The 873217-nt window shown below is 35.4% G+C and overlaps 13 protein-coding genes and 1 non-coding gene across 33 annotated transcripts; 6 read left to right on the top strand and 8 right to left on the bottom strand.

Annotated features, from left to right (window-relative positions):
- Positions 1-92338: 92338 nt before the first annotated feature.
- On the bottom strand, positions 92339-96814 carry LOC123673546 (zinc finger Y-chromosomal protein 2-like). The gene is made up of 2 exons (XM_045608103.1): positions 96698-96814; positions 92339-93659 (listed from the first exon to the last, which is right to left on the bottom strand). Exons 1-2 carry the CDS (start codon positions 96736-96738, stop codon positions 92447-92449), a joined length of 1254 nt encoding a protein of 417 aa, XP_045464059.1. The 5' UTR covers positions 96739-96814; the 3' UTR covers positions 92339-92446.
- A 51472-nt stretch (positions 96815-148286) lies between these two features.
- Positions 148287-428462, top strand: LOC123673545 (protein Shroom). 5 transcript variants are annotated; one of them, XM_045608098.1, is made up of 12 exons: positions 148287-148638; positions 271623-271708; positions 299064-299115; positions 351736-352072; positions 355149-355283; positions 360585-361483; positions 362707-363948; positions 423631-424742; positions 424825-424996; positions 425979-426141; positions 426231-426497; positions 427308-428462. In XM_045608098.1, exons 4-12 carry the CDS (start codon positions 351815-351817, stop codon positions 427560-427562), a joined length of 4503 nt encoding a protein of 1500 aa, XP_045464054.1. In that variant the 5' UTR covers positions 148287-148638; positions 271623-271708; positions 299064-299115; positions 351736-351814; the 3' UTR covers positions 427563-428462. The 5 variants fall into 5 exon arrangements, with proteins under 5 accessions (XP_045464054.1, XP_045464053.1, XP_045464056.1 ...); XM_045608100.1 differs by lacking the exon at positions 148287-148638 and adding an exon at positions 268391-268667; XM_045608097.1 differs by lacking the exon at positions 271623-271708.
- A 2243-nt stretch (positions 428463-430705) lies between these two features.
- On the top strand, positions 430706-435328 carry LOC123673445 (arginine and glutamate-rich protein 1-like). The gene is made up of 2 exons (XM_045607926.1): positions 430706-430901; positions 434059-435328. Exons 1-2 carry the CDS (start codon positions 430775-430777, stop codon positions 435150-435152), a joined length of 1221 nt encoding a protein of 406 aa, XP_045463882.1. The 5' UTR covers positions 430706-430774; the 3' UTR covers positions 435153-435328.
- Positions 435329-439115: 3787 nt separating this feature from the next.
- Positions 439116-657773, top strand: LOC123673941 (otoferlin-like). 6 transcript variants are annotated; one of them, XM_045608715.1, is made up of 32 exons: positions 439116-439250; positions 473285-473343; positions 488955-489143; positions 505123-505289; positions 508311-508649; positions 515828-515848; positions 530009-530198; positions 532832-532894; positions 541176-541260; positions 553000-553156; positions 554809-554995; positions 557674-557860; positions 557924-558028; positions 575821-576117; positions 581662-581852; positions 582697-582894; positions 595754-595870; positions 597607-597759; positions 602300-602500; positions 608151-608267; positions 609997-610229; positions 615794-616393; positions 617671-617905; positions 620466-620693; positions 620752-620886; positions 639794-640053; positions 642403-642573; positions 646537-646759; positions 650053-650315; positions 654452-654690; positions 654945-655227; positions 657466-657773. In XM_045608715.1, the coding sequence occupies exons 1-32, from the start codon at positions 439172-439174 to the stop codon at positions 657647-657649; spliced, it is 6156 nt and encodes a 2051-aa protein (XP_045464671.1). In that variant the 5' UTR covers positions 439116-439171; the 3' UTR covers positions 657650-657773. The 6 variants fall into 6 exon arrangements, with proteins under 6 accessions (XP_045464671.1, XP_045464672.1, XP_045464673.1 ...); XM_045608716.1 differs by lacking the exon at positions 541176-541260 and adding an exon at positions 533022-533106 and having other exon boundaries at positions 657466-657722; XM_045608717.1 differs by lacking the exon at positions 657466-657773 and adding an exon at positions 656739-657001.
- On the bottom strand, positions 444952-448025 carry LOC123673945. Its single transcript, XM_045608725.1, has 3 exons — positions 447865-448025; positions 446811-446937; positions 444952-445297 (listed from the first exon to the last, which is right to left on the bottom strand). The coding sequence occupies exons 1-3, from the start codon at positions 447981-447983 to the stop codon at positions 445100-445102; spliced, it is 444 nt and encodes a 147-aa protein (XP_045464681.1). The 5' UTR covers positions 447984-448025; the 3' UTR covers positions 444952-445099.
- LOC123673943 lies at positions 451463-453997 on the bottom strand. The gene is made up of 3 exons (XM_045608723.1): positions 453780-453997; positions 451923-452055; positions 451463-451786 (listed from the first exon to the last, which is right to left on the bottom strand). The coding sequence occupies exons 1-3, from the start codon at positions 453896-453898 to the stop codon at positions 451589-451591; spliced, it is 450 nt and encodes a 149-aa protein (XP_045464679.1). The 5' UTR covers positions 453899-453997; the 3' UTR covers positions 451463-451588.
- On the bottom strand, positions 458800-460009 carry LOC123673944. Its single transcript, XM_045608724.1, has 3 exons — positions 459796-460009; positions 459137-459263; positions 458800-459006 (listed from the first exon to the last, which is right to left on the bottom strand). Exons 1-3 carry the CDS (start codon positions 459912-459914, stop codon positions 458809-458811), a joined length of 444 nt encoding a protein of 147 aa, XP_045464680.1. The 5' UTR covers positions 459915-460009; the 3' UTR covers positions 458800-458808.
- LOC123673942 (beta-1,3-galactosyltransferase 5-like) lies at positions 547666-548782 on the top strand. 2 transcript variants are annotated; one of them, XM_045608722.1, is made up of 2 exons: positions 547666-548580; positions 548642-548782. In XM_045608722.1, exons 1-2 carry the CDS (start codon positions 547782-547784, stop codon positions 548650-548652), a joined length of 810 nt encoding a protein of 269 aa, XP_045464678.1. In that variant the 5' UTR covers positions 547666-547781; the 3' UTR covers positions 548653-548782. The 2 variants fall into 2 exon arrangements, with proteins under 2 accessions (XP_045464678.1, XP_045464677.1); XM_045608721.1 differs by having other exon boundaries at positions 547668-548580; positions 548636-548782.
- Trnat-agu lies at positions 559831-559904 on the bottom strand. The gene has a single exon. It is a non-coding gene; the product is annotated as a tRNA-Thr (tRNA).
- Positions 657774-659640: 1867 nt separating the features above from the next.
- On the bottom strand, positions 659641-662389 carry LOC123673483 (probable DNA primase large subunit). The gene is made up of 4 exons (XM_045607984.1): positions 661758-662389; positions 661218-661580; positions 660860-661076; positions 659641-660040 (listed from the first exon to the last, which is right to left on the bottom strand). Exons 1-4 carry the CDS (start codon positions 662240-662242, stop codon positions 659762-659764), a joined length of 1344 nt encoding a protein of 447 aa, XP_045463940.1. The 5' UTR covers positions 662243-662389; the 3' UTR covers positions 659641-659761.
- A 303-nt stretch (positions 662390-662692) lies between these two features.
- Positions 662693-664464, top strand: LOC123673484 (transcription factor Adf-1-like). Its single transcript, XM_045607985.1, has 2 exons — positions 662693-663472; positions 663686-664464. Exons 1-2 carry the CDS (start codon positions 663337-663339, stop codon positions 664264-664266), a joined length of 717 nt encoding a protein of 238 aa, XP_045463941.1. The 5' UTR covers positions 662693-663336; the 3' UTR covers positions 664267-664464.
- A 14133-nt stretch (positions 664465-678597) lies between these two features.
- LOC123673764 (basic proline-rich protein-like) lies at positions 678598-689581 on the top strand. Its single transcript, XM_045608436.1, has 4 exons — positions 678598-678787; positions 679090-679155; positions 679212-679976; positions 689077-689581. The coding sequence occupies exons 1-4, from the start codon at positions 678779-678781 to the stop codon at positions 689542-689544; spliced, it is 1308 nt and encodes a 435-aa protein (XP_045464392.1). The 5' UTR covers positions 678598-678778; the 3' UTR covers positions 689545-689581.
- Positions 689582-689700: 119 nt separating this feature from the next.
- Positions 689701-777690, bottom strand: LOC123673763 (tyrosine-protein kinase Abl). 8 transcript variants are annotated; one of them, XR_006746542.1, is made up of 14 exons: positions 777456-777676; positions 776327-777273; positions 749903-750163; positions 740670-740916; positions 726046-726509; positions 708386-708937; positions 705259-705390; positions 702680-702803; positions 701023-701144; positions 699445-699683; positions 697700-698102; positions 695259-695684; positions 691510-693060; positions 689701-690958 (listed from the first exon to the last, which is right to left on the bottom strand). XR_006746542.1 is itself a non-coding variant. In XM_045608432.1 (13 exons), exons 2-13 carry the CDS (start codon positions 776457-776459, stop codon positions 691742-691744), a joined length of 4380 nt encoding a protein of 1459 aa, XP_045464388.1. In that variant the 5' UTR covers positions 776460-777273; positions 777456-777679; the 3' UTR covers positions 689701-691741. The 8 variants fall into 8 exon arrangements, 7 of the variants coding, with proteins under 7 accessions (XP_045464388.1, XP_045464386.1, XP_045464387.1 ...); XM_045608432.1 differs by having other exon boundaries at positions 689701-693060; positions 701047-701126; positions 777456-777679; XM_045608430.1 differs by having other exon boundaries at positions 689701-693060; positions 701023-701126; positions 777456-777678.
- A 10409-nt stretch (positions 777691-788099) lies between these two features.
- LOC123672782 (ecdysone-induced protein 78C) lies at positions 788100-869771 on the bottom strand. Of its 3 annotated transcripts, none has more exons than XM_045607069.1 (9): positions 869695-869771; positions 866889-866962; positions 811444-811565; positions 804253-804394; positions 800130-800331; positions 797310-797622; positions 794528-794707; positions 793640-793847; positions 788100-789246 (listed from the first exon to the last, which is right to left on the bottom strand). In XM_045607069.1, exons 1-8 carry the CDS (start codon positions 869754-869756, stop codon positions 793662-793664), a joined length of 1281 nt encoding a protein of 426 aa, XP_045463025.1. In that variant the 5' UTR covers positions 869757-869771; the 3' UTR covers positions 788100-789246; positions 793640-793661. The 3 variants fall into 3 exon arrangements, with proteins under 3 accessions (XP_045463025.1, XP_045463023.1, XP_045463024.1); XM_045607067.1 differs by lacking the exons at positions 866889-866962; positions 869695-869771 and adding exons at positions 843202-843548; positions 847222-847578; XM_045607068.1 differs by lacking the exons at positions 866889-866962; positions 869695-869771 and adding exons at positions 843202-843548; positions 847341-847578.
- Positions 869772-873217: the final 3446 nt, after the last annotated feature.

The following is an 873217-nucleotide window of genomic DNA, read 5'->3' as shown; positions in this document are numbered from 1 at the left end:
TCTTCTTTCACATAAGATTCGGTGAAATCCTGAATTTTTCTTCCATTTAATGTGTCTTGTTTCGTTCAAAACCTTACCGAGAGAACATAAAAATAAGTTATAAAGTCAATGTAGAGTTAACTTTCATTAAAATTGAGATTTTCAGAATGTGCGTTAATTTCTTTGCGCAGTGTAATTACAAAATTCTGTACTGATTAGGATGAAAGAAAAGTGAAAACATATGTGACCTGGTAAATGTAAGTAAAGTTGTCCTAATGCCATATAGACACTCATGGACGCCGATAGAGTGTAAATAATGAGGAACTTCCAAAGACCATTCATGGAACATATTTCTCCATTTTTGGTATGTAAACCTAGGAAAATTGCTGACGTTCGGATAACATAAAAAAATGGAGTTTCTTCGCTTTGACTCATAATAAATTTCGGCAAAGAACACTGCAACAATGCACCGATGAATAGAAATAACTCGATATATCGAATAATTAAAAACTCATCAATTAAAGTAGCCGAAAATTTAATATTGGTGGTGAACTTTATGAATCATTCATTAGTCAAGGAAGTCAATAATAATTGGGTATACGAAGTAATCTCCTCTCCATAATTATTTTTTCATTTCCATCATTTCATGATGTTTTTTGGGTTGACTCAGTGTAATAGGGTGATGAATGCCAATTCGATACCTTCCGAGGTAGGATCCTACTAATTTATTATGAATTGATACGTTAATAATCGGTATTCGTTTTTTTTTGTACAATCTCTAGCTCTTGGTCAAACAGCGCTTACATAACGGCCGGACTCGATAATGTCTATGACTTTATCGACAATGGACTAGTTTTCACTTTTTTGTTAAGGATTAATTCTAAAAATTTGAGTAAAATGAAACAAAAATGTGGAAGAATCATTGAAATATCTCTAGCAATGAAAAAGTTATAGGACTTTGAAGTTGCGCTTGGAAGAATAATTTCATAGTACGTGTAAGTGATGTGACGTCACACACTAGACGACTGGTATTCGCAGAGTGCTTACGAATTCATTGGTGTACAATCACTTGTGCCGTTCGTGTCGTGTTTTGTTCGTTACACGATGGCTGAAATAACTTACTATATACATACATATAAATTACTTTTTTCTCTTTTCAGTTTTTACTCCTCACATAAATATGTTTTGCCATTGATAGACTTCAACAACCAGTACTCAACTACAAACTGTTTATGAATCGTTTATTAAATAAATCATCGTTATAAGTTGAACCATGATGAAGCAACCTCAAAAGTGGATACTTACTTGAAAAGTTTAACTCCTTTTATTTCAGCACTGACATAAGATGGATTTGAAGAAAAAAAACTCCATCACTGCGAATATATCTATTTTAAGCAAATTGTCACTTTGTCCTTTCACGAAGCCTTCTTCCGTTATGGTGACATAAAAACAAAACTTGAGTTAAAACTACACTGTACAACTACAAACGGCGCGAGAGCCTTGGCGCGGCTAAGTATTTAAACGTAATTTATGGTGTAGCGATCACAGGCAAGTGCCGTGACGTCACAGACCAAAGACGTTCCGCGCTAAAATACGTAAATTTAAATAATCTATTTCTCAGTCATTTATTGATGGATTTTCAAATTTTTTTCACTGATTTATCAGTTTTGCTCTATATTTTAATTCTATCGTGTCAAATATAGTATTATCAACATCACTAAACTAGTCCATTGGCCTTCCATTGCATCTTTGTCATAAAAATTACCGGAACATAATCGGCGAAATCAATATCACCCGTGATTGGCTATCAACAGTAGAACATAAACACTATTTACATTTTCAGGCACCTGGCTTGCATTTTCGCCTTCATCGAAGAAAAACTGTAAAATATAGCATATTTTCGCTTTGCTATTGTCCAGGTTTGACGCGTGCTCATACTAAAAAATTCATGTAAACTTTTTCTAACAGTTATTCTCAGAAAATTGAGTTCATTTTTCAATAAACCTCGAAGCATTTTAAGGTTTCAATTGTGACAAATTCAAAATAAATTTTGACGTTTCAATGTTAACAAGGTATTATCGATGAGGAAGCAGTATTATCAAAGGTAATACCAGGAGTGCTTCAAATATTATTGATATTTTTTTCCTTTCCACGAAAACTTGTTTATTTGCCAAAAACATGAAAACAAACCGATTGATAAAATCACGAGTCCGTTAGGACGAATGATTTAATCTATATTCGGTATGTTTGAATATACTTTCCCCAAATAAATAAGTTTGAGTGATGAAAATGAAAAATTATCTCATAAAATTTGAAGAACTAGTTGTATTTGAGAATTTTATTTTTTTCAGCAACTTAAATGCTCAATATTCTCTTGGCTGATGGCACTGAATCGGTTTGTGTTAATTTTTCAATAATTTAACCTGCCAATAGTGACGAATTCAAAGTAAAATTTTGACGTTTCAATGTGAACAAGGTATTATCGATGAGGAAGTAACTACTTGACGCTGTGGTATAATCGTTTTGGTGATTAATCTCCTGCCATATTGTGATCATTTCCATAGTTACATTCTAGGACGTTCGCCAAAAAATGAAATTCAAGCTCAGTGAAATGAATTTGAATTGTCAAAATGCAATGCTTTGGTTATATAGTTATTGAAATTATTCGTTATATAATCGTAACGAATACCAATCTAGCATAAACAATATATCTTGATTATACGAATCTCTTCACTCGACGTAGTTCGCGAAACATCACGAGAGCGCAGCTTCTTGAATCGATATTGTGATCTATCTTCTCTCACCTCGTCTGGATTTATGATATTCCAGCTATGCAAATTGTGGAGATTCATGTACCCATCCATGTACAGGAAGACTCGTCGCTCCAAATGATCTTATTAAAAAAATCTGGATCTGCATGATGTTTTCGCGAAATTTGCCGGCAAAATTGAATTTCGTTGAGGTGAATAATTATGCGAGAAATATTTCCGCACGTGAATAATTGCCATTGTTCACTAAGTAATGCAACATCGAAGATTTCTTAACAGAATTGACAAACTTGATTTTGTCAGAAACGTACCCATTTGGATAAAAACAGCCATATCTTTTTTCTTTGAATAACAAATGACTTGTGTGATACCTTTTTGAAATCACTATGAAACTGACAATTCATTGGTGTAATGTGCAGCAGTAGTTCGGTACATTTTGGTTCCACTACGATGGGCTAAACTTCATGAACAAAATAATCCACTACCAAAATTTCCAATAAAAATATTTTTCATAGCCCTCCTTCAAAATGTTCGGAGGATGTTTTTGATGTAAACGTTAAAATCATGCTTCAATCATATTTTACTGAAAAAATTAACCAAAAAGGTGTAAAATTGTACTAACCGTAAGGACAAAACTATTGAAAGGGGCAAAAATTCATTATTTTCCAAAAAAAAAAAAAATATCTCCAAAACGGTAAGACTTTTATAATGGGAATTTTGTCATAGCAAGTGGGTTATCCTTTGATCTACATTCTCCCATGGTTTGACGTGGTCTTTGCGAGACACCCTGTATGTAAAACTACTTTTTTTTTGTATCAACTTTTGTGGAATTAGTTGAAATTTAAATTGAAATTGAATTGAATCCATATTCCAATTACTTACTTATGAGTTTCGTTGTAGAATTCTATGCTTTGTGTAAGTCTATGTCTGGTTAGCCGTATATCCTTTGCAACGAAATCAATATCTCCTAAAATTCTTATTAGTCGTTGAATTCTAGCTACTGCAATGTAGGTGCATCCTATGTGAACGCAGGAAACAGTGACCACGTGAGCCATATAGTAGTAAGAGTATATAGAGAATGCCAATATGCACCCATCAATCACTGGAGAATCCATTTGTTTTGGCAACCAGGCGCAAAGGATGTTGGCGCAAACAATTGTAGAATTTCCTTCTTCGGCCTTCCGGGAGAGACACCGGCCAGTCCAAACTACCCTATCTGTGAACCATACCAGGATGGAGCATTGAATTGAGTAGAGGTAGAACTTGCTCAAGTTCTCGATGTAGATTTTCACAGGTTTATATTCTTCATTATTATGATACTCTTCATTGTCCATTTGGGTTATCAATTTCAAAATTGTTCCTCTTTCTAACACTATTATGTAGGTGTAGATCGTGCATGCGGCAAATGTTGCAGCATTATTTAATTCTTTCATGACAGCAGCGGAGTTTCCTTCTGAAAAAATTATCACTACATGCGTTAACGTTATATGCTGCAAATCAGAGCACACACTGACAGGGTGCTATCTACTTCTATTTATTTTATAAATATATTCTATCCTTATATCTAATTCGAACTTATAGAGACGTCCACATGAAAGATATGCTCAGTGCAATTTCCTGAATACTGGTTTCGGGGGAGGATCGATTATGGTATGTGGTGGAATATCTTTGACTGCTCGCACAGACCTAGTGGTCGTTGATAATGGAGCTATGAATACTGATGGGTATATAAGGAACATTCTTGAAGAGCATGTATTGCTATTTGCCCCATACATTGGTGAAAATTTCATTTTTATGGACGATAATGCCAGACCCCATCGTGCGCGCATCGTTCAGGAGTACCTTGAAGAGGTTGGAGTCTCTCGAATGGAATGGCCAGCAAGGAGTCCAGATCTCAATCCGATTGAGCAGGTTTGGGACAACCTCAACAGAAGGCTGAGAAGTTCAGAAAATCATCCAGCTACTCTTACTGACTTAGAAATCCAACTCAGAGAAATCAGAGATTAGATCAGCACATTTTAAGATCACTCATTTTGAGTATGAACCTTCGTTGCCGAGCTGTAATTAACGCAAGGGGTGGAAATACCAAGTATTAAATAACTTATCAGCATTCCAGTATTTTGAAAATTGTTTATTTCTCTTCTTTCACATAAGATTCGGTGAAATCCTGAATTTTTCTTCCATTTAATGTGTCTTGTTTCGTTCAAAACCTTACCGAGAGAACATAAAAATAAGTTATAAAGTCAATGTAGAGTTAACTTTCATTAAAATTGAGATTTTCAGAATGTGCGTTAATTTCTTTGCGCAGTGTAATTACAAAATTCTGTACTGATTAGGATGAAAGAAAAGTGAAAACATATGTGACCTGGTAAATGTAAGTAAAGTTGTCCTAATGCCATATAGACACTCATGGACGCCGATAGAGTGTAAATAATGAGGAACTTCCAAAGACCATTCATGGAACATATTTCTCCATTTTTGGTATGTAAACCTAGGAAAATTGCTGACGTTCGGATAACATAAAAAAATGGAGTTTCTTCGCTTTGACTCATAATAAATTTCGGCAAAGAACACTGCAACAATGCACCGATGAATAGAAATAACTCGATATATCGAATAATTAAAAACTCATCAATTAAAGTAGCCGAAAATTTAATATTGGTGGTGAACTTTATGAATCATTCATTAGTCAAGGAAGTCAATAATAATTGGGTATACGAAGTAATCTCCTCTCCATAATTATTTTTTCATTTCCATCATTTCATGATGTTTTTTGGGTTGACTCAGTGTAATAGGGTGATGAATGCCAATTCGATACCTTCCGAGGTAGGATCCTACTAATTTATTATGAATTGATACGTTAATAATCGGTATTCGTTTTTTTTTGTACAATCTCTAGCTCTTGGTCAAACAGCGCTTACATAACGGCCGGACTCGATAATGTCTATGACTTTATCGACAATGGACTAGTTTTCACTTTTTTGTTAAGGATTAATTCTAAAAATTTGAGTAAAATGAAACAAAAATGTGGAAGAATCATTGAAATATCTCTAGCAATGAAAAAGTTATAGGACTTTGAAGTTGCGCTTGGAAGAATAATTTCATAGTACGTGTAAGTGATGTGACGTCACACACTAGACGACTGGTATTCGCAGAGTGCTTACGAATTCATTGGTGTACAATCACTTGTGCCGTTCGTGTCGTGTTTTGTTCGTTACACGATGGCTGAAATAACTTACTATATACATACATATAAATTACTTTTTTCTCTTTTCAGTTTTTACTCCTCACATAAATATGTTTTGCCATTGATAGACTTCAACAACCAGTACTCAACTACAAACTGTTTATGAATCGTTTATTAAATAAATCATCGTTATAAGTTGAACCATGATGAAGCAACCTCAAAAGTGGATACTTACTTGAAAAGTTTAACTCCTTTTATTTCAGCACTGACATAAGATGGATTTGAAGAAAAAAAACTCCATCACTGCGAATATATCTATTTTAAGCAAATTGTCACTTTGTCCTTTCACGAAGCCTTCTTCCGTTATGGTGACATAAAAACAAAACTTGAGTTAAAACTACACTGTACAACTACAAACGGCGCGAGAGCCTTGGCGCGGCTAAGTATTTAAACGTAATTTATGGTGTAGCGATCACAGGCAAGTGCCGTGACGTCACAGACCAAAGACGTTCCGCGCTAAAATACGTAAATTTAAATAATCTATTTCTCAGTCATTTATTGATGGATTTTCAAATTTTTTTCACTGATTTATCAGTTTTGCTCTATATTTTAATTCTATCGTGTCAAATATAGTATTATCAACATCACTAAACTAGTCCATTGGCCTTCCATTGCATCTTTGTCATAAAAATTACCGGAACATAATCGGCGAAATCAATATCACCCGTGATTGGCTATCAACAGTAGAACATAAACACTATTTACATTTTCAGGCACCTGGCTTGCATTTTCGCCTTCATCGAAGAAAAACTGTAAAATATAGCATATTTTCGCTTTGCTATTGTCCAGGTTTGACGCGTGCTCATACTAAAAAATTCATGTAAACTTTTTCTAACAGTTATTCTCAGAAAATTGAGTTCATTTTTCAATAAACCTCGAAGCATTTTAAGGTTTCAATTGTGACAAATTCAAAATAAATTTTGACGTTTCAATGTTAACAAGGTATTATCGATGAGGAAGCAGTATTATCAAAGGTAATACCAGGAGTGCTTCAAATATTATTGATATTTTTTTCCTTTCCACGAAAACTTGTTTATTTGCCAAAAACATGAAAACAAACCGATTGATAAAATCACGAGTCCGTTAGGACGAATGATTTAATCTATATTCGGTATGTTTGAATATACTTTCCCCAAATAAATAAGTTTGAGTGATGAAAATGAAAAATTATCTCATAAAATTTGAAGAACTAGTTGTATTTGAGAATTTTATTTTTTTCATCAACTTAAATGCTCAATATTCTCTTGGCTGATGGCACTGAATCGGTTTGTGTTAATTTTTCAATAATTTAACCTGCCAATAGTGACGAATTCAAAGTAAAATTTTGACGTTTCAATGTGAACAAGGTATTATCGATGAGGAAGTAACTACTTGACGCTGTGGTATAATCGTTTTGGTGATTAATCTCCTGCCATATTGTGATCATTTCCATAGTTACATTCTAGGACGTTCGCCAAAAAATGAAATTCAAGCTCAGTGAAATGAATTTGAATTGTCAAAATGCAATGCTTTGGTTATATAGTTATTGAAATTATTCGTTATATAATCGTAACGAATACCAATCTAGCATAAACAATATATCTTGATTATACGAATCTCTTCACTCGACGTAGTTCGCGAAACATCACGAGAGCGCAGCTTCTTGAATCGATATTGTGATCTATCTTCTCTCACCTCGTCTGGATTTATGATATTCCAGCTATGCAAATTGTGGAGATTCATGTACCCATCCATGTACAGGAAGACTCGTCGCTCCAAATGATCTTATTAAAAAAATCTGGATCTGCATGATGTTTTCGCGAAATTTGCCGGCAAAATTGAATTTCGTTGAGGTGAATAATTATGCGAGAAATATTTCCGCACGTGAATAATTGCCATTGTTCACTAAGTAATGCAACATCGAAGATTTCTTAACAGAATTGACAAACTTGATTTTGTCAGAAACGTACCCATTTGGATAAAAACAGCCATATCTTTTTTCTTTGAATAACAAATGACTTGTGTGATACCTTTTTGAAATCACTATGAAACTGACAATTCATTGGTGTAATGTGCAGCAGTAGTTCGGTACATTTTGGTTCCACTACGATGGGCTAAACTTCATGAACAAAATAATCCACTACCAAAATAGGTGCTTCCTATGTGAATGCAGGAAACAGTGACCACGTGAGCCATATAGTATAAACAGTATGTAGAGAAAGCCACTATGCACCAATCGATCACTGGAGAATCCATTTGCTTTGGCAACCAGGCGCAAAGGATGTTGGCGCAAACAATTGTAGAATTTCCTTCTTCGGCCTTCCGAGAGAGACAACGGCCAGTCCAAGCTACCCTATCTATGAACCATATCAGGAGGGAGCATTGAATTGAGTAGAGGTAGAACTTGCTCAACATCTCGATGTAGATTTTTACAGGTTTATATTCCTCATTAGTATGGTACTCTTCATTGTCCATTTGTGTTATCAATTTCAAAATTGTTCCTCTTTTTATCACTATTATGTAGGTGTAGATCGTGCATGCAATATATGTTGCAACATTATTCACTTCTTTCATGACAGCAGCGGAGCTTCCTTCTGAAAAAAATTATCACTACTTGCGTTAACTCTATATGCTGCAAATCAGAACATACTCTTGAACTACTTCTGCATGGAAATTATACAGGGTGTCCGGAAAAATGTGGGAAATCTCTCGGATTCAAATAAAACATAAAAAATAAGATGACAAGTTCTCATCATTTTTTTACCTAGCGGTCCTTCCCAAGGAGATACGGCCTCCTAAATCACGTCAGTGGAAATCCATTTTAGTGAAATAAATTTCAAACCACTTTTTTGTTCTTTGAATAACTTCCGTATCCCACTTTGTTGACCACAAAAAAAAAAAGAATTTATGTTTTTTTTTGATAAAATTAATTGAAAATTAATTCCTTTATTATTTTTTTTTAAAACGGTTCATTGTATCGACGATAAACAAGAGTACCTTTTTTTTAGCTTAATGTTCAAGCTATCCAAATTTGTTTTTTTTCTCCTTATCATACAGGATGTTGAAAATGTTAGCATTAAAATGTACAACCTAGTGCACCCCTGGTAAACTAAAAGAGCTAATTTGAATTTAAGGGCAATATTTTCAAAGATCCTTTCTACTGTTCTTCACATCAAATATACTTCAAATTATATTAAGTAGTTTGAAATTTATTCCACTAAATGGGAATGGATTTCCAGTGACGTCATTTAGGAGGACGTATCTCCGTAGGGAAAGCCGCTAGAAAAAAAAAATGATGGGAACTTGTCATCTTATTTTTATATGTTTTAACTGAATCCGAGAGACTTCCCACATTTTTCCGGATACCCTGTATATTATAGTTTTTCGAAAATTACTTTTTTTCATGAGGTGGAACTCATCAAAATTACCCATTTCACCAAAAATACACTCATATAAGGTATTCGAAAGTTAAAATTTTATCGATGGAATATAGAACCAAAAACGATCCTTGAATAGATTAGATTATAGATTCTATGTTGTCACGTCCTTGAATAAATATGTTGAAATTCAATTTTTTTTTTTTTTTTTTTTTTTTTTTATTTTTTTTTTTTTTTTTTTATTGCCGATATACGGCCACAAATGTTTATTTATTTATTTATTTATTAGAAAGAAGAACACAAACAGGTATTCCAACCCAATACAGCATTCACAATTCAAAAAAACAAAAAACTTTATCATCATACAATCTCAGCATTATATAAACCTAACCCATTGTACATATACTTATTTTAATACTTAACCTAGAAACGCGAAAAGAAAACAAAACAGAACAGTTCCCCTGCACTCCAGAGAGAAAAAAAAATGCAGAGAAACACAATATAATAATAAACTAATAGGTACACATCATGAACTTATTCTTCAAACAATTTTTCAGTTGAACAAGAGAAATATTGAAAATATCGACATCAAGAGACAATGAATTGAAAGTTGACATAAATCTACATAGTGGCGAATTCTGTGTAACATTTAATCTACGAAAAGGTATAGCAAACAATTCTTTAGATCTTAACTTCTTCTCAGGAACCCGAAATGTTACCTGCTGAAGGAGGCTCGGGACAGAGAGGACACCATTCGATATTTTGTACAACAAACATAAATCATTTAATTTCCTACGATCTTCCAAGCTGATCAAATTAAACCTCTGTTGAGCTTCTGCATAATCATGGTTATCAATTTGAAAGTAATTACGGAAAGCAAGGTGTTTCAAAAATTTATGCTGCACGCTTTCTAATCTCTTTATATAATATTTGTAATGAGGGTTCCAGATTGGAGATGCGAAATTGAGCTTACTCACCACAAAGGCATGATATAAGGTTAAAACTGATCTATTTCTCCTAAATGATCTACCGTGTCGAAGGACAAATCCCAGCATTCTATTCGATGACGAGATGATGTTTTCTATGTGCTCAATAAAATTTAATTTGCTATCCAGCGTTACCCCCAAATCTCGGATACTACTAACTTGCTGCAGCTGATTTTGATCGATAGAATAAAAGAAATTTATGATGTTTCTATTCCGTGTGAAAGTTATTTTGAAACATTTATCTAAATTTAAAAAGAGAAAATTTTTCTTACAAAATTCACACAGTCTATCCAGATCCTCCTGAAACCGAATACAGTCCTCAACACTATTAATTCTCAGAAATATTTTCAAATCATCTGCATATACTAAAAATTGAGTGTAACGAAAACAGGATGACATATTGTTTAGATATATAATGAAAAAGAGGGGCCCAAGGTGAGAACCTTGGGGCACACCAGATGTACTAAAAAATTGTCTAGATTTTTGACCATTTATGCACACAAATTGGGATCTTTTTAATATGTAGGATTTCGCCCATCTGAACAAGCTACCGCATACACCTACCTCAGCCAGGCGACGCAACAATACTGAATGATTCACCTTGTCAAACGCCTTTTTGAAATCAGTATATACTACGTCGATTTGACTTCGGCATTCAATCCCCTCATAGAGGTCATCAAGAAAGCTTATAAGATTGGTCTCCAGACTACGACCTTTAATAAAGCCATGTTGATTCTCTATTATCAAGTTTTTAACATGATAAGCGATGAATTTATAAACTAAAGACTCAAACATTTTAGGAATTGTCGATAAAATAGTTATGGGTCGGTAATTCTGAACAAAATCCTTTTGGCCACCTTTGTGTATCGGAATAGTCTTTGAGAGTTTCCAACGAGTAGGAAAAACACCACTTCTGAGCGAATTATTGAAAACAAGAGTCAACGGCAACGAAATAGACTCACGGCACCGATTCAGAAACACAGGCGGAATACCATCAGGGCCCGGACCTTTACTACAATTTAAAGACTTCAGGGCTTCTTCTATATTCGCTTTAGAGAGTGAAACACTCGACAAATAATTATTAGTGCAGACGCCCCCCTCAACATCCAGGTTTCCATCACTGTCTGAAAATGGTTCAAAAACGGAACTAAAAAAATCCGCAAATAGATCTGAAATATCCTGTGATGATGAGGCTTCAACGTCACCATATTTCATAACTGAGGGAAGATTACTATGACGTTTTTTATGCGAAATAAATTTGAAAAATTCTTTTGAGTTATTTGAAAGTTCTTGTTCAACAGTGTCTAAATACCGATAAAAATCCCTTGAAATAAGTTTTTTTGAAAGAGTTCTAAAATGCTTGAAACGGTCGTAATCATATTTATCATTATAAATTTTGTATTTTTTATGAACTTTATTTTTTCGATTAATAACTTTTATTGTCTCTTTCGAATAAAATGAAGGAAATTTTTTATTTATTTTTGTTTTGGGTACATACTCAACAATTAATCTATCCAGGATATCGTAAAGAACATGTACACTGGTATCAACATCAGAACCCCCCAAAACCACTTCCCAATTTATTCTTGACAGCTCTAAGTTTATGGCATCATAATTGCCCATTCTAAAATTAAAATGATACCTTGGATGATCCTTTAAATACTCATAATTATTAACATCAAATAAAAACTCAACAGCTGGATGGTGGTCATCCTCATTCACTAGTGGAGTATCACAACGACTTATGTTATTCACTCTATTTTTACTACATAAAATTAAGTCCAATATTCTGTTGTTTTTATTCAAAATATTATTAAACTGCTTAAACTCTAGAAAATTGAAGGTATCGACAATACTTGCAAATTTATTTTCCACTTCAGTAGGATTAAGCACGATTGAAAATGATTGATTTACCCATTTTACAGATGGGCAGTTGAAATCACCACAGATCAGAATTAAATCCTGTACTCCCATTTTGTTCCTATTTGATTCCAGTTTCCTCGCAAACGACAAATAAGCCATATCGTTACCAGGTGCAATATATACACAACAAATATATATTCTACGTTTGTTAACTTTAATCACTATCCAAATATCCTCTGCCTCACTATTGAAATCCGGAACTATACTTGCATTTAGTTCATTGCGCACAATCACAAGCACTCCACCACCGTCTTTTTTTGAAGAATTAGTCAGATCTCTATCTCTCCTAAAAACGTTGTAATTATTGTCCACCAATTCACGATCACATATATCCTTGTTCAGCCACGATTCTGTTACCATAATCAAATCAAAAGCACCACATAAAAAATTGATTTTAAAATTTGACAGTTTGGTGCGCAGTCCACGCACATTCTGATATAGAACGTGTAAAGCCATTTTTGAGATATAAACCATTTATGCTCATTATGTTGTGATAAAGGGATACGGTGACTAGGACAATTTTGCCAAATCAGCCTCGCTCTGAATATGTAGGATTCTAGATGTATCATTCTTCCTCAATAAAACATTACCGTTCTGAGTCCAAACGAATTTGAATCCTTTCTCTCTAGCCATTACCCGAGCTGCCCTGAAAACAATTTTGCTCCTGATAGTGAGGTGTTCATTAACATAAAACTTATTCGATAGTCCATCTAATCTGAAACCATCTTTTCTTTCCAATTGATTGCGCTTTACTTTAACTGCTGACAACATTTCATCGCGTTTTGCTTTAGAAATGAACGTCGCCACAATATTTTTAGGCTTGTTTACAAGTTTTGTCGGAACTCGTGAAACAGATGATATAGCAGAGGGTTCAACCACTACTCCCACAAATTCGCCAACCTTCCTAATAATTTCAATTAAATTTTCATTTTTCTTTTCTGGTATATCTGTGATCTCAACATTATTCAACCTCAGATTCTGCTCAACGTTATCCAATCTATACTGCAAGCTGTTCACTTCCTTCTTTAAAATGTCATTTTCCATTTTAACTTGATTTGCGAGTTTAACGACCTCATGTAGCTTACTTATCCTCTGTTCAAAATCAGTGATTTTACCAGAACAGAATGTTACCGAATTTCGCAATTCTTTGATGTCATTTCTCATAGCTGCAACCTCATTTTTCACAGAAAATAGGAGTCGCGAAGCGCTAAGATCCTCCGGGGCGACGATAACACCGTCATCAGTGTCGTCCCCCACTGATAATCGGGGGTCAGGCGGGGGAGATGCACGAATCGCTGACGAGGAGGCGGTACCATCCTGAGGACGACAATTAACGCACTCCCATCGACCTCCTGGCATATTTGTTATTGTTGATGCAAGGGTTTTTGTCAGGTCCGAACATCTGCCATTCGCATGAAGAAATATGCGACATTTATTACACTGTAAACCCGGAGACTTCTTGTTTAAGGAATTCGTACAAATTACGCAATTGGGCATTTTGAACACTCAAAACACAAGCGACACTAGTAAGTACAGAGTTAGAGCTTCGGAATGATACAAATTTGTGAATAAACACTTATGATTGTATGATAAATTCAACGAAACAACGAGAGCAACAAAAACACGTCTAGCTACCAACGATGTTTCACATGAGTAATTTACAGCGTTAGGACCATTGAACCAATTTGGACTTAACCAACGTTTCTTCTATATATATATATATAGACTTTATCACGGCTACAGAGAAAAACAAGTGGCAAATATATATGAACAAAAGGCAACAGAGTCGAAGTTTGAAATATTAGTTTACCAATTTCATTTAGTCGGACAAGTGATAACTTGAGTACAGAAAATATCGGAAATTGATAGTAACACTTTTTTATATTAATAACAAACTAGGATAGAATTATGTAAACAAAAAAAATTGGACTTTGTGTTTGAAGAATACGGCCTACCTCACTAAACCTAACTTGCTGTTTCCAAGGTATTGGGAATCCATTTGCCTATTTTATGATTGTAACTCCTTCACGATTCAGCGTTGTAGACAAAATAAAGCATAAACGTCGAGAGATGAAGGTGATGACTAGAACGCCTCGTTAAAACCCCAACAAAGGCCGAAGTGTGACCCTCCATTTCCACTCTCAAGCTGAACTTTTCGGCATAGAACGCCGATGCAATGGTATAGAAACGATGAGATAGACGTAGTCTAATCACCTGCTGCCCTACTAGCACCACCCAAGAAGGATGGCCAAAAGGTTTCTAGTACCAACGAATCCAAAGCAGTCAAGAAACAAAAAATTTCTTCGAGAGGATTTTAAACCTTGGACCATGGTTTCAAGTTTTTTCCCAACGAAGATAATACAGAGCCAGATAAAAAACTATGGGGAGTCAAAGAATTCAAATCCAGGTGAAATATGCGGACCAATACAGAAAAGGAACCAGAGAGGTTTGTCATGTTTATCTTGAAAAAGAGAGCCCACTAAGTGTAGTCATCAGAGGTATACCAACAATCTTTGCCAGAAAAGTAACACTAGAGCTGACTTTGTCAAGTCCATCTTGAAGAAGAGAGATCACTAAGTGTAGTCATCAGAGGTATACCAATAATTCTTAAGGAATATCTGATATTTGAGGTCAACCAAGTGTTCCGAAGGGGACAAGAAGAAATGAAAACAGCAAGCTCCTCATGATGGTCGTGCTTCTAACTACATGGTGGAGAAAATCTACAAGCCGACGCGTTTGTCTTGACAAGTTGTGAAGGTTGAAAAACTACACAAATCAGTCGAAACGCAGCAATGCCACAGATGCCACGTAGACGGCATCCTGATGTGTCATCCAACGGCACCCAGCAAACTACAGGGGATGCCCCTGGAACAAGGCCTCGAAACCAAGAAGTCCAATGACAATAGCTCGGAAGGCCTCATCTGATAATGCCCCCAAGGCAAAAAAGACTGTCAGTGACAATAAGAAGAAACCCAACTAATCCAAAAAAAGATCCAAGAACAGAAGCAGTTTGACGGCATAATAACAAAATGCCTGCTCATTGTCCTAACTGGCAACAGATCCATAAACATAGGTGAAAAATCTTCACAAACTGATTTTAAACAGCGAGAGATTAACTAGAAGAATTTGCGTCTCAGAAACACCTCGATGTCATCATACAAATCACGAAACTGAAGCCCACAAGAACTTCACGATCCAAGGATACAACCTGCGTCGTTCAGGCTATCCAACCGGAAAAGAGGGGAGAAGTAGTGATGAAGCAAACTAAACGGTGTCAACTAATCACAAAACTGACAGAAAAGTTTTTGCAGAACAAAATATCATCTTTCGAAAGCCATCTATAAGAAAAATAATAGATTTCTTTTTACTACACCTAATAACCTCATTGAAAAATTCTGCAGTGATTATTTAATTATCAAATTCTGTATTGATTAGGATGAAAAAAAAAGTGGAAACATATGTGACCTGGTAAATGTAAGTAAAGTTGTCCTATTGCCATATAAGCGCCAATGATCGACGATAAAGTGTACAAAATGAGGAACTTCCAAAGACGATTCATGGAACTTATTTCTCCATTCTTGGTATGTAAACCTAGAAAAATTGCTGTTGTTCGAATAACATAAAAAAATGGAGTTTCTTCGCTCCGACTCATATTATATTTCGGCAAGGAACACTGCAACAATGCACAGAATAGAAATAACTCGAGATATCGAGTAATTAAAAACTCATCAATTAAAGTATAAGTATCCGAAAATATTGGTGGTGAAATTTATGAATCATTTATAAGTCAACAAAGTCAATAATATCCACAAAAATTCTAACGTGACATTGCATATTCAAGTTGTTCAATATCAATATACATGCTGAGTAACTCAAAATGATAACTACGACTAATAATTAATTTATTTTAACGATGTTTTGATACTTGCCACTTGGGTTTGAGTTAGTAACTGATGAAAATTTCAGGAAAATCCAAAGGTTGGAGTGTGTGGAAAATTGATAGCGTGTTGGTCCTCCATGAGGTCTCAGAAAGACGTCTGGGCATACTACAGATGAGATTATCGATTTCTTCAGACTACTTGAACCTAGTACCTCCAAAGTCTTTGAAAGATTGGGTATATAATATACAGGGGGTTCCGTAAATACCACGTCAAACCGAGGGAGAATGTAGATCAAAGGATAACCCAGGTGTTATGACAAAATTTATATTATATAAGTCTTACCGTTTTCGAGTAATTTTTTTTTTTTGAAAATTTTTTTTTGGTTAATTTTTTCAGTGAAATATTGCTGAAGCATGATTTCAACGTTTATATTAAAAACATCCTCCGAACATTTTTTGGTAGTGGATTATTTTGTTCATGGAGTTAAGCCCATCGTAGTGGAACCAAAATGTACCGAGCTACTGCTGCACATTACACCAATAAATTGTCTATCTTATAATGATTTCAGAAACGTATCACACAAGTCATTTGTCATTCAAAGAAAAAAGATATGGCTGTTTTTATCCAAATTGGTACGTGTCTGACAAAATCAAGTTTGTCAATTCAGTTAAGAAATCTTCGATGTTGCATTACTTAGTGAACAATGGCAATTGTTTATGTGCGAAAATATTACTCGCATAATTATTCACCTCAACGAAATTCAATTTTGCCAGCAAATTTTGCGAAAACATCATGCAGATCCAGATTTTTTCAATAAGATCTTTTGGAGCGACGAGTCTTTCTGTACCAAGGATGAGTACAATAATCTCCACAATTTGCATAGCTGGAATATCATAAATCCACACGAGGTGGGAGAAGATAGATCACAATATCGATTCAAGATCAATTTATGGACTGGAATATTTATTGGTGCAATTTTGGGCCCGATCGAACTGCCGCCATCACTGAACGCAAACAATTATTTGGAATTTTTAACCAACCAGCTGCCCATTTTATTGGAAGATGTGCCACTGGCGCTGTGACGTAGTCTGGGTTTTCAACATGATGGATGCCCAGCTCATTACGGACTTACCGCACATAGAATAGAACTTATCCCCACCGGTGGAAGAGGCACTCATAAATGAAAAGTGAAGGAAATGTCAGAATCCTCAAACTCCTAAAGGCTGCCTCACAATCATCCCTGTATCCGAGATTCGCCATCAGCCTCACAGCTTTTCTTTGTAGCCTGAAAATGCGTTCCCTACCTGAACTGTGTCCCCATAATATTACACAGTACCTCATGTGGGATTCACACAGGGCACTGTATGCACCTCTGAGCACAGGCAATGATACACTTCCCACTAGTCTCCTCAGCACGAATATATTTTTACTAATCTTCGTGCTTATATTCTCAATATGCACGTTCCACGTCAGTTTAGAATCCATATGAACTCCCAGGGACCTCGATGATCCCATCAGCGACTCATCAGCGATCCTTCTCAAAGTAAAAAGCAGGTACTCTGTCTTGTCATCATTACAACATGAACCATTGGTGTTAAACCATTTCTTGGCTCTCAGTTCAGCAATCTGAACGTCCTCACAGACAGCAGACATATCACGTCCTCCCACCATAATACTCGAATCATCCGCCCATAGAAGATGATCAAAATCAGACATATAGTCAGAAAAATCGTTGACAAATATAAGAAACATCAATGGTCCCAAAATGGAGCCCTGAGGAACTCCCACATTCACCGACTCCCACTGTGACCACATACCTTGACTGAACACCCGCTGACGTCTGTTGGCGAAGTATGACCTCATAAGGTCCAAGCTTTCTAATTCAAAACCATACCGTTTCATTTTCTCCAATAGTACTGACTGTCCAACACAATCAAAGGCCTTACTCAGGTCTAAGAATAGGGACAGTGAGTGATAACCTTTCTCGAAACATTCCAGTGTAAAAGTGTAAAAGACAAAGTATACGCAACACATATAAGTGATGAAGCCGAATTGAGAGAACGCATCCGCAATTCGGCTTCATCCCGTATGGGTGTTGCGTATACTTTGTTTTTTAGGCAGCCCCAATATTAAAAATCCAGAGGATTTAGGTCTTCATGTACCCATCCTTGGTACAGGAAGACTCGTCGCTACAAATGATCTTATTGAAAAAATCTGGATCTGCATGATGTTTTCGCAAAATTTGCCGGCAAAATAGAATTTCGTTGAGGTGAATAATTAATAGTAGTAATATTTTCGCACATAAACAATTGCCATTGTTCACTTAGTAATGCAACATCCAAGATGGCTTAACATCGCCTCGTGCACACGGTCAAGTGGGTTCGAGAGTCGGTTTGGTTATATCATCGAACGTTCTAAACCATAGATAAACTAGTTCTAGATAACATTAGTTTGTCTATGTTCTAAACGTTTCAGTGCTATGACGTCAAATTGCCCTGATTGGCGTTCGAGAAATAAGATAAGAATGAAAATGCTAATTTAGTATTTTAAAAAGGGCCTTTAATGTGGAAAACCTAAATTCATTTGATTTTATTATATGACGCAACATCCCTATTGTTAACATGATAAGGTGAACTTATTTCATATGACACAAAATGACAAACCTTGATTGGTTGATTGGTTGTTAGAACTGTCAAAAAATGTTCATAATGAGCCCCACCAACCTTTCGTTGGTACCCACTGCAGGCATATTGCCTCCAAAGTTTGTCTTATTTGGAAATGGTGTATTACCAGCCATTCCATATGGATGCATCGAAAGATTCTCGAGAACGACCAGCACGGAATTGTTAAGTAAAGAAAGTTGCTCGAGATTATTTCTGAGAAAATGATACCATTTCCTAGAGCAGATATTCATGATAGAAATAGGAAGGCATATTTATCATAGTGCCATGGACCGAAGCCACGAAGCTATCTATCAAAATTCCCGATTTGGCGTTTGGAGCGTGCTCTCGAAACGTCCATCTATCTGAAGTGTGATTTGAAATTGGAATGAGAAAAGGCTTACGATCAGAATCGAGGATATTTACTCGAAGAAATAGAAAATATCTCGGCCTTGTGTCTGAGATTTAAGCGTCATATGAATTTCATAGAATGAACTATCAGTGTTTCGATGTCACTCATCGTCAAAAATTTTGGCTCCACTAGGTTTCTCGAGAAATAAACAATATAAAGGGTGATTCACCACGATGGCCATTAGACGTTTATGGAAAACTAATCATAATGTTGTTGAAAATTTGCATTTTCAGGTTTGAAATACTGATCTTTCTCCCTGAAATATTTTTAAATCTCTACAACTTCCGGTTATATCGGAAACAGACGGCTAATTCCTCATTTCAAATGGTACACCCAGTATATTATTGAATCATTATAGATAGATTTGATGATTACAATGCAGCAATATTCCCTACCTTGGTTATAAACTCAACTGTTCATGAGTTAATGGGAATGAAATATATAGGTTCTAATTTGAAAATATTGAGTTTTGATGAATTTGAGTTGTCCAAATTCATGATCTTTTGATCAACACCCTGTACATTTTTTGTCCAAACCGCTAACAGTCTCATATTACTACGTATTTGCAGAATCGAAAATCAGAAAGGTTTTCTCCAAAAAAACTTTTTCTGCAGAAATATCAACAAAAAAATGCTAGTCCTCGTCGCCCCCATTTTCTCCATGAGAATCCCATTAACTCATGAACCGTTGAGTTTATACCCAAGGTAGGAAATATTGCTGAAATTGTAATCATCAAATATATCTGATGGTTCAATAATCTATCCTCTATCTATCTAGGAATGAGGAATATTGTGGTAAACACAGGACTTTGTCCTAACTTTTCAAAAAGAAGAAGAAATCTATCCTCGTTATTCACTGATTACTGATTAATTTCAAATACACCTGTAATCCCCGAGCAAGAAACATTTTTTGCTGGTTTATTGTTTCCATTTAACTGATAAGATACCACACACAAAAAATTGTCATATACATCAAAGGAATGATGTATTAGGTATAAAGTCACTCAAAGATCTTATTAAGCTCTTAATTTAATTTGGCCTAGCTTTCGGTCATTTACATGGCCATCTTCAAGGCACTGGAAACATTTTTTTTTGCATTACGAAAGACTATTAAAAACCAAAAAAAACTCATTAGTTATCTAAATCTGAACTTACAATTAATCTGAACCTAACAATGAAAAGTTAGGCAGAACCATAACAATGAGAGTCACCTTTTAATAAAACTCTCAGGTCATACAATTGAAATTAAAAAAATAGGTATAATCCACAATTCAATTATCATAAAAGTACAATAGATATCTGTAAAAACACATGGCAACAAGAACGGAAACACTCAGAAACTATGGAAATTGACACCGACAACAAATTTAAACTACTAAAACTTCAGTCGACCACAATAGCGTTGATCTTGTTACAAAATCGATAATTCTTTTCTTGCAATTGTCATATACATTCTACAAGTTGTGAGTTGAAAGGGGTGGCCAAGACTTTTGACGATGGGTATATATCTATTGAATAAACATTCTTTTTCTTCATTCTTGTGTAAAAATTAAAGAAAAAAAAGTATCTGTTCCTCTTCAAGTGTCATCCCCGCGACGAAGATCGGCACTCATCACAAGGAAATAAAAATTTAAATATCAAATTCCAAAGATGAAAGAAAACGAAAAATCCCAAAGAACGTTAATCATTTCAAGCTCCTTGCACAATTAAATGTGGATAGCTTTATAAAACCTGATATTTCAGTGACCGAGTTGAAATTTTTTATGTATAGATAGAAGAGTAATTACAAACTTCACGAAAAATGTTGAGCTTATCATACCTATAATAAAAACCATAAAAAATTAACGAATAATATTGAAAAAAAAAAAAACCAAATATTCCCGGAATTACAAGATTTGATTGAGTTAAGCTTCTGCATGTATTCATAAGGGGTGCCTCAGGAGTATCTGTACATACTCTCTATTCTGCTCGAGATTCTACCTCTGGGTAGAGTAGGACTAGTAGAACTCAAGAATACAATTGATTGAACTCAACTGACACACGTCAAAATCAAAATTTATCCCTTTGATTATAAGCAGAACAAATTTATTCGACTGAAAAATACTACATCGACATTCGTTCTTCGCATTTCATTTTCAGCTGAATTTAGTTCTTGTGTCAACTGAACCATGTAAAGATGCTAATGCAAATTCAGATGCAGAATACGCCATAGCGTGTCGTAAGGGAGGCCCAAAGGTTGTGCGCACCGAGGAATTAATAAATTTGGATGAAGATCCAAAATAATTTCTGCCGTTAGTGAGAGTTAAATAAGTTCAACACAAACACTTACGGCAGAAATTATTGATGTTCTTAGATCTTACTCTAAATGTGTTTTGCGCAGGTGAGACATTATCCTGGTTCCCCCCTCCCATATTTGATCAAATTTTGACGTGACTCACAACAATAAAAACAAATCCAACGTTTCCTATTTACACACCACATAAAATCCTTGCTAATACGCCATTACCAAATAAGATCCATCGTAAATCAAGCCATTCGCGACCTATAAATTTTATCTCGTTAGACTGAAGTGCATCTCTGGGATACGGAACCCCGTTAGAAGGCGTATTTGCGAAGACAATATATTATTATCATCTGATAAATACCAACCACTGAACTATATTAATATCAATTATTCCTATTCACGTCACGCACTATATCAAGTTCTATGTCACATGTAACCTATAAGAGTCTATCGTTGCATCAGTGCTCTCTCTGTACGCAATAGGACTTGCATTGTCCTAACAGGCTCCGTTACGAAATCAGGAAGATTATGGATGTAGAAAAGTGGGAATTCGATTCCAGTTCATGAGAATGAAATTATGGAGATCGGAAAATAAAACTGTACTTCCTCGACTATTTGCATCGATCTCGTGAGCGCCCAGCAAATGCAGCGAGGGCAAGAGAAATCATGCTAGAATGGGTCTTATTGGCGATCATAGTTAACGTTTGTATATTTCAGTCGGTTACCTATGTACCGGGTGGTTTTTTCGAGGTATATAACTTTAATTTGGCATTACTGTACAAGATGGTGACCGATTTTACAGCTGTCCAGTGATTTATTCTCAGTTTGGTTTGGCAATTCATCGTTAATAGACTCACGCCTGAACAACGCTTGCAAAAAGTGCAATTTTATTTCGAAAATAATGGTTCTGTGCGGAATACTAAGTGCCGCATTTGGAGTGAAGCTAATCCTCAAGTGTATGTCGAAACAACGTTACATCCAGAAAAACTGACTGTTTGGTGCGCTTTATGGGCTGGTGGAATCATTGGTCCGTACTGCTTCAAAAACGATGATGGCCAGAACGTTACAGTCAATGGTGATCGGTATAGAGCCATGATTACTAACTTTTTCATTCCTGAATTGAACAACCATGATGTTCAGGAGCTGTGATTCCAACAAGACGGCGCAACATGTCACACAGCTCGTGCCACAATCGATTTATTGAAAGACACGTTTGGTGACCGCCTAATTTCACGTTTTGGACCTGTGAATTGGCCTCCAAGATCTTGTGATTTAACACCGCTAGACTACTTTCTGTGGGGCTATGTAAAGTCATTGGTCTATGCGGATAAGCCACAAACCCTTGACCATTTGGAAGACAACATTCGCTGTGTTATTGCCGATATACGGCCACAAATGTTGAAAAAGTCATCGAAAATTGGACGTCCAGGTTGGACTACATCCCAGCCAGCCGTGGCGGTCATATGCCAGAAATTATATTTAAAATGTAATGCCACAAGATTATCTTGGTGATAAATAAAATTCATGTCAATCGAATAATCCATCGTAGTTTTATTGCAATTTAAAGTTCTATAGTTCTAAAAAAACACCCTTTACATGCAAACGTTGAAATATAAAGTTCTACCCCACCCGCTGTATTCTCCAGACTATGCTACCTCGTACAATCACTTGTTTCGATCAATGGCACACGGCCTGGCTGACCAGCAATTCCAGTCATATGAAGAAGTAAAAAATTGGATCAATGTGTGGATCGCTTCAAAAGATGACCGGTTTTTTCAATGCGGGATTCGTACGCTGCCCGAAAGATGGGAGGAGATAGTGGCCAGTGATAGACAATACTTCGAATCATAAATATATAACCATTTTTTACATTAGAGCATCGAATTTGGGAAAAAAACGGCGGAAGCAAAGTTGTACACCTATGTAGTTTGGACATCGTTTAACAATATTTAAAAAATATTAAAATGTTTTAAATAATTTGAAAGTGATGAAAATTCTTGTCTGGAATATTGATATCAGGGAAGGACATAAATGAATACAGGGATTAATTGAAGAATAAGAAAATTGTTTAATCACAGGACTCCGTCAAGTACTATTGGTATTCACTTACATCCCGATGTGAGATTTTATATCATGGACGTCAGTAGTTCTCCCCTGCCATGTATTAGTTTCGAATAAACATCAGGAAAGGGTATGACGGGTTCCCCCTTTTATGATTATATCTGTCGGTTGATTGATACGACAAAAAAAATGAAAACTCCCAAATCCCGAGACCATGATGTTAAACCGAGATTACTTAAGGGGTTGTCCATTAATCACGTGGGGCTTGAAAGGGGGGGGAGGGGTTTGATAAAAATCACGCAAATAACACAAGGGGGAGGGGGGTGTAGTAAGATATCATATCTCGTGTATTTATGTTTTCGTCAAACGCGCGATTTTTAAACAAATATTAAGGACAATTAATATACATTAAATATATTCATGTACTAGTACAATGTTTTTCCTATGATTACACTCTTCGTTTATTATTATTGTTATGGCAATCAAGAAAAACTTGCAATCTGGTGTAGACATTTTTATTATGGTCCTTAATTTCAGAATAAAATAAGATTATAGTTTATACCTGTATTTAAATTAAGATAATATTCAGAAAATTTTAAGATTCGTTGTAGGTACTAAAAATACACGTGATGTTGAGAAGGGGGAGGGGGGGTGGTCTTAAACCTCACTACGTATCACCAATGGGGGAGGGGGGGTTAAAAAATGCTAAACAAAGATCCCGTGATTAATGGACAACCCCTAAGCTAAGCGTTCATTAGGCGGTTTGGGCCGGGGAGGAAAAATCCGCCTTCCTACATGTGTATACAAGTGGTTCAAGTTTGCTCGGCCGATGTCAGATTTGGTGTAAGTATAGGGTTAGACCTTGCTCACATATTCAATAACACATTATTTCCTGGTGAGAGTGGAAAATTCGATAATCCTGGGAACTCTTAACATTCATTGCAATACTTGCAGTTATTTTCTTTCAATTCAGCAATGGAATCATTTTTGGATATACCGATTTTCAATTTTTGAAATTGTAAAGACTCTCAACATACCAACAAAAATCCTCCTGAATCTAGATTATTCCCTACATCATTTTTTGTTTTGTTTCAGATCGTAAGTATACCTACCTCTGCGTTAAATTCAATAATTTAAATTGCATTTGATATGAAGTCTGATAGGTCTACTTCAGTTTATCTCCAGACGTTTGGAAAAAGTCCCGAGAAAATCAATTGAGGTAAGAGTTAATGAATTGAAACGGTACAGATTGTCATGCTTCAACAAGTAACAATTCGTTATATGCGGGTGGTTCAATAAGACATAAATAGTGCAGTAACCGGGCGATTTTCCTTTCTGATTCAATGTACTACGGGGTCAGTCAGTTGCTACCAGCAAATTGTTTCGATAAATCGATTATGAACTTTCGATTTTGTTCCATTCGTGGAAACAGAAGCAATTGCCATGAAATGCTATCGAGATCAGGGAACACCCATAGGTAGATTTCAGGCGGTTCAGTAGGTAAGGACAGGTTCCGAATTAACCTTTCATTATACTTTGTTTCTTCATCGAGACTACCTGTAAATAAATTTGCGCTGGATCATTGGCGTAGACAAAGCTTTTTTTCAGGAGGAAAAACTTGTTAACCGACCAATTTGACAGATGGCTGTAGGTATTATTTAGAATTTAGATTATTTATTCTACATCTCTATTTGAATATTCATTCGTGAATTGAATCATCTAACAGTAAAATTCCGGAATGACCTGAATATCTCAACTATGCATGAATATTTGAACTATTCATGAAGATCCGAACTATTCATGAATATTCTAACTATTCATGAATATTCGAACTATTCATGAATATTCGAGGTATTCATGAATATTTGAACTATTTATGAGTATTTAACTGTTTATGAATAATAAAACTATTAATGAATACTAAAAAGTTGTGAATCTTTTATCCACACTTTGAGAAATTCACATGGAAATGAAGTGCCTTCACGGCAATTTGTGGATGAATTTGTGGAGCAAATTCGTGAAACTATATTGTTATTGGATAAAACAATCAGCTCAGGTTCTCGTCCAGTACGTACATCCTCAGAGTTATAAACATAGACAGAAGGAGCATATCTGTCATTTTCAGTAAGCGAATTTTGTCCCCAACATGAACTTTCAAATTTGACATGAAGCGCGCGAAATGAAAACATATCTGTGGAACGATATTTGACTTAAGTCGCGAGTTTATCCACAAAGAACGCACTTCTTATGTCCCATAGTGAATCAAATTTTCATATCAACTCAAAATATATTGAAATAAATACCTAAATATATCAGAAATTCAGACCCCAAACTTCAAGCGCGCCAAACGACGTGAAACAATCGATGACACTAGGAGAGCAAAAGTTGCCAAACCTTGGATTTCAGCAGGTAGATACAGGAAATACTAAATATTCTGCTTATTATAAATTCCACAATTAGGAAAAATATCGGATTCCAAATGATCAAATTTGCATATTTAATCAGGAATGACTGAAATAAAAATATTTCATTCAATATAATATACATAAATGATGATATAGTAAAATTGTGGATTTGAAAATATATCACAATTCGGCAACGTAATCTAACCATGTTGTGGATATTTCAAAATTGCGTATACTCCCTCTAAATATGTTTATTTCTCTACACCTGAAAACATTGCTGGTGTAGCACAGAATGGGACTGAGCATCTATAAAAATCAACTAATCATCGTGCACAAGAACTGAAATTCTCTGAAAAATATCTTCATGTATGCATGCTCACAAAGTACAATTAATATAAGAACTGATGCCTCGTGATCATTCGATGCGTTAACCATCCAAAAACGATTGAAACACATTCATTTATGTCCTTCCATGATATCAACATTCAAGACAAGAATTCCAATTTTCATCGCCTTCAAATTATTTTTTCTACATTCATGCAAAAAGCAAAACTTTATTGAACTATATTTAGTGGAAAGAGAAGTTCTTTATTGCACTAGTGCAATAAAGTTATTATTGCACTCATCTGTCATTCTACTTCAACGTGCTGTCATCATGACAAACAAATATTTCAGCCTGAAGAAAATAACGTTGTACAGTTACCAAGTACTAGTACGTTCACAGCAGTAACAAATCAAGAAGTGAATTTAAAAAGTACTCCACTACGAAATATTCATATTGAAAATTGCACCAATTGTTTATTCACTATCCACATTGAGGGTAAAAATAAAGTTTGAGTTAAATTGTTCGTAACGTATTAGTTCCTGTTTCAATGCAAATCGATATTAATGTTGAAGTATTCAAGTTGGTCTTTTCATTTTCCTACACCTAGTGCCGCACCTCAATAAATCATTTTTTGCTTTTTGCATGAACGTAGAAAAAACGTTGTATGCAACTCGTGCAAAAATTGTTTATTGCACTCGACGTGAAATTGTCCGACGAGGCCGTTAGGCCGAGTTGGACAATTCACGTTTTGCACTTGTTGCATAAATAACTATGAAATAATAATAAATGTATTTGTGGCCATCGACCTGAGTCCTTCAGCCATCTATGAAATATGTTAATAGCTTTTTCATGTTGAACGATGTCCAAACTACATAGGCATACAACTTCGCTTCCGCCATTTTTTTTCCCAAATAATAATAATAATACTTCGGTGACAGAGTGCTAAGGCGTCTGTCGAACAAAATGCTACGCCTCCAAAGTCTCAACATTCTAAGAGAAGAATAACACGAGTTTTTCCGACTGCTGAAGGTGCTGTGCAGGATCCCCAAGCAGGTCTACCAAGAAGACGCATGAAATGGACAAGTTCGATAAATGAAACGATCATGCGCATATACTATGAAGTAACTAATATGGAAGAGAATAAAATAGGCTACCGGCATAAACTGTTTGCAGAATTCCACAGAAACTATCCTGAACTTCAAGTTTCTGACCAAAGAGTAGCCGACCAATACCGGGTCATATTGAGAAATAAACTTGTATCCGATAAGAGACTTAACAACATAAAAAATGAAGTCGAACTGAGGCTACAGAATAGGAATCTCACTAACAATGAAGCTATAATTGAAGAAAACTACGATTGTGCTGAAAACAAACACAACAGCAGAGATTTGACACCAATAAGAGATGAGCAACGGCAGAATATACAAACTACAACTATGGAAAACTGAGAAGAGCAATGATATGTTACAATGAATAGATATTTCATAGAATTCGAGGGTACTGATCCTCTTAAACGATGAAATCAAAGATGCCATCCATGAGATTGAACTCCAAACAATCGATGAGATAGAAAAATTAGGTTGATTGGATGGAGTACTCTAAGGCCATTCGTGGGAGTTATTTGAATTATATTGTTTTCCATTCGTAAATGTTAAGATTCACTCTTTTTAATACACTCATAACTAAATAAAAAATATTCTTCATTATTAAATCTGATTGAAACTTCAATTTTTAAATGATCCAGCCTATATATCTAATTGAAAATATTGAAGTTAAATTATGAAAACCCATATGTCCAATCTGAATCATCTTTTAAGGCTCAAATTGGTCCGGTGTTAAGGGGAATATAACTTACGTACAATATTTGCGAGAGAGGTAATAGATTCTGAAACTTATTCGCCATATAATTTCCCGGTGCTGAGGTCAAATGTGAGATCCAACTGGGCAGGAATCTAAAACCTATTCGAATTAATCCCATCCTAACTGCCTACCATACTGTAGTCTAATAATATCAATTTAATTTATAGACAATTTATCGATCGTTGAAAAACTGAAAATGGTTATGCGGTATTCCATGCGATCTACACTGATTGGAGGTATATTTATATCTTTGAACAAACGTATTCATGACTCAACATTCGTTATGGCTTATTAATTGCTACTATATGGAGGCAAGAGTTATGATAAAGTCTGTACGGCAGGCTTCAACGAAGGCATCGTTTGCCCTCCATGAGAGAAAACGCACAGTGGCACGTGGATAAACAAGCTTGAGAATGTGGTTCGTGCTAACAGACCAGCAGATCGCAAAGAACACCGATTATCATTGATCTCGAAAAATGCTGATCTTCTGCGGAGATTTATAATTGCGAGTACAACGTCAATAAGATATTCCTTTCTTCTTTTTTCCTATTTCGGTCTATTAAAAAGTGATTTGATTTGTGTATGAGTTTTCTGAAGAGGAACTTCGATTGGAAGAATATACATGATAACATTTATATTTAGAAACAAGAATTAACAACTTAAACTGAGGCCGTAGAAAAAAATGTGGGGAGGTAGGTAATTGCGAGGGTAATTGTACTATAATATATATTATATATTTATACAGGGTGTTCCTAAATTGGATATACAAAGGAAATTGAGAGATTCTTTGGATAATTTTAAGAAAAAAAAAGTCATTTGAAAAGTTACTTCCATTCTAGATAAACTTAATAATAAAAATGCATCTTATGTCATTACAGGTGATTTCAAAATAAATTTGTTGAACACAGAATCGAAGATAGCACATAGGTACTCTGTTTCTCTCTACGAGAAGTTGATGTGAAGATCACCGTGAAGGAGCCGACGAGGATGGTGACTGAAAGTAATAGCTGTTTGAACAATATTTTCACAAATATTGCACACATATCTGAAATTTCTGTGCAGCTTTTTAAGAGCGGTATATATAAATGATCAAAAAACATAAGATAGTGACTAAAGCTATAGAGACTATAATGCAGAAGATATAAAGGCCATTCTAGAATCTTTGAAAAGCAAGTTCTACAACCCTTCGGTGAGGGTTGCATCGCGGGATGTAAATGAGACATGGAATGAGTTTTCAAATAATTCAGATCTATTTTCAAAAACCATTCTCAGCAAAAAAGGTTGCGATTATCCAAAAATGATACATAAAAACCCCAGAGTTACAGATGCTGAAATAACATCTTGACATTTTTTTTGTGAAAAATTTACTTTCTTTCAGAACAGGGAATGTGAGTGAGTACATCAACCTACAGCATGATAATGCTGTTTCTCCAATTAAGAGATTTGAAAAATTCTTTTTATGTATTTCCTATGAATGAAAAAGAAGTGCTTTCATGCTTAAGGAGCCTGAAAAATAAAAATTCAACGATGAAAACGATGGGGGGCCTATGAGAATCATACTGTGCTCACATAAAAGCCAAACCTCTTAGTCAAAGGGGGACACTGAGTAGCTGGGTAGCTACAGTCATATAAGGTCTTCTAAACTCTTTCTGCAAGATCTTTGGGAAACTATTGCCTACACATTTTATCAAGTTTTTAGATAGTTCCATACGTTTACTATCCGGTAGAAGCAATGAAACTGCAATCTTCCAATTTATTACCTCCATCATAGAATCAATGGAGGCAGGTGAAGTACCTCTCTGCTTGTTTCTAGACTTATCTAAAGTCTTTGACTATGTTGATTACTTGCAAAATCGAACGCAACAAGTTGCTATAAATATGGATTGCAAGGAAGAAGTTTGGGAAAGGTGTACCTCAGGGAATGATTCTGGGACTGCTACTCTTTGTCCTATATATTGATGATTTACCAGAGGACCTCAGAGTTCACTCGTGAGAATCAGTTTTTTATGCTGATGACTCCAACATAATGGTAAGATCAGTCATGTCAGTTATGGAGCATAGAATACTTCAACTCAGGCGGAGATGTGGTGTAAACAGAATGTTTCACAGCTGAACATGACTAAGACGGAGCATCATAAATTATTGCCACTTCATGAATTGAAGTGAATAGGTTTGAATTTTCTCAAGAAATTGTGGCTGTAAAGTACATACCTCACAGTTTCCATTTTCCGAGACGTTTTGGTTTTAATTTTCAATCCTAGTTTCAAAAGAATTCACAATTTGATCATGCATAGGATCAATAGTAGTAACTTATTGTCTCTGAACAAATGGCCATCGACCTAGGGTCCTTTAGGCTTCTGATCAATAATTAACGAAGCGTGTTACAACACTCAGTAGGTGCTGAGAGTTTTAGAATGAAGTTAAGTTAGCCAGAAAACTATAAATTTATAATATCATCTCATAACATCAGATTATCACGAAATAAATTAAAACAAAACCATATTTTAAAAGAGTCACATAAAACATATGATGTTTGCTAGTCTTCTGAAAAAAGTGTGCAATCCTAGGATTTAATGTTCAACTTTTGGACTTCCCTCAAATATAACATACCCATTTGAAGCTTTATGCGAATTTTCATGCTGATTGTGTCTCAAGAATAAAAAAAAATTCAAGCAGAATAACGAAAAAAAATTGCATTGGTTTGAATTTAGTTCAATGCAAATGCCGAATTTTAAGAGATTTTCTTACCATCTGGAGCATATTTCATATAAAGCATAGAACAATTTGGTGATCTTCAATAGGCCTAAATAAATTTTATAATTATTATTATAAAAGAACGAGCGATTCTATCAATATGACATCAATAAGAAATGTTTACTTCGAGATATTCACGACATTATCTAGCTCGTTTGAATGCTTATTTTTTTGGATATAATGAACATCAGTTATTTGTTCTCTCATCAGGTGACGAACCAATTTTTTTACATAAAATATATCTTTATTTTGCCCAACATTCCTAACATAAAAAAAATACTGATAAAGGTACCTTCGTACAATTCTACTTCGCAGAAATTGAATATCGCAGAGATAATTGAACTATTTTGCGCCATTATCGTCAGAGATTAATCGGGAGCCATCCAATGGATGCTTCTTCGAAAGAATTGTCTCTCGTCGATTTCTTCAAGTCATACATTGCAACCAGTTTCATTTAGTGCCGATAAATACCTGAATCAATTATTCTCGGAAGCATCGATCACGACGCTACATAACCCGAGGTTTTTTTTTTGTTTTCGAGCGCACAGCGCCGCTCTTGGCGCCGTACGTGAATAATGATACGATAAAAGTCATAATGTTGGTGAGATTCTACACGAAGAGGTGGAAGGAAGGGTCAGCATACTTTCACTACGTCCGTTTCCACATGGGGAAATGTTTGTTTGGCTTACTGCTCACAATACTACATCGTAGATTTTGGAGTTCACTCTTTGAATAGTCTAAAATCTTAACTAACTTAATCAAAACTAGGCAGTCGCTATATCAAATATCAAATGTTCACTGCTGACTACTCATAAATACGAATTGACAAAGAACCTGCAACACCCAGAAAGAGCTGTTTAAATTTTAATTTTTTTTGGTAAAACATAGATGTTATAGCAAGGGTAAATGATTGAATTTGGAGAAAAAATATTGAAGGTTTTTCATGTAAACAATTTTTGTCACTTAAAGATTGTAGTAGTTTTCTGCAAGTTTTTAAATTTTACAACAAACCAGATGTTCGAGAAGATCTAAAGTCGATTTTTAGTTGTTGATGAAATGCCTAGAGCACTTTTACGTGGAATTTATAGCCAGCTAAGTGAATTTGAACAGGTGGTTGGATGAGTGGTTAGGAGAACCTAGGCCATCCTGTAACTGTCCGAACGGTTTACCGCCGGATAAGGTCTTTTGGACTGCAGCATTATCGACCCCATCTTATGTTATACCTCTGACGGTTGAGCATCACCGGCAACGATTACAGTGATGCAGAGGACGTCAACATTGGAATGTGGAATGGCATCAGATCGTCTTTTCTGCTGAATCTCGATTAACTTTGGGTGCACATGATGGCCGAAGAAGGGTTAGACGACATTGGGGAGGGTGAACCTCAGTTTGATGTTGAGCGTCATGTACACCGGACAGTAGGCGTTATGGTATAGGGTGCTATAGCACATGCACGTAGGTCACCTTTAGTCTTTATTTGAGATAACATGACAGCGCTGCATTACCTTCAAGGAAAAGTGGAGCCATATGTTCTCCCTTACCTTAAGCGGCTCGAGAATTCAATATTTCAAGATAATGCCCGACCTCATGTTGCCAAAGTTAGTCTAAACTTTTTCGAAGCGACCCATGTAAATTTATTGCCATGGCCGCAGAAATCCCCCGATCTTTCGCCTATAGAGCATGTTTGGGATGTCATGGGTAGAAAGCTTGAAAATTTACCCCAGCCTTCACGAACTTTGGCGGCTCTGAGACATTAAGTAGGGGTAGCTTGGGATAATATCCCTCAAGAAGGAATAGACCATCTTATTGTATCAATGCCGAGACTTGTTGGGGAGTGTATAGATAATCGCGGTGGACAGCAACATTATTAACAAATTTATCAAAAAAAATTGTAAACTTTTCGTTTTTTTCTCCAAATTTTTCAATAAGATGTTTTATTTTGGTATTGAAAAAAAAGGATATTTTAAGAGGAAGGTATGATATTAACGATGGAAAACGAAACTATATCACCAAAATGTTCACCACGGCTACGGTTGCAACCTCGGTTGCAACAATCGACTGAAATAATAAAAAATATAGGTTCTAATTTGACAATCTTGAGTTTTGATGGATTTGAGTTGTCCAAGTTCATGATCCTCTTTTAAACACCCTGTACATTTTTGGTCCAAGCCGAAAACAGTCTTATAATACTACGTATTTGCGAAATCGAAAAAGAAAAAAAATTTTTTGGAAAAAGCTCTTTCTAAGGTAATATTGAAAAAAATGTGAGTCCTCATCGCCACCATTTTTTTCATAAGAATCCCAATAACTCATGAACCTTTGAGTTTTTCCCAAGGTATGGCATATTGCCGAAATTGCCATCAAAAAAGCTATCTAATGATGCAATAATATACTGGGTGTGCCATCTGAAATATGAAGTAGAAGTCTGTTTCCGGTATAACCGAAAGTTGTAGAGATCTGAAAATATTTTAGGGAGAAAGATCACTGTCTCAAACCCTGATGTGCAAATTTTCAGCTCAAAATTATGATTGGTTTTCCATAAACGTCTAATAGGCCATACCGGTGAATCACCCTGTATAGATAACTAAAAATTACATTTTTATGGATTTTCAACAGGCTCTACCTCTTCAACCGAGCCGAATCGGAAAAAATGGCAAAGGAAATAAGTGTTTTCTTTGACCTCAGTCAGGAATCTTCAGTTGAAATATATGAACAAGTCCAAGACTCACCCTGTATAGGTATATGTTGGCTGGAAATTGGCGCAACAATGGACGACCACTTGAAAGTTTTCTGACTTTTCTGTTTTCCTAATATTAATCAACATTGTGCTTGAATTATAGGTGTCTAGTTAAGATCGCGTATAAAATTCAATTCAGAAAAGTTTTATGCAACTCGAAAATTATAACTGATTTTCCTGAAACGATTCCAATAGACTATTTACGAAAAAACTAAAACCATGATCTGATCCAATCATCGGAATTTCATACGATTTCAACGATAGAAGAATCAGGAAGTTATTTCTATCAGATCGATATATGTTAGACACTTGCCGATATAATGGGATACAGTTGAAATTCTCCATCGTATAGAAATAACCGTAAATGAAGATAACAAGCTATTACAGCCGCCAAACGATTCGAGATATGATCATTGTCATTTTTGGAAGGGGTCATAGTTCGCGTATAGAAATTTTATGGTACACACCGTCTCTGATCCGTAATTTCCCGGTTAAATAGGTGTAGAATGTTTTTTATGCGTATATTAACACAGATTCTGGCGTGTGTAAAAATGGGCACGTCCGCGGGATGAACAGAGTCAAGCGTTAAATTGATCGAAGCGTCATTATACAGATGAAATTGAAGTGATGCCGTGACTTGGTTGAGTTATGGGGAGAGAATGGCTTCGAGTTTTCACATATCGAAAATTAATAATGTATGTTGCGACGGAACCCGACAATGTGCTTGGCATTTTAACCTTTCAGGCTCGTGCATATGGATTTGGCCGGGGGCATTGAAAACTGTTTGGCCGAATTTCTACCGAAAAAAATTGAATTTCGACGTTTTAGTCAGTTCCGTTCGTTCAGGATAGAGGAAGCTTTTAGTTCGAGTGAGCTTGCATTTATGAAATCTGCAAATTGTAGTCGAGAAATAATATTCTTCAAAAATCACCTGGTTCATCATGGGGTACTGATTCCATCACTTTTCTTACAGCATCCTTGGCCTTGGTTTTTTCTGCTGCAGATTTCTGATGTTCTGTTTGGTTCAATAGTGCTCATGTTCATTAAATTGATGCACAGCTCAACGTTTCTATGAGAATTATTAGTGAAGATAACGGGTGTTCTTTTTCGAGGTATATAACTTTAAGTTGACATTACTGTTCGAGATGGCGACCGATTCAACAGCTGTTAAGTGATTTATTCTCAGTTTGGTTTGGCAATTCATCATGAATAGACTCACGCCTGAACAACGCTTGCAAATAGTGCAATTTCATTTCGAAAATAATGATTCTGTGCGGAATACGTATCGCGCACTGCGTCCATTTTATTTTGTTTAGTGATGAAGTGCACTTCTGGTTGAATGGCTACGTCAACAAACAAAACTGCCGCATTTGAAGTGGAGCTAATCCTCAAGTGTAGGTCGAAACACCGTTACATCCAGAAAAACTGACTGTTTGGTGCGCTTTATGGGCTGGTGGAATCATTGGTCCATACTTCTTCAAGAACGATGATGGCCAGAACGTTACAGTCAATGGTGATCGGCATAGAGCCATGCTTACTAACTTTTTCACACACATGATGTCCAGGAGCTGTGTTTCCAACAGGACGGCACAACATGCCACACAGCTCGTGCCACAATCGATTTATTGAAAGACACGTTTGGTGACCGCCTAATTTCACGTTTTGGTCTGGCGGTGTTAAATCACAAGATCTTGGAGGCCAATTCACAGGGCCTCCAAGATCTTGTGATTTAACACCGCCAGACCACTTTCTGTGGGGCTATGTAAAGTCATTGGTCTATGCGGATAAGCCACAAACCCTTGACCATTCGGAATACAACAAATATTGGAAAAAGTCATCGAAAATTGGACGTCCAGATTGTACTACATCTTAGCCAGCCGTGGCGGTCATATGCCAGAAATCATATTTAAAATGTAATACCACAAGATTATCTTGCGGATAAATAAAATTCATGTCAATCGAATAATCCGTTGTTTTATTGCAATTTAAAGTTCTATAGCTCTTAAAAAAACACCCTTTATTAGATCTACACCTTCACATTGGTTATCAGTGCTATCACATACACTTCCACCTCATATTCGTAAACAGGTCGCAGTCTAGAAATCTTGACATGAATCTCATTTTTATCCCAACTTATTTCAAATTGTATCTTACTTCTCAGATACTAGAACTGCTTGATTGAAGTCACGCAAACCTTTGACGATTAATACTTTCCTTCTATCTAATGAATGTGACAAGGTAATTTGGCGTTCGGAATGGAGTTCTGATAATGTTTTCAACAAAAGTCTAATCGTTGATCTTTCTGGGGAAGTTCCAGGTTTCCATCTCCCTTGGAAAGTTTGGTGTTTATTAAATTGACATAGGACAGGTCATGGTCGTTGCAATAGTATGCTTTTGAAATAACATTCTATTGAAAGCCCATTATGTGAGTGTGGCCTAGAAGAAACCATTGACCACTTGGTGATTACTTTCCCAATTTATAAATAACATGCTAGTTTTTAAGCTATCTATTCAGTTTCAGATTCAATTTCAGAAGGGGTCGCTAACTTTAAATCGATATAATGGAAACTATTACATCTCGTATTACATTTATCACTTCTTTCTGGGTCTTTTCTTCTTTTGTTTCAGATTTAATTATAATATATATATGTCGTCAAGGTGGAGAGGATGGAGGGATTTTGTTTAGATGAAGAGGAGGCCCTTAAATATAAATATGTCAGCTCATTCTGTGCACTAATACACAAACCGATCTCATTTGCTCAAAGTAAATGTTTTTCAAGATATGATCTCTAGTTAAAACCATTATATCCATGAAAATTTTCGATAATAGTAGCCTACGTCAAAAAGTACTATGGATAAATTATGACAAATGTGGTATTTCGAAATACAATTTCATGGAGGTTATGAGTATGATATAAAAATGGCACTCTCATTTAGAAAACAGCATGGTATCGTGTTTCGCCACTTCCGGACCAGCCTCCAGAGTCAGAAATAATTTGAGCTTATGCGCTGAGTTCTGTCGATTCTGTCGAAATTTAAATCATTCTCCAAGCCCAAAGTTTCCAAGTTTCATCGACCTATCGAGCACTTTTGACTCACCCTGTATAGCAATTTGTAACAACATTGGAATATGATACGTTATGACTACATATTCTTCATGTTCTCTAAATAAATTGTGCGAATGAAATAAAAGCTTAATTTCTTGTAAAAGGATAGGTATGTGCCCTGTATACTGTGTTAATGTTTGTTTCCTTTTTTCTTCTTCTTCTTCTTCTTATTAACCCGGCAGCTTGGTCATGTGGTCCTTTGTTTCCTTTCAGACCTCTCAGAAGCATAAAGCTTGGACGAGTTAGTAGACCAGTTATGATTTTTACCGAACAGCCAGGACCGGCGTTAGGGGTGAAACAGAAAATCGACCGTTTCAGGCGCCTCTATTTGAGAGGCGTCAATTCAGCGCAATTTGCTGGTCGCCTTTCCATATTTCATCCTTGATTTATAAAAACGACATAAAGTTGTTTACAGTCCCTGTAATAAAAACCTCCAAACCGCCCATGGCCGCCTAACCAGTATAAACAGAATTCCCTATTATCCTCCTTGAAAGAGGGATTCATATTTCACAAAGACGAAAGCCGATGATTTTATATTCAACATATGGAAAATTCTTTTGATTTTGCATTCCAAACTAGTTACTGTTAAATGCCAAATGTTTTCAGCGGAACAATGTTTCCCTAGAATTTAATCATTTGGCAGGTACTGTTTTTTGGGGGAGATCATGTTGTTATTGATGCTTTTTTAGTAGGGGCGCCGAAATAGTTATTTTCCTAACAAGTGTGGAAAGTAATACTTTTCCGCAAGAGACTGTCGAGTACGGAAAAGGCACCTTCCACCTGAGTTAGGAACATTATTTTTGCAACTAGCGTGAATGAAACACTCTCAAGCCGATTTTCCGTCTTGACACCGACTGACATGAGAAATTATATTTTTGTGCGCTCAGCCGCATAGAGAAACGTTTGAATTTTATTTTTGGCGCATAGAGACATGTCAAAATTTTAGGATTGATGCGACTCTTTAATATTTGCGTGCGGAAAAAACCCTTGATATTTACTTTCCGCGTGCGGAAAGTGAATAGCAGGGCTTTTTTCCGCACGAATTTGGAAAGCTCTTCTTTCCAAATATAAATACGTGTGGAAAGTAATACCTTCGAAACGCTAGTAGAGAGAAATATTTTTTATAAGCGTCCGCTTTTAACTATTTTTCCACACGCATTTTATACCAGAAACAGACACTTTCCCACACAGTGCGGGAAAAACCCCTGCTATTTCTTTTTCGCAAGCAAGTAAGTATTAAAGAATAAAGTATTACTTAATTGAATTTTGTCATGTGTTTTTGCACCGAACACCCAATTAACTTCAAGGATGACATAACTATGGCAACGACATGCAAAATTACGTATCTCATTCCTGTGTATAGAAATAATAACTTGAATATTTTTATTTTCAATTTATTTCAAGCGATTGTAGAAAAAATATTGTTCCTTCTCTGGCGGAAAATATCTTTTCCCGTCTCATAGGCAGTTTCGTGCGGAAAGTACCACTTTCTGCACTTGGTAGGAAAATAACTATTGCCTCAAAGCCCCAAAATTACCCGCACCGGCCCTGCCAACAGCGAATGGTTGATAGAAAACCAAAATGAGTTTATTTCTGCAATTCGCTTTCTTTCAACCAAAAAACAACGGTACTTCACGGCTTAAATCAATAGACATCGATTGAAAAGGGTTAAAAAGGTAAGTCGTGATGAGATTTGAATGAAGTCCATTAATGGAAATAATTATTTTGCGTTACGCAGTTGATTAGGAAAGCAGCCACTGTTAATGTTTTCACGACCCATCAACACCAACAATGCAACGTGGCATGTGATAAGATACCGATTGAATATTGATTGGCACGGAATAATTAATTTCCGAACATTTTTGCTAGATGCGATCCACTACCTCTCTTCAAAAACAAATAGCAGAATGAACTGTTAGCGGCCGTTTGCCGTTATGAAATTTTTCAGCATCGTTACTTGAAGTCTCATATCATTAGATTTCCGTTATTTCTTTTATCTGGCCGTTTATATTGGTATCAGATCAAAGTAGTCAGATGTGAAGATGTGAAATATTCAATATCTAAATTCCGATCTTGATGCTCGAACTGAATGATAGAACGATACACAATAGTTTAATTGTTTTCTAGGGCGATAACCTGTAGATCCGAGAAAATCGGTTCATGATTGATTGCGATATAACTAAGCTACTTTCAGTTCTTTCAGCTCATGGGAATTATTTTTACTATTCACCATACTTCACGACTATTTTGAGATATTTCAATTCACTTAAAATTAAGTTTCATGGGATTTGAACGAAAATGGATATTATTTTATCTACAGGTCCATATTCCGGCATTGTATCCGCTCTTGTTCGATAGAAAAAATAAATAATCAGTTTTAGCAAATGTCTGTAATTTTCGAATTTTGAGCCCAGTACAAGATCAACATTGACGTATGGCCAGAACCTCTCATCTACATAAACTAATCGACAACAATATCTTCATAGTACTCATAGTAAACCATATATCTTACACTAAAACAAAAGTATACATGAATTATATAAAAAAGTTCAACGTATCAATGAAAGCAGTGATCATTTCTCAACGGATGAACAGAAAAATCAATACAATGAAGAGTAGTTTTTTTTCTTTAATCAAGGAAGTGTATCACTGTTCGTTGAAATTTTCCAAAGTAGTTAATGTACGACATTACACTTCTAACTAAAAAATCTTTTCTATCACATCTACTGGCAATGTCTGTAGAAATTGTTCTACATAATTTAAAAAATCGAGTGACAACTGTCAACAAGTTATTTGACAATTCTGGCTCCAGCCTACTACTTACATTCTACAAAAATTTCGAGTACAGCTACGCAGATTTGAACCTTTTTATTTTAGTAGTAGGCTGGAGCCAGAATTGTCAAATTACTTTTTTGAAAGTTGTTAGGTAAAACCACCACGTTTTTCGAATTATGTAAAACAATTTACAAGATATTGCCAGTTGTACGCTATGTACAGTGTTGGTATCAGCATGATTATGTAATTAATAGGACTTTACTCATCAAACAGGAATCAGGTTTTCACAAAACTCAATTGATGATTTCCTATAACAACTGAACAAAGTAACAAGTTATATAAAAATTCTGGCATCATCCTACTATTTAAAATTTAAACGAAAAAATGAAAATAAAGTTCAAATTTGCGTAGGTAGAGATATTTTTGTAGAGTGTGATACAGTACATTATTGAATTTGTAATTTTTTTCTTCATCACTCCCTAAGGAGAACCAATATGGCATTCATAAGGAAATAAAATTGACTATCGAGACTCTGGAACGATAGAAATAATGGAAAAGTAAAAATCTGAAGACAACATTAGAATCTCTATATTGGATAATGGCTATAAAACGAATTTCGTGAAGTTATCTCGAGAAACAAATGAATCATACAGAAAAAAAAATCTCGATTTTAAGTTTTTCGAGATATCTCGGAACCATTGGATACATTTCGGATCTGTTCACACCAACACACTCATCCCTAAATAACGCAATTTTTTTAAAATTTAAGCCACCCTGTATTTCTAACGGTTTTTGATATCCCTATAGTGCCGCTCTAAAAAGCGGTCTTATATTAACCTTAACCCTATATATGGTCTCCTTTTTGATATCTAATTATTTCGAAAAAAAAGATTGTCATCAGTTCTTCTCTACTAATAGAAATTCAATAACAATAATTGTTACGTCGTCAATGTACCCTGTAGTTCCTGGAGAAAATTTGTTGTTTGTTGGCGCCACCTGCGGTAAACAAACATCGCCATTAATTAATAATTTTCTCAAGTGTCGAACTGTGCTTATCTATTCGAAAATTCATCAAACTTAGGTTCATTGCTTACTTAAAATTAATCTTTCATCTGTATATATTTCAATTCCTGTTAAAAACTGATTAAGCAATTTCGAGTGAACTGTGTGATACTCTAATTAAGTGATAACCACGAAGCCGGTGCAGAAGAGGTTAATCATCCCTTTCACCTATCCACCTAACCACCTTCTGCCACCAGATTAGGGGGTGAATTCACAGTCACCATCTATTTTAACTCAAGAGGTAAGTGCACACAAAATTCATTCAACAAATTGCTTAATCTCGTAATAATTATTGTCGTCTGAAATTGGTTGTAATCATTTGCAATCATTTAATAATAATAATAATATTCATTTGCTCCATCAAATATGTTACATGGAAAGTCAGAATATATAGATACTGATATACACTGTGTCTGTAAAGTATGGAACAAATTCATTTTTAGCTAAACAGCCCATTTTAAGGAATAATCCTGAAACACATCGATTTCTTATTGTAATTTACCGTATTTTAAAATAATAATCTAATATACAGGGTGAATTACTTTCGAGTAATGACGTCACCTCAATTTTTTTTTAAATGGAACACCCCCATTTTGTCTCAATTTTCGGATTACTCTAGCTGAGCTGATTCCAAAAATGTATCACATGTTGATTCCAATTGGTACAGTCTGGACAAAAATACAATAGTTTTGTGTGTGCTCATAAAGTAATGCGTAACATTCTTTAGTAGTTAAATTAACAATTTTATCAAAACTACCAGCTGAAAATGTAACAAACTAGAGGGTGTTACATTCAAACCAATTGCCGCTAGACAATAAGTATTTTTGATAATATTGTTAATTTAACTAATAAAGAATGTTACGCGTTACTTCATGAGCACACACAAAACTATTGTATTTTTGTCCACCCTGTACCAATTGGAATCAACATGTGATACATTTTTGGAATCGGCTCAGCTAGAGTAATACGAAAATTGAGACAAAATGGGGTGACGTCATTACTCGAAAGTAATTCACCCTGTATATTAGATTATTATTTTGAAATACAGTAAATTGAAATCAAAAACCGAGGTGTTTCAGGATTATCTCTTAAAATGGTCTGTTTAGCTAAAAATGAATTTGTTCCATACTTTATGGACACAGTGTATAATGAGTTGAATGTACCGGGTTTTTCACCATAATTTGACCCCCCCTTTAACTTTGTTGCTAAAAGAGGTACAAAAAAATTTTTTTTACAAAAGTTTCACGAAATCGACTATTGTTTTTTAAAATGATTTCACGAAACGAAATACATACAGAGTGCGCAATATATTGATTGCAACTTCATTTTTTCAAATGGAACACATTGTATATTTTTCTATATTTGACTAGCTCTTTTTCCCCTGATTTCGAATATATAACATATGTTGGGCCTATCTCTCTTAATCTGAGTACTACAGAGTTTCAAATTTTAAGAACCACCTGGCAAGCTAAGTAGTCAGTTTTCAAGTGGAAGGCTGCGATAACTCAAAATGCCCTTTTTTGAGTTATCTCGTTGACAACGATATGACATACCTACAAATATAATAATAATAATAATATAATAATATATAGTTTATTGAAAAAGTACAATTTGTATAAAAAATCAATAACATTTAAAATATTGTTTCAATAAACCGCAAAAAACTCACTAAGGCAGATTGCCTGTGCGTGAGTTGTCAGGATTTAAGATATTGGCTGCTATACTAATACTAATTCTATTTTAAAAAATGTGTATAAACAAAATGTAGACAAGGAACAGATACAATGTAGATAAAAATGTATAATACTTATATAAATAAAATGTACAAACAAAACATTGCACACCTACAAAGCGTGCACAGATTATTATTATTATTATTATTATTTGAACTGGGGTCGTTTTGCTTCGGTGAGCCTTCCGGGAACTGCGACCATGCAGATCTTTTGTTCACTACCCTACTCATTCATAGAAACCCAGGGAGGTCATCAACGACGTTAATAAAATTGACAACCTCCCTAGGGGCCTTGGCCATTACCTCTCTGGTATCCAGGACCGGCTTGCCCATGTGAATGGTTCTTAGGCCAGCCAGCTCTGGACACTTGCATATCAAGTGTTCAGAAGTTTCTACTTCCGATCCACAGAGCCTGCAAATCTCGTCTGCTGACTTACCCATACGGTACAAATGATGTTTGTACCGACAGTGCCCCGTCAGCAGTCCCACCATCACCCGGAGCTCCGCTCGTGACAGCTTCAGGAGTTTTCTGGTGTAAGTAGGTGAAATCTTCACGAATTTCTTTGCCTGAGCAAGTCTAGGAGTGTTAGTCCAGTGGATTGTCCTACTGTTCAACTCCCATAGCTGGACCGCAGCTTTGTATTGGTCTTTTCCTATCCCACAGAAAGGCTCAGGTCCAGCAGGTCTTAGCCTAGATGCACTTTTTGCAAGCTCGTCCGCTCTCTCATTTCCTTCAACACCACAGTGCCCTGGTACCCATAGTAGAGTCACCTTGTTTCCTCTGGCCAGTTGCTTTATGGTGTTACGGCACTCCCAAGTCAGCAGAGACCCCTGACAACACGATTCCAGAGATCTCAGCGTGGCTTGGCTGTCCGTGGTGATGTAGATATGCGCCCCTTTGAGGTTCATTTTGAGACACTCCTGGGCGCATACATAAACAGCCATTATCTCGGCTTGTGGAATCGAGGGCTCACTTCCCAGGGCTTTAGAGATCCTCAGTCTAGGTCCATATATCCCAATGCCGGTGCCCTTCTCTGTTTTTGATCCATCTGTAAACCATATGGATGACTTTTTGTCTAGACGATTTATGAAACTTATTGCACTATGACGGTCATTTATAACCGTTTCAAAGGGCGTTTCAAAATCGTAGGTGGTTGGCATAATATCTGATGGTTTTGCGAGGAGGTTTGAATCTAGTTGATTCAGTATCCTCATATGTCCAACCCAGTTCCCAGGAAGGAGCTTTCCATTATGGGAAATCCTTATTGCTTCGAGCAGGCTACATTTCCTTACATGTAGGTGTAAGGGAGGCAAGTCTAGTATGACCTCCAGCGCTGCCGTAGGAGCTGTGCGCATAGCTCCTGTGACACCAATGCACGCCAGCCTTTGCATTTTCTGCAACCTGATGCACAGCGTGCACAGATAAAATGGTATAGATCAAATGTGCACTAATGAAGGCATATATATATACAATATAAAACGCAAGATATAAGAAGGTACCAACATAATACAGTGTCACAAATGTTTATTTTCTCATGTCTATTATTTTGACGAGTTCATTTCTCGGGTACTTTGCAATAAATTCATTCAATTTTTTCCTGAAACTATTCATTCAATATGCACTACACTGAAGCGGAAAAATATTTTCACTTTATGTGAAGAAGAATGAAAATAAGAAAACTACATGGAGAGAATATATGGAGTTGCATCCAAATCATCCAATTCCAATTTATAGTGCAAAACGTATGTCATATCGTTGCCAACGAGATAACTCAAAAAAGTGCATTTTGAGTTATCCCAGCCTACCACTTGAAAACTGATTACTGAGCATGCCAGTTGGTCCTTAAAATTTGAAACTCTGTGGTACTCAGAATAAGAGAGATAGACCAAACATATGTTATATAGTCGAAGTCAGGGGAAAAAGAGCTAGTCAAATATAGAAAAATATACAGAGTGTTCCATTTGAAAAAATGAAGTTGCAATCAATATGTTGCCCACTATGTATATATTTTGTTTTGTGAAATCATTTTAAAAAACACTATTCGATTTCGTGAAACTTTTGTGGATAACATTTTTTTGTACCTCTTTTAATAACAAAGTTGAAGGGGGGGTCAAATTATGGTGAAAAACCCGGTACACAACAAATATTGTTACAAGTTCAACAAACAATGTAAATAAATATTTAAAAATTACGATCAAGGAATTCCCGCAAAAATTAAAAAACAATTATCTTTCAAAAAAAAAAAAAAAATTCGAGTGAACCGATCGTTTGACCATCCTCCTGGAGGACGAGCAGTGCCAGCGAGTCGAATTCACGCAAAGTCGTGGCCTCGGCTTTGCGTAAAAATCACTCAGGTTCAACATCCAAATCGAGATTAAAGATAGAGAAGTGCTTCAGTTGCTTTTAACGACTCCAAAGCCGCCATTGTTATATTTACGGCCGTTCGAATTAGAAAATGCCCATCTTGCTAATCATTACTTTTACTTTCGCACGTTTCGCTATATTCTTGTTTTAAGGCTCGCTGTTAAGTTAAGCTATAAAGAAAATTTATACTCGGCGTGAACAAGCGGGATAATTTCAGCTGGTTCTTGTTTAAAAATCTACAGAGGGCGCCAGTGAAATTATTTGCGGTATAAGTAGAGTGTTTATGGCTTGGGTGAAATGCTTCGCGAAAATATTTCCAGGTAATTGGTTGCCAACAAGTGCTTATTGTGGAAAAAGGTTAACGAAACGATTCGCTTGCATGGTGAAAAATTCATTGGTTTTGAATATACAGGTGTACTTGGAGCCAAACATGCATAATTCACTTCATACTATACATAAAATTATTTTTTGTTTCTTATTTTCACTTATAAATATTAACGTCTATATGAAAAATTTTAACTACATTGGTTTGACGACCACGTCAATAATATATACAGGGTGTTTCACTATTAACGCGACGCTCTATCACATTTTAGCGATGAAATTTTTGTTTTTTTTTTGACTGAATATCATTAGGCTGCATTAGAGCAAAATTCGCTAATTGTTTGGAAATAGATTATACCAAAACAATGAATATGACCGAATAGTTCTTCTTAACGAACACACTATTCTCATTGAATTTACAGATTACAAGGCTTATTAGGCTTGATCTAAATGGCATACCTTTTCCATTAAAAATCAAATCTCATTATCGTCGGAAAATTCATCAATGAATACAGCGATATCAAGATATCTTTGATCTGCTTTTTTTTTATTTCATTATGAACAGTTCTTTATTGGAACAATCCAAAAGGCCATCGACCGAAGTCATTCAGCCAGTTTTGAAAACAAAATATGGTCTGTTAACAAATATTGAAAAAAATTAATTGCATACAAATGTAAAAAAAAAAATAAGTTTTTTATAAACAGTGAACTATGGTGTTGCGGACAACTTTTGGAGTTCTTCCCATATGGTGTTCGGCGATGTCTTTCTGTTGGGTCTTCTGTTTGGATCTCTTTCAATGCTGTAGGTTTTCAATATATCTGTATTACTCTGCTTCACCGCGAATTTTTTCCAGAGATTTTTTTTTCGTTCTTCAATTGGTATTATCTTAGTCACCTGGTATAACAGGCTGTTGGGAGGGTTATACAAGGAGTTCCTGGGGTGTCTCATTTTACTGATTCCCCTGAGCGATGTGGTCTCTGCGGTACTAGGGATCTTCCTGACAGTTTTATTACTGGTGATGTAGATTGGATGACAGTATTCCAACAGAGGGCGGCATATTGTTTTATAAATATGAGCCGCTGTTTTGGTGCTTATTCCTTTGTTCTTGTAGGTTGAGGATCTAAAATGCTTACTCCTGTTGATACATTTCTTCTTGTTGTGTATTGTGTGACTCATCAGAGACATTTTGTGGTCCAGCTCAACACCTAGGTATTTGGCACTATTTTTGCAAGCGATGTTGGAGTTTGCCAGAACCAGTTCAGGCGAGTTCGGAGTAATGTTGTGATGAAATATGACAAACTGAGATTTTTCTGGGTTTATACGTAGCCTCCATGTGTTGAACCATGTTAATATCGAATCTAGTAGAAGCTGCAGATTGTCTATTGTTTTTCTAAGAGTTTTGTTGTGACTAATGAGTGTGTGGTCGTCAGCGAATTGCAGCACATACAGGTTTTTGTCAAAGTGCTTGGGGTTATGGTTATAGATGTCAAACAAATAAACCTTACTAAGCAGTGTTGCAAGTGGAGAGCCTTGTGAAACACCCTGTTCACTGTGAAATATTGTAGATAAGCAGCCATTCACTCTCACCTGAAAGGTGCGATTCATCAGGTAGGCCCTTATGAGCCAGATTAAGTGCGCTGATCATTTCAACAATTTAAGCTTGTATAGAAGACCCCTATGCCAAATGCTATCAAAAGCTTTTGTAATATCCAGGAATAAAGCAGCACTGTGATTTCCCATTAAACGGTTCACCTGTTTTTATATTATTTAATTTTTTTTTTTATTTAAATTAACGTGTCTCAGCAGCTAGGCCATTGACACAAGGTACAATGTACTTATCCTCTAGGCATAACAAATAATACAGTTCATAAATAATCACGAAAAAATGGAAACATTGAACTAAAATTATATCAATCAAATTTGATTTTACAGTTAACAATCTTTTAGAAATTGAATTGATGCTTCTGTTATCTCATAGTTCCGAAAAAGAAAAGGTTCTTAAAGATTTTTTCTTTACGTCTTATTATTCCAAAGATGCTTTCAATGATTATAGAATTTGGAACACCCTATACTGGTTGGGATAGACGAAACGAAAAAAATGATAGCGGAAATCAAATTATATGATTAAGATTACTGAAACATATTATTTTAAGTATGATTTGTATTCGCAGTTTTGAATGATAACGTACAATCTATTGAATAATTATTTAAATGATGGCCGATAAAACTTTTTACTTTGGAATTCGCAATGAATCTTATTTCCATTCAACCATTAAAAAATCGTAATTTTCTTTGGTTCAATAAGGAAATATCATACGACTTCGAAATAAGTTGAAAAGAAATTGTAGTGTTGAAATGATAGTATTCTTCAGGTAGAAATTACTTCCTCCAATCAGATCGTCATTTTATCATTGCACTCCTAGAAGATCGTAAACTTCTAACGACTTCGCAGTTGTAGATTTCATAAGACTTGCCTGCTATTTTAATAGGAATATTGTAATTAAGGGAATATATACGACTGGAAATGGATATCGGTTAAGCATAACAACCCGAGTCATATACCCATAGTGGGTAGTAAAATTTCTGAGCTATTTCATTTCTTCGAATATAATTCTTCCTTTTTGACACGAACGCAAACAATTGGCGTTTATGTACATTCCTCTCGTTTATAATGTATTGCTTTTTTTTTTCATTGCACTGATTTAATTTTCTTATTCTGTAATTTCAAATTTTTATATGAATTTTTCAATCAAGTAATATTTTTTCAGAAAGTACACAAAGAAAATATGAACAATTCGAGCTTGAATTCAATCATACGCAGTATTATTTCAAGTTCATCAGGAAAAAAAAATCTTAGTTTAATTGATATAAATTATTCATTAATATTAAATTAATAATAGTGGTGATTCCCCACAGTATTATATAAATGCTCGAAATAAATATATGTACGGAAAGGCTTCGCTTCTAAGATACATATACTAACGGGTGTTTTTTTTCGAGGTATATAACTTTATGTTGGTATTACTGTTCAAGATGGCGACCGATTTAACAGCTGTCAAGTGATTTATTCTCAGTTTGGTTTGGCAATTCATCGTGAATAGACTCACGCCTGAACAACGCTTGCAAATAGTGCAATTTTATTTCGAAAATAATGGTTCTGTGCGGAATACGTATCGCGCACTACGTCCATTTTATTTTGTTTAGCAATGAAGCGCAATTCTGGTTGAATGGCTACGTCAACAAGCAAAACTGCCGCATTTGGAGTGAAGCTAATCCTCAAGTGTATGTCGAAACACCGTTACATCCAGAAAAACTGACTGTTTGGTGCGCTTTATGGGATGGTGGAATCATTGGTCCGTACTTCTTAAAAAACGATGATGGCCAGAACGTTACAGTCAATGGTGATCGGTATAGAGCCATGATTACTAACTTTTTCATTCCTGAATTGAACAACCATGATGTCCAGGAGCTGTGATTCCAACAAGACGGCGCAGCATGTCACACAGCTCGTGCCACAATCGATTTATTGAAAGACACGTTTGGTGATCGCCTAATTTCATGTTTGGACCTGTGAATTGGCCTCCAAGATCTTGTGATTTAACACCGCTAGACTACTTTCTGTGAGGCTATGTAAAGTCATTGGTCTATGCGGATAAGCCACAAACCCTTGACCATTCGGAAGACAACATTCGCCGTGTTATTGCCGATATACGGCCACAAATGTTGGAAAAAGTCATTGAAAATTGATGTAGTCCAGATTGGACTACATCCGAGCCAGCCGTGGCGGTCATATGCCAGAAATCATATTTAGAATGTAATGCCACAAGATTATCTTGCGGATAAATAAAATTCATGTCAATCGAATAATCCATCGTTGTTTAATTGCAATTTGAAGTTCTATAGCTCTAAAAAAACAACGTTTATAAGGTGTTGAAGTTTTACCCAAAAGTAATATAACTCCAAATGAGGAAACACTAATAGAATAGGTGGCGCCCCCTAAAAAAACCAAAATAACTCACTGAAACGTCAAATTCTTCTTCTTCTTCTTCTTCCTTCTTCATTATAGGCATTTTTGCCTGTTCCTTCTTCGTAACTTGTCCGGTGTTCAGTTGGTAGTCAGGTTATCGCTCCACCTTTTTCGCGGTCTTCCTATACTTCTCCTTCCCGTTGGTGATTTATCACGTGCGATTCTGACCATTCTCTCATGATCCATTCGGTCTATGTGTGCATTCCACTCGTGCTTTCTCCTCAGGATCCACTCATTCACCTCTTCCACCCCGCACATTTTTCTTATGTTGTCACTGCGCTCTCTGTCCAATAGCGTTTTTCCAGCTATTTTCCTCAGGACTTTCATCTCGCATGTTTCCAACAACCTCTTAGTTTTCGTTGTGTCTGGTCGGGTTTCTGCTGTGTACGTCATTATTGGTCTTATGGCAGCTTTGTAGATTCTTGCCTTTGTCTCGGTTCGCAAGTGTTTGTTATTCCATATGGTGTCGTTCAAGCATCCAGCTGTTCTCAGTGCCTTATTTACCTGTTGTCTCACCTCAGACTCCACATCCCCGAAACCACAAAGCTCTATTCCCAAGTATTTGAACGTCATCTGTTGCTGTATAATTTGGTCATCGACGACGAGTTTACATCTGAGAGGATATTTAGATGTAGTCAAACATTTTGTTTTTGTGACAGATATAACCATATTCAGGGATTTTGCTATGGAATTGAAGAGATATAGAAGCCTCTGCAGGTCGTCCTCGTTTTCTGCAATCAGCACAGCATCATCAGCGTAGCAAAGAATTGAAATATTTTCATTGCCCATTTTATACCCCTTGAGACGACGAACTTTTTTTATTATTTCATCCATGACCAGGTTGAAAAGTAATGGGCTCAAAGAATCACCCTGTCGAATTCCCTTCTCCACCGATATAGGTCTAGTGAGTTCTCCATCGATTTTAGCCTGTATTTTGTTGGAGCTATATATATCTTCAATTACTTTAATTAAGTTGTGCGGTATTCGGCTTTTGTAGAGTAGGTGTACGACATCTTGTATCTGAACTCGATCGAATGCTTTCTGAAGATCTACGAAACACATATATGCTGGCCTGTTATATTCAATGGATTTCTCAACGATTTGTCTCATAACAAATACTGCATCATTGCATGATCTTCCTGATCTGAAGCCTTGTTGCTCATCGGATAGGGAAATAATATTGTTGATCTTATTGGTGATTATTTTAGTTATTAATTTTAAGGTTGTACTGAGTAGATTTATACCTCTGTAATTCTCTGGTTTTTTCTTGTCTCCCTTTTTAAACATGAGGATGGCGATACTTGTTCGCCATTGTTCCGGTATTCTGTGGTGGTAGAAGATGGCCTTAGTCAGCAAGGTCAACTGTTCAACCAGATGCTGCCCCCCACACTTAAGCAATTCATTTGGGATGCCATCTAATCCGGGGCTTTTTCTATTCCTCAGTTGTCGAAGTGCCAATTCTACGTCTGTGTTCCCCACACTGACACTGTCACTGGTAACTATTGCTGGTGTGTTGTTGCGTTCGATGTTATCTTCTTCTTTTTTATAGAGTGTTTCCAGATATTTAGTCCAGGTTTCCTTTGATATGTGCTTAGGCTCAGTTAACTCATTTATTTCCTTTCTCTGGGTTCTTATCAATCGCCACATCTGTTTTTGCAGTCCATAAAAGTCACTCTCCATTCTTTTGGAGAACTTTTCCCAGTGGCTGTTTTTAACTGATCTTATGAGCGAGTTTGTTTCGTTACGGATTGTTTTGTACTGTTCATATGATTCTGGAGTTCTCTGTGCTCGATATTTCAGGTACACTTGCTTCTTTTCACTGCACTTCTTTTTTATTTCATCGGTAAACCAGGGGGTTCTATTAATTCCCTTGTCCATATTTATCATGCGTTTGCCAAGTACCTCATTCGCAGCTTCTTCAATGTTGGTCTTCAACTTTTGCCAACAAACATCGACATCGTGTCTCGAATCTATTGGGTTTGTTTCTATTTTTTCCTGTAGTCTTCGTTGGTATAAAACTCTTGTGGAGTCGTGCCACAGGGATTCTACGTTCAGTTTTTGTTCTTTTCTGTTCGTTTTGTTGTTTCTTTTTAGGGGTAACTTTAGTTTAACTTTTCCCATCAGTAGCATGTGATCACTATTGACATTAGCTGAATTCAAAGTTCTGACGTCTCTTACCTGAGCAGGATGTATGTGCCTGTTGCTCAATATATAATCAATGGTCGATCTCTGCCCTCTTGAATTTTCGAACGTATACTTGTGCTGGGCTTTATGATGAAAGAAGGTGTTATTTATTCTTAACTCGCTCAATGCGCACAAATTTATCAGGAGTTCTCCATTGCTATTAATCACCTCCTCATTAAATCGCTGTTTTATTCCTGGTATGATTTCACTTCCGATGCGTGCATTGAAGTCCCCTAGAACGATCATTGCTTCATTTGCAGGTTGACGCTCCACAGTTTCCTGCAGTTGATCGTAAAAAAGTTCTCTCTCCTTTTTGGGTTTATTGTCCTCTGGTGCATACACTGATATTATATTCATTCTCTTCTGGTTTTCTATGTGTATCGTGACAACAATTATACGGGATGATATGTACTGACATCGGTCTATATTCAGCTTGTGCTTATTATGTACTAACAAAGCTACGCCCTCCTTAGCTCGCTCATGTCTATCGACACCGCTGTACACCAATATGTAGTCTTGATATTGTATCTGTCCTTTCCCTTTCTTTTTTGTTTCCTGCAAGGCGCAAATGTCGATGTTGTGATCTTTCAGTTCCTGAAGTGTTTCCTGCTCCCTTCCGTTTAGTGATTTGATATTCCAAGTGGCAAACCGCATAACATCTCGATTTTTCCATCTCTTCGTCCTTTTTCGCGCATGTGTCGTTACCATTATATCAGTCCTTTTCCGAGGCAAGTTTCCGGTTCTGTGAGCATTACAATTTTTTTTACCTCCGGTAGGGTGCTAACCTTGCCTTCGAACCCTCCTCCTTTACCCGGGCTTGGGACCGGCAACACAGCTACTGAACTACTCAATCCATCCAGCAACTATGCAGGCGGAGTTAAAAACGTCAAATTAATTGCCTAAAAATTGTCGTGAAAAATGTAAAATGATGGTTATATTAGGCCAATTGAAAAGTCCCCGGTCTGATGCACATGATGATGGTGCAAGTATTAAATCTATATGACTTTTAGTTAGTACCAACCTTCAAACGATACGTGTCAAAATTTGACAGCAGGTCGACCATTAGTTTGGTAGATATTGCGTTGTGAGTTATGAAAAAAAAAAATAATTCCGTTTTCTGATAAAATATTGCTTTTCGAAGAAATGTTCTCAATTTTATCAACTTTGGAAGGATATATCTCTTGTAGTATTTTGGACCATAATTTTAATCAACAAACTATACTTATTTTCCAATGAACTATTACCCCCAGAAAGCTCGGTACACATTTTTGATTCACCATGTATATCTCCCTCAAAACTTCAACATTATTGATTATAATAGACGTTTGAATTCATTAAAAATGATTTCAAATCACGAAATGATGATCTCGATAATTTGTCACATTACTGTCGCACAGCAGAAAAAACTCTGAAAACAAGTTCAGATGTAATGAATACGTCTAAATTCTCGCTAATTCATGATTTAATATCATTCCGAGTAGCAAGTCGACAGTTCTCAATACAAACAAAAAATTTGTTCGGTTTGAAAGCTACTTGATTCCGAATTCATCTCGAGTACGTCCTTTAAGAGGTTGGAAGTTCCAAATTAAGGAATGTGGTCCTCGAGTTTTTTACCATTCGAAACGTCTCACACTCGAAAAGAACCAGCCTTTCGCATATAACAGGCTTAGCGTTTTCGACAGCATAATATACAGGGTGATTCAAAATTCGGTATCATGATTTCAGGAGAGTATTTTCCAGGTGAAAATAAGATTTTTTTTCATGAACATGTGTTCGCAAACACTTCGTTACCGAACTACAGAGCGTTGAATTTTCAGAATTTTTTTAGCTTTTTCCTCCAGTTTTCGAGATATTAAGATCAAATTTGGAATATAGGTTATTTTTGCATGCGTTCGTAACTATTTGTAAAACAAAATTTTTGTTTGTACCTCAAGGATGCTGAAGAATATCGCATTCAACTTTATGCTATTTTTCTATTTTTCTCGAAAAAAAAAATTTGTTTGAAAGTCATTAGTAACACAAAAATGTTTGTTTATAACTAACCTATAATAAAAAAATATCACTCCTTAAATGCGAAGTTAGCACCCACTGTTTCGAAAATGAAGAATTTTTTTTGCATTCGTTAGCAACTCGTTAGTAACTATTTCTTCTTCTTCTTCAGCCTTCCCTTATCCACTCCTGGATGTAGGCTTCTTTCATGTTCCTCCAAGCTGTTCTGTCCTGAGCTATCTGAAACCATCTATTACCTTCATATTGTTTTATATCATCAAGCCATCTTCTCTGTACCTATTTGTAATAACTATTTGTAACACAAAAATTTTTGTTCGTGCCTCAAGGATACTGATAGAAAAATATCGCATTCCGCTGGGGTGCCAACTTCACGCTTTCTTTCGATTTCTCTCGAAAAAAAAAATCAGTTTGAAATTTCATTGTTAGTAACTGTTTGTAACACAAACATTTTTGTGTGTAACTTCAACTATAATAGAAAAATACCACCCCTAAACTGCGAAGTTAGCACTTACTTTTTCGAAAATGAAGAATTTTTTTTTACATTCGTTAGTTACTATTTGTAACCCCAAAATCTTCGTTTGTACCTCAAGGATACTGGTAGAAAAATATCGCATTTCTCTGTGGTGCCAACTTCTCGATTTTTTCACGAGTTGGTGAATGAAATGTGTTCCTGTATTTGTTTTGAAATTGTTGCTGATCTAAAAATAAAGAGTTGAAAGCCTCTTAATTATGGATAAATTACTCCAAGCTGAAATCTGCACTCAATCAAAAGAAGATATTCCAGAACATTCTGACATATAATTTTTTTTTGAAAAGCTAGAATGATAAATCTAAACAGAAAAAATCAAAAATTTAGCTCATGAACAGATCAAGAATCAATAATTACGCAAGCAACCGATAACATGAAATTAATGAATAATGTTCGTTTCGAATTAATGGATATTAAATTTACCATTAAATATTCAAAGGGGAGAGGTTGTAGGCAAATAGTGGGAATACATTAGTTCTTGAAAATTCCTAAAATTCATGTAAATTTTCCAAATTTGTCAACTTCGCAGGACATTCTTTCAATTGGTCATCTGCAATAAATGCGGTCAATGCTAGGGCTGCTGACTATTCAGGTATTCACTCAGCCACTCAATAAATCCCAGGACTGGCGTACAGATGACACTCGTTAGTACCAAGCTCCAAAAGATACATGTCCAAACCTATTTGAATATTTGGATCACATTGTTGATCTATATAAATTTCTTCTTTGGTTTACTGATTCACAAACGTAAGCATTTTTTCAATAACTTGACGTTCACAAAAATCGCGGTAAGTATATCAAAAATATCATAAACAAACATAATTTATAGCTGGCGTTGCAAATTGGCGAATGCGCCGATATTCCCAAATGGATATTTTTTGATAATTTCGTTTATACTGGATTTCATTAACGTTAAACTTGAGTTTCAATTCTTTCGAATGATTTATTTGATCACAATAAGAGTATTCGAATCATTGATATTTCTCCTCCTTGAAAAATTTTCTGGCTTGACCGTGTTATTTGACAACCTTCATATTTCTTATATTTCTTTTTCTTATTATTTGCTATTATCGAAATCTATGAAATATTGATGTGCAAAAATTTTTGGAATATAATGTATCTTCAGATAGGTACTCAGCCTTATTTCCGGATAGAAAAAAATCACATTGATATTTATAATATAATATAAAAAATGATTTATTCCCAGTAAAATTGATACAACTCAAAAGTAATTCAGTTTTCTCTCATGTAATAGGAATAAATAAATATATAAATAAAATGAAAATAATAAATATAACTTATTAATTTCAAAGTTTTAGCTTTCGATATATTCAGTGATGAATATTTCGGCACCAAATCATGGAAGAAAAACGTTAAATTTAGTTTCTTTCGAATAAAAACAATCTCTTTATCGGAATGCACAAATATTTTATATATAACCTCTGAGTCGTATTGTTATGAACTCGATACTCTACGAAAATTCCTATTTTTGTGTATATTTTTTTATATCTAGACATTTTTTCACCCCTCGTTATTATTCGAAACAAACAAGTCTGTTCTCAAAAAAGATATTCCTTGGTTTGGAGAGTTCTTGGACCCGTGTAGAACTCTAAAGCTGGATAAGGAATTTTATGGAAGAGCTCTACTCAGGATGTACCTAAATTGGAGACTGGAGGTACAAATGAAAATAAAACATTCTTCAGATAATAAAAGAAAAGTTTGAAATAGTTATACATTTTTTTTTCGAAATATAAGTATTATTATGGATCTGGAAAATAAGAACTAATAATAATGTAATAATAATAAGGAACTAGTAATTGATTCCCGTGTGGGGTTGCTAGTCCTCAATCGGGCGCCTCCCCAGGTGGCGGATAGGGGAACGCCTCCTAGATATAGGTGGTACCGGTGAAATGAAATAACCGGGGTGGACCAAAACTAGCACGTAGCGTTTGATCCAGAATGGGCGGCTGCAAACGGCGTTTGATCCAGAATGGGCAGCCGATATTCAAGCCAAGATTTGGCATAAAGGAAGGCAACGGGGGACCACCTTTATTATTATTCCCAAGACAATAACATGAGTACATTTGATTCAAAATATTCCGGAGGTATAAATAGTTCTCCAATCGGATCTCCGGGGAGAACGGTTTTGAATGTATCATATAGGAAGGCTAATCTAAGAAAACCATTGAGGATTGGAACATGGAATGTGAGAAGCCTTTTTGACGCTGGAAAACTAGCGAATCTCACACAAGAAATGAACAGACTTAAGCTGGACATCCTAGGCGTTGCTGAAACATGGTGGCCCGACGCGGGAGAATGCGAGGTACAAAATGGGGTGTTCTTCTACTCAGGCAATAGCGACCCAAAACACAGGAAAGGCGTAGGAATTGTTATAACAAAGGAACTACTAAAATCAGTTATAACCTTTGTTCCATACTCAGACCGCACAGCTTTATTGAAACTAAAAGCCAGACCAAACGACCTCAACATTATACAGGTATACGCGCCAACCGCGGATTCGCCTGAACATGAGGTGGAAAAATTTTATGATGAAGTCCAAGAACTGCTTAGGTTGACTAAAAAACAAGACGTCAACATAATCGTGGGCGACTTTAATGCCAAAATAGGCAATGGTCAATTTGAGGAAATAGTTGGACCTTATGGTCTCGGAGAAAGGAATGAGAGAGGTGATCGTCTGTTGCAATTCTGCCAGGAAGAAAGTATGAGGATTACGAATACATTTTTTCAGCTTCATCCTCGCCGCCTTTACACTTGGAAATCACCGGCAGACCGACCGCACAATGTAATACGAAATCAAATAGACTTCATACTCATCAACCGGAGATTCAGCTCAACCATCAAAAGAGCCAGCACGTATCCTGGAGCGGATGTACCTTCTGACCATGTACTACTGATGGCCGTCATAAATTTTTCTCTATCAAGTCAAAAAAAAACGACAACACAGCGACGAGTGGCGTTGGAAGGATTGAAAGATCCCGTCATAAAAGCAGAAATATCTGATGAGATAAACAGACAAATTCAAACGACAACACCGAATATTGGAGAAGAACTAACAAAATCTTGGCAGAGAATAATGAACAGTGTAACGAGCACGATGCAAAATAGATTAGGTTATAAAACAAAGAACAAAAAACAGAAATGGATGACAGATGAGATCTTGCTTTTGATGGACGAACGCCGAAAGTATAAGAACAAACCGGATGACAACACATATAAAGATATTCAAAGACTTATAAGATCAAAGATTAGAGTAGCAAAAAATGACTGGCTTAAACATGAATGCTCGGTAATGGAACAACTGCAAAGTCAACATGACGATTTCAATCTGCATAAAAAGCTGAAGGAGACTGCTGGTATATACAGGAGAATGAGGCCAACTATAACAACGAATGAGAACTATCAGATAGTCATCGACAGCAAAGAGAGGATCAATGTCTGGGAAAAGTACATAGAAAAACTTTTTGAAGACGATAGACCCGCAGCTGACACCACTTACTCTCCAACTGGTCCATCTATCACTAAAGAGGAGATAGAAAAAGCTATACGTAATTCAAAAGATAACAAAGCGGCTGGCCCAGATGAAATTCCTTCGGAAGTACTCAAACTCCTCGATGAGAGAGGTATTACAGCACTGCATAGAATATTTAACATTATATATGAGACGGGTCACTATCCCAGGCAGTGGTTGAGCTCTACATTCATTCACTTGCCTAAGAAGACAAATGCAAAAAGATGCGAAGATCATAGACTTATTAGCCTGATGAGCCACACCCTAAAAATATTTCTTAAAATCATACACCAAAGAATATTCCGAAAGTGTGAGAGAGATATAAGCGACTCACAATTCGGGTTTAGACAGGGGTTAGGCACAAGAGAAGCAATAGTCGCAACACAGGTGCTTGTCCAGAACTGTTATGACCAGAGGAAGGACGTTTACCTCTGTTTCATAGATTATGAAAAGGCATTCGATCGAGTACAGCACCACAAATTAATGCAGCTCCTCAAAAGACTCGACCTGGATCAGAAGGATATCCGATGCATTGAAAACCTTTACTGGAGCCAAACAGCGCAAATAAAACTAGGCGGCAATATGTCCAACAACATACGAATCAGGAGAGGGGTGCGACAGGGGTGCGTGTTGTCTCCACTCCTGTTCAACTTGTACTCCGAGGCAATTTTCCGAGTGGCACTTGAAGATGTGGAAATGGGAATCAGAGTAAATGGGACATGGATTAACAATATCCGTTATGCGGACGATACCGTCCTAATAGCTGAAAACATGCACGACCTACAACAACTGGTTGATAAGATAGGAGAACAGAGCAAATCAATGGGTCTAAACATTAACACCAAGAAGATGAAATTTATGATTATTTCAAATATAAAAACCCAAATATGCATAGAAACGCCATCATAACATTCAATGCAACGCCGTCAGAGAGGGTAGATAAATTCAAATATCTGGGTGTCTGGCTCTCTGAAGACTGGACATCAGACAGAGAAATAAAATGTCGCATTGAACAAGCCCGACAAGCATTTCTGAAGTTTCGAAGTTCTTACTTGTCCTGATTTTGATCTCAACCTGCGACTGAGATTCGTGAAGTGCTACATCTGGTCGGTGCTTCTTTACGGCAAGGAAGGCTGGACATTGAGGAAGACTGCGATTAACAGGCTAGAGGCCTTCGAGATGTGGCTGTACCGCAGGGTCCTCAAGGTGCCTTGGACGGCTAGATTGACAAACGAGGAAATTCTGAGACGCGTCGACAGACAACGTGAATTGTTTGAAACTATCAAGAAGAGAAAAACGGCGTACCTAGGACACATTATGCGGAACAACAAATATCAATTTTTACACTTACTGGTCGAAGGTAAAATTGAGGGAAGAAGAGGGATCGGAAGGAAGAAAATGTCCTGGCTGCGGAACATCAGGCAGTGGACAGGGCTGCACGATATACAGTCCTTGATACATACCGCAAGAAATAGAGAAGCGATGGAAAATGTTATCGCAAACATCCACTAGTGGATATGCATTGGAAGAAGAAGAATAATTGATTCATTTATCACTGCTTGCTAACTGTATTTTTATGAAGTTTTGGATTTTCCTGAGTATTTCAATAGAATTATTCGAAATTGATTTTTCGAAATTTTTAGCAAATACGATAAAACTACAATGAACCAAAGTTCTCAATCAAAGTTTTTTTTCACATTTTTTCATACTACCAGTCGTCAACCAAAAAAAGTTCTGGAGGAAAAAGGGGGAACAGTTCCAGAGAAAATATCACCTTGTAGGTTTGCAATGAAAATTTGCATATCATCTGGTATAATCTGTAAATTGGAATATATGTGCTTAATTTTAGTTGGATATCTCGTGAAGATCAGGTACTATGTGAAAAAATCTTGAAAATACTTTCATTACGGAAAAAAAAATTAATTTAATTTTATTGTCGCAAAATATAACTTCAGACAGAATATTTACATCTGAATAAATCAACCTCTACTGAATTTGCCCCTTTTATCGTTCGTTCAATAGGATGTTCTTCATGTCGTAGTTTTTAGTGACAAAAAGTGCACTAAACAAATCTCTACGTCTCAGAGTTATATAATTTACATTTAATTTTATTTCATATGCTAAATATTCACAAGCAATAAAGTCATTGAGAGAATTATAAATGAACTGTCATTGATTTATCGTACTTATAGCTCATATAAGGTTCATGGGAAGCGCTGAAGGGCAGAAGGAATATTTTCTCAGGTTATTGGAAATGATAAGTTAATAAAAAGGAGAATATTTTCCTTTGTTCATTCCCATTTTACACTTCAATGGTGAGGAAACGCGTTCTGCCACTGATGTTCCCTTAAATTTATGCGCATATGAAATGATCCTAGCCAGCAAAGCCGTGTACTCATGAGACATATATCACGTGATCATGGTAGGTACTCGAGTGTCGATTTTTTGATGTGATTGAATACACGAGAATAGGATGGAATGTTGGATCTTGCCAAGCCGCGGGTGGTCGACTTACCATTTTCTCTCTTTCTTTTTATTTCGGTTGGAGTTGTTACCATCATTATTTACTTTTCCTTTATCGAGGTGCAGTGTCAAAGGTTTAGAGGGGAGGAAATTATTTGTGAAACGCTGCTCTCGGGTTATCATTAGTCTCAAAAATACGTTCAAATTTGTAATTTATCTGAGATTTTTTCCACTATTAAAGAATGAACCAATCAGAGACCATTTTCGAAGAATTTTGTTCAGATATACACTGCGCAAAAAAATTAACGCACATTCTGAAAATCTCAATTTTAATTTTTAATTGACTTTATAACTTATTTTTTATGTTCTCTCGGGAAGGTTTTGAACGAAACAAGACACATTAAATGGAAGAAAAATTCAGGATTTCACCGAATATTATGTGAAAGAAGAGAAATAAACAATTTTCAAAATACTGGAATGCTGATAAGTGATTTAATACTTGGTATCTCCACCCCTTGCGTTAATTACAGCTCGGCAACGACGACTGAGTTGGATTCCTAAGTCATTAGGAGTAGCTGGATAATTTTCTGAACTTCTCAACCTTCTATTGAGGTTGTCCCAAACCTGTTCAATCGGATTGAGATCTAGATTTCTTGCTGGCCATTCCATTCGAGAGACTTCAACCTCTTCAAGGTACTCCTGAACGATGCGCGCACGATGGGGTCTGGCATTATCGTCCATAAAAATGAAATTTTCACCAATGTATCAGGCAAATGGCACTACATGCTCTTCAAGAATGTTCCTTATATACCTATCAGCATTCATAGCTCCATTATCAATGACCACTAGGTCTGTGCGAGCAGTCAAAGATATTCCACCCCATACCATAATCGATCCTCCCCCGAAACCTGAGCATATCTTTCATGTGGACGTCTGTATACAAGGGAACGTCGATCACAATGGTAGAGGCAGAATCTAGACCCATCTGTGAAGAGAACTCTTTCCCAATCAGCCTCTTCCCAATGGATATGCTCTCTCGCAAAATTCAAACGCGCCCTTCGATGGGCTGGGGTAAGAGCTGGGCCTCTTGCCACGACACGAGGCCTTAAATCATATTCTCTGAGGCGATTTCTTATTGTCTGAGTGCTAATCTGCACCCCATGATTTTGAAGGAGGCGAGCGGTTGCAAACCTTTGTCCCAACGAAGAAACTCTCAAGTAACGTTCTTGAATGGCAGTTGTTACCCGTGGTTTACCCTGTCCTGGTCTTCGGACATTCGTACCTGTCTCCCTGAATCGCTGCAACATTCTGGACACACTTGTATGGGAATCTCCAAACCTTTCTGCAATTCTTGTGTATGTCCACCCTTCTTCTCGCGAAACTACCGCTTGGGCACGTTCCTCTTGGGTCAAATCGCGTGTTTCGCGTTGCATAGCGATCGAGTGTAGAAAATCAAACGAAAGAAAAACTATTGATCACTAGAATTGATCGAGAACAACTGATTCCAGAATGGAGCCAATTCATTCAAAATCTGATGATCTCATTTTTTTTTATTCCTGCTGGGAAAGAACATCTGTATTGAAGAAAAACGTTGAAAGTGGATAACATATGCATGCATAATTCTGATAAAAATAATTATCATTGAGAACACCTTCAGTTATAGAATAAATTTGAGATTTCGATAATGTGCGTTAATTTTTTTGCGCAGTGTATTTTTTGAACATGATCAAATATTTGTCCCGTATATTGCTTTTCGCTTCATTTACACACATCATCAAAAGTTAATCACTCGACTATGATGATGATTCATGAATAGAAAAGTAGTCATTAAATATTTAACTATTCAGTGAATACTCGAATATTCTCTGAATATTCGACTATCAGCGAATATTCATGAATATTCGAAAGATGCAAAACGCAATTATTCGAATAAATATTCAATGGATGTTCGAATATTCAAATCATTCATTCATGAGTCCGAGCCCTACTTCAAGTAGAATAGGACTGATGAAATGAATTCTTTCAGAATATGAGATTATTTCCAAATCTACATTGGTGATCTGCCGAGAAATCTTGGTTTCAGAATGCTTCCAATTTTTAGGAACAAGAGAACTGAAAATTTCTGATATTCATAAAAATCAGATTAACGTTCGAACTCACGATTTTGTCCCAACATTCCGTTTTTTTCTTTCGTTCATCATTGTCTCATAACGAAGCAACAGAAATGGTCGGAATTAGTGAACGTGATCGATAAATCTGCACCGAATAAGAAACCGTTTCGTTGTTCTATGGAGACTTGTCGGCTTCATTAAAGGCCATTATTAAAAAGCATGTAATTGTCTTCTCACGCATCTCATCTATAAATAATAAAACTGATACCAGTCCTAATTTTTACAACATTTATTTTACCTATCTACCATTAATTGTACCGTTAATTCATCCTCAAAGTTATCTATTACATTTTTTTAATCTTGGCGTTTTTGTTTTGTTCGTGAGCACTTTAAATACGGCAATTTTTAGACGAAGATAATTTTCAAGAAGTCCAATTGATTTGATTCATAAACTGGTCTAGATCCTTTTTTCATGACATTGAAAGAAAATGAAAATTTCAATAAAAGATCTTTGATAAAGATTCTCAATTTCCTTTCACTTTTATCAAGTGTAATTGATGATAATCTCGAAATATAACCCAGAGAATTTGATTTTTTATTTATTCATCATCAAAAAAATTGAAAGGCAATAAAGTTGGGAATTTCTACTCATAACAATTTTTATACAGATGACTTTTTCACGAAATTTTTCTTCCAGACTTTTATTCAATACTCATATATTTTGTCTCTATTTTATTTTATTTATAAATAAATATCATTCATTACTCTTCACGCACAATTTTCTTGAGGAAATGGAAGAGCAAACAGGTTTAAACATTCGGATTCATCTTTTTCGAATGAAATAACTTTTATTGAAATCAACTAATTCTGTATTTCTTCTTGTCATGAACTCGATACCATCCTTTATTGCATTTCTTAAACCCTCACCACGTTACTATTTTGTAAGGTACAGGTAGTCTTCAAGAGCGCAATTGGTAAATAAAAAAAATAAAAACTATCGATTACACGTCAATGCTTTTTGATATTCTGCTTGAAATTAGTGTGGTGCTGAAGAGGATCTTCAGCACCACACTAATCAATATAAAATTTTGCACAAAACTAGAAATTGCTAAAAATTCCTAAAAGAAACCTAATTTTTTACGTTCCCATGTAGAGAAATGCATACATGCAAAATTAGGTTTTTATTAGGAAATAGTATACGTATTTCTACATTATATAAGGAGACTTTAAAATATATCATCTAGCTTATTCCTACAAATTGCTTTCCTTCCTTCTACGTACGAAGCTTCTTTCTTTTCACAGGGCAGCACTGTACGACGAACGATTATTTCTTTCACATAATGGTAGTTTTACCTCTATTGTAATGATGGTTTGTAGGGTTTTTCACGAATATTTCAAAAATAAATCAGTGCTTTGTATATGAACATATCAATTTTTTTGTGGAAAACAGAAATTTACGAAATTCTTTTTTCATTCACGAATTGATAATATTGTCATTCTACAATGCAGATTATTGTTTAAGGAGATAATGTGAGAACCTCATTAAAATCGGTGGTTGTAAGAGGAAATATCTCAAATTTAGTTTTGAACTGAGCAGTCACGTGGTGGTATTCCCTCTTAACACCAATGATTGTAAGAGTTTAGAGTGAACATTCTGTTTTCTGCATTGAACCCTCATTTTTTAGGTTTCAAGAAAGCACCAATTTATTTTTCACTGTCAAATAGTTTTATACGATTGATTATTTTCCGTATACACTCAGAGATTTTCTGAAAACTCAAAAAACCGCCAGAGTTCAGCAACCATCCACTTTTGACACCATGTTGCAAATGAACTCTAGTATGACTCATACAAATGATCACGTCGAATTTACAAACGTCCTGTATAAATATGGTGGTATACACATTGAAAAGTCCCCGGTCTGATGCACAGATGGCGGTGCTAGTATTGAATCCATATGATTTTTAGTTAGTGCCAACCTTCAAACGATACGTGTCAAAATTTGACATCAGTCCGACCATTAGTTTGTGAGATATTGCGTTGTGAAATGTGAGTGTAGCTTTTATTTGAAAAAAAAAGAATTTCGTGTGCTGATAATATATTTCTTTTTGAAGGGAAAAAATACAGTTGAAGCAAAATCTTGGCTTGATGAAGAGTTTCCGGGGTCTGCACCATAAAAATCAACCATCATTGATTCTGATTGGTATGCTAAGTTTAAACGTGGTGAAATGATCACCGAAGACGGCGAACACATTGGACGCCCAAAAGAGGCTGTCACCGAGGAAAAATTCAAAAAAGTTCACAAAATAATTTTGAATAACCGTAAAATGGAGTTGATCGAGATAGCGGACATTGTGAAGATATCATCTGAACGTGTCCATCATGTCATTCACGAATATTTGTACATGAGAAAGCTGTGTGCAAAATGGGTGCCACACGAGCTCACAATCGATCAAAAGCAACAACGTGTTGATGACTCTGAACAGTGTTTGAAGCTGCTCAAGTGCAATAAACCTGAATTTTTGCGTCGATATGTGACAATGGATGAAACACGGCTGCATATTTCGCTCCGGAGTTCAATGGACAGTCAGCTGAGTGAACTGCACACGATGGACCGAATCCAAAGCGAGGAAAAATATAACAGTCAGCTGGCAAGGTTATGGCATCAGTATTCTGGGATGCGCAATGTATTTTATTCATTGATCACCTTCAAAAGGGCCAGATCATCAACAGCGATTATTATATAGCGTTATTGTATCGTTAACAATATGGAATCATTTAAAAACGGCCCCATTTGTAGAAAAAAAGGTGCTATTTCATCAAGACAATGCACCGTGTCACAAATCAATGAAAACAATCACAAAATTGCATGAATTCGGCTTCGAATTGCTTCTGCATCCACCGTATTTACTTTTTCCTCTTCTCAGACCTCGAAAGAATTCTCGCTGGAATAAAATTTTGCGCCAATGAAGAAGTAATCGCCGAAACTGAGTCCTATTTTGAAGCGAAAGACAAATCGTACTAGATAAACGGTATCGAGAAGTTGGAAACTCACTATAATCGCTGTATAGCCCTCGAAGTCAACTATGTTGAATATTAAAATCGAATTTTGCCAAACAAATGTGTTTTATTATGGTAGACCGAGGACTTTTCAATTGGCCTGTTATATTGTCATGTCCACGGTAAAAATTCATCTCGAACATAATTTGCAGTGAAAGATTAATCTGAATTGCATCATTGCTATTAAGCCAAAAACATTCGTTGATAGTTTCCAACCAACACTCCTGAAGTAATTCTCTTCTATTCCGATCTTTTTGACATCAAATTAATCACTTGAAAAATTCAATGTATGTTAATATGCCTTTTTTCAACAGTGATCCATTTCAGCATTTCGGACTCGAATTGACAGGCTAAACAGGCTTTGTTTGCTAAACTGGCGCGGCTGTTCCATTTTCACAGCCATATAAGTCATATGCAAATTGGCATTGACCACCGCAAGAATTCTCCTCCTTACCCGAGAGTCAATAAAGCGTGGGCGAGCGAGGACCAGCTGTCCGATGAGATGTTGCATTCCGGCACGGCCTCCTAAGGCCTGGAGGCCGAAATTCTGTCCCCTCACATGCAACTATTCATTACGCAACTCTATTACCAACATAATGATGCCAATCATGAGAGTGGTTATGGCGTAGGGATATTCTGCGCGGAGTGGACAAAAGAGATGAAAATAAATGATTTGATGCGATGGTTTCAACCATATTCGTAAATGTGTTGTTTTACGAGCGTATTTCAGGAGAACATCTGACAGAACTTCGTCCGAAATGTCACGAATTTTTTTGGAAAATCTCGATATCTCAGAATCGGTCAGTCCAATTTGTTTGAAGTTTTGTATTGATATAAAGTACATCCATAAAAAGAGATATTTGAAAACTCAGGTATGTAGTTTTCGTACTAAAAGAAATGAAGTTCTCCTGATCTGATAACCCTCTGCAATACAGAGTATCTTCCAGACATTGATTTTATTATGTTATTAGCAGAGAAATAAGAAGGTCATCATAGGTAAGAGTGTAGAAGAATCACAGACGAATAATAATATGGAATGCAGTAACACGCAAATTCTCAGAAAGGAAATGAATAAGAATAAATATATTGAGTTTATAGGTTTATACCTCTACTCATACCTTTATATAATAATAATAAAGTGTGGTGGTAAAGATGCAGTCCTATAAAGATTGAAGTGTGAATTTAGAGCAGTTGACAGTGAAGATAGAGGAAAATAAAAGTTCAAAGATTTCATCTAAACTATCATATATTATTTCTTCTAGATCTTATCTTTCATTTTCCTCTATCTTCTCTGCCAATTGAAAAATTCATTACTTTTGAATAAAAGATAAAGGCTTTAACTACCATAGTTAGAATGATCCTAGTTGGCTCAAATATTCGCCGTTTCGTTCAATAACTTGTGGCCATTTTGAAGTCAATATCATAATGCCTCTCTCATAGAAGCCTTTGTTCCTATCGGCAAAAATTTGAGACAGTCGATTTTCACAAGCGAATTTTTCACCATCAAAATTGTTCGCCATGGACAAAAACAGATGGTTATCACTTGGTACCAGGTCCTGACTATAATGTGTAAAGGTAAAAAGAAATACATTATTTTAGGGTGAAAATATGGTTTTTCCATAGAGTGATCCGATTTAGGTGATATGTAAGCGTCCTTTGAACGCCTGGATACACCAATCTTTTCCGAGGAGTCACTCAGCGGAATCAAAGAGGTGGGGGTTTAGTAGGTGCAAGTCCCACACAACTCTAGGCAGCCTTGAACCGCCCAGCTGTCTGGAAAGGTAATTAGCTTTCCCCTTCCTCTTGGGCAAAAAAAAAGGTCATATGTACGCCGTTTTTTTGATAACTTGTTGCCATTTTAAAGATAATATCATTGTGACTCTTCATAAAAGCCCTCTTCCTTATTGCCAAAAATTGAGACAGTCGATTTCCACAATCCACTGTTGAAACGAATTTTACTCCAGTTTTGTTTGCCATGGACAGGAAAAGATGCTAATCAATTGGTGCCAGTTCCGGACTCTAAGGTGGATACATGTAAGAACCTACCAAGTCAGGTCAGTCACTATCGAAGTGTGTGACCTGGTGTTGTCCTGATGGAACACAGATCCTCTTCTATAGGCAAAAGCCGGCCGCTTCTGGACGATTGCTTCCTTCAGACGGTCCAATTGTTGACAGTACAGTTCCGAGTTAGCAGTTGTGCTGTAAGGAAGCAGCTCATAGTAGATAATTCCCTGCCAATCTCATCAAACACACAGCAAAACCTTCTTGGTCGTCAATCCTAGCTTGGCCACCGTTTCCGCCGGCACACTGCGTTTTGACCACGACCTTTTCCGTTTGACGTTGCCTTGAGTGATCTTCTTCTCATCACCAGTCACCAACCGCATCAATAATGAATCGATTTTATTGCTATTCAGTAACGTTTCGCAGATGGAAATTCGGTCCATGAGGTTTTTTGCGTTAGCTCGTGTGGTACCCATACATCGAGCTTCTTTATGAGACCAGTTATATGCAAATAGTTTTAAACGGTTTTTTGTGCAATCTTGCTCAATTGAAAGATTGCTCACATGACGGTCGGACTCAAAAATGTTTATGGTTTTATCGACTTTTTTGACAATTATCCTTCCAGTGCATCTTTGACAATGAAATTACCGGAACGCAATTGACGAGACCAAAATTGCGCTTGACAGTATCAGGACCACAAGCACTATTTATATTTTCAGCCGACTGGCTTGCATTTTCAGCTTTATCGGAGAGAAACTGTAAAATATAACATATATTCTCTTTGCTAGTGTCCATCTTTGACGCGCGCTCAATCTAAACTGAGTCAACTAATCACAAAACTGTCAAAAAAGTTTTTGTAGTACGAAATCTCTTCTTCATCACGCCCGATCGGACGTAGACAACGCGCGAGATACAGATAACAAAAGTCTTTTGGAAAAATAATAGACTTTTTCACTACACCTAATAATCCCCTCCTAATTACTGAAATAATAAAAGAGACGATTTTATAAATGTATTCTCTGCTGTATTACTTTAAGTTAATATCACTCTCACTAATACATGAAGTATTACCGTCAACAATTGTAATAACTATGTTTTCATTTAATGTCTAAGTTTAAGTCAGTGGTTATTTTGTCTATGGATATATTCAATTTTTCTTCTGAAATTGAATATATTATTATGCACAAGTCGGTAGATAATTAGGAGACTGGTAAAAAAAGATGGATAGATAAATTCTTTATATCAGATTTTAAGTTTCACTGTAACAATAAACTTCTAAAAATTACAAAATGAAATAGTGTCAAGATTGATAACAATTATATATGAATGAAATAATCTCCTAAACCATATATTTTCATATTGATTAAAAACTTGGTGCTCTCGACTGTTTTTATGCATTGGTTGCTAAGAAATTTTCCTCTGAATTACTTGCTCTAATCCTTTTGTTTTGATTTGTCAGTGTTTACAGCGAAATTATTTTATCAAACCAATCCTCACCGCTGCTATTGTTCATAGCAAGGTAGGGGATTGGTTTCATAAAAATAGAATAATTGTTGAAAGAAAAATTTAACACACTATAGTGTGTTACAATTTACTATCAAAACATTAGAATCAAAAATGCAAAATTAGTACGCTCTGAGTCTTCCAATTCATTTGTTACATCATCCAGATCATTAATGATTATCAAAAAGAGGAGAACCTCCAAAATACTGCCCTGTGGGACCAAAGTCATCCAGTAAAAAACAGAAGTATATTGGATAAACAAATCTTCATGCGAAATAAAATGGAAAAGAAGCTGATTTTGATTTCTCAATTCCATTAGTTTGTAGTCTTAACGTAGATGATCCTCATTCGCATCCTCTCCTGGATGAAGAGATGATTTCAGATTCTGCACAGCCTGTGAATTTCCAGGAATACATCGAATGACCCCTTCTCGTAACGAAGGTGTACCCATATATCCGAAGAGGACGGCAACATGTCAAAATTTCTTATAGATAACATTGAGGAGAGCGAGGTATTCCAGCCTCAGCTACATCTAACTCTCAAGATTGGAATGATTCGGCTTTTTTCGCTGTCAACAATCACAATACGAGGGATAGTATAAGTTGTTTCGAACAAGTGTACGATTATTCTTGAGGATGGCTTGACCCCAGGAAGTATTCATTTGTCAACCGTGAATTTATCGAACATAAATTCATATACAGTTTGTTCGTTTCAGCTTCATTGAAAGAATATTGTAATCAGTCAATCTTTTTTCATTTATGTTGCTCAATTCACAATACGAAAACCATGAACGGAAAATGAATAAATAAAAATTCTGATCTATTCTTATATTTTTATTTTACGATGCTACCAGTCCAATGATGATACAGCGATACACTCTTTCGATCTTCAAAAATTCATTTGATATGGTCATTCTTCAGAAATTATCTGGTTTTTCATGGGGTTCTAATGCCAGTCAGCAATATTAGTACGGCAGCTTTTGCCTTGGTTCATCTTCTGATGAATACTGTTTTTCTGTTTGGTTCAAACGTTTCTATAAGAATTATCAGTGGAACTATTAGATCTACACCTTTACATTGGTTACCAGTTGTTGGATTTATAGGTTTAGCAGAGGATTCACTAATACACAGTTAAAGTTTTAATATTTTAATATATTCTCTAGAATGTCTCTCTCCGATCAAGCTCGATGTCGAATAGACTCATCTCTTAGGTTAGACCTCTGTCATTCGCTCTAGATCATTGAAGATCTATTCTTGTTCTTTCTCTCGATAGCCTCGTCACTCGCTTAACGCTCGCAGCGCCACGGTGACGAGATGAAGTAATACTACGAGTAGGTAGGATATAATGTTGGTTGTCTCTCTCGTAATTTGTTCGGATGAAGTAATATTCTAACACCAGTGCTATCACATAGTTTCCGCCTCATTTCGCAGACAGGTTACAGTCAAGAAATCTGAGGATAAATTTCATTTCTACCCGAACATATTCCCAATTGTATCTCACTTCCCAGATACTAGAACTGCCAGATTAAAGTCACGCAAATCTTTATGCATTAATACTTTCCTTCAATCTAATAAAAAGTGACTACGAAATTTGGCGGAATTCAACAAAAGTCTAATCGTTGATCTTTCAGAGAAATTTCCAGGTTTCAATCTTGGTGTTTTTTAAATCGACAAATCGACTGACAACTGGGCATGGTCCTTGCAATAGTATGCTCTTCAAATGGAATTCTATCATAAGCCCACTATGTGAGTGTGGTGTAGAAGGAACCATTGACCACTTGGATGATACTTGTCCAATTTATAAATTTCAATTATGGTTTCCAAGCTATCCATTCAGTTTCAGATTTGTTTTTAGATTGGGTTGCTCATTTTAAATCAATAAAATAGAAACTATTATGTTTATTACTTCTTTCTGGTTCTCTTCCTTTTTGATTTCAGATTTAATTATAAAGTCGTCAACAGTTGGTGAAGAGAAAGGATGGAGAAGATTTTGTTTGGATGAAGAGGAAGACTTTCAATATAAATATGTCAGCTTATTCTGTAAACAAATACACAAACCAATCACTAAACTTATACAGGGAGACAGAGTTTTTGCTATGGTTTTTATCTGTACTCTTGTATTATACGTTTGTCGCTTCAATTTGAAGAAATACCCACGATGAGGTATCTATTAGTGAAAGAACATTCTCAGTGTGGTTTCAACACTTCAAGAACGGTGATTTCGACGTCGAAGACTAGCCTGGCGGTGAAAGAGGGAAGGTTTTCCAATGCAGAATGCAAAATTGGAGGCATTACTTGATAAAGACTCCTATCAAACACAACATAAATTGGCAGAATCAATGGAAGAGACGCAACAAGTCATTTCAAAATGCCTGAACGTGATGGGAATGATTCAGAAACAAGGAAATTGAGTGCGTACGAGTTGAAGTTGAGAGCGTTTGTTTGCTTGTGAGCAGCAGCTTGCAAAGCAAAGACGAAAGGGATTTCTGCATCGCATTGTGACTGGAGACCAGAAATGGGTTTACCAAGCGCAGAAAATTATTGGGATATCCCGGCCAAGCTTCCAGGTCGACGGCAAACCGAATATTCACTGTTCGAAGATCATGCTCAGTATTTGGTGAGACCAGCTTGGCGAAGTGTATTATGAATTGTTAAAAACAATCACAGGCGATCGTTATCGAATGCAGTCGAGTATTGAAAGACAAATATTTCGAAAGTGGTCAAGGAAACGTTGGAATGAAAAAGTCCTAAATCATCTGCCTTATTCTCCAGACGTTTCTCCCTAGGAATATCACTTGTTGCGATCAATGGCACACGGCCTGGCTGATCAGCACTTCCGGTTTTATGAAGAAGTAAAAAATTGATCGATTCGTGAATCGCTTCGAAAGGTGACCAGTTTTTTCAACGCGAGATTCTTACGCTGCCCGAAAGATGGGAGAAATCATAAATGTTAACCAGTTTTTTATTATAAATCCTCGGATTTCGAGAAAAAACGGCGGAAGCAAAGTTGTACGCCTATGTATATCATTATTGGACTGAGATTTTACCTGAAGTTTTTCATAAAAATGTCAAATTTTGCCATAACAATCCCAAAGTTTACATATTATTAAAACTGGGTGGTATTATCCTAAGACCTACATAAAAAACAATCTTATTTTGTTGAGAATTCAAAAAATCACTTCAAAGGTTAAAGAGCTGTTTCTCACAGATACACAATAGTATATTGTGCAAGTGGGGAAAGTCCAACTTTTTTCACGAGTGTAGTTTGTGGCACAAACCTGAAAGTGTTAGTTATGTATTAAAAATGTTATATTTGCTAACTCCATTTAGTTGTCACACTAAGATATGTTTCTATGAACATAGACACAGGATAAATACTCTGTGGTCGTTCTGTGATTTGTTAAGTTAATAAAATGGCGGTTTGAGCGTCAGCAGACTTGAAAGTTCATGTTGTTTTATTCCCAATCCTAAACTAAAATATTCGATATCCACCGTTTTCCTACAGAAAGGCGAGTACACACAAGTGAGAAGTGAGAAAAGAACATTCTTCACATATTGCACACTATACTTTTCCTACAACTGCACAAATTCGAAGAATTCAGGAAATGATCCTAATTCAATTGAAAATGACCTTCGTTGACAGTACCTGTCGTTTCCATAGAAACGACTTCTCAAAAACCTAATTTCATTGCTACCAAGCGAGATGTGGGAAATTGCCGTGTGGAATAATATTTCTCACAGTCTGAGCAATACAACGTTTTAAAATTGAGTAAGCTATGATGAATACGCTACTTTCCATAGCAGTTGTAGGAAAATGTCATATATTTTATCTGAGCAGTATCCGTAGCCATGCCCATAGTTGAAAACTCCCATACTAACTCAAATATAGTTCCAGAAGTATCAATCATCTCTTTTCGTCATTCGGAAAATTGATTTCATATGATTTTTACCATTATTTCCCATTCATAAATCGGCCTATTCAAATTTACAGATGCAGCTTAGCAATATATTCAATTATCGAACTTGAGCAGTGTGGGTGTAAGCGTTCAGCTTCAAGCCATAAATAAAGCGACAAAAGAAACGCAAAATACAATAAAAATTCCTTGAGTTACGACTGCTTTCTTCGCAGCCAGTATACAGATGTCATTGCTCGGGTATGTAAATGAAATGACAGAATCATTTTTATAAACCGAGCACAGAAGCTACCTGAACTAGTTATTTATAGAGTGGATAATTAAATACAATACCTATTGGTCTGACACAGGCAGATGCAATTATAAAAACTTCCCTTTCTTTGACCTCCTAGTACTCGTATTTACTACAATGATTCACAATTGCGCCCTTGGATACCACATCAATGTATATGTTCCGTTTGATGATATGCTTATAAAGACATTTAACAATCATTTCATTTTGTGACAAGTTTTGAAGAGGTGAGAAATTCCCAAAAGCCAATTGTTTTTTCGATGAAAAAATTAAAATTATAATTGAAAAATCACGTCACTGTAGAAGAGCTAGCAGACAGCGGTTCTTTAACCCATTTCCCACAAAACTAGACAGTTTTTGAATAATGCTTCATTATCGTTCGATTTTGGAGTAAAACGTTCAAACTAGATAATAAAAGATGGATTGTAGATCACACAACTAATAACAAATAGTATTTACTGCCATATTTAAGGTAATTTGTATCAGAAGGAAACTTCAAGGTATGGACGAATTTCAATTTCAATTTATTCATCCATATGATTATATGATTCATGATATGTATCTTGGCATTGTATTCTCGGATTGAGCGAATAAACGAATATTATTATTATTATTATATGAGCAAAAAATTCTTATAAATTCAATTTCTTATTATTACAAAAAAAAATATAGAAATTCAAGAGTTCTTCCCGGAAAAATGGGAAGAGATAGGCAACTGAATGCCTGTTTTACTCCTCCCATTTCCCCAAAGAAGACAATAAAATATAAACGAAACATTTCTCCTTTAACAAACAATGACATGTACGAGGTGCAGAGATAGAGCAGAAGGAGAGAAAGCAGGGTGGAATCTCTTGATCAAGGATTAGAATTGATCAAAAAATTGAATTTTATTATCTGCAATAAAATTTCTCAACTTCATCTTGAATTGTTTATCATTCTTCATGTCTTTTAGGAATCGAATTATATAATAAAGGTCCGAGATATATTATTGAACTTTGGGTTAATCTTTTGGGGAATAATGGCAGAAAAATGAGTGAGTTTGTGGCTCCCCTTGTAGCTTTAAAATTTCTACGGTTCATTCCTGAGAACGGGTCCACATTAAACATTTCTATATGAACAAAGATCGCACACACATAACTCCTACCTCTTCGTGCAACCCACTACTAAAATCATATATTTTTTTTCAGTAGGTATAATCTTCAAAATTGTGTTTTGGGTGACTTGTAGGATTTTGCGGGTATGATACGGTTATGGTCTCAGGTGGAGAATTGGAAGAAGTCATTTATTTAAAATGCATGTTATTCTTGAAAGTTTTTGGTCATTATATCAGTTCAGAGTTATATACCTACCAAGTGTAAACTGGGGTGAATTAATTGTCGATACAATTGTTTTATGAGAGAGCAAGAGATATGCTGAATATCCAATCTTCATCAAATGAAGATGGCACCTTGAGAAGAAGAAATAGAAGTCTTCTTTGTCTTCTTTCTGAATTTTTGGCAAACTAAACATTCGGTGATATAATCCTTCACATGATTTATCTCGTCAATTAGGACACTTGTTGTCTGGTAATTGATTTAAGGTCGAAAGAAGTATCTAATTTTTCTTATATGGTGCTTCTTATATGAACTGTAAATTCCCTTTAGAACTGAGATATCATAAGCAGCTTCTGGTGTTCTTTTATGAATCTATTCATTCTGTAGAAAATATCTGATTCATAGGAGTTTGAAAAAGGAGAATAAACAGTAGATACCAGTATTCACGTAAGAATACTTACCCTTGTCGTACACCTCTGTTGGCACCCAGAAACATTTATTTAGCAAAATAGAGTAGAGTTTATGCTACCTACACTCACACTTCCTGTCAATTATAAAAATGATGCGTGAAATACTTTTAGTGTACGGAGCAAATTCGTGATTGTAAAAACTGGTTATACATTTATGATTCAAATTAATGTCTATCACTAGCCACTACTTCTGTAGGGCTGTGTATGAATCCCGCGTTGAAAACACTCTTTTGAAGCGATCCACGAATAGATCCAATTTTTTACTTCTTCATGAGACCGGAAGTGCTGGTCAGCCAGGCCGTGTACAATTGATCGAAACAAGTGATAGTCCGAGGAAGCAACGTCTGGAGAATACGGCAGATGGGGTAGTATCTGGTCCGACTGAATACTGATAATTACCTTGGAACCGTGATTGTTCGGTTTGGCTGTCGACGTGGAAGCATGGCCGGGATATCCCCATCATTTTCTGCGCTTGGGATTATCGTAATGAACCCATTTTTCTTCTCCAGTCACAATTCGATGCGGAAATCCTTTTTGTCTTTGCTTTGCAAACAGCTGTTCGCAAGCAAACAAACGCCGTTCAACATCTCCCGGCTTCAACTCGTACGGCACCAAATTTCCTTGTTTCTGGATCATTCCCATGACTTCAATGAATTTTGAAATGGATTGTTGCGTCACTCTCAATGACCCTGCCAATTCTTGTTGTGTTCGACACAAATCTTTATCAAGTTATGCATCTTCGAAACCCTTCTTTCTTCCACCGCCATGCTAGTCTTCGACATCAAAATCACCATTCTTGAAGCCTCACCATATGTATCTGAGATCATTCGATTAGCCTCAGCCGCAGATTTCTTCATATCAAATCAGAAAATTTAAAACCTCCCGCAAATAACGAGAATTTGGCTCGTAAGCATGTTCAGTCGAGATTAACTTTATCATGCAGACACAAATCGACTAATATTTCGATAACGTTATGTTATTAGTTTTTTGTATGACATCTGCGATCTATTTATTTCGACTACCAATTACCGCTACAGCCATCTATTGCAAAACTGCGGAAGCAATGTTGTGTACCTAAAAGATTGTCCGATAATTCAGGCGGGGGACACATTTCAAGTAGGTGAACACTCCTTAGGAATCTCTTTTTGTTCATTTTTTGTTACATAAGCGAAATATTGTTGAATTATAAATTAATTATTTGTTTCAAATTATTTGTTATGTACAACGATTTTGTACATTACAAAAATTTTTGAATTATGGCTTGGATGTTAGATGAAAGACGAACAAAATTTTTCAACAACTGAAGAATGTGTGTAAAATTGAGGATGGTTGTATCAAAATTATTGAGAACAGGAAGGACATAAATGAATTTCACTAATGATCTTTCTGCACAAATGAATTCCTTGCAATACGTTATTCTCTGGACAAACGGTTAAGAAGGTAATAGTTGGTGTGGGAGTCGCCTGAAATATTGCCTTAAGATCAGATAAAACATTTGCATAATACTTTATTATAGACAACTGACAAAAAAATTTCTGTTTATATTAACTGTCACCTTATAACGATACGGTTAAAATCAATTTCGTAAATGACAATACAATAAATAAGTACTCGAGTATTGCTGTAAGAGCAGGTTTAATGTTATACGATCAGAATATTATTAATCAAGAGGCTGTTTCATAATCATACTTGTGAGTCCATCTATAGGAATTTCGGATTTCATTATGTTTAATATCAATTTACTCACATACAGGGTGTTTCAAAAATGGTAACGCCGTCTCTAAGATACGTAGAAAATGGAAAAATAATAATAAATGGGGTTGGCTTAATGAAAAATTTTCGGCATTCAGAGAAAAAATGTACACATTTCTAATGATTTTTTCCGAAACTGAAGGGTGTTTTTTTTAGAGCTATAGAACTTTGAATTGCAATAAAACAACGATGGATTATTCGATTGACATGAATTTTATTTATCCTCAAGATAATCTTGTGGCATTACATTTTAAATATGATTTCTGGCATATGACCGCCACGGCTGGCTCGGATGTAGTCCAATCTGGACGTCCAATTTTCGATGACTTTTTCCAACATTTGTGGCCGTATATCGGCAATAATACGGCGAATGTTGTCTTCCAAATGGTCAAGGGTTTGTGGCTTATCCGCATAGACCAATGATTTTACATAGCCCCCCAGAAAGTACTCTAGCGGTGTTAAATCACAAGATCTTGTAGGCCAATTCACAGGTCCAAAACGTGAAATTAAGCGGTCACCAAACGTGTCTTTCAATAAATCGATTGTGACACGAGCTGTGTGGCATGTTACGCCGTCTTGTTGGAACCACAGCTCCTGGACATCATAGTTGTTCAATTCAGGAATGAAAAAGTTAGTAATCATGGCTGTATATGGTTCACCATTGACTGTAACGTTCTGGCCAATTCAGGAATGGAAAAGTTTCAACTTGAACATCAACATTCAATTTTACACTTTTACATTTTCTTGGTAGAACTCAATACAATGTACCTTTTTAGGAATATTTGGATTTGAAAATTATGAAGTAATAATAATATAATAATATGGTATGATGATAAAGTTAACAATTAAAGATTAATTAATTCTTTAATTAATAATTTAATGTTGAAACTTCGGATGCAAAATATTCAAGGAATTGATGATTTTGTAGGTAGGTAAATAATTTTCAATTTGTCGTTTCAGGAGATAACAATGATGAATAAATTTGTGAAGTTTGCAGTGTTTTCATTATGATTATTTTGTTGGAAAAAATAAGTGCCTACTTAAAATTCTCACTCATATCGCAGTTTTCACGTCGTTCGGATATAAATATTCGAAATTGTGTAAGTGAGATTCACGAGAGCTTTGTTAGCAAACAATACCATATTAGTTCATCTCAGTTTTCGTTTTTTGCCATGTTGAACTTTCGATGAACAATATCTCCGGGGAGTTGCTCAAAAATTATATAAACTCTCTTTACCACCCACAAAATGATGCAACGAACGATTATTTACATTATTATCATTACATTGTGTTCTGTACCTACATGACCATAACCAAAGACCAACTATATCAAAAGAAGTGAGGTTTATGATAATTTTTCGGACGTGTATCTCCTTTTAGAGGAGACAACTTTAATTTGTTCATAATATATGGTGTAGAGTTCGATATGAAGGTCGAATACCAACTGTCTTGTCGTATTTTGGCAAGAATATATTATAAGGTTTGTGACATGACAATTCAATGTTTCATTTATAAATACACTACAGCTTTCAACTTCCTTTTAAGTCGGCACTTAATATTTGCATGCGTGAATCACACTTTAAATCTTTTAATCCTCCTTCTTCAACAACATTAAGTACCAATATAGGTGCTATTAAGATTCAGTTCTTCATGATGCGAAAATACTATTGGTCGAGTACGAAAATCATTTCAATGTAGGTATTGAGTGAAGACATTGTACAGGGTGGGCAAATAAGCGAGGTAAGCGGCTATCTCTCAGGATCCACTCATCGTAGAGACTTGCGGTAAAAATTTTTAGCACTAAAGTGTACAAGGAAACACACTGGAAATTGTTTTGAAGTTCATACCTCTACCGCTAGAGGGCGTAATAGTTATCGTCGAGTAGAAAAATGAATTTTACTCGAAAATGTTTCATATGGAGTTGAAGAAAAAATATCATCACTGTAATCCTTGGAAAGTTCTCTATCTTTTTGAATTGTCACTTTCGATTTTACGACTTCAAATAAGGGTAGGGGAAAGGAAGAAATCTGACTGATGAAATGTTTGGCTGAACATTTTTGAGCAAATTAGATCTCGTCTAAGACATAATATCTTGTTGATTGGGGACAAAATATACTCATGATAAATTTGTTTCCGCTGCTTTCGATAGGGGGCGCTTATTCAGAAGTTCATTGTTTTGTTCATTTTACTACGAAATTTCAAATGTAATGATAGGATTTTCTAAACACAAACAGAAGTTCCATCGAATTTGCACGAAAAAACCTGCAGGTCGCAAAGCGATAGTTTCAGGCGTTCTGAAGTTTTGGCCGAAAGAAGATATTCTTCAACTGATGCACAGCGAAAAACCAAATTTTGTCTTTAAGTTCTGACAGAAACTGAAATCCCATCAAATTTGTATGAAAAACCCGAAAGGTCGCAAGGCGATAGCTTCAGGCGTTCTAGAGTTATGACCGAAAAAAGATATTCTTCAACTGATGCACTGAAAAACTAAATTGTGTGTTCTTTCGGCCATAACTCCAGAACGCCTGGAGCTATCACCTTGCGACCTTTTGGGTTTTTCATACAAATTTGATGGGATTTCTGTTTCTGTCAGAACTTAAAGACAAAATTTGGTTTTTGTTGGTAATTGAGTTAATTTGATAAAGTATTTTTTATTCATAAGAGTCTACCAAAAATTAAACTTTAATCTCTAATATAGTAATTTCAATTATAAATGATGATTTGTATATCAACTTCACAGAATAGTAATAGAGAAGAGGTATGACTGCATGTTGAGATTGCTATCTTCGTAATTCCGTACAAGACTAGCAGTTTCATTTAGGTAGCTTATGGTCTCCCCAAATGCAAGTTAGTCTATTCACTACCAGCTTTCCCTATCTCGCGGTTTTTTTATCGCGTTAAGTGATTTTAACAGCGTTTTGGATGTGAAAAATCTACACTTTTTTTATTTTTTTTTTAATAATATGATGCAGTAATTTGTGTCCTTTTATCTTTCTTATGATAACGAAAGATTCAATACTTACACTGCCCCCCCCCCCCCATAATTTTCTGAGCTTGGGATTATCGTATGGACCCATTTCTGGTCTTCAGTCAGAACGGAAATCCCTTCGGTCTTTGCCTTGCAAGCAGCTGTTCAAAAGCAAACAAACGCCGTTCAGCATATCTCGACTTCAAATCTTACTTCCGCCAATTTCCTTGTCTCGAAATCATTCCCATGAATTTCAGGCGTTTTGAAATGATTTGTTGCGTCACTCCTAATGATCCTGCCAATTATTCCTGTTGCATTTGACACAAGTCTTATTCAAGTAATGCCTCCAATTCTGGATCTTCGAAAACCTTCTCTTTTTCACCGCCATGCTGGTCTTCGACGACAAAATCACCGTTCTTGAAGCGTTTGAACCACTCTCGGCAAGTTCTTTCACTAATAGCGGCATCACCATAGGTAGGTATTTGAGAGCAGTCGATAAGCCTCAGTCGCAGATTCCCTCATATTAAAGCAGAAAATTAAAACCTCCCGCAAATGACTCGAAAGCTGGCATGTTCAATCGGAAATAACTTTATGATGCAGACACAAATCGACTAATATTTCGATGGCGTTATGTTAACAAATACCTTAGCTTATTGCATGACATCTACGATCTATTCATTTCGACTACCACCTACCGCTACAGCTATCTATTGCAAAACAGCGTATCTTTGGCTAGCCGCAACCCTGCGAATATATCACCCCATAAAGAATATTATTAATGTTATTATATTCGACTTAAATTCTAAAATTTGAGGCATTTTGGCAAAATAATAGCCTGCTGTTCCCCTGCACGAAGCAAACATGTAGCTCAATATTTCAACTGAAACTTTCACATTATCATGGATGAAAGCAGCCTTAAACATGATTCAACGTATACCATAATTCAAAAAGTGGAGGAGAAATTGGAGTAAATAACAAGAAATGATTGCACATGCTGGCTGGATTCCAATCGCAAATTCAGGAGCGAAGACAATAAAATAATAAAACATTGTCATAGTTCAGAGTTCAATACAAAATTTTCAGGTGAAATTATTCCACGAGCTGGCCCGATACCGGCCATATGTTTGCGAGAATGTCTACATTACAGTCAGGCAGTTATGAAGTTATGGAACTCTCTCTGTTTTATTCAAATCTCCCAGTTTAACTTATGTTTTTAAGGACTGTAATGTATTCTCATTTTTCTTTATTTTGCAATGTTTTCATGGTGACGTCGTAATCCTAATTCGGCTATGTTGATAATGGTTGTTTTTAGATTAGGTTAGGTTCGTTAGCTTGAGTTCGTTAGTGGCCGAAATTTGACCAGGGTTCCATAAAAATGCTCAAATTGTGTGTTTCTATTATTTAATCATGTTGAAACTGCAGGTTCGATCGAGATGAAGATTTGTACATATTTTAATGACAATAAGGAAGAATGAAAATTACGATATCAAAATTCTGAATGTTTGAAGAAACACCACCACGTGAAAAAACAAATTTTGTTAACTTTTCGTTTTTCCGAAAAAATTTTGATATGTACTTTCTACAAAGCAATGATAAAAAAATTTACTCAAATGGAAACGACAATCCCCTCAAGAATATTATAATGAAAATATCAAAACCTTATAACAGGCCAATTGAGAAGTTCCCGGTCTTCCATAGTAAATAGTAATTTACGTAACAAGTCCGGAAAATATGGTTTTTTTGGACGAATAGACAAAATTCCAGGACGAGCGTAAGCGAGTCCTGGAAGTCTGTGAGTCCAAAAAAACCATTTTCGGACGTGTTGCGTACAATATTTTTTCGGCAACCATGTTTTTTGATCGCAATCGCAATAAAATATGGAAAGCAGCAGCGATAGTGTTATTTTACATGGTTGCCGAAAAAATATTGTGCGCCACACGTCCGAAAATGGTTTTTTTGGACGAATAGACAAAACCTTATAACAGGCCAATTGAGAAGTTCCCGGTCTTCCATAGTAAATAGTAATTTACGTAACAAGTCCGGAAAATATGGTTTTTTTGGACGAATAGACAAAATTCCAGGACGAGCGTAAGCGAGTCCTGGAAGTCTGTGAGTCCAAAAAAACCATTTTCGGACGTGTGGCGCACAATATTTTTTCGGCAACCATGTAAAATAACACTATCGCTGCTGCTTTCCATATTTTATTGCGATTGCGATCAAAAAACATGCAAATTTTTGACAACTAATTTCATATGAACTGTCAGCCGTTATCTCGGTTGCTATGGATTCTATGATTCTTTTCCGACCTAGTCCGGGAAGTACGTACTTTCCGGACTAGGCCGGGAAATGCTACTTTCTCAGAGAAGAAGCGTCCGGGAAGTGAGCACTTCCCGGACGGTTGCCGAAAAACACATTTATTTGGCAAAATTCTAATTTATTATTCAACAAAGTTGCCTTGGAGGGTGATACAGCAATTATACAAAGAGGGCCATTGAAAACGAAACAGCGGCTCTGTAAGTCGGCAGAACCGAGTTATATAAAAACGCTCGGACACGTCAACAACATTTTCGAGGGGGACATCGTTCGCGATGACATTCACCCGAAATACATTCCATCCCTCGGAGCTGTGACCGCCACCCCTAAATTTTTAAATGGCACCATATGGCAAGTGATACCTCATTTGAAAGGTAGTTTTCTTCTCAATATCAAACAACAGAAATAAATTAATTCTATCGATTCGTTTTCGAGATATAGAAACTTGAAGTTGGGAAATAACTTTTTATTCACTCAATCAATAAAAATAAGATCTAACATTGCAACTGTTTAAAGATAATTATCATTGTCAAGGAATTAAATGATCTAACTGTTTACCACCCATTTCCATACAATAGTACAAGTTCTGTTCAAAATGAGACCTCACATTTCGTAGCATTTCCGGCGTTATTCGACGGCATTCTTCAATAATTCTACGTCGTAAATCTTCCAGAGATTCTGGTTCGGTTGCATAGATTTTGTTTTTCAAGTGACCCCACAGGAAATAGTCGAGTGGGGTTAAATCTGGAGATCTGGCTGGCCACCCTATAGCGCCTCTTCTTCCAATCCAATTTCCAGGAAACATTCTATCTAAAAACTTGTTGTAATTTCAAGTGCTCTTCATGGTAACGATTGAGTGATTAAAAAGTTATTTCCCAACTTCAAGTTCCTATATCTCGAAAACGAATCGATAGAATTAATTTATTTTTGTTGTTTGATATTAAGAAGGAAACTACCTTTCAAATGAGGTATCACTTGCCATATGGTGCCATTTAAAAATTTAGGGGTGGCGGTCACAGCTCCGAGGGATGGAATGTATTTCGGGTGAATTTCATCGCGAACGATGTCCCCCTCGAAAATGTTGTTGACGTGTCCGAGCGTTTTTTATATAACTCGGTTCTGCCGACTTACAGAGCCGCTGTTTCGTTTTCAATGGCCCTCTCTGTATAGCGATCTTTCAACTTTTTGATCCTATTTTTGTAGTACGATTTGTCTTTCGCTTCAAAATAGGCCTCAGTTTTGGCGATTACTTCTTCATTGTCACTAACTTTCTTTTCAGCGAGGATTCTTTTGAGGTCTGAGAACAGGAAACAGTCGCTGGGGGCCAGATCTGGCGAATATGGTGGATGAAGAAGCAATTCGAAGCTCAATTGATGGAATTTTGCTATTGTTTCAATTTATTTGTGATTGAGTTGTCTTGATCAAACAGCACCATTTTTTTCTTCAGATGGGACCGTTTTTTAAAGATTTCGTTATTTAAACGATCCAATAACACTATATAATAATCGCTGATGATGGTCTGGCCCTTTTGGAGGTAATCAATGAATAGTATACCTTGTGCAGAATACTGATGTTATAACCTTGCCAGCTGACTGTTGTGTTTTTACTCGCTTTTGAGTGAAATGATGGACCCATGTTTCATTCATTGTTACATATCGACGCAAATATTCAGATTTGTTGCACTTAAACAGCTGCAAACATTGCTCTGAATCATCTTGTTGATTTCTATCGATTGTGAGCTCGCGCGGCACCCATTTTGCACACAGCTTTCTCATGTACGAATATTCGTGAATTATATGATGGACACGTTCAGATGTCACAATGTCTGCTATCTCGATCATTCAAAATTATTTTGTGAACTTTTTTGATTTTTTCGTCGATTTTTTTCACCACGTTTAAACATACCAATCAATGATGGTTGACTTTCCTGGTGTAGACCCCGGAAACCCTTCATCAAGCCAAGATTCTGCTTCAACTATATTTTTCCCTTCAAAAAGCAATATTTTATCAGCACAAGGAATTTTTTTTCTTGTTTTTCCAAATGACAAAAGTAGCTACACTCACAACGCAATATCTCATAAACTAATGGTCGGACTGCTGTCAAATGTTGACACCTATAGTTTGAAGGTTGGTACTAACTGAAAATTATATGGATTTTATTCTATCACCGCCATCTGTGCCTCAGATCGGGGACTTTCCAATTGGCCTGATATATAAATATGTTTCATTTATTTCTTGATATAATTCATTTTGTGTCTGTTATAATCAAGTCATATATAGGATGTCCCTTTATCTCTAAAACGATAAAATTAATTTCCATGATCTGCTATGAGTATCAAATAAACTATAATTATACCAAAAAAAAAAGTTTAAGAATTTTTTTGATATTTCGAACAGAAACTATGGTATAGAGAAATTTTTGAAACAGTCATTTTTCAGAAACGTCCTGTAACTCAAGAAAGAATCAAGATATCTATGATCTGGGTTCTTGAAAATTTTTCTCTTATAGTTCTCTAGATGTTTTCAGCGAGCATCGAATTAGGTACAATCTGTAAATAAGTATGACGCCGAATATCATATATGGTGATTGAGATTCAATGAAATGAAGAAATTAATAGCTCTGGTAAATTCGACTTATTCTTTCATTGATATACTTCCTTCAACTTGAAAATCCAATATATTGCTTTCTAAGAAAATGCAGAGAAACAAGATCAATGAAAACATCGAGGATCATTGGTTGCACTTGTTTTGTATATAAAATAGTAGTTATCGTTGGTTCATTTATCTCTCAAGATAGGCACCCATCAACACATCCCATTGAAATGTCGAGCGTAACAGAAAAAACATAGAACGCCATCCATTCCTTTCGATGATATCGATGAAGAACAGTTAATTGAGAAGCCTGTTTTTTTTGCTGAAATGAAAGTGTGTACGATTGTTTGCGCATGTAGAAGGAACGTTGTAACGGCATCGCTGTAAAAAAACGTCTGATTAAAGTATCTTACAGTTATTTTAGGAGTTTCAGCTACTAATCGCGAAATCCTGCCGTTTCACCCACAACAAATCACTCATGCTGCTCGCAAAAATAACACCCTTGAAAAATTCACCCACGAGCTTACATGATGTTCGTTCAGCTGAACAATCTGCTCGGAGATCGATTCGAGTAAGATCCGTTGCTAGCCACGACCGATGATTAGATGAATAGAAAGCTCTTATTTTTGCTTGTTTAGGAGGAACACATCAAATTGGACTACATTGCTGCTTATTTCAGAGGCGTACATAGGAAAAGCAACATATGGATTAATTTAAAACAAAGAAAAACAAGTTAAGAGGGAACACCCCCACATGGCATTCTCTTGATCTGTCAGTATCTGCCCAGAGAAGGAGAGACAAAAATAATGTTGCCAGAACGATTGAATGTCAGTAGAAGTTAGGAATATCACAATAATTCCAACTTTCGTCAAAAGGTTCTTTAGGTCTTTGGTTTTCTACAAGTCTTTTTGTAAATGTCCACAAAATAAGAGTTTCGTCTCTTTTGTAATGATTTTTTCTACGTTTTTCCACAAATATCTTCAAAATACATCTTTGTGTATCAAGTGTGTAGAAATGGAGGGCGGGGGGTACTGGAAGTAATTACCCCGCAAGATTTTCGAGATATATGATTTCAGAAATCTCGCAAAAACGAAGAACGAAAATTTCTCTATAAAATGAACCACTAATAATCACTTTACTTTTTTCCTCTGAAATCGAAACTTCAGTAAAAAATCGGACACCTTTACGGTTCATAAGTTTATTATAGCTTTCAAGATGAGTACTTATTTGATTGCACTACGAGCTCGTCTTTGTACGAGGTTTTTTTTTTTTTTCATCTATCCGCCTGCTCAGCATCACCCATTATTTGTCATCTGTGATTTTTGTATTCGTCATCTGTATATAAAGGGTGTTTTTTTAGAGCTATAGTACTTTAAATTGCAATAAAACAACGATGGATTATTCGATTGACATGAATTTTATTTGTTCGCAAGATAATCTTGTGGCATTACATTTTAAATATGATTTCTGGCATATGACCGCCACGGCTGACTCGGATGTAGTCCAATCTGGACGTCCAATTTTCCATGACTTTTTCCAACATTTGTGGCCGTATATCGGCAATAACACGGCGAATGTTGTCTTCCAAATGGTCAAGGCTTATCCGCATAAACCAATGACTTTGCAAAGCACCACAGAAAGTAGTCTAGCGGTGTTGAATCACAAGATCTTGGAGGCCAATTCACAGGTCCAAAACGTGAAGTTAGGTGGTCACCAAACGTGTCATTCAATAAATCGATTGTGTCACGAGCTGTGTGACATGTTGCGCCGTCTTGTTGGAACCACAGCTCCTGGACATCATGGTTGTTCAATTCAGGAATAAAAAATTTAGTAATTATGGCTCTACACCGATCACCATTGACTGTAACGTTCTGGCCATCATCGTTTTTGAAGAAGTACGGACCAATGATTCCACCAGTCCATAAAGCGCACCAAACAGTCAGTTTTTCTGGATGTAACGGTGTTTCGACATACACTTGAGGATCAGCTTCACTCCAAATGCGGCAGTTTTATTTGTTGACGTAGCCATTCAACCTGAAGTGCGCTTCATTGCTAAACAAAATAAAATGGACGTAGTGCGCGATACGTATTCCGCACAGAACCATTATTTTCCAAATGAACTTGCACTATTTGCAAGCTTTACTCAGGATGAATTGCCAAACCAAACTGAGTATAAATCACTCGACAGCTGTTAAATCGGTCGCCATCTTGAACAGTAATGCTAACTTAAAGTTATATACCTCGAAAAAAACACCCGTTACTTTGGCTTTTCGGTTTTTTGTGTCATTCTCGTTACAATATTTCAGTATGTTTTTATCAAAGAACTGAACTGAGTAATTGTCTAGGCTGTGTTGTACAATTTATTGTGTTTCATTCAAATTGCAATTCATTTATGAAGACATCAGTTTTGAATTGACTAAAAAAAATGTTCTTGAATTGGAGGTACAAATGAAAATGACAGATTTCTCGCATCATTTTAAGGAAAAAAGGCATATAACATGAGTCCACAAACGCTTTATTTTTGAAATACAGGTGTTAAAGTTCAAGTTGTTCTATCATAGCAGCTTCACTTTACATGATATTTAACTTGAATTGGCATATGGATATTCCAATTTAAAGTTTTCATCATGTGATATCCTAAGTTTTTACATGGTTTGCTTCAAGAATCTTGTTAAAATGAATTTCGATATACTTTCAAAGCAGCTTTTCGAATGATTGGCACTTTCTGACAGAAACCATAGACATCACTTCATCTTTATTGTTGAATGGACCTGTATTAGAATAAATACTAACTGACAAAGAAACTGCAACAGAAGCAGCTGTATAGCAAAGAGCTCGGCCAGGAGTGTAAATGAGTGAATTTGAAGAAAAAATCCTAAAGGTTTTTTCATGTGATAAAAACGTTTTTTGCAAGTTTTTCAAATTTTACAACAAACCAGCTATTCGAGGACCTCCAAAGTCGATGTTCAATTGTTCTTGAAATGCCTAGAGCCCCATAGCGTCGAGTCCAAGACGCTGCGAGACAAGACAAGACAAATGCCTAGAGCACGTGTACGCGGAATTTATCGCCAGCTAAGTGAATTTGAAGGAGGTCGAATTTTTGGTTCACGAGAGGCGGGGTTGTCATTTCGAGAAATCGCTAATCGTAAGATCAAAAATCTTACTACTGTTATGAGATGTTTCAGGCGTGGTTTGGTAATGCCCAAAATCGAAGAAAAGTAGGCACCGGAAGTCAAAGGGGCACAAATGAAGTTCAAGATCGACCTCTAAGACTTATCATTAGAGACCGATTTGCGACAACTCGATATTTGGCTGATGAGTGGTTAGGAGAATAAGGCCATCCTGTAACTCAGCTCAGCAGTGCAAAATGTAGTTCATGAGCAGTGCTCGTCACTACGCTTAGGCACATTCACATCATTGCTGTCCGGGTAAGAATGTCAGATTAGGCCGAATGCCAGGAGTTGAGGCGACATATAGCGTCAGCTGCGAATGCTGATAAAGGGCCAAAATTTTTTCGAGATGAACAGAAATCGGCTATTCTGAGATCCGGCGACTCGAGAATAGATAGACCCTAAATGACCCTGAGGTCACTAAACAAGGGACAGTTTCTGAGGATGTGGTCGCTGAACTGTGGGCGACCATATGGACAATGTTCCTCTTCGACCAGACCCAGCCTGAACAGATTACCTTTGAAGGGACCATGGCCTGAAATAAAACAGGCCAGAGGGAAACTTGGGCGGAACCAAGGGTCGTTGGAAATAAAATGAACAGAGGGGATCCAGTCGAAGGTACAATGACCCGAGTCAGACGTCTCCCAGTCCGACTGCCAACAAGAGAAGAAATGGCGCAGTGACACATCCATGGACCGACGGATCGCAGAGGCCCCACCAGGATCGTCCAAGGACACGGATGGAATGTAGAGCTCTCCGAAACGAAATTCAAATCCTCTCCTCAGAAAATAAGCTGCAGCCCGATGAACGAATGGTTTACCATCAGATAAGGTTTTTTGGACTGTATCATTATCGACCCCATCTTGTGTTACCTCTGACGGTTGAGCATCGCCGGCAACAATTACAGTGGTGCAGAGAACGTCAACATTGGAATGTGAAATGGCTTCAGGTCGTCTTTTCTGATGAATCTCGATTCTCCTTGGGTGCACATGATGATCAAAGAACGGTTAGACGAACCCCAGTTTGATGTTGAGCATCATGTACACCGGACAGTAGGCGTTATGATATGGGGTGCTATTGCACATGCCAGTAGATCACCTTTAGCCTTTATGCGAGGTAACATGACAGCGCTGCGTCACCTTCAAGAAATAGTGGAGCCATATTGTCTTCCTTTCGTTAACTGGCTCGAGAATCCAATATTTCGGTAAGATAATGCCCGACATCATGTTGCCAGAGTTAGTTTTAACTTCTTCGAAGCAATCCATGTTAATCTTTTGCCATGGCTGCCCAGATCCCCCGATCTTTTGTCCATAGAACATGTTTGGGACATCATAGGTAGAAGGCTTGGAAATTTACGCCAGACCCCACGGACTTTGGCGGCTCTCAGATATAAAGTTCAGGTAGCTTGGGAAAGTATCCCTCAAGAAGAAATAGGCCATCTTATTGCATCAATGCCGAGACGTGTTGGAGAGTGTATGGATAATCGCAGTGGATAAACAAATTATTAACAAATTTATTAAAATAAATTGCAAACCCTTGGTTTTTTTCTCTAAATTTCAATCATTTACTCCTTGCTATACTATCTATGTTCAACAAAAAAAATTAAAATTTAAACAGCTCCTTCTGGATGTTGCAGTTTCTTCGTCAGTTAGTATATATGCTCCTTTTAAGTATAAATCCGGTAAAAAAGCACTAGTTAGATTCATTCTAGAGATTGAATAAGTATTCCTTCTTCATTGGGTTACAAGTTCAAATTCATACCTATGCACGTTCGAGCATAGTGCCTGAGGCAAGGTCTTGTCGACGTAACTGATACTTATGTTATGATAAACCATGAATTGATGAATACATCTCCGACCATGTAATTATTGAAGTTCGTCATCACACTTGAAGAAGTCATACTCGGCCGGAACCATAATAGATTCATCACATACCTTCAAGTTCATTCTAGTTGTATATTATTCTTTAGATGAAGTGAACCTACCTGAAAAAGCACTAGCTTGAAGTCCGAAACCTTAGCATTATTTTTCAGATTCCTATTCAGCAAATTTCTCATGACCATTTGAAGCGTTATGATATAATATATAGTAATGCAATAACCTCCAAATTAATATGCTAGAAAGTGGAGAATACCAACACCAAGTCATTCATATACTTTTTTCTCCAAATAAGTTTTCAAAAGAAACGAAAATGCATATGAAGCAAGTGAAACCCCGACTTGGCGTCAGTAGCTTTTGAAAGTTTGTTTATTCATGTGGAGAACTGTTTATTTGAGATATGATGTCTTTGTTGTCGGTTATTTGATCTTGATGAGGGGTTCAAATGATAGGATCATCTTTTCATGAACATTAAAATGGGATTTTTCATGAACAAACTATATTTTTACCAAATAGGATAAATTTTTATGGAAATATTCGGAATTTCCTACTTCAATTTTGTCTGGTTCTGGTGAGGCAATGAACATGAAATTGTACATTATGTTTGAAATTGTTACTTTTGTTCCACTCGCAGAATCTCGGATATATTGTCACAGACATCCTGGATATTGAAGTCATTTTTCGTGGAGATATACGCTTGGATTATGTGAAAGGTTTTTATTTTATATCATAATATCAATGTCATCATTATTGTCATCATGGACATTTGCAATTTTTTTTTCGATTTTTGTGGTTCTGGTTCGTGTGAGGTCAATTACTGGCGAAATCTCATAAAGATTTAGAGTTATAACCAATTAAATCCAAGCATCCCATTTGCCTTAGATGATTCAATACAAGAAACGTTGATTATATCATCGGGTACTCAGAGGAAAGAAAAGATAGAGGTGCCTTATAGCATTTGTTGACATCGCTATAACATTTTTGTTTACAAACACTTATAATATACTGCGTTGCCATTCTGAGGAAGAAGTAATCTTTCCTCCGTTCTGTGGCATAGATGTTTTGCGAATATTCTGAGGATTTGGCAACACGGTTCTGTTGTTATTATTGCACGTGTCAACTAGAGGTGCGTTAAGGGTTAACTGTTCATTTTAATTTCACGTTTGTAATCGGCGTTATTTCATACAAGTTTGTGAATTTTAAGTTACATATTGTTAATTTTAATCATGGTCAATACTCGAAAAACATGTATAGTGTGTAAAACATCGGAAATGAAAACCTAACCTATCATAGGTAAGTTCACATTTTGAGTCCATAGGCGTAGAATATATCTCGTCTATGGCGTAGTATTTGTGAGATATCGAAAACTTCAAAAAAATTCAATGCTAACATTTGTAGGTTTCCTTCAAATAGAGAATTTAGCAAAATATGGTGCCACGTATTAATATTGTAAATGAACAATTTGCCGAAATATGCATATGTTTGTTCCAAACATTTCAGCACCGAAAATTTAATAAGAGGCAGTAAGAGAACCATTGACTACGCCACTGAAATGTTTACCGCTTACTAGTTGTCAATTTTGCAGGTTTGTTGTTGTCCTATCTAACTTTATCATCATACTGTTGCAATTGATTACAATACAACGCTATTTACTTCTAAGGGCACCTCTATCTTTTCTTTCCTCTGAGATTGGGTACTAACGGGTGTTTTTTTTCGAGGTATATAACTTTAAGTTGGCATTACTGTTCAAGACGGCGACTGATTCAACAGCTGTCAAGTGATTTATTCTCAGTTTGGTTTGGCAATTCATCATGAGTAGACTCACGTCTGAACAACGCTTGCAAATAGTGCAATTTTATTTCGAGAATAATGGTTCTGTGCGGAATACGTATCGCGCACTTAAGTCCATTTTATTTTGTTTAGCGATGAACCGCACTTCTGGTTGAATGGTTACGTCAACAAACAAAACCGCCGCATTTGGAGTGAAGCTAATCCTCAAGTGTATGTCGAAACACCGTTAAATCCAGAAAAACTGATTGTTTGGTGCGCTTTAAGGGCTGGTGGAATCATTGGTTCAAAAACGATTATGGCCAGAACGTTACAGTCAATGGTGAACCGTATACAGCCATGATTATTAACTTTTTCATTCCTGAATTGAACAACTATGATGTCCAGGAGCTGTGGTTCCAACAAGACGGCGCAACATGTCACACAGCTCGTGCCACAATCGATTTATTGAAAGACACGTTTGGGGACCGCCTAATTTCACGTTTTGGACCTGTGAATTGGCCTCCAAGATCTTGTGATTTAACACCGCTAGACTACTTTCTGTGGGGCTATGTAAAGTCATTGGTCTATGCGGATAAGCCACAAACCCTTGACCATTTGGAAGACAACATTCGCCTTATTATTGCCGATATACGGCCACAAATGTTGGAAAAAGTCATCGAAAATTGGACGTCCAGATTGAACTACATCCGAGTCAGCCGTGGCGGTCATTTGCCAGAAATCATATTTAAAATGTAATGCCACAAGATTATCTTGCGGTTCAATAAAATTCATATCAATCGAATAATCCATCGTTGTTTTATTGCAATTTAAAGTTCAATAGCTCTAAAAAAAACACGCTTTATATTCCTCACTTTAGAATTCTCTGTACCTTAGCACCAATAGCTCTGTATCTCATACAAGTTTGAGTATGAGGTGCCAAACTGAATCGGCTTATTGTATGTATATACTATTAGATGTTGAAAAAGCTTTCGGCCCAATTTAGCATAATGGACTAACCTATACAGGGTGGGCAACGGTCGATGGTACTCTACACTTTAACCATAATATAAAGAAATTTTTACTATGTTCAAAGTGATCCTTTCAATGTCAAGGAAGAAATAATTTTTTGCTAATAATTGGATAATGGCCATAAGGCAATTTTATATCTTCAATGTTTCTGAGTTCATATTTAAATAAGATGACTGAGAACAAAAATTGTCACAAACATGAAAAAGAGGAAAAGCAGAACTTATAGGTACCTCAAACAGACTACAATGTTCCAAAGGTTTATTTCCACCACTGGACCGAAAATTTTCAATTGAATTCCACATGGGGTCGAATATTCGAAAAACTTCAAACTTCGAAAAGAATTGAACATTTTATAATAGAGAAAAAGAGATAAGAGAATATTGAATTATTAGATATGAATTTTGTTACTTTCTGTGGATGTCAGAGTTTATCAATAAAACTTATTATATTATATTATTATTATATTATAGTTACTATTACAAATGTTTTCTATTCAAATTGACAAAGTATATATTTTGCTTGAGATTACTTCCTTGAGCTGAAACATAGTCACATAAGTCACATTTATGCTACTTTTCACCCAAATGAATGGACTCTATATGGCATTTGAGACGGCCTTTATAAGCTGAAGCAAAGTCACATAAGGGACATACATGCTCTCTCTTATTCAGATGGACGGAATCTATGTGGCATTTAAGGTTGTACTTTGAATTTGTATCATATTTACAAAAGTGACATTTATGCTCCTTTAAATTCAAATGTATGGACTCTATATGGTTTTTGAGACCATACTTATAAGCTGAGGCAAAGTCACATAAGGGACATACATGCTCTCTCTTTTTCAGATGGACGGAATCTATGTGACATTTGAGGGCGTACTTTGAATTTGAATCATAGTTACAGAAGTGACATTTATGCTCCTTTTTATTCAAATGGATGGTCTCTATATGGGTTTTGAGACAGCTTTTATAAGCTGTAGCAAAGTCACATAAGGGACATATATGCTTTCTCTTATTCAGATGGACGGAATCTATGTGACATTTGAGTTGGTACCTTGAATTTGAATCAAACTTACAAAAGTGACATTTATGACGTTTTTTATTCAAATGGATGGAATCTATATGGACTTTGAGGTCGCGTTTATGAGCTGAAGCAAAGTCACATAAGGTACATATATTCTTTCTCTTATTCAGATGGACGGAATCTATGTGACATTTGAGTTGGTGCCTTGAATTTGAATCAAAGTTGCAAAAGTGACATTTATGCTCCTTTTTATTCAAATGGATGGAATCTATATGGACTTTGAGGTCACGTTCATGAGTTGAAGCATAGTTACAAAAGTGACATTTATGCTTCTTTTCATTCGCATGGCTGGAATCTAGATGGACTTTGAGGTTGTGCTTATAAGCTGAAGCAAAGTCACATAAGTGACATTTATGCTCCTTTTTATTCAAATGGATGGAATCTATATGCACTTTAAGGACATGCTCATAAACTGAAGCAAAGTCACATAAGTGACATTTATGAATATTTTTCTTCAAATGCATGGACTCTATGAGATTTTTGACATATGCTTCGTCAGTTGAAGTTTCAACGTTTTCCATATGATGATTTTTAGATGATTTTTCGGGCATGTTTCCGTCTGAACATGGATGTTTTTCCTTGTAATTCAGGCCTTCTTCCATATATATTTCATAGTCACCGATGAACTGTTTAACGATGTCCACATCTTCAATTTTTAATTCACATTCAGAACTTTCATCGAAAAGTCTATTTTTGACCCTGAAAAAAATCGATATAGTTTATTCAAAATGATTTCCGATCAAAATAAATTTTTTTTGGGACCGTTATACAGCTATAAGAAGGAAAATCAATGTAAAAATGAATTACAAAGTATTGCTGAAATAATTATGGATTCAATATTTTTGATAATTCATAATTAAAAGTCACTTCGAACCACTTTCAGGTAGGTATCCAAGTTCTCAAAAACTCCACTTTTACGTTGAAAATTCTTGCGAAAATTTGAAGTACATGTCTCAGTTTACTTTTTAGTGGTGTTTCCTAATATTAAAAGAGATTTTCAAAATTCCGATGTACATGGTGTTGTTTCGAGGATTCAAACGAGTCATAATTTTTCGTTAACCCGGACCTGGATTTTCAAGGCGATTATTGCATGATATATTTGGGCTCCCAATTAAGAACATATTTGCCAAATATAAAGAAAATATACCAGGTGGTTCGTTTGATATGGCCTCAGAAAGAAACGGGCAAAATTCATAAAACATTCTTCTCGGATACGAAGACAGTAAGACCTAATAAATGGGATATCTCCAGACATGGGCGCTCGCAGGGTGGGGGCCAGGGGGGGGCCATGGCCCCCCCTGAGATTTTGAATACCTCATTTTTCAGCACAACACCCTCAATATTACTTTCTCAATCCAAAGGGCAAGGAAAAAAGGAAAGTAATGGATTCATAACAATTTTCCAGTTTTCAATGGAATTAGATACTATAAATACATCCATAATACACTTTACACATATCCATAATAGGCAGAGGTATTTTTTTAAATGAAAACTAGTTTAGACGCGTTGAGAACTTCTTGGGTGGAGAAAAATCGTGGAACCGAACGCAATCCATGCATGTCAATTTAAAAAAAAATCCATCTTATATATACTCTCCTATTGTCTTTAATAGATAAAGGTAATAAAAAAAGTATTGGAGAAAATAGAAAAAAAAATTACAGATTATAAAAACAATAGTTTTTTGCGGAACTCAAGATATGCCTATACGAGAGAGCAACAACAACTCTGGAAATTTTAGTGATCTTTTGAAATTCAGAGTAGACGTTGGAGATAAAGATTTAGAGATCCATTCATTCAACGCAGCTGGTTTGAATTTGGACAAACTTGTAGCACAAGGTTATGATGGAGGCTCAACAATGGCTGGTGAAATTCTCAGGGTTCAAAATATCATAAGAGACAAGTACAAGAAAGCAATTTATTTCCGTTGTGCCTCCACTAGGTTGAATTCAGTAATAAATGACATCAGTAAAATAACTGAGATTCGTAATAGCATTGGCACCGTTAATGACATTATAGTCTTTTTTCGAGAGAGTACCTTAAGAAGAAATCTGATTCCAAATATTCCTTTGTTTTGTGAAACTCGTTGATCAGCCAAATATAAATCTTAGCCGGTTATCGCTGAAAACTTCAATACTATTTTCAAAACTCTTTTTGCTATAAAATCTGGAGAACACTACACTACACATTTTTATTAATTTTGTAGATTTTCACCGTCATATAAATTTAATTATAGAAATATGTGGAAAACATCGCTCAGATGATGCATGCTTCACAGAATTTTTTTCCAAAGCATCAACTATTGCTCAGAGTCTCAATATAGAGATTGGAAAACCACGAATTTGCGGAAGACAAATATACAGATCTAATTATGAAGCAGATTCAGCTGAAGATTACTTCGAAAAATCTATATTAATTCCATATTTAGATCATTTGATTTCAGCCCTTGAAACGAGATTCTTGAAAGAACATATAATGCTTTTTTCTTTCTTCAATTTTTTGCCAAAGAATTCAAAATTACTAGATATTGAAAATTTCGCATCTAAGGTCGGCAATATGTATAACATTGGAAATTTAGAAAGTGAATTGAACATTTGGAATGAGTATTTATCTAAATCACAAATGGATGAAAGCATAAAAATTGAAGATCTTATCGGACAATGTAAATTTTCTCCTGCTGTCAAGGAATGCCTTATTCTTCTCCTTACATTTCCATGTACTACTCGTGCTATAGAGCGTAGTTTCAGCGCAGAATTAAATTTTAGATCAGAATAAAATATGCCTACTCTGTTGTATAGCGATTAAGTATTTTGTCTTCAGAATTAATATTGTTTTTATGTGTTGTTTTTTGCAATTTATGATTTGTTAATTTTGATAATATACTTGTTTGTTGTTTTTACATTTTGGAGCAATTATGTGCTATTTTGAATCATATTTTAGTATCATGTTTTAAACCCCATTGTTTGCGTCATTCACTGTATATTTCAAGATTTATTATTATTCTTTTATTATTTTTATGAACATAGTTTTATCGAGCATATATGTATATATTTTTATTTCGTTATTACTCGTTTTTTGTTTATTTATCAGCAATTATAATAATTATTTCATGTCGTTCCCATATTGTTATATTTATTTTTTTGTAAATTGTTCCATTCAATGTGACTCTTTTTGAAAAGAGTTACCGTATTATTTTACATCACCCTATGTTGTTGATGTTAAAAAAAATGTTGAAGTGGAAAACATCATAATTTTTATTTTGCACTGTCCTCCCCCCACTCATGAATATAAATACAGAAATAGAAAGAAACGGAATACTAATATCGCTTACGATAATCATGAACGCCTTATCAATTTTCAATAATTTTCATTTTTTGCCCCCCCTGAGAAAAATTTCTGCGGGCGCCCATGTCTCCAGAACCGCCTTGGTGCCACCTATGCACCTGTGAAGTAGTTCCATTTCCCAATGAAACACCCTGTATATTATAGTATATAACAATTTTTTTCTTAATTCTACTGTTCTACTAGGCTGTTGATAGTATCGTAGGGAAGTTCATTTGTTAGGTATAGATTTGGGTATTATTCAGGTTGGTCATCAATAAACTCAATGCTTCAACCAAATTTTTAATTGAATACCAAAATGAAATGGTCCAGATATCAAGACAAGTTTCTAAGTAAGAAAATGGAATGAAATTTCCAATCATCTTTCACAATTATTTACTCGATAGAGAATTACTCACCCATAATCAGAATTCAATTGTTCAGTTTCAGAATCACTCATTATTATATAAATTAATTCAATTTTACGTGACAATTGTGTTTGACAGCAGATAGGTAAATATTGCCGTTCCAACCTGACGTTGTCAAGGAAATGGCAAAGCATAGCTCACTAACCTACTAATATTTGAAACTACACATAAACTTACTCCTTTGAAAATAGTTGTCATTGTGACATGTCAAAAATGCAGTTTTTAAATTTTCGAAAATGTTTTGATAAATACCATCAGATAAAATTTCATTCACGACTTGTACCATAATGATCGTCTTTATGATCTTTATTACATAAATAACTATTATGAAACATCCTTCATACAGAATAGAATAATAATTAGAAGTTTTATGCAAAATTTCATTTCCACCAGAATCATAGAAAATTCAAGTGGAATAACGAAATAATTATGACCAGTATTTGTTGTTGTTTTTAAGATATTTTCTGTTGTTTATGTACGTTTTATGAGTAATTATTTTGAGAAAATAATTGATGTATACCTGACGAATTTTTTTTTTTCGATTATGTGTTACCGTTTATTGCCAAGGATGGTGTTGAAATAAGTTTCATATTCTTGTTGCATTGAGAATTGCTATGATGCAAATGTAAAATTTTGCCTATCCCTCATAGATAATAGATATGACTATTTTGTCGCGACTCATTTTTATATTAACCTTATTATATGTTATTTGAATGAATAAGGAAGACTTATTTAATATTTAATCAACCGGTACTCCATATCTTTCGAATGCATCTAGATGATTATTTCACTTCGATATTGAACACCAATCTTTGTCCTCATAACTGTCTTTATTCGAATTTTTTCTCCAATACAATCCAGTCTATGATTTTGAAATGAAAGCTAAAGCAACAATGAAACCAAACAGTAGGGCTCATGACGTCGAGTTACTCAATCAAAGGTATAATAAAAGAGCATCACTAAGAATCTATTAAGTACGAGAAAACGATTGTCATTTTCAAGGTCAATATCCGTAAAAATAGTTTTGCTTCAATCCGATAATTAAAAACTTGATTTTGAATTGAAAGGCATGGATCCAAGCACAAGCGTCTAGATTGGTTATAGATGTCCAGATCAAATAATGAGATACCTGTCTGAAATTCGTGGTTTCAACTTTCAGTTCAATTGGATTATTCAAATAATAATCTTCAGATTTTATCTGTGGGTTAACATTATGTATTTCGAATGTTATCTGAAAATTTCAGGGGTATATTTCCAGTATGTCCATCAAGTTGGCGAATTAACTGAAATCAAACCAAACCTACTATTTCGCGAGTGACAGACTGCTATTTTCGAATTGTCAGTTCTTCTCCTTTCTGAACGTATCTGTGAATCGAGCTGTTCCTGATTGACAATGATTGAGAACAGTTCGCAAAAATTGAACTTTTCTCGCTAATAATTTTTCTATGGCACCCGAGTTTTGTCGTTTATATTCCGCAAGAATCAATCAGTCAAACTTTCATTTAGTTTCTACATAATTTTAATTTATTGGGTAACTTATTTTTATATTCTTCTTGAATTTTCAACGATTATAATGACGCGATCAGCATGAAGGCATGAAGGTTGAAATGCTGTTTTACATCTAAATGCAACATTCCATTTCGAATATGTAGTTTTGATATTATCAAAGGTAATACCACGAGTGCTTCAAATATTATCGATAATTTTTTCTTTTCCACGAAAACTTGCTTATTTGGCAAAAACATGAAAACAAACCGATTGATAAAATCCAACCTTTAGGACTTTTTAGGAATTTTTTTACAAAAAAATTCATAATTTTAATTAAACTAAGCATTAGATTCATTGTCATGGGCTGATTTAAATACTATATTGTTAAACGGGACAATCATAAAGTTATAGTCATTATTATAGTTCTTTTTTGCAAGAGTTTGCACATATTGCCAAAACGTGACTGTTTGAAATTTATTCGGAATGAAGTTTTCAAACTCAATCGTGTTGTCATAGTGATTGATAATTGCACTGAATTCAATTAATTGTGTAATGAAGACATGATTGGGTGACATTTAAATGACAAAATTTGATTGTTTGCTAGAACTGTCCAAAAATTTTCAAGAAAAGAAACTTTCTAACAGACATATCGCAGATTGAGCCTTATCATTTGAAACTATTCTTGGATAAAATTGAAAAAATTGAAGACTTTGTGTCGAAATGATACAGCGATCTGTTCGGACAATGAACGCTCAACCCTAGTCAAGGGCGTAGATCCTTTTTTTCTTGGGGGTAATCGAAACACTTTTTTTTAAGACAACGTTTACTCATATCTGCCATATGAGAAAGAAAATTATGATAACGAAAAATTACTCTAAGTAATAGCATTTTATTGATTCGATTGTTAATACCATTCGATTGTTCCTTAATTGGAGGTACGAAAAAAAATGAAAAATTCCTTGAATATTTTAAGAATTAATATCCTATACATGGGCCCGCATATGCTTCGTTTTCGAGATACAAGTTGATTTTTCTTCCTTTTTTGTGATGCATTTAACATTTCAACCAATCTCTATGGATCTTCTCTACGGATTGTGTAAATTAGTACCAAATCTTATAATTAATTATTTATTTATTACAGTTCACTGGATCTCAAAATAATTAGAATTTTCCTTAGGATTACAGAAGAATTGTTTGACAAGAACCTACAAGTAACCATAAGATGTAGTTAGTACTGAACCACAGTTTTTTTTACATTTTTCTAAAGTACCAGTGGTTCACCAAAAAAAAAGTTTGTTTGGCCACTCTTCCAGAAAAAATATCAACCTTTAGATTTGCTTGCAAAATTAGCATATCACATGATGAAAACTTCAAATTGGAATATATATATATGCCAAATTTAAGTTGAATATCTTTCGAAGGGAAGGTGCTTTGAGAAAAAAAACTTTGAACTTTAATATTAATATCTCCAAAACAAATCGTTTCCGGACCAATGTTATAGGACTTCATTCCTTGAAATGAGGAGTCTGTCATTTTCGTTTGTACCTCCAATTTGAGATTTCTCTGTATAGTCAATTCAAAACTGAAGTCTTTACAAATGAATTGCAATTTGAATGAAACACATTACATTGTAAAACAGCACAGTTATTTTTTTTGATCAGTTCAAGTCTTTGATAACTGCAGTTAAAATTTTGTGAGGAAAATAATGTTTATCGATGACGAATGAAAAACAGATGGCAAAACAAAGGGGAAGCCAACAAAACGGGAAGATAAAGGAAAATAATAAACCTCGGACATAGACGTGCTCGTAGTGCAATAAAAGTAGGTAATCATCTTGAAAGAGTAATAAACTCATAAACAGTAAAAGGGTCCGATTTTTTGCTGCTGTGTCGATTTAAAAGAAAAGTGAAAAGAGTATTGGTTCATTTTATGGAACAATTTTCGTTTTTCGTCTTTGAGAGAATTCTTAACATTTATATTCTGGAAATCTTGGAGGGGGTAATTACCCCTAGTACCCCCCCATTTCTACACCCCCTACCCTAGTATAAAATGTTTTCCTCCTAGAACGATTCCAATGGTTCATAAATGGACTTAATAAGGAACAAACAATGTTCCATGTGTCATGAAAAGCAATAACCCTTCCAACTGGCCATGCAGCCTACAAAGAATACTATTTTGGCCTTCTTCATCGTTTGCGTGGATAATTTCATAAGGATTCCGCATCGTAAGTATTTTTCAAGCGATTCTTCTCTTCAGATGGTATCAGTCGACCATCGACCATGATCGGGCAGGGCTATTATTATTGAAGTAACTTTGACCTAGATGGTGACCTTGATACTGATCACTAAAAGTACTCAACTTTGTGAACTGGGTCGACATCTTAGAAGTACACTTAGGTTAACTTGTGAGGTGCTATAATTCAGAACTATCAAGTTTAAATTACGAGCAGCATTCATGACTATGGGATTTGCAAATGGCTATTACAGACAACAGTTAGACTCTGGATTTTAATCTACGCCTTCCCATAATTCACTGTGGGGAATCGTACGAATAATCTCTTCAAAAAAAACCTCTCAAGAACAAGAAATAGGAATTGAAATGAAACTATATAAAATACGCATAAATTCTTATAATTCATTACTTATTGATAAGTTATTGGTCAACAAACATAGAAAAACATTAAAATCCTATTATATGCTTTATTATTTACTAACTGACAAAGAAACTGCAACACCCAGAAGGAGCTGTTTAAATTTTTAATTTTTTTTGGTAGAACATAGATAGTATAGCAAGGAGTAAATGATTGAATTTGGACACGAAGTGTTCCTTTCAAAAGAGAGAAAAAAGTTATATTCGAAATGTTTCCTACTGAAAAATATTTCGAATATAACTTTCGATTTCTTTTAAGAGGATCATTCCATATATTTTCTCAAATGTGATGTAGAGTAAGGTGTATAATAGAATTCATAAACATGTTTTGATAATATAGGGTGTTTTTTTTTTTCGAGGTATATAACTTTAAGTTGGCATTACTGTTCAAGATGGCGACCGATTTGAAAGCTGTTAAGTGATTTATTCTCAGTTTGGTTTGGCAATTCATCACGAATAGACTCACGCCTGAACAACGCTTGCAAATAGTGCAATTTTATTTCGAAAGTAATGGTTCTGTGCGGAATATGTATCGCGCACTACGTCCGTCAGCGATGAAGCGCACTTCTGGTTGAATGGCTACGTCAACAAACAAAACTGCCACATTTGGAGTGAAGATAATCCTCAAGTGTATGTCGAAAAACGGTTACATCCAGAAAAACTGACTGTTTGGTGCGCTTTATGGGCTGGTGGAATCATTGGTCCGTAGTTCTTCAAAAACGATGATGGCCAGAACGTTACAGTCAATGGTGATCGGTATAGAGCCATGATTACTAACTTTTTCATTCCTGAATTGAACAACCATAAAGTCCAGGAGCTGTGGTTCCAACAAGACGGCGCAACATGTCACACGTCTCGTGCCACAATCGATTTATTGAAAGACACGTTTGGTGACCGCCTAAATTCACGTTTTGGACCTGTGAATTGGCTCTTGTGATTTAACACCGCTAGACTACTTTCTGTGGGGCTATGTAAAGTCATTGGTCTATGCGGATAAGTCACAAACCCTTGACCATTTGGAAGACAACATTCGCCGTGTTATTGCCGATATACGGCCACAAAAGTTGGAAAAAGTCATCGAAAATTGGACGTCCAGATTGGACTACATCCGAGCCAGCCGTGGCGGTCATATGGCAGAAATCATATTTAAAATGTAATGCCACAAGATCATCTTGCGGATAAATAAAATTCATGTTAATCGAATAATCCACCTTTGTTTTATTGCAATTTAAAGTTTTATAGCCCTAAAAAAACACCCTTTAGGTCGTTAAGGCGATTTTCGAATAAATGATTTAAAAAAATTGTGGTGTATAATTGACTAAATGTAACAAATCCAAAGAACAATTCTTTAACAGTATGCTACTTTCCCTAATAAAAATGTGTTCGGTATCCTTTGATTTTTTTTGAAATCTAGTTTGCGATTTTAGTTTCCACGTATTCGTTTCAAAAAAAATTTGTTCAATAAATAAAATATGTTATTTTCCTCATGAATAAGTACGTTTCGGCGTTAATTGTTAGTCAAGATTCAAGATATTTAAAGATTTCTTGATTTTTCTTGAGTAGAAATCTTGGTATCGACATGATACTTCTTATCTGTCTTGAAATCTAAAATTACTTCTTTTGCCTTGATATTCTCTCGAAATCAAGACAAGATCGAAATTTTCAAAAAGTTGGCGACACATAAGTTTCACCTCAAATTTGAGTGTCGAACCCGATCTTTTGAGAACACTCTTGGCACAAAATTAAAGAGACGTTTGAGAAAAATAACATCCCGTAGTTCATCTGGAACCAAAGGTTCTGAAAAATTCTAATTGAATTGACCTTCTCACTCACTCTCACTGAAGGCATAAATATGAATATTTCATTTTCCCGATAACTATTTGAGCTCACCGTATGAAATGTAGCGATGGTAGATATTTATTCGAGATTATTACGAAAGATAGTTGCATCATGTACTAACATGAGGTATTTATAACTTCAATCAATTTATCGCAGAGGATAGCAAGAATAATGAATCAAATATCTCCGCCACTGCAAACCAATTATGATCGTTTATTTACCCAAGAATCCCTGCAAGCAGCTATTAAGCATGGCATAGCTCGGACTCATAGAGATATGGAACTGGAGTTCTCGTGAGCCATCAAAATGTTTGTCGCGTTCTGCAGTCCGACAAAGAACATTAAGATAAACTGACCAACAATTCTGGATATTCATTCCGAACTGAAGAGTTCACATAATGACTTTGCGAATTCTCTTGAACCAATCAGCAGGAGACCTGGAGATCTTTGTGTGTGATTGTACAAACTTAGCAGTTGTGTTGATAGAATGTTTTTTTTCATTATCGTTTCGATCGTGGAGTTTTTGAAGGAAAAATAAGAACCATAAGTTTGAATGAAGCGAATCCAGAATTCTCGTCGCAATGGAACAAAATCTCGAGGCCCTCAAAATGTATCCCTACTAAGGAAGTTTCCAAATTAGAACAGAACCTTGAAGGTGTTAATATCACTCATTTGATAATTGATAACCGAAACTCTACAATTGTGTTTTTTTTTTGAAAATTCTCATCTTACTTAATTTTTTTCAATTTTTTCCACGTTGACCAAGTTGGATTTTAATTTTGAATTATTTTCATCAGAAAAGGATATGATATGTATGAAAAAACAAAACTATGCTGTATTAGATATCGAATAAGAATAGGTATGATTGGTACTTATATAAAGAGAAGAATAGTCAATTTCTAATATAAATTTGACTCCAACTTTCGAATTCCACAATTTATGTTTGACAAAATTATTTTGAAAACTTTCCAAATAATTTCTTTATTTCCTAAGAAAATTTCCGTTAGAATGCAGCCACTAGTTTTGTTTCAGCAGATTTTGCTTTGAAAGAAAAAAGAACTGAAAGAAGCAAAGAAAGGACAGAAATAAATCAGATATTTTTTCATTGAAATTGAAAAATATATCCATAAATTATGTTTGAAATGACCTCCACCATTCCTTTTTTCTTCAATTAGTAGTTTTCACCTGTAATTTATTCTCAATCCTCTTTCTGCCTCGTCTATTCTTACGGTGTTAGATCTGGACTTTTTGCTGGCCACAAAAATACATAATCGAAAATTATAATCGAATTTCGTCAACTTAGAAAAAATTGGCGTAAAATGAAGTAGGGTGAGAAATCTTTTTAAAAGCACAAGTAATATCTCGTAAACTCTTTCATTCTGTAATTTTCCTTTGGAATATTTTACTAGTTCCCCATAGTCTTTATTTTTGATATTCCTGTTTGCGTATGCTGAACTTTTCATTTTCCATCGACAGGTTTTCTGCCTATATTTTTCGATGAAACCTATCAAAAATTCTTTCATTTTGAACAAGAAATTGGTATGCTACGAAGTTCCGACGGTAGGTACCTGATAAATGGACCAGTTTTCATTTTTTTGTTAAGGATCAATTCTAAAAATTTAAGTAAAATGAAACAAAAATGTGGAAGAATCATTGGAATATCTCTAGAAATGAAAAAGTTATGGGACTTTGAAGTTGCGCCTGGAAGAATAATTTCATAGTACGTGTAAGTGTCGTGACGTCACACACTACACGACTGGTATTCGCAGAGTGCTTACGAATTCATTGGTGTACAATCACTTGTGCCGTTCGTGTCGTGTTTTGTTCGTTATACGATGGCTGAAATAACTTACTATATACATACATATAAATTACTTTTTTCTCTTTTTACTTTTTACTCCTCACATAAATATGTTTTGCCATTGATAAACTTCAACAACCAGTACTCAACTACAAACTGTTTATGAAACGTTTTTTAAATAAATCATCGTTATAAGTTGAACCATGATGTAGCAAACTCAAAAGTAGATACTTACTTGAAAAGTTTAACTCCTTTTATTTCTGCACTGACATAAGATGGATTTGAAGAAAAAACTCCATCACTGCGAATATATCTATTTTAGGCAAATTGTCTCTTTGTCCTTTGACGAAGCCTTCTTCCATTATGGTGACATAAAAACAAAACTCGAGTTAAAACTACACTGTACAACTACAAACGGCGCGAGAGCCTTGGCGCGGCTAAGTTTTTAAACGTAATTTATGGTGTAGCGATCACTGGCAAGAGCCGTGACGTCACAGACCAAAGACGTTCCGCGCTAAAATACGTAAATTTAAATAATCTATTTCTCAGTCATTTATTGATGGATTTTCAAAAATTTTTCACTGATTTATCAGTTTTGCTCTATATTTTGATTCTATCGTGTCAAATATAGTATTATCAACATCACTTTACTAGTCCAATGACAGCTGTCTGTGATCATCAGAAATCCGACCCGGGTACTCAATAAAACAACCTCTTGAGTGGCAGGTTTCGATGGACGCATGGGATGGTAGAGTAGACTAGCTTCCATTTGGACGCAAGCCATTTGAACGCCTGCTTCCAAACGCTCGAAAAAACGCCTCGTGAGTGGCGGGCATAAGGGTTATCGAATCGAGTTATTTTGTTCGTGTAGTGTATAAGGATGGCGACGCATTTTTATGAGCGGATTCCCGCCGGAAACGAGCAGCATCACACAGAAATCAGAGTCGAAGATAAGTTATGACGTTAATTTGTGTCCGTCTGATTTCCCGCATGTTACATACGTGTAATTAGAACACTGGCATCCGACGCTGAAAGTGAGATTACGCCTTCGATCGTTAGCTTATTCTCGGTGGACTTTTCAGACTGTGATATGTGATATGACGGAGAGGACAATAAGATAACATTCTTGTTTTTTTTTCGGAGAAATTATTTCAAATATTTCATTGGGATTGTTATTCAGGCTAAATGAAAGTGAGTCGTTTCGCCGATTTCACGTGAAAATAATAACATACACAACTTTTTTTTCAATGTTGTTTTTCGTTGAATCGAGCAACTATAATTCTATTAAATTGGAATAATGAAACACCAGATTTCTTAATATATATATATTGAATTTGGCTGTACAAGTTATGTGTTTACAAGGTAACAGCTACGAGCGTACTGAATATGGTACCCAAAATGTGTCGCAATATGTCGACGAGTGAGGTTGATATAAATTTACGCTCCGAGAGAGAAAAGAAAATTGTGGATCAAAAATGCGCTTATTGTGCCAAGAAAGTCGTTGATTTCGTTCTTTGTACAAAATGCAATGAAAGTTTTCATCCGTCGTGTATAACAACGGCAGCTAACAATAAAAATGCCCAATGTAAACATATTCCATGTGAGAAGAAGTGTGATGAAACAACAGCGTATGAGAAAGTTTTAACGCAAAATAAATTATTGGATATGGAAAATGATTTTCTGAAGAAATTATTGCAAGAAAGTCAGGAAGCATATCGAGTACTGAAGGAATACAACAAATTATTGACTGAAAAGGTTGGTTTCCTTGAAAATAAATACGTAAACAAAAATAATCATAGTCAAGATGTTCCACGTAAAAAAAATCGCAATATAAAGATAAACACAACATCGAGTGAAATGGTAAATACCAATGCTGTCAAAGAAAACGATAACCTTGAAACAGACAAACAAACACAGAATACTAATAATTCCATATTAACCACCACGGTAGAAAAATCGGACACTACGACGTCTTGCGCATCTGTCACGATCCTTGACAAACACATTGCCAATAATGTAAATATAAACAAGGAAAGGAAAGGTAAACAAGATCTAAATGAACAGGACGGCTTTCAAGAAGTCATAAGGAAAAATCGTAAACGGCAAAAGAAAGTGAATGTTGGTTCCAGAATAGAAGTAGATGAGTCAACATTTAAATCATTCAAGCCCAACAAGGGATCAAAGAAGATATGGTTATTTATCTCAAGAGTTAATGAATCTGTCCAAGAACAAGAAATAAAAAATTATATATCAGCTAAAAGCGATTCAGAAATTGATCAAATATCAGTGATGTTATTGAAAACGAGGTCAAATCAAGCAGGTTTCAAGAGCTTTATGGTAGGAGTTCCTTTAACACTTAAAGAGGAAGTATACAAAAATGAATTCTGGCCTGTTGGTATTTCCTTTGCTAGATTCAATTTCATGAGAGGACAACATTTTTTAGAACCTCAACCGAATTCAAAATCGTCAACTCAAACAATGATGATCAAAAACTAAAAAATGTAGCTTTAGGGTGCAATACTCAGTGTTTATCAAGAAAATCTAAATCTTCTAAAGGTACTAAGATAACAATTATTCACCAAAATATTCAGTCAATTGGCAATTGTGTTAATAGATTAGAAAAATTTGTTCAAGATTTTCCTGATTGCTTATTCTTGTGTATATCAGAGCACTGGAAAACAGGCACCCAACTGAGTAACTTCGGCATCAACAATTTTTACTTTTTACATGGTGGAAGTGCGATTTTTGCAAGACAGGGTACACAATTCAAGTCACTCAAAACGATTACAGCTCTTTCAGAACAGGGAATCTGCGAATGCAGCGTATGCCAGTTCATAATTCAAGGAGAAAAAATTGCTATTATGTGTCTGTACACACCTGGTGGAGTGGTAGCGGATTTTTTGAGATGCCTGGAGGACATACTGAATAAGTTCGTTTCGTTTCCAGGGCGAATATTCTTAGTGGGTGATTTCAACATCCCAATGCATGAAAAAGATAAAAGTAGTGAAAAAGAACTGTTATTCTCTCTATTAAATTCATACAACATGTTTCCCATGGTTAAAGAATACACTCGGGTTACAAATGTCAGTAGGTCTTTGATAGACAATATTTTTACCAACTATCCTGAAAATTGTGAGGTTAAGGTGCATTTTAATTTGATTTCTGACCATGCAGCACAAAGTATGAGTTTCTTCATCCAAAAACACAATGAATTTGTTTCCAGGAGAATTTTTAATGACTTTAACAAGTTGGATTTCAAAACTAGACTCAAGGAAGAAGAATGGACTAGGGTATACAATGCAAATAATGCAGATGAAATATGGGATAATTTTCACAATATTTTCCTCTATCATTTCAATGTCAGTTTTCCCATTAGAAGATTTAAACAAAGAAATAATCCACAAAAGCAAATAAGGAACGACCCAGAGATAGAACGATGTAAGAGACACTTGGATGTTTTATATGTGATGAGCTCGGTAGATACAACTTTCAAACCACAGTATAAACAAGCAAAAAAAATATATGAAGATACACTTGCAAAACGAAAGGCAGAACGTTTTCAAAAAGAAATAGAAAACTCAGACAATAGAACAAAAACTGTATGGTCCATAATAAATAACATAAAGAGTGGTTCAGGTATACCCAGAGATATCCAGATGGATGGAGGTGGTGAGATGATTGCAAATCATTTTAAAAGCTATTTTCTGAACTGTACAGCAGACTTGTTGTCTGCTTCACCTGTAGGAGACCACCAAACTTATTTCGAGCAAGCAGATAGATCAATGTTTCTCAAACCAATAACAGAAACTGAGATAATAAAAGTAGTGAATAGCTTGAGTAATAAACACAGTAGTGTAGGGCTGCCATAAATGTTGGAACATCGACCGGGACAAAAACCAAAACCTCATCTGAGAGGTATTCATTAATTTTTTCCAGGGTTTCTAGGATTATTGACTTTTTTGCACGTTAAAATAAGATTTATTCGGACATATCCACTGATATAATTTATAAAGAACAAAAATAATATCAACTCGCAATAAAAACAACATAAAGTCGCAACGATAAACAAGTAGGTATGGTATCCTTTTTTTTTGGCTTGATCCTCGGTGCCATTTTTTTAGCCCATTTATATATTCAAAAAGTTTTGGCCTTTTCAAGTAATTTTTTTCTGACATGATAATAAAATTCCACGTATCTCATTTTATAATTATAAATAACTTGAATTATTGTCTCCGCTGTGCTTACTGTGCTTGATGCATTTCGTTCTCAAACCACTGTGAAGATCTCATAGAAAAAAACACCCGTTCCACATGAACATTGTGTTCCACAATTGCGAGAATATATTGGCACATTTCGATGAGATTTGTCTTTATTTCATGTTCTCTTGTTTTATTGGGAAATTACAACTATTTATCGTGTATGTTTTTAGCTTTCCATTCATCTGTAATTTCTGCGAAAATGAAAGAATTCAAATAGGTACTTAAATTTTTCATAAACGGAATCTTCAAGCGTGAAAGCTTTCCCATTCAATATGCAACAGTTTCTTCTACTAGATTTCATTAAGGAACAGCATTCAAAAACAGTCATACAAATTTATCGAATTTTGTCATTGGCCGAGTCCATTATATTCGAGATATCGGGTGTTGTGAAAAAACTCTGACTTCATTGTCAAATTTAACTCATTACATTGTGTTATCGAGCTTTAGTTTGTTATAGACTTGTTTTGTTTGGTTTCCAAAATATTTATTTAGTAATCTTCCATTCAACTCTTTCTTAGTATCTATCCTCTCAATTAATTTTAACTTTAATAACAGTAATTTATGATTTTTCAATACTTTCAATCGGTTTGTCAATCAGAAATGCTTGACTGTGTAGAAATAAAGTCTAAAGTTCTAATAAAGAGTAAAAAAAAAATCGGTTACAGCTTTTAAGGCCCTTTTTTCAGCTGAGAAATTTTTTTTCAATGACACACAGTAAGCGTTCAATAGCTAGAACTAGTGAAAGCCATCGAAAACATTTCATCGTTCGACCCTTACAGAAAATATCCAAAAATATTTGAAAATTTGAAGACCAATAGACTGCACAGAAATTGACATCATATCAGCGGAAGTGGAAGCAGCATTGTGGAGTCTATGTACTGGACAACCGATAGTTTTGTTGAAAAAATCTCTTCTAATTAAAAAAAAATCGCCTTTATTTTACTTCGAAGTAATTTTATTTGTGTTATCCGCACTGACAGCGAAAATATTTTATATGGAAATATTAAGGTCCTCTAAAGATTCCATAAATAATAAAGTGATTGTATAAGACGATTTATTTGGCCATGTGTCCAATTTTAATAATTTTATTTTCAATTCTTCGGTTTCTGAAAAATAATGTTTGAGCAACGAAAACAGCATTTCAGATTTATGATTACTGGAATCCGTTGAGATTCCATGAAAACAAATTTTGTATCACCTACTCTATATAAGGAAATATGAATCTCATAACGGTCAAATTACTAACCGGGACAAGTGAATAACTAACCGGGACACGGGGACTCAATGGTCCAAACCGGGACATGTCCCGGCGTACCGGGACGTATGGCAGCCCTACAGTAGTGGTTATGATGAAATACCAACTTCTTTGATGAAATTTTGTATTCATGAGGTCATTTCACCCCTAACTTTTGCCATCACCACATCTTTCAGAACAGGGGTTTTTCCAGACAAATTAAAACTGGCAACTGTAAGGCCTTTACATAAAAAAGGAGATGGGTCAGGTGTGGAGCATTATCGACCGATAAGTTTGCTGCCGTGTTTTTCCAAAGTGTTTGAGAAATGCATGAGTATCAGATTGATGGAGTACTTTTTGGATAATGATATGTTCTATAGGGGCCAACATGCCTACATGAAGGGAAGGGGAACTCAGACTGCTCTGTATGAATTTACTGAGTCAATCTTACAAGCACTGGAGAATAAAAGCTACGTGATGGGTTTATTTTTGGATCTGACAAAGGCTTATGACTGTGTAAATCATCAGCTTTTGTTGAAGAAACTGAAGCTGTATGGGATAACTGGGGTTGTTGTGTCCTGGTTGAGGTCGTATCTGTCGGGAAGGTTGCAGCAGACTGTTGTTACTGAAAAAGGAGTATCTGTGAAATCAAGGATAGGGATGGTTGAGATGGGCATTCCACAGGGAAGTATAATCGGTCCAATTTTGTTCAATATATATATTAATGACGCTTGGGAGTGTATTGTTGGACAGAATTGCTTGTTAACTAACTATGCAGATGATAAGAACATATTAATAACTGCTCAAGAAATGCAATCATTACTCAATGATTCGGATAGGATTTTTAAATTATTTTCTGAATGGACTTCAAACGAAAGACTGATTTTAAATGAAAATAAAACGAATTGTGTCATATTCAAAACCAACAGATCTAACCTTGAGTGTCCAAATACAATAAAACTAAATGAATCTGAAATTAATATAAGTACTGAAACTAAGCTCTTAGGATTAACGATAGACTCAGTTCTATCATGGGAAGCTCATATAGAAAACCTCAATAAGAGATTGAACTCGGTTTGTTATACTTTGAGAGTTATGTCACAATATCTCGGCAAAGATGGCCTGAAGATGATTTATTATTCAAATTTTGAATCCCTCGTTAGATATGGTTTAATTTTTTATGGTAGTGTCAGAGCAGTGGACAATATATTTAAGACACAGAAAAGAGCAGTCAGGACAATAAATAAACTTGATTTTAGAGCTTCATGCAGAGGTTATTTCAAGAGTAGCAATTTTCTAACAGTAATAGCGCTACACATTGAAGAGTGTATAATGTTTCTTTTCAAGAATAGAGATTACTTCAGTTCAAATTTGCCATCACATTCTCATAATAATAGAAATTGTTTATATGTATATCCAGTTCATAGATTGACTGTAACGGAGAGAGGAGCAAAGTATTCTTGCATGAAGTACTATAACAAATTGCCACCAAGAATAAGGCAAATTGATCAACAAAATAGATTCAAAAAAGAATTACACAAGTTTTTACTAGATCTTGAACCATATACAATCCTTGAGTATCTCAATTCTCCAACATAGAATTTATATTTGTTTTTTTCTTTGACATATATTTCGTTCTGATTGAATATATATTGTAAAAGTGTATGTGTAAGATTTTCGAAATAAATATTATTATTATTATTATTATTTCCTGGGGATGTTAAGCGTCGCTTTGGATTTTGCATACCAAAGCGCAATCCAGGTCCCTGATTGGTCCACGTCTTCGTTCCTTGCCCTTAGATGTGACTTCAGGATGACCATATGTAGCGCCAATGTGGTGCCAAGGATGTTCCTGTTCTGTGTTCTGTGTCGCTGTACCTGCAGGGGTTGGTTTTCCGACCTAAATGCATATCTCTGAATATTCAACTGCTCGTAAAGTTTGCGTGAAATTCACTTGACGCAACAAATGTGGTTATCTCATATCAAGAATATTAGGCCAATTAAAAAGTCCCCGGTCTGATGCACAGATGGCGGTGCTAGTATTAAATCCAAATGGTTTTTAGTTAGTACCAACCTTCAAACGATACGTGTCAACATTTGACAGCAGTCCGATCATTAGTTTGTGAGATATTGCGTATTAAGTATAGCTACTTTTGTTATTTGAAAAAAGATGGAAAAACAAGAATTTCGTGTACTGATAAACTATTGCTTTTTGAAGGAAAAAAATAGAGTTGAAGCAAAATTTTGGCTTGATGAAGAGTTCCCGGGGTATGACCAGGAAAATCAACCATCATTGATTGGTGTGTTAAGTTTAAACGTGGTGAAATGTGAACCCAAGAAGGCGAACGCAGTGGACGCCCAAAAAAGGCTGTCACCGACTAGAAAATCAAAAAACTTCACAAAATAATTTTGAATGACCGTAAAGTGAAGTTGATCGAGATGAAGATATCATCTGAACATGTACATCATATAATTCACGAATATTTTTACATGAGAAAGCTGTGTGCAAAATGGGTGAGCGCGAGCTCACCATCGATCAAAAGCAACAACGTGTTAATGATTATGAGCAGTGTTTGAAGTTGTTTAAGTGCAATAAACCTGAATTTTTGCGTCAATATGTGACAATGGATGAAACATGGCTCCATCATTTCATTCCGCAGTCCAATCGACAGTCAGATGAGTGAACTGCACACGATGAACCGATTCTAAAGCAAGGAAAAACAGAGCAGTCAGCTTGCAAGGATAAGGCATCAGTATTCTATGATGCGCAAGGTATATTATTCATTAATTGATTCATTGGGCTAGACCATCAACAGCGATTATTATTCATATAGCGTTATTGGATCTTTTAAAGGATGAAATCGTTAAAAAAAACGGCCCCGTTTGAAGAAAAAATAGATGCTGTTTCATCAGGACAATACGCCGTGTCACAAATCAGTGAAAACAATGGTAAAACTGCATGAATTGCGCTTGGAATTGCTTCTGCATCCACCGTATTCGCCAGATCTGGCCGCCAGCGACTTTTTCCTGTTGTCAGACCTCAAAAGAATGATCGCTGGAAATAAATTTAGCGCCAATGAAGTAAGTAATCGGCGAAACTGAGGCCTATTTTGAAGCGAAAGACAAATCGTACAACAAAAATGTTATCGAAAAGTTGGAAGATCGCTGTAATCGCTGTATCGCCCTCGAAGGCAACTATGTTGAATAATAATAAATCGAATTTTGCCAAAAAAATTTGTTTTACTATGGTAGACTTGGTATTTTTCTATTGGCCTGTTATAAGAAAGTGAGTCGTTTCGCCGATTTCACGTGAAAATAATGCCAAACACAAATTTTTTTTTCAATGTGGTTGTCTCATATCAAGAATAAAAGGTTATCCGTTTTGTGGCTCAGAAAGTAAATGTAAACACTTTTGTTTAGAATATCAATCAAGTTTTTATTCCAACATAAATGCTTGGACCTTATAGTCATCCATACAATTTTTGTGATTGCGTATTTTTCTGAATAAAGATTTATTATTATTATGTCTGCAATACATCATTAAAATGTAAAACACTACCCAACTTGCCGTGCCGATAGCCCAACTTGGTCAGGTTGGATGTAAAGGGTGTTTTTTTTAGAGCCATAGAACTTCAAATTGCCATAAAGCAACGATGGATTATTCGATTGACATGAATTTTATTTATCCGCAAGATAATCTTGTGGCATTACATTTTAAATATAATTTCTGGCATATGATCGCCACGGCTGGCTCGGATGTAGTCCAATCTGGACGTCCAAATTTCGATGACTTTTTCCAACATTTGTGGCCGTATATCGGCAATAACACGGCGAATGTTGTCTTCCAAATGGTCAAGGGTTTGTGGCTTATCCGCATAGACCAATGACTTTACATAGCCCCACAGAAAGTAGTCTAGCGGTGTTAGATCACAAGATCTTGGAGGCCAATTCACAGGTCCAAAACGTGGAATTAGGCGGTCACCAATCGATTGTGGCACGAGCTGTGTGACATGTTGCGCCGTCTTGTTGAAACCACAGCTCCTGGGCATCATGTTTGTTCAATTCAGGAATGAAAAAGTTAGTAATCATGGCTCTATACCGATTACCATTAACTGTAACGTTCTGGCCATCATCGTTTTTGAAGAAGTACGGACCAATGATTCCACCAGCCCATAAAGCGCAACAAACAGTCAGTTTTTCTGGATGTAACGGTGTTTCGACATACACTTGAGGATCAGCTTCACTCCAAATGCGGCAGTTTTGTTTGTTGACGTAGCCATTCAACCAGGAGTGCGCTTCATCGCTAATGGACGTAGTGCGCGATACGTATTCCGCACAGAACCATTATTTTCGAAATGAAATTGCACTATTTGCAAGCGTTGTTCAGGCGTGAGTCTATTCATGATGAATTGCCAAACCAAACATCTTGAACAGTAATGCCAACTTAAAGTTATATACCTCGAAAAAAAACACCCGTTAGATGTGGTCTTTCAAAATGCCAACTGAAGAGCATACTATTGCAACGGCCATGACCAGTTCTGAATCGAACACCAAATTTTCCTAGGGAGATTGGAACCTGGATCTTTCTCTGAAGAATCAACGATTTGAATTTTGTTGAGAACATTACAAGAACTCCAAACTCCACATTTCCTTGTCACTTTCATTAGATTGAAGGTAAATAAAGATAAAGGTTTGCGTGACTTTAATTTGGCAGTTCTAGTATGTTGGAGGTAAGATACAATTGTAAACAACTTTGGGTAGAAATGAAATTTATCCCAAGATTTCTTGATTGCAACCTGTCTACGAATATAAGTGGAACTATATGTGATAATTTATCCAAGATAAAAAGATAAAAACTTAGAAAGAAGTCATTGGTGAAAAGTATCGACTTTGAATCAACGTTAATTACATGATCTCATTATATAAATAATTTATTGCCAGGGGAATCAAGAGAGTACACGTCAAATTATGATGAGTATCTTCTTATTGAATTCGCGGAATGCTGCAACTGCTTTTTATTCGACTGGTGCGAAGATATTAATGTGTTTGAGAATATACACATTAGTATATAGACAGTAGTAATGACATGATTCTAGTTCTAAAACTCGAAAAGAAATATGAGGCAATAAATAACGTCTTGCTATGTAATATGTTGACTTACTATGTATCCGGTTTTGCCCCATGTCGAGACCCAGGCAATCAACTTCAGCATTGGCACTAGTCAATTTATCAGGGAAATGGCTTTTTTCGTCGTGATTTATTTAATTTCATATTGATTCTTATCACGTTTTGCTCTCAATATTGCATAAATTACCAATAATTGAAAAGATGATATATACGGTCACGAAAAATTCCTCCTTAAGTATTATCCAGATTAGAAATCAGGAACGGAATTTTATCCATCCTATGCTTGAAAAACTTCACTCAAATGAATTGTAAAAATTTCAGACTCAGCTTTGTAGTTTTATTTACATCTTTGGACTTATTTAAAATTTTTGGTTTTAGTGACAGTTCATAATATTGAAATTGCACCTCATTTATTTAATTTCAAGTAGATTAAATAATAACACTAAAAATATACTTTTCTCTAATTCTGTGGTTATTCCGTTCATTCTTCCACATCTTGTAGAACAAAATCGTGCGAGAATATATCAGAAACGCACAGTTTTTATGGTAATATTTTATTATTCTATGTTGGTACTTCGAACTTTCCGCCACGGCTTTATCTGTCAATTCATCAATTTGCCTTAAAGAAATCAGTTCTGCCAACCAACATTTTTCAATGCAAAAATCACTAAAATATATTTATGGAAATATTTCATTAATTTCAATGAAAATGCAATGAATTAGAGAAAATAATGTATAATACTCGTACCGAAGGCTCATTCTACCACTCGTTCATTCCAAAACTCGCCACTCCGTGGCTCGTTTTTGAATTTTGAACTCGTGGAAGAATTTCAATGCCTTCTGCACTTGTATTATAAATAACTATTCCTACAACTGCTATGAAAAGTAGCGTATTCTGCATAGTTTACTCAATTTCAAAATTATGTATTGCGCATACTGTGGGAAATATTATTCCCCACGGCACTTTCCCCACACCTCCCTTGGTAGACCAATGAAATTGGGTTTTTGAGTCGTTTCTATGGAAACGCAATAAATTAGCACATACTGTCAACGAAGGTCATTTTGATTTGAATCAAGTCCATTACTTGAATTATTGAAATTTGTGCAGTTGTAGGAAAAGTATAGTGTGCAACATGTGGAGAAAGTCCTTTTCTCGCTCGTGTGTTTGCGGCACTCGCCTTTCAGGCTCGTGCCACAAACTTCCACACTCGCGAGAAAAGTTGGACTTTCCCCACTTGTTGCACAATATACTATTATTACCTGAGCGTAGCCCTTCTACTGATCATGTTTCATGGTCAAAATTGAACCAGGTGTTTACGAATGAAATACAAAAAATATTAGATGTAGTAAAAAAAAACTATTATTTTTCCAATAGATGGCTTTAGTTAAATGTAACTCGCGTTATAAAGGGTGTTTTTTTAGAGCTATAGAACTTCAAATTGCAATAAAACAACGATGGATTATTCGATTGACATGAATTTGATTTATCCGCAAGGAAATTTTGTGGCACTACATTTTAAATTTGATTTCTGGCATATGACCGCCACGGCTGGCTCGGATGTAGTCCAATCTGGACGTCCAATTTTCGATGACTTTTTCCAACATTTGTGGCCGTATATCGGCAATAACACGGCGAATGTTGTCTTCCAAATGGTCAAGGGTTGTTTGTGGCTTATCCGCATAGGTCCAAAACGTGAAATTAGGCAGTCAACAAACGTGTCTTTCAATAAATCGATTGTGGCACGAGCTGTGTGACATGTTGTGCCGTCTTGTTGGAACCACAGCTCCTGGACATCATGGTTGTTCAATTCAGGAATGAACAAGTTAGTAATCATGGCTTTATACCGATCATCATTGACTGTAACGTTCTGGCCATCATCGTTTTCTAAGAAGTACGGACCAATGATTCCACAAACCCATGAAGCGCACCAAACAGTCAGTCTTTCTAGATGTAACGGTGTTTCGACATACACTTGAGGATTAGCTTCACTCCAAATGCGGCGGTTTTGTTTGTTGACGTAACCATTCAACCAGAAGTGCGCTTCATCGCTAAACAAAATAAAAGTGCGCGATACGTATTCCGCACAGAACCATTATTTTCGAAATAAAATTGCACTATTTGCAAGCGTTGTTCAGGCGTGAGTCAATTCATGATGAATTGTCAAACCAAACTGAGAATAAATCATTTGACAGCTGTTAAATCGGTCGCCATCTTGAATAGTAATGCCAACTTAAAGTTATAATATACCTCGAAAAAAAACACCCGTTATAAGTCTGATCGGTTTTCACTAGATGGCGTTAGAAATATGAGATTTCGTACAATTTTGTGATTAGTTGACTCAGTTTCATTCAAGCGCGCGTCAAAGATGGGCAGAAGAAAAGAGAAAATTGATGATCCTGATACTTTAATAGCCAATCACGAACAATTTTGGTTTTGTCGTTTCCGGTTCTTTGATTTTGATGTCAAAGATGCATCATGCACTGGGAGTCCAATTGTCGAAAATGTCGATAAACTTTTTAGGTTATATCTTCGAGTCGACACGTGACATATGCGTGGAGGTTGTCTAACTGTCTTCACGTTACTTCTATTTGGATAATATCACTCGTCATTTCCGTTTATTACCCATCTTTTTCATTTTGGCATTTGTTTAATAGAATAAAATAGTGGGAATAAATCTCCATTGCCATTTCTCTTAATCTCCTCTTATTTTCTCTCATTTCCCCTCATTGCCTCACAATTCCCCTCATTGCCTCTCATTTGCTCTCATTGCTTCTCATTTCCCCTCATTACCTCTCATTGCCTTTCATTTTTCCCTCACTTCTTTGTAAGTGTACACTACATTTCCCCAGTGAGAGACTCCTCGGATTCTGTCCGACGGCCGATTACTTTTGAACGGAAATACGTGGACTCTGGAAATGTTCAAAACCATTCCATTGCTCTATGAAATAGTAGGTATTCCCTAAACTGAGAATATGATCCATAAATATTCAAGATTTGAAATTAAGACGAATTCGAAATAATAATTAAAGAACCATAACTCGCAAACTCAATCTGATAGTTGGGAATGCATTGATCAAGACCTACAGTAATAAGATTTGTGTCATAATTAAGATCCTGCGGAGAGCAGTCATAGGATACAGCTTTGCCACATCTGCTTAGTCGTCCAGGCACGTTTCTATTACCATAAGCGAGCGAAGAGGAGGAGTGCCCCTTGTTAACCATATTTACCCATCTCCTTTTTAGCCTATCTTTACCATGAGCACCTTAAGGCAATAAATAATCCTGCATGTACTCTTTGCTGCCGGGACACAATGAACTTTTTTTTCGGATCTTCTGTACTTGTTGCCAGATGAATAAAAATGAAACTGAAAATAATTGCCTTAGGTACTCGATCTCTTTCAGATAATGAACATATGCAGTAGGTACCTAGTGATGCACCATAGAAGAAACAGTAGGTGTTAATATGAATTCAATGAGAATTTGATTATCAGTAGATGGAAATAAATATCAACAAAAAATTCGAGAAAATCACTGCGTCCATGGACACCACAGAATGTTTCAGGGGGTCAGAAAAAAATTAGATGTGGCCCAGTCTCCCTCTCTAGCGCCGCAACTGGACTAAATCCTTACATTCGTTTGGGTAGTCTAATATTGTTCGAAAATAATGAAACATTTGTTGTACAAAAGTTTAATGCATTTAAAGAAATATTAGGTGTACAACTCTGCTTCCGCCGTTTTGCAAAAGTTGGCTGTAGCAGTAAATGGTAGTGATAAATAGATCGTAGATGTCATACAAAAAGCTTAGATATTTGAAAACATAACGCCATCGAAATATTAGTCGATTTGTGTCTCCATCACAAAGCTATTCTCTATTGAACATGTCAGATAACGAGCCAAATTCTTGTAATTTGCGGGAGGTATTAATTTTCTGCTTCAATATGAAAGAATCTGCGGCTGGGGATCATCGAATGCTCTCAAATATCTCAGGTGAGACCGCTAGTAGTGAAAGAATTTAGTGATTTTGACGTCGAAGGCCAGCATGTCTGTGTAAGAGAGGAGGTTTTCGAAGATGCAGAATTGGAGGCATTACTTGATCAAGACTCTTGTGAAATGCAACAAAAACTGGCAGGATCATGGGAAGTGACGCAATAAGCCGTTTCAAAATGCCTGAAAATCATGGAGATGATTCAGGAACAAAGAAATAGGGTGACATACGAGTAGAAGCTGAGTAGATGTTGAACGGCGTTTATTTGCTTGTGAACAGCTGCTTGCAAGGCAAAGACGGAAAGGATTTCTGCATTGCATTGTGACTGGAGACAAAAACTGGGTTCATTACAATAATCCCAAGCGCAGCAAATCATGCGGATATGCTGCGATGCTTCCACGTCGAAAGCCAAATTGAATATTAACGGTTCCAAGGTCATGCTCATTATTTGGTGGGACCAACTCGGCGTAGTTTATTATGAGTTGTTGAAACCGACTGAAACAATCACAAGCAATCTTAATCGAACGCAATTAATGCGTGTGAGCTGAGTATTGAAAGACAAATGGCCGCAATACAACGAGAGACGTTGAAAAACGTTTTTTTTCCCATAAGAATATGACAAAAGCTGCTGACCGCATGTCAGCGCTGCATTAGAATTTTTTACACGTACCTTCTGAAAAAATAGATATTTTCCTAACAAGTATGTGGAAAGTGATACTTTTCCGCAAGAGACTGCAAGAGCTGTCGAGTGCGGAAGAGGCACTTTCCATAATAGTAAGAAACAATATTTTTCCTACTAGCGTAAATGAAACTGTTTCACGGAGAGTTTCGTCTTGATATCGACTGACGTTTCAAGAAATTATATTTCTCTGGGCCCAGACGCCTAGAGAAACGTTTGAATTTTATGATTGACGCATAGAGACATGTCAAAATTTCATGATTAATGCGACTCCTTAAAATATTTGCGTGCGGAAAGTAACTACTTTCCAAACGTCAATGCGTGTGGAAAGTAATACTTTCGAAACGCTAAAAGGAAATAGTTATTTTCTTAACAACTGTGGAAAGTGATACATTTCCGCGAGAGCTGTCGAGTGCGGAAAAGGCACTTTCCACATAAGTTAGGAACAATATTTTTCCTACTAGCGTTTCGAAAGTATTACTTTCCACACGCATTGACGTTTGGAAAATAGTACTTTTCCAAATTTCCGCACGCAAATATTAAAGATTCGCATCAATCATAAAATTTTGGCATGTCTCTATGCGCCAAACATAAAATTCAAACGTTTCTCTATGCGGCTGAGCGCACAAAAATATAATTTTTCGGCAACCGTCCGGGAAGTGCTCACTTCCCGGACGCTTTTCCTCTGAGAAAGTAGCATTTCCCGGCCTAGTCCGGAAAGTACGTACTTCCCGGACAAGGCCGGAAAAGAATCATAGATAACGGCTGACAGTTCATATGAAATTAGTTGTCAAAAATTTGCATGTTTTTTGATCGCAATCGCAATAAAATATGGAAAGCAGCAGCGATAGTGTTATTTTACATGGTTGCCGAAAAAATATTGTACGCAACACGCCCGAAAATGGTTTTTTTGGACTCACAGACTTCCAGGACGAGCGTAAGCGAGTCCTGGAATTTTGTCTATTCGTCCAAAAAAACCCTATTTTCCGGACTTGTTACGTAAATTACTATTCTCATAACATCAGTCGGTATAAAGATGATGGAAGTGTTTCATTTACGCTAGTAGGAAAATATTGTTTCCACATTGTTCTGCCTTGGATTCGAACATATTCTCCTGAGAGCTACAGTCTGGAGACTGATTATTTCTATGCCATTATCAAGTGAAAATGATAATACGATAATGGATGCGAAGCCTTCAGTCACGACTGTGGGTCATTGAACATCGTGACGATTTATGAGAATCGCAGTTTTTTATGGAATACCAACAAATCACTAGCACACCGAGGTTAAGTTAGGTGAGAGAAGTTCAGCTGGAGCCACATAGTAATCTGAATACCCGACTGCAATGTTTCATTTTTCCGGAAATTGCTGGGAAAATAATGTTTATAATGCAGTTGTTCTTACGTCAACGATGAGGCAGATTTGGATTTATCTAACTGAGTCAATAGAATTATGTTTCCTGTTGTAACAGTTTTGATGATGAATTATTATTTCAGCCGTTAGTATTCGGTATTCTAACAGACCAATTGAAAAGTCCCTGGTCTACTATAGTAAGACACATTTTTTTTTGGCGAAATTCGATTTTATTATTACATATAGCGTTCTTCCAACTTTTCGATAGCATTTTTGTAGTACGATTTGTCTTTCGCATCAAAATTTGCCTCAGTTTCGGCGATTACTTCTTCATTGGCGCTAAATTTCTTCACAGCGAGATTTCTTTTGAGGTCTGAGAAGAAGAAAAAATCGCTGGGCGCCAGATCTGGCGAATACGATGGATGCAGAAACAATTCGAAGCCTAATTCAGGTGATTTTGCCATTGTTTTCATTGATTTTTGACACGGCGCATTGTCTTGATGAAACAGCACCTTTTTTTCTTCAAATGGGGCCGTTTTTAACGATTTAATCCTTTAAAACGACTCAATAACCCTATATTATAATCGCTGTTAATGGTCTGGCCCTGAATTGACGCATTCCTAACAATATAATATGCAGATGATAAAAATTTGTTGGTTCGAGATCCACTGTCTCTAAATCTAAGGTTTGGCAGCTTTTGTTCTCCTAGTGTCATCGGTTGTTTCACGTCGTTTGGCGCGCTAGAAGTTTGTTTTCTGAATTTCCGATATATTTAGGTATTTATTTCAATATATTTTGAGTTAATATGAAACGTTGATTCACTATGGGACATAATAAGTGCGTTCTTTGTGTAGAAACTGGCGAATTGAGTGGAATAGCGTATCACTGATATGTTTTCATTTCCGCGCGCTTCATGTCTAATTTGATAGTTCATGTTAGGGACAAAATTTGCTTCCTGAAAATGACATATATTCCCCCTATCTATGTTTTTTACTCTGAGGTATCATATAAATATAAATATTTCTGAAATATGAATATAAAAATTACTGAAAAATCGTTTTAGAATTTTTGGAATATTTTGAACAGACAACAAGATATAACGAAATTTTTGAAATAGTCAGAAATGCCCTGTAACTCGAGAACGAATCAAGATATATATGATCTGCTTTCTGATATTTAATTATTTCGGAAAAATAGATCGGGGATCCTTGAAGATTTTTCTCGAGATGCTTTCAGTGGCGCATCGAATTTGCGACACCCTGTACCTACATCGCGAATCTAGTAGTAAAACCGACTTTTGTTGGACGAAGCTAAACACACTATTTTTTCTGGAATCTCAATCAACGTTATCATAAATTAAGAATTTTTTAAATAAATAACAATGTTAAAAACATACTCATTGCATATGAAATCGTTTCTTTGACAACCGATTTGTTAATCATTATGACAAAAGTCAGATAATCATCACTTACTTCGGTTTTATATCTACTTATCTCCCAAAAATATTTCAAATGGACAGAGCTGATGATGTTTAGACGTGCGGGATACAGATACTAGAAGAAATGGTATATACTGTTGAAAATGTAATCTTGAATGTTGTGGAATTTCTTCTCTTTCCATTATTTCGAGAAATTCGGTTTTATTCTATCGGATTTAGGTTTAAGACCATTTAGTATTCAAACTTTTGAAATCGTTGTTGTATCGCATCCTCGAATTGGATAGTGATCGACAATATCGACATGGTCGAATTACGATCATGACGTTACTTAAAAACATGCCAAAATAACAATATTATAAAAGACAAAAGGATCGTAACTTTTTATAACTGCTACATGGTCTCTCTTCCACTGCTAAAAGTCCTTCTGCATAAGGTATATCAACAAGTTGTGTTACGTCGTGAATGTAACCTGTAGCTCCTGGAGAAAATTTGTTGTTTGTTGGCGCCACCTGCGGCCGCAGAATGATCCCGGTCGGTAAACAAACATCGCCATTAATTAATAATTTTCTCAAGTGTCGAACTGTGCTTATCTATCCGAAAAGTTATCAAACTTAAGTTCATTGCTTACTTAAAATTCATCTATCATCTTTATATATTTCAACAATTCCTGTTCTTCTGTTAAAAACTGATTAAGCGATTTCGAGTGAACTGTGTGATACTCTAATTAAGTGATAACCACGATGCCAGTGCAGAAGAGGTTAATCATCCCTTTCACCTAACCACCTTCTGCCACCAGATTAGGGGGTGAATTCACAGACACCATCTCTTTTAACTCACGAGGTAAGTGCACACAAAATTCATTCAACAAATTGCTTAATCTCGTAATATTTATTGTCGTTTGAAATTGGTTGTAATCATTTGCAACCATTTAAGTTGCCTGTAACAAAAAAGAGAAACAAATTACTTAGAATTCAAACAGTTGTTGTTGTTTTCTCTTCTTCTGAAATTAAAAGCATATACAGTAGAAAAATTATCTGGCTTAAAGTATCCACACTATTACTAGTAACACATCAATATACTATACCATCGATTGATACTTTCAATGTTTCTCATGCAAATCTTGCAGGATAATATTCTTTGATTGATTTATTTCAATTAAATGATATAATCAATGATATAAGGGAAATAATAAAGCACTGTGATATTTGCAGCTTTTTGTTTCATTCCATCTCAAAAGATATGCACAAGTGTTTTGCATTAATTTCATATTTCCTCATACAAGATATATAGTTACCTAAGAAGTAATATACGTTCAGAACATCGATTAAAGGAGGGAAAAACATAATTAAAATTAATGGATTCAGACAATCCAGTTTTCTCACTTCGTGTTTTTCTGCATATTAACTTATTACAACCACCGCTGGAGTGCCTTGGCCACAATGGGTGGTAACTGACTTTCTAATAAATTACTGAGGTACAAAATTGAGTCTCGTCTTCATCTTGCATTATATCATCCTCTGACGCATTGGGTTGTACTCCTTAAATAGAAGATCAGAAATTTTCTCTGCTCACTCGCAGCTTGATAAATCTGATAGAGATGTCCACATGGATAAAGTTGATAGAGGTGGGTGTTAATAACTGGGCGAACGTAGACATAACATTTCCATTAATTACACTTAACTTTATTTGTTGATGAAAAATACATTATTTCGTGATTGAGATAAACATAGAGGAACTAGCGGATACAGAGACAGAAGAGGGGATTCATTCATAGGCGTGAATGGAAACTGAGTGAAATTGAGATATCCAGGCGATCATAAAGAAAAAATTGCACATAGTATGTCGTTTCATTGTTGAGCTCACAATCTAATTAGTTAATTTTAGATTCTCCATTACTATCAATAATCAATTGAAAATATTAAAAAAGATTTTAAAAAATGACTAATAAACAAAATAGACTGGCGAGCAAAAAAAAAGGGTCACAAAAATTTATACTGTTTTTTTCAATAGACTTAAGTGTTGATATTTACTATGCGACCAGGGCACTGTGGGGTTGAAGGAAATGAAAAAGCTGATGAACTTTCAGAAAGAGCATCAAGGTTAACACCTGCTGGACCTGAGCCTTTCTGTGGGCTAGGAAAAGAACAATATAAAGCTGCGGTCCAGCTATGGGAGTTGAACAACAGGATAATCCACTGGACTAACACTCCTAGACTTGCTCAGGCGAAGAAATTCGTGACAATTTCACCTACCTACGCCAAAAAGCTCTTGAAGCTGTCACGAGCCGAGCTTCGCGTGATGGTGGGACTGCTGACGGGGCACTGTCGGTACAAACATCATTTGTACCGTATGGGAAAATCAGCAGACGAGATTTGCAGGCTCTGTGGATCGGAAGCAGAAACAACCGAACACTTGGTATGCAAGTGTCCGGAGCTGACTGGCCTAAGAACCATTCACATGGGTAAGCCGGTCCTGGATACCAGAGAGGTAACGGCCAAGGCCCCTAAGGAGGTTGTCAATTTTATTAACGTCATTGTCGACCTCCCTAGTTTCTATGAATAAGTAAGGTAGAGAACAAAAGATCTGCATGGTCGCAGTTCCCGGAAGGCTTACCGAACCAAAACGACCCCAGTTCAAATAATAATAATAATAGTTCTTTGAAAGAGGTATTTCCTCTTATCTGTTTTCCTTATTTTGATTTTTATTATATTTCTTAATTTCTTATTCTCGTGCTCTTCCAGCGTCTCTATTGTCTTCTTTCTTTGTTTATTGACTATTTCTTCAATAGTTTCAATTTGCAGTTCTTCTCTGATTTGTTGGTTAGTTATATAGCAGGTAATGCACTACGTATTAGCACTATTTTCATTATCTTCAGCTGTTTTCTAAGGAAAGTTTACTTTTAGGGTTGAGCAACAGGTACAGTCTGCCGTACCGTGCAGTTGCCTTGTCTTTTTTCTGTTTCTTCTATCTGTTTGTTAGAATTCATTCTTTCATCCAGTATTACTCCTAGATATTTTGCTTCCTTTTTCCATTCTATTGAATGGTTTTTTTTCCTGCTTTCTCTTTCTTTACTGTTGTTCCTCCGAAGTAGATTCCAACTGTTTTCGATGTGTTCACTTTGAATCTCCATTTCTTGAAGTATTCCATCAGTGTGTCTAGGTCTATCTGTAGCTGTCTAGTGATTGTTTTCCGCATTCTACTGTGATAGTATATGGCAGGTCATCTGCAAACTGGGCTATCTTGCATCTATTAATTTTCGGTATGTCTGCCATGTATAAGTTGAACAGCAGCGGTCCTATCACCGATCCTTGGGGAACTCCGGCTTCTATTTCTCTAATCGTTGACCTGGTACTGTCGATATTCACCCTAAATTTTCTATTTGCGAGGTACGATTATATCAATCTCGTCGAAATCGATTGATGGAGGTACGTCAGTTAAACGTAAGTGAACGGACCGTGAGATGACGTATCTCAGAATAAAATTAATCAGTGATCTAAAACTGGCTTTTATTCTACCTGCCCTACAGTAGAACACAGCATTACTCCTTGAACTGTATCGGGGCACCAAAAATTATATATGTTCAAGTGATTCGATACAATCAATTAAGCTATTTACAATTTCATAAAGAAATATTAGTGCCCTTATATTGACCCTATGGTCTATGGGCTCAGCTGGAAATCTACCAAGTAGCATGATATTGTGAAAACCTTCATGTGGATAAATGCCATCTTCCCTCCGAACTGAATAATTGTAAAACTTTCTTTGTGCGGAGTCAATTCGTTTTTTATGACAGTTATATGGGTATCCAAAAAATGCTACAATATTCTAAGTTGCTACGAATAAAACTAATAAATAATTCTATTAACGTGTACATATCGTGAAATCGCCTACCATTATGAATAATGAATTCATAAGTTTTACTGAAGGAGGAAATGAGTTGCTTCAAGTGTGACACAAAAGAAGACTGGCTGTCACACAACACTCCTAAATCCCTATACCCAGTTACACGGGATAATACATGATTTTCGACTCGATAATTTTAAGAATCATATTATTTTTCTTAGTATATGACAATGCAGCGACAGCCTATTGGTTTCACACTACCATCTTAAGAGAGTATGAAGAGCCCCCTTCAATCGAACACAATCAGCAATAGAGAATATCCTACAGAAGAGCTTTAAATTATCAGTGAACATAAAAATGAAAATCTCTATGTAAGAAGGGTATTATGAATACATGTATCGCTCTTGAAAATGTTGATGAACAAATTCGAATTTTCAAGAATCAATTTGTTTTACTGGTTCGGTCCGGAACTTATTGTCTCAATTATTAATTTATTTTTAGTCAAGTATATTCCATCTGTATTTTTATAAGAATCTCTCTTTCCACCTTCATCAACGTATAACGAGGTGGCTTCGATTCCTTTTCAAAAATACGCATAATTCATCTAATGGCCTCCTATACAGGCAGCGGAGCTGCTTTGCCTGCAGTTCAGAGAATCTTAATCTCCCCATCACGAATGGCAATCCCAAATTTTTCTTCTCGAATCGATCAACGCAGACGTCGAATTAATTCGTACTCGTACTTCTTAGAATGGAATATTCGATTCGAGTCCTTGTGCGGAGGGAACGATACAGAAGCGTACAATCACTGGAGCAAGAAATTCCACCGATACACCAACTGCGATCTTTTTGCGACCGGCTTGAGGGTCCACCAGACTACAGGTTTTACCGGTAAGGTCCCTCACAAAGGGCTATCGTTTCCGTCATTCGAAAGATTGAAACAATTCAATGACAAAAAAAATATATGGCTCCTATAATACAAGTACCATTTGGTTCCTCACTCTTGTAGTGATCAATTCCAGAAGCCGTTTTCGAGGCAAGAACCTCTCACCAAAAATGCCATAAAAATTTAGGGAATATTTTAATCATAAAAGTTAGGGGCACAATCTTAAAAAAAAGAGATGATCCAGAAATGTATTCACGAATTTTTTTTTCGAATCAAGAGAATAACAAATCATCAATACACCTGAAGACAGATGTATTATGTTGTTCAGATGAAGCAGGTACTGTTTTTCTGGGAGGGAGGGGGAATGTGTTTATGAGGGAGGTCATGTTGTTATTGATACTTTTTCAGCAGGGCGCTTCTCAGCTTCAGGCCCCAAAATTACTCGCGCTAGCCCTGACTTAGAGAAGGACGTGAAATATATTCCTTTTTTCGAACTTAAAATAACAATGACATATTTCGATTGACAAGATGACAAGAAAAATCAATTTCATTACCAATTCAAGTAATGGACTTGATTAAAATCAAAATGGCCTTCGTTGACAGTTTGTGCTAATTTATTGCGTTTCCATAGAAACGACTCAAAAGCCTAATTTCATTGGTCTACCAAGCGAGGTGTGGGCTACGTGCCGTGAGAAATAATATTTCCCACAGTATGAGCAATACATAGTTTTGAAATTGGGTAAGCTATGAAGAATACGCTACTTTTCATAGCAGTTGTAGGAAAAATTTATTACTCACAATATAACATTCATATATTAGGTTGCAATTTTTTTTATTAGAAAAAGTTGAATTGAAATTGAAATTTGTCGGTGTTTCATAATGAAAATTGAAACCTTACATTCAGTAATGTACGGTTAAGAGTAAAGGATCATTTTCACGGTGATAGTACCATCACGATAGTATGAAAGTGATAGTAACTATCGCAGCAACTGGCACCAAGTAAACTACTCGATAGTTACTATCGTGATAATGCGAGAGTGCTATCGCACTATCACGATACTACTATCGCGATAGTTACTATCATCGTGAAATGAGCCTTAAGTTCAGATAGATGTTGATGGAGCACCTTTGGGTCGTCGTGAAGAACCTTCTCAGACGGAAATAGAGAAACTGTTGGGAAAATTTGAGATGTTAGGACAAATTAGTGATGTGAGCAGATAAAGTTGATATAAACGAAGAACACCAAGACTTCAGGAAGAATAGATAGACCGTGGAAGCAATTTTCATCCTTCAGATGACTAAAAAGCGAGTCGAATTCGATAAACGATATCATTGAGATACTGCGAGAGAAGGATATTACAGAAGATTATATACAGGTCATAGTACAAATCAACAAAGACAGCAAAACAAGAATGAGAACACAAAAAGGATATGACCGAAATTCCAATAATAACAGGAAGATAAAGAGACACCTTATTCAACCTGATCATGATCATTGACAAGAACATACAAAGCGTGAAAGAGATGCAAGGTGGAGCAAAGAGCGATGAAAATACTACGAAGATGATGCAATATTGTTAGCAGAAAGTGAAGACTATTTGCAAAGAATGCTCTACAACTTCCAAATAACAGCAGAGAAATACAATATGCAGATATCCGTAGAAAAAATGAAATCCATGGGCTAATCCTGAAAGCCAATTACATGTGGCAGCATACTGGCACAAACCTATAAAGAAGAGCTCGTAATTCAGTTATTTGGGTGTAGAAATAACTAGTCACAGATACCCTATCAGAGAAACCTCAATGCAAGATAACAAAGCCTCAAGAACTTCCGGATATCTGAGAGACATAGTCTGATAGAACGACTATATGATCAGTGAGACTAAAGTTAGAGTACCTATATATGACAGTGGCGAGGCCTGTACAAACATATGCTGTAGAAACAAAAGCAGAAACGGTGAAATAAAAACCATCAGCCAAACAACTGAAATGAGAATTTTAAAATCCATCAAGGGGGTGACACTAAGAGATCAGATTAGGAGACCATAAGAAAATAACTCCAGATACAGAATGTGGTGCTGTTTGGCAGAATAGGAATAAGATATTGGAAAGACCATGTGCACAGAATGAGTGGGAGAAGATGGACAAATTGGATAAGACCACAAACCCAACTCGAAAAGACCTCCTGTCAGACCACCTAAAAGAAGGTATGAAAGCTGGCCATCACCTTCACAACTAGGACAGAACACTTAAACAAGGTTAAAAGGCAGTTATAAACAAGACTTAGTCTTATTAAAGAAAGAAAGACACTAAATTTTTTTATACGAAATTAGATGTACCTACTAAATCACTATTTTCAACGATAAAACTTTCAGAACATAAAAAAAATCTGAATACACAAAAAAGTCTTGTAAACTAGACTGAAAAGCTTGTAATCGCATTAGAAGAAAACTGATTCCTCAAAGACTTTATGATATGGAACTATTGAATAGAAGTCTTTCATTTCAAGAATGATATTCAATTAAATTTTCATCTCAGTTAACAAATTTTCGATATTCTTATAAGTACCTAGCATTCAATGTGAATGAATTTTCTTATCAAGTTGGTGCTATACGTATCTACTTAATCAATTATCTGGCACCATCATAGAAATAAGTATTCGTAATAATTTGTATTATGTCGAATGAGAAATGAACAATTAATGATTCCTTTCTTTTTCTTACAGAACCTTTTGGGGAACTGTAGGCAACCAATATTTCATCAAAAATTATTAAGAGCTGCGGATAATATATCAAATCATGAAGTTAAGCACCCTGCACATCACTGACATCCAAAACAAGAGATTTATTCACAAAAAGTAGGTCTTTATTATTACGGAATCTACTATCTATCCTAAAAAAAAAATCAGAAAAGGACTGATTTCAGACAGAAGCTGTTGAGTTCTCCTTCATTCAAGCCTGTGGAGACGAAATAACTGCATACAGACACAGGTCAGTTTTGTCAATTATTTTATTGAGATGAGGGTTTTTGAATATACGATACTTTATATACATACATACACTAACTAAATTTCAATCGAATCGGATCTATTATTACCTTAATATCGTTTGCCATAGTTTTGCTCGAATTTATTTTGGTTCTACTGACGCCAACAGAATGATATTTCGTATTAAGTTTGGCAAGGTTATAAAAGTATATCTACAGGGTGAGTCTTTGACTTGTACATATATTTCAACCGAAGATTCCTGGATGTTAAATTTTTTTCTTTAACCATTTTTTCCGATTCGGGTGGGTTGAAAAGATACAGGCTGTTGAAAATCCATAAAAAAATGTAATTTTTAGTTATATTTCACAATTAAAATGGAGTCGAAGGATATGTTTCTGGGAATATAGTTTTTTATTGATGTGATGAATCTTTTCCGAACACAAAATTTCATCAAAGTCCGGTCAACTCCAAAATGCCCGCATTACTGAGTGAGCAAAAAAATCGGAATAAAAAAAATGTAGAGGAAAAAAATTTTTCTTTCGACCTTAGGAATCTTTGGTTGAAATATACAGGGTGAGTCTTTGACTTGTACATATATTTTAACCCAAGATTCCTGAGGTCAAAAGAAACACTTTTTTCCTTTACCATTTTTTCCGATTCGGCCCGGTTAAAAAGATACAGGCTGTTGAAAATCGTTAAAAAAATGTGATTTTCGGCTATATCTCGGAAATGGTTGTATCGAAGGAAATGATTTTTGAAATATAGCTTTTTTTTGATGTGATACATCTTCTCCGAACACCAGATTCCATACACATTCTTCTGTTTCTTTGTTATGAACATAACATAACATAAAAATACCAGAAATTCGAAGAAACCAACTCTTAATAGTAATTTGAACGTTCATTGAAGAATATTTGGCTAATTTGAAAAATAAAAGTATTCTTCATATTTTCTCGTACAAAGCGCCGTTTTCGAATAACTTGATCTTAAAAAAAAAAAATTATCTGTGAAATTCAAAAAATTGGGTACTTTGGCTGAATGCAACTCTGTTCTATTGTGGAAAAAAAACCACAGAAATGAATATTTACTATGAAGTCATGTCTCAGATTTAAGAATTGAAGTACTAGCCAACTTAGTTTGAAAATGAAGTTATTTGAATAAGCTCACCTCAACTCCTCGATTTGATTAAAAATCACTGAGCTTTGGCACAGCTCTGATAATAAGAAGATACTTCACTAAAATCAACATTCTTTTTGAAAAGTCCAGATTATTCATAAAACCCATGTTTAAAAAAGTTTTCACAAAATAGTCCCATTATAATGACAACAATCAATATCCCACTAAAGACTGCTGCTATCGAACAATACTGTATTCTTCTTCGGCTCATTCAAACTCACATCGAAACATATCACTAGGACTAGGTACATACTAGACAAATTTTCATGTGATTGAGATTGAATACTTTTATTCTTTTGCTATTCCATAAATTCATCCTAAGAGCTTATGATTGACATACTTCCAAGAGGGCCATAATTGTTTTAATGTGAAAACAAATTAGGTGAGTTGAAAGAAACCAAATATTCTATTGTGGATATTTACATTGAATACTTCTCATTTATTTTCAATGCCAAAATCAAGATGAATTAAGTAGTAAAGTTGGCTATAATGTAGGTACACATTAACAACAAATTTGATTACAAGTGGAGTCTAACATTTTCCATTGATTACAGAGCCAGAATATTTTACATATTTCCATATTTTCATACTGATGGTTTCAAAAATATTGATGCATTTCAATATTTTTATGAGATAGTTGGAACAAATCAAATGCTTCATTTCATAACAAATATCTTATAACAATAACAGTGTAAACTGTAAATGAAAATTTTAGGTTAGAACTTAGAACATAGATTATTCGAACCGAACTGCTGTGTTTATATTTGGCATCACTCGAGATTTGAAATTCAAACTTAAAACCACAGATTACTATAGTCTGTGTTAGATCTTTCATAGATGAATATTATTTATTTGAGATTTTAAGGTTAATTCTTGCACGAAAAATAAACAACGATATCATATAAATGAAATATAATGAATGAATGGATATGAGTATCAGAGCTAATATGGGTGGTAGCGAGCTCAATTCGTTATAATTATCGAAAATGAAATAGAAATCAAGAGAAGAATATTTAATCTTTAGCGTCAACGAAATTGGAATAACTCATTTATTTGATTATAAACACTACTTTGTTCAACAAATGGAATGTTAAACGTGAGTTTATGATGGTTTTTCTAATTTAGTAGCTTATTTCCAAGGTTCAAGAGGTATATCTTATGCTTGAGAAAACTTCAGTGTTCCGGTTTTCAGGGGTGAATTAGCTCATTTTGAAAATTTAAAATGGCTATATCTTTTTAACAGGGCCGAATCGGAAAAAATGGTAAAGGAAAAAAGTGTTTCTTTTGACCTCAAGAACCTTCGGTTAAAATATATGTACAAGTCAAAGACTCACCCTGTATGTACAAGTCAAAGACACATCCTTTATATTTCTATATACAAAGTTCATCTAACGAGCCGATATTTTTCAAAATTGATTCATTTGTCATCGGTAAACTCAATGTTTAACATTTTGTTTGAAACCACCTTGAAAATTTGCTGTCGTAATTGATTCCCATTCATATTGTTCAAAAAGAATTTCAGTTTCGCCTAAAAAAAAAAGGTGAAAATTTTATTTATCGTTGACGAATGAACCAAATCCAATAAAATAACAGAGATAATAGATGGACAAGAGACCTTTCAAATAAATTACATCTCGAAATAAATAAAAAATATTTATAGATAAATTCTGTCAAAAAACTCAATATCTTCAAAACGGATGACATTTCTGAAAAACCGATAACGGGTTACTTTTCGAAAAATTTGTAGCAAAAAAACTGCGTTGACAAATATAGGGATCCCATTTGACAATAACCAACTCTCCTCTATATCTCTGAAACTGATTTCTATGATCTGTTATGAGTATCATATAAACCATAAAATTACTGAATGAAACATTTCAGAATTATTCGAACATCTCAAACAGTCGTTTTTTAGAAACGCCCTGTAGTTCTAGAAAGAATCAAGATATCTATGGTCTGCTTTGGGATATCTTATTATTTCGATTGAAGAGATTGGGGGTCCCTGAAGATTATTTCTTCAAGTCATATATTCCTCTAGATATATTAAATGTAATAGCAACTCGAATGTCAAATTTAAGAGGATTGTATCATCAGAAACCCTTATCTGGATAGGGGTAGCAATGAAATCATGATTATTACAAGTCTCCAACGGGGTATGAATGACTCCTAACTTCAAGTCAGTATTTTCTGATTTTTTTTCAACTCATTTCTTGTAGCGTGAAAATATTCATCGACAAGTGTGGAGAGAAATATCTCAGGAATAAATGTAGGACGACTTTTTCATATCAGCAGAATTTATTCAATTTTGAAGATATCTATCGCAGATCAATCGAAAACGGAAACCATCTGTGAAATGTCATTAATTTTTTACAGTCATCCTGTGATTACTCACCATACACAAACTGTCGTGAACTTATTTTCATGAGGAATAATTGAATATCGAACATATTGACGGTATACTTAATTTTTTGCGACTATAATTTACGTGAAAAAAATTAATATGAAATTATTTCACAAATGGTGCTGACATTGCGATCACATACAGATATGTGGTCAATACACCAAAATTCTTAGCGTTTTTCATCAGTATGGTACCTATAAATAACGGAACATCCCAGTAAATAGAGGAAACTGAGGAGACTCACTCGTTATATAATTGCAGTATTCTCAATCTGAATTAAATAATATACTTCTTTTATTGAGGAAGGAATACACATTCCTAAAGTATTTATTTCTTTGGCCGTGATATAAACACTAGTGGAATTTTTGCAACGCGTAATATTCGTTGACAGTTACTGAGAATTTTTATTATCGCCAAGTCTATCATGCCACACGGTGTGCACTCCTTGCAGGCCTTAACTTGTTCCATTTAACCATAGCTGCTTTCTATGAAGAATGTGCAGTGCATAAGTATTTTCGCACCATGCTGGCCGAACAAGAGTCTTGGGCGAGTGGTAAGAGTACACCTCGCTTCGGGCCGCACCTTAATACCACGCGACCTTGAAAGAGCCAATGACTTCCGCGACTCAACACATCACGCTAATGGACGTCCATTGAATGACATTTATGCATTCACCCTCCTTTTCTACTTTTTCTTCGGTCTTTGTGGATTCTGCTTTCGAAGAAAAACACGATATCATTATCAGTCAGCATTACGCATACGTCGTCGCAATCATTTCTGCGCAATTTTATTCTGCTGCACGCGAGAGAAATCATATTCGAATCAATTCGATCAGAAATCACAATACAGAGTATGCCTAAATAAGAGGTACAACTGAAAACAAGAGATATCGCGGATAAGTTGAAGAAAAAGAGCCCTTTAAACATGAGACCGCAAATGCTTTATTTTCGAGTACAGGCAGGGCCAACACCAAGGTTGGCAGGCGCCCAGTTCGCCAAAATTCGAAGCCGGCATTTGAAGATTTATTAACAAAAAACACATGAATGAGATTGAATTCGGTTAGAAACAACAGGAAGGAATATAAATTTAATCAACAACAAAAAGGTGCATCAAGCTCATAAAGGGTGTTTTTTTAGAGCTATAGAACTTTAAATTGCAATAAAACAACGATGGATTATTCGATTGACATGAATTTTATTCATCAGCAAGATAATCTTGTGGCATTACATTTTAGGCCCGGTGCACACATCCGACTTTTGCAGTTACGACACCCGTTGCGGTGTCGTACCTATTCAATGCACACTACATACGACACCGTCATGGTTGCGGAGCCGGATCAATTCACTTCAAAGAAGAGCTCAATATCCAATTCCCTCTCTGCCATTGTGCGAACTCACGACAAACGTCGTATGTGTGCGCAGGCCAATTTGGAATAGAGTACTGAGAGATCGCATGTACGACTGCGGCACAGTTGCGGCCTAGAGGGACATGCTACCAAAAAACGACCGTATGCTGGCAGTTACGACGTCGCAACTGCACGGCGGGTAGTGTGCATGCTCCCATTTGATTCTTTGTACCACAGGCCGCAAGTACGACAAAGCAACGGTGTCGTAACTGCAAAAGTCGGATGTGTGCACCGGGCCTTAAATATGATTTCTGGCATATGACCGCCACGGCTGGCTCGGATGTAGTCCAATCTGGACGTCCAATTTTCGATGACTTTTTCTAACATTTGTGGCCGTATATCAGCAATAACACGGCGAATGCTGTCTTCCAAATGGTCAAGGGTTTGTGGCTTATCCGCATAGACCAATGACTTTACATAGCCCCACAGAAAGCAGTCAAGTGGTGTTAAATCATAAGATCTTGGAAGCCAATTCACAAGTCCAAAACCTGAAATGAGGCGGTTTCCAAACGTGTCTTTCAATAAATTGATTGTGGCACGAGCTGTGTAACATGTTGCGCCGCCTTGTTGGAACCACAGCTCCTGGACGTCATGGTTGTTCAATTCAGGAATGAAAAAGTTAGTAATCATGGCTTTATACCGATCACCATTGACTGTAACGTTCTGGCCATCATCGTTTTTGAAGAAGTACGGACCAATGATTCCACCAGCCCATAAAGCCCACCAAACAGTCTGATGTAACGGTGTTTCGACATACACATGAGGATTAGCTTCACTCCAAATGCGGCAGTTTTGTTTGTTGACGTAGCCATTCAACCAGAAGTGCGCTTCATCGCTAACCAAAATAAAATGGACGTAGTGCGCGATACGTATTCCGCACAGAACTATTATTTTCGAAATAAAATTGCACTATTTGCAAGCGTTGTTCAGGCGTGAACCTATTCATGATGAATTGCCAAACCAAACTGAGAATAAATCACTTGACAGCTTTTAAATCAGTCGCCATCTTGAACAGAACTGCCAACTTAAAGTTATATACCTCGAAAAAAAATACCCGTTACATATCCAAAAGACGCGTAATCACCCTCATAGCACTGTTTACGAGTTATCGATGCTAAAAAACACATGCACTCATTAGGTCTTAATGGCGTTCTCTTCTAAATGTTGCCGAATTTTATTGCGTATTTTGGGCGGCTTCTCAATATTTCAGACACATTTTTCTTCTCAATTCTCCAATCAGAATAATGATCCCTCAGAGGAATGCAAAATATATGAGAAACGATTCCATTGCACCATTTCCATCTTATCCTTTTCGAAAAATATAAGAAGTTTTTCATTTAATACTTTAGTATTGCGTCGCTTGAGCTCAAGCGAAGGTATGATATGAATGTGCATAAAGAACGCAATCTTAAACTGTCAATCTCATCCTAATGATCCTATTTATAGTGAAATTACTGTCTAAATGGTGGATGCGACAGGTTCAACAAAAAGTTTCCCAATTTCAAATTGAACCAGATTTAAAAAATCCAATGATGGTAACTTGCAAATAGTCATCTTTCGGCTTCTCCATTTGTTCTTCTCCACCAGAACGCAATGTACACTAGATCTGTGAAGCCTGTGTATATTATCTCTTCAATTACAAAACATACATGAAAGAACATCAGTTATCACACATACATCTCTGAGACAATTATTATAATTATTATTTGAACTGGGTTTATTGTAGCTCGGTGGACCTTCCGGGAACTGCGATCATGTAGATCTTTTGTTTTTTACCCTACTCATTCATGAAAACCCAAGGAGGTCGTCAATGGCGTTGATAAAACTGACATCCTCCTTAGGGGCCTTGGCCGTTATCTCACGGGTATCAAGGACCGACATCCCCCATATGAATGATTCATAGGCCTGCCAGCTCTGGACATTCGCATACCATATGTTCAGCTGTTTCTGTTTTTGATCAACACAGCCTGCAAATCTCATCTGCTGGTCAGCAGTCCCACCATCACTCGAAGCTCAGCTCGTGACAGCTTCAAGAGCTTTCTGGCATAGGTAGGTCAAATCATCACGAATTTTTTGGCCTGAGTAAGTCCAGGAGTGTTTGTCCAGTGGTTTATCCTGTTATTCAACTCTCATTGCTGGACCGCTGTCTCATATTTCTTTTCTAGCCCACAGAAAAGTTCAGGTCCAGCAGGTGTTAACCTTGATGCACTTTTTGCAAGTTCATCAGCTTTTTCGTTTCCTTCAACACCACAGTGCCTGGTACCCATTGTAGAGTCATTTTATTGCCTCTGGCCAGTTGCTTTATGGTGTTACGGCACTCTCAGGTCAACAGAGACCCCTGGCAGTACGGATCAATGATACATCATTAGATATCGAATTTGAACCACCCGGGTCAATTATACAGGGTGGTTCAAATTCGATATCTAACGATGAGATATCCTGAACTACATCAGAATGGCACTACAAATGGATGGCATGTCGATATTTTAGAACATTAACGTATGAACGAAACTTGAAATTTTCCGTTCATAAATGATGTTAATTTCAGCTTAAACGATCAATGCGGTATGGCAAGTAATTTTTGTAACAAATTTTGCTCAAAAAGCCACTATAATTTTTAAGTAAAGCTCCGGATGGTTTTTTTTTCGATTTTTGGATTCTGCACATTCCCAAACGAAAACTAAAAGTTTTAGTAGGATTAAATTGGTTTTTTCATTCATTATAAAAAATAATAAACGAAAAATCCATACAAATTCAATACAACTACATCTTAACAAAAGCTAAAAAGAATTAGAAGTGTGTACTGAAGTCTACTCCGGCAAATGCATTTGTCTACGCTTATCAAATACCTAATCCAATTCTCTTTTATCTTCTTAAAGTGAACTCCTACGTAGAAGTTATTGCGTTTCCGTAAAGAGATCATCATTTTGAGATGCAGATCATGACTGTATTAATAACGCGGCTTATCCTAACAACCGTCATATTCAAAGAAGGTAAAGGAAGATGCGATGCGCCTTTCATTTTGCGGTATTCATCAAGGCAGAAAAGTAGATCAGATGCACGTAAAGGCTCTCCAAGATATTATGATCAATGTTGACCTCTGCTCTGGTATTGTGTTGCCTATTTTGGACATTTATTGGAACATTTTCCCAGCGGTTAGCCGGTTAACAACGTTCATTGGGACTGCGATGGAATTTCATCATCTATTCGAATTTAAAACAATGATGGTGTTGTTATTCACTGAAACTGAAAGTGATCACCTTCAACTTCAATATGAGAACTAATTGTTTCTTCATTTGAACTTCTCCGTTTTCAAGAAATAGGAAATTTCTCTTCTGCAAAATATACTTTTTAATATTTTTTCATGAAGGTTTATAATAAGTTACCCTAAGGTTTCAGGCTACTAACAAGAAGAACCCTGAAAAACCATTTAAAGAAGTATCTACAGGAGAAGGCCTATTACCCCATAAATGAATATTTTCTGGATCAGTGATTTATCTGTTTTTTGTTTGCTATTCATGTTATTGATGTTTGTGCCAGTGTTTATTTCTTTTATATTGTTTCTACCTCAGATGTTGACTCCCCATGTACTTTTGATTAGGAGGATGAATAAATAAAGAGTAAAGGTGTCCTACTTGCATGTGCATTAGCACCTTATACCATAACACCTACTGTCCAGAATACATGACGCTCAACATCGCACTGAGGTTCAAGTCTTTCTCCCCGACGTCGTCTTACCCTTCTTCGGTCATTATGTGCAACAAGGAGAATCGAGATTCATCAGAAAAGACGACCTGATGCCATTCCACCTTCCAATGTGACATTCTCTGCACCGCTGTAATCGTTGCTCAACCGTCAGAGGTAACACTAGATGGGGTCGATAATGCTGCAGTTCAAGAGACCTTATCAGGCGGTAAACCTTTCGGACAGTTACAGGATGGCCTTGTTCTCCTAACCCCTCATCAGCCAAAGATCGAGTTGTCGGAAATCGGTCTTTAATGGCCATAAGTCTTAGACGTCGATCTTGAACTTCATTTGTGTCCCTTCGACGTCCGGTGCCTACTCTTCTTCTCCAAATTCAATCATTTACTCCTTGCTATACGATCTATGTTTAAATGAAAAAAAAATTGAAATTTAAACAGCTCCTTCTGGGTGTTGCAGTTTCTTTGTCAGTTAGTATATAGAGGGTGTTTTTTTAGAGCTATAGAACTTCAAATTGCAATAAAACAACGATGGATTATTCGATTGACATGAATTTCATTCATCCGCAAAACAATCTTGTGGTATTACATTTTAAATATGATTTCTGGCATATGACCGCCACGGCTGGCTTGGATGTAGTCCAATCTGGACATCCAATTTTCGATGAATTTTTCCAACATTGGTGGCCGTATACCGGCAATAACACAGCGAATGTTGTCTTTCAAATGGTCAAAGGTTTGTGGCTTATCCGCATAGACCAATGACTTAACATTGCCCCACAGAAAGTAGTCTAGCGGTGATAAATCACAAGATCTTGGAGGCCAATTCACAGGTCCAAAACGTGAAATTAGGCGGTCATCAAACGTGTCTCTCAGTCTTTCAATAAATCGATTTTGGCACGAGCTGTGTGACATGTTGCGCCGTCTTGTTGGAACCACAGCTCCTGGACATCATGGTTGTTCAATTCAGGAATGAAAAAGTTAGTAACCATGGCTCTATACCGATCACCATTGACTGTAACGTTCTGGCCATCATCGTTTTTGAAGAAGTACGGACCAATGATTCCACCAGCCCATAAAGCGCACCAAACAGTCAGTTTTTCTGGATGTAACGGTATTTCGACATACACTCGAGGATAAGCTTCACTCCAAATGCGGCAGTTTTGTTTGTTGACGTAGCCATTCAACCAGAAGTGCGATTCATCGCTAAACAAAATAAAATGGACGAAGTGCACGATACGTATTCCGCACAGAACCATTATTTTCGAAATAAAATTGCACTATTTGCAAGCGTTGTTCAGGCGTGAGTCTATTCATGATGAATTGCCAGACCAAACTGAGAATGAATCACTTGACAGCTGTTAAATCGGTCGTCATCTTGAACAGTAATGCCAACTTAAAATTATATACCTCGAAAAAAAACACACGTTATTACAATAATAATATTTTTTCTGATGTGCCTCACAATCTCATTCTGTCACTAGACGCCACTGTTAAAAAGTATTGAAAACATAATGCTTCTATTCATGTTAAATCTCGTTGTCAATAGATATTATACCACAAATCACAGATATTATTCCGTGATCATTCTCTTCGTCGTTCTTAAACAGAGTAACGGCTTGGAGGATTTTTAAGTAAAGATAGAGGAACCTCATATACATAGTTCGTGTGAACCCGCATTGCAAGTGAATATCTGGTATTCAGTTACAAAGTGATGTATTTACCGACGTAAATAGTCTAATCTGTCCATCGTGATGGTACCTTCTCCGAAAGGCCCTACAGGTGCGGAAACACCGAGCGCAAAATGCCATTTACGGCGTGAATGGATACTACTTTATACGATTCACTCCTAAATTCTCATGGTGCGAGTTATTTATGAGGCCGGCCAATCCGCCACATGGTCAACTAGTCTGTTTTTCGATGCGTGGGAAGTGCAATTAAATCAACGAATTCAATTTGAAAGGAATCCAAGACTGTTGTACTGATTATTAACAGTGATTGACAGAAAAAAAAACAGATGAGGCATTTTGTTATTGAATGAATCTGAATATGGCAAACAGCATTGTTTCACAATAATAGTATGTGCAAAAACACAATTTGAAAAGGAAATACAACATACTTGACTGATCAATGGCTTAGCCATGATTTTGTTTTGAGGGGGCTGAACCAGCAGTGCTGCCACTCTCAACTTGAATGTAATTGGTAGATTTCATAGTCAGAAATCAGTAGATTTGGGTAGATTCTGATTCACAGGGAAACTGCTGTTTTTGTGAGCTGATTCTATATCAATCACTCAACACTTCGAAAGCTTTTTTTCCGTGATATTCTTGAATGTTTTTTCAAACAGTCCCTTTTCAAACACCAGCAATAATCTGCCATCATGTGCATGTCCCATCTTCATTGGTAGCGGTCCTCCATAACTTTAATATCTTGGTAAAAATCTTTCACCTTTTTCCTCACTCAAATCTCCTAAATTTTCTGGAAAATAGTCTAAGTGACTCTGTAAAGAGTATGTTTTAATACTCATATTGCACCCTGAGGATGTACAGGGTGGGCAAATAAGCGAGGTAAGCGGCTTTATCTCAGGAACCACTCATCGTAGAGACTTGCGGTAAAAAATTTTACCACTAAAGTAAACAAAAGAAAACACTGGAAAATATTTTGAAGTTCATACCTCTACCGCTAGGGGGCGTAATAGCTATCGTCGAGTAGAAAAATGCATTTTACTCGAAAAATTTTCATATTAAGTTGCAAAAAATATCATCACTGATGAACCTTGGAAAATTCTCTATCTGTTTGAATTTTCACTTTCGATTTTGCGACATCGAATAAGGGTGGGGGAATGGGGGAAAGATAGAAATCTGACTGATTGAAATGTCTGTAACTTCAGTTTGGCTCAACATTTTTGAGCAAATTAGATCTTATTTGAGAGACAACATCTTGTTGATTAGGGAAATATACTCATGATGAATTTGATTCAGCTGCTTCCGATAGGGAGCGCTAAGTCAGAAGTTTATTGTTTTGTTCATTTTTCTCTGAAATTTCAAATGTTATGATAGGATTTTCTTAACAGAAACAAAAATCTCATTGAATTTGCATGAAAAAACCTGAAGGTCGCAAAGCGATTATTTCAGGCGTTCTGAAGTTATGGCCGAAAGAAGATATTCTTCAACTTATGCACTGCGAAAAACCAAATTGAGTCTTCAAGTTCTAACAGAAACAGAAATCCCATCAAATTTGTATGAAAAAACCAAAAGGTCGCAAAGCGATAGCTTCAGGGGTTCTGGAGTTATGGACGAAAAAAGATATTTTTGAACTGATGCACTGAAAAACTAAATTGTGTCTTCTTTCGGCCATAACTCCAGAACGCCTGAAGCTATCGCATTTTCGAGTAAAATTCATTTTTCTACTTGACGGTAGCTATTACGCCCCCTAGCGGTGGAGGTATGAACTTCAAAACAATTTCCAGTGTTTTCTCTTGTTTACTTTAGTGGTAAAATTTTTTACCGCAAGTCTCTACGATGAGTGGATCCTGAGATATAGCCGCTTACCCCGCTTATTTGCCCACCCTGTACAACTATTATGCATCTTGTTAACCATTTCAACATAGTTTTGAGCTTTATGTTTGCCTAGAAAATTGTCTTTAACTACAACAAATGATGTCCAAGCTTCTTGTTCAAACTGATTCATTGAATTTATAAAGGCAGCATCCTTAATTAATTGTCTTATTTGTGGGAGTTTTTCTGTGCCAACTGATGCATTTTTACCCCTATATATGCAAAACATGGCCCATTCTTATCAAGGTCCTTTACAAATTGCTTCATTGAGCTCAACTTCATGTGTTACGGAGGAAGTTTAATTTTTTCTCTTTCAACCAAAGCGTCGTTATTGACATTTTTTTCCCCAATGTCTATGTTTTCTTTCTGAGGTCAATCTTTTCTAACCCAGTGGTGTGTTTTGTCACTTCTATCCCAGAGGAACAAGAAACACGGATATTTCGTGTAACCACTTTGCTGCCACCATTTTTAAGTCTACACAAATCATCCATTTATGTTCGTGATACTTTATCTTCTGCAAGACCAAAGCTATGATAGAATATTCTTCTTTCAGCTTCGTTGAGAGAGCTAGTAGTACTGAACCATATTTATATTCCCATGATGTAGAAGGACACATTTCGAACTTCTCTTTAAACTGTCAATAAGTAGGCACCAATTATCTGGAATATATTCAGAGTGTCTCATTTCTTTCATTATTACCCTAATTTCGTGACAAAATACAAGATTTTCTTCTTGAGAAAAAAATGATTCTAGTTATGCGATCAACATGACATTTTGGAAGCTTCAGAACGATTGTCATTCCACATAATAATGACAATTTCAATCCCGATCGAATCTGCAGTTTGCAAAGTGCATTAGCGCCTGAATGAACGAGTGCTCCAAAGATCCTGATTTCAGGTTGGTACTTTCCTCATTTTTTAAATTCTGATGACGCAATCAACGCCAAATTTCACATAAAAATAAAATGTTTATTATTTACTGTTTTCCAAATTCTTAACTACTTTTGGTAGTAGGTATCTCTTTTAAAGGAGTTACAACAGTATCTTTTCAAAATTCTGCATAATTTTCAATATATCTGGATAAAGCTTTCAATACGAAAATTGGTGAGGAAGTTGGTATTTTAATAGATACATCCGATAATTTTAGATATTACTTTTTCAATATTCTTCTTGAATTTTCTTTGGTTTTGTTTTTTTTTGTCTGAAATTTTGTGAGAACTTTGGAAATGTTATTCATTCACCTAAAATCTCAATACTATCGATTTGCTGTACATGATGTAAGTACATAAAAAATTTTGCAGGGGGCACACCACACTAACAACAATTACTCGCTGACTTTCGCAATAAATTTTGTTTCATTTCCTTGTTTAGTATCAAGTTAACCACTTGTCACTATACTTTGGAATCAATTCGAAGTAGATTCTCACCTACTTCGGAAAAACTCCTAAACACTAGTTTTTGCAATTGCAAAGAAGGTTGTAGTCCTCAATGGGGGTAAAAATTGCGTAGCGCAAAATTTGGACCCCCGCCATAGATCTAAGTCATTTATATAATTAATTTCTCTTGAAAATCAGAACGCCTGAAGCTATCACTTTGCAACCTTATGGTTTTTTTATACAAATTTGATAGGATTTCTGTTTTTGTCGGAACTTAAAGACACAATTTGGTTTTTCAGTGCATCAGTTGAAGAATATCTTTTTTCGGCCATAACTCCAGAACGCCTGAAACTATCGCTTTGCGACCCTTCTTTCATGCAAATTTGATGGAACTTCTGTTTCTGTTAAGAAAATCCTATCATTACATTCGAAATTTCGGAGTAAATGAACAAAACAATGAATTTCTGACTTAGCGCCCCCTATCGAAAGCAGCAAAAACAAATTTATCATGAGTATATTTTGTCCTCGCTCAACAAGATATTATCTCTCAGACGAGATCTAATTTGCTCAAAAATATTGAGCCAATCTGAAGGTACAGGCATTTCAATCAGTCAGATTTCTTCCTTTCCTCTGCCCTTATTTGATGTCGTAAAATCGAGAGTGACAATTTGAAAAGATTAAGAATTTTCCGAGGATTACAGTGATTATATTTTTTACTCAACATTATATGAAACATTTTCGAGTGAAATTCATTTTTCTACTCAACGATAGCTATCAAGCCGTCTAGCGGTAGATGTATGAACTTCAAAACAATTTCCAGTGTGTTTTCTGGTACACTTTAGTGGTAAAAATTTTTACCGCAAGTCTCTACGAGGAGTGGGTCCTGAGATATAGACGCTCACCTCGCTTATTTGCCCATCCTGTACATACAGAGAAATGAAAATTTCAGACAACCAAACAAGAAGAAATCCGTCCCTTTGGACGAGATGCCTAACAGCCGTCTAACATCAAACCTGCTCTTGGCAAGTTCCATAATGGGTCTGATTCGTCGGATAGTTGAGCGCGCAAATAATTGAATTGAATGACATGTTCAATGCGATGTTTAACAGTTAATCGTGATTGCTTTTTGGCTTGGATTATTGCGATGAAGTGAATGATTGGTTCAGAGCCTCGGTTCATAGGTCACGGATGTTTCGATTAACGAATGAAGTTTTGATAGACAATTGATAGATTCATTGTTACGTGGTTTAAGGTTTTCTTTTGGTGTGAATCATGGAATTCGTCTGGTGTTCAATTCATGTAACTCTATCCCGAGAACAAAATAATTTTTGATGTTTCTTTTTGAGCCCTGGTCCCCCAAAAGAGCCCTATATCTACATAATTTCGTCATGATGTCTGTCTGGTCCTTACGACCAAAAAGACGATAATTGTCGAACAGAGGAACCAAAAAAATTTTAAATTTCCGGGGTAGGTTCGAGTCTCGAGTGCCATGCTAGATTCGTTATGGACAAAATTCGACTAGGGGTTCATAAAAAAGGCCGTTCAAAATATGAGCTGTAGTAAAAATAAATATATTTTTTCTGCATAAAAACAAGGCTTTGATTACCATAGTTAGTATGATTCACTAATTATGTTAGTACTCGAAATTCTCCTGACACGGATTTATCTATCATGTGTCAAATTTGTGACAAAGACACAACAGTTCCGCCAACATACATTTTTCAAGGCAAAAATCAGTGAAACATATTTATCGGAAATCATTAATTCCAATAAAAATCCAGTGAATGATAGAAAACAATGTGTGTATAATACTCGTATTGATGACCTTCATTCATGTTATCCATTGTTATGAATGTTAGACATAACATTCTAGAAGAAGGGTACATTATTGAAAATAATTGCATCAAACTCAATTTTCTTTTCTTTTTATTTAGTGCAATATCTCAATTTTGAGTGAAATCACAGCACCTCATATGGTACCTTGGTTGAATGAAAAATAACTGTTTTGAATCGAAAAGCTTTTATCAATTTCAAAAGATACACCGAACCAAAAGAGTACATATATTTCATGAAAAATCCAATTGTATTGTTGAATTCAGTTACAATCTTTTATCAATTATCGTTGATTGTTCATCGGGAATATCATTCTCCTATTGAATATCAAGTATTTATGTTCCCATTATAGGGTGGAGCATAAGTGGTCTCTTAATTTCGGCAGGTCAGACCTGTCCCGGCAGATATTTCTATCCATGTGAATGGCTATCGACAGGTATCCTGACGGAAAGGGTAAACATTCATTGAAATGTATTCGTTCCAAACCAACACGGCAATTTCGCTTTTGTTGATTTATTGAAAAGTTTCCAAAGTAAATAAAGGAATGAATTCAGTAAGATGGACACTAGATGCGACAATGTTTCCACTGAAAGAATCAACAATATGAAATTCAAAGATTCTATACAAGTATAATTATACAGGGTGGTCCAGATTTTGGTTCAATATCTTTGACGTCGGATAGAAAAAGAAGCTTTCGGAGGCTTCTTGGATAATCAAGCGCAGAATTGAAAATATTGGGGAAACCACCAATATTAAGTATGCGTTTTACAGTTCAATATCACCACAAAAATCCCACAAAATTTCAATTAAATTCATGAAGCGGTTTTTTGTTTCATTCGATCGATTTTTCAAAAAAATTAGAGGATGGCTACATCTCGTTGACTGTCACTTTCTTCAAGGCTCTGATAAATGCCTTCTAACCGTGATAGGGAATCAAAAATTATTTTCAAATTTTGCAAATTCGTTTTGAAAATGAACTGGCTTTTTTAAGCGTTGTAGAAGTTCGACAGATGAAAAGTTGGAATATGCAATTTCTGAAAAGCGAGTAGATCGATTTCGAAATTCCCTTGGGTAAATCATCTTTATTTTGGAACTAATTTGATTTGTATCATCAAGATTATGAAATGAAATAACGGAGTCTCATCAGAAATGATATAATGATTATATGTTGTCTTGAATTTTTTAGAGTCAATAAAAAAAAATCGAAAGTTGAAAATGTTTATTTTTTTTTAAATTTAAAAAAAATTATTTCATGAATGTCAACACGTTTCTTGATGAAAATGCAGAACAAAAAATTATAATTGATTTTTTCATTTTTGGGGGTATTATGAACATTGAAATCAAAAATCGTTATCCTTTAGTTTGATTGGAAATTCGATCGAATGAAACAAAAGAAACCGCTCTATCGATTGAATTGATATTCTGTGGGATTTTGGTAGTGATATTGAACTGTGAAAATTGATGTTTTTTTCGATATGTTCGCTTGATTCCACTTGATTATCCTAAAAACCTCCGAAAGTTTTTTTTTCTCAATTTTTCGATGTAGAGAAGTTGGTTCTAGAATTATATATGGGTATAAGGTACCATTCAACTTGTCATTTTTATTGTTATTTTGTCTAGAAAGATGCTTTACGATCTTATGTTCCATTTTATGAAAATTGACTAGTACAACGACGAAAAGGGCATTGTCTACAATAAATAAAGGTAAAACGCTAGAGTATTATCCTTGGATTTGATCTATTTTACAATGGAACGCTAAGCAAATATATTTCGCAGTAATCAAAATCAAATGAATGTGTATTCATAGCCGTTGTTGTTTGTGTATATTTGTGACCAATGAATGTTGCATAGAGTTCTCCTGCAGAGTTCAACTATAGGGAGAACAGCACGTTATGGAACTAGGGACTATATTATCAGAATTAAGAACATCAATGAATTCTTTTTGAAAACATACATAGTGTTAAGTGTTTCCTGTGAGGAGTAACTGTGATTTCTATAATATTGTGTTCGATTTATTATACTGGTCATTTTATGACATCAAAGAGGACCATTGAGGATGTGATATTTGAAAATTTGTTTGAAATTTTCGAATTCGTTTGTTGTAAAAAGAGTTTGGAATTGCTCAGTACCTCCAGAAGTAATGCTGTACTGTTTATTGCAATTTAATCCCCAGAATTTAGTAAAAAAACTTAACACAAGACCTAACGAGAAAGATCATAAAGATCGTTTGTCACCCATCTGCAAAAATCCTCGCCACAACTAGAGACCACGTATCAGATGGTGACCTCAGTCCGATACCATGCAGTGTATAGACTTGGCTACGCATGAACTTATGGATGGATTAAACGAAAACCGCAAAAGTTCAAATCCAGCCAGCAGCAAGTAAATCGGAATACCATATGCAGACGTAGGTTAGCGCTCACTGCACACTCTACCATTCCGAAGACAACAAACCCAGGTAAGAAGGTGACAAAGCAGTGTACTAGTGGGAGTCGACAGAGAGGACGATAGTGCCTCCCGAGGACCAGAAGGAGACCGGAGAACTTCTTGAACAATCGCGAATAACCGTGGTCAGTCGGGTTGTTGCGCCATCGAAGATCTCAACATTCTCAACACTCAAGACTCAAGAACTCCGGGACCAAGAACTAGTCAAGTGTCTACCTCTGACGTCGACGCACCGGCCCGCCACACCACATCTCAGATTTTCAGTCATCTGTCATAAGCGGGTATCGCAATATCGAGAGCACGGGCGTCTCAACCAAAATCGAACAGTGCTGTTGATTTGTGTGTTCTTGTGTCCTGTTACCAAGGGACGGATTTTATTGGAGTATACTAGGTGTGTGATTGGAAATTCTCTCGAGTCGTTTCTGTATGCCCGGTTGCTTCGATTGCTGCTAGCCATCAACCGGTCTTTGCAGGTGAGACTTTAGGCCATCCTGTTTCTGTACTGTTATCAAACGACCACGTTTCACGGTTGCTGAGGAATCTTGAGTTTTTTTTCATCAGATAGAATGATACCAGCTGATTGACCACGATGTCTGCTCGAGCCCTCGGGGACTAGATGTAATGAATAATTAATATTTTCGTTGTGTAACGCGATCAATCTAAAAAAACAGGATTTTTATTTCTACGGCTGTGAACTTGAATATTTAATCGAGTAATGAACAGTCCTACTTATTCTGTACATTATGAAGGAAAATAAAAAGACTATCAACTATCAGCAATACCCATTTTTATGCAAACTAATTGCGAAATACATAATTGAACTGGTTATGTATCAATCTGCGCTTTGAGCACTGAAGTGACATAACGATGGTTGGAAAATTCTATGAATAAAACAATTTTTCATCGCTATTCAAGTTTCTGAAAGATCCACGTTCACAAAATAGCCTCGAAAATAGCCTTGAACTCTAACCGCTAAACATTCAAACTCTTCATTGGTTTTTTTATCAGTATCTAAACTTTCACTGGAAAAATATTTTACTACTAGGTTTTGATCAATCGAACGAAACTAAATTTCTTGCAATTTAGTTTAGCACCAAAATTATTGATTCCAGTTTTCAATCTCTGAAAGGTCTATTTTGCCAGCTTTTCGCAAAAATCTCGAATGTTCTTATTGGTCAGCGCTTCTCCTTGAGGGATATGTCCTTAAATCTTATTCTCTTTGGTTTCATCAAAGTCAAATGTGGTGGTTTTATATATAGTGCCAAAAACTTGTTATATTGCTGCCTATTTTGAATTAAACTTGTGTTCTATCAGAATACACTACTTTTGTTCTCTAATGCGTCTTTTTATGAGTAAAACCAAATGAAAATAACACATCTTACTTATATTCTTTCCGAAAATTAATGAATACATCATATTTGACCATAAACATTTAGTGTATTGAAGATATTCAGAAATGATAAATAAGTAAAATAACCATCTAATATTTTTCAATATTTAACTGAAATTCTACTGATAGTTAATTCATCTATAAGTTCATGTATAGAGGAATTTTAAAATTTACCGAAAAAGAAGATAAATAGATATGTACCACAAATATTTGAATGAAGATCTACAATTCAATAATTGGATATAAATGTTGCTATGAATTTCAGTACTGAAAAAATTGTTGTCAACAATGACGATTGGTACCTGGAAAAGACCGTTATAAAACATGAACTTCTGCTTACTCGAATCATTTAAAATTTTCCGCATGAGCTTAAATCGAAGGCATATTCCGAAGTAAATGTTATGATTCTCAATGTGAGGGTGAATATTTCGAAAGGTTCGAATAATTTAAATTGCCACCACAAGTTAAAAACCATTTCCATTGAGAAATATTCAAGTTCATTCAACTGTTGGAAGATGGTACCCACTTATAAGAGTAACTATCAATTTAACGGCTGGATAACATTTATTAATGATGCTAATTGCCAATTCTAACTAGCCGTTACCGCATGAAATCCACATTCTCTAGCAATATGACTATCTCTGGGCTACAACAACAAAAACACACACCGAGAATGGGTCATTCTGATGCTCGGAGGCTCATATTGACATTCAGTGGAGATGTAGTCAGCCTGGTCCAAAAAGCACATTGAATGAAAAACAATAGTATTTTCGAAAATATTTTTACTATGACTACTCAAGTTCATACCCATTTATTAAAAGATTGATCCTTTTGACCGCTTGAGATTGAGATTGGATGTTGAAAATTGTTGAAGATTATATAGCATTTATTGACAAAGAAGGAAAGATGTTACTCAATGATGGAAAACTTTGTTTTAAGGAAAATGACATAAAATCTGTTTTTACTATCCTTCAACATTGATTCCTGAAATGATCAACTCAATAGGTGTACTCATTATTGAACATTTAGGTAATTCATACTACAGAATAATTCAAATTTAACACGATATTGATTCAATTCGTTTGAAGAAATATCGTTTATTACTTCCAATAATTCTTTTGGGACACATCCCCGACTTTAGCCTATCAGTGTAGGAGATTTCTGACTGCCCTCTGAGGGAACATTCACTAAATCCTTGATATTTGAACTATCCGAAGGAAATATCTCGGTACTTATGGTCCATCTGGTTCTCCATAAGCTTCTTGTCCTCTTTCATGCGATCCTGCTGATCCTTGGACCTGTCCGTCGCCTTCTAGGAATTTTCTCACCATCCTTGTACCTCAAAGAACAGCTTTTTATATACTTACTACGTCCTAGCTGTTTGATATTCCTCTGGAGATTTTTGCTTACCATTCCAGTTGTTGAGATGATAATTGTGAAAGTTCTCGTTGATATCAATCCCCTTTGGCACTTTATCTGGAATTTGAAATTTTTTAGACCTCCTTCTGACCCATGTTGTTGTTATTTGGGATTGCTACATCGATGAGAATTATTGTCTTCATATACTCATCAACTAATAAAATATCAGGTTTGTTGTGAGGAACCGTTTTGTCAGTGAGAATCGTACAATCCCAGCACAGTTTATAACGTTCAATCCCTTGGTTTTTCACAATTTGAGACTATATTGGCCCTAATAAGGTTGTTTATTCCTGGTGGAGTATCTTTCCTACTTCTTCGTGCCTTGATTTATATTCATTTTGTACAAACATTGGACATCCACCCGTGATATGTTGGAATATTTCGTTTGTTAGACACTCGTATAGTATATCCAAAGTCACTTGAACTAGTCCATAAAAACGCTTGGCCATAGATGTCTCTTCGAAGTGGATACCGTGATCCGCTAAAGACCGGGATTTATTTGAAAGTATTGTTAGGCAATAAATTCACTGGCCCCAAAGAATTTCTGGGAACTTGGAAAACCCTTGTATAATCCGAATATTCAGCTTCCTCCAAGTGACTTTGACATCTATCGTCACTGGTCGTTCCCTTATTATATACTCGAAGCAGTTTCTGGTTCAGATCACTTGATCTTGAATGGCTAAAAAAAAAACTTACGTTTCTGCATACATCGCACCTGATGTGAGCCAATAGTTCGACGCTTCGATGTCGATATGATCCTGGTTCAACTCGTTGAAAAGTCTTCCATGCAGGGATTTTTATCTCCTCTTTGCAGTTTTTCTTGAATTGTCTGGTGGTAGTATGGAATATGCTCTTAATGCAGTTGAAGAGGTGTTGATTCGTCTGCTTCACATAATAATTTGTAGACCTCTGATGTACTTGCTTGGTCTCGAAAGTATGTTCGTAGGCTTTCTATTTGCTCATGAGCAAGTTAGATAAAGTCCAGTGGACCCCTGGCTCATTTATTTCTTGGCAGTGTTGTCATTTCAATGCTGCTGGTATGTCCATTCCACATTATTATCATCTCAGCTATTCGAGACCATTTTTGAGTCAAAGTTCACACAAAAGTGTGTATTTAAAAAAAAACTAACACAAAACGCGGTCAATGAAATATGTATACATCATTGAACTTAACTTTGTAATTATTATTTGCTATTTGACGCTGCATAAATGCACTAAACGAACATTTCTTCCCTAGAACAAGCGCCTTGTGATCGAATGTGGACCTGATGAACATTCTCGACATCTGATAGTTTTCGAATTGCCTCGAAAAAGTTCAACAACCATTGTGCGTTATATTCATTGCCGTTCCAAGGACGTAAAACGAAGAATTCGGTGTAATAAATCTCGTTATAAATTGTGAAACCGTTGTTGTACGAGCAAAAACTCATGCAAAGCGGTGGCTGTACTAGCAGCAATTATTATCGTCACATAAACATAGCGCATGATTCCTTCAATTATTCCCTTATTACAACCAGACTGAAAATTATAAAGCTACTGCTTGGAGCTCTATTATATAAACCATATGGTGTCGGCCCTCTTCGCTCTTTGCTGTTTTACGTTTTGTCTTTTTGTTTTGCTTCAAAAAAAAACTGTATGTACCTCGTTACATTTCATCGAATAATAAGGATTTATTCATTTAGATTCCTCTCGAATAGATCCCTTGTTATTTTGTATCGAGAGTACAAAACAAAAGGTCCAATAGAATATGGATCGATTTTTATATTGAAAAATCCTAAGCTATTTTCAATTTATTATATCCACCTAAAAAAAAAAAATTATATGAAATAAAATTGAATCAATTGCCATGCACCAGAAGAATTCTTCTCTACTCAAAAGGAGAAAGTGAAAAGTAATACAGTTCCTAACCCGCATTAATTTTCTGAGCACAAAAAACCTGTAACGTTACAATTGCCCATGAGACTCTAAGGACTAATTTCTAGGGGTGGTTTGGCTTATTTGGCAACAAAACTCCTACCCAGGTTTTTACAAATTTAATAAAATTAAAATATACAATGATCGATCCTTTTCACTCCAAACAAATAATAAAATAGAAACTTAACTTAAAACGATTTTAAATGAGTTACTCTGCTACTAGGATGGAACCTCTTCTGTAAATTATCTTCAGCCTTCTGAACACCAATTCTTATCAGGAAGCTATAGTACTCCAATCCCCATTCAACGAAGTTGATGTGATAATGCCAGGTATTTCGCAGGTATTCTCTCAGATTCAGGAACTAAAGTGGTCTAACATACGTGCTATTCCAAATTCTGTATCTCAAGGAAGTAGTTCTTGATATCTATCAATCCCAAGAAAGGTTTTCTTTGTTCTAATCCCACGGGAGGTTTCTTCGTTCTAATCCCACGGGAGGTGCTTTGAGAAAATGAACAAAAATGATATCAGAAAAAAAAAACTACTGTTTAAAATTAAATTGATTCATTCTGGTGAGATTATTACTTGTTGAATACAAATATTCATGTCAACACTTACCGAGAATCCCGACACAATTCTCGCCGATAAATAAGATTCCGAGTCTCAAATTAAATTAATAATGACTGAAATCTAAATCTGAGGTACTTATTCTTGCTGGAGTCTCAATAATCATTGAAAATCTTTCAGAAAATTCTCTCCAGAAACGCGCACCTGCGTTCCGACCGATAGTACACGATAGGATACGATTAATTGACAAATTACCGCGTCTTCAAAAATTCCAGTAGCGTAACATGGAATGAAGCGTGCAAAATCGTTGCAAACCTATGTGGGAAACATCACCTGATCCAAATTTATTTCCTATGAAATTAGTATTTGTTTCCCAATAGTCAAGATGCTGTGAGTTGTAATGTACAATTATCCAGGAATTATCACCTGTTAGCGAAGAATGATGACATTTCTTCAAAGAAAAATATTTCATATTAGTCTATTTTTGTGAAGATTAGAAAACATACAAAAATCGAAGGTTTTGGTATTTTATGTAAATAGAATTAGTATATTAAGTTTCAAGAATGTTGACCATATTTTACCAATGGAATACATCGGCGACTTCAATTATTTTCCAATTATCAATTGAGATCAGTAATTCTTGAGGGTGTATTTCTCACTAGGTTTTCTAGTGCAGATTTATTTATTTTGATTCTATGCGGATATTTATTTTGATTCTATGCGGAAATTGATTGACCAAATCCTTCAAATTTTGGAAGAAACCTTCGTATGGCAATTAAGAATAAATTTATTGATTTTTTTCAAATGAGATTTATAGTTTTTGTTTTGAATCACAATAACAAAATTAATTACATTTCTTTCAACTGGCTATACCGAGGGCTATACCATTCTATACACAATGTACTCAAAGATGGTGCTCTTTCAATTTCTTCTGGTAGATCATTGTACAAACGAACACTCTCAAAGAACAAGGACATCTACAAAGAAGTTATTGTCACTGTGCAGATATTAAAGTTTTTTCCTCACTGAATATTGTAGTCATAAAAATATCCCCTTCCCTCTAAGAAATCTTTCAAATATCGTGGTACAAGAGCATGTTCTATCTCGCAAATTAGATTCAAATTGAAAGAAAGAGTTGTTTTCTAAATTATTATTCTGATCAGAAAAAAATTATCTGGATTTTTTTCCTAAAGATTATAGTTTTCTATTAGAGAGAGTTCAATGGCCATATTCTCAGTTCCATAAAAATAATTCTTCAGCAAATGAGCGCAGACATTTTTTAGAAATTGCTACGAATTATTTCCAGAAAGGGAAATGAATTTGAATTAAATGGGCAATAAAATGGGCAATATGGGCAATAGACCTTAGTTTCAAGAATTTTCGACACATCTCTGCCAAACACAACGTATTCGTGCCCACTGCTTTCAGTGATATAATTAACGATTGCTCCAATTGACTGGGAGTCTCTTCCACTCGACAAGGTTGTCAGTGTGAATTGTTTCCTCGAAACCGGCCAAACTCGGTCCTGCCAAACTTTTTCGGAATCCATGCACACCTCGATAATTTCTGAAGGATTCGAGATCTGGAATAAAGACACCGCCAAAGTTAGTGGCATATCACAGATTTTCGGTTTCCCTTTCATCTTGCATCGTTAAATGGCCAGTGTAAATTGCGTATCTTTAACGTATACTGTTGTGGAGTCAAGTGGATGTATTAAAGGATGAAACGATGCATAAGACGCCAATTATCAGACGTGCCATGATCTTTTTAAGATTTATCTTGGCGACTTTGGTTTGGCGGGTTTTTATCTGTAGAAGAACTGAGACTACTTTGGGTTTAAGTATATATATATATATATATAACATGTTTCATAAAAGCTTGTTTTATCCACGTCGAAATTTTAAATAATATTGAAAATCTTGTTTACAGTAAAAATTATTCTTCACTGAAATCGTTCAACAATGCGTTTTTTCTCGAAGAAGATTCAAATCACAAAATACGTATATTCAGTATTCTGATCCATCGTTATGCAACGATCTTTCTTGGAGTGTTTTGTATTCGAAAAGGTAACTTTTCCGGCCCAGACCGTCAAAATTTATCCCTACTGGTTTTTTTAAATATGTATAATTTGGGTAAATTTACGCTTGAAAGCAACGCACATCAAGAACATATCTTTATTGAAAATATTATTATATACTTAAGTACACAAATGAAAGGCTCATCAATTAAATTTAACTGTTGAGTTAAGTGTCCCGAAAACGAAGCTTGTTAGAATATATGTTTATATGACCTTTTTTTCATGAAAGGAGTGTCCTATCTGACACCAAAGTTATTGCACTTAAATTGGGACCAATTCTGTATAATGGCAAATCATGAGCTCCTGATAATTTTTTTTTTATTCTTAACATTTTAAAGCGTATATAGGGAAGAGGGAGTTACATGTGGACACGAGGCAGATGTGGACAATTCAAATTTACCGCCCATTTGGCGCGGCTGTTAATTCTCGCATATATGGGTAAATGAACCTACAACTATAGTATTTCGTCTTTAACTTTGACAGCAAAAATCACGGCAGTTTTATTTTGAGTGAAACATGTAAGTTTTCTGTAGAAATTTATAAAGAAAACAGTGATTTCATATTTAACCAGCATTTTCAAGCCGATGATGCTAAGTTATGTTTTTAATTCTCCCTGAATTGCTGCATGATTCAAGAAACGGTTACTGAATAGTTATTTATAATACAAGTGCAGAAGGCATTGATATTCTTCCACGAGTTCAAAATTCAAAAACGAGCCACGAAGTGGCGAGTTTTGGAATGAACGAGTGGTAGAATGAGCCTTCTGTACGAGTATTATACATTATTTTCTCTAATTCATTGCATTTTCATTGAAATTAATTAAATATTTCCATAAATATAATTTAGTGATTTTTGCATTGAAAAATGTTGGTTGCAAGAACTGATTTCTCTAACGCAAATTGATGAATTGACAGATAAAACCGTGGCGGAATGTTCGGAGTACCAACATAGAATAATAAAATATAACCATGAAAACTGTGCGTTTCTGATATATTCTCGCACGATTTTGTTCTACAAGATGTGGAAGAATGAACGGAATAACCACAGAATTAGAGAAAAGACATTTATAGACGACTTAGAAGCAGTTTACTTCACTTGTCCACTTCTACCACGTAATAAGTTGCTATGTCCTCATATGCCCCCTGAAGAGGCCCATGTGGACAAATAGCAGTAGTTATTATTTTCGCTTGTAGCTGGAAAAAAATTTAAAGATAAAATATTTAAATTTCAGTACAAATGGCATAACTCATGTGCTCAGTTGAAGGTTAAAATAATAATTGAATGGAATCAATTTTCCACAGATAAAATTCCAATAATATGAAAAATGTCCACATGTGCCTCCGTCTCCCTTACTGAAAAATTGCAGTAGTGTGAGTTTTTTAACTTCTAACAATTTGAATAGGTTAATTTATGTGTTCGACAAAATTAACCAATGGTGGATTGAGAGCAACTAATTCTACAACAAGTGAAACTCCGAATCGAGTCAATAGTGCAAAAAAACAATTACGTAAGTTCATTTTCTCACACAAAGTTAGTTAGATTAGTACTGGTGAGACGATTACAAACTACGCATTTCCTACTCGTAACAATTCATCTGGAACAACATTTGCGTCATCCTCGAAGTGTCCACCGCAATCCGATGGGATTCTGAAGCTATCTTCGACGCTGAAAAAAAAAACACAGTGTCATCGTTTCTGTTTGCTTGCTTTCATTGTATTTCCGCTCGAAGTTTCACAAGTGCATCCTACGAGGAAATGAAATCGTATATTACAGATTAATATTAGATTTCAGTTGCGAAACAAGATGCAAATGCGAACCAGTCCATTACGGGTTCATTGAATCGTACAAAACATTTATATATCAAGGTATCAGAAAGCGTCGATAGTCGACTCAAGGCCGCAAAAATCGATGAAGACCAATTCAATAAATAAAAATCATATTCTCAAAAGTAAAACTCATCAAAAGCCTTCGACAATAAATCTGAATAACCTGGAAAATCTGGAGAACCTGAACTCAATAGTTATTGCTCTTATTTCATTCCAAAGTTCTTTTTTTGTTTCTAAATAGATATCATTTCAATTTATTATTTATCATTTTCATTTTTGTAGAAAGAGCCCGACACCGAAGGTGGAGTGAGACAAAATAGTCACAAATACAGGGTCTTTCACAAGGAACCTCACCCATATTTATACGGGAAACTACTGAACGTATTTTCATGAAATTCAGCAGTTCCTCAAAATTTCATCTTTTTGGCGTGAAGGGAAAAGAAATAGCTGAAAATTCAAGACGATAAACAGTTTTTTGTGAATAACTCAGAAAATATTCACTTTAGGGCAAGGGTGTGATGCATACACTCACATTATTTTTTAACGTAGATTCAATATCTGCCATAAAAAAATGGGGTTCTAATTTGAAAAAATTGATTTTTCACGATTTTGTCATCCCTAACTTTGAAAGCGATTTTTTCACCCCCTGTATCATGAATCGCGATTTCGATTTTTAAAGTGGATACATCAATCTTACATCTTGAAAAATCCCAAAAATGAAAATTTTCCATCCAAAAACCTCGAAGTTATTCTTGTTTCAGCGGAGCTCTATTTTCGATTTTTTTTTCGAATTTTCCCGCTCAGAGAGAATTTTCCAACCAAAACTGAAAAATGTTACATCAAAATAACTTGAAATTTTCTAAGGAATCTATTTCTGCAATAAAAAAATGGTGTTCTAATTTGAAAAACGAAAGTTGACGTCATTTCCGGAAAAACCGGAGGTGCTCATGCCTTGAAAATATTTTAGATTTCATCAGCATCGTGAAATACTTATAAGTGCTGAATTTCATGAAAATACTTTCAGTAGTTTCCCGTATAAATATGGGTGAGGTTCCTCGTGAAAGACCCTGTATATTTGGCGAATATTTATGGATTTTTGCTGTGAACGAGAATATGAATTGAATGAACATAGGAGATTAGAAGAATTGACTTTGATACCTACTAAAAAATTGGTCAATATGAGAAAAAATACGGGACCGGATATAAAGAATTAAACGGTGAAGATAATGTACAATGTTTAGTGCAAACTCTTGCAAAAAAAGTACTGTAACTTTATGATTATCTGTTTAACAATAAGGTACTCGTATATAAATCAGCTCGAAATGCCCTCGATGCAATGATAATAGCATAGTATAAGGTACTATGAAAATAGATCATCCATAGAAAAGAACAGCAACCTACTTAAATATTAATAAGTTCATACATTCTTTTTAGTAAAAAAAAATTTCCGCCGAATATCCCTCAGGTATTGACAAATACCTTAAAATTTTATGACAAATTTCTCAGGCTATTATCTTGATAACAGCCAAAGATACCAAGGAACGAGATACTCGATGAGATATGACTGTTTCCGTTGAAATTGATGTTTGAAGAGTAAAAATGCTAGAGTTTTCGAAAGAATTTTAATTCACATTTGGTGGGCATTTTTTGTTACATTACGAATAACACAGTTGATGAGTGTGTTGTTGTTATTTGATCTTTGATCACACCTATGTGGCAAAAAAGTTTATAAGAGCATTGAATTAGAATTTAATTACTGCCTATGAAGATTTCGTGTGAAGATTTCGGTCGAATACGGGACTCAATGCCATCACTTCCTACGAGTTTTTCACACCGAAATGAACGCAAAATGAAGTTTGTTCGCATACTTATAGAAAGCATAGCAAAACCTTGGCCAAATGTTGGCCCATCTGCCAAAACTGCATGATTGATGGAAAATCATATTGAATAATACTAATAATAGATATGTTCACTTTATTTGAATGATTTACACAATTGTTTTTGTCTTCCATGGAAATATTCAAATTCATAAATGAAAATTAATTTTTAGACCATTCCATAATCAACCATAATACGCTTATTGTTCCAAATTCACTGTCCCACAAATTATTCCGAAAAATGCATTATCAAAGCAAAACAGAAAAAGTATCGTTATAAGAGAGTAGACAAAAAATCCATATAAGATCAAGAATGTGCTCTCGGAATAATATCGAGTCGAAATGACCTTGAAGTGAATGAATATGAACGCAAGAACTCGCATTATAATTATGTACCAGGTAGTACTTCTGTAATAGGTCCATTGGCCTCGTTCAAGATAGAAAAACGTTATCTACCATTCTAGCTACTGTGCCTTAAAAAAAATACAATCCATACGATCGTGCTTGCTGAGGAACGTATTACGAACATTTCGAAATTTTCTTTTAGGTTTCCTTATTACAGCTCTGAAATACGAAGCATATTTCAGTAGCATTGGGTATGATAAACCTTCGAGATATTCTGCAAAATAAATATTGAGATATAAAATTCCTTCTTTCCGAAACATAGGATTCTCAATAAGTAAACAATCTATGAACTGGAAATGAGATGAGTATTTTCCTCTATTTCAACTGCAATATATTTGATAGAAAATATTTGTTTGTTACTCTTTGCTTTATTCAGGATGAGACAAACTTGGAAAAATGAGAATAATGTCTGGTGAGTTTGCTGGCCAGTTGATTCTCTGGATATTGTTCACTTGAACCCATCGTGGTGGGGCGTTATCATCCTGATAATCATCCTTGAATTCATTGCGCAGAGGAACAATGATTGGTTCAATGGCACCAGGCATTGTTCGTTCAAGATAATAAGAGGGGTACGGAGACTGAACATTATACCCCCAGCACATTATTGACATGCCCTGAAAAGGCAACTTCCCGAGTGAAATTGAGTCGCTCTAGTTTGCTTGGACCTCTCCAAATCCTTCGTCGTCTACTGTTACTTTGTTAACCAAATAGTGACTCGTCCGCAAAAGGTACGTTGCGCCATTTTGGTAAAGGCTAGTCGTGGTGATGTTCTGCCCATTGCCGACGTGTAGCTCTATGTCCAAGTGCTAGCCGAGGTACTCTTAAAGGTCTTCTTATCCTTAAATTGAGGAATGCAACCGTCTCCTTATGATACTGGTTGAGGGTACCCGTCTGTAGGTCCTCAAAAAATGACTTCGAAGGACTGTTACAGATAACGTTCGCTTCCTTCGAGTGAAATTTGCGATATAATAGTCTTCCCTTGCAGATGTTACTCTGGGTAGACCAGGCACCGGTCTCCGGGCAACGCTTCCGGTTTCCAGGAAAATGGCCACATTGCACCTTACCGAAGTCCGTGGAATATTCAAACGTCGCGCAATCTGGTGGTTCGACAAAGCTTCATGATGTTGGGCTACTATTATTGGCCGGTGAAACTGAGAAATTGGATGTCCCGGCATTTTCCAAGGAATATTCCCAATAATTCAAGTTATGTTATTCGCTGAAAATGGATCAACTTCGAATACACCTGTATTCTCCAGAACAATAAACATTTTTTGCAGGTCAATTGTTTTCATTTAAGTGATAAGATAGTGAAGGTTGTGCACACAAAAAATTTTTAATAAAATTAATTGAAATGATATCTATTTAGAAACAAAAAAAGAACTCTGGAATGAAATAAGAGCAATAACTATTGAGTTCAGGTTCTCCAGATTTTCCAGGTTATTCAGATTTGTATTGTCGAAGGCTTTTGATGAGTTTTACTTTTGAGAATATGATTTTTATTTATTGAATTGGTCTTCATCGATTTTTGCGGCCTTGCAGTTTTTATGACAACACGCTGACAAGCAAAATTATCGGTAATTTTGATGCATTTGTGCAATTACTTACGATAATTTTTTCTTTTCCACGAAAACTTGTTTATTTGGCAAAAACATGAAAACAAACCGATTGATAAAATCACGAGTCCGTTAGGACAATTGATTTTATCTTTATTCGGTTTGTTTGAATGTTTTTGCCTCAAATAAACAAGTTTGAGGAAAGAAAATGAAAAATTATCTGATTAAATTTGAATAACGAGTTGTATTTGAGAAGATTATTTTTTCAACAATTTGAAGGTTCATTATTCTCTTGGGTGGTGGCACTGAATCGATTTGTGATCATTTTTCAATAATGCACTCTAAGATGTCAATAATTCTAAGTAAAATTTCGACGAATGTAAACAAGGTATTTTCGATGAGGAAGTAGTATTATCAGTATGATACCGAATGATTGGCTGGAATAATGCAATGCTATTTGCTGAAACCAGCTGAATGTCAGATTTTGACATTTAGTGACAATTAGTGTTCTTTTGACATTGGGTGATAGGGTGAAATTGTTTCATATGACACAAAATGACAAAATTTGATTGGTGTCCGAACTGTAAAAAAATTTCCAGTGATGTAAACATATTTTTATTTTTATATATCATTATTATATTGTGAAATTCGCACTGTGTTTTCTCTTTGAATTTGGACTATTTCTTGTAGAGTTTCAGATTCTGCTACTTGTTGTTTCTTGTGAATAAACCAAACTTCCGTTTGTTTCGAATCTAAACAATACATAATTTAATATTCGTCGAAAGTCAGGGTTATTAGAGTTCAGCCCGGTACGAGAGCAAAGCGTGTGCTTCACCACAAATGAATTATGAATTCCACCATTTCATTTCAACATTGAATCAGATGATGTGTCTATCATGCCTGTCCGGAATAACTCCATACAAATTACACCATAACTTTCGATAAACTTGATTTCATTTCAAGGTTCCCGACCACAAATCATCTCGGGACTCGAATCGAACCAGCTCTTAATGGTTCCTACTGCAAAGAAAAATACAACCATGCGTAAATATTTGCGGTTTGAATTCATCCTTGATGCTGCTCCAGGAATGGAGGTACAGATAATTCGGGTTTTTGTTGGGGTCGATATACTTCCGATTGAAAATGAACGGATCCGTAGAAATGTAATGATTGGCCCGAGATTCGATTCACTTTCTGTGCAAATGAAGGTGCCTTCTCTCGTAGATATCAAAAAGGTTGTTTAATTGTTATCAGGTGTGTGAATAAGTCTTTCCCGTTTTTTGTAAGAGATGGCGCCACCAATACTGTGCGAGTATTTAATGGTTACATATGTCATAATCAAAGCTTATTCATCTGTCAACAATTCCACACTAACACATTAGTTGAAATTTTTTCGCATCATAAATTTTTGAAATCGTGAAAATGTCGAAATTGAACTGAAGCTGAGAGACGTCGAACGGCGTTTTTTCACTTGCGAACAGCTGCTTCAGCGACATAAAAGAAAGGGTTTTCTGCATCGTATCGTGACTAGCGATGAAAAGTGGATCCGTTACGATAATCAGAAGCGAAGAAAATCATGGGGACTACCCGGCCATGCATCATCATCGACGGCCAAGCCAAATATTCATGGCGCCAAGCTCATGCTCTGTATATGGTGGGACCAGCTAGGTGTGGTTTACTATGAGCTTCTGAAACCGAATGAAAGGATCACAGGCGAGGTCTATCGACGACAATTGATGCGTTTGAGCCGCGCACTGCGAGAAAAACGGCCACAATACTCCGACAGGCACGACAAAGTTATTTTGCAACATGACAATGCTCGCCCACATGTTGCACAGCCGGTGAAAACATACTTAGAAACGCTCAAATGGGAAGTCCTACCCCACCCGCCGTATAGTCCAGACATTGCTCCGTCTGATTACCATCTCTTCAGATCGATGACGCATGGCCTGGCTGACCAGCACTTCCATTCCTACGAGGAAGCCAAAAAATGGGTGGATGACTGGATAGAGGCCAAACCGGTCGAATTTGAAATTGAACGGGATTCGTATGTTGCCAGAAAGATGGGGAAAAGTTGTAGCTAGCGATGGCCAATACTTTCAATAATTCATTTTTTCACAATAAAGGCTCAAAATTAGAAAAAAAACGGGAAAGACTTATTCACACACCTTATATTTATTAATTTTCACATTTATTTTGTTGGTTTATGTTATTTTTCAAGAGCAGTTGGACATTCAAGATAGAGATCCATTCGAGTAAAACTAAAGGGTGTTTTTATGGAGCTATAGAACTTTAAATCGCAATAAAACAACGATGGATTATTCGATTGACATGAATTTCATTTATCCGCAAGATAATCTTGTGGCATTACCTTTTAAATATGATTTCTTAAAGAAATACACAGGAATTTTATTGGAAAGGATGACATAACATGCAAAGTGCGCAACAGGTAGAATATTGGCAAGATAAACGGCACCACTATATAAGATAAAATAACTGTAGAAATCAGTAGAAAACCCATAGGAAAAGAGTTACGCTCGATTTTTTTGACAATTCTTTTCGATTTTTGTTAATTATTCATGAATTGAAATTCCATACTTTCTAGTTCGGCGGATTTGCATTCATTGAAATATCCCAAAATTGATGAGACTTCTCCTTTTCTTCTCTTGCACGAATTTAAAAAATCGAAAAGCCTTATAGCAGGCTAGTTCCCTGAGACCGGAAGGTGTGAACCACGATCCTCGAAGATACCTACCATGGTGCGATGGCTGTTAACTCGACAATAACTGATGATTCTTCACGGTTAATATAATCTATTCAAATGGTGCGTTCAAGAAACGTCACTAATCTAGGATATCGTACAACACAATGCGATCGTTGAGGAACCTTATCTGAGAACCAACCACTTGTAGAATGAGTATTGTACCTGTCCGTGGTACCTCTGCCGAAGACCGATTACCACAAACTCGATGACGGACGGATTGAAGAAGTGCCCATCCTATATTCTCAACAATCGAATAAATCCATTCGTTATCTGATCCCTGGTAGCGATGATTTAGAGTCACAAAACGGCTTAGTCCTAGAAAATGGGTTGGATACGGCTCATAAAATATCGGTACTTGTCGTGGTGTACCGGAGATTATTACACCTCGACACTGGAATATCACTGATTTCTAATTCGATAACATGAGAGTGAAGGTTGACTTAATGAGGCTAACAGACTGAAAAATTTGGATTGAATACTTTGAATGTATTATTAAATCGACTTTATTAGTTTGGCTATGCTACATGATGAATATAAATGGTCCAAATACATTACCCTGGGGAACACCAGCCTGGGATACCTTGCCGATTATAATCAAATATTTTTACTCAGAGAAAACTTTTTGAAAATACTTGTAGAAACCCGACTTAGCTAAGATATGATTGTTTCAACATCCTTGGAATCGAACTCAACCCTTATATATTTTAAAGAACCTCAATGATACAGAGTTTGTTTTGATCTAGAGAGGTATGAGCTTCTTGTAGATCTGTTTGGAAACTCATTATATTCTTCGAAAAAAATAGATCATACGATAATTATCATGGTTCTCTTTAACGAAAACGTAGATGTTGAAACAATTGTTATTTATTATGGTTGACCGGTAAGTCAACCAGAAGTACGCTTCATCGCTAAACAAAATTCGCTTATGAAAATCGGGAACAACGGCAATCTGATTTTGGGCCCATTCGACGAATCTACGCCTTACTTGATGATCGTTTGGCTTCAATTCTTGCACGGGTTGGATTTTGTAAGCACGCAAACCAAGATCTTTCCGCAAAATCTTCCATAAAGTGAATGGACACAGATCCAATTCCTGTGCTCGATGGCGGATATACTCATTCAGGTCTTCCTCAATGCTCTACAGCAGCAATAGCTTCTTCTGTACGCACCGTACGGCGTCTCTGGGTATGCGAGTTATCAATAAGAGTAAACGTGGTGCGAAAACGTTCCATGGTTAATCGAATTAACTTCTCTGATGGACGATTTTGTCGACGATAAAATGAACGTAGTGCGCGATACGTATTCCGCACAGAACCATTATTTTCGAAATAAAATTGCACTATTTGCAAGCGTTGTTCAGGCATGAGTCTCTTCATAATGAATTGCCAAACCAATCTGAGAATAAACCACTTGACAGCTGTTGAATCGGTCGCCATCTTGAACAGTAATGCCAACTTAAAGTTAGATACCTCGAAAAAAAAACACCCATTACAATCATATTTAGACAGCAAGTAATCCTGATGATGTGAAGTGTTCGCTTCATTTGTTCATTATTTTTGGACGAATCATCAATAATATACTTCACGATTCAGTTAGTTTTCTCGAGAACCATGATACGTTGGACGAGTTGTGGTTGCGCTTCTAGTGAAATTAAACTCTGGCCATCTCAACTTACAGACGTACATATCTTTCTCGAAATCAAATTACGACAATCCCGTATTCGAGGAACGTACGTATAGCTTACATTTTCACCGGTTTTATTTCGTGATCTCAGAGAAATGGAAATTCCCCCTTGGATTTTGTGGGTACAATTGAACTTTCAAATTTTGTGCTTTACGAGTGCACAGAATATTGTGAGGTCCGTCACGTCTTCATTGGTCCATTAGTTCATTCGTTCAGGATAGTATCTCGGAAGTTTGATCAGAATACTGAGATGAATTGATTATTCGCCATGAAAAAGGAGATATTCAGATGAGATGAAAAATTAGTTCGTGTTCTTGGTTTATTACTTCCGTTAATGAATCCTAGGAATTCTTCCTCGATGAAATTACAGCATGTACTGTTATAATGAATACAAAAGGAGAAAAAAATATAAAACTTGTGACTACATTTACTGACGGTTATTATTTTCATCATCTCACACAATAGTGTTACCTACAAATGAAAATTGATGTTCATCATTTTGTAGAAATTAATTTTAATGCGGGGATAAATTGATACAGCTTGGAAACCATTTACTCAATTTGTACAGGGTGGGCAAATTTCGATGTTTTAGCACTACAACTTTCAATCCAGGGGATAGACAGAATCTGATACTCTATTCTCGGTCTCTTTTTCTGAGAAACTAACAAGAGTAGTATTCATTTTTGGCCACCTTCTTTTGTTTTCGAGTTATAAGCGAAAATTGGAAAAATGGCGATATCGAAAAACATTTATATCTCCGCTAATACTAATGATAGAGCTCTGAAATTGAAAAATTATACAGGCACTTTTTCACGTAGAATCCAGTGGCGTGCTTGTCTTTTCAAAAGGGTCTTTAATTACGAAGCTACGACTCAAAGTTATGTTTTTCAAATGGGAACACTAGATTTCTGTGCCATTTTTTGAAAGCTCAATTTTTCCTGATTTCAAAAATATATAACATCGTATGGTTTGTATTGATATAAATAATAGAAAATGGTCGAAAACCTTTTTTATTTAAGAGTCCTAATATTTCTATGGTTTCAACTGTTGATGAGCACAGAAAAATAGAGCTTTCTATAACAAGAGCAGTGTCCTTCCGTCAATCTCTCTATACTTTTCACTAATTTCTACAAAATTCGAATCTAGATATGTTTTAAAAATTTTTCATCTAAAAATTGATTTGGAAATAAGGAAAATATCCACAAGATCGAATGTTTCAATCGAAAGAGTTGTAATGAGAAGGATGTTTCAGAAGATTATTTTCATAGGTCTCCAGAATAATTATGCACCAATTTAAATAGAATATGAAACTACTCATATATGATTGAAGTCAACAATATAATTACGAAGGGAACAAACTAGAAATAATATTTAACCTAATAATGACAACAATGCACAGTCACCACATCTTCTCCATATTTTGCCCACCCTGTACAAGTTTTGGATATTTTCAATCTTCTTTTGGTTGGTTATATCTATTTTGTTCTTTTGGAATTATGTTTCAAGACAAAAATCGAATATATTATAAAGGTATATTACAATGTGAAGGAGAAAGAAAAGGCCACAATGTTGTCAAAAATTATTTAATATTTATAAAGCCTAGTGCCAAACTTGCCGGGTTATTATTAATAGCAAGTGTCTTGGAATGTAATTTTTGCTTATTTGTTTTCTGTCTAACGGTGTGCTTCTAATCCTCAGGTGAAGCGTGTCAACAAGAATTTGTTAGTGATTTTTTTATTATTCAATAAGATTGCTTCCAATATACCTTTCCGCTGGACACGAGAAGATCATTAAACATGCCAAATATTTACACGACAGCTCCCTTTAGAGATAAACCAAACGGGTTCATTAGTAACTAATCAAAACTCCGCTTGACAGAACCAGATAATAAATATTTTGAGAAGCTCAGTCCATAAATTCGATGAGGGTATCATTGATTCAAATCTGATCCCTCGAACTCGTTTTTATGTCAGGTATATTCCGTGGAAATGTGGACGACAGACCGTCGAAGTGTTGTAAAGAATAAAAGTTATATTTCTTGAATTTATAAACGCCGCCTTAAAACAAGATTTCATCGGGATATATGGAAATCGCTAGTGGTATTCCAAAATGTTGTGATTTTGCGAGAATGTTTTTGGCTTCACTTCATCGAGTTATTGAAGAAAAAGGTTCATAATAATTAATTTATTGACAACTTCGCAGCCTCAAAATGTAAATGTAAAATTCGATGAAATATTCATGAAATTCAATCAACTTTCGTACTATATAGGTACTTATTTTTTTTTTATTTTATTTTTGGCTTTACTTCCTCTAAGGAAACAGCATGTGATTTGTGATTATTTTGCCAAAATCTTTGTGATTTTTGAAGTTTGAACAAAAAACAATCTTGAATGATTGGATTTTACCTCAGAATAATTAAGATAGTGATAGCATATGTCATTTTCAGTTAGCCAATTTTGTCCCAAACATGAACTCTTAAATTTGACATGAAGCGCGCGGAACTAAAACAATATTTCACTCAATTCGCGAGTTTCTCCACAAAGAACGCACTTCTTATGTTCCATAGTGAATCAACGTTTCATATCAACTCAAAATAGATTAAGATGAATACTTTAATATATCAGAAATTCAGAAAACAAACTTCAAGCGCGTCAAACGACGTGAAACAATGGATGACACTAAGGCCCAGTTTCACCAAACAGCACTTGATCCCAGATTGAACTCCGCTTGTTACTAAAGCAGGCTCAACAGTGTTTTCTGTTTCACCATGCATCAACCCGTCCGAAGATGATCGCGATTAACCAAAACGCGATTAAATAGTCAAACCATTTGGCAACGTTGTGAACAAAAAGTTATATAGTGTTCTGTATCGTATTAGCAGTGATGACCACCATTGGCGCTAGGTGTCAGGTGTCATTCATTCATAACTTATAACATTTCAAATCATTTGTCATCTTGTAAACAAATAACAAAGTTAATTTTTAGCCGAAAATGTCGAGTGATGTGCTTCGAAATGTCGGAAACTTGCAGGAGTTAAAAAGAAATTATCCCATTTCACAAAACCACACATTCTGGAAAAAAACTATATAAGTAATTTTATTAACTTATTTATTTTTATTAACAAGTTTAACTGCTTCTTAAATAATATTTCAATCAAACATATCAATAAATTATTCTTTGCAATAAATTTCATAAAACACAAAAACAAAGTTAACGTGTATTTTAAATGGGAAATATTGAGCCTATACATATAGTCATATTTTGATAAAATTGACCCAAAAATTAGAAATTTCCGGAAAAATAATTACATAGACAAGAGTTCCATACTGATAAATAATTATTAATCGCAACTTGAAAGGTTATAATCCTCCAAAAATGGCCGATTAGTGCTAAATCGCGATAGGCGAATCAAGATAAGCGCTACGCCACCTGGTGACAATCAGAGTAACTATAAATGTTGCCATGGTTTGCTATGGCTCTTACCTGAGAGGTAGTCAGTCCTTTTCATTCCTCTGAGGTTCTAGTATTTTGCTTTGTTTTTGTGTGATATTCTACAAATATTTATATATTTTTTAAATCATTTCAATAGTTCTGAGTCGTTCAAATCGCTATTGTTCAGTTCCTCAGTGTTCTTCCTGGGAAAAAAAGGTCAAATATCAAGTTCCATGCTTTCCCTCAAACTGGTAATATATATCGTGTTTGGATGGAAGGGAAATTGGGGAGTAAAGTGCTGATGGATCGACAAAAAGCTTGGCAACTGAAACTAAAAATCGATAAACCAGTGACAAGAAATATGAAAGTATGTTCCCTGCATTTTATCGATGATGATTATTTTATCGAGGTAAGCACTGACAGCACGTGGAATTTTAGATTATATTTATGGGGATAATAATAATAATAATAATAATCGTTTACAGATTCCAGTTCTACACAGAAAGAATGTTTGAAAAAGACTGCTGTGCCTTCCAGAAATCTTTCTGTTGGATCCACTACCACAAAGGAAGAACCTGAATGTTCTAGTAGTAGATCTGAAAGATTGAATCAAAGAAATATCAACAAAGAAAAACTTATTGCTGAAGAATGCTCTAGTGAAGAAATCGAACCTGCTCTACAATCTACTTCCCAAGATGAAATCGAAGCTGCACAAGGTTTATTACAGCTTCTTCAGGGTCAGCCTGATTATAATGGGCCTAAAACTTTCAAGGATTTCGAAGTGCAAGTGAATACTCCTGAAGTATCTTCTTTGTGTGATCTGATAACAACAGATAGTGCTCTGAACAGTTTTTTTTACTGGTCTCAATAATATGAAACTATAAGATACAATAGTAGAAGCAGTACAATCTATTTAAAGTGATCAAAGATCAGATCGTTTAACGATCAAGCAGTGTATTGTTTTAGTTTTAACAAAATTGAAATGTGATCTTTCATATGTGACATTATCTGTTTTATTTGGCATTTCACAAGAATTGTGCCAAAGATACATTGTCTTCAAATCTAAGGTACCTTTACACTATATTGGAAAAATTCCTCAGAAATATTTGGACATGTATTATGAAATTCTATATATTTTTTTTCAGGGCACACTGATGACACTTCTCTATCACATTTTAATTATTTTAAAATAGTCGTATAATATGCCGAATATATTTTCAAAATAAATACATTTCATAAGTGAAATATTTTCAATTGAATTCTTATTATTTTTTGATGATTCATTAGTCAAGCAATAATTTAATTCGATAAATAGGTATCGATATGAGTAGTTTTAAGTAACCTAGTTATTTAAATTTATTTTTAGAAACATTTTATGTAAATTGAGTTATCTCTTAATAAATAAAAAAAATGGATATGCGACTTTCTGTAGTATTCCTAAAAATATTCAATACATTAGCATTTGTAATATTTTGTTGGGACTGTATAATTGAAGGGTAATGTGAAATGATCAATTCTGATAAGTAAAAAAACCTTTCAACTAAAGTTTATTAGTCATGCAAATAACATGTAACATTTTTATTATGTGACCAGCATTTAAAACTTCTTCACCTTCATAAAGACTTCTAGAAGTGTTTGTACCTTTAAGATACCCCAAGTATTCTACTCAGTCTTGCCATTTGGACCTAAAAAAGGTACTATTAGAATCCTGTAGTATAATAATGTTGATTGAACCGTTCACATATTATATGCACACGATTGTTATTCGTCATTTTTCGAAGTCTTCCATCCTTGCATAACTTTCAATATCACTAGACTGAACTGAAACAAATGATATCTACCGCCTTTACCTAAAATTAAAATAAAATATACACAGTAACACACTTGTTCACTATAGAAGTCTGAAAAGTTGTTATATTTATTGTAAAATCGAATTTTAATAACGCAAATACACACACAACTAATACAACCAAACACTCCAATGGCAACATTTATAGTTCTACGTTTGCTCACCTTGTCGCTGCATTCTTAATCTCAGATGCCTATTGGTCGATTAAATGGCGCTTTGGTGTGTGGTGAAACGCTACATTACATTAATCGTGATCTGAGGCCTCGCTTAAGAGCCAAGTCAAGATTAAAGCATTTGGTGAAACTGGGCCTAAGAGAGCAATAGTTGATAAATCTTGGATTTCAACAGGTAGATACAGAAAATAATAAATATTCTGCATACTATAAATTCGACAATTAGGAAAAAAATCGGATTCCAAATATTCAAATTTGCATATTCAATTGGGAATCATTCAAATAAATATATTTCATTGAATATAATATACATTCATAACGATATAGTAAAATTGTGGATTTGAAAATATATCACAATCCGACAACGTAATCTAACCATGTTGGGGACATGTAAAAATTGCGTATACTCCCTCTATCTGTTATTACTCTATGGAAAAAACCATTTTAAGAACTCGAATATTCGAAGATAAATTAATCATAGACAAAAACTCCTTATTTCTTCCATATCTACGGGACTATATCTGAGGATTTTCGAAGGCAAGTTTTTATATAACGAAAGTGTGGTCCAAATACTGTATTCATAATTAATCTCACATTAGAATTTGATGAACACGTTCATGAGTAGTGTCTCATCGTTCAAATAAATTGGTCCAAATTACATTCAGCCATACATTTCATTCGAGTTGTAATTGGAACGTTATTGAACAGTCACTAAAGTTCGAAACACGAAGTAACGAAATAATTAGCCTTCGCTTAATAATTCAATTCCGTCCATTATTTTCATCTTCGTCTCAATTTCTAGTGTGTCTAATCCATTCGCAACATCAGACTGAAATAATGTTCTATAACTGTTTCAACTTTAAGTTCGACTAATGAATATTCATATCAGAATACACAGAGTCAATATCAATTTCCTGTTGTAGAGGAAATGTCAATATTGAAAAAAATGGAACAGGCTACCCGTTGGAAGAACTCTGAGGAAGTTGATGAAATTGATTGAATATTTTATATGAGAAGTTATGAACCGCAACGTGATGAGGAACAAAAACATTCGTTGATGACAAAAATTCGAGAAAGGTATTTGCGTGAAGTAAATTGATATTGGACGGATTAGGAAGAAAAACATATCTATTTATCCGAAACCATTGAACAAATTTTGTCGATTCTTATATTCATCTAGTGTTAACGGTAGGCTAGAAAGGTTTTCCAATAAATGGTTCGATTATGGTATTGAATTATGTGATAATTGTTTCAGTTGTTGGTGATCAATATAATAAATTTCAATAATTTCTCCAAAATACACTGCGCAAAAAAACTAACGCACATTCTGAAAATCTCAATTTTAATGAAAGTTAACTCTACATTGACTTTATAACTTATTTTTATGTTCTCTCGGGAAGGTTTTGAACGAAAGAAGACACATTAAATGGAAGAAAAATTCAGGATTTCACAGAATCTTATGTGAAAGAAGAGAAATAAACAATATTCAAAATACTGGAATGCTGATAAGTGTTTTAATACTTGGTATTTCCACCCCTTGCGTTAATTACAGCTCGGCAACGACGGTTCCTACTCAAAATGAGTGATCTTAAAATGTTCTGATCTAATCCCTTCCAGATTTCTCTGAGTTGGAGTCATTAAGAGTAGCTGGATGATTTTCTGAACTTCTCTTGAGGTTGTCCCAAACCTGCTCAATCGGATTGAGATCTGGACTTCTTGCTGGCCATATTCGAGAGACTTCAACCTCTTCAAGGTACTCCTGAATGATGCGCGCACGATGGGGTCTGGCATTATCCTCCATAACAATGAAATTTTCACCAATGTATGGGGAAAATGGCACTACGTTCAAGAATGTTCCTTATATACCTGTCAGCATTTATAGCTCCATTATCAACGACCACTAGGTCTGTGCGAGCAGTCAAAGATATTCCACCCCATATCATAATCGATCCTCCCCCGAAACCAGTAGTATTCAGGAAATTGCACTGAGCATATCGTTCATGTGGACGTCTGTATACAAGGGAACGTCGATCACAATGGTAAAGGCAGAATCTAGACTCATCTGTGAAGAGAACTCTTTCCCAATCAGCCTCTTCCCAATGGATATGCTCTCCGCAAAATCCAAACGCGCCCTTCGATTGGCTGGGGTAAGAGCTGGGCCTCTTGCCGCGACACGAGGCGTCAAATCATATTCTCTGAGGCGATTTCTTATTGTCTGAGTGCTAATTTGCATCCAATGAGTTTGCTCAAGCTGATTTTGAAGGAGGCGAGCGGTTGCAAACCGTTGTCTCAACGAAGAAACTCTCAAGTAACGTTCTTGAATGGCAGTTGTTACCCGTGATCTACCCTGTCCTGGTCTTCGGACATTCATACCTGTCTCCCTGAATCGCTGCAACATTCTAGACACACTTGTATGGGAAACTCCAAACCTTTCTGCAATTCTTGTGTATGTCCACCCTTCTTCTCGCAAAACTACCGCTTGTGCACATTCCTCTTGGGTCAAATTGCGTGTTTCGCGTTGCATAGCGATCGAAAATCAAACGAAAGAAAAACTATTGATCACTAGAATTGATCGAGAACAACTGATTTCAGAATGGAGCCAATACATTCAAAATCTGATAATCTCATCTGTTTTTATTCCTGCTGGGAAAAAACATATGTATTGAAGAGAAACGTTGAAAGTGGATAACATATGCATGCATAATTCAGATAAAAATAATTATCATTGAGAATACCTTCAGTTGTAGAATAAATTTGAGATTTCCATAATGTGCGTTAATTTTTTTGCACAGTGTAGTAACTTATTGAAAAATCGTAGTTTAAATCCTCAAAAAATTATGTCCTTCCATATTTGAGATTCTCTATTTCCAACCAGTATTTATTGAATATATTATACCCAATCATTGTATTGTTACGATTTGTCATTCACTCTTCAAATGCAGGAATGAAGATTTCTTCAGTGATCCGAGAACTCAACATAACATCACGGAGTGAATTCTAATTTTCATGGAAATACACGATCGAATAGTTTCCGTGCCCCTTATCTTCTGAATCTGGTTTACACGGTCACCTATTCACGAAAGAATTGAAAAAATATTGTTCAATGAGTAAGGAAATACGCAACTGTTATTACAGAAAGAAAAATCGGCTTTCTCTAGATATTATCTTAACTAATAATACAGTTGTGCGAGAATAATGATCCCAAATGAAATCTAACTCTGTACTTATGAACAGATATCTAGATAGCACAATATTTTCGAAGCCTGATTATAACATTACCATTTGTGAATTAAGACCTTTTTTTGAAATCGCCGAATTAGAATTATTTATCGGTGTTCGATATACCCCTGAATACACAGAATAATGAATAGCTCCAAATACATTTTATTTCTTCCCATTGGCTGTACGTAATTGAGTCATCAGGAAAGCGGAAAAGAAATGTTTATCGACTGCATTTACACTTTCGATAACATGCAATATATTTCACTAGGAAAATGAGTTATATACATACATCGAGATTTAGTCGAGAAAAAGAGATAAATGAAACAAGAGAAAGTATGTTTCCTACTTAAATCTTACGTAAGAATTCTAGGGGATTTTACTATTGATAAAGAAAAATCATTTTCCGTGGGACATAGCGGAAGTAGCATTTTCTCTCAGTTTTACGTAACAACCTATAAATTTATTGAGATTTGGAAAATTTCTCATGATTACAGATTCGATCGAATTCAGATTTTGCCTGTATACATATATAGAATAACCATTTCAAGTTTCGTGCAATTTTTTGTTATTAGCATATCAAGAGCTATCAGAGACAATTCAAGATGAATATCAAAAGAAAATTCCTGTGATTACAACTCTTACAGCGTTGACATTTCGCACGTTTATATGAGATCAAAATTTCAAGCTCAGTGCAAAATTTTTTTTCGCAAGATCAGAACCACAGAAAATTAAGAAATACAATTAGAATAAAATACGTAATACTAATAACTGAATATCTATGTGATTATAACGGGTGTTTTTTTTTCGAGGTATATAACTTTGCATTACTGTTCAAGATGGCGACCGATTTAACAGCTGTCAAGTGATTTATTCTCAGTTTGGTTTGGCAATTCATCATGAATAGACTCTCGCCTGAACAACGCTTGCAAATAGTGCAATTTTATTTCGAAAATAATGGTTCTGTGCGGATTACGTATCCCGATTTTGATAAGCGAATTTTATTTAGCGATGAAGCGTCAACAAACAAAACTGCCGCATTTGGAGTGAAGCTAATCCTCAAGTGTATGCTGAAACACCGTTACATCCAGAAAAACTGACTGTTTGGTGCGCTTTATGGGCTGGTGGAATCATTGGTCCGTACTTCTTCAATAACGATGATGGTCAGAACGTTACAGTAAATGGTGATCGGTATAGAGCCATGATTACTAACTTTTTCATTCCTGAATTGAACAACCATGATGTCCAGGAGCTGTGGTTCCAAGAAAACGGCGCAACATGTCACACAGCTCGTGCCACAATCGATTTATTGAAAGACACGTTTGGTGACCTCCTAATTTCACGTTTTGGACCTGTGAATTGGCCTCCAAGATCTTGTGATTTAACACCACTAGACTACTTTTGTGGGGCTATGTAAAGTCATTGGTCAATGCGGATAAGCCACAAACCCTTGACCATTTGGAAGACAACATTCGCCGTGTTATTGCCGATATACGGCCACAAATGTTGGAAAAAGTAATCGGAAAATGGACGTCCAGATTGAACTACATCCGAGTCAGCCGTGGCGGTCATATGCCAGAAATCATATTCAAAATGTAATGCCACAAGATTATCTTGCGGATAAATAAAATTCCTGTGAAATCCATATGCAAAATACACCTAGCGTGCCGTAAGAGAGGCCCAAATGTTGTACGCGCCGGTAAATAGATAAATCATCTGGATCTTCTTCAACACTTTCTATAGAGTATGCATTTCGATGATGTATGGGCCTTAAGACAAAAGTAACTGATCCAGTCTCTTCGAATTTTTTCACTGTCCTCCAATTGTACGCTCAAATAAACGATTATGTCTACCATAATTTGCTCGTAATACACGAAGATACTTACTACAGAATCATTGTTTTTGCAGTAAGTTTTCACATTTTCACTCTTTCAGCAGTTGATGAAGAATCCATTTAGGCTAACCTTAAACTGAACATAAGACATGGAAAGAAAAAGAAGTACAATTTTTATTAGTGTAATAATATCATACGATTTTAATTATCTATCTAGTTAATGTATCAATAAACATATAAATATAAGACACTTCGGATGGCAGTTCTTTTCGACATATGTCATTGAAGCAGGGCTGCGAAATCTGGACTATGCTTTGAAAAACTCAGTATAAAGGCTCATTTTCACAGTGATAGTACTATCACGAAAGTATGATAGTGATAATAACTATAGCAGCAACTGTCACCATGTAAAGTACTCGATAGTTATTATCAGCGTGAAAATGAGCCTCAAGGCTTCGAATTCTTGATATTTTTCTTACCTTGATGACAGCTTTGAAACTAGTAACCAGTTATGGCATTTCTTCAAAGTTCAAAGTTTCTTCGATAATTTTCATTTTCAGAAATAGCATGATTTTTTTCAAAGAACAAAAGGTCTGTTGTCATACTTTCACTTCTTAGAAAACAATAGGTACCTATAGTACCTATTTATTCCATCAGAATGAAGATGATCCGTGGATTATTGCGAAAATATGGAGAATCTAATGCAGTATTTTCTCAACATCGTCTACGTATATCTGTAGGAGGAAGCGTTCTTATTCGGATGATCTCATCAGCCAGAATAAACGCACAAGAAACTGGTTTTCACTACGAGCAGTATCTCCAATCAGATAATCCATTTATTGATCCGGAACACAAGTCCAATAAAGTGATAGCAATTTTTAACAATGCTCCTACGTTTCTGAACAATTATTAAGTGCCTGATCTATGTGACAGGCCGTTTCCTGGATAATCCCAGAGCACAATCTTCAATTTCTCGATTCTTCCCGATCGCACCCAAACACCTACAACGACGGACCGACCATCAGCATCTCTTGGAGAGAATAATTTACACCGTGAAATCCACACAATTAGGTGCGAGAGCTCTTGAGGTAATAATTGTAACCGTTTCAGAAACACTGTAGGCGTGTTATCAGCTTCGGTAAAAATTTACACGATTTGATGAATGCGCGGCTCGTTTGGCTGGATGAACTTTATTTCTCACGATGTTTCTAAGTCCGGTAGATATGAAGCACTGTTGGGCGACCGTTAAAACGGAATCCGGAGGGATACATTCGATCTTGCTGAAAATGTTGAAAGAATCTTCGACGGTCATGGCAGATCGGCCGGTGATATTTGTGGAGGAGTCACGAAAAAAACATCGGATTTATCTAACCTAGTTGATATTTTGGATATAATTGTAGTTACACAAGCAACGACCATTCCTAAACTTTCAATAATGAAGGAGCTTTTCTTGTAACATCGTAGGATTTCGAAATAAGTAACTTTTAATTTCTGAAGATGACGACATTATTGTGAAAACCTTCTTTAGGCCCTTGTGAAAATTCTGTGGTTAAGAATGTGGTTACTAACAGGGCAATTGAAAAGTCCCCGGTCTACCGAAGTAAAACACATTTTTTTGGCAAAATTCGATTTTATTATTCAACATAGTTTCCTTCGAGGACAATACAGCGATTATAGCGATCTTTAATTTTTTCGATACCATTTTTGTAGTACGATTTGTCTTTCGTTTCAAAATAGGCCTCAGTTCTGGCGATCACTTCTTCATTGGCGCTAAATTTCTTTCCAGCGAGCATTCTTTTGAGGTCTGAGAACAGAACAAAGTCGCTGGTGGATGCAGAAGCAGTTCGAAGCCCAATTCATACAATTTTGGCATTGTTTTTATTAATTTGTTACACGGCGCGTTGTCTTGATGAAACAGTACCTTTTTTCTTCAAATGGGACCGTTTTTTAACGATTTCATACTTCCAACGATCCAATAACACTATATAATAATCGCTGTTGATGTACTGGCCCTTTTGGAGGTAATCAATGAATATTATACCTTGCGCATCCCAGAATACTGATGCATAACCTTGCCAGATAACTGCTGTGCTGTTTTCCTCGTTTTGGATTCGGTTCGTCGTGTGCAGTCCAGTCAGCTGACTGTCGATTGGACTCCGGAGTGAAATGATGGAGCCATGTTTCATCCATTCTCACATATCGACTCAAAAATTCAGGTTTATTCCACTTAAACAACTTCAAACACTGCTCAGAATCATTAACACGTTGTTACTTTTGATTGATTGTGAGCTCGCGCGGCACCCATTTTGCACACAGCTTACTCATGTACAAATATTCGTGAAGGATATGATGTACACGTTCAGAGGATATCTTCACAATGTCTGCTATCTCGATCAACTTCACTTTACGGTCATTCAGAATTATTTTATGAATGTTTTTGATTTTTTCGTCGGTGACAGCCTCTATTGGGTGTCCTCTGCGTTTGTTGTCTTCGGCACTCATTTCACCAGGTTTAAACTTAGCATACTAATCAATGAGGGTTGATTTTCTTGGTGCAGACTCCGGAAACTCTTCATCAAGCCAAGATTTTGCTTCAACTGTATTTTTCCCTTCAAAAAGCAATATATCATCAACACACGAAATTATTTTTTTCCATGTTTTTTCGAATAACAGAAGTAGCTAAACTCACAACGCAATATTACACAAACTAATGGTAAGGACTGCTTTCAAACTTTCACACGTATCGTTTGAAGGTTGGTACTAACTGAAAATGATATGGATTTAATACTAGCATTGCCATCTGTGCATCAGACCAGAGACTTTTCAATTGGCCTAATATGTCTACTATGAAATTGAAAAACTTAATATTCAGGAACCAGGAACGCAACGATAATAATTGATGCAATGATAATTGTGGAGGAACAGAAGAACGAGTTTGGTTGGAATACCTGAAAATATACCGTGGAATACAATTGTCAATTTATTTGCTTATTCATACCAAATTAAGGAAAAAGCACTGATGTAAAATTACTATATTTTGAGCACTCATTCATTCATGTACCAGTCGTACACTTGGGCACATTTTCAGTAATGGCGCATAGTTTTAACATGTCAAATGTCAAAAGGTTATAGCTTCAATAGTGATAGCTGACCACATAGTGGGCTATTCAAAATTATTGGAAAACCCTTTACAAGGAATGAGTATATATTGAAAATGTTTACTGTCAACAGGATGGAGCTATACCTCACACAGTTTGTAACTCTATGAAGGACGTATTTCCTGAGTCCAGGGCGACTCATTTCTTGTTTAGATATTTACCCTCAAGATCACAAAACCTGTTGGTTTGGTATTTATTTTTGTTAGGCTTTTCGAAAGGCGTCTTTAACTCCTATATTAATAGATTCGAAAGCTGCAATTAGATAGGAGAATCGACTGGTTAGTGTTGGGTCGAGCTATGATATATTCTGCAGTAGGTATAAGCAGAAACTTCATTACACAGAACAGACTGACAGTCACCTACCCTACGATCATCTAAAACAAAATATACCTCCGAAAATTCTCAAAAATTTCAAGGGAATATTATAAAATTCAAGACCACCTGACTGACATGCAGGCAAAAAACCAAAGTAACTCAGAATGTATTTTGCAAATTTTGAAAAGTTATTACAAAATTTCCCCTTTATTTGATAGAATCAGAGCAATTGAAATGAATATTCCTTATACTGTTTTATGTCCATCTTGGTATAGATTTTCTGAAATTAACTTTAGGAATTATAATTCTTTGATTGCATGAAACGAAACTCAACTTCAAGAATCTCAGCGAAAGATCTTTTTTTTTGAAGAATATGAATCGAATAAGTAAATAATCAATTCAAATGAGAAGATTTTTCCCGACGATTTCGGATTAATCCAATTCGAAACATTCCCTTCCAAAATTAATAAAGTGAAATAATGAACCTTTTTGATTTTCGACCCGAAAGTCGACGAAGGCAGACCTTCACAACCTTTTCGCTTCGACACACCAATTTTCCAAACACCAATAAACGCGGTTACCAATAAAAAAAATCACGGAGATTTTAATCGCGAAAATTATCATCCCAGAGCACATTTTAAGTTTCTCGTAAAAAGTTGAAGGTTTACGGTGGGCGGGGAACGTAATTTTTTTCCTTGGAAATCCACAACAACAAAAATGAATTACGACCGTCTTGTTGAGCATCTGGCAGATCGAGCGTGTCTTCTCACGGACTGGGTCGCCATTTTCGAACAGAATCGGGTCAGCCAAAATTCGGAACATCGGAGCATCGTTTATCTGGATTGAAGAGATCGTAAATAACGTTTATGTGCCGAACTGAAGTATGGAGGCACATGGTTTTTGGGTTCCGGGCTACGATGTTATCTTGGCTAAGTGATTGGAGCTAATGAATATTCTCTCAGGTGGAGCCAGTTGCGTAACGCCGCTGTATAATCGGATGCAGATGCACGGAACAGACCGGGCCTTGACTGACATAATGATGACAGAGACGCTGCATACGTTGATAAAAGTTCACTCGACCTCATTTCCAATTATGGTCATTATTCTCATCTGATCGACTACTCGGAAGTTGAAGGCTTGGTGAGTGACTGGAACTTGTCGAAGACTCAATTGATGGCAAGGTTAAGCTTTTCTCTTAATTCCGTGGTTATTCCGTTCATTCTTCCACATCTTGTAAAGGGTGTGTTTTTAGAGCTATAGAACTTTAAATTGCAATAAAACAACGATGGATTATTCGATTGACATGAATTTTATTTATCAGCAAGATAATCTTGTGGCATTACATTTTAAATATGATTTCTGGTATATGAACGCCACGGCTGGCTAGGATGTAGTCCAATCTGGACGTTCAATTTTCAATGACTTTTTCCAACATTTGTGGCCGTATTTCGGCAATAACACGGCGAATGTTGTCTTCCAAATGGTCAAGGGTTTGTGGCTTATCCGCACAGACCAATGCCTTTACATAGCCCCACAGAAAGTAGTCTAGCGGTGTTAAATCACAAGATCTTGGAGACCAATTCACAAGCCCAAAACGTGAAATTAGGCGGTCACCAAACGTGTCTTTCAATAAATCGATTGTCGCACGAGCTGTGTGACATGTTGCGCCGTCTTTTTGGAACCACAGCTCCTGGACATCATGGTTGTTCAATTCAGGAATGAAAAAGTTAGTAATCATGGCTCTATACCGATCACCATTGACTGTAACGTTCTGGCCATCATTGTTTTTGAAGAAGTACGGACCAATGAATCCACCAGCACATAAAGCGCACCAAACAGTCAGTTTTTCTGGATGTAACGGTGTTTCGACATACACTTGAGGATTAGCTTCACTCCAAATGGGGCAGTTTTGTTTGTTGAAGTAGCCATTCAACCAGAAGTGCGCTTCATCGCTAAACAAAATAAAATGGACGTAGTGCGCAATACGTATTCCGCAAAGAACCATTATTTTCGAAATTAAATTGCACTATTTGCCTTAAAGAAATCAATTCTGCATTTTTCAATGCAAAAATCACTGAATGATATGAAAATATTCCATTTATTTCAATAAAAATGCAATGAATTAGAGAAAATAATGTATAATACTCGTACACAAGACTCATTCTACCACTCGTTCATTCAAAAACTCGCCACTTCGTGACTGGTTTTTGAATTTTGAACTCGTCGAAGAATGTCAATGCTTTCTGCACTTGTATTATAAAAAACTATTCTTTCATCAATTGTGGTGACTGTAAGAATGAAATTACTTTTATGACGCCTTTTGAGTAATCTTCACTCGATTATTTTCCTCTCCTGAAAATATTAATTGTTCGAACAAAACAAAAACATGTCATTCAAGACCCTAAGTATTAATTGATTATCTAACCTCGACCTTAGGATCTATTGGGCCCCCTATCCAAGTTAAAACTCGCCTTTCAGTCCCATAGTTTTGATAAAGTCCACTATCTGCCCGCTGCCGGGCTGTTGACTTCATCTCATAGCCTGTGAATTCAATTAATTTTTTGGTAAGAGATAATTGGCACACAAGATACATTTCTTTATGTAGCTTAGGTCGATTTCTCTTCTGAAATTTATGCTCAAAAAATTCTGTTTATTTTGAAATTTATTTATAGTTGTAAGAAATTCTGAATGATTTTCTATTACCTACTTTTAAATAAACTTCAGAATCTGCGATGGCTTCATGAACGAAACGTCCTCAATCCTAGAAGTTTCTCATCCAAAGCATTTTTTGCGATGGCTTGCAACAGCGAAGCATTTCATGACTAATAAAATCATGAGTTTTTCTTCCTCCTTACAGAATGTGCACTGGTCATTTTCTGATAGACCCATTCCCATTAGGTTCATTCAGAGGCTGCAATTCTTTGTATGGAACCCAGTGAGGCGGTGTAGCAGATTCTAACTGAGATATAGGTAGATACATTTTGGATCTAGCAGTATTCCGAAGGTATCTACTTTTTTAAGTTGCAACCTTGGAAGATTTCATCAGGGTGCTTTCGTCCATTTTCCAAACTTTTTGTTTTGTTGGTGCGAAAAAATTTTTTGAAGTCTTAATTGGTAAAGGTTTTGAAGGAATAGCGGGTGTTTTTCCCCCAACTTCTACGCTAGTGGAAAAATTACAGCTCTCATTTGAACCGCCGATATTTTCTGCACAAAAAAAGTATTTCATATATGACCGTTTTCAGGAAAAATTAACTCTTATGTTGAAATCATGGACTTCGCTGTAAACAATTCACAATTTTCCGGAAATAAATCAGTATCTATTTGATATTTTTAATGAACATAATAATTGCTTGATGTTGTTGGATAACTCAGAAAATTATACCATAAATTTGCATTACATTTACTATCTAAGTGTCTATTACATTAATGAATCTTCATATCATTTGCGATTATTGCTGTATAAATTTGATAGGTACATAAAAAAATACATCTTTTTGAGACTCACTCACTTCGTATCTTAAAGAATCCTCCAAGTTATTTCATGGTAATAATACATAAAAAAATCGATAACGATGCAATGATTCGACAATGTGACAACCCTTTTACTTTCAGTGTGACGCTGATTGTCGGCTTAAAGTGTCATGGTGTTTAATTTGCTTGGATTCCTGTTTCATACGCTATAGACTGGAGGGAATTCCACGTAGCATGTGCTGGGCTCTCTTACAATGTTGCGAACGATTGTAAACTCTTGTTTGAAAAATTATGATGGCTTCTCTTTCAACATTTGTTATTCATTTTATGAGTGGCGGTAGACAAGAATGGCTATTGAACTCCTTCCACCATTCTATAATATGCCATATGGTTGTATTGGAAGATATGGAAGTGGTAAGGATCAATTATGTACTAGCAACCTGGAATTCATTCTTCCTATTTCCAGTCGAATTTGACTTAGAATGTGGAACACATACATAATTTTATCAACAATAAAAATGCAATAAGAGTCTTTGAACTGACTCAGAATAACCAGACGAACAAATATAGGTATGCCTATTTGCTTCGTCGTGCATCGCTCACAAAAGTTCAGTACTCCACAGTACTTACAAGATTTTTGGCAAAAAACACTCAGAATATTTATCATAATTTCGATGGAAATAGGACCACTAGAGCGCAAGATTTGAAAATTCTGGGAATTTCACGTTCTCGCAAGTTCGATTCGTACTCTTTATCTGGAATAATAATCTTCAGGATTTAGCTGGTTCTTCATGGGGTGCTGATGCATGCACTTTTCTTATGGCAGCTTTGGCTTTGGTTTTTTCTGCTGCTGCTGAATACTGTTGTTCTGTTTGGTTCAATAGTGCTCATATTCATAAAATTGATGTACAGGGGGTTAAAGTTTCTATGAGAATTATCAGTGGAACTATTCGATCTACACCTTTACATTGGTTACCAGTGCTATCAATAAGGTTTCGTCTCATCTGCGTAGACAGATATCCCAATAAATCTTGGGATAAATCTCATTTCTACCCGAACTTATTTCCAATTGTATCTTACCTCCCAGATACTAAAACTGCCATATTAAAGTCACCCAAACCTATATGGATTAAAACTTTCCTAATGAAAGTGGCAAGGAAATTTGGCGTTCGGAATGGAGTTCTTGTAATGTCCTCAACAAAGGTGTGATCTTTGATCCTTCAGAGAAAGTTCCAGGTTTCAATTTTCCTAGGAAAATTTGGTCTATTTTAGATCAACTTATGACTGGTCATGGTCGTTGCAATACTATGCTGTTCAAATGATATTGACTACTTGATGAATACTTGTCCAATTTATAAATTTCATGGTGGTTTCTAGGCTATTCACTCAGTTTCATATGTTTTTTTTAATGGGTTGCTAATTTTAAATCAATATAATGAAAACAATAGGCATTTTTTTCTGTCCCGGGTGCGAGGTTAGGTTGTGCAGATTTCATCGCACATTCTTCATAACGGGTGTTTTTTTTTTGAGGTATATAACTTTAAGTTGGCATTACTGTTCAAGATGGCGACCGATTTTACAGCTGTCAAGTGATTTATTCTCAGTTTGGTTTGGCAATTCATCATGAATAGACCCACGCCTGACCAACGCTTGCAAATAGTGCAATTTCATTTCGAAAATAATGGTTCTGTGCGGAATACGTATCGCGCACTACGTCCATTTTATTTTGTTTAGCGATGAAGCGCCCTTCTGGTTGAATGGCTACGTCAACAAACAAAACTGCTGTATTTGGAGTGAAGCTAATCCTCAAGTGTATGTCTAAACACCGCCACATCCAGAAAAACTGACTGTTTGGTGCGCTATATAGGCTGGTGGAATCATTGGTCCGTACTTCTTCAAAAACGATGATGGCCAGAAGGTTACAGTTAATGGTGATCGGTATAGGGCCATGATTACTAACTGTTTCATTCCTGAATTGAACAACCATGATGTCCAGGAGCTGTGATTCCAACAAGACGGCGCAACATGTCACACAGCTCGTGCCACAATCGATTTATTGAAAGACACGTTTGGTGACCGCCTAATTTCACGTTTTGGACCTGTGAATTGGCCTCCAAGATCTTGTGATTTAACACCGCTAGACTACTTTCTGTGGAGCTATGTAAAGTCATTGGTCTATGCGGATAAGCCACAAACCCTTGACCATTTGGAAGACAACATTCGCCGTGTTATTGCCGATATACGGCCACAAATGTTGGAAAAAGTCATCGAAAATTGGACGTCAAGATTGGACTACATCCGAGCCAGCCGTGGCGGTCATATGCCAGAAATCATATTTAAAATGTAATGCCACAAGATTATCTTGCGGATAAATGAAATTCATGTCAATCGAATAATCCATCGTTGTTTTATTGCAATTTAAAGTTCTATAGTTCTAAAAAAAACACCCTTCAGTTGAAGCATCATATTCATAAATAGAATTGCCTTAATAAGTTGGAATTTCTTTGAGCAAAAAAGAGAATATTAAACCTTCATGCGAAATTTGCAGCATTAACATGTAATGCTCTTGCATGTCGTTCGAGAATATATCAGAACAAGAATGTAGTTGGCCAACACGGTCAGAGTAGGTGGTACACGTAACTCAATTCAGCATTCCATAGAAAACTGGCATAGGAAGTTCGCGAGTTCAATTCATAATAATCGACATTCGCAAATATAAATGTTACATTTTTTCGCACATGTATTTTATGCAGCCATTTGCATTTCTCGATCGTAGAACCGCCGAGATTTATCGTGATATTCAACACCGAAATGGCTCTGATCTCATGTACGAATGAACGTAGTAAAGTTATGCAACAAATTGCCATTATTTCATGTTTGTTTACATTGTATATATGGCCTATGCATTGCTAATATAATTCCACAAATTTCCGGTATACGCTTCGTTTAAATATTGAATGTGCTATCAGTGATAATATTTCACGTCCGAGGACAGGTTCCTTGGGAAATTGAACTGTGAATCATGTTCTTTAACTGTTTCCAACACGAAAAGTATGTTTGGTCTAGTGATGGCCTCAGATATAAGATGATTTCGTACAGCACAAATCACTTGTTGTTTGGAGATCCATTCCTTCTCTCAATTGAAAATTCTTGAAGAAAAAAGGGCTTGTCTCATTCTTTACTAACACAAAAACATGAAAAAGGATGGTTCTTGAAATATTCGATCTCTTATAATTTAACTTCATGGTTTTCGCCAAAAAAAAATCAAAATCGTTTCCACTTAGCCAGTAGTTCAACAGTAAACTGAGTTTTTTCCCCAAAATACCTCTTTCAAGATGTGTATTATGAATCTTAATTTGATTATATAAGTAATACTTCTGAAAAAATCGACTTAGGTAGTATTTTAACAAAGTATTTTTTGTTTCAGGTAATGGAGGAATCTCTTATACTCCTCAATAATGTTTTAAGTGATCAACAGGTAAGATCTAGCCTTGGATCTAGCATTTTGTATCTTCAATGTTTGTTGGAGTAAAAAATTCAAATCTTCTTGAAATATTCACTGCTTGAATTCATCCTACAAAAGAGTGGATATATATCTTGGAATATGCGTTGTACTCCCTCTGCCTCTCTATACGAAATATTTTGATTGGGAATTGGACTATACAACATCGTCAATGAACTGCATCTCAGTGCCAATTATGTTAACAGTAACATACTACCAAACTACTTGAACCGTTATTTTCGAAACGATCTTGAATCGGTTTGAATTGCAAGATGTCCATCAAAATGAGCAAAATTCAGACCTGTATCAGGTACTGTATCTAGTATCCGAGTGAATTCATACAGCCATACTACATGGAATAATGTTTTGAAAATTCAAATATATCGTAGATCTTCTGCTGAAGCAATATAATTCAGTGAACATTTTATTGATTCAAATAATTGAATTGAATATCCTCTCATCCATGTCCTTGATTACTTTTGAGTTCACATGTTAAACGTAATGTGCTATATTAGAACATTTGATAAACTTGATCACAAAGACAGCAGACGAATGGGTTTTTCAATTCTACCTATTTCAAAACTGTGAAATTTTCAAGGGGGTTGAATTTTTTCTTACCATTCATTATCGATAATAAAAAACCAAAAGGCATTGTTTGGTATCTAACTTGAATCACCATATACACTGATGCGCAAAACGCACATTATGAAAATCTCAGATTTATTCTACAACTGAAGGTGTTCTCAATGATAATTATTTTTATCAGAATTATGCATGCATATGTTATCCACTTTCAACGTTTTTCTTCAATACAGATGTTTTTTCCCAGCAGGAATAAAAAAAAGATGAGATTATCAGATTTTGAATGTATTGGCTCCATTCTGAGATCAGTTGTTCTCGATCAATTCTAGTGATCAATAGTTTTTCTTTCGTTTGATTTTCTACACTCGATCGCTATACAACGCGAAACACGCAATTTGACCCAAGAGGAATGTGCCCAAGCGGTAGTTTTGCGAGAAGAAGGGTGGACATACACAAGAATTGCAGAAAGGTTTGGAGTTTCCCATACAAGTGTGTCCAGAACGTTGCAGCGATTCAGGGAGACAGGTATGAATGGCCGAAGACCAGGACAGGGTAGACCACGGGTAACAACTGCCATTCAAGAACGTTACTTGAGAGTTTCTTCGTTGAGACAACGGTTTGCAACCGCTCGCCTCCTTCAAAATCAGCTTGAGCAAACTCATGGGGGGCAAATTAGCACTCAGACAATAAGAAATCGCCTCAGAGAATATGATTTAAGGCCTCGTGTCGCGGCAAGAGGCCCAGCTCTTACCCCAGCCCATCGAAGGGCGCGTTTGGATTTTGCGAGAGAGCATATCCATTGGGAAGAGGCTGATTGGGAAAGAGTTCTCTTCACAGATGAGTCTAGATTCTGCCTCTACCATTATTGTGATCGACGTTCCCTTGTATACAGACGTCCACATGAAAGATATGCTCAGTGCAGTTTCCTGAATACTACTGGTTTCGGGGGAAGATCGATTATGGTATGGGGTGGAATATCTTTGACTGATCGCACATACCTAGTGGTCGTTTATAATGGAGCTATGAATGCTGATAGGCATATAAGGAACATTCTTGAAGAGCCTGTAGTGCCATTTGCCCCATACATTGGTGAAATTTTTATGGACGATAATGCCAGACCACATCGGTCGCATCGTTCAGGAGTACCTTGAAGAGGTTGAAGTCTCTCGAATGGAATGGCCAGCAAGAAGTCCAGATCTCAATCTGATTGAGCAGGTTTGGAACAACCTCAATAGAAGGCTGAGAAGTTCAGAAAATCAGCCAGCTACTCTTAATGACTTAGGAATCCAACTCAGAGAAATCTGGGAAGGATTAGATCAGAACTTTTTAAGATTACTCATTTTGAGTATGAACCGTCGTTGCCGAGCTGTAATTAACGCAAGGGGTGGAAATACCAAGTATTAAATCACTTATCAGCATTCCAGTATTTCGAAAATTGTTTATTTCTCTCCTTTCACATAAGATTCGGTGAAATCCTGAATTTTTCTTCCATTTAATGTGTCTTGTTTCGTGCAAAACCTTCCCGAGAGAACATAAAAAATAAGTTATAAAGTCAATGTAGAGTTAACTTTCATTAAAATTGAGATTTTCAGAATGTGCATTTACAATAGCAGCAAATCATTGTTCAATGTCATTAACTGGACCTAAAAACAATCATTAACTGGCTACCCAAAAAATAATTCTTTCTAATCCTAATCAAATTTTAACCTTCTAATCGAGGCTTATTTGAGTGCCTCCTAAGTCCTGACAAATATTACATCACATCCAAATTCAACTTCGAAAATTGGGTGGACTCGAAATTAACATAATGATAAGAAATATTTCCCTTCACAAAATTCGGTAGATACACCTGCAGATTAAAAAAATCGTGACCAAATTACCATAGAGCTAAGTGTGCTGCTGTGTTCGTTGCTCAAATTTTAAATAAGATCAATGTTGAACATTAATCATCGAGGCAAATAATATATTGTGTACACATTTCTGATGGCTAACACAATAACTTCGAGGAAAATTGCACTCCTCTTGTTCCTTACCGTTAGCCAGATGAATCGCTATGTACTTATTGTTGTTCTAGTTGGACATGAAGAAGAAACAGAGATCTATCTATTCAAACAGCATTAACCTGGATCTCGGTGACCTGGGAGAATATTATTGCAACGATTCCTTGATTAACGATTTGATTTATATTTCCATCAGAGTTAACTGGTGTGTAAAACAATGAACAAAGTATATTATTACTTTGTATGTTATCCTCGAGAATGAGGAGTTTCTTAGTACATTATACGGAGTGATTCGATATTAAATTTCAAGCTTTATCATTAAGCTGATCGCTTAATCGTAAACATTAAAATTTCAGTGGAATAAAAGGTGTTTTTTTTAGAGCTATAGAACTTTAAATTGCAATAAAACAACGATGGATTATTCGATTGACATGTATTTTATCCATCTGCAAGATAATCTTGTGGCATTACATTTTAAATGTGATTTCTAGCATATAACTGCCTCGGCTGGCTCGGATGTAGTCCAATCTGGACGTCCAATTTTCGGTGACTTTTTCCAACATTTGTGGCCGTATATCAGCAATAACACGGCGAATGTTGTCTTCCAAATGGTCAAGGATTTGTGGCTTATCCGCATAGACCAATGACTTTACATAGCCCCACAGAAAGTAGTCTAGCGGTGTTAAATCACAAGATCTTGGAGGCCAATTCACAGGTCCAAAACGTGAAATTAGGCGGTCACCAAACGTGTCTTTCAATTAATCGATTGTGGCACGAGCTGTGTGACATGTTGCGCAGTCTTGTTGGAACCACAGCTCCTGGACATCATGGTTGTTCAATTCAGGAATGAAAAAGTTTGTAATCATGGCTCTATACAGATCACCATTGACTGTAACGTTCTGGCCATCATCGTTTTTGAGAAGTGCGGACCAATGATTCCACCAGCCCATAAAGCGCACCAAACATTCAATTTTTCTGGATGTAACGGTGTTTCGACATACACTTGAGGATTAGCTTCACTTCAAATGCGGTAGTTTTGTTTGTTGACGTAGCCATTCAACCATAGAAGTGCGCTTCATCGCTAAACAAAATAAAATGGACGTAGTGCGCGATACGTATACAAATCTATTCATGATGAATTGCCAAACTAAACTGAGAATAAATCACTTATCAGCTGTTAAATCGGTGGCCATCTTGAACAGTAATGCCAGCTTAAAGTTATATAACCCGAAAAAAACACCCTATATTCAAAAATGGAAAAAACTGTCGTGAAGCCAGAAGCCTTCAAATGCAGTGCACCCTTTGAGACCAAATCTTCTTGTTTTTCTTGGAGTGACTATTCGTGACGAATGTTGGCGACCAACATGGTTCTCTTATTTTAATCTAAAACGGCGGTCCGAAGAGTGATAGATCACATAACTGTATTATATAGGTGTATGCATGATCTTCTAGGGTGCAAACGGCGCATGAACGAACGAGCTCTCAAAAGATCCCGAATTCACGTCAGTGCTTTTTTCACATAAAATGACAACGAAAATCAGTTTTTTCTGCATCCTATTTGAAATACTGTTATCAACAATATTGAACTAGAGAATATTTCCTACAATTTATGTGTCTACACTTTTAATTTTTTTTATTTAATTAATTTAAAGTTCTATAGCTTTAAAAAAAAACACCCTTTATATGTGTTCATCTGTTTCTTTCCTCTTTTTAATTGCACCGAACTTGACGCTTTTATTTATTTATTTATTTATATCCCAACAGACCACAAAGGTCTCATTACAAGGATAAAATATTCAAATTGATGTCCATTCTCAAAAGTTCGAAATAATTAACAAAACTTGGTATTGTGTTGTCACAGTCATTTGAGTAATTCAAAACCATTTCATGAAATTTGTTGCTGTTCTTTAATACGTATAACAAATCTCGATAAAAATTCAACATAAATATTCTTTTGAGTCGTTGAGACACTAAAATTTGTCCCAAACTTCTTTACAATTCTTCAACGAGTTAAAAATTATCGTGTCATAATTCACATAGGCTCATTATTTCTCCACAAGTAGGTAGGTACCCGGTTTTTAGACATTCAAACAAAAACATTATCTCGTGTCATGGAACGTATCAAGTAGCCACAACGTAGCCACAGTCTGGTCAAGAATAATGCGCCAGTCAAGCCATACTGGTGCCGCAGTGCGCCCCAATATTTCATTAGAGCCAGACATAAAAGATCTTTAGCGTAGGGGTGCAATGTTGACTCTTCCCACGTGAATGGGCGATTGAACGAGTGGCCTCACTGGCCTCTTTCCTACACTTGGGCCAGAACTGGCGCGATCGGTGGAATTCCAACTCTTCGAGATGATAATTATTTATGAGCCACATCCACGGAATTCCTATCGGTCACTGGACAACCACACGGTAGTTTAGAATTACGTTTTGGTTGCTTATTCTCACCGAAAAAAATTGTTTGACGTCTTTGGAAATAATGATAAAGCACTTGTGGTCAGGAGCTTTTGAGCCCTTGTTCATTCATGCTACATATTCCTAATAGTTTTTGATATTCCTGTAGTGTCCTTTAAATAGTTCAATTCTAACCATGTATATTAGTTTTTTACAATAACATAGGAATTTCTTCATTTATTCATTGAAGGGTACAAATATTAATTGACTAAATACTATTTTACAGAAACAATAATACAATGATCAACCATACAATATACAAAATGATTTTGTTATCAATAATATAGGTAATTGATAAAATCACGACCTCAAATTATATTGGTTGAAATACAAACTTGGGTATGAAATAATCTTCGCATTCCTTGTATAGGGTGTTTTTTTTCGAGGTATATAACTTTAAGTTGGCATTACTGTTGATGGCGACCGACTTAACAGCTGTCAAGTGATTCATTTTCAGTTTGGTTTGGCGATTCATCATGAATAGACTCACTCCTGGACAACGCTTGCAAATAGTGCAATTTTATTTCGAAAATAATGGTTCTGTGCGGAATACGTATGGCGCACTACGTCCATTTTATTTTGTTTAACGATGAACCGCACTTCTGTTTGAATGGCTACGTCAACAAACAAAACTGCCGCATTTGGAGTGAAGCTAATCCTCAAGTGTATGTCGAAACACCGTTACATCCAGAAAAACTGACTGTTTGGTGCGCTTTATGGGATGGTGGAATCATTGGTCCGTACTTCTTCAAAAACGATTATGGCCAGAACGTTACAGTGAATGGTGATCGGTATAGAGCCATGATTACTAACTTTTTCATTCCTGAATTGAACAACCATGATGTCCAGGAGCTGTTGTTTCAACAAGACGGCGCAACATGTCACACAGCTCGTGCCACAATCGATTTATTGAAAGACACGTTTGGTGACCGCCTAATTTCACGTTTTGGACCTGTGAATTGGCCTCCAAGATCTTGTGATTTAACACCGCTTGACTACTTTCTGTGAGGCTATGTAAAGTTATTGGTCTATGCGGATAAGCCACAAACCCTTGACCATTTGGAAAACAACATTCGCCGAGTTATTGCCGATATACGGCCTCAAATGTTGGAAAAAGTCATCGAAAATTGGACGTCCAGATTGGACTACATCCCAGCCAGCCGTGGCGGTCATATGCCAGAAATCATATTTAATGTAATGCCACAAGATAATCTTGCGGATAAATGAAATTCATGTCAATCGAATAATCCATCGTTGTTTTATTGCAAAATAAAGTTCTATAGCTCTAAAAAAACACCCTGTATAATAATAATAATAATAACTATCTAAAATACTTATTATTCTGAAAAAATAAAACGAAGCGACACTCATGACGCCAAATATCTTATACAAGCGAATACTCCGAAGGAGCATAAACAACATTGGACTGTACAGTAACAAACAGGTTAACAAAAGAAAAAATTCTCAAAATGTTCTGACATAAGGCGCCTGGAAATAGAAATTATAGAATGCACTGCCACAAAATATAATTTATTACCAGACAACTTGTGCGATATTATACTCCGCAGTTCTTGCAAAGACCAAAACGGTAGCATGTGGGTGCATGTACAATCTGGATGTAAATGATTCTGTGAAGGAAAAGGATTATACATTATTGTTACACAATAAAAACTCATTCATGTGTATAATTACTTCGCTTCGTAGCAAATGGTCTGGTGTCGTTAAATTATTTATGAATTTTCCATAGTATCGTTATTAGCACCTATTCTGAAAATATTCAGCATGTGCTCAAAGGTCAAACCACTAACAAAGAGATCGACGAAGATATAGAACTGGAATGAAACGCTGTGAAATCGTCGTACCACTAAAGAATTTCTGAAATCATCCATTATAATGAGAAAGGTCAAGTTTTCGAATATGACTGGATTTCCATAATTTTTCACGGTATAGACTCTTACACATTTGATGGATGTGATTTCACAACTGATTTTTACAGTTTGATTTGGCGCTAATCTTTAATATATCTTCGAAATCGATTACTGTAACACAATAATACAGCATTAAATTGAGAATCAAAACTAAGAAACGGGGCATAGAACAAAACTGCCACTTTTATACAAAGGTTAAGTGTTTCAACAGCACATCATTCACATCCATCTATTGATTGTTTTTTATCTCTCTTTTTGGAGAAAAAACTTTGAAAATCAACATTGAATTCGATGGAGTTCTTGTTCTCCTTTATATATAGAAAAAGGCTAGTGTTAACGCCATTTGCTAAGAATATACGTCTACGAGAGGATCATGGAGACAAATCAACATCATGCGTAAAATTCTTTTTAATTTTTGTTTTGCTTTCGATAGGGGGCCCTAAGTCAGAAGCTCATTGTTTTGTTCATTTCACTACGAAATTTCAAATTCAATGATAAGATTTTTTCAACAGAAACAGATTTTTTATCAAATTTGCATGAAAAAACCTGATGGTCGCAAAGCGATAGTTTCAGGCGTTCTGAAGTTAAAGAAAATATTCTTCAACTGATGCACTGACAAACCGAATTGTGTCTTTTAGTTCTGACAGAAACAGAAATCCCATCAAATTTGTATGAAAAAACCAAAAGGTCGCAAAGCGATAGCTTCTGGCGTTCTGGAGTTATGGCCGAAAAAAGATAGTCTTCAACTGATGCGCTGAAAAAATAAATTGTGTCTTCTTTCGGCCATAACTCCAGATCCCTGAAGCTATGATATTCTGTTTTTTTCATACAAATTTGACGGGATTTCTGTTTCTGTCTGAACCTAAAGACACAATTTGGTTTTTCACAGTGCATCAGTTGAAGAATATCTTCTTTCGGTCATAGCTCCAGAACGCCTGAAACTATCGCTTTGCGACCAACAGGTTTTTTTATGCAAATTTGATGGAACTTCTGTTTCTGTTAAGAAAAACCTATTATAACATTTGAAATTTCGAAGTAAAATGAACAAAACAATGAACTTCTGACTTAGCGCCCTCTATCGAAAGCAGCAAAAACAAATTCATCCTGAATATATTTTGTCCTCAATCAACAAGACATTATCTCTCAGACGAGATCTAATTTGCTCGAAAATGTTGAGCCAAACTGAAGTTACAGCCATTTCAATCAGTCAGATTTCTCCCTTTCCTCTACCCTTATTTGATGTCGTAAATTCGAAAGTGACAATTCAAAAAGATAGAGAATTTTCCAAGGAGAACAGTAGTGATATTTTTTCTCAACTTCATATGAAACATTTTCGAGTAAAATTCATTTTTCTCCTCGACGACCGATATAACGCTCCCTAGCGGTAGAGGTATGAACTTCAAAACAATTTCCAGTGCGTTTTCTTGTACACTTTAGTGGTAAAATTTTTTACCGCAAATCTCTACAATGAGTGGATCCTGAGATATAGCCGCTTACCTCGCTTATTTGCACACCCTGTACACTAAACTGGGGTAAACATTTAGACATATAAGCGAATTTTCAACCCGACTTACACCCAGAGTTGCAGGAACGTTTATTAAAATTTAATGCCACATTAACATTTTAAACCTCCATTGAACGATGCAAATTATAATGAACGTTCCTGCATCTGGCTGTTTGTGCTTAATATTTTTCTGGATATCACATCAACAAAGGCTCCCACCTCAAATACCAAGAAATTTAAGATAAGTTTTTTGATGAAATGTCAATATCCAAATGTCGAGTTATAAATTCACTTTTTCATCATTTTGTATTGAGAAGTAATCATAACGATTGATAATAATCATAGTAGAATTCAGATGATACCAATCAACAGAGTATTGTACTTATATAAGAGTTGTAGATCAGACACCTTTTTTCTTGATCAACGATTTTGTTGACAGCTTGAAGGTCAGTTTATGGAAATAAAGACCACTTTTCAAAACAACGCCGTCATGTTTCGATTATATTCTTAAATTTTCTTCAGGGCTTGTGTTTTTGAAATCAGCAAAATGTAAAATTTTAACAATTAATTAATTTCAACATAATATGGGAAACGATCAATCTCCTGAATGTTTCCCATTTAGGAATCGGTTTGAAAATCGGTCCAGCCGTTCCTGATTTGGAACTGATCTGTCTTTGTATTTTTCCTAAAAGTAGATGAACTGATCGATTATTTGGGATATATGAAATTCGTCTTCTCCAAATACTCTTGTGAAGTTTCTCCCATCTGATTATGAATTGGAACTAGACGACTCTCAATTTCCATTTCAACTTTCTTAGAAACTTCCCGAGATTTATAACTTAACCTTTTTTTATGGTTATGTTAATGAAAAACCATTAATATTATTTTATAGATGCACGTATTATATTTTTTTTCACGGACAATGTGACAAACAAGGTTGAATCGATATCCACGTATTCACTTTCCAATCTTATTTTGGAGAAGTACGCTCATAAATTTGAACTTTGATCTCCATAATGTATACGGGTTCTCGTCAATATAAAAAAGGATGTCATCGTTTGATGTCTATATTTCAACGTCATTCGATGGACTTGAAAAGATTCCACCGACAAGAATTCAAATTATTCAAATGAAGTTGGCAATAACTTTTATCAAAACAACAGTGGAATCATAGGTGAATTATTAGCACTTTCGTTTTTATTATAGGCGAAATTAATTGTTACCAAATTGGGACAACGAGGAAATATTCTAGTGACTTCTGCTCCTCCATGTAGAACATGCAGCAAGTTATCGTTATAATGGATGCTTTCTTAAACGACAGAAATGCAAATTTCTTCTTGTCGAGGTTGAAAAATGAATATTGAGATTGTTTTGTTGTGAAATTTTTTTCTGAGGACGATCTTATCTAACTTTGTTTTACAACGTACATTCTTTTTCGATTAGATAATTGAATCTATGGCTATTATCTAGTTAGCGAAAGACATCAGATATCTCAGTTATTGGTATTTTATTGTTCACTCAATGTTGAAACGGCCTGAATTTGCTACTATACCTATATTGGTGATGCCTTTTAAAAACTAGAAAATCTTCACCTGCCCTTCAGAAAAATATACTAGCATGATTGTTAGGCTTCAATATGAAATAATGGATACACACAATAAAATAATTTCCACCTCAAGTTTATGTGATTCATACTGTTGATAACAATTGGATCCATTGAAAGGGCTCGTTTTAGTATTTTTTTCTATTATTTGAAGAACATTATTGGCCTCTGGTTAATTAAATACTGATACTAATTGTTATACTCCCATTAACTTGCTTACAGCTTCTAGATATTGCTGCCTGCAGTTCTTAAGATCGTTTACTCATTGTAACAAATTTATATGCAGAAAACTCTGCGAATTAGGGTGCTGTGATAACACCTAGCTTTTTCTCCTCTTGACCCTGAAGTTCTTGTGTAAAAACTCACAGGAATTCCACTTTTGCGCTTGGGCAAGGATTTATTAACAACAGATACAACCAAAGCTGTTAAGAATTGTCTTAATGCATTTTTCTAGTGGAGATTTTTAATTCGGACATCAGAAATTTTGTTCATCCGTGAGGTAATAAGAAAGATCTAACTTCGGTAAACTTCGAAATAAAACCAACAATAAATTTAAGTAGGTAGTAGGTAACTCCTTCACAAGTTGGATGCAAATATAACATCCCTTCTTTAATTTGTTATTTGTTGCCTTATTGGATAGAACAGAAGTAAAGGGTGTTTTTTTTAGAGCTATAGAACTTTAAATTGCAATTAAACAACGATGGATTATTCGATTGACATCAATTTTATTAATCCGCAAGATAACCTTGTGGCATTACATTTGAAATATGATCTCAGGCATATGACCGCCACGGCTGGCTCGGATGTAGTCCAATCTGGACGTCCAATTTTCGATGACTTTTTCCAACATTTGTGGCCGTATATCGACAATAACACGGCGAATGTTGTCTTCCAAATGGTCAAGGGTTTGTAGCTTATCCGAATAGACCAATGACTTTACATAGCCCCACAGAAAGTAGTCTAGCGGTGTTAAATCACAAGATCTTGGAGGCCAATTCACAGGTCCAAAACGTGAAATTAGGTGGTCACCAAACGTGTCTTTCAATAAATCGATTGTGGCACGAGCTGTGTGACATGTTGCGCCGTCTTGTTGAAACCACAGCTCCTGGACATCATGGTTGTTCAATTCAATTTTTGCTTTCGAAAGATGTGCAAAAGGTGGAAATTATAGTTTTGATTTGAACCACCAGGCAAACGTCTCATAGAAAGACCATCAAAACAATGGAGACACAGTTGGCAATTTACCTCCCAAGAGAACTAAATTCAAACAGATCATTCTGGAATTTTGACAAGACTTTGCTTAACTTCAAATTCAATATAAGTACGATATTTCAACTAGAATAGTTATTTATAATACAAGTGCAGAAGGCATTGATATTCTTCCACGAGTTCAAAATTCAAAAACGAGCCACGAAGTGGCGAGTTTTGGAATGAACGAGTGGTAGAATGAGCCTTCTGTACGAGTATTATACATTATTTTCTCTAATTCATTGCATTTTCATTGAAATTAATGAAATATTTCCATAAATATATTTTATTGAATTTTGCATTGAAAAATGTTGGTTGGCAGAACTGATTTCTTTAAGGCAAATTGATGAATTGACAGATAAAGCCGTGGCGGAAAGTTCGGAGTACCAACATATAATAATGAAATATAACCATGAAAACTGTGCGTTTCTGATATATTCTCGCACGATTTTGTTCTACAAGATGTGGAAGAATGAACGGAATAACCACAGAATTAGAGAAATAAATTTAATGTTTTGTTCAAAAATGCAAATGTAACTGTGTGAATTGATTGCAATTTAATTTGCACTGATTTCTTGATATTTTCGATATTTTATTTTGTCACTGATAGACAACCGAATTTCTGCTGGGTCCACTAGTTTAGAATCAAAAGACACTTTGTTTTTATTTGTACATAAACTCGAATAAAATATTATTGAATTTTTGTTTCAGTGGAATCCTGATTTTTAATCAGTTGAAAGTTAATAATAACAAATAGCAATCTTTAATATGTAATGATTGTTTCGTATATTGCAAAGTACGAAAGAAACACTATCTCAGAAAAGCGATCGATGAGTGCCCTCTAGATATTTCGCTCCGCACCATAACCTGCTCCAAATGATGAACGTCTTCTTCAACCTCGTCCTTCCATTAAAGATGCGTCTGACCTTGCAACATTGACATACGTTTCCAAGCAGAGAAGACATTCAAAATGGCTCTTCTCGTGTATTATACCTTATACAGTTAGAGAAGACTACACTAACTGTTACTGTGTAAAGAAGCAATGCTGACCGAGAATGAGGTGTGGATACCTTGTGGTCTAATATAGAATTGAGTTGTGGAAGGTGAAAGATATGTAGTTTTTACTTCACGATCAACGGTGGCCTCTCCTTCGGATGTTTCGTATGAAGAATTGGTGTTTTGTTGTGCATGATGCTGGTTTTTTCGAGATTGATTATATGTATTGAATTGTGTTTCATGTGTTTTTCGTCCATTGTTCAAAACCAGAGAATCACACATAATGTGAGCATGGGAATAAATAACATGTGGCTCGAAATACATAGTCGAAAAAAGAAAGAATGTTTTTTGCATCTTCAGAGTTGATATTGAATCTTGATAATTATGACGCACTTTTGTGGAATTCTAATGTTATTTCTAAGGAGAATTAATTTTTTGAAGTCCTTTCCATGATCTCAATAGTAAATTGCTGAAATAAAGAATTAAAGGGTGTTTTTTTAGAGCTATAGAACTTTAAATTGCAATAAAACAACGATAGATTATTCGATTGACATGAATTTTATTTATCCGCAAGATAATCTTGTGGTATTACATTTTAAATATGATTTCTGGCATATGACCGCCACGGCTGGCTCGGATGTAGTCCAATCTGGACGTCCAATTTTCAATGACTTTTTTCAACATTTGTGGCCGTATATCGGCAATAACACGGCGAATGTTGGCTTCCAAATAGTCAAGGGTTTGTGGTTTATCCGCATAGATCAATGACTTTACATAGCCCCACAGAAAGTAGTCTAGCGGTGTTAAATCACAAGATCTTGGAGGCCAATTCACAGGTCCATAAGAAATTAGGCGGTCACCAAACGTGTTTTCCAATAAATCGATTGTGGCACGAGCTGTGTGACATGTTGCGCCGTCTTGTTGGAACCACAGCTCCTAGACATCATGGTTGTTCAATTCAGGAATGAAAAAGTTAGTAATCATGGCTCTATATCGATCACCATTGACTGTAACGTTCTGGCCATCATCATTTTTGAAGACATACACTTGAGGATTAGCTTTACTCCAAATGCGGCAGTTTTGTTTGTTGACGTAGCCATTCAACCAGAAGTGCGCTTCATCGCTAAACAAAATAAAATGGACGTAGTGCGCGATACGTATTCCGCACAGAACCATTATTTTCGTAATAAAATTGCACTATTTGCAAGCGTTGTTCAGGCGTGAGTCTAATCATGATGAATTGTCAAACCAAACTGAGAATAAATCACTTGACAGCTGTTAAATCGGTCGCCATCTTGAACAGTAATGCCAACTTAAAGTTATAATATACCTCGAATAAATACACCCTATATATAAGCAAGGAAACAGATATAGACCCTTAAGGCAATTCACCATTAATTAATTTCAAGAGTTCACAATGCCAAATTCATTAGCAATACGACATTTCCGTAAATAATATCCAATGAGTAGGTGTATACAATTAATTTGAGATATTCTCAACAAAAAACTGCTGAAAATATACCTATATTGTTCTGGAGATTTATCTGTTGGATGGATCAAACCATTCAATCGAGTTACATAATTCTATAGAATATTTATCAACACCAGCCAAATGTCACCTTCACGCCGAACTCAGAATCAGATTTCCTTTTCCTGATGATCTTGACGCGATTCTTGTAGGAGGTGGAGATAGTTTGAGATGGGAATTCACATTACTCAACCAGAAGCGGCGCCAGGAGATGTCGACATTCGTTTCACTAACAAAACAAACAGAAGTTTAATGTTACTTCATATCGATTTAGCAACCATCTTAATCCTCATTCCATTCAGATTTATGATTGAAAATTATGGATGAACTGATCCACTCGAGGGGTACCTAAATGATTTCGACAGCGTTGTAACGTTTATTTTTTTAAGTAACTTATTGTATCAGTCGTTACTTCTTTGTCATAAATGAGTTAAACATACATAATATGTAAAACTTTTTTACTACGAATGTGAAAATTTTGCTCGATATAAGTAACAAATTATTTTAAAATATCCTCAATATCAATAAGTACATAGAGAATTACCTACTCTTTTGAGATTTCTTGGGAGGTGGTGTTATATTCTGAATTTTTTTCAAAAAGAATATTTGAGAATCACACGAATCAATAAGGCAATGTGTGGAAGAGATTGGAACATATTTCTATTGCTTCCAATTTAATAAGTGCAATTTCATTTCGAAAATAATGGTTCTGTGCGGAATACGTATCGCGCACTACGTCCATTAGCGATGAAGCGCACTTCTGGTGGAATGGCTACGTCAACAAACAAAACTGCCGCATTTGGAGTGAAGCTAATCCCCAAGTGTATGTCGAACACCGTTCGTGCTCGTGTCACAATCGATTTATTGAAAGATACGTTTGGTGACCGCCTAATTTCACGTTTTGGACCTGTGAATTGGCCTCCAAGATCTTGTGATTTAACACCGCTAGACTACTTTCTGTGGGGTTATGTAAAGTCATTGGTCTATGCGGATAAGCCACAAAACCCTTGACCATTTGGAAGACAACATTCGCCGTGTTATTGCCGATATACTTCAATATCAGAAAAAATATATCTGCTGTTAGTTTATTCCTCAGAACTATGTATTAACTTGACATGGCCAGAACATTTTTAGAACAAAATGCTCTGAAGACTATCGCAACATTTTGGTGTGATATACTTACAGATACCAAAATGGTTGATTCCAAATCCTGAACATCATCTATAGTTATATTTATTAGTTCTTACGATCTTTCGTAATGGCCTCAGCCATGTCCATATTTCGCTACCTGAAAAATTACAAATTAATCTCTAATATAATTATAAATTATCGTATTATTTTGATTTCAAGGGTTTCAATTTTCAATTAACACATTTTTTCAAAAAGTTCAGCAAATCAAATGAGCAAGGTTTGATCATTTGAGTGGCATGTCTAATGTTTGATTATATTGGGACAACTTAAGTAAGTGTATGTAATTATGAAATTTTTAATTCGATATAGGTATGTTGAAAACTATAAAAAACATCACCGAGAATATGTTGCGAACAAATCTATACCTTCGCGGTGTGTTTGTATAAAAACCCAACACTGCAAATTATTCGAGCTTATTAAATGATCCTAAAAATGCATGGGCATATGGTCATTGAAGGATATTATGTCTACCTACCATCATGATTCTCATTATGACCGGCACTGACCATATTGAAGGGGTATTACGTATTATATTTCATCAAGTTCCCTATAAGACACCTGTTACTTTACATTGTATTAGATTACATCGTCCTTTGAGATGCGAAATATGCTCAAAATGAACCCAAGGTATTGGAAAATTCATAAGAACTAAATAGAAAAATACTTAATGAAAATACTTTAAGTTTAGCTCAATAATCAGTACACCTCCAATCTTTGATTAATTGTTCATGGAATATACCTAGACCGTCTATGGTTTTCTTAGACATGATCCTTACGTAAGAAACACAGAATTTCTTGAGAGCAGTTACCGCCATATTCCCAACGTTGGATGCACTCTGGTGTGCCATCAATTAATTATGGGTCATAATTCAAGATAACTACCTAGAAATCTCCTTAATTGAGAGGAAAATCTTACGTTAGACCGTGATCACTGTACCCGTAAATGTTTAACGGTTCATTAATTATTGTAAAATGTTTTGGGTGGTGCAATACCAAAGAAGGTAGCGGAAGACATTATCAATTTTTTCAAGTAAATGAGGAACACCCGCTAAGGAAGGCCACTGGTTCTTGATTCATTAATTAGAGTTCGGGGAACAATATTTTACATTCATCAGTGCACCTTCGGAAGAACCTCTCCATCAATCACTGGTTCTTTCAGTATTTTTTTTTTATTAGAATTTTGAAATTAATTTACAACGGGTGTTTTTTGACTCACTGTTAACGAATCCATTCTCAAATTCGATTCTGTCTGTCTGGCAGGTCGTATACACGAACAGTAGGACCTAGGAAATTGAAAGTTCAAGGTAAGATCATCGGAAAAAAAATTTAACAATATTTCCGAGATCACAAAACCGACGGATTTGACATTCTGGGTGTTTATATAAAATAAAAATTTCATGCTCTTTGCAAAATTTCGAGATGATAAGATCTCATCAGTTATAATATCACAAGAGCATAGACAATATCCGATTATAATTCACGAGATGTAGTTCGCGAAACATCACGAGTGTGCAGCTCGAGTGGTGTTTCGTCTAGTGAAGACATTCGTATAATCGAAATATATTGTCTATGCTCGAGTTGGTATTCGTTACGATTATATTACGAATAATTTCAATTAATATAGTCAAAGCATTGCATTTTGATAATTCAATGACATTTCACAGAATTTGGCCTTTATTTTTTTGAGGAACGTCCAAGAATGTTAATATGGAAATGATCCTAACATGGCGAAACACCTGAACGATTAAACCACGTCGTCAGGGTATATCCACTTATCAATTTGCCGTAACTATAGAAAATTCACAGATTTTATTGGTTCATCAAAACGTGAGTTATACACAATATATAATCACAACTATAGAATATTGGGAAACAAATACCCAATATTTTCGTGATAAAAAACCTCATCGATTCGAGATTCCTCGTGTTATTATCATACCAAGCTTTCTGCAAAATTTCATGTGGATAGCGTCCACACAACCAAAGGAAATTCAAACAGAATATAGATAAACAAAACCTTCTAAACTTTTTATGAGCAAGGGAATGTTATTTCATATATTTTGATTGAATCCTGTAACGAATATTTATTTCAATTTCCATTTCATCAATTATTTTCTCAGAATACTCAAATATAATGCAAAGGTCCAGATTTTTTTTTATCATCCCACGTCGTTGACACAGCAAAAAAAAATAGTGCTTCTTCTGACGATAATTTGGATGAAAATCATCTCTATAAGAGAACCTAATACTTCAGAGAAAAATCTGCATAATATTCCCATACAGCTGTTACACAGAATTTCGAACCAGTTACATTCTTTTGAGAGACGCTGGCTTCCATTGAACTGATTGTGTATTCTCATGTCAGAAGTCGTGAGAACAGAGCAATTGAATATGTATCTGATGTTCTTATGTGCTGTCAGATGGAATTTTTAGTGAATATGGTATTTCCTGGAGATACAAAATTTCTCCATGGTAGTCGTTTCTCTACGGTGGATGATTGATGTGGAATTACATTATCACTCTTTTCAACGAACCTAATTTTTCCAACCATTTCGTTCAGCAATATTTGAGGATTATTATAGAGGTGAAATCCTGTTCTATTAGGAGAGGCAAGACACTTAGTTCTCTATGGGTTTCAAAGGAATATTTTCGCTTCACTAAAGACCAATGATAATGGTCGTTGTAATCTTGAAAATCTCGACCGAAAATCTATCGTTTCATCTTCCTATTATGGTTTTGAAATTAACGTTGGATTATTCATTGATTTTTGCACATTGATAATTTTATACACTGTGTCCGTAAAGTATGGAACAAATTCGTTTTTAGCCAAACAGACCATTTCAAGAAATAATCCTGAACCACATCAATGTTTTATTTTAATTTACCGTATTTTAAAATAACCATCTAATATACAGGGTGAATTACTTTCGAGTAATGACGGTGACGTCATTACGTCACCGTCATTTTTTTTTAATGGAACACCCCCATTTTGTCTCAATTTTCCGATTACTCTTGTTGAGCTGATTCCAAAAATGTATCTCATGTTGATTCCAATTGGTACAGGGTGGACAAAAATACAATAGTTTTGTTTGTGCTCATTAAGTAGCTAGATAATAAGTATTTTTGATAATATTTTTAATTTAAATAATAAAGAATGTTACTAGTTACTTCATGACCACACAAAAAACTTTTGTTTCATATTTTTGTCCACCCTGTACCAATTGGAATCAACATAAGATACATTTTTGGAATCAGCTATGCTGAATATGCTTCAGGTAACGTTTCCCATACCTAAAAGCCATCATTTTGGAGTTATAGCTATATCAACATTATCTTTGCCGAAATAAAAATAAAATTTTATTTCAATGATTATTAAATGTTTGTTTCGTGTTAGAGGTATGTCCACATTTGAGTAGTAGAAAAATTAGGAATTTAAGATAACATATAGTAAAGGCGATTACAGCAAATGCTCGATCTGTTGTCGTTTTACTTCAATATAACAAGCCATACGACTTTTAAAATTTGATGCTTTTTCAACGCAGGAAATAGTATCAAAGAATCATGTCGGGTGATCGGGAGGGCCATCTGTAACTTCTGCGAAGATAATGTAAATGAAGCTTTAACTCCGAAATTATGGTATTCAGATAAAGGAAACGTTACATAAAATATAATCAATATTTTTCGAAGTTGTCAAAAAGCGAAGAATATACAGGGTGATCCACTTGAAATAACAAAGTCCATTATTATTCCGGAAAAAGGACAACAATGTAAATACCACCACAATATCAGCCATATCACAAGATCCTTGCACACCAAAATCTATTGAGCTTTCTATATTCGAAACTCACTCTGTATATTGACTAAAATTCAAGTAACTAGATTGCGTATATTCGAAAATAATAAACTTCTACAGTATTCCTCCATATAAAGGGTGTATTATTTTTTAGAGCTATAGAACTTTATATTGCAATCAAACAACGATGGATTATTCGATTGACATGAATTTTATTTATCCGCAAGATAATCTGGTGGCATTACATTTTAAATATGATTTCTGGCATATGACCGCCACGGCTGGCTCGGATGTAGTCCAATCTGGACGTCCAATTTTCGATGACTTTTTCCAACATTTGTGGCCGTATATCGGCAATAACACGGCGAATGTTATCTTCCAAATGGTCAAGGGTTTGTGGCTTATCCGCATAGACCAATGACTTTACTTATCCCCACAGGAAGAAGTCTAGCGGTGTTAAATCACAAGATCTTGGAGGCCAATTCACAGGTCCAAAACGTGAAATAAGGCGGTCACCAAGCGTGTCTTTCATCAAATCGATTGTGGCACGAGCTGTGTGACATGTTGCGCCGTCTTGTTGGAACCACAGCTCCTGGACATCATGGTTGTTCAATTCAGGAATGAAAAAGTTAGTAATCATGGCTCTATACCGATCACCATTGACTGTTACGTTCTGGCCATCATCGTTTTTGAAGAAGTACGGACCAATGATTTCACCATCCCATAAAGCGCACCAAACAGTCAATTTTTCTGGATGTAACGGTGTTTCGACATACACTTGAGGATTAGCTTCACTCCAAATGCGGCAGTTTTGTTTGTTGACGTAGCCATTCAACCAGAAGTGCGCTTCATCGCTAAACAAAATAAAATGGACGTAGTGCGCGATACGTATTCCGCACAGAACCATTATTTTCGAAATAAAATTGCACTATTCGCAAGCGTTGTTCAGGCGTGAGTCTATTCATGATGAATTGCCAAACCAAACTGAGAATAAATCACTTGACAGCTGTTAAATCGGTTGCCATCTTGAACAGTAATTCCAACTTAAAGTTATATACCTCGAAAAAAAACACCCGTTATATTCGAAACTCACTCTGTATATTGTCTGAAATTCAAGTTACTGGATTGCGTATATTCGAAAATAATTCTACGGTATTCCTTCATATATGAAGAATGTGCGATGAAATCTGCACAACCTAACCTCGCACCCGGGACAGAAAAAATGCCTATCAACAAAATAAATAGGTCGTTGTAATAACACCCATAATAAAACATACGCACAATCTACATCTTTGAAAAAGTTCACGAAACCGTACGTTCGAGATCGATAGGTAAAAATAATTGAGCGCCCCGGGTTAACATACTGCGCAAGAAGGTCAATCTGAAATCTCGAGATCTCGATCGAATATCGCCCCCAAACGCGATTTGATAGACTGAAACGCGCAACCAGAAGTGTCTCGTTTCGCGTTGTGAACTGGAAAGAGTCCTTCGACCTACGGACGTCGAATTAAAAACTAGTAAGTATTTATTTTATAATGCTGCAGGCACGTCGTTGCCTTGGATTACAGTTGGTGATAACATCCGAGCGCGACAAGAAACCGTATATTTTATTGTGGAGAGCAGTAGTACAAACATGGAGGACGAACGTCTGAGTAATTGTTAGAGGTAGAATCTGGTTCTCGAAAGGATTGAATGTCTTTTTCTCCACCTTTTCGATTTGTAAACGCAGCGAAACATCCGTCGGCTTTCTTCTTAGGTTTTGTGGCGTAATCACTTGGTGACTTTATAGAGGGCCAGGGACATCGCTATAAGAGGGAGATGGTGCATATTTGAAACAAAACCAATACCGCGAATCATGAAAAAATGTTAAAAAATGTCTCGATATGTATTTTTTTGTTCAACAATTTGCATTTTTGAGAGATCCCAAATTGATCAAGGATCATAAAAATAGTAAGCTAAGGGTAGAAAGAGGACACAGGCGAGTCAGAATAACCTATATTTTAAAGTTCTATCTCTCTTCATGAGCAAGGTACAGAGTGTTTTATTGATTTTGTCAATTTTTATAAATGGTAGCATACTACATTGCAAATTGAATATATTCAACTGAGCAAGAAAGCTGATGAAAATCTGAACGTACGCCAATGCGTATCTTCGTGCATGTGTACCCGATACAGTGAAACTGTCATATGATTTTTTTTCCTGGTTTCCTTGAATAAACGTTATTGATAATAATTGCAGCAAAATTCTAAAGTTTCCTCTGTAATATTTATAAAACCCTCGAAGAAAGGTTTTTTTGGAATATTTTCTATACCAAATTCCTGATTGAAGTTCCTGATAAAAGCTGAAAGTTAGATTATTACATTGAGGGTCCCACGTCAAAAGACAGCCCAACATCATTGTCAATTCTCAGCCTTCAAGCTGAAGTATTTACACTCCTTACTATTGAAGACTTAAGTGCTTATCAACTTTGGTGGAGGAAGATTGACTCAGTATAGAGCTAGAACTCTCATCTCTTCAGGGAAGTAATTTGTAAATTTGAAAAATTACATTCTTTATTCTTGTACATATGAGCAATGAACAAAAACATCAACAACTTCAGCGAAAAAAGATCTGATACTTCGTTAGCAAAGGAGTAGAAATCAATTATAATATGTAAGTAAGGTAAACAGAATAATCAACAAAATGAGAGGTTGTCAAAAATGTTGTCAACCAGACTTGCCACAGAATACACGCACATGACAGATGAAACATAGAAAAGCATTAAATCACATTGGTCGCAGTAATTCACTCTCACCGAACTCAGAACAAATGCGATTGTTAAAAGATTCCATGAACCGAATCCAATCCCCTCTCACAGAAATAGTCTAGAACACAGAAATCATTTTTACGTTATCCCTACGACTCCAGAACTTGTGGAAATTCTCCCTCCATGTGATTCATCCAATTCCCTTCCACCGAACTGGTCATAATGAATCAAATAAGAATAGATGGAGCTTATATTGTTTACATCCCTTCTGTTATTCATCGAACAGGTTTGGCGTTTGATATGATACATCTCTAAGAAACATCTTTTTCTTCCACTAACTTCACATTCTAGGATTTTTGTGGCATCGTAATTCATTGGATGATCTATTCCAATCTCCAGTTATATTTGGACCATTTATCGATGGACATCTTGTATAATGTGAACTTCATTTCTCTTAAACAATGAAAAATTGTATTCGCAACAAGAGAGGGAATTTATTTATCTGTCATTGCCGCTGATATCGAAGAGTATCCACTACACTTAAAGATTTATATCGAGCACCTTGTTAATACTGTACTATTCATTCCCTTATTGAGCTGCGATTTCTCATCCATTATTAATCTGAGTTCTCTTCATTATATTACCTGTACATTCTAATAACCTTTCATATTTCACCTTGACATCTCAATTCGCAAAGCCTCCGATAATTTTTATCATCAATTGTTGAATCATCTGTTATTAATATTCATATAAGGTGAATTGACATTTTGTGGAAGACACCTTAACGACATCAATAAAAAAATTATTGCCACGGGTTTCATAAAATTTTGATTTACCGATCAATGAACTGAAATTGATCACAGAAATGATTTGATTGAGCAAATCACCAGGATAAAAGTTTTATAAACCCACCATTGGCCTTGGAAAGATATTCATTTTTGAAGAATGTTAATGTTTGGTTCGCAAAGACCTTAGCAGAACGTTGAACATTCTTTTGATGAAACTCCTTATAAAGGGTGTTTTTTTTAGAGCTATAGAACTTTAAATTGCAATAAGACAACGATGGATTATTCGATTGACATGAATTTTATTTATCCGCAAGATAATCTAGTGGCATTACATTCTAAATATGATTTCTGGCATATGACCGCCACGGCTGGCTTGGATGTATTCCTATCTGGACGTCCAATTTTCAATGACTTTTTCCAACATTTGTGGTCGTATATCGGCAATAATACGGCGAATGTAGTCTTCCAAATGGTCAAGGCTTTGTGGCTTATCCGCATAGACCAATGACTTTACATAGCCCCACAGAAAGTAGTCTAGCGGTGTTAAATCACAAGATCTTGGAGGCCAATTCACAGGTCCAAAACGTGAAATTAGGCGGTCACCGAACGTGTCTTTCAATAAATCGATTGTGGCACGAGCTGTTGCGCCGTCTTGTTGGAACCACAGCTCCTGGACATCATGGTTCTTCAATTCAGGAATGAAAAGATAGTAATCATGGCTCTATACCGATCACCATTGACTGTTCTGGCCATCATCGTTTTTGAAGAAGTACGGACCAATGATTCCACCAGCCCATAAAGCGCACCAAACAGTCAGTTTTTCTGGATGTAACGGTATTTCGACATACACTTGAGGATTAGCTTCACTCCAAATGCGGCAGTTTTGTTTGTTGACGTAGCCATTTAACCAGAAGTGCGCTTCATCGCTAATGGACGTAGTGCGCGATACGTATTCCGCACAGAACCATTATTTTCGAAATAAAATTGCACTATTTGCAAGCGTTGTTCAGGCGTGAGTCTATTCATGATGAATTGCCAAACCAAACTGAGAATAAATCGCTTGACAGCTTTTGAATCAGTCGCTATCTTGAACAGTAATGCCAACTTAAAGTTATATACCTCGAAAAAAAACACCCGTTACTTAGCGTTCGCACATATGTATGAAATTTATTAATTTTTTCCGCCAACTTTGCGAAAAATCGAATTCATTTAGGGCAGTTTGATCTGATGAAGTTCAATTCTACAATCACAAATATCACACCACTTGACCTTCGGTCGACATATAAAGAAGGGAGAACCAAATATGAGCTGATCTTTAGATCTTCATAAATTATCGTCATCTTGGTGTTTATTCTCCTTCTGGACTACTGGAGGTACTGGTGAAAATCATCAAGAAATTTTCTGATGGAGGGTTTTCCAATAAGAGGTTTCATTTTGAATAGACCGCTATCTTGGCAGCTCCTACTTTTGAAGCTGTCATCTTTAGACATTCGACAAGTTAAAACTACCCGATTGCTAAAAATGGAAGACCGTATTTTGCCTCGACAGACTCAATATCCGAAACCAAAAAAATGTATTTTTACATTCCTCCTATTCTCACACCTGCTCAGGTATTTTCAGAAGGTATTGATTTATCTGGGGAAACAACCACTTGTGTCTCGGCTGAAGTTATTCTACCCTTGAAACATTCAGTGTCTCCACAAAAAGTCACACATTTACTTCCAGTAAAACAATAAACTGTTATTAGCTGCGGACGCAATATCCATCTTCATCTTCTGGTGTTTCCCGAGTGTAATCCAAACCAATTTGAAGGCTGTAGGGTCACAACGTCGCCTCTTATCTCATGTTCAACCTAGGCGATCCGACTCAATCAAGCTGACCTTCTTTCACCAGCAACGGTGTTAATTAAACAGTAACATAATTCAAACGTCTTCTACGAAGAGAGGAGAGCCTCATCAACGACCGTCTCTCGAACAATGTATGTGGTTCGCAATTTTTACTCGATTTTCATACACATCGCCGATCCAGTGATCTGGGAAAATGGGAGAAACAAGGTTAATTAATAAGCTCTCGAGAGTTGGCGAACGTTGCCGTCCTTATTCGTCCTGTAAGGTTTTTTAACGAAATTCAAAAACAGGAAAATCAATTCTCTATTGTTCCGTGGAGGTGTGACCGATCACGGAGAAAAAGTTGATGGATCATGAGGTCGGCGTTGTGATGAACTTGAATAGGCCCCAAGATAACGGTAAGATGTCTGCAGGAAGTTTGGATTTTTTCGCCATTGTCTATGAGTTCGATTAAGATCGAGCGTTTTCTGAAAGTATGGTAGACATTGAATCAAAAAGGCTTTCAGCTTTTCTCTCATATGACAGAATATCCCAACTCTATGGAAAAATGTTCGAAAATTGAGTACATCTGCCTTATTAACGGTATCTGTTGTCAAGTCTTTGGTCTTGTTTTATTGTCAGTAAGTGATTCCATCGACACCTGAACCGACTAGTGATTATTAAAATTCCACATAAATTAAGAGTCGAAATAAAGAAAATTTCCATATATTTGTCAATAAATTCACTTGGTCACTATACGGTACTCTCGCTAATGATTCGATTACTTTTTGGAAGACCCACATACTTGCAGATTCTTACAGGGTCGAGCACCTGAGTGTATACATTTTCTGCACCAACAAAGATTATTGGTTTTCTATTTGGAATCAGTTATAAGTTTTAGTATAAAGCTATTGACTCTTCGGAGCTTTCCTTTGAAGGTGATCAGCAGCAGCCATCTGATTGAGGAGCAATACGATTAAGAAGTCTATCATAAGTCTTTTTATTGTAGTAAACCGTATTTCTACTTTACATTGTTAGCGATAATTTTCTCTCTCCTGCTTGTCATGATTTTTTTTGGGGGGAGATAGGTCGTCTTGTGTGTCTTACTTATTGGGATTTTCATTATTCTTCTTACTTCACTGTTATCGTTATTCTTTGCAATTCTATTAGCTTCTTTATTTGTTTGTTTACTCTTACCTCAATAGTTTCAACTTCCAGTTCTTCCCAGATTTGCTGGTTGCTTAGGTGCGTCAAAGGCTATTTTTTTGCTACATTTGCTGTTCCTTGCAATAAATGGTGTCTTCTTCTATATTCATTGTTGTAGGTACCAGGTGACTTCAACGTATATTAGCATAGTATTTATGATTTCAACCCCTTTTTCTAATGATAGTTTGCTGTTTTGTTAGAGTAGCAGATACAGTCAACCGTGTAATTGTCTTGACATTGGCCTCTTTTTCTTCTAATTTATTCTAGAGTTACTTCCAGATATTTTCTTCTTTTTTCTATCTATAATCTGATTTTCTATCTGAACGTTTCCTGTCTGTAGAATTTCTCCTCTATATTCTTAGTGAGTCTTACCTGTTGATGTATTTTTAAAGTGCTTTTTGCGAAAAACACTCAGGTCAGGTAATATCTTCTATGAATTTTGCTAATCTTCTCTAAATACACCCTATTAGTGTGACGTCCATTTTTGGTTCTCCTGTCAGTGTTCGGAATCCAAACAAATAAAGTGTCATTCAAATTAATACGGTGTTGTTGAAGGAATTGGCTTATTTTCATAAATAAGAGTATTTGAGTAACGATTTCAGTATTAATTGATAGACAGAAGGAACGAGGTTAATACCAGTAAGTTTGAATCCTGTATCATTCCCCAGATTCTGTAAAAAGCCGTGTTTATTAGTTGAACTTCAAGTTCGAACTTACTGTCATTAATCTCGTGCCTTCTGTCTATCAATTAATAGTAAAATCGTTCCTTAAATAATCTTATTCATCAAAAAAAGCCAATTTCTTCAACGACAACGTACTAATTTGAATGAATATTTGTTTGTTTGGATTCCAAACACTGACAGGAGAACTAAAATGGCGGTGTGTGACGTCATCACTAATAGAGGGTATTAGATTAGCTATCACTTTGTTAAGTGCCGAAAGTAAGCTTATCGTTGTTGTTCACTGGATCAGGCTTTATGTAGTAAAATCTGGACTAAATGATTTTGTGTTGATTCTATTTCAGGTACTCCTGTAATAGAATGCTTTTCTAATTTTCAATTTTCTGATATTTCTTTGATTTCCTCGCTCCAAATTCTTTCTAGTTCTTCATCTGTTCACTGAAATCGATGATACTTGAATATCCGCATTTCTACTGACTGGTAGTTCTAGTTTTTCACCCCAATCTTCTTGAATACTTGTCGAACTCTGGAGGTTTCACTTCGTGAGCCAATTTATTTAGTACAGCCTTGACTTCCGCATTTAGTGTTCATGTATACTGTTGCATTTTCCCTATATTTGAACCAATAAAATGATGTTATAATGAATAACCTTACCAATATAAACTGCTCTCTGCGTCCACACAGCACCGCACTGTATGTAAAGGAACAGGGTATAAGGATTGAAATGGAACAAAATGGGACTTATACAATGCAAACTGACCTTCTAATGAACTGTAATCCTAATATATTTAAAATGTCCGTTAATTAAACCACAACCGTTATATTTAACACCGAAAACTTTATACTACCAAACTTTAACTATTCTTTCCGACAACCGATACATCTCATTACTTCTATCTGACAAAACATACGTCTCGATTTCCCAGAATCCGCGACGTTGCCAAAACTTAACATTATAATAAATCAGAAAGGGCTAAAACATATACTGTTTCTGGTGGTCTAAAAAAATCCTGTTTGATGGGTCATTCCAATAGAAAGATATTTGCTCTAAAAACCGTGGAGTCAAAGAATTTGAATTCGACTACGAATTCAAATTCTTTGATTTCTGTAATTTTACTAACGTAACTTCCAGCAGTGAGAGGGGTAAAAGTACTTTTCTGTATATAGATACCAATTCGTAGAATTGAAAATAAATTGATGACATCGATGTTGAACTTGAAATGTCGGAGATAGGCATATCCTTTTGAGATATACCATCAATGATCGTTTCAATTAGCACTAGTACTATGACGATCTCTCTATGTAATGTCTCTTCATCTAAATAGTCAATTAGTGCATCCAATCACGTTTTCAATATCGATGACCGGATGTTCGTTTATGAAGTTAGATTTAATGAAGTGAAGATTGAAATGAAAATGTTGTGTGAGATGAAGTTTACCATGCTGAATATTCATATTCCATTACCTGTCAAGTCATTTCGAGATCAAGTACAGCGCTTTTTTATCGAATTCTTATTCTTGTTATTTCCGAAGAGCACAATTACTCATTTCACCTCCAATGTGACATGTCATGAACATGTACTTTCAATACTATAATTTATCAACAATATTTTCACAACAAAAATCAAGAAAATCTCAAATAACTCGAGGAATGATCGAATTTAGGAGCATAGCAATTTCAGAATACTAAATTCATTTTTCCTCACAGGCAATTATTGAAAAATAGGATTCTCATTTGAAATAGAAAAGTTAAGGTTGCACTTTTCGATACAATGTTTGAAACGCCCTGTGATACTTTTTTATCGATAATATGAAGACGGTTCACATTGGGATATTGAGAATGAGTATGAACAAAAAACTGACCATGGATTTTTAACAAATCAACATCTTCCTGATACAAGACTTAGGAAAAAAATATCTGCAATATAAATATTATTGTTTTCAATGCTGCTTATCTTTGAATTAAGCTTTCCTGATATTATATCGATCACTTGATTTTCTAGCCTTCAAAAGGTGAAAAGATCATTGTGATATTGAATACTTATTCTTCAAATATTCTTGAATTCCCATTACTAGAAACACAGAAACCACAAAATAAATTCAATTCATTCAGCAATATATTCTCGTCTTATTGATTGTCACTAATACGACTCCATCTCCAAATTGTCAAACCAAAAGAGACAGTTACAGCAATATCATCATCCCATGTCATCAGTAACAAATTAGAAAATACCACAGCACGATTCTCAACATCTCCCACAAACAAACATGTATACAATATTCGGTTTCAATTTTCGAGATTATTCTCAGAAAGGATGCGTCACTTGGTGGTTTACTATATGGCAGGGTCGTGCGTAGGTTTATGACCGGGTTAAGACCATAAATAATTGAGTTGTATGCATACGTTTAATCGCAAATATCAATGGACTATTCCGTTGTTACAGCAGGGGAATTGATGGGAACTGTAGTTTTGTCCTTCCCAATTACAAATAATGAGAGGTACGCCTTCAAGACGAATTATCTGTTCATAGATGTACCGGGTGAATCAGTTAAAAATCTGGAAAATTAAAAATCTTACGTAAAAATGTTTCGAATAAAAGGTTGTTGATGGTTTTGAGGAGAGAGTTTGTTAATACCTATGATATGTAAGATATTATGATGTCATTTTTGTTCGTTAGTGATAATTTTACATGGACAGAATAAACTTTACTCTACTGTTTAAATTTTTTTGTCACGCGATCTAGATGAATTTCTGCATAAAACTTTAAAGGTATCAAATAAATATTCTCCGGCACTATACCAACATTTTTCCAACATCAACATCTAGACTGTTATAGAATTAAAGAATTTTCATATTGTCTGATTGTCCTAAATAACTTAATGCATGCATAGATTGGAGATGTTTCATATTTGCTGTCGATATTTACACTCGAAGACTTATAGATGAAAATAATATTCATTCCAGAGTTCAGAGTTAGCAATTAGTAGTCAGACCATAGATTCGTCTGAAATTTCTTTGGGTATTAACAGATGTATACCGATTTTGACCATTTAACAATTCTTAAATGCAATTGAAACGTGTATAATGGCTTAAGCTCAAAGTAATAAACATAGATAGAGGAAGCTTATGTCATTTTCAGTAAGCAAATTTCGTCCCCAACATGAACTATCAAATTTGACATGAAGCTCGAAAATGAAAACATTGCAGTGATACCATATTTCACTCAATTCGCGAGTTTCTCCACGAAGAATGCACTTCTTATGTCCTATAGTGAATCAACGTTTCATATCAACTCAAAATATATTGAAATAAATACCTAAATATATCTGATATTCAGAAAACAAATTTCAAGCGCGCCAAACTAAGTGAAACAATCGATAACACTAGGAGAGCAAAAGTTACCAAAACTTGGATTTCAGCAGGTAGATACAGAAAATAATAAATATTCTGCTTATTTTAAATTCGACAATAAGGAAAAATATCGGATTCCAAATATTCAAATTTGCATATTTAATCGGGATTCACTCAAATAAATCTATTTCACTCAATATTATATACATTCATTTCGATATAGTAAAATTGTGAATTTGAAAATATATCACAATACGACAACGTAATCTAACCATGTTGGGGACATGTAAAATTTGCGTATACTCCCTCTATCTATGTTTATTACTCTATGGGCATAACCCACGAAACACAAAAAACATAAAAAGTCAGAACATAATACACACTTCTGCTATTAAAACCTGTTACGTCGTGAATGTACCCTGTAGCTCCTGGAGAAAATTTGTTGTTTGTTGGCGCCACCTGCGGCCGCGGAATGAACCGGATCGGTAAACAAACATCGCCATTAATTAATAATTTTCTCAAGTGTCGAACTGTGCTTATCCATTCGAAAAGTTATCAAACTTAATTTCATTGCTTACTTAAACTTCATCTATCATCTTTATATATTTCAATTCCTGTTCTTCTGTTGAAAACTGATTAGGCAATTTCGAGTGAACTGTGTGATACTCGAATTAAGTGATAACCACGAAGCCGGTGCAGAAGAGGTTAATCATCCCTTTCACCTATCCACCTAACCACCTTCTGCCACCAGATTAGGGGGTGAATTCACAGACACCATCTCTTTTAACTCACGAGGTAAGTGCACACAGAATTCATTCAACAAATTGCTTAATCTCGTAATAATTATTGTCGTCTGAAATTGGTTGTGATCATTTGCAATCAATTAAAACCATTTCTATTGAAAATTATTTTTCCTTTTTTTAGGAACTCAACTTAGCTGCCCTTCATAAAGTTAAATTCAGGGTTAGGTCTTGGCGTCCTTATATAATTTTTGGAACTAACTTCCTTTCAGTTGAAGCCAATAAAAATGTTTCCATTTTTCACTGGCATAATTTTATTATAAGTATTATCCAATCTTGCGATTTGTTCGTTCTAAGTTAATGTGCAGTGCAACTCAATATCTAATGTCTACATCTGAAGTTCGTATGAGCAAATCGTACCAACATTTGAGTATCTACTCCTATATTTGCTTATGACCGACTCTCAGATTCAACTTCTTACAGTATGAAAATGTGTAGGAACTGTGGGTAGAACCTCCATAACATGCAGTCGTAAAAGCAGTATCTTCAAGGCCGACTTCGTTCCATTTCGAATCAATAAGTTCAGGCTCGAATCCTCATTCCGTCTAATATTTTCCAAATCCGCCATTAACTTTAAATGGCTTTCAAGTCAAACAAAGAGAAAACAAATCGAACCAAACGAATAGTACAAAACTGATTAACGCCGAACCAATTCTATTAACTCTCCTCATTAGTCATCTACTTCAGATCTGTTGTGCGATAAGCAATTTCGTGCGTTTCTCACATGAACCTTCGAACGGGCCAGCACTGCGAGAAATAAATGAAAAATGTTGGGATAATAAATACAGTACTTACCGCACATTATCTTCTGTATTGTGATAATAAATCAAGTCGGCGGTTCGTAAAGTTTGTTGACTAGGTTACGACCTGATTAAAATGTGTGGTTTTTGTTCGAAATGTCAAGTTGGATGTCGAAATCCGGATCTGATATAATAAACCGATTTATCATTCTTTCAATTCGACTGTTCTCTCGGTTATGTGACCATGACTACATTTTCTACTTGAGTGTTCTAATGTTTTGGTTCACGAATGTAAAATTTGTAAAGCGAACCTTCATGAAATGTTAACAGATTACGTTCAATATAGGAAGGCACAGCCAATGTTTATTGTATTATCTACTTTCAACACGAAATATCTGGACATTTGTGAAAATACATATTATGAATATCATTGTAGCAACATGTTTTGTGATGCCAAGTTTCTCAGAATCTCAGAATTTTCAAATTTTGTGGAGACTACTGATTATCTTACTGAAGTGATCTCGGTATGAAACTCTCCAATACATCAAGAGAGGATGCGTCAACACACACACACACATTGTCAAAAGTCCTTCTTATTCAACATAGTTGCCTTCGAGGGCAATACCATTTTTGTAATACGATTTGTCTTTCGCTTCAAAATAGGCCTCAATTTCGGCGATTATTTCTTTATTGGCGCTAAATTTCTTTCTAGCGAGCATTCTTTCGAGGTCTGAGAACAGAAAAAAGTCGCTGGGGGCCAGATCTTGCGAATATGGTGGATGCAGAAGCAATTCGAAGCCCAATTCATGCAATTTTGCTATTGTTTCCATTAATTTGTGACACGGCATATTGTCTTGATGAAACAGATCCTTTTTTTCTTCAAATGGGGCCGTTTTTCAACGATTTCATCCTTCAAATGATCCAATAACGCTTTATAATAATCGCTGTTGATGGTCTGGCCCTTTTGGAGGTAATCACTGAATATTAACACATTGCGCATCCCAGAATACTGATGCCATAACCTTGCCAGCTGACCCTTGAATTTTTCTACGCTTTGGAGTTGGTTCATCGTGTGCAGTCCACTCAGCTGACTGTCGATTGGAATCTGAAGTAGAATGATGGGGCCATGTTCCATCCATTGTCACATATCGACGCAAAAATTTAGGTTTATTGCACTCAAACAGCTTCAAACACTGCTTATAATCATTATCACGTTGTTGCTTTTGATCGATTGTGAGCTCGCGCGGCATCCATTCTGCACACAGCTTTCTCATGTACAAATATTCGTAAATGATATGATGTACAGGGTGGGCAAATTTCGATGTTTTAGCACAACAACTCTCAAACCAGAGGAGATAGACAAACTCTGATACCCACTTCTCGGTCTCTTTTTCTAAGAAACTATCAAGGGTAGTATTCATTTTTGGCCACCTTATTTTGTTTTCGAGTTATAAGCGAAAATTGGAAAAATGGCGATATCGAAAAACATTTATATCTCCGTTGATATTGATCATAGAGCTCTGAAATTAAAACATTATACAGACATTTTTTTACGTAGAATCCAGTGGCGTGCTCGTCTTTTCAAAAGGGTTTTCAATTACGAAGCTATGACCCAAAGTTATGTTTTTTTGAATGGGAACACTAGATTTCTGTTCAATTTTTTGAAAGATTTCAAAAATATATAACGTCTTAGGGTTTGTATCAATATAAGTAATAAAAAATGGTCAAAAACTTTTTTTCCATCTAGGATTCTCAATTTTCAATTTCTTCAATTTTCCTGAATTTGAAATGGCTATCGTGAAGAATTTTTTTCGATTATATAAACCAAAACGAGTATGCATCGTTTATTAATACATCTGATTATACGCACAGTGATTTCCAAAAAATTCTGCAGTGGAATATAATTCATTTTCAGATATAAGATTATTTGTATATATTTGGATATAGTTTTCGAATCGAAGAAAAAAGTATAGAAAAAACAGTATAAAAGGAACGATTGGTTCAAACCGTTTGTTTTCTTCAAAATTCAAAAAGGACCAATTGGAACCATTGAGGAAAAAAATATATAGTCATAAAATTCATAATGTATTCGATATCCTATTTTAAAATTTATGGATCGACTTCTCAAGCTTTACGACAATCTATTAAACCAAACTGTGTTAAAATAGCCTGTATAGTTTCTGAGATTTTTATTATGTTTTCGATTTCACACATTCCAAAACAAGAGTTCTCAATGATTATGCAATATAAACTCTAATTCACCATCACAAGTGGGAACTTAACAGACTCGAAACAATTGCCGGGTACATTCTGTAAATATCCATTACTCACTATGGGTTCTCTTGACCCATGTTGTGAGGTTATCCAACCGGGAAATGATCATCTTGTTCGAAACTTCCCAATAAGAGTTGTTTCCTTGCTAGACAACTTGAAGTTACTGATAGATTTCATTCATCGTTACATGCTCTGAATATTATAATTTTCTCACATTAACAGAGAAGGCACACCGCCTTATCTTGTTTTATTCGCTGTAAACTTCCTCATTCATGCGTAAATGCAGATGAGTATTGTTATTTTCTGGAACAGGAGGTTACCAACATACACTTGTAACTATTTATTTTTCATTTCAATCTAATTTAATTCTAATAATTTTGGAATCACTGAAGAATGCATCGTTATATCGTCATTTCATTTTTGTAGATCTGCATTTCTCCATCAATTTTAAATTTGAAAATATTTTAATTGAACATTGAACTATATATATTCTCTTGAGAAAGAGTAATACAAAAAATTCAAACAACAAAGCATGTGTCGATAAATCTCAGTTATGCAGAGGAAATGTGAAAGAGGAATCATACATTTCAACTTATGATACAAGAGCACAGATAAAAACCTCAGCAAAAACTTTTCGTATAGGTGTAGTGATTGGTTTGTGTATTGGTGCACAAAATAATCTGACATATTTATATCTTCTTCACCCAAACAAAATCTTTTCATTCTTCCTTTTCACCATTAGTTTACGACGCATATATTAAAACTCAATCTGATAACAAAAACGAACCAGAACATAAATGTTATAGATTCAATGATGACAATTGAAATCACCACAATAAATTGAGCATAAGAAAGAATCATATCGAAAATTATTGGTAAAAGAGTAATAGGAAATTTGAATTTATTGAGGACGAAAATATTGCAATAATTTTAAAGTAATAAAAAATACTACGTCAACTTCACTTTTCCGGAACAATTCAACACCTCTTACTAATGATTTTTCAACATAACAAGCCAGGCCATAAACAAAACTCAATAGTCAATCTATCAATACATAACCTGTTAAAAATCATCTTTCACTGAGTTGTTCTTCAGTTGCCGTCTTGCGGGATTCTTGAAAAAGGATCACGTCACTATCTATGGCCAATGTCGTCAAAAAGTCCCTTCAATATTCAATATATCTGCTCCGAAATCGAGAGGTTTTCTTCAACCAGCTCCGATTCTTCAAGTGATGATTTTTCGAGTCATCAGGTGTACCAGGATCGCTACAGGCCCCCTTATATTGGGAATCATCTCCCATAGATTTATACTGATTGTATTCCCTTGAAAAAACATTACAAAAATACAAGGACCACTTAGTCAAGAACATTGAACTAAAAGTCGACAATTTAGATTACTTTCAATACCGTTAGTTTTTTATAGCCAATAAAGAACCGCCAGGAAATGAAAATTTTACGCGCAGTGAACTGTAGCTGTTTACCTTTTGAAAGGCAAGAAATAGATGAACACTCCAAATTTTAGACGATGGTTTATATGTACTTCTCCCTTATTCATCAGGAGATTTAAAGCTCAATAGGTTATTACAGATTATAAATTCTATAATGTCCAGTTTTTGTGAAATTTCTTTCAGAATCTTTTTTTATGAATATCAAATTATAATAGAGTTTTGTTTATTTTAGCCTCAGTATTGCATGAATCAGATCCAGGAGTCGAGAATTTCGATGCAATATAGCTGTAGGTCCAGCAGCAACAAAATTTATGCTGGTGGTGCTATGAAATTTGTCTTGGTTGATTTCAAAGGTTTAATATTTGAAATAAAGAAGCAAAATCTGATAGTAGGGCTAAACAAAATCAAGGAACAAACTTTTGAAACATATTTTCTTTGAATACTATGCAATAAGAAATCAAAAGAAAGTATCAATATGTTTTTCAAATATCGCTCCAAATACTATGTAGCTCTTATAATTTCTGAATTGTGAAAGGGTAAATGATTGGTTGGTTAATAGAAATCATGAATCAAAGAGTGGTTAGCCAGTTTCACAATAAAATTTACAATCGAATAGAACCCCCAAAAAAGCACGTCGGTATTGAGTCCAGTGCGAGGTCCTGTGGTAGAACTACATAGGTTGAACTGACCGATCCTTGGATGAATAGAGCCAGTAGATTAATGAACTGCATAGATGAAGAAAATAAAGAATCGAGATTTCAGTTACTGGATGATCCAGCTTTAAATCTGCACAGGATGTCTCAAGCACATATTTTCGCAATACATGTATATTCATCGATTCCGAATCGCCACTTTGGCACAAAAAGAGTAAAATTTGAACGGGATCCTAAACGCAGCAGTCGTGGGAAACAATGCACTCGAACTACCGCCTAGATCCCAACATAACAGATCATATTGGTGTAGACCCGGTAATTTCACATCTTCATTCTCCGTTCTTCTAAGTCGCGAGTCGTCCTCGACCATTCATTTTCAGACCGGGGTGATTACACTCCTCGTACCGCGGGCAAAATAGGAACCACATAATCAGCATACCATTTGCATAAATTACCGGATGAATTCACTGCCTACTAAACTCCGTTTCGTCCTACTAGACTCAGTTTCACGGAAAATCCTTGGATGGATTTGAGATGAGCGCTGGGTCATTCGTATTTCCTACTGACATTCGTTGGTGTTAGAGCCTTATATTTGATGAAGGTGCATCCACACTCTGCCACTATTTGGCAATTGGCAAAGACACTTTCATACTGTACAACATATGTGCTAGCATTCATTAAGCTTCATTTTTAGTCGACCAACGACTAAAGTTAAACCAAACCTAGGCAAGGTTAGTTAACAAAGCAGTATGTAAAAGAAAATCTCCCAAGTGTCTTTTTATTTATTTTTTTTTATTATTTGAAGAAGATCGACACTTAGGAGATTTTCTTTTACAAACTGCTTCACATTGCTTTGCTAACTAACCTTGCTAATGAGCGAACAGCGGCATGGTGTAAAGACGCCTTAAAGAACCGAAATTCCTTTCTCAAGGCAAGTCCACAATATGCCTCTGTTCGACAATTGTTGAGACCAGTTTACAAAGCTTCCTCTTATGAATTTTCTACTGGTCTCTGCAGTTTCGTTTTGTTTAGATATACACCTTTGTCGGTCTTCTGAGTGAGACTTCTTATATTCTACCCATTTTGCTATTTGCATGTTCTGCCATTCGTTCCTTTATAATTTGTTTATGTTTTTTTATTATCTCTACCATGAAGCTCCTATGTCATGTCTGACTATTGTATTAAATGCACTCTATGAGGTAATTTTTCACATTGTGTCATGCGCTGTCTACATTTGTGATGCTCGAAATTAGCACTGTCTTCATTATTTCACCTCTGTTTTCCAACGATAATTCTCTCGTCGTGTTCTATGCCGCACAATTGCTCTGTTTTTTCGCATTTTTTTGCGTTTAGTGAAACTATCGCTGTTGTCGATAATCACTTCCATATATTTTAATTTTTTTTTCGGTTTTCTAATCTGAATATTTTTTATTTATCTTTCTTCGTATTATTGTTTTCAAAATAGGTTGCCGTTGAGATCTGTGACTTATTTTATGAAAAAATTACAGAAATTTATTAATTTCGAACGTTTAACGTCTTGTTAACCGTAACCCAAAATTTAAAAACTATTGGCAAGAAGTGTGGTACGGAAATACGTTTCTGTACGTCATTCTATCTATAATCGAGGATTTTTTCTTGAATATAAATGACCTGTTCGCATCGAATTCGAAGAGAATATTGCTTGAAACCTTCATTCATAAACTTGACATGAATATTGAAAGGAATATTATGTATAGGGTATTTTTTTTCGAGATATATACCTTTAAGTTGGCATTACTGTTCAAGATGGCGACCGATTTAACAGCTGTCAAGTGATTTATTCTCAGTTTGGTTTGGCAATTCATCATGAATAGACTCACGCCTGAACACCGCTTGCAAATAGTGCAATTTTATTTCGAAAATAATGGTTCTATGCGGAATAGGTATCGCGCACTACGTCCATTTTATCGTCGACAAAATCGTCCATCAGAGCTACGTCAACAAACAAAACTGCCGCATTTAGAGTGAAGCTAATCCTCAAGCGTATGTCGAAACACCGTTACATCCAGAAAAAATGACTGGTGCGCTTTATGGGCTGGTGGAATCATTGGTCCGTACTTCTTCAAAAACGATGATGGCCAGAACGTTACAGTCAATGGTGATCGGTATAGAGCCATAATTACTAACTTTTTCATTCCTGAATTGAACAACCATGATGTCCAGGAGCTGTGGTTCCAACAAGACGGCGCAACATGTCACACAGCTCGTGCCACAATCGATTTATTGAAAGACACGTTTGGTGACCGCCTAATTTCACGTTTTGGACCTGTGAATTGGCCTCCAAGATCTTGTGATTTAACACCTCTAGACTACTTTCTGTGGGGCTATGTAAAGTCATTGGACTACGCGGCTAAGCCACAAACCCTTGACCATTTGGAAGACAACATTCGCCGTGTTACTGCCGATATAGGGCCACAAATGTTGGAAAAAGTCATCGAAAATTGGACGTCCAGATTGGACTACATCCGAGCCAGCCGTGTCGATCATATGCCAGAAATCATATTTAAAATGTAATGCCACAAGATTATCTTGCGGATAAATAAAATTCATGTCAATCGAATAATCCATCGTTGTTCTATTGCAATTTAAAGTTCTATAGCTCTTAAAAAAACACCCTTTATAAGTTACAACCATAAGCCAATGTGGTATGTGCAATGGATTTTGTGGTATTCTCATTCTCTTCCTGAACATAATGTTACATTTTGAACTCATCGAATTGTTAATTCTGGAACCTTCATGGGGTTTAAAATTTTATTTAACAAGGATTGAAGTGCTGAGTATTTATTGCTTTCATTTGTTTCAGGTAATAAACAACAAAGAATACCAAAGAATTGATGAACGAAGAATGAATTTTCTTGATTCAGTTGAAAGACAAAGTAACCTGCGCCTGTTGGAAGATCTACTAGGTGAGATTTTGTTTATCTCTGTTTCTCGAGAAATTGATTTTTCTCACATAATAACGGACGATTGGAATGCTATTGCTATTCATTATTTTCGTTTCATCGAATCAATAATAATTACAAATCATTGAGACTATAGAGACCAGTGGTGAAATTTCACAATCCCATCAATAATTCTATTTCGATAACAATATTTCAAACTTAATAATTTTGTGCGTATCTGACCAGATGTCTAGATTATTGAGTTCACTTTGAAATATCGAGTTCCTATTACAAAAACATGATTCATAAATTGTTTTATGTGATTCTAACAATTATAAAATTAGAATGAGAACTGAAATTCACGTCTGTTTCCAGAATTCTCAGTCAATTTCAATATGCTATGGAAGATCATCAGATAATCGACTTTAATGAATTTCAATTTTATTATAGGGCATCTGAATGCAAATTCCTCTTTAATGAACAGAAGTCATCTGGAATATTTCAACACACATCTTTTCTCACTGCTCTCCACATATCCTCTTTTATAGAATACCGTATTTTCGCTTTTGCATATTCCAGATATTTAAGGTTTTACGACTGGAAAGATTCGAATGAAATTAATGTGCAATAGTGGCATGATAAAATCGGACTCGCATCAAACGATAATTAATCGAAAAGTGTAACCTGTTTAGCAAGTAACCGTCGCATTCTTCCAACTGAATTACTACCATTTCGCTAGATATTCTAGACTATCAATTTTTTTTTGGAGTGATTTCGATAATATCTCGAAATTATACTCCACATTAATCAACCGGAGTGAAAATAAGAATGAAGCGCTGAATCCTGCAAATTCTTATTTAACGGTTCGATTTGAACACAACAATTTGACGCAGAATTATTTCATCATTTCAATACTCATTTGAAATTTCATAATTATTACAGACTAACAGAAATTTAATTTGGCCGTTTATTGTGAAGGGTGTTTTTGTTAGAGCTATAGAACTTTATATTGCAATAAAACAACGATGGATTATTCGATTGACATGAATTTTATTTCTCCGCAAGATAATCTTGTGCCATTACATTTTAAATATGATTTCTGGCATATGACTGCCACGGCTGGCTCGGATGTAGTCCAATCTGGACGTCCAATTTTCGATGACTTTTTCCAACATTTGTAGCCGTATATCGGCAATAACACGGCGAATGTTGTTTTCCAAATGGTCAAGGTTTTGTGGCTTATCTTCATAGACCAATGACTTTACATAGCCCCACAGAAAGTGGTCTAGCGGTTTTAAATCACAAGATCTTGGAGGCCAATTCACAGGTCCAAAACGTGAAATTAGGCGGTCATCAAACGTGTCTTTCAATAAATCGATTGTGGCTCGAGCTGTGTGACATGTTGCGCCGTCTTGTTGGAACCACAGCTCCTGGACATCATGGTTGTTCAATTCAGCAATGAAAAAGTTAGTAATCATGGCTCTAAACCGATCACCATTGACTGTAACGTTCTGGCCATCATCGTTTTTGAAGAAGTAGGGACCAATGATTCCACCAGCCCATAAAGCGCACTAAACAGTCAGTTTTTCTGGATGTAACGGTGTTTCGACATACACTTGAGGATAAGCTTCACTCCAAATGCGGCAGTTTTGTTTGTTGACGTAGCCATTCAACCAGAAGTGCGCTTCTTCGCCAAACAAAATAAAATGGACATAGTGCGCGATACGTATTCCGCACAGAAGCATTATTTTCGAAATGAAATTGCACTATTTGCCAGGGTTTTTTAGGCGTGAGTCTATTCATGATGAAATGCCAAACCAATCTGAGAATAAATCACTTGACAGCTGTTGAATTGGTGGCCATCTTGAACAGTAATGCCAACTTAAATTTATATACCTCAAAAAAAAACTACCCATTATTATCAAATTAAATCTCATATTATATGTATTTATATTTTAACTTTCATGTGAATGTATACAAATGTCGTATGTCATCTATATTGAGCAAAAAATCTTTTAATATGCATTTGGTTTCACTGAACTTTTTCAGTTTCACTTCCGATACCAAAAAGCACGTAGTGGAAAATAATACTTTCATCTATGTCATTATGATCAACTACCAAAGAGTACCGTGTGGAACAATTCATTAAATGATTATTGATATTACGAAATTCGATTTCATTTGTTACTTGAATTATAATTTTGATTTATACCTTATAGCTTACAGACCGTCTAGAGGTATTAAAAGAAAGAATAAACTCTAGTTAGCCGACTAGCTGTGGTCACCTTCATCTTTCAGAATGTAATATATGAATTCCATCCACACCTTCATTTGCGAGGATTTACGCAAACAAAATTTATTACCAGGAAAGCGCAACATGGTGATAGTACATTAAATTACATCGGTGAAAAATTTTTTTTTCGCTCTGGCATATATCTCAATCTAGAAACAAGAGCTGAACGCAGGGTAAACGCCAGCCTACTAATTATTACTGCTTGATCGCATTGATAAATGATACCTAAACACTTGTCCCATATTAGCAGGCACCACCCACCTCAACGAACTAATAGCGTGGTATGTATGCGAACTCAAGACAAGATTAATTTTCAACACTGTGATAATCATTTTCCATTATCGATATAGTAATTAGTAATTAAATTGAGTGTAAGTTATCGTTTTTTTTCGAAATGGATCCGAGAAGACAAGGTTGGACAACAGGAAATCCTTGGCTCGGTATTTTATGTGATACATTATATAGGGTGGGGTTGGGAAGGATGTTGATTACGATAAAACCAAATAGCTCAAAATATATATTCATTACAGTCGTCCGCAATTTATTATCGTGCGTTTGATAGGTCTGTTTAATGACGTGAGAACGAGTATCGCATTTAAACCCACATGCGAAATCGGGTTTCATACAAAAAATTCTAGACGAGTATATTATGACGTTGTATAAGTGAACCTTCAAAGTACCAGCCATGGATTCGAGAGGAGATGATTCCCAACCAGAAGAAAATAAATTCCTTTTTCCATCATAAGAATCATACCAAATTACAAGTCACAAGAGCGGTAATTGAACGAATACTTAATCAAAATATTGTCTCGCCGCTTGAGCTCAGGCGAAGCCACAATACCAATATGCAGATAAAACACGAAATCTAAACACCGCCATTCTCCAATTCACAAGCTCAGAATCGATATCGAATGATAATTCAAATGACGTAATCGTCATGAAACAACCAATGCAATTATGTATTATGAAGGATCGATTATGCCCACCATTATTGTACAAATTTGACTGGGGTTTTAAACCAACCATGTCGTTTCAATGAATTCGGAATCAATTTTGAATTAATACAGCTAGTAATAATTCATGTCATGATGGTACGTTACCACTTTTAAGAGGGATTACCAGTTACCACCATGTGGCTTTCCGCGTATCAGTCAAACATTAAGTAACCAAGTTCTCCTCTAGCGCTCCTGCGATGACTAAACTTTGTGCTTTGTACGGTTGTACCTTCTCCTCATCTTCTTTTTCTTTACGAAGCATATAAGTAGAAGGCAACACTGTACGACGGACGTATGTTTTTTTTCACGAATATTTTAAAAATATATATCAGTACTTTGTACAAAATATATATCATAAATTTCTTTTGCGAGAAACGAAAAGTTACCAACATTTTTTTCCATTCACAAATCAAAAACATTGTCATTACACAATATGGCTTGTTTGTTTAAAGAAATTATGTGAAAACCTCTTAAAAATCGGTGGTTTGGTAGTTCGTTTTGAACTGAACAGTCACGAGGTGGTATTCTTCTTTAAACTCTTCGATTGTTCTGCTTGTTTTTGTATCTTCCAAGCACAGTCTGCACTCATCATCGTTGGTTAGGCTGATATTATGCATATGCTCCCTCAGCCTGCAATGACCAGTCGGAACGACAACTAGTGCCCTAATTTTAAATTTGTCCAATCGGAGAATGTTTTAGGGCTAGGTTCTCAGTAGATACGATCGTCCAAATTTCTTATTTCTGTTTTTCAAAACTACTGACTTATTCGAAATGAAATTCACATTTATATAAAAGATAACAATTTTGAGGTTCTTGTTGAATTTCAAATTCGAGGAGAATATCGAATAAAATATTACCCAATTGATATGAATTAACAATTTCATGCAAAATTTCCATTGTATGTCATTGCATCATCTGAACCGTAGATAATTACAGAAAAATGTTGGAAAATAAATACCAAATATTTCCGTGACAACATATCCGATAGGGATAAAATTTTGCGTTTGTATTCAGTTATCAAGAGCATAAACAATATTCGTAAGTAATTGCACAAGTGCATCAAAATTACCGATAATTTTGCATGACAGCGTTTTGTCATAAAAACTGCATGAGTTCATGCATGAGCCCTCCACCTTCGGTATCGGGCTTTTTCTCCAAAAATGAAAATGACCGAATGCAGTTTTTCAAAGAAAACACGCTGGAATGCGAAATTATCCGGTCATTTTGATGCACGAGTGTAATTCGGGGGAATATTTCCCGAATAAACTGTTACATCACTTGTCAAACTGATGTAGAATGGAATTGCCATAGATTCGAACTATGTAAGATGCATAGAAACTATGCATCTATGAACAGAACAATTATCGCATTGCTGTTTCGCTTCCTTCAATGCAATTTTCGTAGGTAATTGCACAAGTGCATCAAAATTACCGATAATTTTGCATGACAGCGTGTTGTCATAAAAACTGCATGAGTTCATTTTCATTTTTGGAGAAAGAGCCCGACACCGAAGGTGGAGGGCTCTTTCTCCAAAAATGAAAATGACCGAATGCAGTTTTTCAAAGAAAACACGCTGGAATGCGAAATTATCCGGTCATTTTGATGCACGAGTGTAATTCGGGGGAATATTTCCCGAATAAACTGTTACATCACTTGTCAAACTGATGTAGAATGGAATTGCCATAGATTCGAACTGTGTAAGATGCATAGAAACTATGCATCTATGAACAGAACAATTATCGCAGTGCAGTTTCGCTTCCTACAATGCAATTATCGTAGGTAATTGCACAAGTGCATCAAAATTACCGATAATTTTGCATGACAGCGTGTTGTCATAAAAACTGCATGAGTTCATTTTCATTTTTGGAGAAAGAGCCCGACACCGAAGGTGGAGGGCTCTTTCTCCAAAAATGAAAATGACCGAATGCAGTTTTTCAAAGAAAACACGCTGGAATGCGAAATTATCCGGTCATTTTGATGCACGAGTGTAATTCGGGGGAATATTTCCCGAATTAACTGTTACATCACTTGTCAAACTGATGTAGAATGGAATTGCCATAGATTCGAACGGTGTAAGATGCATAGAAGCTATGCATCTATGAACAGAACAATTATCGCAGTGCAGTTTCGCTTCCTACAATGCAATTATCGCTGTAATTTTCGATAATTGTTCTCCAGATACATAGAATTTTTGACAGGAGGGAAATATTCGCTGTAATTTTCGATAATTGTTCTCCAGATACATAGAATTTTTGACAGGAGGGAAATATTCGCTGTAATTTTCGATAATTGTTCACCATAGACATAGAATTTTTGACAGGAGGGAAATATTCGATTATACACCGATTCAGGAGTGGTGTTTCGCGAACTACGTCTCGTGAAGAGATTCGTATAATCGAAACATATTGTCCATGCTCGGGTGGCATTCGTTGCTATTAGTTAACGAATAATTTCAATAGCTAAAACCCAAGCACTACATTTTGATAATTCAATGGCGTTCCACTGAGCATGACTTCTATTTTTTGGCGAAAGTACAGGAATGTTACTAAGGAAAAGATCACAATATGATAGGAGGCGAAACACAAAAACGATGATACCACGTCGTCAAGTAGTATATTCACTTATCAATACACTGTAACCATGGGAAATTTACGGATTCTATTGGTTCATCAGAAGATGGATATTATTGCTATTCTAAGGAACGCTTCTGAAACATTTGCACTTGCTCTTATATCACCGAATGTGTACATTCATGAGTTGAATTCCTGTTAATGCGATATCTGAAGTAGCTCTTATCATATTATTCCATGTTATGTATACATTAATTCGCCCAGCTTTACGCAGATAGCGTGAAATGATTTCGTCACTGGTATTGAATTATTAATAGACAACCGTATCACTATCTGGAATCTGGACCTAGCCCACGTTACCAATATTGGTATTCGCCACATCAAAACTGCCATGAACTTAAAACTGTTTCACACACTTAGCCACGGGGTACGAACAATTAAATACATTAAAACACATTCGGTGATTGTCGCAAATTATATGGAAGCCGGGAGAAATAATTCGAGAACGAATATGTGGTATGGTTTTTATGGTATTTTTTTCATGGGTCTTTTAGCGGGTATTTCGCGGCTGAGCTGATTTGGCAAATTAGAAGATTGTTGGTAATTTTATAGACTGAATTAATCTGAGGTGCTTTATATTCGTAGACTGTATCCTCATGAAGAGAATTCTTCTAGTAAAAAATTCAGCTTACTCTTTCAATGTTCGGTAATCACAAATTAACGTCTGATCAGATTTTGTTGACTATGTGAAAATAAAATTAAGATTATTTACGAATGAGTTTTCATATTTGCTTTGAAAATTTTCTGTATGTTCAATTTTCGGAATATTTCCAAGATTTTGAAATAAATGTCTTTCTAGAATTTGCTTTCTTTCCTATATTTGAAAAAAAACCTTTCTAGAAAAATATGAATATTGACGAAGCAAAAGCCTAAAAAGGCCGCTGAAACTTTCTTTTCATTGGGCCTTGTTTATGCTTATGTCTGGGCTAATTAGTGTTTACAAACAACAAAGCAAGTGTAGATGCTATCTCAGTATCAGCAGAGTTAATGTAAACGGGGCATCATACATTTCAACGTATGATATATGAATACATATAAAATTCTCAGCAAAAACTCTGTTTCCCTGTATAGGTGCAGTGACTGGTTTGAGTATTTGTTTACAGAATAAGCTGGCATATTTAAATTGAAGGGCTTCCTCTTCATCCAAACAAAATCTTCTGCATCATTCCTCTTCACCAAAATAAGAATCTGAAACTGAATGGATAGCTTGGAAACCACCATGAAATGTATAAATTGGACAAGTATTTAAGTGGTCAATGGTTTCTTCTACGCCACACTCACATAGTAGGCTTTCAATGGAATGCCATTTGAAGACCATATTTTTGAAACGACCATCAACAGTCCTTAGTCGATTTAAAATAGGTACACCAAATTTTCCTAGGAAGATTGAAACCTAGAACTTTCTCTGAAGGATCAACGATTAGACTTCTGTTGAAGACATTACTAGAACTCCATTCCGAACGCCAAATTTCCTTTTCACTTTCATCAGATTGAAGGAAAGTATCAATCCATAAAAGTTTGCGTCACTTTAATCTGGCAGTTCTAGTATCTGGGAGGTAAGATACAATTGAAAATAAGTTCGGGTAGAAATGAAATTTTTCCCAAGGTTTTTTGACTGAAACCTGTCTACGAATATGAGGCGGAAGTATATGTGATAGCACTTATAACCAATGTAAAGGTGTAGATCGAATAGTTCCACTGATAATTCTCATAGAAACATTAAACTGTGCATCAATTTTATGAACATGAGCACTATTGAACCAAACAGAACAACATGGGGTGCTGGAATCAGCACCCCATGAAGAACCAGCTAATTTTTGAAGGATATTATTCCTCCACTTCAATTTCAAACGTGTTTACTGACGAATGTTCCGCACTATTGACTACAATATACTTTTTTGACGCTTATAAAAACAAAAAATGTAGTGAAATTACAAAAGGGATTAATACTGACACCGTCCTTTATACTTTGAATTATGCCACCTCAAACGAATAAAAATTCTCTTGGTCGACCGACATTTAGATATTTTTGGGAGGAAGTCCATTTATGAGTCATAAGGTTTTTAATAAAGAAATAGACATGAATAGAGTAATAAGGGGCTGATAGTTGAAGATTCTTTCTTTCATTCAATTTCTAATTTCGGTGATATTGTAACTCGATGTATACTAACCATAGTTAACAGTATAGGTATGCGAAATCGTCTCTATTCCCACAATCTGTTGCATTATGCATTGTTCATAGGGTTTTATGCGCAATTGTTCTCCAATTAAATTTTTATTATCAGCGTCCCTCATTGGAATGTTAATTAACTCATGGTACCAATATCTGCATGCCTATGGGTTTTATTTGTTACAGTTAAACTTTTGACGTACTATACTTCTGTAAGGATGCTTCAACAGGATTTCAAAATTACTTATTTATGGATTGAAATATGTTTTACGTTTACTGAACTGAGTTGGTAATGCCTAAATAATAGAACAAAAGGATAAAATGTAACCATAGGCTTCATAAAACGTAATATATTGATTCCAACCATAAATCTCAATGTAGAATTCATAAAAATATAAAATTTATTCACGTTGACTCTGAATGATAACCGCATAAAAACTCGAATTGAATTCGGTGAAATTCCCAATATGGATCGAATGAAGTGATTGCGCTGCATTGAGAAACCCATTCTCTTCAATTCCCATGGCCGAAAATATAGGTACAAACCACATGACACCGAAGCTTCAAAGGATGAATGAATCATATCTGAGAATTCCGCATATATCCAACCACACGATGACATTGAAACAATTCCAAAATAACTTTATGAAAGGTTTATTGATTTTGAACTTTTGGTTTGTTTATTTATTGAGATAACGTGATCGTTGTTGTTTCCCATATTCACACAACGGGAATAATTAAATAATAATAAAATATATGGTAATTTGACTATGTTTTGATTGAGTATTATCTATTAATGGAAACATAGGCTTGAAAACACCCGAATTATACTGTAAAATTAAATAATAATTCAAAAAACATACAAAAAGCAAAAATATTTGAATACATTTCTCTGTTGGTCTATTCTTCTTGAAGGATACTATCCCAAACTACCTGTACTTCATGTCTCAGATCCGCCAAAATCCGTGGGGTTTGAGGTAAATTTTCAAGTCTCCTAACCATGATGTCCCAAGCATGCTCTATGGGCGAAAGATCGGGGGAACTGGGCGGCCATGGCAAAAGATTCACATAGGCCGCTTCGAAAAACTCTGGAAACATGAGGTCGGGCATTATCTTGCTGAAATATTGGATTCTCACGCCGGTCAAGGGAACGGAGAATATAAGGCTCCACTATTTCTCAAAGGTAACGCAGCGCTGTCATGTTACCTCGAATAACTAAAGATGACCTAATTGTATGTTCAATAGCATCCCATACCATAATGCCTACTGTCCGGTGGACATGACACTCAACATCAAACTGAGGTTCACGTCTTTCTCCCCGAGGTAACACAAGATCGGGTCGATAATGCTGCAGTCCAAAAGACCTTATCCAGCGGTAAACCGTTCGGACAGTTACTTCACTTTGTGCCCCTTCGACATCCGGTGCCTACTCTCCTTCGATTTTGGGCATTATCAAACCACGCTTGACAACATCTCATAAGAGTAGTTGGATTTCTGTTCGTAAGGTTAGCGATTTCTCGAAATGACAACCCCGCCTCCTATAGACCTATTCGATCTCTTTCATATTCACTTAACTGGCGATAAATTCCGCGTACTTGAGCTCTAGGCATTTAAACATCAACTGAACATCTCCTCGAACAGCTGGTTGATTGTGAAATTTAAAAAGCTTGCCAAAAACGACTACAATATTCAAGTAACAAAAATTGTTTAGATGGAAAATCCTTCATGATTTTTTTTTCCAAATTCAATCATTTACTCCTTGCTGTAGGTACTATCTATGTTTCACCAAAAAAAAATTTAAATTTTAACAATAAGACACATTAAATGGAAGAAATTTCAGGATTTTAACGAATCTTATGTGAAAAAAGAGAAATAAACAATTTTTAAAATACTGGAATGCTGATAAATGATTTAATACTTGGTATTTCCACCCCTTGCGTTAATTACAGCTCGGCAACGACGGTTCATACTCAAAATGAGTGATCCTATAATGTTCTGAGCTGATCTAATCCTTCCCAGATTTCTCTGAGTTGGATTCCTAAGTCATTAAGAGAAGAGGATGATTTTCCGAACTTCTCAGCCTTCTATTGAGGTTGTCCCAAACCTGCTCGATCGGATTGAGATTTGGACTTCTTACTGGCGATTCCATTCGAGAGACTTCAAGGTACCTCTTCAAGGTACTCCTGAACGATGCGCGCACGATGGGGTCTGGCATTATCGTCCATAGAAGTGAAATTTTCACCAATGTATGGGGCAAATGGCACTACATGCTCTTCAAGAATGTTCCTTTTATACCTATCAGCATTTATAGCTCCATTATCAACGACCACTAGGTCTGTGCGAGCAGTCAAAGATATTCCACCCCATACCATAGTCGATCCTCCCCCGAAACCAGTAGTATTCAGGCAATTGCACTGAGCATATCTTTCATGTGGACGTCAGTATACAAGGGAACGTCGATCACAATGGTAGAGGCAGAATCTAGACTCATCTGTGAAGAGAACTCTTTCCCAATCAGCCTCTTCCCAATGGATATGCTCTCTCGCAAAATCCAAACGCGCCCTTCGATGGGCTGGGGTAAGAGCTGGGCCTCTTGCCGCGACACGAGGCCTTAAATCATATTCTCTGAGGCGATTTCATATTGTCTGAGTGCTAATTTGCACCCCATGAGTTTGCTCAAGCTGATTTTGAAGGAGGCGAGAGGTTGCAAACCGTGGTCTCAACGGAGAAACTCTCAAGTAACGTTCTTGAATGGCAGTTGTTACCCGTGGTCTACCCTGTCCTGGTCTTCGGACATTCATACCTGTCTCCCTGAATCGCTGCAACATTCTGGACACATTTGTATGGGAAACTCCAAACCTTTCTGCAATTCTTGTGTATGTCCACCCTTCTTCTCGCAAAACTACCGCTTGGGCACATTCCTCTTGGGTCAAATTGCGTGTTTCGCGTTGCATAGCGATCGAGTGTAGAAAATCAAACGAAAGAAAAACTATTGATCACTAGAATTGATCGAGAACAACTGATTTCAGAATGGAACCAATACATTCAGAATCTGATAATCTCATCTTTTTTTATTCCTGCTGGGAAAAAACATCTGTATTGAAGAAAAACGTTGAAAGTGGATAACATATGCATGCATAATTTAGATAAAAATAATTATCAATGAGAACACCTTCAGTTGTAGAATAAATTTGAGATTTCCATAATGTGCGTTAATTTTTTTGCGCAGTGTATTTGCGAGTGAGAAATCCAAGCATACAAGGATTCATTACAGACGAGACGATCTAGGAATGTTGGCGTCAGTTTAGAACGTAAACAAACGGGGTATATGTCTACCAATCGCATCGCGTGTACACTATATCAGTCTCAGTTAGCCCCAGTTTTTCATACAGTTATAACTGAACAAGAAATGACATGTCTCCCATACGAAAGCTATATCTCATTACCGGTTCCAAACGACAACTTTTACATCGACACTAAATTTGTACCGACGCAATAATATTTCAGTCGATTTTCCACGAATCGTTCAATCATATACCCGATAAAAAGGTACGTGATTTATTTCGCTCATGATAGTGTGGTACACTATCCATCGTCGAGTGTAGGACCCGTCCACAACCAGTGACAGTTCCGTTTAACAACGTGTGATGGTAACGGGACCCAGCGAAGAACTGTTGAAGATACATTCATTACGGGAGTCATACTCGCCGGGATTACTTATTAATAAATCTTATTTGTCGAGCGGATGTAGCCTGTAATTACCAATTTCGTATGCACACATTCGGAGATAAGTCGCCATAACTATTGACGCATAAGAAATCGTGTGTTATATACAGGTTCTGATCGGTTTTACTCGCTGATGTGTCTCACGAGAGATTGAACTCATTGAATTATTCAGCACAATATAAACGATCGCATAATTGATGCATTTTACTGTTTTTTTTTGTTTTAATGTTGTCTCAAAACGTGGTTAACCCATGTTTCAATTAGGATGCTTTTCATTTACCTTTACCCCAATAAAGGATGTTTTTTTAGAACTATAGAACTTTAAATTGCAATAAAACAACGATGGATTTTTCGATTGACATGAATTTTATTTATCCGCAAGATAATGTTGTGGCATTACATTTTAAATATGATTTCTGGCATATGACCGCCACGGCTGGCTCGAATGTAGTCCAATCTGGACGTCCAATTTTCGATGACTTTTTCCAACATTTGTGGCCGTATATCGGCAATAACACGGCGAATGTTGTCTTCCAATTGTTCAAGGGTTTGTGGCTTATCCGCATCGACCAATGACTTTACATAGCCCCACAGAAAGTAGTCTAGCTGTGTTAAATCACAAGATCTTGGAGGCCAATTCACAGGTCCAAAACGTGAAATTAAGCGGTCAGCAAACGTGTCTTTCAATAAATCGATTGTGGCACGAGCTGTGTGACATGTTGCGCCGTCTTGTTGGAACCACAGCTCCTGGATATCATGGTTGTTCAATTCAGGAATGAAAAAGTTAGTAATCATGGCTCTATACCGATCACCATTGACTGTAACGTTCTGGCCATCATCGTTTTTGAAGAAGTACGCATCAATGATTCCACCAGCTCATAAAGCGCACCAACCAGTCAGTTTTTCTGGATGTAACGGTGTTTCGACATACACTTGAGGATTAGCTTCACTCTAAATGCGGCAGTTTTGTTTGTTGACGTAGCCATTCAACCAGAAGTGCGCTTCATCGCTAAACAAAATGAAATGGACGTATTGCGCGATACGTATTTCGCACAGAACCATTATTTTCGAAATGAAATTGCACTATTTGCAAGCGTTGTTCAGGCGTGAGTCTATTTATGATGAATTGTCAAACCAAACTGAGATTAAATCACTTGACAGCTGTTAAATCAGACGCCATCTTGAACAGTAATGCCAACTCAAAGTTATATACCTCGAAAAAAACATACATGTGGTAGAAATCGAATTGACATTTTATTCAAATATTCTCTTATGATCATCCCTGTTCATTGAGTTTGGTATTTTATATTTAAATGGAATTGGAAAATTATTTTCGTTAGTGGCGTTTATGCCATAATTCAAAAAAAAAAAAAAAGTTTCCTGTTTTCATCTGAATAATCAAGAGAAATATAGCAAATTGAAAGTAACATTAGTTATTGTGTCCTCCACAGTAGAACAAAAGAAATAGTTTTTTTAGTAGGAATAAGGACAAACCACTAAAGAACTTTCTTAAATTATATTTGCTGACGTTTCGCAGATTTTCATCTGCTTCCTCATGCCTACAAAAATGACCAAAATATACAAAACAAAAACGGTAAAATTTTACCTCTATAAATTTTAAGTTCTTTCGAACACAATCGAAAGCTTACATCAATATCCAACTACAAAATATTACAATATCTAGGCACATCAAAAACTATACTCTAGCAATATTAAATCTGGAATATTCAAAAACAGTCATAGAGAAATTTATACCAATAACAAGGAATATAACCTATAACAAGGGATGTAACGACTCACTACAGGCAAGTTAAAATCTCATTCAATGTAATTTTATGCTTTTATATTTAGTCAGTACAGAATTATATAATTTACTTAGATGTTCAGTATGAGTTCTAAAATGAACTGACTTGTTAATATTTATATCTATCATTTTCTCTTTTTCTCTTCTTGAAATATTTCCCGTTATCTAAGATCTTAACGTTTGAAAAATCAAACCTATGTTCATCTTTGAAATAACATAAAGCAGTTGTAATGCCACAAGATTATCTTGCGGATAAATAAAATTCATGTCAATCGAATAATCCATCGTTGTTTTATTGCAATTCAAAGTTCTATAACTCTAAAAAAACACCCTTTATCTTCCCCCACCTTTAAGGTTTTCAGATTGGCTTGGTTCATCTAACATCCAACATCATCCAATCCAGTTACTCTTTGGATCTTCGATTATGATCTCCATTGAAACTTCCAGGGGCGGAAAATTTTTTTCGCAGCAATGGATTCCAAAGACTTGTTACTATGTGGGTTCAGTTCAAAACTAATTACAGCAAAACCCACACCTCCAGCTGAACTTCAACGTTGTCAACTTTTTCTCAGTTGGTGGTAAGTCGCAGAGAATTAAGACAATTCATTTCGCCAAAGCCGTGAAGCGATTGTGTCTGCCTTCATCTGCTCATTCCCAACCTTTAACGGCTTATTGAGATTGAATGGAAAGCAGCGGGTGACGACTTGTCTCTGATTAGCGAATGGAAATACTATCTTTTGGGTTTTTATTCGGCTTAAACGCACGAAGTTATCCACTGAGATTTATAATTAGGTGTTTAATTGTGCGACACAGGACTTTCATACTGGTTATTGCGATTATTTTAATGTTTCCTTCCACCCACGTCAGTAAAATAAATTGAGCCTGAGAGATTGGTAATTATGTGGCCGTCATTCTGTCGAGGTTGGCAACAGTGCTTGTACTCGATACATGGCGAACAAGACGAAAAGTTGGGAGTATTCTACTATGCGTCATGAAGGATTATTCATTTGGTGGTCCCGAAAGTAAACGTGAATAATTCAGAAAAACGATCAAATTTTCATTTCAATACAGGGTGTTTCGTTGGGAAACGGAAATACTTCACAGGTGCATAGGTGGCTCCAATGCGGTTCTGAAGATACCCCATTTATTGGGTCTTACTGTTGTAGGATTTCACATATGCCTACTTATGCGTTTCGTCCCTGGCACACACACCGGACTCATCAGTGTGACTTTGGTATATTTGTGTGTGCCGTGTCACAGACGCTTGGGGAATTTATTATTATCGGGAGCCGCCGGGACTCGAACCCGGCACCTTGTCGCATCTCGGTGAGTGAGTCTACCTCTTAACGTCTAGGCTACCGAATGCTGTGTTTATTGTTGCTATGTGGAACTTTATGAGAAGCCGCCACACTGTCTTCGTAGCCGAGATACAGGGTGTTTTATGAATTTTGCCAGTTTCTTTCTGAGGCCATATCAAAGGAACCACCCGGTATATTTTAAATTTAAATTAAAAAATTTTCATGTTATATTCAACAAGTTGAGAGTTGATGGGGGTGCCAAGACCTTTGACTATATGTGTGTAGGTACAGTTTAACTTGTTCAAGAAGTTGCCGATATTTTACCATATCACATTCGCACATCTCATTTTATCAGCTTCAAGTTGCTTTTAGTGAGCTTTGGCATTGATACTCGTAGTTAGCTAAAGATTTTGCTAAATGTGTCCGTGTTATTTCTCAATAAATTGCTTGTCAAATAATTCATTCTACTCATATGACCGTTTAGAGTAGCTAGCTTTATTTCGCTTTTAAAGCCTTAACCACTAATCAGATCAACTTTATTAAAAAAGTAAAAGACGAATACAAGGTAGGTTTGAAAGAACAAGATTGTTGGTATGGATTTATGTGATAGGAAAACCAATTACACGATCTATTAACCTTCAATAAAGTGGACTGTATTTCTTGAGAATAAGGATTAATCACACATGTGTTGATTTGGGAGATAAGAATATGGATCACCATTCACACTTTTGATAAGGAAACCTACTTGTAACGGGTGTTTTTTTTCGAGGTATATAACTTTAAGTTGACATTACTGTTCAATATGGCGATCAATTTGACAGCTGTCGAGTGATTTATTTTCAGTTTGGTCTGGCAATTCATCATGAATAGACTCACGCCCGAACCACACTTGCAAATAGTGCAATTTTTTTCGAAAATAATGGTTCTGTACGGAATACGTATCGCGCACTACGTCCATTTCATTTTGTTTAGCGATGAAGCGCACTTCTGGTTGAATGGCTACAACAACAAACAAAACTGCCGCATTTGGAGTGAAGCTAATCCTCAAGTGTATGACGAAACACCGTTACATCCAGAAAAACTGACTGTTTGGTGCGCTTTATGGGCTGCAGGAATCATTGGTCCGTACTTCTTCAAAAACGATGTTGGCCAGAACGTTACAGTCAATGGTGATCGGTATAGAGCCATGATTACTAACTTTTTCATTCCTGAATTGAACAACCATGATGTCCAGGAGCTGTGGTTCCAACAAGACGGCGCAACATGTCACACAGCTCGTGCCACAATCGATTTATTGGAAGACACGTTTGGTGACCGCCTAATTTCACGTTTTGGACCTGTGAAGTGGCCACTAAGATCTTGTGTTTAACACCGCTAGACTACTTTCTGTGGGGCTATGTAAAGTCATTGGTTTATGCGGATAAGCCACAAACCCTTGACCATTTAGAAGACAACATTCGCCGTGTTATTGCCGATATACGGCCACAAATGTTGGAAAAAGTCATCGAAAATTGGACGTCCAGATTGGACTACATCCGAGCCAGCCGTGGCGGTCATATGCCAGAAATCATAATTAAAATGTAATGTCAGAAGATTATCTTGCGGATAAATGAAATTCATGTCAATAGAATAATCCATCATTGTTTTATTGCAATTTAAAGTTCTATAGCTATAAAAAAACCACCCTTTATATGTATTCTCGTATGTATTTCACAGGAATATTGTTTGACAAAAGTGACTCCTCAATAATACAACTGTTTGTAAGTAATATTACTCACTTGATCACAACACTTTTTTGGTTGAAAAAATGGATAAATCCTGATAATTTACAGACCTGACTTCACTGTAGATAAACTTTATACCTGATCGCTAAAGAAGTTGAATCGAAATGAGATCCTTATAGAAAAGGGGTTTTTTAATGGTGACACAGAAAGAGGTCGATATTCAAACATAGATTCTTAGATTACTGAAAGTTATATTGGTATTAAGTTTTGTTACCTACTCGATATTTGTTGATTTGAGTTGCATAAATCCAAACTTAAAATAACCTCAATCACCATTAAATAAATCGAATTGAAAACCTATCAATCTTCAGAAAGGAATAATTCTCTGAGTCAATGAACTTCAAAGTGTATACGCACAGGTTCCAAAATGAGGATAAACAATTGTCAGAGCTCACATATGCGTGACCAAACCGTCAGGTGCAACTTCAACGGAAGTAAAGAGCTCCAACTATCATGAATGGAATTTCTTGGGCGGAAATAGACTTCCATTATATGCAAAAATTGATCAGGTTTCAACTGTCTCCTATTTTCGTTTATCTAGTTATCAGATCTAGGCCGTCCTACAGTTAGTTCAGGATGAACATAACGAATCAGTTTGCTTTGCTTTCCTTTGCAATAGAATTTGTACCACGTGTCATGAGGTTTCGCGCCTTTTACATCGTTCAAGTCTCCATAAAAATAGGAATAAAATAAATCCTTCTTTAGTTTTGAACAACAAATTTGGTTTTCGTTTCAATGACATATTTTTAATCGCAAAAAAGAATTTATTTACATTGTATTCCTATGATTACATAAGATTTTTTCGAAACGTTCTCTGTAATTCCATATTGGAAAACATTGAAGAATTAGTGGGTCAAAAACATACTCAACGCATTTTTGAGATCACTCAATGTTAAAGTGTTCCATTTATTGTGATTCACAATATCGAACTCGTAAGATAGGGACACACCTTTTGTTCATTTTTTCACCCACGCTGTATACTAGTGAATTATATATACCGATTGCTGTGATCATTATTGCATAATAACCAGTGTTAGTTTCATTAGCAGATATTCAAATGGGGACAAGCAAGTGAATGAATCATTATGGTAATACCATAGTGCGGTAAAATATGTTCTTGCTACTGATAATGCGTCAATTTTTTTCGTTTGAAGGACCACCATCAGATATTTCGTCTAATGGATTTTTCTTCATGATTTTGAACTATAGAATTGTGCTTTTATAGATGTTGAGGGTTTGAAAATTTTTACATGATGTAATACAAGTTTTCCTTACCATCCTTCTCTACGATTTAATCTTTCATCTCAAGGGTGACAAATTTCAAGAAATCCAAGTACCAGATAAACATTACTTAATATTCTACAAGAGAAATGTGATCTTTTGGGTCGTCTCGAAGCATTAGCAATAGTGAAACTGGTGGTCGCTTAAGAACAATTGCGAATATTGCTGCTGTAGTCCGTACTGTTGACGATAACCCAGTTTTGATGACTCCTTGTCGATCTTGGGATATAGATAATGATTTTTATGGTCGGAATTGGAATATATTGATTTGGACGAAGTTTATTTTCTATAGTGATATCAAGTAATTGATGATAGACGAGATAATTTTATGACAATCGAAAGCTCCAAAATATGAGCTTGAGACATTCGCCATAAAATTATGAGGCATTAGTCAATTCGGCGGAATATTTCTGACAAAAAAAATTATGACTTTATTGAAACTTAAATACACATTATATTTGTTGCTGTTCTCTCCTATAGATGATCTAACGGGTGTTTTTTTTCGAGGTAGATAACTTTAAGTTGGCATTACTGTTCAAGATGGAGACCGATTCAGCTGTCAAGTGATTTATTCTCAGTTTGGTTTGGCAATTCATCATGAATAGACTCACGCCTGAACAACGCTTGCAAATAGTGCAATTTCATTTCGAAAATAATGGTTCTGTGCGGAATACGTATCGCGCACTACGTCCATTTCATTTTGTTTAGCGATGAAACGCACTTCTGGTTGAATGGCTACGTCAACAAATAAAACTGCATTTGGAGTGAAGCTAATCCTCAAGTGTATGTCGAAACACCGTTACATCCAGAAAAACTGACTGTTTGGTGCGCTTTATGGGCTGGTGGAATCATTGGTCCGTACTTCTTCAAAAACGATGATGGCCAAAACGTTACAGTCAATGGTGATCGATATAGAGCCATGATTACTAACTTTTTCATTGCTGAATTGAACAACCATGATGTCCAGGAGCTGTGGTTCCAACAAGACGGCGCAAACATATCACACAGCTCGAGCCACAATAGATTTATTGAAAGACACGTTTGGTGAATGCCTAATTTCACGTTTTGGACCTGTGAATTGGCCTCCAAGAGCTTGTGATTTAACACAGCTAGACTACTTTCTGTGGGGCTATGTAAAGTCATTGGTCTATGCGGATAAGCCACAAACCCTTGACCATTTGGAAGACAACATTTGTCGTGTTATTGCCGATATACGGCCAAAAATGTTGGAAAAAGTCATCGAAAATTGGACGTCCAGATTGGACTACATCCGAGCCAGCCGTGGCGGTCATATGCCAGAAATTATATTTAAAATGTAATGCCACAAGATTATCTTGCGGATAAATAAAATTCATGTCAATGGAATAATCCATCGTTGTTGTATTGCAATTCAAAGTTCTATAGCTCTAAAATAAAACACCCTTTACATACACTCATTTTCGCTCAAATGTTCCTCTTCTTGAACTAATGCAGATTATAAAACAACCAATACGAGTTGATATATGTAAGGTATCTTTATTTTCGTTACAATTATCATCAAAAATGGGCACATCAAATCGTCTTGTACCTTCCAACCGTAACACTTGTCACTTAAGGTGACATGTGACACCTCCCATTCCATCCGAGCGATCTAACATCGTTTGTTCACAAACGAAGACCAGCCACGCCATCAAGCAACAACGATATTTATACCGCAAATAAATCGTCGTCGCAGTAATCTTTTATAATCTTCCTTCAAAGTCGATATACTCGTGTCGGGCAGTTTTACGTAACTCGGCAGGGACAAGACAAGAGAGTTGTGCGATCGTCTTTTTGCCTGCGCCCGCTCCGTCCACTCCACTGACAAACTCGTGTCCTTGACATTTTACTGACCGTCGTTGCGAACGGCGCCGAGATGTCCGCTCGCCGATGTCTTCGAGCATCGTCCGCAAGAATGCAGACGATGCGAGAGAGGGCCCTTTCGCGAGCCCGGAGAACGGCCATAGGCGTAGCGAAAATTCAACTCGGATAACTGAAAGAAAAAAATTAAAGATAAAAGGTTTTTTTTTTAGAGCTATAGAACTTTAAATTGCAATAAAACAACGATGGAGTATTCGATTGACATTGATTTTATTTATCCGCAAGATAATCTTGTGGCATTACATTTTAAATATGATTTATGGCATATGACCGCCACGGCTGGCTCAGATGCAGTCCAATCTGGACGTCCAATTTTCGATGACTTTTTCCAACATTTGTGGCCGTATATCGGCAATAACACGGCGAATGTTGTCTTCCAAATGGTCAAGGGTTTGTGGCTTATCCCCATAGACCAATGACTTTACATAGCCCCACAGAAAGTAGTTTAGCGGTGTTGAATCACAAGATCTTGGAGGCCAAATCACAGGTCCAAAACGTGAAATTAGGCGGTCACCAAACGTGTCTTTCAATAAATCGATTGTGGCACGAGCTGTGTGACATGTTGCGCCGTCTTGTTGGAACCACAGCTCCTGGACATCATGGTTGTTCAATTCAGGAATGAAAAAGTTAGTAATCATGGCTCTATACCGATCACCATTGACTGTAACGTTCTGGCCATCATCCTTTTTGAAGAAGTACGGATCAATGATTCCACCAGCCCTTAAAGCGCACCAAACAGTCAGTTTTTCTGGATGTAACGGTGTTTCGACATACACTTGAGGATTAGCTTCACTCCAAATGCGGCAGTTTTGTTTGTTGACGTAGCCATTCAACCAGAAGTGCGCTTCATCGCTAAACTAAATAAAATGGACGTAGTGCGCGATACGTATTCCGCAAAGAACCATTATTTTCGAAATGAAATTGCACTATTTGCAAGCGTTGTTCAGGCGTGAGTCTATTCATGATGAATTGCCAAACCAAACTGAGAATGAATCACTTGACAGCTGTTGAATCGGGCGCCATCTTGAACAGTAATGCCAACTTAAAGTTATATACCTCGAAAAAAACACCCTATACCACGTGGCTTTCTCGTGATCTGCCAAAGTTTAACTACTCCTCCCAGCTTGGCGTTTTTGAGATTCCACCACTTTTCAGGAGGAGTGAAGCAAATTCAAACGTTTCTCTGATTTACCGACCTTTTCTCCAATATGCAAGAAGTCAAAATATATTTTTATGTCTTCATTCTTAATTTTAGAAAAACCGTTTTTTCAGTCTTTGGCAAAACTTTTTGTAAAATATTTTTATGTGAAAATTCATTAAATCAATTAAGAATATCATAATTTTGTGCTGTAAATTTGCATATTAGGGTTTGAGACAATGATCTTCCTCCCTAAAATATTTTCAGATCTCTACAACTTCCCGTTATACTTAAAATAGACTACTACTACTTCCTTATTTCAAATGGCACACCCAGTATATTATTGCATCAGTAGATAGCTTTTTCGATGGCAATTTCAGCAATATAGCATACCTTGGTTAATAACTGTACGGTTGATGATGGTTGCGATGAGAATCAAATTTTTTCGAATATTTCTGCTGAAAAAGTTCATTTCGAAAAAAATCAAATTCATCAAAACCCAAGATATTCAAATCAGAAACTAAATTTTTCATTATTTCAGTCAATTCTACGTCACAATCTAAATATTTTTATTTAGTGTATTAAAATTTTTCCATGAACTCTCCTTTATCATAATACAGAGCTGATTGGTATTACATTGCCAAACTATCATTGAAATTTCTAATAAATATTGAATAATTTCGAGATAAAATGTTGTTGTACAAAGGTTCGAAGATATATTCTCGGGACCAATAATGTTCAAACCAAGGTCTCTGAAAGCCGATTTTTGACTTCAAACCGCCTTAAATGACTAAAATCTGTCACCGGAAACCTAGTGGAAGCATTGTTCTGCATTGATCTTAAACATGTCTAAACATTGATTCATGAGGTACTTCTTTCATTATGTCTTTCAACTATTCAATGAGAAAAAAACCTATTCATCTATGCGGCTTTCATATCAAACAAAATTTTTACGGCAATAACGAATGAATGAACATTGAATCCGCTACCTATTCAATCACCGAGTCTAACTCATTGATGTCGGAAGTTGAACTGATTCCGTAATTTATTTTTCTCTTTCAAACAGTTTACGTTATTAGTATTTTGAATGAGACGAATGCCGAGCGCTAACAGTGTGACTGTTCAGTTGATTGGCAATAAGATGGATATTCGACATTTGAATAGTTGATGAAGAAATGGAAAATAGACCTGATATATTGTACAATTCGAGCATTGAATATCAATCACTGGGAAACAAGTCTGTCTAATAATCTCTTAGGAGCAGCAGGTGAATAGCAAATTGTTGCTATGGAAAAAGGAATCGATCCCGTATTTCTTTTCAAAATTTTTTATCTCCGTGCTTTTCCAGCGAGTGAACAAACCTTATGACGATAAAGGTGAATATCCTGTTTTGTTTTTCCTTGGAGAATGTGCAGAATTCAAAATGGAGCGAAATAAATTTCTGTCTGACTGTCAGCTCTACTAGGATAGGTTGCTCATACTGAACAGATCTTATGTAAAAGCAATACAGGGTATTACATGAGTGGTTGGTCAAAGCCTAGTGGTTAATTCAGGCATTTCAGGAAAGCAGCTCGTTTCATTGTGTATCCTAAGACTTTAAGTTTCGAAGGTACAAGGTGATTCATGAGAGTTGGCCTAAATTTCTGATATTAATAACTATAGGGTGTTTTTTTTAGAGGTATATAACTTTAAGTTGGCATTACTGTTCAAGATGGCGACCGATTTAACAGCTGTCAAGTGATTTGTTCTCAGTTTGGTTTGGCAATTCATCATGAATAGACTCACGTCTGACCAACGCTTGCAAATAGTGCAATTTCATTTCGAAAATAATGGTTCTGTGCGGAATACGTATCGCGCACTACGTTCATTAGCGATGAAGCGCACTTCTGGTTGAATGGCTACTTCAACAAACAAAACTGCCGCATTTGGAGTGAAGCTAATCCTCAAGTGTATGTCGAAACGCCGTTTCATCCAGAAAAACTGACTGTTTGGTGCGCTTTATGGGCTGGTGGAATCATTGGTCCGTACTTCTTCAAAAACGATGATGGCCAGAACGTTACAGTAAATGGTGATCGGTATAGAGCCATGATTACTACTTTTTTCATTCCTAAATTGAACAACCATGATGCCCAAGAGCTGTGGTTCCAACAAGACGGCGCAACATGTCACTTAGCTCGTGCCACAATCGATTTATTGAAAGACACGTTTGGTGACAGCCTAATTTAACGTTTTGGACCTGTGAATTAGTCTCCAAGATCTTGTGATTTAACACCGCTAGACTACTTTCTGTGGGGCTATGTAAAGTCATTGGTCTTGGATAAGCCACAAACCCTTGACCATTTGGAAGACAACATTCGCCGTGTTATTGCCGATATACGGCCACAAATGTTGGAAAAAGTCATCGAAAATTGGACGTCCAGATTGGACTACATCTGAGCCAGCCGTGGCGGTCATATGTCAGAAATCATATTTAAAATGTAATGCCACAAGATTATCTTGCGGATAAATAAAATTCATGTCAATCGAATGATCCATCGTTGTTTTATTGCAATTTAAAGTTCTATAGCTCTGAAAAAACACCCTGTAGATTCATTCAACAGCTCAACCTTTATCTAATATTAATTTCCACAAGGTAAAGAACGGGTCAATCGAATGTGAAGTTTCTGCAATAGGTACATACGAGAAAAAAATACACTAAATTGCATCAAATATGGATTAACTTCAACATTCGTAAGAACGATAGTAACAGATCCCTGTGTAACACCCATTAAATAACCCTTACATAATCGGCCAACACCTCATCAATCACAATATATGATAGTCGAAATTAACAAGCGTCGGTAGTTCGTTTAACCTGTTCAAGACACGGTGCAGATTCTTCAGCGCCGCCGTAGATGTAGAGCAAAAAGAAGAAGAAAAAAAAAACAAGAATTCGAAGATAAATTTAGAATTCGCGTGACGTCTTCCATTCGTGAGGTGCGTTAATTGAAAACGCGGACATCTAACAGTTTCGTCATTACGCAAGATAGGCAAGCGGGATGCTGCAGACCGGTTGCGGTGTTGCCAATTCTCCTTTTCCAACAGAAGATCCACTTTTTTTAAATGAAGTCTATTTTTAGTCTATTTTTTTGAATGTTTAATGATCAATCGAATTGGTAACTCAACAACGAATCAGAACTTTTGAATACACTCAGGTAGGTCGATTTTTGATGACAGGGGGACATGATCTGAGATACAAAGCTTGTTTCTAAAGGGTGTTTTTTAGAGCTATAGAACTTCAAATTGCAATAAAACAACGATGGATTCTTCGATTGACATTAATTTTATTAATCCGCAAGATAACCTTGTGGCATTACATTTTAAATATGATTTCTGGCATATGACCGCCACGGCTGGCTCGGATGCAGTCCAATCTGGACGTCCAATTTTCGATGACTTTTTCCAACATTTGTGGCCGTATACCGTCAATAACACGGCGAATGTTGTTTTCCAAATAGTCAAGGGTTTGTGGCTTATCCGCATAGACTAATGACTTCACATAGCCCACAGAAAGTTGTTTAGCGGTGTTAAATCACAAGATCTTGGAGGCCAATTCACAGGTCCAAAACGTGAAATTAGGCGGTCACCAAACGTGTCTTCCAATAAATCGATTGTGGCACGAGCTGTGTGACATGTTGCGCCGTCTTTTTGGAACCACAGCTCCTGGACATCATGGTTGTTCAATTCAGGAATGAAAAAGTTAGTAATCATGGCTCTATACCGATCACCATTGACTATAATGTTCTGGCCATTATCGTTTTTGAAGAAGTACGGACCAATGATTCCACCAGCCCATAAGGCGCACCAAACAGTCAGTTTTTCTGAATGTTCCGGTGTTTCGACATACACTTGAGGATTATCTTCACTCCAAATGCGGCAGTTTTGTTTGTTGACGTAGCCATTCAACCAGAAGTGCGCTTCATTGCTAAACAAAATAAAATGGACGTAGTGCGCGATACGTATTCCGCACAGAACCATTACTTTCGAAATGAAATTGCACTATTTGCAAGCGTTGTTCAGGTGTGAGTCTATTCATGATGAATTGCCAAACCAAACTGAGAATAAATCTTTTGACAGCTGTTAAATCGGTCGCCATCTTGAACAGTAATGCCAACTTAAAGTTATATACCTCGAAAAAAAACACCCGATACAACAAATTCTCCTAGGAAGATTGAAACCTGGAACTTTCTCTGAATGATCAATGATTACACTTTTGTTGAAGGCATTACAAAAACTCCATTCCGAAATGCTTCAGATGAGTAAAAATGTCGATGTCTATATGGCAGAAACATGAAATAGAGAGAATGAGAATTTTGATGAGCAACTGTGCAACCTGCAACGAATGTATATACAGAGTGAGTAAGTAAACGGACAAACGAAAACTGTCAGTATCGAATTGATTCCAAAATACCTTCATATGGGTATTCTAAATCTCCTGGTTTCCGATATACAGAGTGTTTTCTGAAATGTTTGTTTCTGCATTTCCGGAATCAGCTGGATGTCCTCTACAATGTTCAACTGCCCGCTTACTTGATCAACCAGTATACAAAAATAATTATAGCTAATTGATAAAGTTTCAAAATTCGACTTATATATACTTGTTTTCTTCAATTTCTGTATCGATACTGAAGTCGACATTTCAGTATAAAAGACCTGTGTAAAACCTCGCAGAAAATTAGTCTTGGTTTCCTTCCTCCAGCTTAGGCTTAGGCATAACACCTTCATAAGTGTGTCCGTTTTTGTGTTCTATTATTAGTAATTGTAGTATTCTAAATCCAGAAAAAAAATGATTGCATAAAACTCAACTGAACACTCTTGTCGAAATCTCAACCGATCTCTAGGTCAGTCTTGTCAGTTTGCGTTCGATTCTCCTGCAATCAGAAATATCGATCTCGCAACGCTGTCCTGGTAGTGTAGTCGAAAGCCATTAGGCCTACGGGTACAGAAAGAAATTAGTGGAAGTATCACAATAAGTCTGAAATACGTACGCATCTCATGCGCCGATGACATGGATAGAGCTGGCTCTAAATAGAGCTTCATGGACAACAATTAGGAAGGAGAATTAGATGCCAGTCTTGTAGAAGTAGTCTCGGAAAATTACGACCAGGAATTTATGTTCTCGAGAAAGCGATCCATCCAATTTGTGATATTACTGCATTATCGTCAAGTTTGTTGATTTAAGGACATGTTTTGTTATATCTTACAAATTGGTGAATGATTTTTCATTGATATACTTAGTTGTACCTTGTATTATTGGAAATTATATAATATAGTTGTTAACGAAGCAGGTGTTTAATTAGTTATTCTTTCAAGACCGTTGTTATTGTGGTATTAAATATTGTTGTTTCACTTGATAATATTCCGTTGTTTTTCCTCGAATCGACATTTTTACCTTACGCGTCCCGTCTCAATTTGTTTCGAATGGATTTGCTACTTTTCCAGAACTTTCTGCTCTTTTCGCTCTTTATTTGCTTGTTCTTTCATCCACTAGAATAGACTTTTTTCTGTTTCTTCAATATTTTATGAATTCTATCGCTAGATCGTCTGACATCTCATCTCTGTAAGCTGCTATATTATCTTACAATTATAGTTATTCTTTTTCGTCATATTTTCCCCCAATTATTATAATACACACCTAAGAGTAATAAACATAGAGGGAGCATATATAATTTTTAGTAAGCAAATTTTGTTCCCAACATGAAATATCAAATTTGACATGAAGCGCACGGAAATGAAAACATATCAGTGATAAGATATTTCACTCAATTCGCGAGTTTCTTCACAAAGAGCGCACTTCTTATGTCCCATAGTGCATTAATACTTCATATTAACTCCAAATATATTGAAATAAATACCTAAATATATCATAAATTCAGAAAACAAACTTCAAGCGCCAAACGACGTGAAACAAGGACTCTAGGAGAGCAAAAACTTTTGTTCTCCTAGAGCAAACTGCCAAACCTTGGATTTCAGTAGGTAGATACAGATAATAATAGATATTCTGCTTATTATACATTCGGCAATTATGAAAAATATCGGATAACGATCTAAACATGTTGGGGACATGTAAAAATTGCGTATACTCCCTCTATGGTCTGGACTATACCTTCTCACATTCGAATTGGCGCTAATCATAATCAAATTGGCTTTAATGAAAAGCAAACTGACAATAATCAAAAGCAATTTATTTTGACTAATGCCCTTTCAAACTTGAAAGTGTATAGAATCACTCCCAGATTCAGCTTCTTCCTTCCATTCAATTTTCTGGCTTTGTATAATTATACAAAGATATACTAGATATATTGTGCCGGTCTCATTCGAATTAATCTTTTTTGTCCACCAATCAGGATTATTCACATTTTTAACCATGTCTTCCTAGAGCTGCTTGGTGTCTGTGAACTGTACTATTTTGCTGGAGGTATCTGGAATATTTTAAACGAAATATTAAACGGTGAGGTATATAACAGATCCTTGTGGTATACCTGATTAAATATTGTTTTCAATTTCGTCCCTAGTATGTTAATTTCTTTTTTTGCTATATATCCAGGAATAGGGCTCCTATCCCTCTGGAGTGTAAAGTAATTTGTCCGGCATCGAAATTGATATTGAAGTAGTTTTTCCTGATCTTTCAAGAAAACAGCCAGTCTTCTCATACCTATAATTTCTGCTATATAGTTCGCTGGTATATTCCAATTTTCCTTCTTCTTTCCATTCCAGAATCGTGCCAGCTATTTTTCATCTATTTGAATGTCCTGTGAATATTACGTCCTCAAACTTTTCTGGTAATTATTCCTGGCTGTTCTGCTTGGTTGCGTCTTAGAGCAGCGATGGGATAAAGCCAACACAAAACTTAATCAATTTTCCGAACTCCTATCAGTTCTAAGGGTTATGATGAAGAAAAACTTTGGAAATAGACTTTAGAAGAGTCGAATAACTATAAGAAGAAAGAAGTAATTTCTCTTGAGCCAACATTCGTTGTGTGGTGATCATCAAATGGCTTTCAAGTTTGTTTTATCTAAAGCAGTTACAGCGCTGTGACTTATTACTCGTTCTCTATAGACTCACCGTGCTACCGTAGAATGTGGCGTATCCCATGGACTGATAGAGTTGCAAATGCCGAAGTCCTAAACCGGATGCAGAAGGACTGCGAAATAAGTTAAGTTAAGTTTTAAGTTCTACGGCTTCGACTACCAGGGCCATTAGCCGTGTGAATTAAAGCTCAATGTGAGATCACTTTCTTCTTCTGCTGTATATGGGCAAAAGTAAATATTTCATTTCAACTAACATAATAAGACATGAACGTGTAGATATAAAATAGATAAATATATACATAAATAGTAAAATATAAACAATATTTACAACATATACAATATAGGGATAACTGGTAAAATAATTTAGATGAAAGTATATATAAAATAAATAAATATATAAATAAAATTATAAAATATAAACAATATGTACAATATATTCCATATGCAATGAGTTACAAATGTTCAGTTGAAAGAGAAAAGCCTAGTCAACACAAATGGAAATGGTGAGTATTATAGCCATTCGTATATATTTATTTCTTTGCAGAATTCAAGTGTATTTTTCATTTCAGCCTCTTGAGACAGATTATCTTTCAGTGTTAATCTGATGTTGAAGTTTTCTCTAATTAAGGAATATTCGGGACATTCACATATAAGGTGAGTTATTGTTAACATTTCACCACAGTGCTCACATTGTGGTCGACTTTCCCTTCTCAGAAGATATCCATGTGTGAGTTGAGTGTGACCAATACGAAGACGGTGTATTTTGGTCATCTGCTCTCTGGAAAGATTGATAGCAGTGTAAAAAGATCTGACATCGGGTTGTACTTGTCTGAGTTGGGTAGTTTTCACAGTCCATAATTCCTGCCATTCTTGCTTACACCTTACTGAAATGAAATTTTTCACGTCAGATACTTTCAGAAAATTCACATCTTGTGAATCAGAATTTGTGGCCTCGCGCGCTTTTATGTCAGCTTCCTCATTCCCTTGTATGCCTACGTGACTTGGAACCCAAATGAATTGCATGTCAAAGCCTCTTCTCATTAAATGATATAAAATCGACTTGACGATTTTAATGACTGGATCTTCCGTGAAAGTTTTTCTTAATGCCTGTAACAAACTCAGGCAGTCAGTGACAATAACAACTTCTTGAGGTTGTTCCCGGATATAGCAGCACATTAGAGCTTGCAATACTGCATACTGCTCAGCAAAATATACAGAGGATAGCGGGTGAAGTTTCCAGTAGTGTTTTTCATACTCTGTGACCATGGCACATCCAGTACCTTCAGCTGTTTTTGAACCATCAGTATATATGAAATAAATCAAATAATTTGACAACTTTGTGTCTAATCCTTCACAATAATATATCTGTATGATATATTCAGTTTATTTTTGTCTTGGAATATATTCCAATTCTAAAAATGACAAATTTAATAATCAACCAAAAGAAAAATTCAAAATGACTAAAATTGTACAAATTGACTATGACGACCTTAAGTAATGACTTGTTCTGTGAATCCTCACAAAAGCAACCGTTACGTTTAGTTAGTGGTTTCTTACTTGCAATTTTGTTGAGGTTAGATATACACGTGGTAAGTTTGTAAATTTAATAATTCCGTTGAACTGTAAGGCACTGATGAGGAAAAATTGTATTATTAAATACAAAAATTCCGAAACGTACGTCTGTCTTTATGTTAATTTAGTTGTTCAATTTATTAACCGTTTACTCAATTTGTACAATTTTAGTCATTTTGAATTTTTCTTTTGGTTGATTATTAAATTTGTCATTTTTAGAATTGGAATATATTCCAAGACAAAAATAAACTGAATATATCATACAGATATATTATTGTGAAGGATTAGACACAAAGTTGTCAAATTATTTGATTTATATTAAATATCCTTCATCAAGAAGACTCATTAAACTTTTATAATTTGATGTAATCATTTATTGATTAGAGAGTCAGTATCAACCAATTGATAAATTTAGAATTTCTGAAATTGTTTATTCAATTGTAAATGTCGATGTGTATATGTATTTCAAAAGAATAACAATGAAGAAATCTATGACGACCTTAAGTAATGACTTGTTCTGTGAATCCTCACAAAAGCAACCGTTACGTTTAGTTAGTGGTTTCTTACTTGCAATTTTGTTGAGGTTAGATATACACGTGGTAAGTTTGTAAATTTAATAATTCCGTTGAACTGTAAGGCACTGATGAGGAAAAATTGTATTATTAAATACAAAAATTCCGAAACGTACGTCTGTCTTTATGTTAATTTAGTTGTTCAATTTATTAACCGTTTACTCAATTTGTACAATTTTAGTCATTTTGAATTTTTCTTTTGGTTGATTATTAAATTTGTCATTTTTAGAATTGGAATATATTCCAAGACAAAAATAAACTGAATATATCATACAGATATATTATTGTGAAGGATTAGACACAAAGTTGTCAAATTATTTGATTTATATTAAATATCCTTCATCAAGAAGACTCATTAAACTTTTATAATAAGTATATATGAACATGGCTGGTCCATATTCATTTTTTATATGGAGGAAAAGTTTTCTAATGGATTCTGGATTGATCAAATTTTTATCCTCTCTGGTGAGATCAAGTCTAATTTTCACTTCCGGGATAATCCACGGAGGTATTTCTTCGAAATTCATCTGCATCACTTGGGGAAAGGTTATATTTTTCTGGAGTAAATATTCCTTGAAGCGAATTACAGCCGGTCGAGTTGCTGTTGGTCTTCTTCTGAATTTTTCTGTATCCTGCTTCAGAAGTTCAAAGTTGGGATTTCTTGGATTCGATTGTAGGCCCAACATGTACCTCACTAATATTCTCTTTCTTCTTACACTCAAAGGTTCCAATCCAGACTCAACATACAGACTATGGCTTGGGCTTGTATGAAATGCTCCCAAGCAGTATCTTAATCCCAAATTATGTACAGGGTCGATCATTTTGAGTCTCGATTTACGTGCTGAAGAGTAAGCCACACTACCGTAATCTATTCGGGATAGAATCAGTGCACGATATATTTTTAGTAGACTACAAGTTTCTGCGCCCCATTTTGTATTCCCTAAAACCTTGAATAAGTTAAGAGTATTTTTACATACTCGTCTGAGATCTTCAATGTGGTTTTTCCAAGTCAGTTTTGAATCAAGAGTCAACCCCAAAAATTTCACACTATTCAGACATTTTATTCTTTTACCCTTGGCATATAGTATAGGATCAAGATGGGGTTTCCTCAAACGGCAGAAATGCACACAATATGTCTTCTCCCAAGTGAAATCATATCCTATATTTACTCCATTATTTATAATAGTATTTATAGCCCCTTGTATTTGGTGGACTATTTTTTCAATTGACCTTCCAGAGAGCAAGATAACCAGATCGTCCACATACAGACATCTAATTATTGTAGGGTTTACATTCTCAATGATTTTTTCGATAACCATGTTGAACAGTGTGCAGCTGAGGGTAGAGCCTTGTGGTACTCCATTGTCCAGACTCCTTGAGCTGGAAAACGAGCCACTTACTCTCACTATGAACCTCCTATCTTCCAAGAATGACCGGACAAACTTCGGAAGTATGCCTTTGAATCCAGAATCGAACATCTTCTGCAATATTTTATATCGCCATGTCATGTCAAAAGCTCCTTTTATGTCGAAGAAGACAGCAACAGTGTGTTCTCGCCTTATGAACGCGTTTTGAATTTCATTTTCGAGCATTACAAGATGATCAATCGTGGATCGGTTCTTTCTGAAACCGGCTTGGTAAGGTGATAGAAGTTCTCTCTTTTCCAGATACCACTGAAGACGGCCATGTATCAGTTTCTCGAGCAGTTTTCCCAAACAACTAGTAAGGCTTACAGGTCTGTAGCTCGAGGGACTCAATGGGTCTTTTCCAGCCTTCAGGATGGGGACAATCACCGCTTCCTTCCATTCATTAGGGTAAGAACAGTTATTCCATAGTTTGTTATATAGTTCCAATAATATTTCTTTCATTGCAGGATTCACATTCTTCAGCATCTCATTGGAAATTTCATCAAATCCGGGTGCAGTTTTTTTCAAGGAACTCAATGACTGTTCTAACTCCATCATAGAGAATGGCTGATTATATTCTAGCAATTCCGTTGTTTCGAAATCAAGGGGCAGCTCCATTTCCAGCCTATTTTCAAGGAAGGTGGTGTTATAGTTGCTTGAACTACTAGTATTTTCGAAATGATCGGCTAGAATATCTGCTATTTCAGTGGGTTCTTGAAACATATCCCCTTGTACTTTCAAGCATGTCAATGGGTTGGACCTATTTTTGCCAGATATAGACTTTATTTTCTTCCACACATTCCCTACGGTTTCATCTGATGTTATGGATGACACGTATTGGTTCCAGCTATGTCTCTTACTTTCGAGGATTTTTCTTTTAGATTCGGCTCGTGCTTTCTTGAAAAATATTAAATTTTCTGTTGTGGGGTGCTTTCTGAAACGATTTAGAGCAGACTTCTTTTGTTTTATCGCAGCGCTCACCTCGCGATTCCACCACGGTACTACATGTTTTAATGGTATATCTTTGGTTCTCGGTATACTCATCTCAGCTGCATGTTTTAGTGCCTTCGTTACAGATGCTACATTAATACTTTCCGGAGGTGTCAATGTATTTCTAAATTTTTGCCAGTTGGCTTTCTCATGAATCCATCTTCGTGGAGAAGATCGAATTCTCTGTGCTTTATCGGTTTCCACAATTATCGGAAAATGATCACTGTTGTATAGATCATCATCTACAGTCCAAGTTACTCTGGTGGCTAGGGTGCTCGATGCAATTGTTAGGTCTATTGCCGAAAAAGTGTTGCTGATTGTGTTCATGTGTGTTTGTTTACCTGTATTAAGCAGGGTTAGATCATCTCTATCTAACCAGTTCTCAATGATTCTGCCTCTCCGATCGGTTTTAATGGATCCCCACAGTATGTTGTGTGCATTGAAGTCTCCCATAATCATCTTTGGGGAGGGTAACTGCTCAAGCAGCTCATCAATTTCTCCAATTGTCCAACTTCCATCCGGTAGATATATGCTGCATACTGTTATTTTGTATGGGACAAGGATTTCCACCGCAACGGCCTGTAGTTCAGTGTCAATATTTAGTACATTGTAGTGGACATCATTTCTCAGAAATATAGCTACGCCCCCAGATGCATTTTGGTTTGAGGTGAAATCATTCCTTTCAATATTGTAGTTTTTCAGGGAGTATGACTGAGCTGGTTTCAGATGTGTTTCTTGAAGGCAAATGCACATAGGGTTGTACTCTTGAATAAGAATCTTGATATCACAGTATCTTTTGATACAGCCTCTACAATTCCATTGAATTATGTTATTGTTTGTGTACATCTTGCAAGATAGTAATAATAATAGAGTATCAATGAGTACATGTATAAATAAACCGATAAATGAATGAATAAATAAATAAATAGATAAATAAATAAATAAATAAATGAACAATTACATATTAAAATGAATAAATGATTACATATTAAAATGAATAAATTAGTATAAATAAAATTAGAGTAAATAACGTATCTATAAATGTATAAAATGTCAGTAAAAGTGTATAATATTATCAAAATATAATTTTAGTTAAAAATAGATCAAATTGTTTCATTTCCTATTCCTGTAATTTCCACCTTGTCAGGTGGCTGATTCTTTCGTTGTCTGCCTTTTGGCAGAAGTTTACTTTTTTTCAATTTCCTCTCTGATTTTTGTGAAAGCTGACTCGAGTCAGATTCATCAGCATCGTCTCCTAAAGGTGATCTCTGATCTCCTTTCCGTTTGCTGTATTGTTTCGATATATCTATCTTGAGTGGAGTTAGCGGTGGTAGCATGGATCGTAATTGCCGAAGTGGTTTATTAGGTTTTTCTGATTGAATTATAATATCCTCATCAATTTTTTCTGATGATTCTTCACTTTGCGCGATATTGAGAGGTTTGAGATAGCGTTCAACAATAGATTTCACTGTATTAATCAATTCAGGTATAATTTTTGATGAGAGATCATTTTCTTTCAGATATTTGGTCTGGGTCATTTGAGCATAAGAGACTCCTGTGATAGGGGTTCTAGCTGTAGCTTTCTTTCGGGCTTCGAAGTATGGTATATTCTCGAGGGTTTTTATCTCTTGTATGGACTTTTCGAAAGTGTAAGTTGGGCATCTCTTGTCAGTACTCAAATGTTCCCCTTCGCAATTAGGGCACTTGAACGGTTTACTACAAACTACTATTTCTGGGTGTTTCGGTTTACCACATATACAAATTTCGATGTTTGTACATTTCGAAGCTACATGGCCAAACTTTTGACATCTGAAACACTTCATAGGTGGGGGGATATATGGACGTACTTCGACTCTTTTATATATAGCAATGTCTATTTTCTTCGGAAGATTCGGTGAATTGAAAGTCAGAATATGTCCGGGAGTATCAACTAATATTCCGTTCTTTTTCGTTTTGAGTCTTCTGATATCAATAACTCCTTGATTTTCCAGGCCTTCTTTTATTTCTTCTATTGCACAGTTGAGTAGATCGCGGCAGTATATAACACCTTTACTTTGATTTAACTGGGTGTGTGGAGTAACTTCAACATCGAATTCTCCAAATTTCTCAATTTTCGATAACAATAACGATTGTTTTTTGGAAATAGTCTCTATTAAAAGTCCCATATTTATTTTCCTAACACTATTAACTTCGCCAGCTAAACCATATAATATTTTTTCAATTTTGAATGGACTGACTCCTGAGAAGTCAGTACCATCTTTTCTCTTGATGACCAGATACCGGGGGCTCCCCACCGTCATCTGGTTCATCCCTTTCCCAGCAGTAGCTGTACCGGGGGTGGCGCTGCCATTTCCACCACTTACCCGGGGTTGCTGAGGCTCTACTATGGGTTGCCCAGCACCGCAACTTCCCATAGAGTCTGTTTTACCTCGACTGACCAACGAGGTTTCCGAGGCTATCCCCTGCGACATAGATCCTCATTTTTGTCCCTTTATCGCAGGGACCACACGCTTCTTTAGGTGAAGTAACCAGCTGGGGCCCCAGGCTTGCCACACCCGTATCTGTCATCAACAGACCCCCTGGGGGTGACTGCGAAATAGTTAACACCATTAAAAAGCGAAAACTTCTGTACCTGGGCCATATAATGAGAGGCAGAAAATACACACTTCTCCAACTGATAGTCCAGGGAAAAATCAGTGGACGAAGGAACATTGGTAGACGCCGTATGTCCTGGCTTAAGAACCTGAGGGACTGGTTTAACTGTGGTAGTGTTCAATTGTTCAGGGCTGCAGTCAACAGGGTCCGGATTGCTGTGATGATAGCTAACCTCCGATAGGAGATGCACTGCAAGAAGAAGAATAGACTCACTTATACCACACACTTGTATCATAATGTACAGTGCATCCCATTTTGGGTGAGACCCCTCCTTTATCTCCGAAGTTATAAGAAATAATGCTGAGGTAAAAACTACGTCTGAATCAGAATTCTGCGTAGAATCCAGTGGCGTACTCAATTTTTTTTTCAGGGTATGGTTTTGAAGATTCGACACAAACCTATATTTTTTTCAATGGAACACCATGTATATCATTACTTCGTTGAATTTTTTTCCCTTCAAAATTATGTCTAATACTATGTAGGTAGGATGTTCAGAAATGTTAAAAAAACACTAAAATATCCAATAATGATGATTTTTTTGTTAATGGGCAATGGATTTCCCATATAAAAGAAGAATCAATAATAATAACAATAATTCTTAGCGATGACAGCTGGATCAGATTGGTTTTTTTCCCTCCAATGCCTACTTGATAAAACAATGCTCCCAAATGCATAGTAGCCATAATAAAAACAAGGATGTTTGTATCATCAATAACCTACTAGTTTTAAAAATCGAAAGTAATAATCCTCTTATTGAAACATAGAAAATTCATGGCCCATTGACAAATAATCATCATTATTTGATGTTTTAGTGTTTTTTTAACATTTCTGAACATTCTACCTGCATAGTATCATACATCATTTTGAAGGGAAAAAAATAACGAATTCAACGAAGTAATGATATACATGGTGTTCCATTAAAAAAAAAATAGGTTTGTGTTGAATCTTCAAAACCATACCCCGAAAAAAAATATTGAGTACGCCACTGGATTCTACGCAGAATTCTGATTCAGACGTAGTTTTTACCTCAGCATTATTTCTTATAACTTCGGAGATAAAGGAGGGGTCCGAAAAGTATCAATTCCCAAAATCACCCTGTATCTCTTGAACGGAAACAGTTATGCAAAATCTGATTAGACCAACTTGAGTTTCACGAAAAAGTAGGACAGGAACGTGAAAACCGCAAGGCTCTATCTTAAATAACAAGCGAGAAACCTGGCTGTCTCACCCAAAATGGGATGCACTGTACTATTATTTATTTATCCGCTGAGTATACAAACCGATATTTCATTAGAAATTTCACGCAAATCACCTTTAAAATAGGCGTTAAATGCTTTTAATCATTTCAGATAGTTATCGATTTTCATACCTGCAAATTTCGTAATGAGTTCATCCGTACTTGTGAGTTCTATTTATTACATTTCTATTGTTATTTCCAGATCAGCCATCATACAATCGCGTAGAGTATAATAAAATCGACTCTCTAAAATTTAATCTGAATGTATAGAGAACGTTCTTGAACAGTCTGCGTGACCAAAGGAATTGGACCATATTTATGACTTATTGTTCGATACCCTTTAATGATGCAATTTCAATTGCACTCAGGATAAGTTTATTTTGTGGGATGGAAATGACTTCGAGCTGATATTTTCTGTCAAATCATAATATATCGAGTACATTAAAATCGAAATCTATTGTATTCGCTTTCTATACACTTTTTTCGTTACCCTATATATTTGTCCTCCGTTCATATCGATTATTCCATGAACTCAATATTGCTTCAGAAAACCAAAGCTAGAGGAATCAGGATCACTTTTCGGATTAAAAAAATTTCCGACCATTTTGAACAACTTTGGTTTTTTGTCGGTCTGTGACACCAAATTATTGTAACAGCCTCAACTTTCCTAATTATCATCCAATGTTGATGGAAGTTTAGTGTGGATATCTTGTTTGAGTCCAGGTGGTTCCAAACGAATCTTAGATATGCGCCTTGCTCATGAGCAAACATAATAGATAGATAGCTAGTCTTTATTTGCAGATCATTATCACAGCAGGGCGAAGTCTAGCAAGCTATTCAACTTAATCCCTGAAGTGATAGAAAATATATATATATATATATATATATATATATATATATATAAAGAAAATTTTTTCACTATTTGAACCAATAAAAATGATGTTATAATAGTCTTACCAATACAAACTGCTCTCTGCTTCCACACAGCACCGCACTGTATAAGGATGTAAGGGAACAAGGTAAAGGATTGAAATGGAACAAAATGGGATTTATACAATGCAAACTGTCCTTCTAATGAACTGTAATCTTAATATATTCAAAATGTCCGTGAATGAAACCAAAACCGTTATATTTAACACCGAAAACTTTATAATACCAAACTTTTCTTTCCGATAACCATACATCTCATTAATAATCTAACAAAACATACATCTCGATATTCCTACAATACGCGACGTTGCCAAAACTAAACATCATAATAATCAAAAAGGGCTAAAACAGCATGGGTGTTTATTTCTTTTCATGTCCATGTTCATTTCATGTTTTCAGTTCCAAAGGAATCTTTCCTAATAAGTAGGTTCTGATTTTTGGTCTCAATCATAGATTGATTGATTGAATTGATGATGCATGTATACTCAAAATCCATAGCAATTCATCAATGAAGAATACATAAAAAATTCAGGATTCCATTCCTTCTTTAACATCTATATTTATAGTCGAAATTTCCTTTACAGTAATATATCATCTTTATAATACATATTGCTAATTTTTGCGTCATATTCTAAACCACTTCGAGCATTAGGTAATGATGCGCATCATTCATCTTCCTAATTTTTGCCCGACAGGAAATTTGGATCGACCTTTCTCTCTCATCTGAAGTAAAACATCAATTTAATTCTCTAACTGTCCATCAGATCGCTCTTGAGTATTTATCGAATAGCTTCGGGAGGTTGTACAACTATCTCAAAATAAAAAAGCATCATAGAAAATATTTCTTCTCTGGGAGCATCCATTACCATTATAATTAGTATAATTGTAGAAGTATTAGCTGTAATTATCGATGGTTCCGTTTAATTTCGTCCATGGTTGCTAATTAAAAAGACCACTCTATATGTTTCATGCATAATAGATCCAGTTGAAGAATTCATCAAAGGATATTACTGTCGAACCAGGTGGCTGTGCTGAAATTCCTGCAGGGATTCTTCAAAGTGCTGGTTTTTCCGCTCAGAATTGACTACTGCTAGCTGTCAGAACTGTATTCCATTTCGTGACTTATGTAGTCACTAGGTATATTTATATTTGTTGGCTTTATGATCAGATACATGAATGAACTCATTATCGGTAAACAAATTGGTACATTTAGCTTCTAGTTTTCCATTAAAAAGGGTTTTTTTTAGAGCTATAGAACTTTGAATTGCAATAAAACAACGATGGATTATTCGATTGACATTCATTTTATTTATCCGCAAGATGATCTTGTGGCATTATATTTTAAATATGATTTCTGGCATATAACCGCCACGGCTGGCTCGGATGTAGTCCAATCTGGACGTCCAAATTTCGATGACTTTTTCCAACATTTGTGGCCGTATTACGTCAATAATACGGCGACTGTTGTCTTCCAAATGGTCAAGGGTTTGTGGCTTATCCGCATAGACCAATGACTTCACATAGCCCCACAGAAAGTAGTCTAGCGGTGTTAAATCATAAGATCTTGGAGGCGAATTCACAGGTGCAAAACGTGAAATTAGGCGGTCACCAAACGTGTCTTTCAATAAATCGATTGTGGCACGAGCTGTGTGACATGTTGCGCCGTCTTGTTGGAACCACAGCTCCTGGACATCATGGTTGTTCAATTCAGGAATGAAAAAGTTAGTAATCATGGCTCTATACCGATCACCATTGACTGTTACGTGTTGGCCATAATCGTTTTTGAAGAAGTACGGACCAATGATTCCACCAGCCCATAAAGCGCACCAAACAATCAGTTTTTCTGGATGTAACGGTGTTTCGACATACACTTGAGGATTAGCTTCACTCCAAATGTGGCAGTTTTGTTTGTTGACGTAGCCATTCAACCAGAAGTGCGCTTCATCGCTAAACAAAATAAAATGGACATGGTGCGCGATACGTATTCCGCACAGAACCATTATTTTCGAAATAAAATTGCACTATTTGCAAGCGTTGTTCTGGCGTGAGTCTATTCATGATGAATTGCCAAACCAAACTGAGAATAAATCAATTGACAGCTGTTAAATCGGTCTCCATTTTGAACAGTAATCCCAACTTAAAGTTATACACCTCGAAAAAAAACACCCTATAGATATTTGTGTCATTTTGCTTATTCCTATTTTCTCTTGCACGAAGGTTTTTCATTTTTGAGCTCATTAAACATTCAGAATATGAAAATTACAATGGTCTCGTTTCTAAATTATATTTTGGTTCAATTTTGAGGTTAAAAATTTCGCAAAATACCCTGATTTTCAGAACGTGAAGATCATGATTCACAACGGAATATGTTTTAGTATACATACAAAAATGATTTCATATTTTTTAGTTGTCATAAAAAGTTATACGGTTTATTGAGTGAAAGCGAAACGTTCAATTAAAATTTATAATTTTCTCATCATTCATCTAGAACAAATATCTCACTAAGGTTCTTACTGAGGGGGGATTTCGCTCCATGTAACTTGCGGCCTTAATCTCACTTGGAATTAATAACAGTATTAAATGGTTATCCTTGTTCTTCTATAATCTGTTTAGATTCAACGTCTCATCCACTTTCGAAAAAAATCTGTTAATAACGTTATTAAATCAAATGAGGTCGTCTATTTCATAAATGGTAATAGCACCTAATACAATTCAATGAGTATTATGAGCGGCCGTAATGATGAAGATATTCGTGATACCGTCAATTATTGCAATTTGGTTTATTGAATTTTCTGTCTTAAAATTTATCGAAATTACCTATAAGTTTAGAAGTTTGATGCAGTCTACAAAAGATTGTTTCGAACAAATTGAACAAATCCCTTATTGAATATCACTTGAATATACCTCGTACCTTTCTATTAAAATGGTATTCGTTTCTCAAGTAAACATGTTGGAGCTACAAGGTGTAAAATGTTCATAAAACTTAATGATGAACTTCAATAATGAAATAGTATGGAGTTGTTTTCTACATGCAGTGCAAGTGTATCATTTTGTTTGTTGCGGGTATTTAGTCCGCAGTTTTTTTAATTCAAAGATGACAAAAGAGGCCAATTGACAGAAGATTTTAAATGAATTTAAATATCGCCATTCTAACTGATTCAGTTCCTCATAATATACCGCAAAAGTACTCTCTATCATTTGGGAAGAAGCATCAGAATTATCAGTTGAATGCCGTACCTACTTTTCAATGCTTATACAGGCAAACAACAATAACCGTTAACAACAAATAAAAGCAGTATATACCTTACATCTTCAACGCATTTGGTTTTTTTTTTGTGCACAAGAAATACGGACAAACTGAGTATTGACCGGCCAGGTTTTGAAACATAACTAAACTTCTGTCAAAACCGTATATGAATATTCTTTGCAATCCATTTTTATTTTGAAGATTTAATTGTTGTCAATGACGTCATTATAATTTTAAAATGGAATCTAACCCAACATCATAATAATTATTCTCTCTCTTTTTTCATGAGTAGATTATCGAATTTGGTGTTAAGTAGGTATTTATTATTTATTATACTTGATCTGTCTCTACCAATCGCAAACTTCTCTGTTTTAATTATAAATCATATGGTACATTCTGGAACCATGAGAAAATCGTTGAGAAGCATTTCGATTCATTCTTTATTGGCTATTCGTAGACTGAAATAGACCACACACCAGTGGAGATGTTATTCCAAAACTTGTAACAATTTATCATCCTTTGTCGCCATAATTATAGGGTGGAATGATAGCCGATCAACTTGATTTCATCTCCTCAAATTCTTTGCGGAATTCCCTGGAAACTACCTGACGAACCAAAAAAGTATCTCTTGTGCAAAACGCATGCTTGCACTCGAGTTTATTTATAATGCAAGATTTATGATGTAAGGGGGCGTCTTTCATAATCTATGTCGGAGGGTATGAAATAGATATTCGATATCATTAATTAAATCTTGTCATGGAAGAATTTTCTTCATCAATCCCGTATTGACACATACCCCCAAAAAAGTGTTATATTTTTTTATTACCGCTTGTGAAACTTGTTACAGCCTTGGCTTTCATAATTCTTATAGGATTTTGATGAAATTTCGTATTATTTTCTGGTTTGGGTTATAGATGGTCGTATACAAATTTCAATTGTTAATAATACAGGGTGGTTTTTGCTAATGTGCAAACGTACAATTGTTGAAACCTGAAAATATCGGTTTTTCATATATCTTTTTATTACCGCTTGTGAAACTTGTAACAGCCTCAACTTTAATGTTTTTCATAGGATTTTGATGAAATTTCATATTTGTTTCCGGTTTGGGTTAGATATGGCCCTACACAAATTTCAACTAACACAAGGTGCTTTTTGCTAGAGTACAAACGTCTACTTGCTGAGACCTCGAAATATCGTTTTCTACTTTTCTGATTTTATTGAAATTTTCATTCATCTTTTTATTACCGCTTGTGAAACTAGTTACAGCCTTAACTTTTATAATTTTCATAGGATTTTGATGAAATTTCTTTTGAGTTTCCGGTTTGGTTTTAAAATGGTCGTATACAAATTTCAACTATCAATAATACAGGTTGTTTTTCGCAAGAGTCCAACCATACAATTGCTGAAACCTCAAAATATCGTTTTTTGTCCTTCCGATATCAATGAAATTTTCATTCATCTTTTTATTACCACTTGTGGAATTTGTAACAGCCTTTACTTATATAATTTTTATAGGATTTTGATGAAATTTCTTATGGGTTTCCGATCTCAGTAATATGGGCCTACAAAAATTTCAACTTTTAATAATACAGGGTGCTTTTTGCTAGACTGCAAACGTACCTCAAATTCGGTGGTTCCAAATGAATGGCTATAGGAACTTCAGCTCTTCCATTGGAAGATGCTCATTGCGCAAGCTCAAAAGTGAAATTTACAAAATCACGCGTTGTCTTCGGCCGGTTTTGCTGAAATTTAATTTGCGCCTTCAAGTTGCAACAAAGCAATTTCAGCAATCTCCTTCACCGTGTCACAACCTTAGGCACGCAGTTGTTCTTATCTGAAGATCTTCTGAATTAACCTAGGATATGACTAATATAAATAGATTCATCGGTCTGTTGAATAAAAATTTGAGAAATAATTTACATCTTCAGATGCTCAGAAATATAGTTGATTTCTTTTTGGACCTACATAAATGTTAGAAATTTCGTATTTTCATCGACTTGACACATTTCAAAACATATTCTCTCTATTTGTTGGATTTTAACCATTATTGAAAATAATATGTTTGAGCCTAATGAGTTGATTGAAAAAATCAGTTATTATTTTAAGTTACATCATAGTACAGCTAAGTATCGACCGTATACATAGTTTTGTGCTGTAATTCTTTAATGACTTGAGGGTTTGTAGTTTTTTCGAATTGTAGTTCAAGTTTTTTGTATTACTAGAATATACTGAAATTGTTTGAAGTAATCAATTCCGGATTGATGTGATTTCATTCATTCGAATGTTTATTCCATCTCATTTATTATTATTTTTCATATATAAATTGAACTTTTATCAAAGTGGAAAGTTTTTCTTTTGGGTTTTCGGGTGTTATAATAACAAACTAAATAATTTCAAATCATCAAAGACGTTTGATGAAATTCCAATCGAGGTTGATATAATTGACATTATTTCTTTTTCCGAACTAGGGAACAATAATTGTCAAATGTTCATAACCATAAAAAAGTAGCATTAAAACTTCACAGCCTTCTTGATAATCAGAAAACGATTTCTTGTAGACTCAACGTACGTTGTTTATCTGAACAACTACATGTGTACGGTTGGTTTATTCTGAAGGAGCATCCGTACATTTTTCTTCTCTTTGATCACCAGAAATGTTCAACCGTCTAGTCATCTGGCTGCTGCTCACACTACCATGACTCACACTTCGAGGTTCTTGGGGTCCTTTGTCTCTCCTCGCACATTCTCACAAACGAACCGACAAGAAGTTAAGTTCTTGAGTCGACGAAGAAAAGGCACGTCATTTTACCGCGTTATCGGTACCTTCTGCATCGTGTATTCACCTCATTTTCTTCCCCGTGATTTGTTGCAGAATTTCGTTACACTGATGTCATTCGTTGACTTATTACCAAATACCTAAAGCAGTGCGAGAGAAAGACATGTCCAACATGCGAATTATCCAGAAAGAGTAGTTGATGGAGCCTTGAGTGATGTCAGTGTGGGTGTTGTTTTGATGGAAAGTGAAATTTGAGAACGTGGAAGTGACATATTTTTTCGTTTTCTTCAATCAGTGCGGTCGTTTTCAGTGTTACCTGGTTTTTGTCTTGTATATCTTAAGTAAGAGTTTATTTTATATTATTTAACTTAATTAAGGCTGTTAACTCTAGTAATAACTGAAAAGATAAAAAAATAATTTTTTTCCTATCATATGTGAAAATGACTTAAATAGAATTTTAAAATATTACCGAAAGTAATATTGATTGCACTTAACCCGCTTTTAGTATGTATATTGTATTATAAAGAGAGAAAATGTGCTTTATCAACCTGCAGCTATTGAAGTATATGCGTTAGAGAAAAATATTTTTCACCAAACAAAGAAAAAAGTAGGAATCTATAACAAAATCAATGTTATAGATATAGAAAGAATGAAATGAAGAACCGAAGTAGCGATGTAGGAATAAATTCATTATAGTTATATATCTAATGATATTTAGACATCTAGCACAATTATGGATGTCAATATCAGGAAATAAAGGCATTTGGTAGGTTTTTAGAAGCGTTAGTAGCAGTATGTTGTCTACGGTTGATGGTGCATTGGAATTATTTAGATTATATGGATTACTTGCAAATTCTTCATCATCATCTGATTGACTACATATTCATTTTGACGAAATCACATAATCACAATTACTCAGAATCATTTCGAAGGTTTTTTTTGGAAAATTGATGTGAAATGTCAAAATAAGAGAATTTATTTGAATAATGATAAACTGCTATATCGTGCTGTTATGTATGACAAAAGACGATAAACTTTACCTTCGCTCGTATTTTTACTTTCCTTGTTATTAATTGTCCAATATAGTTGTCATAACAATACGATTTGTAGTTTTTCACTATTTGACACCTTCGATTTCCATTACTATGAATCTTCAATAAATTTTTATCAAACGACAGTTAGAATAAAAGTTCGGAATGAAGAAAACATTGTTTCAAAATATTAATACGATGTTTTCCTGAAGATGTAACTATAATTGTTAAAATAATATTAAATGCCTGTTCTTTAAAATTCTTCTTAAGGCGACTACGTATCTCGTATTTCCCTCCTCTATTGTGCTGTGCTTGAGGTATAATTAAAATCAACTAGGAACTATAATAAATACAAGTTTTTTCTTGAATTTCGACTTTATTTGAGAACAATTACAACTTACATCAACAAAATATCCAAAAATATTATTAGCTATTAATAGAAGCTTGATAATTAATTATCAGTCAAAACCAATTATTTTTTTACTGACTATTCTTCCTCACAGTCCCAACCACTAACTAGGTAATAGGTAATAGAGGTTTTCATTGATGGTTATTATGTAACAAATGTAAAAAGTTCGTGTGTATTATACGGCTCCTCGAATGTGATGGAATTTAATTATTTAAATATATCGAATAAACATTTGTCGAGTAAAAACCGCAACTTCAAAATATTCGGTTGCCAGAAAATCAATTAATCTTTTGACATTGCTATATTGAACGAATCCAGTAGGTTTTGATGAAGGAAATATTTTCGAATAAATGTAAATAATGTATGAATTGAAATCGTGTTATATTATGACAACAATAATTATCTTAGATCTCAAGAATGGATAAAAAGTTGTAGACTAATGAAAGAATGTAAATATAATTGACAGGTGATTACAAAACCATATTCATATGGTAATGAATCTTATATTCATGATTTCTTAGAATACTGAACCAACTTATTTTCAACTAATCATAGACCAATATATGGAAGCTTGTTTACAATTTATGAAAAAAAAAAACCGAAAGCACTGACGTGAGGTCAGTAGATTTCCTCATTTTTATTTCGATATGATGCTCGATTTTTTTATGGTTTCGGTGACGCTTTCAACACGAAATTCTGCAACAAGCTTAAAATTATTATTCTATATAAACATGCAAAACTTCATCTGGGTTGTTGTGCTAGAATTTTCTCTGTTTCTGATACCGATATTAACACTAAGCTTCACATGGTTACCCTACATGTAGATACACAGGTTCAAGAGTTTATTCCTTAAATCATTTCAAGGATATTTTATCATTTATTTACAGAAATAAACTCCATTATTATTATTATTATTTGACGATTTCTGAATAAGCGCTTCGTTGCGAAGATATAGGTCGAAAAACATTTTCAACAAATAACAACTTATTACTAAAAGTTACATGTAAAATCTCAACCCGATCAGAACTATTATAACGAAAATATTGGGTATTTTTTTCCAATATTCTTCTTGAATTTTCTATGGTTCTGTCCTCGAAATTTTGCAGCATGCTTGAAATTGTTAGTCAATATCAAAACCTAAAATCTCTTCGTGTCACGGAAAGATTGGGTATTTTTTCCATTGAATTTTGCAGTAGGCTTCAAACTGTCATTCATATATAAATGCTGTATTGTTATTTGTATAGAATCTTCCGTTTCTAAATTAACAAAAACACAAAATAACAAAAATTGTCGAGAAATGATAGAGCGATCTGTTCGGACAACTAGAGCTTAAAAAGAAGTAGGTTCCTTGTATCGTTTATAGAAAAAATTAAGAGCCGCATATAAACTTCAATCAAAATTTTCAACCTTTCACTTTTACCCCATTGAGAAACACCGTAAAAAACTCCAATTCACGAATACCTCAAGGTATAGATGCTGAATTTCATAAAAGGAGGCTTCGCAATAAAGAGAAGAACACCTTTCAATATTGGATCCGAAATTTCCTTCTAATATAAATTTTACCTCAGGGCTTGGTGTTTATAGTTTCAATTCAAAATTAGTATGAGGTAACAATGAATGATCTATTCGCATGAAAAAAGCTAACCTCAACGTTCTCAAGCCTACATCTTACTTTGACCTGGTTCATATTCGAGAGCACGCTTTTATCGAGATGATTATTGTACTTATTTTGATCTCGTTTTGACAATTTGCTAATAATTGACATGTTGATTTTTTACTCAATGCTTTCATCTCATTATGACCATTCAAGTTATGTGCTTTTTTCGTTGAAAGATAAACATTGTTTTTTTTTACAGGTAATGAGAGGTTCAATTACAACGCTAAGAAGTTCCTAATTATGTGAGCTGAATTGTTTTTATGTGGTGTACCTTCAATTCAACACGTGAGTAATTGCAACTTGTTAGTTTATTTCTTCATCGGGAAGTAGAAAAGTATATATAACTGTTTTACGCCTAATAGCAAGAGACATCATCTTGTTTTTTTTGCTTTCTCTGTCTCTTCTCACATTTAACGCTATGCGATTCAGTTAGTTAGGTTATCTTTGATATATTCTTCAGAATTGTCAGCACAACATTCAATGAACTGATTCTTATTCTATTAGTTTCTTTTTGATTTGATTTTTACAGGCCAAAAATTTATATTTAAATAATGAAGAATGAATTGCCATAGTTGCATGCCATTTTTCTCAGAATTATGATAGATGATACAACCTAGTCTCTCATTTATGTTCATTATTTTGAATTTTCTGAAATTTTCAGGGTTATAATAAATGCTCTGAAATGTGCCGATTCAAAAACGGAAATAAATAAGAAGAATAAGAAAAATCTCGCTGCTTCTATGACCCCTTTGCGAACTATAAAAAATTCGAAAAAATTGATTATTCAAAAAATATGTTGCCAAGACGGTATGAATTGTTTTGCGGTTGTCAGACCATGGAGGTCGGTAAAGTATTTTGCCGACTCTAGAATAATATTTTGTATTTCACAAGATTTGAAAATTAGAAATTTACAATAGATTTTATTTTTTCAGAAGATATCTGAGAGATATCAAATGAAAGCGTACTGATATGGATCTCCTCAATATGAATTTTGAATATTTTTCAAAATAGATCCAAAAATTTCTATCTTTACTTGAAAATAATTCCCTCTCTCATGTAGAATTATTTTCAAGTAAAGATATAAATTTTTGGATCTATTTTAGAAAATATTCAAAATCATATCGAGGAGATCCATATCAATTGGCGCCCAACGTGGGGCTCGAACCCATGACCCTGAGATTAAGAGTCTCATCCTCTACTGACTGAGATATTAGAATTATTGCAATTATACTTGAATTTTAATGACACTGAAATTTTTGATTAATAAAACCATATAAATACCTACCTATAGTACAATTGTTTATGGAAAAGTATATTAGTGGAATTGGTATTCACTGAAACTTAGGAAGCAAAAATTTCATCGAAGTAAAAGTCAGTTTTGAGGTTTCAATATTTTGATGTAATTTAATTAACATATTCAAATCAAGAAAAAATGATGGAATCGTTCGAAAAACGCTGTAAGCATCACGATTGTTATTGTTTTCGTTCAATAAAACATTCTTACCCCGATCTTGATATTAATATGCTACTACTACTTAGTCTTAGCTTTTACATTCATCCAATATCAGTTTTTTTTTTGTAATGGAGTCAAACATTCCTTTCATTCATGGATATTTGGCTAATGAAAGAATAAATAATAAATAAAATATTGTGAAGAATGTTTATCGTTTTCTTGATATGATTCCATAAATTCAATTGCTCGGAGTCCTTTTTGCCTTATCAATTAAAGATAATACGAATAACTTCGGATTTTTCATCGTCTATTATTCAGTTCCATCAACAATAATTATTTCACAAGTTAGTTAAACATTATTTGTTGAGTTAATCAAGACATGACAGTTGAATAATTCTAATGATGATTTTTCGCAATATTTCGAACAGCTGTGTGAAGCTTTCAAGAGCTGCCTGGACGTAGAACAATCATCAATAAAGATCAAATTGAGAAAAAACAGTACTTATGTGCGGGTATATTAATGAGTGGTTAGGGAAACGGTTATGTGAAATCAGAACGAGGAGTTTACCATTCAACTTCTGATATTATGCGATCGGAAGTACTCAAAATGTTTTATAGTTCAACTTTATTCGGTTTATCATTCTTGATACATTGAGGTTTAAAATTTTTCCCCGTTACAGGGAAATGGTTAACAGGTAATAATTTTTCGATCTTTGTGCATCTAGTTAGAATCAATGAAGCAATGTTTGGAGTGGAATGAATCGGGAAAATCCTAACTTGAGATAATTAATTTCCTAGATTAGCGTCGAAAAGTGCGACAAGGCATATTTAATGCCATTTAAGATGAACAAGCTCATTAAATATTCCTAATTAACCTCGGGAATGAATCGAATTCAATGTATTGCTTATTTGTGTAGTAGTTTCTGTAGCAGAATCTCATATGAAATTAGTTATACAAAGTATGCTTTCTTGAGATACGTAGTTATAATATGATCATAAAACTTCGTTTCCTCCTTTTAGGTCCCTGCTAGAGAGAGGGACGATATCAAGGGAAATGAAATAGACATAACAATAACAATAATAAACAAATAACAATAACAATATTTATTGATCCTGTGGCCATATTATGGCGTATGAAATAATTTTTTACTGAATTGGTATAGGCAGCAATAATCAGAAGACTTTCTGTCATAGATGAAAACTTATTGTACCTATATCATTTCATTCAGACTGTTTAAAATCCTTTATCAGAAATATGTCATCTTAAGGATTTTTATGTCGATATGTAGTCTGACGATCTTTATCATCAGAACGAAAGATATACAAAAAATCTTACGGTGGTAATGCTTTTGAAGCAATGCAAAAAAATTATTTACTTATAACATTTTTTCGGAAATTTTAGATGATATACAGGATTTTTTTCTACAATTCTCAAAGATTTTGAATAATGAATAGATTTCACTCAATTATTGTTGGATATTGTTATTTTTGGGTTGAATAGTATATATTCAGAATTTATAGATCGTGTTATTTAACTGAGATTATCAGCAGTACCACTGTTTTTTTCGAAGATTATTATCTGAACAGCATCCATAGATAGATCGAGAAGTGAGAGACTGTTCACTTACCAACGTTTTTGAGATCCCACCACTTTTAAAGATGAGTGAATCAATCCAAACTCTCCTCTGATTTGCTGTGCAAGAATTCAAAATACGTCTTTTTTTGAAATTTTACAAAAACCTCATTTTCATTTTATGAAAATTTATAAAACAAGAAATTTTTATTTGGAAAGTTGATATCATGCATATACTTATTCTTCAATCAAAAATTAATCTAATTCTTTCTTTCTCATTAAAAAAAAATAATCAATAAGGGCTTTCCGCAATCACGAAATCTTTAAAACGAATAATAGTAAAAACTTCTCTAGCGTAAAATATAGCGTACTCATTTTTGAATTGAACGCTGAAACGGTATAAATCCATCTTTATATTCGGACTTTTTGTCTTGACGAAAATTGGATGGATAATCAATGTACAATTATATATTGAATCACGTTTGAAGATGTTAAAATGAAGGCGATATTATGAATGCACATTTTTATTGTCAACAATTTCAAAAGTTAATTAGTGTAAACCATAGAGTAATAAACATAGATATAGGGAGTAGACGCAATTTTTACATGTCCCCAACATGGTTAGATTACGTTGTCGGATTGTGATATATTTTCAAATTCACAATTTTACTATTTCATTATGAATGTATATTATATTGAATGAATTATATTTATTTGAGTGATTCTCAATTAAATATGCAAATTTGAATATTTGGAATCCGATATTTTTCCTAATTGTCGAATTTATAATAAGCAGAATATTTATTATTTTCTGTATCTACCCGCTGAAATCCGAGGTTTGTCAACTATTGCTCTGCTATTGTCATCCGTTGTTTCATGTCGTTTTGCACGCTTGAAGATTGTTTCCTGAATTTCTGATGTATTTAGGTATTTATTTCAATATATTTAGAGTTTATATGAAACATTAATTCACTGTGGGACATGAGAATTGCGTTTTTGTAAAGAAACTCACGAATTGAGTGAAATATCGTATCACTGATATGTTTTCATTTCCGCGCGCTTCATGTCAAATTAGATAGTTCATGTTGGGGACAAAATTTGCTCATTACTCTGAGATATAAACAATAAATTCAAGTTATTAATAACAAAAATGACTTTTTGACCTAGGGCTAGGGCAAACCTTCGGAATTATATTAGGCGTTTCATTTTTCTAGCTTTCAGGGACATCTCCGACTACCTTAAACTCGAAATTCACCTCAGCCAATTATACCAACTTCAAGGTCGTGAAAAAAACAGCGAATGATCCTCTTCGCCTGATGATGCACTAGCGTGCGTCCAAATTCCGGCCACTCGGGCGCAAATTGAATGTTTTTCCACGCGCTGCAAGTTCTTCGTCTCACACGGCGATTTGAGTACCGCTGATCTATAGTTAATGGGTACCTACCTGCTGCTCGGGATTGTTTTATCAACGTTGCGTCGGAGGAACAATGGAATATTACTTCTAGCTTTATTATTACGATTCTTTTCCACTTGTACTTTTTCACCTGACCGAGATTTACGATCTTGCGGAGAAATTTATTGCAGATTTATCTGCACGAGGTTTTCACATAAAAATCGATTATAATATGAACAATGTCGGAGGTGGGTATGCATCTTTAATATGGCGAGTGAGAATAAGAAGAGGCTAACATCGTTAAACACTAGTTTTCTGCTATATACACACTTTGATAGCTCGAAAAATATGTTCTTTATTATGCTACTGTCAGCATTGAACTGTGAAATGGTTGATTAAATTCTCATTCATCGAATTTATCCAAAATATCGAAGATTGTTACAATAAAAATGCAAATTCGAGATCTGGAGAACTTGTAAATCAGTGACTATTCCTCTCATTGTGAAATGAGAGTTTTTTTCGAATTAATCATATCATAAATATGTGAATATTAAACAATATCTTGTCCCTCGTGCCTATTATCCAGTTTCTGCAACAAAATGGCTTTCATTTCGTATTATTCTCATAATTCTGGACAAAATTTTATAGAACCCTTGACCCCCTGAATGACTTGAATTAATATTCATCAATTTCAATCGAATTCTGATATAAATATTTTCACTGTTAGTTAAAAGTACTACAGAACTTCATACAAACTTTCATGACTACTGAATGAATTTTTGGAATTCGTATCTGAGAAAATAGAGATAACTAACGAAGAGTATCTTATAAAGGGTGTTTTTTTTAGAGCTATAGAACTTTAAATTGCAATAAAACAACGATGGATTATTCGATTGACATGAATTTCATTTATCCACAAGATAATCTTGTGGCATAACATTTTAAATATGAAATCTGGCATATGACCGCCACGGCTGGCTCGGATGTAGTCCAATCTGGACGTCCAATTTTCGATGACTTTTTCCAACATTTGTGGTCGTATATCGGCAATAACACGGCGAATGTTGTCTTCCAAATGGTCAAGGGTTTATGGCTTATCCGCATAGACCAACGATTTTACATAGCCCCACAGAGAATAGTCTAACGGTGTTAAATCACAAGATTTTGGAGGCCAACTCACAGGTCCAAAACGTGAAATTAGGCGGTCACCAAACGTGTCTTTCAATAAATCGATTGTGGCACGAGCTGTGCGACATGTTGCGCCGTCTTGTTGGAACCACAGCTCCTGGACATCATGGTTGTTCAATTCAGGAATGAAAAAGTTAGTAATCATGGCTTTATACCGATCACCATTGACTGTAACGTTCTGGCCATCACCGTTTTCGAAGAAGTACGGACCAATGATTCCACCAGCCCATAAAGCGCACCAAACAGTCAGTTTTTCTGAAATGAGTTATGAATAAAACAACAACAATTTTCATTGTTTCTTTTCAATCCAAGCTAAGATGGAACTTCAGCCGGGTATCGCATAATCTATACCGGATGTTCCAAGTTATCCTATACAAGCAATATCTAGCTTATTTGACAAGATAATAAAAAAATTGCTTTGAACAACATTAAAGTACCTTCCCAGTGATGTATAATACAGGTTCGAATATTTGACAGCCCTGTGGAAGCTACCCCTCACTTTATATTTTCAAATGGCACCCGCTGTATATTGTCAGTGTAAATTGCGAGTCATTCTATTTGGAATACAACGATAGCTTTCTTTTTCTCTTATTTTTTAAACGTTTGAAATATTTTTCAATTTACGGACATTTCAGTATTGAATGTTGAATGTTTCCTCAAAATAGGCTCTGAAATTTCCCATCGATGGTTAGTCACTGTTTATTCTATTGACCTTATGATGTAAATATTCCGGAGGTGCATTAGTATCAAACGTCATTTCCTTTTCCCACAAGAAAGTCATATTAGCTTTGTGTAATTCTGTTTTTAGTGCACAAAAAATCTCTTTCAAATTGATTTGTTTATCTGTTTTTTAACTTACTTCATAGAATAATATCTTCTTCGACTGAAAAAAATTATTCTTTCGTGGTTGGTAAAGGCAGATATTCTTGTGCGTTCCACTCCTTAATATCCTACCAGAACATATTTCATCAATTCTAATTATCATTGCATTGCGTGCTGGGTTATGACCACTCATTTAAAGGAATTAGGGTCATTAACCAGTAGCATCATTTGGTGACCAGCTCGTGTTATTGAAATAATTCTGTTGTGTCCTAGACCATGTGATTATTCATTTCTCCATGCATTTATTCTGTTTTTACCTCTGTCTATTTTTAGGTAGAGGAAAAAGTTTATAGATAATTAATTACTAAAAAGAAGGAATCGTGAGCACCTGTCATTTAATATGCAATACAAGAGTATAGTTAAATCAAGAACTTTAAATCGAAACACGAACTCAACTATTTTTTTCTGGAATACTTTTATCGAACAAAAATATAAAATACTAGGGAGTCTATCGCAAATACCTGTTTTCATATTCTTCGTTGCCTACTTCGATCCTTGTATGCTAATTCTTAACTTCCTGTTTGCTTGATAAGGGGCTCTATTTTCGTCAACTTCATTAAGAATTCAAGTTCCTTCAATTCTTGGTATTGTCTCTTATCTTATTTTTTTCATTTCTAATTGTAACTACAAAATAGATCTTAACTTCAGTGATACTAATTCCAACAAACAATGCCTTTGTTGGGACTGTATATCGTTATTTAAATATATGTTCATCAAAAAACGAAATTAATAATACTGAAAAAAATTCCATTTAGTCCTGAAATAGTTTGTTTCATTATTACTAAACAACTGTCGGGAAGTGTGGAACAACATAGCCATACTACATCCATTACGATAGCGTTACTGACCATGTATTCAGTTAATGAAACTGCACAAGCACTCTCGATTTTTACAGTGCAACTGATTGCGGTTCCATTATAAGTTATTATAGTGAACTATGTTTGCTCTTCTTTGATGCATGATATGCGAAATGTATTTAAGTTAACAACTCAATTAGAGATGATAGGATACTTCATTACGAATATACATGATGGGTAATAGTGAATTATTGTGGCTACCATTATAATGTAGGGGTATTATAAGTAAATGCATACGCTTTGACAGGCGAGAGTAGACGTTTCAAACCTCATTTCAACATAAATAAGGGTCGTGAATGAGATATTATTATTATTTTGTGAATTTGTATCAAGAATTTCACAAATTCCTCAATCTCAAGATTCAAACATTCATTAAAAAATCCCAACTTCTATTTATGATGCTCTTGTAGATAGCGGAAGTTGATGAATGTATAACTTTTATGTTATCTACTTTATCAACTTTATATTCGTCATAATCTTACGATTTAACTATCTCTTCTTGAATCTTTTTTAAGAAGTTTGCAGGGTTGTATCTAACGTAAGTAGTTCTTGAGCTTGCCGAAAAATGGATAAACGGTTCTGTGCGGAATACGTATCGCGCACTACGTCCATTTTACTTTGTTTAGCGATGAAGCGCACTTCTGGTTGAATGGCTACGTCAACAAACAAAACTGCCGCATTTGGAGTGAAGCTAATCCTCAAGTGTATGTCGAAACACCGCTACATCCAGAAGAACTGACTGTTTGGTGCGCTTTATGGGTTGGTGGAATCATTGGTCCGTACTTCTTCAATAACGATGATGGCCAGAACGTTACAGTCAATGGTGATCGGTAAAGAGCCATGATTAATAACTTTTTCATTTCTGAATTGAACAACCATGATGTCCAGGAGCTGTGGTTCCAACAAGACGGCGCAACATGTCGCACAGCTCGTGAAACAATCGATTTATTGAAAGACACGTTTGGTGACTGCCTAATTTCACTTTTTGGACCTGTGAATTGGCCTCCAAGATCTTGTGATTTAACACCGCTAGACTACTTTTTGTGGGGCTATGTAAAGTCATTGGTCTATTCGGATAAGCCACAAACCCTTGACCATTTGGAAGACAACATTCGCCTTGTTATTGCCGATATACGACCACAAATGTTGGAAAAAGTCATCGAAAATTGGACGTCCAGATTGGACTACATCCGAGCCAGCCGTGGCGGTCATATGTCAGAAATCATATTTGAAATGTAATGGCACAAGATTATCTTGCAGATAAATAAAATTCATGTCAATCGAATAATCCATCGTTGTTTTATTGCAATTTAAAGTTCTATAGCTCCAAAAAAAAACACTCTTTACAAAAAAAATATCTCGATTTTTAGTTCTTTCGAGATATCTCGGGAACCATTGGAGATATTTTGGATCTGTTCACACCAACACACTCATATCCCTGTAGTGCCCCTTCTAACCCTGTATAATGGTAGGTACTGAAAAAAAACGATATGAATAAGGTGAAAAGTGAATCAATTCATCATCTAGTATGTAATAGATTCTAAGATTTACGCGCAGCTTACAATAGATTTCCTATTTAGAAATTAAAAAAAGCTGTTCGAATTTTTTCATATATCAAGAGCATTTGAATCCCTTCTTTTACTTGACCCATTTTCAATCAGACCTAGTTACCAGCCTAACGAATCTGTCCATTGAGAAGTTCAACTGAAAAATAGATCCCGAGCCATTCCAATTCGTGATTGATGATGCAAGTTACCTCAGCCTCCTTTGATGGACGAAAATTAGACGATCGTTATTCTCACCAAATTGGAAAATCGATTTCGTACGGAACGAGGTCGTTTTACGCTGACTTAATTGTTTTGATACATTTTCAGAAAGAGGATAATTAACCTTAACATTTTCAAATGAGCGGCAACACCCTCGCAAACTAATCCATATCTCGATTTGTTCATCGCGTATACGCGCATATTGCCGACATTGGTTCATCATTGTAATAAATTGAGGAGCGTTGTTGTTAATGGATGTTGCGCTTCTGCACCTTCACTTTCTTATATGCTCTATGATATTGAGAATTGATAATAATAGAAGAACACGCAAGGTGCGGTAATTAAGTTATTTCGATATTCGGTCAATCAATATATTGAAATTAATTCGTTTTTTATCGGCTTCATCTGTGTTGTGTTCGATGGGTTGATGATTAGATCGAAGATATATTTCTTTTCTTCGAAGGATCGTTTTGTATATCAACTTTGATTTGTCATCTAACAATAGCAAATATCAAAATAAATATCTACAGGATCCAGCAGACGTGTTCGTAACTTAAATTCGTCCCAATTTTTTTTCAATAACTCCTATACGTAATCACATTTGCAGGCTTGAACACATTCAAATGAATCCCACGAATCGTATATCATAAAAATTGGTCTGAACTGTGGCCAGTGAATGGAATTCATCAAGAACTGCTGTTAATAAAATAGTCAAGAGACGCGAATACAATGATTTCAAATTTGAATACCAAGCCTTGCAAAAATTATATGGTAATGATCTCAAAATAAAGTTCGATTCTGTAATTTGTTTCAAGGGAACAAATGACAAATCCAACAATAGTGAATCCTCGCGAGAATATTGAGAATGTATTGGAAGGTATTCAAGGAGACGAAACAAGCAAATGTATAAGAAGTATGGGTTTCAGAACCGTAAAGTGCATTTTACAAAATGGTGGATATTTCGAACACTTACTTCATTAATTTTCATTTACTTTCGAATAACCATTTGATTTTTCTTTCATTAAATGATACTTTCGTTCAATTATCATGAATTGAAAGATGTGAATAATTATTACTGGTTTCTTGCTTTGATTTCAATATGTTCCATTTAGTTCAAGATGGATAAGTTGATTTTCTTATCGAAATGTATTGCATATTGTTAATTAAACTAAAAGTGCCTAAATGTAATACAGATCCGACCCGAAGAAAATTGGATTTGGGTCAAAATCATCTGAAAATCAACTTTTATTTATTTATTTAGTGGACACTGTGTTGGGTGATCATCACCTGTATGTATTCCTGCTTATATAAATAAATAAATAAATAAACCCTTGACCATCTAGAAGACAACATTCACCGTGTTATTGCCGATATACGGCCACAAATGTTGTAAAAAGTCATCAAAAATTGGACGTCCAGATTGGACTACATCCGAGCCAGCCGTGGCGGTCATATGCCAGAAATCATATTTAAAATGTAATGCCACAAGATTATCTTGCGGATAAATTAAATTCATGTCAATCGAATAATCCATCGTTGTTTTATTGCAATTTAAAGTTCTATAGCTCTAAAAAAAACACCCTTTACAAATTCCTCACTCAACCACTTGCTGACATAGTTCTGAAGATATTTTAGAATGGTGGAAGACGCACGAAAAAGTTTTTCAAAACTTGGCTAAAATGGACAAAGATTTTTGAGCTCTTGTTGAAAGACAATTTCTCAGAGCTGTTATCTAGCCATAATCGTACCCAGCCTTGACCAAATGTTAGTACAGTGTGCTTAAACTTTGTACACATCCATTTGAGCGTTACCTAGAGGACAGTATTGTTTCAAGATTGCTATCGTGTTACCTTCAACCTTACATGGTGAATTTACTACTTGCACTGTCTCGAATCCCTATAGTTATGCGAGTAGGTTTCACCGTTTCTTTTTCACTTCAATGAACCGAATATAACGTCTCGTAACCTCATAATAATGACGGGCGTGAATGCAGACCTTTCAGCGATTTATGGGTGGCGGCGATTTTAATCTAAGATATGGAAAATATGAGGATATCGGGGCGGCGACGTTGACATGTTTATCGCAACGGTGACATTCTCTGCCTTTGTCCCGGTTGTGACGAAAATACTATGAAATATGCATGAACCATTCGATACGAAGGTTTTTCTCGATTTCTTGCCGGGATTATTAATCGGCGGAGTTCCCACGTGACACGTGTTTCGATAGAATCTTACGCGTCTTATACTGTTTTATATTCCTAAATTAGAGGTTCAAATAAAAATGAGCGATTCCTCGTACCATTTCAAGAAGAAAAATTCCTATAACATGGATCTTCAAACACTTTATTTTCGAGATACAGGGTGTTAAAGTTTGATTTCTTTCAAGATTTTTTTCTTATACCCAGCACCTACCCTTAACAAAATATTTATCTTAAATTTGGCAACATGGGAAATGGGAATTAGGTTAACATGACTCCGTTCTCAGCCTTCATGTATATGTAATAATAATAATAATAATATAATAATAACTACTCAAATGTATGTACATGCCAAATTTCATGTGGATTTATGAAATTTAATTTGCAGTGAACGCATAATGCGTTTCCTGCGTTTTTTCCATGAATTTTCAATATCAATAAATTGTCTCTATATACGTCATGTTGACCATGTTGTCTAGGTTCAAGTTCACTAGCTGTGTCAAGAGTGTCCGCCTCAACAGACGTCAAGCTAGACTGAATTCCGAAAACTATCAGAACCGATCCAGTCGGTTAATATTCTTCGAAAGAGTATGCATAAATTAACTTTACGACCAGTTATATTTTAATTTTAAAGTTCATGCTTCCACGTCTGGACCACCCTTCACGTTGTCACTGCATTAATTCTTCGTACACCTCGGTGGCCGTTGTGCAAATATGGCCGAAACGGCGTCGGGTTACGGCTTGTTTCAAAAACCGATAAGTCTAAACAAGAACGTCGATAACTCAGAAGATTTCTATCGTTTTTACAACGGCGGCGCGGCTTTGTGGATCGACAACGAACGGCATGGGAAAGACGTGGTTGAACCTTGATTTTGGCGTTGAAGAATATTTATCACTGATGAACGGCTACATCCAGGTGAAAAATTTCCCTGAACGGCGGAAAGTTCTCATTTTTATGCAGCAAAATTATCGAATAACAATTAACAAGTTCAAGTCAAATGTTGTATTATTCAATTACAGTGTTTATGCTGCCAAATAACAATAATCGATTGAAAATAGCAATAGCAGTTGTCCCACTTGCAATACGATAAAAGTGTTAGAATGAGCAACACTTGAAGGAAATAACAAAAAACCGAAATCAACAACAGCATTCAGCTCTGTCCATTTGTGGTTACAGAAGCAACTGACCTTACAACGTGGGAAACTATAGCTACCGGCGTGACATCCAACTCCAAGAAAAACAACAATGTGGAAAGGATTATTTGGAGAATTGTTCATTAAACAAAGAAAAAGGGAATCAGAACAGTCCCTCAGAGGGAATTGCTTTCCTTATACACGTGTGTAAGGTCTTTCGGCCCTCATCAATATAGTAAAAAAGTGTTAGAATGAGCAACACTTGAAGGAAATTACAAAAAAAAACCAAATCAACAACAGGAGTCAGCCATCCATTTGTGATTACAGCAGCAACAAGCAATAGCACGTGGGAAGCTATAGCTACCTATAGATAACCTGCGTGACATCCGAGTCCAAGAAAAACCACAATGTGGAATGGTTTACTTGGAGAATTGTTCATTAAACGAAAAAAAAAAGGAATAAAGACAATCGCCCAAAGGAAAGTGCTATTTTCTCGTTTTTTTCCCAACAAGTGTGCAGATAATTGTGGATAGGCTTGCCTGGTGATATAACGCAAACTACTGTTCTGAAGTATTACTTGTATTAATGAAATAATCTCATTATTTTAATTAGAACTTGATAATGCCATTCGAGATGCCATTTCTGTGAATCTTATTCCTCAAATTCTTATTAATTATCATTTCTTCATTTAAATCACCCAAAACTGACTTATGTTCAGTCGTTACTGCTATTTGGTCTGAACGAACGATAACATATTGGCTAATGTTTACTTGATAATTGTTACTGCTCTTTGTGTGCTCCATAAATGAGTACCTTTTTTATTCCATTCAGAGGTTCCGTAAACTAGCGAGGACATACACACAAACCAAGTATAATTGTATTTTATTAATTATTCTCAATAGTTTTCATGTTGTTATGTGTTTTTTCATCGCCCATATTATAAAAGTAAACTAAATGTATAGATACTGAATTTATAATAATTCTAAAACATATGAGTGTTACCAAATAAGTGCAAAAGTTTTTAGGGGGTGAATAAATCCTTCTCGATAACTGAAGGGGTCCTCAGAGGCTTCCAAAAATAATATAATTTTCTTTTTTTGGGATTTTTTGAAGGAGCTCAATACCATATTTTTCTGGCGTTCTGAAGTTATGGCCGAAAGAAGATATTTTTCAACTTGCACACTGAAAAACCAAATTGTGTTTTTAAATTCTGACAGAAAAAGAAATCCCATCAAATTTGTATGAAAAACCCAAAAGTTATGGCCGAAAAAAAAATTCTTCAACTGATGCACTGATAAACTAAATTGTGTCTTCTTTCGGCCATAACTCCAGAACGCCAGAAACTATCGTTTTGCGACCTTCAGGTTTTTTCATGCAAATTTGATTGAACTTCTGTTTCTATTAAGATAATTATATCATTACTTTTGAAATTTCGGAGAAAAATAAACAAAACAATGAACTTCTGACTAAGCGCCCCCTATCGAGAGCAGCAAAAACAAATTTATCAACAAGATATTATCTCTCAAACGAGATCTAATTTGCTAATAATGTTGAGCCAAACTGAAGTTGAAGGTATTTCAATCAATCAGATTTCTCCCTTTCCCCTACCCTTATTTGATGTCGTAAAATCGAAAGTGACAATTCAAAAAGATAGAGAATTTTCCAAGGATTACAGGATGATTTCTCCAACTTTATTTGAAACACTTTCGAGTGAAATTCATTTTTCTACTCGACGATAGCTATTAAGCCCCCTAGCGGTATAGGTATGAACTTCAAAAAAAAAACCCGGTGGGTTTTTTTACCGCAAGTCTCTACGATGAGTAGATCCTGAGATATAGCCGCTTAACTCGTTTATTAGCCCACCCTGTACTAAGAATGAAAAAAAAAATTGTTAGCCGTTAAAAATTACTTACAAATAAGCCTTAAAATATAAGTAATTAAAATATTACGATAATCGAACTATCATCCAATAATTAAAGGATGGATTGATTATTGTTGGTTCTCCTGTTTGCCACATAGTCTCATAGAAATGAGGGCCTGTCAATTTTGTTTCGATAATAGGCTGGTACCTATATTTCTTGTGCTGAAGAAACGAAGAGGAAACGAAAATTAATCATTCATTTCCTCAATCTATTTTGAATATCTGTTCAATATCGTAAAAAAAGTGGTAGATGAAATTAATGTTCGATAGTGAATTAGTACGCCATCTGCATACCTGAACTCTGAATAGATGACGTTTCCGTTATAATCTGATGATGACTGAGATCTATTATTGTAGTCAAACAATTCGCAAACCAAACACAACATCAATAAATCTAGGAAACACTACGTGATTACGTGCTTAGCGTAATGATTATAATCTGCTGAAGTGATAATTCGAATGAAGTAGAAATCTTGGATTCGATCATATATTCAGTAGTTGCACAACTTTACCATTGCATCGCTTGCATTCGTTTTCTTGACCTCATAGGTCTATTCTGACGCTTATTTTCATGACTATTGCTGGGCTAATATCTGACAAATGTCTGAGTCTGACACTGTCACTTTACGTTTTTTGAATGGTTGGTTAAGGGCTCAGAGTAATAAACTTAGATGAAGGGAGCATATATGTGGTTTTCAGTAAGCAGATTTTGTCCCCAACATGAACTATCGAATTGAACAGGAAGCGCGCTGAAATGATAACATATCAGTTATACGATATTTCACTCAATTCGCGAGTTTCTCCACAAAGAACGCACTTATGTCCCATAGTGAATCAACTTTTTATATCAACTCAAAATATATTGAGATGATTACCTAAATTGATCAGAAATTCAAAAAACAAACTTCAAACGCGCCAAACGACGTGAAACAACGATGACACTAGGCGACAGTAATTGCCAAATTTCGGATTTCAGCGGGTAGATACAGAAAATAATAAATATTCTGCATACTATAAATTCGACAATTAGGAAAAATATCGGATTCCAAATATTCAAATTTGCATATTCAATTGAGAATCACTCAAATAAATATATTTCAAGCAATACGTACCTGTAATATACATTCATAATGATATAGTAAAATTGAGGATTTTAAAATATATCACAATCTGACAACGTAATCTAACCATGTTGGGAACATGTAAAAATTGCGTATACTCCCTCTATCTATGTTTATTACTTAATGATTCGGGGTTAATTACAGGGCTGCAACCCTCGAAGTTATTTTTGAGGTGTTACATTTCATGTGACATATTGGTATAAATTGAAATATATTGATATGGTTATTTTTGTCGATTACAATGCAGTTAACAACTTTGTTGTTTAATAATTTGATGAAGTGTGTTTCACAATTTTCTGTTAACGATTATTATTTGGTTGACTGAAAGCACTCCATTATTATCAAACGAGACCAAATCTTTATGGTGGAAAAATACCAACAAAAAACGGTTAACCTCTTATCGAACATCTTTATGGATTTATTATGAGGCCAATTATATCTGCGAAATAGCTCTTCGATTCCTCTCCTTGCAACAAACTTTGCCACTCCACAATCTTTCACCATAAAACTGTATTCGAATTGAGTTATTTGGCCGTGTTCGATCATTAAAATTCCTCCAGGTTGATGTATATTCAAAATACAGACACTGCAGGCCATCCCTGTACCAATTAATTTGAAAAGTGAGCTGTTTCTTTCGCGATCTTTATGGTCCAATAAAGAGTGCTCTCATCAGATATACTGAGAGATAGAGGCCAGGTGCCGAATTGGGCTCTAATTCAAATCGAATGGAACCAATAAATCTTGCGCATGTATCTAGAATTGGTGTAGGAATGCAATAAATTCAGGTGAGGTCATTTTGGAAGTGGTGAATGGAACAAAAAAATTAAGATTTAGTTGTTGTCCATACGACGAATTTTGGTGAGATGGTGTGGGAAAATTAGGAGCAAATCAATTAGTCAAATTGGGCAATTGAATTCATCGACATCTGCAGAAAACAACGGAATCGACCGTTAGTAAAGTGATCTGAATGAACCGTTTCCAATTATCCGATTTATATTTTAAACCTTTTGGTACACTATTAGGTCACTTCAGTGGTATTTCCAAGTGCAGAAGCAATAGAAGGTTACTTAAACGTTCAATGTGTTCAGGAAGTTAGTCTACTAGTGACAAACCAATTTGAAAATTAGATATTTTCATTTTCGTTGATCACTAACTGACAGTCTTCCTCAGAAATCTAGACATTTATCTCAAATTTGTCCTCTGAACTATTCTTATTTTGCAGTTCCTGAGCCAATGAATCAAAAATCTCATAACCAGTCCAAGTCAATTTTTTCCGCATCGGAATATGATATATTCTGACATTCTATGACGGTATGGAATGCCTGTTCTACGAAGGATAGAATTAGGTTATGAAATGCACCGACTGACGCATAACCTTCTTGATGAATTGCTACTAAAAATCACATTCCGCGGCTGGTTTTTGATTTAATACCATTAGTTCGAATAACGGTTATTTGATTGTCATTCAGGTTTTCATTCGATGCAACTGTTGAGAGGATTTGTCTTTGACACACGTCTCCTAATGACTTCAGATGACATTTTCTCTCGTCAAGTCATGTCAATCCTACGCAGAGCTATTTTGAGATGAACATAGAAACATCGCATTATGCTGTCAGGTTCATGTGAATGATTGAATTTTGCAGTCTTGAAACTTGCAAAACTAAATATTCAATACGGTTGCCACACTGATTCATTCTAGAAAAGGTCAAGTGCAACCTCAGAGTAATAAACATAGATAGAGGGAGGATATTTCATTTTCAGTAAGCAAATTTTATCCTCAACATGAACTATCAAATTTGACATGGAGCGCGCAGAAATGAAAACATATCAGTTATACGATATTTCACTCAATTCGCGTATTTCTCCACAAAGAACGCACTTCTTATGTCCCATAGTGAATCAACGTTTGATATAAACTCTAAATATATTTAAATAAATACCTAAATATATCAGAAATTCCGGAAACAAACTTCTGTCGCGCTAAACGACGAGAAACAACCGATGTCACTAGGAGAGCAAAAGTTGCCAAACCTTGGATTTCAACAGGTAGATACAGAAAATGATAAATATTCTGCTTATAAATTCGACAATTAGGAAAAATATCGGATTCCAAATATTCAAATTTGCATATTTAATCGGGAATTACTCAAATAAATATATTTCATTCAATATAATGAACATTCATAACGATATAGTAAAATTGTGGATTTGAAAATGTATCACAATCCGACAACGTAATCTAACCATGTTGGGGACATGTAAATATTGCGTATACTTCCTCTTTCTATGTTTATTACTCTATGAGTGCAACACATTGAAATCGTTTCTGTCGAATTCATATCTGGTTGTAATTCCATCATAAACATAATTCAGAATTATGAAAATAGAGACCTGTATTTTGAATGAAAATGCTTACTTATAACTTTCACATTTTGATAATATCTACCTAATACTTAGTTGAATTAGTTCAATTATTTTCACCCAATGAAAATGTTATTCAAGAGTAATATCAAGAATCATGAAGGAATTATTATTGTGTGAACGAATTGAATCAATTTTTTAAACGAACTTGATAACATGACTATCAGATGCTGAACATATAGATATTTGTTTATTTGAAGAATTGCTGCAACTGGTCTTTCACGAATGCTGTAAAATCAGTATATTCAAAAAAGAACAGAAACTACAAAATTCCAGGATAATCAGGAAAACCTTCATCACTATAACGACAACCATTCTTCAGCACACTCTGTGTTTAGTTTCTGCCACACCATGCTTCGAATAACCACAATACGTCTTGAGATGGACTGATAACCCTACATGGGAGGGAATCGAACGAAACTTTCAAACATATTGACAATCTTGTCTAATATTTATTGGTTCATTCTGCAATGTACATACAGCATTAATCAATGTTGGTATTTGAGAGATCATCGATATGTTGTGAATTCTATATCTTTATATTATACATGAATCTCATTATGAATGTGAAACAGATTTCTAGAGCTCGGTTTGGTATTTCTCAATAGAGTATAGGAAATATATAGGTACAGATAGAGAGAAATAGGGAGATGTTTTTCGTAATCTCCAGTAAGGAGTAGAAAGGAGCAGTACAAGTATCTAGATGTTATGAAAATTAGCAATATGAAATTTAATGGAGTGAAAAAACTTTGAAAATATGTATTTTCATCTATAACTGAAACATAGCCTACTCTACCAAAATGTAAAGTACATAATGAAATCATATTGAAAACAATTGGAAAACGTGAGAAAAATCTTTAATTTAAGAGGTACATTTGGAAAACTACATATTTCAATAATTCGTCTATTTCATTATGTTATTTATTCTGAACATATCTGCAGTCATAAAAAAATCTAATTTCACACATCCGAACTTCCAAAATATTATTGCGCAAGGTCATATCCGGTACTCGTCGACTCTCTGAACAGTCATTTTCCTACCTTTTTAAATTCCATGAAATTGCTTGCCTTTCTTGAATATTCATAATATGAGATATTTTAACTATTTACAGTTTGAATATAAAGTTCGTAGAAAACCTCTGAAGAAATTGTCAATCCTCCGACCAGAAAATTTTCAGAAATTTATCCAAAAACTTTTACTAAGTAACATCAATGAAATAATCAATTGATTTCAAATTTCTCTAAAACTTAGCCACTTGGAAGAATACAGTTTGGAAGCCTAAATTATTTAGTGAATGGAAAGATTACCAAAAATGCATCAATAAAAAATTATAATAAATATGATAGGTATTGACATTGCATGTATGTTGACATAGTTTGAGTTTATCTCAATGCGGAAACGATTGGAGGAGATAACATTCGCCCAACATTATCAAAGATAATAAACTTTTGTGTCAAAACCAACAAAGTGTTTAACATTTAAGTGCGAAATTGTTCGACAACCATCTGATAACAATATGCGTTCACCTGTTGACTATCGCCCCTCGAAGGGACGTCCTAAATGCCAAACTCTTATGTAAACGTGCAACTTTTTTTCTCTCGCTGAGAATTATAGTGATCTTCGTGCATTCTGCGTGAAAATTACTGTTATCAAGTTATCACGTTGACATCATTATCCAGGAAATCTGTACCATTTCAATGCTCGTGGATTCTTAGCCTTCAATGGCCTCACAGAAATTACCATAATTCGTTGATTTCATCTAGTTCAAGAAATGAGATATGAAGAGTTATAGATAATCGCATTTTCGCAATTTCAACAGACAAATTTAACCTTGCGTTGAGAAATCAATTGGCATTTTGCACTTGCGCAACGTCCATATTTTTATGACGCTATTATATCTGAGCTATTTCAAATAGTTCAAAACAATCAGCTTTTTATTGCATTTAGATTATCGCTAATTATTCGAAAAAGTGAAGAATAAACTATTCGAGAACGACGAGAGTTCTGAAGCTCTATTTCAAGAGTGTAGAATTCTTGATTGTAAATATGTTGAAAGCATTAGGTCAGCGCTCGAAAGCTTCTGAATCTACAATCAAAATTTTCATCTGGTCGGATCTATATCACCTAAATACTAGTTTTTTTCGATATTCCGCTCTAATTTGACGCTAGCGACACAAAATTTTGCAGTAAATTGTTATTCTCAATATACAGGCAAAATTTCAACCCATATCAGATTCCAATTTTTTTTTTGAAAAGGATCAAATTGTTATTTCATAGACACACTCAAAATCTAAGATCCGTAGGTTTTGTTGTCGCAAAATTTCTCTGGTAGCGCGATCAGAATTAAATTTAGCAAAAACATAGTTGATTATTTATTATTTCTGTCCAAATTCCTGTGATAAATTGCTCAATTTCAAACATGGACGTGAATAATACAGAATCTTGAAATCGTTATTTCACATCTATATACAACACTTCATTTCGATCGAATATTCAATTTTTGGATTATCAACCAAACAAAATGTTGAAGGACAATATTTATGGAGCCTCTAGTCAGATTCTACTCATTAACGAACTTAACTGAAGCATACTAGATTTGAACCTACCCTGAAAACTCCAAGAACAGCAGATTTTACTTATATTTTCCCTCCCATAATAGAATACAGAGTACATAGGTAAAAACAAAAATGACAGATTCCTGGGATTATTTTAGGAAAAAAAAATTTACCATGGGGCCGCAAAAACTTTGTTTTCGAGATACAGGCTGTTAAAGTTTGATTTTTTCTCTCAATAATTTTTCTCATAGCACTTTCTCCTCATAATATATTCAACTTAAATTTGGTATATATATATGGATCATGTGATATACTAATTTTGAAAGCAAATCTACAAGGTGATATTTCATTCTGGAAGAGGTCTCGCTTCTTTCCCCCAAAACTTTATTTTTGGTGGACCACAGATAGTTTAGAATAATGAAAAATGAAAATTTTATCCAGTAGTATGGTTTTTGTTTTTTTATAGTTTTGTCGTATTTGCTATCGATTTGGAGAAAAAAATGTCAAACAATTCTTTAGTATCAACTGGAAGATCCGAATTATCATAAAGATCATTTAAGTGATCTGTCATGAATGAATTAATTATGAGTTATTTTATGTGCCCAATTTGTATCAAAGATTAATAAAGATTCGATAAACTAGTGTTATCATCACAAAAAAGTAGGACTACAAAAAACCCCCTATATCTCGAAAAAAAATTGTTTGCAGGCATATGTTTATAGGATTTTCTTTCTTGAAATTACCCAAGGAATCACTAATTTCCCTTTATAACTCCAATTTAGGAACATCCTATATATAATAGAAGGAAGTTAAAGACTTACCTTTCAGAAAATGTGCCTGCAGAATGTTTTCGTTTCATGTTTATTGTCAATAATGAAGAAGTTATGAAAATTTTTCATAACTTTTTCATTTTTTCCTAGATAGTGATTCTGATATCCCCTCACTAAAAAACGAATTTGGGACACCTGAAACACTACAAAGTAGGTAATTTGTTTTGTATTCAAACAATTTTTTTAGACTGTAATCCTCAATTATCTCAAATTCCTTGAAATTATATGTGGAACTTCAATATTTTGTTGGATTTCTTAAAATTGTCGATGATTTTTTTTAAATAACATACTTACATACATAAAATAATAATATAACCTTAAAACATACACAGTGCAAATATCTCACAGATAGAATATAGATTATTCTAAATTCTAAGGTATATATCGGGTGTCCCAAGGTGAGTGGCCTATTAGATTATTATGGAAACTATTGATGGTAAAGATTTCAAATTTTGAGGATAGATATTTGGCCATGTAAGGTACATTTTTAAAAAAATTTCACATTTCCAGTGTTGCCGGATGTACGACAATTTGGCAACAACTTTGTTATTTTGAATGGGACATCAGGTATTTCTATTTTTTTTATGATACTCCATAAAATATTAAATCTATTCACTTATTACTCTTCCATCCCTATCTTTAACGGTTTTTGAGTTATTAATTATTTTTCGAAATTTTAGATCAAATTAGCGTATTACGAAAATGACTCTAGTTCGCTCAATATTTGAGATTTAAGTCAGAAATTTTGCAAGTCGTCAGATATTGATCTGATCTGTGTCACTGCTTTTGAATTATGGTTGTCAATAATACAGGACGGACCAAAAAAAATAATCATTTGCCAAGTTACAAAATTGTAAAAAAGTCTATTTTTTCAAATTAGACACCTAGTATATTTTTCAATTTTTGGAATCAGTACAACACACTCTACAATTTTTCTATTCACGTCCCTATACCTATCTCAACTGGATTCCGAGTTATATGCGTTTATTAGATTTCTCATTGATTCAATAAGCGTTAATTTCTTTTGTATTCTTATTTTCTCTATGTCGTTCATAGATCGATATATCAATGAATCAGTTCAATCCATAAATGTCGAAATAAACAATTATTGCGTAACAGGTGTTTTGTTCCGAGGTTTTTCTATAAATAATGGGTCAAGAAAGATATACACATATAACGCATATAACTCGGAATCCAGTTGAGATAGGTATAGGGACGTGAATAGAAAAATTGTAGAGTGTGTTGTACTGATTCCAAAAATTGAAAAATATACTAGGTGTCTAATTTGAAAAAATAGACTTTTTTACAATTTTGTAACTTGGCAAATGATGATTTTTTTTGGTCCGTCCTATATTATTGACAACCATAATTCAAAAGCAGTGACACAGATCAGATCAATATCTAACGACTTGCAAAATTTCTGACTTGAATCTCAAATATTGAGCGAACTAGAGTCATTTTCGTAATACGCTAATTTGATCTAAAATTTCGAAAAATAATTAATAACTCAAAAACCGTTAAAGATAGGGATGGAAGAGTAAAAGTGAATAGATTTAATATTTTATGGAGTATCATAAAAAAAATAGAAATACCTGATGTCCCATTCAAAATAACAAAGTTGTTGCCAAATTGTCGTACATCCGGCAACACTGGAAATGTGAAATTATTTTAAAAATGTACCTTACATGGCCAAATATCTATCCACAAAATTTGAAATCTTTACCATCAATAGTTTCCATAATAATCTAATAGGCCACTCACCTTGGGACACCCGTATATATACAAACAATGATTCATTAGTCTGAAGGGAATTTTTTTCATTGAAGTGATCGGTATTCTTCAACTTGGCAATCTTCGAAATTGAACGTTCTGAAAATGAAGAGTTAAATGGGTAACTTTTGTACGAATTGAAATAACAACGATAATAAATTATTGGAGATGAATATTAGGGCTAATATGGGTGGCTGCATGCAGAATTCTTTATTATTATCGAAAATGAAAAACGAATCAAGAGAAGAATATTCATCTCCAACGAAATCTCAATATCTCATTTATTGTATGAATACTAATTCATTCATCGTATGGAATGGAAAAAGTAGTTTTTCCAATATAGTTGCTCATTTCTAAGGTTAAATCGGTATATCTTACGATTGGAAAAACTTAAGTGTTCAGGTTTTCAAGGGTTGGTATATCTCATTTAAAATGCCTATATCTTTCCATCCAGGCTGAATCGGAAAAAATGACAACAGAAAAAGTATTCCTTTTGACCTCAAGAATCTACTGTTAAAATAAAAGTGCAGAACAAAGACACCCTAGAGTTGAATGATTGTTACGTGTTCTCCATATTTTCGAAATGAATTGTACCATCAATGCCATAAGCCGAAGTCTGCTAAACTAGTATAAAATTGAAGAAAAAACTGAGGATAAACAGGAAATAAGTTATCGCACAATTTCAGTTATACTATCATAAAAAAAATTGTGGGTGTAGATAATTCTTTCATCGATCCCGTCAGGTAGAAGATACCTTGGATTAGGCACGACCATTCGTCTATCGGATATGACACGGTTGTTGAACGTCATATACATACCGTACCGTTTCCTCGATCCACCATGCAAATTATGAGTAATCTTACACAAGTCAAGCTAATGGATGTTACGAGATACACCCGAAAGAGTCAAAGTACGAACGTGACATTGAAAGGAATGTTTTCGTTATCGAGCAGAAATTCGTTAATCCCATTACCCGGAGGCGGAGGAATTTTAATTCGGACTCCGATTACGGTAACAAGGTTAAAAATACGAAATTTCACCGAGGCAAGAACCCAGAGTATTCAATTAGCCGGCCGGTAGCGAATTGTTTGTCGGAACTGTAAAGAAAATCGTTTTCACGGTTGTTCCCTTGTTCGCCATCATACTGCCACAATATGCTGCTCCGGTATTATTTATTGTGTACCTGATCGACTGCCGACTGATATGAATCGCTGCGAAGGTAAGGATATAGAGTTCTTTCAACGATTACTGCTCGACATGTTACACTTTCGTTTGTCGATTTCGGATGAGTATTGTTGTAAAAATTGCAAGAAATTCATTTCTACTTTTTCCACCAATGGACTAGTTAAGTGATGTTGATAATACTATATTTGACACGATATAATTAAAATATAGAGCAAAACTGATAAATCAGTGAAAAAATTTTGAAAATCCATCAATAAATGACTGAGAAATAGATTATTTAAATTTACGTATTTTAGCGCGGAACGTCTTTGGTCTCCGACTCGTGTGTGACGTCACGCCACTTGCCTGTGATCGCTACACCATAAATTACGTTTAAATACTTAGCCGCGCCAAGGCTCTCGCGCCGTTTGTAGTTGTACAGCGTAGTTTTAACTCGAGTTTTGTTTTTATGTCACCATAATGGAAGAACGCTTCGTGAAAGGACAAAGTTATTTTTACTCAATAACTTATTGCAAACCAACTTACACCTCAGTATTTTATTATCAGAAATAGACAGCCAGTACTGATAGATATTTACATCAAAATGATCTTCACACACATATGAAGTAGTTTTAGGTCCAATTAAGTCACGCCTAATTAATTTGCGCCACTTCTTCCTTTGATTCATGTCATTTGGTACATGAAAAACAATTTATTGGGGTTTTTAATTGTCGTGCTTGCACACATAGGCACAATACAATATTTGTAGGATTTTTTTTTTTTATTTCAGCCATCGTGTAACGAACAAAACACGACACGAACGGCACAAGTGAATGTACACCAATGAATTCGTAAGCACTCTGCGAATACCAGTCGCCTCGTGTAAGTGGCGTGACGTCACACACTAGATTATGAAATTATTCTTCCAAGCGCAACTTCAAAGTCCCATAACTTTTTCATTTCTAAAGATATTTCAATGATTCGTCCACATTTTTGTTTCATTTTACTTAAATTTTTAGAATTAATCCTTAACAAAAAATAATGAAAACTAGTCCATTGTAATTACTTTACGTTATCGAAAGAGGAAAATATCGCGTTTAGAAATCTCAATTTCTGATAATTTCGCCGCAAATTTTACAAAAGTATTGAATGTATCCGCATCACAGTGTTTCTTTCCAATCTTTTTTTCCATGCTAATCTTAAATGTGTAAACCTACACAAGGAACTAGCAATAATAATAGCAAAATTGCCAATCCAGAATTTCTTACCTCAAATTCAAACCAAACTACTTCTCACCTATTAAAAGAATTCACAAAAAAACATTCAAAATTGAAAAGTGAAAATTATTGATTGTATCCTGATCGACTGCTGAGTGATGTGAATCATTGCGAATGTAAGAATTTGAGTTCTTTCAACGATTACTGCTGGACATGTTACACTTTCGTTTGTCGATTTCGAATTAGGTTCAGGCGTTGATAAAAAGGAATCTGTATTGTTGTAAAAATTGCAAGAAATTGATTTCTACTTTTTCCACCAATTAGAATTACTTCACGTTATCGAAAGAGGAAAATATCGTGTTTAGAAATCTTAATTTCCGATCACGTTCTTTGAAGAAATCGCCACAAATTCACAAGTATTGAATGTATTCGCGTCACTGTGTTTTTTTCTAATCTTTTATTCCATGCTTATCTTTAATGAGTCAGCCTACATAAGGAACTAGCAATAATAATTGCAAAATTGCCAATCCAGAATTTCCTACCTCAAAATTGAACCAAACTACTTCTAACCTTTCAAAAGATTTCACAAAAAACATTCAAAATTGAAAAGTGGAAAGTCGAGAAAATATTGCAATTCATTCTAGTGCAACTGGCCTTTGAATGATGCAACACATTTTCTTGTGCAATGCCATTATTTTGCACACAATTTGACATAATTCAATGTGAAAAGTAGCCCCTCCGAACATTGTCAATTAAATAGAGAATATTCATAATTCATCCAAATTTTTTATATCGCCTTCCGCAATAATACACTCTCTTCAAGAGTAGGTGATTCAAATTTTGAAAAATTCCTTTTTCTATCCTTAATTGCTGTTTTAGAGAAAACCAGTGGATTTCATCGAATGACATAGTCTCATATTATCCCATCAAGAGTGTATTGGTTCATTTGGTTACCTATTCATCAAATGAATATTCAAATTATCTATCACGAGTTTGAGGGTGAATTTCAAAAGAAATGAGTTTTCGCATTAAAATTAAATTTTTTCGACATTTGAATCCATTTAAAAATCGTTCAGATGCAATTCATACCTCCACCTCTAATTCCACTGCGAAACATCATAACTGAAATTAATCTACAACGTCTCCGCCACACTTATAATTGAAAAATAATGGTTTTCTACCTATTTTCCAAGCCACAGCGTGTTTAAGCGCTAATAACCATAAATTATATCAGAAGACTGTGAATGAAGATTCCCACTTTCTACTCGCAGTTTGATTTACATAATCTTTAAATAATAACACCTCTGATTATTGTTTCACTACACAACATATTTTCCATGACCATTGTTTCTAGCCATTCTTCTTGTACAGATTTCAATGAAGCGGAGATATGCTTTTTCTTATAGTCACATCCGGATTTCAAATCAGGTAATTCATAAAATATATATTCTTTTTGACACGCACTTCAATATTATAACTAGCAGACTTAGTTAAAGCTGTCCTGTCAGATATTCGGCTCAATTTTTGGTTTCCAAAATATTCATGAACAATTTTACATTATGTGAAGATACATGCTTTAATAACGTTTACATCGGAACAACCATTGTTGCTGAAATATATCACCGTTTGTTGCGTCAAGTGAATTTCACGCAAACTTTACGGGCAGTTGAATATTCAGAAAGACGCATTTAGGTCGAGAAACCAACCCCAGCAGGTACAGCGAGGGCTAAAAATAGAACAGGAACATCCTTGGCGCCACATCGGCGCTACATATGGTCATCCTGAAGTGACATCTAAGGGCAAGGAACGAAGACGTGGACCAATCAGGGACTTGGATTGCGCTTTGGTATGCAAAATCCAAAGTGATGCTTAACATCCCCAGGAAATTGAAGTACCATATACTAGTACGCTCGTAGCTGTTACCTTGTAAACACATAACTTGTACACCAAATTCAATATATTAGTTAAGAAATCCGGTGTTTCATTATCCCAATTTAATAGAATTATAGTTGATCGATTCAAACAAAAACACCGTTGAAACTAAGAATATATCTGTGAAAGCGAATTGAAGCATTTTAAAGGGTGAAGATTATCTGCTCAAGAAGGCTGATTTAAGTAATTCATTGTGAATGTCAAAGGATTGCGATATAATGCAATTGTAACGTCACAAATTGACTAATTCTGACTTTCTTTTCAGATGAAGAAGCCAGTTAAATATGGAGTAACAACAGATTATGAACTTTCCAACAGTAAGTAAAAAATAAATTTCGAAATTATTACAATCACTTCAGACAATTACCATCTGTCGATTGAGCTGTTCTGTGTCGGAAAGTGCATAAGATTTAACCGCCTACTTATTCAGTCCTTTTGTGTCCATTTGTTTGGGAGTTATGAAGGCATATTCATTGTAGTTCATTTTGCACCAGCCTTTTACGATCCATTTCGTAAATCCAGTAATAATATCCTCATATTTCAGACCGGTGAGTTATTGTGCCAAGTTCTCAGAACTTCCTTCGCTATTCCAACATCTTCTTGTCTGATGACCCATGAAAAGTCATTGAAAATGCCGCCGTCTGAAGCTTTCAGCCGCATTTTTATAACTACGAGTCGAATGCTTTTTTACGACCGTACCCAAACCAAAACCAATGATTATGACTTCGAACTACAATCCCTTCTCCAAAAGAAATTAAAAAAAACATGTTGCAAGAAGACATTCTCGGCATTCGGCGAGCAAAAACTACTGAACCCATACAGTGTGTTTCCCACAAATATACTAACGGGTGTTTTTTTTCGAGGTATATAACTTTAAGTTGGCATTACTGTTCAATATGGTGACCGATTTGACAGCTGTCGAGTGATTTATTCTCAGTTTGGTTTGGCAATTCATCATGAAGAGACTCACGCTCGAACAACGCTTGCAAATAGTGAAATTTTATTTCGAAAATAATGGTTCTGTGCGGAATACGTATCGCGCACTACGTCCATTTTATTTTGTTTAGCGATGAAGCGCACTTCTGGTTGAATGGCTACGTCAACTAACAGAACTGCCGCATTTGGAGTGAAGCTAATTCTCAAGTGTATGTCGAAATACCGTTACATCCAGAAAAACACTGACTATTTGGTGCGCTTTATGGGCTGGTGGAATCATTGGTCCGTACTTCTTCAAAAACGATGATGGCCAAAACGTTACAGTCAATGGTGATGGGTATGGAGCCATGATTACTAATTTTTTTATTCCTGAATTGAACAACCATGATGTCCAGGAGCTGTGGTTCTAACAAGACGGCGCAACATGTCACACAGCTCGTGCCACAATCGATTTATTGAAAGACACGTTTGATGACCGCCTAATTTCACGTTTTGGACCTGTGAATTGGCCTCCAAGATCTTGTGATTTAACACCGCTAGACTACTTTCTGTGGGGCTATGTAAATTCATTGGTCTATGCGGATAAGCCACAAACCCTTGACCATTTGGAAGACAACATTAGCCGTGTTATTGCCGATATACGGCCACAAATGTTGGAACCAGTTAGTCATCGAAAATTGGACGTCCAGATTGGACTACATCCGAGCCAGCCGTGGCTGTCATATGCCAGAAATCATATTTAGAATGTAATGCCACAAGATTATCTTGCGGATAAATAAAATTCATGTCAATCGAATAATCCATCGTTGTTTTATTGCAATTTAAAGTTCTATAGCTCTAAAAAAACACCCTTTACATTTATGATTCAAACTATTGTCCGTCGCTGGCCACTACTTTTTGCCATCGTCCGGACAGCGTACGAATCCCGCGTTGAAAAAACTGGTCATCTTTTGAAGCGATCCACGAATCGATCCAATTTTTCACTTCTTCATAAGATCAGAAGGGCTGGTCGGCCAGATCATGTGCCATTAATCGAAACAAGTGATAATCTGAGGAAGCAACGTCTGAAGAATACGGCGGGTGAGGTAGGACTTCCCATTTCAACGTATGTCTTGACCACTTTCGCAATATGGGGTTGAGCATTGTCATACTGTATGACACTTTATCATGTCTCTCGTTTTATTGCGACCGTTTGTCTTTCAACGCTTTGCTCAAACGCATCAATTGCGTTCGATTATTTCATTCGGTTTCAACAACTCATAATACATTACGCCGAAAATGAATTTTATATATCCACTTCCTGATTTGTTTTTTTTTTCTCGTTTAGTTCTACTTCTACAGACTTGAGGTCTCCTGTTATTTTTCGATGTGTTTCCTAATTTAATGCTGAATACTGATGGCAACTCAACCTATAATGTTTTTTCCAAACTTCAATATCAAAGTAACAATTCCAATAACTTTCACACTTCACAAGAACAGTTGTTTTTTTTTTCCACGAGATTTAACCAACGTGACTAGCAATGTCACGTTTCTCGATCGGATTTCTGACAAAATATAACTCATGTTATTTGAAGTGAACGACGTCTAATAAGATAAGGAAAACACTTTTAACTTCCACGTGGAATTGTCTACTTCGTTTAAAACGATATTTACCGTCATAATTGCAAGATAGTTGGTGCATTTGAAGTTTGTGAGATTGTGGAAGTGCATAAGTCAGTTACTATCAATAAAGAGAACAAAAATGAATCGAGTTATTATGTTTGGATACACGTAATCGAGATGTATGGATATAGCGATATAGGTATGTTAGATCTCAATTATATATCATGGATAGTACGAGGGATAGTACGATTTACTAGGATATTTTCCACCAGATGAAAATACATACTGAAAATTCTGTTTACGTTCTCATTTTCATTAATGTTATTTCGTTTTTTCTATTCCCTGAAGAGATATTTCTATTCGTCAATTTCAAAAATTGAAAAGCAAAGGTACTTTTTATTATACATTTGAGATTTCGGTTTAATTCATTCGAAGTACATAATATGATTTTCCTCATCTTGCCATATAAAATAATTTTGATGAAATATACTTCGCCAATAGCCGTGATACTACCATTTCTTGTCTTTCCACATGCATGCGCAAGCAGCATTTGGTAGAGCTGAAATTTCAGTATTGAACCAAAATTTTACCGAAAAAAGCTTTTTATAACAATATAGTAAAGTGAAATACATAGATGCTCTTCATACTTTCATGAAATTTCACCTAAATCATGACTTCACAAGCCTTTTTTTTTATTGTCGATAAGATAAAATATACCTACCTATTTTAGTTTGTCGATATTCTGATATTCAATTGAATTTGTAATGAATGAATGTCTCATTTTAATGGAAGAAAATCATCTTATGTTTGAGCCCTTCTTCATATTAGAAAGTGAGGGCTCTCAACGGAAAATTTTTGCGTTAGAACTTTAAAATAGTTTTTGTTAATGAATACGGTTGTTCAAGAAGAGATCTAAATGCTCAGTTTTTTGTTTGAAATACACAGAAACTAACAGTCAATAAGAAATAGGTTTAAACATAGAGTAATGAGCATAGAAAGCAGAAGTATACGCAATTTTTATATGTCCCCAAAGGGTTAGAATATGTTGTCGAATTGTGATATACATATTTTCAAATCCACAATTTTACTATATCGTTATAAATTTATATTATATGAAATGATATATATTCATTTGAGTAATTCCCGTTTGAATATACAAATTTGAATATTTGGATTTCGATATTTTTCCTAATTATCGAATTTATTATAAGCAGCATATTCATTATTTTCTATATCTACCCGCTGAAATCCAAGGTTTAGAAACTTTTGCTCTTCTAGTGCGTTCTTTGTGGAGAAACTCGCGAATTGAGCGAAATATCGTATCACTGATATGTTTTTATTTCCGCGCGCTTCATGTCCAATTTGATAGTTAATGTTGAGGACAAAATTTGCTTACTGAAAATTTCATATGCTCCCTCTTTCTATTTTTATTACTCTGAGGGTTAGAAAATTCACTCGCTCTTCAGGAGGTATCATGTACATCAATGCTCCTTCAACTTCTGAATAATGTTTCTTTAGGAAGATGTTTTCGAAATAGGTTTCAATCTTAGCAATCTCTCCTTCATTACAGCCAAATTCAAATTCAAGCTTTTAACCAATGTAGTCGATGGAGCAGAGTCTGAATAACACTTATCGAGCATTGCTTTGCTTGCACAATATTTCTTCTATAATAAACAGTGTTTTATCAATACATGAAAGCAACAACGAATGTATGCCACCTTACCTTCAATATCTCGATCCAGACTCTATGTTATGTTTGTGTGTTTATTTTGACACGCATAATTTGAAGCTTGGCAACATTGGGTGACATCACTTATCAGTTAACCACCTTCCATGTTCCAGTTCTTCTTTATGCTCCCATCCATCTCTGGCACGTATCATCTCAAATCGTTACCATCAAATTTCGGAACTGGAACGACCAGCCGTCATTACCGAATCCCTTCTACTGACCTTCATACGCCAGTCGAGAAGAAGAAGAAGGAAGAAGAAAAAAAACGCGCACACTGCACGATGCAAATCTGCTCGTTTCTCGTCGAACGCATCGCGATACGAGGAGAGCACGGCCTGCTGCGATGCGCTCCGGAGAAATGCGTACCAAGGTCGCTGCAATTACTCCTAATTGCGACCGAGATTCTTTACTGCTGCGGCTGCTGGTAATTGTTCGGATTCTGGTTTACGGTAGCCATGTCGTAATTCATTCCTATCTGGCCGATCGGGACGTAAATCAGTTCTTGGCGTTCTCCCTATCTCCGCATAAATATTAATTAACCGATATCAATTCGACGGTTTGTTCGATTCCCCCCCCCCTCTTTTAGGTCTTCATTAACTGGGCCGAGAGATGTAGAGACGGGAATAATCGATGGAATTTATGTGTTGTTTGTTCTATGCCCACCGGGGTGTGCGTCAATTATTATGCTGGTTGTGATTAGAGAAACGCACCAAAGGATTTGCAACTTTCCATTCAGACGCCCCACGTTGGGCGCCAGAAAAAATGTGGTTGCCCAACCCATATTATCATATTTTACTCCCTCAGAAGCGTTTCTCCACACAAATATTCTCAATAACTCTAATATGCTCAGCATTTGGATCGCCCAGCAAAGATGTTGATGAGCGTCCAAAGCATAATCGGGTAATCTGAGGCATTCAGCTTATTTCGTTCCTCAATCCTCCAAAAGTGATTTTACCTACTGGCGTACGCCGTCTCCTAAAGAAGGTGCAACGATTTTGCACGCTTCATTCCATGTTACGCTACTGGAATTTCCGAAGACGCGGTAATTTGTCAATTAATCGTATCATATCGTGTACCATCGTTCGGAACGCAGATGAGCGGATCTAGAGAGAATCTTCTGAAAGATTTTCAATGATTATTGAGACTTCAGCAAGAATACGTACCTAAGATTTAGATTTCAGTCATTATTAATTCAATTTGAGATTTGGAATCTGATTTATCGGCGAGAATTGTGTCGGGATTCTCGCACTTACCGTGGGATTGGAACAAAGAAAACCTCCCGTGGGATTGGAACAACAGAAACTATAGCTTCCTGATAAGAACTGGTGTTCAGAAGGCTGAAGATAATTTACAGAAGAGGTTCCATCCTAATAGCAGAGTATCTCATTTAAAACCGATTTAAGTTAAGTTTCTATTTCATTATTTGTTTAGAGTGAAAAGGATCAATCATTGTATACTTTAATTTTATTAAATTTGTAAAAACCTGGGTAGGAGTTTTGTTGCCAAATGAGCTAAACCACCCCTAGAAATTAGTCTTTAGAGTCTCATGGGCAATTGTAACGTTACAAAGGTTGGCGATCCATCTGGCAATCAAAATTCTAGATGTAGCTGCCCTAAAAATGTCGGTGGAGGTGCAATCGAACCATCTTCTTAAATCCTTCAGCCAAGAATTTTGTCTTCTGCACACCGATCTTCTGCACCGTATCTTACCTTCTAATATCAACCTCTGAAGCTCATATTTCGCACCCCTCATCGCATGCGCTAATCTATTTCTATTACACACTGTTTTCTCTTTACGCAGAATCATGTACTGATTACAAATGGTATCATAATCAATAGAACAGTTTTTATTAGAGATTCTTCTTAAAAGCCTCATAACCATAACTTTTGGTATTATTAACAGACATTGAGATGGGCAATCCCAAGTCCTGGACATTATCTGAAGTTAGCTTTATCAGTTCATCCAATCTTAACGTCCTAGCAGCCAAGTTATCGCTGTTTGTCTATAAATGGCTTCTGCAGTAAGTGTTGGTCGCTTTGACATATCCAAAACATCATGATCCAAGCTTAAACATATATTTTAACACATCAGTAATTTTGTTTTGGCGTCATATGAAGGGTGTTTTTTTTTAGAGCTATAGAACTTTAAATTGCAATAAAACAACGATGGATTATTCGATAGACATGAATTTTATTTATCCGCAAGATAATCTTGTGGCATTACATTTTAAATATGATTTCTGGCATATGACCGCCACGGCTGGCTCGGATGTAGTCCAATCTGGACGTCCAATTTTTGATTACTTTTTCCAAAATTTGTGGCCGTATATCGGCAATAACACGGCGAATGTTGTCTTCCAAATGGTCAAGGGTTTGTGGCTTATCCGCATAGACCAATGACTTTACATAACCCCACAGAAAGTAGTCTAGCGGTGTTAAATCACAAGATCTTTCTACGCTATGCAACTGTAGAGAAACAGTTCAGGAGATGTTAAGCTTGCCCCAAAGCCAACGGCACAAGAGAATGGTAAAAATGAAATAAGAGACGCAAAGAAGAAATTTGTGTCCTCTCGAGAACATAAGGATCTAAGAAGGTGCCTTTTGCAACTAGTGAGAAGCGACATATATTAGTTTTAGTTTTAGGATCAACCCATCAGTGTATTAAGGGAAAGTATAAAACATATGACTACACAATCATTCCATTAAAACAATGTGGCAATGCAAAAAAAAATGGAAACGGATAAAATTAACTCGAAGCTGTATGTGCGCCGTAGATAAAGAAATTATTCCTCCAGAATGCAACTCATTTATTGTCAATGGGAGTCATCATAATAAACAGTAGGAAAAACGAAAATAAAGAGCAAAAACTTTTTTGCTGATCTAGTTCCTTAAGAGAAAACTAAAGGTTGTTGATTAACCATTAAAATAATGACAGCGATCATTACAGTATACATATTAAAATAGACTGGCCATGTTATATTGAAATCTGAAGACAGAAAAATGGTCAATGTTTGGAAGACAAAAATATTGGAAAGAACACTGGTTGGTGGAAAAATTAAGTATTATAGACCCTTCAAATAGAGGTTATTCTGGCCCGTCTCAGTGTCCTCTATCTACCCTTAACTTTCGCTTATTTTCAGTGAATCACCCTATTCAAGGAGAAATTCTGAAGATAATGTTGTGGCAGTCTGGCAAACGATATTTTCATGTCATTGTCATAAATGGGCCCTAACAGTCGATGGTAATTAACCTCAAGGAGTATGGTCTGAAGAACCGATACTGCGAATGTCACAGTAAAGATGAGGTGTTGAACTGGACCAACCGACTCTTGGCTGGATGATGAGATAGTGGTACATACTAGTTCGATAACGTATTAGAGATCGATCTTAGATAGCGAATCCCCTTGATGGCATACTTGTCTCATACGAGGAAGCAATCCAACTCATAATCCTTATCAAATTCGATTACAAACGGAGCCGTTCGACGGTATACCGATAAAAATCTTCCAATCAGAAACAGATACCGTGAACCTTACGGTACCGGCAAGATAGACGTATTTATCTCTTGTGTGTCGGGTCGCTACCGTAGTTTATGACTTCATCCGCGCCAACAATGAAGAGACCGAGATCGAAATCGTTCCTGGGGCATTCGTCTTCTCCTCTTGTACCTCGTAATTTTGATTAACGGTACCGTAAACTTGGTGGGTGAGGAGGAACCACGTGCAGTTTCCATCGGAGGATGTATTGATCCAAAATCCGGTCTCTCTCTCTCTCTCTCTGATGTAACAGCGGATTATGTGGTAGATTATAGGTTATGGTGACTGATGCCATTTGGAACGTTTAAAATGAAGTACCGCACAGCTTGTCAATACCACCAGATTTCGGTCTGAAGGAATAAATATGTGGATAGATGAAGTGGGCGATAATGAATAAGACCATTTTCAATCAAGAAAAAACTTCTATATTAACGACTCACTTTACCATAGTTAGAGAATTGAATCAAGAATAAATGACATACAAGGTAGGTAAGTTGATGCAGTTGCATGACGTTCAAGGTTCCCCATATATCAATCCACTTGGTTCCTGTGTAGAGACGACAACCAACTTTGTTTGGTCTTGATTTATTCATCATTGAAATGGTTGAGAATTTTCATGGACAAGAGTAACATTTGAATTCTAAGGTGCGTTTTTAGTCCAATGTAGGTTCAAAGCAATGAAGCATTCGCGAGGTGCAAATATGTTTTTTGGCATGATCCAACTATGCACTTATCAACGATTTCCAATTCAAGAAATACAAAAATCTGGATGGCATCCAGAACTAAATTTGATTACCAAGTAACCATCTTGCCATTGTGAGATTCTCAAAAGATTGCTCGTATATCCTAAGTTGTTTTCAAGTAAATATTGCAAAAATATGTGATGAAACTATTATAGGAGTATCTGCAAAAAAAGTGGTGGATAAGTTACCACAAAAATTCCGGAATATTTACGAAAAGTCTTTTAAGGAGTTTTGAAATTGGTGTCTGATGAAACAGAAATATGAAATTCAAAGAGACGAGTTACCATTTTATGGTTTCTACACTTTACTCACATCATTCTATCTTAAGAGGCAGTACCATTATTGCCCATTATTACCCAAAACTTTCTGGTAGAGCGCGAATATCGTTACGGTAAAAGTGTTCATCTTTTGAGGCTATCAACGAACCAAGCCATTTTTAGATGTCTTTATATGAGTGGTGATGAGCCAGATCATGTGCCATCGACCGGAACAAGTAATAATCTGATGGTGCAGTATCTAGGGAATACGGTGGGCTGTCCCCATGACTATTTTCTTTGGGGATCCATTTTAATCACTTGTCCCTTGGCTTCAATTAATAAAGAGTTACCCTTCGCGGGTAACTACTAATGATGAAGAAAGCTCCTTTTGTGTTTGGCACGGAACCTCATCAGAGTCTTCGAAGGTTTTTGGACTTTCTTCATGCAACACTTCTCGAAAATGACAATTATGTGGCACAAAATCAAATATATTCACACAACCGAAAGTATAGGGTGTTTTTTTCGAGGTATATAACTTTAAGTTGGCATTACTGTTCAAGATGGCGCCCGATTCAACGGCTGTCAAGTGATTTATTCTCGGTTTGGTTTGGCAATTCATCATGAATACGCCTAAACAACGCTTGCAAATAATGCAATTTTATTTCGAAAATAATGGTTCTGTGCGGAATACGTATCGCGCACTACGTCGATTTTATTTTGTTTAGCGATGGAGCGCACTTCTTGTTGAATGGCTACGTCAACAAACAAAACTGCCGCATTTGGAGTGAAGCTAATCCTCAAGTGTATGTCGAAACACCGTCACATCCAGAAAAATCGACTGTTTGGTGCGCTTTATGGGCTGGTGGAATCATTGGTCCGTACTTCTTCGAAAACGATGATGGCCAGAACGTTACAGTCAATGGTGATCGATATAGAGCCATAATTACTAACTTTTCCATTCCTGAATTGAACAACCATGATGTTCAGGAGCTGTGGTTCCAACAAGACGGCGCAACATGTCACACAGCTCGTGCCACAATCGATTTATTGAAAGACACGTTTGGTGACCGCCTAATTTCACGTTTTAGACCTGTGAATTGGCCTTCAAGATCTTGTAATTTAACAACGCTAGATTACTTTCTGTGGGGCTATGTAAAGTCATTGGTCTATGCGGATAAGTCACAAATGTTGGAAAAAGTCATCGAAAATTGGTCGTCCAGATTGGACTACATCCGAGCCAGCCGTGGCGGTCATATGCCAGAAATCATATTTGAAATGTAATGCCACAAGATTATCTTGCGGATAAATGAAATTCATGTCAATCGAATAATCCATCGTTGTTTTATTGCAATTTAAAGTTCTATAGCTCTAAAAAAAAACACCCTTTACTTCTATTCCAATTGGACTTAGATTCAATATCCATAATTCTAAATAATTCAGGACTTCATCCAACTCAAATTCAATTTGCTCCTTCAATATATGGCAGCATCATCTTTAAAGTATGATTTCTGGCTCGTTGTCTCTAAAAAATTTTTAAAAAATATTGAAAGTAGGTAATTCATTTAGACTTAGACCCTTAAGGTACTCCTGATTTAAGTTTCCTTCTTGTCGACATCAGTCCTAGTATCTTAACTCTGAACTACTCTCTACTAAATTGGTTGTTGAAGGCTGCATCATATAATGTTTGAAGGTAATCTATGAGGCTTCAATTTCCTCATGAACTTAAAGAGATCTCGTTAAGTCTAATTCTTCCTCTGTCCATTTCTATTATTGGCACATTTCTACTGTTATGAGTCTTTCTTCTTCATTTTTTACATACATGCATTCATATCCAATTCGCGTATTCATATTATTGCATAATGAACATATTCATACCACTTGTACAGATTGATCAAGAACGATCCAACTTATGCCCATATAATCCTCACAATGAGTCATTATATTCCTTGCCTCATGAGATATTCCTCCATATGCTAATTTATTAATTACGATCTCCATCGAAGGAAAATATTATTTATTGTAGGTACGTTGCAAGAACTGATGAGCGGAGATGATAAATTTAACGGTATCTTATGTTGAACAAACGTTCACATTTAACCTTCCGCAATCAAAACTATTCGGGAATACTTTAGACCTGAGGCGCCAATTGAACGCTGCAATAATGATGGGTATGGCTGAGGAATATCGTCTCTGAAATTCGAAGTTGTCCACAAAAACATCGACATGTCACAATTTTGGACCAATTGGAGGATTACGTTTCAATTTTGGATGTAGCAAATTTGTTATATCTGCTTCGATTTATCGTTCTGAATAAACAAGAACTGAGTTCAAAACGAAAGAAAATTCTTGAATCTACCAAAAATCGAGTGCCTTCAGAGTACCTGAATTCGGTGTATATATGAGGTCTATATTAACCTCTAGAAGACTGCTTGAATTGATAAATTATTTCTTTCGAATTATTCTTTAATCTTTGAAAAAAATTACACAGATATTCAGAATAAATTGATTCAGTAATATACTTGAATCGCATAGATTACTTCTTCTTGAAACCTATAACTTTTTCGAAGAAACTTATTGAAATCAAAAATATATAAAAGGTGCATTTTGCAGTTAGAAGCATTTCGGAAAGAAGCTGTAAGAAATATGTTACTGAAACTAAATATCGATAATAATGAGTGAATCGATTGAATTTGCTTCTTCGAATGATGTTCAGGATTCATTTCCCAGAATTTTGAACCAAAATCCAACAGAATCACTAGTATGGTATATCCAAAGTCACTTGAACTAGTCCATTAAAACGCTTGGCCATAGATGTTCCTTCGAAGTGGATACTGCGATCCGCTAAATACCAGGGTGTATTTGAAAATATTTTTAGGCAATAAATTCACTTGCCCCAAAGGAATTTCTGGAAACTTGGACAACCCTTCACTAATCGAGATATTCTGGCTTCCTCCAAGTGTCTTTGGATAGACTATACCAGGCTATACACTGTGTCCGTAAAATAACAAAGTCATTTTTAGCTAAACAGACCATTTTAAGAATAATCCTGAAACACGTCGATTTTTATTTTGATTTACCGTATTTTAAAATAATAATCTAATATACAGGGTGAAATACTTTCGAGTAATGACGTCACCGTCATTTTTTTCAAATGGAACACCCCCATTTTGTCTCAATTTTCCGATTACTCTAGCTGAGCTGATTCCACAAATTTATCACATGTTGATTCCAATTGGTACAGGGTGGAAAAAATACAATATTGTGTGTGCTCAGAAATTAACATTCTTTATTAGTTAAATTAACAATATCATCAAAAATACTTATTGTCTAGCGGCAATTGCTTTGAATGTAACACCCTGTAGTTTGTTACATTTTTAGATTAATAAAAATGAGCTGTTTCCAAACATGTTTGGTACTTATGGTCTAGCAGACAGAATATGAAAGAAATTATTTCTTATCAATTTAAAAAAAAAACATAGTCGTCTAGTTTTTTGTGAAATGTCATTATTTGTTTATTGCCGCTAGACAATAAGTATTTTTGATAATATTGTTAATTTAACTAATAAAGAATGTTACGCGTTACTTTATGAGCACACACAAAACCATTGTTTTTTTTTCACCCTGTACCAATTGGAATCAACATGTGATACATTTTTGGAATCAACTCAGCTAGAGTAATCGGAAAATTGAGACAAAATGGGGGTGTTCCATTTAAAAATATGATGGTGACGTCATTACTCGAAAGTAATTCACCCTGTATATTAGATAATTATTTTAAAATACGGTAAATTAAAATAAAAAAATCGACGTGTTTCAGGATTATTTCTGAAAATGGTCTGAGAAGCTCAAAACACAGTATATATGATTTAGAATGGGAAATGTGAACATCAGAATTTCAGAGTACAGCCCTGGTAAATATTACATGGACAAGTTGGGTCAACCGATACACAACCAATTGGCAAATTCAATATCCATTATACAGAATTCCAATTGATGTTACAGTTGATTGCTTCAGTGACTCGGCTATTTCTGGAGACCCGACTACTAGATAAATCTGTTATTAGTTGCGAACAAAAATTTTAATTATCGTTCTGTCACAAAAGTGTCGAATGGACCAAAAGATTTTTTTATTCGCGATTGATGCTACATTGCTGAACTCGTGAACTACTTTTCGATGAATTCTGAATAGATCGCTAAAAAACTGGCTAATCTAGGCGTTGCTCGTCATTCAACAGCCTTCCATGCAACTTTTTCAGTCGGTGTAGAAACAATGATTGCGCTTTCCTTCTGAAGTTATTGAGGAGAAATTGGGCCTCAAAGATCCTACATAGAGTTTTTGTGAGCCATAACATTATGGCGCAGATGCAACAGTACTTCACGATCTTGGAACTGCCAATTAGGCTGCCATTAAAGTGCAAATTTTTTTCTTCTTTCGTTCGTTTTATGTGGAAGTCACTGGTATCTGTTTTTTGTAGTATCAGGTGTGCTAGAATTGTTCGACGATCCTTATTTTTCCGCTCTCATATATCTGGATGGTTTTGTTAGATTGTGGCCAGTTTTAGTTTTGCAATGGAGGGGAAACCTAAGCTATTTCGTTTAACGAAGCAACGTTATTTTTGTTACTTATCATTATTATTTCAAACAGATGAACACTGAGTATGAAATTCATTATAAGAACATTTTTGTATATAACAGGTGTTTTTTTCGAGGTATATAACTTTAAGTTGGCATAACTGTTCAAGATGGCGACCGATTTAACAGCTGTCAAGTTATTTATTCTCAGTTTGGTTTGGCAATTCATCATGAATAGACTCACGCCTGAACAACGCTTGCAAATAGTGCAATTTTATTTCAAAAATAATGGGTCTGTGCGGAATACGTATCGCGCACTACGTCCATTAGCGATGAAGGGCACTTCTGGTTGAATGGCTACGTCAACAAACAAAACTGCCGCATTTGCAGTGAAGCTAATCCTCAAGTGTATGTCGAAACAACGTTACACCCAGAAAAACTGACTGTTTGGTGCGCTTTATGGGCTGGTGGAATCATTGGTCCGTACTTCTTCAAAAACGATGATGGCCTGAACGTTACATTCAATGGTGATCGATATAGAGCCATGATTACTAACTTTTTCATTCCTGAATTGAACAACCATGATGTCCAGGAGCTGTGGTTCCAACAAGACGGCGCAATATGTCACACAGCTCGTGCCACAATCGATTTATTGAAAGACACGTTTGGTGACCGCCTAATATCACGTTTTGGACCTGTGAATTGGCCTCCAAGATCTTGTGATTTAACATCGATAGACTACTTTCTTTGGGGCTATGTGAAGTCATTGGTCTATGCGGATAAGCCACAAACCCTTGACCATTTGGAAGACAACATTCGTCGTGTTATTGCCGATATACGGCCACAAATGCTGGAAAAAGTCATTGAAAATTGGACGTCCAGATTGGACTACATCCGAGCCAGCCGTGGCGGTCATATGCCAGAAATCATATTTAAAATGTAATGCCACAAGATTATCTTGCGGATAAATAAAATTCATATCAATCGAATAATCCATCGTTGTTTTATTGCAATTTAAAGTTCTATAGCTCTAAAAAAACACCCTTTAGGAGCAATGGTCTCTCTTTCTGCTAGAAAAGTCGCTGATCGAATGTACAAGCTCCAGGCTGATTTCAAAAATTGACGAATTCCTGTTAATCTTTATTACCGGATGATGTCAAGATAAGAAACGAAACCTTGAGAACTTGCTCCACTGATTTTTTTATGGCCCTATCAGAATTTCACTGTAGTCCCTAGTTTCAGAACTATTGAAGCAATTATTTTTGTAATAACAAATCTTGAGCACACTTTGATTCACTTTTGCTAATAAAATATGAAAAGAAAATAACTGAAGTATAATATGCAAGAACGCATCATTAGAATAATTTCAGGATATGCATTAATGCAGTTTCAAATATTTAATGTTTTTTTTTTCATCTCGACAATCCTAGGCCTGTGCGGAATCTCTTGAGTCTAGAAGATTCAAAGAGCTTGTACAAGAAGAACCGGTTGCGCACTGTGTAGGATTGGTTAATGTGCCTCATCGCCACTTTAGACACAGTACTGTTAATTGTTTTACAACGACGAATGGTAATGGTTGGACTCTGAAGTAGAAAATGTTCATTTTTTGTCTTGAACTCCGAATCTTCAGTCGTTCGGATCATAAATCAGGAGCCTAATCAAAAATTTGTTAAAAAAAAACAGCACGATTTATTGTGAATACAGTGCTTTGATTCATTCTTATTGAAGAATAAAACATAATTAGTATTTAATGTTAAAAAAAGACAATACAATTGACCTACGCAGACATTTTTTATGTAAACATATAAGATGTTATGACTGCAGTTATTAATACCTGACATGAATTTGACAGCCTATAAGTGAATTGTTGGGAATAAAATTTTGCTCTATTTTTCTGTGCTCATCAACATTTGAAACTATAGAAATATTGAGACCCTTAGGGCCAGTTGCACCATTTGCCTAAACATTGATTGAAATTTAAACATTGATTAATTTCTGATTTCTCTTGAGAAATCATAGAGTAATCAACGTTTAAATTTTTAATCAATGATTACTTTCTGATTTCCTAAGAAAAATCAGAAAGTAATCAATGTTTAAATTTTAATCATTGTTTAAGCAAATGGTGCAACTGGCCATTAGGTGAGAAAAGTTTTTGACCATTTTCTATTATTTATATTGTTACAAACCATAGGATGTTATATATTTTTGAAATCAGGAAAAATTAAGCTTTCATTTCTCTCTCCTGTTCTCATTAAAAAAAACATAACTTCGGGTTATAGCTTCGTAATCAAATATCCTTTTTGAAAGATGAGCATGCCATTGGATTCTACGTAAAAAAGTGCCTGTATAATGTTATTTCAGAGCTCTTTCATCATATTAACGGAGATATACATTTTGTTTGATATCGCCATTTTTCCAATTTTCGCTTATAACTCGACAACAAAATATGGTGGCCAAATATGAATTCTATTCTCGTTAGTTTCTCAGAAAAAGAGACCGTGAATGGGGTATCAGATTTTATCTATCACCTCTGGTTTAAAAGTTGTAGTGCTGAAACATCGAAATTTGCCCACCCTGTACATATAGAAAGCAATTCTTTTCTGAAATGTCATTTCTAAAAAGCTCTGAATGGCGGAGAGTCTTTTTTTCAATGGTTCTTCCCAATTTAATTTTAATTATTTTTCTTGATTTTTTTTTCTGATAGCATCTGCACTTCAGAAGATATTTGACTGAAATTTGGCATTTATACTGCGAATTTGAGTTTACATTATGTGATATACCAATTTCGAATGCAAATCTACAATGTGCTACTTTTTCTGGAGAAGGTCTCGCTTTTTTCCTACAGAATTTTTTTTTTTGGGTGGAACACTAGCAATTTAAATAAATGCAGATGAAATTTCGCTTCGATACTGAACTTTTTTGTAACTTATTGTTTTGTCGTATCTGCTATCGATTTCGAGAAAATCAAACACCTATCTCGAAATACTCAAGAATAATACAAATTATCATAACAATCGAGTTGGTAAGCTGTGATGCATAAATCGATTATTAGATTTGATATTTATTTTGCCGATATGTAGCAATGATTCATAAAGATTCGATAAATTCGTATAATCGTAAAAAAGTAGAAACACCCTGTATCTCGAAACCATAGCGTTTGCGGGGCTATGGACATTTTCTTCCTTAAATTATCCAAGCAATCTGCCGAATCACCTTGTATAAGGTACAGCTGCGAAAATCTGATCAATCATGAATTATTAGTGTTGAATATTGATGAGATCGAAAAATCGAACGACTTGATTATTCAAAAAAGCGAAAAATAGTTTAAAATTCATCATCTTCCCTTTCGTCAATCATTTCTCGAAATATTCCTTCCTGACCATCTCACTTTCACTATTAAACGCAGGAATCGGACGTTGGCAGAGAGAAGTTTTGAAATAACGGCAGTCAGCTGAGAGCGACTCCCATAACCAGTTACTCGATCTCGTTCGAATTTAGTATCTTACTATATCTCATTCTATGAACATCAAAACCACGGAGTTTTAATTACACGCTACGTGTAGCCGAATGACATCATATTCATTCACCAAAACCCATCAAGTGGAATTGAAAAACTGCTCGTTAAATTTATGTGCATCGGGACTGCCGCTGAAAAGTGCCTTCGGTTAATACCATTTCTGGACGTCTTACGTCTCGTTACGACCGTTTCAAGGCGATAGTTTTCCACGGGAACCGAGCTTTCGTGACTACGGGAAAAAATATGTGGAAATATAAAAGTTATCGTTGCGTTCCGAAGATAAACACGAACCGAGTTGTTATTGTTTTTCTCCAATCTCCGGCTGTATCACACAAAACGAATTTGAAAGTTAACAATTCCCTTGGATAAAGTGTTCCTGATAAAGCTGCCGATTGAGTGCTCCTCTAAAGTCTAAACGCGGTGTGTTGCACCTTGGAAGATGTTCTTGAACTTTGTTTTTCGATTGTGACTGTGTGAATTGTGTACTGTAAAGGTGGCCGGTATAGTTTCTTTCAGTTTCTTTGGAATATATATCGAATTCGAATCAGGTGAGATTTTACACATGAACTTGACTACGTTCTCAATGATATAAGATTCCTTACTCAAATTTGCTGGCAATAATGTTGTATTGAAAATAAATATAAATAAAAAGGCATGTGCAAGGATCATATGCTTTTATTTTCAACGACTAGAAGTTATTGTGCCATCGGTTTATTATTTCATCAAAAAATGGAACTTCCCTAAAAATCTTCAATTCTTGGGATGTATAGAATTCAAAAATCGAATAATATACGCCCATCTGCTGTCCATAGCTCGCTGAGGAATACGTTCCATGACTTTTGAAGAAAAAAATCAAGAATTCATATGGAAAAACAAAAATCTTCCCTGCTCATAAACATTTTATCAATGATTAAATTTTTTATTGCATGAAATTGCATTAGTATCTATCGCTATGATAATACTGTATACAACTTTTCTTACGGACAAAACCTAGCTTCAATAGTATCTATTATACAAGGTGAATCACCAGGATGACCTAATAGACGTTTATGGAAAACTAATCATAATTTTGAGTTGAAAACATGCATATTGGGGTTTGAAACAACGATCTTTCTTCCAAAAAAAATATATTTAGATCTCTACAATTTCCAGTTGAACCGGAAACAGACTACAACTTCCTTATTTTAAATGGCACACCCACTGTATTATTGCATCGATAGATAGCTTTTTTGATGAAAATGAAAATTTCGGCAATATGCCATACCTTGGGTAAAAACTCAACGGATCTTGAGTTGATGAGATTCTTATGAAACAAATTGTGGCGATGAGGACTAGCATATTCTTGAATATTTCGGCAGAAAAGCTTTTTTCGAAAAAATGTTTGTCTTTTCGTATTCTGCAAATACGTAGTATTATAATACTGTTTGCGATTTGGACCAAAAATGTACAGGTACAGGTGTTTTCATGGAAATCATGCACTCGGACAACTCAAATTCATCAAAACTCAAGATTTTCAAATAAGTACCTGTATTTTTAAATTTTTTAGTCTATTCTACGTACGTAAAATTTCAAATAGAAACCTCTGTTTTTTATAGCAGATTAGTATTTTACGGCGAAAAATACGGAAAAATATAAAAGTTTTGTCTTCACAATTTTTCACGAATCGTCACAGATTGCTCTGTAATCGAGTTTGAATTCTCCGTCTTTTCATTAAAACGATGGAGAACGTTCTGCGCATAAAGATAGACGGCTTGACAGAGATTTCTACTAGATTCCAAAATAAAAGAGATCAATTTCGATAATATTCTTTTCTTTCAATTGTTCAAGAAATTGTTCGTACAAAACTTTCGTATTTTTTACCGTAAAATATGAATCTGCAATAAAATTAGGGATTTCCATTTGAAATTTCAAAGTTGAGCCCCGTTTCCCCACAAGGGTGAGTTAAAAAAAGAAGTTTAATCATAAGTGCACTCATCTCTTAAAATCATCAACCATTCGAAGAATTTTTCTCCATAATATGTTTACTTTTCAAGATTTTTAACTGATTCAACTTAAAATATTTTTTATACTATTTATAGTAATTATTATGGTGCCGAGATATTTTGCATAGGAAGAAGAAATAAAAAAACATAGTGTGGAATTATCTTTAGAACCGCGTAATTAAATTGTTGGTGCGATTGGTGAATTGGAAAGATCTGTATGGTATTGTTATGAAAATTTAAATTTAATATTATTGAAATGATCTAAAAAGATTTATTTATTAGAGTATTGCACATACAAAATGCATCAATAGAAAAATTCAAATATCAAATTGAAAAACTTAAGTATATCTACGTAGATAAAATACTCCAATCAATAGATCAAATCGTAGTGGTGAATTCAAAAGCAGTGAAAACCTATTCGAAAGAAATCTTGAATACATTACTCTTAACCTTTTGAATTGTGACAAGTTTCTACATTTATTATGAAAGTCATTTACATTATTCGATCGAAGAAGTCGCAATTCAAGAAATTCAGATTAAGAGAATAGCAATGATTAACTGGTATCCGTCCAAAATTCATGAAGTTGTCACGCTGAGGGTTGCAAATCAGAATCTCAGAATTTTTAAACAGTGATACGCTTCATCAAATAATCCATCATTATGAATAAAATGGAACTTTCCTTTGTCATCGTTAAATCCTCGCATATTGGAATGACCTCAAACCATATCATAACGAATTCTCTACCCATATGAATACCTCTTTACGATCTAAAATAAGCATGTGAATTCTAATCATCGATTTTATTACTTTGGTGTATAATCCGATATTCAACACCCAAAGGCATCACACGATTACAGGAATAACATGTTGAGGACAACGTATAATATTATCATCGATGGTCCATTTCGATAGCCGGTTATTAAGTCCATTAAGAAAATAACATATTTTGTGAGGTCCGTACAATTTAGAGCAAGCTATAAAATTTACGACATGGCATCATTACTGGGAGAAGGGTTGTAATTCTTAACCATTGTGTCATTGAGGAACATATATAATGAAATTTTTATCACTCTACAACACGTTCAATTACGAAGTTAAATTAGACACTGGAAGACATCGAGATTTATATAACCACAATGTGAGTCTAATTTGCCAAAAAATATTGAATAATTATTATGCACAAACAAAACTCAATGGAAATAAAATTTATACCCTTCACATATTGAGTGTTACATCACGAACTAACGGGTGTTTTTTTCGAGGTATATAACTTTAAGTTGGCGGTACTGTTCAAGTTGGCGACCGATTTAACAGCTGTCAAGAGATTTATTCTCAGTTTGGGTTGGCAATTCATCATGAATAGACTCAAGCCTAAACAACGCTTGCAAATAGTGCAATTTTATTTCGAAAATAATGGTTCTGTGCGGAATACGTATTTGCGCACTACGTCCATTTCATTTTGTTTAGCGATGAAGCGCACTTCTGGTTGAATGGCTACGTCAACAAACAAAACTGCCGCATTTGGAGTGAAGCTAATCCTCAAGTGTATGTCGAAACACCGTTACATCCAGAAAAACTGACTGTTTGGTGCGCTTTATTGGCTGGTGGAATCATTGGTCCGTACTTCTTCAAAAACGATGATGGCCAGAACGTTACAGTCAATGGTGATCGGTATAGAGCCATGGTTACTTACTTTTTCATTCCTGAATTGAACAACCATGATGTCCAGGAGCTGTGGTTCCAACAAGACGGCGCAACATGTCACACAGCTCGTGCCACAATCGATTTATTGACGTTTGGTGACCACCTAATTTCACGTTTGGACCTGTGAATTGGCCTCCAAGATCTCGTGATTTAACACCGCTAGACTACTTTCTGTGGGGCTATGTAAAGTCATTGGTCTATGCGGATAAGTCACAAACCCTTGACCATTTGGAAGACAACATTCGCCGTGTTATTGCCGATATACGGCCACAAATGTTGGAAAAAGTCATCGAAAATTGGACGTCCAGATTGGACTACATCCGAGCCAGCCGTGGCGGTCGTATGCCAGAAATCATATTTGAAATGTAATGCCATACGATTATCTTGCGGATAAATAAAATTCATGTCAATCGAATAATCCATCGTGGTTTTATTGCAATTTAAAGTTCTATAGCTCCTTTAGGAAATGTTAGATTTCAAAAATTTCAGCCCATGACTAATGCGAATAGGAGAAAAATATTCAGATCGGTTGACTATAAAACTATTCCATGAAAATGAGAAAGGCACTGACCTCAGCTCTGACTTTTCAAGAAATTTCTCATGAACCTTCAAATCCTTTTAATACACTCGCCGGCAAAAAACTCGGAAACCTAAAATTTTGCTGAAGTTCGATGTCCAAGGACTTTCGTAATTTTTCATCAATTTCAAATTCTTTGGTATTGAAAGAAACTCCAGAAAAATTTTCCGAAATTGTTGATAGCTTATTTATACAGGGTAAATAAACCTTTATTTATAGTTCAATTTCTAAACACCCTGTGAATCAGTTCGGGAAATTTTTAGTTTTTACGCGCAGTTTATCACAAGGACCATGATTTTAGCCATCTTTCAGTTTTTATTTCACCTTGATATCTTGATTTTTTTGACATTGTATAACAATAAGGACGAACAGAAATATGAGATTGATTATGCATAAAAACTTCAAAGTGTAATCACCCAAATCCAATATTATGTCTAGTCATTCAATAAATAGGTAATAATGTATTATCTTCAAACGATCCATATTTCTAGATATACAAAATAACATTATCAAAATCGTTTTCTTGTACATTTTATAATCATCAATGATCACAAACTGTTGTTGATAGTACCGAAGTTGTATACAACGCAAATTTGATCCTCAAAGGAAATTTGTAACCTTTCGATCTCATTAGCACATGATGAGTTTTTGATAGCCATTGAAGCACTTATTATTGATATGATTTCTTTGATATAAATTGTTGCAGCTGGAGATTACTCACCACTACGTCAAATCTGTTTATAAACAATTTGAAATAATTTTTGCATATCAAGATTAATAATATTTATAAGATTCTGTTTGTTTTTCATTTCTTATGCTGATGATGAGTGAATGATGATAGATCCTACAATTTAAGTTGAATATTATTATGAATGAGTTCGTTTCTGATGTTGATTCTTCCTTTTCAAGTAGGTCAGCATTAGAATCAGCAGACAAAAATCTAATGTTTAGGCTAGAGAGATCTCAGAATCCAATCAAAAATCACTGCAAATTTCGAATAATGATTCAATTTCTCCGACCCTAACGAAAAATATTTGATATTCTTTCATTTTTCAATAACGATATCTATACACTATGTCCGTAAAGTATGGAACAAATTCACTTTAAGCTAAACAGACCATTTTAAGAAATAATCCTGAAACACGTCCATTTTCATTTTAATTTACCGTATTTTAAAAAAATAATCTAATATACAGGGTGAATTACTTTCGAGTAATATCGTGACGGTCATTTTTTTCAATGTAACACCCCCATTTTGTCTCAATTTTCCAATTACTCTCGCTGAGCTGATTTCAAAAATGTATCACATGTTGATTCCAATTGGCACAGGGTAGACAAAAATACAATAGTTTTGTGTGTGTGTTCATAAAGTAACGCATAACATTCTTTATTAGTTAAATTAACAATATTATCAAAAATACTTATTGTCTAGCGGCAATTGGTTTGAATGTAACACCCTGTAGTTTGTTACATTCTTAGATTAATGAAAATGAGCTGTTTCTAAACATGTTTGGTACTTGTGCTCTAGCAGACAGAATATGATAGAAATTATTCCTTATCAATTTAAAAACAACATAGTCGTCTAATTTTTTGTTGAATGTCATTATTTGTTCATTGCCGCTAGACAATAAGTATTTTTGATAATATTGTTAATTTAACTAGTGAAGAATGTTACGCGTTACTTCATGAAACACAACTATTGTATTTTTGTCTACCCTGTACCAATTGGAATCAACATGTGATACATTTTTGGAATCAGCTCAGCTAGAGTAATCGGAAAATTGAGACAAAGTGGCGGTGTTCCATTTAAAAAAAATGACGGTGACGTTATTACTCAAAAGTAATTCACCCTGTATATTAGATTATTATTTTGAAATACAGTATTTTGAAATTAAAAATCGTCGTGTTTCAGGATTATTTCTTAAAATATTTTACGGACACAGTGTAGCTGTGAATTTTTCAAAATGCGATTCTTTGATTTTTACCTTCAAAATTAATGAATTGAGTCTATGACATAAAAAGATTAATGCCTATAACAACTGATTTACCTATGCTCAAATTCCATGCGAACAGTTTCTAGTTTCCGAAAAACACTCAAGTCAAAACTGATTTTAATATGCTATACATTCTGAAAACCGAAATTTTTCATATCTGCACATGCCTCGTGAAAATATATTCACAACCGTTGATATCCTCATTGGATATAAGACTTTATTTGCGAGTAACCATTCGAGCAATACTAATTATGACGTTAATACGCTCTAAGAGTTGTATCCGTTGCATTTCAACCTTTCACAATAGGTTTCTTCACGGAACCGTAAAATAACGAAGTAAAATTCAATCGTTCGATATCAATCCCAGCCGTATTCATTTAATTATATTTATCCCAAGTGCGAGCGAATTTTCAATTTGTTTACATTTCAGAGTGCTAATATGGATTAGTTAGTACCGTGCTGATAAGATTGTTTCAGTGTATTTCTTCTGATCGTGAGGTGAATTACTCATATTTCTCAGCTCCGCTGTTATTGCATCTAAATTATTCGTCAGTTATGGCTATGAAATTGACTTGAGTGCATTAAGTATGAAACTAGTATTTTAATTTATTTTCGGTGAGTGTTCCATATTTTCAAATTATTATTATATCGTGGTATATTTCCTTCTTCATTCAAATAAATATGAGTTCGGTATTTCAATTTGAAAATATCTTGACTTTCGAACCATTGTTCAATGATTCTAGATTAATTGAACTGGTGTTTATCACGCTGAACTATATGACAATTTTTCTATTTTATTTGCGAAATATTGTCAGTTATTTTTCTGATTCTTTATAGTCTGCACTTCAGAGTCTTAGTTAATGTTACCAATTATAAATGTTTTGATGTTTTCAAGGAACAAATTTCCGTGATCCCCTTCGAAATTGCTCCATTGGTATAAGATTGTGAATATTAATTAATAAAAGATTATTGTCATTTAAAACCTTTCTCGAAAACGATCGCTATTTGGATGAAATTATATTCACTTGAATGAAAATAAAATATAAAGTTCTTGTTATCTTGTATTTAACACCCTAGCTGAAGAATTGCATCAACAAATTTTGACGGTTAACAATCAAGGAAAAAAAGAAAAACAAAATGATTTAGAATTAATTTTTGAAAATTTTATTTTCTTTAAAAAAATTGGTCCAATTTTTTGTTATCATGGCATTTCACTTCGAAAATTATAAATTTGGTCAAGCAGAAATGTTAGTCTTAACATTATTCATCAAATTTAACTATAAATTAATATATCATCAAATGTAACACTTCAGTAATCGACCATTTTACCAGATTTATAAATAGTTAATGGTTTCACAATAGGTTAATGCACTCCTGTCTTTTCGATGTTTACACTACCGCAGTAACAGAAAACTTAGTCATTGTGAACATAGAAGCTCTATGAATCAAATTATTCATTTGAATGAACGTTGGCAGATCCACGAATAAGGAGGATGAATTTGTAGTAGATCACATTTTGCATATTATTTTATGTAAAATTAGATAAGGTGCACTTGCTCAAACTACTGTGATTATGTTATAATCCAGGGAATCAGCTTCTATTGTATCATTTTTCTACTTGAAAGTAAACTAATGATGAATACAATATTAATATTCATTGAGAGAGAAGAGAAACGTTTTTAAAATGAAAATGACTTTTATTATGAATTTATGACAATCGATTCGAATCACACACAATATTTTATTCTTTATGTTAATGGGTGTATTTTCGAAAAATCGTATCAATTATTGATTATGTCGCAGTTGTATATTAGGAGTAAAAAAAATTAACTGAAGAATATTTTCTTAATTATAGAACACTCCACATTAAAATCCATTTCATTCTGAATCATTCATGTAAAAGCTATGAAGTCAAAACTTTTTTTGGAAATTGAAAAACCTCAATTTTTTCACCTGAGCCGAAGCTGGTAATGAAAAAAGTATCTTTATTTTATGAGAGGAATCAATGTTTAAATTTACCTTTTCTCGTCAGTGGTTTCTTAATTTTTTCAAATATTTCAACAAACCTGTAATTATATTATATAAACGAAAAAATGTTTTCAATGTGATACAATTAGAATTTCAACACAAATTGACCAAGAACCTCAACATATTTTTCGTCTATAGTGGCCAGTAGTCGAAGTGTCGGTCGAAGACAGCTCTTATTTTCAATTTCATCACACTATTCGGAGTGTTTGTTTGTTCAACTCTTTTCATTGTAGATCTACATTAAGGCTATCGCGATGAACTATTGTTTGATCGAGAGATGATTGGACACACACAACAGAAAATATGTAGGTTAAAGATATAAATCTCGGACGTGATACGATGATTATAATTTCTCTTAGAAACGTTCAAATTAGACATCATATTCGACATTTTGTTCTGTTTGGTTTTCTCCACTCATGCAAATTAATTTCGCTACTTATGCCCATGTTATGTTTATTTATGTGTTTGATGTGGTCTTGAATGTTTGGACTGTTTCGTGGAGCAAGTCAAAACTCTGTCTATTTTCAGTTTATTGCTAATAATTCCTGGTATACAGGAAACGCAATGTAATAAAATCAGATACTTTCGTTTAGTTTACTTGAATATATATTTTTTTATGGTATATTTTGAAAAGAAGAAACTTAAACACCAATGTTTTGGTCACTGTGTAAAAATAAATTTCCGCATTCAAACAGATTAGTGGAAATATATTTCTTTATTCTTAATTCCTGAAATTTTCTTTCCATTACACAATTATTTGAAATAAAATAAAACATTGTTCTCTAGATAGAGGGGGGAAACTTTCACCAACAGTGAACAATTAAGAAATTGTTCTCAGGTAAGAAATCTGGAAAAACACAACAACCACTGCGTAAAAATTCTACATCCAAGTGATGGAGCAGGTGTGCTGATAGGCAAGAAGAAAAATAATATATCATTCTGCTAAAAGCATGGAATAAAATGATTAGAAAAATGGAATACCAATTTTAACAATTCCTTTGAGTTCTCCTTCATAAAAATTAAACGTAAATTGAATGGAAATAGTCTCGAAATCAATTCCATACAATCGTCTCTTGCAGTCCACCAGAATACTTCAAAAGGAATTTTCATTCGCGATATAAAACATACTCTGTTTCAGTAACCACCAGAATACTTCAAAAGGAATTTTTATTCACGATATGAAACATACTTCGTTTCAGTCACTAATTATTTATGTATTGATGTATTCAATATAAATGTTAATTAATCATTGAATGAAGTCGAACAAACCAGGAAATGCACTTTGCAGAAATCAGATCTGCCGACCTCATGTTCTGCTCTTCTATATATGAACATTACGTAATTTGTGGATTTATCGAAAATAACTTGTGATTTTCAGATTAACGGTATATATAAATGTTGTTACGACCTCTTAGCGAAAGAAGTTTGTCGACCCTATTAGTCAGAACTTGCCGGAGGGCATCTTGAATTAAGCATGCGGCAGTATGCGATATTGCAAAATATTCAAGCTGGCCAATGCCACTTACATCTTCGCGAAGAAGAGGCAATTCTTCTTTTGGGCGGAGATATGCTCTCAACTGGTTCTTGAGATCTTCTCCAAGACCAAAGTAGCATCCATTTGTTATTGCCGATTATAATTTAATGCTTGCGATTTATCATGGTATGAGCGATACGACGGAAGCAACTAATGAAGTTTGCCAAATGGAATTTATTGATTATTGCATGAACCAGAAGCAATCCCGAAAAATCGTTCATTATTATATATTTCATTATTATTATTATTTTCAGGGTCGTTTCTCATCTGTCTCTTATCTATCTCTATGTGATTCTCGCAATTATCATTTCCTTTATTATTCTACCTTTCTGAGTTTGCTTGAACACGGTCTTTGGTCTAGAATAAAGCCCAGACCCCAGATATTCAGTATTTTCTTCAATTTCTTTCAAACAAAATAGATTTCTTCAGTTACCTAAAAGACCTATTGAGAAGTCCCCGGTCTACCAAAGTAAAACACATTTTTCTGCCAAAATTCGATTTTATTATTCAACATAGTTAGCCTTCGAGGGCGACACAGCGATTATAGCGATCTTCCAGCTTTTTGATATCATTTTTGTAGTAAGATTCGTCTTTCGCTTCAAAATGGGCCTCAGTTTCGGCGATTACTTCTTCATTGGCACCGATTTCCTTTCCAGTGAGCATTCTTTAGAGGTCTGAGAACAGGAAAATGTCGCTGGGGGCCAGATCTGGCGAATACGGTGGATGCAGAAGCAATTCGAAGCCCAATTCATGCAATTTAGCAATTGTTTTCATTGATTTGTGACACGACGCATTGTCTTGATGAAACAGCACTTTTGTTTTCTTATAATGGGGCCGTTTTTTAACGATTTCATCCTTTGAACGATCCAATAACGCTAGATAATTATCGCTGTTGATGGTCTGGCCCTTTTGGAGGTAATCAATGAATATCGCATCCCAGAATACTAATGCCATAACCTTACTAGCTGACTGTTGTGTTTTCCTCGCTTTTGATTCGATTCATCGTGTGCAGTCTACTCAGCTGACTGTCGATTGGACTCCGGATTGAAATGATGGAGCCATGTTTCATCCGTTGTCACAAAAAATGCAGCCTCAAACACTGCTCAGAATCATTAACACGTTGTTGCTTCTGATCGATTGTGAGCTCGCGCGGCAACCATTTTGCACACAGCTTTCTCCTTACAAATATTCGTGAATGATATGATGTACACACGTTCAGATGATTTCTTCACCTTGTCTGCTATCTCGATCAACTCCACTTTACGGTCATTCAAAATTATTTTGTGGACTTTTTTGATTTTTTCGTCGGTGACAGTATTTTTTGGGCGTCCACTGCGTTCGCCGTCTTCGGTGCTCATTTCACCACGTTTAAACTTAGCATACCAATCAATGATGTTTGATTTTCCTGGTGCAGACCCCGGAAACTCTTCATCAAGCCAAGATTTTGCTTCAACTGTATTTTCTCCCTTCAAAAAGCAATATTTTTTCAGCACACGAAATTCTTTTCGTTCCATCGTTTTTCAAATAAGAAAAGTAGCTGCACTCACAATGCAATATCCCATAAACTAGTGGTCGGACTGCTAACAAATTTTGACACGTATCATTTGAAAGTTGGTACTAACTAAAACTCATATGGATTTAATACTAGCACCGACATCTATGCTTCAGACCGGGTACTTTTCAATTGGCCTAGTTCAATGTCATTATTTGCTTATATGCGTCTCATCGAAACAATAACATGAAAGGTTATTCATTTTGTTGTTTCGAAAGTAAACGTTAAGAAAACACACTTTCATTTGAAATATCGATCAAATTTTAATTTCAAATTTAATGATTGGGCCTTGCCATTAGATATATGAGGAATACAACATCTTTGAAATGTCCTCTGCGAGATCTCTAACAGGACTCGATTCATGTGATTTCATTTTCGACTCGCCGGCACATGTCGGAAAATATCTCACCAATAAATTGACAGATGTTGGTTCTCAGATCGTCAATAATCGGAGTATCATTGTCATCAACACGATTCTCCGTATAACCTCACAAAAAATTCAAAGGCGATAAATCACAAGATCTTATAGGCTAATTCAGAACGATAAATTACGACTCCAAGGAATTTTTTGACTGTAAAGCTAAAACGGGGTTCCACCATTTTGTTGGAACCACATATTTTCCGACTACATATTAACAATTTCAGGAGAAAGAAAAAAATCGGTAATCATTAACCTATAGCGATGAGAATGGACGGTTTAAGTGACAACTTTTCAAAAAAGTACGGGCCAATCAATCCACCAGACAAAATTACACTTTTCTGGATGTAAATGTTCATTTAGCAGTTATAGGAAGATTTTCACTGCCTGTTTACATAGTCACCCAGTGAAAAATGTGCTTTTTGGCTGAAGAAAATTCGATGAGAAAAATTGTCATCTATACGTTGTTGATCAAGCACTCAAATCAATTGGAATATCTTCTACACATTCCATGCTCAGCTGGCTTTCGTTCTTGTGTCCAGTGAACCTTATAAAGATGGACATGCAAATGCCGATGCATAATACGCCATAGAGAGGCTCAAATGTTGTGTGCACCGAGAAATGGATTTTCTTCAACTCTTTCACTTATTAGCAGCAAAATATTTTTATGGAGTTATTAGTACTTACATATTTAGAATTTTCATACTTTTTTGGCATATTTTATCTCGAACGAATTGCGTCTAATATAACAATTCAAAACGGTTACAATGCCAAAATTTATGAAATAAAGTATACTGACTGAATGTCAGATGGTCATGAGGTAGACCAAAATTATTGCAACTGAAATTCCGTATCTTACTTCTCGCATCGAACAAAAAAAACTCTGACATTTCAAATATCCCATTTCTCGATCGATCGAACAATCCGACTCCACAGCATAGAACATAGAATAGATACTCTTACTTCTTCTTTCGTCATGACAATCAAATTAATTGCGAGGCCTATTATTTTATGCCGGCAATTTGATAAAACCCATTTCACGTATTTCGTCGCTTATATAATATTCCTATCCTATATTTATCAGATGAAAGTACCACGAAATGCTGTTAGTCTAAAACACACAAATAGACCGTACTCCAACAAAATTGTGTAACGCGACTCAATCAGGATTATCTGTATCGTGAGAAAAAAATGAGCTTCGTTGTTTCCTCCTTGACTTCGTGTTCTTTTATTATAACTATGTAGGTTTTTTTTCGATCTGATCCGATGAGAACGTTGCTCTACATTCACTTGGATGTCGACAATATTTGTTTAGATGAGGATGGCCGTCCATCAAGGAGTACGATGAACTGAAAGTATATGTATCTTGGTCTTCGGCAAGATGTGGCACCAATGATTGATCTATAATTCTATAAAATGGAAGAACTCGAATTTCCAAAGCAGCTGACGGAAATAGTGCACTCGTGTATTCAGCAAACAGAGTTCAGAGTAAACATCCAAGGGACGTGATCGACAAAAAGGAATATTGAATCTTGGGTACCGCAAGGATCTGTCATGTGCCTCCTATTGTTTAATATTTTATTTTTATTCCTCAGATAACTCAAAGATGTAGAGCAAAATAGGCCAGTTGTCAGACGACACTCCTATACATATAATACTTTTTTAACCACTAAAGCTTGACGAGTCAAATTCATAAGGAACTGGAAATGATTGGGAATTATTTCGAGCAATGTTGAATAGAGATTAATTAAAATACATTACTGAAGAAATTTATTTCGTTAAAAAAAATGAGGTAAATATTAGGCCAATTAAATTGAAGTTCCCGGTCTGATGGATAGATGGCGGTGCTAGTATTGAACTCATATGATTATTACTTAGTACCAACCTTCAAACGATACGTGTCAAAATTTGACAGAGTTGCGACCATCAGTTATTGAAATATTGCGTTGTGCGTGTAGCTACTTTTGTAATTTGAAAAAAGATGAAAAAAAGAATTTCGTGTGCTGATAAAATACTGCTTTTTGAAGGGAAAAAATACAGTTGAAGCAAAATCTTGGCTTGATGAAGAGTTTCCGGGGTTTGCACCAGGAAAATTAACTATCATTGATTGGCATGCTAAGTTTAAACGTAGTGAAATGAACACCGAAGACAGCGAACGCAGTGGACGCCCAAAAGTGGCTGTCACCAACGCAAAAATTGCATGAATTGGACTTCGAATTGCTTCTGCATCCACGGTATTCGCCAGATCTGCCCCCCAGCGACCTTTTCCGGTTCTCAGACCTCAAAAGAATACTCGCTGGAAAGAAATTTAGCGTAATGAAGAAGTAATCGCCGAAACTGATGCCTATTTCAGAGGCGAAAGACAAATCGTACTAAAAAATTGTATCGAAAAGTTGGAAGATCGCTATAATCGCTGTATCGCCCTCGAAGGCAACTTTGTTGAAAAATAGAATCGAATTTCGCCAAAAAAATGTGTTTTACTATGGCCTGTTATGTAGGTTGATACCGAATGTTGAAAAAACAAACTGCGAATGTTAATTTATAATTCCGAATAATAATAATAGTTTATTGATCCTTTCAGACAAACAAGGTATGTATAGGACAAGTCACAAATGCAAAAATAATAACAATTCAGACATTTTCTAAGCTATCATTATAGTACTCATTAACACTATAAAAACACTTCTTGAGAAGTAAAGACTTAACAACTTTCTTAAATTTAAACAAATTTAGCGACTTATTGTTACTAGGTAGATGGTTAAATAACTTAATACACTGGTACTTAGGTGACATTTCAAATTTTGATGTCTTATGTTTGGGAATTGACAATATTTTCTTATTCCTAGTGTTATGGGAATGAAAGCTTGACAATTTTACAAAACTTTCCTCATTTTCCTTTGCAAAAACCAAACATCTCAATATGAAAATGGAAGCCAGTGTCAATATCCTATTTTCTAAGAAAACTGGTCTACAAGAGGATCGTGGAGATACGTTGAATATCATACGTAAAATTCTTTTTTGTATAATAAATACTCTATCAGTTTCTGTTGAATTACCCCATACCATGATATTATACGATAGGTGACTAAATACTAAACTATAATATGCATTCATAAGTGAGCACAAGGGAAGTAGATACCTGACTCGACTTAAAGCATAATAAGAACTGTACAGCTTTTTACATACTTCATCAACGTGTGAATTCCACTTTAAGTGCCTATCGATGTAGATACCTAGGAACTTCGTGCAGTTCTTTGATGCAATAATAGAATCTGAATGTCGAATTACAAGGGTACTATCATTATTCGAAATCGAGAAGTAAACGCATTCAGTCTTGTTCACATTTATCATGATAGCATTAACATAGCACCATTCAACGAAGCAATGAACCAATAAATCGCACAACCCCTGTAGCTCCTCCAAAGTATCCGCAGTAACGGCTAATGAAAAATCATCAGCAAACAAGATTGCTCTTAGTATCTTCATCAGATCTGGACAAGTTTTAGACTTATTAATAAACAATCTCAACAAATTCTCAGGCAGATCGTTGATAAATATCAAAAACAAGAGCGGTCCCAAGACAGAGCCCTGAGGCACACCTAACTTCAAATTATGTTTACTGGATGAAGAATCTTGAACTCTGACGGATGCAACTCTGCCCTCAAGATAACTTCGAATCCAGTCATGAAATACTCCCCTAAATCCAAGATTGTAACATTTGTCTAATATGAATTGAAAGGAGATACTATCAAATGCTTTAGAAAGATCAAAAATAATCCGGCAACATATGAGCCATTATCGAGGCAGTCGTATACAAATTCAACAAATTCCAAAACTCCAGTTTGAGTTGAGCGACCTGATCTGAAACCGTGCTGCGCAGAGGTAAGCAGTTGAAACTTATCAAGGAATTTCATCATTCTATTGAACACTAATCGTTCAAAGAGTTTGGAAAGACAACTGAGAACAGAAATAGGTCTATAATTACTAATATCATATACATCACCTTTTTTATGAACTGGAATAATAGTGGCCTTTTTGAGGAGATCAGGAAAAACTCCTGTGGTAACCGACATGTTAACCAAATAGGCAAAATGTCGACTGATATCAGGACCTATCAACTTCAAGATTCGCGCAGAAACAAAATCAACACCTGAGTCATTCTTAAGAGATTTCAATACGTCAGCTACCTCATGATCCATAACTGGATGAAAGAAAAAGTTATTATTCAGCATACATGAAGTAGTACATGAAGTGGACAATGAATTATTATAGTAACGGTTGAGGCTTATCTCCGCAACCGTTGTAAAATGGTTGGCAAACATCTCAGCTACAGTTTTGGCCTCATCGAACAAGACACCTTCAACAACAAGCTCTATGGTTCTTTGATCATTGCTTTTTCGTCCGGTCACAGTATTGACCAGATTCCACACTGTTCTATTTTTATTAGTAGATTTATCAATAAGATTACGGTGGAAATCTAATTTAGCATTTCTTAACAGATTATTATAAGAATGTTTGGCTGTTTTATACAAATAATAGGTAGACCAATACTTCGTGAGAACAACTTTTCGAGGTCGAGTTCACGACAGACCTATTATCCGTCAGCATCATCCAGAAGAAACGGGCGCTAACAGTTAAACGTCGAGAACAATTCCCATTCCTCAAAAAAAAAAAAAAATTCGTCGAAACGCGCCATCTATTTGTTGAAATATATGACGACGAGCGCGATCCATATAAGGCTATCTGTACCGTAATATCGTGAAGGCCCATTCTCATGACTCTCGGCTGATTCCTAATTCTTCAACCGATAATTCATTGCAACCAGTGGTGCCCCGTCAGGGGTCAGTATCGGCACTGTCGACCCCATAATTTTACCTAATAGGAGGAGCACTGATTTGATTATCCGTTCATTCAAAGAGGAATGTACAGAAATAAAGTTTATATAGGCAGTTTTGGTGTGCATCAATTGGTCGATTTTCTGGACGAATTTTGATCAATTAGATGATCAGATCATCTACTTTTCATTTTTGAACAGAAATAACGTTTTATTTCGACATTCTGTAACATATCAGATGTTATTTCATTATAGGCTGACACTATTAGCCAGATATTTGAGGTGGTGTCATCATATATACCGTTTGAAGAATTCCCTTCCTTTTGAAGTTTTGCTAAATCTCTATTATGGCTTGGTATATAGTCATATAGACTATTGCATTCTGATCTGGGGTGATTCTATTGATTTTAACAGAGTTCTGGTGTCCCAAAAACGTATAATACGCTTGATTTTTAGTCTGCATCCACGCATTTCTTGCCGACCAAGTTTTAAAGATAACAAAATTTTCACTGCTCCTTGTATATATATGTATAGAGCATTGATCTATGTGAAAAATAATATAAATAGATTTACCATCCTGTCTGATTTCCACAATTATTCGACCAGAAGTACTGACACTCTCTCTATTCCAGTGCATAGAACCACCAAATTTAAGTCTTCCATTAGGTATAAGGGCATAATACTATACAATCATTTACCATAAAGGGTGACGGCACTGAATGGGAGAGAGTTTGGGAAAACGGTGAAAGAAATATTGGCGAAAAAAGCCTATTATACTATAAATGAATATTTCATAGATACGAACTTGATGTAGATTTAATCTTAGCATTGTATATCTGTATTTTTTAGACTTATCCTATACACTTTGTGTCAAAGAGGATCAATAAATCATTTCATTTCATTTCATATTATACAACTCATGTTTTGATGAACCAATAGAATCCGTAAATTTCCCATAGTTACGGCGTATTGATAAGTGAATATACAAGTTGACGAGGTAGTACAATCGTTTTGGTCTTTCACCTACTGCCATATTGTGATTATTTCCATAGTAACATTCTCTTGGACGTTCGCCAAAATATAAAAGTCGACCTCAGTGAAATGTCATTGAATTATAAAAATACAGTACTTTGGTTAATGTTATTGAAATTATACGTTAGATAATCGTAACGAATACCAACTCGAGCATAGACAATATATTTCGATTATAAAAGGTGTTTTTTTAGAGCTATAGAACTTTAAATTGCAATAAAACAACGATGGATTTTTCGATTGACATGAATTTTATTTATCCGCAAGATAATCTTGTGGCATTACATTTTAAATATGATTTCTGGCATATGACCGCCACGGCTGGCTCGGATGTAGTCCAATCTGAACGTCCAATTTCAGATGACTTTTTCCAAAATTTGTGGCCGTATATCGGCAATAACACGGCGAATGTTGTCTTCCAAATGGTCAAGGGTTTGTGGCTTATCCGCATAGACCAATGACTTTACATAGCCCCACAGAAAGTAGTCTAGCGGTGTTAAATCACAAGATCTTGGAGGCCAATTCACAGGTCCAAAACGTGAAATTAGGCGGTCACCAAACGTGTCTTTCAATAAATCGATTGTGGCACGAGCTGTGTGACATGTTGCGCCGTCTTGTTGGAACCACAGCTCCTGGACATCATGGTTGTTCAATTCAGGAATGAAAAAGTTAGTAATCATGGCTCTATACCGACCACCATTGACTGTAACGTTCTGGCCATCATCGTTTTTGAAGAAGTACGGACCAATGATTCCACCAGCCCATAAAGCGAACCAAACGGTCCGTTTTTCTGGATGTAACGGTGTTTCGACATACACTTGAGGATTAGCTTCCTTCCAAATGAGGCAGTTTTGTTTGTTGACGTAGCCATTCAGCCAGAAGTGCGCTTCATCGCTAATGGACGTAGTGCGCGATACGTATTCCGCACAGAACCATATATTTAATTTAAATTCGGCATAAATATTCCAATTCAAAATTTTCATCATGTGATTTTGAATGCAAATCTGCAGGGTCTACAGTTCCACTATTGTCCTCTGGAACTTTCTTTTGGTGAGCCACTAGTATTTTATAAAATTGTAAACAGAAACTTTGATCCAGTAGTACACTTTTTACTCTTTTGTAGTTTTGCCGTATCTTTTACCGATTTCGAGAAAAAAATTCAAACAATTGTCTAGTAATACTCAGGAAAATCCGAATCAAGATTCAGTTAGTAAGCTGCAATGAATAAATTAATTATAAGTTTTAATACTAATTCACCCGATCTGTAGCGAAGACCAATAAACATTCGATAAATTGATAATAATCATCACAAAACAGAAGTACTACAAGAAAGACCCTGTATCTAGAAAATAAAGCTTTTGCAGGCCCATGTTTATACGAATTTTTTTAATATTATCAAATATCTCATTTTCTTTTGTTTCTCCAATTCGAAACGCCCTGTCCTGAATTTTTTTCCAATTTCAGGATTATGTGTTGTTTAGTTTTTTAATGTTTTTTTTTTAAAAATTAATGAATCGTTTTTCGTGTGAGCGCTATAGAAGACGATTTTTTCACCAAATTTCTTTCGAATAGCTTTCGAATATCCGAGAAAAGTTTCAATGGCGGATAGGAAGATTTTTTATTTCAGTTTTGGATTATAATCCAAAGGTAAAAATTTCTGAGTATTTTTCGAAATTAATATTCCTAAAAGCCGAAAGTTGTCAAATCGAGAGATCTTTGAGTAAATACATTAGAACCCCCCTGTCGAATCGGAGGAAAAAAATCATTCATTACTTACTGAGGTCAGGTCACACTATGATTATCTGAATGGTTATCGAAAATTATTATCTTCAGATAGAAAGCTCAAGAATGCAATCTTACTATACTTGAGACGAGTTGATTCTCAAATTTTCTTGTACAACGAGAATGCAATTGTGAAAACCAGCAAAAGCTATCTGCCGACCAATCATAAATCCTCACGAGCCGCCACTGCGCGGTCTTCGGGCCTTCAGGAGTCCACACGACCCAGTTATGGATGAACCTGTTACGAAAAGTTTTGTTATGAAACGACCGTGTGCTATATTGGCCAATAAATCTCGGAACCTTAGTGGAAAAGGTTGAACAAGTATATTAGATTGGGTGCAACCGTGGGTGGTCTTAGGCCACATGCTGGGACACCTCCCTTGGTAATTTGCCACCGACTTTCTATTTTGTCTATAACGGGAGTCGAAGAGCTCGAACGTGTCCTTTAATTGATCGGGGCTTAACTCGACACCGCGCGCTCAAGAAAAATGCTCGTAAATCTGAGGTTGGTTACTTATGTAATTGTACCTACTATAGGAGTAAAACTCAGACTCGATGTTAGTAAATAACACTGCAAGTTTTTCACAATTATTTCCTTCATTTCGAAAAATATTTCTAATTCAAAGATTAATCACAACAAAGCAAATTTTGAAATTTGAAAAAATGCAGAATCATCATCTTTACTCAACGGAATTTTCAATATTCTGCATATTTGGATATTCGCATGCATCCATTTTAATACACTAAGTGTTTCTCTATTCTCTGTTTCATGGTTTATATATTCCGGTGGTCTCTTATTTGTTGGATGCTCGAGTACCATGTAACGGGTGTTTTTTTTCGAGGTATATAACTTTAAGTTGACATTACGGTTCAAGATGGCGACCGATTTAACAGCTGTCAAGTGATTTATTCTCAGTTTGGTTTGGCAATTTATCTTGAATAGACACACGCCTAAACAACGCTTGCAAATAGTGCAATTTTATTTCGAAAATAATGGTTGTGTGCGGAATACGTATCGCGCACTACGTCCATTTTATTTTGTTTAGCGATGAAGCGCACTTCTGGTTGAATGGCTACGTCAACAAACAAAACTGCCGCATTTGGAGTGGAGCTAATCCTCCAGTGTATGTCAAAACACCGTTACATCCAGAAAAACTGACTGTTTGGTGCGCTTTATGGGCTGGTGGAATCATTGGTCCGTACTTCTTCAAAAACGATGATGGCCAGAACGTTACAGTCAATGGTGATCGGTATAGAGCCGTGATTACTAACTTTTTCATTCCTGAATTGAACAACCATGATGTCCAGAAGCTGTGGTTCCAACAAGACGGCGCAACATGTCACACAGCTCGTTCCACAATCGATTTATTGAAAGACATGTTTGGTGACCGCCTAATTTCACGTTTTGGACCTGTGAATTGGCCACCAAGATCTTGTGATTTAACACCGCTAGATTACTTTCTGTGGGGCTATGTGAAGTCATTGGTCTATGTGGATAAGCCACAAACCCTTGACCTTTTGGAAGACAACATTCGCCGTGTTATTGCCGATATACGGCGACAAATGTTGGAAAAAGTCATCGAAAATTGGACGTCCAGATTGGCCTACATCCGAGCCAGCCGTGGCGGTCATTTGCCAGAAATCATATTTAAAATGTAATGCCACAAGATTAACTTGCGGATAAATAAAATTCATGTCAATCGAATAATCCATCGTTGTTTTATTGCAATTTAAAGTTTTATAGCTCTAAAAAAACACCCTTTATAAGCCTATTGCCCGTCCATTTTACCTTTTGCTTCAACATATTGGGCTTCGCATCCTCCACAACGAAGTTCAGCAAGTTTCAGATCATTTAAATTAATTTCTCAAGATCGCTTTCAATGCCTATTGGTTTGATCGTTATTCTAACCTACCACCGTTTCTTCATGATCGCTCTCAAAACTCCTGGGAAAGCTGAAAAACAGTCAGAGAATCCTTCGACTACAATGATCTTCCATCAGATACAAGCGTCCAAAGCTTGTACTCCACATCGAATCATTCGATTCGTCAGTGTGTGGTGCACTGTTATACTCAATTTTTTCCAAAAAGTCCGTTCAGTTAATGTATCCTCTCTCGAAAGGAAACAATCTCGATTCCCTCCATTTTTTCGAATCAGAATTCAATTTAACAGAGAAATTTTTTAGCAACTAAATGAATCTACAACATTCACATTATTCATAAACTTCGATGCGTTTGGTATTGATTACCCTAAAAGTAAACTGTCTGGCAATATTGCATATCATTTTTTTTAATATTATGTTTGTTTCGTCCACACTCAGGCAGACCAATTACACGATATTTAATGTTTCAGTGAACTGTATTTGTTGATGATAAAGTTATATCACAAAGGTGTTGATTCGAGAGATAAAAATACAGTAACTGTACTCATATTTTTAATATGAATATGTCTCTATGTAGGTAGGAAAACACTGTTTTGCTCAAGTGGCTCTTGAATGATACAACTCTAAATTAAATTTCTCACTAGATCACAACACTTTGTTGAAGAAACAATGGATTAATTCTGATAACTTTCAGATTGACTTTACCGAACTGCAAGGCTATGGAATACCCTACCTCAAGATGTATTACCCCTTGGTTACAACTTACAGCAGTTTAAGACACGCACAAACCGATTTCTTCTAAATTCATCTCGGGGCGCTTGAAAGGGCGTTATAAGCTCAGTCTTTTCCCGAGAGATGCGTATAAAAAAAAAAAAAACTCAAGATGAACTATATAGGTAACATTAGAGGTTATAGAAGAGTGGTTGTTCTTAGTGTAACAGAAAGAGGTTAACATTTGAGCACACATTCTTTGAGAACTCACATAAGTTTGCTCTTCTCCTTCGATTCAATCTATAAGTAATTATTTATGGCTGGTTATGTGAATATGAATTGAAAATAATCATCATTTGCCAGATCTGAGGTAAAATTTGCGGCGTATTAGAAGTTTTCATTATACCTTTATTATAACTTGTATGATATATCCGCAAGAGGGCATCAGGGTGGTGTGGTACGAATGGTGGCCAATATCGCCGTCCTGACGATGAATTTTCTGAAGCAACGGGCCGGAATATCTCATCTCCAGACGGGAATAAATCATCTTAAATTCATTATAGCGGTACGTGCCTGAAAACTACGTACATTCGAGGCCAGTTTTTGCCATTTCTTCCGGCATCTCCGATGAATAATCGAATGCGTATGGGACGTACGATTCGAATGGCAAGTCTCTCGATGCCTTTCTTGGTTTCTTGTACAAAGTGACCTTAAATTGGTCGCCGGTTGAGAAGCGACCCGCGCACACCAAGGTAGATAACCGGAAAATAAAATGTATGTACTTCTCCGTTTCTCGAGACCGTTGGAAAAGGTCAGAAACGGACTGGAAAAAAGTCACAATCTGATCGTTTGAGATTTACTTTTCGAATATAGGTACTGAATCGATATTTGGTAATGTCCAAGTAAATGAAAAAAGGTGAACAAAAAAGAAGTACTGACCTGAATTCAGGGGCTTTTGCGTGCTTCTTTTAGCAATGGTCGTATAATTTCTGCAATGCATTTCGAATGCGCTTTAAAACCCTCATTTTACGGCAATGGGTAGGTACTTGCAGGAATTATGACGGTTATTCATTTCTGTAGATTTTTTATTTAAATAGTGGATTCAGTCTTCTGAACACAAATCTGGAATAAAATAATGAGGGGTTTTCCAATAAGTTCATTTCAATTAGCACCCTATCTGAGCAGCTGCCACATTTGAACTGTCAACTCTTGATAATTGATAAGTAAAACTACGCCATTACTAAAAATAGAACAGCACTTTGAAATTGTTCAAATTCACTACAAAAATTATGAAAATTTTGTCGCAGTTCGTGAAACTGAAGCATTTTTTTTCAGAATATAGGCACTAACTATTATTATCTTCTCGGTTAGTAATAGTGAAATTTGTGGAAAAATTTGAGCTGTTGTAGTTAGTGTTGTGAAGAATCGAAACGATGGACGATGTGCGTTGCTCAAGAAGACCTGAGAATATTGCTGCTATAGCACGTAGTGTTGACGAAAATCCAGGTTTGTCGATTCCTCGTCGATCTTGGTGATTAATGTTTTTTTATAGCCGGAATTGGAAAATATTGATGTAGACGAAGTTTTTTTCATAAAGACGACGCTACGTGCCACACAAGTAATGAAATAATGACAATTTTGCTATAAAAGTTTCCTGGCCGTGTTATTTCTCGAAGAGGTGATAACAATTGGCCACCGAAATATTGTGATTTAAATCAGTTAGACTTTTTTTGGCCTTATGAAAGATAAGTTCTATTTGGGATATAAAATATGGAATTCGTGGAGTTATCGAGGATATACATCCGCAAATGTATGAATAGGTCATGGAAAATTTCTAGAAAAGGATTTGGTGCTGCATTTGTAGACGTGGCAGCCATTTGGGTGATATCGTTTTCCATCATCAATGGCATACCTTCTTCTTTATAATAAAATAAATATCCATTGATTTCTTTTAAAATATACCCTTTTTTTCAATATCAAAATGATCTTATTGGAAAACCCTGTATGTGGCGAGCTCCATTCCCAACAATCATAATAGAATAATTGCCCAATTGACCTACAAAGTGACGTGTCATGAAAACATAGAATTACATGATACTCCCAACGCGATGTCATTTATCACTTTTTTTGAATAAATAATCATTTTGAGGAAACAAATTTCATGTAGATTTAGCAACTCTGGAACTTGTAAATGGATTTTTTTTGTGAATTCATCTGAGATATTCGAACTCTACCCCTACCCTAAAAATTTCAATTAAGTATCTTGCGTGTTTTCCTTGAGAGTTATCGTGTAAACAGTGATCGGCCTGAAGAACAGAATTGATTTTGACATCGAATCAGTGAGTCAAACCCAATCGCTGAAACGAAAATTCGAGCCCTATTTCGAAAACTATACCTACAACATGCATTGAGGAAGTCCTAGTTTTTTCCGATATTCTTTGTGGCAGGTTATACTGTACTTATAATTGGATCAATCCTACACTTATACCTTCGTTTCCAAGAAATCACTATATAAGTATCACTTTTCCAATTAGGGAGAAATTCTAAGACAACTCAGGAAAGTTCAATGAACACATCAAACGCAATTAGTCAGAGAGCAAATTCAAGATTATTATCCAAGGTAAATAATCGTATATTCTAAAAGCACCACATTCAGCCTGTTCATCTCAAGACTTCTCATCATTTGCATGAATTAGACTTCAGTTGAAATACAGCCTCAAGTTAATCTCAACATTATTTTAATGAAGACATTATGCCCAGAAGAAATAATAATAAAATGTTTTTGAAGAACGTCTGCATTTGAAAACTAGCAGGAAATACTCACAGGGCAAGAAATATTTGATATGATTCGGTTAGTTAGCTTGTCACTCATTGAACTTAACGGTGCAACAGTCCTCAAATTTGGTTACAGGTTTTTTTCAGCATTCCTATATTCTGATAGATCGTGTTATTCAGTTAGTTGAGGAGAGGATTCAATATAAAACTAATTACAAGCAAAAGTAAACAATACTTCTAGAAATATTTTACTATGTTTGTTCATTCTTTTCAATAATAGAATGGAATCATACAATCAATTGCTATACCACATTCATCTTCCTGGCTCGAAAATCCTTTCTATGCATTTTTTAAGCAAAAAGAACGAGCAAATCAAATTAAAAATATTAATTTCTCCAGAAGTTATCGACACATAATTTTGAAATGGAAAGTATATATTCCTTTGATAATATAATATTTGCAAGTTTGTTACTGCAGGGTCCTAGTACTCATGAATTCATGATTTTTGACTATTAGTATCATTTCTGATATGGTTACCACAATTCTCCTCCAAAAGGCGTTGGCTCAAGAGTTAGCACTGGATGACCAGGGTTCGAATCCACCATTTTTCGCTATTTCCTTCCATGTGAACAACCAGTTTTTTCTAGGGTTACATATATTCTTCAAGAAAAGATATATCATATGTAAAATTTGCAATTTTCCTTCATTAGCGGTTCCGATCGCATAATTATTTAGTATAGATTCTCTTTAAGCTTTAATAAAATCTGTTGCAGTATTCTGAGTTGCCTCATTTTCACCAACAGTACCAACATCTGCACCATCAGAAACTGAAGATTTGATAAAAGAAAAAACTGATTTTAGATGGTTTTTTTCTAAAGGGTGTTTTTTTTAGAGCTATAGAACTTTAATTGCAATAAAACAACGATGGATTATTCGATTGACTCATGAATTTTATTTATCCGCAAGATAATCGTGTGGCAAAATATGATTTCTGGCATATGACCGCCACGGCTGGCTCGGATGTAGTCCAATCTGGAAGTCCAATTTTCGATGACTTTTTCCAACATTTGTGGCCGTATATCGGCAATAACACGGCGAATGTTGTCTTCCAAATGGTCAAGGGTTTGTGGCTTATCCGCATAGACCAATGACTTTACATAGCCCGACAGAAAGTAGTCTAGAGGTGTTAAATCACAAGATCTTGGAGGCCAATTCACAGGTCCAAAACGTGAAATTAGGCGGTCACCAAACGTGTCTCTCAATAAATCGATTGTGGCACGATCTGTGTAACGTGTTGCGCCGTCTTGTTGGAACCACAGCTCCTGGACATCACGATTGTTCAATTCAGGAATGAAAAAGTTAGCAATCATGGCTCTATACCGATCACCATTGACTGTAACGTTCTGGCCATCATCGTTTTTGAAGAAGTACGGACCAATGATTCCACCAGCCCATAAAGCGTACCAAACACTCAGTTTTTCTGGATGTAATGATATTTCGACATACACTTGAGGATTAGCTTCACTTCAAATCTGGCAGTTTTGTTTGTTGACGTAGCCATTCAACCAGAAGTGCGCTTCATCGCTAAACGAAATAAAATGGACGTAGTGCGCGATACGTATTTCGCACAGAACCATTATTTTCGAGATAAAAGTGCACTATTTGCAAGCGTTGTCCAGTCTATTCATGATGAATTGCCAACTTGAAGTTATATACCTCGAAAAAAACACCCGTTCTAAAGGCAACACTGATACCTATATATTATTTTTGATTCTTCCACCGAAGAATCGAAATGGTTGGAGTCCTGACCTGCGTTCACCGAAGACACCCGCACAACCGGTCGTTTTTCTGGTCAGTCCATAGGGCATTAGCACACTGTCATAATCTTAACTACATCATTCTTTTCGATGACACCTCGAGCCTTGGTTTTCCATGTATTAAATCGACCGAGGCTGTAGGCTCTTATCCCTACACATCGTACAAATCATTATAACAGAACAATTGGGATTGTCTCTATTAAACTCTTCAATCATATTTTTCTACATCCATCATATGGCGTATGTTTCCATTTGTCAACATCTTTTATTCTCAGATATGAAGATATCATCTTTGATTAGGATGTTTTAGAGGTGATTATAAATAATAGGTGGGATTATATTATACTGTTTAGTCAGTCTTGAATACAAGACAATACGAGTATATGAGATTGAACAGCATAAATGCTTCTAAATTAATATGAAATAAAGGTCAAATGAAACGAAATAATATCCACAAGTATTTTAATATTAACAATAATTTTTTCGCCAACTTCAGGTTTGTTGAAATCATTTTGTTTTAATAAGAATTATACAATTTGAAATGGCGGTATTGATAACACTGTATTATTTTTATATTTTATATGTCATTTGGCTTCGTTCAAAAATTGTTGATTCGATTCATCAAAATCAATGCTCATTTTTCTCACAGCACTCACAAATAGGCAATGATTTTGATAAAACAATTCAATAAATTATTAAACGTTGTTGAAGTGTATTTCTTTACATAATTATCCTAGTGAATGAAGTTACATTCAAATTTCAAAAAAATATACATCGTATTGCCATTATTTACACTTGAAATTGTATCATTCCAATTGAAAACCTTATAGAAATCACTCCAAATTGAAAAAAATGTTTATTTTATTCAGTTAACGAAACATCCCATGTATACCTGAGATAAATATAATCCGAAGGGTTCTAATCTCTGGAAGTCTTTTCTGAGCAAATATTGAATGGTTTATAACTACAAAACTATTTGTATGAGGAATTAACAGTTTAAATTTACATTTAGCCCAAAATGAAATCAACATAAGATTTCTACCTTTATTTCAAGTTGATTAGGAGAAATTTTTATTGAGTATAGTCCTTATGTAAGATTTTTTACGAACTTATCACAAACACTCAAAATGTTATACAAAATTAGGTCAATTTTTTCATTGTGGAAATCCCAAAACAGAACAAAAAAGGTCTTATTTTTCTGTAAAAAGATTTCTCTCTTTGATATAGGCTTCAAGCCCGGAAATCAATTCTGCTTTAGGGTCAAAAATATTTCCCTGTAGCTTTTTTTAACAGATGTTGTCGTTGGAGCAGAGTCTGAATACAGCTTAATAAGCCACTGCTTTGAATGTACAGTATATTTTTCCCATTCAAACAGCAATAAATGCATCGAAACTTTTAACACTCAATATCTTGATCCAAACCTTAACTTTATGGTCCGAAACTTTGACACGCATCTTTAAAAGCTTGGTAATAAAGGGACAAAAAACTGGTAATTTTGACATACATCAAACCTAGTATAGCACTGGCAGTGCCATCTGTGCGCTAGGCTCAGGACTAATTCAGCAAGGTTAATTTCAAGTTTCAACCACAATGCCCAGCTTTTATTAATTTGTTAAATATTTTCAAAAAATAGATATCGAAGAATTCACCAACATGGTCTTTGTGAATATTGTTCATTCAAAATAAGTAATTTTTCAAAGGTTAGTGGGACTTTGATAATCGATTTCGAGTTGAAGAATATTAACATATTGGAAAAATTACAAGTATCTACAACAGAGGTTTTATCGCCCTCATATCCAAGATCTCCAATGGACTAGTTTAGTGATGTTGATAATACTATATTTGACACGATATAATTAAAATATAGAGCAAAACTGATACATCAGCGAAAAAATTCTGAAAATCCATCAATTAATGACTGAGAAATAGATTATTTGAATTTAAGTATTTTAGCGCGGAACGTATTTGGTCTCCGACTCGTCTGTGACGTCACGCCACTTGCCTGTGATCGCTACACCATAAATTACGTTTAAATACCAAGGCTCTCGCGCCGTTTGTAGTTGTACAGTGTAGTTTTAACTCGAGTTTTGTTTTTATGTCACCATAATGGAAGAAAGCTTCGTGAAAGGACAAAGTTATTTTTACTCAATAACTTATTTCAAACCAACTTACACCTTAGTATTTTTATTATCAGAAATAGTCAGCTAGTACTGATATATACTTACATCAAAATGATCTTCACACACATATGAAGTAGTTTTAGGTCCAATTAAGTCACGCCTTATTAATTTGCACCACTTCTTCCTTTGATTCATGTTATTTGGTACATGAAAAAACAATTTATTGGGGTTTTTAATTGTTGTGCTTGCACACATAGGCACAATACAATATTTGTAGGATTTTTTTTCATTTTAGCCATCGTGTAACGAACAAAACACGACACGAACGGCACAAGTGATTGTACACCAATTAATTCGTAAGCACTCTGCGAATACCAGTCGCCTCGTGTAAGTGGCGTGACGTCACACACTAGACTATGAAATTATTCTTCCAAGCGCAACTTCAAAGTCCCATAACTTTTTCATTTCTAGAGATATTTCAATGATTCTTCCACATTTTTGTTTCATTTTACTTAAATTTTTAGAATTAATCCTTAACAAAAAATGAAAACTAGTTCATTCTCTACAACAGAGGTTTTGTCGACCTCATATCCAAAATCTCCAATTGCATGATTTTGGATTGTTAAAAAAGTACCACTTCAATAAAATATTTGGAAAAAATATTTCAAGAGGACTTTTAAGCTAATGTAAAGAGTAGGAATTGCACACCAAAACTGTTCATGAAATTATTAATTCAATTGAAGATGAGAACTTTAAATCATATATCATATCTGAAATTCACATCATCAAACCCGGAAACGTCAACCGAACATTCCTCCATCTAGATCGGTCTGAAAGTTCAATGTGACGTTGGCAGCAATGGCAGCATCCGAATTCGAAGAAACGAACATCCTGTTGCAGTTAACTCCTTCTCAAGCGTCGTTATATGATCCATAAAATCGTTGAACTTACATTGTTGTGAACGTAAAAATAACAAAGAGTGAATCCTGCATACAATATCTTTTCAGCAGACATGTGTGGGCATCGCAGTATCGTGTAACGAACAAAACACGACACGAACGGCACAAGTGATTGTACACCAATTAATTCGTAAGCACTCTGCGAATACCAGTCGCCTCGTGTAAGTGGCGTGACGTCACACACTAGACTATGAAATTATTCTTCCAAGCGCAACTTCAAAGTCCCATAACTTTTTCATTTCTAGAGATATTTCAATGATTCTTCCACATTTTTGTTTCATTTTACTTAAATTTTTAGAATTAATCCTTAACAAAAAATGAAAACTAGTTCATTCTCTACAACAGAGGTTTTGTCGACCTCATATCCAAAATCTCCAATTGCATGATTTTGGATTGTTAAAAAAGTACCACTTCAATAAAATATTTGGAAAAAATATTTCAAGAGGACTTTTAAGCTAATGTAAAGAGTAGGAATTGCACACCAAAACTGTTCATGAAATTATTAATTCAATTGAAGATGAGAACTTTAAATCATATATCATATCTGAAATTCACATCATCAAACCCGGAAACGTCAACCGAACATTCCTCCATCTAGATCGGTCTGAAAGTTCAATGTGACGTTGGCAGCAATGGCAGCATCCGAATTCGAAGAAACGAACATCCTGTTGCAGTTAACTCCTTCTCAAGCGTCGTTATATGATCCATAAAATCGTTGAACTTACATTGTTGTGAACGTAAAAATAACAAAGAGTGAATCCTGCATACAATATCTTTTCAGCAGACATGTGTGGGCATCGCAGCCTTCCTGTAACGCTACCATTACACCATCTACCGATGGGCATTCTTCTGCACACACCTCCGGACCTTAAGTAGTTCTTATTCCAGTTGTAATAACAACTTCTCAAATATTTAATTTCATCTCAACTTCCAGGTTGAATTATTGTTTTAAATACAATCGATTCAAATCTGAATTGCCAACAATGAAACGGCACTAATGTGTGTGTTCTGTGATATCGGCATTTTTCTCTTGGGGGCAAAGTGGCAATCGCGTACCATTGTTCTGAATTATTAGCCAATGAAATATAGATTTAGTAGGCGCGGCATAATTTCATGGAAATTTCAACTGGAGCAATAAACGGTCGTTTCCATGGTCGCAGTTGTAAAGTAACCTTGTTATCTGGCTTAGTCACTATATAAATTGATATACTATTTTCAAAAGTGTGTAGAACTTCTCGGGACGTTAATAACGAAAACATGTCGTGCCCCAAGGCTGACCTAACTCATTCTAAAGAGCGTTGAGGTGTATTAAGTTTTAAATACAGGTGCTTAATGAATAGCATCGTGTATAAGTGTCCCACGACTTGATTCAATATGAGTGAGGCTCCCTCTCGCGGTTATTTCTTATAACGAACAGATGGGTATTGGATCTATAAATACATTTTCCTATTCATATTTTGTTGTTAGTTGAGAGAGTAGTATAATTGGTCATTATTAATCTTGGTCTACCAAAATTCTGAAGGAAGTACCTATTCATCTGCATTGAATTTTATTAATGATCATCAAATGACAGTGAACTTGTTCAACCTCTATCCAGCGTTTTTCTTGAGAACAATGAGAACTAGACCAAATCTTCTCTAATTCATAATTATGATACTCTGCAACCAGAATAAGACATTTATAATTTAATTTTCATGAATATTTCCCTCCTGTCAAAAATTCTATGTAAATGGAATGCAATTATCGAAAATTACAGCGAATATTTCCCTCCTGTCAAATATTCTATGTATATGGAGAACAATTATCGAAAATTACAGTGATAATTGCATTGTAGGAAGCGAAACAGCACTACGATAATTGTTCTGTTCATAGATGCATAGTTTCTATGCATCTTACACAGTTCGAATCTATGGCAATTTCATTCTACATCAGTTTGACAAGTGATGTAACAGTTTATTCTAGAAATATTCCCCCGAATTACACTCGTGCATCAAAATGACCGGAGAATTTCGCATTCCAGCGTGTTTTCTTTGAAAAACTGCATTCGGTCATTTTCATTTTTGAAGAAAGAGCCCTCCACATTCGGTGTCGGGCTCTTTCTCCAAAAAGGACAATGAACTCATGCAGTTTTTATGACAACACGCTGTCATGCAAAATTATCGGTAATTTTGATGCACTTGTGCAATTAATTATGATAATTGCATTGTAGGAAGCGAAATAGCCCTGCGATAATTGCATTGTTCATAGATGCATAGTTTCTATGCGTTTTACACAGATAATAAGCTAAGAATTCATAAATTAATAACGTCACTTTGACAAGTTAACAGTTTATTTGGGAAATATTCTCCCGAATTACACTCGTGCATTAAATTGACCAGATACTTTCGCATTCCAGCGTGTTTTCTTTGGAAAACTGCATTCGGTCATGCAATTATGAGCTAATTGTGCATTCGCGGACCGCAAAAGTCTATACATATATAGTTTTCTAGACTCTAAGACCGCAAAAATCATGAAGAAGTAAATGACGTCAAAACGATGCCGGAAAACAATTTTAGTGAAGGTACCTACGTATAAAAAACAATGGAAAATGAAATCATGAAAAGGTCCGATAGTATAAATTGAAATACAATAAATCAGCGCGAAGTTGATGGTTTCATAATCATAAAATTCCATATACCAAATTGATGCGAAAATACGTAATAGACCTTTGTTTCAGATGGGCATAGTTTTAGACTTCCATTTAGAGTCAATCTCAAGCGATTTATCGTGATCCGTTTCACCAAGTGAAAAAATCAAGTGATAATTCACGGAAAAAATGTAGGTACCCGGTTTTTCACCATAATTTGACCCCCCCATTAACTTTGTTACTAAAAGAGGTACAAAAAAATGTTTTCTACGAAAGTTACACGAAATCAACTAGTGTTTTTGAAAATGATTTCACAAAACTAAATATATACAGAGTGGGCAATATATTGATTGCAACTTCATTTTTTCAAACGGAACACCCTGTATATTTTTCTATATTTGACTAGCTCTTTTTCCCCTGATTTCGAATATATAACATATTATTTTTGGTCTATCTCTCTTATTCTGAGTACCACAGAGTTTCAAATTTTAAGAACAACCTGGCATTCTCTGTAATCAGTTTTCAAGTGGAAGGCTGCGATAATTAAAATGCCCTTTTTTGAGTTATCTTGTTGGCAACGATATATGACGTACGTTTGTCATTGAATGAAACTATTCATTGAATATGCACTACACAGAAGCGGAAAATTTTGAAATATTATCACTTTATGTAAAGAACAATAAAAATAAGAAAGCTACAAGGAGAGAATATATGGAGTTGCATCCAAATCATACAATTCCAATTTATAGTGAAAAACGTATGACATATCGTTGCCAACGAGATAACTCAAAAAAGGGCATTTTAAGTTATCGCAGCCTTCCACATGAAAACTGATTACTTAGCTTGCCAGGTGGTTCTTAAAATTTGAAACTCTGCGGTACACAGAATAAGAGAGATAGGCCAAACATATATAAATTCGAAATCAGGGGAAGAAGAGCTAGCCAAATATAGAAAAATATACAGGGTGTTCCATTTGAAAAAATGAAGTTGCAATATGTTGCTTACTCTGTATATATTTCGTTTTGTGAAATCATTTTAAAAAACACTAGTCGATTTCGTGAAACTTTTGTAGAAAACATTTTTTTGTACCTCTTTTAGTAACAAAGTTAAAGGGGGGGTCGAATTATGGTGAAAAACCCGGTACCTGCAGATCACGTCAAAACTCTTTCCAGAAACAGATAAAAATGATCAATCCGCATCTTAAAATTTCGCAAGATCACGACAGAATACAGACGCGACATTAACGCCTGCACACTTGGAGGGTCAGAATTACAAATCGACTTCGTCTCGTATTCAGATCGCACAAGATATGCCCTCATGGCGCAATTGTGTGGAATTTTATAGGACAACAGGGCAATTAAAATGCATATGTCGCTCTCTTACGGAAATTTAACTCTCCCGTAAAATGCAAAACACCCGAAGTGTGGAACATAAATGTCTTCTCCACCCACCACAGAAGTCGAGGGACCATCTGTGCAGTCTACGTTTCTTCATCGGCCTTTGGTTTTTCCAAAGATTTTCGATTATTTGGACGATGATTACGTAAGGATTTATCGTGTTTAGGTAATATTTATCGATTCTTGAGAGAAGGTGGATCAGTGGAATCTAAAAGTGAAAAAAACATAATTTTTCAGATTGTATGTGTAGTAAAGGTTATAATATGCGGTAAAAAATTCTTTTATTGTTACATCGCTGGTTAAATGCAAAATACACCTAAGGAAAACGTCAATTTATCTGTCTTTTTCTATTCGTAAATGTCAGACAGTTTTCATGAGTCGGAACTCTTTATTGAAAATTAAACCTCTTTTTTATTGTTGTGTCAAAGTACAATTCAGAGAAAAAATGTTGCACTTAAGGTGTTCAATTGTGTGATCTCTCCCTTTCCACCTATTATTAATATTCGACGATTCATGAACTCCGTCGCTTGAGCTCAGGCGGAGAGACAATAAAGATGAGCAAATTATACCAAAATTCCTAAATCTCAACTCGTCAAGTTATTATACGGATATATGATATCGAATTGTTGTGAAAGTCAACATTTCGAATGACGTAATTATCATGGATCACCGAATGCAATTTTTTTAAGCTATAGATGGTGGATGCTCCATGTTATTATGAAACTATACGGTAGTTTAACACTCTCAATTTAAGTAGAAAAAAAATAAAAATCAATATCGAGGTCTACAGATGGTAATTATTCAAATTATAATTGTAAGTTGTAAATGTCCTTCACTCTCAAATATTTCGGCTTTTCTTATTGTCTCTATCTTCACACCGTTATGCACTTTGGCTGTCTCGTATATCACGTTCTATTCTATTGTCCTTCTTGCAGTGCAGTGATGGATCTCAAACACCTCAAAACTGCTACTACTACTTTCACCTTGGTTGCCAATTTCCATATGTACTAGCAAATTTCTTCTGAATCCAACAAATCTGTAACCTAAAAAGGTTATTCTTCTATTGGTTTTCCTCGACTACCATATAGTAAGTAGCGAAAGTAATTTCTCAAAAATTATGAACAGCTGGATCATGGAAAACTATTGGAGTATTATTGGCTCATTTGAAACTGGCATGACAACAAAAGCCATCAACTGGGTGGTCGAAATATTCAATGATTAAATCAATATCTGTATCATCTATGTATAGGGTGTTTTTTTTCGAGGTATATAACTTTAAGTTGACATTACTGTTCTTTATGGCGACCGATTTGACAGCTGTCAAGTGATTTATTCTCAGTTTGGTTTGGCAGTTCATCATGAATAGACTCACGCCTGGACAACGCTTGCAAATACAGCAATTTTATTTCGAAAATAATGGTTCTGTGCGGAATACGTATCGCGCACTACGTCCATTAGCGATGAAGCGCACTTCTGGTTGAACGGCTATGTCAACAAACAAAATTGCCGCATTTGAAGTGAAGCTTATCCTCAAGTGTATGTCGAATCACCGTTACATCCAGAAAAACTGACTGTTTGGTGCGCTTTATGGGCTGGTGGAATCATTGGTCCATACTTCTTCAAAAACGATTGTAGCCAGAACGTTACAGCCAATGGTGATCGGTATAGAGCCATGATTACTAACTTTTTCATTGCTGAATTGAAGAACCATGATGTCCAGGAGCTATGGTTCCAACAACACGGCGCAACATGTCACACAGCTCGTGCCACAATCGATTTATTGAAAGACACGTTTGGTGACCGCCTAATTTCACGTTTTGGACCTGTGAATTGGCCTCCAAGATCTTGTGATTTAACACCGCTAGACTACTTTCTGTGTGGCTATGTAAAGTCATTGGTCTATGCGGATAAGCCACAAACCCTTGACCATTTGGAAGACAACATTCGCCGTGTTATTGCCGATATACGGCCACAAATATTGGAAAAAGTCATCGAAAATTGGACGTCCAGATTGGACTACATCCGAGCCAGCCGTGGCGGTCATATGCCAGAAATCATATTTAAAATGTAATGTCACAAGATTATCTTGCGGATAAATAAAATTCATGTCAATCAAATAATCCATCGTTGTTTTATTGCAATTTAAAGTTCTATAGCTCTAAAAAAAAACAGTCTTTACATATATGTATATCCGGGATGAAAGTACCTACTCACAGTGAGATTTTGTGACCGATTAACAGAGTAAAATGTCAATCTCTTTTCCCGCCATTTAAAAAAATATCATTGTTATCACCCATATCTTATGTTTTTCTTCTGATTGCAGATAAGTCACTAATGGCTTCGAATCCCTTGACCCCACACATCGGACGGCCTCCCCTTCGTTTGCAGCCTCCAACTGCACCATGATGCCAGCCAAATCCACACCGAATCTTCACAACAGGGAACCAACAGTGAAACAACAGAACCTGTATTCCTATCTGCAGAATCAGCAGTCGTTGAGTTACGGTAGCGCGGAATCGGCAGCGGCGACTCCAAGAGATGAGTCACCACCACCGGCACCTCCTGTTCGAGACTCCTCAACCCTCAAGTCCATCAAGTACGGACCTGGCCACGAGAAGTTCCCGAGTTGGCCAGTGCCGGCCGCGGCGGAAACTCCGCAGGTGATGTAATAATTGCTTTTTCTGAAAACGTAAAAGTTTTACCGATATTATTCGTATAATTTCGTCAATTAATCAATTTTTTCCTTACACGACCAAATGTCGACTCAATTAAATTTTCTTTCACGTAATTTTTATCATATGAAAGTTATCGTTAGAAAGGTACTGTTATCTTCGCTTGGAGGTAGAAGTGACGTCTTACTATAGCAGACATTGAAGAGGTGAAGTGAATATTCGCTTAACTTTGGAACTTTATTAACGATAGATGTTATAGTATTACAATAATGAGTACAATATTTAGTACAATATCCAAACGAGTAATATCATCGTATGATATTAATTATTTATCTGGTTATCTAATGTATCAGCAATATAATTGCCATCAACATAAACCATTGTCAGACAGAAGGTCTCCACGCCATTACGTAGGAATCATAATCGAAAGTAACCCAAGGAGAATGATGTCATCAAGGGAGGATAGCGATATACCGGTTTCACCCTTATTAGGGATCATCAGTACCGCATAACCCTACCCAAGATGACAAACGAAATAGCAGGCATCTTATTGAACGCTGGCAGTCGCTAGTCAGTATGAATTACTGAAGAGCGCCACCCAGCGGACAAATAACCTAACTACCTCCTCCATGAGTACCTCGAAAAAGCAGAATCCCACGTCAACAAGGAAAATCTTCCGTTTTTAGCCTAAGCGACATTCATATTGAAAAATAACAAAATAAAATGGCTGTTATTTGGATATAATTGATTAAATTAACAATGAGTACAATATTTAGTACAATATCCAAACGAGTAATATCATCGTATGATATTAATTATTTATCTGGTTATCTAATGTATCAGCAATATAATTGCCATCAACATAAACCATTGTCAGACAGAAGGTCTCCACGCCATTACGTAGGAATCATAATCGAAAGTAACCCAAGGAGAATGATGTCATCAAGGGAGGATAGCGATATACCGGTTTCACCCTTATTCAATAAGATGCCTGCTATTTCGTTTGTCATCTTGGGTAGGGTTATGCGGTACTGATGATCCCTAATAAGGGTGAAACCGGTATATCGCTATCCTCCCTTGATGACATCATTCTCCTTGGGTTACTTTCGATTATGATTCCTACGTAATGGCGTGGAGACCTTCTGTCTGACAATGGTTTATGTTGATGGCAATTATATTGCTGATACATTAGATAACCAGATAAATAATTAATATCATACGATGATATTACTCGTTTGGATATTGTACTAAATATTGTACTCATTGTTAATTTCATCAATTATATCCAAATAACAGCCATTTTATTTTGTTATTTTTCAGTATTACAATACATTACAATATCTTCTTTATTTCATAGTATGTATTTTCAAGCATAGATACATAGGAGAAACAGTGTCAAGTATCATGCCACATAGTAAAACCAAAAAATCAGACATACAATATGGTTCCAATTCTATTACAAAATCTCTCACTTTTCTCTTGAACAATTTGAAATAATTCAATCTCTTCATGTCATTAGGTTTTCTATTGAAAATTTCAATACACATATAGGAAGGATGTTTTTCGGTTGAAGGAAATCTATTTATGGGATACTGTAAATTTAACGATTGTATAGGGTAGTTACTTCTCGTTGTGTGGGCTGAGAAAATATTCCTATTTTTGAATAAGAAAATTAAAAACTCCACTAAGTATATACCATATACTGTAAGCAATCTGTTTTTTATAAATACCCCTCTGCATGACTGATGAATTTCATTTGAAACTTATATCTTTATTATATAAACCAAAAACTAATGGTTCCAGAGAATAATCTAATATGTTGAGAGGATTGTAAAAAAAGTTTATTTTTATCAAGACATTACAATAAATGAGATTCTCAGTAGTACCTAGGACATTATTATTTCCCAATCAGCCTCTTCCCAATGGATATGCTCTCTCGCAAAATCCAAACGCACCCTTCGATGGGCTGGGGTAAGAGCTGGGCCTCTTGCCGCGACACGAGGCCTCAAATCATATTCTCTGAGGCGATTTCTTATTGTCTGAGTGCTAATTTGCACCCCATGAGTTTGCTCAAGCTGATTTTGAAGGAGGCGAGCGGTTGCAAACCGTTGTCTCAACGAAGAAACTCTCAAGTAACGTTCTTGAATGGCAGTTGTTACCCGTGGTCTACCCTGTCCTGGTCTTCGGACATTCATACTTGTCTTCCTGAATCGCTGCAACATTCTGGACACACTTGTATGGAAAACTCCAAACCTTTCTGCAATTCTCGTGTATGTCCACCCTTCTTCTCGCAAAACTACCGCTTGGGTACATTCCTCTTGGGTCAAATTGCGTGTTTCACGTTGCATAGCGATCGAGTGTAGAAAATCAAACGAAAGAAAAACTATTGATCACTAGAATTGATCGAGAACAACTGATTTCAGAATGGAGCCAATACATTCAAAATCTGATAATCTCATCTTTTTTTATTCCTGCTGGGAAAAACATCTGTATTGAAGAAAAACGTTGAAAGTGGATAACATATGCATGCATAATTCTGATGAAAATAATTATCATTGAGAACACCTTCAGTTGTAGAATAAATTTGAGATTTCCATAATGTGCGTTAATTTTTTTGCGCAGTGTATATGCCATCCGACGCGTGCATATCAAGCTCAAGTATATCAAGTAGTTTGATATCAAGTCGAGCACTAAATATCTAAAACCAAGTCAAGTCAAGCTCAAGTATGTAATTTTTCACGAGCTTGATTTTCAAGTCAAGTAGTTTGTTTAAATATCAAGCTACTTGGCTTGATGAATCACTAGGTCCACAGAAAATCCAACTAAAATATCAAACATAATTCTCAATATTTCCATAACCACCAATCCGAGTAGAATCGAATTTTTTTTGTAGGTGTATATAAAATAACCAACTGAATGAATGTTTATGCCAAATTTTTGAGGATTGTGACCTGAGCTCTAAAAAGCCTCTTTTTATGATTATTTATAGCGAAAAAATTCACGTCGCTAAATCCTCTCAATAATTTCAAATGAGATCCCTTCGTGATTTGATTCACTCTTGCAGGCCCTTAGAAATCCACCAGGGGGCGGCTCTCACCGTTCGAAATCATGGACGGACCACACCAACTATCCGAAGGAGAAGGTTGTTGCATACAGCAGGCCATACATGAAGAAACAGCACTCCACCTACACCCAACAGGTATGTAACAGACGATGACGAGGATATTTTTGTAACGCAGTCATTAACGAGCAGGGGCGGATCCAAGGGGGGGGCCATGGGGGCCATGGCCCCCCCCTCGCGGACCTTATAACTATAAAAGTGTATCCTGAATTCCCGAAAAATATGCACTCATGAAGTTTTAAATTTTTTGTTTCCAATAGATAGCTTTAGTTATCTGTATTACGCGTTTTATAAGTCCGATCGGGTTCCACAACATGGCGTTAGAAAGATGAGATTTGTACTACATAATCTTTTGCGACAATTTTGTGATAAGTTTACTCAGCGCGCGTTGAAGATGGACAAAATAACAAAGAAAAAATACGTTATATTTGAGTTTTTCTTCGATAAAGGCGAAAATGCGAGCCAAGCGGCTGAAAATTTAAATAGTGTTTATGTTCTTGATACTGTAATAGCCAATTACGCGCAATTTTGTTTTCGTCGATTCCGTTCCGGTAATTTTTATGTCAAAGATGCTTGATGCTGGAGACCAATTGTCTAAAATATCGACAAAATCAAGGACATTTTCGGGTCCTGTTTCCATTGCTCAAGAGTTGAAGATTGGATAAAAAACCTTTTTGAACCATTTGCAAAAGGCTGGTCTCAAGAAGAAGCTAGATGTATGGGTACCACACGAGTTACTGCAAAAAACCTCTTGGACCGAATTTCCATTTGCGAATCGCTGCTGAAACGCAATAAAATAACCCCATTGTGGAAACGGTTGGTGGCTGGTGATGAAATGTGAATGACTTACGACAACGTCAAGTGAAAACGGTCCTAGTAAAAAAGCGGTGAGCTGTCGGAAACGGTCAGGAAGGTTTTGCTGTGTATTTGGTGGGATTGGCAGGGAATTATCTACATAAGCTGCTCCCCTAAGGCACAAATATTGACTCGGATCTGTGCTGTCAACATTTAGACCTTCTGAAGGAAGCAATTGCCCAGAAGCAACCACCAGGAGAGGAATTGTGTTCCTTGGGGACAACGTAAGGCCACACACATCAATAGTGACTCGCCAGAAGTTCTTATGCATCCACCTCATAATCCGGACCTGGCACCAAGGGATTATCATATCTTGCTGTCCATGGCGAACAATTTTGCTGGTGAAAAATTCGTTTTAACAGAGGCTTGTGAAATTCGACTGTCTCAATTTTTCGCCAATATCGACTAGGGCTTCTATGAGGGAGGCATACACAAACCTTCAAAAAAGCAACAAGTTATAGAACAAAACGGCGCATATTCGAAAGGAAACGGATCATTCTAACTGTGGTAATTAAATCTTGATTTTTATGCAAAAATAATGATTTTTTTCTATACCTCATACTTTCTTGTGCCCGAGTTTTCTCATGAAATACATCTACATATATTCATGAAATTGTTCGAACTTGTTTTTGTACTACAAATATTTTGGAAACTGAATATGATATGATTTACTAAAATACATCTTTCTATAAAAAAACACGTGTCTTGATAGGCACCAACAAAAAATTCCGCTATTTTGCTAATCGATATCAGCCGTGACTTTCTATGGCCCCCCCCTCAGACATCGCCTGGATCCGCCCCTGTTAACGAGGTCAATATATTGGACATGGAGACTTGCGGGGGCGAAATACATTGACTTATTGATGTGTGTTTCTCGTGAATTATCGCATGTAATGGTAAATATCGAAGACCATAATGAATGTCTTCGGGATTAACATCGAGAGAATTATTTTCGATAACTAACGGTGGAAGTTTACAATATAAATTGAAAGGAACAAAACCTCTGCCAATGGATGTGGGCGGTGTGGTATAATGGATCCTCGTCTTTCCCTCCTGAAAAATCAGCAACCCACAGTACTTTATTCATGGTTTTTCGAACTATTATCTCATGAGATGTCCTACTAGCGAAACTATCACCCTTAACCCTATATTGGAAAAAACTGAAATTTTCCCATTCAAATGTTATCAACATGGACGCCCATGTTGATAATATGCGCAACAGTCTCAGACTGTTGCGCAGTCTCAGAGCGCACAGTATATAGTGCACATTAGCTTAAATTCGTATGGTATTATGTACAGTGCATCCCATTTTGGGTGAGACAGCCAGGTTTCTCGCTTGTTATTTAAGATAGAGCCTTGCGGTTTTCACGTTCCTACTTTTTCGTGAAACTCAAGTTGGTCTAATCAGATTGTGCATAACTGTTTCCGTTCAAAAAAGATACAGAGTGATTTTGGAAATTGATACTTTTCGGATCCCTTCTTTATCTCCGAAGTTATTAGAAATAATGCTGAGGTAAAAACTACGTCTGAATCAGAATTCTGCGTAGAATCCAGTGGCGTACTCAATATTTTTTTTCGGGGTATGGTTTTGAAGATTCAACATAATTTTATGTTTTTTTTAATGGAACACCATGTGTATCATTACTTCGTTGAATTCGTTATTTTTTTCCCTTCAAAATGATATATGACACTATGTAGGTAGGATGTTCAGAAATGTTGAAAAAACACTAAAACATCAAATAATGATGATTTTTTGTTAATGGGCAATGGATTTCCCATAGAAAAGAAGAATCAATAATGATAACAATAATTTATAGCGATGACAGCTAGATCAGATTGGTTTTTTCCCTCCAATGCCTACTTGATAAAACAATGCTCCCAAATGCATAGTAGCCATAATAACAACAAGGATGTTTGTGTCATCAATGACCTACTACTTTTAAAAATCGAAAGTAATAATCCTCTTATTGAAACATAGAAAATTCATGGCCCATTCACAAAAAATCATCATTATTTGACGTTTTAGTGTTTTTTTAACATTTCTGAACATCCTACCTACATAGTATCATACATCATTTTGAAGGGAAAAAAATAACGAATTCAACGAAGTAATGATATATAGGGTGTTCCATTAAAAAAAATATAGGTTTGTGTTGAATCTTCAAAACCATAGCCCGAAAAAAAATTTGAGTACGCCACTGGATTCTACGCAGAATTCTGATTCAGACGTAGTTTTTACCTCAGCATTATTTCTAATAACTTCGGGGATAAAGGAGGAGTCTGAAAAGTATCAATTTCCAAAATCACCCTGTATCTCTTGAACGGAAACAGTTATGCAAAATCTGATTAGACTAACTTGAGTTTCACGAAAAAGTAGGACAGGAACGTGAAAACCGCAAGGCTCTATCTTAAATAACAAGCGAGAAACCTGGCAGTCTCATCCAAAATGGGATGCACTGTACAGCCTAAACAGAATACCCATACCAAGTTACAGCAAAATCGGATAATACAACTGTCTCATTTTCACCTCAATGAAAAAAAGTCAAATGAGCTTTGTTGTTGAAAATATTATTACGAATCGAAATGCATGAAAAAATAAAGGGTGTTCCATTGAAAAAAAATTTATTATATAAAATATTATGACAATTGGCAATGGTGCCGATTAAATTTGGAACACCCCGTATAAATCCTCAAAATTCGAAAAAAACACGGCGGAAGCAAAGTTGTACACCTATGCTTATGTGGTCTCCAAGAGCGCGATTGACCCATGAATAGACGTCCGTGCTTTCCTACTTAGTAGGGTTTCGTATAATAAGCCAGAGAGCAGAAGTAACTTTTTCCACCTCTTCATCGTGGAGTAAATCAATTGCAGATCGGGATGATTATAGCCCAACGATAAAGAAGAATCCAAGGCAGACGATTTAACAGTCTGCCTTCGAACCTAGAACAAGAGGTGGAGCGGACACCTAGTAATTAAGAACGCGAATCTTCCTAGCGTGCAATTAGCGTCTATTATTAAACTATGCGAATTCATCGGCATTGTTTCTTTTATGTCCATTTCACATTCCGTTGAAAAATTACCGAGCTGCTCCAAGATGTTGAGAGCATGATACAATTTGCTGATGAGGACGGCTAATGCACATATAGAATCTTTGTCTAAATTACACAGATGGAAATAATGTAGGGACGCCTAATGGGAATAAGAATAGGTGGTAACGAAGGCTAAGATTTACGGAGGCATTGTTGTAGCGGACGCAACAAGTGAATAATGGATAAAATGTACATAATTGTTCATGTTCTGCGTGAAGTCATTTTTTCGAACGTGTAATTATCAAACCTTTAATTGTTTCCACTGAGATCGAGGCATGGAATGTTTTCTTCGTCTAGGATTATTAACTATTTAAATTGTGCTCGATATGATCTATCTTTCGACTTCGTTATCAGTCGGTGCTTTTTTAATATGGGTAAAAATTTGACAAAACTGTTATATCATTCGTTTAGTATAAATTACAATATTGCTAGCAAATTTGTCAAGGAAGGTTAGGAGTAAAACTTCGTAATGATAATAATGATTGAGATTTTGTTGCATAACTTCGATCTGCTCTGCGTCCTCTCAAGGCAGAAACATACTTAATCGACGCAGATTTGATACGTAGATTTTTTTCCTTACGTTTACTCATAATGTAACATGGGAATTTCGTTCTTTCCAAAACTTTCAATGAATTTTTTTTGTGTTTACCCAATTTGAATACAATAAAAAATTTCATAACTCCTACATAATTGGAAATGTACAGAATATATTGAATCTTATAGTTACTCACTACCTCAATTGTTTTTAACATAATTTCTAGAATGGTGTACCGAAGAAATAACAAACTTGTTTTTTTAATACCTACAAAGAAAACAACATATTTAAATGAAACATGATGTAATGGCTTTCAAATAGTTACCACAATCTGTTGCTTGCGAATGGTGTAAAAAAATCATATTAAATGAAGTAGTTGCACTGTTTGATGAAATTAGTCCGGAAAATTATAGCTTATAGCTACCAAACTCATTGATCAGTTGGTACTGATGATAAAAACATCAGTGTAGATAAATGTATCCAAATATTCCGTGGGCAAAAGTGTAGATAACTCGAACTTAGTAGGATACTGTGTACCTGAAATATTGCATAAAAAATCAATTTTCCTTTATGATGAATTCAACTATTCTCCTCAGAAAAAAATGTAAAAGACGTCTTATTAAATATTGCTTTGATGCTCATGTAAAACTGATTCTCCAGAAGGGAGAATGGATATAATTAAAATTATTAAGAATAACATCCAAACGCTATAAGGCATTTTTGGCTTCTTGCCTAATAACACACATATTGAATTTAGGACTAATAGCTTTCCTGAAATTTTCAAGTCGATGAGGCTTTACCCAACAAATACAAATGAATGTGTCCAGTTCCAAAAACGACATTTCGTTACATCGTAAAACAAACATTGAAATATTGATCAATATGTTTTTTTCTTTCAGAAGCTGAAAACTGTGATGGAAAAATGCGAGAAAATCCCACCTGAAACTTACGAGTCCCGTTTCGACAAAGTTAAAGAGCGCATCTTCCTGCCTCAGGTAGACCACGACGGAAAAACTCTAGGAGACATGAACTACGCTGTGCCATCGCCACCCGAAAGAGACGTTGCCATGAAATCCCAACTGACCCAGGAAGACCTGGAACACTACACCAGAATATACAACCAGGAGCCGATCCAGTTCAACCTAAACGAGGATAGAAGGAGTTCCCATCAGCACCAACATCTCACCCAGTCCGGTCTGGAACAGTTCATGGAATACAATAAGAACTACGAAGATTCCCTGTTCAATTCGATGAGTTCGAAGAGCGACGAGAGCATCTTGACGCATCTGCATCAGAAACAGTTGTCTTACGCGCAGTCTGAAGGGTACCACAGCTACGTCTCCAGCACAGACTCCACAGCAACCCCTTTCTTGGACAGACTGAGGAAGGACAGTCACGCTGTCGTCAGAAGTAGCTCCTGGGATGAGGCTGAGCAAGATCAGAACTTGAGACATGAAGGTAGAGACAGTGTAGTGACCACGAGTTCTGGCAGTGCTTCCTCGAGCGAGACTTTGAAATGGCTGGGTTCCATCAGTGACGTATCGGTGGCCAGCAGTTCTTGCACCCATCTTGCCAATTCTTCTGTTGCCAGTTCGCGACAACTTATCGCGCACAGTGCCAGGGTTCAAATCCCGCAAAGACATCATTCCGAGAGTGTGCTCTACATCAGTTCGGAGTCCCAGGACGTGTGGAAGGACAAGGAGTCGAGAAATAATAACACTAATAAACTGAAACTCTTCGCGTTGAACACTTATACTGTCCAGGAGAAAGATGTCAACACGTCTTCGAGTTCCAATAGGTAGAGCAATTTCTTTTGTGAACTACATACAAATATTTGTCAATTGTTCAACTATGTTTCCCTTGTTTTTTCTTTCTTTTTTGCTATAATTGCTTGTGATTTTAGCCTCTTCAACAGTTTTACCCTTGTCTCTTTCTGTATTTTATATTCGAACCACTATTATCCTCAAACTTTTCCTATTAGAAGAGCATTGAATCCTTCTAGTTTTTGGACCTATAACCTTTAGCTCTTTCATTACTATCTCTATATTGCTGGTTGAGCCACCTTAATATTTGTAATTTTTTCTTATATTTTGGTATTTTTATATGACCTTTCAATACTTGTTTGTTTATGTTATCTGCATGTAACAGAACTTATATTTGTTGACCTCAATCTTAACTTTTATTTATAAAGAAATTTTTAGAGTCGATTTTGCAGATTTTATGCTATTCCATTTATCTTTGTAAAACTTACAACATTTATCCATCAACTGCAAATACAATTCTCTCTTGTAATTTCAGTAAAATAACCGGTATTGGTGAAAATCAGATTTTGAATAAAAAGCTAATAAATAAACCCAATGAAAAAAAAAAGAAAATTGCTATTTCTTTGAGCGTTCATGAATTTCCTTTATATTCTTTATCTTGCTTACATATTCCTGAATTCTTAGTATATAATTTTCTAATGATTTTTGTAGGTTGTGAAATAACCAAATTATAATTATCATCAGAGGACCTAAAGGAACTGAAGATTTAAGACTCCCTAGTTGCACTTCTCATGTAAAATCTCATCTATCTGTATCTGTATATCTCTAAAAATCAGCGAGAGAATTTATGGTAGAGAATGTTTCCTCTACTATCTGTGAATTAGATTAAAAACTTTCTTCTGGTTTCCTTCAAATTGTGTTTATTGTTTTATTATTTGAATTAGTTCGAAGAAAAATTTCAACAATCACTCAACTTTTTACCATTCACATTTTGGAATGTGTAGAATCTCATCTGAAATATAATCCTTCATTAGAGTTTTTGAATCGTACACAATTATCAGGCTATATCAACCATAAGTCAATCTCCTGAGAAAATTTGTTACGAATATCTGAGGATTTATTTTTTGCTTCATTCTCAGTTCTCATAACAATAACAAGATATTATAGTTGAGCATGATAACACGCAGTTTGTATTTTGTATATTCAGTTGATGTTTTGAATTTACCAAATCCACATTGTTCAAATATTGTTTTTACAGGTCTTCTTTACAATCGATGCCGTCCATAGCAGACAGAATCAGCGAACTCGAGAAGCAACAGAAATATTCCTATCTGGACCCTGACAAAAAACACAAGATTCCAGACCCCACCCTGAAGGCTATACAGAAAAAAGCCTTGCTTTCTTTCTATGAACGACATCACACCAACAGCACTAAAAACAATTCTTGGCGTTCAGAACCGCAACTGGCCCAGTCTCAAGCAACCTTCGCCGTTCCACAACCACCGCCACGAATAAAAGTACAAATACCATCGAGAAGAGCATCGTCAGCTTCAGATTACGCCTCCGGGACTAATTCCAAGAGGAGCAGTATGGCGTCTAGGGAGTCCAAGATGTCGGAATCTATGTCGAAGATCACGCCTAAGCACCAACACAGTAATTCTTGCGGTAGTCTTTCCACAGATTTACTAGGGCCTATAATAGTCGGACCTTCGATATCTTTGGATGATTGGGTGCCTAAGGGACCTCCTGAAAGACCTCCGAAAAACCCTCAACTGAGGAATGCTTTTCCGGAGTTGTTCAACGATCACAGGATGTCTAGCCCTGACTTGCCTCCACCTTCACCTCCCACCGTGTTGGAAGATGAAGTGTTCAACTGTGATGACCCACTGCCACCTCCGCCACCTGAATGTGATCAAGATTTCAACAGGCCAATGAGAGAAGCTAAGTCCCAAGGTCAATTCGCTGGACCTCAGGTGAGGAACACTAAGGCGGAATCGCCAATAAGACAAACCGTAGGTTTGCCTGAAAACAACGGCAGCTTCATGAGTGTTGGATGTCGCTCTATAAAGACGAGACCAACCGAACAGATCTTCCATCAAGTTAGCAGCAAACCGTACAACGTTATGAGTCCCGATAAGAACAAGAACGACAGCTCCTTGGCTCACTCCAGTCAGAAGAGTTACGCAGAAAGATCTGACACCAAGTATCCCACCACCCAAAAATTGGTCCTCAACGGAATGGGCAACATTGCAATCAGTCAAAATGTATCCGCATCGAAACAGTTCCCCACTCCTTTGAGGCCCAAGATGCAGGAAAAGAGGTCGACTGGCGATATTCAGAGGAGGTCGTCTTTGGCAGACTCGAGTGATAATCCACCTCCGTTGCAACCTAGGCAGATGAGGATCAATCAGAGCATGAGGGTTAGCAGTTCCCACGATAGGAATTATCCTCTAAGGTCCTCTCCACCCAAAGATATGAGAGACGTACGATCTTCTGTTAGGTAAGTAGTGTTCATTATATAGATTTACCGTTTTGATTCTGAAAGACTTGGATCCTGTCAATTAACACAACCAAAAGTTGTTTAGCCGCCATGGATCAGTAGAAATCCTCAGGGTAATAAACATAGATAGAGGGAGAATATGTCAACTTCAGTAAGCAAATTTTGTGCCCAACATGAATTATCAAATTTGACATGAAGCGCGCGGAAATGAAAACATATCAGTGATACGATATTTCACTCAATTCGCAAGTTTCTCCACAAAAAACGCACTTCTTATATCCCATAGTGAACCAACGCTACATATTAACTCAAAATATATTGAAATAATTACCAAAATATATAAGAAATTCAGAAAACAAACTTCAAGCGCGCCAAACGACGTGAAACAACCGATGACACTACGAGAGCAAAAGTTGCTAAACCTTGGATTTCAGCAGGTAGATACAGAAAATTATAAATATTCAGCTTATTAGAAATTCGACAATTAAGAAAAATATCTGATTACAAATATTCAAATTCGCATATTCAATCGGAAGTCACTAACATTAATATATTTCATTCAATATAATATACATTCATAACAATATATGTAGTAAAATTGTGAATTTGAAAATATATCACAATCCGACAACGTCATTTAAACATGTTGGGGACATGTAAATATTGTTTATACTCCCTCTATCTATGTTTATTACTCTATAACAAACAATAATATATATGTTTATATTTTGTTCGTCTGTTTCGATTTCTTCACTTACTTGAATCAATGTCTACATTGAAAAATTATTGTGCTAAACAGGGTTTAATTTTTTTTTTTTGGCATTGGGAGGAAATAAGTTTCTTATACCTTCATCAGAGGTAGAAAAAATCTCCTTGAGAATTTTGTTCTATGCCTAGAGTTAGAAGTTTTCAATGAACATTTATAAATTTTCATATGCTTCCAAGGCTACCAAGTTAGAATCTTGACTCAAAGATCAAAAATATACTCTTCTTATTGAATTTTCTTATAAAAAAAAAATCTTTCAATTGATGGCTCATTTGATTCATTTGAAGAATATTTTATATTTAATGGATATTTTCCATTTAGAGAATCCACCATTTACTCTCTGGAATACATTTTAAGTAGACAGGCAACTCACAATACAACTTGATGTAAAGTTATTTAATCACTCTTTCCTGTGAAGGGAAATTTCTTCAAATGAGTGAATATTTTTGTAGGTTATGATCAAGATACATAAACCTATACATGTTATTTGATTTATACTGTCAGGTTGGTTATTCTAAGGAGCATTGTTTATATGGATTCAAGACATTTAGAGATATATTCAACTAATTTAATGAATATATTTTTCGATTGATAAGAATGTTGTCAATCTCCCTGTACTATTATGTCAAAAAAGTATCGGGTATTGTTCGAACAGACACAATATTTGTGATAGCCATCAAAATGTATTTCATTGGCTTCAAAGTGAGCTTCCTTCAAAAAAATAAACATTCCCCAACGTCCAATCGTCTCCACGAAATGTTCTTCTATGGACTAAAAACGTGTGCTTAAAAATGGTTATTTCTACTTTGGAAAAAGAAAAAGCCGCTTGGAGCCATATCAGGGAGATACAGTGGCTAGTGATATGTGAAATTCTTGGCGTTATCGTGATGCAAAATCCATGTGTTTTGTTCAACTCATTTACTTCATTCAGAAAGAATAGAGAAAATCAATAATTTATTCTCAATTATACATAACAGTCTACTATCATCAATTTCAATATAATTATTGAATAATTAAAGTCCAAATGTCACAAAAAAATTGTTATCCGTCCAACCCCAAAATTTTAGGTAAACATTCCAGTTTTTTTTTAAGGTGGAGCTTCCAGATATAAATACCTGTAGATTTCTTTTAAATTTTTTCCGAAAGGCTCAGTCTTCAAAATTATTAACGGATTTGATGACTATGACGATCAATTCCGGATTACAAGTTATCTTCTACTTTCTCAAATTAGGCGTCATTGTCGATATGTGAATTATCTTTTCTACCATTCTTTTTTCAGTCTAAGATTTCTAACAATACTGTTGTAAAAGTCTTTCCCGAATACAATGGAGATGCGAAAAACAAATAGTGCATACCGAAACAGTTCGAACTTAATTTCCGATTGACATTCTACGGTCGTTCAGTTCAGATGAATAGAAAAATGTTCGTAATTATACTGCATCCGATGTAAAAAAAATATATTCGGTTCGTTTCGAAGAGGAATGCTAAAGACTTTTCCAAGTCGATGAGCACGGCGAATTGCATGGAGCTTCTTGATGGTGGGATAATACCGGATATGAGAGTGTTAGACGATTAGACGTGCAGACGTATGTGTATTTAGAAATTCTTGATTCTTCACGAATGATTTTATTTCTTATAGGTATATGTTAATTACGCACTCTTAACTTAACTATGTTTGATTCATCATATACGGGAGTCGGAAGTCTTGAAAACTTTTTTACAAGTCTTATAGTTCTCGAGATGCTATCAGTGAGCATAGAATTTAAGACACCCTGTAGCGTATGAATCCCGCGTTGAAAAAACTGGTCTTCTTTTGAAGTGATCCACGAATCGATTCAATTTTTCACTTCGTCATAAGACCGTAAGTGCTGGTCAGCCAGACCATTGATCGAAACAAGTGATAGTCCGAGGGAGGAACGTCTGGAAAATAAGGCGAGTTGGGAAGGACTTCCCATTTCAACGTTTCCAAGTATGTCTTGACCACTTTCGCAACATGGGGTCGAGCACTCTCATGCTGTAAAATCACTTTATCATGTCTCTAGTTGTATTGCGGCCGTTTGTCTTTCAATGCTCGGCTCAAAAGCATTGATTGCGTTCGATAACGATCGCTTGTGACTTTTTCAGTCGGTTTTAACAACTCATAATACACTACGCCGAGCTGCTCATAACATTGGAACCGTGAATATTCAGTTTGGCCGTCGATGTGGAAGCATGGCTGGGATATCCCCATGATTTTCTGCGCTTGGGATTATCGTAATGAACCCTTTTTCATCTCCAATTCTCCAATTCATCTCCAAATTCTACCTTGCAAGCAGCTACTCACAAGCAAACAAACGCCGTTCAACATCTCTCGGCTTCAACTCGTACGGCACCCAATTTTCTTGTTTCTGAATCATTCCCATGACTTTCAGGCGTTTTGAAATGGCTTGTTGCGTCACTGCTAATGATCCTGCCAAATCTTGTTGCGTTTTACACGAGTCTTGATCAAGTAATGCCTCCAATTCTTCATATTCGAAAACGTTCTCTCTCACACCGCCATGCTGGTCTTCAACGTCAACGTTCTTGAAGCGTTGAAACCACTCTCGGCACGTTCTTTCACAGTGAAAGAAATTAGGAGAGAAATTAAGCATTTCACTAATAGCGGCCTCACCGCTATTTGAGAGCATTCGATTAGCCTCAGCCACAGTTTTTTTTTGTAAAGCAAAAAATTAATACCTCTCGCAAATGACGAGAATTTGGCTCGAAGGCTGACATGTTTAACCGAGAATAACTTCATGATGAAGACACAAATCGACTAAGATTTCAATGGCGTTATGTTAACAATTACCTAAGCTTATTGTATGATATCTACGATCTATTTATTTCGACTACCACTTACCGCTACAGCCATCTATTGCAAAACAGCGAAAGCAGAGTTGAACACCTATTGCTAGTTTTTCATTCTTTCTTTTCGAAAAATAAGAGCTAAAATGATCATTCTAATATAACAATCGATTTTTATTTCATTCAGTTTTTTCGAAAGAAATATCATCCAAAATCAAACCAAATATATTTCAACCAATAGTCTGTACAAAATTTTATAATTATAATAAACCAAATTACATTGAAATTTCAATGGACAGGCGAGAATCACCTAGGCAATGCCTGTTTTGTGTCCTTCTCACCCGTCTGTAATGGAGTGAAATTAATAGTACAGACCTGTGCAAACATATAAAGTACCCTTAAGTTCATCCAAAAACATAGTAAAAGAGATCATGAATAGCGATGAGGAGGAGACGAACAATAATAACAACAATAAAAAAAAAACAAAAAATCAAATGGGAAGGTGAAGATAACATGTATTAATCTAAGTATTATCTGCTCGGACTGCAAATACGCCAAGCGATCGACTTTTATTACCTCAAGAAAAGTTCCTTACTCTTTCCAAACACAGTTCAGAGCACACATAATTAATTGTAAATTAAGGAGGAATTCCGGACAGACTGAAATTCGACAGCGGATGGTTCCATTAACGGATAACTCAACTCTTGCCGTTATTTGCGCAACGTAAAGACACAAATTGGACCTTCTAAACGAAGTCAGTTTCGGTTCCTTGCATTTCCGGAAAGGCGCACGCCAATTGTACAAGTTGATCATTTTAACCCGGTATTCAAAAACACCTATATTATAAAATTGTTCTATTTTTTCATTTTGGATTTTGGATCAATAAAATTTGGCTCAATTTATCAGCGATCTTGTAGTTCTTCGTTCTTTTGTGAATACATGCGAGATACAAATTTGAAAAATTAGGTGTACCGAAAATTTTCTCATTTTTGTATTCAGAAAATCTCAACAGTGAAGGTGTTATTCAAGTTTTGTTTCCAGAAGAATGCAATATTGTAACAAACGATTAAAATTAAAATATAAAAAAATATTCTACTTTTTCTAGATAAAATAAGCTATTCTTTTTCGCCATTCGTGAAAATCAAGTCTCGTCAGCTCAGCAGAATATAGAATTGAAAAACAAATACAATTTTCATCATTATTGATGAAAATACTGCAAATTTTCCTCTATGATATAGTCTTCAACATAAAAATTTTAAATCACCCGAGTAATGTACCGGGGTTTTCACTATAATTTGACGCCCCCTTTAACTTTGTTAATGAAAAAAGGAAAAAAAAAACGTTTTCTACAAAAGTTTCACGAAATCGACTTGTGTTTTTTGAAATGATTTCACAAAACGAAATATATACAGAGTGGGCAACATATTGATAGCAACTTCATTTTTTCAAATACCCTGTATATTTTTCTATATTTGTCTAGCTCTTTTTCCTGTAATTTCGAATATATAACATATGTTTGGCCTATCTCTTTTATTTTGAGTACCACAGAGTTTCAAATTTTAAAAACCACCTGGCAAGCTAAGTAATCATATTTTCAAGTGGAAGGCTGCGATAACTCAAAATACCCTTCTTTGAGTTATCTCGTTGGCAACGATATGACATACATTTTTTACTATAAATTGGAATTGGATCATTTGAATGCAACTCCATATATTCTCTCCTTGTAGCTTCCTCATTTTCATTGTTCTCCACATAAAGCGAAAATATTTCATATTTTTTCGCTTCTATGTAGTGCATATTCGATGAATAGTTTTATTCAATGACTAACGTATCTTATATATCGTTGCCAACGAGATAACTCAAAAAAGGGCATTTTGAGTTATCCCAGCCTTCCAATTGAAAACAGATTACTTAGCTTGCCTGGTGGTTCTTAAAATTTGAAACTCTGTGGTACTCAGAATAAGAAAGATAGGCCAAACATATGTTATATATACGAAATTAGGGGAAAAAGAGCTAGTCAAATATAGAAAAGTATACAGGGTGTTCCATTTGAAAAAATGAAGTTGCTTTCAATATGTTGCCCACTCTGTATATATTTCGTTTTGTGACATCATTTTAAAAAACACTAGTCGATTTCGTGAAACTTTTGTAGAAAACATTTATCTGTACCTCTTCTAGTAACAAAGTTATAGGGGGCGTCAAATTATGGTAAAAAACCCGGTACATATAGAGAAACACAAAAAGATGCAAAATGAATTTCTCAGGTAATTCAACAGCTTCTATATTTGCCTTGAAATTATCTGTACTGAGAACAGGTTTCTTTATTTAATGAAAGTTTTACTTTAACTATGCAAAAGACTTTTATTATTAAAATTAAGCCACAATGGATTTAAAAACCCATTTGTTTTCTCGCAAAATTATCGAAATAAAATCGCATTTTTTTCTAATTAATTTCGCTTAAGAATACAACAATCCACAAATACTCAAATTGAGAGTTGGGGACAATATAAAATACATATTGTATTTTAACGGTGCTCTACTTCTAACATAGTGGTATACTTAGTAAAAAAACTGATAACGATAGGTTATCATACCCATTTTGGATGCCATAATGTGGAGTAAATAACTTACGATAAGTTGTTCTGAATATTTTGCGTTACCTTCATTTTTTGCTTATATTACTGGATACTTTACTACAGAAAGAAAATATAATTATTCTGTAAATTATGACGAATACCTAGAAACACCTAGATTAAACGAATAATTATTTTGTTGCTTGAGTTTTCAAATCGAAAAGAAATAAAAATTCGAGGAAATCAGTGTCAGGCGCTTCCTAACATTAATTCATTCAAAGCTTCTGGCTTCGTATGAGAACACAGAACTGTATAAAGAACTGATATGAGATGTGATTCATCATGATATCATTGTATTCGTTTATAGTTTTTCTGTATGAAGGATTATATTGATTATATCCTCATTGATTATTTTACATATAGGAACAAAATAAATTTCCACGTTTTTGAAGACGCCTTTCTTTTTTCAATCCTATTATCGATTTTTTAATCTCAAGAATCGAGGATGATTTCAAGATAGGAACATGTCTTCTTAACGAAAAGTAAATAGCGGGAAATAGTAGTTGCGTTTCAAATGTGTGGAACAAATTGGGACGAATGAAAAAATATTTGGACGTGAAATATTCGCTCCGTTGAACGCAAATGAGAGGCGATTGCGAATTTTAGAGTATCAAAATAAGTACAGTTCCGACCGTTTCTCTCTACTGGCTCAGATCCACTTGATTCTACAACTTCCGTATTTTGCTAATTTACTACATGCAACATAAAAATTCACACCCTGAACAAAAAAATTGATCTGTTTTTTTTTAGCAATTCATCAACAATGGCGTCGGTTCTGGTTCTATTTCATTAAAAAAATGGTTGATAGAAGAAAGCGTCGATTTTTTACCAATAGCAGTCTTCTATACATATTAAAAATGTTCGAGCCTCATTTGATTCAAACCTATTTCCCAATATCAACAGAAAGGTATATTTTGAGACTAAATAAACCATAATAAATGTTCACAAAGCATAAATAACCTAATATGACCTAGCTTATATATATATATATATTATTATTTATTATTATTTACTTCACTCACCTTTTTTGTAGACTGTACATTATGAAAACTTAAAATCAATCGATATTTTGCCGGGCAGTATTGTTTTGAAACATAAAAATCTCTCTTTTATTAGGACATTAATTCATATCAGCTATTCAAAACAAAAAATAATTATTATATTTATTAGATCTTTGAAGTCTACGTAATTGGGATATAGGTACATATGTAATGAACAATATTCAGTACGGAATTTTTTATAATCATGGTGTAATATTTCATGTTCAAATCTAATATTATGACGATTCTTTATAAAATCTCTCCATGTGACTTGGGATATTATATGAGATGGAAGGAAACAACCATTGTGTGAAATTCACAGTGTTGTTTTGCTGATACCGACGCCATGATTAACCATGTTAAGATAAAAATGATTCATTTTTTGTGAATATTGTATGTATGACTGATCGCTGCGGTAAATCCAAGCTGCTTCGAAAATATTAATTATTCTCGACGTCAATAGACCCATGACTGAACAGATGGTATAATGGGCTTGATCCACACTGAACGACCTTGCAGCGTGAGCCATACTAGTGACCACAACAACAAACAAAAAGACTTTTACTCCAACATGACGTGATCGCTTGTAAAGGAGCCGTTACAACACTTGTTTAAAATTTCTGATTTTTTTTTTTTGGTCGTTTTAAACGTGCAACTGTTGATTTATTTCTCGTTTGGTACGATAAGTTGGGAAAGTATGGACATCAGGAACTCGTAAAGTCGTTCGCTCATGTGGCATTTATTCATCCAAGAAAAACTCAAGAAGTCTGCAAGATTTACAGTTTTCTCTCGTCTCACGGAATATCATCAAACGAAGTTTAAGTTCGAATGTTGCTTCCTTGAATTATTCAATATAGTTATTCGTCCTTGGAGGCCATTGATCCATAAATATCTCAAGGTCATCGCGAAAGAATGGTTTGATTTATAGAAGATTTATTCTGAGTATTCAGTTGTTGCATATCTCAGAAGGAATAAGACAGTTTAATGAACTGTCTTATTAACTATTCTTTCGGAATCCTGGAAGTTCTTGCGGCATTGTTCATCCTCATCATCGCTCGTGCAGACTGGTTGTTGCCCTTTCGCTATCCAGTTTCATCTTTTCTACGTTCGATTCAGGAGATTAATCGATCTTGTTTATGCATACCCCTTTGAAAATTTGAAAGCTGTAAGATAAATCAGGTGTTATAACGTCAGATAATCATCAGACAGACATCAGATAGAATAATGGATAAAAGAAGCTGAATCAATTGCTGAGAAAATTAGGTTTGAGGCCAATTTACCAAACGAAAGAATTCCAAGATGCAAAAAACACTTCGATGAGATGTTTGATGATGACAAGAACACTTCAATCGGCTTACTCTTTTCTAAGAAGAATGATGATATTTGGAGGCTAAATCTAATATATTTTGCCTGAATTATGTACTCTTGTTAAGTGAAGAACTGCAGAAACATGGAACAGATCTGGAAAGAAACTATGAAAAAAATTTAAATTTGGTCGAATTTTTTCAGAAACTCAACGTTTTCAAAGGGAAAACTCAACTTTCATTTTGGAATTCAAGGAATGTTGACGCTTTTAAACTCTTGCAAGAAATTTTGATATGCAAGATGCTTTTTCCAATATTTGTATTGAAAAGCGAATTTACTCTATGCTCCCTACAACATCGGCCAACTGTGAACAAACTAAAGATTATCAAAAATAATCTTCGATCATCGTTAAGCTTGAATCTTTCATCAGGGATCAGGCCTAGCAATATTAGCAACAGAAAATTGTATGAAATCAAGTAGGATAAGGTCATAGATTGGTCTACTGGACAGAAGGTTCACAGAGTAAACTTGTAGTTTTGTGAGCAATAAAATATTATAGATATTTAAATATCGTGTTATTTCAGATTTTTTCTTCTCCTGTTGATGAAATTATTATATAAATAAATTTTGGAAAAAATTTAAAGACAGAACAAAGCCAGACTAGTCGTTTAGAGGTGCTTTTATGGACGTCTTTGGCTGGAAATGCTGAAATGATATTGATAACAAGGTGCATTTTTTGGTAGGAGGCAGTATTTCTCAGATTTAACAAAATCGCATTGATCTTCACAGGTACAAAGAACAATTTATGAATTTTCAAAGTTGAAAATCAAATAAGAAACTAAGTACGATCAAAACTCAATTTTCAATATCTTGACAATATATTGAAACAAATACAATTTTAGGTTCATTATTTTCAATAATGAACCTTTGGAATTATTCAATTTAAAACCAAAATGAAATTTTCACATGTCATTGAAATGTGTAAAATCCAAAAATTGAATGAAATTCGCCCATCCTGAATTTACAGATCTTTTTGAATGAAATTCAGTACAGTAAATGCTTCACAAAAAATCAATCAAATTAAAAATAATTGGAAACGGAGCAATATATAATTACAAAAATAAAGCTTATACTTATAGATAGATATTTGGTTCCCTGTTGAAACAATACATTTTTGAAAATAGGAGTACCTACATGAAGACTTTTCGAGAGAATATTTATGTGAAATACTAAACATATTGGAGCGATTCAATTAATTTCAACTATAGACGAAAATGAAGAATAAAACTTCGTCCCATCGAAAACTTAATTCTTGGTATATATTCATCGTATGATTTTTTCCATTGGTAGTACACAAACGTTGTAGATGGAAGTTTGTAGATAGTACATACAATCTCTTGAATAACACTTGAATACCACGCAAGGACGTATATTCAGGTTTGGACGTGACTGTTTTTCTTGCATTCGTTCGCGTCCAGCTATAAATAATTTACAGTTTCCATGAATATTTCTGTTGATACACTTGAATATCCATAAAATCTTATACACTTTGAATACATTTCTAGAATCTTGAATACATACATATCAAGCGGTGCGTCTTTATCATGTTTACGTTGGTAAGAGGAAAATATAGCAGAAGCTTAAATTTTTCATTGAGTTTTCAGATTTTATACTTTCATATTCTGATGTTTTGAAATTTTTTTCAACTTACACTTTGTAGTCTGGCTATTCAGTGTGTCCGTAAAGTATGGAACAAATTCATTTCTAGCTAAACAGACCATTTTAAGAAATAATCCTGAAACAGGTCGATTTTTTATTTCAATTTACCGTATTCTAAAATAATGATCTGATAAACACGGTCAATTACTTTCGAGTAATGACGTCACCGTCATTTCTTTCAGATGGAACACCCCCATTTTGTCTCAATTTTCCGATTACTCTAGCCGAGCTGATACCAAAAATGTATCACATGTTGATTCCAATTGGTACAGAGTGGACAAAAATACCATAGTTTTGTGTGTGTTCATAAAGTAACGCGTAACATTCGTTATTAATTAAATTAACAATATTATCAAAAATACTTATTGTCTGGCGGCAATAAACAAATAATGACATTTCACAAAAAACTAGACGACTATGTTCTTTCGAAATTGATAAGAAATAATTTCTTTCATATTCTGTCTGCTAGACCACAAGTACCAAACATGTTTGGAAACAGCTCATTTTTATTAATCTAAAAATGTAACGAACTACAGGGTGTAACATTCAAACCAATTGCCGCTAGACAATAAGTATTTTCGATTATATTGTTAATTTAAGTAATAAAGAATGTTACGCGTTACTTTATGAGCACACACAAAACTATTGTATTTTTGTCCACCATGTACCAATTGGAATCAACATGTGATACATTTTTGGAATCAGCTCACCTAGAGTAATCGGAAAATTGAGACAAAATGTGGGTGTTCCATTAAAAAAAAATGATGGTGACGTTATTACTCGAAAGTAATTTACCCTGTATATTAGATTATTATTTTGAAATACGGTAAATTGAAATAAAAATCGACGTGTTTCAGGATTATTTCTTAAAATGGTCTGTTGGACTGAAAATAAATTGTTCCATACTTTACGGACATATTATATTAGTTAATCTGGTTTCTAATGCATAGGCACTTATCGCAATTTCAAATTTCTTATAGGTACTAGTTTTATCCTATGAGTATTTCTATTGAATTTATCAGGCTATTGTTGAATAATAATTAACGTTGAAATTAATTGTGGAGTATATATCTCCAGGAAATATTGGTCAGAAAAGCCGATTACCTCCTTTCCATAATAATCGACAGTGTGGAAAATCGGTTTTCGTCTGTATGAAGTGTGTTACAGTGGAACAAAATGTTTGGGATCAAGTTAGATATGCAATGGGAGATTTGTTTACGATTATTTTTTGCGGTTATAGCGGTGTGTAGGTTTTTCGTCAAGTGTTGGTTGGTTGTGTTGAATATCTGTTGCAATATACTGGGAAGGTAAAAACATAGGAGAATTATCAGTTTCCTTTTATTTGGAGTATTTTTATTCAGTACTAACGAATTGTTTACGTGCTTGAATGCAATGACAGGTGAGTATGATTGAAAAAAAATTCGGACAACAGAGTTAGATCTATATATATTTGGAAGGTTAAGTGACACTACATTTGTTGTAGTTTGAAAAATTGATAAAAACAAATTTTGTGTAGGTATTGAAACACTGTTTTTTTCAATACTTTGATAACAAGTTTTCAAAACAATGGCTTAATGATGTTATTGACACTATGCCCTATCGACAATAATAATAATAAATTACTTTATTCAAATACAATGAATTGATCTCCAAACAGAAAGGATCAGGCATCTGAATGTATCAAAAATGTTTACCAGTTAATTTTGATTGTTATAGGATTGTTTTTGTGGACCTTTATGCCCTTATTAAGAAAAGTTGATTAGAAAACTGATTAGATGGTCAACGCTGCTTCCCAAGTTATAGGGTGTTCAAAATAGATATAGCGATAAAAGCTACATCACTTGACCAGAGACTTCCGATCAGTTTTTTATATAATGGGCATGAAGGTCTACAAAAAAACAATACTCACATTCACATAGACGTACAACTTTGCTTCCGCCGTTTTTTTCCGTAATTCGAGGCTTTATTGTGAAAAACTGGTTATACATTTATGATTCAAAGTATTGTCCATCGCTGCCCACTACTTTCTCCTATCTTTCGGGCAGCGTACGAATCCCGCGTTCAAAAAACTTTCATCTTTTGAAGCGATCCACGAATCTATCCGATTTTTAATTCTTCATAAGACCGGAAGTGCTGGTCAGCCAAACCGTGTGCCATTGATCGAAACAAGTGACAGCCCGAGGGAGCAACGTCTGGAGAAAACGGCGGGTGGGGTAGGACATCCCATTTCAACGTTTCCAAGTATGTCTTGACCACTTTCACAACATGGGGTCATTATAATGTTGTGGAATCACTTTATCATATCTTTCGTTGTATTGCGGCCGTTTGTCCTTCAATGATCGGCTCAAACGCATTAATTGCGTTCGATAACGATCGCCTGCTATTTTTTTTAGTCGAGTTTAATAACTCAAAATGCTAGTCGAACCAAATACTGAGCATGATTTTGGAACCATGAATATTCGGTTTGGCCGTCGACGTGTAAGCATGGCCGAGATATCCCTATGATTTTCTGCGCTTTGGATTATCCATGAATCCATTTTTCTTCTTCAGTCACAATGCTATGCAGAAATCCCTTCCAAATTTGCCTTGCAGGCAGTTGTTCACAAGCAAACAAACGCCGTTCAACATCTCTCGGCTTCAATTCGAACGTCACCCAATTTCCTTATTTCGAGTCATTTCCATAACTTTTAGGCGTTTTGAAATTGCTTGTTTCTTCACTCCCAATGATCCTGCCAAATCTTGTTGCGTTTTACACGAGTCTTGATCAAATAAAGCCTTCAATTCTGCATCTTCGAAAACCTTCTCTCTTCCACCTGGTCTTCGACGTCGAAATCACCGTTGAAACCACTCTCGGCACCTTCTTACACTAGCGAATCACAATAGGTATTTGGGAACATTCGATGAGCCTCAGTCGCAGATCTCTTCATATTGAAGCAGAAAATCAAAACCTCTCGCCAATGACGAGAATATGGCTCGTAAGCTGACATGTTTAATGTAGGATATCAATATGAGGCAGGCACAAATCGACTTTTATTTTGATGTCGTTAAATTTACGAATATCTAAGTTTATTGTAAAACATCTAGGATCTATTTATTTCGAATACCAGTTACCGGTGCCTAGTATGATTCTACGTACACCAAATAAATAAAATTTACTATTTTCTTGAAATATTCGACTGCATTGTTAAATAGTGGCCAACCTGTGTGAAAATCGCATTTTGTCATAATAATGCCATCATTTCTTAAACATTTCGATTCCCGCATATCTCCAAAGGATTTTATCACCCAAAACAAGTATAATTCCAGTTTAATCCAGTCCTTTTACGTTGACAACAACAGACGGAAACGGTTAAGAGTACACCCTCAACAATTTACCGGACCTGTTCAACCATGAGCACCTTTCTGCCTGCAATTCTCGATCTGGCAGCAGATCGGATCTGCGCTAACGATCGAACATCGATAAAACGCCATCGAATGTACCAGCATGTGCAGTGGAAGAAAAAGCGATGCCATACATTTTCCGTTGTCGGTCATAGGCGATGTTCAGCCTCAAAACAAATCGGAATCTAGATAAACACGTCGTATCTTGTTACCCGGAAAGCGCATTCGAGGTATCCGAGTCGCCTTGGCCTCGACAATGATACCCGAGACAAACGAACGGCTACTAGATTGGAAGGAAAATCGCCGGGGAGAAGAGAAAAAACTACCGCTTCGGTCTTAATTGATATTAATTAATTAGTGGTAGAGCTTGGGATATTTGATACGGTAAAGTTTCCATTCTCTTGCCTGTTTGGCGAATGGGTATTTGCCGACTTTCGGTTAGCAACGCGGTGTGTAATTCGAACGAGGAGAAATATCGATTTTTCCAAGGACCTAATGTGAACACGTGTCCATTCCATCTGATATCTGGTAACCTATATCGCGAATTGTTTTTCTATCGGTTTTTTTTTTGAACGATCGCTCTCCGAACTGATCATTTCGTCGGAATGTCTGTAATTTTCGAGTTTTTGTCAGGGTTGGGTCTCGAATGATAAGCTTCGTCTCACTTCGTATAAATTCTCAAACGATAGGGTAATAGGTTCGGATTTCGAATGTCGCAGTTGAGTTCGTTGATAGACAAAATCCCAGTAGGTGTTCCGTAAATAATACCGTTCGAAATTTTGTTTTCCTATTTATTAAGAAACTGCTATTCGATCAAAATGAACGTTTGCATTTGGATGTAAAATAAAAATTCAAAGCTGTTGTGCGACATTTCATTTGGATCTCTTAATCTGACCCATGTAGAGTAATAAAGATAGATAAAAGGAGTATATGCAATTTTTACATGTCCTCAACCCAACATGGTTATATTACGTTGTCGGATTGTGATATTTTCAAATTCACAATTTTACTGTATCGTTATGAATTTATATTTATATTATATTGAATGAAATATACACTGCGCGAAAAAATTAACGCACATTCTGAAAATCTCAATTTTAATGAAAGTTAACTCTACATTGACTTTATAACTTATTTTTATGTTCTCTCGGGAAGGTTTTGAACGAAACAAGACACATTAAATGGAAGAAAAATTCAGGATTTCACCGAATCTTATGTGAAAGGAGTGAAATAAACAATTTTCAAAATACTGGAATGCTGATAAATGATTTAATGCTTGGTATTTCCACCCCTTGCGTTAATTACAGCTCGGCAACGACGGTTCATACTCAAAATGATCTTAAAATGTTCTGATCTAATCCTTCTCAGATTTCTCTGAGTTGGATTCCTAAGTCATTAAGAGTAGCTGGATGATTTTCTGAACTTCTCAGCCTTCTATTGAGGTTGTCCCAAACCAGCTCAATCGGATTGAGCTGGGTTGTCCCAAACCAGCTCAATCGGATTGAGATCTGGACTTCTTGCTGGCCATTCCATTCGAGAGACTTCAACCTCTTCAAGGTACTCCTGAACGATGCGCGCACGATGGGGTCTGGCATTATCGTTCATAATTCATAAAAATGAAATTTTCACCAATGTATGGGGCAAATGGCACTACATGCTCTTCAAGAAAGTTCCTTATATACCTATCAGCATTCATAGCTCCATTATCAACGACCACTAGGTCTGTGCGAGCAGTCAAAGATATTCCACCCCATACCATAATCGATCCTCCCCCGAAACCAGTAGTATTCAGGAAATTGCACTGAGCATATCTTTCATGTGGACGTCTGTATACAAGGGACTCATCTGTGAAGAGAACTCTTTCCCAATCAGCCTCTTCCCAATGGATATGCTCTCACGCAAAATCCAAACGCGCCCTTCGATGGGCTGGGGTAAGAGCTGGGCTTCTTGCCGCGACACGAGGCCTTAAATCATATTCTCTGAAGCGATTTCTTATTGTCTGAGTGCTAATTTACACCCCATGAGTTTGCTCAAGCTGATTTTGAAGGAGGCGAGCGGTTGCAAACCATTGTTATTTTTATAGGATTTTTTTCCTGAAATGATTAGGAAGACTCTGCATAGAACAACTGTATATTGCTTCGTATAAAATTTTGTTGATAGCGTCTGCAGAACCATATAAAACGAAAGCAAAATATGGAAAAATTATCCAAAAAATTTTAAACAAATTTATACTTCTTCTTCTACATATATTTTATATTTCGAAAACTAAATTGGAGAGAAAGTTTTGACTTCTGATGTGTGATCCAAAGAATCAGTGGCGACGTCAGTTTTCAAAAACAGGGGTGGCCGGATTTTTTTTTTGTGGGGTTAAAGTAAATCGGAATTATAGTTCTGCTAATCTCGTAAATATTTTAGCCTTAGTATGTCAAATTTCAGAGGGACCTGACCCCCCTAGCGACGCTACTGCAAAGAATCAAGTATATCGGACGAACTAACGTCAAATATTCTGATCTACCTTCCATTATATCATACCGTAATAAGGTATAACACAATTTTTAATATCTGCCCCGATTTATTATGAAATTTAAAGAAAACTTGAAATCCTTTCTATCGCTATGTGAAGAAGATTCCAACAAGCAAATATAAGAAACTCTGGTCTAGCAATATCATAAAAACGTAGTAATTTTTACGCCATTTCTTCGTAATTATATACCATTTCGCTCTATAATCGATACGAATCTAGAATTATTTATTCAGGTATGCTATAAAGAAACTCTTGAATGAAAAAGCAATTCTTCCTGATGTATCTTAAGGCAACATACATGTACATATCGAACTATAGGGAAGAATGGATAGAACTTGAATTAGTTTCTTGAATATTCATGTTATTTATTTTCCCTAATCAAATAAAGTATCAAATACACATATTTTTTTAAATGTTTTGACGTTATATTGAATATTCTGCGAATTCTTCAATAATTAAAAATTTATTGAGGAAAAAGTTAGAAATTTGCTACGAAATAATACTAAGATGATAGGGGTACAAATATAGATGGAAAGTTTTGTGGTTATGAAAGGAGAATGTACCTACTTTGGGCTATGGGTATAGTCGTTGAATGAAATGGTGTTACTTCTACCTCTCCCAAGTGTTATTGCTAATAAAAGCTAGGCAAAATCCCTGGCTCAAAACTGTCTATAACACTCAATATGATTTATATCTTCATTCATATATAAGACCGATGCATTTCAAACAGACATTGATATACCTTTGATCTCTAGAAAAATCGAGAAATAACGTAACTATAATGTGTTGGCAATCATCAATTATGTATTTTATCATTCACTTTCACATTTCTCTAAGTTCATCTCCACTGCATTGTGTTAATGTCTCTTGAGGAGGAAGTTCTGTTACATTTTCATACAGGAATGCAACGGTTTTGCTTTTTAGAAAAAAAAGGATGTTCTCTAATCATTTACCAGTTGTCCATTTCAATTTTCAAATTCAAATAAGTTAAAGAGTTAGGGGTCATTACAAATCTTGATTTAGTCTTCGTTTATTCCAAAATATATTTTGTCTTCTTAATCAGTTGATAATCAATGAATTTTGTTATCATATTTTTTGTTATCTCTTGATTAACCTACATTAGGTGTTCCAAAATTGTACAAACAATCACTCTCCAATGTTGCATTAATTATTGGGTGAAATTGCAGAAGTGTCGCAATAAGAATCAATAAAAAGGTCAACTGTCTCAGTACAACCTTCGTGGAATTTTTATATTTGTTGCAAACCAGTTCGCGTAAGACTCTTTACAGTTATATGGGATCCAGAAGTAGAAGTAGGTACATACTTCCTGAGTTGTGATAAATATACTGTTAACTCATAAACTATTCTTTTCAGTTCTGATGTTAGATTCGAGAAGGAATCTCAGGATAAATGAATCAATTCAATAAGGGTTCTATAACACTAAAAGACAAATCAGTTCCGAATATCTAAGTTGTTGAGAATTTTGTGTAACCAAACTATTTTTTTCTTCGATCCGCACGCATATTCTGGTTTTGCCAGTTATGCTTCTACCGGCTATAAATCACTAGGTATTCAGTATAGGGCGCCCTAAAAGTTCTTGTCGGGTATTGGGAGTGACATCTTTCGAAGGTAATTAGGTAGAAATATTTCGATAACTCTCTTTTTGTCGGTGTTTTGCTAAAAGTTTACATATTTTTAAGTAGAATTACCAAGAGGTATGCGAAAAAATGAGATTTTACAGAAATATTTTTACGGTTACTCATTCTTTAATTTAACAAAATGCAAAGAATCCTACCAATAATTTGGACAATGAAACATTTACCAAACACACAAGAACATGATAATCAAACGAAATAAATTAACATTTAATACTGCTAATATTCTAATTTTTTTATCATGACTTGACGTTGAAATGAGAAAGAGGCTAATGAGATCTCGAATTTCGCGGTTTCAATCAATATAAAAAACTCAATATTTCAGTAATTATTAAATATTCAAGGTTTTGAAGAAGAACATAGAAAAAAATCCTAATATTTCAATATTGCGTAATCAGAACCATTAAAATTCAAGCCGAATATTCAATACAAAATCCAATATTTCCCTAACAAGAGATTTAACTGAATTCAGTTTTAATATGAAAAATAATCACTCGAATGTTTATGCTGAATTTTAGAAGGGTTAATCATCAGAACCCCTCATTTAGATAATCTAACCGACAAAAATGACATCATAGTAAATAACAGGTCAATTGAAAGGTCCCCGGTCAACCATAGTAAGACACATTTTTTTGCCAAAATTCGATTTTATTATTCAACATAGTTGCCTTCGACGGCGATACAGCGATTATAGCGATATTCCAACTTTTCGATACCATATTTGTTGTACGATTTGTCTTTCGCTTCAAAATAGGCCTCAGTTTCGGCGATTACTTCTTCATTGGCACACATCATATGTGTGTATATAGTATATATATTTATAATGTAAATATGAATATTTATCCCTATATTTTATATTGACGAGTGCAAACATTGTTTTTCAATTGTAAAGCATGAATAAAGATTACTATTACTGAATTTCATTCCAGCGAGCATTCTTTTGAGGTCTGAAAACAGGAAAAATTCTCTGGGGGCCAGATCTGGCGAATACGGTGGATGCAGAAACAATTCATACCATTTTGCCATTGTTTTCATTGATTTGTGACACAGCGCATTGTCTTGATGAAACGGCACTTTTTTTTTAAATGGGGCCGTTTTTTAACGATTTCATCTCTCAAACGATCCAATAACGCTATATAATTATCGCTGTTGATGGTCTGACCCTTTTGGAGTTAATCAATGAATGTCATACCTTGCGCATCTCATAATACTGATGCCATAACCTTGCCAGCTAACTTTTGTGTTTTTCCTTGCTTTGGATTCGGATCATCGTGTGCAGTCCACTAAGCTGACTGTCGATTGGAATCCGGGGAGAAATGATGGAGCCCTGTGTCATCCATGTCACATATTGACGCAAAATTTCAGGTTTATTGCACTTGAACAGATTCAAACACTGCTCAGAATCATCAACACGTTGTTGCTTTTGATCGATTGTGAGCTCGCGCGGCACCCATTTTGCACACAGCTTTCCATGTACAAATATTCGTGAATGATATGATGTACACGTTCAGATGATATCTTCACAATTATATTGTGAAGAATGCTTTATATTAGATTATATTTCGAAATACTGTAAATTAAAATAAAAAATCGAAGTGTTTCATGATTATTGCTTGAAATGGTCTGTTTAGCTAAAAATGAATTTGTTCCATACTTTACGGACACAGTCTATATGGTTATATAGGATTTTATATATGAATAAACGTATATGTAAAACGAAAGAATTAGTCCGCTGCATAATTCATAATTTGTAATTGTGAATTGTTCATTATTATTGATATGAATTCATATCTCTTTGAACGTAATCAAAAGTCTTTTGGAATATTTACTGAAATCAGTGCAAATTCACTGTTCGCTTGTATGATATTTATCCAATATTTCTTTTCAAAAATTCGTTTTTAAAAATCAATTATGCGTATGAATAATTTCGAATTGACAATTGATTTTCTATGACAGCTTACAGAATGAAAAATGTCGAATGCACTCACAAAGAAATATCTAGTTTTTGGTAGTCAAGTCGAATGGCCATGGTTTTGGAATGTCTCAAAGAAAGTTCCCACTCATCTTAATGAGTATTCAACGCAATTTCCAATACTAATGACACCATACGTACAACTGCCCAACTCCCGAAATATTCAAGTTGAACAACCTTGCGAATTCGTTGTTGTTATTACTAACAGTTTTTCTCCAATCAATAATCGAAACCATTGAAAACATCGTTATTTCTATTCATCGTCTTCTCACATATAGTATTTTATCATTTACACGGTCAGTTAAAACTTTGTGCCTTGTGAGTTCCGAAGATTTTTTCCAAGTGTGAAGTTCTTCAGTGAAATGAAGAATGAGAAGTGAATAGAACTAAATATTATGATTTAGTTTTCTATGACCTGTCGTCCGAATATTCACTACAAAAGTATCATAAAGTCTCAACGGTCAGTACTTCTTGGAAAAGACGTCCTAGAAGAGAACGGTTTAACCCCTACCACAAAATATTTCAGTAATGGCAGTACAGAGGGCAGTTTATTTCTTATACTTTTAAGTGTTTCTTATTCGAATTTGTTTTTTCCGTCCCGTGGTTTGAGGTGCTATTTTTTTTAATTCGATAATTAGTTGTGTTTGTGTGTTAGGAGTAGTGATCAAAATGGAAAGCGATAGCACTTTTGAGGATGATCAGCAGTTTCTCAGAAATGGCAACAGAATGTCGTTTGTGAAGAAACAAGTGGAATTTTTTGAGGTGTTGGTTGCTGAGGCAGAGTAAGCAAATTCATTTATTGTAACCAACAGTCTCTCATCATATATCTGATCAGGATTTTATTATTGTTTGTCAATAACCCTAAAATTTCACTTGATTGTCACTGGAACTAATCGTTGAAAATAATGGTAGAAAAAATAATTGATAGCAAGAAAAAGAAATGCAATCAGATCTGTTTTGAAATCTCACAAATTCACATTGAAACAATGAATAGGTACCAACTTAATTTTTAATTCGTTACTTTCGATTTACGTTTGAATTTCAACAAGATATAGGTAAGTCACCTGAGATAACTACAGTTGCAACTATCTATTTGTTTTCATTGCTATATTTCGGCAAGCGATCGAAATAATAGTTCTGAACTTGACCCGCAGAGACATTACTAGAAATAAACAAGAGAAAAAACGAAATTAACCTTATGAAAATCTGAAAAACACTAATATTGTCAAAAATAATTTCAATTTCCAAATTTTTATATTGATTGCAGTTTTTATTATGATCATCAAAATTTGCTGTAGGTAAAATAAAGTAATCTATGTTCGTTTGATGTTTTAGCGTTTTGTTGATTCAATTTTTAAAAATTTATAAACAAATTGTTTCAATCGAAAGGAAAATTTATTCCTATAAGATCTTTATAGGGATATAGGGCTTCTCTGGTTCAGCTCTAGATATGAAATATTCATCTACTTTGTAGCATGTTATTACATAATTTACAGGCTCTTATAATCTTTAACGTGCCCCCCTTATCACTTTTTACAATCGATAATGGGTGTCGAGAGAATTGAGCACTGTGTAGAACACAGGACTGGCTCTATCTCTGTCTTAACATTCGTAAACCTCTTTTATGATTGGTTATAATCTTAAGCATAATTCATACACTTTCTGTTCATTATGTTCTGATTAATTCAATGGAAAATTGATATATTTCGGTAAATGCTATTGGAATATCCGGAGGAAGACATTAAGGTAGTAAAACTGAGACTAGTTAATGATTCATTGGTTCGAATTGTTGTCTTCTTATCTCGAACTCTCGAGATATTCGGTTTTGGTTTAAGGATTCAACATTGGCCATTAAATGATAATTAAGTGGTCTTACACATTTTATGAATGTCTGATTATCCTATTGAGTATGTTATTCAATGTTATGAAATCTTATGCTTATTGTTTTGCTATATTATTTATCATCTACAACTTTCGAATTGATGGAGTAAATTTCATTTCTGTCTTTCTTTCGAGGACATTTGAACCATAATATTATCAGATGTTAACCAATTCATAAATTACTAACATCTCTTCTTTTTTTGATAATTATCGTATGCGAACCGAAAAGAATGGATCTTCCAAACATAATTAATATCGGTAACTAAAGTAAATTCTAAAAATACTCAATACCATAAACGGATCTCTTGAATTGCAAGGTTTGTGTACCTTCAGCATTGGGGGAGTGAAGTTTCTTTATTCTTTATCGTCTGTAGAACCGGATTTGTTGAAACAGCTGCTCTCATGACACGTGCTCCATTCAAAAATATAAATAACCTACCCCTACACGAAATGTTTACTATATCGTTCCTATGCATTGCTGAATTTATATACGATGATATCGAAATTCACCCTTGGAATTTATATTCTTTATTAGAAAATATTGATTAGACATAATAGCCTATATGTAAATTAATCCAAGATTCACACTTATCAAAATGCCGAATTTTATATTATTGGGAGCTCAATTATATAGTAATCCTCATAACTTGTTTCAACTGAATGTTTTCTTAAGGAACACTAAGTATAATTTGCAAATTATGTTCTTCTTTTATTTTGATTTATTTTTTTCTTATCCTTGAATTACAGAAATTTGATTTTTGAGATAGGTCAAGTACCTAATAATACCACCGACTTTGGTAAGAAATTTTATGTAAATAGCTTGAAACTTTTATTAACCTACACTTAATCGACTGAAGTTAATTCGATATTCATTAGGTATTTAGATCTTAAAAATAAAAATCAAGGAAACATCATTCAAAATGAAAAAAATATTTCATCGGACTACCTATTCTAGAGGTTTGTTCTCTTTCGATATAAAAAACAAAAATTCAACGACACCATCTCACATTATTTTTTCTTTTTTTTTCGAAAAATATTCAAAAATATCCCATAGTGATTATTTTCTGCATGTTTTAAACCCAATGTCATTCTTATGAAACTTCGAAACAATTTATGCTGGAATTTAATTCGGTAAAAAAAAGAGTACATATCAACATTTCGATGCATTAATTAATTTATAATTCTTTTACATTCATCGGAATAAACTCTAAAATGAAAACGGTTGAATGAATAATGAAAACAAATTTAAAGCTTTCGTGTATAACACCTGATTTTTTTAACTTTTCAAGTGACATAACTGATTCCACGTTGAAAAAATTCACATTTAGCGGGCTCTTAGAATATAACTTTTTCGATAAATATTCATTGGAAGATTCGTCCTCTTTTACTACCCAATTTTTCTACTTGAATCTGTCATAATATGACCTCTTAACTTGAATTGAGAGAAAATTTTCACGTTAAATGGAAAAATCAAATTCCATCGTGATATTAAGGACCCCCTGTTCTTATAATAAAGCTATCAATTATTGTCTTCATTGTCCTCAGTTTGTTTCATTTACCAATCTGAATTTTTCAAAAATGAACTATTCGAAAACTTGTATCTGATCCATCGATTTGGAAAGATACAAACTAAAACTTAAAAAATCGTTCCTACATACACAAAAAAATTTAATACTATTTCAAAATAAAGACGACTCTTATGCATTCATATATATGACTATAACTATAGCGATCTGTTTGAGGTTGTAATTCTATGTTGATTCAGTGGCGAGGAAGCGCACTCCTAAGCCGAAGATCGGTAGTTCGAGCCCCGGGCTAGGGAAGAAATTTTCTAATTACGAGTGACCGTCCAACCATTCAGGTAAAAAAATAACAGTCTGTGCCTGCAGTGAGGATGGGACACAGTAACAAAGCTTGCGCAGAATACAACCGGCTCTCCTACATCGTACAAGCTCTAAGCCTCTGACACCCAGTTGCATGAACGTTCATTAAAATTTAATGCCGCATTAAAATTTAAATCCTTCATTAAAAGGTGAAGTCAATAGGCTCATCCTACTAGAGTATTAAAACTTTAATGACGGCATTCAATTTGAAAGAACGTTCCTGCATTTGGGTGTTAAAGAGGTCTATATTCTCTTCATATTTGGCGAATATGTTCTTAATTGAAAGCCCTAACGTATCATGCAATAACTGCCTTGAAAATCCAGGTCCGGGTTAACAAAAATTATGAATCGTTTGAATCCTCCCTGTATATCGGAATTTCGAAAATCTGTTTTAATATTCGGAAACACCACTAAAAACTAAACTGAGACGTGTACTTCAAATTTTCGTAAAGTTTTTAAGAACTTGGATACCAGAAAGTGGTTTGAAGTGACTTTTAACAATGAATTATCAAAAATAATGAATCCATGTACTTCAAATTTTCGCGCAGACACTTTTATTGCACAAATTTTCAAAAAGTAAAGTTTTTAAGAACTTGGATACCAGAAAGTGGTTTGAAGTGACTTTTAACAATGAATTATCAAAAATAATGAATCCATAATTATTTTAACATTACTTTGGAATTCACTTCTACATTGGTTTTACTTTTTATAGCTGTATACCATTTCAGTTTTTATTTTGGAGTTACTCTATCGTCGTTTCTCATTACTACCTACACAAATTTTCAACGTAAACTTATACAGCTATAAAAAGGAAAACCAATGTAAAAATGAATTACAAAGTAATGTTGAAATAATTATGGATTCAAGATTTTTGATAATTCATTGTTAAAAGCCACTTCAAACCACTTTCAGGTATCCAAGTTCTCAAAAACTTCACTTTTACGTTGAAAATTTGTGCAGTTAAACTGTCTGCGCGAAAATTTGAAGCACACGTCTAAGTGTATTTTTTAGTGGTGTTTCCGAATATTGAAACAGATTTCAAAAATTCCGATGTATAGGGTGTTGTTTCAAGGATTCAAACGATTCATAATTTTTTGTTCACCTGCACCTGGATTTTCAAGGCGGTTATTGCATGATAATTTTGGGCTCCCAATTAGGAACATATTTGCCAAATATGAAGGAAATATACCGGGTGGTTCGTTTGATATGGCCTCAGAAAGAAACGGGCAGAATTCATAAAACACCCTGTATTTCGGCTACGAAGACAGTAAGACCCAATAAATTGGGTATCTCCAGAACCGCCGTGATGGCACCTATGCACCTGTGAAGTATTTCCGTTTCCCAATGAAACACCCTGTATATACTTCTTCAATATTTGATAACATTTTTTTGGTCAAATTAATAATGAATATGACTTTTCGGTACTGTCAAATGACCTATATTATATTGCATTAAGTTTAATTTTCTACCCTCACCTGTCATAACATTTCTTGTATAACCGACTAAGATCTGTCAACTGTCAAACATACGATATAAGAAGAAAAACGGCGATTAACGTCGAAATCTGCAATTTACGACATCCAGGACAATCGTCATTGCAAAAATGATGATATAACGCAATGTTTTTATGTCAGACTTCATCAACGACACAAATTCGTCCATGAACCAAAACCGTGGTAGCGGTAAACTCCCATATGGCTGTTAATTTCTCTTCAGGGTCGCTCTGTGACATATATACCATAGAGACACGCGTGCAATGACATAGGGGTTCCTATATACAATCCGCCTCTGATAAACTCACTCCAGTTTTTCACGATAGCGAAGTACTTCCCTTTCACTATATCCTCGGGTCATTCTCCATCCTCGTCGGACATAAAGAGTTCATCGATCTCTCCATCCTCCTTCAGGGGGGGAGTCTTTCACCAGGTATTCCACCGAACGCGTTTCAGTTGACAGCTGGTGCTCGGTGCGGCAAGCAGCTGGACATGCTGAAGGTGTATCGATCTTTCTGTGCTCAGAGTGTTCGTGTTCTGTTTTGGATAATACCCACTTGAATCGCGGAAGGTTTTTCCGGGAAAACAATTGGACAAACATGGTTTTCGGACATGGCAACAAGTTCAGGATCAGAAGGTACGACGGGAGAATCAAACTTATGGTGCTGAGATTAGAAAAAGTCTTGATGCGGATTCTGTTGCATGTTGTATTTCGAAACGAAGGTCGAATATTGAGCGCGAGAACTAGAAATTGCAAGATCGACTTGATATACACTGGACGAAAAGTTACCAGACTGTATTTTTTTTTTCAAATACGCGCGCTATTAATATCAAGGTGTTTATTTATCTTGCAGATTGGTATGTCCGATGGGAACATCTGAGGCGAATTTTCCTGGCGCCTGTTTTTTGATTTTTTATTGCCAATGTTACAATCCTTTCGAACAATCCTCCTTGATAGTTTTACAATCTTCAATGGCTTTTTGTATAACTAGGATCTTCTCTAGAGCTAGGTGGATGAAATATGCTAAAGGCACAAATCCGAAAAAAGAGTTCTCAATGAATTCATAAAAAGTTCCTACTTAATAGATAGATAATAACAGTTCAGACGAAAAAACCTTTTACATCCTCTTTTCACATTATTCAAATTCAGAGGTATGAAATTTATTTTTGTATTCAAAATATGGTGTGAAGTAAAGGAAGTAATAACTATTCCGTAAAATCTGTAGTTTCTTTAACGAGTTGAAATATTGCGTGAAACAGAGGAAATAATAAACATTTGTTTAAAATGGTTGACATGGTTTTGTCAGAAATAACAATTAGTATTTTATGTAGGTACTTGAAAAAAAACTTGTTTCAAGTAGGAATCGAAGATGTTTCAAACGCAGTTGGACAGTCAAGATTATATCTATTTTCTTCGACTTTAGTGGTGTTATCAAAAACATTGTTATTTAGGTCTACAGCGTCACAATGAATGCATCGTCTCAAATTATGGTAACTAATGCCTTGCGCCAAAAACTTAAATGAGCCAAATTTTTTCCCATTTTCTTCATTCAAAGAACGATTTTGTGAGTTTCAAGTCAATAAATTTGATGTAGAAAATTTCTGTTTACTATTGAAAAAACCACTGGAACTTCAGTCAAAAAAGGTAAACGTCAGGAAACTTCATTGAGCCTATAATTTTTGTCAAGCGTCTCAGAGTAATAAACATAGATAAAGGAAGCATATGTCATTTTTGGTGATCAAATTTTGTCGCCAACATGAATAATCCAATTTGACAAGAAGCGTGCTCTGAAAACATATCAGTGATATGTTTCTCCACAAACAACGCACTTCTTATGTCCCATAGTGAATCAAAGTTTCATAGTAACTCAAAATATATTGAAATGAATACCTAAATATATCAGAGATGCAGAAAACAAATTTGAAGTGCACCAAACGAGGTGAACAACCGATGACACTAGGAGAGGAATAGTTAGGAAAAATTATAAAATTCTGATTCTACATATTCAAATTTGCATATTGAATCGGAAATCACTCAAATTAATTTATTTCATTCAATATAATATACATTCATAATGATATATCTATTAAAATTGTGGATTTGAAAATATATCACAAACCGACAACGTAATTTAACCATGTTGGGGGCATTTAAAAAAAAAATGCGTATACTTCCTCTATATATGTTTATTACTTTTTGGCAAGCGTGTAAGTTGCATTATCGTTCTGGTGTCTATTAAGTTTAATAAAATGAAGTTGGTAGGGATGTTTCCTACATAAATAATAATTGCGTCGTTGATTTTCCATACCGGCATATACGTGAAGGTTGCCATTCATATTTTAGCGATAAGGAAAACAAACAACACAGTGAAACGATGAGGCATCATCAGATGGATAATAACGGTTCATGCCTTTCGTATTCAGGATCACAATATTGATGTTTATTGGTTGAAAATATCGCGTCATCCTTAGTAATTGAAAATCAAGAGAACCAAAATAAACACTTCCACCACATGTTTTTACGTTACAGGAGGACAATATATTGTTTTCAAAGAAATCATAACCTCCTTATACAGGATTTTCAAATTTTGTATGCCTCTTCTAAGACACCTATATCTTATTTGTTCGAACGTAAAAAAAATTGCAACAAAATTTTCAAACTGATTCCCACTCAATTCCATCAACATGAAAATATTGAGGGTGTAGTTTTTTGAAGAAGAGACTAAATATTCCAATAACATGAAAATGTTATAATGGAATGTTCATGATAAAATTTATACTCAACTAAAAATTTACCTGATCGGACACATGGCAGACAGGCAATCATGTCAAGACTATAATCTGTTCGATCTTGAATCTTGATATTCATTCTAGCCGCAATATTGTAGATATTCTAATCTGAGGGAAATGCGTTGGAATCGGAAAACAATGGTGAAAGTATTCCATTTAGTATGATCATACCCTCAAAATTGTCATCTTTGGCAGGGGAATGTTTGATGCCCTCTAATGCAATTGGATTAAATTTAAACCTACCCAGAACACTAAAACCTAAAACACTAAAAATTTCACACAATTGCTAATTATTTCATTTCTAAGAGTGTTCAAAATCCAATGATTTATTTGCAATAAAAATAATGAGAGTATTTAACCTATTCGGAAGCAAACTTTTGATCGCTAATGTACTGGCTGAGCGCTCTGACTCTGTGTTGATTAAACAAGGTTATAATGCTATTGGTGAAATATATTGTATTAAAAATAGAAATATTAAACTTTCTATTTACATTTGATATATTTTCGATACATATGTTTATCTAGAAATTCAATTAGATTCTTCATGGTTCACATGAAAGTTATAATATCAACCAAAAACTAAATAGAATTATCAAAAACAATAAGTTCTAGAAAACAGATTATACATAAATCGAATAAATTAAGTAACATAAAACCTGATGTACTTTCATTGATATTATATTTTTTTACAATTTTCCCTCTTAAGATTTTTCAAAAAACTGAAATCTAACCTATCTATTTTACTGAAGAGTTTAACCTATATTAATGCAGCATAGAATGTCATCCCTGATATTTGTCCCAAAGGCAACCTCCTAACGAATGAAGTCATCTATTATTTTTTTTTTTCACCCAAATAAAAATGAAGAATAATGTTGAGTGTTCATTATTACATCAATCAATTATCAATCAATGAAATCATCTTCATAAATTATTTTTCTTTGGATTTTTATTTTCTATAACTTCCAGTTCGAGAAAAATTCTTAACAAATGTAGCTTTTTACTGGTGATTTGCTGCAAAATCATTAATCTTGCTCGTGAAAGAATACAGTTTATGAATTTCGGAGACTGAACAAGCAATAATTAAATAAATATAATATGGTTTCGCATATGTGCATTTCATATGGAACAATTTCAAATTTTCATGATTGAGAAGATAACCGAAAAGTTTTTCTACATCTAACCCGGCATTCGAAACAAATTCCGATCAAATTCCTCAAAATCATTTTTTCGATATATATTTTTTATGAATCGAGCAAAATAATAAGTCGTATAAAATTTGCTGATAACAAGAATTCCAATATCCCGAGATCCAATTAAATTCAATTATCTTTCAATTTCACAGATATGCGATAGATCAGTGAATATACTAAATACCCTGTCAATGACTTGAAGAATTCCCTTTTATCTTTTGTTATCAATCAAATTTACTACGCTCATTCTTCTTGCTTCCCAGTTCAGTTGAACTGTGCATTCGAAGTTGTGGGAAAATTTTTATGGACGTTTTCAATTATGTTCCTATCAAGTTGGCGATTGAGAAAAACCTCTTCCATGGGAAATATTTCATCGCGGAACTATAACGATCCCACTTGGTTAAATTAATTTATTCATCGTCAATTATATTGAACGGTATGCATAACCTTCAACTTGGTCGATCTTCGTTACAAGTCGATTCCTGATGCTTTATCGTGTTATTTTTGTCGTACGTGCGATGAATGTTTAACAATTGATTAGTCACTAGGTGTTTCCATCGTTGTCACTTAACGTTCCTACGAATTTATGAGATCCTGCCGATCAGAAGATTGAATAGAGTTATTTGCTCGATCAGTATAACTTTATTTGCTGAAATGGAATTGATTTCAATTTTTGAGATGGTAGAATATTTTCGACAATCTGATTCATAGAGTAATAAACATAGATAGAGGGAGTATACGCAATTTTACATGTGCTCAACATGGTAAGGTTGCGTTGTCGGGTGGTGATATATTTTCAAATCCACAATTTTACTATATCGTTATGAATGTATATCATGCTGAATTAAATATATTTATTTGATTGAAGCCCGATTAAATATGCCAATTTGAATATTTGGAATCCGAAATATTTCCTAATTGTCTAATTTATAATGAGCAGAAAATTCATTATTTTCGGTATCTACCTGCTGAAATCCAAGGTTTGGCATCTTTTGATTTCCTAGTGTCATCGGTTGTTTCACGTCGTTTGGCGCGCTTGAAGTTTTTTTTTTTAATTTCTGATATATTTAGGTATTTATTCCAATATACACGGCGCAACAAAATTAACGCACATTATGGAAATCTCAAATTTATTCTACAGCTGAAGGTGTTCTCAATGATAGTTATTTTTATCAGAATTATGCATGCATATGTTATCCACTTTCAACGTTTTTCTTCAATACAGATGTTTTTTCCCAGCAAGAATAAAAAAAGATGAGATTATCAGATTTTGAATGTATTGGCTCCATTCTGAAATCAGTTGTTCTCGATCAATTCTAGTGATCAATAGTATTTCTTTCGTTCGATTTTCTACACTCGATCGCTATGCAACGCGAAACACGCAATTTGACCCAAGAGGAATGTGCCCAAGCGGTAGTTTTGCGATAAGAAGGGTGGACATACACAAGAATTGCAGAAAGGTTTGGAGTTTCCCATACAAGTGTGTCCAGAATGTTGCAGCGATTCAGGGAGACAGGTATGAATGTCCGAAGACAAGGACAGGGTAGACCACGGGTAACAACTACCATTCAAGAACGTTACTTAAGAGTTTCTTCGTTGAGACAACGGTTTGAAACCGCTCGCCTCCTTCAAAATCAGCTTGAGCAAACTCATGGGGTGCAAATTAGCACTCAGACAATAAGAAATCGCATCAGAGAATATGATTTAAGGCCTCGTGTCGCGGCAAGAGGCCCAGCTCTTACCCCATCCCATCGAAGGGCACGTTTGGATTTTGCGAGAGAGCATATCCATTGGGAAGAGGCTGATTGGGAAAGATTTCTCTTCACAGATGAGTCTAGATTCTGCCTCTACCATTGTGAGCGACGTTCCCTTGTATATAGACGTCCACATGAAAGATATGCTCAGTGCAATTTCCTGAATACTACTGCTTTCGGTGGAGGATCGATTATGGTATGGGGTGGAATATCTTTGACTGCTCGGACAGACCTAGTGGTCGTTGATAATGGAGCTATGAATGCTGATAGGTATATAAGGAACATTCTTGAAGAGCATGTAGTGCCATTTGCCCCATACATTGGTGAAATTTTCATTTTTATGGACGATAATGCCCCATGACCCCATCGTTCAGGAGTACCTTGAAGAGGTTGAAGTCTCTCGAATAGAATGGCCAGCAAGAAGTCCAGATCTCAATCCGATTGAGCAGGTTTGGGACAACCTCAATAGAAGGCTGCGAAGTTCAGAAAATCATCCAGCTACTCTTAATGACTTAGGAATTCAACTCAGAGAAATCTGAGAAGGATTAGATGAGAACATTTTAAGATCACTGATTTTGAGTATGAACCGTCGTTGCCGAGCTGTAATTAACGCAAGGGGTGGAAATACCAAGTATTAAATCACTTATCAGCATTCCAGTATTTTGAAAATTGTTTATTTCTCCTCTTTCACATAAGATTCGGTGAAATCCTGAATTTTTCTTCCATTTAATGTGTCTTGTTTCGTTCAAAACCTTCCTGAGGGAACATAAAAAATATGTTATAAAGTCAATGTAGAGTTAACTTTCATTAAAATTGAGATTTTCAGAATGTGCGTTAATTTTTTTGCGCAGTGTTATTGAATAATAATCTATAATAGTTTTGCCACAACGGAGTCGTCGACGTTAAGAAATTATACGTGGCAAACAGAATAACCTTATTTAAATATGTAGCCATTGCAAAAAATCTTAAATTACGAGCTCCCTCGTTCGTACGTTCATCTGATAACTTACAATTTCCTTTTAATCGTAATTGATAGATGATGCTCGAATGGCGATTTACTGGTTTTATTCAAGAACTAAATCAGAGCCTACTACTTTCCCCGATGGAAAACACCACTGTATCCAGTTCATTTACGTGAATTGAATCGTAACGAATCTTGTGAATGCCGGTCATTGTTAATTGCATGACTTTATCATTTCTTCAATCAATATAATTATGAAATGTTGCATCATATCGAGTCACATGGAGAACACACACCTACAAAGGTTTCGGAAGAGAAAGAAAGCACGTGAAATATCGTTTCAAAGTCAATATTCAAGATAACCTAATGTGTCTATAAACAGTGCCAGTGAAGACCGTTAACCAAAATACGTACCTGATGATGAATCGGTAATCCCATTTGAACCATGTGAATGGATATGGTGGTGACAATTATCTATTTGATCGTGACTTGTTTCATGAGCTGGACATTCAAGAATTTCATTGAAGGCTCGGCTTTATGAGAATTAGATTAATTTGGGTATTATTCGATTGATTTTAGCCACACTGTTGAACTAATGTCAGCTCCTGCTAAATAAAGGTTGTTTTTTTAGAGCTATAGAACTTTAAATTGCGATAAAACAACGATGGATTATTCAATTGACATTTTGAATTGTATTTATCCGCAAGATAATCTTGTGGCATTACATTTTAAGTATGATTTCTAGCATATAACCGCCACGGCTGGCTCGGATGTAGTCCAATCTGGACGTCCAATTTTCGATGACTTTTTCCAACATTTGTGGCCGTATATCGGCAATAACACGGCGAATGTTGTCTTCCAAATGGTCGAGGGTTTGTGGCTTATCCGCATAGACCAATGATTTTACATAGCCCCGCAGAAAGTAGTCTAGCGGTGTTAAATCACAAGATCTTGGAGGCCAATTCACAGGTCCAAAACGTGAAATTAGTCGGTCACCAAACGTGTCTTTCAATAAATCGATTGTGGCACGAGCTGTGTGACATGTTGCGCCGTCTTGTTGGAACCACAGCTCCTGGACATCATGGTTGTTCAATTCAGTAATGAAAAAGTTAGTAATCATGGCTCTATACCGATCACCATTGACTGTAACGCTCTGGACATCATCGTTTTTGAAGAAGAAGGGGCCAATGATTCCACCAGCCCATAAAGCGCACCAAACAGTCAGTTTTTCTAGATGTGACGGTGTTTCGACATACACTTGAGGATTAGCTGCACTCCAAATGCGGCAATTTTGTTTGTTGACGTAGCCATCCAGAAAAAACACCCGTGATGTTGTAGACCTTTTGAACAAGAAAGTCTATGGTCCAACTCAATGCTATGACTAGTTTTGGAGATACTGAGAGTCGAAGTTGGAAAATGGCATTTCTTCTAAAAAACATTACTCGTAAAATAAATATTGCTACTCATAGGGAAATAATTTAAGACTGGTTTTCAATAAACATTATCGTTAGATACGGGGTGAGTCAAACATTATTCAAATTGAAATTTGTTTATTTCATAATTTATCCTTTAACTAAAAAAGTCGTTCGTGAAATGTATTACAAATGTTGTCAAAAAGTTGTATGTAATGAAATTTTCGTAAGTAATTGCACAAGTGCATCAAAATTACCGATAATTTTGCATGACAGCGTGTTGTCATATGTCAGATAAATAAACAAAATTATTCAACTTCTCGATATTAGTACTTCCGCTTATTCAGAGGTAGTACCTATAGTACAAAGATCACAAGGTCATATACCTACAGGGAGAGTGAAATGTTTCAACAAATGAGTCTTCTTTTATTTCTCTGACGTCTTTCCAACAACGTATCCTATTAATATTATGCTTTTTCATGGGTGAAACTAAAATTCAGTACCAACGGTATTAAACGTCGGGAAGGAACTGAACCATGAACGATGATTCTCTTATTTGTCTGTTGGTAACATACGTTTAAGCTCGAGGCGGTAGGATGACTTTGCCGATGGCGTTTCAAACGTTCGGCTCTTATAGCAAGAGTGATTCTCATCTCGTTTATACTTTGTTGGATAATGAGGAAGAATATTTTAGTATAATTTTTAATTCTACGAATTTTCATAACGTACGAGGAGAAACAGTGAAAGTTATGAGGCAATTGAATAATTTTTTCACGACCTAACATCATGATTAAAAAAATATAACCGAAAGATATTTTAAGTTTGCATGCAAATGGATAATGAGTGTATGATCGAATTAATGGGAAAAGAATATCCAACTCTCTTCTATTATGCTACATTCGATCAAAAATTACAAGTCCCTATCTGAACCGAACTATCAAATCATCAGAAAAATAAGTAATATCATAAGGACATCTACTTTTTCCGAAAAAAATCTAAAAAACACGTTGCTAAGTAATACGAGGATTTTTGCATCTCAACGAATGCTTCTTGTTGGAAAAATATTACTTTTCGATTTTTTTCACAGGAAAAGTAGAATGCTCGAATGGTATTCGACAAGACTAGTTCATGAGACCATAATCACTTGTTTTCAAAGATATTGTAATCTTTCATGAAAATAGCTGTCAAGTTTTGTCGCTTGTAGACTCGAAAAAACTGCTGACAGGTGCTGTCATGTAGTTTTCCCATCTAGAAACCATTTTTAATTCAAAATTGAGCGTTTGTGCTGGATTGAAACTAAGACGAGAGAATATTCAAATATAAAATTAAGGAAAATATGTAGGAGAAAGGAAACTCGAACAAATCCATTTACCAAAGATTTTATCGCCAATATTACTGTCCACGGTTCTCTAATATCTATTATCTGAGAGTAGACATCACCATGGATATTTTAGTATTTTATTTTCAATAATATACCTTTGCAATCGGTAAGTGTAACCGATTTCTACTACGAGTTTCCATGGCCAATCTGTTAACGGCTTAGTTTGACGTATTTCATGGAAATTATATTATTTTCAATATCATTTATGATATTGAAGGGATTTGGACATTCTATCCATTATGAATAAGTTATGAATCCTCGTATAAAACAATGTGTAGAATTTGCATAGTTTTTCAAATGTTATGGGAAGTGACGTCAGTTTGACAGAAGAGACCTCTGATTTCTAAATTCACGCTTCTCAAATAGAGTTTGCTAGTTGCAGATTACCACTGAAAATAAAAATTGAGTAATTTTGTTCGAAAATGTACCTAATTATGAGCGTCCATTGGAAATAAATTTATGTTGATGGTATGAAATTCATACTTTTAAAATTATTTGTGCCGCCTAGTGCCTTCGGTTAGTTCGGTTTATTAGATTGTCCTAGAAACAAGAAAACTATACTTTCATTGAAATTTGCAGCGTCTGTTGGTCATCGAGATATTGTTACGCAACGATTAAAAGTTTTATTTTGTGCATTACTTAATATCTGTTTTGGCGGCATCTTCAAACGTTGGCGAACAAAAAGAGTACCGTACTGCATATGCAAATTTGAGCGTGCACATAGGACACAGTGCAATCACTGAGAGTATTCTCTTTCAAATTACGTAAATTGAGCTTTCTCTAAGACGAATGGAATGTGTCCGTCATCGTCTTGTGATCTGAAGGTATGAGCGGAAGTATGCGAATATATCGACGTTAATGAAGCTGTGTGCAGTTTTTCTTTGCATCGATTCTACATTTCGAAATCGCAATTCGTATGTACAGGGTGGGCGAATAAGCGAGGTAAGCGGCTGCATCTCAAGATCCACTCATCGTAGAGACTTGCGGTAAAAATTTTTACCACTAAAGTGTACAAGAAAACACTGGAAATTGTTTTGAAGTTCATAGCTCTACCGCTAGGGGGCGTAATAGCTATCGTCGAGTAGAAAAATGAATTTTACTCGAAAATATTTCATATGAAGTTGAAGAAAAAATGTTATCACTGTATTCCTTGGAGAATTCTCTATCTATTTGAATTGTCACTTTCGATTTTAAGATATCAAATAAGGGTAGGGGAAAGGGAGAAATCTGACTGATTGAAATGTCTGTAAATTCAGTTTGGCTCAACATTTTTGAGCAAATTAGATCTCGTCTGAGAGATAATATCTTGTTGATTGAGGACAAAATATACTCATGATAAATTTGTTCTTGCTGCTTTCGATAGGGGGCGCTAAGTCAGAAGTTCATTGTTTTGTCATTTTACTTCGAAATTTCAAATGTAATGATAGGATTTTCTTATCAGAAATAGAAGTTTCATCAAACTTGCATGAAAAAACCTCAAGGTCGCAAAGCGATAGTTTCAGGCGTTCTGAAGTTATAGCCGAAAGAAGATAATCTTCAACTGATGCACTGAGAATACCAAATGGTGTCTTTAGGTTCTGACATGAACATAAATCCCATTCAATTTGTATGAAAAAACCAAAAGATCGCAAAGCGATAGCTTCAGGCATTCTGGAGTTATGACCGAAAGAAGACACAATTTGGTTTTTCAGTGCATCAGTTGAAGAATATCTTCTTTCGGCCATAACTCCAGAACGTCTGAAGCTATCGCTTTGCGACCTTCTGGTTTTTTTCATACAAATTTGATGATATTTTTGTTTCTATCAGAACCTAAAGGCACAATTTGGTTTTCTCAGTGATCAGTTGAAGAATATCTTCTTTTGGCCATAACTTCAGAACGCCTGAAACTATCGCTTTGAGACCTTCAGGTTTTTTCATACAAATTCGATGGAACTTCAGTTTCCGTTAAGAAAATTCTATCACTACATTTGATATTTCGGAGTAAAATGATCAAAACTTATGACTTAGCGCCCCCTATCGAAAACAGCAAAAACAAATTTATCATGAGTATATTTTGTCCTCAATCAACAAGATATTATCTCTCAGATGAGATCAAATTTGCTAATAAATGTTGAGCCAAACTGAAGTCACAGACATTTCAATCATTCAGATCTCTCCCTTTCCCCTACCCTTATTTGATATCGTAAAATCGAAAGCGACAATTCAAAAATATAGAGAATTTTCCAAGGATTACAGTGATGATATCTTTTCTTCAACTTCATATGGAACATTTTCTAGTAAAATTCATTTTTCTACTCGACGATAGCTATTACGCCCCCTAGCGGAAGAGATATGAACTTCAAAACTATTTCCAGTGTGTTTTCTTGTACACTTAAGTGGTAAAATTTTTTACCGCAAGTCTCTACGATTAGTGGATCCTGAGATATAGCCGCTTACCTCGCTTATTTGCCCACCCCTGTACAAAGAGTATGCGCTTTCTTGAATGAATTACGACCGAATAATGTGATTGAGGTATATTTTGATGTTACGAGTTTTTCTCGTGTTATAATTTGGGTAGATGAAACAGAAACTGTTATGTGCTGCGAGAATACTCGATTATGATGCCTTTGTGAAGTGAGATAATAATGGGACGAAAACATTGAGTACAAGGAGTTTTGGGTCAGTGGAGCGAATTCATATTTTGAGGATGTAATCAATTTTTCTTATATGAGAAAACTCGTTATGGAAATAAAAACTGACTTCGAATTTATGACTACAAAAACCTGAAATTTTTGGGATCGAATAAAATTACTGAACTTTGCGCGAACTTCTGGCATTTTCGCTAAAACAAAATTGGTTGATTTGAATTAAAACAATGGAATGAAAATGGAGCGTTCGACAGTGATTTTTAATGAACAACAACCCCTTTATCGACGCATTTTGGTTCATTTGGTCCAATTTATTTTCCATAGCTCGGTGATTCAGTTATCTAGTTTGTTGTTTTTCCATGTTGTTGTCCATCGAGTTTCCCATTAGTGCAATCGCAATTCGATGCAGGCGAGGCTTCATGTTGTGGAAATTTCATTAACTAATAGAAAGTACATTGGTTGTTGTTTAGTTTTACATGACTTCCAGTTGAGTGTTTATTGAGTTCATTGTTGATTTCATTCAAGTTCAAAACCATCAATTAGCGATGTCACATTAGAATATTGGGTCTATGTTTCGCATTTTTTGAACGGTCGGATCAGTTAGTGAATGGCCCAATCCATATCAATTTTTAATAAATCGGGTGGAATTTTTAAGTTGAATAGGTCAAAAACATCGAAAAGAAAAATGTTTCGAATGAATTCCACTTCTGCTAGAACCTCTTCCATATTCTTCACCCTTGTGTGGAGATGGGAGCTAAATTTTGAATTTCAGAATCCTTATTTTTTCTACGGCAAAAAATTCAAGAGTTTTGTATGAATAATAACCGCATAGATAATTAATTATTTGTTCTTATCTAGAATTTTTGTCAAATTGACCCTTCTTTTTCGAGATTGAATGAATTTGAGCAACAAAAGAAACGAATAAAAAACATTTCTTTTTTTAGTTTCTTGAGCTATGCAAATTTTTTCGGGAATATTTTGTCGACGTAAACTCGAAATTCTTTTAAATTGGTATTGAATTGTTATCTTACTTACTTCATCTGATATTGAATTAATTTGCACTGATCTATTTAATCAATTCATCTCTATTGTGATTTGCGTTTTTCACAAATATTAAAAATATTAATGAAGATATTAAGAGTTAATTCAAAGAGGTTCCGTTGCTCTGCGATCTAATGGTCTATTGTGCTATGGAGGTAAAGATTTTACTGTTCGACAATGAACTTGAATAATTTTTTCATTGGTAGGTAAAAAAAATGGAAAATAATTCACTGGGAGTCGATTATTTCAAACGTTTTTGGTGATTTGAATGATCGTTGGCTTAGGTTTGAGTAGGTATTGTTTCAGAGGTGTCTGTTTTGAAGATGATACATTAATTTTTTATTGATAATGCAATGGCAAGTGTTCCTTTGACGTTATGTATTTCATTTTCATAGAACTGAATAAAGCTCAATACCGAATGAATATAAATAGTGAATAAAATAAAACCAAAAAATATATTAATTTTTCGACATTTTTCATTGTCATTTAGGTCACAATTTAGTACATAATGAAATAATATACACTGTGTCCGTAAAGTATGGAACAAACTCATTTATAGCTAAACAGACCATTTTGAGAAATAATTCTGAAACACGTCGATTTTTCATTTCAATTCACCGTATTTTAAAATGATTATCTAAACTACAGGATGCACTACTTTCCAGTAATGACGTCACCGTCTTTTTCTTTTAAATGAAACATCCCCATTTTGTCCCAATTTTCCGATTACTCTAGCTGAGCTGATTCCAAAAATGTATCACTTGTTGATTCCAATTGGTACATGTTGGACAAAAATACAATAGTTTTATGTGTGCTCATAAAGTAACGCGTAACATTCTTCATTAGTTAAATTAACAATATCATCAAAAATACTTATTGTCTAGCGGCAATAAACAAATAATGACATTTCACAAAAAACTAGACGACTATGTTTTTTTTTAATTGATAAGAAATAATTTCTTTCATATTATGTCTGCTAGACCACAAGTACCGAACATGTTTAGAAATAGCTCATTTTTATTAATCTAAAAATGTAACAAACTACAGGGTGTTACATTCAAACCAATTGCCACTAGACAATAAGTATTTTTGATAATATTGTTAATTTAACTAATAAAGAATGTTACGCGTTACTGTATGAGCACACACAAGAACTATTGTATTTTTGTCCACCCTCTACCAATTGGAATCAACATTTGTGATACATTTTTGGAATCAGCTCAGCTAGAGTAATCGGAAAATTGAGACAAAATGGGGGTGTTCTATTTAAAAAAAATGACGGTGGCGTCATTACTCGAAAGCAATTCACCCTGTATATTACATTATTATTTTAAAATACGGTAAATCAAAATTAAAAATCGACGTGTTTCAGGATTATTTCTTCAAATGGTCTTTTTAGCTAAAAATGAATTTTTCTACATTTATGCAAAAAGCAAAACTTTATTGGACTATATTTAGTGGAAAAAGAAGTTCTTTATTGCACTAGTGCAATAAAGTTTTTATTCCACTCATCTGTCATTCTACTTCAACGTGCTGTCATCATGAGAAACAAATATTTCAGCCTGAAGGAAATAACGATGTACAGTTACCAAGTACTAGTACGTTTACAGCATAACAAATCAAGAAGTGGATTTAAAAAGTACTTCACTAAGAAATATTCATATTGAAAATTGCACCAATTGTTCATTCACTTTCAACATTGAGGGTAAAAATAAAGTTTGAGTTAAATAGTTCGTAACGTATTAGTTCCTGTTTCAATGCAAATCGATATTAATAATAAAGTATTCAAGTTGCACTTTTCATTTTCCTACACGTAGTGCCGCACCTCAATAAATTTTTTGCTTTTTGCATGAACGTAGAAAAAATGTTGTATGCAACTCGTGCAAAAATTGTTTATTGCACTCGACGTATTGTCCAATTTCACGTCGAGTGCAATAAACATTCACTTTTTGCACTTGTTGCATAAATAACTATTGTTCCATACTTTACGGACACAGTGTAGTGTCTTTGTAACAATGAGAAATAATTCAATCAAGACTATTCTTGACCAAACGCACTACTTCGCGTCTAGATTGTTCAATCGAAAGTCTCCACCTCTGCTTGTCTGATCACCGACAATATCGAAGCTGGGTCAATTTAGGATTCCTCGTAGACATTGTATTTCAATAATTCAGCAACTGTCTTGAGAAATCAGAATTCCAACCTATCACAGTATGCACTGTTCCACTTTGCCGGTCGACGGTATAAATGTCAAAAAACGCATACCGTCTATATGAAGTTGAGTCGTTCACCTCTAGAAATAATTCCAGTCATTGCTAACTACGTCCCGTAATGTTTTTACTCATTAAGAGTAACTAATAACGTCCATATCACTGGCTACGTACTTTACGCAAAGCAACGATATCAGCGCCAGTCATTTTATCTAGTGGCGGTAATTCGTATTAGCATGATGGCAATCGTGAATTTGAATAAATATATGGAGGCCATGATTTATTCGCAAATGATCGGGTATGAAGTTATATTGCTGCGAAACTGGCAGATCGTATGATATAAGATCGTTAGATTATCTCAATAAATGAACGGTTGAGATTTGAAATTCTGGTGATAAGGTCACGCGAAAGGTATAAAACATCTACAACTAGAAAACAAAACTTAAAGTATAAACTGGAAATTTAACCTCAGTGGGTACCACAATAATATACGTTGCTCACTTTGAAGTCGATATGTTTTTTTCTCACAAATCTAGTCTTTTTCATATGATATGTTCTCTTGTTTGCCGTAGAACTATCTTTCTGGCTAGTATTGTGAGTGCACTCACAATTGCCCTGATAGTGTCAAAAAAAAATTACTTTTCATTAATTTTTGGTATATATTCTTTGGTTACGACTAAAGTATGGGGTTTTATATCATTTCAATCGAATTGAATCATATTTACTTTTTTTTTTGACAATTCGCATGTGAATATTTGGTTTGGTATATAGATTAATAAACATAGATAGAGGGAGTGTAAGCAATTTTTACATGTCCCCAACATGGTTAGATTTCGTTGTCGGATTGTGATATACACTGCGCAAATGAATTAACGCACATTATGTAAATCTCAAATTTATTCTACAACTGAAGGTGTTATCAATGATAATTATTTTTATCAGAATTATGCATGCATATGTTATCCACTTTCAACGTTTTTCTTCAATACAGATGTTTTTTCCCAGCAGGAATAAAAAAAGATGAGATTATCAGATTTTGAATGTATTGGCTCCATTCTGAAATCAGTTGTTCTCGATCAATTCTAGTGATCAATAGTTTTTCTTTCGTTTGATTTTCTACACTCGATCGCTATGCAACGCGAAACACGCAATTTGACCCAAGAGGAATGTGCCCAAGCGGTAGTTTTGCGAGAAGAAGGGTGGACATACACAAGAATTGCAGAAAGGTTTGGAGTTTCCCATACAAGTGTGTCCAGAATGTTGCAGCGATTCAGGGAGACAGGTATGAATGTCCGAAGACCAGGACAGGATAGACCACGGATAACAACTGCCATTCAAGAACGTTACTTGAGAGTTTCTTCGTTGAGACAACGGTTTGCTACCGCTCGCCTCCTTGAAAAACAGCTTGAGCAAACTCATGGGGTGCAAATCAGCACTCAGACAATAAGAAATCGCCTCAGAGAATATGATTTAAGGCCTCGTGTCGCGGCAAGAGGCCCAGCTCTTACCCCAGCCCATCGAAGGGCTGATTTGGTACATTAAGTGACTGAATCTAATACCTCGTCCCGATGGACGTACGGACAGAACTGATTTTGACTTCGAGTTCTTGTTCTCCTGGATCTAGCTCGCCCAAAAAAAAATAACTATTGTAAATGTTGGGAATTTCATTTATGACTTGAAGAGAAATGCAAAATTGAATTATTCTTATAGAGGAACTTGCATTGCAGCACCCTAAACAGTGTTAAAGGGTAGTGAGGATGGTGAAAAACTCTTGAACTTTGAAACGAATAATTGGTATTGATCGGAAATCTCAGTGGAAGGATTAATTTGAATTTGTGCACTTTGAACTATTCAATTTCGCTTTCGATCACTTATATCATTAAGTACTGCCTGATAAGTAAGCATCCCGAAGATGTTACTCCGAGTGAAATCTCCTCAAAATATCCAATCGCAATTTCAAACACTCCCGACTTTCTATCAGTTAAACAGATAAATCGAATCGTTTTCCATTTATGTAGTGGAGAAATCTCAACGTCAATCTCAGTTGCACTTGTGTCATTGATGAGATTATGTTGAATATTGGAGCCATTTTCCTAATTATCATTATAATTAGTAATAATCGAATGATTGACTATGAAACGTCAATAACATTTCATAAAGGACTAGTATTTCTAGAATAAGATGATAGACATAATCATTTTGTCGGGTTGTTAGGTGAAAAATTGAAAGTAGTACTTTTTCCTAATCATCGGGAAAACCTTGTATGTTTTGACAGTTGAGAATGCCAATCTGTATTGACAATTCTTTTAAGTAAAGTTTGCTAATTCATAATGAATCGTTTAAAGCCAGAAGAACGCTTCCAAATTGTGACAATTCACTTGGAAAAAACTAAATCTGTTTGCGAAGTTCATAGAAAACTTCGTCCATTTTATGGTTAACCTAAGCAGCCTAGTGAGCAAGCACATCGTGCAGCTTTTGATCGTTTTCGCACTAATTTTACCCTTATCGATTCAGAACCATGATCAAGACAAAGAAATGTGCTTACCGAAGAGAATATTGTTGTAGCGCGAAGAAATGTTGAAGAAGACGCCGAAATGTCAATACGTCGCCGTTCTCAACTTGTTCGCCTTTGTCCTTCGACTACGTGGGAAATTTTATACAAGGATTACGTAAAATACAGCTCGTGCAAAAATTAAGGCCAAATGACCAACATTTGTGCTTATTGTGTCTATTTGAAATTGGCCGAAGATGAACACTTTTGATGAAAAATTGTGTTTAGTGATTAATCTGATTAACTGGATTATTCAATAGGCAAATTTGCCGGATATGGTTTATAAATAAGAAACTTTTGAAGCATTGGAAGCCAATATTCAAGCCACCATTGTAGCAATTCATCGGAAATCATAGTTTTATTGGAAGAAGGAAAAATTGGACTGATCGAAAGGACTATGTAACTCCTAGCCACAGCATTAACCCCAACAATATTTCTGTCTAAAAAAATACACATTGTATCATGTGAATAACCGAAAATGGATTACCTAGAAGAATGACAGAATTTTCGAAAATCTTTTTGTACCCAAGTTGGCTTAATAATCCGTTTACATGACGCGTAGTTTTAGCGTCAACGTCATATAGTTTCTCCTCTTCGAACTGATTGAATGGTTGAAAATAACAAACCAAAAATCTGTTTCAATCATGTACCGAATAATTTCTTACGTTGAGAATGTTATATTTTCAAAAATGTCCAGAGAAATTCTAGGCCAGGAAACTTTCTGGCCTAAGTCTAACCGAATATTATCGAACAACCACCACATTTCCCTGATATGGCTACGGCCGACAATATTTCAACGCAATAATTTTTAGTCGTTAGACAACAAAATCTTGATTATAGTACCAAAACCGATTCCTTTGAATTCTTTCAAAAAGTCTTTTTGATGTGAATTTTGGAAAAAATTACAAGGTAATACATTCAATTTTGATAAATATTTTTTGTTTCATTCCTATATCACGAAAACTTCTGCCATTGCTAAGCTTACTCCCTTATCAATCTTGAATATTGTGGTTTCATATGCTTTATTATAGTATAAAAGGAATCTTGGGGTTGGGTATAATTAATAATAAACTAATTCGAGTTTTTTGATCTTACATAACTTCAATCATGGAAAATACAAACAACCTACGTTGCATATTGAGAAACACTATAAGAGTTGGAGAAATCCTTTTTTAATTCAATTCATAATATGCTATTATCATAACATAAAGAGAAAATGATGTTTTAATGTCCAGATTTCATTTAGAAGTTGAAATATCTTATTCAATCTTGAGTAATTCTAGCTGGATGAACTAATTATTCGTTCAATTTGAAGGTAATTCTTATTTCTGAAATATTCTCTCTAATCTATTTCCGATTTCTTCTAAATTCATCTCGGGGTGCTTGAAAGGGCGTTATAAGCTCAGTCTTTTCCCGAGAGATGCGTATAAAAAAAAAATCAATTTGTTTTGATTCAATCTAGGGTACCTTTCAAGTTTCGATTGAACATTTCTCAGAAATCAATGCTTGACTGGAATTTTTTTATAATTGCCTAATTATCGTTAAGAATCCCTACTTCATCTTCCTGGATCTGACAATATAATATTTCTCGCCTTCCTCCTCACTTCAAAACTCCCATGGAGCCCTAGAACAGTTAATAACTGCAATTATTCTCAACTATCGAGATTAATTTTCCTAGCATTCATCTTCTACAATGCTTATCGGTAGAACAACCTCCAATAAATAAATACATGAATGTACGTTGAGAATGCCAGCCTCAATAAAACAGAAGCTGTTCGGAAAGTGAAATTATACGAATTGAAGGAAGAATAACCTTGAGCCTGTTACGCCGGTGTTGATATCAGACGATAATTATTTCTTCAATTAACCCCTGTATAGCATAAATAATGCATCCATTAAATGGATCGAACGCACTGAGTTTCTTTCCATCCAAACAGGTATGCAGGCACATAGAAAAATGTTTCACCACTTTTTAACGCTAATAATGGGAACTCTAATAGGAGTGCATTGTCTTTTCTTAGTCTGTTGAGTCCTTTCCCTTGGTGAAATTCTTGGTCAATTGTTTTTCGTGCTCAACTAATTGAACTGATGGCTTGAAAGACACAATGCGTTTTTGTTCTATCGACCTTAAGATCAAGCATCAATTTTGTTCGAGTTTTGTGTATTCTCTATTATTGTTATTATTATACAATATAATTATCGTTCTGACATGGTTCTGAGTGTTATGACCCAAAAAATGAGAAGATCACTGACGTGAAAGAAGGAGCGTTTTTTCATTTCAATAAACATAATTCAATTTTCAACACACGAATCTTAATTCGAAACATATATCCAAACGATTCATTCTTATGAAAGAACTCTCTGATACATGTGAATTTGTCGATTTAGGATGAAATCGATTGAAAATTGTTTAGTGAAAAAACTTCACACCTTACGAAAATACACTGCGCAAAAAAATTAACGCACATTCTGAAAATCTCAATTTTAAGGAAAGTTAACTCTACATTGACTTTATAACTTATTTTTTATGTTCTCTCGGGAAGGTTTTGAACGAAACAAGACACATTAAATGGAAGAAAAATTCAGAATTTCACCGAGTCTTATGTGAAAGAAGAGAAATCTACAATTTTCAAAATACTGGAATGCTGATAAGTGATTTAATACTTGGTATTTCCACCCCTTGCGGTAATTACAGCTTGGCAACGACGCCGACGTGTCGGTTCATACTCAAAATGAGTGATCTTAAAATGTTCTGATCTAATCCTTCCCAGATTTCTCTGAGTTGGATTCCTAAGTCATTAAGAGTAGCTGGATGATTTTCTGAACTTCTCAGCCTTCTATTGAGGTTGTCCCAAACCTGCTCAATCGGATTGAGATCTGGACTTCTTGCTGGCCATTCCATTCGAGAGACTTCAACCTCTTCAAGGTACTCCTCAACGATGCGCGCACGATGAGGTCTGGCATTATCGTCCATAAAAATGAAATTTTCACCAATGTATGGGGCAAATGGCACTACATGCTCTTCAAGAATGTTCATTATATACCTATCAGCATTCATAGCGCCATTATCAACGAGCAGTGTGCGAGCAGTCAAAGATATTCCACCCCATACCATAATCGATCCTCCCCCGAAACCAGTAGTAGGTATTCAGGAAATTGTCCTGAGCATATCTTTCATGTGGGCGTCTGTATACAAGGGAACGTCGATCACAATGGTAGAGGCAGAATCTAGACTCATCTGTGAAGAGAACTCTTTTCTGTTCCCAATGGATATGCTCTCTCTCTCAAAATCCAAATGCGCCCTTCGATGGGCTGGGGTAAGAGCTGGGCCTCTTGCCGCGACACGAGGCCTTAAATCATATTCTCTGAGGCGATTTCTTATTGTCTGAGTGCTAATTTGCACCCCATGAGTTTGCTCAAGCTGATTTTGAAGGAGGCGAGCGCTTGCAAACCGTTGTCTCAACGAAGAAACTCTCAAGTAACGTTCTTGAATGGCAGTTGTTACCCGTGGTCTACCCTGTCCTGGTCTTCGGACATTCATACCTGTCTCCCTGAATCGCTGCAACATTCTGGACATATTTTTATGGGAAACTCAAAACCTTTCAGCAATTCTTGTGTATGTCCACCCTTCTTCTCGCAAAACTACCGCTTGGGCACATTCCTCTTGGGTCAAATTGCGTGTTTCGCGTTGCATAGCGATCGAGTGTAGAAAATCAAACGAAAGAAAGACTATTGATCACTAGAATTGATCGAGAACAACTGATTTCAGAATGGAGCCAATACATTCAAAATCTGATAATGTCATCTTTTTTTATTCCTGCTGGGAAAAAACATCTGTATTGAAGAAAAACGTTGAAAGTGGATAACATATTATGCATGCATAATTCTGATAAAAATAATCATCATTGAGAACACCTTCAGTTGTAGAATAAATTTGAGATTTCCATAATGTGCGTTAATTTTTTTGCGCAGTGTAGTATTTTCTTGAATCTTGACATTCTCTTCAGTTTCCCTCAAGCCATATCACATACTTACAAGATTTAAGTTTGGGTTATACAACAATAGATATTTCAAAAAAACCAAGTCAATTTTTTCTTTTATACTTCTCTTTTATACTCGGTTCGCATACTCCGTTCGTCCAACTGAATTCAATAAATCAGAATTTGTATTCATTCATACTAGTCAAAAAACCCGAAAGAATGAATTCTGATTCGTTCATCCATCTTAATACCAGCTCCGACAGAACCCTCACGAACGAAATATTCTGTACAATTCAACGTAAATGCCTTTATTTGTAATACAAGAGGTAGCCATACGGTAAATTAAAATTCAAAGAAGTGCGCGGATGAAATATCGATGAAGAAACAATGGAACAAAATCAAGCCATAAATAAAGAACATATGTTAATCCGATTGTGACCTTCGCTCCAGCACAGTCAGTCATAACAAAAAAGAAGAGGCGATGCTGAAGAAAGTCTTCACGATTTCTGAGTTGATAGTTCTCAGTTTCCACACGGTGTTTTGAATCTTTCATTATGCATGAGAACGAAAAACGGAAGCATAGCATAAAGGAATTAATTTTATGAACATACGTTTCCAGTGCTTTTTTATGTTTGAAAAATGTGGGTGACATAACAAAAGAAATGTGCACCTGAGCAATTTGGTTCGAGGTTCTTGTCATCTGCATTTATTTCTGTTATCGATTATGTAGCATGAAATATCGACTGATAGCTTTTGTAGAATACTTGATTGTAACATTGATTTCAGTCGTTATTGCAAATAATTTTCAGTAAATGGTTTAATAGGTCGATTCAGCAACGCAATGGGTTGTAACATAATTGATAATATGGTTTGAAAGTCCTCTGTTGAGGGCTTGCTATTGTTACAATTTCTATGATAATTAGGAGACGACAGTATCAGACAATTTTTCACAATTGCAACACTTACATCTCTGGATTGATAAATTGATCTCACTAGGTGATCAGTTCGAATTGGATTAATAATATCTATTCTTCACAAGTGAAAGTTCATAATTCTTTGAATTTCGAAATACGATTGATATTCATTTCTAACGAGACACAATAATACAATTGCATCAGAATTTTTCCAATCACGAAAATATGAAGAGCATACATATAATCATTACTGATTTAATTCCAACTTACATAATGTTCATTCACATTTGAAATCTGATGAAGAACTTTTTTGAATATTTGATCCACATATTTTTCACCTTGTTTCGCGGAATATAATTGTAATATCATTTCGTTCTATAATCGGCATAATGTTTGTCGAACTGACATCAACCTATATTGTGTGAACTGACATCGATTTTCAAAGTACCACAACCTTTAAAAACCCTATTCGGACGTTACTATCAGATTTTTCTAGGACTGTCAGAAATATCATGAGACGACTTGATTTTCATATAAAGCGTGTTTTTTTAGAGCTATAGAACTTTAAATTGTAATTAAACAACGATGGATTATTCGATTGACATGAATTTTATTTATCCCCAAGATAATCTTGTGGCATTACATTTTAAATATGACTTCTGGCATATGACCGCCACGGCTGGCTCGGATGTAGTCCAATCTGGACGTCCAATTTTCGATGACTTTTTCCAACATTTGTGGCCGTATATCGACAATAACACGGCGAATGTTGTCTTCCAAATGGTCAAGGGTTTGTGGCTTATCCGCATAGACCAATGACTTTACATAGCCCCACAGAAAGTAGTCTAGCGGTGTTAAATCACAAAATCTTGGAGGCCAATTTACAGGTCCAAAACGTGAAATTAGGCGGTCACCAAACGTGTCTTTCAATAAATCGATTGTGGCACGAGCTGTGTGACATGTTGCGCCGTCTTGTTGGAACCACAGCTTCTGGACATCATGGTTCTTCAATGCAGGAATGACAAAGTTAGTGATCATGGCTCTAAACCGATCACCATTGACTGTAACGTTCTGGCCATCATCGTTTTTGAAGAAGTACGGACCAATGATTCCACCAGCCCATAAAGCGCACCAAACAGTCAGTTTTTCTGGATGTAACGGTGTTTCGTCTCTGGGGATGCGAGTTATCAATAAGATTAAACGTGGTGCGAAAACGTTCCGTGGTTAATCGAATTAACTGCTCTGATGGACGATTTTGTCGACGATAAAATGGACGTAGTGCGCGATACGTATTCCGCACAGAACCATTATTTTCGAAATAAAATTGCACTATTTGCAAGTGTTGTTCAGGCATGAGTCTATTCATGATGAGTTGCCAAACCAAACTGAGAATAAATCACTTGACAGCTGTTAAATCGGTCGCCATCTTGAACAGTAATGCCAACTTAAAGTTTTTCACCTCGAAAAAAAAAACACCCGATAGATTCCTCCAATTTGAATTAAGTGTTTTTTTTTTCAATAGTTCGATAGCATCCATGCTTTTCGGGAAGAAGGCAAGTCCAACAAACCAAAGATCGTACAAATTAGTCCAGCAATTTTTGAGTTATAAATGATGCAACTAACTCAATTTTGTCTTATTTATAAACATACATAATGTCTGAAAAGTTGGCAAATCAACTTTATTATCATCATTATAAAAAATAATCAATTTCAAAGATTCTGTTATGATTCCTATTTTTCAAAAAATAACCCGTAGTGATGACATATTTAATACGTCTAGCCTAATCACGTCATTTTGTTGCCAACCTTGCCCTGAGTGTTCTCGATGAGTCAACGTCTACAATTACTGCGACTTACTTGGGGATTCCGTTATGTAAATACGGCTTTATCGTATATACCGTAGGTATATGGCTGCCGAGGATCGCAAAGAACTTGTGGAGATTCGGCTTAATCGCCGCATAATCGACGTATCGATTACGAGGAAACGATTATCTACGAATAAATTCATATTTTTCGTTTCGTAATTTGGCACCTAACCCGCCGATCCTCTTCTATAGGCTCGTAAACACACGAATTGTCTAATTTCTCCTCATTCGCATTCACGGAAGAGGAAAAACCTTCGATTACACAATTCACATGGATTTATCCGTGGATCTGAACGGTGCCAGAAGAACAGCAGTTCAACAGACCGGAACAGGACAGCTTTATCGGCAGTTTCAAATGGATTGTTACTCTTTACTTGACATGTTAGATATATGTATTAACTTATTGCGAACAGTCGGAAATATACTGTATTGAGTATCTTTTCTGCGTTGATGTAGCGGATGTTTTTCTGTAGTTAATTTATAGATTTAGCTGCACGTCTGAAATCCGTAAGGCCTTGAACCGAAACATGAAATGTTGAAAGAAAATTTCGCTAGAATGGCATTCTGAATTCTGCTACTCTATGGGACTGCAGTATTTAGCGCTCATATCAGTAAGATGTACTCTTTTATCTGTTGAAGATGTTTTGATTTTTTCAAAAACGCTTGCGTATGAGTGGTAGAGTACATTAAAAAACTGCTGACACCATAGAGAAATGAACAAAACAACTCAGTGGTAAAATAAATAAGCGAGATTGTGGCGCCCATATCGGCAGTAGATAGAGGACTAGTGATTCAGAGATTGCGGGTTCGAGTCCCGTTCGGAGAGGTACTTTTTCCGGAATTAAACAATTGTCTTAGCCATCAAAATATTATGATATTACAATTAATCAAATAATTAAATCATGTTAGATATATCGTATTGTATCACTTCACTATTAAGGAAGGAAACATTTGATTTGAGTTTCGACAATAAACTAATTTCTGTGATTATACCGACAATAATCCAGGAAATCCAAAGGTTGATTCAGAATTAGAATCTTCAATTCTATTTCTCCCGAAAAGTTGAGATTCAGAATGTAGACACCGCTTTTTGGCGTGAAGTCTAAAGTATAGGGTGTTTTTTTTCGAAGTATATAACTTTAAGTTGGCATTACTGTTCAAGATGGCGACCGATTTAACAGCTGTCAAGTGATTTATTTTCAGTTTGGTTTGGCAATTCATCATGAATAGACTCACGCCTAAACAACGCTTGCAAATAGTGCAATTTTATTTCGGAAATAATGGTTCTGTGCGGAATACGTATTGCGCACTACATCCATTAGCGATGAAGCGCACTTCTGGTTGAATGGCTACGTCAACAAACAAAACTGCCGCATTTGGATTGAAACTAATCCTCAAGTGTATGTCGACACACCATTACATCCAGAAAAACTGACTGTTTGGTGCGCTTTATGGGCTGGTGGAATCATTGGTCCGTACTTCTTCAAAAACGATGATGGCCAGAACGTTATAGTCAATGGTAATCGGTATAGATCCATAATTACTAACTTTTTCATTCCTGAATTGAACAACCATGATGTCCAGGAGCTGTGGTTTCAACAAGACGGCGCAACATGTCACACAGCTCGTGCCACAATCGATTTATTGAAAGACACGTTTGGTGACCGCCTAATTTCACGTTTTGGACCTGTGAATTGTCCTCCAAGATCTTGTGATTTAACACCGCTAGACTACTCTCTGTAGGGCTATGTAAAGTCATTGGTCTATGCGGATGAGCCACAAACCTTTGACCATTTGGAAGACAACATTCGCCGTGTTATTGCCGATATACGGCCACAAATGTTGGAAAAAGTCATCGAAAATTGGACGTCCAGATTGGACTACATCCGAGCCAGCCGTGGCGGTCATATGCCAGAAATCATATTTAAAATGTAATGCCACAAGATTATCTTGCGGATGAATAAAATTCATGTCAATCGAATAATCGATCGTTGTTTTATTGCAATTTAAAGTTCTATAGCTCTAAAAAAACCACCCTTCATTTTTCACGAAAAGTTGAGATTCTGAATGAAGGCGCAGCTTTTCGGCGTGAAGTCCAAAGTAGTTAAGAAGAACATGAATATTTGGTAATTTTTCTTCATTTCGACGATTAGTCATCGTGTCCGCACGAATCTTATTTACGACTTGGCAACCGAGATCGAGAAATTGAACGGGCCCAATTCAACGCTTATTATTGAACTCCATTTGGTAAATGGAATGCGACGAAATGAACATAAACATTTATTTTTAACTCGAATACTACAAAAATATTTTCTATATTCGATACGTGTCACTATTTTTATATCGGTGCGTATGTGCGATTTGGACAGATACGTAATAACGGTTCTCACACTAGTTTGCGCCATTGCATCTTGCAGTGTTGTCGCAGAGATTTGTTTACAAAGACAGTGCCTCAGTGTCGAGATTCCAAACTTTCTTTTTCGCGGATTCTTGCAACTAACCAGATGACATGCATCTTAATCTGTGCTGTTGTGTTTTTAGAATACGGCAAGTTGATTTTCATCGAGTGGAATTCTAATAATTCTTTGATAAGTTGAAATTTTCGTCATTCATTCACTGAAATATCAAACGAAAAATCTAAATTAATCCAACTGTTAAAGCTTCCCTAAGAAATGCAAGCCAAATTTGGTGTGAAAACCTGTTGCTGTACCACAATGATTCTAATCATAGTTTTGAGTTACAGGGTGTTTGGTGATATGTAAAATTTTCAGGAGGATTTTTGATTGAAATTAACATATATTATATTATAAATATTAACGTTTCAATTTTTTTTTTATTGATTTCAATAGATTGATCATGAAATGCAACAGATCGTCACCACCAATGAAGGCGAATATTTCACTATTTTTGGGCAATCGATCTCCAGAACGATCGCCTAATCTGACAATTTCATAGTGAAAAAATGAATGATTATAGTCCGTATCTTTGAAGGGCTGTAACTTTGAAAGGGAGGTGAATTCGAAAAAAAATTGATCTGATTTTAATTCTGAATTTTCACATCTATTCACCATAAGACCTATATTAATCCATTGAAATAATGAAACTTTATGAAAGAGTTAAATCGATTCTATTGAGCTTCACCAAATTTATTGTCAAGTTTCATAACGGTTGACCATTCATTACATTTCTAATCTGAATTTCAAATAATACTTAATGTCGTAATATGAGGAAAGCGTCTTCAAATACTCATATCCGTCATCAAATAAATTTGACAGGAACACGAAGATGTTTTCACATCGATTTTCTATTTCCTCTGTAGTTTCCACTGGCTGACATAAATGGTTGAATTCATTTGAATATTAAATCATGTTCTGTATTGTAAGTTATTGAGAATTCAGCAGGTACATATGTATGTACAAGGTTTTTCAGTTCCGTTAGGTGAAATCAGCTGAAACACTTTTTTGTTATGAACAAATTTTATGATTTGCAATGAAGGTGTTAATTAACAGGATCTCCTAATGAATTATTTTAATTTGCAGTTATTAAATTATACCCACACTTGCTTCAAATTAACCTTGAAGTAATTGGTTCTACCAGCGCTTAGAATTATCATTATATTGTTTATTTGATTTTGATGAAATTTAGACTTAACATCGTCTATTCTTTTTTGATTATATTCGTAAAAAGAAACTTAACGGTACCAACAGTAGAAACCCCACAAATTGTTCAAGAACTCCCTGAAATTCTCCTGATCTGGCTCCAGCTGAATTTTTTCTCGAATACTACTCCAAATACCATCTCGTGAAATCAAGTTTACATGATCAAAATAATTCTCGCCACGTTTAGGACTACAGATTTGGCATCATAGTTTTTTTTTATTCATTCAAAAATGTCTGCTATTTTTTCTAACATATGATTAATATTCGAAGTTTGGTTGCTGATTTTATGTCATTCATATGGCAACACATTCAACTGAATCAGAATATCCATAGCGAGTTTCATTGATATCTGATAAGAATTGTAGATATAGCTATTATAAAGATCTTCGAACAGACAGACATATAGAGTGTTTTTTTCGAGGTAAATAACTTTAAGTTGGCATTACTATTCAAGATGGCAACCGATTTAACAGCTGTCAAATGATTTATTCTCAGTTTGGTTTGGCAATTCATCATGAATAGACTCACGCCTGAACAACGCTTGCAAATAGTGAAATTTTATTTCGAAAATAATGGTTCTGTGCGGAATACCCATCGCGCACTACGTCCATTAGCGATGAAGCGCACTTCTGGTTGAATGGCTACGTCAACAAACAAAACTGCCGCATTTGGAGTGAAGCTAATCCTCAAGTGTATGTCGAAACACCGTTACATCCAAAAAAACTGATTGTTTGATGCGCTTTATGGGCTGGTGGATCATTGGTCCGCACTTCTTCAAAAACGATGATGGCCAGAACGTTACAGACAATGGTGATCGGTACAGAGCCATGATTACTAACTTTTTCATTCCTGAATTGAACAACCATGATGTCCAGGAGCTGTGGTTCCAACAAGACGGCGCAACATGTCACACAGCTCGTGCCACAATAGATTTATTGAAGAACACGTTTGGTGACCGCCTAATTTCACGTTTTGGACCTGTGAATTGGCCTCCAAAATCTTGTGATTTAACACCGCTAGATTACTTTCTGTGGGGCTATGTAAAGTCATTGGTCTATGCGGATAAGTCACAAACCCTTGACCATTTGGAAGACAACATTCGCCGTGTTATTGCCGATATACGGCCACAAATGTTGGAAAAAGTCATCGAAAATTGGACGTCCAGATTGGACTACATCCGAGCCAGCCGTGGCGGTCATATGCTAGAAATCATATTTAAAATGTAATGCCACAAGATTATCTTGCGGATAAATAAAATTCATGTCCATCGTTGTTTTATTGCAATCTGTAGCTCTAAAAAGAACACCCTTTATAATTTGTTCAGAAGGGTTTTGGAAATTTTGAATAGGAGACCAAAATTTCTCAAAGTTTCCCATTTTCCCTAGTTACTCAGCTATCTCTACCTTCAGTAGAGTTCCAGCTACGGTCCTGCAAGGTAGCTCAATCATGCATTGGAGCTCTATAAAATATCCATACTTTGATGGCAGCAACGTGATTAACATGGCCATTCTCAAGAACATGCTCATCATGAGGAATGGAGTCCGAGCTTATGCAGCTAGTTTTTTGGTACGAAATTCCTCACTGTACATTTCCGCAAGACCAAATGACATCCAACAGTCGCATTCACTTCTTGGCAATCAATTGCATAATGTGAAGACCTCGTTGATATGCCTACTGAGACCGATCGACTAGTTTTCACGCTTCGCTGGTTGGAAATGAACTCGATTTTATCAGCATCGTTGCTGCAAACAAATAATATTGTTGGGTCGCGTTGAATTTCGGAATGAAATACTTTTGCAAGAAGGAAAAACAATGAAAAATTCATCCGAGGTTTAGCCCTTGAAATTCCTGGATGCCAAATGTTTTTAAACATGCAGATTTTTCCTATTATTACCATTAAATCGTCATCAACAATTGGTATTGCATAGTCTCATATTATTCGAGTTACAAAACTAAATTTGGAAAAAAATTAAATGAAAAACTTTATGTAACCTAACTTAACCTAACCTATACATACATCCTTCCTAACTAGAAGATGTTGTCCCACCAAAGGTTTCAAACAGCCCTGAATTTTTTCCTAGTATTACCATGAAACCATCATCATCATTAATTGGTATTGCATAATATTATATTATTCAAGTTACCAAACCAAAATTGGAAAAATGAAATGAAAATGGTCAAATTTGATTTTCAATCAGAATGACAACATTGTTAATTGCTGGCAAAAGCAAATAAGATTTGGAAATGATTCAAATAGTAACAAGAAGTTTTTGGTTGGTACCACTGAAATTGCCAGAATTTCAGTAAAAAGGCGTTCTTCCTCGTAAGTCTCTTATAAGGAAGTTAATTATCTATGACTTTGATTATACAATAAAAAACTACAAGGTCTTTCTTTTATCAAAGAAGGACCCATAATTAAGGTGTAATTTGTCGAATTTTTCAGATTTCATATCATTCAACATAGATTATCTTGAAAATGGTGCGTTTCACGAGAAACAAAGACTTATTTTATTTCTTTGTTGATAATGTATTCTTGAAGTGATTTTCGATTGTTTTCAATTAGTGGCTTTCTTTATGCTTATTTCTTAAAATTTTATGGATAGGCGAGACTATAACCTAGAAACCCTTCGAAGAAGATAAAAAATCAAAATTGAAGAATATTGGGGCTTGTTATTAGTCTGTTAGTTACAGAAAATTTAAGATTTCAGCGGTTTACCTATTACACAGTTTGGACTTAAGAAGAACGGATTTTTTTTGTAGAAATTTCGTAAATTTAGTTGTTATAATTTAAATTCAGAAAAGTTGTTCTTATATTATCTGGAGTAGGTTCAATCGCGAATAGTAATCGATTGGTAGCACTATTTCGAGAGTCAATTGACCTACATTAAAATTTTGTTTGTTCTTCCGTGGTGTACTTAGGTTTTTGAACTTGTTGTTTATGTTTGTTGGATAAATTTATACAATCCTATAATTTCTGATAGCGAAATTGCTATATAAAATTCAATGTTTGGTTAGTGAATAACTCAGATAATGAATCTTAGAGAATTTCTGTTACGCGATGAGTATTTGGGAATTATGGAATAATCTTCTGATCCACAGAATAATACTCGAGATGTTGCTTTTGAAGATTATATATTTAGCAAAAAGAAGGGAATATCTAATCGAAGTTAAAATAGAAACTGGAGCATCACTACAGTAATATTCTCAGGAGAATTTTGCTCAAAATGAAGACATCCCATAATTAAATGGATGAACGGTACATCTTCAGAACCACTCTGATGTAACCATCAATATTTCCTGTTAAATATTTACGATTACTAACATGATCAATTCGAACGATTAACCAGCCATTAAGATGCTGATTAATGCTTAAATTGAATTACTTGATTACCTGTAAAAGACTACAGCTATTAATTTCAAGATCGTTTCCTATCAGTGGGTAATTACAATGTTTCAGCTATAATATATAAAACTCGAGCCAAACCCCTCTAAAACAGAGTTTAAAACAGTCTTCAATGTTTCATCCAATAGGTACATAGTACATACTCAAGTGTGGGTAAAATTTTTTTTATATCCCTCACTTTCAATAATATACTTTCACAAGAAAAATAACAAAACCAATACATTGATCCAAAATGTATACGTCAATTTCTGGAAAATACTGAATCTGTTGCTATATTATCTTGATAGCAAACATTAAAATTTGAAATATTATAAATGCATTTTCAATTAGGTAGTTTCGCAATGTAAGGTTCCTCTATGCGTACTACTAATTTCAGTTCCGTGATATTGACTTCCCCCAGAATTTGAATCTCTGAACATCTTTTGATATTCATATCAAGATAACAACATGCATGTTTCATTTTTGTTCTTTTCCCCAATATCAACATAGCTAAAACTTTTTGATCTCTCCACAACTCTAAAATCAGCATTCGATTTTTCTAAGGTATTATCCAATTTCATTTATGAGCCGAACTCTCACAAATCTTATACACAAATTGTGTTTATGTATTTGTTTTCATTACTTCGTTGAAAACCATATGTGAGAACAGGTTCAAAAATAACTTTATGTAAACGAAGTTTCATTCAATGGGTAATCAGTTTGCAGCAAGCAATGGATGTAACTTCATCTAGAAAATACCTGCGACAGAAACTATCTGAAAGTTAGAGAGTACAATTTGTACTCATTTACATTCTTATCATGATCTTAATGATACGCTTCTGTTCTGCGTTTTACAATGCCTAGTATGTTGGTTGACTCTCAGCATTGTTCTAGTAAATCTACAATACTCAATGTAACGGCATCGGTGTCACAACAGAGATTAATCGATACCAAACCTATAACAAACGAAGCGAAAACAACTAGTTCGCCCAAATAAGGTACCATTTTCTTTCGCTATATATATATGCCATGCCTGCCCTCGGTCTTCAAGATTGTAGGTTTTTATCGACCATAAAACGATGTAGTTCTGCTTTGAGGAATTTTCTCAGCATTATCAAAGCGATATGAAAAATTTCACAATACCTTTGTACGTGAAGCGAATGAAATGAGACGAACAGTTTAAGTGTTGTTTTAATTTCATGACACAGATTGAACGTTAGTTTTTGACATGCTCAATTTTGTCGGTACGTGAGAAAAATGATGGAATTATTTCCAGAGAACCTTGAGCTTTTGAACGGAATAATGGAAATGCATTGTCGTTATTTTTATAAACGGATTACGAGGAAAGTGGTCAAGACCGGGTCATAAAGGTTCTTCAACCCAATGCTTGAGAATATTTTGACAACCAATTGTTGATATTGATTCTATCTCAAATTTCGGGAAAAAATTTACAGTCTGGCAATAATGCTAGAAAACGTTTTCTCTGATAATACGGCAAACCTGTTCATTCTGTCATATCTTGTAGAACACAGAATTCATTATTATATGTTGATAGTCGGAACTTTCCTGTTACGGGTTCATCTATTATCTGCCAAATTTTTGATACAGAAAGCAGTATTGCCAACCATAATTGCTCAATGCAAAAATCACTGAATGATATTCATGTAAACCGATTCATTAGCTGTCAAGTGATTTATTCTCAGTTTGGTTTGGCAATTCATCATGAATAGACTCACGCCTGAACAACGCTTGCAAATAGTGCAATTTTATTTCGAAAATAATGGTTCTGTGCGGAATACGTATCGCGCACTACGTCCATTTTATTTTGTTTAGCGATGAAGCGTACTTCTGGTTGAATGGCTACGTCAACAAACAAAACTGCCGCATTTGGAGTGAAGCTTATCCTCAAGTGTATGTCGAAACACCGTTACATCCAGAAAAACTTACTGTTTGATGCGCTTTATGGGCTGGTGGAATCCTGGGTCCGTACTTCTTCAAAAACGATGATAGCCAGAACGTTACAGTCAATGGTGATCGGTATAGAGCCATGATTACTAACTTTTTCATTCCTGAATTGAACAACCATGTTGTCCAAGAGCTGTGGTTCCAACAAGACGGCGCAACATGTCACACAGCTCGTGACACAATCGATTTATTGAAAGACACGTTTGGTGACCGCCTAATTTCACGTTTTGGACCTGTGAATTGGCCTCCAAGATCTTGTGATTTAACACCACTAGACTACTTTCTATGGGGCTATGTAAAGTCATTGGTCTATGCGGATAAGCCACAAACCCTTAACCATTTGTAAGACAACATTCGCCGTGTTATTGCCGATATACGGCCACAAATGTTGGAAAAAGTCATCGAAAATTGGACGTCCAGATTGAACTACATCCGAGCCAGCCGTGACGGTCATATGCAAAAAATCATATTTAAAATGTAATGTCACAAGATTATCTTGCGGATGATTAAAATTCATGTCAATCGAATAATACATCGTTGTTTTATTGCAATTTAAAGTTCTATAGCTCTAAAAAAAAACGCCCTTTATATGCTATAGAAGAGACCACAACTCGTGTTACTGTATGTGTGAGTGACATGAACGTCAAGTTTGGACAACTGTTGAAACTCAAATTAGCATCTTAAACTCCTTCGGCATTCCATGGTTGTATTATTTTGAACTTTGTGTTAAATAATTGTTTTGATTGATGAACTAAAATTAGGGTTTTAGAAACTCTACTATCCCAGTCTCAATAATTACTTGATGTTCTTGATTGCTATCAAGATTTTCATATGATAGTTTCGATAATTTACCACTTTTTATATTTTGCACACTAGCCACAACAAAATTTATACCCTCACTAATAATATATTCATTTTATTGCAGAAGCCAATCAAAAGCTTCCGTTCTGGCATCTAGACGAGACAGGGATCGTGTAGTTCCAGATTCTGATACCGGAAGCTACAAACGTACGATGTCTCCTAACGGTCATGCCATCCCAGCCGAGGTCTTGTCCGAATCTCCGAAGATCAACGCTAGGGAAACCATGTGGCCGGTGAAAACCAAGAAGGAGCTGCAGAAGAACAACAACAACAATAACAATAGCAGCAACATATTCCGTAGGGTGTCTATGAACGAAAAGCCAAATAAATCGAAGAGTTTCAAATGTGATGAAAATGAAGACTTGAAAAAAGCCAGCTTGGTGTTGCCGGACGTACTCCCGGTGCACGCCTTGACCAACAGATCTCATTACGGTAGAACGTCCTATCAGTTTACGACCTTGGAAGACGGCGATGCGTCAAAAAGTCCACCTTCGTCTCCTTCCAAAAGTCCCCCTAGAGGTTCGCCGTTTGCGCCTCTCAAAGCAACTACTCTTTCCAGTACAACATCCTTCAGTGACAGAGTTTCACCTCCTACATCACGTGGGGTGACCACACCCGTGAGCGCCAGTTCAGTGAACACCCCGTTAAGAGTTGCAACCTACAGTACGGTGGAAACTTCGTCTCCCGTCACCACAGATGCCCCAAAACCCGAATCACCCAAATTGAGTCCTCTATCCACCAAGACGACGACACAGAGTGGAGTCTCGACGTCGCCTTCTTTTCCTTCTCGAACATCACCTCAAATCAAGCAACAGCTATCGCCTAGTTCTCCGATGAAGCTGTCGCCTTTGAGGATATCACCTGCCTCGTCTACTAACAACAGTCCTCTTCAAACTCCTACCAGTAATTCAGCTCAACATTCTCCTCCTTTATCTCCTGAAAAACCGGAGAGCTGTCCGCCTGTTATTGAAGGTCTTCAGATGATCCAGAGGACTGAGATCGTTTTAAGGGTGAATACTACGACTTCGGACGCCTCCTCGCAAACGGAGAAGGAGGAACTGCCTCCAACGCCCTTGCCTACTCGTAAGAAGCTACAAGAAGAAATCGACTGTGATCTGTTATCTGAAGACATTATCAGCCAGCTTTCCAGCTCGGATAAGCTGAAGGATATTCTAGGTGAGTAAAACGAGACTGCGTTAGTTTTCGTTGAGACATATAGCTATTGGTGAAATATTTCAATATCTATTTTTTTTTTCAGTTCCTGGACCCACGCATAAAAAGTTAAGTGATTATGTACAAGGACTGTTCAAACCAGAAGTAACATCTAGGCCAAGACCAGTGAACTCACCGTTCAGGAGTCGCTGTGATACACCTAATGATACTCAACCCTCAAGCTTGTCACCGACCAATGGTACTACAGTTAAACCAAGGTATTTATTTTAATTTAGAATGTTCCGACACACACAGAAATAAGTACTCAACATTATCACCACATCAATCACAACTATGTTCACTCTGAATATGTTTCTATTGTTCTTTTAAAGAGTCCACTTGAAAAAAAATCTATCTATATTTTTTTTGCTAAGTTGGCACACCACATGCTGAGTTAGGAAATCATGTGTTAGTTTGTTTACAGTACTCTATTTTATTAGTTTGTTTCAAATGGATCAATACGCAACTAACAACAGGCAACAAGCAATAATTATTTAGTGAAATACATATTGTATTTCACTGCAACTAGATGTAGAGATGCCTTATGGCTCATTGCCTATTGCTAGTTGCTTATTGCTACGATGTGCGAGCTTACTGAAGAATCCATCTAAAATCTTGACAAATCAAGATTTTCTAATCGCAAACGATTAGAATATCTTGAGCCCGCCAATGTTGATAATGAATTGAAGTGATTTTGATAGTTTTTTCGATTATCACTGTCTTGCCGAAAGATAATGAAGTCAGTAATCCAAACGTTTGAGAATTTATATTTTATAATTTTTTTATAGATAAGTCTTCAATTCTCAACTCAAAAACTTAACAAAGCTCATAGAACAACCATGGTAATATCCTTTTTTATCTCTCCAAAATCCAAAAACACCAGTTTTACACGTCCATTTCTGAAAATGCAAAATAAAGGTTTCGTAATTCGTTGCTAACTCAACCTATTACTTACAAAGTGGCCTACTTAGATGATGATGTAATGATTTTGGACGAGCAATTAACACATATTTCGATTTTCAATGCCATTTTCCGTTGTTCTATTGAAACAGTAGCAAGTACATGAACATAATTTCATATTGAAGTGAATGATAGTGTAGACTGGATCTAAATTCATTGTTGTTATATATTTTATAATACACATACAAAAATGTGTGTTCTGAGCATGAAATGACCTAAAACGAGATCAAATTGTTTCAGTGTTCCTTCATCAAACAACAGCGTAGAAATGAGCAACTCTCTATCAGGAAATTCAGCATATTTCACGACATCAGAACCTAAAGCCAGATTCCTCACGAGATACTGTCAGGATATCAATCAGAGTTCCTTGTCGAGAAGTACCAAAGATTTGAATCAAAAGAAGGTAAAGTTCGAAACCAAACCTAACTAAGAGTTGTATTCTTGAATCGCTATGATTCAGAAAAATAATCATCTGATGCCTTTTTTTTCTAGGAGGAGCTAGTGAACAGATTGGGAAAGAAGCTGGACGTTCTGAAAACTGAACAGGAAGCAGTGGAAGAGGAATCTAGAATCAATGAGGAATTGGGTCAAAATGTTGAATCGCATATAAGCAGGGTGGCAAGACCTCAAGAGGCTGCTAAGTTTCGATTGCATGTAGCTGAAATTGGAAAAATTACTAGTCTTCTTCTTGGCATCTCGGGTAGATTGGCCAGAGCTGAAAATGCTCTTATTGGAATGGCAGAGGATCATAACGAAAGGGTAAATATTTTTTCAGATCGAAAACCAGAATATTTCAATTATACAAGGGTTGTCCAAGTTTCCAGAAATTCGTTTAGGACCACTGAATTTAATGCCTAACAATACTTTCAAATAAAACACGGTATTTAGCGGATCGCGGTATCCACTTCAAAAGGACATCTGACCAAACGTTTTTATGTATTAGTTCAAGAGAATTTGGATATACTATACCACTGCTATCACATATACTTCTGCCTTATGTTCGGAGACAGGTTGCATTTAAGAAATCTTGGAATGAATTACATTTCTACCTGGCCTTATTTCCAATTGTATCTTACCTCCCAGATACTAGAAATTCCAGAATTTCTTATGAATATTGCCTTTATGGATTTCCTTCAATCTAATTGAAGGACAAGGAAATTTGGCGTTAGCAATTGAGTTCTTGTAATGTCTTCAACAAAAGTCTACTCGTTAATCCTTCAAAGAAAGTTTCAGCTTTCAATCTTCCCAGTAAAATTTGGGTTTTTTAAATCGACTTAGGACTGATCATGGTCATTGCAATAGTATGCTCTTCAAATGGCATTCTATTGAAAGCCCACTACGTGAGTGTGGCGTAGAAGAAACCATTGAACACTTTATAAATTTAAATTTTATGGTGGTGTTAAAGCTGTTAATTCAGTTTCAGATTCTTCTTTAGGATGGGTCTCTAACTTCAAATCAATATAATGGAAACAATAACATTGATAACTCCTTTCTGGTTCTTCACCTTTGTGTCAATCGATATTCGATATGTGTAAATTATTGAGAATTAAAGTAATTCTCTATTTACAGAGGACGCTGGAAGCCAAGAGAGATAAACTCCAGTCCCAACTGGAAGAAGCCAAGAGTCTAAAGGAGTGCATAGACCGTAGGAGCGTCAACGTGTCGAACATCCTGACGAAATATCTGGATACAGACGGCTACGCCGACTACGATCACTTCATCAATATGAAAGCCAAACTGATAATGGACTCGAAGGAGATCGCCGACAAGATAAAACTGGGCGAGGAGCAGCTAATGGCCCTCAAAGAATCCCTTACCAATTGAGACTGATCCTGCATCTGTGAGAGACACACAAAACAATCTAGTTCCCGATCGAAGTTTATTTATTGGTACAAATTGTTCTGATCGAGAAGTGAGATTCGAGTTTTATCGAATGCGCCTAGTCGAGTGACACTTTTTACTTAATTAATCGCTACGTTTTTACAATATCACGTTTAGTTTTGATGAACGCTAAGTTATTTCTCGCTGTGGAGATCGGAGGAGTCGGGCGACTAAGTTGCCTGCGAATCTTCTTCACATGCCGATGTAGGTTCCACCTCGCGTTTGTAAGAGCCCTCGGGATTGGTTGCGGCCTACATAGGCCGCCACTGCGTCTCTTACCCGTTTTTTTAAACGATTAAGACGACCCTACCGGGGCATAATAGGCTGTTATATTTTTGCATTTTTAACGATTTGAATTAATCATTTTGTTAACGATAATACAGTATTTATGTCTGAGAAACTGTGTCTGCAGCGATAAGTTAAGTTAGGGAAGAATTTTCGATAGGTTTCGTTTCTTTGTGATATAAAATTAACCTTGATGGACAGTCCGGAATGTCGCTGCAGACACGGATGGAACCCTCATACATGAAATTTCTGTACATCTTCCTACCAAGTATTTATAATATAGTGTATAGTTGAGAATATTTTAAGGATATCAACACATATTCCTGTTTACTCGAAATATTAATGTAATATATATAAATATATTTGTATTTTAAATATTTTGAATATAATGGTGCTCTGGAAATTTATCTAAGTTATGCGTTGTGCATTGTGATCAGATTTTAAAGTTAGAAAACCAGTCCATGTTTTTCATAGTATTTATATTGATTTGTCGTGAATGCAGATGGAATATTTTTGAGCTGTATGCATCGCTTGAAATAAATAGAAGATTCAAAGTGATTTGTTTTTGTTATTCTAACCACTAAAATAATAAAGTAATTGATGAACCTCAGTTTGGATTGAAAGTTGGGAACTTTTCCACCCAGTTTTCAAAAAAGAAGCTGCACTGATTTTTGGTGAGGATATTTCAGAATTTGACAAAATATTTGAAGAAAAATTGAACAGTAAATAATTCCATGAACTTAATTAGGGGGAAGTGGGGTAAAAGGAAACAGAATGTTGTTTCAGATTTTAATTCATCTCTTTTCCAATGAAGAATTCTGAATTACAAATTAGCTCCATCGTACTTATCTACTACTTCTATTGAGTAGAATAATTTAGAATTTTTTACTATAACTGAATTTGTGAAGTTACTATAACTGAATTTATGGTTCTATTCACCAAACTACCTGCCAGAGTCGTAGATTCAGGGACAAATAGAAACGGATTTTTTCATATAACGGAATACCATGATGGACACTCTTCACTGGATGATGCACACACTTCTCTAAGAGGCTAAAGGAGGATGTTTGCATTTTCCAAACCCAGCGATCAGTTCTTTTGAACAGACGCTTTATTTCGATAGAGACCATCGATTTATTTGAGGTTTTCACTATTAAGTACTCATTTCGCCCTTATTCATTATTTTTTTTTGGGATGGGAAAAAAAGAATTAGTTTAATTTTTTATTGGAAAATAAATATATGCACGATATAACTTCCCGATCGAACATTTATTTTTTCATTAAACATTAAACATTTTGCACAAAAAGTCTTGTCAAAGGCTGCAAATGCGGTTTTTCTAAAAATGAAAATGACTTGAAAACGTATTTTGAATTCTTGCATGTGGTAAAAGAGGGCGGTAAATCAGAGGAATATTTGAGATTGCTTAACTCATCCTGAAAAGAGGAGGGATCTTAAAAACGCTGAAAGAGGAGTAGTTAAACTTGGACAGGTCACGAGTACGGCACGTTGTGTACATCCCTGTTATGCGACAAAAGTTTTAAAAGAACAAGTTTATTTCGAAAAAAATGGAGGAAGCAAAGTTCCACGCCTATGTTCATTCGTTTGGGCCATCTTTATTTTTTTTTCATCCACTGGAGATGCGAATTTAGGAGATATCTCCATCAGGTACGTTTAACCTATAAAAACATCCTGGTTCCTGATATGCATCATCATTTTTGATTTCAGCAAAAAATGCTGTGATTTTTGGTAATTTTTTATTGGCTTCCTCCTCAACTTTTTTTTTCCTCTTTGCTGCTCCCGACTGACGTTTGAAACTCATTTTTTTGAGCCTAGAAAAATAACTTCTTATGAACTGTTGGTATGTTTTATTAGAAAATAATAATTTACGTTCTCCACTGTTAGACCCACTATCTAGGGATCACTGTGATTAGGCTATTCAACTTCTCACCCTACTCTTAATTAATAATGTTTGCGCTGCGTTCCCTTTCAAATTTGAAAAGGAATTGTAATTATTGTAGTAGCCGCCCAGAAAGCCAGACGTTTTTATTAAAGAGCATGCCGACAAAAGCCAAAGCAAAAGCAACTCGTAAAAATATAGCAGGAAATCGCCGACCTACTGCGATATTTTATTTATGATTATGGTGAGGCTCTATAAGAATTTTTTATAATTCTTAAATTTGTCGATATTTGTCTTATTTCTGGCCTCTTTGGAATTTCAATCGCGTAGACAAAGGGTTACCAGAATATTTAAGCAAAGTCATTTACCATTATTGTAAAAATGTAGTACCTATCTGTTTTCGGTATATCTGGAAGATGTAGAGATCTGAAAGTATTTTAAGGAGAAAGATGATTTTTTCAAACCCCAGTATGCAAATTTTCAGCATGAAATTATTATTAGTTCTCCACAAACATTTCATAAGCCATCGCGGTGAATTACCCTATATAGTAGGTATACTAATTTATACGCTTCTATGGTCAAAAGGTCGCCAGTTCTAACGCGCATGGAAAAACCAACCAACACTTCGCAAAACGTAAATTCGGACGAATTAGGATGAAAATATCAAACTCATTCGAACGTTCAAATCGTTCTGAGATCGAGGTATGTATTCGGACGAGACTTGCGCATCCATAGTAACCACTACCATTGAAAAGTACGCGTTTGTTCTTGTTCGTTCGGGTCAATCCGTCAGAATCCGTCAGACGAGTTCTTCGTCAGAAGTCAGAACAAGCATCCGTAGTAACCGCAGCATATGAGAGTGGGAAGCCTTGTTTTGTTACAACTAAATTTTCAAATTTTTCAAATTTTCATCCGAATTCGTCCGAATCAGCAGACGTTTTGCAACGTATTGAAACAGGAGACTGGTTCACTATGGATCAATTAATTGCTTGTGTGCAAAAAAACAAGTGTTTGTGGGACACAAGCGACAAAAATTATAACAAAAGAGACATTACTCGGAAAACATGGGAGAAGGTTGCTTCAGAACTTAACACTAGCAGTAGGTACAGTTTTTTATTAATTTTTTTAATCCTTTTTCATTAGGTATTGTTTTTTTCGTGAACTCATATGAAGTAGAATGTTAAGCAATTAGAATGTCAAGTAGGATGCAAGTAGTGTTAATGTGAACACTACATCCATCAAAAACATGAGTTGTAAAGCATAAACTCCTCCACAAAAGTTCACCAAATGTTTATTTATGAGAAATAAAATATTTACTTTCTTGCATCTGAAGGGTTTTTTCCTCCACATGAGATAACTTTTTCAGTTTCAGGCATAATCTTGTCGTTTGCATTTCTAAGAAATTTGGATCAGTTGTCTTGTCGTTTCACAATCTTACAGTCAACCTGACAGAGACCTTCGGTCTTCATCAACTAGGCTTCTTAGACCCGAAGGGTTCACTGATGGCTCTGTTACATCAACAGGGTCTGGTGCCGAAATTGTGGGACCTCGCTTCAATCAGGTTATCCCTCTGGGGAAGGACTGTTCCATTGTGCAGGCACAGAATAGAGAGGCTCTCTATTCTGTGGTGGAGGCTGGGCTCTGAAATCTCTATCCGACGTTAGAGTTGACGCTTTATTAGTAGAGGAGTACAGGTAAGCTCTACGTGAGCCGGGTGCTGGTAACTGTTCGAAAGTAATCTGGTATCCGGCCCATGCGGAGATACCTGGTAACAATAAGGCAGATACACTGGCTAAGCGAGGGGCCAGAGTAGCATTTGTAGGTCCGGAGCCTGCGCTGCCAATCTGTCGCACATCTGTCAGAAGCTTCTTCAGGATTTGACTGAACAAGGAAATTTCCTCGGAATGGAGCACGAGAGATGAGCTAAGGTGGCCGAGGATTCTCATTGAGAGACCGTCCTCGCGCCCTGCGGTCAAAAGACCCCTGTTGCTAGAGAGGAAACAACTTAGTCTGGTAACCAGCTCATTGACAGGCCACCTGTTCAATAAACATTTGAAGAGAATGGGATTGACGAGCTGCCCTCTATGCCGCTGGTGCAGGAGCACTGATGAAACGGTCGAACACATATTATTCAACTGTGGTGACTTAACTGGGTTGAGGTTAACACACCTAGGATATCCAACACCTTCTATTCCTATGGCGAGTGGGACCCCTCCTGCCACAACAAATGGGCCACTGGGCCTCAGTTCAGCTGGATAACCGCCGCACTAAGAAGAAGAACCACATCCTAATACGCTTCAAGAAAGACGGCTTTTACCGCAACTCTGGAAAGAAATTGATCAAGAATACTTGAACAATCTAATCGAAAGTATGCAAAGGCGTTTTCCAGCTGTGGTTGATTTTCGAGGAGGCCTAACTCTGAACTTTATTTTTTTGAATGAACTGATTTTGTACTATGAATATTAAAAATAAATTTTCAACTGAAACTGTGGAACACATATCAAATCTAAAATCATTTAGATTAGTGGGCAAACATTTAGATATATCATATTTGAAAAAATGCTGTAAAAAAATTGAAACTTTTGAAACAGTCTAAAAATCTCTAAACTTCCTAAAATTTTGTGGAGCAGTATATAATAAGATAAACTACACTGCGCAAAAGAATTAACGCACAGTATGGAAATCTCAAATTTATTCTACAACTGAAGGTGTTCTCAATGATAATTATTTTTATCAGAATTATGCATGCATATGTTATCCACTTTCAACGTTTTTCTTCAATACAGATGTTTTTTCCCAGCTGGAATGAAAAAAGATGAGATTATCAGATTTTGAATGTATTGGCTCCATTCTGAAATCGATTGTTCTTTGATTTTGAGTTGTTTCGTTTGATTTTTTACACTCGACCGCTATGCAACGCGAAACAGGCAATTTGACCAAAGAGGAATGTGCCCAAGCGGTAGTTTTGCGAGAAGAAGGGTGGACATACACAAGAATTGCTGAAAGGTTTTGAGTTTCCCATAAAAATATGTCCAGAATGTTGCAGCGATTCAGGGAGACAGGTATGAATGTCCGAAGACCAGGACAGGGTAGACCACGAGTAACAACTGTCATTCAAAAACGTTACTTGAGAGTTTCTTCGTTGAGACAACGGTTTGAAACCGCTCGCCTCCTTCAAAATCAGCTTGAGCAAACTCATCGGGTGCAAATTAGCACTCAGACAATAAGAAATGGCCTCAGAGAATATGATTTAAGGCCTCGTGTCGCGGCAAGAGGACCAGCTCTGACCCCAGCCCATCGAAAGGCGCGTTTGGATTTTGCGAGAGGCATATCCATTGGGAAGAGGCTGATTGGGAAAGAGTTCTCTTCACAGATGAGTCTAGATTCTGCCTCTACCATTGTATACAGACGTCCACATGAAAGATATGCTCAGTGCAATTTCCTGAATACTACTGGTTTCGGGGGAGGATCGATTTAGGTATGGGGTGGAATATCTTTGACTGCTCGTACAGACCTAGTGCTCGTTGATAATGGAGCTATGAATGCTGATAGGTATATAAGGAACATTCTTGAAGAGCATGTAGTGCCATTTGCCGCATACATTGGTGAAAATTTCCTTTTTATAGACGATAATGCCAGACCCCATCGTGCACGCATCGTTTAGGAGTACCTTGAAGAGGTTGAAGTCTCTCGAATGGAATGGCCAGCAAGAAGTCCAGATCTCAATCCGATTGAGCAGGTTTGGGACAACCTCAATAGACGGCTGAGAAGTTCAGAAAATCATCCAGCTACTTATAATGACTTAGGAATCCAACTCAGAGAAATCTGGGAAGGATTAGATCAGAACATTTTAAGATCACTCATTTTGAGTATGAACCGTCGTTGCCGAGCTGTAATTAACGCAAGGGGTGGAAATACCAAGTATCAAATCACTTATCAGCATTCCAGTATTTTGAAAATTGTTTATTTCTCTTCTTTCACATGAGATTCGGTGAAATCCTGAATTTTTCTTCCATGTAATTTGTCTTGTTTCGTTCAAAACCTTCCCGAGAGAACATGAAAAATAAGTTTTTGCGCAGTGTATGTTTCGAATAGCCCAGTGCATAAATCTCTACAAGGAGCTAAGTGCTCGAAAAGACACCCAGGTAGACGGAAATCTGAAATGATAAACAACTCTAATGTACGATAAATCAACATACATAAATAATACTAGGTTACAATTGAAAACATAGACCAATTTATTTATATTTGACCAATTTCAGGTAAACTAGCCAAAACTAAGTGGCAAGGTTTGAGGGACACATTTCGCAAGGAATTGAGCAAGAATCCTAAAAAACGAAGTAGAGACGAAGGTAGAAGGATCAAAGAGTCCAAGTGGGTCCATTTCGAAAGCATGAAATTTTTGAAGGACCAATTACAATTTTCTCCTGATCCTGCAGAAGACGAACCAGAGTCACGAACACAATCTCTCGTACGACCCCAGTACACAAGAGATGATGCCAGCCCTGTTAATGAATTGATAATGTTTGAAGAAGAAGAATTAGAAATATTAGAAGATAAAAATTCACCTGTTAATAAATTGATAAGGCTTGAAGAAGAAGAATTAGAAATATTCAATGAAAGAAATTCAGCTGTAAATAAATTGAAAAAGCTTGAAGAAGAGGAATTAGAATTATTCGAAGAAAGAAATTCAGCTGTTAATGAAGCGATAATGTTTGAAGGAGAAGAATTAGATATATTCGAAGAAAGAAATTCACCTGTTAATAAATTGATAAGGCTTGAAGAAGAGGAATTAGAAATATTCAATGAAAGAAATTCAGCTGTAAATAAATTGAAAAAGCTTGAAGAAGAGGAATTAGAAATATTCGAAGAAAGAAATTCAGCTGTTGATGAATTGATAATGTTTGAAGGAGAAGAATTAGAAATATTCGAAGAAAGAAATTCACCTGTTAATAAATTGATATGGCTTGAAGAAGAGGAATTAGAAATATTAAATGAAAGAAATTCAGCTGTAAATAAATTGAAAAAGCTTGAAAAAGAGAAATTAGAAATATTCAATGAAAGAAATTCACCTGTTAATAAATTATTAAGGCTTGAAGATGAGGAATTAGAAATATTCAATGAAAGAAATTCACATGTAAATAAATTGAAAAAGCATGAAGAAAAAGAATTAGAAATATTCAATGAAAGAAATTCAGCTTTTCAAAGATCGGAAGATCCGGACTATCATTTCCTAATGAGTTTGCTCCCATATTTGAGGAAAGTACCGGACGAAAGAAAAATGTTCGTGAGGACTAAAATCCAACAGGTATTTTGCGAAGAGGAGGAGAGATTAAGAGCTCCAAAATGAGCACAGCCAATCCATTGCTCATTGATTTTCCTCGTATCCTCAATTGACGAATGATAGTTCACTAGTGAAAACCCCATTGAGTGTTTCTGAACTTGATGACATTGTTTCGTTCTTTTCAGCAGTAACGCGTGACCGTGAATATTATTATTGAAAATGATAGTTATTTTTTTGTTCAATTTTTCTGCGTTCAATTTTACTTGTTTGTATTTTATGTTTTGAATATATATTATATAAAAAGTTGTATAGAAAAATTGTTTTTTTGAATACTTCTAATTTTTATTGAAGTAAAGAGTTCAAAGTATAATATATAACGGGTGTTTTTTTTTTCGAGGTATATAACTTTAAGTTGGCATTACTGTTTAAGATGGCGACCGATTTAACAGCTGTCGAGTGATTTATTCTCAGTTTGGTTTGGCAATTTACCATGAATAGACTCACGCCTGAACAACGCTTTCAAATAGTGCAATTTTATTTCGAAAATAATGGTTCTGTGCGGAATACGTATCGTGCACTACGTCCATTTCATTTTGTTTAGCGATGAAGCGCACTTCTGGTTGAATGGCTATGTCAACAAACAAAACTGCCGCAGTTGGAGTGGAGCTAATCCTCAAGTGTATGTCGAAACACCATTACATCCAGAAAAACTGACTGTTTGGTGCGCTTTATGGGCTGGTGGAATCACTCCGCACTTCTTCAAAAACGATGATGCCCAGAATGTTACAGTCAATGGTGAAAGGTATAGAGCCATGATTACTAACTTTTTCATTCCTGAATTGAACAACCATGATGTCCAGGAGCTGTGGTTACAACAAGACGGCGCAACATGTCACACAGCTCGTGCCACAATCGATTTATTGAAAGACACGTTTGGTGACTGCCTGATTTCACGTTTTGGACCTGTGAATTGGCCTCTAAGATCTTGTGATTTAACACCGCTAGACTACTTTCTGTGGGGCTATGTAAAGTCATTGGTCTATGCGGATAAGCCACAAACTCTTGACCATTTGGAAGACAACATTCGCCATGTTATTGCCGATATACGGCCACAAATGTTGGAAAAAGTCATCGAAAATTGGACATCCAGATAGGACTACATCCGAGCCAGCCGAGGCGGTCATATGCCAGAAATCATATTTAAAATATAATACCACAAGATTATCTTGCGGATAAATAAAATTCATGTCAATCGAATAATCCATCGTTGTTTTATTGCAATTTAAAGTTCTATAGCTCTAAAAAAAACATCCTTTACATCGCTGGCCACTACTATCTCCCATCTTGCGAGCAGCGTACGAATCAAATGCGTTTTGTTTCTCGACGTAGCTATGCAACCAGAAGTGGCTTCATCGCTAAACAAAATAAAATGGACGTAGTGCGCGATACGTATTCCGCACAGAATCATTATTTTCGAAATAAAATTGCACTATTTGCAAGCGTTGTTCAAGCATGAGTCTATTCATGATGAATTGCCAAACCAAACTGAGAATGAATCACTTGTCAGAGTCAGCTGTTAAATCGGTCGCCATCTTGAACAGTAATGCCAACATAAGGTTATATACTTCGAAAAAAAACACCCGTTTCTACAATACTTCGAATCATAAATGTATAACCAGTTTTTCACAATAAAGACTCAAACTGCGGAAAAAAACGGTAACATAAGTGGTAAATAACCAAATCAGCCCCTTGCGGAAGGTGGAATTTTTCAGCCAATAGAAACAACCAAATCGACACATTCTGGTTCCAGAGACGATGCGCTAAATACCGGAGTTTATTTGAAAGTAGTGTTAGGCAATAAAGACGAAATATTCTGACTTCCTCCAAGCAACTTTGGATATACTAACAATCGAAGGAGAAAAGGGAATAAAAACTCCCCCATCCAATTGAAAAGATATTACAATAAAGCCTCAAATTGTGGAAAAAAACGGTAACATAGGTGGTAAGTATCCAAATAGGCACCTTGCGGAACGTGGATTTTTTTAGCCAATAGAAACAACCAAATCGACACATTCTGGTTCCAGAGACGATCCGCTAAATACCGGAGTTTATTTGAAAGTAGTGTTAGGCAATAAAGACGAAATATTCTGACTTCCTCCAAGCAACTTTGGATATACTAACAATCGAAGGAGAAAAGGGAATAAAAACTCCCCCATTCAACTGAAAAGATATTACAATAAAGCCTCAAATTGTGGAAAAAAACGGTAACATAGGTGGTAAGTAACCAAATAGGCACCTTGCGGAACGTGGAATTTTTTAGCCAATAGAAACAACCAAATCGACACATTCTGGTTCCAGAGACGATCCGCTAAATACCGGAGTTTATTTGAAAGTAGTGTTAGGCAATAAAGACGAAATATTCTGACTTCCTCCAAGCAACTTTGGATATACTAACAATCGAAGGAGAAAAGGGAATAAAAACTCCCCCATTCAACTGAAAAGATATTACAATAAAGCCTCAAATTGTGGAAAAAAACGGTAACATAGGTGGTAAGTAACCAAATAGGCACCTTGCGGAACGTGGAATTTTTTAGCCAATAGAAACAACCAAATCGACACATTCTGGTTCCAGAGACGATCCGCTAAATACCGGAGTTTATTTGAAAGTAGTGTTAGGCAATAAAGACGAAATATTCTGACTTCCTCCAAGCAACTTTGGATATACTAACAATCGAAGGAGAAAAGGGAATAAAAACTCCCCCATTCAACTGAAAAGATATTACAATAAAGCCTCAAATTGTGGAAAAAACGGTAACATAGGTGGTAAGTAATCAAATCGGCACCTTGCGGAACGTGGAATATTTTAGCCAATAGAAACAACCAAATCGAGACATTCTGGTTCCAGAGACGATCCGCTAAATATCGGTGTTTATTTGAAAGTACTGTTAGGCAATAAAAACGAAATATTCTGACTTCCTCCAAGCGTCTTTGAATATACTAACAATCGAAGGAGAAAAGGGAATAAAAACTCCCCCATTCAACTGAAAAGATATTACAATAAAGCCTCAAATTGTGGAAAAAACGGTAACATAGGTGGTAAGTTACCAAATCGGCACCTTGCGGAACGTGGATTTTTTTAGCCAATAGAAACAACCAAATCGACACATTCTGGTTCCAGAGACGATCCGCTAAATACCGGAGTTTATTTGAAAGTACTGTTAGGCAATAAAAACGAAATATTCTGACTTCCTCCAAGCAACTTTGGATATACTAACAATCGAAGGAGAAAAGGGAATAAAAACTCCCCCATTCAACTGAAAAGATATTACAATAAAGCCTCAAATTGTGGAAAAAACGGTAACATAGGTGGTAAGTTACCAAATCGGCACCTTGCGGAACGTGGATTTTTTTAGCCAATAGAAACAACCAAATCGACACATTCTGGTTCCAGAGACGATCCGCTAAATACCGGAGTTTATTTGAAAGTACTGTTAGGCAATAAAAACGAAATATTCTGACTTCCTCCAAGCAACTTTGGATATATGTACTAACAATCGAAGAAGAAAAGGGAATAAAAACTTGCCCACTCAATTGAAAAAATATTACAATAAAGCCTCAAATTGTGGAAAAAAACGGTAACATAGGTGGTAAGTAACCAAATCGGCACCTTGCAGAACGTGGAATATTTTAGCCAATAGAAACAACAAAATCGACATATTCTTGTTCCAGAGACGATCCGCTAAATACCGGAGTTTATTTGAAAGTATTGTTAGGCAATAAAGACGAAATATTCTGACTTCCTCCAAGCGACTTTGGATATACTAACAATCGAAGAAGAAAAGGGAATAAAAACTTCCCCACTCAATTGAAAAGATATTCCGAGAGGGATTCTAACCGAGTTACCACCCTCTTCTGTTCAGGTGGAATACGTCAAGTCCCGCTACATCCTTCCATTATCCCGTTTCCCGCTTCTGGACGGCCGCAGGCGCCTGCGGCATCGCGACGCGGAGTAGGCCAGATCAACAAGTATTCGGGACCGAGTCGCAGCGCGGTTGTAGTGAACGCGCGAGCGTGGCCGCGATATCATGTCGCTTTCCGTGAAAATCAAACAATTCCAGATACCCAAATGCAAGGGGGAAAAATTGGCCAGGATTGAGTTTAGAGGTAGGAGAATTTTTATTCATTGTTTCAACCTCAATAGGGGTGGAACTGATCGAACAAACTTAATTTTTATCAACTAATGAACTGTAAAATAATTTAAAAATACCTTTCGAACCCTTGTTCAATGAAACTAGAAAGGTTATTTTATACAAGGTGTTCCTAAATTGGAGGTACTAACGAAAATTACATATTCTTCGGACATTTTAAGGAAAAATATCCTATGAAGAGTATAATTAAAATAATTATACTTGAAACGATCTCACAGAAGACATAAGCCAATTCCCGGTATGTTGAAGTAAGTTTTCCCTAAAAACAAAGGAAAAAATTCTTTTTTCCGTTATTACGGCCCGTTTCGCTATTCACAAAATTCCATACATCCCTGGAATGATTTTCCGATCCCTCCAATAGGCCGAACAAAGCATTATCCTATATTTTCCATGTACGATACGCAACAATATTTCAGTGTTTGAATTTTTGAACAACTTTTAAGAGTCTTCCAATCTTTGGCTAGCTTCTTTTATTCCGCGATCATTCTATGGATTTTTTGAAATTTCAAATCTTTGTTTTTGTAAGAATATCTGAGCCAACAGCAACCGTCGAATTCAAACAGAAAAAAGAAATTCTGGATTATTATCCATGTGGATGGTAATGCTTCTAAAATATGCTTAGGATTTCCCTCCAGAAAATATGTGACAATTACCTATGCCATTCTACTTATTCTGTGTAGTGGTGGGATAAAAGCTTTCAGAGAAAATCAAACAATTCCTGATACTCAAATACAAGGGCGAAAAATTGGCCAGGATGAAGTTCAGAGTTAGGAGAATTTTAATTAATTGTCTGAACCTCAATAGGGGTGGAACTGATCGAACATATATAATTTTCAACAACTAATGAACTGTATAATAATTTGAAAATTTATAAAAATACCAATATTTTGAACCCTGGATTAGTGAAAATAAAATTCTTTGTTTTTGATCACATGATGACATTCACATGAACATTCGAATCTTTATTTTATAAAAGGGATTCCTAAATTGGAGTTAAAAACGAAAATGATATGGCCTTCGGACATTTTAAGAAAAAAAGTCCTATAAACAGTATAAAATAGTAATACTAGTAATACTCACAGAAGACATGAGCCATTTCTCGAACTGTTGAAATAAGTTTTCCCTCATAACACAGGGATACATTTTTTTCCGTTATTTCTACCCGTTTAGCGATTTACAAAATTCCATACATCTCTGGGATAATTTTCTAATCCCACCAATAGACGTCAGTGATAGTTTTTTTGACTCTTACCTGTACCTTCGTAACGATTTTTCAGTGTTTGAATTCTTGGATAACAAAATAACGCAGTCCTTCAATAGTTAGTAGCTTCTTTTATTCCGCGATCATTCCACGGATTTTTTCAAATTTTCAATCTTTGTTTTTTTGAGAATATTTGAGCAGACAGCAACTGTCGAATCAAAACAGTATTTCAAGAGAAAAAAAGTATCAACAGAAACATCTGGATTATAATCCATGTAAATGTTAATCTTTCTTAAATCTTCTTTGGCTTTCCCTTCCGAAATTCTGTTAGTTACCTATGCCATTCGACTTGTTCCGTGTAATGGTCGGATTAACGTGTAAAAATCAAACAATTCCAGATACCCTCATACGGGAAAAATTGGCCAGGATTGAGTTTAGAAATAGGAGAATTCTTATTCATTGTTTCAACCTCAATAGGGGTAAAACTGATCGAATATGCATAAATTTTATCAACTAATGAACTGTAAAATAATTGAAAAATTTATAAAATACCAATCTTTTGAACCCCCTTTTAGTGAAAACATAATTCTATGTTTTTGATCACATGATGACATTGACATGAACATTTGAATGGTTATTTTATACAGGGTATTCCTATATTAGAGGTACAAACGAAAATGACAGATTCTTCGGAAATTCTAACAAAAAAAATCTTTAAACAGTATAAAATAATAATACTTGAAACGTGTCCACAGAAAATACGGATAAATTATTTTTTCCATTATTTTGACCTGTTTCGCGATATACAAGAACCTCTGGGGTAATAATAATAATATAATAATAATTTTTATTTTCCTCAGCTACAATATTACAAAGCATTGCATAAGGAATGGTCAAATTGAACAATAGAACAAGAACAGAACTTTATTCTACTAATGAAATCAAAATGAGACTCAACAAATTCACCAAAACGAAAGAAATAACAAAATATCTCTAAAGTTACCCTAAAAAATCAATCAAACTATAAATACATTTCGACACAAGGTAATCTTCAAGTATTTTCTTAAATCGAGGCAAAGGTAGATCTCATTCGGTATCATATTGGAAAAACGAGGTAATTTTCTGATTTCTCCAATAGGCCCCATAATAGTTTCTTTTGACTGAACAAAGCATTCTTCTATAATTAACCTCTTACCTGTACGTATGAACCTAACGATTTTTCACTACTTGAATTTCAGAACAACGAATAACATCCCTTCAATCGTTGGCTAACTTCTTTTAGATCGCGATTATTCCATGGATTTTTTAAAATTTTCAATCTGTGTTTTCGTGAGAACATTTGAGTGGACAGCAACTATTGAATTGAAACAGTATTCCAGAAAAAAAAAGTATAAAAAGAAACATCTGGATTATCATCCATGTAAATGGTAATGTATATAAAATCTTCTTAGGCTTTCCCTTCCGAAAATCTGTGACAGTTACTTATGTCATCCTACTTGTTCCATGGTCGGATTAACAATCGAATCGAACAATTCCAGTTACTCAAATGCAAGGGGAAAAATTTGCCAGGATTGAGTGTAAAGGTAGGAGAATTTTTTTTCATTGTCTCCACCCCAATAGGTGGGACTGATTGAACATACATAATGTTTATCAACTAATGAACTGTTCAACAATTGAAAAATACCGTTCTTTCGAACCCTCCTTCAGAGAAAATAGAATTCATGTTTCTGAACACATAATAACGTTGACATGAACATTCGAATGGATATTTTATTCGAAGTGTTTCTGAACTTAAATGACAGATTCTTCGGACACTTTGAGAAATGAAGTCCCATAAACAGTATATAACAGTAATAATTGAAAAATGTTCACATGACATGAGCTGATTCCCGATGTGTTGAAATAAGTTTTCTCTCACAACCGAGGGATACATTCTTTTTTCCTTTATTTCGACCTGTTTCTCGATATAAAGAATTCCATACATTATTGGGATAATTTTCTGATCCCTGAAATATATATAATAATTGAAAAATTTTTAAAAATACCAATCTTTCGAATCCTTCATCCGTGAAAACAGAATTTTATGTTTCTGATCACTCGATAACATTGACATGAACATTCGAATGGTTATTTCACACAAGGTGTTCCTAAATTGGAGGTACAAACAAAAATGACAGATTCTTCCGACATTTTAAGAAAAAATATCCTATAAAGAGTATTCAATAATAATACTAGAAAAATGCTCACATGCAGGCATGAGCCAATTCCCGATGTGTTGAAATAAGTTTTCCCTTCAACAAAGGGAGTAAAGGGATGAATTCTTTTTTCCGTTATTGCGTTCCATTTTGCCATTTACAAAATGCCATACATCTCTGGAATGATTTTCCGATCCCTCCAATAGGCTGAACAAAGTATTCTCCTATATTTAACCTTCTCTTCCATGTACGTTAGTAACAATTTTTTACTGTTTGAATTTTTGGACAACTATTAAGAGTCTTTCAATCTTTGGCTTGCGTCTTTTATTTCGCGAACATATAGCATGAATTTTTTTATTTTTTTTCAACTTTGTTTTTTTTTTGTGAGATTATCTGAGCAAACAGCAACTGTCGAATTCACACAGTATTTCAGAGTGAAGTATTGAAAGATTGAAAGAAACATCTGGATTATCATCCATGTAAATGGTAGTGTTTCTTATATCTTCTTAGGATTTCCCTTCAGAAAATCTGTGAAAGTTTCTTATGCCATCCTACTTGTTCTGAGTAGTGAAAATCAAACATTTCCAGATACTCAAATGTAAGGCCAGGATTGAGTTTAGAGGTAGGAGAATATTTTTTCATTGTCTCAACACCAATAGGGGTGGAACTGATCGATCATGCATTAATAAGTAAATATTTATTTCAAGTTAAAGTATACATGATTGTATAACAGAAGTATTCATAAAAATAAGGTTCAATTCGAAATTAATTCTCTTGATATGGAAATAATATTCATTTCGTTTATCACAGATTTTGAAAACTTATTCGTTTCCTATTGGTAACAACGTTACATATCAATGTAAAAATATTTTTTATACACCTCGATCGTTATGCTTGAATTTGTATCATGATAATTAATTCAGAAATAGAATATTTCGTTGGTAAGTGTGAAAACATTATTAGTCCATGAATATTTATCGTACTTCCTTCTCAAGGAGGAAACGAGTATTGTCGATAATTTTCTGAGGAGTCTCGGTGTTTAATTTGTTATCTTTTTATAATCAATTATTTGATAAAAATGATATGAAGATTTGCCAGTATTTCTATTACTTTTTTTTTAATATACAAATTCAATTTTCATAAAACGAAAAACATCTCTTATCATCACAAATTCAATTCCGATGGATGACTATGAGTGCTTTTAAGTTATTGAACAAATTTACAAAATTTTTATTTTCAGTTGAAATTTTGAAGTTATATTGAATTCTTCTTCTTTATGTGCCGTCTCCTTAAATATATTTAGATCCTAGAATTTCATATGAAATTAATTCAATTTTCACATTATATCATTTCTTCTCGATATTTTCAAATTTTTAGCTGGGGAAAGTTTTGAACGATAAGGTTTGATTCACTGATGACAATTCGTCATTCAATTCTATTATTTCTGACCGTATACACGATAACTCTTGAATGGAAGACTCTTGACTTTTGAAATTTTCAGGGTTTGTTTGATATCTAATACTTCGATTGATTTCATTATTGGGCATAATCTGAGCACAAAAGCATTTTATATAATATGTATATTACAGCAGTTCCGTGGTCTCCAATGGGAGCATGAAGGAACAAGCGCATGAATGCTCCTGACGCAGTCAGTGTTTATCTCGAATCTTAGAGTGCTCGTTTCATTAATTTAAATCGATTTGATTCTCAGAAATTATATTTACTCATTCTGTATAAAATAACGAAATCATGTTTTGGAATACCTTTAATATTATTATTATTAATATTACCAAAAACGTGATAGAGTTAATAATGTCTACCTCCGACAGTAAAAAATTTTTATCAAATCGATATACTGATTTGTCAATTTTTGGAAAAAACTAATCAATTAAAAAAAACCATTATAAGAAATTGTTCTCGTATGTTGTAAGTAGGTATGTTGTATGAAAAACTTCATACTCCTTTCATTTTCACTTTGCAGCAACGGTTTTCAGTTTAAAGAATACATATACCTACAACTACAGAATGAATACATATTATACAACTGCAGAATATGCCTGAGAATGCGATTCAATCAGAGTTTCATTATTGATTAATCCCTTTGTTAAAATTTATCATTTCGTAATAAATTTGGATTAGTAATACATATTTTTACTGTTATGTTGCACTGACAAAATTCCTGTATTTTTCGTAATACGAGATACTAAATATAAGTAATTGATAAGTATAGAAAGATAAAACCTGAAATTTACAAAACATTATACACTTACAAAAAAATATAATTATTCAATAATTATTATAATTCATAGCAAATTTACAAACTACAACTGCGAACCTTTTTGGACAAAAAACTATTAGAAGCCTTGTCACATTGAAATATTTGTTATTTTGACATTTTCTCATCAATTTTTAAGGTTCTATTGTGGCATGCCCAATATCTGATCCATTTGTAGGAACAGGATCGGAATAGGTTGCATAAATTGTAACAGCAAAAAATATATCCTCCCCTTCTTGTGATTCAAACACTATGCTGACAAAATTTGAGTTGATTCCCCCTGCGACTATTTCTGCATATCCCCCCTTACCATTCCTGATCAAGTCTTCCACCTATAAAAAATCGAATGAATAAATATGACTTGCAATTCCAACTATTCTGGGTTTAGAATTTGTTTTCTACATTGATCGAGAAGAAATAACAAGACTATAAAGTTTATAGTGAGCACAAATATGAAGGAAAAAATTGTGGATTATAATCTCGAATATAGAAAAAATAAATGGAGATATAAAACCTCTTTTTTAGATATTACATTATACGATACAATACGAGTAAAAGAAACATCAAGCATTTTTAATTAATAGAATTTGATATAGTCAATTGTCTTATTTCCTTTCTTTTATTAATAACATATAAAATATAAATGAGCCATAATTGATTGCTTGAATTGGAAGAAATTACAAAAATCCTGAAATGCAATGTAGTAACTTTGCTTCCGACGTTTTGCAATAGATGTCTGTAGCGATAAATGGTAGTCGAAATCAATTGATCGTAGATGTCATACGATAAGCTTAGGTATTTGTTAACATAACGCCATCGAAATATTAGTCGATTTGTGTCTGCATCATAAAGTTATGCTCGAATAAACATCTCAGCTTACGAGCAAATTCTCGCCATTTGCGAGAGGTTGTAATGAAGAAATCTGTGGCTGAGGTTAATCGAATGCTCTCAAATACCTTTGGTGAGGCCGCTTTTAGTGTAAAAACGTGGCGACAATGGTATTTGGTGGGAGCAGCTCGACGTAGTGTATTATGAGTTGTTAAAACTTACTGAAACAATCACAGGCGATTGTTATCGAACGCAATTAATGCCTTTAAGCCGAGAATTGAAAAAGAAACGGCCGCGAGAACGCGAGATATGATGAAGTGATTTTACAGCATGACGATGGTTGACCCCATGTTTCGAAAGTGATCAAGACATACTTGGAACGTTGAAATGAGAAGTCCCACCCCACCCGCCGTATTCTCCAGACGTTGATCCCTCGGAGTATCACTTGTTTTGATCAATGGCACACGGTCTGGCTGACCAGCACTTCTGATCTTATGAAGAAGTGAAGAATTGGATCGATTCGTGGATCTTTTCAAGAAATGTCCAGTTTTTTCAACGCAGGATTAATTGAAAGATGGAGGAAAGTAATGGCTAGCGATGGACAAAAATTACTTTGAATCATAAATGTATAACTAGTTTTCTTACAATAAAGCCTTGAATTTCGACAAAAAACGGAGGAAGCAAGGTTGTTGGCCTATGTGAAATAAAGTTATCAAACGTTGGCTGTGTTCTTTTTTCTGGTACCTATAGGTACCATATGCTCATTCATAAACATGCACAAAAATCATAAATGTTTCGGCAATTTTAGGTGCCCTTTTTTTAAGTAGATTGCCAATGTTATATTCATTATGTGAATTTAGAAATTTAACTTAATTATGAAAACCTCTGGGGTGACAGAAAGAGATTTATTGTATGATTTGACCATATCAGAAAGAGATTCATTGAATGATTCGACCATTTCATGTTAAATGTGAATCGAGAACCGAAAAATTGATGATATTTTGATAATATACTCACTGTTATGCAAGTAATTATTCTGGAACTGGGATATAAGTCTGGAAATCTTGGATACTGAAATGCTTCGTTCACAATTGTTCCTGGCCTTCCAGGTCTTTGTACAAATTTCTGCAGAATTCTAATTCGTCTAGAATCAAATTTAGACAATCACATCGATATTGAAATCATTCATGAAATTTAGTGCAATAGTAATAATTTGAAACTGGATGAAAAATATAATTCATTTATTTTATGCAGTACCTAATTAAATCCCCAGATTGCAAATGAAAAATTATTACTAATCGATTAATTAATTTTGCATAGATATTTGAAGATTGTCAACTATGTAGGTATTTATAACAGATGAAAACTGAACAACATCAGCAACAGTTATTAAATTACCCGTGAATTCAAATACATATATATTTGAATTCACTAATATCTACATATGTAGATATTAGGTTCCTTCATAATACTCAACACACACATAGATAATGAAGGAAAAGACAACAAATTACAAGAATATTTAGGTTACTATTATGAATGAATATTCCCATAAATTCAACAGAACGTAGGATAGTGAATCAATACAAAAACAGAAAGAAATAAATAAGAGATAAAGAGAAACATTCAAAGCTGTAGAAGTCACCTGACATTACTTTATCCTCCCATATTAGAATTTAGATGAAATTTTGTTCGTATTATACTTCCATCTAATTATGTTTTCAATGAAAAATAAGGTGATTTCGAAAATTTTAATTGAAACTAGTAGGTATTATGACAACTCATCAAATGTTAAGTGAATTATGTTGAATTTCAAGCTAAACATAACGAAATTATGTTTGAAATTTTGGATATTTCTTGAGTTCTGCTCGGAATTATAATTTTATTACTTGATAAGTTATTTCGCATATTTTACAAACAACTAAAGTGCACACATATGTTCAAGCAATATTAGATTATTCAAAAGGAATTGAACAATTTTTTTCGATTAAACTGGAATGGAAATGGGATCAATATTTCGATGTTTTTAAAAAGGAATTAAAAATATTGAAATAATGTAAATATTACTAACGGTTGAACTGGATCACACTCGTACAAATTATGTGGTAGTACACCAGCACGAACAGCTGCCAATTCAACATAACTATCGAGCAGTGAAAAAATCACAAGTAATAATGAGAGTAACTTCATACTTGCTCAAAATATTTCACCTATGACGTGCAGTACATTATTATATTTGCTTTTATAGTAGCCTGATAATAAAGGTATCTTTACTCAAGGCATGAGTTTAACATTTATTTATATAGGAAGATATTATGTTACCAAAATCACAAAACAAAGTGAATTTGAATCATGAAAGTCAAGGATACATTGAGCAGGTGTATTGTCTATAAGATTTATTCTGGAGAATATCTCAATTGAATGGAAACAACTCAAATATAAAGCAAAAAAAGCGATCCTTAAGATTTCATTGGAAATAATGAATTGGACGTATTATATATTGGTGTATAGTATATCCAAAGTCACTTGAACTAGTCTAAAAAAATGCTTGGCCAGAGATAATTGCAAAACAGTCCTAAACCATAGGCGCACACTTTTCAAACCCTTGAGTTGAAAATAATATTTTTGCGTATGTATGAGACTCAGATGTCGATTCTTTCAGAAAATTTGTGACGTGAGTAGCTTTTGATGTTACATCAAAAATGATACTATGTCATTCTTCGGTGTTATAATTTGATTATTCTTTATTCTCGACCTATAATAGGTATACTATCAAGGAACGTTATCAACGATGATGAACTGATCGTTGCATAGAATTATAAGAGCACGAAAATGTTTGAAATGAATTCGGAAATGTTATGTCTGAAGATAAGACAAACTAGGGTAAAATTGTTGCATGACCTTGAATGACATCCAATTTTCTACGTCAAATTAGCAGCTTCGTTGCTGAATTGAATGTTATTTCTTCGTTATTGTAAGGCGAAATTTATGACCCTCAGTGGAAGCAGAAGGCTAAATGATAATGATGTACAGGGTGCTTCACCGCGATGGCCTATTAGACGTTCATGGAAAACTAATAATAATTTTGTGTTGAAAATGTATACAATTTCCTTTTATACCTGAAACAGAGTACTACCTTCTCATTTCAAACGGCACACCCAGTATATTATTGCATTATCAGATAGCTTGGTTGATGATAATTTCAGCAATATGGCGATACTTGAGTATAAGCTCAACGGTTCATAAGTTAAAGAGATTCCTATAGATATCTCATGAAAATTTTTTGGAAAAAAACTATATTTTTTATTCATTCAATCAATTTTATGTAGGTATAAAAAGAGAGGGGTCTCAAGCTATACTTAAAGAGTTATCGAGGAAAAACTTGAACTAAGGAAAACTGCAATTTCTCAAATAGTCTATGACTTCCAGAAAACATAAAAAAAAACTAAAAAGTCGAAATTTCATGAATTGTAATGAATTATTCGTAAAGATGGTTGAAAATCCATAAACCAATAAAATTTTCAATAATGAATAATTAATGACATTTCATGAAATGTCAAATTTAGTTATCCAATCCGATTTTAGTTCCTTTGTTTTCCTGAAGTCATAGACTACTACACTCAGTTAGAAATTGTAGTATTTCCTCAGTTCAAGTTTTTTCTCGATAACTCTTAAATTTTTCGTATTCAGAATCAGAATAAATATTCAAAGATATATATGTAACCTATTATTAAAACTGTCCCGACTGATGGCAGGAAATGGTGAAATATTTCTATTTTCTATAAAAAACTTGATTGATTTTTCGATCCGGCTACGTAGCTGCTAATTTGACGTATTAAGAGCCTCAACATCATATGCCTATTCTACATGATTTCTCAAACCAGTAATAACATTGCTTAAATCAGAAAATGTAATGAAAATTTTGTTGGATAATCTCATTTTAATCAATTCTTCCTTCAGTGGAATGAAGATATTTAGGATGCGAAATCGTTTTCTTCAGAACCCGTCATATCAATTCTGACTTTGAAAGTAAATGGAGGAACAGATTTGATTGCGAAATATTCATCTTTTTTTACATAAGCCATAGAATTGTGCCAAACATCATAGTCGAAATCATTAAAAGCATCAGTCACACAACGAACTAAAACTACGTAAAAATGCATTTCAATAATACCCCTATGGACCACACTGGTCTATGCGAATTATCAGAAAGTAATTAAGAAGTGATAGATGCAGCCAATGAGTATAACCAAAAACGCTCTCAAAGTGGAAAGGGGAATACGAGGGGAAATATTCAGCCAATAAGATCAATCAAATCGGGACATTCTTGTTTCCAAGACGATTTGCTAAATACCGGGGTTTATTTGAGAGTATTGATAGCAATATTTTCATAAATTCCAAAGGAATTTCTGAAAATTTGGACAACCCTCGTATAATTGAATTATTCAAGCTTCCTCCAAGTGACTTTTGATATACTATACCTACCTACATTTTTGTCAAGTAGGTAGGAAAATAAATTTAACATTGTTCAAACAAACATATTTGAATATTAAATCTCTGCGTCTTTGCTCAAATCTAATATTATGAATTCTCGGAATGAAGGAATTCAGAGGACCATTGGAACTTGTCGATTACGTTTATTCGTTGAAAGTCAAATATGTTCCAAAATTTATATTTACTGGATGTATCTCCTTCATCGGAAATTGATTAAAATGATTTGTCCAACAACTGCTATAGAAAGTAGTGTATTCTTCATATCTTCTCAATTTCCAAACTATGTATTGATCATACTGTGAGAAATATTATTCCACACGGCACTTTGCCCACACCTTGCTTGGTATATAAACCAATTAAATTCAGATTTTGAGAAGTCGTTTTTATGAAAACGCAATAAATGAACAGATACTGTCAACGAAGGCCATTTTGAATTGAAGTAGGTACAATACTTGAATTATTTGAATTTTTACAGTTGCAGGAAAAGTATAGTGTGCAACATGTAGAGAAAGTCCTTTTCTCACTCGTGTACTTGCAATAAACTTCGAAACTCGTGAGAAAAGTTGGAATTTCCCCACTTGTTGCACAATATACTATTTATTCATAGAAGACTGACATTGTCGATCGAATCATCAAAAATAGGTTTCCACAATTTTTCTTCTAAATTTTCTTCAACATAAAGAGAAGTGGAAATAGAATATTCAACGAAATTTGACAATAAGGAGTTTTGTATGAAAGTTCATTAGCTTAGAGTTTAATATTTCCTATTCATTGTTGATAGAAAATCTCCACAATACATTTCGATATGAATACCAACATCTGAGTATAACAATGAATGGACACCAATCAATTCAACAAACTTTTCCATTCGTATAGAATTTTTAATTCTGTTCTGGAGTACGATTGGATATTGATTGTACATTTGGAGATTTTTAAATAAATTATTTAATTTACCATAACATATGTTTAACAATATAGGTACCTACTAGGTACGACATGACTTCATCACTAAAAAAACTAAAAAAAATTAAGGAGATTTATAGATATGAAATCAGAAGAATAGTCTGAAATGCATTTCACGAATGAAAACATTCACTTCATTCATTAGACATAAATGAAAAATTTTGTTCAATGATACTTACCCTCTGAAATGTTGTATTTTAAATATTGACATATTTTCGAACAAATAATTTATTCAATTAACATAACAAGTTTAACATCCATAAGTAAAATGGAAATAACAGTTTATCTCTTAAAATAAAAACAGGATACTTAAATATTCAAATTTTTTTTTCTTTTTTTCAAACAGGCGGAGCAGCTGGTACATTTTTGGGTCCAGCGGATAGAACGGTACCAGGATAATATGAATAAATCGTAACAGAAAATAGTATGTCCTCTCCTGGTTGCGATTCAAATATTAAGTTGACGAAATTCGTGTTGATTCCTCCTGCAACTATATCTGCATATCCTCCCTTACCATTTCTACTCAGGTCTTCAACCTAAAAAATCGAGTAAATGACTATGAATAACATTCTGTTCTCTTCTGGATTTTATTTTTTCTGCTTTCATCGAGATGAATATTGATCTATTAGTCAATTAGTCAATACAAAGTACTAAATGATCAAATCTACTCACTGATATGCAGGTAATAATCCTAGAACTTAAATCTGGACTCAAATCTTGAATCCTTGGATATTGGAATGCTTCGTTGACAATAGTGCGTGGTCTACCAGGTTTCTGTATCAATTTCGACAGAACTCTGATTCGCCTGGAGAATAATTCAACAATATCAGCAACGAACAACTAACTACAGTTTTTGTGAATTGCATTTCATAATTATTAATTTATTAGATGCAATGAACAACATTACTTCCGCCGTTTTGCAATAGATGGCTGTAGCGGTAAGTGGTAGTCTAAATTAATAGATCGAAGATGTCATCTAATAAGCTTTGGTATAAGTTAACATACCGCCATCGAAATATTACTTGATTTTTATCTGCATCATAAAGTTATTCTCGATAAAATATGTCAGCTTACGAACCAAATTCTCGCCATTTGTGGAAGGTTTTAAGTTTTTGCTTCAAAATGAAAAAAAAAAGCGGCTGAGGCTCATCGAATTCTCTCAAATACCTATGGCCGCTATTAGTGGAAGAACGTGCGGAGAGTTGTTTCAACGCTTCAAGAACGGTGATTTTGACGTCGAAGATCAGCATGGCAGGTGGAAGAGAGAAGATTTTAGATGATGCAGAATAGGAGGCACAACTTGATTAAGACTGGTGTCAAACGCAACATGAATTGGCAAGATCATTGGGAGTGACGCAAAAAGCCATTTAAAAACGCCTGAAAGTCATGGGAATGATTCAGAAATAAGAAAATTGGGTGCCGTATGAATTGAAGCCGTGAGATGTTGAACGGCGTTTGTTTGCTTGTGAACAGCTACATGCAAGGCAAAGGCGGAAATTGCACACACAGGTGTCCTCACCTAGGTGCATGAGTAGAGTATATGTGAACTGATGTATTCTAATGAGAAGTGAACTTCTTTTGGTATTTTCCGATTAATTAATAATAATAATTTCTGAATCGCATTGTGACTTGGAACGAAAAATGGGTTCATTACGGTACTTCCAGGCGCAGAAAATCATATCCCGGCCATGCATCCACGTCCACGCCAAACCGAATGTTCATGGTTCCAAGGTCATGCCCAGTATTTGATGGGACCAGCTCGGCGTAGTGTATTATGAGTTGTTAAAACCGACTGAAACAATCACAGGCGATCGTTATCGATTGCAATTGATGCGTTTGAGCCGAGCACTGAAAGACAAACGACCGCAATACAACGAGATACATGATAAAGTGATTTTACACCATGACAATGCTCGACCCCATGTTGCGGAAGTGGTCAAGACCAGTGGCGTACCCAGAGGGGGGGATAAGGGGGATATATCCTCCCCCCAGAAGGAATATCCATTATATGTAAAAACCTTATATATCACAATCTTATTATGAGTAAGCAAAATTCTTTGGAGAACTTCTTCAAAAGAAGGAAAAATTAATTTTTTTTTTCTTTATCCCCCCCCCAAGGCTTATGTCTGGGTAAGCCACTGGTCAAGTTGGATTGCAACCGTTGAAATGGGAAGTCCTACCCCACCCTTCGTATTCTCCAGACGTTGCTCCCTCGGATTAAGATTGTTTCGATCAATGACACACGGACTGGCTGACAAGCACTTCCAGTCTTATGAATTGGATCGATTCGTGGATCACTTCAAAAGATGGCCAGCGATGGACAATACTTTGAATCATAAATTTATAATCAGTTTTCAACAATAAACCCTCGGATTTCGGAAAAAATCGGCAGAAGCAAAGTTGTACTAGGGTATTCAAAAAAATTCTAGCCTTATTTGAGAATAGATTTTGACTAGTGGCAAAATTCCATTAGTAATACAAACATTATTTTAGAGAATTGAATTTGAAAAATAATACCATATTACTTACGGTTTAGTAGGATCACACTCGTACAAATTATGTGGTAGTACACCAGCACGAACAGCTGCTGATTCAACATAGCTGTCGATCAGTGGTAAAATCAAAAGTAGCAATGAGAGTAACTTCATAGTTCTGCTATAGATGGTCACACCTATGATGCGAAGTGCATTATTCAGTTTTCTTATATAATAGTCTGTCTGGTATTAAAGGGATTTTCATTTATCGCACAATTAATCAATGAGCTAATAATGGTATTTAAAAGGATTTCATATTTTCAGAATAATAAATACAAGCTAAATTTGAATTATGCAAGGTCGAGGATACAATGATTATGTTGTCCGATCGAAAATAACTTTTTCTGTCTAACCTAAACTTTAAAAAATATCAATCATTCGAAAAGTCATGTATATACATTTTTTTTGAGTTTTATTCGTAATATTCTCGGAATTATTAGTATTTTTTTTCTGATACCTTTATATTTCACGTTTTTGGAAAATAAATAAATATTTGATCAATAAATCTTAGCATATTTGTTCAGATATTTTCTCAGAATGGATAAAGATTGAAGGACGCATTTCACGACTTTTGAGATTACGATGAAAATTAATCACAATATACAAAAAAATCTTTTTCTTGAATCTGGAGAATCGAATATATACTTGATCATAAATTCTCAAAACAATGATTGATTCAACATTCATCAATAAATTATTGGATAATGATATAATAATAATAATGATAATGATATAATAATATCAATTCATATATCTGAGACACAAATATTCAGTCTGATTTATTTATCAGAGCACATTGTAAACACATGTACAATGGGATTGGAATCAAGTGAAAGGGGGTTACCAAGGCAGAATATTATTGTCTGATACTCGTATACCTAAATTTATGAATTTTAAAAATTGGCCACAACAGCTCAGTTCTCAATCAAGAAAAATCTCAGTGTTTTTACTGTTTTCACGAATATATTTCATACTTGGACAGGAATTCTTTTGATTTCGACTACAATTTTAATTTTTTTTTTATTGGGCCCAGTTAACCGGAATTTTGGAGTTCCCTTACAGAGAACCATATAATTCCGTCACAATATGGAAATTTTACGAATTTTGAATAAAGAAACAAAAGCTTGACTCATTGATGTCGATTCCTCAAATTCGATTCTGTCCAACCGTCCGGCTGGCCAGTTAAATAAGAGATGTCTTTCGAAAGGAAAGAACTAGGCACTTGAAATTTCCAGTATAGGTTCGGTTCTCAATAGTTGAATTCGTTAAGGGGATTATTTTTTACTTGGAGACTGCAGAAAATTTGCATTTGGATGTAGATTTGAAAATTAAAGAAGAATTTCGAATAAAAAATTACCCCATATTCCCGTAAACAAACAATCGAAGGAGATCATATGAAATGTCAAGTTCAAGCACCGTTCAAAATTTCAAGATGATAACATCATCACAAAGATTGAAAAAAAAAAAGGATATTGAAAAAAAAAATTGAATAATAAATATTTTCGGGTTTATAGATCCCATCATGTTGAGATGAACAACAATAATAGCGATAGCGATCATTTATTGATTTTGCTTATGTATAAAGAAGGAAGAAAAACAAGTCATTTAAAAACCAGAAAATTCCAAATATCGGCTATAGGATCCTACATGAAGCATAAAATCCTACGACATTGGCACAAATTGTAAAAGAAAACGATTTAAATTTTTTAATGAAAAAATAAAAATTAATTAATTTTGAAATCTTGAGGTTTGATGAATTTTTGTTGTCCAAGTTCATGATGTTCTTATAAACACCCTAAAAATTTTTGATCCAAGCCGCAAATTTGCAGAATTGAACATGAAGAAGGTTTTTTCAAAAAAAAAATTTACATATTGATGTATCTTCATTTTTGTCAAGTAGGTAGAAAAATGAATTTAACAATGTTTAATCATACATATTTGAATAATTAATCTCTGCGTATTTGCTCGAATCTAATATTATGAATACTCGGAATGAAGGAATTCAGAGGACAAACGAAACTAGTCAATTACGTTTATTCGTTAAAAGTCAAATATGTTTCGAAATTTATATTCACTCGAAGTATCTCCTTTATCGGGAATTGATGAAAATGATTTGTACAACTGCTATAGAAAGTAGCGTATTCTTCATAGCTCACTCAATTTCAAAACTATGGACAGAAGGTCCGGAATGATCGTTGGGAAGAAAAACTAATTTCTCTTTCCACAGAAGACAACAGTGTTTGGCGGATGGCCAAAGCACTGAGCTCAGTTATGAAACCAACCCCCCCTATTCACGGTTTACAAAGAATGATACACAATCCAGAAGAAAAGGCTGAAGCTTTCGCAGACAACCTTGAATGACAATGCAGCTGTTACAACTATGCGAATTTGGACCACATCGAGGACGTCAACCGCAAAGTGAGAAGAGACTTGAAAAATGTTCAACGGAAGCTATTGGTTTCCCAACCGTTCAGGAAATACAGAACACTATTATGTCGAGTAAAGTGAAAACGGCACCAGGACCGGACGGCATCACTAACTTGACGTTGCGAAACCTCCCTCGAAAAGCCTTAGTAGCAATGACGAATATAGTCAATGCTACGCTACGACTAAGGTACTTTCCGAAGGAATGGAAGAAAGCCAACGTGGTTTCAATCGACAAGACCGGCAAAGATGCTAAATTTCCACAGAACTACCGTCCAATCAGTCTTCTCTCGTGCATAGGGAAGATTACGGAAGCGGTCATTCTGAAAAGATTGAAGACAATAACGGAAGAAAAGAGGTTCATACAGTTCGAACAGTTCGGTTTTCAAAGCAAACATTCCACTGTGCAACAAGTGCTCCGAGTAGTGGAACAAATCACGAATGGATATAACCGTAAACAAGTCCAGGAGCTGTGTTCTTGGATGTAGCCAAAGCGTTTGATAACGTATGGCACAAAGAACTGCTATACAAACTGCTTGCGGCAGGTTTTCCACTCTCCATGGTCCAACCGTTAGCTTCTTACCTGCATTCTCGCAAGTTTAGAGCCAGAGTTGACAGAGTATTGTTTTCATAGAGGTCCCTCTCAGCCGGAGTTCCGCAAGGATCTCTGCTGTCTCCAATATTATTCACAATATATGTATCCGACTTGCCGAAAACGGTGAAAACCTCTATGGCACCGTACGCTGACGACACCGCCATTCTTGTCAGTTCTTGGTGTCGCAAAATGGCAACAAACTACCGACAAGAAACTATCTACAGACTTCAGTCTTGGTTTGCTCGATGAAGAATTGAAGAGAACCCCGAGAAGTGGGAAGCAGTTCTTTTCAGCCGAAAGAAAAAAGATCCCGTCGGAAACATCGTAATGTTCAGTAGGAGGATCGAATGGAAAAACGAGGCCAAGTATCTGGTAGTAATACTTGGCAAGAAGCTCACTTGGAACCACCACATCACATCAGCTGTGACGAAGAGAGAGACATCAGCGGCAGCGTTGCAACTTTGCAAAAGCAGCAAAATGTCCCTTTTCAACAAGCTTCTTCTTTATAAGTCCACCATTCGGCCGGTCATGTCTTACGCATGTCTGGCTGGGGGATACGCCGCAAAGACGCATCTGCAGAGTCTTCAAGTCGTGCAGAATACGATCCTAAGACGAGCCGTAAATGCACCATGGTTTGTCAGCAACGTACGGATACATGAAGACCTGCAAATACCATTCCTAGACGACCATCTTAATGATCTGAGCGTGAAGACATTCAGTAAAAAGAAAAATTACGCAAACCCTCTTATAAGGAAGGCTTACGACTACGATGAAAAAGCTCCTAGGAAACACAAACGACCGAAGATGGCACTTCCCTAGGAAGTGTGTGTTAAAGCCAAACCCTTACTGGCACAGAGATTGTGTAATGATTACACAAACTTTCTGAGTGGCATATTGCCACCTGCTAGAGCAGAATCAAAACAGCTCATCAGAGGTGAATTATATTGACATGGAGCAGTAGAAGGCTTATAGCCTGACTGCAAAAGAGAAAGAAGTTCTAAGTTCTAAGTAACGAAGCCCATTTTAAATTGAATTAGGTACATTACTTGAATTATTTAAATTTGTGCAGTTGTACTCTTGTATTTGCGGCAGAAGCCTGAAAGGCAAGTGCCGCAAATACACTCGTGAGAAAAGTTGGACGTTCCCCACTTGTTGCACAACAATATACTATTTATTCATAGAAGACTGACATTGTTGATATAATCATCAAAAATAGGTTTCCGCAGTTTTTCTTCAACATAAAGAGAAGTGGAAATTCAATATTCAAAGAAATTTGGCAACAAGAAGTTTTGTATGGAAGTTCATTAGCTAAGAGTTCAATATTTTCTATTCATTGTTGATCGAAAATCTCTAGAATACATTTCGATATGAATACGAACATCTGAATTGGTGCAGTATGGAAAATATTGACGATAAATGAAAATTTACAAAAAAAAAAAAAATAAACAGTACCTACAACAATGAATCAATTCAACAAACTTTTCCAGTCGAATAGAATTTTGAATTATGTTTTGGAATAACATTAGATATTGGTTGTATATTTTGAGAGTTTTAAATAAATTATCTCATTTTCCATAACATTTGTTCAACAATATAGGTACCGACTAGGTACGACAAGACTTCATCACTAAAAGTAGGTACTCTGCTCATAGGTACCTATGACACTAAAAAATGTTAGGGAGGTAATAAGTCTTTGAAAACACACAGGCTGACAGATGTATAGATCAAAGTTGTTGAGGATAGTCTGAAATGCATTTTACGAGTCAGAATGATCATAAAACTTCAACTCCATTCATTAGACATGAATGAAAAATTTCGTTCAATGAAACTCTCTGAAGGTGTTGTGATTTAAATATTAACACATTTTCGAACAAATAATTTATTCAATTAACAACAAAAGTTTAACATCCATAAGTAAAATGGAAATAACACTTATTACTATTAGTATTATTATCTCTTAGAATAAGAAACAGAATACTTATATATTCAATTTTATTTCTTTTTTTCAAACAGGCGGAGCAGCTGGTACATTTTTAGGCTCAGCGGAAAGAACGGCACCGGGATATGTTGCATAAATCGTAACAGAAAATAGTATGTCTTCTCCTTGTTGCGATTCAAATATTAAGTTAACAAAATTCGTGTTGATTCCTCCTGCAACTATATCTGCATATCCTCCCTTACCATTTCTACTCAGGTCTTCAACCTAAAAAATAGAGTAAATGAATATATATAACATTTTGTTCTCTTCTGGATTTTCATTTTTTTCTGCTTTCATCAAGATGAATGTTGATCTATTAGTCAATACAAAGTACTAAATGATCAAATCAACTCACTGATATGCAAGTAATAATCCTAGAATTAGGACTTAGATCTGGAAGCCTTGGATATTGGAATGCTTCGTTGACAATAGTGTGTGGTCTACCAGGTTTCTGTATCAATTTCGACAGAACTCTGATTCGTCTGGAAAATAATTCAACAATATCAGCAACGAACAACTAACTACAATTGTTGTGAATTGTATTTCATAATTCAGTTATTAGATGAACAACTTCGCTTCCGCCGTTTTGCAATACATGGCTGTAGCGGTAAGTGGTGGTCAAAATCAATAGATCGAAGATGTTATATAATAAGCTTTGGTATAAGTTAACATATCGCCATCGAAATTTTAGTCGATTTGTGTCTGCATTATAAAGTTATTCTCGATAAAACATGTTAGCTTACGAACCAAATTCTCGCCATTTGCGGGAGGTTTTAAGTTTTTGCTTCAAAATGAAGAAAATAGCGGCTGAGGCTCATCGAATTCTTTCAAATACTTATGGTGAGGCCGCTATCAGTGGAAGAACGTGCGGATAGTTGTTTCAACTATTCAACTAGGAATTTTCTCGATTTTTTTTCTATTTTAATGTACAGCAATATCTTGTGACAGAATTCCATCAGTAATACAAACATTATTTGAGAGAATTGAAATTGAAAATGATACCATATTACTTACGGTCTAGTAGGATCACACTCGTACAAATTATGTGGTAGTACACCAGCACGAACAGCTGCTGATTCAACATAACTGTCGATCAGTGGTAAAATCAAAAGGAGCAATGAGAGTAACTTCATAGTTCTTCTATAGATGGTCACACCTATGATGCTAAGTGCAATATTCAGTTTTCTTTTATAATAGTCTGTCTGGTATTAAAGGGATTTTCATTTATCGCACAATTAATCAATGAGCTAATAATGGTATTTGAAAGGATTTCATATTTTCAGAATAATAAATACCAGCTAAATTTGAATTATGCAAGGTCGAGGATACAATGATTATGTTGTTCGATCGAAAATGACTTTTTCTGTCTAACTCAAACTTTAAAAAATATCCATGATTCCAAAAGTCATGTTTATACATTTTTTTTGCGTTTTATTCGAAATATTCTCGGAATTATTAGTATTTTTTTCTGATACCTTTATATTTCACGTTTTTGGAAAATAAATAAATATTTGATCAATAAATCTTAGCATATTTGTTCAGATATTTTCTCAGAATGGATAAAGCTTGAAGGACGCATTTCACGACTTTTGAGATTACGATGAAAATTAATCACAATATACAAAGAAATCTTTTTCTTGAATCTGGAGAATCGAATATATACTTGATCATAAATTCTCAAAACAATGATTGATTCAACATTCATCAATGATTCCAATGAATTATTGGATAATAATATTAATTCATATATCTGAGACAAAAATATTCAGTCTGATTTATTTATCAGAGCACATTGCAAACACATGTACAATGGAATTGGAATCAAGTGTTACCAAGGCAGAACATAATTGCCTGATTCTCGTATATTTAAATTTATGTATTTTAAAAATTGGCCACAGCAGCTCAGTTGTCAAATTCAGTGGAAGAAGAATCTCGGGATTTTTACTGTTTTCACGAATATATTCCATGCTTGGAAAGGAATTCTTTCAATTTCGACTTCAATTTTGGATTTTTTTTATATTGGGCCCAGTTAACCGAAAATTTCGAGTTCCCTTACAGAGAATCATATAATTTCGTCCCAATATGTGGACATAGAAAAAAAAGTTTAAAGCAGAAGGGTGAAGAAAAAATTTGTCAAATGTCGCTGACTATTCAGATAATATAATGCATAAATTTAATGCGGCTAGCTAGAAAGAGGTAGAGTTGAACCTATATCTAATAATATATCAAACTGCAACATAACTATGTATAAAAATGCAAAATATATAAGTGTTTCATATGTATATAATCATATATTCAATAGATCTACGTATGTTCTTGGAAAGCGTGAAGGTACCTACTATCGAGCCTACTTCGCAAAATGTACCTACATAAAAAACCAGTATGGATCAATTTTTTTGATAGTCTTAGCCGGAAAAGATTCAAATCAAACTTATTCCTCCTTAGAATACATCAATTGAATGAATATAGCTTTTGGCTAAAGAAATCGCACAAGTTTTTCATCATGAATGCTCCACTCAAGTTCGATTTCTGAAAAACAACCAGTTGCCTTCAGTGAAATTCGAAGCCTAGTATATACAATTAAAAGTCTGGCTTATCTAACCAGAAAGTTGTTTCCTTATTGAATGCTTCCTGTTCGAAATGAGTTATCTTATACTTCCACCTCAAGTTTGCGTTGTACGAATTGTTCAACATGGGAAGTTCACTTATCGATCTCCAAAATGAAAGACGCCACAAAAAATTCTCGATTTAGAAAAGTAGCTTGACTGAATTCGGCTTTCAACATTTCGTTTATTATAAGGTATAAAGGAAATGAAGAATGCTATGAAGTTTTTTCATTAGGACTTCAAAAGTTACTCCTAGAAGTTTTATTTTTCTCTGTCAATCTTTTTTTAGCGATTCGTTGAATGACAATATTCAAGTTATGTTTGTTAGGCTAAATCAAATGATTTATTGAAGATTAGAAGACCTAATGAATTGAATTAATTCAAATCTACGGTTTCGAGTTTATGGCCGAAACTAATTCTACTAAGATTTCTAATAGGACTTCTTATATGATTTTCTGAGATTTAATATCTTCGAATCGAATATCGCATTCGAAATCTGTTAGGATAAGTCTTTATTATAATAAAAATTGCTAATTCTTAATTATTATATTAATTCGACTATAACTGAAAATTTTTTTATACATATAATATCATGAATCATTTAATAGTATCTTTCAAAAGAGTTTTGACATTTTCAATTGAAACATTTTTTTTAATTTCTCTGATTTTGAATGAACGGGGTTGAATTTAGATTTGAATATGAATTGATTCTGCACAATTTGTAATTGTCCATTTCGAAATGTTATCATGAAGAAGTTTTGCTAGTATTAGTAGCGGTGAAGAACATTTCAAAGGCCAATTGGTTACAATCATTCACCCTGTGAGATATTAATAGTATTTCCAAACGTACAGGGTGTTTCTCTTCAGCGGAGCACTGGATTTTGTGGATAGAAAAATTGAAAATTGACCCATCAAAACGATAGTAGTTTTCACAGGTTATCCAAATATGTTATTGGAAAAACTATCGAACCAAAACGTGAAAAGTTATTGAGAAAAAAACCCTGTTTCCAAAAACAAATTTATTCACAAATTTGACTGGTTTTCAAAATAAGAAGGCCTTTAGGAAATTCCTCACCAGTTGTTTCTTCATTTGAACTTCCGAACGAAAATTTTTGTTCTTCAAAATATACTTCATAATATTTTTTCATGTTATGTGAATGCTCAATCGATTGTGATTTTGACATAAATGTAGCTCAAGACATGTTTTCCATTATCTCAAACTGAAATTTCCTTTCCAATTCTCGAAATATGCAGTATGTTAGGGTTTTAAATATTCTGAAAATTTCTTCCTGAAACGATTATAAAGCTACATTTAGGTGGGTGGATATTGTTCTAATCGATATCGTCGTGCAATTGAAACTTTCAACTTATATCGAAGAGGTTTTTACAACAGAATTTCCTTCATTCGTGTTTTATAGCCTACGTTAATCATTACTAAAACAAATAAAATAAAAAGAAGTAATTTCCACTATGTTATTTAATTGTTAGCAACAATTGTTTCACCACACTGTGGCTTCATCAGGCTACATTTCTGAACTGATAAGAGTACAAAGGTTTTCGGAATCTTATATAGGAACAAAATTGACACAAAAATATTCGAAAGGGTATAAATTACAAAGTTATATTGGACACTTTACCGTCTGGGATTTCCAAACTATCGGAAGAAATTCAATAAAGGGGATGAGTTTACATCCGTTTGTTCGTTCAACAGAATATTTTGGGTATTATACCTGTTAATTTCTAGGGATTCTAAGAGTGTTAGTCTTAAGCTCTTGTTTTCTAAATGAAGAATTTTAAAGTTATTATTGAAGGTATGGTCCCATCTTTCAATAAAAGGATAAAGGAACACCAAAAGAGTTATACATCTGATAGTTCGTTTTCAACCTACGCGAATCACTTCAAAGAATGGGACCATACCTTCAATAATAACTTTAAAATTCTTCATTTAGAAAACAAGAGCTTAAGACTAACACTCTTAGAATCCCTAGAAATTAACAGGTATAATACCCAAAATTTTCTGTTGAACGAACAAACGGATGTAAACTCATCCCCTTTATTGAATTTCTTCCGATAGTTTGGAAATCCCAGACGGTAAAGTGTCCAATATAACTTTGTAATTTATACCCTTTCGAATATTTTTGTGTCAATTTTGTTCCTATATGAGATTCCGAAAACCTTTGTACTCTTATCAGTTCAGAAATGTAGCCTGATGAAGCCACAGTGTGGTGAAACAATTGTTGCTAACAATTAAATAACATAGTGGAAATTACTTCTTTTTATTTTATTTATAATGAATTTCCGCCAAGTAAGGACCGAATCCATTAAAAAAAAATTACTAAAACAGTAATAGTTATTTATAATACAAGTGCAGAAGGCATTGATATTCTTCCACGAGTTCAAAATTCAAAAACTCGCCACTTCGTGGCTCGTTTTTGAATGAACGAGTGGTAGAATGAGCCTTCTGTACGAGTATTATACATTATTTTCTCTAATTCATGGCATTTTTATTGAAATTAATTAAATATTTCCATAAATATCATGTGGTGATTTTTGCATTGAAAAATGTTGGTTGGCAGAACTGATTTCTTCAAGGCAAATTGATGAATTGACAGATAAAGCCGTGGGGGAAAGTTCCGAGTACCAACATATATTAATAAAATATAACCATGAAAACTGTGCGTTTCTGATATATTCTCGCACGATTTTGTTCTACATGATGTGGAAGAATGAAAGGAATAACCACAGAATTAGAGAAAATATTTATATAGGTAGTTTTACAACTGAAATTGGAAAGTTTCAGCGCAATAATGACTTTGAAATTCAAAGATTCGACGTGAAACAACATTAATTTGAATATCATTCATCATATTCATGTTTCAAGTTCTTAAGCTTTCAGAATTGACGAAAATTGCGCCAGAATAACTTATTTATGAATTTTAATGAAAGGACAAGTTACGATGCAGGGGGGAAGTGCTCGGTTGTTAAGATTCTGTTCTTTGTTCACCGTCTTGAAAGTTGGATCCTCGTGAAATTAATCCCTCATTTCGTTGACTTCTCTCGAGATGTTTTTCCGCCATATTCATTCTCTGAAATAGAATTTCTCTTACTTCTTACATATATTAGAAAAGTTACACTCCGATTCAATAACTCACTCTGACTTCTTGACAAGATAATCATGCCTTAGCTAACATGAAACGATAACATCTGCAAGATATCGAATATTATCCTAAATTGGAGGTTCAAATGTAAACGGGAAATTCCTTGGATAATTTTAGAAAAAAATGTCCCTTGAAACATGGGCCCGCAAACGCTTTACTTACGAGATACAGGGTGTTTCTTGTAGTCCTTTTTTATACGACTATAAAGGGTGTTTTTTAGAGCTATAGAACTTTAAATTGCAATTAAACAACAATAGATTATTCGATTGACATGAATTTTATTTATCCGCAAGATAATCTTGTGGCATTACATTTTAAATATGATTTCTGGCATATGACCGCCACGGCTGGCTCGGATGTAGTACAATCTGGACGTCCGATTTTTGATGACTTTTTCCAACATTTGTGGCCGTATATCGGCAATAACACGGCGAATGTTCTCTTCCAAATGGTCAAGGGTTTCTGGCTCATCCGCTTGGACCAATGACTTTACATAGCCCTACAGAAAGTAGTCTAGCGGTGTTGAATCACAAGATCTTGTAGGTCAATTCACAGGTCCAAAACGTGAAATTAGGCGGTCACCAAACGTGTCTTTCAATAAATCGATTGTGGCTCGAGCTGTGTGACATGTTGCGCCGTCTTGTTGGAACCACAGCTCCTGGACATCATGGTTGTTCAATTCAGGAATGAAAAAGTTAGTAATCATGGCTCTATACCGTTCACCATTGACTGCAACGTTCTGGCCATCATCGTTTTTGAAGAAGTACGGACCAATGATTCCACCAGCCCATAAAGCGCACCAAACAGTCAGTTTTTCTGGATGTAACGGTGTTTCGACATACACTTGAGGATTAGCTTCACTCCAAATGCGGCAGTTTTGTTTGTTGACGTAGCCGTTCAACCAGAAGTGCGCTTCATCGCTAAACAAAATAAAATGGAAGTAGTGCGCGATATGTATTCCACACAGAACCATTATTTTCGAAATAAAATTGCACTATTTGCAAGCGTTGTTCAGGCGTGAGTCTATTCATGATGAATTGCCAAAACAAACTGAGAATAAATCACTCGACAGCTGTTAAATCGGTCGCCATCTTGAACAGTAAAGCCATTTTAAAGTTATATACCTCGAAAAAAAACACCCGTTACATATGAGTTGATCGAATCTTTATAAATCGTTGCTACAGATCGATAAAATAAACACCAAAGGCAATAATTTACGTATTTATCAGCTTACCAACTGGATTTTCATGATAATTTGATATCATACGACAAAACTATAAGGAACAAAAAGTTGAGTATCGAATCACCGTTTATATTCACATTTCTTCAAACTGCCAATGATTCAAAAAAAAAAAAAAAAATCGGTGTAAAAAAAGGGAACAATATCAACTTTGCATTCAAAATTGGCATATCATGTGTTGTATACTCTAATTTACAGTGTCTATGCCAAATTTCATTTGAATATCTTCTGAAGTGCAGAAGCTTGCAAAAAAAAATTCAACACCCAGTATCTCGAAAACAAAGCGTTTGAGGGTCCATGTTTATGGACTTTTTTTCTTGAAATTATCTGAGGAATCTCTCATTTTCTTTTGTTGTGCTCTAGTCTCAGTCAGTTGTATGAAAAATTCTAATGAGAAAAATTCAATCTGTAATTCGAAGAATAATTACAAATATTTAGTTTTTTTCAGATGTTCCTAGGATATCTTATACATTCTTAATATCGATTTCAAAATTATAATGAATATTCAACCGATCGAGCACATTCTATCTTCCACTTTCCATTATGTACTTCTTATGTTATTTGATCATAATTAAAAACGTTTTCAGTTTCTTCGATACTGGTGACGTACAAAATATTCTGCTTGAAATGGATATAAATAAATAATAATATTTCTTTGTACCATGGTGTTCAAATACGGAACTATTACCTGTTGGCAATAAAATTCGAATTTTATTTTTTTATATCTTTGAGAAGAAACCTCTAAGAAATTTTTTCTTTATTGAAGTTGCCGTTCGAAGCTGAGTTATAAATAATAAACAAAAACCCACTAACTAACTAACTTTCATTAAATTGTTGGTATTTTTGGGGTACCCAAAACACCCTCCTAGCTGCACTAGTGGTTGGTATTATGATATCTTATAGCATCTGCAAGTATTGTTCCCCTTTTAATTTGCCATCAATTAATAAAGGTCCTACAATATAATTTGCCAAAAAAAAAACTACTGCATAAATTCATATTTTATGATATTGGGTCCTTAATGACACAGTAAAATGTTTATTTACTCGAAACCTTCATCTCGCTACTATTCTAAGAAAATGAGAATTCTGTATTTTCCAGAATTTTTCTCTCATAATCTCACAAATTACATTTGTCTGATACAATCTCCACGGAAATTTTCTTGGTTTTAATTTCGTGTTAATCTTTACTTCTAGACTTTAAAAAGTTAAAAAGCGGGAAACTTTTAATATTTGCTCCAACTATCTCATATCGGGTATATCATGACTGTTTCCATAAAAAATTTCATCTCTACTGGGGAGAAAGAAAATTATAATTGGACGTTGATTTTCTAATTTTCGAATTTAATTATGAAGGAACTGGGTCATAGCGGAAATATCAAAACAAGTATGCGGACCTGGGCTGTTATATTTGCTGATATATATCGCATGTATAAATGAAACTAGGTAAGGAGAGAATCGATATTTCAGACCGCAAATTGGTGGAAAGTTAATGAATGAGGGTGGAATCCCATTAAAATTACCAGTCACTTGTTGTGTCTGACGTAAATACACTGCTCCACAAAAGTTAAGGCAGTTCAGGAGATTCATAGACCGATTCAAAAGATACCAGCAATTTTTTAAATATGAAAGATCTAAATGTTTGGTCACTTATCTGAATGATTTTTAGATTCATTGATTTCACAGTTTCAGTTGAAAATTTATTTTTAGTATTCGCAGTACAAAATCAGTTCACTACAAAAATTGAGAAAGTAAAGTTCGCCAAATAAAGGGTGTTTTTTTTAGAGCTATAGAACTTTAAATTGCAATAAAAAAACGATGGATTATTCGATTGACATGAATTTCATTTATCCGCAAGATACTCTTGTGGCATTACATTTTGAATATGATTTCTGGCATATGACCACCACGGTTGGCTCGGGTGTAGTCTAATCTGGACGTCCAATTTTCGATGACTTTTTCCAACATTCGTGGCCGTATATCGGCAATAACACGGCGAATGTTGTCTTCCAAATGGTAAAGGGTTTGTGGCTTATCCGCATAGACCAATGACTTTACATTGCCCCACAGAAAGTAGTCTAGCGGTGTTAAATCACAAGATCTTGGAGGCCAATTCACATCGTCATCATCCAAAACGTGAAATTAGGCGGTCACCAAACGTGTCTTTCAATAAATCGATTGTGGCACGAGCTGTGTGACATGTTGCGCCGTTTTGTTGGAACCACAGATCTTGAACATCATTGTTCAATTCAGAAATGAAAAAGTTAGTAATCATGGCTCTATACCGATCACCATTGACTGTAACGTTCATCATAGTTTTGGAAGAAGTACGGACCAATGATTCCACCAGCCCATTAAGCGCACCAAACAGTCAGTTTTTCTGGATGTAACGGTGTTTCGACATACACTTGAGGATTAGCTTCACTCCAAATGCGGCAGTTTTGTTTGTTGACGTAGCCATTCAACCAGAAGTGCGCTTTATCGCTAAACAAAATAAAATGGACGTAGTGCGCGATACGTATTCCGCACAGAACCATTATTTTCGAAATAAAATTACACTATTTGCAAGCGTTCTTCAGGCGTGAGTCTATTCATGATGAATTGCCTAACCAAACTGAGAATAAATCACTTGACAGCTGTCAAATCGGTCGCTATCTCGAACAGTAATGCCAACTTAAAGTTATATACCTCGAAAAAGAACACCCGTCAAAACAATAATTGCTCCAAAATTCTTAGAAACGCAAACAAGAAGAAAGTGCCTTAAAAAAGGGAAGAAATTATCGGATGAGGATCAAAAAACCAATATAAGAAAATGAATATTACATTTCTCATAAATGAACATTTGGTGGACAAGAATCGGCAACTTTTGAAACGGTCACAAAATTTTTGTGAAGCAGTATATAATAATTATGTAGAACAATACAATCGTATACAGTATTCAAATGCCGCTCAATTATTTCAGTTTACACCTCGAATTGGCAAGGTACTACAGAGAATCTACATTTTCGTATAATTGGGTGGATTTCTGTGATATGTCAAACCACCCCACCAATTGTTCTGGCTCAGCCGATTAAAGGGACTGATTAATGTCGTGCTGTAATTTCAATCGAATATTGATCAGGACCACGATATCAGATACCTGTTAGCTTAATTAGCAATGAAGATGATGGAATAAAATTCCCCAAATCACTAGCAAAATGTTTCGTATGTTTTGAAGTATGGATCTGTGTTCTGTTGATTTTGTAACGATGTCTGTACTTTTCGAGATATCAAAGCTTTCAAACAATAGGATTTCATATAACGGGTGTTTTTTCGAGGTATATAACTTTAAGTAGGCAATACTGTTCAAGATGGCGACCGATTTAACAGCTGTCAAGTGATTTATTCTCAGTTTAGTTTGGCAAGTCATCATGCATAGACTCACGCCTGAACAACGCTCGCAAATAGTCCAATTTTATTTCGAAAATAATGGTTCTGTGCGGAATACGTATCGCGCACTACGTCCATTTTATTTTGTTTAGCGATGAAGCGCACTTCTGGTTGAATGGCTACGTCAACAAACAAAACTGCCGCATTTGGAGTGAAGCTAATCCTCAAGTGTATGTCGAAACACCGTTGCATCCAGAAAAACTGACTGTTTGGTGCGCTTTATGGGCTGGGGGAATCATTGGTCCGTACTTCTTCAAAAACGATGATGGCCAGAATGTTACAGTCAATGGTGATCGGTATAGTGCCATGATTACTAACTTTTTCATTCCTGAATTGAACAACCATGATGTCCAGGAGCTGTAGTTCCAACAAGACGGCGCAACATGTCACACAGCTCGTGCCACAATCGATTTATTGAAAGACACGTTTGGTGACCGCCTAATTTCACGTTTTGGACCTGGAAGATCTTGTGATTTGACACCGCTAGACTACTTTCTGTGGGGCTATGTAAAGTCATTGGTCTATGCGGATAAGCCACAAACTCTTGACCATTTGGAAGACAACATTCGGCGTGTTATTGCCGATATATGGCTCAAATATTGGAAAAAGTCATCGAAAATTGGACTACATCCGAGCCAGCCGTGGCGGTCATATGCCAGAAATCATATTTAAAATGTAATGCCACAAGATTATCTTGCGGAAAAATAAAATTCATGTCAATCGAATAATCCATCGTTGTTTTATTGCAATTTAAAGTTCTATAGCTCTAAAAAAAACACCCTTTACAACTGACAAATTCGATTCTGTCCGTCCGTCGTGAATATGCTATCTCTAAAAAAAAAAACTAGAAACTTAAAATTTCCTGAATTGGTCCTGATTTCGCAATGAGTTATCTCGTTTGAGTTAGTTAATGCTCAAAATCTGACTGAGTGTGCCATAAATATGGGAATTATAACTGCTGAAGTTGGAATTCGAATGCGATAAATTTTATGTTTAGATGTAGAATACTAATTCCATTGAAAATTCGAACAGAATATTTCGAGAAAAATTTAACTGCAGATTGGAGCTCGGCTTCTAGTTCCAAAGTTCTAATGAACAATGTCTGGGATGGCTTCAAGGAGGCTACATCCTCACTTACACAAGTTTCTTGTCCAAAGCATATTTTACGTGGGCGAGTGATTGCAAGGCTTGCGTTACCAAGTGATCCGGAGTTTCTTCCTTCTTCTCATCTGCATTCGTCGTTTTTTGCTAGAATCATTCTCATGATTCACCTTTTTACTGTTTGTATCCTAAATGGGCAATAAATAAATAAACAATAAATAAATGATGCGAAAATGCCATGTAAAGAATTCATCGAGGAGGTGTAGCATATTCTCGCTGAGATCCAGATACTTTTTGGATCTCACAGTGTCTATGTTTTGAATAATCTTTTTGAAACGACTTCCCCACAGTGTTTCTCTATCAGTTTTTCCTTCTCCAGAAACTCTTTTTCGTAGGCCTATTCCACAAAAAGGTACAAGGCCTATTCAAGAAGTTACTGCTCCTTTTCTGGAAAGTGTGTTGGTCTCTTCATTTCCTTTAATTCCCTAGTGATCTGGAACCCAAATTGAAAACACCTTGTTATTCTTGCCTATTTCATTGAGTTCTCTTCGGAACTTTGAAACCATCTTAGAATAAATGATATGTGAGCTTAATGCTTTGATTGAAGCCAGACTTTGAGAATGTATCGCTATATTACATTTCTAAGAGTTTCTTACTGATTTCCACCCATCTTTCTGCAGCAAATATCTCTGCCTTAAAGATACTTAGGCAGCGGCCTAACGATAGTGATCATTTGGTGCCAGTCCCCGTCTTGGTTTTAAAACCATCTGTGTACCATTTAATGGTATTCTTTTTGAGAACTGGGTTTGTGCACTATCCCAAATCCCAGTTGTGGACATCATCTCCCAATCTTTTTTCTATTTTGTATCGAAGGGAAGGTTTTCTTGATTTTAGTTTTCTTTATCATCTCACAGGGAAAATTTCACTTATGGTATGTAATTGGTCAGGGAGGACCAGTATCTCTGATTCCTGATTTCCTCGTTCCCTGTCCCTTCCCTGGAAAGTCTTAGAATGATCCCATTGGCTTCTCTATCTATCATCTGTAATGATCTTCAATGCCCTAGTTTTTCTCATATCTCCAGTGATGCAAACACAGGTTAACCTCGAGGGCTCTACTCTGTCTGTTTTGTCATGTCAGACTATTGTCCCATAAGTTATTATCTGTTTCACAATCATGACGTACTTAAGCTGGCAGACTTCTATACGCCATCAAGGCCTTTGAACTTTGTCAGCAGTAACCTCAATATTCTTGTTCAAGGGTTTTTCCCTGAAATGTGATTTAAGATTTCCATTCTATGATGCCTCCAACTAGAGAGGGGAATTTCATAGGTCATGGTCAAATTACAATTATGACGTAATTGTCAATATATGCGAATCCCTACCCCATTCTCGATTCCTATGAAATACTAACACAGACTTCAAGTGATATACCTAGACCGAATAATTTCAAACACGTCAACTTGTACCCTCCTTCCCTCAATGCGATTATGCATTATTCAATTGACTGCATCATATCTACTTTATTCCATAATAAAGGATTTTTACTCTGTTCCTTGTGTTGAGTTTCTACACCATCCAGACAGACACTGTCCAACAATAAATCCCTGCTATTGTAAATCAGCAGCAAATCACAGAAAAAGGACCGTAATTGAAAAATGAAAATTTCATATTCCTGCGAAATTTTTGGACGTTCTTCATAGAAAAAAGGAATTATAACAGATATCCTGAACCTTACCTTGAAAGTTTCTAGCACATACCGTTCCAGATACCGTACATGATGGCCAGTCAGACAGAATTGATATTGGCCTTGAGTACGTCATAAGTATATGTCGAACCGAATATGACAACTCCAGGTTCAGAAGACCAACATTACATATTATAGCTCGCTGATCTTCTAGAACAAGCCCGCAATCATCCATTTTCCATTCGTTCTTTTCAAATCACCTTTTTTCTACGGATTATTTTCCTCGCAATGAAGCCTATTGCTTACTGTGCAGCAGAAGGTACCATAGTAATCTTGAACATACACCTGAATGTTTTCTCTCACGCAGAAAATGTTTTCAGATGTGACAGAGAAAATCCATCTGTAACGTTTGATGGACAGAGCGATTAGCATTCGGGACACATTCATTGGAGAGAAATGTTCGTTATTTGTTTCATTCTCCAGTTTGTCTTCTCATTTCTTGGAGCTTCGAAAAAAAAAAGATTTAAGAGTCAGTGACATAATTCGGGTTTGAGACTCCGTAATTACAAGATAAACATGAAAATCTGATAGGGACGTGAAGACTTTTCATCTATTCCAACTCCATATTCTGTGTTGTTAAAATTATTTCTCAGGAACATAAATGATTTTGATGAGAATAAATGTAAAAACTGAAGGGATATCCGTTTTTATAGATGTTAATTGAGTCTACTGGATGAAGGTAATTCAATATATTATCAAAAAATTTTCAACATAGTGTTTTTTCTCCTTCACAATATAAAATATCCTAATAGTGTTTTCGGTTTTTTTGTGTTAGAATACAATTCCAATTCAAATTCTGTGAATTCATACTAGAGAAATAGTTACTTGCCCTTCGTTTAAAATTCTCCAATTGCAATTTTTGTGAAATGATGGATATAAAAGTTGAAAGTTGGTAAATCAATTAATAACTCTCATGAATATTTGCATGTTCAAAGATTTCAAATGAGACGCCAAATGATTCAACAATCTGATTCCCTGACATAATGAAGAATGTTCGAAACTATGAGTCTGACGTTTAGGAACCAGAAGCACCTGTGAATTTCGTGTTCTGTGATATTACGAACTACAAAGTTTTTATGTTACAAATGTTCCTAAAATTAAATTCATTGCTTCTTAGGTTATTATTATCCTCTTTCAAATATGTGCATTATCATTAGTTATTATTGTAGTTTTTACTGAAAGATCTACTTAAAGGTGTATAAATGAATTAAATCGAATATTTTTTCAGGTGTATCTCACATCATCAGATTAGAAGACACTGGATCAGAATTATATATTGTTGATCAGGTAAGTTGACAGTTTTCTGTGAGTTATCAAGAACCTTCTAGTATGATTCAACTTTGGATTATTCATTTCATTGGAAATTCTCTTGGTAGAACTCGAGAACAGAATACAATATACCTCATTTCCATGTTTCATGTGTACACATATTACTTATTCATAATTTCAGAATGAGCATTTGAACTCACATATATAACTATGGCTCTATTGTGTTCATTTCATTATCAGAAATATAGAACACTAGAGCAGAAACAGAATATCGCAAAAAAAAACTCATACCTCAGTGAAAACAAATCAGACCGATTCAAAATTTTGGGTGAATGTGTATGATAACAATATCAAGCTGGGTTGGTTCAGATTCAGATCCAAATGTCCAAAGTTTGTTAATGAGCCCCACTGTGAATTCCGAAAATATGGCCATTTGAAATTTTGCATTCCTGATAATTTCTAAATTACGAATCGAAACGAAATGTTGCATTTAGGAGTAGAATAACGACAATAATTTCATTATTCGTGCTAGCTTCATGATGATCTCGTTAGCAGAACCGTAGAAAAATTAATGTGTATAACGAAAATATTCATATTATTTTTCGATATAAAGGGTGTTTTTTTTACAGCTATAAAAATTTAAATTGCAATGAAACAACGATGGTTAATTCGATTGACATGAATTTTATTTATCCGCAAGATAATCCTCTGGCATTACATTTTAAATATGATTTCTGGCATATGACCGCCACGGCTGGTTCGGATGTAGTCCAATCTGGACGTCCAATTTTCGATGACTTTTTCCAACATTTGTGGCCGTATATTGGCAATAACACGGTGAATGTTTTCTTCCAAATGGTCAAAGGTTTGTGGCTTATCCGCATAGACAAATGACTTTTCATAGCCCCACAGAAAGTAGTCTAGCGGTGTTAAATCACAAGATCTTGAAGGCCAATTCACAGGTCCAAAACGTGAAATTAGGCGGTCACCAAACGTGTCTTTCAATAAATCGATTGTGGCACGAGCTGTGTGACATGTTGCGCCGTCTTGTTGGAACCACAGCTCCTGGACATCATGGTTGTTCAATTCAGGAATGAAAAAGTTAGTAATCATGGCTCTATACCGATCACCATTGACTGTATAGTTCAGGCCATCATCGTTTTTTAAGAGGTACGGACCAATAATTCCACCAGCCCATAAAGCGCACCAAACAGTCAGTTTTTCTGGATGTAACGGTGTTTCGACATACACTCGAGGATTAGCTTCACTCCAAATGCGGCAGTTTTGTTTGTTGACGTAGCCATTCAACCAGAAGTGCGCTTCATCGCTAAACAAAATAAAATGGACGTAGTGCGCGATACGTATTCCGCACAGAACCATTATTTTCGAAATAAAATTGCACTATTTGCAACCGTTGTTCAGGCGTGAGTCTATTCATGATGAATTGCCAAACCAAACTGAGAATAAATCACTTGACAGCTGTTAAATCGGTCGCCATCTTGAACAGTAATGCCAACTTAAAGTTATATACCTCGAAAAAAAAAACACCCGTTACTATCTGAAAATTCCTTTTAAATTAATTTTCTATGCTTCTGATGACACGATCACATGCATAATTTGAACTAGCTCGAATCTGTTTCCACTGAAATAATGAGTGTTTTTTATATTGGTTCATATTGCTTGACTCACGCGATGGAAATTTTTCGCATGTAATTAGAAATTGTTAATATATGTATATGTACTTACACACCGATCGGATCTGTTGCCACTGAAATATTCAATTTTTCTTCCGATATAATGATAATAATAAATTGCCTTTATTAAAAAAGAGAAAAATACATATCAAGAGGCGAAGTTTAGCATAGCTACTTTTACTCAACCTCTTTGAAAAAATAAAAATTTGTAATAACAAAAAATAAAAAAGTACAATTCTTGAGAATAATACGACAAACTGAACATAAAATTTCATTCTGTTGAAAACATCAGGAAAAAAATATATCTACTCATATTACATATGCAAACTTATTCACCCTGCAATTGCAACAGCAATTTTTTCAAATTTTGTTTTAAGAACATTTCTGAGCATGTTTTATATCCTAAAGGAACTGAGTTATAAACAGTGATTGCGTTGTAAGTGAAACCTCGACTTGAAACGGAAAGACGGAATCTTGGCAAACCTAGAGTATAAGAATGGCGTATAAAGGGTCTTTTTTTTAGAGCTATAGAACTTTAAATTGCAATAAAATAACGGTGGATTATTCGATTAACATGAATTTTATTTATCCGCAAGATAATCTTGTGGAATTACATTTTAAATATGATTTCTAGCATATGACCGCCACGGCTGGCTCGGATGTTGTCCAATCTGGACATCCAATTTTCGATGACTTTTTCCAACATTTGTGGCCGTATATCGGCTATAACACGACGAATGTTGTTTTCCAAATGGTCAAGGGTTTGTGGCTTATCCGCATAGACCAATGACTTTACATAGCCCCACAGGAAGTAGTCTAGCGGTGTTAAATCACAAGATCACAAGAAATTAGGCGGTCACCAAACGTGTCTCTCAATAAATCGATTGTGGCACGAGCTGTGTGACATGTTGCGCCGTCTTGTTGGAACCACAGCTCCTGGACATCATGGTTGTTCAATTCGGGAATGAAAAAGTTAGTAATCATGGCTCTATATCGATCACCATTGATTGTAACGTTCTGGCCATCATCGTTTTTGAAGAAGTACGGACCAATGATTCCACCAGCCCATAAATCGCACCAAACAGTCAGTTTTTCTGGATGTAACGGTGTTTCGACATACACTTGAGGATTAGCTTCACTCCAAATGCGGCAGTTTTGTTTGTTGACGTAGCCATTCAACCAGAAGTGCGCTTCATCGCTAAACAAAATAAAATGGACGTAGTGCGCGATACGTATTCCGCACAGAATCATTATTTTTGAAATAAAATTGCACTTTTTGCAAGCGTTGTTCAGGCGTGAGTCTATTCATGATGAATTGCCAAACCAAATTGAGAACAAATCACTTGACAGCTGTTAAATCGGTCGCCATCTTGAACAGTAACGACAACTTGAAGTTATAATATACCTCGAAAAAATACACCCGATACAACGTTCATGCCAACCTCCCCTGTACATGAGTCTCTCCTTAAGGTAGGGTGGAGCAGAGATCGTAAGGACACGAAAAACCAGCGAGCTTAAATGATATTTATACAAGTTACCCACCCTGAGCCATCCAAGTTCATTTATTTTGGCTGATACTCTATCATATTTACGGAGGCCGAAAATAAATCTGCAGCAGTAGTTTTGGATCAGCTGAAGACGATTTTTTGTTGTCTGAATCAAAAAAGGATAACACAAAACAAGGCTGTAATTCAGAATTGACATAACTAGGGTTTCACATAACTTCTCCCTCAACTGAAAATCAATTATTTTCCTATGACTTTAGAGATTTCTCAAGACAAAGTAAGATTTTTTGACCAATAGCGATATGTACTCCTCAAAATGCAGCCTACAGTCAAAAATAACTACCAGATTTCTAACACTGGGGGAGATCTTCAAATTCTGATCCCTAATCTTGAGTCCCATGTCAATATCCCCGCCATCCCCAGTCAGTCCACTCGAAAGACCATATAGCAGCATTTTTCAGGGTTAAGAAAGAGATTATGGCTTCTTGAATATAAATCCAAGGAAGCAAGATCGGCATTGATGAGCAAAGACGCATCTCGAAATTCATTTGGGTTATAGGAAAAGTATAACTGTGTGTCATCCGCAAAATACTGCACAGAGACATGCTCAACTGAAGATTGTATATCAAAACCATGTATAAGATATAAAATTGGGCCAAGTACCGACCCCTGCGGCACACCCGTCTTCACCTCTGAAGCAACAGACAACTCACCATCTAGTTCAACCCTCTGCCAACGATTATTTAGATGAGAACGAAAGAAATCTACTGCAATAGGTTCAAAACCAATGAAATCGAGCTAAGCGATCATAAGAGAGTGAACGATCGTGTCGAAAGCCTTCGAGTAATTGAGCAGTACAACTGAAGTATCACAACCCTTATCCTGGGAGAAGATGATATCATCTGTAAGTTTTAACAGAGCAGTCATAGGACTGAAACCCTTACGGAAACCCGACTGACTACAAGGAATTATTTCCCTCTCAACAACATATTCATATACCTGCTTTGCCACAACTTTTTCGAGTAACTTTGACTTAATCTTCAACTCCCAGTGTTCCCAATTTGCCGACGATACCAAATTCTTCGGTAACCCCAACGTGGCAGCTCATCTGATTCAGGAAGACATGGAGAAATTGAACCGTTGGTGCCAGGAGTGGAGGTTGCCTCTGAACTGCGAGAAGTGTGTTGTTCTGCACTTGGGTGCTCGCAATCCCCGTCATCAGAACTATATAAACAACAACCCCATCGCTACTTGTAGTAGTCATGCTGACCTTGGTGTAATTGTGTCAGAGAATCTAAGCTGATCCGACCATATACTTCAAGCGGTAAACAAGGCCAAAAGAACTTTATTCATGGTTCAGAAAGCTTTTGGTAGATGTGATCCCTCCACCTGTGCTATCTTTTACAAACTTTACGTGAGACCCATACTGGAGTTTGCTTGCCCTGTGTGGGGTGCATCATTGAGGAGAGACTCGGCATTGTTGGAGAGCGTCCAGCGACGGGCAACTCGTTTGCCCTACGGCATCTTACGTCCCAGTTATGGTGAAAGACTGTCCATCATGAATCTGTCCACGTTTGATGACAGGAGGCTGCGTGGTGATCTCATCATAACTTTTCGAGCTCTCCACAATTTTTTTGGAGTTGACCTCAGTGGTCTCTTCAAGTTGAACCTGGACGACCGTCTGCGAGGTCACGCTTTCAAGTTGAGGAAGTCTCAAGACATCTCAAAGACAGTACTTCATCACAAACCGCGTGTTTACCGTTTGGAACTCTTTACCTTCATCGGGGGTGAACTCAGTTTCTGTGAACTCTTTCAAAAACAACTATGACACCTGGTTTCGTCGCGAGTGAGTGCTACTTGTGGAGCTGTGAATTACTTTTTTTTTTGTAATGCATTTTTTTTTAAGTTTCGGTGCATTTTTTCATATATTCAATTTTTGTGAGTTTGTAGGCTTGGCCTTAACTCTTCACCTTGTAATAATAATAATAATGGGTAAGATGCTCATCGGCCGCAGCTCGTTGAACGAAACCGGGTTTTTTCTTGGGAATTGGTTTAATAATTGAATGTCGCCAAAGATAAGGAAAAAACCGACTTCTAAACAACAATTCACGATATGAGCAAGATAAAGAGCAATGACTGGTGAACCAGTGACGGCTCGTCAGGGTCGGCCGGGCCGACCCAAAAATTATCGGGAAATAGAAAAAAATTCTAGATATTCAATTCATTCAAACTCAATCGGAGTTATCGATTTCGATATCCAAATTTCCTCGGTAATTAATATTTCCACTCAGAACAGGAAAATATAACTTATACCGGCCAATATTTTCTTTCGGACCCACCTAATATTCGATTTCCAAAGCATCCAGCGTTGTTATTCCCTTTCATAAATTGTAACAAACCACAATCGTAAATGGTTTTCGTAACATCACCCCAAACAGGTTATTCCAGAATTGTACGTAACACCGTAACATTAGGTCTGAAATGTAACACAAATGTTACAATTATACAATTGCAACCCCTGGAATGTCACTGAAAGCATCTCATCACGTTAGGTCGGCCAAGAGCCGATGGCGGAACCAGCGCTACCGAGAGCGCTACGTAAAGGAAAAGATACTACGACATACGCCCAGAATACGAACACTCAATAGAACGGCACAACAACTCGATGTAAGGTCGCTTCCCAATACACAGGGTCGGCTGGCCGGTTATCCTATTGCAGAGCGTCAAGCAGCAACTTTTCACAGTTTATTTCAAATATTTGATAATTAAATGAATGGTTAATTTATGTATTTATTTATATTTTTATTAAATTATGAGATATTATGTCTTAATCAGAAAAGAACTTATTTATGCCGTTCGATAGTAGCTATTGATTTTCAGATCATGAAAATATAATTAATATATTCAAATGAATGGTTAATTATGGGATATTACGTCTTAATCAGAAAAGAACTTATTTATGCCGTTCGATAGTAGTTAGGTATTGATTTTCTGATCATGAAAATATAATTAATATATTCCTAACTTTGAAAACATCCTGATTTTAAAAGTTCTGTAATTTCGAGGGAAAAAATTCGCGAGGAAATAAATAATTCTGCGTGCTTTTCTTGGGAAATAGACGAAACAACGGATGTTAAATGTTTTTGTCAGATGTCAGTAATTTTCCGCTTCGTTCGAGAAGGTAAAATATCCGAACGATTTTGGGGTTTTTTCGATGTTAGTAAAGGTCGAACCGCGAATGATATTTTCAATACCTTGTTGGACAATTTTAAAAATTTCAATTTAGCGACTAAATAAGTAGGTCAAACATATGACGGGGCAGCTGTGATGGCGGGGGAAATTAATGGGTTACAAGCGCGAATAAAAACAATTGCTCCTCAAGCACTATTCACGCACTGTTATGCACATAAATTGAATTTAGTGTTACAAGATTCGACCAAGAAAATCAATGGGTGTCGCGTGTTTTTTTCGAATCTTTCAGGATTTTCGTCGTTTTTCACTAAATCGAGTAAACGCTCTAATATTCTAGACGAAATTTGCAAAAAAGATTACCCTCTAGCTCGGAAACTCGTTGGAATTTCAAATCTCGCGCTGTAAAAACAATATTCGATAAGAGAGAAGAATTAATTGAAGTTTTTGATCATATCAGCGACAATTTAGATGAATGGGATGATATTACAATACGTGAAGCTACCGGTCTGAAGAAAATGTTGAATGATTTCGAATTTTTGTTCAATCTCCACTCTTTTAATTTGATTTTTACATACACAGATCCCGTTTTTTCTATAATCCAGCATAAGTTATCAGATATAACTTATTGCAACGCCAGAATCACTTCTTTATTATCGACTCTGAAAAAATTTCGCACAAAAGATGAGTATTTCATTCGCTTATATTCAGAAGTAGAAAAACTGCCAGAAGTAATGCCACCGAGTGCTAGACGTCGAAAACGTAAAATAGATTCCGAAATTCAGCTCACGGATAATTCCTCAATGAAACGTCTTTTTTGTGAAATTCTGGATTTAATTATAACTCAAATTGAAATAAGGTTTAAAGACATTTCATCACTTCATTTTTTGGAACTAATGAATTTTAATGAATTTGATATATACGTTCGTAATTTTCCGGAGTGTGGCCGACCCACATTTTGAGGGCACGAGCCGTCACTGTGGTGAACACAATTTTAACATTTTAGCAGAAATACTACTTCTTGAACAAAACAGCATTGTTGAGAGTTTCCGGTGCAGTCGTGCAAAGTTTTTTAACCTTACTTTTATAAGAGCTTTTTCCTGAGTCCTTTTTTACAGCTTTGGGCCATATTCCTCTTAGTCAAAATACTCTATATAATTGAATAAATTTATGAATGTTAATGACTTGAAATATTCTTTTGAGTTTCCTGAAAAATTGTGCTACATTATATCGTTATCCCCCCCTTCACTGTCGAGATCAAGACGGGGTTAACATCGTTCCTTTAAGATTTTGCATACTTTTGAAATTGAATGAATTATTCAAGCTATCCATCAATTAAAGCTACGCATCATCGTGTTCATAATTCATACTGTAAATGGAAGCATAACATTGTGAACGCGCAGATGAAACGAAAATAACGATATTCGAGGAAGGAAAACACTTTTCGTATAGATCAGTGAACGCGAATACAGCAAAAAGGAAGGAAATGAAAGATTGATGAATCGCCATCGTGATGAAATGGAATGTGCTATGCTGAAAAATGGAGGGAAATCTTCAGATTTCTGGATCACTGCGCCAGTTAACTTTGTACGGCAGGCATATCCTTTATAAATCGAAGTATGCTCGCATCTAAAGTGAATCTTTATATTATGGACACCCCTGTTAAAGTCTACTTCACGTATTTCAAGTTATGACTAATAGTAGGATTTCCATTTCATTTCATATTATTTTGATGGAAATACTACCCTTTACAAGGGCGTAGATCTTTTTTCTTCTTGGGGGGTGAGCGAAAGAAATTTTTCTGTAATGTGAGAAAGGTTTGATAACGAAGTTTGAACTGAAAATTACTCGAAAAGTTAGCATTTTTTGAACACCGACACGATAGTTCTTACTTTATACGGGGATTCATAAATTGGAGGTACCAAGAAAAATGAGGAATTCCTTGAATAATAACTTTAAGAATAGAATGTCCTATACAAAGGTTCTCAAACATTTTTTTTTCGAGATACAAGGTTTTTCTTGTAGTCCTATTTTTCTGTGATGCTCATAACAGTTTATCGAATATTTCTTAATCCTCTCGACAGATTGGGTAAATAAGTAACGGGTATTTTTTTTCGATGTATATAACATAAAGTTGGTATTACTGTTCAAGATGACTACCGATTTAACAGCTGTCAAGTGATTTATTCTCAGTTTGGTTTGGCAATTCATCATGAATAGACTCACGCCTGAACACCGCTTGCAAATAGCGCAATTTTATTTCGAAAAAAATAGTTCTGTGCGGAATACGTATCGCGCACTACGTCCATTTTATTTTGTTTAGCGATGAAGCGCACTTCTCGTTTAATGGCTACGTCAACAAACAAAACTGCCGCATTTGAAGTGAAGCTAATTTCACGTTTTGGACCTGTGAATTGGCCTCCAAGATCTTGTGATTCAACACCGCTAGACTACTTTCTGTGGGGATATGTAAAGTCATTGGTCTATGCGGATAAGCCACAAACTCTTGACCATTTGGAAGACAAAATTCGCCGTGTTATTGCCAATATACGGCCAAAAATGTTGGAAAAGTCATCGAAAATTGGACGTCCAGATTGGACTACATCCGAACCAGCCATGGCGGTCATATGCCAGAAATCATATTTAAAATGTAATGCCACAAGATTATCTTGCGGATAAATAAAATTCATGTCAATCGAATAATCCATCGTTGTTTTATTGCAATTTAAAGTTCTATATCTCTAAAAAAACCACCCCTTACAACAACTTATAATTAATTATTTATTCATCACAGCTTACTGGATCTTATAATAATTTAAATTTGCGTGGGGATTTCCAGATAATTGTTTGACAAGGACCGACGAAAAACCAAAAAGTGTAGTACTGGACCAGAGTTTTTTTTATATTTTTCTAAACTACCAGTGGTTCACCAAAACGAATTTCTAATGGAAAGAAGAGGGTACTCTTCCAGAAAAAATATCGCCCTGTATATTTATACTCGAAATTATCATGTTACACGATGAAAACTTCAAATTGGAATATCTCTGCCAAATTTGAGTTAAATATCCTGTGAAGGGAAGGTGCTATGAGAAAAAAACTTGTACCATAACACCCTGTATGTCAATTCAAAACTTCACAAATAAATTACAATTCGAATGGAACATATTAAATTGTAAAACACAGCACTTACAATTTTTGAACTCGGTTCAGTTCTGTAATAACTGCAGTATCAAAATATTGTGTCGAAAATGATACAAAAAGACAGAAACAAATGGGGATGTATATACCGATGACGAATGCAAATATCACAGATGTCGCCGACACCTCGAACGAATACATTGAAGTATTCACCTCTTTATAATTTGTGTGATGCCTGTAATACTATAAGTTCTCACTTGGATATTAGTGTATACTTTATTTTTCATATGTTCCTTGTTCTGTAGTTCGGTTTAAACCTGTAGAACATTGTATATATTAAATGAATAAATAAATAAATAAATACAGGGTGTCCCAAGTACGATCCTCACTAAAAGCATCACAAAAACTATGAGAAAAAAATCTTCGATCTCTCTTTTGGAAGTAGTAAGATATCAGAAATCATATAATAAGTAATACTTCTTCATTTCAAAGTGTAGTACTGGACCATATATAATATATTTCATATTTTTTTTAAACTACCAGGGGTTCACCAAAACAAATTTCTAATGAAAAGAAGAGGGCACTCTTCCCGAAAACATATCACCCTGTAGATTTGTCCTTAAAATTATCATGTCACATGATGAAAACTTTAAATTGGAATATCTATGCCAAATTTGAGTTAAATATCCTGTGAAGGGAAGGTGCTATGAGAAAAAAACTTGTACCGTAACACCCTGTATGGTCAATTAAAAACTTCACAAATAAATTGCATTTCGAATGGAACATATTAAATTGTAAAACACAGCACTGACAATTTTTGAACTCAGTTCAGTTCTTTGATAACTGAAGTATCAAAATATTGTGTCGAAAATGATACAAAAAAACAGAAACAAATGGGGAAGTATATACCGATGACGAATGCAAATATCACAGATGTCAAAACAAGGGAGACGCCGACAAAACCGGCAGATAAGGGACAATAATAAACCTCGGACATAGACGTGCTCGTACTGCAATAAGAGTAATCATCTTGGGAGCGATAATAAACTCATAAACTGTAAAAGAGTCCGATTTTTGCTGCTGTGTTGATTTTAAAGAAAAGCAAAAAGATATTTGGTTCATTTTATGGGAAAATTTTTTTCCTTCGTCTTTGAGAGAATTCTGAGATGTTATATTTTGGAAATCTTGGGGGGGGGTAATTACCTCCAGTACCCCCTCATTTCTACGCCCTTGACCATTTATTCAAACGACATTAAATATAGTAGATACATGTGTACATGAAATATCATAAATCACAGATAACAGTGCAGCGAAATTTGATTCTTTGATTTATAGCTTTTGAAATTAATCGACGAAATTCTCGACTCGAGGGCAAATTATGTACCTACCAATGGATGTTGCGCAATGTTATCTATAAAATTGCGATATAGACCTTCTCTACCCAAAATGAATATCCATGTCGCAAAGCTCATTAATGAATCTGTGTCTACAAGTACCTTTCCATCATATAAATTCATGAAGAAGATTTTGTTCATAACTATCGTCCTATTTCCTTCCTGAACCAAAGTTATCTACAATAGAATGAACGACTATCTCACTGAATTTTGGTTCTCGCCAATTGTCAGCACGTTTTCATATGTGAAAGGCCAACTGCTTGCTGTGAATTTCTTGGATGAGGTACTACTCATCTAGCGGGTATATTCTTCGACTTCGACCTATAAGTTATAATATCTTGGTTTCAGTGAAGATTTTCTTGAATTCATTTACAGCTTCCTATCTAACCGATGAATACCATTGATGAATAAGCCATAAGCCATTAACGTGGGAGTCTCTCAGGGTTCAGTAATTGGTTCCCAATTTTTTTGCTCTTCGTTAACGATTTGCCATTTCGGACTACATCCTGGTACTATTTGCCTTTGATACGTCAATTACAGTAACTGCAGGAACTCAAGACTCTTTATGAATATAGCTTTCATTATTTCATAGACTTGCGTACCACTGAAGTTGGCTATTCTTTCATCGTTCAATCCCCTATATAATATTTCATTGATTTTCTTTTATTGGAATATAAAAATATTAGAGGAAATTGAATAGGTTTTTCGGAGTCTGAATATTATTGTTGAAAATAATTGAAAAAGTACAATAAGGAAACCTAAGCGGGTGAATTGAATGAAATAATTGGGGAGATTCCATTGAATATAGCAAGACTAAGAGAAAAATATATTAATAATAAAATCCCTTTTCTAATCCAATTTTTCCTATAAAAATTAAGTGGAAAAAATTTCATTTCGAATTATATCGGATATACTCTTATTTAACAATATTTGTATAAAAATCATCGAAAAGCTTTTCATTTCCTAATGTAAAATGGAACATAAAACAATACTGTATGAAAATATAACAAACTCATAAAAATGATCAAATTTAGCTATGATTCAACCGAGTAAACACTCAATAAATAAATCAGAATTCACATTAGTTCGAATAAATGAAGGCAGTCAAAAAAATGAACCAGCAACACAATAGACGTCACAGTTTTAGAAGCCAGCTTGAGATTTTCTAAGGAAATTCCATCTCGAATTCTCATTTTTCACTTTCCCTCTCTTTAAAGTGAGAGGGAATTTTCTTTTAAATACCAGTGTTTGTTCATTTGACGTGTTCTTAATTAAAAAAAAACTAATTTATTCCATCCGCTTTGAAAACAAGGAATGATTAATTCGGGTGTGAATATTATAGAAAATTCCTATGAAATTCATTGCGCAAATAATTTGCCATAATGGCATAAATATGAGCTTACTTTGATAGGGAGAGAGTAACAAGGTGGTGAGAGTATTAAATTAATTGGAATCTGTATATATCACTATCAATGAACATTGTCATTATTATATTTGGGATATCGAGAAGGAATTCTGGTATTCATCGGAATGTTGATAATGAATAAATTATATACATAAATCCAAGGGATTCATTAACTGAGGGATTACTGGAATGTTGATGATAATGAAAATATGTGAATACATTTTCAAAAACCACCTAGGTTGAACCAACCTATTTTCATCACCAAGCTTAGTGTGCACTTATGAAACATCAAATAACAAATAGCATGTAATAAAGAACACCTAACAATCCTAACAATTATTAAGTAACTAATAGCGAAAGTGTTACCATTTATTACGACCAAATAGCAAATACAAGTACCACAAGTGCATTATAGTCAGCTTTATGTCATTTATACAGGGTGCTTCATTAGTAAATGTACAGGATGGGCAAATTCCGATGTTTTAGCACTACAACTTTTGAACCAGAGGAGATAAACAAAATGTGATACCCCCTTCTCGGTCTCTTTTTCTGAAAAACTAACAAGGGTAGTATTAATTTTTGGCCACCTTCTTTTGTTTTCGAGTTATAAGCGATAATTGGAAAAATGGCGATATCGAAAAACATTTATATCTCCGCTTATCAGTGACGGCTCGTGCCCTCGAGATGTGGGTCGGCCACACTCCGGAAAATTACGAACGTATATATCAAATTTATTAAAATTCATTAGTTCCAAAAAATGAAGTGATGAAATGTCTTTAAACCTTATTTCAATTTGAGTTATAATTAAATCCAGAATTTCACAAAAAAGCCGTTTCATTGAGGAATTATCCGTGAGCTGAATTTCGGAATCTATTTTACGTTTTCGACGTCTAACACTCGGTGGCATTACTTCTGGGAGTTTTTCTACTTCTGAATATAAGCGAATGAAATACTCATCTTCTGTGCGAAATTTTTTCAGAGTCGATAATAAAGAAGTGATTCTGGCGTTACAATGAGTTATATCTGATAACTTATGCTGGATTATAGAAAAAACGGGATCTGTGTATGTAAAAATCAAATTAAAAGAGTGGAGAATGAACAAAAATTCGAAATCATTCAACATTTTCTTCAGACCGGTAGCTTCACGTATTGTAATATCATCCCATCCATCTAAATTGTCGCTGATATGATCAAAAACTTCAATTAATTCTTCTCTCTTATCGAATATTGTTTTTACAGCGCGAGATTTGAAATTCCAACGAGTTTCCGAGCTAGAGGGTAATCTTTTTTTGCAAATTTCGTCTAGAATATTAGTGCGTTTACTTGATTTAGTGAAAAACGACGAAAATCCTGAAAGATTCGAAAAAAACACCCGACACTCATTGATTTTCTTGGTCGAATCTTGTAACACTAAATTCAATTTATGTGCATAACAGTGCGTGAATAGTGCTTGAGGAGCAATTGTTTTTATTCGCGCTTGTAACCCATTAATTTCCCCCGCCATCACAGCTGCCCCGTCATATGTTTGACCTACTAATTTAGTCGCTAAATTGAAATCTTTAAAATTGTCCAACAAGGTATTGAAAATATCATTCGCGGTTCGACCTTTACTAACATCGAAAAAACCCCAAAATCGTTCGGATATTTTACCTTCTCGAACGAAGCGGAAAATTACTGACATCTGACAAAAATATTTAACATCCGTTGTTTCGTCTATTTCCCAAGAAAAGCACGCAGAATTATTTATTTCCTCGCGAATTTTCTCCCTCGAAATTACAGAACTTTTGAAATCAGGATGTTTTCAAAGTTAGGAATATATTAATTATATTTTCATGATCAGACAATCAATACCTAACTACTATCGAACGGCATAAATAAGTTCTTTTCTGATTAAGACGTAATATCCCATAATTAACCATTCATTTGAATATATTAATTATATTTTCATGATCTGAAAATCAATAGCTACTATCGAACGGCATAAATAAGTTCTTTTCTGATTAAGACATAATGTCTCATAATTTAATAAAAATATAAATAAATACATAAATTAACCATTCATTTAATTATCAAATATTTGAAATAAACTGTGAAAAGTTGCTGCTTGACGCTCTGCAATAGGATAACCGGCCAGCCGACCCTGTGTATAGGGAAGCGACCATCATCGAGTTGTTGTGCCGTTCTATTGAGTGGTCGTATTCTGGGCGTATGTCGTAGTATCTTTTCCTTTACGTAGCGCTCTCGGTAGCGCTGGTTCCGCCATCGGCTCTTGGCCGACCTAACGTGATGAGATGCTTTCAGTGACATTCCAAGGGTTGCAATTGTATAATTGTAACATTTGTGTTACATTTCAGACCTAATGTTACGGTGTTACGTACAATTCTGGAATAACCTGTTTGGGGTGATGTTACGAAAAGTAACCATTTACGATTGTGGTTTGTTACAATTTATGAGAGGGAATAACAACGCTGGATGATTTGGAAATCGAATATTAGGTGGGTCCGAAAGAAAATATTGGCCGGTATAAGTTATATTTTCCTGTTCTGAGCGGAAATATTCATTACCGAGGGAATTTGGATATCGAAATCGATAACTCCGATTGAGTTTGAATGAATTGAATATCTAGAATTATTTTCTATTTCCCGATAATTTTTGGGTCGGCCCGGCCGACCCTGCCGACCCTGACGAGCCGTCACTGCCGCTTATACTGATGATAGAGCTCTGAAATTAAAACATTATACAGGCACTTTTTTACGTAGAATCCAGTGGCGTACTCGTCTTTTCAAAAGGGTTTTCAATTACGAATATATGACCCAAAGTTAAGCTTAATTTTTCCTGATTTCAAAAATATACAACATCGTATGGTTTGTATCAATATAAATAATAGAAAATGGCCAAAAACCTTTTTTTACCTAAGAGATCTTTCTATGGTTTAAACTGTTGAAGAGCACAGAGAAATTGAGCTTCCTATAACAAGAGAAGTGTCCTTCCGTCAATCTGATTATCTCTATGATTTTTACTAATTTCTACAAAATTCGAAAATTCAGTTAAAAAAATTTAACTGAATAAAATCTCATAAGAGCACACGGGGTTATTTTATGCTCCATAACTGAACACTATTACAATTCAAGTGACATCTGAAGTTGTATAGATAAACGAAATGATTCTGATAAAACATAAATATAAGCGGAAAAGCAGTTAAAATTAAGCATTGAATATATATTTCATCTCTTAACTACCTGCCACGACATCTAAATATTTCATAAAATACCTAGTACATAATTGAATCTGAATTGTGTTTCAGACTTACGACTGGCCAGTATGTCGTCCAGTGGAAGAGAGTGAGACACTTCAAATCGATTTGTTTTCAAGGAATCGTGTTTTCTCCGACAAACACATAGGAAGCTATGCCTTGTTTCTTCAAGGAGCTATTAAGGATGGAAGACTTACCATTTCTGACACACTCCTGGATCCGAATAATCAGTCCTTACCTGTAAGTACATATTACCTTTCCTAAAGGAATTACTGAATATTAATGGGATTTATAGCCGGTTTCGAAAATTTTAAATGCGGTGATTGTCACGATCACATCATTTCTATGTATTTTGACGAAGAGAAATTCGTTACTAGAATCACCCGGTATAATTTTCCGCAGGTTTAGAATTCAATAATTATTTTATTAGAATCACCTAGTATAATTTACTCCAGGTTTAGAATTTAATGATTATTTTACTAGAAACACCCAGTATAATTTGCCCCAGGTTAAGAATTCCATCATTATTTTACCAGTCACTTGAGTAGGTGAAAATAAAATTTCAATCGAAAACAGTGAAGGTATTTTTCGTCCAGTTCAGGAAAATTCCTTCGGAATAATTTCTGATTTATTTATTTCACGAAAATACACTCCTCAACAATTGATAGGGATCACTTACTTGTTCTAAATTTATTTCTGAAATATTTGCTCCAAGATTATAAATTTAGTCAGATATCAGAGTATTTTCAGTTGATAATATGGTTCACTTGAGAAAAGAATGAAAAAATGGAAAGTTGGAGAGAAAAAAAGACTTTATTAGGAACACTCAAAATTCTGTGTTTGAATAACATAAAAATTTTATGATGAAACCACAAGAAGGCTGAAGTTTCGGTTAAGCTAGTACCTAGTTGGTCCCCCACGAGCTCGTCTCAAGCATTCTACCCTACGAGGCATACTTTCGATCAAACGATTTTTAAAGTTTTGGGGCAAATTCGTCCAAATATCCCGTAAAGCGTTAGAAAGATCCTCCAGGTTATTGATCGGTTGTTCTAAGGTTGACAATTGTCTAGATATCTCAGACCAGACATGTTCGATGCAATTCATGTCTGGAGAGCGAGCTGGCCAGTCCATCCTATCAATAGCATGAGTTTCTAGCGCTTCATTAACCAGACGACTACGGTGTGGACGGGCATTAATTAAAATGAAATTCTCGCCCACGGCAGCCGCAAACGGAACAATTATGGGTTCAATAATCATATCGTGATATCTCTGGCTGGTCATGGTGGTGTTCTGCAGAACAACCAACTCTGTGCGTTGGTTCAAACAAATGCCTCCCCATACACATATAGAACCTCCGCCAAAAGCTGTTGTGGGTACCATAAACTGTTCTGCATACCTTCGACCTCTTTCCCTCCAAGCAAGAATACGTCCATCGGAGTTGACCAAACGAAATCTAGACTCATCTGTAAATAAACATCGGCTCCAATCTTCAAGTGTCCAATTGCGGTGCTCCTCAGCCCATTGCCGTCGATGAACCCGGTGTTCCCTATTCAAACGGGGATGTTGTACCCTCCTACGTGCTCTCAAACCACGAACATGTAGTCGTCGTCTTACAGTCTGGTTCGAAATTAGAACTCCTGTTGCAACTCTCAGTGATCTATTGAGCCGCGACGCCGGGTAAGTGGGATTTCTCCTAGCATTGAGGATCAAAAGAAGATCTTGGGCAGCTGTTGTACTGCGCTGCCGACCTCCCCCATGAACATAAGCTACTGAGTCGTTTTGGATGAACCTATTCCAAGCCCGACTCACGACACTTTGTGAAACATTCAACCGCCGGGACACTTCTCGCTGGGACAAACCTTCCTGTATCCACCGTATGATTTGGTCCAGTTGCACAGGAGCCAAACGTCTTCTCGGCATGACTGATAAGCTGATATTGTTCTCATTTCTTCAATTATTGTCACTTTATGTGTTTGAACGAGAGAAAAAAATAGATTTAATAACAAATACCACATTGCTTTTCACTCCACCTGTAACAGCCTACAGATAATAATCGATTTTGTGAGCAAGAGCCGATGAAGTGAGGAAGACTTTGATATAATCAACTCAAAACATCTTACTTTTTCCTAAGAGAACATATAATGTACAGATATTCACGAGATAACTTGAAAAAAATACAAATGAAGAGAAGTTCATAAGTGATCCCTAGCAATTGTTGATCAGTGTATAACGATGCAATTTAAAATATCTGCCTATGTATAAAAACTTCCGAGCGACACCGCGATAGACGTTATCCCTTCAATATGTTCTTTTTTACATGTTGTCGTTTGTTTTTGATAGGTATACCGCCGATTTTGAGACTCGAAATTATCTCCTTCCAACCGACATTACAGGTGAGGTATTTCGGAAAAGGAGAATTATTGTCGGTGTCGTCGAACTAGAAAGATATTTTTCCAATTATTCTAATCGGTGTCTTCGAAGTATAAAGATATTTTTCTAGTTACTCCTGCCGGTGTCTTCGAGCTAGATATTTTCTGATAGTTATTGAGCGGATTAAGATTGTTTTGTGGTTTTCCTGGAGTAATATTTTAGAGTTGAATTGTTAGTTTTTTCTTTTTGAACTTCGGACATTTCGGTGCAGTAATTTTATAGTCGTGAATTTGACACTTAGCTCGTGCACGAAAAGAATTTGAGTTCGTGTGGTGAAGTGAGAAGTTCTTAGGATTGGTAAGACCCGTTTTATTTCTGTCTGTATTACCGGTGACTTTCCTGTGTTCCATCGCTTCTTTCCGAGTGTGATTTTTTTTCTTTGATCTTTCTTTCTCAAGTGGAGTTTGTCTGTCCGGTTCCTTATTGCGAGCAACTCTTAATTGAAACTACCAGACAGAACTCCTTATCTTGGGGAGAGGGGTCGCTTATTTCCGATCTCCGGATCACTGCGGTCTTTTAGGTTAATTGCCCTGTCCGGTCTGACTCGAGTCGTGAATTGGTGGATGCGCCGAGGTATACCCTGAGCGAAATTGACCTTATCGTCAATTTCATACTGATAATAGTAACTTTATTTAAAAATTTCTCTAAATTTTGATGTTCATAAAAGGATTTTTCAAAGAGCTAATTATCGAATATCATAAAATTCACTCTTCAATACCAATTCCAATTCATATTCATAATGATTAACATATTTCAGTTACATTGTGGATCTGTATGTGACAAGCTATTGCATGAAATCGCGTTTATGCATATGCTGTAATTAAATTCATGTTTTTTGTCCTAATCATTCTGTCAATTCATCTCATGAATCTGGGAGACCGGAATATGTTTTGAATTCAGCAGTCAGGCTGCCGTTCCCACTCATTCATTGAATGAATTTTTGATGAATTATGAATTCGAGTCACGTAGACTATGGAATATTGGAGGTTGATGTAAAAACAATTCTCACTTGTATTTTTTCACGCTTGTTCTACTTAAAAGATTGCTCTATCAGTCTATCAGTTCATGGAGATGCCTGTATTTTTAGATTTTCTAGCTGTAAATGGTTTCAAGTGATAGGGTTCAATTCACTGATGACGAATCAGTGGTTAAACTTAAGTACTGATGTTAATTATGTCAATTACGGCTGTCAGAAATTTACTTTTTCTGATAATATCAGACCTAGGTGGAATTTTGCGTTTAGATGTGAAAAAACAACTTCGAGTTTAGTGCAAATTTCAAATTTTCTCATTGAAAGCCTCCTTAGAACTGAAAAATAATTGAAGTAGCATATCGAAAATATGAATTCTTTGCATTACCAATCGAGTTTGAATTTTGTATATAAATAAACAGGGTGTTCCATCATTGTTACGGTTAAGCATGAAATTTTTTAGTTTTATTCGACACAGTATCATTAGCTCCATTCTCAAATTTTTCGGAAATACGCAGGATGTATAATATTTCTCACAGTATGAGCATTACATCGTTTAAAAAATTCAGTAAGTTATGAAGTATACGCTACTTTTCAAAGCAGTTGTAGGAAAAGTATAGTATGCAACATGTGAAGAAAGTCCTTCTTCTTGCTCTTGTTTTTGCGGCACTTGCCTTTCAGGCTCTTGCCACAAACTCTCACACTTGTGAGAAAAGTTGGAATTTCCCCACTTGTTGCAAAATATACTATTTCCTACAACTGCTATGAAAAGTAGCGTATTCTTCATAGCTCACTCAATTTCAAAACTATGTATTGCTCATACTGTGGGAACTATAATTTCTCACGACACTTTGCTCACACCTCGCTTGGTAGACCAATGAAATTGGGCTTTTGAGTAGTTTCTATGGAAACGCAATAAACTAGCACATACTGTCAACGAAGGCCATTTTGATCTGAATCAAGTCCATTACTTGAATTATTGAAATTTGTGCAGTTGTAGGAAAAGTATAGTGTGCAACATGTTGAGAAAGTCCTTTTGTCACTCGTGTCTTTGCGGAACTCGCCTTTCAGGCTCGTGCCACAAACTCTCACTCACGAGAAAAGTTGGACTTTCTCCACTTATTGCACAATATACTATTTCCTACAACCAAACAAATTTAAATAATTCAAGTAATGTACCTAATTCAATTCGAAATGATCTCCGTTGACAACTTTTCAAAAGTCCAATTTCATTGGTCTATCAATCGAAGTGTGGGCGAAGTGCTGTGAGGAATAATATTTCTCACAGGTTGATCAATAAATAGTTTTGAAATTCAGTAAGCTATAAAGAATACGCTACTTTTCAGAGCAGTTGTAGGAAAAGTATAGTGTGCAACATGTGGGGATTTAGTATATTACGCAACAAGTGGGTAAAGTCCAACTTTATTCACAAGTTTGTGGCCCGACCCTGAAAGGCGAGTGCCGCAGATACACAAGTGAGAAAAAATACTGTCATTATATGTTGCACTTCTTACAACTCTTCCTACAACTTTACGTCAATTTGAAAAATACTAGAAATGTATCTGATTCAATTCAAAATGGCTTCGTTGACAGTATCAATGCATTTCTTGGGTTTCCATAGAAACAACGCAACTAATCAAAAGGCCAATTTCATTAGTTTATCAAACGAGATGTGGGTAGAGTGCCGTATGAGCAATACATAGATCTGAAATTCAGTGAGCTATGAAGAATACACTATTTTTCATAGCAGATGTAGAAAAAGTACCTTTTCCTACAACTGCTATGAAAAGTAGCGTTTTCTTCACAGCTTACTCAATTTCAAAACTATGTATTGCTCATACCGTGGGAAATATTATTCTCCACGGCACTTTGCCCACACCTCGCTTGGTCGACCAATGAAATTGGGCATTTGAGTCGTTTCTATAGAAACGCAATAAATTAGCACATACTGTCAACGAAGGCCATTTTGATTCGAATCAAGTCCATTACTTGGATTATTGAATTTTGTGCAGTTGTAGGAAAAGTATAGTGTGCAACATGTGGAGAAAGTCCTTTTCTCGCTCGTGTGTTTGCGGCACTCGCCTTTCAGGCTCGTGCCACAAACTTCCACACTCGGGAGAAAAGTTGGACTTTCCCCACTTGTTGCACAATATACTATTTCCTACAACTGCTATGAAAAGTAGCGTTCATCCGCACAATATGAATTCATGTCTAGGCATTATTGCAAGATAAAATTTCAGGATAAATGTGGATTGTAAGAACGTTGAACAAAAACTGATCCAAAATTCTTGGAAATACAAATGATTAGAGTAAGCCTGAAACTGAAAAAGTAATCAAACGATGAGTAAAAAACTATTCAGATATACAAGAAAGCAAACATTTTATTTCCCAAAAACGCAAATTTGGTGGACAAGAATCGGCAACTTTCGAAACAGTCACAAAATGTTCCTTAATTTTTGTTGAGCATTATATTTTAAATCCAAGACCAAAATGCAAAACATGTATTTAGTTTCAGTTTCCCGAATGAAACAAATCATAAAATTTCCCATTTATTAATTAATTTTCCATCTAAAACATTGCGCAATTAATTTTTGCAGTACGATTCTTTCTGGAATTAATTCTGACTAAGAAAAGAACACGATTGTTTGCGTGTACAATTCCAACGTGTTAATCGATCGTGTCCCATTCGAGCAATCAAACTTAAGGCTATCAAGAGGTTCATTTCCATGCGAATTTAACAATCTGAACGTAGCATCGGTGAAGTGAGTGAAGAAAGATGAAATCTCTTGAGTTATGTACGCCATTAAATATGGATAGTTTATATATATATAGCAGCCGTTGGCGGTTTTTCGCCGAGCCTATTCGACTGAAAAATAGCCAAGAAGGTGATTTATATTCCTTTATGCGAAGGGGGTTTTATAGGAAGTTTCCGGTAGATAATTTCGAATTGTTTTTCACCAACCTAGATGTGTTTAATCTTCAGCTATAACTAGGACGCATTAGGTGGTGTTAGATATGGTGATGAATACATAAGAAAATGGGTCTTCAGTGATTCCCAGATTCTAAGTAAAAGTAATAACATTTAGTATGTCTGAAACACTGGTGTACTCACTTACTCTCGAAAAACCTTAAGATTTAAGTTCTGATTTTTTGAAGGAATTCTTGGCTTTTAATGGTATTGGTCCCTTTTCACTTGATTTCTGCATCGTTTCTTATGGCGTTCACGTCTTTTTTTGTCAATATCGTTCTGAGGTTGAATCAAAAGTTGATCAACCTTTTACAGAACAAATGAAAAATTTAAAAAAAGCCATAGTTGATTGGTCAATTCTTTGTGAAGCGCCACCTTAAGGAAGAAAAAGGAGAAAAGCGGGTCACAAGAATTATCTTAAACAAAATCCATTCAGTGAACATACCAGTATCATAGAAAATTGTCATTGTTGTTATTAATTTTTGGACTGATTACTTGCCATGCTTAATACATGTATCTATATTTTATTTCCTTTTTTATTATCTCGAAACAAGTGTTTCTACACTTATCGAGACACTAATGTTTGTTCTTTGATATTATTTGTGTATTGTTCATCCTGTGGATTTCTGAATAAACATAATTATTATAGACATCTTAATAACATTTGTGAATTCCTATCTTGATGTTTAACGTCAGATAATATCATGGCATGTTGGTGATAAATTCTTAGGCTTCAGTAATTGTCAGCATCCTGCTTCCTTTCTGCGCCTTCTTTGAAGGGATTGCAGTATTACATCTCGGGATCACTGCTCATATGATCCATGCAACGATAAACAAAATTTAGCAGGAAAAACAGTGGAAGTAACGAAGTTGTGTTCTATCCACTGGAAAAATATTGTTGCGTCAATAAATTGAAGAAAAAGGAACGAAAAATTCAAGTTCATAAGAACGTATCCATCTTTTTGAATATAAAGTGTTTGAAACACATGAAAATTTATGAAATTCATTGTAGTATACCTACACAACAAAAAATCGATGTCCTGAATTCAAATAACGTATTAATTTTTACCTATGAACTAAAATTTTTGAGATATGCAATTTTAGAGAAATATGAATTACATATTTGCAGTAAACAAAAGTAGATACGAAATAATATTTTAGTTGTACAAAATACAATATTATCCATGTCGTACTAACAAAAAAAAAACATTGAAGAAATCAAATAGTCACACAACACTTCAGAAGCTTCTTTTCCGCGGCATTCTTGAATGTTTTATAAAACAGTCCCTTTTTGAACTCCAGCAGTAATCTGCCATCATGTGCATGTCTCGTCTTCCTTTGTAGCGGTCCTCCATAACTTAACATAACATAACTAATATCTTGGTGAAATCTTTCACATTGTTCCCCACTCATGTCTCTTAAATTTTTTGGAAAACGGTCTAAGTGGCTGCGTAAGGAGTTGAAACTATTAAGTATCTTGTTAACCATTCTAACATAGTTTTGAGATTTATGTTTGCCTAGAAAATTTTCTACAACTTTAACAAATGATGTCCAAGCTTCTCGTTCAACCTTAATTGTCTCATTTGTGCAAATATCCCTGCTTTGAGTTTAACTGTGCTCAACTGATGCATTTTTACCAAAATGTAATCAAAACTTGACCCATTCTTAATTTATGAATAAATTTTGTACTGAAATTTTGAGTTTAATTGTATTCAAAAAAATATTTGATTCATTAATTTCCTTCTTTGCTTCTTTCCCCTCTCAAATCAATTCTTACGAAAAATTTAGTAGGAAATAGAGAAGGACTTTGTCAAGTTTTTAAAATGAATTTTTCATATATAAATTGAGAAATTCGGAAGTTGCAGGCAAATTTATATGAGAAAATTCTTATTCTTTTCTTCATATACCAATTTTCAAATCAAAGTAAATATTCAACATCTAATACAGCATAGTTTTGTTTTTTTCATACATATAATATCTTTTCCTGATGAAAATAATCCGAAATCTGAAAAAATTAATAAATAAATTCGATGAAAACAGCTAGTGAATAAAAATTTGATTTCTACCTATAAGTAGATGATGAACAAATTCAATATATCAATATTCAGGATTCGTTCTGAAACAAGATTTCCAGACCGAAATGAATGTGGGATCCGAATTCTTAACCAATAATACGCTACTGACTTGACGATACGAAAACTACGCGATCGATCCTGAAACGGTGGACCATGCAGATTTATCGATATAGGGAGACGTAAGGGGAAGAGGTACTTGAGACGAAGACTGGAGTACGATACATACGAACGAGGGTGGTATTCGACGTTAGAGAATAGACGGACATAGTTAGAATTCGACGTGAGAGATTAGAGTGATTAGACGCATAGAGTTCGACGTAAAAGAGCAGACGCAGCGAGTTAGATAGTTTCGACGTTAGATATAGAAGGATCTACTCGAATAATTAGACGATTAACAATTAGACGGAATAAAATAGCTTCGATAGACGAAAGTTCAGTGACTGTACATTCATTTGACGTTGAGATTGTACAAAGTGTGAATAAACAGTAGTTAAGTTCCGGCGGCCTTTTTATAACCCCTAGACAACGATATGAAAACCTTACATGAATGCCTAAGAATTTTTCATCAAATCCACAAAACGAATTAAAAAACCTTACAAACCATACCCTCTTCAAGATTGCAAAGGTTGACCCCTCGATTTAGGGAATGATCGTACATACACAAATTTCTGGGCAAAATGTCATCATCGTCCAAATCGAAATATCAAAATTATATTGACCTTCAATATTACAAGATATAAAATATCTAATATTTTTCTCCTGAAATATATCATTACACTTCTACGACGGAAAGCAATTTTTTTTCTTGGCGACTTGAAATTTCCAGCTCTATTGGTGTTTTTCTCAAACGAAGGATAACGAAGGATTTTCGTTAGTATAAGAAAGTAGAAGTATAAGAAAATAAAACACTAGGTTTTTATTTCTTAGGCTTCACGTTCATTACTGTATCGATAACCGATTAGCAGCTGAGAGTTTTCGTGGAACATCGTTAGTTCTTTTAAGAGGCAGCATGAGTTTGGAGATTACGTTGAAATTTAATATTGAAAGTGTTCCCGTGATGGGTAGCCAATTTGGACTGAAGGGCAAATTGCATTATTGATGTAACGGATTTTTAACGCTATAATATAAAAACTTGAAGAGGTTAAAAAAAAAGATGAATTGATTAGAAAGCCTAGTCCCCAGTTGAAATTGGTAAGGACCACATTTGAGAAGATCAGAAGATTAGAAGTTGTTGATTAATTTCACAAGACATTCTCTTTTAGCATTTTTTATTTTCAGCTTCTTTACACATATTTTTCGTTATTGCTATTGTCGGTTTAAAAATAACCACATGGATTCACGAATTCATTACAGAATTTACATACATTAGTCACTTGTCAACTTTTTATTATACGACTTTCTAGCATGGAGTTTGGAGGGCAACTTTCGCTGAAGGCGCCAACAGTAGTTGGACATCGTGTGGCTATCCCATGATCCTTGATGTCGATAGGTTTAACATCCTGGTGAAATCTTTACCCTTGTTTTCATTAAATCTAAAATTTCCCTAGTTTTCTGGACAACGATCTAGATGACTGTGCAGGCTCATGTTACAACTGAGAATTTTAAATTTTGAAAGCACTGTTCCCACTAATTCTTCGTATAATTCTTTGCTATATGATTCCCAAGAAAATGTTGTATTACTTGAACACCAAGCGTTAAATTCTATATCGTTTATTGATGTTGTTAATTGCGGATCTTTAACAAATTCCGTTATTTGAGGATGATGTAGTATAAGTACAGGCATTTCGTATTTCCTTGCTTATACCAGAAAATTTACCCGAAGAATATTCTCAACAATTTCCATCTCGATTTAAAACTTTCACCAATAGCTTCACCATCACCAACTCAATATGCAGAGGCAAAAGTAATATTTATTACACACAATCAGTATGGATTTCTAACCTTTAAAGCAGTCAGGAAGCGAATCATTACATATTTCATTCTTTCCCAGCTAGCAAGTGCCGCTTTCTTTAACAGCACATATTATTGCCATCATTGTAACCTATGTTGTGTATGATCATAACCATTTGGTCAGATCCAATATGTGGTTGAACCAACTGACTTTTTATGTTTCCTAGCAACGAACTCACAAGGTATTTGAAAATAATTTTGTAACACAATAATGAAAATCATTGCTAGATGCAAGTAATAATTGTTATCAAAACCTGATTATTGATGTGACAGATTGTGATTGAAATAGTATACAAACCTCGGGGAAAAGCATTCCATCCTCGAGGCTGCAGCATGTCATTAAATATTACTTCCCCACTCGGTATGTAATATAGGTACTATCATCTGCGAGTGCTTCATTTTGAAGGTATTCGACCATTGAATTTGCTGCATTTACGTTATGTAATGAAACCCACAACACAACTAAAATTTCATTAAGAAACGCATTTCTTCGGAGAAGAGTTCAGACAATAAATGAATTTGTACCAACAACCGGCACTGCTTCTTCTATATAGTATGGAAGTCTTTCTGAATCACTAATTTCGACCAAACACATCAAATACCAGCCGAAAAATTCATTTGAAAAATGTTCAGTAGAAAGATAATTATAATGAATATTATTCTAGTGGGGCCAAAAATTCATACATCATAGTAATTACCTAAATTGGTTCTGAATTCATAATTTTACTATCTGCGTGAAATTCTGATTAGGCGGATTAATTCTAAAACAATGACATCTGAAGTAATTGTTAAAATATCGCTAACCTAAGTAGTTCCGCTACTTATAGGTATCAGTTTGGTAACGCTGGTATTCTCCGCTGGACGAGTTGCTCCTGTTCTTGAAAGCAATAGGCTCTGTTGATGTTCCTTGAAGATTACATTATGATGAGAGACAATTTCGTGTTATCAGGTGTGTGAATAAGTCTTTCCCGTTTTTTGTAAGAGATGGCTCCACCAATATTGTGCGAGTATTTAATGCTTACATATGTCATAATCGAAGCTTATTCATCTGTCAACAATTCCACACTAACACATCAGTTGAAATTTTTTCGCATCATAAATTTTTGAAATCGTGAAAATGTCGAAATTTGAGCCGAGTCGACGTCATTTGCGGGAAGTTTCACTTTATTGGTTCAATTTGAAGAAATCTGCTGCCGAGGAGCATCGGTTGCTTCAGGAAGCTTATGGAGAAGGTTGTGTCGATGATTCAAGTGTTCGCGGATGGTTTCGACGCTTCAAAAGTGGCGATTTCGACGTGGAAGACAAGGAGCGTTCCGGGCGGCCGCAAATCTTTGAAGATCAAGAATTGGCGACTTTGCTTGATGAAGATTCGTGTCAAACGCAAGAAGAACTTGCTGAAGCATTGGGAGTTGACCGAACAACCATTTCCAAGCGTTTGAAAGCCATGGGAATGATCCAAAAGCAAGGAAATTGGGTGCCGTACGAACTGAAGCTGAGAGACGTCGAACGGCGTTTTTTCACTTGCGAACAGCAGCTTCAGCGACATAAAAGAAAGGGTTTTCTGCATCGTATCGTGACTGGCGATGAAAAGTGGATCCGTTACGATAATCCGAAGCGAAGAAAATCATGGGGACTACCCGGCCATGCATCATCATCGACGGCCAAGCCAAATATTCATGGCGCCAAGCTCATGCTCTGTATATGGTGGGACCAGCTAGGTGTGGTTTACTATGAGCTTCTGAAACCGAATGAAAGGATCACAGGCGAGGTCTATCGACGACAATTGATGCGTTTGAGCCGCGCACTGCGAGAAAAACGGCCACAATACTCCGACAGGCACGACAAAGTTATTTTGCAACATGACAATGCTCGCCCACATGTTGCACAGCCGGTGAAAACATACTTAGAAACGCTCAAATGGGAAGTCCTACCCCACCCGCCGTATAGTCCAGACATTGCTCCGTCTGATTACCATCTCTTCAGATCGATGACGCATGGCCTGGCTGACCAGCACTTCCATTCCTACGAGGAAGCCAAAAAATGGGTGGATGACTGGATAGAGGCCAAACCGGTCGAATTTTTTCGCAACGGGATTCGTATGTTGCCAGAAAGATGGGAAAAAGTTGTAGCTAGCGATGGCCAATACTTTCAATAATTCATTTGTAACCATTTTTTCACAATAAAGGCTCAAAATTTGAAAAAAAACGGGAAAGACTTATTCACACACCTATTATAATATCGATTTGTATTTCCAAGTTTGCTTACGGTATTATTACTTTTTTATTCTTCAATAGGTATATGAGAAATTCATTCAGAGTATCATTTTAGAATGTTAATAAACATATACGTTTCAGTTTCTATCATAGCTATATTTGAAATTTAAATTTCATCCCAAAATCACTGTCACATCTATCACTTCTGTCAGTTACGCAACATGTTACCATAAGTAGCATAAAATGAATTCGCTACCAAAGATGGCGAACGCATTCGCTCCGTAGTGAAAACTGATAGAATTCGTTCAGTAAAAAAATCACACAATATTGGCAACTGTTCCACAATTGTTGAGTCTGCTGAACGCGCCCATTGTTTACAATCAAACTTGATAGACGTCGAGTGGTTGTCAATGTATTTGGATGATCTCAAGGCAATTGATATCAACTATGCTATTTTCCTACAACTGCTATGAAAAGGAGCGTATTCTTCATAGCTTACTCAATTTCAAAACTATGTATAGCTCGCTCATACTGTGAGAAATATTATTCCCCACTGCACTTTGGCAACACCTCGCTTATAGATAGACCTATGAAATTGTACTTTTGAAAAGTAGTTTCTATGGAAGCGCAAGGAATGCATTGATACCTACTGTTAACGAAGGCCATTTTTAATTGAATCAGGTGCTATACTTGTATCATTCAAATTTGTGCAGTTGAAGGAAAGGAAGAAGGTTGAAGGAGTGCCGCAAACACACGAGCGAGAAAAGGAATTCATGATAAGTGAAAGAACCTCAGAAAGAACTCAACAGAATACCATTCACCGAGTTTATACGCAATTATCAGCGATTGGAAAAACGTTATTGAGCAGTATGAATTATTGACGAATCAATACCGAACGAAATTCCTGTGATAAATGAAAAATAGTGGGTTTCAATCAGTAAATTATTTGTTCTGTATGGCGAACGAAATTCATAATCGATATCCATATCCTTTTAATCTTGTTGGTTATTCGTTTCAAATTATCCAAATTTCTGCGGTAAGCGGTCTGAAAAATGAAACAATCCACATTTCGCTAAAATTAAGGGAAATGGGAAAGCTATTTCAAAAAATCTAATCGATTCTTTACCTTTGTACTTCAACATATGGACAAAATGAGGGTCTACGGTGGTTTCAAGGAAGTTCATGATGCCGTGAAGAACAAATAGGGGTCCACAAGTTGTTAATGGGGATTAATGAAAATTTTTATAGTTTCGATTGTAAGGAACAAAAATACGAGCCAAAATATCGGTTTGGTACTTCACTCACCAAACCGCACGACAGCGAATCTGCGTAGTGCCACAATATAATCCTCATGTTGATAAAATTGATGCACAGCTTAACGTTTCTATGAGAATTATTAGTGGAATTATTAGTGGAACTATTAGATCTACACCTTTACATTGGTTACCGGTGCTATCACATATAGTTCCGCCTCATATTCGTAGACAGGTTGCAGTCAAGAAATCTTGGGATGAATTTCATTTCTACCCGAACTCATTTCCAATTGTATCCTATTTCCCAGATTCTAGAACTGCTAGATTGAAATCACGCAAACCTTTATGGATTAATACCTTCCTTGAATCTAATGAAAGCGACAGGGAAATTTGGTGTTTGGAATGGACTTCTTCTAACGTCTTCAACGAAAGTCTTATCGTTGATCCAGAAAAAGTTCTTGGTTTCAATCTTCCTAGGAAAATTTGGTGTATTTTGAATCGACTTAGGACTGGTCATGGTCGTTGTAATAGTACCCTCTTCAAATGGCATTCTATTAATAGCCCACTATGTGAGTGTGGTGTAGAAGAAACCATTGACCACTTGGTGAATAATTGTCCGATTTATAAATTTCATGGTGGTTTCCAAGCTATCCACTCAGTTTCAGATTCTTTTTTAGAATGGGTCGCTAACTTCAAATCGATATAATGAAAACTAATATTTAGTACTCCTTTCTGCTTCTTTTTTTTTGTTTTAGGATCCAATTGGCGTTATTTGTTATCTTTATGTAACAATAAAGCAAATATGCAATATATCCATCATTCGAATACTTCAAATCAAAAACAAAAGAAGGAATAATAAAAAACACAAGTCTCTAGGCACTCCTACAAACGTTTGCGTCCAAAAACAAACTCCAGGACCTTCATGTAAACATTTTTTCCTATTCCATTTCGTCTGGAGTATCTCCCGAAGGATTCAGTCAATCATCCAATTAGCTTTATATAGAAATTCCAAACGCGGGCTGAAAATTTGATGTTTTTCTTTGAAGCCGGAGGTCTCTTGGGTATTTTCGTATGTGCGTACTCGATCTGGAACATCAACAACTCATTATTATTCAGATACGTTCTCTGAGTGGCGCCTTCGAAAAATCAGATCAGAGAAATTTTTATAATTTAAAACCGATTACTTGATACACTGAGAGAAGTCTTTATTTGATATTATCGAAAATGCATTATAGTTAATAAATCATTTATTGGATATATGGACAAACGAATATTAGTTTCATGGAAATAAATAATTTATTTGAAATCCCACCAATAATCATCATTTCTTATTACACTTCATTTATGTACGCATAACTTATATTAATTATGCTGAAGAAATGTCCATTTGAAAGAAATAAATATGTTCGAGGTTAATATATCACTGAGTAATAATTAATAAACCTTATTTATATGTAATATGTATCCATGCTGAATAAAAAAATATATCAATTCAGTAATGGTTAACGTATTTCTGAGATAATTATTTTGTTTGTTTCTATTATCCGATTGTTAGGGTCTGAGAAGAACCGATTGCCAAATCAGGTAATTTTTAAGAGTTCATATTGAGAGTATCCAGGTTTGAACCCTAGTCATCTTGATCGCATCACTAATAACTAAACAGGTACAAACGATCTAAACCCAAAATTCAGTACAGATGTGCTAAGCGGCGTTCAATAAGCCCATAGTAACACAGATGCTATGTTTAAAAAGGAAATTCAAATAAAAAAAAAAGTTCAAGGTCAGATCCTTCAAGGAGATGCGCTTCTCTTTGAGGGATGGGTCCTTAAACTTTTCCACAGATTGGATCGCTAAAATTATGTTAGTTTGTTAATTATTAAGAAATCATATATTCTGAGTGAATAAATTATTGAATTCTTGTAAGAGTTTATTTATAAATAGCAAATGTTCGTTAACTACCAGTTGAAAATTTGTTGATAATGAATTTATGTTATTTGTAGAGATAACGTGAGTTCATATGAATTATTTATAACCGAAATATATTAAATATTATCAAATACCTTGTGAACAAATATTTTATTCTTTATTAATAAACTTTTTTGAATGCATAATTTAACTTTTAATGAATATATTAAATATAAATCTACTGTAATAGTGGTGAATAAATAACCTCCAAATAAGTGCTTTCTTAATAAAAAAACATATGGATTTCTCTCAGTGTACAATCGAACAGTTGGCAATGTAGAATTGTTGTCGAGGACAGTCTCTAGATGGATGACTGATTTATTATTCATATGTTGTTCTTCACTTTCTTTTATACATACCTAACAAATGTTTTCAATGTCTTTTATTTGTTGCAGGTTCTTCTGGAATTCGAAGTGTTGTATGTAGTACCGGAGGATTCTTTGCCTTCTTTCGCCCCTAGCAATTTCGAAAATCTTGATGATGATCAACATATGTTGATAGATATTGAGCGAAACATCAAAAATTATGAAAGGAGTATTTCAGTATCAACTACCCAAGAAAAGTGAGTAGGAGCATAGAAGATTTCTAATACAATACCTAGGTACTTTACCTTTCTTTGTTTATGTCAATTTCGTGAAATATGATTTGGTTCTTTTCTTCAGGTCACTCAAACTTACCACTACATATTGACATATTTCTTCATGTGATCGATTAGGTACTGCTATTCATCTTTTATTTGATAATTCCATCCTGGAACATATAATTTACATACTTTAGAGTAGGCCTGAAGTCCATAATTGTACTAAGGTGAAACCAAATCAGTGAGTTGACAGAAGCAGAATAGACAATTGTGGATATATATTTGGATTAAATACTATAAGTTTATCTACAATGCCAAAATCAAGATGAATCAAGTAGTAAGTTGACTATAACATAGGAAATGTAATAAGGAAGTACCTGTAAAAAAAAATCAATGCCAAAAGTTCAAGTAATAATTACAGTCTCTGTGGAATAAAAAAGTCTTTATTACAGCGATTAATTGGATTAATATTGGATATAAATGCAGTTCAGGTGAAGGTACACATGATGAGAATTTTATTCTCAAGTGGAGTTCAACTTATCCATTCTCCGTTGAATACATAGATATAACATTCAGTCGGTTCATTCACACATTTTCATATTCGTAACTCCAGATATTTTGGAGTGCGTGAAACAAATCAATAATTTATTTAGATAAATGTTACATATGTTCTTCATGTTATTAGAGAATGGCTGAACTGTACATACACAGCAATTTGTTTTGTATCCACACAAATTTTTCGGAAGAAGAACTCAATTATTTTAAATTTCTTGAAACCATGTACGGGATCTCAATGTTCTGTTGGGTTTCTTTGAATTGTATGATGTTCATTTAGTAAAAAGGCTCATGTATAACATTACCTTAAAACTGAACGGTGTAAATTTCAGTTTATTCAATATTAGCTCATATTTCTGAAGGGTTGGAAAAATTTCTAGTTTATCTATGGTCACCACGTGCTAACTTTCTGTCAAACTGAACTGATATCAGCTGATATTGACACTCAAGTCGGTTTGATTATAACGGGTGTTTTTTTTTCGAGTTATATAACTTTAAGTTGGCATTACTGTTCAAGATGGCGACCGATTTAACAGCTGTCAAGTGATTTATTCTCAGTTTGGTTTGGCAATTCTTCGTGAATAAACTCACGCCTGAAAAACGCTTGCAAATAGTGCCATTTTATTTCGAAAATAATGGTTCTGTGCGGAATACGTATCGCGCATTTGGTCCATTAGTGAAGAAGCGCACTTCTGGTTGAATGGCTACGTCAACAAATAAAACTGTCACATTTCGAGTGAAGCTAATCCTCAAGTGTATGTCGAAACACCGTTACATCCAGAAAAACTGATTGTTTGGTGCGCTTTATCGGCTGGTGGAATCATTGGTCCGTACTTCTTCGAAAACGATGATGGCCAGAACGTTACAGTCAATGGTGATCGGTATAGAGACATGATTACTAACTTTTTCATTCCTGAATTGAACAACCATGATGTCCAGAAGCTGTGGTTCCAACAAGTCGGCGCAACATATCACACAGCTCGTGCCACAATCAATTTATTGAAAGACACGTTTGGTGACCGCCTAATTTCACATATTGGACCTGTGAACTGGCCTCCAAGATCTTGTGATTTAACACCGCTAGACTACTTTCTGTAGGGCTATGTAAAGTCATTGGTCTATGCGGATAAACCACACACCCTTGACCATTTGGAAGACAACATTCGCCGTGTTATTGCCGATATACGGCCACAAATGTTGGAACAAGTCATCGAAAATTGGACGTCCAGATTGGACTACATCCGAGTGGCGGTCATATGCCAGAAATCATATTTAAAATGTAATGCCACAAGATTATCTCACGGATAAATAAAATTCATGTCAATCGAATAATCCATCGTTGATATATTGCAATTTAAAGTTCTATAGCTCTAAAAAAAACACCCTTTATCATATGACGTTCTAAACCGTAGATAAACTAGTTCTAGATAAGATTTATTTGTTAATGTTCTAAACGTTTCAGTGCTATGACGTCAAATTGCTCTGATTGACGTTCGCAGTCACGCGCTAGTCGAAAAATTAACACAATTCAAATCAATGTTATTATATTGTATTCGAAAAATAAGATAATGAAAATGCTGTTTTAGTATTTCAAAAACAGCCTTCAACGTGGAAAACCTAAATTCATTTGATTGATGCAACATCCCTATTAGTGCAAGAATGAACGTTACGTTGAGGGGAATTTCTAAACTTTTTCGTTTGAAAAATCGAATGGATACCTTAGATCTTCGTAGGTTTAATGCGGGATACATTTGAATGACTCGAATAGGGATGTTGCCCATATTTCGAAATTGCTTTTAATTTGTAGATAAGCCCTATATAAACACAAAAAAAATATATTTTCATGGAAAAATATGGAAAGTACCAATAAAAAATACGTAAATAAAAACGTTTTCAAAATTCCCGCTGAAACGCTCCATTCTGTCACGGTATTATGGTGACATCACTGCATAATAGAGTCACCATCATAGACTAACTAGTTTATCTATGGTCACCACGTGCTAATCGGTTTGTTTATATCATCTGACATTCTAAACCATAGATAAGCTAGTTCTAGATAAGATTAGTTTGTCTATGTTTTAAACGTTTCAGTGCTATGACGTCAAATTGGATTGATGTTCCCAGTCACGTGCTAGTCGATAAGAATAAACACAATTTAAATCAATGTTATTAAATTGTATTCGAGAAATAAGATAATGAAAATGCTATTTTAGTATTTCAAAAACGGCCTTTAACGTGGAAAACTTAAATTTATTTGATTGACGCAACAGCCCTATTGGTGCAAGAATGAACGTTGAGTTGAGGGGAATTTCTAAACTTTTTCGTTTAAAAAATCGAATTGATACCTTAGATCTCCGTAGGTTTTATACGGAATACATTTGAATGACATCTCTCGAATTCTGCATCGCCTTATTCCAACTCTAACCACGTAAATGTTTCCACTTTCAGGACGTCAACCAGCCGTCGCATCCCCATCCGGAGGAGCACAACCACCGCATCTTCCGGAAAAACTTCATCCATGGACAGAAAAAGGACGTCGCCTCTGCGTAATGTGAGGAATTTAATACGATTCGGCAAGCAGAGACCGCCCAAGGACGATTCGGAGAACGTGGACGAGACCACGTCTCTGATTTACACCGAAGAATTCGATAAAAATACGACGGCAGTCGGATCCGGTCCTTGGGAAAGCGAGTCCGCTCCGGTATCAAGGGCCGGCAGTCAAAGCTCACTGGGATCCCAGGACGAAGATATTCTCATTGACGCGGAAGGAGAGAAAAGGGTGGCACGGTGAGTATCTATTAGTTAAAAGGTTGGATTTGAAATTTCACTGAAATATGTGACGGTAATGGTCAACAGTGCAAGACGAGCTTTCACTATATTAGTAGGATATTCTACCATAATAATAAATAAAATTAATGTTATGGCATTCAGACAATTTTTCAATTCTGAAAAAAAGTACCTCCTCGAGCGGGACTCGAACCCGCAACCTCCGAATTACTAGTCCGATGCTCCAGCCTTTGAGCTATCGAGGAAGCTGAAGATTCTCAATTCTGGGATTAGTGGTTCCTCATTGCGGAGAATCTTCAGCTTCCTCGATAGCTCAAAGGCTGGAGCATCGGAGTAGTAATTCGGTGATTGCGGGTTCGAGTCCCACTCGAGGTGGTACTTTTTTCACAATCGAAAAATTGTGTGAATGCTATAAAATCAATTTCATTTATTAACGCACAGACGTTAAAACGATTATTCACTTCCATAATAATGTTGTATACAGGCTGTTCCATCTCAGACGAGCCACCCCGTATATTTCTCATCCCACAGTGATTGAAAAAATTTCCCGAAACACGTCGAATGATTTTGTTTGGGGGACATATTTTGACGTATATTTGAGGCCTGAACGAGCAACCCCCTGAGAGGCGGCGCTCCAACCCCTAAAAATTGAATAGAAAAGATGGATTGAGTGATGCTTCATCATCATTCAACGGTGTATGTTGACTTCTTCTTGTGGGGACATCCAAGACTCAGCCTGAAAATTTGGACGAACTATACGCCAACGAATTGTAAATGAGTGTCGTCAAATAATAACTCCAATTATGCAGAACCATATTAGGTATAGGAGGTTTTCAGTGTAGTTTGTATTATTGTATGGACGTCAATAGATAACAATTCGAATATTTGAAAAACGCAGATTTAATTCGTTCGATTATTAGCATGATGAAACAATTCAAGGATGTGATTTTTTTAAGTTTGTGAAAAGGGCTTATTAAAAATGGGCTTGTACATTGCAAAAACAACCAAAATATTCAAGGTGGCTCATCAACGGTTCATCAAAACTACGTTTTCCAAATGAAGTATCACTCAGACATCAATTTTGAGGGATTTAAGCGCCCCTTCTCAAGGAGTTGCTCATTCAAGCCTCCAATAAACGTCTAAAGATGTCTCCCAAACAAAATCATTCAACGTGTTTCATTACATTTTTTAAAATTACTATGGAATAAGTAATATACAGAGTGGCTCGTCTGAGATGAAACACCCTGTATATGCTATGGACCAAGTGACGAATTGGGTATTATACATAATGCCCGGCCATTATGAAAAATGTCCAAAATGAGAGAGAAATTCGATGATAATTATTCAAATAATCAAATTTATCGGGCATTATACATATTGTCCATTTACTTTCGGACAGAGTGATATAAACATTTAATTACAAATATTAAATTAGTAATTTTTCATTTTATTGTCACTCACAATAAACTAAATGTTAAACAATTTAAATAATCAATCCTATTTTTTGTATTAATTAGCAAGGACTTCTAAATTAAGAATCCACTAATTTTTGAATTTAGAAAGAAAGTAATATTAAAAATATCGGTAACACGAAACATTTAAAATTGAGAAAAATGCTTCACAATAATATCACATTGAAGTATCATGATACTGTATCTACCAACGCATAGGTTAACAATAATATTCTATCCTTTCCTGCTGAATCATTCAGGTTGATGTTTTATTGTTGATGAATTTATTGATCACGTGCTGAACCGCTTGAGGAGGCTCCCATGAGTCCATTTAGCTTCAGGAAGCAACGAGTGAGATTATATTGAACAAAAAATTATAAATTCAGATGTTGCGATGAGGGGATGAAAATTTTTGAATAATAATTAACAGAATGAAAACAAATTATTTTTAAAGCAATCTTGGTTATTGAAATTAATTGAGATCAAAAATCAAAGTCAAAAATACCGACATACTCAATTGAAAACAGACGGGTTTGAAGGATTTTCTGAAATGTAAACGCAGTTCCTGAAAAGGACGCTATTTCATCTTCATTCAGCGACCCAGTATAATATTCGGATATACTCAATTCATATTATATCCTCAGATTTCAATATCTTGTAAGAAATTCTTGAATTTTAGTATCCTCCATAATTTTCAACCTTGTTTGTTACAAAGTATAATACAGTTGATTAAAATAAGAACATTCCTCGGAAAAATGACTAATATAATTGCCCATAAAGAAGATAAAACTTCGGACTTCGAACAATAAGCACCCAGAGGTTGTTTGAAAAGGCATCATCCATATACTACGAAAGAGTGGTTGAGCTCATTTCGAGCTGAATAGCCCATAAAATTACATAATGTGTCACATTTACCGCAGTCTTGTCTTTCCATGTTGAAAAATTCATATTATAATCTGAGATTATTTTAATCTGGTCATTCGGAAATAACCTCAAGAAGGATTTTAGAAGGGTAAACATTTTTTATATTTTTCGAATGTTGTTGATTTCTAGGCTACAGAGAGGCGAATATTCAAAAATTGAAATGTAAGAAATTATTCAGCCCAATACACACATACAAAAAAAAAAAGAAAAGGCAATCTAAAATCATGAACGTGATTGATCTTTTTCTTTTCTAGTGAGGTGTTCATTAGAAAAGAATCAGCATTAGCATTTCCGATATATGTACTTTGAAAACTGAAGAGATTAATAGGATATGGAAAGATAAATAATTCGGCCATCAATAAACCTCTCGAAAGTCTGTTAAATTTTTATTTCAAACATATGTTTAATTGATTAAATAGATTATAATTAAATTACACTTTACGTGCGAGTGACCACCTATGCGTCAATTTCGAATGAATCTATGAACAACGCACTTTAATTGTTATCATTTTATCTTGAATAGGCACAAAGACAACGTTCTATACTTTATAGCATAATGAATAAGTTTTTGAATAACGTAGGCTTTTAAAATTGCAAATAAATAACATTTAAACAGAAAAATAGAAATCCAAAATGAAATATTCCATTGAAAATAGAATTCATTGTTCAATTCATGAATGCTAGTGGAATGAGACTCCAACCGCCCTTCGACTACATCCATTTGCCTAAATTCTTGATGTATAATCCTCTTCTATTGTTAACTCAGAGTATTGCCTAACTAAACTTTAACATCTGCATCGAGGATTCATGCTGGATGCTGAAGCCTTTTCCGCTCTAGGTTAATGGCTTCCCATTTCACAATGGCAAGAACTCCATAGTGTGGATTTCGGGGCATATCTGAATATCTGATCTTATCTCGAAAAAATTGCTATCGATTTTTTGTGGGGTCTTCAGGGATATGCTGTATTTTTTCAGCTATATACGGGAAGACTTACAAAGATAACTGAATTCAGAATGGAGTGATTCGATGGGAGAACGGAAACTCAGAACTGTGTTAACTAGTTGAAATTTACATTTATACAGGCTCGTTCAATAGTGAACGATCGGTCGATAGCTCTTGGAAATTTGGGCTAGAAGAATGAGTAAAATTTTTACGGAATCGACTGTACTCATCGCATCAGGTTAAATTATTTTTGACTCTACAGTCTGGTCCGAAAGTGGTGAATTACGATACCACCCTGTTTTTTGAAATGGGAATGCCCAAATCCTATATCACACTTATAATCTCCATGAAATTTTGATTTCGAAATACTCCACTTGTCATCATTTATCTGTTGTACTTTTTGAATTTCATATTGAATTATCAAAATTATCAAAAATACTTATTGCCTAGCGACAATTGGTTTGAATGTAACAACCTGTAGTTTGTTACATTTTTAGATTAATAAAAATGAGCTGTTTCCAAACATTATGGTACTTGTGGTCTAGCAGACAGAATATGGAAGAAATTATTTCTTATTTTTATACATTTTTATTAATCTGAAAATGTAACAAACTACAGGGTGTTACATTCAAACCAAATGCCGCTAGACAATGAGTATTTTTGATAATATTGTTCATTTAACTAATAAAGAATGTTACGCGTTACTTTATGAGCACACACAAAACTATTGTATTTTTGTCCACCCTGTACCAATTGGAATCAACATGTGATACATTTTTGGACTCAGCTCAGCTAGAGTAATCGAAAAATTGAGACAAAACGGGGGTGTTCCATTTAAAAAAAATAACGGTGACGTCATTACTCGAAAGTAATTCACTCTGTATATTAGATTATTATTTTAAATTACGGTAAATTGAAATAAAAAGTCGACGTGTTTCGGGATTATTTCTTAAAATGGTCTGTTTAGCTGAAAATTAATTTGTTCCATACTTTACGGACACAATGTATAATGCAAGTTCAGGCACCCCACAAGGCACAAATTCAGATATACAATATCGTAGTGATATTCGGAACACGAAGCATAAATTATTCAAATTTGAGTGGCGACGATCAATTATATCTTCATCACACATCGAATAACTGAATACCGGGTCTTTTTAATGGTAGCAATTATTCCCGTAATTCCATGAATGTGAATATTTAAAATCGACGTCCATACTGGAAGTTCAAGTTCTGGCCGACAGTTCAACGAAATGTTAACGAATGAATGTGGCCCTTCAAATGCATGTTGTGGAAATTTCGAGTGAACTTTGTATTCACACCAGCGTATTTGTATTCATGCAAATATGCTCTTATTGTGACTGTCATGAATGACACAATGAGAGGGATACAAATTAGGGGAACCAGACACACAGGGTTTAACCCGCAGTAAAAGCTTAGGCAAATTACATGAATGAGGGCACGTATAATTGTTGAATCCATGATTATTTTCTGTCTGAAACGAAGAGTTCGTAGTCCGAGAACACTACGTAGATTTCCAGTAAAATGAAATGCTTTACTGAATGTAAATCAGAGTTTTCCAAGCCACACTTTTATTGTTGTAGCCGGAATAAGAAACACCAAATTTATGAATTTGTTGGGTATTAAAATGCCAATATTTCTTCCTTTGGAAAATAAATGATATATAGGTGTACAACTTTCCTTCCGCCGTTTTACAATAGATGGCTGTAGCGGTGAGTGGTAGTCGAAAGAAATATATCGATTTGTGTCTGCATCATAAAGTTATTCTCGATGAAACATGTCAGCTTACGGGCCAAATTCTCGTCATTTGCAGTAGGTTTTAATTTTCTGCTTTAATGTAGGATCCAGTTATTGTTCCCTGTAAATAATTGCTATGGTCAATCGGATGCTTGGAGACCTATTAGTTTTTTCAAGTGTCAAGGCCATGGCAGTTTCAATGAATTTACAGGGAACGAATTGTTATTGTACATATAATGTAAAAAGGATGTGTAATTCTTCGAGGTGTCGAAGATATGTCATGGAGTTGTAAATCTTGAAGAGATTTATTGGGGGGTTGAGAAAGTTCGAAGACAACACGGTCGTACCAGATGTGTCACATCTGAGTATCAGGTTCTTATCCTTCGAGAATATTCGATTTCTAGGAATCCGCGAAGATCTTTGTGGTCGGTACGGCAAAATTCTTATTGGACTAGAGGATGGTACTTTCCCTAAGGGTGTGGTCAAGCCGAAAGAAGGGAGGTCGATATTCGAGACAGGGTAAGTTCCAATCGTCAGAGAGTACAGTTCAACTTAAGCCGAAGACGAGTCAAGTTTGGTCGGTCAACTTAAGACGTAAGACGAAAAGACGGTTCGCGGACTAAATTAAGACGAGTTAGAGACGAGACGACCGAAAACTTGAAGTACAACGAAGACGTGATAAACGAAGACGTTTCGAGTAATCAACAAACAAGTTGAAGACGAAATTCAGTACCGTAGTGAGAAACTTGTAATTTGGACGTAATTAGGATCTTCCCAATACTGAGTTTGTACTGTATAAGTGCGGCTTTGTAAATAGATGTAAATAATTGAAAAGAGTTCAATTATTACAAATCCAACAAAGTCACGGAGAAAAAGACGAAAGGCCAGGTAATCGAATTATACCTCTAGACGATCGATTAACCAAGCCTACATGATTACGAAGAAATCTGCGGCTGAGGCTCATCGAATACTCTCAAATACCTATGGTGCGGTCGCTATTAGTGAGAAAACGTGCCGAGGGTGGTTTCAACGGTTCAAGAACGGTGATTTTCGAAGACCAGCAGGACGGTGGAAGAGAAAAGGTTTTCGAAGATGCAGAACTGGGGGCTTTACTTGACCAAGACTCGTGTCAAACGCAACAAGAATTGGCAGGATCATTGGTAGTGTCGCAACAAGTCATTTCAAAACACCCCACTCCTAAAAGTCATGGGAATGATTCAGAAACAAGGAAATTGGGTGCAGTACGAGCTGAAGCCGAAGATATGTTGAATGGCGTTTGTTCAACTGTAAAAAAAAGTGATTCCACGTCGACGGCCAAACCGAATATTCACGGTTTCAAGGTCATGCTCAGTATTTGGTGGGGCCATCTCGGCGTAGTATATTTTCCTGCAATTTCCTGCAAATATAAGTCCTAAACTTTTCCTTTCCGAGGCACAAGTTGGTTTCAAAACAACAACACTGCTGGTTGAAAGTTCACTTTTGATGTTTCTTGCATATTTGAAACTTTTTAAGTGACGTAGGTAAAAAGGTTATCTGATGAAGAGTTATCCATGTTGCGGTGCAGAAAGTAAACGTAAATAAAACATACTTTCATTTAGAAATTCTCATTCCAATATAATGCTTGGATATATGCCATGATTACATGGTATAACCTACTGAACAAAAATAAATATCAATAGTGATGCCTTTATAACCATTTGAAACTATAATTTATATTGGAAAATCCGTTACCAATTGAGTGTATTCCTTTTCCATTTCTTATTTTTGAATGAATATATTCGAATACTGAGCTAAGAATGCTGAAACGGTTAAAGACGTTCGATTTTGTTTTCTGCTTCCGATAAATCATGATTATCAATTAGAAAAGCTTCAAATTGAAAAATATTCTGTACAGTGAAACAATATAAGAAAAAATTGAACTTTTAAATAATAAATCATGAAATTCATAACTGATTTAGTAAGATGATGCAAAATAATTAAGTATAAGTGCATAGAATGACGAGGTTGTGGGAAAGTGTTTAAGCAAATATTCCGAATATTTTCACAAATTATGTTCAATAATGTTATTAATATTGTGTCAAAATAATATATATTTGTTGCAGCATATCAGTAGAGAACCGAAGGTAATGAAACATAGACTAGGTATTTTATAAAAGCACCAGACACATTGCACAAGTTTCAAAATGAAATCTTCGATCTTCAATATGATCAATGCATTTAAAAGATCGAATGTTGAAAAGCACAATTATAAATTGTTTTACATATGTTTATGAATTTTGTTGATTATTTATTTGAAACTCTGTAAACTTCTATTAACTAGTTTGAAATGCACGAATATAGAGTGCTAAGTGAACCTATGAGCTAGACGATTAGGCTGTAGATATTTGATCTGAAGTTTAATTTGATTCTTAATGAAAAACAAGCACATAATCTCACATCGAATGAATATGCACTCACCCCCAGGTTACCTCACAAATAGTTTCCTAGTAAACAGAATGCACGTAAGAGTAGAATCGAAGGTAGAATAACTTTTTCTTTAAATAATCACCCCTACTAGTTTGGCGTTCAATAAAGAAGATTTCTGAAAATACAAAAAAAAAAGAAGAACAATTTCCAAGTGTATAATATCATACGATATTAATTATCTATCTAGCTAATATATCAGCAAAAATCCCATCAACATAACCATTGTCAAACAGAAGACCTCCAAGCTATTACGTAGGAATCATAATCGAAAGTAACCCAAGGAAAATGCATGTAATCGAGGGAGAGTTGCGATATACCGGTTTCACCCTTGTTAGGGATCATCAGTACCGCGTTACTCAACCCAAGATGACAAACAAACGAAATAGCAGACACCTTATTGAACGCAAGCAGATGCAAAGCGGTATATCGCTACTCTCCCTCGATGACATGCATTCTCCTTGGGTTACATTCGATTATGATTCCTACGTAATAGCGTGGAGGTCTTTTTTTGCTGATACATTAACCAGATAGATAATTAATATCGTATGATATTATACACTTGGAAATTGTACTTCTTTTTCTTTTTGTATTATCATCAAGTATCAAGTATCAGCCATTTTTATTCATTAAGAAGATTTCGACTGAATACTGGAATGCTCTGAAAAAATACCACCATTACATGTGATGTGATAAAAGAAAGAAGTCCTTCTGAAGAGTCTTAACTGGTTCTGTAGCTGCAATTACTCTTATTCTCATCAAAACACTTCAAATATCCAGCACTTCGATCACTTAAGTTTTCTATCGACCGTTGTTGTAAATCATATTATCACAGCAATATAATCGACATTTTCAGAAATACTTCTCAGTCTGAATACTATTACTCAACTCAGTCAAAATCGAATAAGACAAATGGACGCTAAAAATTTGAGCGTCTCTTATAATAGCACCATTTATCGATAGACGTCATTTCACTTCCCCTTTTTCCTTAATGAACAGTTCGAATGGAAGTTCGAAAACAATTAAGTGTTATTTGATGAATTTCGAAGAATGGTTCTCGCGAATGGGAGCTACAGTAATTGAGTAATTTTTTTCCATTGCCTGATTAAAACTGATGAATTGAGCAATGAGCCTGGTGAAAGCTCTTGAAATCAGCCTGGCCTGGTGGTTTCTATTGATTTTTCATTTGCCGAACGACCAATAAATCAGTATCTCCGGGATTTAGAGATTTGATACGTTGAAGTTTTACAAACATTCAGAGTGAAAGCTGAATGTGAGGTGAAGCGAGAACTTTGACGTGTATCTCTTTGTTGACTTTACTCAATGATTTGATTTTTTTTCTGTGATTGCATTCGACTCATGTGGATATTTGAATGTGAACTTTATCATCGAGATATACAATCACGAAAAAGAAACCCTTAAAATATGAACACAAAGAGTTTTATTTCATTTTCAAACCAAGGAGAAGGGGTGAAGTTATAAGTTTATCTAGCCTGTCTATATGTTGATGCTGGCAGGTCGGTATCTTGGTATCTAAATTTGTGAGGAAAAAATCATGAAAAATGATGAAAGTCAAGCTACACGTTTTCCCTTTTCCCCTTTCACAAATAGTGAACGTCTAATTAAAAAGACAAGGACGTCTTCCACAGCAAATCTTTGTATCTGATGTGAGCTTCATTCATCTAAAGCTTTCGTGAGGGCCTTAAGATTGAATTATAGATGTTCCTTTTCACTGCGACCTAATGGACCTGATGCACCCCATCAGAGCTATTCTCGGCATACTAATAAAAATAATTTTATTTAATCCCTTAAGACACTACATGGTGTATATGACCCAATAAGAAAACTAAACAACTAAGGAGTCACATAAATATTCATTTACAGAATAGAAACCTTTTTTTAGGAGGAGGTTCTTGATTTCTTTTTTGAACAATTTCAAATTCAAGGACTTCACAGATGGTGGCAAATGATTGTTTAACTTAATACTTCGGTACAATGGAGAGCATTCAAATTTATGGGTCCTATGTATAGGTAATACAAAAATTTGCGTATTTCTAGTTACATAATTATGATGACTTTTTAATTTATTCCATTTGTCTTCATTTCCCTTTGCGTAAAGCAAGCATTTGAAAATATTGTACGTGATACCCGTTTCTGAGCTACAAAAACTCTGGAGAAGTCAGGGCTAGTTCCTCAGAGCAAAATGTTATAAGACAGATGGCTATACACCAGGCTGTAGTATACACTCATTACAGAGGTCCTAGGTAAAACATTCCCAATTCTAGCGATTGCAGAAACTGAACTGTTTAATTTTTTACACAACACGTCAATACGAGTAGTCCATCTTAAATTTCTGTTCACATGGATTCCAAGAAATTTAGCTGTTTCTGATATTGTTGTCCCCATATTCCAAACTGAAGGTACTAATTTAATTATTTTTTATAGAGAAGTAAACGTATACAGTTTTATCAACGTTCACCATCAAATTGTTTGAGCGGCACCAGTTAACAAATTCCCTAATAATAAATTCACAGGCACTCCTGCGAGAATGGTTTCTCGCAGGAGTGCCTGTGGTGGTCCACAGACGCATCATCAGCAAATAGCGTTATTGAGAAAGAAGCAAATTTTACAGGCAAATCATTTATATATATATATATAATCGGTTTTAGAACGTCCGGCGACGTTGTCCGATGCCTAACTTCCACTCGTTCCTATCGTTCCATTGGTCCTCTCTTAGATTCCTATCACTCATAGCCTTGGTTATTCCTTCCTTTATACATATTATAAATAGAAGGGGTCCTAGCAAGGATCCCTGAGGAACTCAAAGTCCAATATCGTGATTTTCAGAATATCGTGATCTACAGCTCGCCTTCCATTTCTAAAGTTCTAATGAACTCCAGTATCTGGTATGGCTTCAAGGAGGATACTTCCTCTTTTCTACGAATTTCTTGTCCAAAGCAGGTTTTGCGTTGGCTAGTGATGGCGAGGCATTCCATCCACTCCTCTTCACAGAATCTGCAGTCGTCATTTTCTTCTAGACCCATTCTCATGAGATGTTTCCTAAGACGACAGTGCCCTGTGAGGAATCGAGTGAGAAGGTATAGTATATTTTTGCTAAGACCCAGATAATTCTTGGATCTCACAGTGTTAAAGGGTCCAAGAAACTTCATGAAATGATCCAAACCAGGTTTTTTTCTTCCCCTGGAACGATTTCTTTTAGGTTAATATGCCTATACCACAGAAAGAATTTGGGTCGACGAAATTAGTTTGTGCTTCTTTTTGGTAGATGTGTTGGCCTCTTCATTCCTTCTAATTCTTGAGTGGCCGGGAACCCAGACCAAAAATACCTTGTTATTCCTGCCTATTTCATTAAGATTTTTTTGGCACTCCAATACCATCTTAGAATCGATGATATGTGAGCTCAGTGCTTTTGATTGCAGCCTGACTATATAAATGTATTGCTATATCACATTTCTCATAGTTTATTGCTTGGTTTATTTCTACACATCTTTTTATTGCAAGTATCTCTGTCTGAAAGACACTTATACAGCGGCCTAATGAGAATGACCATTTGAAGTCAGACCCCGTTGTGATTTAGAATTATCTGTAGATCATTTAATTATATTCTCTTGGAAGACTGGGATTGTGAACTCCCTTTCCCAATTTTTTTGTCTACTTAGTATCGTAGTCTTCTCGATGCTAACTTTCTTTATCATCTCGTCACTGGGAAGATTCGGTGAGGGCCTCACTAACGCATGCTAATAATTATCAACCAAAGAGAAAATGCAATGGCATAAACAAAATTTCGATATTATTAGTTAAACAGTTTCGAATATTATCCATCGTTTCGAAAAATTCGGTTGCTTCAACAATGAAGAGATCTGGCAGATGAATTGAAGCATTATATTATTGAATGAACATACTTCTCTTTGCAGTTTTTCAATCAACCGATATGACACTGCTCAGCTGTGTATTCTTATTCGATTGGTATATAAATTAATGGCATGTGAGATAGAGAATAATTCCTCTTAAAAAAGTAGAACTTTTGGTAAAGATACATATCATGTTTTTTGAAGGTTGAAACAAACTTCAAGCTCTTCTATACATATGAATTAGTGTGCATTCCAGCACCAGCCATGACTTGAAACAAACGTTTGTTGCATTATGTCGAGCTAAGACAATTTTCCTTCGTTTTTCTTATTTAATTGCATCATACATCAACAAGAGTTAAGTTCAAAAACTCTAAACATGGAGGAAGTTATGAGCATTGAAATAAAAATTGTGAATTCTATTCGTGCCTGCAGCTTGCAACGACAGCTCTTTCAATTACAGTTGAAAAATAAGGAAACTGTTGAACACATTGATTTAGTTCCTCATATGGACGTCAGGTGGTTGAGTCGTGGAAAGTTTTTAGAAAGGTTTCAAGAATTATTGCCTGTAATAATAGTTTATCTGAACGAGAGAAGTAATGATAATCTGTTGCTGAAAAATGGCAAATGGTGTTCTGATAAAAAATTCTTGACAGACATCCTAATGCATTTAAAAACCATCAACTGGGAGCTTCCAGGTAAGGAAAAATCTGTTATTGAAATCAAGACATTCAAAAGTAAATTGTGATGATGAATCAACTACAACAAAAGGAGCTGAAACATTTTTTGTCTTTAAAAGCAAGTATTTCTCGAATGAACTTTGATATTTATGAGGAAACGCCTCAGAGTGAAAGAAGCATCAATAACATATGGTACCGACGCATCCACCATTCTGCAACATGGTGATCTTTATTGTTACAAAATTATTGTTGGTTGGTGTTGGTAACATCTTACATTCGTTAATATATAAAAGTACTATTTTCAACGATTAGTGGTACCAGCAGTGCCACTTACCATGCGGTCCATGAAATATTGACCTTTCTGAATTTTCTGACCTGGTATTTGCATAACCTAACAATGAACTGAAATGAAATGTTGTATCTACGGAATATCTTTGCAGATTTGAATATTGTTGTTGAAGATTTCAGCAAGAGTCTGCCTTCATTATATTTTCTAAATATGTGGATAAATAATTCTCAAATATTCAAAAAATATAAAAACACGATGCCACCTTGTTTTTAAAAGAGAATGCCAAATTTTATATCTTCTCCATGGAATTCTGATTTCGAAATAACCCACACTGCAATCATTAAAAAATTACCTTTAAAATAAGTCAATAATATAATTTATTCAAATAGCATGTCTTAAGTTTTTGTCTGTCCGATACCCTAGTGAGTATTTTTCATTTTTTGTTGAGACTCGTGGTACCTCCTCAAATGAATAGTTTTCAAAATACTTCGCATTTCATGATTTGAATGGGGTCTGGCAGAATATTCTCCAACGCATATAGGTACAGTTTCTAAGGGATTAGATTATTCAACTCTAATTAATATAATAATATCAACTGAAGATAAGCCAAATCTAAGAAATCACTAAAATATTTGGAAACCTTCATTTTGACAAAATGAAATAGAGACCAAGTTACAATGATATTGAAATATAAAAAGAACTCAATTGGAATGAAATACACTGTGCAAATAAATTAACACACATTATGGAAATCTCAAATTTATTCTACAACTGAAGGAGTTCTCAATGATAATTATTTTTATCAGAATTATGCATGCATATGTTATCCACTCGCCCATCGAAGGGCGCGTTTGGATTTTGCGAGAGAGCATATCCATTGGCCAACAGAGGTAATTGCACTGAGCATATCTTTCATGTGGACATCTGTATACAAGGGAACGTCGATCACAATGGTAGAGGCAGAATCTAGACCCATCTGTGAAGAGAAGTCTTTCCCAATCAGCCTTTTCCCAATGGATATGCTCTCTCGCAAAATCCAAACGCGCCCTTCGATGGGCTGGGGTAAGAGTTGGGCCTCTTGCCGCGACACGAGGCCTTAAATCATATTCTCTGAGGCGATTTCTTATTGTCTGAGTGCTAATTTGCACCCCATGAGTTTGCTCAAGCTGATTTTGAAGGTGGCGAGCGGTTGCAAACCGTTGTCTCAACGAAGAAACTCTCAAGTAACGTTCTTGAATGGCAGTTGTTACCCGTGGTCTACCCTGTCCTGGTCTTCGGACATTCATACCTGTCTCCCTGAATCGCTGCAACATTCTGGACACAAATTGTATGGGAAACTCCAAACCTTTCTTCAATTCTTGTGTATGATCAGCCTTCTTCTCGCAAAACTACCGCTTGGGCACATTCCTCTTGGGTCAAATTGCGTGTTTGGCGTTGCATAGCGATCGAGTGTAGAAAATCAAACGAAAGAAAAACTATTGATCACTAGAATTGATTGAGAACAACTGATTTCAGAATGGAGCCAATACATTCAAAATCTGATAATCTCATCTTTTTTTATTCCTGCTGAGAAAAAACATCTGTATTGAAGAAAAACGTTGAAAGTGGATAACATTTGCAAGCATAATTCTGATAAAAATAATTATCATTGAGAACACCTTCAGTTGTAGAATAAATTTGAGATTTCCATAATGTGCGTTAATTTATTTGCTCAGTGTACATGTTTACGATATGAACTGATTTAACACACAAAATCTCTGACATTTATTGCAATTTTCATTCAAAGAATAAAACAATCCCTTAATCGATAGTTTCAGCAGTCCTCTTCAAGTATTCAATATCTTTCAACCCTAAGGTTGAGAGGTACGCTTTTCATATTTGTTGATTCAGAAGGCCAGGGTCACATACACCCCTGAGTATGACTCTCTAGGTAAACGAGTTGAGGCAAAAATAAAATTCAATCAACCAATTGATCTCCCAGCTAAACAATATATTGCTTGGAAATAACCTCGTTTGAAACCGATACACGTATCTTCTCTTTATCAACTGTCTCGTTCCAATTTATACCTAACAATGAAATACGTGCTTGACATATTTGCCATCAGTTATTGCTTCCGATATTGTCTGATGGCAATCTTTATGGGAGTAATTTGAGCTGAAACAATTTTTCATGAAAATTTTATGAATTTGGAGTTGTTTTGGGATAGAAGGGTAAATATAATTACGAAATCAGAAATGAATGTATAGATTTCTAAGCGAGTGTTTTCCGATCGCTCTATATTAGGTGTAGTAAAAAGAAATCTATAATTTTCCAATAGATGGCTTTAGTTATCTGTATCTAGCGTTGTGAAGGGTGTTTTTTTAGAGCTATAGAACTTTGAATTGCAATAAAACAACGCAAGATAATCTTGTGGCATTACATTTTTTATATGACTTCTGGCATATGACCGTCACGGCTGGCTCGGATGTAGTCCAACCTGGACGTCCAATTTTCGATGACTTTTTCCAACATTTGTGGTCGTATATCGGCAATAACACGGCGAATGTTGTCTTCCAAATGGTCAAGGGTTTGTGGCTTATCCGCATAGACCAATGACTTTACATAGCCCCACAGAAAGTAGTCTAGCGGTGTTAAATCACAAGATCTTGGAGGCCAATTCACAGGTCCAAAACGTGAAATTAGGCGGACACCAAACGTGTCTTTCAATAAATCGATTGTGGCACGAGCTGTGTGACATGTTGTGCCGTCTTGTTGGAACCACAGCTCCTGGACATCATGGTTGTTCAATTCAGGAATGAAAAAGTTAGTAATCATGGCTCTATACCGATCACCATTGACTGGAACGTTCTGGCCCTCATCGTTTTTGAAGAAGTACGGATCAATGGTTCCACCAGCCCATAAGGCGCACCAAACAGTCAGTTTTTCTGGATATAACGGTGTTTCGACATACACTTGAGGATTAGTTCACTCCAAATGCGGCAGTTTTGTTTGTTGAAGTAGCCATTCAACCAGAAGTGCGCTTCATCGCTAAACAAAATAAAATGGATGTAGTGCGCGATACGCACCATTACTTTCGAAATAAAATTGCACTATTTGTAAGCGTTGTTCAGGCGTGAGTCTATTCACGATGAATTGTCAAACCAAACTGAGAATAAATCACTTGACAGCTATTAAATCGGTCACCATCTTGAACAGTAATGCCAACTTAAAGTTATATACCTCGAAAAAAAACACCCGTTATAAGTTCAATCGGGTTCCACTAGATGAGATTCCTTACTACAAAAACTTTCCTGGTAGTTTTGTGATTAGTTGACACATTTAAGTTTGAGAGCGCGTCAAAGATGGACACTCACAAAAACGTTATATTTCATAGTTTTTCTTCGATTAAGGCGAAAATAGAAGGCAGGGACTGAAAATCTGAATGATGTTCATGGTCCTGTTAGTGCAACAGCCAAAGTTTTTATGGAAATGAATGCGGTCGTAGAAAATGCATACTACACATCTCGAGTTGTAAGACAATTACGCACTCCTAGAGTTATTCAATTTTTCTAGTGATACGTAATATGCTTTTTTCAACTTTTTTTATGTAATATACTATTTTCTTGGTGTTATTGAGAATAACCTGGAGGATATGTGGTTTCCTCAAGACGGAACTAACAGACTGATACAGAGCCACCTCAGCTATCCATTCATTCAAAACCAAATTTATATCTAGAAATATACTAGTTAATTAGTCTCTCAGAACATGTGATTTTTGACACCTTGTGATTTGATAGTGAAAATATACAGCATTCAGTGTAAGCCAACAAAACCTCAAGTAACGGGTGTTTTTTTCGAGGTATATAACTTAAAGTTGGCATTACTGTTCAAGATTTAACAGCTGTCAAGTGATTTATTCTCAGTTTGGTTTGGCAATTCATCGTGAATAGACTCACGCCTGAACAACGCTTGCAAATAGTGCAATTTCATTTCGAAAATAATGGTTCTGTGCGGAATACGTATCGCGCACTACGTCCATTTTATTTTGTTTAGCGATGAAGCGCACTTCTGGTTGAATGGCTACGTCAACAAACAAAACTGCCACATTTGGAGTGAAGCTAATCCTCAAGTGTATGTCGAAACACCGTTACATCCAGAAAAACTGACTGTTTGGTGCGCTTTATGGGCTGGTGGAATCATTGGTCTGCACTTCTTCAAAAACGATGATGGCCAGAACGTTACAGTCAATGGTGATCGGTATAGAGCCATGATTACTAACTTTTTCATTCCTGAATTGAACAACCATTATGTCCAGGAGCTGTGGTTCCAACAAGACGGCGCAACATTTAACACAGCACGTGCCACAATCGATTTATTGAAAGACACGTTTGGTGACCACCTAATTTCACGTTTTGGACCTGTGAATTGACCTCCAAGATCTTGTGATTTAACATCGCTAGACTACTTTCTGTGGTGCTATGCAAAGTCATTGGTCTATGCGGATAAGCCATAAACCCTTGACCATTTGGAAGACAACATTCGCCGTGTTATTGCCGATATACGGACACAAATGTTGGAAAGAGTCATCGAAAATTGGACGTCCAGATTGGAGTACATCCGAGCCAGACGTGGCGGTCATATGCCAGAAATCATATTTGAAATGTAATTCCACAAGATTATCTTCCGGATAAATGAAATTCATGTCAACCGAATAATCCATCGTTGTTTTATTGCAATTTAAAGTTCTATAGCTCTAAAAAACACCCTTCATATGCCAATGTAAAAAGTCGAATGCAATTCAGAATTTATCTGATGTCATAATTTACAGGAGTTCCATTCAAAAGTACGAAGTTAATGTAACTTATGGAAATTTTCCATAAAGCAGCTGCACAATATTGTTTATTAAAACGTTCCATTTCTCATATAATCGCGATAAGTCTTTATTCTGCTATCGCATTCGAAGAGAAAATTGCTTCTATTTGCGGCGGTATATTTTTTCTTTGTAGTGGTTCGGTTTATTTCCATCGAATTTTCATGGAATTACTCGTGAGGTAGGAAGATTGAATTAAATAAGCTTTCTCGAGCGGATATGAATTCTAAAGCTCGACTGGTATCGTATAATAAACAACTCCCTAAGTTAGTTTAAGAATCCAAGTTAAGAGTCGAAGTTTACATATAAAGTACAGAATGAAAATGCAGTTTTCCTGATCAATTTTACGAATGCATAGTTTGCGTTTTCGTCTGTGCTTTTATAACGGATATGAAACAGGAGTTATTACTTCCACTTCCGTTTGATAATGGGTTCACTATTCGGAAGTTTGGATAACTAAGGATGGACAAATGAAACGCACATTGAAAATAATAGTTTATCCACAACAAAACAAATTTAACACAGAGCTTTATATATTTTTTTTTCATAACTGAGGTTACTGAATATAAAATACCATAAAATTAAAAAAAAACATAGGGAAGCAGTCATTCGACACAGGAGTCTTGCGCGCTTGTTCAAAATATTATTCACTTACAGGGTGTTCTTAAATAATTGTAAGATTTAGAACTTTCCTCTAAAATATATTAGGTGTACAACTCCGCTTTCGACGTTTTGCAATAGATGGTTGTCGCGGTAAGTGGTAGTTAAAATAAATAGATCGTAGATGTCATACAATAAGCTTAGGTATTTGCAAACATAACGTCATCGTAATAAAGTTATTATCGATTAAATATCACAGCTTACGAGCCAAATTCTCGTAAATTGCGGAAGGTTAAAATAGTTTGCTTCAATATGAAGAACTCTGCGGTTGAGGCTCATCGAATGCTCTCAAATACCTATGGTGAGGCCGCTACTATTGAAAGAACGTGCCGAGAGTGGTTTCAATGCGACAAGAATTAGCAGGACCATTGGGAGTCACGCAACAAGCCATTTCAAAACGTCTGAGAGTCTTCTAGAGTTTCACAGAACATGTTTCATATGACCACCGTCATGTCAAATCGCGAGAACCTGGCGGCCTACTACTGTAACCATACCTAGAGAAAACACGATAGGAGAAGCTCTTGCAAGACAGTCTAAATTTCGCGTTTCGCTGTGATATCATGTTCAGGAGATTATCTTCCAACTTGGAGAGGATCTAATTAGTGAGGCTATCCTACTGTTTAACGCTTATATTTTCGAACTCCACATGTCTTCTATCAATCTGTCAAGACTCAACCTATCGGTCACTATGACGGCCAAATTGGCGTGCAATTCAAATCTTGCACTACAACTGACTTACCATATAGTTTTAGGGGTTTTACCTTATTTCCTGAAAAAAAATGTTGTGTAGAATTTTCAGGATTTTTCAAAACACACATCATTTACTCTGGACATGGAGGCCTTTATAACAGAGAGCTGAAAAAAGACTTAAAAAGTTTCTGGATCCAAATGAATCGTCAAAATCGTTTCAGATATCCAGTTTTATGAAAAATTTTCGAATAATTCATGAAGAATTGAGTAAGTCTATAAGAGCTTATCTTCTTTCACTAGGTTGGATAGCATCTCTTTGAAAATTCCTAAATGATATGGCTTTGGAAATTTCATATAATTGCATTACTCATACAATGTTATAACTTTCTTAACTTTAGTGTACTGAATATTTTCCTCTTTCCACTTTTCTGACGTATCTACTTCTGCGTTTAATACATTATATCATCCGCTCTTGCTTGAAAATTCCGCTGAAGGCCTATATCTCAACTACCTCCAGGGTCCAGGCGATTATTATTGTCTTGCGTTAACGTCCAAGCTTGTATCTCTCCAAACAGCACCGGAAATGGGGAGATGTTGGATAATGGTGTTTGGGTCAATAAACTGACCCAAATACCTGTAACTATCATCTAATTGTTATAACAATTCATAGCTGTTGAGTAATTCTGCCTACAGCACAGTAACACTCGTTAATGTTGTAGGTAATCCAAATCAAACTTCTACAATCCTACATTACGTCCCCCCATTTAAACATTCTTACAATGATGTCCATGATATGCAAAATATGTTCGTAACATTGATAGTGACACCTCATTTAATTGAATATACATAGGAGTATCTACAACTTTGCTTCCGCCGTTTTTTTCCGAAATTCGAGGATTTATTGTAAAAAGCAGGTTTTACAGTTATGATTCAAAGTATTGTCCGTCGCTGGCCACTACTTTCTCCCATCTTTCAGGCAGCGTACGAATCCCGCGTTGAAAAAACTGGTCATCTTTTGAAGCGATCCACGAATCAATCCAATTTTTTACTTCGGACCGGAAGTGCTGGTCAGCCAGGCCGTGTACCATTGAATGAAACAAGTGATAGTCCGAAGAAGCAACTCTGAAGAATACTGCAGGTGGGGTAGGACTTCCCATTTCAACGTTTTCATGTATGTCTTGACCACTTTCTCAACATGGAGTCGAGCATTGTCATGTTGTAAAATCACTTCATCATGTCTCTCGTCGTATAACGGCCGTTTATCTTTCAATGCTCGGCTCAAACGCATTTATTGCGTTCGATAACGATCGCTTGTGATTGTTTTCGTCGGTTTCAACAACTCATAATAAACAACGTCGAGATGGTCAAACGAAATACTGAGCATGAACTTTGAATCGAGATTATTCGGTTTGGCCGTCGACGTGGAAGCATGGCCGTGATATTCCCATGATTTTCTGCGCTTGGGATTATAGTATGAAACCATTCTCTGTCTCCAGTCACAATGCGATGCAGAAATCCCTTACAAGCAGCTGTTCACAAGCAAACAAACGCCGTTCAACATATCTCGGCTTCAACTAGTACGGCACCCAATTTTCTAGTTTCTGAATCATTCCCATGGCTTTCGGGCGTTTTGAAATGGCTTGTTGCATCATTCCCAATGATCCTGCCAATTTTTGTTGCGTTTGACACGATTCTTGATGACGTAATGCCTCCAATTCTGCATCTTCGAAAATCTCTCTCTTTCACCGCCATGCTGGTCAAAATTATTGTTCTCGAATCGTTGAAACCACTCTCGGCACGTTCTTTCACTAAAAGCGGCCTCACCATAGGTATTTGAGAACATTCGATGAGCCTCACCTGCAGATTTCTCCATATTGAAGCAGAAAATTAAAACCTACCGCCAATCACGAGAATTCGTCTCGTAAGCTGACATGTTCAATCGAGAATATCTTTATGATGCAGACATAAATCAACCAATATTTCGATGGCGTTATGTTAACAAATACCTAAGCTTATCGGGTGACATCTACGATCTATTAAGTTCAATTACCACTTATCGCTACAACCATCTATTGCAAAACGGTGGAAGCAACGTTGTACACCTAATATTTCTGGCTTGACTGATTTTCATGCTAGGTTCTTTGTATCTATTGTTCTCGTTAACAATTGTTTCTGAAAATTTATATTCGTTCTCCACATATGAGCTCTCATCTAATGTATGAACACCCTTGTTATTGTTTTAATTTCGTTATGTTGTTTCTCACATTCAATATGGAGCAAATTTTGTAATTACTCTCTTATATCCATCCAGTATCTGCTGGATTTTCTCCTTCATGTAGAAAAACTGTAAAGTAAAGCGTATTTTCTCCTTGCCAGTTAACAACTTTGACACGCGCTCAAACTAAACTAATTGAATAATCACAAAACTATCTGAGAAGTTTTTGTAGTACAGAATCTCGTCTTTCTAACGCCATCTAGTTGAACCTTATCGGATTTCTACAACCCGAGATACAGATAACTAAAGCCATCTTTCGGAACAATAATCGATTTTTTTTACAACACCTAACATAAGTTTTCATTTCTCTTTTTTCCTATTCTCTTATTGGCTTAGGTTATTGATGATGTAATAAATAAATAAATATATAATTGCTGAAAGCACCAATCAAGTTTGTCAGTAATTACCTTCCTCGAAATCTCAATTACAGTGTAGTTCGTCACCAAAGTGAATGTTCGGAATAGGGACAGATCATCCTCTTGCTGACGTAATGTTTTATTGTTCCAGACTGAAAACAGACCTACGCAGCAGTGCACAACTAGCGTTGAAAGCTCAAGATTTCCAAGTGTGTCTAACCATAATAGAAGCCCGCCAACTAGCTGGTTTGAACATGGACCCCGTTGTTTGCATACAAATCGGGGACCAGAAGAAGTACACAAGCGTTAAAGAGAGCACAAATTGCCCCTATTATAATGAGGTGAGTCTGGTCCCTTGAAATTTTCACTTTTTGGGACTAACAATGCGGAATGAACTCCCATCTGGGCAGTCACGATGAACTTTGCAGTTGAACGTTGGAGGGAATATAATATGAGGGATTTATGCTCAGTTTTAGCTTTAAAACTGGTTGAATTTTCAGTGGGTCGGTGCTCCGGAATTATTTTTTTTTACAGTGAAATTTTAACTTTTTGTTATCTCTGAAGTTACGCAATCGTCGAAAAAGTATCGACTAAAATTATATCGACATATGCAGAAATTATTTTCATATCCATAAATAAAGGGGGTCTAAATTTTGGTACAATACTTTGGCGTCGAAAAGAACGTTTACGAGATACAGGGTGTTGCAGTTCGAATGATAGTTCAGTTTTTTACGTATAACTCTATAGAGCGATACATTCTTATAGTCAGGCTGCAATCATAGCACTGAGCTCATCGATTCTAAGATGGTATTGGAGTGCCAAAGAAAACACAATTAAATAGGCAAGGTCTTTTTAGTCTTGGTTCCCGGCCACTTGGCAATTAGAGTCAATCGAGAGGCCAACACGCTTGCCAGAAAAGGAGCACAAACTCCTTTCATCAGCCCGAAACCTTTCTGTGGTATACACAATTGTTACTACAAGAAAGAGTTTTAGGGGAAGGATAAACACTCTGGCGGAATCTTCCTGGTTTGAATCATTCCAAGAAGTTTCTTCGAAAGATTGACATTGCGAAATTCAAGCAGTATCTGGATCTTAGACACTTCCTCACTGGATTCCTCACAGGACATTGTGGAAACACCTTATGTGAATGGGTCTAGCAGAAAATTATGATGCAGATTCTGTGAGGAGAAGGAAGAAACTCTGAATCATCTGGTAACGGAAGGCCTCACCATCACTAGCCAACGCAAAATCAGCTTTGGGCACTAAACTTGTAGAAATGGGGAATGAGCCACCTTGAAGCCATCTCAGATACTGGAGTTCGGTAGAACTCTGGAAGGCGAGCTGTAGATCACGTTATGGTAAAAATAGCTCTGATAGGGGCACAATAGACCATTAGGTCACAGTAGAACGGAACTTCCTTAATTTAATCTAATCTAAAACTACTTATAACTGTAGTATTATTATATTCATTGTTTCAATTTCTATACTTTGGAGTATAGAAAATTTAGTGAATTTCATTTCTGAAATCAACGCGATTTCACTAAAAAAAACTCTCGATTTTTTTTCATAAAATGTATAGTTTTCGAGTGAATCCAGTACAAACGAAACACTATCTGAAATAAATTATGGTTTCTCATTTAGCAAATTCAAATCGTTCAATTTTGCGTCGGTGCGAGGTGTGTGATGCAGAGAAATGGCTCATATTTTGAACAAATTTTGTAAAGATTTTTTATTGTTTGAGTATCTGATAAATTTCTTTTCTGAAATATTTAATTGAATGCCATCTGAAATCGTCGTAATAAACGACACCAATTTCTTACACTCATTTATCACTAATGGAAAAATGTGATCCGAAAACGATACATTTGATGAACAAAATTCGAGAGACTTTTTTCAGTTAAACTCTGTTGATTTCAGAAATGAAATAATTTTCTCAAAAAAAAAAGTAGCGTAGATTTTCAATAGGAAAAGGATCATCGCACCCCTTTATCTACGCCACTGATTGACTTTGGCAGGAGGCACAACTGATTCGAAGCATAATATTATCTAGACTTCTATATCTGATAATTGAAATAATGAAATAATATTGCTAGAGTTATGAATAAAAACTGAATTTATTTCAACTTTCAACACCTCGTAGCTCTAAAACGAAGATTGGTAGGATATGAGTTTACATAATTTTTTTTTCATGAAAAGTTTATTGAACTAAATCTGGACCACCCGTAGATTATTCATTTCAAATGAATGGAAATGTCACGAAAGTAAACTGTCAGTGTGGTTTCCTCACATGGCAAATCGTTTGAAATTCCATTGCTTCTTGAAAAAAATCCACGAAAATTTTTTGAGATTGGAAATTATGCCAATTCGACCATCTCAAATTTTTCACATCGGAATTGCTTATCTTTCAAATTCATCTTATCATTTTTCAAATCTCTCCTGCCTTGAAATCATATTTTCGATCGCCATTCAAACAAATCTACCTAGATATTCTTTTAACTGAAACATATATGAAACAGACGGATATTTACTAAACTTGATTGAATTTAAATTGAATATTTTGATTTATTATTCTATAAAATTACTTCATTATAACCTTTATTTCAATATAATATAATGAATTATGGAAAATTCGATTAAAAATTCATAACACAATCTTCCCTTCTCCGCTCAAGTAAAAATGAACCCCATTACATACAAAGATGATTACGTTCATCCTCATCCGAGATAAGCTTACAGTAAAATCTTCTCGTTGTAGGTTGACTGAAGTCTGACTGAACTTCAGCTGTTAGACGATGCACATCTTGTGAGAGTCAAACTTCAAATCTTTCTCTTGCGTTTCGTCGTGCAGTACTTTTGATTTGAAAGAATAAACGATCCTCAAAAAATTCAACATAATTCTATATCTTTTAAGACTTGATGTCCGATCCATAATACCTTTTTGAGTACCTTCGTTTATATTTATCTTTTTTTTCAGTACTTTGTTTTTGACTTCCACATGCCGCCAATCATGCTTTTCGACAAAATCATCGTACTTTCGGTAAGTTTGTATAGTAAATAATTACTGAAAAACGAGTGAAAATAAATGTGCGTTTTTTGTGTATATTTTCCTCTGTAATACTCATTTCCTATATGAAAATGCCACACGAAGACTAATTGATTTTCAGGTCTTACATTCGAGGAAATTGTTACGGCCAAGCGCTATTGTGGGAAGCTTCAAAATTGACGTGAAAACTGTCTATGATGCTCTCGGTATAATCAATATCTAATATACATTCAATTTCCACGCACTATTTTCTGTTTGCATGATGAATGTTGATGTTCCCTCACTCTTTTTATGTCTCACCGTCAATTTTCATTGATTGAATTGCTTTTGCTGTTGTTTCGCTTGTGTTTCTATGAATTTTATAATCACGATAAATACTGAAGACTCAAAAAAAAGGAGAAAGTGTTGGAATTTGAAAAAACTACTATAAACTAAACATAAATGGTTGATTTTCTCCATGCAATGATACTATTTGACGATTTTTTTTTTAAATATATACCACTTTTTTTCTCATAAACTCGAGTCTCCGATGTCTCCTATCCTCATAGGCGGCGTAACCAGGGAGAGAGGGTAATTCGGGACATAACCCTCATTGATTAGAAGAAATTAAAAAAATACATAATGAATGAAAACAATATTTTACTTCCTCTTTTTTTATTTGCATGAGAATTGTTTCGTCATATCATGAATTCTTCAGGTGAGTATTACAGGTTAGTACTTAATGGTGCATTGATAAATCAGTATCATTTAATATAGAGGAAATATATTGAAGCGGCTATAATATTCTGTATACAAAGCAGTACTATTTCCAAAGAATATTGTGGAAGGTTGATTCAGATATACAAAAAAATAAAAACTCTGAATATAACCTGAAATTTCGACAAGAAAATTTTTTCACAAACTCGAATATAAAATTGGATTAACCATTCTCTCAATGTCTTCTCATCATCCAGACCCGATTGAATTAGAAGAAAAATACTTCAATAGCGGTTCTAACCCAATCACGAGTCAATTTTCAGTCTAAATTCGAAAATTACAGATATTGGTACCAAATCAGAGCACGCTATTCACTAGAATATACGCGAAAATTGGCTTACTGGCATTCATATCGTTTGATAAAAACAATGAGAATTTGTGCCATTCACAGATGAATGGATTTGGAAGCATGTTTTTTTACTATTTCGATATCGGCATTTCGATACAGATTGTTGCTATCTACTGCACTCAAATGACCTAAAACCGATTACTGAACTGCAATTTTGAAAGGAATTTTTTTCTCATAAACTCGAGTCTCCGATGTCTCCTATCCTCATAGGCGGCGTAACCTGGGAGAGAGGGTAATTGGGGACATAACCCTCATTGATTAGAAGAAATGAAAAAAAAATACATAAGCGTCCAACTTTGCTTCCGCCGTTTTTTTTTCCGAAATTCGAGGCTTAATTATAAAACACTGGTTATACATTCATGATTCAAAGTATTGTTCATCGCTGGCCACTACTTTCTCCCATCTTTCGGGCAGCGCACGAATCCCGCGTTGAAGAGATTGGTCATATTTTGAATCAATCCACGAATCGATCCAATTTTTACTTCTTCATAAGACCGGATGTGCTGATCAGCCAGGCTGTGTGCCATTGATCGAAACAAGTGATAGTCCGAGAGAGCAACGTCTGAAGAATACGGCGGGTGAAGTAGGACTTCTCATTTCAACGTTTTCAAATATGTCTTGAACACTTGCGGCCGTATATCTTCCAATGCTCGGTTCGAACGCATTAATTGCGTTCGATAACGATCGCCTGTGATTGTTCCAGTAGGTTTTAATTAGTCATTATAGAGTACGCCAAGCTGGTTCCACCAAATACTGAGCATGACCTTGTAACTGTGAATATTCGGTTTAGCCGTCGATATGGAAGCATGGTCGAGATATCTACATGATCTTCTGCGCTTGAGATTATCGTAATGAACCCATTTTTCTTCTCCAGTCACAATGCAATACAGAAATCCCTTTCCTCTTTGCTTTGCAGGCAGCTGTTCTCAATCAAAGAAACGCCGTTCAACATATCTCGGCTTCAACTCGTACGGCACCCAATTTCCTTGTTTCTGAATTATTCCTATGAGTTTCAGGCGTTTTGAAATGGCTTTTTGCCTCACTCTCAATGATCCCGCCAATTCTTATTTCGTTTGACACGAGTCTTGATCAAGTAATGCTTCCAATTCTGCTTCATCGAAAACCTTCTCTCTTCCACCGCCATGCTGGTTTTGGATGCCAAAATAAACGCTTTTGAATCGTTGTATGACATCTACGATCTATTTATTTGGACTACCACTTCCGCTATCAATTGCAAAACGGCGAAAGCAAAGTTGTGTATCATAAGTTACAATTTGGAAATAGTTATTTATGCAACAAGTGCAAAAAGTGAATGTTTATTGCACTCGACGTGAAATTGTCCGACGAGGCACGTCGAGTGTAATAAACAATTTTTGCACGAGTTGCATACAACATTTATTCTACGTTCATGCAAAAAGCAAAAAATCATTTATTGAGGTGCGGCACTAGGTGTAGGAAAATGAAAAGCGCAACTTGAATACTTTATTATTAATATCGATTTGCATTGAAGCAGAAACTAATACGTTACGAACAATTTAACTCAAACTTCATTTTTACCCCCAATGTTGAAAGTGAATGAACAATTGGTGCAATTTTCAATATGAATATTTCGTAGTGAAGTACTTTTTAAATCCACTTCTTGATTTGTTACTGCTGTAAACATACTAGTATTTGCTAACGGTACATCGTTATTTCCTTCAAGCTGAAATATTTGTTTGTCATGATGACAGCACGTTGAAATAGAATGACAGATGAGTGCAATAAAAACTTTATTGCACTAGAGCAATAAAGAAATTCTTTTTCCACTAAATATAGTTCAATAAAGTTTTGCTTTTTGCATGAATGTAGAAAAATATATTTTTATGGATAATTGAAAGATTTTCCTCTTCAAAGTGGGGGTAACTTTCCCCATGAGTCAATTCTAGTTACGCCAATTGCAATAATTCCAAAAATCTGCGAAATCGGTAGGTTGCTTCTGAATTCAATTTGTAATTTTCGAAAACACCCTATACCTCAAATTGTGTATAACATTACCCAACATAAATATCCCTCAACTGAGCATTGTCCCACTGATAACCAGAAACTCTGCATGAAACGAGCTCATAATCAGACGAAACTTGCAAGCTGAATGATCCACCAACTATTATAATTGACATTCATTCCTGCAGTCTGCAGAAAAATAAGTTTAATTTACTCCAGCGTAATGTTTCCCTTGAGGACAGCTAGGTCAGACTGGACGTCATTAAGGGTTGAAACAAAAACGTAACGGCGTAAAACTATTATAGTAGTCTGTTTAACTTCCACATCGTTTCATTCATCTTTATTCCCTTCGTCGCCTCCCTCGAATGTAATTAACTGAATGACATCCCGTAGGGTAAATCGTCCATTGCAATTTCATGGAGTGTACTGCTGTAACATGGAAATTCCACGAAGGCAGTATTTTGCACGGGTGAACGACTTCCGAAACTAATTTCAACTAACCATTCACTAACCGTTATGAGTAGGTTTCGGTAAAATAGAATTGAATGAGCGGAATGATTTTTTTTTCTTAGATATTTCATATAATTTGAATTTTCTCGAATACTTTACGTAGGAAGGAGATATTGCCGAAGAATATTATCCAATTTCATTTTTTGCGTCTAGCTGGCGTTCTAGCTGGGGTTCTAGCTTTATAATGAAAATAGTTCATGAGAAAAATAATTTCGAGGAATATTCAGTAGTCCCAAACTTTTTGCTGCTGGTATACTCGCATTTGTGTCTATATCAATGTTTCCATACTTTGGCAAGCCACTCTCATATGATGCAAACGGAACATACTTTGTTTTATCCACATTCAGAGTAAGTTTATTATACTGCAACCAACTTTTCAATAGCATAAAGTTGTTCTTCGTTTTACTCTTCATTTCATCTCAGGAGTTTGCTTGAAATAGGACCACGGTGTCGTCTGCAAAACCGATAATATTTCCGTTGCAGGAAACCTTAAATAAGTTGTTAATATATATAAGAAATAAAAGTGGCCCCAACACCGTGCCCTGCGGAACACCGTAAGTAATACATTTCTCTTCGCTTCTCTGTCCATCGACATCAACAACTTGTTTACAATTGGATAGGTAACTCTCAAACAACTCATGAATCTTACCTCGGAATCCGCATCTATCAAGTTTATCCAACAGAATTTCATGCGATATCGAATATCGAATGCTTTAGCGAGATCTACGAAGATGCAAAGAGAAGGGATTTGTTTGTTTAATTAGCAGAATAAGTTTTTATTACGAAAATAATTCACAAACTTATTGTGGTTTCATTAGGACGGCTTCTTGAACGATACCGTTTCTTCACATATTGGTAACATTGAACTCGAAAAATAGACTGAGACACAAAAAACCTGCCGATACAATCACCTTTCGGAAAGAAAAACGGGACTAATAAGAATATTCACACAAACATAGCTCGACGTATATACTGGAATTATAAAGGCATTCGGAAATTTAGGATATTCGTTATTCCAGAGAATACTCATGGTCCAGGGGAGCAGTCCAACAATCAAAACATTGTAGTTGTTACGATATCGAATAAATGAGTGTTTTTTTTCAATGGCGGAGTAGGGATGGTCACAGTTACGGCCTGCTTTTGCTCTACGACTTGAATATTAGTCGTTTTAAAACCGTGTGATGAGTTACGATAATTTCATTCGATTATATGTGGAACATTTATTTGTGACAATGAATGACTAATACTTTCCTTTGTGAAAATAAGTACTAAGGATCTTTTTCGCCAAAACTAATTTGGATATAGAATAAGATCTACGAAAGTATGAAATATGATGGAGTTCATTTTTAACATTTCCATAGATTTGAAACTACAATCAAAGAGTTGATCACTCAAACAAAGTGTTATGAAACCTGTCGTAAAATTTTTTGGCTTTTAGGTTACCATGAAAAACGGCCCCATTATATAATTAATTCCCTAGTAGTCCTGTTCAGAATACTGATGGGTAGGCACATAAATACTTAGATGCTTTTTCTCATTAGTATATAAGATATGGCTTTGAATATTAACATTTTCTTTTGGTATCATCTTTACACAAAATTCCATCCTTTTTTGTCGTCATGAAAAATTTCTTGTTTCGTTCGAACGTTACACATGGTATCCAAGCATTACGAACAGTTTCAACGCCCATATCGACTTATTCAGCGTTTTTTTTTAGCAGCACAGGTTTCAACATCAACATAGACATATCGTTACCGCATGTTCGTTAACACCCATATTTACCAAATTTTGTAATCAATTTGGAAATAGCAAAACTTGGAGGTATCGACCTAGCTTTGAAATTAACAATGAATGAATGCCTCTTCAATCCATTGACCACTAAGTACCATTTTATAATTTGATTTTTTAGTATTTGTTTTTGTTTTATATCAAAATTATTACTTTCGTTGAATTTATCTTACTCATTCTCAAAGAAAAAATTATTTGTGGCTTTTACTGAATAAATTACTAGCATGCCATGCAATGAATTTGTCGCAACACTAGAGCAGGCCGCAACTGTGACCATCCCCACTCTGTCATTGAAAGCGAACCCTCATTTATTAGGTATTGTATCATGCATTGAATAACCTATCTTTCCGAATTTATTCACCATACCTGTACATATAAACCTAAATACTTTTAGAAGAAATTGCATCACTAGAGACAAGCTTTCTTATAAACCGATGACAAATCAATACAAAGGCTTGGACAAATTATAGCGTTACAACCTGTATAATATATGTTCGCAAATATTACAGTTCTCATAAACCAGATGAAAAATCGTTGTAACGTTGTTGGTAGTGAAAATCATCAATATATATTCATTGATGTCAGAAATTATAAAAAAATGCACCCTTCACATCAGAAACAGCTTCCCATCAAACGGAAACCTTTGCCAACGTAATGAATCCGCGTCGATTCGATTCCTTTCATCTCGTGCTTGATGTCTTCATTCAAAATCCAGAGGCTCTCTGAAAGATCAAATAAGCCATTAGTTTCCATGTCACTACAGTCATTGCCTCCTCATAACCCAAAGCCTTACCGAGCCTGGGGTTATATTTATAATTAACAGATGATCGTACAAATTATGTATCACTTTGTGCTAGTGGGATTGAATTTATTTATGTATAAATCTAATTAAGGAATACCACTCACTTCGTATTATGTTCTATGTCGACGATACATTTACATCGTTGTTAATAAATACACAAATATTCAGTAGTAATAATTATTTGAATGATTTCAAAACGAATGAGTTGCGCACATTCTTGAAATCAAGGGTAGGTTTATAATTTACACTAGAAATTAATTTGAATCGACTTATTATTTTCATCTTGAATGAGATAAATTTTTGTGTCGGAACTGTGAATTTCGAGTTATAACTCAGTTACATATGTAATCATCGAGTACATTATGCTCTTGGGCATAATCTAAATAATATGTCCCTCGAGCATAATTTAGGGACAGAAATAATTCGTATATATTTCATTAGATTTATTAACAAAATTCATACAAATTATGAATACTACCAACATCATTAATTCAAATTAATATGAAATTGGAAATTCTGAAAGCATCCCGTGAATGATAGATTGTCTGCAGCAAACGTGGATTCAAGTGTCATTTTCTGGTTATCAACTTTCTGTGAATAAAAACCAGTTTTGAAAAATATATCTTCTCAAAACCACATTATTTGAAGACATAAGTACTGTCCTTCAGAAATAGATCGATGGGATTTTGCCAAATGTGTTTTCTCCAGCTAGTTGTATGATATAACGACTTCGTCAATAGATCAGAAAAATTATTTTTTCAGTACAATACAGTGTGCTGTAAATTATTCATTTCGTCTGCTTTAACAATTGTGATTAAGCGTTTTTTGGTTTTTCTCTGGTACAGTTACCAAAAGAATCATCTTCTACGTGAGTAACTTGAATATAATGAGTTATTGTCGTCGGAATCCACCAAATTGATCAGCTCCCAAAATTTTTCAACACCTGGTATATCTTTATTTTTTGGCTTATTTCTGCAAGTCAATCGAACTCTGATATTTGTTAGATCATGTTAAACATAACTGTTACTTTGTATTTACCACCATAAATTGAGAAGTATTAGTACCTAACTAATATTACCCAGTTTTCATATAAATAAACCTAACTTGTACTCCTTTTTCAGTTTTCGGTCCTGTTATAAACAAAAATTAAAAACTGCAGGACATGCAATACTTCTCAATATTTTATAGTGAATTCATAGTAAAGTCTACGAGACTTGTGCGTCTACGAATTAATTGAATTTTTTTTCTCATTTTGCTCCCAGCAATAAATGATGTGATCATCTCTCCTCATCGTCAACATCATCTAAAAATTGTATGCTTCAATTTAGTTATGGAAGTAAATTCACTTTTATTGCCCAGGGTTATCAGTTCAAAAAATTTTGGCGTAATGCGCAAAAGATATTGGACGACCCTACATTCGAACGGGAGGTGAACCTGTGTTGGTAATGGAGTAAACTACTCCGAAGTTCTCGAACGAGAGTAGGTAACTCAGGTTAGATAAACGGACGTGCGATTAGTTATCTTGTTTACCTAAAGCACCATATGATAAAATTTAATTTTCAAACTTGTGAAAGTAGCAATTAATTGCTTAACTAATTAATAGCAATAGTTTGTATACAGCTGAGTATTGAGAGATTTCGATGCTCCTAGGGCCGTTATTATAAAGGATGGTTGACCGTCGGTTGAGTTCAACCGAGCGTCAACGAATGAATATGAGATTATAGACATAAAGACATTATTATTAAGGAATTATCAGTTTCTTCTTTTTCTTCCAGTTTTCAGACTAGGTAATCTGATAAAAAAGCCGTCCGAATTGAACGAGTAGTGTAGTCAACCGAAATAAATTAGCCATAACCGATGGTTGTACAACCGAAACAAAAAACATCAATACCCGCCTTTGGGCGATTGACAAATCGTTTATTTGAAAAATCTCTGGTTTGAATACTGAAATCATAAGTCCGGCCATTCTTGAGTTATAAACTGACTTGTTTAGTTGTGTTATGTATGAAGATTAGCTTATGGAAAACGGAGAGCTTTTGATTTTCCATCTTTTGTCGAAATCCCATATAATCACATTATTTGTTCTGTAGGTCTTGCGACATAAAATGTTTCCGAGAAGTGATAAATTAATTGGGAATTTCAAATTGGACGTTGGAACAGTTTGGTCACAACCAGGTATAAAATTATTATAGTAATCGGCTTCGGCTTTGCTGAAAACGACAGAAAACATTCAACTCTCTGTACCTCAGCTGTAAATATTCATGTATGGAACGAATAAAAAAGAACATCCAGTAAATAATCATCAATAGCTTCTTATTAGTATTATTACATTCTTCATTGGTATATTGTCATAGAAATCATATGGAGATTAAAAAAAAATATTGAATGACGTAAACCAAAGTTCTATAATTCTCCTAAGGAATAACTTCACATCTGACTTCTGACTCTAAAAGATAGTAAATAGAGAAATATTCACAGATAAATAATAGGCCATCATTTGAAAAATAACGAAATCTTTAATTTTTGTAGAGTCCGAGTTCAAACTTCAAAAGCTAATATAATGCAAAGATACAATATGGATTTGACATCATATTCTTAGGAATAATCGAGTAGAAATGCTTGTCCTATTTCTCTACAATTCTCCCTTAGCTCTTATTCTGATGAAAAAGGACCTCTTCCAGTCGGACTTGAAGCTCATTCAAGTTGATTTATGACTACCATGATATAATAAATGAATAATTTGATAACATGACATGCAGGTGCAATACATCATCAATTTTGTTCAAGTCCTAATTCTACCATTCTCCAAAGTTCCATCGTTACCTAATATCCCTTTAATGAATATGTATGACAAATTATCATCTGATCGATCTGAATATTACTGGATGTTCTTTTTTTGCGACATAGTATGAGAACATCAATAAATTGAGTTAAGCTTTCTGATTTTTGCACTACTAACCTCTTTCATGGTCAAGCTTCTACTAATAAATATAACTCATAATTGTTTGAGTTCTTACAAAAATAACGTTCATCATTTACCTCAGAAATGGTGATCACTAAAATCACCATCATCGATACATTAAATTGTGGTACCATATTTTTCATGCCACTCAGAAAATATTGAAGTGAAATAACTTGTGGAACAATAAAATAAATTTTCCATACAAAAAAATTATTTCAGTACTTCCTAGAATCATCTTTTGAGTTATTAATTGAGTTAGATAATTCTGCAAAATACTTGTTAACCGAATACTATTTTTTTAATTCACTTATTTATTCAGTACTTATATTTGAAAGTGTAGAATGCTCTTTGGCGAGACGTTCTCGAGCCAAATTGACGTTGGTGCGCCCTCTACCCCAGTATTATAAGTGTATCGTCCCTAGATCTCTGGTGGACTCGTCAGTTAGGCAATCCAGCGGTCTCTGCCTAACACACCCCCTCATACCATCGTGGAGAGGTGACTCTGCTGCAACGTGGCAACCCTCATAAACATAACAGGGCCGTAGTAGAGTGTGTCGTGACGCCCATAACGCCACCTCTCGGTTAAACAGTCTCTACAGCTCCGCAGCCAATTTAATTTAGAAATTTGAGCCAGGAATGGTATCATACGATAAGGTTCGACTCACTGATGACCAATCCGTGGTTCGTCTGTCCATCACTCTGTATATATATACACGGTAACTTTCGAACGGAAGGACCAACAAATTTTCAGGGTATCTTCGTTACTTGGTTTCGTTATAATAATAAAACTCACACTGTAATACACGTGTGTTGTTAATTAACTTCTAATTTTTCACTATACCACTTCTTCACTTTTTTCGATAATATTTCATTTCCCCTACCTATGTATATTTACTGGTGGAGAAATGATCTGATATAAAGAGTGGCTTATTATAATATGTCGTCTTTCATCTCTCTCACTGACATTAGATTATAGGAGTATGAAATCATTAAATTGAAAGAAAGATTTTTTTCAAAACAACAGAAATCGATATATCCTAATGGATACAGTATCAAAGTTTTTGAGTTGAATTTTCGATTTAATCTATGCATTAACATTAATAAGGTATATTAGGACCATAATTCAATTTCAAGTCAACAAAACAAGAAATTATCATAACGCAAGGATAAATTTGAGCCATTTTTCATTCAAACTACTAAAAACACTAAAGTTGAAAAGTTTCATACTTCTTGTCATCAAGAATTCGCTCGAATGAAAAGGAGAGGAGGTACCCATTCTTCTGTTTCTGCAATGAGAACATTTTCAACGCGACCCTTTGTTCGAATATCATTTGAATCAGACCTCTTCTACAACGCTAGCAAGGCACATTCATACACGAGTATAATAGAATGAGAGCGAGAATGGAAACATAAAGAGAATAATTTGAGGTATACGGTTTTTTCATATCACTTTCAAGCTATCAGAAAAAGGAATCATTTCTTCAATTCGAGTTTATGGCAGTAGAATAGCTAATATTGAATAATAATATGTAAACGAATAAAGAGGAAAACAGGGCTGCCGCCAGGACCGGCAAACCGGACATTTTGCCGGGGCGTCAAATTGTAGGGGCGCAAAGTCAGTTAAAAACAAGACACACTTTTTGACAAAAGTGTTTTCATAGTACTGAAATAATAAAATCCCGAAGAGCCAATTTTTTTTAAATCACATAGTCGCCTTCAACTATTGTTATGAAGATACAAATAAGTACTAAAATGCATCACAACTGCACGTTGTATTTTTACTGTAGAGCGCCGTACCGTGGAATTGAAAATAAACCTTAAAATAATAATAAAGTCAAAATATGGAATGCTAATCACTCGCTCTGCTACTGACATCTTTGTGGATGGACCATCCTCCTCGTAGAGTTGTCATCACGAGGTACCTTCTAATTTGCGGGGTGTCTATTGAGAGGGCTTGCAGAAGGGCACTGCTTTCTCGGCACCAGAACACCCTTCCTCCGATGATGATGGGTAGGACTCGGATGCTCCTGCCTGGATTCCTTGCTGCCACCACCTCCAACAGCTCTGGCTGGTCATATGTCGCTCTCTTCAGATGATATGTTTCAGAGAGCGACCTAGGGGCCTCCCATGACACCCCCACGTCTGCAATTATCACATCCGTACCTTTAGTGCAGACCATATCGGGCTTGTTGAGCCTACCCCTGGTGTCCCTGATGTGAGGCTCCTCGACAACCTCCCATCCCTTCTTTCGGGCTGCATCGACGATCCTCTTCACGACAAAATTGTGTCTGTTCATCCGCTTGGTATGGCCAAGTGGGCATTGATGGAGCATGTGGGAAAGGGACTCCACCTTACCGCAACCAGCTCTGCACATCCTGGATTCACGGGGGCCATACGACAGTCCTCTCGTGGGCAGCGATTTAGTTCTCAGCTTGATCGCTGAGATATAGTCCTTCCATGACCACACCACCAGCGGTGAACGAATGTAAAAATTTGAGGCACCGTCGTTTTCAGCTTGTCCTGTACCTCCTCCATAGAATGATCTCTCCAATTTTTCTGCATTGTTCTTGTCGTACGCATGATTGGTGCTGAGATGTAGCTTGATCATTTTCCTTACGCGTTTGGTCGAGGAAATATTATATGTCATTACTCCATCAAAGAGTTGTCTCGTTTTCTCAACTCTAGCTATTATGATTTTCGGGATCTTTCTGTAGGAGGAGAACAGACTAAGACCCCCAACATGTACGGGGGTATACAGACTTTCTTCAATTATGTATACAGGCAGTCTAGAATCTTCTTAACTGTTCTTCTTATCTGCCTGTCGGTTTTCTTCAGGACCTTGGATTTGACTGAAGGGGATCGGGTGTATATATCTTGGTATTAAATATCGATTCACGAGATCAAATTTCTGTTGGGGCTTCAAGGGTGCTCTCAATATGCGATCCAGTTTGGCAACCAGGTTGGTGGATTCACATGTGGTAATCCCAGCACAGGTGTTGTGGTGCCCCAGTTATTTATATATATTTTATTATGTTGCTCTTTTCCAAGCCCATAGAAGGTCTCAGGATTATAATCTCTTTCCTTTTTCAGTTCGAAAATTACGGAGATACAAAATGAAAAATGAAGGAATGAGATAATGTAGGACAAAATGAGGATGTAGGAGAACTGAGATTTCTTGTTCATTCAAGTCTTCGAAACACAAGGTTTACAATATCCACAGCCAAAACTAAATGTATGACTACATCTAAAAAACGTTCTAGATTTGAACTGATCACAGACGACATTAAAATATGTATACCAGGAAATGAACGTCAGGTATAGAAATATCAAGCTGAGATGACGTGGAACCAGAAGTGCAAAAACAAGCAATAAAAGCAAATAGAACAGCTGTTCAATTGAATGAAACCATTTTGCGAAATGAACATCTTGGAATTGAAACAAAACCCAGAATTTATAATACTACAATAAGGCCAATTCTCACTTAAGCGGCAATAAACCCGACCTGAGACCTCAAGAACACGGCAAATAATGGAAACAACCGAGATGGAAATAGTTCGAATAACGTGCAATAACGTTGTTCAGAATTAATCCAGAACAACGTAAAACCTTCGACTGCCGAGTATATTGACTCAATCTATTGATTCATCGACTACGTGGATAAAGAAAAATGATTTCTGGTTTGTTGTTTCTATTCACTTTCCACTCAGGCATTTGTGGTTTTAAGCAGCAGTAGTTCAGTTAGGGGATTTCCAAATATTGAACGTAGCCTCAAATCGTAAACAAGCATAGAGAGTTTCGACACGATTCCCCTTTATTGTCCTTATTGATTCTCATAATTCAGCGTCAAAATGACAACCTGGAACGTGTTAACCTATTAATATCAGATCGTGCTGTTTCCAATGTTATCGTCATTTATATTTGCTACAATCAAACTGGTGGCGATAATGGTATTATTGATTCTAATTGCTTATATGAGAACACCGAAATTCCTGTTGAGGATAATGTTCGAAAAACCTGTCATTGAACACGTTAATTATTCAGAAAGTGGAAATAATCAGGTTATAGGAGCACTATACCCTACTGGATTTCAATTGTCCAACCCTCACTTGTGCCCTGATGAAGGACTTAACATTTCTCTTCTCATAGCAGTGTTCTCCAGGCCATCGTTAAGGATGTCACGCAATGCTATCAGAAAAACTTGGGTACAATTTTCGAAGAGGAGAGATGTATCCGTTGTGTTCTTCGTAGGACAAACCGACAACGAAGTGACCAAAACCTACTTAGATTTCGAACAAGAATACTTCGCAGATATAGTGCAAGGAAGGTTTTCAGATACATATTTCAATTTGACCTTGAAGACCCTTTCAATTCTGGAAAGGGTGCAGACTTTCTGCGCGAATGCAGATCTTCTTTTGAAAACTGACGAAAATGTGTTTGTTCACGTAGATAACCCTCTAGATCTGCTGACCTACCCATGTGGCACCAAAGGTACTTGCACAGACATTAACCTGTCAGTTGTCTCACCATTACCCAAATCTCAACTCGAGGAAGCTTCAGGAGCTTCCTGATATAGGTCGGTGAAAGCACCTTCAAATTCTTTGCCTGAGCCTGAGCAAGACCCGGAATGTTTCTCTATAGGGTTTTTCTTTTGCCCCACTCCCATTGTTGAACCGCTGTCTTATATTGGTCTTTTCCAAGCCCATTGAATGTCTCAGAACCAACAGGTGTTAACCTTGATGTTTTTTCGCATGTTCTTCGGCTTTTTGTTTTCTTCAATACCACAAACCCCAATACCCATAGTAGAGTTACTTCATTTCCTCTGGTCAGTTGCTTTATGGTATTACGACACTGCCATATCAGACCCCTTACTAAATGATTCTGAGAGATCTCCATAATAGGTATTTTTGATGTTCCAGGGAGCTATTCGCATAATCTCTAATCTCTGCTTTTCTAGTTCGAAAGTTACGGTGATATAAAATGAAAGGTGAATACATGTGATAATGTACTAATAGGAGAAAATGAGGATGATCTCCAGAGATTTCTTCTTCATTCAAGTCTCCGAAACGTAAAGTTTAAAATATCCACAATCAAAATTAAATGAATAACTACATCTGAAAAACGTTTGAGATTTAAACTGAAGGTAGACGACATTAAAATACACCAGGAAATAGAATTTGGGTATAGAAATATCAAACTGACGTGGAATCAGAAGTTCAAAAATAAGCAATAAGAGCAACAAGAACAGCTGCTCAATTGAATGAAACCATTTTCCGAAATGAACATCTTGGAATAGAAACAAAACCAAGAATTTATAATACTACAATAAGGCCAATTCTCACCTAAGCGGCAATAACCCGACCTGAGAACTCAAGAACACGGCAAATAATGGAAACAACCGAGATGAAAATTGTTCGAATAACGTTGTTCAGAATTAATCCAGAACAACGTAAAACTTCCACTCCTGAGTATATTGACTCGATCTATTGATTCATCGACTACGTAGGATAAAGAAAAATGATTTCTGGTTTGTTGTTTCTATTCACTTTCCACTCAGGCATTTGTAGTTTCAAGCAGCAGGGGATATCCAAATATTGAACGTAGCCTCAAATCGTAAACAATCATAGAGAGTTTCGACACGATTCCCCTTTATTGTCCTTATTGATTCTCATAATTCAGCGTCAAAATGACAATCTGAAACGTGTTAACCTATTAATATCAGATCGTGCTGTTTCCAATGTTATCGTCATTTATATTTGCTACAATCAAACTGGTGGCGATAATGGTATTATTGATTCTTATTGCTTATATGAGAACACCGAAATTCCTGTTGAGGATAATGTTCGAAAAACCTGTCATTGAACACGTTAATTATTCAGAAAGTGGAAATAACCAGGTTATTGGGTCACTATACCCTACTGGATTTCAAATGTCCAACCCTCACTTGTGTCCTGATGAAGGTCTAAACATTTCTCTTCTCATAGCAGTGTTCTCCAGGCCATCGCTAAAGATGTCACGCAATGCTATCAGAAAAACTTGGGGACAATTTTCGAAGCGAAGAGATGTATCCATTGTGTTCTTCGTAGGTCAAACCGACAACGAAGTGACCAAAATCCATCTAGATTTCGAACAGGAATACTTCGCAGATATAGTGCAAGGAAGGTTTTCAGATACATATTTCAATTTGACCTTGAAGACGCTTTCAATTCTGGAATGGGTGCAGACTTTCTGCCCGAAAGCAGATTTTCTTTTGAAAACTGACGAAGATGTGTTTGTTCACGTAGATAACCTCCTAGAATTATTGACAACGCTGGATGTGGAAGCTAAGAAGATTTACGGCGGGATCGTGAAGAAGCTGGAACCTTACCGTAACGAGAAGATAAAATATTTCATATCAACTGAGCAGTACAAACTGGATCGATTTCCAGATTTTATGGGTGGTCCTGGTTATCTGTTCGCTGCCAGATTGGCTGCAGATTTATATTCGACTGCATTGCAACTTTCGTATATCAAAGTCGAGGATGTTTTATTTACAGGTATTGTTGCGAGATTTCTGGGAATAAAGCCAGTTCATATACCGACATTTCATAGTTACAGGATTGGTTTAACGAATTATGACATGAGGCGGGCTGTTATTCTACACAGTGTGTCAAGGAGTGAACAGTTTTATATCTGGAGGATGATACATAGGAAGAAAAGGACTCTCTCGGAATTGGAGCAAGAAATATTTTTCTCTCCTGTTGTTTATTGAGAACAAAGAGTGTACTTTTCTTTATGAATGAAAATTTTGATATTGCGAAAAGTATGAGGAATAAAGAGTTCTGCAGATATTAAAGTATAATTTTTTATTTCCTTTTTATTCATAATAAAGGGTGTTTTTTTTCAAGCTATAGAACTTTAAATTGCAATAAAACAACGATGGATTATTCGATTGACATGAATTTTATTTATCCGCAGGATAATCTTGTGGCATTACATTTCAAATATGACTTCTGGCATATGACCGCCACGGCTGGCTCGGATGTAGTCCAATCTGGACGTCCAATTTTCGATGACTTTTTCCAACATTTGTGGCCGTATATCGGCAATAACACGGCGAATGTTGTCTTCCAAATGGTCAAGGGTTTGTGGCTTATCCGCATATACTAATGACATAGCCCCACAGAAAGTAGTCTAGCGGTGTTAAATCACAAGATCTTGGAGGCCAATTCACAGGTCCAAAACGTGAAATTAGGCGGTCACCAAACGTGTCTTTCCATAAATAGATTGTGGCACGATCTGTGTGACATGTTGCGCCGTCTTGTTGGAACCTCTCCTATTGTTCAAAGTTGCCGCATCTGGGCGATTGCTTTCTTGAGTCAATCAGTCGGACCAATTGTTTACAGTATAGTTTCGATTTAACAATCGTGCCGTCATGGGGCAGCTCATAATAGATAATTCCTGCGAACACACAGCAAAACCTTCCTAACCGTCAATCCTGGTTTGGGCTTTTTTTTCCGCCGGCTCACCGCGTTTCAACCACGGCCGTTTTAGCTTGACGTTGTCGTAAGGAATCAACTTTTCGGTTCATGAGGTTTTTTGAGTTAACATGTGTGGTACCGAGCTCGTATGCGTGGTTACGAGCTTCTTCTTGAGGCCAACCTTATGCAAATGTTTCAAAATGTTTCTTGTGCAATCTTTAGCTTTTAGGCTTGCATGATGGTCGGACTCGACAATGTCCATGATTTTATCGACATTTGCGTTATTGGCCTTCCATTGCGTTGTGTTCGTTGACATCGAAATTACCGGAACGGAATCGACAAAACCAAAATTACGAATGTTTGGCTGCTACAATATAAAGATCATAAACACTATTTATATTTCCGCATTTTCATTTTTATCGAGGAAAAAATATAAAATATAGCATATTTTCTTTTTGCTAGTATCCATATTTGACGCGCAGTCAATCTGAACTGAGTCAACAATCACAAAACTGTCACAAAAGTATTTGTAACAGGAAATTTCATCTAGTGGAACCCGATTGGACTTATTCAACGCGAGATTCGATTAACTAAAGCCATGTTTTAGAAAAATAATGGATTTCTTTTTACTACACTTAATATTTGGTTATTGTTTTTCAAATTTTGCTTGAATTTTCCATGGTTCTAAGGACGCAATGAACATGAACTTTTGTATATGGCTTGATATTGTTTTTGTTTGCTGACATACAAAATTTCAATTTGATCATATCTATATTCATCTTGAGTTTTATCGTATACTGATACTTGCTCAATATAAAATTTTGCTCGATATTGTTTTACATCTAAATGCGAAATTCCAAATTCGTACTAGAATGAAATTATCGGGAGAATAATATCTCAAATAGTCGAATTTGTGCAACCCTTAGGCCAATTAAGACAATGATAAACATAACTACGGGATTCGAGATCTGAACCCACTCAGATAATTCAAAGTTCGACAGTTATTATGCTTACGGACGGTTGGTCGGCCGACACTATAGAATAATAGTAGATGGCTGTGCCTGAAATAATTGAGCATAACCATTTCTCAGTTCAAATTCCATCCCATTGATAAATGAAAGCTCTTTGATTGATGATAAACAAATACATCTTCAAGGCGCTGTATCTCGAGAACTTTCTGTTTCTGAGCCCAAGAACTATAACGCAAGTCCAAGAATTTGTTCAAATTCTTTAAGGGGACAATCATATATCTGATGCCAATCAAAATTTTTGGGAAATTTAAATGAGGATTAGATAATACATCGGATCGAATAATTTACTTTGAAAATCAATCGAATAAATGTTCAAATTTGATACTTCATAACCTGTTATTTTTCAAGAATTTTTGTTCCCGTATATTTCTCAAATATTACTAAATTACTTTTCGACTAATTTCCATGTCATGTAGAATAATACTGGAAATAAAATTTAGGCAGATAAAATTCTGGATATTTAAGTTTTTTCTTTTTGGCAATTTCCCTCATGTATTTTTTCCAGCGAAATCCCGAGTAATCAGGCATGTGATTTCGATCAAATGTCATTCGCAAAATTGCCAAGCAACAAACATTCCTTGAATTTTTTTCCACAAAATTTTATCTCCAGTGGTAAGTAAGTAGTAAGGTTGTACCGCATACAAAAACAGGATTTTCAGTATGAAAAATCGAAAGCAATTTTTATAGAAGAGGACAAAGGTTCATTTATAATCGAGAAACTTGGACGTCGAAATGTTATCTTTAGCGGTATGACATATGAAAAAATGATATTTTCAGCACGAAAAATCGTAAGCAATTTTTTAGAGATGAGATCAAATGTGCCTCTAGATCCAATCTATAAAATTCCCTGCTTTGTGAAATGGGAACCCAGGGATTATCCTCATGCAGGAAAGGCTTTAGGATACCGCCTGAATACTGTATGGAGATGTTCAAGTTCAGATGAGTAATTTCCGGAAAGTTAACAATCGAACAGGATTATGCATCAAGAAATTAGGCAAATGGTTGCGGTGCACTTCAATAGAGTCCAAATTTTCATCCCACTCACACAAGATGAATTGAAAATTGGATGTTAATATTGATTCGCTTCAAAATCCTACTCATCACTTTTTGGAGCGACCCTATAGTAAACCCATTTTCTGTCATTCATTTGGACAAAAAAACAGCACTGGTCTAATAACAACATAGTTAATGGGAAGGGGACCCATCTTTTTGTATCTTTGTTATGTTTCTTCCTCCCAGAATTTTTGGACTTTTGTCTTCAGAAAATATTGACTCTACTCTGTCTTAAAGCGCAATCACTTGGGTTTGATTGAACATAACGGAATAGCGGGAGAAGGGTTTTTCTCACAGTGCTTCAATTAGGAAATGGAATGGTTGTCTTGTTTTTCAATTTTCATTAATTTCCCTTCCTGAATTCAAAATAACCCCATTGGAAACAACATATTGCTCCTCAATAAGGGGCTCAACGTCTTTTATATAGAAGTGAGTAAAAACGAAAACTCTTCAAAATTATCACAAATGTATACCCTACAAAGGCAAAGTTTACGTGCACTGTTTTGCTTATACCTACTGTATAGATCTGTATATTCCTAGCTGAAACAACTCGATTTATGCTTTCTTTGCTATTGTATATCTTGCATGATTTTCAAGTTGGCTTGCTTATAAACACTTCAAAATATTTCGCACCCTTCTTTATAATAAGTATTAGAAACTAAATTTTTTTTCGCCAATAGGTACTAACAATTTCTCAAAAAAATTATGATTTCCACATACTCGTTTTGATAAATGAAGTGAGGATAAATATTTGAAAAATGCTAATGACATATTCATTTCTGAAATTTTATATCTCGAAATCATTTTTTCTACGATTATGTAATATGTCCAATTTCCAGTGTTCCATAAGTTTTCTGACTTCCCCACACTAGTGCGGAAAGTAAAAGTTTGCTACTTTTTACGTCGATCCAGATATTTTCAAACGTTCATCTGTGAAGTTTTTAACAGATTCAAGACACAAAATAACCAACATCAAATGTCTTTGAGTCTATAAGTTGAATGCTTTTGTAACTCATTGGCAGAATGCATCAAATTGTGTTTCGAACATTATTTTTCATGATAATTTGTAGATTTTCATTTGAAATTGCGTATGTTTAAGTAAAAGATATATATAATCTATATACTTCCTGGATATGTATACGATTGTTCAAAAAATAATGTGTACAACTCGTGCGTGAAGTGTATTTCTCGCCATTACTGCTTCACCGCTTCACATCGTCATTCTCAGCATCAATCACGTGGGAGAGAAATATCACTTTCCACACTACTCCATTCTGCATGAATCTGACAAGATCGACAAGAAAATGAAAATCGATACGAGAAAATTACACATTTCTTCAAAGTCATTGAAATCATTGCATTGGTCCCATATCGAGGGAATATGCCATTTAACATCACTTTTCTTCACCAGATCATCAATTCTTCCACAAATGGGCCTTGTTGACTGACCCGGACGACATAACAGGTGGTCCAAAAGGATACTTGAAATGTGATATCAGTGTCATAGGCAAAGGTGATCCAGTCAAGGTGCCAGCAAAGAGTGAGAAGGATGAAGATGACATAGAAGCGTAAGCGATATATTAATTTTTTCTTGTTATACTGTCAATAATGAATTGAACACTATTTTTCCTAAAGTTTTTGAAAACCCAAATTATATTCATTCTTCTACAAAAAACGAGAATTCACAAATTGTAGTTCGACTTTACGTAGCAACTAATTTCGACTAGTGAAAAAATAAACTCACGGCCCTAACAGTTTTGCACCCTGTGTGCTATTCTGAAATTCAAACGTTTTCTATTAACCATCTTCTAAATACTAAATATAAAAATTCACTCAAAAAGTCTCGAGCCTAATCTGTAAAAACACATTTTTTCTTGAAATTTTAACTTATTCATCAACATACTCTCCTTCAAGAGTGATACATGTACTCCAACGCGCCTTTAACATTTCAGTTCCTTCAATATGTAGAAAGATTTGTCTTTGCTTTGGAAATAGGCACAACATCGGTAACCATTCCTTCATTAGAGCCAAATTTTGTTTCCTGGAGCTTTTTTTGAGGTCAGCAGGCAATAGTCACTGGGGGTCAGATCTGGAGAATAAGCTGGCTGCTCAATGGTTAATCATTGATTTATGAAAGATTTCTTTTTGCATTCGAGTGAGTTTATTCTAAATTTGTGCTCTCAATCGATTCAATAACTTTATGTTATATTCACAGTTGACTATCGTCAAGATATTCAAGGAATATACAATGCACATCCCCAGCGTGGGCAAATTTCTATGTTTTACAATGTTACAACTTTTGAGGAAATAGACAAAATGTGATACCACCCTCTAGTTCTATTTTTCTGAGAAACTATCAAGAATTGTATTTATTTTTGGCCATCTTCTTTTGGGAACACTAGATTTCTGTGCCATAATTTTTACCGATTTCAAAAATATATAACATGGCTCGTATATAAATAAACTAAAATAGTCAAAATCTGAGAGTCTCAATATTTCTATGGTTTCAAATGTCTGATTCAAAAGTTGAAGTGCTAAAATATTGAAATTTTCCCAACCTGTACAGATGCCATAGCCTTATGCGTTGATTCTTGAAATTTTTTTGGCTTTAGATGGCGCTTTTGCTGACCTCTTTTCCACTCAACTAAAGTTCTCTTCGACTCATTTGAGTGAGTGACGCATTCATGTTTCATCGTCTGTCACATATCGACACAAATTTTCTTTTTATTCTGCTCAAACAGCTCCAAGCAGTGTTCGAAATCGACAATGCATTGTTGCTTTTGAATATCGCCTTCAAATCCACCCTTATTTCACGCAACTTTAATCATTCAAAACCATTTCGTGGACTTTTTTTATGTTTTTTGAAACAACTCCCTAATTAGGGAACCGAGAATTTTGTATAGTCGGTGGTTCTTCGAAAGCGTTTAAAGTCAGTATACCACTTTTAAAATGTTGCTGCCGATGGGACAAAGTCGGAATAACACTCATCAGACCATTGTTTGTCTTGCTCAGTATTTTTTCTCATCAATAAACAGTATTTTATCAATACACGAAACCTTTTTTATCTCGATTCCATCGAGATAGAATAGCGATATTATCCTCAATGCTCGATTCAGATTTAATTCTATGTTCTGAAATTTTGAAAAGACCGGATCTCATTGAATAACGGTAGATGAAATAACCACAAATGTCAAACTAATATCAAATTCTTTCCCCACAGAAACCTTCTTTTACCAGATGGTGTTCCCATTAATAGACAGAAAGCGAGGCTCATAATCAAAATATACAAAGCAGATGGCCTTCCGAAAATGAATTCTAGTTTAATGGCTAATGTGAAAAAAGCTTTTACGGGGGAGAGTCAAGATTTGGTAAATCCCTTCGTGCAAGTATCATTCGCAGGTTTACAGGTAAGTTGCCAGATATTATTTTATTAGTTATGTTATCGGAACATGGCTATATACGTAGAGTTTATCAATAAATAATTTCAATAGTCGGTTGAATAGGGTTATTTTCTAACTTTTATATTTGAAGACAAATTTTCCGTGAATATATTATTGTTTTTAAATATTCATTGAGTTGAATAACACAAAAGCTCATGTTTTCGAAACTGCTTTGTCTATCTATCATGCTCACATTACTTTCAATGAATATGAACCATTTTGAAAATAGTCATTAAATAAAAATACGAGGGGGCGTTAAAGTAAAGAATTACCTATTTCTCTTCATAACATCGCACAGCTTGCAATTTCTAGTAGTGGCTACAGTTAATGAAGAAAACAGTGATAATTGAACATTCTAATTTTGAATTCAGCCATCGATATCAGTCGAAATTAGAAAGTGAACATATCTACAAAGCAAAAAATTTTAATTAGAATAATATACAGGTGGGGCATAGTTACAAACTGATAATTTTCAAATAAAGTCTGTGCAAAATCTGAAGTGATGGAAACTACAGTGTGTGGATAAAGTAAGGAACAAAATTCAAAACAAAATTTTTGAATGGACTGGTGAATTAAAGTTTTTAAATGACCACTTTATAGCATAATTTTTTTTTAAATGACTACCTTTTTTTCTGTTTTGTTAGACAGTGATGCAACTTATCTAATTGATGGTGTAAAAAATTGGTACCTTGCATACATTATTTTGGAAAGATACTTTTACTGTGAAAGTTAAAAATGAAGCTCTCATGGAAGAAAATTTTTATTCAACCCAAAAAACGAACGAAATTTAGCATAAATGTTGAAATTGTGCTCCTTCAACCATTTGGCACTGACCAATTTGAGTGTAAACACTTTCTACACTCTACTCAAGGTCTTCAGTGGTTAATTATCGTCGTTAATTCATTAATGTATCAATCGATAATAAATTCGTACTCCTACCACAGGAGTGATCTGCTCCACTTCAGCGCAATTTTTTTGACGTAACTGTTATTTGGCCTATTGAAATAAACCTTTGATATTAAATGACACTACAAAAATAATCCAGCGTGGTCAAGTCTGGAGAAAGTGGTGGTCACTCGATAGGTCCTCGATGCAGCTTCCAGAAAATGTGGCGCTAAGGTATTAACAGACGTTTATACCCAAGTGAGGAGGAGCTCCAGTTTGTTGATACCAAATATCCTGATGGGGTACATCTGCTTCGTCATCACTTGAAATCGATTAACGGGAGACAATTTGAACATTTGCGCTAAATTCCGTTTGTTTGTTGAGTTGAATAAAGATTTTCTTCCATGAAAGTTTCATTTGTAACTCGGACCATAAAAATGCTATTTTTTCAAAAAAAATTATTCAAATATGATAAATGACATAAATAAATGGGGAAGACCTTAAAAAAAAATATGACGTTATTAATTTTTATAGGGACGCAATAATTTTTTTCAAATGACTAATTACCTCAATTCAGTGAAATTTTTATGCCGTAATGGTGATTAATTGCAAACTAAATTTGATTTGTCCGAGCGTCTTGCTTTAAAACAATCAATAACGAAATTTTTTCTTCAGTATATCCACACACTATGAATGTATTGCGAAAACTATTCTCTCCGGTAAAATAACTGGGCCACCTGAAATTTTACTGAAGTTCGTTGTCCGAAAAGCGGACATGTATGTAGGTATAAATAAGCTGTCAATATTTTCGAAAAACTTTACTGTAGCTTGGCTTATTGTTGAATAAATTATCTTCAAATTGAAAGATTTTAGACGGAGAAATCAGAAACAATGGAAATCGATGAAGAATTACGAAAGTTCTTGGAACTTCAGAAAAATTTTAGGTGGCTGAGTTTTTTGCCGGTGAGTGTAGTATACATGTTTTCTTCAAGGTTGAATAAAAAAATGACCTTATTCAGTCCAGATCGGCCAATTTTTTTTCATTGCTGTATTGAGGCAATAACAACCGTCAAAACACAAAATCAGTCAAATTATTCATAAAATACAAAAAGAAAAAGAAATACGATTTCCAAGTGTGTAATATCATACAATATTAATTATCTATCTGGTTAATGTATCAACAAAAATGCCATCAACATAACCATTGTCAAACAGAAGATTTCCACGCCATTTCATAGGAATCATAATCGAAAGTAAACCAAGGAGAATGCATGTCATCACGGGAGAGTAGCGATATACCGGTTTCACCCTTATTAGGGATCATCAGTACCGCATAATTCAACCCAAGATGACGAACAAACAGAATAGCAGGCACAATGGTTATGTTGATGGCATTTTTGTTGATACATTAACCAGATAGATAATTAATATCGTATGATATAAACACTTGGAAATCGTACTTCTTTTTTTTTTGTATTTTCTTCATTCATTACCAAGTGCAGGTGTTAGCCAATTTTATATTATTCATTGAATTATTTTTGATTTAAAAAGTTATATAAAAAGAATGATTTCATAAATTTCAGAAAGCACCCCGCTTATCAGAAACTAGGTGGCTCAGAATACCCAATAGGGAATTTTGATATCAGCTCGATTTACTCTAATCACAGTTCCTATTTGTCCTGAATCACCCAGTATATTATTTAGATTTTCTCGAAAAACAGAAGCATACCTATCCCAAAATATGAATATTTATCTTCCAGGGTAAAACCAGCGTCAAGAAACATTCCTACGCACCGGTATGGAACGAGCAGATCGTCTTCACCGAGATGTTCCCCCCGCTATGTCAAAGGATAAAGATCCAGCTCCGCGACGATGATCCCATCAAGCCCCAGGTAATCGGGACCCATTTCATCGACCTGAAGACGATCTCGAACGACGGAGAAAAGGGTGAGCACAAGGTACATTTGGTGTTCACCCGATTATTGGACTGTTCACGTTTTCTGTTTACAGGCTTCCTACCGACCTTCGGACCATCGTTTGTCCATTTGTACGGCTCGACCAGGGATTACACCCTCATCGATAGACATTCGAACCTCAACACCGGCTTTGGCGAAGGTGAGATCAATCTGGACATGTTAGCTTTTACGTCCTTCTCGTTCGATTCGTTTCACGTTACGTTTTTGGGCGAACATTTTTTCATGGAAGGTCAAAGGAGGCATTAGCATATCTGATGCACGACTGTCAATATGATCACACGAATTAAAGCAGTGAATTTGACATTTCATCCAGTTGTCATTGGCATCGTTAATTGAAAATTGGCTGATGTCTGAAATTAATTATAAAAGCATAATACACTGCGCAAAAAAATTAACGCACATTATGAAAATCTCAAATTTATTCTACAACTGAAGGTGTTCTCAATGATAATTATTCTTATCAGAATTAGGCTTGCATATGTTATCCACTTTCAACGTTTTTCTTCAATACAGATGTTTTTTCCCAGCAGGAATAAAAAAAGATGAGATTATCAGATTTTGAATGTATTGGCTCCATTCAGAAATCAGTTGTTCTCGATCAATTCTAGTGATCAATAGTTTTTCTTTCATTTGATTTTCTACACTCGATCGCTATACAACGCGAAACACGCAATTTGACCCAAGAGGAATGTGCCCAAGCGGTAGTTTAGCGAGAAGGGTGGACATACACAAGAATTGCAGAAAGAAGTTTGGAGTTTCCCATACAAGTGTGTCCAGAATGTTGCAGCGATTCAGAGAGACAGTTATGAATGTCCGAAGACCAGGACAGGGTAGACCACGGGTAACAACTGCCATTCAAGAACGTTACTTGAGAGTTTCTTCGTTGAGACACGGTTTGCAACCGCTCGCCTCCTTCACAATCAGCTTGAGCAAACTCATAGGGTGCAAATTAGCACTCAGAAAATAAGAAATCACCTCAGAGAATATGATTTAAGGCCTCGTGTCGCGGCAAGAGGCCCAGGTCTCACCCCAGCCCATCGAAGGGCTCGTTTGGATTTTGCGAGGAAGCATATCCATTGGAAAGAGGCTGATTGGGAAAGAGTTCTCTTCACAGATGAGTCTAGATTCTACCTCTACCATTGTGATCGACCTTCCCTTATATACAGACGTCCACATGAAAGATATGCTCAGTGCAATTTCCTGAATACTAGTGGTTTCGGGGGAGGATCGATTATGGTATGGTGTGGAATATCTTTGACTACTCGCACAGACCTAGTGGTCATTGATAATGGAGCTATGAATGCTGATAGGTATATAAGGAACATTCTTGAAGAGAATGTAGTGCCATTTGCCACATACATTGGTGAAAATTTCATTTTATGGACGATATTGCCAGACCTCATCGTGCGCGCATCGTTCAGGAGTACTTTGAAGAGGTTGAAGTCTCTCGAATGGAATGGCCAGCAAGAAGTCCAGATCTCAATCCGATTGAGCAGGTTTGGGACAACCTCAATAGAAGGCTGAGAAGTTCAGAAAATCATCCAGCTACTCTTAATGACTTAGGAATCCAACTCAGAGAAATCTGGGAAGGATTAGATCAGAACATTTTAAGATCACTCATTTTGAGTATGAACCGTTGTTGCCGAGCTGTAATTAACGCAAGGGGTGGAAATACCAAGTATTAAACACTTATCAGCATTCCAGTATTTTGAAAATTGTTTATTTCTCTACTTTCACATAAGATTTGGTGAAATTCTGGATTTTTCTTCCATTTAATGTGTCTTGTTTCGTTCAAAACCTTCCCAAGAGAACATAAAAAAAAGTTATAAAGTCAATGTAGAGTTAACTTTCATTAAATTTGAGATTTTCAGAATGTGCGTCAATTTTTTTGCGCAGTGTATTTGACGGCTAACAGACAATTTTCAATTCCGGAAAAATTACCTCCTCGAGCGAGACTCGAACCCGCAACCTCCGAATCACTAGTCCAGCGCTCTCACCAACTGAGCTACCGAGGAAATTGAAAGTTTCAACCGCATCTCGAGGAACTGTTTCTACCGTTTTCAAATTTCTGAAGAAACCTGAATCATACTGAGATCGATAAAATATGGACGACGTTAAAGGAAAGGTAAAGATAATAGTGTTTCAACTTCCTCGGTGGCTGAGTTGATGAGAGCGATGGACTAGTGATTCGGAGGTTGCGGTTATGAGTCTCGCTCGAGGATGTTACTTTTCCGGAATTGGAAAATTGTCTGTTAGCCATCAAATATTATGCTATTATGGTTGATGGGAATATTGAGCATTCTAACGGGTGTTTTTTTTCGAGGTATATAACTTTAAGTTGGCATTACTGTTCAAGATGGCGACCGATTCAACAGCTGTCAAGTGATTTATTTTCAGTTTAGTTTGGCAATTTATCATGAATAGAGTCACGTCTGAACAACGCTTGCAAATACTGCAATTTCATTTCGAAAATAATGGTTCTGTGCGGAATACGTATCGCGCACTACGTCCATTTCATTTTGTTTATCGATGAAGCGCACTTCTGGTTGAATGGCTTCGTCAACAAACAAAACTGCCGCATTTAGAGTGAAGCTTATCCTCAAGTGTATGTCGAAACACCGTTACATCCAGAAAAACTGACTGTTTGGTGCTCTTTATGGGCTGGTGGAATCATTGGTACGAACTTCTTCAAAAACGATGATGGCCAGAACGTTACAGTCAATGGTGATCGGTATAGAGCCATGATTACTAACTTTTTCATTCCTGAATTGAACAACCATGATGTCCAGGAGCTGTGGTTCCAACAAGACGGCGCAACATGTCACACAGCTCGTGCCACAATCGATTTATTGAAAGATACGTTTGGTGACCGCCTAATTTCACGTTGTGGACCTGTGAATTGGCCTCCAAGATCTTGTGATTCAACACCGCTAGACTTCTTTCTGTGGGGCTATGTAAAGTCATTGGTCTATGTGGATAAGCCACAAACCCTTGACCATTTGGAAGACAACATTCGCCGTGTTATTGCCGATATACGGCCACAAATGTTGGAAAAAGTCATCGAAAATTGGACGTCCAGATTGGACTACATCTGAGCCAGCCGTGGCGGTCATATGCCAGAAATCATATTTAAAATGTAATGCCACAAGATTATTTTGCGGATAAATAAAATTCATGTCAATCGAATTATCCATCGTTGTTTTATTGATATTTAAAGTTCTATAGCTCTAAAAAAAAACACCCTGTAGTATTGGATAATCCGGCGGGTGCAACTGTTACGGTGAACGGATTACGCTATACCGAACTTCGATTAATGAGTTTTATAGCCGAAATTTGAAAATGTTGATGTGAACGACGTTTAATTTTAACAAGATGCTGCTACGTGCCACATATAAGCAACGAAACATTCTCTCAACCGTAGCCGTGGCAATCATTTGACTGATATCGTTTTCCATCGTTAATGACAAACCTTCCACTTCACAATGGAGTCCATTCATTTCTCTCAAAATATGCTCCTCTTTTATGTGAAATTTGAAAAACCCTTTATCGAGTAAGAGGTTTCTAACTTTACTTGAGGCGTATCGAGATTGTAATTTTTTTTATCTGATAAAAACAAGAAAAGATTATTCTATAAGGATGAAATGTCACCTTTTACCAACAAAGTTAAAGCGCCTCAATAGTTCAAAGAACAATTCACATACAACGAGATGAACAGTTATGATATTGCATGGAAATTAAATTACTTTTTTGTAAAATCTTATGAAGAGATGCGTTCTAAACATTTCAGTATCAAAATAGATGTATTAAATCAGATCTGATTAAACCGCCATGTTTTGTATGTGATATGTTGCAGAAGAACTTTAACATGTTATCAATTCAAAACTCGGTTTCGATGAAGTCTCTGGATTTGTGGTGGAAAGTTGTATGACATGAATTTGCAAGCCACTCACTCTTTTGGTGTAGTCCAGGGTTCTATTTTAGGACCAGTAATTTTTATTCTTTATGAAAATGATATAATAGAAAATATTGTTTTCGAACTTTTTCTTTATGTTGATGACGCTATGGTAATTGGCGATTGCATCAGGAAAACCAATCTCCCTCTTTAACAATTACAAATAATAGCATGAGCAAGGCCGTAGATCTTTTTTTTTCTTGGGGCGGATAATCGAAAAAAAAATTTTTCGACCCATATCTCCTAATGTTTAATAACGAAGTTTGAACCAATTTACTCGGAATACTTTTTTTATTACCAATTCGATTGTTCTTATCTTATACTGGGTGTTCCTGACTTGGAGATACGAAGGAAAATGGAAGATTCCTTGGATGAATTTAAAAATAAAATGGTCCATCAACATGAGCCCGCAAACGCTTTGTTTCGAGATGAAGGGTGTTTCTTGTAGTCCTACTTTTTTGTAATGCTTAACCAGTTTATAGAATCTTCATTAATCTTCGCTATAGAGTTGGTAAATAAGTACTTACACTTATAATTAAATAATTTATAACAGCTACCTAACTGGATCTTCATAATAATTTGGATTTTCCTGGGAATTACTATGGAGAGCTGTTTGAATTTTTTCTCGAAATCGATGGCAGATACGACCAAACTGCAACATACCAAAAAGTTTTATACTATTGGAATATATATTTGGGTTATATTAAATACAGAGTATTCACTAATACACAGATGATGATATTTATTTATTTATTTATTTATTTATTAAACGGCAAGCCAATTTACAATTAAACAGAAAGATACAAAGTAAAATACACGTGCACACATTAATGTAATCATAGGATGAAAAAAAAAACCAAAAACAACAATTATAGCCTTCCAACAGCTCTTCTAAAGACACTCTAGTAAGTCTAACTCTATCTCTAACAAGTACAGTTCACAAGGCAGAACGGAAGGGCCTTGACAGAAGGCCGGGTAGAAGGGACTAACACACTAAGGTTATGTCCCAGACGTTCGCTCTCGATCGTCGAAGGTCTATTCTTGTTTTCTCTCTCGATGGCCCACGATGGCCTCGCCACGCGCAGACTCGTAGCGCCACCGTACGACATGAACTAAAACTTCAAGTGTAGGTTTGGTTGTCTCTCTCGTAATATGTTCGGATGAAGTAATATTTTAACACTCCCTCCCTTCATCGAACTACTACCAGCATTCTCCACTCCAAGTCTAATATATAAACAGAACTCAATTAGTTTATACTCTAGGCTCTAGAAATACTCTTAAAACAAAAATTCAATGAGTTAGTGTTACAAGATTATTAAATCATTAGTTTTCGAGTTAATCTCTTATGACCGTCTGATGGTAAAGGTTTTGTCATTATGTCAGCCACATTCTCCTTGGTTGGAATCCATCTCACTGTGATTTTCTTTTCTTCAACACATTGTTTTATGAAATCACCATGTGTTGCAACCATATGTCTTCTAAGTCCAGATTTCTCTGTATGTTGTAGGTCGTCATTTATTTCCTCAAAATGATCATCAAATACTTCTGGTTTGTGTCTACCATCTTTCTTGATGCAGTCTCCAGCGGATTTGTTATCACACCAGACTGTTGTAGGAAACATCAGTTTTCCTATCACAAATCTAAGTACCTTGTCAAGAATTATTAATTCTTGATAGGCATTATTCATGGCTAGGTATTCGGCTCTACAAGTGGACAATGTGACATAGGTTTGATTATGGCTTCTCCAAGCTATTACATCTTCAAACAATCTAATAACATACCTTTCAGTTGATGAAAAGTCGGTATGGTCTCTAAATGTTGCATCGGTAAATGCCTCTAAGTATTAAGATTGAGCGGTGAATTTAAGACTTAAATTCGCAGTACCTTTCAAATACCTGAAGATTCTCTTTACACCTTTCCAATCAGCTTCATTTGTTTTCTCGTTGAATAGTTAACAGCAAACGTAGTGTCTACCATTTGATGGATACATTAAGCTACTCTATGAGGAATTCTTTTCATCTCTATAAGGAACTCTTCTCATCTCTATAAGGAACTCTTTTCATCTCTAGTTTATTTGAGTCATCTTGTAAATTCTCTGATTGATTTCTCCTAATCCTATTTTCAATCTGTCTGGTTACCATAGGAGTATTTTGAGCATTGCAGTCATTCATATTTAATCTATCTAATATATTTATGGTATAATTTTATTGATTGATTTATATACCTCTCTTCTCGGTTTCTCTTTATATTTATATCATTTCTCCTCCAAGTATATAAACAAGGTCCATATATATCATTCTCTGAACCAAGTTTCTGGATCTCTTCAGTGAATCTCTTATTACATCTCTTTAGACTTATCTTCAGTCCATATAGGGCTTTCCGGAGTTTATACAGGGTGTATCCTAAACATGCGGCAAAAATTCAGGGGGTTGTTCCTTGAACTATTCTAAGAATATTTTGTCCTCTGATGATTTTTGAAAAACCTATTTGTTTCGAAGATATAGGGGAAACAAAATTTCAGATAATAACATTTTATTATGAAAAATTACATGAAAATTCAACTCAACCTACAAAAACTGTTGAAAATGACCACCTCTAGCCAGCATACAAGCATCCAATCTTCTCCTCATTGACTGCCGAACCCTTTCAAAAACACCAGGATCATTTCTTATTAAGTTACACCCAGCAAACGAATTCAAATGAAAACCGTGTTTAATCTGTATTCCTTTACCATCTGCACTTATCAATTTTTAGTCAAAAAACTGGCCGTTTTTAGTAATTGGAATGTTGTTAAACAAATTTAAAAATAAATTGTACCTACTTAGTAAACACAGTGCGGTACGCATTTTTATTTGAACTATTATTAATTTTAAAAATATGAAAAATGTTGTTCGCCCTGTATCTTCGAAACAAAGAGGTTTTTCAAAAATCATCCAAGGACAAAACATGCTTAAAATAGTCCAAGGAACAACCCCCTGAATTTTTGCCGCATGTTTAGGAAACACCCTGTATACATAAGATCGTTTGATCTCATTGTCAATGTCTACTCCATCAAGAATCTTCATATAGATCTCCTCTATAGTGCCATTTGAAAAGGCAGGTTTTTACTTCTGATTGACAAGCATGTAAATCATACTTATTAATGTAGCTCTAATTACAGGAAGTCTAATGTCATAGATATTTTTGACCTTAAGGCCTCGTATGACTAATCTTACTTTGTATCGTATAAGACCATTTGCCTCTAATTTTCTCTCGAAAATACCATTTCGGGTCTATAATATTTGCCTGTTTTACAGATATTTGAAGATTCCTTTTATCTACCAAAATTCAAACCTTATTTTGTATCATGGAATCAATTTCTTCTTTTATAGCTTTCTCGAAATTTTTGGTTCTTTATTTAATGAAGAAATAAGCCTCATATCTTCTTCTTTATCGGTTTTCTCATATTTACCTAAAATAATAATATTAATAGCTGATCTTTATTGATAACTAGTTATCCAAAGGCAATTGACCTTGGTCGTTCAGCCCATTCTCAAAAGTATTATTCTCTGAGTAATTAAGAAACCTTGCATAGCTTACGTCCTCTACGATTTTCTTTAAGTGTAGCAGGGTAATGCCTTTTTATCGGCAGTTCCCTTATTTCGGCTATTTCGAGTTTTTCATCCAATCCCAGTCAATTATATTTTCCTGGGTTTCTAATTTTTCTTTAGCGTCTTCAAGTTGTTTATTTCTATAAGCATCTTTGTATACAAGTTTCTCGTTAAATCTCACATGTTGAGATTCAATGGACTTTCTCGAGCTTGAATGCCACGTCAAGTATCCTGTAGCGGTATAACCCACTAGGACAGCTTTCAGGACACATTCTCCAAATTTCAAGCTGGGTTTTGGAATCTTAATGTATGCGAACATCACAATACATAATAATACTTACAAATACATCCAATACATCCAAATCTCTCAATTTGATCAAAGTGGCATTTTGTATTTGGTGCAAACTTTGTCAATGGTGTTTGATATCTGATAGACTTGTGTGTTCTGTTGTACACATCTATAGATGCATCAACACCAATCTCCCACATACTCTTAGGTAGTCTGGAATCAAAAATGTATGTACGAACCTTCTTTTGGATCGTCAAGTTAAACCTCTCCGCTCTCTCATTCTCTATATTTTCTCTACTCAGTACTTCTGGGAATTTCCTTTCGGTAAATCTGTACCTTAATCTGACCTGATATAATATACCTTCTCATTTTTCTCCAACAAGTTTCTTGTTGATATTAAGAATTTCTTTAATGCTTCAGCCAACTCATCTTCTGTTTTAATGGATATGCTTTAGCAAGTCTCCAATAGTCTACTATGTAGACATTAATGAATCTTTTCTGACCTGGATGAGATGGTGGTTTAATAAGTCCCATCGTGTCAGTGTGTGTCAACTGGTTGTTTCTCAGCTCTCATTCTGTCTCTTTAAAATGTAATTTTTCCATTGTCGATATGATACATACTTCACGTTCTAAGTTTTGAAGTGATTCCAAGTTATCGATCTAAATTACCTCTCTACTGATATAACTGCAATCCCAATTTTTCTTGTTGCTCAGATTGTGTTTCATGTGTTTTGTCAGTTGAAACTTGTGAACTTTCTCTTTAGGTGAAAAGATGAGATTATATTACTTCTCCCTCCCAATCGCAGATTCCGGTTCTCCCTCCGAACCTAATAACTCGTTATTGGAATGTGTCTGCGATTGCAAGCTCATCTCATCTTCTTGCTTATCGTTGCTTGACTCTCTAAAACAATCTCATTATTAACCTTATTGTAAAATCTTAGGATTTTGAATTGTCCTCTGAAACAATTTCATTATTAACCTCATTGTAAACTCTTAGGACTTGTTCTCTAAAACAAATTCATTATTAACCTTATTGTATACTCTTAGGACTTGGACATCTAAGTAAATATTGAACCCAGAGTCTGCGAGTTTAAGTAAGGGAAGTAAATTCTCAGAAATCTCTTTCTCTGCAAATACGTTTTGCAATTTCTTAGTATTCTCATCTATAGAATCTAAACATAAGATTAACTCACCCTTACCATCGATTACAATGACTGCTATCTCGTTTTATTCGCTCTCTATACTCATATTTTGACATCTCTCAAAGTTTCTCAAAATCAGACAATCATTTACGATATGGTCTGTTGCTACAGAATCTGCAAAGAAGTTGATGATTGGATCAAGTTTACCTGTTTTAGTTTCTCTATGCTCTATACTTCCAACCCTTCTTGCCTTGGAGCGACCCTCTTTGTTGAATCTCTTACTCTCTCTCATTCTCCTCTGGTTTACATGGCTTCGTCTCTTAGTGTTGAAACTTGGCTTGTTCATCCTACCTCTACTCGATCCTCTAAATTTAACGATTCGTTCGTGCCACCATTGTTAATGCAATCCTCTAACTTGATTGTCCCGTTGAACTTTTGAAATCTTCCCTCAATTTCAGACCTCTTCTCAACCTCTAATCTCTCTGATGAAGGTCTTGATCTCGTCTAAATTACCTTCTTGGTTTGGGGTCTGTTTTCTGGTCAGATCTGCATCTCGTAACTCGGATATGACTGGTAATACAGCCTGATAAAGTGCAGATCTTATCTTTTGAGCAGTTAGTTCAATCACACCTCACATGCTTCATACTCTCATACTATCGAGTCGAATATTTCGCAGAAATCATCGACCGATTCGTGTTTCTCCATTTTAATGGAGTACAAGTGAGCTTTTACCTGAAGTGTGTGTGTCCCATTTGACTTGGAGAACCTCAAATCTCTACTTACTTCAACAGGGTCTCGGATATTGAAAGTTTTCTTTTAATAATTCTCCTCAATTCTGTTTATGATAATGTCTCATACTCGACTACTTCTCTTGGATTTGTTTGTCTCTGAAAAAGTTTGGTTACTCGTTCTTTGCTCTATGACGTCCAACAAATCATTTGTCAAAAAGCTCTGATCATAGACTGTCCATCCAGATCTTCAAATTTGAATTCTGCTCTGTAACATGGATTAATTGTAAATACCTGGGTTTTCTAATATTCTAGAATTTAACCCCAAAAATTATTTTCCTAACTGTAATCACCTCTGTAAAATGAATATTTTATTAAATATAGCTGGGTTTTCTCATACTTCAGAATCCCTAAATTTAACCCCAAAAAATGTTCTCATAACTCTAATTACCTCTGTAATATGAATTAATTTTTATTTAATATAGCTGGGTTTTCTCAAACTCTTAAATCTTTAAAATTTAAGCTCAAAATTATTTTCATAACTCTAATTACCTCTGTAACATGAATAACTTTTTATATACCTGGGTTTTCTAATACTCTACTCTAATATTCTCTACTCTACTCTCTCTATTGTCGACAATTTCTACTCTCTCAAATCTCTAAATCTCTAATATCTCAAAAGGGGGTTTTGTGTAATGACTCTAAAATTTCTCTAGCATCTCTCATCTAGTCTCTCACGTATCACTCGTTGATACTGCTCTAGTCAGCTAAAATCAAGGAAATGGGCAATTATTAATTGCATGAAAAACTTACATTGGTTTTGACAATTCTCTCTTTCCTCGTAATGCATGAAACCTATATCTTCTGCACTTACGGAAATGGTGGAATCGCTATCATACTCCACCAATGTTTTTCCTTGATTTCCTTTGGCTGCCATCTATTTCAGGATTTATGAAACAAAATATTTATATTATGTATTTTAAGATTTTTGTGCATTATATGCTCTCTTAGTATATCTACTACCAGGTATAAGATATATAATTTTGTTTCGTGCTTCTGAATTGCCTCAGACGCACAGCAATCTGATACAATCCGAAACAGGCTATCAAGTTTTCAAGCATCACCACCTCGTACATGTACACCTTACTACAAAAGCGGTATCACGCACTGCAATGAAAACCTGTTGAGTTAGGTATGGCCATTTGTACATTATACGGGATGAATACTTGAATCCTATAATATCCCTAGCTTACAAACAAACAACACAGCACAACAAGCATTGTATGAAAGAAGCCCTGAAATAATAGTTATCACTAGTCTTACCATACTGTAGTTTTTGTAGTTTAGTGAAATAAATAATTCCCCAAATTTTTCATCAATATATATAGTCTCAAAATATCTCCATCGCTGGATTATGTTTATGGAATGTGCAACATCCAATTTTACATGCTCCAAGCAATGTATGTAGAATCTTCAAATCTACATGATCCAATTCTCTAGGTGTGGTATGTAAATTCTATAAAATTATCCAATCTAAAACAGAAAGTATGTTAGCACAATTTCTAAAGTTTACATAATCTCAGGCTCTGAAAGGTTTAAATAAACACTCTAAAATTTCCTCATGTAAACCTCTCGAATGATGTATGTACATCTCTCAAATTATGACTCTGAAAAATACTCTAAATTCACATAATATAACTTTCTCAAATGATGAATGTGAAATCTCTAAATTTACAAACATCTAAATCAATTTGATACAATGAGTATGCAGAATTTACATCTGCATAATCTAAATCTATAAAACATGTGTATATTAAAATATCTCATTTCTCTAATCTGAATCTCTATCATCTGAATCTATCATTTAAATCTATAAAACTTGTGTATAGCAAAATATCTCGTTTCTCTAAACATCAACTGTCAATAACCGTTAAGAATCAAAGTTGATTCCTTGTCTAATAGATAGGTAAACACATTAACCAAATATAGTATATACTGTATAACAGGCATTCTCTATTTCAGGAATGAATATGAAATAAATCATTTCCATTCACCGAACTAACTAAAATATCTCTAGCCTCATAATTAAGTTGAAATTTAACTTAACTCAATGTTTTTCTCGTTGTTTACACAACATATTTTCAGAATAAGTGTTTACCTTGTTGCGCAGTTTAAAGCGTGCACTGGAGCCCATTACCTATTGGAATATATATTTGGGTTATATTAAATACAGAGTATTCACTAATACACAGATGATGATATTAATCGTTTATTCTCAAGACACTCTAGTAAGTCTAACTCTATCTCTAACAAGTACAGTTCACAAGGCAGAACGGAAGGGCCTTGACAGAAGGCCGGGTAGAAGGGACTAACACACTAAGGTTATGTCCCAGACGTTCGCTCTCGATCATCGAAGGTCTATTCTTATTTTCTCTCTCGATGGCCCACGATGGCCTCGCCACGCGCAGACTCGTAGCGCCACCGTACGGATAGATAAAGCAAAATAATAAACCTCGGACAAAGACTAGCTCTTAGTGCAATAAATCATCTTGAAAGCGATAATTAACTCATAAACAGTAAAGAGGTTCGATTTTTTACTGAAGTGTCGAATTCAAAGGAAAGTAAAGAGATTATTATTGATTCATTTTATGGAGATTGTCGTTCTTCATCTTTGCGAAATGTCTGAAATTTCATATTTTGATAATCTTGGAGGGGGAAATTACCCCCAGTACCCTCCCCCCTATTTCTACGCCTTTGAGCCTGAGTGTCCTTTGTATCTAGCTTGATATGAGTGAATGGAAAATGCAAGATTCCGTGGTATAGATCTTACACCTTATCTAGGATAGTGCGTATAATACAGTTCTTAGTTTGAAATGAAGCATGAATAATGGAGGAAAGTACTGAGTAGCTTTTGTGTGCTCGTCAATCAATCGATTTTTCGAAACCACATAATATTGGTGTGGTCTCCAAGCGTGCAATTTGGCAGCATGAATGATGTGCACACAAAAGCTACTTCAGTACTTTCCTCCATTTCTATATTTATCCGCAAGAAGAAACCTCCAAGTTTATTTTTATCACACTAGGGAAAAGCCAAGTTGTTTACGAATTCGTTTTATTCAGGAGTAGAATGGAAAATAAATATCTTCGGATCCTTCTTATTCGCGGCGGAAAATATGGGTGGAAAGTTCGCAGTTGATATGCTGACGCAATTGGAATAGTTCACGTGTTATGTTCGCTATTTCTTAATGGACTCTGTATGCCATTCCTTACACCCGTTTATTTTCTGAATTGCAATATCCTATTCGCCGCTGAATATATTTAACATACGATACGACTCTCAATGTGTATCTAGAGCACTTGAATCCCTTTATTGCGAGAAGTCCTGGAGATCATGTTATGTCCAGTTGCCCTATTTTGAAGCGTTATTCAATGAACATCAACTGATGCGAAAAATTTACTTCGGTGCTTGTTATCTATAATTAGGAGTCATGTTGATTCGCTTGAATAAACAATTAACTAGGCTACTGAATAAGATTTTATACATTTGAAATTGTTGATGTAATGAAGTTCTCCGTTTTCATTCAATTGAAATTAAACTGTATAAGTGAAGCAATCAAATCGCATTGCAGTTTTGAAAATATTACCGAAAATACTTCATTTCGAACAAAAATTACCTTTATGTTGTCGATACCTCGACTAATGTGTTTTCAGATACGATGAAATTAGTGGAAAAAATTATGTTTGAAAAATTTTCTACCAAAAAGAAAAATGAAATGTAGAGTGTGCCATTTTGAATGAGCCCGTTATTAACATTTTAATTCAATTGAATTATATTCATCCTATCTTTCACACATAAGTATATTTATCAAATGGAGGGTGTTTTTTTTAGAGCTATAGAACTTTAAATTGCAATGAAACAACGATGGATTATTCGATCGACTTGAATTTCATTTATCCGCAAGATAATCTTGTGGCATTACATTTTAAATATGATTTCTGGCATATGACCGCCACGGCTGGCTCGGATGTAGTCCAATCTGGACGTCTAATTTTCGATGTTTATTCCAACATTTGTGGCCGTGTATCGGCAATAACACGGCGAATGTTGTCTTCCAAATGGTCAAGGGTTTGTGGCTTATCCGCATAGACCAATGACTTAACAGAAAGTAGTCTAGCGGTGCTGAATCAAAAGATCTTGGAGGCCAATTCACAGGTCCAAAACGTGAAATTAGACGGTCATCAAACGTGTCTTTCAATAAATCGATTGTGGCACGAGCTGTGTGACATGTTGCGCCGTCTTGTTGGAACCACAGCTCCTGGACATCATGGTTGTTCAATTCAGGAATGAAGAAGTTAGTAATCATGGCTCTATACCGATCACCATTGACTGTAACGTTCTGGCCATCATCATTTTTGAAGAAGTACGGACCAATGATTCCACCAGCCCATAAAGCGCACCAAACAGTCAGTTTTTCTGGATGTAACGGTGTTTCGACATACACTTGAGGATTAGCTTCACTCTGAATGCGGCAGTTTTGTTTGTTGACGTAGCCATTCAACCAGAAGTGCGCTTCATCGCTAAACAAAATTCGCTTATGAAAATCGGGAACAACGGCAATCTCATTTTGGGCCCATTCGCACTATTCGCAAGCGTTGTTCACACGTGAGTCTATTCATGATGAATTGCCAAACCAAACTGAGTATAAATCACTTGACAGCTGTTAAATCGATCGCCATTTTGAACAATAATGCCAACTTAAAGTTATATACCTCGAAAAAAAACACGCGATAGAAGGCACTTCATCCTCTCAACAATTGCCTCAGAATGATTATTCCATCTTAGATGTTGATTAATCAACATGAACTCCAAGTTAAATTCAATGATTCTGTCCTCTCTACTGTTGGACATGTACAATTTGGTTGTCCACATCCACTTCTATGTATTGCTAATCTCTGTAATCTCGGCTGTCCACTAGCTGTGGGAGAGAAAGTAAATGACTCTATCTTTTTTGGGTTCAGAGTTAACAAACTGGTTAACAGTAAGTTATTCAATTTTTTCATCTCCCCCCCTATGTTTTCCCTGTAAAGATCACTACGGAATCATCCGCATAAGCCATTATATCCAAGCACGAAAATTTTATCAGCCAATCAACAAACACAAGAAATAACACTGGACCCAGTACAGTTCCCTGTGGTATACCAGTATTCACCTTCAACGGCTGACTCAAGACACCACCCATACTGACACGCTGAACCCGATCACTCAAATAGTTTCGAAACAACTCAAGTGCCACTCCCTTATCACCCATCACCTGCTTTTTAGAGACTCTCTGCGAGCAATTATTCCTCATCTACTGGTTGAAGTAAAATGGAAGACGGATTTACAGGAATTTGCGAATAAGAATCATCACAGTATATATCTATGCGAAATGAATCTATATGAATGAGTCATCAAAGACTAATCTCATTTTGAACACACAGTAATATCAAAAATTCAGTACTTACCTTCGTTCTTCTAGTATTCACTTTCAAAATCTTGTTCAAATAAAATCATTGATTTCGAAGTGAGTGAGAATTTTCACTGCCCCATATGAAACAATTTTGCTTGTTTACATAGCTACCTAGTGAAAAGGTGCTTCGCCTCTGAGGAACATTCGAAAAATCGTCATCCAAATCGTTGTTGTTCAAGCACCCACTAGGCATATATGTGGGATCCAAATTCTTAACACCCGACTGAATGATACGCTACTGACTTTACGGAACGAGAACTACACGATCGACCCTAAAAGGTTGCACCATGCAGATTTATCGATATAGGGAGACGTAAGGGGAAGAGGTACTTGAGACTTAAAACGGAGACTGAAGTACCATACAGACCAACGAGGGAAGAATTCGACGTAAGAGAGTAGACGGACATAGTTAGGATTCGACGTTACAGATTAGACGGGAAAGGTTAAAGATTTCGACGTGATAGACGCATAGAGTTCGACGTAAAATATAGTAGACGCAGCGAGTTAGATAATTCGATAATTAGACTATTAACAATTAGACGGAATAAAATAGGTTCGATAGTTCGATTTACGAAAGTTCAGTGGCTGTACATTCAATTGACGAAGATTGTACAAAGTGTAAATAAACAATAGTTAAGTTCCGGCGGCCTTTTATATAAACCCCTAGACAACCATATAAAAACCCTACATATATGTACGCATTTCATGGCCAGCTGGCTTTAGTTCATATGTCAACCGCACTTCATGGATGGAGATGTAAATCCAGATGCAAAATACGTCATCGGCTGCCACGAGAGATGCCCAAATGTGCGAGTCGAGGAATGAATAGATTTGATTCTTTTTCAACGCATTTTTCAGCGTGCATTTCGATAAGTACCAGATCCAGTCTCTTAGAATGTTTTCACTGTCTTACCAATTGTAAACTCAGTTGGATAATTATGTGGATCACAATTTGGCCGTCATGATGACACTTCTGTTTGACATATGTCATTGAAACCGGGCTGTTAAACCCGAACCACGCCATGGTATGATATTAATCACTTTCATCATATATTTTTTATGTGTGTTTTTTCACACAATCAGACAAAATAGTCCCAAAATAGTGTAAATTAACTGATCAGTTACACTGAAAACTTATCTGTTACTAATTTAGTATCACCCTTGATCAATCATTAACCTATGGTTTCAGAAAAAGAAGTTAGGTAGCCTTTGAAATCAAAATCGGAACCCTACTTTCTGTTATTCCCAGTTTATTTTCAATTTTAGAATAAACGATTTTTCAGCCTATGGCAAAAATTTCTGTATATTATTTTTTTGTGAAAATTCATGAAATAAATGTTTGTTCGGAAAGTTATATCATGGAATCATGGGTTTACATATTTGTTCTTCAATGAAAAATCATATATTCTTGTTTTTTCCATTCCAAAAATTTTGACAGAACAAATGAAAATTTGAAAATAATGCCGTTGATTTTTTGTCTAGCGCCACTATATAGAACTATAGGCCATTCGAATATAATGAAGTATTCAACATGAATGCCAAGTGTGAGAAATGTGAATTACAGATCTTGATTAACAGAGATAATTGATGGGATAAATTAACAAATCCAGTGACCTGTCGCTTGAGATGGCTGATATCAGGATCTCTTGATAACGTCAATCTGAACTTAAAATATATCAAAATCAATATTGAATTTATTTTCGTTATAAAAACTGCTAAATTATTAAATGGATTTGCAAGTTGTTTCAGTAAAAGGAAATGAAAATAGTTATCGAACCAATACCGATTCATTTATAACAAATCATATTGCTAAGTCATAAAAAATAACTATTGGCCACCCTCGAAAACTTCAGCTGGATATTTCATAAACCTTATCCTACTCTCTTTCATGCATTTCATGCATGATCAACTGAAGTCACATCAGTAGAAATTCTGAAGTAGAAGTACTGAATAATATTCAATTCGGTCGGCAACAACAAGAAGGAATACCGACAAATTTAATTTACATCAAAAACCATCAAAGATGCCGCATTATGCATTATACTACTCATAATATTCATATGTCAGGTAATTCCCTCATAGTTCTCCTTACGAGTTCTTGGCGCTAAAACAAACACATGCACTCATCAGGCTTGTCAGCGTTCACTTTTCTAAACGTTGCCGAATTTTATTGCCACTTAGGGCGGCTTTTGGATTATTATTTTTTTTTAATTCTCCGATCAGAAAGTTGGTTCCTCATAATGGAATGCGAAATATACGAGAAATGATTCCATTTCACCATTTCCAACTCAAGAAATATAAGAGGTTTTATTATTTCATAACAATTTAATTATGAAAAAAATTCAAATTGAATTACAATATTTTTCATTTTCTATATCAAATTAACTAGGGTTGGGAGTAGGAGCATTCGAATTTCAAAAATTGGTTTATACGCATAATCTGATTCTCCTACTCAATAATCCAAAAGAAAAAAAACGAAATGTTCAAGCTTTTCTTCAAAGTCAAAACAGAACAGAAGAACTTGAAACCGCATGGCCCACTTTGAAGGGGCGAAATCTGGATTCCAGAAAGAATCATATATTTTACCTAATATTAATTTTTATTATTCTGCAGAGTTAAATTCTGCTAGGACGGCAAATTGGGTCTCTGCCTAGGGCGACAGTTTGACCCTGACAATTCATTATAATTAAGTAAATATTGAAAAACTATTCTCATTATAGGTGTTTCTTATCGAGCAAGACTACTTATGGCAATCCGCACAGAAATATCTGATAGTATTATGGATCTTGCACCATCCGCTGTGGAAGTGGAACATACGAACCCAGTGAACGAAGAATCTTATGCCAAGAATGATGAATATTTCTTATTCACAACCATAATGGGAGCATCTATGATCGACAAGAAGTTTGGGGACAAACCTGTCTACTTGGAACTCAGCATGGGAAACGCTGGAAATGCAATTGATGGCCAGAATACATCTGTCAAAGAACACTATGATTCCGATAGTGATGAATTGGGTGAGAATCAATAAATTCATTCACGTGAACAGATCACTAGAAAAAGAGGTATATTATTACCAAGAAGGAACTTTCAATTTTTTACAATTTTTTAAGGTCCGGGGTAAGGAAAATTCGAGAAGATTCAATCTCTCTATAAAAATCGTTATATCTCCTAAACTATTCGTCGCAGACCCATCAAATAAAAACTTTCATGATCTACGTGACCAGATCAATAGAAAAAGAGGTATATTATTACCAAGAAGGAACTTTTAATTTTTTTCAAAATTTCAAGGTCCATGGTAAGGAAAATTCGAGAAAATTCAATCACTCTACAAAAATCGTTATATCTCCTAAACTATTCGTCGCAGACTCCTCAAATAAAAACTTTCGTGATCTACATGACCAGATCAATAGAAAAAGAGGTATATTATTATTAAGAAGGAACTTTTAATTTTTTACAATTTTTTAAGGTCCGGGGTAAGGAAAATTCGAGAAGATTCAATCTCTCTATAAAAATCGTTATATCTCCTAAACTATTCGTCGCAGACCCCTCAAATAAAAACTTTCGTGATCTACGTGAACAGATCAATAGAAAAAGAGGTATTTTATTACCAAGAAAGATCTTTTGATTTTTTACAATTTTTCAAGGTCCGGGGTAAGGAAAATTCGAGAAAATTCAATCTCTCTATAAAAATCGTTATATCTCCTAAACTATTCGTCGCAGACTCCTCAAATAAAAACTTTCGTGATCTACATGACCAGATCAATAGAAAAAGAGGTATATTATTATTAAGAAGGAACTTTTAATTTTTTACAATTTTTTAAGGTCCGGGGTAAGGAAAATTCGAGAAAATTCGAGAAAATTCGAGAAAATTTTTCGACTCAAATATTGTCAGGCGATAGTGGGATTCGAATAACCATGAACTGCCAATACCAACTCTGCTTACCGATTTTCCGTAGTCCCCATAGTTTAGGAGGAATTTGAATTCGAAATTTTCGGAAAAAACCGTAAAAATTCAATCTCTCTACAAAAATCGTTATATCTCCTAAACTATTCGTCGCAAACCCCTCAAATAAAAACTTTCGTGATCTACGTGACCAGATCAATAGAAAAAGAGGTATATTATTACCAAGAAGGAACTTTTAATTTTTTACAATTTTTTAAGGTCCGGGGTAAGGAAAATTCGAGAAAATTCGAGAAAATTTTTCGACTCAAATATTGTCAGGCGAGAGTGGGATTCGAATAACCATGAACTGCCAATACCAACTCTGCTTACCGATTTTCCGTAGTCCCCATAGTTTAGGAGAAATTTGAATTCGAAATTTTTGGAAAAAACCGTAAAAATTCAATCTCTCTACAAAAATCGTTATATCTCCTAAACTATTTGTCGCAAACCCCTCAAATAAAAACTTTCGTGATCTACGTGAACAGATCAATAGAAAAAGAGGTATTTTATTACCAAGAAAGATCTTTTAATTTTTTACAATTTTTCAAGGTCCGGGGTAAGGAAAATTCGAGAAAATTCAATCTCTCTATAAAAATCGTTATATCTCCTAAACTATTCGTCGCAGACTCCTCAAATAAAAACTTTCGTGATCTACATGACCAGATCAATAGAAAAAGAGGTATATTATTACCAAGAAGGAACTTTTAATTTTTTACAATTTTTTAAGGTCCGGGGTAAGGAAAATTCGAGAAAATTCGAGAAAATTTTTCGACTCAAATATTGTCAGGCGAGAGTGGGATTCGAATAAACATGAACTGCCAATACCAACTCTGCTTACCGATTTTCCGTTGTCCTCATAGTTTAGGAGAAATTTGAATTCGAAATTTTTGGAAAAAACCGTAAAAATTCAATCTCTCTACAAAAATCTTTATATCTCCTAAACTATTCGTCGCAAACCCCTCAAATAAAAACTTTCGTGATCTACGTGACCAGATCAATAGAAAAAGAGGTATATTATTACCAAGAAGGAACTTTTAATTTTTTACAATTTTTTAAGGTCCGGGGTAAGGAAAATTCGAGAAAATTCAATCTCTCTACAAAAATCGTTATATCTCCTAAACTATTCGTCGCAGACCCCTCAAATAAAAACTTTCGTGATCTACGTGAACAGATCAATAGAAAAAGAGGTATTTTATTACCAAGAAGGAACTTTTAATTTTTTACAATTTTTTAAGGTCCGGGGTAAGGAAAATTCGAGAAAATGCGAGAAAATTCTTCGACTCAAATATTGTCATTCGTGAGTGGAATTCGAATAATCATGAACTGCCAATACCAACTCTGCTTACCGATTTTCCGTAGTCCCCATAGTTTAGGAGAAATTTGAAGTCGAAATTTTTGGAAAAAACCGTAAAAATTCAATCTCTCTATAAAAATCGTTATATCTCCTAAACTATTCGTCGCAGACCCCTCATATAAAAACTTTCGTGATCTACGTGAACAGATCTATAGAAAAAGAGGTATATTATCACCAAGAAGGAACTTTTAATTTTTTACAATTTTTTAAGGTCCGGGGTAAGGAAAATTCGAGAAAATTCAATCTCTCTACAAAAATCGTTATATCTCCTAAACTATTCGTCGCAGACCCCTCAAATAAAAACTTTCGTGATCTACGTGAACAGATCAATAGAAAAAGAGGTATTTTATTACCAAGAAAGATCTTTTAATTTTTTACAATTTTTCAAGGTCCGGGGTAAGGAAAATTCGAGAAAATTCAATCTCTCTATAAAAATCGTTATATCTCCTAAACTATTCGTCGCAGACTCCTCAAATAAAAACTTTCGTGATCTACATGACCAGATCAATAGAAAAAGAAGTATATTATTACCAAGAAGGAACTTTTAATTTTTTACAATTTTTTAAGGTCCGGGGTAAGGAAAATTCGAGAAAATTCGAGAAAATTTTTCGACTCCAATATTGTCAGGCGAGAGTGGGATTCGAATAACCATGAACTGCCAATACCAACTCTGCTTACCGATTTTCCGTAGTCCCCATAGTTTAGGAGAAATTTGAATTCGAAATTTTTGGAAAAAACCGTAAAAATTCAATCTCTCTACAAAAATCGTTATATCTCCTAAACTATTCGTCGCAAACCCCTCAAATAAAAACTTTCGTGATCTACGTGACCAGATCAATAGAAAAAGAGGTATATTATTACCAAGAAGGAACTTTTAATTTTTTACAATTTTTTAAGGTCCGGGGTAAGAAAAATTCGAGAAAATTCAATCTCTCTATAAAAATCGTTATATCTCCTAAACTATTCGTCGCAGACTCCTCAAATAAAAACTTTCGTGATCTACATGACCAGATCAATAGAAAAAGAGGTATATTATTACCAAGAAGGAACTTTCAATTTTTTACAATTTTTTAATGTCCGGGGTAAGAAAAATTCGAGAAAATTCGAGAAAATTTTTCGACTCAAATATTGTCAGGCGAGAGTGGGATTCGAATAACCATGAACTGCCAATACCAACTCTGCTTTCCTCAATAAATTTTGTTGCAGTCTTGGTGGAGATGACATAATGTGTCATGATTTTAAATCTGTGAATCGATTCCATTATTCTTCTGATTATAAACATACTCTCCTCTCCTTTTTACTCCTGTTATCCTTAAATTTATCCTTGAAATCAGAAGAATTTTTCAATCATGCTCGGAACACTTATTTCAATAATTTTATTTTGGCGTAAAAATTACATGAAATGTGATACAAAAGAGAGCCAATGCGATACTATGATACTCATTATTTGCCATAGAAAAATTTCCATCCATAAAAGAATAAAATAAATAATACTCAGAAAAATACAATGAATCGGTTTAGGAGGAATGCAATAACTCAAAAATCCAGAGGCAACGAAGAAATTAAGGACTTGGTTCTTCAATTTTGAATACCTATTGGATCACATTTAGACACTCATTTTCACTATTCCATTGATTTAACATTAAGAGAAGCACATGTATTAGTGTGGTAATTGTAGGAAGTATAAAGAAAACTCTGGAATAAGTTGGATTAACCTACTTTTTTCGAATTCATACCACGTAACAACCAACTGTTGGGCTCAATTTCAAATCTAAGCTAACTAAAACGCGATTCAGTCTTGAATTAGTGGAGGGGTGTCATTGAATCAAGTTATATAAATAATTTTGCGCCCTGCTCATAAATACGTATTCATGACTAAGCGAATTCGGAATGTTTTCTTAGGTACATCTGCATAAATTCAATTTGATTATTACAACAAACATCTACTCAGCATGACAAGAATAATTGAGTTTTCGAACATGTTTTAATTGGATCCGCATTTTGCTGAATAGCTGAAATCCATTGCAACGTGAATTGTAAATTAAATTCCAGCTCTGAAATCTTCTTGTATGGAGGAAAATAATTAATCTGTTCGATTTTTGAAAACGTATTCCAGGAATTTAGGATGTATAAATTCTACATGGTGAAAAGTAGAAATATTGTAGTTTTATGTGATTAACTTGGAATTATTATCATTTATAATAATTGTAGGCTTGGTTAATCGATCGTCTAGAGTTATGATTCGATTACCTGGCCTTTCGTCTTCTTCTCCGTGACTTTGTTCAGGTTTGTAATAATTAAACTCCTTTGAATTATATACATCTATTCACAAAGCCACACTTACAGTACAAACACAGTTTATACTGTACTGAATTTCGCCTTTAACTCTAGTTTTAATTACTCGAAACGTCTTCGATATGTCACGTCTTTGTCTCATTACAGGTTTCGGTCGTCTCGTCTTTGATTCGTTCGCGACTCGTCTTTATCTAATCCGCGAACCGTCTTTTCGTCTTAAGTTTCAACCGACTGAACTTACTCTTACTTCAACTTAGACCGAACTTGAACTTTACTCGTCTTCGACTTAACTGGAACTCTACCCGTCTTCGACTTAATTTGAACTGACTCTCGACTCAAACTTACTTCGTCTCCTGACCGCAACTTACCCCGTCCACTCTGAATATCCTTCCCTCCTTTCAGCTTGACCACACCCTTAGGGAAAGTACCATCCCCTAGTCCAATAAGAGTTTTGCCGTACTGCTCACAAAGCTCTTCGCGGATTCCTGTAAATCGAATATTCTCGAAGGACTAGAACCTGATACACAGATGTGACACATCTGGTACAACCATCTTGTCTTCGATCTTTCCTAACCCCCAGTAAATGTCTTAAGTTTTACAACCGACATGACACATCTTCGACACCCCGAAGAATTAACACTTCCTTTCTATGTTATATACAATAGCCATTCGTTCCCTGTAAATTCATTGAAACCGTCATGCCCTCGACACTTGAAGAAACTAATAGGTCTCCGAGCATCCTGTTGACCATGTCAATTATTTACTGGGAACAATGACTGGATCCTACATAATTATTATTGAACAGAGTTACAACTGTAGAGAAAAAACAGAGATGAGTGAAATAAGTAAATTATGGTGAATCGCCAACAGAAATGTACTCAAAGCTACAAGAATGATATCATCAACAAGCCAAAAACTGAATAATATAATGATATCGCTTAATTGTGAACATTTTTTTCCTTGCAGAATCTGTAAGTACCGACAGTGGATCATGGCTGAGTACTACTCCCCCTTCAAAGCCCATGACACATGACAAAGTGTATTATTTTCTTCCTTATTGGGACAACAAACCATGTATGCACATCAGATCTGTTTGGCCAGATCTCAGAAGAAGAATGTATAACTCGAATATTATAGCCAAAATTGCTGAAAAAATGGTGAGTCGAAGAGTAGTTCTTCTTTTATTAGACTGTATTTTTAAGTTCTTTCTTCGAGTGATTGTCTAATCGTATAGGGCGAATCACTCTAACCTCAACGAATGATATGAAAGCACAAACAAAAACCTCAGTAAAATATTAATATTGAAGGGCTTTCTCTTCATCCAAATAAAACCCAATCTTCCTCTTATTCAACGGTTGATGACTTTATAATTAAATCTGAAAACACAAAAGAAAAAACCAGAAAGAAGTAATAAATATTAGGTTGCATTATATTGATTCGAAGTTAGCAACCCATTCCTAAAAAAAAAGTAATTAGAGGGAAAGGAATGATGGGTGATTGCCTATACAATAGAATGCAATTTCAGTAATAATAAAATAGAGGACAAAAAAATCAATGAAGTACTAATTAATGTTAGTGCTTCCATACTTCATTCATCAATGTGACAATTGCGCCGTTGAATACCGCAGACTTGTACATAGATATATGTAGTCTCCAAGGGTGCAATGGGGAAAGTTGAAGTGTTTCTTCAATATTTCTGCTATACATTTCACGATATTGGCTAAGGTGATTGAAAATGGAAGCTTTTAACAAAATATTGACATAAACCATAGAGAGATAATAATACGAAAAGTTCAACAGCGATCATTATCAAAATTTCTATTTCAAAAAAAATTCTTTCGACTAAAATCCACATTCAGATCTAAGAAGACACATCTTGGTATTCCAAACGTTCAGTCTCATTACTTATTGTCCAGACTACTTCAGACAACAAATCAAATATTTTCACTTCGGAATAGTTCCGAGAAAATGAATTGTATAAGTATTCCTTTCGTTTTATAGGAAGACGGTCTCCAAGATGTCACTTCTCTTCATGAAGCCGACAGTCCACTCTCCGAGTCCAGATTGAAGCAGGTCCTCGAGGAACTTCATCAAGGATGTGGGAAATATGTGACCATAACTCAAACCAGTCTCACCGGACCCGGCACTGGCAAAACGAAGCTGGACAAAGAACATGTAAAGCTCTGTTTGAGAGAGATAGTGAGTTTACCTATTTTTTTCAAATGTATAATTTTATGTTCGTTTTCAAGGCGTCCCTATTATTCGATACCTCAACTGATTGACTAAGATTGAAAGATGTTTAAGATTATCTTTTAACATTACAAATGATCGCCTCAAGTTCAGTTCCAGAAAAAAAATTATTGATACACATATCAAATATAAAGAGTTGAGAAATGAGATTCTGAATGTAATTTGCCCAGAGGAGGGGTAATTTCTTTGGCAATCAACATTTCCTCTTCAGTTTTCAGGGTGCATTGAAAACTACACTACATGTATGAAACATTAAATTAACAACCTTTTGACTATACCTTCATTATTCAATGATTCACTACCTACTCACTTTAATTAGTTAGGTAGAAAGTAGGTGTTCAAGGGTAGGATGGTATTGCTTTATGTTCATAGGAGGTATTGGTTCTTACTATAATGCGAATGATACTATACCAGATTTTTCTGCCATCGGGTTCATAAAGATCTTGAAGTTTAGATTAAAATCATGAAGAACTTCTTTCAATCACTGGAGTTCTATTTTGTGGAGTTGGTACTGCATTTTTCATCAACTGATATCAATTGAAAAATGAAAACTCGGATTAGCAGAATCTAGATTAAAAGTTAACATACTAGGAGACATGTTTCCATCGAAGGTATAGCTCATAAGCTAATAACGAAGACACCCAAATGAAAACAGAGGTTGTTTGAGTGAAATCAACCATCATCAGCGGTACATGAGATTTTCGAAGCTTCACCCCCAGTGGTGACCGTAAACCAACATATCTGCGTACATTTTTTTTTCGTTCGCTGAGTGTGGCAATAACTTCACCGGTGGGATACAAAACGCCCGGATAGTGCGTCATAGAAACCCAAGCATGAATAATGGAATATGCAAAATAACACGTCAACGTATAAGCGAACATATATAGATGAAATGCTGGCTTTTTATCAAATAGACTCCGTTTTCATTGTCATCGTTGTTGGGTTATGTGATTCTGATTAGTTCTATAAAGAGCGAAACCGATCTTTCACTACTCAGCTTCGATGGCTTTTATATGGTTAACTTGAAACCTTTACTTTCTAGTCATCATATATTATTCATGATTGACTTCAGAGATTTCAACTATTTGTTGGTTATGAAAACCACTGAATCAAACTGAACTAGATCAAATGTATACTCCATACCGAGCTCCATACGAAGGTTATATATACAAATTGCCAAAAAAAAAATAAGTGTGAACAACTCTATGAATGCACATCAGCCTCGTACATGACACCGATAGGTTTTATTGCAATGTAAATTTTTTACAGTATAAGCAATCCTAATGAAGGCCTCCAATCGCTCATGAAAGTTTGGGGTATCACGTTTTCGTGGGAAGTATCATAACCCTGATCGTCGTTGACGACCTCCCTGGGTTTCTATGCATGAGTAGGGTAGTGAACAGAAGATCTGCATGGTCGCAGTTCCCGGAAGGCTTACCGAACCAAAACGACCCCAGTTCGAATAATAATAATAATCATAAGCCTGATGGACAACAGATGAGAACTTCATTGTGGTACAATATTTGGAATCATCCTTGAACACTCTACTAACTCAACTGGTCATCATCTCGTAACTTACTCCACTGAACTCTCTTTTTCGCGGTTTGATAATTGGGTTACAAACATAAAATCATATCGTACAATGTTAATTTCTTCTTTCTTTTCTTATTCTCTAAATGGTATGCCTGCGCAATGGTATCATGGTACGTGCACACTAATTAGGGTAGGGAATTATCTGTTGTATCTTTCTGAGAACCTTATGAATGAGAAAATTGTATACACAAGTACCACGAAAGACCGTTGTTGGCTTTGTTACACTAATGCAGATACATTTAAACTAAGTATTGTGACGACAACTTCGACTAGACACAAATATTATGTCTGATTGATTTTTGTCACCACAAAAGAATAGAAAATAAACGTAGTAAACAGCAGAATAAAATACTCGATACTCGATCTGTTGAAATCAATGTGTGCGTTTTGGCATGTACGAGCATAATTGATATAATTGACTATTCCCTTCAAAAAATTTAAACCAATCATATTAACACATAAAACAAATCACTTAGCAACGAACCTATACTTCAATGCAGCGTGAAAATATCCGCGTATTTGCACGTGTGCTTTAGGTGAATATTTTTGTGGCGTTTTAAACATTCGAAAACATTTGGGATTATTGACAAAAAGATTTTATTTATTTAATATACAGTTAGTATTTGAACAATCAAAATTGAGTGAAATTTTTCTCGGCAAATTATCGAGTATTTGGCAAGCACTACTGATTATTTCATTCGCATATGGCGCCCTCTGTGCTTTCCTAGATCAACGACTGAAAAAGGCATGGAATAGGATTTCATTTAAGCGATAGTAACATGTTGCATTTTCCCTATTTGAACCAATAAAAATGATGTTATAATAGTCTTACCAATACAAACTGCTCTCTGCTTCCACACAGCACCGCACTATATAAGAATGTAAGGGAACAGGGTAAAGGATTGAAATGGAACAAAATGGGATTTATACAATGCAAACTTTCTTTCTAATGAACTGTAATCTTAATATATTTAAAATGTCCGTGAATGAAACCAGAACCGTCATATTAAACACCGAAAACTTTATACTACCAAACTTTTACTTTTCTTTCCGATAACCATACATCTCATTTATAATCTAACAAAACATACGTCTCGATATCCCTAGAATACGCGACGTTGCCAGAACTTAACTTAATTTAAAATGGGCTAAAACATAACAAATTACTGCATTCTTAGCGAATTATATTTTTTATGGAAGAATCTTCCTGCATAACACTTGTCTATGACAAAAAGAAACTATTGTTTTCTAGGAGTATGCACTTTCAACCCTTTTTTCAGACGCATTTTAAGTCACAAAGTGTCACTTTCCCAAACAGTGCAGGAAAAAACTCTTCGATTTCTTTTCCGTACGCATATTATGTGTGCTAAAGCTATGTAGATTATCAATTATCAATTTGTATTAGCAAATTGTCTGGGATTACAAAATACTCTCGATACAATTATTCCGAAAATATTTGGAGAAATACTTCCGAATATTTTTTCCTTAACTTCCATAATTAAGGAATAAAAACTTTCATCCGATGTATATCAGTTTATATTTGTGGCTATAATAAAAACCCAAATGGATGTTTCACCAAAAAAACATGCTTCGCTGAGCAACTAAATCTGAAATCGTATCAAAGGAACGAATGTGATTTCCAGCAGTGCTTTTGTGGAAAGGGCTTTGTTCCTGGAACAATTTGGAAATGACGAATTTGTTGTTGCTTTAGGCTGGATGATTGGAAACAGAGCCGCGAGCCTAATTTGGCTTGAACGTTTCAGCAGGGTCGTTTAATTAGAGTATAATCAACAGGAGTCACCGTTCTTAGTTTTGTGCCTCCAGAGAAGAGGGTTGACAAAAACGAGATCAAAGCGAAGCTTAGCGGGAGAAAAATGAGGAAAGCATCAACGTGCGTTCATGTATGCGCCAATTGCGCTGTTGTCGCAACCGCGCAATTTTGTTTTTATTTCGTTTACTTTTCATTCATTAAATTCATTCAAATGCCAATTCATTTCTTATTTCAAGGAAAAAGAATATGGATATGCCCTCAGGAGAAGCGCTAACCGTAGACACGTGTTTCGGGCTTTCGGCTCTCATCAGTACGGTGAAAAAGTGTTAGATGAGCAACACTTGAAGGAAAACAACAAACAAACGGAGTCCTTGCTTTATAATAATACCCTCGATAACTTATTCACATATCTTATTTCAGGCTTTCAATGTCAACTTCCACCAAATTTAAAATTATTAACATTCTTGCAAGTTGAACAATATACCTATATTTTCAACTATTGTTTAAGTTTGTACAATAATTGTTACTGTCAGGCGCAAACTATGGGTTTAATTGACAGTAGTCCTTGAAAATTACCCCCAGATGGTGCCACAAAAGGGATTTCCGAATGCTCGTTTTCAGAGCTCTAGATTTGGGATCTATTTTCAATAAATCATGAGCTGATGATGTTCGTGCCCCCTTTTTCATTTCAAATGATTTGAATATAACAAATGTTAAATGTATGTTAATGATTTTCAAATTTATCGTAAGATGTAGACAAATCCGTTGGATTGGGATGAATAGAGAATTCATAAAAAAATTTTTTGATCCAAAGTCAGTTGGAGGAAGCCAGAATGTTTTGATTATATAAGGGATATTCGAAGTTTCTAGCAATTCATTAGGAGTCTGGGTATTTATTACATAACAGTACTTTCTAATAAAGCCTGGTATTACATAGGATTATTTCATTCTGAAAAGTAGGGGGTTCTGGGCTGTCATAGCAAAATATTTACATGGGACGCTTCGAAAAAGTTCAAACTAACTCTACCAACATGAGGTCGGGCATTATCTTGTTGAAATATTCGATTCTCGAACCGGTTGAGGTAAGGGAGAACATATGGCTCCATATATATGGCTATTTCTTGAAGGTTACGTAGCGCTGTGATGTTACCTCGAATAAAGACTAAAGGTGGCCTACTTACATGTGCAATAGCACGTACATGACGCTCAACGTCAAACTGAGGTTCACGTCTTTCTCCCCGACGTCGTCTAACCTTTCTTCGGCTATCATGTGCATCCAAGGAGAATCGAGAATCATAAGAAAAGACGACCCGATGCCATTCCACATTCCAAAGTTGATGTTCTCTGCACCACGGCGAGCTCAACCATCAGAGGTAACACAAGATGGAGTCGATAATGCTGCAGTCCAAAAACTTATCCGTCAGTTAACTTCGGACAGGATGGCCTTATTCTCCTAACCATCAGCCAAAGATCGAGTTGTCGCACAATCAGTCTCTAATGACCATAAGTCTCAGACGTCGATCTTGAACTTCATTTGTGCCCCTTCTACGTCCAGTGCGTACTCTTCTTCGATTTTGAGCATTATCAAACCACGCTTGACAATATCTCATAACACTAGTTGGATTTCTGTTCATAAGATTAGCGATTTCTAGGAATGATAAACCCGCCTTCCGTATACCAATAATTCGACCTCTTTCAAATTCACTTAGCTGGCGATCAATTCCGCGTACACGTGCTCTAGGCATTATAACTAAACATCTACTTTGGATTTCTTCGTACAGCTGGTTTGTCGCAAAATTTAAAAAACTTTGAAAAAACGTCTACAATATTTAAGTAACCAAAATTATTCACATGAAAAAACCTTCACGATTTTTTCTTCAAATCCAATCATTCACTTCTTGCAATACTATCTATGGTTTATCAAAAAAAAATTAAAATTCAAACAGCTTCTTCTGGGTATTGCAGTTTTTTTGTCAGTTACTATAGTATGTATCAATTTGGTCACTTTTATTGCCCAAAATAGTACACGTGATGTCGCGTGGCAATTTGATTGCCCTTATTGGTGGAATTCGTGCTCATCTTCAACGTATCATCATAAAAAGTGGTTTGGGGAGTTATTAAGAGGCGATAAACACCGATGAAGGATTCTACATTCGTCAAGAAAATGAAAAAGGTTTTTAATGATTTCGACGATGATGCAAAATTCTGTGACACATGTTGAAAAACTGAAGGTGACTATTTTGCGATCAAATCTATTCTTTCAGTCGCTTTCAAAGTCCGTTATGGTTCGTACATTGCCCAGTTTACCTTAACTTCAGACAGAAAATTTTCAAGTTTATCTACACTTTAGTATGCTTATATATTTATTCAACAATCATGTATGTCATTATAATTGATAATGTTCCTTGCTAGTACATTGCAGAACAAGAATATAGAATAAAAATTTTAACACATTAGAATAACATAGTATCATCAATGATAGCATATAAGTTTCCGACAAAAAATGACATCTGAGTAAAACTGGACAAGCGTCTTTATAGAGCCATTCAAGTGGGAGCTATTCGATATTGCCTATTAAAATACCTTAAAAATGTCAAGACTCCAAGTCTTTCCGTTCGAGTGTTATCATGTACACGCATGGAAATACTTGATTTCAACTACAGATTGTTTATCGGTTGTTCGAATTTTATCGTTTGAGATCGTTCTCATAGTATAATTTATTTTACTGTACTGTCTTCTTGTCGAAATGTTCGAGCGCTCAAATACCAAGTGGAAAACACCTGGAAGTATGATTACGTCAACTTCCAGATGTTAAAACACTCATTTTGAATCAATCAAATCAGATGCGAATACAAGTTGTTGAATATTTTTCGAATCAGGACGTCAAAAATACCTGAAGCCATTGTTCCGGAACCAAGACAAATAGAGGTATGAAGCACATTATTCCATTACTCTATCCAATTTAAACACCTGTTGCACAGTGGGACTCCCGAGAAAATAAATGGGTATTTGAATAAAGGAAGCGAACGTAAATTTCCCGGATGGAAACGTGTTGTATAAATTCTGCCCGTTCACAGACCACAATCCATCACACAAGCCCCATAATATCTTCGTCAAATTACACATTACATCACTCTGACACTGAATAAATGAAACCATAACGTTCCACTCCGCTGAAAAAACAATTATTTCCAAGAAATTGCGGTCCAACTCATCATTTTACATGCAACGCAGCGATTCCTCAAATCTTTTTAGAGCGTTGTGTGTGTAAAATATACGAGGGGAACATCGACCCTTCAAACTTTATTTCGCACTTATTCTCGTATTCTACATGTTCTCGCTGGGGCCAGTATTTCGAATATAAATTCAAAGCGCATCCATTATTCTCTATGCCCGCTGCTCATTTATATTCATGAATACTTGGAATACATTGCGTAGATGATTTTTCACGTTTGTGTGGATGACTTCAACAATTTTTAATGAAATCATATGGCAATTTTTCGTGGAGGTCACAACTGAAATTAATTATGAATATTTTGAATTTGCGAGTAATTTTTACTCTAAAAAAGCGAAATATAGAAGGAGTGAAGTACCTGGTTAAAAAAAAAGGTCTGTACTAACTCGGAACTTGAAGTTGCATTTTAATCTATACAAGTTGATATAAAGGTCAAATTCGAAATATTTGTTCGCTAGGTTTCCTACTCCGAGTCAATGTTTGAGAACACTTGTAATTTAGATCACAAACCCGATATATGTACAGTTTTTCGATTTCATTTTGATAATAGATTCTAACCTTTAGTAAGATACATAAAAAGTACAAGTGACAACAAATTTCATGAACAAAATATATAATTCATTCCATATCCCCACCTATGGCATAGGTAGTACAAAACAGTATATGGGCCGATAAAGGGCTTAACCCCTGAAAAAATATCTCCCTGTAACTTATTGCAATCACTCGTCGTAGTGTATAATATATCAATCTTGAAACGTAACCTATATTTCAAAGGACCCCGCACGTTTAGTACGGAAAATGGCTTTCCGTGAATTTGGCTGAATTTTTGATATGTTGTAGTTCTTGATGAACTGATCAGAAAAGTCCCTAGCCACAAAGCTCAAAAATGGACAGTTTTCGAGATATGGAGCTTTGAAAATGGATTTTTTGCAATTTTTGGGGTTTTTGCTCATCAATCGGGGAGCTCTCATTTCTGGTTCTGATGGAATTTGGATGTTCGGCGGCCAGAACCTGACTGAGAAATGATCTACCTTGGTTATATTAGGCACCGCCATCGATAATTTTTTATACACTGCTCCACATTGGCTATGAAATGAGATATAAAATCCAAGATCTTCCATACATCTTTTCAAGCCACAAGATGACGCCAGAATAATTCACATGACCGAGAAACGACATATTGTGAGATTTTTTTAAGACAGGCCATAATATCTGAATCCTCATATATCTGATGTCCAATAATATCAAATATGTTAGCCGAAATGTTCATAACCAGGTATCGCGAGCTGTAATGGGGGAAAATGAGAAAATCATAATCATATTTCCTCGGGGATAACAATTGTGATCACTATTGATCTCATTTACATATGATATGTGATTTGTTTCTCACAAATCTCGATAATCTGACAATGGGGTGCCAAGACATTTTCCTTGGAATGTCTCGAAATTGATGATAGCATCTCACAGACAAACGAATCCGTGAAAATGTCTGCAGTTTTGATGCAATATAGTACTATACGGGTAGAATATAGAAGTCCAAGTGTTGGAAGCTAACTATGAATGGAACTTCCGATATTAACCCACGAATTCTTGAAAATAATTTTTTTTTCTATGAAATTTTTGAACTTCACACATACGAATGAATACTATCTAATAATATGATCGTTGGCTGAATGAATGAGTAGATCAATCAAAAACAATATAATAATGAGAGTGACATTCATAATAATAATAACCATAATGATAATAAACAAAAAACAATTTGAAATTATATTAGCAATCGCAAGAAATCATTTAGAATATTATGAATCGAATCGAGGGCAAAATTATCATTATTGTTATTATTATTATGAATGTTATTCTCATTATTATATTGTTTTTGATTGATATACTCATTCATTTTGCCAACGATCATATTATTAGATAATTTTCATTCGTATGTGTGAAGTTCTTAAAGTTCATAGAAAAAAAAATTATTTTCAAGAATTCGTGGGTTAATATCGGAAGTTCCATTCATAGTTAGCTTCCAACACTTGGACTTCTATATTCTACCCAGATAGAACTGTATTGTATCAAAACTGCAGACATTTTCACGGATTCGTTTGTCTGTGAGATGCTATCATCAACTTCGAGACATTCTGAGGAAAATGTCTTGGCACCCCATTGTCAGATTATCGAGATTTGTGAGAAACAAATCACATATCATATGTAAATGACATCAATAGTGATCACAATTGTTATCCCTGAGGATATATGATTATGATTTTCCCATTTTCCCCCATTACAGCTAGCGGTGCCTGGTTATGAACATTTTGGCTAACATATTTGATATTATTGGACATCAGATATATGAGGATTCAGTTATTATGGTCTCTCTTAAAAAAATCTCACAATATGTCGTTTCTCGGTCATGTGAATTATTCTGTGTGGCATGAAAAGATGTATGGAAGATCTTGGATTTTGTATCTCATTTCATAGCCAATGTGGAGCAGTGTATAAAAAATTATCGATGGCGGTGCCTAATATAACCAAGGCAGATCATTTCTCAGTCTGATTCTGGCCGCCGAACATCCAAATTCCATCGAAACCATAAATGAGAGCTCCCCGATTGATGAGCAAAAACCCCAAAAATTGCAAAAAATCCGTTTTCAAAGCTCCATATCTCGAAAACTGTCCATTTTTGAGCTTTGTGGCTACGGACTTTTCTGATCAGTTCATCAAGAACTACAACATATCAAAAATTCAGCCAAATTCACGGAAAGCCATTTCCTGTACTAAACGTGCGGGGTCCTTTGATCTTAATACCTCAAAAATTGAAAAAGCTATGAAGGAAAAACTAAAAAATTCTTGAAACTTCAACATTCTGTAGTTCAGTAACGAAGCGATAGTGGACACATGTTCATTAAGAAAAATAATGTTATTTTGACCTGAAAAATAGTGTCCAGAAATTTTTATACGGAATTTTGAATCACTCAGTATATTGGCGTTCAAGCGTAAACGTCGCTTTACATACTCGTAGAAAAGAACCAGGTCAACCTTATTTGGTCACTCCGGGTTAGCCAGCTATGAAACATCAGACTGACTGGCCAGGGAAGGGGGTGAATGCTCTTCACCGGACCAGAGTCATTTTCGTGACTTCATCAAGGGTTGGCAGTAAAGGAATGGAAACAAAAGAGAAACCTTGCATTCTGGCGGACAATCATTGGTCAAAGACAAGCCAAATCACTTTTCTCCTAATCGATGAGCTGGACGAAAAAAGTTCTCTCACTCAGTACACAGAAACTGGTGAAACTGACGGGCGCACTCACGAGGGACGTATCATCTAAAAAACGTGGGAATAGCGCCTGAAGACACATGTCGCTTTCGTCAAGAAGCTATTGGGACAGTCAAAAACTTGCTAATGTGAAGCACTTCATTGGAAAAGGTTGAAACACCTGTACTCTTGATTTGTGAAGTCGGAACAAGTGATGGATGTAGTCCCCAGAAAAGTGATTACTTCATTGAGACACTATTGCCTGACTGGTAAAAAGCGCGGGGATGTATAATAGATCTTCAGGTCAAGGTGCATGTGAAGTTGGATTATCTTTCGCCCCTAATTCAATCTAATCTAAGCATCAACAAAACTGAGACTTCGACTCTTATGGCCAGTTGCACCGTCCAAAAAAGTCAACATTGATTAAGTAGTCAATGTTTCTGGCATCCAATACTTCAAGAGTTGCTGGTTTTTCGGCATATACCAATGATTCAACAAAGCCCCATAAAAATTAATCGAGAGGCGTTAAGTCGCATGAACGAGGGGTCAGTTAGGACGAGCACTTCTGGAAATAAAGTTGTCACCAAATTCATTTTTCGATAAATTCATGGTTTAGCTAAATGTATGGGTAGCTGTGCCGTCTTGTTGGAATCAAATGTCGTCAATGTTTAGCTGATTAATATTCTGGAAACAGAATCAGTCAGCATGGTAAACTTCATGTTTGTAGACTGGGTTTAAATCTTTGTTTTTTCTGTCTATAGCTAAAACTGAAGTAGAGCTAAAAATGAACACTGAATTTACAGAGATGTCATGTTTAAAGAAAAAACAATTATTATTAGATACAATAACAGTTGAGGTATTAAACCTTTAAACTCAATACAATATATGAAAGTAATTAAAAAAAAAATTAAATCAAACGCATTTTATACCTACACATTGGAACTGAATAAAAGAATAATTCCAAAATATTATTTTTTTATTGTATATGCCATAGCCATATTCGAACGATCTTTTTGTTGAACAGGGCCTCAAAAACTGTAAACAACACTCAAATTATAACTATTCAGATAAAACACTCTCGTTTTATGAGCATGAAATCGATATTTCATTCCAAGCTATACCTAGTATTTAACGAAAATATGAACACATAATTCCTGTAAAAGTAATAACAATATTATATTCGGTGAATAATGCTCTTTTCATTTCATAACATACCTATAAATTCATTTGTGAAGTATAAGGGGTTGAAATTGGTATGAAACATATAATCACCATTAGGTTATAGAAACATAAAACGTTGTGATATAAATTCACCATGATATTTTCAATGTGCATCTAATCGAGGCTTGAATTGGAAGCTCTTTCAAATGTCTGCTCGCATTGGTATAACCAATAACAAAGTGTAGGTAATTGCATAGAAATTCTGAGTAGTTTTTCATTTGATATTCAAATTGAATCTGAATCTCCTTAAGTATTCACGGCTGCAGGATTTCAGCAGTCGGAACCAATGCATATTAAACCGTATTGATTTCGTTCAAGATACAGCCTATTATTCATCTAAAGCGACAATAATTACATGTTCATCGATTTTTTTTTCATTTGGTGATCTGTAATTGATATGAATGTAGGCTTGGTTAATCGATCGTCTAGAGGTATGATTCGATTACCTGGCCTTTCGTCTTTTTCTCCGTGACTTTGTTGGATTTGTAATAATTAAACTCTATTGAATTATTTACATCTATTTACAAAGCCACACTCATACAGTACAAACTCAGTATTGAGAATATCCTAATTACGTCTTAATTAACAAGCTACAGTACTGAATTTCGTCTTTAACTCTAGTTGATTTACTCGAAACGTCTTCGTTTATCACGTCTTCGTCGTACTTCAAGTTTTCGGTCGTCTCGTCTTTGATTTGTTCGCGACTCTTCTTAATCTAGTCCGCGAACCGTCTTTACGTCGTACGTCTTAAGTTGACCGACCGAACTTGTCTCGTCTTCAGCTTAAGTTAAACTGTACCGTCTGTACCCGACTTCGGTTTAATCTGAACTGTTCTCTCTGCCGATTGGAACTACCCTGTCTCGAATATCCCTTCTTTTCGTTTTGACCACACCCTTAGGGGAAAGTACCATCTCCTAGTCCAATGAAATCTTTTGCCGTACCGCCCCCAAAGATCTTCGCGGATTCCTGGGAATCGAATATCCTAGAAGGACTAGAACCTGAGAAAACAGATGTAACCCATCTGGCATAATCGTCTTGTTCTGAAACTTTTCCCAACCCCATAAATCTCTTAAGTTTTACAATCGACATAACACATTCTTCGACACCCCGAAGAATAACACATCCTTTATGTACAATAACCATTCGTTCCCTGTAAATCCATTGAATTTGTCATGCCCTTGGCACTTGAAGAGACTAATAGGTTTCCAAGCATCCGGTTGACCATCTCAATTATTTACAGGGAACAATAAACTGGATCCTACATGAATGGTCACATAGTGGCCGAAACTCGGTGTGAAAAATCATCTTAACATTTTACTCAATAAATAACCGACGTTACCGCTAAAAAAAAATTTTTTCTCAAAATTTCGACTTCGGACTTCTGATGAAGAAGTGACAAATTTCATTCTCCGGAGCATTCTTTTGAGGATTGCAAAAAGTAAATAGCCACTTGGAGCCAGATCTAAAGAACAAGCTGGGTGTTCAAGCAGTTGGAAGCGTAATTCTTTCAATTAAGTATAATTTTCATCGATTTGCGATTGTTGTGGGAAAAAATTTCTAATATTTTCCTAAACATCTGTTTTGACACGCATCTTTTGAAACTACTATATCACAGTGGAAGTAACAATGTTTCTCTGCATTTTTTAGATAATTTGATTTCAATTCTTAGTCAAACAGAAAAAAATTCAACTAAACCAAATTCTAAATATATCTTCTATAACTAATTTTTTTTCAGGAATTGATGGGATCATCTGCACGTAATCTGAGAGCACTAGTCACGAAAAGTTCTTTCAAGGAAAGATTTAAAGTTGCACAGTCCTATCTGGCGAAATTGAAATTCCTCGTAGAAGATGTGAGTATGTTGGAACGATCGATCTCTTTTGTTAGAATTCCAAGGATTTTCCAACAAAGTTTGGCTCTTATGTCAAAAATAGAATACAATAGATTAAATTGATATATACAGGGTGATTCACCGCGATGGCCTATTAGACGTTTATGGAAAACTAATCATAATTTTGAACTGAAAATTTGCATGTTGCGGTTAAATATTTTCAGAACTCTACAACTTCCGGTTATACCGGAAACATACTACTACTTCCTTATTTCAAATGGCACACCCAGTATATTATTGCATTATTAAATAGCTTCTTTGAAGACAATTCCTTATAAAAAAATGGTGGTGACCGAGACCCACATTTTTTTGAATATTTCTACAGAAAATTTTTTTTGGAAAAACCTTTCTCATTTTTGATTCTTCAATTTTGCGATTTGGATCAAAAATGTACGGTGTGTTTATAACAACATCATGAACTTGGACAACTTATGTCCATCAAAACTCAAGAACCTACAACCTATTTTGTATTATTTCAGCCGAATCTACGTACAAAAATACTGGGTGTTACTCAAGCAAACCCTATACCTAAAACGAATACTTTAAGAGTTATCGAGGAAGAACTTTAAATGAGGAAAAACCGCAATTCCTCACTGCGTGGAATAGTCTGTGACTTATAGACACAGTTATAAATTGCGATTTTTCCTCATTTAAAGTTCTTCCTCGATAACTCCACTTCAACCAGGAGTTAGAGGTTTGAAGATATGTTAAGGAGAAAGATCATTGTCTGAAACCCCAATATACAAATTTTCAGCACAAAATTGTGATCATTTTTCCATAAACTCCTAATAAGCCATCGCGGTGTATCACCTTGTAGATATGGAATGCATAATATATCTATTTTTTTATATTTGAGTTATTTTGCTATTTATACAATAATTTTCAAACATACGTTGAACTCTGCCTGAAACGACATTCTCTTTCTCCCTATAACTGCTCTATTAAATTCGATTAAAATAATACCTCAATTTAGTCAACAATACTGCTGTTTTACCCTTCGATAATAAAAGTATTAAATGATCCACTTCATTTTTGAAAGATTCCTCAATATATCCGTCGATATATAACCGTTGAGGATGTTCATCCCCTATACCCCTTTTTTAAGCAATTCAGCTACAGCATTGATCAAAATTGTTGCAGATGAGCGATAGAAATAATGTCTTATGTATTAGCCAAATTTAGAAAATTTTCAACTTTTTACGGAATTTCATCAAGATGATGTATTTCCACTACTTGCCTAGCAACCTTTCCATTTAATATTGAAACAAAATCAATATTTTTTGTGGGGTGGCATATAACTTTTGTTCATTTCAAATGATTTTGGCTTGCTCGGTTTGTTATTTGGTATTGGGTATCAAGGAAGTATGGCACTTACAGCTAGATACAGTTTCTATCTATTACTAGTCAATTGAGGAATTCTAAATATTTGTAGTTTTCGAGAATGGAAGCTGAGAGAAAAAAATCAATTAGCCCAATAATCTGTAATTTTCTATCGAATGGAAAGAATGACGATTCGTAAAATTTCTCAAAAAGTTATGTGAAGGAATTATTTCGCAAAAAGATAATCTTGGATCTCAAACTACGAAAAACTTCGCGAACTTTCTCACCCTATCGAGGCGTTCAACAAAGTGACAAGATCCAATTTAAAGTTTTGACATCCTACTCAGCAGCATTCATAAACAATCGCACACTTTCAGCCTCAACATGCTCTTCCAGACGTGTTTTTATGGCTCATAAGTGGAGGCAAGAGACAGGCATATCAAAGGATACCCGCTCGTGATATCATATACTCTGTTGTTGAAGAGGAGAGGGGTAAGGACTGTGGAAAAGTTCGTACGATGTTCCTGAAGGTGAGTAGCAATTTCCTCATTAAAAATTTCTGGAGGAAACTTTAGAGATGACGAACACTTCGTGCAAGTTCCACTCTTATCAGTCTAAAATGAAGGATTTAATATCGGGGACGAGAATCGTACCATCTTGGGAAAACATTATTTATATAATTTCTCCTAGCTCTCGGCCATCGATATAGCCATCTTCAATGAGCTATAATTTAATATGACGTGCATTTAAATAATAAAAAAAACATATGTCTCGATGGCGAGATGTCCCTCAAGGATTTTTTCCATCTTTTAAAACAATCATAAACCCATCTCGTATATACTCAAAAATTTCACCTATTAAATTCAGTGAAATATTTCGAAATACATAGTCGTACAACTTTGCTTCCACCGTTTTTTCCGAAATTCGAGGCTTTATTTTAAAAAACTGGTTATACATTTATGATTGGAATCAGGACAGCCGCCAGAAGCGGCAAACCGGAAATTTTGCCGGGGCGCCAAATTGTAGGGGCGCAAAGTCAGTTAATCAAAGTAGACATACTTTTAGAAACAGAAATGTTCTCTTTGTAGTAAAATAATATTTTCAATAACAAATTTTTTCGAAATCAAATAGGCTCTCTCAACTATATTCATGAAAATACAAATAGGTACTAAAATGCACCTTCAAGAACTATGTCGTTTTTTACTATAGAATCATAAAGCGTCGTACTTTCGAACTATGCAGGACGTTTTTTGATGAAATCGACAAAACGTCCTTCAATAAATTTGACAAGGTGATTTTACGTTAAAAGAAGACAATTTCATGTGCAATTGAAAAGATGCCTGAGAGGAATAATAGAGGCTCCTTAAAAGAAAATTCAAATAAATAAGGCAAAGCAGGGCAGCGAAATTTTATTTTGCCGGGGCGCCAAAATGTCTGGCGGCGGCCCTGGTTGGAATGACTTTGGAATCGTGAATATTCGGTTTAGTCGTCGACGTAGAAGCATGGCCCGAATGTCCCCATCATTTTCTGCGCTTGGGATTATCGGAATGAATCCATTTTTCGTATCTACTCACAATGCGATGCAGAAATCCCTTCCGTATTTGCCTTGAAAGCCGCTATTCACAAGCAAACAAACGCCGTCAAACATCTCTCGGCTTCAACTCGTACGGCATCCAATTTCCTTGTTTCTGAATCATTTCCATGACTTTCAGGCGATTTGAAATATCTTGTTGCGTCAATGATCCTGCCAATACTGGTTTCGTTTGAAACGATCGAGTCTTGATCAAGTAATGCCTCCAATTCTGTATCTTCGAAAACCTTCTCTCTTTCACCGCCATACTGGTCTTCGACGTCAAAATCACCGTTCTTGAAGCGTTGAAACCACTATCGGCATGTTTTTTCTCTAATAGCGACCGCATCATAGGTATTTGAGAGCATTCGATGAACCTCAGCCGCAGATTTCTTCATATTAAAGCAGATAATGGAAACCTCCCACAAATGACGAGAATTTGGCTCGTGAGCTGACATGTTTGATCGAGAATAACTTGCAGACAAAAATCGACTGATATTGCGATGGTGTTACGTTTACAAATACCTAAGCTTATTGTATGACATCTACGATCTATTTATTTCGACTACCACTTACTACTACAGCATCTATTGCAAAACGGCGGAAGCAAAGTTGTACACCTAATATTATACGAATTTCAATGTCACTTCAATAAATTCACGAAATGATGTTAAATATGTGAAAAAAATCCTTTTCCTCGAATCTATGAAGAGGAAAAATGACAGGTATTCAAAACATCGTGCTATTCTAATCTCCGATCTGATACTACCTCAAGACAATAGCAAAAATTAGACTAAAATACATTGTACCAGTTTATACAACATGTCCTATGATCAGAGGGATGTCGCCACTGATACTGATCTTGATTTTTTTTAGAGATATTTTTTTGCTCCTAGAATTTGTCAGGATGTGAAAACATCCGGAATACCTTATACCAAAATTATTTCTAAATATGACCAAAAGTGAAGATGTAAAGAAGCTGAAGGTCGACAATTAGAACATATCTTAAGAATGTTATTGGAATTTCAACTAACTTTGATAACAAGTGAATTTTTCGAATTTTTCATTATGACGTTAGATTTATACAGAGGTTTCCAAATTAGACTTGAACCTTGAAGGGTGTGTTTGTATGGCTTATTTGCTGTCGATTGAGCCATATTTAGTGATAACGAAAAAATCAACAGTTTGCGAGATATTTGAGTACTTGTAATTTTTAAAGATTTCTCAATTTACTTCAATTTTCTTCATTTTTTTCTTACTTAATCGAAGTTGATTATAATTTTGGATTATTTTCGTGGCCAGCGAGAGGTCAGCATCTAACACCGTTAGAATAGATGAAGCAGCGAGAAGATTGAAAGTAAGGTGAGAAATTTATCAAAAAAAAAAGAACTCAAATATCTCGGAAACTGTTGATTTTCGACTATCAATAAATATGGCTCAATCGACATCAAATGAGCGATATTCACACCTCCTCCAAAGTTCACGTCTAATTTGAAAACACACTGTATATAAAAAAAAATTATTAGATAATCACCAATTGTTAATACGAGGCGTGTATTTAAAGTAAGGTCTCCAAGGCCATTATATCGCCGCAAGTAGCGCTACGTTAGGCCGCCCTCCACCAATCGACACCTGGTGGAACTCATTAGGACGCTCAGTCTTGACGTAGCAGCCATATGCAATGGAAGTGCCGGTTGTCGCTTCCGCCAGGTTCGAGTTACGTTCAATCATTAAGTTTTTGCACTCAAAAAAAAAAACTGCACCTATCGAAATTCATCGTCAATTGGAAGAAGTGTATGGTGAGAAATGTATGGACGTGAAAAACGTTCAAAAATAGTGTAGTGAATTTTCTGCTGGCCGACTAAACGTTCACGACGAGGAGCGCAGCGGCAGGCCGTCACACTCGGACGAAACAGTGTGGAAAGTTGAGGCGCTTGTGCTGAAAGATCGCAGGTTGACTCTCAATGAGTTGTCCCAAAAACTCCAAGATGTGTGCAGTAGAGACTCTATTCATTCATCTAGGAAGAATGAATTTTGCGAACGATGAAGAAGTTCATGAAGCGGTCATTTCGTTCTTCCGCGAGGCGGCGGGATCGTGGTTCGAGGAGGGGATACAAAAGTTTGTCGTACGAATGACGAAGCTTATCGAAGTGAATGGCGATTACGTAGAAAAATAGCTTAGATTTCAAGCTTTAAAGCAATGTGCAAAACTTAGTATAAATGTTATTTAATGTGAAAAAAATAAATTGAGACCTTACTTTAAATACACGCCTCGTATGTACTATGTCATATTACCACGTACAGGCTTACGCTTTCGTGATTACTGTTTTCACCTGTAGTGCATAAAATCAACTAAATTATCATTATTAATGTATTCTATTGATGCCTTCCCACCGTACAAAGAGAATTGAATTTGAACACAGATCCACCATTAGTCAGTATTACAGCTATTTATACTGAATATAATTCAATAATAGCAAGCACTAGGACACGAAAGCAGAAATAATTAGCGATAATACGATCAACAAAATGTCGGAAAATTGAACATACAATGGACTAGTTTTCATTTTTTTGTTAAGGATTAATTCTAAAAATTGAAGTAAAATCAAACAAAAATGTGGAAGAATCATTGAAATATCTCTAGAAATGAAAAAGTTATGGCTCTTTGAAGTTGCGCTTGGAAGAATAATTTCATAGTACGTGTAAGTGGCGTGACGTCACACACTAGACGACTGGTATTCGCAGAGTGCTTACGAATTAATTGGTGTAAAATCACTTGTGCCGTTCGTGTCGTGTTTTGTTCGTTACACGATGGCTGAAATAACTTACTATATACATACATATGAATTACTTTTTTCTCTTTTTACTTTTTACTTCTCACATAAATATGTTTTGCCATTGATAGACTTCAACAACCAGTACTCAACTACAAACTGTTTATGAAACGTTTTTTAAATAAATCATCGTTATGAGTTGAACCATGATGAAGCAAACTCAAAAGTAGATACTTACTTGAAAAGTTTAACTCCTTTTATTTCAGCACTGACATAAGATGGATTTGAAGAAAAAAACTCCATCACTGCGAATATATCTATTTTAGGCAAATTGTCAGTTTGTCCTTTCACGAAGCCTTCTTCCATTATGGTGACATAAAATCAAAACTCGAGTTAAAACTACACTGTACAACTATAAACGGCGCGAAAGCCTTGGCGCGGCTAAATATTTAAACGTAATTTATGGTGTAGCGATCACAGGCAAGTGCCGTGAGGTCACAGACCAAAGACGTTCCGCGCTAAAATACGTAAATTTAAATAATCTATTTCTCAGTCATTTATTGATGGATTTTCAAAATTTATCAGTTTTGCTCTATATTTTAATTCTATCGTGTCAAATATAGTATTATCGACATCACTAAACTAGTAAATTCTGATGGATGTGTTCAAAATAATTTTTCCGCTATTTCGATATGTCTGAGTATATTTTATCTCGAATATCAACAGATTCCGAGCAGGAAAGGTGCCAAGCAGAGCGGTTGGACGATACCCTGCAAGCTCAGAATTTTCCTGTGGCTGGGCACCCTGAAACACAAGAAATATTTCATCAATGGAATTCCGAAGGGATACGAGGAAACCCAAGAGTTCAAGAATGTGGAGAGACCTCGAGCGATGCCTCCATCCACCATACATTATGTGGAAAAACACGTGAGTTTCATTCCTTACATTTTCGTCTAGAGCGTTGTTTTGTTCTCATTATCATATTTTCAATATCGACTGACATTGCGTTCGATCGCCAAATACCAATCTAAATTTTATTCAAGAAAGCTCTTCTCAATGATATTCCGAATACTGGTTTTCCAACTAAGGAAAATTCATTCTGATTCCTATTACTAGCTTATGAATGATGAAATGTATTTGAAATAATATGGAAAACATTGTAAAATGATTCAATTTTATATGGACAGAAAGCTGAAGATAATTTCCTAATAAACCTCTCAAAACTTTCCGTTCTATAATTTTACTATAGGTGCTCGATATTTAAGTACCTATTGTTGGTTACCCAATGCAAGTTCTAAGATTAAAGCTGTCCATGTGATAATATTCTATCTAATAACATTATTGCTCAACACTTAAAGGACTTGAAAAGAAAAAAGAAGAAGATGTACAATTTCCAAGTGTGTAATAATATCATACGATATTAATAATCTATATGGTTAATGTATCAGCAAAATACCATCAACATAACAATTGTCAAACAGAAGATTTCCACGCTATTACGTATGAATCATAATCGAAAGTAACCCAAGGAGAATGCATGTCATCGAGGGAGAGTAGCGATATACCGGTTTCCCCCTTTTTAGGGACTGTTTTTATTCCATACCTCAAGTAGTAAATATACTTAAACAAAACATCATGAGTCCCCAAGGCGATTGGCGTTTCCAAATAACTCGATTGAGCTATTGAGAATTGTTGGTTGAATAGATTTTCAAAATTGCAAACCTTGCACCCTCATCAGGAATGAATGTCGTGTTTCGCATTAGCAGAAAGTCAAAAATTTCTGCGTTATCTATACTATAATGTCAGAAATACTGACGGGGTACCGAAAAAATGTAAAAAACCAAACGTAATATTTTTTCATGAAACGCCATATCTAATCGTTTCTGAGATATTTATATTTTCGGTGAATATGTATTTCAAAGTTATTGACTCAGGCTCATCGAATATTTTTTGCATGGTCAAGTTCTAAAACAAATCCATGGTCCCTTGAATACATCTCTCCCCCTGAATAGGATCATTCGCCATATGGAATTGATATGGTAATATTCGGGTATTTGCTTAATCCAATATCTTAATATTGGAATATTTAGTACACGTGTCATTCGATCCATGATGAGGATTTACATCGTATATGAAAACGGAATTTCCCATGAGAGTTTGTGAATTGATAGGCAAATAATGTTGCTGCTGACTCATGTATAGATATAGGATTCAACTCATTCAGTAAAGTAATCTAGTGTTAAGAGTCCCAGGTCTATAACCAGTAAAAACACATTTTTTTCTCAAAAATTTTACTTTATGATTTGGGCTTCAACCTTGTCAATCACTTCGTCAGTAGAGTCAGATTTCTTTCCCTGGCGCACCTTTTAACCATTGTTGTCGATGGAGCAGAGTCTGATCAACACTTACCAAGACATTGATCTGCTTACATAGTGTTGTTCTCAAAAAAAAGTCTTCAATCAATAGAAAAAAATCGTTTTTACCCATTTTACAAATAACATTGAATCATTCACTTGATCCAGACTTCACTTTCGAAATATTGACAAGCTAATTTTGAAGCACGTTACTAACGAGAAAACAAGTGATAAGACACTGGAGATGCCAATCTGCTTAGTGCTTCGTGCAAACTTTCGAGTTGATAGTATCATCAGAATAACAGATCTCAGGCTACTCTGAGAAACTATCCAGGGAAGGTACCGGCAGTGAGGGAATTGGGAATCCATAACTAATTACATACCATCATCGAAACTTCCCAGTAACGAGATGATAAAGAAAATGAGCATCGATAAAACCATCACTACGATACTAAGTACAAAACAAGATTGGGAAAGGAAGTCTACAATCCCAGTTCTCAAAAAGAACAACATTAAATGCTTCACAGATGATTCTGAAACAACTGGCGCTGGAGCATTTGGGTTTGGCTTTGGTTATGGAAATTAATGTCGGGAATGAAAACATAATTTACAGAAACGGAGCCAAAAACTCCTTTCATTGGACCGGAACCTTTCTGTGTTATAGGAAACTGTACATACAAGAAAGAGTTGCAGGAGAAGCCAAAAACTGGAGAGAAACACTCTGATGTATTCTTCTAGGGTTGGATCATTTCAAATAGGTTCTTCGAAATATTGACACTGCGAGATCCAAGAGTATCTGGATCTCAGCATGAATATACTATACTTCCTCACTGGATTCCTCACAGGATATTATCGCCTAAGGAAACTCATGAGAATGGGTCTAGCAGAAAATGACGAGTGCATATTCTGTGGAAAAGAGGAAGGCAATGCAAAATCTGCTTTGGGCAAGAAACTTGTTGAAATGAGGAAGTAGCCTCCTTGAACTCTAGAACTGGAAGGCAAGCTTGTAGATCACGTAATGGCAGAAAAAGACCATTATATCGGAGTGCAATGAAACTCCTTCAATTAAATAATAATTTTAATCATCAGAACCATAGAAAATCAAGCAGAATATCAACAACAAAAAATATTTCCTTGACAACAGACCAGAGCAAGTTGGAATTTAGTGTGTATAACAAGAATAATAATTTCAATTACCCTGCAAAATTTCTTGATGATAGAATGATAGCGTCAACAATAAAATATTCAAGAAGAACTTAACTTTTACAAAGTTGACAACAGTGGAAAGATTCACAGACTTAGACGTGAATGCCCGAGTAAACAGTGTGGAGCTGGAGTCTTCATGGCAGCCATGGAAGACAAGCACTATTGTGGTAAATGTGGATACACCCTGGTTTTCTCCAAACCAGAATAGTTCTTATCTTTATGATTCAATAAATATTAAAATATTAAGAATATCGAAAAAAATTGGGAAAGCACTGGCGTAAAGTCAGAAGCATTTGAGCTCCCGTTCTTTCATTCTCTTATTCCGTTCTCAGAGAGTATCTACATAACTGTATTGGATCAGCAATATTACGAAAGCATCTGGTTGAGTAATTTTTTTAATACAGTTCAATATTTTAGTAGGAAATTTCATAGATATTTCTATTATATATGTAGGCTTGGTTAATCGATCGTCTAGAGGTATGATTCGATTACCTGCCTTTCGTCTTGTTCTTCGTGACTTTGTCGGATTTGTAATAATTAAACTCTTTTGAATTATTTACATCTATTCACAAAACCACACTTATACAATACAAACACAGTTTATACGGTTCTTAATTTCGTCTTTAACTCGTTTGTTAATTACTCGAGTCGTCTTCGATATTTCACGTCTTTGTCATATTAAAAGTTTCGGTCGTCTCGTCTTCGATTCGTTCAAGACTCGCTTTTAATTCAGTCCGCGAACCGTCTTTTCGTCATACGTCTTGAGTTGACCGACCTACTCTTACTTCGACTTAGACCGAACTTGAACTTTACTCGTCTTCGACTTTACTTGAACTCTACCTGTCTTCGACTTAATTTGAACTGACTCTCGACTCAAACTTACTTCGTCTCCTGACCGCAACTTACCCCGTCCACTCTGAATATCCTTCCCTCCTTTCAGCTTGACCACACCCTTAGGGAAAGTACCATCCCCTAGTCCAATAAGAGTTTTGCCGTACCGCCCACAAAGCTCTTCGCGGATTCCTTGAAATCGAATATTCTCGAAGGACTAGAACCTGATACACAGATGTGACACATTTGGTACAACCGTCTTGTCTTCGATCTTTCCTAACCCCAGTAAATCTCTTAAGTTTTACTTAACCGACATGACACATCTTCGACACCCCGAAGGATTAACACTTCCTTTTTATGTACAATGTACATACACATGTACAATGTGATATCATGGAGGCCTATGATGAGGGGTTGTCCAGTATCCTCGTGCTGCTGGACTACTCAAAGGCTTTTGATACAACCAACCATGAATTGTTGATTGCTAAAATGAAATATTACGGCTTTGATCTTACGTCGTTGCAATTGATCAGATCTTACTTAAGTAACAGAACTCAGTATATATCCAGCAATAATACTTTGTCATCTCCGACTAAAATTCTTGCTGGTGTACCCCAAGGTTCAGTGCTTGGACCATTGTTATTTATAACTTATACTGCTGACATAATAAGATCTATAACCCATTGCAAATTACTAGCTTACGCAGATGACTTCCAACTATATTATCATTTTCCTAAAGAATCATATGAAGAGGCTTCTCGTGTAATCAACAATATTTTACATCTTGTGCAAGAACTATCTACCGTACATAATTTAGTCCTCAATCCAGAGAAGTCAAAGGTAATGTGTTTTGCCAACAAATATACTGCTAGTTTCCTCAAATCAAATATGTGTATTGAATTGAATAATCATCGCTTGGAATTCACTGATGTCGCTAAAAATTTGGGTTTAATAATGGATACTGATTTACGCTTTTCAGAACATCTAAAGACTTTACTCATGAGGGCATATTCAAACTTGAGACTTATATACCCCAACCGGCATATACTTGATATGAAGACCAAGAGAACTCTTTGTGAATCTCTTGTCTTATCCCAGTTCACATATTGTGATTTTATCTATGGGCCGTGTTTGACTAAGATTAATCGCGATAGAATACAAAGAGTGCAGAAGTCGTGTTTCAGGTTGATTCATGGTGTAAAGAAGTATGATCCTATTAGTTATAAAATCAGGGAGGATGAGAGTCTTTTTATGGAATCGAGGAGAAATTATCACCTAGGTACTTTCACTCATAAGCTTCTTTGTAATGCCGAGGCTCCACCTTTCCTCAGGAAGAGATTCGTTCGTCATAGTAACGTTCATTCGAGAGTTACAAGATTTCAGGATGAATTTGTAGTGCCGAGACATAAAACGGCTTTATTTCAGAGAAGTTTCATCTTTCAGTCAATAACATTTTACAACTCCCTACCGAATGAGTTCAAATTGTTGAATATCAATAAGTTCAAGTATAAAGTTAAAAAGTATTTGTTGTGTGAGCAATAATTGATGTATATTATTTCAAGGGTGTGTATGGTTGTAATCTTCATGCTGTGGATTTCGGGTGCTCATTGGGTATACATTTCATATTTTGTTTTATATGTATGTATATATTGCTGACTTGTTAAATATTATGTACTTGTTGGATGCTAGCTCATTGCCGGTTTGGGGAGGGTTGAGTTTGAATAGCAGTCTGCTAGACTTCGCCTTCCGCTGCTAGGTGATGGGTTCATGTATTTCTCTATTTTCTTTTGTGAAATAAAGACGTCATTTATTTATTTATTTTATAATAACAATTCGTTCCCTGTAAATTCATTGAAACTGTCATGCCCTCGACACTTGAAGAAACTAATAGGTCTCCAAGCATCCTGTTGACCATCTCAATTATTTACAGGGAACAATAACTGGATCCTACATATATATTTTTCTATGAGAACAGCCATGAGTTGATTGACAGAATGAATATTATCAACAATATGGGTATAAGTATATATAACTCCTGACTTCACATTAGAAATTCCCTCATATCTATTTCAATATTCCTATTTAATCTTATTATTTCATGTTGAAATGTATGTTCCAAGATCTAAATAAATAAATAACAAAATTAATTATCCATCTTAATAATCATCTAAATCTTCCAATTTCAGACATTCCAGTTGAGAGCGCATATCTACCAAGCAAGATCCTTAATAGGCAGTGACTCTTCAGGGTTATCAGATCCATTTGCAACAGTTATAGCAAGTGAATTCAGCAAGACGACACAGGTGAGATCGATAGGTTGCAAGGTATTTATCAAGATCAATCACTCACTGTCACTCTGAATAAAATATTATTTCATAAGGAGGAAAAGTAAAACTTTTCCTGGTGAGCCTCTAATTGAACTAATCATAGGTCATAATTATATTGAGATAAATATGATTATATAACTCATGTTCTGATGAACCAAGAGAATCCGTAATTTCCCATAGTTGATCCCGTATTGATAAGTGGTACCCTTGACGACGTGGTATAATCGTTTTGGTTTCTCGCCTCCTACCATATTGGGATAACTTCCATAGTAACATTCTTGAACGTTAGCCAAAAAAATAGATGACAAGCTCAGTGAAATGTCATTGAATTATCAAAATGCAGTGCTTTGGTTATAGTTTTTTAAATTATTCGTTATATAATCGTAACGAATACTAACTCGAGCATAGACAATTCATTTCGATTATAAAGGGTGTTTTTTTTAGAGCTCTAGAACTTTAAATTGCAATAAAACAACGATGGATAATTCGATTGATATGAATTTTATTTATCCGCAAGATAATCTTGTGGCATTACATTTTAAATATGATTTCTGGCATATGACCGCCACGGCTGGCTGGCTGGACGTCCAATTTTCGATGACTTTTTGCAACATTTGTGGCCGTATATCGGCAATAACACGGCAAATGTTGTCTTCCAAATGGTCAAAGGTTTGTGGCTTATCTGCATACACCAATGACTTTACATAGCCCTACAGAAAGTAGTCTAGCGGTGTTAAATCATAAGATCTTGGAGGCCAATTTACAGGTCCAAAACGTGAAATTAGGCGGTCACCAAACGTGTCTTTTAATAAATCGATTGTGGCACGAGCTGTGTGACATGTTGCGCCGTCTTGTTGGAACCACAGCTCCTGGACATCATGGTTGTTCAATTCAGAAATGAAAAAAGTTAGTAATCATGGCTCTATACCGATCACCATTGACTGTAACGTTCTGGCCATCATCGTTTTTGAAGAAGTACGGACCAATGATTCCACCAGCCCAAAAAGCGCACCAAACAGTCAGTTTTTCTGGATGTAACGGTGTTTCGACATACACTTGAGGATTAGCTTCACTCCAAATGCGGCAGTTTTGTTTGTTGACGTAGTCATTCAACCAGAAGTGCCCTTTACGCTAAACGAAATAAAATGGACGTAGTGCGCGATACGTATTCCGCACAGAACCATTATTTTCGAAATAAAATTGCACCATTTGCAAGAGTTGTTCAGGCGTGAGTATATCCATGATAAATTGCCAAACTAAACTGAGAATAAATCACTTGACAGCAGTTAAATCGGTCGTCATCTTGAACAGTAATGCTAACTTAAAGTTATATACCTCGAAAAAAACACCCGTTATGAACTTCATCACAAGACGTAGTTCGCGAAACTCCACTCGAGTTGCTCTCTCGTGCTGTTTTGGTGAATCGGTGTATAATCGAATATTGTCTATGCTCTAACTGATATATTGTCTATTATAACTTTTAACAAAGAGCAAGAGGCGAGCATATCGCAAAGCGATGTCTTCCTACCAACCTGCCATTATCATTCTCACTAAAATAATATCGAAAGAATATCATGTGAATGAAACTTCTAAGAGTGGAAAACATAACATACCAACAAGAACATTCGGCAGGCCCGCATATTTAACATATTTCCCCGGAAGCGATGGAGATGATCGAATTTCCTAACTGTGTTTTCTGTTGCAGGTGATCGACGAGACCCTAAGTCCCACCTGGGACGAGCTGTTGGTTTTCGAAGAGATTCTTCTCTACGGGTCGGCCGAGGAGATAAAGCACGATCCAATTTCAATCATAATTGAAATATTCGATCAGGATAATGTGGGCAAATCTGAATTCATCGGACGGGCCCTGGCTAAACCCAAGGTGAAATTGAGAGGGGAAAACTATGCCAAACCTAAATTTCCGCCGATGTTGGAATGGTTCGTATATACTTTCATTTTGATCTTGTATAGTCGTTGTTGAAAATTAATTTTCTTTTATTGACATCGTAATGGATTAATAGGATATTTGAAAATCATATAGGAGGTGTTAGATGATAAATGGGATTACGCTCAGCTGATGTTGAAAGACATAGACTAGTGGAATAAATTAAAGGATCAAAATAAAATTCGAAATTTTTAGAGGTTTTTCAAATGGCTATATTTTCGATAATAATGGAAGTATCGCAATTTGAAAGGAAGTTTTTTGAAGCTTGAAGTTTATAGTTTACAGATCTCATGATGAAAAAATTTTTCAAGCAACATGTACCGGTCAATCCTAATGAATACAGTATCTAAAATTTCTGCGAAATCTTTTCAGTTTTTATTTTTGGACCGCAGACTTGGAAATTTTTTTCCAACTTGACCACTATATGGATGACATAACTTGTTCATTCAACTTCAATATCCTGCTTTCAAAATTTCGATATTCTGAAATATCGAACTTTGAATTGAAAAGGACCTTTTTGTCTTTAACTGTCAATATCTCACCATCAATGATTGCACAGAAAATTTAGGGGATGTTTTAAAAACTTGAATGAATGAATTCTCTACAAGAAGTAGCTATGGTATTTTCGGAAAAAATTTTTCTTCGCTTTCTACATTAATTTAAAAAGTTGATAAAAAAGGGCTTTTGGATAATCAAGCGCTGAATTGAAAATATCGAAAAAACCATCAATGTTGAGTGTGCGTTTTACAGTTCAATATCACCACAAAAATCCCAGAGAATTTCAGTTCAATCCATAGAGCGGTTTTTTTGTTTCATTCGATCGAATTTTCAAAAAATTAAGTACTACTAATCAAAGCTACGTTTTATCAACTTCCATTATTGAAAGCTGCCTTGGAGGGACAAAGTTACATAGCCTCTGAACTATAAAATTATCAAGGACCACACTTTTAAATTCCTCAAATTGAGAATTTCAGTTGAAATAAGGAAAAAGTACGCCCGCATCCAAAATATAATATTAGAGCTACCATTCCAAAATAAGCTTCTGATGATCGTCGAAGAAAACAAGGGTAATTGTAATTCCTAGCTGAAGGTATGCTATAAAATGTCCTCATCTGGTCATAAATTTTATTCGCCAACGTGCTCTATAAAAAACGCTTCGATAACAGGTTTAGTCAGCCCATTTGAACGATTTATTTACTAGGTACTTCAAATAAATATTATACAGCTGAAATATGCAACACCCCTAGATTTTCGGTGAAAAATGCAATTCCTAACTGATTAGAATTGGCTCAATATGCAAATTAATACAATTCCATATCTACCTGTTGGGAACAATAATCTATTTTTAAGAACGAATAAGGTCCAGGAAATATTTAGTTCATAGGATGTGCATTGATGGATTAAGTATTTTCGAGACTGAATATATTATATTCAGAATGTTCCAAAATCGGAGGTGCGAAGAGATTCCTAGAATAATTTTGGGGAAAAAAGTCCATAAACGCTCTCTTTTTCGAGGTACAGGCTGTTCCTTGTAGTCCTACTTTTTTGTGATAATTATACCAGTTCATCCAATCTTCATAAATTTTCATATTATTATAGTTATCTAGGAAAACTTATATAACTAATTTATTCATCCAACTAGATCTTTATAATGATTTGGAGTTGCCAGAGGATCACTAGAAAATGGTTTGATTTTTGTGTTCTCGAAATCGCTACAAGAAATCAAAAAGTGTAGTACTGGATCGAGTTTATTTCACATTTTTCTGAACTGCTCACTAGCAGTTTAGAAGCCACTACACACTGACAATCACGTGATATAATTGAATGTCCCCGAAGCAGTTTTTGTCATTTTCTTGGCACTTTTACGTTTCTATCTGGATAAATTGTAGTGTATTTAATTACCCGCTAGCTCCCATTACCCCAGTCTACCCTACCTAGATTGAAATAATGGAACGAAACTATTTTCAAACCATGAGCTTTTACGTGCAATTTGCAGAATTTAAGTTATAGGTACCTTCTGACTGTGCAGTAAATGCGCGAACACATTCGAGAAAACCAATTTGCAGTAAATCACTATGAGTTTCACCAGACCTTATACGACGCTTTTATCGAATTATTTCCCAACATTTTCGCTGAACACGGAATACATGAAGGCAATGATTTACTCTCCATTTGATACAAAGTTTCAAAAAAAAAAGGGAATTGCCCTTTTCATTAGGAAAAGTGATATCCTGTCAAATTGGCTGAATTTTTGATATGTTGTAGCTCAACTCATTCCAAACAAAATTTTTTATTGGCTAGTTTTGACGGCAGTGGCCCCTGAAAACTCTCATTTGTTCACCATTCTTAAACAATACAAATGGATAATCATCACTATTCTGAGTAATCAAGTTGTGAAGAGCCATTAATATGAGAAACTATTAAAACCATTGTCCTTTGGTGTCGTTACATTTGGTCAATTATACAGTGTGTCCCAGCTACTCACAATTTTTTAAGTTCAATAATTCGAAAATGGTTACAAATTCCTTAGCGATCTACAATGAAAAAAATTTATGAATCCTATTCTACACCTTATTCTAAATCACATTAGAAAAAAATATACGAATTAGTTTTCAGGGGCCTCTAGTGTTGAAACTAGCCTATAGAAAAACTTTGGTCTAACAAACTTTTTGTTTGGAATGACTTGGACTATAAAATATTGAAAATTCAGCCAATTTGGAGGTTACTTTCTCTAATAAAGTGTGAGATAATGGTTTGCTTTGTTTAAATAATGCTTTTTTGAAATAATTTATGATCATAAATCTGAACTTATTTTCTGTTTATTTATTTATCAGACCATTCAATAGCCTAAGCCAATTGAAGAATGGAAACTAATTAAAAATACATTCCATATGAAAAATAAAAAACAAAAGAAATCGGAGCCAAGTGCTAGTCATGAATTGATTATACAAAAAAAAAATGAGAAACACTCACAACTAGCTCCACATTTTGTTATTTAATTCAGACTATGATCGAAGAATAGTCTTCCTTGTAACAGATGGTCTACTATCGAAAATATCAAAAACATCCTGAACAGAGAGGTAGCTCTGACACATCCGGTACAGAGGCGACAAAAGAAGTACATTAGTGCGCGGAAAAGGAAGGTAATCTGGGCACATTTAGATCAATCAAAGAAAGTAAAAAGGGACAATCAATCCCGGAGCAAAGAATTTTCTGAAGAATTCTAGAGCATTTTTCAAAAATCGCCTTTACACTTTTTCAAAACCAGAAATGTGAACACCGTACCCCGGGATCCAGACAACGCACGCGTACTCAAACTTTAACCTCACAAGAGCATTAAATAAAACAAAGAGCGTTCCAGAATGGATTAACCACTTAGAACTCCTGAACAGAAATCCAAACGCCTTAAATCCACAAGACGTAATCCGACGCACGTGGGGTGTGAAAGTCAATCTCGAACCAAATACAACACCCAAATCTCTGTACTCATCCACCCTGGAAAGAATGTCTAACGTTACAATTGCCCATGAGACTCTAAAGACTGATTTCTAGGGGTGATTTGGCTTTGCCTTCTCGGATTTATAACCAAGAAATTATAAGGAAATGATTAAATTTATCATAAAATAAACCTGAGAAGGAATTTTTTTGAAATTATTTGACACAAAAAGAATTCTACCAAACCTGAAATACGTTTCTACAAGATAAAAGCTACGTATACTTCCCAAAGTCTCGACAATTATTGAAAATCCTTCAGAATATTATCTCTGTTTCCTTCTCTAGATACGCGCATCCGCATCTCGACCAAAGGCATACGATGAATATACAAATTACCGCGTGCAAAATCGTAGCAAATGTGACCCTCATATTGAAACTCAATTGGTGCCATTCTTCAAGTGAATGAAATTAAGCAACATTTATTCATGTTGGGAGGAAGTGAATTTCTCGCGCACCAACAATTCAACCCATCAATATCACCCTGAAGTTCCCAACAATCCTCAACCGACAGAATCCGCCGAAACAACTTGCAGTCATCCCCTCAAGAAACGGCAAATGTCTTTGATGAAATTAAACATAAACATTATGTTTCTCTTTGTTGGTTAATCAAGTACACACTCAAAAATTCAAAAGTATCGATCTCCTCTTCGCTCTTCTGAACCAACATCATCCGATACCAGATGAAAAACCACTGTTTGAACTTTATTTACGATATTGTTGTTCCGTAATCCTGTCGAACTACATAAAATCTTCATTGAAAAACTTTACTCGGGTTTGTTATCTCTTGAAGTTCTGAATTGAATAATCCATAGAACTAGAAGCACTCCGACTACGCGTTTGGAGTTGAAAAGGTGAAGTTTTGGAGACAGATAGATTACAGCTGCTATCTATATATTATCCCAAACATTTGCATCTTCATTGAATTTCAGTCCTAATAACAAAGTTGGGGCTACCAGGAGCTTTATTCAGTTTATCTTTGAAGCAAACTTCCACATTAACCTATAGCTAAAAGGATTATGAGTATTCGAAGGTTGATTTTCAATGAAGCGTCATCTAAATGAGAAGATCCTTTTGGAATGATTAAGTAAATGATGTTAATTTGTTTGTTTCTATGTGCCTATCCCGACTTTTCTAGGTCTCTGTCTGATCTGTCAGAGCTCATAGATTGTACCTGAGTGCGAGCACTTCACCACTTCAGGCCCAGCACTGTTAAATTTTAACTCATTAGTGAAAAGTGGAATGATAGGAGACTCATGGTATCGAATATGCAATTTTATATTTGTGATCGTACATATAAAAGTTATTTATCAGCAATCAGAATACATTCTATGAGCTAATTTTAAGAAAGATGCGATAACATAGTTTTGTTGTTGTTAACATGAGCGCATCGAAAATAAAACTTAGTTTATAGATAATAACAACATCTGCTGGTCAATGACTAACGTAAAGACTATTCTGAGAGATTAAAATAAAAAAAACTTCAGCATTTGTAAGAAATGTTATCTTCATATGTAATCTGAAATACAGTTCAGAAATCAAACTCTGTTTGAAATTAATAATTCTTCGCCAGCTTTAAATGTGCTTCTTCAAATGGCTTACTAGGAGGTAACGAATTACTGAGATCGAGTTATGCGGTACTGATGATCTCTAATAAGGGTGAAACCGGTATATCGCTACTCTCCCTTGATGACATACATACTCCTTGGTTTCTTTCGATTATGATTCCTATGAAATGGCATGAAATCTTCTGTTTGACAATGGTTATGTTGATGGCATTTTTGTTGATGCATGAACCAGATAGTTAAGATATTACGCACTTGGAAATCGTACTTCTTTTTCTTTTTGTATTTTCATCTTTCATAAAAATTATTTGTAGGATTAAATTACAATCAGGTATAAAGTCGCCAGAATCAAAACAGAAATGTCAAATACAAAAACATAGACAGACATGAAATTTCAAATGTCAAGTATTACAATCATAGATAGGATATAATATCATTTGGCATAACCTATGCCCTATAATAAAGAATATAGCGATAATTTCTGTCGATTAATTTCCCAGGTTCGAAATACACCGAGGTGCCGATAAGGCCGGCGAACTACTAGCCGCCTTCGAACTGCTGGAGATACCAAAGGACCAAGACGCCGACCTTCCTCCCCTACCCGCTCCCAAAGAGATACCCATGTTCAAGGACACCGACCTTAGGACTTTCACCGCTCCCATCCTGCCGGTGCCCAGAGGTATCCGACCCACGCTGGCCCGTTACCGGATAGAGGTTCTGTTCTGGGGCCTTCGCGATCTCAAGAGGGTCCACATGCTGAGCGTGGACAGGCCGAGGGTGGACGTGGAGTGCGCCGGTCAGATCCTGTCTTCCACCATCATCCAGAACGCGAAGAAGAATCCGAATTTCACCAACCCCGTCAAGTTCTTCGAGATCGACTTGCCGGAGCAAGAGCTGTACCGTCCGCCGCTGACCATTCGGTGCGTGGACTGCAGGAGCTGGGGCCTGTTCACGCTGGTTGGGACGCACACCATCAACTCCATACATAAATACATGTACATACCACCAAGTGCTAAAGACGCGGATGCCTCTACGAATACGCCGCAGAAGATGCTTGTAGTTGATGATTGGAGTGTTGGATTTCACGGACCAAACCAGAGGTAAGTGGCTTCTTTTCTATTTTGGGCGCTCTTCCATCGAACAGATTGCTCATCTCGTGGTGTATATTTTTTTCAATTTTGAGCCAGGCATATTCCACTCGCTCATGATGAATCCGTGAGGCAAATTTAAGAATAATAACTTACGAAGCTAAATCCTAATGGCTTGAAATCTTCACTATGGGTTCGAATCTCGAATCCATGGTTGAGTCCTCCAAATTACATGGCAGCCCAACCAGTATAAACAGAATTCCCTATTACCCTCATTGAAAGAGGGATAAAATCATTATGTATTTATTTCACAAAGACAACATTACCTTCAATTTCGAATCATTTGGAAGCCAATGTTTACACATTCAACATACGAGTACAGAAAATTTCTACAATTTTGCATTCGAAACTAGTTACTGTTAAATGCCAAATATTTTCAGCTGAACAAATGTTTGTAATCCCAATTAGTTCTCGAATCAATACTGAAACTTTCATGGCCTAGCACCCTTTGTATCTTGTGGTGTGATAGATAATCATTTTACGCCGTGTTATGTGGATGTGATAATCAGAAATAGTATTATTCATTGGCGTTGAAGAAATTCAGGAATATATTAAGATACCTACAGTAACAAAAACATAAGGTGAATAGACACATACATATACGTAACATTGCAAGATTCTTCATGGAAAGAACAAAGTTCTCTTTATCATCGGAGCAGGTGCTGTTTTTTTTGGGTGTGGGTTGGTTATAAGGAAGGTCATGTTGTTATTGAAGCAGGGGCGCCGAAAAATTCTTTGCATCAGGCGCCAAAATTACTCACGCCAGACCTGATGAACAGTATATAATTTGAACATTCTATTAAACAAAATTGGTCCACCTTAATTAATATACCTGTTTAATCAAATCCATAGATAGAATTGCAAAACATTCAACACAATCACTCGACAACCTATTATGTTTCTGAAGGAGTTTTAACCTCTCTCAAAGGCATGATAGTGTATTTACGAATATTTAATCGCAGTATGTTCTCCTATTGACCAATCGAAACTATTTCCGAAAAAAATCCTACTTAAAAAATATCCAGGTGGACAATTTATTGTGGGCCACTTGTGTATACCTGAAAACACGTTTTTCAACTAGCTGAAGATGCTTTAAAGTTGAAACGAGTTGTATACTCAGTGAAATTAAAGTTTCGGTGAAAATAATAATTATAATGAATTTATTATATGGAATAGATAACTCATCAATACGAGTTTTTTATAAGGTTTCTATTATTTTTGAATTACAGCCCTGGTAACAACAATACCAACATCAAGACGCCTCTTCTACCAAAAGATAACACCGGAGGTGGTTATGGAACTCAAGAACACCTAATGATGTTTGTACCTGATTTGTCCTCAATAGTTAGAAAAAGGAAAATTAGTGTCGCTGTTGAAGAAGAGGATGATGATGAAGACGAGAATAAGGATTGGTGGACCAAGTACTATGCATCGGTAGAACAAATGTGTGACGAATCCAAAGAGGTATGTGGAAGAAACTCTTGTTTTATATCTTATCTTGTAACATTTTATCGCATAGACTGATGTGATATTTAAGGGAGATCAAATATTTGAAATTATTAGCAAAATGAAGAAGCTTGGAGATAGAGGAGTAGTGAGCCCTCGATTCTACAGACCGAGATAATAGCTGTTTATGTATACGCCCAGGAGAGTCTCAAAATGAACCTCAAGGGGGCGCATGTCTATATCACCACGGACAGCAGAACCACGCTGAGATCCTTGGAATCGTGTTGTCGGGGGTGTCTGCTGACTTGGGAGTGCCGTAACACCATAAAGCAAATGGCCAGAGGAAATAAGGTGACTCTACTATGAGTACCAGTAGGGCACTGTGGGGTTGAAGGAAATGAAAGAGCTGATGAACTTGCAAAAAGTGCATCAAGGTTAACACCTTCTGGACCTGAGCCTCTCTGTAGGATAGGAAAAGACCAATATTAAGCTGCGGTCCCGCTATGGGAGTTGAAGAGCAGGACAATCCACTGGACTAACACTCCTAGACTTGTTCAAACAAATAAATTTGTGAAGATTTCACCTACCTACGCCAAAAAGCTACTGAAACTGTCGCGAGCCGAGCTTCAGGTGATGGTGGGTCTGCTGACGGGGCACAAACATCATTTGTACCGTATGGGAAAGTCAGCAGACGAGATTTGCATGCTCTGTGGATCGGAAGCATAAACAGGAACACATGGTATGCAAGTGTCCGGAGCTGGCTGGCCTAAGAACCATTCACATGGGTAAGCCGGTCCTGGATACCAAAGAGGTAACGGTCAAGGCCCCTAAGGAGGTTGTCAATTTTATTTACGTCATTGACAACCTACCTGGGTTTCTATGAATGAGTAGGGTAGAGAACAAAAGATCTGCATGATCGCATTTCCCGGAAGGCTTACCGAACCAAAACGACCCCAGTTCAAATAATAATAATAGAGGAGTAAGATTAAGATTTTACTGAGCGGGTTTCATTCCACTGCAACCTAATGGTCTATTGTGCCGCCCCCGATCAGTATCTCGGATGGTTTCAAGGACGCTACTTCCTCACTTCTACAATTTTCTTGTCCCAAGCAGATTTTGCGTTGGTTAGTGATGGCGAGGCATTCCGTCACCAGGTGATCTGGAGTTTCCTCCTCCTCTCCGCAGAATTTGCACTAGTCATTTTCTGCTAGACCCATCCTCATTAGGTGTTTCCTAAGGCGAGCCTGTGAGGAAGTGTAGTATATTCTTGCTAATATCCAGATACTTCTCAGATCTCGCAGTGTCAAAGTTTCGAAGGAATTTTTTGGAATGATCCAACCCTGTAAGATTCCGCCTGAGTGTTTCTCTTTCGGTTTTTTCCTTCTCTTCTGAACATTTGCCTAAACTACTACGGGTCAATGAAAGAAGTTATGCTCCTTTTCTGGCAAGTATGTTTGCCTCTTCATTCACTTTAATAACCAAGTGGCCGGGGACCCAGACTAAGAAGACCTGGTTTTTTTGCCCATTCCATTTAGTTTTCTTCAGCACTCCAAACTATTTTAGAATCGATGATATGTGAGCTCAGTGCTTCGATTGCATTCCTACTATCAGAATTTATCGCTATACAGGGTGTTTCATTGAAAAACGGAAATACTTCACAGGTGCATAGGTGGCACCAAGGCGGTTCTGGAGATACCCCATTTATTGGGTCTTACTGTCTTCGTAGCCGAGATACAGGGTGTTTTATGAATTTTGCCCGTTTCTTTCTGAGGCCATATCAAACGAACCACCCGGTATATTTTCTTCATATTTGGCAAATATGTTCCTGATTGAGAGCCCAAACGTATCATGCAATAACCGCCTTGTTTCCATCGTGGTTTTAGAACCATCTGTTTTCCATTCAATGATATTTTTTGAGAACTGGGATTGTGGATTCCCTCTTCCGAGGTAGAGGAGTATAAAAGAATTACAAAATCGATAATAGGTTTCTCCAATATTCTCCATGGAGACAAATCAATTTTTGCAGGCATGTACCAATTTCCAAAGCACTTGATAACTTAATAAACCTTTGTAATAATTCGGGCAAAATAAAAATTAACTTCCCTTATCATTTCAACAGTTCACGTTTCGGAATCTCGGAATCAAAAAGTCTAATAAATATAATCCGTCCGCCGTTAAGAGCTTTTCTCGGAACCAACGAAAGCTATTCAAGTAAAATTCGGTACAAAAATCGCTTTTAACACCGCATTGATTCTTCAAGTTCAAGATTACGATCCATGAATTTTTAACACAAACAATTTAGAATCCAAAGTTCTATTTGGATAATCTTTGAAATATTTTTCAAGCCGAAGAAAATATAAAGCATTGCATAAAATTTGCAGTATTCTCCGTTCCGATTCCATCGGAATCTGAGCTCAATGTATCAACTGCTTCTTCAAACAACGTTGACATCTAATCCTCAAGATTAATCGATTCAAAAAACCCAAAAACATTTTTGGGTTGAATTATATTTTTGAATCTTGATTTCATTAACGTCTGCTATTGTATAAATGTTAAAAATTGAATATTTTCTCACTAGGAGCAAATGAGAGTCTTCAAGGGTAACAATCTAGATATTCCTAATCAAAATGAAAATTCGACATCACCTAGCACAATATCGGAGAAGAGTCCTTCGACAGGTGAATCGAGAAAAAAATTCAATTTCAAAACTGCTGTCAACGCTTCTAGATTCACCACAAGAATTAGTCCGAAAGGACCAAGAAAAATAAACGTTGAAGATAAAAAGAAAAAGTCTACTACCTTCAAGGTGAGTTACTTTTTTGCTGTTCATCAAAAAAATCTTATTAATCATTGATTTTTTTCAGATTTACAAGAACGAACTGGAGCAGCAAGCAGAGTACAATCAATTCAAAGACTGGCTCATGACTTTTCCTCTGTACAGGGGAAAGAAAACTGAAGATGATGCTGAAGATGACAGCAGGATCGTTGGGTATTTCAAGGTAGACTAATTAATATTTCTATACATATGGTGTTACCAAATTAGACGCGAACCTTGAAGGAGGTGTTAGTATCACTCATTTGCTGTCGATTAAGCCATATTTCTTGATAAACTAAAATCAACAGTTTCCAAGATATTTGAGTTGTTGTGGTGTTTAAAAAATTTTTCACCTTATTAAATTTTGGTCAAATTTTTCTACTTTGACCGAGTTTCATTTAAATTTTGAATTATTTTCATCAGAAAAAAAAATTGATATGTATTAAAAAGCGAAACTATGCTGTATCAGAATTAGTATGGATTGAAAAGTGGTATATGAAAAAAAAGAATATCAAATTGATAATATGAATTTGCCTGCAACTTTCGAATTCCTTAATTTATGTATGACAAAATTATTTTAAAAACTTGTCAAATTCCTGCTCCATTTCCTAAAGAAGTTTTCGTTAGAATGCAGGCACTAGTTTTGTTTCAGCAGATTTTGATTTGAAATGGGTAGAAAGCAAAGAAAAGAAAGTAATGAATTAAATATTTTCTCCTACAACTGTTATGGAAAGTAGCAAACTATTTCAAAACTATGCATTGCTCAAACTTTGAGAAAAATTACTCGACACGGCACTTTGCCCACACCTTGATAGACCAATGAAATTGAGCTTTTGAAAAATCATTCCTATGGAAACGCAATAAATGGAAAGAATCTGTCAATGAAGACCATTCTGATCAAAATTAGGTATATTACTTTATTATTATTTACATTTTTGCAGTTCTTGGAAAAATATACTGTGCAACATGTGGAGAAAGTCCTTTTCTCACTCGTGTGTTTGTGCACTCGCCAACCAGTCACACTCGTGAACAAAGTTTCTTATTTTTTCAGTTGTTACTTTCAGCCTGAAATCTTCTGTCATTCTTTCCGTTGCTTCGTCTATTCTAACGGTGTTAGATCCGGATTTCTCGCTGGCCAAGAAAATAATCCAAAATTATAATCAAATTTGGTCAATGTGTCATAAACGGGTTGGTCAGAGAATGTTGACCACCGTTCATTTATCTCCGGTTGAGATGTTCTTTTAACCCCTGGAAGAGCGGTTTTCCAGAGGTCTCGGAGAATTAATAATTATGTAAGTTCACCAAAGATGTTATACGTAAGTCCGGCCCGTCGCTTCAATGGACAGGTCTTATTAGTTGAATTTCTTTCTCTAGGGACAGGATTAGTTTATTGGGTCAATGAAAATCGATTTAAATTTTAAAACTGAATATAATGAAGAAAAATAAAAAATAACCAAAGTTACAATATCCCTTGAAGTGTTGACTCAACGACCAAAATTTTATAAAAAACAAAAAAAAATGTCTAAAATAATCTGTTATTCAAACAAACGAAACAATATACCAACTTTGAATTTGGGAGAATCGGGACTACTCAAATAAGCTCATTTTCATCGAAAAAGCATTCAAACATCAACAAATGAAATAAGAATTAATTAGCCAAAAGACTTGCCCTTATCCCACGATGCTAGGTGAGTATTTTAGGCCCTGCCTAAACCTAGTTTTAATTTCTTCAAACTTTTCATTCGAAACGTGTAATTCCTTCCTAATAACTCCACTCCTGATCCGCGAACTCCGATCTAATCTAATTTATTCCAAAGCAAATTCTAAACTTTATCCAAAAAAAAAAATAATCCCTATTTTTCTATTTCTGACCTAATTTTTCCTTTCTCAGAGCCAAAACAATCCCTTTTCCTGAATACTTAAAATCTCGAAAATGCACACATATACCAATTTACCGTCTATTTAACTTATCCTTATTAAATATTACTCTAATCTTGAAAAGAAATTATTTCGCTCTAAGTCCGGTTTCGCGACCGACGTTCGAATTCTAAACCCTTCTCAATAAGAGACCCTAAGCGATATTGATTTCTTCTTTCGACCTCCACAAAAATCGTAACCTCGTACTTCTCTAAGACCGCCCCAACAATTGCCCAAATTACCATGCCAATTAGATCATTGGTCAAAAAAATTTTTCATCCTTCTTTAATCTTCCATCAGTAGAACCTACCTCGGCTTCAAACCAGATTTTTCTGTCGATCTCAGCAAGAAATATACTTGGAATATGCCTACAGCCTAACGAATTTTCTGCTGTGTCATATATGACCAAAACGCATTTACTGAACTTGGATAAGCTAATATTTAGTTTATTCGTTCTTATCCGTGAAAGATTTATCGATTTCACCAACGTGGTGTCGAGGCGTGTGGAGACGGTAATTAAGAAAAGCAATAATTGAAAAATAAACATCCGGCTTCTAAACTAATATCGGTTTACATAAGTCGCAATCGATTTGAATTTAACGTATATTCCCTCTGCATAATAATTCCAATAGTTTCAATAATTTCCAAATATCCGATTTACTACATCACTCCCTTATCCGAAAAAGTTGTGGCATCGGATGCCATAACTTTTCCTTTACTTTAATCCTTATTAATGAAGTAGTCCTTCCTCTCCAGTTAACATAATAACTCTAACTCCTATATCAAAAATGAGACTAGCTCAAACTAATTCAAAATTTTTCATTCTTAAACTAAAACTCATCATTAACAAATATCAAACTTATTTACTAACAAATACAAAATAAAACTATATCCTCGTAACCAAACTTTTCAAAAGCTAATCTTCAAAAAAAAAAACTATATCATTTCTACCTACTCTAAGGTCTTAAATTAAGTCTATGGTGGTATGTTTTCCGACATTATTCAATAATTCAAATAAAAATATTATTAACTCAAGAAACAAAAATCTAAATCTTAATACATAAACAAAACAACAAAACAAAATTCATCATATTGTAATAAACTGGCCTGTAGTTGGGTGTTAATGTTTAAAAAGGAACTTATTAGAAGAGCGGCTTTCTATAGTTCTGGCCAGTATAGTTGAAATTAACACAATTTCTCTTTTATGAAAGAATCTTTCGTGCGTCCGGCTTATGCACTAGGATAAGTCTTATATTTGATCTTTTTCGAGGAGGTGTTTCACTGAATGAGACCAAGTATTTTTGAATAACAAAGTTTAATAATGGATTGAAATAATTAATGAAAAAAAATACAATCAATAAAATTTGCACATTACTAGCCTATGGCAAACACCTTAACAGTAAATAAGAAAAAAATTATAACCTTCGACAATCTTGGACTATTTTGGTAAATCTTTCATAAGGAGAAAAATCATCAAACAATATATATAAGATTAAATTAAATATCCTTACCCTGGATATCACAATCACTGTTCAAATAAACCTTTCAACAAATTCCCTATTTGTAACTTTCCTGAAAACCGTTCCCGCAAACCGACTTGAACTTTATTCCACTTAGGATCGAACTTGAACTGTCTACTGAATTGAAAACTATTGTTTTTATAGTTGAATAATCGTCACCCTCCTTCTACCAAATTTTTCTAAGCGTCTATCTTCTTTTTCCTTTCGTCCAATCAGAGTGATTGTCCTTATGTACCTAGATTATTGGTTCCACCCCATGTTATGTACTATTGACATGAGGTTGTACCGTTGGTACCGCCTAAATTGGAAACCATTTTGGACGCGCACCACCGTTGGTGGTCCCTTCGAATAGAACAGATTTTTATGTTCGAAGTTTTGGGCCATTTAAACCTCCCTAGAGTTTTTACGACTACATTTTTATTGCTTTGACATCCTGTACAAATGTTTTGAAATTGGAACCTACTTGTTTTATCGTGGGATATCGACAGTGCCAACTACCCTGGGGTGTTTATCTTAAGCCAGGATGAAGGATTTAATGCCTAATAAATGTGAGGGGTGACAACGACTTCGTTTGCGTTCACTCTTCTGGGATAGAACCGGGAATTTGTTGAATATCCTTTCAATGAGCCTGTAGGTATTGCGAATTATCATTCACATTCATTACAATATCAATTCAAAACAATTTTTCTCTCATGCACTTCACTATCTCCAGCATGGAGTTTATTCACTTTTCGGGATTTCAAAATTTCACTATCGCGGCACTGCCTGGTTCCATAATACTGCTTCCTTAGGTTGTCTGGTGGAATGGTACTGTATTTCTTCCATGGATCTCATCTTCGTCACGGAAATGACCTTTTACTTCGACGTCCATCATAGTTCTGGTGATCTTCTCTTCTTCTTCTTCTTGACGATTCATTTCTCTCATAGGACTTATGCTTCATAGACTGGCTAGCTTTATTTTCCACATAACAACTTTCATATAAGGACTGGCGGTAGTATGATTCCAAGGCCATATTTAATCATACGGAATACAACGTTGAATACCATAAGTCCATTCATAAATACTCGACTATCGGTGAGGGAGCCATTTCTCCCAAATTACATACTCGTCTTCCAACGACGTCTACTGTACTACTAATCCACTAGCATACTTCAACCATTACATCTTGGTTTCAAGATTCAGGATTCTCTGAGCATCTTCTTCATCCTCAGTTTCATCGTAATCCTTCTTCCTTCATAATATAATCTTCTTCAGTCAACATTTCTTCTTCCTCGTCTTCTTCTCAGCTTTTCTCTAAAGTTCCTCTTTATCTAAAGCCCATTGATTGATCAACTCTCAAACCAGTTTATCGAAAAGGTTATCGTCACTTCATGATGTCATTTCAGTTTTGGACATTAACACACACAATTGGAAGTAAGGTCATTCCGTTAACTAGGATTTGATCCATCCATCTTCCTGAAGTTACCTCCATCTTTCGTTGTAGACTTCTTCTTCAATTCGCAAATTTTCATAAAATATTACAAAAAAAAATATAATCTGTGCATTATTTAGTTCTAACTAGATATCAATATCTCCCTTAAAATTTCGTAATCAATCAAAATAATGAAAAAACTCAAACCAACTAATTATATGAACATAACCACCATAAACTTTCATTGAATTTACCAAAAAAAAAAAATTATTCCATATATTTCACTGTCAAACCCTTGGGTTGAATGTCTCCTTTATATTGTCTCAAATTATCCATTCTGATTTCCAAATAAAACTCTATAAATTTCCCTTCGTTTTTCCGAAGCCTAACATAATAAAAACAAAAATATAAAAAAAAATGAGACATCCTTATCCCAAAACGGGGACCCTATATCCAGTAGTGGCTTCCTTGTAAGAAGGATCCACTAGAATCTCACGTTGGGCAGGGCCGACTCAATTCCCTGAGGGACCTGTGTCCCACGTTACCCGCAAATCTAATATAATCAATTCATTCTTCTTACTTTATTCTATCGTCATTCCAAATTTTCAATATCCATTTCCAGAATAAACTGTTGAATATAACCAAAAAAAATCAAAAAAGAATTAAAACATCCATATACTAAAATGGGACCATATATCCAGTAGTGGCTTCCTTGGAAGAAGGAGCCACTAGAATCTCACGTTGGGCAGGATCGACTCAATTCCCTGAGGAACCTGTGTCCCACGTTACCCGTAAATCTTACTTTATTCTATCGTCATTCCAAATTTTCAATATCCATTTCCAAAATAAACTGTTGAATATAACCAAAAAAAAAATCAAAAAAGAATTAAAACATCCATATACTAAAATGGGACCATATATCCAGTAGTGGCTTCCTTGGAAGAAGGAGCCACTAGAATCTCACGTTGGGCAGGGTCAACTCAATTCCCTGAGGAACCTGTGTCCCACGTTACCGTAAATCTAATATCGAAATTGAAAACAAACTCAGTTTTATATCATTTAAAAATTAAAAAAAAAAAAAAAAAGTATCTTATCTCCCAAACAGCCTACACTACACCTACATTACAATGGATTCATCCGTAGGTACCGTTTTCTATTAGTCCCAACCCCATCGATCCGGTGGGCGACGTACTCTAGTCGATCTACGTAGAGGGATTTCCTCCTTCTCTATTTCCTCACTTTCTTCTTGTTCCTCATTTTCAAATTGCGCTCGGTTCCACATCGGAATCATCATTGGCGAAAATTCTCTTATCTCAGTACTTTCCTCATCTGACTCGGTATCGCTACCGTCCGTGTCTACTTTCTCCGAAACGTCGGGTTCTTCTATATCCGTCTCAAATTCATTTCTCGCGGTATACGATTTTAACCTATCTACATGAACGACTTGTTCCTCTCTACCCCCACATTTCCTAATTCTATAGGTCATCGGACCAAGCAATTCCACGATCCTACAAGGTCCTACCCAAGGTTCCATTAACTTTTTTGATATACCCTGTTTCGCCGACATTTTTTTCAAATAAACTAATTCCCCTATGTCAAATTGAGGATCCAATGTATTTTTATCAAATTTCTGATCCCTATAAGATTTTACCTTTTTTATTGGCTCAGTTAATTCCCGAGATTTCTTAATTGAAATATTTTGCTTCGAAATTTTTCCGTTTCCGCGGAATTTTCTCTCATCTATTTTTGACATCCCCGTTGCTTCATCGGCCAATAATTCTTCAACATCGCTATCTGATTGATTAATCCCTTCTCGTTTTGAAAATCCCTTTGTTTCAAATTCCGCTATATTTTCCACTTGAATACCGATATCCCTCATTGCTAAATTTTTTTTCTTCACGTAATTTTCCGTTTGAGTACCGACCTCCGTCTTTACCTGCAATTTCTCTCTTTCGCCTTGTTTTTTCAAATTAACCTGCCTTACCCTGAAGTGATTAACTTGTATTTCCTCTTTCTTCTCCTCTGTATATCTATCCCCTGTATATATACCTTCATTCAAATCTTTATTCAGAAATTTAAACTCTCTTCCCCACATAGTTACCGATGGTTCGTGTTCATACTTAATATGCGCTTGATTTTCCTTAAGAAAATCCCTACCTAGTATTATATCAACGTTCCCTAATGTTTGATCATCCACTAATATGACCGTGCAATCTATCCTCAATCTTTCTCCTATTGGACTCACCGCAATATTCGCCGTACCCCAGGTACGTACATTATGACCTGATACGCTAGTTAACTCACAATCAACACCGCTGCCCCTGTATCTATCAAACAAACACCTATCTTTCCGTTGATACTTAATTTTATCAAATGAGGTACGTCATGCATTCCTGCCGAATGTACTTCCGGAATGACCAGGACCGTACGTTCCCTAATTTCTCTACTAGGTAGCCGTGTTTTTGGATAACGCAATCCGTTCTGAGTACCAATCTCCTTATTACACGTATTTACCGGCAATTTCTTTTTCTCGCTTAGTTTCTCCGACCTAACTCGATTTACACGATTCTCTTCAAATTTTCCCCATGATCCCATATTACTTGTTCCCTGATTACACGATTCAACTTCATTTCTCATCTCTATAGTCTTTTCCGTCTTTTCGGATGGCAAATTTATTTTTCGTGAAAAATCTCCCAATGTCAAAATCCTTTCGTCCTCCTGGTTCTATCTCACGATCGTTCCTAGCACATTCCTCTACCCAGCGCCCCGGCTGATTAACGATATTTCGCACTCCTTCAGTTTTATGTATCGCTCTCGCATTATTCCTACATTCCCTTGCGAAATGACCTAATTGACCACACGAAAAACAAATATTCTCAACTTTTTGTCCTCTTTTCCCCCCACTTAATCCAGTATTCCTACAATTTTTCGCAATATGTCCTTTCTTCTCGCATAATTGGCAAGATATTTCAGATTCAATTACCGATATTTTTGAATTAAATGACCTGTATCCCTGAATAATTTTATTTTTCATTTCATGTAATTTTACCAATTCTTCCGCTTTCTCTAAATCCAAATTTTTTTCTAGTAACAAAAACATACCAACCTCCTTCATAATATCTTTTCGAAGTCCCATTTTAAACTGATTTAAAATCAAATCTTTATTTTTCTTTCGCAATCCTATTTCCTCATCCGCTTTTGCCCCGGCTAAATCTTCATTTAATAATTCTGCGCCAATAGTTTTTAATCTGGTACAAAATGTAGATACATCCTCATCTTGTCTTTGTATACATCTACTTGAATTCCACTGACATTCCCCCGGTAATTTTTGCGACGTAAATTTTTCAGTTAGTCTCAATTTTAATTCTGCATAAGTTAATAAATTTAAAGTAACATCCGATTTGAAATAGCTGTATGCTTCGCCTACCAACTTCAGTTTCAATAGAGTGAGGGTTTCGTCCTCACTCCATCCCTCCAATTTTGCCCTTAGTTCCAATTTATCAAAATATCTCAAAACTTTTTTTCCTGAAAAATTTTCCAAGGTAGTCGACATCATTCCTAGCGAATAACGTTGCATATTTACTATTGCCGGATTCACAGGTGGATTTCCGCCTGGTGCATTAACTGAACTTGAAGTAGCGCTGTTAACAGTACCAGGTAGAAGAGGTGTAATCGACATTTTTAATTGAATTTGAATATTGAAAAAAAAATTATAACAATGATACAACCAATACAATATTTTACCTTTACACTTATATATTTGGTATCCCACGTTGATCAACTTTACCTGATAATCCCTAAATTTCTTTCTAACACCGAAAACTGTAAATTCCAAATCTAGCACAAATCTGACTTCAATGTCTACTTGAAACTCTTTTTCAAATTTCGAAAATTAGAGTATAAACCAAAACTTTCTTAAAAATGATTTTATAAGAAAATCACTCCAATTAAAAAAATGTCTTAAAACAAATACCTCTAATGAATTATGAAAATTATTTATTTACTTCTACTTCTAGTTGATTTTAAAAATGAAAATTAACTAAAATATGATTCAGGCCCAACAGCTGATTTTCTGCAACTTCCTAAATAACATACCAAAATATAAAACTATCAGAATCCGACACACTCCTCCACCTCAACAGAAATTATATGTTTTACCCCTGATATGAAAAACAACAATATGCTCAAAATATTTCAAATTCCAAAATATTAATCATACACAAAGAATACAAGGTCTATTCATCCAAAAGTCTCCCAATTCAACAGTTTCTTTCTCAAACTTTACTCTAATACTTCAATGTTATAAATCCTCAAAATTTCAACTATCAGAAATTAACTTTTTGAAAAATATCCGATCCCAGACAGAAAAAAAAATCAAGTATTCTCTTAAGCTATCACCAATTTGTCATATTATCCCAGAGAAACAAAAATCAACTAATATCCCACCAAGCTGTCACCAATTTGTCATAAACGGGTTGGTCAGAGAATGTTGACCACCGTTCATTTATCTCCGGTTGAGATGTTCTTTTAACCCCTGGAAGAGCGGTTTTCCAGAGGTCTCGGAGAATTAATAATTATGTAAGTTCACCAAAGATGTTATACGTAAGTGCGACCCGTCGCTTCAATGGACAGGTCTTATTAGTTGAATTTCTTTCTCTAGGGACAGGATTAGTTTATTGGGTCAATGAAAATCGATTTAAATTTTAAAACTAAATATAATAAAGAAAAATAAAAAATATCCAAAGTTACAATATCCCTTGAAGTGTTGACTCAACGACCAAAATTTTATAAAAAACAAAAAAAAATGTCTACAATAATCTGTTATTCAAACAAACGAAACAATATACCAACTTTGAATTTGGGAGAATCGGGACTACTCAAATAAGCTCATTTTCATCGAAAAAGCATTCAAACATCAACAAATGAAATAAGAATTAATTAGCCAAAAGACTTGCCCTTATCCCACGATGCTAGGTGAGTATTTTAGGCCCTGCCTAAACCTAGTTTTAATTTCTTCAAACTTTTCATTCGAAACGTGTAATTCCTTCCTAATAACTTCACTCCTGATCCGCGAACTCCGATCTAATCTAATTTATTCCAAAGCAAATTCTAAACTTTATCCAAAAAAAAAAATAATCCCTATTTTTCTATTTCTGACCTAATTCTTCTTTTCTCAGAGCCAAAACAATCCCTTTTCCTGAATACTTAAAATCTCGAAAATGCACACATATACCAATTTACCGTCTATTTAACTTATCCTTATTAAATATTACTCTAATCTTGAAAAGAAATTATTTTGCTCTAAGTCCGGTTTCGCGACCGACGTTCGAATTCTAAACCCTTCTCAATAAGAGACCCTAAGCGATACTGATTTCTTCTTTCGACCTCCACAAAAATCGTAACCTCGTACTTCTCTAAGACCGCCCCAACAATTGCCCAAATTACCATGCCAATTAGATCATTGGTCAAAAAAATTTTTCATCCTTCTTTAATCTTCCATCAGTAGAACCTACCTCGGCTTCAAACCAGATTTTTCTGTCGATCTCAGCAAGAAATATACTTGGAATATGCCTACAGCCTAACGAATTTTCTGCTGTGTCATATATGACCAAAACGCATTTACTGAACTTGGATAAGCTAATATTTAGTTTATTCGTTCTTATCCGTGAAAGATTTATCGATTTCACCAACGTGGTGTCGAGGCGTGTGGAGACGGTAATTAAGAAAAGCAATAATTGAAAAATAAACATCCGGCTTCTAAACTAATATCGGTTTACATAAGTCGCAATCGATTTGAATTTAACGTATATTCCCTCTGCATAATAATTCCAATAGTTTCAATAATTTCCAAATATCCGATTTACTACATCACTCCCTTATCCGAAAAAGTTGTGGCATCGGATGCCATAACTTTTCCTTTACTTTAATCCTTATTAATGAAGTAGTCCTTCCTCTCCAGTTAACATAATAACTCTAACTCCTATATCAAAAATGAGACTAGCTCAAACTAATTCAAAATTTTTCATTCTTAAACTAAAACTCATCATTAACAAATATCAAACTTATTTACTAACAAATACAAAATAAAACTATATCCTCGTAACCAAACTTTTCAAAAGCTAATCTTCAAAAAAAAAAACTATATCATTTCTACCTACTCTAAGGTCTTAAATTAAGTCTATGGTGGTATGTTTTCCGACATTATTCAATAATTCAAATAAAAATATTATTAACTCAAGAAACAAAAATCTAAATCTTAATACATAAACAAAACAACAAAACAAAATTCATCATATTGTAATAAACTGGCCTGTAGTTGGGTGTTAATGTTTAAAAAGGAACTTATTAGAAGAGCGGCTTTCTATAGTTCTGGCCAGTATAGTTGAAATTAACACAATTTCTCTTTTATGAAAGAATCTTTCGTGCGTCCGGCTTATGCACTAGGATAAGTCTTATATTTGATCTTTTTCGAGGAGGTGTTTCACTGAATGAGACCAAGTATTTTTGAATAACAAAGTTTAATAATGGATTGAAATAATTAATGAAAAAAAATACAATCAATAAAATTTGCACATTACTAGCCTATGGCAAACACCTTAACAGTAAATAAGAAAAAAATTATAACCTTCGACAATCTTGGACTATTTTGGTAAATCTTTCATAAGGAGAAAAATCATCAAACAATATATATAAGATTAAATTAAATATCCTTACCCTGGATATCACAATCACTGTTCAAATAAACCTTTCAACAAATTCCCTATTTGTAACTTTCCTGAAAACCGTTCCCGCAAACCGACTTGAACTTTATTCCACTTAGGATCGAACTTGAACTGTCTACTGAATTGAAAACTATTGTTTTTATAGTTGAATAATCGTCACCCTCCTTCTACCAAATTTTTCTAAGCGTCTATCTTCTTTTTCCTTTCGTCCAATCAGAGTGATTGTCCTTATGTACCTAGATTATTGGTTCCACCCCATGTTATGTACTATTGACATGAGGTTGTACCGTTGGTACCGCCTAAATTGGAAACCATTTTGGACGCGCACCACCGTTGGTGGTCCCTTCGAATAGAACAGATTTTTATGTTCGAAGTTTTGGGCCATTTAAACCTCCCTAGAGTTTTTACGACTACATTTTTATTGCTTTGACATCCTGTACAAATGTTTTGAAATTGGAACCTACTTGTTTTATCGTGGGATATCGACAGTGCCAACTACCCTGGGGTGTTTATCTTAAGCCAGGATGAAGGATTTAATGCCTAATAAATGTGAGGGGTGACAACGACTTCGTTTGCGTTCACTCTTCTGGGATAGAACCGGGAATTTGTTGAATATCCTTTCAATGAGCCTGTAGGTATTGCGAATTATCATTCACATTCATTACAATATCAATTCAAAACAATTTTTCTCTCATGCACTTCACTATCTCCAGCATGGAGTTTATTCACTTTTCGGGATTTCAAAATTTCACTATCGCGGCACTGCCTGGTTCCATAATACTGCTTCCTTAGGTTGTCTGGTGGAATGGTACTGTATTTCTTCCATGGATCTCATCTTCGTCACGGAAATGACCTTTTACTTCGACGTCCATCATAGTTCTGGTGATCTTCTCTTCTTCTTCTTCTTGACGATTCATTTCTCTCATAGGACTTATGCTTCATAGACTGGCTAGCTTTATTTTCCACATAACAACTTTCATATAAGGACTGGCGGTAGTATGATTCCAAGGCCATATTTAATCATACGGAATACAACGTTGAATACCATAAGTCCATTCATAAATACTCGACTATCGGTGAGGGAGCCATTTCTCCCAAATTACATACTCGTCTTCCAACGACGTCTACTGTACTACTAATCCACTAGCATACTTCAACCATTACATCTTGGTTTCAAGATTCAGGATTCTCTGAGCATCTTCTTCATCCTCAGTTTCATCGTAATCCTTCTTCCTTCATAATATAATCTTCTTCAGTCAACATTTCTTCTTCCTCGTCTTCTTCTCAGCTTTTCTCTAAAGTTCCTCTTTATCTAAAGCCCATTGATTGATCAACTCTCAAACCAGTTTATCGAAAAGGTTATCGTCACTTCATGATGTCATTTCAGTTTTGGACATTAACACACACAATTGGAAGTAAGGTCATTCCGTTAACTAGGATTTGATCCATCCATCTTCCTGAAGTTACCTCCATCTTTCGTTGTAGACTTCTTCTTCAATTCGCAAATTTTCATAAAATATTACAAAAAAAAATATAATCTGTGCATTATTTAGTTCTAACTAGATATCAATATCTCCCTTAAAATTTCGTAATCAATCAAAATAATGAAAAAACTCAAACCAACTAATTATATGAACATAACCACCATAAACTTTCATTGAATTTACCAAAAAAAAAAAATTATTCCATATATTTCACTGTCAAACCCTTGGGTTGAATGTCTCCTTTATATTGTCTCAAATTATCCATTCTGATTTCCAAATAAAACTCTATAAATTTCCCTTCGTTTTTCCGAAGCCTAACATAATAAAAACAAAAATATAAAAAAAAATGAGACATCCTTATCCCAAAACGGGGACCCTATATCCAGTAGTGGCTTCCTTGTAAGAAGGATCCACTAGAATCTCACGTTGGGCAGGGCCGACTCAATTCCCTGAGGGACCTGTGTCCCACGTTACCCGCAAATCTAATATAATCAATTCATTCTTCTTACTTTATTCTATCGTCATTCCAAATTTTCAATATCCATTTCCAGAATAAACTGTTGAATATAACCAAAAAAAATCAAAAAAGAATTAAAACATCCATATACTAAAATGGGACCATATATCCAGTAGTGGCTTCCTTGGAAGAAGGAGCCACTAGAATCTCACGTTGGGCAGGATCGACTCAATTCCCTGAGGAACCTGTGTCCCACGTTACCCGTAAATCTTACTTTATTCTATCGTCATTCCAAATTTTCAATATCCATTTCCAAAATAAACTGTTGAATATAACCAAAAAAAAAATCAAAAAAGAATTAAAACATCCATATACTAAAATGGGACCATATATCCAGTAGTGGCTTCCTTGGAAGAAGGAGCCACTAGAATCTCACGTTGGGCAGGGTCAACTCAATTCCCTGAGGAACCTGTGTCCCACGTTACCGTAAATCTAATATCGAAATTGAAAACAAACTCAGTTTTATATCATTTAAAAATTAAAAAAAAAAAAAAAAAGTATCTTATCTCCCAAACAGCCTACACTACACCTACATTACAATGGATTCATCCGTAGGTACCGTTTTCTATTAGTCCCAACCCCATCGATCCGGTGGGCGACGTACTCTAGTCGATCTACGTAGAGGGATTTCCTCCTTCTCTATTTCCTCACTTTCTTCTTGTTCCTCATTTTCAAATTGCGCTCGGTTCCACATCGGAATCATCATTGGCGAAAATTCTCTTATCTCAGTACTTTCCTCATCTGACTCGGTATCGCTACCGTCCGTGTCTACTTTCTCCGAAACGTCGGGTTCTTCTATATCCGTCTCAAATTCATTTCTCGCGGTATACGATTTTAACCTATCTACATGAACGACTTGTTCCTCTCTACCCCCACATTTCCTAATTCTATAGGTCATCGGACCAAGCAATTCCACGATCCTACAAGGTCCTACCCAAGGTTCCATTAACTTTTTTGATATACCCTGTTTCGCCGACATTTTTTTCAAATAAACTAATTCCCCTATGTCAAATTGAGGATCCAATGTATTTTTATCAAATTTCTGATCCCTATAAGATTTTACCTTTTTTATTGGCTCAGTTAATTCCCGAGATTTCTTAATTGAAATATTTTGCTTCGAAATTTTTCCGTTTCCGCGGAATTTTCTCTCATCTATTTTTGACATCCCCGTTGCTTCATCGGCCAATAATTCTTCAACATCGCTATCTGATTGATTAATCCCTTCTCGTTTTGAAAATCCCTTTGTTTCAAATTCCGCTATATTTTCCACTTGAATACCGATATCCCTCATTGCTAAATTTTTTTTCTTCACGTAATTTTCCGTTTGAGTACCGACCTCCGTCTTTACCTGCAATTTCTCTCTTTCGCCTTGTTTTTTCAAATTAACCTGCCTTACCCTGAAGTGATTAACTTGTATTTCCTCTTTCTTCTCCTCTGTATATCTATCCCCTGTATATATACCTTCATTCAAATCTTTATTCAGAAATTTAAACTCTCTTCCCCACATAGTTACCGATGGTTCGTGTTCATACTTAATATGCGCTTGATTTTCCTTAAGAAAATCCCTACCTAGTATTATATCAACGTTCCCTAATGTTTGATCATCCACTAATATAACCGTGCAATCTATCCTCAATCTTTCTCCTATTGGACTCACCGCAATATTCGCCGTACCCCAGGTACGTACATTATGACCTGATACGCTAGTTAACTCACAATCAACACCGCTGCCCCTGTATCTATCAAACAAACACCTATCTTTCCGTTGATACTTAATTTTATCAAATGAGGTACGTCATGCATTCCTGCCGAATGTACTTCCGGAATGACCAGGACCGTACGTTCCCTAATTTCTCTACTAGGTAGCCGTGTTTTTGGATAACGCAATCCGTTCTGAGTACCAATCTCCTTATTACACGTATTTACCGGCAATTTCTTTTTCTCGCTTAGTTTCTCCGACCTAACTCGATTTACACGATTCTCTTCAAATTTTCCCCATGATCCCATATTACTTGTTCCCTGATTACACGATTCAACTTCATTTCTCATCTCTATAGTCTTTTCCGTCTTTTCGGATGGCAAATTTATTTTTCGTGAAAAATCTCCCAATGTCAAAATCCTTTCGTCCTCCTGGTTCTATCTCACGATCGTTCCTAGCACATTCCTCTACCCAGCGCCCCGGCTGATTAACGATATTTCGCACTCCTTCAGTTTTATGTATCGCTCTCGCATTATTCCTACATTCCCTTGCGAAATGACCTAATTGACCACACGAAAAACAAATATTCTCAACTTTTTGTCCTCTTTTCCCCCCACTTAATCCAGTATTCCTACAATTTTTCGCAATATGTCCTTTCTTCTCGCATAATTGGCAAGATATTTCAGATTCAATTACCGATATTTTTGAATTAAATGACCTGTATCCCTGAATAATTTTATTTTTCATTTCATGTAATTTTACCAATTCTTCCGCTTTCTCTAAATCCAAATTTTTTTCTAGTAACAAAAACATACCAACCTCCTTCATAATATCTTTTCGAAGTCCCATTTTAAACTGATTTAAAATCAAATCTTTATTTTTCTTTCGCAATCCTATTTCCTCATCCGCTTTTGCCCCGGCTAAATCTTCATTTAATAATTCTGCGCCAATAGTTTTTAATCTGGTACAAAATGTAGATACATCCTCATCTTGTCTTTGTATACATCTACTTGAATTCCACTGACATTCCCCCGGTAATTTTTGCGACGTAAATTTTTCAGTTAGTCTCAATTTTAATTCTGCATAAGTTAATAAATTTAAAGTAACATCCGATTTGAAATAGCTGTATGCTTCGCCTACCAACTTCAGTTTCAATAGAGTGAGGGTTTCGTCCTCACTCCATCCCTCCAATTTTGCCCTTAGTTCCAATTTATCAAAATATCTCAAAACTTTTTTTCCTGAAAAATTTTCCAAGGTAGTCGACATCATTCCTAGCGAATAACGTTGCATATTTACTATTGCCGGATTCACAGGTGGATTTCCGCCTGGTGCATTAACTGAACTTGAAGTAGCGCTGTTAACAGTACCAGGTAGAAGAGGTGTAATCGACATTTTTAATTGAATTTGAATATTGAAAAAAAAATTATAACAATGATACAACCAATACAATATTTTACCTTTACACTTATATATTTGGTATCCCACGTTGATCAACTTTACCTGATAATCCCTAAATTTCTTTCTAACACCGAAAACTGTAAATTCCAAATCTAGCACAAATCTGACTTCAATGTCTACTTGAAACTCTTTTTCAAATTTCGAAAATTAGAGTATAAACCAAAACTTTCTTAAAAATGATTTTATAAGAAAATCACTCCAATTAAAAAAATGTCTTAAAACAAATACCTCTAATGAATTATGAAAATTATTTATTTACTTCTACTTCTAGTTGATTTTAAAAATGAAAATTAACTAAAATATGATTCAGGCCCAACAGCTGATTTTCTGCAACTTCCTAAATAACATACCAAAATATAAAACTATCAGAATCCGACACACTCCTCCACCTCAACAGAAATTATATGTTTTACCCCTGATATGAAAAACAACAATATGCTCAAAATATTTCAAATTCCAAAATATTAATCATACACAAAGAATACAAGGTCTATTCATCCAAAAGTCTCCCAATTCAACAGTTTCTTTCTCAAACTTTACTCTAATACTTCAATGTTATAAATCCTCAAAATTTCAACTATCAGAAATTAACTTTTTGAAAAATATCCGATCCCAGACAGAAAAAAAAATCAAGTATTCTCTTAAGCTATCACCCATTTGTCATATTATCCCAGAGAAACAAAAAACAACTAATATCCCACCAAGCTGTCACCAATTTGTCATAAACGGGTTGGTCAGAGAATGTTGACCACCGTTCATTTATCTCCGGTTGAGATGTTCTTTTAACCCCTGGAAGAGCGGTTTTCCAGAGGTCTCGGAGAATTAATAATTATGTAAGTTCACCAAAGATGTTATACGTAAGTGCGACCCGTCGCTTCAATGGACAGGTCTTATTAGTTGAATTTCTTTCTCTAGGGACAGGATTAGTTTATTGGGTCAATGAAAATCGATTTAAATTTTAAAACTAAATATAATAAAGAAAAATAAAAAATATCCAAAGTTACAATATCCCTTGAAGTGTTGACTCAACGACCAAAATTTTATAAAAAACAAAAAAAAATGTCTACAATAATCTGTTATTCAAACAAACGAAACAATATACCAACTTTGAATTTGGGAGAATCGGGACTACTCAAATAAGCTAATTTTCATCGAAAAAGCATTCAAACATCAACAAATGAAATAAGAATTAATTAGCCAAAAGACTTGCCCTTATCCCACGATGCTAGGTGAGTATTTTAGGCCCTGCCTAAACCTAGTTTTAATTTCTTCAAACTTTTCATTCGAAACGTGTAATTCCTTCCTAATAACTTCACTCCTGATCCGCGAACTCCGATCTAATCTAATTTATTCCAAAGCAAATTCTAAACTTTATCCAAAAAAAAAATAATCCCTATTTTTCTATTTCTGACCTAATTCTTCTTTTCTCAGAGCCAAAACAATCCCTTTTCCTGAATACTTAAAATCTCGAAAATGCACACATATACCAATTTACCGTCTATTTAACTTATCCTTATTAAATATTACTCTAATCTTGAAAAGAAATTATTTTGCTCTAAGTCCGGTTTCGCGACCGACGTTCGAATTCTAAACCCTTCTCAATAAGAGACCCTAAGCGATACTGATTTCTTCTTTCGACCTCCACAAAAATCGTAACCTCGTACTTCTCTAAGACCGCCCCAACAATTGCCCAAATTACCATGCCAATTAGATCATTGGTCAAAAAAATTTTTCATCCTTCTTTAATCTTCCATCAGTAGAACCTACCTCGGCTTCAAACCAGATTTTTCTGTCGATCTCAGCAAGAAATATACTTGGAATATGCCTACAGCCTAACGAATTTTCTGCTGTGTCATATATGACCAAAACGCATTTACTGAACTTGGATAAGCTAATATTTAGTTTATTCGTTCTTATCCGTGAAAGATTTATCGATTTCACCAACGTGGTGTCGAGGCGTGTGGAGACGGTAATTAAGAAAAGCAATAATTGAAAAATAAACATCCGGCTTCTAAACTAATATCGGTTTACATAAGTCGCAATCGATTTGAATTTAACGTATATTCCCTCTGCATAATAATTCCAATAGTTTCAATAATTTCCAAATATCCGATTTACTACAAATGTAGAAAAATTGTCGAAACATGAAGAAAGGTCTTTCAAAAATCCAAAGAACACAAATTTTTCTGTGATTGGGTTTTTACCTGTAGAAAAATAAAGCAGTTTATTTAACTCAGATGAATAAATATACTTCAATTTCGATGTAATTTGTTCTTCTGTTGGAAAATTGGATGAACAACATATTAGGGTCTCCATTCTATCTTCTAAAAATAATATAATTTAAAATATTCTCTTTATATAGGGTGCTATAAAAGTATACAAGTGGCCTTTACCAGCGGACAGTCTAGAAACGCGTGATCTGACAAACGGCTACTTCCAAGGCTTGCCTTCCAATGAACCGATCAGAGTGCTGGTGCGAGTGTACATTGTCAAGGCCAATGATTTGCATCCTCAGGACCTCAATGGAAAAGCTGATCCTTATGTTGTCTTGCAACTTGGTAGCAAGAGGATAAGTGATAAGGAAAATTACGTATCGAAGACACTCAATCCTGTTTTTGGAAAGTGAGTTGAATTGGTTTTTATAATTTATACTTAAGTGAAAATTGGCGATATAAAACCATAAAATTCAGCACATGTTGGTATGGCTTCAGTGATATCAGATACAATATTTTCCTCTTACTATTAATGATTTCGAAGTTTCGAAATTTCAAATTCAAACGATTGAGAATTTTTTTTGAGCTCAGAAAATTTCTTCGAATGAAAATACTGAAAACGGCGTGGTGGAATTCATTTTCTTTTACGGAATAGTTGTATGTGACGATACTTATTACATATAAAAGTTATGTGAGAACCTTTATTTCAATAAAAGAGTGGATTTTGAGAGTGATGATCTCAAAATGAATGAGATTTGGACAGTTGGATAATGGAGCATATATATTTTCAATATAAATATCACAAATACTGATATTTACCACACTAGAAAAAAACAAAATTCGCAGATACCGCAGACCAATACAACACTGTTTCAGAAATATGTATACTCTACTGATCCTAGAACAAAACTGTATCCTTGATGAAGATAAAGATACTTTTGTCCAAGCAGAGCCGTATCTAGGTACTATTGCGCCAGTGGCAATATCTTAGACAGCGCCTCCCATTTTCGAAGATTTTTTTTCATCGATTTCTTTTCTTATGGTATTTTATTTTTCATAACTTAAGTCATATATTTTGTGATTATTTTATGCTTAGTACGCAAAATCTAGGGAAGGCTAGCAATATTTTCAATGTTTCTAGCAAGGGCATAGAAATGGGTGGTAATTATCCCCCCCTCCCAATGTTTCCAAAATATAAAATTTCAGAATTCTCGCAAAGACGAAAAACGAAAATTTGTCCATAAAAAGAACCAATAATCATTTTACTTCCCTCTGAAATCGACACGGAGTACAAAATCGGACCCTTTTACTGCTTATGAGTTTATTATTGCTTTCAAGTTGAGTACTTTTACTGCACTACGAGCACATCTATGTCCAAGGGTTTATTATTTTCCCTTATATATCCGCTTTGTCGGTGTCGCCCCTTATTTGCCATCTGTAATTTTTGCATTCGTAATCGGTATGCACTTAGTCGTTGTTTTCGGTTTTTTGTTTCATTCTCGTCACAAAATTTCAATACTGTAGTTATCAAAGTACTGAACTGAGTAATTCACATCGAAAAATAGTCTGGGCCGTGTTATACAATTTATTGTTATTCCTTCAGATTGAAATTTAATTGTGCAGATATCAGTTTTGAATTGATTACATCTAAACGGTGTTCCTAATGTGTACCAATGAAAATGACAGATTTCTCGGATCATAAATCTGCAAACGCTTTGGTTTTGCGACACCGGTTTTGAGATTGCCTAAAACACCGTTTGGAACCATTTGCAAAAGGCTGGTCTCCATAAGAAGCTCAATATAGGGATACCACACGCAAAAACGCAAAAAAACTAATTAAATCTACCCTTTTTCGAAGCGGTTGGTGACTGGTGGATCACTTACAACAACGTCAAGTGAAAACGGTCGTGTTCGAAACTCGGAGAGTCGGCGGAAATGGTGGCCAAGCTAGGATTGACGACCAGGAAGGTTTTGCTGTGTGTTTGGTGGGATTGGAAGGAAATTATCTAATTTGAGATACTCCCTTACGGCACAACTGTTAACTCAGAAATGGACTGTCAAAAATTGGGCAGTCTGAAGGAAGTAAGATGGCCAATAGGGAGGAATTGTTTTTCATAAGGATATCGCCAGGCCACACACTTCGATAGTGATTCGCCAGAAGTTACGGGAGCTTGGTTAGGAGGTTCTTATGCATCCATCTTTTCGTCCGGACCTAGCACCAAGTGATTACTGTTACAGTCCATGGCGAACAATGTCGAGGGTGAAAAATTCGCTTCAACAGAGGCTTGTCTCAATTTTTTGCCAATAGTGACGAGGGTTTCTATGATAAGAGCATAATGATATTACCTTCAAAATGGCAACAAGTTATCAAACTAAAGGACGTATATTCGACCCAAATTATTCTAACTATAGTAATTGAAGCCACATCAAAATAATCTCCAGAAGAGAAAACGGTTGAATCAAAAATGAAAAAAAAATGCTTTCGCACCTGTTTATACTTTTTTATTGCTAATTTTCCAGAAAATATTTCTTAATAACTTTTTATATACTCAATATACACCAGTGAATAATTTATGATTATTCGAAAATTTTTTCTTAGAGTCTATTAGCATGAGATCACGTAAGCCTGGTATAAAACTCATCTCATAAATATCCATTGGATAATTCAAGTCCGGGACCAAGTTCAACCCATTACTACCATAACCATTAATCAGCGTCAACCTTTCCATAATATAGAATGACGTTTTCGTTCCCACAGGTGTTTTGAGATCGAAGCTACCTTCCCTCAGGACTCGATGTTGACGGTACAAATTTACGATTGGGATCTTCTGGGTTCCGACGATCTCGTCGGAGAAACTAGAATCGACCTCGAGAACAGATTTTACAGCAAGCATCGTGCAACATGTGGTTTCCCAGCGAAATACGAGGAGTAAGTAATTATTTCAGTTCTATTGGTCATTTCTGCACTATCTAGCTTACCGGATTACTCACGGTGTCTGTTGCCTAGATAGCATAGGTATTTTGCCCGCGCCAATTCATTTTTACGAAGAAAACAATGAATATTTCGAATACAAAAAAATTTTTGTATTCGAGAGACATCAAATGAAAATCTTAGTTTTGAGAATTATACAGGGTGTCTGGTGAGGAATGGGACAACGTTTAGGTGGTGATGAGGGATGTCTAAAGGAGTGAGAAAATGCCATTTGAAATCATCTGAGGTACATGGTTCCTGATATACAGGGGGTTTTAGAAAAAATGTGGAAATTTCAAATGACCACAATTCAGGAAATGTGAGAGCTAATCTGATGATTTTTCGTATGAACAAGGATAGAGTCAGTACGAATCTGTTTGAACGAAAAATTTGAAATAAAATCAGATCCGGACTCAGAAATTTCAGTTTTTCTGAAATTAGGTAAAAACAACACCCTGTATGCGGTTTTCAATTTTTTTGACTTCAGATTCTGAGAGAGCAGGAAAAATACTTTTGAACTCAACTGTCATCCCGAATGGCACAAATTTTTCCTGCTTTCTATGACCCTTCGAATGTCAATCTTCCGATTTTCGCTCCTTACATATTATTATTTTCTCGACATTTCAGAATAATGAGATCTCAGATAGTTACTCATAAGAAAAAAAAGGGTCATAAACGAATCAAAAATTTCATAAAAATGATCAAAAAAGCGAAAAACAGTTAACATTTGGAAAATTTACGAACTATTTCTGAAGTACTAATTGATGATTCAGTAGGAACAAGATTAATGATTAATTCTTCAAATATTGTTCAAAATGAAAACCGTCAACTTCTTTTCTCTTAGTCGATCTTTCAGATGAGTTTGGATCATTATTCCTGTTATATCCAAAGTTTCATTTGTCATGTACATATTTCTATCATTAGTCTTGAATCTAGTTGCCAGTTATGTCAATTCTATGGTGTGTTATCATTTATGATGAGAAAAGATAGAGCATTTAGTTATCTGTCAAACTAGTGATTTAATTGTTGATACAATCTTACTTCAATTTGTTGAAAATCATGCCGCACACATTTTTTAATGAAGAGTATGTTGACATGCTTTTGGTGTATGGTAAATGTGATATGAACGGAAGAGCAGCTGAAAGGGAGTATCGTAGACGTTTTCCCAATCGTCGGGTTCCAAATCACAAAATTTTTGCCCGCCTTGTTGCGCATACGAAACAACATGGTACTTTTCCCAGCAAAACAGTTTCTGAAAGACCACATACAATAGAAGAGAATATCCGTGAAAATATTTTAGAAACTGTGCAAAACGATCCGGGAGTAAGTATCAGACGATTGGCTTCAATTCATGAAGTATCGAAATGGTACGTTTGGAATACTCTGAAGAGTGAAAAATATCACCCATATCACCCTCAAGTTGTCCAGCAGTTGGAACCTGGCGATGAGATCGCACGGCTTCAATTTTCCAGGTGGATAAGAAGTCATAGAAGAAATGTTGAAAGAATATTATTCACAGATGAAGCGCAATTTACTCGCGATGGAATAAACAATGCTCGAAATAATCACCTTTGGCATCAACAGAATCCTTTAGCTGTCGTACAAAGACAATCACAGAGACGTTTCAGTGTTAATGTGTGGTGCGCAGTTTATGATAATAATTTAATAGGTCCTCATTTTTTCGAAGAAAGACTCACCGGAGAAATTTATAGAGATTTCCTCATGAATGTTCTTCCTAATTTATTAGGGAATATTAATCAGAGAGGACTTATCTTCCAGCATGATGGAGCACCCCCACATTTCTCAATTTTAGTGAGAAATCATTTGAACGAGGTATATCCAAATAGATGGATAGGTCGTGGTGGTCCAAGAGCATGGCCACCTCGGTCCCCCGACATGACACCATTAGATTATTTCCTTTGGGGACACCTTAAAACTATGGTGTACGGGCGAGAAATAAATACAAGGGAACAATTAATTCAGCGAATAATAGACGCATGTGACGAGATACGAAACAACCCGAATGTGATAAGGAAAGCAGTTTTGAACTTAATGAAAAGAGCAGATAAATGTGTAGAAGTTGGCGGTTTTCATTTCGAACAATATTTGAAGACTTAGTCATTAATTTTCCAAATGTTAACTGTTTTTCGCATTTTTGATAGTTTTTATAAAAGTTTTGATTCATTTATGATCTTTTTTTTTACTTATGAGTAACTATCTAAGATCTCATGTTTCTGAAATGTCGAGAAAATAATATGTAAGGAGCGAAAATCGGAAGATTGACATTCGAAGGGTCATAGAAAGGAGGAAAAATTTGTGCCATTCGGGATGACAGTTGAGTTCGAAAGTATTTTTCCTGCTCTCTCAGAATCTGAAGTCAAAAAAATTGAAAACCGCATACAGGGTGTTGTTTTTACCTAATTTCAGAAAAACTAGAATTTCTGAGTCCGGATCTGATTTTATTTCGAATTTTTCGTTCAAACAGATTCGTACTCACTCTATCATTGTTCATACGAAAAATCATCGGATTAGCTCTCATATTTCCTGAATTATGGTCATTTGAAATTTTCTCATTTTTTCTAAAACCCCCTGTATATCAGGAACCATATACCTCAGATGATTTCAAATGGCATTTTCTCACTCCTTGAGACATCCCTCATCACCACCTAAACGTTGTCCCATTCCTCACCAGACACCCTGTATATGTACGTCGTGTATTAGAAAAATAAGTATTCGCTGAAAATGATGATCAGTAATAACATAATAACACTTTTATAAAGTATTCTCCAATAAAAAAGTTCATTTCGATATTGAAAAAAACGAGTATATTCAGAATATACTTCTCTTTTTTCGTACGCGAAGTAAATAGATCGTAGATATCATACAATAATTTTTACGAGATTACGAGGTTTTAATTGAATGCTTCAATATAGAGAGGCCTATCGAATGCTCTCAAATACCTATGCCGAGAGTGGTTTAAACGCTTTAAGAACCTTGACACTGCGAAAGTGGTCAAGACATACTTAGAAAAAATGAAATAGGTTTTACCCCATTCGCCGTATTTTCTAGACGTTGTTCCCTCGGACTATCACTTGTTTCGATCAATGGCACTCGACCTGGCTGGCCAGCACAGCACAGGATCGCTTCAATAGATGACTAGTTTTTTAACGCCGGATTCGTACGCTGCCCGAAAGATGGGAGAAAGTAGTGACCAGCGATGGACAATACTTTAAATCATAACTGTATAACCAGTTTTTTACAATGAAGACCCGAATTTCGGAAAAAAACGGCGGAAGCAAAGTTGTACGCCTATGTAACATGCATCTATCCGTTTTTCCTTTTGGAGTAAAACTGTTCATAGTAATTGAATGAAGATTTTAGGTTTGGGACGTTCAAAAATACCCTGAAATAGGGCTCTTCAAAACGAAAATTGATACATTGTATTTCGTTCAACGAGACTGATATCTTTTAATTTTGAATGCCTCATACTCTATAAACTTACACAACTTCATTAGTTACATTTCAATTCATGATTATCGACTAAAACAAGTACGCATTCGCCATTTTGTAACATTTTGTCTTGACTTTCGGATAAACACTGAAGGCAGAATCTAGTGAGAATTAAGCATTTCATTCAGCCTAAAAGCAAATTCGTACTCATTATATGTAAAAAATTCATGAAAATTGTTCAAGTACTTCCAGAGATAAGCAGAAACATACAAACATTCAACCTTCACATTTATACCTATCAAGCAAAAATTTCGCACCATTTTTCAATTCAAGGATTACACTTCGTATTAAGATTTGACATTACGAATAGTATAGAGCATATGCAGAAACTAAATCAAGGACAGACTTTAATGCAGATTTCAGTCTCGAAAATTTCATAAATTGATGAACTAATGACATTTCCTTTTCAAGAACAGGACACAATGCTTGGAGGGATCCAATGAAACCAACCCAGATACTGGCAAAACTTTGTAAAGATAACAAAATCGATCCTCCAGTTTATGGAAAGGGGCAGGTTAAGGTGTGCAAACAAGTTTTTACACTTCGAACAGAAGATTACGATAATGGATGTGGTAAAAATGTGGATGAACAGCTGGCACTGAATATACTCAATAAGTATCACCACCTAGCGGAGGTATGTAAAAGTTCATCTAATGAGTGCCTCAGGATTTTGAAGGTGACCATAGAATTTTTTGTTAATTGGGTTAATACAGGACAACATGGCTTCAACATTGCTTTACTATCGATTTACAATCAAAATCAAAGAATTTTGAAGAGGCAATATTGGAGGTCAATAACATTAACCTACTTTCTGCGAAAAATTCCATACCCTGACGTCTCTTCTTAGATAATATTACTGTACTTGGCGATGTTGCTAATAAATTCTCTGATTTCTGGAATTGTCAAAATTTCCAATACAGGTCGTACCTTTTCTATATCTCCTCATTTTTCAAATCACTTTTTTATATTTTGATAGTTACTTTGCCATTCGAGAAGACGACAGAGTATCGAAACAATAAAAATCTGTCATGACGTTCTTGAGTTATGAATGGTGTTTTTTCAGAACACTTTGAGAAAGCAAAATCTTTCAATTTAAAAATTTTTTTTTTAATGCAACTCACAATCATTTTTATTTATTTCAACACTACGGACTAAAGCAGCAATTTTGTTAGTTGTTCTTGAGCAACGCATGCAGTTTCGATTCTTCACATCATTAACATGTTTCAATAGCTCAAATATTCCCACTATTCCAGTCGAGAATGTGCTTAACGATATTCAAAAGTGCATTAGTTTTGCGAACTGTGACTACAAAATTATCACCATTCTTGTAATGAATTATAACAATTTCATTGCGTTATTGAAACGTGTATTGTTCCATGTTTAGTAATGGTATAGTTTTGCTATCAAATGACAGAAAAGGCCAGCTCCAAGTATTCGCTGCCCAGATAGCGGTTTAGGTGTTCAAAATGAAATATATCATTGAAAAAGCCTTCATGAAAATAACCCTAATAATGATCTATTCAGAAGATTGTGTTTTTGATAGGTGTTCATTCATACAATTCAAAATCTTGAACCACTTATTGAATCAATTCTTATGGTTTTTACGATGAACTAATAATGAATAAAACAATTTGAATTGTCAATTAGCCATTAATCATTTTTAAAACATGGCACAGAATAGCAAATAGCAATCTCCGAACATAATCCCGATTTAAAATACAAAAGAAAAATAATTTCCCAACAAGAAAGTACAAATAATTTTCCACAACATAGACCTTCACACAACAATGTAAAAATAATTTATCAACTACATACCTTTGGGTATTAGTAATGGAAAATAATTTTCTAACGACATATTCTTCGAAATAACAAAGTAAATCTCATTTTCTAAGAATACGTATACATTTACATACATAAAGTAAAGATCCTCATCCAAACAATATACCCTTTCAAATAACAATGCAAAAATCATTTTCCAACAATATACCCTTCCAAATAACAAAGAAAAATCGTTTTCCAACAATAAACCCTTCCAAAAACAAAGCAATAATCATTTCCCAACAATATACCCTTCCAAATAACAAAGAAAAATCATTTTCCAACAATAAACCCTTTCAAAAACAAAGCAAAAATCGTTTTCCAACAATATACCCTTCTAAAAACAAAGAAAAATCATTTTCCAACAATATACCCTTTCAAATAAAGCAAAATCATTTTCCAACAATATACCCCTCCAAATAATAAGGAAAAATCATTTTTCAACAATAAACCCTTCCAAATAACAGAGCAAATATAATTTTCCAACAATATACCCTTCCAAATAACAAAGAAAAATTATTTTTCAACAATAAACCCTTCCAAATAACAATGCAAAAATCTTTTTCCAACAATATACCCTTCCAAAAACAAAGAAAAATCATTTTCCAACAATAAACCCTTTCAAAAACAAAGCAAAAATCATTTTTCAACAATTTACCCTTCCAAATAACAAAGAAAAATCATTTTCCAACAAAATACCCTTCCAAAAACAAAGCAAAAATCATTTTCCAACAATATACTCTTCCAAATAACAAAGAAAAATCATTTTCCAACAATAAACCCTTTCAAAAACAAAGCAAAAATCTTTTTCCAACAATATACCCTTCTAAAAACAAAAAATATTCTTTTTCCAACAATATACCCTTCCAAATAAAGCAAAATCATTTTCCAACAATAAACCCTTCCAAAAACAAAGCAAAAATCATTTTCCAACAATTTACCCTTCCAAATAACAAAGAAAAATCATTTTCCAACAATAAACCCTTCCAAAAACAAAGCAAAAATCATTTTCCAACAATATACTCTTCCAAATAACAAAGAAAAATCGTTTTCCAACAATAAACCCCTCCAAAAACAAAGCAATAATCATTTTCCAACAATATACCCTTCCAAATAACAAAGAAAAATCATTTTCCAACAATAAACCCTTTCAAAAACAAAGCAAAAATCTTTTTCCAACAATATACCCTTCTAAAAACAAAAAAAAATCATTTTCCAACAATATACCCTTCCAAATAAAGCAAAATCATTTTTCAACAATATACCCTTTCAAATAACAATGCAAAAATCATTTTCCAACAATATACCCCTCCAAATAATAAGGAAAAATCATTTTCAACAATAAACTCTTCCAAATAACAGAGCAAATATAATTTTCCAACAATATACCCTTCCAAATAACAAAGAAAAATAATTTTTCAACAATAAACCCTTCCAAATAACAATGCAAAAATCTTTTTCCAAGAATATACCCTTCCAAAAACAAAGAATAATCATTTTCCAACAATAAGCCCTTCCAAAAACAAAGCAAAAATCATTTTCCAACAATATACCCTACCAAATAAAGCAAAATCATTTTTCAACAATATACCCTTTCAAATAACAATGCAAAAATCATTTTTCAACAATATACCCCTCCAAATAACAAGGAAAAATCATTTTACAACAATAAACCCTTCCAAATAACAGAGCAAATATCATTTTCCACCAATATACCCTTCCAAATAACAAAGAAAAATTATGTTTCAACAATAAACCCTTTCAAATAACAATGCAAAAATCATTTTCCAACAATATACCCTTCCAAATAACAAAGAAAAATCATTTTCCAACAATAAACCCTTCCAAAAACAAAGCAAAAATCATTTTCCAACAATATACCCTTCCAAATAACAAAGAAAATTCATTTTCCAACAATATACCCTGCCAAATAACAGAGTACAAATCATTTTCAACAATATACCCTTCCAAATAACAACAAACGACCCCTCACTCAAATAACTCCAACGTAAAGGAATCTTTTTCCTGAGTTCCCCAGAACAAAACCCAACCAGAACAATAATGAAGTTACGTGTGGTACAATTAATCACCCTGTTAATTATTGAACAGATCGGTTGTCCCCTGGTCCCGGAGCACGTCGAGACCCGACCGCTCTACAACCCCGAAAAACCGGGGATCGAGCAGGGAAAATTGGAAATGTGGGTAGACATGTTCCCGAAGGATATGCCGCTGCCTGCAGCACCCGTCGAGATAGCTCCTCGTAAACCGTGCAGCTACGAATTGAGGGTAGTCATCTGGAACACGGACGAGGTGGTGTTGGAGGACGACGCTTTCTTCACCGGTGAAAAGATGTCTGATATTTACGTTAAGGGGTAGGTCTATGTTTTTTTTGAGCACTCGTTCACCGAACAGATCGCTCGATAATTTTGTCCCAATGTGTGTTTTTTTAGAATTTCGAGTCGGGAATGGTCTCAAACCATATAAAGGGTGTTTTTTTTAGAGCTATAGAACTTTAAATTGCAACAAAACAACGATGGATCATTCGATTGACATGAATTTTATTTATCCGCAAGATATACTTGCGGCATTACATTTTAAATAATATGATTCTGGCATATGACCGCCACGACTGGCTCGGATGTAGTCCAATCTGGACGTCCAATTTTCGATGACTTTTTCCAACATTTGTGGCCGTATATCGGCAATAACACGGCGAATTTTGTCTTCCAAATGGTCAAGGGTTTGTGGCTTATCCGCATAGATAGACCAATGACTTTACATAGCCCCACAAAAAGTAGTCTAACGGTGTTTAAATCACTAGATCTTGGAGGCCAATTCACAGGTCCAAAACGTGAAATTAGGCGGTCACCAAACGTGTCTTTCAATAAATCGATTGTGGCACGAGCTGTGTGACATGTTGCGCCGTCTTGTTGGAACCACAGCTCCTGGACATCATGGTTGTTCAATTCAGGAATTAAAAAGTAGGTAATCATGGCTCTATACCGATCACTATTGACTGTAACGTTCTGGCCATCATCGTTTTTGAAGAAGTACAGACCAATAATTCCACCAGCCCATAAAGCGCACCAAACAGTCAGTTTTTCTGGATGTAACGGTGTTTTGACATACACTTGAGGATTAGCTTCACTCCAATAGCGGCAGCTTTGTTTGTTGACGTAGCCATTCAACCAGAAGTGCACTTCATCGCTAAACAAAATGAAATGGACGTAGTGCGCGATACGTATTCCGCACAGAACCATTATTTTCGAAATAAAATTGCACCATTTGCAAGCGTTGTTCAGCCGTGAGTCGGTGAGTCTATTCATAATGAATTGCCAAACAAAACCGAGAATAAATCACTTGACAGCTGTTAAATCGGTCGCTATCTTGAACAGTAATGCCAACTCAAAGTTATATACCTCGGAAAAAAAACACCCGTTACATAGGCGTACAACTTTGCTTCCGCCATTTTTTTTCGAAATTCGAGGCTTCATTGAAAAAAAACTGGTTATACATTTATGATTCAAAGTATTATCCATCCGGAAATGCTTGGTCAGCCAGACCGTGTGTCATTGATCGAAACAACTGATAGTTCGGGTGGGGTAGGACTTCCCATTTCAACGTTTCCAAGTATGTCTTGAACACTTTCGCAAAATGGAATCGAGCATTCTCATGCTTTAAAATCACTTTATCATATCTTGGTATCGTGGCCGTTTTACTTTCAATGGTCGGCTTAAACGCATTAATTGCGTTCGATAACGATCACCTGTGATTGTTTCAGTCTGTTTTAACAACTCATAATTCACCACTACGCCGAGCTAGTCCCACCAAATACTGAGCATGACCTTGGAACCGTAAATATTCGGTTTGGCCGTCGACGTGGAATCATGACCGGTATATACCCATGATTTTATGCGTTTGGAATTATCGTAATGAACCCATTTTTCGTCTCCAGTCACAATGCGATGCAGAAATCCCGTCCATATTTGCCTTGCAGGCAGCTGTTCACAAGCAAATAAAGACCGTTCAACATCTCTCGGCTTGAACTTCTACGGTACCCAATTTCCTGTTTCTGAATCATTCCCATAAATTTCAGATGTTTTGAAATGGCTTTTTGCGTCACTCCCAAGGATCCTGCCAATTCTTGTTGCGTTTGACACGAGTCTTGATCAAGTGATGCCTCCAATTTTGCAACTTCGAAAATGTTCCTTCTTCCACCGCCATGCTGGTCTTCGACGTCAAAATTACCATTCTTGAAGTGTTGAAACTACTTTCGGTACGTTATTTCACAAATCGCGGCCTCACCATAGATATTCGATAGCTTTTGAGAGCCTCAGCCCCAGATTTCTTCATATTAAAGCAGAACATTAAAACCTCCCGCAAATGACGAGAATTTGGCTCGTAAGCTGAAATGTATAATGCAAACACAAATCGACTGATATTTCGATGGCGTTATGTTAACAAATACCTAAGCTTATTGTATGTCATCTACGATCTACTTATTTCGACTAACACTACCGCTATAACATAACCATCTATTGCAAAACGGTGGAAGCAAAGTTGTATACACCTAATATTATTACATGTAAATAAGTATCTAATTGTATATTATTGAATAAAGTATAGGGGTGTCTGGCAGGAGATAGCAACTGTCATAAGTGTTTGGAATTGGATGATGAGTTGTCTTAAGTTATACCGAAATATTAAAAAAATTGAGCTTTATACTTTAACGAATTTATGGTATAAGGTGTGTGAATAAGTCTTTCCCGTTTTTTTTCAAATTTTGAGCCTTTATTGTGAAAAAATGGTTACAAATGAATTATTGAAAGTATTGGCCATCGCTAGCTACAACTTTTCCCCATCTTTCTGGCAACATACGAATCCCGTTGCAAAAAAATTCGACCGGTTTGGCCTCTATCCAGTCATCCACCCATTTTTTGGCTTCCTCGTAGGAATGGAAGTGCTGGTCAGCCAGGCCATGCGTCATCGATCTGAAGAGATGGTAATCAGACGGAGCAATGTCTGGACTATACGGCGGGAGGGGTAGGACTTCCCATTTGAGCGTTTCTAAGTACGTTTTCACCGGCTGTGCAACATGTGGGCGAGCATTGTCATGTTGCAAAATAACTTTGTCGTGCCTGTCGGAGTATTGTGGCCGTTTTTCTCGCAGTGCGCGGCTCAAACGCATCAATTGTCGTCGATAGACCTCGCCTGTGATCCTTTCATCCGGTTTCAGAAGCTCATAGTAAACCACACCTAGCTGGTCCCACCATATACAGAGCATGAGCTTGGCGCCATGAATATTTGGCTTGGCCGTCGATGATGATGCATGGCCGGGTAGTCCCCATGATTTTCTTCGCTTCTGATTATCGTAACGGATCCACTTTTCATCGCCAGTCACGATACGATGCAGAAAACCCTTTCTTTTATGTCGCTGAAGCAGCTGTTCGCAAGTGAAAAAACGCCGTTCGACGTCTCTCAGCTTCAGTTCGTACGGCACCCAATTTCCTTGCTTTTGGATCATTCCCATGGCTTTCAAACGCTTGGAAAGGGTTGTTCGGTCAACTCCCATGCTTCAGCAAGTTCTTCTTGCGTTTGACACGAATCTTCATCAAGCAAAGTCGCCAATTCTTGATCTTCAAAGATTTGCGGCCGCCCGGAACGCTCCTTGTCTTCCACGTCGAAATCGCCACTTTTGAAGCGTCGAAACCATCCGCGAACACTTGAATCATCGACACAACCTTCTCCATAAGCTTCCTGATGCAACCGATGCGCCTCGTCAGCAGATTTCTTCAAATTGAACCAATAAAGTGAAACTTCCCGCAAATGACGTCGATTCGGCTCAAATTTCGACATTTTCACGATTTCAAAAATTTATGATGCGAAAAAATTTCTACTAATGTGTTAGTGTGGAATTGTTGACAGATGAATAAGCTTTGATTATGACATATGTAACCATTAAATACTCGCACAGTATTGGTGGCGCCATCTCTTACAAAAAACGGGAAAGACTTATTCACACACCTGATATTATTTTATACATCTACTACCTTTTGTCTGCCAAGGTGCCACAACCTAAACTCTATAGTCGCTGGCCGTCTGTGTAGGGGACATGCACATTAATACTTTCAGCTTTTTTTATTTGTATATTGTTCTATTATTTTTAGTACATTTTTCAGTACGTTTTTGGACTCACAAAGAAGATTTATTGAAAAGATATTTCACCACTTTTTACAATTGTAGAATGGCAAAACACACTAGAGTAGAAACAAACAAAATGGGGCACAATAAAACTCTAAATGAAATTAGTAAGTGTTAAAGTCATGCGGCAGTTTATAAATAGCGTTAACTTTGTGGCCGAAAAAATTTCCGCATCTTTATGAATATATTTTATACAGAGTCTGCTCTAGATGGAGGAATTCCAAATTACTTCTATCGTCGAAAAAAAAACAATTTCTTCATTGCCTGAATTCCAAAATGAAAACACGAAACTTTCATTCTTTTACAGATGGTTGAAGGGACCAGAAGACTGTCAATCAACTGACATACATTATCGCTCATTGACTGGAGAAGGAAACTTTAATTGGAGATTTATATTTCCATTCGATTATCTGGAAGCGGAACAGAAAATTGTTATTACCAAAAAAGAATCCATGTTTTCATGGGATGAGACTGAAAGCAAAATACCGGCAAGATTGGAGCTGCAAGTATGGGACGCAGATCATTTTTCTGCAGATGACTTTCTAGGTGAGAACAAATTTATTTCTACTTCAGTTATATTTGCTAGGCATGAGATTTCTTATTTATTAAGATTTACACCTCGTTTAAAATGCAGAACTAAAGAAAATTCAAAAAAAATCCATAAAAAAAATGTATACATCCGACTAGATTGAAATTCACTTTGAATATGTAAAATAACCACTTGAATGTTTTTACTCACCTGAATAAAGATTTGTCGTAAATTTGAAATTCTTCACTCTTTGCACTCATTTCCCTCGTAGGTAATATAACATTGGACCTAAATAAATTCCCAAGGGGTGCAAAATCCGCAAAACTGTGCACCCTGGATATCTTAAAAAACGACGGGTCGGTTCCTATGGTGAACATCTTCAAACAGAAAAGAATCAAAGGATGGTGGCCTTTCTTCGTGAAGAAAGATGATAACGATGAAATGGAACTGACCGGAAAAGTTGAAGCTGAATTTCATCTGGTGACCGCTGAAGAAGCTGAGAAAGCCCCTGTTGGAGCAGCAAGGAATGAACCCGAACCCTTGGATAAACCAAAGTGAGTAATATTCTAACCGTTTCTCTTACCATCTAACTCGATAATAATTTCAATGCATCAAAGACGAAGAATAAGTTTTATCAATACTAGATACTAACTCTGAATTATTCTACCCCAAGCTTAATCTGTAATACTAGGTACAAGTGGCAATAAAGACAAGTTTAAAAAAAAAATACAAAAAGAAAAAGGAGTACGATTTACAAGTGTGTAATATCATACGATATTAATTATCTATCTGGTTAATGTATCAGCAAAACTGCCATCAACATAACAATTGTCAAACAGAAGATTTTCACGTTATTACGTAGGAATCATAATCAAAAGTAACTCAAGGAGAATGCATGTCATCGAGGGAGAGTAGCGATATACCGGTTTCACCCTTATTAGGGATCATCAGTACTGCATAGCTCAACCCAAGATGACAAACAACGAAATAGCAGGCACCTTATTGAACGCTGGCAGATGCAAAGCAGTATGATTACTGCTATGCTACTTTGCTACTGGCTTTTTAAATATTGAAAAAGTAGTACCTAATGTTTAGAAAGAACCTCGCATTGCATCAAAGGGAAATTGGCTTTTCGTGAATTTGGTCCTTTTTTATATGTTGTAGAACTCTGGATGATGATCAAATGTCTTCATTGCATCACCGTCCTGAATACACCTGTTCAGATTATATAGGGTGCTGAAAATATCTTCTCTAAAATTTCAAATTACCATTGTGAAAAAACCTTTTCGAGTGTACAGGGCGTTTCCAAATTAGACGTGAACCTTGAAGGAGGAGTTAGTATCACTCATTTGAGGTCGATAGAGCCATATTTATTGATAACTGAAACTCAATATTTTCCAAGATATTTAAGTTCTTGCGTTTTTTAAGAAATGGTTCACCTTACTTCATTTTTCAACAATTTTTTCTACGTTGAACAAGTTTGATTTAAATTTTGGGTTATTTTTTATCAGAAAAAGATATGTATGAAAAAAGCAAAACTAATAGATGTTGAATAAGAATTAGTATGATTTGAAAGTTGGTATATCAAGAGAAGATTAGTAATTTTTTCCAATTCTCTTTACAAAATCCTTCCAACTCTTTCTTTTTGTTTTATTATTATTCGTTCAACTGTGTCTCGTTGTTCCTCATATTTTTCACATTGTAGGTGCTTTTTTTTTCAGAAATAATTAATGCTACCATTTTTTCTTTTTCTCTCCAATCTGTACTTCTAAGCATTTTTTGAGTCACAGATAGGTGACTGGTATTCAACCACTTCTCAAATGATTACAGAAAAATTGGTTATGAATGAAATTTCTAATGTTTTTGAGTCACAACTTAAGTAAGAGTTTAAAATGAAAATGTATTTTTCCTTACACATGAACAAATAATTCAAAGTCATGAAATTCAGTTGAATTTTGTGTTTTACTTGACACAGTTATTGTTGCTCCTAAAATCCCAAGAAAAACTTATTCTTTGTCCATCAGCTGGCTTCCTTAACAAACTAACAATACTAAAATATTTCTAGCCGACCAGACGCATCCTTCGTGTGGTTCATGAATCCACTAAAATCCATGAAATACGTCTTGTGGCACAATTACAAATGGAAAATCTTAAAATTTCTCATAATAGCCGGAGTGGCAATAATGATTTTGCTCTTCTTTTATGCCATACCTGGTTATTCTGTGAAACGAATCATGGGTGCTTAAGTTAATCCACTATCACATTAATATAAAATAAGTACAAAACAATAAATTGTTATAATATTGTAAATTATAATTGTAAATTCCATTACTCTGTAAAATATTTTCATTCAATTCACATAATAAATTTCAATTCATCAAACGCTTATAAGTTTATTGCAAGTATTCCAATGGAGGAAAAGGCAAGTATCATAATTAATTTTTTGCAGGTCTTCTTGATTCAAGCCATTAGCCATTACAATTTCAGTATATTTAAATTTTTCACCTTTTCATCGTTATTATGTCATTCTGATTTAATGGAAATTCTCACGCTGCTTAGCACTAATTAACTAGTTCTCATGAAGAGAAAAAAGCTTTTTTCGAAACTAAAATCTGCTGAATTACTGATAATGAATTTTAACTTCTTGAACTTTATAAAAACATTTTTCATTTTATCATAACTAGAATACAATGAGACGCTTTCCAAGAGCTATTATAATAAGCTAAAACAATATTTTTTGTCAGGTCAAATATTAGAGCTAAATAATTTTCATGACTTATTTTTTTTTCCAGTCGGCCAGAAACATCGTTCATGTGGTTCAGCAATCCCCTAAAATCTCTGCAGTATATTATATGGCAGAACTACAAGAAAACTATTGTTAAAGGATTATTTTTTATTGCATTATTTGCACTTATTCTATTATTTTTATACAGCTTACCAGGATACACTGCCCAAAAATTATTGAATTCCATATAAGAATTTAAGCTTAAGATTACACCCACCTGAATGGACGACGCCCTTTGTTTATGCTTGAATGTTATTTTTTTTCATAATTATACTTTACATTTGTTGATAAGTAATAAATAAATAAAAGTCATTTTGAATTGAGGTTGTTCTTTATTTCACTTGTTTCCATTAATCCATTAATCAGTTAGATTAGACCGTTATACATTTATGACGATTCACTAGTTATTAGAACCCATTCCCACTAGCGCAGCTAGTGGAGGCTTTGAGGCTGATGCGCCCTCAAAAATACCAAGAATTCAGAGTAAGTTTGTCAATAGAATAGTGTATTCCAAAGCAAGTTGCAGAATGGGAACACTAGAATGTTGGAATTGCCTTCTGCAACGAGTATTAGACGATATTTTCTCTATTTCAGTCAAGTTTTGTGAAATATTGTCGAAATTCAATGAAAAATGCAGATAATATCTCCTAGTGACTTTTGTATTGTATCTTGGCAGTTGGTGTGACTGTTACAAAAATTTACAGATTACGGAATTTGAATATGAATCGTACATTTAGAATTTTGAAATAATTTACAATTTCGCATTAAATTCGTAAATTATGTCTGACGAAATCGATTTAACACCACCAGAATATAGAGAAAGTGCAAATAATGTTGCAAATCATTTCATTGTAGGTATCCAAATTATATTATATTGACATTTAGTGACGTTTGTTGAAATTTGATAGGATTGGAAGTCAGTAGGGACAACCACAAAACGAAAAATATAATTGAAAACGATGCTCTAATGAGTTCATTATAGCACTGTGTTTAGAACTGTAATGAACTCATTAAGATACTGAAATAGAGAAAAATAATTCATAAAGCCGACGATGTTGACGATAGATGATGGAATTGCTTAGTTATAAACAATATCTGGCATCAAAATTTGATTGATTAACAGTTTCCTCAAACATCAATCAATCTTTTACATGTTTGATTGATCAGAGTAATAAGTCTTCCACTGATTTCAAAGAATTAACAAAATTATTTAAAATGGATTTAGAAACAGAGACAACGAAATAACCCTTGAATTCAAGATGTGGAAGAAGGAATTATGGAGAATTTCCGGTTTAGTGCAAGCCTCCCATCGATTTACTGTTGAAATTCCTGCACCTCAATTTTTTATTAAGTGGAAGTTTTTGTGATATAGGTAAGCATGGCGACACAAATATTTGGTAGTATACATAATAGGAATAACCTATATGATGTTATTAGAATTTCTAGTCGGGTTTGACCATTTCCCGACCAGATTTGTTAATATTATGGCTCCAGAAGTTTTGAAAGAAATTTATTAGGAACTAAGAAGAATGTTTTTATATACATTGGCGATAAACCGCTCAGTAAAAAGATCATTTTTAGCTCTAAAACGGATATTTACTTTGTAGCATGTGCGTTGAAGATGAGATGTGTCGAATTAATGTTGAAGAACAGCAAGAAAATAGTATATTGTGCAACAAGTGGGGAAAATCCAACTTTTCTTGCGAGTGTGGAAGTTTTTGGCACGAGCCTGAAAGGTGAGTGCCGCAACCACACGAGCGAGAAAAAGACTTTCTCCACATGTTGCACACTATACTCTTCCTACAACTGCACAAATTTCAATAATTCAAGTAATGGACTCAATTCAAATCAAAATGGCCTTCGTTGACAGTATGTGCTAATTTATTGCATTTCCATAGAAATTACTCAAAAACACAATTTCTTTGGGCGAGGTGTGAGCAAAGTGCCGTGAGAAATAATATTTCCCACAGCATGAGCAATACATAGTTTTGCAATTGTGTAAGCTATGTAGAATACGCTACTTTTCATAGCAGTTGTGGGAAAAAATATTCTTCCATATTCATGATGAAAAGATTTCATTTCCTCAGTTAGTATTTTAATTGCACAGTTTCTCGAAATTCGAAAATTACAGATATTGTGGTGAAATAATAGAGCTATTGTTCAAGTGATAAAAAAAAAATAATTATACAACACATAATATAATATTCATTCTAAAATCATTCATCATATAAAAATCCATTCATAACATAAGGACATGTTTGAATTAATAATACCAAAACAAGTCATAAAAAAATATATATACGTTAGGTGAGGTTTTGTTTTCTTCCTTTGACAAGATAAGTAAACTCCAACGGATTGTCAAAATTATTCTCCTCTAGAAATGAATTCTCCTTCAGTTGTTTTGATATACATTCACCATAAAGTTTACAAGCAACCTTCGGATTTTCCTTCCTTTCAAAAATTATAACTTCTACATCATCTTCCATTCCTGGCAAATTAGTTTTCAACAATGACCTTAGATGATCATCATCATGGTGAACAAAAGGACAACCACCTTCTGAATTAATTCCCAACTCAGAACTCTGAAATATCAAATTACATCATTAACAGAAATCTAAAAAAATGAGAATAAAACAATGGGATTCAACCTGAAATAATTTAGTCAGATCAATTGAAATGAAGGGAAATATAGTTTGAAGAAAGCTGAATCATTATCTACATTACTTTTCTCATTTTTCTTTCAAGTCTACCGAAGGTGATGAAAGCCATTGATTGTGAATACATTTAGGATGAAAACAAATTTTTGGTTTCCGATTTCAAAATTTCCACTCGCAGAATGCATTTCAGACCACCTTGAACAAATTTGGATTTGTGTCAGTTTGTCAGTCGGTATGTTTCCCAAAATTCTCACTTCAACAATCATCATCCCATTTTTATGAAATTTGGTATGGGTATTCAGTTTGGGCCACAGACGATTTCATACAAAATTGAGTTCATCGAAGTAAAGGTTACGCATTGAACATGGATTTTTCGATATTTCCATATCTCTCATTCTACTCATTTGATATTAGTCAAAATTGGGATAGACATTTGGATCTGATGGTAAGTGGTTTTACGAAAATTTCAGCTCTTTCAGATATGGCGGGACCTGCACATTGGCAAAGGTGATATTCAGGTTGGAACATTAAAGGTTCCATACGAATTCTAGCTTTTTTTAATATACTGCTCAAGTGATTTGGAAATTAAAACATTTTGGCAGGTGATAATATTACTATCACCTAAGGAGTACTTGTTTTTTAGTAGACAAGGATGAAGAACCATTGTACCACACCTTTGGTAGAGTTGTTTTTTCAAGTAAATATAAATAAATAAAATTGTCAATCCAGGATTACAATACTTACTTGAAGATGGTTACAAGATTTCATGGAATAATTTTTTCTTGATCCCTCAAGGCCATAAAGATGTCTTATACTATACACATATTTTTTTTCATTTTTTTGCCATGTATGGGAACATTTTGAACACGCTGAATTTTCCTGACTATATTCGCCTTGCCAAAATTTCAGGGAATCATCAAGAGATAATCCAACTCCTTTAAGAAATAGGCTCAAATTGAATCTGAAAATATTAAGGATTTAAGCACATTAATTGAAGGGAATTGAGCTAAAGGTCACAGTGACCTATATATTCTTAAGATGATAACATTGTTGTTAAACAGTAACATAAAAAGAGAACCCCATTCCACCTAGTTATTTATACCTTTCGTTATGAGCTAACCGATGATTTTTTCTTAACGAGTCAAATAAACTTTTCATACACAATGGAAAATATATTGACTCTTCTTCTATATTCCTCAGGGCGATGCTACCAACTGACTGAAATTTTTGTTTACAATATTGGTTCTTCAATAACTGAAGGCAGCTAGATATACGGTCATCAGCTAATGAAGCTGACACATTTCTACTATACTTCATTTCAATTAGAGCAATCTTCAAATAAGACTTGAAGAGAGTAGTGATAACATGTCTCCATTGAGAACAATGGAAAAAAGCATTGCCATTTTTTAAATTCACACTCCTTTTAGTTACATAGTCATTACAGTACCAAAAAGGAATTGCCATCCTGAAATGCAAGATAATTTTTAAAAGTTGTATGTTGCTCTAACTAAACTCTGAATGCATGCATTGTGAAATATACCATTTCCAACTTCAACATCCAGTATTCATTCATGTATTATAAAGACAACACTAATATTCTTTACTCGTGCAGTTAATATGATTTCAAATGCGGTATACATACCATAAGTCTTTACTGCATTCTGAGTGAGAATCATCTTTGATATGTCCCTCGAAAATATGGGATAAGTACTCCTTTCCCACAAATTTTGTAGTCACATTATACAGAGACCAATAAAAATCTGATAAATTTTTCTCAATATTCAGTCGAATGCAATCTTTCAGCTGTCTTATGATATTTTTCAAGAAACGCGTCATATCATCTATTTCATAAGCATTCAGTCTTATTTTGAGTAATTCTAATTCATTATCTAAGAATACTTTCATTGGGAGATATCCAATCAGAACCCCCATCCGAAATATAAAATGACTTGTTCGATCAAGAACAGAATCCTCTATTAGATACTCAAACTTGTCAATATTTTTTAAGCCAGTTACATCATCCAAATTATCATAACAAAGGATCCTTTGCTGAACACATTCAAGTAGGGTATGGAGATTCACCTCTCCCCTAGGAGGTTTCAAGTAAAAAGACATAGTAACATTCATATAGACTTTTACAAGAAAAGCTATCTGCAGTCAAAACTTTCAAAAGGAATTGGTATTTCACTAATAATCTCATCTAGTAGTCTATTAGTGAGACAATTCAGAATGATTTCTATCCAACGAGACATTGTTTACTAATCTACTGTCAAAAGTAAACGAGTTGATACAAGTCTGCCTGTGGTATTCACAATCTTATGATTGATCATACTCGCGTCATCTATGATAATCATTACGAACCAAAAAAATCTGTGCCATCTTTGTATGAGTTCTGTAAATGTACAAACGTAGAGTTATCTGCGCCAATTATAATCCTCGTTGTCTTAAAAAGTAGATGGTGCTACCAGCATTCAATTGAAAATTTGTATTCTTACTAGCTCATGGTTTAGTTTAATTTTTATTTAACCATTAAAAAATGTTACATGTTGATTTGTGAGTCAAAATAAACATGGAAAAGTCAACAATCACAAAAACAGAAATTTCAGAACTGAAATGTCATACATTCATCAACAGAAAAAAAAATATAGTGCAAATGGTGTGGCCGCGGTGTGGGATATATTGAACGCAGAAATGTCAAGTCGAGGACCATTGAAATTATTCTTGAAAAAATTTTGATTGTTTATTTTCACTATTTGAAAATAGTATTCTTTTCAGAAGTAAATTGTTAAACTACTTGCTTCTTATTCAACAATGATTGTATTTTTATCACAGTAATAAAAACCCAATCATTTTGATGGAATTTTGTATTCAATTTCCCAAATTAAAACTAATTCAAGATAAGGTGTATATGTACTTGTTCATTTACTGTTGTAATAACTTCTTTTGAAAAACTAGTATCTTCAACGATAATTTATCCAACTATTGTTGAAAAAAAATTTGAATTGACTTGTTCGGAAATTATGGAAGGCGCTAAGATTTAAATTTGGCGCGTGACGTTTAGTTCGGCAGCTCGTTGCCTGGGGGAGCTTTTTATTCTTCAGACCTCTATGCAGCTGACACTTCTCATATGATTTGATATGTTCTATGCTCCTTTATTGTTTTCTGAAATCATATAAAATTGTGAGATTTAAATATCTTCGAATTATCCGTGCATCCCTCATATGTCTTTCGTTGAAAAATTAATCAACGAAGTACGAGCATGTCCAGCTTTATGGGATAAACGTAATAGTGAGTACAAAAACCGATTGAAAAACAACGAAGATTGGAGTAATATCGCGAAAAATCTCAATAAAACTAGTAAGTATGTCACATCAATCAAGATATTTTTTAAGGAAATAAATATTAGATATTTTTTTTTAAGAAATGAGCATAAAATTCTCTTTTAATTCTAGGGAAATTAAGATTTTGTCATAAATCGATTCTGAATAATAATCGGAAATAATTAAAGAAAAATCGAGGGATGAGGGATCAAATGAACTTTCACGTTACTCAAACTGTTGATTGTTGCAGAAAATGAGGTTAAGATCAAATGGAAAAATTTGAGGGATGTGTTCATGAAGGAAACAAAAAAGAAACATCCAGATAATGGTAACTATTCTGGGAAGTGGAGCTATTTCAGTCAAATGCAATTTCTGGAAGATATCGTCAATCCAAGAGGCTGCATTAGTAATTTTGAAAACTTCAATGGCATAGCCGATTTTTGCGAAGAGAAAGGAAAAAAATATTTCGAAGAGTTTAAAAACGGTGTATTAATAGAGAATATAAAAGTGGAGGCAACTTTCGAAACTCCTAGTGAATGTTCACAAAGTGTTGAAAGAGAGCTCGAAACCACATTTGAGGACGTATTTTCCAAAACAAACTACTACGACAGCAAGCCGTTATATTCTGATTCTTCAAATAAAAAGATCAGAACAGAACAAGAACCATTAAATAGAAATAATGAGAAGCAAGATGATACAGATATTTTATTTTTAATGTCCTTGGCACCATATTTCAAATATTTGAATCCATTGCAGAATCTCAGATTGAGGAATAAAATCCATATTATGATTGCCGATGAGATTTCTAAGGCTACTTCTTCTCTAACCTGAGTGTTTCCTATTCGGAAATCCTATCCAGCCTTTTTCTTTTGGTCATTGTTACCCTTTTTGATACATTCATTATCTATTTTTACCTGATGTTAATAAATATTGATGAATTGATTAAATAACTAGATCATGATTCCTCAATTCAAAACACTTCCACCAATCCAACCATTCGAATAAAGCAATGGCGGATTCTAGGTATATTGCAGGGGGTTGAAATTGATATAAAAAGTAAAATATAAGCATAGTTTCAATATACATACGAAGTATCAGGTGTGTGAATAAGTCTTTCCCGTTTTTTGTAAGAGATGGCGCCACCAATACTGTGCTAGTATTTAATGGTTACATATGTCATAATCAAAGCTTATTCATCTGTCAACAATTCCACACTAACACATTAGTTGAAATTTTTTCGCATCATAAATTTTTGAAATCGTGAAAATGTCGAAATTTGAGCCGAGTCGACGTCATTTGCGGGAAGTTTCACTTTATTGGTTCAATTTGAAGAAATCTGCTGCCGAGGCGCATCGGTTGCTTCAGGAAGCTTATGGAGAAGGTTGTGTCGATGATTCAAGTGTTCGCGGATGGTTTCGACGCTTCAAAAGTGGCGATTTCGACGTGGAAGACAAGGAGCGTTCCGGGCGGCCGCAAATCTTTGAAGATCAAGAATTGGCGACTTTGCTTGATGAAGATTCTTGTCAAACGCAAGAAGAACTTGCTGAAGCATTGGGAGTTGACCGAACAACCATTTCCAAGCGTTTGAAAGCCATGGGAATGATCCAAAAGCAAGGAAATTGGGTGCCGTACGAACTGAAGCTGAGAGACGTCGAACGGCGTTTTTTCACTTGCGAACAGCTGCTTCAGCGACATAAAAGAAAGGGTTTTCTGCATCGTATCGTGACTGGCGATGAAAAGTGGATCCGTTACGATAATCAGAAGCTAAGAAAATCATGGGGACTACCCGGCCATGCATCATCATCGACGGCCAAGCCAAATATTCATGGCGTCAAGCTCATGCTCTGTATATGGTAGGACCAGCTAGGTGTGGTTTACTATGAGCTTCTGAAACCGAATGAAAGGATCACAGGCGAGGTCTATCGACGACAATTGATGCGTTTGAGCCGCGCACTGCGAGAAAAACGGCCACAATACTCCGACAGGCACGACAAAGTTATTTTGCAACATGACAATGCTCGCCCACATGTTGCACAGCCGGTGAAAACATACTTAGAAACGCTCAAATGGGAAGTCCTACCCCACCCGCCGTATAGTCCAGACATTGCTCCGTCTGATTACCATCTCTTCAGATCGATGACGCATGGCCTGGCTGACCAGCACTTCCATTCCTACGAGGAAGCCAAAAAATGGGTGGATGACTGGAAAGAGGCCAAACCGGTCGAATTTTTTCGCAACGGGAATCGTATGTTGCCAGAAAGATGGGGAAAAGTTGTAGCTAGCGATGGCCAATACTTTCAATAATTCATTTGTAACCATTTTTTCACAATAAAGGCTCAAAATTTGAAAAAAAACTGGAAAGACTTATTCACACACCTTATAATAAAAACAAATAATATAGTTGGGATATCACCAGAATGAGATGAAAAAATAATAATAATTCTTTTCAATTGTAATATTGATAATAAATGGAACAAACAACTTTCTGGATATGCAAAAACTAAATGAAATAAAATAAGAATTCTGGAATTTTCCTCCACCCTTAAGTCCGGGCGATTTCTCATTCAAAACATTAATACAAACAATACATGATATGAAGTCATAATGAAATTTCACAGTGAAAACACATTGGAAAACAGCACTCAATGATACAAATTCAAATAATATCGAAACTTTACGCACGAAACAATTTCGAAACAATTGAAGAACCCCTCTTTATGCATATAATAATAAAAATAATAGCTTTATTGTCCAACAGTTTAACCCATTCATTATTCACAGGACAATGCAAATATAAAAAATAACGAAACATAGCATAAAAAAAAAATTATATGATCTAAGACACATTCCCATAAAAATAATGAATTGCCGACTTTCCAAATTTCCCCGTAATGAGGAGAATATATCTTGGCCAACACAAAATGAGTTGAAGTTCTCACAAATTTTTGTAATAGGTGCCATTTGCAGAATGTTCGTTCGAGCTCTATCTATCTGGCTGAAAACAAGGACAGTTCTTGAGTTGAAACTTGGAACGCTAAAGTTGACTTTCGACAATATTTCACAACAAATGAAAATGGAATGATGAAGAAGCAATTATCCTTTTCATTTCTAAACTCAAATATCCAGTTCGCTCACACAATATTGCCCTGTCACATTCTTCTTAAACAGAAGGAACTTCATGAATCTCTGTCTCAAGTTTTCTCTTATGGCACCACATTTTCATATTCTAATTTCAAATAATTTCGCTTTGACATTTTATATGGAAAAATCCTCAGAACGTTTTGTGACACGGTGGGGTATAGGGGGACACCATATCGTTTGAGACCATTTCGAGCTCAAAATTCGAAAATTACAGCTATTGTCACGAAATAATAAAGCTGATTTAGATACTGAAATCTAGCTAAACTATACCGTTTTTTTTTTCATAGAACAAGAAAAAATCTCATAGAGTCTAGTTCAGTGTATTATTTTACCTTTCAAGAAAGAATTCTAACACATTATATTATGCCTGAAGTGGTTCTTTGTCGCCCCGAGAAGGACTCGCATTTTTATGTAATCATACTTTCTGAATGAATATCATAACAATTTATTCATTCCTTCAAATATGAAAAGTAAATAGAAGCACCTGACTGGAAAAAAAAATCAATTTCCGAGAATACTCTCGACTTGCCAACTCTTGACCTTCTTTAAATAGTATAAACATAAGACAGGCAAAAAATATTGTTTTGTGTGCTTATACATTCACCTGTTCCAGGAAAATTGAATTATTATCAATTATGTAACTTCATAATTAGTATTGATCGCATATGATTAATGGGTAGTGATTAATTAATCGAAGGAAAATTTGATATTTTGTGGAAAAATTTCGAGCTGGTTATATCATCAGAACCATAGACAATAGACCATGAAAATTCTAGAGTAATATCGCAAAAGAATCAACCGATATTTTCGTGATCACAATTATGGAAAAGCACTGAACTGAAATCTCTAAAAAAGGTTGGTGGCTCAACCATGGTGAAGTCAGTTCTCCTAGTCTTGGCTGAAATTTGATCCATTATAGTTAGAAAGATGATTTTTTTCTAGAATGTGTGTTAATTTTCAGACGAAAGAGGATGAATAATACAAGATGACTGAGATACTTTCCGATATTTTTTCATTAGTTTTTCCTCAACAAAATTTTTTCAACAAAGTGATAATGACATTGTATTGAAAGTACAATTCAAATAGCATGTCACTTTGCAAACTTGGACTACCATATTTACCTAATCTACAGTTATGTGGCCTTCAAGGGCGTAATTGGCACATGGATGACAAGCTTCCAAAAGCTCATGACTTCACACCAGCGCTTCTCATTTTTTCGTTAATTGTATTGCCTTTCTTCCACAGTCTTTTGAACAATCTGTATACACTGCGTCCGTAAAGTATGGAACAAATTCATTTTTAGTTGAACAAACCATTTTAAGAAAAAAACCTGAAACACGTCGATTTTTTATTTTAATTTACCGTATTTTAAAATAATAATCTAATATACTGAATGACTTTCGAGTAATGACGTCGCCGTCATTTTTTTTTGAATGGAACACCCCCATTTTGTTTCAATTTTCCGATTACTCTAGCTGAGCTGATTCCTAAAATGTATCACATGTTAATTCCAATTGGTACAGGATGGACAAAAATACAATAGTTTTGTGTGTGCTCATGAAGTAACGCGTAATATTCTTTATTAGTTATTGTTATTATCAAAAAAACAATATTGTTGTGTTTCATAAAGTAACGCGTAACATTCTTTATCAGTTAAATTAACAATATTATCGAAAATACTTATTGTCTAGCGGCAATTGGTTTCAAAGTAACACCTTGTAGTTTGTTACATTTTTAGATTAATAAAAATGAGCTGTTTAAAAACATGTTTGGTACTTGTGGTCTAGCTGACAGAATATGAAAGAAATTATTTCTTATCAATTTTAAAAAAATTTAATTATTTCTTCAGTAATTTATTGGTGTTCAATGACAGTTTAGTACTACAATATTTTTGGTTTTCGTGAATGTTTTCATTATTGCTAAGATTTAGTTTATTATTTCTCTGTCCACCCTGTACCAATTGGAATCAACATGTGATACATTTTTGGAATCAGCTCAGCTAGAGTACTCGGAAAATTGAGACAAAATGGGGGTGTTCCATTTGAAAAATGACGGTGAAGTCATTACTCGAAAGTAATTCACCCTGTATATTAGATAATTATTCAAAAATACGGTAAATTAAAATAAAAAATCGACGTGTTTCATCAGGATTATTTCTAAAGCGGTCTGTTCAGCTAAAAATGAATTTGTTCCATACTTTACGGACACAGTGTATATTGTTCGGTTTCAACATCATAACAAGGAAATAATCCACTGATAATTAACTAAAACTTCAATGAACACTAATTGGGTTATTCATCAATAATATTATGAGGTACCTACTTTTGAATATTGAAAACTCGAAAATTTAGTTAAATATTTTTTTTACGGCCAAAAGGTCAAGTCAACCTACAAATTTTCTTGAAAGAACAAGTTCATCTCTATTGATAACCTAGATCTGTTCCAATTTTTATTATAAATATTTTTGTATCTAACATTCGAAACTGTGATATCCGATAAAAAGAAATTAACTGTCTTCTAATTTCTATTGTGCTCAGGTCAAATATAATCAAATCTCGTGTTCTTATTTATCTTCAACCGTGAATAAGTTCTCGAGATGCTTTCAGTGAGCAGCGTATTTGGGACGCCCTGTACAGAAACCAAGATAATGAATTCATTCCACACTGTATATCAGTTACATGTATCTATATCAAGTTCTTTGGTTTATATTTGATAGAAATCTCATGATTCTCATCCTGAAATTTTTGGAGTACCCATACTACCTACAACTGAAGTTACGCTCAAACTATTTAATTGAAATAATAATTCACTTTCTGTTGTTTTGTGTTGTGAAGAGGAACACCTGATAATGACATAAAAGGAAGAATAGCATTATCTCAATAATGCCTAATAATTTAAGTATCTAATACTTGTATGAAATGAAATGTGCGAAAATACTGGATTCCCCAAGGTTACATTCGAAGACATTGTCTCATTGTCAGTAGATAATCGATTCCTATGACTCAGTCTCTAATTCACATGTAACCAGAATAAATATTGATATAATGTGAATAAGCAGACACGGCGATTATTATCCATTTCATTTATAATAACAAAACGTTGTGAATTGATCATAAAACCTTCTAAAAAATTTACATATTAAAACAAGGGAATAAACATTATCTTGTCTTATTGCCATTATCTTTTCTTGAAAACATTTTCTTAAGTAAACGAAGAAGCATAAAAAAACAATAAATGCATGGTTGAAAGGAATGCTTTCGATATAAAGGGTTGTCCAATAAGAGGTTTTATTCTGAATAACCCGCTACCTGTGCAAAAAAAAAATGAATGGAACCTTTGCAGGCTCGATTTTTGAGAGAATTGATCTGGTGGAAACCGTAACCTCATAAATTCAACTGTTTTCAAGTTAAGAGAGAAAATCAGAAAATGTCGCGACATGAAAAGTTCTCATAACTTTTTTATTACTGGTGCTATAAACATGAAAGAAAAACATTCTGCAGGCACTTTTTTCAATAGAATTCATTGGTGTTATCATTTTTTTTTTATTGCAATTAGAGTCGAAGTTGAAACACAAACTTGTGATTTTTCAAATGTAAAACAAAAAATGTTTATAAAACCAGTAATAAAGAAGTTATTATTAGAGCTGAAGATTATTCTCAGTAAGCTGGACATGACTACTGCGGATAATATGCTTGAATATCTACAGAGTGGTAATAATAGTAAAGGGTGTTTTTTTTAGAGCTATAGAACTTTAAATTGCAATAAAACAACGATAGATTATTCGATTGACATGAATTTTATTTATCCGCAAGATAATCTTGTGGCATTACATTTTAAATATGATTTCTGGCATGTGACCGCCACGGCTGGCTCGGATGTAGTCCAATCTGGACGTCCAATTTTCGATGACTTTTTCCAACTTTTGTGGCCGTATATCGGCAATAACACGGCAAATGTTATCTTCCAAATGGTCGAGGGTTTGTGGCTTATCCGCATAGACCAATGACTTTACATAGCCCCACAGAAAGTAGTCTAGCGGTGTTAAATCACAAGATCTTGGAGACAAATTCACAGGTCCATAACGTGAAATTAGGCGGTCACCAAACGTGTCTTTCAATAAATCTTTTGTTTCAAGAGCTGTGTGACATGTTGCGCCGTCTTGTTGGAACCACACAGCTCCTGGACATCATGGTTGTTCAATTCAGGAATGAAAAAGTAATGTAATCATGGCTCTATACCGATCACCATTGACTGCAGGCCTGGTCTGGCTCCATTGGAGGCCCTCGGCTAGATGCTGATTCGAGGCCCCCCTTCAGGAAATAAGACGAGAACCTCCCCCGGCAGCGAAAAGGTGCTCTTGAATAATTTTTAATTCTGAAGTTACACGCTTGTAAAGGGTGTTTTTTTAGAGCTATAGAACTTTAAATTGCAATAAAACAACGATGGATTATTCGATTGACATGAATTTTATTTATCCGCAAGATAATCTTGTGGCATTACATTTTTAATATGATTTCTGGCATATGACCGCCACGGCTGGCTCGGGTGTAGTCCAATCTGGACGTCCAATTTTCGATGACTTTTTCCAATAACACGGCGAATGTTGGCTTCCAAATGGTCAAGGGTTTGTGGTTTATCCGCATAGACCAATGACTTTACATAGCCCCACAGAAAGTAGTCTAGCGGTGTTAAATCACAACATCTTGGAGGCCAATTCACAGGTCCAAAACGTTAAATTAGGCGGTCACTAAACGTGTCTTTCAATAAATCGATTGTGGCACGAGCTGTGTGACATGTTGCGCCGTCTTGTTGGAACCACAGCTTCTGGACATCATGGTTGTTCAATTCAGGAATGAAAAAGTTTGTAATCATGGCTCTATACCGATCACCATCGACTGTAACGTTCTGGACATCATCGTTTTTGAAGAAGTACGGACCAATGATTCCACCAGCCCATAAAGCACACCAAACAGTCAGTTTTTCTGGATGTAACGGTGTTTCGACATACACTTGAGGATTAGCTTCACTCCAAATGCAGCAGATTGGTTTGTTGACGTGGCCATTCAACCAGAAGTGCGCTTCATCGCTAAACAAAATTCGCTTATGAAAATCGGGAACAACGGCAATCTCCTTTTGGTCCCATTCGTAGAATCTACGCCTTACTTGATGATCGTTTGGCTGAATTTGATGAATTGCGAAACCAAACTGTGAATAAATCACTTGACAGCTGTTAAATCGGTCGCCATCTTGAACAGTAATGCCAACTTAAAGTTATATACCTCGAAAAAAAAACACCCTTTACAATGCAAGTCCACTCGAGTCTTCAACTACAGTATTTTCTAGAAGCCTTTCATAAACTTTTTATCGAATGATATACCGTACAAAAATAGCCAATTGGTCCATAACTGCTTCCTATATCTTTGGTAAAGTCTACCTTAACGTTTAAATGAAATCAACTTGCCAAAAAATATCTTTTCAAAAATTTTTTTAGTTTAGTTTTATTCAGCTGGGGGCCCCCTTGGCCGAGGGCCCTCGGCGATCGCCGACCTGCCGACCTGGCCAGACCGGGCCTGATTGACTGTAACGTTCTGGCCATCATCGTTTTTGAAGAAGTACGGACCAATGATTCCACCAGCCCATAAAGCGCACCAAACAGTCAGTTTTTCTGGATGTAACGGTGTTTCGACATACCCTCGAGGATTAGCTTCACTCCAAATGCGGCAGTTTTGTTTGTTGACGTAGCCATTCAACCAGAAGTGTGCTTAAACAAAATAAAATGGACGTAGTGCGCGATAAGTATTCCGCACAGAACCATTATTTTCGAAATAAAATTGCACTATTTGCAAGCGTTGTTCAGGCGTGAGTCTATTCATAATTAATTGCCAAACAAAACTGAGAATAAATCACTAGACAGCTGTTAAATCGGTCGCCATCTTGAACAGTAATGCCAACTTAAAGTTATATACCTCGAAAAAAACACCTATTATATCGTGTAGCAAATGGAAAAGTCCAACTTTTCTCACGAGTGTGGAGCAGTTGCTGGAACCCGGAAAAGTTTGTTTTCTGAAAAAGTTTTATATGGACTGCGTCAAGCCGGAAGGAAGTGTTATAAAAAACTGATCTCAGTATTGAAATCCCATATATTTGTTATCAACATTCGTTCATCAGTTTATTGTTTGGTATCCATTCACTGCCGGAATATTCAGCCCAAACAGGTTATGGGCCCAGATAAACCAAGATACCTACACTGAATTGTGTGTTGTTACTATTTAGAAATGAGTTTATCGTTTTCTAAAATCGAATATATCAGTAAGGAAAACTCTGACACATGGAAAGTGCAGATGGAAGCTCTGTTGGTAGAAAACGACGCATGGAAATATGTTCTTGGCGAAAGTCCCAAATCCAAGTTGAATGAAAATGATAAAAATTCGAAAAAAAAAATTGGAAATATGGTTGAAGAATGATGGTGCAGCGAAATCAGATTTTATCTTATCAATTAGTCCCATGGAGCTGAACCAAATCAAGGGTTGCGCAACTTCGCGCGATATCTGACTAAAATTGGAGGATCCAAAGGACCTGCTAAAAGAGATACACTCCTGATACAGCTCACACTGCAACGCATGATTGAAAGTGACGATGCGCGCGGACACATCAATAGATGTGGTGGACAAATTGAATGGAATGGATGTGGAAATTAACTCTGAATTGGACAATTGGCCATTATTTTGCTATATACATAGGCGTACAATTTTGCTTCCGCCGTTTTTTTCCGAAATTCGAGGCGTTATTGCAAAAAAAAGGTGAAATACATTTATGATTCAAAGTATTGTCCATCGCTGGCCACTACTTTCTGCTATCTTTCGGACAGCGTAAGAATCCCGCGTTGAAAAAACTAGTCATCTTTTGAAGCGATCCACGAATCACTCCAAATTTTTACTTCTTGTATGGCCTTTGACGTGGAAGCATGACCGTGATATCCCCATGATTTTCTGCGCTTGGGATTATCGTAATGAACTCATTTTTCAGTATTCAAATCGCATATATTTGCCATTTCAAACAGTTATGAGAACTTTTCATTTCACGACATTCTCCAATATTCTCTTATAGCTTGGAAACAATTGAGTTAAGAAGGTTGAGGTTTCCACCACATTAATACTCTCAGAAATCGAGCCCGAAAATGTGCCATACATTATTTTTAGCTCAAGGGGATTCTAAGATGCCGACAACGAATTGGGGCTGGACCGAATTGATTTTAACCTGTAAGCTTTAATGGTCGCAATCAGCAGAAAAATCGGTAGCGTATGTATCTCCGCTACTGATAAGTATCAGTTTGGTAACGTTAGTATTCTCTTCTGGACGGGTTGCTCCTTTTCTTGACAGCAATAGGTTCTGTGGGTTCTTCTTGAAGGTTATGTTATGATGAGAGACAATTTTCTGTTATAATATCGATTTTTATTTCCAAGTTTGCTTACGGTATTATTACTTTTTTATTCCTCAATATATGAGAAATTGATTCAGAGTAACATTTCAAAATGTTAATAAACGTATATGTTTCAGTTTCCATTATTGCGATTTTTGAAATTTAAATTTCGTCCCAAAATCACTGTCACAACTGTCACTTATATCAGTTACTCAACATGTTATCAAAAAGGAGCATAAAATAAATTCGCTACCAAAGATGGCGACCGCTCCGTAGCATATGTTCTGTAGCGGAAACTGAAAGAATGCGTTCAGCAGAAAAATCATAGAATATTAACAACTGCTCCACAACTGTTGAGTCTGCTGAACGCGCCCAGTGATTTTTGGACGAATTTTAAATTTCAAATATAGCAATATTGGAAATCACACTTGTGAATAAAAATCGATATTATAACAGAAAATTGTCAAGCATCATATTGTAACCTTCAAGAAGAACCCACAGAACCTATTGCTGTCAAGAATAGTAGCAACCCGTCCAGCAGAGAATACTTTATCGTTACCAAACTGATAGCTATCAGTAGCGGAGCTACTTACGCTACCGATCTTCCTGCTGAATGCGCCCTTCACTACCAAAGATGGCGACCGCTTCGTATCATACGGTCCGTAGCAGAACTAAATGCGTTCAGCAGAAAATTCATAGAATATTGACAACTGTTGAGTCTGAACTCAACTGCTGAACGTGCCCACTCACTGGGCTCGTTCAGCAGCTACAGAGAGTATGCTACGGAGCATAACATAAAATTGTCTGTCATCATAACATAACCTTCAAGAAGAACTCACAGAACCTATTGCTGTCAAGGAAAGGAGCAACCCGTCCAGCCGAAATTTTTAACGTTACCAAACTGATACTTATCAGTAACGGAGCTATACGCTACCGAACTTTCACTATTAAAAATGGCAACGGCTCCGTAGCAGCGGAAACTGATAGAATGCGTTCAGCAGAAAATTCATAGAATATTGACAACTGTTCCACAACTGTTGAGTCTACTGAATGCGCCCAAAATTCGAAAATGACAGCAGACATCTGGACAAATCCCAGCTGGAACAACACTAAAAAATAACATATAAAGAAATATTTTACGTTATCATTGAATTCCAAATAGAAAACCTTTTTCGATTCGAAATATTCACATAAAGTTTATTATCTACATGACGGTATTACTGAATCATGATAAAACGTAGGGAATGAATACTCATCGAATCGATTATGATTAGAAATATGTAACTAATTTTACTTTGGAACAATTTGCTATGCATTTATTGTCAATGTCAAGGTGATTTGATGCCTGTGCGATAATAATTGTGATTATGTAAAATCGTTTCCCACCTCGATTAGTTCTTAATGAAATAAGAAATTGAAGCAGTAGATATCTTGTTTTTCCGTCTTCAATTCAAATTGTTCTAGTGATGATGTAATGTGAAACGATTTTTGTTTCATTATTTATTGTTTCTCATAGCTAAATTCTGATGAATATGACGGCTATTTTCAGACCTGAAATATTCAAAGTGAATACAATTTGATTCATTATTAACCAAACATCGAATGAAATAAATAGCTCCAGATCCATTAATTTCAGAGATTGAAAACAAAGAAATAAAATCTTGAAAAAATCATTCCTAAAAAATTTGATGACATACAGAATCAAAAAATTCTGAATATTCATGAAAATGACGAAAAGTCAGTATAATAATTAATTGAATTGAATAATTATTTCAAAATTCATAATTCTGAAAATGCCGAGGCTGATAGTGAAGAATTTTGTAGGAACTCATGAGTAGTCAATTTGTGTTTCTAGATGATCCAACATCGATATGAGATTGATACAATAAACAGAAATAATAAACCAAAAAAAAAAAATGAGAAAAGACTTATGTGAAGTTAGGAACTTGTGAACGCTCGATCTTTCATGCACTAACTTCACCCTTCAAAAACACTAAAGTATACAATATTTATGTAAACAGTCACCTATGGTGCTATTGAAGCATGGATGAGTCAGTGCTCTCCTCATCTTTTTCGATTCTTGAATTTTTTATGATTCTGATGACGTTGTTAGCACGAAATTTTTTAAGAGGCTGAAATTATTATTTATTATACAGGGGTGTACCTAAAGTAGAATAACAAAAGAAAAAAGGAGATTTCTTGGGTGATTTTTAGAAAAAAAATTCTTATTCGAATTTCTTGTTTTGTTGTCCTACTTTGTTTGTGATGATTATACCAGTTCATCGGATCTCTATTAATATTCGCTACAGATTGTGTAAATAGGTACCAAAACATATAATTAATTTACTCATTACAGCTTATTAATTGGAGCTCTATAATAATTTGGAGTTTCCTGAGGAAAAGTAGATATTTGTTTGGAATTTTTTCGTAGCCGATACGAAAACATTATAAAAAACCAAAATTTGTAGTATTGGACCGAAGTTTCTTTTGACTTTTTCTACCAGAGATTCAACAACAAGAAAAGTTCTGCAGGAAAGAGAGATTTGTATTGAAAATTATTATATCCCATGATGAAAACTTCAAATTGGAATATATATGCCATATTTAAGTTGAAAATCTTGTGATGGGAAGGTGATATGAGAAAAAACTTTTTTTCGGCAACCGTCCGGGAAGTGCTCACTTCCCGGACGCTTTTTCTCTGAGAAAGTAGCATTTCCCGGCCTAGTCCGGAAAGTACGTACTTCCCGGACTAGGCCGGAAAAGAATCATAGAATCCATAGCAGCCGAGATAACGGGGCTGACAGTTCATATGAAATTAGTTGTCAAAAATTTGCAAGTTTTTTATCGCAATCACAATAAAATATGGAAAGCAGCATCGATAGTGTTATTTTACATGGTTGCCGAAAAAAGATTCTACGCAACACGTCCGAAAATGTTTTTTTTGGACTCACAGACTTCCAGGACTCGCTTACGCTCGTCCTGGAATTTTGTCTATTCGTCCAAAAAAACCCTATTTTCCGGACTTGTTACGTAAATTACTATTGTTTAAAATGATCCGAGGAATTTTTTCATTTTCGTTTGAACTCTCAATTAAGGAACACCTCTATAGGTGAACTCATAATTTCAACTCGGTCTGATCTGATGTCAGAGAAATGTATTGGGTTTTTTCTATTCTGTTGAAATTTCTATGATTCTGAGGACGCTATGGACACGAAATTTTGGTTGACATGGTTACTCTATACAGGGCGATCCACGAAGACTGTTGGTTAGAATACAAAGAAAAACTCAAGATTAATACTTGAAATGTTAACTGTAGTTATGTTGAGAGATTAATTCTCAGAATTAATTCTCTGGTTTTTTGAATGTAACACCTAGTTTTTTTATTCATATTCAGGTTACTAAAATCTGAAAAAAACTTCCCTCCAATGTTAATCATTTTCATAAAAAAATCTCAAATTTATTAACATTGGAAGGAAGATTTTTTTAGATTTTTGATAAATTTTCTGAGCCTTAATAATACACTTAACTTAGATTGAATAAACATAAAAGTTTAATTGAATATGTACAAGGTTTTTCGATTTAAATGTCAAAGGAAGCCATGACAAAATCGTTGGAACAATTTTTTTCCAATGAAAACAAATTTTTTAATTAGCCAGGTGAAATCTACGTCAAAAAAATGTATTATTGAACTACATACCTACTACCTACTGCTTTCAACTGATTTTTTTCGAAAATCGGTATCAATTCAAGTGAAACCGGAAGTCGAGCGAATTTGAAGTTTTTCCCAAGAATTCAACTCTTTCAACAAAGCTTAACTATAAAACTTCAAGTTTTTCTCCGAAGTATTCCAACCAACGGTCTTCGTGAATCACCCTGTATATACATGAAAAATTTTAACCCCGATCAGTTATGTAAACACTGGAATATTTGGTCTTTGTTATCAAATATGATTCTTGAATTTTCTTTATTCTGCAGAATAAAGAAAATTCAAGAATAATATTTGATGACGAATCCGATCTCAAATTCGATTCTGTCCGGCCAGTTGAGCTCATTAATGGGCAAAATGGAGTTAGGATTTTAAGTGTTGATATAAAATAACAATTCCGTACATTGACAACATTTCTAGCTAAAAAATTTTTTGAAATCGAACATTCTGGGACGAACTACACTTCGATTGATTCGTATATGATCATTCAAATATAAAATCAAATTTTCTAATGAAATATTCCTTAACATTTATCAGAAAATATTTAATCACCGTCTTCTCAGAATGTGAGTACTAATATTTTAATTTTGTTTAGTTTTTACCGATACCGACTCTATAAATGACATAAGTTATATAAGAAGAAAATACAACTTCCATGTAATGGTTTGAGACAGTATTCAGTGTTCAACTATCAACCAAACTAAATGAATTGCAATAGTTATATTACTTAGTTCACCTATATTAGGCTATATTACCTAGCAGTCTGAAAAAAAAATAGTTGAAATAATCCGATATCTTATCTCAAATCACTTGTGCATTAGCAACACATAATGCTTAGATAAACGCCAAAAAATCTATTGATTACTCATTCGAAAATATTAATTTTCAGGCAAACTAAAATAAAAATACATGACGGTTAACACTGTGACCTTCTAGTAGAATTATTGGGATTCCATATTTACCTAAGACATTTGTGTACATCGAATATCACTAGCGTTAATTGATTCGTCTTTTATATATAAATACGCGAATTCGGTTCCAGAATTCAGAATCAGTTACGGTTTAGTGAGATAAACATGGGGCTGGTGAGTAGAGATGATTTCTAAATTGTTTTCGATCAAATTATCACTGACATTGATTGACTTCTGAAAAGTATGGACTACTAATAATCTTATGATTCTTACTATGAACCTTCGGTTAGGCTGACTCACAAATGATTTAATTTCATTATTGAATACAGAAAAACTCTTCCATTAACAAGTAATCTTGTTGTTAATTTTTGTTGGGTTGTGCCTCCCCTTTTATTTGTATATCAATAATAAGAATATCAATAACTGATTGTTATATTTATATTTTTGGATGATTAACCTTCGTGTGATTTTTGCAGATAACGAATGTTATTTTAGCGACAACGCTGCTAGCCGGTTTATGTTCCTCTGCAGCAATCAAAGAGGTAATGTGTCCTAGAAAATTTCGAATTCATAACCAACCTTAAAATTACGATTTCAGCTTCCAGGAACTCAGAATGCATCACCTCATATACTTGGTGGCCCAAGCAACCCAAATTCCTACCCACCAGGCCAACACCCTCAACAAAAGAGAGAAACGCCCAAAGATGATATCAAACTAGGAGGACCCTCAAACCCTAATTCTTACCCACCAGGCCAACACCCACAACAAAAGAGAGAAACACCCAAGGATGATATCAAACTAGGAGGACCCTCAAACCCTAATTCTTACCCACCAGGCCAACACCCACAACAAAAGAGAGAAACACCCAAGGATGATATCAAACTAGGAGGACCCTCAAACCCTAATTCTTACCCACCAGGCCAACACCCACAACAAAAGAGAGAAACACCCAAAGATGATATCAAACTAGGTGGACCTTCAAATCCTAATTCTTACCCACCAGGCCAACACCCACAACAAAAGAGAGAAACACCTAGAGATGATATCAAACTAGGAGGACCCTCAAACCCCAACTCTTACCCACCAGGTCAACACCCACAACAAAAGAGAGAAACACCCAGAGATGATATCAAACTAGGTGGACCCTCAAACCCTAACTCTTACCCACCAGGCCAACACCCACAACAAAAGAGAGAAACACCCAAAGCAGATATCAAACTAGGTGGACCTTCAAACCCTAACTCTTACCCACCAGGTCAACATCCACAACAAAAGAGAGAAACACCCAAACTAGGTGGACCATCAAACCCTAACTCTTACCCACCAGGCCAACATCCACAACAAAAGAGAGAAACACCCAAACTAGGTGGACCATCAAACCCTAACTCTTACCCACCAGGCCAACACCCACAACAAAAGCGAGAAACACCCAAACTAGGTGGACCCTCAAATCCCAATTCTTACCCACCAGGCCAACATCCACCTCAGCAATGAGAACTATCATAAACAGACACTACCAAGGAATACAGTGAAACATCCCGAATTATTGTACAAATCAAATATTGAGAATGTGAATTTCATTTAGTTGAATTTGAACAAAATCAAAAATGTATTATTTTTTTATGTCCAATAAATATAATTGTTGAACAATGATAATGATTTGAACAATCCACGAGTTATTTTTATGTGGATTTCTTGAGTATAGCTTCCCACTTTCTGAAATTGTACAACGGTAATCGGAAATGAATATTAAATATGTAACTAGAAAACAAAAAGTTGAGTTCTTTTTTATAAATAATCAATACCAGCGCTGAAAGAATTCAATCGGTTGCAAGCACAAAGGCCGTTTCAAATTGGGGTCAGTACCTACCTATATGCAGGTCGACGATATCCGGAACTGTATTCTATAAGCAATTTCAAGAGAATAGCCACTAATGACAGCGGTGGTTGTTGTTGGTCTTGCCCTTGGCTTTGGACCCCTAGAAATAACCAAGAAAAACCAATTTCCACTTGAATAAGTAATGTGTGGGTTATGGTCCACCATTTTCGTTAATGTAGTTCAGGGTGCTGTAATAAAAAAAACACAACCAACTTTTATTTTTCCATCATCCTTCTTTATCAATGTCCCGTTTCAAAAAAACAAAACTCGCCATCAACAGAGAATTGTGTAGGCTTTCATAATATCGAGTCGGAATTCATCAAGTATTATTTCGTTTAAAATTAACCTTACTTATTTAATGAAATTTAAATTTTGCTTAGAATAGCAATTTCAAACTTCTTGCAAAATTCATGTCACTATAGCCGTGCTTGAGCCATAGAAAACTCGAGCAGAATAACGAAAGCACTGGTGTCAGTCAGGAGCTTTTGGGCGCTCGTCATCCATTCTCCCTTATAGAGATCACTTAACTGTATTGAGGTATATTTGGTCTCCAAGGACGCATTTGGTGCATGATTCCTAGTGTTAGAAACCTTCAGACTCCATGTCATTGCGTTCCTAATTATCATTCTATAATCCACATGAATTTCAAGAAATTTATATAATTCCGATGCCACTATCAGCACGAAATTTCTATTTTATATAGAATAGGTACTAGCAAAATTTCAACTCGGTTTGATCTGTTGTCATTGAAATATTATTTTTTTTCGATATTCTACTTGGAGTGTTTTGCTCTAGGTTCAACAGTCACATTTTCATCTTGTTAACAAGTTTTCATCAGCTGCATACCTTATTGCTGGCTTGATGTACTCAACTGTAAGTTGAACTGGGGCTATAGCAGTTCAGTATAGGAGTTGTGAAATCCTGAACATTTTACTCAACTCCATGATAAGTTGTATTTGCTAAGTGTATGTCCATTGCACTCATATCCCTAGCAATATTCATATCCAATGCTATCCTTCTCAGAACAGTTAAGAACCATCGAGAGAACCATTCATATGGGTAAGCCGGTCCTGGATACCAGAGAGGTAACGGCCAAGGCCCCTAAGGAGGTTCTCATTTTTATTAAAGTCATTGACGATCTCCTTGGGTTTCCATGAATGAGTAGGTTAGAGAACAAAAGATCTACATGGTCGCAGTTCCCGGAAGGCTTACCGAACCACAACGATCCCAGTTCAAATAATAATGATCCTTCTCAGATCTCACAAAGCACGTTAATCCATAGAATAGTTCACCTCAGATGTGGTTTTAATTTAGGTCTTCAAATATGAAGTCAGAGGCTACTGCGTTATTGTTGATGCTATTCTAATTCTATCCGCATTTGAGATAGGTCGTCAATGCTGATGGGGGAATTCCAGAGAGACACACTCTACTTCAGCCCAAGAAGGTATATAGGGGTCGCCGTGATGGTGAAAGAGGGGGTTAGGCATATATCGCTGGATTGCTCAACTGAACAGTCCACCAGCGATCCCGGGACGAAACACCTCTCTAGAGAGGAATTCGGCACGAGAAAGATACGCCAAACTGGTGACCTCGACGTGATGCAAGGCCACACAAAACACTGCTTGACCATTTCAACTGTGTAGCATCGGCTCCGAGGTGAGATTATCGGTGTCGAAGGCTGCCCTCCGGAATGGTTTCGAGATGAATGCTGTGCCCGTATGGAGGTAGGTTTGTAGGTCGCTATCCACTCTCTGTGAATTGGCCAGAGCTGCAAAGTTCAGCGTTGAGGTGAGTTCTTCAACTCTTGATAGAGCATCGGCTAGGAGGTTTTGGCGTCCTGCCTGGTATGTACTGAATATCCGTGGAGAATTGAGAGATGAAGTCCAAGTGGCGGAATTGGCGAGGCGTACATTTTTCGGGTTTTTGCTTGAAGGCAAATGTCAACAGCTTGTGATCCGTAAAGATCGTGAATTTTCGAGCCTCTACCGTGTGCCGGAAGTGCTTGATGGTCAGGTAGATTGCGAGTGGTCAAGAGCTCTGTATCGTGTCTACGTATCTGAAAGTTTCTTCAAGAAGAAAGCCAGGGGTAACCAGTCTTGATCTATTAGCTGCTGCAGAAGCCTCAAGTAATACGGCCAATAGCTGCTTTCCGGACAGGTGCGTGTCACCCCGGGGCTCGGCGCACTAGAGCTTCGAGCCCTTTTTATGAGTGGAACGCGCCAAAACGAAACTGTCAAATTCAACGTAAACAAACCAGCGTTCTACAGCTGTCTCGTACTTTATGCGAAGTAACGGTCTTCTTTCTCTCTCACACCTGTCAGGGCTCGAAGCCCCGCAAATGCGGGGGGTGCTTCAGGGGAAAGGGGAAGGTAACGCGAGGGCTCGACGCCCTGTTTACTGGAACACTACAAATGCGCTTCGGAGCTGTACCGAGGCGCTCTTGACGTTGGCTGGAAAGCACCTAGAGAGGCGACGTCCTTGAGGTGGGCCTACTAGCCTCTTCTCTCCTTCTTCGAATGCCATGGTAGCCTCTTGAGTCCATGTGAACATTGATTTCCTTTAAGATTCGGAATAAGCAGATTGTTGAGGGGTGCCAAAGTGTTTAATGGTGTATAAACACCGACAATAGTTTAACATACCCAGAAATCTTCTCATGTCCTTGGCCGTAGTTGGTTTGTTATAGTTTCTTATGACCTGCACTCTATCGAGTAGTGGTTGCATCCCTTTAGCGCAGATCTGGTATCCGCTCTCTTTTCCCCTAAGTATACCTGCGCACCTCCTCCTCTGGTAGGTCGTAAGTGCTGATGGGTGAGTGTGTAGTGACTCAGTCTGTCCGAGGGGTGGCGTTAAGGGCGTCGCACCACACTCTACTTCGATCCAGGCCGGTTTATGGGTTCGCCGCGTTGCAACAGAGTCACCTCTGCACGATGGTGTGAGAGGGTGTCTTTGGCAGAGATCGATGGATTGCCATAAAGTTTCTTTAATCATTACGATTCATGTTATGAAAATTATACCGTTCCTTACTGCGTACTTTATGATGTTTTCAGACGTCGCCTTTGAAATCGCTCTCGAATCATGCTTTTCAGTCATGTCCTACCTGGGACTCAAATCTAGTGCTCCATGGTAAAGTCAGCACTAACCATCACCAACTGTACCACAGAGTTGTTCCAACGGTGAATAATCATTATTCACTGACCCATCAAAATTCAGTGCTAACAATTCATATTCAGTTAACGTTTACTCAACGATGTAACAATAATAGGGTGTGTACCCTTTAAGTTAATGATTATACATAAACCTATACAGGATGATTCCCCGCGATGGCCTATTAGACGTTTATGGAGAACTAATCCATATTTTGTACTGAAAATTTGCATATTGGGTTTTGAGACAATGATCTTTCTCCCTAAAATATTTGCACTCCTCTACAATTTCCGGTTATACCGGAAACAGACTACTACTTTCTTATTTCAAGTGGCACACCCAGTATATTATTGCATCATTAGATAGCTCTTTTGGTGCTAATTTCAGCTTTAAGCCATACCTTGGGTACTCAACGGTTCATGAGTTAATGGGATTCTTATGAAAAAAAATGGTGGCGACTAGGACTCTAATTTTTTTGAATATTTCTGCAGAAAATGATTTTCTGATAAACACCCTGTACATTTTTGGTCCAAACAGCAAACAGTCATATTCGCAAAAATACGTATTAGTATTGGTCATTACACTAACGTATTCGTAGAATCCAAAATGAAAAACGTTTTTTCGAAAAAAAAATTTTCTGCAGAAATATGAGTCCTCGTCACCATAATTTTTTTCATAAGAATTCAATTAACTCATAAACCGTTGCGTTGTTATCCAAGGTATGGCATAAAGCTGAAATTTTCATCAAATGAGCTATCTTATAATGCAATAATATATACTGAGTCAGGAGTCTGCCATTTGAAATAAGAAAGTAGTAGTCTGTTTCCGGTATAACCGGAAGTTGTAGAGATCTGAAAATATTTTAGAGAGAAAGATCATTGTCTCAAACCCAAATATGCATATTCTCAGTACAAAATTATGAAAGTTTTCCAAGAACGTTTTAATGAGCCATCACGGTAAATCACCCTGTATATCGATGACGTTCCACAATCAATTTCAGCAAGACAACGCAGGGCTTCATATTGGCCGTTGAATTTTGATATTTTAAGTTTTTCAATGTCTTTATGAAGTGTCCGTGAAGTTAGCACCCACTTTTTCGAAAATGAAGAATTTTTTTTTTGCGTTCGTTAGTAACTCGTTAGTAACTATTTGTAACACAAAAATTTTCGTTTGTACCTCAACGATACTGGTAGAAAACATCGCATTCCGCAAGGGTGCCAACTTCACGGGCACCCACTCTTTGATTTTTCTCGGAAAAAAATATTCAGTTAGGAAGTCCATCGTTAGTAACTATTTGTAACACAAAAATTTTCGTTTGTAACCTAACCTATAATGGAAAAATTACACCCCCAAAATGCGAAGTTGGCACCCACTTTTTCGAAAATGATGATTTTTACTTTTGCATTCGTTAGTAACTATTTGTAACACAAAAATTTTCGTTTGTACCTCAAGAAAACTGGTAGAAAAAAATTGTTATCCACAAGAGTTTCAACTTCACGGACGCCCACTTTTAGATTTTTCTCGGAAAAAAATATTCAGTTAAGAAGTCCATCGTTAGTAACTATTTATAACATAAAAATTTTCGTTTGTAACCTAACCTATGATGGAAAAATGTCACCCCCAAAATGCGAAGTTAGCACCCACTTTTTCGAAAATGATGAATTTTTTTTTTGCATTCGTTAGTAACTCGTTAGTAACTATTTGTAACACAAAAATTTTCGTTTGTAACCTAACCTATGGTGAAAAAATGACACCCTCAAAATGCGAAGTTAGCACCCACTTTTTCGAAAATGATGAATTTTTTTTGCATTCGTTAGTAACTCGTTAGTAACTATTTGTAACACCAAAATTTCCGTTTGTACCTCAAGAAAACTGGTAGAAAAAAATTGTTATCCACAAGAGTTCCAACTTCACGGACACCCACTTTTAGATTTTTCTCGGAAAAAAATATTCAGTTAAGAAGTCCATAGTTAGTAACTATTTATAACACAAAAATTTTCGTTTGTAACCTAACCTATGATGGAAAAATGACACCCCCAAAATGCGAAGTTAGCACTCACTTTTTCGAAAATGATGAGTTTTTTTTTTTGCATTCGTTAGTAAATCGTTAGTACATGTTTGTAACACCAAAATTTTCATTTGTAACCTAACCTATGAGAGAATCGCTCCAAGAGAGGTGCACTTTTGAGTTTCCGATATTGTATACTGAATAATGAAATAGATGAATTTCCCTATACGTGATAAATCTGTCACTGTTTTTTGTGAGGTAGATTTCATTAATGCAGTAGTCTCAAATGTATTATAAAATTATTTATTGAAATGAACTTCAACATAGTTAATTCAAAATTTCATTTAAATACTATACAGTAGTAAGTGGATGTTAAGCTCTAATGTTTTTTCTACAATCTTTACTTTTTTGGCCATATCATCGTACAATTCTAGAGCTCCATCATTTCTTCGACAGATGGAAATGTAGTGTCCTAGACTTTGTCTGGTAAGAGACTTCTGGTAAGCAACCAAACCTCTTAATATCAACTGTTGTCCACCGCATTTCAAAGTCACAGGGAGTTTTTCAATATTAATATTTTCAGCTTCACTAGTGTCTATAAACAAATGAGTGCTGAATATAGTTTCCACTATCACCTTATTTGAACACATCTGGCATTTGAACTGTCCTTGCAGCGATCTCAGAAACGTAGACTCAAAGTTTTCATTGCTATAATCCGTGATTTGAATGGTTTTGTAAATCCTTGAAATCCTCTTTTCGTAAGAGCACTTCATGCATTTATGTATTTCTGTAAGACTATTCAATCCCTGTCCAGTTTTCTGAAGAGCAGATATTACATTATCTTGACAGTCTACTCTTAAAATTTTACTATTGATCGCTAGTTTTTGTTGTTTGTAGATTTCATTAAGAAAAACAGCTCTTTCTTTACGAAACTGACTGCCTGCCCCTTTGGTAGCTACTGTACTGAGTAGGTTGAATATTTTCACATCTTCCTTATTCCCATTGATTTTTTGTTGAAAACCAATACTATCACAATAAGCTGATAAAATACATTGCAAAATTGTATCAAATGGACAAGTATTTCCTAGAAGAATGGAGACCCCATCAGATACTTTTGTTGTTGTCGTCTTATTGACAATATTCCCGTTTTTTATAAGTGGAAGCTCCATCCTTCTATGGTCTTCGAGAACTAAAATTTCTGGACAAGGCGCAGCGTAAAATGATGATCTTGTTTTTTTCTTTTTTGGGTTCCCTAGTCCTTTCCAGTTTTCTACGATAAGAGCTTCTTCTACGTCTTCCTCATCTATCTCAGCACCTTGGCATGAATCAGCAGATAATGCATAACTATCATTCTCATTAGGAGGGCTTTCAGCAGTAATACTTACAATATTAGTCTCGTATACATTTTTCTCAGCATCAATGCAAAAAAAAATCATCATTTTCGAAAAAGTGAGTGCTAACTTCGCATTTTGGGGGTGTCATTTTTCCATCATAGGTTAGGTTACAAACGAAAATTTTTGTGTTATAAATAGTTACTAACTATGGACTTCTTAACTGAATATTTTTTTCCGAGAAAAATCTAAAAGTGGGTGTCCGTGAAGTTGGAACTCTTGTGGATAACAATTTTTTTCTACCAGTTTTCTTGAGGTACAAACGGAAATTTTGGTGTTACAAATAGTTACTAACGAGTTACTAACGAATGCAAAAAAAAATTCATCATTTTCGAAAAAGTGGGTGCTAACTTCGCATTTTGAGGGTGTCATTTTTTCACCATAGGTTAGGTTACAAACGAAAATTTTTGTGTTACAAATAGTTACTAACGAGTTACTAACGAATGCAAAAAAAAATTCATCATTTTCGAAAAAGTGGTTGCTAACTTCGCATTTTGGGGGTGACATTTTTCCATCATAGGTTAGGTTACAAACGAAAATTTTTATGTTATAAATAGTTACTAACGATGGACTTCTTAACTGAATATTTTTTTCCGAGAAAAATCTAAAAGTGGGTGTCCGTGAAGTTGAAACTCTTGTGGATAACAATTTTTTTCTACCAGTTTTCTTGAGGTACAAACGAAAATTTTTGTGTTACAAATAGTTACTAACGAGTTACTAACGAATGCAAAAGTAAAAATCATCATTTTCGAAAAAGTGGGTGCCAACTTCGCATTTTGGGGGTGTAATTTTTCCATTATAGGTTAGGTTACAAACGAAAATTTTTGTGTTACAAATAGTTACTAACGATGGACTTCCTAACTGAATATTTTTTTCCGAGAAAAATCAAAGAGTGGGTGCCCGTGAAGTTGGCACCCTTGCGGAATGCGATGTTTTCTACCAGTATCGTTGAGGTACAAACGAAAATTTTTGTGTTACAAATAGTTACTAACGAGTTACTAACGAACGCAAAAAAAAAATTCTTCATTTTCGAAAAAGTGGGTGCTAACTTCACGGACACCTTTATGAAGCTTTTCCTTGATTCGAGGTTATCAAATGTGAAAAAAATTATTCAATGTTGATAGAAACTTTAGGTCAACTGACTGAAAAATAATTTTCGAAGGGCTACCATCTAAACTAAAGTGAACTATTAACAAATGTATCACGGTCATTTATTAATTGGAAATTTTCCTATATGACCTCTCAGGTACGATTATTGTGACTCCATATTTACCTAAAATATTTGTGAATATCGAATACAAAAAGCGTTAATGGATTGATCACTTGAGCCTATAAATACGTGAATATTGTTGTCAATATCAGAATAAGTTTCGGTTCTGTGAAATAAACATGGGAATGGTAAGAATTGAAGTTTTCTGCTTATTTTGTCTTGTATACACGATATTCCGATATCAAACCTAAACTCCTTACATGTTTTTAACAACCTTAAATTATATTTTTCTGAAATAATTTCAAGAGAGCTGTTATTCTTTTTTTTTCAGATAACAAATGTGCTTTTAGTGTTCACACTGTTGGTTGCTTTGAGTTTCTCGGCAGTGGTCCATGAGGTAAGGAAAGCAGCCAAATATTTTAATGGTATCGGTAATATTTATTACAGAACAATATTTCTTTCAAGCCTTCTAGCACCCATTGTGAGGTAAAGACTTTCCTTGATGCTCTACAGTTTTTCCTATTTTAATGATTAATTTTAATTGTTGAATTGTATCTGTCTTCAGTTCCTTTTCTAATGTGGACATTTCAGTCTCAAAGAAACACTTAATATCGCCTTTTGTATTGTTATTAATTCATTGACTTTTTTCTTTTGTACAGCGCAATACTGAAAGTAAATTAGGAGAAAATGTTAATCCTAATTTAAATCATCAGCTTATTAGTACTGAAAGCATTCCTACCTCTCATCTTACCAAGCCCAAAGAAGACTCCAAACTAGTAGGATCCCCAAATCTCAACTCACACCCACAACAGAAGAGAGAAATACCCAAAGAAGATATCAAACTAGGTGGACCCTCAAACCCTAACTCTTACCCACCAGGCCAACACTCACAACAGACGGGAGAAACACCCAAACTAGATAAAGCTTCAAACTCTAAATCTTATCCAGCAGGACAACACCCACAAGAGAAGAGAGAAACATCAAAAGAAGATTCCAAACTGGTTGGTCTTTCAAATCCTAGCTCTAAAGTACCAGACCAACTCCCAAAAAAAGATAGAGAACCAACAAATGACCCCAAACTAGGTGGAGCTTCAAATCCCAACTCTTACCCTCCAGGTCAACACCCACAACAGAAAAGAGAAACGCCAGAAGGATACATCAACTTGGATGGTTCTGCAAATGTTGACCCAACTAAAACCATCCTTTCTACAACACAAACTCCAAACTATGCATTGGAACATTCAGAATTATCGAAGAATGCAGAAGACAAAAAGGAAATCATAAAGACTACAACTTAATGTTCTATATTATTTAAAATAAAAAACTTGAGGAATATTTTGTCCACATGATTATTTTCATGGATCATTTAATTTTTCCATATTAGTCCAATGATAATAATCTCCTTTACATAATGGAAAATGTTAATTCAGGGGGAAATTCACAATACAATCAAATAAAATCTTTATAATTTTTTATTCATACTTACTGGACACCTACTAGATATAAACAATATATTATTACAAAAATAAGACTAGCATAATATGCAAACTTACTAAGTATTGAGATTACTGTGTACCATAATTTAAAATCAAAAGGAATTCTTCGTTGGAACGAGTCTATGAAATTCAGTCCGTACTTGACCTAATGATGATCGATTGAAGATTTAGTGCTTGCAACAATGTATAAAATAAGATAGTCTATAACAAAACATATACACTTAATAATAAAACAAATTAGGGAAACATTAATCATACTCATTATAATAAAAGTAATAATCAATTATTGAGCATGTAAATGCTTAAAATAAAATATGGGTATCACAGTTCAGTGAATAATCAAAGCATAATTTGTTATTTACCTATCCAATTCTTCAAGCAATTCAATATGAACCACATGAAAAATTGTCATCTTCTTTTCGATATGGATAAAAAAATTACTCCTTATAAATTTCATTCAATGGAATTTCTTCAAGTTGTAACACAAAATTTAGATTCAGATTAAATTGAATTTTATCAATTATTTATAAAAGATTCTATTTTTTCTGCTATCAACTATATGGCAACTTCTTCATATATACAAAAACGAAATATTAGGATTTTTTTATCCATCTCCTTAGAAGTAAAAGAGAAAGAGGGAACATCGAAGAATCTAACATAATTTCCTTCAAAAAAATTAATGCAGGCACTACTCCTGATACTCCACTAGTTAAAAAATCACTTTTATTGGAATTCTTTCCAAAAAATTTTATCAAGAATTTCTTCTTAATGATAAATTATTGGTTTTAGGCAGTAAAATGTGTAAGTTGAATATAATTTTGCAGTCTGATAAATCGTTATTTCTATATTTTTTAACAGTAGAGTATTGAAATCTTAGGTAATGTGAAATTATTGAGAATTTTTCATGTATGAATGAATTCACAAAACAATTATTTTGATTTTTAATCTTATTTCAGTAGTCAACACTTCACTGAAAGTATATTTTCTGGAATAGAAATATTGCATATGAAAATGGACCAATAATATGGATAACTATATTTTGTTCCTTACGATTTACTGGTATCCATTCATTTTCAAGCAATTCAAAATTAAAGCGTGTTCATTTATAATTTTGCATAGAAAATTCTTATTTTAACTTCGTTTTTCATTTTTGTAAATACATATCTTATACAAGTTGAGTCTTTATCTTGCTCATATTTTCTGACGAAAGAGTTGCCTGAAATTTAAAGTTAGTGTTAATCGAAAAGCAATAAAATTTTCAATATAATTGAAAATCAATATCGAATTATTTTTTTCTATTTATTCCATTTTTGTATGAATAACATTAATATAGCAGAGAAACTAAATGAATTCAACAATCATCAAATAATTTAAATTTCATTTAGTGATGACTATAATCATATTTTTCAATATTATAAAGAATATAACAGAAATTCTTTAAAAAAGGATAATATGTACGATTTTAATTTGTATCGCTATAAAAATATAAATGCAATTCAAGAAAATAGATATCACGATTTTTTGCATTTGTCAGAAAAAAACAAGAATAAAATGCGTTTGGAAATTTTTAAAATTATGTAAGAAACCGTATTACATTTTTGAAGACAAAAAAATTGCTTCTATTAACACCTGAACAAAATATCAAGATTAAACTTCCGAAACAGCTAGACGTTATAGTCTATCGTATCGAATTTAGAAAGCTGATAAAAAGATTCTAATAACCTCAAAAATCTACTGTTAAAATATATTTACAAGTCGAAAACTCACCCTGTACAGCGAATGCACAAGAACATTCATCATCATTCTGAAGATCAAATTCATACAAAAAAATTCTCTATGCATTTCCACCACATCTAGAAGTCTCTCTACTTCCGTACATTGATATAGATTGTATCACTTACCTAAATAGGAGGGGGAGAGAAAAAATAAAAAAGTGGTCCTAAAGATCGAAATAAATAATTTTTCAAATGAGATATATGTATATAAATAGTTGAAATGTCTATCGAAAAACCACATTCACAACGTCTTTGATGGTGTTGTTCACTTCATTAATATACCGAGTATTTTCAGAGTAATTTCTAGAACCGGCAGATCGGATCTGCCGCGCCTGCGTTTCCAATCTGGTCAGAAGTTCGCGAAATTGAAATTTGGCATGGGCCGGACCGACGTTATCCGCGTAGTCCATACAGGAGCCGTGAAGAAGCCCGATCTTGTCGGAAAGTTGCAACCACGTCGCCGAGGAAACCGAGGTGTTCGATCTGATATTGTTTAGGTTCGATTCTAGCGACTGGGATATCTCCAAGATGGTTTCCTTGCTGGTCTTGTCGGATGGTGGTTCTTTGTCGGGACTCTTGTTCTCCAGATTCTGGGGTTTGGCGGATATTGGCGGTTTTCCGTTGTTGGAATTCGTTGAAATAGGAGTGGCGTATATGGCCGGCCCGCTGGGACGATTCAGGACGGGCTTGATGGTTTTTACCGGAGGCTTGGCCGGTATAGTAGGTTTCTCGTCGTTGTTTCCGGGCGGCCATATCCGCTTTTCGTATTTCTGTTTTTCCGCTTTCATCGATTCGTCCGAAGTGTCCACCGGTGAGTTCTCGTCAATTATTTCGTCGCTTTTATTTTTCACAGACAACTTTGGACTCAACTGCACATTTCCACTCTCGGCTGGTTCCTTCGATTCCCACAATTTTTTCAAACTGCTTATGCTTCCCGTGCTCTTTCTCTTATCTTCTTCGTCTAATTTTTGATTGCCGCTATCCGAACTAGCGGTGCTCTCTCTCTTATTCGATAATACTTCTGTTTCGGTTTCGTTTTCGGTTTTTTCAGCTTGCCCGTCTTTCTTGTCCGTTTCCACTTTTCTCAGTCTTGACTTGAAGTCTATTATAACGGATGAATCGTTAACGGATTCGCTATTTTCTTTGGTATTGGCTTTTTTTGTACAATCGATTTTTTTGAGCTGCGGCACAAAATGGCCATTGTTTTCTGTCGACTTCGATGTTGCCGTTGGAGAGCCATTGTTAGATGCGATCTTCTTACAAGTCTCCCCGTCTTTTTCAGTTCTAACCTCTCTTTTGTCTAAATTGAAAGTTTGCGAGAGCTCGGAGACAAGCTGAGCTACAGGATCGTGACTTATGCTACTCACAGCCAAAACAGGTTCCAAAAGGGGAGACTCGTTAGGGTTTTTTATTTTTTGATCCGCTCTTTCCTTGATTTCCGCCACTAATTTCAATTCCATCTCTTTTAGTATCAGCTTATTTTTGAATACTTTGGAATTTTTATTGTCTTCTATGTTGTCTTTGGCTTCTCCACCATCCAAAGCTGTAACAACAAAACTATCATACTTTCAAATCATGACTGTTGTCCAGTTTAACGACAATTTTTCAGGTACTTACGTGATTTGGAAGGCTAATGAAAAATATTTAGAAAAAATCAAAGGATCTCTTCGTATAATTTTTGAAATTCTAAAATTTTAACCTATGGAAAATCGAACAAAACAGTTGAGTTCATTTCTTCTAGCATAATCTTGTGAATTTTGACAACCGAAAAAGTAGTTCGAATTTTTATTATAAAACAGGAAATAGGAAATTCACAAAATAAATCAACAAAGAAAAATTGTATCTCATGAATTCTTTCAATTGAGGAAGGCGAACAGAACCATGGAGTAGAGGAGGCAACAAGAAACTGATTTTGTTGAAAACTCAATTAAAACTGCAACATCCAGAAGGAGCTGATTAATTTTGATTTTTTGTTGTTGGTAAAACATAGATAGTATAGCAAGGAGTAAATGATTGAGTTTGGAGAAAAAAATTGTGAAGGTTTTTCATGTAAACAATTGTTTTTACTTAAATATTGTAGTCGTTTTTTGCAAGTATTTTGAATTTTAGAACAAACCAGCTGTTCGAGGAGATCCATGGCACACGTGCCTAGAGCACGTGTGTGCGGAATTTATCGCCAGCTAAGTGAATTTGAAAGAGGTCGAATTATGGGTTTACGGGAGACGGGGTTGTTCTTTCGACAAATCGCCAACTGTATGAACATAAATTCAACTACTGTTACGAGATGTTGTCAAGCGTGGTTTGATAATGCCGAAAATCGAAGAAGAGTATGCACTGGGCGTCCAAGGGGCACAAATGAAGTTCAAGATTGACGTCTAAGACTTATGGCCATTAGATACCGATTTGCGATAACTCGATCTTTGGCGGATGAGTGGTTAGGAGAACAAGGCCATCCTGTAACTGTCCGAACGGTTTACCACCGGATAAGGTCTTTTGGAGTACAGCATTATCGATCTAATCTTGTGTTACCTCTGACGGTTGAGCATCGCCGGCATCGATTACAGTGCTGCAGAGAACGTCAACATTGGAATGTGGAATGGCATCAGGTCATCTTTTCTGATGAATCTCGATTCTCCTTGGGTGTACATGATGACCGAAGAAGGGTTAGACGATATCGGGGAGAAAGACGTGAACCTCAGTTTGATATTGAGCGTCATGTACACCGGACAGTAGGCGTTATAGTTTGGGGTGCTATTGCACATGCAAATAACTGTAAACCCTTCGTTTTTTTCTCCAAATTTCAATAATTTACTCCTTGCTATACTGTATATGTTTTACCAAAATAAATTTAGATTTCGAACACCTCCTTCTGGGTGTTGCAGTTCCTCTTTCAGTTAGTTTACTAATATACATTATATTTTATATTGAGCTTTTGTGGCTGGCTTTATTTAAAGGTCTTTGTTATTATTATATCATTGAAGTGTTGATCAATTAGAAAGCCTGGTTGAAGAGTTTATTGAAATTGTTTTTACCACTGAAATGACACTATCCTCTATATTTAAGTGGAGTTTGTTCATCTTTGATCATCTCAAGAGTTATCTATAATATTCTATAATATCTATATATTATCTATTTTTACAATGGATAAAGATATTGAACACAGAATCTCAACTAATGGTTTATGGGCGATAGTCTGAAAATGTTAAATGACATTTACGTTGAACCGATTTTATTGAAAACATGCGCATTCGAGTTCTACAGTACATTCAATAACGGTTAAGAAATAGTGCCATACTTTCGATAGATCGACACATGATTAAAAAATAACTGAAGAAAATTCAATACTAAACTGATAATGAGTAGATGTGAATATGTAGATGCTACTAAATTAAATGTATTTTCATCTACAATTCCAAAAAAACTACGAAAAAAACCAACATTACTCATCACATTCATAATCATTTCATAACTATCCACTTATACAAAAAAGTATCATCATTCAGTAGAAATTCAAATGGCCTTCAAGAATTTCATCAAACGCTAAAAATGAAAGTTGAAGTTCGATACATTCAGTATTGAAAGCAGAGAATTTCCAAAACTTAGAAACAAGGAAGATAGAACAGAAGTCTTTTGTGATTGTTTCCAGTGACAATTTAATTAAAAAAAAAGTCTTAAAAAACAATGTCTTAACTTGTTAACATTCCTAATAATAATAATAGTAAGAAAAAAATACCAACCAACCTTTTTCCGGAAAACTAGGTGGCAAAGATTCCATAGGTGAGTTGAGAGAAGGGAAACTCGGGGCTGCCTCACCCAGGGGACTTCTAACTTCTTGGCTAGGACTGTTAAGACTAGAACGCTGCCCACTATTCTCCCTATCTCTTCTCTTCAAACTTATGCCAAACCTACTACTGCCTGTAGCTTGAGAATTATTGATAAAGGAAGAAGGTTCGGTTTTGTCTATGGTTCTATTGATTTTTTTAGTGGTCAGTGGTGATATGGGAATGATTTTCTTCTTCATTTCAATTGAAGAAGTCATGACAGTAGTTGTGAAATCTACATCTACCGTGCCATCGAATTCTTCAGGAGGAGGTGGTAAATCGGTAGGTGGAGGTGGAAATTCAAGATCGGCTAATGTTGGTTGAATAGATCTTGAAGGACTGCCACCTGAAAAAAAACAACAGAATTGTAAATACACTGCGCAAAAAAATTAACGCACATTATAGAAATCTCAAATTTATTCTACAACTAAAGGTGTTATCAATGATTATTATTTTTATCAGAATTATGCATGCATATGTTATACACTTTCAACGTTTTTCTTCAATACATATGTTTTTTCTCAGCAGGAATAAAAAAAGATGAGATTATCAGATTTTGAATGTATTGGCTCTATTCTGAAATCAGTTGTTCTCGATCAATTCTAGTGATCAATAGATTTTCTTTCGTTTGATTTTCTACACTCGATCGCTATGCAACGCGAAACACGCAATTTGACCCAAGAGGAATGTGCCCAAGCGGTAGTTTTGCGAGAAGAAGGGTGGACATACACAAGAATTGCAGAAAGGTTTATAGTTTCCCATACAAGTGTGTCCAGAATGTTTCAGGGAGACAGGTATGAATGTCCGAAGACCAGGACAAGGTAGACCACGGGTAACAACTGCCATTCAAGAACGTTACTTCAGAGTTTCTTCGTTGAGACAACGGTTTGCAACCGCTCGCCTCCTTCAAAATCAGCTTGAGCAAACTCATGGGGTGCAAATTAGCACTCAGACAATAAGAAATCGCCTCAGAGAATATGATTTAAGGCCTCGTGTCGCGGCAAGAGGCCCAGCTCTTACCCCAGCCCATCGAAGGGCGCGTTTGGATTTTGCGAGAGAGCATATCTATTGGGAAGAGGCTGATTGGGAAAGAGTTCTCTTCACAGATAAGTCTAGATTCTGCCTCTACCATTATGATCGACGTTCCCTTGTATACAGACGTCCACATGAAAGATATGCTGAGTGCAATTTCCTGAATACTACTGGTTTCGAAGGAGGATCGATTAGGGTATGAGGTGGAATATCTTTGACTGCTCGCACAGACCTAGTGGTCGTTGATAATGGAGCTATGAATGCTAATAGGTATATAAGGAACATTCTTGAAGAGCATGTAGTGCCATTTGCCCCATACATTGGTGAAAATTTCATTTTTATGGACGATAATGCCAGACCCCATCGTGCGCGCATCGTTCAGGAGTACCTTGAAGAGGTTGAAGTCTCTCGAATGGAATGGCCAGCAAGAAGTCCAGATCTCAATCCGATTGAGCAGGTTTGGGACAACCTCAATAGAAGGCTGAGAAGTTCAGAAAATCATCCAGCTACTCTTAATGACTTAGGAATCCAACTCAGAGAAATCTGGGAAAGATTAGATCAGAACATTTTACGATCCCTCATTTGGAGTATGAACCGTCGTTGCCGAGCTGTAATTAACGCAAGGGGTGGAAATACCAAGTATTAAATCACTTATCAGCATTCCAGTATTTTGAAAATTGTTCCTTTCTCTTCTTTTACATTCGGTGAAATCCTGAATTTTTCTTCCATTTAATGTGTCTTGTTTCGTTCAAAACCTTCCCGAGAGAACATAAAAAATAAGTTATAAAGTCAATGTAGAGTTAACTTTCATTAAAATAGAGATTTTCAGAATGTGCGTTAATTTTTTTGCGCAGTGTATTTCAGGAAAAATTTTCTAAATAAAACTTACAAAAGAATATTTAAATTTTCGAATACCAAACACAGCATATTACTTTCAGGTTTTCTAAATTTACATCAGATTGTAGATGAGGTTCTGATGAATATAATACATGGGATAGGTTTGTAAAAAGGTTATATTTCAATTAAATAAGTTCTTCAACTTATTTGAAAAAGATTCATTTTTGAAAACCCCCTTTATTAGAAGCAGTATTGTACTTGGGATGGAATACCCTACCTCAAGATGTATTCCCCCTTGGTTACAACTTACAGCAGTTTAAGACATGCACAAACCGATTTCTTCTAAATTCATCTCGGGGCGCTTGAAAGGGCGTTATAAGCTCAGTCTTTTCCCGAGAGATGCGTATAAAAAAAAAAAAAAATTAACGATAAACTGCACAATTTTCATTATGATATGATTGAAATCAATTGCTATAACCTCACTGCACTCACCTCTAAAGTTATTATCCTGCGAGCTCCTGAATGTTCGCAAACTATTCCTCACATCTCCTGTGGTGTTATTTCGGTTCAGGTTCCTATTTCTTGACAATTTTCCAGAAGTTGGAGAACTAGGTGGATGCGGAGCATGAAAAGAAGTGACTCCACTAGATGAGTTGCTTCTTATCATTTGAGGTTGATTTCTTAAGGTAGTTTTAGGTGAAAGACTTTTGGGAGTTGTTTCGTGTTCTGTTGCACAGGTATTCGTTGGATTATTTGTTTGAGATTCTTCATTGTTAGACATGCCGCTTTGTCGTAACGACTCTAAATAAGCGCCTATTCTAGCTCCTTTGGGCAGGGTTCCATATCGACTAATAGCTTTTCTAACATTTTGTACCTCCAGAGCAGCTACATGCACCTGAAATATAACCTATTGATGCAATGTTTCTTATAATCAATATTGTTGTTAGATGTACTTATAAGGGAATACATAGAGCACAAAATATACTAACTGACAAAGAAACTGCAACACCCAGAAGGAGCTATTCAATTTAATTTTTTTTTTGGTAAACCATATAATACAGCAATGGTAATCCGTAAAATGATTGCAATTTGTAGGAAAAAAACGAAGGGTTTACAACTTTTTTTTAATAAATTTCTAAATTTCCAAGCCTTCAACCTATGATGTCCCAAACATGCTCTATTGGCGAAAGATCAGGGGATCTGGGCGTCTATGGCAAAAGATTCACATGGGTCGCTTTGAAAAAGTTTAAACCAACTCTGGCAGCATGAGGTTGGGCATTATCTTGCTGAAATATTGGATTCTCGAGCCGGTTAAGGGAAGGGAGAATATATGGCTCCACTATTTCTTGAAAATCTTATCCGGCGGTGAACCATTCGGACAGTTACAGGATGGTCTTGTTCTCCTAACCACTCATCAGCCAAAGATCGATTTGTCGCAAATCGGTCTCTAATATCCATAAGTCTTAGACGTCGATCTTGAACTTCATTTGTGCCCCTTCGACGTCCGGTGCCTACTCTGCTTCGATTCTGGGCATTATCAAACCACGCGTGACAACATCTCATAATAGTTGTTGGCTTTCTGTTCGTATGGTTAGCGATTTCTCGAAATGACAACCCTGCCTTCCGTAGACCAATAATTCGACCTCTTTCAAATTAATTTGAATAAATTCCGCGTACACGTGCTCTAGGCATTTTAGCAACAACTATACATCGACTTTGGATCTCCTAGAACTGCTGGTTTGTTGTGAAATTTGAAAAACTTACAAAAAACGACTACAATATTCAAGTAACAAAAATTGTTACATGAAAAAATCTCCATTATTTTTTTTTCCAAATTTAAAACATTTACTCCTTGCTTCACTATCTATGTTTTATAAAAAAAAAATTTTAAATTTATACAGCTTCTTCTGGGTGTTGAGTTTCTTTGTCAGTTAGTATAATTTGGTTTTCCATTGTGCATTTATTTTTTGAAAGTTTTTTCGTTTTCTCCAGGAAATCGTTTCAAATAAATGATAACAACAACATGTTGAAAGTATAACATAATTCTATATTGTCATGGCATGTAATCTAGTTAATTATTTATAAAATAACGGTTCAAAGGTTGATTTGAGGTTTTGTAAAGAAAAAATAAACGAATAAGAATATCACTAACTTTACAATCAATACTTTTTTTAATTCTGAGAATTGCTCTTTGTCTGAGTTAGTGATTGATGAGATGACTAGTGAAGTTGACTTACAGGAGGGGTTTCTTTAGACTTCGTCTTTTTTCCAGTTCGTTGTCCTACCGCCCTATTTCCCATCATAGGCGCTCTTTTGAAAGAGCCTGTAATAGCGCCGCCGCCCAAAGTACTGACCATCGATATATCTGGATAGGAATGAGCACCAGAGTCATCGGTATCAGGTGTTTGGTCTTGCAAGTCACTCTCACTATCTCCTTTAGCACTAGCTGTCAGGTTCTGAAGATCTTTGGTTATACCTGCATAAAGGTAAATAATCATCATCCAACAAATGTTTGCAGTGGTATAACAAAGGCAACTTACTATATAAAAATAAAGAAATCAACAAAATATAAAGGTTAATAGGAGACCAAATTTTTTAATATAATTTGAGTCCAATATATGTGAATTAATATATGACGATTTTTCAACATTAGGATCATGCATGTTTCACTGATTTTTCAATATTAATTATTTTAATTCTAGTGTACTTCTTGTTAATGCCTTTCGATAAGTGATGGATGGTGAATTCTTCAAATGAGATGGTTTAAGTTGTATGAATGATTCCTTTAAACAACTGTGTGTAGTATGTTGTATACCAATGTCAGATTAAATGCTTTGATTAAATCGAAAATGTTTTTGTTCTTCAAATAACCATGTAGTTTTGATCAAGTTGATTAGTTTGTAAGAATGAATAAGTGTTTGAGTACTTGAATGTTTTGTTTCAATAATCTAAATTAGGTTATTAATCTAAATTAAGTTATTAATCTCAACATTGGGAATAACCTGATGAGGCTCAAGTGATATTGTAAGTATTATTGAGGAAGGCCGCATACTACAGTCTAAACTATCGGTCGTCTATAGTTTGATCAGATCGGTATACATCTACGCACACTGATCTGTTTACACTGGTCGATACCCAATCAAACGATTTTTATTGATAGTTACTTGTAGGTTGTAGATATATCACCTGAATAAGATTTTATTCATTATTGAATCAATTAGCAGGATATAAATTCTCTTAATTGAAATGTTTTATTGGTCTATTATCTTCGATATCTTGGGTATCCTCATTGAATAATGAAAACTAGTCTGACCATAATCTGGAACTTCCAAAGCTATTTGTAGAATTTATAGAAAAATTTACTTAAAAGTCTTCTTCTTCTTTTTAATTTAAGCCTAGGGCTTGTATATTCCACTTTAGTCCTCGGTGGATGTAGATATCCAGGAGTCTTTACTTAAAAGTGAAGTTCTTTACTTAAAAGTGAGTTCTTTACTTAAAAGTGAATGGAATAATTCTTAAAAATTATGCAACAGAAAATTATGAAATTAAGCATGTTAAGCATTATCTGCAGAAAGTTAGCAGATCAATCAGTTGGAAGAGATTCGAACCGCCTTTTCAACTTTATGATCGACAAAGAATTTTGAAGCTTGATTTGAAGCCTGTAGTCTGCGTACTTCCTTAATCTGGAGCTATAGTTATCAGAATAAAAACCCTTCCAGAAAATGGTTAAGTCGGATGTTAGAAGTTTTCCACATACCAGTTAGTAGTCAATGACATCTCATGCGGAAAACTCGAAACAAAAAAAAATATGATACCTTTATATCTCTTTTTAAATATACCATTTAAATCACAGGTTCCTTCGTCTCCTGTAGCCTCGATCTGTCCTGCATGATCCTCGACGGTGCTGTCGCGGAATGAACTGCAAGAAGATAGCAAGCTGCAAATGAGGCATAGAAAGGCGTCACACTTTGTTCTAGAATGGGTAAACGGGGACTAACACAATCCTACAATTGACTCTACCACTCACATCTATCAACAGTCATACATTCGCGTCTAGTGTGGATTTTTATTTTGCAATACGAAGAGAACATGATTTAAGGCCTCGTGTTGCGGCAAGAGGCCCAGCTCTTACCCCAGCCCATCGAAGGGCGCGTTTGGATTTTGCGAGAGAGCATATCCATTGGGAAGAGGCTGATTGGAAAAGAGTTCTCTTCACAGATGAGTCTAGATTATGCCTCTACCATTGTGATTGACGTTCCCTTGTATACAGACGTCCACATGAAAGATATGCTCAGTGCAATTTCCTGAATACTACTGGTTTCGGGGGAGGATCGATTATGGTATGGGGTGGAATATCTTTGACTGCTCGCCCAGACCTAGTGGTCATTGATAATGGAGCTATGAATGCTGATAGGTATATAAGGAACATTCTTGAAGAGCATGTAGTGCCATTTGCCCCATACATTGGTGAAAATTTCATTTTTATGGACGATAATGCCAGACCCCATCGTGCGCGCATCTTTCAGGAGTACCTTGAAGAGGTTGATTTCTCTCGAATGGAATGGCCAGCAAGAAGTCCAGATCTCAATCCGATGGAGAAGGTTTGGGACAACCTCAATAGAAGGCTGAGAAGTTCAGAAAATCATCCAGCTACTCTTAATGACTTAGGAATCCAACTTAGAGAAATCTGGGAAGAATTAGATCAGAACATTTTAAGATCACTCATTTTGAGTATGAACCGTTGTTGCCGAGCTGTAATTAACGCAAGGGGTGGAAATACCAAGTATCAAATCACTTATCAGCATTCCAGTATTTTGAAAATGGTTTATGTCTCTTCTTTCACATAAGATTCGGTGGAATTCTGAATTTTTCTTCCATTTGATGTGTCTTGTTTCGTTCAAAACCTTCCCGAAAGAACATAAAAAATAAGTTATAAAGTCAATGTAGAGTTAACTTTCATTAAAATTGAGATTTTCAGAATGTGCGTTAATTTTTTTGCGCAGTGTATTTTCGACAATTCTGTTCAATTTTTTTCCCCATCAATGCACACTCTATTTTGAAACAATTTGATTTTTGAACGGCGCCAGACAGATAGCGCGAATTTGAACAATTCTGAAGAGTGCCACCTTACAGAACTCTGGTAACCAAAGCTCAAGTCTGAAATAAAATCGAATCAGTACACACACCAGGGTTTCTATGCATCTTATTGTGACCCATGGTGTGACATTCCATGTGTTCTAACTCACACATGTCACCTAGCTTTCACTCATAACATAATCAATGTCTTTTTGCATATTAAATACATAAATCTCGAACAAACATTTATTTTAAGTTTGAATACCACCGTTTTATGCATTCATACTAGCAATTTCCACATGAATAGAACTCGAAAACCAGAGATTCACATCAACTAATGGATATCCAAGAATGAATGGAATAAGACTTAAAAGTTGATGAATACTATACTCTTACCTTGTTCTTTTTGGAGGGGCCGGTGCAGTTTTCCCTTTCTTATTTGTTGTTCGCCTCATTTGTACTAAATTATTTTTTGAACCACCAGTGAATGTAGATAGTTTTGTTGTCATGGTGTTGTTATCTAGAAAGACAAGGATTTTATCAGATTATTTTACAAATAAAATGAAAATGATGGCAGAATTATTAATATTTTCGTTCAACTGTCACATCCACACATCTGAAACACCAAACTTGACAGGCGAATCAAGAGTCAAGCTTGGATTATCGATATTTGGTAGGTTACTCAGAGTAATAAACATAGAGGGAGCATATGTCATTTTCAGTAAGCATATTTTGTCCCCAACATGAATTATCAAATTTGATATGAAGCGCGCGTAAATGAAAATATATCAGTGATACGATATGTCACTCAATTTGAGAGTTTCTCCACAAAGAACGCACCTCTTATGACCCATAGTGAATCAACGTTTCATATTAACTCAAAATATATTGAAATAAATACCCAAATAAATCAGAAATTCAGAAAACAAACTTCAAACGCGCCAAATGACGTGAAACAACCGATGACACTAAGAGAGCAAAAGTAGCCAAATCTTGGATTTCAGCAGGTAGATACAGAAAATAATAAATATTCTGCTTATTATAAATTCGACAATTAGGAAATATATCGGATTCCAAATATTCAAATTTTGCATATTTAATAAAGGATCACTCAATTAAATATATTTCATTCAATATTATATATAAGGTGTGTGAATGAGTCTTTCCCGTTTTTTTTCAAATTTTGAGCCTTTATTGTGAAAAAATGGTTACAAATGAATTATTGAAAGTATTGGCCATCGCTGGCTACAACTTTTTCCCATCTTTCTGGCAACATACGAATCCCGTTGCGAAAAAATTCGACCGGTTTGGCCTCTATCCAGTCATCCACCCATTTTTTGGCTTCCTCGTAGGAATGGAAGTGCTGGTCAGCCGGGCCATGCGTCATCGATCTGAAGAGATGGTAATCAGACGGAGCAATGTCTGGACTATACGGCGGGTGGGGTAGGACTTCCCATTTGAGCGTTTCTAAGTATGTTTTCACCGGCTGTGCAACATGTGGGCGAGCATTGTCATGTTGCAAAATAACTTTGTCGTGCCTGTCGGAGTATTGTGGCCGTTTTTCTCGCAGTGCGCGGCTCAAACGCATCAATTGTCGTCGATAGACCTCGCCTGTGATCCTTTCATTCGGTTTCAGAAGCTCATAGTAAACCACACCTAGCTGGTCCCACCATATACAGAGCATGAGCTTGGCGCCATGAATTTTTGGCTTGGCCGTCGATGATGATGCATGGCCGGGTAGTCCCCATGATTTTCTTCGCTTCTGATTATCGTAACGGATCCACTTTTCATCGCCAGTCACGATACGATGCAGAAAACCCTTTCTTTTATGTCGCTGAAGCAGCTGTTCGCAAGTGAAAAAACGCCGTTCGACGTCTCACAGCTTCAGTTCGTACGGCACCCAATTTCCTTGCTTTTGGATCATTCCCATGGCTTTCAAACGCTTGGAAATGGTTGTTCGGTCAACTCCCAATGCTTCAGCAAGTTCTTCTTGCGTTTGACACGAATCTTCATCAAGCAAAGTCGCCAATTCTTGATCTTCAAAGATTTGCGGCCGCCCGGAACGCTCCTTGTCTTCCACGTCGAAATCGCCACTTTTGAAGCGTCGAAACCATCCGCGAACACTTGAATCATCGACACAACCTTCTCCATAAGCTTCCTGAAGCAACCGATGCGCCTCGGCAGCAGATTTCTTCAAATTGAACCAATAAAGTGAAACTTCCCGCAAATGACGTCGACTCGGCTCAAATTTCGACATTTTCACGATTTCAAAAATTGATGCGAAAAAATTTCAACTAATATGTTAGTGTGGAATTGTTGACAGATGAATAAGCTTTGATTATGACATATGTAACCATTAAATACAGTATTGGTGGCGCCATCTCTTACAAAAAACGGGAAAGACTTATTCACACACCTGATACATCCATGACGATATAGCAAAATTGTGGATTTGAAAATATATCAAAATCCGACAATGTAATCTAATCATGTTGCGTATACTCCCTCTATCTATGTTTATTATTCTATGGTAGGTTGTCAGTTCCGTAAAAAAATTAAATATGAAAAATTAATTCCATAATTCGGAGATCGAACTGAAGGTAGAAATAAATACTAAAAATAACACAAATGAATAATTTGCAAAAAATAATCATACATCAACGCTTTTTTTTTCACAGTTTACTGTCATGAAGCCTATGTTCATTCTATTGGAATTAAAAAGACATACTTCAAGTATTATACAGGTTATACAATTTCATTTTCAATAAACTCCTCACAGAAGTTGGAGACTAGATAGAAATATTACTTTTCCTCAACATTTCCCAATGCACCACATGATCGATTCTAAAGCAAATTAGTAATAATCAGAAATGATTAAGTGAGTATAGAAATATATGACCAAAAATATACATGATGCTAGAGAAAATGAGAGGTTTCCGAGATATACATATATACTTTGATTGGATTAAACTCACCACTACTTTGATCAATTAATCCTACTAAACTATGAATATTTCCTGTGCTTCCAGAATGGGACTTTTTAAATGATAGGTGGGGGGTTCCAGTAGGCACAGCGATCTCGTTTCCCTGCAGTTGTTTTTCTACCTCTGAAAAAATCTACTGTACCTTATGCATTCCAAATGAAAAATGGTCGAAATGATACAATGATAGCATGAAATAGGCTATTTGACAAATCGTCCCAAATCATTTAGTGTGGTTTATTGAGCACACAAGATCTGGATATTTTTATTTCAAATAAATATTCTCAAAGAATACCTAATATGTTATTTCATACAACATGGAGTCAGAGACGTTCCGAATATTTTAACAATTGAGTGCATTTGTTTTCATTGAAGTTTCAACTGTTCATTACATTCTTACTATAGCAACGTCCAATCAACTCATCTTAAAAGTCGATCCATGAGGATATGAATGAATAGGAAAATATTTTTTAAACTGTCAAATAGCTTATTCTTTGGAATGAAAATTAGCAAAAGGCTATATATCGTAGAGAATTAGTATATGATTGAAATGTATCAACTGTCATATTACGATTTCTCAAAAATGATATGGAAAACATTGCTTGAAGGAGGTTCACAGAAACTCTAATACTATATCAGTTGTTTCAGAACATGAATAAGAACATATAATCACATTTTTCATATTCCTATTTGACTCCTACACTCATGAGGTTTTCTTGAAAGTATCAACCCAACATCTATTTTTTAATCTTCATTTACTCAGTTAGAATTGTTGCATTTTTCTAAGAACATGCAATTCTGACAATGTGGAAGTCTTGCATTAAGAAGGAAACATAAAAATTGCATGGATTAACATATAATCAGAAAAAAACTCTGCCAATAGGAGTGACAGTGCACCAAGGGATGTGTTACCAGAAAATTCAGTAGAAGAAATTATTCTATCGGGATGTAACACTAATATATATTTGAGAAATATTTTGCCATTGGAGATACACAACTATATGTATAAGGAATTGAGTAAATACTTGTGGCTCTAGTGGATTGATCTGAAATACTACTTTTTTGAGTGGTTTCTTAGTAATGAGGACGAGATAGAAATTGAATCAACCTCTCAGAAATGTTCGCGAAGAACATATTTTTGGGAATCCTTTACTTGAGACCTCAACACAGTTAAATTTGACCTTATTTAATTCTTGGAAAGAAATAAAAATATATTACACCAAAATATCAAGATCTGAGAGGGGTTCTAAAGTAATATTAGACTGTATTGTTCTTGTTCATTAACAAATAGGACAGTTAATTCATTTTTCAATTAATTATGTTGTGGATTTATGATTTTGGTGAATAAGCATTTTGATGAAGTAATGAAAAAAGAGAAGACCCAATGCCAATCAGCCTCATGCAGAGTTCAATTAGTTAGAGCTCTCGCTAAAAACCCAATATATCCACTCCCCGTAACTTGGGTTCCCGATGAATATCTGCTACGACTCAAAATCACAATTTATTCTTCTCAAATTAATTTTACATTATCAATATATTCGGAATCAAAATATCGGGAAATAGGACCAAAATAAATGAAACTATGGCTTTATGACAACCGTGGCGACGTTTCGCAGAGTGTCCTCTGCTTCCTCAAAACGCTTTGCAAAACGACCCCAGTTTAAATAATACCAAAGAAGTCTAAGATAACTAACTAGATAATTGGTTATCTTAGACTTCTCTGGTAAGAAATATTGAGGATGTAATGAACATTGTAAATGACACTATGGCTTTATGACAACCGTGGCGATATTTCGCAGAGTGTCCTCTGCTTCCTCAGCCTACAAATTTATTCGAAACATAGTTACAACGTTCATTACATCCTCAATATTTCTTACCAAAAAAGTCTAAGATAACTAACTAGATAATTGGTTATCTTAGACTTCTCTGGTAAGAAATATTGAGGATGTAATGAACATTGTAAATGAAACTATGGCTTTATGACAACCGTGGCGACGTTTCGCAGAGTGTCCTCTGCTTCCTCAGGCCTACAAATTTATTCGAAACATAGTTACAATGTTCATTACATCCTCAATATTTCTTACCAGAGAAGTCTAAGATAACCAATTATCTAGTTAGTTATCTTAGACTTCTTTGGTAAGAAATATTGAGGATGTAATGAAACTATGGCTTTATGACAACCGTGGCGATGTTTCGCAGAGTGTCCTCTCTTCCTCAGGCCTACAAATTTATTCGAAATATAGTTACAATGTTCATTACATCCTCAATATTTCTTACCAGAGAAGTCTAAGATAACCAATTATCTATCTAGTTAGTTATCTTAGACTTCTTTGGTAAGAAATATTGAGGATGTAATGAAACTATGGCTTTATGACAACCGTGGCGATATTTCGCAGAGTGTCCTCGGCTTCCTCAGCCTACAAATTTATTCGAAACATAGTTACAACGTTCATTACATCCTCAATATTTCTTACCAAAAAAGTCTAAGATAACTAACTAGATAATTGGTTATCTTAGATTTCTCTGGTAAGAAATATTGAGGATGTAATGAACATTGTAAATGAAACTATGGCTTTATGACAACCGTGGCGATGTTTCGCAGAGTGTCCTCTGCTTCCTCAGGCCTACAAATTTATTCGAAACATAGTTACAACGTTCATTACATCCTCAATATTTCTTACCAAAAAAGTCTAAGATAACTAACTAGATAATTGGTTATCTTAGACTTCTCTGGTAAGAAATATTGAGGATGTAATGAACATTGTAAATGAAATTATTTCTATTTATTTCTATATTTCTTACCAAAGAAGTCTAAGATAACTAACTAGATAATTGGTTATTTTAGACTTCTCTGGTAAGAAATATTGAGGATGTAATGAACATTGTAACTATGTTTCGAATAAATTTGTAGGCCTGAGGAAGCAGAGGACACTCTGCGAAACGTCGCCACGGTTGTCATAAAGCCATAGTTTAATTTATTTTGGTCCTATTTCCCGATATTTTGATTCCGAATAGTTGATTATGGAGGACGCTATCAATTATCAATATATTACTGGGGTAAAACCCATCATAAATTCCGTGAACCCCCTAAGCAATTCAATGAAACAATATCAATGCATACCCTCTGTAATACTCGACTCCTGAAACATATTCTCCAATGCATGATGAATTTCTGCAAACGTAGGTCTTTCGTGCGCATGCCACTGCCAGCACTGCCTCATCAGTTCGTATATTTTGGGCGGACACCCTGGTGGACATTCCATCCGGTACCCCTTCTCCAACATGTGGTAAACATCGGTCAGATCCACCCCCGGGTAGGGGGACATTCCGTAAGTGGCAATCTCCCACAGCAGAATTCCAAAAGCCCACACGTCTGATTTCGTCGAAAACTTATTGTAGGCCAAGCCTTCCGGGGCTGTCCATTTGATGGGAAACTTGGCACCGGCATGCGCTGTGTAGGTATCGTCTCTCATCAACCTGGCCAGACCGAAGTCGGCCACTTTGACCAGGTGGTTTTCACCTACCAGGCAGTTCCTCGCGGCCAAATCCCGATGGATGAAACTTCTGCTCTCCAAGTAGCTCATGCCGCTCGCAATCTGAGTCGCTATATACATAAGCACCACGGCGTTTATGTTCTCTTTGTTGCCGTTCCTCAGATAATCCAACAGGTTACCTGCAACAATTGGATAAATCAGATGAAATGATAATAATAATAATACTTTATTCATCCAGTCAGACAAAAATGTATAGGAAGTCACAGGAAAAAAAAATCAAAATAGAAAATTATTCACAAAAATATTCAGGAACAGAATTTACTGAAAAACATAATCTTAATTGTTTTTTTAAATTAATTCAACTTGAGACTACGCAAAGATTCAGGTAAGTGATTAAAAATTTTTTATACACTGATATATTGGTGAAAATTCGAATCTAGAAGTATTATGTTTTGGTATACACTGTAGTGTAGCTATGAAAGCTCGAAAGTTTGGTCATGTTACATTCGTTTTCTTTGGTATAAATCAAACATTTGAGAATGAAAATAGAGGCCAGAGTGAGGAGACCATTATCAATGAAAAATGGTCTACAGGAGGACCTCGGCGCGATATTAAATATCATACGCAGAATCCTCTTCTGCAGAATAAAAACTCTGCCAACGTCCGATGAATTACCCCAGAGCAGGATGTTATGAGATAAGTGACTATAAACTAAGCTGTAATAGATGCTCAGGATGGATCGCAAAGGAAGTGAACTACGAACTCTACTTATGGCAAAGTAAGAGCTATTGAGCTTTTTGCAAACAGCGTCATCATCATTCAAGCGGGAATCGATGTGGATGCCAAGGAACTTGGTATGCTCTGCAGATAGAACAACTTCATCCAAATAGCGTACAACCAATCTGTATTCATTGCTTCTTAGTGCGAAATGAACGCATTCAGTTTTAGCAATATTGATTAATGATTGAATTGAAACGACACCAATCAACAAAGCACTGGACCAACATACTACACAACCTCTGTAACTCGTCAAAGGTCTGCGCAGTAACTATTGCCGAGGTATCATCGGCGAACAGAATTATTCTCACTTTGGTCAAAAGAGGAAGAAGATCCCGGCAATTTGTAGCACAAATCATCATCTTCCTCAGATTGGGGGGCAGATCGTTTACAAAAAATAAGAATAGAAGTGGCCCCAGGACTGAACCCTGAGGGATACCTAAATTCACCTCACGTTCATCTGAGAACTGCCGACTCTTACGATCATAGGTCTGCCCTCAAGATAGCTGGAAATCCATCTCAAGAACACACCCCTGAAACCCACACTGTAGCATTTGTCGACTAAGAATTGGAAGGCAAGACTGTCGAATGCCCGAAACAGGTCAAAAAACAATGAACGAATGATTTGAAGATTCATTTAATATTACATGTAGGTGTGCATTATTCATGTACATATTATGCTGAAGGTGTAACTACACTCTAATAAACAAAATCTTTACAATTGTTTAATGGAGGATAGAAGGAAGGAGAATAATCTTTCCGTTTCAAAAGTGTTTGTTGAACATACCTGCATTGGTGGCACTAGTGTAGCAGATAGAGGATGAATATTATAGGAAATATCAAAAAGTACTGATGTCTGATAGAGATAAAGCAAGAAGTAAAAAAAGGGTGAAGGTGTGTTCGCCTTTTTGGGTTGGTTATCCTTTGGCTATACTAGCACCATTGTGAAGAATTTTTGAACCCTCATTTATCCTTTTCTGCAGGACACTATCTCAACAGTTCTACCATAAGAGATTATTCTCCTCATCTCTATCATCCATAGTTAAACCCTTAAATATTGTAACCCTTTGTTCTTTGGTTCTCAACAATTCTACCATAAGAGATAATTCTCCTTTTCTTTATCCCTCCATAGTTAAACCCTTAGGAGAGAACATCACCACGTGACTGCTCAGTTCAAAACGTAATTAGAGATATGTCTTCTTACAAATCACCGATTTTCATGGGGTTGTTACATTATTTCTTTCAACAATAACCTACATTGTAGGATTACAATATTTTCAATTTACGAATGAAAATATTTTTTGCTCACTTCTAGTTTTACTTATGTATTTTAAAAATATTCGTAAAAAATCCAATTAAAAATCGTTACAAAACTACAATTTTGTGAAAATTTTCAAATGGACTTCCTTTCGACGAAACTATTGTAATATTCCCAACTTCTACTGATCGTTTCCACAACAACGCACATTATTTTTGTCTCCTTCTCTGACAAAATATTGATCACGAGAAAGTCACGTGGCGGTGTTTCCTCTTAAATATGCAACCCTTCAGTGTCAGGCTAATGCTCTGATTGTGAATATGTCCAAGATTGAATCAGTCCTATTCGAAACAGGGAATTCTGTTGCAGAGCCACGTTTGCGATATCAGAACAATGAGTTGAAACCAAGCGATTCAATAAAGTTTTTGGGTGTATAGGTTGATAAGAACTTGAGATGGTGTGAACACGTAGACTATGTTTACGGGAAACTGAGCTTATCATTTTTCGCTATTATACGCATCAGACTCCCGTCCCTTCGATGCCATTTTGAATGTACATTATAGTTTCTCTAATTCTGTGGACAATCCATTCATTCTGCTACACCTTGTAGAACAAAATCATGCGAGAATATAACAGATTCACACAGATTTCATAGTTATAATTTATTTTTATATGTTGGGAGTCGGATTCATCAATTACCTGTCAAATTTGGGATATAGGAAACTGTTCTGCCAATCCACATTTTTCCATGAAAAAATTACTAAACGATATTTACGGAAATATTCCATTGATTTCAATCGAAATTCAGTGAACTAGAGAAAATAGTGTGTAATACGCTCATTCTAAAACTTGTTCATTCAAAAACTCGTCACTTCGAAGCTCGTTTTCAAATTATGAACTCGTGGAAGAAATATCAATGCATTCTGCACTCATATTAAAAATATATCATCTAATAATATTTTGGTTTGTGTAAATTCTTATGAATTCAATAGTTTTTTTATATTAATAAAATAAAATAATGAGTATGATGTTCAGGCTTTATGCTCGTGATCACTGCAAATGATATAACTTCTAGTTTTTCACAGATGCAGGGGAAAATCTTGGAAATAAGGTCAAGGTCAATTGGTAGAAAAAGAATTTCATAGCTGGCCAACTCAGGCCCATGGTTCAACTGTTCTTCGCAGTTTCACGCCCATGCATAGAACTACAAAATTTGAATAGTCTCCAGTATATCAAATTGTGATATTGTATCTACCTATTTCTATCAAAATTATGAATAGACAGAAAGGTGAGACGTACGATGTTTACACCTCGTGACCCAGAATCCATCCAACCAATGTTTTGATTGGTCGAGCCAGTCGATCATAGAATCATTGAACCATTTTAGATCGCGTAATTTGAATTCCCTTACCATTGATTGATATTCAAAAAATCTTTATCCTCTCTCCCGTGCCAAATATTTTTCTCTCTAATGTTGGAGTCAATGCTCTGCAACCGCTCAAGGACGCATCTATGTATCATTGGAAATTATACAGTTCAGTCTGGTAATATGTTATTTCATGATTATCTCTGAATTCTCATTTGAAGATTATTTTATACTATCTTGTGTGCGTTGTGTGTTGTCAATAAACTTTTAACAATCTTCCCGATTGGCTCTGTTAACCGAGTTGTGATTATCTTAGGTCTTAAGTCTTCCGATTTATGAATCTTGTTTTTCCTGTTTCATCACTATTGTTTCGCATTATTATACCTGAATGTCACACACTGGACAAGTATTACAATGTATCTATCTGAGATGTATAGGCCGTTGCCTCATCTCTTATTCACATCCAACAAATAAATGAAAAAATTACTGCAATCCATTGATTTGAATTGTTACATAGCAATATTTTTTTTTAATATGGAATGAATGACAAATAATTTCCAAATATTTATTATTTAACGTCTTTAACTATAATTTCAACTATTAGTACATTGTGTATGCAATCAGTTAAAATATTTGTTGAATAGTTTTGAGATAAGATGTATTGTAAACAATGAATACAAAATTCAAACTAGGACAAAATCCGGTATTCAGCTTTTTCATTAGGAGGTTAAAAATGTGAAAATGACTGACAAGAATATTCAAATCAGTGTTACGCAATTTGAATAGAATAGAGATTTATTCAATGAAAAAATATAAAATTTGAATAGGTATGTGAAATGAAACATTTGATGAATAAGACTCGATATTTATTCGTTTGTTGTCCGATTTTGACAAGGGACATCCCTGTTTTGAAAATGCTAAAATAAAAACGATCCATTGAACTAATTTGTCAAAGAATTTAGCGGTTTGAAAATTGTGCTGTCTTGTCAATACAGTGATGAGTGATGTGAGTCGAACAAAAAAAGCTTAGGAAATCAGAAGCAGATGTTAGTACGAGCTATATTTGAAAAAGATGCTCTAAATGTTTCAACACAAAGGGGATTGCGCAGAGATTTGATTCACTTCAAATTTAATTTTACTTGCATGTTCGAGGCTATTTTGAATTTAGAAACCAAGGTACTTTTTTTCAGAAAACAGCATGGAAACGTTGAAAATGTTTTTGATAGATTAATAAAATTAAATAATAGTGGTTTTGCAAGAAAGGTGTCAGTTTTAAATAAAAACAATGCATATCATTTTTTTTAAATATTTTTAAGATCTTACAAAATGAGTAATTTGAATCTGACTGACTGGTAAATTTATTGTTCGCTCCTTTTGCATCATGTGACGTGGAACGAATATTTCAGTTGATAATAGCGTAAATTCATTTTCAACAAACTATTAGATCATCTCATAGTGAAGTGTAACAGTAAAATGCTTTAAATTTACTGTAAATAGACTAATATAACTTTCGAAAAATGTTTTATTTAATTCAAATTGTACACTATTTGCATAATTTCAATATTTCAAACAAATATTTCATATCAATCCTATTCATGACACATAAAATAAATGGCAAAAATTCATATAGCATATGTCATCGTATGTTTCAAATTTGGAATCTACATCGTTGTCATTTTTCATCCCTTGGTATTCTAAAGCAGTTGATGTTCAGTTTCCCACAAGCCCTTATCAGTTCTCCGTCCAGTCATCAAAAATACACCGGGCAAGAGAATGATAAGGGACTGTAAGAAATCAATTCGCTCTTTTTTTTTCGAAAACTGCAGAAACTGGCAATTACCCATTTTTTTTATCGTCACCCAAAGATGTCTTATAATATATTCTTCCTTACTGTACACTAAGAAATTTTTCACAACGGATTTAGTACTCTACTAAAATTGAACTATACACTCTGAACTACGTTATCTTCACTTATATTCAAACTTTCGACAACGTGGTCATCTAAAGAATGAAAAGTCACTAAACTAACTGAAATTCACAATACAATGTAACAAGGCAAAGGCATACTACTTCCCCCACTACTGGATCCTTATAAACTGCCATCCTTCCTACTTCAACTGGCTTTCTCTTTCCCAATAAGCACAGTAAATATAAGGGATTGCTGGTGGGTGATAAATCAAAATTGAGGAACTTATCTTTTCTCTTGAACATGTCCGTACCTACCATTGTACCCAAAAACCTTTGTTCCGATATTTCAGAATAAGGCCTTCAGAAACAGCATCCCTTTTCGTACAATAATCTACCGATGCAAATTTATCGCTATTATTATTCCAAATGCAGCCCCCTGTACCTCGTTACAATTCAATATACGTGAAGTTTGGCCTTCAAATATATTTTTATTTATATAGAATTTTATCAAACGTATTACGTAGAATTTATTTCGTTTGTTGTTTTAAAAAATAGTTTTGCTTACATTTTTGAAAATGTATTAAATCTTCTCATAGGTTCCGTGATGAATAATGAAAGCTTTAAAACCACTGTCACCGATTTTCTAAACTGATATTCATTTGAGTGTTTGTGTTTTTATGATTTTTTCGAAAAAATGTTTCTCGACACAATTTTCGCGATCTGAAAAATTCTTTGTTTTTCATTAAAACATTTGATTTGTTCAATGGAACCAAGAAAAGTTCACTAATGAGGAATTTCCTTTTTGAATGACTCATCTATTTTTGGACTTCAAGATCACCTACTTTTAATCACAATATATCTGGGCTCCCCTAAAATCTCTTGTTTATTCTTCTGGAATCCATACTCAGGATGAGTTTATTACAAGAAAAAAAGAAGCTAGCAGAGAAATAAAGAACAATCAAATCAAATAAAATAATAAAACAAAGAAATGTCCACAGTGTTGGCGAAACAATTTTCGCAAACATTAAAAGATTAGTGGATCTTACTTTGTTTCATTAATTTACCTATAATGAATTTTCATCAAATAAGTACCGAAAATATTAAACAATCCCATTGTAATGCGAAAATCAGTTGGGGATATTCTCAAACGAGCACGGAAATCTATTAATCCAAATGGAGGACATTTCGAGCGGTTTATTTTGTCTTGATTTAATATCTACGCTTTGTTCAATTGCTTCACTTCGATATATTATCTTTTCAAAAAATGCAAATGGGTTTTCAAATTTCCGGTAAATAAGTTCTGATTCAAGGATACAATGGTTTCGTATATATTTGTTAACCCGGACCTGGATTTTTCTCGATAGTTATTAAGTGAGCCTTAAATAAGAAACATATGAGCCAAATTAAATAAGGAAAATATACAGGGTGTTGGTTGGCTCTTCGTAACAAAGACGGTCAGTCCCCCTATATAACAGAAAACATATTAGGATGAAAAAGGCTTTTCAACGAACTTATATTTCCATTGAAAAAATGAGAACTTTGTAAAGGATGGGCCAAATAGGACACTTTTGAATGGGAAGTCTTATTTCTATACTAGATAAACGAAAACTGATGTCGGTGTTTGAGGGCTAATTTTTATGAGAAACACATTGGCGAAAATGTGCAACTCCATAGCTATCATCGTTACATAGTTACAGAGTGTTTTTATAAAATGTTCATTTTCGAAATATTGCTGTAATTTTTTTTTGTTGAAAATTTTTCATTTTTGTAAAAACTGTCTTGTAGAAACTTTTTACGTAGAATTCAATGACGTTAATCAAATTTGGATTACTTCTGCATATTTCGATAGAACTGAAAAAACCATTCCAGAAATATAGCTTACTTGATATTTTTCTTAAGTCATGTTCGATCTCCCAACAGGAGGCCGGCTTGGTCGCCTGACCTAGTCCCTTTATCGATAAAATGTATTGTTTTATTTTAATTATTAAAATGAACGATTTTGGCAGTTCTTCTGAAATATTCGGAAAGAAGCGACTGTAGTTTTTAGTAATAAATCAAATTCCACAAAAATGAAACGAACAATTTTGGAGAGCAATTCGCAGAATTTCTCAGCTCAGTGAATGTGTTTGAAAAACCGAAATATAAAGATAAATTCCAGCGCAAACTAAGATGATATAATTTATCAAGTGAAAAATTAACCACCAAAAATCTGGAACATATAGAATAAGGTTTTTCCATATCTCGATAACTTCAATAGTTCCGGAGATCTTATCATTAGCCATCTGGAATTTGAACTAATCTGTACAGTCCCGATCTCCCATCCGTGTGTACTGGCATTTGGAATGGACATATCTAAACTTGCAGATAATTAGGTTCAATAGAGAATTCGGCACTGGAGGGTTTTCCATAGAAGTCGGTACCTGAGTTCGTTAATCTTCTACCAAGCCATTCTTAAACCCACACAAACATTTTACAAGAAGGTAGAAAATTGATTTTGATTTCTCTGGCCATATCGAAAAAACGAAACGTTGACTTGTGAAATGTTGCAAATTCACGGGTAAACCTTTAGATTTCTCAAAAATTGATGAAGAAAAATGGACACTTTTGAAACAATCTCGAAATGCCTGAACTTCCTTTACTTTTGCGGAGCAGAATATTGATTTCGATCTTTCTGGCCATATTGGAAAAACGAAACGTTGACCTGTGAAATGTTGAAAATACACAATTAGATTTGTCAAAAATTGATCAAGAAAAAATGGACACTTTTGAAACAGTCTCAAAATGTCTGAACTTCCTCAAGTTTTGTGAGGCAGAAGATTGACTTTGATTTCTCTGGCCATATCGAAAAAACGAAACGTTGACTTGTGAAATGTTACAAGTTTAGATTTCTCAAAAATTGATGAAGAAAAATGGACACTTTTGAAACAATCTCGAAATGCCTGAGCTTCCTATACTTTTGCAGAGTAGAATATTGATTTCGATTTTTCTGGCCATATTGGAAAAACGAAACGTTGATCTGTGAAATGTTGAAAATTAGATTTCTCAAAAATTGATCAAGAAAAAATGGACACTTTTGAAACAGTCTCAAAATGTCTGAACTTCCTTAACTTTTGTGAGGCAGAAGATTGATTTTGATTTCTCTGGCCATATCGAAAAAACGAAACGTTGACTCGTGAAATGTTGCAAGTTCACGGGTAAACCTTTAAATTTGTCAAAAATTGATGAAGAAAAAATGGACACTGTTGAAACAATCTCGAAATGCCTGAACTTCCTTTACTTTTGCGGAGCAGAATATCGATTTCGATCTTTCTGGCCATATTGGAAAAACGAAACGCTGACCTGTGAAATGTTGAAAATACACAGGTAAACCTTCAGATTTCTCAAAAATTGATCAAGTAAAAATGGACACTTTTGAAACAGTCTCAAAATGTCTGAACTTTCTTAAGTTTTGTGAGGCAGAAGATTGATTTTGATTTCTCTGGCCATATCGAAAAAACGAAACGTTAACTTGTGAAATGTTGCAAGTTCACGGGTAAACCTTTAGATTTCTCAAAAATTGATGAAGAAAAATGGACACTTTTGAAACAATCTCGAACTGCCTGAACTTCCTTTACTTTTGCGGAGCAGAATATTGATTTCGATCTTTCTGGCCATATTGGAAAAACGAAATGTTGACCAGTCAAACGTTGAAAATATACAGGTAAACCTTCAGATTTCTCAAAAATCGATCAAGAAAAAATGGACACTTTTGAAACAGTCTCAAAATGTCTGAACTTCCTTAGGTTTAGTGAGGCAGAAGATTGATTTTGATTTCTCTGGCCATATCGAAAAAACTAAACGTTGACTTGTGAAATGTTGCAAGTTCACGGGTAAACCTTTAGATTTCTCAAAAATTGATGAAGAAAAAATGGACACTTCAGAAACAGTCTCGAAATGCCCGAACTTCCTTTACTTTTGCGGAGCAGAATATTGATTTCGATCTTTCTTGCCATATTGGAAAAACGAAATGTTGACCTGTCAAACGTTGAAAATATACAGGTAAACCTTCAGATTTCTCAAAAATTGATCAAGAAAAAATGGACAGTTTTGAAACAGTCTCAAAATGTCTGAACTTCCTTAAGTTTTGTGAGGCAGAAGAATGATTTTGATTTTTCTGTAGTAGTGGGTACCTGATGAGTTCGTTAATCTTCTACCAAGCCATTCTTAAACCCACACAAATATTTTAAAACCATATCTCTCAACCATAAAACTCGAGCAATTCTGAATAAGTCACAGAAATGTATTTTTCACGTAATCCCAAATTCAAAGTGCACCTCACGCCTCCGCTAAAAGATCCATATAGCTTCATTATTATTAACGATACGAAATAGATATTTATGGCAAGTGGCTCGAGAGTTTGTATATCACCCGAGGGCACCAACATTTCTTAATTCCCGACGGGCATGAAAACCTTCATTTCATATGAAGTTTTTCGAATTCACAGAATCTTTCAGGAACGATCTTCAGAAACAAAAACTTTCTGTTTTCAATAACTAACAATTTCATATTAATTCAAATGAAAAATGTTGATTTGTTGATTGAATTTGTCATAATTTTGTTTGAATGGAAGTACAGGGTGGGCAAATTTCGATGTTTTAGCACTACAACTTTTAAACCAGAGGTGATAGACAAAATCTGATACCCACTTCTCGATCTCTTTTTCTGAGAAACTGAAAAGGGTAGTTTTCGTTTTGGGCCACCTTCTTTTGTTTTCGAGTTATAAGCGAAAATTGGAAAAATGGCGATATCGAAAAACATTAATATCTCCGTTTATATTGATGATAGAGCTCTGAAATTTAAACATTATACAGGCACTTTTTTACGTAGAATCCAGTGGCGTACTCGTCTTTTCAAAAGGGTTTCTAATTACGAAGCTATGACCCAAAGTTGCGTTTTTTTAAATGGGAACACTATATTTCTGTGACATTTTTTGAAAGCTTAATTTTTCCTGATTTCAAAAATATATAACATCGTATAGTTTGTATCAATATAAATAATGGAAAATGGTCAAAAACTTTTCTCACCTAAGTGTCTCAATATTTCTATGGTTTCAAATGTTGATGAGCACAGAAAAATTTAGCATTGTATCATTGCCACAGTCTCCTTCTAATAGTTTCTTCATTTCTATGCTTTTTACTCAATTTCTCACAGAATAATGGACTGCTATCATAGAGATTCGAGCTTTGACTGTCAAATCATCAATTTATATCATTTGAAATGAAATCAGCGCAACGAGTATCATTGTTTCGAAATACTTGTATATTTTTCTATTTCAAAATGAATTATGGAAATAACGAAAAGTTCAATATGCTCGAATGTTACATTAGGTGCAATTATAATGAGGATGCAGCATCACAAGACTATTTGAATAGTTTTCCAGAAAGAAGTCAACCGCACAGGTCAATATTTGAACGACTCAAAAACAATTTGATTGAACATGAACCCTTTTGAAAAGACGAGTACGCCACTGGATTCTACGTAAAAAATATCATCAATATCAACGGAGATATGAATGTTTTTCGATATCGCCATTTTTCCAATTTTCGCTTATAACTCGAAAACAAAAAAAGGTGGCCAAAAATGAATACTACCCTTGTAAGTTTCTCAGAAAAAGAGACCGAGAATGGGGTATCAGATTTTGGCTATCCCGTCTGGTTTAAAAGTTGTAGTGCTAAAACATCGAAATTTGCCCACCCTGTACAGAACTGTTGGTGCTTGATGCTGCCATGAACGCGCTAATATACATAGATCAAGTTATTGGCAATATTATTCCTTCGTTTCATGCTGCTATTCGAACAAATTTCTTAATTTTGAACGATAATGCTCCACCCCATCGTGCATGAGTTATCGATTAACCTCTGGAAATCCATGGTTTTCCAGTCCGATTGAACACACTCGGTATCAGCTACAAAGAGCTTTGGATTCTCGCCAACGACCTCCACATACACTTTAAGAACTCAGACTGATTTTATCGCAACTCTGGAGAAGAATTGATCAAGGTTACTTCAACAATCTGATCTAAAATATTCGAATGCGTTGTCAAACTGTGGTTGATGTTCGATGAGGCTCTCTTTACTGAACTTAATTTTTTCAATTTTTCGAAAAAAGAAACGGAATAAAATAGGCAATGTGCCTTCTAAAAGAGGAAGAAGAACATTAAAAAATTAGTAGTAACAAAAAATTACTCTGAACTTTTGTGGAGCAGAATATTGATTCCGATCTTCCTGGAAATATTGGAAAAACGAAACGTTGACCTGTGAAATGTTAGAAGTGCACAAGTGAACCTTTAGGTTTCTCAAAAATTGGTGAAATAAAATAGACACTTTTGAAACAGTCTCAAAATGTGAACTTCCTCAACTTTTGCGGAGCAGAATATTGATTTCGATCTTTCTGGCCATATTGAAAAACGAAACGTTGACTTGTGCAATATCGGAAGTGCACAGGCAAAGATTCCTCAAAAATTGGTGAAATAAAATGGACACTTTTGAAACAGTCTCAAAATGTGAACTTCCTTAACTTTTGCGGAGCAAAATATTGATTTCGATCTTTCTGGCCATATTGAAACGTTGACTTGTGAAATATCGGAAGTGCATAGGCAAAGATTCCTCAAAAATTGGTGAAATAAAATGGACACTTTTGAAACAGTCTCAAAATGTGAACTTCCTTAACTTTTGCGGAGCAGAATATTGATTTCGATCTTTCTGGCCATATTGAAACGTTGACTTGTGAAATATCGGAAGTGCATAGGCAAAGATTCCTCAAAAATTGGTGAAATAAAATGGACACTTTTGAAACAGTCTCAAAATGTGAACTTCCTTAACTTTTGCGGAGCAAAATATTGATTTCGATCTTTCTGGCCATATTGAAACGTTGACTTGTGAAATATCGGAAGTGCATAGGCAAAGATTCCTCAAAAATTGGTGAAATAAAATGGACACTTTTGAAACAGTCTCAAAATGTGAACTTCCTTAACTTTTGCGGAGCAGAATATTGATTTCGATCTTTCTGGCCATATTGAAAAACGAAACGTTGACCCATGAAATGTTGGAAGTACACCAGAAAACCTTTAGATTTCTCAAAAATTGGTGAAATAAAATAGACACTTTTGAAACAGTCTCAAAATGTGAACTTCCTTAACTTTTGCGGAGCAGAATATTGATTTCGATCTTTCTGGCCATATTGAAAAACGAAACGTTGACTTGTGAAATATCGAAAGTGCACAGGCAAAGATTCCTCAAAAATTGGTGAAATAAAATAGACACTTTCGAAACAGTCTCAAAATGTGAACTTCCTTAACTTCTGCTGGCCATAGTGGAAATACAAAACGTTGACCTGTGGAATGTTGGAAGTGCACAGTTAAAACTTTAGATTGCTCAAAACTTGATTAAGGAAAAATAGACCCTTTGAAACCTTCTCGAAATGACTGAACTTCCTTTACTCTTGCGGAGCAGAATATTGATTTCGATCTTTCTGGCCATATAGGCAGAACGAAACGTTATCTTGTGAAATGTTGCAAGTTCACGAGTCTCCGGAGCTTCCAGGTCAGCCGAAAGTGTCCTTAATGTATCTAAAACTACTAAAAACGGTAGACTATCGATTTCCGTTTCGTGTGGTACCTCAACGAACGAAACCGGATGAATATTTTATTTGTAATACGAGTATGAGTTCCCTCGGGGCGCCATAAATTCCAGCATTCCAGGCCCCCCCTCCAGGCCTGGAAAAGGGTGTTGCCGGCACGAGAAACTTCGGAACTTTCAATATTGTTGTTGAGAAAACTCAATACATCTGTGCCAATTTCAGCTTGACATTAATTAGTTCGGGGTAAAATTCCTGGGCCGCATTGTATACTCGTCAGACAGACAATTTGAGCCGCCAGATTAGTTAAGCTGTTCGTATATACATATTGAACGTTTAAGAGATTATTCTTTCTAAATTACAAGCTTGTGGGAAGCAAGTTGAGAATAACGATGTCTATCATAACTTTGCTATCTTCTCGTACATTCTTGGCACCCTTAAATTAAGTTGTCCTTTTTTACACCGAAGCATACACGAATTATAACATAGTGAGGAATTTTCAAAACTTCATCTCGCAATCTCAGCGTGCTTGCCAGATGATGCATCTGATAATGAAACATTATTTCTCTAATTCTATGGTGATTCCGTTCATTCTTCCACATCTTGTTCAAAATCGTGCGAGAATATATCAGAAACGCACAGTTTTCATGGTTATATTTTTTTATTATATGTTGGTACTCCGAACTTTCCGCCACGGCTTTATCTGTCAATTCATCAATTTGCCTTAAAGAAATCAGTTCTGCCAACTAACATGTTTGAATGCAAAAATCACTAAATGATATTTATGGAAATATTCCATTGATTTCAATACAAATGCAATGAATTAGAGAAAATAATGTAAAATACTCGTACAGAAGGCTCATTCTACCACTCGTTCATTCAAAAACTCTCCACTTCGTGGCTCGTTTTTGAATTTTGAACTTGTGGAAGAATATCAATGCCTTCTGCACTTGTATTATAAATAATTATTATAAATTTTCTAGCTTTTTGGAAATCAGGTGAGTGAGAGAATAAGGGGTGGAAGGAAATTTTTTTTGGCAAATTATTTCAAATGTGCACAAAATTATGTTGAATTAATGAATAAATTGTTTCGGCTGTACAACATAAAATGTTAATTTATAATTGATAACTGTCATAAATACAACGTTCAACTAATCTACAGGATGTCCCATCATTGACGCGATGCTCTATTACAGTAAAGCGCTGAAATTTTCGATTTTTTTTCCAACACAGTATTATTATCATCATTATAATTAGGGCTTCATTTTCAAATTGTTTGGAAGTACACAGGGTATACCAAAAAAGTTAAATGATCATCCCATACGATTGGAAAATTCAATAGAAAACAGGGTGTTCCATGAGAAAAATATATATGTTTTTTCTCATAGAACACCCTGTTTTTCATTGAATTTTCCAATCGTATGGGATGAATGTTTGTTCAGATGCTCTAAACGTCTAAACGGTCTAAACTTTTTTTGATATATTTACATCTACGTAAACCTACAGGTTGAGTATTTGACTTGTACATATATTTCAACTGAAGATTCCTATACTCAAAAGAAACACATTTTCCTTTACTATTTTTTCCAATTCTATGTTTTTTCTCAGTATAGGGGGCATTCTGGATTGTACCGGACTTTGATGGAATTTTATATTCGGAATAGATTCATCACACCAATAAAAAACTATATTCTCAAAATAATTCCCTTCGTTTCCATTCCATTAGCGAGATATAAGAAAAAATTGAATTTTTTTATGGATTTTCAACAGCCTGTATATTTGTAAGCGAGCAGAATCGGAAAAAATGGTAAAGGAAAAAAGTGTTTCATTTGATCTCAGAAATCTTCGATTGAAATATACGTACTAGTCAAAGTCTCCAACCTGCATATATAAAAAAGGATCTATGGAAATTATTTCAGGGCATCACGTTAAAATGACTGCACCAAATTGGATAAATCTTTTTTTGTTGTGTTCATTACTGTCATTAGAAGGTTTATACATCAAAATATTTCCTAAAAAATTGTACAGAAAAGAAAAAAGAGCTTTTCCTTTTCCTCCGACCGAGCGAACAAACATAGAGTATAACTTGACACTTCGAAGGGTGTATTTTGGGTTGCCTGACAGAAAGTCGTGTGCAGCCGGTGAGCGACTAGTTTTTCATTAAAAATTTGAGGGTCTTTGGAATAATGAACAATGAATTTATTCAAATGAGAATTTGAAAATGAAAAGAACGCAGTTAAGTAATGACATTTTGATAATTATTGATGACTCTACTGAATGTTCGAAAGAAGACGATTCAGTGATGACTTATTCAAAGGTTAATATCGAGCTTATTCCAAATGACACACTCTATATTTGATTTTCTCATTTTGTAGAAATTTTTGAACATAACAAATTTGAAACGTACCTAATAAAAAATTATATTCAGGGTATACCAGTTGGAATAAAACCAATATTAACGTTTGAATAAGTCAACAATGAATCGTCTCATTTTGAACACCCATTGGGGTTCTCAATGATTATCGAAAAATCAGTACCTAATTATAGAATATCCAAAGTTACTTGAACTAGTCCATCAAAACTATAATGGAGAATGATGAGATTCGAGAAAAATTAACCCTTATATCTCTTGAAGCCAGAAGACATAATTTTGATATAATGCATATAATGTATACAAAATTCTGCATAATTTCATTGACAGCCCTTTCCTTCTTCAAAGGATAAATTTAAACGTTCCTCAAAGGAATTTCAGAACCTGGGAACAATTCAATATAAATTTTAGTAGAACCAATTACGGAATGAACAATCCTCTCGATAGAGCATTGAGGGCTGCTGGTTCGGTGGAGGTTGATCTTTTCAATGTATCATTATTTCAACTGAAGAATTATTTCAGATCACTTAATAATTTTCATTAATTTTGTTTTTCCACATGATTGTGTGTTTTTTTTTCATGGTTCATTTGGTTTATTTGTTTATATGTAAAATGGTTTGCCCTATATAAATAAATAAAACGTTAGCTCAGATGTACCTTCGAAGTGGATACCGCGATCCGCTAAATACCGGAGTTCATTTTAGAGTATATTCGATGACCACAAAGGAATTTCTGGAAACTTGGACAACCCTTATATAATCGAAATATTCTGTCTTCCTCCAAAAGACTTTGGATATACTATACCTTCGTTCTTCTAATATTCAATTTAAAAAAAAAAATATTCCAATAATTTCTTTCTTTTTAGACTCGTAAAGTTTTCCGAAAAATTCAGGAGAAATCTAAATATTTCAAAAAGGGCAAGTTTTAAGCATATGAAACTTCGAACGAACTTGGTTTCAAATATTCCATGCAACAAGGTGTACCATAAGAAAAAAAATATCATTAAATATTCACACTTTTTCGGCACACCGCAAGGGCGGGTTAGAGGGTTCAACCCCCCCCCCTCCCGAAATGTGAAGATGTCACCGTTTTTTCAAATAAAAAGAGGCAACATAAATGTATAACCAACCTTCGCGCAGCCGCAGTCGATAATCTGAATCTTTAAAACCCCCGGAGGTGAAACCTGGCTACGCCCGTGGCACACCCTGTGTATTTCCGAACAATTTGAGAATTTAGCACTGATGGATCTTAATGATACTACTTGCAAATCTCGACTAACAATTTATAATTTGAAACAGAAAGGTTATCGGGTATGTAGTGAAACTTGAACAATTTTAGCTCTTTATTGCTTCAGCCAAGCTTTCGGACAATAACTTGTCCTTCTTCAGGGCTAAAATCAATGTGAGTCTTAAATGTTGAAATTACCTCAATGTCTATATACAATAGGTATGCAACTTGCAAGGAATAACTATACTTTTCTCAATCTTAACAATAGAATCAAACATCAAACATTTTTTAAGATTTCACTAGTTGTTTGATTCTATTGTTAAGATTGAGAAAAGTAGTTATTCCTTGCAAGTTGCATATTGTATATGGACATTGAAAAAATTTTAACATTTAAGACTCACATTGATTTTAGACCTGAAGAAGGACAAGTTATTGTCCGAAAGCTTGGCTGAAGCAATAAAAAGCTAAAATTGTTCAAGTTTGACTACATACCCGATAACCTTTCTGTTTCAAACTTAATGATACTGTGTCAAAAAAAAAACGAAAATTTTAGAGGTTCATCATGAAGGAGCGAAACGATGGTGGAACACCTTGTATACCTTCCCTTTATAATTGTAGTGATCAGTTCTACCTCCTGTCATGAAAGGAGTTAAAAGTACAAATTTGTACGCTTACAGCCGGAGGCAAAAGTCAACTACAACACTATGATCTAACTAACATCAAGAAAGTCTACAAAGAACATCTACTTGTCTAGGTTGAAACATACCCTTGCTCATAAACTCCGTTATGATGTAGAACGGCGGCTCTCTCGTGCAGACGCCCATCAGCTGCACCAGGTTGGGATGCTTCATCTCCTTCATGATGGCCGCCTCCTCCAGGAAGTCCTTCAGGGCCATGGTGTCTTCCTTCAGGGTCTTGACGGCCACCGTCATGTTGTACCGCTTCCATACCGCCTCGTAAACGTCGCCGTACTGGCCGCCTCCGAGCTTGTGCCTCATCACGATGTCGGTCCTGTTTATCTCCCATTCGTCCGGCTCCGGACTGAGGGGGAAGACCGTCGGCTTGTTGTGCTTGGGGGCGGGATAGAGCAGTTGCGTTATTAGGCCGTCAGACAGCATGGAATGGTGGTGTACCAGTTCGGCCAACGTGCTGAATTTACTCTCCGCCGTCACGTATACCTTGCCCTCCCCGTCTTCGTTGATCCGATAGTGATATACTCTACCCTCGTACCTGTAAAAATAACATAACGATACATCAGTGGCGGCTCGGGAGACATTCGAACCCGCGGAGGCTTCAATTTCGAGATGTATCTCGGGAGATGTATTTCACTCCCCGGTGGGGATGAACCACGTCGGAGAAAAACCGTAGATGATGAGTTATCGTCGATATTTTCAATCATACAGGGTCTCCCAACGAATATTTTCCTCGTCGTAATTTCCACCTATCACAAACGCTCAAATATGAATTAAATATAATAGTAATTTACGTATTAAGTCCGGGTAATAGGGTTTTTTGGACGAATAGACAAAATTCCAGGACGAGCGTAAGCGAGTCCTGGAAGTCTGTGAGTCCAAAAAAACCATTTTCGGGCGTGTTGCGTACAATATTTTTTCGGCAACCATGTAGAATAACACTATCGCTGCTGCTTTCCATATTTTATTGCGATTGCGATCGAAAAACATGCAAATTTTTGACAACTAATTTCATATGAACTGTCAGTCGTTATCTCGGTTGCTATGGATTCTATGCTTCTTTTCCGGCCTAGTCCGGGAAGTACGTACTTTCCGGACTAGGCCGGGAAATGCTTCTTTCTCAGAGAAAAAGCGTCCGGGAAGTGAGCACTTTCCGGACGGTTGCCGAAAATAGTAATTTACGTAACAAGTCCGGAAAATAGGGTTTTTTTGGACGAATAGACAATGGACAATGGAAGTCTATGAGTCCAAAAAAACCATTTTCGGGCTTGTTGCGTACAATATTTTTTCGGCAACCATGTAAAATAAAACTATCGCTGCTGCTTTACATATTTTATTGCGATTGCGATAAAAAAACATGCAAATTTTTGACAACTAATTTCATATGAACTGTCAGCCGTTATCTCGGTTGATAGGGATTCTATGATTCTTTTTCGGCCTAGTCCGGGAAGTACGTACTTTCCGGACTAGGCCGGAAAAGAATCACGTCGTTTGTGTCATTGTGAATATGAAAATCTTGGTAGGTATATTTTTAATAAATGCAGTTGATCATTACCATAGTAACCGAAAAAACGGATGACAGTTCATATGAAATTAGTTGTCAAGAATTTGTATGTTTTTTGACCGCAATGGCAATAAAATATGGAAAGCAGCAGCAATAGTGTTATTCTACACGGTTGCCGAAAAAATATTGTACGCAACACGCCCGAAAATGGTTTTTCTCTATTTCAGTATCGTAATGAGTTAATTACAGTTCTAAATTCAAATTCCGTAATCTGTCATCGTTTTCAGAAATATTTTTCGTTTTCTGGTTGTCTATACTGACTTCCAATCCTACCAAATTTCAACAAACGTCAAAAATTGTGAATATAATATAATTTGGATATAATGAAATGATGTGCAATATTATTCGCAAATTCTTCTAATTCTGGTGGTGTTCAATCGATTTCGTCAAACATAATTCACGAACCTAATGCGTAATTGTAAATTATTTCCAAATTCGAAACGTACGATTCATATTCAAATTCCGTAATCTGTCAATTTTCGTAACAGTCACACCAACTGCCAAGATACAATACAAAAGTCACTAGGATATATAATCTGAATTTCTCATTGAATTTCGACAATATTTCACAAAACTTGACTGAAATAGAGAAAATATCGTCTAATACTCGTTGCAGAAGGCAATTCCAACACTCTTGCGTTCGAAAACTAGCTCCTTCGTCGCTCGTTTTCGAATTTCGCATTCGTGTTGGAATATGAGCCATTCTGCAACTTGTGTTAGAATATACTATTTTGGACTCACAGAGGACTCGCTTACGCTCGTCCTGGAATTTTGTCTATTCGTCCAAAAAAACCCTATTTCCCGGACTTGTTACGTAAATTACTATTCTCTATTTCAGTATCGTAATGAGTGGTACTAAAAACAGTGCTGAACTGAACCCATTACAGCATTGTTTTCAGATATATTTTTCGTTTTTTGGTTGTCTACACTGACTTCCGATCCTATCAAATTCAACACACAATAACACACAGTTTTCAATATAATATAATTTGGACTTAGTGAAATGATTTGCAACATTATTCGCAATTTCCCTTAATTCTGGTGGTGTTAAATCGACTTCGTCAGAAACAATTCACGAATTTAATGCGTAATTATAAATCATTTCAAAATTCAAAACGTACGATTCAAATTCCGTAAACTGTCAATTTTCGTAACAGTCCCACCAACTGCCAAGATAAAATACAAAAGTAACTAGGATGTATAATCTGAATTTTTCATTGAATTTCGACAATATTTCACAAAACTTGACTGAAATAGAGAAAATATCGTCTAATAATCGTTGCAGAAGGCAATTCCAACACTCTTGCGTTCGAAAACTCGCTGCTTCGTTGCTCGAATATGAGCCCATTCTGCAACTTGTTTTAGAATATACTATTCTATTGACAAACTTAATCTGAATTGTTGGTATTTTTGAGAGCGCATTCGTGTTGGAATGGGAGCCAATTTTACTATTATAGATAGGAAAACTGTATGACGGCACCTGTCAGCAGTTTTTTCGAGTGTACTCGCGGCATATCTCGACAGCTATTTTCATGAAAGATTGCAGTATCTTTGAAACAAAGTAATTATGGTCTGATGAAATAGTCTTGTCGCATACCTTTCGCGCATTCAATTTTTTTGGAAAAATCAAAAACCAAAATGCAAGGTAATATTTTTTCAGCAAAAAGCATTTGTGCAGGTGCAAAAATCCTCGTCTACGACTCGGATTTTTCTTGCCACCAGCACTCATGATTTTTGCTGAAATATTACTTAGCAACGTGTTTTTTCGATTTTTTTTTCGAAAAAATCAGATGCCCTTATGATATTACGAAAATTCAACCCCCCTCCTCCCCCAGAACTCAGAAACGGAAAATTTTCGAAGATTAAAAAACAACAGGTCAACTTCTGTTTTGAGGGGGACGAATTTCCATCGAGAGTTTGTTTTGTTTTTTCGGAACAATGTCTTTCTAGGAATTCTTTCTCACTAATGCAGAACTTGAAAATTATATTTGGATTATAAGAACTCTTAGTATCTCGAATTTGGCGATTCAACTGTGGTCAACATCTTATTTTGACTGCAATTTCAATATGTATTACATTATTTCATGAGTAGTAAACCATAAAATATCTTTCAAACTAACCAACACTCGGCATCTCTTGTCTATATAAAAAAATGATAAGGGTTGATGCCAACAAATGCTTCATTCTGATTTTTAGGAGCGGTTCAAATTTTTATTGGGACAGACTGTACTGTATAGAAATATTATATGTAAATTAATATAATATTGAGAAACATAATTCACATGAATATAAAATATAAACTGGAGAAAGCATTAAAAAATAATCAGAGTCTTTTCCCTATCAGTCCGCTCCTCTGTTGGTATAGGTTTGTCCACCCTTCGGAAATAATAGGACAGATGTAGCCACAATAGAGAGACATATAATCGTTACTTTCGAAAATAAAGGGTAGATTTCCTTATTTTTTCTCCACCATTCCAAAGGATTCTCTCTGAGTGATATCAAAGAATTTCTCAAAAATAATGATAGTTCCGATTTTTCGATTGAGCTTGAAATTCAGTGTCCAGTTGCAATTTTCAATTTTTTTCATTTATTCTCTTTTACCGCTATCGATGTTGGTGTGAATCTACCTCGAACCGCACCAAACAGTCAATTTTAATGGATGTAATATGGTGATTCGTTAATGGCTTGGGAGATTATATTTACTACATATACGGCATATGTGGCTTATTGATGAAGCCCATTCAACCAGAATTGAGCTTCATCACTAAACACAATTCTTCGGTAAAGATGCTCATTCGGCCAGTTTAGCACAATCAGCTGAAATGTGACGTAAACGATGGTCATATGGTGTCAATTGTTGCACGAGATGTATTTTATAAGCACGTGAGCCAAGATCCTTACGTCAAATTTTCCACGTAATCGATGGACAAAGGCCAACAAGTTGAGAACGGCGACGTATCAAAATTTCGCGCTACAACAGCAACATTTTTTTCGAGAAGAGTGAAATTAGTACGAAAACGATCAAGAACTGAGCGAATTGCTCACTTACTAGGTCGATTATATTGACTGTAAAATGGTCGAAGTGCCTCTATGAACTTCGCGAACAGATTAATTTTTTTCAAAGTGAATTTCCACAATTCGGAAGCACTGTTCTACCGTTAAACGATTCAGGATAAATTGTCAAACTTTACTAAACAGAAATGTCAAGTCAATACAGTTTGACATTCTCAAATGTCAAACCATAGACAACAAGCATCGTTAGTTCTCATCGTTCGCGATGTTTATAGTGTTATTTCGACGAACCCAAGATTTTTCCTGGATATGAATGAATTAATATCCACTTAGTTACTGAAAAGTCTAACTTAACGTTAGAAAAAATGTTGAAATTTCTACTATCAGTTTCAATGAGAAACAGCTACACTGAAGACTAATACACGAAGCATTACCATTAACAATCATAGAAATAATATGTATTTTGATCTAAGTCATTTTTTTAATAATTATGTCAAAATTTTCGTATATATATATATAGCTTTAGCGTCAGATACAACTATTTTCATGAAAAAAATTTCTATAAACATATATCCTAACAAGCTTCGTTTTCGAGATACAGGGTGTTAGAGTTTGAAGAAAAAATCTTTCTTATAACTCTAGTATTGTTACGTTTCCTGCCAAAATTATCCAGTGGCGAAGATATAGGGGTGCGATGATCCTTTTCTTATGAAAATCTACACCAAAGATTTATAAAAAGAGGTCTCTTGAATTATTTTCATAGAATGTAAATAATCAAGTACAAAGCAAATACCACTCACAAAAACTACAAAAATCAATTTCTCAAAGGACCCCGCACGTTTAGTAGGGAAAATGGCTTTCCGTGAATTTGGCTGAATTTTTGATATGTTGTAGTTCTTGATGAACTGATCAGAAAAGTCCTCAGCCATAAAGCTCAGAAATGGACAGTTTTCGAGATATGGAGCTTTGAAAATGGATTTTTTGCAATTTTCGGGGTTTTTGCTCATCAATCAGGGAGCTCTCATTTCTGGTTTTTATGGAATTTGGATGTTCGGCGGCCAGAACCCGACTGAGAAATGATCTTCCTTGGTTATATTAGGCACCGCCATCGATAATTTTTTATACACTGCTCCACATTGGCTATGAAATGAGATACAAAATCCAAGATCTTCCATACATCTTTTCATGCCACAAGATGACGCCAGAATAATTCACATGACCGAGAAACGACATATTGTGAGATTTTCTTAAGATATTTTTAATAACTGAATCCTCATATATCTGATGTCCAATAATATCAAATATGTTAGCCGAAATGTTCATAACCAGGCATCGCGAGCTGTAATGGGGGAAAATGGGAAAATCATTATCATATATCCTCAGGGATAACAATTGTGATCACTATTGATGTCATTTACATATGATATGTGATTTGTTTCTCATAAATCTCGATAATCTGACAATGGGGTACCAAGACATTTTCCTCAGAATGTCTCGAAATTGATGATAGCATCTCACAGACAAACGAATCCGTGAAAATGTCTGCAGTTTTGATACAATATAGTACTATCCTGGTATAATATAGAAATCCAAGTGTTGGAAGCAAACTATGAATGGAACTTCCGATATTAACCCACGAATTCTTGAAAATATTTTTTTTTCTATGAACTTTTTGAACTTCACACATACGAATGAATAGGTACTATCTAATAATATGATCGTTGGCAAAATGAATGAGTAGATCAATCAAAAACAATATAATAATGAGAGTAACATTCATAATAATAATAACAATAATGATAATAAACAAAAAACATTTAAAATTATATTAGCAATCGCAAGAAATCATTTAGAATATTATGAATCGAATCGGGGCAAAATTAATGATTTGATAACATAAAACTATATCAACGAACGTAACACAATCACAAATCATCTCAAAAATAAGAAGAAAAATCAAGCCTTTCACTCCATGTAAACTCCTATCTAACTACTCGATCTTTGGTTGGGTGGATACTACCTCATCACATCATAATATCATTGATTCATTCTGTTGGCAGCATCGATCACATAGTTCAATAAATCGGAATTTGGATACTTGACTCCTTGGTTATGGCGAGCATAACCAATGGCGTGAAAGGCTTGATTTTTCTTCTTATTTTTGAGATGATTTGTGATTGTGTTACGTTCGTTGATATAGTTTTATGTTATCAAATCATTAATTTTGCCCCCGATTCGATTCATAATATTCTAAATGATTTCTTGCGATTGCTAATATAATTTTAAAAGTTGTTTGTTTATTATCATTATTGTTATTATTATTATGAATGTTATTCTCATTATTATATTGTTTTTGATTGATCTACTCATTCATTTTGCCAACGATCATATTATTAGATAGTATTCATTCGTATGTGTGAAGTTCAAAAAGTTCATAGAAAAAAAATATTTTCAAGAATTCGTGGGTTAATATCGGAAGTTCCATTCATAGTTTGCTTCCAACACTTGGATTTCTATAATCTACCAGGATAGTACTATATTGTATCAAAACTGCAGACATTTTCACGGATTCGTTTGTCTGTGAGATGCTATCATCAATTTCGAGACATTCTGAGGAAAATGTCTTGGTACCCCATTGTCAGATTATCGAGATTTATGAGAAACAAATCACATATCATATGTAAATGACATCAATAGTGATCACAATTGTTACCCCTGAGGATATATGATAATGATTTTCCCATTTTCCCCCATTACAGCTCGCGATGCCTGGTTATGAACATTACGGCTAACATATTTGATATTATTGGACATCAGATATATGAGGATTCAGTTATTAAAAATATCTTAAGAAAATCTCACAATATGTCGTTTCTCGGTCATGTGAATTATTCTGGCGTCATCTTGTGGCATGGAAAGATGTATGGAAGATCTTGGATTTTGTATCTCATTTCATAGCCAATGTGGAGCAGTGTATAAAAAATTATCGATGGCGGTGCCTAATATAACCAAGGAAGATCATTTCTCAGTCGGGTTCTGGCCGCCGAACATCCAAATTCCATAAAAACCAGAAATGAGAGCTCCCTGATTGATGAGCAAAAACCCCGAAAATTGCAAAAAATCCATTTTCAAAGCTCCATATCTCGAAAACTGTCCATTTTTGAGCTTTATGGCTAGGGACTTTTCTGATCAGTTCATCAAGAACTACAGCATATCAAAAATTCAGCCAAATTCACGGAAAGCCATTTTCCTTACTAAACGTGCGGGGTCCTTTCCCATTAGTGACAAAAGAAAGTACAAAAATTGGCGTAGTGTATTATAACGCTTTCAGATGACATTCAATTCAACATTTTAGCAGGACCATCTATCAGACACAAACAATAAAAAATATTCACGAAAATTTTTTATTGTTTGAGTGTCTGACAAACTTGTTTTCTGAAATGTTTGTACTTTCATTTATCACTAATGAGAAAATTTGAAAAATTAATTTTTGTAGATTTTCGTGGACAGTGTTTGCTGTCCACTCGATTTTCTCGAAAACGATACATTATATCAAAAAAATTCAGGAGACTTTTTTGAATGAAGTTCTGTTGATTTCAGAAATGAAACAATTTTTCTGAAAAAAATCTAGTGGCGAAGATCGTCAGAAAGAATCACACACCTATATCTATACCACTGGATAAGTTTAGCAGGAGACACTTCCCTAATTACATTATCAAGACTTTTCAATACGTAAAAATTAAAACAATGAATGTAATAATATTAGAGTTATAAGTAAAAAAAAAATTTTTTCAGGCTTCAACACTCTATATCTCGAAAACGAAGCTTGAAAGATATATGTTATTAGGAATTTTTCATGGAAATAGTTGTTCTATCCGATGCCAAAGTTATTGCACTAAAATCTGGACCTCCCTGTATTATAATGAAAGAGCAGTTATTTTAGCGGTGAAACAACTTACCAGTCTGGCAACCAGTAAATAAGACAATATAATATATCTTAAGTAATCCAGAAATCTGTATCGACAAAAATACTTTTTTTCACTAAAATTTAGGGTTTCAGTTTTGTAATGTACCTATAGAATCCAAATTTAAAATCAGAAAATCCGTGCGTTCGATTTGCAAAACTTTTCTCACAAAGAGAGTTATTCTCATGAAATTCTGTATGAATATTTGAGAAAAAAAAAGGATTGAAATTTTGAAATATTCACAAAATGGTATATACAGGATTATACAATTTTGAACGTATACCTACTGCTATGATTTTTTACCGTAAGATTCTAGTTCAATAATAATCAAAGTTTCGAAATTTTTCAATATTCCCCTTCTGAAAATGGTGCTTATATTATCTACATTACAACAATTTTGTTTTCTTACTCTCTCATTGCGTAGTGGATTAAGGATCGTCCCAGTCATCTCGAAGCCACAGGTTCAATTCCGAAGAGGTAGAATAATTTTTTTTGAATTCGGAAACTTGCATTTTTTTTTATTGAAATAAATTTTCAAAGTATGTTCTGCTGTCTAACAAGGGTGGTGGTCGAAACGAAACAAACAACAGGCGAACAAGACCAACCGCGAACTTCTTATGGAATTCCTGTACACCCCTCCCTTACCGGAGATCTAACGAATATAGTCGAAGTTGATACGACACGAATTTCTCGGGAAGGGGAAATATAGTGGCAGGCCTCCTCTGGCATCCTATTCGCAAGAATATTGCCAATAAGTTTGCTGAATTTGTGTTCAGTTTTACTAGAGACGGCCGAAAATATAAGCTCAAATTACGAATTAAGAGGAGGCAAACGGATATTAGCCACCTGCGCAAGACGCAGGCATTATAAATTCATGCCACTAAATGTAATTTATGTGTTTTGGTTAATTATTTTCAATAATAACCGACTGAATCGTTGGGGGAAAATTACAACCCCCCTGAAAATTTCACAGTTTACGTTTCCCTCGTAAACTACGGGGGCCATTCTTGTGAATACGAAAATCAATCGTGATACAATTTTGAGTCTTGAACTTCTCAATATTCCCCATTGAATGAAACTGTGATATTATCTGCATACATCACACCATACTTGGTTAGTCTAGAGGCATATCGATCTCGACGCCACAGGTTCGAATCTGAACAGACAAAATGTTTTTTTTTTTTTTTTTCATTTTACTACTTGCGTTTTATTGAATAATATTAGGAATATTTCCCGATCAAATAATATTAAAAAACCTTATATAGGCTGTTTTTTTTTCGAGGTATATAACTTTGAGTTGGCATTACTGTTCAAGATGGCGACCGATTTAAAAGCTGTCAAGTGATTTATTCTCAGTTTGGTTTGGCAATTCATCATGAATAGATTCACGCCTGAACAACGCTTGCAAATAGTGCAATTTCATTTCGAAAATAATGGTTCTGTGCGGAATACATATCGCGCACTACGTCCATTAGCGATGAAGCACACTTCTAGATGATTGGCTACGTCAACGAACAAAACTGCCGCATTTGGAGTGAAGCTAATCCTCAAGTGAATGTCGAAACACCGTAACATCCAGAAAAACTGACTGTTTGGTGCGCTTTATGGGCTGGTGGAATCATTGGTCCGTACTTCTTCAAAAACGATGATGGCCAGAACGTTACTGTCGATGGTGATCGGTATAGACTATAGAGCCACGATTACTAACTTTTTCATTCCTGAATTGAACAACCATGATGTCCAGGAGCTGTGGTTCCAACAAGACGGCGCAACATGTCACACAGCTCGTGCCACAATCGATTTATTGAAAGACACGTTTGGTGACCGCCTAATTTCACGTTTGGACCCTGTGAATTGGCCTCCAAGATCTTGTGATTTAACACCGCTAGACTACTTTCTGTGAGGCTGTGTAAACTCATCGGTCTATGCGGATAAGCCACAAACCCTTGGCCATTTGGAAGACAACATTCGCCGTATTATTGCCGATATACGGCCTCAAATGTTGGAAAAAGTCTTCGAAAATTGGACGTCCAGATTGGACTACATCCGAGCCAGCCGTGGCGGTCATATGCCAGAAATCATATTTAAAATGTAATGCCACAAGATTATCTTGCGGATAAATGAAATTCATGTCAATCGAATTCCATCGTTGTTTTATTGCAATTTAAAGTTCTATAGCTCAAAAAAAAAAAAACACCCATTACATCACACCACACTTGGTTAGTCTAGAAGCATATCGATCTCGACGCCACAGGTTCGAATCTGAACAAGAAACATGTTTTTTTTTTCATTTTACTACTTACGTTTAATTGAATAATATTAGGAATATTTCCCGAGCAAATAAAATTAAAAAAAACCTCATGTAAGCTTTGCAAGTGTTCTTTAGCCGAGGATTGAACTGAATATAAGAAGTAACAGGTAGGTGCAGGTTGCTAAAAATTATGACATGTTCGACATATATGGAAGTATACTCTGTGGCAAGAAATGAAACGTCAAGAAGGCCTTGAAATATTTTGACCAAATTTGGCAGAAATGTTAAGAACTCTTTAAATGTTGTAATTGATTGAAATTTTATTTCGAATAATTTAGTAGCCATGGAAAATTTAATTTGATTTTTGGTTGCAATTCTTTTGTTTTTATGTTCTTCGCGTTTGAGGCTGCGATTATGCTTATTGTGCGCAGTGTTAAATCCGGGGGGTGTCTGAGGGGGTGTATTTATCCCCCCCCCCCCCTACGGAGCTTGGCCGATACCCCCCGGAGAAAATTTTCTGGATTCAACACTGATTCTGCGACAACTGAGTGAATTCGTAAGAGGTCGCATTATTGGATTACGTCGAGATTGCTTTTCAATTAAAGAAATTGCTAATCGTCTTAAGAGGGAGCACCACCACGTGGCTGCTCAGTTCACAACGAAATTAGAGATATTTCTTCTCACAAATCTCCGATTTTTATGAGGTGTTCACATAATTTCTTTAAACAATAATCTGCTAGACAGAAATTATATATTTTCAATTTGCGAATGAAAAAAAAATTTTGTAACTTTTCGTATTTCTCAAACAAAAAAAATTGATGATATGAACTTTGTACAAAACACTGATATATTTTTAAAATATTCGTGAAAAAAAAAACCTAACAAAAATCATAATAACAGGAGTAAAACTGTAATTGTCGTCGTACAGTGCTGCCCTCTACTTATTTTCTTCGTAAAAAGAAAGAAGATGAAAAATGAATGTACAACTTCGTACACCTTACTAAGTTTGGTCATCGCAGGAGCGCCAGAGGAGAAATGAATGGGCACCAAAGTATGACTGATACGCGGAAAACCACGTGGTGGTAATCTCTCTTAAACCAATCTTTTGTAGTACGGTGTTATCAAGCATGGTTAAGAGAAGGTCAAGTACGTAGTAGACGAGGAAGTGGACGGCTAAGACAGATAAATAAGGTCCAAAACCGCCATCTTCGATTAATAGTATCAACAGACTGATCATTTCAAAACGAAGGACTTCCTGTGATCTTTCTTATAGTTTTTGGTGGCTCCGCTGAGTCATCAACAGCAACATTTGGAGTTGTGTGCCTTACGCCAGTATTGGGACGTGGAATGGCATAAGGTGGTAAGATCCAATATACTTCTCTTCCTTCAGGAGATGGATGACCCGATTTTTCAACAAGATAATGCCGTTCTTAATTGCAAGACCTTCTATGGAGAGTTTCGAAGAGACTGACGTGAAATCCATGTCAAAATCCATTACTACCTTTGAATAGTTAGAAAAACTTCAAAGCCTTGTTGATGTTGCATTTTTGTCACAGAGGTATTTCATGCAATTTTGGCGGTACGTTGTATGTGGAGACTTGGTCTTCCTTGCCACCTTCGATAAGCTGCTGTTGCAATACATACACATATTTCTCTTGAATACTTCCCAGGTGACATAAAATCAATCTTCCACTGATCCAATAATAAAAAAAATTCTGCTTTAATATAAAGAAATCCGGGCCGAGGCTTACGAATGCTCTCACGATACCTATGGTGAGCCCACTATTAGTGGAAGAACGTGGTTTCAACGCTTCAAGAACAGTGGTTTTGACGTCGAAGACTAGCATGGCGGTGGAAGATTTTTGAAGATGCAGAATAATCAAGACTCGCTTCAAACGCAACAAGAATTAAAAGGATTATTGGAAGTGACGCAAAAGCCATTTCAAAAAACCTGAAAGTCATGGAAATGATTCAGCAACAAGGAAATTGGGCGTCGTACGAGTTAAGGCTGAGAGATGTTTAACGGCGTTTTTTTGCTTGTAAACAGCTGCTTGCAAGGCAAAGACGGAAGGGATGGGTTCATTACGATAATCCCAAGCACAGAAAATCATGAGGATATCCCGGCTATGCTTCCACGTCGACGCCCGAACCAAATATTTACTATTCCAAGGTCATACTCAGTATTTGGTGCGACCAGGTTGGCATAGTGTATTATGAGTTGATAAAACCGACTGAAACAATCATAGGCGATCGTTATCGAACGCAATTGATGACAAACGGCCTCAATACAACGAGAGACATGTTAAAGTGATTTTCAGCATGACTATGCTCGACCCCATGTTGCGAAAGTGGTCAAGACATACTTGGAAACGTTGAAATGGGAAGTCCTACCCCACACACCGTATTCTCCAGACGTTTCTCCCTCGGACTATCACTTGTTTCGCTCAATGGCACATGGCCTGGCTGACCAGCACTTCCGGTCTTATGAAGAAGTGAAAAAAATGGATCGATTCGTGGAACGCTTCAAAAAAATGTTTACAGAGCGGTATTCGTACGTTGCTGCCCGAAATATGGTAGGTAGTAGTAGCCAGCGATGGATAATACTTTGAATCATAAATGTATAACCAGTTTTTTACAATAAAGCCTCGAATTTCGGTATGAAACGGTGGAAGGAAAGTTGTACGCCTATGTAGTTCGAACTTTCAGAGTAAAACATCGTGCGGGTCCCTACTTTATTACATACATAAGGAAAAGGAATATATGCTGAGTAGCCGCCATAAGGCACTGCGCCCCACTTTAAGTGCGCTAATAAAGAATGTCAAATAACATCAGGATGTGAAAAATTTGTTTCAAAGTTATAGGAAACCGGAACTACGATAGGGCCATCAGTATCGGCAAGTTTGTTACAGCTGTCGGCGATAAGAATTTAACTTATCTGGAATCAACCAAAGAATTAATTGATAAGTCTAATCGGCCGAAGGCCTAGAAAGTTAAAGTTTGTAACCAAGAAAACATCCCCCAGAATATTCTTGCACAACGCAAGGGGGTAGGAGAAGTGATAGTTAACGTTGAGCCATTGGATATTGCATTCTTTTTACATACAATGGTTGGTTAAGCCATAAGAATAATTTAAACCCTTTAGGAATGAAAATAAGTTAGGCGTCTGGAGTTTATACACAAGAAATCTCGAATAGTATCGGTTTTCGCTATAGGTAACTGGCCAGGATACAAGAAGAGTTTATTAGTTATTAGTTCATAAGGAGGTCAAGTTTTGCTTTTCATGATTTAAAAATTTCAATTATTGTGATTTGATCACTGCAAAACCTATTTTCAAGAAAAAAATGTATATGACACTAAGAACTATTCCTTGTGCGATTAGTCTAACACAATCTTTCTTTCTCAATCAACAACAAAATCAGAAAGCCACTTTTCTATTGATAAATAGATAACAATAGAATCATTTCGATTGTAAAGTTCGAAATCAAATGATGAAACATTTTCACACATACACTCCTTCCAACTAGCACAACGCCTGGGCTGAGGAAGAACCCACAGTTTTCTATGAGATAAGGCTTGAAAAAATGACTTGAATCACTTCTTTTTCAGTTAATAATTTCAAATTCAAAATTTCCAATTCAATTGGAAGAAATTGTAATTTTCCATATGATTATATTATAAGTTAAAATTTCACTAAAACAAACCTAACACAATCTAACTACATATAATGAAGCGTAAATTCATTTTGATAATTCAATTCAACGATTCACAATTCAATAATCAGCAATGAAAAAGATTTTAATTTAATATTCAAGACAATTTTCCTGTAAAAATATTGTCTTTGCAGTTTAATTTTCCAATTAACATAATTCATTACGATCATTTCAAAGTAAACAATTTTTTTATTACCTTAACGATATACTTCTTTGGCCAGGACTACTTTCGGATTCCCTCACCAAAAAACTGCCATTGATACCAGAACTTAATAAATATTCAGCAGCATTTCTTGATATAGGACCGTGGTACCATGAATGCTTCTCTAAGGAATTGACTGCGGTTACATAATTGGATGGCACCCATCCAATTTGATTAGTTGAAGAGTGTGCTTCACACCATTCACCACTCTTGTTATAGCTCAGAATTCGAACTTGTTCACCTGTTGAAAAATGAGGAATATTAATTGAAAATGTTAATCTTTTGAGATGGTGCTAATCAGTCAAAGTTAGATCTATAGTTTTGACGTCAAAATAGAAAATTCTCGATCTTCCAATCGAGTCTAAAAAATTAAATTCAAGTGAATGAAGAATATTGAACGCTGATGAAAAATGCGCAATGGACTAGTTTTCATTTTTTTGTTGAGGATTCATTCTAAAAATTTAAGTAAAATGAAACAAAAATGTGGAAGAATCATTGAAATATCTCTAGAAATGAAAAAGTTATGGGACTTTGAAGTTGCGCTTGGAAGAATAATTTCATAGTCTAGTGTGTGACGTCACGCCACTTACACGAGGAGACTGGTATTCGCAGAGTGCTTACGAATTCATTGGTGTAAAATCACTTGTGCAGTTCGTGTCGTGTTTTGTTCGTTACACGATGGCTGAAATAAAAACCTACAAATATTGTATTGTGCCTATGTGTGCAAGCACGACAATTGAAAACCCCAATAAATTGTTTTTTCATGTACCAAATGACATGAATCAAAGGAAGAAGTGGTGCAAATTAATGAGGCGTGACCTAAAACTACTTCATATGTGTGTGAAGATCATTTTGATGTAAGTACCTATCAGTACTAGCTGTCTATTTCTGATAGTAAAATACTAAGGTGTAAGTTGGTTTGAAATAAGTTATTGAGTAAAAATAACTTTGTCCTTTCACGAAGCCTTCTTCCATTATGGTGACATAAAAACAAAACTCGAGTTAAAACTACACTGTACAACTACAAACGGCGCGAGAGCCTTGGCGCGGCTAAGTATTTAAACGTTATTTATGGTGTAGCGATCACAGGCAAGTGGCGTGACGTCAAAGACGAGTAGAGACCAAAGACGTTCCGCGCTGAAATACATAAATTTAAATAATCTATTTCTTAGTCATTTATTGATGGATTTTCAAAATTTGTTCACTGCTTTATCAGTTTTGCTCTATATTTCAATTCTATCGTGTCGAATATAGTATTATCAACATCACTAAACTAGTCCATTACTATATCTGATTTTTACATCCAAATGATACTGCGTTCGATCAACGAATGATTACCTATCACACCACAAAATATAAAGGACGGTAGGGTATGCAAAGTTTCAGTATAGCTTCGAAAACAAGCATATATTCCGCTGAAAATATTAGGCATTTAACAATTACCAGTTTCGAATGCAAAATCGTAAGAATTTTCCATATGTTGGAAGTGCCTCCAAATAATTCAAAAGCGAAGGTAGTGCCGTTTTTCGTCTATGTGAAATACATAATGACTTTATTCTTCTTTCAATGAGGGTAATAGTTAATTCTGTTTATATGTATGTACAGGCGGCTTAGAGATTTTTATTACAGAGAATGTTGACAAACGCAGAGGAGCGAAGCAACCTTATCCTGTTTTGAAGTATCAAGGTTGAAATATGAAAAGGCGACCAGCAAACTGGGCCGAATTTCCGCCCCTCAAATATAGGCGTCTGAAACTGTCGCTTCACTGTTTAACCCCTAACGCCGGCCCTGTATAAATCTATTGATTTGCAATCAAAATCTTATGAAAGAGACTTTCTTTTAATTCTTCAAAGTGATTCTGATAAAGGGCAGGTAAAATCAGTAGTCGGTGACATTTGCAACCGAAATAAAAAAAAATGAAAGTAATATTTTCCAGAGCCTTTTTTGAATCAAGAGAAAGGCGTTGTCACATCTCCGGGGTTCAATATCTTCAGATGTTTCGAAATCCCGGCGCCAGGCTCCAATACACCTTGATATTTTATGTCCCCTTTCATTATCTTTATGTGGCAAACAAAACTTTAGGACCTCCCTTCCCGAATGAAACCAACCCAATCTTTCTACGACTCCCCTGAAGGTTCAGCGCCAAATACAAAGCTGCAAAGCAGGGTGTTACGTTATTGAAAAATTTTTCGTATTGAATATTGTTAGGTTAGGAACAGAGTATTCGACAGAAATATCACAGACTGAGTGACAGATTTTTTGAGTAATATATAAAGGCGATTGCATGAAAGATCTTAATAGGATTTTAATTAAAAAATTATAACCGAGAGTCTGCTTTGGTATTGTCATATTTTATACAAAGACAGTATTCATCTCGAGTTCATTTAGGACGAAAGTTAACTCTAATCTTGTGTAAGCTTAAAATAATACGGTCAGCTATGTTTTCATATCGCTGTTTTTGGTATAAATTGAACAATTTATAATTTAAAACATTTTTAAAGGATGTCAATAATTTTCCTGACCCTTGACTTCATGTATAAATGATTGTGATTCACAACGAGCAATAAGCCCGATCAACGGTAGTTGATTATACAGGTGATTCAAAATTCAGTATCATTATTTCAGGGGCGTTTTTTCAGGTCGAAATAAGACTTTTTCCATGAATATGTGTCAGTAAACGCTTCGTTATCGAACTACAGAGCGTTAAAGTTTCAAGATTTTTTTATTTTTTGCTTCATAGCTTTTTCAGTTTTTGAGATATTGAGATCAAATTTGAAACATAGGTTACGCTTTAGGGTTTACATCATCCAGTATGCCGAGTGATTGTAAAAAGCTACATGGGGATATTTTTTCAGGGTTAAATCCTTTTTCGCCTCATAATCTTTTTTGGAGTACGCCGCTGGTGGATTCTAAAATATGAAATGAATTATATATTTTGTTCAAAATATTTCTTGTCTCTTGTAATTTTTACGCATCTATGATCGTTCTTGTAATTCTTGTATTTTTATTTCAATAAAATTTTTCACAAAATGTAGGAACCTATTATCACAATGAAGACAAAAATTCAACGTATTTCGTTTGTGATCTGAATTACAAGTTTAGGGTAAATGTAGGTAATGGGGATCACTTAAGCGAAAATGAAAATAAAATCAAATATATGAATCAACTATTTATTGCTCTGTTCTTATTATAAACTTTACTTACTATACTATCAACTGAGATCAACTTTAATCACTTTGGCTTATTAGTTTTGGTACAATATAAAATTTAAAAAAATATCAGTTTGATCACAATTGTCAACACCGGTTGGCAATGGTGATCAGCATGTGGACAATGGTGATCAACACATATCACACACATAATTGTACGCAGAGTCCCATCCAGTACAATCGGCATGAGCCCAGTGCCCACAAGAAGTGCATCGGTACCATGTTTCATTGTTTCGTCCAAATTCACCACATACAAGACACAAGTTGCTTGCATCTTCTGTATCATCGTTTTCGTCATCCTGGCATAACTCATCCGTATTCACGTCTGACATCGAAGTATCATTGGAGTCCTGCAGTATTTTCTTCTTTACCTTCTCACGACGGATCTCCTGTGGCTTGCTTTTCTTCCCTATTCCTTTTCCTTTTCCTTGAGTTTTCAAAGCTTTGGCCTTCTTTTTATTTTCTTTTTCAACTAGGGCGTCTTTGATAGGTGTAGATGTTAAAATCGTTGCGTGCTGTTTTTGTCTTCCTTGTCTTTTCTTGGCAACTGTTACTTTCTTAGGCATTTGAATGAAATTTTGAACACTTGTCAGATCCTTAGATGTTGATGGTATATCAAATTGAGACAACCGTGTAGTCACTCGTTCAGATGTAGTGGGACAATATGTGGATGTACTTGGAATAGGACTATTTTGTTCTAGCTCGATAGTAGCTGTTATGGATGATACGGAGGCAACAGCACCAACAGAAGGCGATCCTAAAATAGAGTCAGCAAGATCTTGAACAACGATTGCCTCTGACTGTAGGACTTCAGCTTCTATAAAGTCTTCATCTGAAAAAACATTGGAATTTATCGGAAATATGCCCGTTGCTTTGAATCCTGCTTCGGCCTTACTCATGGAGGCAACATTAGAGAACGCTTTTTTGACCAACGAAGCAACATCATAGGGTGTTATTCTTTGTAAAAGTTGGCTCTTCATGAATAAATCGCATTCTCTTCTATATGCAGCTTTGAATGGACCAAAAAAGGACACCTCTAATGGCTGCATGCGATGAGAGGTATGGGGTGGAAGAGATAGCATATGGACATAGTTTTCCTTACAATACTCAAAGATGGCCAGTGAACTGTGGCTAGCATGATTGTCCAGTATTAATAGTATCGGCTCTTCTGCAGAAGGTTTGGCGTACTGGGTAAAATGTTTGAGCCATTGAAGGAAAAGTTCTTCATTTATCCATCCATTGTCCGAACATTTGTATATTGCTCCTGTTGGTCCATCCTTTTCAAGAGTCGGGGTCATCCTCTTTCGGGGAAAAATGAACATCGGCGGGACATATCCACCTCCAGCACTCATAGCGCAGAGCATAGTGATATTCTTACCCCTCTCCCAACTTGTTATGGACCCTACTCTCTTTTGTCCCGTTGCAGTTAATACTCTTTCAGGCTCTTGGACGGTAGAGATGCCGGTTTCATCACAATTGTAAATATTTTTAGCCAAAAATTTGTACTTCTCCATTAGTTCCTCTAGCAGATTGTAGAATCGTCCAACTTCAGTCTTGTTAAAGGCTGTAACTCTATTGATGCTAGTAGCTTCGGGCTTCCTTACAGAAATATTATTTCTGGCAATGAATCCCTCAAACCAAACTCGACCAGCCAATCTTGTACTCTTATTAAAATCGTGTTTCAGATTTAGGGCTTCAGCGTATTCAAACGCTGCTCTTTTTATTTGATTTGGGGTGCAGCCGTAGAATATGTTGGCCATTTTCTTGATTATGTCCGCGAATTCTTTCTCCATTTCAGGAGTGAAGACAGTTTGACGGCCGAGACGAGGTGCCTTATCAAATTTTTTTTTGTACCTCTTGTAAAGACTGGCAAATGGAATATTCATGGTCTTCGCGGCATTTCTTATAGAATAATTTTGTTCGACGATGAGCTTTATAGCCCTTTGCAGGTCCTCCATAGTCCAGTTAGCTTTATTAGTCGTTCTAGGACGTACTTTCGGCATCTAAAAACAAAAAATCATACTGTTTTACCGAGATTAAGTAGTGTGGGCAATGGGGATCACTATGTAGGTAATTGGGATCACCCGATTCCGATTACCTACATAGGCAAAAAGCGGGGGAAAGAACCCTGGCAAATATAATATAGGTTATAACAACAATATAGCTGTTGAATTGGACACTAAAATGCTACGACTGTTACACTTTGCATGTACAGAAATAAATATTTATTATTTTGTGACTTACCTTCGGATTTATCAACTCGAAAAATTAGATGAAAATAACACGAAACCTTCTCACACCCGTCTCACTCCTACGCATCGCTCGAACTGAGTGAATTACCGGCTGCGAACAGGAATGGCGTATAGCTATCGTTTAGTTATGTTGGCATCGGTGGTTCGCGCTCGATTTTTGTTATTTTGGGGTGATTACCATTGCCTACTGATTCCCATTGCCTACATTTACCCTACAATAAGAAACCTAACGAACCTATAGGTACATACATTCCATATAGATTTTTGTTTTATAAAACTTAAATAAGGGCTGTAAAATTTGAATAATAATATTGTGCATCCACCATTTGAAATATTAATTATCATCTTGTTAAGTTGAAATTGACAGTCTCAAGATTTAGTACTGATCTACATATTAGTATATATAAGGTGTATCAAAAAAATTCTTTATATTTCCAAGAGATGGATTTAGTTATCTGTATCTCGCGTGGTATAAGTCCGATCGGGTTCCACAAGATGGCGTTAAAAAGAATAGATTTACAAAAACTTTTCTGAGTTTTGTGATTAGTTGACTCAGTTTAGTTTGAGCGCGCGTAAAAGATGGACACTAGCAAACAGAAAATACGCTATTCTTTTCAGTTTTCATTAGATGAAGGAGAAAATGCAAACCAGGCGGCCTAAAATGTGAACAGTGTTTATGGTTCTGATACTGTATCAGTCAATCACGCGCAATTTCGGTTTCGTCGATTCTGCCAATTGTCGAGAATGTCGATAAAATCATGGACATCATTGAGATGACCGTCATGTAAGCAATGATTGCACGAAAACCGTTGGGAACCATTTGCATAAGGCAGTCACAAGAAAAAGCTCGATGTATGAGTACCAAACCAGTTAACGGAAAAAAAAATCTCATGGACCGAATTTCTATATTCGAATCGCTCCTGAATTGCAACAAAATTGACCCATTTTTGAAGCGTTTGGTGACCGGGATGAAAAGTTGGTCACTTACGACAACGTCAAGCGAAAACGGTTATGGTCGAAAAGCGATGAGCCCGCCAAACGGTGGCCAAGATTGGATTGACAGCCAGGAAGGTTTTGCTATGTGTTTGGTGAGGCTTCTCTCCTATGGCACAAATGTTTACTCGCAACTGTACTGTCAACAATTGGACTGTCAGAAGGAAGCAATCGCCCACAAGCGGCCAGCTTTGGCCAATACGGGAGAAATTATGTTCCATCAGGAAAACGCCAGGCCACACAAATCGATAGTGACTCGCCAGAAGATCCGAGAGCTTGGTTGGGAGGTTCCTATGCATCCACCTTATAGTCCGGACTTGACACCAAGTGTTTGCCATATGTTCTCGTCCATTCAACAGATTCTTGTGAAAACCGACTATCTCGAATTTTTTACAATGAGGACGAGGGTTTTCATGAGAGAAGCATAATATTACCTTTAAAATGGCAACAGGTTATGGAACAAAGCGGCGCATATTCGACCTAAATCGGATCATTCTAACTATGGTAATTAAAGCCTTGTTTTCAATGCAAAAATAATGGATTTCTTTTTATTACACCGTATATAATGCCTAAGCCTGAGCTCAAGCGACGCGTCACTGATGGTTTCATAGAAATATACGTTCAGATCTGTGACTCTTATTTATATCAACCACATTACTTTATGGAGAACTAAAAGCACTGGAATGTTCTACAGACCTTTGTTGGAGAGCAACAACTTTTCCAATTGTAATTCAGAAAGCTTAAAATGTAATTGAGAAAAGCAAAGTGAATTTCAAAAGATGGGAGTTCAGAATTGGAAGTTGCTATTCAGAATAGGAAATTTGAAATTCAGAGAAGGAAAAATTGATTTAAGAAAATACACATATCGTCAAAAGTTTCGCCCTCCTAGGTTTCTGAAGAAATAAACAATCTGTGTTCTGGAAATGAGATGAATATTTTCCTCTATTTCAACTGCAATATATTTGATAGAAAATATTTGTTTATTACTCTTTGCTTTATACAAGATGACACAAAATAGGTGAAATGAGAAAAAATCTGAATTGTAAAAGATGTTACTCTGGGTCGACCAGGCACCGGTCTCCGGGCAATGCTGCCGGTTTACAGGAAAAGGGCCACTATGCGCCTTATTGGAGTCCGTGGTATATTCAAACGTTGCGCAATCTGGCGGTTCGACAAAACATCTTCATCTACGGCTGTCGGCTACAATTCTTGCCCGGTCAAACTGAGAAATTAGATGTCTCGGTATTTTCCACGGAATATTCTCAATATTAAAACTCTCGTTATTCGCTGGAACTGATTACCTTCGAATACAGCTGTATTCTCCCGAACAAGAAATAGTTGTTGCTGGTTTATGGTTTGCAGTTTCTGAATTTCAATATACTATTCTGAATTACAACTTTATTTTTTCGAATTCCAACTTCCTAATCTGAATTTCAATTTCGTTTTTCTGAAATTAAATTAACTATATTCTCAAATCCAATTTTCCTTTTCTGAATTATAATTTTCTATTCTGAAATGCAGGTTACCTTTTCTGAAATTGAACTTTGTTTTTCTGAACTACAATTTGAAAAATGTAGTATCAATTCTTTTGGTAAATTTAGGAACTTGTTGTTACCCCCTCGTAGAATATTTGAAGGTCTATTAATTTAACTGGTCTCAGTAATCAATTTCCATCTTCACTGTGGGCTAGATCACAAATTCCGTAGTAACGGGTGTTTTTTTTTTTGAGGTATATAACTTTAAGTTGGCATTACTGTTCAAGATGGCGACCGATTTAACACCTGTCAAGTGATTTATTCTCAGTTTGGTTTGGCAATTCATCATGAATAGAATCACGCCTGAACAACGCTTGCAAATAGTGCAATTTCATTTCGAAAATAATGGTTCTGTGCGGAATACGTATCGCGCACTACGTCTATTTCATTTCGTTTAGCGATGAAGCGCACTTCTGGTTGAATGGCTACGTCAACGAACAAAACTGCCGCATTTGGAGTGAAGCTAATCCTGAAGTGTATATCGAAACACCGTTACATCCAGAAAAACTGACTGTTTGGTGCGCTTTATGGGCTGGTGGAATCATTGGTCCGTACTTCTTCAAAAACGATGATGGCCAGAACGTTACAGTCAATGGTGATCGGTATAGAGCCACGATTACTAACTTTTTCATTCCTGAATTGAACAACCATGATGTCCAGGAGCTGTGGTTCCAACAAGACGGCGCAACATGTCACACAGCTCGTGCCACAATCGATTTATTGAAAGAAACGTTTGATGACCGCCTAATTTCACGTTTTGGACCTGTGAATTAGCCTCCAAGATCTTGTGATTCAACACCGCTAGACTACTTTCTGTGGGACTATGTAAAGTCATTGGTCTATCCGGATAAGCCACAAACCCTTGACCATTTGAAAGACAACATTCGCCGTGTTATTGCCGATATACGGCCACAAATGTTGGAAAAAGTCATCGAAAATTGGACGTCCAGATTGGACTACATCCGAGCCAGCCTTGGCGGTCATATGCCAGAAATCATATTCAAAATGTAATGCCACAAGATTATCTTGCGGATGAATAAATTCATGTCAATCTAATAATCCATCGTTGTTTTATTGCAATTTAAAGTTCTATAGCTCTAAAAAAACACCCTTCATTAGGGCATTTTGCGAAATTTCATGACTGAGTTAAGTTGACGTTTGTGGACTAGATATGTTGCCCTTCCTTTTCACTTCGATTTATGTATTATCGTGTAAAGTTTCGGCGATATGTGTTTTACCTTTTTTCAGACTGAGTTGATTCTCCCCGCCAGCTTGAAAATCATAGAGAGCTACGAATAGCTGAGGATCGTTCTCCTCTTGAGCCAGCAGGTTTTCTTTGGAGGTCCATCTGTTGGCAGTTTCGAAGGATAGGGGCGTAGTGGCTGCCCCCGAAGACGAACTGTTGAGGGTGCCGAGGCCGGAGCTACTGAGTGTACCTGGTGGATCACTTTCTGGTAAACTAGGAATGTGAGGAAGAGGACGGCTCTGTAATAACGCCTCTGAAAAATCAAATAGAAGCTATTTAAAATGAATTCGATGCATTCGGATTTTCGAATATCTACAGTGCAACTAATGTTCAATTAAAGTGCCAGATGTGTTTGAAAAAAAAAACACTGCAAAATTTACAGTATGGTTTATTATTTTATTTCAATTTTATAAAATAAAATTCATATTCTTGGTACCAGAGCTTGGAGCAAGCTACCTCTCAATGTTCACGACATGATGCTCTAACCAGTGGGCTATGGAAGTGTGTGGATGAAGATCAGTTACACAGAGTGATTCTAAGAATATTGAAAATTTCATATTTCCGATACTTTTGAGGATAAGAAAACAAGTCATTTTTTGTTGAATTGAATGTTTCAGATTCTGATTTCACACTTTCTGCCATTACAATTTAGAGATAGTGTTCTCGAAAAAATAAGATCAATGCGGATCAATTGAAAATTTCATATTTCCGATACTATTGAGGATAAGAAAACAAGTCATTTTTTGTTGAATTGAATGTTTCAGAGTCTGATTTCACACTTTCTGCCATTACAATTTAGAGATAGTGTTCTCGAAAAAATAAGATCAATGCGGATCAATTGAAAATTTCATATTTCCGATACTATTGAGGATAAGAAAACGAGTCATTTTTCGTTGAATTGAATGTTTCAGATTCTGATTTTTCACTTTCTGCCATTACAATTTGGAGATAGTGTTTTCGAAAAAATAAGATCAATGAGGATCAATTGAAAATTTCATATTTCCGATACTATTGAGGATAAGAAAACAAGTCATTTTTTGTTGAATTGAATGTTTCAGATTCTGATTTCACACTTTCTGCCATTACAATTTAGAGATAGTGTTCTCGAAAAAATAAGATCAATACGGATCAAATATTTGATTGATTCGGTCTTCACTTGATGGAAATTCATTTTAAATAAATAATAATACACTGCTGATTTCCACAAAATTTTGTGGAAATCAGCAGTGTATTATTATTTATTTAATACGGATCAATCTACCTACACTACAGGGCGTGTCTTAAAGTTGTACATTTAAGGCACCCGCCAAGTCGTAATGGAAAATGGCTCCCAGCTAAATTCGCTAAAACTTTGCGAAAAGATAGAAGGTATTCGGTATGCTGATCAAAACTCTTAATAGGCACTGAATCCTCCATTTTAAACTCCCTAGAGCCTCCAAAGCTTTTCGGTGTGTTGATGCATAACAGTTTCAATTCATATTCAAAGCGTTTCTTTTCACTGCCTGCCCCTTTCCTCAATCAAATTCTAAATTCTTCTATCACATTCATTGAAGAGAAAAAAATACTGACAATTCTCATCACTTTATTTTCTCTTGACAAATTTTGCCATAGGGTAACTTATAAATATAATCGAAATATGGGTCACGACGTAACACCTATACAAAAGAGAATCTCAAGTATTGGTGATGGTATAGAATGTAGGATTTGATTCGAGTAAGGGGTGGACAGTGAAAGGAAACGCTTTGAAGACGAGTTCAAACTGCTTTGTACTAAAGCACCGGAAAGTGTACTTTTGACTTTGAGGAGCTGTAGAGGGTCTTAGGTTGAAAATGGAGGTTGTGCACATTACGAATTTTGATCAGCATACCGATTACTATCAGGTGTACAACTTTGCTTCTGCTGTTTTCCAATAGATGGCTGTAGCTGTAGTGGTATTAGATTCGAATTCTGTAGAAATTAGTGAAAAGCATAGAAATAATCAGATTGACGGAAGGACACTGCTCTTGTTATAGAAAGCTCAATTTTTTTGTGCTCATCAATAATTGAAATCATAGAAATATTGGGATGGTTAAATAAAAAAAGGTTTTTGACTATTTTCTGTTATTTATTTTGATGCAAACCCCATGATGTTATATATTTTTGAAATCAGGAAAAATTTGAGCTTTCAAAGAATGGCACAGAAATCTAGTGTTCCCATTTAGAAAAACATAACTTTGGGTCATAGCTTCGTAATTAGAGACCCTTTTGAAAAAACAAGCACGCCACTGGATTCTGCGTAAAGAAGGGCCTATATGATGTTTTAATTTCAGAGCTCTATCATCAGTATTAGCGGAGATATAAATGTTCTTTGACATCGTCATTTTTTCAATTTTCGCTTATAACTCGAAAACAAAAGAAGTTGGCCAAAAATGAATACTTGTTAGTTTCTCAGAAAAAGAGACCGAGAATATGGTATCAGATTTTGTCTATCTCCTTTGGTTTAAAAGTTGTGCTAAAACATCGAAATTTGCCCACCCTGTCCACCTTCAACATTCGTTCAATAAATGAATAAAGTTTGAGCGATATAAAAGTGCCAACCCATAAATAATTTTCTAAAAATTTATCTGGTTGTCTGTACAGTGCATCCCATTTTGGGTGAGACAGCCAGGTTTCTCGCTTGTTATTTAAGATAGAGCCTTGCGGTTTTCACGTTCCTGTCCTACTTTTTCGTGAAACTCAAGTTGGTCTAATCAGATTTTGCATAACTGTTTCCGTTCAAGAGATACAGGGTGATTTTGGAAATTGATACTTTTCGGACACCTCCTTTATCTCCGAAGTTATTAACAATAATTCTGAGGTAAAAACTACGTCTGAATCAGAATTCTGCGTAGAATCCAGTGGCGTACTCAAATTTTTTTTTCGGGTTATGGTTTTGAAGATTCAACACAAACCTATATTTTTTTTAATGGAACACCCTATATATCATTACTTCGTTGAATTCGTTATTTTTTTCCCTTCAAAATGATGTATGATACTATGTAGGTAGGATGTTCAGAAATGTTAAAAAAACACTAAAACATCAAATAATGATGATTTTTTTGTTAATGGGCAATGGATTTCCAATATAAAAAGAGAATCAATTGGATAATTTTCATTTGTAATTTTTATTTATAGTAGAGTAAGCAAACAAAGAAAATCCACTCATCACTAACGTGAAAAACAAAACGTAGGTACCTACCTAATAGCAACAAATAAATAATACAAAAATTCATAAACATTGCATAATATCTTACAGATTAAACTCTTCAAATTGCTGTCCATTTTCCCTAATACATATATTATACTACAGTAAAAGACACAACAGTCCCAAAGAACTTCGTGCATCAACAGAGGCAGTTTTCCAGGATTTACAATATTTTATAATATTAAATGCACTCAGGCGTATTGAAAATTTTTGTCAATTATGTCTAAGACAAAAATCTTCGAGAAAATCAATTGCATTTTCTTGCTATTCTTGTGTTAAATTCAACATAGAACGTTAGTTTCATTTCATGTAATCGGATAAAATTTAAACAAGTCTTTAAGCGGATGAACTCGTGGGTAAAACCTAGTTTTTAATTTCATTAAGGCGTTTTGGTCGAATTCCATATTATATAAACTTGTTCTCTGAATGATTAAAAAAAATTGCAGTGATTCACAACCAATTTATAACGGTATAGATCGAAAAGGAATCGATCGATCATTGGACGATTCTAACTAGATATAGTTGGAATGTTGATTGAAATTAAAATACCTATCTAATATCTGGAAAATGACGATTATCAGTAAGTACTATGAAAGTCGTATGTTCCCATTTTGACAATTTCTTCCTAGTCAACCGAATGTAGAGAAAGCTTTGTGATGACAGATTGCTGTGCGCAAAATACATTTCGACCTTTCTGAATATTTTGGTTCTGTGGCCGCAAATTCTTAGAACATTCTCAATTCCGATTTTAATGAAATATTAACCTTGACATATTATATTGCTCTGTATATCGCATTCCTCAATTAACCTTTTCTTATTCTATAAACTATTCCGTTCCATTGTTTTGTTTTTGTTTAATAAAAAAAAGAAGGTTTTGTCAGATTGACATTAAGAAATTTGTACTCCTGCATAGAGTAATAAATATAGTTAGAGGGAGGGTGTATATGCAATTTTTACATGTCCCCAACGTGGTTAGATTACGCTGTCGGATTGTGATATTTTTTCAAATCCACAATTTTACTATATCGTTATGAATGCATATAATATTGAATGAATTATATTTATTTGGGTGATTCCTGATTAAATATGCAAATTTAAATATTTGGAATCCAATATTTTTACTAAGTAATTGTCGAATTTATAATAAGCAGAATATTCATTATTTTCTGTATCTACCTGCTGAAATCCAGAGTTGGCAACTTTTGCTCTCCTAGTGTCATCGGTTGCTTCACGTCGTTTGTCGCGCTAGAAGTTTGTTTTCTGAATTTCTGATATATTTAGATATTTATTTCAATATATTTTGAGTTAATATGAAACCTTGTTTCACTATGGGACATAATAAGTATGTTCTTTGTGGAGAAACTCGCGAATTGAGTGAAATATCGTATCACTGATATGTTTTCATTTCGCGCGCTTCATGCCAAATTTGATCATGTTGAGGACATAATTTGCTTACCGTGTATTACATATTATGCTCCCTCTATGTTTATTACTCTGAGTACTCGTGCAATCGCTGCTGTATTTTCAAAGAATATATGTTATTACGGTTCTAATCATCATTTCATACAGTCCACCTTATCATATCAAGAACCAGCTATATATCTATATCCTGTTGAGGCCGTAAAAATGAATTTCAGCTGATTCGTATATAACTTACACATTGAGTATGCGCAGACGTAAATTTACCGAGATCTCAGTATCTCACATTCTTGACAAGTGATATTTCAAAAGGTATTCGTACTTTCAGTGTCGAGAGCGCTGACAGAACGTGAACTGATTAAAGATCTGTGGGCGAGTTTAATTATTTCCTTATATCCCCTTAGAAAAGATAAGCTGAGATTGTTTAATTTGTAAATGTTATTGTATTACCTCGGAAGATAATTTTGGAGTAATACATGTAGAGTGATTTCCAAGTATGGAATGCCTCATTTATCTCGGAAACTGAATATTTTTCATCTAATGTTCCCTATAACAAAATGACATAATACATATATATATAAATGAAAGTACAAAAATTGAAGTACTGTGTTATAATGCACAGAACAGAAGTTCTATCAAATTTGCATGACAAAACCTGAAGGTCGCAAAGCGATAGTTTCTGGCGTTCTGGAGTTATGACCGAAAGAAGATATTCTTCAACTGATGCACTGCGAAAAACCAAATTGTGTCTTTAAGTTCTGACAGAAACAGAAATCCCATAAAATTTGTATGAAAAAATCAAAAGGTCGCAAAGCGATAGCTTCAGGCGTTCTGGAGTTATGGCTGAAACTCGAAAGAAGACATAATTTAGTTTTTCAGTGCATCAGTTGAAGAATATATTTTTTCGGCCATAACTCCAGAACGCCTGAAGCTATCGCTCTGCGACCTTTTAGTTTTTTCATACAATTTTGATGGGATTTCTGTTTCTGTCAGAACTTAAAGACACAATTTGGTTTCTCGCAGTGCATCAGTTGAAGAATATCTTCTTTCGGCCATAACTTCAGAACGCCTGAAACTATCGCTTTGCGACCTGCAGGTTTTTTCATGCAAATTTGATGTTAAGAAAATCCTATCATTACATTTGAAATCTCGAAGTAAAATGAACAAAACAATGAATTTATGACTAAGCGCCCCCTATCTAAAGCAGCAAAAACAAATTTATCATGAAGAACTAATTTGCTTAAAAATATTGAGCCAAACTGAAGTTACATGCACTTCAAACAGGATTACAGTGATGACATTTTTTCTTCAACTTCATATGCAACATTTTCGAGTAAAATTCATTTTCTAGCTATTACGCCCCTTAGCGGTAGAGGTATGAACTTCAAAATAATTTCCAGTGTATTTTCTTGTATACTTTAGTGGTAAAAAGTCTTACCGCAAGTCTCTAGTATGAGTGGATCCTGAGATATAGCCGCTTACCTCGCTTATTTGCCCACCCTGTACAACTTCGTGCACCGTACAAAGTTTGGTCATCGCAGAGGAATCAGCGGGGAGATGAATGTTTGACTGATACGCGGAAAGCCACGCGGTAGTAATCACTCTTAACGAACTTAACCACGGCATCCGAGAACCACATTTTCAGGATGGACATAATCTAATTCATTGATAAAATCGTCATCAGTGAATTGAACCTAATCGCTTGAGACCATATTCCCGGCTCAAAATTCGAAAATTACAAACATTATAACGAAATTATTTATAGCTATGGGTTCGGGGAACGAGCGCCCATAAACTCAGCCAACGGGTGTGGCACTATATCCTTCCCCGTCTCCGGTCCTAAAATCGGCCCTGCAGAGTACATTATTTTCTGTTATTTTCACTTGCGCAACGCCCACCATATATACGGGAGAGCTGAAATTCCTATTCCTATGGAACCTCTTATTCCTCAACCAGAGGCTCTTTGTTCGAAAGAGCTCAAATTCCTACGGAATTACCTCCGACCTAATCTGGACATATATCATATATTTCATCGAAATCGAAGATGCAGAAGACGAGATATCTCACTAGGACGAAAACCATTTTTAAAATAAATGAAGTATACAGAGTGAGTCCCAAATATGAACTTTCTTAGTTCAAATGGACTACCCTGTACATTTTTTGCCTTCTGAAATACTTAAGAAGTATTGAATATTTTTTATTTAATATTCCCTATACCTAAATAATATAATTTCGGAGTTATATCTACATATTCTATAGGTACCGGGTTTTTCACCATAATTTGACCCCCCCTTTAACTCTGTTAATAAAATAGGTACAAAAAAATGTTTTCTACGAAAGTTTCACGAAATCGACTAATATTTTTTAAAATTATTTCACAAAACGGAATGTATATAGGGTGGGCAACATATTGATAGCAACTTCATTTTTTCAAATAGAACACCCTGTATATTTTTCTATATTTGACTAGCTCTTTTTGCCCTGATTCCGAATATATAACATATGTTTGGCCTATCTCTCTTATTCTGAGTACTACAGAGTTTCAAATTTTAAGAACCACCTGGCAAGCTCAGTAATCAGTTTTCAAGTGGAAGGCTGCGATAACTCAAAATGCCCTTTTTTGAGTTATCTCGTTGGCAATTTGACGATATGTCATATCGTTGCCAACAAGATAACTCAAAAAAGGGCATTTTGAGTTATCGCAGCCTACCACTTGAAAACTGATTACTGAGCATGCCAGGTTGTTCTTGAAATGCCCTTTTTTGAGTTAACTCGCTGGCAATTTGACTATATGTCATACCGTTGCCAACAAGATAACTCAAAAAAGGGCATTTTGAGTTATCGCAGCCTACCACTTGAAAACTGATTACTGAGCATGTCAGGTGGTTCTTAAAATTTGAAACTCTGTGGTACTCAGAATAAGAGAGAAAGGCCAAACATATGTTATATATTCGAAATCAAGGGAAAAAGAGCTAGTCAAATATGGAAAAATATACAGGGTGTTCCATTTGACAAAATGAAGTTGCAATCAGTTTGTGGCCCACTCTGTATATTTCGTTTTGTGAAATCATTTTGAAAAACACTAGTCGATTTCGTGAAACTTTTGTAGAAAACATTTTTTTGTACCTCTTTTAGAAACAAAGTTAAAGGGGGGGTCAAATTATGGTGAAAAACCCGGTACATTATCCTCACTATTATTTAAAATTCCTAATTTTTCCACTACTCAAATGTGGGGTCCAGATTTCAATGCAATAAGTTTTTCGTCGGATAGAAGAACTCTTTTCATTAAAAAGTTTCCTAAAAATATATATCCTAACAAGCTTCGTTTTCGAGAAGCAGAGTGTTAAAGTTTGAAAAAAAATCAGTTTTTTACTTATAATTCTAGTATTATTACATTCATTGTTTTAATTTTCAAGTTTTGAAATCTTGATGATGTAATGTTTCGAATTAGTTAAGTGTCTCCTGCCAAAATTATCCAGTGGTGTAGATATAGTGGTGCGATGATAGTTTTCTTAATGAAAATCTACACTAGTTTTTTCATACAAATATAATTTTCAGCACAAAATTATTATTAGTTTTCCATCGCGGTGGAACACCCTGTATATAACTATATACGCATGAATATTGGATCCTGAATGACGAGCGCTCAGAAGCTCTCGACTTCACGTCAGCGCTTTCATAATTTTTTTGTTTCATTAACCAATTCTCGGTACTCATTTGACATAGATGTATGTAGTATAAATAGGCAGATGAAGAATCTGCTTCACGCAAACAAAGTCAAAGCTTCCTTAGAATATTTTTTTTAGGAAACAACACACGCCGAAACTATGCGAACGAATCTTATCAGCTGCTCCAAGCAAAGTTGAATTAGAAAACTGTTACACATTTCCCAGAAAATCAAGCGTTGATCCTCAAACCGGCTGTGCCAAATTTCTTCGAACTTCTAAGCATCCCAATCACGTCCCGAAATCATTTTACGAGTGTATCCTTCCGGGAATCGTCACCAAATCCGACGTCCCTGAGATGTCACTCTGATCGTGGTGAGCATCCTCATAGCCTGGAGATCGAGAATAGGATGATCCGTCATGTCTTTGCACACCAACTTGACTCAGCTGCGTTCTTCGAAGGTCGTTCACTATCAGTCGCCTTCCGACCTGAGATCGTTGGTAGGAAATAATTATAGAAGAATAACGAATGAGATCTGCTACCATCTAGATGATTTTTCAACGACCGGCCCAACATGGGTAGTTGATAATTATTTTGACTTCAAGTTCCGTGGATTGAGAATATTGGGTGTGGCTATACACAAGTTTTTTTTTCGAAAAGCAATAATAATAATTTATTTTTCCGTTTTAGTGAATCTTGGATAGAAAAAAACTATGGGCGTGGCACTATGCCTCCTCGTCTTTTGCTTTGCTCCTAAAGTTAGTGTTCAATCTTCTGGAGTTCACATTAAATTTGCAGGAAACTCGGAATTGTCATTCTATACCCACCTCAATCCGACCTTTGCAATGAAATATTAAATTTTTTTCAACATTCTGCTTGAATTATTTTGGTGCACCTGACGTTTGTTTCTACAATTCTACAATTTTTATCCGATTTTAATGTAACATAGGTATTTGGTATAGTTATGGGCTTACTCCAAAGCAAAAGGTCAGGAGTAGGAGTATCGGTCTAGGAAAGAAATTTTCTAGTTATGGGAGACCGTCCAACTCCCCCCTTTTGGGTGAAAAGTTAATAGTGCTGTGCCTGAAGTGAAGATGGGACAGAGTAAAAAAGCCTACACAAAATACAACAGTCTCGTTTTCCGTGAAAAATCTTCTTTACGAATGAAACGTTTTTCATAAACCAATTTTGAGGTTAGAAAAAGGTATGAGGTGTCCTTCCTCCTAAAATCCCGATATTGGCCCTTTATGGCAAGAAAAAGATCCTTTTCTTCACGTATGCTCTATGACTACAAAACATAACTTTCCATCACACGTTTTTCTCTACCACAGAAACTTTTTTTCAGAAATTATCACATTTGAAATTGAAGATCTTCATTTACTTTCACTTTATACACAAAATTTCAATTCAATTTCAATTCAACAAAATTTCAATTTCTAGGATATAACGGGTGTTTTTTTCGAGGTATATAACTTTAAGTTGGCATTACTGTTCGAGATGGCGACCGATTTAACAGCTGTCAAGTGATTTAGTCTCAATTTGGTTTGGCAATTCATCATGAATAGACTCACGATCATCAAGTAAGGCGTAGATTCGTCGAATGGGCCCAAAATGAGATTGCCGTTGTTCCCGATTTTCATAAGCGAATTTTGTTTAGCGATGAAGCGCACTTCTGGTTGAATGGCTACGTCAACAAACAAATCTGCCGCATTTGGAGTGAAGCTTATCCTCAAGTGTATGTCGAAACACCGTTACATCCAGAAAAACTGACTGTTTGGTGCGCTTTATGGGATGGTGGAATCATTGGTCCGTACTTCTTCAAACACGATGATGGCCAGAACGTTACAGTCAATGGTGATAGGTATAGAGCCATGATTACTAATTTGTTCATTCCTAAATTGAACAACCATGATGTCCAGGAGCTGTGGTTCCAACAAGACGGCGCAACATGTCACACAGCTCGTGCCACAATCGATTCATTGAAAGACACGTTTGGTGACGGCCTAATTTAACGTTTTGGACCTGTGAATTGGCCTACAAGATCTTGTGATTCAACACCGCTAGACTACTTTCTGTGGGGCTATGTAAAGTCATTAGTCTATGCGGATAAGCACAAACCCTTGACCATTTAGAAGACAACATTCGCCGTGTTATTGCCGATATACGGCCACAAATGTTGTAAAAAGTCATCGAAAATTGGACGTCCAGATTGGACTACATCCGAGCCAGCCGTGGCGGTCATATGCCAGAAATCATATTTAAAATGTAATGCCATAAGATTATCTTGCGGATAAATAAAATTCATGTCAATCGAATAATCCATCGTTTTTTTATTGCAATTTAAAGTTCTATAGCTCTAAAAAGCACCCTTTATTAAGAGGGGACACCGTTTTTACAATAGAAAAGTTGTATCCAATGAAGACACTTCAATAAGAGATACCTTGGCATTCACCTCGGTGTTTACTTATTGTTATTTTGTCATTGTACAGGGTGTCCCAAATTCAATGCTCACTGAAAGCATCTCGATACCTCTTTCGAAATAATAAGCGTAATAATAATTATTATCACAATGTTAGCGATTTTGATGAATGAATAAAATATGTTAGTTTGTCCAATTCGAAAACCATCATGAGTTAATTGTGCTGCAATAACGATAACGTCTGCATGTAGAGGATACAGAAACAAGAAGAACAACTGGTCAACTCAAGGTTACCGCAGAACATTAAGCGATTTACATAACAAGCTCTACGAGACCGTTTCAGTACATTTGGTCAAATTGCACATTAATAATTACCTGAAATAATTAGCACACTGTGTAACACAAAATTTCAGATATTTCGAATTTTACCATAAATTTAACTATAGCCTCCTCTCATTGAATAAAACACTTTTTTTATTTACCATTTTTCCAGATTCGGTGAAAAATTATAAGCATTTGACGGTTCCACAATGGGCTAGTTCGATTCTGTCCTTTCGATATTTGCACCTCCGAGATAACACAGACCTCAATCGTTGGGAACACATAAATTCCATGAATTATATTATTTATTTAGGGCTACATTCTCAAATTGTCCGGAAATACACATGGTGTGCCAAAAAGAGTGAATGACCAAACATATGTACCTAGTCCCAAAATGTAGAAATATGTTCTTTCTTGGAACACTCTGTTTCTAAATGAATTTTCAGATTGAATGAATTAACCCAAGTTTGGTCGAAGTTTAATATGCCTAAAAATTACCGTTTAAAGATATTTCGATTTTTCATAAAATGAAGGGTCTTTGCAGAAGCCTAATAACTTCTAAATGAATAAACTTATTCGAATGAGATTTTGAAAGTGAAGAACTGAGAAGTACTGACTTTTCATTAACACTGAGAAATCTACTAGGTGTTCAAAATGAAGCGATTACTTGATGGCTCTCAATGAATCGTCACATTTTGAACATCCAATACGATGCACAATGATTATCAAAAGAACACTGTACTTACCTCCATTCTTCTGGTATTCATTTATAAAATCTCATTCAAATAAATTCATACATTTCGAAGTTATTCGGTTTTTCCAAAGACCCTTCAATTTATGAAAAATCGAAATATACAGGGTGTTTCCTAAACATGCGGCAAAAATTCAGGGGGTTGTTCCTTGGACTATTTTAAGCATGTTTTGTCCTTGGATGATTTTTGAAAAACCTCTTTGTTTCGAAGATACAGGGCGAACAACATTTTTCATATTTTTAAAATTAATAATAGTTTAAATAAAAATGCGTACCGCACTGTGTTTACTAAGTAGGTACAATTTATTTTTAAATTTGTTTAACAACATTCCAATTACTAAAAACGGCCAGTTTTTTGACTAAAAATTGATAAGTGCAGATGGTAAAGGAATACAGATTAAACACGGTTTTCATTTGAATTCGTTTTGTGATGTATTAGCAATTAACATTTTATCTTTGACTATTATGAATCGCTATACAAACACCGAGATGACTGACATGCATTTCATTTATGGACTTGCTGATGGAAATTCATTAAAAGCTAGGAGGTTGTACATTGAACGATTTCCTGGGCGTAATATTCCTGACAGAAAATTGTTTCAAAATATTCATCAACGTCTGCATGAAACAGGCGCATTGAAAAAAATGGGGGGACCAGGAAAACCAAACACAGTAAGAACGGTGGAACTGGAAGAGAATGTGCTGGACATGATCGAAGAAGACCCTAGTACTTCTACTCGAAAAATTTCCAATACTTTGAATGTGAGTAATAAGACTGTTTGGAAAATTCTTAAAGACAATTTGTTATACCCATACCATATGCAACGCGTTCAGGCACTTATTCCTACTGATTTTCCCCCACGTATTGCATTTTGTCAATGGCTTTTAACCACATTAGTTCAAATTCCTCAGTTACTGACGCTGATTCTTTTTACCGATGAAGCGAATTTCTCAAGAAATGCAATAAGAAATTTCCATAACAACCATGTATGGGCCGACGAAAATCCACATGAGGTAATTGAAGATCGTTTTCAACACCAGTTCTCATTGAATGTTTGGGTTGGTATTGTGGGTGACTGCCTAATAGGGCCGATATTTTTACCAGAAAGACTTACCGGGGACGTGTATCGCAACTTTTTAGAACAAACGTTACCTCTGTTTTTGGAGGATGTACCATTGGCAATAAGACATGCAATGTGGTTTATGCACGATGGTGCACCAGCGCATTTTAGTTTGGTTGCTCGTGAGTTTTTAACATTAACATACGGAGATCGCTGGATTGGAATAGGTGGACCTCATTTATGGCCTGCTCGTTCCCCGGACTTAAACCCCTTAGATTATTTCCTATGGGGCCATCTAAAATCATTAGTTTATACCACTCCAGTAGAAAATGTGGAAGACTTGCGAAATAGGATCATTGCTGGGTGTAACTTAATAAGAAATGATCCTGGTGTTTTTGAAAGGGTTCGGCAGTCAATGAGGAGAAGATTGGATGCTTGTATGCTGGCTAGAGGTGGTCATTTTCAACAGTTTTTGTAGGTTGAGTTGAATTTTCATGTAATTTTTCATAATAAAATGTTATTATCTGAAATTTTGTTTCCCCTATATCTTCGAAACAAATAGGTATTTCAAAAATCATCAAAGGACAAAATATTCTTAGAATAGTCCAAGGAACAACCCCCTGAATTTTTGCCGCATGTTTAGGAAACACCCTGTATATCTCATACATCATACATAAATGGTAATTTTCAAGCATATGAAACTTCTAACAAACTTGGGTTAATTCATTCCATGCGATTTGAAAATTCAATAAAAAAAGTGTCCTCCATAAGGAGAAACATATGTTAGATCTTATACACTTTTTGGTACACCCTGTGTATTTTCAAAAAAATTGAGAATGTAGCTCTAAAGCGTCCTATGTCGAAGAAAAATGTTGTGATCAAATTCTAATTCAGAATAATTGTAGTACTGTAGGAGTCGTCGAAAAAATCTTATTTCGCATGTCCCTCCATGACATTACATTGATTATTAAAAAAGAGCGCAGCCACATTGCTTTTGTTGTGTTCAGGACATTTCCTTGCTCAGGCGTGGTTCCATTGTTATCGTGTAATTTGTCGAGTTTGTCACTTATTTTATTATTATTCAACCTTGAATATCTTCAAGAAGAAACGACGAAAAATGATTCTATTTCCTTAAATTACTGGGTATTTCAATAATGACCTTGGATCATCTCTAATTGCTTTTTTTTAAATAATAATTCGGTATAGTGTTATGGATCGGCAAGGCTTGGAAATTAGAGATAGAAGAAAGATCATAATTGTCCCTCAGTTATAAAAAAGTACACACTAAATTAGTTTGATTTTGGATGATCATGTTAAAACTGCAAAGAGAATTTCCGGTACCTACTTCAACTGCCTATATGATTTCCTGAACCGAATCTGAAAAAATGGTAAATGAAAAAGGGTATTTTAATTGCTGACGGCAATCTATGGTTATTTTCAATGTACAGAGTGGGCAAATAAGCGAGGTAAGCGGCTATATCTTAGGATCCACTTATCGTAGAGACTCGCGGTAAAAAATTAAAAAAAGGATTACAGTGATGATTTTTTTCTTCAACTTCATATGAAACATTTTCGAGTGTAATTCATTTTTCTACTCGACGATAGCTATTACGCCCCCTAGCGGTAGAGATATGAATTTCAAAACAATTTTCAGTGTTTCTCGTACACTTTAGTAGTAAAAATTTTTACCGCAAGTCTCAACGATGAGTGGATCCTGAGATATAGCCGCTTACCTCGCTTAGTTGCCCACCCTGTACAATTTTGACTCACCCTGTATATGTACGAAACCTAATTTGAGAAAAAGAACGGACAATTTTCATCCCTTTAGACTTTAGAGAATACATAAATTAATTTCGTTTGTTTGTGTGATCAGTTTCTGGACATATTAATTATTCAAAATTTAATTATTCGATTATTTACATGAAAAAATAAGGGATTTTGTTCTCGAGCTGTGATCAATGCGGTGTAGCAACAAATGTTTCATTTCAGGAAGGCGAATTGATTTCGATTAGATGTTAATTCCAACATTCCATGGCGCAAACTAAAGAAAAAAATCAAGGGTCAATTTTTTCCTTCGAATTATTCCGATACTTATTTGAATTATAGATAAAATTCAATAGTTCTCAAATATGACAACCAAAGTATAACAATAAACATTTAACACTCCACACAAGACAATTAGTTCATCAATTTCACAGTCTAGGTCTACAGACAGGAATCTTGATGCTCATTCAATAGGAATAAAAGAGATACAAATCTGTTGAACAAACTAAACGCCCACATAATTGTGATTAATGCATCCGTTCCATTAGCACACTAGATCTGTTTTTAGCACCTCCTTAACCCTCTAAAGTCTAAATCTTGAACAACGAGTTATGGGACAGTTTCAAAACCAAAATTCCACTACTAGACCACTTGAATTCGAGTACCTAATTGCCTATTAGTATGTGCTGGGAGAGTCTCCGAGTCTCTCTTAGTTTTCAATATACATACCATGATTGTATGTTGTAAGTAGGTACAATTTTCGAGAAATGTTTGGTTTCATTTGGAGAAGGGTTGAAATCCATTTCAATTCAGAATTAATTATACAGGTGGACCAGATTTTAGTACAACAACTTTGGTGTCAGATATAACAACTCTTTGAATGAAAAAAAGTTCATATAAACATATATCCGAACAAGCTTCGTTTTCAAGACACAGGGTGTTAAGAGGTTGAAAAAAAAAACAGTTTGTTACTTATAACTCTTGTTTCATTGAATTCATTATTTTAATTGTTTGGTATTCAAGTCTAGATAGTGTAATGTTTCCAATTAGGCAAGTGTCTCTTGCCAACATTATTCAGTGGCATATGGGTGAAAATCTACACAACTGCCTCTTTTCGGAAAAATTATTTCATTTCTGAAATCAAGCCCAACAGCCCCCCCCCCCCCAAAAAAAAAAGTCTCTTGAATTTTCTTCATAGAATGTACCATTTTCCACTATTCACGAAAATGTACAAAAATCAATTTTTCAAATTTAGTGATCAAAGTACAAAAATTGATAAACATAGATAGAGAGAGTATATGCAATTTTTATATGTCCCCAACATGGTTAGGTTATGTTGTCGGATTGTGATATATTTTCAAGTCCCCAATTTTACTATTATATTATATAGCATTAGACATATGATTGTATACTATATTGAATGAAATATATTTATTTGAGTGATTCCCGATTGAAAATGCAAATTTGGTACATTCCATGAAAAAAATTCAGGAGACTTTTTTTATGAAGCTCTGTTGAATGAAATAATTTGCTCGGAAAAGGACAGTGGTGTAGATTTCCAATAGGAGAAAGACCATCGCACCCTTATGTCTACGCCACTAAACTATTTTGGCAAGAGACAGTTACCCAAGCACTTACCTAATTCAAAAGAATACATCAGACCTAAAAATTAAAACAATGAATGTAATTATACCAGAGTTATAAGTTGAAAATTATTTTTTTTCCAAACTTCACACTCTGTGTCTCGAAAACGAAGTTTGCTCGGAAGCTTGTTAGAATATATGATCTTTTTTCATGAAAAGAGTTGTTCTATCCGACGCCGAAGTTATTGAACTAAGATCTGGACCACCCTGGTTAATAAAGAATTGAATACAGCGGTCCATAGAAAAATCTCTACCTATGATGATCTGTTTTTTAATACCAATATTCAAGGCGAAATAATTGTTCTTGGAATGTCCAAAAATGAAAACATAAATGATAAATAAATTTATAACGCAATTATTTAATGAGCATTTCCAATTTTGAGTAGAAATTAGGAATACAACAAAAGAAAAAGGAAGGAATGTGCAAAAAAAACCCTAACGAGAAAAAGTTAATTAACGATTAATATTTCACACCAAATAGTTCATTAGAGAAATGACCGATTGTTTGAAGAATAATGTATTCGTATTCATCAAATTTCAAAACTTAAAACTATCAACTGTTAAAAGCAGACGCTACTAGATTTGGCAGAATTCAGATTATAACTTCAATAGAGAAAAACTCAACTCAGGAGTTCAAAGGCTCTTACTATAACATTTTTCTCATTCATATCACTTTTTAGTCTACAAATAATTATTATCACTTTTGAAATTGAGAAAATTGGGCGAACAACTCGTCAATGGGTGTGGCACTGTGGTTTCTCTTCTCCCAAAAAGCCAGAAGCCAAGATTACGTTATTTTCGGTCTTATCTTATCTTATGCGCAAGGAATACCATAAAAAAAAAAAAAAAAAGCTAATATATCTTCTTATTCCACCTGTCCCGATCCGAATCCCCTACCAATATTCATAAAAATCGGACTGGTAGAACGCGATAGGTATATGGAAAATTCACAGGTGCGCATGCTTGCGGCGTACCTATCTCTCAGAGGAGAAGCTGAATTTTTTATGAGACCTTTTACGGCCACCCGGGGCACTCTACCAAATTCAGTGAAATTGAATAAGAATTGTGGGAGTCGAGGCCGTTACAAGGATATGCGGACACACAGAACGACTGACCGACACGAAACCATATTTTTAGTGGTCTCAAATGCCTTTTACGAGCGGAAACACAAGGCTTCATCTGATTTTGGTAGATTCGAAAGCAGAATTGTGAACACCGCCTTTAGTTCAATGTTGGATGTCAAAATAATATCTTGTCATCAAACTCAAAGTAGCAGAATCTAGGTTTCAACTTGACCAGTTAACGTGTTGCAATCGAAGGTGAGTAGAGATATACTGATTTCGCCCTTTTCAGAACTCATATGTATGATGGCATAATCCAACGTCGATAAAGAAATGGAAACATTGATTGAAATCAAGCGTTAGAGTAATATGAGATGATTTTCCAACATTTGTGGCCGTATATCAGCAAAAACACGGCGAATGTTGTCTTCCAAATGGTCAAGGGTTTGTGGCTTATCCGCATAGACCAATTACTTTACATAGCCCCACAGAAAGTAGTCTAGCGGTGTTAAATCACAAGATCTTGAGGCCAATTCACAGGTCCAAAACGTGAAATTAGGCGCTCATCAAACGTGTCTTTCAATAAATCGATTGTGACACGAGCTGTATGACATGTTGCGCCGTCTTGTTGGAACCACAGCTCCTGGACATCATGGTTGTTCAATTCAGGAATGAAAAAGTTAGTAATCATGGCTCTACACCGATCACCATTGATTGTAACGTTCTGGCCATCATCGTTTTTGAAGAAGTACGGACCAATGATTCCACCAGCCCATAAAGCGCACCAAACATTCAGTTTTTCTGGATGTAACGGTGTTTCGACATACACTTGAGGATTAGCTTCACTCCAAATGCGACAGTTTTGTTTGTTGACGTAACCATTCAACCAGAAGTGCGCTTCATCGCTAAACAAAATAAAATGTACGAAGTGCGCGATACGTATTCCGTACAGAACCATTATATTCGAAATAAAATTGCACCATTTGCAAGCGTTGTTCAGGCGTGAGTCTATTCATGATGAATTGTCAAACCAAACTGAGAATAAATCACTTGACAGCTGTTAAATCGGTCGCCATCTTGAACAGTAATGCCAACTTAAAGTTATATACCTTGAAAAAAAAACACCCGTTATTACAGCAGGCTTTCACTCAAATAACTAATGTTTCAATTTGGTCGTCAAATAAAAGAGGTTTCTAAAATGGTACCTGGAGAAAGTTCAGGGTGAATAAAGATGGTTGGAGATCGACGATAAAAGAAATCAAAACCGGAGTACCCCAAGGATCGGTCATAGGGCCGCTGCTGTTCAACAGATGTTAGACGTACAAAAACCCAATGCATGCAAGATTGATTAGTTTTCAGATGACACCGCTGTGTACTATTCTAGTAAAAAAATCAATAAACAGGCACATACAGGTGATAGATATAGATCAACTCGAGGATCAACTATTGCAATAATTCAGAAATGGAGATTCAGAGTGAAAGCGACAAAACCAAAAGCAGTTCACTTCGGCAGCCCAACCAGCAAAGGAAAAAAGCTGATAACTCCACGATAGAATTTGAAAAACGATCCAAACGGCAAATTATCATTGGAAAATAAGTTAAAAATCATAAATAAACGGCTATTACATACGCAGAAGGTACCTAGCACAATACGAAAAACTACAAAAACTATTGCAAAGTACAATAAACGCAGCAAAAAAACAACGGTTGGTGCCCCATGGTACACAGGAAAGCAACCAGCAAATCAAAGACGAACTGAGAATTGAAAATCTCGAAGAAATAGTAGATACAAATAAAGAAGCTAATAAAATATAAAAAGTGCACGACAACAGTGAATTAAGAAGAATAATAAAAATCCCAATAAGAGAACAGAAAGCAGGACCTATACCTCGCTCACAAAAGCGAATAGATGAAAATAATGAAAAGCAGAAGAGAGGAAGTAGTCTTTAACAATCAATAGTAGATAAACAGTTAAATAAAGTTAATTAAATTCCAGAAAACCTTCGATGGCCGCAAGTTTCTTTGTAGTCAACTTTTGACATGGATTTTACCAGTTCGAATCTCTTATTCTTTTGTTCAATAATTAAAAAAAGCCATTCAATCCAACTGAAACCAGTTGCACAATAGTAAAGTGAATATTCATGCCAAATTTTTTGCTAAATTTTTTTTTCTAAAATCTAGATAGTTCAGAATCTCCCACATTTTACTGAAACTTTGTGTGTCGTCTAGGTAGTTTCACAAGAGAAACAAACTAATTTTATTATGATAAGGTAACTATAATATGAACCACAGAATACCATTAGGCTTGCCTTTTGGTGACCGAATGATTTGTTTCAAATCTTTTAGTTTGCCAGTAACCAAAAAAATACAAGGACCGAAGTTTCATAGAGTATCTAGTTCATGGCAAGAGAGTTCTATTCTCAATAAAATTTCGAATTTCATTGAACAGATTGATTTCGAAATGAATAGATTTGAATGCTCTTCGATTATTTGCTGTCGTTATAATCCATAATTTATATTAGCTTCATCTCGAGCTTCATCATTTCCTAAGAACAATTGTAGCAAAAAAGTGATAAAGGACATCGATGTGCTGAAAGTATCACATAACATGCCGCTTTACATAACTTCAGGCTTGTGTTCAGAACATGAAAGTTCTCAATTTCAATGCTCTTCTGATTCGTATTGAATGATCAATATTGGTATTTATGGACAGAATGCGCATGTTTTTGAAAAAAATTTCACTTGAACGACTAATAGAGTTGAATTTTAATTAGCACAGCGGTATGAACATGAACGAAATATATCAGATCATAAGAGAAATTAAAGTCTGGGAGGAAGCAGATTCAAAAATCCGAGTCAAGTAACAGTCAACTCAGCTATTCCTTCTGTAAATATAATCAATAAGCAATGATTTCATTCCATAAATATCTATTCGAACCGCAATCTTTAGATGGACTCTATAAATTTATATTTCATTAATTGGATTTCGATGAAACGACAGCTGTTGTTTATCAGATGAGAAAAGTAGGACGTTGAATGATAAAAATTGCATTCATTTTTTATTGAAATAGAAATCTTGTGGGAAATCTGTTTTCTGAATTAGGTTCACAATGATGATTTCGTGAAAAACTGACAGAAGATATCGATCGAATATTAAACAAAGGTCAATAGAGAATGTGGCTAAATATTATCATTAAAATCAGCAGACACCTGAGAAATGATTTTCTCTCGGATTTTCTTGAATTTGGTCTCCTTGATTTTTTGCCTTCAATGCTGAAAAGGTAAAGCAAGCGATGTTTGATCACTGAGGGCTCTTTTCTGAAGGAGAACCAAGTACAGTGGCGGATTCAGGGGGTATTAAAAGGGGTAATTACTACCCACACAACATTAAATTGAAAACGGAGTCGAAATTTCACAACTCAATATTTGCAAAACGATATTGAGGTGTGATTTTTTCATTTTATTCAAGTAACGGGTGTTTTTTCGAGGTATATAACTTTAAGTTGGCATTAGTGTTCAAGATGGCGACCGATTTAACAGCTGTCTAGTGATTTATTCTCAGTTTGGTTTGGCAATTCATCATGAATAGACTCACGCCTGAAAAACGCTTGCAAATAGTGCAATTTCACTTCGAAAATAATGTTTCTGTGCGGAATACGTATCGCGCACTACGTCCATTTTATTTTGTTTAGCGATGAAGCGCACTTCTGGTTGAATGGCTACGTCAACAAACAAAACTGCCGCATTTGGAGTGAAGCTAATCCTCAAATGTATGTCGAAACACCGTTACATCCAGAAAAACTGACTGTTTGGTGCGCTTTATGGGCTGGTGGAATCATTGGTCCGTATTTCTTTAAAAACGATGATGGCCAGAACGTTACAGTCAATGGTGATCGGTATAGAGCCATGATTACTAACTTTTCCATTCCTGAATTGAACAACCATGATGTCCAGGAGCTGTGGTTCCAACAAGACGGCGGAACATGTCACACAGCTCGTGCCACAATCGATTTATTGAAAGACACGTTTGGTGACCGCCTAATTTCACGTTTCGGACCTGTGAATTGCATTCAAGAGCTTGTTATTTAACACCGCTAGACTACTTTCTGTGGGGCTATGTAAAGTCATTGGTCTATGCGGATGAGCCACAAACCCTTGACCATTTGGAAGACAACATTCGCCGTGTTATTGCAGATATACGGCCACAAATGTCGGAAAAAGTCATCGAGAATTGGACGTCTAGATTGGACTACATACGAGCCAGCCGTGGCGGTCATATGCCAGAATAGTTATTTATAATACAAGTGCAGAAGGCATTGATATTCTTCCACGAGTTCAAAATTCAAAAACGAGCCACGAAGTGGCGAGTTTTGGAATGAACGAGTGGTAGAATGAGCCTTCTGTACGAGTATTATACATTATTTTCTCTAATTCATTGCATTTTCATTGGAATTAATGAAATATTTCCATAAATATAATTTAGTGATTTTTGCATTGAAAAATGTTGGTTGGCAGAACTGATTTCTTTAAGGCAAATTGATGAATTGACAGATAAAGCCGTGGCGGAAAGTTCGGAGTACCAACATAGAATAATAAAATATAACCATGAAAACTGTGCGTTTCTGATATATTCTCGCACGATTTTGTTCTACAAGATGTGGAAAAATGAACGGAATAACCACAGAATTAGAGAAATCATATTTAAAATGTAATGCCGCAAGATTATCTTGCGGATAAATAAAATTCATGTCAATCGAATAATCCATCGTTGTTTTATTGCAATTTAAAGTTTCATAGCTCTAAAAAAAACCACCTTTATCTGCAGTATCTCGTGGATATCATTTGAAACGACAAAACTTTTACTAATTTCTATTGCGGACCCAAAAACCTTTCAATGAAAAAATCAGTGAGAAATTTTCAGGAAATGAACGGAAACAGATCTTCAATATGCCGGCATCCGTTATTTTCAATGACATTATAATCTTCGTTGTTTATTTCATACATTATGAAATTCCAGTTGCGATAACGCTAATTGTTTTATCGGTTTGCCGCTTATAATTGCTGATAAGAATGTAATAGTTTCTCAATATAAATACCATTGGGATTTCTTCAAATGAGCTGCATCGAAAAATGCCATGTTGAACAATAGCTACGATTGAATCGCAGTAATTCGAAGTATTTTGATAATTAATCTTTTGACGAAACTGATTTACCCTTATTTTCAACATCGATCATTCAACTTAAATATTATGATCTTGATTTTGAATGAATGTTTTACAATAAATAACACTTCACTCAATAAGTTGCAAGCCTAAACCACTCTAACCAGTAAAACACGTTTTTTCCTCAAAAAGTCATATGATACATGTATTGGGTGTCCCAAATTTGTTGAAGGGATCTCAGAATGCCTTAGAGCTAGGAAAAAATGAATGGTACATTTTAGGGCTCGATTTTTGAGAGAATTAATCTGGTGAAAACCGCAACCTTATGAATTCACCTGTTTTCAAGCTTAACGCCGGAAAATTGGAAAATGGTGTCAAAGGAAAAGTTGTCATAGTTTCTTTATTATTGATGCTATTAACACGAAACAAAAACATCCCACAGGAACCATTGGTGTAATAATTTATTTTTATTGCCATTAGTTATAATACAAACTTGTGTTGTTTTAAAAATAAACAATAACAATTTATTATTATTATTATTAAAATAATCATAAGATTCAGTTACAATCGGCAACTAAATGCCTATCTATGATAATCTGTGAACTTCGGATAATTGAAATATTCGGTGGCCACATTTCTGAATTTTTTCAACATTTTTAAATTGATAAATGTTGTTTTTTAAATGTGACCAAGGAAAAAATCTAACAAAGTTAAATCAGGAGACCTTGGTTGCCACCGAGAACCGAATATTTTAATAGACAGACACTGTGTCCGTAAAGTATGGAACACAAATTCATTTTTAGCTGAACAGACCATTTTAAGAAATAATACTGAAACACGCCGATTTTTTATTTAAATTTACCGTATTTCAAAATAATAATCTAATATACAGGGTGAATTACTTTCGAGTTATGACGTCACCGTCATTTTTTTCAAATGGAACACCCCCATTTTGTCTCAATTTTCCGATTACTCTAGCTGAGCTGATTCCAAAAATTTATCACATGTTGATTCCAATTGGTACAGGGTGGACAAAAATACAATAGTTTTGTGTGTGCTCATGAAGTAATGCGTATCTAACATTCTTCATTAGTTAAATTAACAATTTTATCAAAAATACTTATTGTCTAGGGGCAATAAATAAATAATGATATTTCACAAAAAACTAGACGACTATGTTTTTTTGAATTGATAAGAAATAATTTCTTTCATATTCTGTCTGCTAGACCACAAGTACCAAACATGTTTGGAAACAGCTCATTTTTATTAATCTAAAAATGTAACAAACTACAGGATGTTACATTCAAACCAATTGCCGCTAGACAATAATTATTTTTGATAATATTGTTAAGTTAACTAATAAAGAATGTTACGCGTTACTTTATGAGCACACACAAAACTATTGTATTTTTGTCCACCCTGTACCAATTGGAATCAACATATCAAATATAGCTTCACTAGAGGCTTCACTTAACCGTCAATAACTCCATTCAGCGTCAAGTACCTATATGTTTCGAAAATTTGATAAGCATCTTCAGGAGCTTGTGGCTAACAAAAAAAAAGTGGTGTGGCACTGGCGGTGCGCCCTTGGATGTAAAATATCCGAGAAAATATCCCAGCCAGCTTTCATAGTATTCTTTCCGAATCTATTTAAAGGTTCTCGAAAATCCGTAACTCAATTGCAAATGAAGTCAAGGTCATGTTTTCATTACATTATTGTCGATAACGAATACATTACACGTCGTCTGGAATTTTTTTATCCTAAAATTTGATTCCTTGAGTTCATTATTTTCAAATAGAATGTATAGTATCAAAAAATACAAATTATATATGTATGTATTATTCGATAAAGAAATACATGAATAAACCATCATAGATTTATTCTTTATTATTCATTTATTCTTACCATAGTAGTCGCAGCAGACATTGTGCTCCCGAGTGTGCTCCAGAAATTCGGTTTTCGAATAGTTGGCACATTCGATTTCGAAATATCAAGAAAATATTATTATCACAAATTCAATTCCAATCAACTCTCATATTTCCTTTGGCCTTTTTTTCAACTCGCCCTTATATTGAAATCTGACGTGTGACCTTTGAACGTTGATATGCCAGAATGTAATATCGACATTATAATTTTCACTTTTTTTCGAATGCAAGAGAACGGTGTGAATCTATTGTAATACCATTCTGTTCTTTGATCAGCAGCCAGCATAATGTTTCTGAAACTGAAGTCGACCTATATTCTGGAACCTTAATATCAATTACCAATGACCTTTAACCTTTTAAAAATTAATTACCCTGGAGTGTATTGTAAGAATTTCTGGAGAACATAATACATCCATTATTTGAAATTTTCAAATGATTTCAAATGAACATTTCTGGAATTCAGGTGGTTATTCTTTTCTATTCAGGACGAATACAAATTCACAGCATATCTCAATAATTATGTACAATTAAATCTAAAATTAGTACAAACATGAAATTCAGTACATTTTCTGTGAAAACAACTTCGTCAATCACTTCTTCTTTAGAGCCAAATTTAAAGTTAGCATACCATTTAACCTATAGAGCAGTCCTGAATAACATTTATCAAGCTTATACTTTACTTGCACAGTAGTTTTGTCATTAAAGAAACAGCGTTTTATCAATGCAGAAAACTCGTTTTCGTCGCTTTTTCAAAAAACAACAACGAATGTCATTTAACCGAGCATTTAACCTTCAATATCGATCCAAACTTAAGTCTATGATCCAAAATTTTGACACGCACCTTTTGCAACTAAATCTAGGCAAAAATTTCCCAGAAAAGCTCTGTATTAGTTTAGAAACTTCTTTTTCGGATGATTTCTCATATTCAAATTGATAATTGACTATCTAGCTCATTTTGTCAGTTTGTGCATCTTTTTGGACCGGGGATTTTATTTTTCGTCAGATTTCTCAAGTTATAAATATTTAAAAAATTGTAGGTACCTACTTGGCTAAGGTGCGGTTGAATTATCTTTGAAATCTGACCTAACAATTAGAATTTACCTAGAACATGATAATATCTGATTAGTTTGAAGTGTAAAGTACAAATTATATTACTCACTATCTTTTAGTTGTAAGCTGTTCGATTAAAATATTGTGAATTAATGCATTGAGGAAAAAATTGAAATTAAAAAATGATCGAACCTGAATTGGTGGAAGAAAACACTTAAGTAATTTTATTATGAAAATCACATCCTCTAAAATGCATTTCAATTACATTTTTCCCATTGAAAAGGATACTCCACGAAAAAAGAGGTGATTTTTCTCATATCTTAGTTTCAGTCGAGATCACCATAAAAAAGAAGAAAAATCCCTTCGTTATACGCCGTCCTCGAACAGCAATAAGCAATATTACATTTCCACCCGCCACCTTGGTGGGTAGATCCGATAAGTAAACACGAACTATACGAGTGGAAGCGAGACAGATGGATTTTCCTAAGGGTCAGCATCCTTGAAAATGGGAAGGACGGGAAATGTGTGAGAAGTATCGGTGAAATATAGCAGACGGACCGGCACGACGTACGATACCTAGTCAGACAGGATGACAGTGGGGGGTAGGAGTCATCATGAATGAACATTCAAAGATAGGAATGCGACCCTCTGAACATGAATGGACCTGTTTCTTATTTCTTCCCAATGTTCGAATATGAAAAATTCAATTTTCCGAACAGAAAACATGAATATAGAGTCTACTAGACCAAACGTCAATAAACAAAACGACGGAAAATTCTGTGGACAAAAACAAATGCACCTTCTGGAATCTAGATTTTTCTAGGGAGGTGTGATCAAAATCTTCCCTCAAAGTATTATCAAGAACCTGGACTATTCAATACCATATCCGGAATTATGTGCTAGCATGCCAAATAAAATCATTAATCTTATCCGATAGTCTGTCTACTCACCATTATGTTCTGTAAAAATATTGGAAACCGTTTGACGTCCATCTTTCAACGGCCTAGGTCTAGTCCTTGTGGCTGTCCTACTAGAATGCGAAGAAACAGTCAGTGCTCTTTCTTTAGTACTTTGAGCTCCCATTTTCACAAATCATAGCCTTCTCCCCATGGGCAGATTGTTCACAACAATTCACTTATACACAAATGGGGTAGTTGAACACAAAAACACAAGATTTGATTCACTTCATCAGCTCAAATGATGTTGCCCAGTTGCTTTACAGTATGGAATAGCGCTCTCATCGGGAATTTGTCTCCGCTATTCTCATTAAAAGAATCTTCGCTAATATTACCCGAATGTATTCCACCTTAGAGCGCCATGTTCTGCTATAATTACTGACTATTTGACAATTCGCTTGACGTATGCGCTTTCTCCGTCTTTCCGTCTGCGCCCAAGCGACCATTTATTGTTAGATTTCTACTATCTCGTGATTCAGTCCATAAATTGACTGTTGGAGGGCGCTGTTTGCAGTCACCATAGACAGAAAACTTCGTTGGAGAAACTGGTCGGAGGCAAAATTTCGATAGATTTCTGCTCACTGTTACATTACGAAATTCGAGAAGTGCCATCTATTCGAAAAGTGGTTATAGCTGCAACCATTAATACAATCTACTCGTATGATCAAGATGCATTTTCAATAAGCATAGGATATTGAATCGGTCCAAATTGAGATAGCATGGGCACTTCTTTCAATAAAAGAAAATAATTTTTGCTGGTACACTTAAAAGTTGAAGTAACCACAGGCTTGTCCAAGGAATTTTCATTTGCTCTTGACATCACATCATCAGAAGAAATAGCCAGTATTTTTTAGTCGAGACGTTTTGTGAAAGCCAAGTGTGGCATAAAACGTTGGAGATCGAAATGTGTAAAAATATTCATCTCTCTTCAACTTTTGTGCCTATAACATTGAAGCAACAAATTTGATTAATTATTTTCAATGAAGAGAACTTCCGGAAAATGAAGAAAATCAATATAGTTACATATTCGAAAAGCAAACAAGATTCTACTCAAGCTCATTTCATTTTAAACGGGAGACATTATTTTATCTACTATTTTATGATATTACATGTACCCACGTACCTTCATATTAAATATTCAAAAAACATCACTAATTGTTAAAATCACTGTAAGATACATATTGAATGAAACTTTCTTTGAAAATGGTTAGTCGACTCATTAGACTGGAAGAATACTGGAAGAGCAACAAGAACGGTATGCATATTTTACCTTCAATTGAATTGAATGGAGAAGCAGTAGCGTCAACTCCATTCATAGAAGAGATTTTAAGCCCTTTATTTATCAACCTTTTTTCCGTTATCGTTATGGTGATCATGCGCAACGGAACATTACCGATCCCCTAACTTTATTAACGATAACCGAATCCGTTACTCACGGGAGAATAAGGAAGTACTGTGGTTATATTTATCGCTATTGGGAACAAGGCATCGTTGCCACACGCTCCAGATTTTCAAGCATTGGATACTTTTGAAATAGGGAATTCACGTGCAGACATAATGATTAAAATATTGGACATTACCATGAAAAAATCTGTTTTCTGAACCTATGTAGAGTTTTTCATGTTTTCTTTTGCCTATATCGTTATTGTTTAATTTGAATATTCAGTGAGAATAGTGAGATTATTTTTATGCTGTTTCCTGCTAATGTAAAGTTTGAATCTGACAACATGGCCAAGTTATAATTTATTAAGTTCAGAGTTAGGGTTCAGAATGACTTCGTTTTTTCGTCATGGTTATTGTTATATTCAGAGAAAATAACCACAATAATGCCTAAGTAGGAAAATTTTTAAAAGGCTTAGATGGGTAGTATGTTCTCATAGGTCGTTTAACGTTCTATATACACAACATACACACAATTTTTTTCAATTTGGATGAATTAATTTCATTTAATTACTCAAACTACCAAAGTGACGTTCATTTTCATCTACATTATAGGTATAGGTTGAAAGAAAATAATTTCTCAAAAGTTTTACTCTCGAAAATGCGTTACTTAAATGGGTTTTGGTAAAGAAATTATGAATCTAGGTAAAAACAAAAAGAGTGAAGTTTAAGTTAAAAATGATTTTTTTCCATGTGAGAACTAAAACATAACCTAACCTAACCTAGTCCGTCTATATGTAAGGGACGTATTGGTTAATTTTTTTCGATATTCTGATATTCTATAGAAAGTGGAGGTGCGAATTTGATAGAATTTAGTATCCGATAGTCTCTGATAACTCCCTGACGATTTATTCAAATTTTCAGGGTTTTTAATGAAAATAATTCTACTAGGGTTCCAAAAGCGGAGCTGTACAAAATTTCGTTTTCTTGTTAATTTAAAAATTGTATACATATTTGATCATGATGCAGATTTCCATTTGAATGTAAAATATCAGCTCCGTGAAAAATTTTATGTTTTTCATACAACCAGAACTATAGAAAATTCCAAATTATCAAGAAAAAAAACTATTATTTCCATATCATATTAAAGCCATAGTAAATTCAAGAAGAATCTTAGGAAAAAACACCACAATTTTTTTTAATTACGAATCCGATCAGGTTAAGATTTTGCATGTACAGGGTGGGCTAAATTGGACACTTTTGAGAGTTCTATTCTATTCCTATACAAGATAGACGAAAACTAATGTGTCCGAGGGCCAATTCTTTTGAGAAACTCTTTGGCGAAAAGCTATGAAGTTGTACGGGGTGTTTTTCGAAAATGTTCATTTTCGAAATATTACTGCAACTTTTTTCTGTGGAAACATTTTCGGGGCAACTTTTTACGTAGAATTCAAAGACGTTGATTAAAATTTCCGCAAACTGATATTTTCTGAGATATTGCTATGAATTTAACACTCGGTATATTTCTACATATTTCGATGAAGAGGGAAATTACCATTACAAAAATATAGCATATTTGAAATTTTTCCAAAGTCATATGCTGAAAAAAATTCAAAACACCTTTTTTTTCAGTGCAAATCTTTCAGAAATAAGATAATTTTCTCGAAAAAAAGACAGTGGTGTAGATTTTCAATTGGAAAGGGATTATCGCATCCCCATATCTACGCCACTGGATAAATTTGGCAGAAGACATTTACCTGATTCGAAACATTACATTATCTAGACTTCATTACCTAAAAAATTGAAGCAATGAATGTGAAAATACTAGAAGTATAAGTAAAAAACGGATTTTTTTTAAACTTTAACACCCTGTATCTCGAAAACGAAGCTTGTTAGGATATAAGCTTGTATGAACTTTTTTTCATGAAATGAGTTGTTTTATATTCGACTGAAATCGGGACCATTCTGTATATCTAATAGTGTTAGCAAACCGAAAATGAAGTATTGATAAGAACTTACTTTTTAAGAGCGAAAAAATGCATAGTTTCACACTATTTCACAGCCACTGGCTCAGTTTTTACCTTCAATGAAATCAAGCTTCTTTAATTATAATCAAGTGGTCTATTAGCTTCTTTTGGAATATCTACCATTTTATTCATTCTTTACTTCGACAGTTTTTCTGAAATTTTTGTAAACATTTCAATGATTGGGCCCTTTTTTTATTTTGTCGAATTTTGACCGTTTCGCAAAGTTCATCGAAATGACGAAAATTGACAACGTTGGAACAACATAAGATCAATAAAGTCTTCAAAAATTTATTGAGAACATATACAAACGAATATTAACTTTTCAAACATATCGTAACAGATTATCCGATATTCTTCACCATTTCGCCTAATTACAAGGATAATTAACATTAGAAGAAATATTATACTAAAGTATATAACACAGAGATTCTCAATTATCAAACTGATTAAAATTATAGCATGAACAATAAAATATTTCCTAAGATATATAATATATTCGAATAGAATAAACAAGAAAAAATAACAATTCCATTCCTTAAAATGTATAATGAAATGAGTATATCTTCAAATGATTTAAATCCTACATGTAAATTATTGTTATTCGAATCAAATGATCACAAATCATTCATATAATAATAAGTTTCAGTTTCACATGACTTTACTTAAAAATAATTTATTCGCAACTCCTGTATCATTAGAAGAAAATAAATACTCTGTATGAAATGATATTATAAGACAAGAATTCAATACGTACTTATCTTTTGGCAAAACATAGAAAATAAATAAATAAAAAATACTATTACCAGAGACAACAACTGTTTTCTCTGCTATTACATTATAGAAGTGAATAACATAAATCTATAAAATATTGACAATTCGCATGTGTTATCATAGAAAAATGTAGGTAAAGCAACAATCAGCTTTCGAAAAGATTCCTACAACCTTTCGGTTCTATTTATACTGTCCACTACCTGAGATTAGTTTCATAGGTGAAATGCATTGAAATCATTTTCCCAGATTGCAACGATGATCTGAAGCCATTCATGAATGATCGAATTGTCTAAGTGCATTCAACTCATATTGGAATAAAGAAAAGAGTTCAGCTGAAATTTTTCAGGATGTATTTCGAATTGAAATGGTTGATGAATATTTCATTATTATTATTAGAAATACAGAATATATGAAAACATTCGTAGAGTATATCACGTATAGTAAATGAAACGGCTAATATTTGGAAATACTTGATGAAAATAAATAGGTGAAATTTCCAATAATATCGTATGATAAAATCACTCTATTGGAAATTTCACCTATTTATTTTTATATCACGTATACTCTTTATGATTTCATCAAATAAGGAGCTAGCTAAAAGTGAAAATTATTAATGGCTGAATCGATTTTTTTCGTCTCATAGAGGTGGTCCATTTAGATTGTTCATAACTTCAAGGTACAATAAGAGGGTATTGATAAGGATTCTACCATTTATATATAGTATCATTCAAGTTTGTCTTCAAACCACAGTTTTTTCAACTCGTTCGATTGAAAACAATTAGAAATACAGAAGATTCAGACAAAAACTATTTTCAGGCTTAGCCTTTGTGGGAATTTTGTTTGTTTGTAGATTGCATAATATTTCTGCAAATGAATTTATTATTATTTTATTTTAGGTTTTCTAAAGAGTTATGCTGTTGTAGGTATATTTTTTGATTTGAAGTAATCATTACCGACTGTTGAAAATTCACCTTACTATAGTTGATTTTGTGGTTTCGTTTCAGCAACCTTGTGAAAATTCTCCTATTTCTTACACTAATCTAGGTTGAAACAGTAGCCATCGCTCTCAAAAATCAGCCCAACCTTAATCAGCCTTTAATCTATCGTATTCTCGAGGATGTCCTCGATAAAATGAGATTCAATTTGTACTCTTAAGAAAATCTTTCCTATCTACCCCAAGTCAATAAATGGGAGTATTTGATATATTGCGATATGATTGTTCATTCACAAGCATTTACTAGTACATAGTATAGACTACTATTTTATCGACATTAGTTCAAAACTTTACAGCTAACATTAATATTAAAGAGAACCCCAATTATTTGATCGCAATATGGAAAACATTCGGTCACAAAATTCTCTGTATTCATTTAATTTTTTCTTCAAATTTATAGTTTAATAAGGTGAGACTGCACTGAAATATACAGGGTGAGGCTTAATGTTGTCGAATAAAAAACTTTCCTCATTTACCATTTTTTCAGATTTGGCTCAGTTAAAAAGTAATAAGCTTTTAATGATATCGCAGTGGGTTAATGTATTTCTGTCCTTCAGTTGTTTACACCAAATAGAAGTTTTATGAGTATTATTATAAACTTAGAGGAAGTGCTTTTGATCAAACGACTATGATCAAGTTATAATTCAGCTACCCAGAGTTAATATCATATTTCGCCTCAGAGTAAAATAATGATTAATACATCACCTTTTATTGAGGAACAGCATGAAAAGCTGCCCCTCTGCCTCTCGCTGGGTACGCCTATGGGGGTATTTCAGAAAAATCATTTCATATCAATTGATGTAATGATGTACAGACAAAATGCATACGGAATGAAGGTTTATTATTCTATATCAAGTGTAGAAAGCTAACATTTTGTGTTCAAATTCCAATTTAGAATCATTGATTCTGTAGTAGCCGTCGAAAAATTTGGTTTAATTATCCATCGTTGGAAAGAAAATTATTTGAGACTTATCATAGCGTGGCAACATTGCCTTAGCTATGTTCAGGGCATTACCATATACTGATTTCATAACATTCAATATCTTAGTTTTTTTCTCTAAAAAGATTGAGTGTTCCAAGGAGTTTTCTAATAGATATACTCAGCAGTGCAAAATGTAGTTCGTGAGCAGTGCTCATCACTACGCTTAGGCACATTCACATTATTGCTGTCCGGGGAAGAATGTCAGATTAGGTTGAACGCCAGGAATTGATAAAGCTGATAAAGGGCCAAAATTATTCCGAGATGCACAGAAATCGGCCATTCTGAGATCCGGCGACTCGAGAATAGATAGACCGTAAATGACCCTGAGGTCACTAAACAAGGAACAGTTTTTAAGGATGTGGTCGCTGAACTGTGGGCGACCACATGGACAATGCTCCTCTTCGACCAGACCCAGCCTGAACAGATTACCTTTGAAGGGACCATGGCCTGAAATAAAAGAGGCCAGAGGGAAACTTGGGCGGAACCAAGGGTTGTTGGAAATAAAATGAACAGAGGGGATCCAGTCGAAGGTACAACGACCCGAGTCAGACGTCTCCCAGTCCGACTGCCAACAAGAGAAGAAATGGCACAGTGACACATCCATAGACCGACGGATCGCAGAGGCCCTACCAGGGTCGTCCAAGGACACGGATGGAATGTAGAGCTTTCCGAAACGAAATTCAAATCCTCTCCTCAGAAAATAAGCTGCAGCCCGATGAACGACGTAATAGTGTGCGGGTAAACTACCCGCCACAACTTGAAGAAAAGATGTAGCTGCAGTTCGATACGATCGAAAAATAAGAAGGAGGAAATACCGTTGTGCCGAAAGAATGATCCGTCGGACATGGGAATGACCCAGGCGGTGATACCATGCGGAGGCGCAATAAGAAATTATTGGCAGAAAAATACCTTTATAGAAGATTATCAGAGACCGAACCTGATCACCTCCTAGTGCTCGTCGAAGCCACCACCTGGGTCTTTTGACGCAAGGCCTTAGCGTGAGGAATAAAAGTCAGGCCAGAGTCAATCACCACGCCAAGGTATCTATACTCCGATGACCAGCGAAACGAACCCATAGGGGATCGAATTGTCGGAGGACGTCTAAGGTCGAGAGAGCCCCTCAACAGCACAGCCACAGACTTGCCCTGGGAGATGGAAAGCCTGTTACGGCCAAACCACTCAAGAACCAAATCAATAAGGCGCTGAAGGGCTTCTTCGAGCAAGCGCCGGCTGTCAGTGCTAACAACCAGGGCTAGATCGTCTGCATACGCTATGCTATGGCAAGGCCACAGTCCCCCGCCAAGGGAAATAGCAGCTCATCAAAAACCAGATTACAAAGAGAAGGTCCCAGAATGGAACCTTGGGGGCAGCCTTGGGACAAAGCACGTCGAAGGAAAATCGACTGGCGGGAAAAAGTGACCTGCCGGCCAGAAAGATAGCTCTCGAGCAGACGCAACTGATCCAGAGGAACCCATTGATGTAATGATGTACAGGGTGGGCAAATTTCGATGTTTTAGCACTACAACTTTTGAACCAGAGGAGATAGACAAAATCTGATACCCACTTCTCGATCTCTTTTTCTGAGAAACTAACAAGGGTAGTATTCATTTTTGGCCACCTTCTTTTGTTTTCGAGTTATAAGCGAAAATTGGAAAAATGGCGATATCGAAAAACATTTATATCTCCGCTAATACTGATGATAGAGCTCTGAAATTAAAACATTATACGGGCACTTTTTTACGTAGAATCCAGTGGCGTGCTCGTATTTTCAAAGGGGTTTTTAATTACGAAGCTATGACGCAAAGTTATGTTTTTTCAAATGGGAACACTAGATTTTTGTGCCATTTTCTGAAAGCTTAATTTTTCCTGATTTCAAAAATATATAACATCGTATGATTCGTATCAATATAAATAATAGAAAATGGCCAAAAACCTCTTTTCACCTAAGAGTCTCAATATTTCTATGGTTTCAACTGTTGATGAGCCTTTCTATAACAAGAGCAGTGTCCTTCCGTCAATCTGATTATTTCTATGCTTTTCACTTATTTCTACAAAATTCGAATCTATATTTATTTTATACAAATAGTTTCGATAAGATAAACGAACTTGGAAAAAGTTTCCTAGGTAGCTTGAACACAGTTTCAAATATTCATCTATTGAAATATCGAGAAGAGGTGTCGACTGTGCATTGTGCAATTGTTGTCATTATTAGGTTGAATATTATTTCTTGTTTGTCCCTTCGTAATAAAATGTTGAGTTCAATCAGATATGCATTGTTTCATATGCTGTTTAAAATGGATTGGTACTTGTGCGTATTGATTCTGGAGACCTATGTTAATAATCTCCTGATACATGCATCTCAATACAACTCTTTCGATTGAAAAATTCGATCTTGTGGTTTCTCCGTTATTTCCAAATCAATTTTTAGATAAAAAATGTATAAAACATTATCTAGATTCGAATTTTGTAGGAATAAGTGAAAAGCATATATATAATCAGATTGACGGAAGGACACTGCTCTTGTTATAGAAAGGCTCATCAACAGTTGAAACCATAGAAATATTGAGACTCTTAGGTGAAAAGAGGTTTTTGGCCATTTTCTATTATTTATATTGATACGAATCATACGATGTTATATATTTTTGAAATCAGGAAAAATTAAGCTTTCAGAAAATTGCACAAAAATCTAGTGTTCCCATTTGAAAAAACATAACTTTGGGTCATAGCTTCGTAATTAAAAACCCTTTTGAAAATACGAGCACGCCACTGGATTCTACGTAGAAAAGTGCCTGTATAATGTTTTAATTTCAGAGCTCTATCATCAGTATTAGCGGAGATATAAATGTTTTTCGATATCGCCATTTTTCCAATTTTCGCTTATAACTCGAAAACAAAAGAAGGTGGTAAAAAATGAATACTACCCTTGTTAGTTTCTCAGAAAAAGAGATCGAGAAGTGGGTTTCAGATTTTGTCTATCTCCTCTGGTTCAAAAGTTGTAGTGCTAAAACATCGAAATTTGCCCACCCTGTACAGACAAAATGCATACGGAATGAAGGTTTATTATTCTATATCAAGTGTAGAAAGCTAACATTTTGTGTTCAAATTCCTATTTAGAATCATTGATTCTGTAGTAGCATTCGAAAAAATTTGGTTTAATTATCCATCGTTGGAAAGAAAATTATTTGAGACTGATCATAACGTGGCAACATTGCCTTAGCTATGTTCAGGGCATTACCATATACTGATTTCATATCATTCAATATCTTAATTTTTTTCTCTAAAAAGATTGAGTGTTCCGAGGAGTTTTCTAATAGATACATTCATTCTGAATAATCATGTTGAAGCGAGAAAGGAAAAACAATTTTTTTGGAACATAATCAGCCTGTACCTTTCCACCAGAGCCAAATCTGGAAAAATGTTGAATGAAAAGAGTGTTTTATCTGATGTGAGGAATCTATGGTCCAATTTGATGTAGTTCTTGGGGCCAGTGTTGAATCCAGGGGGGTGTCCAGGGTTTTGTTTTCCCCCAGAGAAAAAAGACTAAAAGACCTCTCAAAATTTTTGACTATAACTTTTATCAATTTCTTCGTTTCGGAATTGATCGAATAGAATTTTAGAACTACCTTCTGCAATACATTTTTCCTACAACTGCTATGGAAAGTAGCGTATTCTTCACAGCTCACTCATTTTCAAAACAATTTATTGCTCATACTGTGAGAAATATTATTCCACACGGTAATTTGCTCACACCCTTTGACCTACTGTCAAGGAAGGCCATTTTGAATTGAATTAGGTACATTACTTGAATTATATAAATTTGTGTACTCGTAGGAAAAGTTCAATGTACAGGGTGGGCAAATTTCGATGTTTTTGCACTACAACTTTTGAACCAGAGGAGATAGACAAAATCTGATACCCACTTCTCGATCTCTTTTTCTGAGAAACTAACAAGGGTAGTATTCATTTTTGGTCACCTTCTTTTGTTTTCGAGTTATAAGCGAAAATTGGAAAAATGGCGATATCGAAAAACATTTATATCTCCGCTAATACTAATGATAGAGCTCTGAAATTAAAACATTATACAGGCACTTTTTTACGTAGAATCTAGTGGCGTGCTCGTATTTCCAAAAGGGTTTTTAATTACGAAGCTATGACCCAAAGTTATGTTTTTTTAAATGGGAACACTGGATTTTTGTGCCATTTTCTGAAAGCTTAATTTTTCCTAATTTCAAAAATATATAACATCGTATGATTTGTTTCAATATGAATAATAGAAAATGGTCAAAAACCTTTTTTTACTTAAGAGTCAATATTTCTATGGTTTCAACTGTTGATGAGCCTTCCTATAACAAGAGCAGTGTCCTTCCGTCAATCTGATTATTTCTATGCTTTTCACTTATTTCTACAAAATTCGAATCTATATTTATTTTATACAAATAGTTTCGAAAAGATAAACGAACTTGGAAAAAGTTTCCTAGGTAGCTTGAACACAGTTTCAAATATTCATCTATTGAAATATCGAGAAGAGGTGTCGACTGTGCATTGTGCAATTGTTGTCATTATTAGGTTAAATATTATTTCTTGTTTGTCCCTTCGTAATTAAAATGTTGAGTTCAATCAGATATGCATTGTTTCATATGCTGTTTAAAATGGATTGGTACTTGTGCGTATTGATTCTGGAGACCTATGTAAATAATCTCCTGATACATGCATCTCAATACAACTCTTTCGATTGAAAAATTCGATCTTGTGGTTTCTCCGTTATTTTTAAATCAATTTTTAGATAAAAAATTTATAAAACATATCTAGATTCGAATTTTGTAGAAATAAGTGAAAAGCATAGAAATAATCAGATTTACGGAAGGACACTGCTCTTGTTATAGAAAGCTCAATTTTTCTGTGTTCATCAACAGTTGAAACCATAGAAATATTGAGACTCTTAGGTGAAAAGAGGTTTTTGGCCATTTTCTATTATTTATATTGATCCGAATCATACGATTTTATATATTTTTGAAATCAGGAAAAATTAAGCTTTCAGAAAATGGCACAAAAATCTAGTGTTCCCATTTAAAAAAACATAACTTTGGGTCATAGCTTCATAATTAAAAACCCTTTTAGAAATACGAGCACGCCACTGGATTCTTCGTAAAAAAGTGCCTGTATAATGTTTTAATTTCAGAGCTCTATCATCAGTATTAGCGGAGCTATAACTGTTTTTCGATTTCGCCATTTTTCCAATTTTCGCTTATAACTCGAAAACAAAAGAAGGTGGCCAAAAACGAAAACTACCCTTTTTAGTTTCTCAGAAAAAGAGATCGAGAAGTGGGTATCAGATTTTGTCTATGTCCTCTGGTTCAAAAGTTGTAGTGCTAAAACATCGAAATTTGCCCACCCTGTACAACATGTGGGGACAGTCCTTTTCTCACTCGTGTGTTTGCGGCACTCGCCAAAAACTTCCACACTCGTGAGAAAAGTTGGATTTTCCCCACTTGTTGCACAATATATTACTCCTTTGCAGTGAAAGCCAAAAAAAAAAAGAATTAGACTATTCTCCGATGAGTGTCCCCTTGATTTTCAAGCTTTTCCCAAGAAGTGAGACACAATAGATCATCAGGTAGCAGTGCACCTTTTTTTTTTAACAATAAACATTTTTAAAAACGAAAAATCAACACATTGAATAATGGTCAATATTTTTCTTCAAAAAATGACCAAATGTATTTCCATAATGCTTTTAGAATAATAATCTCATCACCAAACTTAACTTAAAACTCGCAACAATATGTACAATAAAACACTTAACATTAAAAAGATTACGTGTCACAAATATTACGTTGATATGTATAACAATACCGTCGAATGTTTTCCTATACTGACACAGGAATATTTTGTTCAACTAATTGATAAGCTGAAGACCCTGTCAATCTTTTTTAACTGACGACCACACCGAATATCAGCCTTTAGGTGCGCTTGAGCAAGATGAACAGCAAAATGACACAAAATACAAACGTTGATGTAAAAATTTTATTGCTATAGGTAGAAAAGTTTCTGCCATCCTTGTTGTTCCACGCTTAGTTTTGCCATTTTTGAAATGTGATTTCAGTGATCGCTTAAAAGACTATTCTAATTATCTAGAAGTAATAGTAATATGATTAACGTGCTATAACGAGTAATTTAATGAATTGTCAATGAAATTCAGTCTTAAGAGTCATCCATAAACGTTTTCCATCAATAAAATCAAATCCGATAGAAATCTCGAAAATTTCTCATCTAAAAATTCTTGAATTTTCAGTTACTTATTTCAGAAGGTATCAAACATTCACTGTACACTCAAAACTCACACAATATCATCAAACATCATCATTTAAGAGAGAATTAGCACCATTTTCTACATTTGAAAGATTCAATCACCATTAGTGATAATGATTATGATTATTCTAGCAAGGTTATTGCAATCAGATTCTCACAATGGAATGTTGATTTCTTTTGGCGACAGTATGAAGATATTATTGCTGATTCGTCTGAAGAAGCCTTTACTGATGGGCCCTACGTTTGCAGATTCGAAGAGGACAAAAATTTGTGGTGCATAAACTTCAGTAACTGACATAGAGTACTTTTGATAGAACAATCCATTGTCCATCATTTCACTAGAACGTGTTTTCTTGTCATAACTAGTTCAGCTGTGTGCTTTGCCATTCTCTATCCAAATCTTACTCGTGGAGGTCCAGGAGAAGATTCAGAATAGTTGTGGCTTCCGATTAACCTGGAAAAAAATGTTGTCGTTGAATTCAATATTATAAATAACAATCGGTAATTCACCCAAATTGAAGTTAATAACGGGTGTTTTTTTTCGAGGTATATAACTTTAAGTTGGCATTACTGTTCAAAATGGCGACCGATTCAACAGCTGTCAAGTGATTTATTCTCAGTTTGGTTTGGCAATTCATCATGAATAGACTCACGCCTGAACAACGCTTGCAAATAGTGCAATTTTATTTCGAAAATAATGGTTCTGTGCGGAATACGTATCGCGCATTACGTCCATTTTATTTTGTTTAGCGATGAAGCTCCCTTCTGGTTGAATGGCTACGTCAACAAACAAAACTGCCGCATTTGGAGTGAAGCTAATCCTCGAGTGTATGTCGAAACACCGTTACATCCAGAAAAACTGACTGTTTGGTGCGCTTTATGGGCTGGTGGAATCATTGGTTCGTTCTTCTTCAAAAACGATGATGGCCAGAACGTTACAGTCAATGGTGATCGGTATAGAGCCATGATTACTATCTTTTTCATTCCTGAATTGAACAACCATGATGTCCAGGAGCTGTGGTTCCAACAAGACGGCGCAAATGTCACACCGCTCGTGTCACAATCGATTTATTGAAAGACACGTTTGGTGACCACCTAATTTCATGTTTTGGACCTGTGAATTTGCCTCCAAGATCTTGTGATTTAACACCGCTAGACAACTTTCTGTGGGGTTATGTAAAAGTCATTGGTCTATGCGGATAAGCCACAAACCCTTGACCATTTGGAAGACAATATTGCCGATATACGGCCACAAATGTTGGAAATAGTCATCGAAAATTGAACGTCCAGGTTAGACTACATCCGAGCCAGCCTTGGCGGTCATATGCCAGAAATCATATTTAAAATGTAATGCCACAAGATTATCTTGCGGATAAATAAAATTCATGTCAATCGAATAATCCATCGTTGTTTAATTGCAATTTAAAGTTCTATAGCTCTAAAAAACACCCTTCACATTGTTATAACATTTTCAGTGTGGATTGTGAACGTCGTTCATTTTCATCAAGACGGCTCCACAAGTGATTGAAGACCTTCAAGATAGAATTCGTGGAGTTATCGAGGTCATACAGCCGCAAATGTACGAATAGAAAATTTCATGAGAAGGATACATGCTGCAACTGAAGCAGTGGCAGCCATTTGGCAGATATCGTTTTCCATCGTCAATGGCAAACTTTCATCTTCAAAATGAAATGAATATCCTTTTGATTTCTCTTAAAATATACTATTTTTTTTATCGGTTTAATATACTGGTTGTTTTTCGATTATTAAATGAAAATTTTCATCAGAAAACCTTGAATGGTATGGTAAACAGCTTGCCTGTAAATGACAATTTACAGAATCTTTCCCATTTCAAATTTAAAACCTTGTATATAAGATGTAGTGGAAAGAAATCCAATATTTTCGCATGTAAAAGAAGGCTTTCATTACCACAGTTCTAATGATTTGATTTTAGTCAAATATGCGCCGTTTTGTTCGACAAATTGTTGCCATTTTGAGGGTTATTTCATTGTGCCTCTCTCATAGAAATCTCCTTGGCAAAAAATTGACACAGTCTGTTGCCTCTGTTGAAGCTAATTTTTCAACAGCAAACTTGTTCTTCATGGACATAAATAGATGGTTACCAATTTGTTTCAGGTCCGGACTATAAGCTGGATGCATAAGAACTTATCAACCAAGCTCCCGGAGCTTCTAGCGAGTCACTATCCATGTGTGTGGCCGGCCTTGTCCTGTTGGAACACAATTCCCTTCCTATTGGCCTAAGCTGGACGCTTCTAGGTGATTACTTCCTCCAGACAGTCCAATTGTTAAAATGATACTCTTTTACCTACATTCCCCCAAGTTTAGAACCAGACTTGATGGAGTATTGTCTTCAGAGAGTCTCCATCAGCCGGAGTTCCACAAGGATCTCTGCTGTCTCCGATATTGTTCACAATATATGTATCCAACAAGCCAAAAACGGAAGAAACCTTCATGCCACTGTAGGCTGATGGTACCGCCATTCTTGCCAGTTCGTGGTGTCCAAAAATAGAAACGTACCTACAAGAAGCCATCTACAGGCTTCAATCTTGGTGAGTGATACTTGACAAAAAGCTTACTTCGAAACAACACGTCATATCAGTTCTGACGAAGGGAAATACAACAGCGGCAGCGTTGCAACCACTACTTTGCAAAAGCAGCAACATGTCTCTTTCCAACAAACTTCTTCCCTATAAGGGGTTGTCCATTAATCACGTGAGGCTTGAAAGGGGGGGGGGGGTTTGATAAAAATCACGAAAATATCACAAGGGGGAGGGGGGGTGTAGTAAGATATCACGTGTATTTATTTTTTCGTCAAACGCGCGATTTTTAAACAAATATTAAGCGGCACGGCGCGGCGTGTAGTGACCTTGACTACATTAAATATATTCATGTACTAGTACAATACATGTTTTTCCTATGATTACACTTTTCGTTTATTATTATTGTTATGGCAATCAAAAAAAACTTTGCAACCTGGTGTAGACATTTTTATTATGGTCCTTAATTTCAGAAGAAAGATTATAGTTTATACCTGTATTTAAATTAAGATAATATTCAGAAAATTTTAAGATTCGTAGTAGGTACTAAAAATACACGTGATGTTGAGAAGGGGGAGGGGGGGTGGTCTTAAACCTCACTACGTATCACCAATGGGGGAGGGGGGTTTAAAAAATGCTAAAAAAAGATCATGTGATTAATGGACAACCCCTAAGTCCATCATTTGGCCGCAAAGATCCATCTGCGGAGACTTCAAGTCGTACAGAATACGATCCTGAGACGAGCCGTAAATGCAGCATGGTTTGTTAGTAACGTACGGATACATGAAGATCAGCAAATACCATTCCTAGACGACCATTTGAAAGATCTGAGCGCGAAGACCTTCAGTAAAGTGAGAAATTACACAAACCCCTCTTATAAGGAAGGCTTGCGACTATGATGAAAAAGCCTCTAGGATACACAAAAGACCGAAGATGGCACTTCCAAAGGAAGTGTGTGTTAAAGCCAAACTCTTACTGGCACAGAGATTGTGTGAAGAATACACAAACCTTCCGAGTGGCATATTGCCACCTCTTAAAGAAAATCAAAATATCTCACCAGAGGTGAATTATATTGAGATTGACCAGTAAAAGGCCTGACTGCAAAAGAAAAAGAAGTTCCAAGTTCCACAGTCCAATTGTTGAGAGAATACTCTCTCACCTGCATTCTCGCAAGTTTAGAGCCAGAGTTGACGGAGTATTGTCTTCAGAGAGGTTTAAATCAGCCGAAGTTCCCCAAGGATCTCTGCTGTCTCCGTTATTGTTCACAATATATGTATCCGAAAAAGCCGAAAGAAAAAAGATCCCTAAGGACACGTCATAATGTTCGGTAGGAGGATCGGATGGAAAAACGAGGCCAAGTATCTGGAAGGGATACTTGACAAGAAGCTTACTTGGAAACAACACGTCACATCAGCTGTGACGAAGGGAAAGACAATAGCGGCAGCATTGCAACCGCTACTTTGCAAAAGCAGGAAAACGTCTCTTTCCAATAAACTACTTCTCTATGAGCCCACTATTCGGCCGGTCATGTCTTACGCATGCTCGGCTTGGGGATACGCTGCAAAGATCAATCTGCAGATATTTCCAGTCGTGTAGAATACGATCCTGAGACGAGCTGTGAATGCACCATGGTTTGTCAGCAACGTACGAATACATAAAGACCTGCAAATACCATTCCTAGATGACCATCTAAAAAACCTGAGTATGAAAACCTTCGGTAAAAGAAAAATCACGCAAATTCTCCGATAAGGAAGGCTAGCGACTACGATGAAAAAGCCCCAAGGAAACACAAGAGACCAACTATGGTCCCTGGAAGTGTGTACTAAAGCCAAACTTCCACTGGCACAGAGATTGTGTGATGATTATACAAACCTTCTGAGTGGCATAGTGCCACCTATTTTTGGAACAAACTCATGATGGAAATTCCCCCTCGAAGTTGAAATGTTTTTGTAAGATCTTTGAGAATTCTTCGTTCCTGGGTCATATTTTCGTTGGGAGACCCTGTATAAAGTTCTCGGTACTCGCAAAAGCTTATGAATTTTACGGAATGTTATTCCTTCAATTCATGTTCTGTCATAAGGTGACAGTCAAGTCGCTTATTTATATCTAGGCTTACTACATTTTATGAAATTAAAATGGTCGCATACATGAACTCTAAGTCCAATAACAAAGCCTCATTTGCAAACATTTCACATCTCATTTTTAATCAAGAATATCAGCCTGCAAAAGTTTTTAATTTTCCGCCTCAAGTTTTGAATCAACCTAAATATCAAATTTTGAATCTCTTACCCTGTTTTCTTATAAGATCGCGTCATTGTGAGTCCTCCTTTGGTATATCGAAGATTTCAGCAAACAGGGGAGGCAAAGAAACCTTTGACCAGTTCTGTCGTAGCCACTCCAGATGGATGGCGAACTTGGCACTCAATAACCGTACCTCTGAATTCGTGGATAGCAGGCTTTCGTAAATTTGACCCTCCTCTGGGTGATTCCGAAGAACCTGAAACGTTAAATTGTATATTTAACTAGATAACAGTGATAACACATCAGAAGTTGAACTTCCAGAAATTCGGTTTTTGTTTTGTAGTGACTATGTTTGCTCACAGAAGGCGCGTTGGTTTTTTTTAAAGGGATCATTGAAACGAAACAGGGTCACCTCTCCACGATTGTGTGAGAGATCGCTGGATAGTCTAACTTCTAACTGAAGAGTCCACTAGCGATATCGAGATGAAACACCAAACCCCTAGGAGATGGGTTTCATTTGCATTTGTATCGGAAATTATTGTACCTCACATAAAGTATCCTCTTTTTTTCAGTATAAACCATTCAATGAGCATAATGCTGATCTAATATAAGGCTTCGAAAAACTGAGTTATATAAAATTGCTCCTTCATCAGAAAAAACTAGAAGATATATTGTTTATTAAAGGAAGTGTGGCATGTCTAGACTAAATGCTTAATAAATTTACTCGAACACCAAAAGTGCTTTTCCAAACAAAACATGTTGGTTTTTTTTTCAAACGGCATGAAATTGAGAGAAAATAAAAAACAAATTCTGAAGTCTGTCAGATTTGTGGTCACGGAAATATTCAATTTTAGAATGTTATGTTTGAATTTAGGAACCAATAATAATTGATATTCCGTGGTATTCATATTAAGTTGTAACGATAATTGAACATACATGTATTTTCATTGCTTCCAAAAGTCTGTCCTGTAACGTTTCTATCTTCTTGATATCAAGTATACCCACTCGATCTGCTGTCAACAATAAAATTCCAGAGAAAAGCCCAATTTCCTCGTCGCTCAATTGTAAGTGATTGAACGATTTTGCGAAATCCATCAGTGAGTTGACGAAATCGGTCTGAAACAAAACAAAAGATTTGTAGAAATTTATTCCAAATTAGACCCACAGACGAGCAACTTAGTCGCCAACGAAGTTGACAACTTCTCAAGTTGGCGACTAAGTTGATCGTATGTTGGCTAGTTGGTGGTTGATAATCCAAGTTGCCAACTAGGTTGCTAACTTAGTTGTCAACTTGGTTGGCGACCAAGTTGCTCGTCTCTGGGCCCCATAAACTACATAATGATTTTTTTTTTGGAAAAAGAAACTAGTAAAAGAAGACTTCTACTAGCAAAGTAGCTTACTTTCAAGTTGTGTTGAGTTCAAAACAAAAAAAGATATGTAAAATGTAATCTACTGCAAATTTAATCTTAATCTGTATCCAACGTTCCATGAACTTCAATGTTCATGAATTCTATGGTATCTCGATGTGTAAGCAGTAGTTTATGGTGTAAACATAAAAAGGACAGGAAAGCATTACCATTAGCTAGCAGAATCTGGAGAAATGATGAATGAAAAAATGTAAAAAAAATCTTATTTCGCATGCCACTTATGAGGAAGTGAATTATCTATGACAGAGCAGAAAATGAACACTGGATTAACAGAAATCAGCCTTCAATGGATGTCATGATTCAAGGAGAGCAATCAATGAAGCAGTGGACCACAAATTCACATCAATGAATGAGACTCAAACTATTTATTACATTTTCTTGGAAATATTTGTTTTTCTTGGAAATCATGAAGCAAAAAATTGAGTAGAATTAGTGGAAATCATGCTTTCAAAATTTAGAATTCTAGGTTGCAACATAATGATAAAATTTCACTTCCTTTATAGCCAACTAGGTACCTTTCGAGAAAACTATTATTGTATATGGGCTGTGTGGGTGATTTTAGTGAAGAATAGGAAATAAGATTTCATGACTATGAAAGATTGATCATTATTATTATTATTATACACACATCGTCAAAAGTCTTGCCCCCTCCTAGGTATCTCAAGAAATAAACAATCTATGTTCTGGAAATGAGATGAATATCTTCTTTTATTTCAACTGCAATATATTTCATAGTAAATCTCTGCTGGTTATTCTTTGCTTTATGCAGAATGAGTCAAATTAGGAAAAATGAGAACAAATTTGAATTTATCGATTATTTATTTTCGATTAATTATAGTTATTCAATAACTGAATCCAAATTAAACAGTCCGTATTACCACCTCTTCTTTCAGTCAACTGCCCAATACGCCTAGGCATCCCACGAATCTAGTCATTAATGAAATTTTCAGGTATACCGTTCCATTTTTCCTGAAGGGCTAAACTCAATTCTTGAAGAGTTGGTTATCCCTTACTTGCTCAATTGGATTCATAACTAGAGAGATTGCTGGCTGTTCATTCTCTGGATACTGTTCTCTTAAAGAATGTTTTGAACCCGGTGTGCGGTGTGGTGAGGCGTTATCATCCTACTAATCTAAATGAAATTATCCCCAAATTCGTTGCGCAGAGGAACAATGATTGGTTCAATGATAAGTTCTACGTAGATGGCGCCAGTCATTGATTGTTCAACGATAATAAGAGGGGTACGGTGACCGAACATCATTGATCCGCCTTGAAAGGCACAACTTCACGGGAAGAATTGTATCGCTCCAGCCTGACTGGACCTCTCAAAACTCTTTCTCGTCAACTATCAATTTGTAAACCGAATCGTTGCGCCATTGTGGCAAAAGTCAGTTTTGGTGGAGTTCTGCTCATTGCTGAAAGGTAGTTCTATGTCCAGGTGATAGCCGAGATACTCTTAAAGGTCTTCTCGCCCGTAAATTTGGGGAATGCAACTGGCTTTCTATGGTACTGGTTGAGATTACCCGCTTATAAGTCCTCAAAAAATTACTTCGTAGGGCTGTTACAGATACAGTTCGATTCCTTCAAGTAAAATTTGCGATATAATGCTCTTTACTTGCAGATGTTACTCAGCCACCGGTCTCCAGGCAATGCTGCCAGTTTCCATGGAAAGGGCCACAATGTGCACTGAAGTCCGTGGACTATTCAAAGGCAATCTGGTGGTTAGACAAAGCTTCTTGGTGTAGGGCTACTATTCTTGGCCGGTCAAATTGGGAAATTGGATGTCCCGGCATTTTCTACGGAATATCTTCAATATTGCAACTTTCGTTATTCTCCCGATCAAGAAACAATTTTTTCTGGATTATTGTTTTCATTTAAGTGATAAGATAGTGAAAATTTCACACACAAAAAATTGTTGAGAGTTGATAGGGGAGGGGCAAGACTTTTGACGATGTGTGTAGTTCTGCTCGAAGCAGACGAATTGTTTCTAGATATATTCATAGACAATTGCCTTAACCCGCACCACAAATTCATTTCGGGAAAACTGGATCTGTTCAAAATGTTCACATTATAGAAAATTTGAAAGCCTAACAGTATTGTTATACATTTTTGCAACAATTTATGTGTGGAAAAAGTTTCCTTCTTATGAATGAAAAAACGGTGCAAGACTTTTGAAATTGAAGGTAGATTATTCTATAGTGATGAACGCAGATAGAAAAAGCCATTCGAAGAAGAATACCTCTATCGTACTAATTAGGTCGAACTGGTATGAATATACGTTTTAAACTTACATCGTACATTATCTCCAACTGTTGTTTAGAGAGTTTCAAACCATCCTCGAACATGAAAGCCGTGTCATTGGTCATCTTGGCCACGTGACAGAACCAAATCTCCAAGAAACCGAGTTTCAGTAGAATCAGTTGATCGTCTTGCTGCAATTCAGTAAAACCAGGAACTCTTTTTGCGAATTCGACCAGCCGCTGTATACAGGGTGTGATCCGCGTCGCCGTGTGCTGCCACAGAAAGCATTTCTGCTTCTCCCTGGTTTCCGCAGTTGAGGAGGCAGCACCATTCTCCTCGGTTGGAGGAAAAACGAGGGGAGTCCTAAAAGTGAAAGAAGATTTATTCATTAACATAACATAACATAATTTATTGATTCTGTAAGACAATACAGGTATAGTATAGGTCAAAAACAAAAAGATTACAAAGCATGATAATTCTAAAGATAAGTTTTCAAAACTAAATCGGAAAAATACCTTTTCCTACAACTTCTATGAAAAGTAGCGTATTCTTCATAGCTTCCTCATTTTCAAAACTATGTATTGCTCATACTGTGGGAAATATTATTTCTCACGGCACTTTGCCCACACCTCGCTTGGTAGACCAATGAAATTGGACTTTTGAGTCGTTTCTATGGAAACCAATAAATTAGCACATGCTGGTCAACGAAGGCCATTTTGATTTGAAACAAGTCCATTACTTGAATTATTGAAATTTGTGCAGTTGTAGGAAAAGTATAGTGTGCAACATGTGGAGAAAGTCCTTTTCTCGCTCGTGTGTTTGCGAGAAAAGTTGGACTTTCCCCACTTGTTGCACAATATACTATTTAATTGAATAAAATAATAAAATCGTTTCAATTAAAGTATAGTTTCAATTTTTTTTTCAATTGATGTATATCCAGAGACATCACAAAGGATGGTATATGATTGTATAATTCAATGCTCTGATTAAAGGACCATTTAAATCAATATGTTATGTTTTGGCACAAGATGAATAAAAAAATTTCTGGTTTTATATTCATTATAGCTTTAATCTGATTCCCATTCTGTAATATTCTATTCAGCATAAACAAGACATAGTTGTATGATGAACTAGGCGCGACTAGGTGTCGAATTGAAAATAAATCTAATAATCCTCTTTTCTGCAACAAACACTCTTGAAACATCAATGATGTTGCTCAAAAGTAGGATATTGTATAAAACGTAGGTGTGCAAAAGACCATCACTGTCGATGTGTGTGGCCTGGAATTGTTCTGATGCAACACAATTCCTGTCCTGTCTGGGCGATCGCTTCCTTCAGACGGTCCAATTGTTGACAGTTCAGTTCCGAGTTGACAGTTTTGCCATAGGGGAGCATTTTAGAGTAGATAATTCTTTGTCAACACTCAGCAATCCTTCCTGGCCGATAATCCTAGTTTGGCACCGTTTCCTACGGCTCACCACGTTTCGACCACAAACGTTTTCACTTGACGTTGGCGTAAGTGATCCACTTTTTACACCGGTCACCGAGCGTTTCCAAAATGGGTCAATTTTTGTTGTGATTCAGCAGAAATTCGCAGATGAAAATTCAATCCATGAGGTTTTTCTCGTTAACTCATGTGGTACCCATACATCGAGCTTCTTCTTAAGACCTGCCTTATGGAAATGTTTCCAAAAGGTTTTTGTGCAATTTTACCTCTTGGAGAATCGTTCGGACGGACAATGTCCATACTTTTGTCGATATTTTCGACAATTGGCCTTGTGCGCGATGCATTTTTGACATCGAATTACGGGAACGGAATCGAAGAAACCAAAATTGCGCTGTTACAGTATCATAAAAACTATTTTCATTTTCAGCCACCTATCAGGAAGGTTTTTGTAGTACGAAATCTCAACCTTCTAACGTTATTCGAATGACACTACCTAAATAACTCTGACATCAAGCTTTCAAAAGCCTGATGGAGCTCCTTACAACTCCGTTCCAAAAGCTTCACCGACGTGTCATAAGCAAACAATATTACCAAAAAAAAAGCCAAATGTTGGCCGATGATGGATTTGGTGTGAGCGTAGGGTAACACTGTGTCTGTGCCTTCTTGGTACAATGAGAAAAACATAACAATTCATTCTGAAAAGTTGTTTTTTGTTATCTCAGAGTCACGAAAGTGACTGCTTTCAAATCAATCATCAAACATTAAGAATTAACATTAATAAAGTCGATGTTTGCGGAAAAATCTATTTCTACTACAGTGGAAGTATTTGTAGTTTGTTTGCATGTCGAATAGAAGCTAAAATAACATTCAATTCACTACGAACATTCAATTTGATCCTGAAATTCATCGAGATCGCCTATTATGATATGGATCACGAACTGAAATAATAAACACCAGATTATTCTAGAATGGCCCAAGTTTAGGTTCTCAAATAGAAAATTTATCCTCAATATCTAACGGGCATTTTCATTTGGATTTATTCAAATAATTAATATTATTATAAGTTTATTGACCAAAAATAAAACATTTTCCTGAGTACAATAATTATTCATAATCATATAAAAGTATGTCCTAACGCTTGAAACCATTACGAAGAACGTTGTAATTTCGACAAAAACAATTTAAAATTTTGGTGATCGATAATATTCTATTGAGAATCTGGTAATTGAAAACATATCTATAAAGAGCATTATCGCTTTAGTTGCAGCTTAATTAGGTAGCTACACAAAGTAATTATATCGTAGGATAAATGATGCTCTAACACGGCGAGAGTATAGACTTATACTTTTTAAATGATCAATAATAACGTTAATTTTTTGACAGAATATAAAATAATAACTTATGTAGACAGAACTGAACTTACGGTATCAGACTATTCGTGTGCTCATCTATGTATCCACAGTTCGTTACATGAGCCTGCGAAACCGTCGCAATTAGATCCAAAAGCGGGCAATGCCTCATCTCGACGTCCACTGATTGATCCGCTTCTCCAGATGTTGTTACCCTGGAAGTTTCCTCTATGCTCCTTTCTCTGGATCGTTTTGGAACGCGGCCGTATCTTACAGCTGAAAAATTGAGAAGCTTTAGTAGGATACATTTTTCGTTTTAAGTGGACACTAGGGATATTTTAGGAGAAAACTAGTTTCAAAAGAACGTAGGTTCCTGCTTGCGTTGTTTTTTACTGGTGCACTATCAAACAGCCGCATCCTGCCAGAGACTTTCTTTTCTGTGGTTCAATTGATTTCACAATTTCAATTCCAATGGACTGCCTTAATTACATTACCATAAATTAATATAGGTACCCTCACATGCAGAAAAAAAACCTCAATAATTTAATATTTGGTAAAATTTGAGTTCTGATATTTTTTCTTTTAGTTTTTCAGTGAACTGTGGATGAAGTTATTTATTTCAACTTGTATAGTAAGTTTTTTACTGAAAACTGACTTTCCAGTCGTTATCTAGGGTTAATGAAAAGTTCATTGTTAAACCCTAATTTAAAAATATCCTTAAGAATAATTTCGTGTTCAGATTCTTTTAAATTACCACATTCTATTGAGAACCATTTTTCCAACATCTTTTTTTGTGGTTCACGCATTCAACTGCAAAAGTCCATTTTTGAGAGAGGAATGAACTTATCTCCAATGGATTACTTTAAGGAATGTAATTCTTTGAATAGGAGGCTCTATTCGTTATTACCTCAATGTCAGTTCGACAGTAAGAGACCTAGAGAACTGCAACATTGGTTTCAAGTGCTAAAAATAGCGCAACCTCGCGGAAGTAGGTATTAATTAAATGAGCTGGCCAGCATGTTCGCCTGATATCAATCCCATAGAGCATATTTGAGACATGCTTGGTAGATGAGTCAGTGATCGCGGGTTACTCTGAATGAGTTTAGTTTATTCGAGAGGAGTGGCAAAATAGTCGTCAACATACTATTCGTAACCTAATTGACAGTATGAACTGACGTATGCAGGCAGTAATAGGCTAGAGGTGTTAATACAAAACATAAAGCTGAATTTGTTGCAATTGCTGAATTACGTTTCTTCAGGTTATTCAAGTTACAGCTGAATTGGTTTGTTTTGAAGTTTGGTTATTAATTTGAATTCAATAGGTTTGCATAAATAAATTCAGCAAAAATTGCTTATCAGGACTGAATAACATATTGTTGCCTTCTCATTGCTAGCTTCGTGAACTGAGCTGTCGATCGGACATTATAGCACAATAAGCAAAGCTATTTGGTCAAAAAATAACATTTCTTAAAATTAGATAAACTGGATTTTGGAGTTCGTTTGACTCTTAAGATTGAACTAGTGCACTTAAAGGCAAGAACCAAAAAACAAAATGTTGGAAAGGAATGGTTTTATATTTTGAGAAATTTGATGAATAAAGTATTTTATAGGATGTTTCAAAATAAGGCTTCAACAACAAACTTCTAATTAATCCTGTATAATGACTATCAAAAGAAAGAAACAAATCATTAAATGGTAAAATTCTAGATCTCATAGTTTTTTGTTTACAGTTTGGTCACAAAATTTCAAAAACTGAACTGAAAATAAAAAACTATGAGACCTAGAATTTTACCATTTAATAATTTGTTTTTTTTTGCATAAAGTATTAAATAAAAATATACAATCTGAATTCAATAAAATTTATCTCAGTTTGTTTCATACATTTTAGTTTCTTTGGATTTTGGGAAATATTATTGCAAGGTAGATGATTTGAAAAGTACGAATAATATAGAATGACTTTGAAGGATGAGAAATGTATGGTGAAATGGTCGAGTTGAATTAGTTTTTCGATCTAAGAAAGATCAATAGATAATTCAATAATATTGAAAATTAATAAAGAAAAAAAGCCAAAAAAAATCGTATGGAGAAGGGATTATGAACTGATAATGAAAATACATAGTGCGGCAGCTGTTTCGAAGATATATTAATAGAGATAACAGATATTAAGTTTCTTTGTTATTGTTTGGAAATATATATTTGTTAATTCCATAATTTTTTAACTCAATTGGAACAGAGTTTGAAATAAAAAAATTCAATTTGCAAATAAATATATTATTTTTGGATCTAATTATTAATATTTCAAAATTGAATCATTAGTGATCCGTAATAGTAGAAAGGTATGCAGTTTTATATTTAGGACATTTCAAAATGACGAATCAAGATTGCTATTTCATTGTAAAATGAGCAATCATCGAGAGTAACATTTTTCCTTCAAGAAATAGTAGAATTATTGATTGAACATATTCATTATAATATTTCTCGAAAAAAAAACATCAAATATAGTTAATAGCCATTCAAAATAAAATCAAACAACAACTTTAACAAATACACAAATATTAATTAGAACGTGTAGTAGTATAGTTCACATAAAATACTATGTTAAACACCTATCCTTTCCGTATATTCGGTGTGATATATTAAGTAGGTAGGTACTGAAAATAAAAAATTTGTGGCATACTTGAAAAGTAATCAAGGTGAGTAAATTCTTTCGGAGGAGTATATATATATATCGAAATAAAAGAATCATAATATCAGTGAAACACTACACTGTGTACTGCCAACCTACTAATGAACCAATTGAGGCCAATCAACTGCAATAAAATGGTGTAAATTGTTTCGTACGTAGAAATTATTTGAATCAGCAAAATTCCATACTTAAGCAAAACTCGAATTGATTAACGACAACACAAAAATATTCAAAATTACCTTAAAAGTGAAGACGTTCTTGTAACAAACTGGTTCACTTCAAGAGTTATTCGAAAACTTACACATTGTGATAATAATGTAATAATTTGAGGTGTGATGATGGCACATTGATCATAAAAAAGGAATGTTTCCTCCAATTAAAATAACAATAATTCCAACGTCTGTATTTCAGTGCATGTGTTCGGTCTCAAGATAATTTTATCATATTTGGATTATCTGTTGTTCCGTTACATTGTTTTTTACAAATGTGGAAAATTATTAGAATCATCGTTCGATAATATAAAATTGCACTGATTTTGGAATCAATCCTTTCATTTCAAAATTCAATGCAACAAACAGTTCTTTCTCTTCTGTGAAAGGGTTATTTCTTGTCAGATACATCTTTCTCAACCATTTTTTCGAATTCAGCATTCACAAATTCTATTCAAATGCGAATTAAGTTTAAATAGGGTTTATTCGATGTCTACGTATTTAATAAAAAATTACAGTTGTCTCACTAACAAAGTAGCCTCCTGATATAAGCCACATTGTGATTGCAATATTATTTATACAGGGCGAGTCAATAGTGTTCGATCAGTTTATAACTCTTGTAAATTGTGGGCTGGAAGCATGATTCAAACTTTGACGTAATCGATACTCAACGCAATACTCATAATCACCATGGAATTCTAATTTCTAAATATCACACTTGTCATAATTTATGTGTGGTAGTTTTTTTACGTAGAAAAATCTCATGTTTATATGATAATGGTTTAAACTGGAGATCACATCTTGAAAACCATTCGAGATAATTGTTGGGTTTTTTAATTGGATTCTCGAAAAGTTTTCACGTCTTCTGCAAGTTTACATATCACTCTACAGGTGGTCCCAAAGACACTGCGATTTAAAAAAAATGACAATGTCAATACGTCCATTTATTCAAATGGCATGCAAATTTTTTTTTGCCTATGTTATCGTGTACATAGTAATCGGACGGACATGTTGACGGACAGAATTGATTTCGATCATGAAATTTTCATCAGTCAATTAATTATTCAAGACCACTTTCAGCTCAAAATTTGAAAATTGTATACATTTGAACCCACTATTCCCTGAAAAAAAGCCCCCTTGAACAATATACTGGAGATTTTTGTTGATTCAAATTTATTATAAAGTTTTATGATGAATAGAAATATGTATTAATATCAGTTCGAATTCAATGGAATTCAATTAAATATCGGATCACTAATAAAACAACTTTTAAACTGAGTGCATGATAAAATTTATACTTACAATCTCTAGACATTCCAACTGCCAAGCATTTTTTGAATCTACAATACTGACATCTATTTCTATTCAGTCGTATAACAAGACATTTTCCATCTCTCAAACATCTGTATTCTATTTGTTTTTGTATACTTCTCCTAAAAAATCCCTGAAAAGAATAAAAAATATTTGAATTATAGTATAAATACCTACTAAAGAAATCAAAATGTTTTATTCATACTCTGCTCCATCGACAACAACAAAGATTGCCGAGGTAAAAGCATATTTTGAGAGTGAAAATGAATTTTTTTAAATAAAAGTGATTGAAAAGTTAGAAAAAAGTTGGAGTTTTGAAGGATACTATTTCAGGAATAAATCGAATTTTTGAGATAAATGTGTTTTTTTTTGTTTGGGTCTAGCACTTATTGAGTGGAATGTTAATATTTTCATAAATATATTACATAAATTTATTGTAACAGCATTCATAAATCGCATCTGTCCATTTTTGTACTACTTTGATATGGGTTCATTAATAAAAAAAGGTTTCCGTTACCGTGCCTTGTAGAACACCAAAATCAATTTCATATTCATGAAAATGAAGATTTTCTATTCTCATGAGCAATTTTTACGATTGCTTCTATCAAATAATAATTTTCGTAAAGTTATGAAACAATTTTACCGAAAAAAGACAGTGGAATAGATTTTCAATAAGAAAAGATACATAGATATATCTACGTCACTGGATGAGTTTGGCAGGAGACTTTTACTTATTCCGGAACGTTACATTATCAAGACTAGAATAGCTGAAAATTTATACAATGAATGTAATAATACTGGAGTTATTAAAAAAAAATAGTTTTTTTTCACTTCAACACCCTGTATCTCGAAAACGAAGCTTGTTGTTGTTGCTCTATCCCATACTAGAGTTATTGCACTAAAATCTGGGCCACCCTGTAAGCAAAAACCGCCAAAAAATGAATTTTTCACATTTTTTCAACGTTCTTTTACGAAATTTTGGTGGCAAACCTCAGATTCGGAGTCAGTAACCCAAAAAACATTTAAAATCGAAGAAATCAAAACTACCCCAAAACATTCCCGTGAGGGGCCCTTGTGAGCACAAATTGACTGGACTATACTACACTTCGAAATTATTATATGTTGGTCTCTACCTCAGAGTAATAAACATAGATAGAGGAAAGAGTAAGCCTCGGAGTGAGCATATGTCAATTTCAGTAAGCAAATTTTGTCCCCAATATGAACTATCAACTTTGACATAAAGCGCGCGGAAATGAAAACATATCAGTGATACGATATTGCACTCAATTCGCGAGTTTCTTCACAAAGAACGTACTTTCTATATTCGATAGTAAGTGAATCAACGTTTCATATTAACTCAAAATATATTGAAATAAATATCTAAATACACTGCGCAAAAAAATTAACGCACATTATGGAAATCTCAAATTTATTCTACAATTGAAGGTGTTCTCAATGATAATTATTTTTTTCGGCAACCGTCCGGGAAGTGCTCACTTCCCGGACGCTTTTTATCTGAGAAAGTAGCATTTCCCGGCCTAGTCCGGAAAGTACGTACTTCCCGGACTAGGCCGGAAAAGAATCATAGAATCCATAACAACCGAGATAACGGCTGACAGTTCATATGAAATTAGTTGTCAAAAATTTGCATGTTTTTTGATCGCAATCGTAATAAAATATGGAAAGCAGCAGCGATAGTGTTATTTTACATGGTTTCTTCAATACAGATGTTTTTTCCAAACGGGAATAAAATAAGATGAGATTATCAGATTTTGAATGTATTGGCTCCATTCTGAAATCAGTTGTTCTCGATCAATTCTAGTGATCAATAGTTTTTTTTTCGTTTGATTTTCTACACTCGATCGCTATGCAACACGAAACACGCAATTTGACCCAAGAGGAATGTGCCCTAGCGGTAGTTTTGCGAGAAAGAGGGTGGACATACACAAGAATTGCAGAAAGGTTTGGAGTTTCCCATACAAGTGTGTCCAGAATGTTGCAGCGATTCAGGGAGACAGGTATGAATGTCCGAAGACCAGGACAGGGTAGACCACGGGTAACAACTGCCATTCAAGAACGTTACTTGAGAGTTTCTTCGTTGAGAAAACGGTTTGCAACCGCTTCCTTCAACATCAGCTTGAGCAAACTCATAGGGTGCAAATTAGTACTCAGACAATAAGAAATCGCCTCAGAGAATATGATTTAAGGCCTCGTGTCGCGGCAAGAGGCCCAGCTCTTACCCCAGCCCATCGAAGGGCGCGTTTGGATTTTGCGAGAGAGCATATCCATTGGGAAGAGGCTGATTGGGAAAGAGTTCTCTTCACAAATGAGTCTAGATTCTGCCTCTACCATTGTGATCGACGTTCCCTTGTATACAGACGTCCACATGAAAGATATGCTCAGTGCAATTTCCTGAATACTACTGGTCTCGGGGGAGGATCGATTATGGTATGGGGTGGAATATATTTGACTGCTCGCACAGACCTAGTGGTCGTTGATAATGGAGCTATGAATGCTGATAGGTATATAAGGAACATTCTTGAAGAGCATGTAGTGCCATTTGCCCCATACATTGGTGAAAATTTCATTTTTATGGACGATAATGCCAGACCCCATCGTGCGCGCATCGTTCAGGAGTACCTTGAAGAGGTTGAAGTCTCTCGAATGGAATGGCCAGCAAGAAGTCCAGATCTCAATCCGATTGAGCAGGTTTGGGACAACATCAATAGAAGGCTGAGAAGTTCAGAAAATCATCCAGCTACTATTAATGACTTAGGAATCCAACTCAGAGAAATCTGGGAAGGATTAGATCAGAACATTTTAAGATCACTCATTTTGAGTATGAACCGTCGTTGCCGAGCTGTAATTAACGCAAGGGGTGGAAATACCAAGTATTGAATCACTTATCAGCATTCCAGTATTTTGATAATTGTTTAATATTTCTTCTTTCACATAAGATTCGGTGAAATCCTAAATTTTTCTTCCATTTAATGTGTCTTGTTTCGTTCAAAACCTTCCCGAGAGAACATAAAAAATAAGTTATAAAGTCAATGTAGAGTTCACTTTCATCAAAATTGAGATTTTCAGACTGTGCGTTAATTTTTTGGCGCAATGTATATCAGAAATTCAGAAAACAAACTTCAAGCGCGCCAAACGACGTGGAACTACGGATGACACTAGGAGAGCAATAGTTGCCAAACCTTGAATTTCAGCAGCTAGATACAGAAAATAATAAATATTCTGCTTATTATAAATTCGACAATTAGGAAAATATCGGATTCCAAATATTAAAATTTGCATATTTAATCGGGAATCACTCTAATAAATATATTTCATTCAATATAATATACATTCGTAATGATATAGTAAAATTGTAAATTTGAAAATATATCATAATCCGACAACGTAATCTAACCATGTTGGGGACATGTAAAAATTGCGTATACTCCCTCTATCTATGTTTATAACTCTATGGTCTCTACGAACGACTACATCAACATGTTCATACACGAAGTCATCTTCTCATCGAGCAAAGCTACAGCATGCGATCGTTTCTGTAAAGTAACGGTTGAATAGATGGTTCAACACGGGTTCGTTTCCGTTGCCCTGGGGTCTTTTTGTTTCGAAGCGTTTTTGTACGATCCCCCCTTTTCTTTTCTAGATTGATGCCCATTCAAGGAGATGTTAACCATATTCGATCTTTGCCGTTTCTTTGACGGCACTTCTATACAAGACTTATACCAAACCATTGAATTATCGGAACTCGAAGCCGGTTCTTAGTGGTGAAGAGAGATGTCCAACGGTAAACTGGTTATTTCAAATGTAGATGATATGGTTGGGTAATTTATATCTACAACTTTTATCCCTAACCCCTGAACCAGACACGTCAATGTGCTTTTATCAATAGACCGATACAGCACGACAAATGTCAGAGGAACATGTGTCCATTTATGCGATTGAAATAGCACGTAACAAGTAACAAAAAACTAAAATATTACCATTTATGCAAACCTCAGAGTAATAAACATAGGTAGAGGGGGCATATTTCATTTTCAGTAAGCATATTTTGTCCCCAACATGAACTATCCAATTTAACATGAAGCGCGCGGAAATGAAAACATATCAGTGATACGATATTTCACTCAATTCGCCAGTTTTTCCACGAAGAACGCACTTTTTATTTTCCATAGTGAATCAACGTTTCATATTAACTCAAAATATATTGAGATGAATACCTAAATATATCACAAATTCAGAACACAAACTTCAAGCGTGCCAAACGAAGTGAAACAACGGATGACACTAGGCGAGCAATAGTTGCCAAACCTTGGATTTCAGCAGGTAGATACAGAAAATAATAAATATTCTGCCTAATATAAAATCGACCATCAGGAAAAATATCGGATTCCAAATATTCAAATTTGCATATTTAATGAGAATCACTCAAACAAATATATTTCATTCAATATAATATACGTTCATAATGATATACATAGTGAAATTGTGGATTTGAAAATATATCATAATTCGACAACGTAATCTAACCATGTTGGAGACATGTAAAAATTGCGTATAGTCCCTCTATCTATGTTTAATACTCTATGATGCAAACCAAATAGCAAATAGGAGTAACGCATTGTATAAAACAGTTTCATGTCATTTGAATGAAGGTATCATATTTTGTTATGAATAATGAAAAATTGACGAATAAGGTACACAAGGTAGCAACATCAGGTCTTCGAAATCATAATGTACTTAGGTACTGTAATAAATATTCATTGTAGGTACTGCTTATTCCTACCTGTTCTGCTCTTCTGCATCAGAAAATCGCGTTCAAGTAAATTTTGAATATCAATTTTAATTGTTGATTGAAATAGCTATTTGACTACACTCTCATTGAAAAATATGACATTCAACTTGTTTGTTGTTATTTGATGATGCAGGACTGAAAACAATACTCAAATTGGAAAAACAAATATTGCATGCTTTAAAACCAAACACTCAACACAAAATATACCAGAAGACTTAACGATAGGTGGAACACATTTTAGCATTCAACCACAAAATTCCTGGGAGGTGGGAATGATATTAGATAAACATCTGAGTTAGGGGGAGCATATAGAAATAACAAACACCGGCTTAAATTCAGTATGCTATAATATCAGAGTGCTGTCCAAATACCTCAAGAAAAACATTTTAAAAACAGTCTATTTCTCCAAATTTTTCTGATAATTATTTTTGGGCTCAAGTAGAGAGAATCTTGCAGAGGTTTAGTCAGAGAGAATAAGATTCTCACGGTCTATGCAGTTTACATCCGAGAATGCCTAAACTTTGTTCTTCAGAATCTTCAGACCTTTTCGAAAATTATTTGAGCCGAAGCAGTTATGAGAGAAGAGACACACACTACATATATCCTAAGCATCACCTCACAATGACTAAGAAAGGGTGTCACTATTCCTGTCTGAAAATGTCCAATAGAAGGGAAACAAATGTAAGAAAATTTAAAAAAGCAATATTTGAAATGCTAATAACATTGGAGCCTCATAACTTATGATAAAGGTGAATTTTATAATAAATTGTAATTCTTCCCTTTTTGACACTATTTTCTTTTTGTTATTTGTAGTGCCTAGAAATAAAGATGTTTTCCATTCTATTCGATTCTAATTTCTCCCCCATTGCAAATGAAAAGGCTTTCTTCCAATAAGAGGTTTCATGTTGACATAAAAATAGATTATATTTTAAGAGAAATCAATGGATGTTTATTTCATTGTAAAGAGGAAGGTATACCATTAGCCAAGGAAAACGATATAAGCCAAATGGTCACCATGGTATGCTTTTCGTGAAATTCGCCAAAACCAATTCGAATATTGTGGAGCATTCGCATAGACCCTATCTTTCACGTGGCCCCAAAAAAAAGGTGTTTTATCACAAGTGTTTTAATCACAAGTTAAGTGGGGAAGAAAACAACGACGATATTGGAACGACCACATCAGCAGAATGGACGCAGGCAGAATTGCTAGGATAGCCCGAGACGGAATCCAAGGTATCAGAAGACCAGTCGGCAGACCCCCTAAGCGCTGGAAAGACTCCTGGATATCTACATCCACCGAGGACTAAAGTGGAATATACAAGCCCTAGGCTTAAATTGAGAAGAAGAAGAAGAATCACAAGATCTCGGTGGCTAATTGTGATCACCTCTTCCAGAAATGATCATTGTTTTGTTGCTTATGTGGCACATAGCGCCGTCTTGTTGGAAATGAACGTCGTCCTCGTCAATATTATACAAAATATGGTGTTGTGTGGTTTGTAGAATGCCTAATCTCCAAGATCCACTAGAAATCAACAAACCTTGGTTTTCGTCAACACTACAGCAGCAATATTCTGAGTGGTTCTCAAATGACCCACACGCTTTAGATTGTTGACATCGCTAACTTGACCCAACATCTCAAATTTTTTCAAAAGTTTTACTATTGCCGCCCAAGAAGGTGCTTGACGACGAACCGAAAGAGCTTTTACGAACTTTGACTGCGAAATTTCTACCATTTTTGTAGTGAATCTTACAATTTCAGTGCGTTTTTAAAGCATTTATGTTTCCATTTTCAATAATGGAGTAGATTTACTTATAAAGTGTCAAGAAATGAGCTACAACTACCCAGATAAGAAGCTATGGAAGTTAAACCTCTTATTAGAATACTCTTTAGATGCATCAGTGGTTTAGACAGTTTAGAATAGAAATGGAAGATTTGAAGGAAAAAAAGATGTATGATGACGGAATCTGTGAGCTAGGTTCATCTGTGGTGCGTACTAGTTTTGTAATGAAAGGAAATAGCTCTACCTTTTGATACAGTGAATGCACACACGTTGATGAATAAAGCACATTTTTGAATATAGTTCTAGTTTCATCTAGTATATTATATTCAAATAAGTAACAATATATATTTTAGATCAAACCACTGAAAAGGCAAAACTACCAGCGCTCCCACTTTATGAACACTTGCTATCCCTAGAATAGTATTTATATTGCAACTACTATATTTTTCATATAAAATGTAAATTTAATCGAAATGTAAATTACTGGCTGAAAGACTTCGGTCGATAGCCATTTGATATGTAACCAATAAAGTTCTCTCACTCTATTTTAGATCTCTAATAAAAAGAGAATAAAATTACGAAAATTCTTACCTTACAGCCTTCACAAGACGTTACACCATAATGATAACCTGATGCCTTGTCTCCACAAACTTTACAAGGAACAAAGGATTTGGTTGTTGATGAGCTATTCGAATCTGCAGGCACATAATGTTCTGGAAAAAAAAATTGATATTCTTCATCTAGCAATAAGTTATGAAATTATTTTAATGATTTGATTAAAGATGGTAGAGATAACTTCTATACAGGGTGTTTCAAGAAACGCTGGTCCCGTTATTAGTATGTATATGTAAAAAACAACAGAATAATTATGTCTACTCAGTGTATCTGTATATACTCAATAATTGAAAAAAATTGATCATACTGACATACAGAAATCAGTTCCAAAAAGGTGAAGCGAATATGGTGGAATGTGATGTGGATCGTATAATTAAGTTTGAAAAAATATCGATTCAATCAAAATACCTTCAGAAGTAATAATCCCCAAATAATTAACTACATCAAAGTTTCCCTTAAATTTTTTTTTTTTTAAATTAAAAAAACACAATTTAATTGTTTAAAACTGTTTTTTTCCCTGAATTGTACTTTTACACTTTTCATATTACTTTTCGACTAATTTTCTCATGAAATAGTCTTTAGAACACCACTCGAGATACCATTTTATCAGGTTAAATTTTAGTGATTTTACATATAGAAAATCAATTCGATCGAACAATTGACTAGCGATTTGCCAATATTGGCCTTAAAGGCGTAGTAGCTCCGATCTCAAGCTATACTGCCATAAACGTCATGAGAATATTTGCAGTCTGATCGTCTATATCTGCACAGCAACGTAAAGAAGTAAAAGTAACTGTTATGCAATACCGATTTGGAATAGCAAACGGTGTGACAAAAAACCGAATAATGTTGGTATTCAACGTTGTTATCATACTTGGGAGTACGACATTACTGCGTTGAGATCGTTGACTAGTCCTGACTACTGATATGGTAGGTAGTGATTGTTCAAGAAGTTATTATACACTGTGATTACCTGTTCTCGAGAAAGCTTGATTGTTGATATGATATGGTGTTTTTTTTTTAATATAATACAGTTTACTTCAAGATAGCATTATGATAATTATATATGAAAGTACAGTGGAATTGATCTCAAATAATGGGACTTTATTCCAAATATGTCAAATTTTATTGTTTAGATCCAAGAAAATCTTCAAGTGAACATACGAACATTTTTCAAGGAAAAAGTGAGATATTAGATTTTTATATCATAAAAATAAATTTATTTTCATAAAATGAGGTAGTTCTCAGAAAAGCATTGCAGGTTCATTACATCTCTTGAATGAAATAACCTCTTGATCATTTAATTTATTGAATAGATTTTTTCAAATAAAAACTGCCATAAGATTCTGAAAACTCGAATTATTGAAAATAACACGTTTTCAAGTACAAACTGTGTATACCTACGATACAAGGTTATTCAACTTCATGCTTTTTAGACGTTTATGGAAAATTAATCATAATTTTGTGCTGAAAATTTGCACATTGTGTTTGAGACAATGATCTTCCTCCCTAATATATTTTCAGATCTCTACAACTCCTGGTTATACCGGAAACAGATTCTTCAAGAGAACAATATCCAGAGAATGAACTGGCCAACGAACTCACCAGACCTGAAACCAATTGAGCACGTATGGAGATTACCTTCAACCTTCAACTTTTTAGGAACTGAGTTTAGCCCTTCAGGATGAATGGAACGATATGCCTGAAAATTTCACTAATGACTTGATTCGTGGGATGCCTAGGCATATTGGGCAGTTGATTGGAAGAAGAGTTGGTCATACGGACTATTGAATTTGGATTCAGTTGTGGAATAACTACTATAATTGAACAAAAATAAATAATAAATAAATTTAGATTTTTTCTCATTTTTCCTATTTTGTCTCATCCTGCATAAAGCAAAGAGTAACAAACAAAGGTTTTCTATTAAATATATTGCAGTTGAAGTAGAGGAAAATATTCATCCCATTTCCAGAACATAAATTGTTTATTTCTTGAGAAACCTAAGGGGTCAAGAATTTTGACGATGTGTGTATATGCGTTTTTTTTATATCAAAATGAAACCATTTATTGTAAAATCTTTCACTCCTAATTGCCCAATTTCATCTAGATCGAATAAATTCGTCGTTCTGAAATTTTCAGGCGAAAATAATTACGATGTGGATTTCGTTTATAAACAAAATTAACCGTTGTAATTCCTATCCTAAAAATGTTTACTTCTGGATAGACAAAAAAAATTATCATCAGTGGGTCGAATCTTATCGTTTGAGTCCTGAGACCATTCATCGTTAGAAGTTATTTGAATGTAAGGATCTCAGAGTTTTATTCTTCATATCTGAATTTAAAAAAAATTATGATTAAGTATACTATAGATTCGGATTACAAGCAGAGTTAAGTAATATGGCGCTCGACCTTTTTTCCATTAATCATTCAAATATATGTTCTACCATCATAGAGTAAGTCTTGAATAAAGAGATGAAGAGTGAAAATTTCAATTGAAACGTTCTCTTCATCTTCTAAAGAGCCCCATTCGAATGTGCTCTCCGCAAATTGTATGCATAATCGCCGCTTATCGATCAAATCTTTTCAGCTCAGTTACTCATCGTTACAAGGTCTCTGCTCTGAACTTGACCTCAGTTTTACGGTCTTGCCGTTACACTATCCTATTTCTCTTGCACTTTATTCTTGTTTCCTGATGGTACCCAGACAGTTTTCAGGCTAATTACTGTTTACGTCATGGACTGTTGATCTAGAGGGGATTGTTTACTTTCGTATTCCTTCTCTTGAATTAAGTCTTGTTTCAATATTGAAAATTGGTGGTTCCTCTTTAGGATATGATGTTCAGAAGTAAGTGTGCATCTGTGGTCGCGCGCCTCTCGTTTACCTGTTACTTTGAACAATCCAACAGACAGTGGCGTCAAATCATAAGAACGAGGCCGTCAATTCTTCCCCCAAAACAGAAAGCACTCATTGTAAATATAATATTCTTGAAATGTAATGATTTCAGATTCAGCAAAATCTTTAGTCACTGCCTTGCATGGGCTACTTTCGAAAGTAAGGAGAATCTGCTCAAAATTATAAAATGATTTATCAACTAAAAGAAAGCAGCTTATCAAAATCTCGGGAGCAATGAGTAACCCACTCTTTACAAATGTGGGAATTCAATAGAAAACTTTTTATAGTCCTGATTCATTTCTTGTTTTTATTGATTGAGTCCTGTATCTTCCAAAAATATTTTTAGTATGCAGATGATTTTGTCGTTCTTGGCAGGAATATGAGCACTATTGAACCAAACAGAACAGAGTATTCAGCACCAGTAAAAATCAAGGCCGAAGCTGCCGTACATAGTGTGCTGGCATCAGCACCCAATGAAGAACCAGATAATTTTTGAAGAATATTTTTCCTCGACTTCAATTTCATACGTAATATTCCAAGTGGACCTTGAAAGAGCAGAACAACTTAAATACTTAGGGGTCTTTCATGTTTTATAAATCAAATGATTTATAGTGTTTCTGATGTCATAGTCAGTTCGATTATGAGATGTTGTGTATCTATGTGGTTTTTTAAAAAATCGACTAAAAATTTTATACATCATATGTGAAAATATTATTGAAGATAATTCATAGAGTTGGAGGACATTACAATACCAAACAACTGTATTCGGAAAAAAAAATTAAATCATAAGCAAAATTATTTTAATATAGCACCAGAATTACTGTAGATCAATATGACAGATTTCATTGGTTCAATGAAGCAAATACAACACCTTTTTTTCTATTATGGTCCTAAATTGTTGCCTCTTCATACTTTATATGAATAATTTCTAGAATCCGCAGAGTAAGAATCACATTTAGAGACTAGTAGATTTTCAACAATTTTGAGTCTTTTTGTGACTCTATTAGGATCAAACAAAGCTAGATAAGTGTTTTCAGACTTATACGAAAACCTCGCATGTGAAATCACAAGCTCAGGTCTTCTAGGAAATGAAGCAAGGGAACAGACCAACAAAGCAACGGCAGTGTCAGGACATTTGGAATATCTGATCTGGAAAAACAATCATCTGAGTACAGAAAGTAAATCAAGGATATATTGGAGATGTGTACGACCAGCTACGACATATGTCGCAGAACCATATGTGACAATGTGACAAAGAGAATCTTGAGAACAACCGAGATGAAACCCTTGAGAACAGTGAGAACAATAAAAGGATATACACTGAACGATAGGCAGAGGAACACAACCATAAGAGAAATGTGTCAAACAGATGATAGTAGAAAATAGTAAGATGGACGAGAGGAAGAAGGAGAAAATGGGACCAGCACGTTGACAGAATGAAACACATAGGTAAATCGGAACAAAACAGCCAAAAAGAAGAATACTCTGCTCCATCTACAACAACGGTTAAACTTTAAATTTGGATCTAATGAAGAAGTGATTGCCGATTCTGAAGCCTTTTTCGAAAGCAAAGACAAATCTTTCTACATATTAAAGGCACTGAGAACTTAAAGGCGCGTTGGGGTATATGTATCACGCTTGAAGGTGACTTTGTTGAAGAACAAAGTCCAAATTTTGAGGGAAACTGTGTTTTTACTGGATAGGCTCAGGACTTATTGAGTACAGTGTTACTTTATCTATGTAAAAACTGTGGAATATTTTTCGAATTTCAAGGTCCACTTGGAAAATTTACGTATGAAATTGTAGTCAAGGAATAATACTCTTCAAAAATTATCTGGTTCTTCATGGGTTGCTGATGCCAGCACACTTCGTACGTCAGCTTTGGCCTTGGTTTTTACTGCTGCTGAATACTGTTTGGTTCAATAGTGCTCATGTCCATAAAATTGATGCACAGCTTAACGTTTCTATGAGAATTATCATGAAACTATTAAATCTACACCTTTATTTATATTGGTTACTAGCGCTATCACGTATAGTTCAGCCTCATATTCGTAGACAGGTTGCAGTCAAAAAATCTTGGGATATATAATATTTCATTTCCAGCCGAACTTATTTTCAATTGTATATCATCTCCCAGATATACTAGAACTGCCAGATTAAAGTCACGCAAACCTTGATGGATTCATACTTTTTTTCAATCTAATGAAAGTGACAAAGGATTTTGGCGTTCAGAATGGAGTTCTTGTGATGTGTTCAACAATAGTCTAATGGTTGAACCTTCAGAGAAGTTTCAGGTTCCTCCCTAAGAAAATTTGGTGTATTTTAAATCGACTTAGGACTGGTCATAGTCTTTGCAATAGTATGCTCTTGAAATGGCATTCTATTGAAAGCCCACTTTGTGAGTGTGGTGTAGAAAAAACTATTGACCAATTTATAAATGTCATGGTGTTTTCTAGCTATCCATTCAGTTTCAGATTCTTCTTTAGAATGGGTCGCTAACTTTAAATCAATATAATGGAAACTAACATCTATTACTCCTTTCTGGTTCTTTTCTTATTTGTTTTCAGATTTAATTATAAAGTGTTCAACCGTTGGTAAAGAGAAAGGATGGAGAAGATTTTGTTTGGATGAAGAGGAAGCCCTTCAATATAAATATGTCAGCCTATTATGTAAACAAATACACAAACCAGTCACTGCACCTATACAGGGAGACAGAGTTTTTGCTGAGGTTTTTATCTGTGCTCTTGTATCATACTTAGAAATGTATGATGCCCCGTTTAAATTTCCTCTGCTGATAGTGAAATTATATCCACACATGCTTTGTTTGTTCGAAGTTGATAATTTTTTGTATTGCTCTATCTCCAAAGAATATAAAGGGTGTTTTTTTAGAGCTATAGAACTTTAAATTGCAATGAAACAACGATGGATTATTCGATTGACATGAATTTTATTTATCCGCAAGATAATCTTGTGGCAATACATTTTAAATATGATTTCTGGCATATGACCGCCACGGCCGGCTCGGATGTAGTCCAATCTGGACGTCCATTTTTCGATTACTTTTGCCAACATTTGTGGCCGTATATCGGCAATAACACGGCGAATGTTGTCTTACAAATAGTCAAGGCGGTCACCAAACGTGTCTTTCAATAAATCGATTGTGGCACGAGCTGTGTGACATGTTGCGCCGTCTTGTTGGAACCACAGCTCCTGGACATCATGGTTGTTCAATTCAGGAATGAAAAAGTTAGTAATCATGGCTCTATGCCGATCACCATTGACTGTAACGTTCTGGCCATCATCGTTTTTGAAGAATTACGGACCAATGATTCCACCAGCCCATAAAGCGCACCAAACAGTCAGTTTTTCTGGATGTAACGGTGTTTCGACATACAAATGCGGCAGTTTTGTTTGTTGACATAGCCATTCAACCAGAAGTGCGCTTCATCGCTAAACAAAATTCGCTTATGAAAATCCGGATACGTATTCCGCACAGAACCATTATTTTCAAAATAAAATTGCACTATTTGCAAGCGTTGTTCAGGCGTGAGTCTATTCATGATGAATTGCCAAACCACTTGACAGCAGTTAAATCGGTCGCCAACTTGAACAGTAATGCCAACTTAAAGTAATATAGCTCGAAAAAAAACACCCATTATATTAGTACATGTTGGGGACAATAGCCTCTCACTGAAAATGATGAATGCACCTTCTGTGGATGTTTATTACTGTGTGTTCTGATGTGAGAGTGTTGATTGGTGTTGGTGTTGATATTTGCAATGAAAATCGGCAATATCAAATGCAATCAACCGCAGCATCTATTTTTCATTAAGATATAGGCGTCATGCTGTGATACCTTCTAGATGCCGATAGATATAATGATTCAAACACACGTCTCGCAGCAAGGTATCGGAGAGAAATCACTCGTATTTATCTTTGATTTACTCGAAATATCACCATTACGAAACGGTGCATTTCCTACTTTCACCGTCAGCTGGCATCGAATAGATTTTCGTATTTTGCATTATCGCATTATTACGTGATTCGAAAAGAACCATTATTGCTGGACAGATCTCTACTCCTAACATTACCCACGGACAAATTGAGATTGAGAATAAGTGACTCGATTAACTTTCGTACTCGATTTTTGTCGGAAATTATGTCCATTATATTCAATAAGGCTGAGATTGGATCGATATCTCTCGACTAGGAAGGAATTCGGTACATATTAGATAATGAAGAGTTAATATCTGGGAAGTTCTGTTATTCAAATAATATTTTCTTTGTTGAGGTCTCATGAAAAACATTGCCAATTTTACAGATTTTTCCAATAAGAGGTTTGATTTTGAATGGCCCGCTATCTGGTCAGTTGTCACTCTTAAAGCTGTTACCTTTTGACATTTGACAGTTTGAACTAAGCCATTCATAAAAATGGAAGACACACTTTTTAACCAACGCACTCAAATCGTTAAAATTCACTACAAAATAGCGAAAATGTTGCAGTCACAGTTGGTAAAACAGTTCAAAATTTTTTCTAATAACAGCTTTCATCTTGAATAGCCCGCTATCTGGCAGCTGTCACTTTTGAATCTGTCATCTTTTGACATTTGACCAGTAAAAATAAAGCCATTATTGAAAATGGAAGATATACGTTTCCACAAAGCACTGAAATCGTTAAAATTTCACATTTCAAAAAAGTAAAGCTCTTTTGGATCGTCTTGAAGCACCTTCTCGGTTTACTGTAGTAAAATTGTTGTTTTTATATCAAAATTAAACCTCTTATTGAAAAACCCTTTACAATATGGTTTATTATTATCCCTTTCAATACAAAACATCTCGATAGGTAAAGGGCGTTTTTTTAGAGCTATAGAACTTTAAATTGCAATAAAACAACGATGGATTATTCGATTGAGATGAATTTTATTTATACGCAAGATAATCTTGTGGCATTACATTTTAAATAAGATTTCTGGCATATGACCGCCACGGCTGGCTCGGATGTAATCCAATCTGGAAGTCCAATTTTCGATGACTTTTTCCAACATTTGTGGCCGTATATCGGCAATAACACGGCGAATGTTGTCGTCCAAATGGTCAAGGGTTTGTGGCTTATCCGCATAGACCAATGACTTTACATAGCCCCACAGAAAGTAGTCTAGCGGTGTTAAATCACAAGATCTTGGAGGCCAATTTACAGGTCCAAAACGTGAAATTAGGCGGTCACCAAACGTGCGTTTCAATAAATCGATTGTAGCACGAGCTGTGTGACATGTTGCGCCGTCTTGTTGGAACCACAGCTCCTGGACATCATGGTTGTTCAATTCAGGAATGAAAAAGTTAGTAATCGTGGCTCTATACCGATCACCATTGACTGTAACGTTCTGGCCATCATCGTTTTTGAAGAAGTACAGACCAATGATTCTACCAGCCCATAAAGCGCACCAAACAGTCAGTTTTTATGGATGTAACGGTGTTTCGACATACACTTGAAGATTAGCTTCACTCCAAATGCGGCAGTTTTGTTTGTTGACGTAGCCATTCAACCAGAAGTGCGCTTCATCGCTGAACAAAATAAAATGGATGTAGTGCGCGATACGTATTCCGCCAGTGACGGCTCGTGCCCTCGAGATGTGGGTCGGCCACACTCCGGAAAATTACGAACGTATATATCAAATTTATTAAAATTCATTAGTTCCAAAAAATGAAGTGATGAAATGTCTTCAAACCTTATTTCAATTTGAGTTATAATTAAATCCAGAATTTCACAAAAAAGCCGTTTCATTGAGGAATTATCCGTGAGCTGAATTTCGGAATCTATTTTACGTTTTCGACGTCTAGCACTCGGTGGCATTACTTCTGGGAGTTTTTCTACTTCTGAATATAAGCGAATGAAATACTCATCGTCTGTGCGAAATTTTTTCAGAGTCGATAATAAAGAAGTGATTCTGGCGTTGCAATAAGTTATATCTGATAACTTATGCTGGATTATAGAAAAAACGGGATCTGTGTATGTAAAATCAAATTAAAAGAGTGGAGAATGAACAAAAATTCGAAATCATTCAACATTTTCCTCAGACCGGTAGCTTCACGTATTGTAATATCATCCCATTCATCTAAATTGTCGCTGATATGATCAAAAACTTCAATTAATTCTTCTCTCTTATCGAATATTGTTTTTACAGTGCGAGATTTGAAATTCCAATGAGTTTCCGAGCTAGAGGGTAATCTTTTTTTGCAAATTTCGTCTAGAATATTAGTGCGTTTACTTGATTTAGTGAAAAACGACGAAAATCCTGAAAGATTCGAAAAAAACACGCTACACTCATTGATTTTCTTGGTCGAATCTTGTAACACTAAATTCAATTTATGTGCATAACAGTGCGTGAATAGTGCTTGAGGAGCAATTGTTTTTATTCGCGCTTGTAACCCATTAATTTCCCCCGCCATCACAGCTGCCCCGTCATATGTTTGACCTACTAATTTAGTCGCTAAATTGAAATCTTTAAAATTGTCCAACAAGGTATTGAAAATATCATTCGCGGTTCGACCTTTACTAACATCGAAAAAACCCCAAAATCGTTCGGATATTTTACCTTCTCGAACGAAGCGGAAAATTACTGACATCTGACAAAAACATTTAACATCCGTTGTTTCGTCTATTTCCCAAGAAAAGCACGCAGAATTATTTATTTCCTCGCGAATTTTCTCCCTCGAAATTACAGAACTTTTGAAATCAGGATGTTTTCGAAGTTAGGAATATATTAATTATATTTTCATGATCAGAAAATCAATACCTAACTACTATCGAACGGCATAAATAAGTTCTTTTCTGATTGAGACGTAATATCCCATAATTAACCATTCATTTGAATATATTAATTATATTTTCATGATCTGAAAATCAATAGCTACTATCGAACGGCATAAATGAGTTCTTTTCTGATTGAGACATAATGTCTCATAATTTAATAAAAATATAAATAAATAGGTACATAAATATTTGAAATAAACTGTGAAAAGTTGCTGCTTGACGCTCTGCAATACGATAACCGGCCAGCCGACCCTGTGTATTGGGAAGCGACCTTACATCGAGTTGTTGTGCCGTTCTATTGAGTGGTCGTATTCTGGGCGTATGTCGTAGTATCTTTTCCTTTACGTAGCGCTCTCGGTAGCGCTGGTTCCGCCATCGGCTCTTGGCCAACCTAACGTGATGAGATGCTTTCAGTGACATTCCAGGGGTTGCAATTGTATAATTGTAACATTTGTGTTACATTTCAGACCTAATGTTACGGTGTTACGTACAATTCTGGAATAACCTGTTTGGGGTGATGTTACGAAAAGTAACCATTTACGATTGTGGTTTGTTACAATTTATGAAAGGGAATAACAACGCTGGATGCTTTGGAAATCGAATATTAGTTGGGTCCGAAAGAAAATATTAGCCGGTATGAGCTATATTTTTCTGTGGAAATATTCATTACCGAGGGAATTTGGATATCGAAATCGATAACTCCGATTGAGTTTGAATGAATTGAATATCTAGAATTATTTTCTATTTCCCGATAATTTTTGGGTCGGCCCGGCCGACCCTGCCGACCCTGACGAGCCGTCACTGTATTCCGCACAGAACCATTATTTTCGAAATGAAATTGCACTATTTGCAAGCGTTGTTCAGGCGTGAGCCTATTCATGATGAATTACCATACCAAACTGAGAATAAATCACTTGACAGCTGTTAAATCGGTCGCCATCTTGAACAGTAATGCCTTATATAATTAATATATAACTTAAAGTTATATACCTCGAAAAAATATGGAGAATAGCAACTGATTCTTGATTCAAATTTCACACAAACATCTCGTATAGTTACTGAAAAACAAAATTTTTTCCTGAAACATATGAATTCTACCAAAATGTGAACTCTGTAGATTTCCAAGGAAGATTACATTTTTTTTTGCAATCGAACATTTGAAAAGATTGATCATTGGAAATACTGAATAAACTCAATTGCAACCTACTCCATCTCCGTCTTAGACGATTGTCATCAAAAACATATGGAAGAGCAGAAAGATACATTACAGGATAATTATCAGTACTCAAAATAAGCAGGTACAATAATAACCATCCTCTATGAGAGCTGACTGTCGTGTCATTGACTGGTTAACCTTGGACTAGACTAAGAGTAATAACTCTTTAATATGTAAAAACATACTGAAGGTTCATTGTTTCTTGTTGCCAATATAATTAACAGTTGGAATCATTTTGGGATGCAAATTTATTAAATAATTTTGCTTTATTATTTTATCCAAAATAAATTGCGTAAGGACTGAATCTATCAAATGAAAATTTTATATTTCGATATAAAAAATTGAAATCTTTTTGAAATTTCCACTTCTCGAATTTTGGAATATGTAAAATTGAATAACCGGAAAAAAATCAAATCTTTCAAGAGAAAGAATTACATCAATTTTGAAGTTTGGATAGTTAGCATTTGAAATATCTAATATCCAATAAGAAAAATTATTTCGTCCGCCGTCTTTATTTGCATTTTATATTTTTTTTCAGTTTTCTATTCGGTTAAATTATTATCAACATTTCCTCTGCTAATACTGAGATTCATCGACACATATGCTTGATTGTTTGAAATTAATATTTTGTATTGCTCTTTCTCAAAAGAATATATATATATATATATATATATATATATATATATATATATATATATATTATCAACCAAAAGATTGATTCGATTCTAGAAATTACTTATGTTTTATGGATTATACTTTAGAGAATTTTAATTTAATTTCTAATTAAATGAAACACCCTATATATATGACTAGATCAAAATGGATAGAAAAATAAATTAAATCTCGAATTGAATGAAAAATTCGTAAATATAAGGTGTCATCACCATCAACAAAAAAAAGTCGAAAAACTGAATATCTTCGAAAGGGATGTGATTTTTAAAAAAACCGATAAAGGGATGCTTTTAGACAATTCTGCGGCTAAAAAACTGCCTTCAAAAATATAGGCTGTTCCATTTAAGAAACAGCAACTGTACTCTATTTCTCTAAAACAGTAATTGGTATCTATGATCTATTATGAGTATCATATAAACCAAAAAATTGCTGAAATAAACGTTTTAGATTTTTCAAATATCCCAAACTGAAACCAACACATAGTGAAATATTTGAAACATTCATTTTTCAAAAACGAATCAAGATATCTATGATTTGCCTTCTGATATCTTATTATTTCTAAAAAAGAGATCAGTATTTTTTCCCTAAGTCTTATAGTACCCGAGAAGCTTTCAGTGAGCATCCGATTTGGGACAACCTGTACGTATCAAAACATAAATCAATCAAAAATTTGATTGTTATATCGCATTTTAATGGCAAGAAACCAAATTCATAAATAAAATGGAATAAAATAAACTATGATCATACACTGCTAGATTGATTATGTGGTAAATCCGTTCATTCTATCATCCTTTTTTTGTGGAAGTAAATCGTGCAGGAATATCTCAGTATTACACACATTTCATGGTTATATATTAATTATTATTACATGTTGGTACTCGGAACTTTCCTGACACAAAAAATTTATTATCTGTAAAATTTGTGATACAGAAAACATTTCTGCCAACCAACATATTTCAATTTACAATGTCCATTAATTTTAAAAAAAAAACTGTGAATTAGCGAAAAAACGTATAATGTTCGTATAAAAGTCTCGTTTTGAAACTTGTTCATTCATTGAATTTTAAATTGGTGGCAAAATATCAATTCCTTCAGCACTTGTATTTTGTATTAAAAACAACTATTCTACAGCAAAACCATATACATATGAGATATTTCGTGAAGAGAGAAGAAAAAATGAAAGTATAGGTATAATATCGTAGTGTTTTTAGTCTTCGATCACTTTCGAGTTATCTCGCGTCAAGATAAAAAATATGGGTTTCGAAATTCGACCAATTTTTTCCCATTCCATATTTATGAATTAAATCCCTAATGTATATAATTCAATATTTCGACCATACATTATTCATCGGTTGAAGTGTCCGAACGAAGAATACCTACACCATAATAAAAACGTATACTCTGTACGATAAATGCCTTCTGAAAATATTCCAACGGTATGATGAGACAACCTGGTAGAAACCGGTTTGGTGAAGGGCTGATGATCGAGCTGAAATTACAGATTTCGGATAGGGCTTTTTAATTTCTCCTTCGAGATAAACCAATAAATGAGTCTCGAAAATTGATGCAGGAACAGGTTTGTCGGATGCTGAATACTGTCAAGAAGTTGAGACAATCGTCTATTGAAAAGTTGTCTGAGAATAACATTGAAATTTCGTTTAGAATGTTTGTGAGTAGGATAATAACCTCCGATGGTCATCGACTTGTGTTAGTTTATTTTCGATGATGAATGTTATATCTTCATTAATATATAAAATTATATGTACCGACCGATATAGTCAAGAACTGTTTTTTTAAATCTTCGATTGGTATAGGATTTGCTTCCGTCCTGAATAGCAAAATAACTACAAAACATCGGACAATTATACTAGAAAAAAATGAGGAAACTATATGGAACGTACGATATTTTCAGGAAATTCTAGCAATTCCATAAAATAAAAAATTTATATCACCAACGAGTAATATTACTCAGGCAAACACAATTTTGGTATCCAGACTTTTCAACAGTTTTTGTCTATAAGATCTATTTTTTGAGAAATATTTTCAACTTGTACACATTTCACGTAATAAAAATTGGTATGCCCACTTTAAAACTAAATGGATTTGAGTAATTGTTAACAGAAACAAGTGTACGTGGATTTGAGTATTTCAAACAAAATTGACAAATGTTAAGTCATTTATCGATGGAACCATGACTGAGACTGACTCTGGAGTAATCGGGGCTGGCACCAAAAATGCTGTCTATCGTTAAAGAGCTGCCCAAGTATCTTTCAGGCAGAGTTACTTGCAATCAAAAGATGTGTGGAAACAAAACTAATAAGAACTGTGATGTAGCTTCAGAGAGTACGCCAATGTAATTGGATTCAAGAAGTTGGATTAATTATTATTAGTATAAATGATAAGAAGCTATACAATCTGACAGTAAGGATGCAATCAAAGTATTGATCTCATCTGCATATCTTCAAGTTCTGTTTAGTCTGGGTTCCCGGTCACTCGGGAATAATAGGAAATGAAGAGGCCAACACACATGCCAGATAAGGAGCATAAACTCTTTCCATTGGCCCATAACCTTTCTGTGGTGTAGGTAAATGTACCTAACTGAAAGAGTTTCAGAAGGAGGAAAAACCCGAAAGAGAAACACTTTGACAAAATCTTCCTAGGTTGGATCATTCCAAAAAGATTTTTCGAAACTTTGATACTGCGAGAATTTAAAAATATCTGGATCTTAGCAAGAATATGCTACACCTCCTCACTGGATTCCTAACAGGCATTGCCGCCTCAGGATACATCTCATGAAAATGAGTCTAGCAGAAAACGATGAGTTCAGGTTTTGTGGGGAGGCGGAAGAAACTCCTGATCACCTGGTGACGGAATGCCTTGCCATCTCTAGCCTACGCAAAAATGCCTTGGGAGAGAGACTGGAAAAAGTGAGGAAGTAACCTACTTGAAGCCATCCCAGAAACTGGAGTTTATTATAAATTTGGAACTGGAGGGAGAACTGTAGACTATGACGACTAAAGTAGTTTAAACAACTCTGATGAGGACACAATAGCCAATAAGATCACGGTGCAATGAAACCCATCATAAATACACATCTAGATTCAGTCTCGTTCTTTTATGTGGTAAATTGTGGACCTTCAACATGGTGTCTTATTTTAAGACCATCAATTGTACCGCTTTTTAGTTTTTTGGAATCACCCCAGGAAAATCACCTGAAGAGTACCCGAAATAAGCTTTCACTAATTCAACCCCAATTTAATATGCAAAGGAAGAACTAATGTTTTTTCCCATGACCAAAACTTCATTTATTAGATACATTTTATTTTCTTTGAATCATAACATCTCTTGACAGGCAATTTTTGTTAATAATTTCGCTCTGCTGTCCCTAAGGCTGTCCAAGAAGGAAGTTTACTATTTTTATATCAACACAAATTGCCTATTGTTTTCTCCGTATTCAATTTTTTCAAAACTAGTGAAATTGTTTTATATTCCTCCTTTAGAGTAGTAGATAGGAACGGATCCATATTTGTTAGCGTTATGCAAAAAAAAAGGTTTCAAACTACGTTAGGAGCAGTCAACAAAAAGGCGCAAATATTCTAGAGTGTATTCTGAGGAACCAGTTTTTACTGAGATTCCTTTTATATTATAGCAGAATACTAGATTATTTTTCTTGATTCAAGTATAATTCCAGGTATATATTTGACTAATTAGATTCTTGTTTTGAGTAGAATTTTGCTTTTATATCTACTCTATTCTCATCATTAAAAAAAAACAACATAATTTCAAATCCCCCCTGAAATTTTTACTCATTACGTTTCGAAATGTTCAGAATAGAAAATTTGCATGAAAAATAAGAATAACACTAAAATGAAGGAAAACATTTTTGAATGATCATTCATTCATACTTATTTGCGCCTTTGGAAAACACAGAACTATCTATGGGTATGTGTGGACTTCAAGGGTGAAATTGGCGGGAAAATGCACGAACCCTCAAAAGCTTCACTATTTTTTCCAATATTCGGCTTGTATTGTAGGTATATGGAAAAATTTCTAAAAAAAAGTATTATTATGTATCCCCTCACATTGTCAAGAAATCTAGATAGACCGTTAAAATTTAAGGCTGTTGTAGAATTTAAAACTATTGGTGAAAACATAGTCCAACATCTCAGACACCAAACACAAAGTTGTTCAGTTGTTCTGAAACTCATTGAGCATTAAAATTAAACTTAAACACAAGACTTTAATATCGAAATGTTGATGACTGCATATTAAGTTCAATAGGTACTTCCTTTTGATAGCAATCGATGCAGTGCAATGGCATCTAGAATCAATTAAAATTGAAATCGTGTTGTGCTGAGAAAGTGACTAGTACAACACGAGGAACTACTGAAAAAGAGAACGTGGCGTATTCTATTATAATGTGGGAGAAGTTTTTTTTTCAGGAAGGCGTACCTAGCGCTGTGCAAGTTTTGCACTTCACAAGCTGCATAAATTGCATTGAACCTATGTGTATATCTACCGGTCACGATTTTCTCTCACGGGAATTGTTGAAGAACTCAAGTGACCGGGGTAATGAGACATTTGTGCCTACGCAGCATGAGCTCTGTTCTAACTTCTCTCTGAAATATTTAACACCTGTTTCAAAATTAGCAATATATATCGAGGTCACACTAGATTTTCAAACTTGAACTACTTTTTTTCATTCGATTTCTACATAGGTTTCTAGACTATTGAAATTTTTATTCAAAATTTTATATTTCAAATGACTGTATATACAGGGCGGGTCGCAATGATGTCCGGTATTTGCGAGGCTTATAAATTTGGATAGAAAAGCCATAGAATGCTGAATTTTTTTTCATTATATTCCTTATACTCTCAATTCTTTTTTCTGAAATAAGAGATAAGCTTCAATTTATAAGAAATCCATAAGAAAATTTAAATTTTGGACAAAAAAGTGGTTTCTCTCATGTTAAGATAAAATAACAATTAAATTTTTTCGGATTCTATAGAAAAAGTTAGTAGTGATTGGTGATCTTAGATACATGATTGTATCACTTTCCAGAGTAGATGATCCATAGACATTACATTGCAAAATCATTTTTCGAGATTTTAACGTAATTGCAAGTTGCTCTTTCCATAATTCTTACTTATTTACTGTTTTTTGCTTTCCAGCTAACATCAAATATTTTGTTTTTAAAATTTATTTAGAATTATAGTTGCTTCTTTACATTAACGAACTCTTTTTATTGGACGTTCACTATACCGGTTCTAACGACGCGACGTCTTGAATTCTTTCTTTTATATTTGATCATGCATCTTATACCTCCTACGCATCGAGTCTTTGAAAAGCTGTTTCATTTCTTACTTTCAACTCAGTCGAAGCGTTCTTCAAATAACATGTCTTTGTCTCCACCCCAGAGGTAAAAGGTGTTTTTTTTTAGAGCTATAGAACTTTAAATTGCAATAAAACAACGATGGATAATTCGATTGACATGAATTTTATTTATCCGCAAGATAATCTTGTGGCATTACATTTTAAATATGATTTCTGGCATATGACCGCCACGGCTGGCTCGGATGTAGTCCAATCTGGACGTCCAATTTTCGATGACTTTTTCCAACATTTGTGGTCGTATATCGGCAATAAGACGGCGAATGTTGTCTTCCAAATGGTCAAGGGTTTGTGGCTTATCCGCATAGACCAATGACTTTACATAGCCCCACAGAAAGTAGTCTAGCGGTGTTAAATCACAAGATCTTGGAGGCCAATTCACAGGTCCAAAATGTGAAATTAGGCGGTCACCAAACGTGTCTTTCAATAAATCGATTGTGGAACGAGCTGTGTGACATGTTGCGCCGTCTTGTTGGAACCACAGCTCCTGGACATCATGGTTGTTCAATTCAGGAATGAAAAAGTTAGTAATCATGGCTCTATACCGATCACCATTGACTGTAACGTTCTGGCCATCATCGTTTTTGAAGAAGTACGGACCAATGATTCCACCAGACCATAAAGCGCACCAAACAGTCAGTTTTTCTGGATGTAACGGTGTTTCGACATACACTTGAGGATTAGCTTCACTCCAAATGCGGCAGTTTTGTTTGTTGACGTAGCCATTCAACCAGAAGTGCGCTTCATCGCTAAACAAAATTCGCTTATGAAAATCGGGAACAACGGCAATCTAAAAATTGCACTATTTGCAAGCGTTGTTCAGGCGTGAGTCTATTCATGATGAATTGCCAAACCAAACTGAGAATAAATCACTTAACAGGTTAACCATTGACTATTGACCATTTATCCTACCCTCGATGAAAAAAGGGCCTACTAAGCCCCTAGAGCTCGCCTTACACTAAAGCTGATCCAGCATCAGTTCAATGCGGGCTTTAGGGTGGTAACTACCAGGAAAAAAGTTTGAGCACTCTATGGCTCTCCTATCAAAAGTTTTAAGTCTCGCAATTGCGGAACTTCCTTTTGAACCGCTCTGTACATAACTGCTATCAATAAAAGAATCACAGAAAAAACTATCTGTTTCAATCTCATCTGCAATATTTCGTTAATGGAAATTTATAATAACAGTTTGAACATTGAGGTCGTTCAATAAATATGTTCTATTCTCGGTTCTATTCTATTTCAGTAGCAATGGAACAGTAGACCGTGTAATATCGCATGTTTGCGTGTGAAGTGTTCCCTTCTAGTAATGCTTTTATTTTGATAATAGAGCGAATATTTCGACGATAATTTATAATTGGAGCTGTTCAAAGACGGTAGTATGAAAAAAAACCTTGGTCCAGCTCGCATTGTTATAACATCCGCTGAGAGAGGTAAGCCTTGCTTACGTGCCCGACGTCCAATAACATGGGGGAGAACTAATATTGAGTCCCGAAAGATGGGAATTCCAGAATCACAAGATGTGAATCATCGTACAGCATTAGCGAAAATACTACCAACAACGAGAATAATTTGTTGTACGCATGAAACTCATCTTGAAGGAAAATGAAAACGCTATCACATTCACAAGTGATGGGAGCGTTTTCAATTGAGAGGATAAGTGAAGAAAGCACTGGGCTCACGAAAACTCACGAAACATTTATGAATTACCACTTCACCTCCAACTTGACACAATTAAGTGTGCAGTCTCTTGCTATTGAGCAGTATATTTTATAAATGGAGCTACAGTAACTGTAACAATACAATCACGCACTCTAACAGATTTGAAAACTGCGATTAGAGAGAAGATTGCCAGAATCGAGAAGAAAATATAGAACCGTGTTATGAAAAAATTTTTTGAGAAAAATAACGGGTGTTTGTTTCGAGGTATATAACTTTAAGTTGGCATTACTGTTCAAGATGGCGACCGATTTAATAGCTGTCAAGTGATTTATTCTTAGTTTGGTTTGGCAATTTATCATGAATAGACTCACGCCTGAACAACGCTTGCAAATAGTACAATTTTATTTCGAAAATAATGGTCCATTTTATTTTATTTAGCGAGGAAGCGCACTTCTGATTGAATGGCTACGTCAACAAACAAAACTGCCGCATTAGGAGTGAAGCTAATCCTCAAGTGTATGTCGAAACACCGTTACATCCATGAAAACTGACTGTTTGGTGCGCTTTATGGGCTGGTGGAATCATTGGTCCGTACTTCTACAAAAACGATGATGGTCAGAACGTTACAGTCAATGGTGATCGGTATAGAGCCATGATTACTAAGTTTTTTATTCCTGAATTGAACAACCATGATGTTCAGGAGCTGTGGTTCCAACAAGACGGCGCAACATGTCACACAGCTCGTGCCACAATCGATTTATTGGAAGACACGTTTGGTGACCACCTAATTTCACGTTTTGGACCTGTGAATTGGCCTCCAAGATCTTGTGATTTAACACCGCTAGACTACTACTTTCTGTGGGGCTATGTAAAGTCATTGGTCTATGCGGATAAGCCACAAGCCCTTGACCATTTGGAAGACAACATTCGGCGTGTTATTGCCGATATACGGCCACAAATGTTGGAAAAAGTCATCGAAAATTGGACGTCCAGATTGGACTACATCCGAGCCAGCCGTGGCGGTCATATGCCAGAAATCATATTTAAAATGTTATGCCACAAGATTATCTTGCGGATAAATAAAATTCATGTCAATCGAATAATAATTTTATTGCAATTTAAAATTCTATAGCTCTAAAAAAACACCCTTTATAACTGAATAACGATGATTTCTAAAATGTGTGCTTTCCGTGGGTCGCCCTTTTCATTTCTTGAATTTTGTTCACATTATGATATTGGTAGATAATCACAATCAGAGTGACTATGAATGCTGTCTATGATTTCCAATATTAAACCAAAACAATCCCTTACTTTTCAAGAAAAAGAATAAACTTTTATCCTCTGGTTCTGGATAAGGTTACTAGTTTATTATGTGAGGATGAAAATAAGTTAAAAATGAAAAACGTCGCTGCGAAGTGTAACATTCTCAACTTTTCATAAACATTACTTGAACAACAAAAGTTACCGCAGTAAAACCGAAATGACCGCTAGTGAACTCGATGTTAGATATTTAAATGTCTTTGTTGATTGAGTGAACACCAAGAGCGGTGGCTGAAATTGCGAAAATCTCATCACAAGAAATTGGCGGCAACACGTACTGAAACTGGTCTCTTACAATTCATAACGGAATGTTATTTGCGATTTCATACCGAGTTGCTTCATACCGATTTTGAGGTAACAGTACCGACGACAGAGTGATTTTATTTATATACACAAAACCAAAAATAAAATTCCCTAAATTATTGTTTTTTATGGTGATTAGATAAAGTGAGTCTTATTTTATCTGCACGCTTTTCATTTCGTTAATCTAGAATATCTTTTTCTCCGAATTTTGCAAGTGGTATTGAGGAGGTTCATTGTTCATTGTCATTGATATAACTATTCATTTATTTGTTTCGAAAAATCACTCTGTAATGATGAGAATTATTGTATCATCTAAAGAAAAAATAAAATTCTCAAAACTACATTGACAAAAATCGCTATAAAATCATATAAATGAATTAACATGAAGAATGACGTACGTTTCGAAATCTTCGTATCATTTACAATTTTTCCACAACAGAAACTTTCTCGAAATGTACTTAGTTTCGAGAATTTTGATTTTGTATTTGTTTCTTATAACCATTTTCATTCTCAATTTCTCGTTATGACAATAGGACAAAGTCTTTACAATATGGAAGTTCCGAACTTAAGTGTTGTTTGAAAGCGATACAACAAGATGTTCAGTTCGTAAATGAAACAATTATTAATGTAGTGTATCAATAAAATCAATAGCTCAACTTACATGACACGTTTCACTAATTATAATCGATCTGCCGGCTAGTAGGTGTACAGTATTTTGACTTATCTAGCGGTTAAAATTACATAATCGGTAGATCTACATAATTGATAGATCTATCATGCTCTTAGATCTGCGAGCCATGTAGATTTATTTTCTTTGTAGATCTATCGATTGTGCAGATAAATGGACTTATCTATTATTATTATTATTATTATTAAACATCGATTGAAGTTTAGGCAATGCCTATAAACTCACAGAAAAAATATTTTTTTAAAGAGGAGAACAAGGTAAAGTGCTTGACAAGCGAAGAATAACAAAGATTATCTGGAGAAAAAAAATAACACAATAAAATTACACACTTTCACTTGAATGCCAAGGTGTTGAAGACTGGAGCGAGAAGGAATTCGTGACCAATTGTAGATGTGCTGTCGTACCTCGGGATTCACGGGTGAAGCCAGGATTCAGCAGGCTAATTTAGTTTTTTGGCTGTTTGGTATCTGATATATTAGTGATAACAGGAGTACCAGATATATATTTTATGTTAATATTAGATTCTCCTGCATTTATTCTGCGCATGAGCTGTTCACGTAACTCGCTAAGTTCCTTGATTTGCATAGGTGTCTTGTCGTCCGAGATGCTGCAATTTCGGCAATCAGGTTTATTTTTAATCATTGTTTTATTCTTCAGGATCTTAGTAGCAATCATTGGGTTAGTGAATGAAACTTCTAAAATCCTTGGACAATCGGTAGAAGGGGCGCCAACTCTTGCAACTGAGATTCGGTCTATGTATTGCATGATAATAGAACTTATTGTGAAGTTGTCATTTCATTCTTGAATATTTTCCTGTATTTCAACTGAAATATATTTGATGGAAAATCTTTATTTGTTGCTCTTTTCTTTATGCAAAATGCGACAAAATAGGAATAAATCTAAATTTATCATGATTTATTTTTGAATATATATAAATAGTTATTCCACAACTGAATCTAAATTCCATCGTCCATATTACCACTTATTCTTTCAATCAGCTGCCCAATACGCCTAGACATCGCACGAATCAAGTCATGAAATTTTCTGGCATATCGTTACATTCTTTCTGAAGGGCTCAACTCAATTCTTGAAAAGTTGAAAGTGGGCTTTTTGGATATTGCTCTGCCTCAATTGGGTTCAAGTCTGGTGGGTTTGCTGGCCAGTTCATTCTTTGGATATTGTTCTCTTGAAGAATGTTTTGAACCCTTCGTGGGGCGTTATCATCTTGATAAATGAAATTATCCCCAAATTCGTTGCGCAGAGGAACAATGATTGGTTTAATGCTGTTTTCTATGTAGATGGCAGCGGTCATTGTTTGTTCAACGATAAGGTGGGTACGGCGACTGAATATTATACCTCTAGCTCATTATTGCTCCACTATCAAAGGGCACAACTTCCCGGTCTGCCTGGACCTCTCCAAACCCTTTCTGGTCGACTATCACTTTGTAAACCGAATCGTGACTCGTCCGAGAAAAGTACGTTGCGCCATTGTGGTGAAAGCCAATCTTGGTGGTGTTCTGCCTACTTCCGAGGAGTAGCTCTATGTCAGGTGATAGCCTAGGTACTCATAAAAGTCTTATTGCTTTTAAATTTGAGTAATGCAACCGTCTTTTTCTGATACTCATTGAGACTACCCAATCTTCCTCAAAAAATGACTTCTAGGGGCTGTTACAGATATTGCTCGATTTCTTCGAGTAAAATTTGGGATATATTGGTCTTCCTTGCAGATGTTACTCTGGGTGCAGATGACACAGGAATAGCAGTCAAAAACAGAAGAGCAAATATCATACACCAAAGATTACAAGAAGCAGCAGATGAAATAACCAAATGGTGCATTGAATGGAATATCGAAATAAATGGACAGAAAAGTCAAGCTATCCTACTACAAAAGAGAAGATTACAAATGGAGGAAAAATTATCAATTGACGTCAACGAAGTTGAATGGCAAAAAGGGGGAAAATACCTAGGTGTGATCATGGACTAACGTGAAAACAACATGTTAAGTATGCGGTGGATAAAACCAACAAAACGATGAACCGTCTATACCCAATCATCGGAAGAAGAAGCCGAATGGACATAAACACCAAACTCAGGATAATTAATTGGTTTGTTAGAAACATCCAAATCCACAGAGACCTAAAATGGGACAGAATAACTGACTTCATGAAGAAAAAGCCGAAAGAATATTCGAAAAATTGATAGAACATCCCAACGAAGAATTGAGAAGATTGATTGATTACGATCCTGCCGAAGATGCAAGAAGAATGAATACATACCGCAAAAGACTCAGGGATCAATTGCGAAACGATGACCTAAATATATAGGAAACTCGAAAAAATACATCAAATTGAAGAAACAATCCGAATAAAAAGGACTCCCGAATAACCCACCACAATAGTGTGCGAGTAGGAATTTATCCGATCAAGAGATGAATGGTTTATAGGCTTCATGCCCGAAACCTAAGAAGCAGCAGGTTAGGTTTAGTGAGTATTCTCGTTCTTGATGAGCCAGGACCCTCACACTTGTTCCTTTGGATAAGCTTCGTTTGTAAATGGATTCCCCCTGCTTTAACAAAAAAAAAAAAGTTACTCTGGGTCGACCAGGCACCGGTCTCCGAGCAACGCTGCCGGTTTCTAGGAAAAGGGCCACTATGCGCCTTACTGAAGTCCGTAGAATATTTAAACCTTTCGTAAACTGGTGGTTAGACAAAGGTTCTTGATATAGGGCTGCTATTCCTGCACTTATATTCTCCCGAACAAGAAACATTTTTTGCTGGTTTATTGTTTTATCTTAAGTGTTAAAATAGTGAAGATTCCACATACGAAAAATTGTCATGTTACATTTATGAAGTTGAGAGTTGATAGGAGGGGCCAAGACTTTCGACGATGTGTGTATGTTAAAATAAAACATAACTTTCCGAACAAGAACTAGACTTATCGGGATTCATCCGATCGACGAAATCATCAGACATTCAACTTCATATTCATTAAGCTCGAATTCGGTAGGTTTACAATCCGGTTGAATCAACTTAGGAACATATCCAGCGAAATGAATTATTCATGATCGTGTCCTTGGAATCGAGGATTGAGTCTCGGATTGAGTAACGAATATGCTAATGAGTTTAATGCCCACACTCACTACACGGTAAATTGGCCGTGAATGTTTATACGATTTTGGCTCTCGTTTTTGGGGAAGTTCTAGGTTCATCGTACTTCAGAAAGCCGAGGAAGAGTAAAACTACAATCGAAATCTCGATCTTGATATTGTTTCATGCAACCAAATAAAAATATACATGTTTTTTCGACTTGTAATTAACTGAAGAAATTTGTTATTCGATAAGTCTTTAGATCGTGGTCTGAAAGGTATTTTATTTCGTCATAGCATCACTCATTCTGGTGAACATTATTGCTGATTATATTTAATAATTAAAATCATGTCTTTGAATGAATACTTAACTCTGTATAGGCACTCTTAAGGTTATCATAATCATAATCATTTATTGCATCCCATGAGACAAATTCACATTTACATTATATAGGACAGGTCATCATGATTTACTTGTCTAAAAACAAGCTGAAAGTTCCTATATCTTTACATATAGATAGATGAATAAATAATATACACTGCGCAAAAGAATTAACGCACATTATGAAAATCTCAAATTTATTCTACAACTGAATGATAACTCAATGATAATTATTTTTATCAGAATTATGCATGCATATGTTATCCACTTTCAACGTTTTTCTTCAATACAGATGTTTTTTCCCAGCAGGAATAAAAAAAGATGAGATTATCAGATTTTGAATGTATTGGCTCCATTCTGAAATCAGTTGTTCTCGATCAATTCTAGTGATCAATAGTTTTTCTTTCGTTTGATTTTTTTACACTCGATCGCTATGCAACGCGAAACACACAATTTGACCCAAGAGGAATGAGCCCAAGCGGTAGTTTTGCGAGAAGGAGGGTGGACATACACAAGAATTGCAGAAAAGTTTGGAGTTTCCCATACAAGTGTGTCCAGAATGTTGCAGCGATTCAGGGAGACAGGTATGAATGTCCGAAGACCAGGACAGGGTAGACCACGGGTAACAACTGCCATTCAAGAACGTTACTTGAGAGTTTCTTCGTTGAGACAACGGTTTGCAACCCCTCGCCTCCTTCAAAATCAGCTTGAGCACACTCATGGGGTGCAAATTAGCCCTTAGACAATAAGAAATCACCTCAGAGAATATGATTTAAGGCCTCGTGTCGCGGCAAGAGGCCCAGCTCTTACCCCAGCCCATCGAAGGGCGCGTTTGGATTTTGCGAGAGAGCATATTCATTGGGAAGAGGCAGATTCAAGTACGTACCATCAGGATCAGGAATAGATATGACAAAGGTCTAGTGCAATAGAGGATTAACATTATGTAGGCCAGGTACTGAATAGATATTCCGAAAGACTTTTTTGTTTTGTAAGCTTTTGATCAAATAAAAAGTGTTGCTTTCATTTTACTACATGATTGGTAGAAATAATAGACCAAATTGGTTGCAGTTCTAAAAGGCTGTATCTCATCCAAACTTGATGCCTTCTTCAGCTAACCAGCATGTCGTAAGGAACATTTATGCTTAGAGTTTTGTGTTTTTACAGAAAAGTTGTTTTCAAAATATGAGAGTTTTGAAAATAAAGTGAAAATATAAATTACAATAATAAAATTTTGACAGGCCCGCTATCTGGGCAGCTGTCACTTTTGAAACTATCATATTTTACATTTGACTCTATGTCATTACTGAATGAAGAGCACTAAATTGTTGAAATATACTACAAAATGATGTGCATTTGGCAGTCACAGTTCGCAAAACTAGAGCACTTTTGAGCCGTCGTGTAGCAATTTCTCCGCCCGCAAAAGAAAATCTGTTGGGACAAGTAAGTGATGTGAAGGATAACTGAGATATTGCTACTGTAGCCTGTAGTGTTGAGGAAATCCCAGGTTTCTTGATTTCTCGTAGATCTTTCAAATCAAGCAATCCACAAACGATATTACACCTCATTTTGCGCAAAGACTTAGGTTTTAATGCTTTTAAAGTTCATCTAACTCAATCCAGTTGATCACCAAATCACATCGCATCTTCATTGAATGGGTCCTTCAAATGTATCAAAATGCTCCGGATTTTCATGGAAAAATCATTTTCACCTTAGGGGCAACGTTAATAATTCTGCCGCATTTGGGGCTCGGAAAATACAAGAATAATTTTGAAAAGCTTCTTCATCCTCAACGTGTCACTGTTTGGTGCGGTTTTTGGGCTGGTGGTGTGATTGGACCTTACTTATTCGAAAATGAGGCTGGTGCAACTGTTACTTTAAATAGATTGCTCTGCCGAGCAGTGATAAAAGATTCTACCACACCTGCAACGAAACAATCGCCATTTCTCGAAGAGGTGATCACAGTTGGACACGGAGAGATGAGGTCTATGCCAATACTCCACAATCGATTCATGACCTAAAAGATAGAATTCGTGAAGTTTTCGAGGACAGACAGCCCCAAACATGTGAATTGATGATGGCAAATTTCATGAAAAGTATAAGGTAGTTCAACCCTCCCAGCGGCGGCCATTTGGCTGATATCGTTTTCCATCGTTGATGGCATACCTTCCACGATGAAATAAACATATAACGGGTGTTTTTTTTCGAGGTATATAACTTTAAGTTGGCATCACTGTTTGAGATGGAAACCGATTTAACAGCTGTCAAGTGATTTATTCTCAGTTTGGTTTGACAATTCATCATGAATAGACTCAAGCCTGAACAAAGCTTGCAAATAGTGCAATTTTATTTCGAAAATAATTGTTCTGTGCGGAATACGTATCGCGCACTACGTCCATTTTATTTTGTTTAGCGATGAAGCGCACTTCTGGTTGAATGGCTACGTCAACAAACAAAACTGCCGCATTTGGAGTGAAGCTAATCCTCGAGTCTATGTCGAAACACCGTTACATCCAGAAAAACTGACTGTTTGGTGCGCTTTATGTGCTGGTGGAATCATTGGTCCGTACTTCTTCAAAAACGATGATGGCCAAAACGTTACAGTCAATGGTGGTCGGTATAGAGCCAAGCTTACTAACTTTTTCCTTCCTGAATTGAACAACCATGATGTCCAGGAGCTGTGGTTCCAACAAAACGGCGCAACATGTCACACAGCTCGTGCCACAATCAATTTATTGAAAGACACGTTTAGTGACCGCCTAATTTCACGTTTTGGACATGTGAATTGGCCTCCAAGATCCTGTGATTTAACACCGCTAGACTACTTTCTGTGGGGCTATGTAAAGTCATTGGTCTATGCGGATAAGCCACAAACCCTTGACCATTTGGAAAACAACATTCGCCGTGTTATTGCCGATATACGGCCACAAATGTTGGAAAGAATCATCGAAAATTGGACGTCCAGATTGGACGTCCAGATTGGACTACATCCGAGCCAGCCGTGGCGGTCATATGCCAGAAATCATATTTAAAATGTAATGCCACAAGATTATCTTGCGGATAAATAAAATTCATGTCAATCGAATAATCCATCGTTGTTTTATTGCAATTTAAAGTACTATAGCTCTAAAAAAAAACACCCTTTATTTTGATTTCACTTGCAATATACTCTTGTTTTTAAATATCAAAATGAAACATCTTATTGAAAAACACTTCATGCTTTCGAGATATCGAAAGAATCTCTAGAAAATGTTTGCAAGACTAATTTGTGATTTTTCCCAGACCTTGTTTGTTTTAGTTATGTTTTTTCGCCTTCCCAAAACTACATTGATTGTTTCTAGTTCTAGGGAAACCCCTAGACCTGGCAACACTGGTGTAGGCTCACAAGTCATCATCAGTTTCTACACGAGTAACCAATCCCACAAGAAAATGGTTGGTGCGGTCAAGATCCCGCGGACCTAAAATATTCCAGGACGAATTTCAAACTGAGGTTCAACGCCCCGGTTGAATCGATTAGGGCTATAGACCGAGATGTAGATAAACCTGTTCTTGAGATGAAATAACATGGCATCATCCTATGGTGGCAGGGCGTGATGTCCGGTATTTTACTCGATTAACATCGAATACACATACCTCCTTACAGTCATCGTTCGGAGAATTCCATTTCTCCGAGTGTTCCTGTGTCTTAGTCTTCGTGTACAATGATTTTAGGACCGGATCCCGAACCGTAAAGGCGACCTGTTTAATGATAAATAAAAATACGAGACCAAGATCAAACGGGTTTTAGAGTTGTGGTTTCATTTCGGTCCGGCCGAACCCCCCTATTCACTGTTATGTAATTATGTTATGTAACTTTGTGTTAGGTCCTTCGGATTTACAACCACTTCGAGGTTGATAGATGATTGTCTGAAGATGCTGACGACAATTTTCTTGTTTGGGTTGTAACAACCAAATAACAATCGTGGTTCAGATACGTAGACGATATTTTTGGTATTGATGAATATTGTTTATCTTTACAAAATTCATAATACCAGTAAATTCTCATTAGAAGGGAAAAAGAACTTTTTAGTTTCTAGATCTTACAATTTCCAAATTGAATAAAACACAGAAGTTCAATACTTAGATCCTTTCAGAAGGACCGAAATTTCCATCTTATGACTTTTGTTTTATTTTAGAATTTTCTATTGGAGTTGCTTTCGGAAAAGACTTAATTTTCTACTTGTCTTTTCAGTTATTTCATTTAGCATAGAAGCAGTTACCTTCTTTACAGTTCTTTCATTTGTTCCAATGAACTTTATATTTGTTTCTTTAAGATCTATTCTATCGATCTTGGAACTCCTATGGCATGTCTAATTATTATATAAAGGGTGTTTTTTTAGAGCTATAGAACTTGAAATTGCAATAAAACAACGATGGATTATTCGATTGACATGAATTTTATTTATCCGCAAGATAATCTTGTGGCATTACATTTTAAATATGAGTTCTGTTATATTAGCGACACGGCTGGCTGGGATGTAGTCCAATCTGGACGTCCAATTTTCGATGACTTTTTCCAATATTTGTGGCCGTATATCGGCAATAACACGGAGAATATTGTCTTCCAAATGGTCAAGGGTTTGTGGCTTATCCGCATAGACCAATGACTTCACATAGCCCCACAGAAAGTAGTCTAGCGGTGTTAAATCACAAGATCTTGGAGGCCAATTCACAGGTCCAAAACGTGAAATTAGGCGGTCACCAAACGTGTCTCTCAATAAATCGATTGTGGCACGAGCTGTGTGACATGTTGCGCCGTCTTGTTGGAATCACAGCTCCTAGACATCATGGTTGTTCAATTCAGGAATGAAAGAGTTAGTAATCATGGCTCTATACCGATCACCGTTGACTGTAACGTTCTAGCCATCATTGTTTTTGAAGAAGTACGGACCAATGATTCCACCAGCCCATAAAGCGCACCAAACAGTCAGTTTTTCTGGATGTAACGGTGTTTCGACATACACTTGAGGATAAGCTTCACTCCAAATGCGGCAGTTTTGTTTGTTGTCGTAGCCATTCAACCAGAAGTGCGCTTCATCGCTGAACAAAATAAAATGGACGTAGTGCGCGATACGTATTCCGCACAGAACCATTATTTTCGAAATAAAAGCCAGTAATCACTGAAAGATAGATCTGGAAAATGAGCTGGGCAGACAAGCTGTTGAGAGTGCAGTTCGTTCAATTTGACAATAGTTTCCATCGATTTGTGGGAAGGAGCGTTGTCTTGGTGGAATATAATTTTATGCCTTTCATTTAAGGACTTTTTTCTTCATTTCTGCACTCAACTGATCCAATAACGTTATGTAATATTCACTGTTGAATATCTTGTCAAGACAATGACAATGAAACAATTAAAAATAATAAGGGGGTCTATTTGGAAAGACAAGATGCTAAAAAAAATATCTTCATATGCTTCATCTGTCCAAACCTTATAATGATGTTTTTTTAATCCAGTTCAACTCAATATTACAAGAGCATAGACGATATTCGATTATACACTGATTCGCGAGACGTAGTTCGCGAAACATCACGAGAGCGCAGCTCGAGTGGTGAGTGAAGAGGTTCGTATAATCGAAATATATTGTCTATGCTCGAGTTGGCCTTCCTTACGATTATATAAAGAATATTTTCAATAACTATAACCAAAGCACTGCATTTTGATAATTCAATGACATTTCACTGAGCTTGACTTTCATTTTTTTTTTTTTTTTGGCGAACGTCCAAAAATGTTACTATAGAAATGGTCACAATAGGAGGTGATACGCCGTAACTATGGGAAATTCACGAATTCTATTGGTTCATCAAAACTTGAGTTATATAGTCAGTTATAATATCACAAGAGCATAGACAATATTCGATTATACGAACCTCTTCACTCGATGTAGTTCGCCAAACACCACTCGAGCTGAGCTCTCGTGATGTTTCGCGAACTACGTCTCATGAATCGGTGTATAATCGAATATTGTCTATGCTCTTGTGATATAATCAACTGAAGTTAATCGAATATCATGAAACATAGAATAGTTATTTATAATGCAAATGCAGAAGGCATTGATATTCTTCCACGAGTTCAAAATTCAAAAACGAGCCACGAAGTGGCGAGTTTTTTTTATTTTGTCCTTTGATGATTTTTGAAACACCTATTTGTTTCGAAGATATAGGGGAAACAAAATTTCAGATAATAACATTTTATTATGAAAAATTACATGAAAATTCAACTCAACCTACAAAAACTGTTGAAAATGACCACCTCTAGCCAGCATACAAGCATCCAATCTTCTCCTCATTGACTGCCGAACCCTTTCAAAAACACCAGGATCATTTCTTATTAAGTTACACCCAGCAATGATCCGATTTCGCAAGTCTTCCACATTTTCTACTGGAGTGGTATAAACTAATGATTTTAGATGGCCCCATAGGCCGTTTTTAGTAATTGGAATGTTGTTGAACAAATTTAAAAATAAATTGTACCTACTTAGTAAACACAGTGCGGTACGCATTTTTATTTAAACTATTATTAATTTTAAAAATATGAAAAATGTTGTTCGCCCTGTATCTTCGAAACAAAGAGGTTTTTCAAAAATCATCCAAGGACAAAACATGCTTAAAATAGTCCAAGGAACAACCCCCTGAATTTTTGCCGCATGTTTAGGAAACACCCTGTATAATAATAAAATCTAGCCATGAAAACTGTGCGTTTCTGATATATTCTCGCACGATTTTGTTCTACAAGATGTGGAAGAATGAACGGCATAACCACAGAATTAGAGGAAATTCAAGAAAAGTATCGAAAAAAAAATTCCAATGGAGTTGCGATTTCGGGTTTATGTAGATATTAAATAACTATTTCAAGCTCCGTGTTAAATTTCAATCTGATCACATCGTCGCATCCATAGAAAATTTAAAAGTATGTATCTAATATTTCTGCGATTATAGATCCTATTGGGTTGAGATTTCTTAGAAATGACAATTCAAGCTTCATTGAGAATTCAAGTAAAATATCTATATGAAAAAAAGAATGAAGAAGGCACTAACGTTCAGTCGAAGCTTTTGAGCACTCGTTCATTCATGCGCCAATTGAGCCCTTGGAGACCATTAGCTTATTCAGTCTCTTAGGGCGCAATTGGCGCCTGAACGAACGAACGCTCAAAAGCTCCTGACTCTAAGTCAGTGCTTTTATGATTATTTCTCGACTGCTTGAAGAAATGAATAATTCACAAACTTCGAATTATTCCAAATCGAATTCGAGAAAGCATTAGTATAAAATATTCTTATTTACCTTGTTTAACAGTGATAGTATTGGCAGAGGATGTTACACCGGGCGGAGACAAAAGAACAGAAGTCGACGAAGTTGGACTATTAGTAACAGTCAATGGCAAATGCAGTGGCGGAGGCGGCGATCCGGCGGAGGTAGAACCGACTGAACCCGGATCGCTGAATCCTTGAGTGTTGCTGTCGTCCGGAGTATCGAAAAAACACAGATTGAACTCGGAACCAGCGTCGAACGACACTTCTGGAGTTATTTTGTCGGGAGACGGAGCACTTCCTAGGTTCCCATTCAAAGATGGTTCGATTTTGAATACGTCCATGTTAATTTCAACAGAATTATTTCACAGAGATGCGGACCTTGGGAGAAATTATCATTATTGATTTAATCCGAATTACGACACAGTTGGTATTTTATTCATTAGTTTGTATTTTCGGTTAGCCGATACATTCGGAAGATTCTTTAATACTTCGTTCTCAAATAATTCCCTTATTTTAAAGTAACCTTTTTCCAAACATAAAATCATGCAAAAATATTTTAATAGCTTTATTCTTTCAAAATCATAGGTCAAGTTGTGAAGGGGTAGACTTTTTCCTGATTAGCTCAAATTAATGTCAAGAATATTCTTTTTGTTGTTTTTTACAATGGAAGGCCCAGGCAGCAGCCTAATGGAGAAATTGTTTCGGGTTAATTTTTCTAAATTTTGTAGTTCTCAGTGCTCTCAGTGAGCATCGAATTTAGAACACCCTGTACAATGTCTAAATAACAATAAGTAAACGCCAACGTTTTTCTTACCATTATTCTATAATGAAATCATTGGATAGGGCTTTTTGTCCACTTTTGTAATAACGATCGCCCCTCTCAATATATTTCTCAATATATTTCTCAATATATTTCTCAATATATTACCCTGTGTTTCTCAAAACAGGTCACAGCAAAGCCAATACTTTTTGACATTACAATAGTGTAATCGGACTAAAAGTAATGACAAAAAAATTTCACGGACGACTCTTTCAATTACAGGGTGAATTATGAACTGAACGAATTTAATTTCGAATGATGTTTGAGTCACCCCGCATCCAACAATAATTTTCATTATATTTTTCCATAAGGTTGCTACCTGGCCTTTGGGATTTTCTAACGTTGAATTTTGAATTAGATCTCGCAAGAGATGTTTCTCGATTACGCATCCTCAAGATTCTTTCAAAAAGAAGTCTAAGTAAAGTTTTCATGTAACTCTATGGTATATATCCATTTTTCTGTTAAAATATTTATGTAAAAATTCGAACGATTTCTGAGATTTCCAAGAAGAATATATTCACTTCGTGTAATTCAAATGTTGGTAAGAATTAAAAGAATAACTAATAAACAATAAAAGCAAATCCACTATGGAGGACAAAAAAACAATTGCAGAATGTCATCTGTCATCAATTTGGTTTCAGAGCTAGAGTTCATCACTCTATGTGACCAAAGGACCACTGAAAACCGACGTTTGTGACAATTTTCTATGTTTTGTTAATCAATTTGTATCATTTCGAACGATTGATAGAGCATGAAAGATGAGGTAGCTGATAGTGTCCCAAATTAACAATGATTATGAAATACAGAGTTAATCAAATTCGAATTGACGTTTTTCACTGGGATGAAATGGGAAGCTGAAGTTAGCAGTTTTTTAATAACTACTTGGATTACAGCGTTATGCGGTGTTTGAGAGCAAACTCTCTCTAACTTAAAAAATTAAATTTGTTGAAAGAATGATTTTGAACCACGATAAATCCTATAAAAATTATTTTTAACGAATTTCTGGCTGAAAATTCATTAAATCTTTTAGCTCTGTTCATGTCACTCATGCCATACAAATTCTAAATAAAATTTTTCGTGATCAGTAGGTGTTTGGCTACCAGTATTCGTTGTTTCATGTCATCAAGATGTTTGGATGTCGAAAATAACATTTTGATAATTCTATAGAATTAAGGCATGTTTAATCAATATTTAGCCTTTTTATTCCTATTAGTGTGAACGATGCATTCGCTCGTTACAGAATTAAATGCGTTCTCTATTACAACTTGACATTATTTTCTTGGGATTCCCACGAAAAATGGTTCAATTTTCAATACAGAAATTTTGAAAATGATCGAATGATGTGTATTTGGTAGAGATCGATATTCAATCGACAAATAGCAACAAGTACTGCAAAATATTGTCATCAATTCATCATTGATGGTTTTCCATATGAAGTTTTAAATAAATTCAAATGAAATCGTGATGTTTCTACAGAAAATACCAAATTATGATTATAAGGAATGGCCAATTTATGATATAGTTCATTCACTTCAAATCTTTCTCATCTGAATCGTACCATTAAGATATAAACTGAATGAAAATACGGAAAATACCGAATCACTTATGAAGTTGCCAATCTATTCATTATAGATTGTGTGAAGTAAGGCGCCTTGACTAGATTTTTACTAAATATTTGAAAAGCGTATAGAATACGTACATTAATGTTCGTCTGATAGTGAATAACTTTAGAATGAAAAAGATTCCTTGTTATACATCAAGTTTTCTGGAATACGCACAACATGCGTATTCTAGTGAAAGAATTGACGAATTTGAATTTTATACAAGTAGCAAAAATCATTGAACAATAGAAATTTCGAATTGATGAATAGTCATGTTGTAGCCTCTATAGATTTGCCGTAGAATTACTACCAATTTATGGCATTTATAAAATGTATGAAAAGAAATGGAAGAGATCAATTTCTTCATAAAACTTAGATTAATTTTATTTTAATAGTTAAAATGGCTTTGAATATATTATTCCTCTACAGTTTTTTTTTATTCAGATTCTGACGAATACCTTCTTGTTCAAACCCTGATTCATTGCGTTTTTTTTTACTTTACTATATGAATTACATAGTTAAAATAAGAAACTGTAACTGAAATCTTCGATCTTAAAAATTAGTAGTTTTTTTGCTGATTATTCAATAATATTAAATGATTTATTTCAACGCCTATGAATTCGACTGAAATACCAAAATATTTTGAGAATAATTCCGCTTGGAAAATGTTACGCAGCCTAAAATTTCATTCAAAAAGCCTCTAAAATGAAGTTGGCTTGTATCAATATTATTTCAAACTGTCTGTCGAAATATTATTTTTGAAATTCGATCGAAATAAGATTTTTCAAAGGTAAATATCGGCTAAAGCCGAGTTTTTCATAAACTGTTGGCAAGAATCATGAGTATAACTTTCATTGATTGGTTCATTTCACAATTAGAGGTTCATTTGATTCAATCAAAATGATCATTTCTTGTTTTTTTTTATTGAAGGGTTAAGGGTAAACACTATCTTCATACGAGGTGCAGATTCATTTTGATTCTGTGCGAAAATCACTTGATCGATTATTTTAATTTTTGAAGGAAGCCTTCGAATAGCAGTTGAGAATAAACACACTGTTTTGAAAGTGTTTTCATGGTATTTTAATGATGAACTTAAAAATTTCTTTCATTATCATGGAATCCACAATTTTTCTGAAACACGACTTTGAGCCAATGGATATTTATCGCTATCTTATTTGGTTATATTTCCATTCTTTGGTACTCTGAATTTTCAAATTGATATAGACGAGCACGTATACCTGAATTTTATTTGAAACACTCCAAATAGATTTTCTGGGTTTTTCATCAGAATGTAAAAATTTCAAGAATTTTGATTTTCATCATCGAAATAATAGAAATACGATTGAAAAACCTTTAACTGTTCAAAGTGATATAAAACGAAGACAACATTTTTTTTTGTATAAAAAATTAGTGAGTTTATTCCAGATTGTCATACGAAGATTTCATCTAAAACTTGAAAGAATCTTTCTAGCCATTTCCACACAGAATCAAAATAAATCTCCACTTAAGAACCTAGTGAGGAAGGTAGTGTACATCCTCAAGCTTTCCTGTGATGCTATGTATTTGTTTTCTTCGTAAAAAACCTACGAATATAGCTAAATCCGTTGTTGTCCGCCAACTAGATATTCACCTCAAAAAAACCGCGCCAAACAAAATCCGAAAAAAATCCCAACTGTGTCGACAATCAGATCACTTCCACACGCAGAAACAACCGCCAGAAATATCTTCAAAACACTTATTATCACATACATGAGGGAGGTCAATGCGCTGCAAGACTTCCGCGGTCCATAAAACACAACCACGCATCACGTGACATAAGAACCGACAGTTGACAGGTGGCGGTTTGGGGATCGTAGGACGCGGACCACGTGACAACGGCGCCTACCCAGATCGCGTCTTTTTGGACGTCGTCGCGCCCGTCGTCATTTCACTTGGGGTAAAGCCCGTACTGACACGGCGAGGCAAGACCGGAGACCAGGTAAGTGTACTTAGAGAGCTCGAGGAGGGACTGTGGTGGCTAAGGGCGATGACCGTTGTCTCTTGTCCGAGAGGAAGAGAGGAGAGGCACCCGAATCACGATAAGAATGTAAATCCCTTATCTCAGCTCGGCTCGGCTCCGAGCAACGGTGGATTCCTTGATGGTTGGTACCATCTCTATATAGCGATGGTTGGTAGCATTGATTAGATTGATGACAGGAGGTGTGTTGATGCGGTTCGGATTTTTTTCGCGCTAGCGAAGAAGCCAACGACATCTTAATGAATTTTACGTCGCAGTTGACATCGGTGCCGAGTGGTCGAACAGTAGCGCCGAGTTTAATAGGCTGGCAGATAGAATATTTGAAATCGACTCTTGCAATGCAGGACTACGTCTACTGTATAGGCTTTTCCGAAATTCGAGGCTTTATTGTGAAAAACTGTTCATTCATTTATGATTCAAAGTATTGTCCATCGATGGCCACTACTTTCTCCCATCTTTCAGACAGCGAACGAATCCCGCGTTGAAAAAACTGGTCATCTTTTGAAGCGATTAACCAATTTTTTACTTCTTCATAAGACCGTAGTGCTGGTCAGCCAGGCCGCGTGTCATTGATCAAAGTGATAGTCGGAAAAAGGGATGGGGAACGTTTCGAAGTATGTCTTGACCACTTTCGCAACATGGGGGTGGAGCATTGTCGTGCTGTAAAATCAATTTATCATGTCTTTCGTTGTATTGCGGCCTTTTGTTTTCCAATACTCGTCTCAAACGCCTTAATTGCGTTCAATAACAATCGCTTATGATTGTTTCATTCGGATTCAACAACTTATTATGCACTACGCCGAGCTGGTCCCACCAAATACTGAGCATGACCTTGGAACCGTAAATATTCGGTTTGGCCATCGACGTGGAAGCGTGGCCAGGATATCCTCATGATTTTCTGCGCTTTGGATAAACATACTGAACCCATTTTTTGTCTCCAGTCACAATGCGATGCAGAAATCCCTTCCGTTTTTGCCGTTAACCATCACCCGGCTTCAACTCATACGGCACCCAATTTCCTTGTTTCTGAATCCTAATATTTCTGAAATTAAACTTAATTCAGACAAAAACAGACAAAAAAAAAAGTTAAAATGCAAATTATGGGGCTTTCTTCTATGTCATTTATAATATTAAATCAGCACGCACTCCATTTTCTGAATTAAAAGATTCCACACCTTCAGATAACCAATCTAATGAGCCATATCAATGAAAAAAGAAAAACCTTTTATTTGCGAAAAATTAAGCATAACCTTCTACTTAAATCTAAAGAGATAATCCATAAAAATTAGAGGATTTGCTGATAATTGGTGTAAATATGGTTATTAATGAAAGCCACCATGGTGTAGTAAAAAGAAATCCATCTTTTTCCCACTCTATTGTTATGTTGTGTTTTATAAATCCGATCGGGTTCAACTAGATGGCATTATAAAGATGAGATTTTGTACTACAAAAACTGTTATGACAGTTTTGTGATAAGTTGACTCAGTTTAGTTAGTTTGAGTGCGCGTCAAATATTTACCTTAGCAAAGAGAAAATACGCTACATTTTAAAGTTTTCTTTTCGATAAAAGCGAAAATGTAAGCCAGGCGGCTGAAATTGTGTTTATGATCCTGATACTGTAACAGCCAATCATGCGAAATTTCAGTTTTGTCGATTGCGTTCCGGTAATTTCGATGTTAAAGATGCACCACGCCTTGGAAGGCCAATTGTCGAAAATGACGATTAAATGTAAGCACTGTTTCGATTGCACAAGAGGTGAATATTGCACAAATACCTACCGTTTGGAAACAATTGCATAAGGCTGGTCTCAATAAGAAGCTCGATGTATGGGTACCACACGAGTTAACGCAAAAAAAACATCATGGATTTTACATCTGATGAATCGCAACAAAATCGAACCTTTTTTGAACAGTTGGTGACTGGTGATGAAAACTGGCTCATTTACGACGTCAAGAGAAAATGGTCGTGGTCGAAACGCGGTGAGACGTCGGAAATGGTGGCCAAGCTATAGGATTATTGGTCAGGAAGATTTTGCTATGTGTTTGGTGAGTTTTGTAGAGAATTTTCTAGTATGAGCTACTCCCCAACTGTCAACAATTGGACCGTCTGAAGGAAGCAATCGCCCAGAAGCGGCCAGCTTTGGGCAAAAGGAGATAAATTGTGTTCCATCAGTACAACGCCAGGCCATACACGTCGATAGTGACTCCTCAGAAGCTTGGTTGAGAGGTTCTTATGCATCCACCATATAGTCCGAACCTGGCACCAAGTGATTACCATCTGTTCCTATCCATGGCGAACAATTTTGCTGGTGAAACAAAGAGGAAATTTAATAAGCTGCTCAAAAAGGAAAGGGTTCCAATATTGCAGTATGTCTGCTGTGTTAAACTGGAAAATGAACAGTTCTTCTTGTATTCAATTTCACTTGAACTCATTTTCAATTTTCACTAAACTACGCACATACAGATTACTTGGAAAAATAAACAATAACCTAAATTATTTGACAGGAATGGAAATGTTATTCTGAGGTACAATATGCTCAACAATCAGAACAGCTGATTTCCACATTTCACTTTTACTTAACTCTTTTGCACATTTACCTTTCACTAAAATCAAATGATTTTACTTTTACCTTTTCCTGAGCAAATTCTTCTCTTTATTAATATAGCTCATAGTGACTATCTGTTCGACAAATATTTATTTTCTCTTATTCTGTGGCTAATCCGTTTATTCTGTCACATCTTGTTGAACAAAATCGTACAAGAATATCGCAGATTCATACAATATATACTGGTTATATTGTATTATTGCATATTATTGCATAGCCCCGAGACTTTATCCCCTAGTACCACAAGAAATAAAAAATGTGAAGAACAAAATATTATTTAAAAGAAAATTGAAAAATGGATAATAGACTTTGATAAAACAAAATGACATAAAATGATAAATCAGAACTATTAATGTACACACGAATATGACAAAGAGAAATACAGAATATGACACACTAAAATCACGATTTCGACAGATATACTACAGGATTGTGAACAATTTAATACAGGATTTCGACCATTATCTGTGATGAAGCACACGTTTGTTCAACTTAATTAGAAGCTAATATATTTTGCGGTGTATAAAGAGTAAATTTTATGTTCATTACTCTGCACAGTTTATATTTTTATAAAACTCTACAGTATTATAGAGTTTATTGAATGTATTTTCATGAATTAACTCTCTCATGATTGTTATTATTATTATTATTTTTTCTCTATAAAATTCGGTGAATTAGAGAAAATAATGTATAATACTAGTACAGAAGGTTCGTTCTACCACTCGTTCATTAAAAAACTCGCTACTTCGTGGCTTGAGGGAGAATATCAATGCGTTCTGCACTTGTATTATACCTACTCAAATAACTATTCTAAGCTTTCGTGAATTTGAGAAATATCAGAATGTTATCACCGACCACTTTCCTCTTCTTCTAATTTCCAGCAATCACAAACGCTTGATTTCGAATTAGAAATGGAAAAACTGTATGACAGCACATGTCAGCAGTTCTTTCAAGTTTACCTGCGGCTAAACTTGGTAGCTGTTGTCACCAAAAATTAAAATACCTTTGATAACAAGTAATAATTATAGTCTCATGAAATGGTCTTGTAAAAAACCATTCGTGAATTTAATTTTTCCTGTGAAAAAAATCGGAAAAACACAATACAAAGTATTATTTTTTCAACAAAATGTATTCGTGCAGGTTCAAAAATCCTCGTCTTCGACTTGGATTTTTTTTGCCACGAGCACTCATGCTTCTTGTTGAAATATTACTATGCAACGTGTTTTTTTGACTTTTTTTTCTAGAAAATTAGATGCTCTCATGATATTTCTTACGAAAAAACAACTTCTTGATTTGGACGGCTTGCATGTTTTATCGTTGTGAAATAAGAGTCGCTTAGGAAACTTTCCCACTGAAATGGAAGGGGTAAAATTCAATGGTCATTGATAATAATAATTTCTTTACCGCTAATAGAGTTCAAAAGTTTAACTAATATTCACTTTCCCTTTTCGATTTCTGTCACTTTTATCTCCGAGCGTACGCTCATGATCGAAGGTAAAAGTGACAGCTGTTAAATCGAACTTCAATATTATGTGCTGACATTAATAAAGCCAATGTTTTTCGATATTTGAGGAGAAATGTTGTATCACTTCCAAAAAGATCCACTTTGAAAGCGATACAAAAGAACTTGAATAAATAATAATTTTTTTCATTAATTCTCATAAATTCTTTGAAATGAAAGTAGTTATTTAGAGTCATTGGTAAACACCCAGTATAAAATCAAATGTTAGAAATAATAACTTGTTTCGGTCCGAAAGATATTTTTTCCACGTCCTAAGGACAGGTTCATCCTCACACAGTCCTCTCATACGTTGGTATGACTGGAGGCAGTCCAATTAGCCCTAGATAAATATCCGTGTCTGTTCCCCAGAAAACTGTGTGGAACCTACAGGTTCTACTAGAGAAGAAGAAGAAGTAGAAGTGGGCATCATCGTCTATTTACACGTGTATATAAAAAGCAATCGTGAACCGGTTCTACTCCTCAAGTTCATTCACTCTAGCGTACAATCGAAGTGGCCGTCTTTACTCCATAAACACAAGAACTACCTAATTATTCACCAATTTGTATTTTCAATATCTGGATTTTCTCGTTATGGAAGCGAGTGCCTGGCTTGATGCCAGATGAGTTCATTTCCCGTGTGGCAGCATCAGGAAGATGTATCGTCTTCTTGCTGCTCTGATGGTTGAATTCTGGGGAAGTTGTTAGCGGCTGATCTTGCGAAGATTTGGATGAAGGATCATGGTGGTTTGAAATTTTGATGTGGACTAATTCATCAAGATCCTGAATCTATACATTTAATAAAGTGGTTGAAACCGGTTTGTCTTCATATTTCATAAAAGCATGGGAAAATTAGCATAGAAATGACCGAGAGAACATGAAAAATGCGAGAAAAAGCAGTGTCAGGAGCTTCCTAGTGCTCATTGATTCATGTACCCATTACACCCTTGGATACCATAGAACTATATAAATCTAGCTAGTTATACAGGGTGGGCAAATAAGCGAGGTAAGCGGCTATATCTCAGGAACCACTCATCGTAGAGACTTGCGGTAAAAAATTTTACGACTAAAGTAAACAAAAGAAAACACTGGAAATTATTTTGAAGTTCATACCTCCACCGCTAGGGGGCGTAATAGCTATCGTCGAGTAGAAAAATGCATTTTGCTCGAAAAATTTTCATATTAAGTTGGAAAAAAAATATCATCACTGTAAACCTTGGAAAATTCTCTATCTGTTTGAATTGTCACTTTCGATTTTGCGACATCAAATAAGGGTGGAGGAAAGATAGAAATCTGACTGATTGAAATGTCTGTAACTTCAGTTTGGCTCAACATTTTTGAGCAAATTAAATCTTATTTGAGAGACAACATCTTGTTGATTAAGGAAAAAATATACTCATGATGAATTTGATTCAGCTGCTTCTGATAGGGAGCGCTAAGTCAGAAGTTCATTGTTTTGTTCATTTTTCTCTGAAATTTCAAATGTAATGATAGGATTTTCTTAACAGAAACAAAAATTTCATTGAATTTGCATGAAAAAACCTGAAGGTCGCAAAGCGATAATTTCAGGCGTTCTGAAGTTATGACCGAAAGAAGATATTCTTCAACTGATGCACTGCGAAAAACCAAATTGTGTATTTGAGTTCTAACAGAAACAGAAAGCCCATCAAATTTGTATGAAAAAATCAAAAGGTCGCAAAGCGATAGCTTCAGGGGTTCTCTAGTTATGGACGAAAAAAGATATTCTTCAACTGATGCACTGAAAAACTAAATTGTGTCTTCTTTCGTCCATAACTCCAGAACGCCTGAAGCTATCGCTTTGCGACCTTTCGGTTTTTTCATACAAATTTGATGGGCTTTCTGTTTCTGTTAGAACTCAAATACACAATTTGGTTTTTCGCAGTGCATCAGTTGAAGAATATCTTCTTTCGGTCATAACTTCAGAACGCCTGAAATTATCGCTTTGCGACCTTCAGGTTTTTTCATGCAAATTCAATGAAATTTTTGTTTCTGTTAAGAAAATCCTATCATTACATTTGAAATTTCAGAGAAAAATGAACAAAACAATGAACTTCTGACTTAGCGCTCCCTATCAGAAGCAGCTGAATCAAATTCATCATGAGTATATTTTTTCCTTAATCAACAAGATGTTGTCTCTCAAATAAGATTTAATTTGCTCAAAAATGTTGAGCCAAACTGAAGTTACAGACATTTCAATCAGTCAGATTTCTATCTTTCCTCCACCCTTATTTGATGTCGCAAAATCGAAAGTGACAATTCAAACAGATAGAGAATTTTCCAAGGTTTACAGTGATGATATTTTTTTTCCAACTTAATATGAAAATTTTTCGAGTAAAATGCATTTTTCTACTCGACGATAGCTATTACGCCCCCTAGCGGTGGAGGTATGAACTTCAAAATAATTTCCAGTGTTTTCTTTTGTTTACTTTAGTCGTAAAATTTTTTACCGCAAGTCTCTACGATGAGTGGATCCTGAGATATAGCCGCTTACCTCGCTTATTTGCCCACCCTGTACATAGGTATATGAGATGCGATTTATTATTATGTCATTTTTGACCTAGATGAGGGTTTAGGATGATACGATACTTTCGAAATTTAGCAAGAACATTCGAGTCATTATTTTGAATGGAAAAAATGAGTTTGGATCTAATCTAAATATCAGAATTATGACAATATTGTGAGAAAACCTACACTGTCTGATATATATGTTTAACGTAGACTTATCTTCTAAAAATATAATTCTAACTGATAAATTATTAAAAGCAACCAAAAGAAAAAAAAATGATCCAAAATTGTACAGGGTGGGCAAATAAGCGAGGTAACCGGCTATATCTCAGGATCCACTCATCGTAGAGACTTGCGGTAAAAAATTTTAACACTGAAGTGTAAAAGAAAACACACTGGAAATTGTTTTGAAGTTCATACCTCTACCGCTAGGGGGGTAATGGTAATAGCTACCGTCGAGTAGAAAAATGAATTTTACTCGAAAATGTTTCATATGAAGTTGAAGAAAAAATATCATCACTGTAATCCTTGGAAAATTCTTTATCTTTTGAATAGTCACTTTCGATTTTACGACATCAAATAAGGGTAGGTGAAAGGGAGAAATCTGACTAATTGAAATGCCTGTAACTTCAGTTTGGCTCAACATTTTTAAGCAAATTAGATTTCGTTTCGTCTGAAAGATAATATCTTGTTGATTGACGACAAAATATACTCAAGATAAATTTATTTTTGCTGCTTTCGATAGGGGGCGCTAAGTCATAAGTTCATTGTTTTGTTCACTTAACTCCGAAATTTCAAATGCAATAATAGGATTTTCTTGAGAAAAACAGAAATTCCATCAAATTTGAATGAAAAAACCAAAAGGTCGCAAGCGATAGCTTCAGGCGTTCTGAAGTTATGGCCTAAAGAAGACACAATTTAGTTTTTCAGTGCATCAGTTGAAGAATATATTTTTTCGGCCATATCTCCAGAACGCCTGAAGCTATCGCTTTGCGACCTTCTGGTTTTTTCATACAAATTTGATGGAATTTCTGTGTCTCTCAGAACTTAAAGATACTATTTGGTTTTTCACAGTGCATCAGTTGAGGAATATCTTCTTTCGGCCATAACTTCAGAACGCCTGAAACTATCGCTTTGCGACCTTCAGGTTTTTTCATGTAAATTTGATGGAATTTCTGTTTTTCTTAAGAAAATCCTATTATTACATTTGCAATTTCGGAGTTAAATCCTCCTAGTTGCTGCCTTTCTGGAAGAAATTGGTGATGTTCAGCCATACTTGAGATAGGTTTTTTTTTCTCATATAGTGTTTTTGGTAATTTCTAGTTCTCAATATTATGTTGGTATTTTCGAATTATTTATTTTCCTGTAATTGGGTAATTTCACCTTTTAGAAAATAAAGGCTAATTATAAAACAACAAGAAACAAAAAAGTGTTGTACTAAAACAAAGTTTCTTTTTATATTTTTCTGAACTACCAGTGGTCCACCAAAAAAAAGTTTTAGAGGAAGAAAGCAGGCACTGTTCCATAATAAATATCACTCTCTAGATTTGCATTCAAAATTAGCATATCACATTATGAAAACTTTAAAATGGAATATCTATGCCAAATTTATGTTGAATATCTTGTGAAGGAGAGGTTCTCTGAGCAAAAAACATGAAAAAAACTCAAACTTCAACACCCTGTATATCGAAAACAAAGCATTCACGGCCCCATGCTTATAAGACTGTTTTTTATTAAAATGATCCGAGGAATCCGACATTTCCGTTTTTACCGCCAATTCAGGAGCACCCTACCCTGTATATTGATTAGCGTTTAATTTTCTCGAATTTCTTATTGACCAACTCTGTTTTTTTTTTTGTTTGGTAGATTGGTCAGCGCTTTTTTCCTGGCTTTGTGTTTTACTGAACCGTTTCCTTGTTTTTGATTTGATGACGTAGAATTTATGGATCATACCAAATTTTTATCTATATGAAGAAGGTGATATCCGAAAATATTGCACGAATTTTGTAACAGTTTCAATGGTCACATTAGAGTAATTTTTGAGGCTGTATATCATTTGAACTAGATGAGCAAAAAACAGAAAGACATTGCGAATCTGTTCAACTTCATAATCAAGTAATTTTTTCATGAAATTCTAAAAAAAACCGAATTCAACTACTTATTCAAATTTGACATGTCATAAAAATAACACAATGTCATTTATTACTTTTTTCCAACAATTTTCTCGAGGAAACGAGAAAGCATAAAAATAATAAATGCAAAGCTGAAGGCTTCGGTTTTCCCCTTTACCTTAACAGCGGCACCGAATCATCCAAGAAGAACATTGTGCATTCAAATCTGTCTATTTCGGATGATATCGATCTTTTTATTGAAATTAAGCTCCGTCTCCTTGCCATGAACTGGAAACCCTACGAGAATTATTTACTTTTTTTTATTTTTTTGCACCTAGGCAACTCCCTTTTCCTATCTTTCTGTATCTTATTGCATTTTCGAACCTCTCTGCAAATAACTGAAAAACTTCGAAACAATTCAATTTCAAATCACAATTTTCAATTACCGTTCAAAAATCGGGCCTACGAGCGAGATTTCTCAGATAATTCCTAGACAAAAAGTCCTATAAGCATGATTTCGCAAACTTTGTTTTCGAGATACAAGGTGTTTCTTGTAGTCCAACTTTTTTGTGATGATTATTCCAGTTTATATAATATTCATTGATATTCGCTATATATTGAGTAAATAAGTATCAAAATTCGGAATCGGTTGCAGAAACGACAAAACAGTACAAGAAACCAAAAAATGTACTACTGGACCAGTTTCTTCTTACTACCACCAAAAGAAGTTCTCAAGTTAAGAAGAAGTTAAGAAGAAAGAAAAAACCTGTAAATTTGCATTCAAAATTAGCATTTCACATAATGAATACTTCAAATTCAATATATCTATGCCAAATTTCAGTTGGATATCTTATGAAGGGAAGGCCTTATGTGAAAAAAACTTGAAAAAATCAAACTTTAACACCCTGTATCTCGAACACAAAGCGTTTGCGGGCTCATATAGGACTTTCTTCTTGAAAGGATCCAGGGAATCTGTCATTTGCGTTTGTACCTCCAATTTGAGAACACCATCTAGAACTTACACTGCGCAAAAAAATTAACGCACATTATGGAAATCTCAAATTTAATCTACAACTGAAGGTGTTCTCAATGATAATTATTTTTATCAGAATTATGCATGCATATATTATCCACTTTCAACGTTTTTCTTCAATACAGATGTTTTTTCCCAGCAGGAATAAAAAAAGATGAAATTATCAAATTTTGAATGTATTGGCTCCATTCTGAAATCAGTTGTTCTCGATCAATTCTAGTGATCAATAGTTTTTCTTTCGTTTGATTTTCTACGCTCGATCGCTATGCAACGCGAAACAAGCAATTTGACCCAAGAGGAATGTGCCCAAGCGGTAGTTTTGCGAGAAGAAGGGTGGAAATACACAAGAATTGCAGAATGGTTTGGAGTTTCCCATACAAGTGTGTCCAGAATGTTGTAGCGATTCAGGGAGACAGGTATGACCGAAGACCAGGATAGGGTAGACCACAGGTAACAACTGCCATTCAGAACGTTACTTGAGAGTTTCTTCGTTGAGACAACGGTTTGCAACCGCTCGCCTCCTTCAAAAATCAGCTCGAGCAAACTCATAGGGTGCAAATTAGCACTCAGGCAATAAGAAATCGCCTCAGACAATATGATTTAAGGCCTCGTGTCGCGGCAAGAGGCCCAGCTCTTACCCCAGCCCATCGAAGGGCGCGTTCGGATTTTGCGAGAGAGCATATCCATTGAGAAGAGGCTAATTGGGAAAGAGTTCTCTTCACAGATGAGTCTAGATTCTGCCTCTACTCTTCCATTGTGATCGACGTTCCCTTGTATATAGACGTTCACATGAAAGATATGCTCAGTGCAATTTCCTGAATACTACTGGTTTCGGGGGAGGATCGATTATGGTATGGGGTGGAATATCTTTGACTGCTCGCACAGACCTAGTGGTCGTTGATAATGGAGCTATGAATGCTGATAGGTATATAAGGAACATTCTTGAAGAGCATGTAGGTCAATTTGCCCCATATATTGGTGAAAATTTCATTTTTATGGACGATAATGCGCGCATCGTTCAGGAGTACCTTGAAGAGGTTGAAGTCACTCGAATGGAATGACCAGCAAAAGTCCAGATCTCAATCCGATTGAGCAGGTTTGGGACAACCTCAATAGAAGGCTGAGAAGTTCAGAAAATCATCCAGCTACTCTTAATGACTTAGAAATCCAACTCAGAGAAATGTGGGAAGGATTAGATCAGAACAATTTAAGATCACTCATTTCGAGTCTGAACTGTCGTTGCCGAGCTGTACTTAACGCAAGGGGTGGAAATACCAAGTATTAAATCACTTATCAGCATTCCAGTATTTTGAAAATTGTTTATTTCATTAAATTTCAGATTTTCAGAAAGTGCGTTAATATGCAGTGTATTTTATAGGAACCATAAAAGTGATTCTACCTATTAACAAACTCGACCGAGATATTCAGACTATGTATCTAGCGAGAGTTATCGTATACATCGAATTCATCATCGATTGAATCCATTCATTTTCACCATTTACCATTACTAGCTGAAAGTTCGAATAATACTGTCAGTTTGCGGTTCCCCTGGAACAGGCCCACAAAAAGCTAAAAGTAAATTGAATAATGTTTTTTCACGCAGACGAATTCACTCCAAACTAGTCAGAAATAAGTAGACCGAAGCCTTATCATGGAAAGTGGTTGAGATTTAGGTGACATATCGGTGCGTAATATGAAGCAAATCCATGTGTTTTCTGTCCATAAATCAGGTCTATAAATGATTGAATATTTTTAGAGCTTCGACGCACGGAATTCATTTTGCAATATAATATTTGTAATAGTTTTTCATATTTTTTTCATTTTTTAATTAGTTTATTATTATTTATTATTTCTATGCACTTTGGAGATCCCAAACCACTCCAAAAAACTAGAAAAAAAGAGGAATGCACTGACATGAAATCAGGAGTTTTTGGGTGCTCGTTCATTAATGCGCCAATTGCACCCTTGGAGACCACATAATTGGTTAATGGTATATGTAGTCTCGGGGGCGCAATTGACACATGGACGAGCGGTCAAAGGCTCCTGACTTCACTTTTTCTCGAAATTCTGCCTGAAATTATTATAACACAGGGTTTTCCAGGATTAATGGGTATATAACGGGTGTTTTTTTTCGAGGTATATAACTTTAAGTTGGCATTACTGTTCAAAATGGCTACCGATTTAATAGCTGTCAAGTGATTTATTCTCAGTTTGGTATAGCAATTTATCATGAATAGACTCACGCCTGAACAACGCTTGCAAATAGTGCAATTTTATTTCGAAAATAATGGTTCTGTGCGGAATACGTATCGCGCACTACGTCCATTTTATTTTGTTTAACGATGAAGCGCACTTCTGGTTGAATGGCTACGTCAACAAACAAAACTGCCGCATTTGGAGTGAAGCTAATCCTCAAGTGTATGTCGAAACACCGTTACATCCAGAAAAACTGACTGTTTGGTGCGCTTTATGGGCTGGTTGTATCATTGGTCCGTACTTCTTCAAAAACGATGATGGCCAGAACGTTACAGTCAATGGTGATCGGTATAGAGTCATGATTACTACCTTTTCATTCCTGAATTGAACAACCATGATGTCCAGGAGCTGTGGTTCCAACAAGACGGCACAACATGTCACACAGCTCGTGCCACAATCGATTCATTGAAAGACACGTTTGGTGACCGCCTAATTTCTCGGTTTGGACCTGTGATTTGGCCTCTGTGTGGCTATGTAAAGTCAATGGTCTATGCGGATAAGCCACAAACCCTTGACCATTTGGAAGGCAACATTCGCCGTGTTATTGCCGATATACGGCCACAAATGTTGGAAAAAGTCATCGAAAATTGGACGTCCAGATTGGACTACATCCGAGCGAGCCGTGGCGGTCATATGCCAGAAATCATATTTAAAATGTTATGCCACAAGATTATCTTTCGGATAAATAAAATTCATGTCAATCGAATAATGCATCGTTGTTTTATTGCAATTTAAAGTTCTATAGTTCTTAAAAAAAAAACCTTTTATATGTGGTTGAATATTCTTACTGATTATCCACTTGAATTCAACAAACCTGTACTCTTCTTTGTGTTCAATATGACTGAAAATGTAACGTAATAAGCGACTCTTGCAGCATTATAGAAGAAGTCAGAGTGGAATGCCTAAAAACTTATTTTTTGTAAATGCTTCAAAATCACGATTTGATAAACAGAAGGGTGTACTTTTTTCGATTCCATCCATGTGTTGTGGTGTCTATAAGAAATGAACAAGCTATGAGATAGCTGGCAGCATCGCTTCAGGCCTTTAGAAGGATAGTGGAATAACCGAGGAGGTCGTCAACCTTCCCGAGTCCGCAGCTTCAACTTCTAGGGATGACCATAGCTGGGAATTCTTCAGGTGCACACACGTAAACGTTCAACTAATCCTAATCAATAAGCTAGATGACGGTATAAAAAAATCGAAAAACTAACAAGAGAATAATATATGTTGATAAAATTTTATAAATTACTCTTTATTAATTGAAACATTATATATATGATATATATGATATATATTATATGATTAATGAGATTACCAATAGAGGAATTATGAAATACAGCAATTAACCATAATAATATGTTATCTGAAACACGATTTAGACAGAATTTTGTCAGGTTTGAGTTGAGTCAAAATGCGTATAACCCATGTATATAATCTGTGGTAATATATTCTATTACACATATTTTTATGTAGATATAATACCCTACCTCCTGTCACTTTGGGTTGGGTTACTTTTAAAGGGTGTTTTTTTTAGAGCTATAGAACTTTAAATTGCAATAAAACAACGATGGATTATTCGATTGACATGAATTCTATTTATCCGCAAGATAATCTTGTGGCATTACATTTTAAATATGATTTCTGGCATATGACAGCCACGGCTGGCTCGGATGTAGTCCAATCTGGACGTCCAATTTTCGATGACTTTTTCCAACATTTGTGGCCGTATATCGGCAATAACACGACGAATGTTGTCTTCCAAATGGTCAAGGGTTTGTGGCTTATCCGCATAGACCAATGACTTTACATAGCCCCACAGAAAGTAGTCTAGCGGTGTTAAATCACAAGATCTTGGAGGCCAATTCCCAGGTCCAAAACGTGAAATTAGGCGGTCACCAAATGTGTCTTTCAATAAATCGATTGTGGCACGAGCTGTTTGACATGTTGCGCCGTCTTGTTGGAACCACAGCTCCTGGACATCATGGTTGTTCAATTAGGGAATGAAAAAGTTAGTAATCATGGCTCTATACCGATCACCATTGACTGTAACGTTCTGGCCATCATCGTTTTTGAAGAAGTACGGACCAATGATTCCACCAGCCCATAAAGCGCACCAAACAGTCAGTTTTTCTGGATGTAACGGTGTTTCGACATACACTTGAGGATTAGCTTCACTCCAAGTCCAAATGTGGCAGTTTTGTTTGTTGACGTAGCCATTCAATCAGAAGTGCGCTTCATCGCTAAACAAAATAAAATGGACGTAGTGCGCGATACGTATTCTGCACAGAACCATTATTTTCGAAATAAAATTGCACTATTGGCAAGCGTTGTTCAGGCGTGAGTCTATTTGTGATGAATTGCCAAACCAAACTGAGAATAAATCACTTGACAGCTGTTAAATCGGTCGCCATCTTGAACATTAATGCCAACTCAAAGTTATATGCCTCTAAAAAAAACACCCGTTATTTCGAAATATCTCATAAGTTTTAAGGATGAATTTAAAACAAACTTGGGTTTATTGCAATCTGAATATTCAATAAAAACAAAACATTAGAAAAAAACGTACGTTTGATCATTTTCACATTTTAAGTACACCCTGTGTATTTCTAAACGATTTGAGAACACCCTATGTAAAATACATACAGGGTGTTCTGATTTGTTTCCGACAAACTGAAATGGGTGATAGATCACATCATTTTAAGCAAAAAAGTTCCTATGAACATGGGTCCGGAAATGCTTCGTTTCCGAGATACAGCGATACAGGGTGTTAAAGTTGAAAAATTATTCGCGTTTTCTTTAATATGTTTTGACTGCTTCGAAATCCTTTCATGAAATTATTCCTATTCAAATATTAAATTTAAATTCATTTTGAAAATTTCTAAGGCGAAATGCATGCGGATTTTCTATTGCCCACTAATAAGTAGAAGTGGTATGCTATGTAATTGTTGTTTTTAAGTGTTCTGAATATTCTGTTTCCTGAAATATTGCGTTGTTGGGATGCTTTACGAATACTGAGATTTTATTTTCTTCGAAGGTCTGTAAAATCCTATTTCTCTGTAGATGATTTCTTCTTTGTATGCTTCGTTCGGGCCTTTGGTAACCAATACCATTTTCCTGTATTTGTTGATAAGCTATAAACTTAGTTAACTATAATTATAATTAATGACATCTGAACCTAACACACTTTAAATCTGTCATTGTGTATAGCCATTTTAAATCTATTGCCGCAACAATTGTTGAATGTAAAACAATCAATCATTCGAAGATGTCATTTGTGCATTCAACAGAACGGTGGACATTTCGAACACCTTCTTTAAAAATTATAATGTTATTTTGTTTTGTTCTAAATTGTTACTTCTAAAAAATATTTAATTTAAAATTATTTCAAATTTATTTCTACATGTTTTAGAGATTACAAAAATATGGATTTGGCTTTAAATACGTTTTTCTCTGAAACGGTTGCCCCTAGCAACTTAAATGAGTTATACCTTTTTTAACTAGAAAAGTCAGGGAAATCAATTTTTTTAGTCCAGAATGACGTACAGGGTAGCACAGAAAAGTTGCTACGGTTTGAAGGGGACGAAATGATTGCCAGTGGCGCCCTCTAGAAAATACAACCAAATCGACCACAAATTTGAATTTCTCACCTCAAAAAAACCCTATGTACCAATTTTTATGCAATTATTTGGAATCAGTCGAAAGATATTTAAGAAAACGCGAATTATTTTTTCAACTTTAACACCCTGTATATCGGAAACGAAGCATTTCCGGACTCATGTTCATAGGAACTTTTTTGCTTAAAATGATGTGATCTATCACCCGTTTCAGTTTGTCGGAAACAAATCAGAACACCCTGTATATAAAAATTAGAATTCACTCTTTGAAGGCTTCGGTACCTACTTGATTGAAATACATTATAGGGAGAAGTAATTTCCATATATTTTTATTTTGTAAATTATGTACCTACTTTGAAAAGTTGGTGACATAATTTAGTATAAAGAATTCCAGAAAAGCACTGATTTGGCGTCAGGAGCTTTTCAGCGTTCGTTATTCATACTCCAATTCTCTATTAGTGTGACGTCACACACCGACATTTTTGGTTCTCTTGTCAGTGTTTGGAATCCAAACAAATAAATTGTCATTCAAATTAGTATGGTGTCGTTGAAGGAATTGTCTTATTTTCATAAATAAGAGTACTTGAGGAACGATTTCAGTATTAATTGATAGACAGAAAGAACGAGGTTAATACCAGTGAGTTTGAATCCTGTATCATTCCCCAGATTTTGTAAAAAGCCGTGTTTATTAGTAGAACTTCAAGTTCAAACTTACTGGCATTAATCTCGTCTATCAATTAATAGTAAAATCGTTCCTCAAATAATCTTATTTATCAAAATAAGCCAATTTCTTCAACGACAACGTACTAATTTGAATGACAATTTGTTTGTTTGGATTCCGAACACTGACAGGAGAACTAAAATGGCGGTGTGTGATGTCATCACTAATAGAGCGTATTGCACTCTTGGAGTTCACCGAACTATAAGAATATACAGAGTGTTTCATAAACATTGTGAACAAATTCAGGATATTTGTCCGGAAATACTTCGTTTACAAGAAACATGTTACATGTTTTATAAATGAATAACAAAATCCTAGATATTCTCGAAATGGCCTTAGAAAACTGGACTCTTGTAACGGGAGGCGGTAATTTTCAACAATTCTTTTAATTCAAAGAATTTTTTGATGTAATAAATTTCATTTTTCGATTGCTCTACTCAAGTATTTTTCTATATAAAATGGTTTTCAAATATTCATTGAAAAGTGGTACATTCTAGAAAAAAAGCACAGAGATTCGTTCGGTATTGAATTGAATCAAAATTTTAAAAATGAATTTAATTTTGGAAATAGGCTCTGGCGTATCTTTTTTTTTCAAAAATATGAAAGTCAATGCCAGTGTGCACACCACTGTAGTTGAAGATGTTTCATTGAAAAATAATTACCTTAATGAGATTTTATCAAAAAATCTCATTAATTCACAATGCCTAATATTTTGGTGCATAAATATTGAACATATTGAATATTGAAGAAAAAAACTCCAATAAATAAAATACAAAATTTTATAACTTGCCAAAATATGATAATTCCCTAATATTTTCCATAGTAAATTCTTGAATCAAACTCCTGAGATAAAATGTTATTTTCACCGTGAGAAGAGTAATTAAATACCAATTTTTTCTATGGTTCAGTACGTTTTTACACTTCGATACTAATGAATACAAAGAAGTGTTTTGCACATCCCTGCGGAATAAAAACGAATTGTACGCTGTTGAGAATCGCCAACATCTCTAGGAAGCGAATTATTAACGTTAGAGTAATTATAAATCGTGAGAAAGGTTTCGGTGCGTTTTGTTTTGTTCTTAAAGGTATGCAAACCGATTTGGCAGCTCTTCACTCGAGTTATCTGAGCACTCACTCATCATAGATAGATCATAGTGGAAGACAGAATGGGATTATTATTCGTATGATTAGATCTTATTTCTCTGAATCCACCCGTAAGAGTTGAATTTGTTATCTGGAAAGACCCTGATATCTACGCTTTTCTGAATAGGTAAAAAATTAGGAGTATTGAAAAATTTATATATTAGTAGGTGTACAACTTTGCTTCCGCAGTTTTGCAATAGATGGCTGTAATTCCTAGTTGAAATAAATAGACCGAAGATGTCAATAATAAGCTCAAGTATCAGTAACCATAACGCCATCGAAATATTAGTCGATTTGTGTCTGCATCATGAAGTTATTCTCGATTAAACATGTCAGCTTCCGAGACAAAATCTCGTCATTTTCAGGAGGTTTTAATTTTCTGCTTTGTTATAGTCAATCTGCGGCTGAGGCTCATCGAATGCTCTCAAACACCTTTGGCGAGGCCGCTATTAGTGGAAGAACGTACCGAGAGGGGTTTCAACGCTTCGAGAACGGTGATTTTGACTTCGAGGACCAGCATGACGTTGGAAGAAAAACGGTTTTCGAAGATACAAAAGCCATTTCAAAACGCCTGAAAATTATGGGAATGATTCAGAAACAAGAAAATTGGCTGCCGTACGAGTTGAAGCCGAGAGATGTTGAATAGCGTTTGTTTCCGTGTGAACAGCTGCTTGCAAAGCAATGCTCATGCTCTGCATTTGGTTGGACCAACTCGGCGTAGTGTAATTTGAGTTATTGAAGCCAACTGAAACAATCTCAGGCCGAGCATTGAAAGACGAACGGGCAATACAACGAGAGACATGATAAAGTGATTTTACAGCATGATAATGCTAAATCCTAAAATGCGAAAGTGGTCAAGACATACTTGGAAATGTTGAAATGGGAAGTCCTACCCCACCCGCCGTATTCTCCAGATGTTGCTCCTTCGGACTATCACTTTCGATCAATGGCACACGGCCTGGCTGACTGACACTTCCAGTCTTACGAAAAAGTAAAAAATTGAATCGATTCGTGGATCACTTCAAAAGATGGCCAGTTTTTTCAAAGCGGGATTCGTACGCTGACCGAGATATGGGAGAAAATAGTGGCCAGCGAATATTATACATGATGGAATTGAAGAATTTTTATTAACAATCAAAATTATCAGAAATAACGTTAACTTTCTGATAGTCACCCAATCCATTTCAATAAAGTCAAGCTGTTATGGAAGCACTTAGCTCCGATATCTTCGAGTTGAGATGGGAGTGCTGGAGGAAAATCAATGAATTAGGCAAGCATAACAAGGTTTTCCTAGTCTGGGTTCCCGATCAAAAGGGAGTCAAAGGAAATGAAGAGGCCAAAATACTTACCAGAAAGGAAGCACGAAAGTATTTTAAGGGGTTGTTATAAGAGAAAATACACCTTCAAAAAAGAATTTTAAGGAGCAAACCAAAAGAATAATATTGTAGCGAAATCTTGCAGGGATCTATCACTCCAAATTATTTCTTGAGAATACTGTAAGATCAAAAAAAATATCTGCAACTCAGAATTTAGTAAGAAGCTGCTACAACCCCTCACTGGCTTCCTCATAGGGCTGTGCATCATCAGCAACATTTAATTTACGAAGATGTTAACATCGCTGGTAAAACCCCATCAAATGTAAAAGAAATTTCTTGGTCTTGGTATGTGGTTATTTCTGCTTTTTGGTATGGTACCAAGACCAATAAAAACTCAAAATAGTTTTATGAAGAATACTCTCTGATCAACTGTGGTTAACAGAAAAAAAATGCTTACCTTTACTTTTTGTACTTGCAGGACTCGCAGCTTCTGATGGACTCGATGGGGTAGAGTTTATTTCTTGTTTGACACTGGAAATATTTTGAATATGAATATTAAATTTTTTTCTTATTTTTAAAACATATAAAATAAATAGAGCTCATTAATTATAAAACGATGTTTAGTGAGTTAATTAATTCATAATTGACATAGCAACACTTTTCCCTACAGTGGAGGAAAAGTAGAACTTTTTGATGATATCATGGATTAAAATATGAAAGTTTTATCTAATAATTTCAGAAAACCGCCAATGTCTGGCGCATTCGCCATTTAGTAACGAATACCTACTCAATCCTGAAAACTTCTAAGAACATTTCTGAAACATTTTATTTACGACTGTTTCAATTTGAAGATTACAGAACACTCAATTTGCTGCATTCGCGTTACATAATGAAATTCATTACACAAATCAAATTTCCAATATAGCTTCTTCTATATAGTATGGAAGTCTTTCTGAATCACTAATTTCGACCAAACACATCAAATACATGTATAGAACAACATTTCATCTACGACTGCTTATAATGAACAAAAAATGAACAGAACGTTGTAATTAACTGTTGTGCAACTAAGCTGAAAATGTTCATTATAGGCAGTCGTAGATGAAACGTTATACATAGGCTAACAACTTTGCTTCCGCCGTTTTTTTTTGGAATTCGAGGCTTTATTGTGAAAAACTGGTGATACATTTATGATTCAAAGTAGTGTCCATCGTTAGCCACAAATTTCTCCTTTCTTTCGAGCAGCGTACGAATCCCGCGTTGAAAGAACTGATCATTTGTTAATCGATCCAATTTTTAACTTCTTCATAAGACTGGAAGTGCTGGTCAGCCAGACCGTGTGCCATTGATTGAAACAAATAATAGTCTGAGGGAGCAACGTCTGGAGAATACGGCGGGTGAAGTAGGTCTTTCCATTTCAACGTTTTCAAGTATGTTTAGAAAACTTTTCCAACATGGGGTCGAGCATTGTCATGCTGTAAATCACTCAAATCGCTCAAACGCATTAATTGCGTTCGATAACAATCGACTGTGATTGTTTCAGTCAGTTTTAACAGTTCATAGACGCTTCGCCGGGCTGATCCACCAAATACTGAGCAAGACCTTGGAACCGTGATTATTCGGATTGGCCGTCGATGTGGATGCATTGCCGGATATCCCCATGATTTTCTGCGCTTGGGATTGTCGTAATGAAATCATTTTTGTCTTCTGTCACAATGCGATCCAGGAATCCCTTCGGTCTTTGCCTTGCAAGCAGCTTTTCACAAGCAAAACAAACGCCGTTCAACATCTCTCGGCGTCAACTCGTACCTCACCCAATTTCCTTGTTTCTAAATAATTCCCATGACTTTCAGGCGTTTTGAAATGGCTTATTGCGTCACTCCCAATGATCCTGCCAATTCTTGTTGCGTTTGACACGAGTCTGGATCAAATAATGCCTCCAATTCTGCATATTCGAAAACCTTCTCTCCTCCACCGCCATGCTGATCTGCGACGTCAAAATCACCGTTCTTAAAGCGTTGAAACTACTCTCGTCACGTTTTTTCACTATAAGCGGCCTCACCATTGGTATTTGAGAGCATTCGATGAGCCTCAGCTGCAGATTTCCTCATATTGAAGCAGAAAATTAAAACCTTCCACAAATGACGAGAATTTGGCTCGTAAGCTTACATGTTTAATATCTAGAGAATAACTATATGATGCAGTCACAAATCGACTAATATTTCGATGGCGTTTTGTTTACAAATACCTAAGCTTATTATATGACATCTACGATCTATTTATTTCGACTTACACTCACCGTTACAGCCATCTTTTGCTTAATGGCGGAAGCAAAGTTGTACACTAATACTATACATGTGTGATAATGTAATGATGCATTATATATTTTTATAAAAGTGTTCACAAATAAAAGCAACTTTCTCAAGCAATTTTTACAATAACAACAGGATGCTCACTCTGTGAAAGCTATTTAGCTATTTATTTTAATAAATAAGCTAGATCATCTAGTAAGTTCCCCAAAATTCCTCAAATATTAAAGTTGCACCTAAAGTATATAAGAACAATAATAGTATTTATTGTGTTCATGAGGATGAGATTATTAACATTCGTTGGTGTATATGGTGTAAAAACATGCTCAAAAAATCGAAAGTAACACATTAAATCTTTCAGAGAAATAAAGCAATGAATAAAATATAGCAAAAATGTTCACTTTTTTGCGTTATTGAAAGTCGAGTGATATTCAGGAGTGGTGGTGTCATTAGTTGAAATACTTCAAGGCCTCTGTCCTTTTCCCTTCATTTTTCAAAATTTGTATGAGAAAGTAAGTTGTATCTACTTAATTGTCATTTCTGAAATTTTTCTTAATGATCATCTTCATCGGAGACAACATTGATGTAACGTTTATAATAGTAATTTATGATTTATTTTGTACAAAATAAGTTCGAGAATTGTCTTGGTAAAAATCTCAACAACAGTATCTCCAGGCTAATCAAAACAAATAAACCGTCAATAAATCAATAAATAGCTTTTCAGTTCCCATGAAATTTTGGGGCTCTTCTAATTTCAAAATTGTCAAACTCAATTTGGTTACTAAAAACGTAAGTTTCAACGATGATAATGCCATTATTGTTGATGTCAAGATTCAAATTTCCACACGCGTCTTAAATTATAACCAAACCTCCGACAACCAAATAAAACTCATAAAAGTCATTCGTTTCGAACAGATCGATCGAGCAGTTCCCAAAAACCGGTCGTTAACGTACCTGGAGAAGGTGGAATCGGCGTTTCCTGGTGGACTGCTCGGAGAAGAGCTCGACGCTTCCATATTTGTCCATCGGGCATGTTAATCACGGGCTAAAAATCGAACTTTATCCGTCCATTTCCGCACTCTCGACCCTCTGGTTTCAAGGCCCGATCGTCCGCACGAACTGGGCCGATCTGGAGGTGCCGAACGCGCATCCAGCCGGTTTTATCGCTCGGGGTTGCCCGTACCCAATCCCCTATTCAATAAACGGGGGTTTCCTGCCCGGTCTTTGCGCATGAGGAAAGGGATGGTTACGAGGGGGGTGCTAACGAACTGGATCGGGGGTTGACAGACTGACCCGGTGATCACTTCCGCTGTTCTCAAGGTCGTCGCAAAAATTCTAGGTCGGGATTTATGTATTAGGGACGTCCCACGTGGTGTGGTGACTGGGCAGGGCGTTTTTAGATATTTTTAAGACAATACCACCAAAATTTCATTTGAAGAGATTTGAGTTTAGGTTTGTGTTGTTAGAGTTCGTCATCAACCCTTATAGTAAGAATATTTATAATAATTATTACCAGTAACGAAAAATATACTAGGTGTACAACTTTGCTTTTGCAATAGCTGACAGTAGCGGTAAGTTGTAGTCGAAATAAATAACGGGTGTTTTTGGCATTACTGTTCAAGATGGCGACGAATTTAATAGCTGTCAAGGGATTTATTCTCAGTTTGGTTTGGCAATTCATCATGAATAGACTCACGCCTGAACAACGCTTGCAAATAGTGCAATTTTATTTCGGAAATAATGGTTCTGTGCGGAATACGTATCGCGCACTACGTCCATTTTATTTTGTTTAGCGATAAAGCGCACTTCGGGTTAAATGGCTACGTCAACAACCAAAACTGCAATATTTTTTTCTTCCCAGAGACGCCGTACGGTACAGAAGAAGCTATTGATGCTGTAGAGCGTAGCATTGAGGAAGACCCGAATGAGTCTATTCGCCATCGAGCACAGGAATTGGATCTGTGCCAATCCACTTTATGGAAGATTTTGCGAAGGGATCTTGGTTTGCGTGCTTACAAAATCCAACTCGTGCAAGAATTGAAGCCAAACGATCATCAAGTAAGGCGTAGATTCGTCGAATGGGCCCAAAATGAGATTGCCGTTGTTCCCGATTTTCATAAGCGAATTTTCTTCAGCGATGAAGCGCACTTCTGGTTGAATGGCTACGTCAACAAACAAAACTGCCGCATTTGGAGTGAAGCTAATCCTCAAGTGTATGTCGAAACACCGTTACATCCAGAAAAACTGAATTTTTGGTGCGCTTTATGGGCTGGTGGAATCATTGGTCCGTACTTCTTCAAAAACGATGATGGCCAGAACGTTATAGTCAATGGTGATCGGTATAGAGCCATGATTACTAACTTTTTCATTCCTGAATTGAACAACCATGATGTCCAGGAGCTGTGGTTCCATCAAGACGGCGCAACATGTCACACAGCTCGTGCCACAATCGATTTATTGAAAGACACGTTTGGTGACCGCCTAATTTCACGTTTTGGATCTGTGAATTGACCTCCAAGATCTTGTGATTTAACACCGATAGACTACTTTCTGTGGGGCTATGTAAAATCATTGGTCTATGCGGATAAGCCACAAACCCTTGACCATTTGGAAGACAACATTCGCCGTGTTATTGCCGATATACGGCGGTCATATGCCAGAAATCATATTTAAAATGTAATGCCACAAGGTTATCTTGCGGATAAATAAAATTCATGTCAATCGAATAATGCATCGTTGTTTTATTGCAATTTAAAGTTCTATAGGTCTAAAAAAAAACCCTTTATGAAGTAATCTGCGGCTGAGGCTCAGCGAATGCTCTCCAATACCTATGGTGAGACCGCTATTAATGAAAGAACGTACCAACAGTAGTTTAAACGCTTCAAGAATTGTGATTTTGACGTCTAAGACCAGCATGGCGGTGGAAAAGATAAGGTTTCCAAAGATGCAGAATTGGAGGCATTGCTTGATCAAGGCTCGTGTCAAACGCAACAAGAATTGGCAGGATCATGGGGAGTGACGCAACAAGCCATTTCGAAACGACTGCAAGTCATGGGAATAATTTAGAAACAAGGAAATTGGGTGCCGTACGAGTTGAAGCTGATAGATGTTGAACTACATTTGTTTGCTTGTGAACAGCTGCTTGGAAGGCGAAGACGGAAGGGATTTCTGCATCGAATTGTGACTGGAGACGAAAAATGGGTTCAAAACGATGATCCCAAGCACAGAACATCTTGGGGATATCCCAGCTATGCTTCCAAGTCGACGGTCAAACCGAATATTCTCGGTTCCAAGGTCATGCTCAGTATTTGGTGGGACCAGCTCGGCCTAGTGTATTATTACTTGTTGAAACCGACTGAAAGAAACAGAAGCAATCGTTATAGAACGCAATTAATACGTTTGAGCCGAGCATTGAAAGTCAAACGACCGCAATAAAACCAGAAATATGATTAAGTGATTTTACAGCATGATAATGCCCGACCCCATGTTGCGAAAATGGTCAAGACATACTTGGAAACGTTGAAATGGGAAGTCCTACTCCACCCGCCGTATTATCCAGACGTTGCTCCCTCGGAAAATCACTTTTTTCGATCAATGGCACACGACCTGGCTGATCAGCACTACCGGTCTTATAAAGAAGTAAAAAGTTGTATCGATTCGTGGATTGCTTCAAAAGATGACCAGTTTTTTCCATGCGAACATACCCTGCCCGAAAAATGAGAGAAAGTAGTGGCGAGCGATGGACAATACTTCGAATCATTAATTGATGATATGTTTTCTCGAACATTACTTTTTTCTCCGGTTAAATTCTAGACATTTATCTGCATTAATCAGTTGCATATATCGATCTCACGCTTCTTCTTCAGATTCCTTACTTTGCGATCTCCTCGTCTCTCTCTAGCAGGATACTCAAATTCTTCTAATAACCGGCGATTTCAATTATACCGACATCACGTAGACCAATAGTTCTAATCCATCAGGCATCACCATATGCTTTATTTCTCTCCACCATTGACGAGGCCGGACTCATTCAGCTGATAACTCGTCCAACCCTTTATTCTCCGGGACAAAACCAGTCCACCCTGGATTTGCTTATGGCCAACGATCGCAAACTCATCTGTGATAAATAAAATAAATAATACTTACGTTTGTTTTCATAATGATTGCACAACCATACAGAATGAAAAGAAAATACGTCAGGAATTACAGATCACCTGTTAAAACTATCTAGGTATTCACCATATGGCTCTATTTCTAATAACAATTTGAAAGCAATCACATTCACTGATTTGATGTATGTACAATGAAAGAGCAAAAAATAGTTTCAAGTGCATGAATTCCACATTCTTCTTACAAAGTGTAAGATTGACAGATGGATAAAGATATGGTTCGGTTGATCTAGTACAACTCTGGCTTCTATGCTGATCAAAATAATTACAATTTTTCTGAATGAACAGAAGACATTTGTTTCACATAC

Source organism: Harmonia axyridis, chromosome 2, assembly GCF_914767665.1.
Source record: "Harmonia axyridis chromosome 2, icHarAxyr1.1, whole genome shotgun sequence".
NCBI classification, from domain to species: Eukaryota; Metazoa; Arthropoda; class Insecta; order Coleoptera; family Coccinellidae; genus Harmonia; species Harmonia axyridis.
Note: the sequence above shows the minus strand (reverse complement) of the source record. Positions and strands in the feature narration are given on the sequence as shown.

Excerpts from the sequence above, each read along its gene's own strand:
- LOC123673546 (XM_045608103.1), bottom strand. The coding sequence starts at position 96,738 with ATGAGTGATTCTGAAACTGAACAATTGAATTCTGATTATGG. Across the intron at positions 93,660-96,697 it reads CAATTGAATTCTGATTATGG|GGTCAAAAATAGACTTTTCG; the intron begins GTGAGTAATTCT and ends GATTTTTTTCAG.
- LOC123673545 (XM_045608097.1), top strand. The coding sequence starts at position 351,815 with ATGATGCCAGCCAAATCCACACCGAATCTTCACAACAGGGAACCAACA. Across the intron at positions 352,073-355,148 it reads CCGCGGCGGAAACTCCGCAG|GCCCTTAGAAATCCACCAGG; the intron begins GTGATGTAATAA and ends TCACTCTTGCAG. Across the intron at positions 424,997-425,978 it reads GGTACTACAGTTAAACCAAG|TGTTCCTTCATCAAACAACA; the intron begins GTATTTATTTTA and ends AAATTGTTTCAG.
- LOC123673445 (XM_045607926.1), top strand. The coding sequence starts at position 430,775 with ATGGATCAATTAATTGCTTGTGTGCAAAAAAACAAGTGTTTGTGGGAC. Across the intron at positions 430,902-434,058 it reads TTCAGAACTTAACACTAGCA|TTTCAGGTAAACTAGCCAAA; the intron begins GTAGGTACAGTT and ends ATATTTGACCAA.
- LOC123673941 (XM_045608715.1), top strand. The coding sequence starts at position 439,172 with ATGTCGCTTTCCGTGAAAATCAAACAATTCCAGATACCCAAATGCAAG. Across the intron at positions 473,344-488,954 it reads AATTATATATTGTTGATCAG|ACTTACGACTGGCCAGTATG; the intron begins GTAAGTTGACAG and ends ATTGTGTTTCAG. Across the intron at positions 650,316-654,451 it reads TCTGATATTTACGTTAAGGG|ATGGTTGAAGGGACCAGAAG; the intron begins GTAGGTCTATGT and ends ATTCTTTTACAG.
- LOC123673945 (XM_045608725.1), bottom strand. The coding sequence starts at position 447,983 with ATGAAGTTACTCTCATTATTACTTGTGATTTTTTCACTGCTCGATAGT. Across the intron at positions 446,938-447,864 it reads GAGTGTGATCCAGTTCAACC|ACGAATTAGAATTCTGCAGA; the intron begins GTTAGTAATATT and ends ATTTGATTCTAG. Across the intron at positions 445,298-446,810 it reads GAATAATTACTTGCATAACA|GTGGAAGACTTGATCAGGAA; the intron begins GTGAGTATATTA and ends GATTTTTTATAG.
- LOC123673943 (XM_045608723.1), bottom strand. The coding sequence starts at position 453,898 with ATGAAGTTACTCTCATTGCTACTTTTGATTTTACCACTGATCGACAGC. Across the intron at positions 452,056-453,779 it reads GAGTGTGATCCTACTAAACC|GCGAATCAGAGTTCTGTCGA; the intron begins GTAAGTAATATG and ends ATTATTCTCCAG. Across the intron at positions 451,787-451,922 it reads GGATTATTACCTGCATATCA|GTTGAAGACCTGAGTAGAAA; the intron begins GTGAGTAGATTT and ends TCGATTTTTTAG.
- LOC123673944 (XM_045608724.1), bottom strand. The coding sequence starts at position 459,914 with ATGAAGTTACTCTCATTGCTCCTTTTGATTTTACCACTGATCGACAGT. Across the intron at positions 459,264-459,795 it reads GAGTGTGATCCTACTAGACC|ACGAATCAGAGTTCTGTCGA; the intron begins GTAAGTAATATG and ends ATTATTTTCCAG. Across the intron at positions 459,007-459,136 it reads GGATTATTACTTGCATATCA|GTTGAAGACCTGAGTAGAAA; the intron begins GTGAGTTGATTT and ends TCTATTTTTTAG.
- LOC123673942 (XM_045608721.1), top strand. The coding sequence starts at position 547,782 with ATGTTATCGTCATTTATATTTGCTACAATCAAACTGGTGGCGATAATG.
- LOC123673483 (XM_045607984.1), bottom strand. The coding sequence starts at position 662,242 with ATGAATGTTACTATGTCTTTTTACTTGAAACCTCCTAGGGGAGAGGTG. Across the intron at positions 661,581-661,757 it reads GAATGCAGTAAAGACTTATG|GATGGCAATTCCTTTTTGGT; the intron begins GTATGTATACCG and ends CTTGCATTTCAG. Across the intron at positions 661,077-661,217 it reads CGGTTAGCTCATAACGAAAG|ATTCAATTTGAGCCTATTTC; the intron begins GTATAAATAACT and ends TAATATTTTCAG.
- LOC123673484 (XM_045607985.1), top strand. The coding sequence starts at position 663,337 with ATGTCTTTCGTTGAAAAATTAATCAACGAAGTACGAGCATGTCCAGCT. Across the intron at positions 663,473-663,685 it reads GAAAAATCTCAATAAAACTA|AAAATGAGGTTAAGATCAAA; the intron begins GTAAGTATGTCA and ends TGATTGTTGCAG.
- LOC123673764 (XM_045608436.1), top strand. Across the intron at positions 679,156-679,211 it reads CCTCTGCAGCAATCAAAGAG|CTTCCAGGAACTCAGAATGC; the intron begins GTAATGTGTCCT and ends TTACGATTTCAG. Across the intron at positions 679,977-689,076 it reads AAAAGAGAGAAACACCCAAA|GAAGATATCAAACTAGGTGG; the intron begins CTAGGTGGACCA and ends GAAATACCCAAA.
- LOC123673763 (XM_045608428.1), bottom strand. The coding sequence starts at position 776,459 with ATGGGAGCTCAAAGTACTAAAGAAAGAGCACTGACTGTTTCTTCGCAT. Across the intron at positions 740,917-749,902 it reads TCAACTCAGTCTGAAAAAAG|GTGAACAAGTTCGAATTCTG; the intron begins GTAAAACACATA and ends ATTTTTCAACAG. Across the intron at positions 708,938-726,045 it reads AACGGAGTTTATGAGCAAGG|GTAACCTGTTGGATTATCTG; the intron begins GTATGTTTCAAC and ends CAATTGTTGCAG.
- LOC123672782 (XM_045607067.1), bottom strand. The coding sequence starts at position 843,511 with ATGGACGTATTCAAAATCGAACCATCTTTGAATGGGAACCTAGGAAGT. Across the intron at positions 800,332-804,252 it reads AGTTGGAATGTCTAGAGATT|CTGTAAGATACGGCCGCGTT; the intron begins GTAAGTATAAAT and ends TCAATTTTTCAG. Across the intron at positions 794,708-797,309 it reads AGTTGGAGATAATGTACGAT|ACCGATTTCGTCAACTCACT; the intron begins GTAAGTTTAAAA and ends GTTTTGTTTCAG.